This window comes from Tetrao urogallus (genome assembly GCF_951394365.1).
Source record: "Tetrao urogallus genome assembly, chromosome: 6".
In the NCBI taxonomy this organism is placed as follows: domain Eukaryota; kingdom Metazoa; phylum Chordata; class Aves; order Galliformes; family Phasianidae; genus Tetrao; species Tetrao urogallus.
In genome coordinates, this window is record NC_136819.1 from 39,763,713 (window position 1) to 40,903,088 (window position 1,139,376).

The 1,139,376-nt window shown below is 39.0% G+C and overlaps 2 protein-coding genes and 1 pseudogene across 10 annotated transcripts; 2 read left to right on the plus strand and 1 right to left on the minus strand.

The window, feature by feature from the left end:
* Positions 1-36,909: 36,909 nt before the first annotated feature.
* NRXN3 (neurexin 3) lies at positions 36,910-931,999 on the plus strand (the record flags this gene model as incomplete). 8 transcript variants are annotated; one of them, XM_079537660.1, is made up of 19 exons in its annotated part: positions 36,910-37,618; positions 76,561-76,590; positions 231,419-231,720; positions 237,023-237,184; positions 269,652-270,090; positions 276,111-276,494; positions 311,142-311,345; positions 318,679-318,705; positions 397,135-397,254; positions 403,580-403,961; positions 405,331-405,521; positions 406,362-406,535; positions 418,915-419,034; positions 695,346-695,527; positions 801,899-802,070; positions 821,566-821,655; positions 827,941-828,248; positions 897,159-897,234; positions 931,698-931,999. In XM_079537660.1, 19 exons carry the CDS (start codon positions 36,910-36,912, stop codon positions 931,997-931,999), a joined length of 4,374 nt encoding a protein of 1,457 aa, XP_079393786.1. The 8 variants fall into 8 exon arrangements, with proteins under 8 accessions (XP_079393786.1, XP_079393787.1, XP_079393788.1 ...); XM_079537661.1 differs by lacking the exons at positions 36,910-37,618; positions 76,561-76,590 and adding an exon at positions 235,226-235,270 and having other exon boundaries at positions 231,427-231,720; positions 897,159-897,243; positions 931,074-931,999; XM_079537662.1 differs by lacking the exons at positions 36,910-37,618; positions 76,561-76,590; positions 821,566-821,655 and adding an exon at positions 235,226-235,249 and having other exon boundaries at positions 231,442-231,720; positions 897,159-897,243.
* On the plus strand, positions 434,918-436,571 carry LOC306947637 (HUWE1-associated protein modifying stress responses 1 pseudogene; annotated as a pseudogene). The gene is made up of 2 exons: positions 434,918-434,996; positions 436,009-436,571. The product of its transcript is annotated as an HUWE1-associated protein modifying stress responses 1 pseudogene (transcript).
* Positions 932,000-1,026,328: 94,329 nt separating the features above from the next.
* DIO2 (iodothyronine deiodinase 2) lies at positions 1,026,329-1,037,802 on the minus strand (the record flags this gene model as incomplete). The annotated part of the gene is made up of 2 exons (XM_079536693.1): positions 1,026,329-1,026,901; positions 1,037,581-1,037,802. 2 exons carry the CDS (start codon positions 1,037,800-1,037,802, stop codon positions 1,026,329-1,026,331), a joined length of 795 nt encoding a protein of 264 aa, XP_079392819.1.
* Positions 1,037,803-1,139,376: the final 101,574 nt, after the last annotated feature.

The window sequence follows — 1,139,376 nt, forward strand, 5'->3', positions numbered from 1 at the left end:
GCTGTGTCCCTGGCATAATCAGTTTTATATTGTGTCCCAGAAAGGCCTGAGCAAGCTTGTAGCTTTTGGTAGAGTCACATATGCATCCAGCACTAAGTCCTTCTGTTCCTGTGGATAAAGAGCAGAGGACTCGTTCAGCTTTCCATGTTCTCCTAACTAAAAATTGGAGACATTAGATGTTCTTCTCCCAGCCGTTGACTAACTTGTGCTGGGAAGATTTTGAGAAATGATTTGGAGATGGAAAAGAAGACCTCCACCTCTCTTTGTACCTGTTAAAATCCACTGCAGGTTTTTATAGTGTGTTGTCATTTCTGAAAAATGATTTTTCTGTGCTCTTCCATGAAATACATTGAACAAAAGCAAAGGATTTTCATCTGTGGAATGAACTGCTCTTCCAGTTACCTAAAGCAAAGTAGTGTGGGTTAGGCGTTGCAGGGAGGTGTGTTAGACTCTGATGGCTAGAGAAAAGGGAGCCTAAAGCCTGGTCCAGTAAAGACATAGACTTTTAGTACTTGTGAAAGGGGCTGATGGTACTTCCAGAGAGGCTACAGTTCTAACTCCCTCAGGGCTTAACAAAACCTCCACAGTGGCTGCTGGAAAACAATTCAAGACATTATGTGGTGTCTTTCTTTCATTTTTTTCTATATATTAGATGTACATAAACAGGCATTAATCGGGTCCAAGTGTGAATTTCTGAGCAAATCCGGTACAGAGATCCAGTTCCTCTACAGATCTCAAAGAGCAGAACATCCAGGAATATATACTTGTTGAACAAGGGCAACATTGGGATTGACTGCTTGTGTGTGTTTGAAGTTCATGATAAAACCTCTTTCTGCCTTTAAATAAAGTTGTAACTGCAGGTTCTTGCCATTTTTCAGAGTGGAGGACGAAGAAATTATCCTCTACTTCTTGGCAGTAGAAATGAGTCAGGCTTGACACATAATAGTAGGAGGCAACAGTTTGTATGTAGGAAGGTTGTTCTGTCCAGGGAAAATCTATCCAAGGGTTATATCCAGGGCATTAGTTCTGCTACACTACAAGGCCAATATTTTCCTCTGGAGCTGAGTTCACACACACGCTCACCATTTGAAGCAAATGGATTGCTCAGCACATGCAGGCCTGAAGGGGGGTGACTGATGAAATGGTCAGAGATAGGCTGGGGTGTAGTTATTTGTTTATGATGCTCCATATTGCATGAAGTAATAATTGTTTGTGAACCCTGCTGTGAAGTCAAGAGGGAAACATTCAAATCCAAGGAGTTAGTGAGAGACAGTCTAATTATTTTTGTTATTATTATCCATGCCTATTGTGGTAGAACCTACACAGTCCAGAATCAAACACAGGGCAAAAAATGTTCCCTGCCCCAAAGAGCTAGCAAGCTAATAATGAGACAAGAGACAACAGATGGACACAGATAACTGGGGGAGTACAGAAAAACAAAGATTGGTCAGCAGGATGGGTGGTATGATAGCATGTTGACAGCTTAGCTGTTGTCAAGTTTTCTGTAGGCATGTGGCAAAGGATTACAATAATAATTCAAGCTGCGGCCCTTGCTTCAGAGTTTGTGTCTGTGCATCTCCCATCTGTTGTATTTAAACAGCTTACTTCTTACTTGATGAAGTTTTCTGTCCCAAAACTTCCCATCATCCTTCTAATCCCTAAGGTAGGGAGACATACTGATCTATCAGTGAACTGACCAGTGCAGGTTTTAAAAGAAAGGAGGTAGTTGTATATATATATATATTTTGTTATAAAAGAAAATGAGACAGTAATTATGATGTTGGTGCTGAGTGTTCAGAAGGATGCTGAGAAAAAAGTCTCAGGTTGTCAGCAGGATGAGTATGCAAAGTAAGTGGCACATAGCTAGAGGGTTGTTGGCCAAAGTGCTACCAAGGTAACGCAAAAAACATCTAATGCCATTCATATGATGTTATACATATAGGTTATATCTTTGGCACTGTACATTAGAGAGTGCAAGGCTGCCCAAAAACATGGAGAGCTCTGAACTATTTGTACAGAGGGTGGCATTTCCGGTTGTGAGGCTGTATTGCACTGCCTGGGGACCTTGGGCTTGCTTGGCTGTAGGAGCTCTGCCCCTTCCAGTGGCTGCATTTGTATATCTTGTTTAGAGTGGTTCTGCAAGGGCCAGAAAATGTAGGATAGACAATGGGTAACTTTGAGGGGAGTTTATGTTCTTTTTGAATTTTAAATGACTATTAATAAATATAATTTTAATGAACGTTAAGTTGAGTAACTGTGTAGCGCTGTGATGCTCTTTGTCCTTTACTGTGTAATGTCTTGTCATCACATAGTACACTAACATGAGACGTGTTACAAGTGAGTTTACTATGTTAACTGTGTTGGAATCCCTAATTCCCTTCCACTTCAGCTTGCTGTGTAGCTGCGTGTTTTATGTCATGTAAAATTTCAATACAATTTTAACTGTTCATTTGAGTTTTATTTAACTTTCTGTGGGTGAATTGATTGGCAAGAACCCTCCAATACAGACAAATTGCAAAATTATGGGACCATTAGTGCTAGAACACGTTCATGGGGCAAGCTCTTATGGAAAAGAGAGTTGGAGTATTTGGTGGTTTGTTCCTGGCTCTCCTGTAGACTTCTATGTACCTTTGGAAATGAGAAATTAAAAACTCTGTGCCTTTGGTTCTTAAAACATGTCTCCATGTTTCAGTTTGTCTCTTATGCTCCCTTAGAGAATAGTGAGGTTTCACAGCTATGGAGAGAATGGGGACCAAATATTGATATTATTTTGAGTTGAATGAACACATCTCTCCCAGCCTTTTTGCCTATCGTGCTCCAGCCCCTACCCATCATGTTGATTCTTGCATTGTAAAAACTAATTATATACTGAACTATGTTGGCAAGAGCACACACAGCATGTCATAGTGTGAGATTATTTCCACATATGCAGCACAGTACAGTACAAAGACGACACTGATTAAATAGAGAAGTCCAGCAAAGAACCCCTGAGGAACATCATTACTAATGGACTACCATTAGTGTGTTGTACTGCTGACCACTAGCCTTTGAGTTCAATGGTCTAGTCATTTTTCCATGTGCTTTGCAGTATGCTCATCTGATTCCAGCCATCTCTATATAGTTTACTAGTATGCTGTTGGAAGCTGCTTCAAAAGCTGTTTCTTCACCAAGCCAGTCATCTCATCACATCAGGCAGTCAGCCTGAGTTTTCCCTAGATAGACTCTTGCTGGTCATTCCCAGTTGTATTTTGGCTATTCCTGTGCCTCGTTCTGGGAGGATTTGCTGCAGTCTTTCCAGGGACTGATGTTAGGCTGACCTGTCTGAAATTTCCTGAATCCTTCTCTCCCTTCATGAGTAGAGGTGTGATATTAACCTTTTTCAGTCATCAGGAGACTCCTTCATTCACTGTGACCTCTCAAACAAGGCAGAGAAGGACACCAGCTGTTCATGCATCCTTTGCTCTGGCTGGGACATGTTGTCTGGTCCCCGGGTACTGAGTAAGCTCTGTTTTCTTCAGCAGTTCATAAGTCAGTCTTCCTCTGTTGCAGGTATTGTTTCTGTCCCCTGGATAATTCCAGTGGGCATGTGGAACAGGTAGGCTGAGAACAGATATTACAAGTAAAGACCTACGCATTGAGGACCGAAGTATTTTCTGTGCCCTTTCTGGCTATAGTATCTTGTCCCGTTCAGCTCTGGGCCTGTAGTTTGTGTAGTCTTGCTGCAAGGGTGCATTTCAAAGCCCCTCTTGCCACCTTTCACATTTTGTGAATTTTCATGCTATTTCAAGCTTTCCTAGTTTTCATCCTGTTGTTTTGAGGCAGAGTTTCATTCTACTTCTGGAGAGCCCAGCCCTGCTTTCATCTTCCATTTTCTTCCTTTTATGCTTGAGCTCCATCAGGAGTTTTCCATTCAGCTACCTGCTTCTTTCCACACCCACTTGGCTTCCTGCACATCGATTCTGATGTTCTTGTGCTTTGAGGAGGTTGTTCTTGAAGATCAACCAGGTCTCCTGGGTCCCCTTGCTAGATTATCCCATGTAAGTGCTCAGCGAATGATTTCTTAAAGCTCTCCAGTGATTATTCTGTCACCATAACTGTACTGGGAAAATGGTTCTGTTTGTAAACTGATTTATATGTCATTTCAAATGTGGTTGTTCTTTGTAATTTTTGTCTCTCTGCATGTTAAACACATTAAATCTCTCTATTTCCACACAAGTCTTTTCTGTCTGTTTTATAGCTCCACCCAACCATCTTTTTTTTATTCCAGACCCTGTCCAGACTTTTTTCATGCATTTAAATGCAGCTATTATTATTTTTTTTTCTTTTTTTCTTCTTTTTTTTTCTTTTCTGAAGCTTCCACTCTGTACTGCCAGAGGTAAACAATCAAATGGAGGGGATGGGAGGCAGAAACTTTTATTTTGTTCTGAGATGGAGTTGTTTTGTGACAAGAGCAAATTGCTATCTCTTATCTCTAAAATGGGTCTCAAATTCAATAGGAGTTTAAATCCTCTTTGTTGAAAATCATAAACAATGGACTGATTTATTTAATCACATTCTGTGTGCTCTTCATCTTAGGATTGATTTGAGATTCTATCCCAAACTGTTCTGCAAGTTAATGGTTGTCAAACTTATTAGCAGATGTTGCCACTCTTCAAAATTCTGTGCTGTTCAACATGTATGTCTATCCTCTGACTTTTAATAACATTTCTGTTGAATATCTACCTGAAATATTGCTGTGGACCTTTTATAGATTAGTTGCCAAGACCCCAATGACCACCACATGTGTAGAAACTGAGCTAATCAAGTTACATACTGCATTTAATAGTTTGGCTGATACTACACTGAAAATCCATGCCAGTGCTCAAGAGAATAAAGATGCAGCTTCTTTGTTTAAAAAATAAAATAATTAATTAAAAATTGACTGTAATGATTAAAAGAACACCCCTCTGTCAATATTCTAGTCCTCCAGACTCTACAGAGATTAAAAACAAAAGAAAGAAATGTTGTATTTGAACTTGTATGGAGTGGAGACTAGTTTAAGTGACTGTTATTTAATTATACTGCCATAATCCTGGCTCATACACTAGGATTGTATTTTGCTTGGTGCTGTCCAAATGTAGAACAAAAGGTTTTCATTACAAGCTGTTGGTGTCTCTGAAGCAGCACAGTGTGTGATACTTCTCAGTTCAGATGCACGTTGCAAAGGCTAGGGAGCTTCATTTAGAAAAGTTTACAGATCAGGTAATTACTTGTACCTTCAGACAAGACTCTTGGGAAACGTGTAATGTTGAAGATGAATATGCTAGGTGCTGTGGAGAGGTGATGTGAGAGTGGAATTTAAAGGTGGATGTATCTGGATGTACAGGTGCTGGTATAAAATTGGCTAAATCCCTTCTTTTATCTGTCTGCATGATGCCTTCTCTTGTACTCCTTTTACTGTGCTAGGAAGTTGATGGCGAATAGTAACAGCACACAGAGTGCCCCTGTATGTCTGCCTGCAAGCTCTGGTTTTACAGGAGCCTTGCAGAGGGAGAAGTCAGGCGAGGGAGGTTTTGCTTTTCATTTTGCTGAAGGCAACAACCCAGTACTTATGCTAATGCTGTTGGTGTTGTGTGTAATCTCAAAAGTGAGCAGACAGGGAGCTTGGTAAAGTGGTGACCTCACTGTCTTCTCGTCTTTCTCTCTGTTAACTTAATGGCTAAGAGGCTCAGGCAGTGGTGAAACTGAAAAACTTGAGCTCACCTGAACAGAGCTCATGTTTTAAGTGGCTTAGGGTGATTATTTTTTTCCTCTGAAGTTCTGACTTCAAATCCTGGTGAAACCCTTAAGTAAGAAAGACATCTGAAGGTCCTCAGTTATTCCCTGCTTGGTGTTTATGGCAGAAGTAGCCCCCGAAACACAAGGTGTGGCAGGTAGGAGAATCAAAGGTATAGTAAGGAAAGATTGTGGGGAAAGAAGAGTCACAGGCTGTTTGCCACACAGCTGACCTGTACTCTCCAAAAAGCAAAGCAGCTACGTGCTCAGACACTCACAGTTTGCACATTAGTGCTTTCTGGTTGTGCACTCTGCCTGGCTGCTCTGCGCCTGTGCCAGGATGGCACTTCTCAGCTCTTGCTATGCTGATGTCTGCTGGCTTCTGCCTGTACCTGGCACAAGCAGCGCCCCTTACGGAACAGAAGCTCGTGCTGGCTGTGACAGTGTTTTCATAAGGCTCAAACTTCTATTCTCCACCTTGTTCCTTTGAACTCTGCCCACCACTCTGTGAATACTAACAACAGCCTATAAATTATCCAGCAGGGCTCTGGCACTTTAGCTGCCTGTATTTTCAGTGGCGTGCATGCATAATCGATCCAGGAGGCTACCTCTGCTTTTAACTCGGGTGTTTGCAGAGACCTTAGACTTTCAGAGTTTTCAATCACAGCTGCCTGCATGTTCATTCTCCTGTGCCACCCGCACACCCACATTTGTGTCTGGCTGGGCAACATGTCATGTCAAGGAGTAAACAGCAGTAATGCAGTGATGCTACTAGCAACCTTACTGCGCTGTGAGGGAGCAACAGGTCACTGCAAACAACTTTGTCAGAGAGGGTCCTGCCTTAAACTTTGAAAGGCTGTATCCCATCTCACTACTTGGGAATTGTCTGTATCTTTGTCCCAGGTGTACCACTTCATTCAGCCTACTGAACAGATGCTACTCTCTTTCTCTTATTTTCCAGGTGAAAATTGTGGTGCTCTGAATGCTGTATTACTAACCTAAGGAAGCTTTTAGCTTCCTTAGGTTGCTAGAAAGTTGCCTTATGCAGTTGCTTGTTGACTGTGTAGAGTTTGGACCCTGAAGAGGTAAATGGTTGCTGCAGATAGCTGATTTGACTTCTCTTGCCTTGGAATTTCTTGATAGCTCTGGTTAGCGTTGTCCATGGCCTAAGTATCTCAGATGAGTCTTTTTTTTTTTCTCTTAAGTTTCTAGGGAGAAGAACTGACAGCCCAAACCTTTGTCTTAACTTCAAGTGGATTCAGCCTTGATTATCAAAGCATTGCTCATCTCTTCTAATCAGTTCTTAGTAAGCCACCCTCTTAACGCTGATGCATCATGATGCACGCCTGTGAAAATGGTGATTGCTTCCTATAAGAACATTCAATTCTCAGTGAAGGAGAGCGCTTTTTGAAGCAGATTTGGTGTTTGTGTGATTGAGAACTGAGAGTATTAGAACTCCAAACAAGAAACTGGAGAAAATTTAAGGAGTTTAACAAATGATACAGTTGTGGAAGTACTGGAAGACATGGCTGGCACTTAAAGCAGAGTCTGGTAACAAAATTAGCCAGAGGAAGTAGGTGGAGAATGGGAAAGAAATGGGAAGTTTTAAGACCAAGAGAGAAACGTGAAGAAAATTACCAAGTTTTGGCTGAGGGAAAAAGATATAGGGAAGTAGAAGTAAGGAAGAAGGAAGGGTGAAGGACTATAGATAGAGTTTCAAAGTGAACAGAATGAATTAAAAGCACAAAAGGGAGCTTTCTGATGTATGAAGTATACATGTAACAGCTAACTCCATGCACTGACCCCACTGGCAGCTGTACAAGAGTCCAGTCAGCTCAGCATGGAGAGGGACAGGGGAGAGCCAGGATGCAGTGCTGAACTGGGTGTCCCGAAGGAGCACAGTGGGGAAAGAGACAAACTCTGAGAAGGGAAAGAGTGCCAGGTAGTGGGCTGGAAGTGGGGGAAACGTGGGGAAATGCGGAAGGAAAATATTGAGTGACGAGTCTACTTTTGAGGAGGAAAAAAATACTAAAAAATCCACAATGCTTTTAATGTTTTTATTCTCTGATGGAAAAAAAAAAAAAAACCCCACAAAAAAAAACAACCCACAAAACATTCAGTGTGCCTTCCTCCTCAGTTGTATGACTGGAGAGGTAGGTTGCAGCGTGAATCATAGATATTTCATGTTTCTAGGGTAGACTATGTGAAAAAACAGATCACTCACTTTACTGAAATTAGAAAAAAAGAGGCCATTGCCAATATTGACACTGTCTGTTGAATGTGTTTTTGTGCCTGATGGGAAATGTGTGTTTATTTGAAGCAGAGTATTTTTTGTGTGTGTGTTGTTTAAGGAGTACGAGGCAGCTTCATTTTACTCAGCTGAAAAAAAGAAGTGCTCTCTTTGGGCTCTCTTGCTAATATTTGACTTTCTGTAGTTACATTTTCATATGTATTTTTCTTTTCCTATTTATATGAGTCTAATCCAGCTCAACTAACAGGGGAAATGGCTGCTTATAGCAGAAACAGTGAAGCTGACTTGACATGGAATGCTGTCAGACTCATGGAGTAAGCATTTAGGTGAAAGGCATTTTTCCTTCTAATCCTTCAATTCTGTTAATCTTAGATGTCGCTTGTAACAGTGCCAGATAAAAAGTATTCAAATAGAAGCATGATTATCTTTAATTGGTGTCCTTTAATGGAATATAATTTGCCACTCACGATTTAGTTTGGGATCCAAGACAAAGAGCAAGAAAGCTACGTGTGTTCTTGTTTTTAGTTTTAAATATGCCAGAAATCACAGTGTAAGAAACATAGAATGGCTTGGGCTGGAAGTGACCTTAAATATCACCACCTAGTTCCGACCCTCATGCCACCCACTAGATATGGCTGCCCAAACCCCATCCAACCTGGCCTTGAACACCTTCAGGGATGGGGCATCCACAACTTCTCTCACAGTGTAAGATGCTAAAATTTAGAAATTTTCACTTGTTCCTAAAGACCTGTTAATGAAGAACCCCATTATGCCAGTTTTTAATGAAATGATTATCAGTTACCTTGATTCCACTCAGTTGTATTGTTGTGTCTCAAAATCTGGTTCCATGGTTTGAGGAACCGTACAATTTCACACCATTAATTTATAGGACAAGTTCATAGTAAGGAGTATGATGAGAATGAGCTACATAGAGGGTTGCAGGAAATGAAGATTGTGGAATGGAATCATGGAGAGATGGAAGGAGGGAGCAAGTTTGTGTGGGATAAGAGGATGATGTTACTTCTCTCTGCTCTCCAATCCCTACAAATATTGGTCTGACCAAGTACCTGGGAAGGATTTGGCATACAGTTTGTGTCTGGAAGGACAAAGCATGGATATATGAATGAATGGAAAAGCATACTGTCTATCAAATGACTGGAGTGAGATCAGAATCTGTAATAATCTGTAAATATCTTCATCCCTTCCTGCTTCTCTGCATGCAGAGGTAGAGGCTGGTGCTGTCCTGTGGAACCACTCTGTTTTGTCTCAGTATGGCAGTTGGAGGGATGTGGATTTGATGGGTGCACCACTTGATGGATAAGACACTGGCTGAAAGGCTGCAGACAGAGGGTGGTCATCAATGGCTCTACGACCAGGTGGAGGCTTGTAATGAGCAGCATCCCCCAGGGGTCTGTCTTGGGACCGGTGCTCTTTAACATCTTTATCAGTGACATCGATGATGGAATCGAGTGCACCATCAGCAAATTTGCTGATGACATCAAGCTGAGTGGTGTGGTTGACACGGTAGAAGGAAGGGATGCCATTCAGAGGGACCTTGGCAGGCTAGCAAGGTGGGCCCGGGTGAACCTAATGAGGTTCAACACAGCAAAGTGCAGAGTTTTGCACTTGGGCCGGAGGAAACCCCAGGCATCCATACAGACTGGAAGGAGCGGTCCTTGAGAGCAGCCCTGCAGAGAAGGACCTGGGGGTCTTGATAGATGAAAAACTTAACATGAGCCAGCAGTGTGTCCTTACGGCTTGGAAGGCAAATGGTATCCTGGGCTCCGTCAAAAGAGGGGTGGCCAGCAGGGACAGGGAGGTGATTGTCCCCCTCTACTCTGCTCTTGTGAGGCCCCATCTGGAGTACTGTGTCCAAGTGTAGAGCCCCCAGTACAAAAAAGAGCTGTTGGAGAAGGTCCAGAGGAGAGCCACAAAGATGATCGGGGGCTGGAGCACCTCCCTTATGAAGACAGGCTGAGGGAGCTGGGCTTGTTCAGCCTGGAGAAAAGAAGGCTGTGGGGTGACCTCACTGCAGCCTTTCAGTACCTAAAGGGAGCCTACAAACAGGAGGGGAATTAACTCTTTGAAAGGGTTGATGACTGCAGGACAAGGGGAAATGGTTTTATGTTGAGGGAAGGGAGATTTAGGTTGGATGTCAGGGGGAAGTTCTTTACGGAAGAGTGGTGAGGTGCTGGAGCAGCTGCCCAGAGAGGTTGTGGATGCCCTGTCCCTGGAGGTGTTCAAGGCCAGACTGGATGAGGCCCTGGGCAGCCTGGTCTAGTATTAAATGTGGAGGTTGGCCCTGCATGTGGCAGGAGATTCATGATCCTTGAGGTCCCTTCCAACCCTGGCCATTCTGTGATTCTGTGAAAGGTCCCTTGGGGAGCTAGTGTTGCCATAGTTGGCAATGTTTCCTGGCTCTGACAAGGCTGCTGAGACCTGCTTGTTGGGAGTTGGCACAGAGTTGGGAAGAAGTAGTGCCTAATAACTTTACTGAGTACAGTAGGGAAACACAAAAATGGAGTGACATGGAAGTGGTGTGTATCATCAAATTTCTTAGTCTGTAACACTGTATTATCTTTAAAAGACAAGATCTAATTAATACTGTGATCCCTTGCCTCTCTCTTCTGTTGAGAGAAGAGAGGAAGTTGAATGTAGAGAGCAGTTTCACGTGCAGATTGAGTCCTTGGAGACACCATTGAGCAGATAAGTATGTTGGAAGTGAGGCTTACAAGACCAAGTGTTCTTAATGCAAAGCTATGGGAAAACTTGAGAGCCTACTCTCTTCTTCAGTTGAGAGAGCTTTGTCATATCCAGTGGATTCTTTTTGTGCTGAGCAGTTGGTGAGACTCCCAATCCTCACCCTAACAATTCAGATCTGTACTGGTGGTAACCAGTACTCTTACCTTTCTTCTCTGATTCTATGTAGGGAATGATTTCCTTTCATCCCCTTTGTATTTCTTTCCTGTATTATTATGTGGACAGAAACAATATGAGGCAACATGGGCAGAATGATTCTCTCCTATGAAGATGGCAGGCATTTATTGTATTCTGACAAGGACAAAGTTTTTGTTGGATATATCAAGCTGGTGCCTTAAAAAATTACCAATTGACCAATTTCAGAGAAGGAAGAACAAGGCATACCTCTTTGTCCACAGTGAAGCTGTTTTTGCATTGGAAATGTCTAGTGAGGTGGGGCTTCAGCTGATTGTGTCCCCTCTTTCGCTAATAGTGTGGGGAGATGCTTCAGATTTGTCTGAGCAATACTTGGGTGTCTGCTGTTGTCATGGATGGCAATGAGTCACACATGCACAAGATGTTTGAAGCCAAACTAGAGGCTTCTTTTGAGGTATTCTCTAGTTACTCCCTTTAGCTGAATGTTTCCTTTTATTAACGGCTGAGCTGCCTGGAGTGTGTTTCATTCTTTGAAGTAGTTGGCTTCATGGCACTTGACCAAGACGGGGTTGTTTTGCTCCACTGGGGACCGTGGTGCAGCACACACAGGGAGTAACAAAGACAGACCGTATATGATCCTCCCTGCAGCTCCTGTAAGACATGCCAACTAAAGAAGTGTATGGACAACCCAGCAGAGCCATTGTAGCAGGAGCCATACTGGAGGGTACCACCATTAAAAACAGAAAGCAGCTGCTTCCCTGCCAAATGCTGAGGTTTTCCTGTTCCTGTATTACGCTTGCAGTTTTACCTGTTTAAGGTTTTAAAAACTGTTTCCAGATGGTCTTTTTCCTGTGGGCATGGTGTCAGAGGGCTCACCTGATTAGTGCATGCTTCACACCAGGACATCTGGGTTAAGACTGAACTCAAGTCCCAGGCGCCGTACACTTGATAAGCTGTGCTTTTCCCTATGGGCTTTTTTCCCCTTCTCACAAAATAACTCTTGCAGCTTGACGTGACTGATGGAGTCCACTCAGGAGAAGCAAATGCCTTGAAGTCAAACAGGTTGGCATGCATAGAGGCAGAAGTGTTTTGGGATGGAGCCAGCCAGTGAAATAGAAAGAATTCAGGGTTGTGCCTGCCATCAGTTAAGGGCCTGGAAACTGGATCATCACAGCTTGCTTTGGAATTGTAGAACTTGATTTTTCTTGTGGTTCTGCAGCCAATATGTTCATGTTGTTATGGCAGTGTTATGCTTCACCTTGCCCCATCTGCCTTCACTGGCTATCCCTGAATTCCTAGCTTTCTTAACCCCATTGAGAGCTGCCTTCTTTCTCTGACCAACCTGCCATCTCAGAGCTTGTGTACAGCAAACAGAGGGTGGAATGGTGGTGATGAAATTGAGCATCATCAGCTAAACCATCAAAGGGAAATAGTGAGCCAGTGGCTCAGTTGAGCCTCTGTTTTGCCATTTGTTCTTTTGCTGGCATCTTGCTTGACAGTTCTGTGTAGTGTCATCTCCTTTAATCCCTGTGTGGCAAAGGTTAATGTTAGTGTTATAGGTGAGGGAAGAAGTCCCAGCTGACACAAGAAAAGAATCATTTATTAAAAAAGTAATCATTGATCAATGGCTCCATTTCATCAAAGGTCACTTATTGATTCATCCCTCATTGTGTGTCAGGCTCTCTGTTTTAATCACCTAATTACCTGGTAAGTTTCTCTGTTATTTGGGGAAAGCAGCGTTAGGAAATGCTGTCTGTTGGAGGAATGTCTCTCTTGGCAAATGATGACAAGGAAAAAAAGCCTTGCAGTAATCTGAGTTATCCTTGCTTTAAAGTGCTCCCGGTCCTGCTTGTTTTGTACATTTGCTATCTCAAGGAAATCAAACATTGTAAAGATCATAGAGGTTAAATGTTCTCTTGCTGCTGGGGAAGTCTCTCCAGGCCAAAGCTGAGGTGCAGAAACAGGAGTGATATGAAAGAAAGTGAGACACTTACAAAGCTCTAATGGGTTTGTGTGCCCTAATTTAGTTCATAAGAGGTAAGGAAAAATATGAGAGAAGGCTCCAAATATCATCAAATGTTGATAAAGTGTCTGGCAGGCATTTCTCTTCCTTCTGGCCCTCTGTTATGAGCTGTGGGAGAGCACACTATGAGATGTGAAATTGTCACATTTTTGAGTGGATGCAGAGAAATTGAAGAGCAGCATGTAATCCACTCACTGCAAGGGAAAGCATTCACCAGCACTTTTCATGTGATAGCCTGTTGGAAACCTTCTGAGATGTAGAAATCCCATGGATTTAACTAGCTGTGGTGCCTGTAGGAAGATATGTTTTACAGCAGTCTTTGTAAGTGCTGGTTGCCAAAGGCTGCTGCACCTGGATGGGATCATTCCCACTTGCCACATCTCTCGCTCGTATCCTATTCCCAGACAGTGCAAAAATACATAATCCGATCTTTTGCATAGAGTCTTTTTATAGGCATACTAAAAGTGGCATTAAAAATATAGGACTTAACGTATTGCTTGCTGCAAGTGCTGCTGCATGTAATATTCATATCATTCCAGAGTGTGTGTACACAGGTAAGTTGGATAGCTCAAAAATGCTATAGCCTGCAGTACAGATCTGGGACAGACTGAATGGAAAGTGCAAGAACACAGTCCAGAAGGTCTGTGGCATAAATTGGCAGCAGTTTTAAACTGAGATGATATTTTATGACGTGATATTGTAAAGCTAAAAGAGTTAACCAGATTCTGTGTCTTTATCTACAATCAAAATTTAAAAAGGAGGCAGAGGACTGATCTAAACCAGAAGAGGAGGCTGATGGACTGGTGATGAAAAGTGTGTTTCTGTGTCAGTTTGCACCTGCTATAGAATAGGCATTTTTGGGGTGCTGCTGATCTCAACTGAATACTGAGGAGATGCACTTGTCTTTGGGAAATGTCCTGGTTAAATTTCAGGAAGAAAGAGCAGGTCCAAATTCCATTTTCAGAACTCAGTAGTGTCTTTGTAAAGTATTCCCTGCCTTAAGTAGCTGATTAAAAAAAAAAAAAAAAGTTGGATAAAAAGGAATTTCTACCCTTACTATTAAAGTAAAAATTGCTTCTGTTCTGAGTAAAGATGAATATTAGTTTATTTCTCTTCTTTTTTAATTCTTTGGTTAACGTTAATCACTTTCCTCTCCCAACAAAAGGTAGGCTCTCTACACTTTATATGTGTATGAGAAGAACAGAAGAAATCTAGGGAGGATCTATCATCTGCTGGAGATGTAACTTCCAGCCTTCCAGCCTTTTCCATTGTGTTGATGGAGTAATGAACATCTCAACTGCTGTTTCTTTGAACAACTCTTGGGTTTTTTTTTGTTTTTTTTGTTTGTTTGTTTGGTTGGTTGGTTGGTTTCGTTTGTTTTTTTTTTTCTGTTGGAGTCTGCTATTTAGCTCTTGAAACCAAATTTCCAAATACCATAATCCTCACAGAAATTTCCAAATATATCTTGTGCAATAAATACATTGATACCCTCTGCAGGCATGTACAGTTTGTACACAGTTGTATTTCACTATGTGACACAAACTATGAGGAGGTTACTGATCTTTTTTGTCCTTTTGTTTCTTAGGAGATCAGGTATGTGTAGTGCCTCTGATATTTCACAAGGACTGAGCTCTCAAATATCTGGTAGTGTGTGACAGGAGCCTATATGTGCGGCTGTTTGGGGTCTCTTCAAACAGACGTGTAGAGTTACAAGAAGGCTATAAAATCTCTCTGGGGATTTCATTGTGTGCTGCTGGAGCGAGTAATGAATAGCAGCAGGGTGCTATGTGGGTGTTTGCTCCAAGGCTGTCTCTGATTATACAGGACAGGGACTTGCACTTTTTCACACAGAAGAAAAATGAAACTAGTAGTTTTCTTGGAGATTTTTTTTTTCTTTTTTGGAATGAACATACTGGTTTACAGAGAAGAGTGCCGTTTCTCTTTGGCTCTGGTGTGTGGGTATCAGCTGGAGCCTGCACTTCTCATTAGCTACTCAGTGCTGTAGTTCAGCCCAGACTACACAGGTGAAGAAAGATTTTGGAGGGGGAGGTTCAGCTCTGGTCCCTCTCGGATTACCTTATATTCAGTGGTTACGGATGGCCTTGTAACTGAAGTGACGGAGCAGTGTGAAGCCTCTGATTGAGTTATGAAAGGCCATCAATAAATGTTGGAAATAACATACCAAGAGCCAGTCCCTGTCAAACCTAGTTAAAAGCAAACCTCATTTTTAGACTTTGAATTGACAGGGACTTGTCTTGGTTTGGTTAGGTTTTCAGTTAAGGTCACGGAGGCACCAGAATGGATAGCTGTGCAATAGGAAAAAGCTGCTCTGGAAGATGGCAGAGAGACCAGCCTGGGAGTGGAAAATGAACTTGATTATTCTTCTGACAACTGAGAGGAGGAGAAAAGAAAGCATAGATATCCCATGTGCCCACAGGGAGCACAGAAATGTGGATATGAAGTAGTCTGTGGTGTGTATGTAACACAAGTGAGTATTTACTCTGGTTCCTGATGGATTTTTTATTGCTGGTACCTAGCTATGAGAAGTGGTTTGTGTTCTCGCTCACAGTACCTGAGGCACAGCCTTAGTAGTGCCATGAGCTGTCTACACAAAAACACATCGTTCTGCAATGGCAGATACCCTGACAGGTCTGGGAAAGAGGAAGCATCTGCAAAGATTTTCTTTTTTAAGTTGACAGATGTGGTGGATGGTTTGTGGCTACACAAGTATCTGTTGGCAAAGCAATTGAGGAGTAGGATCCTCTGCTTCAACTTTGGGCAACTTTTGATTGCTAAATTCCAATTTTCTGTAACCTATAAAGAGCTTATGGCACAGAACTCAGCACTGCTGAACCGGATAGAATAAAGTAACAGTACCACACACTGAGACCAATTTATTTTGAAAGGGAGTTGTTGTCATTGAACTAAGGAGTAGAACATCATACTGATGACGTACATTTTCAATCTTTATGTTGTATTTTTTTATGCATTAAAAAAAGCCTCCAAACCAACCACAGAACAGCTTTAAAATGCCATGTTACAACTCTTAGTCATGGAAGTGTATAAGCCTTGATAGCTCTACCCATTCCTCTTCTGTAAAACAGAACTGGCATTGTTTTAACCCTATTCTTGATGTTCAGGGGTTAAACTCTATGACGCAGTCAGTTATGTTGGATTAACATATGGGGCATCAGTTTGCCTGATGGTTTGCTGCTGCTATTTATGACCAGTACAAGCTAATGTACGTGGTTTAAGCATTTTTTGTTATAAGCTGAATTAAATTAGTTTATTTGCTGTTGACCAAGAACACAGAGTGATTAACAAACCCCTCAACTGATGGATGATGTCTTCCATGTGCCTTAAGTATATCTGTGCCCTGATGTGATACCTTGGTTACAGTCATACTTCATACTCCTCCATCCAGCACTGGCTCTTCTGCAGTGTTTTTCCTAGCTTATAGTAAGAGAATTTTGAGAAAGACTGAGTATAAACAAGCTGTGATTGACCTTTTAAACCAAACAAGCTTGCATGTTTCCAATATGAAGAGACAGCAGACAAGCCTATGGCTCGAGGCAGAATATGGAGAAGAAAGGAAGGGATAAATATCAGAGGAGTAGGAACAAAGAACATGGCCTTGCTGTTCAGAGCAGAGAAAAAAACAAACTTCTTGCTTTGTCAATATGTCTGACATGTTGCAAGATACTTTGTAGTGGGAATCTCTGCTCTGTGGAGAGGAGAAATGTGCCTGTGTGTATTTATAGATGATAAATATTTGTTTTATGCAGTTTTTATATGCTGTCTGTCATCTGAAGATCCACAAAGTTCTTCTCAGACTCGGCGTCAGTTCAGCCACATAGAGAATTTGTATGCATGTGAAATCAGCTGTAGGAGTCTGCTGTCCCTTGGGGTAAAGTCACACTCTTTGGGTATTCTCACACAAAGGAGATTTGTATTTCATCTAAGGATCAAAAAGGAAGATGCACCAAGTTAAAGTTACAGGTGTGCTTTGGCCTTTGTCCGCTGGAGACTGCATCTCTGAGGAAATATTCTAGAGGAAACTGAATGTTACTGTACTTGTGTTTTCAAGGGATGTGATGTTTTTTTTACTAGAAATTTGACACTAGGATGACTGGTTGAAGAGCGTGCCAGTTGAGCACAGAGGGCACTTGTTGAGGTGGAGAGCAATTGCAGAAGGCAAAATGTAGATGGAACAAGAACCATCTTTTTCCTGTTCTTGTGGAAAGTCTTCTAAAAGTTGTAGTTGTGATTTTTGTGTTGTCTGAAGGACTGCAAGTACACAGTCTGTATGCACGTTGTCTTAGGATAAGTGTTTTTTGCTCCTTATCCTGCTGTTAAACTATATTTGCTGTAGTTAGTTTACACATTTTACTGCTAGTGTTGCGTTCTTCCATTTTATTTAGGGATTTGGACCTCTGCATCTCCACATCATATTAAATGTTAACAAAGAAATGCAAAAACCTAGTGCTGTGAGGGTATCCCCAGGCTCTTGCCAAATACAGATTTTGGAATGAGTTTCACCTTTGTCTGAACCTTAGATCAGGCTGTGTTTCCCAGCTAGGAAAAACCAGCTGTCTGGTTCCGAGCGCTATGTGAACAGGAATAATTTCAGGTTTTCTGTTGTTACTTGTATCATTTTTACCATGCCTTGTGATTCATGGATTTTTAAGACCAGAGGTGGCCATTTAATGATCTACTCCAATTGTATGTGTAATGGGAACTGGGAGCTGCTGTATGAGCTGCAGCATATTCTCATATACAGTACAGCTATTTTTGAGGCTTAAGTTCCCTTGAGTTCTTCTCTTGGTAACAGTACACGGGGGACAGTTTTCTTCCCCCATCATTGCTCAGTTTTGTCTTAAATAATTTCTAATATTTATTGACCTTGGAACGCTCAGCCTGTGCCCTCTTGAGTTTTTTCCCAATGTAAATGTTGATCAGCGCAGGAACATGGGACTGCAGAAGACCTCCTGACTCCCGTGCCAAGCAGTTGTGTATCATCTAAAGAAAGTAAAACCATTTAGTTTTGTGATATCTAATTCTTTTCTGAATGGGTGGATATTCCAGAATTTGTCTTCTTATTATTAGAAATTATATTTTAATTTTCAGTGTACAGTTACTTATTACCAGTTTATATATCCTTTATTCTGGTCCCAGCACCAGCTTAAATCTCTTCTCTTTCCTGTCCCCAAAGTATTTATAGACAGTAGTCATCTTTGTTCTTTTCAGGGCAGAAGTGCCGTGTTTTCTTAGTCTCTTCTTGTGAGGTAGGATTTAGGGTTCTCCTGTTCGCCCTTGGAAGTGTTCTTGAAGTTCGCTTCATCTGGCCTCCTCCTTTGTGAGCCCAGGTAATTGGAAGAACACATACTGTTCCAGGGCAGTCTGACTGGTGGCTGGCACAATGGCCGGAGCTCAGCCTCAGACATGGTGGACAGCTTTGGCTGCTGCTGTAAGATTTTTGCTGCCAGATTTCTGTCTTTCAGAACACAGCACCGAGCCTTTGTGTTCTCAATCTCTGCAGAAATTTGTATAGATCATGTGGAGTTTAGAGAGCAGAACAGTCTGGTTTTGGTGTCATGGACAGTGGCTTTGGGTTCTGGTGTCAGCATGGGCTCAACACCTGCTCCAGAAGTATTATTGGGATTTCCTTATGCCTGTGGGCTGGGGTTAAGATGTAGCTGAGCAAGTCAGTAGACAGCACACTATCACTTCCTATGAGTGCATCTGTGAAACATCTGCCTAGAATAACTGCATATTCTAATTGATTTATGGGGGCAAATAATCAGATGATAAGCTAGGTACAAAATAGCTCTGCCTTTAGTGTAATTGAAACTAATTCTTTTCTTGATAGCATGTGGATCTGAACATCTGCTTTTTGAGAACATGGCACAGTTGTGTGTAATACTTCACACAGGAACATGAACATGTCTTGAATAAGGACAGATGTGAAATGACTACATGTATATACACTTCTACTGTAAGATTAAGCATCCATATAAAACTATTTGAATCTGATGTTGACGATCCTATTGTATATGTGTAACACCTTGTAGAGTGATAATATCACTGAGGATTTAAGTAATCAAAGCCAGGGAATTCAGAGGTTCTGTTCTCAGAACACTACTGAAGTGATGCTCAAGCCATAATTATGTCATCTGCAGGAAAACATGCAGCCTCACATATATGCTAAATCATGGTTATAGTGGGAACTGGATGTTCATAGCCTCTGAATTTAACACAATTAAATGTTCAACATAATAATTAGGTTTGCATTGCACATGGCGTAATTACAGGAGGCCAGCAAGGAAGACATCACTACTTACAGGACACAATGGTTGCATTTATTAGTGTTATGTTCAATGGTTTCCTAGTTTGAGTGTGAAACTTTGAATGAAATGATGCCAGGACACTATGATTATGTGTCTCATCCCTCAGCAAATACATATGTTACATACTGGATTTTATCTTTAAGAGATGAAGAAGGAGTTATGCAAATAGATGATTCTTCAGTTGTACAAACAAAGGTATATAATAAGATGATTAGAAGCTGAAATAGACAACTTTGGACTGGAAGTAAAGTGCACATCTTTAACTGTGATAATTAGGCCCTGAAAAAATGTTCTAGGAGTTTTTATGAAGTCTCCATTAACAGAAATCTTTAAGTCAGGTTTGAATTTTTTTTTCCCTGCTTCAAACAGAAATTAATTCAGAAAAGTTCCCAGGCCAGGTAACCCCAGGGATGCTCTCTGGCTTTGTAATTTCGGAACCCTCCATGAGTCATATTCCAACCTTGATTATACAGAAAGGATGATCTCTGAGAGAAACAGAAAAGACAGGTTTGATGTGTGTTTAGAGTAAACACAACCCTGTCTGACATTGGGAATCACAAAAATTGTCAGTGGCTCTCATTCCAATCTATAAGTGGATGTAGCATATTTTTCTTCATATGAGTGTAGAGAAAGGAGATGCATCTGTGCAAAGTCACAGGATGTATAGTACTGTGTCCATCTGGGTCACGCTGGATGGTTTTCTTTTTGTTCTTAGAGGAAAACAGGTAGGATTCAGTGACATTTGGCTCTGATGTCAAAGGATTACCTGCCAGAATGTGGTAGGGCAGAGGTAAATTAGGTTACAGCATCTTCTAATTGTCTGCTTCTCTGGCATGTGTATCCACGTGTGAGGATGACCCTGGCTGACACAGCTTCCCTTTGATGCTTCCTTCATCTGTGGAGGCCTGTGTTTGGCAATGCCAGGATAGCAGCAAATGAAAAAATACAGGGGGAAATGGAAGCAGAGGACTGAAGTGGAGGGAATGCTGAAGATTTTAGATCATAAATGGATCTGAAAATTATCCACAATTCTCTTGACCTGCATTAGAGCTTTTCTACACTTCTGCCCTCACTCTGGGAAGGTGGCATTAAGTCACTGTAGTTCCTTAATACTCGTGCATGTGGAATTCAGGATCAGTGAGTTTTGTGACACGGATGGTAAAAACTTGTGTCAGAACTTCCACACTGCTCTCATTCCACCTTGCTCCTTTCCTCGCCTTAGGCATGTGCAAGGGAAGTTCTCAGTCCCATATGGCCCTGGGTCTGCCCTCACAGCTGGCTCAACCTGTCACCATGCAACAGTGGCTTCTCAGGAGCTAATTGGATAAAGCCTGCTTTAGAGCCCGTTGAACTTGCCTGTAACAGTGCTTAATTAAAGTGCAAAAAGTTTGAAGAGATTGCAAGTTAAGGCTTCATGTAATAACGAAATGGCACTATTCCACCATCTGCTTCCTTCAAGATGTTAATTGCTTCCTCATATTTGTTTGTTTTAATTAGGAAAGAACCTTGATTAAAATGGAGTGAGGAAGGGTGATGGCAGAGGAATGAAAGGCTGTAGGAGAGGAAGAAGGGAGTGTGGGAGGGGAAGAAAGGAGTCAAGATGGAAGTTTGACCATGCTGCTGAGTGCTGATCAGCAGGTCTAGAGAAACCAATAGAATACTTTGGCAGTCATGGATAGAGCTTGGACAAGCAACACAGAGAATGCTGTGACACTGAGAAACACTCAGTGCTAAAAAATGAAAGAAGTAAGGTAAGGTTGTGTTTTTGTTTTTGTTTTTTTTTTTTAAATTAAAAAAAGTATTTTTCATGAAGCAGTCATTTTGTCATAACAGCTTCTTATCCACTTCTGTAGAATCTTCTGATTGCAATCCCTGACTGCAGCCCTTTGTGCTTTTTCAGTCTTGAATATTGAAGCAAATGGAAACAAACATAACCAGACTATCCCTACGTTCTTCTCCTTCTTTCACCATTGCCTTGAACTATCATCTATCTGCAGTAAGCTCATCTTGGAAAGACTTCAATTTCTTATAAGCAGCTCCAGATAAAAGCATTTTCTCATGATTGATAATTATGCATGCTTAAAGAATAACGTCAGCAATTTTCTGAATAGATGACTGATAAAATAAAACTTTAAAAAATAGTTTAAAAACACGCCCCACTATGTTGCTAAGTAGTAGCTTTTGCTGCAACTTCAGTAACAGGAGCTTAGAACGTTTTAATTGGATTATTCTGCATACCTTTGTCTCTCCTTTTTCTGTTTCTTTCTTTCCATGTCTTTTTTTCCCTTCCCTTTCCCCTTTTAACCCTCTTGGGAATGAAATTTGATTTCCCAAGTAAGTATAAAAGTAATTAAAGTCAAACAAAGCTCTTAAAGAAGGGAAGTAACTAATTTATTTTCTGGGCTGTTGGTATTTTGGGCAGATCTTGATAAGTGAAAAGCACCAAACAAGGGGCACAAAATGTGAATATTGGAGTCACTGAAATAACAATGTCTTTAATAGAACGTTGAGTAAAAATGCTGATTTACAGGAGACTCAGACTGATCAAATCATATTCCTCGTGTTATTCTGTTCTCTCACCTTTCTTCCTACTGGCTTCTGACAGTGGCTTGAGCTTTGACATATCTGAGCCTACTCTCACAGGGACTATCACTCTTTAAAAATTTTTTATTTGCCACTGAAGATTTTTTTTTTTTAATTCACTGATGCAAACTAGCTCCATTCCCCTGTGGTAAGCTTACTTTGGTCAAATAAAAACTTAAATTTAATCTCTTACCTAAAAATAGAAAAGAACTCACTCTCACTCGATCACCTTGAATAGCCTGGTGAATGTTTTCTTTGTTTGATAGCTGTGAAGAGGGTGTCTGGAGGTTCACACATGTTGCAGGTCCATCACTTTAGCTTAGCTCCCACCTACTGCAGCATTAGCTACTTTGCTTTTACAACTCCTGGGACTGCGTCAGTATTCCCAGTCATTTTGTAGCAGACAAGTGTATACATTTGTTAATAATTAATATACATTATAAAATATTTTCTGGCTGGGAGTTTTAGTACGAGGATATGAACAGGACTTTTCACTTATTGATCTCTAGTTCAAAATCAAATGCTTTAATTTTGCCCTTTAAAAATAGTGTAATTGTTCTCTTAGGACAGAATGGGAAGCTCATTCAGGATAAATTCTTAGCATTGCTTAATGTGTTATGTACTTGAATGTCTCTGAGATGGAAGCTGTAAAAGAGCCAAAGGAGAACCCAGATTACACTGAATGTATGCTGAGGCACCTTGTTTATTTTTTTTTTTTACTTCTCCTATTTTTTTTCTTTTGTTATAAAACCCAGCTCAATATCTCACAATTGTGAGATCCATGCAATTATGTTCATCCTGCCTAGAAGAAGAGTTGAGAGAAAATTCTGCTTTTTTTTCTTAGTGGTCTCTCCATGAATGGAGGCATGGAAAGGCTGGCACTCTGGTTTTTGAAAGGAGGTCTGGGGCAGGGAGCACTGTAAAATCCACAGAGGTCTGGAGAATTTGGAAATGGCCTCTGATTTTCTGGCAACTGAGAAAGAGAGGAGTGGCTTCACTAAAAGTGTGGGTGCTTTGGTGTTGAGAAGTGGGTTCTAAAGTGGCTGAGTGGAAGGTGGCCTCCTGTTCTGGCAATGGGCTGTGCTATATGGAAGTCCTACAATGAGAAGGGAGGGAGGGAATGTGTGATGGCCCCTATAATGCAGAGCTTCCGCTATAAAGACTGGCTCATTCCCATGGGTTCTTGTGTTTTGGGTGTAAAGTACCAAAGGAGAATGAGATGGGGTGGTCAGAGTCATCTGAGTTTTCTTGGGCCAATGTTGAGGAGCAAGTGTTGAGTCTGTTGGGGAATGAATGTCCTCAGAGAGCAAGATGGCCCTCTGCGGTGTGGGATTCTTAGCTTACATGGTTGCGAAGATTAATGGAAATTTCTTCTTGAAGTCTGCGTAGTTGATTGAACCTGAGTGGTTTTGTGGTGTTTTTTGGTGATGTTTTTTTTTTCTTCCCCTATAGGATTGCTGCTTAAAGAATTTTTTCTGACATTTTTGCTATTTCCCACCTTAACAGCAAATTCTGCTGAATGCCACTATTGCCTCCTTCCTCCACCCAGTCATGCACTCTTGACTCTGTGGTACCATTACTTCAGACTTTATTTTCATCGTCTTGAAACAGCCTGCAGTCCTGTGGTATAAAATCACCTAGTTGGGTAGTGAATGGCAGATATAGTGTACTATAGCTGCAGTCTTAATCTCTCCCACTAGTTGGAAAAAGCTATTGGGAAAAGATATTTTAGGAGATAGACTTCGAATGCCTCTGATTCTGCTGCTGTATACGAGCAGTGTTTGTCGTGGTGAAGCCATATAGGATTCTCTGGGGAGACATCCGACAGCTAGCAGTGCATTGCAGTCCAAGACAACAGACTGCCTCAGAGCTGTGCAGTAACTATATGCCTTTTATCGACATGTATTTTTTAGCAGGTGATTGCTTCTGGCCTGTATTTGCAAGGTAATTGGAAGACAGCAGTAAACTGTTGGGTTTTCCCTACCCTTTCCTTTTTTTTCATTTAGTTTCATAGGAAATCCTCTGTTTGAAATTCTATAGAAGCATTTTATACTGATGCACGTCTTCCTGTTCCTGTAAACTGTGGAAGCAGTTCTGCTTATGCAGTCCTACACATTTCACATATTTGTAAACTGACTGCTTTGAAAAGGGCCTTTTTTTTTTCTTTTTCTTTAAAGCAATGTTTGTGATTAAACATAGCTAAAACCTTGTATTTCCTCATAAGGCTAACATAAATATACAGACGTGATTTGTAGCTTTTTTTTCTTGTTATTGAATCTTAACTACATACATAGAGTACATAGGGATTTTCTTGTGTCAGATGCATGTCTTTTTAAATTGCCTTTATTTCTGACTTTTAAGAACCCCAGAAGACTGGAAGAACAAGCAAGAGTCTATAAAGCAAGCTTAAATACTTAACTTATCCTCAGTGCTCGGCAGTGCTGCTTATAAGAAGCCTGCTGTACTTGCCACCTTTCCCTTCCTCTGAACCTTTCAGATGGTTTAAATTAGTAGTGGTGAAAAATTGAACTAAATGTACCATTTTTCCCCCAAATGGTGAACCACTTGACTTTGGAGCTCCAGAGATCAGCGCTCCCTTAAGCATGGAGAGTGGGGGAAAATGAGGGGTTGAGGATCTCCTGCCTAAGCAGCAAATCCAGCATGGGCTTTGATTTCTGATTAACATGATTCCTGCTAAAAACACAGGGCCAAGGTGTAGATTCACTTGATTTGTACTTAAATGGGAAGGTGAGTGCCCGTATCCCAGCTGTATCGTGGGCAGGTGGAATCTTGTGGCTGTGTCTGGCTGTCCCAATGGAGAAGTGGGCCATGTCAGCTCCCCTCCTTTGGAGGTGGGCAGCCTGGGAGTGTGTGAGGCTGGGAAGGCTATGGAGTGGTCAATCAGTGGAGCAGCAGATGGCTTCCTGTCACCCCACCACTGCCCTGAGCAAAACCTGCACCTTGTTGTGGTGAGCCTTCTCTGCTTAATTTGACTAGTGATGTCGTAAAGAAAAATAGGTTGCTCTTATGTTAGTTTGTCTTCTGAATGGGTTAAGCACGTTACAGTCAGTAATTAAACTTCATGATGTGGCCGCTGTAGTCTTTGCTATATCCCCTGAAAGAACACTTTGCCTAAGGAGACACAGTCAGGCCATGCAACTCTTCCTTCTGGCTCATCCATGCACCCAGACTGGCAGAACACAAATCCCCTTGCATGAGGAACTACTGAGCAGTGAAATGCTGGCAGCCAGTAACTAGGTACCACAGATAAAATTAGTTAAATTAATGTGTGATGAAGTTACACGGGGGAGAATTTTGGCCTGGAATCTATCAACTGGCAGGTTGCAGGAACCATCTGTTGCCTGTGGTACCGAGTAATCATTTTCCATCGTTACTTCTAAATCTCAGTTACTCAATGCAATTTGGAAACAGAAGTTCTGCCAGGCTATTATGAGCACTTTAGATATCTTCCTTTAAGTGCTGATTAGTGAAGCTTTTCCCTCCATCACTCCTGTGCTTATTTTTGTCCCCGTGGCAGGTGTGGGGTGGGAGACTGGAGTGCTCAGGCTCCCAAGAATGGGTGTTCTCACCGTAGTGACTTTTTTTCTTCCTTGACATGTTTTAGCTTTGTCTGTGGCAGGGTGTCTCTCTCAGTGCAAGAGAAACTGCTTTGTGCTTTCATAGCTTGCCATGCCCAGTGGACAATAGAAGAATCATGGTCCCTCCTGGTGAGGGGATTTGTGGTATTAATTTAGAAACCAGGGCCAATTCCACAGCATTTCCCATTGGCTACCAACTTGTACCAGCCTAGCAAAAGCTTTCAGAGCAGTTTATGTGGAAGGAGAAGATAAAAATCAGTGCCACCACCTCACTGACAACATGGAGAACTTCACAGAGCTTTCCAGCCAGGTGATGAACTTGGAACGGTGGGGAAAATGTGGGTGCTGTTAGCAGGAGCTGGTCAGAGTGTTTTCCTCCAAATAATGTCTCTTCAGGCTGTGAAAACAATGTTAGCAGAAAGAATGTATTATTCAGAATGTGCAGATTTCTAGTTGAAAGGGGAAGAAACACATTTAGAATTGATTTGAAATGAAAAGTTATGCAATTGCTAGGAATTAAGCTATTTATATAGCAGCCTCAGTTTTCCCACTTTTCCTGTTCTGTTCTCCATTCTTAATGGGAAGAGAGCCAATAGTGGCCGGAAGTTACTACAACCAAAGCAGTTACATTAGAATATTTCCTTTTTAAATTAAAAACAGAAAATTAAATTTAAATGCCTTAGCATTATGCATCTTTTTTGTTTTGTTGTTCTTTTCACTATTGGCTTTCATAGTGAACAATTATCCCTTGTCAGTTATATTGCTAAGAATACAGAAATTCATATTTAGTACATCAAAGCACAAAGTATGCCCCGTGCATATCCATTACTGGGATGTTCCGTGGCCCACAATCACATGTGTTCTGATAGTCTGTCCTGGGCAGCTGTAGGAATACAAGTCTTCCTCCCTCCCTCCCCCTTGCTCTTTCTTTTTCTTTCCTATTTTTAAAATATGTGAGTTTGGATCCTGACTTGGCCAGGTTGAGCTGGGATTTTGAATTCACAGACCAGTCACTCAGAATGTCAATTGTCTTCTAGGGCACTGCACTGTGAGTCCCAAGGCTGAAAGCTCTTTAAAAGACCATCTGACTTTTAAAGGAACATTTGTAAGAGGATATATATATCTTTTAGTTCTTTCTAAATCTACCAAGTGTGATTGATTTATCAATGTTAACAAATAAAGCTTATTTAAAGCATGCATTTCTCCAGTGGCATTACAACACTTAATCAGACAAGCTGAAAGAATTTCTAAAAGTGATCATTTTCATAATGCTACTTGTTACTCCCCACGTTGGGGGTATAGATGAAATAAGCTGACTGAGAAAAGTTTGGTTTTCTGGGTTTGTGGCCCAAACACACTGCTGCCTAGTGTGGAATTTTCAGGAATGAGCTGCATGATGCAGGCAGAGCACACAGCTGTGCCTCAGCTATTGAAGAGCCAGTTCCTGTTTTACTATTTCCCAGTGGCTTTATCCAGGTTCATTTAAAGAGATATCAGTCAATGGTGCTCTCTCTGCACCTTTCCGCAGATGTGCCCAGGTGCTTCTGGCAGCCCAGGCTGTGTTTCTAGGCTGCTTGTTTTACCCAATATCTGTCTTTCTGCCGCGCTGTGCACTCAGTGATTCTGCTTATGCTTTGCTCCATGTGTTCTGTCCCTTTCTTTTTGGCTATTTATGTTCCATTAGCTTTAGGAAATGTCATTTCCTCCTTATTATAGCAGTGAGTATCCCTGTCAGTCATGTGGGAGACCAGGGTCACTGGAATGGGTTTTCCAAACAAGCTGTGGATGCCCCATCCCTAGAGGTGTTCGAGGCCAGGTAGGATGGAGCTCTGAGCAGCCTGATCTGTTGGGTGGCAGCTCTGCTCAAGGCAGTAGGGCTTGAATTGTATGATCTTTAAAGCCCCTTCCAACTCAAGCTATTCTATGATCTAGATGGTTCCACTGAAATAAACAGGTGAATCTTTTATACCTGAATTTTGTAAAAATGGTTTTGCTTTACGCAACTTCACTTCCATTTCTTCACTTCATCTTGGCATGCCTTTGAGGAAAAGAGCTAACTAGAGAGAAAAGTTACGGGGCAAAATAGTGTGAATTACAGAAATACAAGTTGGGAATTTGTACGTGAAATCAGAAAGAATAATAAAACTCATTCAGTGTGTAACTCCTGCTGTTCTCAGGTCTCCTGGGGTCACAGAACTTTTAAGCCTGGATTTAACTCAGTGAAAGTCATCCTCCAGCCTTACAGTCCCAGCTCAGTTGCAGTACTGCTTGGTACCCCCTGGCAGATCACCACATCGTGCTACAGGGGCAGAATTGCCAATTAGTTCAGAAAGTGGTCCCTGTCAAGCAAAGCTATAAGCTAGTTCCTTGATTTGGAAAGCTTTCAATAACCTGAGCATTTCAAAAGATTGGCCTTTTCCAGCCAAGACACTGATGCTTAAAGATTTTCATTAGCAGGCTATCTTGGCAAAGATTCCTGCTTCCTGCCCAGCACACTGGAACTGAGAAACCTCTCTATGCATAACTTCTTGTCATGTTCCTTCAGTACTCCGTAAGTCGAAGCAGGGAGGAGGCTATAGTGGAGTGAATTTTGTATATCAGAAGACAGAAAGAGCAGAGAGCTAGAAGAATGCACAAAGCTCACACGGCAGAGGATTCCCAGCCAGCTGTTGCGTATATACTCACAAAAGGAAATGTTTGTGGAGCTAGTGGTAAAGGAGGAATGTGATTTGGAAAGCAGACATTTAATCTCACAGAGGCCATTGACTTTTAGTGTATGAGGTTTCCGATAACACTGCTCTCTAAGAGATTCAGTCGTGATATCCGTGTGAATGTGGCTTTCTCACACTCCAATTTGAACATTTATATCAGCACTCTGAAAGTCATTTTCATTTTGGCCTTAAACAGAACATCAGCTATTCGAGGTGCTTAGCAATAGAACAGAACTTCCTTTGTGCTGTGGACAGCTTATCACGCTTGCTAGGTTTGTGTGTTAGGGTTTGCTTTGTGGGAAGCTGAGGAGAAAGTTTTATGTGATATTATGAAGTTGCAATAAAATAGTGATATGTTACATAATGAGAGTCTCTGTAAATCTCTATTTTCTTCCCAAGTGAATGCTGCTTATTACTGGCTATGCACTTGACAGGGAGCTCTGGCCAGGTGCAGTGTTCCCTTCTTCAGGATAAAAGAGCAAATCGATTGCATCAATCTCCTCTTTCAGTAATAACCTAGCGTGGTGTTTCAAAACACGCACACTTCCCTGACTTACTGGAAATCATGCTCAGGAGTGCAAAAGAGTGTTAAACAAAGTGGGAATTCATTGTGATCTGAAGGTGAAGGAAAGAATGAATTTGACCTTTGTTTTTATTCTAGTCTTTTTGGATAGCTCTTCTCTGTTTTTTCTTTCTGTTTTTTTCTTTTTTTTCTTTTTTTTCCTTAGGAACTAGTACTGTTCTTATTCATGAGGAGCTTAAAAAGCATGTCTAAAGAAGAAGCAGACAAATAGGAAGAACAAGGTGTTCTTGATTGGTTTGCCAGACCCTGGCGCTATTTCGCTTATTTTTATTTTCTGTACTTTTTCCTCATGCCAAGAAACTGGTAATGCACTGCAGTGGTGACTTCTTTCTTCTTCTTGCCTCAAAGCTGGGAAAGCCCATGCTCCAGCTTGTTCTCTGGTGAGTGTCTGATGCACATCTATCTCTGTGATATCAAATCTAATGGTGGGGAAAAATACACCCATTGCAGACTGCAGATCTCAGGAAGGTCTTCTTGAGAGTGACCTTTTTTTCAGACATTGATGACACATTCAGAATTCAGTTTTCAGTAATGTGGAGCGCATTTTCAAGAGCTGTTTATTAAAACTGAAATACAATTTGTTGTTGGATATGGAAACTGAAAGAAGCTTTGCTGTTATCAGTAATGCTAGCACTGGAAGTTCACAGAATCCACTGTTTCCATACGTGCAGCTCCCTTCTTCACATTTGACATTTTAGGGTCTGGTAGAACAGACAGCGCTGCAGACCACCCAGATTTCCTGGTGGCATGAGGGAGATTTTGCAGGGCATAGAAGTAGACCAACTGCTGAAGCAGTAAAATACATGATAACAATTCAGAGCTGTGCAATTGTTGAATTTGAAAGTCTTTAGAAAAACTGGCACTCTTAGTTCTGTTTTAAAGATGGTGGAATTGAAGGAAGGCCAACGTTCCTAGCACAGCTGCCTTGGGAATTACAATAAGAGCTGTGGTGTTTTGCACAAATTGCTCGCCTGGTTAGTACCAGCTTGGGGTGGGGGACTCTGGCTTCTCATGCATGGCAGTACGGAGACAGTAACTGCTCTGCTGCTGCCAATGCTTCCTTTTAGCTAGTCCTTGTTAGTGGAAAGTTTGTGGTAATGGGAGTAATTAACGCACTGGGGGTCATTTCTGTGTCCTGGAAGGGAACAGAAAGCCATCAGAGCAGCCCCAGACATGATTGCTCTGCAGGCTTATTTTCTCTCTCTCTTTCTTTCTTTTCCATTGTGCTTGGGTTTTGATTTTTCTTCTTTGTGTTAAGAAAGCTGGAGAGCTGAAATGGTCTGTAAATTGCATTCCTGCTGGGCTTGGGCTAGGTAGGCTAGTTAAAGGTCACTCTCATGGACTACATGGACTCCTTGTGGGGTGGGGAGAGTGTTTAAGAAGGGAATCACATTGTCCCTTGAGTCTTCTTTTAACCCTTCTTCCTCTAGTGCAGCTCTAAAGAGCTCCAGATATGAGCTGAGTATAGTAAGTACAGGAGGTTAGACTTTTAAAAGGGCATTTATTATTCAATGCTAACTCTTTAAGCAGCTGGATTGCTCTGAAATGTGAGGTTGTGCTGTCACGTTCCCATGTTATTTCGAAAACTGAGCACTTCACTAGCTTGCTTATGCTCTTCTGAGATCACTGAGAGCGTTCCAGCTGTGCCTCTTGCATGAGGGAAATGCACATGAGTTCATCTCCCCCAGGTGTGGGTACACAGTTTGGGTATTACACATGCCCACATAAACAACAGTGTTTCTGGAGGTGAGCTCCAAGAGGGGATTTGCAGTGAACAGTCACTCTTGCCCTCTCTGGATGGGAACTAAAGATAGGGAGGAACAATCCAGTTGGCTTGACCTGCTTGATTGCAAACCAGGTGCCCAGGCATCAGGAGACAAAGAACCACTCACTATTTGACCACTGACATAACTGACAGTGTATGCATGTGGGGGTGTGTGTCTTAGCTGTAGGGGAGCAGAAACAAAAAGATTCTTCTAGCTTTTTCATCTAGGTGTCCAGTTTTTTTTCCTTTTTTTTTCTTTTCTTTTAAAAGGACACCCTTGGATTGCAAGTGTAGACTTCCTAAATGGTAGTATCTCCTGTTCTTACTTTTTGCTTTGATATGTTGTTCTGTTGTATTTGGCTTTTACTAGTGTCTCCTAAGGATCTCTGTGCTGAATTTAGATAAGGAAGGAGAATTGAGCAAATCCATATCCACTTTACATAACAGAAAAGCTAAGCCCGCACATTATAGCAGCGGAGGAAAAACCAACAAGCATAAGAGAATATTTCCTCTCCTTGGACTTGTGGTGGGGAAAAGGCATGTACTGTTTGCTATGTCTGAGAATGGCATGAGTAGTAATATCCCTGGAAAAAAAAACATCCAGAAGAGGCTAACAGGTGCTCAATGTCACCTCTAGTCCCAAGTTGGAAAATGGTCCTCATCCTCGTGTCTCTAATAAGGGCCTAAAGCTCCCTCCTTTCCTCTTCCGCTTCTCTCTAGCAGTATCATGTAAGATGCTGCCTCAAGTGAAGTTCTGACAACTTCAACAAGGAGCTGGGTGTGTTCAGCTCCTTACCAGACAAAATTTTCCCTATTTTCCACTGCACTTGCAGTCGCTTGATTAAGGAAGGCCCATCCTGTTTTACCCCTGACTCCTGTCAGCATCCTATTGCCTCCCGTGGGTGAAGCAGTCCACGTCTATCTTCAGTGCAGTTTTTCTACATCACTCTGGAGTCATCTCCAGCACAGCACGGGGGTGATGCCAAAGGCCAGATTTAATAGCTGGGATGCAAATGCTGCTAGAGGAAATAAAAACTAAATTAATCTTTGTGGTTTTCTCTAGTCTCTTGAATTTCAAAGCCTCTCTGGCCCCTCTCAGTTCTCTGTAAACATTTCATTGTGTGTACCTGCTGAGGAAGCTGTGAGATGGGGTGGATTTTTGTGTTCCTTTCTTTTTCCCAGCGATGGTAGCAACTCGCAGTTTTCCCATCTGTATTTTTCATCTGAAGGTTTTTTTTTTTTTTTTTTTTTTTTTTTCTCTCATCTTTTTTAGCCATAATTCATCTGGGGATGGATCAGGCAGAAAGATTTCTTCTTATGAGAGAGTGGTGTCCGTGGAGACCCACACAAGCCATGAGCCAAAAGGAGCCCGTTCTTTACTAGAGAACAGGATGAGTGAAGACGGGCTGAATAAATACTATTAATTCTCCATTTCTTTGCCGCTGGCAAGCCCGACTTTTAATATCAATTATTGATTGTGATTTTCACTGGAACATTTCAAGCGGCATATGTCACTGAGCTGTAATTATCTGATTGCTGTGCCTTGAGCTGTGGGAATGCATATGGAAGCAGAGCCAAATTAGGGCCCTTCTTCAAACTCCTCTGGTTCAATATAGGCCCCCAAAAAGAGTAAACCATTCAATTTTCTTTCCCAGTGAATGCAATGGCAGGGGTGAATTTGTGATGGGTAAAAATATGTGGATTTAAGGACACTAATGTGTTTTTTTTAACTCCACACGAAATATGGCATAATGGACAATTTTGATTGTGGAATGAGTGACAGACTAGGGGGACAGTAACCTCTCCAATCAGTGTGTAAGTGGGATTTTGTCTCGTGACCTTAACTGGAATGACAGGACCTATGCCGGTTTGCAGTGGTAGGGCTTTGTGGGGGAAGCCAGATTATCCAGGCTTCAGCCAATGCCATTATTCTTTCTGCACTAGGAATTGCTGAAAATACCAAAATATTCATCCCCAAGTAATTAGTAACCAGGGAGGGAGACAGTGAAGGAGGGAGGGCTGAGCAGCAGAGTGCCTGGCTTCTCACTCCATTTCCTAAGCAGGTGCGTTGTGGGACATTTGCAGAGATATTAACCCTGCATACAGAGTGTGCCTGTCAGTAATTATGGAAATTAGTTGGCAATTAGATAATGTCATTCACTCTCCGCATACAGCTGATAAGCAGCTGAGAGCCACTCCAGCATGTGGCCCAGGCTCTCTTTGTGGGCTGCAGAATGGATAGCTGTGACCTCAGCTGAATGGTGGTGGGTAGGCTTCCCTGCAGCAGGGCTGCCTCCTGTCCTCTGCTTGGGAAGCTGTGCAGTCTGTCAGCCCCATGAGTGGGAAGTTGGAGTAGTGTAAGTGGGGTGCTTACTCCTGTAGGCCCTGTGTATGTGGGCTGCTGAGCTGCCTGGGCAGCATGCAGGCTCCTCACTGTTTCCACTCTCGAGAGGGCTGGGGAGGTGTGCGGGCTGCCGGGATGCTGCAAGCAGAGGCAATCTCACTCCTTCAGAGTAACAAGTGTTCAAAGTGCTGTCTCACATGCTGGTTTACTGAAGGGCTGAGAGCATCCAGACTCGCTGTCTTGCTTTGTGCTGCTAACTCACATTAAGCCTAAAATGTACTATGGTTGTGTTACTTTCCTATGTGAGCAATAGCTGGGGTTGGAACAGGGATGTTGCTGCTTTGTGCTCAGAAGAGGCGGTGACCATCATGAGGTCTTTTGCTGTTAGATGTGTTCATTCTGTGGCAAAATTTGAGATCTCCAAAGATGATATATATAAGAAAATACTATGAGATTCTATAGTTATTGTCCCAAACTGTAATGCATTGCTATGGTAGCAGTGTGCTGCATGAGGCTGCTAAGGTAGTATTTATGCTAAAAATAAAATAGAGCAGACATGTGTTTGTTCTCAGTGTGTGTGTTCTCAGATCCTTAAGAGGATCACTGTGGGAAATGAGGAAGGCACAGGTATGTTTTGTCAGAATTTGCTCTCTCAAGATTCAGATCAAATCCTGGCCAGTGGTAAAAAGGACACTGGCTCTTCTTTGCAGGTATTGCTGCTGTGTGGTGGAGTTTACTGTCACAGGCTGAGCTGTGTAAGACACGGGGCTCAGGTAGCAGGGAGTGCTGTGGGTTGGGCTGGAGGGTTCTGGCAGAGCTCTGGGAGGAGTCCTGGCCTTTTGAGTGTCAGCAGTGTTCCCAAAAGCTGCTCTGGAATGTCCAAGAGGCAATGAAGTACCCAAAATTACACTTGCATTTCACTATTTTTCATACTGCCTCCCTCTACTGAAACAGGCCTGGGTCCTGTCTTCTTAAGAACAGATAGAGAAGCTTCACTCAGCCGACAGTGCAGCCTCTGTTTAACTGTTGCTTCCTGGTGTAAGTTTCCTTCATTAGCCTTTGTCATCAACATATGAGCATGTATCCATGTTACAGAAATCTATACGAGGCAGCACTGCTCCCTTTCTTGCTCCCTTGAAGTATCCCAAGGACTGAAGCATTGCATGGGGACCTAGACTTGTTTGCATCTGTAAACTGGGATTTTAGCAACATGGGGTTTGGAAAGATAGGCAGATTTTTTGGTACAGCTGTATTGTGGCCCTATAGATTTCTTTTGTGATCGTCTCTAGATTACTCACACCTGATGCTGTGATGTACACTGTGTTCCACTGCTTCTCAAAGGGTCAGTCTTTTAAAATAGGGAGAGCAGAGTAGGAAGGCTGCTTCTGGCGCAGGTGCTGACACCTGCCTGACCAGGAGGACTGAAGCTGCTGTGTGAGATCCCCTGTACAGGGCCCCTGTGGGTGACTGGGGCTGTGCTGGACTTGCCACCTCCTGAGCACAAGCTGAGCACAGAGCTGCCTCATGGAGCAGGGAGTTCCACTACAGTAAATGTGAGGTAAAGGGAACTGTGAGCTGCTGGGAGCACATCGCTGGCTAATTTACACACATTATTATATTCCTATTCCCATCTCATCAATAATTCCAACTTGAGTCATCACTTTCTCTCTTTCCTCCTGCTTACTCTATTCTCCTTCTCCATAAATCATGGGCTATTTTAGTGGAGCCACTAGGGAGCACAGAGGAGAAAGGTAAATGGACAAGAGCCACATACTTTTTCCTCTATTTGATTTTCAAAGCACCCCTAAACCCTCATGAATTGAATCAACATTGCGATTTTTGGGAAAACAGATGATTTGAGCATTTGGATCTGTTTTTTTTTTCTTCTTTTTTTCCTTTTCTTTTTACACATCTCCTAACACCTCCTTTTTCTTCCTTCCATTCTCCCAAGACAAGCTGTTAACAATTAAAAGGAATTATCTTCCCTCTGGTTTTGACTTGATTTTATTTGTGTTTATAGCAGTTTAGCTAACAAGCTCCACTCAGGCAGCTGCAGGGAGCAGGCCTGCTTTCCACTGGGCACCAAAAGCTCACGTTTCTTTCTAGCTTGAGGGTTTTCTTTTAATTGATCAATTTTCTTTTCTAAGTGACTTGTTTTTCTATGCTGGCTAAATTTGCCAGATTGACAGCCCTGGAGACTTAAAGCTCCTGCAGGTCCTTAGGGCAGGTAAGGCAGAGGTTGTGACTGCATGACCTATCCCTTCCTTTACCTGGTGATTCTCCTCCAGCTCAACCACTGTACTTACTAGGCATTGCTTTTCTGCACTGCCTATTTCTACAGCATCTGTGCGCCAGCACCTCTGGACCAAGGTGAGTGTCAGGCTTGGGAGGCATCTGCCAGGAGCAAGGTCTCCAGCAACTCACATCATTCATATCACTAAACACCTGTCCCAGGCAAATGCTGCCTCACAATACTTTTGACCCAGTTTGTGAAATCTGTGTTCATGCTGTTTTCTGGGAGGTTGAAGGCCTTGATTCACATCACCTTCTTTCCTGCTTTGTATCTTTGCTAGTGTTAGCTGTTCCCTGAGCTCTTCTTATGCCTGGCCCATCTCTGAGAACAAGTCCCTGTGTTAATATATCCTAGCTTTGTGCTATCATTATTGTAATCTTAAAACATTCTTCTAACCTAGGCATACAGTCACCCACATGTGAATAGACAGAAGTGAATTAAATCCCAGTGCTAACAGGTCTGACTCCTTTTTACTAAAGACAGAAGCTTGCTCTTATCTAGGGGTGAACTTGGCCTTTTTCCAAACAATTAAACCAGGGTAATTGTTTAAGTGCTTAGACAGTTTTTATCATCTAATCTACAAGTTTCCTATCCTCTCAGCTGCAGGTTGCCATATATACTTTGGATAGCACATGTTTCCAGGTTACAAAGGTCCTTGTTAAAGTCCCTGAAGTGTGCAAGACATGTAAAGTAAAAGCAGCTACTGCATAACAGGCTGACAGTGGAATTGTCTTCTCTAATGTTTTCTTGGTGTGCTCGGTAGTCTAACAAAAGGAACAGAAGTTTGGGAAGTTTGGATAATATTCTTTCTTCATCGGTTCTTATATTCTAAAGCATGCTGGTCTTTGCACTGAGTATTTCTACAGAGAGGTAATTTTTAGTGGGGAAGCTTCTGTGCCATCTCTCTCATTAGTCACTGACATTACCTTCATCAAAGGGGTAAAATAATTTGTTGTATTTTTTTTTTCTTGCATAGAGCAGGGGTGTGTGTAGACCTCTTGGTGTGTTCTCTATCTGATCCTTTTAGTTTTGATGACATAGATGTTCCTAATGCTTTGAAGGACTGTACAGCTATCTGTAGGCATGAAGAAGAGGTCAGAATATCAAGAAACGTAAAGAAGATACTGGGCTTAATAAGCTTTGTGGTAAAGATATGGTTAGTAGTAGGACCAACCTTTTCTTTTTCTTCTCTTGACTCTGCAGGTCCTGCAAGTTCTCTGAGTGCCAAGTGTTGAATTATGAACTGGAGTGTCACCAGTGCACCATGAAGATTGACTTCACTTTTGCCCTCCCAAGGATCACATACTTTATGAATTCACTTTCTCTTCCATCTTACTGCCACCTCCTTCAGTACTGTCATCACTTCTAGGAAACCAGAATCTGAGGCTTTGGCTTCATCTCTGCCTTTCCTCCCTCCCAGGAACAACCAGTGTCACCTTTGTGTTCTGCTAAAACAAACCTCTGTGGGTTATTTTGCCCTTCACAAAAGTGCACCAGCTAGAGAAGTCACTTCGTATACCCTGTACGTCTGATATCCAGAGATAAAGGCCTCTGGATAATTGAGATCTTTGCTTGGAGAGGACGCATTTCTTCTTGGTCACGTGCCCTTGCTATTTCCCTTTCCAACTGCTCTCCCTCACTCTGTCAGTCTGTGCTCTCCTCTTCCTGCTGGATTTAACAGATTCAGTGTTGACTGCTGGAGTTGTCCTCCCAGTAGTGTGGCTTTTGTTTTTCTCCTGGTGAAAGCAGATTCTTGAAACAATGGGCTTCACTCTCCACTCTATCTACTTCACTTTGAAGGTGAGTTTGCTGCTTGGCTCCTTGCTGGGTCTCTCTTTGGGTCTGGAGTTCATGGGCATCCCCAACCAGTGGGCCCGCTTCCTCCGCTGGGATGCCAGCACTAGGAGTGAACTCAGCTTCCAGTTCAAGACCAATGTTTCTGCTGGGCTGCTTCTCTACTTTGATGATGGTGGTGTCTGTGACTTCCTCTGTCTGTCTCTTGTTGATGGGCGCATCCAGCTCCAGTTCAGTGTGGACTGTGCAGAGACTACAGTTATCACAGATAAGCAGGTCAACGACAGCAACTGGCACTTCCTGATGGTCAGCCGCAATCATCTTCGGACAGTGCTAGTGCTGGATGGTGAAGCCAAACCAGGTGAGGTGCGTCCACAGCGTCAATATATGAATATTGTCAGTGACCTTTTTGTGGGTGGAGTCCCTTTGGACATCCGTCCTGCCACCTTGACCCTTGATGGTGTTCTGAGTGAGCCTCCGTTTCAAGGATTTATTCTGGATCTGAAATATGGCAACTCTGAGCCGCATCTTCTGGACAGTCAAGGAGTCCGACTGGAAATGGAAGGGCTTTGCACAGAAAACCCTTGTGAAAATGGTGGCACTTGCTTTCTTCTAGATGGTGAGCCACACTGTGACTGCTCAGCTACTGGGTACGTTGGCAAGCTGTGTTCTGAAGGTAAGAAAATACTTCTATACTTCCCATTGATCTTTATAAAATTCAAAGTTTATTTGTCACTCAGCAAGGCTATGACCGAGCTCTTATCCCTGCTGGTGGCTGTCAGAGGAATTAAGGTTCCACTGTTCTTTTTCCAGCTGGGAATAATGAAGTGAGAGTAGATGGAGAGCATGAACAATTGCAAAAGGTGCCTTTTTGAAAAGATGCTACGTTTGTAGCATGGGCTGATTTTCTTCAGCAGCTTATTGATGAGGGTGGACAACATGAATTGATATATACAGAAATACTCAGTATTGATGTTGATAAAAGCATTGGTAAGAAATTATCTCAACTATCTGGGTGAATTCAACAACATTTTACCAATGCTGAGTGAATTGTTGGTAAAAATGAGCAATGTGCATATGCTAACATAATTGAGTGACAGGACATTCAAAGGCTAAGCCACCAAAGTTGGTGCAAACTGTTGCTCTCTGTGGAAGCCCTGTTTCTTCAACTTCTCTTCTCTTCAATTTCTTGCATACTAGTTGCTGAATGGCATCTTGATTGTTTTAGCACCCTTGATTAAATTGCTTTGGGAAATGCTGAATTATCTTTTTTAGTATTGCAAAAGGAACAGGGATTTGAGTGTTTCTACACTGTTTCTTGCTATGTTTGAAAATTTCAGTCCTGAAGTCTTAAGCAAACTGCATAATGAAGAATATTTCAGGGATCTTTCCTTGATCTTTAGCAGTGTCATGGTAATTAACTCTCTATGTGCAAAAGAGTTAAGTAAATTGACTGGAAATCAGTGTGAATTTGAGAATCTCATCTCAGCATTATTTTGTGACATTTGGGTTTAAGCACAACAATTTGAGCTTATACTGAAGATGAAACTGGGCAAGAAGCATTCAGTCTGAAGAAGAAATAAAACCACTTTGAAATTATCTTGCTTATCCATTGCTTGACCATTGCTTGACTTCTTTTTGGAATGCAAGTAGATTAACTGGAATTTAGTATGTGGAATTTGAGAAGTGTTGAAAGTAACATCTGTATATTGTTGATATGTAAGCAAAAAGGAAGTCAGTACTCTTACCAAAATACTGTGTAAATACGGCTCTTCTTTTACGGCATAAATAAGGAGGAGCAAGCATGTTTTTACAGGAAGGGAAGGTTTGGAAAACAAACATGACATCTATATATGTGTTAATTTTAAGTGCTATTAATAAGAAAAAAAATTATATCCAAATAAAAGAATAATATACATTACCATTTTATATAACTCATCATTCTTGACTGAAACAGCCATCTTAGAGACAAAGCTTATAGGATTTCTGGGATAATATTAGCTGTATGTGCTATGGAGATCTATAGTGTACTGAAGAAATACCTCCTTCATGCAGCAAATTTTCAAGTACAGTAATAAAATTTGAAGTATTTATTAATAATAAATAATTTTCAGAATGGCTGGTAAGGAACTATGTACATTGATTTTTATTTTTTTTTCTCCCCATTTTTGTCCAAGTTTCCAAGTCTTCCAAACTAGACTTGAATTTTTACATTCCACATTTTTTTCCTGTCTTTTTGTTCAGCATTAATCTGGTCCAAACCTGTAGTGAGCCACAATGGTTTCCTTTGCTTGAACCATGAAGTATGTGGGGCTGGTGAGACTTCTGGTTGTGACTGAGTACTTGAATAGCTGGGGCCCTGATGCCCAAGTGCAAATTTTGAGTGATGGAAGATCACGAGAGTTGCAGAGGCATGCGGAGCCTGAGTTATACAGATACAAGCCTTTTTCTGCTGCTGAGCTAATGAATCAAGACTTCACAGGTCAAAACATCAACAGAATATGGTTTTCACTGAATGTCTAGAGAAAATACTGTGACTGAGGCTTCCATTTACACCTGTGGGGCAGGTTTGAGCTCCATCCAAGGCTCAGCTGTGGAACTTCTGTATTTCCTGGGAGGGTGGAGCAAGATGAAATCCATCTTCTGTTGAAACCAGGGATATTTCTGTTGTAGGCATCGCAGATCAAGCAGCGCTATTGTTACCTTTTGAAGCCATGCGTCACATTGCTGTTTGTTTCCTGTAATGATTCATCAGTTTTCACCCCAATAGACAACCTTCTATTAAGGCAGAGCAAAGAAGTTTGTCACGGTGTACCTTTTTTAATAAACACTTTTAACTTGTTCTTAACTGTGGTCTGTTCACATGTAAGATGCTGTGCAGAGAATTTTTTCCAGTGGAAGAAATACCAAGAATTTCCACAAACAATTCCCACCTTGTCCAGTCCTTATTATTTTTTTTTCAATTGTATTACTTCATGTATATTTGGTTTATGTTAGAATTTTATAATTAACCTTGTTTTCTGTCTCCTTTGTTCTGCAACACTGGTGATTTATGTGTGTTTAAATGCTGTCACCCTGAAATGTTACAGTGTCTGTGTAAACTGTGAGAAGGGGAAAATCAAAAGTTCAGTGGAAACAAGCAGACAAAGAAAATTGTTGAGAAAACAAAAAATGAACCATGTGAAGTCAAGTTACCTTTTTATCTGACTTTGAAAAACTTCATGAACTTCAAAGGTGTTGGATTTCCACTGTCCAACTATGGCAGGACTTCTGCTGATGAACAGCAGAACACTGTAGGAACGGCAGGGCACGCTCTTCCTACCTGTAGCATGATTGGCCATTAGGCATCTTGCATATTCTGTGTTTGCTTTGTTCCAAGAGATTGAAGTGTTTGTCACTAAAACTGTTCCCCCCTTTTTGTTTTTTTTTAACTTCTTTATTCTGCCTCTGGATATTTGCAGGAATTATTTTCAACATGGCTATTTTTTCTCAATCTTATTTTTGAAAGAGACGTGCCCTTTTAACTGGATATCAACAACTCCCTTTTTGGAGAGGATCCTTAATTCCATTATAGCATTTACTAGTCTGTAGTCTGTGTGTGTATTTTCATTTGGTCACGGGAGTTGGCTCTTTTAGTGGGAACTGATGGGATTCAATCAATAACAACTTCTGTTTGAACAGCTAAATGCAATGTACCTTTTCAATAATGACTTCTCTTGACAGGGTCTAGGCCATTACTTGGCTATCGACTAATACGTATGTTTGCAGATGGTAAAACCACAGCACTCTCATTTATTCTATAGCCAGAAAAATAAAAAATAAAGATTGGAACCTGCTGATCACATACCTTGATAGAATGAATCTCCATTTACAGTATTAGAGGCTATTGTATTGCAAAGTATAGTTACAGTGTACCTCTGTTCACTGTAGAGAACAAAATTTTTTCATCATTGCATAATGAGACAAAACATTCTGACCAGAACATGCCCCAGTGTGCAGAAAGCTTTTTAGCACTTACTGTGCATACAGAGTTGCCAGCATTTTCTGTGTCATGATAGCTCATGCCCAGATGGGTATCTGTGCTGGTCATTGCTGGTCAATGAGAAGTACAATTTGTGTATTTGAGTGCATGTGCAAATGTGTGCACACTTCAGAAGACCTATCTGTTTTGAATAAAATGTGATACTATTTTTATTGCAGTTGGAGTAAACAGGTTCATTGAATCTGACAGCTCTGTAGGGTACGAAGGATGGCTGATTTGAGTAGCAATTAATTTGTATGTTTCCGGGCAGTGGTGCCATTAAACATGAAAGTTGAAGTCAGAGACACCTTCCCCTCTAATGAACCTCATCAGTCTCAGTGGGATCAGGCTCCTGCCAAGAGAATGAAGCTCCAGTAGAATGTGAGCAGCACAAATAAATATGTTCATGTCAGTAAAAAAAACAAAACAAAACAAAAACCCAACAAAACAAACAAGCCAAAACCAACCAACCAAAAAACAAATCGGGACATTTCCTACACAAATTTTGCAAACAGTGCTGCTAACAGCTCGTTGTGCATGCTCCTAATGCTCCTATCTCTCATATCTGCCCGCTCTGGACCACACTGTCATGCTTAGTCTGCTTGAAATTCCCTCCTATGTGGGAGGATTTGAAAGATGAGCTCATTGTAGTAGCATCGGAGGTACAGTTCTTTTGGTCCACGACCTCACCCCTCTTCCTAGCCCCTTCTGGACTTGGAGGGTGAAGGTGAGCAGTAGATGTGCTCAGAAATGGCATTAACTCCGCTTGTAGTTGCAGAACCAAGGCGCGGTGTGATCACTAGCTTCACAAAGCACCACGCTGAAGCCTTTGTGTTGCCTGCAGGGGCTGTTTCTAAACGAAGCCTGAATAGGGTCCTGATTGCACCTCTTCCCTTGATTACAGAGCAAGATTTCCTGGGGATGCTGCCTGCTGAATGACAGAGGAGCCCGTTGCTCTGTAATTATCACTCTTTTAACTGCAGCGGGAACAGATTTTTCAATAGCCCCTCAGCTTCGTTTAAAGAGACAAGTTACTGCAGAATTTATCCTCCACCTGCTCTTCGGAGCAGCCCAGTTTTTGGCTGCATCTAAAGAGACTGCCTTAGCCTTTCTTGTAGTCAGCACACCTCCCTGCCAGCTACTCCGAACTTTGTAACGCTAAGGGCTAATTTGGCTCTTTGCCATCAACCTGATGGGTGCACTTAATTTGCATGTGCATTACATATATCATGTAAATCATACATTTTGTAATCAGAAACAAATGGACACGACCATAATATTTGCTTCCACTTGCATATTCTTTGATGGATGAATGTAAATTTGTTGTTGAATTCACCAGCAATAAACAGCTGCAGACCCTTCATTTGGTCTTGTGCTCTGCACTTGAGGACAGCAGGCAGCTCTAGGGCACACTGTGGGGGCCCAGATTTTCAGTGTAAAAGTCTGGAATTGATGGTCTTGGAGGGCTGTGGAGTAAATGGTGCAAGAGGCAAATCTGCTTGTGCTCCAGCTTGGGTTATTGGGCAGAAAGCTGGTAAAAATTCTGCTCCTGACGTAGTTTTGTAATAGTTTTGTTTTTTCCCCCATCTCTTTCTCTTGCTCACTATTCTTAGGTTATGTTCATTTGGTTCTATTTAAAATAATGATTCTTTTTCCAGTCTGGTTATAGTTTTTTGATACACTGCCAGATGGCCACCAAAGAAAGATGATGTATTAAGATATTAATTAATGTTTCTAAGGTGCTTTGAAACTCCAAAGTGCAGTTTAAGCATTACTGGTTACTTAATAATACCACAACTGAGCAGGAGCCACAGAATTTTGGCTTAGACCCAACATACTCCTTCACAAAAATGGCCAATGACCCATCTCCCATCCTTGCTCAGCGGGGTCTGCCTGCAGCTCCTGCCGAGTTGGGTTTGCCTCATGCCCTCCCCTGCTTCTGATGTAGGGAAGCCACAGGGAGATTACAGGCCTCTATGAAGTGTGCCACTGATTCCGTGGAGCTGCAATAGATGCTGACAGCTATATTCTTCTTGTTTCATCCTTCTGTATTATAGATGACCATGCGACTACAATCCTTTTCTGCTTGATTGCAGATCAGCTGCAGCCCTCAGGCAACAGACAAGTCGTAGCCGGCAGTCAGGCAAAGCCTGGACGTTGCCTTCACTGAAACGAAACAGGCTGTATTTGGGTACAGAATCAGACTGCGATTTGGTGTGAGGCAGAACTGGTGTAGGGTGAGAATAAGTTGTACGCAAGGTGGAGATGAGACTGGGGAGAAAACAGGATGAAAAAATTACTTTCTAAATGAATAAACCATAGTTTATAGAAGCTGATTACTGAGCAGCTGCTCAGTCTTAGAATTACCTCCCTGAGTCTATAACAGAACAGTTCTTGGCTGACTTCAAGAGTCCATCTGAATGGGCTGAGCAAGTTTCTGCAAGACCTACTCTGTTGTAGTGTGGGTACCAGCTCCCTCTGTCAGCCCCTAGACCAGCCTGGTGCGTCCTGCTCCTTCCCAGGTGTGTGCAGCTGTGTCTTAAACTGGAACTTTGGCGTGTTACTAAGTAACAATTTTTAAAAAGGTAAAAAAAACTAATAATAATTATGGAAGTGTGTGGAGATGGGCATTTCCCTTTCCAGCCTTTCCAGAAAAAGGAAGGATCAGAAAAGTTGATTTTTAGGAGGAAGTTTTTTTCCCTTGTTTTAGCCCTGAAAAAAAAAGAAAAGAAAAAAAAAATATGGCCTATTGTTACTGCCCAGGCTTCTGCTGAGCTAGGCTAGGCAGACTGTCATGAACATCAGTCAGCAGTGAATACAGCCCTGAGCATGACAACACATGATGTAGCCTGTCTTTCATCTCTACTCCAGGATGGACATGTGCAGGTCATTTGCCATAGGGTAATTTTTGTTAAGTTCTGGTGGAAAACTGGAAGAGATAATTCTTCAGAATACCTCGAGATGCTGGAAACTGCGTGAGAAAGCTACAGGGAAGGAAGCAGAGGAGGAGAACATCCATCCAACAGGTTGGCACGGATCTGAGAAGATGGATGTCAGCACGTCAGCCACAGCAGTGAGCTCCCCAGCCTGGGAGGAGGTGGTTGGTAATCCATGTGACAGAACAGTAGAGCGGCCACCTATCCCAGGCCAACCTCTGATCTCACTTCACCTCTTGCTCCTTTGCTGACACACTTTGAACTCGCTGAATAGCAAAGCTTTTTTTCTTCCGTCTCTAGAAAACAAGGCAACTGCCATGTTATTGCTGTCCAGGGACAGCAATGTAATTTTGGGGTGTATGTGTGTCTCTCTACCGCAATCCTTCATTGCAGACAAGCTCACTGTCATTGCTGATCTGACCTGCAGAGCAAAGCAATCCCCCTTGCTCCACCCATGAATGGTCCAGGAGCTGGCAGTTGGGTGCAAAACAGCCTACAAGCAGCGGGAGGGAGGTGTGAAGGTGTCACAGACTTCTCAAAGCACAACCATGTTGCACTGAAATGTGTTTATTCTGTAGTGGGTTTGGGACCTGAGAACACTGATTTCCCATTCTGTGTTGCTGATGGCATTGCTAGTAGTGCTGTTTCAGCTGGCTAGTGTATGCACTTGCACACTCTGTTATCCTGAGGGGAGACCAAGGTTTCACGTATAACGAAAGTGGATTGGGGCAACAGAACTTTTGTATTTAGCAAGAAGGGATGGTCTGGTCATTAAAGCATTAGCTGAGTACCTGAGACTTATTTTCAGCTTCTCAAGCAGGAGTCCTGCATCCCTGATCCCTGGGATGATTTGCTGGCAGAGTAAAGGAATCAGGCTGGAATCACCTCCGTGTACTTCACAGGGGATATCTACCACGTTACCTTCTATGATTCATTTTCCGTGTCTGAAATACATAGCCAATGGGGCTTCCTAATTCAAGAATTTACAACCCAATATGATTCTGTATGAGAAAGATAAAACCATATAAATACCATAAATACCAAAACAGGACAGTTAAATGATGATAAATGATGAGCACCAAGAAGGGTGACCTGGTTTGATCATCAGTTTTCTAACTTGGCTTGCAGTTAGAAATTAAAGTAGCTTTTCTTGTTGAGTGGCCATGTTTAAGGAGTGCTTCACATCTTCCTTTTTCGAAGAACTTTCCATTTTCCTGCAGCTTTATGCAGTGTCATGCTGTGTGCACATGGAGTTGTCCCAGCCTGGGCTGCAGCTGTGTTGATGGAGCCAGAGTGCCAGCAGCAGTGCAGCCCGCTGGGTGGCACAGAGCAGGTGCTGCACTGCAGGGTGCTGATAGGAACAGTGGGAGGAGAGCTTTTGGAATTTTTTTGTATCTGTCCCACTGCTCCACTGACTTTCTCCAAATGCCCTCTGTTGTGAACCCCAGGTGCTGATGAGATGCTTTCCCTTGTGCAATGACCCACCTCTGCCTACTTAGCCCAAAGCTGGCAAATGTTTTGTATTTCTAAGGCACTAGAAAGGAAGGTATCTTGCTATGTTTCTTTTCCTGTAATCTCTGGCCAACATGACTGAACCTGCTTGTTTGATATAGCCAAGATGCTTATTTGTAGCTGGTCTGCAGTCTGCTATATGGGTGAAGGAGAGAAGGGATGTTTTGTTATCGGGATTTTAGTCTTCACATGTGAAAAATGGAATTCAGCCAGTAAAGTAACCTGAGTGAATATAATGTACTGGGTTTGGCTCTGAGTATTTGATAGACCTGTACCAGGATGGAAGACCTGCAGATGTAGAAATTTGAGCTAGAGGTTAAAATCTGGCTTCAATTTGTAACGCTGCTCATGTGCCCAGAGCTTGCTTCTTGCTTGGCTGCTGCTTACTCAGAAACTTTTCTTGGACTGCATAGTCTCTTGGGTGGATTTTCATTTCTTCTCAGTTTGCTACCTCAGTACTTGAGTAAAATATTGTACTCTGAGTTTTCTAAACTTCTGGTGTGTCACCCTCTGCACACGTGTCCGGTCTTTCCTCATGCTTCCAGCCTGCCAGCTTGGCTTTCAAGGCCAGAGTGTCTCTCTTTACCTTTCTCCTTAAGGTAGCATAGAAGAAATGTGTGGAGGTAAATGCAGGTTTGTGCCCTGCGACTTCTCAGAAGCCCCAGCTGTGGCAGAGATGGCTAGCAGAGATGAGAGCAGCTTGTGCTGTGGTCTGTGAATTTCATAGCTCAGTGGTGTTTGCAGCCAAATTCCTTAAGCTCTTTTCTCTGTGTAGCTGAAAATATATTACTTTTATTCCCCAAAGCTGTGTGTGTATATATATATATATATATATTTAAAGGGAAGAGTCTATGGTATCATTATTTAATAAACTGCTCTTAAAAACAAAACAAAACAACAAAGAAGAGATGAGACTTGTGGAGAGAAGAGAAAACTGAGCAATTAAATTGCTTGTTTAGGACGAGTTGAAAGAAAACACTGGGAATCTAGCCAGAATTTATGTGTTTTCAGTCTTTTGCCCTCTCCTCTGTCGCTCCTGTGTGAGCTGCCCTGAGACTTGGGCTGCAGAAGAGGGAATGCTGTGCAAATAGACTGCCCAGTGTGATTCCTGCCAGACCTGTGTTGGAGCTGGTGATCTGTGTGGGTTCTTGTTATTCAGATAGCTTTGACATCTAAGGAAAATAAGAGGAGATCATTGAACATAAAAAGAGATATGGATTGGATGTATTGTCATCCTGAAGCAGACATCTTCTTACATGCCTGTGGATGACCAGAGCTAGAGGTGTAGTCAGCATCAAAGATGAGGCACAACTAATGCAGGCATACATAGCTTAAAATTTGCAGGCTCAGGTACTGGTGGCTGTGTGGTCATGACAGCATGGGAGGTTGTCTTACAATGACAGCAGCATGGCTATGAGTTTATTATTGAGCAGCAGAAGAAAGTTTTCTAAGAAAATTTTGGATGTTGCAAAAAATGGCTAAATCCTTCCTGTTCCTCTACTGGACACTGTGTTGTTGGAGATCTGATTTTTTGTTTGTTTGTATGTTTTGTTTTGTTTTTGAAATGAAAAAAAAAAACAAAAAAAAAAACCCCAAACATTAGGACCTTGAAGCTCAATTTTAATTTAATTACTGACTTAGTTGTTGTTTCCTAAATTCTGTTTTCTTTTGTTACTTCAACTGAAATTCTCAGCTGTGCCTCAATCACAATTAACACATCAACAAACTACAAGACCTGCTGGGCTTAAACAAATATTGAGCATGTATACCTATACATTTTTTCTCTGCTTCACATCATACGTTAACATGCATCTGTAAGGCTTGTCCTGTGGCATGTTTTGTTGAAAGACATATGAAGCAGTGTTTTGGCCAGATAAGACATCAGAATAAGAAAGCTTGGGACTGTCTTCCTCAATAGCAATGGTACTGATTTTGATGACAGCAGAGAAAGTAATCTATATCAGTTCTACATATATTGTGGCTTGCTGGCATTATTATTCCTAGTATGAACGTACTGCTGATGAGCTGTTCTTTATCAGTAAATATTTGAAGAATTTTAACACAGGAACAACTGTTCCCACACTGACTAAAAAGCTCTAATGAAAACCCATGAACTGAAACCCATTTTGATACAGTTGTGGGATCTGTCAGGCCCAAAAGTGGAGGCAGAAGAATGGAACCCAGCTTAGGTTTGATTCAACCAGAGAGAGGAGAACATATTTCTAGCCAGGGGAGCCTAAAGCACAGGTAGGATGATGAGTCACATCAATGCCCTTTGAAACTTCCCAGGAGGGAAGAGTGATGTGAAGCACTGTTATCATTTAAGTTCATTTGAAGTGACAGATCTGTAGGTATTGCTGTTTGTCAAGAGCTTCACTAAGGGATGGGCCTGAGGAATGATCTAGGGTGGACAGGACTTGGCTGGGTTATTCCCCATTTGATGTCTCAGATGTCCTATTATAACTGAATATTGTAGTCTCTCAACAGTGACAGGTAAATGCAGCAAGGCTGCATATATTAAACAAGAGCTACAACTACTGATTTGGGAAACAGAGATTGTCAGCAGTTTGGTCTTCAACTTTTTAGTGTGTTAAGTTGATCCCAAGCAGTTTGCAATGTAGCTGGGCCTGAGGACTGGACGATGGGCATTTTCAGTGAAGAACATAACAAATATTTCTGTGCAAGAAACGTTATTTGAAAGGCAGCCAACTGGAGCTGAGATTTGGGCTGGATGAGCAAGGTGCTGCCTTTGAAGATCACTTGGGAACTGCACTAGTATGGCATGACAGCCACTCCTGTGCTCTGGGATGTTTTCCCTGTCATTGCCGCTGCCAGTGTGGAGACTCCCAGTTTGCCTGAGGCAAAAGATAGCTAAACCAAACTGTTCAGATCTTCTGTCTGGGGAGAACAATTGGCTGTGATTTCAGACCTCATTTGTCAATGGTGTTTAATTATAGCCCTGATACCACTTACAGTGGAGGTCACTGCTTTATTGTAGGTCTGTTTAGTGCTCCTTCTGGCCTTAAAAATCTATGAATCTGTATTGCACTGTTTTGGGGCATTTGTAGCATTTTTCACTGGTTTTCTTCTGGAGATGAAATTGCTTAAATTTCTTCTTGATAACGTGACAAAATGTTGTGGAAAGCTGACAATTTTCAGGTCTGGGAATGAAACAAAATGTACATTACATTTGTTTTCTAGGTGTACACTTACCTATTTATTTTCTCCTTGTGAAGGTCTGACTGTGCTGTAGAGTGTGGGTGCCTGAAATACTTGCAGATAAAGTGTCATTAATGAGCTGTGCTGTAAGAATATATGGAATGTGCAGACCACTGTACAGAATTATTTTTTGCACATCTGAGCATTTGAATTGTATTCTTCTCAAAATTAATCTCATACACAAAGTCAAGAAAAGCCTTCATTCATACTGATGGAAGATGTGCTTAAATGAGAGCTAAACCAAAATCTCTTTAGATTTGTTGGTCTTATTTTTAAAAATGCTACTTTTAAGTCTCAGTTTGAAAAGTGACCCAGGCACCTTGGAGCTTTGAGACCAACTTGGGCTTCTGAAGAGTTATTTTGATCATTTAACCTTCATATAACATGTATTTCCTTCCTTTTTTCACCTCTAGAGGTTTGACCAGAAAAAGAACATTTTTCATTTGAGATTCTCTCCTTGCCTTTAATGGTTTTAATGAACTCTTTCCAAACTAAAATATATATATACATTTAAAAACTGAGTGAAGAAAGAAAATTAGTTGTAAAAATCCTGCTTTAATTTGGTGCTAAGATTGTGAATTTCAGAATTAAATGGTAGTACCCGCTACAATCAAAATGCCACATGGCATCCATTCAAATCTGCTTCAGGCATCCTGCACTTGAATTGTGTGCAAGGCAGGAAAATAAAAGAGCTAAAATGCTGTCAGGTTAATAATAAATTGTGCATACATGTGGCACATTTCATCAGAGTATTCCTAAGCATCTCACAACTACAGATAAATCAGTCAGCCTTCATATCACTCTACCACACAGCAAAATGCGTGTTATCTCCATTTTACTGATGGCAAAACTGAGAGGCAAACAGACTGTGAATTATTGAAGGGTATCGTGTCAGAAGCTGCCTGAGGTGGGATTGGAATCCAGAATACTAAATCCTAAGTATTAAACAATATAGTAGTTTATCTAGTTTCATCCAAGTGTATTAGAAAAGCAACAAAATACTGTGGCTTACATTGAATGTGTGAAGCTAAAAATTAGGCTTTGTATTTTAGGAATTCTTGTAAAATGTCAATTGATGGTTTTTTTTGTTTTTGTTTTTTTTTTTTTTCCAAGCTGATGGAATGGATTGTCCTTATCCATTAAATTCTACCCTTTGTGTCTGCTGTCTCATAATTGTTACCTGAAACCGTCTTATTTCCTACCGTTTGTTAGTGTGTTGCACTGTTTGGACATTGCTCTTCTTGGGTGCTCTGGGGATGGGTGCTCTGCTGGCCACCCATCTTTTGATATTGCCCAGGATGCAGCTGGCCTTCTGGTCTGCAAGTGCACATTGCTGGCTCATGTCAATCTTTTCGTCCACCACAACCCCAAGTCCTTCTCTGCAGGGCTGCTCTCAATGAGTTCTTTTCCCAGTCTGTACTTATGTCTGGATTGCCATGACCCAAGTACAGCACCTTGCACTTGGCCTTGTTGTACCTCATTCACAACAAGCTCATTCACAAGGTTCACAAGACCATTTTTCAAGCTTGTCCATGTCCCTCTGGATGGCATCCTTTTGTTCTGTTATATCAACTGTACTGCTCAGATTAACATCATCTGCAAACTTGCTGAGGGTGCACTTGATCCTGCTGTCTGTGACATTGCTAAAGATGTTAAACAGCACCATGAGTATGACTCCTTTGGTCAAGGTTAACTAATTTACTACAAAAGCTGTAAACATTACTTATGGATTGTTTTAATATAACACACAACAGAAAGTTACTGCCTTGTTCTCTGAAGAAGCACATCACTGTAATTCCTTCGGGCCTGTAATAACATTCATCAGCAGAACTAGGCCAGAAGAAATCAGATCTAAACTAACAGTGATGTCAGGATCAGGAGTGACATTTGTTGATAGTGTTGATAGTGTTAAAAGTGAAACTCAAGTTACTCAGAACAAAAGAGTGTCCAGTCCAGATGGAGATGTATTGCTAGAGCAATTAACTCCATTAAAGGTATTTGAAGAGTGGTCCCCAGATGTGTGACTATATGGATCTTTTCCTTAAATCTTTCTGGCAGTCTTTCATGAGCCAAACCACAACTAGACACTGATACTCTGGCTGTTTGTTACCCAAAGCAGAAGTATCATAAATTGATTTTTGTAGCTGCTTATGGCTCTGCTGCTTTTCACTGCTGTCACCCAAGCTTAATCATCCCATCCTGACTTAACTCTGACTTTTGCAGGTTCATCATTGTGTTGGGAGTAGGACGGAAGCAGAGAGTGATCTGGCTTGGGCATTGCTCCTGGTTCCTCTGACCCCAACCCTAATGTGGTTGCTGAGGGAGAGTGATTTCAGGAAGGGAAGACGGAGAGAGAGAAATGACAGATGATGTGAGGAGTTAGCAGAACTGTCAGGATGATCATGGCTGGCAGGGGAAGAATCTCCTGGTTGTGACTGGCCAGGCCAGCCTTTACATACTGACACTGGGGGGAGCAGGCTCTGCAACAGGGGAAAAGGAAAGCGAGTCTTCTAAGGAAAGCTGAATTTCTGTGTGCTTTAGGTGAGAAGTGCCCACGCATGGAAAACTTGTCAGCCTCCAAGGCACCTCTGGAAAGATAAAGCTCGACTTTCACATTTACGTCCTATTATTTGTCATTATCTAAATGAAAGCATCTCTATCACTTGAGGATCTCTTCCCTGATTATCTACTGGTGGAGCTCAAAATCTCCCACCTTTTGATGTTGGATTTCCATGCTGGAATTGGCTGCTTAATACTAGACAAGATACATTCTTCACACCTTCCCAGCAATCATCAAAAGTGTCCCAAGAACCTTGTCGGGTGTAAGAAAATTGAAGCCATATAGGCGCTCTCTATCTTTTTTTTTCCTCCTTTTTTTTTTTTTTTTTCTTTTTTTTCCTACAACAGTCTTTTTATTTTCTTATTCTTCTGCTCTCAGAGTTAGCCTCTGGGAGGTCTTCCATGTCTTCAAATGTAACTATGGATCCTATGGTACACACATTCCACATACGTGAAATCAGAGGAGTTGTAAGAGCTCTGAGTCTCCTTTTCCTTCCTGTGATGGCTTGAAAATGCTGTGGCCTTCATTTATTTCCCTCTGGGCCTTACGACAGGGAACTAAAAGCTGGTATATGTTTAATGCATTCAAGCTAAAGTCATTTCTGAACAATTCTTCATCTGTTTTTGTTACCTCCCAGACTTTTTGCTGTGATTTGCTCCTGCCTGTTTAATCTGAATCGTACAGACCCCTCTGTGATTCATAGCCAGTCAGATTTAGGTGCTCTTTGTTTTCTGTGTTTAATTATTGTAAGGAATGGACACAACAGGCATCTCTATTGTATTGGGAAACAGATGCCTTATTGTCATTCTCTATGAGATGTTTAAATTGCAAGATATGAGGTAAAAGCTCCATCTGCTGGAACAGTCCTTGAAGGCCCTGTTGGAGACAAGCTCCAGACACCCTCTGGCAAATAGGTATCTGTAGGGCTCTACACCTTCATGTAGAGCCTACTACGGCAGAGAGGAAAGCATAGACTGGCATGGGAAAGACAGCAAACAGAAGGCTGCTAGAGATTATTTTATTTGTTTGCTGAGGCAGCAACACCACGCCTATCTTAATAATCATTAATACTTGTGCCAGGTCCTGTATTTTGAAGGCCATCACCAAGATCATGCCTCAGGCTTTCTCAGGAACGGCCCAAATGCTGCAGTATCCAGCAAATCAATCATAGTCTGTATTTCATGAGGCTGTGCACTGCTGAGTGATCTGGAGTCTGTAAGAAACAAGTAGCAATGCATTTGAGATGAAGAAAAATTGGGGAAAAATTGAGACGAGTAAGTTATAGTGACGAAGCAGTACTAATGCTCACTACCAAATGAGCAACTATATCGTTGTCATCTTCATGAAGACTAGGGTATATCAGCGTGTTGCTGAGTGCTCAGAAGTTGTTCATAAGAGTTTCAGAGGTCCTGGAGATCAAGACATCTAATATAGCTTAGAGGATGTCAAATGACCCAACCAAAGATATTAGATATTCAAAGAGGTTCTGATCAAGCCTGAATGTTTTCACTTTTGAGACTACAGCTGTAGTAAAAGACAGGACTTTATGGCTGCAGTAGAGAGTAAGACTTAATGTTCTGAAATACCAGAAGGCCCAACTACTGCTTTCTAGGGTTTCACATTCTGCCATCGAACTGCAGTGAATACTCAGATCAATAGGTTTTACTCTTAGCAACCTAAGTATCATGCCAAGAATTTTAGAGAGATATTGGAGAATAACACTCTTCTACTTCCCTAATAATGCAGCCCACTCACATTTTACACCTGTAAATCTGCGGTAGTGATTAGGAGCATTTTCAGAGTTCAATGAATAAATCTTTGGAGACTGTCTCGTCCTGTTTTGTAAATCATGGTTTGGCTGTAGCTCTCTGTCCAGTTTAATCTTTTATATGCTCTCCCTGTTCTTTTTCGGAGTGTCACTCGCTAGAAAGCTTGCCCCAAATAGAAGTGGGTGTTGATTCATTTGAGAGTCATACAAGAGATTGTGTAGGAGTGAATAAGCAGCTTTTGCTCATGATATGTTACACCAAATAATAAAGGAGGTTGTTGCCCTCTCCTAGGTTGAAGAAATGTAGTGAATGCATACAAACCATTTTTTCTATCTGAAATTCAGGATAGTAAAATTGTTGTCAACCCTGCCCAGGTCTGGGGATTTGGAACTGGATGATCTTTAAATTCCATTCTACCCCAACCCATTCTATGATTCTATGAAAGTGAACCTTTACCACTGACATCTCCAAGCTCAAGACTAGCTTGCAGTTCTTTGCTGCCATCACTAGGTTTCTAGGACATTCCTTCATGCCATATTGTTGGCCTCAATGTTCCTAAGACAAGGCCTGTTTTTTTTCAGGCTCTTCATGTCATTGCAGGGGGGTTCATCAAGCACTTAGTATGTGGATAAGCAGATGAATATTCTACTTCCCCCAGTGGACAGAAGCTACGACAACGAGGGTTTCACTCATAACAATCTAAGTTCATGGATATAATGATTGAAAGACAATATCCTTCTTCTCTTTGATGTTTTCTCTAGACACTGAGAAGTAGATATTGAACTGTATTGTACTGGCAAGAAGCAATTGGTGCCTAAAACACTGGTGTGAAGAACTGCTGGTATTTGTTAGGCTTTACCTCTAGCTTTCTGTCATTTTAGGTCAATATATTCTTTTTAGGCACCATAAAAGCAAGAGGATTCCATTTCCACCTCACCTTTATACAGCCAGTCGTGGAGAAAAAGGGTGCTCCTTATTGTCCTTCCTGCAGTGACTGTGGTCGTGACAATTCCAGGGCAATATCACTGTAAGGCGTGGATATCCACTTGAACTGTCTGCAGGGATGAGTAATGTGCTCTCAGAAGGAGGTCTACTCAATACCCTTGAGTAGAAAGTTGTCAGACTTGTTTGAATAGTTTTTCTGCTTGTTTCACAGAATTATATCGTGGCACAATTGAATTATATTGTGACAAGCAATATGTAGGAGATGTACTTGATGTTCTCCCACTGGGGAATCATCAAGCTCTGGATGTAGCATTATCAAGACAGAATGACCCCGTTGCTCTATGCTTCCAAGCTGGCAAGCTTCCTCAGCAGACTTTTGATATCTAGCAACTGGTGGCTGCTGAAAAAGTCTTTATAAATGTTCTTCTATATGTTTTCTTAATACAGGTCTTCCATGACAGAATTATTTACAAGGGAAAATACCATGTGCCCCAGCTGCTGTTTCATATACTGCCTGTGCACAAGTTACTTGCCAAATATTTATTGGCTTCATTCTGTGTCTGTTTAGTTTTGTATTACTGACCCATTACTTTCTACTGCTTCCCTGTATATGCCAGCTAATATTCCAGATTAGGTGGTACAAGGCTGTGATTGTTGACTTGTACCAAATCACCAGCTGTCCCCCAGCCTATCTGCAGACAATATTCCTAGTTGAGTAGCTGCTGAGTGTGACAGATGGGAGGTAAGCAACTGAATAAAACCATCAGTTTGCTTCTTCTACATTCAAGAGATTGTTATAAAAAACAGTAAGTTCTCACCTTGGAGGAGTTATTTTACACAGTGCAAGTTTTAAATAGCAGTGCTTAATGCTTTATGAATGTGGTAGAAAGATGGTTTCTACATGCTTGTCATGTGAATGCTGGATTAATATGAAATTATTGGGATAAACCTTGCAATAATAGAAATATATCACATACTTACACAAGTACATCCAATTTTGTATTCTAAGTTCAATATTCACGGAGTTCTTCAGGATTTTCATTATACTCACTTTTTTTTCGTTACAGATTTGACTTTCACCTGAAGTCTCACAGTGTGCTTTCTAATGTTTGCTTTGAAGCAGCAGTAAATTATCATCTTTGAATGCTTTTTCTAAGCCTTCTGGTGCAAAGACTGATCTTGAGCCCCTCAAGGCTAGCTGTATCATGCAGTCTTCCACTGCAAGCAGATGTTACTGAAACTCCATAAGAGAAATTTCATTCCTACCTCTGCAAACCATTCTCTGCAATTCTCTGATTCTTTGCAAACCATTTTCTGTCCTCTTTGTGGAAGAAAAAGTAGTACGTCTCTGGGACCATCTTCCTGTCTCTTAATGACCATATCTAGCTCATCAAAGATACACCTTTCTGGACTGCTTAGAGATTATAACCAGCTTTCATTAATAAGCTGGGCTGTTTTGTTCATCTAGGCACTTCACTAACTGTTGTGAAGTCTCCATCCTTGAGATATTCCAGACATGACTGGTCATTGTCCTGAACCTGACTGGATGGATCAAACTAAATGAACTTCACAGAATCACAGAATCACAGAATCACAGAATTGTAGGGGTTGGAAGGGACCTCCAGAGATCATCGAGTCCAACCCCCCTGCCAAAGCAGGTTCCCTACACCAGGTCGCACAGGTAGGCATCCAGGCAGGTCTTGAACATCTCCAGAGAAGGAGACTCCACCACCTCCCTGGGCAGCCTGTTCCAGTGCTCCATCACCTCACTGTAAAGAAGTTCTTGCGCATGTTTGTGCGGAACTTCCTATGCTGCAGTTTCCAGCCGTTTCCCTTGTCCTGTCTCCACTCACCACTGAAAACAGTCTGGTCTTGCCATTCTGCCCCCCACACCTTAGATATTTATAGACCTGGATCAGGTCCCCTCTCAGTCTTCTCTTCTCAAGGCTGAAAGGCTGAAACTTCAAAGGTCTCTTCCAACCTCAACAACTTTCTAATTCTGTGGTTCTGTGGTCTCAGAAGCAGTTGCTAGTGCTTGTTTTTGCAACTTGTTGTGAGATGGCAATATGGAATTTTCTACTCTTGTTAATCATTATGTCCTTGACAAGGCAGCTAGGTCATGTGCCAGTTCAGGTAAATCGCACTTCAGTTTTCCTTGATGCATTTGAAATGTTTTTCTCATACTGTCCTCAGGGGGTGTTGATATCCAGTCATTTCCACTGAAATCTACACATGTTCTTGAAGAGAGGTAAGTTATGTGTTAGTAATGAGAGTTCCTACAAAAGAAAGGACCTCCCTTCCATATCCCTCAGCAGTAGTTCTAACAACTGTCATTGAAATCCAAAGGCGAATTGTTTCTTTACTCCTTAAAAGGTTATTATTTTGTTTCAGATCTATGTCTCCCTAGTGAAGAAAGTTTTTATTAGCTCTTTATTATGGGATCGATTACTCACCTTGCAGTGAATGAATCTCTGTAAGATGTAATCACAATGGGTTGAACAATTTTCCTTGGTTCTTGCTCTGGTATGGGCCTTCAGATTGTTTATTGCAATAAGAAAAGGGCTGTGGCTTTCCCTCATCTCACATGTGGCGATACAAACACCCTGGGACAGCCTAATATATACCACTGGTCATAAAACCTTTTTCCATGCTTTTAGCGTATGAAGACTTAGAGTTTTAGCATATGAAGACTTAGACCCCCAGCTGGTGAGGGATAACAGTTTCTGTGGGAAAGGAGCTAGCCTTCAGGCATGCAAGAAGCACATGGTGGAAGTTTTCTGTTTCTGCTCTGATGTTATGGCACAGCTCAGCTGCAAAAATACTGCACTTAGAACACATTATTTTTCCTTCTTTCTTTCTGTACTTAAGACCCTGGTGAGATATCAGTTAGTGTCAGTGTCTGGCAGTGTGCTTGGCAGTCTCCTTGGTTTGGGCCTCTGCTTTCTCAGTTTGTGCAGTGCTAACATGTTTATGCAACTGCTGGAAGCCAATAATTATGAAGGTGGCTTTTCTGGATGTAGGAATCAGCCAGGATATGAATTGAGGACTCCTCTTGTCTCCTTTCACTTAGGTCATGGAAGGACTGCTTCCATGAATAACTTTCCATCTCTATTGACATACAGTAGATTTGAATCAGTGGAATGGAAGTGAAAAGCTTCATATTGCTCAACGGTGTATTTTATATAACAGATCTGAAAAAAATGAGCATGGGAGCTATCTATTGCATACACTACTCCTTTTCACAAATTTAAGAAAGAGTAGAAATTCTAAAATATTTTTTCAGTACCAAAAAGATGCCAGGCTTTCCCCCACATCGTTTCTAGCTGTTCTCAGTTCTGAGTATGAGCTTATGTATATTATATTAAGAATAATCACAAGTATTTTGTACTGCATATTTAAGAGAGAGAGGAACTCTTCATGCAAGTGATTGTAATAGTAATTGTAGGGGCCTGATCCTAGTCCATTCAGTGAGAAGAGACATCTGCTGAATTCAGTGGGTGTGAGGTCCTGCCCTGACCTGTGATTATGTACTTGGGTTCTGCATCTGCATGGATCCTGCTGAACGCTGGAGGTCTACATTTAGACATTTGTACACTAAAATTTAGCATTTTGAAAGATGCAGAATGCAGCTGTTTCCCATCATTATGTTTCACATTTACTTAAGTCAGCAGTTACTCTTTTCTAAGCAGCAAATTTCAACAATAAACAAAGCAAATGCTTCCAATGGAACCTCTTGATGACTCCTATTTAATTTAAATATATATATTGTGGCAGCAAATACAGCAATAACATGAAAAATAAAACCCACTAACATTTACTCTAAAAATGATATGTAGGTGTAGGAGGGAGAGAAAAAGAAGATGTATTTTTTTCTGATTACTCATGCAGTATTTAGGATGATTATTGGAGGAGCATGCACTATACTTTTTTTTGTGTAATAAATAGAGTTCTCACTTTACAGGCACAGTGAAATTCCATCCTAATTAGAATTGGAATGAATGCATCAATAATTAGTTGATACTTACTTATACCAAACCCAGAGGCTAAGTAGCTAAGGTGGCTGTGTAGCACCATGACGGGCTTTCTGAGGAGTTTTTCCCTCAGAACTGTTCTGCACTGGGAAGTGAGTGGGTGTATGGGAGAGAGAAAAGATGCAGGGATTTTTTTGGACTTAGGAAGAAAGGCCTGACAACAAATAGAGTAATAAAATAGTGATTTCAGTAAAATAGAATTAAAAGAGGAATATAGATAACACATTAATCTTACATCTCAGAAAATGCAGTAAACCTTGCTTTCAGGTGGCATCAGATGGACCTGATCCAGTTGGATTTTCCTTCTTGCACTCATGCTGTGGAACCTTCTATTTTGTTTGTTACACTCCTAACCTCCCGGTAGGCTGGGATTGTATCTCTGTCATATCATTCACAGACAAACATAGGACACACCAGCAGGTTCCCTTACAACTGGTACTCAAGATAACACATGGGCTTTTTGAGCCCTAAGCCCAAGGCCCAATGGTATGGCCTTGTCAAGATAGCCAATTCCTTAAATACAATGTCTTCTGCAAAGCTCTCAGCACTGAATCTTGTAACAAGTCTAGATTTGATTCAGTATTAGCTATAATCAATACTGAGAAAGCAAGGGTGAGTTTTATTTCCAGCGTGAGCTGGATTCAGTGGCGTAATAACATACACGTAGATCTTCCACTAAAGACATATAAATTACTTACAAGATATGATATCTGGAATACTCAGTGGAGTCTGCAGGAGGTCCCTTTTAATGTGGAAAATGCCAAGTCTCTTTTTCTATAGGGCACCCATTTGCCTCACAGATGATTGTACTATATCACTTCTATCCTGGGATGCTGTGATGCCTCAAAAGAAGAGTGCTGGCATACAGCACAAGTAAATGAGAGGTGCACCTGGGCAAAGGAGTGGTTCTTGCCCTCAAAGGCTGCACAAGGTCAGGACTCAGGCAGTAGCAGCCAAGGGCAGTGTTATAGGATGTCCTTCCCACTGTGGCTTGGCACCTCAGCTCACTGTGAGCAGGGAAAAGCTCACAAAGGCTCACCGGTGGAGCAGCATCTCTCTTCCTGCCTCATGCAAGATGAAGTTGGCAGCAGAACTGGGGAGATGGACTTTTCTTCCTTGCAGTTTTTCCCCTTGTTTCACAGTCACTGACTCTTTGCAGAGCAGGCTGGACAGGGGCAAGCAGTGCTGACAGTAAGAGTTGGGTGGGTTTTTCTTCTTTCCAGTCCTCTAGCCTTGGCTGATTCAGCCAAGCACAGCCTTCTGTGGCTCCAGCTCTGCTGCTTCAGATTGCTCTGAGGGGGAATATCAGTCCTTTTATAACTCTGTCAGACTTATCAAGGGATTTGTTTTATTAATTCTAAGACTGGGTACAGCAAATAGATTATAGCCTGGACCACTTCATAGGCTTAATAAGCCCTTTCTGTGCTTACTTATAACTTTTTTTTTCTCCAAATCTCCCTCTGTTAATTACTGTTTTTTGTTTTTGTGTTACTATTTATTGAATGTCCTCAGAGCTGTGTGTGTCACAGAGAATATGCCTGAAGTTCATTCCTATCCATCATTTTTCAGATGATAAGAGAGAGACGGAGATAGCACAAATTGCGCTGGATTTGGGGGTAGTAAATGTCTTTGATGGCTGTCGTGGTGATGGTCTGAGAACAAAACAAAGCTGAAAATACTCAGCATGTGAGCAGGTTCTTGCTCAGCAGGAGGGAAGGTGCCCTCTTTCTGTGGCACACAGTAGATAATGTCCCAGTTTCCAGTCTCTGTGTCAGTCCTGTAAGTGATACAGACAGTGGTGAAATACTGCGGGCCCAATTAGAGTGCTTTGAAAAGCTAGCAGAGTGTTTGTAGTGAAGCCAGTTTTATCTTCTTGGGTTGGTACACTTTAGTCTAACTGCTAAAAACAAAAAACTGCTAAGAACTATTTACGCTGTTCAGCATTGGAAGTTCACTGTTGCCCCTCAGCAGCAGCAGGCTCCCTGTCATCTTTATGTCCTATAACCTTCTAATATTGCTTTGCTGGATCTGAGAAGGGGTAGCTATGTTGATGAATCAAGAGAAGGATTTGCTTGTAAGGAAGACATTTAATGTAGGGAGATCCATCCAGTTCACATCCCTTCTTTCTGCCTGGAAGATCTAAGTTACAAGTTTCAAGTTAAGGCTTGAAACAGTGATTTGAGCACCTGGTGGGAAGGCAGGGCCAACCCAGGGAAGCTCAGGTGCATTCAGTGCACCTGAGTGTCTGGTGGAGGTGGAGACCTTTCCAGACCTCATTTAAGGGCTGGCAGTGAAGGCAAGGGTATTTTGCTGGAGATCCCTGCTTGTTGGAGGCCTTCCAAAGGTAAGCAGGTTCTTTTCTTTGTTTTTGTGGCTGTGGCTATTGCATTTGAGCAAATCCTTACTTGCTGCAGTTTAGGACCTTGCTGTGTTTTTTGTATGGCATTACACCACCCCAATCAATTGAAATAGGAAAGTCAGAGGGAAGAAGCTTACTCCTGTTTCCTCAGGTCTGTTGTGTGAGTTGCCTCCAGATTATGAGAACATATCACTTTATGATGTGCTGTGACCACAGAAGTGTCATGTTGGTTGATTTAATATGTGTTAAAGTTAAAACTGGGGGGAAAATTAGGCTTATAATGAGAATCTAGTTTCAACTGTAATTAGAACGTGAGGAAACAACTGTCTATAAGAACATCTATGTCTTGCAAGTAATTTTTGAAAGGCTTTATGAAGCCTAAGGTCCTTCTGCCTTGAAGGGAAGTCTGAATGAGGGTAGGAGGTACAGAGATGTCTAGATAATGCTTCAGAAGCCTGATAGAACAGTTAAAAGTCCAAGGTATATCTAATTTTAGAAGGTCGTATATTCTTATTTCATCTAAGTTAGAACTCATTGGGAAGGAAAGAGAAACCATCTTTCTCTTCTTACTGATGGAGATTACCTATGAAAATGAGAGGGTGAAAAAATAAAGTAATTTAGTCCCCTATTCTTTTCTGAATGGCACTTAAGTGGAGAAGGCTTATCACTTGTAGTTTGTAACATGATGAACCATATGGTGGCTTTTGCTGTTTGCATAGAACATTGAATGATGATGACAAATTGTAGTCTGTGGAAGATTGTGTACTGCCTATGCTCTTCTTGGGCACTCGCTGTCAGAGTAGTCATATTTTTCTATGATGTGATTTGTTTCTATTCCTCCTTCACAAGAGGTATGGCTTTTCTTGCGCTCAGAAAGTGGATTTTAGGTCAGAGTACCTCTTCATAGGGTTGTGTGAGCAATACTGATAAACAGAAAGGGAAGGTAGAGATGGTTAGCACCAGGCCTTAGTGAGGAATGAGGGTCTTGAAAGAAGTGGAGTGCTCTTAGGCTGATTTGTTTGAACTCAGTCTTTATTTCTTATTCATAAACTTGTCAGCCTGTCTTTCTGACAAGAAATATAACCTGGTTCTCACTGGGCTTTTGGCTGGATTGAGTAGTACTGTATGCCCCTCAGGGTGGGACAGGCTTCTGATGGATTTAAGCCTGTGCTAAAATCTACTGAATGTACATGCTGCCCTGTATCACTGATTGACCCCAGAGTAAAATTGAAAAACTAGTCCTACTGTAGCTAATGTAGATGCCTTTCACTGTAGATACAGAATGGTAGCCATATGCAGAAGGTCTTGTTGGGTCAAAACTCTTCAATTAAGAATGAATTGACTAAAATAAGACATGAGGTAGTAATTAGGCATACTGTGATGGTATCATTCTGAATATGGAATGATTACCCATAATTTTTTATAAGGCAACAGGTAGGTGAAGCCCTACGTGATATATTCAGCTGCAGGTTTTAAATGAATAAGTGGAAATAGTTTCACACCACATCACTTCTAGCTCTGGAAGAGACTAGGCAAATTCATGGAGAGAGTGAAGTCCATCAAAAACTACTAAATATTTTGATCTTGATGCAATCATAGGATCATAGAATCACAAGATTGGAAACAACCGGTAAGATCATCTAGTCCAACCGTCTTCTCATTGCCACTGCTACCACAAGCGCTAAACCATATCTCGCAGCTTCTCATCCAGATGCCTCTTGAACACTGCCAGGGATGGCAACTCTACCACCTCCCTGGGCAGCCATTCCAGTGCCTGACCACTTGATCTCTATGAGTCTATCATTGCTGGAAGCTGCAAATAAGGTTTTTGTGAATTTTCTTTTTCTTTGACTTCTCCCTGAGTCTTTGTGTCTGGCTGCTGTCAGAAGTTTGGTCTTGCTGTGGCATTTGCCCTGTTTCATTACCAACGCTCTTAGTCCTGGTGCTTGGCAGCTGGTACTGATGGAGCTGCCCAGGGAGTGTATTTTGAATTAGTGTAATAAAGTAATAGGAAATGAGACTGGGAAAGGTCCCAGCAGCCAAATCTTTTCAAGACAAGATCAGGTGTAACTGGAAACTTAATGAAAAATACCAGTCAAGTCTTCTCTTAACAATCTCCAATGCTGATGGCTAACTTCCAGTACCCATACATTTCCACAGCTACTATCTTATTACTACCACATTCTCTAACATGAAAATTAGAAGCTTCTTTTCATTTGATCTATAGTGAATCTGGAGTGCATGGTATTTTATTCTACTTGCTCCTGCTCTTCAGAAGTTTTGGTTATGTATCCCTGTGTGCTATACAGGACTGTGGACATAGCTGGCTGAACAGAGGTATATGGAGGTGCTGTGTGAAATAGAGGAAAAAGATGTATTTTCCCCTAGTGTTTGGGTCTCTAGGATGAAACACTAAAATCTTCATCCTGGAGTGATCAGACAATGTATCTAGGCAGTGAAGATCAACAGATTGCTTGGAGAGCATCAAGTAATTAATTTCCAGTTGAGTTCTTTTGCTAGTAGAAGACTACAGAACAATAGAGTTTTTCCCTGGCAGTGTAGTCAGGACTCTGAAGAATGTATATGAACATATTTGTTGGGATGTGTGGGAGGGGATGGTATTTTCACTGAAAGCTGTGAAATCAGTGAGCAGCTTTATCTAAGAATAGTAATGATACAGAGTTAATTAGAGGGATAATTATGAATGCATTTCTCTAACTTTATGTTGACTTTAGTTTTGTTTTTCACTCTTACTGGAGCAAAGTAACTGTGTTTTTTGAGTGGCAGGCATATTTAATCCCTCTATGCTATCTTGTTTTGGAATCGCTCTAAGTGGCCAGGCAACTGTAGCATGCCCAGTGTTTTTTGCAAATATCTTCTTAGCTAGCTATACTCTGCCTGGGTATCTTGGCTGCCCGAGTGGAGGAAGTTCGGCCCTTTGCAGTAGAGTATCCATTTTCTTTATTAGGCACAGAATCTGTTTACAGCTAGTGTGCTTTAGGGGGTGACTTGTTGAGGCGCGTGCCAGTAAACCTCACATTTGGCCCTGTGGAGTGCCCCTGAAATTCATAGTGGTGGAACCAGGCTGAGTGTGGAGAATGGGAGGCATCAAATCAATGTTATTAATTCAGGTTAGAATCTCTTCACCTCATTAAAATCTGAAACATTTCAGAATAGCATTGTACTTTTAATAGAATCAGTCAAGTTATAGTAAGGTTTTATTCTGCCTTTTTGAGTAGTTCTTATTGTTCTAACTCTGACATACTAAACTGTTGGCGTTTGTATAAGCTGTTAAACATCTGCGTCTTTCATTTCAGAGCTGGCTGCATTTCAGTACTGGATGAATGATCCCTATATCACAGCTAATAAGTGTTTTGGGATCCCAAGTATATGCTCTTTGGACAGTACCACAAATGTATGCAATTCTATGAAATGTATCAGTGAGTACTATTCTCAAGAGACTGCAGCCTAAGAGATCCCATAGGACAAAGGACACAGAGAAAAGTAATTGATAGTAATGAACTTGTTTGTGCATGTGTCACCACTTGTCTCTGCTGAATAAAATCAGAAGTGTTCAACACTTCATTAACATAAATTACAGGGTTCTATTCTTCTGAAGTGAGACAATAAGGCCTACACCTGCTAGTACTGTGAAGTTCTTCGTGATCCCAGCATGCAGCTCACTGACTGACATCACGGACTCAAGTGGTCTTGGATTTGTCCCAGTATCATGAATGTTTATAAATAGAACTAGTCTCATCTGTCACAGTTCCACTGGAATCAGTGGAAAGATACCATGGTAAGACAAACGATGTTAAGTAAATAAATAGAATGGGATCACAACACTATCACAGTAAATGCTAACTCTGTTATAAACTTACTTGTGTCAGGACTTTAACTTAATCAGCCATAAATAGTGTACAAGATGCCTATTTCCTGTGTGAGTACAGACCACAGAGATGGTTCTTGGGACTGGTCTCATTACTGAGACTGGTTTTACCAGAGCAATTTTTTTTTTTTTTGCAGTTTTTGCACTGCTTCCTGAAGAAGACAAAGAATCTGCACAGTTTTGCACCAACAGTGGTTCCCAATAGTTTGACACGTTTGTTCAAGTCATGGTGATGTGAGTTGATAGGGCCAGTGTGTACCACAAATCTGTACTTCCTCTGTTTTCCAGGTAGAAAGGAAAGGGTGCTCTCATGACATTTTCCATTATTACTAAACTTATTAAAAAAATATGAGAACAAAAATTACCTCAGTTGTTTCTGTTAGAGGTGCTGTAGTGATCTGATCTAATATTAGCTTTGTTATTCCTGATCACTGCCATCCTCCTTTCCCTTTCACCCCACCCAAGTGGCTGGGGCTGCACCAGAGAAAGGCAGAAGTCTGCTGATTCCTCTTGCAACCCAGCTAAGGTGCAGCCCTTTACAAAGAGACAGTAAATTGAAATAAATTGAAGTAAATCTTTGTCATAGGATAAAGCAAACCCCATCTTTTCTGAAGAGGCAGGCCTTTCTGTGGTTGAAATGCTCTGAGCTGTAGAAAGTTGGAAAACTTCCATCTGCATGGCAGCATGTCCCACAGTCATGGGTTGGTTGATGGCCATGAATTCTACATGCTCCTTGTTTCATTGGGGAATGCTGCACTTCCTCAGTCTGTGTGGTAGGTCGGAGACCCTCAAAGTGGGAGGAGGGTAGTGCTGATGGAAGGTGAGAAGTGATGTATTTAAATGGTCATTTTAAAAACAAATCAGAAAAACATGAAGAGAATTTGAGAGAATGCCTCAGATGACAGGGACCAGAGGAGAGTCAAATCTCCCCAGCTATGGTTCTGTTGTAAGTATTTGCAATTTCTATTCTTTAGGCTTTCTTCCAACTGGGGAGGCACCAGCCCTGTACGAACATGTCATGAGAGGTTTCTGCTTAAGGGTTTCTTTTGTAGATATATGCAACCACACTTTCAATTGTGCTCCAAAGCTGAGCAGGACCCTGTACTGCAAAGATATTATGGGGTTCCCTGGGAGGACTGGCATGGCAATTCCAATTGCATGCCATTTCGATACTTGTTGTAGGGTCTTTTGTGGGGGCTGACTGGCTATGTGCCATTTTTTGTGTTACCAAAGAAAGCAGTGCTTTCTCATGTGTGTTTTAAAATAAAAATTTCACCATTTGAAAGCAGCATTTGCTAGCAGATACCACATGGGGGGGTGTCTGCAATACAGGAAACTCCCTTTGTATTTATTGTAGGAAAGCAGTACCTCTAAATGACTTTGGCTGCCAAGTAGGTAAATACTGCAAAAGTGTCACAGGAATGCAAACTAGCTTTTATGATGCAATTAGTGTACTTATAAATCATGTTGTGTGAAGACATCCCCCCCCCCCCCCCCCCCCCCCCCCAAAAAAAAAAAAAAAAAAGGAATAAAAGGAAAAAAAGGAGGAAAAAGAAAGCTAAGTATAAAACCAATCGGGTTCAGAGATGCCTGCTCTTAGAGACATCTGCATTAAGCATATAGGTAAATGGAAATCCCTTGCTGGCTGCCTGGTTAATTGGCATTGAAATACTAGGAAGATGCTCATGTAGCTCTTAACACTTAATTGTTCCCTTTTTTAACAACTTGATGACCTGTTTAATTCACACACAGTTAAATAAGTATTAGTTAAAGCAGTTTATCAGTTACATCCCACTGCCTCTTCTCTTGCTTAATGTGCTTCCTCACCCTTGGTTTGCTTTCTCTTTTTGCCCTTTCTCTCTGGTGATCCTATTTATCCTCCAAGCACACTTTGGTTTCTTCCTGGAGCTCAGGCCCTGCTGGTGCTGCCTGCTGTTCCCTGGGTCCTGGGACAGCCTGGCTGTGGTGGTGCTGTCTGAGAATGCATGTGGGTCTGGAGCCTTGTACTTGTTTGGAGCAGGCTAACTGGAGCAGCTGCTGGGTTATCAGTAATAATTGGGGTATCTTACACTGTTCCTTCTTTCATCTTTTACTTCAGCAACATGTGATCATTTCTGATTGCAACTCTGATTTTTCCGGAAAACACCTTGGTTCTAGTCCTTCAGCGGACTTGTTTCTTTGACATGTTTGTATTTTGCAGTGGTGGTAAAGGTCTACTCCTTTTTTGTTCTCATCTTATTTTGCCTTCCATCTTTAGTGCATGTGCTGCTGTCTGATGCTTGTTTTTTTTTTTTTTTTTTTTCTGTCTAAAAAATTATTTTCAAGCAGCTGTTCAATGGTAGGTTTTTGTCTGAGTTCATGTGCCATGACACCAGATCCTAGATACTGTTATGAGTTGAAAAAGGAGAGGCAACAAAAACCACTCACCAGATTTGGCATATATATTTAGTACAAGCTATGGAAGTTAAATGAGGTGGTGCGGCAGTCCCTGCTCTGTTTGTGCATTGTTTTATTTGGGTTATTACTTCCTTAGCAAAGGATGGTTTGGTATGTGTGGTGTGCCTCAGGGACTTTACCTTAAATGAATCTGGAATCATTACAAAGTGGTAAACAAAAAGCAATGCGTGCAGGAATCAGTCACTCACCTTAAAAATGTAAGTGTCTTGGGACAACAAGTGGAAGTGGTTTCATAGGAATATTGTAGGTTTGGACAGGAGGATACTGACAGAAGTTGGAGGGGATATTCAGGGAAGGAGAATACATTCTTAGACCTTGGTGTGTAGCCAAAGCACCTGGCATGTCATGCTCCTGGACTTCTGGCAGAAATGTTCTTGGATCTGTAGGAACCTGAGGGGTTAATGTAGTGCTCTGAAGCCTTTCCTGAAGGATGGTGCCTGCAACAGTGCAGCTCCTGGGGCAAGGTTCAGGACTCCAAGGAGGAATGCTATGGAGAGACTTGGCCCCACTGTTTCTGCAAGCAAATTCATGTTTTTCTTTGGAGGACTGCCTTAGAAGGAAGGTTTCTGGCATTTCAGAGGTTCTTCCCTTGTGGGATTGTAAGTGTGGCTATTCAGAGTGAGACATAACATGGGATGCTAAAAAAGATGTAAGAGGCTTTTTTTTTTTTTTTTTTTTAAAAGCACATTCTCTGGGTTTGCTGGGCTCTGCAAACAAAAAAACCAAAACGGTTCTACATTCAAAGATGCACCTTTCTGTGATCGTTATCCTTACTTACATAGCCTTGCTCATGTGTATTTTGAAAGACTAATTTATTCTGGGATTTATGTGATTGAGTCCAAAAAGTGGTCCTATTTAACAAAGGAGAAAGTATTGAATGCCACTTGGTCTGAATTCCACATCCTGTGGAAAGACAACATGGGATGTGCCAACCCATGATGCTCCTCCCCCACCGCTACTATTGTCTGCAATGAAGGATGGGATTTCTTGAGAATGATGGGCAGGAGGAATGAAAAGGAATGGGTTCTCTTCTGGACTTTGGGACTGAGTGTCTTGCACCTGGTCATAAATTCACATGGCCCCTCATAAAAGGGGAGCAGGTTACTTTCTATTTGTTCTGAAAACTTGCTTGAATTTATGTGCACTGGAAACCTACTGCAGGCAGGTAGGTTTTGTTTCTTCCTTTTGCATTTGTGTGTGAAAACTGGAATATTTTAACCAGTGTTCTTCCAGGAACTCTCTCCGGACAGATATGATGGTGGATTCACTTCTACATGCACAGTGGAGAGGGAGGCAAAACCTTCTCCCTTGCATGGCTGAGTGCTTGGCTGCAGATGGGTGGCCTTCTAACAAACCTAATTACTTCTGGTTTTGCATGAAATTGATTTCCATGCAAGGATGCTGAGTTGCTGTGTGACTCTCTAATGGCTTTTCTCTCTTCTCTCTCTTCTCCTTTTCTCCCTTCTGCTTGCCATGAAAATACTTCAACAGATGTCAATCACATTCCAGGTAAGTATTACCTTCAGCGAACTGAAGGGCTGCTCTTTGCAGAGTTGGTTGTGGGCAGTTACAAAGGGCAGAAACCTCATCTGGCCTCCTGGGAGCATTCAGCACAAATCTCCATCCTGGATTTCACAAGGTCTGGATTGCAAAGTCTGTGATGAAAGGAAGACTTTGTGACTTTCACTGCTATAAAACATTCTTCTTCTGAAATTAAGCTGTGTTGGTCAGTTAAAGGGATGTTTTCTGAATGAAAATAGCATTTAAAAAGTTGGTTGTATTGCTAATAAGATGGCATTAAACACTGCATTATATATACAGTTTTTCTTAAGTGTATGTGCAGGAATACAAATCTAGCTCATCTTCCTGCTCCTGGCATAGTTTGCTCTGTTTGCTAGTCCTGCTGAAAACCACCTGGTGTTCATTTCCCCTAACAAAGGGTTTTATTGTTCTTATTTTAGGTTTAAAAAAAAAAGTGAGGATGTTTCTGGCCAAATGTAAATGTATGATTTTACTTAGGTCTTAAGGCTTTTGTTCCCTACAGTGTGCTAATAATTCATTTAAAAGAATTGCGTTGCTTACTTGGGGAATTCTTCCCATAGGAAGCATTTTACCACAGAGAACTCCAAGCCTCCCTCTCTATATTGCTTTCTCATTGTTGCATGGATCCAGTTCCTCCAGCTTTAGCTACAGGAGTTAATTGAACTAGAGTATCTTACTCTGCTGGCCACTGAAGCTTAGGAAACTCTTTTTTTTTTTTTTCTTTTTTTTTTTCTTTCCCCCTCATGCTCAGGCAGCACTACCTGGTTTATCATTGTGTGAAATGGAAATGAGAGCCAAGCAGCAGTGTTTCTAGGGTTGTGGTGGGATGATGAGAGAACTGAAGCTTTTTCTTTTTCACTTTATGCATAATATTTGCTATACCCAACTTGAGGCTGGAATGATTTTTCCTTTCAGTTTGCTTCTTTTCTACCAATAGACAATTAGGTTTTGTGGAACTTTTCAGAAAGGTGCAGTGAAGGCCAGCAGCTTGAGTAATTTCAGTATATTTTTTTAACCCTTGGGACGGCTGTCACTTGTCACCTTGTTGTACCAAGATCCCTTGCAGTCTGTGTGCATCTTAAGTAACAGTAATAGGAATAAAAGTGGCCAAATGGCAAATGTTGCTTGGCATGCCTTAGAAAAAAAGGCTCTGTACACCATAACCTGCAGGGCTGAACATGCACCTTCCCTGCTCCAGTCCAAGATGTGCAGGGACTCCTGTCACCCTTGGGATCTGAGGATCTTGCAGAACAAGCACCAAAGGCTCAGTGCCACAGGTCTTCCCCACCACAGCCTGAAGCTGTTGGTGTCTGTGGCAGTGGAGAGTGCTTGAACTGGGAAGGTATGGTGTTGCTATGCTCTACCAATACACAGCTCTCTTATTTGTGATATGCTACGAGCAAGCGTTGTCTTGAACAACAGCAGGGCCATCTCCAAGGTGTGCAGAGGAGAACTGCATCACTGACTGGAGCCCAGGCAGAGAGAGGCAGCACAACAAAGACGGGACCATGCTGTGGGTCCCACGCAGTGGTGCATCTTTCTGTTCTGCAGATGGGTTCTTCTGCCTCACTTCCCCCTTATCCTTTTCATTTGTATTTTTGGATGTACTATTTTTATTCTCCTAATCACCGATACATGTGTTCATTCTCACTGCTTGTGTACTTTCTCACATGGCTTTGTAGTCACACTTAGATGCTCTCTTCCATGTACTGTCAGAGTCATCTGTGTGTGTTCTCATTCCGACAGCTTCCCACCTCTAACTATAAGGCTCTGTAGCTGCTTGCTCCTAGACTTCATATCCACCTGCTCAGATTCTCTTGGGAAGAGCACAGCTGCTGCTGCATGCCTGGGCTGCCCCCATGGGCTTTGCTGTGGACCTTCCCTCTACTGAGCTGTATGGAGCTTTTAGTTCTTCCCTTTCATCCAGCTACCCAGGTTGTGAGGATGGAGCCCCAGAGTCCTGCCAAAATGGTTTCTTTAACCATTCACAGTTTGCAATATAAATTAAGGATTTTATGATCCTGTTACCCTGTTACTGTGGGTAGCTGTTTACCCACAGGCAGCAGAACAGCTGTAAAGGGACCACTGATTAACTGAATGAATATTCTTGTCAATTGGACTGGTCAGAGCTAATCCTTCAGTAGAAGATGGTTGTGAATTGGCTAGGACTGGCTGCAGTGGGGACCACAGCACAGGGCTCTGCTGGATGCACTTCCTGCAAGGTGGTCTTGTTCAAAGAAAACAGAGATGTAGTAGGGATGAACTGAATGGACACAACCCTAGGAATTATTTAGTTAGGGTCCTGAGGAGAAATTAGTCATTGTTTGCCTGAGCAAGACTTCAATAAGGATGCTCATGCTTGTCAAGGGCCTCTGCATACTAGCAGTTTTTTCATCTGGTTTTTAATCTTTCAAGCTCTGTTTAAGTGGTACCCATATGCTGAGTTTTGCTTCCTTGAATGTGAATTCTGCTTCTTGGGCATGAATACACGTGAATTGTGTGGCAGACTATTTGAGGTTTCCTATTTGCAGAAGGTATTAGATACCAAACAGCAGAAACCACCTGTGTCATGCCTTCAATGGCACTTGCACAGGTGGTCAAAAGCTCTTTGTAACAGCATATATTCTTTACAGATGCTACCACTGTTCTTGTTTTGCGTGTCCTTTACAGATGCACTGTCCACAAACAGGATTCTCTTGCACTGAAATGTTAATGTTTTTCAGCTCTATGCCCATCCGTTTGTGAGAAAATAGCATTAGTGATGACTGTGTTTAGAACAAGAATTCCAGGTCCAGAAGCCTCTTTTTTTCAAAGCAGATGCTGTGGAACAAATTTAAGAAACAAAGCTAGCATTGCTCTTTTTCTGGTATACCTTCATAGTTTCTGGTGGTCACTGCCCTAAGGACTTCCTGACCTGACAATGTTGCATCTGAATCATGGTGTATTTACAGTCATCTAATGACCTGTTTTCTTTGGACACTTTGAGGCTTTTGTTCTTTATCTGCTTATATATATTTTTCCTCTATAGTAGCCTGTTGTTTAGTTAGGCAACTGTGGAAAGTAGTTCCTTTTGTTGTTACAGCCGTTAGTTAAGAATTTCATTCAGTGACTCCTTCTTCTTGTTTACTGGCTAATAGGGGAAAAAATGCTGTGTTCACCTGTTCTGTGTTATTTGGGAATTAATCTCTATATATTGTCAGGTATTTCATTTCTAAGCTGAGGAATCCTAATCTGTGCTTGATAGTACTGCCTTTCCTACTTGTATGCCAATTTGGTCAGGTGCTCTAATTTACACTGATTTACATCTTATCTGCTGTCCAGAAAATGCATTCACCCTCAGCTCTTGCTTCCTGCATATGTTCTCTTCTGCATGCGGTCATCTTTGCTAATACTTGCATCTGTATTTTCATGTTTTCAAACACCAACCTCTTCCTAACCCTCCTCATGTGATTTGATGTCTACTTCTGCTCATGGATCACGGGATAAACGACTTTCTCTTCAGCTCCCATTTCATACTATTTCTCTCTTGATCACTCAGACTTGATGTCACTCATGCTGACTTACTGCTCCTGATAATGACAAAACCTATTCTGGAATTATATAGCAAGGGAAGCAAAGGGGATGGAAAAGTGGAGCTAGAACAGCTGCTATGTGTAATTGGATTGGAAGTGGGCCTCTAGCTACAATAACAGAACTGTGCTCCCAGCTGGCTCCTTGCAGGCCCCTTGGCTGCTGAGCACCTCATAGATGAATCAAACAAAAATGACTGCTCCCCAGCCTGTGCTGCTGCTTGCTTGGTTATATGAAATGGGTGTTGTACATGCCAGCAGCCAGCAAATCAGGTCAACCTCTTGGCAGAGCTGACCTGTCTAGCAGGTACAAGATTTGAACTAGATCTCAGAATGATTTTTTTCTTTAGCTATTTTTTCATATCACTCCATACAAGGCTTTTGCTCCTTATCCTGAGTCCCATCCTTTGGCATTGCTGGGAATGCACAGGTTTTGGTATGTGGGTTCTCTTAGGGTGCTTCCTTGCTGTTTGATATTTAGAAAACCTTGAGGTGCTTATTTTATGCTAAATACCTGAGGGTAGAAACTCTCCTTTCCAACTAAAAGAGGGAATGGCTGAGGGAGATGAGGTAGGAAGGCTCAGAGAGGAAAGAAGCTTGTTTCCTAAGCAAGAACTTGTTCCAGAAAGTTAGGGTAGGAAGTGTAAAGAACAAAGCCCATCACTTATCAGAGTGCTCTCCTTTACTGAATGTGTTATTTTTTAAAAAAACCATGGTTTGCATGATTTCTTCACTAACTCCATAAAGGACTTGCATGTGTGTGCTGGACTGGGAGACACATACTGCATCTGTTACTGTTTGAATGGGTCAGGGGGACTGGTACCCAGGAAAGCGTCATATGTGGATAAGCCTGCCTCTGGGGAGAGCTGGCTGGCTCTGCTGCCTGCCGGCCTAATTTCCCTCCATTATGAGCTTTTGAGCTATTCATCTGGCAGCATCATTACAAGGGAAATCTCGAGTCTGCCCACCCTAACAGAACAATTCAGCAGTGTGCACACCCACTCACATGTGCTCACTCCCAGAGCATGGGCCCAATGTCATGGGACAGGCTGTAATTAACTAGTTGAGGGAGTCCATCTTTTTTTGTTGCTGTAATCTGCTGTCACTGTCAGCTGTGCTTTCTCTCCCCACCTTCTTAGGTTTTAGTGGTTTTATTTTTCCTTTTTAAATGTTAAGTGCCCAAATGCAGTGCTGAGGGGAAGTGAGGGATGAAGTTCAAACTGGCTTCAAGGTTTCCTTCATGCCCTCTTCCATTCTGCAGATTGCCCCTAGTGAATTCTTAAAGACAAGTCTGCTGCTTAATTACATCGCTCTTTCATACTATTGTACTCTGAAGTTACTTTTAAAAGTGTCCTTCTGGCTTCATAAGAATCCAGCTTTGGCCCTTGATACTTTATACAATTAGAGCTACTTAATTCTACTATTTTGATATGGAAAGCAGATGGCTCAGAGTTTTTTTTTTTTTTTTAAATGTAGTTCTTTGAAGCATTGCTTTGAGATCAAGGGAGATTAATATTAACCTTTAAGAGAATTATATTGATTTGGTAGTAGGTTAAAGAAATATATTAAAAAAAAAAAAAAAAAAAAAAAAAAAACAAAAAACTCCCAAGTCTGAATAGGAAAAGTTGTAGCAGGCATAGATCATGGCCAGTGAGCAGAGTTGTATGATAAGCAGATGCTTATTGTCTAAGAAACCTGTTGAGAGCCTCCCTCCAAAGCCATGCATTTGTCCTTATTGTGGTTCACATCTGTAGTCCTAGAACAGCAAGTCACCTGTTCCCTGGCTTTGATGTTGTTTTGAACTTGCTGCCTATCATTTTTCTTGGGAAGTAGCCAATAGATTACTGTAGGACTGACGACATCTGTTAAGAAAAAACTCAGCTCTTGACCATGGTGTTTCATGCAAGTCTGTTCCAACCTTTTCCCAATTGTGTGCTGCTGGATTACAGCCCTACGGCTTCAGCTGGGGCTTCTTGTTGGAAAAAATCTAGGATTAAAAGGGAAGGCTGAAATGTATTTCACCCGATTTTAGGAGAAAATTCAGATTTCATATAGCATTCCCCTGGAATGGGTTTCCTGTTGACCCAAGCTGTGATTGTACTTGTGAATAACATGTTTTGGGGCTTGACAAGTTCAGTTAGTATCCTGAGTTGGCCGAAAGCTTTTCTAGCTTTACAGTGAATGCCCAAATAGCACAGTGATAAATGTCCCCGGTGTTGTGGCAAAATCTGGTCTAGTTTTTAGGTCTGCATCTGCACGCTCCTCAGACCTTTTGCACTTATTGCATGCCCTCCAACAAGAAGTGCTACCCTATACCACCTGAAGATGACTTTGATTTTTCTGATATGAAAATATTTTAGTACCTTGTTGTATCTTGAAATTGATGCAAAGGTGAAACAATGATGTCAGTTCATGTTTTCTGTGTTGATTTTACTGTGACTAATTCAAGGTTTTTGTTATACATGCTGCAAATGTCACAGATTTTAGCTCCCCAAAGTTGAAGGTTTCAGTTGTTAATTATATTTTACTGGGATAAAGTCATTCATTTTCGTGCCTACTTTGCAGTGCAAGGAAGGAAAGTTTTCAGATGAGGAGTATTGGTAAATCGTTTCATTACATTATTGTATCTAATAATGAATCTGGAATTCTGTTGGTGTTAATATTAGCTAAAACAGGGATCAATATCAGTGGACAAGTTAAGAGCTCATACTTCCTCTCACAGAGATTCACACCAAGCCCATGCTGTGGGCCAGAAGGGCAAGTGTGTTTGAGAAGTGTTCTTGATTCTGGGCTACAAGCGAAGGACTTTGGACAGTGTCTGGCTGATGGGCCTGGTAGAAGAGGCATACAGCACTGAATTTCTGAGGATGGGAAGAGATGATATTGAAATTCCTGACATTTGGGGATTTTTATAGCTCCTCTTGGCTTCTTCAGAGAGAAGGAGGTCACATGTAAGATGTGATTCAGAGTGCTTAGTGCAGGCTTCTGCCATCTACTCTGTGGAGATTTCTCTTTGTTGGTGTCCATCGTCTCCAACTGGACACCACTGCTACTGCACCTCTGTGCTTTGTTGGTCCTAACAATTATACTTTTTTCTTCTCCTGGCCTTTTATAGTGACTTTTGTATGACTTTCAAGCACCCGGTTGGGTTGGGCTACGATTTGCATTTCAAGAATGATGGGCTCAGTGGCCATAAATATAGGCACAAATACAACCTACCCTCTTAGCATAGAAATACTAATCACTGAAATTATATCTTGTAACATAGAGCAGAAATACATCCTACAATATCAAATCTGCTATGTTTATTTATAGCCAAAACTAAACTAAAAACCATTGAAAGCTATGTTGTGCTTCTGATTATTTTTCTAAATCCACAGTAATCTTCAAGAATGTTAAGGTATTTGCATTCCTTAGACTTTACAATTATAAATCCCTTTATCTGGCTGGAGTTCTCTGTGGGTGAACATACTCTTGGAATGATCTGGGTTTTAGATTTCTCAGCAAATGCATAAGAAAAAAAATACAAAGGGGAGATAAATAAACAAATTCAAACTCAGCATGCTGCTTGTTGAAAAATTTCATTCTAATAAATTCATTTGACCTCTCAGTCTCCATGAAATTAAAGAAGTCACAGCTTTGTTTGGTCAATAAACTCACTTCAGATAGGGATGACTGTGTGCACAGCTATGCATGCACTAAAATCTCTGCTGTATTAAGGGCTGCATGAGGTAGGAGATGTAAAGGAGGAATCGAGCTGAGGAGGTCAGGGAACTATGTGTGGGAGGTGTCACTCATGGCTCGAGTTGATAGGACTTCGATTTTTGTATGTTTTGTATTTTGTTAGTTTCATGAGTAATGTGCCACATAATGGATAGGTCATCTGGTGTTTGATGGAAGAGCATGTTTTTAATAGTGTCTAAAGGATATTTGTAAAAAAAATACAGCTGTACAGTAAGCTGGGTGTGGAAATTGTTTGTAATTGGGACAAACAAGGTTATGTCAGAGTCATGAGAGAGAGAGAGAGACTTCAGCTAGCCCACAGACCACCACAGAGCTGGCAGTGACTGTCACCTCCGAGAACTGTATTGTTTCCTGACTATACCTTAAATTGTTAAACTGGTGTAGCTTTAGCTATAGAGTTCAGAAGTTGCATCCTTGATTCTTAACAGAAAATAAATAGATTAGTACAGGTTAGATGTACTTTTAGTCCTTTACCAGATCTGGTGTACTGGTGTGTGTGAAGAATGTTGATCTGCTCCTGAAAATATGTGCTAGACCATCACATTCATGAATGAGCATAGCTTTGTGTGTAAGTGGATTTAGCCCAGATGTTTCCTCTGAGGCAGATGTCATTGAACCATGGCTTCCCTTTCACTGACCACTGAAGCTTTGAATTTCAGATCTCCAGTAGAAGAAAGTTATTTCTGCATCTCTCCAGAAAAGTCGATGCTCCCTGTTGGAGCTCCACTGAAGCTCTTGGGGTCTTCCAGTCCATGTAGCCACATGGATGTGCAGTGCCTCTGGAGTTGCTTCCCAGGGAATATGATGAAAGCCTGAGCTACCATTCTGCAAATGACAGCCCACTTCTTCTGCCTGTGATGGAAGCTTTCCTGCTCAGTATGGAAAGCAGCACCTGAATACCTGTGTGTCCTTTGTGCTACACCCATACTTGATCTAGCTCAAGTATGTAAGCTCCAGTCTGAGAGGCACTGGACAGCAAACTGTGTGTGCATGTATATAGCTGCCTCTTCTCTGTTTTGTTCCTTTTTTCTTACTTCCTCTTTCTTTTTTTCCTCTCTTTCAAAGGTCTCTCACACCTGATGATGGGTGAACAAGGTATGTCCTTCTACTTTCTCTTTGTTTCGGTCACTCACTGTGAAAAGAGCTTTGTGCTTCTTCCCTGAGCTCAGCTTTGCATGATAAAAGGAGCCGGACTTGCTGGGTGCCAGTCAAACCATTTGCATTTTTGCCTGGGAACGTAGCTTCTTGTTAGCCTGGGACCCAGGAGTGAGAGTCTAGGGAGCGTGAAATGATTCTGCTGACAATAAGGAAAGCTGTTTTCTCCCTCCATGCAGACCACCTGAGTTCCCATTTATTTCTTGTGCCAGCTGTAATGACTCCCACTCCTTGGAAAATGTAAACCTCAACGCTGGTCTTTAAGAGTGCAATTATTACCAAAAAAAAGTTAATAGCCTTCATGGCATGATCCTACTTCATTATGAATCCTGAGGAAAATTGTGTATAATGGGCTGTAAATCCTGTATCTGCAATTTAAAATAAAGAGAACACAGCACAGAGAAAAAACGGTTTAGAAAAAGAACAGGGGTAACCCCAGGCTGGGCTACAAATGGGATCTATGCCTGTATCAGAGTTCATGTTGTAATATTTCAGACCATGTTAGGAATCTGTTGTGGCATGATGGCATCATTGACCCCTTTTTGCATTAGTGGGTTGTGGAGCAAGAAGCTGATGAGCGGAAGTGAGGCAAAAAGGAGGTAATTCTGTTTTCTTCAACAGTGTCAGCATCTTGCTTACACAGGTACACAGGGAGGAGTTAGAAGTATTGGTGATGCATTCTGATCTTGTGAATGCACCTGTCAGATTGTTGAAATCTTAGTTGAGGTGTGTGAGGAGAGAGACATGAGAACAGGACAGGGAGACTTGTTTTCCAAACACTCTGTGATAAAAAGACCAGACTCGCAATTTGTCTGTGGAGGAAAAAAGTGGGAATACTGCTTCTGAAGCCCACTGTGGCTTTTCTAGACTAGGTGTACAGAATTGAATTTTTGCCGTATCCAAAAAACACAGTGCCTGTAAAGGCTCAACAGTAAGTAGTTACTTGAATTAAAGGGGCATGATATCTCAATGAGACATAAGAGATACTGAGGACATAAGCAATTGTTCTGTAGTTCAAGGCAGATGTCTCCTATGAGGTCATTAAAGCTTAAGAAACAGAAATGAAGCTGGAACTCAGTGTTCAGTGAGTTAGCATTCCCATGTGGTAGGAAATTAGTCTCTTAGGGACCGGGTGTCAAGACCATGGTACTTGCTGTGTGAAACATCTGGCTAAGCTCTGGGAAGCAATGAGCTACTTCTGTGACCTCTTACTGTTCAACTGTAGTCATGGCTCTTTGATAGTCAAGAAACCACCCTTATTTGTCTACAATGTGTCAGGGAACAGTGGATTCTCTTTTCTTGCCAACCAGCTCATAAATATTCCCTTCTAATATTTAATCTCTACAAAAAAAGGTATAAAATATGTAAATTTATATATGTGTAAATATGCAATGTCAACATTATATATAAACACATTAGTTTTGGTAGATGAAATGTGTCTAGTGAATATATTATCACAATATTTATTTTTGTCTGTCCTATTCTGTTGTTTCCCTTGCTGTTTTGAATTTGATGTGGAATGGGGCATATCAGTGCTGTGCTATTGCATGAGAGCTTTGCATTTCTCAGTAGAAAATCAAGTTAAAGCCAAAGGGCTTAACCAGGCAGTTGCTGGTTTTGCAGTCACTTGTTTAAGCCTTGCTTTGTGCTTTAGTTGTGACTTTTCTTGTTTTTTCCCTTAAGACTCTGTTTTGTTGGGTTTGGTTGCTGTATAAATATATTCATTTTCTGGTTTTCATATGTATGGCCAGAGGTATAGTGATAATTTTGTTTTTGTTTTTTTTTTTTTTTTATGCTTCTTTCTCCTCTTGCCTACTCCATGATGGACACCTCTCTTCCTCCTCTTAACTGGATACGCACCTTCCTGTCTGTAGGTAGAAGTAAAGGTAGAGATTGCATTCTTTATAAGACTTCATTATTTGTAAAGTGTTTGTCAATGGACAAATTGTACTTTTGTGAATGTGGATCATCTTGAAATGTAATGCTGTTGCTTTAAAAAACATTTGGCTTTGTATTATGGAAGAAATTATTAAGATAAATGCTTTGAGGCCTTTCTCAGAGATATTATTTCCTGCCTGTGCAGGCTATGTGCTGCCAGGCCATCTGCAACTGATAATGCTGGGGCAAAGTGAGAGAGTCACTTGAGTCAGATGAACCCAGGGCCTATGAGCTGGTACTGGTGACTCTGCTGGGAATTTTGACCCTGGTGTGGGGGGAAGCAGGACCTACTTTTGTCAAGTGCTCTTCAGCCATGGAGGTCTTTGGTAGTATCATTTCTCCATCTCTACTTTATTTTCCTCTCCCTGTGAGCAAAAAGACGTGTGTATTTTTTTGTTTGTTTTTTGTTTTTTGAAGGAGGAATTGAGTTGCAAAGAGCTGCAGAATAGACAGGAATGATCAGCATTGCTAAACAGAGAGCCCGTTTGCTCTGCAGCTCAGTACAGCACAGTGCATGAAGTGGAAAGGCTGCTGTGGGGCTTCAGACTTGCTTTTCAGCATTTCACACCTATCTCAAGCAAGCAGAGGGCATTCATTCATCCTTAATCAAAGCTGTCAAAAATGCAAAATGCTGCAAACCTGCTGTGGGTCTCCAGTTGGAGTGGAGGGTGGGAAGGGAGAAGATTAATTGATAAATTATGAGCACTGCTGCTAGGATAAAATCCATTTCTTCATCCTACTTTCCGATGAGATCAAGAGATTAAAAGGTTTTATTATGCTGAGGCTTACTCATCTTCAACTAATATACTGCTGAAGAGTCTGATCTATCTATCAGCAAGATTGGATCACGTTGGAGGATGTTCATTGTGTCCATGGCAGTAGGACATTGGAGGATAAAGTGACTAATTGTACTATGATATATTTTGGAGGATATGACAACTCAGAGGATTTTTTCATCTTAAATTCTTTTGAGGCACTAGGATTCTCTTCCCACTTATTGCTACTTCCTCCATACCTGAATTCTAGGGAGCACCATGGCTTATTTAACACTTCATGTTATTCCTCTTTATGAGGATTTGCCCTCTTGTAACAAGTTTGTGTTGCTAGATTCTTTGTGATGGAGTACCTCACATAATATTATTTGTTTTGTTTGAGGTTGAAGAAATATTCTAATTTATTTTGTATCTTTTCTAACAAACATTGAAATGGGGTAGAAAAGTTATGAAATTAGTAGAATATTTTTTCCGAGGGTAATACATGAGCTGTACTCCGAGCCATCTTAGCGAGAGGTGAGCGTCAAAACTTGATAATCACATATACACATGATTTAAAAAAAAAAAAAAAGTGAGAACCTAAAGCTGTAAGCACACCATACAAAATGTTACTGTGTATCAACACAGCTGCCAATAATTGAGTTAGCTGATGTGTGGCTTAGTGTGATTTAAGGGGAGTGTAGGTTAGGGCAAGTTGTGTACAGTGTGATGTCAGCTTGTTTCTTCCTTTTCTCAGGTGGCATTTATGTTGCAGGACAGCGTGTAGGACTAAATGAAAAGCCTTCTCTGAAGGAAAACTGCCACATGAGATTATATGGATGAGGATTATAATTTATAGTCTGCAATTAATTTGTATGTGCTAAAACAATTTATTGAGTCTCTAAGTGAAAATATTGTTTCTGTTCCCAGCTATGTGTAAATCTTAGCTCTACTTAGCTCTACTTACAGCAAGTGACTTCATTAGAGAACCGTCACTCTCTGGCACATGATGGTACCTTCAGAGAACTCAAGCTGTATAATTCTGAACCCACACGTGGCCTTCAGCTCACAGAAAGCAGTAGCACATGCTACCAGATTATAGCTGGAAGGTTCATATTTTTGGCATTCACATAGTTGTTAGCAAAAACTGGCAGCTGCCATGTCTCATGCCATGTGAGTGGACAAAAGGTATTATGTATTTGATTTCATAATGCCTCTTCACAAGGTGTAGCAGCCTGTGACTTTGCATTCATCATTTGCAATGAATCTTTCATTATTTGCTTCCACTTAGTAAATAGCCTTCTTTTGCATCCTTTGCTTTTAAAAAATTCTTTAAGTTCTTGAAAAGCTGAAGAAGATGAAGTTGTAGGTATTTTAGGGTAATGGCTGGTGTCATTGAATAAAGAAAAGCATCTATGCATCATTTATATTGTTTACATTAAAATTTATGTGCACTGTTCATGTTTTTATTAAGTGTATGAAACTGGTTACAGAGATGAAGTAAATGATGGTCAGTAAGGATTTAGTTTGGTGTGAACTGCTGAATGCAGCTGTTCTCCTGAAGATAATTAAGGAACAATTATTTTGAGTTTATCTCTAACAAGAAAATGGTACTGAAGGAGATGGTAAATATCCAGCTGTAATTTGCTATTGAAGTAGAGGTAACAGTCACATTCTTCCATATAGTTTGCTCTCTTGACAGCCTTTCTTAAAGAAATTATAATTTGTGCTTTTGCTACCCTTTCTTTTTCATATATATGTAGTGGTTTTTATTTTTTCACCACTCTTGGTTTGGATCTTGCTTCTACTGAGGTTGGTGCCTCCAAAGGAAATCGGCAATATTCTTGATGGGACACTGCACTTCCATGGTGTTGCTCTCTCGGGAGTGAGTTTCAGCTAATTGATGAAGTCCTGTGTCTTCTTGAAGGAAACTGAAATAGGACTGCATTTAGAGAGCCAAGATTTTCCCAAACGCTTAAAGTGCCCTTTGTGTCCTCTGAAACAAAGAATGACAGTGAGGTGCGCCGGTTGCTGGATACCTGCTCAGCCTGCAGGTTCTGCCCTAAAGCTCTGGGTCCTTCTTCTAACATCACTGTGTTCAGAATGACAAACTATGAGGCCACATGCTGATCTTTCAACACAAAGCAGTTTTTTCTCTGTACTTTTTCTTCCTTGTCAGAGATAAACAATGAAGTACTTGCATATTTCCTGGATGGGGTATTTTGGTTGCATGTTGTGTAGACCAGAGGCTACTGTCAAGTTCCTCACTTAGCACTCAGCATTTCCAGATCAGATTATCTCTTTTGGCCCTAAGTACTGTATCCCAAGTAAGTCTTTCCAGTCTTATAATCAGCATTGCTCTCAGTGAGTAGTGTGAAGTTGTAATCTCTTTGAATTGTTCAATAATATCAATCAGGAAGAAGTGGCACAGAAAAAATGAAATCATGTTTGTGGACTTGGATAGAAGGAAAGAACTGGCCTTTACTGGTCTGGAAAATGATTTCAAGCTCCCTGTCAGTAATACCATTAGGATTTTAGAGCAATGTGAATAAGTCCATCTGAGTGGCCAAGGGCTTATGCAAATTTTCAAGGGAAACATCAGTAACAAATTAAATCATTTGTGCTCTATGAATATCTAATTATACAAGGGGAAAAACAACACTACATTCATCTTGCCAGCCTTGGCAGTGGCTCTTATTCTGTTTACCCTCTAAAATATCTTAATATGAGGGTTTTAAATTCAAATATTGTTTTTGGTTTCTACACTTACAGTCCTTTCTTTAGTACTTTCAGTGTATAATTTTGGGTTTGTTTTCCTCTTGAAAATAAAAATTCTTGCATTCTTACAAGGATGACAACATTCAGTTTTAAGATCAACTTCAATCACTGAGAAATAAAGCATTTTATTATATGGCTAGCAAATAGCCAATCCATAAAACCTTTTTGAGAGATCCAAGGCTTCTTAAATATACACTTCATTCTTCTAGAATCATTTTTTGTAAGCAAGCCTTTGCTGCTTGTTTTACATTTTGAGGGGGGAAAAAAGCCACACACATTCTAATTCCTCTAGGTGTAGTTACAAATGATTGATGGTTGATGAATTTCATACTGGGGAACAGTTTAGCAAGAAATTCATTCTATTTCTGTATACTCCAGGATTTATGAAAATTCAGGACTTTGGTGAATAAAGTCACTAAAATGTTGAGCATTAGCTATGAGAAATGAATAAATGTCTCATAGACATTCTTCATTTTATACCTCTTCTGAACAGATTTATGAAGGCAAACAATAAAATGACACTTTAGGATATGTCCACAGTAAGACATTTTTGGTAAATTTTTTAGGACATATTTGTGTTTACGAATGATGTGTATGCATAAAATATTTAAAAATGTGTTAAGTACATTGTAGTTTGTAGCTTATTTGTTTTTTCTTTCCTGCTGCCTTGTTTCAAGCCTGTGTGTTTCCAGTGTGTGAATAAACAGCTGATTCTTGATTGGCTTTCATTTTTATTAAGAATGATGATTTCTGGGAGAGTTAAGGGCATTGTGGTTTTTTTGTGTATAAACAGGAGCTAAAATATTGTCCTCTCATGCTGTCGTGTAGTCTTCTGCTTTTGATGGGGCTCAGGTTTCACTGCCCTAAGAGAATATTTAATTGATATCATTGAAAGCCTTTTTTTTTTCTTTTTCCCCTCTCTCCCTCTTTTTAAAATTGGAGGCGTTCAGTGATGTGTAGAGATGCAGAGGCAGCAAAACAGGCCATATGCTTTGTAAAAGCCAGCCTAATAGTGCTTTTGATGGACGTCTGATTTTTAAAGTGTTGTATCTTTCATTAAAATTTATATGTAAAGTAAGGGCAAGCACAGTGGCATGAAAGCTAATGCAAGTTGCACATCTTGACATAATAACAATCACAAGAAACTGGAGATCCCAGATGGCAACTTGGCCTTTGCCATCCTTTTAATAAGCTACTAACTGCTAATTATTGCACTCTTACGGGCAAGTTAATTTACTGTTGACTCTTAAAGAGACATTGTGCTTTTTCCTGGCATTTAAGATTTTCAGTTTAGGTTTGAGAGTGGCTTTTCCCTGCAAATTGGAGCCTTTTCAATGGACAATAACAAAAAGGTAAAAAAAAGAGAAGGAAATGAAACATAATAAGCAATTTTCTTTGATAGTAGCAGAGTGTAGCTTTGTGGGTTTCTCCAGGGTATGGGTTTAGAACTGAAAGAAACACCATGCACAGCATATACAGGATTTAGATTTCATGTTTAAAACAAAGTCATTACATCAGGGTTAGTATATCACTACAATTTAAAAGGAAAATATTTTCCTGAAATAAATGAAGTCTGAGATTCTGAAAATGGTGTAGAAATAAAAAATAAAAATTGTTTGTTTCTTTTGCCAGAAACAATTTGAAATCAAAATTTAAATTCACAATTCTGAAAGATAAAAACTATATTGTATTTTTAGAAAAAAATCTTTATTTTAACATTACTTGGTAGTGATAACACTCCTTCCCCGTGCTATCTATAAAACATGCTCTTAAAATACCAATAATAAATATACATGTATATACTTTTCTTCTTCCAGTTGAAAGGGATATTCTATAATAAGACCAGTCAGGGAGTTTTGATCTAAGGAACCTATTTAGGAATGAAGGAACAGCTGCAGTTTAAATGGACTCTAATTCTCATACTTAATGCTATTTTGTGAATGCATAATTCTCTGTGATAATGTTTGGGAGGAGTGATGGTAGGTAATAGCTTATTTCCTTGCTTTTATGGTAATGCAGCAAAGTAGGAAATAGACCCCTGTCACACATATCAGATGGTGCTGTAAAAATAGAAAATCCAATGAAAGAGTGGAGTTTTCCTTTTTAATGCTTGTGGCCTTTTGTGGACTGTGGTGACAACCTTATGGTATTCAACTGTTTTGAAAATATGTTCTCTGAAAGCTGGATCTTATGCCTCAGGAGTAATCATTTAGAAACAGCAGTGTTATGTGCAGTGCTTTAGCAGCTAGTAAATATTTTGACTAGAGATTAGTGGATAACATACCATAAAATGGCAGTAAATCTATTTCTGTGAAGCATGTCATGCTTTCTCAAACTATCTGATTTATCTCATGCAGTGTCTTCTGTCTCAGTTAAGTCATGTCTAATGGTGAGTGATTTTCACCATGTCTAACAACAACAAAAAAAACTTTTTTTCTTTGGCTCTGCACCCTTTCCACATGCTGATGGATTTGTGAGACCCAGCACCCTGCCTTTGTTTGGACATGCTCACCTCTTCCATGGATCTAGAGCTCCTTCCACTGCTGGCTTTCATTTCCACTTTTGTCTTGAAAGCCTTGGTATTGATAGATTAATAAACAAGGGAAGATAAAAATACTGCCACATAGACCAAAGAATTTGTGTGAATCCAGCACTCACAGGTTCTAGTGTATTCGTTTGTTTCAGAGACAGTTTTGTTTGGAAGTTTATGCTACACACAACTTATCCTGCAAGTTGATTTGCTGGAGGTGCTGCATTCCCTAGGCGTTCAGTGAAACATGTGGGAGTGACAGGTGTTTTGTACCCAGGAATGTACTGTGTACAAGCAAGGACAAAGTCCCCAGTTCATATTTTAGTAGTATTTTCTATAAGATGTTGGTCTCATCTTATGTGCTTTATATACCAAGGGGTTTGATGTGATGGTATTTAGGAGCCATATTCTTCATTGCGTTGCAAGCTTTTATTGTGGTATAACTGATATTGAAGGAGGGGAATTGCTCTGATGTAAAAACAATAGTTCAGGGAAGAATCTGGTTCTGAGGCTGTTCTGACAATAACCTGAGGGGGTTATGGATCATTCTCGCTAAATGATGATGACCATATTTCTGCTCTTGTTAAAGTCAAAGACTGCAAAGTCTTTGATGGAAATGGCCCTTTACCAGCACTGCTGTATGGGGAAAGGCTTCAAGCAGAACTGCTACTTTGAGAATTTGTGTACATAGTTGTCACCATTAAAAAAAGTCAGCAGCATTTGCCAAGCAGTACCACACCGTGGTGCCTGAGATATCACTTTCTCTCCTACAGTAGAGCAAGAAGAATATATGTAGGTAAGTGTTTACGATTTGATTCTGTCAATTGCATGCATTTTAATAGAGCTTTTCTCTCAAATCATAGCTTGACTGGGGAGTTGCATATGGGTCAGACTGTTTCTAAAGCAAGACAAGGTTCCTTTTAATTGAACAAATTATTTTTACTGAAGACAAAAAACCATTTCAGTATTTATTCTCAAATCAGACAGCTCTGTGATTGTTATTGTGGTAACAAAAATGTGTAATTTCAGTGTTAAAATAATTGTATTTTAAAAGGATCTGTGGACTTGTTAGGTAAAGCAGAATTGCATTAAGCTAGCGTTATAAATCACGCACCTTTATTTCCCCTAATTACTGGTGTATTAATAATGACCAGGTTGATGAAGAATGTGCTGATCACCAGCTGGGATCAGACAATTACAGCTGATTATGTAAAGAGTTAGTTGCTATAAGCCTTGAAATATTAAAACTTGGCTAGAATAAATATCACTGAAGAACCTTTGTCTTTTACGTGTGTATTCAGCTGCCAATTCTCTGAGCAATTCCTGGTTCACCCAGTAACGTCAGGAATCAAACTGTGAACAGTTATTTTCCAGCTCTGTGAATGTTGATAAAAGGATCTTTCATAGCTGTTTGCTTGTCCTGTGCGGGGAAAACACGCTGCTGCATCACGGCATAGGGATTACAGGGTCTTGCTCAGCTCTGCATTAAAGATGTTGCAAGCTTTTACAAAACCCGGGGCAGCACCTTGCACTGCTGTGTATTTGCATTTCCCAGCTCTGACAAAGGGCACATGTCTCAAGTGCCAGTGCCTTGCAGGACTGACTGTGCCATCCCAATAGCACATCTGTCTGACCACTTTCACTTACACATGGTCATTCATGATATAGTTTTTCTCCAAAAAGAGTCTCAAAGTCTGTAGGCAAGGTGCTCTCAATTTGTTGTTTTTTTGTTGTTTTTTTTTTTGTCCCTGAGGTCACCAACTACTGTTTTCATTCAGTTCCTAAGTATCCACTGATTTATCTTTTCTCCATTGTGAAATTGCTGGAGAGACTCATCTGTTTCCTGGAATATTTCCGTAAACACTTGCTGGCGCTTGTCATCAGCAGTTTGATCAGATCATCATTTTCATTACAATGTGGAAGACCATGTATGCCAGACTGTGAAAAAATTATTTTCCTAAAGTTGGAAAAATTAGAATCTACAAACCATAGGGCTCTCTTTAAAAACGATTTGTCTAATGTCCTCAATTCCAGACTTACTGTTTCAATTTCTCAGTCAATTTTATATTACTAGGTATGATATGGGAAGCATCATTAGTGGTTTTGCTTTACTACGTTCTTTTACTTTATTTGTTCTACCTATTGCCTCCATCTTTAATACAGATGTATTTTAAGAGAAATCTGTGGACACTTCATTTCCTGCTGTGCTGCACTGTATGTCCTTAATAGAGTAAATATATTATGAGGTGGATGCACTTAATGTATTGTCAGCCAAAAGTATGATTTCTTTCTCTTAATGGCAGTTCTCTTTTATTTTCCAAATACTGTACCTTAATTTTTTCGATAGTGGATAAGAGCTAGTTTTCTTTTTTTTTTTTTTTTTGTCTCCTAAATTACTTTTATTTAGCCCATTGTACTTTCTTACTTGCTTTTTTTCCCAGGTGTTTGCTATCAGTCTACTCAGTTGAACTTTGTGCTGTTCTATCAGGCAAGTTTGGTAAATGTTGATCAGTGCATGAAATCAGTTCTTAAATGGTTGCAAATTGCCTTCCTACAAACTGTTTTCATCACAAGGGCTTTCAAGTGTCAAAGTCATTTGGAGAACTAGATAGATAAAATGCATGAGCACTATGCTTTTTCCAGTATAGAATAAATAAATGTGTTTTCTACTGTGTGCTCTGTTTTTGATAGTGATTTGTTAAAAGGAAAAAAAAAAAAAGAAAACCAATCATATTAAATATTTACAAGAGTGATTTAATTGTGTAATCGTGTGCTATGCATCCCTGTTTAATAGTGAAATCAGCTACTGCTGAAGTAAATGCCATTAAACTGGTAGCGCTGTGAAGGTCACTGCCTATACAATGTCAAAGCAATTTATAGAGAATAATGATTTTTGTCGGCTTTCCAATGTACCAACCTCCCTCCTTTTTGTCTCCTTTACCCAAAATAACTGAAAAGAAATTTATTTCAGGACTCACTTTCTCTGACTCTTCTCCCATCTGACTGATTTGAGAGCTTGAAACCTCTTTACAAGTTTTCTTATTGATGTGCTCAGTGGATAGACACTGATTCCCTTCTTTCCGGCCCTGAGCTCATTACAGCTCTATTTGTTGGGATTTCCTGTTGGTCATTTCTCAGCTGTTTTTTTTTTTCTTTTTAAAGAGATGCTGAATTATCACTGTCACACTTTTGAGAGTTGCTTTTCTCTCTTAATGCTGTTTCTAGACCATTCTGTCTGCTATGCTCCAGAAAAATACTTTGTCGTCAGCAGTGCATCTGTCAAGTTTTGACATCCCACTAATCTACTGTCCTGAGAAGTGTCTTGTAAATACTTTGAGTATGTTCCTAAGTAGCTTTGTGCTTATGGAGTGGCATTAGAAGGGACAGGTGGGTGCTATGCTTTGACTAGCTTCCCCTGTGAATTGTCTGGGCCTTTGCACCTCTGCCTCTGTGGCAGTTGAGTGGGGACAAAAACCTTTCGCTGCTGCACAAGGAGGCTGGTGTATTGGTGCTTATAAAGTGTCCTGAAAGCAAAACACAATGAACACAAAGCATTATCATTCAGCTTCACATCCATCCAGTAAGAAGGTTAATTATTTGTTTTCCTTGTTTTACAGTTGAATAAGCAGAAGCATGTAGAGAGAGAGCGGGTTGGAGAACAGGCAATAAATGCCACAGTTCTCTTGTCCATTACTGTTTCTTTAACCACCCGAGCAGTGTTTCTTATAAACCACTGAATAACTTGCTTGTTGTACCAAAGACTATCCCAATTAGATTCCACTTGCTGAAGCAGTTCTCTAAGGAGATTAAAACAGTATCTATTGTTAAATGTGTACATAACCATATAAATAATAATCATATTTTACAGAGGGAACAACATGTATTTTCCTTGACAAGAATCTACAGAATAATTAAAAAAGCATAATGCAAAAATGCCTAGAATGTTAAGGACAAGCATTAAAAAAGAGGGTACTTAAAAGTCGAGGAGTTATGAGGATGAAGAAGGGGGGTAAGGCAACTGCAGTGGGAAGATGGACATATAGAATAGTCAGGATTGGGACAAATGTCCCAGGCAAAGCAGTGGGAGAGGAACCTGCTGTGAACACTGGTGTTCTGGACTCAGTGAGATGGAAAAACTTTTGCGGAATTTTAAGTAGATAAGTATTAATATTTGTAGCTTATTTAGGTTTTTATTTTTTTATTAGTATCTCATTCCATAATGTATGGAAGAGAAGACTAAATCCTTGATTTACAGATTTGGCTTTTCTTGGCCTTCTCCTCCAGTTCCATTAATGGGCTTTTTATCTGATGTAGAAGAGGCTAGTTCAGCAGGGAGTCTCAAATAAATGTGTATATGCATAGTTAATTCAGGCCCTGTGGTTTTCTTTAGTCTGTTTTATCTGGTTCTTTGTCTCTTTGTATGCAAGTCTATGATTAGCATTGAGTTCTTCCCAGAGTACTGGCAATTATCTCACAGGTGGAAGGATTAAGAAAGAGCAGTGAGAATTACACTGGGATTAAATATGAGCGCCTTTGGAGTGTGTTTGTGGATATGACGTTTTCTTTTTCTATGAGCAAAAAGAAGGGAGAAGCCAACTCAGCCTTCAGATCTCTCTAGGGAGGAAAGTAATACTTCTGAATATGAAAAAGTCGCATCTCAGCTTGGGAGGAGAAAAGAGAGGTAATGTTAAGGCACAAGATTTAGAGTCCTAGGTTTAATTCTTGGTTGCTTTGGTTTCGTTTCAGGCTCTTGAGATTGCTCACAGTGAAACTTAGCTTGTCCACGTGAGAAGGGGAGATGATGATGCTTTTCTGTCTCATACTGCAGGAAACCAAATTAATTACTATGTAACTGTGTGGAGTTATTGGATAATAAGTACAAAAGAGAATGGAATATTCTTAGGCCCCACGCTACAGTCACACATTCAACAGTGCAGTGGTGTCAGATGTAGCTGGTGAAGGGCTGTTCTCTCTCTCCCTCTGCGGAGTGAGTGGGACCAGTATTGTGTCAGTGTAAACAGGGTTTCTATAGGTTTCTTAGAAAAGAGGCTTGGCCCCATTTAGAGAAGAACTGGCCTCCTAGGATGGGCAGGTCACGTATCCCAGGTTCCAGAGGGATGGTTTGAAGGCTGAACACGTTGCGTTTTATCTGCAGACTGGCCTGCATACTGTGAGGAGCTGTAGGTCGCCATAAGGCCTCCCCTTTTCTCTGGGCTAAACAAACCAGGGGACTTCAGCTGTTTATCATATATCTTGCCCTCTAGACCCTTCACCATCTTCTAATTGTCCTTTGGATTGTCTTAAATGTTTTTTGTTCCTCTTATATAGTGGTGCCACGTTCAGTCACTTTTAAACAAAGAGAGCCCAGAGAAAAAGGCAGGTCAGTGCCTCTGTGCCACTTTGCCACTGTGATATGACTGATCTGTGTGGCCGAAACTTATCTTTGGTGGGAGTGGGGAGTCTGTGGCCTGAGAGATACCCGCATGTGGAAGGAGGAGGAGAATTGAGGAGGCTGAGGATACCCAAACCTGCACACTGATCAAGGTGAGGCTGTAACAGTGCAGAGCTGAGCAGGACGATCCCTTCCCTCACCCAGCTGGCAGAGCTGGGCCTGATGCACCCCAGGGTATTGTTGGCTTTTTTGTCTGCCAGGGCACACTGCTGGCTCAGATTCAACTTGCTGTCAGCCAGAACCCCCTGACCCTTTTCTATGGGATAATGCCCTGTTGAGACCACACAAAGAATTTGGATGGAGTTACTGTATGAATAATTCAAAATGCTTTATGGAGGTGTTCTGCTATTTGTTCCTTACCCCTTTGCAAAAATTGATTAGTTAGCTATGATTCTTTTTGTCTTATAATGAAGATTTGTTGGCTTCATTTGGAGTGTGTTCAGCTGATTGCACAGCTTGGGGATGGGAGCAGAGAGTTCCAGAGCTTTTGCTGTGTAGAATCTGAACTTGTGAAAGTTACTTAAAAAAAAAAAAAAAAAAAAAGTTTTCCAGGAGGACTTCAAGGTCATGATACTACTGCTCCAAAAGAATTGCCTTAGAATAGCCTCTGTTCTCTTTCCATCTGTTGGCCATTATTTCTGTTTTATTTTTGGTACTGATTTGATTCTGTAAGGTTGTTTTTCCTTGTTTGTGTTGATGGATAGCTGTGATTGAAAAACCTGTTTTCTTCCAATGAATTTTTATCAGAATAACCATCAGTATCTTTCTATTTCAAGTATGTATGCCAAAGGTTTTAGAGTGTCTGCTTATGTTACCTGGCTTGAGTGGATCACCTTACATTTTGACATGCTTTGACTTACTGTTGCCAATAGTGCAGCACTGAGTCTCTTTTATACCCTGATAGGGGGCATTGTTGTCTTTCCACTGCTTAGGCTCACAGTTAGGTTGGGGCACTTCAGTCTGGACCTTCAGCAATGAGAACTTCACAGGACAGCAAATCTAGAAGACAAACTTTTAAAGCTGTGAATGGGAGATATTGTGTGGCCTTACTTGGCTGTGTTGTGGAGCTCTTGGAGCGGGTCCAGAGGAGGGCCACTAAGATGGCCTTTACTCATAGGGGAAACTGGGATTGTTTAGCTTGGAGAAGAGAAGGTTCCGGTGAGAGCTCATTGTGGCCTTCCAGTACTTGAAGGGAGTGTATAAACAGGAGGGGGAACGGCTATTACGAGGTGGACAGTGATAGGACAAGGGGGAATGGTCTTAAACTGAGACAGGGGAAGTATAGGTTAGATATTAGGAAGAAGTTTTCCCCACAGGGGGTGGTGAGGCACTGGAACAGTTGTGGATGCCCCATCCCTGGAGGCATTCAATGCCAGGCTGAATGTGGCTCTGAGCAGCCTGGTCTAGTGGTTGGCAACCCTGCGCATAGCAGAGGCGTTGAAACTAGGTCATCGTTGTGGTCCTTTTCAACTTAGGCCATTCTATGATTCTTTCCCACTTAATGGGAGAAGACAGTGAAGGATAGAGTTTACCTGATTTTCTGCAGAGATAGTGTGCTACCAGAGGCAGGTGCGGAGTTCAAGGGCTCATATTTTTCTTGGTGCAAAAGTACGGAGTTGAATTCGCTTTCAGCTGAACGTTCTAGGTAGGTACAGCAAGTCACATCAGAGCCACATTTAGGATTGGACCTTAGCAGTGATGTTTTTCTCAGATGATGTGGAATTTCCCTTTTTTTTTTTTTTTTTTTTTTAGTCTTTCATGGGTTAATAAGATTAATAAAAGCATCCCTACTGCAAATGAGACACTGGCTTGCCAAGGAACAGGGAGATAAACTTTCATTGTACATGGAGGTTTCACTTTGTTAACAGACTGCTTTACAGGAAGGGAGAAAACACTGGAAGAACAGGACTGATTCAAGAGTCTCTTGTTGCAAGATTATCTGTCCTTTTACTGAGCAGTATATTTATTACATGGCAGGGCTCTAGTTACAGGTCAGTGATTGTCTGGGTTCAGGTGTTTACCTGCTGGCTTCTGGGATGGCACATACAGCTGTAAATAGATCCAGTTATTCAATCTACTCAAAGGCATTAGGTTATAGGTCTCCAGGCTTTCCAGGTACAACGTCAGAGTCAAAGCAGGCAGAAGGCTGTCCTCACAGATGGTAGAGCTCTCTGCTGGTGTTATCACTGCTGTTGACAGAAAGTTTTAGAAATATTAATTTGGATTTTCACCAGCGATAAAGCAAAATGGGCTGGGGACAGTGGGCACAGTGGACAGTGCAGAGGAATTCAGAGTCCCTTTTAATCCACTCAGGGTACCCCTTTTTGTCAGTCGTTAACATGGCAGGCTGCTCATTCCTTTTGTGCTCTATCATGGGGCTTTGGGGCTCATATTCTTGTCTTACCTACTCTTTTTTTCCACATTGCTGGCATAATTTCAAAGCATGAGTTTTAAGACAACTCCTCCTGTTGTAATCTCCTGTGTCCACAAGTTCTCTTTGTGCTGTATATGAAGATCTGGAAAGGAACAGACCCTGCTCTGAGTAGTTCATGCCTTTAGTAGTTGTGGTGTCAGAAGTTACTATAAGAGATAAAGGCATCTGTGAAGAGAAGCAGGAAAATATGCCAGGCACTTGGGTAAAAAGCTCCTGCGAAATAATAGCAAAAATAGGCATACAGGAGTGAAATACATAAAAATTAGCCAATCCCTTAGGCCCTTCAGTCTGTTGTTCTGGGAGACAGCCAAACGTTTCTGGGTTTTTCCAATAGTTATAGTTTCTCGTGTGTGTGCCTCAACTATTTTATCAACAGTATAACCATCATAACGATCTCTGGTTCTGTTCTGCTCTTGTTTCTTCTGGTTCTGAGTGCTATATTTAAGAGAGTAAAGTGCTGTGACAGCTTTCTAACAGATTCTGAGCATAGCTAACTTGTAATTCCTCCCCCAAACATTTCCATGAATTAACTTTGAAACTGTTTTTTAAAAGCCTTATCAGCCTCTAATAAAATAATGGAAATATTAGTAAGAAAAATGGTTCTGCAACTATACAGAGTGACAGAACCACAAGCAATAATCAGTGGCATTTAATAAACACAACTCATAGTTGGCATTTGATTACTTTTGGACTGAGTTACAAAATTAATGGATGAAAGGAGGACAGTGGTTGTGATATATTTAGACTTCGATGAGTTATTTGACAAAAACCTCTACATAATGTTGAAGAAAAAAAACAATTAAAATTTGGCTTTCACATGGAGAGCTTTCTAAAATAAATTAGCAATACAAAACGCAGCAGTATTTTCATGAACTGGGAAGGCTAGACAAATTGGAAGTTACTGTCATTTCTGTCTAGCACAGTTCTCAGTGATCACAAAAAGAAGGAAGAAATGACATATTAATGAAATGTGTAGATTTGACTAGAATGGGAAGAATTGCAATCATCACTGTGGATAGAAAACAGCGCAAGTGCAGTGACATCCTTTATAAAGCAGTAGGTGGATAATTCATCTGTGAGAGATCTGATAAGCTGTGCCTAAACTAAGCTGTTAAGGGCCTTAAATACAGTAGGGTGGAGATATGTCAAACTGTTTGTAAGAATTTTGAAAGGATTTGATGATTAAAATTGTACAGGGCTTGATTATGATGGAACAGTGAAAGACCTAGTATGTACAGCTGAACTTAACACTGAGATTGTGGCAAAATATGAATGAATGCCATCTCCAAGTACATACAGAGCATAAATGCAAAGAGAAGAAATTGTCTCGCAGGAATTGACTATGAAGGGTGCCACTCAATTGTAAAAAGGTGTTTTAGGTCAAGTATTAGGAATAATCTTAACAGTAAAAACAATGGCATCAGCTTATGGAACACTTCTTCAAATGCAAAGATGGGAGCTAATAAGTTTTTGATAATTGGAGGAAAAATAAAACGCCAAACAACTGAAGTTAACTGAAGATCAAGACTTTCTCTTCACCACCTAGTGAATGAAATGGTGACTTAAAGATGGATTACTTAAGACTTACCATTTTCAGGCTTAAATGTACCGTATGACAGATAGGTACCTTCATTTTTCTGAGTCTTTGTGCCACATTGAAATCCTGCATGTGTACTTGTTGGTATTTGTATCTCTGAGGGAGCAATAAACTGATGTTGTATCAGTTAGTGATATAAAAATAGCCTACTGTGTGCAGAGTGTTTTCATAAAGGAAACTGGATGATTTGCCCTAACTACATTAGTGCTAATGCACTACCAGTTCCCTTTTTTCTTTATCGATGTGTTAATTTTGTTCTTTATTCTCCCCATCCCTTCTAGCTTAATTACCCTCCCAAGACTAGAGGCTGCTGCTGCCTTTTGGCTTCATTACTAGCTTTCATTTTCATTAAGAACCTTGTGCTAATGGACTGTTATAAAAGTCATCACTGGCAGGTGTTGCCAAATGACTCTCAGCATGATGGCATTTCTGTGCAATGGAGCAAGCAGTCTGGACATTGGATTTGTGAAGCAGCCAAAGGCTTGAGATAGAAGGCAAAGAGGAAAGTTTCGTGGATCAGTGTGAAGAAGCTCTCAGATGTGAACAATAATGGAAAAAGAACATTATGGGCAGTGGCCTTCTTCTGAAACCCTCCAGTAGTGCCAGCATCTGCTCAGGCTGCAAATATCATGAATGAGCTTTCTAAACAGTTTTGAAGAAGAGGTGCCACTTATATCATGAATCATTATAGCCTTCTAGTTTAGAAGGGAATGAAAAGAAATGTACTACCTTATTGACTGTGTTAAATCTTTTATCAAAATAAACATGCTGGCTCATATCACCTAACGTTAGCAATGAGAATGCACATTTCTGCAGGGATATCTGTCAACTGTGTGTGTGTGTGTGCGCTCTTGGAGCCAATTAGCAAAGTTGGAACTTTTATCTGGAAAGAGCAAGGACTTATTGTCCTTCAAGGAGCTGATTGTCCAGTGCAAAATAGAGGCATGTCCCAAAAGAAAGTGCTCAGTCTTAAGAAGGAAAGAAGAGTGTTTTAGCATTGAAGAACAGTAATAAAGCATCATCATCCTGTTCTGATCCAAAGGCCTTCAACTTATGTTATAGTCTTTCAAAAGATCGTAAACATTCTCCAGTTACAGACAAAAGCAAATACCAAGGAGAGGGGCACGATGGCTCTGCTTGCTGATAGGCAAGTGGACAATTTTGTATTTTGTGTTTTGGCTTCTTTTGGATTTGGTTGTGTTTTGCATTTGTGCTTCTCTTTCTTACCAAACACAGGTTTCATGTCATCTAAGGGATCTATCTATGCTTCAACTTCAAGTGACAATGTGATATCATTTGTTGAGAAGTAGTGACTTTCTTCTGTCAGTTCTTTCCTATTCTTTCTTAAGGCAATGCTCCACTGCAGTAAAATGTCTTGCTTGCAGATGGGGCAGTCTCATGGATAGGCGGGGAATGTTTTATCAGCCTATCTGCTGGACGTGTGTTTTGGCTGAACATAAGATGTGCTGTCTTGACTTTTCAGCAGTGCTTCAGACAATTATTAAGAAATAATGGCTTTTCATAGGCCAGTGTAGTTACTGCAGGGCCAAATCCAGTAGCTCTTCCTTGAGCGAAATTTTTTAATGATTGTATGACAGATAGGATTTGTCTTATTGAAGACAAATCTGTGCCCTACCATTCTCTCCTTCACAGAGAGCTTAGACAGTACCTTTTGGAATGAGGGAAAATGTGTTTCAGTGGGGCCTGAGGCAGTGTCAGGAAAGAGAGAACCTTCTGGAAAGGGCAGTGGAGCTGGCAGAGACTGCAGTTGGCGGGAGCTCTGCAGCGCAGCATGGCTGTGGCAGGACAATGGCAGGAGTAAACAAAGGTTGAAGAGGTAATGGAAGGATAGATTTTTTTTTTTTTTTCCTGATACCCTGTTAGAGCAGGGTCTGTTGCAACCCGGAAGGTATGTTGAAATGGGGTGAAGGAAAAGCCCGCCACCAAAGTCAAGACAGGTAAATCGTCCTTGCTTTTAATTTTCATCATCTAAAAAATAAATTATAGACCTTATAAAATTTATGTTCTAAAACAACTTGGTTCTAACTATAAAGCGTTTGTAGTCCTACTCACTGATGCATGAGCATTACTCAATCCACCTTTAAGCTCTGATTATGTCAGTGTCCCACAATTACTTAAAGAATTTTGTACTGAGTACAGTGTGTGCTTGCTGCCATGTGATTACTTGCACGCCATCCCTGCAGGTGAGAATATTTGACCACAAGCTCTGCTGGTCTTGTGTGGCTTCTGCTCTTTGCAATGCTGAATCATACCAAAAACTTTCTGTTCATCTGAATTCCCCTGTGGAGGTACAGCTGTTGGACTTCCCTTCTGCACTTAACCTTGTCTGACATGAACTTTGTGTTATCATTTTCTAGGCTGAAGTGGCTTCAGCTGGAGGCTTATTTTTCATTTATTTAAATAAATCTCATAGGAAATGTTAGTGTTTTAGAATAAGGGGAAAGTACTCCTAATTAGAAGTAAGAATAATGTAAATAGGTATAAATCTCTTTTGCCTTTCCTCCAGTAATTCTTTCTAGGTCTCACTGTAGGACTTTGCCAGTACATGCTTAACTCTGACCCTGTGTTGCTTCTGTGTCTTTTCCTTGTACTTGCATAAACGTTGTGTATGTCTGGAGGATTCCAGTCTAAAGTGATCAAAGTTAAATGTGTGAAGAAACTGAAGCTGAAATCACTTCAAAGTGGATTAGGCTAAATAATGAGAATACATAGTTGGAAAGTAATCTTATGGTGAACAGCAGGCAGAATGTAAGTTGCTGTAACCTGTTAAGTCACAGCGAAAGGGGATAAAGACCATCCTAGTGGCAAGTATTATTTATTAATGCTGTTGTTTTTGTTTGTATTGTCATTTCTTTTTTTTTTGTTTTTTTTGTTTTTTTGTTTTTTGTTTCTTTGTTCTTCAGTCAGATTCTCTTGTGCCAGGAAGAGTTTCGTGATAGGAGGGGTTTCTCAGGACATGAGTCCTTTCTTCCTAATCCTGGCCCTCCCATTATATTTGGGTTGGAATAGTATAAAAGAGTGAGACTGGTACTCCTTACTCTGCCACTGGTACTTCCCACCTATGAGTCATGCTTCTTTGTCAATATTGATTTGTGTTCCCATGATTGCTTTGTGAGTTAGAGAATGATTAGGTGTCTCGTCATTGAAGGGGAGGAGGGTGAAGAAGGATCCCTTAAGAATTAGTAGCACAGGGCGTAAAACCGAGACGCTCTTACTTATTCTGGGGCATTAATGGAATGTATACTCTAAACACAAGATTTAACTTTTCACCAAGAATGGGGAATAATTTGATCTAAAACATTGAAAAAAGTCCTATGATAGGTAGAGCCATTATCTTCCTCCAGAAGGTGATTTATTTGTTATTTTCAGGCTGTGACTCAACCCTTTCTTTCTGAAGGGATAAATCATTCCTAGCAGAATAAATGTCACATGTAGATGTATTGGTGACTCCAGAAGAAGTTGCCCTTTAACAGCTTCCTGGTAACATTTCTCTCGCAGTGCTTGGGTAAATGCGTCGACAAAATAAAGGGAGCATCTATCCCCTTCTTCTGCTCCTCTTCATCATATCCTGTCATTGCCACCTCAGGGCCCCTGTGTCTTAGAGGGAATGACTCAGACCACTGGCAGAGCAGATAATGCCAAGCCAAGAAGGGCTTGGGCGATGTATAAATCTCAGGTATTGGGACAAGGGCTCACTTGGACCTCAGTGCATAATCACAGAGGCCGTGCTCTGTGGGGGAGTACACTGAGACAACTTTCTTGGAGTTCAGGGGATTTACTCTAATTTATGCCAAAAAAGGATCTTCTTCATAATGAATGAAGAAGGGAGCAGGAAGGTGGGAAGGTCGCAGTGTGGAAGGCCATGAGTACTGATGAGCTGCTCAGTGCTTAGGTTTATGGTTGTGAGCCGTATTATCTGTCTCTTACATTTACCTTTCTTATCACTGTAATAATGCTTGATCCTTTTTTATGACAGTGGACTTACAGGAGGTTCTGGCTGGATCAGGGAACAGGAAATGAGATGTTTACCTTTCACCATGCAGGCCATCACTATGACTGTAGTTACACTGACTGGCAGTGATTGTGTTTTTCCATTGACAGTTCTTCAGTGACCTCTGGCAAAATGAAGTGGTGAATTTTACTCCTGCTGTGAACAAGATAGGTGTCTTCCTTATAAGACCTTGCTTCCTTCCTTCCCTCTAGTAAATTTAGAGAGACGCTGCACAGTTGTCCCCTTTTCTTTTTTTTTAGGTCCCCTGAAAAAGGCGAGGGTTTGCCTAGGAAATAGAGGCATATTCCAGCTTGTGGAAGCCACATCAAATATTTCCTCTGAAATCTGCAAAAATGAGTAGTTGTATGTTAAGAGTGAGAATCTGTAGATGAATTAGGTAAATATATGAACTGGCACTACAGTGGTGGGTGTAGCTGTAGGACTCTGATGTTGAACTTCACACAGTTCAGACAGTTCAGTGTCTTTCAAAGTGCAGACAAAACATGGGTTGTAAGGCCTTACAGTCTGTATGTATGTTGAGGACAAATATAGTGGAGATGTTAGTGCAGTAACATGCTTAAAGAGATTGATTGTCACTGGGATTTTGTAGGGAGAAGGCAGAAAAGAGGAGAGTTAGGAGTAGTGACAAACTGCTGCTGAATTACTGTCTAAAGAATAGAGAACTGTCTGGAAGAAAAAGGCTTCTCTTGAGTTTGAATGCTGCTATGCAGCTCTTTGGATATTGAGGGTGTTATTGGAGAATAAAAGTAGTTATAGAAGTTCATTGTCTTACTCTACTGTAGGGTAAAAAAATGGGAGCAGATCTGCAGTTGTAATACTTTCTAGCAGCAAATGGAACTCTGCCGAAGAGTTGTAGGCTTAGCAACAGGGAAGATAACTGGAATGCAAAGATATTATATGGTTATATGTCCCGAAGTACCCCTGTTTGAGCTCTGTAAGGCTGACCCCAAAGAAGTAGAATAGATACGGCCACTCTTGCTACGAAATGGTCTTTCCTGGGATCTTATCTTTCATATTTGTGCAGCTTTTCAGATTTTGCATGAGTAAGTTCTGAAATTGACTATTAGATCTTTTGTTTTCATAATTCCTAAAAGTTTTGATACAAGGGACTGGCAGCAAAAGTTGGTGAAAGGAGAGTGACAGATTTTTCTCAAGAAGCTCAAATAGGTACCCTGTGAGTTCAAGATGTCAAGATTTCAAACTCTCCGTGACATCACAGCTGAAAATGTGAATTCTGTGACATCTGTTTCTTCTGCTGAGAACTCAGATATTTTTCCTGCTCTTCAGACAATCCCAGAACTGTTGGCACGAACACTTTCTTGATTAGTTCCTGCGTTTGGGGTAGCTTTAAGTGTTTCAATTTTCTATTTCCTTTTACCAATGTTCAACTGTTTTGTTTTATTACATGAAACTTTTCTTGAAAGTAGTAGTGGTATGAACAAAAGAACAAAATTTTATTGCACTGATAAAATCGTCTTATACACCATCTTCTCTGCATGTTCTTTTTGGTAAGAATCCAGGAGAAATCAGAACTATTTAATAAAATAAGCTAGGTACAAAACTGTGTTTGTAAAGAGAACTGTGAATCATAAGAGTTAAAGATCTGTGAAAGCACCTCATCCATCTCCCTGACAGTGCACTACTGCTTTGTACAGCAAAAAGTGAAAATAGCACTGTCCTTATAGCACCCTTTCTGTTGGTACAGTTATCACATGAAGAAGAAATGCTTGTATGTGTATGTGCACATGCGTGCATGTGTTGGCAGCTGGCTCATTTGGTGCTTAAGTATTCCTTGGTAATTGTCGTCATTGTTCCTCACTTTATTAGCTTTTTCCAAGTAGTTCCACTTTTACTAAGGGCAGCAGGGTTTATGGCAGCAATATTTCTCACGGTGTCAGAGATAAAATATCAGGCTAATAACAGAGTCTCTGGTAATGTAAATTGCAAAGGGGAAGCAATCTTGTTTGGAGAAAGTCCTGCCTGGGAGTGCTAAGTCTCCTGTTTGAGAAGCAGTCTGTGGAATTTGGTATGCTTCATGCTTTCTAGGAAGATAAATGATTTGTCTTAAGTGATGGGATGTGGGGAGAGATTATGTTTCACTTATTACTTTTTCTGGTAGATAATAACTCAGACTCTCTTGTACTGAGGGACTCATCCTGAAAGGAGATAAGCTTCCAGGGCTCCACTTGTGTCAGAATTTTCAGTGTTGGTCTCCCACTAAATAAAACCCTTGCAAAAAAAATCCTTTATAGACAGGCTTTCCTCTGTGGAAGAAGGGTAAGGAAAGGAAATAAAGACAAAATTGTTCTCCCTTGCCTATATCCTTTCCCCTTTTATGATCTCTAAAACAGGTTCTTTTTTGCAAGATAAAAAATGTTTCTCCCTTTGGCCTCATGTAGATGCAGGTCTCCTATAGTGGAACTAGGAAGAGGAGGCAGTGGTAATACATTTATTTTCTGAGGAAAAAGGCATTGGTTGTACCCTCAAGAGTCTCTTTAAGAGTAGCACAAAAATAATTACAAGCTGTTGGGCTGGGTGCCTTCATTTAGAACCATCGAGTTTGCACTTACTCCTGCAGCATGCTCCTGGAGAAGCTGGCAGCATGTGTCCTGGACAGGTATTCTCTTTGCTGGGTAAAGAAGTAACTGGAGGGCCGGACCCAGAGCTTGGTGGAGAATTAAGTTAAATCCAGTTGGCAACTTGTCATGAATGGTGTCCACCAGGGGTCAGCATTGGGGCCCATCCTGTTTAATATCTTTATTGATGATTTGGATGAGGCAATTGGGTGCATTCACAGGAATTTTGCAGATGACACCAAGTTGGTAGGAAGAGTTGGCCTGCCTGAGGGTAGGAAGGTCCTACAAAAGGATCTGGACAGGTTAGATTGATGGGCTGAGGCCAGTGGGATGAAACTTAACAAGACCAAGAGTTGGGTCCTGTACTTTGGTGAAAACAACCCCATGCAAGATTACAAGTTTGGGGCAGTGTGGCTAGAAAGTGGTGTGGAGGAGATTTGGTAGTGTTGATCGATGCTTAGCTGAACACGAGACAGTAGGGTGCCCAGGGAGGCCAATGGCATCCTGCCTTGTACTAGAAATAGTGTTGCCAGCAGGAGCAGGAAGGTGATTGTCTCTCTGTACTCAGCTCTGGTGAGACCACACCTTGAATAGTGTTGAGTTCTGGGGCCTTCACTGCAAGAAAGATTTTGAGGTCCTGGAGCGTGTCCAGGGAGCTATGAATGGTCTGGAGCACAAGTCTTACGAGGAGTGGCTGAGGGAATTGGGATTGTTTAGCCTGCAGAAGAGAAGGCTGAGGCTCAGTGGGGTTGGACTCAATGATCTCTTGAGGTCCGTTCCAACCCCTGCGATTCTGTGATTCTGTAAACACTTTCTGCAACTACCTGAAAGGAGGTTGTGGCGAGGTGGGTGTCAGCCTCTTCTCCCAGGTAACTTGGATAGAATAAGAGGGAATGACATCTATAAAGAATGGTGAGGCATTGGAACAGATTGGTCAGGGAAGTGGAAGAGTTACTGACTCTGAAGGTGTTTAAGGAAAGGGACTGTTTCAGTGGGCAATATTGGTAGCAGATGAATGGTTGGACTAGATGATCTTAGTTATTTTTTCCAACCCTAATGATTCTGTGATAAATACAAGAGGAAGAAGGTACAATTCCTTGCAAAAGGCAGGCTGAAGTGGAACCTGCCTAATCTTGGCAGGAGCACAGACCCTGAGTTTTTGGAATATTAAAACAATGATGAAATTAGGCCACATATTCTACTAATTCAGCCCTGATAAGCTTTCCCACTCCTAGTAACAATTAAATGCTTATCTCTTCTCTTCACATGCATTAAATTAATCAGCCAGGAGCTAAAAATAATACAGTGCCTAGACTGAGACCCACCACATTTTCCTTACAGCTTAGATTCTGCTGGCTCAGTATGTGTTCAGAGGACTGAGACAATCTGTAGAAAAAGCCAATAAGGTATTTCTTACAACAGACATGATGTTGTAGTACTCAATTGTGCCATTTTGGTGAGAGGTCACTGGTGGAGGAGAGATGTTGTGGCATAATATTTGGATAGGGAAATTATAATAATGTGTCAGCAATGTGTTAAGCTAAGAGACAAGTCTTGAACTAATAACTGTAAAGTGACTGTAAACAATGGTTGGAAGAAGAGAAAGACAAGTCATTAGGATATTTGGAAAAGAGAGTAGGTAATAATTGTCTGTTCTAGAGCGTAGGTTTGTTTTCCCCCACAGAACTGGCTCACATTCAGACAGCTCTGAGCATGGACAGAGCCATCTTGCATTTCCCTGCTGCTGACCAGGGAAATGTGCCCATAGTTCTCAGTGGCTTTGTCCTTCCTGGTGAGGCTATAGTTTGAGAGATGGCTGAGATGCCTTCTGGGTGTACATCTTTAATTCAGATTTTTTGAGTTAGTATAGTGCCAGATCAGTCATTTTTAGTTATTGTATGGCTTTGAGCATATTTCAACCACCCTACTGTTTTTTTTCTTTTTTTCTTTAAAAAACAATAGAAACAAGGAAAAACACAAACTTTGGGATTATTTGAGGATTAATTTGCTTCTAAAAAAACCCCAAAAAAAACAAAACAACGTAAAGCTGTGAAGATCTATATGTAGAAAGGATATATGAGTAAGTTACTTCCCTGATGAAGCATGGTGCTTCAAACACCAGGGTATTTTAAAGCACTTTGTTGATTTTAAATATTTTTTTATATCATTCTTTGTCTTCTTTTTCCTAAAGAAGATCAATCGCTAGAAACTCAGGAAATGAAGTATTGCATTTGAGATACATTAAAATATTGTTGTGATGTCCAAGCCTGATGTAATTCTGAAAGCTGTAGATCAGATCGTGGAGCCTCTGCAGAGATTAGTATGGAGTTTGAGAGGAAGGCAGAAAGAGGCCATGACAATAAAAGCTCACCATTCTATTTACTACAAAGAAACAGAGCCTTGTCTTTATGCAGCATGCAGATTTCTGCCACATGTCTGAATCAGACTTAGGTTTTTCTCACCCCTTTTCTTAATGTCACTGCAGTCTTATTTGAGTTTGGTCTGGAAAGTCTTAAGAGCACACTGTCATTAAAATCTCAGAAACCATCTACCCTAACTTTGGATGCTATAGATAAAAAATAGATGCTACAAATAAATGTTTGGTTGTACTGCATAGGAGTGTGAATCAAAGAAGCTTCCCCAGTTCATCTGCCTTTGTGATACTGACCTTTCAATTTTAGGTACCTTGCTGCTGTTCAAGGATGATTGTATACAGTGCTTTTTCCTTGCTATAGGAAAGAACACCACCTCCTTAAGCAGTGTTCCCAGCCCAGGATTGCAGTCTGCTGCACCACACATCTGTGAAATGCAGAGTAAAGCTGATGGAGTTGCTATTTAAATGAAAGCTCAGCCTCCAAGTTTCCCAAGGCAGAAAAACAATACGTAATGATGTTCTCCACGTGAAACTTATATGTAGGTCTGTTAGAAGTGCTGATGAAGAAGAGCTGATTTCTATGCAATGAGCTAAGTTAGAATCATAGAATCACAAGGTTGGAAATGACCTGTAAGATCATCTAGTCCAACCGTCTTCTCATTACCACTGCACAAGCACTAAACCATCTCCTGTATCTCCTCATCCAGGCACCTCTTGAACACTGCCAGGGACGGCGACTCCACCACCTCCCTGGGCAGCCATTCTAGTGCCTGACCACTCTCTGAGAGAAATAGTTCTTCCTCATGTCCGACCTAAACCTGTTCAGGTACAACTTGTGGTCATTTCCCCGGGTCCTGTTCACTGCCTGGGAGAAGAGGCCGAACCCCTCTTCACTTCTCTTTAAGTTGGGTTTCAATCCCAATTTAAGAAATCCCTAATGATAGATGTGAGAGCCAGGTGGGGTTGGAGGGCATCAGTTAAATGTTTAGCACAAAAATCCACATGCTAATGCTATCTTGGCTCCATCATCAGGCAAGAGCAAGGACTTTACTGATAGGGATGATTGATTGCCTCAGAGCGTACATGCAGCACAAGTGGTAATGTGATATAGCGTGCAGATTACCAGCAATTACAATATGAATAAGTTATCAGTGGAAGCAAGTAGAAGACTGGAAAGCAGCTTTATTAACCTGCTGATGTTATGTTGGAAGAGTTTATGTATTGCTGTGATGAATTACAATCACAGTGACAGATCCTGGTGCCCAAAGAGTTTCTGATCACAGCTTCTGCAGCTGGCAGTGTTCTACTGCAATAGTTTGGAACAACAGTCTATATATATTCAAAAATAAAGGAATGAGGAAGATAGAATGTAAAACCATGACTATTTTCTCACCAAAGAACAAACCTTGTTATAAATCCTTCTGCAGGTTTTCTTACTGTAGTGTTTGGCTTTACTGTCTCATATAAAAAAAAAAAGTTCCTGGTGTTATCCTGTCCTGCTTTTCTATCCCCTATTTTCTCCTCCTAGCACAGCAGGAAAATATTCTATTAGCAATATAGATTTAAATGCCTAATTTTGCTTTTCTATTAGCCACTTGGAAAAACACCTGATATATTTCAGTGATCAGAACATTTCAGTGATGTGTTGACATTTTTCAAAATTCTAAATAATAAAATAAGGCCAAAAATCACTGTTGTTATGGCAAGATCTGCCTTAGGACAGAGAACAAAAGCCATCCTGATGATTTTGTTAGCCTCTTTCCTTCCCCAGGTTTACTCAGAACTAATGCCCAGCATTGCTGCTACAGATTAGTATGTTAGTATTAAATAGTTCAGATTAGGACTTTTTCACTTATAATCATTAACAATCCCCTGGAATTTCTTTTAGAAACCTCAGAGTTATCACCTCTAGTCTTAATTAATTTATATCTCAGGTGATTCAATTGCTGTTCTGCTTTTCCCCTACTGTTTCAATTGATTACAGTTCAATCTTTACACCTGTCTTAAATATTCTGCTGCATGCTTTTAAGCAGCCTCTGCTCTGTAACAGAAGTGGCTGCATATTAGTGAACAGTGATTAAATAGTTTGTAAATAAAATACTTAGAGATTCCTAGCACTGAAGTTGTTAGGTAAACATAGCAGTGTGCAATTATTGTTTGGTATCAAGAGCCTTATTATCTAAGTTAGACTTGTCTCTGCTTGTTTGGGTTTCCTGACTCTCTGGTTCTCTCTTTGGAATCCCAAACTGTTGCACATGCTAAGAGCATGGATGAGAATACTTAATGGTTGCTTTATTTAGCTTTTAAAATGATATACTTGGATTTTTTTGGAAGCAAGTTTCTTTTTCTCCATGGTCTAAAGGCTGAAGCTAAAGGAAATTACTCCTTCATCTTCATTTCCTTACTCCCCAGTCCTAGTGCAGTGGTGCATCACGTGATCCCAGGAGTGAGATGGAGGCCTGTATTCTTACCAGTATAGGAAGATTTTTCTCTGGGTTATTACCTGTTAAATAATAATTTATACTTTGTTATGGAAGGATTGTATCTCAGTTTACCCTTCTGTACCAGAGGCTACTTTATAGGGTTATTTTACGTTTGTTATTATTTATTCCACAAGATTGGGGCATACAATCTGCTTTTCTTGCAATAGGAAAATAAAGCAGCGTCTTGAAGAGTTGTCATCTCATTGAAACTGTGCACAGATCTGTAAATATGAATTATGGGAGACTTTTTTGTCATTAAGTGTAGAAAACATCATTTTTTAGAAATAGGCATGGATTTAATGAGGAGGGCACTCAGATGCTGCCAGCTGAGATGTAGAACCAGAACTTCTCATTGGTCATCTCTGCAGTCCCAGCCATTCCCACTTGAAACGCTGTTGCTGTTGGACCTCTGAGATTCTTGCCTTGAGTTGCTGCAAGGAGGGCAGGCTGCTCTCCTGGTGGTGTCAGTCCTTGAGGAGTCATCTCAGGTCCTACAGCTCAACTAAGAGAGGCACAGCAATTAAGCTAGATTTACTTGTGGTCAGCAGTAGAAAGTGCAAAGCAGCAGCTGATGCATTAATCGAGAACAAATTCTTTCAGATTAAAGAAAAAGTTAATGAATGTTTTTGAGACACTGAGATCCTATCAGAGACCACCTGCCTGGAATGAGCACTTACCATATGGTGCCTTTGGAAGCTAATATTGATTCTCATTATTTTAAACGATTGCAAACATTGCAGGTGTTTTGTAATAATCTCTATTGTCTAATTAGAACACTCTCAAAAGTAGATCATTCTGCCTGCTAACGAATATTGATTTGAACAGCTGAGTTTGCCTTGTATGAGTGATGGGAGTGTGCTAGCTGACACTTCACGTTCTTTTCTGCTCACTGATTAAACCAGGAAGAACAAGCCAGAGCTGGGCGAGTCGATGTCCTGATTCACCTGAGGTCTTATCAGCCCTAGCAGGAGGATGGCTAGCATCAGTTTTCTCGTCAAAGAAAGCATTGATATACTTTTGTAGTTCTATTTTTTTTTTTCTGATGAGGAATGGAAAAATTAAAAGGAAAAAAAAATTGCTGGAAGTAATTGCAGAGAGGATGAACCGTCACAAAAGTATTTATTTAGGAAGGGGGTACTTGAGTTTGCAGATATCTGTCATTCCTTACACATAGTTGTTATTTCTGTCACTACTGACGCAAAATCATTTCTTGGAAAGTACCAGGTAGACCTCATGAGCAAATAGCCCTGGTGAAGTTCATGGAAGAGTTGATGGGAGTATTTTTCTTCTCTTTTGTGCTTGGTAATACTTCTGAAAGTATAGATATAAACAATGAACATGGACTACAAAAAAAGCTATTGGAGAAAGTGGACTTTTATTCTTTTGCTTTGTGAAATTGAAGTGGATAAATTTGAGAGAGATGCTAGGGTACATTGAAGAGAATCCTTGATCTGTTTTTCTTACGTCAGTTTCTGTTTCTATTAATAATGTGGGCAGATTCATGTTGTGAATAAGATAAAGCCTAAATAGCTCCTAGGGAAAGGATAGTTGTGCCAGGGTCCTGTGGCTTTTTGGCCTCTCCAGTCCATGAGGAGTTAGGATTGCAGCTTTCTTGCATTTTAAAAAGATTTCTGATACAGGTGGATGTAGATGAATTTTGCTGTTTGTGGCCTTCTGAAGCTACAGCATGAAAATTCAAAGCTTAAGTGTCAGAAATGAATAGGAATCTAGAAGAGGATAGGAAGGTCATTAGTTATGATCTTTCTTTCCCTGCAGCCTGGTGTATCCCACTGATTATTACAGTATCAGAAACCAGTTTTGGCTGTTAATTTCTTTTTGGAGATCTTGGGGTGCAGTAGGCAAACATTCTTCCCACACCTGCTTTGAGAGGTGCATTTTCAGAGCATGACAGAAATGCACACCAAAAAATATTTGAAGTTTATATTTTCATAGCTGCCAAGTTTTGTTCATATGCCTGCTATGATGCATGTATTTTTGATTAGCCTTTCATGATTTCAGAGAAAATGACATGAGTAAAGAATTTACGTACTGCTTCATAAATCAGCAGGTTTCCTAGGGCTTGGTGTATTGTCCAGATATCTGATTTTAATAATTTTTTTCTCATCTGATTTTAATAAGTATCTCTTTATAGAGAGGTATGTATTCCCTAGGATCATCAATAGTATCTCAAGTATCTGCAGTTAAAGAAGGATGTAAATCTCAAAGATGTGAGCTTAAATCTATACACTATACTGATATTACTATCTACTTAATAAGGGATAAATTATTGCTTCCTTTTTGTTAAATTTAAGTGCTCAATTTTAGTTGTATTTTAGTGGTTTTGTTTTTGTTAATGGGAACACAGTTAGGCAGTTGTCTAGAGGGAGTTTGAAGGATCCAGAGAACGAATGAGGATGATTTTGTGTCAGTCCCACAGAGTGGAAGAACCTACTGAAACACCAAAAATGTTAAGATTCAAATTGGCAAATTACCTTTCCAGACAGACTTCCTTTTTCCTGGGGTACGTGACATTGGCACATGTGACAGATCAGATAATGCAGGAGACTGCAGGAAATGTTATGGCACCATTCGTTGCCAGGCGTTTGTTTCAGTCCTAACCAGTTCAATAGGAAAAAGAGGTTTGATTTAACAGACTTCTGGTAGCATCCTTTAGGTTAGTGGACAATTTGCAGAGTTTCAGTTCTCGTTTTGACCTGCAAATTGATAACCATTTTTCAGACTACTTGACAAATCCAGCAGGAGGGCCTCGATCAGCCTGAGAATATCCCAACTTATTTCTGTTTTTCTGAGAGCAAATCACTTTTCCACATATTTTAAAGAGTCTTGGAAGGATGGAGCATGTTTGAAATGTGTTGTGTTGCTACTATACTACTTAATGTTAGCTAAATTTGTGCTTATTTTTAAAGCTTACATTTATAGTTACATCAGCTCATTAGCAAAAATAGTAGATTCATTCATTAAACAATTTTCATTATATATAATGTATGAATCTGCTCTGAACTTAATAGGTGTGTTCTCTGAAGGTTCTGTATTCTGTGTCTTTTGCCTCTTATTGAAGCAAGGTTAACCAATACTTTTGTTTTGAAGAAAACCACCCATCCTAACAAACGAAAAAAACCTCCACCAACCATCCAAATCAGAACTTCATCTTGAAATGTGACGTTGAGAGTTGTCCTGAAGGTGGAAGAGAGTGTGAATGCTTTTCTTCTGTTATCCCTGACTCTCTGCATGTTTGGATCCTAGCCTAAAAGGCTTTTCATTTGGTGTGGTGTGTTGACTTGCTATCGCAAGGTTATTTCCTCTGTTTTAATCAGGACTACTCTCAGGAAATTCCCAGCCTGATTTCAGCTACACAAGCAGAAAAAATGATCTCTCGTCTTTTCTTTTGTTACCTAAAAAATGTCCATCTAGTTTCAGAAAAGGGAAATTGGTGAAGCTGACAATTGAATGCTCCCTACACTGTTCTAATGACTGTTATGATTTGCCTGTTACTTAAAAAGTTATTTGAAAGCTCTGGATCTGACTCTGTCGCTAAGGTCTAATGACTACTTCAGGAGTTTTACAGTAGAGCCCCACATGTGATACTGCATATGTGAAGAAGCCAGGAACTGTTTTCTATCCTAGGCTGGAAGTGAGAATGTGCCTTAAGGCCTCTGGGCTGCTGCTGGTTTTACATGGGAGTGGAGGTGATGCTGGGCTTTTCTTGTAGGAGAGAAACCAAGAAACCCAGACATGGGCCTGCTGGCCAGCCTGTCCTGGAAGCGTGACCAAGGGCAAGCTTGCTTCCACACATCTGTGATTCCATTTCATTGCTGCTTTGATAGCCACGGATTTTTATTAAATTCTCAGCTCAAAGGGGAGAAATTAGTGTCATGGGAACTGTTTCCTTTATGGAAAAAGACTTGGTTGGATGAAGAAGACAATAAAGATATGTATTAATGTATTTTCCCCATGCATAACCCACATATTTCTGCTCCCTGGATGGAGTCTTTATTTCTGAGGTGAATGGCTGAGGAACACTTACCACGTAGCTTCTTAGGGGACTGGGAAAATGCAAAGTTTTCTGGAGGGAAAGGTGTTCCATTTTTAATATCTAATGATACTTTTTTGGGATGCGACTCCAGCTGGGTGGGTGAAATAGCATTGCTTTCACAGATTTCACAGGGGGAAGTCTTCACTGAGGTGATTGAACCTATTGATGCAGCACTCCGTAATGACTCTGTCAAGGCTTATACTTACTCTCACCATTGTTTATCCATCGTTATTTTGACCTTGAAATTCAATCTTTCTTTTTATAATGAAAATTAATAGCAGTTTAAAGGCTTTGATTAACTGAACTGGGGACAGATTGGCACCTCTGTCTAGACCAGGTTAGAAGCATAGCTTCTACCGTGGACCACTGGCATGCTTTCCCTCCTACAAGGAGCAGAAGCTCCAGACTTAGAACTGAGAGTGTAGGCTGGTGTCCTCTAGTTTATTTTTGAGAAAACTAAAATATAATAATATTGTAAAATTATGCTCAAATTTTCCCCCGTCTTCTTTATATGCTTCCTGTGTATGTTGTGATTGCTGAAAAAGTTGCAACCTACAGCCTGTACTGAAGTAATTACAAGTGCTGCACTCTAGTACAGTCAACATGGGAATCTGGGAAAGTTCTCATGAGACAGCAAGGGGCTGCTTACTGCAGAGGTTTCTGTGCCCTGCAGTGAAAGCCGTAGAAAATACCTTGAATCAGGATTGAGGGTCAAGAATAGTGGTATGTCTTAACCAGACTGCTAGGTGATCCAATTTATATAGTTTCATAATGCTGAAAAAATCCTAAAACAGCTTGCTTGTGTGCTGCTTAGACTGACTCCATCTGCTAATACAGGCTTCAGACCAACTGGTCACCCGTGATGTGCAGAGGTACACATCACCAAAGCAAGTTAACTGTGAAAAGTGGTAGTGTTCATCTTGGCTGACTTGTAGTATGGGAGGTAGCCATAGCTAGGACTTCTAGAGCATTCTATGATAATGATAGTTTGTGTCTTACAAGGCTCATAATTAAGGCTACATTGAAATTCAGAAAAAAAGTTCTCCCAGGCTGAGATGAGATTTGGATCTTGTAGTGGCCCTCTGGACATTGTTATTGGGGTTTTGTTTTGTTCTTTAGACCGAAGGGTGGAATGACAGGTGTATCTGAATGTCAGAACTCTGAGTGCCTTAATAGCCCTGATCAGCTGCACCTGTGGCCCAAACCTGTGGTCAAGGATTTCTATTCAAGCTCAGCCCCGAGTTTCAGTACTATTTTGAGCCATGTTGGAGATGGAGTGCTAGTGTTTAGTTCAGCTGTAGCCTTGCCTGACCACAAAGCTCCTTGATCTAAATTTCAGTCTGAAGACTGACTGCCTGGCTTGGGTTTTTGCCCAGCCTTATTTCCATGACAATGGTTGGCATTTGTTGGACCTCATCCTATCCTTGACTTATGATTTCTCAGTTTGACCTTGGACCTACTTCATCACTGGGATGCTGCCTTATGACCTGAACTCTAAACTGGACTTTGCTACAATCTCCAGGTTTGTCATTTTTTATTAGAATCTGTAGAATGGGCCCTGGCCAGTAAGGACCAAGTCCTTCTGATAATGTTATTCCTCTAATTTCTGAGGAGACAACAGAGCTCTTGGTGCTCTTATTGTTGAGTTCGAATACTCAGGTTGTCTTAATTAACTGTTAAAATTGCCATCTGTAGGGTGAAAGGCTGAGGGGGCTGAGTCTATTCAACCTGGAGAAGAAAGAGCTCTGTGAGGATCTCATTGCAGCTTTCCAGAACTTAAAGGGAGCTTATAAACAGGGAAGAGACTGACTTTTTACATGCTCTGATAGCAATTGGAAAGGGGGGAATGGTTTTAAACTAGAAGGGAGATCTTGGTTAGATATTAGGAGGAAATTCTTTACTCAGAAAGTGAAGAAGCACTAGCTCAGGATTCCTAGAGAAGTGGTGCATGCCCCAGTCCTGGAGGCATTCAAGGCCAGGTTGGATGGGGCCCTGGGCAGCCTGATCTGTTGGGTGGCAACCTTGCCAACCCTGTATGTGTTTGGTCTCACAGGGAAACTGTTGGAAAGTTTTCATTTACTGCTATGAAGACTGAGTGCACATGAAATGTATCACTGGCTTTTGCTGCTCACTTAATGGGTGGCAGCAACAATTTTTTTGTCTGTTTTTGCTCCCTTTTTATTTGCTGTGATAGCTGAGAGGTTAGCTCAATGAATGGGGAGGTTTAACATCATCCTGGTGGCCTCTCGTGTTGTTTCTGCTTGACTGTTGGTTAGAGAGAAGCAGTCATGAATGTGGAATGGAAGTCTGATCTAGTCTGCATATTGAAGAAAAGCAATACTAAACTATTAATACTCCAGTTAATTGGAAAAAGATGCTCTAAAAAGGCCACCACTGGAGATGTTGTTTTTTTCTGCTTCTATTTACTTTAGCTGTTTAATTGCTGCAGTGGGGCATTTTGTCTGCAGTGAAGAGTCTTTCTGAGCACTGAAGACTGAGTTTGCCGGTGTCCTGCTTTTCTGATGCTGTTCTTGCAGAAATATCTCGCTCCTTCCCCTGAGTGATTTGATTCTGTGATGGTTTGCGGGAGGCTTACTGGTAAATCCATCCTCTGTGCATCAACCTTGAGAGTTCCTGCTCAGGTAGAGGGTTTGTTACCAACAATTTTTCTGACCTACTATTAACAAGATCTGCCACAAACTGCGTTCCTGCACTTCTTGCACTTGCACAATCCTCTTGTCTATGCTTAGCTGTTAGCCTTCTTGTACTGGGAAGAGTGCTGTGATGGTAGCCTGGTGCCATCTGAGCTCCGGAAAATTGAGTCTAGATAGCCTTCGTTGTAAGTGAAATTTATTTATGGTACGAACTGTCACCTTCCTCCTTAGTTTACAATCACAGTAACTATACAACCCTTGTGACTCCCTACTGTTAGAAATAATTGTGACCTGCATTCTAAAAACAAAGGAATGTATGTAAATGACTACTGTGTAACTAGATCTCTTGAAAAGATTCTCAAAGCTTAGTTTCTATGCTGGTATACGGTTTCTGTTCTTCCCTGCCTACTCTTGTACCTCTTTTTGATAATGCTTTCCTTTTCCATCTTCGTAGAAATGACTTATTCACAATTTTGGACAAGCTAAAGGAAGACTATAATTAGCAAAAAGACTTGATTGTTTCCTTAATGGGATTTGTAGTGGTAAGTATTCTGAGTCTAGTGGTCATGAATAATCAATTAAAAAGTGAAAAGAGAGCAAACAAGGAGTTACTTTTTTAGTTTTCATTTTCAGGAACTCTGCCTCTCTTAAAGGCCTATGCCAGCAGATTGTGTATTGCTTGAATTTGAAATTCAGCAGTGAAATTTGTTTCATAGGGAGGAAAAGTTACCTTTCACTGTGCAGAATGGCACAGCAGAATAGTTAATTGACATGGAGTCTGTGCTGTGCTTTCTCTTGGAAGATCTCTCAAGATAAATACTGTTCATTTGGTCATCCAGTTTTGAAAGAATTGCAGTGTGAAAGAATGGGGAAAGAATGCACAGGGAATCTGAAAATGAGATAGTCTACTGCTTCTGCAATGCTGTCTGAATAGGAGTGATAAGGGAAAGGAATGGGCTACCTGCCTCTATTGAATTGCCTATGTGAAAAACTAAAGAAGGCAAGCTAACTGTGCTTGATAAAATCAAGACTGGCAGCTTATAGAGCCAGGATGATGTTTGTTGCTTAATGCTTGCAGCTTAAAAAAATCCATTGGGTTTTTGAAATATGTCTGCATTTAAAGTTTGTTTTTCATATTTATTTGCTTTGTTGTTTCTGAATGAATGGAATCAAGCAGTGAAAAGTTTTAATTTGGTGGCAGCTGCAGGAGGATTGTGTGTGAGGCCTATAGAAATGGAGACTTTGAGCATCTGCCTTCCTCCAGCCACTTGTAATTCAATCATGGTTGAAGTTCAGAGTGTTTGGGAACTTCTACTTGATTTTAAACTTATTCTTCAAGGGCCTGGGAACCTCTTGAGAAGCAAGTTTGATAGGTTCCTGGGGAGATTTTCAGGAAGGTGTGTTTCTTTCTTTTCTTTTTACGTAAGTCTTTCATTTTGATCGCAGTACCAAATTGAAGTTCAGTTTCCTGGTCATAAGATCTTGGTAGATTTCTCAGGCTTAGAATGGAATGGCAGGTTGCAAAGGATGATGGTTAAATGAGTGTTTGGTATAAGCAAGTAGGATAAGTTGGCATGAACAGAGATTTAGTGGAGAACCAGATAGGGATAGATTTAAAGTGAAAGAAAATATAACGTGGCGTATAAAAAGAGAAATGAAATACTAAGAGAAGAAAAAAGACAGTGCATCAAATGCATAGATATTTTTCTATAAAAATAAAGGAAGCATAAAGGAATAGATGAAATTGGAGGTAAACGGAAACAGCAGCTAAATGATACTGTGATTGCATCTGGTTTGAATTCAATCTGAAGAGTGACTTAGGACAATTAGGAGGTTAGCCTTCTTAAGTAGGAACTGATTTCAATTCTTAGTCCTGGATTGTGGTTTAATATATGAACAGAAGATATCTGCATCCCATACATTTAAGGATTCAATAAGTACGGTTAGGACTGTGAGTGTCAGTGGTCCTTCTGGAAGTGGGAGTCCAAAGCATAGAGAAATTAGAGACAATTGTTAAAAATTTCCGCAAAGTCACATCTTCATTGCAACACCAACCAATCTGTCTGCTTTAGGAGATTTTTGTGTGGTGACCTAGCAATTGCATCTTCCATTGCAATTGCTGGAACATGTAGATAACTGATGCCATTAAGCATGAGGAATAATGTGGTTCAAGTTAGAAGCACAAAATGAAGCCATTTAAAAATAGTAAAAATTGAAATATTGGCCTCAGCATCTTGCTTAAGGTCACTAACCAACTCAGTCTGGAGTAGAGCACAAAAGTCCCAGCTTCTTTCACTATGCTTCAGCTACTGTGTGTGTTTGGATCTGCATACATTACTACATGAGATAAAGTCTTGTGATTAAAAAAAAAATAAAAAAATAGGGGTACTGATGGTTTTCACAGCCAAGTTTGCTCCAGCTCTGCCTTAAATTATTCTTCCACAGGGAAGATTTCATAGTTGTCATAAACTCCTCTCTTGGCACTTTGGGATCAAAACAAAAAGTGAGTTGGGGGGAAGAGAATGCAGCCACATTCCAACAAAAAATAATAGCAAAATAAGTAAACAGATATTTAATTCCTGGTAACTTTGAATATTCCAGTTGCCATAACAACACACTAGGACTGTGGCATATTTTACTTCACACTCATTTATAGAACTTTATGAGCCATGACCAGAAAATTCTATCAGGATTAAAAGCAAACAAAACTGAAAACACACAGTTATTAGCTTCTAGCTGCCCACAGCTTATGTTAAACATAAGAAATCAAGGGTATGTGTTCTGTGCTCACGTGGAAAGCACATGGTGGTTATTGTGCCATGCTGGTAATTCTGCTGCCTGTAGAATAAATAAGACCTCAGACGCCTCTGCCAGAGGTGAACCATCTCATTTGTGGCACAACCCTGTCCTGGTTTGTAGAAAGATCTGAGGAGAAGATGTCTGTCTAGACCTGAGAAATGTGTGACTTTCATCCCATTATGAAATTCTGCTGGTTTGGGCTTAGAGGTTAGGAATGGGAGCCTCTAATCATCCTACCACTTGAGAAGCTTCCTGTGCTGGCTGTTGGGTCACTGTGAGGAGGCCATCTTGACACTGTGGTTAGGGAACCTAGCATTCTTTAGCAGTCACCTTCTCTTAGGGAACAGTAATTACTTTTTGTGGTGAGCTGGGTAGAGGATCACCAAATTGGAAGGGACTTCTAGAGATCATCAAGTCCAATCTCCTGTACTTTGAATCCAGAAATTGTTCTTTTGCACTGGTAGCCTATCTTGCTCCTCATATTACCTAGATTAGTGTAACCTTGGCTTAATTGGCTGAAAACATTGCTGTTTTCTTAGATATTCTGTCAGAGATGATGATCTAAAAAAAACAAAACTAGAAAAGAAATACAAAAGGATGCCAGCCCTGTATCAGCAGCCTGACTGGGAATCATTTTCAAAAGCATGGGACTTCCAGGCTCGTGTTGTCAGTGACTGAACTTAAAATGACGTCTTAGTTGTCAGCACTGTCATCCTTCTCACCACTGTCCACTTTAGCAGATAGGCTTGCTCTGAAGAAGCTTATCTCACAATCTGAAATTACCTCTGTCTCCTTACTGCCAAAAGATGCTTTCGTTACCTACTCAGTTGTCAAAGCATAGTTTGTTCCCATTCAGTTTTGTTGTTGGAGTTGCATAGTGTCAGTTCTGAAATCCATGACACCTGGAAAACACCTGGACAGCACAGAAGAATGCACTTTACATCAAAGCAAATAGTGCAGAGCAGTCACTATGTCCCTTGTGTGTGCAGTCTCCTTGTTTTTAATAAGAATTCCTTTAAAAAGATTTCTGTGACATGATCAATCACACTTTTTACTGATTTGGTATTTAGATTTATCATGTACTGTATATAGTGTGCTTATTTTGAAGGTATCTTGAGATTCTGGTACATTTTATTCTCTTGAATGATCTCTTTGATTTATTGGTTACTGTTCCAACCTCCTTGCTGTTCTTTTTTCTAAAGAGTCAGACCACAGAGTGGCATCAGAGCAAGGCAGTGGCATTTGCAGGTGACCAGCATCACAAACTGACCTCAGTGTGCTGCTGGGAGAGAAGTTAACAGCCATCCAGCAGGCAGTATTGGACTTGGAAAGGGAGCTTGTTTTCATCTATCATGTAGGTGAGGCGGCTCTTGAGACCTTTTGATTGAATCTTCCTACAATGTGTTCTATCAAGTACCTGATTTATGAGTGAGTTTTTACCTGGTTTATTAGCTGCTGGTTTGACCAATTATTTGACTACTGCTGAATCCTGTCAGTGGTATTCGATCTTGCAAAGGCGCAGCTGGTAAAACTGGAATGCTCAGGCTGGTGGCAGTTGCACTTGGGAAACAACGAGAAACCCTTGTATTTTGTGTCTGTTACTTTTGGTTTCCATCTGAGAAATAGTAGCCTTCTCATCTTCTGTTTCCCAACAGTCAAAAAAAAAAAAAAAAAAAAAAATTCTGACTGCTAAACTTTCTGTTAATCAACTGGCTGGCTGGTATTGAAACTCAGTATTGCTTAATATTGCCTCCGGGTAGATTCTGCAGTCATGGACTCTCTGTGCTGTGGCTGCACAGAAGACGAGATGCTCATTGGGTGTTCTGTTGTTGATATCTAGATGTCTAGGTTGGTGACTTTCCTGGTCATTCTGTAATAATTCTGAGGATTGGATGAGTTCAGATAGGTGCTGGTGTACCAAACTTATGCAGACTATTTCTTCTCCCTCCCACATGGCCAGCCTTTCAGTTTCTTCCAGGAACATTTGCTCTTGCATGAATGGAATCAAGGTCACAGTAGGAAAAGTAACCATGTACCTGAGTTCCCTTGGCATTATAGTGTGACTCATGGACTTAATTTGACTACAGTGTGCTGTTGATGGATCGCTATGCAAAAAAGATTTCTCCCTCCCTTGTGCTCCTCAGAGGGAAGACAAATACTTCAGACTGCTGTAGACGTGAACAACAGAGGACACTTATTAAGGCTGAACTTGCCATTCACCTAGTTATGCCCAGTCTGTGGAAGGGGCTTTCTAATGCTGCCTCAAGTGGCCTCAGCAGTGGAAGTTCAACCCTTCTCTTTACTAAGATTTATAATGATTTCCCACTATTGATAGGCCTTTTTAGAGCAAAGATGCTCTTACTTTGAAACTCAAGTTCTCTTTTAGACTTTTTTCTGCTTGGAGAAGAATGTGTCATTATACAGCAAAACCCAGATCATGTAACCTCATTATGATGTCTACAGAAGAGTTGGGTGCAGCCTGTTTGTGCGGGCTTTTCAGGTGAACTGCTCATTTTGAGTGGAAGTGTCTGCAGTGCTGGTTCCATGCAAGACTTCATATATCTGTAACAAAACCAAGCTTGAAAAGATCATTAGTTGACATGTTTGGCATGTAACCGAAAGTGTACATGTAACTTCAAAAATCCTCTATAGAGCTAATAAGCCACAGACTTTTAAGTTGTCAAAAATGGAACAAAGTACATATTTCTGAAGACTCCTTGAGAGAGATTTTTTTTGTGTGTGCATTTTAAATTGAAAAATTTTATAAGACTTTTTGAATAGGTTTCAAGCACACTCTCTAAGAAATTTTACTTTCAGTCTGCCTTATGTCTCTTGGGAAATCTGAACAAATTTATCATTGTAGTACTATGTCTGTTTGTTTTTCTTTCATAGCGTTATATTGGCTGAATTTAAAATCAGTATGATCAAACAGTTTTGTAGTACTACAGTTCTGAGTGTTTGCATTTCATCTTTTTGATTTAAAAATAAATCCAGTGGCATAATGACACTCTCAGTTTTTGGCAGGAATCCTTTTCTAATAATTTCTAACATTTGCTTTATTTATTTTCTTGCTTCCTCCCCTCCCCCCTTAATCCTCTCGGGCTTTTGAACCGTAAACCTGGAGATGTGGAGATGCTTTCCAGCGTTCATGCTGGGATGTGCCTTCTGGAGCTTGCTGACTGTGATGGATCAAGGCCAGGGTAAGCAGGAGCCCTGTCCCTGTGGCTTGGTTTGCACAGAGCAGAGCTCCTGGGCACAGACGGGACTGGGAGTGCAGTGTTCTGCAGCAGGGGACCAGGGTACCTGGCTTCTCCCCTCTGGCTAAAACTGCACTCCCAAGAAGGTTACTGGCATTGCTGCTCTCTCCTGCATTTTTAAAAAACTCTTATTGCAATTGGTACTAAATCTTTATTCATCTATATGTGGTGTATGTTTGTATTCATATACATAAAAAACATTGTCATTCCGTGATTGCTTCTCATGTGTTTTCATATCCACGCTTAGGTAGAGAAAGGCATATGTACTTATACAGAAACACACATGTATACATACACATAAAAGCTGATGCTTTTCTCTTGGTTTTCCTCTTCAAATCTAGAACAACTTTTCAACAACATAGGATCCTCCAGAAGGAACAGTGTCTTAAGCATCAGAATACAGAGGAAGTCAGTGGAAGGAAAGGGAAAAAATGTAAAAAGCTTGGTGAAAACATATATCTTTTCCTGCTGTCTGGAAAATAAATGGACTAAACTAAATTCAATCCTTTTGTATGTTGGAATTAATAGGTGTAGCCTTTTCAGCATGTTTTTGCTCTTTCTGGTTTCAGTTCTTTGGCTTCCCTATTCACGAAAATGCAACTAGTATCTCATCTCTACATTGCTTTGTTTAGTTGTGTTTATTAAAAAAAGAAAAGTGTCAGTAGGTGTAATTCCCTAATTCTCACATCGAGGAAATAGAGGAAAGATTGGATCAGGAAAAGTAGTTGACAAAAAGTAATTGAAAGCGTAAGTTAGCAGAAGAATGGAGATTATTTATCTGCTCAGAAGTAAGCATTTTCTTCCTTCCATACCCAGACACTGAGGGTTGGGGTATCCTAGGTGTGCAGACTTTGCGGTGTTGTCTCTTTATTCTCAGGGTTAGGGAAGATATCAGCTTCAGGACGTGAACTTTGGGTCTTGCCAGTTTCAGAGTAAGGTTTATATTTTATTTGCCTTCTCCGCTTTCCGTAAGGACTTGGCTAGTGAAGGTGTGTGGAATATTTAAGGCAATTGAGGTAATATCTGTTCAATTATTTATTAATATGAGTTGGCTGCTGTGTTTTCTGATGGAAGTGAGAGAAAACTGTCTCGTTTATTTCCTTATTGAACTCCCAGAGAGAGATGGTGTGAGAGGCCCGTGCTGCCTTCTCCTCACTCCTCTCTTTTATTTTGGCTAGTACTTTTCTGCAGAAGGAAGATAGGTAGCTGCAAGTTCTTGATGTGGGCAGTAGGAGTCAATAAGAAGGCAGACAGAGAATGAGATTGAGGGAGGCAGCTATAGATTTCTTGGCTTTTTTCTTGTGAGTTTTTCAGAACCTGTGTGATTCACTCTTGTCAGATACTATTTTGAGCCAAGCAGAGATGAACACTTTCCCATGGTGAACAAAAAAGACTATATTCTTGCTATTTTCCTTGAAAGTCTTGAAGCTTCTTTTTTAGCAGAATCTGTAGTGATAAGGTGTGAATGGGAGATGGCAGAGAAGGGGAAAATCAACTCCTTCTTACAATGAGGTTCTTGACTGCCTGTAAAACCCAGGAAGGCACATAGAGGAACACTGAGAAGTGCATAAACTGAAGAAGAAAGTGATTATTTTTGGTGCAACTGAAAGTGAACTATTGGTAACAGGAGTGTCTGAACAGAGAAGAATTCATCTGAATATCAAGGAGAAATGTCTTAGCTCTTAGATTGATTTAATCTAAATGTGTCTTGGAAGGAGATTGATAGAATTTTTATTGCTTAATGTATTTATAATCAAGCCTGCATAAAGCACTGTGTATGAAGCAATTATCTCTCAGCCTTGACATGGATTGGGTCAGCTTCATGAATGTTTTCTGTCCTTTATTCCCAATTTCTGGTATTCATGCCTGTTTTAGCTTTCTGAAAGGCACCTGAACATTTGTTTTACTGAAAATGTTTGATTTGAATCTGATTTGTTTCTATTGTCTTTGAACTGTTTTGATCTGTCTGATCTGATTTGACTTGGAAAGGAAGTAATTGTTTATATTTAATTTGATTTATAAAAAGTGAAGAGATGAATGGAAACTAAGGCTTTGTTTTTGTTTTTGTTTTCTCACTGTTGAGGACTTGGGAAGTCAGACTATTGTGCTGGTCAGTAAGAATGAGAGAAGGTCTCTTAAGTCACCCTCAAAGCAGCAAGCCAAATCCTTCTCCTGGGAGTTACATCCTCTAAGGACAGGCAGTGCCAAAGAATGGTAGCATAATGTAGGGGAATTGGCTCATTGTTTTGCTGCTGCCCAATTGGATTACCTGCTTACTCATCCGTTCTCCTGAGCAGATGTCAGAGCAAGGAGGTGACAGAGAAATTCATTAATACTGTAGGAGGCCAGTAAGCTTGTGTAAGAGAAGCTGAAAGGAATGAGACATCCTCTGTGAGTGTACAGACACGTGCCTGTCTCTGCTCTACCCTAGGCCCAATGGCGTTTGGTTTTAGAAGCAGTTGCAGAAAGCAACTCTCTGCACAGACACTGCTCCCTCCTCTGACAGTTTGTATCACCCTGAGAGCTTGACAGGAGAGCAGAGAACCGCAGGCAATGTGTATCCTGTAGGTGCCTCAAAGGTGCTTATTTTAGACTTGCAAGACAAGCAGTTGCTTGTAGAGAGCAAAAGTGTTAATCCTCCCGGTGGGGAGGGAGGAAACTACATTCCTGCAGGGACTGAGTTCTGCTTCTGCTAATGTGATGAGGCAAGTGTTACATGGAGGATCAGTCTTCCTCTGCTGCTCCATCCTGTGAAAGCTTTGTACAGCTAGGCAAAACTTGAATTTTACAGAGAGATGTAGCGGGGCTTTGGATGGAGCATTTGTGTCTCTGTGGCTACAGTTCTGTTAGCCCCAAACTTGATTCATTTCAACCACTCGTGAGATGAATTGGATCATCACCTGGCATGGAGAATGAATGTTTTGTTTCCTCTTTTATGTCTCTCCCTGTGGCATGGGTTCTGGGAAGAAGAGAGCCTTGTTAATTCAGTCTTTTGAGTCCTTTATGTGATACTGCCAGTTTCTTATTTACAGTGACAGTGGAAGGAGAAATCAGTTTTGACTGCCTGTGAATGGATTTCAGCCCAGACCTTTATAAGTGAGCCATCTCCTTTTTCTGGAGGAGGGGGTACGAGTAGAAAGGCTATGGTACTGCTCTGCTCTCCAGGATCTTGTTTCCTTTAACTGGATCACCACAGCATATGGAGCTGTGAGCAAAGAAGGCAAATATTGCAAAAGGGATATTTCAGTGAAGTTTCTGAAGGCTTGGAACAGTGCAAAGAAATGTAATAATATGAAACTGTATATAGCAGTATTTGTTTAAATATTAAAAAGAAAAAGAAGAAAAAAACCCAACAACCTAGCACCTTTGCAAGCCACAAATCCTCTTAGTAAAGATTCATTCCCAAAGGGAGCGCTGTTGCTTAACTAGTTTAAGCATCAAATGAGTTAGCTGGTAATTTCTAAGGGAGTAGGCCAAAGAGGCTGGTACTGTGATCATGGGATAAGTGTTCAAATAAGTTGTCTTAGTTTATTTGCACAGGTATAAATGTTTCAAGAGCTCTGCTAAACATCCCAGAGTATTCTTTTTCTATGAGCTGGAGTGTTGACTCGTGTGCTCTGGTAAGATAGATGCAAAGAGGTGCTGATCTGCAGGGAGTATAAATTGATTCAATGAAAAAGGTCACTTAGCCTTGAAGGCATATGTCATGCCAAAGAACAAAGGTCAGGCAGAGACACAACCACCAAACTAGTTATGGACTTAGAGAAAATGTAAGTCACATCCATGCAATGCTAAACACAGCCACCTGACTTCTCTGAAGGGCAAGATGTGTAACTGTGGTGTAAGGCAAGGAATGTTGTGCTCTAATTCCAGTCTCGGCTTATTTCCACAAGACTTTGTGCTGTGCCATGCATAGAACAGGCCATCCAGTTCAGAGCTAATTTAGGACTCTACAAGTATTCCAGTGCATTCAGTGGCCGTATCCAATAATATCTTACCTGGAAGAGCCCAGATAAGGAATAAGCATGTGTGTATTCTGCCAGTATCTGTGCATGTGTGGAGCTAGAGGATATTTCATGGAGCTGGGCTAGCTGTCTGAAGAAGTCTGTGCTTGTGGGAGAGTATCATTCAAGAGAAGGCAGGACTGGAGAGAAGGAGCTGTGGTTTGGATGTTTTTTTCAAGGTGGCTGACTAGAGAAATGTGTGCATGTTTAAGCTATATTTTGAGGAACAAGGCATCTAGATTCTCATTCTTCTGAGGCATCAGTAACTCAGCTAGGCAAACCACAATGATCAGGGCTTTCAGAGGGGATAACTTAGTCCCTCTTGTTCCCCCAGCAACCCTAATTTATGTTATGTACGTATTCAAGGGGAGGTGCACTGCAGAGCATATTTGAAGTAACTTATGTATGTCTTTACTTCTGATGGCCTTGAGGCAGCTTGATCTTACACAGATAGGTACTGAAGCTGGGAGCTGATGCCCAGGTGTGCCCATCCTGTTGGTCTGTAAAGACCTTGTATTCACCTGGCATGACACATTATGCCTAAGGTAGAGATGTTGCTGCTTGCTGTGAGGTTGAATTGTTTTGTGTGTTTAAAAATGGGATAGTACTGTGCCCACCTTCTATTTGCAAGCTGTCCCACAGTTTCCCTGTCTCTTGTGAACGTTATCTGGACAGTGAGAACATTTTGCAGGAAAAGAGCTGCCTTATCCATTGGGGTATGAGGACAAACGGAAGACTATTTAAGAGATGGGAAATTAGGACAAAAATGAAATGGAGAGGAGAAGAAAAAAAATACTTCCTCTGCTGTATTGGATCTCTTCTATGCTTCAGAATTCTACCATGTGTTAAAACAAGGGGGGTTGATAACATCATGTTCTCTTGCTGTATATTGCTTAACAAATTGTCACTGTACCATAGCTACTAGATTAACCTCTCCTCACCATTGGAGTCCTGAGATATTAAAAGAAATGAGAAGTTTACTTGTGGAGCTGATCTGGGGAAGTACAGTCTCAAGTGTCCACCACAGTTAAGCAGAAATTGGGTTTGTTTGTTTGTTGTTGTTGTTTAATTTATTTTTTAAATGTCATGCAATTGAACCAAATGATAACCAGTTAAAGTCCCACCCTTAGAGTTCATATGCCTGGGAGCTGAGCACTGAGAGCACTTTAATCTTTTACTGCTACATCAAAAAAGGAAATCAGAGATGGGCTGCGGCACTGGGAAAAATTGGCTCAGGGAAGAAATCAATTTATTATTGAATAAATGGAAAGATTGCAGTACTCATTGCAACCAAGCCTTAATGGGCACACCACAATTGTTCTTAAATGTCTTTCATCTTCAAGGATCCTGAAGTGCTTTCAGAATTGTGTGGACAGGAGGATTTATTCTGCTTGCAGCTGTTGTTTTGTCACTTAACAGACTGGAGTTCAACAGTTAAGGACAGAAGAGATGGAAACATTCCCCATTTGACTAAAACTTCAAAAGAAATAGTTACTGGTGTTAGAAAATGGCTGGGGCACATGAAAAAACTTAGTTGTTCATAAGATGTTTAAAAAAAACATTTTGGGAAAGCCCTCAGTTTTCCGTCTGTTCCAGGGGTATCCTCTCAAGTGCAACTCTGGTATCAAACTGAAGTCTATAGGACTTAAGGTCAGAGAACTGACCAGTACCAAATTAATGGATTGGGTTATTGCAGCAAGGTATTTCTGTGTAGGCATGTTGTCTTATAACTAATTCAGAAGGAAGTGCATCTAGGTTTTTTTCAATTCCTTCTGCAGAAGCACGAACTCTGGAGGTTAACAATCCAAGAACAATGTTAACATCTGTCGCTGTAGTCAGTATTTCCAGCATTGCTGTTGTTTGTAGGAAATTGGGTGAGACAGTCCATTTTCCTATTTTGTTCTAACTTTTGTTTTATCTTTCATGTAAGTCTGTGCATCAGATGAGAGAAATAGTCTGTCTAAATCCATTCAACAAGGAAAGTTTGTTTTTGGTATTTGCTGCCTGTGAATCTGGTAAGTTAGTAGAAAGATGTGATGAAGATGGTCTTCAGAGGTTCCCACTAACTAATTGTTTCTGAGGAGAGATTTGTTAATCACTTGAAACCACTGAGCTATAGACATCTACAGCAGAAGTTTAAGGGAGGAGTGATTGGTCCACAGTTCTATGAAGGAATGTCAGTATTTGGAGCGACTGTGTCCTCTCTGGTTCTTCAAATATTTGCTTGAGTGCATCAGTAGTGGCTCTCAAATTAGTACTCTGTGGTCTGCTGCACATTGCATGTTTGTAGGCTAGTGTGTAAAAGGAAGAAAGCAAAACAGAGCAAAAATTTCTCAGACTTTGCTAGGCAGGACTGTACTGATCTGAACCTTGGTGGTGACTGCAGCTTTATTTTCAGATGTACTAAACGTTTCTGCCAGCCACGTGGTAATTCATCATCAGATCTATCCACAGTACACAACTGGAAGCTCATCACTACCTGCTTGTGTTGGGGCTTCTGGTCTGTTCTGTTTCATTCCTCTTCTAATAAAATTTGACATTGCTGAGGCAGTTGTGCTGTGCTGAAAACCCAATTGTTCTTTCTAAAACATTTAAATGTAATAATCTCTGATCTACGTATTATATTAACACATGGAAAGGCAACAAACAAGCTGCTGGGAGTTTTCTGGGATTTCTTCCAATCTCAGACTGATAGATCTTGTTTAAATCATGTCTGTAATGGTAACAGACATTGGTTTTGCATAGACACAGCTTCTAAGAATTAATAAATAGGCAGCAGTTGTCATACATACAGATTTTGATGGGGAGCTTTCAAGGTTAAACTCAAGGACTACAAGTTCTGAGTTTCTGTGACTCCCTTATCTGCAATTGATGACATTGCTGGAGTTTCATGGTGGATGAACCACCTCATGATTGCTTACCTAGGTAAAGATACCATGCCCAGTGTGCAGGGAGTTGCCTTGGAATTCATGTTGGATTGATCTCGTATGGAAGCTGTGCAACTAGCCTCTTGCATAGGTGCATCATCTCTGCCTAGCTTGGATCTCTTTGATCTTATTCTTTCTGTCTTGTGTTGTTAATTATATTTGGGAATGCTAAATGAACCTACTGTTGAGCTGTGATGTGACCAAATGATCTCACATCATCAGATTTCTGGCCGCTACAAAATCATGAGATCCAAATCATGACAACACTTACACTTCATGTAGCATGTAAAGAATACACATTGAGTTTAAGTGGAGTGTATAATTTTTATTAATGCGATGAAATTTTATTCCAAGGTAGAAGTAAAGCCCTGTGTAAACTCTGCAAGTCAATGTTAAAATGTGTATCTGTTCCAGTTAACCTAAGCAGTGAGTGCCAACAACCAGAAAGCTCCATAGAGGCTACTCCTGTGCTCCTAAACTACTAATTATGGAGGGATAGAAATGCAAATGGAGTCAAATGCCCTTGGTGCCTTATAGTGAAAAACAAGGTTCAACTGTATGCAGGCAACTGTGAAATAAATGATGAGGAAGGATGAAGCGAACAATTAAGCTAATTTGTGATAATCTAAACCATCTATATTCACAGCTACTTTACATGGTATCTATTTGGTGCATGAAATGCAATGATAAACAGCTCATGATTTTTCAGTATTGGAGGTGAAATCCTCAGTGACCTTAGTCGGAATTCTTGCTTTCAAACCTGCGGCCCAGCCGAGTGATTCCCTTTCATTTCCTCATAAGCAGTAAAATCTCAAGCATTCATGTGTCTGCTGATGCACATAGTAGAACTGCTAGCGAAACCAGCATCCTAGAGAGAAATGTGCACGAGTTCCGCGGAGGGCACTGACATAGGCAGTTTTCCATTGCCAAAGCAATTCTGCTGGCTGAGCCTGCAGTCCTAGGCAAGTCAGTTGACTTCTGCATGTGGTGTGGGAATCATGAGAGCAAGACGCTGTTCTTAACAAATGTGTTGCAAGGTATAATGCAATGTAGGGTGCAAAGCATTCTAAGAGAACACAGGGGACAGAAAACTGCAAATCATGAATGTATTAGGGAACAAATGACTTGCAGCTCATCTCATGTACCTATTCCAAGTACTCAACAAATCTTACAATCCATATTGAAGAATCTGTGTAATTACTTGAATGTTTTATCTTCAGATTTATTTATTGTAGCTTTGTACATAAAATGGAAGAGGGAAGAATATATACAAGTGACATGTAATGAAAAAATCCATTGTTGCTTTTTTATTTAAACTGAAGTGTGCTTATAATACTGGAGTTAGGGTTTTACAAAAAAACAGTGGATTCATTAAAATTAACTCTTTTCTTCCATGAACGTAGAATACTTTCAATGTGTTGTTTCTAAGGCTTTTTATGAACGTGAGCAGAAATATCTTTGTTTTACTTGTGGATAACTTAAAGCTCAAAGCACCAAGAAACACTGTGATTTCAAGAGTATACTACTGGCATATGTTTTTGCAAATATGGGTACATGGATTCTGATTCTGAGAGCATAAACTCTGTATTTAGAACAAAAATAATTATGCTTTAAAATAATGTTGGGGGATTATTCAAAAGCAATTGCATTCCCTAGAGAGTAATAATCGTATGAAAAATGCAAGCTCATCCACAATAGCAGTTACTCCATTTCTTCAAGGGATGTAGAGGCATTATACATCCATTCATACATCCATGGAAGAGGCACCATCCAGAGGGTCCTGGACATGCTCAGAAAGTGGGCACAGGAGATTCTAATGAGGTATAACAGGGCTAAGTGCACAGTGTCCCACCTGCATGGGTTGAGGTAATCCCGGATATGAGTATAAACTGAGAGAATAACTCATTTTGAGAGCATCCCTGACCAAAAAGGATTTGGGGGTCCTGATAGACAGAAAGCTGGACGTGAGTCAGCAGTATGCTTTTGCAGCCCAGAAGGCCAATGACATCCTGAGCTGCATCACAAGATTGGTGGCATTAGGGATGAATTGTCCCCCTCTACTCTGCCCTTGTAAAGTCCTTTCTGGAGTACTGTGTCCCACCTTGGGGCACCCAGCACAAGAAGAGCGTGAGGCAGTTCCAGTGGATCTAGGGGAGAACCACAAAGATGATGAAAAAGCTGGAGAGAGAGCAGCTCTCCTGTGAAGAAAGGTTGAGCAAGTTGGGCTTTGTGTAGCTTGGAGAAGAGAAGGCTTCAGTCAGACCTCATTGTGGCCTTCCAGTACTTGAAAGGAGAGTATAAACAGGAGAGTGACTGACATTTTACATGGTTTGATAGTGGTAGGACAAGGGGGAATGTCTTTAAACTAAAAGAGGGGAGATTTAGGTTAGATGTTAGGAAGAAAATTTGTACTCATAGTGTGGTGAGGCACTTGAACAGGCTGCCCATAGAAGTTGTGGATGCCCCATCCCTTGGCACTCAAGGCCAGGCTGAATGGGGATCTGGGCAGCCTGATCTGGTGGTGCCAGCCCTGCTCCCCTGCACAAAATAAGAACAAACTTGAGGATTAAACAAGACAGTTTCTAGCCTTTGTCCTGCTGAAAAGATACAAAAACATTCCTGCACCACGACTTCCCATCATAACAGGGCCTATGAGTGTGCCTAGCCAGAAACAAGCAAATCATCAGCCTAAGCAGAAATGCTGCTCTGGTACTTCTATAGCCATAGTTTATGGAGAGTCTGGACCTTGTTTGATTGCGAAGTTGAATGCCAAACTGCATAATGTATATCCGGGTATGTTACAGTGATGAAAGTAGCAGGGTGAGATGAAATTGCAGTTGTCTCAGCAGTTCTGTTGGTATAGACTGGACCTCCGGGGAATTTCTGATTGTTTCCGGGGTTTTTCTCTAGTATGAATCATCAATACCTGACATGAATGCTGTTGCTGAGGTTATAAGAGACTGCTTTTTGGGCAGGTCAGTTGGTAGCAGTGGTAGCATTTCTCTGCATTTTTCTGTTTCTGTATCCCTGTTCCTAGAATGGAGATCACAGTTGTGTAAGATATTTAGGCCATTCAGTTCTGCTGTCACGTCACTCTGGTTTTCCGCTAGCGTAGCTGCTAAAAGCAATGAAGTTGCACCAGCATCACTGAAGTAATGCTCTGATGATTTAGGCCATTATGGTTTAAAGCTTTCAGTAAAATCACTAAGTACGGTGATTATCTGAGGCTTGGATCTGGGACACAGAACAAAATGCAAACATATTCAGGCAGTACCTCTGGACGTTAATTTAGAGAAGGGGGAGCAAGAAGGATAGGGATAGCACTCATTATTTGATTTTTAGCCTTCTAATTTATAATTCTTTGAATCCACTTAGCAGAAATTCCTAAAAATAGTGTGCTGTTTGTTGCTATTCTTGCTTGGTTTTAGTTGACACTATTGGAGGCTCACATAACTTGCTGTGCAAACTGATCATGTGGATCTTGTTAGTGCTGTATATCTCATGGCTTTATTGCTATCTGGGACAGAAGCTTGGTCCCCTGTCCATGATGATGCATCAGATAATTACTTGGCTGCACCTTTTACTTCTAGAAATAGCCGTGTGAGGTATTCTAAGAAGCATGTTATCATGTGAAGAGTTGCTGTGTCTTTGTTTGGGAGGCAGTAAGGGAACAGCATGGAATAGTGCTTCCCTGCTTGCCCAGTGATGTAGTGCTTCAGTCCGTGTCCACCAATCGTATTTTAAATCCATTCCTCTTAAAATGGCTTCTCTGAAAAGCAATTTTGTGGGTATTCTGATTTAAGATTCAAAGGGGTGCCCTTTAGCTGCAGGAGGATGTTATCTCCCTGTGCACAAACCCGGGATGTTGCATGGCTCTAGAGATAAGGCTGCAAGCTGCTCCCTGAGGGAGGGCCATGTTGCTGGGGCCTGGGGCTGTGGTGGGGGCTTAGGATGCAACGTGGCAGATCTGCTAGGAAGAGCAGGGGGAGCAGGTCAGGGACCTGCATAGACAAAGGCTGTGGAGAGTTATGGCTGTCTGCGGGGAGCCTGGGCTTGCTTCCCTACTGATGCTCCTGAAAGGGCTCTGATCTCATTTGTTTTATAGTGTCAGCTTCCCACTGTTAGTCTCTCGGTGTTTTTGGTAAATCACACAAAATGCAGGCTGCATGCCAATTAATGAACTGAAGTCGTTTGTGTTCTGGAAGGATAAATGCATGTATAGGGTATACTGGTATTGGTTTGTGCATCGTTTCTACCTGTGGCCTCAGGGTGGGAGAAGAAGGACTCTTTTGAAACCCCTATTTCTATTAAATCTGATTAATAGCATATTTAATTGCTCCTGGATAGGGAAGTCCTTTAGTGAGTGTTTTCAGGAAAGACTAGGTTATGTGTGTCAGGTCTTATGCTTTACAGAGCTTAAAAGTGGATATAAATAAAACAAAATAATAACAGTGCATCCCCTGATGCATATGTGGCAAAGGTAAGCACGTACTTCTGGAGAAGATCCTGCTTCTGTGAAATTTCAAGTGACCATGTTGTGTGGTATTGAAATGGCGGGCAAGTCTAAATTGATTGTGGAGTGATGTTATGGTTTATTTTATTTTGAATTTCTTTTTCCTTAGCAGAAGCTTCTGTATTTGCTGTCTCTTGAAACTCCTTTTGCATTTACTTTCTTACATTGAATTATTTTGTTTTCTACTCTCTCAGCAAAAATAGCCAGAATATGGATGCTATCCCTGCTTGCAGATACTTTGCAGGTACCTTTGTCAGTATTGGAGAGGAGAGTGGAAAAGGTTACTAATGCTTTGCAGTTAATAGATCTGTGTTTGAGCCTGTAAAGGAGCTTTATTACTGGTCCAGTTGTCTAGGGCAGGGAACATTTTCCACCTTTGTGTAGATAGGCTTCTGACTGTTAATTTTTTCATCTTTCCCTGGAGCACTGCAGATTAGATTCAGGTAGAGATAGTCTGCGGGCTGTGCTTGGCGTATTGGGCTCCTGTTGTCATTGTGTTATCCCCAATGCCTGATTGCATGTCCTGCTCACAATGTCAGGATTAAAACAGTTGTCAGATTTGGGGTGAGAAAAATCAGTTTCTTCCAGTCAGATTGTCAAGCTTTGTTTGTTGATGGCCTTCCACTGTAAAAATGGGCATGGTTTGTTTCATGAAATTTTAAGAGGCTCTCTTCTACATCTTCTCTACATAAAGACAGCAAGGATCTCTCTGTTTTTGCATATCAGTTGCTGGGTTCAGTGTTTTGGTTTTAATAATTGCTGAAAAGTACTGGGAGGGAGGATTCTGTGGGCTGGGTTGTTTGGGCATGTGTGGTATGGATGTGTTTTGTGGAGTCTGAGCTGGTGCAGGTGAAAGCTTTGAAAGCTGTGTTCAAATATTTTTAAAACAACAAGAATTATTATATCTGTCTCAGTTCTAACTTTTATTTAGAATTACAGGTTCCAGGTTTCTCTTGTCATTTTTTCAGTTTCTTGAACCAAGGAAAATGCTAGTTAATACTTCTTTCTGTTTAATGTGCACTGACAATAAACCTTTTATTACGTTTGAAATGCTACAGTATCTGATCTGATTGGAGAAGTTTCAATGTCCAGCATTACCTTTCAATTTCCATAGCTCTGGCTTGCCCTGAGGAAGCTGTGTTGTATTTCTCCTCGGCTTTCCTGAAATGGATTCTGGGGCTGGCACTGTGTGTGTTTTGGGGAGGGGGTGAAGCCCTGCTGCAAGGAGCAGCTTGGGGTGGGGAGTATTTGGAGTTTGGCTGCTCTGCCTCTGTAGTCTTCATTATGTTGGCATCTGACGGTAATACAAGCCTCCAGTCCTCTCTCCATGAAGTCAGACGTATGCATTTAACAGTAGTTTTGCTTTTGATAGTCACTCTTCTAAAGCTATTCTGAAGTTGAATATTTTGATTGTTTCAGGGGCAGTTTCCTACAGTCTTCTATATGCTGTCTATGAAGTTAACATTCAAAAACTGTTGCTTAACAAAGCACTAGTAGAACAGAACTTCCCAAGAATTCTGGAGTAGATACATTGATCAGAGTGGTGCTGATTACTGCAGCCTCAGGAAGCAGCCTAGTGGACATGTAGGCATACACTGGTTTTGACTGAAGTTGTCTGTGGGACACAGTCAGTAGTAAATTTTGGAACATCCTTTGGTGGCAAGTAGATACACTTCGTACAAGCTCAGAGTCAGTGCCCAAGGGTCTTGCTCGGGAGGCCATAGCTTTGAGTCCTGGTGATGGCACTTCTCCTTAGACTTCAGTAGACAGAACTAGTGTAGGTAGCAGGACTGTGCCTGTGGAAGGCTTTCACTGCTGCAGAATCTGACGCATCGATAGGGTATTTTTGAATTATGTGAGACCCAGTGAGCTTGCTCATGTTGAGAGAGCTGGAAGATGTGAACAGAGCCCTGCAGAGTTCATCGCTGAGCCCAAGGCCATCAACCCACCAGCACACTTCTGTGTGTGCAGTGCTCTTTCTGCTGTGGGTTTATGTAACACATTCGCAGGACTTCATTTTCCACTAGATTGAAAGCAAAGCCACTGTTGATTTTTTCCAAAAAGATCTATTTGAAAGTGCAATTGCCTGGAATTACATGGTGTCAGTGAGAGGCCAGACCTTGCTGTAAATAACTTTTGTCTCAGCCAAACTCATTGTTGCTCTGCTGTCTACTGCTTTCTCTCTTTCAATTACTTCAATTGAAGGGAGGTGTTTTTTTTGGTTTTTTTTTTTCTTCATGCTTTGTTTATTTTTGTCAGGAATGGATTAACATTTTCTTAGCCTTCCTACTTTTGCTAAATTCTGTGATTATGGTGGACAGAGCAGCTCGCTCCCTATTCACTGTAAAATTTGTGTGCTTTTATATCACACCTTCATGCCAGTGATGTCATCACAGCAACCTTCTTGTGTTAATGATAGCATAAATACTATTTACACCACGTCAGTTTTTCACTTTAGTCTTCCTGAGCTGTGAAATTTCCCCTGTGCTCATGGAATGCAATCTTCATAGCCATAATATCATAATATCTTTATGTTAGACCTCATATTCCCTATTGAAGACTGAGTGCCAGTAGTTCCTGTGTCTTAATCTTTGAAGCCATTAGTTTCCAACAGTGGATCTTCAGCCTGGATCAGAAAGCAGTCCTGTGTTCCACTGGTGTGGTGGTTGAAGGGGAGCTAATTTGTCTTGGCTGTCAGCATGTGGACAGAAGAGCAGAGTCAATTTTGGATTTTAAAAATGATATTTAATTGGAAAAACTCATAATGAAGGTATTCTTCTGTCAAGAATTGCCTTTTCTTTCTGCTTTACTGCAGTATGGGTTCATCTTCACTTTGCTCCCTCTGAGATCTTCTGTTAACCTTGAGTGTTCCTTGTTCAGCAGGATGCAAGCAGATAGACTGTGAACCAGATACGCAACCCTTCTGAGTCTTAGTATTAGCATTCCTTGCTCGTGCAGAAGTGCTGCTGGTGGTAGGTAAGAAGTGTTGCCATCAGTCTGTGCAGACACTGCTGGTTTGCTTTAGTGCAGAGAAAAATGGTTCAAGCAAATTCCAGCTTCCAGCCACTGCAGTACAGAAAAGGGTCAGGGCTCAGAGCCAACTAGACTTCATTGGAAAGGTGAGTCATCTTGTTTCCAAGAATAGCAGGGGAAAAGGAGAGACACAGCTGCAGGCAAAGCGGAGGAGGCAGCGGTGTTTCCAGGATGTTAATGAAGTTCTAGCTGTGTGTACAAATTCAGTCCACCTGCGCTGTGCTTGCACTTTGCTTTCCCCCATGAATCAGTTTAATCTCCACCTGCTGCTCCTATACCAGCTTCAGGAGCCCCAAAGGACCAGGATTCTTTCAGAGAAATAAATGATGGGAAACCGATTTCTTGGCCTCAGCCTCTTGAGCTTTTACTCTCTTGGGAGAGCCTTGTAAGTTGTGCCTAGAAGGTCTAGGCTTGATGCCATCTGCCATCACACGAGGCAAAGGTTGGGCTTACGCTTCAAGGGAGTAGCATTTTCCAGTAGCGTGTCACTAAATAGTACAGTCCTTGCTTTCAGTTTGGTATTGTGGCCTTGCTTCTCTTTGCTGACCTCCTGTGCTAGCTGTTATGCTGTTTGACAGGTCCAACTCTCAGACTGGTTGTAGAGCATTTCTAGTGGCTGGGCAGTAGCAGTCCTCACAGCACCCAGATTACTTAGCTCAGCAGGTGCAGTGCAAACCTGCCACTGTTCCTCCACTGACATGGCCACGGCATCTCCCAACACCTTGCTCACATCCAGAGTTTTGTAACTCTGGCAATCTCTGTTTGTCTGAATATACAGGAGTAATTGATTTGCGTAGCTCATCTAAAATTTTTCTCTTTTTTTTTTTTTTTTTTTTTTTTTTTTTTTTTTACAAAAAATAATTCTCTCTGACTGTATTTTCTTATTGGTACAAATATGTAGATAAATGAAGTAGGGCCTAATACATTACTGGAGTAGATCTCAGATTTTCCTTGTCCTATCACTGAAAATTATTTCAGGCAAGCTGCTTAACCTACATTTTGAATGGACGCTTTGATTCATGTTGGACTGACGTTTGTTCTCTCTTTATTAGACTACTCTGATACACCATAGTCTCTTCTTTATTGCTGTTCCCTTCTCTACCCTTTAGCGAGGTGCCCCAATTGTGTGTCAACGACAAGCAACCAAGAGTGAATGTCAAACTGAAGCCCTTAGCATTCTGGGAGATGTCAGCTATTAGGTGTTCAAACTGTACTTTTTTCATGTGCAAAATGGTTGAGTTTTACCATGTTTTCAGCTCACCTGCTTCCGGCTGAGCTAAGGGCAAAGAAATAGACCATGCAGCATGAAATCTGGAAAGTGAAGTTGATTGTATTTTTTAAAATCTCTCATTCTTTATAATCTACCACATTACTAATAACATGGGCTGATTTTTGTTTTTAATATCTGATTTTTGTCTTGACTGTGTGTTCCTTTAACCTTTCCTCAGAGATTTTATTTTCTAAACCCTTGATGGATTTTGCTGGCCTCCTGCTGATGTTTTTCATTTATTGGAAAAGAATAAAATAATAATTATCATAATAAAACCCACTATTTTGCTGGAGGCAATTCACTGGTTGAGGTTTTCATGTGAACCTAGCCCTCTTAATCCTACCAAACAGGATTCTCCTCTTAATCCTTAATCCCTGAGTACTTTAGCTATTAATCTTGAGAAGCGTTTTTCCTCTCCTCATCTCAGATTAACCAGAGAGTGGTTACCCAGGTTACTGGCCTTTTTTTTTTTTTTCTTTCCTACACTTCCATGAGTTTTGGATCTCAAAGAGATATATGCCCAGTTCTGTTCCTTTCATTCTGGTGCACTCGGATTATGGGCCTGTGGAACTTTCATTCATCTGACTGGTTTGCTGAATGATTGCTCAGCAGGAAAAATTTAGGTAACTCCTAATCACTTGCCAACTTCCACTTGATTGGAAACAGCAACATGCTGTAAACATTTCCTGATATTTTTTCTGTTCATGTCATGTTCCTCCATTGCTTGGCTTGTGCTGAATCTGTGGGAATGGAAGGAAGAACATGAATGCAACAGAAAGAGGCAATGTGGGAAGTTGAAAGTAAAACATGAGAGATTAAAAAAAAGTTGAGGTATTTTTTCATTACAGGAATGGGACAAGGTTGTCAGCTCATCATTATTCTGGTTTTGGTGATTTGACTTAGAAACACTGATTGAAATAGGTGCACATTTCCTCAGAGTTCTTCTGTTCCTTCTTATCTCCTTGTCCCAGCTAAACAGATCAAATTCACTGCATAGTTTAAAGCTAGAATTCAAATTCATAATTTTTTTTCTGTGGCACACAAAATTCCAAAATATTTTACAAGGTTCTGAAATGTTTTATGCAGGAATCATCCTTTCATAACTGAAAGGCCATGCCACCACCAAGTGGAAAGAACACACTGTGCATTGCAGTAATTCAGAGGGAGAAGAAGCCTTTGTTTGCTTTAAGTGCTTGAGGTTGTGGCCTTCCTGCTTAAAGAGAAATACAGACTCCATCTCCTGTACCAGCATAGCACTTCCTGGAAGTGATGGCAGCACTTTCTCACTCACTGTTTTGTTCCCTGAAAATCTTTTACTCTGTTAAATATGAGTAAAGAAAGAGTTGTCCTCATCTTAAGAAAATTTGTAAGTTGTTTTTGACAAATGATGATTGGGAATGATGATGGAATGTATTTGTATTACTTTGTTTGAACAGGCTCTGTCTCATGGTCATCTATTTAAGGATGGGTGGACTTTCACATTGTGCTCCCTCAATTCTATCACTGCTTCTTTTCTCCTTTGGTGGTCTGGAGCAGGAAATTTCTCTGTTCAACTTGTTGCTCGCTTCCAGGCTATGTGCAGTTATTTATAAGTGTGAAAATAACACAAAACTCGAGAAACTTTGTTGTAGAAGAGTGGTAGATGAAGGTTGAAAGAGAACTGTATGGTAACTGTTGAGTCCTGGCCTGAACCACTGATTGAGCACCTGGGGAAAAGACTCGGTCAGCCCTGGGAGCACAGGTGAAGGCAATTCAGCTGTGTGACCAGAAGGGGTGGAGCCTGGCTGCACCTCTCTTAGATCTCATTTCAGGGCTGACTGCTACTGGGAAGGATCTCTAGTTGGAGATTCCTGCCTTGTGGAGTTTTTCCTGTGAGCCTAGACCTTCACAGACAGGTGAGCACCTTTCCTTTTCCTTTGTAACACCGTTCCATTTGTGCTAGACCCTTTGCTGTTCCACTCCTGTATTGCCCTTCCACCACATTAATCTTTCTGATTATAACAGGAACACAGGAAGTCACCTGTGGGCTGCTTTGTACTTTGCTACATGGGAAATGGGGTAACAAACAAAGGCCTAGGAGATTATGGAATTTCTTTGCCTTCCCTCTAATAGAAACTGGGCACTCCAGTATAGCAGGGCACTGGGGCAACACAGGGCTATCAATGGTGTTTGTGCAGGTGTGTGATGTATGAGCTGTAACGAGGTTGTCAGCCGGCAGAAAAGGAGCAGTGTGCTCTCTTCCAGGATGAGAAACTGCACTGAGTTGAAACTGAATGGTTTCCTATTGGTCTTTCTGTATCTTTGAATTAATTTTGCTTTCTTGTTCTAAATACTATTCCTGTAAAAATATATAGGCAGTTTTAATGCAGTCAGCAATTTGATTCCACTGCCATACAGTGTGCCTCCTCAAAGAACTTTGATTGCAAAGAAACATCAGGAATAACAGAACAGTATGACTGCTAACAACAATGCTGTAATGCTTTTCATTATCTTCAGTCTTAAATCAGAGACACCTGAATCACTTCACCTGTCTTTCCTTGGCTTCTGCCCTGGGAATTGTGCTTGTTTACTTCAAGGAGTAATATGATAGTAAAAAATAAAAGTATTTGTTTCTTCCCTTTTAACCTCACTGTTTTGCAAGGGAAGTGACAGAACAGTAGAGTGAAATCAACCTTCTGGTACGGTCATTCCCTTAAGTCAGTGGCCTTCTCAATGAAGCTAATGTAACTGGGCTGCAGCTGTGATGTACCAACCAACGATCCAGAGGGACTCATAAAGGTTTTGTAACTTACATTACTGAGAGTTAAAAAACAGTTGCATTTCAGTCAGTGCGTTTGTCTGTATCTTGACTGATTATATTTAGTGCTGGAAATCTCATGAGGACCTACTTTTTACCCTCTTGCTGTCATTCTAAATTGTTTCAGGGTCTTTTTAGTTACACGCATGATAAATATTTTAAAATATTAGATATTGCATATCCTGGAGATATCCTTTCAGTGTGTATAAAATCACTGCAGCTGAATCCTGCCTGCTGCTTGTGTGATGTTCCAGGGAGGGATTGGACCTAGGAGAGGTGCTGAAGCATTTCCTTAGCAAAAAAGCTGTAAAGGTGTTTGGCTGCCCCTGTGTCCAGCAGGAAGCTTAGGTAGGTATCAATGATATCATGTTACCAGTGAAAACCACAATGTAGTTGTATCACTGAAACCATCATGAGATAATTCCCATGACTGGAATGTGGCTATTAACAGCTACAAGCTGTTCAAGGGGACAGGCAAGGAAGGAGGGGTAGAGGTATTGCCCTCTACAATAAGGATGAAACAAAGTGTGAAGAACTTCCCCTGAAGAATGGTCATGGGCAAGCTGAAAGCTTATGCATGAGAGAGTTAAGAGTCTGAGGCAACAAAGGGAGCCTTGTGGTTGGTGTCTACTACAGATCTCCTGGTCAAACAGAGCCTGTTGGTGAAGCTTTCTTCCTTCAGCTGCAGGAGGCATTGTAATCGCAGGCTGCAATCTGCTCTGGGACTTCAACCACTCTGACATCTGCTGGAGAAGTAGCATGGCAAGATGTAAGTGATCCAGAAGGCTCCTGGAATGGGCTGAGGGTAATTTTCTGAGCCAGATAATAAACAGTCCCACAAGGGAGATGCAGTGCTGGACGCATTGCTTACCGATGTGAGTGAACTCACTGGTGATACCAGGATTGGAGGCTGCCTGTACTGCAGTGACCTTGCAGTGAGAATGCACTCTCAGCAAGTTTGTAGGTGATGCCAAGCTGTGTGGTGCATCTAGCACACCTGGGAGATTGGATGCCATTCAGAGAGATCTAGACAGGCTCAAGCAGGTCAACTTCATGAGGTTCAACAAATGCAAGTGCAAGGTCTTCTGCCTGGGTTGTGATAACCTGTACTATCAGTACAAGCTGGGGGGTATAATGATGAAGCACACTCCTACTGAAAAGGACTAGGGGATACTGGTGGATGGCAGCTGGAACATGAACCAGCAAAGTGCCCTTAGCCCAGAAAGCCAACTGTGTACTGAGTTGCCTCAGAATAAATGTCAAGAGGTGATCCTGCCCCCCAACTCTGTACCGGTGAGACCTTACTTGAAGTGGTGTGTCCCGATGTGGAGTTCTCAGTACAGGAGAGACATGGAGCTGTTTGAGTGTGTCCAGAGGAGATCCTCAAAAATGATCCCAGGGATGGAACACCTCCCGTACGAGGTGACAGCTGGGGCTCTTCAGGAGGGAGAAGAGAAGGCTCTGAGGTGACCTGAGAGTGGTCTTTCAGTACCTAATAAACGGGGCTGTAAGAAAGAAGGGAACAGACTCTTTATCAAGGTCTGTTGTGATAGGACAAAGGGAATGGTTTCAAACTAAAAGAGGGGAGAATTAGGCTGGACATAAGGAGGAAGTTTTTTTACAGTAAGAGTATTGATGCACTGGAACAGGTTTCCTGGAGATGTGGTGAAACCCCATCCTTAGAGACATTCAAAGTTGAGCTGGATGGGGCTCTGAGCAACCTGATTGAGCTGTAGGTGTTCATTGCAGGGAGTTGGACTAGATGACCTTTAAGGGTCCCTTCCAACTCAATTCTATGATGATCTGTGGGACTTCCCTAGTTCCACCTTGACACAGAAGCCAGGTGCTTACAAGTCTTGCTCTTTGAGATTTTGCTGTGTCTAGGTGACAACCATTGTTGAAGAACAATTAAAGATTTTATTCCTTTTTTTTCTTCCTTGGTTGCCTTTTGAATCCCAGGTAGCTTCGTGGTCATGTGGGACTAAATATGTTGTAGCAGGAGATCTTTGTGATACTCAAGCGAGCTGTTGGTGTTTAGCAGTGATTAGCTTATTTTAAAGGCCATTTCCTTTATCTGCCAGAGTTTTTAATTTTTCGCTTTCATTGCTTTGCTTCTTATTGATTTAAAGAAAAAAAGAAGGAACGAAAGCCCTGTTTGGTAATAGAATATTGATGAGAAGGCTGGGGGAAGAGAGAGATGGTGAAAGTCTTTGTTCCTGTTTGACAAAAGACAGAATAAGGGGGGGTGAAATGTGAATGTATGTAGGGGGTGGGTGGGGAGAGAAAAAAGAGTTATTTAAAATTGCAGCTAGGAAATCAGTCTTCCAGTCTGCGTGGCTGCAGTGAGATCAATTTTCAATTTCAGTTTCCCTACCTTTTATGTTTCAAAACACTTGCATACCGCTGGAGATGGGAGATCTGCCAGCAGCTGTTTGTTTGAAACAAATTGTCAGTAGGTATTTTTTCCGGATGAACTGCTTCCTGAATCAATTTAATGTGATGTGAGGAGGAAGTGGGGAGAACCTCAGGACCCCTCTCTTCAGGAATCATATGTGCACCACCGCAGCCCCTTCCATGTCCCTGGTTTCGCTTCTCAGCTTGGTGAGGTGTGAGGAGCAAACTGAGCAGGCCCTTGTTTCATAGATCCATTTATTGTCACATGGAGTGCTGAGTGTGAAAGAGAAAAAGCACCGGACACAGTTGAATGGCTTGATTTTAAGCAACCATGCAGTGTTAGTGTTCATATCTCTGTGGGATCTTTGATTAACAATAGCCCAGCTCTTTTATCTGATATTTGGTGAATGGCAATACAGGATCAACTGCTATTGATAATCAAACCTGCGAACTGAAGGCTGCACTGTGTAAATCGGTGGAGTTCATTTCATGCAACTCACACATGAAAATGTTATCCAGAAAGTATAAAGCATCGTTTGATATATGCTATTATCTTTGCTGCTGCTTCAAACCAATAATGAGTGTGAGAATCCAAAAAGCTCCCTTTTCTACCTTGATCAATTTTTGCAAAAACCTTCTATTTGAAAGAAAAAAAGAAGTCTATCTTGAAATTTGGAGAATGAAGGATAACCTTTTGTCCTCCTGACTAATTAAACCTTCTTTATTATCTTATTTCCCCCCCCACCTATTTTTGTTATTTAAAACTGCTGTAAACTGGAAGGAAAGCCTAGGAAACAAAAGCTGGAAAAACTGCATATTTCTCAATGCAGTAAGGACAGGTAGATTTAAACAGGGCTGAATTTACGACACAAAATTATATATTCCAATGTTTTACTTCTTTCAGTACTTCTAATAAAGGCTGTACTTGAAACTAAATAATTGGGTGGGGATGTTGTCTTGAAATGAGATCAGTGGATATTTTTAAGTCAATATTCAGATTCTTGTGTTCAGAATGGACAAGCAGTTCCTCCTAATAGTCATAGTAATTGCCATCACAAATCACTTCTAAGCTATTCAACTGACTTTTGCACACAGAGCTGTAATAATTTTCCTTGGGCGGTTCTGAAAACCTTGGTCTGTAATTTCAAACAGGAAAGTCAGAATTGCACCCTGGAAAAAAAAACAACTGCTATTGGTTTATGTAATTCCATTTTGAAGATAAACAATAAAAACACCTCATGATTAATATTCCTGTAAACCAATCCCTTCATTCTGTTCATTCTTCATATTGCCTTTCTCTGAACTCTCAATTTTGATGTCACGTTATCTAATTGGTGTGTACTTGATTATGGTGTTATGTGAATGCGAGACCCATGCCTGTGTGCAGAGCAGCTGGTGTTTGTGGGCGTGGGGTAGAACTGAGTGTTGGGCCAGCATGAGCTTTGGGGCACTGGGTGCATATCTCAGGAAGCCAAACTGGGTGCTACTGGGGTGAACTTGGAGTTCTTGAGGAGACGAAGAGTTACCACTGCAGCAGTGTGGTACTTGCCAGCAGTTGCACTCTCCTCAGCCATTGCTTTAGTGTTTCTAGCAGCTCTGAGAGCATCAGCTTAGTCTTGGCAGGGCTCATTCTTGTGTCCTTATCCATTGTATTCTGCCCTTCTCCTTTCTGGGGATAGAAACTGCTCAACTCCTTCAAACTTCCATTTTCTTTGTAATGCTAAGAAGCCTTAGGCTGGTTCATGTTACTGCTCTTCATGGGTTGCAGTGAGATTAATCAGTCCTTTTGTGTCTATATTCAGAAGTAGACCAGATGCCCCCAGAAACATTACTGAGAGACTCACTCTCTGAAGGAAGGAACATTCCCTTTTTCTTCTTTGACTGGTGGCTAGTCCAACAGGCTAGAGCCTAGTAATCCTACTTTTGGGCTTAAAAGTCTAATCAACAATGCTTCCTGCATTCTGTAGTTTTTAGTTTCCAGTCCAAGTTGTTGAGTTCTTCATGAAAATTCATTTAGCATCTGCCATGGGCCAGGTACAGAGTCTGCAAGCCCAATTATTTGCATCTCTGTCAACATATGTCAGTCTTGATTTATAACTCCTTCTGATGTTTTGAGTTCAATGGGATGTGCATTTCTGCCAGTGCAACACTACCCTAAGCATTTCCTTTCTGCTCCAGTCTGTGGTGCCCACAGAGCTCTGCTGATGCTTGTCAGTGCTGTGCAAGAGTAAAGAAGGAAGGAAATACACTTTGTCATTTATAGACTAGGTAACAAGAGAAGATGGAATAACTTGCACAGAGTTTAGGAAGGCAATAACAGGACACTAAGAACCTTCTAAAGATGCTAGGGATAAACTCTTAGCTCTGTTGACCTTAGTACAAATTCAAGTTCACTAGTATTGGAATTTTATCCAACCAATGTGGAAAAGCATAGGGAAACTATTCAAGACTCATGTTACTGAGTTCAGTTTTTGACAAGTTTGTGATACGTGCAAAGGGGATTCATTGTTTCAAAATGATGAAGAGAGGCCCTGATTTGTGAAGGCCACTTTTCAATAATATGGCATCTTGACCAAAGATGCCCCCCAAACCTGCAGATGTCTTGACTGCTTTGGTATTTTAACCTTATGCTGTCTCTGAGCTTCTGCTGGCTGCATGCCTTCTCCCCAGCCAACGAGCATGTTCTTGTCTGATTAGGAGAAAAGGTGTTCGACACGCTTGAATCGCTCCCTGTTTGAGACTGTCCTTTATCCATGCTAATTGTAAGCTTGGGCTGCTCCCTATTTCTTTCTTTCTTTCCCATTTTCTTATATATTTATATCTTTTTGGTTTTTTTTTTTTTTCAATTTTCCTAAGGTAAGGTAATCCTGCGTTTGAGGGGCAAATTTTGTCAGCATTGCTGCTCAAGTAATTAAAACTGGTACTAGGTGTGAGCTTAGCCAATATGTGATTTGCTGTTGAGATCTTTTCAGGTGTTAATGCTAAGGAGCATCACCTTTTAGGTCATCATCTGGAGAGGTAATAATGAGTCAGGAAAATGATTTAAATTTCCTCATGTCAGAAATTTGCTAGAAATCAGTGCTAGTTTTGGGTGTCAATATAATTCTGGACTTGCTCTGCTTTCTGTAAGAAAGGTTTGGATCATAGAGGAGCTCATAAAGTGTGTGCTTCAAAGCATTCTTTCAAAGCTGATAAAGTGATAAATCAGAGTTTCATTGGGCATACAGGCTCTTACATTATGTCAGAGATATCACGGATGGTACAGATAAGGCTACAGCTGAGGCTGACCTCAGATATCACAGTTCTGGTTCAGCTACTGATTAGAAGCTGTGACTGCATCACTTTGGGCGCTGCTTCCAGAAGTGCTGATTATGTTTTGGCACAATGCTTTTGGCCCTCTTCTTAAGACATACTTGAAGCTGATATTTTTTTTCCTAGTTAGAAGCAACACTTCTCAGTGAAGGCAATATAGGACACAAGAAATTGGCAGCAGAAACTGCTTGAGCAAATAGGGAAATACCTGACAGCAGTAGGTATTGTACACATGGAGGAGATGCATGTGCCATTTGCAAGGGAAGATAATTTAAAAAGTAAATCTGCGTGTAGAGGAGATAATCACTTTGCCAGGGAGGTTTATTGTCATTCCAGATGATTACTGTTCATAAAGAGGATGAATTAATGAGCAAAAGATAAGCCACTGTACAGAAAATGCATCATGTGGCTAAGTACTTTCTTTGCGTGTTTTTCCAAAGCTGCTCTATATTTTGGTTTCATGTTCTTTGAAATGGGGAGAGCCTCTGTATGTTGCCTGATGTTTGGGTTGTTGCCAGATGATGCCAAAAATAGGAAAGGTGGGCACAGCAAGGTGTGCACAGGCATCTCTGTAATTAGAGCGTATGGTTGTTGTCTCCGTAGTGAGATGAAAGCTCTGGGAGGAAAACACCCGAGCTGGCAGGGTCCTCTCTTTGAACACAGTTTCTTTAGAGATATGAGGCACCTAAATGAGAAATTTAGTATGTAGCTGGTCTTCTCTTCCTGTGCCTCATTCTCACTGTCAGCATGGTATTGGTTGAGCACCTGGCTGTTCCTCTCCTTATTTTGTTCTCCTTGCTGAGCTTATTCATTCTCTTGATCCTGTTTAAAGGAGACAGTGGCTTATAGGGAGCATCAGTCCCGCACTGTCAGGCTTTGTCTTTGCAGTTCCAGTGACAGCTTCAAACTGGCAGGCAGGAGGGAGGGAGGGATTCTTGGCTCTGACCTTCAAAATGGCTGACTGCAGCAGGTATTAGATGTTTCTTCCCTTCCTGCAACTCCTCATCTCCCTTGCAGGCTCTCTCTTAGGTTAGGGAAGTTTGAGAGGCAAAATTCAGGGCCATTCCTCGCTGTGGGAGTGTCCAGGTGGAACTGCCAAACCTGAGCCAAAAGAAAAATGAAACGAGGAAAAGCGAGTGGTGGCCTGTGAAGTGGGTGCTGCCATTCATTTGCTGGAGAATAAATAAAAAGAAAAATAACGGCAATTGTTTTATGAGAGAATAAAAGGAAGAGGGACAGAAGGAGAAAATGATAAATGGATGAAGAGAAAGTGAAATTGAGGTAGGATATAAGGGCAGAGAAAAGATGAAGAAAATAGGAATGAGAGTGAGTATTTGCTCCTGTTTGAGAAACTAGAAACAAGGTATTTTTCTAGAGATCTTTCACTGCCTCTTTGGAAAAGACTGTTGCCCCATTTATCCAGTAGCCATTTTACAGCATCCTCTTCCTCAGATACGCTATTTTGATCCTGCATACCTGGAATAAACTCCACTTAAGCAGCCACTTAAGATCTCTTAACAGCACAGGAGGTTCTGTAGGCAATGTACTGATGATAAGATTCAATTATCAGTGCCGATGATGAATGCTCTTTTTTACCTAAAAAGTGGAGAAAGTATGGCAATTTTCTTCTATCATGGTTCAGCTTTTTCTTGATGGATATTTTCTGGGAAAGGTCAGTGCCATTCTACAGAGAAGTATGTTTTCCTTAGAATTGGCAGCTAAAAAATTGGTCAGCTAAAAAAAAAAATTCATTCATTTGTGCCTCAATAGCAGAAAAAGGGCAGCTGAATGCATGTGGGTCAGCTATTGCTTATGGTGCTCTCCAGAAACAATCCAGATATCTATTTGTGGCTATGGTGAGCTACCCAGCTGGCTTTGTGTTTCTATGTACATGGCTCAGCTGGATATATATAACTTGTTCGTTTTCTTGGATGGGTAGTTGCTTATGTTCTGATTCTCACACCTTTGCTGCTGTTCTTACAAGACGACAGATTACCATATCTTAAAATTTTGAATGACAAATTCCACTTCTTCATAAAATGGTCAAACATGAGCTGGAGAAATATTTTCACACTTACAGTGTTATTTCCATAGGTTAAATCTTATAGTCATTGTTGTGTTCATTTGAACTGTTTAGCAAGATGCAGGATATGGGAAGAATCTCAAGAAAACAGATGATGTTTGCAGATAATTAATGAGAACTTCAACACTCTTCAACTCTTTTTTTCTAGGTTTTCCTCAAACCAGAAGCAACTGGTGACTTTGGGTATTTAGTTTGGGCTTGTGGTTCATGCCCAACTTTAAATCCTCACTTCTTTGCTCATTATGAGTGGTGTGAAAGTTGTGTCCCAGCTATCTTGTATTGGTCAACTCTAGAAGTTCCTACAGTAAGCACTACACTGGAAAATTGAGTTCCTTATCTGTTCAGAGAAAGGAAGAACTCTTCAACAGAGCTGAATATTTTCCAGATGTCCTGGGAGGACTAGTTAGCAAGTTTGGATACAAATATCTGGTTGCTGTTACAATTGAGTACGTTGTTTAATGTGACAGGAAATCTGGACATGATTTGTGGGAGGGAGCTAGGGCTATTGCAAGATGAAAGTAAGACTTGGAAAGATGTTCAAGGAGTGAAAAAAAGCTTTCACCACTTCCTCCCCAGAGAGAAAGGGAGTTGTGCAAGCTATCACCTACTGGGTGATGGAGAACAGACTCAGCTCCTCTTTTACCTGTCGACAGTATGTGTGTAGGATCTGAGACCTTCCACATGCATGCCTCTTTCCTGACTCATTGGGAATGGCAGCAGAAAATGATCAGGTCTCAGCTTCTTTCTTGTCCATCAGAATCTCAAGTTAAAATATATTTTATTTTCTAGGTAGGTGATTAATCTGCTGAGAATTAAGGAATCATGGCATCTCTTTGGAACTTTTCATATCTGTATTTTCCACCTGCATGACCCTAATGGAAAAATAATGCTTGATGATACAGTGAAAATAGGGTTAACAGAGTTTCTAAAATCCCATATTGTTTGTCCTTTTTCTTGTCAAATTTGCCTGACATATGGCTTCCACTTTGGCTTCTTTGCGAAGGTGAGTTTTAATCGTGTAATGGTGAATTTAGTCCTGTAGTCGCGTTCTCTGGATTTCAACTACTGATGTAGTTGTGCAACCTTCTGTCAACATCATTGGTGTTGTAACTTGTGGTTTCATCTCTCTTCCACTTCAATGCTGAGACATACAGGAGAGCAAAAAATAGTTAGCAAATTTCATAAAAAGTTTACTGACTTAAAGAACAGATCATAATACAGACATAGAATAATAACAGGGAGCAGTTGCTCTACAGTGCAAGACAGCAAGTAAACTCTATTTTTTTTTCACAGAAAAGTAGATCTTTATAATAAAGTATTTTGAAGTGGGATCAATTAACTGATATTTTCTTTCTTTTTCCATTTCCTAGCATTGCTGATGGTATGGATTAAACTATCACTGAGCATGGGAGAGCAGGAGGGGCAGAGTCTGTGCTTCTCTGTCAATGATCTTCTAAGCCTCTTAATGCATTTATTTCTTTCCTTGTGGTCATTAACGGATTCATTATTTGGGCAGGGAGATAAGTATACAGGTGTTCTTCTACTCAGTTATTTCTTTTTCATCTGGGAAAAAACCTTTTTATTAAAAACCTTCTTCTGGTTCAGGGGGAGGCCTGGGAGAAGGAAGAGACCTGAGCTGGGGCAGAAGGTGCTGGTGAAGTGCAGGGGGTGAGAAAGGTGGCCATGGTCCAGCAGATGCACCAATTAGATTTTCAGTGCTGTGAAGAAAGGCAGCATGTGATAGCTGACCCGTATTCTTTGTGAGAGTTGACTTTTTTTCATGACTTACTTGTCAGATAAAATGAGCGTGTATGTGTGCGTGGGGAGAGGCTGAAATTAATTACTGTTGGTAAATGAAGCATAGGGAAGCTTGTCTTGACGTTACAGTGGTTGTGAATTAGTGCGGAAGAAACTGCAGAAAAGCAGTGAAACATTATTTGGATTAGAGCTAGCTGTGTCCAGGCTTGTTAATGTGTCCATCTCCTGCCCTCCTGGCCCCCAGCATACTTTCTCAGGTATGCTCAAGACCGGCTAATTACCCTTGTACGTTTGCCTTATAAATCCCAACAGGATTTATGAAGTGAGGACAGGATATCGCAGTCTAGATTATCTGTGCCATTTGCCCTGGCAGTCTCCCAGCTGGGTGAGAGGTGCCTAAACATAAATGGCGTGAAAGAGAAGTTGGGGTAAATGCTCAGCTTCACAGCTGTGCAGAAGAAAAGATTCCCAGCAATGCTGATGGCATTGATATTCTAATGTACGCTTATTAAGACTATCTCAGCGTCTCTTCTGTCTCAAAAGGGAACATAAATAAGGAACTATACAAGCTTGGGCTCCCCCCTGTTGGAACAAATGCCTGAGCTGCCTGTGATGCCATATGATGGGTTCTTATGGGATAAAAGATCATTTGAGTCATTCTTGACATCTGCTGCGTGGCTTTGGGCCACCTGAAATCCTTCTCTACTTGAGTGCGAGTTGCATAGTTTTAGCACAACAGAGGACCTGTGCGTTGCACCTGGAGCAACTGTTTGTCCCAGTTAGAAAGATGCTTAAACTAATGTAAGCCTGCTGAGGTCTTGAGTTATTATGTATAGACAGATCTCAGCAAAGTTTCCTCAGCAGAAGCACTTTGTCCCCACTGAGCAGCATAAATGTCTCTATTAAGTGGTAGTTATTGCCATTAGGTTTAGCTGGCTTAAATCAGGTCCTTGTGGAATCCAGTAGGTAAACATTCTTCCTTGGGGAAGCATGTCCTAGTTAAGTGGATTACAGAACAAATTATATTCATTCCAATGTGGCAGTGATCCTGAAGCAGCTTCCAATTATGCATTTTATGCGGTTTAGCAATGAAGTTTTTTAAACTAGAGAGTCTTGAGCTACACTGATGCAGTGGAGATTAGTTTGTGAGACATTTTTTAATACTTGGTGAAGCCCTTGATTCTGGCTTTCTGGATTCAGGTCAAAATAGTACCTGCTCTTAAATCCTCACGCAACTCTTTGATTCTATGAGGTCCGTTCTAACAATGTACCGAAGTTTATTTGTGTGATTATTTGAACCAGCAGCTCTCACTTTTGACTAAAACAAAGTTGTATGTGTTATTGGAGGCAGAAGGTCTCAAGTGACTTGCTTTCAGCCTGAATGTAAAACTCAGCTGTTTGCCATTGAAGAAGCAGTGATGTTTTTTCAGTCAGTTATTTGTTTTTCTGTGCTAGACAGAAAGTGCACTTACTGCACACGTCATTCTGAGTGCCCCTCTGCCCTTGTTCTCCTCTTGATATAGAACGTTTGTCTCCCTTGCTGTGAACTGCTGTGTAATGCAGCAGAACAGCTACTCTGCCTCATGGCAGGTGGAAAAAGTTTATTCATTGATATTGAATTTTATAGTTTCCAAACTGCCACAGAATCCACCAGAATGAGAGGAGTTAAAAATTATAGTAGTAAAAAATTATACTTTTTCCTTTAGCATTCGTTGGATGCAGCAGAACATACTATTCAGCATGCCTGGAATTCGATAGAGCGTGTCTGGGCTCTGAGGGCTAAATAGCCAGTGTCAGCTCATCAGGCCCCTGCAGGATAATCCTTTCTTCCCTTACTGTAACACGGGCATAGAAAGTTCCTCAAAATGCTCACTGATTCCTGACTGCTTTGCCTTTGCTTCCTGTCATGGAGGGATATTATCAGCCTCTGAAACAAACTTTTGCGATGAGGAAAATATGAAGAACATGTGGGTATGTGTTGTGGGGGAGGAAATGAAGGAGAGAAAAACTGATCTTCATCTACTTCAAAACTGGGCAGATTTCTTGTTTGGAACTCCAGGTATTGGGTATAAAGCTGCAGGGAGTCAGCAGGAAGAAGCTGGGCATGTCTACAGCTCTTTGATAAGATGCTTCTCTGTAAGCTAATACAAGGACCCTAAACAATCATTAAACTTCACATCAAAAGCTGCCTCCCTCCTTTTTGAAAACCAGCCACCAGTCGCGGGTCTCTTGCAGGATAATTTGTGCTATCCAGTACAGGGAGCCCTTTGTTTCAGCAAGTGGCTTCTCATGAGATGACTGCCTTCCCCTTTCAAGGTGTGATGAAGGCATTCAGACCATGCAGGATGGCATCTTGTGGCACATCAGTGATTCATCTGGTGTGCAGAAGGAGGAGTATTTATTGTTATTCAAACACCATCACCTCTGGGGAAATATCTGCTTCTGTGTGATCTGAGTGATGCTGCTTAAAGAATATGTAGAGAGAACATGTGGGTGCTGATGGAAGAAACTGCCTAGGATCATCTAGTTCTGTATCATCTCCTGCTTGCCAGCTCTAATGTGGGCATATGATGATGCTTCCTTCCTCCGTGACTCAGATTCCTTGTCTGTGCAATGGGCTTAGTGATGCTGCTGACCTACCAGAGCTGGGAGAATCTTTACCAGACTTTGAAGCAATTAAGTGTGAAATATTGCAGCTTGTCTGGTAATATGCTGTTTGATTCAAAATGCACAACGTTGAGCTGCATATCTTTAGGTGATGACTGATCAAAATTTAAATGGAGTGTGATACTCTGCCATAAGATGATAAATGCAAGGAATTCAGCCCTAGATAGGTGAGAAAAGGTGGATGCAAGTGGGATAAAGTTGCGATAAAAGCTACCTTATCTCTGGAAACCTTGGTGGGCAAGGTCATCAGAGGAATGGAAGTGAATATACTCATTTGTGGCTGGGAGGTGACAGTGGGGACAAGGGAGAAGAAGGGATATACCTCTTGAAGAAAGCTAAAACGCAACTTTTTCTACAGTTAACTAGATTCCTGATAAGCTTGAAATTAGTGTGGGGAGGGACCACTCCTGCAACACTGGAATAGCTTTGCATCCCAGCACCTATCTCAGGTTCTGTACACGATCCCTTCCTCCGAGCTCCCTTCTGAAAGCTCTGCTTATGCAGCCATCAGATTTGACTGTGGGTTATCCTAACAGTAGTATGCCTTCTTTGTATTGTGTTCTTGTAAACTTCTCACTGTCTTCATAAAATTTACTGTCTTTCTTGGAACCTTTATGCATTTTGAGGCCTTTAGGCTGGGATTCCTTTCCACGCTGCTTTGAAGGATGCAGAAGTTTTCTGATAATGCTAGCTGGGATTTGACGGTTATTTAATTTAAGGGTACTGAGTATTTGCTCTGTCTTAAAATCTCCAATAAGGCTTTACTCCTTAGTTAATTGTTTTAACCCCTAATATTCCAAATAACCGTACATAAGCAAATCAAAATATTACATGAATACTAATGAAAATTACTAACTAGAATGCTGCTTGCTGTAATGCACTTTCAAGTGATATACTTGGGAAAAAACAGACATTTATACAGTGAGGCTTGCAAAGGGAAGTGCAAGGTGACCAGTGCCTGCAATGTGGTCTGAATATGCTTTCAGCATCCCAAGTACTTGGGTCTGAAGCTTAGCTCAGTGTAAATCCCCAAATCCTTTTTCTCTGCATAGAGCTTGAGTGAGACTTCCCCAAGGGGCAGGGATATTCTGAATGTGCGTTTTAATACTTCCTTTCCTAGTAGGAGACCCGAGGTACGGAGCTGACATGAGGAAAGGGGTGTTAATGTTACTTTTCATAATCTCTTGAAACCATTGCTTCTGGCTTGCTTTCAGTCCTAGAATGGCGTGCAGCCCCCTTTTATCCTCTCCATTTCAGAAGACCTGAGAAGCAGCTTGCTTAGGTACTGTGTCTGTCTGGAAATGTTTTCAGGTGTACCCCAAGTCATACCATTCTCATCCAGTTTTGTGATTTGTGGTCCCTTTTCATCCAGTTTCTGCCTGAATTCAGAAGTGTTTTCTGGGCACTTGTCCTGACTCTCAATTTTACATCCAAACTGTGTGAAATTTGCAGCCCCTTTGTTCTGGTATGCAGCTTGGCTGGTGCAGCAGGGTTTTGCTCTGAGTTCTGGAGCCCATGTTCTGTTTTGACTGGAAGGAATTAGTCTGATTAAGCCGATTCTTTATTCATGCAAACACAAAATTTCCACAGCTCCTACCAATCAGTTACGTTTGTTTGTCTGCCCATCACCACAGGCTTGGTGTGTGTTCCTCCCTCCCTTGTTTGTTGCTACTTACAGTGGTGACTGCTGCTTCTGCCTTAACATCTGTTTTGCACAGGTAAAGGTGACTGTGCAAGCTCCTCACGCAGGGAGGATAGAGCTTCTCTTCTCCCTCTGTTCTACATTTCTTTCCTGATGTCCCTCTAGTGTGTGCAAGCATTGCTGCACGTCCTTGATACTATCCTGTTTTATTTGGCAGCAGCCACTGGCATGATCCAGCAAACTCTTCATTTTTGAGGCTGTGAACCCTGCTTAGATTTGAAGTGGGCTTTTGTGCCCAATCTTACATGGCGTGTCTGAAAATGTGCAAAGCCTTGAAAACCAGTACCAAAGACGTCCTCCATTCTCAGTAATTGTTTCACTTCCCTTCCTCCCCACTGCAAACAAATTGTATTGACAGACAAAAGCAGGATTATGGTGAGGAGATTTGCAAGACAACAGGATTATGGAAGCTAAAACAAGCAAACACTGAGATTATGTTTAGGGATTGGGTGGAGCAGAGGTGGGGGAGGATGGGGATGGGATGGGCACAGTGGTTGAATGGTACTGCTGGTGAGAAGGCAGCAGGCAGGGGGATTTGAAGTGCACAGAAGAAACACTAAGTCGCTTTTACCTCCTGTTAGGAAAATTTCTGCTCCAATAAGCTTGCTCAATCATATTTAACCCCAAAAGAGACAGAGGAGAGTCTTCAGCTTTCTTTATTTGAATGAAGAGAGAGTCCACCGTGGCATACCCCTACGGGGTCTCTCAAAGTACTGGGGGACACAGCCCCTCTTTTATCCCTGTACTCCGATGCTAGTGAGCCCTTCCCTTTTTACCCCATTGGCTGAGGCGTTTTGGTGTTCAGGTTCTTTTTGATTCACCTATCAGCCATCACCCAAGTAGTACCCCCTTCGTTTCCTTTGTTTATACATAATCTGTGATCTAGATTCTGAATTTGTCATTTTGCCCAACTAGAACCATCCTGTATCTTTATCAACTCTGCCTGGCTAACCAGATTTACATGCAGGTGCTAAGCTAGCATCTCCTTCCATATACTTGCAAGATAAGTTCATTTAACTAGATCCCTGTGACTGACACTCTTCCTCTCAGCTTTTTCTGGTTTTGTGGGGACCCCCTATACTTCCTTTGTTCTTCCCAAATATTATTTTGCAAAGACTCTTGATCTTTGTTTTTCCTTCACCTCCAAACTCCTGGTTGTTGATTTTGTTTCTCAAGAGCCAGGGGACAAAGAGATAAAGGGGAGAGGAAAGAGTTGGCTGCCATGAACCTGCAAGCCACCCTGCTCGGCAGGGCAGAAAGGCACCAGCTGTCAGCTGATCCAACCCGAGATCAGCTGTGACCTAATTATTGGCCTCTTAAACCTGCATTATTCCTTTCATTTTCCAGCTCATTGACGTTATATAGAGAGAGGGTGAAAGAAGGAAGAAAAAAGAGTTATTGATAATCTACTTCCTATGTGTCTGCTCCTCAGCCACGGTCATGGCTGGGTGGCCTCCATCAAGAAGGAGGGTGGGCTTTTAACCCCCTCTGCTCCCTGTGGGAGGAGGAGAGCTTTGTGCTTTTGGGGGAATGGATAAATGAAATAAAAATGAGTGTGCTCTGGGTCAGAAAGATTTTGTTGTTCTCGTTTGCTCTGAAGAGAGAGGGAATAACAAGTTGATAACCTATGAATGAAGTGAGCAGAGAAAGTTCACCACCTCCTTCAGCACTCAGGCAGGCAGAAGCATGCCTCGTATGTTTATCACCTTGGTAGAAAAGGCATTACCTTTTGCAGTAATCAGTAGACAAAACACTCTCACCATAGATATGCTTTGGCATTTCCAAGATTGGCCTGGGTGTATTAGAATGCTTTGCTAGGGCAGCAGAAAGGCACCAACCCAGCTATACTGACTTCAGATACAAATCACAGAATCACAGAATTGTAGGGGTTGGAAGGGACCTCCAGAGATCATCGAGTCCAACCCCCCTGCCAAAGCAGGTTCCCTGCAGCAGGTCGCACAGGTAGGCACACAGGCAGGTCTTGAACATCTCCAGAGAAGGAGACTCCACCACCTCCCTGGGCAGCCTGTTCCAGTGCTCCGTCACCTCACTGTAAAGAAGTTCTTGTGCACATTTGTGCAGAACTTCCTGTGCTGCAGTTTCCAGCCGTTTCCCCTTGTCCTGTCTCCACTCACCACTGAAAAGAGTCCGGCCTCACCATTCTGCCCCCCACACCTTAGGTATTTATAGACCTGGATCAGGTCCCTCTCAGTCTTCTTTTCTCAAGGCTGAACAGACCCAGTTCACTCAGCCTTTCTTCATAGGGGAGATGCTCCAGGCCCCTCACCATCTTTGTGGCCCTCCACTGGACTCTTTCCAAGAGATCCCTGTCTTTTTTGTACTGGGGAGCCCAGAACTGGACACAGTACTCCAGATGAGGCCTCACCAGGGCAGAGTAGAGGGGGAGGATCACCTCCCTCGACCTGCTGGCCACACTCTTTTTAATGCACCCCAGGATGCCATTGGCCCTCTTGGCCACAAGGGCACACTGCTGGCTCACGGCCAACCTGTCGTCCACCAGGATACCCAGGTCCCTCACTGCAGAGCTCCTCTCCAGCAGGTCATCCCCAACCTGTACCGGTGCATGCAATTCTTCCTCCCCAGATAGCATAGCTCCTCACAGCTTCTCAGTCTGTCTGGCAGCTGGTGAAACTGCTCCAACTTGGCAGTGTTCTTGTGAGAAGACAAAACGAACAAATGGGTTTTTATCCCTAGACAAAAAGATCCTGGACAAAAAGAGGAAGGTGGTCAAGGATGAACAGGATGTACCAAACTATCAGTTTTCCCATCCAAAGCTGCTTTCCAACTGCCAAATCTCTGTGCATCTTCCTTCAATAACTGATGATCTTTCCCCAGTCAAATGATCTTTTAGTCCTTAATACATCCATCTTTGGCTTGCTGATTTGTTGCCAATCTAAAATTAAGGCTTCTTACACTCTTGTGCTAGTTGAGCATATGCTCTCTGTGTCTCCAATTGCCAGGATCCACTGACAAATGCTTTTTTGCTGCCTTATTTACTGATATAGGTGTCCTGGCCTCTTTCTGCTGTTTCCAACATCCAAACCTGCTGCTAAAGGAGGGGAGGGTGTGAAGAGAGAAGAGAGGAGGAGAATTTCTCTATTGTATTATGCTCTTTAACCCAGCCAAATCGTTGAGCCTGGCTATAAATTGCTGGGATAATTGACCTTCAGTCTTTTGAAATACACTTTTGGGAGTGTAATACACTTTATATTTTGTTTGTTTGAAGTTTCTTGCAGCCTTTCCAAGGCACCTTCTGACAAATTTTAATCAATAAGCCAGTCAATGGTAAGTCTGAGTCTATCACATCTATTACCCTGATACTAGCAACTGGTACTGGGAGTCCTTGTTCCTTTACTTTTGACATTAAAGCCGGTGGTATGGAAGGAGAGAAAAATAAAAACGGAGAGATTACAGTTACGGTTAAATTGGGGTAACTTTAAAAAGTGAGTGCTTTAAGTCCTGATCAAATCTATTAGAATTATTTAGTACTGACTGATAACCCATTGTGTGTTTGGGGCTGAATGGTGTGTGAACCTGCTGCAGTCACCATCTGCAGCTGATGCTTTCAGGTCTGTGCTGTAGGCTGCAGGCCTGAAGCGCACAGTGGCTGCTGAAGGTGCAGGTGCCGACAGGTACTTGCTGCCTGGGTGGTGGAGTATTTGTAAGTTGAATAATTCTGTTCCTAAATTGGTGTGCATCAGTGTAGCCAGCAGGTCGAGGGGTGTGACCCTGCCCCTGTATTCTGCCCTGGTGAGGCCTCACCTGGAGAACTGCATCCAGATGTGGAGTTCTCAGTACAGGAGAGACATGGAGCTGTTGGAGCGTGTCCAGAGGAGAGCCTCAAAAATGATCCCAGAGATGGAACACCTCCCCTATGAGGACAGGCTGACAGCTGGGGCTCTTCAGGAGGGAGAAGAGAAGGCTCTGAGGTGACCTGAGAGTGGTCTTTCAGTACCTAAAAAAGGGGGTAAAAAGCTGTAAGAAAGAAGGGAACAGACACTTTATCAAGGTCTGTTGTGATAGGACAAGGGAAATGGTTTCAAACTAAAAGAGGGGAGAATTAGGCTGGACATAAGGAGGAAGTTTTTTTACAGTAAGAGTATTGATGCACTGGAACAGGTTTCCTGGAGATGTGGTGAAACCCTATCCTTAGAGACATTCAAAGTCGAGCTGGATGGGGCTCTGAGCAACCTGATTGAGCTGTACCTTTAAGAGTCCCTTCCAACTCAAGAAATTCTATGTTTCTAAATGGTTGTAGGACCATAGCTAGGCTAACTGACAATTTTCTCATAGTTTACTAAATAATGGTTTTTAAAATCGGATTTGATTTGTAATGTTTAAGTGCTGAGTTCTTCAGAACGTGCATCTTGTTTATTCTTATTGGGTGTAAGATATATCAAGGTGGGTCACCTGAAGAACCTTTCCTTCCCATTCCTGTTTTGTGATTTACATTTTGGGGATTTATATGCATTATTTCCTTGCATGTGAAAGAAAAATATTGAAATTCATGTTTATTGTGATGCCATAGAATAGCACTGCTTCTGCAGGAGCAGGAAATCTGCCCAGTCTGTAAACTCTGAACTGTGCAAAGCATAGTTCCTGTGCAAGGATGCAGAAAGACATTTAAAAGGGATTTTCAGAATCAGGAAACTGAATTATTTTTATGAGAAATGTCACAGCTGGGTATTATGACTTGGGCATCTTTTTTTGAAAGACTTCTTTGGAATATCAGATCTCGAAAGCCCAGCTTCTGGGAAGACAGAGACTTGTTCTCTTTCTGAGCACTGTTTATAGGGGGTGTGGATTTTTTTTTTTTGAGACTTGCATTTGGCTCCTGCTTGGAATAAGACTCGTTGTTTTTTGTTGTTGTTGTTTTTAATGCAGCAATTCTCAAACTTGCAGTAGTTTGTTGTTTTTTTTTTTTTCCAGACAGCTTTCAAGCTTGAGAGAGGCCTCTGGGTGACAATAAAACCCTATCTTGCATAGCTGTTGTAAACTTCCTTCTGAAATGGACCATTATCTTGGGACTTTCCCAGCCTCTGCCAGTTCAATGCTGAGCTGCAAACATCATCTGAACCTGCCTTCATGCACCAGTGTAATGCATTTGTACTATCCCTCAGTTTGTTCACATTTGTAGCTTTTGCTCAGTGTCAAATCAGAGCTCGTGTCTCAGTGTTACTCTAATTTCACCTCAGAAATCAATAGTGAGAAGAAGATCCTTGAGATACAGGCAGGTTTAGCAGCTCTGTAGCAACTTGTGCACATGGTTCTCCCCAGCATCTCCTGCTTTTATGAGCACTTCTGTGTGTACTCTGAGTCCTTTAACCTCTCAGTGGCCTGGTTTCCTTGTCTTTTAAGTGAGGACAATGATACTGCTAAAAAGCATTCTGAGGTTCCAGAATGAAAGAGGCAGTGTGAATGCCAAATGGTAGCATTGTTGTATCACATTCTGGAGAAACAAGCAGCCCTGAGGAGAATTCATGTAAGCCAATATGCTGTGATATGGCTAATAGCACCATATAGAAACATTTGTGCGACCCTTCTGGAACCAGCCAGCAGCATGCGTGGTGTGTAGGATGGATGCCTCAAGGCTGAGACTGGCTTGTGCATATGAGGTAAAATGAGCTTTGACCATGATGGCCTCAGCCCACAACACAACTCCACAAGTGTACCTGGTGGTGCTTTAGGGAGAGTAGATGAGTTCAATGCTGGGTGCAGTGGATCATCCTACTTTGCAGGGCCCCAGCACGTGGTCCTGGGCCTAGCACAATGCAATGCCCTGAAGGGTAAGAGGCATAATAAGGACTCTCCTGCAAATGAGGTATTTATCACTCCAAGCAACAACACTCTCTAACGCAGTGGGCTGATACTTCAGGCCAGTCTATATGTTCATTTTAAGTACAGTAATAAAGAATCATAGAAATAAAAGGCAATTTACTGCCATTAAAAATCTACGTGGAATGTTTCTCATCTGTATCCTCTTTCTCTCCTCCTCTGTACTTTCCCTCCATTGCTGCTGATATGGGTCAAACACCATGGATATGGATATGGCAGAAAGATGTAGGACAGCTGGAGACTCCAGAAACCAGTGCAGGCAGCAGCCCAAGCAGTTGACCTGGTTTGCCTGTTTATCGTTTTGGTGGCACTGGTGTAGTTGGTTGCCTTTTGGTCATGGATCCTGTGTGGCCCAGGCGTTTCTGAAAGCTGAAGATAGAGGGTCAGGGCAATGACACCTTTCTGCTACCAGTTTAGAGGGTATGGGGCAGAGATATGTGATGAGTCCATTGTGGCTGCCCTGGGGAGATGGGACAGCCCACACAGCACAACATTTCTGTTTCTGGACGGCTGCAAAGCCTGTGCTGGCCAGGCTGCAGGACTGGCATAACAAAGGGCCTGCATTTCTGCTCCTAGTGGGCTTGCTACTATGACAGCAGGTTGATATCCAGCTGGTTGTGCTGCTGAGCCTTGTATCTTCTGTTGCAGCCTGACACTGTCACACCAGGACTTCAGGCTGGCTGGGTCTGTGATACTGTTGGAAGGACTAGGTAGTAGCTTCTAGAGTGAAGCGTCACCTTCAGTAAGTACTGGATAACCTTGCAAGTCTCTCGGCTCTTAAAACTGCAGGCCTTCAGAGAGGCCAGAGGGCATTTCTGAGGTGCAGCTCCTGCAGAACAGGGAGCCTGTTATAGTGACGCTTCCAAGCTAGCTTTTGAGCTGCTTCCGGCCTGGTCACTTAAACTAATGGATCCTTGCTAACTTTTGAGACTATGCACAACACAGCAAAGGCTCTGCACTGAGTTTAACAGTGGTCTTTCATTTGTTGCAGTTTTATGAGGAAAGCTGCCTGGGAGTTAGAAGTCTCCCAAGGAATCCAGCTGTGATTTATGAATTGGCCATCAACAGTTATTATGCCAGCCACTGCATGCATCCATTCTAATAAATTTCCTGCATCTTCCTTAGCAGCTTGTTTTACACCCATTTATTGATACCATAGTCTTAACAAAAGCAGCGCATCAATTACAGTAATTGCATTCGGCACTGCTGGAGATGTGGTCTGAGGACAGGTTGTGAAGCCTGGACTGGGGATTAAAGGCTTCTGGGAAGACCTGGGCAGGAGAGCAGAGCTGATGCTGATGCCCAGGTGGATTTCTCCGGATGCTTCGTATTCCTTTTCTTTTTCACATGTTTCTGAGAAAGAGAAGGTGGTGAGATCATTGCAAATGTGGCCCAAATGTATCTTGCCTGCTGGGCTATCTCAGATATACATTTTCACATCTGAGATATTAATTAGTTTTGTGCAATTTCTAATTGCCTTTTTTTCTTGTTTTATTTTAAAAAGCCTTTCAGTGATTGAAGCTGTGAATTGAGAGGCAGGTCACCTGGTTTTCTATTTCTGGATCAGGAAAGGAGTTTGTGCACTGGTGCTTAAAGCACAAGACTTGAACACAGCCTCTGGTTTTGCTGCTAAGTCACTCTGATCTCGGGGAAGCCCTTTAACCTGTCACTGTTTTCTCCCATGTAAGTGGAGTAAGACTGGTATTCCCCACCTTCACAGACCTATTGAAATTTCCAGGCCAGTGGAGATCAATTTTAGTCTCTCTTTACTACTTACTTTTCCTCAAATGGGAGAAGGTTTTCTAAAATGCATATCTTTGGGCAGTATACCTTGTATACAGTATAATGATTATCATGAGCTTGCTTATTGGTTATTCATCTTCTGTTACCCATCTGTCATGAGTTTCTTTATTATTTTGTCCATGTGTTCAGCATACACAAAGGCTCCAGTTAGCCTTGCCTGTTTGGTTTCTATATTAGGCAGTGCATCTTCAAAGGCTGTATCTGAAGACTTTTTTGTCTCCATATCCTTACTGCGTGATGGCCTTTCCTCTCTGGTAGAAGTCAGACTGATGCAGTTCCTTCTTCCTCAGCCCTTTTCTATTGGTTATCAACTTCAGTATCCCACTCTTCAGCTGTAAGAACAAACTGCTTTTCCCAGATCCTGTGCATCTCACCTAGCACTCAGTTACTTCAGCTATAATCTAATATAATCTGATATAAATTTGCCATATTTTAAACTCAGTGTAGCATTACATAGTACCTGTAGTAGATGTGCATACAGAAGTCAAGCACAGAATTACACAAGGCTACAAACAGGTCTCTAGTTCATTGGTGGGGATACAAGTAGGTGGAGAACTGGGAAACATGCGATATCATGGGATATGATACTAAAAATGCTACACACATGTGGTCATATATTACATGAATGTACATTCTTTGATATTAAAATCATGAAAACTTTTTGTTTAGGTTAGCCCTGCTATGCAAGGAATCTATACGCTTTATATTCTGGTGATACTCACCAGTACTTCTCCATGTGACTGATTTAGCAGTGTGTTCTATAGTACTCTTTCGAGGATTAAACCCTCACCACTACAACCACAGCCCTTCTGAATTTTTCTTTATTCCTGGACTTATTCCCAGTTTTGTCTATGAAATGATAATTTCTTACATGAGCAATATGCAGATTTCCCCTTATAGTTATTGCATCTTCTGTTCATAGATCAGGAATTAATTTGTCCTTTTTGGGTTCTTCTGCTAATAGCCAAGTATATCTGGTCTCTGCGATCTAAGGAATCCTATGAAAAATAGAAATAATAGCTGGTGAAAGAAAGTGATGTCTCCACCATCCTCTTATCTCCATCAGATCCTACAGGACCCCCCCTTTTTCTCCATTTTCTGTCCTAGGGACCCACTTGCATCTGTCACTTGCTGATAAGGGTCTCCTGTGCTGTTTGGTGGCTAAGAGATAGGCAGGGGCTGGAGGGGAGGAGGAACTGGCTGTCAGTCAGTTGGGATCTGTCTACAGCCCTGCCACTAAATTGTTCCATGACCTTCACCTCCTCGTACACTAGAATAATTGAAATCAGATATAAAGTAACTCTAACTGATTCCAGTCAGTCCATTTCACAACTGGCTCAGTCCCACATTTCTGCTCTGTAAGGCATAAGCATTTTGCTTTGTTAAGTTTAAAAGGTCTTAAGTGATGTTCTCTGAACGGACCCTAGTTGAAATTCCGCATTGGGAAGATTACAGCAAATGTGTACAGCGAAGAGTGTAGAGGGCATTGTTCTTTAATCCACAGTGCTGTTTGTTTTGGAGATTACCAGCTGGAGATGCTCCTGCTACATGAAGCACACGCTTTTCTTTCAGTTGAGCAAAGCCTCTCTCCATGCAGCATTCTCCCTGTGGCTCACACGGGGTACAGAAAGCCAGGGGCTCATTTCTGAGCTCATTTTCACAAGGCTTGCTTCTTTATTCTCAGTGCTGTTATTATAGAGAGAAAAATTCATCCTTGGATCTGTAAATCTTGGATGATCTTCATCAAGGTAGGTCAGGGAAACAATTCTGGAACTTCTCAGGGAAGCTCTTCCCTCCAGGAAGTTGAAGAGGGGCACAGTGAGGAAATACACCCAAAATAGGTTGCTTAGGAATGGTGATGGTAAGTGTGATTTGGGAAGCAAGCGTTGGAATTGCTGGCAGGTAAATCCCCAAGCATAGCGACTGAGGAATCAGCTCTGTGGGAAATTCAGTGCTGCTGCCCTCACCTCTGTGAGGGTTTTTCCTCACCATGAGAACATTCAATCCTTTGAAGAAATGTGTTTTTGCAAAAGGATGAAAGATGGGGAAAGACCTCCTGACTCTTTCCTGCTGGGCCCTGGCAGATGAGAGATCAGCAGGGATCCTCTTTGTGAGGCTGTTTTTGCCAGGGAACATTTAATGCTGGGAATGCAGGATTGTGTTTTCTGTTTTATGAGTATGTTTGACATGGATTCTCGCTGTGGCATCTCCAGTTGCTTTTAGAGGGTTTGAATTTGACAGATTGTATATTGCACGGTGGGCTACAGGAGCTAAATGGTTGACTGTGCAGTGTTCTGGGTCATCCCTCTTAGCTGGAGAGGGGGAAAAAAAAAAGAGCAGCTAAATAATAAAGAAATGTGAAATTGCCATTCAAGCTACCTTCTCTGCTTACTGCTAAGCTACCTTGAACTCCTGAAGCCACATCTCACTGATTGATTTTCCCTGAACCAGGCTGTTCTTGTAGTCTTTTCTGAAACGTGTTGAGAATTGAGGCAGATGATACAGGAACATGGAGCCATGCCTTCCCCTCTTTCTTTAGGGCATTAGGGACTAATAGGCAGTTTATTGGGATGCTGTTCAGATGAGAGTCATGGGACCTTGCCATCTCAGGGGAGAATTTATGCAAAGCTGAAGACTATAAAAATGCCCCTGAGCACATGAGTTTCTAGAGATAACACTGTCACTTCTACTGGGAAATTAAAAATTAAAGGGGAGATTTATCATGTTTTTAAAATATGCCTTGCTATTTGTCCCTTTCAGGCTCATAGACAGTTTGAAGAGAAAATGCTAAAATAGGAAAGCTGCCCAAAGAGCTTTTGACAACATCTTTTTAAGGTCTGTATGTTATTAGCTATGGATGGCTATCATTTATTCTTGGATCATTCAGTTGTTGATCTGTCTTCTGTAGTAGTCTGAGATATTGTTCTGCTTTAGCATCAAAGGGTAAGGCAATATATCCTGTACTTTTATTATTTATGCCTGTGTGCATATACACGTGTATAGAGGGGGTACACATAGTCATTTCTTTAAAGCAATCCCAGTACTGCTTTTTCAGTGTGGAAGATGGACACAATTTGGATATATTTTGCCTTTTCACCTCAAAACAAGATTTGTAGCTGGCATTCCTATTTAGCATTGGGTAGCTCTGGTAAACCCCAGCCACCTTGCAACTTGTGAACCTGGTCTACCAAACTATGAGTCTGATTAAGCTAATTCTTGCATTAGATATTGCACAGTGTGTCTTGAAGCAATGAAGTCTGGAGCAGGGCAGTGCAGGGCAGGCAGTGGTAGGACTGTGGACTAATGCTTCAGGTGAGATGACTGGGGAGCAGAAATAGGGAATAGGTAGGTGTGCTTGGCTATTTACTATCACCTTATTTAGCATTACAATTTGCTTTGGTTAGAGATTTGGGAACTCCCTTCTACTCATTGTGTGATACTTTCCAGGGCTTAAGACAGAGTTTAGGGTTGTTGTGAGGTAGCAACAGATTTTTGCTGCTGGAGGGACAACAGGGACAGCTTCAGTCAAGTGGTGTCTCTTATGGTGGCAGTGACCACTCTGAGGACACTGCGGGAGCACAGAGCTGTTTCTCCAGCCTAGATCCTTGCTCTGCTACAGCTCCATACTGATGCCCATACCTTCTTTGTGCAGGCCAGCACAGCAACCCCGTGCTTACAGCCTTGCTTACAGCCTTGCTTGCAGGGTCTTTAACTCCCTGGCAATTAACGTACAAACACTAAGAGTTGATTCTATTTTATGTGGTAGGAGAAGAATACCTTATTTAAACATTTTATTAAACAATGTTATAAATAAACCTGTCATGCTCAAGCAAGCAATGTTTTGCTATATCCCTGCACAAGACATCTGTTAAAGGCAGTGTTAGCTATCAGGATAGAGGTCACAGTATTTTCTAGTATTTTAAGTGGGAATATCTTAAAGTAGCTTGTGTCAGACTCGAAAGAATCTAGCCTGGTGAGTGTCTTCTGACCAATGGTCTTGTCTGACTCTAACTGCTATAAATCCTGTCCTTGCTGCACTCCGATGGCATAATATATTGTCACCACGAATGAACTGGATTATTTAAGTCTTAGTGTTGTTAATGGGGAAGGCAGTTATGTCACTGTCCTTATTTTGTAATTGAGAAAGAGAAGTTGAGATGACGTGGCAAGGGTGTGGGCCTAACTGTGAGACATAGAACAGAAACCAAACTTTGTTCCCAGGTCTTCAGGGTTATTCTTTTTTGTGCTCTTGTGATAAGTACTTGAAAATCATCAGTGGCACCAGGTGGTAGAATTGTGCTTTCAGTCTTGTTCTTGGGATGAATGGTAAATACGCTGTCACAATTGATATGTAACTGGGAGATACAAAAGCTGTGTCTGTGTGACAGGTTTAAGTCACGATTCTTCATGTTGCATCAGGTGTGTGACTATACCTAACCTTGTGTCTGAATTAGTTTCTCGTTGATGATTTAAGAGGAAATGATCATAAGCATAATCATAGCTGGCTTAAAGAATCACCATTAGTTAGAGTTGGTAGTGTTCATACTCATAATGGTGCTATGTGGGACCAATCTCACCTGGATGCAGGATGAGCAAGAACTCAGGCACATACCCACTGAGATTTCCAGACATCCTACTCCCACTGTGTTTGAAGTCCAAAATGCATCCATGAAAGTTAGATGGAAACATGTATGTAGATATCTGAGCTAGTATCCACAAAATTGCTAACATGTTCTCCTAGGTGCAAAGGTTTGTAATTTCTGTTTTTAACAGTCCTTTTTACACTGATTTCAGTAGATTGCGCTCTGCTGACACTGAACAATGCAATTTCTATTCTGTTCTATTTATTTAATTGTGGTGGGGCTTGGTTTACCTGATACTTGCAGAAAAGATCACTTGTTTAAAAAAAAAAAAAAAAAAAAGTCTGGAAAGATAGTCCTGGGTCTATTTGTTTAGAGAAAGGAAAAATAGAATGAACAAAACCTTAGAAAATATCTTGTTTATTAGCATGCTATAATAAACATAATGGCAGAATGTAGTAACGGAAAAGTAATTTCTCTCCATCTCCCAACTCCATAATCTGAGGACAAGGGAGTACTTCAGAGAAGAAATGAAAGTATCTTGTACTAGAAAACATTAATTGTATTACAGATTAAGTGGTTAAAACAGAAAACTGGAGCTAGAGATTAATTTATTTTGTTATACTGCAGATATGTGGCATGACCTTGAGGAAACACACTATCACTTAATGCGTCTCAATTTTTCAGTCTTTAACGAAGTGTGTTCACTAGAGTGGAGCTTAAGCAAAGCTCTACAGTGAGGCTTTCCTCCTTTATGTTTGTAAATTATTTTGACTCCATGGGGTGAAAAGGCTGTAGAAGCAGAGGCTTTTAACTATAAAACATAAAAAATATATATTTTTTAAATGTCATTAACCTCTGAGACTCACTGTCGAAGGTTTTTGTTGGAGGGCGATTTGTGACAGTACAACCACAAGCTTGAGAAATTTGTAATGATTGTGTGAGCACGTGGCAGCTCTGACCATAGAAAGTTAATTTCAGATCCTAACAAGCACGAGGCAGTTCCATTATATTTAAGATTAAATGTTGATGCACTGTATTGCTTTGTCTTTAAGGAATGGTTAATATTATATAGGTTGATCTGAGGGGAAAGATGAAGCATTGATCTTCTGGGCTCTATCAAATGTGCAGACTGAAGTTGAGTGGAATAAGATCAGTTTGCTTTGTTTGTAACAAACATCAGCAGAAAGACTTGTTTGTTTCTTTTGAACCCCATCTGAGATCGTTTTTCCCTGTTTTAATGGGAAAAGTAAAAATCTTACCTGAAACAAGCAAACAAAAGCTTATTGCTGGGCAGCCTGCTATTCAGGGGTCGAACTAGGGAAGGGATTTTGTGGAATGGGTTCACAGATCAGCAAAGTGCTTTACTCTGCTCTCAGCTGCAAGATCAGGCCTTTAGCTCGTTTGTCTATTTATTTTTAGGGTTCGAACCACTGTAATTTACTTTTTCTTTCCTGTGTCAGTACTGCCCTCTACTGGATGAAATCAAAACTGCCCACCAGCATGTCAAACCCGACGTTACTATAAAACGATGCATCCTGTCTTTCTTATCTTAGCCTTATCAGTCCCTGCCGCTAATGGCAGTGGTGAATGGCTGAAGTATGCAGCCCTGAGCTCCCGATGCACTTCGTGTTTGCTGCTCTACAAACCCTGCACTCCCTAAGTGTTGGCAGTATGAGAAGTTGTACTCGCACCTCACAGATAGCATTGCCGTTGTGCGGCAAGGAGAGCATCGTATGGCTGGCTGGGGTGAGATTTGGCAAGCGTGTGTGCTGTGTGAACTGTCTGAGAGGCTTCAAATGAAACAGATCTTCAGTGGCCGAATTTGAAAAATGAGAGCCGTTGAAAGTGGTGCAAAATTATGGGGCTCCTGAATGTTATCTTCTAGGGCAGCCTTGCTTTTTGGATCTCGTCAGGGGCTTCTGGGTAGGATGTCTCAATCTCTTGCAAGAGCTAATGCTGTGCTCATGGGGCTTAAACATGAGCACCCATGTTGCATGAGTCTAGTGCAAGGTCTGAACAGAAGACATTTTCAGAGCTGGAATGAGCCAGTTTTGCAGACACACCAAACCCAAATGTTACACTGTGCAGTGTGGAAGTGGCATGCTGATTCTGGCCTGAGGGGCTTGGAGCTCCTGCAGAAAGGACACAGAGAAGCAATGTCATCTCCCTTGAAAGTTTAACCTAGAAAGGTCTCCAAGATAAATCACAGCTTGCAGGTGAAAGTCTGTATTCCCAAATTCTAGAACATCTGTTTTTGGAAAGAAAAAAAAAAAAAGTTTTTTAAAATTTATTATCTCTAGGGAATCTGCCTTGTAGGTGTTTGATGCCTTTCTTCACTTGTTGCAGCCCAGACAGAGTAGCTGTAAGGGATGAGGAACAAAGGAGTTTGTTCAGAAAAAGAGCAAAAGACTGAGAGACTGAGTGTATTTGCTGGAAAGCACAGTGAGATATGGCTCTGTAAAAGGTGAAAGCTCATCACAGTCCCTAAGTGCATGTACTTGCTTTGGCCATTTTTTTCTGATGTTTTAGTTGTAGGAGTAGCATGCAGTCTGCTTGTGGCTATAGGAGACTACAAAAAGATTTGCATTACTGCATGACAGCATTTGTGTAGGGAATTCATGTGGAATCTCTCAGAGTAGCTCTGTGGGCAGCATCGACAGTATCTATAGCTCACTTCTCAGCCTCTCATTCCTACTGCCAAACACAACACCCTGGTAGTACCTGCTTTTACAGGTCCTTGATAGGGAAGAGCCTTGGTTTTCCAAAAGCACAGGAAGCTTGCATGCATTAGTTTAGGAGAATGCAGCGTTTAATTTTATAAGTCATCCAATTACTACAGCCTTGGGACAACACGCATTCCTATTTCCACTTCATGGTAGCTGTTTGTCACTGTGGCATTTGGATCAGGGTAAGGTGGGTTGTCACTGCCCTCTCCCGGATGAGCCCAGGCTTGCTTGCTGCCACCTGGCCCCTGACCTACAACAGCTGGAGCCAGTGTCTGAGGAATACCCACCTCCTGCTTTGTCTGGAAAAGCTTCTGGGGGACCCTACTACACCGTGTCAGTATTCCAGGAATTATGTTTATATCTTTTTGATCAATGAGAGCTTTATATAAATGCAATCTTCAAATTTGTCCTCCTGCATAGAGGAAGCTATATTTCTTTGTGTAAGCCAAGCATTTGCTAAATTTATTCTGCTTTTGCTGCTCGGAAACGATAATAAAAAGGCCAAAAAAGTGCCTGATGCGATTCAAAAAACCTGGAAGTAAAATAATTCTTAACTCTCTCAGCATAAAGACGCATAGTTTCCTATGGCGAAAATGCTTAATAAAATGTGCTGCGTGCCTACTCTAATTAGTCAAACTGAGGTAGGGGGATCATCTCAGCCATTGCTTCTTGCACATAGGATGGCTCTGGCATGCTCTCTTCCCTTCTCTGTCCCATGGGCTGCCTCCCGCTTCTTCAATTTAACAAAAACTACTCATCACAATGACAAAGAATGAACGTAAGTTGCAGGATTTGATTGGGATTGTTTAAAAAGTTGGAGTCTTTCTGGTGTCTGTACCCAACTGCTTTGTAATGTCCACTGTGTCACTGGTCTCTTTGTCCATGTCAGATAACTTGTCTTTGTATGATTCTCCAGACCTTCTTTCTCTCTGTGTAATGTGTATTTTTATTAAGATTTGCTTGCTTTACAGTGGTAGTAATAACTTCTTTCCTAATATGCCAGCTGTTGAGCCCAAGTCTTTGTTTCCCTTGATAGGTTTGACCCAGATTTGGTCATTTGCTATTTGTTGAGTTTGGACGAATTTTATTTCTTGCTTGTCATACTGTTCAATAAATTACAGCTGCAGATTTCTGTATTTAACTGGGCAGTAAAGAATCCCTTGCTCTGCATAAGCCTATCTCTCATCATGATCTCTGGTGGAAAATCCTTAGAGTTTGTATGTGGATCGTGCCTCAGAGGGAGCTATCAAACCAAGGGCTGTCCTCTGAAGGCTTTATTAACCTGACTGATGTGAATGAACTGCAAGGTGCTAAGAGACTTAACTAGCACTTCACTGCCATACAAGTAACTGAACAGCCAAAAAATTGCTGGTAGGAAAGAGCAGTTGTAATTATGATCTAGGTTTCAGGAGTAGATTCTAGGGATCCTGCTTCAGGAGGGCATTTTTGTTGTTTGTTGGGTTATTTTGAGCTGTTCATTGAAGTTCATTTGTAAATAAGCACAATGTGTAACAACTGTGAAGTAGCAGTAGTACAGGTAGATGAGAATTTCCTCAGAAATACCTCATATACTTTCCAGTCTGTCACCTTAGAGATGGGATGTATTGTGTACATACACACATAAATAACTTTATACTAATAATGGAGACTGTGGTCTTTTTCAATTTGTCTTCTGTGCTATCTGATCTACCAGCAGATGGGAGTCTGTCAGCACAACTCCTGCTGCAGTGGTTAAGATCAAATGAGTGCAGATGGATCTCGGGGGTACTTATTCCTCTTTCATCATAGCAGGTCACAAAAGGAGGCAACATCCTTATTATCAAGCTGGCGTTCTGTTTTCCTGCGTTTCCCAATTGCTGTCTCATTCTCTCATTCTCTCTTCTGCATTAATAGAGTTCAGGAACCATCTCTCTCTGTCATTGCTCTTTCTTTTTTTTTCCTGTTCTCTCTCCTCCCTTCCTCCCTTCCCTCCTTCCTCCCTTCCCTCCTTCCCTCCTTCCCTCCCTCCCTCCCTCCCTCCCTCCCTCCCTCCCTCCCTCCCTTTTTCCTCCCTTTTTCCTTTTTTCCAGAAAATAAATAAATATTTAAAGCTCCCTGTAGTGCATAAAGCAGATTATCAATAGCGATACACAATCACAGATAATCTGATGTACTTCGTTTCTGAGCTTCATAGACCATGCTAGTTCATTAAATGTAAGTTTGCACTTCTGATATTTTGCACATTGCTATGTAGTTGGGCAGTCAGAGGATGCTCAGTTCTTCAGGTCGGCCCCACGCGACTGCTCAGGTTTCAGGTACTTGACCCACACTCCTAGTGAGGATGGTTTAGTTTCAGACTGAGGGCATAGGGAAGAGCCTAATTATCAGAGGCTCAGGGTTTGGGTTAGATTGGGGTGCATTGGCAAAGCAGTTCTCAGAATTCCAAGTTCAAAATGAAATGGTCTTTTGCAGTGCTGATCTCAGTTACTTTTACATAATTGATCCCCCATCAGCTGCCCTATGAAGACATGTCATTAGAAATTCTGCTTACAGTGACTGTTATACTTTTATACTGAGAGCATCACAGCATCTCAGCTTTGTAAAATGCTGCTGTTTGCCTCCGCTTTCAGCTGAGATTTCAAACTTAAAGGAGAGATGCCTCTAATTTATACTTATATAATTTATAATATGTATATATTTATAGTTATACTTCCATTAGAAGGAGTAACTTCCTGTGTAGTCAGGAGGAACTACTGTGTAGAGAATACGTTCACTGCATCTGGCTATTTTTGCTATTATCTCTTTCTTGTCTATTTTCTACTGTTCTGTCTATTTTTTTTAAATCTCACTCTTTCCTTCTCATGGAAGAGGGTAAGACTGCAGTGGTAACTTGTACAAAGGTAGCTGCTGAAGGGCTCAGCAGAACGGAGGAATCTTTCTCACCTCAGTTTGAGTTCTGTGGGTAGTGCTGCTGCTTCCTCTAGCCTGCAGTGACATGAAGGCTGGTCAGGCTTGGTGTGCATGGCAGTTTGATGAGAGCAGGGACACCCAGGACACGGTGTGGAGAGGAGCATGTACACCACTGTTAGCAGTGGAGTCATCTCTCCTCCCCTTGCGTTGTGTTGGAGGAGAAGCTGTGCCTGGCTGGGAGTGCTGACTGCAACAGGCAGGATTCCTCCAGCCCCCTGGCCGGGTGTCCAGCCTGTTGTAACAAATCCACTGTGGCCTGGTGTGAGGGAGTGGAAGGGAAAGCCAAATGGGGATTGCAGTCTTGCAGCCATGCAGTGGCCACTGCCAGGACCAAAAATATATCCCAGCATGCCACCGAGTTGTTTGAGGAAGATCTTGAGACGTGATTAATATTTATTCCATAGGGAAAGGCTGGGCAGCAGCAGTTGTAGGGAAGAGACAGGTAAGCAGTGGTTATACACAGTGCTTTTCTCTGTTTCTCTATGGAGCAGGCCTGGACCAGAGACCTTCTGATGTGCGCTTTGCCTTCAGAAGCAGGCAAATGTCTTGTAACCCATTTCTCTAAAATCAACCTTAGTTCCCTTGGTCTCTGTATGTGAGGTCTATGGAGAAACCTGGAAATGAGCAGACAGGAAAGTCCCAGAGAAACTGGATCCTGAAGTCTGAGGCTTCTCTAGGAAGTGACAGCAACTGTCCTGAGCTTTCCTCTGTGGCAACTTCTTTACAATCCTTGGGGTCTAAAACCTGTCACCTCACACCACCAGCATTGCTTTTATTTAATAAAGGGTGAAAAGTGTCTGTGTGTGTTGAGAAATAACTGAGCTGCTGACCTTGGAGAAGGAACTAAGAAACCAAAGAATTGAATACCAAAGCTAATCTCTTTCTTTTCTAATAGTTTAGCACAGTGCCTGTCACCAGACTCTAGTGAGATTTATAGCTTCCCTTGCATTATTGGTTTACTTTGCTATTTAGAGCGTAAACAAGGCTAGGGAAGGTGCATGGCACTTATCCCTATTGCTGCTAAACTTGTATCAATCAATTTAATTTAAGTTCTGATAGCCTCATTTATGTGAGGCAGTTTTCCCTTCCTTTTTACCATCTCCTCCTAACAGCCCAATAGCTGGGTTTCGTTTACTAGGACTAATCATTATGTTCTCAGTGTCAATTAGGAGAGACTAAGCCTGAAGATGGATCCTACAGACAATCCTGGAGTTAGGTGGCTGTTACAACTGATCTTGGGTAAAGTTGCTTTTTATATTGGCACTTAAGTGTTAAGTCCACAGAAGAAAGGTTCAGTAATGATTTATGACTAAAGCTGAACTGTAGTCTACCAAGCATGCAGATGAGGTTCTGACTGCATTTGCTTTCAAGAGCAATGCGCAAAAGGCATGCTGGAGGAGAGAAGATGGACAGACAATTGCCTGGGAAGGTACACTTGAGGAGGACCTTATGTGGCGTGAAATGTAGATCAATTTGCAAAGCATAAGGAGGGGCTATGAAAAGTTCAGAGGCAAGTGTGGTTTGTCTAGACACAGTGGATGGATCTTCCACACCTAAGTCTGTGGCTTAGTATATATCAGAGGTCTACCAGCTGTGAATTACCTCGACTTGCCATTTGTGTGTACATGCATATTTACAGTTATGGAGTCAACGTACATCAGCACTGGAGTCAATGACCAGCACTTCTAGGCTCTTTCCTGTGGGACACGTAAAGCTGATGTTGTACTGATTTACCTTTAAATGGAGTCAAATGGATTATAATATAGTGTGTCAAATTATCTGATGAATTCAGCCAGAAAGACAGTGTCTTACCCTGTTTTGTAAAAAGGGCAGAGAGGACCCAGGGAACTACAGGCCAGTCACCTTCACCTCCATCCCTGGAAAGATGATGGAACACGTCATCTGGATGTCATCTCTAAGCATGTTTCTTATGAGGAAAGGCTAAGAAAGCTGGGCCTGTTAAGCCTGGAGAAGACTAAAGAGATCTTATCAATGTGTGCTAAAATCCTAAGGGAGCGTGCAGTGAAGACAGAGCCTGACGTTTTCGGTGGTGGCAATTTATAAGAGGCAGTGGGCACAAACTAAAACACAGGAAATTTGATCAGAATATAAGTACAAACTTCTTTACTGTGACACTGACAGAGCATTGGCACAGGTTTCCCAGAGAGACGGTCGAGTCTTGTTTGGAGATATTCAAAACCCACCTGGACATGATCCTGTGTAGAGTGCTCTAGGTGACCCTGCTTGAGCAGGGGGTTGGACTAAATGATCTGCATAGGTTCTTCCAACCTCTTTCACTTTGTGTGTGAGATTTTTACAGCACGTGAATGACATACAATCTTTGTCTATTATGAATTGATTTGTAATAGTTCAGAAAATATGTTAAGGTCATTTTAGCCTATAGGATGAACACAGTTCTTGTACTGTGCTATCCATACTATGAATAACATAATGTTTCATGCTATGATTTTGCTTGTCTGTGAATTTCTGTTGAGAAGGTAAGCAAATAGCAAGTAAGTACTTCCAAATGATGGTGGTCATTACGTAATGATCTCCCAATACTTGTAGAGGTGTAAACCTCTAGAATAGCATTGGAAAAATCCTGTCGAGAAATGTTTTTGATAAATAAGGGTGGTACAGTCCAAAAAGGATAGACTCAAGGCTGAGGAGTGAAGAATAATACTGTATATCTTGGTGAGAGTTCTTCAGTGGATGTTGGTGAGCTTTTAAGCCTTCTTTATATGACCTAAAGTAGGGACGAAAGGACTGCAAAGAACAGATGAAGCTGTCACAAAAACAGAATGGTTTTGGACAGTAGTATGTTTAGAAAAACAGTTGTTTTTCTGTTCTTGGCAGTAGCCTTATCCATTTGGGGCTTGCATTTTCCTTGTCATCCCGAATTCCTGTTTGCCATCTGCATGAATGCTGCTTCTGTTAGGAACTGGGGTTTTTGAAATATCCTTGTCCAGCTCCATAGTCCTTCTGTTTCCTCAAGCCTATGATGAAATTACTGCGTTTCTTCTTCCCCTATATACCTTCATGTAGGTTTATCACATGATGGTAGTCATGAGAACATAAAAGGATTGAGAGAAGAGAGCGAGAGGAAATAAGGACATGGGGTATTGTTAGTAGGGAGAGAGGGTTGGGATAGTTGTTCCTGATTATGTTTAAAGAGGAATTGTGACTCTGATGATCTTTGCATTCTCAAGACTTCTAATCCGCTTGCTCTAATCCTCTTATAGCATCTGCTTTATTGGACTTTTATCTGATCTCTCTGTCTCTCAAACAATCTGGCTAAGCTTCCCATGTTGGGAGTCACTTCTGCCCCTTTCCCTGGAAGCTATCAAGCATTCACTTGCCCAAATAGGGTCAATGAACTCTGCCTATTCTGAGTCCTTCAGTCCAGTCTGGAACAGCTTCAGGATGTAGTCAAGACATGCCTTGGTCCCCTGGGCGTGGTGCAGCACTGACAATGGGGACTGTGGCAGTTCTAGCTGTTACTGCAGTGTATGCTTACTTTTGTGGTAATAGTAGTTTTTGGTGATTTGAGCTGGCAAAGAATGATCTGTAAGGTGGTAGATCATTTGGAGTTTGATTCTTTTAGTGGTGACTAGAACTAAAATAACAGCTTTGGAGAGGATTAGCTTGTTTTAGATTTTCTGTTGAACCACATCATATAACTCATGTAGTCAAACTACCCCACTGCCCTCATTTGAATAATCTCGCCAATAACTGATAATCAACAATGAGTAGAAAAACACAATACCACTGATGTAGAGAACTGTACTTTGTGCTTTGAGCTGGAGCACCTTCGAGGGGAAACTCCAAGTGTATCTGTAGTGGACCTTTCAAAGAGAACAGGGACATCTCATAACCATGTGCCTCAAAGCTGTGCAGAATAGAGTATAAGAAAACTCCTAGAGACCTTAGGCTGCAGTTATCATATTCTCTAGGATGTTTGTGTTTCTGTATCAATTACAGGATAAGATTGGACCAAGTAGAAATTGCTGAGATAAATATGAAGAACCCAAATAAAAATGGAGTTTTTTTCTTTGATTTTTGACCATCAGAGAACATCTCCTGTACTTTTGCCTGGAAGAGGTTAATTCATTGCCACAAACAAAATTTCCTGCTTCCCCTTCAGCCGCCTCCTTACCCAGGTTTGTTGGAAGACTGAATGCATTCTTTACATGAAGTATGGAAGTGAAGCATTTTGACTGTGCTAAACGATTACTTTCTGAGAGCTGTGTAAGTCTGAGAGTTAATGTCTGAGAGCCATTGCTATTACACTGATCTTAATTTGTGCCCACTGCACAAGATAGTCTACAACAGCAAGCTGTTTGGGGTAGTAAAATGCTCTGGGACTTCGGAGTTGTTTGTTTGTTTTTTGTTTTTGTTTTTTACTGAGCCTTGCATGCAACAAGGCAGAAGCTTTCTGGTTTGCAAAAGAACACAAAACCTACTCATATCTTGCTATTTTTGAGGACAAAAGCCCCGCATGCCCAGCACACATGGAAACTGCAGGACACAGATCCTGCTAGCTCTCAATAGCTTCTCCTTCTGGTCCTGCTGCTTCTCTGCTAGAGTGCCAATCCACGGACTTAATGAAGGCTAACAGTATAATTAATCATGCATCCGCAGCACAGTAGTTCATGAGATCTGAGTAAATGTGACAGCTGCTCTGAGGGAGAAAGGGGAAAAAAAAAATAAAAGCCCACAGTGATGACAAGAAGGAAAACAAACTCTTTGGTGAGAAGAAAAGTCGAAGCAAAAAGAGAGAAGATCAACTGAGGGACAAGTCAGGGAGCCCTTAAGCAGGAAAGAGTCCGCTTCTGCCATCTATGTTCTGTTGCAAGGGTGTGAGTTCCAGGAATCCATTGCATCTCCAGACATCTGTTTTTAAATTCTCCTCTTCCCTTGACCTCTACTTTCCTCAGTTGTGCTTGAATGTTTTTCTAGCTTATTTCTTTTCTCTCAGATACCTTAATTTTTGTGTTCTCTTTCTTATTTTTACTACTTGCTATCCTTCCATGTAATTTATGATTCTCTGTATTGTTTAGCCTTGATGGACAGTGGGTTTGTTAACAAGTGTTAGTTACATTTTGAGAAGGATTTGAGTGTGTCTAGTTTAGTTTGGGGCTGATTGAAAGGTTTTGATTTTTTGTTGTTGTTGTTTACTATGATAGGTGGACAGCAGAAGAATGCTGAGCTTCATTCTTATCCTCAGTCATTTTCCATTATTATATGTTTGAAGTCTTTCATCTCTTGTATCTCTTGTATCCTGTGTGCACCTTAGTTCCCTTCTGAGGGTGGTGGTATAAGAAAATTATTTATCTACTCTTATGTACAGGACAGATAAGCCTTTGGAGTGATCAGAATGCCTTTTGAAATTTAGTATGGTGGATGCTTTGTTTGCAGGAGCCATGGAAATATTGTCAAACTCCAGAGGCGTGGGGTAAGAGGGGGTATCTGTTATTTTACTGTATTCTCTTGCAAAAGAGAAAGTTCTGGGGAGACCTTGTTGTGGCCTTGAAGTGCTTGAAGGGAAGTCACAAGCAGGAGGTGGACTGACTTTTCATGTGGTCTAATAGTGATAGGATGAAGGAGAATAGCTTTAAACTAAACAAAGGGAAATTTAGGTTAGACTTTGGGAAAAAAAGTTATTTCCTTGGAGAGTGGTGGGGAACAGGCTGCCCAGAGAAGCTGTAGATGCCCCATTCCTGGAGGTGGGTGAGGCTAGAATGGATGAGGGGGAGCCTCATAGAGAGGATGAGCCTGATCTGGTGTTCAGCAGCCCTGCCCATGGCAGGGGGTTGGAACTAGGTGAACCTTACTTAAGGCCCCCTTCAACACAAGCCATCGTATGATTCTGTGAATTTGCAGAGTTTCCTTGTATCTCTCTCCCTGCAAAATAATTTTATACCTTTTTGAATTAAGCCTGTAGGGGTTAAGATATTTTGTGTAAGACTCAAATATTGCTCATGGCAATGTGCTTGTGGCACATCAGTGTCCATGGCCTCTCAGCAGGGAGGTGATTCAGATATTTTTTGCATATAAGAGGTACATAAGTATTCTGGGCCAGATAAAAAGAAGGAAAGATGGAAGAAAAGATTGTCTCTGATAGCCAGAATAGAGGTCAAAAGATATTAGATGTATTCCTGATTTCACCTGTCACTGTCTGCATGAATTTGAGCGCATCACTTTGTATTATTGCAGATGGAGGTTAAAGAGAGAGACTCTGTTGTAGGTTAGCCTTACAGAAAGTGCTGCTCTGGGAATTCCCTCTAATGCTGTGTCAAGGGGTAACTGACATTTCACTCATAATGCCAGAGTGAAAGCAAGTGGGACACAGAGAGGCATAATGCTTTGGGTAGTGGAGTTGTGTTTTTTCTCCTTTTACAGTAAGGGGTGTCTAGAATCTCACCCACAAAGAATGAATGTATTTATGTGTAGCATATACACCATACTGGGGAGATATCCAGTGATTCCTATGCAGTTTATAAAACTTTTTGGGAGTTAACAATACGTATTAGCAAATTAAAACATTTTCTATATCTGAGTGTTCAGGATACTAAATGGATGAGACTCAGGACCTTCATTTACTCCCCTGTGTGAAAAATCTAGTGATATCCAAATGCAACAGATCCTGTCCTTTATACTCAATGCATCTTGGGGGGGTATAGTGTCAGATTCAGGGTTCCTGTTTCCAGCAAACAGCTGAAGAATATCTGCAACACTGAATTCTCCAGATCCCCCACTCCTACTTGAAACTGGCCTGGCTGTTTGCGAGAAAGGTTGGAAGAGAGATTTGTTTTCAGACTCTGAATGTAATAGAAGAAATTTGGTTTATCAGAGGCTGCACAATGGTCCCACTGCTAGAGAAAGTAAGAACTTGAGATTTTTTTGTAAAGATGAATGCTGCTATCAAATATTTACTAGATGACACACATTTTAACTCATATTTTACTTTTTCCCTGAACGGTATTATTACTTTTTTTCTTGTGATTTTCCTTTTTCTTTTTAAATGAAGCTGTAATACTGTTAGTAATTAACTAAAAATTTTGCAGTGATAAAAATAAGAGAATTCAGGAGAAGGAGGTAGGCTGCTGATCTCTCTCCAGCACATCTGTGGGCCTGTTAATTTAATTAGAACTGCACTGTATAAATATTGAACTCATTTTAATTTCTTTTGCAGCTCCTTTGGTTTTCAAAAAGCTCCCAGCTCCAGATTCTTTTCTTTCTTTTTTTTTTTTTCTTTTCTCTTTTATACATTTGAGAAAGATAAGAATAAAAAATAAACTAATAATAATCCTTGTCTCCGAAGTTTAATCAAATGGAAGAACCATTGTTTCTTGTCTCCCTGCCCACTCATCCCTCTTCTTCAAACATATTTCTCTCAGTCTCTCTCTGCCACGATACGTAATGAGGACTGTCTCTGTGGTTCCAGGGATGCTGCTTCTCATTCTGCTGCCTTTGAATCCTGATGCTGGTGAGAAATGGCTCAGTGTAGGACTGCATGGAGAATGAGCAGAGATCTGCTTAGAGCTACAATGCCTAGTGAAGCAGACAGTGTCTTTGCTGTGTGGATAAAACACCAGATTAGGATAGGAGGCTCCTCTGACACAAAGGAGTGGTGCTGAGAAGCAAGGAAGGATGGGCTAATGAGGGAGGTCTTAAAATATTGATTATAGAGCTATCAGAAGCTTTTATTTTTTAAATCTCTGGCCCTGTAAAAGAAAGGGGATAAAAGACGCTGATTTTCACCATGATACAGAGATGTGACCTCTGTGAAAACTGTAGTAAGGATCTTGCTTAGCCTTTATTTCTTCTTCAGCAAATTTATATGTTTGACTGTTAAGGCACTTAGAAAGCTATGGGTTTTGGGATGAAGTTTCCATGGAAACAGCCAACTTTCAGCATCTTGGAGAGCCTGAAGATGCTCCAGTAGTAGCTATTTTCACTGACGGCCAGGGAATGCTTTACCTTCCGGAGCACAGTGGCTGTGGGAACATGCAGTCTGCCAGGCCTGTCTGGTGAGCTGGCACTGGTGTGGACAGTGTGTCCAGGAAAGATCTGTCATGTCCAACAGTAGCACAGTATTGCATGGGATCCCATTTCTGTTATTCTAGTCCTGAAAATAATCCAGCTTGTTCTCAATATATTGTGGTCCTTGTTTGCATTAACAGTGTCCAAATGTCAGTAAATTTATTTAGGATGCTCCTGCTGCCTATGCCTAGTCAGACTAAAAGAAACATTAAATGGTGTCTGTGTTAAAGCCCAATCCTGAGCAGCAATCTTACTGACTCCTCTTAGCCCAACAGCTCTTCTGCAAGACCAGTCTGTTGTCAGCACAGTTTCAACAAGATTCCTTCTCAGCTTTAGCTCTTCTGCAAATTCCTGTCTTTTTCAGTTTCCTTAAGACTGACTGTGATTATGAAAGTACACTTATTTCAACACCTTTTATTTCAACAACTAAACTCACTGCTTTCCATGAGTTTGGCATTGCCCTTTAGTTCACTTCAGGATATGCACAGAGTACCTGAAGTTTGCACAGTGGCTGTAGCTCAGAAAGATCTTCAGAGTATCTTCTGCCAGCAGTTGTGCCCCTGCCTGTTTTGATGGGGAAAAAGAAGGGAAGTTTCAGAATTAGTGCTTTGAGGGTATGTGTGCATGATTGCTTGTGTAAGTTTCTGAGTTTAAGCTGAAGATACTATGTGCAAGTGAAACTTTGTGCAAATGTGAGAGTAAACCTGTCACAGTGTGTGGTTGGGTGAGTTCATGATAAGTTTGTCTGAGTATGGAGTCATTTGTGGAAGAGTGTGTTTCTCCATACACAAAAAAAGAAGGTATACAGACTTAAGATGAAGAAGAAACTTAGGGGTGTATTTTTCTGCATTTGTTTGTCATTCATAAGCCCAAACTCCTGCCCAGAAAGGACAGTTCCTTGTGGTTTGCTTTTATATGTCAGTTTTTGTGACCAGCTGGTACAGTCGTGAAAGCTGTGGTTGGCCAGACTGAGTATTTACACAGCTTAATGAGAATGGCACAAACAGGAACACCCAGCTTAAAGTGCTACTTAGTGGAGCTAGGAAGCAGAGAGCTATAGAGTAAATATCTCTGCTGCTTTGAGACTAAGGAAATGAGAATGCGCTGTATGCTCTATTACAGCAGCATTTTGCTTGCTTCAACATGACAAATGGTATGGTGCCCCACACTGAGTGGATGGAAACTGAAAATGCTCCGAGTTCACAAACATTTGTTGGATTTTCCTCCAAGGCTGAAGTCATTGTCTGTAGAGCCGTAGGCTCTAGAGAGCTTGTATTATAAAGTTCCTGGCATGGTTAACTATAAAAACCAGGATCAGTGTGCAGTTCATGCAGTCATTTCAGTCAGTGGTGTAGGCCAGGTGAAGAGCACTTGCAGAGTTTCCTCTTGTGCTTCTGCTTCATGTGAGGAATTGCATCAGGCCTCTCTAAAAGAGGAGAGCAGCTGATGACAGCTGTCCATCGTGAGACAAGCATTTTTGTAGCCTTACTGGCTCAAAGTGAGTATCCTATTTCCACCCGCATCCCCAAATGGATGTTTGTGGGAGACTAAAATTACAGAGGATATAGGATACTTTCTGTCCAACACAGCTTCCAGCCAGATGGAGAGAGACGCTTTGAGCTGGATGTTCTTCTTGCTTAGCAGTTCAGCAGATTACTCTTCCATGGTCTTAGAAATTTTCTCTTTGAACATTTTTGTGCTTAACTGCAACATCTTGTGAAAGCTGGTCTGTTGCTCACATGGATGAACAACTACCCTTTCTGTTTCTTTGAACCCTTATCTTCATGGGTTTCATTTGAAACTCTCAAGCTCTTATATTGGAAGAAGAAGTGAAAAGTCATTCTGGTTTTGTTTTTTTTTTTCTGTTACTGTCATGTTCTTCCAAAGCTGTCTCTTTTCCAAATTTAGAAGACATTGCGTAATTAGCTCTTACTTGCCTGGACGTCATGGCACACCTTTGATGATCCTTGTTGTCCTTCTTTGAACTTTTCCAATTTATCATGTATATTAATGTGAGAAATGGCCATAGTTGTATGTAGTGGCATAAAGATGGTTGGTTGCTTGTTCTATATTAACTTTGAAATAATTCAGAGAACCATAGAATCAATAAGGTTGGAAAAGACCTCTAAGATCATCTAGTCTAACCATCAAGTATTTGATTTTTACTAATTTTTCTGTTAAAAACAGTTGTGGAATTATTTGTCATAAGTGATTATCAATTGTAGCCCATAAACCTGTTCCAAAGTTGTGATTTTAATTTTAAAACTAATTTTGTGAATTTAAAATTTTATAAGTTTAGAACTTATATATTTATATGCTAATTATATTTATTTTTTTCATGTACATTGCTTTATATTTATCTACACATTGAAGAGAAATATGCATTTATGTAGAGAATTGTATCATCTTTTTTGTCCTAGGAAGGTAATCTTGCCTTCCTGAGCCTGTGTGTCTGTAGAATGGGAATAATGTTATTCTGCTACTTAGCAGGAGTTGGTGTGAAAGCACTAACCTGTGCAATTTCCATAACCTATTTCCATGAAAATTCATTTGGTCACATATTGGCATATTGATTGACCTCCTCCCTCAGCAGAGTGAGAAATGGAGGATTCAGCCCTGGGAGAACCTCTTCTTTGCTCCTGCACTGCTTGGTGTTCTCATGAAAGCCTCTAGCATTTTGCTGAAGAAAGGACAGGCCACTGTTGTCAGAGAAAAAAAAATGTCTTTCGCATAGTTTTCCTGTCATGCTGGAGAGCTGTTTTCTGGGGAACTCTTCATAAGGCAGAAAAATGGGACACAAAATGAACATTATCCACAAATTGTTACAGCTTTTGTTGCTACTGGTGTGTAGTGTGGCAGTGTCAGAGCAGAATAAATTCATGAACTATGATGTTTTTTCTTTTTTCTTTTTTTTTTTGGGGGGGGGGGGGGGGGGAGATTTGAAGCACTGTCTGTAGGGATGAATCTGGATCTCCAGACAAAGCCTGAGCATGACAGGGAATGAGCTCTGACGTTGCAGGGCTGCAGAGTGGGGAGAGGATTGTGCATGTGTATGCTGTGATGGAAACCTGGAGACTGATTGTTCAGAAGATGTTAAGTGATGAATGAGGCATGGTTCAGCTCAGGAGGCTGCTCTTTGGGCAGGGTGTTTTGGGATAAGAATGTATAGGGGACGTTGAACTATACTTGTTTCTGTCTTGTGAGCTCAGTCTCCGTCACTTCTTTCTTACAGCCTTGAAAACATACAGACTGCTCAAACTGATTTATAGCTCTACTTCTAGTGATAATATAGTGAGGCCTGAACTATTCTTGATGACACGCCATGTGATTTGATTCCAACAAAAGCTGCTGAGACACATCACTCTAACATATTGATGGGTTGGATAACACAGTCTCTTTTACAGCCTTGTACCCATTTGAATTTGGGAAACAGCTTGAGGCATATTTTGTAACAAACAAAATGGGATCATAACTAACCAAACAGGAGGCAATAAAAGGATAAATCAGCTTTAGTAGCTCTTTTATTCAAACAAGGAAGAGCAACTCATCGTGAATGGGGGACTACAGGTCAGATCTATGGGAACTGAGCCCTACCTTACTGCTGAGGGGACAAGTTGTTACGAATTCCAGAGGATTCAAAGCTATTATCAGATGTTATTTTTAAGCTATATATCCTGTTGTGTCTGATCACTTTCTCTTGCTTCAGAAGAAGATAAAAAAGAGTCTAGGAGAGCTCTAGACATGTGTTAGTGGAAGACCTATGGGAAGGCAAACAAGAAAGCAGGATGAAAGCATGATCCAACATTTTGGATGTTACTGTGTTTGTTGAGATGACACACCAATCTGAGATGCAAAAATGTATAGCGTACTGCAAGCTTGAGGTACTGGGTCTTACTTCAAATTGGGGCTCTTCTCTGGAAATGTTTCTCAATTATTTTATCTAAGTTTGATATGGAGCTGAGAGTGCACTTTGTGCTTCATGATGTGAAGTTACCAAAGCCTTAATTTGCTCTTGAAAACATTACTTTTTTGCTATGGTCATCACTTATGTCTATTTTTAAAACTGAAATATTCATTTCGTATGAATCACTACCCAGAAACACTTACTTTGTCAACCCAACACTCAACTTACTCCTCTGTGAAAAAACAGGTGGCTGTTCTAAGCCCAGAAAGTGAAGATGTTTGGTACATAGTGGGTAAGGAAAAGATAAAGTGAATTCCTAGCTTGAAAACGCTTTGTCGGAAGACTCTTTGCCATGGTTCCTTTGTGACCGATACTTTGAAATGTGGTTTTAAAAAAAAATCTTTCTAAATGCATCAAGTAGCAGCACTCACTGCAACTCTGTCTTTCTAAATATTTCTGTTAATAGGGTTGTTTTATATGCAATACTTGTAATTTTTTTTTTAAAGAGGGAAAATCTAAAGGAAAAACTGCTTAGTTGCAAGTAAACTGCAGCTACCCTTAGATACAGACTGATCTTAAGGTGACTGAACTAAAGCCTTGAGCAGATTAATCTAAGATTTTAAATAATTATTATACTGCAGTCAGAGGAAGCATGTGGCAGATCAAGATAAATGGTGGAAGCGCTGTAGAGATCTTGAGGCTGTTCCAGTGTTGGCAGCAATTTGGAACGCTGTCATGTTGGTAACAAGCAGCATGTGGGATGTAAACAAGCAGCTCAGGCTTGCACAGACACCTAACACTGTCTAAATGATCATTTGCTTTTTGTAAACTTGATAGACATTCGTAGGCCTTCTGACTTGACTTTTTTCCGGGTAGGAAATGTTTATACCCTAAAAAGTAGAGTTTCTGATGCAGTTTGGGGAAAGTTAAGGGCTTCAGAAGGAGAGAGAAAGTGTGTTGCATGGTGCAGTGGCAGATACAGTAGGGAACTGATCTCCACCTTGCCTTCCTTTCTGTGTACGTTTTGCTGAGTTTAGTGGTAGGTTTCTCTTAAAGGTTTAAAGGTTCTCTTAAGTTTTGGGCAAACTGAAAAATATCTTCAATTAATTTATTAATTTAAAGATTATCACAGGCAGTGATGGTTCTTCCTCATTGCTGAAGCTCGTGACTATTTCCTATTGAAAGAGTAGAAACTTCTCTGCCTCTGAGGTTATATTTAGATGAGGGAAAGACTGTTCTGATTTGAAAATTACCACTTCCTTCCCAAATTCAGTTCAGAATTCCAGAAAGTGTGTTTTATTCCTGTTATGTTTGGGCCTTTCCACCATGTGGAACCCTAATGCACTTCGTTCGCTTTTGCTTTCTTACTGCATAACATTGCCCAGCTGAAGGCACTGCAGAAATCCTCCCAGGTCTGCAGGGTTCTTCTGGAGTGCTGGCTGTGTTAAATAAGCTGCAGTGGCTTGTACTGCTCTAATTAAACAGTGGTTACTTTGAACTCATTACACTTTCCTGCCATGTTTGCAAGAAATTTCTTACTGCTGTTCTGCAGAAAGCCTTACCTTCAGTTTATGCTGAACAACATGAGGGCCCAAGGCTCATGTTCCAGTGGAATAGCTGGAGTGAAGAGCAATGCATGGAGATGATGGAGATGAGTAGAGTGCAGTTTATCCATGTGTTTCAGAACAGGAGCTTCCATGGTTTGATCTGAGCACAGACTTGCATTTACATGATAGGGTGAGGAATGTAGGTTGGAGAGGTGAATTGTGAGAGAAGAAAGGTCTGTTAAAATTAAGAATATGAAACTCCAGAGAGGCCATTAGATGATTCTAGCCTGGCCTTCTATATTATGAGAGGTAGATTTTTATTGGCTTATGCCTGAGTCCAATTCCTCCTGTGCATTTAACACATTTGTTCCCATTTTAATTTGCAAGTCAGGGTTGCGCGTCTTATGTTTACAAGTGGTTTATCTAGGGAGATAATCTTGATTCATTCTTGCTTTAAAAGAAGGGAAACCTTATTTATTTTGAACTGGATCCCTTATTTATGCACAAGCCACAGAAGGCTGTTGTGGTTGGGGTGGCTGCTGGAAGCTGGCTGGAACGAGCAGAGATGTATTTGCAGCCTGTTCTGCCTGCGCTTGCCTTCAGCAGGAGCACAGGAGAGATGGCCTCGCTTGACGGGAGGGGGGCCTGCGGGGCTCAAGTGCCGCAGATGCTTTGTAACATTTCAGCTCTTTGTTCTGTCTGAATAGAGCAAATAAGGCAGTCAAGCTAATTTGAAAAGATGGTCGATTAGGCATGGAGTGTTTAATATTCTCCCTCTGTCCCTGGCTGCAGTAGAGTCTCCATTTTGCTTTCCCAGAGCTTCAAATAGAGCCTGCTGCTTTTCCCCTGCAGTCCTGGGCTGCGTCCTGTATTTGATGACAAACAGCCTGAAACCTAGTTGCACAGGCAGGTTCTCTGGTGAGCTCTCCTGCAAAGTACCTCCTTGGGTTAGCCTGTGAGCTGCAGCGGGTTGTGCTGATGGGCAGCAAAGAGCAAAGGTGTCTGCAAGGGCTGTCAGCATCTGGCATCCAGCAGGCCAGAGGCAGTGGTTTGTCGATTAATGTGTCACTTAATTGTGGCAGAGCCCTTTGTGTGTTATACCCCTTCCAGATAAGTAGCCTAGTTGAATAAACATGGATTATCACTCTGAGTTCTCAGCAGCTTGCAGTTTTTGCAGCATGGGGATAGCTAGCTTAATTGGGTGCATACTGACGCTTGGGATTGGAAATGCCATGCCAGCCTCACTGGCTGCCTACAGCTGCAATGCCTTGTGGTCTGCCTGCACAGCACATCCCCAGCTCAGCCCCTCGCCTACTGTATGACCTTCACTTATATGTGCCTCTTCGAAGGCACAAACAGCCATTGGTGGACAGGATGTTTAACATCTGCTCTGAGATCTTCAAGAGTATCTAGGAGCAGCTCTGTCTTATCATATATGCTTATGATAAGTGTACTAGGGAATATGTGTCTGTTTTTTACTATATTACACAGCAAGTGTCCTTCAACTACTCTACTTCCTTTGTAACCATGCTGAAGTACACTATATTTATGGCTTTGGTACAAGGGGGGTTGAATTTTGATATAGTTATATTTTCCCTGGTAATTAGTAAATAGAATTTTCCACATGTTTAAGATTAGATTTTTCAAATACGAGTAGGTTCCACTGGTGAAGCAAGTAGTTTACAATAAGACCAATATGTTTGTTACTGCCTATGTCCTAGTGGACAAATTCATAATGGAAGACATTTTCACAGTGTGTTTTCACTGATAAAGAGCCTTGATCAATTCTGGAAATTTCCCTATTGCTGTTCTGTCCAGAGCATTTTGCAGTGCAGTTGCGTTGCCTATAGCATTGTTCATCCTGCCTATTGAAAATAACTCAATCACTGCTTCAAATTCTCCTTTTATTTATTTACTTTTATTTAAGCACAATTATGTATGCTAGGTCACCCAAGACACTCACTGTGGTGAGCAACCATCAAAAGATCATAGGTGCAGTTACCTGACACCTGCCATTAGTGATTCAGTGTGTTGAAAAATGTGTGTATGTGTACATGCACCCATGAACAGACTTGCACACTAAATAGAACTTCTGATCTTTTTACACAGTGGTGTATGAAAATATTGTCAGCCCCATTTATTTCTAAGTAAAGCCTATCTAATCACTTTGAGCAAATTTAATAATTATGTGTAATGAGTGAATTAGGGCTGTAATTTAAGGGAAAAAGAGTTGATTCCTTGAAATGTTTGTCTTATCATTTAATTGAAAAGTAAGTTCTTTCCTCCTTCTGCAGAGACTAAATGAGGTCCATATACTATCTCAGCCTCTTTGAATCTGTGTCTCATAGACATGCTGTTCGTTAATATTGGCGAAAGGAAGAAGTGAATAAGAGGAGGTAGTAGGATTTTTAATTCCGGGGAAGTGGGGGGAAGGGCAATGCTATGTATTCTGTAAGTAGGTAGCTACAGCTAGGGTTTGATTTCCAGATTGTAAGAACATGTGGAGCTTTGCTTATTGGTGACCTTTGAAAATTGTTTAGATTTCTGAATACAGATACTTAGTCTAAAGATGGCTGGTTGGTTCCTATGCTTCTGTAGTACTAACTTATATTACCCTCTCTATGCAAGTATAATAATTATGTATATGAAACTAACAGTTTTTCTGCTTTTTTTTTTTTTTTTTTTTTGCATGGAATTATAAAGTATTTTTATCTAATTGTCATATTATCTGGATATACTGCTCACTGGACAGGCTGAGGTTTTACTTGCCATTTCTACTCTCAGTGTTATGAAAAAATATTGGAGATTCCTCTTCTTTTGTCTGCTGTTATGGTGACTGGAGATAGAATGCAAGGAAATGGCTTAATACTGTATTAAGGACGTTTAGATAGGGTAATAGGAAAATGCTTTTCACTGAGAGTGTTGCTGGGCATTGGAATGGGCTCCCCAGAGGGGTGGTTGTGGCCTGAAGTCTGTTGTGGTTCAAAAATGTTTGGACTCTTAGGTAGTTTAACACTCGTGTGGAGTCAGGAATTGGACCTACGTCCCATCTGTGTTTCTTCCGACTTAGGGTATTCTGTCTTTCTGTGTTTCTGATTCCTTCTTAATGCTAATTATAGAGGGGAGACCTGTAAAATCCTTTCTCACCATCCTACTGAGTCCCACTCTGGGCCTGAGCCGTTTCATGGGTGAAGCCGTGCACAGCCCTGAGTGAGATGTAGTTGCTTGAGTAGATATGAAAATGTTCTTTCTGTTAGCCTGATCATAGATGCTTAGCACTGAAAAGCACTGTCCTCTCTGAGGGAGATTTCCCTCTGTTTCAGTGTGCCATTCCTTGTATTTTTCTCTAATACCTTTGTGTCTTCATTATGTGCTCCCCATCCCCATACCAAAAATTCTGACAACTCTCATTCCCATTCAGCCTGGGGTCTTCATTCAGATGTCATGGTGAGTTCTCTTCCATGCTTCTTTGCTTCCTCTGTTCGCTTTCACACACTGCTCTTGTCCTGTAAAATCAGAACTTCCATCTGTTTTATTATTTTGGGCAGCAAGTCAGCAAAATCTAAAATAAAACAACAATAAAACCAGAGCTGCTTTCCCAAAGGGAAAAGGGATGACATGCATGTTCTCACTGCTGCACAAGTTTATTGGCGTTCCAGAAGAGGCTCCAAAGAAACTTGTCACTTGTTAGCAGTTTTGGCTTTTGATATATGATGTGACGCAGGGACAGGCGTTTTAACTGTCACCTTGGAATTTCTCTGAAGTCCTGAACTTTACTGGAGACCTTGTCCCCTGGTGGCCACGATGACAATTCCTGGAAGCCATTTTATCTTGTTTGTCTAGCTGCACTGTTAATAGCTTTCTGAGTACAGATCAATTTGACAGTGCTCATTGGGCCCTTCTTGACCTAAGAAAGATCTATGGGCAGGAAATGAGGTTGGAAATCCTGTAATGGGCCACATTTTAGATAATAGCTGTCATCTATCTTAGGGTGTTTGGAGCATTGTAAAACCTTCAGTGACTAGTGAGTAGGGGCTCTCTGTTGATGAGCTGGCTGATATGTGAATCACTGTATTTTTTGTGGCAATAAGTTTTTTTTTTCCCCTCAGATAATTAGGATTTTGCCCTTTTGCAGCCTAAGGAGTGGCATTCTGTGCCCACTGTTGCCAGGAACCGCCAGCTGTCCTATAGGTACAGCTGAGTCACAAAGTCATTGCTGATCACTTTCATTTTTGTAGCATTAATCAGGCAGGAGGAGAATCAAATAGAGAGATGTTAAATTAGTTGTCTGTCATTGTACGTGTCTTCAGCCAAGCCAGGAATAGAATACATGTTTATTGACACCAAGTCCTATGCTTTAAAAGCCATAATTGTACAAATGACTTATCAGATTGGGCTGGTTCTGTGCTTATCAGCTTATGAATCTCTCCTCCTTTAGAGAAGGTCTGAATTTATTAAACTGATCTCAGCAATTTTCTAACTTCAGGAAATTTTGTCTCACTAACAGATCTTTGCTAAGATAATAAATACAGAAAAGGTTACAGATATATATACAGTTGAAAAAGATGGTGGTAGAGAGTGGGGAGGTGGTGAGAGGCCAAGGACAGAAGAAGGACCCTGTCCGTCTGTATACTTCGTGAAGAATTATGTGGTGTAGAGGGAATGACACACAGCGAATGGCAAAAGTTTTTCATTTGTTCTGCAAATCTTCCGCATGTAGTCAGGAGGATATTGGGAAGGAGGTTGCTTAGGAGGAGGAGGAATAACCTGCTAGGTTCTGTAGTCACGACTGTGTGAGCTAGTGTTTATTTTGCAGATCTTTGTGGGTGGGAATATATAGGAGAGTGCCTCAGACTGACTGCTTCCTCATATCCTCTTGTTGTTTTAACTGCTGCTGCTGTCTCTGTTTCCTGGTAAAAAGTCAGGTTTTTACTTAGGTTGATATTTAGGCATAGGCCAAAATGAATCCCATAGATAGCAAAACAATTGTTAGCTATGAAAATGATTAGAAGGAGGTGAGAATTGGGTCAGCATGACCTTTGTCATCCTTCCGGTAAGGATCTAAGCCATCCCCAAGCCTTACCAGGGTACCATGCCAAATAGGCACAATTGACACAGCTCAGTGTGTGAAAGAAAACCTGGAGCAAAGGAATACATTATAAACCCTACATAAAGAAGAGAAGGGGGGACATGGCATTCCTAGAGTATCAGCATACCTGCTCTGAAGCATCTGGAGTGGGAGAAGGGCCTGCATGCCAATGTGAGCTCTGAAGCTGGAGGAGGTTAACGCCTAGTGTGCTGGGCTGGGGCTGTTCTGCTTCGCCTGCTGTGGTGGCTCCAGTGCAGTGTACTCGCTTATTTATTTTGACTGGCAGCACCATGTAATTGCATTTTGTGTTCAGTGAGTATCAACGTTTCCTTTTTTCAAAGGTCATCTCATAGCAGAACAGTCTTAATGCCATGGCCATCTCAGGTCTGGTGGTTCTGTTTATTTATTTATTTGTTTATTCTCAATGCTTCTTTCCTTTCTTAATAGGGGAGAATGGAAAGTCAATCCTGCCTCTTATTCCTTCCAATAACATCAGTGTAGTATAACGTTATGGTGCTGCTGATCTTTGCTTACTGGTGGCTGGTGAGCTGCTGCAGCAAAACATGGATAGGGTGTACTGTTTAATAGTGATATTGATTCACTCAGTAATATACTTGCTTTGATTCATATCCTGTATCCTTTTAAACAAAACTACTGGTTTTTTCAGTGTACAACTGCATCTTCCCTTAGTTCTTTCTGTCTGATAACTAGTTGACTTGCATACATCTCAGATAAAGCAAGTGCCTGGTGGTTCCTTAGTTCTTTCCTTCCTCAGTTGCATAGTTTGTTATTGATCTCACACTGAGATACATTGCACTTCAGGTTAGTTTGCTTGGGTGTGCTTTGCATGATTCTAAAATGACTGCACAACTGGGAGAATCTGCAACATCCAATGAAGTGAAGATGATGAAAGGGCTGCCAGTCGTTGCACATAATGAAAGAGAAGTCTCTGTAAGGAAATTTTGGAATAGAAGAATACAGATATGTGGGAATAAGGAAAATTAATAGTTAATAGAATCCACACTAGCTTGAAGGAGGCAGCCATCTTAGAAAGGGAGCTTTGTCTTCCATCCAGTTAAAGAAGTGAGGATCCCTATATGTCAAGATAACCTAAAATAGTTGGGGATTGGTTTCATTACCCATATATAGCTCACTCTATTTCTAGAGCCATACCAATCTAAAATAGTCTTACCGGGGAGGTCTTCAGTTGATAAGAGAAGGGAAAGATAAAAAAAAAAAAATACATATCCCATGCATATGCATGTGCAGATCTGCAGTTAATCTTCTGATACTTCAGAAAGAAAAGCAACTCCAGCAAACTCTCTCTTTGTCTTACATGTGAACTTACATGAACTTAGGCACACTTATTTTTTTAAAAAGCGTGATGAATAGTGGTTGTGGAATAATTAGCTTGTAGGGGCAGAAGATTTATGCTCTTAGTTCTATGTTAAATTATTATGTGATTTATTTACAGTTGCTTTTCCCCCAGTCCTTTCAAGTTACAGTGATGAAGAAGGATCCAAAATTTCACCATCTGATTGTAAGCTTATGATGTGTGTTGCTGTTGGTTTTATACTTGATTTGTATTTCTCTTTTTCCTGTTGGCTCCAGTCACATGGTTTGTCCGTTTTGCTTTGCACACAGAACACTGATGGGCTTACCCCAAAGAACGTAGGCTTCAGTGATTGTATTATAAAGAGGGATAAACCAGTTCATTAGTCCCACCAACCTTTATAATGTTGTTTTTGATCGTGAAAGTCATTGACAGAGGGCAAAATACATGCCACAAGTTGATCTCCTAGCTAGCACAGCTGTCTAAATGTTCATAATTATAAGGTACAGCAGAACCTTCTCACTTGGCAGTGCAGGGGCACTGCCTGCCTACGAGCAATGGGAACAGATTTGGGAAAGCAGGTCTGCTGCACCTAGCTCTGCAGGAGCACCAAGCCTGTTGACAAGCATTTTATCCTTGATTGGAAGGAATCTTTCAATTTGGCCCATTCTATGTAGAGGAGGGAAGGAGATGGTTGGTAACCGGAAGTCTAAAATTTAAACCGTAAACCTAAAAAATATTTCCCTTCTCTTGGGCTAGGGTTTTCCATTTTGGTCAAGGCTGGTGATCGTTCTGCTGAGATGGACGGTCTAATGGCCCAGAAACTGCTTCAGAGGATGTTTTCTGACAGCTCTTTTCCAAAGCAGCAGGGTTGTTCCTTCAACGAGACTGGGACATTTCACAGAGCAACACAAGGTGCTCAGCTCTGATATGCATCCCAGTCTTTGCCCTGCTATACTGCTATACTGGAATAGGAAAAAACATGTAGTTTGAATAACTAAGTGGTGTTCTTTTATGAACTGTGACTTTCTAATTAAATCGTTACTTGAAATGCAGTTGGTATAACCTGTATATTTATGAGATCTGCTGGATTGTCTTCCCTACTGCTCACCTGCTAGACCAGCTCAGATGGCTCTGAGGTGCTGATGCTGCTTCTGGGTAAGGCAGAAAAACCGGAGCAAGCAAACTTTGTAATTTTGCCTGTAAGAGGGTTTTTTCCTCTGGTCTGGTATGCTGGCACCATTCCTAGATACTCTTCCAGCTGAAATGGATCATCCAGATTCTTCCTCTCAAAGGCCAATGGGCAGGAAGAGAGCCTGGTGGCAGCATCTCCTGTGCTGGAGTTGGATGTGTCATATGACAGGGAAGAAACTGAGGTTTTGCACTATGGTAATGGGCAGAGAAGGACAAGCTGCTTGCTGCAAGGAAGGAAGGGCTATGTGGAGTGGTAGCAACCCTGAATCCTTTGTAGAAGTGGTGCTACAGCTGTCATTAGGGAAGGGTTAATTACTCACTGAGTCTGTCAGAGCCAAAGAGGGAGTGAGGAGGAGAAAGCTTCGGCTCTGGGAAAGTGGTTTTTTGCTTTGAGGCAGCAACAGTGATATTTCATGTCTTGTTTGGTGTCTCCTGCTTTTAAATGTCAGTCTCCGCAGCCAGCCTTATCTCCTGTAGCACATTTCAATTAGGTATTCCAAATCGTGCTCTGTTCTCCCAGGACAAATATGCCAGAGGTGATATTTACTGTTGCAGAAGCATTTTCAATACTCTGTGCTTTCTTGTAATTTTATTTAAAAACCAAGTGAAAGGCAGTTGCCTACTTAATAAGGATTGTATTATTAATAATAATTTAATAATAATAGGAGAGAGAAGAATTCTGGGGCCAGCACTGACAGCAAAGTAATTTTAATGAAGAGGTTTTCTTTTCCTGTGCTACAGTTCAGCTGTGAAAGCTATTAAGTTTACCTCTTCATTGAAGCACTCCAATACCTTGCATTTTTGGGGCAATGTAAATCTTGTCACGTGTTTTTTCTAGCCTTGTACAAAGGCAATGGGACAGATGTAAACAAACTCCACTGTCTAATTCAGTGACACAGATCTCTTTTTAAATAAAGAAGAAATAAGGTTAAGCAGCAATGAGAATGCTGAATTTTTAGGCACTTAGGGACAGAGGTATGAGGAATGGTGACACTGGATGTTGGCAATTGACTGTGCTGATATGTCCATTTTAAACCTCCTAATCACATCACCCCTCTGTAGAGGACTGCAAAGGGTTTTTATTTTACTGGACAGTGGATAATAAAGTGCAGCTCCTCAGGATCAGGAGGAGCTGCTCAATCCTGGCCTTTCACTCTTTGCCATGCCTCCAGGGCTTTGTGTCAGAGATGCTTCTTCTTTTTGCTACATTTGGGCTCACCCTGAAGGTGGAGTGCTGTGGAGAAGATATGCAGCATCTTCTTGAAGAGTGAAAAGCTGGGCCTGAGCTGAACAGAGCAGGGCAGCTGTGACAGGAAAGGCTGCTGTGGCATGTTGAGAGCCTGGGCATGCTTTCCGCATATCTGAATCACCAAAATAAATCCTCTCCTCACTAATGTCACAACTCACAATTTCCTTTCCCAAAGCCTACAGAACTTTGCTCTTCCTGATCTGTAGACTCAGTAAGCATTAGAAACTGTGTGCATGTAGCTCTTGGCATTTCATCCAGAGCACAGTACTGTCAGTACTGTTCCGTGCATCAGGAAGAATGCTACAGAATAATTCTTTATTATTTTTCTTCCAATTTCACTTAACGTATGCATCTTCCACCTATCTCTTATTTCCATGAATAAGATACACAAAAGCAAGATGCTCTGCCATGTGTTTTCATCCTAGCCTCTGTCATTTTTCACTTTTCATCATCTGTCTGTTTAAATACCACATTTGTTTCTGCAGTTTCTTCACTGTCTGCAGACACTGTTCTGTAGACAACTAGGTGGGAAGCAAGATTGTTGTTCCAATCAATATTTGGGATTTCAAAAATGTTTCCATTTAGCATTATTGCAGAAGAAAGAATTTATAAAATGTTTCATGACAAGCAATAGACAAGCAGACAGGCTTGCCCGTGCTGAAGAAAAGCAGTGAGACACAGACATATGTTGCACCTCTAAATAGCAAACTGTTTTAGTGGCTCTCACTGAGGCACTGATGTCTTGCATGATTTAGGGAGGGGAGTGATATGAATCCTCACTGTACTAAATGAGCATCATTAATATGAGACTTGAAATGTGGTGAGATTTCGTGTTGTACTTAGCAGGATCTGAAGGTTAGTTAGCTCAGGGCAGCCTTGTGACTGCCAGCTCCTAAGCTGACAAGGGATGTGAAGGTATATGGCCAATCTTCCAGAGAGTAACTGAACCATCACTTTTGGCAACAATCTATACAATATAGTATTTTAATTTTTCTCTCTGGTCTGAGTAGATATTTAATAACTAATTTTGCCAGAGGCAATGCTGCAAGGATCTCATTCTAGTGTGTAGCTACTGAACTCTTAATAGCATTATCCTTGTAACACTCACTGAGATGTAAAGTAAAAGAGCTTGGCCTAAAAGATGCATACATATTTGCTGTGCATCTGCTAAATTGAGATTCTTGTTCCAAAGCGTGAAAGTCTTAAAGCTTCTTCACTGAAAACAGTGCAACCTGCCAAGTCATGTTTGTGTAGCTTGGCACTAGAAAACCACAAATTGAGAAATGACTGAAAATAGGTTCTCATGGCATGAAGGATTGGGGAACCTTATTCCTGGGTAGCTGGTAATTCCCTTGCCTCCCTGGGCTGCTGTCTAGGCTCACAGAAGTAAGCAGTGAGCTCATGATTTGCAACGCGCTAAAGCTGAGCTGCAGGGGCTGGATGGAAGCTGTTGTATGGTAATAGCATCTCAGTGTGTGGGAGGTCTTTTGGCATCTCCCTGAAACTTTCTATTTCTGTCCAAATTGGGAAAGGAGGGAGGGAGGAAACAGGGCAGGCCTGTCTGATGTGTGTTGCTGCTGTCCGTGAGTGAACACTGCTTGTGCATTTTTGTGCCAGCTGCATTTTCTTTTACCATCTTGATCAAATGCTATGGATAGCCTCTTCAATGTCTTACTCAGTTTTCGTGCAGGCCTTGATACAGATTTCTCAGTGAGATGATTCTTATTTGTACTAAGATTCTTTTATAGTTTCCTTAGTAGTGAATAGTTTTTTGTTTTTTGTTTTTTTTTTTTTTTAAATTACATGAATCTGTCATGAAGGCTGCTGTGGTTATTTCACCTGCATAAGAATCTCAAATGCACTGAAATGGCAGCATCATGTTTTGCTTTCATTGTATATTTTGCTACAGCCCTTTTTAGGGGTTAGTGGCTAGGGGGATGACTTGTTTGGCTTCTGCCTTCTTCGGGCTAAATCCTACTCAAGTCCTGAGGAAATAATTTCCCTGTTTCATACTTGGAAGAGGGAGAGAGTGATTTGAGGAAGATGGCATGGGGTGGAGTAGCAGAACTAAATTCTTCTACTGCTGATCTGAGAAAAAAATCATTATACCTTAGCTTATCTCCTTTGTAAAAACAAGTTAGCAGTGCTGTTTTTTGTAGCATAGTTTCTGGAAACAAACAAACAAACAAAAAACAGCACCACCAAAAGAAAACAGAAACAAACAAAAAGTTTAAGCTATAAATAAATATAAATCAGCTGGTTTGATGGGGGTATCTTAGCTATTGCTCTTGCTATTAATTCAGGTCTGCTTCGTAGAGTAGCAGCTTCTGCATTTTCCAGCTAGATGTAGGCTGGGTTTTCAAACAAGCAGTGGTGATAAAACAGAACTGCTCATTATTTGCATAGCTCCTGCTTACATTTTTTCAGTCTCTTTGTTCAAATGTCAGTCCTGGTTTATAAAACATGAGCAGAATTCAGAGAGGGAAAAAAAATAAATAATTAGACTTCACATCTGCTATTTCTTTTTACATGGAGCTGTACTCATGAAGCTCTTCTGAAGGCGGTTCACTACATTCCACAGATTAGAAAAATCGATGTAGATTCATTTCTTTTCTGGTTTCCTGATGGAAACTTCTCACACAGGTAAGGGGCACTGCTTGTGATCTTCTTATGCCCCTAAAGACATTGGCTGTACCCGGTCTATCAAACTCAGTAGATCCTGGCACAGTAGATTCTTGTACAGGTTTCCAAAGAAATGCCGAAGCACTGCGCAGTGTGATCAGTTAAACTCTGTGCCCTTAATCTTAAAAGTAAAGTTTTCTTTGTGGCAAGGTTTTGGTGAAGCATGGTATTCTTCAGACCCTGTCACTAACCTCCAGGATTGCTGTAGGAAAACTATTTTCCCTTTCTGGTGTTCAGAAATATTATTCCCTGTCTTTCAGTGAGATTTTTGATCACAGATTGTGATTATGTGCAGAAAATACTTCAAGATAAGATAGGGGGTACTTGTGGCTACTTGTACAGCTTTTTGCAAAAGTAGAAATGTAATGTACAGTGCCCTGCATCTGCTGCAAATTTTGATAAAGCTTTTCTAACTCTTTAAATAGCCTTTGTTTTGGGAGGATTTGGGGCCTTGTTCTCCTTGTCCTTCAGTGTTGTACAACTAGCCCACAGGAACGTGAATAGCTTTACAGTAACAGTGGACAGTGTTTCAGCAAAGGGGATGTAGAAAAAATTGTGTAATAGAACTACAAAGTAGAAAAGAGAAGCATAAGAAAGATATGGTGGGTTTAAAAACAAGCATTTCCAGAAGTCAGCTTGGTTTTGGGCAAAACTCTGATGGTTGGGCCTGTTGAACAGATGCAACGTCTCAAGTTAGATTATTACTTGGAAAATAGCGTTAACTGACTCTTCTTGTGGGATTTTATTATTATTTTTGGTGGTTCTCCCAGGACTGTCCATTGCAGTGCAGGTACTGGGGCATCTAGTCCCTGCCCACATGGCTTGAAAAGATCCGACTCTAGATACTTCCTTAGAGATGCTCAACATCCTTAATTCCTGCTGCATAGCTTGCAAGAGCGTTTGTTTAGTATAAAACTGCAAGTCCAGAAGGAATGGAGATCACTGACCCCCTTACTTGATACTGCTTAAGGTTGAGGTTTTGTATGGAGGGCAAATATCAGTAGATGATCTGCTGTTAGTGAGGAATGGAACCTACTGGCTTCAGAGATTTGTGCAGACTTGCCCTTGCAAGATGCAGGAAACTTGACCTGGGCAATACAGAGAATCCATGTCTTTTCCTGTAATTTGAAAGGAAGAGGAGCAGTGTCTTTTGCGAGGCATGGCAAGGCCATTTAAGACAGGTGGAAGAACTGCCTATGCTGCAGGGATGGGAAGGACTGCATGTGTGAGTAGTGTGGACATAGAAGCATATGCCAAGGGGATCCATTGTAGTTGCCTATGACAATTTTTTTTGTCTCTTTTTCTCATTTTTTTGTTCAACTCATTCCTAAAGTCCAGAGCAATTGTGCTTCCAGAACCTCCTGAAAAAAACTACTCTTTGTAATTTTCACAGAATTTTTCAAGGAACTTCTAAATTAATTCATTCAAAAATAGAATTATTTTGTATAATAATGTAGTTATTGCAGAGTGGACATGCCATGACAGTTTCTCAAGAGCAGCAGCTATTCAGCTGTTTCCTATTTCTCTAAATGGTAGCTGGTCAGCCATCTCTGGTGCCCCACAGTCCACCCTATGTTCCTGGCCTGGAAGACATTGTAATTTGTTATGAAATATTTGCTTCAGGAATCTCTCATTAAGACTGAATTTCTAAGGGATCTGATTTCCAGCAATTTCCTCTGGCAGCAAATGGTAATATAAATATGTCAGTATTATAACTTTTGCCTGAAAGTCATTTTTTTTTGAGGCTTAAAAAGGCTATTTTTGACAGCCTCTATGTGCACCATTAAGTATTATTCTAAATCCATATTACTACTTCTGCTCTTATGGGTGCTCCAGCTCCATCTAGCAGCCCTGGAAGATAATTCACCACCAAGTGAATGAGAAAATTGCTTTTCAGGAATGTTGAGGAATATTAAACTTAAGAGATGTAGCTATTTAGGAATTGATCAGTGTGGCTCATAGTAGTGTCTGAAATTACTTTGTGCAAGTGTAGGTGGCTCTGCTGGGCCAGTCTTGCAGAGACTTGATCCCTACTGGGAGGTAGAAGCAGATGGCTTCTGATGATCACAAACATTTTGCGCTCACTCACAAAACAGGGCACTGATGAGTCAATCCCTTTGAATGAAATTTTCTTTTCCACGGTGTTCTGACCTTTGCTACTGCTGCTGGTTAGATCAAGTTTATGCAGAATTTCTCTGTCATCAGACAGAAAAACCAGAACTGGGATTTCAGAATTTCTGCTGGAAATTATGTTTGGAGAAATAGAATTGTCTGAGCATTTCTACACATGTAAATGCTTTTAGAGGGATGTGCAGTGATCAGTAATAAAAGTAGAAATAATATATCATCCTCTTTTTTTTTTTTTTTTTTTTTTTTTTTTTAAATTTTTACCAGACTGGAGTGATGAGAGCATGCTCCCCCGATTTTGATAGGTAGGTCTCGTGGAACTGTAGGCATCTCAGTCTGTATTTCCTACTAGGTTATGGCCCTTTTTAAGGACAAACTAGTCAGGAAGTGAGTAACATCTGCTTGCTTTTGCCTTCTGATCAAGTAATGATGTTGTAGGAAAACCTATGGAGATTTTGGCAGAATTTCTGCAGGAAAAGGAAGACATGTCTCTAGTAGAAATGGTGAAGCTGAATTGAAGTGCAGAAATATCTAGCAGCAGTTCTGCTTTCTCTACCCATAGTGGCAGAGCCTCCCATTGCAGCAAAGCAAGCTAAATACACCAAACACTCTTTACTTATTGTGTAATACAGCAATATAATATAGCAACATTGCTTGTTAGCTTTCCTTGATCTCACTTTGCACAGTAATTAGCAGGAAGAGTCTGTAATTTAAGGCTGCACGTAGCAGAGCCCAAACCACTGCACTGTTGGTGACCTGACATTCTCATTTGTCATATGGAGGAACATGCAATAAATGTCAGTAGCAAAGGTAATGTTCATGAAGGAAAAGAATGTCAGTTTTCAATTTGGCATGAAGACCATTGGATGTGATACTTCTTGGAAAGAGCTAAAGACGGCAGTTCTCACTTTAGCCACTACATCTCCACTGACAATCTTCTCTAATTTAGTACCTCTGCAAGTATTTTACAGAGTTTCTGTGTATTTTCTGGAAATACTTAAATGCAACTTCATAGGGACATGCTGTGATTGCAGTGGTTCCTGTTACTCACTGCACTTTGCATACGGCCATGTCTGGTAGGCTTGTTGACATTCTGTGGCAATGAATTCCATCTGTTATTATGCATAATATAAAAGTACTCTAGTTTTCTTGCTCCTACAATGTGAGATATGACTCATGTCTGCTACATAATGCTTCTTTGTTTCGCTTGCCTCTACCCTAGCCTTCATTTTTGAAAGACAAAGTATTTACTGTATGGAAGTCATCTCTCCTGTCTCATACACTTTTGTCATTCTTCGAAGTATCCTAGTGCCTTTTAAGATCTAATGACCAGATACTGAATGTAGATCTGAAGATAAAAGTTGTTAGTTAATGGTACTATGGCAGATGTATGTGTATGCCCCATTGCTTTTACACATGGCCCCTGCCTAGTAGGAAGGATTTTTAACACCTCCTTATGTTGAAAGTTTTCATACTCTGACTGTGAGTACTGGCTGTGAGCAAACAGATTTCATGTGTTTATGCATCCAGCGACATAAAATGTGCAGTATTACAGGGTTAGATGCTTTATTGGTGGTTACTGAGTCCCAGCTGGCACAGATAAAAACACCTGTGAGAGTTTTCCTCCTTGCTCTTGCATTGGAGAGAGTACAGTGCCAGGAGGATGGAGGTCTAGGCCTTGGCAGGCAGGACTATGCGTGAGGAGCCTTCACATAGTCTTATAAAGTGGCATACTGCAAATGGGAAACACAAGGGGAGAGTGTTCCCTGTAATGTTTTATTTTATTGTCTGAGAATTTTATTTTCTGAGTGACCACTGACATATTGCCTCCAAGCTGAATAGCCATCCAGGCAAGTCAGTGAGGTCTGAGCACTGCTCTACTGAACAGGATGAAATAAGTCAGCAGCAGACATGGGAAGAGCTCTGTACGCAACCACAGATGCTATTTCAGCTTGCAGTTAAGCATGCAGACTTGGCATATTATGCATTCCTGAGCTGTGCACTTCTCCCTGGGAAATGTCCGTAGTACGTCAACGCTTTTCTTAAGGCTGAGTGTGTTGAAACCCAATATTTTTATGCTTTATCTGGCTTTTACTGCTTGCACAGCCCAATGCTCTGGGTTGTGTGCATGTAGGAGCTTAACTTACGATTGCTTTGCACACAGAAACTGTAAGAATAAGCACATCCCCACAGACACAATGGCTCAATGTATAATTTAATGTAGCTTCAAAATTTGATAACCCTTTTAAATAAACAGTGTTTTTTATCTGTTAAATCACATTACAGTATCCCAGCAGATGCTGAATGAGAATGGCATACATAATTTACTGCAGGCTCAATACGTATTGTATGTAATCGTATTAATTATTTATAACTTTCCTCTACCTACAGATGTACGTGCAGTGAAGTTCCACTGCAGTGAAACGCATTTAATTTAGGAAATATGATATTATTTGATTAATTTTTCCTGTGAAGGACAAAGCTGCATCTGAGGATGGTCTTGTGGCTAAGGAAAATTCTAGTGCATTTTTTTTTAAACTTTTTCATAGAATCACAGAATGATTTAGGTTGGAGTGTGCCTTAAAGATCACCCAGTTCCAACCCCCCTACTATGGGCAGAGTTGCCAGCCACCAGACCAGGCTGCCCATGGCCTCTCCAACCTGGCCTTGAACACCTCCAGGAATGGGGCATCCACCACCTCTCCAGGCAAATTGTTCCAATACCTCACCACACTATGAGTAAAGAACTTCCTAAAATCTAACCTGAATCTCCTCTCTTTTAGTTTAACATCATTCCCCCTTGTCCTATCACTTTGAAACCATGTAAAATGTCAGTCTCTCTCCTGCTTGCAATCTCCCTTTAAGTATTGGAATGCTGCAGTGAGTTCTTCCTGGAGCCTTTTCTTCACGAAGCTAAGCAAGCTCAACTCCCTCAATCTTTTTTCATGGAAGAGGTGCTTCAGCACTTTAGTCATATTTGTGTCTCTCCTCTGGACCTGTTCAAACACATCCTTCTTGTTCTGGGTGCCCCAGTGTTGGACACAGTACATCAGATTGGGGCCTTACAACAGCAGAGCAGAGGAGGACAATTCCCTTTCTTTTCCTGCTGGCCACCCTTCTTGTGAAACAGCCCAGGATACCATTGGTCTTTTGGGCTGCAAAAGCACACTGATGGCTCATGTCCAGATCTCCATCAGGACCTCCAAATCCTTCTTGTCTGGGCTGGTCTCAATGAGTTCTCCTGGTCTGTATTCTTGGGATTGTTTCTTGTGCTGGTCTTGGGATTGCCTCAGCCAAAGTGCAACACCTCACACTTGGCCTTGTTAAGCTGCTTTTTTAAACCTTTTAAACTTTTTTTTTTTTTTTTTTTTTTTTTGAAGTCTCTGCTTATGACTTAGGACAAATCACTTTCTCCATGTCTTTTTTTTGCTTCATTTGTGGATATTTTTATTGATATTCAGTAACCCATGAGTAGTGTGAATTGTATGAAACTAAATTAATGCATATTTTAAAGTGCATATTCTGTTCCAATTGGAAAGTGCTGTAGACAACAGAACACTGCCATAGAAAAAACAGGTTTGCTTTTAGCAAACTCCTCATAATCTGTTGTATGAGATTAGGTAGTTTATTCCTTTTGTGCTCTTGAGAAGATGGTGTTTATTAGAAAGAGTTTTCATGCTCAAAATGTTCTTTTAGCTCTAGGGGAATATTTGAAACCGTGGATCTTGCAATCGAAATGCCACAAAGAATCAGCTTGCATAGATAACGAAGAGAATGGGAAAGTACAAATGATTAATGCCTGCATTTTTGTGTTGAGGTTTTATGATCTTTATTTAGTGGGGAGAGGCATAGTGCAATTCAGGTGGTAAAAGAAACAGAATCCTAAAGTGCATTGGTGAAGATGATGCCAGCAAGAGTTTTTTGTATTATTAATGAATTCAGCCATCAGGCAATTTCTTCCTTTTGTTAGAGAAGTATAATTCTAGTAGGTTTTGCAAGAATGTTCTAATCTGAAATGCAGTGGTAGTTGTGTTATAAAGGCACACACCTCAGGTGTAGGTTTCTGGCAAAACTAACCATTCTTTGGTGAAAGGGATTTCCAAGCTCCTAATAAGTTATGTGGGCTTCATAAAGAGCTTTGGCAAAAACATTTGTTGGTTGGAATTAAGAGAATCTCAGTGGTCATAACAGGTTTAGGAACAATCAGCATGAGAGAACAGAGAGGGCAATTATAGAACTGATGTTTGCTTCATGTAGCAAGAGTGGAGGAAGACACTGTGGTGTAGTCAGTTGTCTTTGGCAGGTCACGGATCAACAAGGGGCTGCATACCTAACATGCAGGTGGTTTGAATAAACTCTGCCAACCTTGAAACTCCCATTCTGTTGTTCTTTTTGGAGTATTTGCTGCTTGGTGACATTATTGCCCAGCTTTTCAAATAAATACCCCAGTTAAAGCTCAGGAGCAGCTGTGTGTGTTGCAATAGAGGAAACTGGAGCTGTCAGTCACTTGGCTAATGGCAGGCAGAAAGTGCACATAAATGCTTGTTGCAGTATTTAGCTTGTTATAAGCTACTTAATTCAACTCTGCAAACGTCTGGAGAGAATAACATTTATGTGAGAAGGTAGCTTCTACCCTCTCATATATTAAAAAAAAAATCATATAGCCTGTACATAATTTCTGCCATACTTTTCCTCATGCAAAACCAAAGCTAAGCATGTAATTGCCTGTTCCCTCCTTTCCCATATTCCTATATAAACATCTTAACAATAATTAGGTTATGAAGATTTGAAGCCTTAACTGATGCTTGTATCTTGTTGCTGCTAATAGTCATGTGTGCCACAACCATGCCAATTATTAGAGAGATGCTCCCTTTACAAATGTAATGTCACAAAATAGCCCTTTTCAAATCTTTGGATGCTATTTCTGCCCTCGCATTTGCACTAAGTTTCCAAATGATTACAGTGTGTAGCATAAGATAATAATAAAATCTTTAGCAGTTGCAGTTGTATTAGTATATGCATTTCTCAAAGTATTTACAAAATACAATGGAAGTGAACAGGAGAGAATAAGAACTGCTGTCAAATCAATTCCAGAAATAGATTCTTGAAACAAAAATGTTTAGAAAAATCAGATTCACAAATGATGAGATTTGGATTTATTGGGATTATTTTATTTCTGTGGTACTCATCATGTTAATGTCTGATTGCCCTTTGCATTGAAACACACATTTATTAGCTTTTTCCAGATTTCTTAAATATTATCTCTCTCTTCTCCCCACTTTCATTATTAAAGGAGAACAGAACTCTTGAGCATCAGCTTCTTAGCTACTCTATACTCTATATGATTGAGATGCAGATACTGTGCTGATCACTGAGCTATGTGGAGGTCCAGTACCAGCATTCTTGGCTTTTGGGCAGCAATTCAATATTGTTATACAAATTACTTGGCTTTTTTTGTCTCGCTTCCCATGCTTTGTTTGACCCTGGGCTGAATAAATCCAAAGTGTCTCTTATGTAAAATGAGAAAAAAGCTGAAGATACCTCAAAAAGATATATACTCAAAAATATATATATTTTAAACATTATGCAATTAATTTAATTGTTTTCTGTGGTCTTTTCCCAGCTCTGTGCTTTTTGGATGACTTGTTCTCAGTGCCTGCGCTGCTGAACTTGGAAAGCAGGGCACCTTCAATATTATGACAGAAAGCAACACTTGGCACAGCTTCATCTCAAGACACATGTCTTTTCCAGGAATACCCTGGCTGCCAACATGTGTATTTGCTAAACACTTGGCACACAGGGAATTTTGTAATATGCCAGGCTTGCTAGCAGAAGGCAGAAAGCAGCCATATGTCACAGCACAGACAGTGATATGGCTGGGCTACAGAATGGAGGTGTGATGGAGTAGACTTTCAGGTCTGTCAAGCTAGAGTACATAGTCAAGCAGCACATAGCCAGCCTCTGTGTGTTTCTGCACATATCAGTAGAAGTTTTTCTTTTGATGAGTAATGCTGAAGTTGCGGTTTTGGAAGGTGTGGGTAAAAATCCTTTCTGTTCTCCATGAGGCGAGTCATCACAAGGCAAGTGATGGACAATGTTCTTGTCCATCTCAAACCACCTGCCAGTGTGTTTTGTATGTAGTGTATCTGGGACTCATCTGACTCAGATGTGCATGTCTTGCTGAAGCACTGGAAGTAATATTTAGCTGCAGCCCAAGCCTTAGAGGGAGTTTTCTGAGGGCTCCCAGTCTCTACAACCACCAAAATCCTTTTAACAACCTCTTTTTGGTTTCTCCTTTCATCCTTCCGTTCTCCCAAACTCTGTTAGCCACCTCTACCCTGAGTCAACATACTGAGAGGATTTGCAGCCCCATTTCAGTGTTCTAAACATTCAGGATGCCTCATGCAAAAATCTGTGTGTCCTGTAGAGACTGTATGTATTTCTGCTGGCATCAGCCTCACTGAGTGTACAATTACATCAAAAATGTGGAGCTGCATTTGGTTCTTGTATATGCTATAAGAACATTAAAAATGAGCTTTGTGGGTAATTGTGGTCAGGTTCCATCATAACTTGAGTGCACAAGAGTACAAACCAAGAACAACCTCGGTACTACATTTTTAGTGCTGATATACATGAGTCACTTGCTTAATCCTTTCTATTCAATGGGAGCAGTAATCTGGAATTCTAACTGTTAAAATCTGCTCTGTTATGTAAAACTATGTAAATTAATTGTACATATTTTTCTTATGTGTAGAGTTTGAGAAGACCAGCAGTCACAAGAACATGTATGAAAACAAAGCTTTCAGAAATTCCAACTCTGATATGTCTTCTCTTAGTTATCTTATGAAAACAAAAGACACATCAGAGTTGGAACTTCTGAAATTAAAATTTGATGTTAAAAACTGATAAAAGCAGACAAAATTGTGCACTGATTGCTGTAGAAATATAAAATGATACATGTATTATTAGTACATATACCTGTATATCAGTCAAGTAATCAGACTGGAACTTACTACACAACATAGTTTAATTGATGAACGTGGTAAAATACAACAAATTAGTAGATATTTATAGAAATAATATAAGTATCCTTTATTTTCATGTACACATGTGAAATACAGTGTTTTTAAGAGTACAAAAAAAGTCAGTTCAAAGTACAAAGTCAGCTCTAAATTTTGGGGATATGAATAAAATCATTTTAGGATTATTTCCCACTATGTGCAATTACTTGTAAGCCTTGTTCTTCTCAGCAGTATGGGCCACTTGTCAGGGCAGCTTGCATTGAGGCAGACTGCAAAGATACCCATGCAAACAGAGGGATGGGCTGCGATGGTTTTTCATTTTGTATGAAGGCATTGTTAAAGCAGGGATTTTGTGATAGGCAGAGGTCAGAGCAGTTCTATCAGCTGAGCTTTTTTTGTCTGGTCAGTTTCAGCAGATGGTTGCTCTTTGCAGAGATCAGTTCTGGGGCTTCCCTTGCTCTTAGTGCAGCTATGAGTCTCCAAGCAGGACAGACACAGTCCTGTGCCTTTTGTCTCCTTAGTATTGCATTTGTTTTTAACCACCTCTCAAAAACACAGGAAAACCACTCTTGGGTGTCTGCAGCGCTTTAACCAGTACACGGGCACTGCAAATATGTGGAGTTGTCATTGCTATGGGATTGCTTTATTTGTGCTGAATACTTTATGAGGGTTTATCATGGCTTATTTTCTAAAGAAACAACCAGCAGTCTGTATCTTGTGCAGAAGACCCTTCAAGAAAGATTAAGTCTGTATGAGATAGAGGCCCTCTAAGTCTGATGCTGTGATGATATGTGAGGGTCTGTAAAACAGCATTTTTTTAGGAAGGAGCCTCACATGCAAGGTTGGATACTTGGGATTTCCAGGCTGAATAAGGGCAAAGGTGGGTCAGTCCTTGTTGTATTGGTTCTGTGTGGCCACTTGTGTAGTGTTGAGGGGCCCTAGCCTGGTGTCTGAGACTGCATTGTTTGTGGGTTGGAGTTGATAACTGCTCTCCTGAAACATTTCTCCTGAGACAGGACGGTGACCTTATCTCTGGTTATCTAAGTGGGCTGTGAAATCAGGAAAACCCATTTATCAGGAGAGAACTTTCTGCGATTCTGTGTGCAAACGTTGTTTTGTGTTTTATCGCATTTTTGGAGGCACAAGATACTAACGTCATGCTCTTGCCTACCTTTTTTAAGCTGCACTGTGTGTTTTTGCCTCTTCATGAGCACTAACTGCCAGGCCACGTACAGTTACCCGAACTCCCCTGTGCTTGCCATGGCAATCAGCTGCTTCGGCGGGTGCAGCCCTTGGTGAGAGGAGGGTGCTGAGGCATGGCAGGGCTGGATTGGCTGGCGGTGAGGTAATGCTGAGCCAGGGGCCTGGAGATGCAGGGATGGGGACACATCCTGCCAGCCTCCCTCACTTGCTTCTGCAAATGCACAGAATGGATGGGGCTGCACACGTCTCTGGGTAGCAGAGATGGACCTGCATGTGCCAGGGTTTCACATTTCTGTGAGAGAGATTCTTTCTGATACTTCTCTCAGAAATAAAACAGATATTTGACCTTCCCCTATATTGTTACATAATTTCTTATATTTCTTTGTATTTTTAGCATTTAGAGCAGGTGGGAAGAATTACACTGGAGGGGAAAAAGTGGTCAGAGCACACATAGAATACTATAGGTGTGTTTCAGAGAGGGAATGACTGTTTGACTGCTTTCAGCAAGGCAGGGAAAGGCGGACCTCAGCAGATTTTTCTGTTTATTTTTGTCACCCACATGTAGATAGAAAATAGATTGTGGCTCACACTATTCTGTTAGAGGTGCACTCTTCATAATAATCAATGGCTTTAAGCCTTCTTTGTAAAGCAGAGCCCTTTCTGCAGCCGTGGGTGCAGGGCTGCCATTTGCTTTCCCCCCAGTCCCACTGTGGTCATTGTCCGACCTCTTGAGCTCGTCCAAAAAGTCGAGGCAGCACATGACTTTGTGACACAACTGAGCAATGTTCAGTCTGTCCAAGAGAGGGCACATTAACAAGGTAATTATAGCACATTACGCCGGCGGGGACACATCAATTTAATCCTTGAAGCATCCCAGTGAAGTAGATAAGTGAGTACTATTAGGCCCACTTTACAAAAGGAGAGAATGAATTAAAAACTAAAATGATTTGTCTATGGCAAAGACAGTAATTGGTATGAAGGGCAAGGGTTAGAGGAGAAAGGCCTGATTCACAAACTTCAGCAGGGAACCTTTCCTACTTAATTTTGGAAAACTCTCCACAGGCTTCAACCAACACTGCTCCAGCTGGAGATGAGAGAATGGGTCTTGAATCGTGTTTTGCCACTCAGTTTTTCTGCTGGCAAACTAATTGTAATTATGTTGAAATTTGTTGATTTGAAGTTATCGATGAATCTCATTAGCAAATAAGCCCTGGTTTACCTATAGGTTTGCACAGATACACAGAAGTTATATCACTGTTAATAACCTGGCGATGTCTTGGTGTAGAAACAATTTAAAAGTTGAAAAATGGTTCTGTTCACTTTAACTGTTTAATCAAACAGATCACAACAGTTATGAGTAGTTTTTTACCCAGAGGTGAAAGGCCAGTTTTCATTGTTGCTGGATAGCTGTTCAATCTGAGTTGGTCTTAATTAATATTGGAATTTAATTTTTTTTTTTTTTTTCAAGATTTGTTAGCTTTCAGCAGTTTATTTCAGGAAAGAAGAATGAAAGAGTCTTAAAGTAGAAGAACCTTGTAGCCGTATTCATTCCCATTTAATTTCCTGCATCACCACACTGAAGTGTTGTTGTGCAGCTTTTCTTGTGCTGTAAATCAGTCTTGTTTCACTGACAATCTAATGGAAAAACACTGATTTCTCAGTCAGTTGGCAGCATAACTTCACAAAAAAACTTGTAACGGCATAATATTTATTATGGTCATATAGTGGGATTAACCCCTGTTAAACATGGTTTGACTCATGCAGATCCTAAACTTGTTCTAGCTACAAGCCATCTGTAGTGGATACAACATACATACATGCAGAAAGAGATGGTAAACTGATTTAATGATGTTCATAGATCAGATTCATTGTGAATAGGCATCTTGTAAAAAAAAAAAAAAAAAAAATTAGATTGCTGAGATTTGGATTCATTAGTAGGCCTTCAGAGTTCCGCTCCACATGTCAGGTCTGTTTGCAACAGTTGCATATCAGATTGCAACTGTTTTACCCAGTTTTTCTTCGAGCATTTGAAATTGGGCACTCCTCCTTTTTGTTCCAATAGATTAGAAGCTCTGAGGACTTCAAGGGCAATACCTTTTTGCAATCTGCAAATATATTTGTGTTATTTACTGTAAATATGTATGTTTTCTTAATCAATTTTAATCTGTGGTCATGTTTTTCTCTTACGTGATATACACACAAAAGTATCGTCTTGCTAGAATTCACAATTACTGAAGTAATAGACACTGAGAATAATTTATTTTCCAGATTTTTGGATTCAGTTCAGCCCCTGCTGTGCTATTAATATAGCTTCTTTCACCAGCTATAAAAATCAAAACAAATGCATTTGAAACCATATGCGAGTTTATTCGCCTTCTCTCTCTAATGGAGGTTGAAATACCTGCAGCAACACAGAATCATCCCTGAGAGTCTGAGTTTGAATTAAACCCCAGAGTCTCTGGCTGCTTTAATCTCCTGATTATGTAGAATACAGTTTAAACTATGAAAAGTGTTTTCCTTGTGCTGTAGTGATAGTTCTAGAATTTGTCTGAACCTGTAACTGCAGATAGATGTGGGAGTGAATGAAATTAATTGACAAGTCAACTTGAAAACAAATGTTCTTTTTAAGATTTGGAGGAGTTAAAGGACATAGGGAGTTGGGTGACATAGTTCACCTGTCCCCAGACTGCAGTGGAAATAGCCAATGCATATTAAAATATTATGGTGAAGCCAGCTAGCTGGAATAGCTGCATCATTTTGTATTTGTCTGAGTAGCAGCTCTTTGTTTGCTATGGATGGTACCATCCATCTTCTAAAGAACTTATGCTGTGTCAGAGTACCTGAACTGGATTCACAACACAGTTGTTCACTGTGTCCTTAAGCTCTCATAGAACTGAGCCATTCCCACATCCTCACTGCAAGCCTGTGCTATCTAAACACAAAAGAAGAAAAGCTTTATGCTCCAGTCTATCCAGAACCTCCTGTTGGTGCCTGGAGGGCTCAGTCTTGCCTCGTGTTGGTGGTGCAAGCTAGGAAGCGACTGCCCATGCGAAGGTACTAACTACATCTCAGCCTCCTGTGTGTACTTCCTGATCACAACAGAAAATGCATTTCAAATGCTAATTCAGCAGTAGGTTCCTTTCACAGTGTGTGATTCTGGAACGTACTGCAATGCTTCTAGGTTTCCCTGTACCTCTACTTAATTGCATCTTCTTGTAGACTGCATTCTAGTGAGATTCTGAACTTTGTGGAATTGTCTTTTTTTTTCTGTGTAATATGTTCCCTTTACTATAGAGGACTCCTCAACAGTAGAAGAAAGGAAGAAGATCATGTAGGAGTCTGAGAAGGGAATGGAGAATTGACTAATCTTGTCTTTTTATCACTCTTCCCATTAAGCATAATTGTTACTGCTCTTATGGGGCCTCTACACAGTCACAATTGGGAATTGGGAATTACACTAATAAAGTCTTGTTGTGTCATGAAACTCAATTCATAGCTTATGCTTCCTCATGACTGCATTTCAGTATTCCACAAAAGATTGTTTTCCAGGATATTTTAGAATAGGAAGGGAGGGGCTTTGGTGCCAAAGACTCGCACATGGAATATCATGTCTTTTTTTCCGAGCTTTGTTGTCAAATGACTTGGTGACTATTGAACAGGCAAACCATGAGAAGTGCTGAGCACTCCAAACATTACAGGCTGAAAATTTGTTCCTGACTAGTGAATACTGAGACCAAGTTTTTGTAGAAAGCTGGCTCTGACACTGGGATCTGACCTTTTTAAAGGTCTATCCCTTTGACCTGCTTTCTGATGAATTGAGCTGTTTCTGCTTCTTGGTACTTGGAGTTATATATATTCAAAACCCTTTTTTGATGTGCAGAAAAAAATGGTGTTTAGAACCATGTGCACAATTCCAGTATCAGCAGTAGCAATGTATTTAGGATTATCATCTTCAGAAGCACAAGCTTCTGATGTTAGAGGATGATGGTGAAAGAAGTTTGTTCTTAGTACTGCATCAGTATAAATAGGTAAATTAAGGAAAACCATTTATTCAAAGACGCGGTGAAAGTTTGGCATCTCTCACTTCTTCCATAGAGTATTAGGATACGTCTCTTATTTCAAGCAAATGAAGTCATCCCTATATGCTTTCCAATGGCTATTTCTGGAAATGAGAGTCGCAAAATTCTTTCATGTAAAACTGAAAATTCATATTGGTATATTAATGCTCTTAACCTTGTTCTGCTGCCTAATCAACACTTGGAAAGTCTTTTAAGAGTCAAGGGGCAGGCCCTACACATACACTAGGTAAAACAGAATTGAGTTTAAAGATACGGATATCCAAAGAGTATAAGCTTATAGTCTTGGCACTGGCTGTCATCCGAATGATTTATTTTTAGTCGACTAGCACTTCCATTTAAACACTGGTGGCTTTGGTGACTTGTGGAAAATTATTTTGATCCTCAACTCTGTTGCCTTGTACTGTATGTGTATAAATGATGAAGTGAAGCCAAACATGCCATATCTCTTCTTCATTGACTGGGCTCAAGACAGCAGGCTGTAGAAATGACAATGATGACTATTGTAGATTTCAGGAACACAGGGGGAAATGAAGATGCAAAGAAATGAAATGGCAGATCTTTTTCTTTCCATAAAACTTAACTACTTCTGTTTGTCAGAAAGCGTTCCACAAAATGTCCCTGGAGTGTCAAAAATCAATATTTTTGTTTAAAAACTTGTGCTGAATATATAATATCTGTAATATCTATCAGTTAGGTCACTATACAGCTTTGTTGTCTTCTTGTGTTTCTTAGCTGATGGAGTTGTTGAGTGTAGAAGATAAACATTTCTGAATGTATTTCTTAACTTGAATGGGATGGTTTTACAGGACCAGAACAAACTTAGTTTTAGCACATAAAACAACTCTAATTGCAGGCTGCACAGCTTTGAAAACTCCTTGAAATGACCACAGAGTTGTTTGTGAGAGTTCAGCAGTATAATTTTCCTCTCACTTTCCCATTTGTCTTAAAGACTGCTCTATCCATATTCTTGTCATAACCTCTTGCTGACCAGAGATTACAGAAAAACAATCTCTATAATCTTATGGCAAATTTATTTTTTCCCTCCAGCTTCTCTGACTTAATTCAACCTACTACTGTCATTGGTCAACAAGCTGAAATGTTTATTAGCATTAATATTTTCAATAATCTAAATTGGCTGTTTGTTTCCACTACTGTTTGCAAAATCTCCTTGCACTACAAAAAAGTCTTTGATAAAACAATCTGAACTTAGGCTTCCCCCAGAGAAAAAAACAAGATCCTGCAAGTCGGATGGCGGTCTGGTGCTTAAGATAGTTCTGTAGTCAAAAGCAAGAGGTCATGAAAAGGGAGGGAAGCTAAAAGAAAGATTAGCACAAACAATTCAGGCATAATTTTTTTTTAATATATGGCACGGTTAGAAATTTGAATAAACCACTAGTCAGCAAGATAAGATTTATTAAGAGCTGTGCTGGAGAACTACTATAGAAATGTGTAATGGTAGCAAATATCAATCATGAGGAAGATCTTCAGCGTTGTCAATTAGAGGCTACTTGTTAGAACGTGTTTCTAAAAGTTTTGTCAAGTTTTGGAAGACCCAAAGTAGTGAAGTTGGTTACTCTACACAGGAAAACACTGGAGTAAGAGGATCGGATGAGAAATGTCAACGTATGGGTGCATTCATGCAAGGACATGAAGCCTTGAGTATTAATATAATAAAGCACTTTGACCCTTTAGTTTTTACCTTTACTCTTAGCGTGGAGTATAGGAGGGTCAGGTAGGGCTTTAGCAACTGTGATTTTTTAAATGAAGTCATTTGTTTTTTGTTTTTAAAAAGCTGCTCCTTAGGTGCTAGAATAACACTAGCAGGCAGTGGGTCACTGTGAAGGACTGCATTTTTTACAGTTATTATTTGATGCAGTACAAACAAAGAGTGTTGTCTGTTTCAATTTGTTTGTGTCAGAATTATCTGGGTGAAGTAGAAGAATATGGAGAAAAGATAACTCCAGAGAAATCCTTTTAGGCAATGGTTGTTTGTAGCATTCTATTAAGAAGGTTGGGGGAGAGGCTGGATGTCCTCTGCTTGATTCCTGTTCACTAAGTCACTGTCCTGTCTCCTGCTTTTGCATTGGGAACATCCTTACCTGTGAGGCAGGAAAGCAGTGAATAGAGATTTCAACGTTTCTGCACCACTGCAGACCAGCTGAGTAATCCTTGGTGGGAGAGGGGAAAACTCTACTTCGTTGGACTCAGTTTCTTGATTAGTATTTTAGGGATGTTAATGTTTCTTAAGATGCTAAGTGGCCTTTGAGAGGCTCAATTCATCATTGCTTCCAATAGCTTCCAATTGCTTCGAGATGCTGCTGCAGAGGTACAAAAGAGAAGAAAGAATTGTTGTCATCACACAAAGAAGGGTGCAGGGTGATGAGAAATGCAGGAGGATGAAGGGACAATTGTGAGCACCCGTGAAAGCCAGAGCAATGCACAGAGCAGATCGTCAGCCCTCTGCATAGTAATGGAGTGGTGGCAGTGGCGGTCCTGCAGTGCCCACGAACCTGATGGCTGTGCCCGCCCCTCCCTGCCTGCCCCTCCTTGCCCCGTTCACCCCCAGCAGCCCCGCTGCTTGCAGCCAGGTTCAGGGAAAAAACAACCACATCTCCATGGCAACTGTGAGACAGCTGAAAAATGGCAGCTAAATGCAGCTGCCCCTCATTTAATATCGACTCTGGCACTGACAGAACAGATAATGGGCAATAACACACCATTATGCTGCGGGGAAATGAAATGCTTCAGCAGACGCCTGTCATGCTGCAAGGATTTATTTGTTACTGTACCAGCAGAGATTTCTCTCTCCTTCTGTCTCTTCTTTTCTGTCATTCCCTCTTCTTTTCCTCCTTCTCCTTTTCCTGTTTCCATCTGCTCTTCTTCTTCCTTCACTTCCCACTATTTCTTCCATTCCCTCCTGCCTTGTTTTTCTGTTTTCTTGATCTCTTTCTCTTTTTCCTTCTCTTTCTCTCTCAAAATTCCTATTCCTGGTACTGAAGCGCACCATGTCTGAAGCCCAAGAGCGCAGTGAAGCTCCCGGTGTTTTGCCCTCTCAGGCTTCTCATTTTCTTTCTAGCTTAAACAACTTCTCTCTTTATCAGTAGGAGTCTGGTAAGAATGAACTTTGCTTGATGAGCCGTCAGCTGGCAGGTTTCTGTGGGCTGCATTTTGAGCTGCAATGGAACTTTGTGATACAAACGTGGAGGATGGCATTAATGGAAGGGACGATCTACTTCTGGTACCTGTTTGGGTGTATTATTTGCAGTTGGCCACGGTGCTCAAAGATGGAGCAGTGTGTACCCAGTCTGTGGATCATGTTGGTCTCTAAATTGTTCCCAGTACTGTCTGTTTGTTGCAAGTTGATAATCCATGGTTTGTGTGACATTGTGATTGCCAAGGTTGTTTTGTTTTGTTTTTATAAATGTCCCTCCTTTGTGAATCTGAAATGTCCCAGAGTCTGGTGCACTGATGATCCTCTCAGCTCTGTAAGAGAAAGACTGTCCCTCTGCAGATATGAAGCATCCCTGGCTGGATGAGTTTCAGGTGCTTTGAACTAAGCTGTTCAGGTACATATGTTTTAAAGGGAATTAGTTGAGGGCTCTGAAACTCGTTACGTAGGTTTTCAAAAGCTGATCTGACATTAGAAGAGGGTTTTCAGTGTGGATGCAGTTTATACAGCCAAAAGCATACTCTTTCCACTGAAGTTTATTTCCACATCTCCATGAGAAGAAGCATGAAATCCTCACAGATGTAGAGTCCTGTGGGCACAGCTGCATCTGTGTGAGTGACCTTTGCTGGTTGGCTGTGTCCAGACATGCATCTGATGAGTAGAGCGGGAGAGCTGTAGCATCTTCTCCTCCCACAGAATGTACACCATCTGTGCCATGTCCTGATCACATTATGTGGCAGAGCTCTGGCAGCAGCCCAGTCCCTCCTAGCTGCAGTTACGATCAAGGCTGTGTCAGGTCCCCTTGCTTCACCCCTGCCTGTTTTTTGTCTTGGAAAACCGGTGTGGTGCAGAATCTTCAGAGGTTCAAGCCTGGAGGGTTCTACAGGCACAGCCTGCAAAGATCTGCTTTGAAGACAGATGCTTATGAATTCTTTTGCTAGTAGTTTAAGCCTTGTGCATTATCAAAGGAAACTATACCAGCCAACTTATATTTTCTGACAACATAATGACATCTGTACTCAAGCTTTTGTTATCACTGATACGGTGATTAGAGGAGATGGTAGTTTTCTGTTTCCTGTTTTATTTTGTGATTTTTTTTTTTCCTTATTCTACTGGTGTATCTGTGCCATTAAATCTTTAGGTAAGAGTATGCCTAAATTGTCTAAGTGATATATTTATATGCAGGGTACCATAGGGACCTACAGTGGGATCATTCTTCTTTTCCCTAAGTACGATGAAGTACGTAGATCCTGCTAAGCAAATTCTTAGAAAGCGAGTCTTGCAAGGACAGAATGCAATACTGCTTTAAGCAATACAGGCCTGGAGTTCCTCTAAACCAACCTTTGAAAAAGTACATTGATCCCATCTTGGAAATCATCTGTGTTTTCAGTACTTGAATCTCATCTGATAAAAAAATCCAGGGCTGAGCAGTAAGGACCCGTTGCTTGGATCTTAGAGATTTCCCATAATGTTTACACCTTTGAGTAAAATCTGTGCAATATCTTCTAAGTTCTCTGAGCTAGTGTGGTTAATCACAAATGAGAGTCTTTAATACAGTGACAGGTAAGTTAATAAACAGTAAAGAAAAGGAAATGGAGGAAGAAGGAATGATCCTTTTGACTTGTGCCCTTTGATGTCATCAAAGCATCTCATTTAATTAGAATATTTCCAGGACAATAGCATACACCCTACATACCTGCCTTTATTTACTACTTCACTGTAAACTTGGAGCATGTTTCTTAGAACTCTCATTGGAACTGACACATGAAACAGGGAACTTTGAGACATCACAGCATAATGAGCTGTTGACTAGTAAAATTCGTTCATTCTTGCTGCTGCTTCGGTTGTATTCCAGTAGACTTTCGGAATAGCTCTTTGGGCAGATATGAGTTTCCGAGTCTTTCAATGTTTTCCCTAGCATTTTCAAATTGATCTGTGTTGTAGAATAGTAAAACAGTAGGAAACTAATTTCCATGGAGTTTAGTGGATTTTCTGTGTTAGGTGTCAAAGGAAGCAAGTTGGAGTGCAAAAATCCTTAACTGTGATTTCATCCGTCTCTCTTAGGGTAGAAAAATTTTTTATATAAGCCTGGGCCATAGCTCTCTCTCTCTCCACAGCTGAAATATCAGTGCACTGACCCCTTTCAGTTACACTCCCTGCCAGCTTCTTGAGCCACAGCGGTTATTAATGAAATAAGCAAACATGGATGTGTCTGGGTTTTTTTTTTTCTCTCTCTCAGCAAACCTGCAGTCAGTCATTAAGTGCCATCGTGAGAGAGGAAATGGCTTGTTAAAAAGAAAAGCCCTGATTTTTTTTTTTTTTTTTTTTTTGAAGAATACCATCAGGAGCAGGCTATGATTAATACGCATAATTGAAACAAATTGCAGCTAACTGCAGAAAAGCATCTCCCAGCTGTTGACAGAACAAAATTGCTGACAGCCTTTTCCCATTCAATGAAGAAAAGAGAGAGAAAGGAGCCTTGCCCAGCTCACGCAAATACATGGTCTCTGCCTGCATGTATATGTACAAAAACATTCACACAAACAAAATGCATGTTGTCATGTATGTAATCATGCATGCATCTATTTGCATGTATGGTAGTGTTAGCTGTGACAGTGCAAACCCAACTTTTGTATGTATTTATAATGGTGTTCCTCCATGTACATGTGCAGTCTAAAAGCGAAGTTGATGTCATGAGAACTGCCCTGGTGGCACTGTGCGCTGCAGTGGTGAGGAGGTTCCAGCTGTGTCTTTGCATGAGAGAAGTTGTGGATTCACACAGGAAACAACAAAGACCCCATCTTAAAAAAGAGCCTTTCTTGTGGCTCTGTTTTTGGGAGGATAAGGCAGGCTCACATATGGCTTTTTGAATGTCTATTCTGTTCTTCTGTCCCTTTCACATTTTATCTTTTATGCTCCCAATTTACAATTAACAACCTAAATAGAAAACTCTTAGATGCAAGATATAAGTTTGAAGCAAAGAGAGTTGTCACTGACTGAAATGCCATATGGACAGCAAATGGATGTGCATCAGAGCCCTGCATCTTTCAGGATGTTGCTCTGGACAGAATTGTAATATCCATAATTCACTGAGCTGCTGGCTTCTGCTAAGGCAGTCAGCAAGTGGGTTGCACTGATTATTTTGTTTACAGGTTTGTCGTGTATGCATCATTTATAACTGACCCATCCAGTCATCTTCTCCCACACATATGCGTGTCTGTTTCACAGAGGTGATCCGTTGCACTGAGAGAGCCACATGAATGCTGGTGAGCAGAAAACAAACTCAGAGAGCTTGAGACCGTTTGTAATGTTTAGCAGATTGGTTGACAAAGCTAGCATAGAGGCTGGTGCTCTGTTATCTCTTGAGCATACTTCCTGTGGTCATCTGTTGATTTCATAATCTCAGCTTCTATTGGTCAATCTGTAAGGGCATTTTGACTTTTATCTAGATTAAAGCAGGAAAATCAAGTATGCATTGTTTCTCTGGTCTTTAAAACTGATTGCTATGATGTGATACCAGATGGTAAAAAATAAATGAAAAAAAAAAATAGAAAAAATAGTTTTGCTTGTTGTAGCTCTGCCTGTTTGCAACCACATGCATATTGTAAGTGTTATAAAAAGAACCTCCCTGAACTGGTTCCTGATCTATTATTCCTCCTCCCTTTATGCTGGTGTTTACTGTAAACACATCAGTATTGAAGCAGTTAGCATGTTCCTTTATCTGAAGTGTATGTTGATCCCAATAGCAACTTAACTACTCAGGATGGCAAATCCAACAGTAGGGAAATAACTGATAAACTTGGATGTTATAGATTATGGATTGTGTTTGAGTTAGTGTGAAAGAGTGCTGAAGCAGCTGACATTTGAAGTTTCAGCTAGGAAATTGTGAGTTCATCTTGAGTGCCAATGCAGTGAGATTGGGAAATGTCCTAGAACATACTAGTGAAAAACCTGAATGCTAGAAGAATTAAAAATCACATCATGTTGGTGATGCTGGAAAGGAGTGACTGAGTCAGGCTGCTGCTATATTAACAAATCACTCTAAGACAAGCTAGACTATACATTTACCTATTCAAAATAATGATGTATACATGAATTAACACATTGTATTCCAATTTACTGAGCAGTAAGATGATGCTCGTGGACAGTTTCTGTGAAATATCTGTTATGGTGTATTCTACACCTTTGCTTGGTGCTGAGAAACACGTGTCCAGCCTCTTACGATCATTCTGATCACAACTGCTTAATGTGCAAAGCCAAGTCTCGTATTTCTGTAATGTTCTTTTACCATTATAAATGCTCCTTGCAGCTAAGAATGTGTGCTCGACTGCATCTTGTCCTCAGTAGTCAGGCAAAGTTAATGCAGAGCTACGTACACAAGACAGTCTGTTCTAGAAAGAGCTGTATTTATGCATTGGTTTTAGCAATTTCTTCTGTTTTTAGGGCTGAATAAGCAGGCAGATGTGAAGTTTGGTAGTGTCTGCAGGTCTGTACCACCTTGAAGGATGAACTGAAGTGGCTACAGTGCCCATATCCTTCATCGTGGACTGTTCTGACTGACAGCTGAACAACTATCAGAAATTATAATTGTTCTGCAATTACAGTTCCCGTCAAGGATTGTTTTAATTTTCTGGGGCCTGGCAACCTCTGTTCTGTGAAATGAAAGGAGTTCAGCCAAAAAAACCAACTACTCTGGAATCGTACAAGGACTAATGGAACTTTATGAAGTTGCTACAATTCTTTTAAGAGCTTGAAAGTGAGTTCTTAATTCACCTCTGCTAAGAAATGCAGAATATTAGGGGCCAATAAGCTTGTGCTACCAGGAGGCAATGGCACAATGAAGTCTTTAGTCAGCACCAATATGTGTTTGTTGTAACTGCAGCTTGAGACCTTTTCTTTTTCAGTACCATTACTTGTAGAGGCTGTTGAAGGAGATGTGGCTGGTAAGGAAGTCAGTAGTTCTGGCTGCTTATGAATTCTGCATCATGATACAGTCAAACCAAACAGATGGTAGAAACTTAAAATCTTAGTAGTAGCCTGTAGCACAAAGAAATAGAGAAGTGAATTTTCAAAAATGCACATGAACAGCAGAAGTGACAACTGTGATCCCTCATGGGCTGCAGGTTAGGGAACTTAATACTGTTAACAAGTCAGGTAAATGTACAAAAGCTTTTGATGCCAGTATGTACTTTTTGCAGTGAGATCCCTTGCTCGTTTGTTGTCCTGGAGTTGTTAAGTTACACAGTTTCCTTTTGTTTCTGGGATTACAGTGCAGTTAAAAGTAAGAAAAGATTATGTAAACTTGAAGAAAATATGTATTTAATGGATCTTCTCTATGTTTTTTGGAGTCTAATTGGCTCAGTGTAAGGCTTAAGCAGAAAAAATATAAGTATATATAAATAACTCAATTATATAAATTAACATAATTACTTATAATTTTCTTCCATCTTATTTTTCTTAGCCCTACGGAACCAAAACAGTTGTGAGAAAAAGTTTCTTCTGTTCTGATGTGTATTAACTGAATAGCTTCTTAAATTATATAAGGTCAAGGCCCAGTTCTTACAGCAGTCCTCCTTCGGCAGCCCAATAAGGAGGTTGTGGCGCTATGAAGGTATGAGAAAAACTTGGTCTTTCAAATCTTTGTTGCCAGAGACAGTGTGCAGGAAGATGCCACACTGTGGATCTACAGAGTACTGGTAGACCTAGCAGTTACGGTGGGGGGAGGGAAGAAAACAAAACACACTTATTTTTACTGAAACTGAGCACGTCTGATCAGATAGTTGTCAAGAAACAATTAACCTGGAGGCTCTAAGGTTACTTTGGTAAAGTCCGCTTTCAGAATTGTCTTCTATTTTGAAAATAGAAATGCTCTCTACATAGCAGGGGCTTAAATGATTCCTAACACTAGGTGTACATAAATTTATGCAAGGGTTTGACCTGGAGGTCTTGGCCAAACCTGCCATCCCTCCTTCCCAAAACCTCTGAACATCTTTCAGTTCCAAAATGACATCAGTGGGAACAGGTAATGGTGTTGTTGAAGTGTGGGGAACAGGGAGAAGAGGAACAGTACCTTGGTAAAATAGGTTTGGAAAATATTTATAAAGTATACAAGCCCCCATGGTGTTCAGATTAGAATAATAGTTTTTGCTATTAAAAAAAGAAAATACACTGCCACCACAAAAACAGAGAAATCAAGGCACTTCAGGGCAAACTCATCTCCGGGAAAATAATGACAGCACCTTTCTAGATTCAGAGAAGCACACATTTTTCAACAGTAGTTATAACACAAGGGCTGTGTCACATTTCCTGCAGGGAGATTTGAAAAGTCATTTTTGCAGCAGCTGGGCACTGCTTGTACGAATAAGAATTACATCAGTTCTGACCTTCTAACAATGGATTTAGGAAAAAAGCAAAAACAAAAAACATGAGCACTGGTACCAGCTTTGTTGCTGTCTTACATCTAGCAGTATACTTTCACTGATTACCATGAAATTATTCCTAATTTCTTTTAGAGCCAGTGGGATCTGGGTTTGGCTTATGATACTGAAGAGAAACTCTAATTCAACTTTTTTTTAATTATTATTTTTTGTTTGATTTCCAGTATCAATAAGTGTATATGGTTTGAATAAGATTGCTCTGCATGATAGACTGAACTAAGAAAAACAGTGAGGCTCATTCTTGATGCTAAATCATATCAAGATATGGAAGACTTTTAATTGCTGATATGAGGCTAGAAATCCTGAGTGATCTGTTATTTAAGCTGTGGTCTGTTATTTCAAATAGCATTGATCATCTTAGAAATTCATGCAAATAAGTGAGCTGAGAACTATTTAAAGATATTTAGAGTACATAAATAACATAAACTTTACTGCTTTAAAATAAATGTGTTTATTATGTAAATATAAAACAAAAAAGAAAAAAAGAGAAATAGCCAAGAAACAGTCCCAAATGTTACGTAACTGATTCAGTTAAAGACAAACTAAACAACAACAAGAAAAATAATAACGCCTTCCCCCCCCCAAAAACAGCAACAAAGTAACCACCACCACAATGAAAATAATGATTTTCTTTTTGGTTCTGTGGAGTTTGAAGAGAACAGTTTGTATACTTCTAGAAACTTAAATACTTTTTGCCTAAGAAGTTCCTTTTCTGTTCATTAAACTGAAATAATTACTGCTCAACTGGAGCATTTCCTGCACTGCTGTTGATCTTCCTCTGCTCTCTGACCTCAACCGACTTTATACCTCTTATTCTACTCCTATTTTGCAAACTTGTCTCTATTTCATGTACAATCTTCAAAAGCATGGTTATGTTTTCCTCTGGCACCTAGATGAATTAGTTGCTGTGTCCAGATGAATTTTGTGGAGCTTCAGTCGGATTTTTGTCCAGTGAATTTCTTAACTGTCATCCAACTCCTGTTCTGTATACCCAGGAAGGCACTAAAATGGAAGAGCAAAGGCCTTTTAGAGTCTATTTGTCACTGCAGTGCAAAAATAGCATTTGCTAATGGTAGGTAATTCTGCCTTTTGCATATACAGGGAGATTATTGTGCAAATGACTGGTATCTTTTTCAAATCTGTATGTTAATACTACATATATAGGATTTGTTCTTGAAGATCAATTCCAGCATATCTCAGATTTCAAGCGCGTTGGTGACATGCAGCTATAACAGATTCCCTGTGATTTTAATAGAGACTTCTGCAAATACAAAATGAATGGTGTGCCCAAGTTCCCCTTCAGGTTTTCTGCAGATTTTCTGAGAGCCTTCCTTTGGACCACTAACTATACCAGACACTTTATGTTCAGGTACTTGTTCCCCCAAGAAAAACAATTTTCTCTGTACTTGGGACTGGAGGTGTGCTCTTCATGGTATGAGTCTCCTTGTTTTGGATAGGTTTTGTTATTGTTGAGGTTCCTAACTCAGCTGAGTGCTGTTTAATTCTTTTAATGGATGTATTAATCTATGTGTTGTCAGGAGCAAGATCCGTAACAGCAGAGGTATATGGAGGCAGAGTGATGCCTTTTTACCTCCTCTGCTCTGTCCAGTTCCATTTTCTATTAGGGTTCTTTGTTCATTCCATCAGCTTTGTGTACATTTTTATAGACGTATTTATTTGTGTGTGGTCTTAGTGACATCATACACATCACAAGCTTTTTCAGTCCTCTGTGCTTTCCTTCCTTGTCTCACAACACTTTGTTTGCACACAGCTTTGTTACAGCCAAGCTGTAAAGAAGGTAATAAAGTGTGCGTGGCAAAATAAGGTGGAATCAAACCTCTGTATGGCTACGCTCTGTCACTTTTAGGTGCATTCCTCTCCCTTCTGTCTGTGGTGCTGACTGCAAATGATCGAGCTTTCCCTTTTCTTCAGTGTTATGTTTTCAGCATTGAGTTAATTGTTGTGGGATGTGGATATTTCAACAGCACACGGTGGGAAAGGTCAGTTGTCAGAAACACGCCTGTCCACAACTGATAAGGCAGTCATGAGGATTTGACTCATTAAACACCCTCTCTGTAGCCATGGAGTCTGCTCTATTGCAGGGGGAAAAAAAAAAAAAGAAAAAAAAAAAAGGCAGTAAGGGAATAAACCCAGGCTGGAGTTAAAGCAAGTGCCAGAATGCCCTGGCACAGCCTCTCTCTTGCCCTCAGGCTCACTGCAGGAACTCTATAGGCTTCCTCCATTCCTGCATTCCCACATGCTCCTTGGACATCTGTGCTTATGCTCTGAGATTGTGTGCATTTATGTATTCACTCCTGCATTTACACCTGATCAAGACGTGTTGCTTTCCTCCGTGTACATGCAGGTGTGTAAATTCTCGTATGGGTGCCCTGAGGCAGTATAGGGAGATAGGGTTTATTCATGGTCGTGGGCACAAACTGTAATGTGCCCAAGGAATGTTAAGTCTGCGTCATTCTGCATGTATGCAATGCACAGCCACACAAAGCTGACGTTGTGCTTTGTCACACTTTCTTCACACCAATGCATGCTTCCTTTTGTACTACACGGAAGGGCAAATATCCCCGCTGTGTACATTTATCATGTTTTTCAGGTGCATTTTATCTGCTTTACTACAAGAATATGCTGTACAATACTATACAATACTGCTGGTACCTGCATATATGTCCCCACTGCCCTGGTAAACAGATGAACTTAGGCTCTGTAGTTGTAGCAAAAGCCTAATGTGTTTCTCATTGCATACAAATTGACATGTTTTTGCCCCTTAATAATTAGTGGGCAAAGCTGCTCTGCCAGCTTGTATCTGTCCCTTGCCTGAGCTTTGTTTTGAGAAGAATGATTACCCCTCAAATTGGATTTGGAGACTGCCTCTTCCATAAATGGTCCTAATACATTCTTACGATGAATGTAAATGAAGAGCGGCAGTAGTGTTTGGCAATGTATTTTGGTACTGAGGCAGTACTGGCGGTTGGAGTGTACCTGCTGCTCAGTCCTACTGAGGCTACAGGGAGCTGACAGCAGTCTGGCACCAGCTGTATATGCTGCTCTACCCCGCTCTGCGTCTTTCTGCCTCACCTTTGCTTTCACCTTCCTTCTTATCTACCCTTTCCCATGGGCATGGCTTTCAGTGCTGCTCTCTGGTATCGAGAAAGGATAATTTTGTGGATCGTTATTGTGTTATTACTGTGATTAGCCCTAACTACTTTTCTATTCATGCCTCAAACTGGAAGGATGCCCACAGGGCTTCCCAGATCAGCAGTAGGCATGAGACTGCTGGGGCGCTGCTGCTAACACCCACTGCCTGCACTTGTCCACCTGTTCTGGTGGTGTGCGTCTGCTCCTGGCTTCCCAGCAGCTTACTTTAGGATCTTCCAATAGTTTTTCCAATATAGTGCCCTTCAGTAGAAGCAGGTGTCTCTCCTCCCACCAAGCTGCTTATATCAACTTTATATATAAATGCATTCCTTCCCTTCCTTTTTCTCTCAGTGTTAAGCGTACTTTGTTCTTACAGTCAGTTTTGGAAGGCTCCCATCAACTGTCCCCGTGGTTTTCCCAAGCAGCACTGATCACTGATCCTCCCACCTGTGCAGGGAAGACAGCTATAAGTTCGTAATATTTTTCCCTGATGTTACGTTGCTCACCAAATTCAGAAAGTTTGAGGAAGATTTTTAGTATTATAAAGAACAAACGTGCCAAATTTGTTGTTAAGTGAATATTAGTGCTCCTGCATTCACGCCCAATAACAAACAACTCTATGTATTTACAGTTAGGATATTGGAGTTTTACTTCTTTTTTTTTTTTTTTTTTTTTTTTTTTTTTTTTTTTTTTTAAGGCTGGAAAAGTAAGAGTAGTGTGTAACTTGGGTTTCCATCCAAGATTGCTGTTGAAAAATGATGGATATCCCTGAGAGTATTTATTTATTTATTTATTTATTTATTTATTATTTTTTTATTTTGCATAAAGCTGGCTTCACAGTTGTTACATGACCCAGGTGCTTTTTAGCCATTAGAGTATGTGAGCTACAGACAGCTCAGCTACACACTTGCACACTCTTACACTTTGTACTATCGTGCACATTCTATATGTAAGGGCAAAGGAAGTATGTGACAACCGTGATGTAGAGATACTTGTACAAAGAAAAAAGCTGATGAATAGGTTACATCTTGAGTTTTACATTCACAGTACTGTGATCTCTTTTTTTGCATTTTGCTGAATGTTCAGTCTGTAAGGAAGCATTTCTTTTGGGTTTTATGCTTTGAGATTGACATTGTATCACAGAATCACATCACAGAATGTCTTAGGTTGAGTTGGGACATGAAAGATCATCTATTTCCAACTCTGCTCCCATGAGCAGGGTTGCCAACCACCAAAATAGGCTGACCAGGATCTCATCCAACTCAGCCTTGAATGACTCAAGACATGGTACATCCGCATCTCCTCTGGGCAGCCTGTTCCAGTGCCTCACCACACTATGAATAAAAAGTTTCTTCTTAACATCTAACCTAAATCTCCACTCTTTTAGTTTAAAGCCTTTCCCCCTTACCCTATTACTGTGTAAAATGTCAGCCCTTCTCTTGCTTCTAATGTCCTTTCAAGTACTGGAAAGCCACAGTTAGGTCTGTCCAGAGCCTTCATTTTTCCAGGCTAAGCAAGCTCGATTCTCTCAACCTTTCTTCATAGGAGAGGTGCTCTAGTCCTTTGATCATCTTTGGGACACTCTTCTGGACCCGCTTCAACAGCTCCACATCTGTTTTGTTCTGGATGCCCAGTGTTGGGCACAGTATTCCAGGTGGGGCCTTACAAGGCCAGAACTGAGGGAGGATAATCATCTGCTTTTCCCTGTTGGTCATCCATCTTTTTATAGAATCATGGAATGGTTTGGGTTGGAAGGGACCTTAAAGATCTTTTAGTTCCAACTCCCTTACTATATGGAAGGATACCTCTCACTAGATCAGGATGCTCATAGTTCCATCCAGCCTGGCCTTGAATGCTTCCAGGGAGGGGGCATCCACAATCTCGCTGGGCAACCTGTTCCACTGTTTTGATGCAGCACAGGATACCATTGGCCTTTTGGGTTGCAAGAGCACTCTGCTGGCTCATATCCAGCTCCTCATCTATCAAGACCACCAAATCCTTCTCCTCAGGGCTGCTCTCCATGAGTTCTTCCCCTGGTCTGTACTCACATCTGGGATTGCCTCAACCTAGGTGCACCTTGCACCTGGCCTTGTTAGATTTCATTAGAATCCAGTGTGCCTGCTTTTCAAATGTGTCCAGCTTCCTCTGGATGATGTCACTCTCTTCTGTTGTGTCAGCTATACTAAGCTTCGTGTCATCTTCAAATTTGCTGAGGGTGTACTCGATCTCACTATCTATGTCCTTGGTAAACATGTTGAAGAGTACCAGTTCCAAGACAGACCACTAGGAGATACCACTTGTGACTGATCTCCACCTGGATTTAGAGCTATTGACAAGAACTCTCTATCTGCGTGAATCCACCTGGTTCTTTATCCACCCAGTAGTCCAGCCTTCAAATCCTTCCATACGTCTCCAATTTAGAGATAAGGATGTGGTATGAAACCATGTCAAAGGCCTTGCAGAAGTCCAGGTAGATGATAGTCCCTTCCTTTGTCCACTGATGCCATCACTCCATCACAGAAGTCCACCAGATTCTTTAGGCATTCTACCCTGAATTATTCTTACATTTTAGAACAATGCACCAGGAGAAAAGTAAACCAGAAGAAATGCAGAGCAAAATAAAAACATTGGAAAAATTGAATACAGCAGAAATGATAGTTGTTCTGACCCATGCTCAGCACTGAGAAATCAAGGTAAGTTCTTACACCCACTATTTCATAATCGTGTTTGAGCTCTTGACAAAATCAGTAGCATTGCCTTGCTTTTCTTGAACCTAGTTGAACTGGGAGAGAACAAAATTTTTCAGGGAAAAAAAAAAGAAAAGGTATATTTCACTAAGCCAAAACAAACTGAATTTACTTGAATACATCAAATTGTTCCAGGTAATTTTTTTTTTTTTTTTTTTTTAATTGATTTACTGAATAGCACTCGTTTCAAAATAAAACTGTTTCATGCTTTTATTTTAAAGTGGAACTGTACGGTTTTTTTTAGAAGAAATGTATTTAGGATGCACAAAACTAAGATGTTATTTTTCCTCTGCATCCAAGCAAGACATTAATGCGGGATTGTTTTTTGTCTCTTTGACCAGTTGTTCAGAATATGAATAATGTGTAGAGCCTTAAGCACATAGTATCATAGATTGAAGCTTATTGTTTCTTTGCAAATGATAGGCAAGGCAAAATCGTGCACTGATAGCAGTGCAGTTGCATACACTTAGAAGTCAATAGAAAACATAGAGAGAGGGATAACTAGGACACTCAAAACACTGCATATACTCTGAATGGACACATGGCTTCTCCTCATAGCTGTGGAACTTTTCTTGTTTTTAAGAGAAGTTTCATTAAACTTGCAGAGCACCCTTCTTCCATAGATCTGAATGACTTAACCTATATTTTTGTTATCTTTGTAGCACAGATGGAAGAAGCTGAGGTTAATTAAATGCAGCATGTTTGCACAGTTAATTGGTGGTAAAGTCAGAAATAAAATGCTTAGGTCCTGACTCCTACACCTGTAGTTTGTCATTTAGATCAATTTTAGTGAACAATTTAAAAGATAGCTCAAATAGATGATGTTACCAACTGTATGCTATAATCTTTTTTAGACATACGCCAACTTATTTATTCATTTTCATTACTGTAGCACTAATACTTCTATAATAAGAGCATTTGAACTAAAAGTTTTTATGAATGCTTTCCCCAAGCTACTCTCCTTGATATTGAGGAAAAATCATGATTTTTTTTTTTTTCTGTAGTAAATGGTTTATTCACACAGGTTCAGATTGCTCTGAGACTCTTCTGACTTCTGCTTTCCTTCAGAAACAGACAGAAAAGGTAGCTTAGAGAATCAGTAGCTCTAAAGTTCATGTTATTGATGAATCTAGGTTTAAATAATGCTGTGCTAAGAAGGAGATATTCTGTGATAAATCTAATACTGTTTTTCCTCTCAAATAAGTTTCATTGAAAGAACTGTATCGTATTGTTCAATGAAGAAGAGTTTTTCAGGATTGAGGAACAAAATAGCTTTCCATTTGTGCAAGTTTTGTTTTGCTTAGGTGGAACTTCAGCTATGTATTTAATAGATGCAAACTCAAAAAAAAAAAAAAAAAAAAAGCAGTCATTCTTCTAGCTCTCTGTCAATTATATTATAGATACAGGAAAGTGATATGTGGAAACTTCTTAGGTTTTTCCATTGGGTAGTGTGTGCTGATTGTTTAATAAAACCATGATAGAGGATCAAAAGCCTGAGGGATTCCTTTTGGGCTAAGGATTCAGGCACTGTCCTGTCCTCCCTGTCTTTACTGTCAGCCTTTGCTGTTCAGTGGCAAAATCCATCAGGAGAGATAAATCACTTTGCAAGGCTGGCTGTGGCCCTCTCAGGCACAATTTCTAGCTCATGGGGTTGGACTTCTCTCTGTCTTTCTGCAGTGACACAGCACACAGAGATCGGGCATCGAGAGCTTTAGTACAGCATCTTTAGAGATCTTTCTCCTGCTTTCCTTAGGAGCTCTAGAGTTCAGAAGAATAATAAATTAATTAGGCTTGACAACAAGACAAGCTTTCATTGTATTGTTAAGTCTCCTCGATCTCTTCTGAGCTTCAATTTGTGGGCCTTTTCACAAGTGTTCTCATCTAAAAGTGAAGGATAATGTATGGAGCAGCTGATAGTGGGGGGGGGGCATGACTCATGCTAGGCAGTTGGTGTTCTCTGGTGTAAGTTAATACTTACTTTGCTCTTGCTGGTGAAATGAAAGAGATTTTTTGAAAGATTGGAGCTTTCTACAGTGGGTGCAAAATGTGATCTCAGCACTCACAGTGCCCAGTCTTTAGTGCATCTCACCATTGCATTGGGCTTCCAGGCTTACATTGTTCTTCACATCTCTTAAATGTAATGAGATTTGGTCCTCCATTGATTCTTATTGCAGAGTTTCTGATGTTACTGTGTTTGTTCTTTGTTTCAAAATTCCAAATTACATAGATAGATGAAGTGAGAACGAGACGATGGAGAGAACAACAAAATCCTCTAATTAAGGATAATCTAACATTATCTAGAATGACTTAAACCTGGTGAACATTTGCAAAACCAATCTTTTCACTGTGAGACTCCAGCTCAGTAATTAGTTTTCTCCCTTATAACATCTTTCTATGATTTTACAGCCAACTTTTTTAACAGGCTAAGGGCTTTCATTAGGGTTTCAGCATTCAGTCACTAGACAACTTTTTCAGAGGCTGTTGGAAACAATTCACTTTTTTTTTTTTTTTTTTTTTTTTTTGTCCATCAGAGGTGCTATCTGACTAATTTGCTGGGTTATTTGATGTACAGTTTCTCCTCTGCTAACCTCTAAAAGAACATTGGTTACACATAAAAGTGACTCAGAGAGCATAAATCTTTCATTGGTCTATGACATGCTTGAGAATCATAGATATTATATGTGACTCCCAGGGCAACCCTTCTGCTCAGAACAGGATTAGCTCTTAGTAAATTTCACGAGGTTTTGCCTAAATAGGGATTCTACCCCATCCTGAGTTGTTGCCTTGATCTCTCACTGCTCATCATCTAGAATAGCCCTAAGTCTATGTTTTCTTTGGTTCATACTGCTTGTATCTAGAATTTATACTTTCCTGACTTCAGTATGATTCAGGTAAAAAATTTCCTTCAACTCAGTTGTAATTTTAAAATTTTGGAGTTACTGTTGACAGTAAGAATTAGTTTAGAAAGAATGCAAAGATAAATGCACCAAGACATTTAGTCATGTCCATACCTATACAGTGACAAAGCAGGAATCCTCTGAGACTTTGGACATGTCAAGGGCTAAGCCTGAATGTGGGATTTCATACATGTCTCAGATGTCTGCAAATCCCAGCTGTGAAGAGAATTTAGTCACGTGATTGTGTTTTAAAATAAATAATGGAGTTAGATTAATACTAACAAGTGAAATGGAATTTAATTGCTTATATCTGCTAAATAGCCTGTTTTTACATTGTTTTGTTTTCATATATCTATCTAATATTGAGTTAGAAGTTAAATCTTGAAAATCATGTATAAATCAAAAGTTTGTGAACATATTCTGAATACTGTTGTAAGCATGGTTGCATTGTAACATTTCAATAAGATCATTACTTCAAGGTAATATGATTTACATATGTAGATTTTCAAATCCTAACACAACCAGGCTTTGGTCTGTTGTTCCATGTAACATGAACCAAAGTTTCCTATGACTTGGAGGTGAATTGTAAATTTAGCTGTTCTAGTTTAGGTTTGAGTTGTTATGCAGAAACTTTTTGAAACACTATCACTTTTTAAAGAACATAAAAGGCATAAAAATCGCAATATAATCCAACATTCTTTGAACCCCTTAGTGTCTGATCTCCTTTTGGGGATAGTCTGTGATGCATTCAGAATGTACATCACAAAGAAATAGTTCACAACTCTTTAGTCTTACAGCTATCTCTAGGCTGCACCTGAAAGCACATTAAGGTACTGTGAGATCTCTAGCCCACTCAGGGCTTTTTTTCTTCTAAATTATATTTTTAGAGAGAATCTATGTCTACTTTCCCATTCTCTGCTCTCTAGTGATTTTCACATGCTTTCTCATCAGAGCCATCAAGTACATCGGGGCATCGTAAGATACAGGTCAGCATGGAAAGGTTGTGCTTGATAAAAAAGCACAGGGTATGACTTTGTGTCAGGCCACATGGCCCCACATGATCTATTGTGTTGTAGCTTGGAAGAGCATACAGTTAAGCTCTTCGGAGCTTGGAGCCTGATCTGTGCCCTAAAGCCTTTAATGTGGCCATGTGTTTTGATCCACAGACTACAGTTTAGGAAGCAGTGATTCAGAGAATGTTTTTTTTTTGTGGCTATATTGACCTTGGGAGTAGTGTTTATGAGACATGGGGTGGACAGGTGTGTATTTTCATTGGCCTGTGAGCCCCAGAGAGATTTTAGTGTGTGGTCATCTGCAAATTTGAATATTTACACAGAACACTGAGGGGAAAAAAACTCAACGACTATATGTGAAACAGAAATAGGTTACATTCCCTGAAACTCCTTTAATCTCCTGTCAGAAAATAAAGATACAAAGATGGATCAGCTCTAGGATCCTATTTATAACAATGGCAACTGGAAGAAACAAGCAGATGATGTAGTTGCATGCAAGAATGGATTGATAGTGCTTTATATTAAAACAATGGGTACAAGTAAGAATGTAAGAGTAATTTACCTCTAAATTTTCTCCACCGTGTTTTGATGAGTCTGCAGTGGTTGTCTTAAATTGCCATTTAGCTTTCTAACCCATTCTTTGCCTCCTTTGTGTCAAGCAGACCAGTGAAATTTTGTCTTAGTGTCTGGGCAACTGTAAATGAGCCCTGTTAATGCATTTTGTAGTGAGTGAACAACCAACCAGCCATGCCTCATTCCCCCTAGAATATCAAATGTGTACTCAGTGCATCACAAATATATGGCTGTAGGAAAATGACTTGGTTGTAATGGTGGTGTTTGACTTCTGCCCTTAGATGCCTAGTATTTGATCAGAGTTGTCCACAGGTGTATAGAGTACATCTGACTTGATTATAACACATTACCTTCCAGGAATCAGAAGTGATGAAGCAGAGGAGTTATCACTGTGGAGTGTTTTTAAAGCTCTTAGCTTGGACTTTCAGAGCAGAAGTCAACATCAGCTCTGTGCTTAGGCTAGATGCACATTGACACAAGCATATGCGCTCCTTGGTGGTAGTTGAGAGTATTGAAAATCAAGTGATTTGGAAGAAACTTCCGAAGACTGCTTAGTCCAACCACCTGCTCAGACCAGGTGCAGTTTGAGGAGGCAACTCAGGATCATGCATAGTTTAGTTTTTGATATCTACAATAATGGAGATTTCACAGCTTTTCTAGGTCCTTTCTAGTGTTTGAGCACCCTCAGAGTGAAGTATTTTCTTCATATACAATCAGAATTTCCAGTGTTCTAACCGTGTCAGTTGTATTCTGACTTTCTTCCGCACAAGTCTGAGGTAAATTTAGTGCTGTCTTCTGTATGCTTTCACATCAGGAAGTTGCAAAGATTAACAAGGCTTCCTCTGAGCCCTTTCTCCTTGTACAAAGGAGAAAGCTTCCCCTGAACAAAGCCAGCTCTTCCAGCCTCTCCATCCATAAACATCACTTACCCCAGCACCTTGAGTGCTTTGGTAGCTGTTTGCAGAATGCACCCCAGTATGGTGAAGCTATTTTTGTACTGGAGTCATCAGTACTGAGCAGATGACTCCAGATGTAATCTACCAAGTTGTCCCTCAGAGACAGGAAGAATTGCTTTCCCTGGCTTGCTGGTTGCATTCTTGCTAATACTGCCCAGGATGCAGTTGCTTTCTTTACTGAAATGCTGTCTTGCGTTCAGCTTGTCTTTTGGGACCCCCGGGTCTTTCTATTTGTCAATAGCTTACAGGCTGGTTTGGCCCAGTTCTGTGACTAGCAGAGCAGGGGGATCCATGGACTCACACCCTAGGGAAGGAAAAAGGAGAAAAAAAGGGAAAAGGAAAAAGGAGAAAAAAAGGGAAAAGGATAGAGAGATGGGCCTAAAAACAAGACAACAATCTGAGAAGAAACAAACTAATTTACTAAATAGGATATCGGAGTGCATGATAACACACTATAATACAATACAATTAGAATTGAAGCTAATATATCAAGTAAAATGAGAGAGAATGTCCAAACCAGCCTGTAAACAGTTGACACTCTGAAAAGCTGCTTTTGAGCCAGTTGGCTCCCTACCTGTGCTGTTGCAAGGAGTAATTTGTCTTACTGTTTGCTTAAAGGGACATATATATATGTATATAGACACATAGTATGCTTCCGTAAGTACACATACACATTACTGCTGCCTTCAAAATGCCCAGATTTTTTAATGGGTTCATTCTGTGATACCCTCAGTAGAGATTACAGAAGTATGTTTCTAAAGCAAACCTATCACTTAGAGGATGATGTATGTTCTTGTAACACTGTGCTGTTTTGTCACTACTGTTTCATGCTGCAAGGGCACAGATTTCACCATGCAGTTATTTTTCAAGGAAGGCAATGACAAGTATTTTCCCTTCAGTCTTGTACTGTCAGATTCTGGCTAATCTGCATTAGGATTACTAAATGAGACGAGATGAAGCAGAAAAACACTACTACTATCAGTGGCAACACCACCAACACTTGCCTTATGTAATGGATTGTAAGAAACAATGGCTTCACTGCTTGTGCTGTGCAGTTATTCATGCTCAGAATCCCTTTCACAGCTGAGAGTCAGAAAGCGTATGGAGGGGGTGTGGAGGGGATGAAGGAGAGGGGTCTGTAGATCTGTGTAGACTTCTTTGCAAGTGCAGTTTTCCCCCAGACTGCCCTGGTAGAGACTGCAGCTAGCCTGCTGCTCCTGGAAGCTTTACCATCGCAGTTCTGCACTTTTGCCCTAATAGACAAAATCAGGGTATATAGCTGACTTGAGTCACAGCAGTACAATGTGGAGGAACTTATTCCAAATGACTATGGAAGCCCAGATAGACTTCCAGCTCACACTAATGATATTATGGTGATCAAATGCTCCCTCCAATTGCTAAGAAATGAATTCAGTGGTTCTCCCTACTATACACAAATGAATTACTTTTTTTTTTTTTTTTTTTTTTTTTTTTTTTTTTTTTAATGAGAAAATATTTCATGCTATGTAAAATTCTCTGTGTTTATTTTTGCTGTATTAGAAGTATGCATTCTAAAGATTCTCTGGATAGGGTGATCAGACAGGCAAAATTCTGGGATGTGTTTAGCAGCAATATCATTTCTTAGAGCTGTCAACAAATGTATTTTGTGTGGTCTTTCCTTGTCCTTGGAAAGAAGGAAACTACAGGACACTTTGTGTGGCTTTCTTGTCTGTTTGATCTCTCATTCAGTTGAAAGAAAGCAGCAGTTCTATCAAGGTGTCTATTCTGATGTCCCTCAGATTGCCTAGCAGATAGGTTAGGGTAAGTCTAGACAAGTTTTGCTATCAATCTAAATATTAATCTTTGTGGTACTTTGGTTCCTTTTGGAACAATGCTTAGCTGTTAGTCATGCTGTTATTAGCGTAGTTTTCCATCACTCTTAATTTAAGGATGTAAAATGTCTTATAAGAGTCTTCAAACATCATAGGCTCTGCCACATACTTCTGAATGGTCCCTATGGTGACAATGCTGCAATGAGTCTGCAAACACAGCACTGAAATATATGGGTACCGAGGACCCTGATGTTAATTCTCTTGATAGCCATATTGAAATAGGAGCCATACAGACATTAGCATGTCATGATATATGGCAGTACGGAACGTTAACAGTGCTGTGGGGATTTCTCGGAAATTTCATAGCAATCTTAAATCTCTTCTTGGATAACTGCTAAATAGTTCTTCTGTTTCTCCTCTCCTTTTTTTTTTTTTTTTTTTCTTAATAGCACGAGATGAGAACATGGCCACTTTCCGTGGTTCCGAATATCTTTGCTATGACCTGTCTCAAAACCCCATCCAGAGCAGCAGCGATGAGATCACTCTCTCCTTCAAGACATGGCAACGCAACGGGCTCATTCTGCACACCGGCAAGTCTGCTGATTATGTCAACCTGGCCCTGAAAGATGGTGCGGTCTCACTGGTCATTAACCTGGGGTCTGGGGCCTTCGAGGCCATTGTGGAGCCTGTCAATGGCAAATTCAATGACAACGCATGGCATGACGTTAAGGTGACGCGCAACTTGCGGCAGGTAATGTTGAAGGAGAGAAAATGCTGGGGAAAACTTTGTTCTCTTATATTTGCACAGAGGTGGATAAGAGGGAGAAATGGGGATGCTTGGTGGGCTCACTAGAGTTTCTTCTTTTCTAGTTATTGGTATGACGATAGTGGATGATTAAAAAAAAAAAAAAAAAAAGTTAATGGGAATTTATCCCTGTTGCAATATATTCACTTTCACTTTATTAATTTTCTGTTTTTCTCAGTTTGATTTAATAATAAAATCTTGTGCATGACCTTACTTTCATCTCTCTTTTCTTTCCTCTATTTGTGTTCTGCCATTTTTTATTTTATTATTTCTTTAATTATGATTCAATCTTATCAGTAATATTCTTGTTGCATTTAATTACTGTGGGAATTGAATATTTTTCCAGCAACCAATGCTCTACACTCTCCTCCTTTTTCTTAAGTTTTGTTAATTTGTCTAACCATTGCCATAATGTCACAACTCTAATTCTCAAAATCTTTTTTTTCATTTACTTTCTTTTTTTCCTTTTTGTGTGTATGCAAGTGTGCAGGTATGCAGGTTGGTGGGTACGTGTGTAATAATTTTAACTTTGTAGCTTTGGAATTAATTGGCTGGAGTCTTTCTGAGTCTTCTTGATTCTCTGTTCTTTTCTTCTAACTTTTCCCCTTCTTTCTGTAATGAGATTCTACTTTATTTCTTAAGTCTCTGCCTATGAGACTCTTCTGTTGGCTGTGAGGACTGGAAAAGTGGAAGGATCAGAAAAGCCAAGCAAACCCAGACCAATCCAACACCCTACAATTCCACTTTGGAAAAGTTTTTTCTGATTTTGCCACTGTAATTTTGCGCATCTGCATGCTGCCTTTCTAAGCAGACAACTCTATCAGGTGACGTATTTGGTATTAGGCCAGACTTAAAATTCTGAAGCCTTCTTCATGAAATATAAATTCGGACATATATAGATAAGATAAAATTAAATAACCTTGCTCTGAAAGCTGGTGAATATCTCAAGTCACTAAGGCCCATCTGCCACATGATAGATGAAGTTTACTCTCTAGATTTGAGCTACTTGATATCATACTGATTGGTAGAGATGTCAGAAATGGCATGTAAACTGAGATTGTAAAAACAACTTGTGACAACAATTTGATTTATTTATTTGCTCATTTAAGTGGATATTAATGCAAACTTTAGGAGTTTTATCCAAGTTTATACAACAACTTTTGGTGACAAAACATCTTTTTTGGTAAAAATTACAATAGCTAAAACAAAACATATCAGCAGATATAGGCTTACCAGTGTCAGGGATCAGAAGCAGTTTCTACCAATAGATTTCAGTTAGTGATTTCTGTTTGAGCAATTTCACATCAAATATTTGCTTTGGGGGGTGAAGGTCTTTCCCATGTGAATTCTTGTATTTCTACATGTTCGTGATGTTTTGATCATCATCAAACTTCCATGAGACTGCAGGGTTTTTGCTAGTGGCATCATTAGTCTATTTTTACCAGTTCATACACAAATGCAAATTTAATTTCTAATGTGTTGGACGGGTCTTAATGATCCTATTTCATGTAGATGTTCCCATCAGGCTAGTAGAGCAGTAGAGCAGTAGTGATGCACCAACTGTTTGAGGTCAACCACTCCAGAAATGCCAGAAGTACTGCTTTATTTGATGTGTGTCATATTTTCAGAAATTCACATGTAAATTTGCAGTGCAATACAGGCCACTTGGAAGTTCTGTTTTCAACTGTGAACATGTTGCATAAAAATAAATAAAAAACACCAACCAAGAATTGACCCTAAATATTGAGGCTTAATCTTTAAAATGAAGTAGAGATTCCAAGAATGTGATCCAGAGTTAAAACAATTCCAGATAAATTGATTATCAGGAACTTTAAGATATCAATCTTATCCTGTGCTCTTTCTGGAGAGGAGATGAAGGAGGATTTGCATAATTTTTTGGCTTTTCCTGGAATTGGAGCAGAACTTTAAATAGCTGGACTTTTGCCCAGTACGTTTTGGAATTGTTAAATGCTTTGTAGCTAAGTGCTTCCTTTTTTATTTTATTTAATTTTTTAAGATCAAATGACTATCACAGCAGTTAATCTCCTTAGAGACAGATCATGTGAATCCACGGATTTCCTTGAGTAGTGATTGTTAATGTCAAAACAAATCTCCTTGTTTATTTATCTTATTATTTCAGTTAAAACTAAGCCCAGATTCTGCCTTGTGTGAAACCTTTACTGGAAATAGGATCATGGGTGTATTTTACCAGGACTTTCAGAGCATGTTTCCCCACCACACCATGCTAAATTCCAACTTTCTTGTTTGTAAAAATGGATTTACTTGCAGAGTAATGTCAGTGCACAGGCCTTCAAAATTTGCAGGGTGTTTTTTACCTGAGGCAGCATAGATCTCACTTGTGAAACAGGATAATCTTGCCAACTTTGATCACAGTGGGACAGGGAGTTGGAACTTGCACTTCTGTGCTAGCACTGAAGCTAGTCACCATGCAAAATCTGCCATAAAGATTTTGAGTTCCTCAGCTACTAAAAAGCAAGCAAGAAACAATATGCAGATTCAAACAGTTGGAATCTGCATTCTGTGGAAAGTAAAAAACCATCCATATAGCTCTATTAAACTCAGATAAAGAACTAAACTGTGAGTTCCCCTTGCTCTGTAATATGATGCAATATAACAAGAGAGACATTAAATACAGTCTTCTGTTTTCTCTCATTCAAATGACACAATTCTTCCTACACAATTCCTCAATATATTTCTTCCTTACTGTAGGAGTTTCAACTTCTGTATGCTCAGATGGCACAAATACCCCAGCACATGCCTTTTTGTACGCTTCTCCTGAAAGTCACATATTTACCTGCTTTAAAGAAACCTGCAGATTCTGAAACTTCTAAGGATAGGTTCAGAGTTTTATACTCATCTTCTGCTGTATTCTCCAGCCAAAGAAATCTTGGCCTGCCAGTGATACTCTGCAGTGCTTAAGGGTAGCGAGGCTTGAAAGACAAGCAGGAATATAGGGATGATGGTAGGTGAAAGAAAGGAGTCATGGTTGGATTTGCGCTGAAGGGACAAACTGGTGTGTATGTTTCTGAGCATAAGGTTTTTGCTTGGGGGAAGCACCTTGATGGACATTTGAAGGGTAAGTATTGCACTGTTTTAAATTTGCTTCAGTCCTGGATAATGTGTATGAGGATTGAAGTTAATGACTAATACTGGGGTGGGAAGACTAGGCAGCACCCTTCTTCTTTACAGAGTAGATGGCATGGCTCCCCATAGAGTCCTGGTCATATTGTCCTCTCTCACTTTGTGTGTGTCAGGCGCCCCACGCCTTTTTTTGGAAAACTAACACTAGACCATTCATGCAATGTGTCATTTTTACTAACCAACTAATGTACTAACACCCTAACGACTCATCTTTGCTTTTAGTTATTTTAATTAACAATCGTTCTGTTCACGATTTTTTAATTTCCTTTCTTCCCCCTTTTCCGCAAAGCACTCAGGCATTGGACACGCTATGGTAAACAAACTACATTGTCTGGTAGATATCATTCTTATTGTCTCTTTTTTTGGGTTTGCCGTGTGTTACCTGCCTTTTCCTTCCCCTACTCCCTCTTTTTCCCCCCTCCTTTATACTTACTTCTTCCTTTAATTTTATTTTAGTTTCATCAAAAACACATTTATCTTTTTGTCTTTTTCTTTTTCTTTTTCTTTTTTTTTAAATGGAAAATATGAAGAGCAAAAGCAGTGAACACAGCTGTTCTGGAAATGGGGTTTGGAATTTCTTTCATTGGTTTCCTCACCTCCCTCTTTAGTTGTTTTGTATTCCAGTGATCTTTTTTTTTTTTTTTCTTCTTCCTTTTTAAATTATTTTTTCCTTCCCTTTTTTATTTTTTTAATTTTTTTTATTTTTTAACTCCGAAGGTTTTTAGATCAGAACCATTGCAGGGCCTCTAGTCTGTGGTGGTGAAGGCTCTCTTTTTCTCTCATCCTTTTGTTGTGGCAACAGCTGTTATAGGCAAACTGGCCAGAGTTGTCCTCTTTCTCCCAACTTTCCCCACTTCCCTCCCTCCTCTCTCTCTCCTCCCCTTCTCTCTCACTTTCTCTCTCTCTGACTTTCCACCTGCCGTGGCCAAAAGGAGCTCAGCCGGCTGTTTGTTTCAGTACACACTCTGCATGGCATGTCCACGTCTGGTGACTCGCCCGTCTCCCACCAGCCTTAATCTATTTTCCTCCATCTTCCCTTCAAACCACTAACAACATCTACGCAAAACACATCGAGTTCACTTGCTACTCTCCCTCCCTCTCCTTCCAGTTCCCTTCACCCTCCATGTATTTGGGGTTAGAGATTTTGGATCCTTCCCTGTTTGTTTTTGAGTTGTTTTTTTTTCATTATCTTGGAGTTTGTTTGGTATTTTTATTTTTGATTGCATGCACGTGTGAAATAGTTTTCTTTTCTCCCTTGCTCTCTTTGCTTTCTTTCTTTTCCTCTCAACTTTCTGGGCTCCAGGTATAATGGCATGATGTGTCAGAGCGCAGTGTGTGCACGCTTTGTGTTTTCTTTCCACCTCATCTCTGCTTCTCTCTCTTTCTCTTGTTAGTGTGTGGTTTGAATTATTTTATTTTCATTTATTTTGATTTCTTCCTATTTATGTTTTGGTTGAGTTAATTTATGAAATACCATTTTTATTAAATTTATTTTTGGGTGGGTGGTGGGTGTGTATGTCCCTAGGTACATGGCATGCACATCCATAATGTATTGAAAGTGAGATCCCTTTCCCACCCCTCCCTGAATGCATGATTGTCAGTGTGCTGTGAGCAAAAGAAACATAAAAAATAAAAAATACCAACTTCGTCTTCATTAGCGTTTTTTTTTTTTAAACTAACAACCATAACTAACTGTAATCATTAAAACAAAAACTAATTAATCATAAAATTAGCTAATATGAGAAATCTGCAAGGAAAATTCCATTTTCTGGCCTGTGTAAATGGAAATCATCTCAGTGTGTAGAGTGCTGGTTCAGCCTGAAAGTGTGGATACACTAGAAAGGGAAGAAGCAGATGCTGAAGAATTTCCATTGTGGTTGAAGCAGACCAGAAAATGGAGCTTGGCTGAACTAAAAAAAAAACAAAACAAAAAACAAACAAACAAACAAACAAAAAAAACAACAAACAAACCAAATCTCAACAAAATCCTTAATAAAACTGACATAAAAATATAAGGGAGGTGACTCATTCTTCTCAGGACCGTAAGGTCATTGCTGGGGTTTTCTTTGTTGTGTCCCTTGAACAGGTGACCATCTCTGTGGATGGCATCCTTACCACCACGGGTTACACACAGGAAGACTACACCATGCTGGGCTCAGATGACTTCTTCTATGTGGGAGGGAGCCCCAGTACTGCTGATTTACCTGGCTCTCCAGTAAGCAACAACTTCATGGGCTGCCTCAAAGAGGTAGGGGATTCAGATTAACTACTGTTTCATTGCTTTTGGTTTCTCAAAATCATAGCTTTTTCCTGCCTGCTATTACATACTCAGTGTCTTTCCCTCATGATGAATTTTACACTAATACTACAGCAGTGCTGTAAGGATAAACTTGATATTCACCTGGGCAGAAGACATCAGCCATGAAAGTCATGAGCTTATTGTCATTATCAGACTTCTGGTTCTTGAATTACAAAGATTATACCAGTGGTGTAGTATGCGAAGTGCCTTCTGTAGGCTGTCAGTCATTTAAGGTAAGTGTTTTAATCCTCTGGATAGACTCCTTAAAGAGTGTGGCTGAGTGAGTCTAATTCTGCATGCACCCAAGAGGGTTATCATAATATCCTGGTATGAACATGTATATCAGAGAGATGGCAGAGCTGGGTTTTCATGCCAGATTCAGGCAAACTGTGATGCTGAGCTAGATGTTGTTCTAGGGCTGTATAGCTGCCTGACAAGTTACTGTCCTACAGATGCTTGACTTGTGATGTCAGGGATTTTGTCTTATGTGCAGTCTGCTGATGTGAGCAATGACTGTTGGTCTGGTGCTGCTGTCCTGCTTGACCTCTAGATTTGTTAAGGGGGTGCATGTATGCTGGAAATGAGTATATGAGTATCTTACAGAAGAAATGAAACTGCCTTACTGAATACAAAATGTCATGCAGAGATCAAATCCTTCTGTTTTCATCCACAGAGCCTTGGGCCTGATTTTCATAGGCACTGAGCATCCCAGTTTGATTGAAATCAAGAGGAGATGCAGCTTCTTAGTGTCTCTTTAAATCAGGATCTTAATTTTATTTATGGATGCTATGAACATAACACTTAGCAGAGGCCATTTTTATGTGTGCTTTAAGTCAAGCCAATGGAGCAGAGAAAGCAGTGACAAGAAAATCTTCAGCAGCTTTATTATTTATATAATCATTTGTATTCTATTAGCTCGTGCAATGTGCTAAGAGCTGCTTATATTGCCATCCCAGTCTTACAAAGCTCTGTGTGAAGACAAACCAAGCAGAATAAGAGGAAAAGGAAGAATTCAGATAATCAGAAAGTACTTTGTCATTGTCACCTGCCTTGGTTGTGACAGGAGATGTGGATGAGGTGCTGTCTAGACTTAAAGACAGACTAGTGCTGGCTGGGCTTGAGTTACAGTCTGCATAATAGCAACCTGCTCTTAGCAGTGGCCCACTAACACTTTCAGGTGCTTTAAAAATATGTGCAAAATGTACATTACCTGGCTTCTGAGGAGAAATTTGGTATAGGTTACTCACCAAGCATAAGTGTAGCACAGAGCTGTAGGGAGAATACACTTGGAAATTGAATAAATGGAAAAATGTAACATTTCAAAAGCGAGCTATGTTGTAATTAGTACTTTGTATTTCTGGCCCATGATTCCTACAGATCCCTTAGGCCCCAGAATGAGTTAGCACTGGTCCCTGTAGGAAGCATAAGGAAACTGACAGTTGTGCTTTTCCGCAGTTCTCATTTGGTAAAAGGAGGTGATGGGGAGCTGCAATTGGAGAAGGAGAGGACTAAGTGACTTTCAGTGTCCTGGCAAAACCTAGAAATGTATCTATAACACTGATAGCTATGAGGGGCAGGGTCTGACCAAACAGCCAGCCTGTATAGGCTGAGAAGGTTTCTCACTGCATAAGCAGTGAATTATCCTCAGTCATCAAAGAAGTGTCTGCTTTCATTAGGTGGAGCTTGGGATGAATTGAGCAGAGCAGTTTGCCTTGTGAAATTCCTCCTGGGATTGATTTTTTTTCTCTTTTGCTAGGGAAGAAAATACTGCCAAAGGTAGCAGGATCAGTGTGAGATCCACCAGAAATAGAGGGCCAGTACTTTTGAGTCTTTTCTATGTTTAGTCCTGAAATGTCAAGATATGTCAGCATGGTATGAATGAAATTGCTGAGCTGGCTCCTAGAAAGCAAGAATGCCTTTAGGGATCAGCATGACCCCTGGGGGCAGCTTTCTTTCATCCCACAGAGCAGAACTAGTGTGGTGCTTATGTGCCTGTCATGTTTCTGGTTCCACAGTTGGCTTTACTGGGAAACTTATTTGGCTCTCTGCATGGTAGGCACTGTATTTATAAACCTATCTCTATAGCTTATTTTCTCTACATCTGGGAAGAGTACTTAATGCCTCATTAATCAATACGGGAGGAACTTGAACTATTTAGAAAAAGTTCTAAGTTCATGAAATTGGATGAAGGGAGAATATAGACCACAACTACAAACATTGTTCCTAGGGGCATCTTGTTTCCCTAGGAAGGCAAAGGAATTGATATAGGCTTTAGAATGAGACTTTATTTCACCCTATAACTTCACATATTTCATCTAGACTGTGTCAGCCTCATAGCACAGCAACCACAGCTAAGAACCACACTGGGGCTAAAAAGGCTCCTGGAGCATTCCCATGTCCTCTGTTATTGCATATAGGTGCTGAAGTGCAATGGGGAATGAAGTGCCTGATGATTCTCTGTAACTTTGCAGCTGGGTAGGGTTGGTGAGAGGATGATGGACAGCTCTGGCAGGGTGATTGCTTCATGTGGTCAGAGTCTAAGCCTTGATTAGGAGGAACATATCTCCTGAGTGTGCCTGGTGGGGTCTCAGGGCTCTCCTGCTGCAGTATCTAGATATGCTGTGGTGAAGGTAATCATGTTCCTTCTGGACTGTGTGAGCCAATATATTCTCCTTTCATCACAGAATATATCCTCCTGTCTCTTCCTTGCAGCAGGTTCTGATTGAAGAGATTCCATTACCTTGCTTGCAGTAATGTACCTAAGGTTTCCTGGACCTTCATTCTTAAGATACTACTACTAACTATTCTAGAGGAACTTAGAGAGAATACAGTATTCTCCCTGTCATGGAGAAAACCAAATATAGAGATGGGATAGGAGGAGGTACAGAGACAGAGAAGTGAGCAGAAACTTCTTCAGTGGGTGTCAGGGAAGGAGTGGAATTGCTTTAACAGTCAAATGGATAAACAGGAAGAAGCACGGCGTAAAGGCGGAAAGGAAAAAGGATCTGTTAATAACATTTAAGAATATCTGGATGGTTTCTGGACAACCAGAAAGGGGCAGGATAAGAAATATAATGCCAGCATATTTTGTATGTACAAGAGAGTTTCAGATCAGAGATTCTAGTAATAAGGGTTGAGTACGGAAAGAGGCTGAGTGGGAAGTTGAGCTGTGTAAGCAAAAAGGAAAATGTGGATCTCAGTCTCTGCTCATTAGGGAAGGGAGAAAATCAGAATATTCTCAAGGCTCCATTATAGAGCCAGCCATTCAGACTGATTTACTTGGAGCAGTGCTTAGAACAGATGGAGATGCTTTAGAAGAGCCTAAGGTGATCCCTAAAGAATAGATGTGTGTGAGAGAATGTATGAGATCTTCACATTTTTCTGTTCATTTTTCTATTAATGCTTTATTAAAATCTCAATTTCTAAAAATGTTTATCAGTAGTAACAGCTTGATGGAAGCAGTGAGGTTTGCATATGGGTAGAATATGGCAGAAAATTATTGCAGGGGTCAGGCACCATCTGGCCATGATGGGAGAAAGCTGTGAAAGCTTAGATCATGTCTGTCTGCAATTTAACTGCCAGGAGCCAGATTTCCAAATGGTTCATGAGTGTGCCCAGTCCCTGCATATGCATCTCAGATGCTATCTGCAAGCCAGCTTTTTTATTTTTATTTTTTTAGGCCTCTTTGCATGCGTAATGTTAATGATGATGTGATTTCTGTTTAGGGAAAAAGTCATTTGGATGGAATGTTGCACTGGGGAGGAGGTTGGAGGTGCAGGTAGAAGGAGGCTGAGAAAAACAGCCCAAATGTAAAGAGGGTACGTGGAGGAAGCTGCAGTTTTAAAAGCCCCTATCTAACGGGGAGACAGGATAGCCCAAAAGCACTTGTGAGCCCAAAATCCCATTCCAGAGCAGCAGTTTAACAGAGCCCCAGAAATACATGAAAATGGCAAGTCAGGAATTATCAGTGTGAGGGATTTCACTGTTTGTCTGTGGAAGTGATTAAGGTGTGAATGGCATTAATTGTACATGTGATCCAACACTATTCTATTGTATTTGGCCATGTCTGTTTCTTGTTTATATTAGTGACTTTAATATTTTAAAAAAAGAAAGAGAAGGGCTAATGGTACTGAGTAGAGGCAGAGAAAACATAGCCAAAGATGAATATAATTCATTTCCTCAAAATTTCTTGTTCTTAATTTTCATCCCCCATTGCAATTCTTTGCCACGGCATCCCAAACAGTCTTGATGGTGATGACTCTCATTCCCAGATTTCCAGGTCCAGAGGCCTGTAACATTTTTAAGTGCCTGTTGCTCTTGAATTCCAGTTGCGTTACCATTGTATTAGTGGATCACTGTGTTGCTGCACATCTAAGGCTGTGCTTATTGAAAGTCTAACATCATACAGTGTACCTGTAGAGCACTGAGTGGAACAAGATCTTAATCATGTTTTTAAGTGAGCATATTGTAGAAATACAACAATACTGTGGCTTGAGAGAGGCAGCAGGGGAGACATTTGCCAACATTTTGAGCAATTCCTGCTGTAATTTGTGAACAGATTAAGAGAAAGCACATTTCTGGAAAGATTTAATTTGAAGGTGGGAATGGGCACACATGGAAGCTGAGAGCAAAATGATGCAGAGCAAGAAGTGGAGAGACTCCAGAATAGCAAGAAAAAAAAAAGATGGGGGGAAAATTCATTGAGTTTTCTCATCAAATAATGTTTGTAAGCCTAATTCCTGGGCTTGTTTACATTTGGTATTAATCTATTAGCTCAGAACCAAGATGGGTTTAAGGTTGTATATTTGGGCAAGAGGATACTTCCCAGGCTGTCTGATGGTTGCCAACAGGTGTTGCATGCTTGGTCATGAATCCTGTCAGACTTCATGCTGTGCTTTCTGATGTGGCTGTGGAGAGTGATGTGAGCCCTAGGTGAGCAAGAGGTTATCCGAACTGAAGCACTGGGAGCTGAAACACCTTGCCCACCTATTCCTGGGCTCTTTGGCAGCACTGAAAAAGAAATGTTTTGAGGAAGATTATTATCAAATGCAATTTTATCTTACAAAAGGAATTTGTGTTGCACTATCAGATACCTGTTGTGCTGCCAGGAAGGAGTGGCACTGTGCCTCCCTTGTTTTGCTTGCTTGTATGCTTGCGTGCACACAGCATAATACAACCATGCCTGCCCCTCTTTTCTCAGGAATAATTACTGGAGTTAAATTTACCTTGTATGCAAGTGGGAGAAAATCTGGTAAAACCAGCCATAAATGACTTCTGTGGTTCATGATCCCAATGCTAATGTGTAATGTGTGATGAATGTCTACCTCTCTGAAAAAGGCATTTGATTTAGTTAATTTTGCTTGTGGCTTTTTTAGGGAATCATTTAGAAAAGATGGGAGAAAACAAGAGCATTTGTTTCATAGAATCCCAACACAAAGTCTACATCCATACTGTAAGCCAAGGAGCAAAGAAAAGATGGGATTCATCTTTCTATGTAGTGTCAGAGTTGGGTTTTTGTGGTACAGATGGAATATATAGAGAAGAAAGCTACAATAAGGTAATATCAACATTTTAGGAGTTTAGATACAGAGGGCACAAAATATCTAATGGTTCCTATAGTCTCTGTGCTTGTTCCTTTTTAATGGTCTTTTGAGAGAATTCTCATAACTTTGCCACATTATAAACACCAAGAAAGCAGAATATCCCACTTTGGGAGCTTTCAGGAAATACTCAGATTAGAATATCAGGGTCAGTTTGAAATGGCAAATGAGTATTTTTGAGTTTGGAGTACATTTTTATAGTGTCTGATGCTTTTCTACCCCCTCCCCTCTTCCCTTCCCCCAAATTGTGATCCTCGTGAATGACAAAGACCTCACACACAAAATCCACTGGTACAGAGCTTGATGCACTGTGACTGTTCACACAGAAAATAGATGCACTAAAATCCTCAGGTGATGAAATTTAGGGAACAGCCCCTACTCTCAAGCAATCAGAGCAATAGGAGTTAAGGCTATGCACTGATCAAAGGAAGAACAGTCCTGAGCAGACAGTTGGTTTTGCAGTTCTGTTTTGAAAGTGAGCAGGGTTTGATGGGAGTTACTCTGCTTCTTCGTGCTGAAGGAAATGCATGATGAGTGCAGTGCATTTTTGGGGATTTCTTCTGTCTGTCTAGAAAGGGAAATGATCTTATTCTAATTATGGGCCCAATTAAAGTTTAAACTTCTGCTGGATTTGGGGAGATTCTTTACTGAAGTACGTGGTGCTCTGTGCTTTCCAGATGTTAATATTTCACAATCTCATGATGACACATTTTTAGTAAGGATTAATGGCCTGGCCCACAGGAAATAAAATCAATAGTCTTGTCAGGTGTATTAGCATGCTGCCAGCGCTGCAGCTTTGCTTTAGCTAGGGAGTTATTCAAAGCTTCTTTTCCTTGCATAGCTTAGCTTTTGCCTACACCACAGCAGAAAGGTTTCTACTAGCATTATTGCCTCATGTGTGACACTGGAAAGAACTTATGTCAGCTTGGCGTATTTGCATTCATAGCAAGTGTTTTGCTGAAATAATGATACCGGGTGAGAATTTGCTGCAAACTGACATAAGCTAACTTCAATTATTGTTCAACCAATTTGTAAGGAGAGAACTTGGAAGATTGTCAAGGAGTTGAGGACATGGCTCTGTGTGTGTGATTTAGTCCCAGTTCATGAAGCAAATATCCTGCCCACTTTGACAGTGGCACTTTGATGGTGGCTTCAAATTATTGCAATATTGTATCATTCAATGTTTAACCAAGTAGGTGTGATATATTTCATTTGCTGTCATAAATAAAACTTAAGTTGAGGCAGGGATGTCTCTTGAGTTGAAAAGGAGTTGCCCTTGCATCTATGGAATTCTTTTCTTGAATAAGATTAAATTCTTAGCAAAGACTCTATAATCTAGTCAGAGTTAAGCCAAACTATTTTGTTTTACTTTGTAATGTAGCTATGTGCTCATTAAAGAAATACAGTTTCTAGTAAAGATCACATTTATTACAATATAGCGTCTTTTTGTCATGAGTACTTACCAGTTGGCAGACAGAAGCTTTCAGTCTTGGTCAGTCTCAATGCACATGTTTTGTTGGGATCATTAAGGTTGGAAAAGACAATTAATAATAAATTAATAAAAATAATAATCTAGTCCAACCATCTACCTACCACCAACATTGCCCACTAAACCATGTCCCTGCAACCACATATGTCAACAGTTCCGTGTTGCTGAGTTCCTGAAGTTAACGCACATGTAGAATATTTACAAGAGTAACTAATTGGCCAAAGTCTGATTAATCAAGTATATATGTAGACTGAGCATGCATTTTAAAGCAAGCATTGTACAGCAACAGATACAGAAACTTTCTGTGCAGAAGGCACAAGAGACATCATTTTGCAGAGCTGTTTGAACTACCACTGTGCTCATAAGCTAATCTTTGGAGCTAGAACATGTACTCTAACAAAGTCTCTTTCCAGATGTCACTAGGACAGCTACCCAGAGAGGAATCCAGAAGCAGAGGTTGGTGTCACCGCTGGGCAGTGTTGCCAGCAGGTTGATGTGTTGCAGCAGTAATAACGCACTCCATGGAGCTCTGACTGAGCCATCCACATGTGACCTCAGCCCTGATGCTTTGGCCATATGGGTTTGCTTTGCAGCAAGACCATCAGGAGCAGACTTTTCTTTCCTGCATAATGAACTTGACTCCTGCTGAGATTCTGTACCTGGAAGGGATGTGCCATGTGCTGTTGTTCAGAGAATGAGAGTGTTTACAGGTGTAGAAATGTACTCATATAGGCAAATTTAGAAAATGTAATGGGGATTGGAGCAATATAACCTGTGCTATGGGCATGTAATAAAGGTAATTGGAAACCCAGGTTCTAAAGAATGGATATATTAAAGCAACAATCTTTGTACACTTATGTAGTCTAATCTCTGTTCAGGAATAAACAAAGACAGGTTACAGAATATTGACGGACAAATATAGCTGAGGCCAAAATTGTTAGCAGTGCAGTGCTGCTGTTTAAGTACATGGATATAAAACAGATGTTTTCTGCCTAGCAGTGTCTGAGATGCTTATCACCAAGGAAGACAAAAAGAGAATGCACTTTATTTTTTGATATTTGAAGTTTGAAAGCTCAGCAAGCAGAGAGTTAATGATATGGAGCATAGAGTTTGAAATATCCTCTAGTGCCAGGACTCTGACTCTTGACATAGCTGTAATAAGAGAAGCACTTTTCTTTCTGATTTGAGTAGCTGCTCCAGGCTCAAGAATTGAAAGGTCTCTGATCCCTGTGTAAACGTATTCCCCTATATACTTTCTTTTCAGTAAACCAGTTTTAATTCTTTGGTAAATATTTGCTAACTTCACTAGCAGGAACAGGCACCACTGGGTTTAAGACTAGAACTTCAACTCAACCCCATCCCGGTATGACTTCAGAACATTAAAACTTCTTTCTTGGTAATTATTTTTACTCCTGTTAGAGTCCTCATTTTATTTCAGTCTTCAAATAAAGAGGAGACCAACAGAGTATATCGTACTCTAAACATGCTTTCAGGTAGGTTGTGGTCATTTATTTGTGGTATGCAGGAACTGTGTTTTGTCTTTTAGACCTTTAATTAGTGTGTGGTGTTTTGGCTGTAGTAGCTTATATCCTGCTTTGTGTGTGCTATGTTTTTGGGAACAGCAGCCACTAAATAAATCTTTCCCAACTCTGAAATGTGTGTGTGCATGTACTGTGAGCAGTGGGGAAATGCTGAGCTGTGCTTTCCACCATGAAAAGCCAAGCTGCTGCAGCTGTCAGAGAGGGAGGCAAGAAAGGATGCTGGGGTTTTGTATGTTTAGTGGGTGTGCTGGTCTCCTCCTCCCAGGTCCACCACTCCTTCTACAGCAGTGAGCCAGCTAGCTGCCAAGTGTGAGCAGGACAGGAGGGGGTAGGAAGCAATAATTAAGCAGCATTTGTTACAGGAACAGCATGGAAAAGGAGTGGGCTCTTTCTGATACAAATACAAATACAAATTTTGTACTGTCTGATTTTTTTTTTTTTTTCTGTTTTAATTTGTTGTCATTGTTGCTGTGTGGCTCTCGTCTCTCTGCTCTACTACTGATGTTTTCTGTTGCACTGATTATTTGTGGTTTGGCATTGTTCTCCCTCTTTTAAGCTGTACTTACAAAATTGATTTAGTTCAGAATTACCAGCGGATGTATCTAGATTCCCTAAGCAAATCAGTGAGCATAATGCAGAAATGTGGGAAGATATATGTGATGGAAACTCTGAATTGCTTAACACAAGTTTTTATACTCTTTGAGCTATAATTCTCTAACTGAGCCACTAGAAATAGTAAGATGAGCACTGAAAAATGAGTTAGTCTGTTCTCCTGCCTATGCTTCTTGTAGCTAGCAAGATACAGATGTAGCTGTACAAAAAAAGGAATGTGATTATTTTAACAGGTTTCAGGGAAACATCAGGAGGATTGTTGTACAGCATACCATGGCTAATGGTGACTTCACATCACCAGAAGGGAGAAAACTCAAATGTTTCTAATTTGTAAACATAGATTTAGCACTTAAGCACTTAGCACTGGAGAGAGAGCATTGGTTATCTGTGAGCTGCAAAGAGCTGATGACACACAGCTGAACAGTATCAAGTGCATCCAGGAAAGCATCGATGCATGCTGTGCTAATCACAAAGCTCCTCTGGCCAGACTGGAGGTGACGGAGAGATTGTGACTCATTGTAGTACCTTGAGAGGTAGTTGTGATGGTGCCAGTGAAGCTTTCTTACTGTATCAGTATTAGTGAGGAGAAGCAATGTGAGTTTGGGAAAAGTGGCAGAGATGAAAAATGCTGTTTAGAAATGGAGCGTGAGAATGGCATAATCATTCCCATTAAATCTGTGCTTTTCTTTCTAGTTATTAGCCATTTTAAGTGGAATGGGTTTTGCATCTAGAACAAGTCTCTGAACAGATGATTAATGGTTTTATCTGTAATAACTTTACATTTTATAGAACCCTGCTAGGAGTCTGCATCTGGTGAGCCAAGCTATTTAAAGCTGTGTTAATTCTGTTAATTGCTCTATGTTTATTTGGATTGCTGGCACCTGCGGGCTTTAGGATAATGTGTGGGGGGTGTATAGTCTCCCCCTCTTTCTAGCTGAGGAAAATGGAGAGGACCATTTCCTTAGCAAGGAACAACAGCCTTGGCAGAACATCCTGGCTGGATTGCTTGTCCTTGAGATTTCCCTCTTTTTCTACAGCTAAATGCAGTGAGATGTCAGCCAGAGGCAAGATGTTCCCTTGATTGGGGCTGGAGGTAGACAGGCAATCTTTTTTATGCACTTGCCATCATCACGTGGTAGCAGCAATGGGGAATGAAGTGATTTTAGGAGGCCAATCAGGTCCTCTCCATTCTGATCTGCTTCTCAGCTTCCCGCCTTGATCATGTTTTGGTTGTGAAGTGCTCCAGTAGATTTCATGCCCTGAACAGATGTGAAGATAAATATGTTGCTGATTTCTGAACTTTTGTTAAAGAAAAGATACAGGAATGGAATTCAGAATGCTTGAGGTAAATAAGATACTGCTGTGAAATGCTTGAGGGGCAGTGCAGAAGTTCTCATGTTTACAATTGGGGTTGGACAAACCTCTGGAACGTTCTTGACCAGGTTCTGAAAGGAAAACCTTTTTCCCATCTTTGGTTGCTGTACTTCTGGGAAGATTCTTGCATAGAGTATGAGGGCAACAAAATGGAGAAACAAAGGGTTTTTTCTTGCATTGTTACCTGCTGACTTAGAAGAGTAGCAGATCCTGAAAGGCTTCATATTGGGACACTTAAATACTGTCAGTTCAGCATGGCTGCTCACTGTATGGGTAGGAAAAGAAGAGCTATTTCAATTTATTTAAGTGCTGGTCCTGGTTTTTTGGTTTTGATACGGTTGATATGGTTTTTAGACTTTTGATACGGTTTTCAGTCAAGCATTCAACGTCAATGTTAGGATATCTTCCCAGCAAATCAGATGATGAGATTAAAGCCAAAACATTAAAACAAACACAGAAAAAATAAACATCAGAAAAACCCACAAAAATCTTTACACTGTGTTACTTGTTATACAATTGAACCCACAATTCTTATGACCATCTGTGAAACATCCGTTCACCTGATAGTGGTGGTGGGGATCACTGTGATGACTGGTTTTCTATATCTGCCTTATAACAATCTTTATTGCTTCTTACTGAATGAGAAGTCTTTGAGTCTTTGCAGCTCCCAAAGGAGGAGCCAATTGCATCACCCTTCTCTGAACATGTGAAGAACTGTGAAGAAAATCATCTGTAGTACTGATGTAGCTTTCTCATAGTTTGTCCAGTTATGATGCTTGCGACTAGTTGCTCTTAAAGGACACAACTGCTGTGTTTGTCACCTTTCTTGATTAGAAACTGTGTCTAGGAATGTCCAGTTAATTTATTTTGTCCAGGTCACATTTAAACAATCAATTGCAATACTGAAATCGATTACAAAGCAAAGCTTCAGAAGTATCTGTTGTTCCCATATTGAAGAATGGGTTCTTCCTCCAGTGCTTCATTGTTCAGCTGACTGATCAAGCACTTTCCTTCATTTTCTCAATTTGTATTTCAGGGGTAATCTGCCCTGAAGCTGCTCCCTCACGTGTCGACAACAACAGTAAATACCTCCTTTTTCTTCTACCTAACTGTGGTGTGCCTGATTGTCTCACCTTGTCAGAACTTGTTTCCTAATCCTGACTGTTTGCTAGATCACATAGAAATGCAGTGTTTTCTCCCTTCTCCATTTTTTTTTTTCATAGTATGTATTTCTAGTATGTTCTCTTAATTAGCATATGCTCAGCTCTTCTGGCTTCAGGCTAGTTTTCCTATTTACAGCTGCCTTGACACATTTTGTTAGAACTTCACAAATCATATATCACAAGAGAAATTAATTATGCATGTAAGTTATTAGGTTAATAACTTTCATCTCTACTGTGAGCTTCACATAAAGTCTATACATTGCACATTAATAATTCAGATGACAGCCTTGACTTAGAGTGTGTTTTATAAATCAATTCTATCCCTTCTTAGCGAGTTTTGGGTCTGTGGAAACCATGGCTGATTTCCACACGAGTTTTTAAAAATTCAATTCCAGTTCTGTTTCCCCATTGCCCCTGGTGACTGGATTTGCCAATGCAACTTGTGGAGAAGGACAAAAAGTGCTCATGTTCCCTTTTCCTCAGAGTAATCTTTTAGACAGTGGTTTTGCAACTAGAGTTTATGAAAATATTTCATTTGTATAAGGACACCTTCTGGTAAGAAGTGCAGCATTATCTTTAATAAACTTAATGACTAGTAGTGGCATTGCATTTTAACTAAGGCAACCAGGAAATTCCTTGGAGATTTACTGATACCATCAGTAAGTGTAGGAGCAGGAGATTTTGGGTAGATATACCCTATGTGATAGAAGTAGGTGTACCCTTTAAGCACTAAAGCAGGCTCCCCAGGGCAGTAGTTAGTGCAACAAGCAGTACAGATCAAGAAGTGTTTGAAAAACACTCTGACTTATGATGTAATCACACCAGTAGGCCTGTGTGGAACCAGGATTTGAATTCAGTAATCCTCATGGGTCCTTTCCAATTTTATTCTCTTCTGCTTATACCTTTCAAAAGGTATGAGTTAGGTTATTCAAAAAGGTATTCAGTTAGGCCTCTTGCCAAAAGGTTCTTCAAAAAGTAAATAATAATAATAATAATAATAAAAAATTATTAATGGAATTAAAAGAATTATGGAATTAAAGGGGGTGTATGGAGAAGGCATGTATTTTGCTAGGAGAATGATCGTATTTGGGTGAGAATTATCTGTAAAACTACAGGGGATGATCTATTTATGCTGAAAGATTGGATGAAAATTGGAGATGAAAGTAAATGTGTGTAAGTACAAGAAGAGATATATATTAGAAGAGAAGGAAAATAAGAGTTTTCCATAAGAAGTAGGGGACTTCAAGTTGATTCTGATGGTTTAGTAAGGAAGTGATTCTGTGTGAAGTCTTTAATAATATTTGCTCACTGGTCAATATTGGTGAAATAAACACATCTAGCATTATGAGGTGGTAGGAAGGGAATAGAGAATAATACAGAAAATGGATTTGTCATTAAAGAAGACCACTCTGCTAGATGTAGTTCTGTTCTTTTTAATCTCAAAAAGATACTGTCAACCTGGAGAGAAATGCAACAAGGATCACCAAAGATCAGGAAAGAGACTTCTTTACAAGGAATGGCCAAACAGGCCTCATATGGCTCTTCATGACAAAATTGGCTAGGAGAATATTATGAAATCATGCATGGCATGGGAGAGGAATCAAAGGGAACTGTCTCTCAGTGTGTTTTCAACCAGAAGCCTCAAAAGACAAACTTCATAACAAATAAAAACAAAAAGAACAAGCGGTGGAGTAATGGCAATCCTTGCTAAGGGATGCAATTGCACGGAATAAATAAATATCCTAGAAGTTCTTTAAATATGAAGACATCACCTTCTGCATGTTAAATCTCTGAGGCCCAAATTGATGGAATCTGTAAAATGTCTTTAGGAGAGTAGCTGTACACACCTTTTCTATTAAATTTGCATCGGCATTTTAGGTTATTTTCAGATATTGGATGCCAGTCAGATGTTTTATGGAGGTTGTTCTGTTTAAATATTTGCTGGTGCAACTACATTATTTCTCAATTTCTAACATTCCTGATGTATTTTCAAGCAGATATTTCATTTGTTTTGCCTTGCAACTACTATGTACTGAGGTCATGCTGCACCAAAGCAATGTTCCTTGCATAGGTTTGCAAACAGCTATGGAAGGCAACTGAACAGTGGGCTATCAGAGGAGGAGAGAGCTTGGTGTAAGAATATGCAAGTTTGGGCAAATGAAGCAGTAACTTGTAGTTGTGGAAGTGAGTATCTCTGTAGGAGGTGCTGGAGGAACAAAGAAAATTTCAGAGAAGACTGGAGTGCCATGTGTTGACTACAGGTGTAATGAGGCCCATTTGAATGAAAACAAATGTCTGTGCATCAGATAGGCTCTATTTGAGGAAGTTGCTTTAACTGAGAAAAGCAATAAGAGGACTAGATTGAATAATTGGAGAGAAATACAAGATAAGGTTGTTCAGGCTCCTTTACTCATTTGTAATAGTTAAAATCCCCCCCAAAATCAATCCCAAATAAGAATGTTAACAAGTGGAGCTGTAAAACTACCTCCAAGCTGTGTTGCAAAGCTGGCTTGCTCTTCTATACTGAGTGATTATTCCCTGTATGGAATTGGTTATTCTGTAAGGCTTGGATGGAGATTCATTTGCAATAAGGAATTCTCTCCAAATCAGTGTGGGCTGTGGTAGCAGTAGGTAGACACTCCCAGGCTTTCACTTAGGCCTGAGGATGTCTCCATCTAGCACTAATTTTGTGATTACTTGTATTCCTTTCCCTGTGGCTGTAACTGTGGATGTGACTGCTAAGGAGGTTTATTACTGCCCAGCTGGGCCATTTTTCTGACTGCTGAATGTACACTGGCTTGCCCTTTGACAGAAGCTTAAAAACCAAGGAATGTTTTTTACTGCCTCAAAAATGTGGACTGGTGCTGTGTAAAACAGGGGTAAAAAGAGACAAAGTCAGGAGAATAATAGATATTAGAAATAGTAAACACCTACTAGATCTCTATGTCCATATTCTCCCAGCAGGAGTGCCATTGTTCTCTCTGCCGTATTAAGTCAAAATTGTTTCTACAAAGGGCTACTCACCATGTTGCTGTGCTTCTCATTTTCTGTGTGCCATTTGGTGCTACAGCTAAAGATGTTTTAAGGAGAAATAAGGCTTGTCCTTGCCCCTGGGTTTCTCTGTATTTTGGATATTGGAGACTTAACAAACAAAAAATCCCCAAAAGCACAATTCTTACTTGGAAAATGAGATTATATTGCTGCTATTAGTTAATTATTGGTTTCCTCAACTAAGAGATCATGAGATAAACTGTGGAAAATTGTCCAACAGACAAGTAGCAGGACCAGAAATAGAAGCCAGGATCTGTAATTCCTGGTCTGTTGTTCAACTCTGGAGAAAAACAAATGCCTACTACCCAAAATTAATCTGCTGTCTTCTCTCCTGTTGTTACTTGAGTGATTTGTGGCACATAAAGGTTGCAGAAAGTCAGAGGCTTTTAAGACTTAGGGATGTGGTTTAGTGGGCATGGTGGTGACGGGTTGATCGTTAAATTTGATGATCTCAGTGGTCTTTTCCAACCATAACGATTCCATGATTCTACAGAAAGAAAGGAACTGTTTGGCTCTTCATTCAGTCAATATCTAACTTTCCGTGCTCTATGCATAGTGTCGGTGTTCATCAGCAACAAGTATCAAGCCTTAATTTCTCCTACTTCCCTTATATTAAGTGTGTTAGTTTTGAGGCTTCTTTTTGAGAGTTGGGTTCAACTGGCTTTGATGTGAAGGTGTTAAAAGAATTGATTGCCTTCCTTTGTAAATTGCTGGGAAGTCTAATTGTTCCCTACATTTATAACACACTGGACTTTATATTCATTTGGAATTTCTGATAGTAGCTCCCAAATGCTGGTTCTTGTGATGACATTCTATACTGGAACAAAAATGCTTCAGAAATCTAGTGTTTTTTCCTTCTTCACAGTAATTATGTCCTTTTATCCACCTTTTGAAAAATTAAACAGATAAAGTTCCTTGTCTCTTTCTGTAAAGTTTATATTATAATTCTCAAATAATATTGAAGCTGCTTGGTATATTCTTGCAAGTTTTAGAGTTCTTTATTTAATCAAATGTTGACATGAAGTTTAGTGTTTTAGTGCTTATCTTACCAGTGCCACACAAGTAACACCACATTGCAACTCATATTGCTTATTCTAATCATATATTCTGAGAATGAAGGGCCCTTTGGGCTATACCACTCACACTTACTCCTAAATTGTTTTCAATGTCTCTGCTTTGTAGAGTGCAGCTACTATATACCTTCTCCTTCCTGCTTCTATACTCATACGTGCTCATAAGCTCGTCCACTTTTGTATTCAACTATTTTAAAATTTGTTTGAGTTGGAAGGGCATGGACTACCACGCTCTGTGTATGACTCTGTGTGACTGCTCTGTCTTTTAAAGGTGTTCAGCACTATGCCAAAGTTGGTCTTCCCTGCAAGTATTAGCTTCAGTGCTTTTCATATTTTCTTGCAGAAATTTGATAAAATGTTTAATACTTTCACACCAAATATGAATCCATATGGCGCATTAGAGATGCCTCTTTTCATTAGTGATGCCCTACTGATGACTACTTTTCAAGAATGTCAGCTGAAGACTATCTGTGTATCTAATATTATGTCCTGTTTAGCTCTTGTCTGGTGCTAATTTAATAATAACTCTCTTGTGATACTCAGTCAAATGACTTTAAAAGTGTTTCATCTATGCTGTTACCATTGTCATTCAAATGATATCAGGTTTATTTGAAAGAAAGTCTTTTTACACAGGAAGATCTAATGATATTAAGTATTGTATTCCTATCCTTTAATATTTTTATAAAGCATATTGGATAGAAGCTTTTGTGTTATTTCCTCCAGGGTTGATGTTTCCTGCGGGCTAAAGCCTTCTACAGTTAAACATCTTGTTCTGTTTGGCTTTTTAAAACATGAACACAACATTAATATTCCTTTATTCTTCTGCTAGATTTCTGTTATTCCAAGAATAAAAATAAACCTCAGTGGATAAGAAATCTCCTCATTCAGCTTATTTAAGACTCTTTGGAGCAAATGACCCAGGTCTGTGAAATTAGAAATAAAGCATTTTTATTCCTGGTAGCTGATCAACATCCTCTTTTGTTCTCACAGATTGCAAAATACTTTGTCATCCTCTTGTGATATAGCCACTTACATTCTTCATGTATTTATATCTGACAGAGTAAAAATGTTCATACTTCATAAGTTCTATAAGCTAAGCTTTTTAAATAAACTATTGCCTTCTTAGGACTTTGATGGTCTTTTGTATCAAGATATAATCCTTTTTTTTTTTTTTTTTTAATTTTAAAACTGTTAATTTATCCTAACATGATTTAAAGAATTCACTGGTTAATTAGCTCACTATGAAACTGTACCTTACTTCCAGACTGAATAGTTGTGATTTATCTAGCCATATATGTGATTACCCTTGATTATGCTTTTGTCCACTAAATTAAAGGATACATCTTCTGTCATTAAGCCTCCCCATCTAGATTGCTGGGGCATGCAGGTTGGATGAGCTCATAACCTTCCATTTGGTGAAATCTGCTCACCAACATAATGCAAGATATTGAGGCTTCAAATCACTGTAGCTCTTTTCTGTGCTCTTTGACGCTTTTCAAGATCTTTTTAAATGCATGGACAAGATAACAAACCATAGATTATTAAATGGTTTCACTAGTGCTATATACACTTATTGTCTTTTCTCATTACTTTTCTCCGTATCTTTCTCTCCATGTCTTTTCTTGATAGCTTCCTACTTAAGTAGTGAAGAATCACATTAGCCCTCATAGCAACTGCTTAACAAAGGCATTTCATGTTCAATCAGTTATACACCGAGACACACGCACTCTATTCATAGTCACTATTTACAAGGCTTAGATATGGTTCCCATTGTGTGAGAGTTACTTAGTCTTTGATCCTTAATCTGTGATCTAACGTTGGGCTGGACTAAAATGAGAATGTGTCTATGTATGTATGATTCTATGTATATTCATGTGATAAGTAAACTGAATTATATATATAGTTATCTGTCCTTTTCCAGAATCTGCACTTGGTATCTGGAAGCTGCTCTGTTGCCCAGCTGTGCAAAGTTGGAAACATTGGGCAGCAGCCCTTTCCCCAGTGTGCTGCCTCAGTTTTGTTCTTTCTGGCTCTGGGAAAGCTTTATTAACAAAACTTCTTCCATTAAATCAAGAGCATGTGTTAAAGCCAAATGTGCCAGTACATATTTCCTCTTGCTGTCCATACTTTTTTCCTTGTAAAGTATCCTAGGACATTAGGATGAACCTCCAGTCCTGAGCTTTTGAAAAGTGGTACAGCATGGTCCTAGAACAGTCCTTATGCTTTCCTGTACCAGAAAAATTCCTTCAGCCACTTTCTGCAACCTCCTTTCCCTGACAACACCCGTGTTATTGGTTTGTAATCATGTTAATAATAATAGCTGTGTAACAGTAATGTTGTACTCATAGGAATAGTGATACAAACATTGTGTGTTCAGCCTTCGAAAATGAAATTTTATTTTTGGGAGGCAATGACTGTACAGGAACATGCAGTTAACCACAAGGAGCTTTATTTCTCCTCTTGCTTCAAGCTGATTTAAGTATTTAACTTCTCAGAATATAATACTTCAACATAAGCAGTGAGAAATGCCACAAGAAACTGATTATCCAAATTGCTTCATTTGCTCAGTGTGCTGGTTAATTTCATCTAGGCTCTCTTTTCCATGAAAAATTGGATCTTTTGAGGTCCCTCTGAACCTGGGCTTTTTTATGATTCTGTGATTCTTCTGCCTTGCCTTTCAAATGCATGTTAGCTTAACTAGGCAAAACTACCACAGTCTAGAAATAGCATTTTAGGACTTTGAGTTTCTCTGTGGCTTTGTAAGAGACTAACAGGATCTTGGGCAGATCTCTGTAATCTACCTTTCCTTTTGGATGTGCCTGAGAAATAATTCTTACCCTTAATAATATCTGTCAGCTGGTCCACGTGGAAAAGTGTACAGTGAAAGGTGTTGGGGTTCCAGATGCCAGAACAATGTGACATATTTGGAGACTGTATTATAAAAACCATGCAGACCCTATTGACAGAGTGACTGGGGAATTAAGGAAATACTTTGCCTGTTTTTTTATTGTTTACGTTGCTCATCATACAAAATAAAGAAGTATAGGTTAGCTGAGGGGTTCAGATCTCTGAAGTTGCAGTGCTCTGGGGAAAGGAAGAAGAGGAAAAGAGGATAGTATAATATAGGAAACAACACCACTTTCTGCATGAGCTAGTTTTCTTCATTAATTTTCTCCTTTTGAGTGCCTTACTCCTTCTTTTCCTTTCTTCTTACTTACTCCTTCATTTGAAGGACATGATCTAGGCAGAACAATTCCTGCCTGGGAATTCTGGGAACAGCAGAACGGTGATTCTGGGACTCACTGTGGGCTCAACATACATTTATTAGCAATGCACTCTTCAGTATCTGCCTCTTTATTTTGTACACTGGGCATTGTATCTTGTTTTTTTGTTTGTCTGCTTTATAGTAGAGCCATCAGTGATGGCACTGGTTATTTGTGCTTAGAATGGGGCTTCAGGCGAGAACGTGGTTGGTATAGGATAATTAACACTACTAGGGGGTTAGGACTAGGTGATCTTTGAAGTCGCTATGAAACCAAGCCATTCTATGGTTCTCTGATGCCCTGTGATTATAAATACTCAGAAGCCCCTGTTGTCTCTTTGCTTCCTCCTCCATCTGTTCTCCTTTCAGGTTTGACCATTCCTAGATGACAGAAAAAGAAATGTGTAAAGGAGCATGCACTGCTCCTGTGAAGTCCCGTTCATTACACTGTCCATACCAACTACAACAAAGTGTTGTGGTTTAACCTGGCAGGCAGCTCAAAATCATGCTGCCATTTGCTCAGTTAAAGCATGGAAACATTCTTGGGGCGTGTGAATAACAACAGTGGATAGATTGACCAGAAAAGATTAAAAGATTTAAATGGAAAATTCTGGCCAAACAATGACAAAGGCAGCTTTTGTTTTTTGCTTGTTCGAACAATAAAAGCACTACAGATTTGCTTAAGAAATTATATACCGGGATAGAATTGAGCAAAACAAAACATGTAGGGTAATACTGTACATTGGGCTTATACCAAGTAAGCTTTTGTGGATCTGAGAGCAGTCTTTCCTAAATGTAAGACAAAGCTCCATGCTGAGGACATGGGAATGTTGTACCTGGACACATTAAAATGGCATTGTATGAAGAGTATGCAAGTTGAGGAAAAGTTAATTGTATACTTCGTATTTATATTGTGGAATTTCTTCTAAAGTGTTTCTGCAATGGAGAGATCTATCCTTTCAATTTTCCTTTGGGGAAAATTCTTTCTTCCTTTTCTTTTTTTTTTCTTTACGTATACGTATAGTAATAGGCCCACTCCAGAGACAAAAAGGCATTGAGAGCTCTCTGCATTTTGAAGAATCAGGCCCTGTGTGCTGGGTGTCTGGAACAGCTCATTAGCTGCATCTTTGCTGCTCAGTGCTGATTCCAGCCCTGACCTCTGAAGAGCTCTTGCTGTTCCTGCAGCATCCACCTGCTTTGAGCAGGAAGTGTAATCTAGTGCTAAATGGGATTGCTTGGGCCCTAATCTGGCTCCCTTTTCTGCTACTCATCTCAGTTTTTCTGCTGGAACGTTACCCTTATCCACTTTCAGTTCTTTCTCCTTTTGCATGCTTTCCTTAATGCTCTCACACTGCAGCAGCAGAGTTCTGGCAGAGCTGGCTGCTTTTTCCTCCTGCTACCACCTGACAATAGCTGGACCTGTGCTCCATGCCTATGCTTCCAGAGCAAAGCAGGTGGTGAACACATGAAAGCTCGTGTGTTCCAGTGAGGTCACTGGGCTCTTCCCTTGCACTATTTTAGTGTTGTTCCTCATGAAATCTTGTAAGGAGTGTGGGGACTGGGAAAAAGCTTCATCAGTAAGGCTGAGACCATGTTAGCAGATAAGGAGATAATCCTCTTCATAGCCTCCCTTTATTGGTCTCAAGCAGTGTGGTGCTGTGGATTAAAGTTGTACCTTTTGCAGAAGAGTAGCTTTTGAATGAAAAGATGGATGAGACTTTTTGGCATCGTGTTGGGATAGTTGGGATTTTGTCCCTAACAGAGTCTTCTGTTTTTCAGTGCTGGAATCTTTCAGCTGTCACCTCTAATTATATAGACTTTTTAGATACATACAGGAGAAGGATGTAAAAGAGCCTTTGGTCCTTTTTCTATCATCAGAGTGGGGTTATAAGATGAAAATATTTTTCTCTTGGTGCCACTCGTAATTGGAGAATAATTACATTCCCTGCTTTCCCCAGCAAATATGCAAGCAAATATTAAGCTCATCGCCTCCCTATTTCTGTACAACATAAGGCCTAGTGCAGAGAAGTGTTTGGGAAATTCTAGTTATTGAAGGCTTAACTTTGTTCCATGCCCTGAAATTTGAGCAGAGATGAGCAAAGAGATCTTGGAGGGCTGTCAGTGCTGGCAGGTTTTTGTGCAGGACAACAAGAGAAAAGGAAAAAAAAAAAAAAAGAGGCAAGCATCCCATAGCATTTCAGTCTAGATGAATAGAAACAGGACCTCCTCCTTTTGTGTGCTATGCTAGTGATGTGACTAATGTTGCTAGCCTGGGATAATGCCATCTTGCTAATGGCACATTGTCAGTTGGCACTGAGGATCTTCTCTCCCTGCAGGAGGAGTGTGGCTGAACACCTTCCTCTAACTGTGGCTGCTTTTGCAGGTAGGAGGGAGATGCCATTGCTCCTGTGATGTTTGTGGCCAAGCTGAAGGGGGCAGACATGTTGGGATGCAGCACTCCCAGCTGTCATCATCAGCTACAGACAGTAACACCATTCTGCTACAGATAGTGACACACCAGTTCAAATTTGTGTACTAAGTTTACAGAATACTAAATTCACTAAATAGTTCATCTGTTGCCCTAATTACATCATTATTTGAGTAGTGCTCACTTTTAAGCATGTGCTCTCCCATAAGTAATAGCAAATGTTTTTTAATTTGTTTCTTGCTGGACAAGTGACAAAAGCATAGAAGATGCCACTGCAGCTGGCACTATTTGCTTAATGCATTGGAAGCCCAGGCAGTGAGAATAATGCTTGACTGGCATACAGAGACTGAACTAACTGCCCTGAATATACCTGCCATGGATATTCTTGTGAATCATGCTTAAGGCATATAGGCTAGGGAAGATAATAAGTAGTGGCGAAAAACTGCATAACTATGAGCAAGAAGTATCTATTCAATATTTTCAAAAACTTAAATATTCATCTTTTCACTTCAGCACATTTTTTATCACTCAAGTGTAATGCAGAGTTTCTGCCCCCTTCTAGCCCATATTTATTTCTTTGCTTCACGTAACGTGTTTCCCTGGAGGGTATAGACTTGAGGTAAAAAGTGGGGGCTGCTGCTGAAAGAATGCCATGCCTGGAAAACAAAGTTTTACAAGTTCATATAAAAGCTCTTCTGTAAAGTTTGACAAAACTAAATGTATCATTCTGAGCTGCAAGAACTTGAAGTGAGGCATTTCATTGCTAATTCTCTATTAGGAAAATGGAGTTCTGTTAGAAAGCTGTCCCGATGGAAACATTCACCCAGCCATATTAAACAGATCTATTTTACTGAGGCAGGTATTTTGTACTTGAACAACCTTAGGTGGATTTGAAATACAATAAAATCAGTAAGCAGAGTGTTTATTTGCTAAATCATCATCTGATACAGTTTTCAGCCTTGTGTAATAAAGTTCAAGCCTTAAACGATCAATGGGGTCATCCTAAAATATTTCCTTTCTGCTCTTCAGATGAATTCTTTAAGGTACTTGACAGTAATCATTTCCTCACAGACTCATCACTGATCCAAGCTAGACAGATTTAGCTTGTGCTGGCTAGAGAAATTTGAGTTTTCAGGATGAACTTGCGAAGAGCAGGGTATTCTGTAACTAGTGAATATCTCTGCAAACTCAATACAGAACTGTAAGTTCAATATAGAACTGAGTGTAGTTGAAACCAACTGATGCATACTTGTAAATAAGCTTCAGTGACAGTCATTATTTTTTGTTTTGCTTCAACTCTAAAAAGCAGCCAAGCCTTTATTAGCTTTATTAGCTAGGCTGTTTTCTTGCAAATTTAAGCCCTTTGGATTTGTGAGATATGAGATTTTTGTTAATATAAAGTTAAGTGCTATCAAAGTCATTAACTACATAGGTTATTTCCCATTTCAAATACAGAATCATGGCAAATAAGACTGGAGGAGTCTTGGGAGGTTATTTAGTCCTTTCTGCTTCTACTGTCTCAAGAAAAAAATCAATGACAGCCACCACAAGTCCTGACAGCAATTTGCGTAACCTGTAATTGAAGGTCTCCAGTGATGGTTGCTCCTTAGACAATCTCTTCCAGTGCTGTTCTTAAATTTAAAAAGCCTTTCCTAAAGTCAATTCTAATATTTCATTGCTGTAATTTTTACCCCTTATTTCTTGTCCTTTTCATCATGGATACAAAAAGCAGGTTGTTCCTTTTCACTTTGTAACTGCCTTTTATATTTGAAAACTGTTTCAGTTTTCTTTATGTTAAAAAAGAAGCAATGCTTTTAATCTTACTTTTATTTTCTAGACCTCTGGTTCTCCTCATTGCTCTCCTTGGGACTATTTCAAATAGATCCACTCCTTTCTTGAAGTTCAATTTGCTGAGCTGAACAAGTTTTCCAGCAGACTACAGCATCATCTCCTCCCATATTTCACATATATTCCAGGATGCTTCATTCAATTCATCCACCAAATGATGTTCTCCGTGTATCTTTCTGGTTTCCCCTCCCTCCCTTCTTTTTCCCTCTGTAGTCTCTTTATTATTGCATATTCAAGAGTACTGGTAGAATACTGACATACCTCCTCAGACTCCTACCTGTACCCAGAGAGATGTCCCAAATACAGCTTGCTTTATGGGGATAGCATGAAGTACATCTGTGTGTATGGCCTTCAGCACAAATGAGGAGAACCATATCTGTCTGTCTTGACTTTTCTGTCTTGCAGTTTTTATTCTTTTTGTTACTAGGCCAAATGTGCAAGAACAAGAAGCAGGAAGGAAGGTAAGATTTACGAGTCTGAATCCACAATGAAATTCTTTACATGCTTTGCAATGACATCAATATGTATAAAATGTCAGTTACTTTTACACCTGAATATTAACAAGTATCCATTTCTAAGAACAGACTGAGAAATCTGTCTAATTTCTAAGAGCATTTCAATTAGTGCTTAGCAGTGTAAAGATAAAATCTCTCATTTTCTTCACTTAGAGCTTTTGCACGATGAGCAATTCTGCAAAACCAGTTGTATCACCTCAAATTTGTCATCATGCTCTGAAAAATACACTATTGAAAACATTTGGGTATAGGTGGTTTTCTCACTGCTGCTTGGAAAGTGGAAGGGTAATATTTTAGGAAATCTGGAAACTATACATTATTTCCTGTTATCCCCATTTTCACTTACTCCAGTGTTTGCAAATGATATCTATGCTGCAACCAGTTCTATTTAATCTTACTGCTGCCTATGCTGTCCTTTTTCAGTAGCTGAGGAAACAAGTTCAGTCTCTCAAGCTAATATACACTCTTTCAACAGCATTTCTTTTGCAACTTCTTTCTTTGTACAGTATTATGCCTTTTCTTCGCAAATGAATATGTATCATTTCTCATGTTCTTGTCATCTTTGTCTTAAGATGCAATTATAGGGTCTGTTATTCCCTTTGAAATCAAGATTTTCTTCAACAATAGTCCAAATGAATTAGCAGATGAGATGCCCCAGTCTGGAGGTTGAGAAATCCACATGTGATAAATTATCTCCTTATTGCTACCACTTTGAAGGAAGGAATCCAAGAAGTAGGGCATTTCACTACACAGGGCTCTTTTGTAGCTCAGATGCTGCAGTGCAACACCAAGAATCAGTAAGGCTGTGGAGCAATATTTGTAGCTAACTGAAGAAGGAGCAGGCTCAGCATATGCAAAATCATATTGTACAGCTCAAGACAGATACTAGACCTTCAATAAAGAACTGCAAAGTAATTCTTTTTTTCCTTCCCCCCCCCCCCCCCCCCTTTCTTTTATTACATATTTGGAATATCTCTCTTTTGTATACTTGGATCATAAGGCAAAAAATTGTAGATCTTATTCCAAAAATGTGTACATAGTAATCTTTGGTCTTTATCTTGATGTATACCCAAGTGAAAGATAAGGCAGAAAGATGGACTGCCTTAATCTGTTTAAGCTTTCTCTGAGATATTGTGTGAGTTATTTGGGCAGATGTTAACTCTGCTATAACTGAGAAGACTCAGATGTCCTGAATTCTTAAGAGATGCAGAGGCTTAATTTAAGTCTCAAAGGAAAATCGTGACCTGAAGTATTGGGTCTTCTTTTCTTGGTATCCAGAAACTGGATTAGTTTAAGGAAATGTTATTTTTCAACCTAAGTCTCTTTTGAATGATTATTTTTACTGCGTTCTCACTAGAGCAGTTGAAAGAATCCCACCAACCTTGTATCCCCTTTTTTTTTTCTTGCTCTTTATATCCTTCTACAGAGAATGCTTCTCGTTATCTTCCTAGAATTCTTCTGAAACTCAGAAGAGACTCTCTTCTTTTTTGCAGTTTTCGACAAAAGTCAAAATTATTCAGATGGATTTATTGTTTAAGCATTCTACTCCTCATATTCCTATTTTTAGCAGGATAAACTCATGTTCTTTGTTAAACGTTTCCAGATGAGCTGCAAGATTGCATTACTTCAGCCAACATAGCACAAATTGCATTTCAGTCTCTTTTGTTTGGTTTCACTTATTTATTATCAATGCTGGATGCATTGTTTCTCATGCCAGGCAAATAAACTTCAGTGCAGTGAATGGTGACTGTGAATCTATAAAAACTTGAATGCAGTTGTTATCCCAGTGAACCATTAAATATGTTTAGACCAGGTATGCACAGTCTACTTAGATAATAAGTACACTTTAAATAGGTACAGCAGCTTTAGTTCCTCATTACTGAAGCCTTGATCCACTGCACATATAGTCTGTCCCAAATGCAAAGAAAGCCATTATTAGTTGGTGTGTTTACCTTCTGCTTGCTAGTTGAGGCAGATTAGAAACACATAATTCTGCTGTACCAGTTGATGAGCTGTAATTTATGAAGCTGCAACAGCTTTTATGATGCAGATGTCTTTAAGGAAGTCTTAGAAAGGCTCTAGGCTGAATGTCTCACACTTACAATTCTGAGAAGTGATGCAGGCAGTTCATGACGTGGAGGGTTGTGGCAGAAAAAAAGCAGTAATACACAGGATGCAGGAGGTAAACAACCTGGATGACCCTTCACAGTTACCTTCCTAGCTAGCTGAACTTAAGCAGTCTGCAGGTTTTTGACCTTTTCTCCATGATGGTTTGTGACTGCCATCTTCTAGGCTGTCCAGCCTGCACTATAACACGTGTCCTGCTTAATAGCACCAGCTTCAAGAGGAACTGAAGACTGGCTACTCGCCAAGCCTAGCACATCATTTTTTCCTCACTTTTGTTGTTCACTCTCTATCTGCATCTTCACTTGATTGCAGAGAGACACTTTTCATCATTGTGAAAAGCCATCTGATTAGAGCTCTCATTAACCCATGAGTGAAACTTCCTATCATAAGTTCAGCTGGAGAAGTTCCTTGAATGCTTCAGAATTGTAAAGTTGCCATTTTTAAGAAACCTCAAAACCAGATTGCCAATTTGTTTTAGCTCAGCTTAAAACAAACTCTTTTTTTCTCAATAGATTTAAAGGAAACCAGATTTACTGTATATCTTATTTTCTCTTTATCCTTCAGAATGCCTCAGATGTCATGGAATTCTTCCACTGCTGACAATCAGAGATCATGTCTATCTATACTGCCCAATCCCTGACCATACTTTTATACAACCCAATTCATAAAGCAAAGACAGATTGAACCATTAAATTATTCCTCTCTTAAAGCATGTTCAGAACAACTCCCTGTGGAAAAAGAAAAAAAAAGCTTTTGTTGTTCTTCTAGATGTATTTTGAGAATAGAAATTGTTTTTTGAGATTGGGAGAGTAAAGTTCACTTTTCAAACAATCATTCTTTTTTCTCTTTTCTACCTCCCTTCCAGGGAGAGCTTATGAAGTGGATTTGTATGACTGTACTGGACATTATCTCTTTGATACTCTTAGGCATCTTGGCCCTCTCTGATACAGGTATCAGATGTGGCACAAAAGCAAACTGCTCTTTTTAGACAGGCATCATCAGCTTTTTTTAGAAAGCCATCTGATAAATATGGACAAATTCATAGGTATTGGTTTTATTGCTGTGCTTGCTGGTAAGTTGTCATGGAAAATGTGTCCAGAAGGAACTTGAAAGCCATGTCCTAGAAAGGGACAGTCCTCTGTATCAGTCATGGCCTGAGCTGCAGAATTTCCATCAGTATCTTGAATTATCCCTAAAAGCCTCAAGGTAGTTCAGAGATTCAAGGTAAAATGAAACTATGAGAAAGGAAGTGTTCACAGATGCTAAGTAATACTGCTGGCTGACAGCTTCCTCACTGAAAGTCTTTTCTGGCTTGCAGCAGATGACTTTCTAAGAATGAAGCTCTTTAAGCTCATATACATAGAAGTATGGAATTGAGTTTTATTCCATAGGCTTTTTACTTGTCTTTCTCCTTAGTGGTATTTTGCAAGCTGGAGTCACAAACATGCAACAAAGCCTGAGTAAAGTGCTGGTGGCAAGTCTGACTTGAATCAACACGAGTCTCTTCTCCTTTATCTGCCAGTTTTAACATTATGCAAGGACATATTTCATCTGTCCTGGAAAACTGCAGTGAAGCATCTGTTGATTTCATTAAAATACAAAGATTCATAGGTTATGAGGGCAGAAAGAGCCATTATGATTAATCTAGACTGATTTGCTATGTAATTAATTTCTGTCTCACTATGTTTTTTAGAAAAACAAGTTCCTGTTTTAATTTGCCAGTAGCTGAGAATACACCATAATCTGTAGTAATTTATTTCAACAGCAAATTACCCTCATGTAAAAATAAGTCATAATATTTTAAAATGTGAATTTCTCAAACTTCAGTTTCTAGCCCCCAGATCCTAGTATTCCTTTGTCATGTGGATTTAAGAGCCCTCTATTGTCAAATTCCATTTTTTGCATAGGTACTTGTAGTTTGTGATCAGATCACCCTGTAACTTCTACCTATTAAAAGGACTGAATTTGAATATTCTTTGCTATGGGACATGCATTCCAGTTCTTTAATTATGCTCTCTTTTTTCATTCTTGAACTTCTGGTGTGACAAACTCCAGATATCTGAAGCTGCCTTAGTTTTTCACTGCCCAAGCCAAAGATACTGCTGTCTCTTTATTCCTGCTCAGAATTCACCTGGTGAATTCACATTCAAGGATTATTTTTAGTCTTTTGTTTATGGTGCTGGGAGTTCTGACTATACTGAGTTGTACTTGACTATATGTTAGGATTTTGATGTCCAAATGTGGCTGTAAGCGGTGTCTAAAGGCAGTCACATAATCACAGTTGCATTTCTTCCTTAACCACAGGTATTCTTAACATTTCTCAGGGTAGACTGGGTTTTGGTTGTGTTTGCTGTTTTGTTTTTATTTAAAGAAAATGTTGAAGAACAACAAATACTTGAGTAACAGAGATTCAGATCTGGGTGAATCTGTTTCTTTGACAATAATGGACTCAGAATGCTTGTATACATTCAATACCCTTTCACCTTTCTTCTGTATGTCTTGCTTTGAAGTTGCTTTGTCAGTCTTTTTTCCAGACTTGCTCTCAGATCTACAATTACTAGTGACCAATTCCATGTAGTTTTCTCTAGTCCTTTAAAAGTCTTCTTTGTTGAGGATTTTCTGCTGTGGCCTTGGTGTAATCTATGAAATGCATGGCAGTCTGCTGTAAACCCCAGACAAACTTGGAAGTGGACTCTCTGCCTTTCCCCAAAGCAGAAAGAAGTTACTATTCAAGTATCAAATACATGAAAAAGGAAGCATAACCTGTGTGTTTGGATGTCAGGGGGAAATTCTTTACAGAGAGAGTGGTGAGGTGCTGGAACAGGCTGCCCGGAGAGGTAGTGGATGCCCCATCCCTAGAGGTGTTCGAGGCCAGGTTGGATGGGGCCCTGGGCAGCCTGGTCTAGCATTAAATGGGGAGGTTGGTGGCCCTGCATGTGGCAGGGGGGCTGGAGATTCATGATCCTTGAGGACCCTTCCAACCGTGGCCATTCTGTGATTCTGTGTGTTGCTCAGCTTGGGAGCTGGAAGCTGCTTATATGTATGTAAGCGTATTCCTTTTACCAACAACCTGCAGAAGTCCCTAAGAACAGATCATTGAGTCATAGCTATGTACAGGACATAGCCCAGCACCAATATCATCTGTAGGCACTGTGCTACTTCTCCTTTCACGTAGAGAAGATTCAAATCCAGGTAATTGTGCTATTTTTTAGTCAAATGTCCAAGTGAAGAACTGTTAACACTGCTCTATGAGAGTAATTCTCCTATGATAAAATCATTAAAGTCACTATTCATTCTGGCCTGGCATTCTTTTGCCCCCCTAAGCAGCTCCGTAACGGGTGAAACCTTGAATGCAGCTGCACCAGTCACACCAGTCCTGTAAGTGCTGTGAGAAGGACTGTCTCCATTACCAATTATTCACTTTTCCAGACCATCCTTGCAGTGAGGCAAAGGGTAGACTGTACACATTCATTAAGAATACAGGAAAAGCCCTGCTAGAACTGAAGAACCATCAGCCCATTCATTCAGTATTCTGCCTCCAATAGAAGCAGTAAGTGCTACTAAGAGTGAGCACATGGGCTCCCCTGGTTTTATCAGTATTCCATATCATGACATCATGTGGCAGGCTGTTGCATGCTTTTACCATTTGTACGAAGCTCATTCTCTCTCCTTATCTTAACTGAGCCATTTTTGTTTTTCTTCTCCCTGAAAAGGGGATGGGAGGATGAAGGGCCAGGGAGGCCCTTCTCCTCCTTCTTCTCCCCCTCTGCCACATGACTTCTTGTAGTAGTAGCATCTTCCAAAAGTTCTCATTGTAAATAAGTAAAAATCTACTTAAACTTGCATTTCTGAGAATACTTCTAGTTGTGTTATTGCTGTAGAGCTGTTCTATGTTCACTTTCTCCACTATTTTCTATAAGTTTTGATTACATTCCTTCTCAGTCTAAATGGGAGAGCTGTGGCATTTTATTTTTTTTTTTTTTCTGGCCTGTCCTCATAGACAGCTCTTCCATGCTTTTAATTGCTCCATTCATTTTCCTTTGTACCCTCAATTCCACCATTTCCTCGAGATGCAGAGACCAGCCTGTGTGCACTGCCCTGAGCTAGTGTTTGTGGAAAGCACCAGCCGTGGCCCCAACAAAAAGTATGTGCAGAAGCCCTTGCCAGTCCAGGTAGAAACCCAGAGCTACAGGGAGTAGTACACCTAACATGATTCACAAGTCTTTTCTGGATGCTGGCGTAGCCGTTGCTTGTCTCTGCTGTCTGGCTCATGGTACTTGTTTGTCTGCCAGAGGGAGAGAAGTGCTGCAATGCACTTCCCTACTGAGCTGCTGGTAGGAGGTGTGTGGTCTGTCTAGCCAGTGTATTTGACCTGGTTAATCCATGGAATGAAACTACTACAGTTCCACAAATTGAAAATATATTTTATTCGTGTTGTGGATTATAACAGACTTGATGTTTTCAAAGTCTCTGGAAGGGCAGAGTGCTCTCATAGGAAACTGGAGCAAAATAACTAGAGCTATTGCAGGTCAATACTGTCCTCTGCTGGGAGGAACTACAATATTGTGACATGACTCCGCATGGGAACTAACATTTGGATTCTCCTTTCACGCTGATGTAGGACATTTTGCCTTTGGAACAGGGAGAACAGATGCTGTGCTGGCTGGACTGGCGAAATTCTCTGTTAGTGCTTAGCAAAATACAGAAGTTCTTCACTTGCTACAACTTTGTTGAATTGTGATTTCATTTCTTTTTTATCCTGAGGTCATCTTTAGAATCTTGTTCCCCATCCTCTCTATCACATGCCTTTTAATATTTTTTGCTCATTTTTTTTATCTGCCTTTCCTGTACTGTGATATTCCATAGCTTATTTCTGTTAGTTGCTGGTAGGATTATATATGTCTGTCTGATTCAGAAAATTTCTTTTCTGATTTACTTATCCTCAATCTACTGCTGGGTTTACAGCCTAGAGTACATCAGTGAAGAATTATCTGTTTGGTCAGAAACTCCCCTTGGGCCTTCAGACTGAGTATTACAGATGCACGTCCAAATGTTACATCTGTATGTTTTTAAGCCTGTCCATACAACACCTCATGATATTTTTAGAATTAAAAATGCACATCTCTTTTCCCTTCTCTTTTCTTAGTAAATTGCTGACAACTCATTCTGCTAGCATTTTGAAAGCAAAAGAAATCAAATCTGTGTTTATGTGTGTGATGCTGTACATAATAGGTAGAAAGTACTTTATACCTCCTTATAATAGCTCCTTACAAGAAATCAGAGTTTTCAGTAGTGATGCAGAACTGCTATTTGCAGAAATACTTCTGCTTGCTATATGTGCTCATCCAGCTTCAGGAAGCATGGAAGGCTGTAGAAAGGAAGATCTATTAATGAATATTATATAGCTCTGTGCCTTCTCCAGTCCCTGACTCTGAGAGGATGGCATGGAGCATAGGGACGTGCTCTTTCACATGTAGTTTCATTCTGTACCTGCAAGAAAGAGAAAGTTGGGACTTTCACCTGAGCGAGGCATGCTCAGTAGTATTTGGCTATTTGGGACTCTCCTCTCACATATTTTCCATTCATGTAGCGCTATGCAGAGTCCAGAGCTCTGGTCATCACCCCAGACTGTGTTTTAGTCCAAGCACTCCGTACATAGAGATTTTTGTGTGTTATTCATTTATACCTACTGTAGGTTTGTGCCTGTTGTGTTTTAAGATTGCTTGGTAAGATAAATTTCTCTCTCCCTCTCTCCTTCCCTCTCTCTCTCTCTCTCTCTCTCTCTCTCTCTCAAGGAACCACAGGACAATCACCAGTAGTTCACAGGAACTTGGTTACTTTTTTTTTTACATCTCTCTTCTAATGGTAAAGTAGGTTTATAAGAATAATAAAAAAATGACAGTGGTGGCACAAAGTTCCCTGCTGTGGTTAGCAGAGATGGACATAGAGGTTAAACTTTGTTATGTATTTTGTATGGACTTTATGCAAATACAACAGCATGATGCCAGACATACACTGCATTTTATATACAAAAGCTTTTACAGCTGAATGAGCCTGTGATCGAGTTAATTGTTCTCTGCGTCCTTCAGCAAGTGTTCTTCTCTTCTGCCAGATTATCTGATCTATAGTCATCACAGAATACCCATGGCTGTCATTCCTGTACACCTTCCTGGTTCTGTTCTCTGCTTCTGTCATCATGTCACATTCTTGCGTGGTCTCCCTTCAGCTCCCCCCTGCCTTCTGGGAGAAGTTTATCTCCCACGGATGAAGGTAATTGGAGTATTTGTACAGTATGCAGGATTGATGTATGATGTTTTTCTTTGTGTCTGGCAGGTTGTTTATAAGAATAATGACATTCGTCTGGAGCTGTCTCGCTTGGCACGGATTGGTGATACTAAGATGAAAATCTATGGAGAAGTGAAATTTGTATGTGAGAATGTGGCCACACTGGACCCCATCAGCTTTGAGACACCTGAGGCATATATTAGTTTGCCCAAATGGAACACCAAAAGGATGGGCTCCATATCATTTGATTTCCGAACCACCGAACCCAATGGGCTAATACTTTTCACCCATGGCAAGCCTCAGGAGAGGAAAGATGCCAGGAGCCAGAAAAACACGAAGGTAGACTTCTTTGCAGTTGAACTTCTAGACGGGAACCTCTACTTGTTGCTGGACATGGGATCTGGGACCATTAAAGTCAAAGCCACACAGAAGAAAGCCAATGATGGAGAATGGTATCATGTGGATATTCAGCGAGATGGAAGATCAGGTAAAGTGGTACTTTTTCTATAGTAGATTCATCTTTCAGTTCTAGACCTACTAGTTATTAATCACCTTCTTATAAAAACCTAGTCTTACTTTGATGACATTTGTCCAGCAAAACAAAGATGTGAATGGACAGATTTTCGTTAGATGTCTAATGTGAACTTCAGATAGAGCATCACAGAGGGAGGCTATTAACCTTTATTCTAAATCTTCTGATACTCTGGACCTATCTTTACAATTTTGTATGTAATTGTAATGGTGACCTCTTTGTAGGCCGTGGTAAGGTTTAAGAACCTCCTGAATTGTTATTATTTCATCCTTGTTTTGAGAAATTCTCAGTGATTTACTTTGGCTTTCTTTTAAAAAGCAACTGAAACCAAATGAGAACTTCCTGTTGTGATCTGTGTCTTCCACTGAATCTTGTGTCCTTAAAAAACAGAGGGTTTAGATTTTGTCACAAGGAAAATAGAATTAATGTGCACAATCATTGAAAAAATCATGATGACAAATTAACATTTTCATACTGTTCTGTTTCACTTAGCATCTTGGAGTTTTCAGTTAGGTTTCTTTTTCGCTTGCAGCCTGTATGCCAAGTCTGTAGAAATCCTAGTCTAAATATCTAGATCAGCATTCAGTGGATTTTTTATTTTTTATTTTTTCCCTCATAGCTTCTTATTTTCAAAAATGTCTTTTAGTTTATTTTAATTAATATATTTACCATGCAGTTACAAAGAGGAATTCTGTTTGTTTCTAATGCTGTGTAAATGTTAGCATGCTAACGGTGATTATGTAAGGAAACAAATAATGTAACTTCATCTTAAGAATATGTGAACAATTGTGTAAGAATTCCTTCTGGACTGGTGAGATTTTTCAAAAGAATTTTCAAAAGAGCTGAATTTCAGCCACTTCATAGCCTAGCTGTTTGAACAGGTCTTTGCCTGAAGCCACTTTTTTCCTTTGATGATGTAAGGAGTTTTTCTGTATTTCACATCATCAGACTGTACTGGGACTTAATATATGTGGTTATATATTGCTATCTCCTAAAGACATCGATAGCAACATTTTATAAAAGAAGCCTTAAATAAATAAAGAAGTTGAGCTTTGATTTCTTTAGAATAGCTAAAATTTAATTAACTTCCAAGAATAAACTCAATTACTAGCATTCAGTACTGCCTTCAGTTTTCTTTACTCGCTTGGGGACTGTCTGGTCCCTGGAGAGGCAGCTGCAGCAGGAAGAGAAATGACACTAAACTCTCTGCTAAAAATTTTTGTAAAATCCCACAAGAGGGACCCATGTTCATTTGTCTACGAGGCTGTGATAGATGGCATTGCTACTTTGTGGGTGAGATCATGGGACTAGCTTGTTTGTTGTCTGACAGAAAAGTTTGTGATGGCCTGGACACTGATCGGAGATAACGGATTCTGAATTGAAAGGGCTTTGCTCACCAAAATGAACATATTTGCGCATTCTTTCCTCTCTCTCTCTCTCTCTTTTGTTTTTAATTGCTTTTTCTGCTAACAGCTAGTTCTGGGATAATGATCCTTAGTGACTGATTTTGTGTCTTCCAGATATCCAGTATACCGACACTGACTTTTCCATGGCATACCTCTAGGAAGCGTCAACCACGCTTATTTTGTGGTGTTCTGGTAGATGTAAGAAGGGTGTTCATGATCCCTTTTTATTAGTCCTTGGCGTTTCTCCCTGTGTGCAGAACAGAGAATTGCTACACCTTAGAGATTTTTAATTTTTTTTGTTTTTATTTTTAAATGCATATATCTATTTTGTAGAAACTGAACTGAAATAATGAACTTAACATTCAAGTGAAATAGCTGTTTGGGTTTAATGAACTAGTCCTCTAAATGTTGGGATTCTTATTTCTAAGGCAGCCAGCCCTTTAATATATGTCATCTCCTTTACCTCTTTCCGTTTCAGGAAAGTCCAAAACTTCAGGCTCTGCTGGGCTTAGTAAAATAGCCTAAAATCCAGATATTCACTGCTGAACAGTACTAAAGCAGGAGTGCAAATGCTGGGAAAGCACAGCACTCTTATTCAAATAACCTCTGGCATCTCTGTCCCCTTAGGCTTTGTGTACACTTTAGTCTGTGCTACCAGCCAGAGGAACAAAAGCTGTTTTTCTCTGTACTCTGACAGAAGCTGTCAGCATGGACACAGACGCTGTCCTGTAACCTTTCAGTCTCTGGGGAATGCTCCTACAGAGTGTCTACAAAATCTGTCACAGTTTCCAGTAGGGGAACACTGAGCATATTACATGAGACATTTTTGGTTGGTCATTGGCTACTTTAAAACAAATGGTATTCCATCCACTAAGACACTAAAAACCTTACTCGAAGCTTCTCTCTACAGTTTCATCAGCACAATGCTTTACATACCAGCTCAGACCAGTAACTGGGGTGCTAGTTTGTTTGTTCTTTAGCCCTGCATGAAATCTCTAATGGCCTTGAAAGGAGGTACATAGATGCTTTTGATTTCCCAAGTTGGGGTTTCGTCTACTTCAACTCAGTCACAAACGTGGGATTCGAGGGAAGGAAAACAAATGATGTTAGCCTATCTAGCTCCTCTTTCCTAGGATCAATTCAAATTTTTTCCACCTCAGTAGCTTAAACTGAAAAGACCTGTGCAGTGGAGCTAGTATCACTTCCTTACAGAAATAATTGCAAGGTACAAATCACTGGCGGAAAGATTAGGCTGATGCTTAGGTTATTTTCTTTTACAATCTTGTTCTCTTTCTCCAGGCTTTACAATTCTCCGGTATTCTTCAGTATTTCTTCTCTTTTAGATGGTTTCTTTACCTTTCTGGTATCTCCAAGCGTTGTTTGCTTTCCCTATAGTAGCAGCTGTCTAGAGATCAACTCTCCAGTGTTGTGTTCCAATCCTTTGGATAGCATGTGCTCTGTATGCTGCTTTTGAGGAGTGGCAGTGGAGACATTGGAAAGGTAGCTGTGATCCTGTGGCTCTGTGACAAACTTCCTTCACAATTATAGGTGTATTGGCACATCTTCTCTTTTCTTACAGTGTAAAAGAGAAAATGTCCACACTGCTGCAGCTAGCTTTTACAAAATGATTCATCAAATAACTCTGGTTCTCTGTCAGCCTTTAATTTGTAATGCCTCTATTGCTTCTGACACTCTGCTGCCTTTTATTCCTGTTTCACACACATGAAATACCTTGTCTCTTTGTTGTATGTGCTGTTGTCCAAGACAACACCCATTAAATTTGAAAAAAAAGAAGCATTAATACATATCTGCACTTTCTCACAGAGACACAAAACTAGAGCTGACTCTATTAACTAAACTCTCCCACCTTATTCTAGGTGTGTATGATAAAAATGCAATGATGTAGAATTAATCTTAAAGCCTGGATAGTCCTCTCTGAGGACAGACTGCTTTAATGACAAGGCAATTGAATGTGATGATTTATTGCTAGCATGAGTGAATTGCTAATTTTTTGCTGAGTGTCTGGTGGGCAGATGTCCTTATCACAAAAGCTGCTGAATGCTCTTCATTGGGATGTGAGAGGCCTGTGTTGAGTTTCCTGCTTTTTTTCAGATGTTTGACCTTAAAAAAGTCACTTTGCTTCTCTGCAACTGTTTCAAGTGTTCTGATTGTGTTTCTATATTGTATGTTCTGATTATTTTATGGCCTCAGTCTAGGTATGCCAGCATCTTTGCTTGCAAAATACAGAAGCCATTACAGTTTTAATAGTAAGTGTTCTTCAGAGGCAACTTTATCTTCCTCTACTTCAAATTTCCCATTTGTAAAATTGAAGTTAAAATGCTTAACTGTCTTTGTAAAACAATAGAATGATTTACTTTGGAACAAACTTCTGGAGATTTCTAGTCCAAACTGCTGAAATATGTATGTCCTTCAGGGCTATGCCCATTTGTGTTTTGAATGTCTTCATGGCTGATGATTCGAACACCTCTCTGAGGATCCTGTTTCCAGTGTTTGATGACCTTCAAGGTGCAAAATGTTTAATTCCATAGAGTTCGAATTTTGTAGAATCATAGAATCATTTGAGTTTAAAGGGACCTCTAAAGGTCATCTGGTCCACTTCCTCTGTGATGAAAAGGGAGATCTACAGCTAGATCAGAGCCCCATCCAGCCTGACCTTGACAATCTCCAGGGACAGGACATCCACCATACCTCTGGGCAACCTGTACCAGTGCCTCACTACTCTTATCATCAAATCTTTCTCCTTATATCCGGTATGAATCTCCCCTCTTTTAGTTTTTAGTTTGAAACCATTCCCCTTGTCCTATCACAATAAACACTGCTGAAGAGTCTGTCCCCTTCTTTCTCATAGGCTTCTTTTTAGACACTTGACAAACCACTCTCAGGACTTCCCAGAGTCATCTCTTTTCCAGGCTGGACAGCCCCAGCTCTTTCAGCTAGTAGCGGAGGTGTTCCATCCCTTGAAAAATTTCTGTTGGTCTTCTCTGGACATTCTCCAACAGATCTGTGTCTCTGCTGTACTGAAGACTCCACATCTAGATACAGTACTCCAAGGGAAGATCTCACCAAGACACAGTTAGAGAGGCAGGATCACCTCCCTCGAACTGCTGACCACACTAAATGTAGCTCAGGATGCAGTTGATTTTCTGGTCAGTAAGGGTATTCTTATTCTTGCAAGTTCTACCTAAGTAAAGTAGGATGTGTTATGTCCAGGAAAAAGGAACTGGATTATAAGGACTCTGGAAAAAAAATGAGGGCCTTTCCTGACTGAATGAGTTTATCAAAAAGTGAATGAAATGTCAGGATATGGAAATGAAAAGCTGAGTGCTTTGGAGATGGACTTCACCATAGTTGTCTTTGGAAAACCTGATTATTAGATCTCATAAAAAAATACTTGCTTGACTGGAAAGATGTGATGAAAAATGAGAAAACAAGAAATCAACATACTCTTCTTTCAATAAAAAATTGAAATTTTGTGAAATTAAGCTTAAGGACCTTATTTCAAAGTGATTTGAAATAAAAGGTTCAAACTTCAGTTTTCATCAAAGCAAATTATATTGACCTAATGAAGCTGCACCTGTTTTAAGCTGATGGGGGTGACAGCAGAATCACTGCTTCTGTCTTCTTAAACATATCCCACCGGAACTGGGAAGGATGGATAAACAGTGTTTGTATTTGACAATGTACAAGTGAGACTAAAGTTCAAGGTCTTATACAAAAATAACAAAAAAAAGTAAACATTATTTAGTTAATTAAGTATAAAATTTGTTTATGGGCTTTCTAAGTTTGGAGTACAAGCATGAGGATTGCAACTTGTGATCAGTGTCTCTTGATGTTGCAAGTGTATGCTACTGGCTCAAGTTCAAGTTGTTGTCTGACATATCCTCAGGTTCTTTTTGCTACTTACTCAGTTGGGCTGTAGCCTGTAATTACGTGTGAAATTATTCTGCTCCAGGTACAAGATTTTCTATTTATTGTTGTACTTAAAACATTTCTATCAGCCCTTTTCTCTGGCTTTTAAAGGTTTTCTAGCTAGTAGTTCTGTCCTTCCTCCAGTGCATTAGCCATCCTCCTCAATTTGATGTCATCGACTGCCTTGCTAAGAGTCTATTTTGTCCCATCATCCATTTCCAGCTTTGAAGGTACCAGTGAAATGTTTTCTTTAAGAGCTATGTCGCGTGAATGAATACTCTTATAATTTTTCTTCTCTGTTCGTGATACCATAAAAATCCTGTATTTCCTCAGTAAGTCTTTGCTTTGCTGGATGAATACTATTCAATAATACTCAGTTTTTACCTTACTGTTTAGGTTCTGTATTGCTATTCTAGTGACCTTGTATCACAATGTGGCACACACTTATGGAAACTCTTATGCCCTGTGATTCAAGAGAAGAAGCTGTGTGGGAGTCATCATCTCTGTTAGGAGTGTATTCATGTAGGGGAGAATATTTAGTTTTTTGTACTGTATTACTGCAAGAAATTATCTAGACTGTAAGTGACTGAGGCTATAGGTGAAAACATTGATTGGTGTTTCCTTATCCTCCTCTTTTAGGTACTATATCAGTGAACAGCAGACGCACCCCATTCACCGCTAGTGGAGAGAGTGAGATCCTAGATCTGGAGGGTGACATGTACCTGGGTGGGCTGCCAGAGAACCGGGCAGGACTCATCCTTCCCACTGAGCTCTGGACAGCAATGCTGAATTATGGCTACGTTGGCTGTATCCGAGATTTGTTCATCGACGGGCGAAGCAAGAACATCCGGCAGCTGGCAGAGGCACAGAATGCAGCAGGAGTCAAGTCTTCCTGCTCCCGCCTGAGTACCAAGCAATGTGACAGCTACCCATGTAAGAATAATGCAGTCTGCAAGGATGGCTGGAACCGCTTCATTTGTGACTGCACTGGCACTGGCTATTGGGGGAGAACATGCGAGCGAGGTAAGTTGACCTCAGTTGTGCAGAGTTGAAGGTGTGAAGATGTTTTAGAACAAAATTGAGTATTTCCATGAGACTTTTGCCCATGTTGATCTTTCTAATGCAGAGTTCCAGTCCCGACACTAGGAAAGCTCTCATCTCTGTTTCCTTCCAGTTTTCTTCTCTTGCATTTCATGAACTTACCTTCATGTGCTACTTTACTCCCTAAATCTGAAGTCCATTTCTTTGGGCTCTGGGGTCACTTTGGGTACAATTTGTCTTCTAAGACAGAAAATGCTGCCATATGTGAGAAATCTCAGGCAAATTACTGGAAAACATATCAAGTGTAAAGTGGGATCGTTGTGATTTCTGTTGCATGGCATAGATGACATATCCCAGTTTGTCGTGGTTTTGTGATTTTTTTTTTTTTTTTTTTGTCGGTATTCCACATCATAACATCATGTAAATCAGTTGGAACTGATGTAAAGAGTCAATGTTCCGGTTCTGTAGACCACTGTATCTGGGTGCTTTGTTCTCGGATGGGGAGGGAAGGGGCGACATTCCCACAGACACAGATTTAGGGATAACTCCATGACAAAGTTTTATCTAGTCTTCCTCTTTTTTACATGTGGTATTAGGACAGATCTAATGAAGGAGTGAGTGGATGAATCTCTGCCCCTTACTGTTACTCTTTGACTAGTGATTGAAAGACTTTGGATTGGAGAAATGAGACAAGTATTGCAGGTACAGGCAGGCTTACTTATATGTTCTAGGCCACATGGAAATGAATTCAGAAATGTAAGATATCTGAGCTATATGTTTCTGAAATAGCAAGCGATTCAATTAATTGCTGCTCTTCTTATTGTGCTGGTGATGCCCTTGAAATGAAGTAACTATGTGGTTTGTTGCCCTAATCAACAATAGCAGTTAATTGCCAGTGGTCCTTAAAACAGTTGAAGCATCAAGATTGCAATCCATGCTGAGGACATAGGTGAAAATGTACTGTCATAAATTTCATGTATGTTGGCTATGCCAATGTCAGATCAGCAGTACTCTCTTATAGGCTATAGATTTAGATGATTCTGGAAAACATCAGAGGTTTTATCAACCGCAGTGTTGTGAGTTGTTTTGGCCAGTTGTTGTGTAACTATGTCCTACAGAGGCATAAAAAGAAGCACTACCATCTACATTATTTCCCCTCAAAACTGTAGTTTTGCTTGCCGTTGGTCTGTACTTGGTATCAGGAGAAACCAGCTCTGTGATTCAGGTCTTTCTGGACTCTGTCTCATGTCCATCTCATGAACTTGGCTATCAGAACAGAATCCAAAGGTAACCAATAACATAAAGAGCAGAATTCATCTTATGTACTTTAAATGTTTGTAGTTTCACTTTTTGTTCCTTTTGTGATCAGTGAAATCAGGAGGTTAAAGGCATGAAACCATCAAAATCTAGAAGTGAATCTCGAGTCTGGCTTGAGATCTATAACTTAGCCATGCTCTGGCCAGCATCAGTATGAGTAAGAAAATAAGAAAGACGTGCGTGACTGCATAATTACCAATGTAGAATCTTGAGGTCTTAAAAAATATGTGTTAAACATTATTTAAGGTTTTAAAAAATAATGATGATACAATTCAGGACAATCTGTGATGTATACCAGAAGCCCTAATCTTGATAAACTAATTTTTATTGTAACTAGAAACCCTCTTCATGATTTAGGCCCAGTGTCAAGCAAAACATGGTTTTCATATGTGAGGTTCCTTGACAATACAGGAAGCAGCTTGTGAGTATTTGGAGACTGTATACACGAAAAAAAGTTCTGCAATTGGAATGTTTTTGATTCTAGAGTGTTTATTGTGGTGTTACATAACAGCTTCATATTGCTGTGATCAAAGTACTTGACATGAGCAAATTGTTTTGGTGCACAGTGATTTTGCCTCTGTGCAAAACAACACAAATGAACAGAAGAATTGCAGGCTAGCAAAGATAATTTTCATTCTCATGGTCTGACACCCAAGGATTACTGCAAGTCACAATTTTAGCTGGCCTGTGACATAAATACTGCTGGAATGTGAAAAGTTAATGTGAAGACTGGGAAGGGAATCACAGTGGGAAATTCTGCTGTGCCAAAATGGCACTTTGCACTGTGACTAGAGAGCTGACATAATACTACAGGAGCAAGGCTGGTGTGTAAGTGTGGGAATGAAGGAGCACATTAGCTTCTTTAATAAAGCAAACTTACTGACATACTTTTCTAGTCTCTGCTGGTGTCTGGGAAGTGCTACAGCCCTTTGATTCCCCCAGACCGAAGAAAGGAAAGCCCAAGATTTAGGTTAAGGGGCAGGGAATCCTAGAATAAAGGATCTTATGTGTCTGTTATTTATCAGGAGAATCATTTATTTTGAACAAGCAAAGCACACACTTAGAATTTAGTTAGGGTAATAAAAATACAAAAAACATATGTAGCAACTTCAGAGAGAAAAGCAGATATTCATTTGTTGGTAATGGTAATCTGTATCTCCTTCTTTCCAGATATAGAGTTATGTCGATATTGCTATATTTCTTGCACATTTTTCATGTTGCTTTATGGAAGACTGTTATACATCTAAAAAGGACTGTGAAATGAAATTGTTTGTCTCCTAGTTAGAAAAGAGGTTTACGTACTTTGTGTTAAGAGAATGCAAATACTGTATTTACTGTATTTGCTGTATTTGACCATCAGTCAAGTTTCTGAAATGTCAGAGATCCCACAATAACTACTGGAAGGGAAGAGTGGTGTGGCTGTACTCAGGGGTGGAAAAGAAGGCACGGGATGTCTCTGCTGGTTTTGCAAGTGGCATTCATTTAATTCAACTAATATTCTGATCTCTTTCTTTAGATGACTTTGGTAAGCACTATAACATCAAAAGAAAAAAACCACCAAACATAGAGGCTTGGCGTCGAGGACTTGTGTTAAACACCTAAGCTCCTTGTGAAGCCAAGTGAGGGAGTTAGTGTCTTCTCAGGGGAAATCCAAAGCAATTATGTGATTTGCTTGCATCCTTTTGTTGATTTGCCTATCTCCTTTCTTTGGTTATGTGGAGATTCTAGTCAGATAATTCAGTACTGCCGCGCTTCGTCAGGGCTGTGCTAGGGAGGAGGTGACAGTGCCAAACTGCCAAGACTACCAAATTGACAAAAGTGAGGATGTCTTGGGGTGGGCAGACATAAAGCAAAGAAGATAGAAAAGAGGAAGTCAGAGAAGACACAGTGCCTCCTCTAAGTGATGCTGAGTCCCTTGTAGTCTACTGTAGGACAAACTTTGTGAGAAATGACAAAAAGAATTCTCAAGGGTAATGGATAGCATATTTCCTTCCATTGTTGGTGAAATATCTGCTCATACAGAATCCAACAGAAATTTGGATGGCTTGCTAGTCACTCCAGAAAAAGGGCTGAAGAGATGATGCAGACAGACAGGAGGGTGGGAGAGAGAGAAGTGATTCAGCTACTGTGAAGGTTCTTCAGTGTTTTTTAGGTACTTAATATCTTCTGTGCTTTTTGGTTTCTAATTTGTTAGTATTTGACATAAGCCAGAGCATCAGGTCACAGCAGTCCTGTTAACTGCACTAAATGAAAGTGTTAAGGGCAGAAGTTGAAGTCTGGCTAATGGAGCATGACGTACTTCTTTGGTGTGAGAAAAAGATTCCTCCTCACAACCCACAGAATTTTCTCAAAAAAGCCCCAAAAACCCTGGCATTAAACAAGCAGGAGGAGCAGTGTGTGTTGTATTCACGTTAGTTGTTTCCTGTAGCTGCAGTAAAAATGCCATGAACCCCAAAGTGTCCATGGATCTGTTCTGCTCCTGAAAGCTCTCTGCATGTTTTCCTTCTACCTAAACGTTGTGAAACAGTGGAGGCCAAAAGCCCAAGAAGAAGGGCAAAGGCAAAATGCTACTGAACATCAGATCATTTTTAGCCAGTTAAAATTAGATGTTGTTGATCACTCTTTTTTTTTTTTACGCTTTTTCCTAGTTAATTGTCTTGGTTGGCCATTCTTTTATTAAGAGGTGTATAGTAATAAGATTAGCAAATGCAGGTTAGTGTGAGGTTGCTAGGTATTTAAAACTGAAAAAAAAAAAAAGCACTGAAATTTAGATTTTAAGCCTTTGGAATTAATTGCTCAGAACTGGACATTCCATTAGTCCTCTTCAGGTGAGACAGAAAAGTCATGTTCCTGACCTCTTCTGATCTTCACCCAGTACTCATTGCAGCAGACACAGATATCCTTTTCCTGTTCTCTGAAGGCTGGAACCAGTATCCCTTCCTGTTTGGATCTGCTCACAGATGGGTTATTAACTCCTCAGAAAACCAGGCTTGCTCTGTGTTTTGCAACATACGGTTTGTGAACAGCAATATACCTGCTGTTGGCAATGATGATGTTGAGCATAGGCATACACATTCTGTTTTATTATCTGCCAAATACCTTTATGGTTATGTTTGCTAAGAGCAGTTTAATGACAACAAACATCTGCCCATTATCTATGCAATAAACAGAGATGCTGTAAAATTACTGGTAATAAGAAATGCTACAAAATCATTTACTGCATGGTTTAGGTGCTACATCCTTTGCTGTCTCAAGCACAGGTAGCAGCATAGATACACATTTTTTATTTTAGTGAAGATGTTTGATGATTACATACTTGCAGATTTGTTTAAAAAACTTAAAATATGTTGATATTATTTAGACAGTCCAGTCCTTCTAAGTCTGCAGTGAAATGTGCTAGGTAACTGCTAGGAATAGATCTTCTTATATCCTGGGGGGTGCTGGACACATTAGAAATAAAACCTTTGCTGCAGTGTTTTAATGTTTTTAATTCCAGCTGGATCTTGAATATTTAAAGACTTGAGGAAAGACTAAATATCAGAATAATTTTTATGATTTCATGAGATAAAGTGAAAGACATTAAGGTGAAAGATGATAAAATGAAAGATCTGGAGCTCTGATCTTAAACAAGATCTTAAGTCATTCTGTCATTGACTTATTAGTGTCAGGTAGATTCCCGCTGTACAATTTGCCAAAATGTCTCCGAACAGCAGAAGAAAAGATTCCATCTGAATTTGGAAAAAGTTCAAGCAAACCCTTCACACCCATATGCACCTATGCATTACTAGCTTCTTAGTGAAGTCTATTCAATATTATCTGAGGCGTGTTAGCTTTGCTTAGGACATTTGTGCAAGAAGTTCATTTTCTCATTTACCATCAATCCATTTGTAAGGCTGTTTCTATAGCTTGCCCAAGCAACTACTACTGTGGCATATGCTGTACACTATTCTTCTGCTTAAGAAGTGCAAACCTGTTGTGGGTTTCACAGAATCACAGAATCACAGAATCACAAGGTTGGAAACGACCTGCAAGATCATCCAGTCCAACCACCCTCCCATTCCTATCAGTGCCACAAGCTACTAAACCATCTCTCGTAGCTCCTCATCTAGGCGCCTCTTGAACACTACCAGGGACGGCCACTCCACCACCTCCCTGGGCAGCCATTCCAGTGCCTGACCACACTTTGAGAGAAAAAGTTTCTCCTAATATCCAACCTAAACCTCCTCTGGTATAACTTCTTGCCTTTTCCTCGGGTGCTACTATTTGCCTGGGAGAAGAGGCCAGACCCTTTTGCACCACAACCTCCCTTCAGGAAGTTGTAGAGTGCAATGAGAGTCTCCCCTGAGCCTCCTCTTCTCCAGACTGAACAATCCCAGCTCTCTCAGCCGCTCCTTGTAAGACTTGTGCTCCAGACCCCTCACCAGTTTCGTTGCCCTTCTCTGGACATACTCCAGGGCCTCAATGTCTTTCTTGTAGTGAGGGGCCCAAAACTGAACACAGTACTCGAGGTGCGGCCTCACCAGTGCTGAGTACAGGGGGATGATCACCTCCCTGCTCCTGCTGGCCACACTATTTCTAATGCAGGCCAGGATGCCGTTGGCCCTCTTGGCCACCTGGGCACACTGTCGGCTCATGTTCAGCCGAGCATCAACCAACACCCCCAGGTCCCTTTCCTCTTCACAATCATCCAACCACTCATCCCCAAGCCTGTAACGCTGCCTGGGGTTGTTGTGGCCAAAGTGCAGAACCCGACACTTGGCCTTGTTAAACCTCATCCCATTAATCTCAGCCCAGCGATCCAGCTTATCTAGATCCCTCTGCAGGGCCTCCTTGCCCTCAGGCAGATCGACACAACCTCCCAACTTGGTGTCATCTGCAAACTTACTCAGGGTACACTCAATCCCTTCATCTATTTGTTTGTTTTTTTTTTTAATGCTCATCTCCCTTTGTCTGTCTCCATAATGACTGGCTGTCTCAAAGGTTATTGTTTAGTTTTCTAACTTCTGGTTAATTCAAATCTATTGAAGCTCAAGGTCTTTATGTAAAGTCAGCTTCTATCTTTAGGTTTGTATATTTCCCATCTTTGCCTCCTCTTTTTTGCTTTCTTTGGGGTAAGTTCTACTCTAACACCCAAACAGTTCCCAAAATACATCAGATATTGATCTAGATCCAGTAAGAATAGTGCAGCCAAGGTGGATCTTGTAAGGAAATAGAAACAAAATGAAGGAACAATACTGTCAAGCCTTTCCACTCTGCTTTGAATATGTATCAGTGGGACAAGTGATGGCATTTGAGGCCTTCTAATGCCTTTGTGACGTTCTCAGTACAGAAGAGTGTGTAGTTAATTCTGCAGTCAAATAGATTACATCTTTCTGGGAAAAGATCATTTCATGGTCTTTAGGCTGTTGAACTTTAACTTTGAAGAGTTTCATTGATGTGACAATATCCAACAGCAGCTCTGAGCAGCTGGAAAATCTGAGACTGTATAAAAATCAACTGATTCTCTCTCCTGTATTTTATAATGACACGGTTAGATTTTTTTTATCTTTTCTTTTTCATTCATCCCCCCTGCATCATCATATGCTCTTGATATTTAAGGCCATGTATGTCATCTTTGCTGCATGTGAATTTGTTAGTATTCCAGGTGCTCTTTAACTCACCTTAATATGTTAATTGATTCCACAGAAAAATAATTTCTGCTATCTTTCTCTAGAATTTTATGTTTCTGGCTGTTTATTGCTGAGTGTAGCTTTTACAAGATCCTCCCAGTTGAAGAAATATAATCATCCAAAACTATTAGATTTTGTGCTACTGTCAGCTCCTATAAAGGGCACTTGAACAACAAAACAGATGTTACATGGGTGGAATCAGTAAGTACATGTAGTTAATGTTTTTTAACCTCTAACACTTTTCTTAGTATAGACTTTTACAGGACTGACATTGTGATGGTGTGTTTATCTATTTATTTATAAATGGCAACTTAGATCAATGGCTTCTCCTTAATCCAAGTCACAAAATACCTCTCATCCGTAAGTCAAGACATGATGCTGCTCAAATGACTCCACAGAAAAAGTTATCATACCAGATCAGTTTTGCCTGAATCACACTGTTTCAAAAGAAGGTTGTTTACTAAATCGTGGATCATCTAGAGTGATAAGTCATAATACAGAAAGGAAAAATTATTTCACAGTTTCATCCTAGCTCTCTCAGGTAGTCACACATATCATATGTATGATCCAGAATAATACCAGCTTGCTTGCAGTACGTATCTTTGAGTCTTTCATTGTTCAGTGGCTCATCTGAGTCCCAGTGGCATCATCCCCCCTTCCGTTTTCATACCCTTGAATCAGATCATTTTGTATTTCTGCTGAGACTACCAATTGTCCCTACAGTTAATGGAATATCTTGATGGAAGCAGCCAAAATGATGCACGTTCTCTTGTCATAAAAAATTATTTCCAACATTTGGAATGACTGTGTAGGCCTTTGAGATGTTATCTGTGAAATTAGCTTTCTCTATCTCTCTGCTTTGCCCAGTGGAAGCCTTCACGCTGAAAGGCAGGCAGTGGCACAGTGCTCTCATTTTCTCTCTCATTTCTTCTCTATTCATCTTGGTTAAAAGGAAGAACTTGGCATTCATGATGCTGCTTTAATTGACTCTCTCCATGTGGAGATAGACAGTCATCCCTTGGACACTTTGATTTATCGAATGAGGCTATTATGTGATACGGTAAGGATATTCAAAAGCACAGCCATCACCACAAGCATGGAAAGGTCATATCTGGTGGTGTTTCAGTCAGATCTGCTTGGTTTCTCTGCCTTTTTGCACAGGCAGTTAGTCAACAGAATTGGTTGTAGGGTGGTCCTGGTAAAACCTCACTAGGTACTAGAGCCCAAGATAGGACACTATTGAGTTAAACCACTCTCACTCACTCTTCTAAAGAGTCTAAGAATGCATAGATAAGAATTTTCATTGTTGGTGTCTGTTTCATTACTAGCATCTTTTTTGTCATCTTTTTGTCATTTTGTCATCATTTTGTCATTTGTGTTTGTCATCATTTTGTCATTGTGTTTCATCACTAGCATTTTTTTGTGTGTGTGATCAAGAAGAAATTGGAGGGTAAGGTGAAGAAGAGGGTACCTTCATCCTGATAAGTGGAATCTCAGTGCAAGATTCAGGGTTACTTCCTGCTTTGTAGTTATAGGTGAAGAGTAGTTAAAACTTAACATTCAGGTCATATCCATGACATTAATGCAAAAGCCATCCCACTGCATACATAAAGCAGCAGGAAAATGTACAGGCATTGTGCTAAGAGCTCTTAATTTCATGATGTTTCTTTCCATCTTTTTATTTATTTATTTATTTATTTTCCTAAATGGCCTATAGGTGTTGACTTGTAAAGTTCTGCCGGCTAAGGCATGGTCTTGTGGTCATCCTAAATTGCTCTGGATGAGACTTTCCTACCATCCTAATCTTATGTTCTTTGGAGCAACTTAACATTTTTCTGCTTTTGAACAAGGAAAAATCGTAATCCTTTATGTTGCGATACTGCTAAAGGAATCAGGAGAACAGGGTGGTTGGAGGGAATTACTGGTGGAAGCTGTATCAAAGCATCAGAATTTAGGATTCATATGGAGTGACATGGAATTGGACTTCTAAGTCTGATTACCCCAATATCCACAGCCACCATTTCAAACTGTTGAGAAAAGGAAAACGTGGTATTTTAAATACTGATTTTTTATCCAGTACCATTCATTAAATGAGTAAAAATGGAAAACGGCTCTTCAGCCCTCAGCTGAAAAGCATTTTATATTGACAGCTCAGTCTGTTCTATACTTGTGCTTGGAATGAAAAATATATGCAGAGTAGCTATCCTTTATATGCCTTATTATTCTCCTAGGGTATTTGCATTAGAGATTAGAAGGTAGGTCAGTCCTTCTGACATGCCTGGTCTCGGGTAGAGCTGGAAAGTAGAATGGTGAAAAGAACTATTCTATAAATTTGGTTTCTACTCTTTTGCTTGTGTGACAAGAAGAAGAAAACTGAAGACAGAAAGAGTCATTAGAGACCTTTATGTATCCAGTCCAGGAAACAGAGTAAGGGGCTTGGGGCTAAGTAAAGCAGAATGGAGATTGTGCCATATGTCTTATCTGCCATGTTAGGACAAGATTTACCCCTGAATAAGTATTTGGCAAAAGACATTCTTGTGAGAAAGAGGCAAGAATATTGAAAATGTCCAAAATACTTTCATATACCTGTATAATTGTTTGAGGAATCTTTAAAGGTCATCTGGTTCAACTCCCTTGCAGTGAACAGGACATCTACCACTAGATTCAAACTTAGTCCAGTGTGACCTTGAATGTCTCCATGGATGGGGCTTCCATTACATCTCTGGACAACTTGTTCCTATTCTTCGCTACTTTTACCACAGCCTTTTAAAAAATCTCTAACTTAAATATTTGTGACTAAAGATAAAAATGAGATCAAAGGAAAGATTCTCCTGATGGTAAGCAATCTCACAAAAATCTGGATTCTTGCACTGAACTCATAATAAGAGATCTGGCTCTTAGATCCAGGAGCTTAACAGTTCAGTTTTTAGTTAAGTTAGGAACACATCCAAGTTCGCACCTTGCTATTACTAACTTCCAATTGAAGTTCTCTTTTATTATGGTTTGGATTTTTGATGTAAAATCCAAAAATCATGCTGTTCCATTTTCTGTGGTAAGCCCTTTTGTTTTATTTGTGCAACTCTTCATTCTGCATTATGTTTTTGCCCTATCATCTCTGAGTACTGTCAAGTAAAGAGTTTTAGATTTTTCCTCCGTATCATGTGTGTCTACAGGATGATTTAGCGCTGCAGCCAAAGTCCTTTCCTCAAAACTGTAATTCTAATCATTCAAGCTATTCTCTTTTTTGAGCACAGTGTTCTGCTGATGGTGTGGCTAAAGTAAGGCACAGGTAATAATCAGCAGTATACTTTCCAGTAGTTTTGGTGTGATGCAGGGAGATCTGCTGGGGTGTGGAGGACTTGGCATGAGCCACTTTGATGTGGAAGGAGGAGACTGTGCAGTGTTCAGCTGGGAGATTTACAGCTGTCTCAGATTGGCAATCACCATCACAGTCCTGTATCTGGGCTTGTATCTTATGTCATTTTGTAGCCCTTTTAGGTTAAGCAGTCAGACAAAAGAAGAAGACATGCAGTGAAGAGAAACAGAAATATTTTGCTATGTTGTTTTTAAATGTCTCACTTTGGCCTTACTTTAATTCTTTTTATTTAAAGTTGAAGGTACTTGAATTGCTTAAAAATGATATAAAGCAAAAAATAAAGGACTACCACAAAAAGCCATGTCAAAGAGAAATGGATGCACAAGACAGAAAGACCTCTGTCCAAATTAAAAAAGGCAGAAAAGTGTATGCTGGAATTGGTATTGACTGTGCAGCGTGCACAGCGCTAATGGATCTGTGGAAGAAACAAGAACACTGCAGCCATAAAATGAAAACCTGGTCCACTGTGAATACTGATGAGAGTGTCAAAGACAGTGGTTTTATAGGGGTGCTTTTGCACACATGGCCTCATGAGCTAATCTGTTTATAAAGTCAGAGTGACAGGATGTAGATTAACAATCAGTATCCTCATTTATTCAGTTCTCACCTAGTTGATTTACACTGCTGTCGTGTCTTTTTTTCTTCTGCCTTTTCCTACTGACTAGTTACTCTTTGCTAAGCCCATCTATTTTTTTTTTAATTATTGTTTTATTGTGAGAGAAGCCATAGAAGTTAAAAGTTGATTGTTTACCTTTTCTTAGTACGTGTGTGTGTTGCCTACATTTCATTCCCTCATCTGTGCCACCAGCAAAGCCTCAGTCAGTAAGTTTCAGAAGTTTTGAAACAGCTGCTATGTCTCTTCTACTGCAAGTTGTTTTTTCTCAGACCCCGCACCACTCAGACTAGGGAGGTATAGTGGTCTGGGGCTCTTGAGATCTACTAGTTCAATGTGCTCCATCGAAGGATTGACTGACAAAATCCCATTAAAACTGTGTAGCGTCCGTAGGAAGTGGATCCTTGCAAAAAAGTATCCTGTTAGGAACAAGGAATGGTGTGCGCTAGAAACTGTCACCCAGTATCTGTTTGGATGCCTACAAGTGACTGTTTTATATTTTTTCTGCTTCAGCTTTATTATTGAGTTACATACTTGAGTAACATCTTGGTGAAGGCTCCCTAGGAGGACTCCAGATAGGAAGGAGAAGCAAAATGCTGCAACTAGGAAGAGGGATACAGGGGTCCCAGCATTAGACTTCTTTATGTTTGGGATCAAGATATGCTCAGTACTGAGATGTGGCAGAAGCATTCAAGGAGTGATCTAGCATATGCAACATTATGTTGAGGCTGTCTTTGCACACTGGCAGTAGATTGTACGCTATTTCTGCCATAGTAATGTGGAGCCTGCCAAATCACAGTATTATCCTCTTCCTGTGGAAGCCAGAGATAGAGGCTCAGATGGTGTTTTGTATCCATGCATACAAATAACCCATGGGAGATCCTTCAAACTTAAATAGGCAAGGTCATAGCTGAGAGAAAGCCAGTACATTACTGACCTCTCTGCCTGTTCTTGGGATGTCAGAACAACTAAACAATTTTCACCCACATTGAACTATTTATAAGAATGCAAAGTGAAGGTCCTACACAAAGAAGTGCCATTTTTGCATGTAAGCAGTGTTTTCAGAAAGAGATAGGTATCATTACCATTTCATGTTTTGGAAAACTGAGATACAGAGCAATTAGGTTACCTAATAAAGATTATAAAAATAATTAGCCACAGACCTAGGCTGAGGTGAGTGTATTTACTATACTGGGATTTAAATTTCTGAATTTAGGATATCAGATAATTTAGTTATTAGAGTCTTAGTTCACTAAGAAACTTCTTCCACCTTGAAAAAGCTGTCTGAGGTCTATAAAATAATACCTCTGTGGACATGCTGATACAGTCCCTCGATCTTTTATTAGCTTTTCCTAGAGATAAATACTTACATACTCTGATAGGGAGAAGATAATTCATATCAGAACCTAAGTTCCTTCATCTCCTCCTTGTTTTTTTTCCCACTTGGAAGAGCACTGCTGAATCATTTGGGCCTTACAGCCAAGCAGTAATGAAAAGCTGATTACTGTGCAGCTCCCCATGGGTCAACCTCTCTTATCCTGCATTGCACTAACTCAACTGTCATTCCCTGTGTGCTTGGACAGAATCCAGGGGACTCAGGGACAGCTAATATATGGAGGAAGTCAGTGAAGATGTGCTTATAAGACAAAACTTAAGTTACACTGTCTATAACTTAAGGAATAAATGAACTTTCATGAAATGTTACCCGACAGTGAGAAAAGACACACTGATCTCCCTGGGACCACGGGTAAAACTGCAACTATGCTGTTACTTGCAAAGCTTTTGCAAAGCTACAAAGGAGGTCTGTTTAGAACATGTGCTGTGATATCCAAAACAGAGAGCCAAGCCGTACAGAGTGCACAGTCCTCTTTGCTCTGCAAAGCTGTTGTCCCATTAGCAGTACCAGCAGGTGGGCTGTGTGAGCAGGGCTGTTGTGGCATGGAAATTCAGTGTCACTGCTGGGCTAATAAGTAAATTTGATCAGGGCTTTTCACAAAACAAGCCTTGACATACACGGGATATAAACAGTACAGTGCTTCACAAAGATACACAGTATAGGCATGTTTTCTGATTTTCTTTCTGGCTTATCAAAAGCTCAAGTTGCATTTTTCTATGCTGCTTCTTCCACGGCTGCCAAAAAAAAAAAAAAAACCAGAACAAAAACCCATATATGTAAGACTTTCCTAAGTCATGAAAGAGTTGTAACGTGAAAAATTCATGACTCATTAAATGTTTCAGATTCTAGGGTGGGAAAAGTTGAAGACCATCAAAACATTGATTCTAGCTAATACTTGACCTTTGATTTCATAGATTTTCTTGAGCTTAATGGATGCCTTGGCATGGGAACAGGTAGAAAATCTAACCTAGTGATTGATATTTCTTTTTTTGTTATCTAAGTCATTTTTGTGCTATTGCTAGGTGATGCATCAGTAGAAAAAAGTGGGCGGCTTTTGCTTCTGTATATTAATAATTTGAGTTTATATCCCCAAAAGAACAACACTGCCTAGACCAACAGTGTTTATTAAAAATCCTTAAAGGTCATAGAGATTTTCTTTTAAAACAACAGTGACTTTCTGCCTTGTGCTACTTTTCTATACCTTCAATGCTAATGCAGTTTTTGTGTGGTTTTTCAGACAGTGCTGATTCTTTTTTTTTTTTTTTTTTTGAGGTATACAAGCAATCTTTTGTAGATCAAATGTCATATTACTTGAGCCACTCAAGGGGAAAAGCTTTCTAGTTGCTTTGGCACTGAAAAGGTAAAATTATTCATTGCCCTTTATGAAGCACTAAACAAATGATGGGATTTTGTATGGTGTGTCAGTGATTGGCTGGATATATTTAACTCAATAGTGATACATGATTTACAGAGCGCAGAGAAGGGAGTCTTAAATAGTTTTACCCACTGACCTTTGCCAAATAATAAACCTGATTATCAACTCCTAACCAGTTAAATTGTATACTATTGAAGTGATGTTGGACATACTAGTGAGAATTGTTGGTAGAAATATGTATTCAAGAAATATGAGTATAAAAAGTATATTCCCCAGCAAGTTTTCATGGCTATTTCCTATTTAAAATATATATTTTTTAATGTAGAGTCTACTGCTGAGAAACTTAGACTAAAATTAAAAATTATTAAGAAACTGGCAAAAAAAAAAAAAAAAAAGGTTGAAGTATAATCAGGAGACTGAAAGAAGGTTGTATGATAACTTGAGAGGACCATGATTTAATCTGCACTGATGGAAGGACTACCTTTCTCAAGAAAGGGGAATTATTTAAGGAAGTTTATAGGAGCTATGGAATATTAAGTTAAAATGAAAAAGGAAAGTGATGACTAACACAGCCAATGGCCTGTTAATAAGGTTTATGTGTTTGTTGTTTGTTTGTTTGTTTTACTTTGCTATCAGAGAAACTCCAGGGTAGGGATGGAAATCATCAGATAAACACTGGAAATAAAAATGGCTAAAACAGCACAGTATGGCCGGGCTGCTATATTCCTTAATGTGTAATGGACTTTGTAGGAGGGAAGGGAAGGAGGGGAGCTGAGTGAGAGCTATGTGGCTCTTCTATTTCTAGCTTGTATAGATCTTTGAAATGTATGCCTCTGAATAATGAAAACCTGCAAATGCCTTCTAACTTCAGAAGACCTCATTTTCTTTCTAAATCCTGCTAATAACTCAGCATGTTTTCCCAATCAGTGAAAAAGTGCATAAATATATAAAATATGCAAGACAGTGATTCCCTAAATATATTTTGTTTGATTCTTAACGTAATTACTTATTATAGTAATTCATTCTGAATTAGAAATGGTAGAAGATGTTGTTGTGTAAAAATAAAACGTTTAAAATAACTCGTCTTCTTTGCTACCTCTTAATAAAGAATCGTGGAAATCTAAACTTAGGCAAATTAGAAACAGTAATAAGTGACATGTTATGCTATTGGATCAGTAAAGAAAGCAATTAGGAAAGGTGTTCTCAAATACAGAAGGGGAAAAAGCTGTTGCCAGAAAAACTCAAATCCCAATGGAAGAGGTATACACACAGTAGTATGAGAAACACGGCAAAGAATAGCATCTGTCCAAAGTCTGTCAGTAAATTGCTGGTAAAGGAGAGCTTACTGTAACGTTCATTCTCTGTAGCCTGGGTATGAGCAGAAGCAAGTATGGTTAGCACTGTTGGCTAACTATTCACCTTTATGGCAAGCAGATGACAGAGGCCTTTCTATCTGCTGGGCTGTTCTTCCAGGTTTTGCTCATCAGCAGAATAATAAGACAGGGCAGCACTAAGTGCAGTAGTCTGCTATTTAGTTCACTTGCATTTTCAGTCATATTGTCATGTGCTTTGTATAATTGTAGGCAAAAAACTGTAAATATATAAAAGCAAGAAATCTTGTCAAAGACTAGGGTTGCACTGTGTAGAGTTTAGGGAATCCAGCTCTTGTAATAAAATTCCAAAGCACAAGTGGCATGCCTTCAAAGCAAATAGTCTGTTAAAGGTAAGAATGTTGTCTGCAACAGCCAGGACTCTGCCAGTGACTGAGGAAAGCAGAGATAGGATCCAGCTAGTCAGTAGTACGTGGCAGGTAGAAGCTGCACTTGAGTCCTTGCACCAGATGCAGCTTTGCTCTTGCTGCAGCATAGAATTTGATGCCCAAATGGATATGAAATTTACATTCTGAAACCCACTTCAAGACTTAGATGCCAAATATGTGGTTATACAGCTGCAGCACGTTGATGAGGCACTTTGCTAGTTGCTCTGCTATTACATCCACTTCTTTCCATTAAACTGAAACAATATATTTTGGTGCCAGACAGTAAATTGCTTGCAATTGAGTGCCTTGATCTGTCCACTTGGCTAATTGCTAACAAGATATCTTCTGATCTGTCCAAGATTTTTGCAAGTGACTGTACACCCATATTCCCATATTCTTTTTATTGACAACCTCGTATGTGTGGGGGATCTGCTACTGCTATGTTTGAAAGGTGTTAAATCTTGTTAAATCTTCTCAGAGTGATCTTTTTTTTTTCTTTTTTCCCTTTAAAAAAACATGTAAATATTTTAATTAGTTTGGTTTTATTCTGTTGAACCATGTCAGGACTGAGTGAGAAAAGCAGTATGATTTCCTCTTCCAGATGCTGGTGGAATCAGGGAAGTATGACAGTCCTGCAGCAGTCCCTGCTGGTTTTGGTGCATTTGTTGGAGCACAGCTGTGCCCAGCAGCTGGTCTGGAATCAGGGAACCAGGAAATTTGCACACTTAGCAGATATAAATAGAGAATCTGTAACTATGAAAATGCTTAACTCTGCAGTAAATAAGTCCTAGTCCAAATAAAAAGCTAATTGAAATCTTAAAAAACTGTCTTGCGCCTCAGTTTTTTCCCCTTTGATTCACTTTTTAGCTGCAGAATTTGAAGGAGAAACAGGTGTTGTAAGTGTAGAGTCTCACCATCTATGTTTCAAGTGATGTCAAGAACTGCCCTTTTTTCCTGTACAGATTTAGATATTTTTTTAATGCTTCTGAATTATTTTCCTGTTCACAACGGGACTGTTGACTGCTACATTATTTTGATTTCAGCTTGGTATTCTGACAATTCTGATGAAGAGTAGAATGAGGAGAAGTCAGGTAGCTCTTGGAGCATCCTGAAAGGGGGTTAAGTGTGGCATGGTGTTGATGGTATAGTAGTTCAGAGCAATGGGCTGTGTCCTTGCTCTGGCATGGTTTTGCAGTGTGACACTGGATGAACCTGGCTTTCATTTCTGTCTCAGTTTCTTCTGTGAAAGAAAGCTGGTTCAAAAAGCGCACCTGAGGGCATGTAAACTCTTTCAAATTGTGCGAGAGGATTCATATAATGGGAACTGTGGACAAGAGGCCCATCCCAATAGGAGACCACTCCTTTTTCCTGTTTGTCACAGAGTATTTCAGAAGCTTATATTAAAAACAGGATATTCTCTACAGTGGGGTCTTACACCTTTGGCACTGGCCCCATCAGTGGATGATGATTCCAGGGAATATTTTCCTAAATTGCACGTGAAAGGTGTAAGAGGCAGCCTCCTCCACCATCTTACGCCTCAGGCAGCGCTCGCTGCCCCAGGGTCTGGGGAGCGTAGAAGGCTCTGTGCCGCACAGCCTTCTTGCCCCATGTCTGCTGCTCATTTGACTTGCTGAGTTCCTTTGGGCACGCTCAGGGGAAAAGAAGATATGCGCACTTCTTAACTTCAAAAGGACATGGAAGATACACTAAAGTGTATTGTTTTCTGAATATGCACAACCTTTCCGTCCTTCTGTACTCTGCAGCTCCTCAACAGATGCTGAGGAGGAAGCCTGCAGCAGGGCTTGATGCACCAGGCAAATACTGTATTGCAGCTCTCTGGAACGTGACTGAACCTGCTGTAGGAGCCCGTTAAACATGTTATACTGAAAAATTGAGAGAAGTGTCTCTTTCCTTTTACAAGGGGGGCTGCATGCCTGTTCATGCAGGTGGTGAGCTAACATACCTTTAATCCAGATATATGGGAATGATGACTTTTATTATTAAGCTATGAGTTTTTCTGCTCTTGAATGACTCTGTTATTTTAAGATGACAGCATAGTGGTGGGATTTATATGAAGGAAACATTCTTTTCTATATGTATCCTAGATGCTCGTCTTCTATCACATCAATCTGACAATTTCACTGGCCCTTACGTTCACACTTAAAAGAGCAGTAATTTGAGCTGTGTTTGATGACACTGTAGTGCTAGGCTCTGATACCTGTCAGAATCGCATTCCAAATATACCTATGCTTGCTCAACTATGTTTTAATTTCTAATTTTTAATTTCCTTTTAATATATTAGTTTTAGTTTTATATATATATGTTTTAAAGCAAGAATCAGAAAATATGTTACACAGAGGTAAATTATATTCTTTCCTACTTTCAGATCAAATAAAGGAAAATCATAAAGTGAATTGCTGTATAGGTGCTAACAGTCTGTGTGTCTGCTTTATATTCCCACAGTGTTAGTAGGGGCTCAGTATGAATGTAATAGAGGTCCTAACAAATGTTGCTTCAGCAAAGTGGAGAGTAATTTGGAATTTTTACCAGCAGATTGTGAAGGAAAGGATAAGTGGCTGAAAAAAAAAGTGCTTTGGTTGTGGAATGAATTGAATGTCCAGAAAATCGGTATCATTGGAGTAGTTTAGCTGGTTAAGTTCAAAAGCATTTCTATTCTCTTCCAGTCCAAGTAGTTTTCATTGGAAGATAATCATGACTCCTCAGAAATCCAAGACTGAACTTGAGCATTATTGTATTCTTCCTTGTGTACTCTCTTATCTGTGGTACCAAACTGAGACTCACATCTGACAGTTTAAGAAAATAATAACGACCTTAATGAAGATATATTTTGTCATTTAACTTTTGCTTTACTGGCAGCCAGTGCTGTAGGAAGCTCTACATAATTTAATGTTGTTGAAGAAGAAAATTGTCAATCCACATTCAAGACATTGGTCAAAACATCATTTGTATCCTTTTGTGCTGAGTGCTAAGCCTGCTTCAAAGCTACAGTTTCACCATTAGTTGGCAGTTTCACTTATTCTTGTATTCTGTCAATGTGTGTTTTACTGCCAGTGAGGAATTGCCTCTTTTCCTTCCAAACCTGAGGAAGTCTTAACTCTCTCCAGCTTCCACACCATAGGCACCTTTGTGAAGTGCAGTGGCATAATTCTGAGTGACAATATGTAGATAAAACTGTGCACATTCTGAAGTTCCCAATGGAGAGCAATCAGTTGGTAATTCTCCTTTCTTGGTGTAAGTTGTCCAGCTGCAATCCCTTCTCCTTATTACAGTCGTATTGCAGAATATTATGTGAATTAAAGCTTAGAGTTGAGAGACTGCTTTTTCATCAGCATCAGTTTTAAAGTACTCCTGTTGCATCCCAGGTGCTAAATACTGAACAAGATTTAAAGGCTGTTCATCTCAAGGTGCAGTGTCTCCAAAGTTAAGCCACATGATGGAAAAGGCTACATTTTGTATGATTTTTATGGCATCTGCTGGTGCGTAGCACAGATTTCATTTTTCCTGGTTGATCAAACCTACAGCTGTCACATTCTTAGTTGGTCAGAGCTCATCTTTCAATTTTTGAAAAGTGAGAGCTTTGCCCTCTTCATTTTGGTATGTTTTCCTGTTTTGTTCTTCCCTTCGTGAAGATGATATTTAGTCTAGCTGATACCAGAGGGGTGTTAATGTTGAGCTAAGAGAAATATACATGCTCTAAATGGCCAAGTGGCTGCAGGTGTAACCATGCTATTCCTAGACGAAAGGGTTTAATGTGATTAAGTGTGACTCTTGTTGCTTTAATATCATGCAGAGTGTTTTTCCTACATTATAAAATTGCCGTAATGGCAAAGTCAGCCCCTTCACTCCTGCTGAGATAATGATATAGTGTGTTTGGCAGCACTGTGCATATTCTATTTTGTTGTTTTCAAAAGTTGGTTAGAAATTGGAAGAAGAGATTTGAAAAATATCATGAGGTTTCATTTCCATCCTACAGGTGAGAATTTTCTGACATGCTGGTTTTTTGTCTTGTGCAAGTAGCTGACCAGTTTTGCTGTTCTTTGTATAGGCTTTCTGCACAGCAATAGGAAAAAGAAAAATATATAAGATAGGGGGAATAAAAATTTTTTATTTTGAAGCCATAAGCAGTAGGAGGGTGAAATCTGACAGGTGAAGTTCATGTGCTTAATTTCAAACTGAAGTTGTCCCAGTAGGCAGCTATTACATTCAGGCTCAAACTGTTCCTGTAGTTATAAAGTATTTTCTGTCTAAATCATTTCTGAAATTGTATAGGATCCTCTGTATTACAAGTTTGTTTTCTTATGTTGGCTTTGACTTAGCTTTACATTTCTTGTGAGAAGGCTTCTGGATGAGGTCATGAATATTTGCCAAAGCAAGGGCCATCTGGGACATTAAGGCTTGATACCAACTTCACATGCAATTCCACTAGCATGTTTCCATCCCTATTAACAGCTGTGGGCTTCCTGTACCACTCTATCTTTATAGACAGAGCTTTTTGTGTCTGTTGTCTTCATGTTGAATTGTGTAACTCTTTTGAAATATGGATAGATATGAGAGGTATGTAAATAATGTAGCTCTGATCTGCTCTAATTAGCTCGTTTGCTTGAGCTGCCCCTGTATGCTGTTCTCACTGCTGAAAGTTGTCTTTCTGGAGACACAGCCCAACTTTCTCATCCCTTTTGTACAGGTGCAGAAACAGTAGAGGTGTAGACTGTAGGAAGCCCACAAAAAGGGGTTAGGTATCACTAGAGCAGCAAACTGTGGAAAAAGTGAAGAAGGAAAAATAAAGTTGCTTGCTGCAAGATGACTTTTTGCCTTCAGATGTTGTAATTACTTTTTTCCGCCCCCCCCCCCCCCCCCCCCAACAGTTTTTCATTGGTAATGATTAATAGCTTTTATCACTCTAGAGAAATAACATTTAAAGCAGTAGAAAATGTCAGAATCTCTCCCCCCTACCCCCTTTTCAGCCTTGTATAATGAGGGAAGAGAAAAAAATTTCATCTCTGAAGTAAACACAATTTACTGGTAGGGCCAGTTCTCATCAGGCTGTCTCGGAAAAACCTCATGATGGATTTGCAACAGCTTTTATGCAAGGTTAATCTGATAGCCACGCTCCCATCTGCTTTTGCCATGCTTTGTTAAATTGTGTTGGTCTCTGTTTTAATAATCTCACTTTCTCTGATTCCTCTTTAGAGTTTTGGTGAAGTAATGCACATAAAAACATTAAAGTTTCCAGAACTAAATATGCATGTCTGTCCATCCCCTAAACTTATCCCAGCTTCCATCTTTGATTGTTCTCTTTGTTTGGATTCATTCTTTTTTCCCTTGTTACAGAGTTAATTCTTACTGGGTGCGTACTTCATACCAACAAGAGCTAACTACTGCAAGAGAATTATGCATCAAATTACCTTTGTGGGTAGTTTCCAGTAAATGGATTTATCCATCCTGATCTTAGCTGTGATCCCACTCAGCTAAATGGGAGAGCTTTTGCAGTTTGCTCTCCTGGTTCCATATTTCCTTCATTTTAGAGTCTTGGGAATATTTTAGGTGAATGCAAATTGTTCTTTCTACTAAACACAGTAGTAAGCACATCTCCCTTAGCATCTCCCTTGGGATAAGGATATTGATTGTATTGTTTTTTCTGTTCTTCTGAACAGTAAATAATGCTGGTGGTGTGGGGAAACCAATTCTTCCTTGATATTGGTCTTTGTGACTTCTGGGTTTAGGATGTAAAAAGTATGTGTCAGAACCTAGAGAACCTTAAAACACTGGCAAAATGAAGCTTTTTCTTGTCTGCCACGCTGTTACTGAGTTATTTTCTAAGTTAGTTTCTAAGAAGAATATTTTCTGCAGGTATGCTGCATAGCATTCAGTGAAGAAGCTGTTTTGAAAGTGGCGTCATGCAGGAGGCTCAGACACTGATAAGCAGATGCTGAATTTTTTATTTGAGTCAAATTACAGGTCTGTGACAACCCTTTTCCCTGGCATAATTTGATGTAATGGATTAGAAATATTGTAACAAAACACATCACATCTGGTTAGTTGCTTGCAATCTGGAGAGTAAATGTACTTTTGGACTTATTACAGTGGACAGAAGTGCTTTAGGTAGGATAAATACCAAGTAATTCAGCATCAAAGCTCACAGAAACTATGGAAAACTAAGGTAAAGAGAAGATGTGTAAGAGAATGAGAATGTCTTGATATGGAGGGTGATTTTTGACTGTTTTGCAGTTTCTGTTAGGAGCAGGAAAGGTCCTGTATTTCAGTCAAAGCTAAAGATACTGTAGATGATGATTTGAGAATCTTCTGGCAACAACTGTATTACATAATTCCCTAGCTTGGCTACATTTCAGCCTAAGATCACGGAATCACAGAATGGCCAGGGTTGGAAGGGACCTCAAGGATCATGAATCTCCTCCCCATTCAATGCTAGACCAGGTGATTTCAAGATTTGCTCTTATTTTGACTCAGAGTAGCATCATCCCTCAGGAACTAACTCAGCAAGTCCACTAACACTAACAGCTAAAGTAGTTTCATCTTTACTTAACTGGCATCAGGCTAGTGTTTTTGAAGCATGACGCTCTTCATTGTATTCTGACAACTATCCTGAGCTTTGAAGTGCGTGAAATGAGCAACACGACAGCAAATATGAAGGGCTAAGGATCACAGCTACTGTTTTAATTTATACATCAAAAGTTCTTTTGACTTGAAGATCTCAGAAAATTCTCAGACACTGACTGAACCTTCACAACTTCCTCAAGAAGTAGGATTTATCATCTTTTATAATCATTGCAGGCTCTAGGAGCTCAGGCAAGAAGAAAAAGGTTACTGGAACTCCCTTCTCCATGCATTTAAATCTTTGAGTTCTGGATGGAAGGTTTGGACTGGCTGCTATTCTATGTAAACTCATCCTCTGAATGCTAGTCTATGCACTTCAAAGATGTTGCACCACAGCCCTAGGCATTTTGAGATAGGCTTGTAAACAGTTGAATAAATACATGAATTTGCATAATTATAGCCAGTGTTTTGGACTATGAATTGCTAACTCTGTCCTTACCAAGAAATGCTGGTTTTGTAAGAGAACAAACTGCATTTGATAGTGTTTGCAGTCAGAGAGGAATATCTCATGGAAGTTCCTCTAACTGTCCAAACAAAGAAATTCTGTGTAAATTGAGTTACCATTAGTACAGAAGCACCATACATGCGTATGTCAATTCTCTTTTTTTGTTCCCTTTTAAAATTTAAAATATTTTACTACATAAACATATTTGTTTGCAGGTACCAGAGTCATACAGGGGAATTCAGTCTGCAGGAGATCATATTTTCAAAAGGCAGTGCCTGTTATTTGCTTGAAAGTAGGACTTAATTTCTCATATCTGCTAGTGAAATTTACATGCTTACATCCCTTACCTAGGCCTTCATGATCTTGGCAGTATCAACTGCCATCTCATGCCAACTGTTAGTTTCTGCTTCTGTTTTCCTCTTTATTATGGTTGTAATAATTGGCCAGTAGTTGTAATTAGCTGGATAAGAAGCCCTGGCCATTGCATCTCTGCTGATGACTTCATTAGGAATAGGAATGGATGGAGCCTGTGGGACCCCTGTAAATTAGTGTCATCATTTCTGCACTGTCTGTGCTGCACCATTGCTCTCAGGCATCCGCCCTAGACTGGTGGCTCTGCAAATGTTTTTAGGGAAAGCAGCAGCTCTGTAATAGATAAGAAGACTCTGAAAGGACCTTTCTACAGGTTCTGCTATTATAAATGCTGTTTATTTTATCTTCTGTTTCAAGTTTGGAAGATTTAGTCTGAAATCCCATATTAAATGTTACCCTTCTAATTGCTACCTGCTCTGTTGTAGTGAGCTTTCTCCAGAGATGACCTACTGCCAGCCCTTTTGAGTGCTGTGAAGCTCCTCTTCCTACTAAGCTGTTGGCCTTACATTAGTTATAAGTAGTTACTCTGATCATCAGCCTATGTATATTCAGCATGGCTGTCCTTGACCTCTCACTTCTGGGCCCTCTTAAATTTGAGATTTCCTAGGTTGAAGAATAATTACATTTTCAAAAACACTGTGGTGTGCGATTTTGGTGTACAAGTTTAGTCTATGGTTTATAGACCCATGTTTTCCCTCTATTCAGTTTCCTTTTGAAGCACTTCTTCCATGACTTGCCCAAGTTCGAGGTTTACTGGCTGTCAGATGAAAAAAAGGAAGAAAGAAAATGGAATTTTGTTTGGTTTATGATGTGCACATTGCTTAAGCCAACAGCCAAAGGCAAAATATAATTTTCGAAAGTCACAACTGAGGGGAGGTTAACTGTTCTTTTACAAGAAGTAACACATTTAGTTCATACCATAGCTTTCCTTTCCAAAGATGATAGGCTAATGATAACAGTCCTTCTAGTGGGTTTCCCAGATCTACGGATTTTATAGCAGAGTCCATACCTCCTGGAAATTTGGGGAAAATAAGTTGAGTACTGTGAGCGACCCATAGAATCCTCATGTGGAAAATTAAGCCTCTTAAGTTTCACCTGAGATTCAGGAGCCAGTGTGAGATGCTGACAGTTTGTTCAGTGAAAGCATACCAGCTTGTGGGCAAAAGGACAGAAGGCACAGGTGGATTATGTTAGTCTGCCATAGTATGCTTCTGACTGTAATTCTGATGAGATAATTCAGCAGGGGTAAATATTTACCCAAGGATCCAGAGTGCCTGCAAAAGAACCACGTTTTGAATCTCCTGTTTCTTCGAATCTTCTGTTTCTCCAGTCATGACAACATGCTGTAAGCATTATTGCCATTAATATTATAATACAGGAGGCAAAATCTTTTCCAGCTCAGGGGTCAGCAGCAATTTGCAGGTGTACTATGATGTCTGAAACATTTCAGTGTCCAGTAAAATCAATGCATTGTGGCACTTGCCATAGAATAACCCTAGTTAAAAGGGATTTCTGGAAGCCAATTGCAATTGCCTATTTGAAGTAGGGCCAGCATCAAAAGTAGAATAGGTTGTTCAGGTCTTCAGCTCTTCAGAGTTTTGAAAATTTCCAGGGTGGAATTTCCACAGCCTTCCCTAGTGTTTAATCACCTTCCATGTGTAATTTTTTCCTTTTAATTTTCTGTAATTCCCCTTACTACAAATCATCCTCTGCCTTTTTCTTACACTGCATACCTCTGAGATGAGGCAAGCTGCATGTTCACTGTAATCCCTTTTTCTTTGTGAACATACTGAAAACACAGTGATCATGCGCTTCAAGAAGCTTGACAGTACTGTGAAAGAGGACTTAGAGCTGTTGGAACTAAAGAGAAGTCACATAATTTTCTAAACCCTGTCACTCATGTAATGTAAACTCTCAGACCCTCATTCTAGCAGCAGATTTCCTTACACTTACCCCACTACACTCCTAGTCTTTGAAGAACAATCCTTCTGTTCTAAACCTTCTTGCAAGAAATTTCTTCCCAAACAGTTGCACACAGCTTTGTAAATGTTAGAGTGACATTTGGAGTAAGCTTGAAGAGCTCATGTACTTCTCCTTGGTTCCCCCGCGTCTCTGCCAATCTTCAGTATGGCAATACAGCCTCTCACTCTTCACCTCCCAGGGCTAGCACTAACATTTACAAGCTACAGTCTCTGTCTGCAAATATTTCCACTATGCTGCTCAGTGTTGTTTCAGCTCCTCCACGGCCCAGATTACACATTTGCAGCCTGAAGAAGGGAGAGGTGAAGTTTATCAGATAACATTTACATTTCATTATGAATTAAGGTTGTTTGTTTGTTTGCTGTTAACTCACTACATGACAATGCCTCACCCCCATAGTTAGCTTCTCTTCTGTGTGTGACCATGGCAGGAGGAGAGAAAGCACATAACAATCCCGATGCTCGTGGAAATTGGTAGAGTCTTCTCTATATGATAGTCACTAATTTGCATCAGGAGCTGAAAGGCTGGTTCATTATAGAAGTTACATCAAAGTGAGGACCCAGAGTGCCAAGCCTTTTGAGGTCTAGTAGTAGAGGGGGTTTTATAATCCCGTCTCCACATATGTCTTCTCAGGATCAATTTAAAATTTAGAATGTCTCTCCCGAACTTTTTGTTGTAGGTGATTGAATACCTGATGGGATTTTCCTTTGTAATGATGGGAGTTTCACAGGTTTACTTAGATTCTTGAGATTTTATCCACTTTGAGCTAAAGATTATCAGAGTACTTTACTCAATGTGGGTATTACACAACCTCATTTTAGTACTAAGTTAGAAAAGCACGTGGTTCATTTTGGATTCATGTAAAAAATTTGGGGTAGTTCTGAAAAAAAATAAATATCAGAATTTCTGCTGTTGCAGTCATTTAGATGTCTTAACTTTATCAACTGAGCTAATTTTTTTCTCTGAAGAGAGTTTATTAGAGTACTTGTGCTAAACCCTGCACCTTGATACACCTTGGGGCTGTTAATTTGCCTTTTTTACCTCTTCTACTTCCATTTTATTGATACATAGGTAACAATTTTTCCTACAGTAATTTGATGTTTTTGCTTGTGTTTGGAAAAAAGAACTTAGGAAACAGGAAATAAATAATATACTGAAACAGGGAGGAGATAGTGGTATTGCAAAGGAAATGGTAAATAGGATGTTTATTCTATTCTGACTTTCAAGGTAAATAAATAGGTTTGGTTTGTAGTTCAGATGTTCTTCAGGAACTTCTTATTTTATTTTATCCCAGCAGCATTTCTAGGCTATTTTCAGACTTAAGTGTTTGTTGAAAGTCTTGAAATGTTTCAAATAATGCTGTGCAATACATTTTGCAAGGTTTTGAAAAGACACATTTGATGAAAAATATTCATCCAGATGTCATCTGGTCTATGAAACCATTTGCTAGCAATTTTTGTCTGTAGCTATGGCCTTATAAGTGACAATTATTATTACTGCTCCACCAGTATTCTTGCATCCCTGAAAATGTGATGAATGCCTTGAAGCTTGCTCTGTTATCTCTCTTGTTTGCTGCTCATTTGGAAATATTTTGTACACATTGTACTGATAAGGCTGTCTTATGTAATTATTCTACTTTTTGTGCTTATTTGGTCTTAACTGACATGCACTATTCAAATTTGGGGCTTTTAAGTTTAAGACAGTAATATACAATTCAGAGATACTGGAAAACAGAAGAGGCAACTTACAGAAAATAAAAACTGGAAGTTGTTGAGTGAATGGGATTTACTTTAGAGGAGTTGGGAGCAATGGTATGCAGAGCTTCAGTGTATGAAGGTCCTTCTGTAAAGTAGATAGATATCTACTGTAAAGTGGAAAGATAGGAAAGTAGACTAGGAAAATAAGTGATCATCTTTATTTGAAGAAAAGAGAAATTGGGATTAATGTTACAAAAATACTTTGATCTATGAGGTAGTTATGCACCAGAAAAAACAGTCCAGGTTCCTTACAATTCTGGTGTTATGGCTCTAACAACTGCTTTATCTTCATGAATTTTCAATGCATAATAGCTAATGCAAATGCTATTGACATCTTGGCAGGCTGGAATCTTTAAAGCAGAACAGCTTTGTTCTTGCTAGTGCAATAAACCTACAGTTGGTGATTAGTGGTACTATTTGCAGTGAATTTTGCTAGACTAATAAAACTTCATCTTATTTCTAATGGTTCCCTTTAGGTGAATATTTTGTTTTGTTTTCTGTTACTGTCCTTGCAAATGCTGGTGAATTGCATTTACATCCCTTCTAGTTATTCATTCCTGTTTGATGGGCTAGATGGGGTGAGATCTGTGGCACTTTCATGGGAGGCATTCAAGAAAAACGCAGTTTGCAGGAAAAAGTGTTGTTGCGCATATAGCAGACATGGGCTTCTTTTCTGGGCAAGGGGAGGAAAAGGACTAAAGCACTGCTGGCTCCCCACCACCAGAGCCCTGCTGAAGGCACCCCTGGGGTCTGCCTGCCCCGGTGCCTCTGCTACCCTGCCATGGCACTGTTTCAGTCCCTCAGAGCTTCCCACACCCTGCACAGGCTCAAGGCCAAACGTTGGCCTCAGAGCTATCAGCCCCAGCCTCAGGGAGGACACTGCAGGACTCCAGCTCCTGCCACTCTGCCCCTGCAGCTGTGGGCCTGCTCAGCTTTGCTCTTGTCCTTGCCCTCTCACTGTTGCCCTGCCCAGTGATCACTGTACTTGAGCCTGGGTCTGACTAGCTGATAGACCTCCCAACTTGACCTTGGACCTCCCATATGGCAATGATGTTGCCTTGATTGGACCTGGCCACCATCTGCAGGCCTGTCAGGTTTCGCGTGGCTCCTGGCTTCCAGGGAGAAACCCTGCTCCTACCTCTATGTGACATCCAAAGTCATAGCTGCCTGTGAGCATATAAATTCCCATTACATTTTTTTCCACAAAAATAGGAGCATTAACTCTTGTGTCATAGTAAGATTGCAACCTAAATCTTATATTCTTGCTCCCCAAACTTCCATTGTTTCCACCTAGGCAAAACTCTGTTTTCTTTCTTAATCTATTATGCAGGTAGGCTGCATACTTTAAATAAGCTCCTGCACTTTGTTTTTGAGGAAACAAACCTTGCAGCTGTGGGATCAAGCCTTGCTTTTTTGTGCATGTTGGTGATTGTTTTGGATGATGGTAATTTATTGTGCTTTTTGCTGAATGGGAATGTCTGTTAACGTAATTTCCTTGAAGTTTGTAAGATACAACTAAAAATGTTTTTCTTGACACTGAACTAAGTCGAAACTCTTCCTGTTCTTGGTGCAGTGTTTGAGCAGTTTGAGCAGTTGGGTTAGGCCCCCAGAATCTCTGTACCTCCCTGTGTTTTCTGTGAGTATACAGGGATGCTTCTGTAAGTCTTTCTTTCCATCTGATGAAACAGATGGGACCTGCTAGAGGTTAACGGAAAAGTTTGTGGACAGATCTTGGCTAGCTTTTTCTCTGGCTTAATGATCTCCCATTGGAGATGAGTGGTTGTGAGTAGCTGTAACTGAGTCCTGCTTCTTGACCTACCAACTTGTAAAAACTGTGGCTTCCTTGTGGATGACCAGCAGGCACTGAGTCAGCAGTGTGGCAGGGCAGCCATCTGGCAAGCCTGCTCAGGACGCCCCACTCAATATGCTGGCACCAAGAGACTGACTGAATGCTATGCTGCTTTTACAAGTGGGTATGGATAGCATGTAGGTTCAGTCTTAAGGGTGATTCAAGCACAGCTGTATGTTCTGTAGATAGCACCATTCTCTCCTGGTGCTCCTGGTTCTGCAATTCTAGCAGTAAGAGCAGGTAAAATATGCATTTACCTTGAAATACAGAAGAAATTTTTCCAGTGTAAAAATGATTTATAAAGAGATGTTTTCAACTGTTCATTTTTTATAGCTCACTTGTATTTTAAAATCCACGTGACGCAAACTTTGTTGTAGCTTAGTCCAAATTATGCCAGGTGTAAACATGCATCCCCTGGGTCATTCAAGGATGTACATCCTCAGTCCAAAGGCTTGGCTCGTTGAAACTTGTCTGTATGGAATCTACTTAGACAGGATTGAGAATTGTAGGGTTTTAGGCCTTCTTTTCTTTCAGTTGTGTGGGTTTGTTGTTGTTTTTAAGTATTATGTTGATTTTCGAATAATCAAGGCTGTTTTTATTTGTGGCCATGTGTCTCCTAGCAGGTGTATGAAAAGACTGATGTTTGCATGGGAATGGAAAGAGATGTGCTGCATACTCACTGGAAAGCTTTTTCTGGCTTGTGGATAGAAAGCTCTGGCTCTCTTTCTTAAAGGAAATCTTGAAGGATATTTGAATTTTTGCAGGAAAGTGGTATTGTGTAGTCTGTATTTCCTGTAGTTTTGAACTCTTGGTCCTTGCTATTATGCATCTCCAACTGCTAATGCTTTTCTCTAGAAGCCCTGCTCAGTGGGAATGGGGAGGAACGGCTGATTCTCCCAAATGGAAATGTATGAGGAATGCACAGTGTGCCCTGGTTTACTGTCATTAATCACTTCAGCTGAACTTTTAATAAAGAGGTGTTTTTTCCTTATTCTTTCGTCATCTTTTTGGAGACTTCCAGAAAAAAGAAAGCTCTTTTGTAGTCTGGGAGACAAGGGAGAAACCACAAGGAAGAACAAGGCACTATGGGAAAGCTGAAAAGGATGGAAAGCCAAAAAGAATGGAGATTAATACAGGAGAAAGGTTAGAAACCAAGATCACGAAGAGATATTGAATATTTTTCTGTCTCTGTATTGCAAGAATATGTCTGTTGCAACCTCCCTAGAATGCTTATGCAGAGCTTTGTGGTGAAGCAGCAGTAAATTGCTCCTTTGGATGGTAAGTGCAAAATTAAAGCTGGCAGGGTCTCAGAGCACAAGACTGGGAAGCTAATTGCTCCTAATAACATATCGATTTTCACAGATCTCTGGCATTATGTCAGGGCAGTTTTGAACTAGCACCTGGTTTCTTCCTCTTTCCATCTCCAAGCGAATAGCGGTGCAGCTTCTGGCTTTGAGATCTGGTAAATGCAACTCTAGATCTTTTTGTCTACAGTGCAGGTCCCTGCAACATGGGTGAAATCTTTTGTGCTGCACATTGCTCCAAATATAATGGCTACCCTGAAAGTAGACAGGTGGAAGGAATGTGCATATATTTTAACTTGAATAACTATGTGCTTATATTTTAACTTGATTAACTAACTGCTGCTTGTATTCATGGTGCTGTACAGAAGTGTTACAATCCCTTTGCTGCAGTTGACTAAAGACAATCAAATGGATGCCTGTTTTCAGGCAAAAGTTGCCAGCACAGGAGAACTGAGGTCACCTAGTTGTTGCCAGGTTACATTCAATCGTCAGCAGATTTTCTGTATGTGTTGCTTAGCGATAATGTGCCATCCTTGTGTTTTGCGGACTGCTGTTAGGACAAGGAGATATGATTTATTTCTGTGATTGCTACTAAGCAATACCTCCCTCTGAAGGACTGTTCTTACAGTTAGAGGGAAAGCTCTGCTTGCAAGGAAGTGTGCTGAAAAAGCTTACAGATACTTCAGATGGTGAAGACTTTAAGGTGAGAATGAAATTTCTTAGATTTAGAAGATGTCAAGTGCTTAGGTACTCTAAACTGGGACAGGCTCAGGTCAGCAGAGGGCACACACAAGGGCAGAAGGTCATCATCTCACATGGTTGCATAGAAGCTGTTTCAACTATTTCAGGCTATTTGATTTTATCTGCATAACATTTGCAAGGATTCAGTGCAGTGCTATATTTATATCAGAGAAGAGACATTAACTGAAACTGAAGTAATACCTGATTTAGGGTACTACTGAATATCAACTGAAACACTGTCTTGATTTTTAAATTAATTTTGATTATCGATTCCAATTGGAAATTTACTTTCAGCTTTCCTCTGTCTGGTTTGTCTCTATTAATTCTAAACTGACATGGCTGTTAGTATGGTGACTGGAACTATGCTGAGAACCCTTAGGTCCTCTGCATTCCATACACAGAATGCTATGGGCAGGGTTTAGGAAAGGATACCTAGAAGAACAAGCAAGGAGTTCAGGAGGTGGGAAGGAAAGATTTTGCTCAGTGTGAGATCTTTTTTTTGCCTCCTACATTACATTTTTCCCTGGGGGCTCCTCCTGCTTTATCTCACTGTGTAATTCATTCCAAGTACAAGCCATGCTTATAGAATTTGAATTTGGGGTTAATTTAGGCATCAGTGGCTTTCTTTTTTTTTTTTTCTCTGACATTTTTGAGTTCAGATTTTAATTCAGAAACTATTCAAAACATTAGGTTCTAGATTTTTGTGCCATCTTCAGCAATTATGGGTGTTCTTCATATTAGTCTTACACAAATATAATAACAGTTCACATTTCTTGTCTGTGGACAGTAATTTTCTGTCAATGGAATCAGTGGACCTGAAGGGCACAAATGCATTGTTTTAGAAGGGAAGAAAGTCATTATTACCAGTCTTTTGATTTGTTGTTTTACAGTGTCTGCAGAAAAAAAAAAAAGCATGTATATTTCCAAAGTACCCATGGCATGGCTTGGTGAACAAGAAAGCAGCAGAGCTGAGGTGTTGTGTCAGCGACCCCCACTCGTGGTCCTGATACTCTCCAATTCCTTTACCACAGCTACTCTGGTGTGAGGGCACACAACTTTTTCATGCAAGGCACATCTGAGCTGAAGGCATCAAAAGAGCCATTTCATGCTTGACTGCATTTTCTAATACAATCCACACAGAGAGGTGAGAGAGCAAGGAGGGGTTTGTGTGTACATATGCATTGACTTTGAGTATATGTATAGTGTACAGTACATTTGGTTCCAGCTTGCAGCTGTGGGTGGCAAGAAAGAGTTGTAGGCGTGAGGGGGAATAGAATTGCACTTTGAAAAGTAGGAAACCCCCCCCACCTTGAAATAAAAATCTTTCTTTACAGCTCGTTCCGACTGTTTCTTGGCCAAGTAAAGATGTGAGTTTCCTGGGCAACACTGACAGCTGGTGCCCAGAAGGTGTATGTATGGCTGATTGGGCGTTGCATGTAAAGCACTTTGCGCGTACAGACCATGACAGTATGTGGAGAATGCAGCTCAGAACACTTGTGAATAAAGATGTTGTTCACAACTGTAATTTTTTAATGGTGCTCATAGAGAAGTTTTCTTTTTAATGAGCTTGTATGTCCCATGACCAGCGGAGGTGCTGCATGATGTATATTAGTATGATGGGTTGCTGCACCAGTGCTGCACCCAACCACAGTGATCCCCGTCAAATGTTTCATAACCATATAATTGTTTACCACTTATTTTGCATATTTATTACTACACTGCATTACTATTTCTAGCCACTGTGGATCCTTTCCAGCATGGACTTGGAAGAACTTGACATGTTCTTTACTTTCCTGTCCAACTCTCTTACTCTAGCACCAAACATTCAGGCCTTGAGAGGACTATAAGAGTTAGCTCTAATAAGCTTATTGTTTTCTTCTAAAAGTTCCAGTCCCATCAGCATGAGGGGGTCAGCTGATGATGTGAAAAATGAAGATGTCTAAGAAGAACATCTATATTCCAAATATTTGTTGTTTCAGTTGGTACTGTGTTTTCTTTTCTTGTGTAGGTAGGGAGGCTGGTGAGAATCTCGGTAAGAGTGCTATACAGAGTAATCCCTTCATGTGTCTAGGGAGTTTAAATCAGTCTTTTTTTTTCTACTTCTGGGATTTTTATTCATAGCTTTGTTGTAAAAGTCCTACATGGAGTAATCTACTTATCTGCCTTTGGGAGGAAATGGTTCTGGGGAAAAGGGATGCTCTGATTCATACATTAATATATTTATGCAGATTTGTAAATTTTGCTGGTAGAAGTGCTTTAGAGCATATGCACAGACTGAAACAATGATTGCCATGCCGTACTGGTTGCTGCACTTCTTTCACAAGACTTTACCCCTTCAAAGAAGACTTTTGGTTTTCACAGGCAAAGTCCTGAACAAATGGAGAGCATTAAGTACTGGAACTCCTTTCCCACTAGACTCAATTTTCTTTGATATCTTCTTCGGAGGGGACAGAAAAACGTAATATCATTCCTTTTTTCCCTCCCACGCTCCTGCCTTTTGTTCTGCCTTGATCTCCTGCCATTTCCAGTGTTTGAATTACACTTAAACTTGATGTGGATTTTGATTTGTTCTTTTCATCATTTGCATTGCACTGCCACCAGTTGTGACAGCAGAGTTCCAGAAAGACTGTTAGTAAGGAGGAAGAAAAGCTCCTTCAAAACAGTACAAATCTGGTGTGGGAAAAACTGTTAGGAAACCTGTTCATGCTTGCAGATATTTGTCTGCCAGATTACAACAGAACTCTGAAAAAAGATCAAATGATTACAAGTAGGGTGGATCTATGAACTCAATATTAAATAGCATTTCCTATGACCAACGTTTCATTTTTGCACTCTACAACTTCTTGAAGGGAAGTTGTGGTGAAGAGGGGTTTGGCCTCTTCTCCCAGGCAATGAACAGGACCTGGGGAAATGGCCGCAAGTTGTACTGGAGGAGGTTTAGGTTAGACATGAGGAAGAACTTTTTCTCTCAGGCAGTGGTCAGGCATTGGAATGGACTGCCAAGGGAGGTGGTGGCAGAGGCGCCTGGATGAGGAGCTACAAGAGATGGTTTAGTTTGTGGTAGCAATGGTAATGAGAAGACTGTTGGACTAGATGATCTTACAGGTCGTTTCCAACCTTGTGATTCTATGATTTTGTGATTCTATGATTATTCTTGAATAAAGTGTACCTGTAGAAGCTCTTCTTAGTCTAACTTAAATTTCGGAAACATATTTTCACTTTCCTGCTTTAGATGTTGTATGTTCCTTTTCATTGTGCTAGTTCTAATTATGTTTTTTTTTTTCACTTCTCTAAAATAAATTCTGTCCGCTGGAGAACTTTATAGGTCCTGTATTAATGATAATTCATATTTAACAGCTAGGCTTGCTTAATTTGATAAATGAAATTCCACTTCCAGAAACAATGGAACAAATACAGGACTTAATTCTCTCTTGCTTGTTTTGTATACCTCTTGTCTGATTTGCCTATTTAGGCCATGAGCAGCTTTCTAGATGCTACCATTGTCCAAGGTTTGCATGCAAGATTGATTGTTGATGGACTGTGTAGCCACAGACTATAACTGTATATGGTTTCTCTTTTCCTTCAAAGTCCCAACAATGGAATGAAATTCCTCGCTGAATAAGCAACAACTTTTAAGTGCACCAGAAATAGAGATTGCATTTTCTAAGGCAAGACTGAATGCCTTAGGAGCAGTGTTTGAACTGTTCACTCCAGGAAGTGCTAGAATAGGCTGAATTAATGGAGAAGATTGCATTTTCTGGAAGATGTGAAAAATGGAGTCTGTCCTATCTCATTATCTCAAAAGGGCCCAAAGCTAACACACTTATCTTTATTTTTCCTGCTTATACTTGTTATGTAGAGTTGCTGGACGCAGCTGAACAGTAGCTCTGTTCTACCCAGAATGATGTGCTGTTCCTGGAGTGTGTGGCAATTGTAAACAGAGTGCTCTGTAATAGATGTCAGGTTTCCTCAGGGGTGGAGATCATGTAGAAGTGTAACTTATTTTCATCTTTTTGAAATTATTTACTGATTCCTTACAGAGGCCTCTATCTTGAGCTATGATGGCAGCATGTACATGAAGATCATCATGCCCATGGTCATGCATACTGAGGCAGAAGATGTGTCCTTCCGTTTCATGTCCCAGCGTGCCTATGGGCTGTTGATGGCAACCACCTCACGAGATTCTGCTGACACTCTGCGTCTGGAGCTGGATGGAGGCCGTGTCAAACTAATGGTCAACTTAGGTATCGTATAAAAACCTCCCACTGCCTTCACTCTTAGTTTGGGCTTGTGGTTAGTGGTTTTTAAGATTATTTTGTTTAATTTCTGTTGGTTTGATTGGATTGGATTGATCACTAAAATAGCTGCTGAGACCTTCATAATTATATTCTATTGTGGAGGCATTGCTGCATGGAGATTTGCTGTTAGTTCTTTGTTATGAACAGTGTTGGTTTTAAAGACTTAAGTTTTTAAGTTTCCTTTCTTGGTCTGGGACTGGTGAGCTCTGTGTGAGACATGCTGCTTGGTCCATCTTTTGATCAGTTACATCCCTCATTCATACAGCATCACTCAAAACAGTCAAAGCCAAATGTGAGAATTAAGCAAAATGGATACGGTGGCAAGCAGAAGTCTTGTGAATCCTAAACCTTTTACAGAATTTGACGTTTGCTACAAATTGATCTTAAATATTCTATTTTGCTGAACTACAATTTATTTCTATTTCATAATTAGTTTATCTTTCAGCCTTTAGAGCTTTTAATATCTAGGAAAAAAGCCTGTATTTTTTGATAGTTTCTTTGACAAAATAAAGGCAACAGTAATGAAAGTGCATCCCCCCATCCCAAAAGGTTGTTCTGTCTCCTTAGAGTCACAGAAAACAATAAAAGACTATTAGAAACAAATTCAACAATAATAACAGTGAAAAATTTTGAGAGGCAATGAATGAGCTGTTTGATTATCCACTTTCTTACCAGTGAATGACAAGTAGCCTCCTTTTTAAAGAACATAAGCACAGGAGGTGAAGTTTACTTTCATTTGCACTGATGCAACTTGTTGCTTCATGTCAATCCCACAATATAATTAAGAAGAGATTCTGGATCAAAAGGCAGAACTATCATGTATAATGATTATGGAAAATGTGAAGTCCAGGGTACTTTATGTAAAGATGTTCAAGGTCTGCAAAATCTTGTGCCAGTTTTCAAAATTCCAAACCCCACAGGAGCAAGCTTCCACATTATTTTGAGCTAATAACATTAGCATCATGAAAGTCCCACTATGCTGATATCAGGAGCAAACTGTGTAGTGATTTTGTAGAGTGCAGCAGTGTTTTTCTACCCATACCTGTAGTAATGGCTCTTGTTTTTAAGCTCATATCCTAGGTAGATATTATAAATTTATCAAGGACTTTCTGTGCCCAGTTGAGCTTGAGGGATGATTTTAAGGTTTCTTATCCTTACCTGGGAAATATGTTGTCCAGTAACTGGCCAGCTTGTTTTAAAAACTTACATGTAGTTTTTTGGGTTTTTTTTTTTTGTTTGTTTGTTTTGTTTTGTTTTTTTTTGCTTTTAATCTCATATAAGACTGTAGCTTTTGGGTTAGGAGAATAAAGAAGAGAAGATGCATTTAAGCCAGTTCATATTTATTAATAATAGTATCTGTCCAAAGGGTTATGGAAACTCATGTTATGAAAAGAAAATAAAATGAAAAAGGCAAAAGCAAACAAATGAAAGAAAACCTATGTGGTATGGTTTTGTTTGGAATACATATGCTTGCTCTTCTTAGCTCAATTGGAAAAGTTTAAATCACCACTGAGTGTCCAGATAGCTTAGGAACAGATGTGTACTCAGCAAGTAGCGGGCAGAAGAAATAGGTCAGTTTCAACTATGATAGTAGTTTCTCAAACAGAAACAGCACTGACACTGATCTCTCGCTGTTTCAACTTGTTGTAAGAGTGCTGAGATATTATGCAAAGAAGTGCTGCAAATCTAAGGTATTTTCCTTTAGTTGGGACTTTCTGCCTTCAAAACAGCAATGTTACCTTGCTGTTGGAGAAAGAGAGTTTAAGGAGGAGTGACCTTAACAGAGCCACTTAAATTCTGTTGTTTATTGGAAGTCACACCTGACTCTTTAAGGAGACTGATTATAGCCAAAATGTTACAAATAAGAACCAAGTCTTCATCATTTACTCCTGCCAAAATCCTCTTACTGGTGAGAAGTGTTAGGAACACCCTCTGAAGCTGATCATGCTTGGTGCTGACTAGCTGCATGTCACCATCCTCCTGAGCCAATGACAACCAATGACATGCGTGTGTAAACAGAGACTGTTTTGAGTGGTGAGTTATATAATTGTGCTTTTCTTATAAGTCATTTAAAACTATTACTAAGAATTGTCTCTTTCTTCTTCGATCTATTCCATTTGATTACTTGTTATCATTTGTGTGGTTATATAGGTCTTTCCTGTGTTGTTTTTTATTTTCTTTCGTTTTTTTTTTTTTTTTAATTATTATTATTTTTTTAACTCTTCTATGTATTTCAGTTGTAAAGCTTTCCCATACCCCATCAGCCATAGTAAATCAAAAGATGGTATTCAACCCTTCAAAGGCCTGAAGCCTGCGGCCCGCACAGCAAACAGCCCTGAGAACAGAGTGTACAGAGCAGCCTGCAGTGGCTGGCATATTCCACCACCTCCTCAACACACAGTGTTGTCCTGGCTTCAGCCAGGGGGATACATTGTACAGCAGGCATGGGTGGGCATGGGGGCTTGCTGTAGAAGATAGGAGGGATAAGAGCAGTGGTGAATAATTCTCTATGAAGGAGGAGTGAGGAACTTGTTTCAGACCTTTCCCATGTCAGTCCCTGAGGCAGTCCAGTCTGCGCGTTGACAGCAAGTTTCACAGTAGTTTGTTTGTTGTGTGAAGAAGTCCAAATATGATGCGGATCTCACTTCTGTTGATAAGGATTCTGAGGAAATGAGCGTACAGTGAAAGGAGTGAGAGAGAGAGAGAGAGATGAAGCAAATAATGGCTTGGAACATGCTTGGGAATCATTTCTGATGCTGGGATTTGCATAAAGGGAAAGAAATGGCTGGTCCAATAGAGAGATGCACCTTCACTTTGTTTTCCTCCCACTGGTGAATGGGAAGATTATAGTTTCACTGACTTTTGTTAAAGAATCTTTCAGTTTTGTTTCTTCTTGCTAGGCTCAGCTTCAGGGCACTAGTGACTAGAATAAATTCTGCCTACAACCGGTTAATATGAGTTCTCCTGTAAGTAAATGTGGCTATGCCTGTCTCCTACCTTTTCTCCTTAGGGTTTTCAAAGACATCTTTGTCTTTCCAAGATGTACAGATTTTTTATAATTCATATATAAAGACAGAGCATACATGTTTTCTGTTTTTCTTTTTTAAACATGCTTGAACTTTTACACCAAATACACCAAACTTTTGTGCAGGTCGTGCATGCAGATGTGCAAATGCGTACCTAGACATGCTTTTTTTTTAATAATCAACCCATACGGTGACTTTTGATATATATATTTTTATTGTAATAGATGGGAAAAAAATGTCTGTCATCTTCCCACTAATACTAACAGGTGGGTGCACAATCTGAGAAGTAAGAGAGACAAAGAGCTGCATTGTAGCATGGTGGAAGAGTGCACAGGGCCTCATCTGAGTTCTCCACAGGGGATAACCTAGAGTAAGCAGAAATTGTCAGGCCCTGATTATCTTGTTCTAGTCTTACTTTGAAGTGCTCTTCCATAACCACATGTGGATGCTCTTCAAAAGGAGCAAACATTTTATCCTCCCACAGCAAAGATGATCGATGGATTCAAGGAAAAAGACAGGCTTGGGCCTCAAAATTGCACATAATGTAAATATCAGCATTCTGTAGCACAAAGATACAGAACAGTGGTAAGAAACACAGATGCAATTACTGGAGACTTCATCAGTTCTGCTACTAATGTTATTCAAACAGTGAATCTTTAACATTAGTTAGCTGGAGTGAAGCTGTTTAACCTTTTTGCAAGGAGAGAGTCTTTTTCCCAGTTTCCTTGTAATGTGCTCTAGAAAACCTAACCTTGAAAGCAGCATCTGATTTACACTAGGAATAACAATTGAAGAAAGTAACTGTATAAGATCTTTTCAGGTCATCCTGCTCCCCATGTCCTTACAAAAATGAAGTTACTTTATGATTGTCCTCTAAACACCTCATTCAGTGGTAGGACTGGCTGCTTACTGGATTTGCAGCTGTTTAAGCACACTCATCTTTGAAGTCCAAAGAAAAGGAAACCTTTTTTTTAAGTCAGGAATACAACCATACCTCAACAAAGTAAATCACATCAGCAGAAGCTGATAACAATACTGAGAGCCATAGATGATAATTATCAAAAGTCTTACTGCACTGCTGGAGGACTCTCGAGCAGTCCTCTTAATTGTTCCTCAATTCTGCAGCTGCTGAGCGTGAACCCTGCCCCTTACTGTCAGGGAAAGCACCCTTAGCTTTGGCTTTTGAAGTGTTGTACTGTTTTAGAGGAAACCAAGTATTTCCTTCATTTCTAAAAACTGATGTAAGAAGGAAAAAACAGTTTCATGTATTAATGATTGTAACTTTGTTGTTGCTTTGGGCAAGGATCAGGATTAAGGAAATAGAAAATATTGTGCTTGTTCTTTCAGTGTAGCACGTTTGGCTTTTAATGCCTCTCTTCTCAGTGACTGACTTGAGATTCATTTTAGTTCATTTTCATCCAGAACTTCTGGGCAACTGCAGCTTCCATAGCTTGCCTGACAGCAATAGATAATGTCTTTCTCTACAAAGCGCTTTCAATTCTTGAAGGCTTGTTAACCAGATGGCTCCCTAGATATTCTAGTTTCTTCTCTTCTGGCAATTGCCATGGTATTGGAATACAGCAATATTACTAACTTCCATTAGTAAAGTGGAAAAGGCATTGGATCTTAGAGTACATCTACTTGGTGTAAAAAAGTGCTTTGTAGAGATAAGCAGTGTGGTGGACTGAGAGTCTTTGTGGCAGAGTGCGTCAGTGTTAGCCCAGGTGCAGGAGAGTGTGGCAGTGCTGGTGTAGTACCACAGGCAGATGTAGGAGCTTAGCTGCCAAGCAAGATCCTGCTGACCTAGCTGGACCAAGGCTGGTTCAGGAATTGATTCTTCTGGAGCAAGCTCAGGTGTTTTTTCCTGGCACTTTATTTTGAGTCTGGTGATCAGATAGTACCGTAATAGTTGTCAGGGCCACTCCCTCAGTGGCCTGGTCTCATTATCCTTTGAAATTGAAATCTACCAGTCAGGATAAGGGCTACACTGAAAATCAGTGTAAGACATCAGTCCCTTCAATCCCTTCACTCAGAGCAGACAGTGACTTAGAAGGCAGTTCTAGGGCATGTAGTTGTTTCAGTACTGCTTAAAAAAAAAAAAAAAAAAAAAAAAAAAAAAAAAAAAAAAAAAAAAAAGAGCAAAACTTCTCTGCAGAGATCAGAACCACAACAGTGGTTTTAGTTTCTGAATTCGATGAATGTTGCTGAGGACCAGCCGTGTTTCCCTTTACGGCACACTTAACTGTTCAGCCCATAAATCATTTCCCCGTTCTAGCTGTATCTGCCGTGATGCATTCACTTGCAGTGAGGTTCTGAAGTCTCTCTCACTCACTCTCTTTCAGGTTGTAGAGGCAAGGGTAGCTGATTTCCCAGCATATATGTAAGAGCTCCCATTAACCCATCTAGCTGCTATATGGGATATAGCCACCTCTGTATGGTGATTGTACCAATTGCTCCAGGGCTGTTTGCTCCCACTTTTCTGTTGCGGTTGACGACACATGACAAACCTAATCGCACAAAACCAAACCCAGATTTTCTCAAGGGAAGTTCTGGTTGAAAACAGATGCTTTATGGCTATGCTGTTCCTGATTGGTATACCCCTAACTTGTTACGACTCTATTTATAGATCCTTACTCTTTCTCATCTTCTGAGATTGCATGAAGCTGAAATAAGCTTGCGTAAGCTGCTGAAATAATTTTCCTATTCTTATAATAATTGTCTGAGTAAACACAGAATTGGCCCAGTTAAGCAGCAAACTGCTTTGTATTTCCCTGCCATTCTGTATAATCACTCTGGGCCATATCTCTGTAATACATACAACCATCTTTGCTGGTAAAACCTCAGTAACCTGGGTTTCTAGTAGCATGGTGCTGTTATTTCTGGCCTGATTTCCCAAGAGAAGGTCAGCATCACTCAAAATATGCAATAGCACCGATACAATAGCTTTCAACCACATTGGACACCACAGTAGAAGTTGTTCACAAGGCTGTAAGTAGGCATTTATAAATGTAGGATATTATGGGTCATATCCTGAGATATGCTGAGCATTAATGTGTAAAATTAAAGAAGCGATGCTCAGAAACCCTCTAGCTCAGGTTCCCCCACCTCCAGTCATTTTTCTTGTGCAGTTTTTCAGTTACTATTTATTAGGCTCTACAACCATAACTCTATTTTAATTTCCATATACCCCTTCTTCCTCCCTTGTCCATAATCTCTGAATGAAACAGGCGAGCAAAGATTCACAGATCTGCCACTCCACTGCCCATTTCATCTTCTCCCTGAACGTTATGAACATTCCTTTCAATCTTAGCATTCAGGCAGCAAGGTGAGGTTGGGCTTTGTGGAACTGGCAGGGCTGGGAACCTTTGAAAGAATTCCTCACGTCCCCCACCAAGTAGGAAAAAAATAAAAATAAAAGTAAAAATAAAAAAAATAGTATTCCCAATCTCCAGAACTAGCTGAAATCTGGGCTGGGCGTTCGTGCGGTTAGCTGTTTGCAAGTGGCCATTTTATGACAGGACACAACTGGGCAGTATATTAACCCTTTCCTCACCTGAATGGACAGTGTTAAATGTGCCTGTGCACATACGAAAAAGAGTTCTGGGCTGGCACGAGGGGACGTGAGTAGAGGGTCTGTCTTTGGGAGAGCTGGAAAGGGTTAAATATTGCACCAACAAATCTCATAGACTGATTCTACAGGTATTCTGTGTTGGACAGATGGTGTATTTATGCAATAACAATACAAACTAATTCAAAAGAATCCAAGTGTAAAGGTTGATTTTAAACTTCAAGCTTCTTAGAGAAATTGCTAAAGGTTTTTAAAAAGAGAAATTACACTGGAGTATGATTTGCATTTTAAGAGAGATTTTTTTGTGCTTAATTGTCAATTTTTTTTCTTGTAATTCACATCAGTTTTCATGGTCTGGAGTAGAAGATACTCTTAGATGCATAGTCTTCTATAAAAATAAAATGTTAAGTGTGGATATATATGTATATTGGTATATCTCTTTATACATATGTGTGTATATATATGTTTACATATATATATATATTTATGTAACAAATATTTATGTAGAATATACTGTACATATACATCCACTTCTGAACTTGTACAGACCGTATATAAATATAAAATGGCCACATCTCTTTGCGTGTGTCTGTCCCCGGAAGGGTGGACTTGATTGTTTTTGGATGTCTGCAGCTGTTACCTTGAAGGATGCAATTTCATCTTTCATTTATTTTTCCCCATCTAGACTGTATCAGGATAAACTGTAACGCCAGTAAGTTTTCCCTCAAGTTTCATTTTGTTCTCTTTATATATATATTAAAATAACTTTATTTTCTTTGTGGTTTTATAAGCTGTTTTTCTTTTCTTTTCTTTTTCTTGCTTCTTTTTTTAAAAAAAAAGATCTTCTGAAATTGAGGGGTTGGGTAGAATATGAAGCTGTGGGGAGGAGGGAAGACTTTACGGTGATTATACATGAAAATTTTGTGTTAGGTCTCTCCAAGGAGGAGGTGAACTGTTATTTATTTCATAGCTTTGCAGAAGAACACCTGAAGAACCTGATGAGCTGATGTTATTTTTCACTGGTAACCTGTTGTCTTTATGAAAACTTTTTAAAGAGTCACATAAGCGTAACAACAGGTACTGTATGCACTTCTCCACTACAAAATGTCATGCATATTTAAAAACAAACATAAAAACATAATATTAAAAGACCATATCCAGTTTTATACTGTGATTGTACAAACAGTGTTTGCTTCAAATAATTGTTTGGTGTTGTTGTAGGCCTTGAACTAGCGTGTTTTTCTCACAGAATAAAGCTTGCAGAGAAGTGCGAAGAGCACTGGTGAAGAGCCTAGAAAACTAGATTTATGAAAAGTAGCTGAGGTTGTTTATTTTGGAGAGCAAGAAGCTGAGGGGAGCCCTCATCTACAACTACCTGAAAGCAGCTGAAGTAAGATGGGTCTCTTCTCTCAGGTGATAAGTGGTAGAACACAAGGAAATGGGTGTCATACCAAGCAAAGTTGAGATTTGACATTAGGAAGAATTTCTTCATGGAGAGGGTGGTCAAGCATTGGAATGGGCTGCCCAGAAGAGTGTGTGGAGTCCCGTCCCTCGAGGTTTTTAAGAGACATGTGGACATGGCACTAAGGGACATGTGTGTTGGGATGCAACAGGTCAGATTGATTGTTGGTCTTGAAAGTCTCTTCCAGCCTAGGTGATCTGATGAGTTGATGTGGGTTTTTTTTCAGAGACTGTGGTCTTTTTGTTTACCTGTCCAAGCTACTAGAAAAATGGAAAGAAGTGTGTTGCAGCTCTAAAGGCAGAGCTTTCAAGTAGAAGTGGAGTAATACACTACAAGGACAGTTGTACTACACTACAAGGACAGCACTGAGAGAACATTTTTGCAGAGCAGTTTCTTAACATATATTGTAACATTGTGTATTGTTAACAGGCAGCAATTTTTTTTATTTTTTATTTTTTTCCCCCCTATTCCATTTTGCTTTCCAAACCTGAAACATTATAGTTGTGGATTAGAGATCAGTTTTCCCTCCTGGCCACTTCCAGCTGATTCAGATCCTACTTTTCAGGAAAGTGGAAGCTATTAGTTTCTTGGTCTTGGGAGGTGGAGCCTGAAGTCAGGGACTGGTGATAAAGCGTTGACTGATTTGTGATTATTTTAGTTGTAAGCCCTGATGTGCTACAAGAACATGAGCATGCGTTCACAGCTTTGAAAACTGCATCCTTTTGTCCTATTGCAGTAGGAATAGTCCAGTATGACTCAAAGCTTGTCTGCCCTTGTTGATTTCCTTTTGCACTTCTAAGTTCAAACACTGTGTTTCAAGATGGAGTTGTCAATAGGAGAAAGGATATTAAATCTCTACTGAGATTGTCAGATTTCACCCAGCAATGATAGAGGGTATTTGCATAAAAAATAGAATATTTTTTATGTGCTCTTGATGCTTAGCTTCCCATAAATCTATTGAGAAACTTTTGCCATACTTCTTGTTTCTCTGTGTCATTTGAGCATCCATATCAGTTGCTCTGGTATCATCTGATGCTTTTGCCATCATCTTCTACTTTTAATGATAGTTTGCTATTAAAGTTTCATCTATAGAAGACTGTTTTCAGGCAGGAAAATAGCTTTAGTAACAAGGGGCAAAGGTCTGGTTTTCATGCAAAGCAAAACATAGCAGTAATTGGAATGAAAATATATATTAAAAAAAAAAAAAAGAGAATCCGATTATCAGATCAGTGGGAAAACAGTCTGAATCCAATATTTTTGTTAGTTTCCCTAGTATCAAAGCATTTGAATCATTTTGCTTCCTTGCATTTTTAATACTTGAGGCTGCTGCATTTCAGTCTTCCTCTGAAGGTTGATGATTATTTATTTATTTAAAAACACTTTGGATTTTCCTAATTTATTTTTTATGACGCCTCACTTAAAATGAACAGCCCCTCTCCTATTCCCTCCAACACCTTGTTTCCTTGCTGTGTGTTGTGGTGACTCAGGTCATCTGCTCTGCTTTCTGGAAGGAAACCTTCTGGGACTTGATTGATGGAAAATAGTAAATCCTTGCATGAATAAAATATGGTTAGGCAAGAATATAACACTGTAGCCATTCTTGTAGGGACACTGACTTGTGTGTGGCACATTTACTTGTGCAGAGGGAATTATCATCATGCAGATAGGTTTGCCCAGGTCTGTTGAAATAGGTAGAAGTGTTTTAAATTAACTTGATGAATAGGATTACCAATTAGTTGAAGAAGTTCAGGCCAAGCAGTCACCATTGCTAACTGAATGTAAGGATCTGATTCCTGATTTTAAAACAAAGCTGCACTTTCGGGATCTCACAGCATTTGCTAGCTTACTAGCAGGAATACAGCATACACTGAAGCTCATGCTATTTGGGAAGAATCCAATATATTCTATCAGGTAAGCATTTAGTTTTCAATGTATATTTGCTCTTAATTTTCATTGGAAAGAGTAAGAGATTTTTGTTTGCATATCTTGGCATATCATGTATTTGATGTCAGATACTGTTTTTTATAATTTAATTTCTTCTTATCCTGGCTTTGTTTTTCATCACTGTCGTATCTCACAGTTCTGGAATGGGAGACTGACACTGTGTCCAAAAAAAAGGAACAGTTTTTACTTTCTCTGAATTTATTTTAGTGCTCATTTCATTCCCTCCCTTCACTCATGTAGTTTCCTATGCTGATCTTGTCTGTTTCTGCATGCTGACAGAGTTTGACTTTAGAGGGACACAACAGTGCATTTGCTTACACAGATGTAAATGGACAGTAACTTTCTTTTCCTCTTAGTGTAAAATCAGCATAACCAAATATAGGATCAGTGTCCCAGAATAGGCTGTGAAGATGCACTGAATGGCTCTTCAGTGTAGTGCAGACATAGTGGAATGTAACATTTTGTTTGCAGAATTTATGGGAAAAATAAGCATAGACTAAATACCCTGTACTTTTGCATACATACACTTTTTTTTTTTTTTTAAATAGGATTTCCCAAAGAATAGTTACTCTTTGATCCACCTCCTGTAAGCTAGTTCTTGAAATATGAGGGTTGCTCTGAAAGAAATGTGTTCTGTTTTATTATTTTATTATGTTGGCCCATGACATCAGAGGCAGTTGTTGGCTTTATGGCGGTAGAAGTTGAACCTTCTCCCCAGTGTCCCATTACATGTTGTTGTATGACAAATGGCAGCAGAGGGGCAGCCTGACAAAATAGTGCCTGACATGGAAACAGGTATGAAACAGATGTGTGTCATGGAATTTCCCCACCCGAAAAAAAATGACACTCATTGCCTTTCATCAATGCTTGCTGAATATTTATGGAAACTAAGCAGTGGATGTGAGCACAATGAGGTGATTGGTGGTGCATTTCAGCAGTGGTGACGGGGATAAGAAAGACAAGCCGTGTTCTAGACGCGATTCAGATTTTTATGAGCGTGGCATGCGGTCTCTTGTTCGTCACTGGCAAGAATGCACAGTTAATGGTGGTGACTCTGTTGAGGAGTTGTGTTTTGTAGCTGAGCATTTGCTCTATCAAACAGATTTGTGCTATTTGTATCTGTTGTGTTTTCCATGAAAAGAAATAGGAGACATTACTTTAGGAGCAACCTATGCATATAACTCAAAGAAAGTTAAGGTGGTTGTGGAGGTTTTATACTTTATGCCATGCTATCTGGTAGTCTCACTTTTCATCAGATTTTTGATGATACTAATTTACTTTATTCTCTTTCTCAGTGACAAACTCTTGCTTCATGTCAGTCCAGAAGGGATAGTTTTCAGAATTTTTCTAAAAATTAAGTACAAAGGCCAGGGCTGTGTATGCTACAAATTCACTAGCTCTGGGAGATGTCTTTAGTTCACATTGTTTCTAGTATAATCTTTGTATCCTTTCTCTTGATTCAGTTCTCTCTACTTCTTCCAAAACTTTTATGTGGTGTGATATTACTCACAGTCACATAGTTCGACACTGCCTTTATGGGAGATTTGCTCTTCCAAAAGCAGCAGCTTTCAAGACAGTTTGTCTGTCTTCTTGCTTGTTATTTCATAATGAGGCCTTTTCTTCTCAGTAAGGAAGCCCACCATACAAGCCATTACCTATTTTCATGTGCCTCATGAAACCTCAGAAAATCCTGGTTCTCTTTTCTTAGCTATTGCTAAAAGCAAAAATGGAAGAGGGTGAAAAATCATAGTCCCATCACTGCTAGCTGATTCTGCGTCTGTATGAGGTCCCTAAGCACACTGTTTCAGATCCAATCAATTTTGGAATGATCTTTAACAATAGAAGACAGCTTGTTCTTCCTTTTTAGTTGCTGTGCTTACTGTATTTAGATCCTTAATGCAATGTTTCATTTAAATAAGTGCTACTGTAATAGCATAAAATATGAACCTACAGTGAGGAACTTTCTGGGAGAGGTTTAAAGGTTTTTTCTTTTTATTTTTTTTCCATCATCACAAGTAAATAAGAAGCCATACTAACTCTAATCTAATTAAAATGTTATAAAAACAAGTGCATTTATCTGATTCATAGGGATGTTGCTGTCATTTTAATAAAAGCTTAATAGTGCTCTAACATGAAAACATTATTTGGAAAGTGAAGAGGTGTGATTAAGCGTACACGTCAGATTTGTGACTCTAGTATCTACTGATGCCATTTAAATGTTATCAGGAAGAAATAAGTCAGCCTGAAAAGTGACAAGCCATTAGTATGTCATATTGTAGTAGTGAAAGCAAACGTGGTGTCTGTCGCACCTGTTGCAGCTTAGCTGGAAACATTCTCACCTTATAGAAGTCTCAGAGTCAAGGCGCTGCTCTGGCCTTGTGCTGCTACTGCACTGTTAGCTAGGAAGGGAGCAAGCCTGTCTTCAGAAGTCTTTTCCTTCAGACAGGTGATCAGACAGCAGCCCTCTCAGATATTTTGGCAGATAGTTAACAGCGAATTCTGTTAAGAATGTAAACCATGTTGGATCCAACAGCCTGAGGAAGGTAGAGTTGCTATTGCTTCAAGCTCCTAGGTTCAGCTAGTAGCAAGGCTGAAGATGCATTTCCAGCAGGAACATGCATACAAAGCATGTATATTCATTATATATATATAGTTATGTGTGCACATGTACATGACCAGCCACACAGGTCACAGAGGCACTCTGAGCACCCACATGAACATAGGCAGCAACAACAGCCTCAGCCTGCTCCCATCTCTTTTTAAACAGGATGGAATTTAAGTAGTGAGATATGGACATATGTACGATGTGGTTGCAGGCAGCAAATGAACTGAGATGCTTAGTCTGCCTGGTAGCTGGCCTCTGGATCTCAGTGTCTGCAGCCTTTGGTATCTCGCCATATGAAGCACCAAAGCCAGAGCTCTGTTCCAGTTCTGTTACAGATGCAGCTAGTCAGGTCTTTGATGTCCCAGTAGCTGACCTCCCTGTGCTCTTTTCCCTAGATATAGGAGGTGTTCTTATACCTAGAAGTGAGCTGATAACAACTCACTCAGTTGTTCCCAGGCCCTTCCTTCTATTCCTTGGCTAGTCTGGCTTGATTTCTGCTAGTGATCATACCTTGTAGTATGGATGTATGTATAATCTGACATGTAGTCTGACTTTATTTGCTGCACTCAGGTCCCCATTCACCCTCACACACAAAGAATAGAGAGCTTTTACCAGGAAGGAGTTAGAAAATAATATAATGGTAAGAGAGGATGGACTGCTGCTCAGCACTGAGCGCAGTTAGACAAGCATAATATTCAGCCAGTTGACTGTCCTTTTATAACATTATCCCTCTATTTTCCCCCTCTTGTTCATCCTCAAATCATTTGAACTCCTCCTTTGTCCTGTTCTTGATACCTCACTGTTATGTAGTAATAAGTCCTGTATGACTTCAAACAGCTTTTGCCTGCATACCATATGACCCACCCCTAAGTAGCAACCCCCTTAATCTCAACAGGCATCCGTAGAGCTGCTCCAAATGACATATGGTGAGTGGTGGACACTAGGGCTGGTGGCTCTGGGACAGCCCTCAGAAAGGTTGGAACAAGGTACTCCATTCTGAGAGTCCTTGGTTTGGATTCCTGTCTGCTATTGTGCCACGGGGTTCCTCTGTCCTTGTGCACATGGGACTCTGATGGGTGATGCCCCCACGGTGGAACTGGAAGTGGAGTTGTTGTCTGGACTCCTGCTTCTGATGTGGGTGTCTCTCTTCATTGGTATGTAGATGATCATTGTCGTATCACTTAGCAAATCTTTCTTCCTCATTGTAGCTAATAGAAAGTGAAGTATATATTCTCAAACTTGCTTGATTCAAGTCTACTCCAAGTCACTGGAAGGAAAAAAACCTCTTGACTTTAACTGCCAGCTCAAGGGTTGCTTGGTACACAGTGAAGCAGTGCTCCTGAGTTTTTTTTAAACAATGTCAGCAAAATCCCTGCAGTTACCAATTGCAGTGGAAAGGACAAGTCCTTTTGGAGCTTTGTTGCACGTGGGAATCTTTTATCTAGGTGAGAGCAAAAAGATGGAGAGCATATAAGAAGCTGCTGTGGCTGCCTAGATAACATGTCTTCTGTAGATTAGATTGTGTATTTAATTGCTAGAAAATCCACTTTGTTCCTTCTTTCAAAGAAAATTGACACAAAACTGAAGACTCATGCTTTAGGATCTGTGAGGAAGAGAGTGTTTTGTATGTGAGTAATTTTGTCTGAGAATAACAGAGAGCATCTCAAATGAGACTGAATAGTCAAAAGAAAAGCAGACACTAATCAGCACAGGCACTGCTTGATCTGTTCGGTGCTACCTTATCAGTAAATTTTAAGCCAAATCAGTGAGTCTTAATGTTCAGTACATGCTGGATAAGGAGTGACTGGTAAAGAGACTCCAGTAATTTATATTATTGGGTGCAGAAGACTGTATGTAATGAATGAAAGGTTTTCACTGTGTCTTTAATCCTCTTCATCCAGGGCCGCGAAGATCAAGGTTTTGCTATGGCATAATTCATTTTTGCAGTTGTAAAATGCATTGATTATATCACAAGGTGCCTGCATCCCAGAATATTTTACATCCGGGCTGTGAATGTAAGGCAGTCCACGTTTGTCAGACTTCAGTGAGCCCCAGCTCTTAGTTCACAGCAGTTAGCCTTCATCGTCAAGCTAATATTATCATGTCCTCAGAAGGGCTCTAGTCTAATGCTTCCCTTCTGGTGCACAGGGAGAGATCTTCAGCAGATCTTCAAAGGTCATCAGTTTGGAGAGACAGCACTGTTTAGAGCAGAGCTGGGTGGAATGCTTTCTGTGTAATTTTTTAACTAAATCGACAGGGTAGGACCTGATGAGAAAGAAAAATTAACCTTGGAAACTCAGCAATCATCTGTCAGGAATTAATGACCTGATTTTGGAAAACAGCTATACCAGTTTACTGATTATTTTTCCCACCACAGGAGCTTTTCTTGGCTCTTCCCCACTTCATGACAGATTGCTGTTATGCTGTACATTTTTATATACACAGTTTTCAATTCCTGTAGCCTCTGACCCCTTTCATGGGATTACAGCTAAAATGAAAGTCATTGTATAGGGGGAAGAGTGAAAACATCTGTACAGAATCATTCTGTCGGTTACTAAGCTAGCTACTGATTACTTAATATTAAACATTTCAGTTAAATATTGGAATTCTGAGTTTTATAACAGAGAGATCACAACAGTTGATCAACTGCAACAGTTGGGCAGATATTTTTATTTTTGTATTTTTTTCCAAAACAGAAAGAAGCCCTGAACGAACCTTAGGGTAACTTGGTAAAAAGTTCTTGGGGTAGGAAAATGTTTGCAGTCATGCGAGGCTGCTTTTTATTTTAATGCTTCATTAGTTGCTTGTCAGCATTGTTTACTCTTACCTTTATTATTATTCTTACGATACGAATTTCCTTTGTCATGTCTGTTTAGGGAAAGCAGGAAGGCTTGCTTCTTTCCTGTTGCCATATTTGCAGAATCTCAACCAGGGCGTCTGGGGAAAAAAGCTTTAATAGAAAACCTGTATGTCTCTGTTATTTTTCCACTTTATATGTATAAATTTATTTGTGTTGCTTTCAGATCAGCTGTCATCACCTGAACTTGTTCCAGTGTTGTGGGTTAAACCTGGTAGGCAGCTAAGCAGTGCACATCTGCTTGTTCAGTCTTCCCTCTCAGGATGGTGGAGAGAACTTGAAGAACAAAAGTGAGAAAACTCATGGACTGAGATAAAGAAAATTTAATAAGTTAAAAAAAAAAAAAAAAAAAAAAAAAAAAAAGAGAGAGAGGAAAAGAACCACTGCAAAACAAAGGAAAACAAAGAAATTTCTCACTACCAGCAAGCCAATACCCTGAGCCAGTTCCTGAGCTCCACCAGTTTTATTGCTGAGCACAATGGCATACTATATGATACAGAATACCACTCTGGTCAGTTTGAGTCAGCTGTCCCATCCATGTTCACTCTCAGCTTTTTTGACATGCCAGCTTACTTGCTGGGGTGAAGAGTGAGAAAATGAGGGCCTTGACACTGTGTAAACACTGTTCACCAACTGCAAAAACATTGGTGTGTTATCAGCACGGTTTTGGCCACAAATACTCAGTACTGGCTCAGTACTGTAAGTCCTACTATGAAAAAAGCTAACTCTCCCAGTCAGAGCCAGTGCACACAGTGCAGCTGTAGCCCTCCAGGTTTGTGGATATCATGCTATTTGGCCAAAAAAGTCATTGCTTTTGCTGCCTTAAATTGAAAGAAAAGACCAAAAGTGTCATCCATGCTGTCTAGATGTCAAATGTTTGTTTCTTCTCCCCTTTCCCTTTCCCTTTCCCTTTCCCTTTCCGTTTCCCTTTCCCTTTCCCTTTCCGTTTCCCTTTCCCTTTCCCTTTCCCTTTCCCTTTCCCTTTCCCTTTCCCTTTCCCTTTCCCTTTCCCTTTCCCTTTCCCTTTCCCTTTCCCTTTCCCTTTCCCTTTCCCTTTCCCTTTCCCTTTCCCTTTCCCTTCTGATTTTTCTTTTCTTTTCTGATTTTTCTTTTCTTTTCTGATTTTTCTTTTCCTGCACAAGATACTGAATATGAGGAAACTTGCTGTGTGTCAGTATCGGGTAGTACTTTGTAGGCAGTATTAAATGTATTGCTTTCAGGATTAAGATGTGCCAAGCTGTTGACTATCTTAAAAGCAAACAATGACTGTATTAGGACAGAAATATGAATGAATAGTGAGAGGTCTGATAATGACACGAGTTATCTCTCCATAACGAGGAGATTTGGCATGCATGACAGCTCTTGTGCCATGCATCTCTTGAAGCAGTGACTGCAGTTGTCCTGGGCTGTGACCTGTCTTATTCCTGTGTTTTGCATGGCACAGCTCGCTGGCTAAAGTCACTGCTGATAGAAAATTTCTGTTAGGGAGCACAGAACTGCAATTCCACACAGGTGCTGAAGGAGTAAGGGATAAATTCACTTTAGAAATATCCTTCAATGCATTGTTTGACCTCTATTTACCTGTAAAGATTTGGTCAAAGGTGAGCTGTGGATTTCAGTTTCTCTGGGAAAGAAACACCTTAGAAATATTTACTGTGCATGCAGAGACTGAATGAATGACAGAGAACAAGAACCCTTTTCCTCCCAGAAGGAGTCTTACTTGGTTGAGGTAGTGCACCGTGATGTGTAATGCATAGAAAGATTGTGATTGTGTTGCTCTCAATTCTCAGAAAATATGCCATGAGCAAATATTTTGGAAGCTCTGTCTTTATTCCTGTTTGCATATCTTCTAGTCCTCTTGTGAAAAGCGGACTCTTGAGATTTGAGGACCAAGGAAGAAGCTGTGGACTTTTTGCTTCTCCCATGCAAAGAGAATACAATATGTGACTTTTGATACCTCAAGGAGCCTGGTAAAGATGCCACAGATGTGTTTGATCAGCAGTGAAGAATTTTTATATCACCATAAACCATTTTCTAGCTAGTGAATAATGCAATATGCTGAACATTTTCATTCCAAATGTGGAAAGTTAGGAAGCCTGAGAGAGATTCTCAAATCATTTTCACAGTTAAATTTCTTTTGACTTGTATCACTTCAGTGGCTGCTGTATTAAACAGTCATGCGTGCACACTTCATTATGGCAAAATAGATTTTCCTCCTGGTGGATTTCACAGTATCCAGGCCTGATCAGGAATGGGAGGCCAAATCACTGAGTAGAGTTCTAATCATCCAAGGGTATCTTGCTATTTTGGTTTGCTTGTGAATGTGAAGTAGAGAATGACTGGCAAGCTTCAAGAGAAAAAAAAAAGAAAAAGAAGAAGGATGCTAATTAACTGTTAACACAAGAAAAGGTTCAGATAACAGTTTCATTGTATATTAAGGAACTATTAGCATGCCAACATCATTTGGTCTATTGTTTTCTGTTTCCCCCTTTCTTTTTGTAGGTAAAACTCACTTGAAATGGTTATATACGCTATTTTAAACTGATGGGGGGAAGAAGAAATGTAGCCAGTATTGCTTTTGAGTGTATCAGCATTTTTCAGATTGAGGGCTGTTGCCATCTTTGCCAAGCTATTACCATTTTGGGATTCCTAATGAAAAATACTCCTGTGGTGCTCAAATATTTGAACAAAGTTGCTGTCCAGTGTGGAGCTTGTTCTTCATGAATTTTGGGAGTTTAACTGTAGCTTCAAGAGAAGGGGCAGTGGCAGTTGCTGTAGTGTTCTGCACGCAAAACCATGAAGATTGCTAAGCTGAGTTTGGGAATTATCTTGTGTTTGATATTTCAACTTCGTTACAAAAAATGGAGGGGAAAAATCTGAGATTTTTGGAAGTCAGTATGCAGTTGACCAAACCGTCTAGTGGTAGTTACCATTGCAGTGTAAAAGTAGTTGCATACAACACAATTATATTGCTACAATATTGTGTTCAGTCAGTTCTGTGCTTTGTTATGGGAATAGAAATTTCTGATTTACTACAATTTAGATGAATGGGAATACATACAAGTAAATTGCTTCCTAAGACAACGTTGTTGAAAGCGATGCCAATGAAATTGACTGGTTTTCACTGCAGTCAAAACTTACAATAGTTTTTTTCTCACTGGTCACACTTCGTGTTATTTTAAATGTGTTAAAATGCATCAGAGCAGATATAACAGCATGAAAACTATGTGAAAACACAGATCTTTTTTTTTTTTTCATTTTGTATAGGTCTCATGCAGCTTGCTTTCCTGAAAGAGCAGAAGTTTATCAAGTCCTTGAGGCTTCCCTGCAGGTGCAGTAGGATCTCAAGCTTCCAGCTTGGCACACCTGCTCAGTTGGTACTTAATGCAATTCCTCTCATGTAGGGTGACCCCTCCAGCCTCACAGTGGCACTTTGCTGAGTATTCTGCGTCCAGCAGGGCTGTGTTGAGAGTCGTCCAGCTATGAATGCCCGCGTTAGTTCCCAGTTAAGCAGTTTCCTCTCTCAGTTGTTTGTCGCTGCTGCAGAGGGGACTGAGCACCACCTGGTGGTGCGGCTGGAGATGTGTAGTCTGTTCTCAGTTCATGTGCTGAGCAGTTTAAATATGTCTACAGAGCAGCGTTGCGTTGTGTTTGTTTCATGGGTTTTATGTTGTTTTGTCACACAAATGCTTTTCACACCCCTTCTGAAAGTTTTGGAGATATGTTCAGAGTGCTGTGCGGAAGGTAACTTAGAGGAAGACTGCTCATTGGCAGAGCTGTGTAAAAAGATGTTGAATGCAAATAGGTTCTTGACATTAGCACTTGGTTACTATATCAGTTATGCACTGTAGGCAATTTGATAAACTGTTGCAGAGTGTGGACAGTATCAGAGGACAGTGCTAATCAGTGCAGAAAACAGCTTCATGCTGTGCTTCTGTGCATGTGGAAAAGAGGGAGGTGATCTGGGATAACCAGCATGGCTTCACTAAGGAAAAGTGTACCCTCAGCAAGTTTGCAGATGACACCAAGCTCTGTTGTGCAGCTGACTTACTTGAGGGATGGTATGCTATTCAAAGATACCTAAACAGGCTCAAGCAGTGAGCCCATGTCAGTTTTATGAGGTTCAACAAATACAAGACCTTGCATCTGTTTTATGGCAACCACTGCTATCAGTATAAGCTGGGAAATGAAAGAATTGAGTACTGACCTGCCAAAAAGGAGTTGGCAGTACTGGTGAATAGGAAGCTGGACGTGAGCCAGCAGTGTGCCCTCACAGCCCAGAAAGCCAATTGTATCCTGAGCTGCATCAAAAGAAGTATGGCCAGAAGGTCAAGGGAGGTGATCTTGCCCTTCTACTGTACCTCACCTGGAGTACTGTGTCCAGATGTGGAGTCCTCAGTACAGGAGAGACATGGACCTGTAGGAGCATGTCCAAAGGAGGGCCACGGAAGTGATTCAAGGGATGGGACATCTTCCTTGGGAGGACAGGCTGAATGAGCTGGGACTGTTTAGCATGGGGAAGAGAAGGCTCCAGGAGACCTGAGAGCAGCCTTTCAGTATTTACACGGGGGCTATAGGAAAGAAAGGGACAGACTCTTTAGCAGAGTCTATTGTGATAGGACAAGGGAAATTGTTTGAAAGTAAAAGACAGGAGATTTAGGTTGTATATGAGGAAGAATTTTTTTACAGTAAAGGTAGCTAGGCACTGGAATGTGTTGCCCAGAGATATGATGGATGTCCTGACCCTGGAGATGTTCAAGGTAAGGTTGGAAGTGGCTCTGAGCAACTTGGTGTATCTGTGCATGTCCCTGTTCATTGCAGGAAATTGGACTAGATAGCCTTTAAGGGTCCCTTCCAACTCAAAGGATGCTATGATTCTGTGAACTTCAGTATTACATTACGAGTGATAAAGCTAAGGTCGGTTTTGAGGTAATAAGAAAATTGTGCTTGTATAAATGTGCCCAAAATGTCCTTACTAAAATATATTATGTGGAATAGCTCTAGAAAAGTTTAATACCTTCTGATATTGGAAGCTTCACAGAATAAGGAACTGCTGTCTTCTCCAAAAATACATATAAATACATGGATAATCTCTTGAAATACGAACATAGAGTGGATTTGGGGTAGCCAACAGGTAGGTAGGATAGGAAAAGAGGGCAAAAGCTTAATAAACCCATCTATAGGAAAAAACAAGAGTTATATTTGCGTAGATGGTAGTTAAACACTCATAACTGTTTGGGTGACAGTTCAGAAAAGGGGTTTACAGAGGTTAAGTACTGAAATGCCTTGGTTTAAGGTAAAAACTTTAAAAGCACATTAACCCAGACTTGACCGTAATAGACTGTTGCAGCCAGATGCATGTACAGAGACTGTTAAAAACTGAGGGAATGGTTGGAAAGCATAATGTTACATTAAACCCAAACCCTCAAGTGAAGGCACTGAAACCTGAGAAATAATGAATAGGAGTAATTAAGCAAATAGGCTAATATTATAATTACATCTACCATTCATTTTATAACCAAAACAATGTCTTGAAACCTCTAAAAGATCTTGTGCTTTACTTTAGCATTAATCCTGTTTGACATTGTCTGAGTTGGGTCAAGGTAAATGCAAGAAATCTGTTTTCCCACCATACAAATAGTGACTGAAGTGGGTCTTTTGCTTTCATGATTGCTGAAACCACATTTCTAAATAGTCAATTCCATTTGTCAGTTAAGACATCTTTTTCTACTTAAGATGTAATGTGCAGAAGTAGGAGAGCACAGTCAACTCAAGGTTTTAAACAAGGTTTTAGAAGCTCAGCATTTGTGAAGAATCAAATTGTAAGGCTCTTAGGCAGTCCTTAAGAGGTCTGCTAGCCAGTACTAAGGGGAAGTTTTCATAAATGTAAATATGACAAATGGTAGATATTGTATTGCTTTTTCCTGTTATGAAGTAAATGAGGTAATTGCAAGTCTCCCAAGGCAGATCATGTCTTCATGTGGACAAACACATAGCAGTTTTTATCTAAGTAGAATGCAGTGTACATAATGGATTGTATTTTCCCATGGAATTTAATTGCCATGACCTGAAAAATCAATTAGTTTGAGAAGATTGAGTCTCTCAGTTATATTGCTTTAAATCCAAAAAAACTGTATTTTAACTTGTTATGGATTTGTCTCTGGAGATCAACATAATGTTTGTATTTAACAACTAAATATAAATGTGTTTTCTTGTGATACTTCTACTTTCACTTTTTCTGATTGGGCCAGAAATGCAACAAAAACATCCTTTGCCTTCTGGGACTGCAAGAGAAGGGCATGCAGAACTGCAATTACAATAAATTGAAGAAGGGATGTAGAGTAAAATAATTATCATCTTCTGTGGCAAGAGGACTCCGAGCTCCCTTGCTGGCGAGAGAGGCGCGGGCTCCCTTGTTGGTGCAGAACCGTTTATTGTAGGTGCTTACAACCTTTTATACCCACGCAACAACTGCTTAAGTGTAGGAGCCAGGCGCCTTGTGTTTGTTTATGTCTGGCTCAAGTTACTGCTAAGCTTTTTTACTCATTAGCAAGATAATGACTTTCTTTTTCCCACAGTTTTCCTTTTTTGGGTGGAAATGGTAGCTTTATCTGCAGCCAGGCAAGGTAATACATTATTTCATTTTGGCATCTTTTATCGCAGCAAAAAATAAATAAATAAATGAAAAGGATATTTGGTTATATTTTACAGTGAGATGAAATTAAAAATCCTTTCTTAGGAATTCTTAGGTGTATTTTCATCTTTGGAGTATTATTTTGTGCTAATGATTTAGTCCTTTGAGACTGCAGTAGTTGTGGCATTGCTATCTCCATAGAATTGCTGAAGGACAGAGCATGAAGTCATTTTATGCAGAAGCAGTAGCAGTGACATTATGGGCTTTTGGCCCTGCCCTTACACAGCACCATTATCTGAGCACTTTTGACACTGAGGGGAAGCTTTGTTGTGGCTATTCAGCTCTGCTGCTGCTTGAAACAATTTTTAGTAGAGGTGAAAGTGCAGCGAAAGTTTATACATTCTTACTGTGCTACCTTATTGCACAGGTATTAAAGGGGTCAAATTTGTACTTGTGTAAAATGTACTTGTGAATTTATTTCTGTAGTTCCAGGGCTTTTTTGTCCAGAAAAGTCCTGAAACTTCAATAGATCCAGCGTAAAACATGCGTTTTTGTGAGGAAATAGGAAAAGAGAATCTAAGCAGAGATTTCCTGAGGGTGTTGAAACCAAATCTCGAGATGATCTTTTTCTAAAGAAAAATAATCTGAAGCACTAACAAACTTGTTAGCATTTGGTTTCCACAGCTACAAATATAGAATTGAAACAAAACCAGCCTTGTTCCCTAGGCTTCAAAGATTGTGGGAAAGTTTGAGTCTGCTTTAACTGTCTCAAAGTGAAGAAAATCTCAAAAAGGATAATTAAATGTTACCGAGGGTCTTGCAAGCCCTGAGAATTCTCTCTATAGCTTTTAAGATCTCCACAATGCGTAGTGACTGCCTCTATTGTCCCAGATATCACTATCCCATCCTACCTGTCTTCTACTGTGTTGTGCAATGATCAGCTTTTACATCTTCATAGACAGAGAAGACTGTAATATTTGTATTAAGAAAGGATAAACATGCTTAGAAAATCAGTTTAAATAGGTGAACCAATTCACACCAAGAAACCTGATATCTGTTCTAAAGTCATAGAAGTACCAGTGTGTTGACATAATATGTATGTAGTCCAGCCTGGCTATGATAAAAACATCTTGATGGTCTCAGAGCAAAGATATTACCTTGTCTGTTTTCATGTTATGCACCTCTGTTCTGGACACAGAAAATCCTGGTTTCAGTTCTCGCTGATGAGAATGCTATCCATGTGTAAGCAGAAATGTCTTTTTACAGGACAACTAAGAGACAGAATCTGCACTAAAGATTTCATTTTCCAAAAGGGTACAAGAATAAAAGACGCAGGGAGTGTTTGTGGGCCTTTACATTTAGTCTAGTTATTAAATGTGGTCATAATTTTAGTCTGTGGAGACTCAATCTCTCTGCAGTCAGTGGAGAGGACTAAGCTTTTCTAGACTATAGTTTGGAGCTGCGAGCTAAGTCCCCTCCACTGGGCAGTTCAGAAACACCTGCACCTTCTGGCTGATCATTGCAAGAATTGCCGTGACATTTCTCATCGAGAAATGGATAGACTTCTCACATGACCATCAAACAAGATCATCCAGATGATAATAGTAATTGTCTGCAATATTCTGCAGTAACAACACTTTGGGCAAGTAGTTTATTTACCTGTAGTTCAACTTCCTAGTAATGTGTAGCTGATGGTAGTCACCTGCATGCCAAAAGACTTCCGGATCTGAATTCACAAATGTCTGTAATGGATTTGATATCATCACTTCAAAGATATTGTGCTAACAAATTCAGTGTTTATGAAAGAATAATGAATTCCCACTTATTACCCACAATGTTACAGTAATAAACTTCTGCGAAGTGCAGCCTCTTCTGAATCTTAAAGGCCAGGTTGTCTTGTTGGTGCAATTCAGTGGAATGAAGGCAAGCAATATTTTCCCTTTTATCTGTGGCAATTAGTTTCTTGAAAGAAACCAAAACACATGAGATAAGTGTGATTTTTTTTATGAGGTTATGTAAATACAGTAACATTAATTTGATATAAAATAGCATGCTTATAAACTGTAAAAGAAGAGGTAGTCTAAACTGAAGTGAAGAAAATGACCTTAAATGAGCAGAAAGAAATGGATGTATTTACAAGAATGAAATGTATTCAGTGTTCTATCCAAAAATGATCAAATTTCACAATGATATGTGAGGACAGCATTAGCAGTTTTCTCTTTTCCTCTCCTCCAAATTGCCAGCATTTCTAGATAGTTTCCATAACAGCATATTAAAAAAGATAACTGTGTTTCTTACACCTCTGCCTATGTCATCAGAAACAATGAGAAATGATAGGCATGCTCCTTAAATATAAATGAAACGAATGCTCAGCCTTTTATATCAACCATAACTGGACTGTTCTAAGCATGGTTAGGATGTGCGGTTTTATAGGCTTGGGATTTATTCACTGTACTTCCACCTTGGTCATAATTCCCATAAAAATGACAGAATAATTAGGGCAGAATAACGTGGTTATCATTAATAAATTTTATTGCTGTTGCACGTGATTATATGTCTCACTATTCTGGATGGCCGAAAAATCTGCGGACTGTGTAACAGGTTGCTTGCTTTGTTATATTGCCCCTGTGTGTTTTGCTTCTTTCGTTGTTACATATTGGAATGATACAGTTACCTTACGTTCATTGCATACTCTGATTTTGCTTTGAACATTTTAATGCTTCTTTCCAGCACTGAGTTTCAAAATTTAGCGCTTTGCTCTTGCTGAATTAGTATTTAATTTAAACTGTTAGAGTCTGCAAAAGCTGAAGTTTGCTTACTTTGGTTTCTTAATATTACTTAAAGCATGTTCTGTTGGTGATCATGCTTATTTTACTGTGCTGCCTGTATATAACTCTCTTCTTATTTTTGCTATAGTAGGCAACATGTGATAAGCAAAATCAGTTTAAATAGATGTGAGGGTTTTCTTGTGTTTGTTATTGTTCTGAGCCAGGTTTTGAGTATTACTTGAGAACAGCAGAAAGGAAATTGAGTTATACTTGTAAGCATTTTGGCAGAATTAGTTGCTATAAAAAGAAATACTTAGCAATACACTGTGACGAGATAAAATTTACTTGTATCCAAATGTCAAAAAAATTAACCTATACATAAAATCCAAGTCAAGTTGCTCATTCTGCTATAACAGTAGTGAAATCTACATTTTGATCTGTTTAACCTGTGAAAGGGTCCTCTGAGTTTTACATCAGTGTAGTTTTCCATTGGCTTACATAGTGGGTAATGTTATTTTAACTGTGACTGAGTGCCATTTCAGGTGTCTTTCTTCTTCACACTGAGGGAAACATCCAGAATTGCATCTTTTCCTTTCCCTGACAACCAGCATGAGGTCAACGAAACACTGCTACCATTGAACCTCACAGTTCTGTTGGGTTCCCATCTTGGAATGTTAGATGACAATGAAGTGTATTTTTCCTATCATTTTTTTTTTGAAATAATAATTATGGTGTGTTTATACATGAATGAGCGAATATACATGAACCAAATTATTGATTTGTTCATACACTCAAGATGTTACTGGTTTTAACTCTATCATGACTGGCATTTGATTACACACATACGCACACATTCACATATGCTGTGTGTGTGTACAATCACATACATATGTATATATACATTTATATATATGTACATATACAGGGCTTAATGCCATCCATGTAATGGGAATCTGATCATTCTTCTTCCTGGGACAAAAAGACAATATTCCTTATTAAGTTGTATCAAGACCACAGTAATCATTATGTGCTTCCTTTATGACAGAATGAAATGTGTTAGTGGATGAGGTTTGAAAAGATATGGCATCTTAGCTAGGTAAAAGAGACAGGGAGGCAGTGCAGAGGAAAAAGGTCATGTATCAGAAGAGACTAAATTATATGTGACAAGATGAAAGGGGATTGAAAAGAAGCCAGTTAAAAAATGAGAAATTAAGGTGGAAGGTCTAAAAATAAGAATGAAACCATAGTTTTGTGGAGGTCAGTTTCAAATATCTAAAAGTAGAGAGTAATCAGTTTTTCACCAGATCTTAAAAAGAGTAGGGAAATATCAGAGGTATATGAGATTGGAGGGTGATCTGGTCATGACAATAAACACTCTTGTTTTGGTCTTTTTTTTTTTTTTTTTTTTTTTTTTTTTTTTAAGTAAAGAAGTCTTGTCAAGACAGAAAAGAAAGAGAAGTAGGACTTGCACTCCTGATCTGTGTGTATAATGTGTAACACGTGGCAAATTGGCTTTCAAATACTCTCAGATTGGTCTCAACCTGTTTTGGAGCCCCCCATGTACCTTGAGAATAATTGTTCTCAGCCCTTCTGTAAACAACCCCAAACAATAGTCAAACTCTGGCAGCTGCCGCTTTCATCTGAACATACAAAGCTGTAAGGCAGCAGCTTTGGAATATAAAAGAGGGAATCATACTCAAAAACACAGCATGTGTGCGCGCATGTAATTTTTTGTATAGATTGCAGTGATTTTTCTTTACCTCCTGACTCCTGGGAGAAATTTAGTCTTTAGAATTTTTCTACTGCAATTGCTGAACGCTCTTTTGTGCAGCGTGTACTGTGGGTGCAACTATCAATTGGCATATTGACCTTAATGGATCTGCATGTTTTTGTGTCTTTTCAAAATCTATGTGTCTTTTGAGGCAGTTGTTCATTTAGTCTTTCAGTCTGTCTAATACTTCTATGATTTTATTGATTTGTTCCTGCCAAAGATAGAGAAAAAAAAGTGCCATAAGTAGCCAGAACAAGAAGACTGAGTTCACGTATCCTGTCTTTTCAAAGCAGGATTAAGAAGGTAGTATCTCTACTCTCACTGAAACCATTTCCAAGAAAACTGAATTTTTTTTTGTAGCTTTGGGGTGGTGTTCTTTTATTTTTATTTTTTTTTTGTTTTTAAATGATCGTGGGGCGTTGTGTATCTCACAAACACCCTATCTCAGAAAAGGTGTTAGTGTTGATGAATGAGAGCTTTTTGCCATGAAATGAGCCTCCTGAGATTTACTATATCACTGGGAACTGTTTCATTAATTATTTGGAGCAAGAAGCTGTGCTTACAGTGGCTGACCCAGGCTTGTTTTGTTTTAGTCTCTTGCATGCTAAGGTTGACTTCGTTTTTTGTTGCTTAATCACCTGACTCAGTGCCACAAAATTTTTCACAGGGATGCAGGAGTGCTAAAAGTGCGAGAGTACATCTTGAATTACAGTGTTATTTTTGAAACATTTTGTTTCAAAGACACTGCTTTAAATGCTGTAAGTTGGGTTATTGGTTTTCTTGGAAAAGGCTGTGGGAGGGAAGGGCAAGCTAGGAGATTGATTCTTCAGAAATAATGTAGCAATAATCAGTAGAAATTTTCATTGGGAGCAAGTATTTATTAGCCTTGATCAAAATAAGCACCAGGTTTTATCATCTATGACTAGCACTGCTCATTGAAGAAGCGTTCGGCTTCTTCCTTATCTTCAGCAGCTCTTATCTTAAGCGGAGGTGCAAATTAGACTGAAATTGTCAGTAAAGCTCAAGCTCTATCTCTGTTGGGGAAATTAAGATGAAAATTGAGCTGCTGATGCAAAGAACTAAGTGCTGGCATTGCATGTGTGTAAAGTCACTTGAAAAGACAGGTGTTGTGGAGTCACAGTGAACACAAGGACAGGTAGGATTCCACTGGCTAAACTATCCAGTATTATTATTGTCCTGCAAACCCCCTCAGATGCAGCAAGATCTGATACATGATTGACAGTGCAATGACTTTGTACCCAGTGCCCTTTCCCCAAATCACTGCTTTCAGTCATTCAAAGGAGACTACCCTCTCTAGTACTGACGTGCAAGAATTTTGCTTTCTTCTTAATAGAAAGGACAAAATAGTCTGATACCTACTCTCTGAACCATCATTTATTTTTTTTATTCTTGCTAATGTTGTTCCTTCACTACTAGGCCTACAGCTGGCATGCAGTTGTGAGTGTCCTGTGCTCAGCCATGAGTTCAGCCCACAGTTGAATCCTGGACATTAAGGGTTTCCATGCTTCACACACAGTTCCACTTTTAAAGCGGTTGTTCTATGGACTAGTAACTGGATGAAGACCATGTCTGCTGGCTTGTGGGTCTAGCCAGTATTTTATCACAGAAATGCTCCTGAGAATTTTTAATAGTGGGCAGGTTTCATGAACTAAATTGTCTGCTCAGTCCATATGCTCTTCTAATGCAGGGGGACATCAAATCAAATCTGAAGTGTGAGGGAGCAGAATAAGTGTTTTTCAGACAGGCTTAGATGTTCAAAACTGGTGTTTAGGTGTTTAGCTTTTGACATATGTATATGGCTGTAGAAGTATCGAACATGGCACATGTCTTGTCAAAGATGGGAGCTGCATATGCTAGAAAACTAAATCCACAGTTCTGAAAATGTTTGTTCTTTGTCAGATCCCCTGTCAAGGCAGAATATTGTGGCATTTTATTTTTAATTTATTCAACGTTCTCTAGATGCTTGTAAATGAAAGATTAGAAGATTGTAATTTAAATATTCAGTGTCAGTATGTAACAAAGAGCCAGATTCCTGCTGAGAATAAATATTTTCTAGCAGCAGTAGTTCAGCCTGTGTATTATTTTTTCAGTATTCACGGAGAGGGAAGATGCTGACAGACATCACAGTTTGGTGTTTAGCAAGCAACAGAGTGCAGGAATTGTCACTAAGTGAACTATTACAATAAGTAATGAAGAAAATAGTGTTAGATCTGTTGAGTGGGAAGGAGATGCTTGTGGTCTTCTGAACTGCAGCAGGTGGCCAATTGGTCCCCTTTAGTTCTATGTGCCCTGACACTTTCTGTTCATACAACGCTTGAGAATTCTTGGCTTGAGAGAAACATCAAAACAGAAACAATTAGTGAATGGCAAAATTGTATTTTCCCAACTGGATCTCTCCTTTTGGTGCAAAATGAATCTAATTCTTTGCATTAATCTCTGGAGACTCAAAAAAATATGAGGTTGTATGGGAACTGTTGAGTCACGGCCTGAACCTCTGATTGATCACCTGAGGCGAGCAATGAGTCAGCCAGAGGAGCGCAGGTGAAGGCAATTCTCCTAGACCTATTTAAGAGCTGGCTACCAGGGGGGAAGGATCTCTTCTGGAGATCGCCTCTGTTGGTGTTTTGTGAGTGAGCCCAGGATAGGGGTAAGCCTTCTATTTGTTCTCTTTTGTTATCATAGTCTGCTTTGCCTAGCTCTTGTTTATTTTGTGATTATAACATCCTAATATTCTTTGTTTATATAGAGGTTGACAGTAAGATCCAAGTATTTTGAAGAAAATAATTCTCACCTTTCTCTGTGGAGAAGTTGGAGCAAGGTGAATACCTTTTAGCAAGGGATACTCCTGCATTCTTCTATCTTGGCTTCTTTATCCAGTACCAAAACTGCAAGGCCTCCTTCTAACAACACTATTCATAGAATGTTACTAGAGAGCAATGATTCACATGCTGTCTAATGCTGAATTCTTGCATGTTGTCATGGTGGGACAGTGTGACTAATAACATGACTTCAACTCAGATGTTATGCTCTGGAGCTGGTTTTAAATGGTTAGTTTTTTTTTTTTTTTTTTTTTTTTTTTTTAAACTTAAAAATCATGGTAGTAGTGGAGCAAGTGCAGTGCACTGGGAGGGCTGGGGCAGTAGCACATAAATGATACAATTCATTTAAACATCAGACATCTCACAAACAACATAAGTTTTCCTCAGAGACATCTATCTTGAACAAAACACTTAGATATTGCATTGTCTGTTTTCCTATATATTATGTTCAGTACCTCTTTGGGCATTATTATCATCTGCTTTGTATCATACATTCTGAAGCCAGAAGACATGATTATGATACATTCTGACCTCCCATCTGACGTGAGATTTAGTAATTTCTGCTTGTAACTGCCCTTTGAGCTATGAAATATGTGTTTAAGAGCACATCATATCTGAATGCATCACTGACTTCAGCACATTTGTCTTAAAATACGTGTCTAAGTTAAGCATTTGTAAGTCTGTTAAGATCATAAGGGATATTTACCAGCTACAAATTAAATCCAGGTTTTCAAGTCCACTTTTTTTTTTTTTTTCCTTAGAAACTCTAACTGCCAAATCCCTTTCCAGTGATGGAAAAATAAGGATTATCTCCTTCCCAATATGGATGACATTGTTGGGTCTTCTGGTAGTGTTACTGAAATAGCATGAAGGGGAGGCAAAGCAGGGTGAACACAATTTGGCACTATGTGTATGGACAGTCCAACCACAGAGGTGGTCTGCTTGATTCTGATAGGTTATTGGAGCTTTCCACTTGTAACACTACCACTAGATGCTACCCATGCAGCTGGAAAAGTAGATTGTGTTTCTAATGCAATCCACCTGTGTCTGCTTGGTTGGAGACCTTTCCCTCCCACTTCTGTGGCAGCATGCTTGCCATGTAGGTGCTGGCAAATTTTTTTCTTTTTTTTTTTATTTTTTCCATCTTTCTGCTTTGGAGATGGTTGGCTACGTACTGTACACAATTTCAGCATGTCCTATTACCAAAGCTTTTACATGCTGGGGTCTTCTAATTGTCGTCTATTTTCTTACAATTGCCAGTAAATGCTGTGCTTTGAGGCTTGTCTGCCTGATATTTAAGGGGGGAGGAAAGGCCAACAGGTGCAGCTTATGAATTTCAGCTGGATCTGGGGCAGTGAAGGAACAGGGTGGTGTTCGGGCCACAGCTGAGAAGAGTTGTGCTAATGAAGCAGCTATCTGCCCAGGGTCTCTGTACATTTGCAGGCAGTCCTTCATCCTTTTCCTGATTGTGAGGTTTGTCTCATGTGCCATGTTCTTCTTCCTGCTGTAGGATTTATCTTTTCTGTGGTAGAGTTGTGTACAGCAATAGGTGAGTGGAGATGGAGGGGGACTTCTGCTTGGCTCAGCCCTGCTTTGCAGGGAGCACGGTACTTGGGAATGGCTTTCCTTGTTTGTACAGCCTTTTCTACTTCCCCCCCACCTGGGGAATTTAAATTGCAGTTAATTGCAGTCCTCCCTGAGGGAGGACATGTTGATGCTTTATCATTTAGGTAGCTGTTGCTTTAGGTAAAATCTCCCTTCTAAAATGGAAATGTTGCTGTCCGTTGAAGGCTCATAAGAGGCTGGGAAAGCTATTCCAGTTTTCCTTTAAATGCTGGAAAAAGAAGGAGCTTTCTGGGATCAGTGGTGCAGCAGGGAACAAAGGTGGGGCTTTAAAGTCTATCCTGATAGCTGTAGCCTGTTCTGTGATACAGCTATAAGAAACTTCTAGTAGTCTAGTATGCCACACAGATGAAAGGTGGTACTTATTTGTAGTGCTAAAGATAAACTTCTTTCCTTAAGCTTCAGTACTGCACTTCAGAGGTGTGTTTGTAGTTACTTGTCTTGGGTGTAATTGAATCTCCTCTTCTAACACAACTGAATTAATTAGTGCTTCCCAGGCAATTCAAGGTTCTCAAGGTCCTCTTTGCTCTCTCTTTCTAGATATCTCACTGCTGCCTTGTGCATTTGACTTAGCAGAGAAGTTTGTCTCTGAGTTAGCATGAGTGGGCTACCCTGCGTTCTTATGTCTTGTGATGCAAGCTGATAGCACTGGAGCTGCTATGTCTTAATGCATGTGAAATGTTCCGGTTTACTGGAGGTGTGCAGCTGAGGAAATGCTTTGTAAGTTTCTCCTCTTATTAGTTGAAATGGGTGCTTTTTTGGTGTGGTTTTTTTTTTTTTTTTTTTTTGTTTTTTTTTTTTTTTTTTTTTTTTTAGAAGACTGCTTGTAAAGAGACAGCCCTTCCTTGGAGCTGTGAATAGAAAGTCAATGCTTTTTTTTTTTCCTTTTCCTCTTGTGGTAGAAAAAGGATATAAAGAAATCTTGCTGCTTTGCTGTATGACGCGTGTGTAAGGAAAAATAGTTTCAAGGAAGACACGTTACCTAGTATGCCTCACTGGCAGAAACAGTGAAGCTAAGAAATATTGAAAAAAAAAAAAAAAAAAAAAAAAATTAGCTGCTTGTATGAGTAGTAGTAGCAATAGCTACAAATGGGATGTGAAATCTGCTTTGATTTTTTTGGGACAGGCTCTCACTGGTTAGCAGTCTGGAAGACATCTTACTCTCTAGGTGCCCTCAGTGTATGCTGACTTTGGTGACCTGTGAAATAGGGAATTTGTGAGCTGTGAATGATGTATGAAATTACTAACTACAAAAGGTCAAAATTAATAGATCAGTTCAGACTTCAGAAAGTGAGAAATAGAAAAAGAATTGAAGGAGAAAAATCATTGATTTTTGTCTGTTCTTTTTGTTGAAGTTCAAAAATCTATTTTAAAGAACTCCAATGTAAATTTCAGTGTTTGCTACTAAGGGGAGGGACCTTACCTACCCTCACCATTTACTGATTATGAGTGGTTATTCTTGTTCAGTGTTTTCCCACTTGGCAAATAATATGGCAAATAACAAGTAGTTGGTTTCTATTATAGGAACTCTTCCTTGAAAATGTAACTGGCTACCTGCCTTCAGGGAGCAAGGACTCTTGTGTGCATGTACTGTGACTAGAACAGTCTAGTGCCAGTTGTGATATTGGGTTCGTGTGTGGAAGAAAATACTAAAGCAATTCATTTATTTATCTTTCTTGAGTAACTGATTACAATATCTTTTAATCAGTAGCTCTATTGATGCTGGTGATTTGTTTCTTATTACAACTGACTTTTTAAAATATGTGTGTGCTCTAATTAATCTTTTAATCATTAGGAAACTGATATTTGTTAGTATTCAGAGATCATCCTGCAGAGGAAGCTTTTAATGTATGCATTGGTAGCCATGAAGTATTTGGGCTGCCAGTATTCCTACTCCTCCTAACTTGGATGCTGAAGACTTATTTCTGTGGAAAACTCAATAATGCCTAGTGTTGCATTTGTCAGTGTCTGAGTTATTTGAAGACAGTCAGTCTGGGGTCTGTGGTTATAAAACCACAAGCGTTCTTCATAATGTTCTAGAAACGCTTTATATTTTCCTCAGCATTACATAGCTGTGATGATGAGATGATACAAGTGTGATGTAGTGCAGTATTAACTGAGATTAATTATGAGTAGCTTAAAGTCTTTGTGGCTTTTCTTTTTTCTTTGTGTGACACTAATGTGCTACAAAGAGTCTTTGGAAAAGGATGAGGAAAGAAATAGGAATCAGTTTAATTTGGTAGCTTTGGTGCAGGCAATTGAGAAGGGAAAATATATGAATCAATTTTTTTTTCCTTTATAATTAAAAGAATAAACTTCTCTATGAGTAAGTTTAAAGTTTGTGGGAGGAATTATTTAAGTACATGGAAAGAATATTTTGTTATGGAGTATGAGAGATGAAGGTTTAGGTTATCACTTTTAGCGTGGACAAAACAAAGGTAAGGAGCAATCGTTACGCTATTTGTGAAGGTGCAAGTTGATTATCTTGGTAGATCAGTGTCAATGAGCAGAAAATGTGTGTGCAACTGTAGTGTGAGATGTAAATATATTTTTAAGCCTTCATGGACCAAATAAATGCAACAAAAGCATGTTTTGCATATCAGTAGTTACATCTTTACAACAATTTCTGATCTGTAGTAAGCCCCAGAATATTGAAATTAACATGAAATATTAACAGCTCTTGCAGTTGAGGAAGGTGGAAGATGGCAGACTGTTGGATGCATTTTATGTATGTACTATATTTTTATTTGATTAAGAGTGAGAAAGACATGATGGATGTAGTGCTAAGAGGAGATAAAGGACACAGGTGTTTAAATATATGCATGAACCAAAAAACTGATAAAGAGTGGTGCAGGCAGATCAAACAAACTAAACTTGTTTGAATAACAGGTGAAATAGGCTCATCTTGGTAATTGACTTAATTTACCCTGTGGCAAACTCACGCTTCTAGGGGTAATGAGCACTGCTTATTTTCATAGCAGTGATTCTGAAAATGAAGTGGGCCTTGTTTAGCCAGTTGACCATATGCTTCCTCTAATTTTGAGGATAATAGAATTTAGAAATACTAGTGAAATATCCAGAAGGACTCATTGTCATTACTTCACAGGTGACACTGGAATCCATTAGCAAAGTAAATATTTCAGTTTTTTTCCTTTGCAGCGTAAGTAACGCTTCTCTGTAAATTGGAAAAGGTTCAGAAAATGACTACAAAAATGTTAGGAGATCTTACTAACTAAGGAAGTACTTCAGGAGTTTAATACTTCTGTAGTGAGACTAAGAAAGCTCAGTCTATAGAGCTTAGAAAAGTGACAGTGAAGAGAGGACTTGATGACAACCTATAAATACTTATTTGGGAAAGAGATCTCTGATTGTAGCTTTCTTTTTGATCTTCTGGGAGCAGAAAACGTATAATGAGGATTGATGACTGGAAGTAGAAGCTAAGAAAATTGAGACTTAAAATAAGGAGCCCATCTTTAATGGTTTGGGTAATTAATCACTGGAACATTTTTTTGTTAGTTGGATAGTGGATTTTCCATTACCTGACGTCTCTAAATCAGGACTGAATGGCTCTCTAAAAGTTAACTGGAGCAAACTGGAGTTATAGTCTTAGTTTACAAATCATTGGTTCAAGTCTGTGTTTTGCAGGAGGTAAGTGCATATGATCATTATACTCATTCTGCCCTGAAAAATGTATTAATTTTTTCCTGGCTCATCTGGAGCTGACCTTGTTCAAACTTGGTGATTTTATGTAAACAGATGATTGATATTTACCTCCCAGAAGGTACAAGACCTTGGTTAATAAATTAAAAAAAAAAAAAAGCATGGAATACTGTCAGGAGAATATATAAAGTATGATCTCTTTGCTGGCAGGGCATTACATGTGCTCTGAAGCTGTAGGAAGCAGTGTGTGGGGACCTGATACGTTACTGCCCGGCCGTGCCACATGCACAGCAGTGCTTGTCCTTGGAGCTCCTGTAGCACAGGCTCGTTGTGGGAATGCTCAGCATCATTTGCAGACAAATGTAGTCCCTCTGGCCATGTCTTCCCTCAGTGGGCTGATTCCTAATTCTAATTATAGTTCAGCAACATCAATGTTACTAATGAGTAAGGCTGCAAGTTTGCTAACAGGAAGGCTGCAGCCAAGGCTGAAAAGCGGTTTGACACAAGTTTTGAGTGACATTCTTACCACTTTGGCTGCATATCTGTAATGGTAAGAATTGGAAAGCGAGACTTGTGTTAGGGTCCAGTGTTTTCTGACAGTAGGGAAGGTTGTAATTCTCCCTGCTGATGGTATTAAACTAAAACTTGTGATCTTAGAGCAATAGTGAACGAGTAAGAGAGTACTGAGCTAAGAATGGTGTGCCCTTCTGTTTAAACACTGCTCGTGTCTTGCAGGAAGCAAATCTAGTTGTCAGGAGGTGGTTTAAGTCAGTCTGTGTCGATGCGTAATGTGTAAGATCTCTCTAGAAAGGCAGACAGGCTTAAAGACTGGCGTAGAACTCATCAGCTCCTTCCAGCTTCAGTTGCTGCTGTTATCATTTAAAATTTACCAACAGTATTCCAGGTATAGAAAATAACAACTGATTTTTAGGTAGTAACTTTCTATAATCTGTTTTTCCAATAAATAACGCTGGAAGAAAAATATTAGTTTGATTTTTACCAAACTTCTTATATCAGTGATTGTGGTGCTGCATTGTACATCACATACACCACAAAATGGCCTTTCACCCAGCTGGGAAGCAGTTCAATTTACATTCACAAATTAAAACAGCCTCTCCTGTGCCAAAAATTGGATTAGCAACACACAACACTGCGTTTCCAGTGCAGAAGAAAAAGAGAGTATCGTTAGCCTATGTGCTGCTCTCGTGCATCTATAAGTCCTTAATTTCATTTTGGAGCTAATACCTAGGTGCTTCTGTAATCCTTTCCAAATCTGGCACATTTTCAGTGTTCAGATTTCACTGAGATCAAAAAGGTGCTGTTATTTTTATATTTATATTTATATTTTATAATATATTTATATTTATTTTTGTATTTCATTATTTTTCAAATGAGATTGCTTAAAGTAAAAGGGAGTTTGGGGATCAAAAGGTTTGGATCTTAGTGTTGTGCTTCCTCTTACAGCAATTTGGATGTGTGCAGTGCAAGTAGGAGTCTCTTCTACACTGCTGTGATAGTCTAGTCCTGAACAGCATGAGCCATCTGCAGAAGGATGAAATCCTCATGATACTTAAATATCTTAATCACCTCTCATGCATTGGAGCAGGAACCCATCATAGCTACATGCCTACTGACAAACTGAGTTAAGAGAAGAGAAATATTTTTCTTAGGACGTATGGCTAGAGGTGATACATATTAGATTTTATTTTTAGAGCAGAACTTGCCGAAAACAAAGGTCAGAATGATGGATGTTTTGACACCTAGTCATTTTGTTACTTTGGCTTTTAGGCCTAACTCACCCCTTCTTTAAAACATTGTCAAGATTTTTTTTTTTTATTAGCTTTATTTTATGCTCAGCTATTTTTTCTTGACATTTGCAGTTTTTTGTTTGGGAGCATTTGGAATACAGTGGGAACACAAACTCCACTTAGCTGGGTGTATCCAAGCCAAATGGGAGTTTTCTGCTGCCAGCACTCCAGAAATAATTGTCCAGTTAATACTTAATAATGTTTTGCATCTTACACAACTTCATTCATTTGAAGTTCTCCTCAGCTGTGAGGCTGTCTAAATAAGCTATTTGCAAGTGCTGTCCGGATCTTCCTGGTTTCCCATCTTTTTTTTCTGGGTTTTGGCATTGCTTCTTCCAAGCTTTTTTCTTGTAAACCAGAATCTTCTCCGGAAATGTAGATGACAGCTCTCAGGTACCCAGTATTATAGACAGGAGATGCAGAGGCAAGCCATTCTGTTGAGTTTTGCTATTAGTTTATCTAGCCAAATCACACTGGGGGATGGGAGGAGAAATGGATGTATGGATGCTTTGTGGGTTTGGTAGACAGCACAAAATTGAACAGACACCCAACAAGTCTTTTATGTTAAAACATGCAACTCTTGTGGCAGTTTTGAATGGCAGAATAAAGATGGCTGTGATGACAGGAAGTTAAAACTAGTTGATACGCTAAATAGAGCTGCTGGAGAAACCAGCCTTTGCAAATCTGATGGAAAAAGAGGAATAATCATTTAAATGAAACAAAACAATTTTTTTTAAAAACCAAAACCAGGTCCAAGCCCTGTAAGATGAGAAGCTAAGAAGTAGGATGGGTTCATATGAAGTCAGAGTGTGGGTTTTTTTTCTTTTTCCCCACTCTTATTGGATTACTTACCATAAATCTGAGGCTCTAAAAATGTTTTTGCTTTATTGGGAAAATATTTTAAGAGCCTTGGTATTCTGATGCCTCCTCCCACTGTGTGTTTAGTTTAGCAAAGTGAATTTATGAAACACCTTAAAGATGCTGATTCTGCATCTCGGGAGAAGTAAAAGGGGAAATATTTTCAGCTTTCCTATTATAAATAGGAGTTAAGTAAGTTCATACTTCTACTTTTCTGTAATGGTCAACCAAGTAGAGATCTAGGAGAAAGCCAGATGGGTGCTGTGTTACTGTCATACTGTAATGCTTGTACTCAGCGGTGTGGCTGCTAAAGTTAATACTTGCAGTCTCGTCTTTCTGGAAGTAATTTAAGCAGGTGCATTGGGAAACAGTCTTGAAGGGCTCTGCATATGTTTGAACATATCAGTAACGCAATATAATTGGCCTCCTCATCTTTGCTTTAATTATTTTCAGGTTTTTTGTTCTTTCTACCACTTTCCCCTAGAGGAGGCTAATTATTGTTCAGTACATCTATATTGGTATTCATTTTGGAATTTTTTAAAGTTTGATTGTTTAGTAACGCTCGTGACTTACGCAGTGTTTATGTTCTTCTTTAGATTATTTTTCTAGTGTTTATCAGCCTTTATTTGACTCTTCTGAGTGTGTGGAGAACATGGTTGCTGAGTAGAGCTGAAACACTTACACAGACTGTTCTTCTCCAGTGCCTGTGTGCCACAGACCAAGTGACAGCTTTTATTGTGATGCTGCATTGTGGTCCTTACACCCCTCATGTTTGGGAGTTAATCTTAGTCGATGCTTTACTAAGTGATGCATTTCTACCCTTTTGTCTTATTGTCCATGACGATCCAAGTCAATGCATCTTCCTACAGCTGTTCTACATTTAAGTATTTCTGGCTATTGTTTCTGTCTTAAATGTTCTAGGCAGTTTCTTACATGTGTAAGTTCTATTTATTTTTTCCATTTTCCCATGTTGGTTTTTTTTTTTTTTTTTAATGCCTTTTCTTCAAGGTATGTTCCTGTAAGGAGCTGGGAATTTTACTCAGTGCACTGGTGGATGCTGTCCGTTCTATATGCACTTGTGAATGGTTTTTAAATGCTAAGCACAGCTTTCCCACTGGGTGCATTCTAGGGAGTACAATTCTAAGCCTTCATGTAATTATATGCTTCTTGTTTTGGTAAATATTCACAAATAGTTCTTGTTACTGTGTAAATCTGTGCCTTAGATGCATAAAGGCAGTCTCTTCTTTTTTTGGAAAACTTAAATTTATGGTAGCCATTACTCTTTCTCAATAGCAGGCTTGTATGAGTAAACTCTCAGAATTATGGACTCGTAAGAAAGGAAGACATATCTGGTGTCTGAGAAAAAGGTCAGAAAATAAAGCTTCCGAGTTCTGTTTAGCTCAAGAAGTGCATTAGAATTGACATGCCTCTTAGGGCCTCTCATTTTCCTGTTCTGTAAAATGGAAATGATTATGTTTTTCATTAATATTTATTTGAGCTGCTCTTAGGGGAGGATTTACAGAAATATAAAATACTGTTGATACATTTTGAGTCCTGGTAAATAAGTGAAAGAGGAAATTAACTGAAACCAATCTTTCCTTTTAAGCATATTTATAATTTTGAAGCTGACATATATACTGCTGATATGAGATTTCATGGCATAGGAGAGAGTTTTCTTCAAAGCACTTTGATTTTACTTTGTCATCCTCCATGAAGTTTTTCACTATTACATGGTTGATGAATGCTGCTGTACATTTCTTTGGATGTATTGCCTTTAATGTAACTTACACAAAGGCAGAGGATGTGAGGGGGTCATCCTGTCTGTGTATGGACAGAAGGGATGTCTTGCTCCCACACTGGATTTTGTAGTTAGTTGTCTGAGATGTATAACACGTTTAATGCTGGCATCTTAATAGTGTAGCTGAGTACTGTGTGTGGTTCTTGTGAAAAAGAATCTTAAGGTCTTCTGTAGGCTCAGAGATTCAGAGAGGTTGTGTGTATCCTGCAGAAAGGAGAGGAGTACTCTTTTGGTGAACATCTGGCCTGCAGTTGGCTAGTGCTATATGGGAACTTTAACAGTCTGTGCGAAACTTTGCATAGGAAAGGCCTGGGGATTTAAGATTATTATTATCTTTATGATGTTTTGGATGTCTTTTCGATGAAAAAGCATGAAATTCAAGATTCATCCTTAAAATAGTCTATTTGTAGTCTTAAATGGAGCACATTTTGGCCACAGTGTGTATATAATCAGGTATAACTAGTGGTAAAAGAACAGGCGATTTCTGTCCGGTATAGTTCTACTTACTGACTTTTTAAAAATGTTTTTACTGTTTTGTGTGTAATTGTGTAATTCCACGAAAAGATTAACATGATAAGCATCTGAGTATTTGTAGCCTAGAAGTTTTGAGATAGCATTTCCTGAGCAACACTTTTAATGATTTTGCATGAGAAAATATTGTAAATTCAAGTTGTCAAGTGTTATCATTTGGTCTGAGCCCTGCCTGTTTCGTGCTTAATAACAAACAGCAGTGCTTATGAATTGAATCACAGAATGGTTTGAGTTGGAAGAGGTATTAAAGCTCACCTAGTCCAATTTATCTGCCATGGGCAAAGGACAGGTTTCATTTCCCTTAGTGGGCTTTTTTGAATTCTACTGCTTTTATATTAAATGTCAGTCAAAGTTTGGAACTTGCTCTTCTATAGTAGTACTCTGTGATTTTTATAGACCCTGAGTAGTGCTGCTGCTGTTGGTCTTGCCAGTTTCTCTTATGTCAGTGTCCCAAGCTAATACTGTAAGATTGGAGGTGTGAGGGATCTTGTGGTGGCCCAGCATGCTAACTGCAAAATGCCTGTCTTACAATTCAAAGTGTTTTTTTCTTTTTTTGAAAGCCTCAAAAAACCCTGAAGAAGGTAGCAGTATTTAGTTATATTGTTTTTTCACTTTTTAATGTAGCTCTAGCTCATGGAATTGCTGATAACAGAGCATGTAAATATGAGTTGCATCTCAGTTTTATTCTACTCTGTGCCACTTAGTGGGAGGGAGTGTGAATAAATAATTTGATTAAAATGGTGAAAATTTATTTGGCTTTTCGGAGTCAATTCTAAATCTCCTCCACCTGCCTCTGGGAGCTGCTGAGGCCCTGGCTTCAGTGAAATAATGGGCTGTTTGGCAATGCTGAAAGTCAGGAACATTACAAACAGACAAACCTCTTAAAATGAAGTCATGAAGAACTTGACAAAATGTGAGATTTTATTATAAAGTTTGTCTGTTATTCTATCTCTTTATTACTTTTCTTGACTTAAGAATAGTGGTTGTTCAGAGGAGTTGATGCGTATCTGTCTAATATTTTTGAAATGAATGTTCAATGCATATGCAAACTAACTCTGAGTTAAAATAAACAAAGCTTCTACACTGCAAATATCCACTTGATAACCAAGACCATAATGCATGGAGATTAGCTTATTTCACTGATGTAATAGTTGTCATAGGAAGTTAAGACCATGGCAGGTGGGAAATGCTTTTAAATTTGGAGTTTCACCTGTTCCACTGACAAATAGATAAACTCAATTTTGACGTTACAGTAGAAGAGGTCTGAAGTATGTATTAGTTTAAACAGTAAGGTTTAAGAACAGCAGCTGTTCTTATGCCATAGAGTTAGAAGTACTTGAAAAGCATGGTTAGTATGTAAGGCAGGGGTAATCCTGTAAGAAAAACTTTCTAAGAAAGTACAGGCTCATTTTTTAGGACCCTTTTTAGGAAAATATGCTATTCTGACTTGTTTTGGTAGAAGTCATAGTTTGAAACCCATACCCAATGTACTCCCCTGCTGCAGCCCTCCCAGCCCTGTATCTCTCCATTGATGTGCAGTCTTCTGGGATTTCTTGCTTCAGACCTTTTGCCTGATTGCACGCGTGTAACATAGAAACAGAACCCACAAAGGCTTTTGGAGTCATGTGGCCTGATTCCCTTCTTTCTGAGGATGAGGTACTGTGTATGAGGAGATGAAACTGGAGCCCTGCTAGTGCAACTTCAACATCACTTGGGTTGTGCTACGCAGAAGGGCTATTTTGCAGATGCACAGAGAACATATTATTTGGTTAGCCATTGAAATTCTGTCTGATAACCCAAAGTTATCTCAGCCACCATGCTATCCCAGAAAATTGCTAACAGAGAGCCAAGGTGGAGGTTTAATCACTAAAAGGTTTTAAGATGCATTAAACAGTTGAGCCACATAGAATGAAACAATACACAACTGTCCTAATTCTTTGGAAGTACCAATGAGACAACTTCCATATGTCAACAGTTGTGGCTTGGAAAGCAGTTGCCCTATCCCTCGCTCTTACATGTTAAAACTGCTGAACTGAGATGCTTTCAGGGGCTTACTGCACTTCGGGTCACTAATATTTTCTCAGCTGCCACTTATTTTATTTTGAAACAATCTCTCAAATAGGGAGCTTTGGAACTTTTGTTTATGGAGGAATAGAATAGGCTGCATGTTTTTCATGCATCTTCCATGATTAATATAGGATATTCCATGATATTGATCCTCTGACTTGCTGAACTACATAGGCTGTTGAATTTCAGTATCTAGAGTTAAATATTTATTTGTATGAGAGTGATTTTTATCCCTGAGGTTCTTCAGCGGATGTGGTTTTTAACAGCATTTAAATGTGACGTTCATCAAACTGAATTGGATTTTTTCTGTCATCTGTGTGAAACCAGGGACATTTAACACATACAGCACAACTACATCAGTTTTTTCTGACCCCAGAAAAGAAGTACAAGGGGCGTGCATGTGACAGATACATAGCACTGAAAGATTTGTTGGTAAAAGCAGTTTTCAGCAAAAAGTCTCGAAGTCTTTCTAAACAATCATCCTTCTGCTTTTGTTATGGTTCTGCTGATGTTATACTCAGTGGAAGAGTGTTTTCTGTGACTCAGAGTCACTTGTGTATTTTCTGTCCCCTTCGTTCTGATCCATCAGAGATTTGCAGGTGAAAGGTTGTTTTGAGTACATGTATGACAATACGTATTTTTCCTAGCGGTTATAATTTTTCTTCTTCTGATCATTTTTAATTATGTAAGCATGTGGTACCTGATTGTCTTTCATTTCCATTTTGATCTGAACCCATTTAATGAAAAGGAACTTGAAAACTTTTGTTTCAGTGTCTGCCTGAGGTTTAAATTATGTATTTCAAGGCTTAAAACTTTAGTCATTTTTTCTATCTACAGGTTAAAAGGATCCAGCAGGGATTGCCTTCCTATTGCTTTAGGATTTCAAGAGCTCTGTTTACTTTTAACACACTTGGGTTTACAGAACAACACCATGTAGTGGAGAAATGCATACGAGTAATTATGTCAATTACGATCTGCTCTATACAATTCTTCTGTGATGCTATGTGATTTAAATGCCATTATGTGTCTGGAAAAGGATGGGAAACTGTTATTGTTGTTCACTCCTGTTTACTGCTTACAGCTGTTTTTATGACTGGTTTTGCTCATAAACAGGTGTTTAGACCCTTCCTTTGACTAAGGGATACAGCTTGTGCTGCTGTGAATTAATTTATCTTGCATGTCTGAGTAGCTTGAATTTCTTTTGTTTCACTTTAAAACAAACAAAAAAAATCAGCAAGGCTCCCAGCTGCTGAGGTTGTTTTGGTAAGTTATACTTGGAGAAAGTACATGTTTGCCATGAGACATACTGTGTTAATAAAGATTGTTGTGGTTATCTGTTGGCGTAATGTTCCAGTCAGAGTCTCATTTTACTCTCGTTCCTACCCATTCCTCTTGAATGAATTCCCCTTTCTTCTACTTTGGTTAGAAGTCCTATGCCTGTTTCCATGTTATACCCTGAAGCTGATCTATGGTAGCTGATGAAGGAATGCATGTATGCACTGGAAGTAGGTATATTTTCAGTTATATTACATACTGAAATTTATGTAACTTTGCAAAAAAATGCTTCTGAGAAACATCAGTGACTGGTGCTTCTGGAAAAGGTGAGTTATCTAACCCTTATTCTCCCACTCCCCATCCCCCTTGTATTCATCTGGAAGTAAGGAGGGTGTATCCAGTGTAAATCACCTGTATAATAACATTATGTATATCTGAATGGAAGGCTCAGAATGGCTTGTTGAGTCCTGTAAAGCTTTTAAAGTCATTTTCTGTATGTATTTCATTTAAAAATTACTGATCTGTTCTGCATTTGTTCATTTGTTAGTTACTCAGGAGACTGGAAAAGCAGGAAGTTTTTAATCCATTTACTATGTCATTTCATATACAATCCAGAAGACATAATTTCTACTTCAAAACAACAACAAAAAGCAGTGAAGAGACAAATGTAAAAAAAGAAGTGCAAGCTGCTTTTGGTTTGCATGGAGCATTGTGAAGGATGTGGGGTGTTCTGGCTGCAACTGAATAACTTAGAAGAAACAGGACTTTTATTGAATAATCTTTTTATTTTGAAAAATTACAGAGGAAAGAAATGACTGACAGTTACAGATCTGCTGTAGCTGTTAATTTACAGACTATAGAAAACAGCCTATTCTCCTGGACATATAGTGCCTATAGAACACCTTTTGTAATCTAGCTTTTTTGTTTTGTTGTACGGTTGTTTGTTTGGTTTTTTTTTTTATTTTTAGGCATCAATTTTAAGGTATTATCCTTTAATTACATCTCAAAGGAAAAAATGTGTTGGGAGGAGCAAGTGCTTTGTTGAAAAGCCTTCTTTTAGGCCTCGTTTCCACTAAAGTGCATTACAAATGTACCTAGTTCGGTCTCTTTTAAAAAAGTATCTATCCGTGGAATTATGATAACTGAAGAGAAATGACAAAATCACAAAGTTATTGGCATAGGAAATAACTTCTTGCTGAATTTCACTGCTCACTTTGTCCATCTGAATTTTCGTTGTCTTCATGATTGAAAATGCCATAACCTTTCTAGCAACCTGTTCCCATGTTTGAACACTCTTGCAGTAAACCCCAAGTCTTTTTTCCTTTTTTTAATTCTTATTTCAGATGGAATTTGTTTTGTGCCTTTTTCCCCTTATGTTTTCTAAGGGCACTAGTGAGAAGAGTTTGGCATAGACTTCTTTACTCCCCTCCATTAGGTATTTATCCACTTGCTCTGAGCCTTCTCAAGCTGGACAATCCCACCTCAGTCATGAAAGATACTCCAGTCTTTTAATTATATTCGTAGCCCTGTGTTGAGCTTACTGCAGTAGCTCTACATCTCTCTAGTACTGGGGAGCCTAGAGTGGGGTGCAGCATTCCATGTGACTTCACCAGTGCTGAATGGAGTGGAAGGATCACCTCTCTTGACTTACTGGCAACATTTTCTTTCATGCAGACAAGGAGAACCTGCAGTGCTGCCAGAGCATGCTGATGGTTCATGCTGTGCTTGCTGTTGCTCAGGACCCTGAGGTACTTTCGAGCCAAGCTACTGGAGCGAAACAACTAGAAAGAATCCATTAATACCTGTGATTATTTCCTCCCTGCTGAAGAATCAAAGAATGGCCAGGGTTGGAAGGGACCTCAAGGATCATGAACCTCCAACCCCCCTGCCACATGCAGGGACACCAACCTCCGCTTCAAAACAAGCCAGGCTGCCCAGGGCCCCATCCACTCTGGCCTTGAACACTTCCAGAGATGGGGCATCCACAGCCTCTCTGGGCAGCTGTTCCAGCACCTCACCACTCTCTCTGTAAAGAATTTCCTCCTGACATCCAACCTAAATCTTCCTTCCTCAACATAAAACCATTTCCCCTTGTCCTGCAGTTATCAACCCTTTCAAAGAGTTGATTCCCCTCCTCTTTGTAGGCTCCCTTTAGGTATTGAAAGACTGAAATGAGGTCACCCCACAGCCTTCTTTTCTCCAGATAGAAAAAGCCCAGCTCCCTCAGCCTGTCTTCATAGGGGAGGTGCTCAAGTCCCCTGACCATCTTCGTGGCTCTCCCCTGGATCCTCTCCCACAGCTCCCTGTCTTGAAGAACTTGATGTTCATCACTTGAATTTTCTGCTGTTCCTGTCAGCCCAGTTCTCCTGACTGTCCAAATCCCTCTGAACTGTGTGTGACATCTCCACTCATCCGTACTTTTGTTATCTGTTCCACTGATGAGTGTGCACTCTATTCCAGCATCCAGATCATCAGTGGACATGTTGGACAGGGCTGCCCCTGGGATAAACTCTTGTGATTTGTCCTCAAAATAGCCTTGTACCACTGATCAAGAACCCTTGGATCTGGTTGTTCGGCCCACCTCGCTGTGCACCTATTAGCTTATCCTCACTTGTCAGTGAGGATGTCATGGGAGATAATATTAAACCTTACTAAAGCCAAGGTAAACAAAATTTACTGCTCTCCCACTAAGCTTGTCAGCTTGTCACCTCGGCGGTAAGAGGTTATCAGGTTGGTCAGGTATGACATCTCCTTTATCAGTCTGCTGATGAGTTCTGGTCAGCAGGACCTTCTTATTCTTTGTATGTTTGAAAAAGTTTTTCAGAATTAATCACCACTGTAGGGATTGACTGACCTGTAGTTCTCCCAGCCTTCCTTCTTGCCTTAACAAAGTAGTCTCACGGCAGTAGTCTGGTGCTGTCTTCAAGAAATGTGTTTGTGCACCAGGACCTCTCAAAAATAGTAGAGTGTCTGTGTAACAGCATCAGCTGGTGGATGTAACCCGTCAGATCCTGTGTGTGTCTTGTTTAAGTGCTCAGTAGGCACTTCAAGGGAAGCCTTGCTTGCTGTGGTCATTGGTGGGCCTGGGGTTCCAGAAGACCAATCAAGATAAAGGCATAAGTTCTTTGCATTCTCCTTTCAGTGTCTTTTGTTACAAGGTCGGAAGTGGAAAAACTTTTTGTTCCTTTTTAAATGAGAAAGGGATTAACACAAGGAATGCTGAACATCTAAGTGTTTATGTAGAGCAGGCTGATTTTTATTATTTTTTTAAAGTAATATATATAATCCAGGAAAAATGCTGAGGTAGTACTACTTTGATTTTAATTCTTTCATTGCCCACTTAGTCTGCAAGCAAAGCTCTTCTTTTTGCATATTTGTTGACTTGCTTCCAGCAAGCATGTTGAAATCTGTGTTTCTAATGGTTATCCATGTCTTTTGATTACTGAAAACAATTTACCAGTACTTGTTGGTTGACTTTATATCAAACAAATGCCAGAGGCAAAATTTGCTTCAGATGCATTGATCATAGAGGACAGACAAGGGGTTGAATACACTTACTGTCCTTATAGCTTTAATTGCTATGGGTCACTGCAGCTCTACAGATTAATTTTACCCAGATGTATTTTTGTTGTCTATTCAGTGCTGGTATCATCTGAGCATGGGATCAGAGCTATGTTTATAGAAAAACAAACTTAACAACATGCGTTCAGAACTATGCTTATAGAAGAGTGAACTTAGTGGCAAGTTCACTCTCCTCAGCCTGCTGAAATGTGTGGAGACCATCTGTATGTAGAACATACGTTCTATGTTGATGTTTTGGCAATGTGGACTGCGTCATGTACATTCTCATTTATTTCTGACGCACTAATTTCTGGCTGGCAGGGTTATTTCTGCCACTTTTTTTTTTAATATATTTTCCTTTAAAAAAACAAACAAACAAAAAAAACAAAACACTTTCATCCTCTATTCTCAGAAATTCAGATGAGGCTTGCCTTCACCAAGGGTTCTTTTATGTAGGATATCTTTTACTGCTCAAGATATGTACCTGGAAGGGTGTAGAAGAGGTTTGGGTTGAACGGATACTTTTAACATTAAATGGAGCGTGGCGCAAAAGCATGTGCGTTTGTATTGAACCAAGCTGTGTACTGTCAATCTAGCCAGTTTTGAGGACTACAGATATTGGCTGTAACTTTTTCCAGTGTTCCTGTGATACTTGGTGATACATTGATGATCTGTATGCTGTACAGCTTTGGGATCTGTCTGGAAATATTTTCTTCTTCATGCCTGCACTGCTGTAGTCTAGGATTTTTTCAAGACATACAGCATATTTCTTCTTATGAACTGGTTGTGTATCTAGGCTGTGTATGAGTTTCTTTCAGATATTTGTAACTGGTTGCCTAGAGATGTCTACGAGAACAGGGCTTCCGCCACATTTTAGGTCAGGCTGCACAGGGCCCTGAGCTACCTAATGTAGCCATAGGCATCCCTGTTTGCTGCATGGAGTTGGATGAGATGGTCTTTAAGGGTTCCTTCCAATTCGAATGATTCTGTGATTCTAGGACTTTTGTGTAAGCACTTTTGTTGCCTCGTTTAGTTCACTATGTGTCTGGGAAGGAAGAGAAACACTCATTGTGCATTTATTTTCTTAAAAAAAAAAATAAAATAAAAATACATCTTTTTAACTGTTAATAGCAGAACTCAAGGCTCTTAGAGCTGTTTCTTAATTTGGAATCAGTAAAACAGGAACAAAACTAAATTAATATTTAGGCAGTGTGCTCTACATTGAGATTTCAGTGTAAGATATACTGGTGAATACCCTTCAGCCTGTTTCAGGCACCTGTCCTGGCTCTGCCCCTCATGTTGCACTATAAAGACTGCAGCATTTCAGTAGTACATGAAATGATTCACTGATTTACCCGATGAAGTGTAAATCCTCTGGAATTTGTTTAGATTACAAGTAGTAAGTGCTAAGGGTGATTATAGCTGTATTGGAGATGGAAACAAAACTTGAGTCTGGATTTGTGACTTAGGCTGCAAGTAATTAAGTGGCTCTTCTGTCTAAATGGATTTGTTTCTGGAAGAAGAGTGTCATGCTGCAGGTTGAGCCTGTCAGGAAGCGCTCTCTGTCTCTGCTTCTAGACATCTTCATGCCTAGCAGTGGGCAGTTGCCAGGCACAACCTCAAATGAAGGCTGGAGATGGAAAGCTTAGTGTAAAAGTCATTTTCTGTGTAATGGAATAGACTTCTTCCTTTTGTGCTTCTGGAAGAAACTATGGCAAAGTGTATTGGAGAAGGGAAACTGAACATGAGGTTGAAATATAGTAATACTTTAAATTTTATGTTCTTTGAAAGTGTTCATTGAAAACAAAATTAAAAAAACCCTACAACTGATAGGGAAAAAAAAAAATAAAACCCAAGCAACTAATGTTATTTCAGTTTTTTTAGACTCTTCCATTTTTATTTTTCTTTCCATTTCACAACACTGCAGTGTCTTTTATAGTGTCTTTTTCAATGTCTTTTTCTCACTGAAACATAGAGAACTAGAAAGGTCTCTTTATTTTCTGCCTTTTTTCTGCCTTCGGAAGAAGGAAATAAAAGGGAAAAAATAATCTATTGGAGGCCATGGTAATCAAAATTGTTCTTTGGAAAAGTGTTATAAGTTTCATTTTAAACATGGGAGGAGAAAAGACAGAGCAAAATCCACTTCAAGTCTCTAGCTAGTTATTAGAATATAAATATGCACAGCAATTTGAGCTTTGATGTTGAAACTGGCGGTGTCTGGGATACTGAAGACGTTTAAAAGGATGATATTCATTATTTTTTTTTTTTTTAAATTGTTTTGGTCTTGCTGTAGCTAGAAGAACAAATTTTGTTTGACATTCTTAGTACCTGAGGAAGGGAGAGAAAAAGGAAAATCCTGGCCAATTTTAGAGCTAATTAGCACTTTTAGTTTCTGTGAACTTACTTCACTTCCACGAATACTTTAGTTCTTGATTTCTGAAAACCTGAGGTAGTTGCTACCTAGGAGTTTCATTTTGATGTTTCATGCTAGGGAATAGTTTAGCACAAGAATCTGAAAAAGCTTTTCTAATTTTAAGAAGTCGTCATTAAAAAGCAAGGAAGGATCAAAGTATTTAAAAAAATGAATGGTAATTCATGTAACTTTATGAAACTAAGAAATCTAATGAAATCCTGGTGAAAATTGGAAGATAGAATATGCATAATTACTAAAATAAGATACATCTAGCAGAACTTAATTATACTGTTGTAATCATTCATGTGGAGGATTTATTGAGGTTTGAAAGCACTGGTCTTTTATATAGACTATTAGGTTGGTTTTGACTGTTTATCACAGAGGTTTGAGGAAAGTCAACCTCTAACAAAAGCTGGAAAGAGACCTGATCTGGAGAGCGGAGTGAGGCAGTCCTGCTTGGTGGAGTTTGCTATAGCAATGCCACTGGCAATGGCTGCAATCAAAAATAATATACTGGATTTGGAGCACGAGAGCTTGTTTGTTAATTTGCAGTCTGACTACAGGTATGATGCAGAATCTACCCATGCTTAATGTTTGTAGTTCATATTCACTGCTATTAGCCTTTGTAATGAGTTAGCTCTTTCCATTTGATGCAACCAATATTCCTTCTTTTTCATCTTCAGTATTTTTTGCTTCTAAATATATTTCCATTTTTTTAAAGTAAATTTCAGCTAGAATAGCAATATTGTTCCAGACAGCATACTTTTTTCCTGTGTTCTGTCAGAAAGCAAATGATGGTAAAAAGGTTGGCAACAAAATAGTATTCCTAGGAGAGACAGCAAATATGTAGGATCTGAGTGGCAGAAAATGACAGAAGGTTCTCAGAGTAATGAATGCCCTTATTTTGCCCTGGAATCCATGGAAGAACCAAGTATGTGGAATTTAAAATGAAAGGCGGCAGATTCAACAGTATTTGAAAAGATCATTTAATCAAGTTTCACTGGTTAGTTAAGGAACTCATTAGCACAAGATGGCATCAAGGCAAAGAGTTTAACTGCAGCTCTTTAATAGAAAATTTATCTGGATAAAAGTGCATCTAGAATTAGATTATAGTTTTCTTTTTATATGGCAGATATACAAAAGGGAGAGATGAGACTTGCACTTATTAATTCTTATAGCATAACTTCTGAGGGGCTTGAAAGATATTTTTTACATATGCAGATTCCTCAGTGATTGATTTATAGCAACTTTCCTTTGTACCTGCATGAGAATTCTGCATTGTCTGCATTTAGGCATAGGAACGTCACGAATGAAGAATGAATCCGTTATGTTTTGTTCATTATGTAGACTTTTTTCACCATTCTCCTCTCTACTCAAGCCCAGATCTATCTGAAATCTCATCTGAGATTCCCTGTGTCAGGTTTTTTAAAGGTGTCACGAGTAGCTCAAGTGCCATTGATTACACTTTCTGCAGTCAGAGGAGTGTTTACAATGGAAGCAGAGTGTGTGAAATATAGAAACATCACTGGCTTCTTACAGCGTACTGTTTCCTCTCTTCAAGTGACTATCAGACACTTGGTACAAGTAAACTATCAGCAAGGCCATACCAGTTCTCTGAAAGCAGGCCATTGACCACTAAGTGCTATTCTTTGCAAACCTTTCTGACTGCATCAGGTAGAGTTAAGTAGAGTTGCCTTACTTTAGAAACCTCTCTCCCCTTATAACTTCTGTTTTCTTTGGAGGGGCTTGGAAGGTCCAAAATAGTACTAAATCCCTTTTTCTGCTCTGTGTTTTTCTCCGCTCGCCCTCTGATTAAAAAAAAAAAAAAAAAAAAAAAAAAAAAAAAAAAAAAACAACCAACAAAACAAGCAAAAAACAAAACCAAAAAAACCTGTTTAGGGAGATAAGACTTTAGTTTCCACAAGTGTTGCTACACTGTGTCCTGATCTGTTAACTTATCTCTAGGAAGAATAAAAAGTAAATGACTCCAGAAGTAATTCCTATTCTCAGTATTAATAGGAGGTCTTTTTATGATTTAAGTCAAGAACTAGAAACCTGCATTTCTTCGCAAGATAGGCAGAAACCTTGGGCAGATCAGTTAGGAATAGAACCCCAAAAGTTATGGACGCTTGGTTGCTACTGAAGTTGATTAGCCTATGTAAATTTGTTTAGGGATCTACTGAGTTTTAATTTTTTGTAGGATCTGGACACTTAGCATCCAACTCAACTGAACTGTATTGTGTATGTATTGTACCTATAGAATCTCAGAAGCAGACTTGGATTTTGGCTGTTTAGCTTTCTAGATTTTAGTTTTCTCACCTAGTGAAGTAATAATTATTATTCAAATTTGTCTCAGCAGAAAAGATCCCAGGAAAATATTTTGAGGCACAATTTTTTTGCATAGGGAATCAGTCAACTGAGGGATTACACAGATAAACTAGAATCGGTATGGAAAAGGAGGCTTACATTTTTGTCTTAACTTCATCTTCTGGTGTTGTATCAATTAGTTGTGATTTATTGTTGAGAACAGATGGAACCGTTAAAAAAAAAAAAAAAAAAAAAAAAAAGAAACAAGGAAACAGAGCAAGTAAAGAGCTTGACCGAATGTAAGTTGTGTCGATTTGCATTGTTTCTCCAATTTGCTTGCTTACAGTCACGTTCTGCTTTGTGTCTTTTGTGAGTAACGAGCTCCATCTAGTGACACAAAACCCGCCTGCGCATCTTGTGCAAGGTATGAGCGATGCACACCTTGGCTGCGGTTCAAGGTATGATTTTTTTTTTTTAAGTGCTCTGTAATGGGCAGCATTACACGTGGTGCTACACAAGAAGAAAATGTAAACAAAAGTGAAACAGCCTCATCACTCAAGAAGAAAATTTGAACCAGCCCATTGAGGGTGTTAGTCACATTGTATTATGCATACTTTTTTTAAATGGATTATCTACACTTGGGAAAAATAATCTCAATGAAAATAGTTCATCTCTATTAACTCAGAATTTAACTCTGCTGTGGAAGAAAAATCCAGCTATCCCTCTCAAGTTGGTGTTTTGTTTTGTTTTTTTGCTCTTTAATCTGTTTTCAGCATTATTTGGAAGAAAAAGCCTGAAACCTGCTGTTGCATTAGGGAACCAAGAACTCTTCTTGCATGCTGCATTTTGCTGATGCTGGTTAATAGGAGGCATATACAAATACAAACCCCTGTCCAAATTTATGCAGTACTTAATCTGTTAAAGGAGGAAGACTACTTTTCAAAATTGTTGTAACATTTCATCTCATCTGTTGTGTAAAGCAAGTCTTTTATCTGTAATACCTCACATGTGCTCATAAATCATTTTGGGGTATATTTTATATTTCTACTTCTTTGATGGCCTTTTAGCCCTCACCTTTCATCATTTTGACTCATTACCTCTAGTTTTTTTTTTTCTTCCTTCTGAGATTTCTCTACAGATGTTGTATGGTATATAGTTGATAGTTGCTAACTTCTTTTTATTGATATATTTCTGACAGCTAATAACTGGTGAAAAGAAATATAGATACCTTCCCTGTGTAGCTATGCTGAAGTCATAAGGAATTGAGATGCTTGTTATTCTTAATGGCATAAGGGACGGTTCATTGCCACTTCTGGGAAAGTAGAGAGAGCTTCAGTTATGCAGTACATTTTCAGAGGAGCATAAGGAGGAGTTATAAGCGTGTGCAGTTACTGGCTCGAGGTGTGAGACCACACCTGGCACACAGACAGCTCTGTTCTGGAGCTGGTCAGGAGTCTGTCAGAAGTTTATAGGTGAGGGTCAGTGGATCAACAAACATACATGGTGTTGAAGTGAATATCTGCTGTAGGCTTTCTGATCAGGATGGATAAGGTATTCTTAAAACACTTGGAAGAAGCCTTACATTCACAGACCCCGGTCCTCACAAGGGACCTGAACATCTCTTACCTGCTGGAGGAGCGGTGCAACAGGACTCAGATTTCTCAGTGCTGTGTTTACAGTTTCCTGTCTTAGAAACAGAGGAACTGATACTTAGAAGAAAGATCTGGCTATGGATTTGAAAGTCAGAGGCCGTTTTGTCTGCATTAACAGCAGAACTGTGCAGTGCAGGATCATAGGAAGAGGGAGCAGGGGAAAAGCCAGGAGAGCTGTCCCGATCTTGAGGAGATCAGGCTTCAACTTCTTCAGAGTTTTGCTTGGAAGAATCCCATGGAATATCATGCTGGAAAGAAAAGGCATGTTTGATTTGGCTGGGTGGTATTCAAAAATCACCCCAGCAAGTAGAAAGAGAGGCCGAAGTAATAGGAGTATCACATAGATTAAAGGGGGCATCATAGGTGATTTCAAGTATTTTTAAAAGAATTTAAAAGAAAGGAAAAAAAAAAAAATAGGGGGGGGGGGGGGGGGGAAGTGGGATGGAAAAGGAGAAGAAAGGAAGGATCCAAGAGGCAGATTCAGGGGCCAGTGTTCTCTATGGAATATAGACTTGTTCTCTGGCTGGCTGATCTTCCGGGAGTAGGATTAGGAAATTACTGTAGACTTTATTCTTCTACTACTTCACTGGAAGTATTATTTAATTTCACTGTCGCTTTTCCTATTTTTTTCTTTTCATAGCTTTTTCAATTAGTACTTTCTTTTTCAAAATTACATTTAATTTTAAGAAGCTATTTCTTTAAGTATATCTAAATATTCTCTTGTGTAGATTTAGAACCATTAGCTTTTTTTATGTTAATATACTTAATCAGTCTCTGCTTAAGGTTGATTTAGTGCTGGGTTTCCTGCAAAGCCATTTTTTGAATTCAGAAAGGAAAAGTTTTGGAATATATCTTTCAAAAATTAAGTGTAAGAGCCACCTACTTCCTCCTCACAGTGCACCTTCTGTCAAATGGGATGAGATTGGTCCTTAAGAAAGAGAGAGAAATGTTTTTGCTCATGGGAAGAGATCACGGCATTGTAGTTTCTTTTAAGTTCTGAGCTTGGGTGCCAATATATTCTAGTGATGGAGTGATGGAAACAAACAAAAAGCCCAGAGTGATAAGCCACTGACATATACACAATGGGCATCCAATTGAGTTGTTTTTTTTATTTAAGCATTTATGCACACTTTTTATGTGTTTGGTAAATGGCTGGGCAATTGGAGAGGAAGGAAATGGGAATTCAGGTATGAAACATAGATCCAACTGTTTTCATTCATGAACTGTTTTTTAGACCTCTTCAAACTGACTGTTTAAGTTTCCCTAATAGCTTAAGTAAGAGCCTGACTGGCATTTTACTAATGCAGAGTGCTTGGAGTACTCTTCCTCTAATTTTTTATAAGATGTATGTCTCTGTAACTTAATTTGCATTGTAGATGTAAAAATAGGTAAATGCTTTCAGAGTGAAAGAGAGGTAACAAGACCTGTGGTTGTATGTTGGCGTAATGGTGAATAAACTGGGATTACCGATTTTTATTCACAGTTGCTCTGGTTCTCCAGTATCTGAATTGTCTGAAGAAGGCTGTATATGCAGGTTGTAGAAAAGGAAATAAAAAAGCTGGACTTCATGTACTGTCTTAGCCTTCTACAAGTCTCATTTTATGTAGAGATGAATAGGCAAGTTTTAGTAGTAAATCCTTGCTTTGGAAGGCTGAAGAGGGAAAAACAATTGTCCATGTGCATGTTTCATGACCATTCAAAGTCAATTTCAAATGTGAAATATAACGAATTCAAAATGCAATATTGGGGCACATCAAAGAGAAGTGTGATAATAAAGTTTGCATTATTTCCTTTGGTGCTGTACAGATAATTCCACAAGTGGATATATTTTGAAGGCTGTCTGCACAGGCTAGTTGAAAAGAAGTGCTTAGTTTGAACTAAATAACAGAAAATGAGTACAGTTCTTGGTCAAAGCAAATGAAATCCTAAAAAAAAAAATAACTGCAAATGCTGATCGAGGTTATGATGTTACACTGTGATAGATGCAAGTCATGTTGGCTTATAAGAAAGACGTTTTGTTCTCTATATGAAACTGTGAACAGCTTGTAGGTTTGAAGAACAAAGAAAAGTTGCCTTTTGTGTGTCTAGTATGTATTGCTTGGATCAGGTGAAGGATCTGTTTACTCTTCTTTTTTTCCTTCTCTCCTACCAAATGATATTTGATATTTTAAACTGAGTGCTTTGGGTTTGGTTTTTTTTTTTTTTTTGTTGTTGCTTTTTTTAGATTGTTTCATAATTTGATTTGAACTATAGTGTAAAACTTATGATTTGCTCAGAGCAATAGAACATTACCAGTATTAAGGAACTCATTTGATGTGATACTCAAAATATAGCAGGTAGATTTTCTTAAGCAGGCACGTTGATTTCATTTTCTGTGATATTCAGATATTTGATTAAATATAGCCATTTTCTTTACACTGCTTAGAGAATTTCGAGGAATAACTGTGTGAGAGTAGTTGGGGGTTTAGCTGTCATGAACTGTTAGGCCAGAGGGTTTTTTTTTTTTTTTTTTTTTTTTTTTATAAATACTTGTAAAGGAAATAATTGAGGAGTGAGAGCAGAAGTAACAATACTGATTAGGAGCTACTATCTTAGGCAATGAAATGTATCTTCATAGCATTACAGAGAGAGAGAGAGATAATAGTGGCACAGATGGTGAATTAGGAAACAATTTCCACTTGTAACTACTAAAATCAGTTGATACAGTAATAAAAACTGAATTTCTCAACAGTGCTTTTTTTTTTTTTTTTTTTTGCCATATTACATTATATTGTTTGGTGATATTCTTTTTTTCTTGTATTCTTCTAAAGTATGCTGTATTTCGCTAGCTGTTGAGAAGCAGATTGTAAAACCACTCAGCATAATTTCACTGCTGAAGTTGAAAGAAAAGCGAGATGAAAGCTCTGTTGCTTTTTCTCAGTACTTTTCATAACTGATGAGTGAATGTGTACCTAATTTTAATGAAAATATTGCCTCCAGGTTCAATGTGTGTAAATGGGTGACTGTAGAAATACATGCTTAGCCCTTAGTGTGTGTGCCTTGTGTTCTATATGGTATCTGACCCAGCGGGTGTATATCATGTTTACTTTTCCAAAAGATCTCTGGTTTGCAATTGAAACAGTAAAACTGTAAATATACCATATGTTGACATCTTCTAGGTACTTTTATCATGGAATGCAACAGATGTGCCTGAGGCAGCAGCAGCTTCTAGAGAATGTTAACAATCCTAGAAGCTTAAAAGAAACAGTGTAAAATAATATAAAGCAGTCAAGTTTAGGAGGAAAAAAAAAAAAAAAAACAAAACCAACCTGATTTAACTTACAAAAGTCTTTAAAATGTTTATGAATATCTCAGTAGGGAAGCATTCTGTTTGAGCAGCAGAAATGCTAAGGCAAAATCTGATCAATCTGTGGTGAGGTGATATAAATTTGGAAACTAGATGTGTACGCTACTGTGAATCTTAAGCAAATTCCAAGTTTACTCTAAGAGTTTGTGACAACTGGAGACTTGCTTTCTCAATGTTTGCATGAGCTATTAATCCCCAAGTTTCCATGTTAACTGTAGGATGGTATCCTTTGAACTACTGAAAAAATGCAGTCTCTCATCTTTCAAGTATTTGTGGACCTTCCTTGAAACACTCAAATAACAAGCAGTTTCAGGACTTCTGTTCAGTAGCTGGTGTCAGTGATACTATTGTACTTTGGAGATTACTGTGATGTGTCTTTTAAAGTGCAATAAATTCAAAAAATCCCTACATTTTCCTCTTTTCTCTTTCCATTTTTTTCTTTCCTCCACAGTGCTTGTGAGCTGTGTTGCTTTTGAATAATATACTTTCTCCTGCTCACAGAACTTGCTGCAGGGCAATGCTGTGATCTGTAATCCTACTTCAGAACTTAGCATAGGCAAGGTAGGAAAAAAAGCAGGATGCTAAGGAGGGACTTTGGGATTATTTCAGTCCGTATTGATTTATTGACAGGACTTGCACATTGCTATTTTGATACTGTATCTCAGAGTTCCTTACTTTGAAGTTTACAACCTGTTGGATGGAAATATTGGAAATAGTTATCCAGGGGAAAAAAAATTTCCACTGTCAGCTCACAAAAATAACTTCCTTGAGGTCAGATGTTTTATTTAGAACTCCTTTAAATCTTGATTTATTAAGTTAAGCTGTCAAAATAGTACTAGTATTAGCACTACTTCAGAGCAGTTTTGAGAATAAAATTGCGGAATGTTGTTGTTTTGAAGTATTAGGTATGTCACAGTTGATATCCTAGATAATCCAGAGGTTATGGAGGAGATTGTTATATCCAGTAGAGGTGAAGCCAGTCAGAACTAGAAGCCCAATATGTTGTGCTATCTTTTTCATATTTAATTTTGTGTGCTTCTGAACAGTTTTTAGAAGTGTCTGCTGGGCTCTTAGCGAAGAATTTATTTGATATAGTAAGGCTACGTTGTCTCCTCTCTCTTATCCTTTCCAAATGCAGTGATTAAAAAAAAAAAAAAAAAAAAAAAAGCAGCATGAAAACCAAACAGGAATATTATCATTATTCTCAGATTTCACATGATATTGCAATGATAACATGGATTTGTATATGTGGGACTAATAGTTTTGTCCCCATGTGGTGGTGAACGTATTTCTGCCTGAAAGGAGATACCCATAGATCTACACATATAGCTGTGAATAGTTATGGGCTATGCATTTAATCTTTTATCCTTGGATAAGGTGATGCAGTGTATTGTAATGATTGGTGCTTATGGCATCTACTTATGCATGCTAGTACCTTTCCATTCTAACAATGGGAACAAATGGCAGGAGAAATGTCTCAAACAGATGCTCTCTATTGCCTTAGTTGACTCATGAAGTCTCTGATGTAAATGTACAGATCTTAACAAGAGCTTAATCTTTTTTTTTTTTTTTTTTTTTTTTTACATTGAGTAACCTGTCTTATAAGGAAAACATAAAAGGCAATGAAATACAGATTTCAGAAGCCATTGCTTTATTTTCTTAAATGCATTTGCTCGTTTTATAATTCTTGAAGACTACAACTTGAAAGGATAATGTGTTCTGTATGTCTCCAGTGAACCGTGAGTCTTAGATTTGGGTAAGGAATGATCTGCAAATGTGATTAGGTTGAAGGAGAGCCATACCAATCATACCCTTCTCCTATAGCAGAGAGAAACTGACTTCAGAATGCTTGTCTCTGGAAATGTGCATGGGATTTGTCTTTAGTCAGCAGTGATGGTGTCTCTGAAATAAAGTTCACATTGAATTGGAGACTCTTTCTAGAGAGGTTCACAGATGGCTTTTATTTTGTTGGTACAAGTTTACCTCAGTTTATTTTCAGGCAGTTGCGTGTATGTTGCCTACAAAATTTGCTAGTCAACCTTTGAAGATAACGACAGCTGAATATTAAGTAAAAGCAGAACTATTCAAACTGCTGCTTACCTGAGTATATCTATCTCATATCTAGTTTTGTAATGCTTAATATTATGAACTCTTTTGTGAATTCCTTAATTGCTTTTTTCTGTTTTTAATACTATGGGAAGAATGTTTTATATGTCAGAATCAGAACTGAGTCAACAGATATAAAGGCGAGAAAGTTTATCATAGATCTCTTGTGACTTTAACTGTGTTCTATCTAGTATGTGTTGAGAACGTTATAAAGAATAACTTGCTATTGGTATGCAAATGATAAGAAACTTACTGCTGATACAGACTTTACTAAGAGTCTGGCTACTTGGAAGAAATAAGTCATCAGGACATACAGAGGTGGGACAAAGAAAGCTTAGTATTAAATCCTGTTGAAGGAGGTAAGAGGAAAAAAAAGGCTTCTGTAAGTATGTCAACAGCAAAAGGAAGACTAGGCCTGCTACTGAATGAGATGGGTGACCAGGTAAAAGAACACTGAGAAAGGCAGAGTTAGTGAGCGTGATCTTTGCTTCGGTCTTTATTGCAAAGATTGCCTATTAGGAGTCCCAGAACCCTGGAGAGGGAGAGTATCTAGGGAATGGAGGACTTCTCCTGGGTCAAGGAGGATCCGGTCAGAGATTGTCTAGGCAAATTTGTTGCACACAAATTCATGGCCCCCAAAGGACATACCCATGAGTGTTGAAATTGTTAGCAGAAGTAATTGCTGTGGAGAATGGGAGTGGTGCCTGAAGACTTGAGGGGAAAACCTACATCGCTCAGGTCTTCAAAAAGGCTAAGAAGGAGGAGCTGAGCAATTTTAGGCCAGTTGGCCTTGCCTCTGTCCCTGGAGAGTTAATGAAACAACTTGTTCCGAATGTCATTTCAAAGCAAGTTTGATAGAAAAAGGTTGTCTGGAGTAGTCAAACTCCAAGGAGAGGCCATGCTTAACCAATCTGATAGCTTCCTATAATGTCATGACGAGCTCAGCAGATGAGGGGAGAGCTGTGGGTGTTTTGTACCTTGACTTCAGTAAGACTTCTGAGGCTGTCTCCCATAACTTCCTCCTAGATAAGAAGAGGAAGTGTGGGGTAGGTGAGTAAACAGTGAGGTGGATTGAGAATATGCTGATAGGTAGAGCTCAGAGGGTTATAATAAGTGGCACAGCTGGAGGCCTGTGGATAGAATGTTCCCTAGGGGTCAGTGGTGGGTCTGCTCTCATTCAATATCTTCATCAGTGGCCTGGATGAATGGATGGAGTGCACTCTCAAAGTTTACTGATGATACAAAGCTGGGAGGAATGGCTGACATACCAGAAGATCGTGCTGCCAAGTTCCATGAGGGAAAATGCAAAATCCTACACCCTGTACATGTTAGGAGCTCACCTGCTGGGAGGAAGCTCTGTGGAGAAGGATCTGGCTGTCCTGGTAGATGACAGGTTGGCTGCGTATCTTAAGTAGCACTGTAGTATAATAACAATAATAACATTTCTTTGCTACTATTTTTGATCTTTGAATATGAGGAAGTTAATCAAAGAGATAATGCTAGTTATCTTGATCTTTTCCTGTATTAAATGTTGTTAGACCATTTGTAAACTGTCTTTCAAGTGTCTTAGCCTCAGTACTGAACTTGCTCTGGCATTTGAGACACAGTGAGTAAACTGAGGAGTCACTCAGAGAAAACTGATCTGCTTTCCATGTTAGAGAACTGGTTAACATCCTTGGGATGCCTTCTGTTCTCACAGTAAAATATTACCTTGTTTCTAAGCTTTGTAGAAATCTTCAGTGTTGCTTTATGTTCTCTCAATTGCAGTAGATGTAAGCATGAGAATTTTTGTGCCTCTAGAAACTCCATGGGTTTAAAGGTTTTAGTTTTTACTGATCTGTTTAGATGAAATGTTGACATGCAGTTGGTGAATGCTTTGCTGAGTTCTGTAGCCTGTTTTCTTTCTTGTGATCTTATGGGCTTTGTTTAAGGGTGTCTCACTCCAATTTATAGGAGGGTGAGGAGGATCTTTTGATATAACATATCTGGGGTGAGATAAAGAAACAACAGTTCAAATGTTGGTCCAACCAGTTTATTTTAAATCCTAATCAGGGAGATGGGGAAGGAAAGGAGGGCAATAGAAAAGATAGGAAAGAAGCAAGAATCACGTAAAGCAGGGATAGTCACTACCAGGATCCAGCAGTGATCACGTTGCATGCAGTTTCGAAGGTCTGAGGCAAAAGAAAGGCAGGGGAGAGCAGCAGCAGCATGGCTGGCCTTGGGCAGCAAGCAGGTAGCAGGAAGAAGTCACAGAGCCAATCCGGGAGGAAGCAGCAGGACTCAGGTAGCAGGCCCGGGAGAGTCTGTCAGCATGCAGGCATTCCGTAGTGAGGAATCGGATGGCAGACACCTTTGCTCTTCTTCAGCATTGTAGTAGAGCGCAGAGCTCATGGTTATAGGTCCCCTTTTTATCCTTCTGCTAGTGTGGAATTCCTTGGTGCTTAGGTAAGAGTCGTGCAGCACCTCGTGAGATGGCCATCTTCCTCAAGATAAGTCCACACAAAAGACTGCCTCCTGGCTATTAAGCTGCAGCTCCTCTCTCTCTCTCGTTGCCCCTGGCCTTGTCTGTCTGTGTCCCTCATACAAGGGGTTTCACAACCTTTGCCCAGGACTTGTCCATCGGTGTTCTCCAGACAAAGGGTTTCTCAACCCTTGCCCAGGACTTGCTTGGACTTGTTCATCTGTGTCCCCAGCAAGCTTTGAGACAATGGTGTGAAAGAATAATCTCTTACAAAGGGGAAATGTGGGTTAATATGCAAAGGTGTTGCGCTCTCAGGTTGAACAAACTACTTTCATCTACTTCCTGCCTCTTTCTTGCTTTCTTCAGCAGGTTTCTAAGTATCCTATGTGACTCTTAACTCTAGAACGACTAAAGTGATATGCTTGTTAAATGCTTCAGGTTGTTATTAGGATCCCATTTTTTTCATCCACTCGAGTTGGCTTCTTTCAGAGTTGGGCACAGATACCAGTACAAACTCCAGTGATTTTGGTGCTATCAGAGTAAACCTTCTACAAAAATTTTCAGGATTGTTTGTTGTAGTTATTATTAATATTCATATCTTATTTCCAGGTTTGTTTGAAAAAGCTACTTAAACTGTATGTGTGTGTACCTTCTTGCATAAAAGTAGGGCAAAGGCAGTGCCTTTCTGTGGGCTGGAAACTATGGATCTTCTTTAAAGCAAGTAGGAGGACAGAGGGACTGGAAAGCAGCTTAGAAGGTTATTTTCACATACATAGGAAATGGACTGAAAATAGTTAAGTAGCTCTTCCAGCATCAATCCAGGTAAAGTAATTGCAGAGACGAATAAGATCACAGAGGGCCAGAGGACTTGGATCCTCTTGGTTCCCCTAGCCACTTCTCATTGCCCAGTTACACCCAGCAGATTGCCTTTTGAGGTACTGAAAATCAGTCCAAGAGTCCAGTGGAGAGAATTCATTCATTCATGTAGCATTAAGGGGGGCAGTACTGAGATCAGAGTACTGGCAAGAGATTTATTTTAATGCCCTCTTTGTTACTTTGGGTTGGGGAATTAATGTAACAGTTCTTATGCTCTGCTCCATTAATATGGTCCCCATAACATAATGTGGGCAGTTCTTTGGTCACCTAGAACTGAGCTAACTTATGGGCAAACATATGGGAGACTTTATTGGTTATTCACCTAGGGAAGTGTCATGTAAAATTAGCTCACGTTTCTTCAAGTGTTTCTCCTGCTATTCTGCTTTTCCCAAACTAAAATAGGCTTGACATCTCCCTGCTGTCTTTTTTCTGCCTGAGGGCTTATATAGAGTGTTGGAATAGACTTTTCAAAGGATTATCATCCAAGGACTGGTGGGATTGTGTTTAAATACAGTATAAATTCCCACAGTCTGTGTCCAGCAATTGAATTGCCAATCTGTAATTAGCAAGCAAACATCAAGATTGTTAGGAATAATTACTTTATCCTTTTGAGAAAGAAATAGCTAATCTCTGCCTTCCTGATCCCTACATTTTATTCCAAAATAGATTAGGCTTTTATCCTTTAAAGCTCTGACATTTGTAGGTCACTTTTTATGCTAGTTTTAGTCCCTGTAAGCTTTGCATAAACGGAATTCCGTAACCAAGACATGGATTTGAAGGCAATTGAGTGTAACACAAGTTTGATAAGGACTTTCAAATCTTATTTGAAATATTTATAGTAACTTCTGTAACATAACACACTGAGAATATGCATTGATATATCGTGTGAAGATTTCCATATGACTCTTCAGGGTAACCTACATGAGGCATTTCCGGCTTTTCTGCTCTAAGTAATTTAAAATAATAAAAACCAGCCAGATGAAAACCCTCACAACTTCAAAACAAACGAACAAAAAGAAAGTCATAGCAGAATTATGTTGGGGAAAGGAACTTATCTGTTACATAATAAAGGTATTCATAAATTATCTTAAACTGTTTAGAAAGGTTAACTTGGGAGCATGTAGAACTGCATTCCCTTTCCATCTGAGGACATGGCAGGCTGAGTGGCCTTAGTTATCCCTCTCTTCCTTTCCCCAGGAGCTCTATCCTTGACTCACATTTCTTCCCCATTAGAAAAGAGGTGCTGTTTTATCTGGGTTTGATTTTGTTTGTATTTGTTTTGGAATTCTTGTTTCTCTTCTAATTTACTCTTGGATTTTAGAGAGAAACTTCTGTTTCTTGTATTTTTTCCAAACACATTACTTGTTTTAAGTCATTAATGACTGTTTTGACTTGAGACTATCAGATCTCTGAAGAATAATTGTTGAATAGCATTCACTGACTACTAGAAAGCTATTTAGTAATAGCTGTTCTCTGGTGTCATATAAGTGCTTCACTTAGTTATTTTTTTTAATAATGTTCACCTTGCAGACAACCCTTTGAACTGGTCAAGGTGGACAGCTACAGCCCCAAACTATCAGTTATGATACTAAACTACACCTTATCCCATGTTTCTTTCTGGCAGTTGAGTAGTATTCTTGACTTAAATCCATTTGCTTTTTCAGTTTCTAAGATGTGTTTTCAGAACCCACTTTTCTCTTCATAGCAGGGAGAAGGCCCCAGACTTGTTTCCATCCATTATGTGGAGTCTATTTTGAGGAAATGCAGAATGTCAAAACTGGGAACACCCATTTTCTATTGCCGCAATTTTTTGAGGTTATTGTGCTACTGTTTTAGCTCAAACCAACCTTCTTTTTCCCTAAAGGTGCAATCAGTACAGAAGATGTAGTGTTAATAGGTACAATGGAGAGAGGAATTCATATCTGATTACGAAGCTTGGGATGTATTTGGAGTCCTTAAGGACTTTACTTGGTGTGCAGCTGAGTGTACTGCTTTTTATCAGCAAGGTCTTGTGGAATTCCAGAAATGTGGATGCTGACAGATAAATGAGATTTTTAGGATGAAACATTGAAGAGCTCTCAGAGAGCTGGAAGTTGAATAGAGAGTTGTGTAAAACCTAGAAGTTTGTATTGCTCAGACTCATCAGCTCTATTGATTCCTGATGTAAAGCACCTGCAGTGAAGAAATCTTTTGTCCAGAGTTGCGAGTATGAAGCAGCTCCCTTGGCTAAAGAACGTTTTCTTTGTTCTTCACTAGTATCTCTCTTCCAACTAGAATATTTCCTCTGGGGAAGTGAGACAGTTCATTTCAAGTCCTGAAAGAAGTGTTGTCATGTGAGTGTCAAAAATACCAAGTCAGAGCTTCTGTCTTATAGTGTGGCTGTCTTTTCAAATGTGCAATTCAACACAGAAATGTTTTGTTGCGATGCAGGGATGCAATAATTCCTTTTTATCATTTTCTTGATTATTTTAATATCTGCAGTAAAATATTGTAGTATGCTTTGGATGTGTTTCTGTACCAGGAAGATAACAGAGATAACAAACTGCAAGGCCTAGAAACAACCATGTTGAGTAGATATCTGGAAAGATAGATTTAAAAAAAAAAAAAAAAAAAAAAAAAAAAAAAAAAAAAAAAAAAAAAAAAAACCAGAAGATATTTACTGGGAAATACGCATTTATTCCATGATGTTGGGAAACACTTTAGAGATCTAGGATACTTAATTGTTACTGAGGGATGTACTGTGAACTTCATAGCTGGATAGCAGTCACACGGGTGTTTACAATAGTTTGACTGGATTCAATTAACTGTGTTCCTTTCCAGTCTAATATTCCTCTGTGTGAACTCTATTACTTAATAGTTGCCCCAGATGTGGTAGAGATATTATAAATAAATGTCTTCAACATTAGAAGGAGAGTGTGAAGGATCTAATTGAGTGCAAATGGTGGTAGGGGGATGTCAACATATAACAAGAGTGAGTGTGAGTAAGCTTTTCTTATTCTGGAAGTTATGAAACTGCACTGTTTTCTCTCTTCTCGAGTTAGATATGTCAGAATCCAAGAGGATGCTTTGTTCTGTATGATCTTGCTGAAAGGTGACCACAGGGTCTGGGGAATGATCTTTCAATTTCCTTCTCCCTCACTGTTTTCTAGAACTTGAAGTTGAGTTAAAAGATTTATACTCATAGGTTATTTGTCTATTATGAGTGAATACATTTAACAGCTGGAAATAATCCATTGATATCTGTGTTGTCACAGACTGAGCCTAAGACAGTCTCAAAGGGGGAAAAAAGAAAAAAAAAGTTTGCTTAATTCCAACTTGAAGTCTGCTCTCTGATCTTACAAGTTCCCCTCAGGGTGTTACATTTTGGTACCAGTTTTCTCACTTTGTCTTTTTTTACATAGGTATGATTATAATCTTCAATGATGTTGGGGAGTACTGCTATTAGTAACTTTCCCTTGATGATTTGAAGCTTTGGAGGCATGTATATTTAGCCTGGAGTCATAGCATCTATGGATAGCAGCCCAGACTGCTATCTGTTCTATTGCAGGTAATAAACAGTGTGCCTTCTAGAGCCTTCCTCCCTCCTTTGCCTTCTGTCATATTCTGGATAAAATATTAGAGGAGATAACAATTGCATCTTAAGCATCTACAGGAATAAGCAGGTAATTTGAAATGATTTCATGATTATTTCAAACTTATTTTTCAAAGGCAGAAAATACTGACGTTCCTGACTTAAAGCCTAAAGCACTGATCTGTCAGGAAAAATAATTGCCTTTAAAAAACTTAAGATGGCCAAATCAACAGTATTTTTGAAGGAAATTTTACAGAGGTATATTGCTATTTCATTTATTCCTAAACTGCATTTACAGAGCAAGAAAGTTGCTGATAATTATCAATGTCTTCCTCCTGGATTTACAGATAATTGCGCACCTTAATGTCTTTGGTTACGGGGAAGTCTTCCTTGTTAGTTTGCCATTCTAAAACATCCTTCTCCAGATTTTCCAGGAAAGGAACTTCGGAGAAAACTTCCATACTAAAGACTGGTAGAACTAAGAAATTTATCATGGGACCTGTAGACTTCAGGATTTCTTGTCTTTTCCTTATATCTCCCCTTCTTTCTCCAAAAACATTAATTTTGGATTTTTTTCCCCTTAAATTAATCTTGAACATTACATTAACTTTGAAATGTCTTTCAGAGTTACAAACTCTGTACGTAAATATTGCATTATTTTGCAGTCAAACTTGAAATCATCTGTGTGATCCTCAGTTAAGTCATTCACGTCAGCAGGAAACAAAGGACAACTGCTTCCAGTCTTTATAATTTTTATAGGCATTTAAGTCTTCTAAATATAACTGACAAATCAAGATTATGATCAGAATGCAAAGGTCAAAACTGTAAGTTCCCTACGAATGTTGTTACTGTGATCAAATTTTGCTTCGAGTTGTCTGGGTGAGAATGTATGTAGCTGAAGTCGACAGGCTTCTAAAAGACTAATTCTCAAAATGTTAGATCTTAGCTGTGTGATGACTTGAAAGGGTCTGATTTTTCAGTAAGCATAGAGTGGTTTTTTTTATATCTATTCTTTGTTCAAGCTTTTTTTTTTTTTTTGGTTTTTTTTTTTTGTTTTTAAGGGAGCACCAGCATCACTTTTAAATTCATTTGAACTTACTCTGTACTTTGGCTTTGTCATTTTCAGACTTTAGGAAAGCATGTGTCACTTGCAGTGACTGAGTACTAGTTTACCACATCATAATATGTCTATATTTGCATTTTGCTGTTGCTTTTAAAGATGTAAGGTATTCCTTTTTGCAGGAATGGATGTCAGTGGAAGTCTCTTGTCTTTAAGAAGGCAGTGTTTAGCAGAACCATGTAGCAGCAATGCTTTAAAATGTGAAGAACCAGGAGGAAGGATGGAGACTCTTTCCACCTTAAACACCTACAGTGTTTTGATGCAAGATTTTATTTTTTTTTTTTTCTCTCTCATCTTGTGGAGTGTCTAATAGTGGACCAGTCACTATCTGTCAGTTTCCAGGCATTCCCAATGTGTTTGCCTGACTTTGAATCTTTGGATCCTGCACAGTCCTCTGTATAAAAGTCAGGCTACTATTAAATCTAAAAAGCATGATATTGTAGATCCTCTTCAAGAATATGTTAGCAGTTCACCATCAAATTTCAGTGTGATTATTGTTAGTTTTATGTTAATTTTGTACTGGTCCCACAGCAGTATTTATTTCTGTCTTCTAAAATGCAATCCATTTTCATTATTGCTATTATTTTAGATTTAAGTGAAATAATTCAATACTCTAAAGCAAGACTCTGGATGTATTTACCTGTGAAGGCAATTAAGCAAGTAAACATGCTGTCTGTTCTTCATAATTGATTTTATTTATCTCTGCCACACTGAATTCTCTCTAAAGTTTCATTCAATATGATTTCCAGGTGCCAAACATAGTGTCAGTAGAGGATTTTGACATTCACTGTTGTTTTGTCAAGGTAACTGTTACTGCACAGATCGTTGTGGCCCAAGAAATCAATGCATCTCCCTTTTCGTTAAAGAAGACAGTAGCATCAGGCATGGATACATGTAACAGATGAGATAAGGACTTCTGGGCAAAATGCTTTTTGCTTGCTTCTCCAGGGCACTGTGCTGTAGTAACAGTTGATGTGCTAGTTCATTGTTCTCTTTATGAGAGGGACAATGAGCCAAAGTCATCCTAGATGAGACCACTAATATTACTCAGAGCCTGATTTCAGCTGCAAGGTGATATTTCCATTTAGCCTGCTGTGAAGAGATGCACTGTTTCAGGAAGGCTTAGTAAAATAGCTTTTATGCATGTATGATAGATGCGTGACTGGCTAGTTTAAGAAAAATAAAAATGAAAAACTGTGTATTTATTCACTTTAGGAAAATCTAATTGGGGTCCACTATAGATTATGTATTTTAGAAATTATTCTGGAATTCTACTAGATTCTATCTTAGTAATATGGCTCTGCAGTGTAGTAAGCATTCTTGGTAAGTTAGGGACTTTTTCGTATTTTAAATATGGCACTTCTGTGTCTGAAAGATACTTAACTAGTAACTTGTAATTACGCTACTTGTAATTTTTGCCCGGAAGAGTTTCATCTGTAGGTACTGATAAAAATGTGGCTATCTGATTACAGCTCTAAGTTAATGTGTGGAAGAATTTTAATGAGAAGAATAGAGGACTAGGGATCATCAGGTATGTTGAGTCATATCTACCAGAAGTTCACTTGTGTTGCTTCAGAGTAGGCCAGTCTTGTCATTAGTTTCAGAGAAACCTTTTCCTGTCTGTACTTAAGGTCCCTACCTCGTTTCCTCCTTCCTGGTGGGATAGGTGCTCATGGGTCACAAAGATGTTACAGCTGGAGTTAGTTTAGTTCCAGTGATCTATGAGCTGAAGACAAACCTTGCTGTTCTACACTTACTTGACCTCACCGGAGTTACCTGTGTGTCCTGAACTCATGCAGCACCATCACAATTAGTTGCTTTTCTGGTGATGCTTTCTTAGTGCAATGGAACTTATGGTTTTTCCCAGATCTTAGTAAAATCAGAAGTATAACTTGTAGAAATTAAAGATGCACAGGGTAATATGAGAAACCATTTTGGAAACATAGATTATTCCTTGTTTTACTCAGTAACAGTTGTGAACTGAAGAAGCTGAAGAGCAACAAACTCCAGTGAATAATTTAAGAATGCACCAGATCCTCTTATCATGAGTTATTTGCCTCAGTAGTGACTCCTTAACCATACCTTGACACTATGAGCCATTGTTTGTAGGGAAATGTAACACTGTAACCACTAGAGAAATAAACTACTAATGTTGTAAGTAATACACAACTGTTTACCTTAGTTCAACACTCTTTAGAGAGAGGCATGATATTTTGAAAGAAGGCTTTTAATGCATTATGGCAGTACTTAAAAACTTTTGCCTTCTCTATTCAGAGAAACTTGAGTTTGGGGATTTCAGATTTCTCTTCCTCTCTGTTCTATGATGCCTCTAAGCAGAACAGAAAAGTTTCTGATTTAGTCTATGTGACTATGTGACTATTTAAATATAAACGCCTTTGAGGTCACTTTTTATCCGTTACATATTTGTAGTGACGGGATAGCATAAGGTGTTAGCTGGAACTAACTCTGCATGTTTGACTTTAGCAAGTTTGAATACATTCAGAATGTATTCAAACAATTCTGAGTTCCCAAGGGCTTATGTGGTCTGTCTGCACTGTGTTGAGTTTTCCTTCACAGCCTTTAGAAATGTGCACTTTTTTCCTTATTTGATGCAATGAATTCTTTACTTTTGGGGGATAGGGGGAGATAGATGAGAGGTGAAAATTCTGAAAGAATTCTGAGAGAATTTTCTCAACTCAAGATGATGGATAGTTTGTGATAACTGTTCAATTGTCTCAATTTCTCTGGACATGAAAGAAAATAGCAGTGAAGCTGAAGATACTTTATATCTTGTAATATTTCCAGGCCAATCCTTTGTCCTAGTTATTGTCTGCATTGCTTTAAAAAAAAAATAATTCAATACTTTCAAAAAAAGCCAGAGCCTTTTTGGTAGGGGCTAGCTCCTTATGTTTACTGATGCTTATTTGTATAACTACCTATTTTTGTAGAGATTGTACTACACGATGTTGTACTGTAAAGATACATACCTAGTTTAAGAATACATTCCAAAAGAATAACCTAAATACAAAAGGCTGACAATTGAAGTTCATGTAGACCTAAAGTATTCTGGGAATACAGTAATGTGGACTTGTTTGGTTTTGATGTCTGCATGTTGGTTAATAGATCAGCTAAATAGGTAGTGGTAAGCAAGGACACTAATCCATAGGCGTTGCCTTTAGTAATTAATTGTACAGACAGTCTCCTGTAAGTAGTATTTCTTTTCTCAAATATCCTGTGTTTTTCAGCATATTGATGCTGAAAGAAGCTGCCAAGTAGAACAAGATGAATGAACTGTTCAAGTGAAAGTGCTTCGCTGAAAAGTAAATATTTAGGCTGATTGCATCTGTTGACTAATTTAGTTTGAGCTTGGCAAGTGTTCATGAAGAAAATGGCAAACCTAAAAATATTATGACAATATAAAAATATTTTGACTTTTAATTTCTAATAATGTATAAAAACTAAAATTATGCTAGAAATTCTTTTTTTTTCCAGACATGGAAAATAAAACTTTCACTTACCAGTAGAACAAAATATTTCCACAAAGCAATGTAGGATGGAAAGGGATCTCCGGAAGCCTCTAGTCCAATTCACTGCTCAAAACAAGGCCAGCTTTAATAAAAAGGTAAAAATAAAATTTAAAAATTGTCACACTGAATCTCCTTATACTTCTTTAACCTTTCAGAGGTGGTAAAAAGGGCTCTTGCATCAGCAGTGGCTCCCTTGATACATTCATATGTAAACAGGTTAGAGAGAGGAACTGTATGAGGTTCCATGAGGGCAAATGCAAAATCAGTAGGTGCTAAGAGCTCACCTGCTGGAAGGGAGCTCTGTGGAGAGGGGTTTGGCTGTCCTGGTAGAAGGCAGGTTGGCCATGAGCCAGCAGTGTGCCCTTGTGGCCAAGAAGGCCGTGGTATCCTGAGATGCATTAAAAAGATCGTGGCCAGCCCTTTTAATGAACGTGGCCAGGTTGAGGGAGGTGATTCTCCCCTTCTTCCCTGCCATGGTGAGGCCATGTCTGGAATGCTGCATTTGGTTCTGGGCTCCCCAGTTCAAGAAAGAAAGGGAAATTCTTGAGAGAGTCCCGTGGAGGGCCGCAAAGGTGATTATAGGTCTGTAGCATCTGCCTTATGACGTAAAGGCTGAGAGACCTTGGGCTTTTTGGCCTGGAAAAAAGAAGACTAGGGGGATATCTTATCAATGCTTACAAATATCTGATGAACAGGAGACAATTGGATGGGGCCAGGCTCTTTTTTGGTGTTGCCCAGTGACAGAACAAGGGGTAATGGGCACAAACTGGAATGCAAGAAGTTACAAAAAAAACATGAGGAAGAACTCCTTTACTTGGACAGAACACTAGAACTGGCTGCCCAGAGGCATTGCGGAGACTCCTTCTCTGGAGGTACTAAAAACCCACCTGGATGCTTTCTTATGCAAGCTACTGTAGTGAGCCTGCTTTATCAGGGATGTTGGTCCAGACAATCTCCAGAGGTCCCTTCCAACCCCTTATGATTCTGTGAAACTCTCTGGTCCCTTGAAGTTATACGTGTCAGGAACTTTGAAAGCTGGAGGGCAGATTTTTCATTGAATGCCACGGTGAAGAGGCATTGAGTACTTCAGCCGTTTTCAGCTTTTAATTTTATAAGCTCCAAGCAGAAATATTTCTGAAGTTGTCTTGTTGAGGGAAATTTTGATTTAAAAAAAAAAAAACAAAAAAAAAAACAGGCATTTTGAGATCAACTGGAAGTGATTTTTGTTTTCCTTTCTCTGCTTCCAATTTGTTCACTGAACCAAGGAAGCCTCCTGCTTGTTGTGTTCCTCAGCATGCATGTTCTGCCAGTACCTCTCTGGTCCAATTCCTCTGTGGATTTGTTTGCGTATAATACAGATATTTGTTTTAATATCATAATCAAGTATGCATGGCATTATTTTCTGTTTGCTAGCATTCTTCAGCGGCATCAGATGTAACTTACGGAAGAAAAAATTCACAGAGAGGAGGGTGCATTTTCACATTTGATTTTTGTACATGCTGAGGGAGTATTTTTTTGTGTTTGGTAGAGAGCAGATGTTTTGTGCATCCTTTTTACTGTGTGGCTCTTGCTTAGTTGACTGTTGATTAAAAAAGACAAAATTTGTGGATCCAGGTGGTTGTCCTACATTATGTTTCTGATACAAGTAATCTTTTTATTGCTCCTTGCATGAAACCATGTACCTGGATGTGACACATCATTGAAAGTCAGCTCTGGTATAAAACCAGAAGTTGTTTTGCTTTTTGATGCTGAATGAGAAATTAGAAATCCTGTGTTTCCAACTTATCGTAGCAGGTCTTTGCAGTTCTTTTACTCTCTACTCTCTTGAAATTACCTCTGTGGCACTAAGTGATGTTAAAAGTGACCCAGTATCCTGCAGAGTTTTGCAAATTGCTTGCCTTATAGATAAAATTTCTTCACCTATTTTGTTTTAAGCATGCTCTACATTATGCAAATTGTTAGCTTTTAAAACTGCTCTTTTAGATTCATAATTTATTCACCCTATAGACACTTTCCTGTGAAGTTGGGGATGAAATATAGTGGAGCTTTGTAATATATTTTAATATTTATATTTATGCAATTTTGTCTAATTTTCAAGAGCAGTGTGCTTTACTATTCCCATTCAGCACCTCTGAAAATCAAGCTGACATTGACTTTATCTCGGCTGCTTTTACTAGAATTGAATTTATATTTATTTGATATCGTGTTAATCAATCTTTCTTGTGAAAATGGTTCAGAACTTCATTATTTCTTCTCTCTCTGAACAGAAAGAAGAGGGGGAAAAAAGGAAAAGAAAATATTTGCATACTGCTGCCACAGATACTAGGGCTTGCCTAAGAGGAAAGGATGAAATGCAGAAGTTGCAACATATAGAAACAGGGCACCAGGGTTAGGCCTACACATTAACAAACAGTGGGGGTGTTGTGCATGATTTTAAAATATTTCTATTCACTGGTCAGAAAGGTAGGGGTCTGGGGCATTTGCTTGTTTCATTGTTGCTCTTTACAAAGTAGCTGTGTAGGCTTGGCTTCAAACTTGTTTCCTTTGCCCTCTTTCCTGTTTTGATGTAGACCAATTAGGTGATGTGAAAATGTTTCAGTTGTGGTTTGTCTTCCAGACGCTGAAGTGCTTTGCCAGGATAAATCCCCAGTAGGTGAGAGAGAACGTGAGTACTTGGGCTGTGAGAAGAGCATGCAGATACGGAGCACCAGGGTCAGTATTTTCTAAGCAGACTTTAAAGTTCCATTAACCATTAAGTGATTAATCTCAGACTGTATTGTAGGCATAATTTCTTGGCCATCAGTTTAATACAGGACATCCAAATCCCTATCAGACTGCTACCTTGGTAAGCGTTCACAAACTAATGAAAGAATACTTTAGGAGCTATTGACCTAAAGCACTGATTTGGAGTATGATAAAAGAAAAGTTTGGCCCGTGGTCCTCCAGAGAATTACACAGTACTTTATTTTAGATGAACCTGGTGACATCAAAAATACTATGAGGCTTGCAGATTAAGGTATTTATTTCTATGAAAATCTGACTCCCGAAGAAAAGTATATTTCAAGATTTGGGAACAGGGGCCTTCTCATTTTCATTCTCCAAGCTTGGTTATGTTAATGGTATGTCTATACAAATGTTAGTAGTGCTACAGTATTTGTTCAGCGTATGATCTGAATGCTTTATAAACATGCATGGATCTCACGCTGCTTCTGCGGAGTCTAGAAATAAGACAGAAAAATTGGTTTGCTCCACCAGTACTGGATACCAGCTGTTCACTGGCTAGAAATAAAAACATTGTGGGGGAAAAAAACATAGGAGGAGAGGTGTGTGTAGTCTACCCATCCTTCTATTAGCCCTTACCTACTTTCCTAACAAGCAACATGTAGAACTAAAGAGGCTATGTAGGTAGCATTAGGAGCTTTTTTTGACTGTGTATATGTACATCTTTTTAAAGGCTATAAAGAGAACTAATTTTTTCACAGAGTAGAAGTCTGTCATTTCAAATTTATGCAGGAAAACAGGCTATGCTTGTCAGTAATTAACCTTTCAGTGGGAAAAGAAAGTGATAGATACTTGTGACCAGCTCATGCCATTAATCAAATTCTCCTTTTTGTGCAAATTTGCTAGAGGCTAACATATGATGTTGGTTGCTTGGTAGTCAAGCATCCTTATTGCTGAAGTACCTCTATCATATTCCTTTACATCTATCTATATAGCATCTTATAGTGCTGGCTACTACTCTTCTTTTAGATGTGATAAATAAGAATTGATAAAGCTTATAACTAAAATGTTTAACGTGCACAGGCATCACTTGGTCTGAGGAAATGTAAAGTCACCACTTCCTTTCCTTGTGCTTGATTTCTTATTTGTACAATAAAGATCTTTCTTCTTGCTATCAGAGATCAGCTCTTTTGAAAGCATGTATGAACTTCTGTGCGTGTTGGGTGAGAAAAGGTACCTGCCGTAAGGCCTTTCCAGGAAAAGTCTACTACTTAGTGGTGAGAAATCTTCTGGGTTTCTTCATTGGTTTTTCTCTGAATCTTAGCTGATTCAGGATGATTTTTTTTCCAGTTAATACTGTAGTTTAATCCTGTCTAATTTTAGTGATAACAGACTTAAATGTGGATGTTGTATGAAGTATACAGGAGTTACATGAGGGTATGCTTATGAAACTAAGTAACTCAAGAGGTGTATTTGAGAAGAAGGGCATCATCAGTTTGGACATCAGATGCTGTTTGTCATTGGGAGCATTGGGAATTAAGAGTTGAGAATGTGTTTAAACCATATACACCTAGCTTTACCATCCATGACCCTTCTTCCCACAGGGCTATTTTTTTCCTTTACATGCTCCTTAGCTGACATGAAAGCTGTGAATTTAAAATCTGAATTTCAAAGGAGTTCTCAGTGCTTGCCTCAGATGTCATCTTTATCTGTAAATCCTCAACTATCCTTCAGCATGCACTCCTGATCTCCCTGCCTTCCAGAAGCAAGTGATCCTTCCTTGATAGCTTCTTAGGCTAAATAAGGAGTCTTTTGCCTGTAGGTTTAAGTAGCATTCATCACCTTTCTTGTCAGGGTTTCTCAATTTTGATTAAGGGCACCAGTGTATTGTACAGTAGACTGAAGATTGAGAGGTGTCTGTAAGATCACAGCCTGTCTAGTTTTACTTTTGTTGTGCTTTTTTTTTTTTTTTTTTTTGATGCTGCCCAGACAAGCCAAAAGGTTGGACATCCATGACGTAAGGTATTGAGGATACTTTGTTCATTGCAATACAAGTATTACTGCACTCGTGAGAATGGGTTTAAGTCAGTGGAGTACCAGTTCTTTGGGGAGTATGTGTTGTGACTAATGCAGAAATAAGAGTTAAATGGTATAATATGAATTATTTGAAACTAGGCTTTGAAGTCAGTGTAGGTTGGCTTCCAAATTTGTCGGGTTTTATTCAGTTTTATAAAGCTTGTTAAAGTGAAAGGAAAATACTTACTCAAGAGTGTCCAAGTTCTTGCTGTGACACTGGGCAACACTGCCTCAGTTTCTGCCTCAGAAAATATGGTGAGCAGTATCTCTCAACTTTATTTAGAAGATGCATTGACTTTGTAGGGTCCTGAAAAGATGAAGAACTTTATAAATGCTGATATGTAAAAGAGAGGCTTTGAGGAGACAAGCCGAAAATAAAAATGAAAAAAATCAAGGGAACATGTGGAGAAACTGTTCTATGTCTCTAGTCCTTGAATAGGATAATTCAGTGAAATTTTACTAGATTCTACTTGTTGCCTTGTTTATAATCTGGAAAATGTATAGTTATCAGTGAAACAGTTTCCCTTAAATAGGTGAAATACATAGCAACACTCTATCTACTTGAAATATCAAGATGATTTCAGGTAGGATAATGTAATCTCTGCTGCTTCATAGTCACTATGTTGTACTATTTTTATAGAAGGGATAGGAAAATAAGAGCAGCTAAAGCTTCTATTCCATGAATAAAACACGTAAAGACATGCTATAGAGATAGCTAAGCTTTTGTATGTCTTTAGCATTGAACACTTCAGTGTGCGCTGCTAATCCCTCAGCTTTGAAGGAACGAGTGATCCTTCTCTGGTACCTTCTTCAGTAAAGTAAGGAGACTTATGCCTGTAGGTCTGAATGTACTACTCACCATCCTTCTCACCAGAGTGTCTTGCTTTAGGTAGAGGGGACCAGTATGCACACTTAAGGAATACATGGCTTACCAGTAAAATCTGAAAATGGGAGGTTTTCACTTGCAAGTTTTGGTTGCTGTTTTATGTTTGTGATTTATATGCATATGATGCTCTAATTTGCAGAATGAGTGTAGTTCTAAGTAGACTTATTAATACTGGCTACCACAATAGGGATTTAAAAACTGTTTGGCACCACAGACTGAAAAAAAATAATGGACTTCAGTCAGGAGGTAAAATTGTGAAAAGGGAAAAAAAATACTCAGTTGTGTATGTGGTGTTTTGCAACTCTGCAGATGATGAATCCTGTTTTGTTATCATAGTTGGACCTAACTGTTGTGATGTTCGTTATTCTGTTAAAGGGAGTTGAGGATGGTTTGTGTAATAGTCCTAGCAATTAGAAATTGTTTCTTGACACATCTGTAACATATTATGCTCTTGAGTTCCCCAGGGAATGTACCTTAAATGAAAAATGTATGTCCTGTGTATGTACTCTGGCCCTTTGTGTTTGGATGAAGATGTATTTGTTGGTGTAAGTAGAGAATCATGGAGTTGGAAGGGATTTTTTAAAGGTCATCTAGTTCAACTTCTCTGCAATGAACAAGGACATCCACAAGTAGATCAGGTTGCCCAGGATGTGATCCAGCCTCGGACTGAAAGTCTCCTGGGATGGGGCATCCACTGCATCTCCAGGCAACCTGTTCCAGTGCCACACCACCTCCACTGTAAGACTTTTTCCTTGTGTCCGACTTAAATCTACCCTCTTTAAGCTTTTCCCCTTTTTCTGTCGCTACATAGCCTGCTAAAGATTCTGTCCCCTTTCTTTCCTATAGCTCCCCTTTAGACCTTGAAAGGCAGCTATTGAGTCACCTTGGATCCTTCTCTTCTCCAGGCTGAACAGTCCCAGCTCTTTTCCTGTTCTCATAGGAGAGGTGTTCCATCCTTTGTGTTATTTTTTTGTGGCCCTTCTCTGGACACATTCCAACAGGTCTGTGTTTCTCCTGTATTGAGGTCTCCACATCTGGATGCAGTACTTCAGGTGAGACCTCACCAAAGCAGAGTAGAGGGGCAGGATTGCCTCCCTCTCCCTGCTGGCCACACTATTTTTGATGCAACTCGGGGTATGGTTGGCTTTCTGGGCTGTGATGGCACACTGCTGGCTCGTGTCCAGCTTTTCATCCACCGGTTCCCCAGGTCTTTTTTGATAAGGCTGTGCTCAATCCTTTCATCCCTAAAATTGCATTGGTAGTCAGGGTTGCCTTGACCCAGGTCCAGACCTTGCACTTGGATTTGTTGAGCCTCATGATGTTCACGTAGGCCCATTGCTTAAGCCTGTCTAGGTCCCTCCCTCTGATATGTCAAGTGCACCCCACAGTTTGGTGTCATCAGTGTCAGACTTGCTGTGGGTGCACTTGACATCAATGACACTGACAGTGGGGAAGATATTAAAAAGTGTCAGCCCCAGCACTGATCCTGTGGGACACCACTCGGTCACTGATCTTCATCCAGATATTGAGCCATTGACCACCACTCTCTGGACTTGATCATGCAGCCAGTTCTTTGTCCATTGAGCAGTTCACTCATTAAATCCATCTTTCCAATTTGTAGAGAAGGATGTTGTGGGGTACCACGTCAGATGCCTTACTGAAGTACAGATAGATGACATCAGTGGCTCTTCCCTTGTCCATTGATGCAGTGACACCATCATAAATGGTCGCTAGGTTGGTCAAGTAGGATTAGTCCTTGGTGGAGACATTCTGGTACTCCCATGTCACCTTCCTGTCTTCAGTGTGCCTTAGTATAGCTTCCGGGAGGACATGTTCCATGATCTTAGCACGGAGATGAGACTAATAGGTCAGTAGTTCCCAAGATCATCCTTCTTATCCCTCTTAAGAATGAGTATGATGATGCCTTTTTTTCCAGTCACCAGCGGTTTCACCTGTTTGCCATGACTTATCTAATATCATTGGGAGTAGCTTGGCCATTGCATCAACTAATTCCCTTAGGACTCTGGGATGCATTTCATCAGAACCCTTAGACTTGTGGATGTTCCGGTTCTTCAACCTTATCTTTGCTTACGGTGGGAGGGATGCTACTTCCCTGATTCTCTCCTACCAAACCAGACATTTGAGGGATGTGTGGCATGCAGAGAACATTGAGCCAAAAAAGTTAACTACGTCAGCCTTTTCCTTGTCTATTTTTACTAGCTTACTTATGTTGCTCCCTAGTGGGGGGGATATGCCCTCCTGGACTTTCGTTTTCTGGCTGTGTTTCCTTTTCTGACACTGCTGCTAAAGAGGACTGTGAGGTGTGTCCTACATGTTTTTTGATGTAACATTTGTGACTGGACCTCCAAAACCTTCTGATTCTGTCTGTTCCACTGTCAAGTGGATCTTTACAAGGAGGAGCCCCTTTCTTTGCCATTGCTTTCTTTGCACTGAAAGAGGGGAACAAAGATGCTGTCCCACTGTTAAAGTGGTCTCTGATCTCTTGCTGAAATACAAGTATATTATGCTATCCCTATGAGGCACTGTACTTTCCCTACCTGAGCTGTTGTCCCGTCGCTTCCCCTTCATGTGTTTTTCCCCACTTCGGCTGATTTGCATTGCTTTCTGATCTCCTCAGTTTTTAGACTTAAATGAGATGTAGATACAATTATACTTAAAAATAAAAAACAAGCACCCATTACCCATTGCTGGAGTGTGATCATCTTTAACTCAAAATGCATCAGTGCAGTAATGCTGCAAGGCAGTTCCCTGCCCGTTGCTGACTGCTCCTTGCTTCTCTGCTGCCTGGCCTGCACTAACAGAGTGTGAGCTCTGCGTTCCCTCAGTTCTATGTGTGCACGGATTTCTGTAGGCAAGTTGCAGATAAGTCTCAGTGTGTTAGCTTCTGAGTTCTTTATACATAACCTGAAGCATTGGTTGTTCTGATCTCTGACTCACAAAAACACACTTCCCCTCCTGAGGTGTTTTATGCTGCAGCCCAAGCTCAAAACAAAGGTAATGCCAGTTTGGCAGAACTAACTTTGAAATTAATTTAATTAAGCTGTTGTAAATACTAATTTTAAAAGTATGAATGCTTGATTTAAAAACAAACAAACAACACCCCCCCCCACCCCCCCCTCTGTTTGTGAATATAAATCACTTTCTTTAGGACTGGGAATAATTGCCCAGGAGTAAGTTTCCTAGTAAGAATGGAAAGCCATTTATTATGATTAAAATATTGAAAAGAAAATATATTTCTTAAATATTGAAAAGATCCTTTGTTTGATGTTAGTTTTTAACAAATTGATTGCTTACTGAGTCACGATGACATTTTTTTTGGAAGAGCTGGAAAATTCCTACATTAAAATTGTCATTTCTCATCAGTTTTCTGATTAGAAGGAATGTTTTTCTGATATTTCTTAAAAAAAAAAAATAATAATAAGTTGGTAATCATAAGCAATAGCTCTGTAATCTCTGGAAATATTAGAATTCAACGGTGATGAAATTGCTGCAAACAAGGAGAATAACCCCCTGCTCTTGATGGAAAAAGAACAAATGCAGTTTTTTGCCATGTGTATGACCTGTGCCATGTATGTGACTGAAATGTCTCCTATTTTCTGTTCTTAAATCATAAGCTATATTCATACTGAGTACAAGACGCAAAACAGAGTTTATACAATGTTTTGTTATAGAGCCATATGAACAAGCTTTGCTTTTGTAAATGCTACTTAAATCCGTACTGAGTTCTAATACACCCATTAGCTAGGATGTCTATAAATGAAAGCAGCACTCATCCAATATGCCGTTATAGGTATTTGTAGTGGGAGCAAGGAAAATGTGTGTTTATATATGAATTTATACATATATATTAAGGATGTGTGTGGTGGTAAGGGCTTTTTAATGTACTTTGTATCCAAACAGTTAAAACCCAACTCAACTTTTTTTTTCCATCAGATTTCTAGGGAGACTCAGGTATGTTTCATAAATAACTAATAGAGTGGTGTAGCTATTTTTTATTTAATTAATTTCATGAACTCAAATAGTTTGGTTGCTGGGGAGGAATTCTCATTTGATCTTGTGAAGCTGATTCCGTGGGTGTCTATAAGCTTTTGTGTATGCTCTTCTTTTATTGCTGTATGAATGTAAAAAATTAAACTTTGTTCCCAGCTAGGCTGGTATAAACCATGTTCAACTATATGAACTTTCGAATGAAGTCGATCTTTAAAGCTGCAAATAGAAATCTCTGTAAACCTTGCTTAAGAAGCATTTCTTGAAGTGTGTGTTTTATTTAATATGATACAAGATGGTTCTGTTCCTTGAGGAAATTGAAAAGTTGGTGCAGGTAAGGATGCCCTGTGATGGTCTGTAGGGAAGTGAAATTGCTTATTTCTTGTTGGCAGCCAATGTTTTCTTAAAAAGTGGGCTTCTAAAACCTGTATATGAGCAAAACAATTGTGTATGTATGTGAATGTGTTGATTTGGATGGGATATCTACTTGAGTCTGTAGCGTAGTCTTGAGAGTCTGGGTTTCCCAGTTGTTTCCTAGCAATTAACAATGCTCCTGAGTTGTACAGTGAATCTCAGTCAAGAAAAAGCTTACCTAAAACTCCTTGAACATACTAATGCTGCCTGAAAACACACAAAAAAAATTAATGGTATTAGTTCTGTTCATCTGAGACAAAAATGTCAGCTGCTGTAGAGACCTTCAATACATCTATCCATATGAACCATGCATGTGTTTAAACATTTACCCTGTCCTTTTTAGGAGGTCTTTTTGTCTCAAGAAGTGATGATGTTGTGTGAACACTTAGCAGTTTCTTTGTCCTCACGCTCGTTTCTTCTGATTACTTTTTGCTTTGTTTAAACTTAACTCTAGTAATTTTGGCTGAGTATCTTTGGACCTAGAATATCTTCCGTCCATCACTTGAAAACACAATAGATGTCGGTATTACCACAAAAAATGCAAATATTTTACATGAAATATCTACCACATTCCAAAATGTTATGCATAATCATTTAAATTGTATTGCTAAATATATATTCTAAAAGATTAATATTATTTGTAGTTGATAAACAGGTGTAGAGTTTTGGTTAAGATCAGATAAGAGTATTACATCTTGATGCAGTATTTTCAAGTGATGTTATAGTAATTGCTTAATGTTAATTATTCTTGTAGAAGCTTTCCAGTTTTTTCTCCAGGCTCTATATAAAATTTCTGTTGGAACAACAGAAATTGTCCAACTATGTTGGACAACTCTGCAGTTTAATTAGTCACATCTAAATATTCTTCAAAGTCTATCCAGATTAGTAGATTAGTTTCCTCTAAGCTTTGAGGGAATCTATCTTACTTGTTTCCATGATTCATCCTCATGTTTCACAAGCCTGTGCACACGTTTTTCATGGTGAATCACATTTTGTTAGCACATCAGTGAGAACAACCTAAACACCTCTCCCCAGAGCAAGAGGAAAAAATGAATATAAATCCTTGCCTTGGGGTGCTGATGGCATCCCTAAACAAAGTATAAAATATGCGAAAATATTTCCTGACTGTGAGCGAAGCTTAAATGACAGCTGCATATTTTAGATAAAAATAAATGCAGATAAAATTTTTTATTGTTACTATTGGTCTTCTCTAAATAGCACTGTTTACCCCTGTAGAATTATTTATTATTGTAATTGTAATGAAGAAGAGTCTTTCTCATTCTCATCAGTCTGGCAGTGTCCTTTCTGGTTGTCTCTTCTGATATGTTTGACCTCATCTATAGTGAAGGATAAGATAAACAATGAAACTAGCCTTGTTTCAAGAAGTCTGATTTAAGCATATAAAGGGATCACATGATTACAGCCTACACTGAGGTTGAAGGCACACTCTTTAATCCAACCGTGAGAAAATAGTGAGAGGATTAATCCTTTGCCTTTCACATGAGGGAGTTTTTTATGCTGCTAGCCACTGAGGGTGGGTAACGCCTGATGCTTTCAGAGCTTTGTTTTAAATGTATCTCTCAGTCTAGGTGTTTGCTTTGAATGAGTGAGTTTTGGGGGGCCAGATAGAAAGCAACTTGTTGTTTTCAAAAGGCATGAACTGCTTTCTGTTTGCTCATACTCATTGCATTCTTCTTGACACTTATTATCTATTGGCACCAAGCTATTAACTGGCAGCAGTGCACCTTTGATATAGAAATAAAGATTTGGACATACTGGGCTAAGTGGATGGAGTTTTTCCATGTTTGAAAGCATATAATACTTATTTCATGTGAGCTACATGCACATGAATATTAACCAGATTTCAAAGGATTCATGGGATCATGGGGAAGAGCTGCTGCAGCTGAGTCAAGTAATCTTTGCTCAGGAAACCTCAGTCTTCCTCTAGACTAATTGTGTCCAAGTATGGGGGCATGTGACATATTTCTTTCTCCTTCTGATTAGGTGATGCTTGCCACTGCACTGAGAGAGTACATACTAGCCTGCCTCATGTGAGTTGAAAAATGGGAGATAACAATTGTTTCTGAGTGATATGACATTTCTTAGATATCATTAGGGTGCTAGAAGGACTAAGAAGGCTGGAGACACATGCAGGTGTTTTCTAGATTCATAAGAATTATAGTCTGGTAGCTTAATAGTTCAGTTATTGTGGAAGTGGAAATTCTGTGGTTCTTTTCCCTGTTAAATCGCCCCTTCTCACTCAAAAATGAAATAAAGTGCAAAAATTGCCTAATGTCCAGCTGCCCTCTCTTCAGAAGTGCTATAAATAGTGTTGCCAGGCATCCAACTTATGACGGTGCTACCTCATTCTTTTGGCTCCTTGTGTTTTCTGATCAACAATACACAAAGGGAAGATGCACATCTTTGACTTTATCTGACCAACTACCCTTTTGCTTTGCCACTTCCTGTACTTGCATTTCTGTAGATGAAGGGTGACATGCAAGACAGCTTGAAAGGTGGGGAAAAAAACCTCTTTTGTCAAAGCACTTGTTTCTGTATTTAGATGTAAGACCATATAAATGTCTCACTGGGTGTTAAAGGAGAGAATTGGATCCCCACCACATTGTGAACCATTTCCTTTTTATTTCCTGGCATCTGCAACTATTGAATTGGGAATCTTCAAGTCCTCTTAAAAGCTGACCGCATATGAATATCTGTGTAATAGCAGCATATGTAGTCACCCTGCTCAGTGAGATGATGTTTGGCATCCAGATGTGGCAATCACTTTATGTAGTTGCTGGAACTGCTTTGAATTCAGTGGGATTCAGGGAGCAGCAATTCATTTGTGCTCTGTCAGTTGAAAAAGTGGGACATGATTTTGCAAATCATGTCAACCTACTTGGTACATAAATGCCTTTAAAGCATTTTTAAACAGCAGTAAAATACTGTTTGTAAGCACTACTTTGACATTCTCATGGGTATGTGTTTGGTTTTTTTTGGTATGCATTATTGTTCAGGAAACTCAATGAAAAGAAGCCCATGCTTACTATTGCATACAAATTGAGGCTTATACATGAAGTATTACAGCTCCTATTTAATTTTTTCTTGACTGATTAATGTTAAAATGATTGATCAAGTCAGGGACCAGTAAACATGAAATTGTTTGCATTCATAGTGCTTAATTTTCAAATTCATGAGCACCAACTATTAACTAGATAGCAATCTCATTTGTAGGCAACCTTTTCTTTTGGAAAGAAGTTGGAAAGTCTAAAACTTTCATTCATTTCTGAACAAACTAGTATACATTTTCTGTGAATCTAGTCAGATAACTTCTGTAATTGTTCCAGTTTTCTTTTCAAAGTGTTACAGTGGACATTAAGATGGCAATGATAAGCCAAACAAGCTCTTTTTGGTCGATTCCCACTTTGTCAGGCTAGAATTGAAAAGCGATAAGTCACCTTGAGCTGCTGAACCATATAGAATGCAGTTGTTGCCTAGAAAGCTCTGTATTATCTGGTGGCATCTTAAAGACACACTGGGAGGTCATTTGGACCTAAGATATGGGTTTAGAACTACAATAACTGATTCAGTATGTTCTGATATAGGCATTAATTTTGCAGGTCATCCATGTGCATCCTTTTGTAATACACACTTTAGAAAACAATGTATTCTCACTAATGTAAATCTAGCATAACTTTTAAAAACTCTACTAAATAGTGATTTGCCTAATTCAAAAGAACATAAGGTTTCTAGCTATGATCTAGCTGCCAGGATTACATTCGTGGTGCAGTGTGCCTTTGGCACAAAGATGGGGAAACTGCAGGGGTTATGGGTTTCCTGTCAAAGAAGTATCTTCTGTAATTGCAGTATAACTCTCCGGCCTTTTAAACTGAGAATGACTTTTCATTTTTCAGATCACTGTAGAAAGACGGGTGTTGTTTTTTTTTTTTGTTTTTTTTTTTTTTTCCTCTTGCTCTGTGTTAAAATTGGATAGCAACAGAAGACTTCATTTGAAGGGGAATCACTCTGCCTTTTTGTTCACGTGAACTGCATGACCCCCATTGGGAATGACACAACATTCATTCTGTTGCTGTTTCTTCCTGTATGATTCCCCTAGCATGTTATATTTTAGCTGAATGAAATGCTGCCTGCTTTGCCCATATTCCCTCTTGGGAAGATGAAGTTACCATAACATCGCTGGTTAGGTAATATGTGTACTCCGGACTGCCTGTTGTTCCTAGATATGAGTTCTACCCCTTTCCTTCAGTTCAGTTTCACTGTGTAATATGCTGTTCTTAGTGTAGACCTACTAGTGTGCATTACAAACAGACCAGAGTGGGTGCATCCACTTTGTGCAGAGCTTTGCTCCAAGATGTGTATATTTCATTCTCTCAATGAAGTTGGACTGTGTAGTAACCCATTCCATGAAAACTGGTCAAAATAACTGAATTAAAAACACTTTTTTTTTTTTTTTTAATTGACCAACTATGGGATATAAGCTGCATATCTGACATTTAGTTTTACCAATGCAGTAAGTTGAACTATTCTAGTTCCTTATGTTATCCCTGTCCCGTTGCTCTTAATGTGTTTAATATATCTTTATTTTCCTTGCTGGTTTCCTCTTTTGATGTCTTGAGCAGTGAGCCCAAACTTCATGAGCAAAAAGTTCTGCTGTCCTCATTCTGTGTTTCTCTGATATAACTGTCGAAATACTTCAGTACTGTACTGAAATGAGCACATATTTTTTTTTCTAATTTAGCACATACCATTCTTCACTTACCATTTGACATGAATGAACTATTCCAGTTCTATAATCTGAACAATTAATGTTTTAAGTAATTGCCTGTCAACTGTGATGGGTGAGCAGCAAAACTGGATGAATATGGGTAGCACAAATGCAGTTTTTCCAGGAGCATTGCTTGCAAGGACAACTGTGGGTATGCTTTTTGGAGAGAAATGGGTTCCTCTTTCTTTACTGACATATAACTCAAGGCACAGTAAGCACCCTGTGTAAGTATAGCCAGACTGCTCTGTGAAACAACATTAGAGCAATCGGCCAGGTGGTGAGTGGTATTGATAGCCTTTCTGCAGTATTATTATTACTAAGTTTCTTTTTTGAGTTAATTCTTTATTTTTGAGACTGAAAGACTGAAAACAGCCTGGTGTTTGATACTTTAGCATTGGGAGTCCAGTGCGATTAACTCTGAAAAGAATCCCTTGTGTCTAGTGTAAATCAAGGTTCTTAAGAGAGGAAAAAATTGTAAATGATTACTTCACCCTGGAGTTATTTCTGTCATCAACTCATTTTTCTAATACTGCAGTGCCCTGTATTATAGTACCAGAGGGATTTCTATCTCTTGTGATATGTGTGTGACCTCTGGGGAGAAAGGCACTGCTTGAGTAGGAATGTTTGTGACCCTGACTCCCTTTGAGCTGGAAGGGCGTACTTGTGAGGGTTGATTGCAGGCTATAATGCACCTACCCAGTTTCCTAGTCTGTATTGCACCAGGTTGATTTTGGTGACTTTTCCAGTTGGGCAGATATTGAACTAATCTGGAGTCTGTTCTTAACTGTCAAACCTATCACCATCTGCAGGCAAGGGACCTGAAACTCTTTATGCGGGGCAGAAGCTCAACGACAATGAGTGGCACACTGTTCGGGTAGTTCGACGTGGAAAGAGCCTCAAACTGATGGTGGATGATGATGTTGCTGAGGGTGAGTGCAATGTATAAGTAGTTTTGGTTGTTACTGTTGCATCTCTGTTCCCAGCCTCTCCTCTGCCTTTTCATCCATTTCCCCTGTCCTTGTGTTTCTCTCCTTCTTTTCCTGATACTTGTCACTTTCTGTGTACTTAATAGTGCTATGCTGAAAGCTATTGTTCAGTTCAGTGAGAAGAACTGTTCTCACCAAGTTCCAGAAGGTTCTGAGCCAATAATCATATCTGAGTTATGCGCTTAGGAGACAAATGAGCTTGCCCAAAGTCAAAAGCACAAAGGTGTTGAATGTCACATACTCTTGTGCCAGGCTCAGGTAGGCTCTGAGTACACCTCATTCCTGAGCAGCAAGTGTGGCAATTTCCTGTGCTGTGGAATGAAAGCTAAAGCCTTCTAAAACTTTCCTTTGAACGAACTTTTCCTGAATGGTAAAACCTGCGTTTGATAGGTATGATAGAGAATGTGGACTTCTGTCTCTAGTGTTGTTTTTAAAATTTTTGTGCCTGTGGCTTAAAGCCTTCCAGAGGAAAGGGCAAATAGAACACTTCACTCTCAGCTTTCTTCAAGAGATTAGGAAGGACCGTAAGTCACTGGGTTATTGCACACGGAATATGTCAGTCTTATTTTTTTTTTTTTCTTGCGTTCTCTGACAGATTTTTAAGCTTATGCTTTTTGTAGAAATGGAGTTGAAGAGGAGGAAGAAAAGATGTGTCCCAAGTTAGGAGATTTGCACAAAAATGACCAAACTATTTTACAATGATCTTTTTTTCATTGCAGAAAAAAAGATCTTCATATGTGATATTTCTGGTCTATTTCTCCAGAGCTGGAAGAGACGTTTTTCATTTTTTGAATAATAATATAAAATTTATCAAAGCTGTGTACAACTGTAGAAACTGGCTTTTTAAGGAAAACACCAGGAGAGTGAAGGCTGACAATAGGATCGCAAAGAACATTAAGGCTAGGTGCAACATTGATAAGAGTATATTCATTTACTTGTAACTGCTGTTTTACCAAATGCTGGAGTCCTCTCTACAAGTTTCTACTCAGAAAGCAGTGAGAAAGAACAGCTAGCGTAGGATACGTGTTTCTGGAGTTGCCTATCTCTGCAAAATGTTTTTTATTACTGTGTAAGTATAATTAATTGTAAGTAATGTGGTAATGAGATTGTCTGGTAGGCCAGGAGCGGGATTTTGAAATAAGTCTAAAGATAGGGGCTTGCAGGAAAGTGACTTAATGTGAATTTTCCCTCTGAAGTAAATATATCCTGTGCTATAAGCTGATAGTTTGCAAGAGAGAATCAAAGAAGAATATGAATGAAAAAATTGTTGTGTAAGAATTGACAGAGACTTGATCAACACTAGCCTGGAGAAAAATGAAATATCATTCAAGTGTGATCTTTCTGAATTAGTGAAACATGCAGGTAAATGCATCATCTTGTTAACTTTTGGATTTTAGAACAGTTTCTCTGGATATGAGTTGTTTTTTTTTTTTTTTTTTTTTTTTTTTCCATCAAGTACCATGAGGTGGCACTCTCTGCTTTTGTAACTCAGTCCCTAGAAATGCCATCTGTTTTTCGTAGTCCGTTTTTTCATGAAACTGTGTTTATAAATAATAATGATACAATCCTATACTAAAATAGGATCTGCATATGTACGTGAATTACATAATTAAAGATGCATTGCTGCTAAAAATATCTATTAAAAGATGACCACCACAGTGAAGTCAAAAGTCAAAAACAGCATTAAGACTTTCTGTGCAATCTGCATTCCGCTTCCTGGGATATATGATATAGTTTTAGATGTGGTCACATAGATTTTTCCACTGGATTCATGCTCTCTTTAGGCATAGGTAAGAAATCTAAATTAGGCCCCCATTAAAAATAAGCAACCTAATTGATTGTTGCTTGTTTTGAACAATGCAGGCAAATTAAATTTTGTTCTTAATATAGAGCTGTTTTTCCCCCCCTTGTGTATGCTACTCACCGATATGTTTATGTGGAACTAAGAAGTTGTATCTAGATTCACTCCTTTGTTTTATGAAGTGAGTTGGATTTTTTTTTCCCTTTTTATAGGTTTCGAAGTCATCAGATTAAAGTTAGGTGTATTTGATACAATTTTTTGACATGATTTCTCAGTCATTTACATGTATGACTATTCAGCAAGCCTGTAAATTGGATTCTGTTAGCTCATTTCTGCTACTAGGAGAACTGTATCTAGACAATTCATGATCACCTGTGAAAAATTTGCATGGACTTTCTGACTGACTTGCTTCCTGCAGGCAGCTTAAGGCAGAGTCATCATCCAGTTCCTCTGGACAGCATTTTTTTGCTTAATCACAATACTCTTCTACAGTCCCCATCTCCCTTCTCACTGTAACTGACCACTGAATATCAGTGGTAAATGATGTATAAGTACAGCAGGCATATTCCTCTGCACAGCATCTTATTAGCACCCAAATTCCACAGTAGAGGCTGGAAATCTTTCTTTGCTATCACCTGAACTGACAAGCTGCTGAACGTGGTAGTAGTTAAAATACTCTGTGCAGACCAGAATGAAGCAAATGAGAGGAACTCTAGGACTGACAGCTGATGAGACCTGAAGATACCAGATTTTCACTCTATGGTCTTTTATGAAAAGATACCTCTGTCCTGTAATATCAAGCTCTTTTCAGTCTTTCGCTGAACTTCTCCTGACTATCTGTACTGCCATTGCTGTCCTATTTTTCTTAAGCCAGTCTCATTTTTCCCACTTCTTACCTCTTCTAAAAGTCTGAGTTTATCTCTTCCAACCTCATTCACTCCATTTTTAATTCCCCCTGTATGTGTTTCCTATCCCAGTGTATTCCAGCTTTCAAAGGCCTAGCTTTGTATCCCCTACTCTCACAAATTATTCTTTGCATTTAATTAAGAGTAGAAGAATCTCCCTGCTCTTGGTACCTGACATCTCTACATTTTTAGTTTACCAACCTGCTGAAGTTAAAAAAACAAAACAACAACAGCAACAAAAAACCAAAAGGTTTTTTTTTTTTTTCCCAAAAAAGAAATAAAATTTCAAAACCAAGAGAATTTTATAACTTTGGTAAATGACGAAACTAAAGAAAGTCTTAACAGTGGGTAAGAGATAGTTTGTCTAAATAAACTTATCGTACCCAGACTTTTTCAGTGCCTATGACCTGACATTTTGTCAGAATAAAATATTTCCTATAAAGAACTGTTTCAGAATTTTAAAACATTTGTATTTGTACTACAGATTGAATTTCTGAATAGTCAGGAGTACGTGACTGCTTTCATTTACTTGTAAATTTGTCCAATCTATGTGCTTGGGTTGCTGATTTTCATGTCCAAGGTCTTTGTATAACTGTCTCTAAATTTAGATCCACTGTTGAAATTGGGAATAAGCAAAAAGAAAGAGAAAAGTTACATATTTGTATTTGGAGTAAATACTTGAGAATGCTTTCTTCTAATAACTTCCTTTTTACTGTCTTTGTTAAACTGTGACCAAGTTTTTCAAAGTGTAAGTTGAAGAATTTCACTTAGTGTTTAGTCACGAAAGGTGAGTTAGATATTTAGTATTGAAGAAGGCCTAAGCAAGTTAGAGACTGTCAGCTCACCTAATTTGACTCACGTTGTATAAACAATTAGTTCAGACAACAGGAAAAAAAACCACAACAATATGTTACAAATAGAAGTGATGAAACATTTTGTTTCTTAATCTGGGAGTTAGGTGAGAAATGAAAGGAGATTTCAGGTGGCAGTACTAAGGATAAGGAAGCTTCTAAGTTCAGTGGATCTGTCTCGGTCAAATTAAAAGGGGAGGTTTTTCTTGAAATTGAGGTAATAGTGCATGGTGAGGCTTACAGATCTAATCTCAGTATCTCAGGTGTAACTTCTGCAGTGGTTAGTCAAGAGCTGTGTATGTATGCTAATTGACTGACAGATGCAATCCAGCACAATATTATTGATAAATTCTTCTTATCTGTATCTCACTCTAAATAATTATCATGTTTTTATTTAGGTATCAGTTTTTTCATAAAACTAGTGCATTTTTGAGCCTTCTATTATTTTAAACCTGGTAGAATTTAACCAGTGTGTTAAAACATTTCTGCAGTAGGAGAACCAACAGAGCTGACATGGGACTATATAGTAAAGAAGGAACTTGTTTTTAAGAACCTCACTGATTAGTCTGTATTGAAAGAGACAGCATGGCAAAAAAGAAAAAAAGAAAAAAAAAAAAAAAAAGGAGCTTTTAATAAGGCATCCAAATATTGCCCAGAGGAACTGACTTCTCTGCCTTAGAGTTGCTACGAGAAGCTGCAGAAAATGGCTTGAAGTCAGGTACTTCACATGTAGTCTCTAATTGTATCTTTGTTTTTTTTGGTGGGGGGGGGGAACTCATTTAGGATCTTGGCTGTTTTCTCTAGAAGTACTGAGTCTCAAATGGGAGCAGTTAAGTAGTTATACATTCCACTAAATTGGATGCCAAATGTTTATTGAAATCCAAACTCATATTTCTATGTTTACCTCTCTGTTCCTCAGTGTTGTGTGTATAAAATTGAAAATGGTGTCTTATAATCTTGTTGGAGTTCTGTAAGCAGACTGAGGTTATCTGGTATGCTGTGCTGATCAGCATTAATGGGAGGCTGCCCCTGGCCAGCTGCTGGGAGCTCAGCTGTGCTCCCTGCATCTCCTCATAAGGAGAGAGAAAATAGGATGATAGCTCATGGTTCAGCATAGAGATGAGAAATTCAGCTGCCCCTTAATGCCTTGCACAAAACAGGCTCAACACAGGTAAAAATAATTTATTACCAAGTAAAAATTGAGGAGGATGGTGAGAAACAAAGACAAAAATTTAAATGTTTTCCCCCTTCTTTTCTCAGACTCAGTTTCACTCCTTCCTTTGCCAACTCCTTTATCTCCTTGAGCAGAATAAGAAGATGTTGAATTGGAGATTGCAGTCCTTGCTGCAACTCTTTCTTCCGTGCAATTTTCTTTTGTGTGCCAGCATGGGTCCTTTTCACAGGCTGCAGTTGCATCTGAACTGCTCGAGCACAGATTATCTCCACTGTCTGTTAGGAAAACCTGCCTCAGTGTGTGTCTTCCACAGATCATGATTCTTCCATGACGCATCTGCCTGGTGTGGTGTGGAGTCACCTCTGGGCTGTAGTGTGAATATGTGCTATGGAGTGGTCCTCCATGGGCTATGGGAGAATCTCTGCTCTGGTGCCTGCTGTGCCTCATCCCCCTCCTCCTTCCTGGACCTCAGTGTTTGCAGGGCATTCTTGCACTTTTCTTTCTTTCTTCCTCACTTGCATGCAGCATTTTCCTTTTTTAAGCATCTTTTCTTTGAGGTGCTACCAGCATAGCTGAGGGGCGCAGCTGAGTCCTGCAAGATGGGGGGGGCGAAGGGGGCTTTTTTGGAACTGACAGGCAGTGGCTATATGTGGGCCAACGTGGCTCTGGCCTCTCTTCACAGCAGTCTCCCTGCAGACCTGGCCCTACTGCCAACAGCTGGTCATGAAAATCCAGAATAGTCTAGAAAATCTCATGGAAACAATAACTGCATATCTGTAGCAGAGTTTGAATAATGGATGTATGTTGAGTATGGAGAAAATAATTAATCATGAATAAATGTTGATGAGGTAAATGGTTTCTGTTGTGTGTTAAAGGCTCAAGGGACTTGTGTGAAAAGAATGCTTGATCAGAGGGCTGGAGCACCTTCCCTATGTGGACAGGCTGAAAGAATTGGGAAACTTCAGCCTGGAGAAGAGAGAGCTCTGTGGGGACCTCGTAGCAACCTTTCAGTACATGAAGGGGGCCTAGTAGGAAAGCTGGGGAAGGACTTTGTATAAGGGCATGTAGTGATAGAATGAGGAGAAATGGCTTTAAACTGGAAGAAGGTAGATTAAGACTAGATGTTAGGAAGAAATCATTTATTTGTGAGGGTGATCAGACACTGGAAAAAGAGAGTTTGTAGACACCCCCTTCCTGGAGCATTCAAAGCCAGGCTGGATGGGGCTTTGAGCATGCTGGTCTAGTGGGGAGCGTCCCTGCCTATAGCAGGGCGGTTGGAACTAGAAGGTCCTTTCCAATCCAATCCAAACCATTCTATGATTCTGTGACTTCTGTGACCCTTCAGTCCTGTCTTAATCTCTTTGCCTGGGTTTTCGCAACCAGTATAGTCAAGCTACTTCACCAAGACTGTCATTTCTTTTTTTGTGTAGAATTAATTTAGTAATGCTGTAAGTCTGGAAACTGGGGGGGTGAGGGACTCCATATAACCTATTACTGATGCTTAGGCTTTCTGCCTGTTCTTCTTTCTGTTTTTCAGGCACAATGGTTGGTGATCACACCCGCTTGGAGTTCCATAACATTGAGACAGGGATCATGACGGAGAAACGTTACATTTCTGTCATCCCTTCTAGCTTTATTGGTCACCTTCAGAGCCTCATGTTCAATGGGATGCTCTACATTGACCTGTGCAAGAATGGTGATATTGACTACTGTGAGCTGAAGGCACGCTTTGGTCTCCGCAACATTATAGCTGACCCTGTGACGTTCAAGACTAAGAGCAGCTATCTGAGTCTGGCCACCTTGCAGGCTTATACATCCATGCACCTCTTCTTTCAGTTCAAGACCACTTCAGCTGATGGTTTCATACTCTTTAACAGCGGTGATGGTAATGACTTCATTGCAGTTGAGCTAGTCAAGGGGTAAGTGAACATTCTTCTTTTTTCTACCAGGGTTTCATTTTATAGATAAAATTTAAAATCTTGCATAAAAAAAAAAAAAATCAATCTCACATTTCTCTGCTTTCTGAGGTTGACAAAGCAGTTGGATGTAAACATTATAACTTAAGTTTCCTGTTTTTAACCATTGACTTTTTCCCTGTGACTTAGGGAAAGACATATTTACAGTACGTGAAAAACAAAGTTTGAAGTCCTTCAGATGTGATTATGCCTACATTTTTTTCTAATTAATCTTGCAGAAAATATGCCAAGGGCTCTGAGTTTGTTCCTTTTGTTTTTTAATCTCCTTCCCTATAACTGACCTGTTGCATTTCTGCAACCTCCATGGGAAGAAAAAAGATCTTGTGGGCTACCAAATTTTTGTACATTGTAGTGATGCTCAAGAAGAGTGAACTGACCTTGCTCTTGAGCAAGTGTATTCTTTTGTCGAGGCCAATAACTTTAAAAAGGAAAAAAGTGCATTTATCAGTTGAGTAAATGTTTGTTCTTGTATTCATCTAGACACTGTAAACATGAATTCCACAAACATACTTAAGTAGTCCTGCGTATTTTAATATAACTGAGGTTCGGTCCATTTCATTTTTTAAGTTTGCGTGGATTTCTGTGAGTGGGACATTGACTAATAATAAATCAATTAAAAAAAAAAAGAAGTCATGAGCTCTATTGAGGCTTGAATTTTTTTGTCGTTATTTTCTGAAAAGGATATTTATCCTCAGGTGGATTTCAGTGTTTGAACTGTATAAGCAATTCAGGGTAACAGTCTCATGACTTCAAACTTTGTTTATGTTTTTTCCAAAAAGACTTGCCAACAGTTTTCCTGTTTGAATAAGCGTAGGATCTCATGTGAATTTTAGTGCAAAATTTTGAGTGAGTTTTCCAATTAACTTTTCAAGAGGGTTACTCAAAACTCAGAATCTGGGGAATATGTGCCCTAAATAAGTATATCTAGCATTGCTCTCCATTACATCAATTGGTCTTACCAATTTTTAAAAATAATTATAAGCACGGTCAGAAGTTTTTTGTGGGTCTGAAAGAATTTGATAAAAAAACAAACAACAAAAAAAAACAACGCACACACACACACAAAAAAAAAAACAAAACAAAACCACAAACTTTATTATTAGAATCTGATTATTTCAACTGTAATCTCTGAAAATGTGAACCCTTACACATGGTGGAAAAGAAAGAACTCACATTTCTGAATCAGGCTTCACTTTTGGCTAACTAGAACTTTCTAATCCAGAGACACGGTATTTCATGACTTGCATGTTATTTTATCATCTTATCAGTGCTGGAGTTGTTTAATTTTAACTGGTTCTTGTTGTGTTTACAGCTATATACACTATGTGTTTGACCTTGGGAATGGACCCAATGTTATTAAAGGCAACAGTGACCGTCCTCTTAATGACAACCAGTGGCACAATGTTGTCATCACCAGAGACAACAGTAACACACACAGTCTAAAGGTGGACACTAAGATGGTCACTCAAGTTATCAATGGAGCCAAAAATCTGGATCTTAAAGGTAAATTCTAAAAGACTGACATTTCCCCACCCCCTCTTTATTTCAGCAGGGCTTAACCGGTAAGCTTAAAAACATTATGGGTTTCAGAACAGAAAATCAGGAATTTTCAGATTTTTGGCTTTCAAGTCCATTTTTCTTTCTCTGTTTGTCAGCTTCCATACCAGAATAAATAGTTTATCGTGGATGATTTTTGATGTTTCTTTTTCCTTGGAAATTGATGGTCAATCTGAGATTTTCCCCTAGATAAAGTGTAATTAAGTTTCTGTTTCTTAGGAACAGTGGAAATTTTAGAGAAGTACCACTGCGCACAGCATATATCTCGCATTGAGAGATGATAGATGATAAAACAGGATGCACTGATGATTGGAGGGGAGGGTGGGATGTGTGCAAAATTTGTTAAAAACTGTTGGAAATGCAGGGTTGTAGTATATGGATTGCTAGTGCTGATGGGAAAGCGCGTGAGCAAAGATAGTGAGCGGATTATACCCAGTTCATCTGGATTAAGTTAGGGCTATACAAGGGAAATGCATTCATAATTACTTCAGTCTTACATGAAAATGACATAAAATACCGAGTTGTGTGAGGATTCCCAGTGAGAATAGTGAATGTTGCTTTAGGTTAGGTTAAGATTTGGTTTAGTTGGATGTAGATCAAGGGCACCAGTCAGACAGCATGTATGCATATTAAATAGCCAGAAATGACTTCTGGACCTTTACAATATCCTACTTTTCTTTTAACCTTTTCTAAGCAGATGTTCAGTTCACTAATTTTGGGAGTGGGGGAAAGCCAATTTAAAAGTTACGTAACTTTCTTCTTGTACGTTTACCTTTTCTCCTGCAGGTGATCTCTACATTGCTGGTCTAGCTCAAGGCATGTACAGCAACCTCCCAAAGCTAGTGGCCTCACGTGACGGATTTCAGGGCTGCCTAGCATCTGTGGACTTGAATGGGCGTCTTCCTGATCTAATTAATGATGCTCTGCACCGCAGTGGGCAGATTGAACGTGGATGTGAAGGTATGACTGATTTCAGAGTGGTTCCCCTCTCACATACTCTACTCTTCTTTGCTGCCTCCTGTGCATCTATTTGTCTACTTCATTGTCTATTTCAATAGTTTGCTTTCTTCAAGAAATCCTTTGCTGCAATCCATTTGTGTTTCCACACATTTGTGTTTCCATGGGGAGACTATAAGTCTCCTTATCAGCAACTTTTCTCTTGACTATTAGTACCTTATGAAGAGGTACCTTTCCAATTATGGAAATTATTGGAATTGAGTTGGACTACTCTTGTGCTGTTCTTAGAACTATTTATTAATGTTTTAATACTATGAAAGAAAACTTGAGCCTATAATTCACTAGTGCTTGAGAAAGCCCTTTTTTTTTTTCTTTTTTTTTTTTTTTTTTGACACTTGGATAAATAAGTATTTTGAGGACCGAGTGGAAACAGGGAAAATGGAAAGGAGTGTTAGTAATTGAAGGGTGAAGATCATACCATAACAGAATTTCCTTGTTGAGGAAGTGGGTTTTCAATAAAAGCATTTGAGGCTGTTCCCCAACATTGTCCTACCACCTGGAAAACTTTTTTTTTTAAATGGAAACAAATGTGTTGTGACTTCTTGAAGCTTGTAAAGAGCAGAGGTTTCTTGAAGCTTCTTTTGAATAATTTACTGTTCTTTAGTTCCAATTTTTTAAAAGAATATTGGCATCATCAGCAATCATATTGCTATTATCAGTTCCCATAGCATATGGGATACTTGGCATAAAAAAGTGCAGGGTTCTGCTGGTTGGGTTAAATGGGAGTCATGATTGTGTCTAACTCCACTGAACACCAGTCTGCTATGTTGGTTACTAATCACTAGAGGAAAATAGATTTTATCAGGAGATATTCATAGTTCACATGTTCAAGGTGTTTTCCTAACTGGTCTTCACAGACAGGACTTTACCAAATGAACCACGTCAAGATTTCAGGTTGCATCATATTGATACATTGACACTTGTCAAGACTGTCCCTTCCTAGTACTCAAAGTGCCATCTTAGAGCCATTTTTGAGTACTCAAGAAAAAACAAATTGGCATTGCAATTAAATCCAATCTCTAAATTGTTTATGTGCCTTCCGGTTGGCTGGGAACTCCTGCACTTTGGCCCTGTTGCCACACTCCCACAATAATATTCTGGTTTGTGAGAATTTTATGTCCTGTTACAAGAGCCCACTCAATGTCAACTCCAATTTCACAGTATTGGTAAGCTCTCCACTGCTTTATGCTGTTCTTCTCTCTGCCTTTCTGCTGCTTTTAAGTGTTAGCCACACTGTTCCTTGTGGAAGTGAACTTAGTACTTGTCGCTTTGCCTGTTTGTAGCTGAGCTACACTGCTAAAAGAAGAAATGTATCTTTGCTGTGGTGTTATTTCTGAGGTTCAAGGAAAAAAATAATCCATTTGGGGTTTTTGAAAATGTCTTTTCCGATTATTTTCAGTGCACTAAAAGCTCCTCTTTAACGTTAGTGATTTCTGGTAATTCTTCTATTTAAAACTAGCTTGGCTGTATAGCCAGTAGTCTTTCTCCTTCAAGGACTTCTCATTAGATGAATCTGTTGTTCTGTGTGTGCCTCCAGAACAGAATGTTGATGCTTTCCCAGACGATTTGACACCATTGTAAGAGCTATTGGATTTCCTTCTTCTTGTACACAATGCAGTTCTTTAGTCTCCTATTATCCAAGGCTACTTAATGTCAGCACATGGTCATGTAAGGTGGCACTTACTTTGTCTGCATACCTATCTAGTACATGCAGAGTAGCTGCCTGGATGTGGAGATTGTTTTGTTGTCATAAATGTCAGGAGTGTTTCCCTTCTCTTATAAAGCACTTGAACAAGGTTCAAGTTGGAGGCAGCTATAAACCTAAAAAGTAGATAAGAAGGTGAATAATAGCCTTCATTCTGCTAGAACTTACTCTTGCAATTTAACACCCTTGCTTTTTTTCCTGAATTGTCCGTGTTCACTACCAGGGGAAGTGCTGGAAAGGAAGATGTTTTTTTTTTTTTTTTGCCAACTCATTTTGGATTTGCTAAAGTAATAATAATAAAAATGTTACCAGATGACTGTTTCATTTGATTTTTGAATTACAGCATTCTTTATATCTTCATCTCACCACGTGCTTGTTCTAACAATTTCCATTTGTGTCAGACATGCACTATGAGTGGTGCTGGAGAGCTTGAGATAGAAGATTTCTGTGCTGTGGAGTGTAGGCTGGAGTTGGCAGATGGAGGAAGTTATTCCAGATGATCTTATTGCCTTCCCAGAAAGTAAATCAGTTCAAACTTCAGGTCATCTCTTCCTTGAGTCTAGACTTCTAAAATTGCATTCATTTGCTGAGTGTCTCAGTTCCTGCTCTTAGTAGTAGGTGAATGGTTGAATCTGAATTTATTCCATCCACAAAAGACTAAGTGACTTAGTGCTTTTTCGTCACTGTTCCTGATAGAAGTGAAGTGAATGTCTGAAACTTCACAAAACAATGAATTTTACCCTAACTGTTAGTGGGTACCTCTTGCAGTTGGGGTTGTTTTCCTTTTCTTTATACTCATTTCCCATTTGTTCTCCTATGTTTTCCTTTCTTTTATTTGTATATCATTGTGCTGCTTACTGCAGGCCCTAGAGCTATCTGAAATTCTAAATTATATCATTTCCCTCTTTCTCCCCACAAAAGAGAGCCAAACACACCTAATAGCAGTGGTTAAAGAACTTTTTTTTTTTTTTTTTTTTTTTAATACAAAGCAGTTTCCTTTGTGTTTTAGAAATGTGGCTTTTTCTTTTCCTCACCTGTTCCACTGAGAACAGCTTCTCACAAAGGAGATTTATTATTCCTTAACCAGATGGTGATTTTGCTCCAGATGTTTTGGGACTTTTGTCCTTATTTAATCATCTTCCAAATCCTGCAGTAAAATAAAAATCTTGTGCTACTTTCTTTAAAATATTGTAGTTAACCTTTTGAATTCACTGGTGTGTGAGAAGCATGAATGACACAGGCTGGATAATCAGAAACACATTTTGCGTAACAAGCAGTGTGTGGGAAAAAAAAGGAAATCTAGTCTCATGCTTAAAATCTCACAGCAAGATAATGTCAAAAAGGATTTTACCCATCATCTACTCAGTAGTGAAACTTTCAGTCTGGTGATACTTGACTTTTCTCTGTAGAATCAGAGTTCGTCCATTGAGGGGAGGAGCATGTGTTTACTCCATGATAGTTTGGCAGTTCTCCTATTCTTTGTGATTTTGTATTCCATTGTTACTTTGTTACTGGAATTAGGGAACAAATGTAAGTTTTGTTCCTGCTCAGCTAGGAAGTAGATGAGGAAGTGGGCAGGTAGGAAAAGTGCTTGTTTGTTACAAACAAATTACTCTTAGAATATGTGTCTAGAAAGATGTATAGAGAAATGGGAGAAACTCTTCCCAGTTCAAAGTTGTTAAACTTCATAGGAAGCACAAAACTTGCATCTGTGCATGCCACTTGAAGTTTATTAAGGTTTTTAATATAAAAAGAGAAAATAAGTGAGAGCTACCAATCTCTCTTCAGTATCAGTAATTAATATTAGAACTTTATAAGAGCAGGGTGATACAAAGGGGTGAGTGTGTACTTCTCAAATATCCATCTTTTGAACTATAAAAGGTCAGTATTTGGGTGTTTTGTTATTCCCATTGTGAAGAATGATAAAAATGTGTAACCTTCATTGGCAGAAGATTCAGAATTTGCTGCCCATATTCCCATCTTTGTCCTCATACTTTTTCCTTGCTGTAAAAGAAAACTTAGAATCAAGGTAGTAGAAACCAAAAATCTACATGACTTTCTCATAAAATGAACTCTCCATTTGCAGAAAAATAAAATAAAAAAAATCTGTGCCCAATAAAAGATATCAGTGGTATTATTTTGGTCTGCTTTGCTTTTTTTTTTTAATACTCTGCAATTTACGGCAAGCTTATATTTGATCTCCAGTAAGTCTTGTTAGCTTCACTGTTCTCTTTTGCTATGATTTTACTGCTGAAAACAGGATCATATTTGCCTATAAGAAGAAATGAGCTTGCACTGCTGTTTTATCTGTTGATTGCTCTGATGAGATTGCCGAAGATTGCATGGATTTAAAGCCCAAGGAGCTGTCTGTTTACCTGATGATGCAGGCTTTTTTAAAAGCATGTTGAAATTTGTGAGCATAAAACAGTTTGTGAGAGGAAAGCTTTTTTGTTGATGGTGTTGGTTGTGTTGTGTTTTTTTTGGTTTTTTTTTTTTTTTTTTTTTACTGTCACTTGTCATACACTGTTAATTTCACTTCTGGGGCTAAACAAAGGGTATCTTCTTCTAGAATTATCAATCCCCTCTGGTTTGCTGGCAGTGAATCTGCTTTGTCCAAAGAGCCAAGACAATCTGTGCTCTTATGACAGACAGCAAATTTACGTTCAGTTCTTGAGTTTGGATGTAGAAACAAAACAAAAATATTCCTGACTAGTCTGCTGAAAGTCAAGTAGATTTTTATACATAAATGGATTCCAAGTGTTTCTCAAATGAAGCAAAATCTCGAAATATCAGTAGATGTGGAAGAATTGATGTTAAAAATGTGATATTTTCCTTTTCCTGCTCTGTAGATTGTTTCTCTGTGTGTGAATTAAATGCATTTCCTCCCTCTCATGTGGTTTTGTTGCTTGTTTTTGCTTTTGTTTAAGTGGTGATGAGTAAAGGTAGCCATGTCCCTCAGTGTCCTTGTTGCTTATATTGTCCTTCCTGCATGTATTGATTATGCGCATTGGTTGTGATGGTGTTATACTAATTATTTTTATTTATTTAAAGTGATGGCACCCTGGTTTATCTATCTTTATACTAACCTGTTGTTTATTGTTTTTGCTTTTTCTGTTTGTTGTTTTTGTTTTTGCTAACAAAGTTGAGTTGACCAAAGCTGACCTGCAAGGTAGAGAAGGTTCTTCTTCCCCATTACTTGTTTGGACTGAAAGATGCTTTTATGTATGCTTTGGTGCCTTTTTACTGGATACAGTCACGCCTCTGAGACTGGAGGATAAAGGCAATTAGTACCTCTGAAGGTGATATATGGGTAGAAGAAGGACATGAAGATGTTTTTATTGACCTGAGAGGTTTGACTGTATCAGTCTCTGTGAACATGCGTAAGAGCACAGTTTGATTTCCTGAAATGGTTGATGGTTATTCAGGCAAAAAGCAGCAGAATCTCTCAGAGGCCAGATAGCAGTTGAGAACATACCACTTTAATCACAGAAGAGATGAGGTGCTGACAGGAAACCAGTTTGAAGGCTAGTTCTTACAAGATATATAATGAAGGAAGGATTAACAGCATTATTACATACAAATGCCCCAGATCCTTAGAAGTAAGGGAGGAAATCTGCTTGTTAGAAATACATAGTCTTTTGATCCTATAGCTACCAGAGATATATTTTCTAGGGTGTTGAAATTCTATTCTTTTAAACTTAACAATGAAAGTAGACTTCCCAGCTTATCTAGGGACTACACTATAGCTAATTAATTTGTTCCTGAATGTTGTGGAAGCTTAAAATGTTCTTTCTTTTCAACAGAAAGGGAATAAATAAATTTAGGTGTAAGGGGAAGATGGGCTTTACTCACTCCCTCTGTTCAACAGGCCTGAAGCTGCAGATGGCATCTGTTATGATACCAGCTTAATCATTATGAAATTTTGCAACTAAGCCACAGGTTTATTCTAAGGTTTTGTTGCGAGACAAAATACATAGTTTTTTTTCATCATGATAAAACTTTTATAAACTCCTTTTCTATTTAACATCCTTATTTTGAAGATGTGGCAATGTTGCTGTTCTGATCTAATGCGTTAGATGCAATTTTCCATTTCAAGTATTCCTGTTCTGTATTCCAGGATTTGATAGGTAGCAATTATCTTTGCTTCAGAATGTTACTTGTTTTTTTTTTTTTTTTTGCATAGGTTAGTTCTCTATGACTCCATAGAAAAGGGGAAAAAAAGAATAAAAAATTGGGAAACTGGGGGAAACAAAGAAAATTTTAATGAGTAATTAGTTTGTAATAGGCAGTGGCACCCAACAGGTAAAAATATTGACAGTCTGAGATCATTTTAGTTTTTGGGTGCATGTGAAACATTAAATTTGAATAATTTGGTAGCCTAGAGGAAGGCAGAAGTTTGTGCTCTGTGGAGCCTTTGACTGTAGCCACTTTTTTTCTGGCACCTTTACCTTATTCGCAGCTGTAAAAGGTTGAAGTACTCTCTACTACAGAAGTGGAGGATTTGAAGAGAGTTAGGTGCTGCTTATAAGAGATTTCTAAAGTTGATATAAATGTAAGTGGAAAAGGATGAGGTTTGAAAGAATATAAAAGGTATATGGGCTGGGGCTAATATAAGTAGAAACATCATCCTGGAGGTATGCTGGGGAGAAATTAGCTCTAGAACTGGGATATTCTGTGCCATTCATTCAAAATGTGGCAGGAAATGTGAGAATTGGGTTAAATATCAGCGACTGTTTCTTTACTATGAGAGTAGTAAGGTGCTGGAATGAGCTGCCTAGAGAGGTTGTGGATGCCCTGTCCCTGGGTGTGTTTAAAGCCAGTTGGATGGGGCCATGGGCAACCTGATCTAGTATTAAATAGGGAGGCTGCTGGCCCTGCCTGTGGCAGAGGGGTTGGAGATTCATGATCTTTGAGGTCCCTTCCAACCTGGGCCATTCTGTGACTACTGGGTGTCTCTGATAACAGTTATTGTAACCTTTTCCTTGTGTGTCTATTGGACTTCAGAACATATGCGTGGGAGTTTTTGTTCAATTTTTGACTTCCAGTGATGTGGATGCAACATGAAGAGATCTGGGAGCCAAACAGATTTGCTTTTTGTTTTTGTTTTCTAGGAGTCCTCAGAACCTAAAAGCTTGTTACAGCTGTTGAAATTCATTCTTGCTTGATTTCATTTTGGTATACAGTCCTTAATTATGTAAGAATATCTTCATTTCAAATTAAGAGACCTGATCACATTTACACCTAAGGGGAAATACTTCTTTTGAGTACTTCTTTTGAACACATTTTGTGGATTATTGCCTTTTCAGGAAACCAACCTTTGCTAAATAATATTGACTAATTCAGAATACAAAACCCACCAGACCATGAGCTCTGAGAGCATGACTTCTGCACTGCTTTAACTTGCAGTGGTGAAAACTGTGTTTCCAATTGACTGTACTTTTCTTGTTCACATACAGCACTTTCAGTCTTTCCTTTTGGCTTTTATTTTCTGTGCTTGAATGTTGTTTACTTCCATGTCCCCTGTCATATTTGATCCAGCCATACTCCCTTTTATGCAGTTGACTTTTTGTTGTGTGTTTGTTTTTTGGTTTTTTTCCATCCTTCACCAGTGTCATGGAATTATCTAGATCTGTCTGTGCCTGTGACGGGGGAGCAGCAGGCCCACCATCCTGAAAAGGGAAAGGGGGAAGGGTAGGGAGGTGGGAACTGGGCTTAGGCAGAACAGTGGCAACAATCTGAGGAGGAAACTTCATTTGCTAAATACGATATCGAAATGCAAGATAACACTGTATAATACAACATAATTGGAATTGAGGTTAATAAATAAAATGAGAGAGCATGTCCAAAACTGAAGGCCTGACTCTGAATTGAAGGCGAAATGGCTGGGGAGCACACCTGCGCATTGCCAGGCAGCAAGAGAGTGAGTCTGATGACTTGCCAGCTTTATCTTTCCCCTCTGAATGCAAAATCCTGTGGGGTTTTTCTTTTCTTCTGAGATCCAGGTGGAAAATCAGTGGTTCATGGCAGTGGGGCATTAATTCTTTAACTCCCAGTGCTTTATATGATGTTATGGTATATATATATATGGTATATATTGGAATAACAAAAATCATCAAACCATAACAACCAGCAAGTGTGAGCACTTTTTCAATACCTTCTAAGTTGCTTAGAGAGGGAAAGTGCCAGGGTGACAACAGGGGAAAGCAAGATGGGCAGGTACCAAGTTTCAACTTGTAAATCCACCCTTTGTGCATGCCCATTAATTTTGCTGATTCCCTTCTTCTGTCATCATGGGGTAGATGTGCTTTCATTGGGATACCTGCATATTTGTTATCCTAAGTGCCCCTTGAAATTTTTAGACCAGTTACATTTGTGGAAAAGGAGGACATGGCATCAAATAAATGGAGAGTTCAAATTTGATTGAGGCACTGTGTGAATGGCTGTGTTTTCCAAGAATTCTACAGTGCTGGCTTTTAGGTTATTTCTGACAGTGTATAATGTAAATATGGAACCTGCCAGATGCCTAAACTTATTTAGGTGATGAAAGAAATAGTGAGTTCTTAGCAAAATCAGGAACTGAAAGATCTCAAAGAGATGAATTTGCCATCTTTGAAAATTCCTGTAATTTTTAATTTTCTCTGGTTCTAGTCTGCTAAGTTAAAAATCACTTTGATATATTCCCGTGTTTTATTAACCATGATGTAGGGTACAAGTTCTGACTTTCTAAATCTTGCACTGGACCTCAATTGAACGTGTTGGTATTTGATAGATACAGCATATGAGGTAATTCATCCAATGAAGTGATTGTTCCATTGGGCTTAGTCTTAATTTTGCTTCCTCTTTACTCTGGGAAAAAAAAAAAAAAATTCTTTTTATATATTGTGAAATTGGAAAACTTACTGGGTCTCACTTAGTTTCCTCCTTGAACTGCTCTAACAACAAGTTGTAGAACAGAATGATATACTGCTTAAAGCTTTTGATTTCCAAGGCATGATTCCCCTTTAAAAGCTGTACTGAGTCCATATATTAAATTCATAACATCTCATAACATTGCAAAACAGGGGAGAGAAGAGTGCTGTTAAGAGAAGATTAAAGATTTAACATGGGTATGAATTTCCCATCATAATGTCTAGCTGTTAGTGATAGAGATTTCAGGCCTTTGTGGCATTTACATGTTATGAACCATAAGACAAAGAAATACCTTCTTCTGCAAAGACAGTAAAGATGTTGTACATGTGTCACTTTCATGTGTCTTCCTAACCTCTAACCTCTTTGATGATAAATGAAAGAGGTGAGAGCTGTAGACAATTTAGAGACTCAGAAAGTGAAAATGGACTCGTAGTACCATTGAACCTTGCCTATTGCAGATCTTCTTACTGAAGAAATGTTTCTTTCTAGTGGGAATGAATTTTTAGTGTAGGAAGGAAGGTTTTATGTGTATGTCCTAGAATGGTTTACTTTAGCTTAAAACCTATTGCTAGTCATGATCAAAGTATGAGGTATTTGTGTTATAATCCTGCAGGTGTTTTATAAAGAAATTGAATTCCTTATGTAACTTGAAAGAATGATAAATGCAATAATGTATCTTTTTATTCCTCATGTTCCTTTCACTGCAAAGAGCTTATAAATGACACAGCAGGAATGACTCCTCTTGCAAGGCAGGAGCGCCTACCTGTTGGAAATATGTTTGAAATATGTCAGTTGTAGTGGTGCACAGCAGTAGAACTCAGTATTTTTTAGCTTCAGCAAGAGAAACCAACTATACAGCTGAAAGTGCCAGAAAGAACTAGAGAAATAAAATAATTTTTCCCAACAGAATATACAAGAGCGATTTGGCTACCGTACTCTTCTAAGGTGATTTTCTTAAAATGCTTAGTAGCAAAAACTTATAAACTATAAATCTAGCTATGTAACTTGGAAGGAAAGTAGTATTTTGAACACTTTCCCAAGAAAATCTGCACATTATCAGGTCCTGAGCTGTTTCAGTAGGAATTAAAGATGAAGAAATAATGATTAAATGACATGTCTGTGGAATTCTGCTTTGCCATTATGTGTTGCCAATGCTCTGCCTCTGCTGGTAGGTTTATACTGGAGAGCAGGAGACAGAACAGGTCACACTTTTGCTAGCAGGGTTGCTTTTCTGTACTGGAGAGTTTTCCGTTCTTATTCTCTATGTGCACATTCTATGTGCCCATTAGAAAGTGGATTAAGAGACTATGTCAAGCCCAGCTCCAAACAGATAATAAAAACAATACTCGTAATAAAATGCAGTCAGGGGAATTAGCAGGTTTTGTCAGAATGTTGCAAGTTCAAGGAGAAAATACAAGTCAGTATGCATTAGTTAATTAACTGTGTAGTGTGACTTATGGGATATATCCAGCATTATGCAAAAGCTCAATTTGCAACTTTGCTTTATAAATAATTCTAGAATGTTGAAAGTGTTACCAAAGGAAAGATAATAAAAATGGTCTTGAACTCTGATGGCATTGGTGTTTTAGAACCGATTCTGTTGCTACAGTTTGTCTTCCTTTCCTTGTTAATTAGCACTAAAGGGCATGTGCGTGGTAATAGTCTTCATTTTATAAGCCTTCCTCTGCTTCTGTCACTTTTGCTCCTTAATCCAAAATCCTAATTCCCTGTGACATCCCTGTTAGTTGCTCTGAACAAAATTCTGTTGCTACAGATGGGGGATTATGACACCAACCAAGGACTGTAAGCAGCAGGAATAGCTGAACTCTCTGAGACAAAGATGCTTTTGCCATGCAAATAGCCTGTAGTACTGAGAAGTGAGGCGAAGCATAATACTGATCTATGCTGTGCTGTCACAACAGCAGATCTGACTTCAAGCTTTCTTTATTGTTAGCCTTCCAAAATTCCTCATCAAATGGTGCTTATGGATGGTATTTTTTCATCTTTCTCTTTTAAAAGCAGCTTCATCTTCACAGTTGCTTTCTGTAAAATGCGATACAGAAACTGTGGGCATAATTCACGTGCTTCGGCTTTCTGGTCTGACAGCACCTCCAGCTACAGTTACTAAGGCTTCATGCAAGCTTACTCTGTGATTTCTAGTATTTCTCTTGTGGCACCTGGATGGGGGAGATATCTCCAGTCTGATTATGCCCATTATCAACTGCAGTTACTGATTAAAGTGTTTTCAGATAAGTGCAGGAAAAAAGAAAAATTATCATTGAAAATGCTCTTCTGCTCTTCTTCAATGAGTTCTTATCCTCAGAAAACTCAAATCTTAAACAAAATGGTAACTAATATTTCAGATTCTTATATTTCATCCTTTTTCTCGAATCTGAATAAGTTTGAAGTTTACATTAGGAAGTATTACTTTTCAGAAAGGGTGGTCAGGCACTGGAATGGACTGCCCAGGGAGGTGGTGGAGTCACCGAGCCTGGGGGTGTTCAAGGAAAGACTGGATGTTGTATTGAGGGACATGGTTTAGTGGGAGCTATTGGGAATAGGTGAACGGTTGGACTGGGTGATCTTCTAGGTCTTTTCCAACCTTGGTGATTCTATGATTCTATAAAGTGAGCGTCAGACCCCAATCTGATGTGTATCTGTGTGTCTGGTTGTATCTGTGACTTTTATAAATCTAAAGGCAAGGGAGAAGTGAGTAAATGCATGTATCTGCCAGCCTGTCAGCACTGTTGTAAACCTAGAGGTGATCTGTTCCCCTCATTCTGTGCCAGTGAGACTACTGCGGTTCATACAGCTGCAGATGACTTGGGTGGGAAAAATAGGTGTGTGGAGGGGAGAAGTATTGAATAATTCTGCACAACTTTCTTCAGGTGTAGTAACAAGCTGTTACTGTGTCTACTGCTGTGTCTTTTCAATAGGTGGATCTTTTTTTCTCAGGGGTTTTGTTGCCTGCTCTTGTTATCTGCACTTTTCTACTTAGGAATTCCTCTTTTTTTTTTTTTTTTTTTTTTTTTTTTTAAACAGTATAACATATAGTGGAATAATGCAGCTTCAAGAGCTGGCTATCTACTTGTGGATGACAAATTGTCATTCAGAGTCCCTCTGATATGAAGAACACGCTTTTTGCTGTTATCTTGGTTGTGCCTTTGCAATTTTATCTGAGTTAAGATATCAAGGGTTAGCTCCAAATCAGACAATGGAAGGCTATTCTGTTAGTGATGGCTGCATCTCCCAAAGGCTATGATGGAAAGGTGTCCAATATAGAAAGAGAAGTCTCATGGAGTTGGTTGGTTTTGTTTTATAACATTACATTTCCCAAGGAACCTTCAGAATAATTCTTTGGATAGGATAAGACATTGTTCAGTTACTCTTGCACATTATCATATTTCATTATATATTGCTTTGTGTGAGCACAGAACATACAAGTTAGGCCTGCCTAACGGGGAATATGTTGCTGTTCACTTTTCTTACTTCTTGTGTGTTGCAGTTTGCTGTTTTGTTGTGCAGTGTGCAATTGTCTGTGTGCTCTTTTACTAATGTTTGTTATGTGTTTAAGAATGGAAAACTTTCATTAGTACTTTTTATGTACTGCATGAGAATGGTGATGGTAGTGAAGGATTGAAATTATGGGCCTCACTAAACTTATTTTCTCAACTTTGTTTCACTCTGTTCTTGTCATCCCTTCTTCAGGACCAAGCACTACCTGCCAGGAAGATTCCTGTGCAAATCAGGGTATCTGTAATCAGCAGTGGGAAGGCTTCACCTGTGATTGCTCCATGACTTCATATTCTGGGAGCCAGTGTAATGACCGTAAGTCATTTTTTTCCATTGGATTACAGAGAACAGCGAGTCCTGATAGATTAGAGCATATAGAATACACAATTAGTTTTACTTACAGTGGAAATAAAGCCTTTCCAATGGTAAATCCAAATTTCGTTTCTTGATAGGTTTCTTGAAGCATGCAGCAAGTTATTTTTTCACTGCTAAAATGAAAATGTGGAAATATATATTTATGTGTGTGTTTTGGAGGTGGTTGTTTTTTGCCTTTGACATCCAGATCAGTGATGGTAATTGATGTTAATCGAATTCTTAGTTTAAAGAAACAAAGAATGGCTGGTGTGTACTATGTATACTATTAACATAGGTACAAAATATCTATATCTTGTATATTGAATTATGCTTTGATGTTTTCATTCAAGCTTTTCTGGCAGAGAAATGACATTAGTATCAAACTGCTTCGCACTGTTCTGGATTTTCTGTATGTAAAGATGAATATTTAGGAATTGGTTGCTAGAAACTTCCTTGTATTCTTCCCAAAACATTGGATGTTATGTTATTGGCCAATGACTTCTAAGATAAACTTGCTAAAACAGTTAAACAAAACCCTGTAACCCTCTTTTGGCCCTCAAATGTTTGTCTGTTCATCCTGATAGGACATTTGCTTCTGGAAGCAGGAAGCAGATCACTTAAGCTCTGTTTTCTCTCCACTTCTGTTAAGCAGATAGCTAGATCCCATTTCCTTCCCTGCTTCAAAGCATGGAACAAAGAAGCACGTGCTATTGGTGCTGTAACGAGCATAATTGTAGTAATCAATAATTTGGCTTATTGTATGCAGAAACTTTAAGGCTGGAAAAATCTGACCACCTGCATTTCATAAACTGCTGCATTTGATTATGTGTATTTATGAGAGAATTTATTAGAAATAACAGTAAGGTGTGTGATATTAGTGCAGTGTCATACCTGTATCCCTCCTCCTGGGAGTTTGAGGTATGGCTGAATTGAATTGATGACAAAAATGACAAACTGCTTAACAAGTGTTCACAGTCTGTTCCTGCTGAAGGCCGGAAAGCCTGCATTTCTGTGAGTCTTTCATTAATTGGAATGTTACCTGAATTGCTCTCCTCTTTCTGCAAGTATAGTTGTCTCAAGCGAGTATTGAAAAGGCTGCTCTGTGCTGCAGCACTGGCTGTATAAGATGGGTACTACAGACACAGATCTAGAGGCCCCAGTGTCAGATCTGTTTTTGGATTGATTTGGAATCTGGAATGACTCAGTTTGGTCTAAAAGAAACAGTATCAGAGCAACAGGATGTGACACTGATTTTCTGCATTTTTGTTTTGATTTCTTTTTGGGGGGTTGGAGGGAGAGGGAAATAAGAGGTATGTGAGGGGATCTGGAAAACCTGTTGGACATCCAGGTCTCCATTCCCAAACCTCTCTTGTTCAGAGAGTTCAGTTTAGTCTTGCTAAACATAACACTTTATAAAACAATGGTGTAAAACAAGTAAGTGCTTCTCTGGAATGTATTGGACTGCATTTAAGTATGTGACATGGAAATCTCTGAAGACAGAAACTGCAGTTTTGTTTCTAATGTGTTGGACTTCACAGCTCCAGAATGCTCTAGTGCCTTTGTTAGGCTGTTGTTAATGACTTAAAGCAGGCTCTCAGATGTCAGAAAGCCAGGTTCCTGTGGCTGTAATTGGAGATTCCTTGTTGCTTTTTAGAGCAGATGGTTAGAAACCATGCAGATCAGAGGTGGTAGTTCGATTGGAGAAGAGGTGACTTGAGCAAGATAGTAGTCGGCTTCCTAGTATCTGGGCTGTCTGGTGATTTAGAAATGCTGACAGGAGGTTGTGGGTTTTAAAATGGTCTGGAAAGGTAAGTCACATGGATTCCTGAAACACAATGGGACTTCAACCAGGATCATCAAAACGTGCGTATAACCTTTTTTTTTTTTTTTTTTTTTTTTTTTTTTTTTTTTTTTTTTCCAGTCTTTGTTTTGTATCAGGACGTTAAAGAAAAAATTCTGTTTTTGGTTGCCTGCTTGTTATGAAGTATTATGGATTGTGAGGAGAGAGAAGTTTCACTTTTTGTTCTCATCTGTTAGGTACAGTTTTTATGATACATGCAGGTATTTGTGTGTTGAGTTATGTGTTCTTTAGACTGGATTCATTGCAAGTGATGTCAAGTGTAGATTACTTCTGTGTAATCTAAGACAAGCAAATCAAAGTGTTCCAAAGTGTTGCAGTCTGTGCTAATGTGTAACTTTGAGCAGATGAGGTACCGAAATTGGAAGTTAGCCCACTGTATTAAGGAAATGCTTTCAAGTGAGGAAGTTTCATCCTATCTACTTACTTAATTGTAGCAAGTTCCTTAGCATGATCTCAGATGAAATAGTATTCGTTACAGACTCCAGATAACCTGAGATGTCCAGCTTTAGAGATTCCTGACCTTTTTCTTGTTCTTATGTGTTTAATCAGACATGGTTAACATATAGATAACACATTTAAAAAGGAAAACAAACAAAAAAAACCCAAACAAACAAAAGACTTTGGAGATCTAGCTACTGGAAATGGTTATATGCATGTCCAACTAGATTATTAAAAGAATACTTGTTACTTGATGCCTCCTGCAGAGGGTAATACTGGGGGGATCAATCTTACCAGGCTAACACAAGTATGTATTAATGGAGGCTGCTTGTCTGTAAAAGAGCAATAGCCTGCAGCAATGACGAGTGCAAGGAGAGTATAAAGCACTTCTTCAAACAGCTTCTTTTTGTTGAAACAGTTAAGTTCATCTGCTGACTATTGATTTGGTCTTTGGAGTGGGTGGGTGCACTATTTGTTTGTTAACTCTGGGTTGTAGTATCTACTTGATTTAAAAACAAGTCTACAGTTCATTTGGTAAAAAAGCAAAGGCAGCGATGTTTGTCTTTTTGCATGTATGTCTTCTTTTGCTTCCCCTCTGCATAGCTGTTGATAAACAGAGCCATTTTATATCCTTCTGATTGGATTGTTTGGTTAAGAAGTGCAAGAAGTCTGTTCTTTTTGCATAATTAGTTATATTTTTCTCCTAAGATTCCTTTCTGTGCAATGTGTAGCCTATATACTCCTTTTGTATTTTGGCGGGTCATGTTTGGAGGAGGAGAAAAAGTCATGGTGACTTTGTTCTTCCTATGTTTGGCACTATCATAGGAAGAACTTATGTGAATTTCAGTTCTGTAATTGCAGTCAGTGAGGCTGAGAATCATAGAATCATTGAACTGCTCAGTTGGAAAAGATCTTAAAGATCATCAAGTCCAACCACAACCTAACTCTAACAACCCACTGCTAAATCATGTCCCTGAGTGAGTATCAAAGATTTTTTTTTTTACTGGACTTTGAAAGGAAGAATGTATTAATAAATTAATAATAATAAAACAGATAAAATCTAGAAGAAATACGTCAGAGAATGCATCAGAGTAAAGCACAAAACATTTTAGAATAAATGAAGAAGAATGAAGCTGGCCTTACTGCCATGTATGTGTGTTGGATGTGGAGCAGGGATGCCAGAGTAACATACATCCTTCTCATGTCCTTCCCATAGTCCACATAAGTGAATGAATATGTGAGTAGATTGATATTGCTAGAGGATGTAGACTGTAGACTACCTTGCCAAAAGGTAGTGGCAGAGCCAGCTTTCCTCACTTCTGCTTAAATAGGATGGCAGAATAGTCATTAGAGGAGACTGCTTATAATAGGGAGAATAGCTAAATTAACTGTTTTTTTTATAATGATAACTTTATTCTGACATCCATGCAAACCATTTATGCTCTGCTCTTATGTTGTTTGTTCCACTGAGCAATTATAGCTATTTCTGCAGAGAAATTCAGATCCCTATTTGGGAGACAGTCTTCCCTGTCATCAGTATTTTGGTTTTGCTGCCATCTGAGCCAATTTTTGTCCAGACTTTGACAATGCTTCATGGCATTGTATGCTGCCAGCATGCTCAGCTTAATTTACTTACAGAAACCCTTTTCATTGTTTGTGTTTGATTACCATGCAATGATTTCTAATGTGCCTAGCTTATCGCTTATTGAGTCAGAGAGCAAGAGGTTGCTAGTGTGTAGGAAATAAATCTGTATAGACTTCATTAGTCATGCACAGCTAAACCAGTCAGCTGTTTAAATATCAGCACACTGAGGGATTTGCCTTTGATGCTTCAGAGACAGGCACCCTATATTAAGCAAGAGTCACCTCTGATTTATCTTGAGTGAATCATACTTCTTACAGCAGGTCAGGCACCCTGTCTAATTTTTGCTTGCCGCCTCACGATTTGCCCTCACTTACTCTGTGCTCTTTTAGGTGCCCTCTACTATAACTTGCATTTTCTGGGCGATGGCTCATTTGAGTCCCTACCTTAAGCCTTTGGGGTCTTCTGTCTCTGAATGAACTTACCCTCCCTTCCTTCAAAGAGGAGGGAAATGCAACTACAGACTTCATTACATGATGCAAATTGTGCTATTGTGGTTTGGGTTGTGAACCCTACTTTTACAATTCATACTGCTGTTTATTTTCATTTGCACTGCAACTCCAAGATTTGTAGCACGTTTAGAGCAGTGACCTATCTCTACTTTTTATTTGAGAGCCCTGGACCTTTCTGTTGCTTGGTAATAACCTGTTACATAGTTGTTTTAACATTTGGGTAGCTTATGAATTGCCTGTTGCTTGTCTTTTTACTGAAAGGCATTTCCCCTCCCTTGTACAATAGCTGTGAGGATGAAATCAGATTGCCATTCAAGAGCTTGCTTGCTCCAGGTGCCCTCTGGGAGTCATTTAGGACGGATACTATTAAAATCAGGGAGGAATTTGGGTGTTCCTGTGCTGGGTGAGAAAGAGGGAGTTAGAGTGACAGATGCTTTTAGAAATCACTGCTTCTGCACTTTTCAACACCTCTTCAAGGTGCCCTGACAGAAAACTGTTTCTTTTTTTTTTTTTTTTTTTTTTTCCAAATGTGAAAGCTAGCCAACTTTATCCTTTTGTGATCCCCAAATTGCAGCTAGGTCTCTGGTGAGTGATTTAATTACGATTGCTTCAACAGCTTGGCAGAAAGAGCATTTAGGATGAGAACTGCAATCAGTCACTGGTATGTGTGCACCTGTCTGCTGTCAGCACATAAGCTATGGCCCAGCTATACTACAAACTTCAACAGGACAGGAGGGAGACTTTCTACAGGTGGCAGTGATGACAGCTTCAGTATCAGCCTTGGAGAAATTTGAGTAGTTTCTTAATTCTCTTCCTGACACTGGTCAGCAGCTATGCCATTTTCATAAACATGTCAGAAGAATGTTCCCATGATGCAGCTCTGTTTTGATCTCATCTTTCACTGATGACAGTATTTTTTACATGACGCTTTTTGATCACCGTGGTTCTAACTATTACTTTATGTGTTATAAGCAGCTGAGTGAGTGATACTGAGCATTTTGCTGCATGAAAGTACTGATCTTGGAAACTGTTCCTTAAGTAATGGCACATTCAGAGCATGATCTCTGAGAGGGCAGTGATGTAAGTTGACGGCAGTAACAAAAATGTTGTACAAGGAAAATAAGAGTATCTGGTTTGGTTCTGTCACCTCACAGTCCATTTACTGATGACCTCTAAGCCTATATTTCCACTAAATGTAAGTTAGTAAATAAAGTAATTTAAGCTGTCAAATGTAACAAGGATTTGATGGATTTTAAATGCAGCTTGTTCCTTGGGCGCATATAGAATATTACATATTTCCTTTGGGAAACAGTATCCATAAAAACTCCAGGAAAACATCAGAATAGGCTTCAACCATCAACTTTATTCTTTTAACGTTCTCTTATATCAGCTTGTGTATAGAAGTTGTTACAGTAGTGAATTTGGAAGTTGATGGCTAATGTAATATTGGATTTTCTATGCAAAAGTCACCTTGAGCTTCGTAACCATTATTTTAAGTTGATTCCGTTTCATAGAATGCTGTGAAACTTCTATACTCCATTGTAGCACCCAGTACTCTTGATCAATTTTATACCAGGTTTCATTGACATGAGATATTTGGGCACCTCACCACAGCAGATGATATTTGAATTTGTGCAGAGAAAACTGTTGCAGAAGCCTGTTAATCTGTTTACAGCTGTTCTGCTGTTGGATACAACAAGATACTCCAGTCACCTACCAAGGTGAAGGCACAGGTGATTTCTCTTTGATTGTGGCCTCTTAGTCTGACGGTCATAACTAGTACTACAGATTATGGAAATTTGAATCTCGTGTAAAATCTAATTTCCTGCCTGGGAGTCTGGCTTGTGGTAGTCTGTTGTTTTGCCCCAGCTTTGCAATTCTCAATCAAATGAAATGTATGTGATTTTAAGTCATTCTTGTAAGTCTAATGTGTGGTGGGGAAAGTGTAATGGTGTTAATGAGATGGAATGGTGTTCACATAGTGCTTTCCTGGATAGCATGAAGCTATGTTGTAGCACATTTAATTCCTTATTCCTGGGGAGTTTGCAAGGTGATTCATGTTCATTTCTGAGGCTGCTCATGTGGAAAACAGTTTGCAAAGAGGAGCCAGTGTTAGTGGGTGGGTGGGAACAAGTAGATGAAGAATTTAGTCTTTGTATTTCATGGACTAGATTTTGTTCGTATCAGTAAAATTATTTTGATTTCAGTGAATTAATTTGAGGTCTGTGCCAGTATCAGTGAGATTACTGTCTGGCTTGGAATGCCCTGAGTCCATGTAGCAAATAGGCCAAATTATATTAATATATATATGTGATATGCTTTGTGCTTTGGGCTGAAAGCTATCTTTAAGTTCACAATAAATAGCATGGACAAATATATATCATAAAAATATTTACAGGGCACAAATATTTGAGAGTGCCAAAATGCAAAGGGGGATGCAGGTAGAGTTAGAAATCTTTTCCTGCTTGCTAGCTTTTGAACTTTCAAGGCAGAAGGCTGGAGTGAATGGGAGGGTAGAGAAAACTTGTATGCTTATTCTTTGGTTTTTTTTTTTTTTGGCTTGGTTTTTAGAGGGAAATATTGAAACAAAAACAAAGGCTAGAGGAATGAGACATCCTGAATGAAATTCTCATTCATTATCCTGGCTGTCTAACATACTAATTATTGCCTGTCGTTGGAAGAAGGCTACCTATTGATCTCCAGCTGAGTTTAGCTGTATTTGGAGATATATCTTTGTTACATTTGCAATCTTGTTACCCAGGAGCTGGTGTAATAATCTCAGCTGTGGAACATTGGGGATTAGATGCAAAACCTTAATTACAGTTATCTTAATAATGGTCCCTAAGGGGCAGGTTGAAAGTGGCTGGTTAGGTACCTATGAAACAAGCTGTGCATGGAGGAGCATTTTTTTAGTGAATTTGATTATTTTTGTGGAGCAGTTTTGCTGCATGCTGGTATTTAAGGTTTGTGCAAACTGTGGGAGCAGAGCATTGGACTGACTGCAGATACCTTGTATTCTTTTTGAAATTTTGGGGTGACAAACTTCTGTGGAAGGAAAAGATGTTCAAAAAAGGGGTACAGTAATCAAAAGACAGGACTTCTGTTGGAGGGAGATGTCTGTCGCATGCGAGGTGCTTGGCTGTAATCTTGAGTGAAATTGAAGCAAGAGAAAGAAATGGCTCTTGCCCCAGAAAAGCAGAGACAGCATTTGATCTTTGGTACTGTTCTTCTCCAAATGCCTCTAGACTCAACCTTAGGTTTTGTTTGTGTTCACTGAGAAACTGTCTCAGATAATATAACTGACCTCAAGACCAGAGTGTCTTGACTAGACATTGGATTTAATAATACGCCTGCCAAATACAAGCATTTTTTTTTCTTTCGAAGGGAATCTAGCATGTTGATTTTTGAAGAAAGTGTGGTTGGAACTCTATTTCTCCTCTCTTTTTTTTGTAATCTAATTGCAGTGTTTGACCACAGCAAAGCTGGTGTCAGGTTTGCTAGCTTCCCATAACTATCTGTCATTTTTTTTTTTTCTTCTTTTCCTTTTCAAATTGCACTAAATGACCTTCTGTTACTTCTCTGCCCTGCTGATCTCAGGCAAATGATGAAGATAGATAGCAATATTAGAAGCCATCCATCATATGGTTTATAGGTCCCTTAGAAGCACCTGTGTCTTTAATAGTTTATCTGTCACAGATATTCCCATAAGTGAAGACCACAAAATGCTAATATTGGTAATACGGGCGTTTCTTTTTAATACTGGAGGCTCCAGCAGTCAGGTGTCTTGTACCTGGAAACGCAGGCTGTCACTGAAGTGTCTGTGATCCAGGGCTTAAATTAAGGATCAGATCTCAGCTAACTATGTGTTACGAAAGACAGATCTGTTGCTGACATCAGTAAAGACTAAGCTTTCTGCTTTGCATTTGTAGCACTTGAGTTGGTTGTGTTGCAGTGCAAAATGAACTGAGCAAGATCTGGCGTTCAAGCCCTCATCTGTGTGAGTGATTAGTTCTCAGAAACACTGACTGTGAATCTGGCTGCTGGCAAACTACTGTCAGCGCTCTAGCCACTTGACAAGAGGTAAGAGGAAATCTGGTTTTCAAAGTCTGTGCATGTGAGAGAGAAGTCCATGGGCATAGTGTTTGACTTCAGAAAACATTCAATCACCCAATGGGGTACGATGTTCTTCAGTAACAGCGCTATCCTCCATGTAGCTTAAATACATGGCAGTTGATTTGGTCATACATCATAGATACTTGAAATACTTGTCTGAAGTAGTGCTGAGTTGTGCACATCTGCATGGTGCATTAGGAGGGTAGGGCACCACAATAATCCAATCTGTTTAAATTCAGGATGGGCCTGGGTTTCTCCATGTAATGCTGCAGCACACAATGCTGCTGAATGGAGAAGATCCTGAGAATTACCTTGTTCCAAACAGTTGCACTTGTATACTGAGTACTGAGGTGAGACAGATCTATCTATGTTTTTGTTGTTTAAACACAAATTGTATAAGTGTCCAAGTGATTGTACTGTGAGTAAAAAAAGAAAGAAAAAGCAAACAACACATTTTTTCTATTTTTTTCCAGCTCTGACTAAAAAGGGCTGAACGCCTAAACTCTTTACCTCATCTGCTGAAGTAGATTATTCTGATGGATGCTTTAGACACTAACTAGTTTTTTTGTCTTAGGGGAAAGCATCCTAACAGAGATTCGCTATAATATGGAATTACTACTGAGGGTTCTGATGCATGGAAGATTCATAAGATCCAGTCTTTTAAGCTTAAATTAGGGACACTAGAGAATATACTTGTCTCAGATATCACATGAGAGACCTATAGTAAATTTATGAGTTACTCAAAGTGGTAGACAGTTTAACATAATGCTTCCGATATTTTAAACAAATTTCATTCTAGAGACCAGAGTGAAATAAGAATGAAGTATTTCCTAAACTGGAGATACTTGAGATGTGGCAGGATACGGGATCAATTCCATCGTCCTGTGAAGATCCCTAACCTCCTTCAGAAGCTCTGGTACTTGTGTGCTTTCTGTTGCAGAGATGCATTTCTGTCTGAGTTTGGTCACTGAAAGAGAAGCTAATCCAGTTTTCATGTTACCTTCATTGGTGTCAGGAAATTCTTTTGTATGATCAGAAACATGTGAATGAACTGGGTAACTTAGGCCACTCTCAGATGCTCTGTAAGCGAACTTCTGTGTTTGGGAGCAAATACAGAATCATAGAACTGCTTGTGTTGGAAGGGACATTTAAATGTCATTGAGCCCACCCCCCCTGCAGTGAACAGGGACACCTGCAGCCCCGTGGTCAAAAAAAAAAAAAACAAAACACAAAATTCCTGTGTTTGCACAAGCTTTTAAGCCATTTATTTATGAGGTGGGTTTTTTGGTACCTCTCAGTATCCTGGCCTGCCATGGAAGGTATAGAAGAAAACACCACCTGCACGCCCGCTCTATCGACTACCCTCCCCAGTCCCCTGCAGTCTTTCTTGATAGCCATGGGACTTTTCTGAGCAACTTTGTCACTGCCAGCCTGGACTATCAATAAAGGGTAATAATCAGAAGGGTGAATCAGTCCAGGAAGTTTCCTAGAAATGTCCCTGACCCATGCCCCAGGGAGGCAGCACTCCTCCCTGTGGCTGACATATAGGGCCTTCCGTTTCTCTCAGCAGGCAGCCTATATTAACCACGCTTCTGTCTTTCCAGATGGAGGCAGTCTTAAGGCATGGGGCCAACTGCTTTACCTGAGGCAACATCACAGGTGGACTTCCTTCCACACCCCCATTCACCTCTTCCTCGAGTTCCAGGGCCTCAAACCTATTGCACAGAGGCACCTGGGGAGCCGAGGATGCTTGGGATGGGGGATGCCCACTTCGTCAAGCTGGTACCTGTTTCCACTCCTCATCCTTTCTCAAATTGTTAAAAGGGGGAAAAGAGGATAGGAGGCTCACTGCAGCACCATCAACCTGCCAGTTCCCCTCTCCCACCTGTTTATGAGGCAGCAGGGGTGACATGTTCCACGCTGTGCCTCGCTCCACATGGTGCCTCAGCTATGTGCCAAGATCTTGGGACCGATAGGGACTGGCACCACTTGTCATAGATGAAGATTGAAGCACTGCATGCTTCACTTGGAAGAGAAAGACAGAAAAGATTGATATAAAATAGACATAATATGGTAATTTGAATGATGATGGCAGTGACTTAACAAGATTCAAAATGGCTGGATATCCTTGACTATTTGCTACACAGAGGGTGGAGGGTGCATAACAAATCAAGATCAAATCTTAGTGAAGTGTATAAGTAGTGTATAGTGTAAAAATAAATCACTCACTGAGGATCTGTCAGCAAGGCATCACCGTGTGCTAGGTTGCTTTCTGCCCAGGTGCTAAGTAACTTCACAAGATGTTCCTACTCAAGGGAATATTCTTGTGTGTGGCCAGCTGCTTGCAAGAAGAACTCTCAGAGAACTCTCCTATTAGTTTTCTTGCTATTTATGGTGTAATATGACTGATTTATGGTTAGAATTTGATCTATTGGATTGTGTGTGTATTATCAGTCTCTGAGCATCCAGTTTGAGACGATATGGTGATCATTAACTATTTCCAGTGAAACCTTGATTGTTATCAGTCCCAAGGACAAGATATTTTGTACCTTACTTGTATGGACTAGGTCTTGGGCATAAAAGCCAAGCTGAGTGAGGTAGCAAGGAGTGTACTGTCGCAAGTCCCTCGGGTGTGTTGTCCATACCATACAGTTAATGTTATCTGCAAACTTGCTTAGTACCACTGTTGATGTCATTGATGAAGATATTCAAGAGCATTGGTCCTGATAGTAACTCTTGAGAGACATCACTCATCCATCTGGACATCTATTGACCACTACTTTCTTGTTGCAAACTTGCAACCAGTTCCTCATCCATTGCACATTCTACTCATCAAATCCATATCTTTCTACTTGAGAGACAAGGATGTTGGGGGAACCATGTTGAAGGCCTTACTGAATGGGTGACATCAGTGGTTTTTCCCTTATTGATTGACACTGTAATGCCATCATAGAAGGACACTAGGTTGGTTAGGTGTGAATTACCCTCAGTGAACCTGATTGTCTAACCCCTCTCTTGCGCATGCCTTAGTATAGTTTCTGGGAAGATCTGTTCCATGATCTTACCTGGCAAACAATCGAGCTGTGACAGATCAGTAGTTCTTACCTGGGAACTATTGGGAAAGCATGGGATAGCTTCCTTTCTGAATTTTCTCCAGGCCTTTTTTCTAAATGGAAAATATTTTTTTCTTTTACATGGAAGTACAGGTCTCAGTTCCTGACAAATATGATATTAAGAGACCTGTTTTCTTTGCTCACCTTAAGCATAGGAGACTCAGACTTGCAAGAGAAAAGTGCTCACAGCTGTGCTAAGCCTACAGGCCAATAGAATTCAGTGCAGATGGTTATCTGCCCACACATCTCTATTTATGAAGAGGCCTCAGTGTTTATGTTAACAGTGATGAGTTTGAGAGATAAAAATAGGGAGTTGTTTGTTGTTCATTTGTTCTTTATAGATCTGTAGAGAACTCTTTTTTTTTAAAGCACAAATTCGATAGAGAGATTTGTTAACCTGTTAGAAGGCTGTCAAAAAGCCAAGGTGTTGATGTCTCAAGTGCTGAAATACTTATTTTTTGTTCCTTGTACTTCCCTTTACTCCACGAGATGGTGCTGTGTTCCCACCAGACCTAGGAATGCTTTCCTCAGCTTTCCAGGACCTTTGGTGGGTGTTTGAAACACAAAAACCTAAAAGGATATCTTTCTGTCCAGTTGCCTTTTTCTCCTCTTGAAATTAATCCCTTGAATAGACTTTTCAAAATCACATTAAGGCTTTGTGCGCTCTGCAATTTGTATCTTCCCTGTTGTTTACTACGACTTGAGAGGGCTTAGGAAAGCCAGGGGAAGCTACTTCAGGGTGCCATTGTTTGGGAGCAGCCGTACTAATGAGCAAGCAGTGGAGCTGAGACTGCATCTTCTTGTCTGGTCAGTCCTCATTGATAGCCTGCTATATGATGAGGATGATTACACCTCGCATGAGTCTGTCTAGTTCTGTGTATATTTATTTATTTTTGTCATGTGGAAAAATGTTTGCCTTCAGCTCTGGAAACATCAATTATCTGATCATGTTACTTAAAATCATCAGCAGTTCTCCCACCATGTACTTTCCCGTTGAGTTGCGAGTTGTGGTTTTGGGAGCTCTTGTTTTACTCCTCTGCTTTCAGATTTGGAGTAGAAAAATACTGGCCTGAATCTACTGCCCTAGCAAGGAGGGAACTTGGGATGTCACTGTTTGAAAGGGCTGCTGGTGTTTCTGCTGTGCTTCTTCCGATGTAGAGAGACTCTGAAGTAATAAGATAAGTCACTTTTTGCAAAGCTGGCCAGGGTATTAAGCCTCCCTTGGTTTGCTAAAATGATTTTAATATCAGTGTGGAAAGTGATAGAAGTGACTCATTAGCAAATTTTGAAGTCATAGGGAACTTCCATTTGTTCTTCATAGAAGGCTTCATTCTTTACAGAAACAGGTGCCTGACATGAAAGGCTTCTTCACCTTTTGCAGGTCCCTGGAGCCTGCCAGTTTTGCATCATGATTACCACACGTATGTTTGTGCGTTGTAGGTGTGCGTTCAGTATCTTTGCAGCTTAGCCTCTCACTGCCTCATCCTTCTGTGACAACAGTCTATCCTCACTTGTCCTCCTGCTTTTGTTTTTAGTATTTTCTATGCCTTGAACTTGCACTTGTTTTTTTTAATGTTGATTGTGAGTGGATTCCTTATTTATAATTTGTAATCACAAATCCCCATGAGCGGTGTTGAGGTGACAGGTAGAAAATAAGTACAAAATCCTTTCATACCTAAATGAAGCAGAGATCAAATATCCCCTTTACCTCCACTTTGCACTCCTACTTTTTAAGTCCTTATAGCTGATTAATCTGGATCAACTCGGCTTCAGGGCAAGTCATTAATGGTTCTGTTTCAAGTGTTTCAAGTTCTTTCATCAGAACTCTCTACAATTTCATAACTACTACATTTCACTCTATTTAAGAGCCAAAATTAAACTGATGACTTGATTTGTGTAAAGATCTCTTCTTTCTTAGCTCAGGACACTTTGTGGAGTTGAACTGAAATTTCTGCCAATAGCTATTAACTCCCATAAGCATGTAAATGCTGTATAACACATCTTCTCCAGGGCAAGAGAAGCTTTTTGTCTGGGCATCTTTAGCAAGTTTTTGAAGTTGCTAGTAAGTGTTCCAATTCTCAAAGTTTCTCTCTGATTAATGGTTCAAAATTTAATACATATATACAACTTCAGAAATAGTACTGAATGTAATCAGTTGTAGATGGTAAGAAATTTTCAACTCAGAGGTTGTTCTTATCACATCTCTGTCAATGTACACTGACTGTGGAAATCCAGCAAAAAAAGAGGACAGGGCTGTACTGCTTGCTTGTTTATTTCTCTACAAGTCCTCCCTAGAACCTTGTCTGCGAATGACTTGGTAGTAGCTACAGGTTCAAGACGTGGAGTATTGGAAAGTATATTCAAAACTTTTTGGATGTAAGGGAATTTTGTGTACAATGTGGTATTTCCTCTGCCCTCTTTGAGAATATTAGTGTTAGCAAATAACTGCAGTCTTCTTGCTCTTCTGGTTAAGTGACTCATGTTTACTTGATATAGGTTATAAATTAGCTTTGAAGTTCAAACAGGAACTTGAAAGCATTTTGGATGTGAAAGCAGGAGTATAGGTAAGATAGAACACAATCTGATGACCTAAATATTCTGCTCACCTTGTTATTATAGCATAACTCAGACTTTCTCTCTGTTGCTGTCTTCTCTCTAACTCAGGATTTTCTATTCTCAGTGAGGGATAAGGTATTTATTTTTCCCATGTGCTTCCTGAGGACAGCCCAGGGCTTGCACAGAGAGAGCAGCAGCTGTATGTCCACAGAGCTTGTGATTAAACAGCAGGAGAGCACAGAGCAGAAGAAATTGAATTCTCCAGGGACAGTTTTTAAACTATAAAGTACTGTGCAAAGTTTCCTTCAATTCTCATTTGTTTGCTTTTTTTTTTTCCCAGTTTTCTTAATGACTCTAAGTCCCCTTTGGCATTTGCTGGTGGTGGCACTGTACATCTTTTCAGTGAGAGCTGCTAACTACAGGTGACAGTGAGACTGTTTCATGTCCCAGGGAGTTTCTTTTTCAAAAGGCGCTTGGGAGATGGCAGGGACTAGTTAGTTAAGCGTTAATTGCGTGCTGGTAGAAATTTGGCTCAGGTTGCAAGAAAGTGACAACCAATACCCTTTGATGGCAAATTGGTAGCTTATACTGGGGAATGTTTTGAGAAGCTTGAAGAAGATCTTGAAGCGTTCTTAAGATTCTTTGACATAAGAACCATTTCCTTTGCTTCTGGCTTCAATTAGGGCTTCTGGTTGAGAAGAGAGGTCAAAAGCTGAGTGAAATTCTTTCGGTGTTTCCCAGGTAAGTAAATGCTACTTAATGAATCCTGAAAAGTGCAGTCAGTTTTTATTAGGAATCCGGAAGGAAACTTTGACATAGCTACTGGTCATGTTCTCAAACATTTGCCCTTTGCAGTCTTTGAATTGATGTTTTAATAGTAATAGTTCTCTCAGAAAACAGAAGTTGAGTTTTTATGTTCTTAGAATGATATTTGTAAACTTCACAGTGGAAGCGTGTATCTTCCTAACTGCACTAGGAATGTTCTTGGCACTAGAAATCCTACAGTTTCAGGCAATAACCTACACAATGCAGTAATTCTCAAAGACGTTTCTGAATAACACTGATTAATCCACCTGAGAAATCTCTCCTGTTTTGTACACCTGTCAAATAACCATTTCTCTGGAGAAGAGCATACAAAGTCCTGCAAACCTTCTAGGCCTTGACCTCGGCAGTAAAGCTGTCTTCTCTCATTTGATTCAGGAAATCTCTCCTGACAGAGTTTTATGGTGGACTCTTTGAGAAAACCTAAGCTTTTTCTTTTAACGTTAACTAGCTGAGATTTTTTTTTCACATCACTTAACTCCCAAATAGATTTCTGTTTGAAGTTAGAGAGCCCTTTTCTCTGTATTTTTATTGAGCATATTCTAATATTTTTTCTCGTTAGTAGTCATGAGGCATTTTAGAAAAATTCTCCTGGGCTACCACAATTAATGTGTTAGAGTATTTCCCTTATCATTGCTCGTTCCATGAGTTCAGCTGAATTATACTGCTTTGTATCATAACTAGGTGCAATCTTGTGTCCTTTTATTTCTTCTTTTGAGCCTTGTATGAGTTGCTGTCTGGCAACTCTCTTGGTAGGCATAGCTTGAGAGCCCCAAACCACTTATTTGAAGTTAAATATGCACACAGTGGAACTTCATCACTAAATCTTGGTAGAACAGCATGCTCAATGTTGATCAAGTCATGCTTATCACTAGGCTTTGAGAAGGGCTTTGAGGAAAAAGAAGTTTATTCTGGGGAAATAAATGGTGAGATATTTAGAAAATAATTCGAAAGTTCTTGTGGTACAGAGGAGTCTCTGACGACTGATTTGCAAGTTCTGTTGTGTTGGATTTTTTTTACAGCTTCATCAAGAAACAATTTCATACTCCTGAATCAGATTTTTTGTTATTCTGTACTAATGTTAGTTTTGCATGCACCCCTCATATTTGCAAAGAGATCAGTCAAACTAAATTTTAAATCTGTCTGCCATTTCAGCTCTCTGCATTATTTTTCTTTCATATTTTCTCCTAATATGCTACTTAATTACTAGAATTGGTGGAAGTTTAAGCAGTTATTTTCTTCTCTAGCAGACAATAATAGAGTCACCATCTGAGTTTTCAGCCTCCAAGAAGAAGGTTCTAGAAGAAAGTTCTCTTGCTTGTCTTGTATACCTTTCTGTTTTAGAAGTGAACCTAAAAACATTCCTTTTGCAAGCTTGAGAAAGACAACTTTAAACTGTTTTAAAAATTATGTTTAGATTGTGTAGGAACATCTTCTTACTTTGCAAACTAAATGGAGTGCTCAGTGTTGTCAGCCTGTTCTCTTAGCCTCTATGAAGAGGCTGAACTTGATCATGACTAAGCACAATTGAAAATTTTATTTCCACTCTCTTGCAATATATACTATAAGTTTTTGGGGATCTCATTTCAGCTTTTCTCTGATGCTGTAAAATCTGTTGGGAAGTTATTTCATATGAGGATGCTGAAGGACCTTGAAAGCTGAGAATGTTCAGCAAAGAAGGTATCTGGAGGCATGGAATAATAGAAAAATTTGAATTGAAAGGATCCTTAAAGGTCAAATAGTTGAACTCCCTTGCAATGAATTGATACACCTGTAGCTAGATCAGATTGCTCAGCCTGGCTCACCTGACCTTGAAATGTCCACAGGGGAAGGGCATTCACCACATCTCCAGGCAATCTGTTGAATGTTGTGAATAAAAAGAGGATCAAGGACTGATCCTTCTGTGTCACAATTAAGATATTTCTCAATTTTCCGGAGTATCTCTGAATGAGGCCACTGCGGTCACCAACCTCTACAAAGAAAGTGTGGATGCCCATCAGCGAAGCTTTGATGTAGGAATTCAGATTGGCTATCAACGTCGAAACAAGGATGTGTTAGCTTGGGTTAAAAAACGCAGAAGAACTATTCGTAGAGAAGACTTGATCAGCTTCCTATGTGGAAAAGTTCCTCCTCCAAGAAATTCTAGAGCTCCTCCAAGACTGACTGTAGTATCCCCTAACCGAGCTACTTCAACAGAAATTAGCTCATCTGTAGAGACTGATTTGCAACCCTTCCATGAAGCCATAGCTCTGCATGGTCTTAGTGGTGCAATGGCTAGTATAAGTGTTCGCTCGAGTACCCCAGGCTCTCCTACTCACATGAGCAGTGGTTCCAATGCTAGTCGAAGGAGAAACGGACTTCATGATGTTGATTTGAACACTTTCATATCAGAAGAAATGGCACTCCACTTGGACAATGGTGGAACTAGAAAGCGTACCTCAGCCCAGTGTGGCGATGTCATTACAGACTCACCAACTCATAAATGCAACAGAATGATCTAAACTGCATAAATTTCAAACCCACCATGCTGCTTGAAAGCCACTTGATCCTCAGAGTATTATTGAAAAGGAAACGTGAGGCCATCTTCCCATATTCCCATATTCACTGTTTATTCACTGTGTGAATGAGAAGAAAAGATTTTTCCACTGTTTAAAGGAAGGAAATTTAAACAACAATAGCAATAAATAGTACAATTCTAAAACAACTCTCAAAGAATCCAGCTATTAAAAACAAAACACACAAAAACCATTTCTGCTGTTTCTAATGGTGCAGCGCTTTCTGATGATGAAGATTGAAAGGCAGAAGATGCAGATTCTTCCCTTTTTCTTTCATTACTCTGACTTCTGGTAGTTACACAGCATTAGTCAGTAGTTATTCAGAAGGCACATGTTCTAGCGATGTCTCCCCTTCTCCTACCATCAACCTTTTTGTCTTAGTTCATAAAACAAATTAGTTGTTCTGTCTCTGAAGAAAGGTTAACAAGGGAATGACTTGCTGTCATGAAGGTTAGTTCCAAACAGCTCTGGAAGAAGATATTGCCATGTAGGGTTAGGTCTTGACACAGTGAACAAATCCTTTGGCCCTACAGTATGTGTGTGCATTCTAACTTTAGTAAAGGTGAAAGGTGGTTTTGTGGATGAACATTGAGAAATGATGAATATTGTGTAGATATTAGAGATAAGATAGTACAGTGTGATTGCATGAGTTATTCCTTAAGCTCTGCTGGTATATAATAATAGTGCCTAGCTGGTGGTTTCTTTCATTCTATACAGGTTTAAGACTGCTGCTCTTCAGTTTCCTTCAGCTGGTTAAGCATGCTGTGTTGGAACAATATTATGACTTCTTTGAAAGGGTAATATCACAATGTGATGGTCTTCGTTTTCAGGGGCTGATGCAGCCTTCTCTTCTGAAGTACAAATCTGTAGCACATTTGGGGGTCGTTCCCTTCCCTGACTTGTGGAGATCTCTGAACAGCTTCACAGAACTGCTGCTACTGCTCTTTGCTTGCACACTTCCTGACAGGAGGGCACTGTGCTGCTGATCAGCCACAAGGCGTTTGCTGCATTATTTGGTTAATGTGATGGATGCCTCTTTCTCTGCCTTCTTACTGTTTGGAGCCAAAATGTGGGATTGTAAGTTAGAAGGTGATTAATCTTTCCTAATGGGACTTGGTGCTGCAAACAGGATCTCACCCACTGTGTCTTCATTAGCCTCAACCAGAGTCTGCATTACCTCAGATTAGGTAATTGGTCATTTATAACACAGAAGAAAGGGGAGGGGGAGGAAGGGCTTATGAAAAAAATATCAACTAGATTAAGGGCATTAAAATTTAATTTCTGTTATCCAGGAATTCTGAGAGGTGGCATTTAATCAGGCATGCAGCTGAAAACCTCCAGTCATCAGTGGATTCAGTCACAGTGAGAATGATCTTACCCATTGTCTATGAAAGGAAGCATTTAGTAGCAGTAATGGTTATAGCCTTTGTATCTACTTTGCTTTGAAACACAAAGTCAGTTCTTTGAATTTCCCCAGTGAGATGGAACCTGTGACTGGAAACCACACATTATCTCTTATTGATTTGCTGAAGATTTTTTTGAAGAAACACTGAAATGCATTATCTATCAAAAAAATCCCACTCTTAACTGTTTCCACAGTTTCTGAGGAATGCTAGTCCAAATGGCATCTCCATGGCCTTCTCAACAGAATGTCCTTGAGGTCATCTACTCAGAGTGGCATACAAGTGGCTATCTAGAAAAAGTTGCTTAGATGACATAAGGTTTTGTGGTCCATTCCCATTTTTGTGGAGCATTTTTGGTGATCCCAAAGTAATGGTTGCATGGCATATCCTCGGACATGCATCCATGACTAAGAAATGAAACAAATGGGGCAAATACTTTTCAGAGTAATGAAAATTACTTTCCCACCGCTGCAATATTTTTGTCACGTGCACTTTGGAAAGTTCAAATGTTTGCAAATATATGTAAGCCTACAAATGACTTTACTGTACCTTATTGATGGGGAATGAGGACTGTTTATTAATTCTCAGTTGTGATCTTCATCTTGAGCTCTGTCCTTGAGTTTTATGGAAAAGTTTAATAAAAATAAGCAATGAGAAGAATAACTGATAGCCTTTTGATAAGGGTATTGCATGGCCAGAGTGCATCTTCCAGTGACTGTAGTTATCAAGAGGGCTTTCTGGTGTGCAGGGATGTGATGAGAAGTTTTCCTTAAGTAGGAGATTGTAAGATTTTTCAATAATTCTGTTTTATAAGCTCTGAAAGAAATTACCTGTACTGCCTGCACTTGCTGTCTTTCTGTGGCTTTATTAGTAAGGTAATGAAAAAATTAATGTCCAGTTTTCTTCCCAGAATTACCTGCTCTAGAAATCCCTCTGTGAGAAGCTATCGTACTTCTAGGTAATCAGTGTATTTCATGATGGTACTTTTGATGTGTTGATGGTGCTATGAATGGATTTTTAGTGTAAAAGGCCAAGAAGCAGAAGGCTGCAAGGAACCTCAGAAGTCATTGCCTTCAATACTGTGGTTTTATAGGGAACCGTATTTCATAATATGTTTTCAGTAATACGAGAAGCTTTATTCCTCAATTAAAGCAGATTTTTGGCCTGATCCCTGTGAAGGCTGTTTAAAAGCTTCAGTGCCCTGCTGATTAGAAACCTTTGTCTAATTTCCAGCCTAAATTTATTCTTTGGCAGTTTATAACCATCTGTTCTCATACCACTATTGTCCTTTAGTTAAATAGTCATTTCCACTCCTCAGCTATTTCTACCCTTGGGTATTTGAGCATGGCAAATGTATCCCTTCTCAACGTTTATTTAGCTGGGCTGGACAGGCCAAGCTCTTTTAATATTCCTTCATCAGATAGGCTTGTAAGTCCCCTGGTAGTCTTTTTCTGCATCTGTTTCAGTTCATTTTTCTTGACCAGTATTGTACATGCATTGGCATTTGTTCGTGCTTAGAAAGCACAGCGTTGACTTTTTAAATAAGTTTCTCATAAATACATTTTTCTCTTCACTGCATGGAAGTATAGCTTATATCTTGACTGTTCTACTAGTTTTCCTGGCTTGCTTTTTTTTTTTTTTTTTTTTTTTAAAAACCTTATTCACTGTTTGGGAAATAGGTGAAACAATGGTGTCGTCCAACGCTGGCACAAATCTAAATGGAGGCTTGCTTGTAAGCTTTAGTGTATCACAGAATCACCAGGTTGGAAAAGACCTACAAGATCATCCAGTCCAACCATCCACCCATCACCAATAGTCCTCACTAAACCATGGCCCTCAACACAACACCCAAACATGTAGTATTTCTCCTAGCATTTCAGTGAGTAGTTGCATATTGCTGCTGCTGTTCTCTTCAGAGGTGTTCTGTGGTGATTGGCTTGACTGGTAGAGTTGTTTCCCACTAAGCAAATCTTGGTCAGGTTTAGTTTACCCTACAGGCATACTGGAGATACATAGACACGTGGAGTGTAGACACACTGGAAGTAAGCCAACTCAATGAAGTACAACAGAATCCTTCAGGGCTTAAATCATCTAATTCTTAGATTAAAAAAATATGTAAAGCTTGTCACTGTCTTATGAACTAAATTCATGCACGCCTGTATTAGTAGAATGATTAGTTTAGTTAGCCGATTAAGCCCACCGGAGTACTTCTTTCTCTAACTTGCATTAGCAAAGTGGGCAGTTAATATCAGTTACTTGCATTTTGGATATGTGATAAGGAAAAGCAAAAAGGGCTGTGGGACCATTCAGAGTTTGGAAGTAGTTGGTAAGGTATATGCAGAAAAGCAGAGGGTGGGTGAAAATCTGATTTAATAACTTCTTGTGGGAAGATTTTTTTCTTTGTCATCAACTAAAAAAGCATTCAGTCTCTGGAAACTGCCTGTGTGTCTTAAAAAAAGGTAAAAAGAAAGCAAAAGGAAGGGAGGGGGAACGTCAACGAAACTGGAAGAAGTGAAAGGTTCGAGGGTGGCAGTACAGATGTTATCCTAGAATGCATGTACTTTGGCATCTTGGTGAAATCTAGAGTTTTCTTTGTGGTGCATGAATATCTTAAACTCTTTCCTGCACCTCTCCACAACTGATAAAGCGATTACCACTTTTCTCAGCAAGTTTGGTAGCAAGCCAAGACAGAATGGATTTAGCATATTAGGGGCTCTTGTCTTGTTTGAAAGGGACTGCAGTTAAGAAATCTGTCACAGGGAGATTTCTCAGAAATTTACTCTAATGCTGGGCTTGTTCCATGGAAACAAGCCAGTTCTTCCCAGCAGCACAGCAAGATAACATTTTTTTTAAAGGGACTGGGGAGAGATAGGTGGAAGTAAGAAAGTAAGCTGATGCTCTTTATTTTCTCTCTATACCATACAGGAGCAACCAGTAAGGCTAATTTTCAACCACTTCATTAGAGAGGAAGTCTCTTACAATAGTATTCAGCAGATAGCGTGGATCCTAAAGAAGAAAGACTGATTAGGAACTGTCTAGTAGCTAATGTACTGTTTACAGATGTAAATGAGTAGAATTTAGGGAGTGACAGATATAAGTAAGCAATACATGGTGTAAGTATAAATGGTTCCCAAGAATTTAAAGTCCCAAATGCATGAAGATAGCAAGAACTGTTGAAGGAAAAGGGAGCTTAACTCAGTGGGCATGTTACCTGATTTCTTTGAAAACTTCTCTGTGGTCAGCCCAAGTGGGGTGTCCATCAAATGCTAAGCTTATAATTTTTTAAGCATAGAAATGACTCCCTCCTAGTAGGAAAAATCTGCTGAATATCAAGAGCCCCCTTCCCAGAAGGGTGAAATGTCCATAGTTTATGTGGAGTTTTAAAGATTTTAAGGGAATATGTTCTCCTATGCCTAAAGTACAGTTGACGTGGCCTCAAACTGAAGAACAGGAAGCTATTTCCTGTGTGTAGTGCTCTTCAGATAATGAGGAACTCTTTGTGGAGTTGTCTGTTTAAGCATATAACCCTTTATAAAGTAAATCTATCATACTTTTACACTTAATTATTAGTTTTTATGTACTGTGATAAGTAAGTACAAGTTCAAGAAGTACAAGAAAAAAACTAAAAGTAAGTCTTAACGAAAGTCAATAATAATGTTTTTTAATGTATAGGCTTTCCCTGAGCATTACTGAAATCCTGAAGTGGCAAAATGGTCTTTGCCTGCAATATATTGCTTTTCTTAGTGTTCCTTCTTCTTAGCTGTGTGGCTGTTTACAGCTGTGTGGCTTTTTGCTTACTGTATACATGTGATCAAGGATTCAAAATAGACCAGTCCTTTTTTTCTGTCCCAATTTGAATGAAATACTAAGTGCAGATGAATGTCACCAATGAGTAAAAGAAGTCACTGATTTATTTTTAATGCTATAGTGATTGCATCAGTTGATACAAAGAATCCATTTGCATACTTGAAATGTGGTATCAGCGCATGCCCTTTAGGATTAGATTCTTTCTTTCTCTGAATCTTCCAGTGTTTGCATCTGTAGAATGTGGACATAAAAGGTTTATGAAAATGGAAAAGAGGTATTTTACATCTATGAAAACTACTAAAAGGTGCTAAGTATTGGAGAGAGTCCATGTGTCTTTCAGGGATAGATAACTGATAGTTGTGATTCTGTAGCATCTTTGTAAGGTGCTTTTTAGACTAGTTACTAGGATAATTATCCACACCTTTGGGTTAGAATATGGCAGCTCTTTAACAGAATATAACACTGCCATCTAAGCAGTCTAAAGAAACAGATGAAAAAAGAAATAATCCTCCAACTTTCTAAAAGCAGAACAGTATAGAGAGGAAGAATAAATTTTATCACTCTGGAACTGGATATGTCCCCCTTTTGTTTCCAAAAGTTCTTCAAGTTTTTAGGAGTAATGTTGTTGTATTAAGACATGTTTTATAAGCCTTTCCACCCAGAAGTTCAGTGAACCAACATGAATAGTGCAGGATGGAAACATATACAAACATAAGGCCACTCATAAGACTGGTTCTAGTAGTGGATTGATGCATCTCTAATACTCTCTCATCATCACTAATTCAGCACCTCCTATTTCACACCAACTGGACCACCAGTCTCTTTGCATGGATTCGTTCACAGCATCCCTGAGACAATATACTTTGGATGCTTCCTTACTGAGCATCAGAAGTAGCTTCTTGACTCTCTATTTCTCAGCACTTCTTTTCAGAGGCTACAGTGTAGTCTAATCCGTGGTAATATCTTCATGAAATTACCCAGAAGTAGGAATCTCAGTGAAATGGAGGCCTAATTAAAACTTACAGAATAACATAAAGGAAGTGTCCCTGTTAACATTAAGGTAGCTATGTTTCTCATAAACTGGAGATGTTTTTCTCTTTATATACAGAATGAATAAGCTGCCTTATTTTGCATTAAGTAATCCTGCTAGTCCTTCCTTCTGACCAACTTTAATTACTGTCTAGATAAAAGTCCCTTCTTAGGATTTTGAATCTTTATGTATTTCTGTTTTTATATCCGGAAGTGCCACCCCTGATAAAGGGGTGCTGTTCTTGTTTTCCAGTGAATTTTTCTAACATTCCTCACCAAAACCAAGATTTTTATCCCCTGTAGACATTAGCATAAATTCATAGCCACTGTTCAGATATTGAACTACCAGCTCAGAGACCACCACATCAAGATTCCTGTACATTTGATTGCAACCTGTATTATTAAACCTACAGCTGAAGATCTCTTTGATTCCCTCTAGTAAATTCTTAGCAGTATTTTTTTTTTTTTCATTCTTAGCAGAATATAAATATTGGCCATTTCCTGTCATGACTCATTCTTCTTCCCATAACCTTTTATCACACCTGAATTTGTGTTAGAGCCCAAGGACGATGTAGCTAAGTTGTAAAAGCAGTCAGTGCTACAGAGATCTTAAAATCTGAAGAACATGAACTCCTTTCATCTGTTGAGCTATTGAAGGACCGTGGTTTGAGATGTCTTATTCACAGATGGCCTATTCTGATGGTCTGTCCTGGTACGTCTGGCAGTAGCATGAGGCCCTCTGAAGATGCTGCTCAGTGCTGACTTGAAAGGCTTATTTGTAACAGATCAGGAACTACCTTTGTACAGCTACAAGACAACAGTATCACAGCAGAGGGGACTAAAAGATAAAGGGATGTGGTGGGCACCAAAGAGTAAAGCATGTTGATGGGGAGAAAAGGCAGTAAGAAAATTCCTGAAGATGTAAAAATGAAATGAAACCAGAAGTGCAAAACACTGTCATCATTTATAAAGAAGATAAAACAAGGGGTGGATAGGGATGTATAAATTGGCAGCAGATTGTGGTTTATGGTAATGATAGTCCCAGAGCAATGTCTTTCTCTTGGTGACATTGAAGTAAATTGTATTACTCAAGATGTATACTAAGGATGGATAATGAGATGTGTGCATGGGAAAGAAGAAACTGCTGCCTTTATGATGGTCTTGAGTGACTGAGACAAACGTGTATTTGTGGATGTGTATGTCTGCACATGCTCTTTCATGAGAGGATGCAGGGCAGGGAAGCAGATAGCAGAGCAGAATGGGTTGACTGATAACTGCTGGAAAGCCTCACAGCTAAACTTGTTATGAGGAAGGAACTTTGGTTATAAATACTGACCTAAACTTGTTCCAAACTGAAGTTAGAATTTAAATGACTAAAACTTTGCCTGTTATCTGAACAAAAAGTTATGTTTATCATGTTGCACTGATGGTTTATGCTTTGAACTGCAATTATTTTTTAATTACCAGGAAGCTGTTTCTGTGGGGCTGATGACTGGAAAAGAGATGAAGTTTGCAGCATATATTCCGTGTTGGAACAAATTGGCCGTACCTGAGAGCTGAATCACTCCCTCTGTCCTAACTACTCCAAAGTCTTGTGTGACCCACAGTAAAGAAGATGCTGGTGTGTGAATAAGCACCCACATCTGAACTCTTCTTAGTATACCAAGATAGGAAAATGTGTACCAAGAGCTTTCAGAATCAGCCTGTAGCTCATCTAGTCAATGACCCTGACTCTCTGATGCATCAGAGTTGCCTGATGGCCTTGCTTGGTCTTACAGAAACTTCAGACATGACATGCTGTCATTATACCATGCTGTCATAACTGAGAAGTTCTGGGTCTTGAGCAGAACAGATTTTTTTCTTTGTGGGAAGGTGTTTGTACATTTTTACTTATACCAGCTGAGTGATGTGTGGTTTTGTTTGTGTTTTTTTTTTTTTTTTTTTTTTTGAAAATCACATGTATAGTGTCAAACAGAATTCTTTAATATTGAATCTGCAATCAAACTAGTCATCTGCTGAGCAGCATGTATATTGTGCCATGGAAAAGGCTGAGGCTGTTGGCTTCACTGGTATGCTTCCAGAGTTTTGTCTCCAGAGAGAATGCAGAATGCAGTAGCTTCACTAACGTAGCTATTCATATCCAGAGGCTGACCTGACATGGCAAAGCTATCTTTTGTCGATCTGGCCATGTAAATGGTCCTCAAGTTCTGATGTATATACTGCTGCTTGCTGAAAATAAGCAGAGAAGCAGTACAGGCCGAGGAGCTTAGCAGCTGTGATACCTGCTGATAAATAAACAGAGAATCATGGCAGTGATACTCTGCTGTACCTGCTTTCATCTACAGTAGATAAAGGGATGTCATTTGCATGCAAAGAAAATAGGATGCTGGGATGTTGGGTACTTTAGCAAGTGTTGCTCTTCCAGTCCAGACCAGCTGGCCAGCTGCATACCATTCCACTCAAGGATTCCTTGAGCCATCCGAGTGGCTACTCAATTCTTCAATTGTTGTCAGTTCTGTTACATGAAAAGGAAACATGGCAGGGCCATCCTTAGGGGTGTTCATTAAGACCTTGCAAGAAACTCCAGGCAGCTGCTGAAAGAGAGTGGAGTGGTGCTATGCAAATCTTCCATCTTCCAAGCATCTGAATACATTAGATAGGCTTCAGAATTATTTAGGACTATCTCAGTGCATTTCAGAGATATGTAGTTTTGCATTTCCTTCCCATTACAATGCCTTATTTGCCTAAAAAGAAGGAAGAGCTTTACCTTGAAGAACATATCATTTTAGATCTGACTTCTTCCTGAGAGCAGCTAGGGAGTCTTTGCCAGTGTTAGCTGAAGTAAATTCACTCAGGCTGATGGCTGGTGAAGGGATGGAGGATTTATAACTTATTTGACTTCTAATACATCACCCTCTGTGTCACTTGTTTATGATGGCCCTGCCAAAAGATAAAGAAGTGCAAGACTCTTGGTAGGGGCTATGGTGACAGGCCAGGGACAAATATCTCTGTTGGGTAAATTGATTTGAATGGCTGCAGTGTAATATCAGGCTGGACTGAAAATATGATAGGGTTTAATGATCCTGCTTGCTTTGTGTCCTGGTGGAATTCCAAATGCAGGACAAGTTAATTAAAGTTGTGTATATGTATTTCATCTAGAATAGAAGAGCATGTATTTTTTTCTGGGTATCTATTAACTATATCTTATGTACCTAAATACAGTCTTATACTATTTCTATTGTAGTGAAATTGCCAGAAGGCTGATAAATATCAGTTGTAATTTATAGAGTGTTTATCCAGGTAACAGTGTTCTGAACACTTTTTACAGCCTCTAGAGTCAAAACAGAGACCTAGAGGCATAAAAATGCATTAAGAAAAAGCAGAAAGCAGAGAAACTGTTTGTTTTCTATGGGTAAAATTTTATGGACATAAAACTTAATCTAGTGTTAAGAATTTTTTTTTGTCCATGAACAGTGGATGCAAAGCTCAAGAAAAAGTGGCTAGGATGAAGACTATTTAATTACATTTTCCAAAGCAGAATTATTTGTTTTGCTTTTTACTGTTACTGCTGTGTCCCTGGTGAGTTTGCTCCAGCAGTTTCTCCCTAACTCTGTGATGTCTGACAGAGGGGAGCTAAGGATAGGAGCTAGATAGAAGGATGCCCTTCTGGCTCTGCAAACTGTGCAGTGTGGCTGATACCCAGCTACTCTTTGAGGTTCTTACCCCTTCCAGGTGTTCTGTCATGCACATCAGATTTTTCAGTTCCACTAAGGTTTGAAAAAAGCCACTCCATGCCAGCACATCTCATGATCTCTTCTGTTGAGGGCTTATCTCTGTATAGGCCTTTTAGGCAGAAGTTTGTGGGAGGTGGACCTCCTTGGACTATTGCTGGGTGTTATGACAAGACACTGGACTGAAGCCATTCCTAGCTGTTCTGCAGGGAAGCATGATGTGAGGATGTTTCCTTTCCATACTTATTTTGAAACATTTATTAACACTGCTGGAAAACTATTAAATGTTAACTCCTGTAACTGTGATCAGGAAAACTGAGGGACAAGGTGAAAAGTGACACTTTGCTGAGTTGTGTCATATGCATTGTGTGACACCAGCCATACAACTGAGAGACAAACCAGGAACCTAAGATCAGCCATATCCTTTTCTAAGTATGATACATGTGACACGTGTTCTTCCTGGTCATAATTCTTTGTTTCTGTGTCTAGTATATTTGTAAAGACACAGTTTTAGAAAGCACTAATAGGCAACTCTGCTTGCATGTTCCCTTTTGAGACAGTAATCTTTCATATCAACCTCTTCTATGTGACTTCCCCATTGTATGGGAACTGCTGAATCATGGCCTGAACCTCTGATTGAACACTTGAGGTGAACAATGAGTCAGCCACAGAGCACAGGTGAAGGCAATTCACTGATGCTGCTGGAAGGGGTGGAGCCTGGCTCCACCTCTCCTAGACCCTTTTAAGAGCTGACTACCAGTGGGGAAGGATCTCTTTCTGGAGATCCCTTCTTTGGAGTTTTACAGCGAGCCCATGGCAAGGATAAGCACTCTATCTATTCTCTTTTCGGTATAACAACCTGCTTAGCCGAAATGCTTTTGTTTATTTCATAATTATAACATCTGTATATTCATTGATTATACATGTTCATTCTTAAATATGAGGCTCAGGAGTAGGATTACTATTCTTTGCTGAGGACTCATCTGAGCTAGAAGAGAAACCTTAAATTACAGGCCTCTTCTGTAATATGAGAGGTGAAATTCCTTTTAGGATTCATCCAGGAAAGCCTGGAGCAGATCTCCAGAACAGTTCAGTGTGCTTGTTGTTAGATCTTGGGCTGAAAGCATGTGCTCTCCAAATCTGTCATTTCCCATCGCTATAATTATGCAGGAGATTTTCCTTTGTGGAACTGAGAATGCAAAGGGCATTGGCCAGTGAGCCATGGATAATTGGCGAAACATGAGTGCAGGGCTCAGGAGCTCAACAGTCTCCTGCAGCCAGCAGTCATGACGGGTGGCATGAAGTCAGGCCATGAAGATGCGATGTCAGTCATTCAAGTTTGACTGCTTCTTAGAGCAGAAACAGCACTATAAAATCACATTGCCTGCTATGCGTGAGCTGTGAGAATACAAAACAGAAGGTATGTAATGCAGCCCAAATTGCTGGTCTAGTAGTTGCTGGTTTAATGTGTGGTGGGTTGTGTTCTGAACTCAGACTTGGTTTGGAGTTGACTTGATTCTGTAGTTTAGCTGTAACTGTGTCCCAAGTGCAGGAGTCTCAGATTAGACGTACACTCTTTTAAAGATTCTGTGCATTCTTTTCAGACCCCCTGAGTATAATCTGAAGGCTTCTGCCACGTGACGTTTCCTATCTGTTTCCTACTACAGACAATTCAGAGGCAAAACAGTAGCTGGCCAAGTCACCCTGTAATTAGTTATTTTCTTCATTTGTTCAAATTGTCAGTGTGATTATTCGTTGTTTATTTATGAACTGTCATAATTAGAAACAAATTACAGTTTTTTGGGTGTTTCTGAATCATATGGACACTAGAATGTAGTACCAGTATTTTGGATGTGAATGTTGTATTTGAAGCATCATTTTAAGCTTTAGAAGTAGTTAAATTTCAATAATTGCAACTAGCACTACAACTGTGCCTCAGAGGGACTTCTGCTGATGTTACCAAATACATCTTATTATCATTTGAAAGCTGTGAAATAGTGCAGACTTTCTATTTGTAGTATTTAAGTGCATTGTGACTGCAAGAGTTCACTTTAAGCGGAAATCTATTCAAGTTGGTTGAGAAAGGGGCACTCCTGCTGCAGAGCTCAGCTAATAACAGAGGGGCTTCTTATTAGCTCTATAATTAATGTCTCGTCAGACTCCAGATTTCCTCATTACTTCTTCAGAAAGAGCTTCATTAGGGTTTTAGGAATGTGTATCTAGGCAACTGGCATCGGTGTCTTATAACTAATAAACTGACGAAGTTTATTTTGTGTTGCTGCTCCTCCTCCTGGAAAGGTGTGCTCAGATGTACCTCCTCAGCAAACGGGTTTATCTCCTAATTACAGAACTGATGACTCCTCCCCATGTAGCTAATACTTCAATGTATGGAAAGAGCTGATATGCATACGATAGCAATCTTCCTAAAGAATCAGAGCTGATATCCTTTAATGTTTTCATCAGCAGCTGAGGTGATAGGATGGAATAAACCAAGCCTTCTCTTTAGATTTGCAGGTAATACTAGATGATAGTGGGTGAGCAACTGATAGACCAAATGGCAGTGCTGAAATTCAAAGTATGTGAGTGGCTGGAGAAATAGGCTGGCAGGAGTCCCATGAAAGTTCGGTGAAAGCTAATGTAAAATCTTGTGGTTGTGTTGTGAAAAAGACTCATGCAGAAGTACAGTCTGAACACAAATTGGATAGTGAGCAGATGAAAAAAAAAACAGGAACAGCTGACTGAAGTTGAGCGCTAGTCATGAAGATGACGTCGCAATGAAAATTCCAAGCGTGTACAGGTCTGTAATAGCAAAAGAGTCAACAATTCGATTAAAGTGTCTATTCCTCTCTCTTAAGAGTACTCCCAATTACAAGAAAGGAGTTGGAAATCTGTAATGGAATTCTGTCTAGCAGAGAGTCACCAAGACATTTAGGAAACAAAGAAGGAGATAGAGAACTGGATATGTTCCTTCTGAAGAGGGAAAGGATCGAGAAGGGTCTAATTGCTGTCTTTTCAAAATGGAAGAATGTAAAGAAGATAGGGCTGGAATATTTTCATAGTGCCCAGTGATAGGATGCTAGGTAATGGTCTCACGATGCAGTGCAGGAGATTTCAATTGAGTAAGATGAAATTTTTTTCTTAGTGAGGACAATCAAATACTGAAAGAAGTTGTTCAGAGGATGGGTGGAATCTCCATCCTGGCAATAATTCAAAGCTTGACTGGAAGTGATCTAAATTGGTCATGCTTTTAGCATGGGATTTGGACCTGATGACCTGCAGAGGTCTCTTTATCTTCCCTAAATTATTCTGAACTCTTATACGGAGCATTCTTCATTGATGTGGAAACTCTCTGCTGAAAGTTGTTGTTTGTGCATCAGCATGGAATCTCTTCATGGGAGATTCTCAAAATCATTTTCTAATGGCCTGAATAGCTAAAAGCATTGGCTTAGGAAGGGATGTGAACCTTGTTACTATCTGACAACGGAAAAGTATGGAGAAGCAATAAAGAGGCTACTAAAGCGTTGGTTGTAATTGCTGCAGGTCCAGAGTAACTTTGAAAGAGTACATACTTCATCTCTTCTGGCAGTGTTTGTTTTGCTTCCTTACCCAGCACCAAAAAAATGAGTGGCTGCTGTATTATGGCAGAAAGCAGCTTCTAATTGCAATACATAAATCCAAATTTTAGCTACTGCACTCATTGTTTTCCATCTCTTCAGATGGCTTCGTGAGGCTTCCAAGAATAAAATTTGAAATAGTAAAAGAAAAAAATATATATTCCTTTGCATGTCTGTTTTTCTGTTTGTTTTTGTGTGTGTTCTTATTCTTGTTTGGTTGCTTGTTTGGCTTCCCTAACAGAGACAGCACAGAAGGCAGAGTAAGTTTGCTAGAGGTTTCATGAAGTACTCTGGTTTGCCAAATGTCACTTTCACTTTTAAGGCATCAAAAGGCAACCTCCTTTGTTCAAAATCTAAGATTTAAGGAGTAATGCCAAGTAGAATAAAACTGATATTGTATTTGGAGGAGGTAATAAAATCTATGTTCTCTGAATGAGTCTATCTCTAATCTGAAGGCAAGCTGCACACAAGTGAGCATTATAGAACTTGGAAGCCTTCTGTGTGCAGAAAAGCATTCACTGAAAGCTTTGAAGAGCACAATCTTCACATCTATTTCTCTGTCTTTAACAAATAATGTTAGGTTTTCTTTGTTTCTGTCACTTTGCTTAGCTGTTAGTTTTATCAGGTTCTGGCATGCAGATACTTCTGTATGACTAATGTATGTGTATATGGAGTTGGAGACTTGGAAGTGTGACTGTGCTTGAATTTTACCTCCTTCTTCTGCTTCGGTTTTGTGTCTTGCTTGGATGTGTTCTAGAGTTGAAGCACTGTCTCTTGAATACTTTCAGTATCTAGTGGCACCTGGAAGGCTGCAAGTGTCCTTTTGAGACTGTGTTTTAGGGAACAGTCAGAGTTGAGGCATCATCCTGCTTCAGTGGCTCACACTTTTACTTTGTTTTCACTTTTTTATTATGGAGGTGGCCAGCAGTCAAACAGTTAAAAAAAAAATAACAGTAATGAAGGAAATGTGTAAAATGGCTTCCATTGGTTAGGTTTATATTTCATTTGCTCTTTTCTAAATAATAAATTATTTCAGGAACTGTCAGAAATTTGAACTGCTTTCCTTGTTTGTCACAGAATGAACCACACATTTCCAAAGTAGCCATTCTGGCTTGCAATATATCACTGAGTATCCAGCCGTTTCATTTGCAGAAACATGGGTTGAAGTCTTTTCTGAAGTCTTTTTTTGTTTATTGCAAAACAAAATATATATTCTGATTTGGGTTTGATGCAAGAAGTACTAATTCTGTTTCTCTATAAGACAAGGCAAGCAATGTGGTCCAGTCAGATCCCAAGATAATTTTTTTTTTGATTGGACTAGATGATCTTATAGGTTGTCTCCAACCTTGTGATTCTATGATTTTAGGGAACATCACTTATTACCAGCACTTCCACTTATTTCGTACACAATCTTGGAATATCAATTCACTTTCTGTTTGCATTCCTGGTTATCCATCATACAGAATAATTATGCTTTCCTTTTTTTATTATTTTCTTGAAAATCAATGGGTAAGTAAGTCCAATAAAAGTACTGTGTGTTCTTGTTTAAGGGATTTTTCCTCCTTATGATTTGCATTTCAATGTCCTGCCTATGCCGCTTGAACAATGTAGATTTTTTAAGCATCCCTGGAAATTGAATCAGTAATCTGATCTTCAATTTGCTCAGTTGTAATCTAGAGATAATATTCCTATAAATTCTTTGTGAGGTGCTTTGTGGGGGAAAAGAATAATATGGCCCATGACAGCTCACACGATGAAGAGCTACGTGATGCTTAATGTCTGTTCCAGATCTTAAAAGCTAGACTGACTAGTCATGAACCTTTGGAAATCCAACCTAATGAAAAGCTACGTGAGGAAACATGAATAGGTTTTCGGTGGAGGCTATTTTCATGTGGCTGCTGGCTGATAAATGCTGTAAACAACTTCTTGTTGACTTTTTCTCATATCCTCTGGAGACTTCTTTCTACTATAGGTTATGATTTATTTGTTCGGCAGTCTAAACTGTACACCTGGAGGCACTCCTACAGGAAGCACTGTTCTTTTCAGAATGCAAAGCCGCACCTGGCTAATTTCAATGGCGGTCATCTTAAAGTTATGTCCTACATCTTAAGCAGCTGCCTAAGAATGGACTGGTAGAATCTGGCTACCCTTCATTATGTGCTTACTGGCAGCTGTCTGGCACCTTGATATTTCTGAGATCTTTTCTCTTTCTAAGGAGGCAATACTGTGTGCCTTCACTGTTGCTTGTGGGTATGCTTTAGGTCCCAGAAAATGTGAGCTTTTTGAATGGTCATCACATTGAGTTTCTCTCTGACAGCATAACTTGATATATTTGCTGCTCCTGTGTTAAGATAGATGTGGTATTAGTGTGGCAGGGGGAGGACCTTGTTCTGACAGGCAAAAGTGTTAGCCTTAAGTGCTGGTGGTTGGCACTGTCCATGCTAATAATAGCTCTCATTTGTCTGGCACCTTCACTGGAAGAGAGCCTGAAGTGATTTACGAGCTGTATTCAGGTATTGTATCCACCTCTGGGATGAAATGAGACAGATGTGTGACAGTGCACAACAAAGCTACATTGGATATTGTATAAAAAGAATATTGGATAGTTATTAAAAGTTACTAGCTTATTGTTACATGGAGTGTATTCTGGGATGTGACTTTCTTCAGTACATACAGGTTAAATCAGTAATCCACTGTTCTGTTTATGCTTGTGGCAACAGAGGTTGCCACAAAAAAAAAAGCTTTTTTTCTTGGCATGTGGAATTCAAGGATGTTTTCTGTGCCAGGATAGAGGTAAGATGTTGGTGAGACAATAGAGAGAAAATGGTTGCTAGATATGGCCAAAGTATTCTGAGTGTTAAATCTAGGGTTTGAGGTAGCCAGAATTCTTCTGTTTGAGGAAGGATTAACTTCGCCTTTCCAGAAGTCCTGGCATTGTCTTCTTGGAAGGAAGGTTATAATAATATATATAAATATATTTTATATATATATTTTATGTATTTATATTTATATATTTATATATATTTATATTTTTATATATATTTACATAATATAATAATAATAATATATAAATAGAGGTAGTGTTGGGTTTTTCATTGGTAAATTACTTGTCTGTAGTGGGTCCATGTGGAGATCAAATTGTGGTCTATAATCTGTTGTTCTAGTGGCAGAAAATCATCACTATTCAGCCCAAAGGTAGGTGATGTCTCCTTTTGAAAAGAGCATCTAAACTGAAGAAAATATCCAAGAACAAACATAAGTTTGGTTTTGTGGTCATATGGGATTTTTAATTATTTCCTTTCTGAAAGCTTCCCTAATATTTATTGAGCAGATCTCAGCTACTGGGGTGGTCTTAGAACCACCTTTAGGCAAAACCTTGTGTAATCAGATCGTTTGGCATGAATGCGACAGCTGTCTTTCAACAGTGAAATGTACTAATGCAATTAGTGCCATGCGAATATGCAAACTGGAGCTGATATGCAGTAGAGCCTTCCAAGCAAACGTATAACTAACGGTTAAAATAATACTAATGAAGCTCAGCAAGAGCTGTCTGTCCTAAGCACAATTTCTACATGAAAATAGTTTTCTACATCTGATTTGGGCCACCCCGTTTTGAAAGCCTCTTTTCAGCAGAAGAAGGGTAGCAAATGAATATTAGGATAATATTTATAGTATTTAATCACTCTAGATTTGTAGGATTTCTGACTGGCAGGAGAGTGGATTTGTAGGATGTGAACTTGAGGCTTTTCCTGCTGTGGTGTGCTGCCTGTGGCTCTAGGGCTCTGTCACCTTTCTCAGGGTCTGGAAATGAAAGATGTAGAAAACACTTGTTTTTTTTTTTTTTTGAGAGCACTTGGTGTGTGAATCCTTCTCTGTTCCTATTTCTCATTACCATTTCTTTCTGCAGGCAGAGGCCCCTCTTTTTTCTGATTGCTCTGCATGTCAAACAGGGTGGATTTGTAGAACTTTTACTGCTTTAGGGAGGAAGTTTTCTTTTATGAAGTCCCTGTATCTTTCTACAGCCCTTGATGGTAGTGCATGAGCTTTTTCTGATCCTCTCCTAGGCAGCAGGAGGGAGGATGGTCCAAACTGCACCTGTACTATTGCTGCTGAAGACAAGATTTAGGAAAGAAAAATTTCTGACAAATACTCACTGATGAGGAAGAGAAACGTGCTACCCACCTGCACAACGCAGTGCAGAATCAATATCCTGAGGCAATTGCAGTTCTCATCTGTTTCAGGATGGAGATACACAGTTTGGAATCAAACTTCCTCAGGTGTTGGTAACCTCCTGCCCGTGGAGTCTCCACCAAGACTATAATCACTGCACCGCTGAAAAGAACTGAAGTTCTTTCATCCAAGCCATAAAAAGCTAGTGTGAGATTGAGGGCAAAATGCTTTGACAAATACCATGTTCTGTCCTGAAAGTGTTTAACGATGTCTGCTGAGGTCAAGTTAGGGGTGGGTGTCTGCTGTTCTTCTCAGGGGTCAGTAAGAGTGAGGGTCTGGTTTGGAACAGCAAGTCAATCCTGAGTGCTCCAGGAAAAAAACGTGTTACAGTGGAGTTGCTCAGTATCCTTTCTCAGCTTTCTGTTCAGTGGAGTCCCTTCTTTTGTACACCTTATTCCCTTTCACAGAGAATGCTGTCCTTGAAATATTTTTGAAGACCTTGGAATAAGCTTCTGAAGATCTGCACCTTCTCAAGCCTATTCATCTCCAAGAGAGGATGAAAACGAAACCCTGGACTCAGACTTATTGCTTAGCACACTAAGCCTCAAATTGGAAATCATAATGAAACCAGAAGTTCAGATCCCAGCAAGACTAATTTATTCTCTTCTTTCTCTTGCCCTAGATGCTCAAATGCTGTTTTGTTGAGTTTTTTTTTTTTGTTTTTTTTTTTTTTGTAATAAATCCTAAATCAGTAAAACTAAGGTAGTATAAATCTCTTGTATGTGAGAGGAGACTGTTAAAATTTTATTTCCATTTTCATTTTTTAGAAGAGGTTTAAAAGCTTAGTAAGCAAAATGCTGCAGCAGCATTTAGTGATGGTAAGGTGGCTGATGCTACGTTTCAGGAGTAGACAAAGACACACCTGAAATGCCTTGAGAGGAGTGAAAACCCTCAGTCCTTCAAGGATGGGTGTCAGTGGCTCTGTGTGAAAAATCAGCGAAGAGAGAGAAGAAAGGTAGAGTGGCTGATTCAAATAGAATCTGTTTGAGACTTAAAAAGGCCATTCAGAGTTAGCTCTGGTACCAAAATTGTTTTGTAAATGTTCCCAGTGTGTGGCTCCAGGTTAAGGTCTGTAGGCTTTTCATCTTAGTTCTGTACACAGTACACTTGGTGCCAATGAGAGTGGTAAGATGAATGGCTATTTATTTCAGTTTACCAGAGCTAATCCATCATGGTGCATGTAGCAATTGCATTTCTGCACTCCAAAAAGCTTTTATTTCTAGAGATGAAATAAATAAGTAGATGTAGGGAGCTCTCTTTCTCAGTCTTTTCTCCCTGCCTGCTGTGTAATAAATGTTTGTTTATTTTGTTAAAAGTCCATAATTTGAAAATTGCTTTATTTAGCCCCTAGCCCATTGCCAACATCAAGTGACTGATAATGGTATTGTTCTGGCTGCCAGGAAATAAAAATCAGGATTTCTTTTTTGATTTCTTGATTAATTGCAAACAAATGTTTTTCTTCCTATGGCTCAGCAAAGACATCACTTCAGATTGGAAAGGTGGGACCTTTGCTAGTTCCTATTAGTACCTTTCTGTTGGGATTGATTTTTTTTCTTTTTTGATGGTTCAGCAAAATAAATGAAAAAATGATTAATACTTCATCATCTGAAGGTCTCTCTGTACTGGTTAATAATTCAACCTACCCATTTTATATCTGCTCTAGTTTCTCTGCAACTTTCTGCTTATATTTTCAGAAAGCTTTGTTTGATTTTTTTTGTTTTGTTTATGGTGGATATAAAGGCTTTACCAAAGACAAGATCTGATCTTTTGTCAGTCATCTTAGGCTAATTAGCTTCTTTAGTTCCTAAGAAGACACAATGACCTATTTGTCTATTCTGTATGCTATTACACATCATTAAACCATTTTGTAGTCTTTACCATTTCTTTGTCTAGTAGGTGTAGATTTTTGTTTGCTGTTATTTGAATTGTATTTAAAATATGTTCCTAATCCTAACACTTTATTTCTTCTTAATATTCCAACATAAGAAAACTACTGAGGACACTTTTTTTCTTCTGGAATTAAAAGGTGGTACAGAGGAAGGGAGGAAAAACCCACAAACAACAATGCTCTTTCTATAATACTTCCTCATACTTTTCTTAAGAAATGTTTATGAAAGCTCAAAGTAGGTGAAAATATTGGAATCAAAAAACTTTGTCTTCAGTCTGGCAGGGGGTGACACCACTACATTTGAAGAGCACAACTATGTTTTTAATTGTTACTGAAGTTTTAAATTATACTATACATCTGAAGGATCTCTTCTACGGCATGGTTGTTCTTTTCAAAGCAAAATAGCATCTATTTTCTTACGATGCACTCTCACCAAAATCCTTTATGCAGTGAGCCAAGTTATACTGAAAATGTTAGATCACAATAGAAAGTATAAGATTCACATTGAGGTAGACCTAATGTAGGTCAAGAATGGTGGGAAAAGAGGGGCAGAAAAGGCATTTCAGATAACTTGAGATAAAAGAAGAGAGAAGAACAAACAACAAACAAACCACCACAACAAAAAAAAGCCTCCCACCACACACCAGAAATGCTTTCTTGCTTCCCTGAGAACCTGCCCATAACTTAAGATTGTTTGGGCGGTTTGTAGTTTTCCTGCCTTCCTTCCTTTCCAGTTAATTATTCATACACTTGGTACCAGCAGACAGGTTTTGTTTTCCTTCAGGTGTAATTAGAGCAATCAAAGGGTTTGTAATACTATAATAAAAATGAACTTTTATTCCTAGTTTCTTTTCAATCCCTTCTATTTTTCATGTCTTTCTTCCTCTCTCATCATTCTGCTGTTATCTGTCTGCTGACCACCGTATATCCACTAATCTTTTTTGGCCTATTTTTTTCCTCTTCATTTGGTCTGTATCTCCTTTATGTGCTGTTGCAAACTTAAGAATGCAGCTGTAGACAGACTTCTAGAGTGTGGGTTTTCCAGATTCTTGCAGGGAAAATTGGCCTTGCCATGATAGCTACCGATGGTGTTAAATCTGAAATGAATAAAATGAGATCATACCATTGAGGACAATTATTTGTGTATAGTGTATTCAAACAAAAGCATAGCAGAGAGAGGGGTGACAGCAAAGGTGAATTTTTAGTGTGAATTATCTTTGCATGTTGTGGTAGGTGGTGAGAAAAGATTTCCTTTGTGTTCAGCCAACCAGAAATCATGTGTTATGCCGTGGATGCTTTTTTTTTTTTTCTGCGACAAGCAGACCTACTGGATCACCTTTTTTTGTTTTAAATTGTTGTGCTGCAGTGTTCAGACCTGTACCTATATTTTTAGTGGAAACATGTATACACAAGGACATGTGCACATCTATATAAAGGCATTTCTAGGTCAAGCTTAGCTGCTTTACTGCAATTGCTTTCTTGCGTGTGTCAGAGCCACTCAGAGATTTTGCACAATTTATTCAGTACATTACAGTGCCCCTTTTGGTGGCTTCTTGAGATGGCCTGTGTGCTGAGATGTAGCAAGTTGAATTATCTAGGAATCACTTTCTTGGTAACTAGCAGTGAAAACAGTAGCCCAGATGTACTTAAGATAATTTTGGCTAAATGCTTCCTGTATTTTCTTAAGCCAACTGTTGAGGGGCTTCTCTTCTTGCTGTTATTATTTGTATAATAATATTGATAAACTTGCGAAGGGATCATACTCCTCAACATACATATTCATCAGAATTTGTATTGTTCTTAGCTGGTCCAGATGAGAGTGGCTTAACAGATGGGAAGTGCACAGGATGTAAAAGGTGGTGGCCTCCTACAGTTTTAATCTCTGTGGAAGTATGGCTTATCCTGTTAAGTGCTTGAGTGACTCCTCATAGATGCTAGAGTGGATAAGGTCTTTGAGAGAGTATATAAACCATGAGAGGGCAGTAACTTGGCAGTGGCTGTTTGGATAGAAAAGCATTGACAGGAGGCAGCAAGTTTCTTTTTGGCTGTGGTGTGTGCAATTCTAGAAAGTCTTTCTGTAGTGTAAGTTTTCTGGGCACTAGCAGCTCCCTATTCCAGACAGAAACATAGAAAAAGAAATAAGAAGGTGCCAGATGTGAAGTTCTGAGTTAGGGAGGCAGAGCTGCTGAAATGACCAGTGTTGAGGGACTGGCTTTCAATTGATTCCTCACTCCCTGGCCCTTCAGTGATAGAGTAAGCCAATTTTCCATGTATAACATTGTTCCCTTAAATATAGTATACAAAAAAGTTCTGGTGCTTTTTTTTGTTGTTGCTCTATTTTTTAATATGTGTGTACTGCAGTCTCTGCTGAGTACCAGAGATGCTGCTGCTCTTCTCCATTTATGCAGACGCTGTTATATCATCCTGGAGGGGAGAGGCATGATTACTCTGATTTTTCACATATGAGAAATGACAGAGCTTGTCATGTTCAGATGGCAGCAGCGGGCAAGGGGCTGCTGGTAAACATTAGCTCATTTCTTTCTCCTGACAGCCTACCAGTGCTGCCAGAAGCAAGCAAAGGTAAATGGATATAACAAAAATATCTCTTTCTAGCAACACAGCTGGACCATACAGTCACAGGTCTCCTCCTGCAGTGGCGGTCAGGGTCAGCTGTTTGGTGAGAGCTCTGAAGACAACTATCTAACAACTATCTATGCTCTATAGACAGGCATCAGCATTTTGGTGGCAACTGTGATGCCTCCCGTGTTTTGTTTGTTTCCCAAGGTGCAGGGTGGCCAGTGACAGGGAGGTGAGCCTTATCAGAGTTGGGGAAAGAGTGCAGGCTCCTTCAAAGGCAGCACTGGGACAGGATCTTTTGAACACTGTGCAGTTGAAGATAAAGCTCATATTTTGCTTTTCCCTAGAGTGCTGCACTGCATTGTTCTTGGAGGTTTTCAAGTCTTCTGACTTCTATTAGCATCAATATTCTGCCTAAGCATTGCTTATAAATATTGCTGCCTAAGCAGCAAGATCTCCTTTCTTCACATTCCCTTTCTATTTCTTTGCAGAATCTTTCATTTCCAGACCCAGCTATGATTTAGCCTGCCTTGTTGCATCCCTTTCTGGATGGTAGTTCAATGAGTTTCTCCAAGAAAAATGATGATGACTCCATTTTCTAGGTTCTTGGTTCTGTACTTTGTCTTTGAACATGGTAAATTGTAGCTTTGAAGTTGGCCAGGTTTTCCTGGAACTCCGTAGCTGCCTTTTGTCTAGTTTAATTCAGGGGCTGGTCTGCCATCCAGAGATGACTCTAGAGAAAACAGCTTTGTTAAAACCAGTAGCAACAGCAAAATAAACTGCCAGAAAACCATTCAACCTGCGTATATCCTATACCCTGTTTCATGTTTCTTTGTACAGTCCTGGCAGCTCTCTTACGGAGGTGTAGCAGATATTTATAAGGAGTCCTTGAAAGACTAAGGATAGGGTTTATATGTACTTGTCCTTCAGAAGAATACTTACACTATACCATCTCTGATGCAACAAATTCACTATGCTAATTTCAGTAGAAGTGAATAATGATGTCAGTCAATGGTCACAGTCTCTGATGTGGTTTGCCTGATGTATTAATTTTCTATTTGAGGTTGCCATTTTCTTCACAAAGCCAATTGTGCCTAGCTGTGACATCAACTATCTCAACATGTTGCTTGGGAGGTAACTCAGGTTTTATTTTTCTACTCAGCCAAGAAGTCAAAGTCTGGGCCCACGTGATGGTGTGGCCCATCCAGGCTTCATTGAACCGGAGAGAGCATCTCAGATTCATCAGTCAGAATTACTTCAGTGTGAGTTTTCTGATTTCATCGTTCTTAGTGAGACTTACTTTGGATACAGCTGACTTTAGATAAACAAATATTTTGCCTTGAGAAGAGGGGTCTGATTCTTGTTTTTGAAAATTCCAAGTTCAGCTTGTTGTGGTCTTGGGACATGGCTAGCTGATAATACTGGGGAATGTACTGCTCCACGTGCCTTCTGAGAAACATAAAAGGAAATATAATCCTCAGCGTTTCTGGGAGGAAGAGGTCTGATTTCTTTTCATATTTGGTAAACCACTATCTCACCAAATTTCAGCTCAAGTGCTGAAAGTTTAATTAGCTCTGTCCTGGATGAAATATACTGCTGCTTAGCTGGGTTAAAGCTGTGTAGTCCATAAATTGATAACTTGGTTGTCAGCCTTCATAACACCGTGGACAGTAACAAAACCCATGGATTTACACACTGTGGATTACTTTATAAAATATTAATGTTTAGGTTGGATCTTAAAGGGTTTAGATCTCTTATCCTTTTTCTTTTCCTTTGGTAAAAGAAATAAAAAGAAGACTGAATGACATTAAAAATGTAAAGTATTTTCAATATTTCAGAGACAACAAACTGTATCACCCAAAGTCAGCAGCCCCCATCCTCACCACTGACATGGTAGAAAAGCATATTCAGTAGTGTTGTGTTGCTGAGTGTCAGCCTTTCCCGAGAACTTTTAAAAATTGATAAATATAAATTCTGAAATGCCTTTGTCATAATACATTTCCCTTTGCTTGAGTTTTCTTACTGCTGTTACTCAAGTGGCCATTGGAAATACAGGATAATATTTTTGTTCTGTCCTTCAGGTTAGCTTGCTTGCATGTAGGTTGTGACAGATAACCAACTTTTCCCTGGGATTAATTCTGATGGGAAACCAGTACAGCAGCTTTGACTAGGGAAAAATCTCCAAGGATTGTTTTTAACTCTGTCTTGGAGATGAAGTGAGAATGGTGGAGGCTCAGATTTTGCTGCCATGCAACCTGTTTAAAACTAATGCAACGTAATCAGAGTTTGAGGGCAAGACATGAGTAGCATCTAGTAGGTATTGCTTTGTAATTTCATGTTAAAACCTAGGGCAGTCTTCTTCCTCTCCAGGTTCCGTGCTATTTCAGGGCCTGTCTTTGTAATGTCCACTGAACAAGCCCTGACTGTATTTCATGCTATATTACTGTTTACTGTAGCTAATCTTAATTTCTATTATTATATAATATAGCAACGAGGCAACCCAGTCACTGTAGATCAAAGGGATTAGTGCAGCTGTCATGTGGATAAGCTCACTTTGTGCTGTACAATACCACCCCAGGCTTGTTTGATTTGTGCAGCCTCAACACTGTCTTGCTCTCATCACAGCAGATACAGCCAAGGATATGTAAATGTGTGTGTGGGTACGTATGGATCCTGTAGGTATTTGCACACGCTTAGGCAGTGCTGACTTGCAGCATGGTTTATTATCTGAGTTTGACAGCATCCTTTGAATGCAGGCATTGGTTTCTCATTCCTACACTTGCTGCAGCTGTCAGCAGTTGTTGGGATGACTGGCAGGATGTCAGCTGAGCTCTCCTCTCCAGGAGGAATATTACAGTAGCAGAGCTGATGAGGGCTGTGACATCTTTAAGGGCGGACGCTGCGTGAGACCTGTGTTGGCCCCCTTTGATGAGTTTCCACATCAGAGATACAGTTTTTAAAAATTTCAATTGTCTACACCTGACAAGGTTTACAACCTGGCTTTCCTTCATCTTCTCAGTTGTTTCCTATTCTTTTTTCTTTTTTTTTTTTCTTTCTATCTTTCTTAACTGTGAATCTTCAGTTGCATGCTGTGGGTTATGACTTCTGATGATGGTTAGAGTGACCAAGAGCTACTTACTATGCAGTAAGTAGGTGGCAGGCAGTTTGCTTCCCACCTGCTCTAAGGGCACAGTGCCAAGGCAAGGGTTACAGGTACCGGGGGTGGTGTTGCAGCTTTTTATCAAGCATGGTAGGCATGGTTTAAGTTCCTAAAGATTTCCCAGCAAGAATAAGATTTTGTCCTTCCAAATTTCCAAGCACTCTTTGCTTTCTCATTATGCACCTGTTGTGCTAACAGGAGGTGGTTGGTGGACGCTGATTGTTGCCTGATAAGCTCTTATTCTTGTAGTCCTCTGATGATTGTGTTTCACAAGAGTGAACTCACGCTTCTCCCTGGTACTCCAGTGCCACTGTGAAAAACAAAAATGTTTATCTGGGATTCCTTCCTTTCTACCTTCTTCCCAGATGCTTTGTACTATGAATCCTACTCAGAACTGATGAATATTTGTGTAGGGCATTCACTGCAGACTGTGTCCTTTCCTCTATTCAGAAAAATGCTAAGAACTCAGTTCTCTGTAAGAAAGTGGCAAGACATCTGAGATGCTTGTAAATGTGTCCTGGATGGTCAGTATTTGTTGAGATTTTTCTGAGTGAAGAAGCAAGGGCAGGAAGATAAGAATTGAGTAGGAAGGCTGAAGCCACATGCTCCACTAGGCCACAGTAAGAGAAGAGTGTTTCTGTGCTTGAAAACAGTCTGTGGTTTTTGTTTTTATTTTGTGTGTGTGTGTATTGTTTTTTTGTTTATATCTTGCTATTCTTTCTCCATTCTATGGAATGCTGCTTTTATCTGCTCTGGGAATTCAGGGCTTGAAACAAAAGCAGAAGAGGCAGGAGAACACTGGGCAGCCCTAGCAACCCCCTGCCCTGCTGTGTGAGCCAGAGTTGGAGAGCTCTGGCCTGGTTTTGTTGCTCTGATGGATGTTGTACACTGCAGTCTGTGAACTGTATCAAATCTCTCCACTCCCCTGCCTTGCCATTGCTGCTGACTTTGCTTGCTGTGTTTATGAATGTGACAGTCAAACCCATAAGAGGCACAACTTGCCTGCTGATCTGTGAGCCCGCCTGCCTTGCTTCAGAGGGAACCCAGCTGGCAGCAGCAGGCACTGTGCTGATTTCTAGGAAGGCTGTATCAGAGCATTGAGGTTTGGACATCTCCTAGGTACATGCCAGCCTAGGAGGTATTCCTCCTGCATGCCTTCAGAAAGATGATATTTTGCTTATGTGTACTGCAGAAGGTGCTGGAAACCATTTTCTACTTCTAGTTCTTGTATTTATTATGAACGAAGAAGTTTCAACATGGCAGGAAGACATGCAGAATGAGGTGTTTTTGGTGAGGTAGAGACCCTTATCTTTCCCATAGTTACTGTGCCAAATACAACGTGATGTTCAAACTGGATTATATATTGGGATAGTTATTTTCATAAATACCCCAAGTGAGCATAACTAAATAAAAACCTGAGATGCCTTGACTTGTTTGCAATGAGAACAGGCAAAGTCATTTTAAGGAATGGCATACCATCTTCTGGCCCCCACAGGGTGACACAGATAATATTTTTATTTCTTTTGAATTTCTGCGAGCGCTGACTGTTAAATAGTGTTCCAGGAGCCCCGGTGTGGCAATGCAGCTTCCCATTGGAACCTGTCCTTCCCTCCTGCTGTTTGGGGCTATTGTACAGGAGATTTGACGATCTGCTGCAGTTGTTTTTGCTGACATTGATGTTAGTTTCAGTAATACGTGGCTGCTTATTATCTGGGAGAGGACAGGGCTAGTAGCTGCATTGCACTGATTTCTTTAGCAGTGCTATGGCCTTTGTGAAGGAAGCTCCTGGAAGCAGTGTTTGCAGGCTGCTTTCTTCATTTTCACTGTTGGCCTGGAAGATCCCTAATTACAAGACAAGATGGCATTTTCATATCTTTTCCAATGTAGTAACTTTTCCTTTGCCTCTGTCTGTGGTTGTTGCCCTTTTCACAGCAGAGTAGGATCTTTCTCTGTGCTCAGGCATTCTTGGGCAGCAAATCTCCTTAGTGCTACAGTTCCTATAGTAAGAGGTAGCTCTGCAGTTCTCCTTTTCAGCTCTGAATCTCATTTGCTGGGCTTGGTGGCATATGTTTCAGTCCTTTAATTAAGTCCTCCTTTTGTCTCTCTATCTGCCAGAGCACACGCTCCCATTTTTCTTGCTGCAGCACTTAAACATAATTTGGTGTCAAACACATGCTCTGTGATTGGGGTCCAACCAGATTTACTTGCAAATGTGTCTGGGTCAATAATATTTGTTTCAATTAGATTTACAAAGAGCCATTTTGGCTATCTGGTGTGTTAGTCAAAGGGGAGTTTGTGGGGAGACTAGGAGCAGGGAGGGTGCTGGCTCTGCCAGTCAGTTAACTAACTGATCATTTAAAAAAAAAAAAAAAAAGAGGGTGTAGGGAGGAAGAAATTCGTAGACAGGTGGCAAGGGAAATCTGATATCACTGGCCTGTAGCTAAACAGGGCTATAGCAGTTTCTGCTAAGGGAGTAATCAATAGTTAGGGCTTAGCCTGCTGTGTTTTGAGATGGACTACTTTGAGATATAAAAATCAGTAGAGCCAAGCAATTTTGATTGCAAATGGCATTGTGACCACAGTTGCCTAAATGAGTGAAAAACATTTGTAGCAAGGCTGAGCCAAAGCCGCCATAGGCTGGGAAGAATTTGCTATTACCCAGTATTTTTTCTTACCGGTATTTTCCCCTCAAAATGTAAGATGGAGGTTTTCACATGGCAGGAATCTAAGTTCATGCACCACAATAAGAAGGCTGATTCAGCAGCCTAGCAGCCTTGTTACCCCTGCAGTCACCACGAGGAATCTGACATCCCACTGATGCTAAAGGGAATTGTGTGCCCAGTGCCTTTCATAATATATCTGAGGTGCTTAGCTTGAACTAAACTGTACATTGTCCTCAGAAAACAGATGGGTTATCCAAATTGCACTCTGTATGTTTTGATGTTTTGCAAAACTGTAATTATCTTTGGGCAAAATATAATCCATTAGTCTTATTTACCTGCAAAGTGCTTGAATGACTTTTCCCAGAGTTTCAAAGAATCTAGTAAGGAGTCAAGCTTAATACTGTGGTACTCTCCTGGGTCCATGATTTCTTTGTAAGGTTACATTATGCATCCAACCTATGTGGGTTTTGTTTGTTTCCTAAGTACAGGGCTGGTCAGGTCCAAGCTTTATTTTGTATTTTTCCACGGCTTGAGCAGTGAGAAAGGAAAATTTCTCTAGAGTCAATTATTAATAATTGTATATGTTAACTCTTTTTTTAATTTCCTATACCTGCTGTCTTAGAATGTTTGTAAGTAAAATTAACAGCAAAACTTTACACTGTCTTTGTGGGCATCAAAGGATGGTTCACAGTGAAGAAAGGCTTCCAGTAGTTGGAGCAGGCCAAGGCACAGCTGGAAATGCTGTTAGTAGAACTGACCTATGGGAAAAGAGAGGTTTTTACTTCTGAAACTTTTCTTGTTGTGATCCCTCTACAAGTCCTGAATGCTCTTTATCTAAAATCTATCTAAACTTTTGTTGTCTCTGTATGTAATTGCTATGGGTTGAATTTTGGTGTCTCTGCTGACTGTGAACTGCACCTTGTACCCTTAGGTTACCTCTCAGAGCGACTGGAAACAATGTGTAGGAAGAAAGAAATAATAGTGTTGAGTACATTTCAAATCATATTGAATGCAGGCATATTCCTGTGCTTATATCTATCAGGCTAAGTTTTTAGTTTGTAGTAAAAATACTGATAGCTGTAGGGCAAAAGGTTGAACCACAGAATATCCTGAGTTGGAAGGGACCCACAAGGATCATCAAGTCCAACTCCTGGCTCCGCTGAGGAGGACCCAAAATCCAAACCCAGTGTCTGAGAGTGGTGCCAAAATGCTCCTTGAGCTCTGGCAGCTTGGGGCCATGCCCACTGCCCTGGGGTGTCTATTCCATACCCGCTGCCATCTGGTGAAGAATATCCTCTTAACCCACACTTGATCCTTCCCTGACATACCTGAGGGGATGGCATGGAGCTCTCATCACTGTCTCCACAGAGCAAAGGTCATCAAGGTTCCAACTTACCTGTTATCAGAGGTAATTCTATACACCTCAGTTTTTTTATATATCCTTCTTTAATTATATATCATCCCTGTACTTTACATGACCTCTTCCTCAGCGATTATGGGAAGTGGCTGGGTGCACTAATCTCCACTTTCTGCAGGTTGACGCAGTCAGGCATAAACATAATGTTATTACTCTTTAGATCTTTGGAATTTAAGGAATTTTAAAAAGGCCATATGAAAACACAGATGCTACAGATCTGATCCCAGTTTTTACCTATGTGGATGATGCTTGTATCATTCTCAAGAAGATTAGGTTTAGTACCTTTGCAAAGCAAAAGGGACAGAGTGGGCTTTCCAGCGTGTTTAGTGTGAATACACCAATACTGGCAGCTGCATCCCCAAAACGAGAAATGGTGACGTAATAGACAAAGTACAGTGCAGATGAATGCATTAGGTTTTTGAATATCTGTTCAGATGACTTAGTCTGGAATCACAGGAAGAATAAATAGTAATCTCTACACTGCCACTTTTGTCAGTGTTCCTTTTCAGAATATACTTGAAAAATTTTGGAGGGTGTCAGATGTCAGTGAACTGGTGGAGCTCCCCACTGCCTCTGTGATGCAGCTCTGATGGAGCTGCTCTGACCTTTGAAACCTGAACCAAGAAACTGATTTATGACAGTAAATTACATGACCTCTCGTCCTAACAGGATCACATTGCCCTGGTCTAGCCGCTGAAGAAGAAGCTGCACTTGTATTCAAAATTGGATGTACAAAGATAATTTGTCTGCAAAATAACAGAGTAGAGATTAAGGAAGCAGCCTGCTTTTGTGAGCAGTGAGATGGCTCTGGCTTCCATGCTGCTTCAGCTGCGGTCTCTTGACCTTGATTCCCTGACTCTGAGTGAAGGGGATAACTGGCCTCAATCAACCTCGAGGTGCAAAACAGAACAAAAGCAGTAGGAAAGCAGCTGCTTCTAAGTAGAGGACTCCAGGGAGAGTGTGGGACTGATTTAGTATATTGCTGAGGGGCACTTAATTCCAGCTGACTTCATGAGTCTTTGGTAGCTTGTGTAAATTTACAGATCATGGGCAAATGTACTCTATGCTCTGAGGATGCTTTATATGAAGAGGAGTGCTTAACCTCTGCATCTTCTCCAGAAGCAATGCACAGACAAGGGGGTCTTTTTGAAGAGGCCCCTTTTAAAGGGTCCTTTTTGAAGATAGCTCTTGACAGTGTTGTGGTGAGGCAATGTGTTTATCTCCATGTGCTGCCAGCCCCTGATGCTGGTGCCACCTGTTTTCCTTCCCACTGCACAGCTGTGTCTTTGTGTACAATTTCTGAAATGGCTTTTTGACATCTGTGTTTTAGCTCCCTTGGGACCCATCACTTGCAGTCCTAGCTCACTGTGCTCTCTCTCCCTTTCTCTGTAGCATCAGCACTATAAATGTTTCTTGCTTAAATCGCCACTCACTGAAGGAGTAGAAAAGATTCCTGACAGAGTTTGTCTTAATGGCAATGAAATATTCACTATTGTGATCTCACCCATTAGCAAACACCATAGATTTCTTTCATTTGCAGTTGATTCAAAATGACATGAAAACAAGAGCATGGTCAAGTCTTCTGCAAAGAACAGAGCTCTGATCATGCATTTGTTTCATTCCAGGACTTGAATTCCTCATGGTGGTAACTTGCTGGAGATGGCTCAGGGAAGGAGTCAAGAGAGGACATGCAGTAGTCATCATTACAAAGTCTAATACTTATAAATATAGACAGCTAATGTGCTCCATGTTATGAAGCTCTTTGCTTCAAGAAGAGCTATGAGAATAACTAGCCCAGGATATACACACGAAAGCTGATTTCAGAATTGTTCAGTGTTGGCATGTGTTTTCTAGAGGTGTATAAATAGCCTAGAAATTAACCTAGAGCCAGTACCCTGGGTGCTGCAGCACATACTGTAATGCCTGAACCACTCCTCAATGCAGGCTGCAATTAGTGGAAAAGGACTGTAGAAGCCAAGCTAGTAATTACTGAAAAAATCTGGTTTCTTGGAGATGACTGATGTGTTTAAGAAATGCAGTTTGCTGAAACTTGTAGGATACATTCTGTAGTTTTCTTATTACAAACAGAATTTTAAAAATGTAATTATGTTAATGAAGTGTTCAGTATTGCAGTTCTGGGGTCGCGTTCTTTTCCCAGCTTCTTACTTCTCTGACTGAATATGGAGGAGCAAGGAGGAAAAGGGAAACTTGGTATGAGACCAGAGGTGGTTTCTGCAAGTGGTTCTGAATTGTATGGTGATTGTGCTGGCCTAAAGGTTAGAGACGGTTTTGATGGCTGCCATCAGGATAAGGAAGTGCCCAAAATGTCATCCCACTGCAGCCCTTTGAGATGTTCACTGAGTTTGCAGTGCAGGAGGAAAGCAGCAACATTCAGTCTTGCATAAAAATGCCAAAGTGAATGTCGTTGCAGTGAATGATTGGGCCATGGCATCTGAAATTAATGACATTTGCTTTGTTTTCATATCTTTGTCGAGACAGTCTCTCTGCTGGATTCCCAATGTTTCCCTATTATGTACAGGCTGAAAGCATAAGAATATTCTTCTGCCCAGTCAAAGCCCAAATGAGACTTCTGACAAAAGCCTCAGTAATTAACTGGTTAATTGAATTTGAAAATGCTTGATATAAAGGTCACAGCCAGGTTTTTATTTGGCCAGTTATCCTCATCTGTATAACTTCTAACCAGTTTAGTGTTATTAATATTCAAAGGATGTAGCAGTCTATTATCTAACTGGCAGTCGCTACAAGGCTATCCTTCTCTTTCTCAAGGCAGTACCTCAGTTATGATTGACAAAAGTAGAAGTTTGTAAGGATCAAGAGTGAGGGGGCTTCTCCCTTAGCACAGTGCCTGCAATGTTCTTGTGTCTGTTCTGGGAAATGGGACTTGCGTGGACTGCTGGATACCGGCAGCATTTTCAACTAAGCAGAAGAGAAAATCAGAAATTACTGATAGCATGAATACAGCTGGCTCATTTTAGGGGCAGAAATATTTCTGAAGGCAGATGCTGTTGTGGTCTAGAGAAAGGAAGGAATGTGTGACTATCATAAATCATAAAGGCATCAAACCTTTTAAGAATTCAGTTTTTCTGTGTTTTATGAAGCTTGGCTTTTTATTAACTGGCCTCTGAAGTGCAGAGTTCGTGGAAAACTTATGTATATCTTCAGGTATTATGGAAGTGTAATAAGTAGGAAGTTGAATTTTTATGAATGGGATCTTAAATTTAGTTCAAGGGAAACTTGTTGCAGAACACACCTTGATGCTCTGGTAAAACTTCTGTGGTGTCACTGGGTGACAGCAAATCACCACCAAAGAACCAGTATGAAATTGTAGCATCACTTGTTGATGGAAGACCATGTTTTTCAAAATTACCTCAGATTTTGACTCAGACTGAAGGACTATTTCAAAATTATGAGAAGAGCCAAACTCCCTGTAATTCAAACAGAGCAATATCATTTAGTAATCTGACACTATGGGATTTTCTTGCAAAGATGAAGCTTTATTGTAAAACACTGTTATTCATTTTTAAAAAGTAAGGTATTCAAATTTACAGCACAAAATCTATGGAAGCAGTGTAGTTCAGTGTACTATATTCCCTCTCGCAGTTTAGAGAAATAGAATAAGCTCTTATTTTAATCAGCAAAAGCATAATCCCTCAGATAAAGGGGTGGATTGTCTGTGGCTTACAGTCACAGCAAAGCAAAATGTTAGTTCACCCCAGTCCCTACTCCTCCGTGCACAGGAGGATGAACAGCTGTGTGGTGTGAGCATTGCTGAGTGCTGCTGGCGTTACCCAGAGATTTGAATAATTCAGTTAACTTCTCTTTTTGACTATAGACAATCTTTGTGGGATGACAATTTTGACACCGTTCTTCAGTTTCTTGCTTGTAAAATGGAGTTGATATTTCCCTGCTTCAGAGGAATGTTCTTAGATGAGTCAGTGTATAATCCATCTGGGACAATTTGAGCACCTATAGCTTCTGAGAAAGTCTGGTGAGAATATAGATCAAACTCCCTTCAAACTTTGAACACGTTCCAGTTTGTGCCAACTTCTATCTATTTATGTTCTTATCCTTTACTTAGTTACTGGATTGATTTGTATTTTTTCCTCTTGCACTTGCGATTTTTGTTTTGGCAGGCATCTTTGTTCTGATGGTTTCTTTCTGACGTTTGACCAAGAAAAAATGCCACAATTAAAATTTATTTCCTTGCTACAGGGATCCCCATCTACAGATGAGCTCAAGAGCTGTTATCTTTCAGCCTATCAGAGCAGAGCTCAGCTTTCTATTCTTCCCTTGGTTAAAACAATATCACTTTGACAGAGATGAGAATTTAGAGATTGCCTTAGGAATTCATCAAAAGCTGAAGCTGTATACATGGACATTGGAATGATTTGAGAGTTTTACATCTCTTACAAGTGAGAGGAATGAGCAGTCTGCTTGTGTCATGCCACTTCCTAATCTGGGTGGGTCTCTCCTTGGATTCATTGGCTAGCATAGGCAGTTCACACAGCACACAACCACAGCTCCTCTTTAAAAAAAAAAAGGAGTGTTTGCATCCTTAGCAAAAAGAGGACTACATTGATTAATACTTTTATATTTTTCATACTTCTGGTGGCACTGGATCTTCTAATAATCTCCTTCTTCCTTCCTTTTCCTTTCAATTTTTCTCTCTCAGTTAGAACTGAGGTCAAATGCATGTATGTAGGTGATACCAATCATTTCATACAGCTTGTCTCTTTCCTCTGTTCTGGCTCAACCCCCTTATGACATTCTGCTGTTCAGCTGATGATAAATGGAGGCTGGAGTGACATGAAAATGAACTCAGGAGCGAGTTTATGGGACTGCTAGGGTCCATCTGTTAATGTAAATGTTTAAGGTAAAAAACATTAAGGCCTGTGAGCTGACGAGATGTTTCATTTGCACCCTGCCTCTGGGATTATTTCTGGCTCCTGCCTAAGGGCAGCCGAGTACCAGGGCAGACAAGTGTGCTTTTTCTTCTTAATCTTCTTGCGAGTGCAGGTTTCACATTATGGGGAGATGCCAGACCCTGAAATGTGAAATGCGCCACTTAAATTTAAAATGTGGGTTTAGTTTTAAAAATGAACAAGGCCTCCCTGTCCCCAAAAGAGCTCATAGATTGTTTCACTTTTTTTATTTATAGAAAAAGAAAATTTAAGTATCCTTATTTTTGGAAGCAGGAGAGATTTCTCTGTTTTTTGTTGTTCAGAATTTCTATGTGAGAAAGCTAGGTTACTGAGCAAGAAAAAATCATTCTTAAGTAGAAAGTGGAATGGATTGATACAGTTTGTCTGTTGCTTTGTGCACATCTCTTATCTCGAAATCGATAGCACCAACAGGGGAAGCTAAACTAGATTTTTTTTATGTGTTCTGACCCTCTTATGAGAAAGGGAAAAACAATTTTGAAAAGATCTGAATGTGTGTCATTGTATGCCCATCAAAGGGGTGGCCATAATTTTAATCTTGTCAATCTCCATTTAAATTTATGAAGTTTTATATATCCCAAAACCTTAAGAGAAGCTTAAGTTCATTGTGTTATAAAGCATGTAGTTCAAAGTGTGACTCTTCTGCATTATGAAAATGGAATGCTTATCACTGCTCTTTGTTTAGTGATGGGGGGGTGGGTGGCAGAGAGTGTGTGTTGTCAGTATATTTGATTCCTATCTGTGCTTAGAGCAAAATATTTTTGGTATGGATGGAAGTAGTGTTATGTAGCATTTCTGTATTTCTGTTTCTCTAAGAATGTGGACTCTGAGAGCAGAAGGACCCAAGAACTGGAGTGTGGGACATTCATTTCAACTCTAGTGATTTCACTAATTTTGATAGACAAACAAGATCATATGTACTAATTAAGCTGCTTGTTGATTACGTAAGTCTCCAGTCCATATCTGACAAGCTTTAACAGAAACAATTTTTTGCTGCTGTTTTTATTTTTTTTGCACAGATGTTTACACAATAAGTTCTATAGGAAATTTAGATGCTCCTTCTGGAGCTGAGCAAATGAAACAGACTTGTTCATTAAAGAGAATGATTTGTCTAAGCTTAGAATAGGCTGGACTATTATATATATGGATTATTTTGGATGCTTAATTCTGAATGTGACTGCATGACTTGGATGTATCTAACGGGCATTCTTGTCTGTCTTCTGATCACAGGAATGGGAAGAAAAAAATGTTGCCTTTTTTTCCTACCTTGGTAATTTAACTCTGTGAATAACAAGAATGACATTGGCAGTGAAGACTGATGAAGAACTTTGCACTGAGGTCTTGTTAGCTTAGCGTACTTACTCTGCACTAATTCCTTGTGTGGGCACCCTGCTTTTGTGTAGGTTAGAAGTGGATTAAGCTTAACTGCCAGAAAGAACTCGAGAACTTCGAATAAGGGAATTATGGACAGAATGTTGTTAAGTCACATTCTTATTTGTTCTGCAATAATTTCGCTGTGTTGGCAAGTACTAAGGAAAAGCTTCTCCTCATTTCTTAGTAAAAGGGCAGAAAATGCAGTCTGGACCGAGTGTGTCCTTCTTTTCTCCTCTTTTAACACCAGTTTGCCCTCTGTGCTAAGCTGGAGAATCCCACATTCACCCCTCATTCTCCAATTGAAGAAGATTGATGTGCAATTAAGATTTCTAAGGAGATATATTAAACCCTGCAAGGACTCCAAATTTAGCCATGAATCTTCTTGTTATTCTGTGTTCCCCACCTTTCTATCTTGTGTGTTGCTGTCTCCCTCATCTCTAGGGCTGCGGTGATCCTGGCTCCTACTCCTGTGAAGGGTGAGAGCTGGGGGTATTATGAAGGCTAGTCACTGAAATTTGCCTCCAGGCATAAAGCACGAAGGAACTAGCTTAGTAGCATGCCTTTTTAACCTCTATTTTCTCCTTCCTGATGCTGTGTTAGGGTGAGTTTTGATGAGTCACTGTTGCTGCAAGCAGCCAGACTCAGTTTCATCCTAAAGCTTGAAATTATTTATTTTTAATATTGAAAGAACTTCTGAAGTTCTGGAAATTCTATTCCATGGTAAGTTCTTTCAGAAAATTTCTATTTAAGGAAAGTTTTGTAACTTCTGACTGACCAAAAAATAGAGGGGTTGTTAGAAAAGCTCAACAGACCTGATACTGTGAGAGATCCACATTTATTTTCTAAGTAAGAATATTTAATTTGAGTGGATATCAACAATGATTTGTTTGGCTTATCACTGATCTACTTAACTAATACTGTTACAGAGCTCCTCTCTCGCATCTTGTCCCTCCTGTTATTATACATCCTAAAGCACTTTCATTGCTTCTTTAACCTTTCTTCTACTTTCTTTAATTTAAAACTTCCTTTCTTATGGGAATTTATTGCACATATCTGTGTGTATTAGGATTTCAAAAGAATGTTCTGACAGAAAATACTTCTTCCTTTGTGTATGAGTTACTATTAATCCAAAATGATAAGCCTGTTACTCCTTTTCTTAACTGCATGCATGATACCGTTGTTCTTTTGACAGAATAATTTGTTTTTTGCTAATGATCAGACTCATGATCCATGTAGATGTACTAATCTAGACAGTGAGTGATGTCAGTTATCTCATTGTACACTTAGCATTTGTGGAAACCTTCTTTACATTAGAGGAGGACATACCTGAAAATGCATCGTTTTTCAGAAATGTTATGCTTAAATTGGTGGTGGCTGTTGAATCTCTGATGCTGTTATTTCCTTTGCTCTCTACCAATCAAATTCTGAGACCTTTGCTCACATATTGACTTTGTAACCATATTTACCATATCTTGTATTATGAATTTGATACTAATCTAATTAAATGAAACAGAAATCTTTTCACTGTCATCTGTGAATGTGGAAATCAGGCCTTTTATGATCATAGGCTAGCTGAGAAATAAGGCATGTTATCATCTCTTGTTCCTTATTTGCTTGTCTGCTGAGGCATAGAAATCCTTTACTGCCTGCAATTTTTCTAAAAGCAGATCAAAAGCTAAAACCTCAGTATGTTGCATGCCCTCCATTTGTAGAGGAGTCTCATGATAACAAGGATTGCTGAATTTTACTTCTAGTTTAATAAAAGTTTGAGAAAATTCCTTCAGCAGGAGGCAGAATCCAAACCTTGTTTCTTTGTGGTCGACAAGAACTGTATAGAATTTTAGCTAGACCAGAGCATTAATTTGAGTTCTGACCAAAAAAGATTACAAGTTATTATTATTTTCTCCCTGTGGTTTCAATTGCATCGAATATTTTTTCAGTTCCTTGCCATAGTGCTTGTAAACAAACAAACAAAAATCAATAAAAACAAAAAACTGTCTCTCTCTTTGGTAAAGTGACCTGTCTATATGATTCCTGTACAGTAAGGAGGCTCTGTACCCAAAACATGTTATTTTGTGGTTTCTTCTCTTCGATCATCATTTTGAATGCAATCATTTTAAAAATGAAATAAAAGGAGGGGTTAACCTGAGAGAGAACAAGGAAGTTTAATGATTTATACTGTACTTCTTAAAGAAGGTGTTACTCGAGCAGGACTTTGGCTGATCAGGCTGGTGGGAATGCAATAGGCTGGTGCCTAGCAGTGATAACGAAAGGATGTTAGAGTGCCAGCAAAAGTATGGAGGTGCTTTCTCAGCTGTAGCAGAGAGGAACAGGAATCCAGCAGAGGTCATAGAATCACCAAAGTTGAAAACGATCTCAGAGATCATCTAGTCCAACCGTCCAGCTACCACCAATACTTCCTCACTAAAACATGTCCCTAAACATGGAAATAAGGCCAAGCTACACTTTGCTCTTCAGAAGCAGGGAAGCATGTACTGTATTGTGGCTTTAACAGTCCCTGAGGAAGCTGACTATCTAGGTAAGTTGTACTGGCAACTCTATGATGCTGCTTGTTATAGACAGTTATAATGCTGGTTCCTCCAGTACCATCAGCACTGCTGAATCGACATTGTTTAGGAAATTACATAACTCCTCTTTCAAGGCTATTGTAATGTGTTTTGAGATTACAGAGGCCTCATCACAAGGTATATCATTGAGGCTGCAAGGCTATGTGGCAGGTATAAAAAGTTGTGTTGTAGGCACAGGTATGGGTATAACTGATCATCTGAGCATTTTATGAGGAATTTGAAATATAAGTATACCTAGGTAAGTATACTAGAAAGTATCTTTGATTGCTGTCACATAAGACCTTGAATGGACATAATAGATTCTAAAGAAAAAACTTTTAAGAGAAAGAGTGGAAATATATGAAGTTGGATCATGAATACTGCATAGTTTCATCCGATTGCAGAGAGGTTAATGGGCCTAGTTTATGTTTTTTTACTACCTCACACTCCTTTGGAAAGATATGCCAGCATAAGCTATTGGAAGTAAACCGACTTTGGTAGAATTATCATAGAATCATAGAATCACCAAGGTTGCAAAAGACCTAAGAGATCATCCAGTCCAACCGTTCACCTATTCCCAATAGCTCCCACTAAACCATGTCCCTCAGCACAATTGTGCCAACGCATGACAGAAATGGATTGAGCTTAAATGTAAATTGCACGTAAATTTGAAGAATGCAAATGCACTCGGCAGCTATGAATTTCAGAGAATAGGCTCCATCCTGTAGAGTCCTGAGCAATTCTAGGCTTATATTAGGCATGATGGAATTTGGCACCTATATCCTGTGGTACAAGATTGCACAAAACTTTTAAAGTAAATGTACATTTTGCTAGCATTGGCTAGGGTAGAAATCAGGTATTTTTTTCTCAGTGCTGAACTTCCAGAAGGGCTAAATACTTAGTGGTTGTTTTTGTTTGTCTTCACAAAAATAAACTATTGGAAGCCAATGGCCTACAATGAAAAAGGGTTTTATGAATATAGATGTGGCCCTTTTGCTACTTACCAGAGCAGAGCTGCTACTGTTTAAGGCCAGTAAACTAGAAGAGTCCAGCAAAAGTATCAAAGGCAGACATTAGAGTTAACTTGATCTTGTGTCTCTGTGTTCTCCCTTTCTGAATATTTTGTTGTTTTGGGAGTGCAGAAGAAAGCATTATTTATTGTGCTTTTGGAAAAGGAAGTAGTGATATATACTAAGAAACATTTAAAGTCCTGACTGAGCAATTAGCTTAAACAAATACTTCACTTTACTAATATGAACAGTACGATTACTCTCATGTGAACATTCTCCCTGAAGTTGAAACTCATGTATGCAAGAGTTTTGCCTGGTTTAGGTACCTTTTGTAGTCAGAGATGGCTTATTTGCTACGTTTCTTTTGCTTCAGAAAAGTGGTGTGAGTTAAACACTAACTGCCCCAATGGAACAAAGATAATAGCCATTTAAATTAACTACAGCCTTCAGTGGGTTACCACCTCACTCTCTTTGCTCTGGAATAGAACCATTTTATCCCCTAGGTTATATTGTTTGCTTGCCCATCATGAGAATTTAAATGTGATGCATTATCCACAGGAGGGCTCCCTTATTGTTCTCTGAAGGTAACAGAAACATATTGTGAGTTTCAAGGGGAAATTCCAGTTTCAAAATGCAAATACAAGCAAGAGTTCAAACTGTGTCTTTTTCTGAGTTCGTGCCAAAATCTTGCTTCATGAGAAATGTTACACAGTCCAACCTTAATGTACTTTGTTTCACCTCTGAAACTATAATCAAGGTTGAGAGTAGCATTTCTTCATTATATGCGTACATTTCCAAGTAACTTTTGAAGTGGTTTTGTTTTCTCTGAGATGTTAGTGTTAAGTCTGTGGAGAACTACAAAAGCAGCTCACATAGGGATGAAAAGATAAATACAAACACCATGTTGTAAATGAGCTGTTTACAGAATATGATGAATCCTCAGATTCTTTTCCATTCGTTTTATATCTATTTTATCTTTTCTTCTTTAAAAAAAAAAAAAAAAAAAAAAAAAAAACCCAAAACTTAGAGAGCATTAGGAAAGGTGATGGGCTGAGATACCTGGAGACTTACATCCTATAATCATGAAATAAATCCTTTGAAACAATGCCAGTTTTCTCACTCTGTTCTGGCCATTTCACTCTGAAATGTAAGAGTTAATTTATCTGAGTTTTTACAGACCATAGATGCTCTGTTAAGGTTCCTGTGATGGGGGGCTATTTCTGATATGTTTGGGGAAGAGGGTTGTGAATATCCACTGGAAACTGCAACTTATCAGATGGTTTTAACTAGCACATCACCTTGCTGGGCAAGATCGTATCTGGTGTTTAAGCAGTGAAAGAACTTGAGTACAGATCTCCTGAATCAACTGTTTTCTTTTTCTATGTGTGTCTTGGGTTGATATCCATCTACTGTTCTGCCTTACCTTGTTCCTAACTAGTTCCAGATTGAAGTAGGGGAGCAGTCCCTTGGACTTGGATCATGTTTGGTTGATGCTAACAGCATAAGCAATTGGTCTGCATAATATTTCCTGTATTCCACATGAGAACATTCCATGAAGAAAATGTTAAGTGCCCAGATGAATTCTAAGCATATCTGATACCTTTTAGCCAGTTCCATTGGGCAGGAAAATCCCAAGGGAGAATTCTCAGGAGATAACCTAGAAGAAAATGTCTGCAAGCCCAGATGGGACAAGGGGATTCAATTCTAGCTGTTTGTTTGAGAAATAACAAGCTATTATCTGATAACATTAAATGACACTATGAAGAGATGCCAAGCTATCTGAGAATAATTGGAAATTGCCAGTGGCTATCTCCAGCATTGATGGTTTTGTTACATTTCCCTCAGTGTTAGACTGACAACATACTGTCTTGCTTTTCAGTGAAGAATTTGGGAGAATAGTTAGAGTGGGAACATTGGGTATGTGGCTACTGTGATGAGGGCTGAAAGTGTGTGATATACCAGTCAAAGTATGCATGTATAGAAGTCAGAATTCCTGAAATGAGAACCTATGATCTCAAATTTCTCTAGGAATGACAATGTAGTTCAAGTGTGAAAACAAAGACTAATTTTTTTTTATTTTTTTTTTTTTTTATTAGAGTTTTAACAAGTTTTGTTTGGCATAGTTAAAAGTTAGAAGGTCTGTGAATTCCAAATAGTTTATACATAGGAAGTGTTACAGTTTAGCATTAATGTATGGCTTGGAAATGTGCTTCAGATACTTTGTAGATACTAAACTAAGATGCATCCCTCTGAAGAGTAGTCTTGTATATTTATACTGTTTTTCAATTCTCTGGCTAGGTACTTTAGGGCCACCTAAGCAAATCCTACCCATGTTTAACAAAAAGGCTTTGTAGGTATTGTTAGTTTCAAACTAAATTTTATGGTTAAGTGAATATTCAAGTCTAAAGATGCTTTGGAATAAATGATGCATTTATCTAATTCTTTCATTTAGCACAAACTGAAAACTTCTTTTTCTACCATGCTTTTCAGGATCTTCTTCAGCAAATGTTTCTCAGTGAATCTGTTCTTTCTCATCTTTTCTCCATTTTTGCTGAGCCAAATTTGCATCATCTATGCAGTATGCCATTTGAAATGTGCATCTTTTTAATACTGGAATATTCCTCTAATAAATACCATTTGCTAGAACATTTGCGAATGCAAAAAGGCTACAAAAATAACCAAATCACATGGAATGAAAACCAAATTCCAAAAGGAATTTGATAATAAAACAGTAAAAACGTGATTCCTACCTGCAGCTCTTACTAGTACTGTTTTTGTGCAGGTGGTAAGTGGTGACCTTGAAATTTCTTTTCATCTAGTAGGTAAAGAGGTAAAGCCAGGTTAAAAAATAATAATAATAAAAAAAAATTGGTAACGTTACATTTTAATGTGAATGAATGTGGATGTGAATTCTTCCTCCTGTGGTGATCTTTTTCTTCTGGAACATCTGTTACATGAGCACCCAAGTAGCTCCTGCAAACAGTTGTAGTAAGAACTTGAGTACAAGCTGAAGTATAGTGATAGGACAGGGAGTAATGGCTTTAAAACAAAAGAGGTTGCGTTTAGATTAGATATTTGAAAGAAATTTTTTACAGTGAGGTCAGTGAGGCACTGGAGCAGGTTGCCCAGGGAAGTGGTTGCCCAATTCCTGAAGGTGTCCTGAAGCCATTTTTATTTGTTATTAAGCAAATGAGTTGTCACAAAATTACTTCGAGGGCAGAGATTTGTGTGGGACATTGAACATTATAGTTGAGTGTTCATGTTCATGCGATGAAAATGGTAGGAATGGTATTAAGATCTTGCTATTGAGGATCTGGTCTTTACAGTTCTTAGTGGCATCGTATTCAAGGTTATTTGGAATTGAGCATTGCAGTGCATGATGAAGCAGTACAGACCACTCTTGGTTTCCTGTTGTGATTGTTCACCTAATTGAAAAGATCTACTGCTGTCACAAGAAAGCACTGATAAAATGTCCTCAGAATTCTTACCTATTCCCATGTCATGGAATTTGTGGAGGAATTATGAGAGCTGCTTTCCCAGAAGTAAATCATAATTTATCACATCACCATACCGGTAAAGAAAGAATTAAACTTGAGTGTGCCTCATTGTCACATATTTATGTGCAGCAGCCTGATGTGTATGGATGATACTCGAATTCAGCTTGGCTACTGTATTTATCGTACTGCTGTTTTTCTTTGTTTTGTCTGAAATTTTTTTCTCTCTCCAGTTGCTGTTAGACATGTTGGCTTCTATTATTTATCCATGTGCCTGTTGCTCTGGTGAGCCCACAGCTTGCTGATGTGCAACTAACACAGGCTTTTGCTTCAGTTGAGTGGAGTGTGAAAGAGAGGCTGCAGGACTTCCTGTGCCCCCATGATGGCCAACTGCCAGTGCTTCTTGAGGACTTGGGAAGTGCATACTTGCACTTACAGCAACTGCTGATTCTCTTCAGTGGGATTTTGTGAAGGATAAGGGCTTAGCAATGCCAAATAATAGTCTTTATTTTCTTGGCATTACTACAACAGGGCAATGCTCAGCTATACTCTGAGAAGTCTGGAGATATTTACAAAACTGTAGGTATTTTTGGAGTCCAGTTAGATTGATCAGCACAGTTCAAGTGTTGCAATTGTAATGTACTTTCAGAGTATTGAAATAAGACTGTTAAAGACAACTGAGTTGTCTTAACTGTAAGAGACGATGACAAATCCTTACAAGATTTATCTTGTGTTGTTTTTTTTAAATTATTCTTTATTCAGCACTTAATTTTGCTGCAGTTACAGGTTTTAGCCAAACTGCTTTGTGCCACGATCATATCATAAATGATACTAGATTCAGTGGAATCTCTTAGCTAGAAGCCTTATGATTAAGATACCTTGATGTGATTGAAGAGCTTGCACTGTGTGTCTCTGAGTACAGACACTTTTTTCTGCAGGTGATAGCCCAGCTGCATATCCCATAGAGCTTGGATTTCTCCTCAAACTTAGCTGCTGCTACTGTGGGTCAGTTTGATTTCTCTGCGCTGCAGAGTTATAGCAAAGACTATTTAATGCTTTCCTGTTGTGCAGGCTCTCATTTTTTTTTTTTTTTCTCTACTCGTTATTCTCTGCTCTTTATAGTTGGCTCTGTTGCAGTTTCTCCCTCCTCCAAAGTATGCAGAGGACTGACAATCCCCAAAAGACTAAAGAGGTGTGTCAAGGCTGGAGACAAGTGACAAACCTTCTGTTGGAGAGCAGAATTGTTGTGGAGCCTCAGGAATTCAGAGGTCTGCACTGTTGTTTGCTTTCTGTGGTTGTTTTGTCTCATAGCTACTTACAGGATGTGTATTTATACTGCTCAGATACTAAAACACCATGACTTCTTGCCTGTAAGTAGTTCCTTCAGGCATGGAGGAAGCTTTTTTAAAATTTTAAATATATATAGGAATAAACAGATACTTAAGTATCTGTACACCATTAATTCCAGCCATAAAGTCTGTGGGCACGTTCCATAAACACAGGATTTGACATTTGCTAGAGCTGCCTATAACTTGAAGCCTTAGGGTTTGCAGCCAGGAATTTCATGCACTGAAACAGGCAGGAAAAATAAATGAGCAGGACATAGTGTGAGAAACGAGCTAGGGAATTTATGAAATGCTTATGTAGTTTAGTGACATCTGTTGCGAAACAATTTCTGAATTCAAAGGAATTCAAAGTTCTTGTTATTGGCTGCTAACACTGTCATTAATCATAGATTCCTTTCTCCAAAGGATGTAGTATTGTTCTTGGGTTATTTTCTATTGACTAATTTATTATATTCAGAGAAATAACTTGTTTTGAGAATTTAATATCTAATACACTGATTACAGTTTGTGCACACATATTAGGGATGCTTTTGAATTGAGGCATTACTGTGTGTATTTTGAGCTTCCCAAACACTCTAAAAATTTAGTTGTCTGTGGAGATATGTTTAGGGCCTGTTCCTATGATGTGACTTAGATGCTACTATATGTTGATGTTTGCCAGGGTTCTTATGCTTTGACACTCAGCAGGGTGACTCCTCCACGAGCCTTGTGAGTAGAAGATGCTGCAAAGGGCAGACTCTCAAGTTAGACTTCCTTGCTATTATGTGTGCTTTTCCCTACTGCTTTATTAAAATGCTGAACTAAATCTGATGGGGGGGATGACGAGGACATGAGTGGGAGAAGAACAGACCTGTACAGCCGTCTTGCACCAGAAACCCAAATCCCTTGGTATTGTTAGACATGAAGGATTTTTTTTTTTTTTTTTTTCCTTTCTCCTCTCCACCCCCACACCCCCAAGGGAGATAATTGTGCCTGATGATGGAGTTTGCTCACCCTGTTTTTTTGATCCTATAGTGCAGCTGCTGCTCCATTTTCTACATGGCTGGGCTTTACTGCAGACCTGTCGAGCCATAGCTCACTTTGATTGATTTTTTTTTTTTCCTTTTTTAAGAAAAGATATTGCCATAAGCCAGTGTTATGGCAATGCAGCACAAATACATAATTATCAGGCATGGAAGCCTGTTGGGAAGTCCAGGCTGCCTGTGTTTGACATAGCTCTATTGGTTTAGCTTTGCTTCTTGAATGTTTTTTTTATGACAATCTTGAGCTTCTTCCTTTTAGTGATATTTGTATGATCTCTGTTGTATATTTGAATACTGAGGCGTTTGATTATTTATTTGTTATGTTTGATTTTGAGTTTTCTGAAAGTGGAGGGATATGAATGATACAAAAGTCATTTAAAGGAAATAGTCTCATTGGCTTCAAAGTTTTTGAGACAAGCTGGGGGCACTTCAGCTCTGAGGGAAGTAGTAGAAGATAGCACTACTGATGAATAGTATCTAGAAGTATTTATAGCTGTCTTGCAGCTTCTGTGAATCAAATTGTGAGCCTCAGCCCAAAGTAAAGTAAGCCCAAAACTATATTCAAGTGTATTATTTTATTGTTTACCTTTCTTTAAGTCTGGAGCTCTATAAGGACTGCACAGTGTACATATAAAGGATAGGGAGAAAGGATGAGAGGGATTGCAAGAGTGCTTGTTGAAATAGAAAGCATGTTCTTGAATGATGGTAATACAGTAGCTGTGCCATTTAGGATAACACTGAGTTGGATGCCTTTTTCTTTTACAGAGTAAGTGTACTGCCTTGAAGTTGAGCTGGTGAAGGATTTGGGTACTATATCACACAGTATCGTGTTAGGTGAATTGCTGTAATTAAATGTTTCCACACTTTTCATTGCAAAGGCAGGGTAAAACTTAGTTTAAATCTCTTTTATGGTGTCTTGCTCAATTGCAATAATGTAATCATACACCAAAGAATAGACTGCTATAACCATGTCACATAGATTGCTCTTGTTGTATACTGTTGTCAAATAAAAACATAAAGTTGGAAAGGCTGAGAGCATTTATCGATTTCTCAGTTGAGGCATAAAAGAAGTAGACAACCTTTCTTTGCTTGATGACTTAGATCTGGGGAAGAAGAGGGAGGAAGAAGGGGATATCTTTGACATGGATGACACAGGGACAGTGTTTATGTTTCTGACATAAGTCAATAGGACTGAAGGTTGAGAATGTCGTGTTTGCTTAGATGAAAAGAATGTTGTCAATGCAGGGAGAACTGGATGGTACTTGACATAGTCACTTACGTGTTTTAATGGAATGTGTCTCATAGATGCATTTTTGAAAATGTTTGCTAAAGAGATGGATGAGTGTGTGGACAACCTATATGCAGCACCCCTCAGAGATGTTAGGACTGTGCTTGTTCATTTCAAGGTGATACAGCCACAAACCCTAATGATGTGAAATTTAAATGTAGGCATAATTCACTTCTTCATGGCTGGTTATTTTGGTGGAAATGTGGTGAGTTTGAAATAGAAATACATGAGAGTTTTGTGCTAAATTAGCATTGAATGTCATCAATTTCCTGTGCAGATTTAATCTGCTGCTGTTGACTGTTAAAAAACAACAAAACCTTTAGAGTAGATGTAAAGATTTCTCCAAATCAAGATTTCCAGGCCTTTCTTGGCCCTGAATTTTTTGATGTCTGAGTCAAACAATTGTTAACACTTCTATTTGCTGCTGTAACACTTTGCTAATGTTGAGTCCTAAATGAAATGCCCTGAGTACGATTACTAATGAGTAACTACTGCTTTTTGGATATTTAATTTGAAGTAGTATTGATCCTTAGTATTATCATTTCTTCTTTGTTGATGATAACTGTGATGAGAAAGTATTGAAGTTTATTGGTAATATGGTAGCATTATTTTAAGGGGAGAGGGGGGGGGGTTCCAGTTGCCATTGCCTGGTGTTTAGAACATAGTATTTGAATGTGTGGCCTTATGCATAGAGCTGGAACTGATTCAATCTGTCATCTTATGTAGGATGATTTCCAAGAAGTAACCATCAGTCACTGTCAGCAGCATGCCCCTGTTGTGATAATAGATGCTAGTTATTTATTGCTGCTACCTTCCTATTAAAACCTGTGCTCTTTTTCATTACAGCAGCTAGCCTAAATTTGGGAGCAGTAGTAGTTCATTCCAGTTATGGGGAAGAAATAAATTGAATGGAGTTTGGTATCTTTTTTGATTTTTTTTTTAATTTATTTTAAAGGAATATTTGAAGTCTTCTGTGCTCAAAGTATAAAATACAAAAATTATTCTCCCCTCTCAGAGTATACTGATTTTTCTATATAGCATAATTCTCTCAATGTTCCACAGCCATGCCAGACTGCTGGCTGACTCAGCTGAACTGCTATTGCTGTCTCCACGTGAAGAGTTTGTTCTTTTCTCACACTACTTCCATTGCCCAGTGATGGTGTGTTTTTTAATTTCTGAAGTTGTTTTATTCACAGTTCAAAACAACATTACAATATCATATTGCGTGAAGTGGAAGCTTGTTTTCAACTCTCTGTTACAAGCACCTTAACGAGGAGGGACATTAGATCTGCATGTTCCTCTGAGATGTAACTGCAGCATTTTAGTATTTTGGGGAGACCTTTGACAGTCTGTCTTCAACAGTGCACCTTCTGTCTTTGATCTCCTGTATCAGTAGTTCCACTCATTTAATCTGAGAAGTTTCCAATGGACTTAGTTTACCCAGTACATTCACTTTGGTTTAAACATGATTTTCATCAATTTAACCAAAAGCAACTAAGAACAGCTTAATACTAACAAACAAAAACAGTCATTAAATTAAAATAAGACAAGCTTTAGTAAAACTAAGAACTTCTAGGTATTGATTGATTGTAGATTAATTCTAGGCAGATTTGCTCATAGGCAGAATTGTGTTGTTTTGGAGAAGTAAAAATAAGATTGATGGGGAAAATGAGAGATGGGGAAGAAATTGGTTAGATGAGAGGGATGTCCTGAACACAGAAGAAAGAGATGGGGTTAAAAAAGAAAGGGATGGGGCTTTTAAAGTGACCTTCTCTTAGCACATCCACACTTTTTTATGTTTTACAGCTTTTTGTTCAAGTTGTTAACTATTTCACATCTCTTTCATAGTGGAACAATTAGGATAAATGAGTTGTTTTGAGTGGCAATAGTAAAACATTAATTGAAGGTCCCTTTTGTTCTGTTTCTTGATCTTCACCTAAAATAAAAGTCCCAGTGTCTTCAAAAAGCCACGTGTTGATTATGTTATTAGAGATGGAGAAGGATGATGTAAAATACTGCTTTTTTTTTTTTTTTTCTCTCCCAGAAGGCATAAATCTCTGCACTCTAAAAGGGACTGGTTCTGTGTGCGTATGAGAGCAAATGTAAGAGAGTTAGAGTGAGTGCAAATGCTAATGCATCATGGAGGACAGGTCATTCTGCTGAACGTAGTTCAGCTCCTGAATGTTTGGAGATTAGAGGCAGCAGTAATTTCTGCCTGCTGTGCCTTATGTTAATGTGGCAGCCCCACGGTTGTATATTTCTGCTGAGATGGCCATTTTTTGGGAGCTTAATTCTGACTGTGGTGGAAACAGCAAGGATATCCACTATTGGCATTTATCTTTTTAACCTGATTTACACAGGCAGCAAAGCAAAAACAGCAAAATATTATGTTGGAATTTAAGGTCTGTTTCTTTTGACTCCATGAGATAAAATAGTAAAATAACTTGCAATGAAACAGATCTTTCTTTGACCTTCGACTAAATTGTCTCAACTTTAATGGAGAGTCTACCATTCCATCTAGTTCCGGTAGAAGAATATAAACATTCCTCTGGGAGATAAATGGTAGTCTATCAACCCTAGAGCTCTTGTTTTCTCACTCCAGACCTCAGCTCTCTGTGTCCTTTGTATTGCTACAGTTTGACCCATCAACAGAGAAGTACAAGCCATAGTCGAAGAACACACTATAGAAAGACAGAAATATGGATTTGATGTTGGAAAAAAGTAGACAAAGTTCAGGGAAACAGAATAAAAATGTTTTAGGAGATGAAAGGATTGCTTTGTAGAGTGAAAATTTAGTTTTATATTTCTTAAGTGATACCTGGGGGAAAGAAGGGGTAATGCAACTCTGATAGTAGCTGAGGATTGTAAATACTGTGGAAAGAGACAAGTTATTCAGATGACTACAAGTAGAGAATAGGAAAATTTAAGGTAAGTGTCCTGGAAAACTTCCTGTCATGGAGATGCGTCTTTGAACTGTCAAGCTTTGGAATCATTTCCCACAGGAATAAAATAAAAACTCCATGGCCTGACAGGTTTTGAATTAGACTTGGAAAAATGTTGCTCCATGCAGCATGTACAATAATCTTGCTCTGGCAGCAAGATAGCGTGTGAGAGGAGGAAATGATGATCATGCAGAAGAAACTAAGGCCTGGTGATTTATGCACAGAAGTGGGCATCAGGACATCTGATTCTTTTCTGTATTTTATTGCTGGTTTGCTTTATAATAATGGACAAGTCATTTAATCTCTCTGTGACTCTGTGTTCCCATTTGTAAAAGGAATATTTCATCATCTCAAGGGTTTTTACTCCCTGAACAGTGTTTCCTTAGCTAGATGGTACTCTGGAGTATTGTGATTATTTTTAAAAATGTGCATAGACTGGAGGTGACTGGAAATTCCCTGTCCCATGTGAGTTACTGCCTTATGTCAAGACCAAAGCAGTTGGTTAAAGAGTCTGGTCTTCCATTTCCTTTCCACTGACAGATTAAAGTCCCTGCAGTGTAGCTGACGGAAACCTTGCTCCAGCCTGCCCACAATTTGCTGCATTGCTTTTGTCTTTTGCGTTTCCTATTGTAAACTAATACTCACCTGAGGGTCTGAAGAGAGAAAAAATCATTAGACTCTATTCATCTGCATCCAGTGTGGCGCAGCCTTTGCAGTGCGTGGCACAAACCTGGAATGGAGCATGGCATGGAGGCATTGTTCAGCTGCCTGCTGATTATGGCAGATTAGTGCCATTCCTATTTTCCTCTAACAAGCTTGTTTTTCTGAATTACTTGTTCAGACACCTCAAGTAGCCACTAGCAATCACACCAATTTCATCACTGCTCTTCCCCTCGGGGATCTTCCCTCATCCCCCAGTACTACAGTTTTGTGTAGTGCTGTACAGTTTGCCAAGGAAGGAGAGAGGATGCTTCTCTCCACCTCGATTAAAAGCCCCTCGCGCACATTACAAACAAGATGTGATCTGTGCTGTCAAAGATCTGGCATCTGGCTAGATGCAATAAACACACATCTCACTGGGGTTTCCACAGTGTTTCCTGGAAGTCTCACTGACTTGCCTGTTACCAGGTTGGTGACTCTCAGGAAGGATTTCTTCAGCAGGAATCAACAGCAAGACTGTAATAGATCCAGTAGCCCCCAGGCAAGCAGTCCATTAACAAGCCTTTAGGGAGCATGCTGGGCTTATTTGAGAGCACCTGTGGCTACTGCTTGTTTGTATTGAGTAATATTCCAAGCAGCAGTAAACCCAAAGATCTCATTATTCAAATTTGGGTTTGCTGTCTCGTTTCATTTATTTATTTATTTTAAATTACTTGCTGATCCAGTGAAGGCACTACATTAATGCAAGGGCTGATCTCCTCACCATCGACCTGACGTTTTCTTTCACACTGTTGTGACTTTGCTGAGATCAGTGACATTATTGCTTATTCATGTCAATTTAATTGAAAGGACAAACAAACAGACCCAGGCTATCTATAATCCTGGAAATGGAATAAATCAGATGATTAAGTCCAGGAACTTTCCACCCTATTAAAAAAAAAAACACAAAAGCTTTCTGATGTATGTGGAAGAACATAGGGCCTTGTAGAAACTTTTGTCTTGAGCTTATATGTCAGGCTGCTCATATCTATTACAAGACACTCTTTTAACCTGGAACACAGTAGCAGTAAAGAGCTAGGATAGAGTCAGTAGCCTGGAACCATGGAAAATAAGCTAGTTGGAATATACCAAGTTCCCCCTGAGGAATACTGTCTCTACATTGTTGTGTCTGCTCTGTGTCCAGTGAATAGTATATTTTCCATTTTCAAAATATGTCACCTACTCTCAGATATAATTTCCTGCAACTAGCATGTGGGGCAAATATTTGGGATTTATTCCCATCTTACAAAAGAAAGTACAAAAGGAAGACATTCATGGATAGTTGCAAGAAAAGAGCTCATAAATTGCAGTGTTTTTGAAGCCCTGGGATTTTAGCAGCTAGATATCCTTGCAAAAGTAATTTTTGTAGCGCTCGTTTCTCCAAGCCCAAGACAACAGCTGCTGCATATGCTCAAGCTGTCTCTGTGGCTCCACCTGCTCTACCACAGTCTGCTGGAGTGCAGTCCTCCTACTTGGAATTATCTGACTCATGTAGCAGAATGCTTTGTTTAAAAATAAATAAAATACCAACACGCAGCAGGTTTTGTTCCTTTGACATAAATAACAGTTTCCTCTGCTTTTGCTTGGTGACTTGGCAATTCTCGTCTGAATAATTTATCATAAGCACACAAGATGACACAAGGCTCCAAGTAGGAGGAAACTAAATTTGAATCTTAAATGAGGGCATTCTCTGTTCCTCTTTTAAAATGTGGTATTTTGAATTGATGTTGATCTTGAGTCTTTTGGTCCATCATTAAGTTTTGGGGACCCCTTTGTCAAAGACATATTCTGAAGGAGAGTAGCTTGCAGCCCTTATTGTTCATCTTTTTCTTCCTTAGCTCTATCCATCTTCTGTACTTAGATGCTCAAGAATATTACTACGGCTTAGTGAATGTTGTTAACATTAGAATAAGTAGTGTCACATTTACTCCTGATTTTAAAAAGAAAACATGTTTTTCCTGATGTTTCTAATACAGATTTTCTGAAGCATAGTAATTACTTAAAAATTCTGTGGGAAAGTTTGTGCCAGAGCAACTACAGCAAGGAATAAATCTTCCAATTATAAGCTGGGAAACGCTCTGGAGAAACAGTGTGACAAGTGAGTAAGGAGAGGGCTGGGAAATGAGGAGGGGAGCTTGCTGTGGAGGATCTGCATCCCCATTCCTTTCCTGGAGGGTCTTCATAACAGATCTGTGGGTTTCGTTCAACATAAAGCTCAGTGGGTAGTTCAGGGATCCTCTGCCACATTCATATTCCTGTAATGATGGTGTCTTTTCTCTTTAAAAGTTGGCAACATGAAAGATTTGCCACAGGCAATAAAAATGGAGGGATACTGTAAGGAAAAAAAAAAAAAAAAAACATAGTGTATTTCTGAGACAATCTTGATGTTTTACTTATTTAAAACTGCAGTGGACAAAGAATAGGAGAATAGACTCTAGAAAAGGATTTTTTCAAATTGAAGGAGCCAGTGAGTAGCCATTATGCAATAGCCTGCTAAATGTTAAGTATGTGGTCCCTTATACACCTGCATACTTGTTACTCAAGTAGTGAAAGCCTTTACAGTCTATAACTTCAAGGTGTAAAGATAAGTAAGACTGTGAGTTGTCTCTTTTATGAGGACAGGTTCAAACAAAGAAAGGATGTGTCATTTGTTTAAAATCATTTTTTTAATAATATTAAGGATTTGGGTTTGTTTTTAGTCTTTAAAGATTTTTACATATAATGTGCAAGAAATCTGTGATATGGTAAGAAAGTAAATCTAGGTCTTACAATGTGTAATTTACCTTCAGGTTGTTGAGACTGAGAGCTTAGTGAGTTGCAAATAGAGATTATATAGAAAATTACTATAGCTTTGGGTAGTCCTGTTAGAAGGAGCAAGGCAATTGTAAGGGGTATTTAACGTTATGCTTTAGATGGAGTTTAGCAGTTAGAAAGGTACCTTATTTGTTAGGATATAGTTGCCTCATTGCTGCCTACTGTGGAATCCTGCATGTTTGCCTTAGTGGTTGGGTCTTGTCAACAATTGCTTTATGACCCAGGCTGCTGCAGCATGCTGGGCTCTATGTTTGCATAGCTCCTCAGGCCTGGGTTTTAGCAAATTACTAGTTGCCTACTCACTAGATGATCATTTTCAGCTTCCCTCTCTTTTGATTCCTGCAGATGTTGGTTGTGAATTTTCTTTTGTTCTTACTACATTTCGTTCTTCTGCTCCGAATGGTAGCTTCATAACTCTCTGGTAGCTGGTGATACTTGTACAGGTTAAACAGCATATGATGACCAACATTTTAAAAAGGTCACTTTCTTGTTCTCTTTCTTGGATTTCTTTTCCACATTACATGTATGAGTTTTTGCAGTGAACAATCTTCTTGGCAAATCAAAAATCTATTGAAATATAACTACCAAAATGCTTGTGCTTAATATAAATTGTTGTTAATATCTCTACTGAAACATCTGATCATTGATTACTTAATCTTTAGATTTCTTTGGCATCACAATAATAAATGTATTTATGAAGAGGCAATCTGTATTTAATGAGAATTATTCAGGTTTACTAAAAAAAAATAAAAAAAAATAATAAAAAATCTGTACAGCTGAAAGAACTACCTTGGGTATATTTTAGAGAAAAATAATGTTGTTGGTGGAGAGAAATGTCACTGTAGTCGATTAAAAATTGAAGGACATGTTTAAGACAGAAATGAAAATAGATCAGGCCTCAAAGTGCTGCTGTTGCTTGAACTCTGTCTGTTACTTAGGTAATGCAGGACGTAATCTCCAAGACTGTCAGTCTAAGATATTTTTGCTAGTACCAATCTCAGTTAAAATAATAATAATAATAAAAAAAAAAAATTGACAAAAGCCACCAGACTGGATTATTTCAGTATCTGGAAGCCTTTCACCTCTGCAGGGAAAGGTTCACTTGTGCCCTTGTAATTATAGGAGAGAATGAATGTGTTGCTCTCTTTCCAGTTAATGCCAATCTTTTGCTTAATAAAATCACAGTGATAGTTCAGAATGTTAATTTTTGTTGAGGAAAAAAAGAAAAACAACAACAAACTTCTAGAGTAGTAGTAAATGCTACTGCTATATTCACAGGCCCAATCATGTGAGATACCTGGTCTAGATGGTTTCAGAGTAACAAAGACCAGTAGCAGGAGTTTGTTAAAGTAAGTTTAGAACTTTGCTTATGGAGTATGTCATATACAAACATATTGGCAGCTTCAATAGCATGAATGTGTGAGTCAATGGTAATAATAGAGAGTAAGTATATACCATTTAGTGAGTATAATTAAAGTCAAGAGAGATGATTTTTAAACCTTTCTTCCTGGCCATCAGTAATTCTTACCAGCTCTCTGTATTTCCCAATCAGTTTATTGGTGAAAGTAAAAATGGTCAGTCTCTTAACAAATTAGGAAATAAAATGCATTTGTTGGACAGTCTTTCAGGCATCAAAAGCAGCACAGCTAAGCGAAATAGGTGATTCCATGCATAAGTTAGATAAGTTTGGAAAGCAAACATAGCTTTTTAAATTGTTGCATGTAGGGGAAGAATTTAAAATCTTTTTTTTTTTTTTTTTTTTTTTTTTTTTTTTTTTTTTTTTTTTTTTTTAAGTTTGTTGATACAAATAGAAAACAGAGCTTTGGAAGAAGCTAAGCACTGGTCTTTTTTTCTCCTCTGAATAACTAAAATAAATTTTAAGTAGGAAATGCTTAGGTGTTACTTTTACCAATTTCTTAGAATTTAGGCATACTTTAAATAGAGGTTTTCACTTTTGTATGAAATGATGAAGACATTTTTAAACACTATGTGGCCTTTTTCAGATTGTACTTAACATTATTTGGCTAGAGTAGTCTGAATATCCTTCTTGTTCGGAGTAGTTTATTAAATTGGGTATGCATTTTTGTGTGAATGAAATAGACAAATGTCTACTCATATTAACAGTTCTTATATGAATGGAAACACACGGTAGGATAGAAAGCATAGATATGTCTGAACTATTTTAATTTTCCATGCATTCAGAAAACTTGCTGTGATTGACATGACTCCCTCTCAGCATCCTCAGGAAAAGAACTAATCAGAATGTTGCTTTTAGAATGGACACACACCCCCAGAAAATTTAAAAGCATTAGCAAAACAGTGAAAAATGTAGATAGAGAAGGATAAACTGCTAAGGAAAAGGCATGGCTATTCCATAATCCATGGTGCTGCTTTTCTCCTCAGTGGTTAGTGGGACAGGCGATACTGTAAGAAAGGGGAATTTTCCTTGAACACCTCAGATAAAAATAATTGTGAAGCAAAATCCTTCCACATCTTCTGTTTCCTGCTGTTATTTCAATGGACGAACATTTTGTGAAGGAATTTCTTCAGTACTTAAGTTCAAAGATGGAGGATTTAGAAGGTGCCCAAGAGAGCTTAAATTACATAATTTAAATTCTAGCAATATGTAACCTCAAGGGAAAGAGATTATCAGGATGTAAGATGTGGAGCTGCCATGAAATTACATTTCTGACAACCAGTAGGTGAAAAAGCCCTAACCAAATTTTGAGTTGGTGAGTCTCAGTTTAGTTAAAAATAAAAATAATGCATTACTCTAACAATTACAACTGACTTCCTCTTGGGAATCTTAACAGCTGGAACAATTAAGCAGTTAGGAAAGTTAAGATGGCTTAGAAGTTAGTCTGATTAATTCACATTAAAGTTTTAATGTACACCCCCATTTGTACCAAAAAAGACCCTGCCTACTGGCCATGGTGCTCATCTTCAACCCACGCACGTGCTGAGAGATGTTGCAGATGATGACAATCTGCATGAACATTATTTTTAATGGTTATAACAGTCCACTTCTGCATAATCATTAACTGCACTTTTTTTTTTTTTACTAGCTCCCCCCTTCTCCACCCTCCCAAACAAACTAGAATATATGGAGGTGACTAAAATATCAACAGTTTTTCTTCTTCCTACACAGAACCATTATGCTCAAACATTTCTAGGGAGAGTGTCTGCAGCGAATCACAAGCAGGATTTTAACCGTTCACTTGTCTGCTGCTCAGATTTCTTAGGCCGTTGTTTTGCAGCTTGGGGGATGGGTTGCTAGGTAAAATTTTCAAAAGCTCATTAAATTGTCTTAGAATAATTGCAGATTCCTCTTCTATGTGGCCCAAAGATATGTGCATGGTGCTAATCTAGTCTGCCTTTAGAATCTTCTATCCGTTTATCGCCTTTAAATCTGAGCATTTCTTGAGTTATTGGGTTATCAGTTCTCCTGCTCTTCAGTGCTGTGGAGAGTGGGGAAATGAAAGAAGGCTGTTAGGAAGTTGACTAACAAAGAATATGAAGTGTTCCCTAGAATGCTGTCTGTGTAATGAGGTATGGAAAAGAGAGATTGGATGATGATAGTATCACGGCACTGCATTTTGTCTTTTGGCACCCTGTTTGGTGGAGTATTGTCATATCTGGAAGTATTTACTTCCACATCTTACAGACAGTTATAGGAGATTCTTTTTAGCTCTAACAGTAAACGTCTGTGCTTTTCATGTACTTAGGTTTTAGCTGAAAATTCTGTTCAAAAATAGTTACAGAAAGAGTTTAGAGCTGTGGAGGTGGATTTTCAATTTCCAGTTCCTTTTATGCACTGTATATAGTACACATTTTATTTGAAGCAAATATCTCTAGAAGTAGCAGTGTTTATACAGTCTTGGATGGGAGGCTCAGTCTTTTCTCCTCAGCCCAGATGTTCCACTGCAGCCCTGCCAAAGATTGACATGAGCTGACTTGGATCACTAGATCAATGCCTGTTCTTGGGCAGTGGTATCTTACCATTAGCTGAATCAAAGAAGCCACGAAGGAGTCACTAGCTGTGAAATCCTTTGAATGAGCTACCTATGCAGATCCTTACTTCACTGTTGCTCCTTATCCCCCTATGTAGTTACTGTTTCAAACTGGGATAGCTCCAAAAATGATCATCCTGTTCTGTTCCAGCAGACTGACCCCACATGCAGGCTCATTAAACCCCAGCTTGTTTATTGTTTCTGTTCTCAAGAATAATGTAAATTGAAAGAGAGATTGGTGCTTGGCTTTGGAACTGAATGCCAAACAAGCAGCTGACTGGTTTCTAACTAATGCTTTTAAAAAGAAATTTGGAAAAAAATGAACTCCATTTTTAACATTTAGCTTGTTCTAAGTAGAGATTTCCCCCTATTTTTTTTTTTAATGTCTGCACTTGTGAGTATCTGCTAGAGATATAGGATTTCTGACCTAATTAGCCCAGAAGAGAGAGAACCCAAAACTTCCCATGCCACAAAATGGCAAAAGAATGTCTGTATATAGCAAACACTACAAAGTGAATTTGATAAGTAATGTCTTACTAAGTATTGCTCTTCACAATGGTAGAAGAAACAAAAAGATAGTTGGTAATATACCGTATTGCTGAAAACTTCTATTTACAGGTTCTTCTCTAAATGGAACCTTTCCTTCCCATTTTCTCTCTCTTTTAGCTCACATATGCAAACAAACCCTTTTGAACGTGGAGGAGAAAGCAGGACTTATCAGCTGCTTCTTAAGCCTCTTCCTTCAGAATGGGATGCTAAAGTATCAGAGCCATGAGCAAAAACAGCTTATGTTTGCTCTGTTCTTTGTATTTCAGCATGGAAAATCTCAGCTTGATTGTTACCTGATGTCTGTATTCTGAGCCCTCTGTATGGGGGGAAGATGCAGTTGTTACAGCTTTGTGAGATGTAAAGTTTGCATTTGATGCAAAACCAAAGAAAAAATATTAATATTTTCTCCTGGTTTTACTATTAGAGCATGACTTCAATGCACATCCAAACTGCTGAGTAAGTGGGAATGTTTGCAAACTTTTGTCAGCTATAACTAAATATTCCAGGAAAAAGAAAAAAAAAAAATGTATTTGTCCAACTTCTCACAGTTGCATCTTTGCTTTATTTTAAGACTCCTCCCAGGGACAGACATAAATCTAAATTGTTAGATTTATTAGATTAGGGAAAAGAACAGGATGCTCAAATTGGTTTAATTTGTAACCTCCAATGGGGGTGTTAAGATGAATTCTTTCCCACTGATCCTTCCTTCTAAATGAGAATTACTGTCAGTGGTGGACATTGTAAAGGACTTTCTCCCCATAATACAGAGTGAGCCCAAAGTGTTTCAGCCAGCAGACAAGATAATTGATTGTGACAAATCCAGAACTGGGTTTTCAAGATGATCATGGGGAGGTGGGCTGAGGTAGCATCTCACTATTGTGTTGCTGAGAAGCGCTTCAGATATGGGAAGTGGAAAGAGTGAAGAACCCAGAACAGGAACTACTTGAAGATTAAGTGATGCTTCAGATTTTGGTAATATATTCAGATAACTGTCGAAGAAAAACAAAGTGTCTTAACCTGAATCTGTGGCCTTTGCTTAGCAAAGTCACCTTGTCTCTGCATTTCTTAGCAATGCTTCAGTGTGTTTGTAAGATTTATCCTACCTTCCTGAATATGTGCTTTACTAGTGGAAGATCATACCTCTATAATCATACTTCTGTACAGATATAAGACCCTCTAATGCAGTGCCCTTTTCCCTCCATGCATAAATCTTCTACTTCTGCTACAACCACAGAGTTCAGAAATTGAAAACTTACATTACTCTGCATGTTGGTGGGGCCACTATAGGTTTTTTTTCAAGAGCTTTCTCCATTCTTCTGTGTTTTAATTTTAAGTGTCTTCAGTAATGAGATTGTTATCCCCTGAGGCATGAGACTTTGTGATCCAACGTTGAGGTTCTATCACAAATATTGCAAAGAATAAACAATAATACTGTAACATCTTCTCACGTTGTGCAAGATTTCCATACTCTTAATTTCAGACTTTTTTGATTCCATGTTTTTGCTTAGGCTTTTCTGTCATTTCTAGGCATCTCATGTTTGTAACTTTTTATTATTTTTATTACATTCATCCAGAAAGTTCATGTTCAGGTTTGAAACTATTGTCTTAAACCAGTCAAAGATAATCATAGATTTTCTTGGTGCCTATTCCTGCTAAGCACTGTCCAGTAGAGCTTTCAGGGAGTCTGAAAAACAAAAAAGGAAATGCATGCAAATGCACTAGCTAAGTAAAAAATGGTTAGTCTTTTAGATGCTTTCCTAAGATTTTGTGGGCTGCGGAGGGAGGGGGGAGGAAAAAAAAAAGTTGGAATTCAATTGAAAAATCAAGATTTTTTTTTTTTAATAAGATCTCAAAAAATTGCTCCTTTCTGAAAGAACTATGAGTTCTGCCTACATGAATTTACTTTCAAATAGCCTCTCTGTATGAACAGTAAATGGAGAAAAATGATAAGGAAAAATTGCTAATAAATATGCTTGCTATCTGTATACAACAAAAAAACTACATCTATATATATATATATATATATAACATTTTACATAGTCCTTTGTCTTTTTTGTATTTTGATCGTGACGTTCATTCTCAATCTGAGTCATTCTTTCTGAATCAAGGGACAGTTTTTCATGATGGTCATATTATAAATTCATTTTAATGAAGAATAAGCCATTAGACAATCTCAGTAGGATTCTACATTAAATGAACGTGAAATATGTAGTGGCTCTGGATGCCTTTAAATCTGGAATAACACTTTCCTGTAATGCCATGTTCTGGGAGTAGATGGTTTTTAATTTGTGGACGATTCTCGTAAAACTTAATGAACAGTGTTTTCTATGTTATCACAAAACAGAACAATGTGGCTGCTTTACTAAAGAGCAAAATACAAATGCAAAATATAGCAAAATAAAGGATATAGTCTGCAGAGGAATTAAAAACACTTTTTTCCAATAGAACATATAAGTCAAACCATTGGAATTCTTGTGCTTTGCTTGTGCCAGATCACATATATGGAACACAATTTGGAGTCTGCGGGACATCATCCCCTTGGATTCCCTCCTACAGCCCTAGGAAAAGTCATTCCTAGGAAAGTCAGAGTGAGAAGGGATTTCCACGTCACAAATACTGTTCCCCCACCAGCGCAGCACTGTAGCCACTGTCCGGACTTGTAGAAGAAAACTTCTCTTTTACCACAGTCTTTTACAGCCTTTGATTCTGTAGGAGACCCCAGCTTCTTTTTCTTTGCTGACTATAGAAGCATGTTATAGTTACGTAGATCTGAAACATCCAACTGCTCAGTTTCTGGTGCTCTCTGTCAAGACATGTGATAAGTATTCAAAGGAATCTTGGCTTTAGGCAACTATATTGAATCTAATTAAAAAAAAAAAAAAACAACAAAAAACAGAGAGAAAGAGAGATAGCAAGCAGAAGAACTCAGGTTATTTTTGGAATAAAAATATTTCTTTATTTTTTGTTTCCATTCCCTCAGCGAGCCTTGTAAGTTGGACACATGGTTTCTAAGTGAGTCTGGCTTTACAGCTGGAGCTATAAAAATAGATTCAATTTAAAAAGATGTGGAAAATATATGAAGTTATCACAAATGTTTGGTTTTCTCAATAAAAGTAAGAAAGAGACCAGCGTGGTACCATGGGGTATAAGGATTTTGCTGGTAGTCAGTTGATATGACCTTCATTATTCACTCTGGGCTTTTCTAGTCATGAATAATACCCATATCCAACTCATTTCAATAAAACCTTTATACCATATCCCACCATATTTTGTTTTCCTTCCATATTTAAATGATAAACTGTGCACCTAAAATATTCTGCAAATATCTCCATCTGGACCCTGTTACAAGAGTAGCTGAAAATGATTCACTCTCTTCAAGGGTTTCATAACACTCCGAAGTAAGGAGATGCAGTCCTCCCATTTCTCGGATAAAGAGCTGAGCCATAGCAGGCTGGTGATTTTCCCAGTGTCATGTCAGGGGATGATCTTCTGTGTGTTGGATAGATAGCCAAACCGTGAAACACCCCTCAGCCCAGTGCAGTTGATGATTTAGATGAACACGTTTGGTGCACCTGCGCACGCTTCAGTCCTGTTTCTGCTGGGTACATCTGTAACATTTGGCTGTGTTGCAGGCACTTTACCTCTGTGCACATCTGGAAAGACAGCAGTTATGCAGGCATAGCCATTGTGAATTTCTGGAGCTGTTATCAATCAACAGTCAAGGTTTGAGTGAGTTGTGCTTTATAATATCCTTGCAGAATTGAGCTAGATTACCAGCAGTAGTTGCTGTGAACTTGGAGAGTTTTGGTTAATGGAAATCTGCCATAAGCTGTGCTGTCAGTGGGTAGTAAAGGTCAGCTGTGTATTCTGCTGGAGAAGGGAAATTAAGGTAAAGGTCAGAAGGATTAAGACATTTTCAATCTACCTCAATCTGCCAGTTCTTCTGCTGCTTTTCTGTAGTGTATGTTTTATGGAGTGCAGTACCTAATTAGAGAGCTGAGAAACCCGACAATGAAAACACTTCTGCAAGTTTTATCTTTAGACCTTTGAGATGGGATTAAGTTAAAGAACGCAAGCAGATTTTTAATCCCCTACCTGAAAAATAAGTTATGGAACTTGGTGTGCTTTCAGTAATCTAAGTGATGTTAATCTGGGGTAAAACACACTTTGTTATTGAATCTCTCTCTCTCTCTAATTTAATACTGAAATTACAGCTCTGGCTTTGTTCTGCAGGGTGCTCTGAGCTACTTTTGAAAGTTGGTAGATTTATTCTATTTTCCTTTAACTCCTTAAGATACACTGTATTTTAGTAATTGCGCATTTTTCCTAAATGCAAGGAGACAGTATGTTGTCTAACAGAATGCTATGATAGAGCAAATTGCATATTTCCAGGCAGTTCAAAAGAAATAGCATGTTGAAATGTAAGGAAATCCCTGTTTTTCTGTACATGATCAGCTTCTGGAACTTACTGCTGTGTGGTGTTGTGGAGGTTAAAAATCTTGTTTTAGAGGTTTTCCTCTGGAATACAACATGTAAGTATTAAGCAATCTCTCAGTAACAAAAGTTGGTTAGAAAACCTTTTCAGAAATACAAACTTCAATATTTTAAAATGAAAGCAAGGCATCAAGTAAGGAGGAAATATATACAGGCCAGATACTCAATAGCTACCTACTGAAAGTATTCTTGTACTGAAGCATCTGTTACTAGTAACTCCAAAGCACACTCTTGGTAATGCAACAAACAGCTAAATGTCTGCTCATTCTTCTCTTTTCCTTGTACTTATCAGAAAATGCACTTTCCCTGTGGCATAAGCCATGAGGCAGATTTGAATATTAGTGAACCATATTCCACTCAAAGCTCAACTTGTTTTCAGTATTCACTTGCTTTGATCTGTAACAATTGTCTGTGCATTTGTTGGAATTTGATGGAATTTATATTAGGAGGATGTCTTTTTTGTCTTTTTTACTAATGCAGTTACTGACTAATGGAGCAAATTATATGTATATCTTCATTACTGTAGCTCTTTCTCTCTGTGAAGAGAGAGTCAGTACTCTGAAGTGCAGTAGGATGGGTAGAGTGTTTATCAGGAAGACGTGGTTGTAGTGAAGAGCATAAATCCACTGTAACTGAGGCTGTTGCAAGCCCCTGGCTCTCCTAGCAGCTGGAAGTATCTGCAGCAGCACAGGGCAAATGACAAGAGCTAATAAAAGGCAAAAACAAGCTTTGTAAAGACAAGGTTGATGATGTGGTACTTAGGGACCAGAAAAAGCATTTCCTAGCGAGAAAAATATTTTGCTTATTACAATATAAAGATTGAAGTATATATAGCAGTTGAATCTTGAGCCTTCATCCCTAATGGTTTTCTTTGGTCCCCAATTACATCTACTCCTTCTGGCATTGTCTTTTCTTGAAGTTCTTAATGCAACTTTAAGTGGAATGTTTTTTCTGTCTCTCTGTCTGTCTTTCTTAGAGAAAGCCTTCCAGATTGAGTCCAGACTTTTTTACTATTAACACACTGAAGTACCTGGAGCTGGCGCTGCTGGCACTATGTCTTGGGAACTTCTGCCATGCAGAACTGCTAAACTTCATAGGCAGCTTTTTCTTTCAACATTGCAAGTCATAAAATATGAATCCTTTATCAATGATGGACAGAACCCCTTCATCAGAGTCTGTAGCTATGCATGCTTTCCTTTTTTTGGACCTCTGATGGTCTGAGGCTCATCTCAGAGGAAGGAGAATGTAACTGAGCCCCTGTTGTGACTTGCCCAGTTCTTGTTCTGGCATAGCCAATAGTACTGGTAGCAGGCTTTCCAACTAAAAGCTTTGTTCATGCTTCTGCTTTCTCTTCACTGACTGCATCAACCATCTTCCTCTGCATTTCCTTGAGTGCAGTTCATTTGAGTGGCTGCTAAGATAGCAACCTTTTTGTGCCCATCATACTTTCTCACCATTTTTTCTCACCAGCCAATTGTTTTACATTTCATGCTCAAATCATATTACTTGTCATCCAGGACTCTTCAAAATTCTTTCTTCCTTTCATTTCCGCATAAGTGCTTCCTGTGATTCCTGTCTGTCTCTTATCAGACTATCAGTTTCCAGTATCATACTTTCCTTTCTTTCTAACTCCTCTGTTGTTGCTAATGCTTTGGCAGACATTTCACATGAATGCCCTGTCTTGACCTGTCTTATTTTTGCATCTAAAACACCAACTTCTTCTCATTCAGACGTTCCTTGGCAGGATCCTTCCAGTATGCTGGAAAAAGAGATCTGTAGCAACATATGTGAAGGGGGAACTTTCTGGACCAAAAAAAAAAAAAAAAAAGAAAGAGATTAGAACTCAATTAACTTCCCATGTATTATATTTTGGGAATTTATTTCTAGTTCATGAGTCATTGGGCTATGTAGCAGATGAAAAAGACTTTTTTTTCTATAGAGAGCTCAGTGATACCACCTTTTCACTGGAGTATTTTTGGCTCACATGACCTAAGGGTAAATTTGCATGGTTGTCTGCTGACAAACAAATATTTGGAATTGCTTTACATCTGGCCATGTTAGTGAGTAAACAGTGTGATTTGGAAGCCATATAACCAATCCTGTGCTTGAACAAATTATTTTAGCTTCTCAAGCTCTTCAGCATCTTGGAAGACAGTGAGTAAGCAATCTCTGCTTTGTGTTCAAGAATGATGTAGGCGTATGCTTACAACAGAGATAACACTCTGAAAATATTAATGTTTTAAGGAAGTAGCTCCCAGAGGAATGGGGCTTCAACAAATAGAGTTGGTGGGGCAGAGGGAGTAACAGAAGTCCCCATTGGGCTATGATGCCTGATAGGTAGGAGTCATATCTGAATATTATATTGAGGGTTAAGCTGAATTATGCTCATGATTGTGGGTGATCTAGTAGGTGTTTTGTTCTCATTGAGATAGTGTTGAAACAATGTATTTAAATGTCTTGGCCAGTTTGAATTTATTTCCTTTGTTAATTTACCCTTGCTGTGTCTTTGTAAAGAGATGTTTTTCTTTATTTCCTGCTATAAAGTCTTGGATGATGTTGTTTTGTGCCATTAAACAGTGGTTGTACCTGTACCAGAAATGGTTGAGTAGTTGTAATTTATAGCAAAGCAAAGGAGTTTGTGATCAGATTATTTGTTTAAAGTAATGACAGCTTTTTTTTTTTTTTTTTTTTTTTTTTTTTTTTTAATGCAGTACCACTGTTTCAGGACATCTGAAAATTTGACCCTGTACAGGCATACAGACAGCATACATTAAAAAGCTAAACAGTGGGAAAGCATGAGGAACCATTTGGGTGAAAGAAGCTATAAAGATGATTGCCTTCATTGCTGTTTTAGTAAGATGTTGTCAGATATGATGAATGACCTCACGTTCAAGATAATTTTCTGTGCTTCCAGTTTGCCTACTCATCAGAGAGTGCTTCTAGCTTTGTGGGATAGTATAGATGTGTACAGGTGTAGCGTGTGGAATATGTTGTCCACTCTAGTTCATAAGAACTGAAGCTTCTATATGCAGGAATTGCATAAAAATACTGCGGAATTTGGAGAAAGTACTCTGAAGACCTCATTTCATACAAGGAATTTTGTTAGAACACATCATGGAGATAATGCCATGATCAGAGGAAACAAAGAAGTTTTATCAATGCAGTAAAAATAACAATCTTCTATATATCTGTTGTTTCAGCAATGAACCTTTCCTTAATATGTTTTTCTCTTCAAATATTGGGATATACTTCTATTCTGTTTCTACCATATCTAACACAGGGAGAAATGGTTGCCCTGTTGGAACTCCAGCATACACAACTGCTATTTAACCTTCTCTAAGCTGAAGAATCCAACATGAGATTCAGAAGACTTTACTGAATTCTACTTGGTAGCATTCATGAAAACAGGTATACCTTGTTCACATGTTTAGTAAATGTGATTGGCATTGGTAAAATATAGAGCCCATTTCCCTTCTGTTGCACAGATTCAAACAATGAAATAAGTGGACATGGGTGATTACTTTGTTATTGAGGAAGCTCTTATTTCATTTGGCTAGTGTAGCCTTGTACTGATTCCATTCTTGCTCTTGATGGTCTAGAGACTGAGAAAAGAGAAAGGGAATATGGGCTAGGACAGCTGCCACAATGTTTTGGTGGCCCTTTTTGTCAATCTCAGTAGTTTTCTGCCATAGAAACCACCTGGAAGTTGGTCAAGAAGACCAGTAGCTACTTTTGTGATCCTGCCCTGAACTGGACAGTGGACTTTTCAGCTGCAACTGAATATCTGGGGCAATTAGTACAAATACACTTTTGAGAATGTCATATATTTGTGAGGTGTTATAATAGGTCATGTGTGGGTAATAATATTTTAGAGTCAAGAATTTAGATGCCTATACTTAGATGCTTGAAAACAGATTCAAGAGCCTAAAGATGTGGCCTGATTTTCAAGTTCTGAACATCTTACAGCTCTTGGCAATTTCAGCGCTTCTGAGAATGAGGCCATTTCTGTGAAGCTTAAATGTGGATTTTTGAATGCCTAACTTTGGACATCTATTTTTGAAAATCTTGGCCTATATTTGTGGAGAAAACCATGAAAAGATTCCTGTTAAGCTTTCTTTGTGCAGGTGCGTGTACATGTATGCATGTGCATGCGTAAGCAGTTGGCACCACAAGCAGGTTCTCATTGCTAGTTCTCTATGGCCACACTGGATGTTAGTTCAGCGTACCCTCAGAGCCCCCTTCTTTCTCCAGCGTAGTCAGCAGCTGTGATTCTGGTCAACCTTTGTGCTTCTAGTTTTGAATGGATGTGATACCAATGCTTGTTGCACGCATCTTGTGTCTGTGCCTAAGTGATGAGAGAATTAGAGATAGGAAATAGGAATGTCATTGTTGTGTTTCATTAGCTTTTGCTTCAGTAACGTTAAGAATCTTGCTTACAAAATCCATTGAACGCCCAAATCATTTGCTAGATCTTTACTTACTGTACTGCTATGAGGAAATTATTGTGCTGAAACAGTCAAAGTTCTTCTATCTCAAGGCAGCAACAGTCCATATGAAGAAAATAGGATGGGATTACATTTAAACTCCAATCCCCTCCCTCAAGTGTGACACTAAGAATCCCATGACTTTTGAGAAGCTGATTTATTTAAGTGAGAGCTGAATCCTGGGATGAACTTGGAGAGGAAAAATAAGGGATCCTATCTCATTCAGATTTGCATCTGGTGAAAACCTTACTGATATTTTGAGACAGTGTTTTTGTTCAGATGCTATCAGAACTGTTCTGAATGCTCATACTAAATGTGGGTCAAATTGTCAAAATCTTTCTGAGATTTAAAAATCATACTTATTTTCTTTTTAAATTCCCTTCTTCCTGGAAGCAGTCTTTCTAGCAATTTGCATTTAAAAGAAGTAGATGGCAAAGCTTCTGCAACATCAGTTTCATTCTGAAATAGAAACTATTGTGATTTTTCCAATGCAAGGGACTGTCTGTATCCCTAAGAACTACACACAGTTTTTAACAAGGCAGAAGTTTTTTGGAGCCTAGGGTGTTCCCTGGTGGCCATAACTCTGCATTGTTTCTCCATACGTTGTACCTCTGTCCTTAAGCACTCCAACATATCTGTTCCTATTACTACTTCTGCTCTGAATTCATTCATCCTCATTGCTGACTGTTGCTGCAAACTTCTACTTGAAGAGAGGGATGGAAAGGAGTGTGTGACTGCACAAATAAGCAGTACTGATGTTTAGACTGAGCTCTTCAAGTTTGCCTGCATCATCATTTTCCCCTTTGATGGGGGAGTGTCTTAGATTTCTTCCATTTGCTTGAGGTTCTGACATAGCATCCTCTTAAATCAAGCTTGAGGGGAAATTGATTGAAAAGAAAACGCCATTATGGGAAAACAATTTATTCCCTTCCCCTTGACAGAAGGCAGAGTTTTGTCTATATTATGGAATAAATATTAGCTGGCTCTTTGCTTTAAGAAGTGGAAGCCACACATTTGCCTGTGATGGCTTTGATCATTATTTGAAATAGGATTTTTCTCCCTCTCTGTACAGTCATTTTGTGTTAGGTTCACATAAGCATAAGATGCCCCATGACCTGATTTTTTTTCCTCTCTTGCATGTGCTTGCATGTCTGAATTATACTTGTACAGATAAAATATTTTGCAGACAGGTTATTGTTGTTTGATTCTTCTTATTTCTCCCCCCATAATCCTGATCCAGCAGTCTGTACTACAGTGTGCTGCCTGAAGAAATGTAAATATTCTTTTTGTTAAAATCTTTTTGTTTGTCCTCTGAAGGGTGGTCTTCTTTGGATAGACAAGGTCCAGAACCATTACAATTCCTCAGATTTGATCACTTTTAAGTCTCTAAGGCATTTGTCTGAATATTTATGTGCCTAGGACCCTGCATTGAGACTTTTAGGCATAACAGAAGACATCTTCCCTCAAAGAGTAGGCAGCTCAGAAATTGTGATACCATTTGAGATAAATGCTCTGGGTTCCAACTGTGCTGCTGGTCGATGCTAGCAACTGTGGCAGATTTGTGTTTCACCAGTGATTGTTGATCCTTCATATGGGGTTTCAGAGACTGCATGCTACCACAGCCTGGGTGTGACAGAAGAATTATCTTAAGATTGCACATCTCTACTATTTTGCTAATGAAGACCCTTCGTAATCACATCAAGAGCCCTAGAAAGGAAATTACAAAACTAAAAAAGAATTTTTGACTCTAATCAGGCCTTACTTTGTCTGTAGAGTAGGCTTAGTAGGTCTCATGTCCAGGGATGTGGAAAAGGGAAGGGCTCTGTGGAGACTTAGGGCAGACGGAGAGGATGAGCAATGTGCTTTGGAGAGAGCAGTCTCCTTGACAGAAGACAGTAGGCTTCTCAACAAGGCTTCTCTACCAGGGGCAGGAAAAAGTTCAGAGTACCAGACAGAAAGCCAGGCATCCATTGTTAGAATGGAGTAGCAGTTTGCTACCTTTCAGGCTACGGATGTCTCTGTGGATTTATAAAAAGATGCAGCTGTATAGGACGGATATACTGAGGGAACTTTGAAATATTTGGCAGATAGAGAGAAAACATTAGCAATATCTGCTGCCTGCCCTGGGGAAGTTCTTGTGGGTCTAGTATACTCAGAGCCCAAACAGATCTCGCAGTGCCGAATTGAAGTCCAATGCATTTTCCTCTTATCACTTTCCTCTCTTTTGTAGGCTGTATATTCTGGAGTGTTTCTACTGGGTGGCTCTGCTGTAATTCTCCTCACTGCTTGCAGAGTATCGTTGGTAATTTCTATGTAAATTTGCTCAGGGTGGCAATTTAGCAGCTTTTCTGTTGAATGAAGGCACATCTTAATAGCAGAGAGGCTGCTTAAGTCTCTGGAGGGAGCTGAAGTGGCATCTTGAAGGTCATGGGAAACTCCCATTACTGTAATGTGGCTGAGGGGAGAGCTCTTTGTGGGGTGCCTGCTTGTCATGGTGCTGGTGTTTCTCAGTCTACCGCCTAGTTTGTGAGATGGTCACTAGGGTGAAAGTTTAAGTGCTCTATGATGCTTTAAACACTGATGAGCTACAGTCGAAAAAAGGAAAAGAAAAAAATAAAAACACATCAAGCTGAAGAATTTGAACTTATGCTGGCAGGACCCACTGCATGTAGAGGTGACAGTAGAAGCGTAACAGGTTCATCCATTATTTTAAGCCCTGAATGTGCTTGGAAGAGAGTGTCTTGCTTTGAGTGTGAAAGTGCACTAGGAAGGAGATACACATGTATGTACTCTTCTACCTAGTCTCTGTTTTGCAGGTCACTTGAAAACGTGTGTATAAGTATGCACGCCCTTGTCTCCTATTATATTTTTAGGTGAAAAATCTGGATGATTTTTGTTTGCAGTAGTTGTTCTGCTCCTTGTGAATTTGGATTGTTTTTGCCTGCTCTAGAGACCATACCTTACCAAGCCATCTTTGGAAAAATCACAAATTTTTGGATTTACAGTATATTGAGGGCATTGAGTAATTAGAGGCCACGTAAAGAGACAAAATTATGTTCAATATATTGGAAAACTGAAGTTTATGAATTTGATATACTTTTTTTTACTCTCAAGTGCCCATATTAAATGTTTCAGTTGTTGCTTCAGCCATATCTAAGTGAAACATGCTCAGATACATACCAGTGTGTGTCTGTAAAGTGCTTTATAAAACAGGATAATCAATCTGAATCTTATACTGACCCAGAAACAGGTTGCAAGTATTTTATAACAAAATTAACATGAAACTTCTGCTGAAAAGTTCAAAAAACTCCAAATACTTTCTGGTCTAGGTAGCTTCTCTCACCTTAACATCTTAGCCAAGCAACTGATAGGAGAAGAAAAAAATGAGGATGCATCTGCCCAGTATTCTTCCTAATAAGCTGCTGAAAGCAACCACAGCCTCAGCTTTGCAGTCAAACCTATGTGGCACTGGGCTTCTGGGATGTGTTTAGCTCAATTAGGCCATAATTAGAAAATAAAAAAGAATGAAGTGACAATAGTCTAACTCAGTCTAAGTTTACACAAATTACAGAATATTCAGTCAGTAAAATCATTCTTCCAAAGGGGTTTTTAAATTGATAATCTGAGGAAAAATAATCAGTTGAATTATCAGCTCACCCATTTTAACTCATGTTCATACGTGTAATAGTGTGAAAGTGCAAGTGTGTAACTAGTGAGCAAATATTTTTTAGAGATATATGGCATAGGTAGGAAAAAAATGGAACTAAACTGTGCTTTGACTAAAAACTAACAACAAAACAAAAACCCCAACAAACAAAAAACAAGCAAACAACTGGGATTCCTTAATTATGCACAGTTTTATAATCAAGATAGTTTTTTTTTTTCCTTCTGGTATGAACTATCCTGAGATCACAAATGCTGAAATCTTAAAATAGAGGGTGGTCTTTACATTTCTTAAGGACATAGATACCTTGAATTTTCTCAAGCAGCTTCCCTGAGCATTTTATAATCTGATTTCCTGGAATGAGGGGAGCTCTGAAGAAGTTTGGCATGAGTTTTGAAATGTCTTTCTGCTGTGTACATTGCTATGACCCTAAGCTGACAGAACCTGTTGCAATCAGTTCTGTGTTTGAAGGGCCTGAATTACTACCATGGCTTATGAAGATTTTGTTTCAGGCAACAGCATGCATCTTTATTCTGAAGGCGTGGATGGGGATCATGACTTTCTAGAAGTCAACCTTAGACAGTAAAAAGCAAGAAATTACCATGATTTTTGCAGTGAAACAGTTTTTAAGGATAACATCTTATTTTGCAGCCTGTTCACAAGTCTGACTTCTTTCTCATTGTGAAAACATTAAGGAGCCTAATATTTGTAAAATAAGGAGGGGAATAAAAAGAGTACTGTATGTATTCATTTTGAACTTTGTGTTCACTTTAAAATAAAGATAACAGGAGGGAAATTTATTTGCAGAGCAGTAAAGGGATCTTCTAAAGAGAGATTACAAGGGAAAAATGAAGTGAGCTCTCCTTCCTGAACGGGCAATTTGTGTTCAATATTAGGGAAAACTGCTTTCCTTTCAGAATACTGAGATCTTTTTTTTTTTAGAGACATTTAATATAATTACAATAATTAGGAGTTGCTTCAGATGATCCAGTGATAGAGACATGTAACTGCAGATGAAATCTGCAAATAGACTACAGCAGAGAAGGGAAGCTGAGAGGGAAAAAAACCCAAACAACTGAATAGAAGGAATTTATCATTCAGGAATGTCACGCTGTAAAGCACAAAGGCCATGACTCCAAGATCAAGCAGCAGTTCACAGACCTAAAGATACACACTGTATGATGGCTTCAACAGGACAGGATAGTTCAAGGATGCACTTTCTGCCAGTGCTGTGCCTACATGTTATAGACCTGTTGCCACCTCGCCTAAACTGGAGCAGAAGGCCAGAGGCTGGATGTATGTATTACACAGGCTGCCAGTTTTGTGGCAGTGGAGCTGTGTCTGTCAAACTGCAGCTAAGAAGCACTGAGACTGCTTTGTGTTTCTTCAGTCGTATCCCAACTTTTTATTTTTCTTTTCCTCATCTTGTTTTTCCTCTTTCGTATTTCTTCCATTTTTCTTACCTTTTCATTTTTTTTCTCTTCAGTAAATTACTCTTCTACTCCCATATTCTTTCCTCAGTCCACACCCTCCTCCCCTCTATGTGTTGATGTTATTAGCATTTCTCAGGACAGACTTGCTTAGACTGTGAAGACTAAGGATTTGCTGGCAATAACACAATCGTGTGCTAAATTGCAAGTCACCCTGTAGGCAGTTACTGTATTGTTGAAAGTTGGGTCTGGTACAGGTTGAGTAGTTAGGTAAGTCCTTTTCTCTAACAGAATGAAGATATTTATTCTAATGGAATGTTCCTTGAACATTATTGGGCAAAAGTGTGAAACCACTGGGGTGCTCTGCAGTATCTCTCAGGGTGGAAAGTAGTTGATGGTTATTCTGATAAAAATGCAATTAGAGGGAAACAAGTTTTTGAATTGCAGCTATCCATCAACACAAACAAGGAAAAATGACCTGGTGTACTACAAATAAAATCAGTATCAAAAATAGAACAGAAATAGCCAGATGGAAAGAGGACAGAGGCTGAGGCAATCTTTATGGAACAGTAATATCAGAACTTTGAAGTCCTTGTGGAAAACCAGTATTTATAACTTCCACAAGTTTATATTATGCTTGATAAAAGCCTTGAAAGGGTTTGTTGGTTACTGGTTGTCACTGTACCCCCAAACCCAGCCAGGCCAAGGACTTCTAACTTCCAAGAGCATTATCCTGATGACCCTCATGTGCAAAGGAGCTGTGGTAGCACATCGCACATTTTCTTTGTCCTTTCCCTAAGCTGTGTCAAGATTTATTGGTTCAGCAGAGGAGGGGTATAATAAGTGCCCCTTATTGGTGTCCAGGATTATGAAGTTCAACTTCTTTGTAGTATTGACTAAACGAGGTCTGAAAGGTCTGGCACTTGCTCTCTGTATGTATCTCCCATACCCATTTGCTTTATTATATAAAATAAAAAATGTCAGCTGACACAGAGACAAACTGTGATCGACATTCCCTGCATCAGTATAAAAGCTGCCATGATTATTCATCAGGGCATACTGAGCACAGGAAAAGCAATGATATGTCACTCAGGTATATGCACCTCGCACATTCCCTTTGAAGTTAGCGCTGAATCAACAATTCCATCAGGCCTGGAATTCAGTTAGCTCTTCATCTTTTTTTTTTTTTTTTTTTTTTTTTTTAGTAGAAGTATATATTGATGACAGGAATGAGGGGGCATGTCTGTATTGGCAAACAAGAGGAAGGATTTGAGGAGCAAGGGGGATAGGATAGCTAGGCTCACAAGATTATAGGAGGTTTGTTGCCTTTCATTGCCTTGATTTTTGGGTGATTTCTTCTGTCATTGACAGTAGTGTTTTTTTGTTTTGTTTTTAACATTTATTACTGCAAGTTCAAAATAAAATCGCAAACAGGACTCCGAACAGATTCTGTTACTATAGATGGCTAGAGTGGTACTTATTATATCTGTCTGATTTCTGACTTCTGACAACTCAAACAGCTTCTTCACAATTCCTTGCCTTAAAAAAAGCAAAGTCCCCTATGATAAAGTCATGACACAGCCACACCCTATGAAACTCAATGTAACAGAAGCACCTGATCAGTCAAGCCATCTAAATGTCACTCTGCAAGTATTGTAACTGTAACATTGAAACTACATTGAAACTACAGCTCAACCACATCATAATGCTGTTATCCACTCACTAGATTATATAGTACATCTTTCCTTTTGCTAGCACAGAGATAGAAAAACCAAAAAAAGGCTGTTAAGGTTGACACCAACAAATGTTTTGCCATCTCACTTCATGGTTATGATCATATATCACGCTCTAATCAAGGAGAACTTTGCAGTGGTTAGTTAAAAGGCAGTGGAAAAATTGGTGAGGGAGGGAATTCTTAGCATCGTAGCTTTGAGAAGAAGATGAAATAGCTCACATATGTATATAGCGTGCAAAATAGGAGAAGAAAGTGGCGTTGGTTACTGAATTGCAAAGATGTTGAAGATGCTTTAAAATTACTGAGTTTTCTTGGATGCTCTTTCAAGTTGAAAGGTAATAGTGAATTCTTTAGTATGCTATTCCTGCCTGAGAGATTAAAAAGCTCTCTCTAGGATTTTAAAATTTGTTGCTTAATAAAATAAGCAATTTGTAAATACTTTAAAAATTAAAGTATTGAATATGACTGCTGCTATATGTGTCCTCTCCTGTAAGTAATTGTAAAAACATTTCTCTGTTTTGTTAGTTTAATGAATTTTGACAAGAATGTGGAATCATACAGTCATCTAACTTAGAATGCTGTTTATGAGCAGTGATTTAGCATTTACTACTTATCACTCCACCCATTTAAAAAGTTTTATTCCTCTAGTCAAGAACTGGAAACAATACCATCCTACCACTTGCAGACTCTGAATAAAAAATAATTGAAATAAGCATTTTGCAAATGTTCTGGAGGCGGAAATGTGCTATTTGGCATTTGTTTCTGAATAATAAATCCATTCACAGAAATCTGGTTCAGTCCATGAAGGAAAAAACAAAAACAAAAACAAAAACAAAAAACAATGAATCTTGAACTGAATTTTATTATGAGTGAATTATTTATCTAGCTATTGCCATTATTATTTAATATTTCATACATACTGTCAATGAGAAAAGGCTTTGCAAAAGTGTGTTGGAAATTATGCCTTCAGTAGAGAGTGTAAAACCTTTATCAGTCATAAGAAAGAGTAGGTGAAAGACAGAGTTATGCTGTTGCATGTTTCTACATATGTATCAGACGTTTGTAGTATGTAGTAAGAGAAAGCTCCCCAGCTGTGTGTAGGTGTGTATTGCAAGGCAGTTGAGCTACAGAATTATGCTACAGATTTTGAATCATTTCTCTCTCCTTCAGAAAGGCTGGGAGAACTGGAGTTTGAAATTTGATTATGATAAATATACAGCTGTCTAGACGCCTTTGGTAGCGTTTCCTTTCTGCTTACATGGTGCTAATGGGAACGGATCTAAAGCTATTTGAATTTGTTAGCAAGAATTCAGAAGCTCGGAGGCTCATTCTTAACATACATGACTCGGTATCAGAAACAGAAAATTTGCCACCAGAATCTGGATTTCCATTGCTTCCTAGCTTCAGAAGCGCTGTATATATTCAAAGGGTTGTGATCATAGGGCTTTGCTGTTTCACAAGAAGAAGAAATCACATAAGAAGTTGCAGAAGTGATGCAGTTTGTAAGCGGTTTACTTAAGAACTTTTTTCTAATTATAAACCTGTTTAAGGAGTTTAGAAAATTTTGTGCTTTATTTGTCCCAAATATGACACCTCAATGACTAATGGCTAAATTCCATTATTTGTTGTAACATTTGAAAAGTAAACTCAAGTGAAAATTAACCACATGTGTTCCCATATGCATTTGTAAAATTATTTTCAGTTTACATTATGCATTCAATACCTTTGTTACTGAAAAAATAGTAACTTTGTGACCTGGGAGCTGAAAGGAGCAGGGGCAGGATGGTTTTCCAAAAGAAAGTTGATGGGGAACTTGTTTTCCAGAAGCTGATACTCCTTTCAATATAGAGGAAAACAAACTACTTTCTTAGTTGAGCTGACTTTGGCTTGCGAACCTGATGTCAAACACTGCTAGTTATCTCAGTCTATTATTAATGCAGAATAGTAATATTGTAATTGTTTTCACGATTAATGAATTTGCTGAAGACAGAAAATATAATAGCAGTCAAACTTTGTTACTATATGAATGGTGTTCATTAGAAGTATAGTAAAATCAGTCCTATGTTCTGGGAAATAAGCGCTTGTGGATAAAACCCTGGGAGATGCTTGCTTGCAGTTCCTCTGGTGTTTCAGCGCCATGATTTGTGTCCAATCTCAGAGATCCAAGAATGGGTATTTTCTATGAGCGCACAGGATTTTTACTCATGCTATTGCCAAATTCTTCTTATTTAATACCATACATTGAGCCTATTGAATTTATTCTGACTGTTATAAGATTATTTGGGAGGAGGTGTCAAGAGGGTGAGTTTTCCACAATGTGAAGTAAAAAAAAAATAAATAGTGTACTTCATGGAGCAGAACTTGGCATCAATGCTTAAACAGATGGTTATGATGATAGGGCTGCAGTCACTAGCAAGTAAAGGTAGAGCGGACAGAGAATATTTGTTTTGTACATGTGCCTAAGTGGGAGCAGTCACATCACTTGTTCTTTTTTATAAAGTGAGTCATGACAAAATTACTTAAGCTTTCAGGAATTTGAAAGAGAATGAGGGGAAGAAAACACTTGGCATCTGCAATTTAATGCTTTTAACTGGAGAAAGAGAGCTAAGCTAATGCTCAAGTGTTTCATGTGTTGCAGGCAGGCACTAATATACCCAGAGGGTAGTTAAAGACTCCTTGGAGAAACCTCACAGCCACCTCATTCTCGACTCATCACGACAGCCTCACTTCCCACAATTTAAAAAAAAAAGAAAAGAAAAAAAAAGAAAAAAAAAAAAGAAAAAAGACACTGTGAGCTGTGAGGAAGGTGGGAGATGATACATGGATCATTTTTTCACTTCTGTTCTCAATAGCTCTCCTACTGTTCCTTCTTTTCAGTTTGCCTCTCAGGTCTTTAAGTCATTACCTAATTGTCACTGTGTAGCAAGTACTCGGGTACAATTTTTTCAGGTGAAAGAAATCCAGGGTGAATTTCTAACACACAAAAAAATGACCCTTCAAGATAGTATAGTATAGCAGTGTTCTACATGCCTGGTGCATTTTTTTTCCTAATCTCAAAGACTGCCACTGATGGATTTGAAGGAGACCCTCTGCTTTGTATTCGTAGTCGAAGCATGTGAGCTATGCTTCCTACTGGAGCAGCTCCAGTTGCATCTTGTGGGAGCAGCCGTATAGGCTGATGTGTACAGGCTCCCAAAAGCAAAGCAATTACTAATTGTTTATGAAAAAAAAAAAAAAAAAAAAAAAAGTAGTAGCTTTTTTGTTGAGAGGTAAGAGATGGAAAAGCCCTGCCAAATTCTACTTAGGCTGTTCACTTAACTACAAAGCAGAATTGTTACTGCACGGTATAATCTGCAGGGATTTTTCTGTTACGTATAAAGGTAGCATTTATTACATATTACTGCAGCACACCACTGGGAGTTTCTTGTTACCATTCCAGCTAATGAAATGGCACAGCTCTGCCTGAAGGCTTGAACTAGGCAACTTCTTGGGCTCGTCTGCTTTCTTGTCAGCAAATTGTCATGGCTAACTTTGCTGTCATTAAGGGACTGCTCCTGGACTCAAAAACACTGTAAGGATGGGTGAGGGGAGAGAAAGGAGAGGAGAAGAAAGTATTTGCTGAGAAGTCTCATTGGCAACCAATTACTCAGTTCATTGACAAATGATTATCCAGTGTTGTGAATTGAGCACACCTAAAATTCCTTTAAATCATGGGGTGCTTGCTAGCTTGTGGAATTGAGTCTGGAGCGCAGAAATTCATAAACCTTACATCTCTAGACATGTTTGGCAGTGAGTCATAGCAATAGTGGGGCAATTCTGGGTCTCTCTTAGCACATTCTGTGCTTGTGTACTTAAAGAAGCTCTTCCTGCCATCTGTCATGAAAATGTTTAGGTGACATATTTGATCCAAATTTTGGACATTTGATATAAAACAGAGAAAAGGACCATGTGGCACCGATAATTTTATTCTTCCCTTGCAGATTTGTTGAGAGGACTTTTTTGTGTACCAGTAGACTTTGTGTTGTACCATTTGCACATCTCTGATATCTCCGGATCAGGTATATTCACCCGCAGCTTGTACAGTGATGGTCTAAATGCTCTATCATATTCTTTGACTAATTTAACAGTAGTGCAGCTGTGGGCTGATGCCTGATCTGCATCAAATTAGTACTGTTAGGCAGTAGGGCTGTTTGCTATTAATGATTGTGTGATCATGTCCTCCTATCAGAGAAAGATATGAAAAGTGACTGAAGTCTTTTTTCCAGGGTAAGGGATTATGGATTATCAAAGATGCTGAGGGTTCTTGTAGCTGCACACAGATATTACTGCTGATTTTGGCTTTCTCAGTTTGCCCTGTGCCTGTGCAATACATGTCAGAAATTTTATCCTCTGGCACATGCCATCATTATGGGAGTGGGCTTCTGGGGGTATGAGTAGGTTCTATCCAGCTCCTCTATCCAGGAGCTCCTAGAGTTCAACTCCTGCATGTTTTCAGAGCCTGCTCTGCGGTCTCAGAATGCAATGCTTTTTTGTGATTTCCATACTTTCACAAATCAGTGAGAAAGTGGGATGTGCAAAGGATGCCTCTTAGGGCAGCAGAAACAGGGAAATTGATTACTGTAGGGTAAATCAGGTACATTTAGTATGTCTGTAGTTTGATTGGACTCATGGCTTTTGTGTAACTGTGCAAGTGGCAGATGCCTTTTCATATGACTGAAGTCAGCTATTAACTCAGTAGGTTTGGCTGGCATTAGTCATTAAGAGGGTGTTTTGAACAGGAGAGGTATAGACCAGGACTTAGCACAGAAATTCAGCTTTTGGTGTCAGAGTACCACTGGTGCAGATTTCTTACAACCCATTGCCTGCATTCCAGGTTCCTGTTGAACTCAGTTCAGAAATGAAAGTTGTCTAACTTTGGAGTACATCTTAAAGAAAGGAGGTCTCACTGTTATCTCCCCCATCACATTTTGATGATACAAGTGATAAGCTGCTATATTGATATATATATATATATATATATATATATATAATGTTTTCCTTTATCTCTGGCAATTTGTAAGTTGGAGAGTTGGAATCTCTGGATTTATTTTGTTCATTAATATGAGTTGTTTCCTGCTCTCCAGGAAAGCTAGGCATTGGCGTGTGAGAATTTTTTTCAGTTTATGGGTTCCTTTCCTCTGACTACTAAAATTTTTATTCTGTTCTTACTCTCTAGTCTTTGTGAGTTTACTCTCACTGATAATTCTTTCTTAGTAGCATTTGCCTATCTCTGTGCCACTGTGTATTTAACTGATCTTCTGCTCACCCTTTTTAGGATTCATTTTTTTCTATTGACTGTACCGTTGTCTTTGGCTATAGTATCTGTTCTCACTTAAAGCATACGTGGAGCAGCTTTGTAAGCATGCAAAACTCAGAAAACTAAAAAGGATTGTTTCAGAGCTCACTTCCCCTCCACTCTTAAGCTACCAGACATTTCATATGTGGCTACACAGGGCAGGAGGAGATGCTGGAAGAGCAGACTGTGGAAAGCAAAAGAAGCACAGGAGAAGGTTTCTCCTTGGGAAGATTAACCCTAGAACAAGAATGGTGTCCACATAATGCTATAGACCAAGAGAAGAGAGATCCTTAGGGAAATTATGGGTTTCCCATCTCCTTTTTAACCCTGCAGTACACAAAGCCATGCTTAAGACAGATTCTTCATAATGTATACTAGTTTTCTGAAGGAGTGAAAGGGGTAGTTTTTGTTCTGAGTATTGTTTCTACTGCAACGGCAAAGGTTTTTGAAGCAAGTAGAGTCAAGCATTTCATTTCTTAAGAGCTGGTATTTTCTTCCATGCTCTCAGCCAGCATGCATGCGGTTTCTGGTGCCCTAGAGGGAGGAACTGTACCCTGGAAAGGCAGCTCTTGGCCTTGCACGTGTATAAAGATGTTCCCAGAAGTCCTTAACAGAGAGTTGGCTATAGTCCCAGTTGGAGATGAGAGCACAGTAAATTCAGCGAGTGAAAAAAGCCTGATTACATACGGTGGGTAGCATAGGTCATTTACATTCTTCTTTTCCTTTTACTGCTGTATGGCAATGGGAACAGGGACATGTTGTCAGAGGACCAACATCATGGGATGAACTTGTGTCTAGAATTGACCTATTCTCCTTTGCTTACTTTCCATCTCTCCTCCTTCCATTTTCTTCTATTATTTAATTTTCTAAACAGACATCCCCCAGTGTGCACTGTGTAAATATTGTCACTGAATTACTGTCTGTTTGCTTAACTCATTAGAGAAAGTCATGATAAGCTTTTTAATTACAAAATTAGCTTCGCCAAATCAATTTCTTTCGTTTAATGAACTGAAGAAAGCTGCAAATGGGAGGGGTAACATTCCCTCTTCCCCTGAAGCATAAATTCGCTACCTGCAACCCCCAACTTTCTACAATAAAATCAAGGTATTTAAGGAACAGATTCACTATATTTTAAAAACATTTGAGCTGAAGAGCATCTTGAGCCTCCCTTTGTTTTTCTCACTCATGAAATTAATCCTTTTGTTTGTGCTCCTCTTTTTTGCATTTTACTCTCTGTATTTATTTTATCTTCATCTTAGAGTAGCAGTCACAGAACTGAATATATTGAAAACAAAACCATTTTCATCACTTGCATACCATGCTTCTTGGTGAAAGGACAGTACCAGTATAAGGAAGCTTCTTCAGCAGTTCAAAAGACAACCTAGATATTGGTTGAGTGAGTTAATGGTTTGATGGATGTGTTTGCGCACCCTTATTTTGTTGTAAGACCTTGAGTGGAACAGAGGAGAGTGCTGAAAGCAGGATAACCTGAATCATCTCAGTGCATCCACGGGTGTAGACTTTGGCAGACTTAGGTGTATTGAATGTTAAAGATGTGGATGCTCTACCTGTGCTTATGGTTATCAGCTTTGTCACTGATAGATTTTTAGGCTTGCAACCTAAAAGGAGCCATCAGAGAAGATGAAGTTGCGTGAAGATACTGGTTAGGACTGTGGCCAGGAGCATGTAAGGCACAGACAAACTTCCCATGTAGTTGATTTAATTTTGGAGGAGATTCTCTCCAGTGAAGTAATGGGATAGACAAATCCTTGTATCTAGCTGTCTGTTGAACTCTTTTATTTGTTAATTGGACTTGCAGCAAGAGTTCTCTGCATACTTGTCTAAGACTTCTTGCTATTCTTATTTTGATATACTGTCAGAAAGATGTTCAGGCCAAAGTTGGGTAGAAAGTAGGCGGTGTTATCCCCAGGTGCTGCTTCAAGTCTAAGAATAATTAGATATTCCTGCTAATGTAATCAGAAGTGAAGCAATTCACAAAGCTAACACTTAACTTGTCACCTGTACACTTCAGTGTCAATGTTCTGTAGAACTGTGTGGGGACAAACCACAGCTCCTATAGCCTCTCATTCTTACCTATCTCTGTGGGCTGTGTCAAGCTCTGCCACTGAGACAGATTTTCTTAACAGTTCTGGTGACTTTATTATTTCTACCCTGAGGTTTATCACTCATAGAGAGTTAGGCGATCCATAGTACCAGGCACCGAAATGAACTAAGCCCCAAACAATATTTTTAAATCCTTAAGAAAAAAAGATAGAACTTTAAGCTTGAATGAAGACTAGAGTTAAACCTTTTTCTTCCAAAATAGTTTGCTTATTGTTTAGATGTGAGAGCACAGATGGAACTGAGGACTAAAAGGAAGGAAGGACAAAAATATAAATTCAAGTGATCAAAATTTCTGAAGGAGTTTCCTTTACACGTAGTGAAGCTTCCTTCACCAGGCCACTGAAATCATGGATAGGCATTAGGAACTGGTGATGACTGCTGCTGTGCATTAACTCTGTTCCCAAGGCTGGGTAAGCTTCAGCCAGAATGTCGGAAAACAGATTCTTTAGTGATCAGCTTTGCATTGGACTTGTTCTTTAACGTAATAAATCAAGTTATAGAGCCTCTCTGCTGCTTTCATAATATATAAATTCAATACATGTTTAGTATTTGGTGTGTGTTTACTTATTATGAAATCCACTTGTCTTGATGTTAATTTCTGCGTAGCAGATGATGCAACAGGGATGTGCTGCTGTGGAAGAGGTAGACATGGCTATGACTGTTACCAATTTTTCTTACTGCAGATTGCCAAAATAGCTTTATGTACCTATAAATAGGATAGCAGCAACCCAAGCAACTTTGTGAAGACGGATGGACAACAGTTAGCCATTTCTGCCTTCCACTTTCAGACTGTGCTAAGCATAGTTTTTTCTGCTGCTTGCAGCAGAACCAGAGCATGTTTGCTGAGTGAATCCATGTGTTGGAAACAAACAGGTGTCTCTTATGTTAGATTACAAAGCATTCTAGAGCTGCAAGGCCCATGGCCTCCTGGGGAGCAATAATGAAAGAAAATCTAATCTTCGGTATTTAAGCAGTAATAAGAATCTTCAGTGAAGCAGAACCTTTTTCTCTGCCTTTCTCCTGCTACCTGCTGTTTCGCATAATGATTATACCTACTGAGATGCTGCACCCAAGACTTCTTATTACAGTAGTCTGTGGAGAATGAAGGGTGGTTCCTTGCTTTCAGCCTGTGCTTTGTTACCTCTTGCAGTAATCTAGTGATCAGAGAGGTGGTTGTGGTTTAACCTGGCAGGAGCTAAGCACCACACAGCTATTCACCCACTTTCCTCATTGGGGTGGGGAGAATCAGAAAGAGGGTAAAACTTGTGGGTTGAGATAAAGACAGTTTAATAGGGCAGAAAACGAAGGGAAAATAATAATAATGATAAATGAATGTACAGAACAAGTGATGCACAATGCAATTGCTGACCACCTGCTGATCAGTGCCCAACTAATCCACATTCTGCAGCAAGTCCTGCAGTTTGCTCCCTGACTTTTATTATTCAACATTATGCCATAGAATCATAGAATTGCTTGAGCTGGAACGGACCCTTAAATGTCATCTAGTCCAACACTGCTGTAATAAACAGGGACACCCACAGCTAGATCATGTTGCTCTGAGCTCCATCCAGCCTGACCTTGAATGTCTTCAAGGATGGGACATCCACCACATCTCTGGGCAACCTGTTCCAGTGCTTCACTACCCTTAGAGTTTAAAAAAACACCCACAAAAACTCTTTTCTTATATCCAATCTAAATGTCACCTGTTCTAATTTGAAACAATTTCTCCTTATCCTATCACAGCAGACTCTGCTGTGGAATCTGACCCTTTCTATCTTATAATTCCACTGTTGATACTGAAAGGCTGCTATCAGGTCAATTCGGAGCCTTCTCCAGTCTGAATAGACGCAGCTTTTTCAACCTGTCCCTTTCGGGGAGATTTTCCATCCCTTAGATCATTTCTGTGGTGCTCCAACAGGTGCATGTCTCTTCTGTACTGAAGACTGCACAACTGGACATAGTGCCCCCGGTAATGTCCCACCAGTGCAGAGCAGAGGGGCTGAATCACCTCCCTTGACCTTCTAACTGTTTCTTTTGATGCAGCCCAAGGTACGGTTGGCTTTCTGGGATGCAAGGGCTCACTGCTTTCTCATGTCTAGTTTGCCATTCCACAGTACCTTCAGGACCTTTTCAGCAGGGCTGTGCTTGATCCTTTCATCCTCTAGCTTGTAGTGTTAGTAGGGGTTGCTGTGGCTGAGGTGCAAGTCCTTGCACTTGGCTTTGTCAAATCTTCTGGCTCTCCTTGACTCGCTGCCTGAGCCTGTATAGGTCTCTCTGAATGGCATCCTATCCCTCAGGCATGTTGACAGCACAACACAAGGATGTCGTAGGGGAAATCGTGTCATGTGTACATGACCACATGTAATGCCATGTGATATGGAATATTTCTTCTGATTTGGGTCAGCTCTTCTGGTTCTGTTCCCCCTGCTAGATCTGTGTGCACACCCCGCCCCTTCAATGGCAAGGCAGTACAAGAAGATAAAAAAATCCTTTACTTAGTCTAAGTAGTACTCTGCAACAATTAAAACATCAGTGTGCTAATAACATTATTCTTATGCTAAATCAAAAACACAGCACCTAGTAGAATCTAGCTACTAGAAAAAATGAACTCTATCTCAGAGCAAAACAAGACAGAACCGAACAAGGATTCTGAGAGTATTTGGTCTCTGAAAATAAGTTTCAATTCTTCTTTTCAGTTTATTTTTTAGTAAATAATAGTTGTGAGAAGATTGTGAAGGTCAGTGAACACTCTTTATTATGCATAGATATTTTTCTACTTATAGGATCCAAGCCAGCATTTGGTGTTTCACAAATATCCACAGGCAGACAAATTAATGGGATGCAATTGAACCCTGTTTCTAGGTCAATGTAGCTTATGTTTATTAATCTTCCTCTATGCATTATAGGATTTGTGAAAAGATACTTTCAGAGTGACTGGTCCTCTCTCCATTATACTTGGGTTTTTGTTTTTGCTTTTGTTTTTCCTGGAGAACCCTGCCTTCTGGAAAGAAGATCCACTCAGTGAAGTTTTCAAGGAACCATTTCAATTAAGAGCTGGTGAAAAGACAGGGTGCCATAAAGGCAAATAGCTAGCTAGAGCCCACTGAACCTTAGCTGCAACCTCTCTCCTGTTCCATTCTAGTCAGGGTAGAGGTGAACTATTAAGAACTGAATATTCCATTTTCTGTTGCTTAAAAAAGAGAATTTACAGATAAAGTAGGTATTTCGCTGTGAAAAATCTCCCAGTGATTTTGAGTGATGTCTTTGCATGGACGAACTTAATATATGGCATAAGCAGCTCATTGCCATTGAGATTCACAAAAACACACTCCAGAAGGAAATGAGGAAGGGGCTTGTGCTCGCTCTCCTTTGCCTCTCAGTTGCCTGTGCTGGTTATGTAAGCCTGCAGCTCTCCTCCATTTTCCTGACTGCTGATCCGTGCCTGATGGCCATGTCAGGCCCCCGGCACCAGGAGCACTCTGATTGCTGCACTCTCTGCTCTTTAACATGACAATTAAAAATGATTTACAAATGGTCGTTTCAGTTCCAAACAGAGAGCAGCAAGAGGCTGCAATACTCATTGTGATATCAGAGACACCCAGCCATCTCAGCAGCTGCTGCCTTTGCGTTCACTGCTCGTTTGTCTCTGGGGTTTTATGTAAGATGTCTGTTCTCAAAGGGCTGCTTTGTAAGAGTTCTCTGCAGGGCCAGAAGAGTCAGTGGAGCAGAATCAGCATCTTGGAGACAGTGGCCTCTTTCCAGTAAGGAGACATTTGGTGTGTTTATGAGGCTCCTATATGAGTATCCCTGTAAGAAGTGAGAAGGCTGTGAAGGAGGGCAAGTGCTGACTTGGAGACTAGTATTAACCATCAGTCAGAGAAGAATGAGTACTTTTTACTTTTTTTTTTTTTTTTATACTGTCACTCTATACGCTCACAGGGCCTAAGATTGATCCATGGGCCTTTTGGAGGGTGTTCATGCAGCTCAGTTTTGAGTAACTGAAGCACAGTGCAGGAATGCCTTGACTCGGTGCAGTCTATGGAGAGAAATGTGATCCTTTAGAGAGTTTCAGAGCACTGATGTCACTCGCATCCTGAATCACCTTCTGAAGAGGGCTGCTAGTTCTTATAAACACAATGTGAATTTCTGTTCCTCCCTGCTTTGTTATCCCAAGTAACATAGTACTGTGCTTGAGCTTGGAGAGGTGCAACTGTTCCTCTTGTTTCCAAATCTGAAGATATCACACGTTTATTAAATGATTATGATTAGTTAGAGTCAATTATGTTTTTAGTTTATGACAGAAGCTGTTAAAGATGTCTTGTGTGTGCTTCAAGCCTTTAATGTGAAGCAGTGGTGCAGCACTATAACAGGTGTGCTCTGCTGGACCTGGTTTGCACTGCCAAAGAGTCTCTGGAAGGATTTTTCCAGCCACTAATATTTTTCAGTGAAGGACTGCTTACGATATTGTGTTCATAACGGTGAAGTCAATTCATGAAAGTAAAGGTGAATGCAAAGTGCTAATGCTTCTTCCTTTCCCTCTTATCCTTTCTTTCTTGTACACTTTAGTTCAAGGTGTGTCAAAAGCTGATGTCATTGCTTTATTTAGCTCAGTAGGAAAGAGGCCACCCTGAACGTTGCATCCTCCTTACAGTAGAGTCTCTTTGCTGACAATTCACTGGCATACACACCATCAGGTATCATATGCCTGTCTGCTGCTCTGCCCATTGCCACAGCTGTTCGCTTACTGCTGGGAATGCTGTGGGGTTGAGACAAAGCTGTGGGAGTACTTATAACCCTGTGTCCCAACGGGACAGCATCATGTCGTGAGTTGGGGGGGGGGGAATGTACACAGGGTTGCCTGTGAGTGAGAAGAGCTGGAGAATCTTCCAGATGCTCTGATATTCAGATATCAGCCACAGCTGAGCTGTTCCTCAGAAGCAGACACGGTAACCCAGAATTAATTGCTTCTACTGTGTAGTTCAGCAGAACCTGTTTGTGTTTTCTCAGCTGATTGTGGTACCTCTGCTGACAATGGAAGATTAGCAGTGCTACAGAAAGATTTTGATACTTCTGAGTAAAAGAGGTGGGAGTCATAAATGTCCTTAGTCTTCTCATTATGTTTTGTTTTCATAAAGTATGTGTGAGCTACATGACTTTTAGTGAAGCTATGTACTGTTGTTACTGCTTTGAAAAAGAAAAAGGGGGGGGGGGGGGGGAGAAGAGAGGAATGAAAATCCAAATTAAAAAAAAATAAATATGTAAAGTTTTTTTTTTTTTTAAAAAAAAGCATATATGTCTGAATGACATCTGTGTGCTGCCCTGGCACAAAGCAGGTATTACCATGCTGCAGTGGCCATGCTATGGCCATTTCAAGAAAAATCTTCATTTTCCACAGTGAAAGCAAGAAAGAAAATGGACAGGAAAAAATATTGTACTGTATTAAGATGCATAGATGAGTGAGTTGCAAGCATTTCAGCTTTGTAAATAAATTTTTTTAAAAGTGTTTTATACTCGAGTATTTGTTCTATTAAGCATTATGATGCCCTCTCTGTGTTTTGTAATTTTCAAAGAAATAAATAGGAGGCATTACTTTCAGAGCAACCTACATATCTTGACATGACTGAGACTGACACCATGGGTTAGGACCTGGGGCACAGTCGTTAAGCTAATTTAAAAAATAAGGAAATAGAAAAGTGAAGCTAGTACTGCTTATTTGACCAGATCTTTAGAATTTTATTACAGTACTGCTTTCCTGACAAGTTTTTAATCCTGAACTTCTCCAAGGTACTCGTTATTCAGATTGTGCCTTTGAATTCCAGCTCTCAACAATAGTGAAAGATATTGCTACTGCCTTCAGAAGCAGGAACAGGCATGAAAAGAAGTGATATAACGTACCCTGAGTTAGCATAGTTTTAGAATTAGAAATATAACTTGAGCCCTTCCAGATCCATTTTCAGTCCTGTCATAGTACTTTGTAGCAAAAGGGATGGGGATGATCAGAAGTACAGCAGGAGAGGTGGAGGTCATGGAGTGATTTTTAGTGTGGTGACTAAGCAAAGGAGAAGTTTATGGTACCTTCTTTGCTATCTAGATATTGTATTAGGTGAAATCAATGTAGTCCTTCAAAACTGCTGAGTTTTCCACATGATGACATTGCTTCTTGGTTATGCTCTGCAGGCAGGGGAGCCTCTGCAATAGCTCTATGTATGTACACACCAGGCATGGCTCCATATCAGTTCCGTTTCAATGTATGCACTTAGATCCTTTTGAGTAAGAGTTAAACTGTCTGGATTCTGGTTGAACATGTTGCTCAAATCAGAGGAGGTAATTAATTCTGAGAACAACTCATTTTTCTGCTCCTCCCATCCCAGCATCATGAAAACAAGATCAATCTGTAGAGCTGAGGCGTTTGCAGCATTCACAAGTGAAAAGTTGTTAGACACTGAAATACAGGTAAATGCTTCAGAAATTACCCTTAATTACAGTGTTGTGTGTGTCTGTATCATATACATTCCCTCCCTACCACCCAGCCTCCTTCCTACCTCCCCCACCTCAGCTGTGCTTGCTAACTTCTGAAAACCAAGGGACTTTGCCAGCTGCCTAGGCTAAGGCAGGATTTGCAGAGACTTTGTGATTCGGCTGTTAATTGTGGGTTATGCTAGGGAATAAAAGAGCCAGAGAGTACCTCAGAAAATATCTGTGTCCAGCAGCCGTTATACAGATTCTTCTTGTGTGGCTGTCACGTGTGAATCTTGTATTTTCTCCTGTGGTGATGTCACAGGTTTTCCATCTGATTATTCCATAGCATCTTTTCCCTCATCCAGGAAAGAGACAAAACACTTCTGCCTTGCAAAGGACTTTGGAGAAACAAAGATGTAATTTTGCTAGGTACTCTGATGATTTGAGAACCAGGCCAACTCGTTTTGAGAGTTTAGTTGCCTCAAATTAGAGGCAACTGATATCATCATTCACTTGAATCTCGTCTCAGATATCTCAAAATTTCCTATTCCCTGTAATATAACTGAGGTCTCAGGAAGGGCTTTTTCTTTTATCCTGGCAAAGAGATGCACTGTTCAGACCCACCTTAAAAACACACAGTATGTAAAAATGTGTACAGAGGAGATGGCGTATTAGCAGGACATCATGTTATTTCAGGTTGACTCATAAGTACAGGACTTACACCCTTGTACTGCAAACCAGCCTTGGCTAGGGATATAATTCTGTGCTGCAGTCCCAGGCATATTTGTAAACAGTGTTCTATTTGTGGGAAAAGCCTTGAAATAATTGGCTTTATTTCTGCATTACTGAGAGGCATACACTAGTGGGGAGAGACAGGGCTGAGGACAGGAAGAACCCATTTGCAAGTGGGAAATATTCTACTGCAGCATAGATATGGCCCATATCATTTGCATGCCTGACACATAACACACAAAGATGGTGCAACAATTTTCCTCTTCTCCCTATCTTAATTAGCTCTTTCAAAATGACCCATTCCTACTCGGACTCCCTATGAGCCACGTGGCCTGTGGATGGCACTTCTGAATATGCATGAGCTGACAGGAGAATCTAAGGTGTGAATCACACTTAAAACAGACCCACCCACTCACTCCCTGACATCAGCTTTTTCAGAACTGAGAAGTGAGAGTGATTTTAAAATTAGAAAGCATGTCATAGGGAACTTTTATCAGCCCTCAGAGAAAATAAATAACCTCTCAAGATGTGAGAATGGATTTAACTAATGCAGTTATTTATTTTTGCTTTGCAGTTAAAAAAAAAAAAAAAGCTTTCATGTTTCTTCAGTATCGATGCTATTCGCTAAAAAAAAAAGTGAACAATAACTGTAATAGATGTCAGAAAATACTGTCATCTCTAGTTCTTCTCCCATGTCTCCTGAGATCCTAGTTTGTAGCTTCTCAGGGATTGCTTCTGCATGTGGCATACATGCAAATTATTTCATTGGGAAGAACAGAGAACAGAAATAATAATCCTTTTTTTCTGCTATATGTTTTTTTGAACATTTGCATTTTAAAAGTAAGCAATCTTGCGTGCTGTTAGAGTGGGTGAATTTCTAAGTGGAAAAAAACAATCCGACTAGGAACTTAATTTGCGAAGTTTTTGCTGAGAGGAAAAGAACCCAACATCTTATTTTTTTTATGTTTGTAGTTACCTTTTCAAGTGGTCTGTGGGTTTTTGTTGTATCATAAATTGCTGTGATACATGTGCAAAAAAATCAGGACAGGAGAATTGTCTACAGAAGAAATCAGTTGACTTCTTGCAGCTTCACTGTCTTGTGCTGTGACCTTATCAGATTTTGCATAGAGTTATTCAGGGCTTGAGGAGAAGAGATCAAAAAAAAAAACCCAAACCCAAACCAACCAGCCAGTTTTCTTTTTTGTTTTGTTTTCAGGAAGTAATGGTAAACTTCCTGACTTCAGTAAAGTCGCAGTCAGTCACCTGACTTCAGGTGACTTCAGTAAAAGGTCTTTTGCCCTTCAATGTGGTACTGATTCCAATGCCCTTTTGGGGTAAAGCATAGGCCTATTTCCTGGCTGTTGGTGTTTGTAAAGATCTTCTGTCAGTTTTCACAATTGTAGATACGTTAAATCCAGGATTCTGGTCTAGTTCCAGTTTGAGGAGCTATTTTCTGCTGTTTCTGCAGCAGATTTGTAGTGGCTGCGATCTCCTCCTCCACTTGCTGTCATACGTTTTCATGTTTGCTGAGCTCTTTTAAACAGCCACCACATTTCTCTTCTGTGTGCGTTAGCAACTACTTCTGGAGTGGAATGTGGCAGCACAATATTATACTTCACTTAAGGCAAGATATGATAATGAATTCTAGAACAAATCAAAGCCGCAAGAAGTATAGGGTAGGCAGAAACTAATTGCTAAGTTGGATTTTTGCCAGTATAGTGGGATTAACAAGTTTACACAAAAAGACTAGAAAGCACTTAAAGGTGAAGTGAAAGGTACCTTAGACATAAGACACCTGCACCATTCGGTCCTTCCCCTGGCATTTGCTGCAGGCTTGTTCTTTATGTCACTTTCAACAGTGATACACCCAGTCTAATTATAAGTGACTATGAAAGGCGCACAGTTTCCATCATCAGTCTGTGAAGGCTGTTCCAGGGGATTTGTTTCCAAACAAAAGTGCATCTCAACATTCCTCCTCTGTGTTTCTTTGAATCTTTTTCTTCCTAATTGAAGGACCAAGAATTGCTTCTTTTCACTTCTCCCGTTTTCCCTCACAGCAGTTTTCACATTTAATGCCCTTCAATGCCTTATAGGCATTTGCTGCAGCAGACTGTTTTCTGTGTGCTTGCCTTTCCAGCCATCAGATGGGTTTTGTCAAACATCCCCTGCAATCACTTGTAGCCTCATCTACAAGCAGCTTGTGCTATAACTTTGACTTAAAATCATTACTTCCATCGGATGCTGGAGTCTCTTTCCTTAAGCTGTAAGAACAGGGTCGAGGTTATGAGGCACAAGAGGGATTGTATACCCAAGGAAGCCAGACACATTCAACCCTGGCTCTGATTCCTTGTTTCAGGTGGGTGTTGCTCATGCCAGCTTAGATGAACTGCATGTTAGATCACTTTGGAAGAAGTAGCCTTTGTAATAGAAAATGATTTACGAGATTCATTGGGGCTTTGCTACCAGCTGAGCATATCGGTGGCAAAATTTTCTCTCTGTTTTATACGAAACTTAACTTTCCACTCTGTGGCTATTACACTTTTTACTTTGCGTAGCACAAACAGTAAATAAGTAGCCATAAATATTCAGATTAGAGTCTGGATCTCATTTTAGACCCAGGAAGTTCACAGAAAGGGCTTCAGTGTTTCAGTCAGACTGCTGTTTCCTTTGTGTCCTGTTCTTTCCAGTTGTATTTTCAGCCTGTCACGTGCTAGTACATCCTGTCAGGTCTCAAGAGTGTTGTTAGTTTTGATGTATTGCAGATTTTCTTTTCACATTTTTTTTTCAAACATTTGTAAAATATGCAAAGAAGGAATTTTGTGTTCTTCAGTGTATTTCAAGTACCAAATACCAAAAGTAACATATACACGCTTTTGTCAGGACAGAGGATGTTTTTCTGTATGTCAGGCCTTAGTCCTGCAATGAGGTTTCAGATGAGACATCTACGACTGTAAACCTTGGTAGCTACAAGATCATGTTATGTAATTACTTATGTATCATGAATTTATGTAATATACTTGATAGATATTCTTAAAATTATTTTTAGAGAAAAAGAACAACTGTTTAATTTATTTATTTCTGCTAATTATAGAACAAATTAGATCTTGTTAATCATTTGTCTTTAGAAAAATGATAAAAGGCTGTAATTATTAAAAAGAATACAGTAAACAAAAAATGGTTTTGATTGCTTCTGCTGACACGTTGTCTCAAACAGAGCTTGAAAGTCAGACTAGATCAGATAATCTGACAAAGAGCCAAAACTGAACAGATTGCTGCTTTCGTCTGCTGTGAGTTTATATTCATTTTCAGACTCTGTGATTTAGTAGGATTGGTCAGGATGAGAGTTAGAAGGTAAGATGGAGAGCAATTCCTTAAAGGAAAAATAAAATGAAAGCTTACTAAGTATCTGAAAAGTAGTTCTTGAGATGGTAGGATTTGATAAGAGACATCCCTGGCAAGCCTGAGGTTATGGTTTCTTAAAGTATTATTTTAGAATAACGTTATTAGACCTCACAAAACCCTAGGGAGAAAATCACTGTCACTGCTTTTTTTTCTTCCTTTTTTTAATCAAGTATGTCCTTTATTGTTATTTAATTTTGTTTTTTTTTTACCTTCAGCATTAACAATTAGAAAATTTCAATCCAACAGACTGTGTTTGTATTCTGCAAATGGAGCTGTCAATCAGTGTGTTGTTATCAGAGGTTTGTTCCATAAATGTTAGGCAACTGGGGCCCAATTATCCTATCTCTAATGCAGTGTGAATTTGACAAATAAAGGTGCAAGTTACAGTTAATCTTTCCTTAGTGAGTGCATGTTTTATGAAGATTCTATCATATGGTTTCAGAAGAGCAAAGAGCGTATAAAGGCACATAAAAGATTCAGGGCTGCATGATACGTGCCATGGTTGTCTTTAGATAAGAAGTAGTTAGACCTACATCCTTCATTTTTTTTTTTTTTTCCTCAGACTTGGAATAGAAAGAGAAGGGCTTAAGCTGTTCCAGGTAGCTTTTCTTTGATCAGATTTATTTGCATGGGAATGCAAAATATATTGCTAAAGTACTAATTTAGAGTTCTTCCTGGACTCGGGATATCTGTATGATTCGCTTATCCTTCACACAGGAGATGATTGATACTGTATTTGGGAGTTATGCTGCTGTGTATTTACAGGAGTCCTTTATTTAGGAAAGCTAAACTATTAGCAGCAGCTGCATTGTACAGCTGGTCTATCTAAACAGTCTCATTCAGGAACATATTTTTACTTCTATATTTTATTTGAATGCACGTTACAGGTTTTTTTGCTTTGGTTTTTTTTTTTCTTCTTTTGTTTTAATTAACGTTGCCTCTGATACCCCAGAGGAGCACATCAGTGAGAAGCAAAAGTACGTGCCTGGATTCAGTAGATGCAGTACATGCAATGCTGATTTTTAAGAAAGGGTAAACCATGAAATGAGATGATTTTACATCTGCCCATGCTTATCCAAGTCACCTAGGGATTTTTTCTCTGTTGTCATGTAGCAGATCTATTACCAAATTTTCTCTTTTATGGGATTTAGGAAGACTTTTCATTATGTGTTTAGTATTAAAATTCTAAACTTATCAGTTTCATGTTGTGCCATCAGCTACATCTGCATTGCTTTGGAAACTAAAAGTTGTTGTATACCAGCAAAATGTTTTTCTTGTAGAATTTGTAGATTTGTTGTTTCTTGTAGAATTATATAAAAGTGCTGAAGAAAATAAAATAGTCTGAAAGAAGATATTTTGAGAACATGGGCTTCTTCTCTCTGAGCCATTCTGAACAGGAATGTGGACATTGCTCTTAGCAGTCTTCAGCCCTGTTATAGCATCCAGAGGTGTGCAAGAATTTGAGATGCCAGCATTTAACTTCCACGTGACTGGGTGATCTGTGGCTTTTCTTGTCATGGTTTGCAGTCTCATTAAGGAGTTTTTGAGATCACTATGTCTGTATCTAAAGTAAAGGAATCCAGCTCCTTACCATTCCCTCACTTTCTCAGGTGAGGTCACAATTTGCTAATACTTATCCTTAGAGACATTTTCGGAATAGAGTATCTTCAAACTCAAGACACTTGATGTCACTGTGTGGGGATTATACTTCAGCTTGTCCTGAAAATTCCACAGCAATGCCTATTGACCTATACCTGAGAGAAAAATGGCCACATTTCTAACTGCATGGGGCCATGTCAACCTAACACATTGGTATCAGTTCTGTATGCTTTGTTGAGTCTATTTGCACAGATGTGCATGCAGGTCACTCACACTGAAGTCAACTTTTTCTCTCATTTTTTTCCCTGCTTCTTTTTGCACTGCCCTTTTAATTTATTTCTTTCCACTTCTATGTTTATAGTCATTTGAATGTCCTTTCTTATTCTTCATTCCTATTCATGTGTTACACTAGTAATGGGCATGATTGCATCGCACCGCAAACAAGCATTAGGAAAGGGTCACAGTGTTCATTGAAGAACATGAGATGACCAAAAACATTGAAGTATTAATGCTAAGTGGACTTTTTGTTCCCTTACTTATCCTTCTGCTTCTCCTTATCTCATAGTTCACTTTCTCCTCCGTGTTTGAAGAGTAGACTCTCCATTTACCTTCATATTCTTTTTGTTCCTTCATATTCTTTTTGTTCATTATTTATTTATTTGTTTTTGTACTCAGTGAAACAAAAACCCAATGATCCATGCAGCTTCCTGCTCTGGGCTGTAAGTGCCATCTTCTTCCTGAGAATTTGGCATTATCAGAATTACTGTTGATTATATGCAGAAACGTTCTCTTTGTTCATGTGGTATTTTGCTGATGCCTTACTAATGTTGGTGTGAACAATTTATTATTAATGTATTATTAGAAGGACTTAGCAGGTGCTCATACGTGCTGGTGGGATTTTTCCAGCTATTTGTTTTAAAGAAAAAAAAGTTTCAGGCCTCATTGTGAAAAGTGTTTCAGAGTTAGGTAGAAGAAGGTATCCCTTCTTCTCTCTCTCTCTCTTTGTTTTTCTCACTTCCCCTGTTCTTGTTTCCTTCTTTTTCTCTTATGCAGGCATTTCTTTTTTTTCCCCTTTCTTTTTCTTTTTTTTTTTTCCTTTTCTTTTTTTTCCTTTTCTTTTTTTTCCTTTTCTTTAGACTGAAAATGATGTTTGCTGCTTATGGGGTATTGATTGTGTATTATCAGTCAGGCTCACACATTGACAATGCGTGCAGTGCCAAGGTAGCCGTGACAATGAGGGCCGGTTGCCATGGCAGTGAAAGAGGCCTATTGCTGCTACCAGGCGCCTGCTCCATAGCGATAATCGTGCTGCTCATTTCATTTTAATTGAAATTTGAAATCATATTCTTTGGGAAGAAGCAAATAGACCTTTTTCTCTCACTCTTTCTCTCTCTCTCTCTCTTTTTTTTTTTTTTAACCCACCACCAAAAATTAAGGAACTACAAATGTGAAGGATTTGCACATTTCTTACAACAAAATATTAACTTCCTGACAGTCAAGCAGCACCAAAAGGCTGCAGTCAACACAGAGCTTTATAAAAGTGTTTTTTTGATCTTTGTGATTCTGTTCCTAATTAATTTCCAGTTTCCATTTTTCACTAGTCTCATGTTCTGTTTGCTCTTAGGTCTGTTTTTTGGTTACTAGCTGATACAGATTTTGGTTACTAGCTGATACTTCTCTAAAGTCACAATTTGTTTCAAGCTACAAGCTCAAATCTGTTATAGTAGTGGATAAAAGAACTTCTCAGTTGTTATTTTCATCATTTTGTTTATTTTCTAGTATAAATAAAGTTTTCCATTGTGTAAATTGACCCATCTCCACTGATGACAGTGAAAGAAAGCATAAAGAAGTGGAGGTGTTAGTACTGTGTTTTCTTGGGAGAAAAAAAGGGAATTTGAAAGCTTGACAGTAGTGAGAAGGGAATATAGAAAAGCATTTCCTAATAGCATGACGTACAAAGGGAAAAGATTGCCTACAGACAATGTTGAGGCTGGGAGAAGGACAGTGACAAAAGCTGACAAAGAGAAAATTAGACCAGTTCTTCTTGATGCTGCTTAAATGATGTTAACCCTTTTAGAAGCAGAGAACTGGAGGAAGATGTTTGCTTTCTTTTCTCTAGTTTTGTATTGGTTCAGAGCACTATGACTGGCTTTTTGAAAAATGTTTTTGTGGCTTAAATTGAGTATATGTATTGACTCTACTACCGTTAGCATTTTGCATTCCCATTTGTGACAGTGGGTGCAAGAAGTCTCCTAAATGTGTGTCAGTGCTATCATCTTGTATGATAAAAACTAGACATGCTTCACTTAGCAATTGGATTATTATTTTTTTTAAACATAGATATTCTTTTCATTCTATTTGGACTATCATGGATTTTCATTTCAGGAATGGACCTAACAAATAGAAGAATTTAGGGTTACAAGCTATTTTGTTTCAGATGTTGAGAAAATACTGGTAAATTTTCTCATTTCCTGTTAGTTGAATCCTTTCCTAACAAGCATCTGATTATTGGATGAACCTGAAAGGCAATTCTCAAATTTGAATCCCAAACTTTAAGAGGTTAAGTCTTCTTAATGTTTGTCTTTCATCCAAAGATTGCTAAGTTAAAGTGCAAAATTTGGGAGTTCAACATGGGAAGGTATTAATTGCTCACATGGTCCTCTGAAATATGAGTAGAGTGAAGGAGTGCCTGTCAGTGGTTGTATTCTTTGCAATAAATCATTTGACCTTCCACCGTGTCCACTTTTGTCTTGTCCACTTTCCCACTACTGAAAGCCCAGGTGTTTTAATGAAAATCTGGCTATGCCAGAGTATCTCCATTTCTTTTCTTCTCCCTGATGTTTCACCTTTTCTTAGACCTGAACAGGAAATTTCTTCAGTCTGATATGTATGTACACATACTCTCCCAAGGGAGTTTATTTATTTATTTGTTACTATTTGGTTCTCTTGCTTTTTTCTCTCTTGCCCACTATCTTTAAAAACTGCAATAAGGGGCCCTAGATGCATGATCCTACAGATACCAGTAATCTGGGAAGAACAGCCCTTCTGTGCTGCTACATTACGTTTTTTGTGACCGCTTCAGCGTTCCATGTACCATGCTTTTTTTCTATGCAGAAGCAGTAATTCTTGTGAACTGTTGTTTCACTTTCATTTGGATGCTGACATTGCAATTGTGAGGATGACCTGAATCTGATTTTCTGTTGTCTTACAGGAAAGCAGCAGATGATACATTTGTTAGGCCCTCCGTTTTCACATTTCTTGCATAATCTGAGCTATGGCCTTCCATGACAGAGGCAGCAAGTGCAGGCTGTAGAGATAGCCTGGTAACGTAGCTTTGGCAACTGAAATATCATTGAATGCAACTCCCATGTGCTTTCTTTAAACTTCACTTGGACAGACCGGTTGTTTTCTATTATTTGATTTTATTTCTCTTTAATTCCGCTTTCTTAAATGGTATCTTTTAAGCAGCTCCCAGGTTTTACTTTCTGCTATGGGGCTGGATCAAAGCACACAGCCAACTGATACAATGCAATGATCCAGACTAAATTTATCTTGTTGGTATAAACTTATTCAAAATGCGCTATTGGGTTAGCTTTGCAGTGAATGGCAAGATTTGTGATAGATCAGATGTTATCTGTTAGTTCTTTTTAAACTTCTGGTCATTCTGAAGAAACACAGCCACATGTTTGCAGGACACGTAGACCACATGTTGTTCCTTTAGGTGATCCCCACCTCACACATGTTGGCAGCAGTGTGTTTCAGAGGACAGCTTTCCATTGCAGCTGGCAAGAATCTGCAGGCAATGTGCACACTGGGGCAGAGGGTGGCTGCTGACTCAGGGGAAGTACATGGGCCCTCTGGCATTCCTCTCATGGTGGCAGCCTGACTTCTCTGTGGAGGTTTCCTCTCCAAATGCTGCCTGAACTGCAGGCTGATTAGTGTGTGAGGTCCAATGCACTTTCTGCTTGAAGAGCTAGCTGCAGCTTGCTTTGGAAACATCTGTCTGAGAGTAGATCTAAGGCCCTAGAGGGGTTTTGAAGCCATTACTGGTAGCAGGGCTGAGATTAAAGTAATAAAAAAAACCCTGAAGTGAGTAGTTAGAGACGGATAAAGTGTGAGGTATAATATTAAGGCTGGAAGATGAGCAAGAGCAGTGAAGGAACCATTTGTGCCAGGAGTTTTAACAACCTGTGCTCTACGTTGCATATCCACTCCACTGCCCAGCATCTCCCCCCTCTTCCCTGAATCCTCACAGACCAGCAGAGTTCTTAATTAAGTGTCAAAGAATTGATTAGACAGAGCTCTTGCAATGCAATTCCATTGATGAAACCATTTTGTCAGACCGGCTGATATAATTAGACCAAACAAGATGTGAAATCTTCAGTGTTTTGGGCTAGAGCCCAGTAATTATTTAATTTGTAATAAAAAGAGCTAAGGAGAGAGATGGAGCAGCAGCAGAAGTCAAAACAATAGAGAAAAAAAGTTTACAAAATGTTTTTCTTTTCCTCTCTTCCCACTGTTCTTTTCTCTCATGGGAATTTGAGCATTTGCAGAAAGCTACTTAATGTCTGCGTAGAGGAAGTCTTGGTGAGCTGTCAGCACTTGTCCATTCCTCTTGAGACATAATATCGCCTCCCTTGCAACTCATCAAACTGCCAGGCCTGATTTATACAGAGCTAAGCACACCACTGCTGTTGGGATGATCATCGTTATTGAGATTGTGCTGTTCACTTTCTAAGCTGCTGCTTATGTGTCTGAAGGAGTTAGGACAGAATCATATTTTTAACAATAATTAACACTTATCTGACAGTCTGTAGATCTTTGTGCTTTGTGGGAGAGTGCTGCTGCATGTCCATTCTACAGACTGAGAAACTGAACTTTGGAGATGTGCTGTAATGTGATCAGTACTTCACTGTGGTGGAACGGCACCACTGGATTTACCCAGACCTCCCAACTGCAAGTCTAGACCCTGTGTTATCAGACTGTATTTGTCATTCATATGGGTGGTAGAAGGGTTGTCTTTTCCTTCCCCTCCCTTTGGCTGAACTTCTGTCAGTGCAGCACAATAGCAGGCTGCTACCTTCTGTTCCTGGATTCACTGTACTTTCCCACAGGCCCCCTTGCACAGGGCAAGTAATGATGATGCTGAGTCCTAAAGGCTTTGAAACATTAAAATGAGGGAAGGAAGTTATGCAGATAGGAAATACAGTTCTTACTTCCAAAGCCTGCAGAACAGCAGCCTGAAAGCTCTCCCTAGGACTTTTACTGCAAAATGTAAAATCACACAGCAAATCCGAAGGGAAGGGCAAAGCTAGAAGCTCTCCATTTCTGTCTCCTATTTCATTCAACTTAGCTGCTTTCCTGAGCTACTCTAGCTGGATTTGAAGAGAAGGCTTCTTTTCTTCTCCTTTTCCCTCCTTTTCCCTCCTTTTCCCTCCTTTTCCCTCCTTTTCCCTCCTTTCCCTTCCCTGCCCTGCCCTTCCTTTCCCTTTCCCTTTCTTCCATTGGTGAGAACATGTGAGAAAAAAACTCCACTTTAATAACAGAAGGAAAATATTCCCATGTGCTACAGGATGGGGAGAGAAAACCAGGCAAAGGAAGAGAATATGAAAGAAAATCTGGTTATCGAGTGAAAATCACATTCCAAATATGTTACACTCCTCAAAGTGCTTTTCTCCCTGAGCTGTGACTGTTGGATTATAGCTTGAGCCTTACTCCATCCTCTGCACATCTTTCTTCTGCTATGACAAACAGGCAGCATGGGCTGCCTTCCTCTTCCTTCTCTCAACCATCCCTGTCCTGTGTTCTTCTTTCCTTAAGGGAAAGGGAACAGGAAATGTGTGAACTGGAAATAAATGAGGCTGATAGAGTCAGAGGTGAAACAGAAGTATCTACCGAGTTACAGCTGATAGTATATTAGAAGAAATCCCTGTATGCATTTCTGAGCACAGTGTACCACTCTTAGAGGCAAGGGGCTCTCAGGTTCCTGTCCCCTTGTTTTTCACAGGGCAGAGAATATTATATTACTGAATAGTTCATGATGAAAATGTGGAATGTGAAAGATTTACTCAAATGGGAAGAAGCCATTGCATAAGGCTGCCACTGTATATGGAATAAAATTTTTGATCTAAGATAAGGTAGTAGGTAGGCCAAACTGCAGGGAGGAGCAATGTCTTATCTGCTCATCAGAGTTGTTTTGTCAAGCAAGGTCTGTGCTGGTTGATAAAGCAGAGAAGAGAAACCCCTGTGGAAACGCAAAGCCTGGTGTCTGTCATAGTGGAATCTAAAATTCAGCATTAACAAGGTGCAACAAGGTGCAAAGAAATTTCCTTAGAGACCCCAGGAATGGAAACATAGGATAAGCTGCTATGATATAGTCATAATAACAAAACTCTCTAAAGCATGTGAATGCTGTATGTCATCCTTTAGTGAAGAATGCTTTTCGCTGAGATGTGGCCACAAATGTAACAATCTGGAGGTGCATCTGTAGAAAACTTAGGTTTTGACTGTGCAGTTTATCTGGATCAAGACAGACCTGTCAAGGCTGTAATTAGTTCATGAATGTTAAGTAGAGACTGTATATCTTGTGTGTATGTGTGTATCTACACATATTTGTTTACACACATGCACACACATAGACACATGCACAATGCCTATTGTGTAATTCTAAGGAATTGGATCTCTTGAATATTATTTCTGTGGTTCCATCTGCATGTTTATGCAGCAGGACAATGAGTGCCTGTGCTAAACAGTCACACCATCAGCTCATCACAGGATGCCTAACAGTATCCCCATGTAGTTGCATATTCACTTGGTACTACCATATATCATCCCACAGAAATACCTTTATGTTGTGTGATACAGTATTAAGACAGGAGAGGAGTGGGTTTTGCACAAGTCCCAGAGAAGGAAAACCTGTGCCTTTTTTTTTTAATTTTTTTTGCACAATCCCCAGATAGGAAAAATCAGAGCCTTCCTGCAGTTCTCATATTTATGGCACCCCAAATCACTCCTTAAATGTGAGAAGTCACATGAAAGTTGCTCTCGTCCTTGTTCTCATTCTCTGATTTCCTGACTTTCACTCCCACTTCTATGCTAGATCTTTGTGATTTTGTGTGTTAATTAGAGCCGAGAACAGTGATGAATATGACTCTAATCTGCAGCCACTGCCCCGATGTTCATACTCTGCTTCTTCTATAGTTGCACAACCCATGTATATTCTTTGCAGTGTCAAAAGATATTTGTTTCTTTCCATTTAGACAAGTGTATAGATCAAATACTGGAAGCCATTAAATATATCTTAAATCAGAGATACCCCTAATGTGAGGGCATTAACAAGGGATAGCCCATGGCATTCGGCAGTATTGATTGTACTGTTAGGTGGCTGTTAAAAACATTAAGCATCTGATCCATACTTTTTACCAGCCTATGCAGAATGAGGAAATACAGCTGAACACACACTAAACAACAAGACTTTGGTGCTGCTTTTGCAGATATTGCACCTAGGGGGATGCATTTCTCTTTCACCCTATGTCTCCTGGAGCTTGGCACCTGGTAGAAAGAATACAGATTTATGTGCTTTCTACACGATAGAGATGCAGGTAAGCATGCTCAGGGAGATCATTCTCTTTACACACCAGAACTAAGGGATAGCCAAGATCCGCGCAGTATTTTTGCAGAAGTTTATATATGTTATTTCTGATATAGAAATACTTTAAACCTTTTCTGTGAGCATTGTTTTGAAAGTAGTGCCTTCTACTTCATTAAATTGGCTCACGATGTGAGAAGTGGATGTTGGTGGTATGGCAGTAGAGGCTAAACTTTCCTGTCAGTATTTCATTATATATTGTTGCTGTGTGACAGATGGCAGCAGAGAGGCAGTTTGACAAAATGGATTCTGAAATGATAATGTGGATGTGTTGTTGAATTCCTCCACACAGAAAAAATTGCACTCACTGGCATTCATTGACTGCAGGTTTATGGAGCAAATAGTATAAGCACAGTGAGGTGGTGGGTGGTGTGTTTCAGCAGGGGTGACAATGGCAGTTGTTCACCTTCCATGGTGCACATTTTTATGAGCATGGTGTGCAAGCTCTTGTTCATCACTGGTGAAAACACATAGCCGATGGTGGTAACTGTGCAGAACAATAGTGTTTTGTAGCTGAGCATTTGCTCTATCAATTAGTGTGGTTGTATTCTTTGTAGTTTCCATGGAAATAAATAGGCAGTATTATGTATGGAGCAACCTATGTATAAAACCCATAGAAATCCCATCCTTGCTTAAGCTATACTGTGACAGCTTCTGACCAAGCACTCAAAAAAAGGTCTGGTCTGTTTTATTTGAACAGAGAAGTACAACAGATCTGCAGCCAGAGACTAGTGCTCTCCTGAGTGGTTTGTCCATCTCAGGGTTCTGCAGTAATAGCAAGAATGAGATTTAGACCCTAAGATTGGCGAGGCAGAAATCATATATTTTGTTATGTACAAATTCAAAATACATGTCTTAATGCTTGATCTAACAGAGAATCAGCATCTAGGGAGAGGAGTTATGACACAGCTGAGAGTTTCTTATTCCAGCTGATAGAAGAATTTCTATACAAATGTACAGTGCATCAGACAAGGGAAGAACTTATTACATCTTGTCCAAAACTGAAACTGAAGGTAGTTTGTATGTTCAAGCCAAGAGTTGTGATGTCACTCATAATGGCTGATGGTATTATGATGTAAGAGGAAGTTTGTTGTCAAGGCTTCATTGGCAGGACAGCAAGAGGGATTGTGGTGGTGACTTGGAGACTTAGGTGGAAAAGGCAGCATATGGATATCTGCAGGGAAGAGTTAAGGGGAAACCCATTCAGGATTTGAAGGTGCATTTCTTTTTATTTGTTTGAGAACAGATCTGGGTGCTTTCAGTGGAGTTGATGGCAGGGGGGGTAGGATGATGCAGATCTTCAGAGCTGTGCTGAGGCCTCAGTTCTAGGGAGGGACTGGGAAGCACTGACCATGAATAATGGATTTGAAGTAGAGAGGTCTTTCAAGAACTAGCTTCCATTGCAGAGGATCAATGAATAAGGTGTGTCAGAGAAAAGATAGGTTCCTGGTAGTACTACATCTTTTCTGCACCTTAAGCTGTAATTTAGAACTAGGAAAAATTATAAAAATGCACAAAAATTTACATCCTTCTCAGGATTTTGCACTTGGATTTTGCTTTGTGAGAAATTCTAATAAAACTGGTACTGTAATTTTACATGAAAATGGTGCTGACAGTAAGGATTTACAAAGCTTCAGAAAGAAGTTTGCCTTTACTCTGAAATTGACTAATTCTTCCTGGAAAAAAAAAAAAAAACTGTACTTGCATTGCATACCTGTGTAATTTTCTGTTGTCCAAGCTCTCTGGATCTATTGATAGGAGAGGGGAGAACAGGAGAGGCTACACTTGTGGGTAAACTACCCTCATACAGACCATGTAATTCAGAAAATTTTCCTTGTTCCAGGGTTGTGAAAATATATAGTTCATAGACCAGGTCTTCTATCTCTGAGCCCATTATTTTTAATGCTAGAGAGATACATACTTAGAGAGAACTCTTCAACAGCACTAGACCTCTAGATATTTGGGCTTTGTTATGTACTGGGGATATGACCAGTTGTTTACCTGTGATTGTCATTGGTTGGTCTAATCCCACTCAATCACTGTTGAAAGCAATTTTACTACTAATGTACCTGGGAGAAGTGGTTTCCAGTAACTGCCTCTGTGATTGAGACCTAATGGAATATGATTTCAAGTCCCTTTACTCAAATACATAATACTGAAAACAATTCATAATTTATTCAGACTTGGAGCTGAGAGATGCATAGATAAAAGTGCATTTGAAATATTTTTCACTCTTACTAAAGTTGGCACGATTTTGAGAGAAAAAATATACATCTTCCTTCAGGTTTTGCACATTTTATGTAGTTGTTTAAAAAGTCAAAAATTGATTTCAGATGATGTATAAGCTGGAAAGGTGAAAACTTCAGATCACAGGTTGAGTTTACGTTTGTAATGAGGGAAGAAAAAAAAATAGCATTTTTTTTTGAAGACTAGCTGTGCACAATATGAGAGCCATAACGGGCATTTGCTATGAGTAGCTTTTCTAGCATATTTGCATTCTAAATTGCTTTTAATAATATCTAAGGAGAGACCAGTTACTGACAGCTTTGGCTGTACAGGTAGGTTTTCCAAACAAAATCTTTGTTGAAATTAGGAAAGAGATCAGTCTGAGTAAAAACATCAGAGTTGTATGTAACTAACACATTAAATGTCTTTTAATCTTCTTTGTAGCCATTTCAGTTTTACACGTCAGAATTTCATTGTCTCTACATGGGACTTGTACTTGTTTATAGTGAAGGCCAAAGTTGCTGGCAGTCCACAAGGTTTGTCCACTCAAAGGCCTGAGACCTAGAGCAGCTGTGAGTGGAGCTGGACATCTCTGTGGGTCTATGTTTTCAGCCTTCAAGTCTGAGTGCTAATTCTTGCTTCATTTAGCTGATGGTTCTTGGAGAAATTGTGTTTGCACTCAGTGTATATAGCAATAAAATTCTTCCCTCTCTTGCTTTTATTGTCACTGCCAAGTCTGGTAATTAATCAAGACTGTGCTGTAGTCGACTCTTTCTTATTTTCCTTTCCCCCTTTCTGAAGTGTGTAATGAAGAATGATGTCTTCACTTCTTCACCTCCACGTCTCCTCGCCTGCTGAACACTCGCACTAGTCCCTTTGACAAGCAGCCTGCACCAGGGAGAAAGTGCCACAGATGACAAATGTGCCTTTGGAGTTTGGCAAGCGTGAGGTTGGCTTTGTGACACTTCTCTGTTTGCCAGCATCAATCTTTCTCTGTCAAAGGCCCTTTTGTCCTGTTACTGTTGCTGTTTGTTTCACGTTACGTGTTGAGCCCTACATATGCATGGGCTGACTGGACACCATGGTTGCTCAGCACAGTAGGAGGAAAGCTTCAAACCAGTGGGGTGAAGTGCCCTAATAATAGTTAATAATAGTTAATAACAGTCAGTGGTGCAGATCTGAAGTGGTTATTAATAAGACAGATAAGAGGTTCTGTGTGAATTTCCAGTTCATTTCTACCTACTGCTTTCATCTTCTTTCCTTGCCCAATAAAGTTAAAAGAAACTTGAAGGTTAAAATCAATCCTCAATTTGAGATCTGCTGTAGAAAACAAGAGGTGTTTTTCTATTATTCTTTCACATAGTATGTTAGATTTTGAAATGTAAGAAATTTTCAGTGTGTTAACAACATCTGCTAGTCATTCATAGTTTCCATGTGAATATCAAAGCACTTCAAGTCATCCGAGAATTAATCCTCAGAAGGCCTCTGAGGAAGAAACTGAAAACATTGCATTCCTAGTTAATAGCAAGAGGAACTGCAGTACTAAAATTGGAATAGTTATTGTGTTTCATAAAGAATCAGTGGCCAGTTTAGAACAGGAAGTTACATTTCTCAAGACTACAGAAGTACACTGTGGGCAGAAGCTATCTGAAATATTAGGAGATATATTGTATAAGTGATCTCTAGTGTCAACACAGCAGTAGATAAGGTTTCCCTGAAAGCACCAGAGCTTCAAATATGTTATTTTTGAGGAATCTTATTTTTAAGATCACCTATTAAGGCATCTGTGGTTTGGGAACATTTTTGAAGAGATCGTGATTTGATGCTGAGTGAAGTCATTAATTCCCACATTTTTTGCTAGACTAACATGGCTTTTAGTATCTTGAATTATTCACAACTGTTAATTTAATACAATAACTTAACATAATCAGAGAGCTGGTCATTTTACAATGACAACTGTGTAATCTATGTAATCACTATGTAATCCAGTTAGAAGGTGCCAGAGAAGATACTGCGGAGAAGAATATGTCTTATTATCTATAAAGCTAAGAAGCCTAAAGAGAAGATCAAATTCCTGTCTTGAATTTCCCCAGAACAGCCATTGCCCCAAGTCTTGTTTTAATGATAAGTCCACAAGGCAAGAGTTGACATAAATAAATAGACATAAATGCATTCATTGTGGCCATTACTTTTAAACTGTTGCTTCTGAATGACTAGTCTCCTCTCTTTCCTCTTAAACACTGGTGGGATGGAGGAAGTGTCAAATAGCATGGACAATTCTCCCTCCTAATCACAGAATGGAATAAAAGAAGCTTCTAATCCAACAAAACCACGGGCAACAAAAGGTATGAAAGCATAAGTGCTAGTTACTTTTTGTGAATATTTAAATTTATTCTGATTATAAGTATAGCTACATTTTCTAAAACTGAAAGAAACCCTTTCTAGTGCCAGATCATTTTGCAGTGTTACTGAAAACTGGAAAATATTTACTATTTTTAATAGGTGTTGAGGGGAGCCTGAGGTTAGTTTTATTTGAATTAATTTACGGAAAAGTCTAGTTTATTCAGTACCTACTATTCTGTGGCATTTTGTTTCAGTTAATGTTCATTGTTTCTTCTTTGTGGTCATTCAGTTATTTTTGGCATTAGTTTAGGTTCTTTCCAGTAGCAACTGGAGATATGCAAAATGAGTGAGTAAAATGAGAAAAAATGTAAAAAGAACCCATGGACAGACAATCTTGTTTACTTTTTAGCTGATAAAATTCAATATTGCTGTAATAGGTTCCTAGATTTTAAGGCCAGAAAGAATCTGACCTTCAGTACAAAGCTGACACTGGAATTTCATAGCACTGGAACTATCTTGTATCTTGTGTCAGTAAAGTAAAAACCTGCAGAAGAACATCCAATCTGGGCTTTAAGATATTTGAAGTTGGAAGATCTTTCCTTGGTAGTTTAAATGATTATTCAGCCTTGCTGTGAAGGATAGTGAACCCCATTTCTCATCAGAATTGATCTGGCTTCAGTTTACAGCTCTCAGCTGATTCTTTGTCTTATGCCATTTTCTGTTAATTGAAAGCCTTCTAACTCACACTGTTTTTATCCATTGAGTGAGCCTACGTGTTTGCTGTGGACATATTTGTATATTTGATGCGGTGTGGTGCAGAGATCACTGAGTTGATCAAAATTTAGTCCAGTAAATCCAGATAATGCAAGGACTATGTTAATACTTCAATTACATTTAGCTTACTTAGTTTTGAGAGAAGTATTTTAGAAAGCAAAGAGATAGAAGCAGTGGTACATCTTCATACAGATAAGGGGAAGTGCTGCACCTTCTTTCCTTGCAAATCTGACTCCTGAACACATATATGAGATTGCATATCCTGTATGGATTATGTTGTGAAATCTCGTGAACTGTTTCCCATATATTTAGAATCTATTTGACAATATGTAAAGTAGACATACAACATTCAGAAACTGTTTTTTTTTCTCTGTTCTAATTCTTCAAGCATATGGCCTCATACAGTAAATACACCCTTACCATGTGCCAGAACATACACTGTATGTGTGTGTATATATATATATACACACACACATTGAGGGACAATCTGTCGCTCTTCTCCTTTCTGTAAAAGCACAGCTTGCTTTTCACATCTCCTAAGGGAGTCAAACAGTTGCATGTGAATTCATATGAACAAACTAAATATGTATAACTTGAGTCAACTTGTGACTAAGTATGGATGAGATAATTATTGAAAATTGAGAAGTGAGAAGTGTTGCTTACAGTGAGCCATAGCAATAAAGGTATAATGAGGAAAAAGAGAAATCTTATGGAAATTTCAGCTGAACATGATGCAGAGTAAATCTCATATCAGTAAGATCCATGCTGTGTTAGTTGTGGTAGTTTTAGTAATTTTTTATTAACTCTTGGACAAAATGGATGAATCATTCTCATGTATTGGTATGCAGTGCCATAGTTCTCATGTTCTAGGCAATCTCTGCTAGCCTAGGTATCACGGATAAAGACAAGTAATTTGTCTATCTGGAGTCAACACCTCTCAGGAGGTGCTTTTACCTGCTGTTGCATGGTGATAGCAATTGGGTGTTAGCACTGGACCCCATCTTTTGATAGTTCTTGACAGAATTTGGGAAACATATTTTGAACACATTCACTCAAAGGTGTTGACAGTGCTCAGGAGGTGGTTCCTAACAGTATTTGCTGTAGGCACTGACATTAGTCAGGACTCAGCAATTGTTTCAAGGAATGTTTTCTGGTGAGTTGTAAAAACAGCAGTGGTTGTGGACTCAAGTTGCTAGTATCAGACTGGAAAGTAATTGTGATCTTTCCTTACTCTGATTACACTGGTTGATGAGAAAGTCTGAGCAACAATTACTGGGATGGAGAAAGAGTTGAAATGAGGTTAAACAATAGTGCTTACTTTGTTGAAATGATGGGATGGTTGCAAACGTCTACTCATCTCACTCACTTTGTGTGTACCACAGTGGGAATGATATGCTATTCCTGAGTGGAAGAGTTGTACAGAATCCCACATTTTCCAGGCTCTGCCAAGCTAGGATATACAAAGAAAGCAGCATGGAAATGCCATGCTATTTACAGGAATAGGTTTAATCTTCCGAACAGGTTATCTTGAGACTACTCTTAGGGATACTTCGTTTTGTCATCATTTCCCCTGTGAATTCTTTCTGCATGGTGGTTTTCAGAGTGCAGGGAATAAGGTGGGGATATTATTTGTCTATAAATTTCTGTGGCCTGTGAATCAATAAGCCGGAGAGCACTAGCATGTCTCTAGCTCTGCAGTCTTTTCCATATTTTCTGCAAAAGAATATAGAGACGTACTTTCAACTGTGCCCTTGTTTTTACACTCTATGTGACTGTGTTCCAGCTTGACAGTCTCTTGTGTGGATGTGAGTCATTGTGCTCTAGAAGATGCTACACATTGTTCTCAATCTAATTTTATCTTTGGTCCTTATATAATACACTGTTGGTACCTCCTAGATGGACAAATGCCAGCAGTGTTTGTTCCAAAGCTCTTCACTCTGAAATGCAAACTTTATTATTGAGAAATTGAACCTTCTGTACAGTACCTGAAGCCAGGCATCTCTGGATTTTAAAGATCATTGTTATCTCTGGCCAGTTAAGCCCTCTGTGCTTCTGTTCATTCTTGACAGCTTTTTCTTTACTTGTATTGCAGCTGTCTTATATTAGTCTGTGGGTAAATGTTACAAAGATGTGATCCTTTTCCCAAGGAGATTCCATTTTAAAAATAAGATAACAGGCAGAGATGATCAGCAGTCAGGGACAACATAGATAAAGGTGACTGTTCTGACCAACACAATATGCTGTGACCACAACCTTTCTGAAATTGTGACAATAATGAACACTTGGTCTGTGGGAGCTTTGTTACTTTAGAAAATACCTAGAAGAAATCCTATCATTAAAAGAAGAAATATAAGAAAAGAAGAATGTAGCATTTCACTTTGAATGCTCAGCGATTCCAATGATGAAGGCAGTATCTGTGTAATACAGAACAGGATTTATGTCTTTGTTATTAGCAGCTCTGAGTAGATTTTGATGTAGTCAGAGCAGTGTGCTAAGCCCATGCTTCTCTGGTACAGCTGCTAGTATGTGTTAATCAGACGATACAGAAGGGGAGTGTTATTTTCTAGCTGACTAGATGAGGCCCCATGTATAAATGGAAAGCAGCTTTGATACCGAGCTTGTCTTTGTCATTTTTATTAACCATCTTACTACAAAACTTACTGTTTTGCAATATTCTGTGGTAATGCTACATCTCCAAATGATTCTCATGCCACAGTAGAAGTCAGGAGTATTAATTTTATTTCTAATATTACATATTGCTGTACTGTCATATGGCACTACATATTATTATAGAAAAACATATTATAATGTATTTTTATATAGTAAAAATGACAGAGCCTGTCAGTAATCATTAAGGATGTTGTGTTGGGTAGGAGTTGGCTTCTTCAAGCAGCAGCCACCAGGGCAGCATTATCATGCTATACGGTTTTTTTGGTTACAACTACAGATTGGAAATGCTCAGAGATTAAAAAAATATATATATAATATATAAGTACATACATACATATATATAATTATCATTATTATATTATATAATTTATTTTATATATACAATATATTACAATATAAATAATATATATATTATATACTATATATATTATATATATGTGAAGTATATATATACACACACATATCTTTGCCAGTAAGATGAAATATTTTTTTCTTTTAATTTGGAAGTACTAACTGTTATAAGATTGCTTCTGTTTGTATTTACAAAGGCTCATTCTAATCAAATGACACAATAAAGAGTAAAAGTGCAAAATGTTGTCATGAAATGCCAGTGTGATGCAACAAACAAGCTGTCATTTCATGGGCATTTACAGTTTCGGCTCTTTTGCGAGATGCTCTTAGAACTTTAGTGCAAGATGCTCTTTTCTTTTTCTGTGGAGGGTGTCTACATCAACAGTTTCATAGGATAAAATTATTTTCAAAAATGAGCATTTGCGAGATCATAATCAAGTTCTACCTGCAGTATTCCTAAGAAGGACTTCTGAGTTGATTGTTAAGTGTAAGCCCAATGGAATAACAGTAATTGTAAAACTCTTCTTAGGTGTAACACTTCTTATCTATACAACTCCAAACACCTCAAAAAGTATCTTTATCCCTCTTATGAACTAGGAATAGGAGGTGCAAGAAACGTGCAAGTGATGTAGTGAAGGTGAGCTGTTAAAGATGTAGCAGATCCAGGAATAAAACACAGGAGTCCTTCTGTGTTCATTCCTGAACTTTTTGTCATTTTCTGGCTATTCTGTACAAAATGATGTTTCATGCTAATGTATCTTTTCTTCTAGGCTCTTTTCACAGGCTTTCTATTGCTTAATTTTAGTATCTACAAGGTCCCCCCAAACCAGAAAAGAGAGGCAACACTGGGCAGTACTTCTTGAGTTATTGCAACATAGTTTCCAGTCATCTCAGTATGTTGACGTCAGTCTGTCTTCATTGATATAGAATGCTTTGAAGGTTGATCTTTTGCAGTGATAAATCTTCTTTCAGTCCTACTGGAGATATTTTAGATCTGTTAGTGAAGAGTAGGAGAAGATCTCCCTGCAATGGTTTACAATGGTCTTTTGAAGTTGTCTCAAGACTCCAAAATTTAGCCATGTGTTTATCCATTTACTTCTGCGTCATAAGCAGTAAGCACAGATGAAGCAGAGGGGCCCAAACCAAAAGAAAATCGCTCAGAAGTTTGATTCTGTTTTGTCTGGAGATGAAGTCTTCTGTGCCTTTCTCTGGTCATTAGAACTGTCTTGGGTGTGGGCCTTTCAGTTGGGCTGGTTGTGATGGAGCTGCACTCGGTGCTTAATGATGGCAGAAAGGAAGACCTCCTGTTGACTCCATGGTTCTGGCTCTGTGCACTTGAAAGGCTAAGTTTGTCAGCAAAAATACTCTGACCTTACCCTTTTTGTAGAGATGCTGCCTCCTCGTCTTCTTTATGGACAATTAGACCCATTTCTTTCTTCAATTTATGCTATTCTGCTTAAGCTTTTAGGATTTGACTGCCCTGCTCAGTTTGTATCTTAGCGGTGACTCCTGGCCAGTAATACCACATTTGGTGCAAATCTCTATTTTTAGTTTCCTGTGGAAGTGTGTTGTGTATAGGAAAATAAAAATACAGCACTAATTTCTTGAAGAGAAATAAGATTCTTCAGGTGTCATATAAGAGGAAGCTATTCAGGGATTTGAATATAGGAGAGTTCAGCAGACTTTAGAATCGGCTTTTTATTACTTTTACTGTAAAATCACATTGTGTTTTTTTCTATATGACAGCTGTAGCTTTTAAAGTCAGGCCTCAAATGCAAATAAGCTAACACAGTCAAAATTAATTTTCTGTAAACAGTTTCTTACACAAGTTTAAAATTGTTCCTTTTACCTCTTTTTTTTTTTTTTTTTTTCCTCATTCCACATCGCTTGTCACTTGCTATAACATTCACAGAAGGAAAACACAGAAGGGACTCAGTGCAACCAGCTCTATATTTATCTATCTGAATAATAACAAAATTTGGAGGTGTTTGTCTAGTCCTATATTTAATAATGAAATGCTGCAAGAATTTCTTCTATTTCTTGTCTTCCAAATATCTCAAAGCAGTTATCATCACCATTAAGAGACACAGAAACTCAAGTCCACGGAAAGGTTGTGTGAGATGTCCATAGCTGACATCCAGCATAAAATAGAGCTGAGGACAAGATCTGTGTCCTAAACCCTGAGGCCACTTTGCCATCCTCATTGCAACAACTGTCGGATGTGTTCCTTCTTTTTCCTTGTCCCTGCTGTTCCAAGGTCAAGAAGCAGAGAATTAAGCTTCAGGAGCAGGCAGCTCTGATCATGAGGACCCCTGAACTGAAGTCTTGATCTGTAATTAGTGCCACCTCAGCAAGTCAGCTTGGAAAGGGAAATAGAGATCTTCCAAATCGCAATCATTATCTCTGCAGACTTTATTCTCAAAAACTGTGGGCACCACATAGGAATAAGACATGGAGAGATGTAGACAGATGTAGAAGTACTCATTCTACTTTTGCTGCAGGGCTGTCCCAGATTATCTATCTTGAAAGGCCAACCTGCAGCATTCATACATCAGAATACTGCCTTATCCATGCAGAGTGAAGTGCAAATACTGCCACATGGCTGCATAATGCTCATCTATTAGAGATTAAATTATTAGAACGTGGAAACATCTTCAAAATAGGCATCACTGCTACAGAAACTTTTCAAGTTTGTGGATCTGATTGTAAGGTGTGGAAAAAGCATGCTAAAATATCTTTAGTTACTGATATCAGAGGTTTTTTTAGCATTTGGAATTTTCTAGCTGTGAAGAAAAAAGCAAATCATACACAAGCCCATTTTGCTGTGGCTAGTTGTACTTTGTGTTATCACATATTCTGACAAATGCAGCTGCAGTTTGTTTAATGTTAATATTCACGTTGTATTCCTCCATCATTTTCCAAGCTTACTTCAACTGAGTAGCAATTTCATATAGTCAGGCCTAATTTACTATGGGTAATTTACTAATATCTAATTTGAGATAATTGGAACCCTAACCCTATTTCAAAGAAAAAGAGAAATCGGGCTCTTTTCAGCAACAAAGATGTTGCTTTGTATAGGGATATGTATTGGGAAATGGAGACCTGCCTGTTCTTCATTGAAATGCTGATGGCAGGTTTTGCTTCTTGCAAAAAGAACAAAAATGATTTTGGAAATTGAGTGCCAAGGCCAATAGTTATCATTGCATAAGTTAATAAGTTAAATTTTACCTTTTTTTTTTTTTTTTCTTAGAAGTTTTGCAGAGATTTCTCAACTGTTTTTGGCCTCCCCAATGGTTGTTAAGGCAAAGGTATTTCACTTATTGACTTTCACAAGAGGTTGAGACTGTTGCTTTCCTTATGATGGCACAAAACTTATGCTTCATTTATTAAATAAATGTAGGCCAAGAAAAACTGGGGAAGGTAAATACATTCATGTACAAAAGTACATTCCTGTTGGAAAACTATGTTATTTTTTTATTATTATTTATTATTTCACAGCTTTCAAAATGATTTAGAATTTGGTGAATATTTCAGATCCTTTTAAGCTTTACCAAATCACATGATCAGAGACTGAGATCAGGAAGAATTTAAAAATGCAAGTTACATTGCAATAGGATTGAAATGAATTGGTTACATCTTGCTGCAAACATTTGGTAGTTACTGCTTTAAGATACAGAAAAAGATATAACTGAGCAGGGTAGTTTTTGTTTCATTGCTCTTCTCTAAAAATTTTAATTGAGAATATGTAATATGATAGAGATTAGAAATTAGCTATTTTGTTAAAGAAATTTTGATTTTGGTTGTATTTGTATGTCAATCTTCTTTGGTAAATGATGTTCAACAACAGGATGTAAAAGTCTGGCTGCTCTGTGAGTCTCTTAATCCAGCTGAGGTAGCATCTATTGTAGCATCCTTTCAAAAGCAGAACTGCAAGAAACAAAATTAAATGAACTATAGTGCTACTGTAATTCATGAGAAGGATTCTTAAATTTTTGGAGCAGGAAGGTATTCCTTAAGCTTCCTTAACTGAAAACCACATTGTTATTTGGTGCAACAGTGTGTGATGCACAGTTTGCTGTCTTCTTTGCATTATAGCGTGTAAGAAACTTACTATAAATCAAGAGTAAGGAAATTAATGTTTCTGTCATTTACATTCTCTGTATAGAGAAACATATCTCAGACCACTTGTGGTGGACCTGGACTAGTTAATATGACACTAGTTAATATGCATAGGCCTAGCTAGAGCTCTGGATAGGAGGTGCACGATTTAGTATAAGCATGGAGTTGATACGGTTGCCCTGCCTGTTCTGATGGTACTATTTCCATAGCAGCTAATGCACTTTGGGAAAGAGGGAGAGGGGAATCAAATTCATTACTAACATGCCTTTCCCAAGCTTGTGATGACACAAACTTTGCAGCACCCACATTGTCAAGTATCTTTCAGTGTGTGGTATGTCTAGGGAAGTCATTGAATAGTACACCAGGGTAATTAAGTTCTACATTTCCCTAAGAGACTGTTCAGATTAGTCACTGATAACGACCTTTCTTTCACTGAACTAACAAAAGGCTGGATTTGTCAAACTAACTTTCATCTATATTGGCTTAAATCTGGGTCCTGGAGTTGTAATGGTCTCTTATTGGAATTAATCTCAATTTGCTGTTGCAGGTTTTAAGGTAATAACCAGTCTTTTTGTTGACAGACTGCAATAGCTTAACTGTACTCTAGATTTGGTGGCAAACACTCTGATGCATGCAGAACACAGCACAGATTCTGTACTACCTTGCTTCTAGCAGTATGCAGTAATGCAAGGGAATGCATTTGAAGGAGCATGTTATCATTGCTGGTCTTTATGGAATACAAGCTTTTCTTTTTAAGATACAGGAGACTTTCTGTAAAATTTCAATTCAACTGATTAATTTTATGTGAAGTTGTCTGAATCCTCATTTCCCATCTGGAAATACTGGAATACCTTCGTTTAAGGATGTGTGCATGGACACAATGCTGATACACATTTAAATCTGGATTTCCAGCTTAAGTTTCTGTGTAGAATGTGTTGGCTTCGTACCTGCCTTTTTTCAAAAATGGGCATCTAAAATACGCCAGCTGAATCCAGCCTTAGAAATGCCCCCACAGCCTCTGAAGGAGGTCTGACTTTCCCAGATAGAGACCAGTATGAAGAAAGGTGAGTCCCAGCCATCAGAATCACAGAATCAGAGATTGGCCAGGGTTGGAAGGGACCTCAAGGATCATCAAGCTCCAACCCCCATGCCATATGCAGGGTCACCAACCCATTTTTCAGTACTAGACCAGGCTGCCCACGGCCCCATCAATCTGGCCTTGAACACTTCCAGGGATGGGGCATCCACAACCTCTCTGGGCAGTCTGTTCCAGCACCTCCCCACTCTCTCTGTAAAGAATTTTCCCCTGACATCCAACCTAAATCTCCCTTCCCTCAACGTAAAACCATTTCCCCTTGTCCTGCAGTCATCAACCCTTTCAAAGAGTTAATTCCCCTCCTGTTTGTAGGCTGCTTTTATGTATTGAAAGGCTGCAGTGAGGTCACTCCACAGCCTTCTTTTTTCCAGGCTGAACAAGCCCAGCTCCCTCAGCCTGTCTTCATCGGGGAGGTGCTCCAGTCCCCTGATAATCTTTGTGGCTCTCCTCTGGACCCTCTCCAACAGCTCCCTGTCTTTTTCGTACTGGGGGCTGCAGACCTGGACACAGTACTCCAGATGGGTCCTCATAAGAGCAGAGTAGAGGGGGACAATCACCTCCCTGTCCCTGCTGGCCATCCCTCTTTTGATGGAGCCCAGGATACCATTTGCCTTCCAAGCCGTAAGGACACACTGCTGGCTCATGTTAAGTTTTTCATCTATCAAAACCCCCAGGTCCTTCTCTGCAGGGCTGCTCTCAAGGACCGCTCCTTCCAATCTGTATGGATGCCCGGGGTTTCCTCCGGCCCAAGTGCAAAACTCTGCACTTTGCTGTGTTGAACCTCATTAGGTTCACCCGGGCCCACCTTGCTAGCCTGCCAAGGTCCCTCTGAATGGCATCCCTTCCTTCTACCATGTCAACCACACCACTCAGCTTGATGTCATCAGCAAATTTGCTGAGGGTGCACTCGATTCCGTCATCGATGTCGTTGATAAAGATGTTAAAGAGCACCAGTCCCAAGACAGACCCCTGGGGGATGCCGCTCATTACAAGCCTCCTCCTGGACATAGAGCCATTGATAACCACCCTCTGTCTGCAGCCTTTCAACCAGTTTCTTATCCATCAGGTGGTGCACCCATCAAATCCACATTCCTCCGATGTGGTGGGGGAGACCATGTCAAAGGCCTTGCTCAAGTCCAGGTAAATGATATCAGTCACCTTCCCCTTGTCCACCAATGCCGTCAAGACTGTGGTGCTTACTATGCTGCTGCAGGAAACAAAAGTCACACACAGGAATTTTGGCCAGTAGCGGTTTCCTCTGTATTTCTATGTGCTGGCCATATTTGTTCTTGTTAAGTCTAGCTAGAAACCATGTATTTCAACCAATAAGTAATAGGTAAGAGATGGAATTCAGAGTAACTTATGAGACTTTCTCTTACACTTGTACTACAAATTCATGGTTGTTTTTTTCCAGCTAATCATATATTCACACATTTATAAGGACTGGAACTACCTATTTGTTTAAAGAAAAGGTGTTTCCAGCATTTTCCCTCTGAAATTTTTCCACAGTTCTGGGGATGTCTGTTCTGTTTGACTGTCTGCAGATTTTTCTTTTAACTGCTTTATAAAACACAACTTCTAGGAGAGAGTTACTGGCCAGGCCATGCCCTCAGCTCAGCCTCTGCTTTCTCTTTGATTCTGGCTTCAGCATTTTATATTCTCTTTGCTTTAATTCCATGTTTTGTTGAATGGAAAATCTACTATTTCCCCTTTCTGGTGGAAGATTCTCTCTGAATGTTACCATCACTATCCCTTGGACCAGTCTGAGGAGGACAGTTCTCCCAGTATGTTCTGTGCTCCCACACCAGCTGTCATGCTGACAGATTACAGGTGAGATTTTAGAAGAAAGGAGAGTGTCTAAGATTTTTACTTCAAGTCTTAGATTTTGTTTACATTTTCTCCTTTCGGTAATGTTTTTGGATATTTGGTTCTCCTTTCTTGCTTCACTGTGAAACAACCCAGTTATACCAGTCAGTGGACATCTGAGATAAACCAGTCTGCAGTATTTCCTGAGGGCATCGGTGTAGGTGGAAGAGCCACTTCTCACCTAGCAGTGCCAGAGTAGCAGAAGCTAGAGACAAATCAAAGGCTTCTTGTGGTGCAGCAGAGGAATAAAGTAGACAGGCACTAGTGAAAGTGATGTGAGCCACTCAGGCCTTGAGACCCCAGTTTATATTCCCTTGTAGTCCTAGCAGATTACATGATCACAGTGAGTGGGGCAGCTCTGTTCAGTAAGATTAAAGATAGAGAAAGTCTAGAAAGCCTCCCTCTGTGCTATGAGCCAGTGGTTTTATGTCTCCCAGTTTCACTTCAGGCGCTGCAGCTTCCATTATGCTGATTCTTAGGGTTAGAGCAACGTTCTCTCTCAAAGCAAGGAAAGCTGTTTTTGGATCTTTTAGTGATTTTCTTAGGCTGAACAGTGGCCAGTCATACTATCTTTTCTATGTCCAGGAATGCCATGACAGGCTGCCCCACTTCTCCAGTTCTACCTACTGAAGAGAAGAAGATGGCATTATACTATCCTGAGTCCCCTGAAGCAGTCAACACTTTTGTGCTAAGGGACTTAGAAGTTGCTGTATTTTGGTAGTTCTGTTTTGTTTGGTTTGGTTTTGAACAAAGTGTATTTGACTGAGAAGAAGCCTCAGGAAGGCTTCCAATTTGTATTGGAGGTAAAATTGGCCCACTTGATGAAAAGTAGTACACTACTGCTTCCTGTATTTGTCTGAGTTGATGCTTCATTGACTAATGTGACTCATTATTTACGTGGTATATTAGCAATAGATCATCAACTAGTACCTGTGATTAAATCACAAAAAGAGGGAGATTAACGTGCTTTGTATCTTGAAATAATTTTTCTTTATCGCCGGACTCTGTCATCTCTCTTACTTATGTGAAAGCAGAGATACAGTGAAAGCTGTCAATTTGTGTTGCACACTGTAACATAGAGGCTGTGGCAGGTATGCCCTACACTACCCATATAAAACTTTCTGGTGAGGGAGCTGCCTGCTGTGAAAGTGAAAGAGCTGATGTAAACTTACTGGCCTTGGCATATGCCATTTTACTGGCTTGTGTTAGTGTGTTTGCTGCTGTAAGCTACAGACTTTCCCTGTACCAAATTTCCACAAAACTAGAAAGAGTCTGTGTTTGGAAAACAAACTCCGAAACATCTCTAGGGAGCACTGGAGTTATAGTACTAAAAGAAAAAAAAACAAAGAAGGCATAGAGGGGGAGGGAGCGGGGAAGAGAGTGAAACAGGAGAAAAAAATACAGAGAGCTGAATCTGGGGTAGGGGAGATCTTCTGTGAGGACACAGTCTGACTGGTGAAACACATTTCCCAGGGCTGCTGGAATCTCTGCCCCAGTGGGCAGCAGCACATCTGGGCTTGCTTTACATTTGTCAGTAACCAATCTTGTCCTTCCAGCTTCTTGTTTTCTCCTCTTCCTTTCATTTTCCCTGCTGGTCTTCAACATGCTTTCTGGAGCTAATGCTGCAACAGGGTCTTTAATATGACTGAAGAGCTACTGGAACCAAACTCACTGGGAAATTATTTTTAATGAGCAAAAGCATGGCACTGAGGCAGTGAATTCTATCTTGAACATAACAAAGAAAGATCCTTACAGGGGAAATCCTGCAGTGCAAACTCTTCAGATGAATAGCTTGTTAGAGGATAAAGCAGTTAGGTGAATAAAAGCCTGATTATGTACCTGGAGGTAGAATGTAATAAGAATCAGGACAAGTAAATGAATAATATGGCTGCTTCTTCTGTCTGTGGGCTATGCCTGGGCAGTGTTATCCAATACCTGCTTCTGAGAAAGCAGAGGTATTACAAGAGGCAGAGTATTCAGAAGAGGATTTTTATCTGCATTTGACTGCCTGCTCATTTGTCTCTGAGCTGGGATGCAAAGTGGTAAAGAAGCATTTCATGCTGTGCCTACACAGGGTGGCCAGTTTGGACAGGGCACATGACAGCTGCAGTCACACTGAGACTTCCTGATGGTAATGTGACCATGACATGACATCTCTGCATGACCTGGCATGATGGCATTTTATTAGATGTATGCAGTACAGAGTGAAGTGCTTGCACCCTTATTGTGATCATCTTATTCCCTTTGGTCAAATGGGGATAGTTCTGAGAAATGCTCACTGCTTTGCCAAGATCCCAGGATTTCCTCCTGGCTCCAACTTCAAGGAGCTCCTGCCTCCCCTGAGCTGCCTGCTTTAATCACAATCCCCAGGCAGCATTTATTCAGCTTGGAGTAAGTGGTTAGCATTAACCTCACACAGACGTAAATGCTGCTTGCACATTGCTTCCCATTTATTTATTCCTTTTTCTCATTACAGTCTAGCTCCATTTCCCCTGGGCTTTTGTGCTGGGTTTCTTTTTTTTTAATTATTTTTTTTATTTTTGACTGCTAAGGTCTTTCCTTCCAAGCCAGCAGTCATGCAGAGAAACTCAGGCCTAAGAATGGAAAGCCTCATAACTCATAACATGCCAAATAACTCCTTGGTTTGTTTGGAGTATATCACCTGGATCATTACACATAATTTCAGATGGCTACTACCAAGGGAGAGGACAATCCCAGAATCAATTCCCAAACTTAAAACTATGCTCTCCATTTGGCAGTGCAGAGCTATCTTTTATCTAAAACCATCCAAAAAGCCAAGCATCAACTGAGATTACCTCCCTTGTTGTCCCATCATCATCCCAGGTAATTCCTGTCACTAACCTACATCTCTCAAAATGTGGTGGCACCACCACCCCTTCTAAGTAACAGGTGTGCTAGACTATCAGCAAAACTTCTCTGCCAAAGATACTGTGTGAGCAGCTCTATTTCTGATCCATCTGAATTCATCACCTTTTCATACTGAATATAGCTGGACTTTGCATTACAGTGGAGCTTCGGTTTGGCTGCAGAATCTCATCTCTGTACTAAAGACAAAGTAGTAATTTTCCCCAGTGCCTGACACACACATAGCAGTCATCTTTTATGTTTTCCCCAACAGTAATTGCTACCTTCTCTTTCTTCTGCTTTTTAGACAAACAGCATTAGGAGATGTGCTCTGTGCAAGCCTCTAAATGAAACATGCCATTGCTTTCGCCTGTAGTTTTGCACAAAGGCTGAGATATTTTAGTTGTTATTGATTTGTTCATCTACTTGTCATAGTTATCCCTGATGCATGAGTTATCAGATAGTGTGAATCTGCCTTCCTACCTTTTCTGCCTTGTAATTAAAAATAACATAGCATTCACTTTAAGATAATTTAATGCAAGTCTATGATGGTGGTGCTTTTCCTTTAAGATCTTTTGTTTGATGGTCTTAAATCACAAGTAAGTGTGTTAATGAATTCAGTCTAATAGCTCCTTGTAGAAGAACACAAGAAATTTACCACAGGGAGTCAGTGTCAGAGTCCCTTCCAGCTGAACCCTTTCTGTTAGCTCTGAGAGTTAAGCTTCTATCTTTTGTTTTGTAACAAATGATGCTTAGTGTGTTATGAACCTAATACGTAAATTGAACATCTAAAATTTTGGAAATGTGACAAAATTTTTTATGATTAAGATACGTTTCTGTAAGCAAAGAACACTGGATATGGCACCAATAATACTCTTTCCTTCACAGATTTTCTTTTGGCTGACTGTTACACATCTGAATATGAAGAACAAGTCCCAAGTATTGGCCTTCCATTACTTGAAGGGAGCATATAAACAGGAGGGGGAACGGCTGTTTACAAGGGTGTTTACAAGTAATAGGATAAGGGGGAATGGTTTTAAACTGAGACAGGGGAGGTTTAGGTTAGATATTAGGAGGAAATTTTTCACACAGAGGGTGATAAAGATCTGGAACAGTTGCCCGAGTAGGTTGTGGATGCCCCATCCTTGAAGGCATTCAAGACCAGGCTCTGGTCAGCCTAGTCTAGGGGTTGGCAACCCTGCCTGTGGCAGGGGGGTTGAAACTCGATGATCATTGTGGTCCTTTTCAACCCAGGCCATTCTATGATTCTGTGAACTTTACAATCTGTGTGTCTGATATTCTCTTTTTAAAATATAAAATAGAGATGTGCCAGAAGAGTTATATCATCATCTAAGTACGGAAGTGTCAACAAGTGCAAATATGCATCATTCTTTACCTTATTGTTTTGGAGAGAAATAAGAGAAGTAATTATCTAATCACACACATTCATTTTACTTTTTATCTCAATTTTAATTTGGAAAAAAAATTGCACTTTTATTGCAATTAATTTTTGTTTGTTTGTTTTTAATGGAACAAAAAAGCAACCTTGCTTTTCCTCTGCAGAAGGGGAATGTAGCCAGAAAATGAGACATGCAAGTGTAGATCATTGTGGTGTTATCAAAAGAAAGTGCTGAGGTTTGATTGGGTAGTATTTTCTCTTTCATTTTCTCCTTCATCCCATTTTAGTCTATTGTTTAAGTAAAGTTAATGTATTGTTAAAGTAAAGTTAATGTGGGGGTTGGACTCGATGATGGGGGTTGGACTTGATGATCTCTGGAGGTCCCTTCCAACCCCTACAATTCTGTGATTCTACAATTCTGTGATTCTGTGTATCCAGAGCTCCATTTTCTGATCTATTAGTGTAAATCCAGAGTATGCAGCGTAAAAAAAAGTTTCGTATTCAAGAGTAATTACCCCAAATATTGCTGCAACATGCTTGTTGTAAGCAGCAGTGGAAGTCTTTATAATAATCTAAACTGCAATTTCTTGCAGATTGATAACATTGTAACAGTTGAATAATTTGTCCTGTTTCAGGTTATTCTCCCATCTGCCATGATACTTTATCACAGCAGCATCCAGGCACACAATATTTTTGCATTTTCAAGTAGGGTACTGATTTGAGTACATTTATTCTCTCTACATAGAAACTAATCTGTGGAGACTCCCCTCGAGGCTATTATTTAGACTGAGCACCCAATAGCCAGGCCTGGTACCCATTGAAGATGGGGATGGAAGCAGTGCAGAGCAGCTGGGCTCCCTGAAAACAACTGGAGTGGTCTAGCATAGTTACATAACCTCAGCCTGGCATCCTCCAGTAGCAGGTGCCTTACAGAACCAAAGCTACAACAAGAATTTATCCCGTGGGCTTAAGCAGGTCATGAATTTCTTCCTGAAATGAGCAGTAGGCAGTTTGAAGTGACAGACACTGTCCTGGCGTGTTCCAGCAAGAAGTGCTTCTGAGATGAGAGATTGCAGAGGTTGCAATCCTTGGTGTTGCGTGGGATTAACAGTGAGCAAGGAGAAATATTTTCAAGGACAAATACTGTTAATTCTTTCCTGGAAGCTGAGGAAAGGGGTTGGGATAAGAAGAGCTTCTAAGGCCAGCAGTGCTCCCCTCAGCTTCACTTTCTGCATGCAGGCTTTGAGAATTTTGTGGGAGAGCATCCGAGCAGCATCTAGCAGGGAATTAGACGGGAATGTTTATGGAGCAATAAATGAGCTTTTACTGTTGAAACAGAAAGATAAGGAATTATATATGTAATAAGAGTGGTGAAATGGGAGACCAGAAAATAGGCATAGGAGCAAGGGGTTCAAATTTGATTTCTCAAATCTTGTTCTGTAGGATAAGTCCATCACCCATCTGTCTGATTTTTCTTATAATGGAGAATTTATTTATAGATCTCTCTTTACGAGGAGGTCTGAAAATTAATGGATGCCGCTGGAGTGACTAGAAGATGAAAAATGCTGTATATTATCATAGCAAATAGTAAACCCTTTGACTCGTTTGTGATATTGCTACCACCAAATGTCTCTGACTTCCTGTCATTTCAGCTGAGCCTGCTTCTGATCCTGTTAAACATTGAGGGAAAGATCCTCAGCTAGTGTCAGTTGTCACAGCTCCATTGACTTCAATTATTTCTCTTGCGTAACATATTTCATCCAAAGCACTTCAGGTATTCTAGAGACATTGCCCAATTAAGCACCACAATCTCTATGGGAGGTATGGAGTCATACCACAATCAGAAAAACTTGGAAAAGAAAGGTTAATCAACTTACCCAAGATCAGGAAGAGAGTCTAGCTGAGATAAGAAAATGTGCTCCTAATTCTGAAGGTTGCCTTGGCTCCAGGTTTTGCTCTGTGCACCTGAAGGAACTCTTCCTAGCTCTGCCTTTTTCAGAATTTTATTAGTATGAGGCAGTGCAGGACTTGCTTCCTTTTCATGCCCTCACACACATTTAGCTTTTATCATTCTCATTTTATTCTTCGGAGGAGAATTGTGGAGGCTACAAGCTACACATGAAAAAGCAGATTCCTCAGGTGGTAAAAATAAGACTTCTCAAAGGCAATGGGAATATGCTGACTTATACCTGAGAATCTGGTCCCTGGGGCTTATTTCTGGAAAAGTATGGCTATAACATGCCTAGGGATTTTCAGCTTCCAGTAACTTTCTCACAAGCTTTCTGAAGCTACAAGAAGCTAAACTACCTACTGGTGGCAATTGCTTTTCCAATATATTGCAAGCCAGTACTTCATTGCATGTGCAAATGTTTCTCAGTAAGCTAGATTTTGCCCTCATACCTTATGAAAGCCCAGAATGGCTGCATCAAATGGAGATACTTAGAATAGACCCAAGTAGAAATGCTTTCAATTATCCACAGTTTCTGAGATGGGATTTTTTTTCCAGTGTAGGGAGTCTTTGTGCAACTTCAGCATTTTATTCTGCAAATTTAGACTCTTCCAGAGAAGCTATTGAATGCTGTGATAGTGGAGTTAAATTTATAAATAGCCAGCAGACGAGCATGAGGAGAGGCAATGAATAACCCACAGATGGAACAGTTAAAGATCAGTTGTGACATAATCACAGAGCAGCAATGCCAAGCTGAGGAAAAGTACTCTGCCTGTTCAGCACTCAAAGAGAATCCACAAGTGTATGTTTAATTATAGTTACAGTTTTAAGACCAAAATCAACTTGTGTTTCTTATCAAAAAAGAAGAAAAAAAAAGAAAAAAAGAAAGAAACCCAAGTCTTGCCCTATGAAATCCTCATTTTTCTTCTGATATGGTAGAAAACGTTGTCTAGAAGAAGAAAGGGACATGCGCATACTTGAAGCCTGTAGCCAGTTTGGAAATTTCTGTCATGTGCTCTTCCATGCCATCTTTGCCTATATTTTTTTCTACTGTCTTAGATGTGAAGTTGTGGATCTTAGCTGGGATGATGAGAAAGGGAACTGCTGTTTTCACAGAATCACAGAATCACAGAATTGTAGGGGTTGGAAGGGACCTCCAGAGATCATCGAGTCCAACCCCCCTGCCAAAGCAGGTTCCCTACACCAGGTCGCACAGGTAGGCATCCAGGCAGGTCTTGAACATCTCCAGAGAAGGAGACTCCACCACCTCCCTGGGCAGCCTGTTCCAGTGCTCCGTCACCCTCACTGTAAAGAAGTTCTTGCGCATGTTTGTGCAGAACTTCCTATGCTCCAGTTTCCAGCCGTTTCCCCTTGTCCTGTCTCCACTCACCACTGAAAACAGTCTGGCCTCGCCATTCTGCCCCCCACACCTTAGATATTTATAGACCTGGATCAGGTCCCCTCTCAGTCTTCTCTTCCCAAGGCTGAACAGACCCAGTTCACTCAGCCTTTCCTCATAGGTGAGATGCTCCAGGCCCTTCACCATCTTCGTGGCCCTCCGCTGGACTCTTTCCAAGAGATCCTTGTCTTTTTTGTACTGGGGAGCCCAGAACTGGACACAGTACTCCAGATGAGGCCTCACCAGGGCAGAGTAGAGGGGGAGGATCACCTCCCTCGACCTGCTGGACACGCTCTTTTTAATGCACCCCAGTAAGCCATTGGCCTTTTTGGCTACAAGGGCACACTGCTGGCTCATGGCCAACCTGTCATCCACCAGGACACCCAGGTCCCTTTCCGCAGAGCTCCCCTCCAGCAGGTCATCCCCCAACCTGTACCGGTGCATGCAATTATTCCTCCCCAGATGCAAGACTCTACACTTGCTTTTGTTAAACCTCATCTGGTTTTTTTCTGCCCAGCTCTCCAGCCTATCCAGGTCTTGCTGAATGGCAACACAGCCTTCAGGCGTGTCAGCCAATCCTCCCAACTTCGTATCATCAGCAAACTTGCTGAGGGTGGCCATTATCCCCTCATCAAGGTCATTGATGAAGATGTTGAACAAGACCGGACCCAGCACAGACCCCTGAGGAACACCGCTAGTTACAGGCCTCCAACCGGACTCTGCACCACCAACAACGACCCTCTGCGCTCTGCCAGTCAGCCAGTTCTCAACCCACCTCACTGTCCACTCATCTATCCCACACTTCCTCAGCTTTGTTATAAGGATGTCACGGGGGACAGTATCAAATGCCTTGCTGAAATCAAGGTAGACTACATCCACTGCTCTCCCCCCATCCACCCAGCCAGAGACAACATCATAGAAGGCTACAAGGTTGGTCAAGCACGACCTCCCCCTTGTGAACCCGTGCTGACTACTCCTGATAACCTCCTCTTCTTCCAGTTGTCTGGAGATGACATCCAGTACAAGCTGTTCCATCACGTTTCCAGGGACAGAGGTGAGGCTGACTGGCCTATAATTGCCTGGGTCTTCCTTCTTGCCTCTTTTGAAGACCGGAGTGACATTGGCTATCTTCCAGTCTTCAGGCACCTCCCCCGTCCTCCAAGACTTCTCAAAGATGACAGAAAGCGGTTCAGCAACCACCTCTGCCAGCTCCCTCAGCACCCATGGATGAATCCCATCAGGTCCCATGGATTTGTGAACATTGGTGTTGCCTAGGCGCTCCTGGACCACCTCTTTGCTGACAGAAGGGAGGTCTTCCATTCCCCAGATCCTCTCACTAATCTCCAGGGTCTCAGATTCCCGAGGGGGAGCTTTTTCACTGAAGACAGAAGCAAAGAAGGCATTCAGTATCTCCGCCTTCTCAGCATCCCCCGTTACCAGCACACCCCCATCACTTAACAGGGGAGCCACATTCTCCCTAGTCTTCCTTTTACTGTAAATGTACTTGAAAAAACCTTTTTTATTATCCTTTATCCCCTTTGCCAGATTTAATTCCAGGCGGGCTTTAGCCTTCCTTGTCGCATCCCTGCAGACCCTGACAACATTCCTGTATTCTTCCCAAGTAGTCAGACCCTTTTTCCACATTTCATGGGCTTTCTTCTTTCCTTTGAGTTTGTGCACGAGCTCCTTGCTTATCCACACAGGTCTCCTGCCACCCTTTCCCGATTTCTTCCTCACAGGGACACACCGATCCTGAGCTTGGAAGAAGAGCTGCTTAAATGCCCACCAGCTCTCACAGGCCCCCTTGTCTTCCAACACCCTAGCCCATGAGACAGCTCCAAGTAGGTCCCGGAAGAGATCGAAGTCGGCTCTCCTAAAGTCCAGGATAGCAATCCTACTTTTTGCTTTACTTCTTCCACTCAGGATCTTGAACTCCACCATCTCATGGTCACTGCAACCCAAGCTACCCCCGACCTTTACTTCCCTGACAAGCCCTTCTCTATTAGTGAGAATAAGGTCCAGCAGTACCCCTCTCCTCATCGGTTCCTCAACCACCTGCATCAGGAAGTTGTCTTCAACACATTGCAGGAACCGTCTGGACCGCGCATGCCTGGCCACATTGCTTTTCCAGCAAATATCTGGATAATTGAAGTCCCCCATAAGCACCAGCGCCTGGGATCGTGACGCTGCTTCCAGCTGTTTGTGGAAGGCCTCATCAACCTCCTCCTCCTGATCAGGGGGCCTGTAGCACACACCCACAACGGTGTCAGCCATACCAGCCCGCCCCTTGATTCTTACCCACAAGCTCTCCACTGCTACACCACTCTCCCCCAGGTGGAGTTCAATACATTCAAGCTGCTCTCTTACATAAAGAGCAACTCCACCACCCCGCCTCGCCGGCCGATCTTTCCTAAAGAGCACATAGCCCTCCATGACAACATTCCTGTCATGCGGGCTGTCCCACCACGTCTCTGTGATCGCAATGAGATCATAGCCATCTGACCACATGCAGATCTCCAACTCTTCCTGTTTATTTCCCATACTGCGCGCATTGGTGTATAGACACTTCAGGGAGGCAGCATTCCCCTGCCACACTCCATCCCTTCGAACTCCACCCTCGTCACCCATCAAGTTCAATATTGAACCTCGAACTACCTGAACCTCAGCAGTCCTCATTTTGTCCCCTTCCCCCTTCTTACCTAGTTTAAAGACCTTTCAATGAGGCCCGCCAGCTCCTGGGCTAGGATCCTTTTACCCCTTGCAGACAGTTGAGCTCCATCTGCAGCCGTCATGCCAGGAGCTGAGTAAATTGCCCCATGGTCAAAAAAAACCAAAGTTCTTCTGCCTGCACCAGCCTCTAAGCCATTTATTGATGAGGAGGGCTTTTTTGATCCTCTCAGAGTCCTTCCCCGCCACTGAAGGGATAGAAGAGAAGACTACCTGCACTCCCGCACCATCCAGTACCCTCCCCAGACCCTTGAAGTCATCCCTGATAGCCCTTAGGCTTCTCTTGGCAGCATCATCACTGCCAACCTGAACTACCAATAAGGGGTAGTAGTCAGACGAGCGAATAAGCCCAGGCAACTTTCTAGAGATGTCCCTGACCCGTGCCCCAGGGAGGCAGCACACTTCCCTCCGGGTGGGGTCAGGACGACATATCGGGCCCTCAGTTCCTTTTAGAAGGGAGTCTCCTACAACTATCACCCTCCTTTCTTTACCAGAAGAGGCGGTCTTCAAGCGTGGAGCCGACCGCCTCTCCTTAGCAAAGCTCAGAGGCTGTTCCACCACCTTGTTCTCAGCCTCCTCACCCTCCAGTTCCAGGGTTTCAAACCTATTACTCAGGGGCACCTGAGGAACCGAGGTAGGTCGGGGAGGGCGCCGACCTACTGGTCGGCTGGTCGACCTACTGGTCGTCAAAACCTCCTGGTTTTGCCAGGAACTCAACAACAAAAGAATTGGGCAGTTGTCCTATACTCTTGGTATGTCTGAACACTGACATGGATAATGTTGCCTGATTGTTAGAAGGTGACTGTTTAGTATTCAAGAAGATAACGATGGAACAAGCAAGATCCCTTTCCACCAGAGAGTGGGCACAGAATGGATTTACATATTATCCACAGTGAACATGTAAAAGTGGTTAAAGGGTCTTAAAAGTCTCAAAAAGTATAGAGCTAAGAGCAAATAGCACATTGTAAGGTAGAGAAATACCGTGTTATTAGGGTTTGGTTGTTTTTTTCTTTAATTCTGTTGACAACTGCAAGCAGTCTTTATTGTTGACTATTAACAGGACCCTAGGGACTTCCTGTTTATTGCAAGAATGTAAAAACAAGGTAAAGTAGTTACATACAGGATAATACTTTTTGTTAGGGCTTCCACAGTTTAGACCTAAACTGCTTCTGCTTTAAATGCTGTTATTAACAGGTCTTACCTTGTCTACGTGGCAAAGCTTTTGAAAATACACACAGTGTAGGCTATGAGGTGAGGATGTGGTAGGTGGGAGAGATTCTATCTGATCTGGTGGAGCTGTGTGCCACTTGGCTGGTTCAGTAGCACTTCTGACACTTAGCTAATATACAACTATGATTCTCACTCTCTTTTTTTCCAGCTCTGAAGAAATATTAAAATGTATAAAATCCATCATGCTATCATCAGTTTTGATGATAGCATTAAACAGTGTATTAAACCATTCCCTTTGGTGTACAATTCATACCTCTTAGCCTGGAGGGGAATTTCTTATTAAAATGTCTCAGATCCACATATTGTGAAATAATATCTACTGAAATTCCCCATTTTTATTTATGTATTTAAAAGATGTTGGTAAGGGATTTGAGGAAACAAATGAATTTACTGCTTGGTAATAATGTAACATCATAAAAGGTACAGTGCTTATTATGAGAGTTATTTTCTATGAGATTTTTAGACATTTCATTTAAATTGGCTTTGAAATGAGCACTGTTCCAGATAAACTAAAAACTAGCAGAATGTCCCCAGGGATAGCATGTTGAGTCAGAGAGATAAGAGGACAGTAGAGTTGGAGGGCACTTTAGAATGCATTGGGCTGCAAGATTTGCTTTTGCTTCTAATCAAAACAGTCAAGATTTACAGAAGTAGCGGTTTTGATTACTTTGATTTTTATGATTGCAAATTAGGTGCAAAAGCTGGTTGCAGAAAGTGCTGATCAGTCTTCTGAAACTTAGGTTTTTGTAAGCGTTTGCTAGTTGGACAGCCAAATATTGAGATGCCTAACTAACGCTATGCTGCAAGAAAACATTAGTCTGGCTGAAAAACTTCAGTGTTAATCTGAAAAGGGATTAAGTAATAGTCATCAGCTCAGTTGTCAAACAGGGAGGAATTGCAACCCCAAAGGAAAGAAACAATCTAATAAATTGTCTGTGATGGAGGATTTGCTAAAAAACTTATATCATAGTTTATACAAACTAGCTTATACCTTCTGCCAGTGTGGGGCAGAGGTAGTGTACTGTGGAAAACCATCTTGTTTGTGTTTGCATCCATAGCACAGTTTTTCCTCAGATGAGCCATGTCCTTTTCAAAGATAGACAAGAGATGGAAAATTCCCCCACCAGATCCACACAGGGTGTGCAAATAGCTGCCTACTTGGGGAATCATTCATGAATTTGCAGAGATTGTTCCTCTGAACATATCTGCATCTCCCTAGCCCTTCGAGATCCTGTCCTTACTGGGCACATATGTGCAATATGGCAAATCGCTTAATACGATTTTTCCCAGTCTATTTCCTTCTCTTATAAATCACTGCTTTTTAATTTAAAAGCTTAACAAAATATATACTTCTGGCCTGTAAATGCTGTGCAGGCTCCTAGGGTGTATGTGACAGCCTCCCCATTCTGTTATCTGTGCCCTCTTTTGCTTGCTGTTCTTCTTTGGTGCTGAAAATGTAATGAAAGTCACCGAGACCCCAGTGGACCTCAACCTGTTGATTAGAATTGGATAAACTAGCCAAATTCTGGTGGGAATGCAAGGCATATATGATGACTGCCTGGCATTTTTCTCTGCCCTTTTTTATGTACTTGTCACTGTATTTTCCCACATCAATCTCATAAAACATTCTTTTGCTCATGCTTGAAATATTGATATTATCCTACAGCAAAGATAAAAGCACATCACAGAGCAATATGGCTTGGTGATAGAATTATCTGCAATACACAGAAATCTCTACTGATGTTTAGAGCTGGCATGGTATTAAACACATTACTTTTGCTGACAGGCGTTTTCATTTCCTTGCATCATGCAGGTAGGGGAATTTGAAGAAAATCTAGTTTTCAGTTCGAGATTTGTTCAATAAAAAATGTAAAACAGAAATGTCAGTGGATACGGTAGCATCTCATTAAATCAAAAAGAACTCACTGGAAGTTTAAGTAAGTTTCACACAAGGTTGCGTGTTTTTATGTGTGTATGTATACATTTCTATGTATGCATTTGCAAATACATCTATCTGTACATAACTATATCTATTTATAAGAATATATATGTAAGTATATGTTTGAATCTTACAACTCTACCATATTTAACAAATCTTCAATTTGTAGTGAAGGGAGATTCTCACCAGGGAGAGAGGTCTCTTGAGTAAAGCACTGTGGGACATTTTATTCTGTCTGTTCTTTTTTCCCCAGAGTCATGGTATGATGCTGGATTTGTTACTAAAATCAGGTCTTTTTCTCAAACCATCCATGAGTTATGTGTTTCCTGTGTTCTGGTCCCCAACGGAAGATCCTACAGCTTGGGTGCAAATTATACTGTGCTCTGAAAAAAGCAATCAAGTCACACAGGATGTGCCTATAGTGTGTGAGGTGCTGTGTAATCAGAATTTGCAATCTGAAATTTGCATTCAAAACTAGTGGGCATTTTGACTTAATTCCTCTGCTTCTGAGTTCTGCATTTGTAAAATGAGCCTATTACCTCTGAAAGGTGATGTCCAAAGTAATTAGTTTTTGCAAAACAGTCCAGTGCTTTTCTGAGTGGCACCACAGAAAGGCCTATTTGGAAATAAACTACCCTTTAGAGCAGGATTAGTGTGGTGTGCAGGAAAAGGGGCTACAAATTAAGCAATGAAGATAAAGCAGAGTATCAAACAAACACACCTTCAACAGGCATTATTCTTCCTGTGCACTGTGTGAAAGAAAGGTCATGATAAAAAGAATAGTGTGCGATCACATAATTATAGGCTTTATCAAACCATACACCCATGAAAACCAGGGACTGCTTTTATGCTGAGTTTATACAGTAATGTATGCCTGGAGATCAACAATGTCATACGTAATAATGGCTGCTCCCGGTGGCACGGGTCGGGTGCAGAGAAAGTGGTGTAAAGGCTAGGGCTCCCCTGATGTCCATTCTGCCCCCAGTCCCGCTCTCCATAAATTGGATATAATTAATAGTTGATTTGTATGTACTTTTTGGAATAGTTAGATGCTGTACATCGTTTTGGAATGATGTTTTCATATATTGTCAGGATTACACCTGGACTATAGAATAAAATTTTGTGTTCCCATACTGTCTTGAATGAAGTTGACCAGATCACACCTTCTGCAGTGCAGAAGGTGCTAGCTTTGGAGCAGGAAATTCTGAGGTATCTTCTTGCTACCACTGCATGTTCTGGCATTTTGCATGAATCTGATATATGAACTCTGATTTTTCTTAGTTCTTATGGCTGCTTTTGGAAGGGTACTGCTGAGGTTAAACTAGTTTGGTTTTTGTAATGTAGCCTTTCCTACTGGATGTGACCTCAACTTTTCTTTCAGGTTTCAGTCTTGACAATTAGGAAAAAAAAAAACCCACAACAAAAAACCTCACACTTCTCTCTCATTAGAAGGCTTTTTGATCTGGTTAATTCCTAGAAGGTGAGAAAATGAATATAATTTTGGAATTCCCTTTAGAGCTGTACCAAAAGGAGGACTGTTCTCACCCTTTCTAGAATTTACTGCCTTTTGAGATCTGTGAGAGAAACATTTATGTTTCTCAAGAAGTCCCAAATCAATGGATAAACTTTTAATCCTGTCTAAAAGGAACAAGCCAAGTTATCTCTTATCTCTTGCCATATCCATGAATGTGCCAGTAGTGAATCTAATACATTAATATACTCCATGTATAAACACATCCTTCAAGCAAAGGTTGATTCTGTGGAGTTACGCTGCCTTTTACATTACCTCTTGTTCTAGGTACCTTTAAGGTCAGTACTATTGAGTATGTTTCTTTGTGTGGCAATTTATATTGTGAGCAGGGCTCCAGGGGCGGTGTTTGGGATCACACGGATGTAGGCTGTGGAAAACCTCTGCATTCATCCATCATTTTCAAGGCAGTGGAAAGGCTCATTGTTTTTACCAGGCTTTAGCTGCAGGAGCCTGGATGTGTCTTCACCTCAGAGCTGCTGTCAGGCTGCCATGCGGGGAATGCGCAGTATTGAGAGCATCCCTTATGCAGCTGCCTGGCAGAGCACCAGGCTTGCAAGAGGGCACAAGAGAAAGCATAACCCTGTTTAAAACTACTCAGGCTCATCAGCAGACTGTGGTATTGCAGAAGAGGAGAGGTAACATGGCTGTGTTGTTCCTTGTTACGCAAATAAGATACCAGCTGGCAATAGTGATAAAAAGGGAGCATTCCTGGAATTGAGAAATGCTGCAGGCCACAAGGCGAAGAGGTGGGGTTGTGTGTGTGCTAATCTTGATCCTTGTCCTACTGTTGCCCATGGAACAGGGAGACATAGGAAGGAAAAAGGAAAAGGATGAGACAGGTGGTCACAGGGGAGACAGGGGAAATATATTATCTTCCTGAGCGAGATGGGCTCCAAGGAAGCTAAGGCAGCATAAGGGAGAACACTGTTGCCTAGCTAAGTTTTAACTAGACAGGGCCAGTAACTAGCAGCAAGGACCCAAAACAATTCAATTTTAGCTTTCCATTTCCTCACTCCAAAGGCAAACAAATGCATATTTAACTGATCACAGCAGTTAAATGCTGCTGCAGTAATGAAGCATTTTGTTATATCTGCCTGGCAAACACCTGGATGTGCCTCTGTAGAAAAGACATTTTGAAATGTTCACTGATCAAGAATTCTGGCTGTTTCTTAAATGTGAGATGTCTTCTTATTCCTAGTGCATAATTTAATTTTGAGGCCACTGGTGTCTGATACATACCTTAAAATCTGAGCTCCTACAAGTATGTGGTATTAATATATCTGCTCATTTAATACTTCTGAATAGAAATTTTCTGGCTATTACAGATGAAATACCTTCAGTACACAGACAAACAGTTTCTGTTTCCCTCTCCCCTTTCTCTGATTCCAAAGGAAAGGCAAATGAAATAAACGTTGTTATGTTATGTACTTACATTTTTACATTGCAGGGGCCAGATTGGGACCAACTTCCAATCTGGGACCTTCAGTGCTGGTGGATTTAGTAGCCTGGGCTTCTTTCTGCCTTTCAGCCTGGAGTGGAGCAGTCCCCACTTCTGCCAGAGAGTGGGCTCACTGTGGAAGATGGGAAATAAGAAATATGACCTTTATGAGGTTTCATTTTTCCAGTGTAGAAGTCCCCATTGAGCTGGCTGTGCCAGCAGATCTAGGGGTGACACAGACTGCAGTGGCATAGTGCTCAGGGCTGCTTTGCAATGACCTGAGGTTCTCCTTCCATGATACCAGCCCTCGTACATTCAGCATCTGACTCTGCTGTTATGGGTTGTGTTGCAGTGTACATGATAGTTTGTGTTCTCAAAGATTATATAATGACTTGAAGAAAAAGTTCTATCTGATTAAACATCTTTATGACTTGGGACTGCACATCTCACTTGACAGTGGTGTGGGGTATGGCAGTGCTTTAACACAGTTCTGTTTCTGCATAGTGACACCATTTTGCAGCATGTTTTGCTGAACAGGCCACGTGATATGGTCTTTTCTCTGAGCCCTAGTTAGCTACAGAACAAAATGGATGTTCCTCCTGACATCTTTCTTGTAAGATCAGAAATGGAATCTTTAGTACAGAACAATTTTTTTAAAATCTGGGAACACTAAGGAAGGAGGCAGATTGAGCAGAGAGGAATGACCTTTGGGATGATACAAGAGCCATGGCTATACTATAAGGAAAGAAGGTGATTCATAGAGGCTGCTGAGCACAAACTCTGCATCTCTCTCTAATACTCTGGTTTTATAGAATAACCAGTAGTCTGCCCTCATCTGCTAGTATACAGCTCTCATAGCAATTTACTACATCACCATCTTCCTCAGCATGTCATAGCTAACAGAACAGTGTTGTATGAGCAGCAGTAGGGAGGCTCGAGCTGTGCCCACTCACCCCTATTTACATGAAGTTCTCCCAGGTGCACTCTCTGTGGTAGGGCTAGTGTTCTGCAGAGGCCTCGATGCAGCTGTCCCTGTGGAGGTGCTGCTCTTTCTGGAGCCGCAGTTCTTGGGGATTAGTCACTGTCTTCAATCTCATGCTAATTTTAAAAAAAAAAAAAAGGAAAAAAAGGAAAAGAAAAAAAGTGAGCAATGAATGTGTTTCAAGCTTTTATTATTATTATGGTGTTGTTTTTTTTTTTTTTAATGGAGAGAGTCCTTCTGTTCTGTGAGAGAGGTCCCTTCAGTCTGTACCCTGGTGCGATTTTCTCGTCTTTTCATGTGCATCCTCCTGCCCTCCCACTCCCCTGGGCAGAACCATGTCCATGCCTGGTGGATGCTGCTGCAGCTGAATGCTGTGAGCTCTGCTATGGGTCGCTGAGGTCAGCTGACTCTGGGAATGGCCAAGGGCAGTGGGCAATGAGAGAAAGTAATTTTAAAATTAAAACAAAACAAAAAAAGAGCAATCCGTTTTAGTAAGAGAAAAACATTTGGAAAGCTTTTCACTTAACAAGGTTCTTCTGTGACATTTAGATGCATTTATACAAGTTAAAAAGGAATTTGGCACCTTCCCACCTCGCTCAGCAGGCTTAGAAGAGAAAAAGCAAATAAAAAGACAAGATCGCTTGATATGTTGCTTTGTCTTGTTCACATGAAGTGTTGTGCCTGTTGATGTTGGCTGTGTACTATTACAGCCCACAAAGGGCTTGATGGAGGAGTCATATTCAGTCAGGTCCAGGGCTTTCCTTCTAATGAGGAAAGATAATTATTGTGCCAATCTCTGATCACTTTTTACTAGGTGTGTTTAATCTGACAGAAGATAGGAGCATCTTTAATACAGACTTGAGAGCAGGGCCAGCAGGTGTAACAGAGTAATCACTCTGAAGGATTTGTTCATTATTCTCCAGAAAGACAGAGGGGAAAAGTCTTTGTGTCATTGCCTCTTTCTGTCTTCAGTGCTCTTGAGTTCAACTTGTACAGCTTGACCATATGCCCCCACTTCTCCAAGCATCTTTAGATATCATCAGAAATGCTCACAACAAACATTTTTAACTGGATTTGACAACCAAGTTGTCTCTCTCTTTCTTTCTGTTTGAAAGGGAAAATCTGAGGTGTATTTGATTGGAATTGGATGGTGTGCAGCATCTCCTGAGGCATCTGCTCCCATGGCTGTCAAACTGTGTGGGCATGGTTGTATGCTTGCATGCTTTTTTTTTACATTACAGATGATATCTTTAGATGTGCATACACCTTTCTATATTCATATGGATGAATGTACATGTGTCTTTTCTGCAAAAACACACAGGTGCAAATCCCAGGAGAATGCATAGATAAGCACATAATTTGGGAAATGTTTATTTAGTGTACAGTACTTTGTGCACTCAGTGCGTTCATACCTACAAATGTATGGCACCTCTAAAATATCTGTGAGAGCTGTAACTTTGAGAATTGTCTCATGTATCTTTTTTCTCAGTTGCAACAGAAATTCATGGAGTTTCTTTTTTTTTTTTTTTTTTTTTTTTTTTGCATACTTCTTCATAACACAGATTGATTAATCCTGTTTACCACTTGGTCTCACAGTCATACCAGAGGGGTTCCCACTGGCTTGGGAGTAAGTGGCTCTGGATAGCACTGAATAAACTGATTTTGCCATGGGGAAGAAGGCAAACAGAATTAGATTGTGAAATACAGCAACTTTAGGAAATTTGGTCTTCCTTTTAAGAGAAGGTACTGAGATTCTCAGACAACTTGGTCACACAGAGAAACTGAATGTGGAGACAATTGGTAGAACACTGAGGTTTAGATACTGGGGAAGTGGTTTTTGCACACTAGCTGGATTACTCTGGGATCAATAATGGAAAACTTGGCAGGATTCACTTGTTGGCTTTAGCTGCCCAGATTAACAGCTCTTTGCAGCAAAAGGAAGAGTACAAACCTCACAAGCCTGTAGTTTTATGATACCTACAGGCTTATCACTGCATTGTTTATATGTGGTCCCCTTATACTACTAGATCAAGACCAGTGGTATGTCTTGATCACCTAGTCCACTGAATAGGCAATTTTTCTTGCACTATGATAATGTATAGCAATGGAGAAGAAGGATGCCCTGATCTCTTGATTCATGTGCACTATTTCCAGGAACAGAAATTTCACTAAACACTAAAGTCACACTGTTGGCTCTGAGGGGAGAAAACTCTGGGTAAATCTTATTGATCCACATCCCAGTGTCCAGCTGCTGAAACAACTGCTAAAACAGGTGTGTCTAATTTTAGCTTTAGAAACAGCTGGGCAAAGTGTTGTTTCAGTATCTTTTGCTTAAAAAGAAGGCAGGTGGCATTCTCAGAACATGCCATTGTTGAATTAGATCCATTAATATTGTCGAGTCAACTTAACTTAATTCTCCCTGCCTGCTAACAAGAGCACTTTGGAAGGACTGGTGAAGAATAACAGGGTACCTTGGATGATGCAAAAGGGAAAGAGATTGCAGTGCGTGTGTTCTAGCAACAGCAATTTAATCAATTTAGGTGCATCTGTGCTACCCATCACTTTGCTGGCTGTTTGAATTTCTTTTGCCTGGGTGACTTCAGCCATCTATGTGCTATCTGTATTTTTTAAATGAAGGCATACTTCTGTGCAGTACAGATTAAACATGCACTTGAATAGATACATATGAGAGAAGCACATTAAAAAGGCCACCAGCAGTCCTGTTCTGAGTGATTTTGTATTTTGATGCAAAATCAAGCATACAAAGTTAAGGCATGCTGGGAGTAAACATTTCTTCCTTTCTACATTCCTTTCAGTCTTTAATTACAGGACTTACATGTTATTGTGGATTCCTGATTTGTTTGTGAGGCTGAACTACTGTTCAATCAGTAGTTGAAACACGTTATGTAGTTAAAAAATGCTGTAGTCTGTGTGTTTTGATTGCTATAAAAATGACGTGTGTGTTGGATAATGAAGAGAAAGGAGGGGGGCTAATAATTAAATAACTTGAATTCTACCTTGGCTACTCATGTCACATTATACTCCTGTCACTAAAGCAGGGTTCAGGAGTGATATATTCCTCCTAAAAAAAAGTGAGCGCACTGTAGAAGTGAGTCCTAAACAGCAGAAATGATGGATTGTTACCAGTGCATACTTTTATATTGGTCTGTTTAAGTCTACAAGAGCAATGACTATGAAAGCCAGCTAATTTATGTAGTGGACTGTGGATCCTCATAACCACTGCTAGGATGAAGTAGAGAGGGTAACATAAGCTATTTAAAAAATGAGACATTTTGTTCACATTCTTTAGCAGCATCTGACTGTGCTAAAGAGGGTATAAGTAGCATCTAGCTCCTCCAGATGTCAGCTATTTAGAGACACACACACCAGAAGTTCCGTGGACAACAAATGACTGAGTCCCATGCAGGATGCTCTTCTTGGCAAATGGGAGTGAGTGGGTGAGCCTGTGTGTGTGCGTGTGCAGGATGGGAAGGGCAATTACAGAAATGGGACACTGAGAGAAAAAAAGCGGAGATGGATGTAGGTAGAAATACTTGCTAAATACCAACTCTCCCACTTGGATGGTGTGGGATTTTTGCTCAGTGTAGTCTTGGTGCATTGTCTAGTCTGATTTTAATGCTTTAAACACTTTTTTATCATGATGTATATAACCTAAGCTATGTTAAGTTCTGTATTAACATCTTGTATGTGTTATTTTCAGCCTGTAAATAGTGTCCTAAGAAAACCCTATGATGGGTCTGATTTGTTGCAATACAGTGTTCTGGGAAAAGACTTTCTGCTGCATAAGCTTTTCAGGGACATATTTCTTTAGATTAAAATTTTGTTAAGAAGTTCTCTAAAGCTCAGCAGTGTTTCTGTGAAGGAGTCTCATAGAACCCACGTATTGGAGGCTGGACTGGGGATTTTCCTCAGATGATGCAGATCCAGGCTGTAATGCTGCATCCTGCCAGGAAAGGGATCCGAGTCTGTATGCCATGTATTCCCTGAATGACCTCCCTTCAGACCTGTCAGGTCAATCTGTTCTTGCCTGGTGTATAGTTCATAGCTTTTAATGATCTCTAACAATGGGGAGTGAGTTTAGCTGGTAAGATTAAACTGGAAAGAGTGACTGTCAGCCAGTTAGGGGCTTTATCTGAAAAGTAGGAAATGCCTGAATCAGAGGATCCAGACTGTATGCCTGTATACCACGTCTGTCCTAACCAAGGGGCCCACAGGGGATAATTATGGCTATTTTTGCTTCACATGATTTCCTTTGAAAACTGTTAGTTTTTATTAAGTTTGACTAATAAGTTTGGCTACTAAAATCTCAGTTTTCATAAAGAAGTGGAATTGCCTTTTCTCTTACCCTATGTATAATGCACTTATTCGCTTGAGTCAGATGTAAGAAAAAGGAAAACTGGATTTTTGGAAGTTTCTTTGACAATGAAAGCAAAACCCATGTTCAAAATTGACCAGTTTCTGTTCTGAAAATCAAGTATCAAATGTCACTGATCATTAGGTGAGGATCTCAGGCTCTTCCTACTCTAAATAATGGCTCCTGCAATTCTTTCTCTTCCTATCAGATTTTTATGTAGTGCTGAAAAACAGGATCCATTTTCATCTCATTACTACTGATCAGCAGGAAATAAACAGTGCTAATAATGTAATAATAGAGCAGTACACTGGTCATGAAAATGGTGATATTGTGAAAACAAATGTTATCTTGATTTCTGTCTCAGACACGTGCAGGATTGTTCCTTACAGGCTTTTTAAAATCCTACTTAAATCCAAGTAGTGAGACTTCTAGCACTTTCTTTTGGCATATTTATCCCTGAAGAAAAGTGGAAGTGCACTGTCACATTAGCTTTGGAATTTACTTTTGCAAAATGCTTTCCTGCTACCTCAAAATGAATTTGATAATTTATTTCTCTTTCTCCATGCAGTTTCAGTTTAGTGGATGGCTCTGATAGTAAAGCAGTGTTTACATGTGAGGAAAGACTGGCAGTCTCCCTGTGTTTTAGCTCTAGCCAGGCTGGCTCTTGTTACAAGCACTAAATGAAACCTTCTGCTTGCAGTGGAGGTTAATACTTGATCAAAGTGGCACAGAATTACTCATCTTTGAAGGTTTCCTTCTGCTGCTGTTATTTCTGTTGTCCTTTAACTAAAACGTGCTTCATTACCATATATATATAGTACAGCTCTAAGATATTGAATTAACCGTCTTTCATGCCATACTGTTGAGCAGTGGTACTTATTTTACAAAAGGTTTATTTCAGTATCACCCATAGTGAGAAGTTGGCACATTATAACTTAAGTGATCACACCACTCAAGGCCATAGAGCACTAGAGCAGAAGTATAGAATCACAGAATGGTTTGGATTGTAAGGGTCTTTTGAGATCATCTAGTTCCAACCTCCCTGCTATAGACAGGGACACCTCACTCTAGGCAAGGTTGCTCAAAGCCCCATCCAGCCTGGCCTTGGATATTTCCAGGGAGGGGCACTCACAAGTACAGCATTGTTTTAGTGTGGTTTCCTAAGGAAGTAGCACTTAGAACCTTGTGTGGCCATTGCCACTTTGACTGTCAGGCCAACAACTACTGACAGGAGGGCAGAAGCCCCAGAGGTGAATTCCTACAGCACCTTCCTCATCTCTGCTTAGGCTTAGAGCTGCTGTTCCAGATGGTAGGCTCAGGGCTATGAACACACACAGCACAGCTACCTCTTCTCTGCTAGAACGTGGCATGAAGGGAAAAGGGAAGGTGTTGCAGGGAAATAAGAAAATAGGACACAAATATTAGCATGTCAGAGGAGAGAGAGAGAAAATGAGAGGAGAGCTGAGTGTGATATGGTAAAGTTATTACAGTGATAAAGGGGAAACATGAAGCTGAGTTTCCCACTCATTTATTTCTGTAGTTCCACTGTTTGCAGAACAACTTATTTCTAAGTAGACAGGAATATCAGATGTCCTCCTTTAATCTGCATACTGCCAAGTTTCTGAGGATGACATCCAGTGTAGGAGCTGGTAGTAGGCAAGAAGCAACTGAGTGTCAGTGCAAGAAAAGGTGTTATACCAAGCACCTGTATATCTGTGTGTTCTGTTGATCACATACTGTTGTCTGTCTCTTTTATGGGTTTGTGGTGGCTTGGGCTGTCACAGAATAGCTATGTTCTGATTTCTGTGCAGGAGGAGATGAGAATGCAGGGATGAACACAGCGACAATGTGACTCAGAGTTAGTCATCCTGAAGACCACTCAGTTTTCTTTTATCCCTAAGATAGCCACCATCCTTCTGCCAGTACCCAGAAGGAGTCAGTGACAGCTATCCTGAATGCTCTGTTTTGGTGACTGGTAAAAAGAGAGCGAGGAAGCAAAGGGGAAGGGGATGAAATGTGGCATCTAGATTAAACTATGCATACCTAACCTTAAGGGATGACTCCAAGGATGCATTGGTCCAGAGTGCAGTTGGCTTTTGTATGACCAACCAGAAGTTCAGAAGGAATGGAAAGAAGTGTGATTCTTCAAATGAGTTCCCTTTGGGCAGCTCATAGGTATTTTCTTATTTTTCCCCTTTTCTGGTTTCTTCTGTAGTTATCCTCATTGATAGTGTGAAAAAGAGATAAGATGCTCCAGAGGAGAGAGAGGAACAGAAATACATGTGCATGCACATGCATTTGTATGCATCTGACTAGTTGAAATGTAATCCCTGCATCCCTATAATTAGTTTTTCCCTTGACACTTTACAGTGAGTAGCTGGAGTTTTTGTCTGTCCTGTCCAATAAACAACACGTCCATGTTGGGAGCAGTTTATGCCTTATCTCTTGTACACAGCCTATCAGTAAGGGAGTGTGCTGCTCTTCCCCTTCTTTATTTCCTCTTCATGGTTTTCACAGTTGTTTGGTGGTTATAGCCTTTGTATTCCTGGTGCTCTGGTGTTAGCCTTGGAGCTCAGATTGGGCTGTTCTGCTGTTTACTCTCCTCAGCTCTTTACACTTCTCAGAGACAAGGAGCTGGGTAAAGGAAAGTGTTTGAGAAAACAGCCTTTGTGCATCCATGTGACTCGCACACTGGTGTTTGAATCACAGTCAGGGTAGTTTATCTGACAAGGCAAGGGAACTGCTGGTGTCTCATGAGACCTGCAATGCTGGATGAGCTTGTGGGGGTGGAGTGGATTCTGAAGCCCTGGGGAATGGAAGGAAGGGGGAAGTGCTTTGCAAGTGAGGTGTTTTTACAGTAGTTCATGTTCCTTACATCTGTTCACACTGTTGTGCTTTTGTTTGGCTTCTCTGCTAAAGACTAAGTGTCCCACTAAATCCTCTGATCAGGTGCCACCAACGGACCTGTGCTATATTTTGCTCTGATCTGTTTGATTTCTGTGGCTGTGCTGGGTGCCTTGAAGCTAGAGCTTGGCCTCGGTGGCGTGGAATAAGAACTTGATACTGTACTACCACCCATCCCATCCCAGCATGCCACAGTAACCTATGCTGCATTTTCTGAGATGCAAAACCTATTAAAAATCTCAGTGCAAAAGCTGATCCTAGGATCAGGGCTTACCCATGAGGCACTGGCACAGGCTACCCAGAGGAGCTGTGACTGTTCCATCCCCGGAGGGGGCTCTGGGCAGCCCACAGCAGGGAGGGTTGGAACTAAATGATTCGTAAGGTCCCTTCCCACCCAAGCCATTCTATGAGTCAATATTTTAAATGCTACAGACTATAAAACTAGAAGCAGCTAGCAGGATGTGAATATGGGCCTCCAAGCAGGAAAGAAATCCCACAAATAATGTAGACAGCAGTACCTTTGGTGAGATGCAGGAGGTCACTGTTCTTGTTTAGTGAGATGCAGGAGTATGAAGTTCTCAGGCGGTGTCATCTGGAAGTCTTGCTCTTCAAGATAAATGTATATATTTAAGAAAAGTCTCTAGGAAACCAGTAATAGTGATCACAGTCTAAGGACCATGGATCTCTAATTTCTTTATCTAGGGAGAAGATGCAGCAGAGGGCAGAAGCTCTCAAGTATAGAAAGGATATCTGTAAAGAGGAAGAAAATAGTCTTTCTTTTATGAGAGGGGAATAAATAACAGACTAATATTGCAGTTGAAAATACGTGTGTGTAAGGGCATTACAGATTGCTAGGATGGGAATGCTTAGAAGGCTGATAAATTGGGACAGTTTTAAATTTAAAAAAAAATCTCCACTAAATTCATTCATTAACAGCATGCTTTTTGCTAATGGTCAATTGTCATTTATTATCATAAATTATTAATTAATATACAGAACTATTAGTCTTTAACACTTATTCTCAAGTTAACCAGGACTGCTTAGTACCACAGAGCCAGTTCTCTGTAGTTAGCATGGGCAGCTACTGTCCTTGATGGTCTTAGTTGCAGAAGGATGAGAGAAGCTGGAGGTGATAGTTGGTTTGTCTTCTTCTTAATCCAATTCCCCTTTTCATGGATGGAGCCCTGGGCAGCCTGATCCAGCTGGGGGCAGCCCTGTCCATGGTGAGAGGTTGAAGCTTGACAGTCTTCCAACCCAAGCTATTTTATGATTCTGTGATTATACCCCATATACTTCCTCATTTCAAGTTAGACAGCAGCACCAAGAATGTGAAGGTTATTCTGCCTTGTAGCAGAGGGATGGACTAGGCAGACTAAGAACCTCCAGCCTGTCTTGTCTGTTATCAGCCTAGGTGCTTGGAGGGAAATTTTTTTTCCTACCATTGTTGAGAGCAGCTAGAACACATACTGTGCTATGCCTGGGCTGTAGCATACCCCTGGTGTGGCCATGTAGCATGGGCATTATTGGTGGCAATGGCTGCTTCCTCTGGACAAGGAGGAGCCCGTCTCACAGGCTGAGTGACTGCTACAGCCAGTGAGTTGGTTTGACATGGACCATGCAGCATGGGCTCTATCAGAGTTAAAAGCAGAAGAATCATTCCTCACAGTGTCTCCTTTTGTCCTTCCATTTTTTTAGCTTTAGCTGCTGTGACCTTCTTTTTCTCTTCATCTTCTGCACACTGACAAGGTATACATCTTAGGAAATTACACCTATCAGCAGCTCCCACACGAGCAGGCTCGGCCGCAGGAGACGCTTCACTTTTTGTCTGGCTGGCAGTGAGACACTTGTATCACTGAAAGATTTTCTCTCTACATCTTTCTTTGCTTTTCTTTTATTTTTTTTTTCTTTTTTCTTTTTTCTTTTTTTTTTTCCCCAGCAGTTGGGAGACTACAGCAGACACCAGTCACCTGGCAGTTATTTCTGTGAGATGAACAGATGATTACAGGCAAAAGCCAGGGAAGATGATAGGTGGAAGAGAGGAGAGAAGCAGAGGGGAGCCTGTGCAGCGTCTCTTAGAGAGCTCGCTTTTCATTAGCACACAAGCCAGTTTAAAGGAGCAAAAAGCAACAGTTTTTCCAGCTTTTCCTTTCTGTGCCAGACAAATTTCTTTGAGGGTAAAAGAAAAATAAAAGTCTCCCTTCTGCTCTCATGGGTAAAAATTAAAAGAGTTCCCTATTTATCACAGCAGAAATTTTAGCTCCATCTATTTCTTGTCTCTTTCTAATTCAGCCTTTGAGGTACCATTTAAGTTTCAGAATTCAGAGCTCTTCAGAAATAATTTCCCAGTGCTTTTCTTCCACACTAAAAATTTGTGCCATAAATGCTAATTTTGCAGTGTTAATATTTAGCACTGGCATGGAAGGTGCTGGACCAGCAGCCCTTGGACACCTAGATCTAGACCTAAGGAACAGTGGAGCCAAGACAACAGTAGGTCACATGTCCTCCCTTGAGCTCTGCTTATGTATCTGACCTCTTGCTGCTGGGAGGATCAACAGCAGGGTTATCCCAGGCAAGGCTCACACCTAGGCTGGTAACAGGCAGCTCGCCTTACTTGCTGACATTAATTCCAGGTGTAGGAAGAGTAAAGTGCATCTATACTTTTGTTTCCACAAACACAGTAACTACTTGCATCCATAGTATCTGCTGCTAGGAGTTATGCTAGAGATGAATTTGGCTCAGTATAAAACCTGGCTAACTGCAGAGTTGTCTGTGAGAGGGCTGTTATGAATGATGGATGTGTAGTTCTCAGCACATGCTGCAGGTCACTGCCATTTTATTATGGTATCTTCAGTGAAACATAGGTAGCAGTGCTACTTAGGTGTGACCTCTGTGACAAAAACTTCAGGATATGAAATCCATCAGGCTACTTTTTTACACTGGTAGTTGAATTGCTATCAAAGGTGGAGCAGTGGGCAACCCTGATTTCTTCAAACTAGAACATTCTTTGAAGTTCTTTAGCCTTTCTGAGCTTGTAAAACCATTGATAGAAAGGCACATTGCTTTAACTGGTACAAGAAATAAAAGTAGCTTCTGTTCCTCTGCATGAGGAGATTTGAGAGCTGTCACTGAGCTTAGCCTGTAATAAAAGTAAACGGTAGATGCTCTTCAGAAAGCTCTACAGCCATGTCGAAGTGGTTTCCTCATGTGAGATGTGTTCAGCACACTGCTACCAGAGCACAGCGTGTTTAGCCCACTGCAGTAGAATAACCCAAGTGCAGATTTTAAAGCCTTTGTGAGACGAAGGGGGACATGCTGGATACTTGAATAGAAGAGCTCCTCACGATAGCTGAAGTAAACCAAATCTAGATATCCTTCATTTAACACAAAGCATGTTCATAGTTACTGGTCTTGCTGAGGATCTGGAGTAGGAGAACAATTTTATCCTAGTCTGCGGCAACATTAGGAAAGGGGAGGCTTGCTGGGACCATGCACAGACATCCGTGGGATGTACTTGGAGAAGACAGAAAGGAGATGTACAAGCTTGGGCCTGAGATGTAAAAGCAGTTGTTAAAAGCACTCCTGTGTAAAGTCACTATTGCCAATACCTAAACCTTTCTACTCCCTTAGGATAAAACTAGCATATTGGAAGCAAAAAAGAACTGCCTGCTCATAAAGCTAGCCCAACATATGTTGGCTCTTGCCTCTCCAGCAAGTCTGTAAGCTCTCCAGGGAAGGGACTCTGCTTCTACAGTTTACACAGTGCTGAGTACACTGAATTGTCCTTTGTACATCAATCTATTAAACAGGGCCAATTCTAACCTGTTATTGTCAGTTCGCATTAGCAAATTCCAACATTACCTCTTTCCAAATTACAATTGATTAATGCTTATGAAAATGAGATGTTCCTCCCACATTTGTTCTTGCTTGTTTTCACCAACACAGGGCAGTTGATGCAAAATTTCAGAAAAGGTCTGAACTTCTCAAGGTTTCTGGCCCTTAGACTGGACTCTTGGCAGAAGTGAATTTGTGTCTCCCAGCTTGTCAGAGCCTCCCAATGGTTACTGTTGCTTTGGGCTAACTTCCTGCTAGTCCAAGCTCACAGGTTGCAATTAGCTTGCATTTCTCTTCTCCCAAATGAATGTCAAGCATCTGATTGCCCTTCGCTGATGTCAGTCCACTGGCTCTCTTGAATTTACTCACCCTGACATAAATGGGAGAAGAACTAGGCTCCAAAGCTGTTGTATTAGTTGCTCACGGCAAACCATGATCCCTGGGGGCTGAGCTGGAAAGGGAATTAGACCTGTCCTGTGTCACTAATAACAGAGGCTTATGTCTCAGCTTTTGTAGGTAACTTGACTTAACTGCACGCCAAAGGAAAACACGGAAGCCCTGAAAGCAGATTGCTCTTTTGTTTTGTTTTGTTTTGTTTTGTTTCTTTTTTCAGAAATACAGCATAACAGTGCGAGCTGGGCAGACTACTGCTAGTTGGTTATGTGCAGAAAAAGCACAGCACAGTAGTGTTGTGCCCATGGTCTTCAGCCCTGTCCTGGAGCACCTTCCCTGGCTGAGCAGGTGCTGGCAGTTCCTTGGTGTTGCCAGGTCTCCCCTGCCAGAGGCAGCTCTGGTCGGCAGGGGCACTGGGTCTGCTCCAGCACAGCGCGTTCTGCCTGCAGTGCCAAGAAGTACTTGGTCTGTGGTCACTGCTGTCCTCAGCAGTATTTAAAGTAGTTTTGTAAAGACAATGGTGCCTGCATTCCAGTCCTAAGCTTTCTACACATGCAGTCCTCTCTGGTTTATTATATTTAAGCTTCTATTTTGGAATTGTAAGCAGAACCTGTTCTCACCCTCCATCTTGTTCTTGGAAAAGTACATTAAAAAAAAAAAAAAAAGTGACTATTTTGAACCTTGAAAAAACCAGTCTGAGTCACAGAAAAGCTTTGGGTCACAGCCTGTTCCTGCTGACCTCACTTTCTTAACCTCATGATGTAGCCCTGCACCAGCTGATGTTGTCCCTTATGAGCCTCTATGGGGTGGAGCTAGCACTGCCATCTCCCTGGCAGGCACCTCGTATTGCTAAAAACTAATGGAGATTCCCTTTTGGATCTGATTTTAGAGTAGAGCTGGCTGCTTTTTCAGTTCTCAGTGCAGCAAAATAAATAACAAAGATTTAATTTGAAATATAATATAGTAAGACTTGCTGACACGAATAAGGTAGAGTACAAAGTTTTCCAGAGCTTGAAGCCAACTGGGTCTCCTTCTGGGATTCTAAAACTTAGAAACATTTGGTTTATTGTTTCTCATCTCTCAGAAATATGTTGTCCCTCTGCTCTTGTAGCAAAAGAAAAAACAGTATAAGAAATAAAACTACTTATCTCATATCTGTGGGGAGCAACTTAGGATGGGAACCAGCATCCTTGAAGGCACCCATCTCAATTCTGAAGGTACCATTACACTTAAAAAGAGGCTATCCTTACCCAGATGAATATAACTAGCAGGGAAGTAACTATGACTCTTTTGAAGTAAATCTATTGGGAATAATGTGCTGAAATTTCACTTCTGGCTCTAAACTTCCCCTCACCTCCCAAAGGGTGAAGCTGAGTTGAAGTCTCCCCTCTTCATATAGTGGTGCTGCTAAATGAATGCGTCACCTGTGAATTACAGGGCAGTAAATAAATCCAGAGGCACCTCATAAAGCAAGGCAGACTGAAGTTCCGGTGCTTTATTGTGTCACCAGAACTCCGTGATGTATTTATAACCAGATTCAGTTTTTCCTTTTTATTTTTTTATTTTTATGTTGTACGGATTGGCTCTTTTGGCCTTTCTCCTTTTTGCCTAGGGCAGTTTACCCAGTGGCTTGTAGGAAAGGAAGATCAGTAGGCAGAACTCACACAGGATGGCTCCCCAGCACAGGGACAGCACACAGCAGCTCTGCTTTTCCTGTTCAGGGACTAGCAGGCACTTTATGCCTTAGGCCAGGCAGTATGAAATGATGCTCATCTTTTGCACATCCCCTGCAGGTAAACTGATGCCTTGGTATTAAAGGTTGGTGGCAAAGTGGGTGACACTGGTACTATAGTATGTGGGAAAAGGTGAGTGAAGTTAGCAGAGGAAAGGAGCAGTGATTTCGGCTGGAGCTTTGTGATGTATTGTGCATTGAGGGCTCTGCCCTCTCACAGCAGCCCAGGAGGTGGCAAACCTGACAAGGAGCTCAAGCAGGTATAGAAGAGAATGTGATCTTCTGGACACTTAAATGGCACCTGAGAGCCCTAGGGATGCTGCTTTCACTTAGTTGACAGAGAATGACCTTCTCCTATTTTTTTCCCTTCTAGCAAAAAGTGGAGGTCAGCAGCCTTTCAGGGCATGTTCTGACTTGGGAGAGGAGGTGAGAGATAAAGTGCAACGGTACAGTTAGGAGCAGAGGGAGGCTTCCTCTCCAAGCAATGATGCTTTGGGATATCCTGCCAGCTGCAAGGCAGCAACTCCAGGGTCCTCAGCAAAGCTCAGGGATAGAAACACTTGTGATCAGATGAAGCTGCCCCATTCCCTGCGCTGTGCTGCTGCAGGGCTCTGTAAGTCTTCCACTCTGACCAGTGGGACATGCATGCCAGTGAGATGTGCGGTTCAGAACAGAGGATCCCAGGGCCTGTTATGTTCAGTTCCCATGTCTATCAGGCACTCACTGGCTTAATGCCTCTGAGCCTCTGCTTTCTTATCTGCGGAACAACAAAGTAATACCTAAAGCTGTTGGATGACCTCATTAATAAAAGATTTTAAAGCACTCTCAGATTCCTGGTGGCAGATGTTGGATAAATTTGAAAGTCATATTCTTGCTTTCTGGCTTTAGTACCTACAGTCATTGATTAAGCCCAGCAAAACACTGAAATATTTTTGACTGATCAAGCCACTGATTTAGATCACTTAAACTAAAAGTCTTTAGAAAATAAGCTGTGAATGTATCAAGGTCAGTGGGAAGCTCCAGATGTGGAACTTGGGCTGACAGCACAACATTCTGAACCGATAGGACATGAGAGAATGGCCTTAAGTCACACTAAGAGAGATTCAGGTTGTACATTAGGAAAAATTTCATCTCAGAGTGGGAATACATTGGAACAGGCTGCCTAGGGAGGTGTTGGAGTCACAGTCTCTGGAAGTGTTCAAGAACTGTACACGGAGAGATGTGGTTTAGCAGACGTGTTGGGGATGGGTTGGTGGTTGGACTAGATAGGTGATCTAGGTGAACCTTCATAAAGGTGAACCTTTATGATTCTATGAATAGCAATCAATGGCATGAACCTGGAATTTGTTTTACAGAAGTACTCACGCTATGAGTCAGGCAGGTTTCTGAAGCATGTGTGCACACCCCCAGACATGGATCTAGAGGGGGAGGCAGGGAACCTGACAGCCAGGAGCTGTTTCTTCGTCTGGGGTGGTGATTGATAGTGGGGGCAGAGCAGGATGGGCTGCTGCCTTTCCCAGCGTTTCGCACCTTCTCCAGAAGTCCTCTGCTGCTGGTGCCCGGCTTTCCCACCGGGGCTGGAGATTTGCCATTCGCGCTGATAGGCACTTCATTACGCGGATGTGCCTCTCCGTGTATTCATTTATTTATGGGCTGCAAATTATGGCTGCAGCTCTCGCTCTCAAATACATGGCTGCGGGCTCACGCTGTTGTTGAAGAAGCATTTAAAAGCCAAAAGCATGACACGAGGGAAGCGCTAAGTTCCGGTGGTCGCAGCGGGACCTCGGGACTAACCGGGCGGGGCCGGGGCCGGGGCCGGCGCCGGCCGCGTGTGCACGGCTCGGGCGCATGAATGGCGGGGGCGGGGCCTCCCGGCGGCCCCGCCCCCTCCCGGAACGAGCCAGTCCCTCTGCGGAGTGCTGCCGCCGCCCTCATTGGCTGACCGCGGCCGGTATATTTGCATACGGCTGGCCCATTCGCGGAGCCGCTTCCCCGGCCGCCCCGGCTGCGTTTCACCTGCGCCGCCGAGTTGCCCGCACTTGGCGCGCCGGCCGGCAGCAGCCCGCCTACGCGCCGGTCACGGCAGCCCGGCCCTGCTCCGCGCCCGCCTGGAGCCTTGGTGCTGCCCTCCCCGGCTCCTCAGGGTTAATCGGCTTCAGCCGTCGGTCGCCTGGATCCGGTGGAAGGAGGATAACGAATCAGATCTCTGTGTGTGTGTGTGTATGTGCGCTCGCGTGGCTAGCAACTCTGCATTGCAACATTGCTAGTGGAGAAGCAACTGAAACCCCCTGGAATCGGGATTAAAAAAAAAAAAATCAGAAATTTACCTGGGGTCTCTGGCTTTTTCTTCTTTTTCGTTTGCAGTCGCCCCTCAGCTCAGTGAGGGGTTCCAGGCAGGGAAAGTCCCCGCGGACCTGCAGGAAGCGCCCAGCGAGATCCCCGGGACCCGCTGCCATGTGCCGCGCTCGTGCGCTCCCCCGGAGTCTCGGAACGGCCGCCGGGCTCCCGGCACTGTAGAGCCAGCCTGGAAGCGGCGCATCTTGTTCTGCTGTGTGCTCCTACCTCCCCCTCCCTCCCCTCCCGCACACGCTCTCTCGCAGACACACGCTGTCTCTCTGCCTCTTGAGCACACACGCACGCCCCAGAGCCTCGGAAGCGGCTCTCCTCTCTGCTAGCATGGGTCCCTTGGCATCATGAACCTTATCCTCTCTCCCTGGCTGGAATTCAGACTGCCCGACTGTAGGCGCCCCGTGCCTTGACCATGCACCTGAGAACAAACCCCAGCATTTGCCCGGGACGCCGCCCCGCCTGGACCCTGTGGATGTGCTCCCTCTTTTGGGGATGTATCGTCACCTCTGTGTGGAGTTCCTCTAACGTGGCTTCTTCTGCCTCCTCTTCCTCGTCTGTATCTCAGGCTCAGTACGAGCATCACTTCCACGGCAGCAAGCACCACTCTGTGCCTATCTCTATCTACCGCTCCCCTGTCTCCCTCCGAGGAGGACACGGTGGGTTCTCGCTCTCTTTCTTTCCTTCTTTCTTTCTCTCTAATGTTTTTGCAGAGCAGCAGAGGAGTCCGGGGAGCACCCTGCGGATGGTGGCTGTGACTCCGGAGAAGCTCCCCCGGCCCCGTTAACCCTCTAGGCGCTGGGGTCGGGCCGCTTGCCGATCCAACTTCCCGGGAGGGCGGGGGCCGGGCCGGGAGGCAGCGCCCATCCTGCTGGGGCTGGGGGTCCCCTGGTGCCGGCAGTTCCCCGGCTCTGTGCTCGCGGCTCTTCATTCCTGACCGTCCCCGTGTGTCCGCTGCGGGCCAGCTGGGAACCGGTGATGATGTGATGCACTGCCCTCAGTCTGCCTCCCCGAAGTTGCGGGGTGACTTGGGCAGGGCAGAGAGAGAGGCGATGTCTCTTTACCCTTGCACCGTGCTCCCTGCTTGGAGCCCGGCAGCAGATTCCCTGGAAAAACCGCGGCAGGAAATTCCGGAGCGGGCTTTAGCTCCGACAGCGAGGGAGAAGGAAAGGGGGATCTGGGAGATGTCGTGGGAGGGGGACCTGCCGAAGTCCTGCCTCTGGAATGCTGAGCAATATAGGACCTGCGCTGCCCCTGCCCGAGCCTGTCCGCCCTAGGAGAAGCTGGCCTGGGCCCGGCTGACCCGGGGCCCGCAACCTGTGTCCCTCTTCTCCCTCTTGTCTCCCCTCTTGCTGTCCCTGACCTCTGTTCCACTGCTCCTTCTGACAGGTTAACCATCAGCATAAGGCCTGTGCCATTCCTGTGGGTACAGGTCAGGGGCAGGTCTGGCTCAAACGTGAACCTGCAGTAGATCTGCTTGGCCGCCTCGGAGCGTAAAGATAGTGATAGACTGGCAAAGGGGCTGAAGTCTGCCATCATCCCAGCACTGAGCTGCTTCTCCCTCCCAGCCCGCTTTTTCTGTAGCTATTCCTGCTGGGAGTCCTTTGGGGCTGGGGCAGGCTGAGTCCCTACTTGGGCACAATAGGGGCTGTCTCATGGTTCTTGGGTATTGCTGCAACCGGCAGGGCTAGTGCTGCTAATGATTAGTAACTGCTAACTGAGCTTCGCATGGGTGGTACTTGACAGATGGTCTTACTGTTTGGCATAGCATTACTTCCCTTCCCTTGTTGGGGCCTGAATGTTTTGCTTGCTTTTTGGGTTGAAGGTAAACGTTGGAATCAGGAAATGGACATGCTGATAGGATGCTGCCACGACTGCCTGCAGAGTGGCCACACATGTCCACCCTGACCAGCAGCATGCCAGTCCTGAGACCTTGGTTCTCCTGTGTAGAGCTGTCCCGCAATGCCCTAGGCTCCCGCTCCTGTGCAGCCAGGCACCTGCAGCCTGTCCTGCAGTGCTCCCTGCACCCTCCAGCAGCTCTGCAGAGTACCTCCTGTTGTTGTAGACTCACTCTGCTGGTGTTCACTTCTGACTCCCAGTATCTCTTCCTGGCTCCTTTCCTGAGCCCACATACTCCCCAGCACACCTCAGCTGTTTCCTGGAAAGGCCATCCTGTTCTGTGCTATGTAACCCTTTCCTGCTGCTCTTCTGGTCATCTGAGGTCTTGGCTGCGATGCTCCTGATTTCACTGTCTCCAATAACCCTGATCCAGCCTTGCTGACACACCCTTCCCAGCACCCGCTGCAGGCATGCCATGCGGCATTCCCACCTGCTCTCCTGGTGATCTCCTGTCCCTGGGCCTCTCCCAGCAGAGCATCTTCTCCCTCCTTCCTGACACCAGTTCTTCTGATGCTGACCCTGTGTGGGTGCTTTTTTAGCTGAGTGCTCTATGATGAAAGGGAATAGTGAAGGTTGGTGCATAGGTCACTTGTGAGGAGAGGAGGGAAGGATGTTTCAAAATGTGATAGTGGCAAGCCCTGACATAAACGGCAGGTGGTGGGTTGCGGAAGAGTCCATTGCCTTTTTTCTGGTCAAGAAATGATGGTTCTTTTCTCCTTGATGACTTTTCCATCTGCCCTGAAAACCCAGTAAAGTCTCATTTAAGAGCCCTGTGCAAAAGCTGTTATCACCTTCAGCAAGAGACAGGCATTTTTCTGTGTCCTCGTTGCAGTAAGGAATTGAGGGAAATGGAGAGCTCTGGAGCTCAGGCCAGCACATAAGCCAGCAGGAGAGTTTTTTTCCTTTCCTAATCATGCCATGTAGCAGAACTGGCATGGAAGCTGCCTTTGGCCACAAGTAAGGGGAAGAGAGAGAGGGAAAAAAAAAAAGACCACACAGACAGCTGGTCCTATAAACACACGCGTGTTTTATTTTTGTGTTCCCTTTCTCTGTTGCATGACAGAGGCCCTTTGGAATTTGGATTTGTGACAGTATTGAGGACTCAGAACCCTGCGAGGCTGTACGGTTTCTGTGCATATTGGGTTTTGATTATTTTTCTTTGCTAGAGGGAAATAAAGCATTCAGGCTAAGTCTTGCTCTACCAGTTGGCCCTGTACTCACTGACTTCAGAGGGAAGTGGGTTCAGGCTCCCCCCACCCACTGTACTGCCCTCCAGCTCTGCAGTATGACTACTGGTACTCAGTGCTGTGTTGCGTTTTGCTCTTTTCGTAACACATTTCAGTAGATCTCTGTCTGTTTAAAGCGATGTATCAGTGTCCAGAATAGTGGAAAAGTAAACGTCTCCCAGCAATGAACACTTGTTTGGAGTGTGTTTGAAATCAGCAGAAAACCTCGTGGCTTAGCTTGAACAGGAGTGGGCACAGACCTGCAGTTATTGCATTAGGAGAATTAATTCTGCAACCACTGGATTGCTGCTTGCTGATAGTTGAGCTGCAACTTGCAAACATTTGGACAGCTATAACTCACTTCCAGCAGGTAGCAAATACACACAGGTAGAGCTGCTCTGTGGGTCAGAAGGAATCAGTATTCTGTGAGAGGGCTTTCCCAGACTGACAGAATCTTGCTCCCCAGAGAGAATGAGGGGAAAGCCATAACTCCTCTTTTTTTTTTTTTTTTTTTTTTTTTTCCTGAAGCACTTTCTGGGGCAGAGGGATGAATGTAGTCTAGCCATGGAATAAACTTTGGAGTGTGTTTATTGCAAGTCCCCATGTGCTGTATCCTCCTTTCCCCTTTGGCTGTGTAGCACCCTGCTGGGTCAGCTGCTGTATCAGAGCCTGCAGCAGTGGCTTCACAGCCCCTCTTTCCACATCCTCATCGCCTCAGCTGCTGAATAATGCATGCCTCTGGGTTGACAGATAAAATAAAGAGATTTGTGCATGTTTTGTCTTAGAGATGAATTAATTAATTTGATTTCTTCTTTCCTCCTCCAGCTATATTTTCTTGCCCTCTTTGATGGGCAGGGGGGCAGGGGTGCAGAGAGGTGAGGCACAGCATGATGCCTGCTGCAGCCTGCCCCAGCCTCTACAATACAGCTGTGTGAGGGCAGCTGTGGGAGAAATAGGGGATGTTGGGAGCATTTTTCTTTTGGTTTTTGCAGAGCTGAGGCTTGCTTGGGTGGTTGAATGAGTCCCAGGAAAAAGTGAAAGGTTGTGATGAGGACTGATAGTGAGCAGTAACCATATCTTGTAGGTGTAACTGGCAGGCCTTTGTCAGTTCTCACAAGTCCTCTCACTTACATGAAGCGTTTCTGTCTCTTATGTCATTTTTAAAATTAGCACATGAGAACAAACACTTGGACAAATCAAGGAGGGTTTCCATGAAATAGGGAGGTATTCTGCAAACCAGTGTTAAAGCCACACATAAGCCTGTGCACTCTCTTTACAGTACATATATGTTACTCCTTTCTGCTCCTGTAAAATGACCTATTCCGAAGCGTCTTTGTTACTCCAATCCTGCCTCTATTGTGCAATGGAAAACTAATTCTCCATTCCCAGCACTGCCCGTTCCTAGGTGCCAAGCAGGACCTTCCATGTTCACCTGTCATCAGGAGATTACTTTGAGCAATGGCTGTAGCTTTAACAAAAGGAAAGAAATCATCCTATACAGAACAGCCAGTGATCCAATAAAATTAACTTCATTCAGAGCTTAAATTAGGGTTGCAGTTCAGTTCTGCAGAAGTGAAAAGCCAGAAGCCTGCTCACTGTAGCTGGTCCATAACATCAGTGAAGCCTGCATTTTTGTGAAGACAAGTGATTCTGTATTCTGGGTATTCAGTTTCCCTTCCTCAGAACCATTAACAATGACTAATATTTTTAAAGAAAGGTAAGGTCTCTAAATTCTCTCAAGCTGACTGTTCAGAAATGTAAGCATCCGAACTCACTGTCCTTTGTATCTTGACTAACTGACCACAATTCATCTTTCCTTCCCAGGAGCTTTTCTGAGAAAGCACAGGATTTGATAGTTACACAGTTATGCAAAGGCTGCTTCCTCAGAATCAGTTTTCTATTTGACTGATGATTTGCATTAAACAAATGGGGTGCCTTGACTTCTCATTCTGCTGTCTCACAGAGTGCTCTGTATTAGCTGTTCCCAACCCGGAACAGCTTGTGGTGTTCTGTACAACTGAAGCTTAAATCTGTTCACCTGTACTCGATCCTATGACATCCCAGTGATCTTATGAGCTCTGGGACAAGAGAAGCCTAACGCTACTGCTGAACCCTGTCACACAGAGTTAATATGGGTTTCTGTGCCCTTTGAAACATTGCTCAGATTGGTGCTACTGAAAGTGATGTTTCTTGGGAAATGTTCAGAGAACCTTTCTGATACATACTTAGTGCTTACTCAGTACCTCGTGGTACCTTTTTCATAAGTGGGAATTTTAAGCCTGAGTCAGATCAAGATTTTCTTCCTCCTATTTTTTTGTGTTTTTTTTTCTTCTTTTTTTCTTTCATCTTTCTTTCTTTCTCTCTTTCTCTCTCTCTTTCTTTCTTTCTTTCTTTCTTTCTTTCTTTCTTTCTTTCTTTCTTTCTTTCTTTCTTTCTTTCTTTCTTCCTTTCTTTCTTTCTTCCTTTCTTCCTTTCTTCCTTTCTTCCTTTCTTCCTTTCTTCCTTTCTTCCTTTCTTCCTTTCTTCCTTTCTTCCTTTCTTCCTTTCTTCCTTTCTTCCTTCTTTCTTTCCTTCTTTCCTTCTTTCCTTCTTTCCTTCTTTCCTTCTTTCCTTCTTTCTTTTTCTTTTTCTTTTTTCTTTTTTTTTTTTTTTCCAATGTAAACTGAAGTGAGAATCCTTCTTCACTTCATTTCTGCCTTTGGATAATGCAGCCCTGAGTCGTCAAGCAAATGTCACATTCTACTGCAGAGGTGACTGTGTTTCAAAGACAGATGAAGGATCCTGGTGTATACTTTATATGGGCATTGAAGTTGCAAAGAATACTGGGATATGTGACTCAAACTACACAGTCAGTACTCTGCAGGATGAGTACGGTACTTTTTATGGTATTCTTGCATTTGAAAAAAGGAGAAGACAATTTTCTTAAAGATACTTGCCAGTTTTTCTTTTCCTTCCCCCCTCCCCCCTCCCCCTTCTTTTGTTGCAGCATTAAAATACCTGCTTTAAGAATTTTATGATGGTCACTAGGTTATTACTGCACACTGTGCTCTTGGAAGCCTCACATTCCTGACACAAGTCTTATCAGAAGCAGGAAAAAGCACCTGGGTAACATAAGGCATGAATCTCGAAGAGGACAGGATAGTCTCCAGCTGGAGGTGAGAAGTTTGGCAGTTTCTCACACAGTAGATAACTGCACAAAGAACTGGAGTCTGTAAATGCAAGAAACTTCAGTTTTGTCTGGGTGCAGTGGATGACTGCCCTTGTGTTTTCTGTTTTCGTATGCTGTGACTTTAGACTGGCTCCCTGTGCAGCTGCTCAGGATGACAGCCTTGTGTGGCTTGGCAGATAGTTTTTGGTTTTGTATTTCTGTTGTTCTGGTGGGCTTTGGTCTTTGTGAAAGGTCACTTGCACTAAAGAGAAAAAGGAGTTTTTCCTGTCTTCTATGTAACCTGTATACTTGAGACTGCACGCTGCTGACCAGTGGCTCAGGCTTAGTGTGTGACCTTGGTGAAACATTGCCTTTCTTTGTGGCTTGTTTTCTTCATCCATGGCAGGACAGGACTGGTTTTTGCCTAGCTGAGGTGAGCAGTGCCAGTGCACAGTTCTGCTTTGAGATCCCTGGCAGTGAGCTGCAGAAGCACATGAAATCTTAATATTTCTCTTGTGCTTTAGATGTTAAAGCAACTTAAAAGAGCAGCCTGCATTGTTCTGTGCTTGAAGGACAGACAGGACACTCATGTGCTCCGGACATTGGGCCCAGCACCGTCTTCCCCCTAGGCTCACAGCCCACCTGGGCTCCAGCACCAGTTGCCGCTGTTGGTGCTCCTGAAGAAGTCAGCTGCTGGAGCCAGGGGCAGCAATCTGCCACGGCTTCCTCGCCATCACCAATTACTTCCCTTGTGCTCTCTTTGCATGCGTTTGTGTTGTTTTTGCACATTAAAACATAACTGCGTATACCCCTGAGTGACTTTCCCCCAAACTATGAATTTAAAGTACTTCCGACACTGTCTTTTAGAATTTGAATATAATTATATGCTTTGGGTGTAAATTGTGGTTTTTGCTACATAAGAAACTAATGGAAAGGATCTGCCTGTTCCTGTAGTTTACAGATTATACGCTTTAGATTTGGGGATGTATATTTAGGCTGCTTTTCTGTATGGTATGTTAAAATGAAAATGAAGTTGGTGTGAGATACAGTGGTTGCTAAGCGCGAATAGCAGGCTGATAAAGGATATTACTAAATGGAGCCAGTGCTAAGGTTTACTTTATCATCTCCTTACTTTTGCACCTTTCATCTCTTTGCATTCTTGATGATAGAGAGGAGGAGGGGAGAAAGTATTTCACAGACCATAGCAGTCCATGTGTTGCGGAAGCTCAAGGGACAAACTGAATGAATCAGGAAGACATAAGATACTGCTAAAAAAAGACCCTCTGCTTATTCTGCGAATACCACATGGTAAAGAATCAGTGAAGACTTTGTTATCTGGAAAGCTTAGGAGAATAGTATCACCAGGCTGCTTATCCCCAGGTCAGGGTCCATGTAACAGCTGTGGAGTGCGTCAGTCTCCATTCTATCCTTGGAACCAGTTCTATAGATTTAGAACAGGTACAGTGTATCTTCATCCAGCAGATGAAATGATTGGAAGAGGAGAGGAGATGAAGTTTGCTTTCATTGTCTAACAGTTTGATCTTTAACATCACGCTGGATGACAGCAATCAGTTGCTGGGACCTGTTTGGCGAACCTTTTGGTTCCCTGCTCACCTGCTGCTCTGCCGAGTGAGTGTTTTCCTGACTCTCAGTGTTGGCTGCATCCTGCAGCTACAGCAGCCTTCTGCTCCCACTCCATCTGCTTTGCTTAATGACCCCAGCCAGTGGAGACGGTGCAGCGATGCGATGTCTGGAAATGTTTCTATTTAGCTGGTGCTGCAGGTTTGCTGTTTCAGTACCAGATGTTTCGGTGCAAAAATGCACTCCCCCATTGGTGAAGCTTCCAGCCGTACTATGAGGGCAAAGTAGCTGAGCATAGAAATTTCCTGAAGTGAAAGGAAGTGGGAAGGCTGTTATGGGTTGGTCAAGGGCAAGAATGTAGCAAACAACGAGCACACTGGTCATTGAAAGTGTTTCTCCTTAGCTACAGAGCATATAGGGAAGTTTATAGGGAAGCCAAAAGCACCAGTGTTGTATTAATATCAAAAAAATATCAGCACTGCTCATTTTGTCATTCACGAACACTGTCTTAAGCATGTAATTGTGCTAGAAGATATTCCAAGATGCTTTGAGATCTGCCTGCCTTCTGCAGTGCAATAGAACACGTTTGACTAAAATAAGATTTGGCATGAAGAAACACATGTGTTTGGAAAGAAAGAGAGAAAAAGAAAGAGAGAGAGGGAGAACGAAAAAGACAGAAAGAAAAGACAGAAAGACAGAAGGGAAGAAGGGAGGAAGGGAGGAAGGAAGAAAGGAAGAAGGAAAGAGGGGAAGAAGGGATGAAAGAAAAAGTAAAAAAGGTTGAGTAATTTTGATCCTGTTAAGTCACTTTCAGGCAACGTAGAGAATTAGTTCTGTCAAGGGCTCCACCTGACTGTCTGCACTGGGAAGGTTTTGTCTGTGTGGGTGAACACTCAGAAATCCACATATTTTTTGGAGTAAAACATCTCAGTTACTTTTACTCCATCTTTTCTAACTGGCTGGAGTTATGATGATCACCTGAGATAATTTCACTCCCAAAATTCTTGAAGCTGCCATGAACTCATAAATATTGACATATTTTCTGGCTTAAAAGTTCTGTGGATCTTTTAATACCTGGTGAGGTGAAAGTGGAAGCAGGTGTATTCTTGTTTTATTTCTATTACACTTTCCCTGCATTCATATTGTTCTGCCGATAATTATGGTGTCCTAGGATTTCATAGAGGAGTTTGTGGACTAACAACCACTGAGTGCAGTGTTAAGAAATGCTGGTGGCCTGGACAGGACATAGAGAAATCTTAAATCTATATGGCTTATATCTAGAGTCATATGTTTCCTTAACTTCTCCATAGGACTGCATAACCTGCTGCTTTCTCAGTGTTGTCTGTTATTTTGCAGTTAGATAATGAATGCCAAAGATATTCCAAGTTTCCCTGATGTCTCTCCCCTGTCTGCAGTCCAACATATTTCTATCAGTGTAGGTTTGCAAGATACTGATGGCTTTGAATGCCTTTTCACTTTTTATTATCTCACCGCAGTCTGCTCTCCTTCCTGTGCCCTCATGCATTCAGAGGCAGTTCATTAGAGACAAGGAAAAGGCAAAGAAATTAATTTTCCTTGAGAAATATATTCAGTATCTAACAAGGGCTTAAATAAGAGAAACAGCAAACATTTTTTACTTCTTTTTTTTTTTTTTTTTTTTTTTTTTTTTTTTTTTTTTTCCTATGTTCACGTTCAGAGAAAAGAAATGTCTGTGGCCTGCAAGCATCCCTTTACTTGGCGATTTTCTGATACATGGCAATGTGAGCATGCCACACTTGCAGGAACTTGGAACAAAGTAAGGTGGTGGGAGTGTTTGTCCTTCAGAACGAGTAGATGTTTACTGGCTTAGGAAAAAAAGGATATGTAACATAAGTAAAGATCGAGGTAGCAAATCCTGCCAAGGTGAATGCTAGTAGTGTATATTTAAGCTTATTTCATTTCAGAAAATTGTTATCCCAGACAGGTTATTTTATACTTAGCAAGCCATAGACTCAGGCTACTTTTCCTGTCCAGTCATTAGGCAAAAATACGCCGGCAAAATGAGTGCCCTCCTCTACTGTACTGATTAATACTTGATAGCTGGTTTACAGAAATGGTGAAATTGTGAGCCCTTTTAGATTCCTTGGGGAGAATTGCTATTTACCATTGATGTCACTGAAGACAAATCTCATTTTGTGACAGAGAGTGCCGAAAGGTTTTTCCTGGGCAGCAGTGAGCAGAACTGAAGACAAGAACCCCTAGAAGTTTTCTCCAGCTCTGCTGTTGCCTTACGTCAGCATACTGGATGGTGAATTTTCGGGCTGTATCACACATTTTAAAGTGTTCCAGTTTCCTTCTGCTGTAGTGCAGAAATGTGATGTGATCCTGACATAAGTCATCTGAAAGGAAAAGCACTGTATTGTTGTTCTCTCCCAGCACACAGGAAGTGGATTTTCAAACTTCAGCCAGACTATTTTGTACTTTGAATCTTGGGAACATCACGGTGTTACAGCTGCGTCTTTCCCTGAAGTGCTGGGAATTCATCCCTGTGGCATTTTAAGAAGGATAAGTATCTTCTCATGTAGGCAGTTCTGCAAAGAATTATTAATCCTTACCAAGAGTAGAGTGTCAGAAATATGGGAAATGCCTGGACTGCATGGTTGAATGCAGTGGTTTTTTTTCCCAGTTATTTCTTCCTGGGATCATGTGATCCTCAGCTGTTAGTGATGATTTCATTTACCGATTCCAGAACTTCGGGGAATTTTTGGAGAGAAACACAGAGCTGCCCACATCATTCCAGCCTCTATTTTCAGTGTTCCCTAATCACTCTTTTCCCTCTGTCACAGGTTAGATCATCTCTGCAACTGTTCGATTTGTTCATTTTATCAAAAATTGTGAACTAAATTATCCAGGTGATTTCAGTTGGCAAAGGGAAGAACAGGGCAGGGAAAGAAGAGGAGGAAAATGGAAATTAAGGTGAAGTGTAAAGCAGTCAGGGGTACAATTCCCATTCTTTCTTTTTCTTTAATCAGGAGTAAAAGAGGCAAGGATTATCAGAAGAACCACTAAAAATCCAAGTAGTTCTCAACAAAAGACACAGACAATTTGAAGTTGGAGGAAGAAATAGATTAAGGAAAGGAAATGAAAGAGGAGTTTAAGAGCTCAGCAGGATGATTGCCTTGTTGATCTGAGCTGAAGATGTTTAGAGTGCTCTGCAGAAGTCTGTAGATCCTGCACCTCGACCTTTAGAGCCCTGATGGTTGCTATATGGTGGTCTTTTAGCCGCATAATTTTCATTTTGCTTTGGACCTAAACTTCACAGTATTGCATTAGTTTTATAAACTCAGCTTACTGTGATGGTTGAAACACTCACATAGGTTATTAATTTATTTATTAACCACTATCTGAGTTCTTAGAAATCTTATTGCCAATATCTAGAGCAAGATATTAATACATGTAATTTATTACCAACTGGTGTAAGGAGTCAAAGCAATTTTGAAAGTGTTTTCTGTAGAGGGTGAAGAGGTGGCTTCTGCCTGCTCTCAGACTGGGAAAAGCCACACAGTACTTCACCTGTGTTACTGAGCAGGTCACTGGTCCCAGGTGGGGACTGGGCTGCACTGCAGGGTGTAGTGGGGCCAGGCTGCCTCTTCCCTGCCTCTACTCCAGTGTTACGTATTAGGAGATAGGAGCAGTCATCTTTAAGTGCTGTGTCTGGCGAGCAGATATTTCTGTTATAGCACTCCTGCATGTGTGCATAGGGATATCTGTAGTATTTCTCCTCAGGGAAGCTTGCTTCACTTCAGAAGCCATGTCTGGCTTTTACATTTATGTTGAGGTTTAGAATTACGTGTAATTCGTGTCCATAGGGAAGCTGAGTAAAAATTCAGGAAAAGGCTAGGGGCTGTATGTGTAGAATATTTCCCCCTGAATAGTGAGTTTAGACAAAGCAGTTGTATCTGTAGGAGCAATTTGATTCTAAGTTGTTCTGTAGCTCAAGTAGCCTTACACCAGCAACACTTTTCTACAGCCTTTGAGATTTGCTATTGGATTCAAGGACACTTTCTAGACAACCTGCCTCAGTCTCTGGCCTTCATGTAGCTGAACTGGATTGGGTTTGCAGAAGTCCTGTCTAGTCGAGAATTTTAAAATATGGCAATGAAAATCATCATCTTGCTGTGATATCACAATGCAAGGTCATCATTTTATGGTACAGTGCTATTGGTTTCTGTTTATAATTATTAAAAATATAATTATTAGCAATGTAAAATTAACTAGCTATCATTGCTTGTAGGATCTTCATATAAAAAAAGCACAGTGGATGGGTTTTGTAAAAGATGAGATTGCTGTTTTTCTGTGGTTCATTCTGAGACACTGAGAGCAAGGAAGAAGTTTCACTGAAGAAAGATCAGAACTGTCACAGTCACTCCAAAAGAGTTACTGGGAAGGTTTTAGGATCCTGCTGCTCAGGTCTGGGCTCTATAAATTCACAGACAAGACTATAGCTGTAAGAAAATCATTTGGAGTCTTACAGTCTACAGTCTTGTGGGCTACAGTGCTGGAGTAGCAGAGATTCAGGAACTAAAAAAGATTTTTGGTTTAAATTACAGTTGAGTCATGCTCTCTGTTGGTAATCTCTGAGGACAAGACTTGGAAAATGTACAAGTAAATGTAGAAAGTCACTGATAAAGAAATTCTGCATTAGAATTAATGTAAGCAAGGGGCTAAACTGTCCCAGAATGCTGAGCTGCAGATAAACTCACAGTACAATCAATGATACGTCAGCACCAATTTTGGTTAGATGTTGATATGCAATTAGAAGAGACATACCAACCTGAATGAAGAAATTAATCACACAAGATGATAAGAATTGCCATGTACATTGGTCCATCTGGTCTGGTATTCCGTCTCTGGCAGTGGCCAGTGCCAGATGCTACAGATGGATGCAAATAATCTCTTTGATGTGTTTAATTGTATATCCCAAGGGAGGGATGTTTTTTTTTTTGAGTTTGACCTCACAAATGATTATCATCCTATTCTGTAAAGAATGGAGAAGGAGACTTGCTGCAATTTTATCCAGTTATAATAATTTCACTTGTCATTCTTATTAATAAGTCTATTATGAAGATTTTTCCTTAGCTATTTTATTTTGCTATCTCAAAACATAGCTACTTACATCATCATAACACTGATAGAGGGCAAACAACCAGATTTTTTTCTTATTCTAAGAAGAGAAAAATGGGGCAAAGAGAGAGAAAGCAGTTTTCTGAATCAGAAAATGTTGCCACATTTAAACAACCTGAATTCTGCTGACGTCCTTGGGTTACTATTTTTGTCACATGACTCCAGACCATCGAGGTTCCTAATCAGTAGTTTTCTGCAGTTAATAGAGTTTATGATATCCGAATGTGGTTGTGCAGAGAATCAAACTTATCACTAGAATCTGCCACTGGACAGCTGTCCTGTCCACTACGCTGTTCATATTACTTTTGCTTTGTGGTATGGCTATATTTTTATCTTGGATTTCCTTGCACAAGAATGTCACAGGGAAAGGAGGCATGTACGTAGTGTCATGCTACCAAGAAGTGCTCACCATCATCTGTGTACTGCTCAGTTAATCCACCTGTATACTTTAATTCTAGCGTGTCTCAGTTGCTTGTCATTTACTGTTTGTGAGCAAGCATATGTACATTCGGTATTCCTGGAAGATCTTATTCACTGTGCAAGCATTTTAGCACAAGCCTGTGCATGAGCAAAACTAGAATTGTGAAACACATGCACACAACCCTCCAGCTTCCTCAGCCAGAATTTCCAGGTAGAAGAATAAGATGTCTTCTGGGAAATCTGTGCACATGGCAGTCATACCTCTTTCTCTTCCTAATAGAAACTCACATCAGTGAGTTCAGAGGATTGGAAATACATTGTGTGTGCATGTGTTAGAGAGAGAATTTGCATTGCTCTGCAGAAAAGTTGGATTTGTGTGAACTTGTGTATAATATAAACAACCTTAGTCTTGCTAAATGCTGCCAGAAATGTCTTCTCTTCTGCCTCTAAATTGTATAAAGTTAAGTCTGTTGTGTCCATTTTCAAACAGCAGTTGCCATGTACTCACAATGTTTCAGTTGCAGTCTGTGGTACATAAAATTAAGTCTTTTCTATTCAGTGTTTTCTTCTAAACTAATGTAAACCTCCCAGAGAGCTTCTTTCAGATAAGAATATCCCATAGGGACAGAGGTAGAGTGATCTAAGCAATGAATATGAAAGTAACAACTTTTGAATATGTCTCCTATTTTGACCCTACCTTTTTCTATAGCTAAAGCAGAGCTCTACCTCTTCATTCTGTAAACTTGGAAGTAGTCATGAAATACTTGTATATTTGCTAGAGGTTTGGGAGGCATAACCAGCCTGATAACACTTTTGTCATTGCAAGCCAGAATGCATTTGGCACAAAAACAGAATCTGGTGTGCTCTCACAGTGCTCATGGATGGCTAGAGCTGCCCTTGTCAGCACAGTCTTTACCTGCATGGCCAAACAAGAAGCTGTAATCTGCAGATCTCAGATTCAGCCTCAATTGTAGTAGTATGCAGAGCATTGGTGTACATTTTGCCAGCAATGGACGAAAATATTGATCTCTCATGTTTATCCAGCAATTGGCAGACTCAGCAGCAAAAATAAATAGATAGATAGATAGATAGATAGATAGATAGATAGATAGATAGATAGATAGATAGCTAATGCTAGGGAACATCTTGCCTGGGCAGGAAGGACTTCCCTCAATTGTTGTAATCTATGATGTAATTTGGGCAGGGTATAGATGATGAAGGGCTATCCTCATGTCTAATTTATTCAGTATTTCTTTTTTTTTCACTCAATGAAATGTGTCAGATGTGTCCAAAGAAGAGCATCAAAGATGGTGGAGGGTCTAGAGGGTAAGACATGAGGAGTGGCTGAGATCATTTGATTGTCTAGCCCAGAAAAGAGGAAGTTGAGTCCAACAGGAGTTTGGACTTCTCAGTACTCTTAAGAAGTATGGTCTGAATTTTGGATGGTCCTGTGTGGAGCCAAAAGTTACTCTCAAGAATCTTTGTAGGTCTTTTCCCTAGAACATCAATGGGAATGTTCTGTGATTCTATGAAATGAGACTAACTCTGATAAGTTGAAAATGTTGCAAGTTCTGAGCTTGCTATTCCAGGGAATTCAGAGAGAATTGGTCCAAGTATCTTCTTTCAACATCAACTTCTCAAGAGATATAGATAGCTTGTATCTCTATGTGAGACATCCAAGTATCTCACAGAAAATTACTGTACCACTCTTTCTCTGTACAAAAATGCACCCATTGTATACATTTGCTTATGACTTAAAACCATGTGGAGGACCTTGAACAGAAAGTGATGGGAAAAAATGAAAATATTTGAAGTTGTTTTTTCATAATTAATTACTTCCCTAAAAAGTCTGTAGCCCTCAATCTACCCCCACAACAATTTTACAGAATTAATTACCAGAAATAAACTTAATTCAATGAAACCAAGGCACAGACAGCCTGATTTGTGTAGCCACTGTAACATCACAATAGAACCATTCAAAGCCTTGCATTTAACTCTTGTGATCCACAATATGGTGTCCTTCATCCAGCATTGCAAAAAGCCTCATGGAATCTTAGTCAGTGAGTCCAGAAAGCTGTCCTGTACCATGGTAAGCTAGCACAGACCTTCAGTAAGTAGAACTATCCTGTTAACAGTGGAAAAACATTTTTCATAGATATCCACATCAGCCCTGATCCTCAAGGGAGTCCTGTAAAGTAGTTTCAAAAGAAGATGCTAGAAACTAAGATTTGTCACTCTGTTAGACTAAAAATCAAGGGCTCAGTATGGCGATATTGATTTATTATATGTTACATTTCTTCTTATATCCTATTGCCTGTGAATGCCTTTATGTCCTATAGATAATAATTAGTTCTCTCTCCCACTAAGGGAGAGATCATATTGTCTTTCCTTTTGCTAGTATCACTCCACACTGATCGACAAATAAACGTAATGTTCTCTCAAATTGACTAATTTCTTAACATAACCATGTGTTATATTTAAAAACATAAACCTGCATGCAGCTTTAAATATTGCTCTTTCAGATCTGATCTTTGTTTTGTATTTTATTCTTCAATGCTAGTTGGACTACTTAAGACAAACTTTGATTTTCTTGATTGTAACAAATTCATTAGAAGAATTTCAGTCTTTGACATTTTTAAACTTCAGTAACTATTTATTAATTAATCTTTATAAACAAAATGTTTTTAATGAAACTTGAGACCTTACTGTTAACTGCCTAAACTTTTTAGAAAAAATGAATTTAGAAAAATTCCTATAAATAGCTGAGTTCAGATAAATTACCTTTCAGAGGAAAATTCTCAGCCAGTGCTAGTTATAAAAAGATTTGGATACAAATGCAAACATAAACACACATCTATGCCATTAGAACCATTTTGAAAGCCTGGGTTACATGAGCATTAATTCATTTAGAAGTCTCCCAAAATAGTTGCTGTTATTTCTCCTTTACTTGATACGGTGTGGCTTGTGCAGTGAAAGAAATGAGAAATATTTGTGAATATTATCTGTAGATGACTGGGATCCTCAAGCCAATGGTTTGAATCATTCTCAGGATTTTAGCCTTCAAACTAAATGCACGTTACAAAGTGACTCTGATGCTAGGATCTTAATTAAAGAAGAATTTTGATCGAAGAATTTTTGAAGTGAAAATAGTGTAAGTGGGATTCTGAGAGGATGCATTCAGAGGCTCTGCGGTGTCATGTATCAGTAACAAGTTCATGTTATTTTTTTAACTGTCACTATGAAACAAACCCAATCCTATAGATTTTTCCAGTTGCTGATTGTGGACTTCTCCAAGAGTTGTTGATCCTGGGAGTGTTTTACTGTGTACTTCTACACTGATTCTGCACCAGGAAATCAGTCTATAAGCTTCTACTGGAGAAAGCCTGATTCGTGGCTCAATCCTACCTTCACTGCTAGATACTATATCATGTTTCTCCAGTGAATAGACATAAGCAAATATAAAGTCCAAACAATTCACTGTTAAGGCAATATGTTGTTTAAGATAATCTTTATAATAAGTTTTATTATGAATAAATGCTTTATTCAGGCAAATGTAATAGTAACGTTTGCATAAATGAATAATCCTTAGTTGTATTTACACATTACAATTTACCTAATCTTGATGCTTTAAAATTTCTCAGTGGCAATTATAGAATAGATTATTTGATTTTGAGGGAATACAGACACGTGGCACATGACTTCATTTTGCAAGATTTCTATTTTTCTTACCAAACTGTTTTTTTTAACTAATGTCACACATAGCTGTGTGATGTTAATCTGGAAGATACTGGAGTCTGAATCTGTTCTAGATATTCAATTTTCTGGTTTTGTAATCTAAGTTAAACGAGTTTCTTCCTCTCTACGGAAATTGCAATAACGATCTAGATTTGTAAAGCCTTTTGAGATAAATAATAATTTTGACTGTTCAGAAATCAGGTATTATTGTAAGTCTACACATAAGAAGAATTACGTTTGTCTTCAGATTTGAGAGCAGCCCTGAAAGCAAGGCCCCCTATTTTATTATGTTGGCCCACATCTGGGGCAGATGTTGGTGTTATGGCAGTAGAGGTTGAATCTTCCCAAGAGTATTTTGTTATGTGTTGCTGCCATGTGACAAAGGGCAGAAGTGGGGCAGTCTGACAATATGGTGTCTGACATGGAAGTGTGTATGAAGCAAAAGTGTGCCATTGAATTCCTTGTGTGGAAATAATTGCACTCATTGACTTTCACTGATACTTGCTAAATGTTTATGGAGAACAAACTGGATGTGAGCACAGTGAGGTGGTGGGGGGGTTGTTTCAGCAGTGTCAACAGTGGGCCACCTCTACTGGTACAGATTTTTACATGTATAGCATGCAGGCTCTTGTTCATTGCTGGCAAAAATGCATAGCTAACGGTAGCGACTGTTGAAAAATAGTCTTTTTCAGCTTTATCAAATAGTGCTGTTGTGCCCTTTGTATCTGTTGTAGTTTCTATGGAAATAAATAGGAAGCATTACATTCTGAGTGACATACGTATTATGTATAGAATGGAGCCCTTGATTTTACCTTTAATTTACTTTTCCTCAAAAAGCTTATACTGGAAACTTAATCCTCTGCATTGTGTGGTTATTGGACTAGGTATTTGAGGGTATTTTTAAAGTGGACATTCATTAACATTATGATCTTATCCAGTTCCATATTTAATCTATATTGAGCTGCCTAGATGTTATTCATATTCCCCTACCACCAGCAAGTCAAGGTCTTGAGGAAATAGACTTGATGCATTCTGCTTATCCCCGATAGTTCATCATCTGAGATAAAACAGGCTTGTCTTCAGACTGCAATCTCATCAGGCAGGCTCAGATAGCATCTCACTTGACTTTTTTTTTGCTTATTCCATTAACACTACTGTCCTAGAGATTTGGGTTGCTCAACTTTACCATGCTGGCAATAGCAAATGATTATCATGGAATAGAGCCATCACTGGCTCCATTAAACATGACAACCTTTTTAGTTGTTGCACTGAACCTCTTTGAGGCTGTGCTCCCAGAGAGCATTTAAACAAGCGGGAGAGGAAGGATTGCGGTGCAGTGCCTTTTGCGACAGCTATGTACTACTACATTAAAATTTTAAAACATCTTATTTCATGTCTCAAGAAAGGTTTTATTTTCTCCCATTTAGTTGTTAATTTTCCGTACAGTTACTCACTAGCATTGGCATGTTGAAGGTAGGAGTCAGATCTCAGTTCTTGCTTCATACAGCTTAAAAAGCCCTGGAAAGAGACCCAAGCAGTTACCCAATGATGTGTGTGTGCAGCAGCAGTTCTTGTCTTTGTGTGGTCAAGATCATTAGCATTCTGAGTATCTTCTTGCAAAGCACACGTGAGTAAAGCTTAGGAGTGCAAAGTGTGTGTAAGCTGTATACTTCATGATTTGTATATAAAATTGTGGCACATAAATAGCTAGCTCTTGAGAAACATTGGTTGGTAGATTTGTAGGTAGGAAGGCTGGTGGGCTGGTAGTCTGTGGAAAATTTAGACTGTTGTGTCCATATTTGAAAGGGAATGAATGTCAGCCTCAGTACTGTGCTTGTATTTGCTGAAAAAGAAGAAAGGGAGAGGGCACAGCAAGGAGTGAGTTAACTGCCTTTCTGTAGCACTGTGCTGAAAAATATTTTTCAACTTATCCTTTAAATATAGAGGTTTTGATGCTTTTGCTGTATCACGTGGTTCGGAATGGATGTTTTTCATGTTCTAAGGGTTTTTACTACAGTTATAACCATTTTGATAACAGTTCCAATAGTATTTTTGATAAAGGAATTAGCATTTAAGATGTTGCAAAAATGAAAAATGTTGAAAAGTAAAATATTGCAGTTTTTAAAAGACCATTTTTCAATTTATGAAGCCTTTAGTTTGAAGACATAAAAGCAACTATATTATCTAAGAAAATCTGCACCAGAATGCTGCCAAAGGAAGTAGGGGCTGGGAGGGGAGGAAAAGCAGCATTCTGAAGTTAGAGCACAGAATCACACAGAATCAGAGAATTAGGGGTTGGAAGGAGCCTAGAAAGATCATCTTGCCCAATCCCCCTGCCAAAGCAGGAACACCTAGATTAGGTGTTTAAAATTAGCACATTATGTTACTGCCCAAAATGCTGTTAGTTCAGATACAAAAGGAATGCACTGTTTTGATCCTCATTGTACCGACATAAATTTGAACTGGTCTGCCGCCTTTAATAAGGATCTTGCAGGTTAGTCTTGATATCACTAACAACAGAATGTGGGCCCACATTTTACTTGTGAATAAAATATTTGTAGGTAGATAAATGAGTTTTAGAAGCCTGCTTAGAGTGTTATTTTTATTTCTTCTTCTGGTGCAGCAGACTTCTGCTGTATTCATCCATGTGGCAGTAGGGCAGTGCCCTGGGTCAGAAGGTGGAGGAAGGGGACCAACTGGGGCAGGCTGGGGAGACAGCTTCTCTGTGACTCAGACAAGCTCATTTTGGCAAATATACAGGCTGTACATTCCGTTAGGACAAAAATATGAACAGATGAGGTGATAGCCCCTCTCCATTCTGCTTCATGTTGACTCTGGTGTTAATATTTTAAGCTACAAAGGATAACTTCTCAGTAGGTATCAATATGTTGACTCATTCTACTTAGTGACTGTGGCAGAATTAAGCCAGCTTAAACCCAGTGGGCATCTGACACCTTCTCTCTGTTCTTTATCTGCTTCAGGTGTCTTAAAAAAAAAGAAAAAAATAAAATAAAATAATTAAATAAAAAAAAAAAAAAAGGAGAGAGAAACAGATTGCATATGATCTAATTTCTTCCCTGGTCCATCCGGTGTATCAGCAGTTGCATGACAGAATCCAAAGGAAGCTGTGATTTGGAAAAGTAATACACTGAATAAACTGTAATGCTACACTGAGACTCCAAGGAGTTTGTCCCTCCCCACAAATCTTAATAAAAAAATCTTAGTTTGTAACCCGAAAGAGAAAAAGATCAAAAGCCAGGTAGAACATTCCTCACAGACCTGGAGAAGTACTGCATTTATGGATGAACTCACAATGGAATCACAATGGTATCTGGAATCATTAAGGAAGAATGATAGCTGTCTAAATCTGTCAAATTCTACTTTAAACTGTTTACTTATTCAGTCTGGCTGTGACCCAGAAGATGGTTCACCATGGGGCTGGGGGGGCTGTGCTGTGCAGGGACCATTGACAAGTCAGTATGACAGGTCTTTTACTGCTACTAACAGAAGTGCTGTTCCAAGGCTTATCCCTAGAAGTGAGGATGAGACCTAAGAAGTAAGACAGCACATCTTCTCAAATTTAACCAGAGCAGATTGCAGCTAATAGCATTGTTGTGGCTGTAATGGTGTTAGTATGTACCTGAGCAAGGCTAGTAAATTACCTGATATAATTATGGCAGGCTAGCCTTGGGGCTGGAATCATGCCTGCTTGTTCTAACTATATCAGTTCTATTAAATTGCATTAATTCTCTCTCATGACAGGTTTTGCTGTCCTGTCAACGAGGAATAGCTACTGTTGTGGGCACATACTGGACTATATGGATCTAGGTTTCATCTGGAATGGCCATTATAGCGTTTCAGCAACGAGCTCACAGCTCTTGGTGATCGCGAGCAGGTTGTCACTTGTGGAGTAATTTTTGTTATTAGGCAAAAAACTGGAAATCTTCTTTAGTCATTGTCCCTGAAGTTGTCCAGTGCTTTCTCAAGATTCTGGGATGTTAGCTACTGACTGTGTCTCAATTTTGTTATTTTTAGCCTGGCTTCTTAAATTCTTCTTGCAGGCTTATGTAGATACTGATTTACTCATAATTTCCTGGCCTACTCTGTTCCCTTGTGCTTTTGTGAACTGTTCATCAGCTTTCAGGCCCCATGACAGAGGGAGTCACACCTCAGGGAAAAGCACTAAGCATAGAATCAAGCCACTACTGAATTCTTTTGATGCAACTACTGAGTAATATGGGTTTGATTCAGGGCAAATAGCAAAGCAAGGTGGTATAACTGAACAAGCAAAGGTTTTCTAAAGGTAGTGCCCTCTTCACCCTGCTATTCAAGAGATAGAGCAGGATTGCTCTAAGGTTGGGAATTAGTGAGAGAGTTCTCTTTCAGTCCTCCAGGTAGCTGATAAAACTGGCACAAATGCAGGAAAGCTTTTAGGGAGGTGTCAAGTGTGGGAATGCAGTCTGCTGGATAATACGCTGCACTTGGGCTTTGGGATTAGAAGATACCACTGCCAACTTTTTAATGCAGTAGCTAAAACTCTCAGGTTTAAAAGATTAATACCATTTATTTGCTTCATTTCCTCCCACCCTGCACCCCCAAAGCAAAACTTCCCTCATCAGCATGTAGCTCCTGCTGAGCCAGCTGGCTTCCTTTTTTTTTTTTTTTTTTTCTTCCTTTTTTTTCCTTTTTTTCTCCTCCTTTACACTTTTTTTTTTCTTTTTTTTTCCCTATATTGAAAAAGCCTGAGAAGAAAAAAAAAGTGACTGAGGAAAGCTCAGGTAAGGGGGAGTTGGACACGCTTTTGGAATTGATTTAACTCTTTATTTCAAATATCTCTCACTTTTCTGCTGGTGTGCTGAGGGTAGCAGTGATTTTTTTCTGCAGCAAATTTAATGCTCTGTGTATTTGCAGAGGAGGGAGAGCACAGCAGTTTTTTCTTTAGGGCTGCACAGCACAACAGATGTGAAAGCAGGAGTCCTTGTAAGGCTGCAGTCTGTGTGAACTGTGCCAGAGCAGAGGGGAGGAAGAGGCTCCTCTGGGTCAGCTTTGAGCCTTGGAGCAGGGCACAGACGGCAGTGCAGAGAGCAGAGGGGCTGCGAAATCACCCCAGGAATCTCTTTACTTCTGCCTGAGACCATTTTAACCGAGCATCATCGGTATTTCCTGTGTGTTTTAGGTGTGATAGGTGTGTTTTACGGAGTTCAGAGTATGTATAAATGGGGCTGACGTATTTCTCATTTCTACCACACCTGATAGAAAATGTTTCTCCTGCATGGTATTTGAACAAGTCACTTACTTAGCTGTTAAGGGATTTTGATCTCTTTGCTACTCATTCAGGTAACTGAGTCCTTTTGTATGGCATAAAGATTTGTGAGGCTGAGGTCAAGCTGTGAAGTTTATTTGGTACTTTGAAATTACCTATGGTTTCAAGAATTTTTTTCTAGATGCAAGAGGTGAGTGACTCACACTTTATTATGTGACTAGTGGCGGGCTAAAATTCCAATTGCTGTCTCCAGTTACAGAACAGAAATACATTCTAGTGTGTAAAGATTTATGACAGTGTAACTGTAAGCAAGTGCAAACGGGATAAATTATTTTTATTCTCAATTTCACAGCTGTTTATGTGTCTAGAGCCATCTAAAATGATCCTACTAAAAATAGACAGTATCGTTAATTCCATTTCATTGGAAATTGAGTTTCATAAGAAAACTACATCTCATAAGATTACTGAGGCCTGGAGGGAAGAAGCATCTCATCCAGGTGCACAAAGCAATTCTGTTCCAGAACGTGCAGAACCCAGGAGCTATGATATGTCCCCAGTTTACTATACTGAGCTGTAAGTAAATGGTAGAAGTGACAAAATCCTTCTTAGATAGTGGTTCTGGATATTTTCAGATTTACACATGCAGGCTTCAGTTGAGTAAGCTACCAAAGCAGCTGATAACCTATAGCCAACTTCTGTATTCTACTGTTAAATTTCCTAGATAGCTACACTGATCAGCACTCCCGAAATACCTTAGCTAGATAAGAAGCTATATCGTATTTTATTTTTGTTACACCAAGAGCTCGGCTGATAGGATGTAATAATAATGTGTATGCCAAATGATTGTGATGAATGACATTCAAGAAATGTCAGTCTGTGGCGTCTGAATTGTGATTCTGAGACCAAAAATATGTAGGACAAGTGAATCTGCAGTAGCTGGGGTGTCATTAGTGCTGATCTTTGATATAAAATTCCAAATTCTTGTGAATTGCCAAAGTGGATGCTGTGTTTTCTTCTTTGAGGAAAGGGAATCCTGTGCAGTGGACCTTGCACCACTTTTCATTTACAATGATTTTGGGTGTAGATTTGTCTTAGAGGTACTGCCCCACATCGTTAACAGAATCCTGTTATAGTAGGTTTCTCTGGAATATTTGGCAGCATTTGTCTTTCTTCATCCAATCTAGTCTTTCTTACTCAAATTCCTTCCCAGCTCCTCCACTTGTTCTTCATTTTCTGTGTCCTTGTGTATGTCTGTGCTTTATAGTTGTGGCTTTATCTAGCCAAACATATTTAGATGCATGTAGGAGCTGCATTGCTTTTTATTTATTTATTTTTGAAGACTCCTTTAGAGAACTTGGCTTCTCTGTGATAAAATGCTACCTCTACTTGTCCTCTTGATGAGGGAAAAGAGGGGAGGATAACCTTCTCTTCCTGACAAGCAACTTATATTTAGCTGAAGAGCAATATAATCCAGATCTCTGGGCTACTGGAGATAGGCAGATGAGGCTCCTATTGGCCAGAGTCCCCACTTCTCTCATTAATCAGATCTAGCCAGACCTATGGAGCAGTTCTGTCTTGATTGTAACAGCCATGTCAGTCCATGATAAATGTTTTGCATCCTCTTCTTTCAGAGGCAGGGAGGGATGGAGAGATGGGGAAAAAAAAAGAAAAAAAAAAAAAGAAGGTATGAGAGTCCTGTTTCGTCCTTCCCATCTTTTCTTATTGCTTCCACATAGAAACTAAACTCCAGCCCCTTGAGCACCTTGAAGGATTAAATGCTGATCAAAGGCAGGTTTAACCGTATCCCCAGGACAAGCTGCTTAGACACCAGGCAGCACAAGCTCTGGGTTAGCATGGGAACCAGAAAAGCAGAATAAATTAACAATTATCATTTCAACGGGAGCAGAGCAGAGTTTTGGAAGGGAAGACACTGGGAGGTTTGGGGAGGGGGGACGGCAGCAGAGTATGGGGGATACAGATGGAAATGAAGTCAATGTTTATCTCATTCGTATAGCCTGGAGACATACTCTCCCTCTGATCTTGGCTGATTGCTGGCATCTGCTGCCACATGCTGCCTTTTCCCTCCTTAGGTTTGGGCTTTCAAGAATAATAGCATTAGTGGCATTAGATAGGAGTTTGTGTTATTAGATGCAACCTAAGGGAGGAAGAAATCTTTGGGGGGTAAGTTAACAGACCCCTCAGCTATCCAGATTGGCACTCAGCACTTCTGTTCCTGTCCCCTCTGTTCCAGCGCAGCTTTTTATGAGGTTGCAAAATGTTGAATATCTTATTCATCTGTTTATTTTGTAGCAGTTTCCCTTACTGAGTTCTGCATTTGCAGTTTCTGGCTTGGACATAGTCAGAGCACATGCTTCTGCTTTGAGACTTCCTAGCACTGGCAAAATCTGGGGAGAAAGGTGCACTGACTGTTAACGTTTGTAAGTGGAGGAGATACTGAAAAAGAGATTACTTGGATTTGAGAACAGATGAGATAGACTACTTAACTGTTAGTGCTTGGACTATGAAGGATGAGCATCTAGTGATCAGCATCTAGTTTTCATCTTCGGTGAGATGGGACCAAAGGGCCAGCAAGTCACTTAGAGAGTTTGTTCTTTGAACAAAGCCTATATCCTAACATTATCTCTTCCCACTGTGCAGTAGATCCCAGTGGACCCCTACATTCTCTTGAAGGAGTAACAGATGCTAGTGTAAGACTCTAAATTGAGTTCAGTTTCATTTTTACAGAAGGAGAGATGAGTTAACCCTTGCCTCCTTTGCTTGAAGCCTAGCTCCAAACCTTTTGGCATCTGTGGGCATGGCGACAGACTTGTGTTGCCATTCCGGAAGAGCGGGATTGGGCAGAGGGAGGGCATATAAAGGGATTCTTCTCTTAACCCGGAGTAGTGTTAAAGCAAAGAGAGAATTCCTGTTTGAATTTCCAGTTCACTCCCTGCCCTCATGGATGTACCTCAGGGGAACATTCTAGCTCTAGCAGAGGGATAATTAAATTACATGCTTCAAGTCTAATCACTGAAGAGGTCAGGAAGGAGTCTCTCACCTCTCCCGGTGGTGTCTGGTGCTGCTGGATGAGCCCATGCTGTAAGCTCTTTTAACTCCCTATCTGGAGTTCAGAGAGAGAAGGCAAGATCTGATGGAGCATGAGTCCAATTTGGTATGTACACCCAACGTTCTTCTGAAAAATCAGCAGAACCTCTCTTGCACACTGGTGTGGAACTGGCAGAAGACTATCGCTCTCTGTTCCGATATAATATGAATGTGAGCAGCATGAGCAGCAGAAGTCTTTCAGAAAGGTATATCTTTATTTGTACTAAATAATGAAAGGAATTCCTTATGAGTGAATAAACCTGCCAGAAGGATTCAACTTGTTCACTAAAACTTTTCCTTTACTATGAGGCTGCAGTGCTGCATAGATTAGAAACTGTAATTTGCTATAACATTACCAGTTCTTTACCAAAAGAACCAAAATGAATGTACCATTTTATCTTACTTGTCCTTTCTGACAAGCACCACACTTTTTTTTTTTTTTTTTTTTGCCCCCTGGATACTTTTGTCTGAATAATTTGTCATAGAAACCAGAAAGGCTTAATGTGGCCGGTATGAAGAATGATTTACTGGCCCACCAAAGGCTTGAAAAACAAATTGTCCAAGAAACTAAATGATCATGGTTTCTGATGCTTTTTCTATTCCTGAAGTACTGGAAATATATACAAGCCTTTCACCCTATCTGGACCCAGAAGACCATCTACGCTTGAATTCTGGGATGAAGTAAAAAGGCAGAGCTGGTGTGCCTTGAGGAAGTCCAGTGAAATGAGTCTGTTGAACTGGTGTTAGTAGAAAATGCAATTATTTACTCAAACTCAGCTGCTGAATTCAGTTAGCATGACTGGTTGAGAAAAAAAGAGAGGTCAAAAGGGGTTGTGAAAGAAAGGTGAGAGGTTGTCTGGGACTATTTAGATACATTCTGGGGGTTTTGTGTCTTTAAGGTGGTTTTCTTTCACTTGAGAAGCAATCAGCTTTCCTCTGTAAGCTAAGCAAAGCTTTACCATGGTCTTGATGGGTCTGTAGTCTTCAGTGCCTCTGTGAGTTGTGCTTATTAATTAATTAATTATTGATTAATTGAAGAAGTGCAGTTATCTCTTTTTCCAAGCAGGAAAGCAAGACTGTCAGATCATTGCTTATTTTACCTCTGCGCATGTACTGTATTGCCCCATGAAGAAGATTGAATGTCTTCCAACTATCCAAATTTTTAACCAGAATTAGACCATATATCACCTTCCCACTGTCTCATTTTTTCCAGGTTTTCCATTCATGAAAACTAGGGTGTTAAGTGGAAGGGTTGATGTGTGCCCAGTTCTTGCTCTAGTTTGGATCTGGGACAGTGTTTGGGTACAAGCATGAACTTGTGAACGTGGAATCTCCCTTTGACCTAGTGCTTGCTCCTTCCTCTTGGGCTTGGGGGAAACAGGGAGCCTGGCAAAGGCCGGCCTTCCTGTCTACCTGGAGTGGATTGTGCAGGAGCAGAAGTATTTGTGAGTGACAGTACAAAGAAGTAAGTAGTCACTGAGGTGTTTGGGAAAGACAGGAGAGCACCACAGATGCTGCTATCAGGACATGCTGATGCCAAGGGCAAAGGGGCAAATGAGGAGGAGGGGAGACAGGCAAGATAGAAACTTCCTAAGCAGCTGAGAGAAACAAGATGAACTTTGAAGCAGCAATGAAAAAGCTTTGTGGATGTATAAAGACATGTAAGAAGACAAATCTCGTAAAATATGCAAAGTGGCTGTCATTTTAGAAGTTCTTTTCTTTCTTGACCAGGGGCAGTGTTCCTTTGATCCTCTGTCCGTGGAATTTGGGAGGGACACAAGTCTCAGCAAATACAGGCTCTTGGAAGTGTGCATATGCATGTACACAGAATTACATACTCTAGTGTGTCACCGTGTGCCATTAAATTTCACATTACTGATATATTGTTTCTAATACGTGGCACGAAGCTGTAGAATCTGATTTCTGTGGGAAAAGAATGAAATGTTTGCAATCAGGATCTGATCCATGACAGAGGCACCCCTACTACCAGGAGTCCATGCATCAGGAAAACTGATTTTTTAGCCTGGGGACATTTAGAGACAGGAGTGGTGATGCTGGCTCCTCACCTGGCAGGGTGGATTTCCAGCAGGAGCCGGACCTGGAGAATTTGGTGTGTGCATGTCTTAAAATCAGGGCCAGCTGTCTGCTCTGATGGGATATAAGGTATTGTACAGCATTTCTGAAGCACATCGATATTTCTTCTCCCTTTCAGTCCTCTGCACTGAGTGTACTTGCTGTCTGCCACCTCAGGAAGGCTGTGTGCATCCTGATGGAGTACTTGGAGTTGAAAGTTATTTACTATAGAGACTGTATTCCATCTATCTGAGCTTTTCAACATGTTTTAGAAAACATGTTGAACATGTTTAGCCATTTTTGTCAGGAATGAAGAAAACTTTACACAGTGCTCCTGGGATGCTCCTGTAGGAGGCTGTTCTTTGCAATACGTTAATGAAAATGAAATTACATTAGAATATGTTTTTTGATTTTTTTTTTTTTTTTTTTTTGGTGTGTGGTTTTGATTTTTTTTATTATTTTTTTTTATTTTTTTTATTTTTGTGTGTGTGTGTGTGTGTGTGTGTGTGTCTTTTTTCCCAGCACTTTTAATTTTGGTATTTATTTGGCCTTACTGAGAATTGGGATTTCCCACCCTGAGCTTCAATATGAAAGACTGGGAAATTTTGGTGCAGTACTTCCAAATCAATAGTAGTAAGATGGAACAAAGCACTGTGCTAGCTGTTATCAATCTTTCTGAAGCCTGTGGGTGAACTTGATATTAGTTCATGTTCATTTTGTTCCACTGCAGCCTGTGATATGCAGGCTGATTTAGTCAATCCATATTCAAGACAAACATCTGTAGAAGTCAAAGGAATTTGTTCAGTATTGACACTATAGGACTTGTTGCCACAAAGAACACTTATTATTAGAGTTATTTATGTGATGCTGGTTATTTGGCATGTTGCTTTCATGGTCTTGATACAGAGAAGTCGAGAGATTTGCATTCATTCTGTGTATTCCAGGCCCTGCCTTAGGAGAGGGCTGCAACTGTTAGGGATTTTTCTGCTGTTGATCCTTGTGTTGCTTTCTTTCTAGTTTTTTTTTTCTTCCACATTTTAATAATTTTTCTCAATAGTTGTGTTTATATTCTGTACAGAACTAGTAGGTATAAATGAGGGCACAATGTACCCCAAAATATGCTCACGGGATTTATAGCCAGGACCCATTATGCACAGTAACTTCAGTCATGTAAAATAGCCCTAACATTCGTTTTACTTGCAGATGCTTCCTGCTAAAAAGCAGTTGAAAATGCACCACAACATGTTGTGAAGTGTTCTGGAAGGTGCAGAGCCAGAGCTGGGCCCAAAACAGAAACTGGTCTTCTGGCTTCAACTTGAATTCATGCTTGAATTCATGCACGCACGTGCTGGGAAGGCTGTCCTGCATTGCCCTTCTTTCCTGTAGCTGGGAAAGAAAGCAAATCGGCCTGTGAGCTGGAAAAGGTTGGCTAGAATGGCAGCATCTGTCCCACAGCCTACAGAAAGCAGCAAGCCTTCTGCGGGTGGAGCCAGCTTGCTGGCCCTGGCGCTGTGTGGGGCAGGTAACAGAAGGCCTCCCGACTCTCACTCACCTTCCTTGCAAATGCTTTCCATCTGCATTGATACTTGTACATTTTTCCAGAGTGACAGCATCGTTACCATTTCTCAATATTTGAACTACTGAAGTATTTTCTGCATAATCCAGTGCTCATACGGGATAATGCATTCGAGTGGGTCACGAGGCACTCTGGGCTCCCCACGCGCTGCAGCTCTGCTCTAGGGGTGCCTGGACTGCTGAGCAAGTTCCTTGCTGCCTAATCCTGTTACCTTCAGGTGGGGAATCCATCCCTCTCAAGCCTGAATGGCAGGAAAATCCAAGAAGCCTTGATAATTATAACATTAAAAAAATTTCACCCCAGAAATCGGGGGTAGCTGGAGAAGCATATAGGAGCTGATGGGAAAGGAATTGAAATGACCCTGGGAGAAAACTGGAATGCTGTATTTCTGAAGCCAAGACAGCATTAGAAAGCTGAGATTATCCTCACAGAGCATAATCTTCTTAGGCTTTGTTCACAGGCAGCACTGGGCTGTTTAAACAGAGCAAAAGGTGGGGGAATCCAAACCCACATGTCTGTTATTTAAATGCAGGCTAATTTTGCAGCCTGTGTTCTTCAGCCTCCCACCTGGGATTCTGTTGATTGGTTCGGAATAAATGGCTACAAATCCAGAGACATGATTTTTTTCCCCTTTCCAATCTTGCCATTGTGCTTGCCACAGTATTTCCTTTAGGTCTCCAACTCTTGTAGGACGGAAATGAGCTCCCTCCGAGCTGTGAATTCCTCAGCAGCCCCTTGCCTTGTTTTATGGGAGCAGTGCATCGCTGTGACAGTTGAAGGAGACAGGGGGAAGGACTAAGTGCTCTTTTTCTTTATCCAACTTCAACAGTTCCCAGGAAATGTCACTACCTTTGCCAGCTTCCCTGGCATATTGTTATGTGGCACACATCCCTATGTGGCAGGTCGAATATGGCTATAGACACTTCTGCTCCCCATAAGAAAAGGATATGTTCTTCATCAAGAAAAATGCTTCTGCTTTTGCTCTTGACAATTTGATTATTTTGTTATCAAAACCCAAAGGTTGAAACAGTTTTTTTTCCTACATAAAAAAATCAAATTCCTGTCTAGAAAATGGAAACTATTCAGACCCATTGCTTCTCCCTCCATGGTAGTCTGGTCAACGCTCGCTTGCCACATATCCTCTATGCTGACCCTGGAATATCATAATAGTGTTAGAGTTTGCTTTTTAAGATGTAGAGACATATCTAGTTCCACTGGAAGGTTAAGTGAAATGTGAAGAAGGGCCAGCCCCGCTTCCCTCCTATGTCACATATGCCAGTTCCCTTCTGCTGAGCCAGTCTCCCAGCAGGAATATTTCTTTATGCTTTATCCAGCAGAGTTGGCTTATTTTCTTTCCTCCTTGCAATGTCACTGCTAGCCATTGTAGCATCCTCTGAAAGGACGAGGGTGTATGTTTATGCTTCAAGCAGCTGTTTGGAGAAGAAAGGCATATGTATGTGCATAGGTAAACGGTGTCTTGTGAATCCTCTTCACAGGCTGCCTGGAGTTGAATTGCTCAAACAGAGCAGCCCAAACATTTGGAGAAGACATGCCACTATTATACTGAGTCAGATTGTAAATTGAGGGCAGTTGAGCAAGACGTGTTTGAAAACACTGTGTTGAAATGCAGCAGTTTTAAAACAAAGAAAGTAGGGCATTCTTACAGAGTATTTTAGGAAGCAGTGATTTTTGTGTAAGACTTTAGGGCTGTGACTGTTACTCTGATGAATATGAGCTCTCAGGATAATTCTGTGACCAAGAAACTAAATAACACCCTGGCTTTGTAAATAAGAGAGTATTATTGAGTAGAAATAAATATATCTATTTTTGGCATGAGTGTGAATGCCATCAGTTTCTTATGCTTCCATCTGCTATTATATCAGAGGGGGTTAATTCCTGTATATAAGATTAATTAGAAGATTGGAAAATTTACTCATTAGTGAGACATGAAAGATATCCAGCTAGAAGAGAATGTGAGGGGTGATGATCACAATTAGCTAAAATGGCAAACAGCAATTTAATCATAGAGGCTTTTAAATTCTTAAAAATAAAAGCACGATGTGGCTAGGCATTTAAGCTAGACAAATATAGACTAAAAGTCTATAGACAGGTCTAAAGACATTTTAAATTATGAAGATTAAGTAATAATACAGTGGTTTCCTGCTCTGTGGGAGCATCATCATTGCTGGCAGTTTTCAGCCAAAAATCACTTTCCTTCTCCCTCCAAAAGATTAAGAAAAGAAGTACTCTGGTTCAGACATAGCTATTGGACTTCCAGTGGAAATTAAAATGAGGAAGTCATGCAGCCATGCAGTCCAGAGTTACACTGGAATTCAGAGCAGATTTCTTCATGGCTGTAAGAAAAAGAGTTATTAATATCTACCTCTTGTATCTACTGTAGAATCCATGCTGCTGTGGGCCTAGCACTTGAGGGCACAAAGCAAAGACTTCTACTCTCTCTCTGGTATTTCTTTCCCTACTGAGCTCCCCCAGCCTCCTCCTGCTGTGTACAGAACTACAGTGTAGGTGACTTACAGCATCAGCCTTTTCATCCTAACAGGAAATAAGCTAGCAAATTTCTCAAATAATTTATGCAGACAGAATTTATTTTGCAAAAGCCTGTCTACTAACTTTTCTTTCTCCTGCTGACTTGTCAGAATAAAATCATATAATCCACATATGAGATGAAAAAAATAAGTCAAAACTGTTCTTGTAAAGCCCAGCATCTTATAGTTGCCTTGAATCCCTTCTCCCTATTAGATGTGGGAAACTTGTTTCTTTGTGATTAGAAGGAAACATGGTTTTTTTAAACAGGTGATTCTTTAAAGCTATAATTTACAGCTCCTCCTCCTCCTCTTTACCAACCCACTTGTTATGCTTGATCTCCTGTTACATTTTGCTAATGCCACCGAGTGCTGGTCATAAACTGTTGCCCTAATTACTCAGAACATGGGGATGAACGGTTAGTTAGCAGCACTATTGTAATTATGGCAGCTTTTAGGTCTAATAGCATTTTATGTTTCACTGCCTTTTGTATGTCAGTGGTTAAGATGATGAATTAGAGGTAGTGCTGCACCACCTGCTCCTGTTCTCTCAGCTGTGGTGGTGCGCCATTTAGGATACTGTGTAGCTGTCAGCTGGTGCTCACTGAGCAAGTGCAGGTGGTTGAGGTGTCTGGCCTATGCTCATCTGTGGATGTAGCATTCTTGGTTTGCGTTTTCCCATATTCTTTCAAGCATGTGATTTCTCTCAGTTTCTCTGCTATCAATACTGTGTGTGCTGTTGTTTTCTCCTTAGTGTTTGTCTGATGGTGCTGAGATAAGAGCAACAAGTATAAACCTTGGAAAAAGAGGCACGTTAAATTGCATGCAAGTTTTCTCTTGGCTGAACTTTTGCTTCTTAAAATGCTGTGTAAAAGGAAAGAGAGAAGCTGCAGCTTTGAACTTCTAATGTATCTCAGTATCTTTGAACTAACTGGTGCATGAAATGTTCTTAAAATTCTTTAAAAACATGATAGAGAATTATGATGTGTAGACTTCTTTTTTTAAAGGGGCATAAGGGGATGAATATCAGTATAATGGACTGAGTTTTTGAGTCTGTGTATGATCTTGAAATTCTTGGGTATTACGCTTTAATTGTCTAGTCCCTCCTATCTGAAGAACTCCCCCTTCCATTGCCTTTTATCAGTTTTAGAAGATAATATTTAAACAGGACTGCATGCCTACTCTTGTAAAAAGCAATTAAAAAACAACAACAACAACAACAAAAAAAAAAAAAAAAAAAAAAAAGCCCAGAACAATCACAAAACAATGTAGTTTCTTATTGTCATGCCTTTGATTCCAGCTGAGGGAAAATTAGTTTGTTCCTAGCACCTTCAGAGAGTTTTAGTGTAGGCAAGATACTTTGGATATGTGTAGTATGGTGTTGTGATTGAATAAAGTGCTGTATTGTTATCTTATTTAATTGATTTGATATGGTGCACTGCTAAACTGACAGCTTTTCTTTTTATTTACAGCATATTTATACAATTTTTGTATCATGTAAGGTCACCATATACATTTAGCCTGACTTAAATAACTGAATTGTCTGGCACAAAGCAGAATTCCTACTGTAGACTCAGTATTCTCTATTGAGGTGTTCCTCGAAGGACTACATTTCTTCTTGATTTTATGGTGCTTGTAGGGTAACAGTAGGTTTTTATGTTTTCTACTGGATTGATCTGATCATTGGTGACTGGATCAATCTACAAAACTCATGTTAGAAGGGTTCTGAACCACTGTCAGATGTGATTCACTTTCCTTTGATTCTGCCCTGTGTCAATTGAAGGCCAGCAGTCTAACAGTGAAATGCTATTTGACCTCTTCTTGTTTCCTTTGTGCCACATTTGGATCTAAACTTAGGTTTAGATGCATTACTGCGTTCTCTTCTCAGTCTTAGAAACATTATGAAGCTGGAGTGATAGCTGGAGATAGAGAGGAACCTGACAAGTTATGCAAAATGAAGACATATTAGGGAAAGAAATGTGCTAAGGACATGGATGGATTTTTCTAGAGCAGAGGGATGTGTGGCAATCAAACAGGTTCTCAGTGTTTGTCAGGAAATATTCTATGAGAGGAGCAACAGAGCAAATGCAGCGCACAGCAGAGCCATGCTTTGTCTGCCATGGTTGTATCTAAAGCATAGATATCAAATCCTACCCTATTGTTGAAACCAGTAGCACAGTTGCAGTACAATGTATCATCCAATAGCTACAAAGAAGTCAAGATCCCCTTGACCACCTTTGAAGTAAGTAATGGAATGCTCAGAAGTAGTGAAATTGCACTTACTTCCCTAACACAGTGGCTGCTTTCACAGAGTTTAAAATAAATAGGGCAGTTTTGTATCGTCAGTCTCCCACTAAGGCAACACGTAATAAGCAGCTGTGGTAATGAATTGCTCTATTTCCACACACACACACACACACTTCTAACCTTTGCTGCTGATGCTGATCAGATCTGAGGATGCTTGTGTACTGCATACACCATTGTATACCAACCAGTGCTAGTTTTGTGAACTGATCTGTTTTCAGCCTTCTAGCAAATGACTGCTTTAGACCATTCTCCCTTCTTGTCCAAAATTTCTGTTGCTCCCTCCCATAGCCCTCTTCAGCCTGCAGCTTAGTGGCTAGTTCTAGTGTGTGTATCTTTAAGAAAATGCCCTTGAGAGATATCATGACATTATGAATGTGTCCCAGACGCTTTCCAATATATGCTCAAAATACATTTTTTCTTTCTATTTCTACAGCAAGGTTGTGTCTTACCTCATTTCCTTGATTTAAGTTGACTCGATTTACATTTAAGTTCATATCATCTTGGTTTTTGCAAAGCTTGGCATGTACCTCACTTGAACTTGGCCATTATGTCTGAATTTAGACCATCACTTGCTGAATGCAGGCTGACCTGCATTTGGCTGGCATAGCAAAAAAGAGGCACTATTTAGAGGAAGTTAAACATCTGTAGGGTGCTGTGTGGTTTACAGAGCTTCCAAAAGCAGACAGAGACATTTCAAGTAGAAAAGTTGGGCAGAAAATACTGTAATAACCAATTGAAAGCACAGAGGAACAATGAGTACTTTACCCCTTCCTTATTTTCTGTGCATTATCAATTCTCTTATAATGACAGGAGAAATGAATGGCATGAGAGTGACAGTAGAGATCACATTACACCAGGTTTCTAATGTAAGCAGCTTTTAGATGGGAATGCCACTGTGAGCAGATATGTGACCTATTTTGTGTTTAGGACAGTGATCATATATGTATATTGTGTGTTTCAGATTTTTTTTCTCTACAGAGCTTCCATCACAAATAATATGCAGACAATGAAAGTATTAAGACTCACAGGTGTTTAGTGTGAACTGAACATGAAACTCTGCTCCTGTACCAGTATCATATGTCTGCTTGTTCTCTCTAAAATCCCTTGGTCTTATTTTCTGTCTCTTTGTCCTCTGCAGCAGCCCGTTCTTGCTGGCAGTGTAGTGTCTTTTTGTATGACTTTTTTCTTCTGTCTTGCCTTTTGGTCTTTTTGTAGGAGACACTAGTATTTGCTGCCTACATTTTCATCTCTCTGCCTGGTAGGATTCTTTGTTCATGTTTTGTTCTTTTCCCTCAAAGTCCTGAGAAAATAGCAAGTGGTCATCTTTGCTCCCTGCTCCTGTTAGCACTGTTGTTTCTCTTTCTGGTTCCCAGTTCTTAAAAGTGGTCTTTCCAAATTCCAGTGGGAGTTTGAAATCCAGAGCAGGACTTGACACGAGCATGAGCCTGTCTGTGGTTGTGATGTATGTTTGTCTTTTCTGCTGTGTCTTTCTCATCCTTCCATCTGTGTCCTTGAAGAGATGGGGCATGGTTCCCAGAGCTATTTTCCAGTAGTCCATCCAATATGTTGAAGCCTGTGAAAGAAAGATAGGCATGTAGACAAAGAAGCAGAGACACTGAAAACAGGAGTCCCAATCTCCAATTTGTATTGTAGTAATTAGTTAGCATACTTTTTCAGAACTGGGGAAGGAAGCTAGAATTATTGACTGAGCCAAGCTTCTTAATTCCCTATTCTCATTGCTTTTCTTTCAGTTTTGTCATTCACGTGTGTAGGAGACAACCTTTCTCCATGCAATGTACAAGCCTGAACTTTGCTTGGTTAAAAAGGGCATTGAGGCAGTGAGAGAAATTTCTTTGGTTTTACACCTTTCTTTTTATCATAAAAAGAAGCACAACAGATTAACTATAAAGCTAAAAGTGCATGTGACCTTGTATTATCGTGGAACGTCATTATCAGTTTAATACCCACAGAGTAGAAGAGGGAGAGAATCACCAGCCACATGCAAGAAATTCTCAGGTGAAACAGAGTAGTGTCCTAGTGCTTTAAGAAGCCAAAGCTAATGAGGTTGGTACCAAGCCACCATGGGCAGTCCGCTGCATGCAAGAGTCGGAGTGGGCTAAGGTAACCTTCACAGCTATAATTTCACTGCTGCTGCTTTTTCATGGAAAGTGTTTTTTTTCATTTATTCAACAAATGAGGCAGAGGGATAATGAACGGACATGTGGCACGGAAGTGTTTTCATAAAACCCAGGCTGAATTCATGTTGCTTATGAGCTGGTAATATGAGTGCTGGATTTCGTTCTTTTCTTCACACGGCTGTCATCTGAAAAGAGAGCTCATAGATATTAGTGAATTTGCCTCAGAATGAAACTGGTATGAATGTAAGAGAGTTTGGACTAATTCTTAGTGTTCTTAGTTTCAAGAGGTTTGTCTAAAAAAAATCATTTGTGGTTAATTGTACTACTTGTAGACTTCTAATTTGATTATGTGAAGTTTCTTCAATGAGAGAATTTTTTCTTTGCATACCCACAAATGAAGACCTTTACTTGCCACATCAAATGTAGGGTAAAGGAAATTCGCCTTTCTTTCAAAAGATTTTCAGTGCTCTTTTATAAAAGTTAATAATTTTAAAGGCAGGCAGTGTGATACCCTGTATCACCAAATTATTTTGCATGGGAAAGGTGGAGGAAAAAATTCCGTCCTTTCATCTTCAAAGAAAGTTGTGAGAAGTGGGAATAAGAAATAAGCCGAGTTTAGGAGGCTGATAACAAGAATCATATACAGAAAACATTGCTGTTCTAGTCTAGAAGAATTGACCCTTAAAAAAGAATTAGGAGGCTTTCTCATGCATTTCTCAGCTGTCATGGGGATTACTGATGCTGTGGCAGCATACAGCATAGAAAGAGTATGAGGTTTGGATGGTTAGGGAACTTGTTTCTCCATTTATTTCACACATGCAGCAGTTTCTAGCACCTATTTAGATATTTGTCTGCTAACAGAAGAAAATGGGAAACAAAGCGACCAAGTAAGAGCTGAGTAGCTCGATGCCATTAATGATCTAAGTGTGAAAAACTTTGACCATGATTGTCTTCAGTGAGAGCTTGTGATTGAGTAGTTCTCCCCACCAACTTCCTCCTTACGCCTGGCTGTTACACACAAGGCACTGCTCAAGCAGTGAGAGCAGTACTGATAACTTTCAAGATCTCACTGAGACAGATAATAACTGCAAATCTATCTCAAACTAGGAGCTGAAAGAGCTCATAGCAGACACCTAGTTCAACAGCAGAAGGCCAACTGAGTATTCCTCAAAGCTATGATTATGGGTCAAACATCTTACCTCATAATTAGTGAGCAGCCGAAGAGCTCCTTCTGCTCTCTTGCATGGCAGTGGGCTGTGTGACAGAATGTGTCCTCAAGTAAGGGCACCTCTTGAGGTCACACCTGCTGCAGAGATCCTTACACCTTGATATCAGAGAAGTTTTGCTGGTACAGATCCTTGGCAAGTGATTTGGCAAGTTTAAACTTCACTAAGATTATATCTTTGGTTGTGCATATAAAATCCCCTCAAGACATAAACAGTTAACTAAGTCTGGGATTAGGAGTGGAGTCAGCTGCACCTAGGCTCCTTACCTCTGTGGTTCAAGAGATTAAGAAAGCGAGAGGCCCCGCTCTGAACGTTGTGACTCCATGGGAGAACATATTCCACCTTTAGACACAAGTTTGTTGACTGAGTCTGGGACTAGGAGTGGATTCAGATGCGCCTTAACTCCCCTGATGAGGAGTGTACAAAGTAAGGAGATTCACTCTGAGCCTCATGGCTCAATGGGAACACCTCCTGGATGAGTGTGCTTAACTCCACCCTCTATGCAGTAATTAAGCTAGTGTACCTTTTTTTTTCAAATCTTATGTAATTCTCTTATTTATGATTAAGCTTTGTTAAATCATTATACTACATTAATATATGTATTCTTTCTTTTCTCTTACGGGTGTAGTTTCCACCTGCAGTAGAGCTACAATTCTTCTATCTTGAAAGTCAAACTTTTAAGAAATTATTTAATTTAGATCTAAGTGCTTAAGATTAAGTACTATGATTTTACATCTAGAAAATGAGACTAATGGCACATATTCCTGGAGGCTGAAAGCAGTAGGCCTATTCTGACATTGTTCTGTTTAGTTCAGTGGAAGCATTCCCAATTTAATTGTTCAGAGATTCAACCTTAAGTCTTGTGTATGGGCAACAGTGGTTTTTGTCCATTTATCTAGTTCATAGAAGAACTTCAGGCTGACTTTTATGTGATGGGATTCTAATGTGCTATAAATTAATTCAACAAGAACTAGAGGCTGGTAATCAAAGTATGATATACATGTGCCAAATCATGGATGAAGTACTGAGCAATTTCAAGCAGATATGGCTTCCCATGTGTGTGATGGAAACAGTCTAGCTGTCTAGTTAACTGGCTACAGAATTTTTCATTTTATTTGTTATAGTCAAACAAAATTTGTTGCCGTTTGGCTGTCCTCCACTGGCTTTCAGACATGAATGTTGGATGTTGCTGCTAAAAAAAACTTACAGTTGCTGCCTTTTTGTGACAAATGGATGCCAGATATGGTCTGGAACTAATTCTTGAGCACTTAAGGGCAATTTACATTACTTGTTACATTAGATGAAAACACTGGCTTCTGCAAAGTCAAAAACAGTTTCAAGGATAAAAAGTGGATTGAATTAAAAAAGTTGAAATTATATTGGATTGCTTCAAAGGCCATTTGTTAATGTACAAAACACCTAGAAAAATCTTGTATTTTGAAAAAACCACCACCCACCCAAGCAAAGGTAAAACAATACAGAAGATAACTGTGTAAAATACAGGAGAGCCTGCAGGAGGGTTGAGAAGAATCTCCATTGAAGTGTTATGGGAACACTGAAAATGGAATCTCCAAAATTTCAGTGATGTTTTGTGGGTTTCTTATTATTTTTAGTCATTTTACATGAAAAATTCATATATAAATGTCCAGAATTTAGATTTCATTTACGTTTCTGAATTTCGAATTGCTAAGTGGAATCTGAATCATTATTGCTTATCAGACAGGTAAAGTGAAGCAGAAGAGATAACATATTTGGGGTTATGAAGCATATCATTAATGAAATTGCAACTAACATTCAGCTTTCCAAGTTAGCATTCAGTAGGTTGCGCTGCATCCCCAGCCACTCATTCATCAATTGGCCCATCTTCATCTGACAGAGCAGAGCTCTTATTCCTTCTAAATAGAATAGGAAAATATTGGGAGAGGGGGAGGAGGAGGGGGGAAGATGATGCTAATATGCAGAAAATCTTGGTGGTTTTGTTTTGTTTGTTTTTAATGAAAAATTTAACAAATAGTGAGGAATTTGTAACTAGGTTGTGTACATTTTTAATACATCTTTCCTTCTATTCAGCTGCAACTTACCAGTCAGGAGAGGAGTTTTGCACTCGTGTAGTTTGCTGCTGGTACTCTGGATTTGACCTCAGATACAAAGCAAATCATTTCAACACTTTATTTTATGGCTTTAATGATTTGGATTTAAAAAAAAAAAAAAAAAAAAAAAAAAAAAAAAAAAAAAAAAGTAAATCTATGCAGTGAAGTAAAGGCTTTCAGGTTGTGTGAAATGACTTCAGCAGAGCTGCAGATTTTCTTTGTCTTAAAACCTGGCCCAAAATCAGATTCAGTTTCACAACAGACAAGAATTCTCAAGACATCCATAGGAAAAATAATTCAAAATAATGTAAAATGCCTGGCAGGGTCTGTTTAACAGAGATAGAACTTAATCAATTTTAGAGAAGAGATGGTTAAAGTTTGTAATGAAGAGATTATTTTATGTCATTTGGTTGGGTTCTTCAGCAATTATCTGAAATGAGGTTTGGATGACGTAGCAATATCCTCCCTCCCTCCAGCAGCACTTGGAGCATCTTCATGTTGCATTTCAAGAGCCACTGGAGAGAAGAGAGACAGGCTGGTGTTAGATCTTGGCTGACAAGCCAGGTTGGTTTTGCAGTAATCTTATACATTGTAACAGGAGTGCAAAAAGCATGAAGGCAGTTCTGAGAACAAAATGCTCTTGTGTTTGATTTATTCAAAAAAGAGCATTGAACTGATTAAGAGTGAGTAAACTATTTTAGGGGGTGTGGAGAATGTTCTCCTTTTCTTGTCTGTTTGGCTCATTCCGAAAGGCAACTTGATTAGTTTTGTTGATTTGGAAAGAATTTGGTGCTGTTATACTATCAAATTGTGTTGAGTATTTGAATTAATAGAAAAGATTAATTTGACACATAGTGTTAATATCAGAATATGTTTTTGGTCACTCCTCTAAGAAAGATGCATTTCTTCTGCGAGAGATAAATGGAAGACATTCTAGGTTTATTAAAGGAATGGCACTGTCCTTTGATTAAAGGAAAGTCCTTTACAGTAAAGGATTGTTGAATAGTCAAGGAGAAGATTCTTAACCCTTAAAACCATCATTTATTTATTTTGGGCAGTTTTCAAAGAAAGATAGGTAGGGAGAAAAGGGGCAAAAAACCTAAAAAAAAACCTAACTTTTTAAGATGGATCCTGAATACTTTTTCAGACAGATCTGAGTAGGAAAGAATGGACAGATGGAGAAAGGTATGAAATCACTCTGCCTGAATGTAAGTGTTCAGAGATGAGTAAGATCTGATCCAGAAGCTGCAGAGCTGTGGTAGCCTGGCATTGTGACCCAGATAATGAGACCAGCTGAGTGGGAGGATGCCTGCACACCACACCACTGTAATATATTTGTGGAGCTGCAGCTGGTTGATTTTAAGTCAATACTGAGTACAGACAGGACTAATACGTGGTTATGTCTTTTTGTGTAAACGTACTCTGTATTCAAGCTAAATGCTATCTGTGCTGCTTTTGTACTGTAAGAATGGAAAGCTTTAGTGTGATGCTGAAGGCTTCTTGGGATGAACATAAAAACCTTTCCCATTGGTACCAGGCTATGCTAACCCAGGAAAGAATCTCTCTCTAGCTTATGATTCATTAATAGTAGTAAGGAACTTTAATTGAAGTATTTATCAAGATATTTTATGAATCTATGTTGTGGATTTCAAGAAGTCTGCAGTGTCTCTAAAGCCCCCTTCCAGCAGAGTGAATGTCCTGTATAGATTAGTTTCTCTCATTCTATCTTTCTCATACTCTGAACTGTAATGGGCAAATTCATAACCTGCAGTTAGGGAGATGCTGGGGAGGTGAAACAGACCAACCAAGTGGATGGCAAGGCAGAAATTGGCTTTTTAACCCAGTTTTGGAATACTCACCACTTTCCAGGAGCGAAATAGCCTGAATGTGTTGACCCTCATCATATGCAGTTTGTTTAAGGAGGGAGTGCAAAAAGGACAGATTGCTTGAAAAGAACTTGATGAGTTTTTCATTAACTGAAGGAGCTTTTATTATTGTATAATTATAGTTCTTGAATATGTTTTGAAAGGCTTGTAGAGAATAGGAAGAGCTCCATAAACTCGAGTGTTTTGTGGGGCCATAATGGTCTTCTCTTCCTGTCCTTTCCTCCTACTTTGCACTCCCTTTGTTGACATGCTGACAGCCTCTTTAACCTGCAGGAGACAGCTTACTGTTGTGTGAATGGCCCTGCACTTAGGCACGCTGAGATCTGTATGCAAGTGTGGAATTGCAGTCCACAAGGAAAATGCTGTTTGAGGTGCATAATTAGAGGATAAATTGTTATTTATCAACCAATACAGAATAAAGAAACCTATCTTTATCTGAAGGTTTATCATTAGTTGAAGCAGGGGGAAGATTTTAAAGTTCAGTTTCAATAAAGAGAAGATAATATGGACATGAATTTCTTAAATTGGCTGCTTTTATTGTAGTTAGTACTTTGGTTAAACTTTTTAATTTATCACTTAGTACAGGGTAATTATCCAATTATTATTATGGAAATAAACCAAGTTTATTGTATTTCTAAGGTATATTTGCACCGTGTAAACTACAGTTAAACCACATCAATTGTGTTATCAGTCAATGCAGTAGTGGTAACAGCTCTATTGAGAGCTCCAGGTAAATTTCAGATTGTGACCTCTTGATCCCTCTTATCGGTTCAACACTAGGTAGAGAAACTCTCCTTGGGAAATTTGACTTTGATTAATGCTGTTCTTTCTTTAATTAGGGAGGCTGATTGATAGAATAAAACTTCATGGATTTATTTCAACCATTTGATGTGCCAAATCATCAATTATCATTATCTAAATTAACACAGATTGGCACAAGAGCAGAAGAAGTAAATTGCTTTATGGATTACCTCAAGTACGGTGCATATGTTTTTTATTTGGTTTAATAGATGTATTTTTTGACCTGATAGCCTGCTATATATAGGTGTCTTAGGTTTCTACACAGAGCAATTATTATCATCTCAATTCATCGTTTTCCCATATCGTGTTCAGTGGGAACTGCTGGTATTTAAAACACAAGACAAAAGTAGTGAAGGATGTAGAAAAAAAGAGGTAAATGCCAGTCCATTTCTACGGTGATAGTTATCAAATAGTTATTTACTTTGTGTGGCATTAGCTGACTTTTTCCAGTTTGTTGTGGAAAGAATTGGATTTGGCTGTAGTTTAATACTTAGCCCACTTCAAAAAGCACGCAAATAGTTTGCTGACATCTTTAAAGACAGATTCAGCTGAAAAACAGAAGGAAACTTTGTATCCTTACTGGAAAACGGCTTTCCCCAGAATCTTTATTAATATCTCCTTTATAATACAAGCTGTATTTATACTGTGAATGTGATATTCTGGGGTGACAGTCTGTGACAGAGTCTACAGACTATGTACCAATAACTAATCTTGCTGCAATTTGGTCAAGTCATCTTGCAAATCACACTATTGAAGACTACACCACCCAAAAGTCTTTAGGCAAAGAGTTATTTCCAAAGAACAGAATTATTTCAGTTCTTGGTGATTTACTCACTCCTAATGCCAAAAACATTTTAAACAATACTGTTTTCTCTTCAGTTGTGAAGTAGAAACACCTGTGCAACTATTGTTGTGTTTTCCCCCATTTCCTTTAATTCTGTGAGAGAAACTGAAATGGAAGACGTGTTCTGATGTAGAATGGTTTGGGAAGGAAAGAGGAGAGGTTGTGGACTCCCAGTTACATTGTAGTCACACAAATTAGAATGAGAATCACAGGATGACGTGGGGGAGAAACAATTTTAATTTGAAAATGTTGATAGTATCTAAAATATCCTTTTTTGCTGTATGACTCAATTAAGCACAATGTATGAGCATAAGGTAAACTTCAAGCATGTGCTTAAAGCTCTTGCGATGAATTGTTGTAGTTGTTTAGAACTCATTGACTTTCTTGAATTGGTGCCCTGGGAGATAGCTACTATGTTCTATGCATCTTCAAATAATAGGTTCCTACCTATATTGCTGCTGCCTTCACCTTACCAGAGAAGGTAAGCATGGAAGATTTTTTTTGTAAATAACTGATCAAACATGTTCCTTCTTTTGATTATTACTATTATACTTTTAAAGAAGTTATTGACTCTAAAGAAGTCACCAGTTATCATCTGTGTTTTGAAGGACAAATATAGATTTAATATAAGTTTACAGCTTTAAATATTCCCTCTGATAGCTAGATTCATCATTGCTGGCATGGTTAAATGCAAGCATGCATGATTTCAGATTGCTGGACTGGATCTGGAAAACATGCAAATTGCAATCTCAAGGTCAGAAGTAAAATCTGGGCTTCTTTATTTTCAGGATTTGTCTTAGCAGGCATTTACTTTATTTTAAAAACGTAATTAATTTAATGCCTCTTTACTTTTTTTTTTTTTTTTTCCTCTTTTGCAATGCTGTTCCATGAGTATTAAAACTTAGTAATGGAAAATTGAAGTGACTTGGCAACAGCATGGAGGTGTGTTTATGAAAAGAAAATACCAAGCATTAAAGGGATCTTCAATCTGCAGATGAAAATATAACCCAAACCAGTAACTAAAGCTGAATCTGGAGAAATTCAGTTGATGAATTGGACACATTTTTAATACAAAGGTTGATTGATATTTTACACAAAAATATCAAAAGTAATAGTGACTTCTCTGTTTCTTCCTGACAGGAAGTTTCTAGGCAGTTCTCTTTAGTGTCCTGAAGCACCTTCACCCTGTTTGCTTATGGGAATGCATTGTTTAGATGTAGAGATGGTTGTGTACCTATGGTTTTGTTTTTATGCTTATTAGAGACCTGATAAAAATTAATGAATTGTGTTCTTGCTATCACATTATTCCGTTGATTCATTAGGTATTTACACACAGGGAAGAACACTGTCACTCTTACTACAACTTTCTCAAACTTTAGGGGAAGTATCCTGTGTTAAATGTATGTAATAAACAGCGTGGATCTAAAATTAGTGTTTGGTTTTGAGTATGAACTAAGAAATACAAGAAGATATCTAAAGATATTCCTCAATAAATGAGGCTTTGGAATGAACTAGCAGTGAGCTTCGGAAGATCAGAGGAATCATTTGTTAGCAGATGACGTGTTGTTGGGATGAGGGCTATTCCAATTGCATCTTCTGCTCTATTGCACGTGTAGTTCTTTGACATAGTGTAGTCTCAGCTGCTGAGATCGGCTTTAATTTTCTGTAAGCTGAGATGAGCTGTACCCATCATAGTGACAAAAGATGTACCTGAGCCTTTTGATGAGGCTGCAGATCTTTAACACATCTCAGACGTGCATATTTTTCCCCCTCACAGTTCAATGAACATCCACTTCAAGAGGCAAGGGGAGAGTGAATAGTTGTTTACAAAGATGTGAGCAAAGCTGTTTCCCTCAGGCCAACATACATTTAAAAACCCATTTTAACACATGCATTTATACTGTCTGTTTCTTACAAAAGCAGTGTCTACTGAATCTTACCACTTCCTAGTTTTTCTATTGAAATAGAAAATAAAAAAGACCATTTCTGGTTTTCCTGTATTTATTACTTCCCATAGAGCTATATGTAGATGAGGATCTTTCTTTGATCATGAAGAACTTTAAGGAATAGAGTACCCACTTGAAGAGGCTTTCTCTGGTTTCTGAAGTTAGAAGTAAACCAAGTCCATCTGAGAGGCTGCCATGCCAATTCTACTAGGGTAAACCCAGCCTTCAACCCACAGTGTCCTTCAAGCAGTTGCTGAGATGTGGAGTATGGGTTGTATTTAGTAAGGCATTGCCTTGTAGCTGTAAGCACTGAAAGGAACCTCTCTTGCATCACTGGCTACATTTTTTCCAATAGTTGACTATTTTTTATTGTCAAAGATTTAACTCAGTAATTGAGCCTCTTAAACAGACAATTTGTTTACACTGCATAAATCAGCTAAGAAGTACAGACCTGCCTGCTGCAGTTATTGCCGTATTGCATGTACGTTGTGAAGGAGAGAAGTATTGAGCAGGGTAACACTAATCATTAACTAATTAGCAAACTTAGGTTACCATCTAGACATTTTGTTAACAGAATGAAGTGTATATCTCCACGCAATTATGAGAATCTAAGTTAATTTTTTTTTCCTCAGATATGCTTGTTCTCTTCCTCTTCCTTGGAGGGTCACACCAATCTCAGGTGATGTGGACCATCATGGAACCTGATTAATTATTTCTGACTCTATCTTGCAACTCTATAGTGTATATATGACAAAGAGAGATCAATGCTGTGATACGTTAAACAGTAGGGACAAAATTCTTGAGATTTGAAAGTGATTGCTAAAGTGGCCGGAGGTCATACTTCCCATTCACAGCTACTCTGGTCTTTCAGTTCTGCAGCAGATTCTAATCTTTGGCATATAATGTTTAAAGATTTCTCAGAAACACTTGATTGCACTCATGTCTGGTTTTCAGTGTGTCTCACAGCTCATGTGACCTGCTTGCTTTACTAAGTGGGGATTATATACCTTCCAGATGACGATGGTTTGGACCTTATCAAAATCAAAACTGCTTCTCAGTCTAAAGAAAAGGTACAGTTAAATCCTAATTAAATTCATTATAAAAAATAACATATGCTTCCTTCTGTGAAATAGCTTATGATGAATTTTCTTCAAAGTGGTGTATTGTGCAAATGATTCCCTTAGTTATGAAAACAACCAAGACAGTGCCTACAAAGCAGATTTTTTTGTGGCTTCTGAGTTCTTTTGTGTCATAAGTTTATAGCAGAAAATGGGGGAATTGGTAGATCTGATAGAAATACAGTGGATAGAAAACATTCCCTTCTGACAAAGGCAACAATTTCTCTTGTCAGATCAGCTTTGCTATTGCATTTGCATTGAAGACCTTTGGAAATGGAGTGGAAGATGAATTTAGCCACAGGAATGTTTTTAATCATCTGTTTATCTCTACCATCTTCTGGAAGTAACTCATTCAAAGCATGTAGGCAACCACTCAATTTCCTGATGCCTCCTTTAGAAAGTTAATGGCATTGAGACTTGCTAAAGAAGCCATGAAATGGGTGGATTTGTTACTGTCTTTTCATGAGTGAAAAGGTTGAGCATTTCTAGCTTGATCCAGGCACCATGCAGGATCATGCATGCCGCAGTTCTGCCAGGACCTCTCACTCTTCCATGTATCCCAACATGGATTTGGTTGGCACTATTTCCAGTACACTTCATTTCTGACATGCAGTACTCACTACTGTCCTTGGCTTCTGCACACTCCAGGCTGTCATCTTTTTCCTGAGCTGAAGAAATGTTTGTAGATTTGTTAGTCCTTTATGGACAACTGCAGCTTTGACTGTTCCAGTTCACAACATCAGCTCTTTGCCAGCACTTCTCTCATGGCCTTCAGCTTCTCTGCAGTCCTAGACCAGTGCCTTTTGCTGCTGAAAATCAAATGTGACTTACATTCTGCTTTTGTCGTTCCTCACAATGTCTTTGCCCTGGTGAGTATAGTTGCAAAAATTTGCTCTGAGCTAATCATCTGAGCACGAAGTGATCAGGAAAAGCCCCCAAGCTGCACTGTGGCACTTCTGAAATAATGGTCTCAAGATCATTTTGTGGGTAAAGCTATTTACAATTCACTTCACTCAGAAATAATTGTAGGAGTGAAGTAACCATAGATGGAGAAATCTATTATATTTGTGTGGATGTATTATTATTTATTTGCTTATGTGCAGAGCCACTTTTTAATAGGCTGTAGCCAACTGGGAGCTCTCTGTTCTCTGCATTTGTTAAAACCCTATGCAATCTCTGCTGTTCCTACAACTGAATGTTTTGAAGGGTGTCAAAACCACAGTTACCCTCCACCTGGAAAAAGGAGCTGACTGTGCCAGCAAAAAACTATTCTTAGAGACAGGCAGTTGTACAAACTGTGGAATAGAGAAAAAGGATGCTGGGATCTGTGAGTTATTGGGTATGGCTGCCAGTTTTAGATTTACCAGTACAGCCACTATCCAGCATTTAGGTCTTGATCGCCCAGGGCCCTGCCAAACTCCTCTGCACTGAACAGCCCCTGATATCTACATAATGAGTGCATGAATTAGACTAACATGGAGAGATAAATTCAATAAATTCAAGTTCTATTGGCCTACTGGTTGTTAACGATCTGTATATCTTTGAGTGGAATTCAGTTGTGCCCTTTTTTGTACTAACGAAGTGTGGTATTTTGATACAGAGTTGTATACTTAACTTGGGATCCTGGCAAAGGAAGTGAAAGATGTGTAGTGGTTTATAGACTGGTACAAATGTGGTTTGTTTTATGTACTTGGCTTCTTCATGTGGAGTGGGTGAGTTGAAGCTTTACTTTATCAAATGTACAGTGATTATGTGCGTAAGTATTTATCTATGAATTTATTAGTCTGTGTATAATCAATGAATATTAAGATGTTATGATTACAAAATAAACAAGAGAGTTAGGCAAAGCAGATTACAATAACAAAAAGAGAATAGATAGAAAGCTAACCCGTGTCCTGGGCTTGCTTACAAAACTCCAGTGGAGTGGATCTCCAGAAGAGATCCTTCCCCACTGATAGTCAGCTCCTAGATGGGCCTAGGAGAGGTGGAACCAGGCTCCACCCCTTCCGGCAGCACAGGTGAATTGCCTTCACCTGTGCTCCCATGGCTGACTCATTGCTCTATCTTTGTAATACAATTCCATAATTGAAAATTAGGAGACTATGGGGGAAATTTGCGATGAAACCATTCTTCCCAGACAGCCAAGAAATGTTATATGTACCCTTTGTGCTCTATAGACCACAACTAGGGCATTTCTGCTTTGTTCCACAAATCTATTTCCTTTTTAGCTTTTTATGAAGATGACTTTGGTTTTATATTCAAAATATGTTGTCAGCGCTATGGGAAGGTTGCAAAAAAAAGCATTCTCTTGTACTGTGGCACACTATAGTCCTTTACTTTTAACTCTTACATACTCTTAAAATTACAGTGAGTGGAACTATTAGTCCATAGTGCAGAACAAAGTCAAATATAATGTGGTCTGACTCTGATATCATGATTTTTATTGTTGGTTTCTTTTTCTAAGGTATATTTTGCCAGACTATGTTTCAATAAGTGTTTCATATTTTACATTATGCTAAAGTTTCATATTGCACGGTGGTTACTTGAAAGCCCAGAGTACTAAGGACTACTTCGAGGAGATTCTGCTCCAAAAGCTTATGCATCTGCTATATGAGTACTTATTTATAATAAGTACATTTGTTAGTATTGATCAGCTGTAATACATTGCTACATGTTGCTGATCATGGTCAGTTAAAGCACTTTACTAACAACAGAAATTATAAAAATGGTGTAAAAATATTCTTATTTTCCAGGAGTATATTCCCATGTTCCAAAAAATCTTCCAAGGTCAGAAGTTTTATTTAAATCTCTGAGTTTAAATCGTCAGTCGAATTTTCTTCTGCAAATGAGTCTAATGACTTTTTCAGTCTATTTGTATTTGTGGTACAAAACAAGATTCCAGCCTGAAAAATCAATATCAAAATTGTAATTATGAATTCTGTGGAAAAAGTCTTTTATTTATTTTTCATAAAGTTTTGGCTTGCTCTTGTGGTGTCTCTTTCTTATTGTGAAATAGTTACAGTTGTTCTATTCATCTTTTCTGTGCCTTTCATAACATTGTTCATTCCTCTTGTAAATCCTCCTAATCATGTCTTCGAAGTTGAAAAATCTTCATCAATTTAATTTATCCTTGTATGTCAACCTTTCTCAATTTGCCCATTCCTGTACCTTCTTTAGTTCTGTTGTATCTTTGTGAGGTGAATCTGACTTCTACTAGGATCGCTTTTCCTCTGTAGAAAGGACTAGTATGCACGTTTAAAATATATGCAGTTCGAAGTACTGCTTATCAGTAAAAGGCAGCCAATTTCAAGCACTGGTGATTACCTTTTATTGCTCAAAGGTGTACCTGAAACACACCTCTAAGCACACCTGATAGGTACTGATATAGACCCAAGCTCGCATATTGATAAGTGCAAACTCCGGTTCGTCACAGTAGACTCAGCTGCAGCTTCTACTGTAGTTTAAAAAAGCTTATCCTCATCCCACTGCCATCATTCAGAATCTTTGAAATTCAGAGGGCTGTGGATTATGCCACAGCAAGGAGTGAACTGGAACCTTGCAGGTGTTGCGGTTTTTTTTTTTTTTTACTTTCCGATCAGCATACCACTACAGACCCTTTCCTACTTGAAAGGAAAAAGAGGGAGATTTTCCTGGAGCTTCACCAGCTCTACTGACTTTTGGTATAAGCAGAACAAAAAAGTGCTGCAAGGATTTCAAAGCCTTAGAGATTAACTAGAACAGTTGGGTTTCAGGGAATTTCAGGCTGCAATTTTAACTAATATATGTAGCTTTATGGAAGTTGTACTTATTTTCATAGAAAAAATGAATAACCTAGGATTTGAATCATTGTCCCTTCCATCTGTGGGCTAAGCCTTTGTTTCTCCTCATCAGACAACAATACTTGGTCTTGTATGTTGTAAAGGCTCTCTTAGCCATAAGTCATTGTAGAAAAGAAGGAATATAGAGAAATGAAATGGCATTTCTCTACATCCCCATAGGAGATTCGAAAGAGGAGGAAGGGGACTGAAAAGAAAACCAAGGATTCTGTAGAATTCTAATGCTTGTTGAATGTAATGCTGTGGTTTGTTACCTAAAGTTAGATAACCATCTATGCTTAAGGGATAATTCTTTAAAAATAGTATTAGCCTCAGTTGAATGATTGGGTACATCAGCTTGTGTAATATTTTAATCAATTTACAGAATTGAAAATGCCAAGTGCCTGTATTCATTTGCAGAATGTTTTGTCCATATGCGAGACTAACACAAATACTCTACTGAATGCAATTGTGTATATATATATTTTTTCATAATCTTGCTAAACTGAAGTTTATAAAAGTTAAGTATCTCTGCCTTTCCCCTGTGGGTGGAAATCACTTTCAGGGAATATGGAAGAGTTGTTTTTCCTGCAGAACATAAAAGAAACTGACTATTGAGAGAAATGCAGCCATTTTGGCAAACTCCAAAAGTTGTTCCACCCTTTCAGGAGCCACAGGGTTTATCATAGAATGATAGAATGGTTTGGGTTTCTATGGGAACTGCTGAATCACGGCCTGAACCTCAGATTGATCACCTGAGGCAAGCAATGAGCCAGGGGAGCACAGGTGAATGCAATTCACCTGTACTGCTGGAAGGGGTGGAGCCTGGCCCCATCTCTCCTAGACCCTTTTAAGAGCTGACTGCCGGTTCTCTTCTGGAGATCCCGTCCTCTGAAGTTTCATAGTGAGCCCAGGATGGATAAGCATTCTATTCTGTTTTGGTGTAATAACTGTGTAGCCAAGCTCTCTGGTATATTTCATAACTATAGCATCTGTACGTTCATTGATTATACAGGGTTGGAAGGGATCTTAAAGATCATCTAGTTCTAATCCCCCTGCTATAGGCAGGGACAATCCCCTTCTAGACCAGGTTGCTGAGTCTTATCCAACCTGGTTTTGAATGCTTCTAGAAAAGGAGCATTCACAACCTTGCTGGGCAACCTATTCCAGTTTAAAACCATTTTCTCTTATCCTGTCACTACATGCCCTTATAAAAAGTCCCTCCCCAGCTTTTCTTTACTTCCCTTTCAAGCACTGGAAGGCAGCTGTAGGGTCTCCTCAGAGCCTTCACGTGTCCAAGCTGAAAAGCCCCAGTTCACTTAGCTTGTCTTTGTAGGGGAGGTTCTCCAGCCTTCTGATCATCTTCTTGGCCCTTCTCTGGACCTGCTTCAACAACTCCATGTCCTCCTTGTGCTATGGACTCCAGAACTGATTGCAGTACTCCAGGTGGGGTCTCACAAGAGCAGAGTAGAGGGGCAGAATCATCTCCCTTGACCTGTCGGTCACACTTCTCTTGGTACAACCCAGGATAAACTGGTTTTCTGGGCTGCAAGTGCACATTGCCAGCTCATGTCAAATCTTTTCACCAAATAACTTCTCCTCAGGGCTGCTCTCAAGCTGTTTTCTGCCCAACCTGTACCTTTGCTTGAGATTGCCCTGACCCAGGAGAAGGACCTTGCACTTGGCCTTGTTAAACTTCATGAGGTTGGCATGGGCCCACCTCTACAGCCTGTCCAGGTCCATCTGGATGTCATCCCTTCCCTCCAGCTTGTCAACTGCACCACTCTGCTGAGGGTGAGTTTGATTCCACTATTCACATGGCCTACAAAGATGTTAAATAACATCAGTCCCAGCTCTGATCCCTGGGGAGTGTCACTCATCACTGGTCTCCTCTAGGACATTGAGCCATTGACCATAACTCTCTGACTGTGACCATTCAGCCAGTTCCTTATTCAATTAATGGTCCATCCATCAAATCCATTTTTCTCCAATTTGGCGACCAGGATAGTGTCAAATGCTTTGCACAAGTCCAGGTAGATGACATCAATTGCTTTTCCTTTATCCTCTGATGTAGTAACTCCATTATAAGGGGCAACCAGTTTTGTCAGACATGACTTGCCCTTGGTGAAGCCGTGCTGGTTACCACCAATCACCTCATCTTTATTTTCCATGTGCTTTAGAAGTGCCTTCAGGATGATCTGCTCTATGATCTTGCTGGGCACAGCGTTGAGACTGGCTGTCCTGTAGTTCTCCAGATCTTATTTTTTACCTTGAAAAATGGGGGATTATATTTTCAAAAAGGGAAAATAAATAATAATCTACTTAGAATCAGTGGTGTTTTCTAAATGGCCTCTGTTATAAGTCAAAGGAGAGCAGAGTGTATTTACACTTCTGCAGAAAGAACGAGCAGCTGTCTACCTGCCTGCTGAGGACAAAATGCTCATTTTTTCAGAACCTTAGCATGTTTTTTATATTTTATCTAGCCTTATTTACAGTAAATTATGAACAACTTAAAGAGAGTTCATATGTGACAAATAAGCTCTTGGAGGAAATTTTGCAATTAATTGCAATACATCAGAAGAAGATACTTCATTGCGATTATGAGTCATAGCAATTAAAACCAATCATTCTGTGAGCTTCAGTTTGGTCTGTGGTATATACCTGGCCATTTATGGCAATGTTGATTAAACAGTAACTCTTTATAATTAACATAACAATACAAAGTGTGACTCTACAAATGTTCAAAGCAGGAAAATCTCTCTCGAGACAGGTCAAGAAGCATACTTGTCACATATGTTGACCATCACTTTTAACATTACCAATCATCAAAGTTGTCAGCAACTAGTACCTAGTAGCTGTGGAAGTCTCCTGCTTTTTGTAACCAGAGGAGCATGAAATAGCTAAAAGATAGGCAGAAGATGTGTAGTAAGATACTGGGGTCTGCTATTTCTTCCAGGAATTATGGGAAAAGATAATAGGGAAATGGGATTTTCAGTTGCAAACAGATTGGATAATAAAAAATCCAAATGAAGAAAATCTTCATGCAAAATTAATATTCATTTGGCCATTATTAATTTACTCCAGCTTCCCAATACTAGTATTATATTATACTTTTGAAAGTATGAGTAGAATGGTCATACTAAGAAATTGTACCAATAAACAGTACAGTGTCAGATTCCTTGCTATGGCATAGTCCCTGGTGGTTCAAGGAGAGAATTCTCTACTTTTAGGGAGGGATGCTTGAAAAAATCCTGCCTACAGCAACAATCTCTCTGTATCTGCCGCTCTGTTTCCTAAGCACACTCTTTGATACAGTATTTAGAATGGAGTGTATTCCTGTATAGAATGGGAATAAATTTAATTTGTTAAAATTAAGCTGATAAGAAATGAGGATCTTGTCAGAAATTCTAATTTGTAATTCAGCTCCTGAGCTTTGTTCTATATTTGCCCCTTTTGACAGCATTATAGTAAATAAACCCATCATTTTTCTTTGAAATAAGTCATCCAGCATTGTGCAAGTAGGTGAAAGCACAGTGTATGGAAATAATGAGACTTGCCCCGAGGAAACAAACATAATAACTCAGTAACAAAGATATCCTGGTTTCTAGTGGGCTGTTTACATCAACCTTGGGAATAAAAAATAAAATCAAGAAACTAACAAAGAACTAAAGTCATATAATTTTTTAAAAATTGCATGAAATAAAGATAATCAATGTAAAGAAAACTACAGAGCATGGAATTCATTAGCAAATCAAAGTGGTCATTTAGAAGAAACTGCACCAGTTTTTTTTTCTCAAAAGTATTCTGAATTCATAAATGTTCAGTATCTATTGGTGTACTTCAATGTTATTAATGGTATTTCAGATTATGGACCTGAAGTAATAAAGTGGAAGGCTCCGTGAATATTGGTGTGTAAATTAGAGATAAGAATGACCTTTATAAGCTCTGTCAAGTGTGGTGTGTGAATGCGTACGATGTTAATGATGTTTTCATATAGTACTTCCCATATTTGTGAATTATAATTTTTATCTTTGGATTTTAAGACATTGGTGGAAACCTACTTCTAAGGCTGCATCTCTTCAGGAGACTTTAGGATTAATTTCTGAAGCTCTTAGTGCATTGCACCTTCTATTAGATTTTTATCCTTTTGAGTTAAAATGACCAATGTACTGAGACATCTGCGATTTTCCTTTGAGAGGGAATTTCATAGCCAGATAGATCTCACTGTCAAGAAGTTTTTTTCACTAATGAACCTTAATTTTCCTTTTATTACTCCCCTTGAATTTTTCAAAAACAAATACAATGCTGTAATTAACCATGTTTTCTTCGGTGTGGAAATGCTGGCCTTAGAATAGATCTCTTGCTGTCAGTAGCTGGTATTTATGCTCCCAGGAGCTAATAGCAGGGCAATTCTCATTAAATATAATTTGCAAGCCTCAGAAAGTTTATTTACCAGATATTGCACAGTCTTGTCTCTCTATTCCTGAAGTTAAGAAAGGATAAGGCTGGGACAGAATAGTGGTGTTTAAACAGGTAGTGCTTTAGAGTCTCAGCAGGCATAGGTCAACAATAGCCTTTTAATACTGATTCCGCAGAACTAGCCCCCATCTACAAACAGGCGAAAATGATGTTTTGGTTCTGACATATGTTTGTAATGCTATCCTGTTTGCTGTGAGGGAGCTGCAACAATGATGATCTTCTCTATCTAACACAATTTTGAATTGTTCTTTGCCTATATTCAGATAAGGAACTTATCCTAGCACAGTTTTATCGGTGCTGATAGTGGTCTCCTTGGCTGTATGGAAATATTGATACCATACATCAGCATCTCTTGTCTTGACATCTACTTTTAGCAAATTGAAAAGGAATAATGGAAGCGCGATGTTGTATTGTTGTGAATTGTCAACAGGCAGAATGTGTGATTCTAACGGGGTGCATATGTTTCTTATGTATGAACTTGTAGTAAATGCATTTTATCTTTTCTTCTTCCCCTCCTTTTTTTTTCTTACAGACTTGCTTTGACGTATTTTCATCTTCTCTCTAATTTTTCACTCTTGCTGCACCATCTTTGATATTTTCCCTTTTCTTCTCATACGCAGTCACTTATTTTTCTTTCTATTCTGTTTTCATATAATTTTCTCAATAATAAATGTTGACCAGTCAAAATATACTCTATGCATTAGGCAATTTGGAAAGGTTAATTTGGAAACCTTCAGAAGACAAAAAATTTGTACACTTTTGGACTTTGTGGCAATGGAAGAAATCTGGATGAGAAAGTTACATAGCTTATTGCTGTATGTGGTATCTCTGTATCCTGCAAGCAGAATTAAGTCCATTAAATCCTGCCCTGTATTATTGTTAGTGGGGCCACAGTGTAGATCTGTAAAACTGTAGATCTCTGATCTAAACATATCTTACAATTATGTTTGTAAACAGGGAAAGTTGCTCTGGCTAAACTCTTGAATTTTCTTTGTATTACCACTAAAACAGGTTTCTGACAAGTCCAGAGTGAAAATAAAATTAACAAAGTGTTCTCAGTGCCATTACTGGTAATAGATATCACTGGAGAACAAGGTAGTAATGAAATGAAACATCATCCAAAACTATAGAATTGATTATAATTGATAGTAACCTAGAAACAAGATTCTCATTTATTCCAGAAGGAGGTGATTGTCCTCCTCTACTACACTCTCATGAGAACCCATTTGGAGTACTGCCTTCAGCTCTGGTGCCCCCAGCACAGAAAGACGTGATCCTATCTTGCACCATTGCCTTGCAATATGGTTGATATCCCTGTGAGATGCTGGTGAGTCCCACTGTGTTTCATAACAATCTGTCTCCCTAATGTCCTCATGCAGGATTGATTTTGACTCTTCTCTCACAGATTTTACATCTGTGTAACTCCCATGCAGCCAGTAGAGATGAGCTAGCTAACACACTAGCTTACTAGTGTGCTTAGTATGAACAGTATTCTATAGATGTTTACCCACAGCGTAGCTCAAGATAGCACCTTTGATACTGGAGTAACAGCTATGGTGTTGGATTCTAAGTATTCAGTAATATTCTGGTTAGCCTTATCTGGTTGGTGGCTGTCCTTGTGGTTACTGAATGTGGCTGAGGACTATAGGAAATTTTGTTTTCTCTTTTATTTTAGCTAGAACTCATCAAACACTGAGTGACATTCTCTAGAATGGTTTGTACATGGTTTGTATGATATGGTTGTTTAAGGTTGTGCAAAATTAGGTTGTACTCTATGACAGTGAGTGAAGGAATGAATGTAGCAGATTCTTACAACATTTTTAAGAACTTATTCCTAGACATTTCTCTATAGTGACTTTGATCTACTCACAGTGGGCTATTTTGATTCTGTCATGTTAAGGATGATCTGCCTTCCTAATCTGAAGAGAAAAATTTCTGTGGTTTGTTTGATTATGCTGCAAGTTTGCTTACAGAAATGAAGTGAATGTGCCTAGGCACATAAGAAATATTGCAGTGAGGTGAGGATCTCCTCCTTTTGCTGCTCCAGCAGGTGCTTCAAGCTGTAATTAGAGGGTGTTTTTAGTGCAGTAGAGATGCATAGCCTCCAAGCAAAGTGATTTCTCATACTTAAAATGTTCTTGTGTTATTTTGTCTCATTGAACTTTCATTACGGCTTTTTGATCAGTAGCTACTGCATACAAAATTCATGTGGCTGAGTAAAGTTTCCAGGGTTATGCTTTATATGGCTTCAAAACTCAAGTCCAGTAACTGGGACAAAAACAATAAAGCAAATGCAGCTTTATTTCTCTCCACATCTGCCCTATGCCTTCTTTATTTTCAATTCTATATGATATTATCAGGCTTTCAATTTCTGCTGGATCTGGGACTGCACCTTCAGCAGTGCTACTGATTGGCTTTGGCCACATCAAAGCACCTTTTAGATGATGATCTCTGTCCAGTGTGCATCTTGAAGCACTTATTGTAAGAAATCAAGGGCTGATGAAGGTGATAAACCACAAACAGACAGATGTGGCTGATACATCAATTTAGAATACAATGTAAATTAAAATCAGGAAAAAGATCCCTCTAGCAGCATTGTGATATCAAGTAAAAGAATAGAGGAAAAGAAAGTCCTTTTTTGCTAAATCAGTGGCACTTTTGGTGGTTCAGTACATAGTAGGGGCATTGACTAAATATTGATTTGAGAGATGAGAACTCTCAAAAATCACTCCATAGCTTATTTCTCTGATGACCTGGCTTCCAAGTATCTACCAGACCAAATCTAGCCCTTTTAGTTTTTGAGATCACAGAAGTTCAGGATAAGAAGAAACTTTAAGAAATCATTTCATCTGTCCTCTTGCCTCAAGGCAGGATAAACTATACCTGTGTCATTCTTGATGGATGGTGATCTAGGCTGTTTGTAGACTTCCCATGACAGAGACTCAATAACCTCCCCAGGCAGTCTATTCCAGAGCTGCAGTATTTAAGTAATGGAAAGTCTTTCCTTATATCTAACTCAAATCTACTTTGCTGAAGTTTGGGTCCATTATTTCTTGTCTTATCCATCCTTGACCAGGAGAATAGCTTATTACATGCTTTGCAGCAGCCTTTAGGTACTTGGAGACTATTATCATGTCTCCCTACTGTTTTTCTAGATAAAATGACAGACAAAATGGGTATACGGAGAAGAAGGAGTGGTGGTAAAAGCAGAAAGAAATAGGAAGAGCTCCCAAACATCAGGAAAAAAATAAAATAAAGATCAAGCTTAGAATATTTGGTAGTCTGTATCTATTTATTTATTCGGATCTAAGGGAATGCCATGAAGTTATATCAGGGGAGAGGTCAGATTCAGTATTAGATTATTCACCCAGAAAAAGGTCAGGCAATGGAACAGGCTCCCCAAGGCTGTGGTCACAGCCCCAAGTTGCCAAAGTATGAGAAGCATTTGGACAGTTCTCTCTTGGATCTGTGTGTAGCCAGAAGTTGGACTCAGTGATCCTAATGGATCCCTTCCTACATGGGATGTTCTATGACTCTATGATTTGTCTCACTTTACTAGCATTTTGTACCAAAATGGAATCCAGCCTCAGATTTTGTTGGTAAACGTTAAATGTAACTCACAATAGTGTTTTTTGTTGTTTGTGTGTGTGTGTGGGGGGGGGGGGGGGGGGGGGGGAGGGGTTCCTCTCTGGTATCCAGACCACACATTTTAATTTCTGTACTTAGTTTTTCTTTTTGCCTCAAAAGGACAGGTTAAAAAAAAAAAAGGAGGGAGAAAGAGGAGGAAGAAAAAAGATGTTGAGCCTTTTTTATTTTCCTGGTTTTGTGCAAAAAATTACTCATCTGTAATACATGGTATAATTAAGGAAGAGTGTGTCTATGTTGTATAGGTTAGGTTCCATGATGCTTTTATCACTAACTTCAATTTTGTCATTGACACCATTATAAGTGAAATCAGTGAGGAAATGTATTAGGAAAAGGGAGACAGCTAGAAGCAATCCAGCTAATGGAAACCGTACAGAATAAAATGTTCTGCTTTTGAAGTATGCTGACATCTCAATTTTTTTTTCTCTTTAATCCAAACTTGTTTATCTGCTGAAATAAACAGGAGCACAGAAACAGATTCTGCCTTTTTCTTAACCTCCTCTCACCCAGCTAACAAAGCAATGATTTTAGTAGAGATTTGTAAAATGCTCGGTATGCTATTCCCATTTATCTAATTCCCACTCTAATCTGATCTTTTTCTTCTCTTCCTCCATGTGTGGGTGTTTTTCCCTTTGCATCCCTTCTTAGATGCTTTGCAACTTGTCACAGCTTAGCCCAATGATGGAGGTGTTAATTAGCTCATGAGCACCTGGCTATGCAGTAGTTCATATATCTGTTGCATTTGTTCTGTGTAGGCCAAATAAAGTATTAAATTGTATTTGCTACTAAAGTTATTAACAAAGTATAACTTATAGGACTGTTGCTATTGTGATAAAAAGATAAGTATAAATATGTCAGGTTTTTGGTATCATGTTACATTTTTGAACACTTGCAAATTCTCTTTGGAACATAAGTAAAGAAATACGGTAGAAATATCTTGGCTTCTTAGTGTACAACATGATTGTTTGATCTTTACTCATCTTATCCCTCTTAGTCTGTTGGCTTAAGTGCATCCCTTAGGAGTCTTTTGATCATAGCTTTACATTTTCTATTGTTTAAGCCCTGGAGTTGTCTGCAGCCTACTTTACCACTGCACAAAGTGTGCTGAAGGGAAGTGAGTATCTTCTAGATGAGACTTTTGATGCTACCTTCGTGTAAAATAACAGGGGGACATTCAGAACTGGGATGCATTTAAAACATGTTTGAAGAAGGAATTACTTCTGTGTTAGTTTTTTTTTTTTCTAGGGTAGTAAAAATCTCATGCTTATGTGGTTGAGGGAAAGGTTAGGAAGATCCACACAGAGAGAGCTTCTTCCCATGCTGCTTACTTTAATACATATACTTGCAATCCCTGAATAACAAAGGATCAGCTCTGGGCTTTTTTGATGTTGTAATAAGTCAACTGTCTTCCTGTATTTTGGGAAATGAATTAGTGGAAATGTTCTTTTTTAGTGTGCCAACACCAACTAAAGTATGTATTAAGGTATAGAAAAGAGATAACTAATGCTGCATCTGCTCCAGGATTAAAGGCAGAGACAGGCAGTGAATTAATAACTATTTATAGATAACATTTTAGAATCAAACTGTTGCAGTTGTATTTCAGATCTTCTGGTCTTACACATTTCACTTTTACAGATTTCACATTTTTTCTTTTTTTTTTCTTGAATCCAGGAAGGAAATTTAAGGAGTTTACAGTTTGTCCTTTGTACAATCTTACATGAAGATTATAATGTTGTGTACTTCAAACCAGCTAGGGAAAGGTGTTGGACTTTGGCTCCCTAACTTCTTATCAAGTTAATTACACAGGTGTATGGTAACTGCTGAGTCACGGCCTGAACCACTGATTGAGCACCTGGGGAAAGGACCCAGTCAGCCCTGGGGGCACAGGTGAAGGCAATTCAGCTGTGTGACCAGAAGGGGTGGTGCCTGGCTGCACCTCTCTGAGACCTCATTTCAAGGCTGATTGCCGTTGAGAAAGGATCTCTTTTTGGAGATTCCTCCTTGGTGAAGCTTTCCCCTGTGAACCTGGAATCTTCTGATTTGGGTGAGCAACCTTCTTCCCTTTTTTTTTATAGCACCTTTTTATTGTGCTGTCCTTCTGTCATCTCACCTTTGTCGTAATGCCTTTCCCATTCTATTGATCTGTCCAATTGACACAATAGGCTTGAATTTCTTCTCTGCTGTTTCTAATAGCATTTCTAATCAAACAGAAGTGTTCAAACCTTTTAATGGGAAATGGGAAAAAAAAAAAAAAAATGTCAGCTCTTGGAAAGACAAGATTGCTCTTTCAGTGGCTGCTGGGATAAGTAAGCCAGTGGTGGTCTTTGATCTCTATGCAGGGTATTCTTAACTGGGGCCACCAGAGCTGCTTGGATTAGAGGCTGGTGAATTAACACAGGATGAGTGATTAACCAGTGGGAAGTGAAATGCAGGAGGAGTTTTTCGCTGCAATTTTTTTTTTTGTCCCCTGATCATGTGGGGTTTTTTTTTTTTTTTTTTTTTTTATGATAACAGAAAAAGTTCTGAGGCTTGACAAATAAGGAGACTCTTTCAGTTGTTAGAAAATGCTTAAAGTATGTAGAATGAACTTTTTCCATAAGTTTTGACAAAACTTGGTGAAACAAATTGTGAGTAAGTTCCCAGTGCTGTTCCCTGGTTACTCAGAGTCTTGACGATGCACTGTAAAGCTCAGTCAGGTGTTGGCATATGTGACTGTAAAACCACATAGAAATAATAGTTTAAATAAAGTACATGTAACTTTTTTACCTGCTTAATTTACGTGACCTTTTCTCTCCCTACTCAGTAAATGTTCTTAAGTCTTTAAGTGCTGGGGGAGAACATCACAACTGCAGCCTGTTGAAGGTTAAGGCATGGCTTCATTATTTCCTCCATCTGAGACTCAGTGGTAGTGTGGGCAGAAGTAAAGCTGTAAGTCTGTTTAGCAGGGAAATCCTGAGTGCTGGAGAGATACTTGAGATATTGGTGAGTGATAGAACTTTGTTATTTAAGGCAAGTAACTTAAGGAGGAAACGAACAAGGGATTAATCTGTATCTGAGAATAAGAGATGTGAATGCAGCAGTGGCTTCTGAGACCTAAAAGATCTGTGAGTGGGCTATGTAGTTGGCTTACCTGTAGGGTATATTCTTGAACAAATATGTTAATTAGGGTAGCCTCAGCTGTGGATGATAAGGCTATTATGCTAAACCTGTTGGTTTTTTTTCTAATCTTGCAAAGCACCCTTGCAGGTTGTTTGCTGTTTCTTAATGTACAGTAACTTGGCTAAATAGTTGAGTACTGGCATGAGCTTGAATTTTGAATGCTAGGGTGTATATATATATATATATTTTTTTTTTTTTTTTGCATTGTTAGCTTTTAGCTCAGTTTCCTTCTTTCTTTTCTTGAGGTGTGTTTGAAGAAGGGAGTCCGTGCTAAAAATATTTGGTAGTCTCACTCTGTGCCACTGAACTAGAAGTCAATAGATTAAATGAAATAGTGGTGGTTCACAGGAGGTTGAGATGTCTTAATAAGTGTTAAAATTAAGGTTGAATGTGTTTTCCTCTTCTTTAGTCCAAAATAGCTTCAGACTACTTGAAATACAGGTTACTGTGTGTCAAAAGATAGCTTTGCTGGGGGAGGAGAAAAATAAAACAAAACTGTTCCTTCCTCATCATTTTTAGTTATAGAGAAAATGAGTGTTGAGTAAATCTCCATAAATTAAGTGGCTGTGCTGTGTATATGCAAACTTCAATGCAAGAAAACTTACCTGGAAATGATCTTCCTTTAGTGTTTGTAGGTCGGCTCTAGAGCTGCCCTTCAGGTGTCCTGACTTTATAGCTGATATGAGTGCTGCAACTCAGCCTCTCAAAGTCAAACAGCTGCTACACATCAAGGGTTCTGCATTCTGGTAAGCACTGGGGCAATTTCTGGTCAATTGTAATAGCTTCTTCAATTGTCTCTCATTTGTGCCAACTGAATTCTCAAAAGATCCCACAGTAGTCCCATAATTCTTCTTAAAACTGATAATTGATTGTTAGCAGTTATCAAGGTAATTTCAGCTGGGTTACTTGCAGTGATAACCTCTGAACAGTATATGGTAGTGCAAAGGGTAACAAACTGAGGGAAGAAATCAAAACAACCACAGTATTTGTTAAGTATTGTTGTGAGAGATGCTGGGAAGTTATTTAGTACTGTGCATTACTTCATCACTTGGTTATTTTACTGTTTTATTTCTGTTTACATACCCCGTTGATTCTTCTGCATCTGGGTTTTGCACAATTCTTTCAATGACATACGATTCAGTGGCTATAATTATAGGATTGTTAAAGTTCATACTTCACTATTCATCTTGTTATCTGCATTAATGGAAGGTTGAAATAAATGCACATAATTACATGGTTAGTCCTAAATTATTTTTGTATTGCTGTCACTGGGACACGCTTGAAAAGCAAAAGTTATTTTCAGTGTTTTTGTGGTGGAGTGCTTTTTGCAAAATAAAAGCAATTCTTGCAGCTGAACCTATTTGCTTTGGTGCTCTCCATATCCCTGCCACTGAAAGCCATGTGTTTCATATTTTTTCATAAATATGTTAGAATGTATTGTGCTTTGGTTATCGATTTGTTTTTCTTCTTTTCTTTCTGCTCTTGCATGCACTGGTATTGCCTTATGGACATACTAGCCAACCCTTCTGGCCCACAAGCAGATGACAATCCATGTCACTTCTAATTCTTCCAGAAGTTCCAAGTCATTTCTTGGACCTTCTGAGGGCTCATCAGTAGTATTCAGCTTAAACAACCTTAGGTGACGACTAACACAGACTGATGCTTAATGCTTGCATTTAGGACTTAGCCTCCTCACAAACATGGCATTTCTTGGTTAAACTTTACTTACATTTTATTTTCCAGACTAGCAATAGAGTAGAGGCTGTAGAGGCAGATCTGTGTATTTGGAAGATGTGGATAAGAGGGATTTGATACGCAATAGCAGTGTTAATCTAGAGAGGGCATGGTTAGTCTATCTTGACTTGTCCTTCAGAGCCTCAGGTGTTTAACTTGATTGACTACCCAGCACAGATGAGCTGGGCATGAAAAGTATGAGTATGTTGGTCTAAAAGGTGCAGTTTCTTTCCAGTACCCCTTACAGCTCCTGACAAGCTGTAAGGGATCAAAGTATCAACAATCTTATTTCACGGTTTTCTTTATGTTGGAGTAAGAGTTGAGGGAAAGGAAGTATGCAGCTGGTAGCTTAGACTGTTGATACGTCTACTAAATAACATCTAAGGAAAGAGATTTTTGGACTGTGTAAGTACGGTTTATCTGGAAATGGTGAGTGAATATATGTTCCAGGCACTAAATGGTCTACATTTTTTAACCTTAAAATAATAATAATAATAATGCTCTGTCTTGGGGGTCACAACTTTGAGAATGAAGAGAATATGACCAAGTACGGTCTTTCCTTAAATCCCTGCAGTTTTGTATCACCTTTTGCATAAGATTGAATACCTTATTGTGTTGTTTGAATGGTACTATGCTTTTCTTCACTACTCAGTTCAGAAGTTTACTTGGATGCTGATGAATTGGAGTCAGCTGTACTTCTGTTTTAAGTGGAAGAAGAAAAAGGGGCGGAGAGTGAAAAATGAAGCTGATATTTTGCTAGTTCAACTTCCCTTCAAAGTTTCTTTATAAAATTGCTTCCTTTTTTGTGGAATCACAGGATTATTTAGGTTGAAAAGGAATCTCTGGAGGTTATCCAGTCCAAAAATCTTGCTCAATATCAGAGATGGTATTGAAAGCATGCTCAGAATCCTGGAATCAGTCTCTTGATCCCTTAGAGAGGCATAAAGAAAGCTTTTTTTTTTTTTTTTGGCTTGGCTTCAAACCTGTGGTGAGTTATGTAAGATGATGTAATTTCTGTTTGGTATAAAAAGAGCAATATATCTAGATATGAGATTGCAATGCTTTGACTATGGGAAGAAAATCTTGTGCTTTTAATGCTATTCAGTGTTCAGGTTTTATCTACTTGTGAGCACCAATGAGCCACTGGATGGGTAGAGACTAATAGTATTCAGAGAGGAACTGAGAATATTTACATGCTGTTTGCAAGCAGGAGGTCTTGCACCTCCTCAATAAGAAACAAAGTATCCTTTGATAAATCATGGTAGTAATACATCACAGAATCACAGAATTGTAGGGGTTGGAAGGGACCTCTAGAGATCATCAAGACCAACCCCCCTGCCAAAGCAGGTTCCCTACCCCAGGTCGCACAGGTAGGCGTCCAGGCGAGACTTGAACATCTCCAGAGGAGACTCCATGACCTCCCTGGGCAGCCTGTTCCAGTGCTCTGTCACCTCACTGTAAAGAAGTTCTTGCGCACATTCATGCGGAATTTCCTATGCTGCAGCTTATATCCGTTTCCCCTTGTCCTGTCTCCACGTACCACTGAAAAGAGACTGGCCTCACCACTATGGCCCCCACACCTCAGATATTTATAGACCTGGATCAGGTCCCATCTCAGCCTTCTTTTCTTAAGGCTGAACAGACCCAGTTCACTCAGCCTTTCTTCATAGGAGAGATGCTCCAGGCCTTTCACCATTTCTGTGGCCCTCTGCTGGACTCTTTCCAAGAGGTCCCTGTCTTTTTTGTACTGGGGAGCCCAGAACTGGACGCAGTACTCCAGATGAGGCCTCACCAGGGCAGAGTAGAGGGGGAGGATCACCTCCCTTGACCTGCTGGCCATGCTCTTTTAAATGCACCCCAGGATGCCATTGGCCTTTTTGGCCACAAGGGCACACTGCTGGCTCACGGCCAACCTGTCGTCCACCAGGATGCCCAGGTCCCTCTCTGCAGAGCTGCTGTCCAGCAGCTCATCCCCCAGCCTATATTGGTGTATGCAACTCTTCCTCCCTAGGTGTAAGACTCTACACTTGCTTTTGTTGAACCTCATCCGGTTTTTTTCTGCCCAGCTCTCTGGCCTGTCCAGGTCTCGCTGAATGGCAGCACAGCCTTCAGGCATGTCAGCCAATTCTCCTAACTTTGTATCATCAACAAACTTGCTGAGGGTGGCCACTATCCCCTCATCAAGGTCATTGATAAAGATGTTGAACAAGACTGGACCCAGCACAGACCCCTGGGGGACACCACTGATTACAGGTCTCCAGCCACACTCTGCACCACTGATGATGACCCTCTGTGCTCTGCCAGTCAGCCAGTTTTCAACCCACCTCGCTGTCCACTCATCTATCCCACACTTCCTCAGCTTTTTATAAGGATGTCATGGGAGGCAGTATCAGATGCCTTTCTAAAATCAAGGTAGACTACATCTACTGTTCTTGCCCCATCCAGCCAGCATATGACAACATCATAGAAGGCCACCAGGTTGCTCAAGCATGACCTCCCCTTGGTGAAACCATGCTGACTGCTCCTGATAATGTCCTTTTCTCCTAGTTGTCTGGAGATGGCATCCAGTACAAGCTGTTCCATCACCTTTCCAGGGACAGAGGTGAGTCTGACAGGCCTATAATTACCTGGGTCTTCCTTCTTGCCCTTTTTGAAGACCAGAGTGACATTGGCTATCCTTCAGTCTTCAGGGACCTTCCCCATTATCCAAGACCTCTCAAAGATAATGGAGAGAGGTTCGGCAATGACCTCCGCCAGCTCCCTCCGCACACGTGGATGCACCCCATCAGGTCCCATGGACTTGTGGACCTTAGTACTGCCTAGGCGCTCACGCACCACCTCTTTCCTGACTAAAGGGAAGTCTCCCATTCCCCAGACCCTCTCACTAACCTCCAGAATGTGGGAAACCTGAGGGAGAGCCTTTTCACTGAAGACGGAAGAAGTCATTCAGTATCTCTGCCTTCTCAGCATCCCCCGTTACCGGAACCCCCCTCTCACTTAGTAAGGGGCCCACATTCTCTCTAGTTTTCCTTTTGCTGTTAACATACTTGAAGAAGCCTTTTTAATTATCCTTTATCATTTTAGCCAGATTCAATTCCAGGTGGGCTTCAGCCTTTCTTGTTGCATCCCTGCAGGCCCTGGCTACATCCCTATATTCTTCCCAAGTGGTCGGACCCTTTTTCCACATTTCATGGACCTTCTTCTTTCCTTTGGGCTTGCGCATGAGCTCCTTGCTCATTCACACAGGTCTCCTGCCTCCTTTTCCTGATTTCTTGCTCACAGGGACGCACTGAGCTTGGAAGAAGAGCTGTTTAATACATGTTGAATGGTAAAGAAATCAGTCAGCAGATTACAGATTAATTCTGGCCAAGCATGTGCTGGAACTACCTACTCAGTGCACAGATGCAAATGGCATGCTCTTGAGAGAGCTTGAAAGCTTTCATTCTGAACCTTTATTCTGAAAAATATGTAATTTGGTGATCTCTGTGTTACACAGTTAAAAGAGATAAGATCAATGTCTAGCTTTGTTACCTTAGATCGTAGAATTGCTCAGGTTGGAAAAGACCTTAATGATCATTGAGTCCAACTGCAACCAAACCATACTACTCTGACTCCTCCGCTAAATCATGTCCCTGAGCACCACATCCAAATGGTTTTTAAACACATTCAGGGATGGTGACTCAACCACATCCCTGGGGAGCCTATTCCAGTGCTTAACCACCCTTTCTGTGAAGAAGTGTTTCCTGATGTCCAACCTAAACTTTCCCTGGTGCAACTTGAGATCATTTCCCCTTATTCTGTCACCAGTGAGAAGAAACCAACCCTGTTCTCACTGTAAGCACCTTTCAGATATTGGAAGAGAGCAATAAGGTCTCCCCTCAGCCTCCTTTTCTCTGGACTACACAGCCCCAGTTCCTTCAGTTGCTTTAGATTTTGGAACAAATATACTGTAGGAGATGTTCCTTGCCTTGATTGTGGGAAGACAATATAGGTTTCTTGGTAGTGAGGGATGCTTTAGGAAGATGGATTGGGCGGATGTTAGTTTGGCAGATACTTGATTCAGCACTGAAGAATTATTCTCTGCTCTAAGTTCATTTCTTTTGTTTGAACTGTTCATATAATTTGTTCTGATCTCTAGCTCTGATTCATCTTTTAGAATGCTCTTCAGCCCCATTGATGACTTTTTTTCATCTGCTGCTCATTAAGAGCAAGGTAGCATGCTGTTTTTGTAGGTAAAGACTGAAAAGGATACAGAGGGAACTGGGGGGGAGGAGGAAGATGGCAGGCAGGCGGTTCACTGGCTCTAGAGACTTTCTGTGGGTGACCTCTGTGTGTGGCCCTTTGCCAGGAGAGAATCTGAAGCTCAAGTCTAGTCAAACTGCCATCTGGTGTGGTTTTGAGGTTCCAGGACTTTAGCAGTCCTGTGTTATGACTCATTATCACAGGTCCTTGTGTTTTTGCTCACTTTTATTGCTGCTCAAGAATAGAAATACTAGCAACACCTGTGTACCATCTTCCTTTACTTCCTGCATTTTTCATTTCTCGTTAGTGACAACAACAGTTTCACATGAAAGCTCTGAGCTGCCCACAAATTTAGGATGACTAATTGTGAAGACAGACCTCTGCATGCCTTCTAGAATGCTCCCTGCATCTCCTTTTAAAAAAAAAAAATATATATATATATATATACACACACATATCTTATGTATAAAATATATTTTTATATAAATGTTTTTTTAAAAGAAAAGATTCCCCGAAAGTGATGGAAAAAATGTGTAGGGTAAACATCTGTCTGTATATCCCTTTCTTTCTTTCTCTTGCCTCTATGAGGAAGGTGTCAAAGGAATGCTTGTCATGTCTGGGCACCTTGGGGAGAGTACTTTCCTTGGCTCATTAGGCAAGCCTCGTCTTCCTTCCATCCACCTCACCAGGACTACTATGTGAAAGATTAGATTTAATTGTTTTGTGTCTCTCTGATGTCCTGGTAGTATCTTCAGAGCTCTAAAAAACAAGACGCAGGTATGTCCACAATACTTAAAATGATACTTGGTTTTCTTAGATGCCTAGTTAGCCCTGCTGTTTTCTGATACTGTGGAGCTCTCTAGGTTTTATTTTAGTTTGTGAAAGACCTCCATCCTGGTTGTGAAATGAGGAGGTTAAATTAGGTATAATGACTTTTATTTTGTTTTAATTAGAAACAAAAAAGCAAATAAACAATAGATGAAAAAAAGGGAATGTGTGGCTTTACACTCCTACAGAAAGGACTAGACTTGGTCAGAAACAGTAGTTGAGATGCTCCCATACCTTAAGTGCTGTCAGTATCTGACAGAACAAGATTTTGGCTAATGCTGTGGTCTATCAGCTTCAGATCTGATGATGCTACTAACAGACCTTGCTTTGAACTCACTGGGGAGGGTTGGTTGAGCTGGAGACAGTAGAGCTGATCAGAAGTTGTGTGTTATTGAGACCAACAGTTATGCAGGCTGAAGGTGAATAAATACAATTAACTATTGGTCTCATTTGCATTTGGTCTATGGATTCCATTTTCATGCATTGCTAGTAATGAGTGATTCGTTTAGATTTTAAAACATGCACCCTCCTGAGCCACCTTAATTTGTATGTGTTTGTTAATGTTAGTGTGGCAGCTTCTATAGCAGCAGCCCAGGTGCACATCACAGTACCAGTCTGTACACAGTGATGACTTTTGCTTAAATTTGAAAGGTTTCTCCTGTAGTGCTTGAATAAACCCTATAGAGCTTCAAAATGCTCAACTATTAAGTTACACTCCTGTGGTTCACAGATTCATATTTCAAGATGTCACAGATGTTGACTTTGGCATTGTTTTCCAAACTAATGGAGTTCAGTGCTTTCACAAACGATATGCTGATGCTACATGTTTGGAAGTTGTGTTGTGGGATGGATAACTTACTGAAGTCTTTGATCTGTCTGTGATATTTTCCTTCTCCTTGCTTTTCCCACTGTGTTCCAAGTTCCTTCTGCACACACAGATCTTCCTCTCCTTGGCTCTACTTAGCTCTTACAGTTTTGCTCAGTGGACCTAGAAATTAAAGTGTTTGTTGACATGTGAGCATGGTCTCCTTAAGAAAACTGTAGGTGTTTAATTTGAAATTCTGGCCTTGAAAAGCCTGACTCCTGACATGCCCAGTTTTGCTAGTGTGCTTCAAGCTGAACTTGTGGGCTGCCCCTTCAGAGGCCTACAATGGTTCTGTCTTGTCTGCAGCTGTTAGCATCTTGATGAAAATGAAATGCATTAATGAAAATTAGCCCATCACTGTCATCTGAGATTTTTCCCCATCATAACAAACTACACCTCAGTTCTTTGATATAGGCCAATGTGTTCTAGGATGCATTTGATTTTATACATTTGCTATTTCATTTTAATCTATGAGCCCATGTTAAACACAGGAGCTCACAGGCAAGGGTCTTTTCAGCACTGCTCCTTCCTTCCTATTTTATTTATCAAGTTTGAGACCTCACACAATGTTGCAAAACGAATTGCAGGTGAAGTTTTTATTTTATTTGAGACCATCTGTTTTCCTGCTTAGATTTTGAGACTGCACGATTCTCACTGCTGTGTCTATATAAAGGTTATAGACACTGCCAAAGATGTATTGGCTTAATTAAGGCTCTGAAGCTCATTTCCAAAGGTACCAGTGTGAGGCTGTTGCTTAATATTGAGTGCTATTCTGGCATCTGTCTAATGCTGAAGGTAACAAAATTATGCAAGGCTTTTTTTTTTTTTTTTTTTTTTCCAGAACACATTAAGTGGCCAGTTCAGGATTATCCTTTTCAGTGGCTTTCAGCGTGTTTTCTTGAACCACTGGAAAGTATTACTAACAAGAAAACCTTCAAAGGAAATTCTTACAAATTCAGACTACAATTTCCCATGCTTAATTTCCCCTTTTCCTTCCCCCTATTTCTTCTACTTGAGTGTTATTTAAGATATTGACTTTGTTTTACGCACGTTGAATCTTTGCAAGCACTTACTTACACAATGTGCTGAACCAGGTGTTCCACTTCCTCGGGGTCTGCTGCTGGTGTTCTCTTTGTCTTCTGCCACAGATCTTGTGCAAGCTATGCATTTCCCTTTCCTCCCCACGATGTTTCTGTAGGTGAGAAGGATAACTTTTCTTATGCTAAATGGTTCACCTGTCTGGAGACACCCTTGCTCTCACTATCAGAGTGACTTTGTCGCCTTATACAAGGATGATCGGTGCAACAATTTCTTATTTAGAAATAATCTGCCCAGTTTACTGCTGAAAAAAGCTGCACTCAGCAACCACTCAAGAAAGGACTTTGAACGTACCTGGCTTATCATTCAGTGTATCTCTGCCTGAATATGCTCATCCATTAGAGTTTATCTACAGCATTTGAATCTTCCCTAGGATTTCTGTATAGTAGAGGATATTGAGATTGGTAATTGATGGAAACTGTCGTTTGTGTTAGATAACTCTAGCCACTTGTGGGAGTAGTGGCCCAGCCAGGAGTTTGGCCTGCCTGGGATTATTACATACAGCCCTCTCTTGCCTGATGTTCTATCAGTTGCCTTATTGCAGAGAAACTGCAGTTTGGTTGCAGTGCAGCTATGCTGGTGTTAGTGAACAAACAGGGAAGCAAAAGAAGGCTGCAGCCACTATGAACGAGCATGAGCAAGTTGTGCATGGTGGAGTGCTGAGACCAAGCTGTTTTTTTTTTCTGGTCTAGAAGAGTACAGGATGTGAGAGAAGTTCATACCTCTAGGATGATAAAGACTTCTTTAGATGATACTGGATCCTTGCAGAAGTGAGTTCCTGAGTTCAGCAGTTGCAAAATTTACTTGTGAAAGAATCTTACCCTAATCTTTATGTCTGTGTACATGGGCTGAGGAGAAAAACCATCAGTACTCTGCCTTGGTGAGTTACGTCACACTGCTTGGTATGAGATCATCACATGCTGAGCATTTGAAGTATATTCCTGGTACTAAGTATAGGCACAAATAAGACATGCAGTGGTAGCACGATGTCTGTTAGTCTCAGAGCACTTTGACTCTGAAAGCCTGCAAGCTCAGCAGGAAGCTTAAATGGAGACTTCAAGTGGCTGGTGCCTCTCTTTTGCGGATAGTAAGACACTACATGTAACTACAAACAACTTGATGCAATCAGTCTTCTTGAACTTGAGAGTAAGAAAGAGTGGAAGAGGAGGCGTGTGCTGGAAGAAGTACAGGTGGCTACAGGTGGCTGATGGCTGGAATAAGGAGGAAAGCAATGTGTATTTCTGGTTTTAGTTTTTTAATGGAAACAGCTGGGTTGTGAGGTACCCTGAAAATGTGTTAGACTGGAAAACTGAGCACAAGATGCCAAGGAAGATGAGCTCTATGAATCTTGGGATGGCATCTGAAGAGGATAGGGTTAAATAAACATAGGAAGAGATGGCTGGGAGAGATAGAAAGGATTGTCCCTGACTAGAAGGGGAGATGATACCAAATCTGGTTGGATGTGGGGGACATCAAGAGAGGAGTTTTGTCTTTTGAGGCTGAAATGCTTGAGCAAGGCATTTTGGGGTGAAAACTGGCCTGGAGCAGGAAAGGTGCATTACGCTTCCTGCAGTAGCCTACAAGAGAAAGGGTGAGCTTTGCTCTGGTAGCTCCCATTATTTCTTGGTTAGTTAATGTTTATAAATATGAAGTGGCCTGTAAGTGCTAAATATTAGTATGGGTACTAAAGTTGACTATAAAACCTAACATAGAAAAGTAAAGCATGCACATTCAGATACATAAGCAGAGTGATTTCTGACATCCACTGACTTATGCCACAGAACAAACTGCAGTAACTATGCTGACATAGTTATGGTATAGTGGAGTTTTAATACTGGGTGATATTTGTCTTGCAGACAGCTGTAGTTCATGAGGGTTGTGAAATGGTTTATTGAATTAATATGCATTTGGGATCATTGAAATTGAATGTTATTTACCTGGAAATTAATAACAGTGAACTAATGGAATGTGTTATGGGAACTTTTATCTCGGGCTTTAAAAAGAGAAGTCCAAATCGGTTTAGGACTTCAGTGTTCAGTTTTGCAATGCTGCAGTTCTTACCTCAGGTGCCTGGCATGTCTGTGCTCTCTAGAGCCTAATCTGAACTTCAGCATATGGTCCCAGCAGCATATCCTCCTCATGTGGCCCAGAGACAGTGTACGACTTCATACTGAGAAACAGGTTCTGTGTGCTCTTGTGTGTTCCAGGAGACCAAGACCTTCTGTGGAAATGCAGTGAAACAGAAGTTATAAACACATTAACTGATTTATTTATTTCTTAATACAGTCTTGAGAGTGTAAGCTCTGTTATTAACTAAAATGTACTTCCAACTAACTGACATCTTAACTGTATCTACATGTAACGTTGCTTACAGCATGCACAAAATAGGATAATTGAGAGAAATGTATTCTAAAAAGCCCACTGAGTAGGAAAACTTGTCTTCCAGCTGGTATCATTGAGTTGCTTCTGCTGTAAGAAATGTATGCTTTCTTAGGGATACTGCTCAATTCTTGGAACTAGAGTATGCCTGAATGGATATCTTAAATAAGTGTTATTTCCTACTGTTTTTCTTGAATTTGTTGCTTTGAGTTGTTATAGATAGTCTTGTTTCCAAAATGCCTGATATTACGGTATGTAATACATTTCTATGAGGGCTCTTATGAAAGAAGTGTCCTATTTATTATGTGGCCCATAACATTAGAGGTGGATGTTGGTGATCTAGTAGTAGTAGGGGCTGAACTTTCCCACCAGTATTCCTTTACGTTTTGTTGATGTACAACAGATGGTAGCAGAGAGGCAGTCTGACAAAATGGTTTCTGACATGAAAGTGTGTATGAAGCGAAGGTGTGGCACTGAATTCTTCCATACAGGAAAAAAATGACACCTATTGATGTTCATTGATGCTTGCTGAATGTTTATGGTGACCAAATGGTTATGGATAACAAAACATTGTGTTCCATTTTTTTTATTTATTTATTTTTTTTTTTTTTGCAAGTCTGCATAGCATAAATTTTGAAACAGTTAACTAGGCCTTAGCTAATCATTAGCATGTCATTCTTTTGCAGTGCTGACTTAGGCTGGGAGCTATTTCCAAGATAAAAAAGAGTAGATGTAAATCCCTCGCAACTTTTCAGTGCTTGGGGAGACTTCTCAGCTGGGATGCTGTCAGAGAAACATTAGGGCGATTTTTCATATAAGTCATACTCTTAAGTATCCACAATTTGTATGTGCTGGGGTGCTGGTATTCCATAGTGCTGTTGGAATTGAGTTAAATTTACAGTGGTGGCCTGTTTTGAGCAAAATCAAGGAGATGATTGTATCTGTCAAAGGTCTGAAATGTAAGAAATGCATCTGATCAAGTGTGTGTGGTGACTTCGGTTGGGTTTTTTTTTTTTTTTTTTTTTTTTTTTTTTTTTTTTTTTGCTTGAACAACAGGAATGCTACATGTCTGTGGTGTGCTGTAACTTTTTTTCCAATTTTCCAGTATACCTGGAAGTTCTAATGTTATTTAACAACCTGCGCTTCATAATTAGAAAAGAGCTGTGACCAATCTCTGAAGTACAGCAACAGTTTGGGTAGCAGCATCTCTTTTTTTTTTTTTTCGTTCCTTATACAACAGGTATAGTCACTTCAATTTATTTTAGAGTGTTTTAGAAAATGAAATTGTGTTTTGAGTTAAAAATGTGTCAAGCTTCACTTTTGTGCTCATGAAAACTTAAGTATGTTCTGAAATCCATCCTAAGTGAAGGCTGTAGTGACAAGTAGCTAACCTTGTGCAAGTATTGCCAAAAGAATTTTGGTGAAAAAGCAGCTTGTTATCTCTGTGGCTTTAACCAGCCAAAAGTAAATAAAGCCCCAAAGGCAGCTTGTCTTAGTTAAGGTAGACCAGCTCACTGAACTGCTCCACCTGCCTTGTGAGGCAGACAACGTGAGTCTGAAGAGGTGAGGGTAGGGTTCCTCCCTACTGTGGGAGGAAGAGTGAGACCACCACAGTTTGAGTTAACTTGCCCTTTTGGAGAACATCAGCCTCACATTTTACTACTGGGGCTTAGTTTTATGAAAGCAGACAATTTGTTGCTGGCTATTATGAACAGCTTGCTTATTTGAATCTACTATGAGCCTTGAAATACACTTCGTGAATGCTGTTTTCACCTTATCAATTGCCTGGCTATCTTGAGCTCATCAAGGTTGTGAGCTGCCTTTTTCAATCACTTGCTCTTGTGGACAAAACAATTGTCGACACAGTGCAGTGCCTCTGTGGGAAGATGATTCAGTGTTTGGTGAAATCCTTAGAGACACTGATTTTGAGCTCTGTGATAAAGTAGGTCTTAGAGAATGTATGTTTGTGGTAAATACACTTATGTGTGCAGTGGTACGTGAACCGTTTGAGGGAGGTAAACTAAAATTGTAGCTTTCGCTATTCTCATAAGATTTACTTTCTGAAGTTTCTCTTGTCTTGCTGAAAAATGAATGGTTCTTCTATCATGTGGATGGAAAGCCTTTATGAGAACACCTGAGATCTCAGCTAATTCCCTATAAACATAGTGTAGATGTGCATTCAAAGGTATTAATGTACATAGCCTGGAGAAATGATTAAATGTTCAGGTGAGTCAGTGGCTTGAAGTATGGAAACTGAGACATGTCTGAGCAGTTGTGGCTCTCTTTAAAATGAAGGATGTTTTAAATCTCTAGCTTGAGGGGAACAATACTATGAGTAGGAATTAACCAGTGGGTTAAAGCAAATACTGTAAATTATCTGGTACTGACTAACATCAAAGATGAGACGTTGGAGTCAATGCAGTGTAGATCTGATGTAGAATGCTTCTTTATATGTATTAAAAACTATCATAATTGTTATTACAACAGTGGAAGGTTCAAATAACGCTTTCAAAAACTGGTTTTATTGTATCTCTTTAACCAAAGATGATCCCTATGCCAGGGAGTTTTGAAGTCCAGTTGTAAAACAATAAATCGAGGAGCAAAAAGGAAGAGAAAAACACAACTAACACATAGCTTCATTTCAGTACTCTCTCCAGCTCAAAAAGAGGCTGGTTCATTCTTTATTTTCATGGAGGTGCTGAGATTCACGCAATGACATAATGTGTTATGCTAAGTCATCTATATAAAGGGTACAGTGTAAGGCACTTAGTGATTGAATTCCTGTAAGTATTGAATATGCGAAGACTGTTCCATTCAGCTGCTGAAGATCTAGTGTACAAGAAGGAAGAATATTGTGACAGATGCAAGTAGGGAATTCTGAAAAGCAGCTTCAAGACATAAGTGACTGTGGTCTAAAGAGAACTGTAATTTATAATATAGTTTCCTTAATAGAAATTGTTGGTGTTTTTTTTTTTTTTTTTTTTTTTTTTTTTTTTTTTAGTATTTGCTCGCCCCTCCTGAAGTACATCACCTTTCATTAACCTTAAAATTGATCTTCTCAGAAGTGATATGTAATAACAAAAGGTAAAATTACAACCAATATTGCTCCGGACATTCAGGCAAGTGAAAATTAATGCATGTTAAATTGAATCTGCACAGAAAACAACAGAAAATGCAGTGGAAGAATCTCTCGAATAAAGTTTCTTTGTGAAAATTGTTTTTAGTTGATCCCAGTTCTTCTGCTGTGATTTTTGCTTTCTGCTTCTCTGTGAAAGCTGTTGTTAAGAGTGGTAGTATTGGAGCTGGAAGGGCAACGAATGCTACAAAGCCCCTTGAAAATTTTAGAAATTTGAAGTCCATTTGATATCTAAGGATTGTAGAGATATTACCAAATAAGGAAGTTTTTCCACCTTTTTCTGTACCCGAAATCCTCTGTCATTAGTAGTCGTAAAACACGTAATCAGCTGCATCAATAATCTTGATACCATAATGCAGTGATGTTTGCTTTCATATTATGTGATTTCATGCCTGTGGACTGCTTTTGTTGCCTTGTAGAGCTTTTTTTTTTTTACTTTTTTATTTGGGAGGGTAAAGGATGGGAATAATCCCATCCTCCCATGTATAAGTCATTGGTGTTCTGTTTTGTTTTGTTTTTTTTAACTCTGGCATATATAAGTATGATGCCTTAATGTCATACCCAAGCAAAGATCACTCAAAACTTACCATTTTGTGGAGGCCCTTCAGATGTATCGAGATAACAATATCGTGAGAGAATCTTTGGTAAGGTTCCTTCTTCCCTCTCCCTAACTGTCAAATCTAGCTTAGCCTAGCTGCTTAATCAAATATCTCATCTCTGGAGAAATTTACTGTTAAGGGCTAATCTGTTCATAAGGTGTAAACTTAAGAGGGTTTGGTTATGCTAGTTGCTGAGTGTATTTCCATAACATCTCTTACTGTGAGCAGTTGCGTAATTTTTTTTGTAGGGAATTACATCCATAGGAGCAGTTAGAGGCTTGGAAAATCAATAGATCATGTAGAAGGAAATATGACAAATGTTCCTTCCTCACTTTCTGCAAATATTTGGAAACTTCCTGTTGCTGTCTTCACACCATGACATCAGAAGTTGCTTGTTCATAGCAGCCCTTCTGCCTAGAGACATGGACCTCCACGAGCTGCTTCCTTGAAATAGCACAGGCAGATTGGTATTTGCTACTAAGTTAGAAATGTTTAACAACTCAAAATGAGGTTGTAGAAAAATTAAATAAGGAGGGCAATAGGAAAAGGAGGCAGAGAAGGTCCATCTTCTTAATGACTGAATTTTAATTATGTGCAGGTAGGATATGATACAAATAGGATATGATGCAGATAAAGCAGTTGGTGGATGATGTTATAAAAGTTTCTATATCAAGTCTGTATTTTAGGAAGAATTGCAGAATGTATAAAAAGTAAAGGTGTATTTAAAAAAAAAAAAAAAAAAAAAAAAGGAATGGGACATAGATGATAGACCACAGGATGAAGGCTGGGAACTAGGCTTGTGTGCTGTGACTTGTGTCCTGATGCTAAACAAGGGAGAGGGGATACAGGACAAAGAAAGAAAATGGAAGAAGAGGCAGACTCCGTGGAGAGGTCACTTCACATGGCATAAAATCATCTGAACTGGTGTTACTCTTCACTAACCCCATCCAAGAAGGATGAAGAGAGGGCTGTGTGCAGCCAGACAGTGGTGAGGCAGGCACACTGAACACAGTGGAGGCAGAGGGCTGACTTTGGGAGCCCACGAGCATTGCAGGTATCTCCCATGGGCCTGGAGCGTATGGAATGGGTTGAAAGTTGTTAGAAAAATACAGGGCCTGAAAGATGGACTCTGACTAGTAACAGGCCAGTGCAGCAGCCTAAGTAGGATTTATAGCGCATTATAGTGTGAAAAACAGGATAAAATTACTGTAAAGGCAGAAATTATAGCACAGCAGAATGTATCAGCTCTGAGATCCATCTTACTAATTAAAACAGCATACTCTTGTGGTGGTGTGCATGATAAGCCTGTTAGCCTAAATGGGAAGATGTTATCAATACTTCATTATAAAGTTTATTATCTTTAAAGTAAATGTGGAGGAGGGGCAGGGATCTGTGGAACCTGACAAACCAATGCCACTTGCTGTCTGCTCAGTGTATGTAATAAATATAAATTTGTTGTTAGATCTTAAGTATCTGGAACGTTTATGCTGCTTGAATTTCTCTGGCTGCCTGTCAGTTTGCATCTTTCTGTGGAGTAACTAAGGAGCCTAAGGTAAAGGGGTGGGGGGAGAGCTGGACTATGTATGGAGAGATTATGCTAAGCAAGTTTTAGTGTCCTTTACACTTTACGCTATCCTTTGACAGAATGTGTCACTTGTGCTCTAGAAGTAGGCCTTAATTTTGTATGAATTTTTTGTCTCTTTGCCAAGGTTCTTAAATCCTGTAATATGGATGTTGAGACTTGTAGGGTCCATTTCAAGGTCACAAAGTAAAAGAGTTGAAAATCAACCACAACTCTTTCTGAATACAAAGTAATGTCTGTCAAGTCACGACAACAATTCTTCTTTCTTGAAACTGTTGCATCACCCATGTCATTTCTTTGGCTTTATCCCTGTGGAAATCAATCAACCATTACTTGAGCTTTCACTGCATTATTTCTAATTGGCCCAACAATTCTTGTGTAATACCATGTATGTAGAAGGCCAGAGTGAATGCTGTTATAAAAGTAACATCTGGTGCAATGTAATCAGTGCAGTAGACAGTAGTGTGCTAATCAGGAGATGAAGAGCTCTAGGACACTTCTCTTCAGTGAAGTAATTAATATTCTTGTTTGAATATTAGAACAGTCTTCTAGGGGAAAAAAATCCTGAAGCTCAACTGTTAACACATTGACTAATGTGTTAGAAGTGCTTTCGTTTTACGGAATCCAAGGCAGTGTATTTCATGATGTCATCTTTTAAGCATTTTAGCACATTCCAATATCACAGTAGCGTTTAAAAATAGCTTGTTCTTCAACAGCTTTGAATCCTTAACTGCATCGAGTCTCTATCCCCTTTCTTCTTTCAGTTTTCTTTACAATCTTTCCCTTGGAGGAAGGATGTAAAAGGATTGGTGTAGGCAGATCAAGCACCTCTAATGATGAAAGTGATAAAATTGTGATAGTAGCTTATACATTGAAGTTTATCAGCCTGTTCAGTCCCAGTATCTAACAGCTGAAGCCCTTTTGCTTATGTCTTGCAGTAGAGGACCTTCCTAGCTGGACTCACACAGTGGGTAGGAAGTTAAAAGCTGGTTATTCTTAACTTTGCTGTATCTTGCCCGGGCCTGAGATACTGTGTGGCTTGGCTGCTCTGCCCTTCTTCCCTGTTCCCTATCTTGTTCAATACTCCTCAGACGCTTTGATAATGTTTCAACAGGCAGCGGTTGCTTATGAGCTTTTCTGTCAAGAGGTCTCATGGCACTTCAAACACTGGGTTGCTAAATTTGGTTAATTTCCAACAGTAATTACTGTAATTATTAGTTTATTGTCTGATAGGTACAGTAGGAGTTGAGAAATTTTACAGGAACTTAGGAAGTCTGCTTAGTTGTGACCTCCAGATTGCATATTGTTATCCCATTTTTCAGAAATTGGCCAATGCATTCCAAGGTCAGATGTAACATAAAACACATGCAAAACAATCTGAAGCTAAAGCTTATGAATATGAGTTTAAGGATCATAAACACAAGAGAAGTTCTGGAATGTTACTACATGTTATGTGACCATTAGAGTGCTAAGGGACTGTGAATTGTATAACCCATTAGTGAAGTAAGAACACTTCCTTTCACTGATGATTTCAAGATTCATTTTGAAGCTTCTAGTGGGTTTTAATTTTGTACTTGTTATTTATTCCTCTTGCCAGCTGCAGAAATGGAAATGAGTTCCCTGATGAAGTTCAAGGTGCCTGTGGTCATTGTTTGAAGAATTTAAATTTATGGCTAGTGGGAAACACTCTGTGTAAATTTTTATCACCATGTGGAGTTTATTTACTTATGATTTCTGCCAGTAACACAATAGTAAGTCCTGTCTGCTTTCTCTACTGGCATATTTTTTTTCTGAAGTTAAAGCTTAGATGTAATCTAACAATATGATGTATAGCCAGTCTGAAAAGGTGTGAGCTGTGATTGTTTGGGCAGGTCTTATGCACTGAGTAAGGGCCTATTTTGTCACATTAACTTTCACAGTGACAAAATGCTTTGCATGGAGAATGGTAGTGCCAGTAAGGCAGTTATGGCATCTGTGTCTGGGCTAGGAGTGCAGTCCTCTCAGATAAACCACTTTGGGATGGAAAAGAAAAGAAATGCAATGTTGAAGTGGGCTGTGCAACAGCTGAGGATGAAAGTGGGGGAGAAAAATTACCTGTTGAACTTAAGTATTTCACCAGTAGGTGCAATTATTAAGATGGCTGACGGGATGGCTTAATTTTTGAAGCTTAAAGAACAGGAAAATGGAAATTAAACTGTCTCTCTTTCTACTCTTCAGTGCTTAGGAGTTTGGCATAGCAGTAAGTGGGTAGTAAGCTTGAAAAGAAAAAAATCTGTCTACAAAATCTCAATATTTGTAACTCTTAATATTTTTTTGAATGTTAAAAAGCAGGGGAGTTATGCACAAATTACTTTTGGTGTTCACCTCTTTTTAATGTCTTGCTATATGAGAACAATTAGGGATTCAAATACTGTGGTGTATTGACATGTGGAAAATCACTTTCTGCGAGAATAATGTGGTTTCTTGCTGTATGTGTGATTTTCTTTTTAATAGAATAAAAAATAACTAAGGAAATAACTATTAAGTGTTGGACAGTGTATAGATCATCTTGGCAGCAGTGTGGAATCAAATGCTTCTGCTTCTGCTCGTTGCTTTTGGCTGGTGGATGTCAACACTTGTGCAAGTTCATGAAGTAAACCAGCTATATGAACTCGTCCAACTGAAAAATAACTCATGAAAGCAGCTTCTTGGTCTGGCTCACTCCAGGTAGAACAATGGAAACAACAACAACAAAAAAGTCCAAGTCTTACCCTGACAAAAGAAATGGGAAGCAGGTATTTTGCAGATAGGCTGTATTTGGCATTAATGCTAAATGTACTGCTTTGATTTCAGTACTTAGTTTCAGCTAATGACTGTTCACAGTTTTTGTAGCAAATAGTCCTGTTTTTGTGTGGAGAATGTGATTCAATAGTTCTCTATCAGAATATTTTCCAAGGTTCCTGTGTGTATGAAGCCATTTTCCATCCAGGTATTGATTCTTCTACACGTAGATTGATTAGTGATAAATGGATAAAGCAGTGAACTGAAGTAACTGAGTTCTAATTACTTTAATCTTTTTCAAGTCTTACTTCCTGGGCAGTTCTTATTATCGATCATAATATCTGCAGGTCCTTGAAAATTGGACCCACTGCCTTCACTGAGAACTTTTCTTTGGCTAGTACAGAGGCATGTCCTCAAGATTTTTCCGGAAGGAGATCTGGTTGGCAAGATGATTAAATTAACAATCTGCAGCCTGTGTGGTGTGCTTTGCAGTCAGGCAGCAGCTCATGAAAACACATGCAGCATCCACAGATTTTTGTTTAAGAAAAAAAAAAGAAAAGCTTCTTAGTGAGTTATCAAACCCATTGTAGAGACTTGCACACTTAATAGTTTTTCCAAGAGGCATTAAAGCACATTGAAATACTGTCTGAGTGCTTTGGCTGTGATTTTCTTTCTTAGTGGCTGTAGGTGCACCTTTTACAACTACGATTATTTCTAGAGGACTTGCTGTTTAGATTTCTGCTAAGTCTGGAAGATCAGTGTGTGACCTGTCCTTGGGAAGGGCAGGCAGGTGCTTCTGAAAAGAGTAATATACAGAATGTGCCTGTTTTTATTTTTTCCCCTGTATCCCCCTTCTATGTAGAAAGAACTCTCTCTTATTTTATTGCCTGCACTAGTTTTCTTCCAGTCCCCCCAATTCTTCACTGTTTTCATTCTGTCTATTTTTGTCTGTGCTTTCTCTAATGTTTCTTCATCTTCCTGCACCTTTTTCCCCTCCAAGAACAAAACTGATCTGAAGTTGATACACTCGACTGATCCTCCTAACTACTTGCTGTATCCATTATGAGACACACATGCTGCCGTTGATTTGCTGGTACCATTTGGGCAAATATATGTACTTTTCCTTTGACAGTTGTCAAGAGAGCATATAATCATGATGTTCTGGAGCAGAACCATGGCACCATTCACTGTACTTTTAATTTCCACTAATGAGGCTGTAACAGAATAGTAGAAAGAGGAGAAGACTAATCTCCTAGGAATCAATTCTCCTGCTGTATTTTATTTTACCACCAACTCTTTGTGTGTTTGCTTTTGGATAAAAAGAAGGAAGGAATAGAATTCCCAGATTTAGATTTCTACTCTGAAAGCTTGGAGAACACTTTTTGAATAGCATCCTTGCTGTCTTGAGTATTTTCTTATGCAGATGCATCATTAACTTTGTAGGTTTGGAACATTAGTTAAATGCTCATGATATGAACACCAATGTGATGAAAGAAATAGCAGCACTGGAACAATGTGGCATTTTTCTAAGTCTCTTATACCATGTGATAAACTACATAAAAGCTATTTTCTCCTTTGAGAAAGTTGCATGGGATGATTAAAAATAAAGTTCTGTAGAAACCGTAATGGTCTTTTCTATGCAAAATCATTCTAAGGATAGAAGGCAGCTGATGTAGTTGCCTTTAATCGGTTTCACATAACCCAAGAAAAGCAGAGGTCACAATTTTAGTAACAAAGAAGGAACAGCTGACCCTCTTTTAGAGTCATGGCTAATTGGAAACTCACAAAGAGAAGCATCTCTATTTGGAGACTGTCTTCTTTTGTTTGCCAGCCTTTAAGTGAAGTTAGGGAGAGCTAGACCCAGAATCCACTGCTTCTGGTCATTCAGGTTGCTCACATCTCTGCTCCCAGGGCTGGCTATGCCCCTTCACAAGACACTCAGTCATTGGTTCAGGCCATAATCTAACAGTTTACCCACCATCTTGAAGTTCTTTATAGTAAATAGCGTTTCCTGTTAGATCTTAGTTTAGCATGAATTGCTGAACAGGTTTAGAACAGGGATACTGTTCTAAACATGATGAAAATTGGGTACATTTGGTTTGTGTGTAACATAGGCGAAGTGACAACAGGTATTTTTGAAGGAGCACTTTTCTGTTGCTGTTCCCAAACTAGATGATTAAGTTTGTTTAGTTAACTCATTTCGCTCCCATAAAATACCCCTAAAAATGTTTGTGAAGGCAAGATCCGAACTGCTGAGTGTAATAAGCAATGCTTTGTGAAGAGGAAGTTGGAGTGCTTTTCTCTGAAAAGTGGTGATGTATTGTTATTTATATATATGTGTGTGTGTGTATATATCGTTGGTGCAGCACCAAGTTTGAAATCAATTGAAATTACAGGAAATGTTGAAGTCTCCGATAATTAAATCTGTTTTGTGCAGCTTTCACAATATATATTTGGAGAAAAATAGTCTGCTAAATTATGTTTGGGGAGACTAAATGGGAAATAACCCATTCTGTACTTTCTATTCTATTCACCTAAAACATCTGTGATAACTTCATTGATGTATGATTTGAAAATCACTAAGATTTTGGTGAAATCGCTTAAAGTTGAGGGATGGGTGACTTGACTAGCTGAATGTCACAAAGGGTCAAGTTTTGTGATTTATGTGAATTAGTCTCTAATCATTAGCATGATTTTACAGGGTGATAGGGAAGATGATTTTTAAATCTTGGTTTTTCAAAGTACAGATTTAATTTGGCTGTTCATGATAGTGTAACCATAAGTGAAGATAACATAGAAACAATTGTATGATAAGAACTATCTTCTCTGTTCACACAGGTCCCAGGGTAAAGTTGTCATTTTTGTGATGCAAAATGAGCAGCAGAAAACTGAGAATGCTAGCCAGTTGCGTTCTCAATTGAATTATAAAATTCAGTGTCTCTACTGGAAAGAAGTACAAAGCATGCCCTTTCATGCTGACAGACTTCACCATTTAGACTAGGTCTAGTAATGATAAACTAACTGACAACTGACTTTGAGTAAATCTTTGATCTCTAAACTTGAGGTATGATGTACTGCCTTTATTGAGTGAAGAAGTGAGCTTATAATTTTCTTTCTTTGTGTCTAGACAGTACACTTCTAGTCAAATTTATTTGCTGACAGATGAGTCCTGTGCTAGAGGACTCTGAAGATTTTTTTTTTTTTGTTCCTTAAAATTGCATCTGTACTTGTTTACAATTACACTTGCTAAGTTTATATTTATCCATCTTGTTTCAGAAGATGTGTTCTCACCCTAATGCTATCTAGTTTCATAAACTCGGGGCTAAGAAAAGTAGACACAACGAAGTATAATTAATTGCAACATATTATGAGATGATTAGGATGCTGCTTATTCACTGGCATGGTGACATGTACTTTTAAAGAGTCATTGGAAGGTCCAGTCCCATTCTAACTCTAACCAACATGAAACTAGAGTGACTTTGAATTTAGTAGTAGTATTGCAGAATTGGAGGAACACTGTGACTTTTGAAGCTGGACTTCTGTGAAAATGTTTTCCTTCCAGTAGTAAGGTGGACAAAGTGTCCTATCTGATCTGTGTGATCAAATAAAGCTGTATTTCACCACATCAGGTTACTGTGTCTCATATCCTGATATCCAGGATAAGACCCAGGTGTTATAGGGAAATGTCACATAGGAAGATGTTTGTGGTGGTGTTTTTTTGTTTGTTTTCATTACGGAAGCTGAGTTGACCTTTGAGGAATTGCAGAAGCCTTCCAAATCCATCACATTGGCTACTCAGTTTTTCCTTAGGCTCTCAACTAATCGGAGAGGGCAGTTTGAATTTTTGCCTCAACTCCTCAGTAATGTGTAGAAGAAGACACGGGGAAGTCTCCAAATTTCTCTGCTTAGTGTCCTTATCTCCCTGAGAAACAAGGCAATTTGCTATGAAGTAAAAATGGACTCTCAGGTCTCATCCTATAGTAGAACCATACTCATAGTTGTGCAACATGTGGGTTAACATTTTTTTTTTTTCCTCCCTTTTAAGATTTTTCTCACAGTAGGTAGTCTTGCTCTGGGAGGGAGAGCTCCTTTTTAGGTGCTATGAGGGAATTCACTAAGTTCTTGGCATTTGCACTCTAGTGTTAGAGAGCAAGAAGAAAAGACTGGGAAAGCACCGAATCGCTAAGACTTTTAGAATCTGGCTATATTTTCTGAGCAGCTGTCGATAGAGTGTGTGAGATTATTATTGTTTGCAGAAGCTTTATTGATCTTGGCTTTGAAGCCCAGAAATCTGTTTACAGCAGCCGCCCATAAAAATAAGCGGCTACTACTACTTCTGAAGGTTAACATACTATGTTTGTTTAATTGAATTGAAATGGCTTTATGTTGTTTAAATGTCAGTGTTAATGAATTTTCAAGTGATTCTAGATTCTGATGTTTGGATAAAAATATATAGATAGAAAGCAATATGTTAAAAGGAGGTACCATCTACTTCATTAAAACAAAGTAAAAATAGATCCGAAAGGAATTGATACAATTGACTATATGGGAAGGTTCTTTTAGGTTTTCAAGTCTTGCTTATTCTTCACTTTGTATTATTTGTATCACTGTTTCATTGGAAACAGTAGAAAGAAAAGAAAAAAACAGATTTTCCAAAATTTTCATTTTTGGCTGAGATTTTATTCTAGAAAATCACTTACTGGAGAGAACATTCTTCTCTTAGTGAAATTGGGAAGACTTCTATTTATAGTGTCTTGATTGCAACAGGAGAGCTGGGGGACTTGGGGCACTGCTTGTCTGTGATAAGTTCTCCAGCAGGCTGCTGTGGACTTTTTTTTTATTTTACCTTCAGCTTTTTTGTTCTGTATCTAGTTCAATGATCCTTTTGTCTAATTTCATTGTGTAGCCCTTTGCTTTACCCTGCTATTTTTCAAGCAAATATATTAAGTGATTCTGAGCATACAGTAAGCTTAGGCTGCAGTCTTAATTTAGTAGCAGTTTACTTAAATGTGTATGTATATCTAGATCAGGGTATTTGCTCAGCAGCTCTATTTTCCATCTAAAGGTACTGACAGGTTTTCTTAAAGAGATCTTTGCTTTTGTCACAATCTAGTTAAATGAGTATGTTTTAAAAGTGTCATGGTCCTGGCACTGCTGTGTACATGAAGAATACGCTGGAGGCAGTCTTTTTCTCAAAATGCTTCATCACATATTTAGATTATAATATGTTGCCTATCTCTAAATGGATCAAATTGTTGCTGAACTAAATGTTGCATAAACACGATGGGAATAAATTGCATGTGTCTTGATTACACCCTCAGTTATTCCACCTGTGCCCTACTACTAGGAAGCTACTCTATGAAATATTTCTCCCTTTCAGTATTCACTCCGGTATCCCCTTCTCTGTATACCACGTGGTTATATAGGTTGGAGACCAGTGACTGCTATTTACAAGTGACCCCCCCCCATCTGCTACATCTGTCCCAAGTTAATGGGACAGATGGGGCCTGCTTTCAGGTTACGTGCCTCCTCCCCAGTTTGCACATTTGTTCAGCTATTATGGTACACCAAACTAAAGGGGAATAAAAAGAAAATGGACATTGGATGAAATGAGTTGTATTTTAATCTCCGCAAGAAACTGAAATATTTAGTACCAAGCCAGTAAGTACATCTTTTTCAGCCCAATAAAATATGCTCTTTTTTCAGAATTACCCTGAATTTCCCATACCCATAGATTGAAATATCAAATGGCAATGGTATTCTGCAGGGAGTGTGAAGTTATATACATCATTGCTCTCTTTCAGGGTTTTTAATTCTCATAGTGCTCTTTAGAAAGTTTGTTCATGAAGCAGGTTCACTAGCTATTAAATGTGATTATTAAGGGGTGACTCATGATATACAATTAAGTCAGAGCTGAACATGAAGTATGCTGCGGGCATTTGTATCCCCTGGCTAAAGTCCTCTATTAGCAGATTCTACGTAACTGCTAGTATTTATCTCACCTATATTTAAAGATGAGCTCAAATCTTTCTGGTTTTATCTTTTCTGTATCAATGTACTTGTCAGAGGTTTTTCAAATATGTACTGTTATACCTTAAATAACTCTATCATGAAGAATAACTCTAAAATAAATAATTGGGAGGCTTATTTGAGATTCCTTCAAAGCATTAGTGATCCTATATCATACACTTAAATTTCAACAGGGTTTGGATCAAAGACTGTAGTTTTGATCCTTTTGTGATTTGCATCTCTATAACTTGAAGGATTAGAAAAGCTGTGTTTCAATTTGCATGTTCAAAATGTGGTACATAAAAGTAATGTGAAGGTGTGATAGATGACCTTAAAGAAGACTCAGCTGAAAAACAGTAAGTGCCTCTTTTTGATGCATTGAAGATTTCTGAAAGATCTACAGCTGAGTTGGTCATAAGCAGGATCAGAGCTCTGTTTAGGTAGGAAAGGAAGGACTTGTAGTAAGGAACCCCTATGGCTTAGTACTGTACTTATTCTGTATATACTGTATTACTGTCACTTGAAACTTTTCTTTGTTTGTGGTAAATGTTAGTAAGTAACTACATTTTGTTGGAAATGTTTTAATTCTCGGGTGATGTTGTGGTTACATCTGCAGTGACAGTTGAAGAGAAGGCTTATAAGAAATACTTATTTTTAATAGATTATAGTTTGTTTTCAACTGCTCATTCTATAATGTGTGGAAATATATTATTAATGAAATCTGTCAACTTGATTTTGGTGGATATCTCCAAGTTGCGATATTACGTTGTTGTTGACGTTCCCAGCTGAGGATTCCAGGGTGAGTTGTATGTATGTGCAATACTCTACAAAACTCCACAGGCTTTTAAGCAAGCTGAATTGTTTAGAACTGTATAGTTCCTCTTCTAGATGACGGCTTGGGGACTTTCTCACCTGGAGAGAGTACCACTAATCTGTACTGCACAAATGCCCTTCTTTCCTTGGAGATCCCACACGCTGCCTGTTTCTGTAGAAGAACCCCAGAGGCCTGAGTTTATGCCTTGTTGGTCACAGATAATCACTTTAGTAATGTTTGAAAATTAGAAGGAAGATGAGAATGATTTACGTGGTCACGTAAAGTTTCCAAATCAAATGAAATAGCATGTATATTTTGTGATTCTCCCCATCTCAGATACTTTGAGCAGTATGAGTGTAATGCGTTCAAGTGGTTGAATATGCTATTTACTGATGTTACTAGTGATAAGATTCCTGGACATTATAGTAATAACTATATTTGTGGATCAGTTGTAGATGATTTGTAACAAATCTCTTCTGTGGCTTTAACTCTGATGGAAACCTTTTCAAATGATTCCCCCCCCCTCCAGTAGAGGTGACTCACTGATGCAGTTGCTACTGCTGGAGAGCACCACTTACACCGTTATGGTGCTCACAACTACTGTTTGCTATCTGTAAATGTTCAACAAGTGTTGATGAATGTTAGTGAGTGCCATTTTTTGTGGATGGAGGAATTTGATGCCATGCCTTTATTTTGTCTGCACTTCCACATCAGATGGCATTCTGTCAGACTGCCCCTCTGCTGCCGTCTGTCACACAGCAACAATATGTAATGGACTATTGGTGGGGAGGTAGAACCTCTACTGCCATACCACAACATCTGCCTCTGATGTTGTAGACCAACATAATGAAATAGGAGGCATTGCTTATGGAGCAACCCTCATACAAATGTATGAACATCTTGTAAACATACCACAAATTCATTTTCTGCTCTGATTTGGAGAAAAAAACAGAGGTTATTGTACTCTAGTGAAAATCTGTACAAATGAGTCTAAAAGGAAAAATTTCAGTTAAAATAACTCTGAGTTCAGCAGCAACTAATTAGATGTTACTGACCATTTTGCTGCAGGGCTCTGCGGCTTTGTTTCCAGTTCAGTGCACTTTTGTATGCACCCTTTCTACTCTTGAGCAGCATATTTTTGACTGCAATTTTTGTAATTGTTGAACAATGCCTAAGCTTCTGCTAATTCTTAAGGAGAGACTGCAATTGTAGGACCTGACATGGATCCATGTAGTAAGATACATTGCCTTGGTGTAAAGCTATCTCGGGTCTCCCAGTCTCTGCTGCAGGGAGCAGTGGTTGGGGATCTGCATTGCAGTTATTGTGAACAAATTACTACCCACTGAATCATAAATGTCAAGTGTCTTAGGTTTTGTTTCTGTGTATGCTTTATGTCCCATCCCCACGCTGCTCTTTGTTACTGAATGTTTGTTAGTTTTTTCTCTTAAAAAAGAAAAAACCCACTGTGATGTTATTATACTGTTTTAAACAAAGAGAACTCGAACATCAGGCTGTTGTAGCAGCTTTGCTTAGGTTTCTTGTCAGTGGTAGGTCAGGAGAAATTTATTTACTCCCTGTGAGGTGAAGCTGCTTCTGAGATAAGTTAAAGAGCAGCAGAGGTCCTATTGATTGTATGCAGAGGGAAAAGACTTAAGAAGGAACGTCAGTGATAGCTGGAAATTCTGAATTCTTTGCTGTGTCACTGAGTTTGTGCTTGATAAGTCATGTAGGGCCAAAGATGTGCTGTGTTTCTGCAGTTCTTATGTAACCTACTTAGAACTGCAGGTTCTTCTGGAACTGTGGAATACTGAGTTCCTTCTTCCCTGACTGTCAAATGAAGATATTTATTCTTCTTAAGCACAGTGAAACATAAAAATACAAATTGCACAGTGTTATGATTACAGGTTGGAGATAATATCACGATTTACAGAGACAGCGTCCTGCAAGTATTCTTAATAAAGACACGTAAGGTGAAATCTGAAGCTGTATTGGAATTTACTTTAATAGAATGTTGCTGGGTGAGTGAGTTGCTGTATTAAAACTTTTTGGGAGTGCTGGAATGAGACTGGAGCTATATTTGGTGTCTGGAGTCACTGCAAACAGATAGCAGAAAGGAATCATAAATTTTGTCTGTTCATTGCTAGTTGTATTTTTTTGGATGATCTCATTCAAGATCGCTGTGTGCATGTGTGTGATAGTATGTCTATTGGAATAACTATATTATGAGATTTCATTATCATTATCTGTGATAATTGTTTTCTGAGTAGGAAGGAGAGACAACAGAACACTTCATCTAAATTATAAGATCAGGTTCTGTTTCTGAACACGTTTTTTATTACAGATTTGGGGGAGTCATTCGTTGTCCTTTAATGAATAGTTTCAGGCTGTTTCTTTATGTGCCAACGTAGATTTGAAAAAGTATCTATTATTTCTTTTTCCCTTTAATTCCAAATGAGATGTTACTTACTGTTTGGAAAGGCTTGTGTCTCTGGGGATGTTAGTACAAAGAATTTTCCCCAACTAGAACTCTGATATACGGCTTATCTGTAATAATTCTTTACGCTTGTCATATGCTTACTATTACACACAAACATACTGTGGGCTTCTGAGTACTTAAAGAAGAAGAAAATTAAGGGGTTGCAGCTTGTTCTTTCAGTTATTGTGACAAAGTGACCAGAAATATTTTCTTATTAATGTAAGATAGTGGTTTGTTTTCAGTCCCACCTCAGAAAAAAATATGAATACACAATAATGTTCCTAATTCTGATCTTTATGTTCAGCCTAGAGCTCTACGCTCTGTAGGACAGAGAGGGAAAACCTAAAGATGAGGAGTCAGAAGATCTACTCCACAACAGTGCATTGGCTCTTGAAGGCCTACTGCTGTGTCTGTGCAGAACAGAGGCAAAAGCTGGTATGTCCAGCATCTGTTTGTCAGCTCTGATTACCACTTATGACTTTGCTCATCTTCTTGATAACTTCACCTGGGAAAAACAGGAGTGAACACAATTCAAAGGCAAACTTCAGTTCTCAGCCCAAGCACTTCATACCTCAGTAGCAAAAATACTGGAAACTGTATAGTTGAAACCTTTGTGGCTACTTCCCCTTGTAATAAACCTGCAAGCAGATATCCTTATTCAGAACTGTCAACTCAGTGTCAGCAGTTATAGATGTACTAGCAAAGAAAAACCTTTAAGTCTTTGCAATGTGCCCTTGTATATTTTGCATCCCTTAGAAACAGTTGATGAGTCTGAATCTGCATTCACCTGTGCTTTCAATGTGTTTTGGCGCTCTGACAAACTATTTAAAAACTTGTGTTTTCACAGCTAATTACGATTCCTCCCTGGCAGCATTAGAGCCAACAGCTTCAAACCAGAGGAGACACTTAGCTAGAAATACATATATAAATTCCCTTAGAGCACATTTCTTTTAAACTGATGTGTGGGAAGTAGTACAGAACCACATAATAGACTTTATATTAAGAAATATTGAAATAGCAGGATGCAACAACATCCACCTGTCAGAAAAGCAAGTTATAATGGTCTTTCTTGGTACAAGTTACACTTTATGATGATGTCAGTCTTTCCTGCCTTTGAATCAGGCAGTCTGGTTCACTTAATGTGATTAAAGTTCCATAGATGATGCATCAGAGTGGTGCTGAAAATATATATATATATTTATATATATTATATATATATATAATATATAATATATATATATAATATATAATATATATATATATATTTTTTTCCCCCACTGGGTATAGAATATGAAACTGTTCTGCAATATTGGGCATTTCAGTTTATTGGTGTAAGAGAAGAGGATGAAGAATAGGAGTTGATGCAAAGGATTTGTCTGATAGGGCAATTGATTTAAAATCTAGGAAATTGTTTTTAGGAAGTCCACTGTGGACCAACAATCAGTATATTGCAGTGTTGACTAATGCTCTATGTTTAGCTGTTTGACCCTTGCCCAAAGACTTTGCACCTGAAGTAATCAAGCATTCTTCTTTGAACGTCTCTCAAAGCACCCTGTAAAGATAGAGAAGTATTTTTCTTCCCTACTTTCTAGAAGGATTGAGAGAGGCTCTGAAACTCATCTGCTGTCCTGGAACAAACTAACAGCAAACCTGGGAATGTATCTCAGGCACCAAGTTCCTAGCCCCTTCCTAGCATGCAGGGTTATGTATGTGCCTGTGTGTGGAAGAGCTAAGGAGATGATACCAGAGAAGAAATTGATTAGGAGTAATTTGCCAGGGAAAGGAAGCTGTTCTGTGAGCTACCAGCAAGTAATGAAAAACACGGATGCCGATTGACAAGTGGACCAAAGACTTTTCAGTAGGAGGGAGGAGGAAATGGTTCAAGGATGCAATTGCTCTAATTGAGGCTGTGAAGAGATAAATGGATAAAGTTAGCAACAGCTGGAGACTGCTCTGAAAGAAAACTTTAAAGGTTTGTTATCCTCTCAGGAGGTCTTTTAGTCACCATGGTGATGCCTCTGGCAGACATCAGTGGGGAGGAAAAAAAAGCAGTAAAACCAATACCTATATCAAACAAAAGCCCCCAAGCAAAAGGTTCCAGATGTGAGGGGGGGAAGGTGGAAGGGTGGAGGAAAAAAGACAGTAGTGGTGATGTTCTTTGAACTGGCTCTTGAAAAGAACTTTAAATACATGTCTGAATGGTGTTGGGATGCCATGGTTACAGGTTATGTATAAAATTTCAGTAGTTACACAGTAATATGCATTGGTCACCAGAAATAGCAAGTGTTGGCACTGAATTTTCATGGCCCTGAGGCACTTCTGCAAGACAGTCTCTCCATGTCTCTTGAAAAAGTGAATAGAAAATTTGATGGTAGGCTTAGGCATTACAGCTTTGAAGTGAGAAGGAAGGTCACATGAAAGTCTGTGAGGAAGCGTTGTGTCTCACTGTTGGCAAGAAGCAAAATGTTTTGTTACATCAGAGATCACTGCACAGTAGCCTCTCAGGCCATTGCAAGTACTTAGCTGGAAAGAAGTACTTTCACTGATGGAGGGAGTTCATCACTTATTTTTTTTGTCCTTGATTCTCAGCTGACTATCATCTCTTCCTATCTACCATCCTAATTTTAGCTCATAATTTCTAGCTGTTTGGCTTTGGTGCCATTTTGAAAGTTTTTATTTTCTCTCTGTCTGCATCTTTCAAACTTCCCTTAGATGAGCAATACATTTAACATAGAGATTTTTAAAATCTCATCAGTTATTCCTTTATTTCTGAATAATATATGTAATTGCTTATAAACAGATATCTATATCTTTATTTGCAAATTTAGATATGTTAATTATTTGAGTTCAAGTGGATGAGGAGAAATGAGTAATCCTCAGATGTCTACATTTCATTGTTATTGATGTATAATCTGGTGACCAGACTGTGTTTGTATAGTGGTGGCAGGTAAAAGACCTGGTACATCAGGATCCCCTTGGCCGGTGCTGAACTAAGAAATTACTGATTTAAGTTGCTATACTGGAGATGCTACTCTAATGTGAAACTGGATGTGAATGATCATAGTAAGAAACAGGAAGAAAGACAAATGAATTATGGGAGGTGTGGTAATGGGAACATTGGGATTAGTCTTTCTGTAAACAAAGGGTAGGAGGAACGAGGGATAAACATGAGTGCAAAAACAATCAATGCCAATGTTGCTGGAGAAGAAAAAGTGAATTTTTGCCATTTGTTTGAAAGAAGACACTTCTCTAGCCTTTCCCCTTCTATTAAAAAAAAAAAAAAGCTATTATGCTCACTATAGGTAAAATACATTTCTATTACATTTTACTTAGTGTTATGAATCTCCACATCCAAAAGTAAGGACTGAGTGGAAATGTAGTATGGGCTGAGTGGAAATGTGGAAATTATTGCAGGAGCTGAACTCTATCTTTGTGGGTCCTTTCCAGTTTGGTTTGTTCTATGATTTTAGAGGTATGCTTTCTTAAACTTAAGATGCTGATGTGCTGTTGAAAGTTGGTCTGGGAGGTGGCTCTTGTATTTCTGCTTCTGGGGAAGCATGTGTATTTACTACTGTTATGGGATCTGAAACTTGTGCTTTTGGAATTTATAAGGCAAGCTTTAATTTATTTATATGCTGTTCTTTTGTTGTGTTTTTTTGGTTTTTTTTTTTTTTGTTGTTCCTGTAAAGCAAAACAACAACAACAAAAAATCCAGTGCTTTTTTGTTTGTTTTCACTGGCATTCTTTAGATACTAACTCCGTTCATCAGCGATTAAGAATTTGAGAATTTTGTGAGTCATCACTGTCTGAATACAGAAATGTCATAGTTGCTCAGTATCTGGATTTCTTGATCCTCAGTGAGAACACAAGGCAGTTATTTTTGCATCTGCTTGCAAACAATCTGTGTATATTTCTTTGTAAATTATTATTATTACTATTGGGGTAGCTTAGCCACAGCAATAGCAGTGCCAATTAGCTTGTGGTAATTTGACAGTCTTCAATTATTTTACAGCAAATTTTAACAACCAAACTTGAAAGGTAGAATTTTACAGCTGTTGCATTGCTTGTAGGATTTCTAGGCTTTTTTTTTTTTTTTCCTCACTGGGTGGTATAGCTTCTGTGTTTTTTGTTGTTTTTTCTTTTAAGAAAATCTACTTTCTCTGCCATAACTGTAATTGACTGCTGTAGACTGTCTAATGCCAAAATAACTGGTCAGAAAGGTCTATTACACCATTTCACTGTGTGATATAGATCTGTTCTGACAGTAATATGTGAAGATTGCAATGGAAGAATGATCCATCCTGTGTACTTGCGAAATATGTTGTTGCAGAAAAGTGTGTTTAATGGGGGAATTTTTTTATGTTACATAACAGGCAGAAAACTTAGCAGCAACTTGTTTTTTCAAGTGAATTTTTTCCCTTATTTCATCACTAGCTTACAGAATGTACTGTATTTGAATATGAATTTTGCTCCAAGTAGTTACTATTTTGAAGAACTGTAATTGGACACATGCATTTAGTTACAAAAGAAAACTTGTGTTTTTAAGTTGCTGGCTGGAGATTAGTTTTTCTGTTTTGACACTTGTTACGGAGTCAAAATGTTGCTGCTTTTCCTCACGTTCGGTCTTTTGTGGCAGTTACTGTGGCTTTACCAAGTCACTGTTTTGTGGCTTCACTCAAGGATCAAATTGAGAGAATAAAATACAGGGACTCCCATTTAAATGGAAATAATTTTGAGAATTAGCAGAAGTGACAGGGAAAGTGCACATTGGAAGAAATAAGCGCTTTAAGTATTTCAAAATTTGCAACGTGTGGAAGTTGCTTTTTGGAATTGCTGTTGAACCTTTGAACAATTGAAAATGAGACCTGTACTTCTGAGGCCTGTAGAAGAAAACTGGCTTTTTCTGGGTATGTATGTATATTTTTTTCTAGATATACATCTCACTGTTTTTAGTAGTACTGTAGGGAAGATGTAGTTGTCAGAATGACACAGTGAAAGAATTTCTCTGAAGAAACCACAGCTCCTGTAGGCTTTGCAAGTATCTTGTAACAGCATTTTCTTATAGAACAGCACAACAATTCTGTAGTAATCTTATTCTCTGCTAAAGGTCAAACAAAACTGAGCTGGGTCTGGGGAAGAACACATGAATCTGAAGGACTGGTCTATAGCTTCAAGTGTACTACATCAGAGACCATTTGATGTGGTCACAATGAAAGAGGAAAAGATCAGATGAATGAACTGGGTTTCTAGGCCTATTCCCACTCTAAGGAAGACAATTCTGTGGATTTGCAAGAAAATAGGGCACTGTTATATACAGAACACTGGTAACACTTTGTGTGTTGCATAGCTCAGGAGCAGGTTCTGCTCTTTGAACTAAGTGTGAGACCTTGAAGCAAGCGCTTCCCTTTATGTTTTCATCTTCTTAAATAGATGAAGTAACACTTGCATCTGTGAAAGTGATTTCCTGAGTTGTCACAAGGGGAGATCTAGATCTATTTTTGATGGGAATATTGAGGGTAGTACGTTCTAAGTGAGAAAACTGTTTCTGTGATAGAGGAAATATTAAGATGGAAGAGCTTTGCTGTGCTGCTTTGTTCTTAAGTGTATATAATGAGTTGTGAGATGTGAAAGATATGAAGTTGTGAGATGCAGAGAAAGCAGGTGAAAAACAGAAAAATTAAAATGTTACTAATGGTATATTTTGATTGGGAGGAGGAAAGAGAAATGTCGTATCTTTAAGGAAGTCCAGAAGGACATTGGGAAACTGCAAGTTAGTCAACCTAACCTCAGCTGCTAAGAAGATTTCAGAATGAATTAGCTTAGAAGCTAAAAAAGAAAACACTAACATGGAAGAGCCAATGTGAATTTTCTATGCCTGACCAACCTCACTGCCTTCTATAATGACCGGCTTTGTCACTGCCTTGATCTGGCTTTGATCAAGGTTTTGGTATTTTCTGCAGCTGTATACCTATAGCCAAACAGGTAGAGACAGACTGGATAAGTAGGTAATAGTGTGGGGAAAGTAGAATGGCTGCTGGTTGTGCTTATTGGCAGAAGGTCCAACAGGCAGCCTATGATTTTGGTATCCTTTGGTAGTGGCTGATACCACTATTTAATATGTTGATGTTCTTGATGAGACAGAAGGCACTTTCAACTGTGTTGCATGTGATACCAATTTATGGATAAAGGCTTATGAGTTAGTGGGCACAGCTGTGATTCAGAGGAACCTCAACAGTCCCAAGTCAAGGCCATCATCAGCCCTGTGAAGTCTGACCGAAGCAAATGTTTCTATATGTGGTGTGGAGAATTCCTGCAAAACAGGACAGACTACGTGCCAAACGAGTGGAAAACAGCAGTTTGAAAAAGATGGATGACAACTTGAATATGTCAGCAATGTTCTCGAATCATAGAATTGCAAGCTTGGAAATGACCTGCGGGATCATTTCGTCCAACTGTCCTCCCATTACCATTGATACCACAAGTCTCTAAACCATATATCGTAGCTCCTCATCCATATACCTCTTAAAAACTGCCAGGGACAGTGACTCTACCTCCTCTCTGGGCAGGCCATTCCAGAATCTGACCACTCTCTGAGAGGAAAAAGTTCTTCCTTATGTCTAACCTAAACCTTCTTGTGGCAGTGGTGTCCAACTTCACAGTCATCTGCCTTAACAAGGGTGCAGACAGCAGACTGAGGGGATGGATTCTTCCCCTCAGCACTTTTGAGACTACATCTGTAATGCTGTACCCAAATTTTGGCTTCACAGTATTAGATGGATACTGACAATAAAGCAAGTCTGACAGAAGGCCACTAATGTGTGGAGAATGTGGTATGAGGTGAGTCCAAGAGAACAGGGGAAGAGGGAAGGAGTAGTACTGCTATCTTGAACTGCCAAAATAAGAGTTTATAGAAAAAGTCTCTTCTTGGAGTTCAACAACAATAATAGTAGAACCAACAAACAAGATGGTATATTGAAAATTGTGTTTCATTACTAAGGTAATAAAACAGTGGAGAACTAGTTGAACGCCCTTCCTTTGGGATATTCACAACTCAACTGGGTAAATCCCCAAGCAACCTTATTAGTTCTGCTTCAAGTTGGAGGAGAGAAAAGCAACATCACTTCTAGATATTTCTCCAGTTATTCTATGGTTCTCTGTTTCTAGGCAATTGTAGGAAGGTGACCTATGTGATTTCTGTTTTCAGTAGGAACAAGAAGTTATGTTTTCTAATGTCATCAACATTGTTCATTGCTGCTGATTGTACTTCAGTGCAGACAGTGGAAGTTACTTTTTATCTTGGGCCAAATCCTGTTTGTATGTTGTATTCAGAAGGATGTTTCTAGAACACAAAATGTAAGCGATATTAAGTTGGCAAATGCAGGGTGTTGAGCTTTTCTGTATGATTTTAAAAGTTTCTTCCTTTTTTTTCCTTTTCACTCTCCAAAGAAGTCAGGAGGTAAGTGATTGTGCTGCCTGCATGCTCTGTCACCTGTAGGGCCCTATAGGATGCAAGTGTTGCAGTTTGAGGAAGAATGAGTGACCCTCAATGCAGAGCTTAAGAGACATTCCAGAACTAGAGATGAAAGGATGAAGAAAAAAATCCTCTGTATTACTGAAGTGTGTGAAAGGCATGAAAGAGCAAGAGAAAGATCAATAGTTTGCATTCATAGCACAGGAGAGAATAAAAGATATGTTGGTATTTATTTTTCTAGATTATTTGAGAGAGATTTCTCCTCCGTCTCATCTTCAGGAGACACAAAACTGAACTTCCTGTTGTATTGTGTGCCTTTGGCATCTGGAAGGTGAACTCAAAAAAGCATTCTTCCCTTAGTTACTAGATCACTTATTTGGGAGTTAACAGTGCTTTACTTGGGACTACAGCTGGCAATTGACCATGAAATAGCGGTTGGGTTGCACTTAAATGATCTGAGTGAAGGAAATATTTATTGATGAGAGTAAGAGGTGGTGTTCACCCAGCTTTAGCCTCCTCCTCAGCCTTATTAATTTAGATTCTCTAAAACTTCTTAATAAACGTTGAATGCTGTAAAGGTAACTGAGTCCATTCTCCTTGTCTAGGTAGGTGTTTGGCTCGCATATGTTAGTAGTCTACTGTAGCATTGTTTGTGATGTGATGCCTTTTAATGTGATGATAAACTAATTTTAAAGGCAAGTAATTTATCCTTATTTTATAGAAGTCCTATACAAGAGTAGAACGTATCAAGGCACTTAAGATCAACTGCTATAGGCAGGTGCAAAAATGTTAAAAAAAAAAAAAAAAAAAAAAAAAAAAAATTAAAACTTTAAGAGATGACTTTTTTTTTTTTTGTGAGGATGCTATGGGTATTATCTGTAATATTCATATAAACTTATTGTTTCTGTGCCTGAAATCACCTAATACTTTCAAAATGAAGCACAGAGAAATTGCTGTTATCGTTAGATGTGGCCAGCCCACAGCCCTTTTAATATACAAGTGACCCTTTCAAACCACACAAGTGAGGATATTGCTCCATGAAGCTGAAGGCCAGGAACTCTAGGCATCTGAGATGTGTTTCACAGTCTAAATTTTAACTGCTGAGCTTTTGAAGAAAACACAGTGGCAGAAAAGCTTTGAGTGGATGAATATCAAAACTGTAAGAGCCCTTGGTATCCTCTGCCAGAGGGAAGAAGTGCTGGCCTTTTGCAGGCAAAAATACACTGCACAATCTATTTGATGATGTGTTCATAATAGCAGTGGGAACATCTTAGCTATCCTGTGCTGCTGGGCTGTGGTGTTGCATGCCTGTATCAGTCTGCTCCTCTAGATGAGGCCTGGGTACAGCTCTGACACTGAAAACCCATGACTGTAAGTTACAGTGTGAAAATAGTGTGGTGTGAAAACTGATGCCTTGCAAAGCTGTTTTCTAGTGAAATAATTTTTTTTTTTTCTTTTTTTTTTTTCTCTGCTTAACTTCATATTTTACCCTGAAAAGAAAGGTAGTCAGGCATGGGATATTAGATGTCTCCCTTGAGTGACATTATAATTGTAATGGGAGCAGCAGAGGATACTGGGAAAGAGCTGATACCAAAGACAAAGCAAACTGGTTGAGGAGAATTAAGTCCTAGGTCAAGGTGAATAAGTTACTCAGAACCACAGTGCTTTTTCTCTCCCTAGCTGACTTTCTTCAGATACAATTGTTCTTGAATGGTCACAATCAGTATATCGAAATAAATGTTTTATAGGTGAAGGTAAAAGGAGTTACTGGCAAGACTGTAAATCCTCTCATGGAACAAATGATAACTCAGCTCAAGAGTCCTTTTGTCCTGGGAGTGCAGGAGGGATATAAATTTTCTGAAAGTATCTGTCAGTTGGAATTGCTCTGCATTCATCATGCCAGCCCTCTGCATCATTCATGAATGTCATAAGAGACTAAAGAATTGGCACTTCATGGTGAGAATGATTAAACAACCATTATGCTTGCCTTTTACTTTGGTAGAATACCTTTTAAAGAGATTGCCTGTATAATGCTCACGTATGTCCACCTCTCCTACTGGTGCCTGTTCTTTCGTGGTAGTGAGAAGAGGGGAAAAAAACTTTAAGAGAAGATGTATGTTGTTGATGGAAAGATTTTTGTGTTGTGCTGTCGGCTCTGAATAGTTGTTTCTACATTCCAACTATGCAGCCTTGGGGAAGGGTTGAAGACACTATGGGGGAGGTGAGCTTCGAAACATAAATTTCTTCTCTTGCTGGCTTTCCAGTAGTTGTGTTGGGATGTTATATTTGATATGAAGTTTAAAAAAAAAAAAAAAAAAAGCTCAGAACCCTGAGCTTAGGTTTCCTTGGGAGGCCAAATCAGTTCAATTTAGTTATAAAGGACTGGTTTGTTTGATATAATAAGTAGCATGAGAGTGGGTTTTCAGAATGGAATTCAGTGATTTTGGTAACATGCTTCTGATCTGAACTGAAATGCTAAAGGTCAGCAAGTTAAACCTTGGAAAACCTGCCTCATATTCTCAGCTGTGCTGTTAACTTAAGTGATTTAGCTACTTTCTGTGGCTCTGGGGAATATCCAATAGCTAGCATTTTTGAGTCCAGCCCTTGTCAGCATTCAAGCTTGAAAGATTGGGTTTTGATCTCCTGCTGTGGAGACCATAAATGTAAATTCTATTTATTGATCTATTCTATTCTATTGATCTTCTATTCTATTTATTGACCTGTGACAGTGGAAACGCAAACAGATTTGTAAGGATGGTTGAGGATTTACCTATGTTTAAGCAAAACCTTGTGGTCTGCAAGCTAGATTGTTGTCTTTCTTAAAGACTCATGAGATGAGTAAATGGAAGTGAAAAAACAGTGATTGTGTTTGTACTTCTATTTTCTCCTTATACTTTGTTTTAATACAATAAGACACAGTTTAGGGATCAAAACTAAAGAGATTTTTTTAGAGAAGGGCTGACTTGCCTGTGGTCAGTAGTAGCACTTCAGCTTCCGTTCAACATGAGCTGTACCTAGGCCATTTTCTTATCATTCAGATTCTTTAAAGGTACTGTAGTAAACTAACATACCTGTTCTCACTTCAGGCCCCAGATGTGCTATGAATCCTACTGTGCTTTTGTCTGTTAACAGCAGTCTCTGAGTTCAGCTCCTTTGGCACACTGCCTTCTAGGCTTCTCCAAGGGCGTTCACTCTGTGGGCTGTTTTATTAGGAAATGCCAAGAAATAAGAACTCGCATTCAGATTCCAACTTCTCTTTGGCAGCAGAATGCAACTAAGAAGTACTTCCATCTACCTTTGCTGGATTTAGTCACAGCTGGACCTAATGAAGTCTCTCTTCAGATAGTAGGTGACTTTTTGTCCCTGATATTTGCTCCTAGACCAGTCTTGCAAGAATCAGAGTAACTGGACACTGTTTTCTGGGCGCTTCTACTCAGCAAATTTCATATTTCATTTTTTCAATTGTAGTATTGGTAATTTCTTTTTTTCTCTTTTGGCTTGTTCCTTTTTTTTTTTTTTTTTTTTTTTTTTTTTTTTTTTGTCTTCCTCTAAAGCAAATTCTGTATCAGTAATGTGTGTTTTTAGTAGAATATTTTTTCTTTTGCTCCAGTGCACAGAAAAGAGGGATTGCCCTTGTGAACCTTTTCTAGATTGATGTCTGTTATATGTCTGCTTGAAGCTGTGGAGGCTGAATTTGTTGACTCAACCTGGTCTCTGTTGAAAGAGAGGACTTGAGGGCTAGGAGGTGTAACTATCTACATGGTAAGTCTGGCACTGTGGGAGTAAATACAGGGACAGATTACTGTGTCATTCAGTCAGAGAAGTGAACAGCCAGTCTATTTAGAAAGTGCAACTATAAAGAACGAAGGAAGTAATTGTTGATATGATTAACAGGTTGGAAACGGACCACGAAAAGTCTTTATCTCAAACCCTTGCTCTAAGCAGGGTTATCTGTGAGGTCAGGTCAGATTGCTTGGGGTTTTATATTGTCTCATGTTGAGTACTCCATGCATGGTGACTCCTAAATCTCTTTGGACGATCTCTTTGACTGTCTGTCCATCCTTTCCCCTACTGTGTGAAGTCAGAATCTCTTATTTCAAACAGTATCCGTTGCTTTTTCTTCTCAAGCTGTTCACCAATTAAGAGCTTAGCTTTATCTTCTCATAAGCCTCAATGCAGGTGCTTTGAGATTGCCCTTAAGTCCCTTTGAAGTTGTCTTCTCTGAGCTGAATAAGCTTGATTCTCCTCACAAGATGGGCTTAAGTCTCCTTGACAGCTTTTGTGGACTTCACTGAACTTCAGTTTGTCAATTTCTGTCTTCTATTAGAGCCTCCAAAACTGGATTCATTATATTAGCTGCAGTCACTCAAGCACTGATTGAAGGAAAATAGTTACTTTGTCTACTGGCTGTAATCATCTTAGTACAGTGCAAGATGCTGTCAGAAGACCTTTGATGGGGCACATGGTATACATGGTATCTGGTGTACAATTCACTACATAAGTGGCAGAATTATGTAAGCTATTGCTATAAAGGTTTGTAAGCCATTATTTTGAATGCAAAACTTTCAGTACTTTCAGGGGGAGACTGGATAAGTACTTTAGAATGAGGTCCGATTACTGATAAACAAATCCCAGTGGGCCGAATCAATTGCTAAAAGGGCTCAGTCTGGGTGGGTACTTTAAGAACAGAGCAAGCTACTTAGTTTTCTCTGGCTGTCTGCTTAAGATCATACTTATACTGAAGACATGACAATGAACTAGTTGACACATTTTTAAGTAAATAAAAACATTAAGGTTATTTCCTTTTTGTAATCTGTTACGTTTAAGTTGATATGTCTTTGATCATCTTGGGTCCATTTCAGTCAGCAGCTTTCAGTTGCATTCCTTTTGAGATGGCAAACATCCCCACTACAAATTCAGATCGGGGGGAAAAGTCAGTATTCCCACTATCTTGAATTTAGGTGAAATTCATAGAGTGTAAGCTATCTTGGACTGTTTAGTAGTTAAAGGAAAACTTCCTTCCTCCCCCCTCTTTTCTTCTCATCTTTTTAATACAGTGTAACTAATAAGAAGCAGCATACTGTCTGATTCGATTGCTGGCTGATGCACACATACTGAGAGGAAAGTGACTCATATTAATTTGCTGTCATTAAAAAAAAAACAAAGAGGGAAGGCACGATCCAAATTGCTGCTTCCATTTCGTGTTAGTCTTGCAGATTTCTGAACTCCTCCTTCTTTTTCTATGGAAGCATCTCCTTCATATTTTAAAGGTGTAAATAAAATTTGTTTCACATCAATACACGAGAAATAAGATGGGTATAGTATTCAATCTGGGTCTTAGAGGGTTTGTCAAGAGACAGGTGAATATCCTGAGAGGAAAAAGCTTGTTCATGTGAACTCTTTTTGTGAGCAGAAGCTTGCTTTTTTTGAGACAGGAAGCTTTGCATTTTCTCATGGCTTTGTTTACTTCATAGGCAATTTAAAACTCCTTAATAAATAAAAGTGTATTTCAGTAGTTATTAAATAAGAAATATCAGATCTGTCTTCATTTTTTGCTATGAAGGATTCTATGACAGAATAGTCAAGTGAACGAGATTATGATGATTAACTCCCTGTAAACTTTTTCAACCCTTCTTATTAAGCAGGTGTTTGCATTAGTAGACCTTTCAAACTTGAGGACTGGGGAAGGCAGGAACTAGGGCAGTGGACTGGTAAGTGCCAGAGAGAGGGCCTTTAGTAGAAGGAGCAGCGAAACTTTGCTTCTGATGAATATGCTTTTGTCTAGGTTTCAGTTTCTCCATGTGTTTTATCAAGTCACAGAAAATCAGGCATCCCTGGGGTGTGAAGTGTAAGGCACTAGGAAAGCCTGTGGAGACCAGCACTTCAGGAATGTACCTTTTCTCCCCTTTCCCCAGACTGAAGCGTTCATTTAATTATTTGTTGTCTTTACCTCCTTATGCTTGAATCATTAATTAAAAGTTTGTTAGTTGTCAAAAAATGTTAATGAAATTATACCAGTTGAGATTGTTTTGCCTGTGACAATGTCATTGTGAAGGTAAGTGGGATCCCGGTAAATTTTGTTCTGTTAACTCCAATGATTATTACAACATTTAAATTGGCCTGAATCTTTAAGTATTTTAATGCTAAAAGTACTTTCTGGTTGTAAAAATTAGAACTATATTCTTCATAGTCCATTAAACTCATACTTGCATCCCAATGTGCTGTTGCCACTGTAGTTTGCGGGCTGTAGTATCTGTCAAACATTGCATTTTCCTAGCCACAGTGAGTTAGGAGTGTGTTGGAGTTGTGGCGTACCTCAGAAAATGGACTGCTGACAAAATGACTTAGTGGATGCAAATAGAGAATGTTTTTATTTAACATCAGGAGGCTTGCAGGATCCAGGTATGTGAGAGAAGTTGTATCTTGTGTAAGCAGTGGAGAACAAGTCTGCCACGTTTATGGGATTAATTCTAGGCAGTATAGAGCTGCTGCAGTTCTTCTGCACTGATTGAAAGGCACTCTTCCTTAAGATATGTTTTGAAAGTTTAGAATGATTATTAGAAAAAGTGAGTAGTGGTTTTAAATTAAAGGCGGTAGTGCTAACTTCTAGTAAATATTTCCTTAACACAACAGAGGTTTTTCTTGCTATGGATTATAACTGCTGATAATTTTTGTTAGAAATTGTGATGAGTTTTTTTGTCTTAAATTTGGCTGCTCTGAAATTAATGCCTCCTATTTTATTATGTTGGCCCTCGATGTCAGAGGTGGATGCTGGTGGTATGGCAGTAGAGACGAAACTTTCCCGATAGCATTCCATTACACGCTGTTGCTGTGTGACAGATGGCAGCAGAGAGGCAATCTGACTGACAAAAGTCATCTGACATGGGAGTATGTGTATGAAGCAAAGGTGTGTCACTGGATTTATCCATGTAGAAAAATCGGTGCGCACTGACTGCAAATCTGTGGAGACCAAAGAACAAATTTTAGCACGGTGAAACAGTAGGTATTGTATTTCAGCAGTGGTGAGTGTAGGGCACCTCTGCTGGTGTAGTTGTTTTGTTTTGTTTTTGAGTGGGTCATTCAGCCTCTTGTTCATTGCTGGCAAAAATGCAGTGAATAGCTAAGAGTAGTGACTGTTGAAAACTAATGTTTTGTAGCTGAGAATTTGTTCTACCAAATATTGTTATTGTGATCTTTGTAATAGTATCTGTAAAAAGTTTTCATGGAAATAAGAAGCATTACTTTCAGAGCAACCTACTTAGTTCTTGTTTTCTCTGACCTCCAAATTTTGTGTGCAAAATTGCAGCACAGTAGCTGAGCATATTCTTCACCTGATACAGGAAATGTGGCCTAGGGCACTGTGAGAAATGGGATTTCTCACAACTGAGTAGGGAAATAACTCTGTGCGCAATTTTGTTAATGAAGTATAAGCAATTCAGTGGAAACGGAAAAAATAAATACCGTAGAGTTAATCAGCCTCTCAGAATTCCGTGTTTCCAGGGTGTAGTTGGAGTTTTGGAGTTGGTTATGAAATGAGGCATATAACTAAGCCTTGAACAATGAGGAAAAACTAAATATAAAGTAGATGCTCGTTAACACTCTATTATCAATTGTCAGTCTTGAATAGAGAATACCTTTGGGGGAAAGAAATGCATGCCCTTGTGTGATAAAGGAGTATGTAACGAAGCTGAGGTACAGCAAGAGGATCTTGAGCTGAACAGACCATAATTTCATCAGTTGTTTTAACTATCCTTTTACTTAATTAGTCTGCAGTTGTATACTGCACAACAAAGAAAGTAATAATTATTGAAGTTTGGAAGGAATTTCTGGGGGTAAACTAGTCCAACCTGCTCATCTGCTCTAACTTAAACAAGGCCAATCAAGAATTGTGTGGTCTTGTCATGCTGTAATAGAGTTGAAATCTCCCCTTCTGAAGTCTAGAGCTGTTATTCTACTTTTTGTCTTGTTCAGTTATCTTGTTTCAAACTCCATAAAGTCAGCTGTTACAGTCAAATAGAAGCATTCAAGTAAAATCTTTGGGTTTTTAAAATATTTTTTCCTAATGTGATAGCTCTGTAGTAGTAAATCTGATCATCCTTCCTTCCCAGTTTTTACTTAATGTCTGTACTTCATGTTTAGCCTACACTCGCTATTCTGTTCATATTCCTGGGGAAAGTGTTTTTGGTGTAATGTTAACATGCTATCAGCTTCCAAACAAGGCAGTGCACATCCTGACTAGCCTCAGGGAAGGGAAGGGGATATTGATGTAACCAACAAATAGTTGTGCATTCATAGATAAACACACATAGGTAAGTTAATTAGGCCAGCTATTATTATGCAAGTAGCTTTGATATAGACAATATCAATTATTTCCACCCCCGCGCTCCCCTTCCAGTACCTGACATTAGCCTACAGGAAAGCTGGGGAGCTTATATAAGGGAGCTATAAGGGCATGTAGTGACAGGATGAGGGGAAATGGCTTTAAACTGGAAGAGTGTAGATTTAGACTAGATATCAGGAAGGTATCTTTACTGTGAGGGTGGTGAAACACTGGAACAGGTGCTCCAGTGAGGTTGTGAATGCCCCCCTCCTGGAAGCATTTAAGGCCAGGGTGAGGTCTTAAGCAACTTGGTCTAGAGGGAGGTGTCTCTGCCTATAGCAGGGGGGTTAGAACTAGATGATCTCAAGTCCCTTCCAATCCACACCATTCCCTGAATAAGGAAACAACTGCAAGCCATTAGCTTTCTGTTATCAGGTTAACTTAGCTAGCGATCTTTTGGTTGTTGTCTGATTGTACTGAATATCATCAAGATAAGCCTAGAAATGAAACCTTTCTCTTTAAGGGGAAAAAAGAGCTCTCTTAATCAATTAAGTCCCGTGACAGGCCTATGAAGACATAATTGGTTATAATTGGCATTCACAGGAGCTCTGACATGCTCTACCTGCATTGAAATGGCTCTTAGAGAGGCAACAAAATCATCTGTCTTTCTATAAATACTGCAGAAGTTTCTCTTTGCATATAAACCTGCTTGGAATTCAAGTGAGAATAGTTTGGAAAGCAAATCTTAATCCGTGAGTTCATTAACAATAAATAAACTCATCTTGCTTTACTTAGCGAACTGCTGTGCCTTGTTTTAGTCTATAATGCAGCACACAACTTTAAGAACAAGCTAACGAATTGAAGGAGGATATTTGTTACGTAGTTTATGGTGGGCAGTTGACTTCCCAGACCATGGCAGAAGCTATAGATAATTACCAGTCACAGAATCACAGAATTGTAGGGGTTGGAAGGGACCTCCATAGATCATCGAGTCCAACCCCCCTGCCAAAGCAGGTTCCCTACACCAGGTCGCACAGGTAGGCATCCAGGCAGGTCTTGAACATCTCCAGAGAAGGAGACTCCACCACCTCCCTGGGCAGCCTGTTCCAGTGCTCCATCACCTCACTGTAAAGAAGTTCTTGCGCATGTTTGTGCGGAACTTCCTATGCTCCAGTTTCCAGCCGTTTCCCCTTGTCCTGTCTCCACTCACCACTGAAAACAGTCTGGTCTTGCCATTCTGCCCCCCACACCTTAGATATTAATAGACCTGGATCAGGTCCCCTCTCAGTCTTCTCAAGGCTGAACAGACCCAGTTCACTCAGCCTTTCCTCATAGGTGAGATGCTCCAGGCCCATCACCATCTTCGTGGCCCTCCGCTGGACTCTTTCCAAGAGATCCTTGTCTTTTTTGTACTGGGGAGCCCAGAACTGGACGCAGTACTCCAGATGAGGCCTCACCAGGGCAGAGTAGAGGGGGAGGATCACCTCCCTCGACCTGCTGGACACGCTCTTTTTAATGCACCCCAGTAAGCCATTGGCCTTTTTGGCTACAAGGGCACACTACTGGCTCATGGCCAACCTGTCATCCACCAGGACACCCAGGTCCCTTTCCGCAGAGCTCCTCTCCAGCAGGTCATCCCCCAGCCTGTACTGGTGCATGCAATTATTCCTCCCCAGATGCAAGACTCTACACTTGCTTTTGTTAAACCTCATCCGGTTTTTTTCTGCCCAGCTCTCCAGCCTATCCAGGTCTTGCTGAATGGCAACACAGCCTTCAGGCGTGTCAGCCAGTCATTGCCAACTAATTTGATGAGTTAATGTATACAGTTGTGGGATGGGTTTTAAAACAAACTTAAGAAAGTATTTTATATGTATTTTGCATGTTATATATTCCCCATCTTGAGTCTAAAGCTGAATCAACAGAGTTCAGTCTGTAGAATTAATCTTTTTGAAAATGAAATTGTGTTCAATGTTCCGTTACTCTATTGTGTTCTTCTAACTCAGAAGAGGGAAATTTCTTGCTTTACTATGACTTTAGACACATTTGTTTGAGTTTACCGATGGTATGTTTTGGTAGGTATGCATATGATGGGAATGTGGATACATTTTCACTGTCATTGAGTCAGCTATTTATAAATTTTCCTTCTATGTGCTTGAGTTTTTGCTCCCCTGGTAATGTGTGTTGAGATTTCTAGAAGAAGCTTCTTAAATGAGGGCAAAGTGTCAATTATTTCCACTAATATGTAATATTCAGCTTTAGAGGTACTGTAGCTTTATGGGTAAGTGCAGAGATGAAGTGTAGAGTGTACAATACAGTCTCTGCATCTAACTACGCTTGTTCTCTTCAGGGTTACTTGATGCACGTTGCTGGTTTGTACACTTGGGGGGATTAAGAATAGCATTAGTTGTGGTTTCTCTCTGACCAAAAATTGTACCCAGTTTTCCTGTACTTCCTGCAGTTCCACTTCCTGCAGTTCTAATACTTGATGCTGAAATGAGAGCTGAGTGGTTTGGGTTTCTATTTTGTAGCTTCTGATCTGTTGTTATAGTACTTACAAACTCAGGTGCAGTTGGTGGCTGGGACATTGAGACACATTTCTGACCCACCTGAAATTTTGGATGTAGGATGGCAGTTTTGGTTGTGTTTTCAAAGAGGCTCAGAGGCTGGGTCATAAAAATCCTGCTCGTAACTTGCAGTGTTGAGTACAACTGAGAAAGTGGTTTCTGAATACTTCTGCTTCTCAGCTTCTTTGTCTGCAGTGGAAATTCCTAACTTGTATGTCTTACTGCGCTGAGATTGCCCACTGTCAATGTGGAGGACAGTGTCCAGCTTTGTCGAGGTTTTCTGTTGTCTGAAAAATAAACCAGGAAAAAAAAAATAACAAATACAAAACAAAACACAAGGTGAAGGAACAAATTTCCAGGCTAACTGTAAAGAGAAATGGTGCTAGAAACACCTGTCGTAGATATCCAAAAGTCTTAAATATTTTTGGAAAAACTCCTTGGCTATGAATAGTCTTCAACTGAAGACAAGACAGATTCCAAGAGGCCAAATATTCCCTTTGGATCCCCAAATGAAACTAAATCCCATGTTTCTGAAACAATTTCTGATTGGGATTTTTTTCTGTGGTGTTCTCTCCCTCACCCTTCACAAGTGTTGTGTTATCAAGCACTGTCTGGGATGATATTAAGCACTAATGGAATCAATAATTCTTGATAAGCTCTTCACTTTATCTCAGACTGCTTGCCTTTATTTAGGAACTGAAGTGCCTTTCATTAAGAACCTGAAAATACACTTCAGTAGGTTGCATACAGTAAAAATACCTGGAGTGATTTATACCAAAAGTAGATGGTTGCTTATTTGTTTGTGATTCTTCCTCTGTTACGCATGTAGGAGCATTAGGATATTCTGAATAACATACGTACATGTTTGCAAATATTTTCAGTAAGTAATCCATCTTTTGTCCATGTTTATGTAAGAGACACACCTTCCACAAGGAAGAAATTGAGTTTTTGTCACAGAGTCTAACAGTGCAAGCCTAATGGTGAAGGAACAGATATATTTGTCTAATTTTTAAAAAGCTTCAACTTAATACCTCCTTGTATTAGAAAAAGTCTAGTCTAGCATTCCAGAGTTATGGCTCCTTGAAGGGAAACTTGTGACTTTATAGAAGGAAGAATGCATGTAGTAAGCAGGGGAGGGTAGTCTAAGTAACCATTTTGTGCACCTTAAGGTGCATGTTATCAATATCAGAGAGCTCACAATGTCATTTGTCACAAATGAGGATTTAGTGTACGTTGTCTCAGTTATTACCGGCCAGAGTGTGGAAATATGTTTTCATCATCTCCTTAATTTTCCTGATTCCTTCCTGCTGTCAGTAGCATGGTCAGTGGAATATCTTGATTTTTACCAAGTTAACTAATGAAAGCATATGTTTGTGTATATTCCTTTTAGAAGCCATAGAATTATTTTCAGAGTATACAAATAAATGATGTGTGTAATTAATGCTTTTGTCTCTGAATTTTCTGTTTTTTAGCTGGTGCCACGTATATATTTGGGAAGAGTGGAGGTCTCATCTTGTACACCTGGCCAGCTAATGACAGACCAAGCACAAGGACTGACCGTCTTGCTGTGGGCTTCAGCACAACAGTGAAGGATGGCATTCTTGTACGGATTGACAGTGCCCCTGGACTCGGTGATTTTCTGCAACTGCATATAGTAAGTATAGCTAAACCAACATCTATGTCAAACCTGAATGTCTATCTATATGTTTAAAGGAAGCTATCATGATGAAATAAGGTATGTAATTCTCAGTTCTTTTTGTATCTTCAGTACTCACCAAATTAACCTGCCTTAGATAGTCTTCAGGGTTTGTGAAAATTGTCGAATGGGATGAACAGGGAGGTAAATATTGGTGCTGGAAGAACGGGGAATGAGGGGAAGGCCTTATAGCATTCAGTAGCTATAGAATGTATTCAAGAACTGTAGAAACAATGTAAATATAATTTCACTAATATTTCTGAAATTTTGGTGGATTATTGCTATTCTCAGAAAGGAAAGAATGAAATGGAATAAGAATTTTTTCTCACTGAGGAAGTTAAGTAGAACTGACCATGTTCTTATCTGGTGTGGAGAGAGTCAATACAACTGACGTTTGCTATTGCAGGGTAGTTCCAAATAGCATGGCCTTGTGGGAATTATTTTTCTTTTGAATGCAAATATTAATGAAGAACATCTTCAGTGAAAGTTTGCATTTCTGTGAGAAAATGAGACTAAAGCTAGAAACCTTTTCAGCCTGTTTCTGTGTTTTTCCTTATAAGGTGGGGAGAGGGTTGGGGGCAAAACAATATTGGGTTTATTTTCCATTCTAAATGAGTAGTTAAGAAATTTACTAGAGGTAAATGCTAGTCATGTTGCTTGATGGTCATGTTTTCCATGTTGTATGCATTAATTCATGTTGGAAGAAGAATGTGACATTTGCAGGGTTCAAATGATCTGGGGAGCTGTTGATATTTCATTGGAGATTAGAGAAGGTGTAAATAATCGTGAAGAATATCCCAGTACAATACACAGACCTAATGTGAATGATTGAAAGTCTTAATCTGGTACAGAGGAACTTAAAATGTTCAAAATCTCGTGGAAATGTAAGGAATATTGCAGAATGTTCCTGAAGTAAAATATAAGGCTTGCGCTCATTGCCAGCATTTCATGTGGCTTTAGTTAGAATTTTGTTATAAAGCTCAGATGTTTAAAATATTGGAGTATGACTGGGAACCATTACACTGTCACCAGTTTTGGATCTTTTTTTGTGTTTTTTTCTGAATGTTTTGTGTTGGAATGAAAATAAAATCAAATCCTGGCATTTTCTCCTTTTTTTCCCCAAAGAAATGCTTTTCTTCTTTCAAAACAAAAGCCAAACAAAACCAAAAGCCACACTAAACAGCATTAAGCGGGTTGAAATTCTGTAGCTTCTCAAGCTAAAGAGGTTGGACGTGACTGAAGAAGAAATTGTATTCTTCAGCTCTTATAACATATAAGACTTCTGTATTGTCTGTTAACTGGAAAACAATATGCAAGGCATGTGAGCAGAGGTAGAAAGATGTGAGGTGGCTAGATCTTAGGAAGAAAAAAGATAGAATCTTATTGCTGTTGGCTGCCTTCTGGGATGTTACAGAGAAAATGGAAGTCAGACTCGTCTTAAGGTGGTGCTCAATAGAAGGAAGAGGGAAAATGCGCAGAAGTACCAACAGGGAATTTGAATCTTTTATTGAGAACTTTTAACAATGAGAATATGTACATAATGAGTTTTTTTCAGCATCAGTGACAAAGGTGCACAGTATTTTTTTCTCTGTAATTTGGTCTTTAGTATTTCCTTTTTCCTTACAGATGAGTCCAACAAATTTTTTTTGAATGGCCATCTTTTTGGCATTATCTGAGATCTAGAGGCATTAGATACCTAAGCTATGATCTGTGGTTGGTATTAGTGCTAAAAGTTCTCTTGGCCACTTCAAGTACAGTTTGGCCAATTTTATGTGTAAAAATACTCACTGGCAGCAAATACAGTAGTTCAGCTTTCTCTTGTGCTTTCTTATACATGGTGAATTAGGAGGATTTGCCAGTTATTTGTGAATAGCAAAGGTATGTTGCTGTGTTTTTCTGTGTGGTATTCACCCTTATCATGTCTATTGATAATACTGATGTTCAAATAGAAAATGTGGTCTGAGCCTCATGTCACTATATATACAGTAGATAAGTTTGAACTTTGAAAATTGCTATTGGCTTCTTGAATATCGTTAAGACTTTGTTATTTCTAGTTCATGTATAATTCAAGCATTTTATGTAAATTACTGAAAGCCACAGAACTGAGTTAACATCAAATTATTTTGGAAAAGGTTGAATACTGAAAGGTGCATCTTGACAACTGAAATGTGAGACTGTGTATGATGTTTTACTTTGCAAGACATACGCAAGCTTTCTGTGAGATCTGTCTTCCTGACTAACTGAAAATTACCACATGCTGTGTGCTGTTATGTTCAAAGATGCTGTCCATCTTCTGTTTCTCAAGCCTTGTCCTTCCATTAGGCAGGACTTCCGGTGTCAAAATGTCATGATTCTATGTTTTTTGTTTGGATAAGACAGTTCAAATGATGATTAAAGATACAGGAGAAATATATGTGTATATCAGGAAAAAGTTATGAAACTACATTAAACGCAGGAGAAAGAATTAGAATTAAAATATGTATTAAATCAGGGAAAACCGATGTTAAATTAACTCATTTTATGCATTTTTAACAAACTAACAAATTGGCTTTTGGGGAGGAATTCTTCTATTTATTTTAACTGATGAATGTTTTTGAATGAGTACTGGAGAGGCCTCTTCTGGGGTCTTTCTGGTATGCCAGTCAGACCTTTACTTATAAAAACTATTTTTTAAGGATAGTATTTACTAAACTCTGGCCTTCTCATTCTTCCTTAGCTGCTCTGTTGTTTATTATAGTTAACAAATTTCTTAGTGATCATTTTGTACTGTGCATTACTACACTAAAACAATCCAGTCATAGTATGGGTTGTATTGTATACAAATCTGGTATAATTTTAAAGGTTGTTAAAGGAACTTGTATTATTCTAGAAAGACTTCTTAATAGTTTCCGTGATTTTTTTTTTAACACTGTGTATGTTTTGGAGCATTCATTATAATCTTTCCAAGAGACAAAAAGGCAAAGAAGGTATCTTTAACAAAGACTTGGATATTGTTTAATTTATGATCTGTTTGGATTTCATTTTAAAATTACTACTCCTTCAGACATTGTGGAAATTCATTAACTAAACTGTCTCTTAAATGACAAAAAATTACAACCTCTGAAACTACTTTCTCTCCTGGTTTACAATGTAGAATAAGCCAGCAGCACTGGGAAAATAGATGGCATGCATTTCAGATCGATTTTGTATATGAAGCATGAGGCGTTAGTGTGAATAGCTCTAACTGGATCATATAGTCCAACTCCCCTGCAATGAACAGGAACATTCACAGCTAGATCTGGTTGCCCAGAAGCTGGTCCAGCGTGACCTTGACTTGTCTACAGGAATGGTGCATCCACCACATCTCCTGGCAACCTGTTCCAGTGCCTCACCACCCTCACTGTAAAATACTTTTTTTTTTTTTTTTATGTCCAACCTAACTCTACCCTCTTTAAGCTTGAAACCCTTTCCACTTGTCCTATTATAATAGATCCTTTAAAGAATCTGTTCTCTTCTTTCCTGTAGCTCCCCTTCAGGTTTTAAAGGGTGACTATCAGGTCACCTTGGAGCCTTGTCTTCTCCAGGCTGAGCAGCTCTTTCAACCTATCCTTATAGGAGAGATTCCATCCCTTGGATCATTTTTGTGGCTTTTCTCTGGATGCAGTTGCACAGATCAGTGTGTTTTCCTCTACTGAGGACTCCACATCTGGATGCTGTACTCCAGGTGAGGCATCTGCCAGGCAGAGAGACAGGATCACCTCCCTCAGCCTGCTGTACGTGTTTCTTCTGATGCAGCCCAGGCTTGGCTTTCTGGCTGTAAGGGCACGTTGCTGCCTCATGTCCAGCTTCTCATCAGTAACCTTTTTTTGATAGGCCTGCCCTCAATCCTTTCATCTCCCACCTTGTATTGGTGGTGAGGGTTGCCTTGACCCAGGTACTAGACTTTGCACTTCAGTTTGCTGAATCTCATGAGCTTCACCTGGGCTAACTGTTCAAACCTGTCTAGGTCCTTCTGGATGGTATCCTCTCTCTTGGGTGTGTTGACAGCACCCTGCAGCTTGGTGTCATCAGTAAACTTGCTGAAGATGTAGCTGACCATGCTGTCAGTGTCAGTGAAGATTTTAAAGAATATTGGTCCCAGCACTGACCCCTGTGGGACACCACTTGTCATTGGTCTCCATCCAGATATTGAGCCATTGACCACCACCCTCTGGGCTTGATCCTGCAGCCAGTTCTTTGTCCATTGAACAGCCCAGTCATCAAATCCAATCTTTCCAATTTTGAGAGTAGGCTGTTGTGGGGTACTGCGTCAAAGGCCTTATGAAGTCCAGATAGATGAGATCAGTGGCTTTTGCCTTGTCCACTGGTGCAGTGACACCATCATAAAAGACCACTAGGTTGGTCAAACAGGATTAGCCCTCAGTGAAACCATGCCGGTTCTCCCATATCACTTCTCTATCTTCTACATGCCTTAGCATAGCTTCCAGGAGGACCTGCTCTGTGATCTTTCCTGGCCCTGAGGTGAGACCGACAAGTTGGTAGTTTCTGAGGGCATCCTTTTTATCCTACTTAAAAATGGCGGTGATGTTGCCTTTTTTTTCCAGTCACCAGGGGCTTCACCTCATTGCCACGACTTTTTAAATATCATTGTGAGTGGATTGGTGACTACATCAGCTAATTCCGCCAGGATGTATCTTACTGGTATTCTAGACTTTCGGATGTTCAGGCTCTGCAGGTGGTCACAAATCTGATCTTCCCTCGCAGCAGGAGGAACACTTCCTCCCCAGTCTGTTCCTATCTAACCAAATAATGTCTCCATATCTTAATTATGAGTTATATTTACAAGTTCAGAACAGGGCTTTTACTCTTGCTTTTCCAGGCCTTAAACCTGTATAAAATAAGTCTTTGAGTTTATGCTTCTTTGAGTGTACCAAAAGCAGTTGAGCATCAATGTACGAGGGTTATCTTCATTTCTGAAGTTTAGTGCTTATCATGTGACATTTCATTCAAGAACCAGCAATGATCTGTGTACATTTCTCTTGTCTGTTTAAGCAAATTAGGAGCCTCTAAAGGTGGTTGTAGAATAAAACATGTTACACTGAATTTATATGCTGAAGCATGCCAACAGATCACCAAAAAATAAGGTTTATCAGGGGCTTCTTCAGTGAAGCAAGGAATTGTTTATTAACTAGCTAGGTACAGGAGACATCTTGTGTAATGTATGCTTGTATAGTTAATAAAGAGAAGCAACTTGTGTATGAGAATGGCTGGACTCTTACTCATTAAGGACGGAAATTAGGATGAGTTTTCAAGCAAAATGTTACATTGTCTGAATCCTTAGAAAGTCTAAGAGAACAGACTGTCTGAAGACATTTTCCACCACGACAAAAACCAACTGAGGGTATACTCTGCAGGTCTCCTATAATTATTCACATATAAAATCTATCTGAATGCAGCTTTCTATTATGGATGAGTTCTCTGGCACAGACTTTTAAATGCACCGTCTTTAATAGGTGCAACCTGAGGATTAACATATGCACGAAGACTTGAAAGCTTGAGTGCTAACCTTCCAGGCAAGAAGGCAAATAAGCTGAATGAAGGAATCAGAACTGTTCTGGTTTAATTTTGGGATATGAAGATATAGCAGGGTTTTTCTTTCATTTCTTTGTGGTTTTTTTTTTTTTAATAAGTATTTGCAGCTGTAGTTCATTAAGTTATCTCTGTGTACTAGGTAGCATTCTGGCACTGTAATGTTTGGTGTGGGAGTATTGTCTCCTAACAACACTGGGTAACTTAATGCTATAACATAGCATTGTATTGCAAACATATTCTAAGCATTACACTGTGCGTCACAAAAGTCTACCTCCCTTCTATAATTATTGATAAATATAAATGTTATGTCGTATCTTCTTTTTTGCTTAGGATGGCAGTCATTTTCAGATGAGACTAGCATCTTAATTGTGCTAAATTTTTTTGTTGATCTATCTTTGTGTAACAAGGTATGGTGTATTATGTAAAGATGAATTTCTTGGTATTCCACACAAATTAGTTGGATTTTTTCATGACTATTTTGATGTTTTATGACCATGACAGAGTAATGACATGAAGTATCTTTTGTCATTATTAGACAGTGTCTTGAGAAATCAGTTATTGAACAGAATAGCTGGAAAAAATGAACATTACAAAGACCTACTTGGAATCCATTCTGGCCAGGCTCAGCCTGCTTTATGTAATCTTTAACTAGAAGAAGGTCTCTGTTCCTGACTAAGTACTTGAAAAATATTTAAGTGAACAAAGATGCACATATACCCAATTCATCCACATTAAAAAAAAATAGAGCTAAGGTAACATCTACTTATGTTGGGTTTGTAGAATGAAGAACACGGCAAACACAAACTTCTGCATTGTTGTTTTGCAAGTGAAAAGCTGTATCTGAGTGAGCCTCAAATTTGAAGTATGCACATCAGAAACTATATCTGTCCTGGTTTTATCAGTATTCCATATCATTCCTCACCTCAATCAAGTCATTTTTCCTATTCCATTTCCTTTCTCCTGTGGGGAGGGAGGGATGTCACGCAATTAACTCTTCAAACTGCAACAATCTGAGTGAGCCTCAAATTTGAAATATGCATCGTTGTCTGCTTTGACAGCTGGCAGAAAATAGCTAAGGTTTTTGATTTATTTATTTTTGATGAAACTGTTCTACTTAAACATTCAGGAATTCTGACCAAAAACGCCTTCAAGTTTTGTGCTGTTCTTCTCTAAACTCATTGGATCCACAAAGTCCTTTGTGTTTGTGCATGCTGTATTTACTTTTCCTTTGAGCACATACAAATAAGTAAAACTAATTTGAAGGAAAGAGAATTGACTTAAAATTTCCAAAGCAGCTTTAAAACATGTTATTGTTACTTCTACTTTTATTTTGGAAAGTGAATTAAAAAAATTTTCATGTATTTGGACAAGTTCATATTATGCATGGAAACTGTCTATATGTTGTCTACTAGCTCTTGGGAAGAGCCTGTGGTAGCTGACAAAGAGTTGAGAGTAAACCTTTGAAGGTTAAGGAGCTTTTCACCCTGGTATGCTGTTTATGGCTGGCACAGCTTGTTGCTGTACCTTATCAAGTGATTGTGATGTCCTTTTGAGGTTCAGTCCCTGTTTTGTTGCCAGTGGCTGCACCATGTGTATGAATGAATGTATGTAGTTGAATGCAGTAGTGCAGGAAATAGCACACTGATATCCTGTGGATAAAGATGATAGATTTTAGATCCCTTGTTCCACTCAAGCAGCATGGAAGCTCAGTGCTTTGATATAGAGGGACTCATTAACTCTTCACTCAGAAACAGTTTATGCATAGATCCTAGTGCTTTCACTGTTATTGAAGGTTGTGAAACTAATTGGAGTTATCGTAGAAAGAGCTGGAAGAGCGATATTAGCAAAAATGATAAAATTGCAGATTGGGCCACAAGTTCACCTTATTAGAGTTACAAACCTGAAAAGAATATTGGGGCTTCAGCTCTGCAGGCTGATTTGAGTTTAGTTTGACAATAGAGAATGGAAAACTAAGAACTGGAAGGGAGATTTACTGGAAAGTTGCATCGATAATTTTGTAAAATGTGAATTAAATATATGATGATCTAATTTTTTTCCATAAAAAGAGAGGTTTGCTGCTTTATCTTATTTTATTTAATCAAGGAAGCTGGCTTCTATTCCTAAGATAATGGTTTGGTGTAATGGACAACAGCTTCTTCTTGCCCCAGTATGAACCTGCTCATTTTAGTGTTGTGCATCTAGCAAAGCCAGACCCTAATATTTCAGTGCAAGTGCAGAAATGAACAAGCAAAAACAAACAAACAAAACCTAAAAACTCTCCTAATTTGAGAAAAAAAAAAAAAAAAAAGTCTGTGAGGTAGCTGATGTGAGAGATTATTCTGTAAGTATGCAGCTTCTGTTAAAATACATCATGAAGCTTTGAAACCTGTTTAATTTGTGACAGTACCTTAAGTTTTGTTCTGGTTGTTTGAATCACTGAGTTGTTAAATGATCAATTCTCAATCTTCTAAAGTAGCTATCCATAGACTTCGTATGGCATTACGTAATGTTAAATGTTAGGTTATCACTTGTTCTTTATATAAAATGCAAAATAACAAATACAGTATTTTTTGAATGGTTATTTTAGTTTAGCCTGTGTTTATAATGTTGGTGGAATACTTCATCTAGGGCTTTATAATATATAATAATTTCAGTGCAACTTCAACTGAATTGTCTTTACTGTTTTTGCAGTACTTAATATTTGAGAGCTTTTTAAGATTTGAAGATTTTCTCATTTTGTAAAACAGTTTGTCAGAGAGTGAGTAAACCACAAAATATTGGGTCTTTTTTTCATGCTGAGAAAGTTTATATATTTCTTACTGCGGTTCTTTTTGTTGTTGTGCATGTTGTGTTGTTGTCTTTCCTTAAGAATTAAATACAAGTAGTGAAATGGTGTACTTTTATTTTAAGCTGAGTCAAATAAGAAGAAACCCAGATAGGATCCAGTGCATTTCTTTTCTTGAAATATCAAACATTTGAAGAAAACATCTCAGATTTTTATTGTTCATTGTGAAGGAAGCAGAAGTTGTTGATATTTGAAGACTGTATACTAACAACTGGTAGTCTTAATTCTTTACGTGAAGCACTGAACCTACAGAGTGGTTCAGAGAAAAACGTCTTCCGTATGCATGGATAAATTGCACTAATAGATTCTAAATTAAATCTGCTTGTAATTAAAGCCTTTATCACCTTCTCTATGGCTGCAGCAAAAAAAAAAAAAGAAAAAAAAAATTCTTGATCCTGGTGTTAATGGATAGCAGCAGGGTATGGTAATAATTCACCGTGTGTTCAAACATGCTGAGTACTACTCAAAAGCAATTAAACAAGGGCAATCATCAGTTTAATTTACCCCTTACTTGGTATCTGATGTAACCTTCTCATCAAAGGTTAACAACTGCTCAGTACTACATCTGTTACAGTGAAATGAATTGTTCCTCTATTAAGTCTCTAGGAAGAACGTCTTAAAAGAAAACATAGTATTGAATCTTTCTAATAAAATGTAAACTTATCTAATTCAAACAACGTGTAACATGTTTGCACTACAACTTTAATTTCCAAGGATTTCAAAATACAGCTTAGAGAAAAAGATAAATTAATCAATGGCATGCATCTGGTTACAGGATAAAAATAAACTCTTCTACAGAGCATGAAAAACTAGTCCACAGTTCTACATGAGAAATGAATGAAGAATGCTACCTTTTCCTTTTTAAAAAGGCACTGCAGGGAGAATTTAAAGGAGAGTGCACAGAACTAGTTTTGCTAGAACTCCAGCATCCAACTTCTTACATGCTTGCTTATTCATGAAGAGGCACAGTTCTTATTCAAAACCACTGCCTTCACAGTTATTACAATGATTGAAATGCACATGCATTTTATTTTAAAACATCTATACAATCACAATACATCAAAGTATTTCTTTGAAAGGTGCATGTGAACATCTTTATAAAATGAGAAAACTAGGGAATTGAGATTAGATGATGTAACTGAAGATATAACATTGGAATTGGAGATTATTATCTCTGAATGGTCCTCTTTCCTTAAAACAGTAAGACCTCTTTCCTTGTACCTCTTTTGAACCACTCTCAGGGGACAATGCTAACTGCTGGGAAAATGTGGTACGTTTGGAAAGCTGCTGTTGCCCATAATATCTGAGGGTCAATTTTATAGCATCAGGTGGTGTTGTTTTTGTTTGGTTTTTCCTTTTCATTCAAATGCACTGGGTCCTGAACTTGTTTAGCTTGTGTGTTGCTGAGATCATAGGCTGAAATGGTATTATTTGTGCTAATAAGACTCTCCCATTTGTTAACCTTTCAGTACATAAAGCGTGATTGAACTGAGAGCTTCCTGCTGGTTTGAGAGGCTTTTATGCCTCTTGTGCAAAAGAATTGATATGGGGAAGACTGCAAGCACAGTCCCAAACAAAGCTGAAGTAAAACTTTAGTGTGAAAGCTCTTAACTATGTTTGTCATTTTTTTTTTTCTCTTCTACATTTAAATTTCAGATGCTTTAAGCAATTTGCAAACTACTGACTGGTGCGATTTGGGCCAGCATAAAGCATCAGCTGAGAATATTTTTGCCTGTAGTGATGACTATGTACACTACTAGCTTGGAATATCTAAACTTACTTTCAGTGCATGCTGTCCCTGTTTTAGCTTATTCTTTATTCTTGTCAATTACTGATGTCAGGAGTGGAGTCTATGAAATCTATGTAATAGCAAAAATTAAGTATGATAAAGAAGAGTATATTGTGCTGATTCAAGCTTCCTTTACTCTGTTATCATTTATCATTTCCAGATAATCTCACGTGAACAGCAATAAAATATACCAACGCTGAAATTCAATATATGTAAAATGATGCTAACATCACACCTCTTTAGTGTGATGCTGCTCAGCCTTAGAGATAATTCTGTGGAGTACACCATATCATGCTTCTGTTATACAATTTTAACTAAAGTTAGGGAAGATCCTCAAACTTAACAGGCATTTCCTCTCCTTTAAGGGAGGTAGAATCTACTGTTCCTTGGAGACTGCTTTGAGTGTACAGTTAAAATAGATTTTATGAACTTATTTTTTGTTACCCTTTTGTATATGGAATGCTGTAGCTTAAATGTATTTCAGGAGACTAGGTGCTCACTGTACAGTGATCTTTAGGTGTGATTCAGGTGAGGGCAGCACATGCTGCAACATTTCAAACTGAAGTAAATGGACCTCCACAACAGGAGAGTCTTTCTGTACCTGCTAAGGCAATGAATTGGGCATCACATGGAAAGATTGAGGACCTATTGAAAGGTATTTAAACTATACAGCTGGGGGGGTTTCAAGGGAGGGAGAGGTGGGTTTGTTTCAGGTGGTGTTATACAAGTGCGCTGAAGAGCTGAGGCAGGAAAGGTCATTTCACCATGAATAGATTTCTTTGTTTAGTGCCTAAATTTATACTCAGTGACCTCTAACATCGTGGGGAGTGCAGAACTGTCTGCACCTTGTTGCAAGTGATTGTTTTATAAAACTGTCACTTTTAATTACCATGAAGACCTAACTTCATTCACACTCCTACAGTATTGGGTTTACAGAAAGGGTTTTATGAGAGCTATTTCAGTGCATTGTTTGATATAATGAAAAGATTTTTCCTGTGATATGGTAAAATTCTGTTGTGAAAGTGAGTAATACTCTTGTGTTTATCCTGAAAAATCTGTCTTACATATGTGAATCTTTACTGCTTCTTTCAGTGCATAAATGTAGTTCTTATTGTTGGTGGTATTTTCAAGACCTTACGCTGTATGTATTCTTGTCTGTTCTTTGAAGAAGGGAGGGATGTTGTGGTTTCTCAAATATTTCTTTAAATAAGCCAAATTGAATAGAGCTCTTCAGTAATGATTATTGTTAATTACATCAAGGTTTTTAAATGAAATGATCTTCAGTCACTTTGCCTTTTTCCTGCAGACTCCATTCATATAGTTCGGACTATCTTATTGTGATTTTTTTTTTTTTTTTCCCTTAAAACTGGTTTTAAAATGAAACTGGTTTTAAAATCCTTTTCGATCTGAGTTCTAATCAGAATTTGTTTGAAGCATTCAGCTGTGTTCAAGAGGACTGATTACATTATAGCATCAGATAAGCATTGCTGCTTTGTTGTAAACTGACCCAAGATTGATATATGCAAGCTACTTAGGGTATCTTAATATGTTTGGTTTATGCTTGGATGTGTAGATGTATTAGGGTTATGTGCAGAGGCTTTGGTAGCAGGACACCTGCAGGGGTGGCCTCTGTGATCAGCAGCTGCCTTTGGTGTTCTCAGGTCGCCTTTAGTTTCTCACTGCTCTGGTCTGTTAGTAATAGGTAATAAATTATATTAATCTCCCTACAGTTAATCTGTTTTGCCCGTGATAGTAATTGATGACCGATCTTCCTGTTTTTATCTCAACCCTTGAGCCCGTTTTTTGTTGGTTTTTTTTTTCCCTTCTCCTTTTGAGGAGAGGGAATAAAGAAGCAATACAGTAGAGTTAGTGTGAGATAGAAACTGTGAAACAACCAGAGCTCAGTGCATCTGCATGCAGTTGTCTTTGTTTCAGAAACCTTTTACAGAAGTAATGTGTTCAATTTAAAGAAGTCTTAACCAAAGGCTTTAGGTTCCCTTCCAATGTGTTGTCCTGTGTCATGACATTAACACTTTGTATTCATAATTCTTGTTTGCTCATTTATGCAGTCTTCAGTGATAACTGTGTTCAATGATAATGCTGAGTTGAAAGGAAGATGGGTTGTCCGCTGGCTTTCAACTGTCAGTCTTGGAAATGATAAACATTTTGACGTGTTAGGAGACACACTGGCTCAGTTTGTAAGATATGTGTCAGACTGGAAATCACATGATAGGCAGGATTCCTGAGATAGTCATTAATGGGCTTCTGAACTGGTGAATAGAGCATGGTAAATCTGGCCTTTGAGATAATTGAAAAGACATCTCTTGTAATGTGAGCAGCAGTACTGAAGGATGATTGCTACTCTTTGGGGACAGACGATAATACCTTGTTACATGCAATTTGAAGTTGCACACCCAACATTGATCTAGTCTGGCCATGTTTTAACATCCCTTAGCAGCTGCCCGATGCATTTCCTCCTTGCCCTGCTCCTATCCACTTCCTATCACAAAAACTATTTGTTAGAGTAATTCCATTTACTTAATGAAAAATGTAGGTTACAGAACAGGCATGATAGCTGAGAAAATAGTAGGAAAGAGGCAACCTCATTTGGTTCACCATTACAGCATTTTATCTGGCTACGCATAATTGCGAGGAAACCTAATAAAACTTGTGCCTTTTTTGTGTTTTAGAGATATAGTAAAATAAATGCTAGGAAATGAAGCAAATTAGACAAAAGTAAAACGTGTGATTAAAATAAAGTTACTTGGATTTCTTTCTGTGCATTTCACAAGAAATTTCAACTTAAATGAAAATTCACATCTAATCACACATCACTGAGGGTGATCAGTGACAGCTATAAGAAAAATACTATAGTTCTCTTCTTTCTGGTGCTATTTTTTGTGTGTAAAGTTTTATCAAGAGGTGAGAACCAGGATAGAAACCTCTAATTTCTAAGCAATGAAGTGTAGCAGCATGAGGTTTCTTACGCGATGAAAGGAAGTGTTTGTTTCCCGCATTAAATGTACTGCAACTACAAAGGAAGGGGGTGTTCTTTGCATTTTGAAGGGATGGAAAAATAATTGGATTAAGTATTTGTCCTATGCTGTTGAAAGCAGTAGATCTTTATCCTTAATATTTCAATTTCACCCTCAGTAAATTCGCAGATGACACCAAATTGGCTGGAAGTGTGGATCTGCCTGGGGGTAGCGAGGCCCTACAGAGGGATCTGGACAGGCTGGAGAGCTGGGCTGAAGCCAATGGGATGAGTTTCAACAAGGCCAAATGCCGGGTCCTGCACTTCGGCTACAACAACCCCAGGCGACGCTACAGGCTTGGGGCGGTGTGGCTGGAGGACTGCGTAGAGGAAACGGACCTGGGGGTATTGATTGATGCTCGGCTGAACATGAGCTGACAGTGTGCCCAGGTGGCCAAGAAGGCCAATGGCATCCTGGCTTGCATCAGAAACAGTGTTGCAAGCAGGAGCAGAGAGGTGATTGTTCCCCTATATTCAGCACTCGTCAGGCCGCACCTCAAGTACTGTGTCCAGTTTTGGGCCCCTCACTGCAAGAAAGATATTGAGGCCCTGGAACGTGTTCAAAGGAGGGCAACAAAGCTGGTGAGGGGTCTGGAACACGGGCCATATGAGGAGAGGCTGAAGGAGCTGGGAATGTTCAGCCTGGAGAAGAGGAGGCTCAGGGGAGACTTCATTGCTCTCTATAACTTCCTGAAGGGAGGTTGTAGTGAGCTGGGGGTCGGCCTCTTCTCTCGTGTCATTAGTGATAGGACCAGAGGGAATGGCTTCAAGCTACGGCAGGGGAGATTCAGGCTGGACATTAGGAAGTATTACTTTTCAGAAAGGGTGGTCAGGCACTGGAGTGGACTGCCCAGGGAGGTGGTGGAGTCACCGACCCTGGGGGTGTTCAAGGAAAGGCTGGATGTCGTGTTGAGGGACATGGTTTAGTGGGAGCTATTGGGAATAGGTGAACGGTTGGACTGGATGATCTCTTAGGTCTTTTCCAACCTTGGTGATTCTATGATTCTAAAATAAGTTTTATAGAGGCATGGAAGAGTAATTCTGATTTTTAAAATGTGCAAGTAGGCAAAAAGTAGAACTGTGAGCTATTTTTTCTGCTTCACTTACGTATTGCATTAGAGCTTTCTATATTGTTCTTCTTATAATTACCTTGATGTGACACACATCATGACCAAAGAAACAAAGAAGGACCGGTGATAACTAGTACACTTGATAATGACACAGTGAGATGCACGTTGTACCTGTTTCTCACTGCTTTCTTTGAATAAAATATGATCTTCAAAAAAGTTGCAAGTTCTAATTCTTAAATGGCTTAAATATACTGAAGTTGAGGCAAGTTTTTATTTCTACAGGATTATTTTGATTGCAGAAATGTCTTCATTAGGGTTAATGGAGCTGTGACAGCATTCAATTAATGATGCATGTTCCACAGTGCTTGCTGAAAGAAGTTCCTCATTTGAACTTACCCATGAAAGTTTCACTGGACACTTATCATTCACTGGATAGTTATTTCCTTAAACCATAAAGGAAAAAAAAAGTGGATTTAGGTTCTTACAGAAGGTTCTTGCCTCTCATACTGTAATGTGTGCACTCCTATGTCAAAAGTCACCTTTCTCCTGGGAGGATGAGTATGTTGCTCTTTCTCCGAAACTGCTGATAGAGGATGTCTTTGGACTTCGGAGGTCACCAGTATCACTAGAGCAAAGTCAGGTCAGAGGAATACATTTGAACTAGCTGGAGCTTAAAGGATTAACTGCTGGACATTATTCAGTACTTTTTACTAAGTCCTTCGTTTTTAATGCTGTTGTGTTTTGGGAGGGGCTGTAGATCACCTAGAACAAATTCTGTGCCTCTTTCCTACTCCTTTCTGAAATCAGGTGACATCTGACAGCATGTGCTCCCTTGTAGGACTGTTGCTTTGTTTCGTTTTCTAGTGAAATGCCTGAGAGTGGTTGGCTCTCTTCATTTGAAGTGTATTTTTGTCAATTATGAGAGTGAAATGGAGATTCATTGTTCTTATAGCTGGCTTAAAATTAAAACAAATAAAATGAGTCCTTGGGTACTTTGGGCTCCTTGCTTACATTGCTTGGACTGAAAAGCCTGTGGTCCACTTCACTGTTAAATTACGCTGTCTTGGTTGTATAAACTAAGTCCAGAGGTGACAGGAAGCATTACATACTAGCATAAATGAGGAGGTTATTGTGAATGCAATTTGGTGCCAACGCTGTATATCCTTAGATGCGAATGAAGCTTGTCTAAATGCCAGTGAGGAGAGGCAAGAGAGGGAATTGTGCAGCCACGTTGTATTATCATATGATATAAAACTGTGTATTGGGTGTAAATGACAGTGTTAACAGCAGGAGGGACTGAAGCAATAGCCTTTGAGAGAGGATGCTGTGGTCTACCCCTATGCTGTACACAACTGTCTCCAGCAGACTAAATGCAGGATGTAGCTAAGCCTAATAGCTAACCCAGCTGATGGTTCTTCTGTAATAACATTAAAGAAATGGCAGAAAATGCCTAAGAGAGAAAAGGATGGGAAAAGAATAAGTCATAAACATTAGGGGGAACATCTGCAATGGAGCACTTCCTCCTGCAACAGAGCAGATACCCTTGTTCCTTGCTTGCCCAAGGGGGAAAATGAATAAGCAGCTAGTAGGATGTTTGAATTCCACCAGAGCCAACCCACCACCAAGCATTAGTGGCACAACTGTGTGGAAATAGAGGGTAAAGTTTCTTAAAGGCCCTTGTTAGTAAAGCTAACCTCACCTACTGTAGCAGTAGCTAAATTTAATGTTGAAAACTACTATGAGTCTCAAGGTGTTTTGTTGTTGTTTTTATAATGAGGATGGAAAATAGGCCAAGATAACTAAAGGTTTGTGTCTTATTGATGATAAATTTAGTCTTCGAAGATTCATCACAGTGTCTCATGCTGACTGGAATTGTGCTGCTTCTCATGATCTCTGTGTTCCTGCCTCTCTTTACACATCTGTTAACAGAATGCTGACTGCTTGCTAGGAAATGTGTAGTTATGAGGGTGAACAGCAGGGTGAACTGCGTAGAGGAAATGGACCTGGGGGTATTGATTGATGCTCGGCTGAACATGAGCCGACAGTGTGCCCAGGTGGCCAAGAAGGCCAATGGCATCCTGGCTTGCATCAGAAACAGTGTTGCAAGCAGGAGCAGAGAGGTGATTGTTCCCCTATATTCAGCACTCGTCAGGCCGCACCTCAAGTACTGTGTCCAGTTTTGGGCCCCTCACTGCAAGAAAGATATTGAGGCCCTGGAGCGTGTTCAAAGAAGGGCAACGAAGCTGGTGAGGGGTCTGGAGCACAGGCCATATGAGGAGAGGCTGAAGGAGCTGGGAATGTTCAGCCTGGAGAAGAGGAGGCTCAGGGGAGACCTTATTGCTCTCTATAACTTCCTGAAGGGAGGTTGTAGTGAGCTGGGGGTCGGCCTCTTCTCTCGTGTCATTAGTGATAGGACCAGGGGGAATGGTTTCAAGCTACGCCAGGGGAAATTCAGGCTGGACATGAGGAAGTATTACTTTTCAGAAAGGGTGGTCAGGCACTGGAATGGACTGCCCAGGGAGGTGGTGGAATCACCGACCCTGGGGGTGTTCAAGGAAAGACTGGATGTTGCGTTGAGGGACATGGTTTAGTAGGAGCTATTGGGAATAGGTGAACGGTTGGACTGGGTGATCTTTTGGGTCTTTTCCAACCTTAGTGATTCTATGATTCTATGATTCTAACAGCAAACCAAATTTTAGGCAAATTTAGCGGAAGCTGTGGAACATGAACTCATTTGCTTGCTTGAAAGAACCTCAAAGTCCTCAAAAGGACCTGGAGTTACTTTCAGCATATGGAAGGAGTACTATTAAATGGTATAAAAGGGTGCATTATTGTAGTAATATGAATATAGTCTGACTCTTTTCAAAGCACTCTGATTATTCTTGATAGGAACAGAATATTATGCTGAGAATACTCACATCAATATTAGATTTGGAGACTTGATATTGACAAGGTTTTAGCAATAACCTTCATAGTTTTTGTTGTTAAATTTGTGTTACTCATGTCCTTGGTTGGATAGACTTACCTCAGAAGGAATAAGTATACCGTATCACTTTACATATTCAGAAACACTAGTTACATTTCTCAAAGATCTACCAAGGAGGTGCAAGTTAATACCTAAAACAGGCCAGGCTTTCCTAAGAATTTATGCAAAGAAATTAAGGGGTAAAACAGTCCCAAAGGTCAGCAGGACACTGCAAGCAATACCTTATACAAAGATAATAGTAGGATTAAATAGATATCCAACCATCGTATTAATCTTGTGTATCTTCTGTAAAATTTATCGTAGTCTTTACCGTTGATGATAGACTACAGGGTATATGGAACATTGAAGCATTGGAAACCTAAGGGAGAGCTGTCTTCTAAGGATAAAAGCTGAAAATTAGAATGTGTAGTGTATAATAGAAATACAGAAACTAGATAAAGCTTGTTTTCTAGATTTCTGGTGTGAAAAAAGTTCGAAGGTTCTCTGAAATAGATTAAGAATAGTGCCCCAAGGACTTTTTGATTAGCTAGGTTTAGGTTCAGTTTATTTTTATAACGATCTGAGGGCAGGGAAATTGTCATTTTGCAAACTCATGGGAATATTGTTTATCTGTTTATTGGAAATTGGTGATATGGTGTCTGATGTTTAGTAGCAAATTTATAATTATCAAAATTGCATATTAAATTTTAACTGCAGTGCAACAAAGAAAAAGCAAATAAGATGAAAAACATCTAAGTTTTGAGGGGAAAAAAAAAGATAACTGAAAGATATGGTACTTCTAGTAGTAATGAAGAATTCAGGAATTAGAAAATAGATATATAATCATTTCAACTCAAGACAGATTGCATTGCGTTTCCTGGGTCTTTTGCACTTAGTTTACTGTTAACAAGTTATGAGGATTTTACCACTTTGTACAAGTGATGATTTCACATCTGAGTAGGCTTGAATGTTTAATATGGTAATAAAATCTATAAAAAATTTTTTGGAAAGACATGTTTCTATTGATACTACTTAAGCATTTTCCTCAATGAGGGATTTGCTTTTCAAGGGAAAAGCTTTCACGTATGTGAAAGTAATTAATATTTTGAAGAGAACTTCTGGGCTAATGTTCTTACAGCTTTCAACACTGATTGTAGTTATTCTGGAATGACTGTGGACAAAGATCTTTCCACTTATTGTCCTAGCATGCAACTATTGCTTTCACTGATGCTTACTTAAATGCTTATCAGATGTTGTTTCAGCTTTTCTTTATAAACATCACAGACCCTATTTAAAAACCTCCAGTGCTTCTTCACTGGTAAGCCTTAATGAATTAGATACAGAACTGGAGCCCACTGCGATGCCTAAATTGGGAAGGTTTTGAGGGGTTCATGTTCCATTTTGCATCACCTAAACTTTTTTTGAGGAAGCACGTTGTCTGAAATGGCATTTGATATTTTTCTACTTTGCTAGTGGAGTCTAATCATGCAGCCAGATAATACAATACAGTTGCTAAGAGATATCAACTTTAAAAGCCTGTCACTGTCTTATAAATACTTTTTGATGGGTACAAGAGAACAGTGGACAAACTGATTAATATTTGATAAGCCTTCATTTAATGGCTTCAGCCTTTGTAATTAACCTTCTGTTTCATTTAAAATATGTCTACGTTTTCAGGTCAAGCACTTGGGGTGGGATACACTGAACTGTCAAAATGAAAGATGAAATGATGTGCTGGGATCTCCAGGTTGTTCACAGTACTGGGAGACTGAGCAAAATGCTATTTAAAATTCACTGTTTTGTGCCAACTTCATTACACACACTTGTATTACAACAGCTTTTTGGATCAGTCCACCTATAGTGCCACAGCATTTGTGTAAATGAGAAAAGGTAAGAGATGACTCATCCTGGAATTCGAAGGTTTTTGTATGCAGCATGAGAGAGGATGTAGTGCATTGAGTACAAATCTTTTTGTAGAACTCCCTTGTCCAGCCCAAGACAAACTGTTGCACAGAGCTCTTTTCTTCCTAACAGCTATTTTTCACTCTCTGGCTGAGCAGAATATTCTTCAAAACATTCACTGCAATTATAGAGTTCTCTAGTTTGGAAAGACCTTCAAAATCATGAAGGCCAACTACATATCTCATGTGAGTCTCATCACTTAATTACATTCCTTATTTTCTTAACTTGTTTGCATGCTGATTCCAAACTGAAATCTTAGGTAGAAGACCCTTATTCCAACCCAGTATGCTCTTATTATCCACTTCAGATGGAGAAGACAGAGGATTCGGGGTCTACGCTGGTAACTTGGGTAATTTTTTCCAGTTGCAGTGAAAATGAGGTTTAGAAAAAGTAATTGCTATGCCATCTGCCGTTTAGTCTTACTGGGTTGTTTCTTCTATTGGTTTAAAACCAACTGTTATATTTGATTACATTGATATCATAAACCTGTTATGTTTAAAGATAGAACTCCATGGAACGGAAATGAGAAAAATCTATTTCAGCAACAATCAGCACTAGTAACAAAATGAAAGAAAAGGAATATATGGGGGAAATAATATCAACAACTCAAAACAAATTCACACCAGAAAAGTGATGTGAATTTACAGCTATTATTGTTCTGAAATTCCCTCTAAGCTGATTTGAAACCAAAACAGACTGATCCAAGTGCAGCTTAATGGGAAGTAGTTGATGTTTGGGTAGCCTAAATGAAAAGCTGATTCAGGCTCCATCTAGAAAGAAAAGCTGGTTGAAACTATTGACATTTCTGCTTTTCATTGCAATTATAAGAAACGCTATTGCCACCTCTTGGCAATTACTTTAATCATCTTCCATCTTTTTGTTCTCCTTCAATTGCAATCACTGGATGACTGCTTGCTTCTGTGTCTTGATGTGTTATGCTCTGAATCTGTTTCCTAGAGAAAAAGTCAGACTCAGCATAATTGGGCCATTTCCCTGTCACAGTGGTTTCCTTTTGAATCGTGTTACTCTCTACGGGTTGTAGTGAGGTCAATCACATTCAGTCAAATGGCTGAACAGTTAAGAAGTGTAGTAGAATGAAGTACCTGCTGTCCATGCAAGTTGGAGAAAAAAATATGAAAGGACAGTCTTGGGAAAAGAGGTATCCTTGCTGTTGTTAGCAAAACTTTGCCCATTTACAACTCATGCTCACTTGAATTTGTCCTGAAAAGAGAAAGTTTAAGTGTCCTTGTGATGTGCAAGTTCTCTCATCAATATTAATGTCATGGCAGTCAAGTAGCATTCTTCTATACTAATCTGCTGTTACAGGAAAGCATCTCTGTATATTCATACAATATCATGGCACAGTACCCCTGAACTGGATGTCAGGTGACCTTGAAGTATCATGCAAGGTGATCCAATGTTACAATGCAAAATGATCTCTGATTCAGTGCCGTGACCCAGTGTAGTGATTATTGATCAAACATTAGGGTTCAGTCTTGCGCTCACTGTGCCACTACCATCATTACTGACTTAAGAGCATGATGCAGGGTCATTTTGTGACACCTCACATAGCACTGTTGAGATTCGTTGTCTTTGCATATTGATGCAATGTTATTTGTTGTTAGTCTAGTTTCTCTTTATGGAAATTATAATCTATCTGGTGCAGAGTTTCTTTATGTTTACAAATTACTAATGACATTATAGACTGAATTATGCTTCAGTGTTATGTAGTGATACTTGCAAGGATACCAGTGCATCCTTACTCTAATGAGCCAAACCCACACCTGTTAACATTATATATCCACCTCTACTCTCACCATCAGTGTGCACATAGCTGTATTGAAGGACTGTTATTAGAGCTAGGAAATTTCAAAGAAATTTTAAATATCCATAAATTTGGGGATAAATTTATTATCTTTATGAAACTGTTCTAGCACAGTGGTATCTACTCTATTCAAGCAAAACTCCTGTTTTCAGTTGTATCTGTGAATGTTCTATACTCATTATCAAATCATATCTAAGGGTCTATAGAGTGAGTGAAACTGATGAATAACATCTACTTACTGAGTTTGAATACGTGACTGTGCAAGTGCTTACTGTACAAAATTAGCTGTTTTGTGTGCATAACTTGGCTTTAACCAAAACAAACTTAAAAAAAAAAAACAACTCTGAGGTTTTATTGTGGGACACAGCATGGATGTGTCCAGGTCATAACAGGACTGGAATTTTAGTCATAACAGCACTTCCTTTTGCTACTTGAACTAGCATAGTAACTTATGGGAGTAGCATTATTTTTGACCATGTTGTCCTAAAGATCAAGACAGGATTTTTATGGTGGTAACTTTTACTACCTATTAGACAAATGCCAGTAAGCTTCTGGGAAAATGAGGTTTTGTTCCCAAAAGCAGTAGTAAACCAACATTTTCCTCCTTTGGGATGTGAAGAAAGAGATTGTATGTCTCCATAGCTTCTTTTTCTCGTACCGTACAAGTTTTGTTTAAAAAAGATGCCACGAACCATCCCAAGATTGTTCATGCCATTCTTTGTGTTAGGCAATCACTTAAGTGAGTTGAGATAATTAATTGCGTGAGTCACTGACACAGGTATTTGTTTGAAGTACAGAAATATTGTGGTCTAGGAAGTGGCAGAGGCTATTCCTGGCTCCGGAGAGGAGCAGTACTGAAGGAGCGGAGATTTTGTTGATGCTGAAATTTTAATGCAACGAACAGTGTAAGGCAGACATGTAGCATGAGAAACTTCTAAATGTTTCTGATTTTGAAATCATAATAGCTTGATGTAAGTTATTTTAATGGGAATTGTCAAGTATCTTTATTAGGAGGAAGCCCCCTCATTAATAGTCCTTAATGTGCTAGAAAAAAAATCTGTTGTTTCCCTTTGACTTATCCATTATTCAGTCTTTGATTCTTGTAATGCAGTTCTCATTTAGAAGTTGCTTGGCAGTATCATCTTACATTTTAATTTCATATTGCAGAAATATTTGTCAAATCTCAAACGCTGGATTATACCATCAAATAGATCAGGCAAGTTTGACAGCAAAGTAACAAAATGGGGAAATACAGAGGATATATTTCATATTGGTAATTAGCAGCATTACATAGGGAGGCAGAGAAGTGGCAAGCAGCAGTTAAATGACACTTTCGTAGTGATGCATTTACACGTGACCTGACGTTAGTTAAACATCTTTGAAGATGAACTGTTAGGTTATTCCTTGTGTGCTGGTGTAACTATTACTTTTGATAACAATAGCTTCAAAATCTGTCAATAGGTTGTTTTTTCCTCTTTCCTTTAGAGTTTTAATTTAGTGTTTATTTAGTTCATTTGTTGGCTCTTACTTTGCACAACTTCATGTCTCTTGCTCTTGTCTCTCACTACTCTTTGAACTTTCTTCAGAGGAGAATTCACAGGTCACCACTCCATGGTCTGCTATTTAAACTCATGATACTGTCTTGTCACCAGTAACAATGTAATCCAGGAAACTGTCACCTTCAGCCTTTAACTTTAGGTGAACAAAGACTGCCTTATGACACTGAATGTGTCTAAGTCAATGGGCCAGATGTCATGTATCTCAGAGTCCTGAAAGAACTGGCTGATGTGGTTGCCAAGCCCCTGTCCATCATATTTGAAAAATGGAAGCATATGGTTGGACTATTTGGTGGATAAAAAATGGTTTTATGGTTGAAGCCAGAAGGTTATGGTCAATGGCTCTATGTCCAAGTGAATTCCAGTCATGACTGGTGTCCTCCAGGGATTCATCTTTGGACCACTCTTACACATGTTTATCAATGACATAGACAGTGGGATCAAGTGCACCCTCAGCAAGTTTGCAGATGATGCCAGTTGACACAATAGAAAGAAGGGATGCCATCCAGAGGGATCTGGACAGGCTTGAAAAGTGGGCCCATGAGAACCTAGTGAGGTTCAACAAGGTTAAGTGCAGGGAGTTACTCTTGAGTCAAGGTAATCCCAGATATATGTGCAGGCTGGGGGAAGAACTCATTGAGAGGAACCCTGAAGAGAGGGATCTAGAAGTTCTGGTGGATAAGAAACTGAATATGAGCTTGTAGCATGTGCTTCCAGCCTGGAAGGTCAGCTGCATCTTGGGCTGTGTCAAAAGAGGGGTGGCCGGCAGGGAAAGGAGGGGGTTTTTCCTCTCTACTATCCTTGCCTATTCAAGCACTCAACAAAATAAAGATGTGAAATAAGTCCAAAGAGGCACCACAAATATGATCAGAAGGCTGGAGCATCTCTTTTGAAAAGAGTGGTTGAAGGAGTTGGGCTTCTTCAGGTTAGAAAAGAGCCTGGGGAGACCTCAATGTAGTCTTTTTGCACTTGAAGTGAGTTTATAAGCAGGAGAGAGGCTAAATTTTTACACTATCTGATAGTGATAGGACAAAGGAGAATGGCTTTAAACTAAAAGAGGGTAAATTTATGTTAAATACTAGGAAGAAATTCTTTACTCAGAGGGTGGTGAGGTATTGGATCAAGTTGCCCAGAGAAGCTGTCAATGCTCTATACCTGGAGAGGTTCAAGGCCAGGTTGGATGGGCAGCTTGATCAGATGGGTGGCAACCCTGCATACAACAGGGGTTTGAAACTCAGTGTCTCAGTCTTTTTTAAGATCCATTCTAACTCTAGCCATTATGTGATTTTCTGTGATAAAGAATGGCTGTCTTCCCTTTGTCCTCATTTGGTTATGAATGTTCTTTCTTCAAATAGATGTGGCTTCAAACATGCTTTTGGCAACAGATTATCTTGTTTGTTAAAAGATGATGCTGTAACCCAGAGCTGGTGGTGTTAGTTCCTTCTTTGTAAGCAAGTGCACATACACTGTTTTTTCTTTTCTTTTCTTTTTTTTTTTTTCACTGAGGGCCATATAAGAATGGAATAGACTGGTGTTTTGGCACTGATTAGGACCTTACAGGTATTGAACAGTTATATTTAGCTGAACAGTTTTGCAGGTGCTGTCAGGAAAACAATAATGTTTCTATTCAACGAGTACGTTAAAAATGAGTCAGAGCCATAAAATCATATAATAGAGATGGATTTCACAGCACTTTACTGGCAATGTAGAGTGCAATAGTTCTGGCTTGTACAGTTGCTTTCGGAAAAAGAAGCATTCTTCTGTAAAAGCAAACAAAAGTGGGGTGGTGATCAACTTTGGAGCCTGTGTCTGAGCCTTTGAAAGAAAGGGTGAGTGCAATTTGGGCAGGAGTGGCCACCTAAAAACCACAGTTTGAGGTATAGGATGAGATAAGCTAGGTAGTCACCATTTTACCTGTTTTACAGATACAGCTACTTGATTACGACTGTGTTACATGTGAAAGGAAAACCACATGGGGATTCATTCATAGAGCTAGGAGTGGACTCAAAGAGTCTCCTGAAACAGAACCCTACCCACTGCACTGCTTTATCTCAATCCAACCTGCTGCATGCCTGAAAAATGCCACTTCTAAAATGCTTCCAGGAAAATCACAAGAGTATAACACAAGTCAGTCAGTAAAGCTAGCCAGTCTCTTGTTCTCTGCAAGCTTGGACAAAGTTTGAAAGCCTTGCTAAAGCCCTTGAGACTTGTTTTGTTGCCAGCTAAAGATGGTATTGTCTTATGTACTGAGATTATGCAGTATGATAGATTAATGTTGAAGAGTAATTAAATGTAGGCAGCAGCAGAGAGACCATTTCCCTGCACATTTGTTTGCATTCCTGACGAAGTTCCCAGCTGTAAGGAGCAGAGGCATTTAATTACAACTAATCTAACCATTCTTAGTGATCATATATGTTTTTTAAAAACATATGTAAAATTTGGAATGTATAGTTCTCAATATGCTTGATTTCTAGGAGAAGAAACTGTTTTCATTAAAAGGAGTTATAGAAGTCTGTATGTAGAAGATGATACTGGTCTTTTTGCCTTACAGTTTACAGCTTAAATGAAATTGGGGGAAAATGCTGAGAGAAGTGGTATGGAAGTTAGTGATCTATTCAGAGCTAGCACCTAGATTGTTGGAGGATCAGTGGTGACCTCTCAATTAAGAGGAAAACTAGGCAGTCTGGGCTGTGAAAAGTAAAGACGACACAGTCCATGCATATTGGGCAGAGAGTGGAAATCTGTGGAGTAGTGCAGAGCTTGGGAGACTGTGACGTGTGGCCATGTCACAGTGACAGATTGGGAATATAATCTTTGTGGCAGAATTATAGATGGCTATGAAGTGTTAGCAGAGATTAGTGTTGTATCTGCAGCTGTTGGAAGACTGTAAAAGTTAGTGGCTTGTTAAACTTTTATAATACAAACTCTTAAATTCTGATGAACTTCATCAACTGGTATGTTTTAGTCTTATTCTGCATTTTATCCTTTTGTTTTCAGAGGTGCATGAGATCCTGAAGCAGAACATAGACTAGTGTGAAGCAAAATCAGTGCTGTTCTGGCTTTTCTTATAAAGTACAGGTAACTAGGCATAGTGGATTCTTTTCACCTACAGATATAATAGTTAAAAGATAACTATGAAAGTCATACCATCCTAAGTGTTAGTAGACCAACATACATCTGTGTTTTGCGCATTCTCTACTTTTCATGGGTGTTGCACTGAAAACTGTGTGGTGAAGTTGAATACTATTCTATTAGAAAGTTCTGGTCTTTGCCATTTGGGTGAGAGGAATCTATGCAGATAATGTATATTGTATGAATCACATAGGCATAAATAACTCTCTGTATCTAGTGAATACCATTATGTATGCATTAAACAATATTCTATGGTAGTAGGATACAGAATATATATGTTATGCATAATGGCGTATACCATACTTACCAGCAGACTGCCTCCCAGCTCAAAATAGTGGAGTCTAGATTTTCATGTGACATCAGTAAATGAGCAAAACCAAATAAAAATCTGAAGGCTTATAAGGCTGGGTGCAGAATTCTTTCACATTTGCACGAGTGCTTATAGAAAAGGACGTTTATTTAATCATTTTCTTGGCAGTCATGGGACTGCAGCATTTGTTTTAGTATTGATGAAACAAGCCTACCTCTCCTATTTTTTTTTTTTTTTTCTTTGCAAGATCACAATTTAATTGACCAATAAACTTAATGAGTGAGAAACTTCCTGGTTGTAGTTACCACTGCTGCTGCAGTGCACTATCCCACTATTTGGGAACCAGAGAAGGCACAAAGTCTCAAATGGCATACTCAGGTCAATATTGATAATTTAACAAATATTAAAACAGGTGTTGGTGCAACTTGTACCAGTGTAGATTTTACCACTGAATCTGAGCAGGTTTTTCTTAAATCCATAGCAAATGCTGCTTTTTCACCACGCCCAGTCACTTCACTTCCAACCAAAAAATATATTGTTTTGTAGAATGGAATATCTGAGGGTTTAATAGGCTTATAAATCTAATTTTTTCTGCATTACCCAATGCAGTACCAAATGTAATCACTACAGATTTAACTGTTTCGCCTCCAGTGTTGGTACAATCCACATCATGAAGAGGAACCAACTAAGCATTCATGCTGTGCCAGCAATGTGTTAGTCAAAGGTAGCAGCCCAGATAATTTATAATGGCCTTTGCCACGTTTTTTACTATTTTTTTTTTTTTTAAGCTAAAACTGTCCAACATTCTAATAGGTACTGGCTGCAGATTAGTAGTCTGGAGGAAGGAAAATTTGCTGAATGTGTGTATTCTTTCAGCTGGAACATTCTTATGGAGAGATGGACATTTAATAATACTGCTGTCTAACTAGCAAAATCTTAATGCTTCAGCCAATCTTAACAATAGCTTGTTTTCTCTGCAGCCGTTTGAAGTTACTTTCTTCTGTACTGTAATGAAGAGCATCTCAGAAGCAAGGCTCACAAGTAATTACCTGTCACACAAAAGGACTTTGAGATTTAATTAAACCAATACACATACTTACTACACATATTTGTGGGTGTGTGTGTATGAGATAGTAGGGACAGAGGGAGAAGAGAAAGCAGAGAGGAAGCTAAAGTGAGTGCTATGTAAAATGTTATGTATTTGTAAGTGTAAATTCTGCTTATCTTATAGGTGTGAGGTAAGACAGTGCTAACTCTGGACCTATGTGGCCGAGATATATGAAATAGCCTTGGTTCAGGTTTTATCAATCTACCCTAAGCAGACCAAAAGCAGAAACAAGTTGCTCAGGGTTGCTGAAATTTTTGCTGAGTGTCGGAGATTTTCAATTCTAGACTTCTAGACACAATGATCTGAGAGAAGGTGGAATTTCTGAATGACCATAAGTGATGCCTACTAGAGTAGTAATTCTGATGGATGAAAGTTTTCTGTTTCATTCTGAGACTCTAAAGTGGAGACGTTTGGTTTTCAGTGATCAAGGGGTTAGCGTCATTTCAGCTTTTCTCCTCTGTGTGGGGTAATGAATGAAGAATAAATTGGTTTAATGGCTGTGAGCATGAGTTTTGAAATGGTTTGAATCCTGTGCTTATAGTAGGAATTACAAGATCTCATGTTTCCTTTTGCACCTGTCTGCATTAATTTATTCTGCTTTGTTGTTAACATTTATCCTGAGAAAAATATACTGTTGAGTTTAGCTGCATTTATTTGATGAGTCAAGCCACTGACATGCATCTCAACAATTGTTACATGTGTATTGCTTCTTTTTGCTTATATGTGTGAGCATAGAAACTTGCTTGTTTATGTATTCTTTATAATCCAAAACCCAGGAAAAATAACTCAGTGTTACTGACAGGGTTACTGAAACAGGGAGCCAATCTTTATCTCCTTTTGTCCTGTTATCATTGTTTCTTCATCTGAATGGACATTCTTCAACCTCATTTCTAGAACTTACAGACAGCTGAGAATCTCAGTTTTAATCCTCAGCAAAATAAACTGCAGTGTTACCAAGACCCACCCTGGTCCTCATAGTGGCTCTGACTTTCCCAGAGCCGAAGTTGATTTAGTTTTGTATTTATTCTGTAATGACAATTCTTCCTGGGAACATTTCTCTAAAGTCCTTAAGCAGTGTTGATTTTTAGAGAGCTTCTAAATGTCATTCAGTGTCTTTTTTGTTGGCTCTTCCTTCTTGTGTTGTCTGGCTGAGCTTGTCAGGAAACTGAGTTGCTGTAGGGAACCTGCTTTAGCAGGGAGGTTGGACTAGTGGTACCTTCTAACCCCTACAGTTCTGTGAATTGGAATTGATTATGATTTCTCTTCAATACAGTAGTAGTAAATATGCAAAGCAAGGTGGGGGGGAGGATGATCATCAGTTGAGTATGGCTCTATCATTTTCAGTAGTGTAAACAAATTGCTATAGAGAATAATAAGGTATTGTTTCAACTATATCTTTCACATATATTGTGGCTTGTTCTCCTAATAGAAGTTGCAAGAGGTATGTAATTTACTGTTTTTAAACTACTCTTTTGGGAGCATAAACATTAATTATTGGAAATGAAGCTGCCTGTTCTCCTAGCTTCTGTCTGATCTGACTTGCGCAGTCGAGAGCCCATAATGAAATGAGCTGAAAGCAGTCTTGAATTCTATGAAGCATGCTCTGGCATCAGGCTGTTAGCTATTCCAAAATAGTACTGGTCAAGCAGCAGTGTTGAAAAACTTCAGAATACCAGCTTTGTTCCATTACTGTGAAGAAATAGGGTTAACATGGATAACATTCAACACCTTTCAAAGATTGTTTAAAAAAAAATTTGTCGTGCAATTCTTATAGTCTCCTTCAGTGTCAGCTGAACCAAGTTTTGTGAACTTTACATACCTAAAGTAGCCTTGCCTCTCAAACATGGTTGTTAAGAAGTAGAGGCGTATATATTTGTGTAGCGTAAACCTTTAGTGATTACTGTGAAATGAGAGGATTTTGCTTGGATTTACACAAGTGAAAATCAAAATGGACTCTGACTGCTCTTTCTCCTAGCAGTGTTAATCAAGGCTCAAGAGAGGGCTCTCTTCCTGTTATCGGGAGAGTAGATATTTCTATTAGGATATTAGGAAAAATATTATTTGCATCAAGCAGAGAGTAGCTGTATCCCATGTACGTGCATAGGAGACAACGATTTTAGCAGATCCCGAAGGTAGATGTTATGGTATATCTCAAATGCGAAGGGGCATAGTGGCCTAAGCCCCTAAAGTGCTGGCTTATTTTTGTCTTGCGCTTCTTTCTTTGAATCTTACAGAGGACCTTACTAGGATGTTATTGGCACCAAACTGAATTGTAGCTCTATCTAGGAACAAGATTTTGATTATGCTTGCCCCAGAAATGGCTCCTAAATTTTTTTTGGGTATCTATAAGGGCTTCTCAAAGATCTTGCTGACAGTGGACATGATAAAATAAGAAATGGTGTAAGAACTGAATAGCTGTACTGTTCTTGAAAGCTTTGACTAGATTATTTGTTTGTGCAGCAAACTAAGCCGGGATAAACTTGTAAAACTGCTTTGGCTCTGCAGAGGGTGGTTAAAGGTGTCTAGAGCAGAGCTAATGGAAAAGCACAGGGAGTAGGCTGAATTAGTAATGATGTCTGATGCCAATGTGTGTGCATTCCACAATGCATGCCCTGACTGCTTCTGTGACACTAGAATGTGGTTTTAACCAATAAATGAGTTTGAGTGTGAAAAGCAAATTTAAAATGATAGATTTAAATAAAATAGCCCTTTGTGTGTGGATGACATTCAGCTGATAAGGCCTTAAATTGATCTCTTGTATGTTCCTCCTTCTGAGCTTCCTTTTACTCCTCTTGAAAATTGCTTGTAGGCAGTTAAGCTAAGAGCAAATGTAACACATGTTCAATACTGGCAATGACTCCTACCCCTCCTCCCCAGTTTTACTGGTGCTAAGTTTTAGTCTTCTCTTCAGTCATTGCTATTTTACATAGCAACAGGCTGTGAGAACAGGCTGCCCAGAGAAGCTGTGGGTGCCCCATCCCTGGGGGTGTTCAAGGTCAGGTTAGATGTTGCCCTGGGCAGTCTGATCTAGTGGGCCCTGCCCTTTGTATAGGGGGGTTTGATGAGATGATTTTTAAGGTTCCTTCCAACCTAAGCCATCTTGTGATTATAATAAAATGGGCATGATGACAAGTGAGTGGCGTCTGTGGCCATTTATGGACTTTTACTATGATAACTGGCTCAACACTTAGCTCACTTAAGTGATATAAAAGTAACTTGAAGAGAAAGTCTTATTTGTCACAGATATTATCTTCAGATATCTTTCCCTCTCCCCTCCTTTTCCCTCTTCTTTTTTGTCCTTCCCTGTAGTGAAGCCAAAGGCTAGCTAACCATAAGTGGAACTACTTTACAGTTCTTCATGCTTTCTTTTTAGGGCAAATAATATAATATTGGTCAGTGGAGGTAGCCAGAAAATATAAGCTTTGTTCTGCAACAAATTGAAAATTTGTGCCCTATGTACAAGATCTTCAGTGGTCTTTTTTATATTAATCACCTACAAAATGTTTTGTGGTAGGTCTTTTCTAACATCTGTATGTAAGTGTTTGGCTGGGCAGATGATGGCCATAAATCATAGGAATTCCTCTGGATTTCTGTGTATCTTGTTCAGTCCTTTGACAGAACTTGATGAAAGGTCAATCAGCAGTGGTGAAATAAAGTTTTGGTGCAGTGAGAAGGGGCAAACTCTTGCTGGTGGCATAGTCCATGGAGCTATTCGGTTCATAGCACACTACTTTATGGTTTTGGTAGTTTAATATTGAGAGCGTTATTTTAATTCTTAGCCTTGTCCAAGTATTAAGGATAAAGGTAGTACTTTAATAATACCTTATATTACATACTTAATCAAAAAGGTTCTTATTCAATGAATATCAATCATCAGCATGAAAAACCAAATACAATCCAGTAATGAGGAAACTTGTCATGTGCGCTGTTCTCGTCTATGCTTTTGGCATGTGATTTTGTAAACTGGAGTGTTATTTATAAAAATGAGTTTAATGTTTGTAAGCTATTAAGAATTCACATGAAATGCAGCTGATGGAGTCATGATTTAGAAACTAGAGGACCTTTGTTTATTTGATAGAATTACCCATGTAGAGCAAGATGGAGGTAATTTTGTCACCTCTTTTGGAACTGGGCTTTGGAACAGCAGTAACACTGAAAATGGTGGAGCTATGCAGCTGGAGAAATGGAGTGTCTCACACTGGAGCTAATGAGGTTTCACCAGGTTAGGAAGTAGGTTTTACAGGGTTTTGCTTCTTGTGTTCTTTCCCCATCACCCACGTGTCCCCTGCTACACATTTGCAGTTTATCTGCAGTATCACATTCCACCCAGTAGGTTTCCCTGCACTGTTTATTCTTTCTCTCTGCAAGGCTGTTATATCTGCAAAGCTGCGCAGTAGGTTCTAAAAGACCACATGCTGCATGCACTAGACCTGCTGTTCAGAAGTGTACTGATGTATGTGGTTCTGTATACACCTGCTATTTAAGAACTGCAGATTGTTGTAGTATGGTCTTCAGTTTGCACTCATGTTTTCATTGCAGCAGACCATACCTGAATCTGTAGGAACTTTAAAGTCTGACTATTGGCTTGAGAGCCTTGTTGTTGAATGTAGCACAATTATTTAGTTGTTTCAATATCTCTGTGAACTTTTATTTAAGGAATCAGCTGTGTACAGTTAACTACTACAAGTAATACCAAAAGAAAAAGGTCACTCTATGTGAATGTATGATCACTGTATAGGTTTTTCAAATGTTAGTGAACTTGTATGTACTAGTTGCAGTACAATCAAAACGCAGAGAATCAAAGCTGGAGGTCAGAGAGGAAGTCGTCTTTCTGCTGTAATTTCACATCTGCACTATTATACTGCTCTATGAATTTTCATCTTCATTGGTATTCTGTAATTTGTTTAACTGTTCAAGAACTGATATGACCATAGCAATTGTAATACAGAGTTTATGATATTAGAGACATAAGATTGACGGCCACAAGGGACAGATAAGTTACTTCAGGGCAGTATAACAGTGAGGCAATTTAGTAGTGCTCTCTCATCACAGCCCATCCCCTGTTCTCTTTGTGTCAGCAGCACAAGGGAGGCACTAATCTCTGTCAGTGCTCCTATGCTAAGATTGTCCTTCTGCAGTGACCAAGATGTGCTCCTTGCCTCCCTAAACTGCAGTTGTAACACAAGTCACAGTGCTTGTAAGGAAGTGCAGTGCAATATTTTTGAGAGGTGCTTCCTTTAACCATGGTCGCAATTTTTTATGCCCTTGCATTTTACTCTATCAGAAAACCTAATTGCATAATAAAATGGAAGGTGTGGGTATGAGCCGGTACTTCATGATATGACTTCTTTGGGTGTAAGTCAAAGTGTGTGGAATGAGTTCCTGGGTCTCCATGCAGCTGTTGAAATGATTGCGGGCATGTTGAACCTATACAAAGGTACCAGTTACATTTAAAATGGGTGGACACTGTCATCTTGCAGTGCTTCTGACTTTGTAATCAGAAATACGTATAGTAATGGCCCATATCAGAGGGAATTTTCTGCTGTTGCTATGTTTGCAGCACTTCTCACATGCATATGGAAAATCACTAAAGCACTTTTGCTAAGTAGATATAAATAAAAGGGAAGCTGTTAAATTTGAAACTGGCTAAGTAAATGCCATGAATATGCTTTAGTGTTGAGTGCAAGTAAATAACAGATGTGTTGCCAAATTTATTGGCTTATATTTGTAGCAGAAATGAAATTAAATATACACCACTGTGGTAGTGTAGACAGTATTGATATTGCTAGAGGGATTTAGTCCATGGCATTATCAAAAATAAACATTTTCCTTTTAAGAAAATAATGCATACTCACTATTTAAAATCTGTCTACATTTCTGTCCCTATCAACTCCAATGTACTTTTTCCCACTACTACTCCTCTCATTTTTCAGATTGGTTTCCCTGTCCCATGGGAGTGGGAGAATTATGTTGGGAGGCAAAGCTGAGATAGCTTGTATGCAGCTCCAGCTGACTACTTCCCTGCTTTCTGCTTTTCATCCCACTAGTGTGGGAAGATTTTATCCCTGGAAGTCATTTCCTTTAATCTGAAAAAGTCAGGCTGTGGTCTTTACAGACAGGAGCAGTATGAGGCACAGGTCATTTTATGCTGGTAAGTAGTCAATTACTTTCTAAGCAGCAACAGCTGTATCCACCTTGGTAATGATGGGCAAGTGCTGTCACCTACAAAGTGGGCATGTGTGCTTTCAGACTGGCACTGGGTGTTACCCTCAATCTGAGGGTAATTGCACAGACTTCTTTTCCCCTTCTGCAAACAGCTCCAATGCAATTTAGTTTCTTGAAGACTGAGAGAGGATGAGTGGTCAGATGCTAATCCTACACCTTAGAGAGTTAAAAAGCCCAAAGAAGTGGAGGAAAAAAAATCATGAAAGTAAAACAAAGCAAAGAAATCATGAAAACAAATTAATTAATTGTCTGGAAGTGAAGTGTATATTTGTAATTTTGCCCCTGTCTAAGGGAAATTGAAGTTCATTATGTTCACTGGCTGATTTAAAAGCTTTTTCTTGCACAACATCACCTAGAGAGAAAAAAGAGAGAGAGGCCCATTTGGAGCTCAGGCGTTGGCTGCAGCTTCAATTAAAACAGAAATTCATTACTGGCAATTCCAGGGAGAGGGCTGTCACTTCACTTTTTGGTATGGGGAAGAATTCTGCATTTTCTTTTGCTGATTCACTCCTTTGTTTTAGTCTGAAGCCTTAGTTTTGTACAGAAATAATTGTTTCATGCTAGTGATCTTGAGATGCAGGTACAGTAGGAGATTTGAGACCATATTTGGTGGAATTCTGTGGTATTTTTAATTTTTGCCAGTATTTACTGTGATGTTTATGTGAACAGATAGCTTAACACAGAAGGAAAGGAGGAGACTTAAATTCAGTTTATTTCATGTTATGAATTTTAGGGTTGATGCTGAGTGAATTTAATCACAGAATAGCAATTAAATATTTCTAATTAGCTGCATATGTACTATATTAAAATTCCAGGTTTCTGTTTTTTGTTGTGGTTTGTTTTTTGTTTGTTATTTTTTCGAAAGGAAGGTGTTTGGCACTTCTCCAATCCTTTCAGCTGGTTTAGTATGCCTGAGGCTGTGCCACATGTACTTCTCTGAATTATTGTAGCCTACTGTTTTGGACATCAGAGTGCTTGAGGGAAGGAAGTGCGTGTTGGAATATGCACAGATGTGTTAGTCCTCTGTGGTCAGTAATATATACTGATTAATGAGTGCTGGATCAGGGTCAAGGATTTTCTAATTGGAAATGTTAATTCTGTAAAAGCAAACTCTTCCATATGAGTATGTCTGATGAGGAGAGATCTCTGAAAGAAACCAAATGCATTACCATGGAAAGGTGACGAATGAGTGTGATAACATGCGTGCAGCCTCTTGAGAGGTGCCCACCTAGCTGACTGCTTCCATCTCCTTTCCCTTCTATTCTGGCATTTTAAACAAATTACCTGGAAAGGTCCCAGAAGGACCTTAACAGCTTGCCTTGTTGCAAACTCGGAGCATACAGTTCTACAGACACCCAAGTTACTGATTTCTTTGTGGCTCAGGCTTCTGGAGCTATGAAATAATAGAGGATCATATAGGTGCTTGGGAGAGGCTTCTGCAATTTTTAAGCACTTAGAGAAAATGGGAAATGTATTTTATTTAGGAAGCTAAAATACTTTTTGTAAAGGATCCTCCTTGCACTTTGAACACAAAATAACTTTTGATTTTTGCAGAAATGATTCTGTAAGTGAAGATTAGGGACTTTTTTCAATTCCTCAGCTTCAAGCCTTGATTTCCCCTTGCCCGGAGTCAAAATTACCCTTTCTTCTGCTTTCAGGACACATCAAAATGTTGTGGACCAGTTATTTCAGGTGGATGTTTAAATATGTATCTGTTGTTGAAATGCAAAGAGTCCGAAGTATTTTGCATCATCTGCACTGTCTGTTTCCTGTGGTACAAGTTGAAGGAGAGCTAGAGCAGAGAGTGCAGTAGCCAGGGCTCTTCAGCAGAGCCCTGCTCCAACCACCATCTTTCCATTTGCCTCTTTTGTCTCCCGGTCAGTTATGACTCTTGATCTTTCTCATGACAGAATATATTGAATACTTGGCTGGACAATAGAATTTAGGTCTGCGCAGATAGAGTGCGTAAGTGGACTTATGCTATAAAGCCAAATTTGTGGAGGAGGTAGCATGAGTGGCATTTCCCTTCAGTGAACTCGTGATATGGGACAACAGGACATAACTCATGTTCTTCATTTAGTGGGGGGAATATGAGACTGAAAAGGGAGAGAACACAAAGGTGTGTTTTTTTTTTTTTTTAGCACAGTCTCTTCCCTGACCCATATACTTGGCTCTTCCTTCTGTGCCTTTTTTTCCTTCATTTCTTCCTTTTCTTTTACAGTTCTGTCCTTAAGTCCACAATATCTTTTGTAATATTTGTACTGTCCAATTGTCCTGACCTGTGCTCTTTTGTTACAACAGTTTAAATATTTGCAACAATGTATATAATTATAACAAAGTGAATGTGCTTATCCCTTGATGTTTGATTATCCCTTCATTGTCCAGAGGAACATGGACAGGATGGTGAAGTGGGCCCATGAAAACCTAATGAGGTTCAATAAGGCCAAGTGCAGAGTGCTGCACTTGGTTTGGAGCAATCCCAGATACTGGGGGAAGATCTCCTTGAGAGCAGTCCTGAGGAGAAGGACTTAGGGGTCCTGGTGGCTGAAAAGCTGGGCACGAGTCAGCAGTGTGCTTGCAGCCCAGAAAGCCAACTGTGTTCTGTGCTGCATTAAAAAAGGGGTGGCCAGCAGGGAAATGGAGGTGATTATCCCCCTCTACTTGACTCTTGTGAGGCCCTGTCTGGAATACTGTGTTCAGGCGTGGGGCCCCCAGTACAGGAAGGATGTGGAGCTCTTGGAGCGGGTTCAGAGAAGGGCCACTAAGATGATCAGAGATCATCAGATGAGGAAAGGTTGAAGGAACTCGGCTTGTTTAGCTTGGAGAAGAGAAGGCTCTGGGGAGACTTCATTGCAGCCTTCCAGTACTTGAAGGGAGCATATAAACAGAAGAGGGAACTACTGTTTACGTGGATGGATTGTGATAGGACAAGAGGGAATGGTTTTAAACTGAGACAGGGGAGGTTTAGGTTAGTTATTAGGAGGAATTTTTTCACAAAGAGGGTGGTGACACACTGGAACAGGTTGTCTAAGGAGACTGTGGATGCCCCATCCCTGCAGGCATTCAAGGCCAGGCTGGATGTGGCTCTGGGCAGCCTGGTCTAGTGTCGGCGACCTGCACATAGCAGGGGGGTTGAAACCAGATGATCGTTGTGGTCCTTTTCAACCCAGGCAATTCTGATTCAATGTTTTTTTAAGAATATAAAATGGCTAACATTATTACTTCAGCAATTTTTTTGTCTTTCCAAGAGACCTACAAGCAATAAAAACCATACATATTGCCTCATGTTATAGACCCTATATTTTCCCTTCCCTCTGCAAGCTGAGGTGGGAGATAAAGTCAATTGCCAGGCTTTTTCCAGTTATCAAGTGACAGAAGTTCAGATTCTTTCTTGCTATGTCAGAGCATATTTGCTTATTCCCTGCTGTCACCAGCATTTTCAACTTGTTGATGTTGTCATACCTTCCCCCTCCCGTTAGTCTGTCCATATGTTACAGAACTGTCATTATTTTCTGGCTAATGTTAGTTCCTATCTTTGTGATTTCTTCAGTAAGCTTTTCTGTTATCTCCTACCTCATGGTAGCAGAAAAATGCTTTGAAGGGTGTTTTATCCTCTAGGTATGTGCTCCAAAGTGTTCAGTTCTCTCACCACCTTTTCGTTTCAGTTCATATGCTAAGGCTGCTGGTCATAAAGGGCCCACACATCTCCTCCTTTTAAAATCTAGTGGCAAAATTAGAACAACTTTAAGTGTTCAGGGTTTGATCATAAAGAAATGGCAGAAGTAGAAAAGATCTGTAAAGGACAGTGTGCTTTAAAAATCATGTCATGGAAATGAGTAGTGAGGGAAGCATTGTGCAAGGAAACATGAAGCTAACATTTTCTGTACCTAATAGTTTTAGAAGATGCAGAGATCAGCAGAGGAAATAAAAGATGATTAGGGAAGGAGAGAGTGTACTTGCAAGATGATGGAAGTATAGAATCAAATTAAAACATACTTTAAGATGAATATGGTCTTGAATATACCTTGGATTGGGTGCAATCTAGCATAAAGCATGCAGCTTCATGTTTAAAATGTTTATATACTCAGCAAGACTTTCAGGATGACTATTAGAGACTTCAAAGTATTTATTCCATACAAGTTCTCACATTTCAGTGAAAGTGCCCAAACCTTACTCTTTTTGGAAAGTTTCTAATGAGGCAGCACTGACTCATCTGAGCCACATGGATAATTTTATTCACTTTTTAAAATAGTATTGTAATGCAATGGAATCCTAATAATGAAACTAACTCATTGTCTATCCTGGAAAGAGAGCAGGAGGTATTTCCTACTTCACTGAACTTATGATGTAACCATAATGTAAGAGGCTGCAGTGGAATGAAGAATGTGCTTCGTGAGCATGAGTGAATGTATATCAGGGAGCATGGAGCTGCTGGGGTAGCAGCAGCCATTATGAGAGTAAATAAGCAGTGGTTTATGAAGATAATGAGTTCTTTGCTACTTCTACCAACAAATGATTCTTATGGCAGCTGTGTATCCTTTCTTGTAGGATACCTGTTTATGCATCAGCGCTATGAGAGATCTCAATTTCTTGCAAATACTTGCATGTACATTAGAGGCAGAATGAGTAAGGTCTAGAGACTGGAGGGAACAGGCTGGGGAGGGTGACGCTTAGCATGTTTGTTCTGAGGTCATAATTGGAACTGGTCTCTGATTATAGTAATAGGCCTCCCCCATTTGTTGTTTCTTTAGGATTTCTTAACTTCCTGAGTTGGCATTTTTTCTCTTGAATCTTTGAGTTCTGAATAATCTTGCTAGCCTTCTCTCTGTAATTTTTACCTTTTCTGTCTTTCTATAGTCTCTCTCCCAGCTTTTTCATCGGTTTGTTTTGTACAAGATTATACAGCTTTGTATCAGCACTAGACCTTGGATTCTTGATACACAGTTTAATAATGATGTTATGTGAGAGGAAGCTACAGCAGTGGTTATAGCATGCTGGAAGATAGGCTTTTATTGGGAGAGGGCGGTACATTTCTTTGCTAGTATTTTTGAAGTTGGTTGGGGGATTTTACACATCAACTTCACTGTCCCAGGTTCCTGGAATAAAAGATTTAGCAACGGCTTTGTCTTCATTATCAAGTACTATGGGGGAATAACTGTAAAGTGAAGGAGTTGTAGCTGAGGAAATAACATGAGAGTCCATGTGGACTTATTCTGGGCTGATTTTAATTTGGGGCTGAGGAGTGAATTACTGTCAATCACTGGAATACATGAAGTGTACTTCTAATCTTTCTGCTTTGGTTATTCTGATGTGAAGCGAATCCTCATAAGTGGAGACAATTGGGTGGTTTGCTTCAAAGTGCATGCTTTGCACCACTTCACTTTCTTGACTTGGAATGAAAAGTTGTGCAGTAACTTCTGATACATTTTGATTTTCTGTATTTGCATTTTAACTACTAATTGACATGTGTTTGGTGCTCGCCATTAGATCAGACTGTAGAAATATTATAGAAGAAGATTTTACTTCGTAGGAAGAGTTTGGAGTTCACTGGCTGTTGATTAGTTGGGAGTGCACTGAGTGTCATAAATCTCTGGACACTGGCCAATACTGCTAGACTGTTGTTTTCAAATGACTGAAGTTAAGCTCAGTTATTGCCATAGGTGCCTGCCATTGAAGGGTGTGTTCTTAAGACCAATAAACAAGTGCAATAGTATTTTCCTGTAAAAAAAGAAGAGCCAAGAGTTTAAGATTTCAGTTGATACTCTGTGGCTGATCCTGTGATCTGTTTTGTAACAAAACTTGGAGTGATGTACTCTGTTTGTGAAAACTTGGAATCTGGTTTGGGAGTTCCAGTTTGCAGCATCTGTAGGCTTGACAGTTTATTGAATTCATCGTTAGCTGTGTTTGCCTCTGGCGGTAGAATGTAGGCTAGGCATGTGGCGCTTGCAATATATAAATTTATTGTAGAAAGCCAACAAAGGAAATAATGAGGCATGGAAGAGGGAAATTGGGAGATATGGTGAATCAAGGTGAACATTTTTGCTTTACAATGAAACATGCTAGTTTGTGAGGGGTGGTAGAAGGGGTCAAAGGAGGTCTCCAGGTTGTGCAGAATTAGGAAAATAAATAACGGTTGCCAGTTCAGTCTCTGAAGCTGTGACCAAGAATGATAGATTTTTCTTTTCCAGTAGATTTACTTTCTGATATGAGCTTGTCACTCCAGTCAGAACTATTCGTCAACCTTCCATCGATAATCCAAACCTAAGGCAGCTTCACTTCTTTGATTCACTCATTTACAAAATAAGTAGAATAAATAAATAAATGGAGTTTTCCTACCCCTTTTTTTATCTGAGATTTAGCAAAAAGGAAGGAAGATCATTTTGAGAAGTTGTCCATTGGATGGTCTCGAAGAAGCATTGGAGATTATATAATGATGCACTCTCTAAAGGCTGCCAACTAAGCCCTAGTGGGTAGTGAGCTGTAGCATTTCCAGCTTGCTGCCATCTGTTTAATGGCCATCCATTTCAAAAAGCAATGCATGAGTGGGTGGATTGGTCCAGTTCCTACTGGAGAAGGGTTCATGCTGCAGAAATGAGAGTATTGCCACCTCAGAAGATCAGGAACTATGGTGACCACAGTCCCTTTCTAGCTTTAGGGCAGATCTTTGTGCTTATGGCACAATACGGGCATGTGGGCGCAGTGCTTTCACAGCAGTAGTGATGACTGCTGAGATTTTTTAGCAACAGAAGTTCTGGGTACCATGTGTGGATGTCATTGAACAGACAGAAATACTACATTTGGGGCTCAGTGCTACAGCTTCCATGGCTAAGGGCCTCACTTGTCTCCGTAGTCTTAGATTAATTCTGACCCAACTTCTGCCCTTTGAATAACATCGTGGAAGCCTGCACTTTTTAGTCACTGCTTCCTGAATTTCACAGGTCTCAAACAATATTATAATATCAACCGCTGAGCATACACTGTGTAGCCTGTATTTAACTTCAAGGAAATTGTGGAACAAGGGGAGGTTCTGAGGTGGAGGTTCTGAACCCAGCACAAACAGCACTCTCTAAGTTGCCCTGTTTGTCTTTCTTTTCTTTTACTCAGATGTTACCAATATCTTAAGCAGCTGATGATTCCAGAGTCAGAGTACGTTTTATGTGCTTACACTGTGAATGAGCTTTTCCTCAGCTCATTTGCAGTAGGTGCTACATTGTGGGGTTTTTTTTTCACTTTTCTGTTGTCACTGGACAAAAAGTACTTATGCTCCTTCTATCTACCTCTGACTGTGTAAATACTTTAGAGTCAAGCATTTTCAAAATGTTCTGCCTGCTGCTGCCGAAACCTGGGCTGAAACCCCTGAGGTCTCTGGAGGTTAACATAGAGCTGTTTGATGCAGAACACCATGTGGCAGAGCGGCTCTATGAGTTACAATAGATGGTTCCGCTGGGCTGCTCTTCAGTCTCAGGACATCTTGTTTGCTGCATCCAGTGTAGGTTTGATAGGAGAGGGAGAGGTTTCAGATTTCTCAGACACTCAGTCCTAGAAATGGGAGTAAAAGGAAAGAAAGGAAATTTGGATAGCTGAAGGAATAAGGACTGTATATGTAAACAAAAAGGGGAAGACAGCAAAGTGAAAGAAGTTGGTCAGGCAAAACAACTGCAAGCAGTTTGATCTGTGAAAATTTTCTTTTAGCCAAAGTACGAAAAAGAACAATTCCTTTAATAAGCAATATTTTAGGTTAATGGGACTGCTGGAAGTGCAGCATTAGTGAAATGATGAATACAGTTTGATGCATTTTGTTATTAGTGTTATTTTGTGGGGTTGTTTTTTCTTCCTTTTTTGTTTTTTTTTTCAGAACTCTGGGATTGTGTTAATATCCTGAAGAGTGATGGGAGAGCCTGGGGTGTTGCCACAACTGTGTTGCTCTCCCTTTCAGCATTCCTCAAGGGAATAGATTCAGTCTTGCCCTTTGAGAAAGGGTAGTCCATACTTCTGTGGATCCTTGTCTTTCTGCTGTGCCAATTTGCATATCTCTTCTCATGTTTTCATTGCAGCCTTCCTCATCTGTGTTAGACCTTTATTTTTTCTATTAATGTAAAGGTGGTTGTAGTGGGGTTTTTTTGTTGTTGTTGTTTTGTTTTTTTTTCCAACTGCCTCCACCCCAACTAAGTCTTTTGGGTAGGATAGTTTGACTTCAGAAACCTTATTTGTCTTTTGGTTGTTGTTATTTTACTGGAAGTCCTTTGAGTTGTCCAGGCTGGTAATTGTCCACATCATCTCTGTATCGATTGTTTTAGAGTTGCTGAGCTCTTATTACTGCAGCTCATTGGGGAGAGAAATAGAAGAACGAAAGATCCAGGTCAGCATGGTCTCAACAGCAGATGAGTCTTATCAAATAGCTTTTCTTGTTGATGCTGAATAATGGCTTTATTGGTTTTAAATAAAACAAGATAAGGAATGTGAGATGTGGAGGAAAGTAAGAGGTGGAAAAGAGACTAAGTTTTGTGTATTTAGAGAAAGGTAGAGGATGTGGTTTTGAGCTACCCAAGGTGGTGAGAAGTGGAAGATACTTAGCTAGGAGGAGTGATAAAGAAGCCCTATAATTTGCTCTCCTAATTATATCCAACTTCCATGATAAGGGAAAAGAAATGTAATGGAAGGAGCCATTGTCCTTGGTATGTTACATGCAAGTTGCGATATTCTCATTACAACCTGCTCTCTTCTGAGTTGCTAGAGAAGATGGTAAAGAGCCTGAGAGGGCTGAGTGTTACAGTCTCCAGTAATTAGATCTAGCAAGGTTCCTGTTCATAGTTGTGTACGTATATCAGATACAACTGAATAATAGGGCCCCATATCCTTTAAACAAACAAAATCTCATTTGTCTGTTGCACCTGCTGTATCATCTTGGAATCATCTTTCCTCTTGAAAAGAGTCCAGCGGAGGGCCACGAAGATGGTGAAGGGCCTGGAGCATCTCTCCTATGAGGAAAGGCTGAGTGAACTGGGTCTGTTCAGCCTTGGGAAGAGAAGACTGAGAGGGGACCTGATCCAGGTCTATAAATATCTAAGGTGTGGAGGGCAGAATGGCGAGGCCAGACTGTTTTCAGTGGTGAGTGGAGACAGGACAAGGGGAAACGGCTGGAAACTGGAGCATAGGAAGTTCTGCACAAACATGCGCAAGAACTTCTTTACAGTGAGGGTGACGGAGCACTGGAACAGGCTGCCCAGGGAGGTGGTGGAGTCTCCTTCTCTGGAGATGTTCAAGACCTGCCTGGATGCCTACCTGTGCGACCTGGTGTAGGGAACCTGCTTTGGCAGGGGGGTTGGACTCGATGATCTCTGGAGGTCCCTTCCAACCCCTACAATTCTGTGATTCTGTGATCATCTTAGTGTTAATTTTTTTACTGAAGAAAAAAATAAGTTCACTAACACCAGTGTTTTGCTCAGGGAAATCTAAGGCAAGTAATCTCATATGGAAGTGGGTACTACGCAGCATGGGAACTGAATACAGCTGCAGCATAGAGAAAAGGTCGTAGTCCCAGTATAACCATGTGCTAACAAAAAGCAGCCTCTGCCCTCTGGCTGATTTATGGCTGTATTTTGCTATACCATTCTACTGTAGCAGTGACAGTTGAGAAGGATTTGGCGTACTGTGCCTTATCTGAATGCCTTTTATGTAAGGATCTGTAGGAGACTCATAGACTGGAAATCTCACGAAGGAATTTCATCAGGATGTTGTCATCATAATCTATTTTTAATTTCATGTATCTATTCTTTTGCACACTTAATTTTTTTGTCTCCTCTCTATTGATAAAGACAAACTTGAGGCTATCTGAATATGACAAACACTTTTCCAGAGTTCTCTTTGTCATTGGCCCAGATCTGGAAATACTGTTTTCTGGGAGCTTTTTCAGTGAGTTTTTCATGTTCCGTTTGAAAGTTCAAGCTGTTTCTTAGATCATCTAACAGGGCAGTCTTCCCAGGTCTTGCATATCCAAATGCCCATTTACAGTTGGCACAGATGCAGAAGCTAGAGTAGTATGAGCACCCCGGGTTTACCCTTCAAGGAGCCTTGATAAAAGGAGTGAAGTGAACTGTGGGATACACATCAAAAACCTGTGCATCCTTGTATGCTTGGCGGTTCAGCTCTATGGCTGTCCTGTGGGTTTGGTGTGGAAGTGAAAGTTTGTTTTCATGCACTCTCCTTTCCCTTGGAATAGGAATAATTTGTGTGTGTGTATACTTACCATTTTGACTTAAGAAGTTCTATTTTGAGTTTATCTGTGTATTTATTTTTCCATAGTAGATATACAGGAACCTGTTCTTGGCTTTATCTTGGTTTGTTAGTGCTATGGTTTTCTACCTTCATGAACCTAGAAAATGCCACAAATTGTTTCATTCTTATCACACAGGTGGTTTTTTTTTTTTTTTTTTTTTTTTCAACTGTCACATGCATGCTAATATTTAATGTATTTATTTTCCCGTTTCTAACTGAAAGGCAAACTACGTTTGATGTATGGTTAAGTAGCTTAAGTTGTTTCCACAAACGACATTAGTTCTGGGTCTTCCTCTTTTCTATTAATGGAAGAAAATTGTTTCACATTGTGACTGGTCTGCAGTAACCATCCTCTAAAATAGCTTTGTGCCACCCTGACTTTGTAGCCTGGGGAAAGAAAATTGTATCTCAGGTGGCATCATGCAACAGCCAGACCTAAACCTATTGCTTCAGCAGTGAGTGTTGCTTTATACCTGAATTGTTACATTGTGTGACCAGAGCAAGATGGCCAACAAATGCTGTGGGAGTTGCTGAGGGCATTATGGGATTATGTATGGACGTGGTTTGCTTGTTGAGTTCTTTTCAGTTGGCTGCACTCCTGAAATTGTTCTCTTCTACAGTTATGCTAGGAGTCTGTATGCATGTGTGCACATACACAAGCCATCAATGTCTTTCAGTTAGTGTGAAGGAGAAGTAACAGAACTTGGAAGAATAAGTATTGGCTTCCAAATTTTCTAAGACTTTCCATATTTCTCTATTCTTCCTTTCTTCTTTCATCCCACAACTGGAAACTAGCAGACAAAGATTCTGTGGAGATCAGAAAAAACTGTACTGGTTATTTTTCCATTTGCAGTTGCAGTAAAGGCCTTGTGTTTAAATGACACATCTTTTCACAGTGCATAGTGCAAAAGAGACTCATCTTTTCTATTGTGGTTTTGCTTCAATGAGATACATTAAATGAGAACTGTTGTTCCATTTTGAAAAGACAGCCTGTTTGCTTCAGAGGTATACAAAGGAGATGTCAAATACAAAGTTAAATCATAAGCCTTGCATAATAGGGCCTATTATTCTCAAGTACTGCGTATAATTTAATAAATATAATAAAGGGTGTTCCTTTGACACAATCATCTTTTAGGATATTCTTGGGCTCTACAGAAGTCTGGGATTTGGTATTACTGTGTATTTGCAAGATTTATTTTTGATGAAAGCAAATGAGACAAATCACTTTCTTTGGCTGGCCTACCAGATAAAAATCAAGGTTTCCTGTTGAGGGTACCCATTCTGTACAGCACAGAGAATGCCATATTGTGATGTTCACTTACTGGCCTGGATAGACTTTGAAGTCTCTTTGTCCAGCTAGAGCTTCTTCATGTAGTATTCTCTTCTTGCCAGTGGGGAAACTGGCTCTATCACTCAGGGAGCACAATATGTGCTCCAGTGTGAACGCACAGAGCACACTGTCCCCTTGGTTCCATGAAACACTGAATGAGACAAGTATTTTTGTTTCTTTGTATCAGTTCATTTGTGTGCATGTCAGAGGTAATGCGGAGGAATGCAAGAATCTGCCAGTAGAAAGTAGCCTTTCCTTTTAAGTGTTTAGCAAGCATTTTCTGATATAGTTTGGTTTGGACAAAGTAATATTCAGACTGAACAGAAACACTTTATTGGGGGTGGGGTAGAACTGATAAGCTTTGAGGAGGAAGGGGTGCAAAACGATTACCTCTACATATTCTGATTTTTGTCACAGACTTTGAATAGTAACATGGGACATAAATTGGTAACGGGTTTTAGGTAAGTATAGTGCCATAGGAGAACTGCAATTTGTGTACGTGTAGATTGCTCTGAAAGTAATACCTCTTGTCTATTTCCATGGATCCTACAAGAGATGCAAAGAGCAAAATGACACTGTTGAATAGAGCAAATGCTCAGCTACAAAACACTAGTTTTCAGCATAGTGTCCACCATTAGCTGTGTATTTTTTGCCTGTAATGAAAGACAAGAGCCTGCATGCTGTACTTATAAGGATTTGCACCAGCAGAGTTTACCCACTGTTGCCACTGCTGAAATGCATCATCCACCCACTTCACTGTGTTTGCATCCACTGTTCAGTCTCTGTAAGTGTTCAGCAAGCTCTGATGAATGCCAGTGGATGTCATCTTTTCCTGCATGGAGTTCAGTGCCATCTTTACTTCATATACACTTCCATGTCAGATGTCATTTTGTTGGACTGCCTCTCTGCTGCCATCTGTCACACAGCAACAGCATGTAGCAGAATATTAGTGGGAAGGTTCAGGCTCTACTGCCATACAACCAACATCCACCTTTGATTTCATGGGTCAACATAATAAAACAGGAGGCATTATTTTTGGAGCAGCCCTCATTTGCTGTTACTCCAGTAACTCCTAGTTTTTGCAACTAGGAGGTGAAACTGTTGGAATGGCATTCTCTCTAGTTATTCACTTTCAATCTGTCTTGCAAGCTTGGTGTCCTGCTGTGTCACACTTGTGTATATTCTCACATTTTTTTTCCCTTTTGCACAATCTCAAATTTACTTAGTAGGCTTTCCTAGTCAAAGTAGATGTTTATGCTCTTGGGAGATACTCTTTTCCAGTCAGGTGGGGTATTAAAACTTGAAATGGTAACTTCTGTTAAACTTGCTGAAGCTGGAATTTCAAAGCATATCACCCGTGTCTAGTAGAGACTAGGGAAAGCACACAATTGCATAAAAAATGTAAGATCTCTAACTGGATTTCAGTCTCATCAGAAAGTTCCAATTGCTCCCCCTGTAATAGAGGGTGTTGTTTGAATATGAGCACTGTTTGTAGTGTACAAATGGAGTGATATTAATAGGGGAATGTTGGTTGATAATGGCTTTTAAAATGGGAAGGAGTGAGGGAATGGGTTTCCCACAGCAGGTTCTTGAGCTGCCATCAGTATGAAGATGGATATGTTCACATGGCCAACTATATAATAGCACAATAGCAATTATTCTGACAGGGAACCTGTACTGTCAGCCTGCTGTTACTTTGAGTAGTCTAGGAAGATTATACCTTGCCAGGCCAGTTGATGAGTTTTCATAGGAAATAAATGGCATGAGAGAGTATACTTCCTATTTTCCAGTAAATCTTCCCGTTAGTTTCCTGATGGCGTGTGGCATCTCTATTAACTTGTGGGATCAAACCCTGGTGTTATCAGCAAGCATGTTCCTGTCCTGTAAGGGGCTGTCATTGTGTGGGAGCTCATTTTCTTAGGGCTTGCTAAGGCTGCAGGGTTGTGCATCAGTGCTGTAGGGAGTTCAACTAGAACACTGTCCTGTAATCTAGGTGCTGACAGGATAAATGGCTTCTCTTGCTACCATAGCTAAATTTCTTTCCATTACAATATAGATCCTAATGCTGGAAAAGACCTTGTAGGTCACCAAATCCAAGCCATTGCTATTTCTAGTAGCTGTGTAATTGAATTGTTTTCATTAGTAATAAACTTTGTCTCTTGACTTATTGGATTTCTTATTCTACTGTGTTATTGAAAAGCTGCTACAGAACCCAAATCCTTTAATGAGGAGACACAGTTTTTAATTTGGATCCCATAGGTTTTTTTTAGCACTTTTAGAGTCATTTATTCATAGGCCATTGTGGTCCTTTAGCTTTACTTTAGTTTTCTCTTCTGAGCCTCTTCATTCTGGAGAAATTTATGGGGAAAAAAAGCACAGTTCTTCAGCCTTCAATTTGGTTGCTGTGTTTTTAGGGTAATGTAGGTGAAACACAGCCCTCCTGTTGTGCAATGGTTTCTGATTTTCACAATACCCACTCTTTCCCTTTGCTTGGATAGAAACTGCCATGAATTGAAAATTAAAAGAACATTTTCTGTAGGGGCAGTTAAACCAACTTAAGTACAGACAAGTGTTAAATAAAACTTTGGAAAAATGTGCACGATTTCTCAACTACCTTTGTGTCTCATTTTGACTGTGTGGCCATGCTGTGTAAATGTCTTTTTAAATTATTTTTGTTGTTAACATTTCTCTCTGATATTAGTATTTAAACAGTCTGTAATAGACATTAATGACACAGATGAGGGCTGAATTCCATGTTATAGGTTGCTATTGCCTGCATGCAGGGAGTTTTCTGTAAAATTGGATTAACAGAACACCATCAAAAGGTCTGGCTTCACTTTAATGAAAGCTTAATGTTTCTCCACAATTTACATGGGGTAAGATAGTACTCATATGGCATATGATCTGACATCCCACAAATGAGAAGACATACAGAGGTAAATAGGCAGCCATAAAGAGGTGAGCATATGCTGCAGAGTGATGTATGTGAACTTACACAGGCAGTATGTAGATGTGGAAACAGCTAATGACAAAAGCTATGAAAATCATTGTAAGTATGTGTTTCCCTTGCTGGTAACCCATTCATAACCTAGTCTGTTGACATTATTTGGGACCACTAGTTCCCTAGTCAATCTGACCAGAATAGATACTTCTCACAATCCACTGAAGTCCTCTGATGGTATGAGAAACAAACTTTTCCTGTATTTGAATTTCTATCTTTTCTACAGTCAGTGTTCTCCAAGACAGTGGTGAGGCAGGGGCTCAAGGCCACCCACTAGCTAAGTAAAGAAGTTTCTTTTTTTGCCTATAACTTTATCACAGATCTGACTTTGATCAGGGTATGGTTATTATCTTAGTGCATACCTGGATATAAATTAATCAAGAACGGTGAATATATAATTTGCCCAAGTGATGAAATAATTATGGATAGGAACATATTATATCTGAGTTAATCTTCACTTTATTTTGACCTACGTTACTGTGCTGGGCCAGTTGACGTACTGTGGCATATAATTGGTCAAGTGTCAGAATTGATAGGTATAGTGCATTTTTTTAATCTAATGATTTAAAAAGACTTGGTAATCATTTATGAACTAAACATCACAGCTTTGGTAGGATGGTATTATTCCCATTTTATACAGAAGACAGCTGATTTTTTTCAAAGGTACTTGCCATTTCTCTATCATTCTCATTCATCAAAAATTCTAAACTTCAGTTGATCACATAAATAAACTTTCTATTTCTGTGAGATAATTAAGTTCACTTGTGACCCTGCTGATCATTCCATCTGCAGAACTCACTTGGCTGTGTGCTATATCCTTGATCTGGGATTCTCTAGTGTGCACTACATTGGCCTATATAGCTATGCTTTTGGCATGATTCTCTCTACAGGTTCTTCTTTCTAGTGAAGGTATTAAAAATGAGATAAATTATACAAATAAACAGCTAATTTGCTGACACGTTGGATGAGAGTATCTCTGTGCTTATCTTTTATAGATGATTTTATCAGAGGATTGCTTAGTTCAAGTGATTCTGCTTTTTCTTTTTTTTTCCTGGCTTGGAGAAAGTTAACCTGCTTTATTATTTGGGAGAGGGGAAAAAGGGCAGAAGCTGTATTTTGCCTAACTCACTCTTACAGTTTTTTTCCTATTGGCTACAAACCATGTGCTCAGGTCTGTGAGAAACAGATGTGTCCATACTTAACAATAACAGCTGCATCAGCATGATCTATAAAGGGAAAATGATGTGGTCCCTGTGATGTACATCTGCGAGGGAGGGCAAATGGGATCAGAGGAGTGTTAGCCTAGATGTCACATAACTGCATTCAGCTGTGGGACCCCCAGTATAAGAAAACATGGAGCTGTTGGAGTGGGTCCAGAGGAGGGCCACAGTGAGGGTCAGAAGGCTGGAGCACCTCTTCTATCAGGACAGACTGAGAGAGTTGGGCTTGTTCAGCCTGGAGAACAGGAGATTCTGGGGAGAGCTCATTGCAGCCTTCTAGCACTTAAAGTTGGAGAATGAATATTTATTAATTTATTTAAAAGGGCATACAGTGATAGGGCAAGCGATAATGGTAGGGATGTTTTTAAACTGAAAGAGGCTAAATTGAGATTAGACATAAGGAAGAAATTCTTTACTCACAGGGTAGTGAAGCCCTGATGCAGGCTGCCCAGAGAAGCTCTGGATGTGCCATCCCTGGAGAGATTGAAGGTTGGATGTGGACCTGGGCAGCTTGATCTGTTGAGCACCCCTGCCCACAGCAGGGAGTTGGAACTAGATGATTTTTATGTCCCTTCCAACCCAAACTATTCTATGACTCTACATACAGGAATGGCAGGTTAGGACTTAAATGCATTAAGACACCCTAGCAGCAGGCCCAACTAGGAGTATTGCAATGTAGCATCTGAGTCCTTATGTTGAAGCAACTGTTAGGCACAGCAGTGAGGCTGCAAGTAATAACTCAGTAATTTGAGAAAAGACACATTGTTACTGTTGAAGGACTAGACTGAGTTGAAAAGCAAAGAGTGCTGCAAAGCTACAGTATATATCTGCACTGTCATATCACTTAGGTGCACTGTGTATATGTGTAGCTATTGCTGTCTGGCTGTATTTTGTCAAAACAAACCTTTTCACCTGCAAAATAATAATTTTCATCCAACCTTCTAAAAACCAAAAAAGGCAGAATTGTTTTGGAAGAGAACACAGTACTTAGGCCATCACACTGTTTTCACTGACTTCTGTACCTCATTGATCTCAAATTGCCGGCACTTGCTCTTCTGTGATCTTCACTTTCTCCATAAACTATTCTTATCCTACCAATGGCTGTGTGTTGCATAGCTCTTGTAAAACTCTTGTATGGACTGTAGTGGCACGGCAGCTCTCTTAGTGTTGATGGCTGAGAGCTGAAGGTAAGGTACATCAGTGTATTTTTGTGTGCTGTAAGTCATGTCAACCACATGTCTGTGAAGGTATCATAAAGAGGCAGTCAGTTACCTGGAAAAGCTGATGGATGTCTATGTGCTGTTCACTGTTATTACATAGTTACTTTCGACTTGTAGTCTGACTTTTCAGGCATTTAATTTTCTTTGGCCTGCTGCAACATAATATCAGCAGTGTCACTGGAGAAGGAAGCTTGGTAGGGAAGACTGGCTACTCAGAAATCAGTTTCTTATTCGAATTCTTTAGTATGCAGTAATGAACTTGGATTGAATTTTAGATGAAAACTAACTACATCTTTGAAATTGTAAAAGAAATAACTGCAATATCATTGTTTTCAGTCTCCGCAATTAAAATTCCACAGAGATGAGAATTCATTCTATTTTCTCTCTCAAAACCCATTTTGAGTGTAACCATCAAGAAGGGAAAAGAATTGGTAGGGTGTACAATGGGTTGTAAAAGGAAGGAAAGTGTTACAATTATAGAAAAGGAAAATGCAAATATTGCTAAAGAGGATAAACTCTCTGCTATTGAGATTTAGCAAATGGAGAATGTAAAAGCATAAATGCTGCAGTGGTTTGCTTTGTTTGTGCTGTGTATTTGGGATTTTTGCAATTTCAATTTTTTGCTATTGCTAATGATATGAGAACTATAAAACAAAAGAGGACAAAACATTAGGAAATGCACTAAATAATTAATGTTCTAGATTTCTAGTTATCTCTTTTACCTGAAGACTTCCAAATGCTTCATAAACTAAATGCTTAGTAAACATCATGTCTTCCCTGAGGAACACATATCCTGTCTTAGTAAGAGAGAAGCTAAGCTGCTAGTAGCAGATGGACAATCTTGCACTGGGATAAAGGTAGATTAAATGTCTATAACATTTTTCATTCCTGATTGTTTTCAAGTATGTGTAAGTAATATTTGCTGCTATCACAAGTTACCAATTCTCTGCTTTACATGTCAACATTGCTCTCCCTCCCATATTCCATTTTCTGTAAGAAATATTGTTGGATATCACTTGTATTTAGGCCAGTATCTACATATCTAATAAAGGATATATATATAGTAGATGCTTGGTTTTTATCCTATTAAAAAATGATGTTTTACCAGTCTATACCTAACTTAGTGTTACAGATCAAAATATTGCTATCGTTGCTTGTTAAAGACTAAAGGAAAAGGTAGAAAGACTTTGGAAAGATGGAACATAGACTTCCCATTGCTAAATAAATGAGTTAATTCCTTTTTCTTCAGCAAAAAGAACGACTTCTGTGGGCCTAGGTAAGCTATGTCTTGAGACTTAAATGGCAATCCTAAAAATTGATTTCAGGTTTACTTCTATCATCTGAGGTAGAAAAAAAGAAGCCTTCATTTTCATGAGAGAAATATAGAATGGGCCTTAAACTCTCATAAGATTAGCAGGCTTCCCTAAAAGATTATAGAAGTGGAAATAGAAGTGTTTCCTATCAGAAACTGCACACAGTCTGTTCTCTTTTCTGTGTTTTGTCTCTAGGTTAGTATGGGCCACTCTCTGCATTGCATCAGATGAGACTAGGTCAGCCAGTTAAGTTATACAGCCCACACCAAGCCAGCACAATTTGAGGAGACTGCCTTTCATTAACTGCCTATTTAGCAAACCTTTTAGAGAGAATGGAATATATTTTTTGTTGTCTTCACTGCAAGGATCTTCCACAGCATGCAATTCCTTCACTTGCTTCCCTTACTCATCAGCTCCCATTTATAAATCTGATTCTGAATGAACAGTACATAGATCAGAACAGATAGTCTAGCATGTGGTGCTGCACTTGCTTCTTGTAACTGTATTTGATTATTTACCATAATAGTGAAGGAACTCTTAGCCCCCTTCCTTTTCCCACTGTAGAGAAATGTAGCATGTCTGAGTAGCCTCAAAGTTTTCTTTTTACACAGGGAAGCCACAGTAGAAGTAGCAATTATTTTAGAATTTTATTTTGAAAATAGTATGTAAGAAATTTTAAAATTACAAATGATCAAAATTCTAAATATAAGTAACTGAATTCCCTAGCAGCAATTTTTATAAACTGAAGCAATAGCTTGCTATTCAACTTTGCATGGATGTCTTTTGCTTTTGGTCAGATCACACAAAGTTCTTTCCAAGAGAAGTGATATCAGGCTTGTGTAGCTTCAAATTCTGAATTGAATAGACTGTTTCTCCTCCTTAATTCCACAGGTTAACTTAAATGTTTTTTTTCTCTTTTACTTAACACTGTTGTTGTTTTGTTCTGTCCATGAAATAACATAAGATTAAATGAAGTGCTTTGAAGTCCAGACGTATTAAGTATTAGTTTGAGAGAGAACAATCAAAGCCATGCTCTCACATTACACACAGTATCAGTGTTTTACTTAAGAATTGAGGAATAATTCCACCTGTAAAATTCCCTTTTTCCCCTTTTTTTCATACTTGGTCCAAGATTTCTTTAATTTCTCTACTTCTTTTACATGAGGGGAGTATGTAGGTTGCTCTGAAGTAATGCCTCATATTTCTGTGGAAATTACAAAAGCTATAAAGAGTGCACTAAAACTTTTTGATAGAGCAAATGCTCAGCTACAAAATGCTGTTTCTCAACATAGTCACTGTCTATTAGCTATGCATTTTTACCAGGAATGAGCGAGAGCCTGCATGCTGCATTCGTAATGATCTTGTTGTTGGTTTAACCTGGCAGGTGGCTCAGCACCACACAGTCCTTCGCTCACTCCCCAAAATTCCCTGTGATATGGGGGGAGATAATTAGAGGGGAAAAAAAAAAAAGTAGAATTTGTGGGGATTTTTTTTTTTTAATCTCAACCCACAAGTTACTAAGAGAGAAGGATAATTATGATTTTACATATATATGTATACAATAGGTGTATAAGCAATTGCTCACCACTCCCTGACTAATACCTAGCTAGCTCCTGAGCAGAGCAGCAGAGATGTGAACTCCCACCCCCTTCAAAATTTCTTCCGCGTGATATCATATGGTATAGAATAGAATCACTATTAGAACAGAATATAGATAGAATCACAAAGGTTGGAAAAGACCTCAAGGATCATCCAATCCAACTCTTCATTAACCACCAATATTTGCTCACTAAACCAGGTCCCTCTCTACCCCAAGCCTGTAGCATTGCATTTTGTCTCTATCAGCATTCAGCAAACATCAATGAATATCAGTGGATACAATGTTTTCCACATGGATAAATTCAGTTTCATCCCTACCCTTCATATGTAGTTCCATGTCAGATGACATTTTGTCAGACTGCCCCTCTGCTGCCATCTGTTGCACAGCAACAACATGTGATCAAATACTGGTGGGAAGATTCAATTGCTACTGCCATACCACCAAACATCTACCTCTGGCATCATGGGCTGACATAATAACCCAGGAGGCATCACTTTCAGAGCAGTCCTTGAATAATGATTAACTGAGATCAATCCATGGTTCACAAGAGATCCCAAAGAGACTCTCTTCACTTATGCTTAAAATTTTTTATATTGTGGAAATCCATTTTGAGCAAAATGCATTTGCTAGATCGAGCACCATTTCTTCATCTGACTCTGAGAGAACATCTTTTGGCTTATGTTAAATGGCAGTTTTGTGTCTTATATGACATCTATTAAGTAAACTATAGGGGGCAAAAAGTCATTGCATATCTTAGTCAAGCTCTTCCTTGTTTTGCTTGTCAGCATCCGAGCTTCCTCTGTCTTTTCTTATTTAGAGTGGTATGTGAAGTTGCTAGGTGCAAACACCAGAATCTTGCATACGTAAAAAAGAAGCCTTTTGAGGTTCAAAATCAGTAACAACTTCAATAAGTCTGAAGTGCTAACAATGAATCTAAGAAATAAAAACATAAAAATTATAAAATTATTTAACTTTCAGATTGTTTGCTATTTACTCAGTTACGAATTTACTTAATTTCAAGTTTGATCCAGCTGCCTTTAACCTTTCCTTAGAACTTAATTTAACAGCATTTACTTCTTTTAGGCACTGAAGATCCATTCACCACTAATCATAATGAGGATTAATATGGGGTCAGGATTTTAGCCTATGCCCCAACTGACATCATATTCAGAACTAGTCCACTAGAGAAGAAAAATAAAATCTGGCTTATTGTCTTGGTGTTAATTTCCTCTGAAATAGCAATTTCAACACCAACTAATTTGATCAATAAGATCAGTAGCTATGTTGTAGGAAAAATATGGTAGAGTGTTTAGGAGATTTTATTCCTCTTTGAGGCAGCATTAGGCATTTCTTCTGATGAATTTGGCTTCTGGAAGTGAAAGGATCTGTGTTTTTACTTATTAATTGCATGAAAAGCTGACTGAGTCACAAGCTCACTGGCTTACAGTTTAACTGGAGGCTGATTCTGAGAAGTGAGCCTGAGGGACCAATACTGCTCTTCACCATTATCAGCTGAAGCGGTGGGATGGAATACAGCCTCTGCATGGTCACAGATGACATCAGGCTGGAAAAGTATTTGAAGCACTGTGACTAGGGTTGCCATACAAAAAGAGTTTTGGCAAACTAGAGTAGTCCAGCAGAAACTGCATAAGATGAAGCAAAGGGAAATGAGGTCTTCTACCTGGGATAAAATAATATGCAGTAGCATGGGCTGTGAAGTGATCCTCCAGGATCCTTTGCAGGCAACTAGCAGTCTTGGATTTGTTCTCCTGTTGACCTTGTTTATTTGAACATGGTCAGGCATAGTAGTCCCCTCTTTTTAGGGGATAAATGAAACTGGAGTAATGTAAGAGTATTTGGGGTTGAGCAATTCTTAGGACTAGAAAAATTCAGGAGAGGGAACTCATAATGTTCATATTATTGTTTTACATAGCTTTGCTTATAAATCCAATCTGAGACGAAACAAGAGTAGATCCTTTCTAAATATGCATAGACTTTATTTCAGATTTTGAATGGAGAAGAACTGCAACATAAGGAAGATTATTCAAACATTCATTCAAACATTCTTAAGCTGTGTTTGAGACTAGGCCAAAAATTCTCATTTCCATCACAGAGCTAACACTATGGCTAAAAAAAAAAAAAAAACCCTTGATAAAACAAAAATAAATTACAGGAAATGAAAGGATGAGAACTTACAGAGGAAAAATGGCCAGTATGTTAAAAGTTAAGTGTGAGCAATCTGGAATACGTTTTACTGAAAATTACTTTTTAAATGCTGTTTTCTCTTGCCATAGGAGACACTACTGAACAAAAAAAGCAAGGCCAATGCAATTCAATTTGAATTTATCACTCTATTATTTTATTATATTTACTCAGGGTTAACAACTCATTAAGCACCAAATTGCTCACTCTTAATGAGTCCCTGGTGGCAAAATTGGGCTGCTTAAAACTACACAGTAAAATAAAAAGGCATGGCAGAAGGCTGTAATAAAAAGCAAGTAAATGCTATTGAGTATTTGGTGTGTGGATGCCAGGCTGGTTTTCAGAAGTGGTTCCATTAACACAGTTAAGTTGGCACATCGGCTATAAAGCTATTTACGTTTCCAGGAAAGACAATTAATTTGATTCAGGTTTTAAAATAGGTCAAGAGGCCAGCTACTATATGTATAAAAACTTTTAGGCACTTTTTTCTAGTTAAAACCAAGAAATGAAAATAATAAGAAGACAGGGAATCCATTACGAGAAATTCTTCCTCTTTTATATGGTGATTTATGATCCCTTTGAATAAACTAGGATTTTCAGATGACAACATTTATCCCAGTCATCTGTTATTAAGACTGTAGTGTCTTCAGAACACAAGTAGTAAGGCTAAATTATACCAGGTATCTAAATAGAACACAGTAATTAGTCCCTAGCCCTGACAACTTGCCAATGCCAAGACTGATACATTTAGTAACTACAAGGAAGGAGTAGCTGAACCAGTTGTGTGGTTAAGTACTCAAAGGCGCAAACAGTTTTATAAGTTGTGAATAGTTAAATATTAAATTAATAAAGGAGAATCATGACAAAGCACAACAACTTAATTTGGGCATTATAGCAAACACTAATTATTTCTGTCCCATCAAGTAGTTCCTTCATTTTTCTCCCGAAAATATTTGTACTCTTATTTATTTTAAAGAACTGTATCTATAAATTCTAGGAATGCTAATGGGCCTGTGTAAGATATCCTTCTACCTACTTTGGTGTAGACAGGTTGCATTTGCTTAACTTTCTGATGTTTGCTGACTGCTATTGGTTCTTTTCTCATTTCAATCAAGGTGCCCGTTTGGCTTCAGGATATAACTGATTGAAGCTAGAAGAAGTAAGTTTATAACATCTTGCTGTATGAGGCAGGCAAAACTAATGTCACAAAAATTAGCTGAATGCAAAAGACCTTTTTTTGTGCGAAATATTCCATGGTTACTATTCACAGTACTTGCTTATTTGATGGGTACCTCATCTCTGTGCCCTACACTGAAATATTAACAAGAAGTTCTACTTCTCCAGTATTTTTCTTATAAGAAGAGTCCATGATTTGGTAACACTCTCTTCCTATTCTTCAGCAAAAGCTGACTTTCTAAATAATGGCTACAGAAAATCCACCTCTGATTCTATGCTTGAGTCAGAATCAAAGTGGAGACCCTATCCACCTACGAAACAAGGATAAAGCTCATGCACTGGTCATTCTGCTCAGCTGAGAGACAGGTGGGGTTTTTTGCTCTTTCCAGAGGTTGCCCATAGGTTTCTATCTGCATTTACCAATGGTAGAGAATTTCTGTATGGACTAATTGTATGCATGTGGTGGATAACAATTGTTTTGGGAACTTTATTTCTTGTATTCATTAAAGCAGTGAAAGTCTTTCCCCAACTGACTCTATTCGCACTCTTCTCAAGGAGGCCAATCAACTGCTAATATAATACTCACTCTGTATAGAAGGAGTTAGCGGTCTAATATAATATTAGTTTCCTGGCACATCATCAAGATAAAAATCTTAGACGAGGAAAGATAAAAATGTGGCATAATTTTTTTAGGTTGTCTTCTTAGTATATTGATTGTTTTGCAGCATTAGTATCCTCTGCAGAGGGGAAGGTCAAGACTATTATAATTCCCACTGCTCTCACCTACTCATTAAGATAAAATTGAATCCAGAGTATTATTGAAGTAAGAAAAGCATGTGCCTGCAATTTTTTTTTTTTAAACTTTTAAAAAGTTTTGAATTACATTGAACAATAGACACCTGGCATATCAGCCATTAAACAGAAAATTAGCTGTACTAATAGCAATGCAGATTCAATTCTGATTTAAATCTGACTTTAGATGTTAGTCATTTCCAACATGATGGATAGTTGTTTAAGGGGAAGGATTCATGAGTTCTAGAAACCATGTTACAGACTAACAAATCATAAATGATGCTTTTGCTCCCTTACTGAATCTCTGTTTTAGCACTGCAGGATGTATGGACAGCTTCATTGCTCAGTGAAACCAGAAAGTGGGAACTGCAGCAGGAATCAAATTCTTCAGAGTAGTTGGGATGTGCAATTTGTGCATGAGTTCAGTTCAACATAACTGATTTGCTTTAATAGTCAAACTAATTGCAGAAATAAAACCCTATCATTTTTCCCCCTGAAATAATGACTAAGAATTAATCATTATCAAATACCAATTTTTAATAGGGAAAGTTGAGTTTATGGAAGTCTTTGTTGTTTTGTTTAATATTTCATTGTCATTGTGATTTTACAGTTCTGCTTAGTATTTTAGCTGAATTTAATACTAGCAACAACTGAGTAAAAGACAGTGATATCTTGTTGCTTGGATAGCATTATTTCATAGAAATAATATTTGAAAAAGTTCTCACGTTCTCCTCTTTCTGTATGTGTTTGAGCGGCTTCTTGGTGATCCATGAGATGGTTGATGTCAGATTTTTTTTTTGTTGAAAGTGTCAAAACCAAGTGAAAGGGATTATTGCTCACTTCACTGATTCTGTAAGATGGATGTATCTGCCCATTGGCAACTGAACTAAAATCCACCTAATGTTTTTGTGCAGTCCAGTGAACATCTGATAGACAGCAGTCACTTTGAGTCTCTCTTTATATATATACACAATTGGAACCAGTAACCCAGAAGCCAGAAGTTTCAGTACTTCTTCTGGTAGGCATCTAATTGTTCTCTTCAGCAGTTATCACCAATTAAATTTTTTTTATTTTTTTTTTTTTTTGGACCATCTTATATGAATAAATCTGCCTCACACAAGGGAAGACTGTACATGGCTTAACCTTTGTGTTATTTTTGACTACCTGGAGTACAGTCATTAGGAAAGACCATCAAAATGATGATGGCTTACATTAGTTTTTGTGTATTTGAATTATTCCTCTGGGAGATTGTCTTTTATTCCTTCCTGTTCAGATTAACAAAGTAATCAATTTGCTTATGGTCAAAATTCCACTAATAATGTAATATATATATTTACTGGGTAAGATGTGGTCTTTTTATATTACTTTAAATTTTTGTCATTTTGCATTTCAGAATGTCGAACTGCTGGTGCGAGATATGGGTATAGGTGCTAAAGCTATGTATCTGTTATAAAACCTGTTCAATATTGTGTTCCCTCTAGATTTTCATAGCTTTAGCCTGATAAAAACTCGAGTTTCTTTGTAAGGTATTTCACTTCAAAGTGTAGTCAGTGTTATTCCATTGTTAGTTTCCTGAAACCTTTTGCAGTGCTGATCTCTAACTCAGAACTGCTGTGAACTCCTTGAAAGAGCAAATAATTCAAAACACAATCACAGCACAACTGTGCATAGTAACATAATTACAAGGGAGGAAAAGAGAAAGTAATTCTGTTGTGAAAAACACAGAGTGAAACATTTCATATCTTACTTTGAACATTTCGTGTTGAAAAACAAAATCCGTATAGATCAATTAAAAATAGTTGCATTCAGTATTGCTGTGGAAGAACTTCAAATATGCAGATAAAATGTTTTCTGTAACAGGGCAATAATTTGTTGCAACATTTTTTGCAACAAATGCAAGCAACTGCATTTTTTTCATAAGAATTCAATTTTGGTCACTATTGCCCTTCCAATATAGTCTTTAATGGCTTAGTTAAGGCTACAGAAGTTGTGTATGTCTGTGCTAGTGATGCCTTGCCTTGAGCAGTTAGGCTCTTGTATTCATGATGCATCAAATTACCGTACCTAGTGACAGACAGTAATGAAGTATTTGCCCTTGCTAAAGAATATCCTTGGATGGTGGTGATTATTTAAACAGAAATATGTTGCTTGCTCATTTAGACTTGAGCCTTCTGCAGGATAGCAGTTGTAGCACATCACTCAAACTGTACGTCAGACCTCTCAGACAGGTACGGAGCTTAACCTCCCGGCATATAGTTATCCTTACGCATCATACTTGAGAATTCCCAATCTCAAGTAAGAACTATGCTGTCACAGTTCTTCTACATGCTGCTGCTGCAGTACTGCTCAGCAGGGGCACGCTTCAGGTCCAACTGAAGTCAGCAGGCAGCACGCATCACAGGCAGGAAATCAGTTGGATGACTTCAGTGAGCTGAGGACAGGCAAATATAGAACGGACATCAGTGATGTATGTCCTGGCAGTGCTGTCAGATCCCATGCTGTGATTCCTTTAGTTTTGCCATCTTTGGCATGTGTGGAAGCAGATGTGGCCTGGAGGAGTTTTCAGGTTCCTTCCTTCTGCCTTGCCCTAACAACAGCATTCCCTTTCTGGGCTGCAGTGCCAATGCTGGCCCCATTTTGTTGGGGCAGACTTTTGGTGTGTCCGTCTGTTGTCCTATGCTGCAACCACCTTATGCTGTGGCAGGTGGATGATGACGATGGGGGAAGAGTACCATGTGTGCACCATTTTGGCTGCTGGCAGGCACTGAAAAGGAGAGGATGCCAGCTATGACATCAAGCCTGGCTACAAGAGGTGCACAGTAATAATGATCCCAGAAGTTCTTGCTAGTAGGTTGTGCCAAGCTGATGGAAGATTTGCAAAAAAATTCCAGAAATCTAAGTTAAAGCTTTGTAACAGTTCTATGCTGTAGAAGTCAACAATGTGGCTTTCTTTGTTTGAGCCTTGGAAAGTCTCCAAGATCCACCCGAAAGAGAAATTAACAAATGTTTTTTCGTTACCTGAAGCAAAATATTCTCACTGAAGTGTGGAGATGTATGCTCTTCATCATTACTATCTAATCAAGACCAGAGTAGATTTGGTAGGGGAAAGAAAAGAGTTCGGAGTACAGGTAAGAAAGATGATGGTATATTAATATTAATTGAGGAGGGAGGAAGAGAAGTAATTTGAAAACTATCCAAGGCTTTTCTAAACAGTGGCTGAAAACATTAGGCAAATCTCCATCCAAATCATCCTGGAAATCTATCTTTAATGTAGAAAAGTGTTTAGTGGAAGACTTAAAAGCTACTGAAGCACATGGCAAGCTGAACATGCTCTAATGCAGAAATGTTTTTGACCTTGATCTGTCCTCTAGACCTGCCTACAAATAGGGCACATGAGTGAAAGCTCCGAAAGCTCCAGGTTCTGATGAATGCAGGTTTCATTTATTGCATATGTTTTAGTGATGTAAATGTATATGTAAATGTAGTGGTTTAGTGTATCGGAGTTCTACTTTTTAGTTTGAGAAATGTGCTGCAGGCTAGTGGTCTAAGCAAGGATGGTAAGCAAGTGTTCCTGAGCTGATTTATCTTTCCACTGTTTTGCAGTATGTTTGTCTGGGCATGTCCCAGTTGTCTTGTCCCTGGCTTTAGTTTTCCCATCTATAAATATGAATAGCTCTTTGGAAGTGTGGTGGGAGAAGTCAACTGAGAGATAAAGAAAGAGAGAAAAGGAAAATGATAGGACTTGGTCTTTCCTACAGTGTAGCCATTTCTAAATTCTGACCTTTATGTTCAGGGCTGTTTATCACTGCCCTTAGCCCTCATGTCACTGCCAGCAGTAAGTTAGGAGTTCCGATTATTTTGATGCTTTAGCTCTGTTTTATGAACCTTCTTCCCACTTGCATGAAGCAGTCATGTTGAAGGCTAATTAAACGTGGGTAAGCATATTTGGTCATTCCCATTGTTTCTTGTTGGTCTGTCTGCTAAAAATCATGGGTTACACTATCTTGTCAAGTAGAAGGCTAAAAAGCAGAAAGAGACATCAGTAAATTAGGAACGAATTAGCAGTAGGCAAACAGAATGGAGAGGTGAAGGAGGGTGTTATAATGCTTCAGTGTTACTTGGTTGAATAATTCCAGTGCAACCTTTCAGAGAAAAGGCAACACAGAAGCATAACAGTTTGATGAGTCAGTGAACAATGTGTTGGTAATTAAGTACAGGATTTAGGAATTAGAAAAATTGTTTACAGTTTTGAACATGTTACCTATAAAATTCTCAATTTAGTCTTTTTCTGTGCTGCAGTTATATATTTGAAAGATTTATGTAATGAATATTCATAAACTGCCTAGAGCTGTTTGGCTAGGGGCTATCAGTAAATTCATGGAATTGCTACACTTCTATTAAACTATTGTCAACAAAGGTTCTTTCAATTATTAAACTGTAAAATGTACACATTCCTAAAACAAGAACAGTGGAACTGAAAGTAGTGTTCTTTCCTTAGTACATAGAAACAGCAAGGCTCAGAGAACATGAGAACCTCTGCTATCTGTAGAGGTAGGCTAATATATATTTCTTATATATTTTATATTTCTTTGGGCCTTACAAAGGACATCAAAAGAAGTATTAAAAACAGAGGAATGGCAGAGGAAATCACTTTTGAGAATCACCTGGGGCTCTCAATAGGCTCCATTGTTCTGTTTTCCAATTTTGGGTACTCATAATTCCGGTGTAAATAGTGATCCTTTTTTTTTTGTGTAGTATTTAAGGAACCACCAATTAGCTGTCCTATGTCTAGCTTTAATGGCTGTCTTCCGCGCTTTGTGTGTTCAGTTTCAAAATATGATAACAGTGCACTGTCTTACGTCATTAAACAAACCCTGATTGCAGTTTTCACCTTTCAGAGTGTTTGTTGTTGTTGTTGTTTTTGTTTGTTTTGTTTTTTTGTGTGTTTTTTTGTTTTTTTTTGTTTTTGTAAAAGAAATGCGGTGGAGCTGTTTGAAATAAATATTTCAAACCAACAGAAGCCACAGAAAGTATATACAACATCTGGCTGTGGAAGAGCTGTTGCTCACTTATTTATGAGCATAAACACAGAGACCAATGAGTACAGAAACTTCCAAAAATGTTTGGAGTACAAAGTGGCTATGGATAGTCTTTCACAGATGTTTCTCAGACTGGGCATCTCACTTTCATTAGGGACAAGAATCCTTCACAGTTATGTGGTCCACTTGTGTCTGAATATGCCATAACATCTTGGATAAATTTCAAGCTAATGTATCATTTTCTAGTTTCTCTAGAAATGACTCAGTATTTTTGTCCTGATCTTGCCGTACTAAGTAGTTCAGAGATTATTGACTTCTTTCTATTTGTCTTTTGTTCATTTCAACTGTATTTCCACTTAACAGGAAGTCCACTACTTCAACTGCATACTGCTCCAAAACCTTCCAATAGTGAGATCCTTTGTGATTTACAGAGCAAATACTTGGAATTTGGTGTTGTATTATATTCCATTACAGATGGCCTTTTAACGCAATGATACAGTGAATTGTTGCTTGGAAGGCGTTGAGTTTAGTCCTTGCAAGTATTGTGATCACTTTCTACTGCTACTATTGGCACTTTTATTAGTCAGTCATGATATATTTTTGATATAGTTGTTTTGTTTGATTTAATTAGGACAATTTGTAAAGGATGTGTATAATTTTAAGCTGTTTTTATTTTTTTTTCTTCCGTAGCCACCTCAATTCCATGTCATGACACATTCTCAAAAATTGCAATGCCCGGAGTTTTGCTGGGAAATAATAATGAGAATACGTTTGTCTGTCTTGATACATTTTAGTATTAATGCAGTTGTTATTAGGTTACCTGTAAAATATATCAACAAACTTTCATCACAGCAGGAACTATTTTTTCTTAAGTAGCTAAGTATAGATATAGCTGATCAATTCTCTGAAACACTGTTTTATTTCTTATAAGCAAGCCCACAACTACACTGTGTGATGTTTGTATTTTCTCCAGTTTCTTTTATCAACAAGATTGCATTCGATTTCCTTAATAAAGTGGTGGGATTTCAATATTAAGGTCTGCAGGGTTTAGTCACGTGGCTGTTTCTCCATCTGTGAATTGCATCTGAATCATTTTGTCTGGGATTAGTTCCTAATAAGGGCTATGTAATGCATGATAGGTTGCAGGTAAGAGACAGAAGAGGAAAAAAGATTAGATTAAGGCTGTGGCCAGGACGAAAGTGATATGGTGACAGGAATATAACATAGACACATCTTGGCTAACATGGCAATGCTAGTTGGTAAGGGTCCTAACACTGTAAATGAATTATACATATCATGGTGAAGGAGCAGGAGGAAATGGTAATTGATTTGGGATGGGGTGTGGGCTAAATTAACAGATACTGGCTCAGACTGAAGAAAATAAGGAAACCTACTGTCCCATTTAGTAGTTTTGACACTACTGTCACAAATAACAATATAGTCATTTCTCAAAAGTTAGCCAACCCTGAAATTATTCTTGTATTTTCACTTTAGCAAGCATCACAGTACGATAGCAATTCATTTGACTCTAGTGTAATTACTTCAGATTAAGTACTGGACATACTATTTTTGTGTCCCACAATGGCATGGTTTTGTTATTTTTTTGTATTGTTGCGTTTTTAGGTTTTTTTCTTTAATGTCGAAAAAGAGCAGAGATCCTCATTAACTCATCCTATGAAGAGAATAGTATGCAGTACCCTATTTGAAGCAAGGAAAATTTATCCTTTCTCAGAAATACTATCTTGCTTCCCTCTAAAGATGGTTTCCTGACATATGGTTGTTCCAGTGATGTCTTGGAGAGGAATGAACCAACTGGTCATGTAAAGAAGACTACTTTGGCATAAAATTATTGCTAATTATAAGGTGTCACCGAATCCTTGGAATTCAGAAGAGGTGATGAGAAATGATGGTTGCAACAACCTGTAGTACAAAGCAGTATTGTTACCAACACTGGACGAAGTATATCCAAAGTTTAGAAACCTTCAATACTAGGTGATGTTTGCATTTTGGTGCATTTGGTCTTTCACTGTGCTGTGAAATGCATGCTACTCTGAGATTCCTGTTTGTAACACATACTCCTGCAAGCAGTCTATTTTGGAGATAGGATTAGAAGCAACATTTACTGCTACAAGTTTGTATTGGCTGTATACTGAGAAGTATATACTGTGAGTATATGCACAGTGTACCTCTGAATGCTGTTTACTTTGAGTATTGCTATCAAATTGTTACATAAGAAATGTGCAAACTTACTGCTGTGAAATTGAATTTGTGCATTATGGTAATTTTTTGAAACATTCAGTCCAAAATCACAGAATAAATCCTCTTAGTTGTATGCAGTCACCACCCGCCTGTTGTTATATTGCCATAGAGTGTCAGTCACAGCATCTCTCAGACATAAGCTTGGAACTTTTCAAAGAAGTTAACCTCTGATCAAAAAGAGATTGCCCTCATTTTTTTCAGCTGTATATAGTATGGTAGTTGGACTGTTCTCGCTACAGCTGATAGAAATTGAACCACGTACAGAAATACTTGATTGAAATATTATTTCAATCCAGTGTTTGTAAGCAGAAAAATTGACAATTGCATTAATAAGTATGAAAGTAGGGAAGAAGAAAAAGGAATGTGCCACACAGTTCAAGACTGAAGGGAGAAAGAAGCTGACTTCTGCTTTCTGATTTCTTCCTGTATGGAAGACACTCTTGGAAGTAGCAGGAATTAACACAGATTGTGAGGCCTGCTTATGCTCCCTGTATTTCTGATAAGCTTCTCTTGAAATACTCAGGAGTTGTCAGTGCTCATGGTGCACTTGATTGCAAACTACAATTGTTTGTATCCTGTTTTCATGCTCTTGTGAAGAGATTTCAAAAATAGACTCTAAAAGACTACCACCTAACTAGCCTCTTCCCATTTTTTTTTTTTCATGGGTTAAGTCATTCATTTATGTAGTGTGCATTTTGTTCAAAATACTGTGGAAAGGCACACATTGATAAATAGAAAGTGATCTGTAGGCAAGCTATTAGCAAACAATCAACTTTCAGGCTTTTACAGTGTAATGTAGATGTGGTAAAGATAAGAAAAATGCAGATGTTTACTGGGACTGTCACAACATGAAAGAAGGATGTTGGAAAGAGAGGAAAATTTGTGTGTCAGAACCATAATGAGTTTATTTACTGACTTTCTAGTTGGTAACAAACATGGGGAAAAAGAGATCAGTAAGCGGTGATATGTCTAGGCATTTTAAGCATCCATTTTCTAAGTTTCAGAAAAACAGTTTTACAAGTGCTTCCTTACCAGTTATTTGGCTTCCACTGTGTCCTTTGCCTGTAGAATTAGTATTTCTTTAATAGAATTGTAAGATACATGTTAAAGAGAACTAAAAATTAAAAAAAAAAAAAAAAAAAAAAAAGTAGCTATCATTCTGAGTAACAGTTACACCAAGAATGTGGAAGAAATAACAGTAATTTAAAGAGTGACCTCTCTTCAGGTTGACGTTTGCATCCTTGATATTTGTGGTGTACTGTAGTCATAATTGGAGATTATAAAGGACTCTGTCATCCTTATTTATAAGACTAAAGGCAAAGCCTGATGTGCTTAAGTTCATAGTCCTTTCACTTCTTCATGATTATTTCCATGAATGTGATACTCTAGCCATTTCCAAAAGAGCTCAACAGGATGACCTTTAGTTCTTGAGTCTTGCAGCTCTGCCTTTTACTTTCTTATAACTAATCATCAAGATGCCAAGTATTTTTACTGAACTTCAGTCAAACTAACTTTGAGGCAGTCTGATTCCATATATGAGGCAGGGACAGATTTGAGTAACCTGACAACACTGGAGAGTTGGAGGATTCGTAGAAGATTAAATAAACCTGATTTCAGAGCTATACTGGTGATCATGCTTGGTAGTGTTTCCATTTTGTGGGCACTTCAGTGTTAAGACTATAGCAGATGCCAATCAAGATATTTTAAATACAATCTCAGCCACGCATTGATATGACTTTGTGATTTTGTCTTGTGTCTATTTATTGCTCAATTGTTAGAAAGATGTCTCAACCAGAGTACAACATTTTTCTTGCTTTGGTATGTTTTTACAGGCTTTGCAAAAGTATAGTAAAACACACTGTTTTATTAGTAGAATGTGGGAACTGTTTAATGACTTTATCCTTTCCTCCTTTTTTGAACTGTAATAAAATATGCTAAGTTTTCGTTTGTGTTGGTGTCACAGAGGTGTCAAGGTGGAGGAATAGGACAGCCATTGTTCTGTTCCATGAAAAATATAGGAGATGTAAACAGAATCATTGAATCTTGTAAAAAAAAAAAACACCTTTACAAGATGTTCTCTTTGGAAAGTGATAAATGAAGAAAAATGAAAATGAATGGTCATAGGGGCTTAATCTTATGCAACAAAATTAGATGTCTTCAAGGTGAGTTGCAGATGTTCAGAAGCCAAGAAAGGTAGGAAGTAATTACTTAATAGGTTAAGCCTTCTACAATCGGTCAGAAGGAACAGAAGAAAATCTGTGATAGTGACTGATGGCAAATGATTGTTCATGTGTTGGAGGCATTTCTTAGCTTTTGTTTTTTATGGTTTCCTTGATTACAAAGCTAATTGGAAAAATATTTTTCTACTTTGTTGAAATTCAAGTACTCAGGCCTTTCAGAATTGCATGAAGAAACACCTTCCTTCCTCACACACACTAGCATCAGAAATAGAAAGACGGGTTGATAAGAGAAGTAGATGTTAGAAAGGTGAATACTAGGCTATAGTCATTGCAGTGGTGCCTTGGATGACTTACTTGTCCACATGTCATCCAAACATGTTTGTCAAGATAGAAGGTATATTATTTTTGGTATGCCGATACATCTGTGCCTGGTAGTAATATCATCATCATCTCTTTGAATTCAGTTAAATGAATTGTGAAATCTTTACTCCCTGCTGTGAATTGTATTTAGTATTGTAGTCTATTGTGAAACTGTGATGTATTATCTATGAGTTGCCTACATTTCAATGACAGACTCCCATATTGGTAGCATGCAAAAATCTGAGGGCTTAGAGACTGATACAAGCTATAATGCTGCACAGGTAGAGAGAATTGCTGTATTGGCTAGGTGAAATAGAAAATAATTTCCCATTTGGTACAGTATAGTAAAACTGAATTCTCATGACAGTACAAACAATCTTGCTTTTAGCTAATGTCTTATGCAGTATTCTGTACATTCAGAATTTATTACAGTTTATTGCTCATACCAAATGGTAGACCAAAAGTTGAGCAGATCAAGTAATCAGCTAATGGCTTGATTCTACTGGTAGGAGTCCTCCCAAATACTCTATTTTGGGATAACAGAAAAGGGGAAGCACATAGTAAAATAGAGGAAAGCTGCATTAAAATTGGAGGAATAAACAGAGCCAGTTAGGTAGGAGAAGAAATAGATGGGACAACCTTAATAATCTAAAAAGTGAAAAATTTGAAGGGATGTGGTGTTGTTTTCTTTCTTTTTCAGAAAGAGAGCTTGGCAGCGTAACTTTGGAAGAGATTGTGGTTAGGATAGAGACCACAAAGATAATCTTAAGAAAAGCATTCTGTACTGCCCTTGAAAAGACCAAAATACCTATCAGAAAAGCAGGGGAAAAAAAAGAAAAAGGGATTATATTAACCGAAGAAGAAAGGCAATTTTAGCAGAATGGGCAAAGAGAAGTGGGGGAAGCATTTCCAAAAGAGCTAGAGAAAGCTGCAGCTCAACTGAGGCTTAGCTAGAGGGAGTGGAAGAAGTACTTCCTTCTGGCTTTCACAATCCTGTAAGGGATAGGAAAAGATATAGGAGGAAGTCCATAGTAATGGTGAAAGCAAAGGAAAGATTTGAGGAGGTTCAGTTAAGGAGTTTCATTTCAGATATAATGCTTTAGAATGGACGGTGAAGAAACCTTCCACCCTCAGTTCTGCATGAAGGCTAAATGTAAGGAGGAAAGATCTAGTAGAAACATAGGTCGGTTTAAATCAGTATAAGTAATACATGAAATTAAGGGTATACAAGAAGAAACCGAGATTAAGGCATTACACTTCCACCCATACACAGTTTTTTGTTTTTTTTTCTTAATATCCTGGGCCATGGCCTTAATGGAACATACTTTTTATACAGCATGCAGAACAATTGATCTTTCTGCTCTCTAATTTATTAATTATAAATATTTATGAATTATTTATTTAGTTAAAATGTGGTTGTTTAGAGCAGCTCATGAGGTGCTGAGTTATTATAATGCCATTAATGAACAAATCATAAAGCAGAGATGTTAATGTACTGAATACTGAACAAGGAAATTTAACTAGTAGAATCATTTCAAATAGCTATTAGATATTTACAAGACAAGAATTTATGTAATTCACCTAATAGGTTCTTGTGGTGTTCACAAAGGTATATCTTTAGAAAAATAGTTAAGGGGTGTACAGTGGTAAAATGACTATATTTCCAGTAGAAGCTTGTCAGTCTAATGTCAGATTTACCTTTAGCTACGCTGCCATGGTATTTGAGATATGTTGTTTCCTGTCTCGGGAATAAGAACGTCATTCCTCAGAAAGCTTTTTCTAATAAGTATTTATAAATATTGAGTGATAACTTGTAATCGGCATCTCTGAAGACTACAGATTCTGAGGAAAAATTGTTTGAAGTAGATGAAGTAGATTTAATTATGATAAATGAATCAAAGATTGTTGTATACACAACACTGTATACACAACATATACAGAGAGGAATATTCTCTCTTTCGGCTTTTGGGTATATGGTTTTGAGTAAACCAGGGTGATTCTGATCTTTGAATAGTTAAATATGGCGGTGTGAACAATAGCAGAGGAAAAACTCTTGTAAAAAGGGATAAAACTGGGCTGTATGTAATACCAGGAGCCTTTTTGACCTTCTATATCTATGCCATAAAACCCATGGTTTTGAGGAATAATAAAAGCAAACAAAACGAAACCAAGATGAAGAGTGTCCAAGGAATTTCTTGATACTGTCTACCCCAATAGACATGCAAGTGGGTTCATGCTTTATTGCAGGTGTGACTACTTATTTCTGAGCAGACCAGTGATAACTCAGTGAGTATAGGCCCTGTGCTGTTGGTGGAAATGATCTTTTAGCTCCAGTGAGAAAGGTGCTCTTGGAGAGTCTGGAGTTTACTTTCCTTTTGACTCAGGAGGCCTAGATAGATCATTACAAAGTGACAAGATGGTAGGTCTTGGATAGGTATGAACGTGTCTATGGGACTGAAGAGCAAGGTCAAAGCCAGACAAAGTATGGACTAGTAACATCACCCGGTGGAAACAGTCATGAGAAGACAAAAACAGTCCTTGCCTGTCCTGAGCTATGTATTTTTGTGTTACACAGAGGTGATTGCAACAAATCAGGAAGAAGCAGACTGTCATGGTGAAACTAATCAAGGAATATTATTTTTATCAAGATTTTGGGTGATGTGAAAATCCTGCTGAGGAAAATGCAACTTCAATTCCAAAGGGAAAACTGCTATCCTAGTGAGTTGAAAAGGAATATACTGGCAAAAGATGGCAGTAAAGATCTAAATGTCCTCTCTGCTTCGTTCTTTTGATTATTGTGTTTGGCTGTAATGTTTTCAGTTTACATTGTTTACATTTACATCTGGTAGCTTCCAAACATGTCCTCTGAATTCTCTGTATTCATACTTTACGTTGTGTTGTTCTGGATTTACTGATCTTACTGTGTAGAAAAGATGAGCTTATAAATATATGTAGCCACTTTTTTTAGATCTTGTTACATATCATCTGCTGTACAAAGCACGTGCTGCACTCAGAAATTGCTATGGTGTAACTGAGATTATTGTTGCACCAAGAATATTAAAGAATAGTCAAGATGGGAAAAAGCAAAGAAAAAAAAAAAAAATCCTCTTTACATGCATGCTGTTGTATTTAGGTAAAACTTCTGAGAAACATTCTTACAGGCAGTACTTAACTCTCCTGCCTTTTGTTCTTTTGGGATTGCTTCTGCTCTTGCTTTATTGTAAACCGATTGGGATTGCAAAAACAAACAAACTAAAAAATCAGCTTTGCTATTTTTGGCATCTTCGAATGATGAAGTAATGTGAAGATCACTGAAGGTCAATGATTTATTTTTATTATTCATTTTATTAATTTTTGTTATTTTTATCATTATTCTAATGATCTATTTTATGTAACGATGTATTTACTGTGGTAAGGGGATCTGCTGTGTGTGAAAAGCAGTTTTAGTTCTTGAAAACAAAAACTAGCTGTGAGGCAGAAGTGTGGCAGCTTCCCATCTCTGGAAATAAGTATTACTACAAGTGTGGGATGAATGATGAGTGGAAACTTTGATTGATAGATTTAATGATGGAATTCTGCAGTTTACAAGGAATTATTTTAGGTTCAGTCATCATTCCTCAGCACTCTCGCAAGGACTTACTAATGAGGCAATGGTAAACTTTCAAAAATATTATTCCAATTGCTCAGAAATAAGTATCTTCTTTTTTTCTCCTTCAGCAACTGCAATGTTTATATGCAGAGATAAAGCCATTTTGCCACCTAAGCAAAGGACATTCGTTGAATTGCTTTTCATTAGCAGTAAAGCTTTAGCTGCATTTCACAGCTGATGTATGAATGGTTTTATATTCCAGTGTCTGTGGTTCCAAATTCATAAGGCAAATGCCAGTCTACTACTCCATTTGCTCTACTATCCTCACTGCCTTTTAACCCATCCTCCTCAGCTCTATCACAAACATTACCAGTTGCTCTACCAGCTTACTCAATTCCTACTCTTTGCAGGCTGTCCATGTTGTCCCTCATTCTTTTCCGGTGGGCATTATTATATGGCATTTTCACTTACTCTGTTAACCATTCTTTCTCCTATGCCATCCTGTGGATCGTATGTCACTCTAACTGCTGACTTTAACTACTATTTACACTGGAGCAGTGTTCTCCAGATAACTTTATCTTGCATACTCATCAGCAAAAAAAACATTGAGCTCATATGCATAATATGTGTATTCATTTACTTAGAAATTATCATATTATCATACTAAAACTTCATGTAAATGATAAAATGCTCATGGAAATTGAAAAGGATGAGGCAAAGATGGAATAAACTGTTTTTGAAAATTATTTTACTGATGGATCAGCCAACCTTTTTGCTCTCAGTTGAGCAATGTGGTTAAAAATTTCATTTTTAAAATCTTGGTAAAACACTGTGATACAGAAATTCAGTAATTTGGTTCTAAGTTTGGCTTACTTTGATAATTGGTTTTAATGGCTGTCAGAGATGAAAAAAGACACTCAGCAATGGTGCTTAGATCCAAATAGAATAAGTGCTTTCTTGTCTGTGCTTACTAAATCGTGATGGTTATCTACAAATATGCAGATTTCTTAATTGAAATTTGGCTATAGAATTTCCATCTTCCACTGACATCAATCAGTTATTTGTGCAAGATAATTAGAAAGTATTACATTTTATATTTTTTAACAAACGAGCTCAAAACTCATTATTAGGAATCTTTATTAGGAATGTTTTTAAACAGGTTAGAAAATTCCTTCCAAAATTCTTGCTTGTTGTTTTTTTTAAGCATGATAAATGGATAAAATTATTTATGTGGTAATATTTTTGTGTGAAATATAACATTTTTATTCCTAAAAATCACATAACAAAAGCATTTTCAAACATCTACTTTCAAGTTGTTCTCTCCATAGTGTGAGTTGCTTGCAAAAAAACAATTTTCTCACTTCCTAAAACCTCACCTTTACTTTGAACCAACACACTGCGTATTTATTTTATTCCAGAATATTTTCTAGTTCACATACTTCTGTCATTCACTTGTCATCACAGAAAGGATGGGTAAATTTGGAACACTTGTCTTTTTGTAAGAAAGAAATGCATAACTCATCATAAAGTTCAAAAACTTCTTAAGCACTTTGCCTTGAGATAAGCAGGAAACCTCTATGTTGTACAGGAAAGATTTTCAGTCATTCCTCATCTCACTACAAAGTGCTGTAAAGATTCTACTGCTACAAGGTCTTCTTTTTGTAAAATGAATCACGTATATTTTATCCTGTCACATGTGGACCACTTCTGGCTTCAGCAGCTTGCCTATCAGTGATCCAGTGAATGAATTTCATACATAGTGCTATCACTGTAACCTTACCCTGTAATGCTTTTTTTGTTCCAGTCAAAGCATCCACTGCAGCAGTGGTTACACTTGCACAGATTTTCCATAAACATTGCTCTTCATAAAATCATTTATTATGAAAATGCATCTTTGCCAGTACAATTATCAAGATCACAGAATGTAGTTCTTTCTACATTCCATTGAATTGAAACAATCTATCAAATTTCATAAACTGAGGTGTTAGAAACATCTGTACTTTCTTCCAATTGTAAAGCAGACCTCCCAGATTGCATAACTTGTTTTAGTACTTGTTTCAGCAACATTTTCTATACATCTTCCGACAGTGTTTACTGACAAAGGAATGCATTTTTGTCTCTATATTTCCGTGCATTTTCAGACATTTTTATTATGACAGGAAGAAAAAATGTTTTGACAGCAATATGTAGCTTCTCGTATACTAGAAAATAAGAATTCTCAAAAGAGGCTACTGACCAGTTAACATTATGTTTTGTGAAGTACTGCATTTAATATCTCATGACTTCAAACATTGCTGAAGAAATCGTGGAGGCTTTTCTTTGTGTTCTGGATGCTTAGATTTTAGATCTCCTGCTAGTTGTCAAGTCTTCATACCATTATCTAATATCTCAAGGCACAATCTGTATGAAGGGCAAGGATTGTTAAGATCATGGAAGAATATCTATATTTCAAATAATATTCTTGATAATTTTTTATTTCTTTGGCCAAGTTGTCTGGTCTGATTTAGATTGTTTTTGCCTCATAAGTTGGCAGATAATGAGCTTTTGTATTAGGACTGGAACTAGTGTCAGGTCTGCTATGTCGTTTTTCACTTATGTTCGCATAACCAGTCCTCTCCTCAGTCTGCCATTTTTTTCTGCAGTATTTCTTATACAGTTTGTGAAGGTTAGTTTAGTAAAACTAGATAATAGACTTCATACATCCACTTAACTGATTACACGTAAACTGCAGTAAGTCGAAATAAGCTAAAAGTAAATGAATTAGTGAATGTGCCATAGTGACCTGTTTCACGCTGCTCATCCCAAGGTTGCTTCATAGGCCATATGTGGCATGTGACCCTTTGAATTACAAACCAATTGAATAGGTGCAACTGTCCATCTGCATATCAAATGTTAGTACAGATATATTTATTTCTTATTTTTCTTAGATAAAATATAAAAGTTCTAGTATTTTCTTTGTGTGCCTAGTTTGTCTTGTACGTGTGCTGGCTGTACACATGCACCTTTTTTGGAAGTCTGTTATGGTCTGTAATGTTTAACAAGTTTAGTAATGATCTGCGTGATAAGCCAGTGTGTGTGCTCAGGAAGTTTGCAGATGATACAAAATTGGGAGGCATATCTCATACATCAGGTAGGTATACTGATGTATCGAGAGGGACCTAAACAGGCTGTAGAAGTGGGTCCACACTATGTCATGAGGTTCAGCGAAAAGGACTACTAATTTCTGTGCATGGGAAGGATATATATATGTATATGTGTGTGTGTGTGTGTGTGTATAATGCCACCTCTACTGACTAGGGATTGTCTGGATGGAAGCAGTATAGCAGAAAAGAGGGTCTTGATCCTCGTAAGCAGCAAGCTGAACTCAAGTCAGCCATATACCTTTGTGGCAAAGAAGGTCAATGGCATAATGGCCTGCTTTAGAAGAAGAGTTGCCAGTGGGTTGAAGAGAGTGGTCCTTCTCCACTGCTCAACAATGTATTGTTTACATTGTTATACATGACTGTCATGTATTTTCTGACAGTCTGGAAAGTTATTTCTGTCATAACATCCACCAACAGACAGCACAGGGCTCTCTAACAGATTCCTATCCAGCAGATATTGGTCCACATGCTAACGTGTGAGCTTCTCAAGCCCTAAGTACTAAGCCCAGTAGAGCAGACAATTCCTGGTCAACATCACTAATTCCTCAAATACAATGTTTTCCATGAATTAAGGCTCCTGGTATCCCAGGTGATAGAAACCTACATCTGTTGGCAGAGAACATGACTCTGCCTGGAATAGACAATGTTTCTAAATGAAATTCAACAGAAATGGGCAATACTATGAAAAAGCCAGAGGTAACGAAACCTATAAATGTTGAGCTGTTACAAATTAAAATGGACCAGGTAGCACTTCAGAGTGTTGAAAGATCAAGAGGCTGGGCAAACTATATAACTACAAGACCAAAGATCATAAAGATGTGATGCATTGAAAGGCAGTTAGCTGTTACAGACACAAGATGACTGCTGCTAACATTAAAAAAAACAAACAACAAAAAAAAACAGTTAAATAGAAGAGAAACTTACATGAGATAATCCTGTGTCTGTGCCTTCAGCACACTTAAAAAGATCAACTGGTTTGTAAAGAGATCTTCAAAAATCCAAGAGAGACATAGGTAGGTCACTCTGAAAGTAACGTCTCTCATTTATTTCCATGGAAGCTACAACAAATAGCATAATAATGTTATTTAGTAGAACAAATTATTGACTACAATGCACTATTTTTCTATGTAGTCACCATCTTTGGCTATACATTTTTCCCAGCAATGAGCAAGAACCTGTGTGCCAGGCTTGTGTAAAAAAAAAAAAAAAAAAAAAAAAAAAAAAATCTACACCAGCAAAGATGACCCACTGTATCACAGTTATGACAACATTGTTGCTAGGAAAATGTTGCCCATGCAATCCATCTGTTATCAACCTGCACAAATGGAAGTCAGAAAGCACCAAATCTGGACTGTACACTGGGTGCATAGAACAATCCATCCGAGACTGGCAGTGTGCTCCATAAGTCTTGCAACCAGTATGGGACCTGTTGTTACCATTTTGCAAGAAAAAGATTGTTTGCTCTAGCCTGACTCTGTATGTTTGAGCTTTCAGCTTAGTTAGCATTGCTATTTAGTGATTAGAGTTAGTAATTTGTCCGGATACCAGGAAATCCAGAAGGAATACCTCTTTCCTGTCCCAGAAAATGCTGCACATTTTTTTTAATCCACCAAGGACTGCATCTTGGATGTTTTCTTCAATGGGGAATTCATGACACCACATTATGGACTGCACTTTTGACTCTGGTTCATAGTGATGACAGCGTGCCTCATCGCTGGTTACGATACAGTTCAGGAAACTGTCACTTTCAACCTCATATTGGTTCAGTAGGTCCTGACAAACGTGTGTATTCCTATGTGAAGATCTGCGAGACCCACCTGGCATAAACTTTGTAATATTCCAACATTGCCTCCGTTGTTTCCAATGCATTGGGGTAGGCATTCAGCTCTGTACACAGTGCGCTGGTTGTAATTCTCCAGTTAACATGGATGAGATTGAGATTCTCTTCATTCCATGGTGTGACAGCTGCATGGCTGTCGAGGGCATGGCTTGTCTTTCACATTTCTATTGCTACTGCTGAAACACATCACCCACCTGCTCTCTGTGCTTATAGCCAGAGTTTGGCCTCCATAAACGTTTAGCAAGCATCAATGAATGTCAGTGGGTTCCATTTTTTTCTACATGGAAGAACTATTTGCTTCATATGCACTTCCAGGTCAGACACCATTTTATAATCAGTCTGCTCCTCTGCTGCCATGTGTTTCACAGCAACAAAATGTAATGAAATACTGGGAGGAAGGTTCAGTCTCTGCTGTCATAATGCCAACATCTAACATTGATATGGTAGGCCAACATAATAAAATGGGAGGCATTACTTTCAGAGCAGCCATCATATGTAGTTATTTCAGCTACCTGTGTTCTGAAGAATGTAAAAAATATTCTTCAACTGACAAAAGGAAATTTAGAATTAAAATGTATCCTTTTTAGATATCACTAAGTTCACTGACAGGTTGTGAAAGCAACTGATAAAACTTCATTTCACAGCGTAAAATTTTGTTCTATATGGAAGAAACTCTGAGTAGCTGAAGGGGAAATCATTTTGCAAAAATTTTTTCCTGTCTTATGACTGAAACAACTAGATTATTAAAAGATTTGGTTTGGTGACTAATAGTCTGATTTGTAGTGTGTTGAGGGATAAAGTAGTAAGATTTGCATAGCTTTTAGTAAAGTCAGTGGAGACAGACAAGACAGACTTGTAGCAGAAGAGAAGTGGAAAAAAGAGATGAATAAATGAGCATAAATTTAATCCAAAAACTTGATATTGCTTTGATTAATTTTGCTCTCAACAAAGACTCTGAAAGGAATTTATTTTTTTAGCAGTCTGTATATAGATTTTAGGAACCTGATTAGTAAGTGAGAAGATACTGAATTGCTCATTTATATATGTAATTTGACTTGCTTGAAATTATGGAAACCTAGGAGAAAGAGCTGAGATCAGAACGTAAAACTAGTGCTTTTCAAGTTTGTATGCATGGATTAAAATGTTGTGGAATGTCTCCATAAACAAAAATATGTATCTGTTACATGCACTATATGTATGTTTGTATGTATGTCTGATTCTTTCGAAGTTACTGAGAAGTGAGATATAAATGATTTGCAGTGTTTATGGATCATTGTTTTGGTAACTTTTTGTTATCTTGTAGGTAAAAAAAAATGGCTGTATTATTGTCAACTGTAGAGAATGTGTTGCAGTCTTGAATGCCCTTTTGGTTTAAGGTGATAAGTGGTCATCATTCAGTTCAAAAAGGGTATTCTGCTGAAGGTGGAGTACTGTTATCTTCATGAAATATTGATTATGGAAGAAAAATGTAATAGTAAAGTAGGTATCATCCATTACATCTCTGATGTGTACCTGTTTAGTGTTCTAAAAGTACTGGTTTCATAAAACTACAAATCATTATATTCTAATGGGGAAAAAATAATAGTAATGGGATAAAGCCATAATTCCACTTGATTCTGCATGCCATCAACATATCATTAAAACTGAAGGTGAAAAAACTTTAGCCTTCTGCTTCTAATGCGTTTGCAGATGGTCGCTATGCCTGGCCATGTTCATTTTGAGCTCTGGGAAGCAGTTTTTTATTTGTTGAAACCTAATCCCACTTCTCAGAAAGGACCTTTAAAGTGTGAACCTTAAATCTGAATAGGGAGGTGGCATGAAATATTTGGAGTGGAAAATCAACTATACTGTTCCTTTGGTAGTCTTTGTATTATTTCTGCAATAATTTCTCCAAATATAAAAATTCCAAAAAAATGAACTCCATTATCTTTTGGCATTTTTTGTGAGGATGCCAAGGCTTCAATTTTCTTTTTACACATTGTATTTGCTCTTTCAGTTTTTCAGGCATGCAGTTAGTTGTCTTCATTGTGGAGAATATTGTAAGAACTTTCTTTTCAACAGTTGTCCTCAAGTGTTAGATCACTTTTCAGGCTTTTCTGGAGACCTCTTTAATCAGAAATGTTTTTTTTCTCTCTAAAATTGCACTGATCATTTCATCATATAAAGCAAGATGGACGCATCCCCAGGGAAGAATAGAGAACAGTCCCATGTCCTGGAAATGTCATGGCCACTTTTATGGACAGTAGCACAGGATACTCTAATTTGGCTTTAAAGATAGAAATAATTGTATTACATAAAAAGTTGCAGTTTTTTGTTGTCTTTGTCTTGGTGGATAATAGAACATTTGCTGGGGGGGGGAAGGCGGGAACTCTTTTCTGAGGATTTGTCATTTTTGGCAGCTTTCATTGCCTCAGAAGAAGTCTAACAGAGTTGATGCTACCTTCCCTTCATCTGCAAAAAGCTGTGTGACACCAAAGGGATGTGGGATGATAGGGGAAGGCTCTTTTAAGAAAGAAAGAAGAGACTTGTGGCTTGCTGCTGAGTGCTGTGGAAAAGCACAGTGGAATGCAGTATTATATACTCAGGTCTGTGGGTGCTACAGTTTATTTTAAATGGGTTTTCAGTTTATTTGAAATAAATGCTAGCATTATGAAATGCTATATTAATGGTCCTAAAGGAAGCGACAGAATGAGTACTTGGCAGTTTGTGGTAGAACAACTTTTTTCACCTCCAGCCACAGATTTTGGCCTTTTACCATAAACCTCAAATCTGTTGCATAATTTTCTGGAATTAGTAAGCACTGTTGTACTGGGCTTACAGGAAAGCTGGGCAGGGACTTTTTTTATAAGGGTGTGTAGTGACAGGATGAGGGAAAATGATTTTAAACTGGAAGAGGATAGATTTGACTAGATATTAGGAAGAAATTCTTTACTATGAGGGTGGTCACACACTGGAATGTGTTTCCCAGCGAGGCTGTTGGTGCCCTCTTCCTGGAAGTATTCAAGGCCAGACTGGATGGGCTTTGAGGAACCTGGTCTAGAGGAAGATGTCCTTGCCTATAGCAGGGAGGTTGGAACTATGTGATCTTTAAGGTCCCTTTCTATTTAAACCATTCTTTGATTTTATACTGTATGAATGTTATAAGGTTATGCTGCTTTCATCATAGTTTTGTATGCTCTCAGAATTGCTTGAGGAAACTTCTTCCTGCATGCTGTAAACAGCAAAACTTTTGTTATTTGTGTAGAAAAACAAAACTAGCCTAGATTGAGCAAGTAATTTTATTCATGCTATGTCATCCATACTGCTTAAAATTGAGAGTATTTCAGAGAATCGGTAGCATGAAGATGAAGCATGCAGGTTTTCTCTTATGTATGTTCTCTAGTGTTTTTAATCTAGTTTTCTTTCTACTTAGTCTTTTCTTCTTTCCAGAATCCTTGTAGCTCTGAAATAGGTGGATGTGTTAAACAATTATTTTTTCAGGAACAAATACTAGAAAGGCAGTGGATCTGTACTGGTTAAAAGACAAGAAGGACAAAGAGGCACATACAAGAATGGATCCATATGTTACAATTTGATAGGAATACCATCTAAGGATTAGAGGTTTTGGAGAAGAGCAGTCTCATCTCATAGCACAGCCCATACTGCAGGTTAAAATCAGAATGCAACCAAATTCTTAACAAATCTAGCAAGTGAGATTGCAGATCTGAATTGTACAAAAGTGTGATAGCAGATTCAAGGCTTTTCAGATAAGTTCTAGGTTGCTGCATTGCCTCCTACACTAGGTATACCAGTTACTTTCCTTACTTTTCAGTTTGTCCCAAAAGCATTTAAAAAAAAAAAAAAAGATGCACACACTCTCCATATCCATCCATCAAGTATATTGTAGGAACTGGTTTGCAAACCAGAGCTCCTCTTCTACTGAGATGTGTCATTTACTATAGTATTTAGGGCTCACCAAAGTAGACCAGCAACTCCACACACCACTAGCGTGCAGTTTTTGGATACTTCCTTCAGTATAGCTAACAGAAAAACCGTTCTCCCAGGTGATCAGACTGGAAGTATAACCTCATTCTGAGTAAACTGAGGAAAACAGGTTAAAACTTTTTTTCCCATGTCAAGCGTCAGTAAATCATTTCTATATTTAAGAAACCATTCCAGGCATTTTCTAATGGCTTCTGATGGAAAGAGAGGGGTTGCCAATGGCAAAATTATCCAGAAAGGAAATGTTGGTACCTGCCACCCTTTGGAGGCAGGGAAACAGCTGGAAGACACCATCCTGTCTTTACATCAGTCTTTAGACCATGAAGGCTCCATCTGTCCTTAAACTGTGCTGTTTTCAACTTGCTATCCGTAATAGTATAAAGGCTCTAGTGGCAGTATGTTTACAGTTTCTGGATTTATCAGTCAAGTTCTATGTGTTCAAATCCAAAAGATATTAATCAGAGCTGAGAACCTGTAGGCTGAAAGAGGCTCTACAGTAAGAAAAATCAATTGTTGTGAGATATTTATAGAGCAATCACCTTTGCCTAGGCGAAATTTTGAAGAAGTTTGTTGAGTGCTTCTCCTGAGGTTGGCTCAGGGCTAGATCTAGACAGTGAATAAATTTTGCTTGGACTATGACAACAGGCCAGCTTTGCTTTCAGACTGCTCATCTTTTTTTTTTCTAAATGTGGTGTGCAGCTGCAATTTGCCCTGAGCAAATGGAGTATGTAGCTCAGAGGCAGAGCAACCTTGACTGGAAAAAGTCACTATCAGATTATCATAATCATTAAGAAGAAATAGTCAAGCATGCCTGAGCTGGGATTTCCAAACCAGCTCCAAGGGGAAAGTAAAGACTCAGTTGGGATAGATATTGTTTTTAATTCCTTCCCCCTTCTTCCCCCCCAGTGCAGTTTATCCATTAATATGAAAAAAAAAAAAAAAAATCTAGTTTTAAAAGAATTTGTGGTTATTGTCTATTCACCATTAGTTCTAGTGTTTGGTGGACGAAACACTAGATTGATTAAGAGGAAGGCAAGCTTTGGTGTGAAAGAGAAGGAATGATGTGATTCCATTCTAGCTGCAAGCAGATTACCTCTGGGTCTATAGTTTTTCAGGTACTGTAGTGACTGTCTTAGAGTATAACAAAGTCTGAGGTTATGACTAGGGCTGTTAAGTATCCCAAATAATATTTTGTAAGAGGTGCCACTGTGAAGATCTAGGCCTAGCTTTAATTTTTCCTCCTGAATTTGCATTCTCTTCTTCTTAACATCCCTTCTGATGTTTCATTTTGCTGCGAGGTACTTATTTTCAGTTTGTAATGCTGCACTACTATAAATGCTGTTTTTTCTGCACTGCTTAGAACACTCACCAAGGAGGAGAAATGTTTTAAAGGAGATATTGCAGCGAGAGGAAAAAAAAATACCTCAAAAAACCAAGCCACTGAAGCACAAATGACAAAGCTCAAGTGCTCATACTTATCTGCAACCAATTATAGCATCTTTAGATCAATATTTTGGACAAACTGTGAACAGTAGCTGTGTTTTGACTGGCAGCCACTTCGCTGATGACAGAGGAGTAGTCATGGTATCTCATTGTATCAAGTAGCCTGCCTGTGTGTAACACATACTTATTACTAACAGTGGTTGTTTATGAACTCATGTGCAGGATGGCCAGAAATAACTGCTTTGCTTATTTAGCCTGATGATCACAAACTCAAGTAAATTCCTTGAAATTCCTTATCTGTAGAGACGCTATAGAGATTTCCAATCTTAAGAGGGATTGTAGAAGTCCATGTATCATGAAATTTTTTAATACTTCAGATTGAACCCATCAGAAGTTGACCCTAGATTTCATGGACACCTCTGGATCCTGTTGACTACATCCCACTTTTTCTCTAATTTTCATTGAAAGAAGGGGAGTATCATACCAATATACCACAAAACAACAGTCTGACACAATTCTGTCTTTCTTTAAAAGTGCAGTTCCCTAATTCATGAGACTGCATAATTGTATATTTGCTTATGAATAATACACTGTGTGGGTTTTTGTTCCCAGTTCTCCACCTCCTTTTTCATTCTATTTTGAATGCATGCTGTAATTGAGCCTCCTCCCAAAGGGGCATCACAACATGCCACAACAAACTGAGAAGTCCTAGTGTTTTGCATACACCCTTTTTCCCTCCCACACCTCAGCTCAGAGAATTTAAAGAGCCCTCATTAATTAACACTGAACCTAACAGGGAATGCATGAATCACAGCAACTGTGGATAGGGACTGAAATTTAATTAGAAGCACATATTAGGAAGGTGAGTTTTGAAGTTTCAGACTGCAAGTGATAGGATGTTAGCTGTAAGTATGTTTCCATTTACAAGTGAGAGAGGAATGTGAAGGGTGATGGTGCCCTTTTCAAAGTCAGGAAAAGATAAAGCTTATCAAAAATTATCTTGCCTTTTCAAAGCCACTTTTAGGACGATTTTGCCAAAATGATTCATGAGAGATTCACTATTCTGGTTTGGAAGTTGATGTTGGCTGCACTGAAATATATAGAGAACATGGTATATGTAAAATCAGGATTTAAAAACATGATCATATGGAAATAGCCCAGTTACAATGCTGCATAATCTTATTATTTTTTTCTCTTTGTTTTTAGAGTATAACAAGATAGGTGAGTGCTGTAATGCCTGTTTATGTAGGGTGGAGCTAGTGCACAAGAGATTCAAAGACTTGTTTCCTGGGAGAAAACTGGGCTGTGGCGGATTCAGTGACAACACCTATGTGTTAACTATTTCTCTTACTACAGGCGCTTCTCTTTCAATGGGGTAGTTCATAGCCCCTGACACATTTATTTGGAATTTCATTTTGACAATCATTTACATACACATTTTTTTAAGTATTTACTTATTTTGGATGATTACAAAAAAAAATAGGGGCGGAAGAAGTAAATTAAAATATCTTGAGAACATGTAACTGATGCCATTTGAGGTAAATAAGCAATGTTATTGGATAACAAACGATGGCAGGAGTTGGGATATTGAGAGATCGCAAAACTCACCGCATGGCTGAGGGTGGTAGAAACCTTTTGATCCATCTGGTCCATCTCCTGCTTTCATAGGGACACCCAGAGTAGGGTGCCTAGCCCATGTCCAAATGGTTTTTAAGGTCTCCAAAGGGGAGACTCCACAGCCTCTCTGCACAACTTGTGTCAGTGTTCCATCGGAGACAGTGACAAAGTGATTCCTGATGTTTAAACAACCTCCTGTGTTACAGTTTGTGCCAATTGTCTCTTGTACTGGCACTGAACACCATTGAAAAGAGCTTGGCATCATCATCTATGCATCATCACTTCTGGCATATAAATACATTGATGAGATCTCATCTTTCTTTGAAAATAGTAAGCCAAAGACCTATTGAATTGCAACATTATGGTACAAAGTGCAAGGATTAAAATAATGGGAAAAAGCTGTAGAAAACAAAATAATTTGGTTGTAAAGTGAGATTCACATTACTTGTCTGAGCTATCTGAGACACTTTAAGCCTACTGTTTCCTGGGTTCTGTTTATAGCAAGTAAAGAAGAATAGACAGTTTTAATGAGCAGATCATGCCATCAAGATTAAAGAGTACTCTGAAATTTTTACCAATCACTGTTGAGTACAGAAAGATCCTAGGAAACTAACTTTGAGTAGGTGTCTTGTTTTCTAAGTGGCTAAAGTAGAGAAATCCCATCTTTCCATGCAAAGAAGTTCTGGTAATGTAGTAGATATCTGGCAGTTCAGGGTGACATACTACTGATATATTTCATTATTTCGTAGATCTCTTCTGTATCTCATTGAAGGATATGTGCAACTGCAGAAGTTCTGCACCTGCTTGTGATCCTGGTACTTTTCAAAACCTAATGGTAGTTTATTTTGTGTTTATATGGGTACTTCCTAAATCATACTTGTCCAACCTGCAGCATCTGGACCACATGCAATCTTGGGTAGCTAATAATGCAGCCCCAGAAGATTGTAAATGTTTAAAATTATTACATGATTTTAGCAAGGTCAAATATCCCACTAGTTTTATGCCTTTGTTGCTCTCTTTTTTGTTTTAATAAAAATATAAGAAAAATTGAAGATATTTTGTTACCTGTATACATTAACCATATTATATATTTTATATGTAGCCCAAAGCAATTCCTCTTCACTGATTGTGACTCAGGCAAGTCAAAAGATTGGATGCCCCCTGTACTAGATCGCATACAGATACATTGTGTATCAAGGAGGTTTAGAGTGGAGCACTAATCTGACATGCTAGGAAACCAAGAGTACTGACTAATATATTTGCTTGACATATGTGTTAGATTATGCTATAATTAATTTCTGCAATTCTTAGGTAAAACAAGTAAGTTCTTCCTGATTTAAATTTGTTTGATGTTGCTATTTGCTTTTAAGGATCTATAATGTTCCATCTCATTTCAGTAACAGTGCAGTACATCTGTCCAGATAGATCAGTGAGTCATGCTTACATATTGTGGATGTGGTATTCACGATTCACCATGTGAGATTCTGGTGCTTACTGTATCTCCTGTACAGTATTTACTCCTACACACAGTGAGAACTTTTTTTAATGTTTTCTGGCACCATATAAGGAGATGGATAACTTATTGTCCATATTAATGGTTTCCTTGAAGGTGAGTTGTATTTTCATTCGGCAGCAACCTCCACAGTTTAATAGTCTTGGCGTCAGTCAGATGTAATCTCCGTACTTACAGTATGTTCTCATTTCTTGCAGCTACCCTTCTCAGGAAGGTAACGAGAGAAACTTTGCTTAATTCAGATATTCACACTTGGTTAAAACTACAGAGAATCTAATCTCTGCTAAAAAATAGGCAACATAAAAGTGCAAAATGACCACAGAGTTTGTTGCAACCAGCAGCTGTGCCTTATCAAAGATAAATCTTTGGGACAGTTGTTTGAAATCAAAATGAGCTCCTGAAAGGAACAGATACATTCTAAGAAACACAATCATTAAAATTTGTCTCAGTTCTTATCTGATGTCTGCAGATTCTAGCTCTGTGAATGGAGTTTGCTTAACAACCAATCTACGCAGGTTAAATAAGCTTTTGGAAATGTGTAAATGTCAGTCATTTCTTGGTTGTTATTAGCGTTGTCTTTAACTATATTTCTCCAATCACAGCTGCTCTTTAACTTTTTTTTTTGTATGAAATGCTGACTGTAACTTTCCTACAGCAAGTCTTGATAGCAATAATATGTGTGGGTCTCATTTTAAATTTTTACAAACATTGAGTATGAAATTTGGTTTTGGTTGCAATATTGTTTTGTCCAACAATGTATGATAAGTTGGAAAGGAGCTGAGGAAAGGACATTTCCAGGTGTTGTAGTTACTTGAAGCTACCAGGATCCTGAAACCAGCACTCAAATCTATTAAAACTGGATACCCAAAAACCCTTCTCTTTGTTTCAGAGTAGACAAAAAAACAAAACAAAACAGCTTTAAAACGGTGTTGAATCTTGTTGAAGATGATCGATCCATTTAAGACTGATGGTAGAACTGATATTCTAACTGCTTATGTTCTTTCAATACCTGTTCATGTTTTTCACAGCAAAATGTCCGCTATCTCTGATTCCTTAGCCCAGTTCAGACTGAGCTGTAATCATTTGGCACCTGAAATTGAAACCTCTATTTCCCATTATGGCATCTTCCCAGTATTTTTTAGAGAGAACTGGCTTCATGGTAGCAAATTAATTCCCAAGCCCAAAATTGCTTCAACAATTTTTATTGCAAATTTCATCTGTGCCTTCATTTAACTGATAGCCAGTTTGCTATGTCCTGGTTTTAGAATGCTTTGTGTTGTTTTGGGGGCTGTGTGTTTGTAATACAGGAAGATTTATTAAACAGTAATAATAATAGAAACTGTGCTGTGTTGTGGACTTTGTTGGAGGTCCAGTACACTATTCCACAACACTGTGGAGTATTACAGTATGTTATTCTGTTCTCTTCAAAAGAAAGAGAAATAAAGAGAACACAAAAACTGAAGATTTCCTACCATCTCTGTTGTTGGGTAGTTTAATCCATCTCTTTTCTACTACTTCCCTCTTGAGACTTTGTCTTGGTCTGTATTTCCTTGTCTCTTCCACCAGTATTCTTTCATTATCTGATCTGCTGCTAATAAAGCCATTTTTGAAGAGAAACTAAACATCACCCTTCTTGCATTCCATTGTGTTGCTTGCTTGTGTCATATATTACTTCCTTTATGCTACAACTGCTGTCCTATCACTGAAAGCAGCATGGCCACTTTTCTGATGGTCTCTTCTTGTTTTGCCATAAGATAAACTATTACTGTTAGTGTTATCAGTATCATTAGTGCTGACATTATCACCTTATTTCAAGGGAGCTCCAGGGAGATAGTCAAAAGCTTCAAAAGAGCTTGAGGAAGCCTATGCAATGCATTTTCAATCCTGAGCCTTCCTTCTTTTCTATTATCTATTTCCATTTGTTGGGTATGCTGGATACTATTACTTACAAAGAATGAGAGAGGAAAGTCCTTTTTATTAGCTACAGTGCTTTCCTCTGTTCACATTGCTTTGCCTTTAAAGTGCATCCAGGAACAGAGGTGGTTTTTTTTTATACGAGATTTAGATTCTTTTATGGATTAGACACTAAAAGAGTGAGAGGACAAAAATACACTAAAAAAAGGATGCTGTTGAAGTCTGTCCTGTTTTGTTTCCTGTTTTGTATCCTTTTCTCTCTGAAAACCATTACTGGTGAGGTGCTTTATTTTCTTCCATCTGGGTGGGTGGGGAAATTGGATGCCTGTTTTTGTTCTGATGCTAATAGCTTTTTATGCTGCACCCAAGCGACTGTCCAGATCCGTATGTACATGTGACAGAAGATGCCATTTGGCAAACACTGCCTTTACTTTTTTCTCTTTCTGTTTTGTAGCATTTCAGAAAAGACCAGTTGTATGACACTGGCAAACACACTGGAAGTCTGGCTCTCCATTTTAGGACATGCCTGCATTTGTGGGCAAACAAATCCCCCAGGCCTGTTACCTATATGGGCACAATTACTCTGAAGATAGTAAATGGTGTAGACAATGCGAGAAAGATTTTTTTTTTTTTTTTTTTTTTTTTTTTTTTTTTTTTTCTCAGAGAGGGGGAAAAAAGATAATAAATATCTTGTTGAATGAGGCTGCACGCATTCTGGTCTCTTAACTTTCATCAAGCTAATATAAAGGGACATAGCAAGTGTTAGCCTATGAGCCTACACCAGAGAATTTGGGGTATATGTCATTGTTTTTCAAGTGTCCTTCCAGCTATTGATTTTGAATACCAAATGTACTTTCTTCAGACTTTGAGACTTTAGATGATGTGATGCAAACCAAGATAAGTTACTGATATCTATAAGGATTGGCTCATGTCCTAGGAAGTGTCTTTCTTAGAGTATTTTTTCTAAAAGTTTTATTTTATGAAAGTAGAAGACCCACAGGTCTTTGGTGTCCTTTGCACTTATCTTTCACTCTTGAACACCAGTATTTGCTTATAAGAGATCATGGTATCATAGAATGGCTTATGTTGGGAGGGACTTTGAAGATCATTTAGTTCCAACTCCTCTGTGATGTGCAGGGGTGCTCCACTCTAAATCAAGCTGTTCAGAGCCTTATCCAACCTTGAATGTTTCCAGGGATGGGGCATGCACAGCTTCTCTAGGCAGCTCATGACAGTGCCTTACCACCCTCTGAGTGAAAAATCTCTTGCTAACATCTAATTTGATCTCTCCTGTTTTAGCTTAAAACCGTTCCCCCTTGTCCTGTTATCATCAGACTGTGTAAAACGTCTGCTCCCGTCCTGCTTGTAAGCCCCCTCAAGTACTGGAAGGCCACAATGAGGTTTTCCTGGAGCCTTCTCCAAGCTAAATGAGCCCAGTTCCCTCAGCCTTTCTTCATAAGAGAGGTGCTCTAGCCCTCTGATCATCTCCATGGCCATCCCCTGGATCCACTCCAAGAGATGAGTGCATTTCCCCAAGCTGACTACATTTATCCCTTATTCATTGCTCAGTAATTCTATTCTACTGTTTCAGAAGACAGTGGAAATATATATTGACCCACAAATTTCTTCTTCAGGCTGTGTATTGTAATAACACTGAGAAATGACCATAATATGTTTGGGGCAGGGATACTGGAAATAAGAAGTTGGGAGTCTGTTTTCCTGCCATGAGAACTTCTAGTATGAATACCACACTAAATCCTGTAAAAATTGTGCTAATATATCAAAATTAATGGCTTGCAAAGTATGTGGAACATAGCACGTCCTGCTCATGGAGCAGATTAGGAGGAATGAACAGCAGGTAACCATTCTGCTGGTAGAGAGTGAGAACATTCCCTGGATTACTCATACTGTTGTGGGAGAGTAATACAGAAACAGCTGGCAAGTTGTCAGGTTGATCTTAAGGAGTAAATGTGAAATGTCTTCTCCTGGTACATTAATAAGGAGTTATTTTGATGAACTGTGGAGGCAAGGGGAGAAAAGACAAAGTGGTAGTGCCTATCTTCTCTTTTTGATATATAGATATGTCAAACATCCTATTTCTTAGTCCACTAAGCTCATTCACAGTCATACTTACTTTTAAGCCTATTTTTTCATGTCATAATTTCTCCAGGTCATCAGATCTTCTTGAGTTTAAAGCATGCAAAAGGTGCACTCTTCTGACAGGGATGTGGATTGGTAGATGACATCCAAAACATGATCATCCTAAACAGATCTCAGTTGTATATCCAGCATATAGCTAGATATGGGAATAAAATTCGTCTGCTTACTAATCCTCTCCCCTTTGCCATTATTTGATCTCTTAGGCTATTAATAAGAGTCTGAAAATGACTGCTGCTCTGAAGGCTATTTCTAACTCATTCTTTCCTCTGTTTCTTTATGTTTTTTTTTTCTGACATCAGAGTTTTGTCTTCTTACGTTGTGCAGGAGCAAGAGAGTCTTTGTGGTTCAGTACTGATTCTGTTAGTAATATTACTTCATTTTGACTGTTGAGATCATTCCTGACTGTTGCATGTTGCTCTTATTTTTATCCCAGTAGGGGCAGTTAAAAATGTAATGATCCTGTTCTAGTAACTTTCAAGATTCATTACAATTGCATAACTGCAAATGCTTGTATAGGTCAAGACAAGAAAAAAACTCGGAGTTGTTTGGGCTTTCTTTTCTACCCTAGTTCTGAGAAGCCTCATGTCTGCTTAAACCAGATCACGTCCTGAAGTGAGTTTGCTGCCCTATTTGTGGGGAGTTCTTTTTTCGTTACTGTTGTTTTTTGTTTGTTTGTTCTGGCGATTGCCTTTGGTTTTTGTTGTTGCTGTTTATCTGTTTGTGTTTTTTAGTCAACTTGTGTCAGTAGGAAGCTCCACGAGTTGAAGAAGTCATTTTTTGTAGTCTCCTCTTCTCATATGCTTTTACTGCTTCGTATCTTTTATATGCTTATCCAAATCTTATTCTGGGAAAAATTCAGAGTATCATTAGTTCTTCCTACACCATCCGTTCCTCTGACAGATCACATTCCCTACTTCACAAGTTGTTACAAAACACTTAGTGCAATGTGAATACTGTCTCCATTGTTTGTATCGCCCACAAAGCCAAGTAGGCTTGTCTTTTGCCTTACTGTGAATGGTATCCCCTGAGAAAGAAACATATTTTTCCTGTGCTTTGAGCATCTTACTAGCACTGATATGAGCCTGTGCATGGCTTTGGTTCATTTGATGTGAATCATCCACCCATCAAAGATGTGTCACAATCTGGAAAATCTATGAGTCGAATCTGAGTAATGACTCCTTTGAAATCAAATGCGAAATGAAAGATGATTGAATATGTACCTTGCCTGTGTACACCTTGACGAAGTACTGTCAGAGGCAAAACTGGATTGCATTATAATACCATGGGCACGATTATTATTCTTCAGAACAGGATTCACCTAGCCAAGATCCATCTGGACGTGTTGAAATTTCCGGAGTAGATGATGCTACAGCCTCCTCACATGTAGACATACCTGTGGACATATTTTTCCTAGTTTTTCTCTTTTGGTGTTTTGGGTTTTTTTTAATTTTTTAATCCCATGATCTGCTAATGTTCTATCTCTGGTCAGTGTCTGCCAAAATTTAATGTAAAAACTTGCTTATATCAACAGTGGGGAACAAAAGAGGAGAATTTTCAAAAACAAAATGAAAAAAAGCCATTCTATCCAAAATAAATTCAAAGAGTATTTTCAGGTTTTCTAGCTGAGTTTTTTTCCTCATTTAGGATCTTTGTCCTATTATTATATCCCATGTTCAGGCCTGAACAGGTTGAGAAATGTGTATAGGGCCATTTCTTTGGTGTTTCCAACTAATTTGGAACTCAGCAGTAGATATGGATTATTAGTTATTTTCAGAATGCATTTTTTTGCATCTGTCAACAGTAAATTTAATTTACCATTGTGTAGACCATTTTCATAGGCCTCCTCCTAAGAAATAACTTAAATAATTTTATGCCAGCTGTGAATTTGTTTCTTTGTTATTTACTTCTTTTCCACAGTACTGACAATTATGTGAGACAGGGCTTCTTAAACAGAACTTCTCCATTGTTTTATTTGGCATATTGAGAAACAAAACCAACAATTTTAGTCCCAAATTCTGTTTCCTGTCTTTTTTTTTTTTTTATCAGTTTCTAACTTTTTACAGAACTTTTTCTCGTATTATAATTTTCTTGTAGCGTCTTTTGGTAGAGTGCTTTTTAAAAAAGCCTTTTGAAATTCTAGCTGACATTTGTTTTCTGTTATGTGGTGCTTTGTTGTGTCTTTATAAATGCAGAAATCCTGGCACATTTGATTACTCATAGAATTAATATTGGTTTTATATTTTTGTATATTAATAATGTATGATAGTAGCTTCTTTTACTTTGTCTGGCAAGGTAGGCATATCTCTTATTCTTAGGAGCATCGTATATATCTTGCAGGAAAAAAAAAAAAGCAGGTGGGAAAAATTAGTATATATTGCCTTCTGGTATTGTCTGTACTCTGTAAGATAATCTATAAAAAATTGAATAATTTCCTAGTAAATCAACTCTGCTTTTAAAATTAAAGTACATAAGTAACTGTTTTTAGGACCACCGTCATTTATATTTTATTCTGAGAATTATCTATATCAACAATTCCCGCAGCTTTCATTAACACAGCTCTTCACAGCTATTTATGAGGTAAGCTGTGCGCTGCTCCTATTAGATGATAGCACATGATTACTCTTATTGCATGAATAAGGAAAAGCCAGGCCTGGCAACATGCCTTTTCTGTGTTCCAGTACCGTATCTTTATTTCAATTGTAGTTCAATTTTCTTTTGAAGTTAGAATTTTCAGGAAGAAGCCAAGTGGGGGAAGTCTGCATAGTGAGGTTAGGACTATAGGACTAGCTGGAGAGTCTTCAGAACCTAAGCTGATTGTGTTCACAGTGCAAGGAGCGTATACTCATCAGCAGTGACAATGGAAGACTCAAGTAGGCACTCAAAAATGAATTAGGGCTCTTCTGACAGTACTCCAAAGACTTTAGGGCTAAAACACAGCTTCTTTTCTACCTCTTCTTTGTGATGTCCAAATCCTTGTAGTTCTAAAAGATAAGTTCCCTTTGGTTGATAGGAGTGGAATAAATGGAAACTGAATTAAGACAGGATGCAACACCAAATGTCAAATATACACTGAGGGGAAGCTGCATGAGAAGTTCAAGATTTAGACCATGATGTGAACTGATTTGTGCTTGGTATTGTATTCTGCACTATTGAACTCTGAGCTTTGTTCTGATATACCTATTCCATCAAGAGAGGGAAAAACTAAATCAGTGAAAAGTTTTGACTTCAGTCCTTAACTATCACGTAAATGGGAGGTGAAACATCAGTAGCATTAGACATTGTTTCTTTAAGGCCACTGATGCTGTTTGAGCCCTGGAGTTCATTTACCTATGAAAATAACAGATTTTATAGCATACCTGGATCTGAAAACTGGAAGGTTGTAAAGCATAAAACAGCATGTGAGAATTTCTGGTCATACCATACTAAATTCTGTAAAAACATCAAGGGAGCTGGAGGTGAAGGGATGGCTTAGAAGATGTAAAAATTGAGTGTGAGAACATGTCACAAAGATACTTCTGCTGAACTTCACAGGTGAAAAGTGGCACAACTTCCACTACTGTGACAAAGAGCTCTGAATAGGCGTATTAAATTTTTTTGTTTATTTTACATCCTTTTCAATGGAAAAAGACCTTGTTTGTGAAACGTGCTGTATTTATCACAGGCAGCAACAGTAAATGGATAAAGACAGTCAGGATAATGATTGATCTCCGAAATGGCTCATTTTGTTAACTAAATTACAGGTTGTGCTGTGGACAGAGGCAGCTGGCAAGCAGCATTGCCCAAGCACCAAGCCTTACAGAAAGCGAAATGCGCACATGCCTTTCATTAGTGCATACAGTATCATTATCGCCATTGCCATCGCGACAAATGTGGTGATTATATGTGTCCCTTGAGAACAGCTGCAGACAGAATGTGTGGACTGAGCAGGTAAACAAGCTACCCCACTATCAGGAGCTGTTCAGCCTGCAAACACGTTTGCAAACGTTTTGGTAAGAGGTCAGAATTTCTTGGATGAAGTTTGCAGTTGTCAGGACTTCTCCCATTCTGGGATCTCTGAGCACTGTTTAATAAAAATAACATTGTTCTGATATCAAATATAAAGATATCTTCCTGCAAGCCATGTAACAAGTTCCTTCCAGCATAAGGAGAATGGATTAAGATCTTCTGACATGCAGCTCTGTAATTTATTTATTAAACCATGATTCCTTTCACAAACGCAGATGATTTGTGGTTTTGCAGTTACTGGAGTAAATGGTTGTCCCTTTTCACCTGCTGAGTAGAAGGCAGTGACATGTTACCAGTGTTTTCAGGAGTTGATTCAGTGAGAATTTTTCCTTTAAGACGTAATAAATCCTGTGAGCAAGAGTGATGTGCAAAATGAGAACATAAGGGAATTTTTTTTACTTGCCTTACTCTTAGTTAGCATTTTTCTCTTACAGCTGTGAAGAACAAAGAATCTTCAGTGTGTTTTGGTTGGGTTGGATGACCCTAATTATGAAAGAAAAAAAACAATTAAATTCTTACTATTTATGTAATTAGTACCCAAATCAGTGAGGAAGGCTTATACGAAATGCCCTTACATTCATAATGCTAATTTTTAATGTGGAAAAATTATCATCCCATTCCAGAAGGTGATTTCTAGGCCAACGACTTTCACTAAGGAAAGCTAACACAAAAACAAGCGTAACTATGTTTGGGTTCTTGCATATGTTTTTCATTGTATGTACTGGAGTGGGAGAGTCTGCATTCTTGTTTTCTCAAAAAGACAACTGCATCCTTAGATACTTTTTTTAATCTGTATGAATGTTAATTCCTAATTCCTTAACAGCCAACAGAAAGGGAACTTGCAGAACAGCCATCTGCCTCTAAAAAAAAAAAAAAAGTCTTTCCTGCATTTATTAAAAAATAGCATCTCTATTGTGTGGAGACCAGGGAACCAGGCAGGCTGGTGTGGCTGTCAGACTGACTGCTGGTAGATTAGCTATTGGCTGTATTTGGAACTGTGGTGCTGAACAATTTGGAGACAGGGTTCCTGTGCCAAGGGCTTGATTGGCACTAAGAGTCTGGACCTAGGACTACTGTAGTACAGTTCAGACCACCTGAAATGTCCCCTCTGTCTTGCTGCTTTGCTAATCTGTTTCAATATCTCTTCTGCAAGTTAACAATAAAATTAATGAAGTGAAAAATAATACTCATCCTCAGAGCTTTACCATTACCTTAATTAAAAAGATAATACTTAAGATGGTTTTATTAAGGTCAGCAGGCCCAAATGTAACCAACTGTAATTCTGAAATACCACTTAAGATGTATTTAATTCAGTGTTCATGAAAGTTGCTGATTTAACGGTCTAGGAAATGGCTCTGATTATGAGCAGTGTACCTTTAGTAACATGAGTCATTGCATCTATTTTCTTTTTGAGCCATCTCAGAATCTTGGTGGAAGCACTGATCTATGCTAGAAGTAGTAGTTTGGTACACGATGTTGATGCTTTTGTGGATTGACCTCCTCCGTTATTTCCTTCATTCTTCCTTTCCATAGCCTTTTAAGAAGGAGAAATTCAGATCATTGTTCCAGCTTTAGTGTGCAAGACAAAAAGCTCTATGCTATGCTATAACTTAGTCTCTGTAAAGCCCTGAAAGAGAAAACAACATACACAAAGGAAACTGCAGAATGTTCTTCCCAAAGTTGTTCGCCATTGCAAGAAAAGTATTCACCTGCACTCATCTGAAGTCAAAGCAGGGAAATGTTCTGATGTGTTTGTGGTCAGGACCTGATGCTGCGGTTTACATCATTTCTGGTAGATGGCTAACCTGGATGCACAAGTGCTGTTTGAGTTGGACAGAAAATAGTTCATCTTCATCTTTTTGACAATGAAGAGTGGAAATCTTTGATTTGTGCTCAGTTAGCAAATGTGGCAGGGTTAAGTGCAGGTTCCATTTGTGTGTCAATACAGTGATAGAAAGGTGGCTTTTGCAAATAAGCCACAGGTAAATCTCAGAAAATAATGAAGTATACCCAGTGCTCAACTGTTAATAGTGTTAAGGCTTGGAGAATCAATTTAAAGCAACAGTTTTTAAGCCAGAATGTTTTCAGATAAACATCCCTATCAAGGATTCAACAATGCTATTCCTTTCTAATTTGCAATTTAATTCAATCCACAAAGGTATGAAAAGAACACAGTTCTTCTGTAGCTATTTCGTAGTCTACAGTAAATGAGTTAAGGGTCTCATCCCAGTTAATCATGCTTATAAAACTGCAGATCTTCAAAAAATAGTGTTTTTAGTATGCACTGAAAAGCACAATGGAGTTCCTTATACCTAATTGAGTATACAGAAAACTGGGAAACACTTTCACAGGAGATACTTGGCACAGTTCCCTCTCTATCTCTTTGATCCAGATCAAGACATAGCTGCTGACTTTTTGTTTCCTTCATCTTTTTTTTTTTCTTTTCTTTCTTAAGTGCAGCCATTGCCATTAACATCTCTGACTAAAACAATAAAGTGTCTTTCAAGCTTTTTTACATTTCAAGTTATTCTCATTGTGAAGCATTTACTAGAAAAGAGGGCAAGACGTTCATGTTTCCTTTTCTTGAAGCCACCTACTCAGTTTAACAAAGAAAGGAAGAAATGCATTCCTTAAGGCTGAGAAAGTATGTATATTCAGTACCACCTTGAAGCAGAGCTGTTAACCACTGGCTGGGATTCTGAATCATTACATTACAGGAGCATCCTTGAGTATTTAACATTCTACATTAAGAATAAAATAACTCCCAAGCAATCCAAGATGAGGTCTCTTGAAAGTGTATCGTGGAAAAAGTGAATTGGTAAATGCATTTTTAAAAGCACTAAAAAGCTGTAACAATTGAATAACAGTATTTGAAAAAATTTGTTTGCAATACATTTTTTTTCTCTTCCATTGCCATAGTTACAGTGAGTGAAAATGTTGAGTCCTAGCAGAAAACTGTATAAATCTGCTAACGTGACTAAACCTACGAAGAATTAATATCATATTTGGGGTGTATGCCCAGGCTCTTTCTTATAGGTACGCTATTTGTGCTTCCACTGGTTTTGAACAAACTCCAGAAGGGAACATACTCAGCTTTCCCTTGCCACTGCTTAGCACATGCTTCACTGTCAACAAGAGTCTTTATTAGAAGGACATCAATGTTATCTCTTGTGATAGTAATTCTTCTTGTTAGTCTTTTGAGATATCATTCCTAAAGTTTGGCAGGGATATTAAGGAAGGCTAACCTCTTTAGAAATAGCCATGAGGGTTTTGAGAAAGTACGTGACACTGAGAAAGGTTATAATGGTATGTCTTATTTTAGGATAATAGTAGAAGCCACTAGTTACCAGTTACCAAGGAGGCTTGCTCTGCTGCTAATTCCAGATGAGAAACTCACGCCCTTCATTGTGAAGAAAAGGTTTAAATAAATAAAAATAAGGCTCATTTTGGACATTTGTTTAAAATTTTAATATGTTCCACTGAAATTGGTTTTTTATTTCTGTTCTAGAAAGTTGTCTTCAGATAACATATCTTGATTTTAGTCATAAATTTTAAGAATATTTCTGCTTTATCTCATGTTGTTGTCTTTTCCTCTTCCTTCTTTGAAAGAAGGGAAAGAATAAAAAATAAAAAGACAAAATGGAAGCAGGAACAGGTTTTCTCTACAGGAAAACCAAACAACATAATCTGTATAATGTGTTTTCTTTTGAAATCTTTTATGCTCGTCTTACAAAAAAAAAAATATATATATATATATATACATATATATATCAGGATATATATATATATATATATATTCAGGATATATATATATCCTGAAATGTTGAAAAAGCTTTTGCACTCCCTGAAGTCTTCTGACCATTGATTGATGGCTTCTTTGCAAGCATTGGGATAATTCTCTGCTAGTATGTGACATCTGAGGCTGAGAAGTTCTGAAACTTTAAGAGCCCTGTCTTAGGAATTTGCTGTGCATCACACTGTCATTTGTATCCATCTGTTTATGGGATTGTAATTAGTTTAACTTGTGTTCTAGTGTGAGAAAAGAACATTACAATATCATGATACAGAGCCACAGTCTGCTTGTTTTATCCACCCCCGAAGCTATAATATTGGTTACTCCTGCATGCAGACTGATGTTATTTGTATTGTCTAGAGCTTTTTGCAGTTATGTCATGTAATGCATTCTTGTATGTTACCAGAGCATAACCGCTGTATGGTGATCTGCATAAACTTATTCATATTACTCACTTCCCCCAAAAATGATATCCATTTTCTGAAGTAAAGTCTTTGCTGATTTTACATTGTAACGAGATACAAAGCAATTTATGGATAATGATGTTTATTCAGTGGAACAGCGTAATTCCGCAGAGACTAACAGGAGTATTACAGAAAACAGGCACAGCCTATTTTGTTGTATTTTTCTACTCTTTCTTCTGTATTAGGAGAAAAAATAGAACACAAGATGGTTACAAATACATGGTACCCATGCTAGCTCTCCTGATTTTCTGTTGCGCACCCATATCTGTACATGTACTGTTTTCTTTGTTTTGTTGGTGCAGCTTCCTTTATACAGCAGCTTGGTAAAGCTGGGTCACACTGATTTACAGAATGCACATGGATTTGCAAAATAATATATTTTTGGATACTGATGCTTATTGTCTTTAGATGCTTTTCTTTGTCTCTTAAAGCTCTAGGAGTTAAGTGCCTATATTTCTGATGTTGATTTCAATTTAGCATTGTTAATGTTTCTACTGAGCTGGCTGATATAGTTGCTCTTTAAAACATTTTTGAAGACCACAGTCTACCCATGGCACAGGTATAGCAGAGACATTGAAGGGATCTGGATTCTGACTTTTTACACTACTATGCATGACCATAAACAAACCTATCTGTAAGGTTGAAAAAACCAGTCATCGTTAATGATCTATTTGATATTAGCTTATCAGCAAGAGAGTCAATTAAATCCAGCCTTTCATCTTCTGATGTAAAGATTCAGAAATTATACCACACAGATACGATGCCAATTGTATCTGGAGATGGTCAAAATATTCTGAAATTTTCATCAGACTCCAGAGAAGCTTCTTCCTATTTTACAGTGCAGTTTAGATGGTCTTACATGAAGAGGATTAAAGTTGTCAAAAAGAAAGAAAGAAAGAAAAAAAAAGAGTATTCTGGGAGGAGAAATAACCCAAACTGGGTATGTTCATATGAGAGGAAAGATTGTACAGGATCAGTGTTAAAACCATTCAAGAGAAGAAGAAATGACATTAAACTATTACTACTTAGGAACATAGATCACAGATTGTGCCAGAAATTATGGCCTTAATGGCAGCAGTGGCAGAATGACTCTGTGACGTAGAGGGCATCATGTGATTCTTTAAGTCCTGGGAAACAGGAATATGGCATATCTTTACTGTTAAGGCTGTAACAGAAATCTTAGCCAAGGGATGACTGATAGTTGCCACTACTTTATGCTTCTGCATATCACACTTACCCACCAACTGAAGCACCCAAATGACTGTTTTCTCAAGTATCTGATTATTTCGGTTATGGTTAAGGCTTTCAAGGCAAAGCAATATTCATAGTATTTGATGAGACTTCCACCTGGGTAGTCTGCCTCAGTGACTGATGCCTGGATGCAGCTAGTGGAAAGTTTTTTGACTTTTAGACCTTTCAGTTAAACCTTCCTGATTTCCTTTGTGCTGCAGGCAGAAATAAAAGGTAAGTAATAGGAATGGAGATGGAATCCTAGGAATCTTGGTAAGGTATAGAGGTGAAGAAACTTGGAAAGTGGTGAATAGTTCAGTCTATCATGTTTGTTATCCACCATACTGCTTTGGTTTTACTTCCTTTTATTAATAGTCTGCTCAATTTGCCTTCCAAGTCCAAACTCCCATGCCATATGCTACCAATACTGTCCTCCATCTAGGTGAAGAACAGCCACAGACGACAGCTGTAATACCTGGCCAGAGACATCCATCACCCTTATCTCTCCTTCATTTTGTATTCCACACAATCAACCTGTTACAATTTAATTGACTCTTCCAGTCAGCTCATTGGGTAGGTAATTTGTGTGGGAAGAAGAAATGACTGTGGGCCCACTCCCCAGCCTCTCATTGGAAAAAAGATAAAATAAGGCACATCTTTTATTTCTCCAAGCTAAATGGCTTGTTTTGGCAAGTCAGTTTATTTTATCTCTGTTTTCTCATGTGCAAAATGCAGGTAGTACTGGTGGTCTCCTTTGTGGGATGTGTTCAAAAGCAGTCTATCTTCTCTTTCACCATTACTGTCCAGTATTGCACTGTTCCTTATCAAGTACTGCTGTGTCATAAAAAGTTACTAAAATTTGTAGATAACTATTTTGGAAATTTTCATTAGAAATACGAGTATATTGATTGTACGGTACTGTAGAACACTGCAGTGTTCACATACTATTCATGCATAATATTATCTCTTTTCTACTCCCATGCAAAATTTTAAGAAACCAATTCAAAATTGGAAAAGCTTTCTGCTGGAGTCTAGCCATGCTACACTTTCTTTAAAATAAGTTCGCAGTTTAAAAAAAAAAAGTAAGCTTTGAAAAGCTAGAAATAACCTTTTAGATAATCCAGGCACTGTTTGTATTTACATATACCCTTATTTTCTTCATTACCTTGGCTGATTGGAGAGGCCTATTGAACCTTAGCTCATACTTCTCGTTTGTCTAGGAAGGAAGACTTACTGCTGTGTTTACAACATGCTTTGATTTTATGTGTTAAAAATTTGATTTTACTTGTAAAATCAACATGTTGATTTTATATGTAGTTCATGAAATCTGTTATGTTATTTTTAAAAGAAATATACAACGTAGACCCTGGATGCATTAAACTCTGTCAGACATCTATACGTAAACACTCTGAAAAGGGAAAATGCAGTGATATGTTGATATTACAGTGCTATGTGATATATGCAGATATGTGATATTACAGTGCTGTGTAATAGGATACCTTTAAACATGCATTTTTGAAACTTTCTGAAACCCTGCAATACTGTTAATGACTGAGGTTAAAATAGAATTTACAAGCATGCTCTAGGCAAAACAAATTTTAAATAGATTAATTATGTCCAAAGTTTCCTCAGCCATTGCACTTTTCTGTCTGCTCTCCTTGGGCTAATTGGATGGTGGTAAGTTGATATTTCTCATCACCTTTCCTGTCAAGCAGCAGTGTCCTTTTTTAATGCCATCTTCATGACAAGTGCTCATTTTCTATGGGTTATGGATTGAGACAGACAGCTCTGATTGCTGTTACAGAGCGTGTGATAGATGCTGCATCCTCAGACATCAAACAATTGTATCAATTCTCTTGATAAAGAAGCCTGGTAGTTACGGTATGCAGTTTATTTTATGCTGCTGGTACTGTATTTTTGTAACTGACGCTTTAGCTTCTGTCAGAATAAATTGTTGGCAATGTTACTCAGCAGATTAACACTCCAATGGAGACATTGTGAGATGGATGGAGACGTTTTATCCTGGAAGATCTCTGCTGCTGAGTGGGTTGCTTGTTCTTGTGTCCTTCTAAAATCTGACTTCCCACTACAGACTTTTCCTTATTAAGTGCATGTGACATTTTTAGAAGCTAGTGACATTTTTGTCTTAGAAGTGAGTTACCTGATAGTACAGGGCCTGTTTTTGATCAGCTGACTTTAGCAATGCAGGAGAAGGGGTACGTGTTTGGTTACTTAAAAATTAAAATGCAGCACATGGTGTGTATTGTCTCAGCCATTTAGAAAAATCAAAATTGACATTAGCATTCAGAATGGTTTCTGATTTTTTTTCCTCAAGTCCAGCATCATATTTGAGAGGTGTTGTTTCTCAGCAATTTCCAGAATATGCTATTAGTATTTTGAAAATGCATGGGCAGTCTGTTTAATCCTACTTATAGTTGGAGTTCATACCATGATGTAGGGCAGGCTTTCATGACGCGTGTTGTAAGCTAAGGGAACAAATTAACTATCTGAAATGATCCGGTGAAATGATGGGCAGATATCGCTTTAATCATTCATTTTGCCTCCTTTTCACCATGTTGTTAATTTCTGTTTCCTTACTTGTGTTGTGACATTCCTACACAAGGAAGACTAATGGTTTCATGGCAGGAGCTTCACCAGCTTTGTAACAACAATTGTTTTCCACCAATTTTGTGACCTTAACACACTGGAATGAATTTTAAATTGTATTTTGATGCCAGGTAATTAGCTAGCAATGCATAATACTTCCTTGGGTGAGAGAAAGAAAAAATTAAATCAGACACATTTGGGTGTTGAGCAGCACAAAAACAAGCCTTCCTCTTAAGACCACTAAACATCACTGACTGCTAGGCTTTGCTCAATAAATTTAAGTAGAGAAACTGGATATGACCATTTTCCCCGGGTTTTGAAGAAATTAGCTTAGGCAAGCTTAGTATGTGCCCAGTCATAGTAATGTTGTGATGATACCATATATCACAACATAAGTTGATGTTAATTATTTGTACAACTACAAGATCTGGAGGCAGACTGGACACCAGAGTTCTACTGTGCTAGATATCATACAAATGTACCGAATGATAACCCAGTGGCTTTGTAATCCAGAAAGACAAATCAAATGGTTTGTTGAAGGTAGAACTGAAAAGCAGTGAAAATAGAAAATAAATCATTTCAGCCATGTACTGACTAGATTGCTTCTGTGAGTTAAAATCTCAAAAGGTCTCAGGCTTTGTTAATGATATCAGCTTTCAAATAAATTCCTGTGCTTAATTTTATGTATATTGTGTACCAGTTACCAAAAAACCTGTAGTGATGTATAAAGTTCCTGACAAGTAGCAAATTATATGGGTTTGGCGGGAGTATGCAATCCCAGAAAGATGAAGCTGGAACTTTAAATCATCTGCTCTAGTACTGTCTTGCTTTAAAGCAGAACTATATATACAAGCCTGACATTGGCAGATGTTTACTGAAGCCACAATTCAAAACTTTCAGTAGAAAAGATTAGATTATCATTAAACTTTGCTAATTTCAGCATTTTACCTCTTTATGAAATGCCTAAGAACTGGTAATAGCCTTCAAAAAAAATTTTACTTGATCACAGTCTAACAAGCCATTTACAGAAGCTAGATGCTTTTCAGTATAGATGGTAAAAATTAAAATAAAAAGTAATGATCTGCTTTTAAGGATCTACTGAGCAGGATATTATGTTCGCACTGTTGTGTCCAATAGTTCATGACTGACTTTCCTCCCATGAATTTGTGTATTTCTGAATGTATCTTACACATCCAACACATATTGTGATAGTGAATTGCATGATTCAGTTCTGTACTTCTTTTGAATAAATTTTGTTACTGAATGATTTTAGTAAATATTTGTAGTTCTTCCAGTTATTAAAATAATAGCAATGGTTTTGTTTTTATATATACAGTATCAAATTTGATATTTTTTAGAATCCTCTGTGTTTCTTCTGCTACTGAGGGAGCTTATAAAGCTCTGTTTACTGTGTTCAAAAATTCAAGTCAAAGGTAGACCATTAACTTATAGCAGAGATTTTCCTTTTATATACTATTTCCATTTCTTTATAATTCGTGACATTTCCCTTGCCTTTTTGACTGTGTTCAGTCAAATGGGCTGGGCCAATATTATCAAATATGGGCCAATATTATCAAAAAAGTAACTGGGCCAATTCACAATGGTTTCTGATTTTTTCGTGACATTTCGTGGGCCAATATTATCAAAAAAGTAACTGAAAAGACCCAGTTGTAATGACTGTTCCCTCAGCTGTTAATATTCAGATCACGATCACATGTTGTTCTAGAATATATTCCATAGTTCAAAAAAAGATCAATTCTGACATGATATATAGTCTCATATAAAATTTTAGAGCAGACTAGATTAAAACATTTGTCCTTTTTAGCCTTATAAATTATGTATCTGTGAGAATTGCTTCTTTTAAAAACCATGACCCCTAACAGTAATAATTTCTATTTATTTTGTTCTGTGTATGTATTGGGTTTTTTTTTTATAGTTTTGTAATGAGGATTTAGAGAATCTAGTTTGACATCTTGAAGCAGTAAAAAAAGAAGGTATAAAACAATAGTTGACCTACTGCTTATAATATCTCTCAAAAATCTGCCAAAATTAGCTGACATGTATATCTTCTTTCACCTCAATGAAGTTTTTTTTTTTCTTTTTTCTTGCATCAGTAAGGGTCCTGAGTTTCTTCCACAGAATTGCTATTTATTCATACAGATGCAGCTCAGCATAGGATTTGTTTTATTGCCTGATATTCTCTTAGTTTTTGAGAAAATGTTTTCTGCGCACAGGGAACAGCTGTCTGCTTTCAGTCTGGATGATTGGACTTTTAGATTAAGAAAAAGATGGCTGAAAGGTGAGGACCAAAAGTTAGAGCCCTTCTGAAAGTAAACAACGTGTGCAGCTGTTGGTGTATGGCTGGAATTTCACAATCTCCATCTCCAGCTTGTGCATTGTGATGCTCTGTACTAAAATGATAATTTCCTTCTCCTTCAGAGCATTGTTTCAGTTAGATTGCTTTCTGTCATGAAACTGAGGGGCAAATATTGTCATTGGTCTTTTAAGAGGCCACTGTCAGCTCCTTCCAATTTCAATATGTAATTGTTGGATTATTAAAATGCTATCAGAGTTTAGGTAAAAATATGTCTGGATTACAGGGCTTGTAGATCTTGGAAAGATAAATATCTGTCACTCCTCTTTTACTGATGAAGAATCAATTTTATGAGAAGGTAAAATAAAATGTTGCCCAAAGGAAAATAATGCTTAAGGGTAAGATTCCGTATCTCCTGATCCTTGGACCTAGATTAGCCCGTGTCATTTAATAACATTCATAGTGTTTTTGGAGCAATGCATATAACAAGGAATTGCTGCCAGGGCCTGAAGGGGATGGTAGTGTAGAACAGAGAGGACAAAGTGAGCTTTATACATTCTTTTTAGTATTTCTATACATGTAATTTATCTACAATCATTCATTAAGTAATGATAATTACTTGCCTGATGTCTTAGAAACCTCCTGACAGAACTTTATCTCCAAAAAATTTGAAAGTGAGGAGAAAGCAGTGTGGCTTTTGAGGGCAGCAATATCAAGGGATGTGCGATCACCTTTTCATATAAGAAGTTTGGAGCAGATCAGCGAGTGCTGATAGCAAGGAATGCCTAGTCTACTGTAATTCTCTGGAGTTCTTCTGGATCATATAACTTGCAGCTCTGTGGTTATGTATTTTGATTTTTCCTCACTTTGGCAAGGTATTTATTTATTTAAGTACAAAATAAACATAGTGGCTTTGAAATACATCTTTCTTCATCGTATACTTGCAGGTCTAGTTAATATCCATGTTTGGTAACATAGAAAGAAAATGTGCTAGCTATATGGGGAATGGAGTGATAGAGGCCAAGTCCATAACGAAATGTTCAATGCTAGTGGTAAAGTTTATCTTTCAAATTTAAAGGGAAGATTTTCATTAAAGCTGCTTTTAATTAGTTGTTGTAATAGAGGAAACTGGAGATGAAGAAATCTTGAAAATAAATCCTGTATTTGCCCTGTATCCGTGGTCATTGTATTTTGCTGTAGGTTTTTCTTTCTAGTTTGTTTTACTGTTTTTCTACCAGTAATGAGTAAACTAACAGTTGGATTTTTTTTCCAGGGATAATCTTGTGCCCTGGAGATACTAAAACCGGAACAACAACAACAACAAAACGTGAATAAACTAATAAACTATGACTTGTATACCTTCAAGTCTTTCTTTGCAGTTTGGTTTCAATAGCTCTGCTTTCAGAGAATTGCATTATGTTGTGTTCTATCCTGGTAATTGGAACAGAACCATTTTCATGACAAGATCCAGGTCAATCGAAGTATGAGTATCAAAATCTGGTAAAGTCGTGCTCCTGCAAAACTCAGAAAGTCACAAGGAACATTGCTGGAGGAGAGACTGTATAGAGCTGGAGGAGGTTTTCAGTTAGGCCTGTGATGTGTTTTACACAATTTTCTGCATTTCTCGGTTGCAATAAAATGTTGCAATCAACTTACCCCTATCACCATTAAAAAATAGATTATTTATATCTTATAACGAAGTCAGTCCAAAACATTGTATTGTGAATGAATGTAAGACTCTTGCTGTCCAGTATAAATGCAGTAGAGTCTAAAATTTACTGTTCGGAGAAGAGGGAAAATGCTTTATATGCTGTTACAGTGCTAAATTTAAAGTAATCCAGGCACAGTCCCGTTTTTTTAATGATCTCTTTAGTTATAGGACTGTTTGTTTTCCTTTTCAACTGATACTGCAGTATTGATATTGCACAAGTCTTATGAGGAGTGGCTGAGGGAGCTGGGATTGTTCAGTCTGGAGAAGAGGAGACTCAGGGGAGACTCTCATTGCACTCTACAACTTCCTGAAGGGAGGTTGTGATGAAAAAGGGTCTGGCCTCTTCTCCCAGGCAAATAGTAGCACCCGAGGAAACAGCCAGAAGTTGTACCAAAGGAGGTTTAAGTTGGACATTAGGAGAAACTTTTTCTCTCAGAGGGTGGTCAGGCACTGGAATGGCTGCCCAGGGAGGTGGTGGAGTCACCGTCCCTGGCAGTGTTCAAGAGGCGCCTGGACGAGGAGCTACGAGAGATGGTTTAGTAGCTTTTGGTACTGGGAATGGGAGGGTGGTTGGATTAGATGATCTTGCAGGTCGTTTCCAACCTTGCGATTCTTTGGTTCTATGATTGCAGTTCAAAGAATAAGGTAAGGTAGACTGTTAGGAAAAAAAAAAGAATAAAGGAAAAACAAGAAAGTCTGATGGTCTGATGTACACCACAGTTCTATTTCAAAGAGGTTATGAGATGGCCTTCCACTATCTCATTTTGTTTCTTTTTAGATTTCTCCATTGAGACAGCTAATAAGGCTAATGCCAGTTTTATAGTATGGGTGGTAACAAATGTAATGGTTTTCTGAGTGAAAAATTTTAGTTCTGTCTGAATCAGAATTGAATCCATGCTGTAGACATAGTAGTATGCCTTCATAAACCCTGAAGCCATCTTACTGTACATCTCCTTTCTGAAAGCTTGAAGATGTATTCTTGTTAACTGCATTTGGAAAGTTTTGGGAGATCGCTAGGGGGAGCAAGTCATTGCTTGGAGCATGTGAGATAGAAAAATAAGACTGCAGTCACTCCAATCCTTTGAAGGTCTGTAGCATTTTCCATTTGGTTTAGGAGCAATTAGCTTCCTTCAAATGTCCAAAGCTGGTTAGTACATTTTTGCTCATTTCTTATTCTATTATATTTGAAAACACATTCACTCTGCTGATTCCCATCGTTATTTGTTTTAGGGAGGCTATTTATTCTGTTCTATTTTTGCGTTTGTGGAACAGTTAGGATACAGCCTGCATGTGCCTGTACTTCAGATGGCAACTGAACAAGAAACTACTAATCAGTGGAATTGTTGTTCAAGTAACTGTTCACATCTCCTTAGTTTTATTGCCTGATTTCTTAACTGTACTTTGTAATACTTAAGAGAGCAAGCAAGTTGCTATGCTCACGTGAAAGCTATAAGGAAGAGTGTGGAAGACAATGTCAGCCTTGAAGCAAAGCCAATGAAGCGCATCTTGACTAAATTCAAAATGATGCTTCTGTGTATTCTTCAGTGCCATCTACCGGCGCAATAACCCAGTAGAGATTTACAGGGCCAGAACATTCTCCTAATAGCAAGCAATTTGCAAGCTTTTTTTTTCTTTTTTTCTTTCAGGAACAGGGCAAGATTGGCGTAGTCTTCAATATTGGCACAGTGGATATCTCTATTAAAGAGGAAAGCACACCTGTGAATGATGGCAAATACCATGTGGTGCGCTTTACCAGGAATGGCGGCAATGCTACGCTTCAAGTTGACAGCTGGCCAGTGAATGAACACTATCCAACAGGTACGTGCTTTTTCTGTTTTTCTCTTTCTGTCTACCCATATTTACAAAATAACATTTAACCATAGGTGGTTACCATATCAGACTTTGTAGAATCGTCTCAATATTAAACTGACCAGCCTAGTGGTGAATGTTTTGTCTTTTGGAGAACACAGGGTTGGTCTTTTATAACTGTATGGTATGATACACATAGCTTTTGCTATTATGGAGGTCTCTAAGTGAATCTTGGTTCTGCAGAGAGTAAAAAACGAAAACAAAAAACTCAACAACAAACTTGGTTTTGCTACTTGTGATATTCTCAGTAATTAAGAGAGAAAAGTTTTGAATGCACTTTGCAAGAAGGAGAGGTGGATTTAGCCACCCCCAAGATGCAGACTATATAGGTACACAGCTGAACTGTGAAGAATGTGGGAGACTAAGTTGCAAATACTTGAATGAACCTTATTCTTGCCTCAATTTTTCATCACCCGATTTTCACTCTCTTTTAAGTTTGCACATAAATAGTGGTTGACACAAAATCTAGATGAAGCTGACAACTCTCAGTTGACTTTAGGTCAAAATATAGTGCAGCAATTCAGTACCTCTTGGAAAGTCATCACCCCAAGTCCACCAGGAATACTGAACAAGTGGCTCTTGAATCACCTTCTCATGTGTTATCTCACTCTTGGGAATACACAGCCACGTCGCCACGTTAAAAGATTAAACTCATCCCTAGTGAAAAACAGGCTTCTTTACATGATGTGGACAGGGCATAAGATAGTTGAGACTTGGTGATGGGGATAGTTACAAAAAGCAGAAGAAACATAGGGAAACAATTCCAGTTGTAGCCGTCTTCATCTTCTTCACACTTTGTTGTCTATGATCAAGCGATGATCATCTTGTTGCTTCCAAGTATTAAGTATAAGCAACTTCCAATTCTTCCTTTCTAGATTATACATAACTGATCTGGAATAGAAGATAGAAAAATTTACTGGTAGACACAAGGCAATTTACTAGTTTTGTATGAATATTCCATTATTCTCAAACACTAATAAATTATTCCAAAGGGATAATTTCATCTCTTCTATTCAATCGTAAAGTGCATAGGGAAGTTTTTACTGCAAGTGATATTACTTCATATTCAGTGATTCTTTTTTAGTGTTTTGATGCTGTGTGTGCAAAAGAGTACACTTTAATAATTATTAATTAAATTTAAAAAAATAAAATTAATCATTATTTTAGTGAAATAATTGCTTTCTAAGAAAGTAATGACAAGAATGCTGAGCTAGATTCTAGCACTGTTATCCGTTTGTAAGAAAAGGGAGGATGGCTGTAGGTCCCCAAACTGAGCATCCCTTTTCTGCTCCTTTCTTCAGTTGTTTTATGGTAAAATACCTCTGACCTAACTGCCAGCCAATTATAGACAGTAAAAATCCCTCGAATATGTTTTCTTCTCCTATTACTTGCTGTAGTAATTCCCTCCTGTAAAGAAACAAAACATTCGGCTATTGCTTCAGAGATTTTTTTTTTTTTTTTTTTTTTTAAAGGGTAAAGAAGTCACATTCAGAGAATATCTCAGTATCCTCTGTATTTGTCTTGGTTAAAGTAGTCCTGCATTTTCTTTGGAAGGTATGTGGTTTAATAGAATTGGCATTGGTCTTATGTTCTGGCCTGGTATTAAGTATACGCAGTTGTACCCCAAAGGAACCTTTATATTCCAGACATCATTTCCTTTCCATGCAGGTGTTTCACATTCTGGCTCTTCATAGGTATAGTATTTTTCAGCCTCTCCATGTGAAAATAGGGCTTTGGGCATCATGCATCATACATCAATGTGTGTTTGTCTCCTATATTTTTTCAGTTAATTTTCATATTGATTTTTTAGCCAAATTTGACGGAGGGAACAAAAGATTTTTAAAAAGAAAAAAATATATTCAAGTCCAACATGGCTAGTGAAAATAACTGATGGAGGAGTGCACTATCCTAATTCTCCCAGTGGAAAGGACTGTGGCTTGATCTCACTTTGTGTTAAAAATTAGAATATTCATAGGTAGATAGGTAAAAGTATTATTAATGTCTCAGCTTTGTGAAAAACTTAAACAAGAGAACAGCTACAAGAAACCATGCCTGATTAGTTCAGTTTTCTAAGGAAGTGATGATTTAGAAGACAACTGAGCAAACCAAACACGCGCCTAATATTTTTCATGTAGAGAATAAACACATTCAGCAGAATCTCAGCTTTAAAAGAGTTTTGTGGTTAAGCTGATCTGGACTAATCTAGTGTGTCTCAGCTATAGAATACTGAAATTGCAATTTATCTTCAACTTGTGTATTAATATCGAAGGATTTCTGTGTTCTACATGTAGGATCTCTTCAATTCTGGAAGAGGCAATTTTTTGTGGTGTTTTAAAAAGAAACTTATTTGTGGCACGTACATGTTTGAGTATGCTGTGATGTCTATAATGTGGACAATTTAATGTGTGCATAATTTTTTGCATGGTGTTGCAGCTATGTTCATAAATTTGGCAAATTAGCGAAAGTTTCTTTGTCATCACATGTGATGGCAGCAACGTGGAATTCTTAATGGTATTTCTATGTTCCTCTCTGAGTTTTATTAGCTCTTGAAGGGTTATACATCAGATTCATAATTACTTGCTCAATGGAAAGTACAAAAAAATGTGTGATGCTCATAAAATGAGCAAAGAGAGAATATTGGCTTTCCTTAAAGCACTGTATTCAGTTAAATTGAAATTAAAGAAACTAGGGAATGAAAGATTCCAGAGATGTGTTTTACAATTTCATATAAAAGACAAGGAAGTGAAAGGAAAGCAGAAAAGGAGCAAACCTACAGTTCTGATATGTACATATGGGTTGTTTTTTGTCTGTCTATTTGTTTTTTAAACATCCAATTATGCCTCAGTAACCTGCAACACAAGCTGTTTTCTTGTGAAGAAAAGGGTTAGAGGTAAATCTGATCTTGCATCTGGGTCAAGGCAACCCCCACTAACAATACAAGCTGGGAGTTGAAAGGAGTATAGCCCTGCCAAAAAATAAAATGGGGTGGTACTGGTGGATGGGAAGCTGGACATGAGCCAGCAGTGTGTTCTTGCAGCCCAGAAAGCCAACTGTATGCTGGGCTGCACCAAAAGAAATGTGGCCAGTAGGTTGAGAGAGGTTATTCTGCCTCTCTACTCTGTGCTGGTGAGGCTGGAGCACTGCGTCCAGTTATGGAGTCCTCAGTACAGGGGGGACACAGACCTGTTGGAGTGTGTCCAGAGAAGGCCCACAGAAATGATTCACAGAATGGAAAATCTCTCCTATGAGTACAGGCTGAAAGAATTGGAGCTGTTCAGCCTGGAGAACAGAAGGCGCCGAGGTGACCTGATAGCAGCCTTTCAATATCTAAAGGGGAGCTACAGGAAAGAAGGGGATAGACTCTTTAGTGGGGTCTGTGGTGACAAAACAAGGAGAAATGGTTTCAAGCTCAAAGAGGGTCATTTTAGGTTGGACATAAGGAAGAAGCATTTCACAGTGAGGGTGGTGAGGCCCTGGTATAGGCTGCTCAGCGATGTGGTTGATGCTCCATCCCAGAAGACTTTCAAGGCAAGGCTAGATCAGGCCCTGGGCAACTTGATCTAGCTGTGGATATCCCTGTTCATTGCAGGGGAGTTGGACTAGGTGACCTTTAAAGGTCCCTTCCAACTCTAAGGATTCTGTGATAAACTGTAAAGGAGGGAATTAACTTGAAGCTAAGGTTGGCTCAGATTTAGAAATGACCCCTCAGTTTTAGTACCATTCAAACTCTGACAGAGTTTCTCTTACTGGATGATAAGACTCTGAACAGTGATCCAGTGAAGGTAACTGAGACAAGGCTCTTGAGAAATGGGTAATGGCAAGCAGCAGCATTAACAACGGGACTCCTGCCTGCTGTTCAGCTTTGTGACTTAGTTCAGGCAAAACCGTTGAACTGTTCATGATTTATTTGTATTTTGACCTTGCTTCTCTCCCTCAATTGTGCAATAAGGAGATGGGCTTTATCTATATTTTCTACTGATGACCAATTCCTTGATTCTTAATTAACCAAGTTGACCATTGCAATGTATTTCTCAGTCAGGGTATGTATACATTTTGCTACCAAATACATATGATTTGATGTGCCCTAAAGTGCTATTTTCCACGACTTCCTCTCTCCCACTGTCTCACATGCTTTCACCTTTTAGTGTACATCCCAGGTAACAGATTGCGTTTGGCCATTTTCTTCTTTATATTGTTCCTGACAGATGCCTCTAAATTTAAATTCATCTTTTTGGTGATGCAGTAGGAATCATTTTGGAATAAAAGTAAGTTAGATAGGAAAGCTGGTTTAAGCAAATGAAGTCTGTGACATGTTTTTGTTTCAGATTACTGTAAAACCCTTCAAACTTGAGGCACTTTACAGTACAGTGAGAAGGATTTAAGTCAGGCATCCTAAGGTTTGGGAGTCAGCGATTCTCAGAAGGGTTAAAAACAAATCTTTTGTTTTGAAGCACAGCTGAAACACCTCAGTCCTTAAATTTTCTTTAGTTCTTGAGTGGCAGATTTTCTTCATCTCTGCTTGCAAAGAAATTCTTTGTATGTTGCCAGATTTGTAGTGAATGTTGAAAGAAGCCTGATATTCCTGTTCATCAATCCATGCATTGACTACATCTTCTGCAGTCATAAAGGAAACAAAACTAGGTGAAGAGAAGCTTTACAGGGAGAGAGAATAAGAAACCAGAGGAAAAGTCTAGGTGGAGTAATGTTTTAAAGGAGATTACAGGAAAGGAAGTGAGAGGCAGAAATTTGCTGGCATTTAAAGAAATATATACTTTGCTGAGAGAATTGTAGCCTAGATTTATACATTTGAAAGGAAAAAAAAAAAAGAAGAAGAAGAAATGGGAGGGACAGCATTGAGCAATTGGGCCCTTATGAGGATTCATTAGTTCATTCTCTCAGCACAGATTTTATATTTTTCCCCTTTATCATTCTCTTGAGTGATCACTTAGCCTTCTCCTAGGAGTCTCTGCCCTTTCCAGTGATATTAGTGTTTAGTTCTTTTGGCTTTGAAAAATAGGAAAAAGATATCATCATTTTTTTCATTTTCTGAATCAAGTACAAATTGTGAGAAAGTTGGATTTTAGGAATATGGATAGCTTACAACAGAACTCCAGGGAGTTTGTGATAGCTCTGGTGACTATGGTGGCCTGATGAGAGTACACCTATAAAACAAAAAATTGTTTCTAAGATCCCTGATTCCAGACTGACGTTTTGGACTAGCTCCAATCCCAAGGACTGAATTCCCCAAACAGCTGGAACATAACTTCTGGTTTAATTTCATTTGAAAGAAATTCAGTTCACATTCCCTGAGAGCATTTTAGTATGTGAACCAAAGCATAGCAAGTAGGGAGTGCTAGGTAAACCTCAGAGGCATGCTCCCTATTCACATAGAAATTCTAATGTAGGTGGATTGTAACACAGTTTACAGCTGGAGCTGGACAGCAAAGTTCATTCTTTCATTACTCCTTCTCATGCTCATGTTACTTAAATTTATTTTTTCTACTCTCACCTTCTTTTCAGCTGAGTCATATCACTAATATTAGTCACCATGCAAGTAGCCCAGGAGAAGAGGTTACAGGATCGTGAAAATGACTGGTCAGGAGATGGACAAAGATAAAATTACTTCCTGTGTTACAAGGCTGGCTTATGTCAGTTTAAAGTCTTCACTAAAATACATCTTTAGTAGTTTATGTAAAAAAAAAAAAGGCTTTCTTACTTGTTGTTGTCTGAAAAAAATTGCTTCCCAGAAGCTCACATTAAAATTACAGTGGTCATGATTGTCCTACCTATCTTAAATGTAAAAGCCATCAAGTTTTTCTTGCACTGATATATTTTTCATATAATCAGGGAAAGACTGGAAATTGCTTGGTTAGTATTAGAGAGGGGATGTGAGGTAGGGAAGAAAGCTAGCTGAATTCCTTCATGATCCTTCAAGATTTTCAGCAAACTATTTTACACTCATGGTAACAGAGAAAAGGTTAAATACATTTTGTTTAAATGAACTGTGGTAAGACATAAGCTCTGGAAAAAAAATCTAGTCACCATGTATTTTTAAAAGTGTATTTCACCTTATCACCTCTCATCTTTGAAGAAAATTTCCAAGATGTTTTTGGGGACGGCAGAAATAATATACATCATCCATGTATTGATTTAATAGATCATCTGTTTAATCTGTTTTAGCTGCAGAGAAATAATTATGGAGATGCAAACAAGTAAAGTATTTGTTTTTCATCTCTGTTTGATATAATTCAAGTTTATCTTTTTCTTACTGAATTTTCTCTGTGATTACAGAGATACAAATGGAAATGTGGGAATGTGAGGATTTTTTTGGTTGGTTGGTTGGTTGGTTTTTTTTTGTTTTTGTTCCTGCTGTCAAAGGCAACTGGATACTTCAACAAAGTGCTAAATATTTCTCAGTTGGATGGTTTTAAGTCTGCCCTATTTGTGTATTATTTAAATTGTACTCAATTGAAATATTGGTTACAGCCTAAGAAAATTCAAAATATCTGAATCCTATTTTTGTATTAATATTTACCCGAAACTACTGCAGTAGTTCTGTAGGCCAAATAGAACTTGAGTCATATCAGCATCAGAAATTTAACAAGGCTTTTGGGATGGGAGAAAAGGATGGTTAAGCTGTTTTGGAGAGAAGGTGCTGAATACTACAAATTTGTAATGGTAAGGGCATTTAATAAGAAAGATAACTTGTATTGACATCGTGTGTCCAATGGGAGGCACAGTTGTAAGTTTCTTTGAAAAATAAAAACTGTCTTCATTTTCAGAAACATTGGATATTCACAGCACCAGCTATTTTAAAACCGAATATTAGTGTTCTGTATCTCAAAAAAAAAAAAAAAAAAGCTTATTCACATCTCTACAAATCTAATTCCATGAGTACATGACTGCTAAACTAGAGTTCAGTGCCTGCTTTGAACCAGGTCATTTCTTGTCCTACTTAAGCATTTCATCACCATTTCCTTGATATTTTCAATCTCCTTCTGTAAATGGCATGATTGTTTTGTTCAGTAAAGTCCTTTACCCATGCCTTCACTCCACTTGAGGACGGACTTTGAGGGAGGGAATTGCTTCTTTTGTTTTCTTCATTCTTTTTGGTTTTATTTATTTTTTATCAGCAATTTTTTATTTTCTATCTCTCCCTCTGTGATTTTCCAGCTCTGAGATAAATAGCCTTGTATCTTACAAGCTAAATACAATTACTGCTATCAAAACCGGAGTCTTTTTCTCCCTGTAAATGTCTCTTGGAAGCTGATAAGATGTTCCAGGCAAACTGCAGACTGCTGCCTAATCCTGAGATTAAACATAACCACCCAGAAGACAGCAAGAGATAATTTGGGGGCTGGGGGAGGGCAGGCGAGAGAGGAAGAGAGGACAAAAAAACGAGATCCTCTCCTGAGATATTAAGAGGACATGCATAAGGCTCAAGGTTATTTGTAAAGGAATTACACAAAGCACACAAGAGCTTGTTATGAAGAGGAATTTCCTCAGATAATGCAGCGATTGTTGTAGTTGTTAAAGACAAAATTTAGCATGGATTTGTTTGATGTGAAGCATAGAAGGGAGCTGTGTGAAACAGCTCCCAGCCATGTCTGCTGATTTTATATATCAGTCTTCATCTTGTCCTTGAAACTTGAGGTCTCACAAGGTTGCATCTAGACTCTTTGTGCATGCTTGTCTGGGTATTAGGCTTTATACTGAATAGAGGGACTGAGCCAGCTCTGCTGTGTTCTGAATTTTGGTAGCTGCTGACCATCTGAACTTAACCTAACACTCCAGAATGCAAAACAGAAAAAATCTTCTGGAACATGAGTACCTGATTAATTATAGAGAAAGTAGTATGTTATACCCTTAATAGTCTTAATAGTCTTCTGTTGTAATCAAGGCTGGATTTCTGAAAACATGCAGTCTTTATTAGTCAGTCCAATACAGTTGATAAAAGCAGCCTTGCTTCTAAATATGTAAGTTCTAGGAGTCCTTTTTTTAGAGACGTTTCCTTTTTCTCTCTCTGTAAAGAAGCTTGCTTTAATGTTTTGTGTTTCTGCAAGTTTTCCTGTGTTGTTAGAAATATATCGGTTGTCCTAATAAGAGATATCGTCTCCCATCCTTGCTCCATTTAATTTATAATGCAGTAGCCAATGTTAAGAGAGTTTTGGATGATCTAATAGTAGCAGTAATGGAGGATTTAAGAGTTTATTTTCTTTCTTCAACTACCTGGTCTTCTGACTGTAGAAATGATATGCAAATATTATTTTTATTAGTTCTCACGAGCTCAGTAATTACAAGTCTAATGCTGATTGGGACATTAACAGGAAAACTCAAAAGCAGAACTAAGTGGAATGTCTGAGTCACTGCAACATCTTCTTACAATCCTTGCCACTTGAGTGATTTCCAGATATTTCATTGCTGAGACAATAGAGAAAACAGGTAGTTTCCTGTCCTTCACAGAGCCTGGCTCCTTCCTCCCCCAAACTCCCTCTGTCTCTTCCACAGCTATTTGGCTTCTCTTCATTCCAGCCACTTTTTACCACCCTCAATTCCAGTTTCTACTGCCTTGTGCTCTTTTAGTTCTCCTTCCCTCCTTGAGACTTGGGATTGTTATCATCTCCTCACTGAAAGCAAGGTAATAAGAAGCTTAGCTGAATTCAGTTGTTTCCATGAAGCAGAACATGTATCTTGAACATTACTATTTGGAGTGATTAATAAATACTTGTGTTTGATATTGAGCTGAAGAGATTTCTCTGTGGTACTGCTATATCCCACTGTGGTCTTAATATTTTACTATTCCCTCTGAGTGGGTAATCAGTTAAGAACAAGAGCACTGAACTTTGCTTAGCCTTGTGAGTTGAATGTGATCCCCAGTGTTCTTGTCATACACTTGTTTGTGTTTTTTATATTTTTCATATTGTATTCATTTTGTGGGACTTTAAATGAGCTTTTAGATGCTTTCTATCAACATGAATTGGAGACAGCATGTAAAGTGCCTTTGACAGATTTACTGCATTTCATAATGAGCCTAAAACATTTAAAAAGACAAGGTTAATAAAACAGAGTTGGAGAGGGACATTCTGAAGGCAGTACTTTGACATATGTTGAAAGATCTGCCAAGAGGGATAATTAAAGCATGACAAGTTGATGAAATCAAAATTTGATTGTAACTTGTCACTTTAGGGCTTTAACATCTATAATATAAAGTAGAAAAACAGATAAATATGGCTACATGATATGAGCACTCAATTTTGGGCCCCTATATCTGCTGGGATATCAAGACTACACATGTTCGGACACCAACAGACAAATATGCTGTGGAATTTGTGCAGAAACATTCGTGTACATGCATTAATGCAGGTGCATCCATACTGAATGATGAGATAGCATCTGAGATTATACAAAAAGTTATGTAAATATTTCCACTATGCTCACAATTTCACTTCCATGTACTTTGTTTTTTGCTTTCCCGCAGAAGTATAACACTGAATCATTTCCACATTGCCCAAACAGTTGTGTGAAAGTGCTGTAGGGCTTTTCTATCTTTCAAATTCAGTCTCTGAGGACAGAGAATTGGAAAGACAGAAGGGAAAAAGAAAAAAGGGACCATATTACAACTTTCAGTACTCATCCTTCCTGTTAGAATTTCTGTTCCTAAAGGTGGTCCAGACTTTTAGAATATGCACTCAATTAGTCTACATAAGATGCAGCCTTAACATCACAAAATATCTCAAGACCAAATTAGTGGTTTGTTATTAAGCACTGCTATTTCTATAAGTTTATCATTAAGAAAGAGGGAGATGATTTTTTTTTTTTTTTTTTTTTTTTTTGTAATCAAGAAGTGCAAGTTAACCAGGCAGATCAAATAGTACAGAATTAGTTAACATCAATCGGATTGAGAGAAGAAGCAAAGTTTACCTAAGGAAATGTACATATACAATGGTATTTTCATGCATGTAACCTAATTCCCATGTAGGATCCCACAGAGAGTCCGTTAGATATAGGGAAGATGCATGGAGGAATAAGAAGGATTTTTATGTAGCATTCTTTACTATTGCTGTGTAACAGTTACGAAATATATATATATATATATATATATATTCTAACAAGTAAATATATGCCACAGTGGTACTGCTAGATTTCAGCTAGTCAAAATGCTTTTTCTTGGTTATAGCCTGGATAAAGAAAATGCTGTCAGAAAATACTAACGCTTTGAGGAAAATTTTTGTCAGTGCAGTCCTAAAGAACAGGAATATATATTATATTGCTGCATGTTGTTAGTTGAATTAGTGTAGCATTCTTCTTGCAACTTCCTGAATCAGCCTTGATGTCCCCTATGTCCAATTTACAGGTGAATACCAAATAAAAAAAAAAAAAAAAAGAAAATTTGTTAGAATGGTTCAAATTGCACTTCTGTTCAATGACCCTGGATTTGGAATGGTTTCTATTCTGTTTTCCCAGAGCCTCTGTACATCTAATCAGCTTTTTGAGTTGCAGAGCAGACAAGTGGCTGATACTTCAGAAAATGATAGCAAATCTACCATGACAACAATGAAAGTATGCCCCCAAATATGTATTTCTGAGAAGTTGTATCGTACATTTAAGGCTTAGTTTGTGACCTGAAACATGAGGTCATATAAACAATGCATGTTTGTATCATGGCCACAATCATTACATGTGTTACTCTGCAGGAAAGCAAATGCTTTTGTTTTTCCCCTCATTAATTTATCTAGAGAGACATGATGATGTGAAAACATCACTCACTCCCTTTCCAGTGGCAATTTGGTAGATGTTATTCGGCTGATCAATGTGCTTACATTATAGCAAAAATTTAATACAAACCAGACAAAATAAAACCCAGGTAACTTAGAGGCATGTCTAATTTTTCTCCGTTTTCTAATTCCTTCTTTTCACTGATGATCTTAATTCTCAAATCACAGTATGACATACAGCGTAACTCTGAAAGAGATGAGCTGTATATTTCCCTACTTGTAGACTTGGTCTATGTCTATTTGAAAATATACCAAGATATCCATAGGGCAATGAAGCGTCTTTCTATCTAGGTTTTATCACCCTGTTTGCATATGATATAAATGCTCTGGGCTGAGGGATTTCCCTAAATACTGGGATTACACTCTTGTAGTTGCTATAGGCCTTTGAGTCTTTGTGCCAGAAATGCTTTGGTGCAGAACAGGTGTATAACATTCCCTGAGGGATCCAAGCCATGTTATTTTCCCTTGTATGTCTTGATAAAGTCATCACCATACTGCTTTCCAGAAACAGCAATGCACACTAAAAGACATACCAATGTCCTAATAGTCTTGCTAATAATTCTAGGCTGAAGTGTGTGATTGCTTACATAAACATGATTTTTCTGACTGAATGTTCAAGTGCTGTGAACTGTTTTTGTCGAGTGTTCCGTGGCTATATGAATGGCCAGGTACTAAGCATGAGCTCATCAAAAACTTCTGAATTTCTTGTTTGCTAGAGCAAACAAGATGAATTATTAGTGGTTCAGTCAACTGATTTTGTGTGTGTGTATATATATATGTATATATATAAAACACATATATAATGTAGCTCTATATTGTAGTGCAGAGAAAGATGGAGAAATATTTTTCAGATGGGGAATCAGGCTAAATAAGATTGCTGGATAGCGGGAATTCTGCTAGACAGCACACAGCAATGAACTCCCAGATATTAATATGGTTACGTTTCTCTCTGGGTTAGTTCTGTTTCAGTTTTTCTGCTCAAATGGAACTGTATAATGTTCTTTTTCCTCTCTTTCCTTCCAACTCTCCGTCTGTCCTTGTCTTTCTCTCTCTCCAATACACACACAGAGTAAGTAACAAACATCTGGCCTGAGGGCTTAGAGGATTGAACAACAACTTTGTGCTGTTCTGATCTTATTGCCTGCAGAAAGAACAGTGCCAGCTGTAATCCCAGGTTGACAGTGCTGACATGCAGTGACAGAAGGGGCTCATGCATCCACATTAGCCTTCTCCCTGCTCACTAAAGACACTAGAGAGTACAAAATCATTGAAATCCCATGATGTGACAAAAGATCAAAGCAGAGCAGCTGTGTGAAGAGCTAGTCAAATGAAAAGGACCAGGCATAGAAGTGGAAACCAGAAATTCCCAAATTCCAGTCCTAACTGTATTGACGCTGTTCTCTTTGACTGGGACAATGCTCTTACTACTCTGTGGCTTAGTTTTCCAGTAGGTGAAGTTAGGATAAAGCCTCAATTTACTCAATTATACTCAGGGACTTATAAATAGAAAATATCATACTGTGCACTGAGTATAAAAAATTTTTTGGATTGCATTTTTGCTACTGGTTAGTAAGTACCTGGAGCACTCTGTAGACTGAAAACTTTAATGTCAGACTTGAAATATCTTTTCTGTTTTTCCTTAAGCCCCACAGATTTGTAGTCAGTGAGATCTACTCTGTGTAACAGACTGAGTTGCATTTTATCTCTTCCCTACTGCCTTTACCATAGCAGTTTCTGTAACTCAGGTAATTTCCAAGAAGGCAATTGATTTAAAAGTTTAGAGTAGAAAAAAATACATCTAAAAAGCCTGAAAGTGCCTTTTCCCACTGACCCACCTTACATCTGGCCCTGTGCTACTCAGTAATAATTTTTTTCACTGTTTGGGTGTTTCTTGTACTTCTAGTTCATGGTTGGGCTTTGTGAATAGCATCCGTCTTTGAGAAGGCTTACAGAGACCTGGAATTATTTCCTATTTCTAAGCCAATGCAAACAGGAGGAAACAGGAGAAATCATTTCAAGAGGAGGCAAAGTTTGCGGATTCGTAGTAATTAGGACCAAGCAGATGTTTTCAATCTCTTGTTTATTCCATTGCATAATCAACTGATATTCCTCACTACACCCTTCTAGGTTTTATGAATACAATTTTAAATAATTCAAGAATTTCCCTGAAGAAGCCAGCATTGCCTAGTATGTAATCTGCATAGGAAGTGCTTCTTAATAACCTTCTTTCATCAGTCTTTTACTTGTTTTTAGTTATTTCCTTGTGCTCACCCTAGAGAACTTGATCCCTTCAATAGAATTTTTTAACGTGCTGTTATTTGTAACTGGTTAGCTTTCCAATCCATGTTGGACATTCCTAGCTCTATCTCCCTACTGGCTGTGTCAGACTTAAGCTAGCTGTCTACCTGAATGCACTTGTTTTCAGGAGCACCACAGTGAGACACTGACTCTTTGTAATCTTTGTAAAGCAGGTGTAGTAAGGGCACTGCATTTCTTTCCCAAGACCCTGCACTATGCTAAGGCAGTTGTTCACAGATGTACTCTGCAGTACATACAGCTGTATTTCCGTAGTTCCATGTTAAACACCAATGCCAATTGGTGTGAATGCTTGTAACCTGGTTTCTCCACCAGTGTTTTTCCAGTGTGACTTTCATAGCCACAGCTAAGATGAATGAGAGTTAATGGAATTTAAAATATAAATGTAAATAAAGCGGCTTTGGCATTTTGTTGTTACTCCTTGGTCCTGCAGGGCTATGTCAATCAGTTTTCCTAAAGAAATCGAAGAAATGAGATGTGAGGGCGATAACAGTGGATCTTATTCTGATCTCTGTTTCATATCTCTTTGTGCAAAATGAAATTTGTCCTTGTTTAAAATGGAAAGATCAATATGTAGTTTCAGTTGTTCTTTAATAGTCACTTTAGCCTGCCTGATACGGAGCTTAATTGGGACATGGACAGCAAAAAACACGATATATACATTACTTACAGAATGTCTCAGAGAAGATACATTCAGATTGCTTCATATCTGTAAAATGGTTGTATTGGGAGCTGCTTTCTCTATACCATACCCTAGCTCAATTCTCTAACACAAGTGAGCTAAAGGAGACTGTTCTTATTATTAGCTGAAGTAATTATCTGACGTGTAAAATAAAGTTCTGATCCCATTTTGTCAAAACTAACTTTTCTTTGGCACCATTGCAAAAGTTTGATTAACCTCCTTCCAAATTCATGGGGCTGCGTTTTCTTTTCATTTTGCTCCTGTTGTACTTATGGGTTAGATATCAAGGTGAGGCATTTATGTTCTTGGTCGTTCAAGACAGAACTGAAAGATTAATCTAAAGAAGATTGAATGTTGTGAATTTTTCCTGGGGCAGAGGGACAGATTTGGATGATTTTGTGAACTCTTCTCTGGTCTGATTAATGCTATAATGGTTCATGTTAACTGCACCTAATCTCCTACTTTGCCTCTGAATTTCCCATTGAGCATGGCCTTTGCTGCCTTACTTTAAACTTGGACCCTATATTTTTTTAAAGATAAATCCAGAATTATTTAGTTTAAAAATTTTTAATATTCTTATAGTTAACATATTAAATCTGAGTACCTGGAGTAGAGGAATGGTACATATGAAAATGTAAATCGCAAGGGAAACCAAAATAGAATGGCAACAGCACAAAGCTTTTGATTGAAATGATAGGAACTTAGAAGCAACTACAGTCATCTGGTCAAATGAGTAACTTTTATGCTACTGAGATCCCATCTTTTGTCATGAAAGCAGTGTGCTGAGGAAAGCTGCAGTGTGAAGATCAGTGTTTAACTCCATTCCACAGTGAGATGAACGGAGAGGTGTGGCTCACAGCAAACAAATTGATCAGAGCAAGTTAAAGATAAAAGTCAAGGGCATCCAGGATTAAGGAGAAAAACAGACAAGAAATAAAATGAGAACTCAATTGCAAAATATGTTTTGAACTGAATCTAAGAGTGAAGGAAAAGCACACTATCTGAGACCAGAAATAAAAATAAACAATGTCAGTAGTTGGCTATTTTTCAGTCACTCAAAATAAAATGAAAAATTTGAATTCATTTTCCATAGTGTCCCTTCTTAGATGAGGCAAAAAATAAAGCTTTGCAAGAATTTGTAGAGACTATCTGTGGTAGTTACAAAGACAGATTGCACATCACAAATCTTATAATTATTTTGTTTAATTGCTTGGTTATCTTGCTTCATTTCTGTGTAAGTCACATCTATGGTTTCAGATTTGGACTTTTTCCAAGTGTTTTATAAAAACGGCTGTGAGTAAATATTTTTTACGTGTTACAATTTTAATGAAAACGTTTCCTGTTCTATATTACATATGCCACAGTATGGCTTTGTAGTAATACTACAAAATAGGCAGCTCTGAATGTAAAATGTAAACAAGTGGTATCTTTACTTCATAGTGTTCAAAACTAAATATGTGTTTAAGAAAATGTGAAAATGGGACAATTCAGTATACAGTTAATTTGCAAGTGCAACAGAAGTGTTTCAGTAGGTTCAGTGTGCGCCTATCACAAACAACCTTCTGAAACTTTTGTGGTTGGCAAAATCTCTGCCTTTCATTAAATATTAGAGTAAACTGGTAGTTACTGCATGAAGCACCTCAACCTCTTTTTCTAGAGCACTTGGCATCAGATCTGGAGGAATCCAGGGATTGAACTGAACTGGATCAGTTATTCAGAAGATAGAGCACACTTAAGGTCAACTTGGAAACTACCATGCCCCCCTTTCCCACACTGATGTCAATTAACTATATGTAAATCTTAGAAAGTGAGATTATGGGCTTCTGTAACATCTCAAATGGTTTCAGAGGGTGTCAGAGGCTGCTGTGCAGAGTAGTCAAACTTGCTGGTCCTCCTTGCACTGAAATTCCATCTAAAAAAGCAAAGTGAGGCGGAATCAGTTTAAACCTAGAGCACTAATCTGGAACCATTTTCTTAAATCATTCATACCAATGTATAGCCTTTCTTTTATAACTGCTCATAAGATAACATCTCGTTGTTTTTAAAAACTTATAATCAAAGTAGAAAATGTTGCTGCTTGTATTCTCTCTTCATAAAACAGCCTTTGGCATTAATTTAGAACAGATTAATGTTTTCGTAGGATATTCTTCTTAGCATCTTCACAGACTTGACAACACGTCAGGTTGTATTAATATTCCACCTGGAAGCAAACACTTCCTTTCTGCACAGTGCAATTTGCTGAAATCTTTTGGCTTTTCTCTTTCTTACCAAAAGGCAGTAAATCATTGTGATTGATATCTGGGCCAAGAAGAAACATTTTTCAGAGCTTCAATCTCTCTTTTAATTTCTTTGGTTTAAGAATCCATTTTTGTTTAGAAATAGGTGTTAAGGCAAAAAAAAATTGACTGTTTCCTTAAAGAGCCATGCAAGGGTAAGTAAAACATCATCCAACATTGTAGGGTCTTGGAAGAGAATTCTACTTTGCCCATGAGAAAATTTTAAGTATCTCTCCCTGAGATCTTACTATGAATAAAAACATTTCCTGTGGGAACAGCTAATAGTGATTAGCAGAAGTAAATTCTGTTGATTTTTCCCATTTTAGTTTGATCTGAATTGAATCTAATTTATGTATATCTGTGTAGTCAGTTTTAGCAGTAATATACTGGGGGATCCATGAAAAGATAAAAGACTGGCAACCAAAAGTATTTAGCCAGCAGGTTAAATTTTATTATATACATACCAGATATTTTGAATATTCAGGTTAAAAAGAATTCAGGGATCCAGAACATTTCAAAATGCTACCATGAAAAACCTTGAGATCATAAGAATCTAGATACTTAACAATGTGTTGGAAAGTTGAGGTTTTACAGCATATTTGCATTTCCAGTATCTGTTAACTTCGGAGATGAAGCTGGATTTGTTTTAGTTGCACGTATGAGTATTAAATGGGATAACAGACTTGTTTTATCCCCATCATCATGCATCTGGATTTGATTGTATTAGAGAATTTTGCATGAGGAGGGAGAAAAATACGTGAAGGAATGCATTTCTGAGCTTGAGTTTTTATAGATGAAACTGAGTATTGAAGCAGTCTATAAACTATTTTAATGTACAGGGTTTCTTTCTGCAGAAGAATAAGGGTGGAGATTATCTTAAATAACAATATTCTATTTCTCTTTATATTATTTAAACAATTAGAATTTATGGTTCGAAAAATATTTAGTCAATCACAAGTAGCAACACCAACTGGTACAACCTTATTATAACAAATAATGTTCTGCAGGCCTTTGAGACCTACATTGATTCTGAATGCAAAGGAACTATGGGATTAAATGCATTTTCTAAACTGAACCAAAATGACTCATCTTATCCTACATATTCCTTTCTGAAATAAGGCTTTGGATTAGAGCTGGACTCAAAGAGAAAGAAGGGAGTCCAGATTATGTGAGTGAAGGGATTGTTCAACCATGTGGGCATATATGTCATATAGTTCTAGAAAGGCATTGCACTGAGGTCACAAAAGGATCATTACTGAACTTCATGTTGAATTTACATCACTACTTGTTGCAACCATGATATTTCCTTTCTGAAGTCTCATATCAAATGCTGTGTTTATTTTTTTAAGCTTAACTCAAAGTCAATATTAATTTAATAATTGTATGTGTTTAATGGTATTTACTGAACAACCCAAGCTCTTGAAAAGGGAAAGCTTGTTTTCTAACTCTGTTGTAATCGTGTATATCAACAAATACGTTCTCATGCACATTTATTTAAAACTCATTCTCACTAATGTATGAAATAAAATTTAAAAGCAAAACAAAAAAATTAGATCAGATGCTAATGTTGAATTTTAAACCTATTTGAATTTTCTAATGTCCTTCAGCTTTTCATAGATTTTAAAAGGTATGATTTTATACATATATTAATCTTGCTGAATATATCTGCCTAATAATAATAATAAAATTAAATTAAACCTGATTTTTTAAAACAGATTTAAAGATGTGGTGGGCAATAGTTGTCATTTCTGGCTTTCTTGAAGGTCATTTACAAGAAATTCATTTTTAACTGTCATGTCTTTTTCACTGTCCCATTTCCTTTTTACCTTAGTCTTGCTGGCCTGTTCTTATGAGATGTTCTATTTCTGAGAAATTTCAATTCACTACACTTTTCCCTTCTACAGCCAGACCTTTATTACCAGTCATATTCCTTGCAGTTTGAAAATCTCTACCACTGACCAGGTGAAGCATCCTGCTGTTATTCATATATATGTATGTAGTCAAGGAAATATACATGTATATGTATATTTCTTCAGGATGTATTTACATTGGAAAAAAGATTCTAGCATCTGCTTCAAAATTCAGATTAACATAAAGTCTTGTTAGGCTATTTATTTGTGGGATTTCAAAAGAAGCATTACAAACTTTGCAGAGCACTTGTGATTCTTGGACTACCACCTATTCCAAACATGTATCGGAGCACTGGCATGCAGGATCTGTTCATGGTAGTATACCACAGTAAACTGGGGGCTTACTCTGTTTTTCTAGTTTTCAAAGTATTATTATTAACAGAACACTCTTTTTATGCCTATCTGATGAAACAGCTTCTATAAAAATAAAACATGAAGCAAACATTAGAATGAGTCACAAAGTGACTTGTAGTTGAAGAAAACAAAAGCAGGATGATGGCATTTGTTTCTTATCACTCCTAATGTAATCAAGCCATATTGTGCCTTTCTACTAAAGGTTAGATCAACCCTTCTGATCTGTACCTGGCTTTTTTAAATATCTAGGGAATATGAAGACAGACTTTGACTCTTATCCCTATCTGTATTGTGCTCTCTGTGAGTGATAAATGCTTTTCTTCAAAATACACTTTACTGAATGTTGCAGTTATGCATTAATGTGAAACAACTGAACTGCACGAAATTTATACTTAAAGTATAAATCATTTCTGCTTTCATATTAGCTTCTAAACTTCTGTTTTCCTATGGCAACTGGCCCTGGTCTTTGGTAACTGGACATAAGTCCTCATTTATATTTAACATTTCTTCATGTTTTTAATTGTTACTTTTCTTTTTACTATTTTCTTACTCTTTTTTGAGTTGTTTTTTTTTTTTTTTTTTTTTTTTTTTTAATCTAATTCTATTACATCCTTTCACCATTAATTTCTTCTAATTTCCTCAATTCTTTTTACCAGTTTTCAAGTCCTAACACATATCTTGTACTACTGCAAGAAGGTTTATCAAAATGCTGCTATTTGTATGCTTGTGTGACTGACATATCTTTCATGTTCTGCTATATTCTTTCACCATCAGATTTAGAGTCTGTTCAAAATGTTTTAACTCATGTCACTGAGTTCATCCAAGGTCTCATGTCTTGGACAAATTCTACATGCCTTTTAACCAAGCTGGATAAGAAAATACTCTGAAAATTAAGGAGAGATGTTATTCATAGGATTTAACTTCCTTGACCTTCCAGAACCTCAGGCAATTGGATGTATAACTATTCTCCACCTTACTAAAGATAAATCTCTTTCAAATATATTATGTATGCACGCATGTGCTTATTTATTTATAGCTAAATAAAGTCATAAACAAACAAAAAATCTAGGATGTCTTAACCATTGCATTGACTTTTCAGATTGTTTTTAAGCTGTTTTTTAAACTTTAAAGGCAACACTGATAGTGAACGGTTCCAAATGGTAAAACAGAAAATCCCCTTCAAATATAACCGGCCTGTAGAGGAGTGGCTGCAGGAAAAAGGTAATAGTCATTAAAACTTTCATTTTAAACCCATTTGATTCTAAACCCTCATTTTTAAAGCCTGCAAATAAATGTTTCTTAAATGATAATCGCCTGCTGCATAAATGACTGTTTTAATTTTCATTATAATTTGTGTCAGCTTCCACCTGCCATATGTTGATAAATCATGCTATAATACATTGCTATTAAAATGCAGTTAAAGGGACAAAATTCTGAGCTTGCTATCACAGTAATGAAAAACAAGCAAAAATTCAGGAGACATTTTCTAACAAAATAAAATGAAGAAAGGATGAGAGCAACAACATGTATTATGGCAATTTCACCACTGCATGATCTTCCTGTTTTGATTTGTTTTAAAACTGCATTCATATCTTTATTATCAAAGTTTTCTTAAAAAAAAAAATTCAAACCTTATTAAATCACTTCCTGTAAGTTTCTTTTTTCCCATTAGTCTGACCAGCCACTGTGGCTATGTGTTTTCTAATTGTTTTCAAATAACTAAACAATTTTAAAAAATGTTGTAAAGAAAACATTTTTTAACATTTTCTTTTAAACTACAGTGAGGGAGACAGAGAAAGATGATCGTTCTGTTGCTTTTATTCTCTGTGTGGAGTACAATTTCAACACTCAAATAATACATTTTATGTTTGAACTCAAATTCTTCCCTACCATAGTCTAGGGTACTGCTATTATCTTTTGTGAGCTTCTCTGGAGTAATTGGCCTCAGTTCAACAAAATTTTTACCAATATGCAAAAGTCCAATTGGCTTAAGTGAGAATTCTACATACACTTCAGTGATCAGCTGAAATGGGTCTTGTGTCAGAACAGTAATGTTCTTTTATAAAGAGTTTGGAGAAGTACTAAATCTTGGATTTAGAACTCATTCCAAAGCTTGTTGAAGATAGCTTAATAACTCTCAATGATTTCAGCAGGATTTAGGCTGGTCTCTTGGTAATGCCAGTTCTTTTCCTTCTAAACTAAACGTGTTATCTAAATTAAAAGATCACTAGAGGTAGTTTCTTTCTTTTAAGCCTTGGAAAACAGAACACAATCTTCTCTGATTTCCCTTAAAGAAAGTACTGCTGATAAAAGTGGGTGACCTTTGAACTCAAATCTTGCATTTTCTGTGTTGACTTAGTCTGTGGGTATTACCAAATTTTCCAAGAAAAAAAATCAAATTTTGTGCAATGGGAAAAATATATTCTATATTTTGTTTTTAACTTCTATCCACACCTGAATTAGAAAATTGACTTAGCCAGCAGGGATCAAGTTAAGGCCATTAAAAACATGGCTACTTGCAGTCAAAATATTTTTTGTGAAAAGTCTCATCCTTCAAAGTGCTGTGCACACAGTTCCTATTGATTTCAGTGACAGCTGGCAGTGTTGCCCACTTTCCAGATTTGGTCTACAACTCTGATGTGTTTATAAATAAAGCTAAGAAAATTGTATAACTAAAGCAGAAATATGTTTTGATCATCATGGTTTCATGGAACAATTTGTTTCTGCTGGCTAGTAAGAAGATATTTAGATAAAGGTATACAGAAAATGCTTATTGAATCTCAGTAGGCTACCCTGTTAATTTACAAGATCAAACTAAAATAAATAAAGCTTAACACTAAACAGTGGATAATCTTGGTAAGTTTGAATTGCTAAAGTCCCTTTAACACTAAAGACAGTGATTGCCTCAACTTTATTAAAACGGATGCATGTCAAATTCTTTGATGCTATTCATGTGCTTGAGAACCCATTTTTTTTATTCCATATCTTTTATTTTCCTTTTTGGTTTTCTACAAGTTTTTTCTTTGATTTATTTTGTGTCACTGCTTCTCTAAGTTTGAGCTTATAAGCATGCCAAGGTACTTTCCCTTTGTAAGCCATCCTAAAGATTTGAATTGAAGTCTACTTTTTGTGAATATTGATGCTTTGTTAAAAGACAATCACACATGCAGTGGGATCTGAACGACAATATTTGAGAATGCAGACACTCTTGAAGGAAAGAATGATTTTAGGCTAGATGCATATACGTGTGATTTTCCCAGAGTGAAAGGAAATTCAATCTTCACATTGTGTATTAGGAAAATGGCATCATGCAGTGCAACCTGTAACAATACATCTTCGTTCCTTCATTCCAATGTAGATAGACCTTCTCAGCAAATTATATAGCATCCAAAAAATCAGAATGAAGAATTGACCTAGCTGTTCACCAGTCTGCTCATCCATCTGGTCATCCATCCAACACTTACTGAATCATAGATAGCTTCTGTATAAAGATGATGAGTGAAGGCATAGCTCACTATCAAAATTGAATAAGATGAACTGATGAGTGGAGGAATAGACAGATTCATAAGTGAATTAACGCACAGAAAAGCTGTCTTCCATTGTTAGTTCTTGGCTTGAGTGGGGTAAGATTAAACGCATTCTAATTGAGTTTTTTACTGCCATAGATTTGGCATTATTTTGGTACCACTATTATATAATTCATAATAATGAAATGTATATAATGCAGCATCTTTCTGAAGTGGCAGCATTAATGTTGAAGGGTTTTTTTTTTTTAATTATATAAATTGTTTACAGTATTCAGAGAGGTACACCTACAATCTCGAATTATACGAGTAATACGTAAAACATTAACCACTATTAACTTCACTGAAATTGTGAGTTTTAAAAAAAGTTCTAAATTGTTCAATTTCAGATATCATAAAACCAGGTTATTTTATTAGTAGAATACCTGGTGCTTGCTACCTGGTTCGGATGTTTGTTCTGCAGTATGAGGAGCTGATAAAGTCACAGATACGTTTCAACAAAGGGTCTGATTCTGGAAGCTCTTAATTCTGCAAATTCCTCTTATGTGAGGGGCCTCATTGATGTGAACTGCACTTTTGGAGCAAGAACTGTTGATGTGAATTTGGGTTTGCAAAATCAGGCCTGAAATCTCTCCTAGAATTACAGAAAGCTTATATTTCACTAAGACTTCTCAGTGAAATTTCTTATTGGTGTTCAGCTCTCCAAATGAAGAAGTCAATGAGAGACAAACAAATGAGAACTTGAACTACTCAGAATGTTTAAAGATCACCTCAGAAACACAAAATACACTTGTCATTTTTCTCTACTATGGCACTAAGCAGTGGGAAGAATTTTTTTGTGGAAAATATAGACTATAAGCTCGCAACCCTTACACATGTAATAGAATTTATAAATACAGTTCCTCAATCAAATTCAGCAGCCCAGTAAGTTTCACTTAGGGGGGAACAAGGGCTAACATATAATAAAAAAAAATAGTTAGAAGAGGTCAGTGGTGGCAGAATTATGTGTACATTTTCTCAATGATATTCTCTCATTTCATATGCATTTCCCTGTTGTCTTTATTCATGCATGTGTATGCTGTCACAGAATGAAGAGCAAAGAATTACATATTATAGATAACTCAATCAAGTGATTGTTCTTTTAGCAAACAGAGTTCTAGTACCAGTATTGTCTGCGGTGTTTACCATATGGTGTAGTGCATGAATTGTCCTGAACTGGCAGTCCACTTACTGAACAAGGACAACTCCAAAATTCACAATCAAAATTTTGTTTTTTACTGGAGTGTGGCCATTTCCCTGGGGTAAGGTGCCAGCATTAGAAGATGCAGAAAAAAGCCTGGAAATAGAGAAGTGATTTTCCTTCTCCCTCACCCCACCCGCACCCCCCAGCTCCCACCTTTAATGTACTAATTTCTCATTTTGAAAAAAAAAAAAAAAAGATATGACAGATATATCTAAAGATGTACTATGGGCTTGGGTTAGAGTGAACGAAGTGAATGACATCTTTTGTAGGTCCATAATTCTCCAGTAAAATGGGAGGAACCAGAACCCCTTTCTTTTCCTCCCTGGTTTAGGAAGCCCTTCTCCTGGAGCAGTAAAAAATGATTCTTCCTCACCATTGCCCACCCCTTTTCCCTTTGGTAAAAGATGATAGAAAGTGACAGTTTTGGTTCAAGCAGAAAAAATGAATAGAACTGGGAAGTTTTGAAAGGTCAGCACTTTCCCTTCATTTTCAGCAGTATCATTTCAAGATTAGTGAAAGAAGATGGGTGATGATATTCCCTGCTATTGATTCACCTCATCTCCATTTTTTGGCACTGTATCATAAGTGAAGTGGGAAGGATGGAACAATACAAATGAAGTGTCTGGGTGTGTAGGGACAGAAACAGCATGGAAGGAAATGTAGTTCTAGGGAGAGGGAATATGTGAGGAGAACAGAAGATGGTGAAGTAAGGAACTGACAGCATGTCCATTAGAAAATCTAATGCACAACAGGACAGAGCTACTAGGAAGAAAATCAGTCTCTGAGGCCGTAGTATATGACAAGTTTCGCCTTCTACAGTGTACAGTACCAATTCCTCTAGATTTGAGGGGAGTTGGATTGAAAGAGCTGTACATTTTGATGGATTTTTTACTGGATCCTATTCTCCTCATAGACAAGCAGAAAGACTGAGAGGGGGAAAAAAAAAAAAAAAACTGCTCTGATTTTACATGCTGGGAATTTGTGGCTCCAGTGCATGTTTATTGCTTTAACATACATAAAGATCCTCTGGTAAGTTTAAAACATCCTAAGATGCAAAATGCTGCGTCAAGTGTTTAAACATTTTCCAGGGGAAGGGCACCCTCGTTTCTTATTTCTCATTTTTTCATCAGTGCTGTTCCTCCACCCTGATCAAGTCCTAGTGTTTCATTTACAAATCTGTGGGTGAGGAGCATAAGGGGTGCGCAACTCACCTTCACATGTGTCCATATGTTGCACCTCTCCATACACTTTTGCTCAGTTAACTAGGGCCCTCTCTGGGGACAGGAACTCCTTTCAGATACATTTCTTCTCTTGTCCCCATTCTCTTCCCCATGGTCCATCCTGTCACCATAAGATGATGCAACACCGCATCACCACTTGACTTCGAGACCTGCCACGACGACCACCAAAATTGGTGAGCTCCCCCTTGTATTTTGATCTGCTTTAACCACTGTCTGTGAATAAATGAGCAGTGGGCTATACTTTGTGCTTTGCTACATGGTGGCTTTTTGCACTTCTAGTCAGGGTGGACTGTAGAGGAAGTGGTGAATGAGAACTGGGGAGCGGGAATGGGATGGGGACACATGATACAAATTTCATAAAAGCAGGAGAACACAAATATTTGAATGGTGGTTGTCTTGATGCTGTTTTGATAATCCTTCAAAGCAGTGCCTAGTCTGTCTCTCTTGTAATTCAACAGATCCAGCTGGTGTGGTCCTAATATTCTGAAGAACAGTGAAATTATAGGCACTATCTTTGCACTGCATGAAGCAATTTATTTCTTAGCCTGGGACATACGCAATATTTATAGAGCAGACAAGGCTAAATGTGATTTAAGTGGCCTGCAAAAATAGAATTGACAATTGTTATAAGGATTTATTTTTTAAAAAGTGTGTTTCTTATTACATATTATATCAATCCACTCCTGATACTCAAGGTGTGACCTTGAATAAACCACTTAACTTGCCTACTCTTGAATGTAAACATCTGTAAGTGGGATTTACATGTAAGGCTTTCTGGGATGTAGTTGTTATCCTTACTGTTTCAAGAACTTTGCTCTTTCAGAGACATTGTGATGTTAGTGTTTGCGTTTTCCTGGTTTTAGTTTTGTGAGCCTTCACAACAAAAAAATTTCAGGTGGAAGATCATGAATAAGCCTATCTTAAGTTTCATTTACAATTCCTGTATAGATGGTGATTAACAATTGATCACCACCAATTTTTCTGGTGTTATCTCCTCAGGCCACCCCTCAACACCTTTGCAGTGTTAAAAATGGTTTTACGAGACAATTCCACGCTTTGACCAGTCAAAAGGGAAGGTTTTTTTAATGGGTTTTAAAAGGTTTTAAAAAAGGTTTTTTAAAGCTTGATAGGTACTGTGATTTGAATTGATAGCAGGAAAAAAAAAGCCACATATTGAAGTCTTTTTAGTAGTTAAAGATTGGTCCAACTCTAAAGAAGTGGGTTCAGGTTTCTGACTGTATCATAGCTCCTCTGGATTTTTGATGCACAAGTGGCTATGGATGGATGAGGGTTCAGGCGTTCTTGCTTTCAAAATAATCTCTATTATTAATGAATCACAGGCAATACATTTTCATATTCTATTTCTACCCTACAGTCTTCATAAACACTGAGAATGAATCTATTTCTTTGTTGTCTATCATTTCTGGCCAGGATTCAATGTAAGGTACAAAGTAAAGGAAATGTCTAGCAATAATGTTGTTCCACCCCCCTTCACTAGGACGACAGTTAACGATCTTCAACACCCAGGCGCAAATAGCCATAGGAGGAAAAGACAGAGGGCGTCTCTTCCAAGGCCAACTCTCCGGTCTCTATTACAATGGCTTGAAAGTGTTGAACATGGCAGCAGAGAACAACCCTAACATTAAAATCAATGGAAGTGTCCGTCTTGTCGGGGAGGTCCCTTCCATCTTGGGAACAACACCCACAACCTCTGTGCCACCAGAAATGTCTACTACTGTCATGGAAACCACAACTACGATGGCCACCACTACAACCCGAAAAAATCGTTCACCACCTAGCATCCAGGTGAGTCAATTGGTCTTGGATGTTTTCTTGGGTTCTTAATTAATCTCATTTCTCTGCTCATTTGTATGTTCACTAGAACTGTTATCTGAATCATGTTCCACTCTTAATGTTTTTGTGAAGATAAGTCAACACACAATGTGCTGTCCTCTTGTGTTGGTGAACAAACTCAATGAATTACACGTATTTATAATAATGTAATAATAACAGATTTTTCTCCTGTTCAACTGCAACCGTATTTAGGTAAGTAAAATTGCTCCAAAGGAAATTAGAACAAGATTTTAAACATTTTTTCAGTTGGATATACTGTGAAATGTATTGCTAAGAGAGTAACAAAGCCTTATAGGGGGGTGTGCGTATGGTTATTTATCACTATGATACTATATACTGATGCAACACTGATGTTCATAATGGAGTGAAAAGCAGTGGAGCATTACATCCTGATTGAGCCATTTTTCATTTTCCTTGTACAGACTTCACACCATCTAGATCACTTTCTTGCAAAATGAAGTTGCTCCAACATAGAGCAATTTCAGCATCTTTGGTAAAACACATTCTTATGATAAATAGATCTCAGATATTCTAGCCAGATTGTACCAACATAGTGTGTTCATACCTAAAAATGCAGCGGTTTTGAACTACTTATTTGGTTATAGCCAGACAGTGGTATTGATTAGAAATAAAAACTTTATATTTGCTCTTCTTGTATGCGTAGGTTAAAGAATAACGTAAATAATCAGTTGAGTAGTGGATTAGTATTTCAAAATGATTTATTTCAGTAGTATACCATCACGGTATTAACTAGGGTGAAGTACATGTTCTAAAATTTTTATTTACATAAGATCCTCATCAAGTTGAAATAATGTGCTTTTGTTGATACTCATGTATACTGACTGAGACACTACCTAGTGATTATTGATCATAGAGTGCCTTCATTAAACCCCCAGACAAAGGTATTTTTTTGTCCAGTTAGAGAAAAAAATGTAAATGATTCCATTTCCTTCTCTGAAACAATTTCTTCTGCTTGAAATGGAAGAACCTAATGAAATAAAGTACTTTGAAATCTAGAATCATGCAAGTAACACACTTGTCTTCTACTGTTTCAGAAGATTTCATCAGTTACTGGTTGTGTTTGTGTATATATGGCTATTCTCTTTATTTTAAATCTAGCACTGGTCACTGAGGATATGAAAAATTGTCCTCTTAACTATATTAGGAAGTCAGGCCACGCCCAGAGTGCTGTGTTCAGTTCTGGGTTCCTAAGCATAAAAGAGATATGGAACTACTAGAGATGGTCTAGAAAAGGACCTCTGAGGTGGCTAAAGGACTGATACATCTGTCCTTTGAGGAGAATTTCAGAGAGTGTGGAACCATTCAGCCTGGATAAAAGAAGGCTCAGGGGATCTTATTGATGTGAACAAATACAGTAAGGGAGGATATAAAAAAAGACAGAGACAGTCTCTTTTCAGTGCTACCTGGTGATAGGACAAGAGGCAACCAGTACAAACTATATGCTGTAGGTTCTGTCTGAGCATCAGGAAGCGTTTTTTCACTGTGTGGGTAAGAGCTTTTGAGTCTCCATTCTTGAAAGGGAGATCTTTAAAAGCCACCAAGTCTGCTCTGGATGTCCCTGCTTGAGCAGGGATTGGACCACTTGGAAAGAGAGGTCCTTTCCAACATCAACCATTCTGCAGTTCTGTGAGTTATTTTTGCTGCAGCAGAAAAATGAATTTCAAGCCAAGTTTTAGTGTTGCCCCAACAACTTTGGCACTACATCCAGTTGGTAGCAGGACTGAATTATGAGACTCAAACACTCAGTAATCATTTCTAAAAGTTGCAGCCAAATAAAGAGAAATTACTCTAGGTTTCTTTCCTGTTTGTCATAAACTGTGAAAGAATTAGTGTTCCTTCTCCTCAAAAGCTTACTCTAATTTTAGAGAAAATTTTTGTATGATTACATCTCCAGCAGAATGAAGTGTTGACCAGATCCTGCTCTTGTTGCTGTAGTTTATTGGAGATTTTCTATGATTTATAAAGTTAACAGAACTGTGTTTAGCTATAGGAATGTAACAGAGACTAGTACTGGACTTCAGTGGTCTGAGTGAAGCTGGAAATCACCCTGCAATGTTTGATGAGGAAATCTTCCAGAAAGCTTCCTGCCTAAGCTACGTGGTAGTTCAGTGGGCCTGTAGAGACCATTGTATGCCGAAAGTGCATCAAGAAGATTTAATAAAGTGTCAAAGTGCTTCTAAAAACATGGTTAGAGCAATGATTTCCTGGATGCACATGCACCACAACAAATGGTCTCATCTTAGATGATATTAAAGCAATAACTCTTTGACACTTCAGACTGCCCACTGAAAGCAAGATAAAAGTCAATATGTATCTCCATTACAAGTTTCTGCATTTCAATACTGGGACATTTTATTGCTGCCACAGCACAAATGGCTCTACTTTCTTCCTTACTTTTGGTAGAATTTGATTCTGTCAGCTTGCAATGCATTATTTCTGCAGTAAAAGTGAGAAGAAATCGACATTTTCTTTTTGGGCAGTATCTCCAGCTGTGGTTTTGAGATGCCTAATGGTTGTTTTATCTTGCTAGTGTTAGACATCACCGTTGTCAGGCCTGCTTACAAATTCAGTTCCAAGTGGTAGAAAAATCAAATAGAACGAGTATGCTCTTTGGGGAATGGTAAATATAGCCATCTGGGGCTATGTGCAGTTATTTATTACCCTACTCTAGCTTTTCTTCCCTGTTTTCCTCAGAAATAAACATTTTTTCTTTACTTTCAAGGCCTTTCTGTTTAGCCCCTCCCCTTCCCATGCTTATCAGCATTATTATTTTTGGGGGGAGGCTCACTTGTTAAATTTGATCATAAGAATCTTTCTGCTTCCAGTTGACTGTTTGCAAGGCAGAACTAGGTTATACTTCCAGTGTTACTGAAACCTTCCTTTAACTATGTTGAAAAAGTTTTCAGTGGTTATGCTGATGATGTTCTGGGGTAGCTGTTTATCAAGCTTATGAATATTGTCACGTTTTTCATCCCTTTATTCTCTTTATTCAATTTACCTGTATCTATTTGCAATATAATGTTTTATACTTAAACTGAAAACTCTGTGAGTTCAAAATGAACTTTTTATTCTGCATGAGTACACTACTTAGCATAGAAGCATACTGATTCATTGCAGAAATGCCAGCTAAGATACAAAGAAAACTATCTAATACCTAATGTCAAAAATCAGGTTAAATAACTATTCTTACTGTATTAGAACAGTCTGTGCTATTTGAATTGCTCATTTTCATATGTAAGAAGTTAAAACTTCTCCTTTTTGAAATGTATATAAAGCTTGTGCAAAATTCAAGATCCATCATCCCAAAGTGATACAAAATCCAAAACAATTTTAGTAGGATTTAGATTTACATATCACTTGTTGGTAAATACAAAACAGCATAACTGCAAACTTCTGTTTGTATTGTACATCAGAATATCTCCTGTAATTTGTTAACACTGCCAGTAGTGTTTTAGACTACAATTTTACTTAATGAAAATGGGAAAATGAAATGCTTTAAAAATACACTGCATATACACAGACCAGTGACACACTATACAGTATGTTAAGCTCCCAGACTATAGTGGGATATGGTCTTAAACAAACATCCAAAGCAAAGAAAAATGTTACTGGAAATATCATGTGGCAATAACGTTAATATTTAAAATATCTATAACTTAATTATATTTCAAAACATATACTATTTCTGCAAGGAAACTCAGTTTAGTGGAAGACAAGAAGAATTTGTGTGAGAAATGGGTGAGATGTATAACTTCATAGTAGTAAAATTGCTGATAGGAATGTGTCTGTGATTCAAATATCCTTCAGAGTGGTCCTGAAGGAAAATAAAAAGAGATCTGTTTCAGATAAGCTTCTTGGAGATTCTAGGGCTCACTGACCTGGGAAAGGCCCCTAATATGTCTGCTCCATGGCTTGGTTAGCTGGTGTCATAAGACCAAAACCGTGGAAAAATTTCTGTGGAAAAGAAATCAGTACCCTTCTGGGAGGTCAGATGGATAATTGCCCGGTGATGTGGTAGATGTCTTGCCTCTGGAGACTTTCAAGGAGAGGCTGGAGAAGGCCCCATGCAACCTGATTAAGCTGTGGATGTCCCTTTTTCATTGCAGGGGAGTTGGACTAGATGGCTTTCAGAGGTTCCTTCCAACTCTAAGGATTCCGTGATTCTGTGATTATGCTGTCCATGAGAAAGCATAAAATACGTACTCTACTGAAGATCTGGTGCATGTCTTAATTTCTTGTAAGGATAAGGATAATGATGCTTGCCAAACTGTTCAAATATAGCTTGGAATTTAAAATAATAAATTATTTGTGGGTGTTTTCAGCTGTGATCTTAAAGTGACAACATTACAGTGTATGACATATATTATGCAGAATATTCTTTATAAAGAATAAAGATTTCTATCCATTATCCATGTAGAGTGCTCAGCCCATTGGTATGTCTCAGAATAAGTTTCTCAACCTTTGATTTTAACCATTAGGCATTCCAGCCTATTAAATTTATTTTAGACGGAGGCTCCAATAATCTTGATTAATGTCTTTCCAGAATATGCAGGTCCAGGCTAAATCCTTTCTTTCTGTGTATCTCACAAAGGAAAACAGCACAGATTTTGTCAGTCTAATTAGACATTTTCAGTCAACTAAGACAAATACAGTTGTGTCACTCTTTGATCTTGCCAAGGTACTTTCTTTAATACTCACAGATAATAACTTATGGGGAAATAGACTGGTCTTTAATTTACTTTTTGCTTCTTATAAGTCACTAGTGACATTTTCATTCAAGGACTGTAAAGTTCTAATGAAAAAAAGCTTTTTTCTTGGTATCTGCTTTAAAGATGGACTTCATTGGCCTGTTGCTTGAGAATTAGGTGGTCTGGCTTTTGTGCCTCCTTTGCTGCTTTTTTCCTGAACTGCTTTTTTCCTAAAGAGACCAGAAATTCTGTCTTGTACCTTCTTTCAGACTAGCATCCTTTCCTCTGACCAGCAGTTGTATTGAGTGAGATCATAGATTTACATTTCAGCAGCATAACACACAAAATTGCATTTGTCTATTCAATGTCACATCTTTTCTGAAGAGATATGATCATAATGTGGTTTGGAAGCTGGAAGGGAGGATAAATTATATTTATTGATGTAGTGATCAGGATATTCAAATTAGCTCTTATGATTTGAAATATGATCCTATATTTTCATTATTTCATTCACCTTCTGCAGAAGATATGTGTGCTGCACTTCTGGATCCGGGGTTTCAATACCCATCCAAAAAGAGAACATAATTTTACTGTACTATTATTTTTCTGATCTGCCTTGCTTCCAGATGCTAGCAGGTACTGACAATAGAAATAAACTTAGTTCTGTAATTCTCCTAAGCACAATTACACTAGCACAGATCATTGCATTTGTAAAACAGCTCATTTATGTGCTGATGATTGCTGTCATTTATTGACATTATCTGCAGTGTTATTTGAACATTGAACTTGATAACTATTGTGAGTTCCAAATGGAGACAACTCTTGCATGACTCCTTGGAGAGACTTCATTGATGATATGCGTAGCAAACCTGAGTGTCACAATTTGGTGCACACAGTGTTTTCTCAGCATATGGCTTACACTCGCTTTGGTTAACCTATTTTCATGTAGTGATATTGTCATGTAGTTTCTTGAGCCTCTTCTCTGTGGGTCCTACTGAGAATCCACATTTTCTATTTATTCAGGCTAAGAAAGGGCTGAGTTAGCTAATTGATTTGTACAATGATTGAGTTTACATTGTCTTAAACATGCAGATAGGAACAGCTGCATGGGAGTTGTAGTAAAATATCAATTGGTTTTGAAACAGCCACTAATTTCTACTCTACTATGAATTTTTGAAATGAAATGTTGGGCCAATGTATGAGGAAGAGACCTGGGCTAGCACTTTTTTAGAAATTTCAACTTTTTTTTTTTTAGATTTTCACTGGTAAAATTTCTTCTTGTCAAGAGCTACTTGAAATATTCCCTTGATTTCAGGTGACCAAATGCATGTTTTTTTCTGTAATAAAATAAGAATCTGTAATAACAGCTCTAGTAAACTGATGTGGATCTTCTTAAGACAGGCAGTTGTTCATTTCTCAGAAAGTACTCTTAATCACATCACTGTGCACTTTTTTTTTAAGGCACATGATCCATTTGTGCATTTAGACATGTCATCTGCCCTGCCAAAATGGATTCTTGTAAGTTACATGGAAGATTGTTTTCCAAATCTGATTAATACAGTATTCAGGACTAAAGCTGCTATAGGTGACCATACATTTGATCACAAGCAAAGTGATAGTATAGGAAAAGTGTTTTGTTCTAGGCTGGTTGCGCAGCAACAACGTGTGATAAAGACTTCCAATACTGCAAAAGCAACTGGTTAGGATTAAATGATGTACAGTGAATGGTTGTAGTTCAAATATAGTTGTGGGATTGGATCACATATTGTTAGAGTGTATCTGCTCTGCTTGCTATTTTTATATAAAAGGAAGGAAAATGCCTAGAAGCTGCAGACATTGCCAGAAAGCTTCCAGTGCATACAGTTCCATTTGGATTTTTTTCTTTTTTTTTACAAGACTGGCTGAGAGGTGGGAATGTACTTCTTACCTTTCCTAACTTATATGCGGATGACTGTATTGAATTTAGAAAAATATCTAAGCTGTTGTGACAGATCCACTTTCTGAAATCACCTAATTAATGCACTGGGTTTTATGATGTTGTTAACTAGCAGAAAGCAGGATTTTGCTAGTTTCATCTGTAGGTAGATGGACACATCTGTAGATTAATTGTCGCTAATTTACAATATATGTCTATCATGGTATGTCTCGTAAAAATAACTATTAGGAAAATGAGTTATGTAATTACCATTACTTTTTCTTCTCTTTTAGACAGTTTAAGAGCCGGTGGGATGTAATTCATTTTGACTTCAATAATTACTTCTATTATAATCTTTAAGATAAGAATTTGTTTACAGTTTGTTACAAAATTTCTGCAGGAAAATAAAGCCTGAGTGGTGAGGACTTGGGATTCCAGTTTCCTTGGTACTGCAGATGCTCCCCTTGTGCTTTCTGAGAGTGTGTTTTTGGAGAAAATTTGGTCTTTTTGTCTCTTTGCTCTTATTGCTTTGAGGTTTTCTATTGGTGCTATGCTGCCTCTTTTACTGTGTCTGGGATTGGGCATACCTAAAGAAATACTGTGGGTAAAAGCAGTTCCAGGCATAGTGATAATTTGTTGGGAGTCCTGAGCCAGAGAGTAAGGAATATTAGGAATACCCTGGTGGTTAAATCTATCAAAATGAATAGAGAAAAAATAACTATTGAGCTATAGAAAAGGAAATAAGATCCAGAGGACAAGATTATATCTTTCTCATAAAGATATGGGAAGGAAACAGCAAGACTTGAATGTGAAGAGTGACATGGCTAGAAGCAGTAGGATGATGCTTTAGGCAACTCTATTTTGATTAGACAAAGATTTGGAGAAGAGAGATACTCTTATGTGGCTTAATAGCCACTCTTCTACTTTTTAATCTCTCCTTTTGCGAATTTCTGTCTTTGCTACGGATAAAGGGAAGTCTTTTTTGCCAAGCTGGCAGGGATTTATTTCAGTAGGGCTGTTGGCAACCGTACTCTGAGGACCCATGGCTTCTACCATAGCAGTGCACAGTCAGGCTGGGTTGAACTGTCATACATTTTAATAACGCCATGTGAAAACCACCTCTTCTCATTTGCTACAGCTCTTTTCTGTTAACTGCTTTGGAGCAGGAAAACTCACTTTTAATGTACAAAGAGTCAGGTCAGGTAAGGAGAAAAACATGCTGTACTTCTAAGATTCAAGCAATATCCTCAATGCCCAAGCCATATAGAGAGATTTGCTCAAATAGTTTCAATTTAACTTGATTATAGTGTTCTTTTTTTTCTGAAAGATGACCTCCAATGAAACTGTAAGGACACGAATGATTTTAATCTGTGGTAACAATGGAGAACCAGTCCTGACCAACTCCAATAGCATAAATATACAAAATGACAGATTATCCTGCTAACTCCCTCCCTGCTGCCTGAGCGCACACACACATAGTCAGTAGCACACAGCAAAATTCAAATTGGTCTTTATCTTTCATCTACTTCCCCAGTGATTAATGCTGCTCTTACTGGGAGACTAATCAAATGAGGGGAAATACGGAGAAAGAAATATGTGTTTCTTAGACTATCGTTATCAGTTTATTATTTATTTAATATATTTTCCTCCTGTTAAAAGAATGTAATGTACTGACACAGCAGGAATGAAGAGAGTCCAGAGCAGATTTGGAGGCAAGAAGATGAATGGGCCAGGCCTCAGCAAGTGGAACATGGAAATTTTGCAGGAAGGTAGTGAGCTACTGAGCTGCTGTCGGATTGTGGCATTTTACCTAGAAAAACAAGAAGCTGTAGTGCTGTCAGCACTGGTCCTGAACCAGAAACCTACTGGCTTCTAAATTCAGGTCCTTCGCATAAAAGCTGTCAACAAGCCTCTTCTCTATATTGTTCTTTATTTTCCCTATATGATGGGTGGGGTGGGGGGGGGGGGAACAAAAAGATCTATTGGTCCCTGTTCTGTCTCATAGACAAGTTTATAGGCACAATAATGATAATAGGGATAACACTCTGAAAATTCCCCCCAAGTGTTGTATTCTCTCTCCCTCCCTTTTGCCCTGTCCTTAGCATTATCCATTCATAGTGGTGCTATGAACCTCTAGTTCTAGCTTTGATCCTACAGATCCATACAGTACAGAGCAGAAAATGTATTCTGAGCCGTAGTTAAAAGAAAACAAAACAAGATTATTTGAATTGGTATGACTAGATTTAAGTAGAACATCTGATTTCAGAGTGAATAGGAATGGATCTTAATTGTCTTGCTTCTTCAGGATCTTAAAAAAGCAGACTTAAAGAAAAACACCCAAACAGGCATGGGTATTGAACTGTGGCACTACATATAAGTTTTGCTACTGAAGAACTTGCTATATGCTTTCTCTAAGCTTCACGTGTGCTTCTTTTTTTTTTTTTTCCCCCATTGAGAAGACACATGCAGAAAGGAGCACCTATAATAGTAATAATTTGTTTGGGATCAAGTGTCATATATCTTCTTTCCTTGTTTCTTACTTATTTTAACAAGTGCAGCCACTTGGCTTTTTTAAAATATATTCTTTCTCTTGCTGAGATTATTATGATAGGTACCAAAAATGAGATTAGACTAAAAGAGTGACTTGGTATCTATACTATAGGAATATATTTTCATATGATCAGTACTCTTTTTCATCACTTTTCACTGTTGGCATAATGTTTTCTGTCTTCACAGGGTAGATTCAAGAATTGCAAACAAGAGTCCAAAGCTTAGGCATAATTGTCTTAGCTCTTAGTTTAGGCAGCAGAGAATCCAATTGTTCTCTGCTGGAGCAATGCTCTCTTTTTTTTATTCATGCTTACATTAGCATGTGGATCTCCAGTGCCCAGGTTTGTTTCGTTGTGATGGACACAACCTACTGGGAATACTAGGAAGGATTTTCAGCTGCTTGATATAAAAAGATGTGGCGTGGTGGAAAGCATAGATAAAGATGGGAGGAGGAAGGAAGATGGTTATACGCAGTGTGCTGTGTGGAGGGCTGTGTGTATGGCTTAGAAAGATCAGCAGTGGCTCAGAAAGATCAGCAGTAGTGAGAGCTTGCAGAGAGCTTCTTCTCCCACCTCATTTCAGACTAATTGGAAAGCATTGTTGCTTTCCTGAAGATGAATAATTCTTTGGTGCTCAGATGGCTAATTACACATTGTCCTTCTGTTTGTGGACTCAAGCATAGAGAAATTTCTGGTTGTTTGGCTGTAACATTTGTTACCCTGGCAAGAACCAAGAAAAACTTACAATCTGCTTCAAAAAGGTTTGGTGCTTTTCAGATTGCCTTTCTGTTAATGGTTGCAAGTCGTTTGCTTTCTCTTTCCTTAACTTAAGCCATGGAAATGGCGTTACCTCCTGCTCCATATGTTCCCTGGGAGGAGGCAAAGAAGAAGTTGGAAAGGAGGGTAAGATCTTGGAGGTGGATTGCTAACAAGCACAATCTGCAGTGTTTCTCCTTAGGAGATGCTGTAGCAATTGGAGGGAACTGCGGCCCTGCAGTCTGTGCTTTCCCTATTTCTGACAGCTTGTTCTACACTATGAACTAGGTCTCTGGCTAAGATTCTGAATCTGAATTGCCACTCACTCAATTACTTTCTCTGTAGAATTTGGGGACCTCTTCTGCTGCAGGTTTTGGCAGGCATTTGTGCTCTTCTGCTTACTGTTGCAGTAGTGAAGTCTGGACATCAGTGGCTGCCAGAGGATTAGAAAATTAAATGGCATCAGAGCTTCTGCTGTGAGAGGAGAAATAGGATGAAAGGAGGACAATGCAATCAACTTCCTTGAGAGAGCTGCAGACAGAACAGAACAGAGGATGTAAATAGCTGTTTACAACACCAAGGATCGTTCTAGAGGCAAAGCGAGACAGTGGCATAAACTGACTCTCCCTCTGCTCCTTTCAGTCTTGGTCCCTCTGAATTTACTGTTTGTCTTCTATTCAGACCACTTTAATGACAGCAGTAGCTGAAGGTCAGGAGCATTTGGAGATTGTTTAAATTCTTTCCATTATTAGCTGTTTTTTCCTTACTACTTTGACCATCTGAAGCTGAGAGGCAACCCTGGTGGTGGCAATGAATTGTGGCTGTGATAAGGCAGTAATATGTTATCTCTTTCAATGGGCATTATGGAAAAGATATTGAGTGATTTAGTAGCATCCATAGCTAGTCAAATTCCATATGGCAAATTACAGTACTTGTCACACATATTGCCTTGGCATCTGAAAGTCTTTCAGCTTGGTAGCCCATCTAATAGTCTATAAATTCAGACTAAGATTTTGAGGAGAAAAAACACTTATATACATGAAATGAACAATACACATATTAATTAAATCTCTTTAAGCCAGAAATTCACTTTTTTTTCCTATCAGTAAATTCTATTTATATAATCCTGACTATAATACAGACCGGGAGACAAGATGCTGGAGAGCAGCCTTGGTGGAAGAAATCTTGGTGAACAGCAAATTGAACATAAGTCTGCAGTGTGCCCAGGCAGCCAGGGAGGCCAACTGTATCCAGGAGTGTTTCAGCATTGCATTACCAAGTTATGAGAGAAGTGGTTGTCCCACTCTACACTGCACTGGTGTGACCTCATCCTGAGTACTGTGTGCAGTTTTGGATGCCGTTGTAGAAAAAGGACTCAAAGGAGTGTCCAAATGAGGGTTAAGATGGTGAAGAATCTAGAAGGGAAGGCATATGAGAAGAGGTGGAGGTCCCTTCATTTGTCTAGCCCAGAGAAGAGATGTCTGAGGGGGGGCCTTTCGTGGCCTACAACTCTTCATAAGGGGGAATGGAGGATCACTGCTGATCTCCTCTCTCTGCTGACCTAGATGGAACTCGAGGGAAAGGCATGAAGATATGACAAAGGAGGAATCAGGTTGAATATCAGAAAAAGGTTCTGTACTGAGAGAAGGTTGTGCACTGGAACAGGCTCCCCAGGGAAGTGATGATGGCACTGATCAGAGTTTAAGAAGTATCTCAGTCATATGGTTTGATCTTTGGGAAGTCCTGTATAGATCCAGGAGTTGGACTTGATGATCCCTACAGGTCTCTTCCAACTTGGTATATTCTATGATTCTATGAAATCTCTTTTACTGTAGAACTATAAATTTGATAGTGAGTGTAAGTTCTAGAAAATACAACTTTCTGACTCTTTTTGAAACATGGATAAAAATGATGGTAAAAAAATTAATATGAATTTTATTTTCAAAATTTTCAAAGGTATCAGAGTTTATGTATAGCCATAATCACTGTTCCTAAAAGTCAAATTTCTTTAATGAAAACCATCATGGCTGTTTAGGGTGTTATTGTATGAGATCCCCTCAGAAACTGTCCTTAGGGACACAGGAACGAATCTGAGCTGGAAGCTCTTTAAGAACACTTTTCTGACAACAGAAAAGCTCTCCATCCCACACCATAAGAAATCAAGCAGAGGAGACAGAAAACTCCTCAGGCATAGCTGAGCAAGGACCTGCTGGTGAAACTGGGGGATAAGAAGTAAAAGTGTAAGCAGTGGAAGTAAGGATGGATGGCCTGAAAAGAATATAGGGATGCTGTCTGGACATGCATTGATCCTATCAGGAAAACCAGAGTACATATGGAACTGAATTTGGCAAAGGATGTGAAAAATGACAAGAGATTCTCTAAGTACATTGGTAAGAAGAGATAGGGAGTACACACTCCTTTGCCTCTGACAAATGAGAAGGCAGCACTGGCTTCTTCAGACATGAAGAAGGCTGAGGTACTCAACAGGTTCTTTGTTTTGGTCTTCTCTGGCAGTCAGGCTTCCCACACCTCTTGTGTCCCTGAATTTCTAAGCTGGATTTGAGGGAGCAAAATCCCTCCAACTCTACGAGCAGAGCAAGTCTGAGACCGCCTCATGAGACTGAATGGGTATAAACCTCTGGGGGCCCAATTATTTGCATCCCAGGGTCCAGAAGGAACTGGCTGATGTGATTGACAAGTCACTCTCCATCATATTTGAAAAGTCGTGACTGTCAAGTGAAGTCCCTGATGACTGGGAAAAGAGAAACAACACTACCATTTTTAGGAAAGTAAGAAAGGAGAACCTAGGGAACTACAGGCCGATTAGCCTCATGTCTGCGCCTATGGAGAAGATTCTCCTGAGGCACGTGTGAAATAAGGAGGTGATCCAAGACAGCCAGCACAGTTTCAGAAAGGGCAGATTGTGCCTGACAAGTCTGGTGGCCTTCTCTAATGGAGAGACAGCATTGATGAGCAAAGGAAAGCTGACTGATATTGTCTGCCTGGATTTGTGCAAGGCCTTTGACATAATCCCACCACGCATCCTTACCCCTAAATTGCAGGGAGTTGGATTTGAAAGGTGGACTATTCAGTAGGTAGGATGCTACAGATGGTTGTGGTCAATAGCTCTACATCCAGGTGGAGCCAATCACAAGTGGTGTTCTCCAGGGGTCTTTTTTGGGACCAGTGCTCTCCAACATCTTTATTAATGGTTGAGAGTGGGACTGAGTGTACCCTCAGCAAGTCTGCAGAGTGGTGCACATTGACACAATAGAAGAAAGGGATGCCATCCAGGGGGGCCTGGACAGGCTTGATAAGCGGGCCCATACGAACCTAGTGAGGTTTCAGCAAGGCCAAGTGCAAGGTGTTGTCTCATGTATATATAACCTCTGGAAGAAGAATTAATTGAGAGCATCTTTTTAGAGAAAGATTTAGGGATCCTGGTGGATGAAAACCTGCACACGAGCCAGCAGTGTGCACTTGCAGCCTGAAAGGCCAACTGTATCCTGGGCTGCATCAAAAGAAAGGTGGCATGCAGAGTAAGGAAGGTTAGTGTTCCCCTCTACTATTTTCTTGTGAGGCCCTGGTGGAGTACTATGTCCAGACCTGAGATCTCTAACACAATAAACTGAAAATTGTTCACGTATACCCTGAAAGAGACATGGACTCTCCTGTAACTCTGTTACGGTGTCCATAGTTGGACAGTGTTTTTTCTCATCATTGCTAATACTGATTCCTACCTAACAGTATCTTCTACCTAACCAGTGTTCTTCTGGTTGCCTTTTCTGCTCTATTTTAATTCATCTGGCCTAATTCTTGTTTGGACAGAGCAGTGACATTTGGGCTGTAACCCATCTGGCAGCTTCGGTGAAACCAGTTTTAGCTTGATTGACCTTGTTTGGCATCAAAATGTACACATGTATTCAGTCATTCCTGTTCTCAACTCAGAACTTACTTTCCTTCTTGCATGTAATTTAGGGAAATTTGTAATTCAGTTGATGCCAGATAGAGGCATTTTTCTAAAGCAGCCCCTTTAGCTAAATCTCAGTAAGTAGATCTTTGATTCTTTGTTCCGTAGCAAGATAAATGTGTGAATTTCAGAATCCCCTTGACTGAAATTTTCAGTCTCTGGGATGCATAGATGATCTGGAGCCTATTGGAGCATTGTGTGAGTATGCTAACATTAATGAAAACAATATTAACAAAATTTCTCTCCAAAGCACCTTATAAACCTGTATCTGAGGAATGCTAATTATACAATGGCATCTCATTCTTGTTTAATAGTGCATAAATAAGCCAGAAGTGCTGTTCAGTGAAGATGCATTCAATATGGCTATGAGCAAAAACATATAGAAACAATTAATTCAGTTGTCTTTGCATCAGGGCACCACCCCTTAATAAAAATTGCATATTTTTAAAAAAGGTTGCTGAATAGCAAATTACCTCAATAAGACGATTTGGCCCCTTCTGACATGAGAGAATCCTTCTCATCTGCCTTTTCTTTCTGTGCTTTGTGTATCTTCTTAACCTGAACAGAGTTTTTTTTCCACAGAGATGAGTAATGGATTTTTAATTTTTTTTTTATTTTTTTGTTTTCCAAGAAAAGGGAGGTAGGTCTGGACAACAGTGAAGCAGTGTCCAAGTCAGGTGTAAATTAATTCCTTTCAGACAGTGGAAAGCCTTTTCCACACTAGTTTGCCACAGTGATTATTGAGAAGTAGAAAATTTTAGTTAAGACAAACTAGTTCACATGTGACTCCAGATTAACGTGATTTTATTGCTAAGTAGTAATACTGTATGTATTTGCAGAAGTAGAACTGGGATTCAAGAATGGCACAAGTGTAAAGACAGCACAAGTGGCCAGTTGCAGTGGCAGAATCAGAGAGACAGCAAATCATAAATGTTTGGGACTCAAAGATTTCCCTTACTAAATATTGCAGTTTTATATTCAAACATCTCTAGTCACTCCTTTAAGCTGTCTCCTGGCAGAACTGACAGATCAGGAAATCTACTCATACTGAGCTGCTTCAGGTCACAGGCTATGCTCAGTGCTAGCCTCTGTAGATGAGCTGGTTGCACTATTTGCTGCTTCCCAAAATGGTGACAGAGAGGCAGAGACACACATACTTCACTGCCCTTGCTGCAAGGTTCTAACCTCTGACTGGTGGATGGGGCAAACAGCTAGGGATGCTTTCATCTTAAACCACTGCCTCAAGAGTCAAAAACGGTGTCTGTCAGAGCTTTTGCTATATATGGGGCTATTTCTTAATTTGGCAGTATTTCAATGCCCTTGTAATGGATGCCTTCTTGAAGTTACTCTGCATAGCATTATATTCTGTGGTGCCAAATGGAAATACATACCCATAGCTTTCAATGGAATACGGTACTTGCTTGAACAGAATATCCATTTCCCTAGGTGTATTCACCTAATAACTTATTTCTGGGAGTGCTATTTTTTCTGTGGCAGCTCTGCAACTTTGAAGTCCTTCTTGAACCAGTGAAAGATTTTCATTAGTTGTCAAAGACTTTCATTAAAATGTTCTGTGGCTTTGACCTCATAGACCAAGTTGGCATCCCATGAGAATGGTTTATTCATTGCTCCTTCTGTACCAGGCTGGAATCTTCAGGTTTCTGGGGGCTTTCTTTCTCTTAAGAAAGAAAAGTCAGGTGAGCCTAATTATTTTCCTGCCCAGGAGAGCAATGTTTCTGATTAAAATACACCTCAAATGGCATATCTGCTAGGTCTTCTTGCTAAGGCTGAGATGCTTGCTGTGCTGTTCAAGGCTTCTGTAAAAAGATAAGTCCACATGTGCCTTCCGGTTCTCTGTGTTGTCTTTATCTTTAGACCTGGAAAACATATAAAAGAAAAACCATTCGTGTCAAACTCTGGATTTTTTCTCCTAAATTAAAAAAAGACTTTCTGAGACATGGTGCACTTCTGAATGACCTCCTCAGTGCTTTTTGAAGCTTCTCTGCTGTGGAGCATTTACACGCTGTCAGTGGCAGCTGTCTTCCCCCAAAGAATTCATAGTACCATAGCTAGACTGTCAGGTCTCTGCCTTAACCTTTTCTGTCTCAGCTCGCTTTTTTTTTTTTTTTTTTTTTTCCTGATTCCTTTTTTTTCTCCCATCTTGTGCCATTACATCACATCACACTGTCTTTCTCCTTTCTTTTGCAGCTCTTCTACAAATCCCCACTACTTTTTCAGTGCTTACACCTTTATTGAAAATTCAGCCGAATACAAAACTTGCTCATTAATATAGAATCATGGATGTGGTATTGTTTTTCTGAGTCCCACAGATGCTAGGAGTCCTGTAGGATCCCCTTCCCCTTCGAAAAAGCTGTGTCCTTCCCACTTCTAGTGGGTTTGCAAAGTGCAGAGATTAAATTACTGCCTGGAGGGAATGGGAGGCATCTGCCTTGCAGGGCTGCTCCCAGTTTGAGTGATGTAACACACAGTAGCTGAGATCCTGAAATGGGCAGATGGTTTAAGAGACCACTGTTACTTACCCAATGCACCTACTTTTGCATATGTATGCTCTGTTTTTCTTGGACAGTCCCTGACTGCTGATTCCCAGAGTGTGAAGATTGACTGCCTCATAACATGATCCTGGCTAAGGATCCTGCAATCACTATTCATGAAAACTCCTATTCCTTCCAGAATGTTTATTAATCAATTTGCCATGGTAATACAACAATACATTTCATAAAGTATTGGGGCATTTATTTGTTTAAAACCAGTTGCTTTTTTTGCCCTAGTTTTTTTATGACAGCACAGCATAAACTCAACCTCTCAACCATACCTATTATTTTATGTTTTCTGTAATTCAGTCTTCCACTTTTTTCTAAACTAAACCATCCTAATCCATAAAGACTGGCAGCCTAACACAGTATGAAGTGGAGAAGCAGGCTAAGTCAGCCTTCATGTATATGTATATTCTATGTAGAATGCTCGCACTCCCCCACAACTGCTTACTTCAAAGCTGAATCATATGTCTTCACTGTAGTCACTGTGACTACAGAGTGGTGAAGTCTTCAGATAGCTAGAAATTAAAATAGTCTCTTTCAAAAAAAATTAAACTGATGTGAATTAGAAACAACCAAGTACAAAAAGAGTAATGAGAAAGCAAGCTTCTAATCTAGTTGTTACTGTATAATAGCTTTCCTTCTTTTCTTTTTATGCTCTCTTCTTTGAGAGGAAATAACTCAAGGTCCAGTTTGTAACTGTCATCTGCTGCTTCATGATAGTCTAAGCCTTATGTGATACCTAGTGCAATCAAAGGCCGTTTCTTTTCTGTTATGAAAGCAAGGCTTCATTTCACTCTTGAAATAAAGCCCATCTATAGGGGATTTTTGATTACTGTGGAAATAGGTAGGCACAATAATCTGGGATTTGTAGAATTGTGTCTGTTCCATTCAGTGCCTGCTCTCTGCTGGTGAGGATTTCCTTTCTGCTGAGGAGTCCTGTCTCAGAGGCTCTTGATGCAGACAGACTGTGATCTGATCCTTGCAGCTAGAGTGAGAAAGCCTTACATTTGTTCTTGATTGCTGATGCTTGGAGTGCTAGAGCAAAACCAAAATTCTGCTCCCCTGGGATTGCTTGAGATCATTCATCAGTTGAAGAAGCTGGGAAAGCAAGAGGCTTTCCCTCTTCTTAAACCCTTTGAATATTCATCTAGAATGTGAGTCATAAAAAGAGAGGTATAACAGTAAAATGTAGTTTTGAGTTGTATTTAAAAGTGAGAATGCTTCCAAACTCATTCAGGATTGTAGCTGAGTGGAGGAGTTATCTAGTAGCTGCCTCTGGAGATGTCTAGCACTGAAGCTGTCCTTTCTCATTTCTCTCATCCTTCATGCAATTTACCTTGTGTCCTTCATTCCTACCTGTTTGTATTTTTATGGTTACTCCTGCTGCTCAGATGTTAAATATATTCTGCTGTTCAGAGATAGCAAGTACAACCCTTGCCCTTTGTGTTTATGTTCTTTTTCTGTTTTGTTTTTGTTTTGTTTTTCTGAGATAACAGTCCTATTGCATTCTTTAATTGACATATGCCTTCTCTACTACAGGGCAGTGGATAGGAGAGCAGATTAAACTCCCTAGGCCTGAACTATATGATAATAGTAGTCCTTATAGAAAAACCTTACATGAGTCACTTAGTCAAGTTCCCAGCTATTACAGACATTAGTTACTATCTCTTCAATACCATTTTGTTTCCAAACTTTTCCTGGCATTTCAGCACAATATTAATCTAGGTGTTTCAACTTTCTGTGCACCTAGTATTTCTATTTCTATAGGCTGAAAGAAATACTAATTGATTGCTTGTATTAGTGCTATTACTTTTTATATCTGATGCATCTTTCCTCCTGTAATCTAAAGATAGCTCCCCTCAGCTGACACATCTCGAAGAACAGTGGAACACACTGACAGTACCAAATACCCTTGTTTGGAACTATTTTTTTTTATTTTTTTTTTTTAAATCTACTTATTTATTTATAGCACAAGAAACCGAGCAGTCAGAAGAGATGAGCTCATTTTTGGACACAGTAGAAATGAATGTTACCCTTGATAGAACTCCATTTGTTAACTTGCAAATTGAACATACACTTGTCTTAGTTCACAAGCATGGTCATATGGTAAAATAGGTGCTGTTCTCCCTCAGCCTGTTACTGCAGAGATAAATGAAAATGCACATACAACTCAGCATTTGTCACTGCTGGGTTTGAAGCTAACCAGAGCAGATGACAAGCTGTGCATGCAGTGCATTCTATTCTGAGTTATATAAAAATAACTTTCTTTTCTCCTTCTTCTCTGAATGCTGATTGCTAGTCTTGTCCAGCCTTGTTCTTCCAGAGCCTCGCAAGAGCAAGCACAAACTCATTAGGATTTCTGAGACAAACCTGGAGAAAAGCAGCTGGTTACATGATTATAGCCTGACATAGTCCTTCCAGTGCAGGGAATCTGGATGGCTCTTTCCTATGGCTGGAGTCACAAAAAGAGTATTGGCCTGAAAAAAACATTAACCAGTCACAGATTTGAGCTGTTTTGTTCTTATGCAAGAGCATTCCTTGGTGTTCCATGAAGAATCTGTGGTGATGTCCCTCCATCCAGCTCTCCTATAGTGAGTCTCCTATATGTCTTAGACTAGATTAAAAGGATTACCTGTAATTCACTTCTTTGGGTCATTGCATTTGTTTAATTAACATGAGTGCTAAGAAAAAGGGTGGCCTGAGCTGCAAGCTAGAGATAAGAAAAATTAGGAAAGATTCTGAGTGCTTTTCTCTGTCAAGCAAAATGTGGTATCATTCTCTTTAGGCCCACAGTCAAGTTATGTTGCTGAAATTACACTTTTTCTCACTAACGATGAATTTTCTATGAGCTTTCTTGCTTTCAAATATACTATATAGTTTTAATGGTAGTACTCAATGAGCCTGTGCCCAGTTGATCCTTTGTGAGTTTTTTGTTCCTCATACATATTTGTACATTCAGCTACCTCTTTGAGCTACGTAAAACTGTAATGTATCCATGTATCTGATGGTTACTAACAGCTACGAAATGCTGTTAGAAGCAATTTGGGCTGTCAAAACTGAATATAAATGTTGGACTGATATTTCAGGCAGTGTTGGAAAATGAAGATATATTACCAAATATTATCTGTTTGGAATAAAATATCTCATTGAAACTTTTAATGGGAAGGAGGAGAACTTTGACTCAATGTCATTTCTTAACTTCACTGTTTCATTCCTGTCTCACAATGACTTTCTGTCACTTTATAGTGAATTCCAGTTACCTCTTATCAGCCTCTGCATGCTCTTATGTCTGGTATCTGCGCCACACAGGAAAAGGATTATTGCTTTTCCTAAATTAATAATTGCAGTACTTTTCAATTCAGAGATAATTTGTTTGTGTCTTAGTTTCTGTGAAATCTTCCCTCTACAAAGCATTAATTTTATTTAGAGTTTGAAAGGAATTCTCCTTTAGCACTGCAGACTTGAAACTCCAACAAGTTTTGTCATCTCCTGACAGCAATGCTCTCAAGACAGTTTTGCCTCTTGGTTTCCTAATTTTTGCTGAATACATAGGGACCCTCAGGCTGGAATGTTGTATTTCCCCTCTCTTTCAAGTCACATATCTCAGAAACAGACTGTCCCCAGCTGGAAGGACCTTAAAGGTGATTCAGTCTTTGAGCATCACAACAACTTCTAATACTTCCTTGGTTATTATTAGATGACAAGTTTCTGCATTGCTGGCATGTGTAAGCACCAGTGATACTATGTTCACTGAGGTGGAAGGAATATTGTAAAAGATGATTCATTTTGGTAGTGTATAGCTTTTTCTTAACCCCTCCAAGACTTTACCTGCTTTTGAAAGGAATGAAAAAGCCTATAAATAAGCGATAATGTTTATTGCTTCCAGGTTTCCAGAACGCATCCAGACATTATCATTTGTTGGACTTTCATAGTTTGTGTGAAATGAGTGGGTAGGTATTATATTCTGCCATAATTTACAACTGATTTAGTACATTTGGCTCTAACTGCTTTCCTTCTTCAAGTTTTCCGTAAACCTACTATTGGTTCAGGTGTGAGGCAGCAGTGGATCTATTTGTTGGAAACTGGTGGTAGTGCTTAACCCATGGTTTGATAGAATTGGTCCTTCATTTGTCAGGTGTGACATTGTAGTACCATTCACCTGCACAGTAGAATTGATAATATCTGCCATTTTCATGCAAAGCACTAGACATGGCATACAGTTCATCTCTCTGTTTTAGGCTATTTTCCCACACTGAATACATAAGCATTTATGAACTTCCAGAGATCTAGTGCTTGTATTATGGCACCATCTTCTCTTCATGGAATCCTTCCCTAAGAGACTCAGAAACCCAACTTGAGGTGCTAAAGGGTGGCTGGCCACCTGCATCATTCCCATAGAGCTTAAGTAAAATAATTGCTAGGGTGAGGGTTAGAGTTAGGTTCAGGTCTGTATTCTCAATCTAGAAAATTCAAGTTGATCACATTCCTGTGCAGCCTGAGAGAAAAAAGTGGGGTAAACATAAAAGCCAGTCCTTTGTAACATCTGCTTTATGAACTGGGATGCCATCTTCCATTACAGACATTAATCTTGGTGTTCGAGCCACTGCCACAGGAAATTTTATAGTTTTAGTGGAATTAATTGGACAACTCCAATATCTTAAACTATCCTTCTTTATTAGATGAGTCATTCAATCAGTTGCAAGCTTGGAAATTTGAATGGAAGCTGAAAGTAAATCATTTGGGAAGCTACAGGTAACACAGTTTTATTTATAGATATAGTTATATGTGTTGTTGCAGTCGTGAATATCCCAGATCATTCTGAAGGAATAGAGTAACTCTGTAGAGGACGTTCATTGTGCATGAATAGATAAATTCCTTAGTGGCTGCTTAGCAGTGAAAGTAGGTTTGCACAACCCCTGCTGCCATCTTCTGCCTGTAGAAGGCAGAAGATGTTTGCCGCCAGAGCAACCGAAAGGGCAGAGATGATCCAGTGGTAAGAAAGTGAAGGTTGGATGAACTTTCTTGATTGCACTGTCTGTTGCCTGGCATTTTCAGCAAGGACCAGTGATTGCATAGAGCTAGATGTGCTGCACTAGAACTTGAAGGAATGATCACATTAGCCTGAGAGTTACATAAATATATTGAAGCACTGCCACAATAACTTGTTTGTTTCAGGTCAAGGCACTGTAAATGCCACTAGGTATCAGATCCAGTAAAAACACTGGCTGCCTTGACCTTTGAAGCTAATAAATTGTGTTGCAATCAGTCATACTCCTTTTCTGTCACACTCTGTCTCTCTTTCTCTCTTCCTTTAATTTATGCACTTCGTTGATAATGCAAAGGCTTTTCATTTACAACTGAGAATAGCAAAGTTATTCCATAGGATTTCTTTTTCCTTTATTCGCAGATAGATATGAGAACATGGTAGAAATTTTTTGAGCAATATTTTATTTACTGATTAATTAACTGAATGTTAGGGAAGAGCACTGCACTTTGGGTATGGATATGGCATTTTTAGTAAAATAACATGGACACCACATACAGTAGTAGTAAGAAAGTTTATTTGGTTTAATTTATTAAAGAATATGGCGATTGATCCAGTCCTTGAGCCAAAACTGCCAAAACAGCAGATAAACTAATTCATTACTTGCAGTGTATGGAGTTTAATGTATACCTATGTATATAGTGCTTTCCACAACTTCAGAATATGTTACACTAGCAATCATAATTTTGCATATTCATGTATTAAAGATTTTAAGTGATAACCTGTGTCCTTTTATGAAAGATTCCAATAAGAAGCATAGATATTAAGCGTATATATGTTCTATAACCTGGAAAGCCTTCTAGTCTGAGAAAGGAAGGCTAAAGCTTTTAAATGTAAAATCACCACCTAAAATCTTGTTCAGAGTGGTAAAATCTGGAGCTTGATAACTGACATATTGTCACTGCTACTTCCTGTATGTGTACACACTGAGAACATGGCCAGAGCAAACGTTGAACCAGTCCCATTAAATGGCACCCATTCGTATTAAATGTGGAGGACAGGGATATATGGCTTTAGAGAAATAAATACTCTTACCAAAGAATATTATTCCTGTGGAATAGGATTATGGCAATGATTGAAGAAAGTTTGCTTGCAATGAGAAGTCTTTGGTCTTTAGCATTGCTGAAATTCATTCTTCACAGAATCACAACATTGTAGGGGTTGGAAGAGACCTCTGGAGATCGTTGAGTCAAATCCCCTGCTAAAGTTCTCTACAGTAGATTACACAGGAAAACATTCAGGTGGGTTTTGAGTATTTCCAGAGGAGAATCCACAACCTCTCTGCACAGGCTGTTCCAGTACTCTGTCACCCTTAAAGTAAATAAATTTTTCTTCATGTTCATATGAAACTTCCTGTGTTCCAGTTTGTGCTCATTGTCCCCTGTCCTGTTGCTGGGCACCGTTGAAAACAGCCTGGTCCCATCCTCTTGACACCCTCCCTTTAGATAAATGCTTGTATGCTCTTAAATTGCTCAGTCTTCTCCAGGCTGAACAGTTCCAAGTCTCTCAGCCTTTCATCATAAGAGATGCTCCAGGCTCATGCTGCATGGATGATGTTCCATGCACTTGACAGACCTTTTCAACTAAAGATTCTCAAAAGGGTTGTTCTTAGAAGAATATTTCCAGTGCTAGAAGTATTCTGTTGAAAGCTGAGTTGAAGAAACATGTTCTAAACTCGGCAACTTACACAGATTCTTCATATATTTTATCTATGCAGCTGTAAGTGTGGTCATACACAGGAGAGGAGAGGGAATGATTTTCCATCAAATGGCCGTCCTGCTGTTTTTTATAATATTGCCAGTCAGAAGCCTATGGAGTAGAAAATGATTAATTACTGGCTGGGAAGAAAGAGGTACTTACTTTCCTATCCCCTGTGGAAATAGCAGAGCTTTGATGTGTAGGTTGATCCTAGCATAACAGGCTCTCCCAAAGTCTTTGACGCTGGGGAATACTCAGCAATGTTCCAGGAGCAGAAAGCCACATCTAATTTGCATATGAATTCACATAAGTATTTTAGCCTTAATGTATTCCTCAAGCAACACTATTTTATGCTCTTTTGTAAGAAACCACCCGCTACTGAATCAACGGCATTTATAACAGAATTTTGTAAAAATGAGTTGTAGGGCATTTCAGTATCTGCAGTGAATCATGAAAGTGCGTATCGCCTCCTCTGATCCTAGCTTCCTGACATCTTGCTCATTCCATCTGGTGAATGATGCAAAACTCCAAAAGGAATACTACTTCTATCTCCTACCTCTTGTAGTAGCTAGTGGTCTCTTTTTCTCCTGAATCCTCTCTCATTCCTGCTTTTCTCTCTAGCCTGTCTCTCTATTCCTAGTGACCCAGGATCACTATTCCAATCAGAGGTTGTGATCTTCCTGCTTCCAAAGGGAAAATATGTTTTCCAGGTGAATAGGCTAGGCTGACAAAATGTGAGATAAAACAATTGTTTCAGCTATTTAATCATTGTCTTTAATATACTGCTGGAAAGCACTTGGGGTTTGCAGTAGTGTGGTACGAAAGTTCTCTCACTTAGGACATACTCAATTACTTGATCATAAGGCAATACATATGACAATGCCTATAAACAGAGTAATAATGTAGATTTATATGGTAATTGCTTGCTGTGATTCTAGGGAACTCATTCTGAACAAGACTATCTCATCAAACAGAGTAAGATTAGAGAAAATGGTGTTCTCTCTGGGAATGTGAGGAAATGATGTTTTTTATCTGTTTAGGCAAATACTGGGCTACTATAAATTGTTTTGAATCACTTAGTAGAAGACTGGAGGACGTGGCTTCAGAAGGCAACAGGAATGTCAGTTATCAGTAGGATTCTTTCAAAAACACAAACAATTTTTTGTTCTTTTCTGTGTAGTGACTTCTACATTGTGCCTTGTCACAGATTTCATTTTTTTGTATCTGTCAACTCACCCTTTTCCTTCAAATAAAGAAATCCAAGAGCAGAGGACTGGAGTTCTTTACTATACATGTCCCCAGTTGCCACTAAGTATTGAAGTCTGACTTGGACTGAAGCCAGAATAGATGCCTCCAGGCTGCACAGCTTTGAAGCGCACAGAAACTAGATAAGTCATCTATGAAAATCAAAGTGATCAGTCCTGTAGTCAATGAAGAGAGGAGCTACCAAAATTAGGAATGCGAGATCTCCAGAAAAAGGAAGGTCATGCTTTGCTCTCTCAATAAAGCATACAGTATTTAGAATACTGTTAGCCGACTTTGTACACTTTTTCTTCTTTTTCCTCTAAAGACTCCATTCTGATAAAGTGTTCATTATTCCTTAAAATATGTAGTTTAGAACATACGGTTTCCCTTTGCATTTTTTGGAATTGAGATCACTTGGAGTTTATTCCTACAAAGGGATATTGGACTAATACACTTCTATTTATCTTCATAAGTAAACTGCTGCTTTACATGCACACACATACACTTGGATATCAAAACGTGTGTAAGTTGCGAGAGCAGACAACTAGAAATAACACTAACCAGAACCTGGTTTCAGTTCAGCTTTATGGTGTTGAATTAGTGACTAGAACTCCTAGCTTTCCAGTAGTGAAGTGTAAATATGTGTCTCTTCTTGAAATTGTTCAGCTGAATTAACATTCATAAAATGCCTTGAGATTTGGATGAAAATTAAGTACACAGAGGAATGGTTTCATACCTCTGATCTTCCAGAGAGTAGTACAGTGTCAGGCAGGAGGCATGGGAACTAGGATTACTCAGGAACTTCAGAAGAAAATGTTTTCTAGAGCAACCTTTTCTTGGATTGAAGCTATTTGTTCCACTGAGGGAAGCTGTAAAATGCCTTTCCTAGGAGTGCACAAAGAGCTGTGATTGTTCTGCCTATAAAGGAAAGCAAAAGACAGAGAAATGAATTAAAAGTGTAAGTAATGACCATCTGCTGAGATCTTTCCGTGTTTTTGTTGGAAACTATTTCAGCCATTTTGACAGCTTGCTGGAAAGGATCAAAACACCCTGCACCTTGCAGGCACCAGAAGCAGTAGCAGAGAACAATACCCTTGCCCCTGAGTTATCTGAAAACGTGTTTTGAGAAACATGCTTTTTCTGAGTTTCCTTGATAACAAACCTTTTCAATCAGGGCTCCTACTATGCTGTACTAGTGATGTGCTTTTCAGGTAGATGTGTACTCTTCTTTCACAGATAGGAAAGCAAATACATTTTGCCTAAGGCTGCGCAGTGAATCGGTGCCACACCAGAGGTTGATTCCTAGGTGTGTGACTCAGCTTACTTTGAGTAGATGGTACTCACCCTGATGTATGAAGTCATTTCAATTACTGCTCACTGCTTAAAATGGAGACTGAAATGAGCATTTCGACTAACGCAATGCTACTTTATTTCCTCAGTGTCATGATCTGTTCCCATGTATACAAAAGCAGTACTATTCCTTCAGCATTTTCCTTGAAGCTGTTTTTGTTGTTATTTTATGGTACTTCTTTTTGTCAATGAGGTTTTTGTTGGTTTGTTTTTTTGTTTTTTTGTTTTTTTTTTAATGAAGATTGCATACAGTGAGAGAGGAAGGAAACTCATAAGACCAATTAAGAGAGATGTTTAGCTAAACATCTGAAAAAAAATCTTCTGAAAAAGAAGGTTTTGCAACTTCTTTATTAAAACTATTACTAATGTTCAACCTTCAGGAAGTTTGTCCTACTGTGTGAAATATGCATTCAGGTCAAGCTCATTCTTGTCATTTCCATGTTGCAAGTGGTCATCTTTGCAGTACACTTCTGTGTATTTTAATATTACCGCCACATCCAGGTCAGAGTTTCATGTCTAGAGAACATGTTTTTTATTTCTTCTGGTCTGTTTTCTAGAGTTCTGATTGTTCTCGTTGCTGATTCCTTGATGGTCTCCAAATATTTGTCTTGTATCTTAACAGGCTCTGTAGTGCTCAAGTGAAAGTTTTACTGATATTGAATATATTGGATAGGAAACAATTGTACAACTCTGGCTTGTATTTGTGAGATAAACTGCAGCTCTGTAGATTTTTATTTATTGTTCCCCATTTTAACACTGGCATAACTTTTTGACTTGTGTGCATCCTATGGTATACTCTTATCTGAGTAATTTCTTGGAATCTATGCTAGCTATGGTAAAGGAAGCGTGCTCCAGACCTGCTCTTTTCAGGAAGTTAGAATATTAAAAGAGAGAGGTGCTCAGATAATTAAGAGTTGGTTTCTGATAGATTGGAGGAGCAAGTATCTGAACAACCCTCCCACCACCACCACAAAATGCACAAATCAGAACTGCTGTAGCACAGAAACAGAAAACAAGTATTCAATTTTGTCAACTTTTAATATTACTCAGTGGTACTGACTTTAGAAAGAATTATTTGCAATTTTTTTAATTGTGTAAAAAATACAACGAAGAGAATCAGGGTTAACTCTGTGCCTGTTCAATCTACTACTATTTATTCTGTGCCATCCTTACAGTGGCTATAGTGAAACAAATGAATAGGAATTTTAGTCTTTAAATTTTTTTTTCTAAGAGATTGTAAGGAAACAAAGCTGTCAGAGAGTAAGAGGTAAATGTCTGTCATTGATTTGAAACTGGCAAAGGACAGAAAACTGAAAGGAGAAATAACTGCTTGATTTTCAGGTTAATAGAAAAATGGCTAAAGGTTAATGGAAGGGTGCCTCAAACTTCTCTTTGAGAACCACTGTTATTTAATCAGTGATGTGAAAAAGGGAGTAGGCAGAGAAATTGCAGACGATATGAAATTATTTATGGGAGTTACAGAAGACTGAGAAATTTCGATTGCACCTGAAGATCAGAAGCAGAACATGACATACAATCCTTTGTTGACAAAGTAATGCATATTACAGGGAATAATTTAAACTGCTCATACACATTATTGGATTCAAAATTAACTGTAACCATTCAGGGAGAAAAAAATCTGAGGGACATTGCCAGCAGCTTAGTGAAAACATCTGCTTATTGCACAGCAGAAGTCAAAAAAGCAAACACTAGACGGTGATATACAAATAATGGGCTAGAAAATTCTATGGGTGATGGCATTATATAAAACAGTGGTACATCCTCACCAAGGAAGTGGCATCATCGTTTTTAGTATCGTGAAATAGCATAACTAAAGCAAGTTCAAAAAACAGCTGCTAATGTTGACAAGACATACAAGAGTATGTTGCATCAGGAAATGCTGCAGTGGTTTTGACTGCTGCAGAAAAAGGAAGGAAAGCACAATGAAAATTCCTGAATAGTTTGGGAAGGAAACACTGAACCTACTTACTTGTCCTTTTCAAAAATACAAGAACTGGAGGATTTCAGTGGATTTGTAGGGTGATGCATCTGAAGATGATAGAAGAAAATGTGTTGTATTCAAAAGATAATAAAACTAATTACAAAAAGAGCCTAAACCAAAGAATTTATTAGTGCTCAAAAGAGGATTAAAGAAGTGTATACTAATGAGAAAATCCTCAGTAATATTTTGTAGGATTCCTAGAAGAAGATTTGTATTTGTTTTAAGACATTAACAGAAAGACGCTGTAGAATTGCAGAGATTCAATAACTAGTCCATGATTCTGCATAAAATGGTGGGTATAGGCTCCTTCTGGAGACAGCTGCTTCTCTTCACTCTGGGTGTTCCTGATACTGGTGTAGATAGGCAGATCGCTCATCTCATCAGGTTGAGTAATTGCTGTCTTCTTAAGGATGACATTAAACTTGGCTTGAAAATGTATAAAGCATAGGGCAAAATCAAGTTAAAGGATTGATTTTTGACTTGCTTTTTTGGGTAGAAAGGTCTGCTGCTTAGAATGTGAGCTTGTCAAGTCAGGTAACCTTTGTTAGCATTGAAAGATTGCTAAATGTAGTATATCTTGTATCGTTAATGGTACTGTGCTGGAGTATAATTACCATTTTACTGAAATATGGCTGGGAACAGAATGAATCCAATTATCGCTTAGAATACAAACATTTATTGTAAAAAAATAAATTATAATTAATCACCTTCTATTTGAAGAAGCTGTTTTTAGAAAGGTTTGAGCCTAGGAATACTCATCAATGTATTGACATAAGCTGAAAAAAACATTCACTTTTCTAATCTTATACATAGCAGTAAGATCAGCTGTAAAATGAGCACCAAAGATGAGGAGTTGCAATCTGTGGTACAATTAAAGTTCTTCCTGTCAAGAAATGGCTAATGTGATCAAACAGTGAAATACAGAGCAGATGAGTAATTAATCCAGACATCATTTCCATTGCTGACAAACACGAAAGAAAAGTCCGCAAACTCTTTTAAAAATCACTTACATTTGCTGAATAGCAAACTGGCTTGATTTTTTTGTACATGATTATATTGGATTATTCCATGGAAGGATTTTGCAGCACACTTTGAAGGTAAAAAATCAAGCCAGCTTGCTATTCAGCACCCAATAGTACCAAGTTTCTCAATTTTAAGCGCACTGAACATAGCTAGTTTCATAGTTTTCTTCGGGAGAAATAATGTAGTTATCATTTAAGCTCTTTGGGAAAGTAGCTTCAGTAATGCTCATTGGTTATCGGGAGTATCATTCCTCCTTCAGGCAGAGCTGAGGAAATGTAAAGTTAAAGACATCATTGAGTGTGATAATGAAGTTGGTCCTTTCTAGTGCAAGACCACAGCAATTCTTTATCACTCAAAATGGGCTGTTGGGCTGAAAGCTGTTTTTCTCATTGGCAAAGTTGCTAGCTTCACAGATAATTATCATTTTCAGAATATATTTTGTGCAAGAGCAAGAGTATTGAAAGAAGCCTCCAAATCTGCCATTCAAAACTGAAGAGACTTCTTAAGAGAATATTTTGAAAAGGAATTTCCACGAAAGAGAACATAATTCCATGGCTTTTCTAAGCTTTTGCCTACCTAGGATTTTAATTCAAATGGAAAACCTCTATTTACATTTATACTTCAACTCATGTGCGTATCCTTCACTTATCTTTACACCTTGTACACATTCATCCCCAATCCTTCTTACAGTTACTTTTGCTCAAATATATGTGTAAACTTCATTCATTAGCTCTGGAGGGGTTTATCCTTACACGTATTCAACATGCCTAATTTTTCATGCTCCTTCCCCATTCACTCACATTTTACACAGGCATACAAAATTATATTTTTATATATATATTTTTATATATTATATTTTTATATAAATACATCAGATATAAATAAAGTGGATATAATTAGTCTGAAAGTCATAAACAGAGCTGAAGCTTCATTGCAATCTTCTACTGCATCTATTCTTTGAATAGATCATTTATTTGCTATTCATTGACTTGCAGTCAGTTAAAGTAGCAGAGCCTCAGCATATCAAGCATCTGCAACATTGAAAGCTCTAAAATCCATTTCTGCATTCTGCTAACCCCTCTGTGCGTTTCTGGACTTATACTTAAATATGTAATATATACCTACACTGTACAAATATGCACCTGCTTCTGATGCTGTGAAAATGATATTTGCTGCCATATTGTTTCTTGTTATTATTTCTAAAATAAATTCTTTTTTGTTAGTCCTTGAAATGATGATAAGAGAGTTCAGAAGTTAAAATGTCCTGAACTTGCAGATTGCAAAACTTTATGCAGTGAAGTAAAATTTCAACCACGTTTCAACTACAAAGTGCAATGGTCTTGACAGTTCCGGTGAAAATGGGTAGAGGTCTTTCTGGGTACCCTGTGTACTGAGAATTCAGGAATAATTTTTTTATGAAGTGCCTCTACAATACTATCAGAGGAAAAGGACATCTAGCTATTTGCAGTGACTACTATAGTGACCACACAGTTTGAGTCTTAACTCATGGGCCACTATACTGTATGGTGATGTTCTAGAGAGAGTGCACTGTCAGGCAAGAGTCACACAGACAAAAAATTGAAAAGTGTAACTATTAGGGAGCCATAGTACTATTTATTTCTACTCCTTTGACGTCTTAGTGCAGCAGTAACTGAATTAGAGCCTTCAGCAAGTGTTATCTGAAAAGGAAATAGGGATGCTTCATCAAGTAAGCTGCTGCTGCTGTAGATGACATCAGAAACACAAAGCTTTTCCTAGCCTGTGTGAGCTGATGCTGTACTTGTAGGCAATGGATCATCCTACTGCTATAGTGTTTGCAGAGCTTGGCAGGACCAAAAAAGAATTTCAAAACAACTTTGGATGGAATTGCCTCCTGCTATGCTGCTGCATACCACTTCATATACCTAAAGAGAAAAGAAGAAAAATTAAAACACGATACAAGCTGAGCAGAAATAATGCAAACTGCAAAGGTGCAGTTTGCTAACTGATACTGAAGTATGAGTGTATAGATGTAGAGAGACATTAAAGAGTGTAAATTCTTCAGAGTGCTGCATAGAGGACGTATAAATAGGAGCACTGGGCTGTAATTAAGATTAGATAAATCTAGGCTGAATGTAAAGGCAGTTTCAGAAGACCAGAACGTGGTAAACTGGAACAGTCCCTGCAGAAAAGAGTTGAAAGCATTGTTGCTTAGCAAATTTAAATCCAGATTGTGCAGAGTATTGCTGAATGTGTTGTACAGGACTATCTGGTACTGGCTGTGAAGCAGGCAAGATTGAGTTAGCTAATAGGATTTTAAAAAGCTGAAATATATTCCTTCCAGTACCACTGTCTGAGATCTAGTTTGTATCTAAAAGGGTCATGAGAAGCCTCAGTCCCCCGAGACACTTTATTTATCCCTGTAGAAAGCAATTGGTTAAGAAATTGAACCCACTAAAAATTTTCGAACAGTGATGTTTTTATAAAGCTGTTGCAGAGATGGAAGTGGTGATTTGTGCCAGCCAACCCACTGTAGCAATGCAATCAGCTAGCCAGTTAGTCCTGCCAGTGGCAATAGCTGTCCCCAATGCGACCCAAACCAACAGTAAAAGCTGCTTCTATTTTTGTCGTGATCCACATGGCCACAAGGAAAGGCAGCCTAATTTTATTTCAGCTGTATCCTGATTGTAGCCCCTTCTTTGTGTCGTGTCCATATCTATGGTTCAAAACCCCTCAGATTTCCCATAATTAATAGAAATTGACATTTCAAATGTTCCATGGCTTGTGAAATGTTAATTAAAACTTCTTGTTGCAGACGTAATAGAGAGATAATCTTTCATTCTTCTTGTTTTCTCAAGTGATTTCTTCTTGGCATTCTTGCTAGCAACTGCACTATACCAACTTTCATCCTTTGCTTTTATCGTAGAGCTTGTCATAAATGGGACGTACTCCAAGACGTATTATGACTTTATTGTCTTTTACTTCCATGACTTCATTTTCAATTAACTGTTCGCATGATTCAGAGCTGCTGCAAACCACGCACTGCACGACTGCACGTTCAGGTCAACAGAGCGCAAAGCAGACTCTCTTCCTTCACATCCCTCTTCAAACCTAGTTCTGTACATTACAAACATTAATTCTGGGCTATCACTGACTGCTATTAAACCCAAGTCTAATAAACAGCCTTTTGGCCTCTGCTCCTTCACTTGGGGAAATCTGCACTGAATGATGCAGTTTAACTGTGGCAGCCCAGAGCACTGTTCAGATTATTTTATATGGTTGAGAAACAGGGAAAATTAGCTAAGGTAGTTTGCAGCACCACATAACCTTATTGTTTCTAGTTTCCAAATTTACTCTGTTGGAGTTCAATTTCTTTTTCTTCCCCAAGCTTCAGACTATGCAGTTTTGCTACATTCTACATGCATACTGCATACCTGAGCGTTGCAAAAGCTCCTACTAGCAATTAGTAGTGCTATGATCAGTTTCTCAACAACGAAAGAAAAATAATTTATCTTTCAGAGCTACATAGAAACTTCTGTGTGCATTTTTCAATAGCATAATTGACAGATGTATTGCTTAACTATGAACACATGTACTTTACGAAAGCCAAGAAGCCAGTCTGTATGAATAGGCACCTTCACATTTCAACATACGTAGGTTGCTCCAAAACTAATGTCTCCTGTTTATTTATATGGAAACTAGAACAAATACTACGAGCACAGTAACACTGTTACTGTGAGAAAGAAATTCTCAGGCAGGAAAGACTGTTTTTTAGCATAGTCACCACCATTAGCTATGGATTTTCACCAGTGATGAGCAGGAGCCTGCATGCCCTACTTATAAAAATTCTGCACCAGTGGGGGCAACCCACTGTTGCTCCCCTGGTGCAATTTGAGGCCACTCTCTCTAGTTCCAATGCTAGACACATGTGAGAAGCTAAGCTAGCCTAAAATGTTTTTGTGTTTCTAGTTGTTGTTGTTTTTTCATTTGTTCGTGTAATTTTTTTGTTACTATTCTTGGGAATGAAGGGGTGTCAAATGTAAATTATTAGTTTAAAGTATTGGTTGTGCAAGGATAATGGTTAGTAGTAATAAAACAAACATTGTATTTACTCAGTGTTTTTTTTTCACTTAAAGATGCCTAGCAGGTTTATATATTTGTCTTTCTAGTCTCTTCAAGCTTAATTCTCATATTCAGTTATCTTCTGCAGAGTGCAAAAGCTGAGTAGTAAAGTGCAGAAATAGCACACAACACTTTAGAACAGGAGTTTGCTGCTGGTTCCGATTTGAGCAGGTGCAAATCCGCTTAATATCTGAAGTTACATTTGTTAATCCCCATTTTAATGCAGAAGCAACAGAATAAGGAATTGCATCTCTGGTTCAGACTTTTATAGGTACTTATCCAATAAAGAAGTTAGACTTCTCTATAAACAATAAAATATTCTTTGTCCAGGAATGTGATCTGCAGTCATGGAATAGCATGACATATCTTCAGGTAGGTTATATGGAATTAATTATTTATCTCTTTAATTTCATCTGGTGAATGTTTGCATAGACAAGTTGGTACACAGGTGCTCAAATCTTGGCTTATTTTCACTGTGGGAAGAAGGCAAATAGGATGCTGAAAGTACAGTTATGATTGTGTGGAACAAGTTGCAGTGTGAAACAAATTGCCAGCCCTGGTTGAGACAGAGTAACTGACTACATCAGTGCTTGTCCTGTAGTGCAAAATACTCTAATCAAAGCAATCAATTAAGGTAATTAAGTGAAACTGCTTTTATTCTGAATTCAAACTCTTTTCAGTTCAGCTCAAATTCAAATTATTTCTGCATTGGGAGAAATGTATTGGCTGAAGGAGAAGCTAAAGGAGAATAACTTTTTAGACCATTTTAATGCAGTTGCAAAAGCATATTTATTTTGACTTTTAGAGGTAAGAATTAGCTCAACTAATAGCATTGTAGAATGTGATTATACATTAACATGGAAGTAGTCTAGCCATCCCTGTACTGAGTGAAGCATCATCTTACCGTAAGCACAGCACGTTGGGCATGGACAGTAGATTGTGCTGCAAAGGGTTCAAAATAACAAGGTCATAAAATCTGTAGGAAGTGAAAGTTCTATTTCTTCAGCATTTAGTTTATGAAATTAGGAAAGAAATGAGTTTTTTCATCCCAACTTCATACTTTGAAGATGCTGTTTTCAATAAAGTATGAAAGGTAAGAAAGGGGAGAAGAGTAAAGAACAGTAACATTTAACTTCAAAAGAGTTTTGTGAAAATAAAATGTGAAACTTACTTGTATGCCATTCAACATTTCCAAACATTCCCTAAGTATTTGCAGACAAGTAATTTTGCTGTTCCAGTTTCCATTTTTCTGGCCTGCAAATCTGTGAGACTCAGTGTGTAGCACACCTGTCTGAGTAATGACCAATAAAACTTGTTTATATTACATTAAAAAATGAGGTGAATAAAGCTTAACTGCAAGAACGAATGAAAGACTTAATTATATGAAGATGTCACTCACCCTTATTGAGAAGACAAATCACGCTTCAGTGCCCCAGCCTTTTCCATAGAGCTAAGCTGCAGATTTATATGTTCCTAAGTATTTCTTTCTGAAGAAAGAAATGCAGAAAAAGATCTTTGCTCGGAGTAACTGGCTGACAGCTTCCAAGCAGTATTATTAGAGTGAATAGAGCTAGTAGAAAAAAAATGGTCTTCTTTTACATCTCATTTGTGTATTTTCCATAGTTAGGAAGTAACTGATGTGTTCTAAGACTGAATAGGTTTTGTACTTGATTTGGTTATAGGTCTGTTAGAAACAAATGCAGTTTGTGATTTTGATATTATTAGAGCTTTTAATGTTGGTACTTCATTTTTCTTTTTTGAATATCGTATCTGGGGATTACCAGTTGCCACGCTTGCAGTCAGAAATGAGTTCCTTACTTCATTTTTAGGGCACAGAAAATTACTTGGTTTTTTTTTCAGAACATACTGGTATTATGTAAGAAAGAGAATTATTGTACTGTGCAGTAGTTTTGTTGAAATAGTGAGAGAAAGGTTGTGTGGAAGGGGAGGGAAATATGAGGCCAAGATCAAAACGATCAGAGGAAGAAATCAGAAAGGGAGAGAGAATGAAAGATAGGTAGGTCAGGGAAAGTGAACAAGTGTTGACAATTTGGTTGATCATTGGCAGTTTTATCTTGCTGGTGATAGGGTACTTGTTTCAGCCAGAGCTCTGATGTGCACTGTTCAATGCATAAGAAATACAAAAAAAAGTTTTTTTCTAAATCTCAGAATTGCAAGTTCAGTTTCATTTGAAGGCTCTGGATTTATTTTTTTTTATATTTGATCCTAACCACCTTATCTCAAGTCAGTAATATGCTTCTTGCTTTTAGCAGCAGGTCAGGTGGAATTCTGCTATTGAGATCATCCATCATTGTAAATTGCAGGGTCTGAATGAGGCTTCCTATAAAGAAATCTGGGCTAGGATGTGCTACACTCATGATGCAGTTCCTGTGTGAATTGTCGTATATCAAATGGCAGGCTGGAGGACAAAGAATAGAAAAGGTCTTCAAGGTTCTCATTTCAGAATCAATTCTTATTAGTTAGCATGGAGACAGCATTGTCTAATGGTGTGATGAAGGCATAGGTAACGGTTTTTAGATATTACCTATGTTTATTATGTATGATTTTTATTAATGATAACATCTGTAAAATAGCAAAGAGACTTTTGCAGAGTAATTCTTTCTCCTTTTTTTTTAGACTTCGACTGTTACTTACTTGAAAGTATTACTGCACAGATTTAAAGCAGAAAACATCTACCACTCAGCACTGTAACAGCATAACAAACATCAACTGTTTCCTACCTGAACATTTCTAAAATAGCCATCATCATCATCTGTGTGTGTTGAAAATTAACCTGCATATGCTGATATTTTCCCTCCCAAGTCTAGGATGCTGTAGCAGTAGTCAGTCACATAGGTAAGACTGTGAGATGGAGGTATTGTTACCTTCCATAACCTGGAGGAAGCCAAGCCTGTGTACAGCATGAATTTTATCTTTATTTCTCCAAGACATGCTACACTGATGTGTAGCTCAGGAATTAAAGCTTTCCACTGTTGAAAGGAGAGTCTTGGTTTTGTTGTTTATCCGAGGCTTGTACATTATAAATTGCACAAACTGTGCTGGGAACAAGGAACGGTGTTGAGGATCCACTTTCCTTTTTCTTCCATACCTAAAAGAGTGTAATAACCATTGCAAGGGATGGTCCTGCTGGTACTTTCTAATACTGCAGTGAAACCTGCAGTCTTTGTTTCAATATGGCACAGCTCTAAATGGAGGCAGAGAGGACTTACCCATCACAACTGAAGTACTACTTACAAAGACTCTTCTGGAAATGTGAAGCAGGGCTTTTAATACAATATCCCTGGCATCTTTGTAACAGAAAATCTGGACAGGGAGCAGATCTGAAGCAAAGGACCTTGAAATCCTGGTGGAAAATATATGGTTACGTATAAGTTCTCAGTGTGCGTTTGAAGGGGTGAATGCTAAGTTCATAGGGGACTGCAGCCCTGAGGACATTTCTGGTGGGTTGAAAAATGTGATTAATCCCCCCAGGACCTGAGAGTCTGTGCCTAGAGTGCTGTGTCCTGTTTTTGGCTTCTTCCAAAAGGTATACACAAACCATGAACATACTAGTGGAGGGCACTAAGACAGTTAGAGTTGGAATACTAGATGCACAAGAAACAGAAGGAACCAGTTTTTTCAGCCTGGAATGAAGAAGGGATCTAACTGTAGGCTTCTGCTATTTACAGGGTTCATAAAGACAGATCCAAAAATTGCAAAACGTGCAGGTGAAGGACAAGAAGCAAGAAACAGAAGCTGCAGCAAGGGAAAATCCAGTGATACAGGAAAAATAAATATGAGACTGGTTGCATAGTTGAGGAGTACTTAAAAGGGTTGTGGAATCTTCTCATATGGAGATTTGAAACTCAATTGGATGTGGTCATGAGCAGCTTTAGCTTTGAAGCTGGTCATGCTTTGAGCAATGAGCAAAGAGTTAGACTAGAGACCTTCTGAAGTACCCTCCAGCCTAAATTTTCCTACATTTCTGTTGGATCAAGTTGATTTGTGGCCTCGTAGTTAAATAGTCACCAGGCTGATACATTTTCCCGAAGGAAACTATATAGATTAATTACTGGAGGTGTTCTCAATTTAGACACATCACTCCAGCCAGTGTATCTCAGATTGCCCTGTGCACTTTCTGCCTCATCTCTCAGATATTTTTAAGCTCATCTGCTCCTGATTTCTAAGTTCCTTTATGCATGGTTTAAGATTCATGAACATACCATTTCTATGTCTTGCATAACGCTTGAATCAATATGAGTGAATTACACTCAACTTTTTTGGTTAAGCCTAAATTGTATCTGTCTGAGAATGAAGCATAAATTTTGAAAACTAACAAAGTGCATTAGCAGATAATTTTTAGATCAGTACTGGGATGAGATGGGATAATGCAGAGCATGATGGAATATGCAGTTGACCCCAGACCTAAAATATTGCAGAGAAATATGAGCAATGACTACTGTATTTTGTTGAAACAGTAAGGTAGTATTGAAGAGAGAAGGAAGTAAGTTGTTGCACATTGGCAGTGAGAACAACTGGCAGTTTTTGTGGGTTTTCAGGTCTGGGATAACTGAGAATAGGAGATTATGATTCAAGTTAACAGTTTCAAAGGAGTAGTGTGTCACTAGTTTGAAGTAAAGGTGGTGCCACTCTTGTGGATGAAGGTATGTTTGGCAGAGCTTTGTGTTTGTGGCCTTTCCTTTCTAGTGAACACTATCAAACTGTCCCATTTTATGAACCATAAAAGGTCACCCAAGTTATTAAGAGAAAAAAAAAAATAGAAGCTTAATAATTGTATTGTTTCTGACAAGTTGCAAACAGGTTTACAGAGATAGCTATCTGACTTCTACTTGTACTACCCAAATGCTCTCTGTTAATCCTTTTGGTCATTTTTTCCCACTAAGACTTTGTATTTATTTCTGCCTCTGACAACTGTTTGAAAAGTTGTATGCCCTCACACAGTGGTATATTATGGATGATGTATTAAGAGTCATATATCCAGCATGCCTTCTTTGCGAGTACCTAATAACTGTGCCTCTGCTCCATAAAGAAAAAGCCTATGGCAGGTTTATTCATCTTTTTATTTCCTTTCTGAGGTCTTCTCCCTGCTGAAAAGAACTCCTTTCCACTCCAATCTCTTTCTCTTGTCTGGTTTGTAAACGCCAGATTTTCAGTTGCACTGACACTGATCGGAATTGTTTATGAACTTGCCCCACTGCTGGTAACAGAAGGGAGTCATTACACATTCATTTGTTTGCAAGAATCAAGCAGAATTTTGGGACTTCAGAAGGAAGGGCAAGAAAAGTGTAGAAGTCGCCCTTCCTTTCAAAAGCAGGAGACAGGGTATTAAAATCATTTGAAATGTAAGTCCATACATGCACATGCCTCTGAAGGCTTAATTTTTGATCTGATGTGAGGCATGTTTTCTAGCTCATCTCAGCTTCTTGCCTGATTCCTGTGGAAGGAAGAGCTTTGGTGATGTTGGGAAAGTTTCCCATAATTTACCCTCCCAAAAAGCTATGCACACTTGCATAATCTATGTACATGATGGGAAATGGTCACTTTGGAAAATAGTCACAGTGAAGTGTACAAAGTCACATACATTTCCTTACAATATGCTTGAAATGACCACATACAGTTTGCCTAGAGAGTAGACACTGGTCCTCCAAAAGTTCACAGCGGTATCTTTCTGTCTGCTGTAGGTATCTCTCAGAGCCGCATGTGCTTGTGTCTGTCTCTTGCACCTTCCACATGTCATATTCATCACTCACAACTACCAGTGCTCTCAGGTACAGAAAACGGTTTTCCAGAAGCAGTGATCTCATTAAGCATACTGGAGGTACTGAGAAATAAGTACTCAATTCCACACTTAGACTTAGCATACGTAGTAGACAGCTTCCTGTGTGCATACACTAGTGTAATAAGATCACATTAGCATACCCCTTAAATAGCCTTGTATCATCTGCAAGTGAAGGCAGGCAGAAGGATCCCCTCCAGAAAATCTCAATCTTTGTCTTTTATAGGAGAATGCAGAAAAATTGTAAACCCTGTAAAGGGGACTTTGTACCAGAGAGATAATGGGGGTTCATGAATTGATCTAACAGCAAGCGCTCAAATACGATTTTGAGCTTCTGTGCAACTTTTATTTCATATCAGTGCTTTTCTCTTTCACACCATTTCCTTTTCAGCTCTGATGTGGATAGGAAGAGCTCATGTAAATTGTAGGCAGAGGATGATGATTGCTTTACTGGAAAGAACTCTTAATGAGGCAATTTGTTCTGCTGGGCTGATATGTGCTAGCTCCCCATAACTGTTTAAAAAGCTGGTAGCAGCAGCCTTCTTCTATTATTGTAAAAGTACATCTCAGATGGCACTGCTTCTGCCAGCTTCGCCTGAGGGTTCTTTTTCTTCTAGTTCTCTTGAGAAAACTTCTGTCACAGAAAAGTGGAGCATCCCAGGTTCAGCATTGAGCTCTGCCTCAACTGAGCTGTTGTGAGCAGTGAGAAATTTGTATGGCCACTGTTAGGCTGTTGCTTTTTAACCTAATACTACACTACACATTTCTTTCTCATTGTCCTTCCCATCAGTGTGCAGTGAATTGTATACGATTTATCAGATTGCTTCATAATGCTTGTATACAACTCCCAGTAGTATATTCCTTACTTTTTATCTTTGGCTAAAATATAAACCTGATCAGTGCACTAGGAGAGAAGAAAAAAATGTGTATTGTAGCAATAAATGTAGAGATTTATTTTATTGCCACTGTTTGTTGTCTCGCCACAGTCATCCACACAAAACTTCTCTTCTTAAATGACACAGAGTGATTCTTAATTGTAGCATGGAGCTTGGAATGTAGAAAGTGGATTCTTATTGTTGTAGAACTGAGTACTGCAGAAATATGCAGTAGAAACAAAGAGCATTTTATCTGAAAAATAATATGATACAGTGTTCTTATCATTGAATTTGCAAGATATGAGGCCAGTAATTGGTATGGTGCACTGAATTTTTTTGTAGTGCCCTTCATTCTAGCAACTCAGAAGGCTTTAAAATTCAGCCTTCTTGCCCATCTTGGAAAAAATACAATTTTATCCAAAGTTAGCTGGGCTTATGACCATTCAAGTGCATATGAGCAATGAAGAAAATTCAAAACCTGAGTCTTGGGAGAATGGAATCCATTCATTCCTGGTATTAATTTCCTATGTCATCTTACGGAAGATAACCACTTGGTGCATTGGTTCCCCTCCTGAAAGTGAGGTTAATAGTCTTTAGTATCAGTTATGAGGATAAATCATAAAAGATGTTCAGGTTCAGTGGTATTGGTGGCACTATAAAGTCTAATATCAGAACCAGGAGCAGAAATCTGGAATTAGAGCTTCTGTCTCTGACTAAAATAACTAAATTACACTTGATCTATAGCTTTGTATTTGGTGAAGTTAGACAACAACACAGTTATGGATTAGCTCTATAAGATCAGCAACATCATGGCTTTTTTAGTCACTGCTAGCGTATTGTGGTAACTCCTGCGAAACTCCTGGTTTCTCAGCTGATGTTCCATGTACCAGTCATTACTGCCTACAGCCCAGAATTCAAACTCTCTCTTTACCTTCAGAAGTGTCATCTTACTCTAGGCCTTGTTTTTGTTTTCACCACCACTGTTATGATTCATCTTGGAATGGTGTCACCTTTTCCTTGCCTGCAACAGCTGCCAATGATACTAACCTATTAAATACATTTACATGTTCTTTGGATAAAGGAGAGGAAAAAAAATATCTAATTTTTTTGAATCATCATTGTACATTGTAATTACTTTTTGCATTTCAGAAGGGCAAGGTCCTGGCCATAAGGAAAAGCACACGGGACTTGTGCAGGATCGTAAATGTTTTTCTGCTCTGAGGTTCACAAGTTCAGTCTCCTTGAAGACGTACGCAGATATCTTTCCGCCCTGCAACTAGAATTCCCCAAGTGTCTGCTGCAGAGCTAACATCTTCAAGCAACCATTCATGAATGTCTTTTTTTCTCATCACTCCTTTGTCAGATAATAGCCAAGATCTTGAAGCCATTGAGGAGTCAGCAAAGTATAGAACAGTAGAAGACTGGCACAAATTATCAGATTTGGATTTGTTTGAGGGAGCTTAATAGGTTTTAACACCTCAGCCTTCCTTCTTTTTAATCTCCAGCTGAATTATTTCCCTTGTCATGGCATTGCTGCAGGAGCATGTGTCATTGCACAGGAAAGGAAAATGGGAAGCAGAGATAAATCCTCTTCCCATGGCTGCATCAAGCCATCAGGATGTGGCTTCTGTGTTGCCTTTTGTTTCTCAATCAAGTCATGAAAATTGATGCAAGCAGCTTTGAAATCAAGATTAAAGCCGAGATTACTTGGTCTCTTTTGTCTCTTTTGGTACTATCATTCTTAATATAATGGCACATGTAGGATGACCTTTTACATTGACCTTTGAAAAAGCATTCATAATAGATACGACATTTGCACAGTCACTGTTCTTTTGTATTTAAGATCCACTTTAGTGGTAATATCTTAAGGATATTAGTCATTTTCTAGTGACTATGTAGAAGACCATCCATGTATTTAAAAGAAGCTTAAATTACAAGCATAATCACATTTCACCTATTGTTTGCCTTAAATCACAAGATTTTTAAGGTGATTGCTAATCTGCTTTCTGGTAACTCTTGAGTGCACTTCAGACGAGTGGTCAGTAATCTAATAAATAGCCCCCTTGTAAGCCATTGTATGCCCTGTGGGACTCTGGCACATTTTTTCTCTCATTGCAAATAAGTTCTGCTTGGTACCAGCCCTCACAATTTCCAATTGAATCAGCACATGGCCTTTTGTTGATGCTGCATGTCACTCCCCAAGATTTGCAGAGAGCTGCTCTGCAGTCTGGAAGTTGGAAAACATTATACTTTTCTGTGTACCCCAATTACTCTTTCTTTGGGAAAATTAATTTGTTATTGCAATCAGATAGAAACCAGTACATACCGCTAGGACTGCTAACTTTTCAGGTTGCTTTGTTGTACACAACAGCTGGCATTCCTGCTCTCATACCAGGCCAGTTTTGATATCAAGCAGAATGTGAAAGACAGGCAGAGAGAAGGACTGGATGCTAAATTCAGCTGCATGGCTGGAAAAGTTCCATGAATTCTTTGTGGTTTTCTTACATTCTTTCCTGCCACTGGTTATTAAACTTTTCAAGTGATCATTGCAAGCCCCAGGATACCAGGTGAAAATTGTTCAAGCTTTTCCCTTGCAGGCCTGTTGTGGGGAGTGTCAGGGTGTGTACAAGCTCAGATTCCAGGTTTCTGCAATTTGGCTTCACCTCTACAGGAATGCAGGCTGTATGGTGGCAGTATAGCCATCTGTTTCAGCAGGGTGTTAGGTTCAGCTGCATTATTCTCCACACTGATTAATTGCAGCTGTGTACAAGCTAGTTTTCTCAAAAAGCTATTTATTGCCCTTGAATCAACAGCATAAGCATTAAACCTCACACAGACAAAATAAGAATAATAATGCAAATGTCCAGCTTGGAGAGCTGGTCTTGGACTTGTGGTGTCGTATTGAGCTTGAGATGATGGTGCATTGTGAGTGATCACGGACTTTTCTGATGGCTGAGTAGTTACTATTCTCTCTCCTCTCAGAAACTAATTAAAGCCCCAGCATGATGCTAGAAGCACATGGCTTCCAGAGGTGATGACAAAGACGCAACAATGGCACCTGTACTTTGGGAGCTTGGAATAGATGTGATGGGAGAAGACATTTTGGGCAGAGTATGGCTAGGTGCAGACAGCTGTGCACGCTCCCTGAGCTAGCTGCAGTAGAGAGGCCATCTGGATACATTAACACAGGACAATACCCACATAGAAAGTCCAGCTGTGAGGCAAGAATTTTTTTCGCAGGCACAGCCATGAAGTAATGTATATAATCACCTCTGGGATCAGAGCTGGCTTGAAACAGAGGTTTGGCTGTTTGCAACATGCTGCCAAGTGCTCAGCTTGTATCGAGGCTTTCACCAAGGTCTTGTCCAGTTGTGTGCTCATATGAGATTCAGACTTGTGAAGAGCTGAATGTTCTGGCCAACCCAGGAAGGCTCTTAAAAGTGTGCTATAATAAGGAACTACACTTGCTGTCTTTCTAAAGCAAGACTGAACATGTCAGGTTGTTCCAGTCAAGTCTTGAACTTCTCCAAGATAGAAGCCCTGCCTCCTACTGTGGTATACAGTGGAATAAATCTGTTTTGTTTCATTGCATTTGAAAATATGACTTCATGCTCTAATGTGATATGAAAGTGTCTTGAGACATATCTTGCAGCTGGAAAGTTTTATTATATTTCATCTTAATTTATTACCTCTTACAAACAAGTAATGCTTTGTTCTTCTCTGAGAATTTCTATTACTGATTTTAAAGTGCTTAACAAACAATAACTCATGACGACAATGTTCTCTGCCCCTAAGATGGATTTAGTTTTCATCATTTTAAAGGGAGAGAAACTGAGGCAGACAGGAGCCTTGTGCTGTACTCCTGATCTGACAGGGAATACAATGGAAGAGACGAGCATGAAGAAGCAAGCATGTCATATTCCAAGCTTTACTAGGCCTATGGCTTTCTTTCAAAACACCAAGAAAAATACAGAGAACAAGAACATGCAGAGAATGCACACAAACACCACATGCAGAGTGCATTTCAATAAACGTTTTTCTCAGAAGTTTGAAAGTTAAAAAGATACTCAGTATGCTAACTCTTATTTTTCTTTTTCTGAAGAGAACATACACTAGAGACAGCTTGTTTCTCATTATTAGTAAGGTTGAATATTCATTCTATACAAATGACTGCAGAATTAACAATACATTACAATTACATGTGCCTTCAAATGGGAACACAGACTTATTACTTGTTTCAAGTAAAATAATTACTTACAAAAGTGACACATCGATTACTAATTCTTCAAGAAGTTATTAGCATTAGTATTTGAAAAACAAAGACTTCACGTCAGAAATATAATTCTTACTAGGAATTCCTCAATTTAATAAATGATTTTGACTCAAGTAATTGCTTTGTTAAAGTAAAAATGTGCTGAAAAAGCTTGAGTTTACTTTGCTAATGCCACATAATAAAGCAACTAGTATTAATAATAATTATAAAGCTAATAGACTGCTGAGCATGAACTCCTGCTTTTTATTGGCTGCCACAAATATAACATTTAAAACTTTTGATCAGTTTAAAATTTTGATCTATTTAAACTGGCCAGATCCAAAACTACAGGAATGCAAACAGTGGCTTTTTTTTGTTGTATTTTTTTTATTCTTGAATGATGATATGTGGATGAGAGCACAAATACTTTGAAGGCTATATGCACAGTGTGGGAGCTGAAAACTTCCCATGCAAACTTAGCAGGTTTCTTTTGCTTATGTCTCAAATGGTTTCATCCACCAAAATATCCCCTTGTGAATTTTGACCACTAAGATGTGAGTGATAATGTGATTTTCCCTAACAGCAGAGATGAGACAAAGAGAAGTCTACCCCACTACAGTCTCACCGCAAGCTCCAGGGAAAAAAATGCATTGGGCCTTAGAATAGCTGTTTGGTATTCCCAGTCTTGTGCTTTTTCTATGATTCTATGTAGTGGGTTGTTAGATTTAGGGTAGTATGGTTAGGTTGCAGTTGGACTTGATGTTTGTGAAGGTCTTTTCTAACCTGAGCTATTTTATGATTATTAGTGGAATCAAGTTGTGTTCCTTGCTAGTTCATAGTAGGAAATAGATTAACTACTAGGAAGACCTCACAGTGGGCTGATTGGAATTATATGCAATCCACTTTGAGCTTTTCAGGACCTTACTTAGGTAATTATTATTTTTGTTTACTTGGGTAATTTGGTAATGGTACTAATATAAGTGAGGGAAAGATGCTAATCCCCAGGCCAGGACTAATTCATACTCTCAATTAGCTGTTAAGAGATTACTCCTGTTTCTCAAAGTTGTATTAATTTTTTTTTTTTTTTTTTTGAGAGTGTCCTAGGCTAAAAGACAATACATTTTGAGTATATCCAGAAAATATATTTTTCTCTTCTTTAAAATATCAAAGGGGATTTTTTTTTTAATGCTGTTACATTCTATTACATCTAAGTAAATGCATATTTCAATTAATGGCTACTTGATGCAGTCAGAGGGTTCTCTTTGCTGCTGGGAGCAGCTGCAAAGGAGGCTGTTAGAGCAATGCTGGAGCTACAAATGCCTTCATAGGGAGAGTTCTGATGTACTCACTTACAGACTCTTACTTTCCAGGCATACAGACTACTGGTTTTGATCCAAATTCAAGAACAAAGAAAGGATGGCACCTAAAATAGAAAAGAGTTGGTTTGTTTTGCTAGAAGACACAAAAATGCCATCCCTTCTGTACAAGAGCTGATTCTGAAAAGTCATTCTGTGGTTTGAAAGCTGGCAGGGTGCCACAGCAGAAAGCAGGGATCTTTCTCCTGTGGTACACAGTTTTTAGTATTTTCTACAGTTCAGGGAAAGATAAAGTACTTTCATAAAGGAACAATGTGTATTTCATCTCTGTACTCATGGAAATATGAAATCCTTATTTTGAAGGTCATCAGTTTACATCTATGAAATCCAAAGATCGGATTTCTTTGCTTTTAGCATACGAAACCTAAGATACTACCAAGTATCTGGAGTAATTTTCTTCTCCTACCTGCTTCTCAGAAGCTGTCCTATGGGGCCACTACTTGAAGGTGCAGGAACAAGGAAAGCCTTATGAAAAGAGAGCGTGTGTTATTAAGGAAGATGGGCAAAAAAGGTCAGCTTTTAGTAGAGGAATGCCAAGCAAAGTGATCAGTGACAGAAAGACCTTTCTGGATGTCAGGTTCTTTCTGGAATTTCAGGAAATCCAATTCTCACAATTTTGTCCTGATGTGGCAAGACACAGTTGTTTGATCAACCAGGTTGACCTTTGCTGAAACATGATTAAAAGTAAGGCAGCACTCCCCTACTCCAACACTAACATTGTATTAGAGATCTTTAATAAGCCTCCCACCCACTCAGAGTCCGCTACTGGGAAAGTGAAGTGAGACAAAGAAATGTCCCGATGTACAGGCAGATGGCTGAACTGCCACTGGGGATATCTTCGGCTACATTAGCATGGTTTGCACACAAGTCCTGCCATTTTAATTTAAAGATCTTTAATCTGCATAAGGGAATTAACTGATTGACTCTCTTCCATGAATCCTCTTTATAATTATGCAAATGGCCCAGCACAAGGGAGAATCAAGTCATTTTATTAATTTCATAAGCATTTTATTAAAGAAGACACCAATGACAGAAGTTTCTGGTGATATAGCAGGTACTAACTACAGGTCCAGGAAATATGTGCTTAGCCTCTTTGACAACTGAAAACCTTTATTTTGTTTTGGATTCCACTGACAAAGCTACTTTACAAGTATAAGTGCATCGAATGGCCAATCATTATACAACCAAAGATGGTATTTTATCTTACTTACTGCCAAAAAGAAATGTTTCGTATTCTGAAATAAGCCAGTCACTTCATCAAGGGCTGGTTCTCCTCAACCCTGTTTGTGTGAAACATATTTTGTCTTGAGTAGCTGCTTCAGTGGCTGTCATAGAGTTTAGTTAAGAGCCATGGTCAGTTTCTCCTCTTCTAGGAACTCTCACTTTTTTTCTTTTTTTCTTTTTTTTCTGGAAATAACTACTGATGAGTTTGTGGCTTCATGTTTAATGAGAAAGGAAACATATTTGAAATATGACACTTTGTCCATTCTTTCTGAATAATGTTTTGAAGTTTTTACATTGTTTTGTCTTTAATGGTACTCACCTTAGCTTTCTAGAAAAATCAGTATAAAGCAGTGTTCTCCACTGCAGCAGTGCAGAGGTGTGCTCACACATGATGTGATTATATTACATATAATGACATTCATGTAAATTAGAAGGTGAGGCGTCATATGCTCTGTCAGGGTTTTGGAAGAGGCAAACTGGTGATAAGTATGTTCCCATGTGTGGGTTTTGATTCTCAGAGATTTACAATTTTATTAGTATGCCACTTTAATGGAAGAAGTTTCAGGGACAAGCAGTCACATAGATCTATATTTTGTCTGTGATATCTTCTATAGTATATTAATTTTTATTTACTTTCCCTTTTATTATGAAGTATATGAAGTGAGTATCAAATAATCATAACCAGGGTTCCATAATTTAATATTTTTATGTTGACGTGATTATACAACTGTTTAGATTTATCTGTCTCCCTTTGTCATTACAGTGTGAATTCCCTTCCCTACAGGCCAGGTTAACTTGGTCATGCTAGCCAGGCAGAAGGAGAAGATGTATTTTTTCTCACTTTGGAGAACTAACCCAGCTGTTGTAGTTCAGTTAAAATCTTAAAATGCAATACGTGATGAAGATGCCAAGTGCTGATGTGCCTGGTTTGGTCATACTGGCTTCATTTTAACCTTACTCCAGCAACAAGCTGTCAGCAGTGCTCATTCATCTCTGTGTAGGAACCTCTGGATTTCAGCCCAGGATGTCATACCTTATGAGATGAGCACATCACTTTTTAAATCTTCCTCTTCACGAATTCCTAAAGACATTTCTGAGCCTGAAAAAAAGCCGTTTTTCCTTGCTCACTCTTTCTATTCCCCCTCATTCTTTTTACTCCCATTTTATTCCACTTTTTCTAATCCCCTTGACTTTCAAGGCGAAAAGGAAAAAAGTCTGCTGAGAAATGGATTTTCCCTTCAGGGCGATGCAGACTTCAAAAGAAAAATCAGTTATTTCAAGAGAGGAAAAAAAATCTAATCATCAAGAGCAATAATTACTTTCTAAATGTTAGTATGGCAGATAAGGAGAGCAGAATTGAAGTGGAAAGTGAGGCTTTCTCAGTTATTCATTATATTTGGTTTGTAAGTTTGGAATTTCTAAGGACTTACTCTGTATTGCATCTCTGTAATGTAGTTATCAGAACTGATAACTTATCAAGACAGTTATCAGTTCTGTCTCTTGTGTTTCTTCAGAGATAAAAGATGGCAGTTTGAAAATTAACTGCCTATTTTTTCCAACTTGATCTCTTTACTTCTTTCTGTGCTTATGCAATGCATACATTTCTGTTTCCAGCCATTTTGTAGATGTTCTGCTTTGGATTCATTCAAGAATATGTGGAGCTGAACTTTAATTCTCATTCCGTTCAAACCACAGGGCCTTTCATTCCTGACTGGCAACCTAGTTAAAAATGGTGGCAAAGCAGGCTTTCTGTCTAGCAGATTACAGTTAGCCACATTCCTTTACCAGTGGAAGTAAAGACTTCTTAAAGCATTTCTTCACTCAAATACTCCCCATTTTACTCCATCAGGATTGTTCTCTAAAATATTTTTAAAAAATTTCTCTGAATTTGTTTAGTGCTGTTTCAAAGTACATCTCCTCATGTCCAGGGATGGTACAAAGTGGGATTTTCAGATTGAAGTAGTGAATGGGAAATATGTTTTAGGAGAAGAAGTTGATAGAATCTAGCTTATTACCTTTGCAGACTAAAGGAATAAAGGAGATAGTCATTGATACACATAGTACATAAGACCTTTTGTTCGCTTGGCTGGTCCCATCATATGAGGTGAAATTACCCCAATCATTAGATAAGGAGTCAGCCATTCCACTTAGAGTGAAAATTCTCTTCTTAACTAGAGAAGTAATCAACTGCAAGGAAGAGAGAAGACTTCTTCTGAAAGCATCACTCCATAAATCCTATGTGCTGTCTGCTGGTTGGATTGAAGCAATAGTCATTCCTACTTTTAATAAATAAGGAAGTATTTTATATTCAAGTTTCAGTAAGTTTATAGCTCAGCTTCAGAAGGCTCAAAAGAGCGTGAGAGAAATCCTGAGCTCTTGGAAGATATCACTTGAGGCAGTACTCTCAGTACTGACATTGCCTGTTACAAAACTGCATTATGATTAGCTGGATTTGCTAGTACAGCTGGCTGCCCTGTTTGCTAGTATCAGGAGCTGGAACCTTGGAAGAGAATTTTGAAGGAGCCTGTGTTGATCTTCAAACCTGCTCTCTAGCTGGATGGGAGAGGAATGTGCTTGAAGTTTTCTCTTTTGGAAAGCAAATATGGCATTAGAACTACTCAGATCAGGATGGATTTGGAACTTGACTAGTGATGTTGCATGAAGTCAAACTATCTTAATCATTAGGAAAATATTAAGTAATGCACTTAAAGTGAAAAATGTACTCGTAACTTGCAAAAGTTCCTAAAATGGAGAGGTACAAGAGGTGGCTTCATTACTCAAGTTATATGCAATGTAAACTCGTCAGCCTGGTGTTGTGTCCCTCAGCAGCAGAGTCTATGGTCTGAAGTAGAGGTTGGAGAGTGGCAGGCAGGATATTGGGCACAGAAAGACTCATGAAATCATTCATGCTCATACTCAGAAATAAGGCCCAGAAGATTATATGAAATCAAACACTTTATTAGGAGGGATCACATTTCAACATAAATCATTGATTGTTCAGTTTAATCCTATCACTTTAGTCCATAAGGAAATTGCAACAATGAGTAGGTACTGAACTGCTCATATTTTGGGTGAGAATTTTCCTTGATTTGGAGAGCTTTCTGCTTGCTTCAGCCTGAAGAGGTTCACAGAAGGTCAGAGTAGGATAAAAGAAAGACAGTGGAGTGAAGCTTTAGGGCATTTCCTCTTCCTGCCATCTGCAGTCAGCAGATTCCCAACATTTCATGAAGTGCAGATGCAAGAAAAAACGCTCATGCTGCCATCTACCCACTTCTAGAATAGGGCTCTGGATACCCAGGGGTGTAACTGTTACCCCACTCTATACTAGTGTATAATTTCCTTTGTTTTCATGTATAGCATCCAGCTGTGCCCACTCTATTTTGAATTAGACGAGTGTAATGTACTGTACAGTGCTTAAGGACATACAAGCAACATTCACTGGGCTATTGAAGGAAAAAGAAGTTGCTCTTTCTGCAGTGTAAAGTAGAGAAACAGACATTATTTTGTACTCAGTACTCATTCTCCCAGTGACATTTTAATTTATGAGCTAAGAATGCACTGATTGCTAGCTGCAAAAATTGATTTGGTGTTCATCTGATTCAACCCATGTCAGAGTTTGAAAGTAATTATGATAGTGGGGCTGATAGGCAGGCAATTACATTTTTGTTCTCTCTCCCTTTTTTTTTTTCCTGAAGTTGTTCTTGTCATAAGGCCCTGCAAGCATAAGTATATAATCTTTAGCAGTGTTATTTTGTAGATTATTAAGGTATAGTCTCAGCATTAAAGCTACACTAACTGCTTTCTTCACCATAGCCTTTGTTAGCTGCTTCAGAAATATCCCAGGCTCACCAGATCAAGGAATCTATGTTCAGGCGAAGTGTTGTGCTGCCCATATTTCCTCCACACTGTTAATACTGTTAATTTTAGCCAGTATTTCCTAAAGCTGTTTTCCTGCCATTAATCCCATTACCTTTTCCTCATGTCAAGCTATCTGCAGGGGTAGAGGGTGAGGGATGCAGAGGTTAGTGAGGTTAGTGTATGTTCTATAATAGGGAGGACATGGGACATCTCATCAGCACAGGCTGCAGTCAGGATACTGCTCTGGGAAGGAAGTGCTGTAGGATCTCGTTCACGTGCTCCAGATGAAGGGTGATCCAAGTGGAAATCCCCTTGCTCTAAACGATTCAGAGCTGTAGATGTTAAGCATGGATCTTTTTCACAGGACTAATAATTTATAGAGTCTGCACCATCTGACATCCTGTGGCTGCTTTGCTGTCCTGCACACTAGGATGCCTCACACTTAGATTAAAATGAAAATAATTAAAAAAAAGGCTTAGATTGTTATTTGAAAACTGATCCATTGGTGCAGTTATTTTTCTGAGGTAATTTTTAAAGGATGTTTGGTTTTGTGCCAGTATAGAACAGAAGTTAATTCTTTAGTATCACAAATGATCATTAAACTGAAAAGTTACTCATCTGTCAGCTGTACTAAATATGTTGCTTATTTGACTAAACAGTGTTACTCGAAACAGGGTCTCTTTCATCCCACTCATACTGCAGTGTCTAGTTACTGGGACTTTGATCTGATTAAAGGCTGTAGATATTATCACTTAAAATTCAGGTAATAGCAATTGTATATTTACTTATTTCTTCTTCAATAATAAGGAGTTTAAAGAGGTAAAGAAATCAGTGTTTGAGTTGAGATCAGTAATCACAAGTATTAAAGAGCCACTCAGTTTTCCTGAGTATCTCAAAGAACAATGGATGGCAGAGAAAAACAAGAGTAATGCTGGAGTGGGAGAGCAAACCCTGTGAGCTTCAGTAATACTGCAACATGGAGCAAGGTGTAATGGGAGCAGAAAGGCTCTGACAGCTCTGGGCTGAAGGTGGCAACACAGAGTGGGAAATGGAGACTGAAATCTCCCTTTAGCAATTTTTCTTTAGATCATAGCTAGAAGGAATACACAAGGAGAGAGGTAATTGAAGTCTGTGAAATGCATCTGTCTCTTTTCCAAACTTGTCTTGCCTATTATCCATTTACTTCATCCCTTCACTCTCTCTGTGTTTTTCTCTCTTTTGCTAAAGTGGATGAAAAATGTTATTTGCTTTAAGTGAATGGCAAAGCATGGAATTGTATAGGAGTTATGTGTTTTTATTTAAGTCCTTTACATTTACATGATATGAAGGATTAGAAGAAACATTGTAGATTGTGTGACATCAGGGCAATAATTTCTTTTCCTTCAGCAAAGGATTTGCCTATTGATGTTTGCTATCCAAATCATGGATGGCCTGATGAGAGTCAGTAGCTCCTGTTCTGGGTTTCTGAAAACTGCTTTGTCCACGGCTGTTTTTTGGCATTTATTATTTCATTTATTATTTCATAACTTTAAGCCAAAGCAGTTCCTTAGAAGTGTTTTGGGAGTGATCTGCAATGCAGCTCCCTTCGGTCCACTCCAGATTAAAATGTCATGATCACCCAAAGTAATAAAATGGTATGAGGAGAAGAGATTCTTGTGGGCAAACAAAAGCCATCGTTTTTTGCCTTTTCACTCTTTGTTGGGCTGTAAAGTACAGCTGTGTCTTTCTATGAAGTTCAGGGCTATTCTCATCTATTAATTAGATTCAGGCAGTGTTTTAACTTTATAGTCAAGCCTGATTCACTTTACAGCATACAAGATGTAAAAGACTTTAACCATCAAAAAGAGATGAGGAAATGGGGTGAATTATGAAGCAAATTCTAGAGTTTGTCCCTTCTACTGGGAGGTATAGATATATATTTCATATTTCTAATTTAAATTCTGAGACTTCCATCTATTACTGATCTTGTGTGCATTGGGAAGATTACTCCATCATGTTTCAAGTGAGGCCACATTGCAGCTTGTTACTTCTGCCTCCTGAGAATATGAATTTGACGGGTTTCCCTAGGGCTTATTCAGGTGTTTTCCGCAGTGCCAGAAAGTTGCCCACTTGTTGGATTAGAAAGACAGAGAAATCCAGCATCTCCCAAATGATTTATCGCATCTTTGTAGACCCCACTGCCATACAGGAGGTTTGCTCTGAAAGTAATACTTCCTATTTTATTATGTTAACATCAAAGGTGGGTGCTGGCAGTATAGCAGTAGAGGTTGAAACTTCCTGCCAATATTCAATTACATTTTGTTGCCGTGGTGTCTATGTTGAAAAATACCACACTGTAGCTGAGAATTTGTTCTATCAAATGGCATTCTTCTGGTCTTTGTATGTGTTGTAATTTCCATGGAAATAAATAGGAGGCATTATTTTGGAATAATCAATTTGCAGTTGAGCGGATGTTTCTGAGGCATCTCAAGAATCAATAAATTCCATCCTGTTATGGGGGCTTAAGTTTAGAATGTCAGGAAATTAGGCCATAACAGAGAAAATGCATCATCAAGCACTGTTTTATATACGTGCTTAATCACACTGAACGTTGAAAGTGAGTTTTTATACTGACAAGTGGCCAGATTTTATAACTTTTGGACATGTTCACATTCAAAAAGACAAAATGAATTTGAAAATTATTAGGAAAGAGACAAAATAGAAATGCCATTGTGCTACTTTATGAATCTAGGTTTTTCTTTGCCTTTTGTGCTGTTTTGGGTATTGCCTCTCAAAAACCAATCAATGATACATAGAACAGAGATTAGCAAGGACAGTCAAGACGGTGGAATTGTTTTTACCTAAGATGAGATTAAAGAGGCTGAAGAATTGCTAGCTAAACCAGGGGGATAGCATAAGTTTCCCAAATCAAAACAGTTGAAAGAAATTGTGACTATGAGATAACAGACATTAATAAATGAGATACAACACTAGCAAGCTGAGATCAGACAGCTGTTATGCCAGCCTGTGGTAGAAAGTCCCATTAAGAATTATGAAATGTGCAGTTGTAAAGCATGAAGAAGCAGGTGTAAACACTTCTTAAACTTATGGAAGCCATTTCAATTGGCAGATGTTGAGTAAGAGAGAAAAGTATGTTTACATTTTACTTTTGAATGTTCTTAATGGGCAGCTTTTATAAGTGTACATTTGTGTTTCAGGCACTTGTATTGATGACTTTGTACTGATGGATGCCAAAGATACCTTCAGGCATTCATAAAAGGCAAAGTGATTTGTTAAACATCCCTAGATAAATAAAGATGGAGGTAGTAAACCTCCAACCCTCTATAATTCTTTAAATGGTCACGTTTCTGGAATGCAAATTTCCCTTCTAAGTGGGAAGGCCTTTGTCTGTAAATTATATCAGTATTTCATTAATTAAATTCATTTTTCTTTTTGTCTTTCTCTCTTTCTGTTTTATTTAATTATGATATAGTCATTTACAGCCAAACCTTTGTTCAGCTGCTATAAAATATTCATTTCCAGTTGCAGCTTGATAATGAAACAGCATCCTGCAGCCCATTCAAACTGTTGCAGAGCAAGGCAAATCACCAAAGGGAAGGGAATCAATGCATTTTTTAAAAAACAACAGACTCAAACATGCTCAGTGCAAACTGGTTTTAGGCAAAGGGAAAGGCTGCCAGCTAAAAAGCGATTTATGTAATATGTTGGCAAGGAGGTGGGAAGCCAGTGAATAGAATTTAATGAGTTGACAGCTGTCGAGAACTCCATGGTGTTGGATTGTAGCATTTGTTTCGATCATTTGCACATTGTGTGCAAGTGGGAGACTTAGGTACAAGGAATACCCTGGGACCAGCCAGGCAATTTGTTCCACTACCTATGAGGTGCTGCAATTCAAAGCTGCATACTATAGAGGTTACAGAGCATTTTTCTGCACCTGTTGGAAAAGCTGTGTTTTTCTGAAAGCAAGATTTGAGTGCTGGTAGTTCACTGTGACAGGGGTGTTTTTCTGAGTCATTTGCCTTTGGTGATGAATAACATCAAGTTCTGCTGTGGTTTATTTCTGTAGATTTTCATGGCAGGTTTTCTTCACCTGTGAGAAGAAATTGCAGGAAGTTCTTTTCCTTGTTGTGCAGGAATCTCAGTGTATAGGACTATGCAGTCTTTTCAGTATTCATTTATCTTCTTTCCATTTCACAATCATCAAAGAGAGATTATTTCTTAGATTCCTCCCTCCCCATTTGCACATAACAGTTTGTTCTACTACATATTGTAGAATCACAGAATCATTAAGGTTGAAAAAGACCTCTAAAATCGTCTAGTCCAGACATCAGCCCATCACCACCATGCCCACAAAGCCATATGGGAGATCCACTTGGACTGTGTGTCTTTCAGCTCACAGAGTATGACAAACTGGGTGCAATCACAGCACTTTACACAGCACTCTCCCTCAGGTATTCTCAAAGCAGCTAGCATTTACTTCCAGGAGATGCACATGCATATTCCTTGTCTGAAGAGTGAGCTGTAGTTTGCTGGCAGACTTGCTGCTGTGTCAAGAGACATTGCAAATCAGTGGCAGAGGTGCCCTGGCACCAGGCTCTTCCGTGTAAATATAAAGGCAGGTTGGACTTGGTAAAAATAATGGTCCCTTCTGACCTTTGAGATCTCTGAATTGAAAAAAAATGAAGGAAAAAAAAAAGCCCATTGACTGCAATCCATTTCTTGCAAACTTCTAACTCTCATTAATGCATCTATATGCCTAGTATCAAGTGTGGAGTCAGTTAGATTTTTTAAAAAACTGTTTTGCCACCTGAAGCATTTCAGAATAATACTGTTTTACTACAAAGTTCTACCGACTCCGCTACAGTGTTCCAGAGTGCCAAAATGCACATGCTTTGATTTTACATGCTGCTGCCAGCCAGGAGCCTGAAATGGATTATAACTATGCCAACTTTTGTCAGCTTAGCTTGCAACACTCAAAGGTGGTGTAACTATGCTGACAAAGCCCCTTCTGTCAGTGTTGCTGAATCTGAAGGGAGCAGCTCTGCCAACCTGGATACAGCGTGGCTGTAATGTCAGTAAAGCTCCCTGGCACAAATAAGACCTAAGTCTGAAAATTAGTGTCAGAAAAGCCAGAAGGCATCACCTTTTAATGCCAGAGTCTTCCATGACTTGCCTCTGGAAGCTACAATAATGATAGCACGTAGAATGGAATTTAAAGAAAAGTGAACTGATTGCTTCCTGGGAAGGGAGATACCATCATCCTAAAGCTACTGCCATAGCTGTTTCAGAGAGGGAATGTCAAATTTCATCTTAAAACAAAGGTGGTAAAATTCTTTCTGCTTTTTTTTTTTTTTTTTTTTTTTTTTTTTCCCTTGTTATGAGGCCCAAACAGCAAGATCCTATGCACATACCTATTTATTTCTGTGTGTAGGAACTGAAGTGCTTTGAATGTGCAATACCATGATTAGACTGTGCAAGAGAAAGACTTTCTCAAAGTGCTATCTTGAAAGAGTGGTCAGGCACTGGAATGGGCTGCCCAGGGAGGTGGTGGAGTCACCAACCCTGGAGGTGTTCAAGGAACATTTGGACATTGTGTTGAGGGATGTGGTTTAGTGAGAACTATTGGTGATGGGTAGATGGTTGGACTGGGTGATCTTGTGGGTCTTTTCCAACTTGCTGATTCTATGATTCTACGAAATTACTCCAAATTCACTAATGCACAAACTTCTTCATTTCATTCTTGTGCATTTCATGCTGTCTTTCAGTACAGACCAGAGTTTACTGATGTTGGAAATGGTACAGAACAGAACAAAGCCAAATTTAGAAGCTGTTTTATTGTAGAGGAAGTGTTCTCATGGCTTTAGAGCTTCATGCCCTCTCCTTTCGGTAATGTTCGTTTGGATACTGGTTTCCTAGCATGTTCCAGCTTTGGCTGTGGAAGGCTGAAGGGAGTGAGAGAAAAACCCCCCAGTGCTTGATGCCTTGATAGACTTGCAGAGGCATAGGCGGCTTTGTTAGTGGAGTGGGGTTTTTTTTTGGTTGGTTTTTTTTTTCCCTTTAAACAGGTAGAAATATAGATGAGCTCTGTATGTTTCCAGTGGTGTTACAGCTGCCTGAATTCTTTTGCTGAGCACTCTCAGTAAATGCATTCCAGCTGAGCATCTACTGGGCCATTAAAGCTAACTTTGTTCCTTTTTTTTTAATTATTTTACACAAACACAAAAGATTGATTTGCCTTTACTACAGTTAATCAAACTCAATAGAGAGCGAAGTAAATAAGCAGGGAAAATGGCCCTCTTATCCATCACAGAGAGTAAATGTTCTGATTAGGCAGGGGCTGCAGAGAAGCCCTGCAGGGATAAGTGATCACCGTGCTTGTTGTGTATGGGAGTCTGCCTACCCAATGCAGAATTTTCTTGCACAACAACCATTTGCAGCTTGGACCACTTGATGTGTCATTTAAGTGACATTCTGCTCAAGTTTAATGGGATCCCAGAGATATATGTTATGTATCAGATATTAAAGTTTATCTGGCTGCATCAATTCTTGATGGGCCAAATATTCTTAAGCTGATGAAGTACTGTGTGGAGCTGAAACAAACTTTCTGATTTTTTTTTAATCCGTTTATTTGGTGACTAAACAGCGCGTTTTTGAGATCTAGCCATAAGTTTTAGTAGGAATACCACATGTCTGTTCAACTATTCATTTTACGTGCTATTGCTTTCAGTAAGTTGTGGGTACCAGTATTTAGTATCCCAGTAAAAAATCACATCTGCCTCTAACTTCCCTAACTTCCCCTTTCTTCTGCATTTTCTGTTGGTGGCAGCACTGATTTGCTTGTTGGCTGATTTTCATTGACATGCAGTGTGAAGTCAGTCCCAGTGCCTGCAGTAAAGCTGTTAGTCTATTTCCATATCAACAAGAAAGAAAAAACTGCTAATGCCAGGAAAATGTTATTTTTAAGCATCAGATATTTGGCAAGGGTGTTCCAGATGGAATAATGTCTGGAGCCATTTAACTTCATTTTTATTAAAATTCACCTTGATAATATCTTAGTTTGTTAGCAAGTTAACAGTATTACACTGTTTCTATTGTGCATGCAAGTATTTCTACACTAGCTACTGTCAGCCACTTATATCCTATATTAGAAAAAGAAAGATGGACTTCAGGTTAAGAGGGTGTCACTGATCCAACAAAATCTACATTCTAGTACAGACTTCTTTGTGACCTTTGTGTTTATGAATTTTCTTATTGTTTATAGTCTAAAACTGTTTATGGTCTTTTTTTCTGTTTACTGGTATACTGTTTACATGCTTCTCCAAAGAAGCTTAGTGCCTATAATGCTTTGATAACTGTTCTGTGTATATCATGTTATTCAGGGAACAACTCTAGATGGTGATGTGTACCTACTTGGCAAGGTCTCATTCTGCATTTATTTATTCTGCGTTATATTTATTTTGTGTTTAAAAATGTGTGGCGACCTCCTTTCCTGTGTGAGCAAATGTGTGTGTTCTCTGATTTAAATGCCATTTTCTAAGCATGTATTAACATTTGGAGAGAACGAGGAAGATTTTCCTGGAAAGAGCAGTCTGGTGCATTAATGTGAATATTCAAAGATAGATGCTTATCTTATTGGACTCAGAGGTACTTACAGTAATTGCCAAAGCTTTTTTAAGGCACATTTATTCATAGTGATATGTTCACTGTTACTTTACAGATAACATACTCTGTCACATTAGAATTTAAGTGCCAGAGTTTGGACTACAGAACAGGTTGTTTTCTCCTTTATGAATTTTCCACTACATATGCTGGATTTCTGTGGCATTTATAATAAAGAGCAGCAGAAGTTAAAGAGAGGAAGGGGAGGAGAACACCCCAATTTAAACAAGTGGTGGAGATTACTTTGCACCCTCAGTCCATCGCAGCTGTGTCTGCAATGTAGTGAAAGATCTGCAGGTGGATGGGATCACTGGATCGTGGTCCAGTACAAGGATAGGAATGCTGAACTGAAGTTTACAGAAAAAAACATATAGGATAAAAGTACTTACTCAGTTTCTGCTTAAACAAAACTCCAGGCCAGTGTTCAGGTGCCTTTAGTTTTTCAAACATCAGTAATGCTTCTCCTATAAAATTCATCTCACATTATGGCTTATCCATCATGTCTGGTTTCTACAGGGAAGGATGCTGTGGGCCTGTCTGGAGTTTCAGAGCAGCCAGGACACAGCATCTGATTCTCCACCATTGTTTGCCTGGATGGGGCTATTGCAGCCTTTTAGGACCTACTATCAATTGCCATGAGTGACAGATGTGTGACCACACTCAGATTCTCCGTCATGTAAGATATCTGCTAGAAGTTCTCCCGTATCTAATTTCTCATTAAGCTTCATTTGTAAGGGATGGTAAGATCCCAACGCTGAGTAATACGGCAATAAGAGTAGTGCTTTAAAAATAGAAAGAGGACTTATGTGGTTTTATTAATGAGTACATAAATAGAAATGCCAGTTAAATAGCACATGTTGTTGCTGAGTTGTTTTTGCTACACAGTAATCTCACTTTACAGTTTTTGTTTATTTTAAATCATGTGTTAGGGGGGAGTGCAACATGGTGGGCAGATTCTGAAGCTTAAGAGATTGTCATTAAAGCAACTGTGATGTACTTAGTTACTTATTTCTTGCTAGGAGTGATCCAATCAATAACAGAACAAAATCAAATATAACTGCCTCCCCTCCAAGGAAGAAAAGACAAGCTAAATAAAGATATCCAGGAGAAAATGCCAGCAAACGACATATTGATTTCCAGCAAAGGAGCAAAGTGTAAATGAAAAATATTCTTCTGACACAGTTATTAAGTGCAAGCTAGCACGCAAAGAAAACCCATTTACTCTTACTAGAGGCTGAGTCTTCAAAGGGCAGCTGATTCATCTCAGATCATTGGAGTCTTACTTGCTGAAACACTGGCTTCCCTCTGTTAAATGTAAAGGATTTTTCTCTACTTGGGCTTTGCTTTGAGAATGTAAAATGTTTACTAAAATTCCAGTTGTGCACCAAGTAAACAGAGAAATTGTTTTCTCCCATTTTATAGCAATATAAACATAAGTGTGAGGAAAGGAGGCAATTTTCCTGATGTCAAATAGTGAATTGATGATAGTATCAGGAATATAAAATCGAGCAGCATGAGGATTTAGACTCAGTGTCCTTGGTGATTTGGGCTGGGGCAATTTAAGAAGTTATTGCTCCCCAGAGGTCTGCCCTGCCCTTTTGCTGGTAGAGTAGATAATGTGTTTGTTCTCCAGATCATAGCATAGATCATAGCCCAACATATTTACAGAATTATTTCTGTGGCAGTTCAAGTTAATACATCAGAGTGTGTATATCAGGGGCTAAAGTCCGTGCTTTTTTGTGTTCACTTGTAGTATCTTAGTTTCAATGATTAAGCTATTTATTTAATTTAGTTGGAGTTTATACACCTACTATACCTTTCTTCTGGAATTTTCATTTACATTACTACCTTCTACATAACAAGTGCTATGCTTAAAACAGAAGGCTGACAGCTTGTATTTCAATTTGTTACAAGGAATATAATATAATAGGAAAGGGGAACAAGTTATATCAAATGACAAAAAAGATACTCAGTGTGAAAATAGTTTTTGTGTGATTACTCTGAGAAGCCCTATACTCAGATAATGACTTCAATGACAGAACTTTCATCTTCAAGTTGCTTCTTTGGAAGTAGGAAAATGAATGTGAAAAGGAGAAATAGGTTGGTAAGAGAGGATAAAGTCTGTTGTCTCATGACAATACCGTATCTTTTGTATCTAAGCCAAGAATTTACCTTTCTATGGGCCAGTTCAAAAATCTCTCAAATCTTAAGAGTTACACTGTATAGTTTGGAAAAGATCTGCCAGTTGATCCTTACCACATCAAGATGAAAGGAAAACAAGTGAATGTGGGCATCAATAAACATCCAATCTAGATGCCTGGAGATGAAATTTCATTCATTTATTTGCTTCTGCAAAATTTGCTTCTGCATGGTATATAATTTCTTCAGGCCAAGAAATAAACTGAAAGGATTTAGAAGGATTTGCTTATCAGCAGAACACCACGTAGCATTACATTTCTTCAGCATTTGGGAAGGTACACTGAAGCTGGGTTAAGCTGCTGTGGGTAAATACTTCTCTTTTCCCTGTCAGGGTGCCTATAACAAGAGATGGATGAATCTTCTTCACTTCTCTTTCTCATCTGTTTGCCCTTCCATCTCTCTCTGTTTGCTTGCACCCTTCACAACACTATTACCCTTCCCATTACCAGCAGGTAGAGGCAAAAGTCAGAAATGTGATTTTTTGCCATCATCTTTGCATAGCTTAGGGACAGAACAAAGTCCCTGAAATTTGCCATCAAAACAGGTCAAAAAGCATCAGGATTTACAGTCTTAATGAACTACTGATTGTGTTGAGACAGGCTTCCTATTTTCAACGGACTAATTCATCTTTCAAGGCTCTTTTTAACCATAACCGCTCATGACTCTGAATTGAGACACGACTGGGGGAATTATTTTTTCTTTTTTTCATTTAACTGGCCAGTTACTTAATCTCTTGTCTGCTGTAGTAATGGACAAATTACTGATTTTTGTTAAGAAGTAGCTCTTACAATCCCTGCTTAGTAATGTAGTGTAATCATATCAGCTTTTATGTCCAGACAGGATTACAATCAGGAAATGTACTTTTGCCAGGTTGCTGTTGAGGGGTATGCGCTTCCTCATTACCTCCCAACTCCCAGCCAAACAGGACCCTGAGAATGTCAAATTGTTCCCATGATCTGAGATTTGTTCCCATGGTCTGAACAGGTCTAGAGCATTGGCATTTTCTTTCTGTGAGTGCAACTAGCTGAAAACTGTGCTAGATAGCTTTTCTACCTGCTTTGGAAATACAGTAAATGTGTAATGATGTGTTTCTATTACATAGCGATAACAAATTGATTTAGATTGGATTAGGTTGGACTACAGATAGATGAGACAAACTCTTCTCCACTAGAGCATACACACTGATGATATTCATATCTGAATGCCTGGGGTGACTGCTTACTCTCAGCACTGTTAGTTTTCTTATATTTTGTTGAGGAGACTTTTAATAAATGTTACCACTGAGATTTTTATTGCTGAAAGTTGTCTTTTGTTTTTTTTTTTTTTTGACTTAGCTACTTTTTCTGAAGCACCCTAAATAGCTCATCATCATCTTCCTGATTTTTATTACATCCTTCTAAACACCTATAGTCCTTGTTAAGGGAAGCTCAGATGTTTAGTTCTACTAAGCTTATTTCATGCATGCGTCTCTCCAGTACTTTCATTTTTTCAGGCTCTTCTCTGAGTTGCCTCCAGTTACTCTGAGTCCTTTGGCACTGAATTGTACAAAACCAAATGTACTGAGTGTAATGGTGTAAATTGTCATAGAGCAGTTGAAATCAATGCCAGTTTAAACCAACAAAGCATTTGGCCTTCTTTTTGTTTTCATTTCAGAAGAGCTACATGGAGAAAAATTACTAGTTTCATGTTATTTAATGTTTTGCTTTTGCAGAGGCAGACATGACCTTAGCACCTTCTCAGGGTGGGGAGGGTGAATTACAAATGGCATGCACAGCTTTGTGGCTGTGTCATCTTTGAAAGTACATTGTACTGTCCAGTGCTGAGTTGGAAAAGATTAATACCCTCTGGCTACCAATAAGAAATCCGGGAATGACTGTAACTGTAGTTTACACAGCCATAAATTGCAGCTGCTTTTATAATACTTCATTGTGATTTGAGTAACATTTCTAATATTTTCCCTTTAATATTCAGATTCTTTCTATCTGTAGGTGGTAGCTTTAATTCATCCAGGCTGTCTCTCAGGTCTACTATAATGAACTCCAGGATATTTTGCAAGTAAAGATTACATAGAAAATAAAGAAAAATGTATAAGATGTAAAAAAGATGAAGAATTCTCTCTTAATTGAAGTAGCGTGAACAGAATACAAGTGCTTTGAAAAGTCCAGTTATCAAAGTACAAAAGGTATATATGAGAGCTATGTCATAGACCTAATGAGACAAATATTTCTTCTGCTATCTTGCATTGATATGGCAGAAAATATCTTGAGATTTTTCTTTGACAGGAAGTGTCTTGGTTTCTAGAAGACAGAATAGAAGAGCATTTACGTTGTATGCTGTTATGTGTAGAAGATAGTACTTTGTACATAGTCAATAGTAAGTTTGAAATATTTAGGAAATAAGGCAGTATGGGAGTAGAAAAGGGATTGAGATTTAAGAAAAATTTGCTGAATTTCACCTCTATACATTTCAGATGTGAAATGCAAATGTACTGCTCATAAATACAACTATAGTTCCCTAGTGCTGGGAAGGTATTTTGACCTGAGATATGGTGGTCATATCTCAAGAAGTATCGTAAATTGTGATTCCTTGGTGGCAAAGAGATTTACAATTCTCTTGCAACAAAGCATTAAATGTCACTTTTCAAACAGTTGCAATCAAGTGGAAGTAGTGTGTAAAAGAGTTTCAAGCAAAAGGCAACTAGGAAAATTGAATCCTACTTTACAGGATGAAGAAACAGCTAAGTATGTATTTCTAGAAAATTTGTCTGCAGGGTTTGAATTTATGGGTCCTTGTCATTTCTCTCCCAGTAGAAGTGAGAACTCCATCATTTTTGGGTGTGTTATTTATAATTTCATAAAGCTGTTCTGTGACAGGACTTATTTTACGCAGTATGCCTAATCTTTCTCACATAATGGTGCACCCTAAAAGCAAGGTGTCAAACAAACTTTGTAGTTGAGAAAAGGGAAGATTCAGCACCTGCCATTTTGTGTGGAACAAAGGAGCAAAGGTTTTGGATTTGACACATAAATTGGCACTTCGAGCACTTGGAAGGACTGAACGACAATGCAGTCATCTTGAACAGGTTTTGTCATGCCATCTCAACTTCCCCTACACTTTACACCCCACAGCAGTATGTACCATTTAATGAACAAAGGTGTAGAACTATCACCATGATTGAAGAGGCCCTTAGAATGAAAAATTAGGAGGAGGTGATTGCAGGACCAATAATTCATTGAAAGGAATGGAGAACCAATTCAGTGAAATTGAAAGAATTTGAAGGTAAATATGCTCATAAATCCTCAAGGGTAGTCTCAGAGTTTAGCACTTTCTCCTACTCCAGTTTTATTCCAAGGCAATTTCATTAAACGCCAGAGAGAGGGAGAGGAAAAATAATAATATAAATGCTATAAAAAATCTTTCAAAGGAAGGAATAAAAAGAGTTCCTGCCAGAGAGAGATTTTATTGAAAGTTATTATAATACCTATCTTTAGTTTTATGGCCTTTAATACAGAGCCAAGTAATTTCAAAGCTGGGATTTAAAAAAAAAGAAAAACAAGAAAAAAAGAAATACATATTTTAAGATACTACAGTATGAATTATTATTTTTAATATAAAATTTAGCTAATATATGGAATTGGAAAAGATTTTCTCTCTCATGTCCTCTCCAATGAAAACACATTGTTTCCATCACAGCACACAGGAAATTTTCTTTACTATCTTGTTGCCTGTAGATAAGAATGATTACCATTTACCACCTTCAGATTACTGGACAGACAATAAAGAATAAATTCATTTACCGACTATTGGACCAATGGATGTGTTTAGTCAGCTCACTTTCAAAACTGTGAGGGGAAACCAGAAATGGAATAGCTGGTTTTGCTTATGGCCTTACAGTGAACTGTTTCTGGTGAGACTAAAAGATGGTGGCGAGATTTTTGGGGTTGTTGCTCACTAGCTTTTCCTATCTTGTGGAAGAAGAAATTTAATAATCATCAAGTGAAAATTCTCTTTGCAAAGGTACAGTTTCCAGTTACAAGAAATGACAGGGTTGGTCCTGGAAATTTCCTCATCTCTGTTTCTCTGGTCAGGAATTTTCTCCTGCTTCTCAAAGTGGCTTTATTCGCTGGGATGATTCAGATGTTGGTATCTGTGCAAGGTAAGCCAATATGTGATGAGAATGGAAAATCAGTTACTGATGAATTGTGATGAAATTCAGAGATGAAAAATACAAGACGGGAAGTGGCAAGACAGATTAGTGTATTTATTTCTTCCTTGATTTCTAGAGATCTCATGAATGACCTTAAATCTAACTCCACTTTTAGAGGGTTTTCTCTTTTTCTAACCCTCATATTTATACATGCATTATCAGTAGCATGGGACAAACAGCAGTAACAGAATAAGAAAACTGGAATATCAGGGGAAATAGCACGCAGTGTAGATGGGAAGGTAAGGACAGAGATTAACTGGTGGAATCAAGTGTGGAATTAGTTGCAAAAAAGTACAGATACAGGTTGAAGTTGGTAGATGTGCATATTACGCACTGACATTTTGTCTCAGTCTGGCTGTGCTCTTCTCTATTCATAGAATCATAGAATCGCTGAGTTCGGAAAAGACTTCCAAGATCATCCAGTCCTACAATCCACCTATCACCAATATTTCCCACTAAACCATTTATTTCAGTGCAACTTATAAATGTTTCTTGAGCACCTCCAGGGTCGGTGACTCCACCACATCCCTGGGCAGCCTCTTCCAGCCCACTCTTTCAGAGAAGTTGTTTTTCCTTACATCCAATTTGAATCTCTCCTGACACAACTTGAGGTCACTGCCTCTAGTCCTATTGCTAGTTACATGGGAGAAGAGGCCAACCTGCACCTCGCCACAACCTCCTTTCGGGTAGAGACGACCAATAAGGTCTCCCCTGACACTCTTCTTCTCCAGATTAAATAGTCCTAGTTCCCTCAACTGCTCCTCATAAGACCTGTGCTTCAAACCTCTCACTAGCTCCATTGCCTTTCTCTGAACACACTCCATGTCCTCGTTGTCTTTCTTGTAGCAAGGCCCAAAACTGAGCACAGTACTCAAGGTGAGCCCTCACCAGTTCTGAGTACTGAGGGCTGATCACTTCCCTGCTCCTGTTGGCAACACTATTTCTGATTCAAGCCGGGATACCATTGGCATTCTTGGCTACCTAGGCACACTGCTGGCTCATGTTCAGCCAAGTGTCAGCCAACACCCCTAGGTCCATTTCCTCTGCACAGTCTTTCAGCCACTCTGCAAGCCTGTAGCATTGACTGGGGTTGTTTTAGCCGAAGTGCAGAACCCAGCACTTGGACTTGTTTAACTTCATCCCATTGGCCTCAGCCTAGCTATCCAGCCTGTTTGGATCCCTCTGTCACGCCTTCCTACACCAAGGCAGATTGATACTTCCTCCCAGCTTGGTGTCCTCTGCAAACTTACTAATGGTTCACTCAATCCCCTCATCCAGGTCATCAATAAAGATATTGATCAGGACAGGCCTCAATAACGACCCCTGGGGAACAACATTAATGACCAGTCGCCAACTGGATTTAACTCCATTCACCACCACCCTCTGGGTCCGGCTCTCTAGCCACTCTTTACCCAGCAAAGAGTTTTCTTGTTCAGGTCATGGACTGCCAGCTTCTCCTGGAGGAGAATGTCAAAGGCTTTGCTGAAGTCTAGGTAGACTACAAATTCTGATTTGATCTTCGATGCCTGTGCTACAGGGATTTTCCAAGTGAAATGTGATGTGTGTAGTAGCTGTGGATGGGTATTTTTACCCTAAATTTGACCACTCATTTTCAAAATGCATCTAAACCTTTATTACCCATCACTGTCCTGTTGCAAGTTGTTCCTCAGTTAAAAAAAAACTCTTTCATTGTGTGAAGAAATATAATCTCATTTTTTTCTGATACATCTACATTTCTGTTTTGAAGTGATGGTTCTAATAATGAAGAGGGGAAGGAGGGGAGAGAGTTATAAAGGAACTCTATTCTTTACAAATACTGAATCAGATTGTCAATTCAATTGGATCTGATTTCAAGTTAATATTGCATAAGCCCTTAGATATGAGCAAGTAGAGTGGGTAAGTGAATAGACATAGCAATTGGTAAGTGGCAATGACACATTGTTAAAAATTTTATGTTCATTTCCTACTTCAAGCAAATCATTACTATTCTTCAATGAAATTCTGTATGTGAATTGTCAGATCTTCAACTATGGGCAAAATCCACTTGCTCTGCATACAACCTGGAAATCAGAAAAACATTGCTGGAGTTCTACTACTGTCTAAGCAAGGGTTTCTAGTAGTAATGGAGTACATTCTTTTTTCAGAGTGCTGTCCTTAATGCCCATTAATTCAAGTGTTTTAGACGCTTGAGGTTTCACTAGCTTCATTTCACTTCCTTAAAAAATTTATTATTACGATACTGTTTTGTTGACTTATGATTCTAAAGTAATTTACAGTGTTACAATTAAAAACTGATATCTTATTACTCAGAAATGGCTGCATTTCACTGTTGGAGGATGTGATTACTGTCATTAGAAATTATTTTGTTCTTTGGGATTAGTAATGCTTTATAAAACATAAGTGACAGAGCCAGAATTATGGAAAGTAAATTTTTATTTTGTGCATTCCTCTTTTCTTGACCTCTTACTGAGCAGAGAAACTTTTAAAGCCAGTTAATTTTAAGAGAGAATTCAGCACCAGAATTTCAACAGCATTCCTCCATTTTCTGTGACTGAGGGAAGTTGCCAAAAAATGATCTTAACACATAAGGCAGGAAATTACTTTGTACCTGTCACCTTCAATTCCTTTTAATCTTGCCTCCCTGTGGAAGTATTTAAGCATGAGATTACTGCAAGATTGCATCGTACAAAATGCTGCTGTACAGCAGTGCTGGTGCACAAGCAAGTAGTATTCAATACATATGATAGGGATTCCCTAATTTTATGACAGTTTTTACACATACTCTGTTTTTGTAATTTTTGTTTACTGTTGAACAATCGTAGTTTCATTTCTTGTCTCACTCTTAAGTCACTGAAATCAAGAGGGAAGGAACATCAGATTGGATGTGAGCATTCTGGCTGACTGCTCAGTTCCATTTTTCTCCTCTTTTTTTTTTTTTTCTTCCTTAAAAAGAAGAGGAAATGGAGTACTTGTGGTACAGGACAGTGAGGAACTTGTTAGCAGTAGGACCACAGGGGACTGAAGAAAATAAATTTTGTAAATAAAAGAGGGAATACACAGCATTTTGAAGGCAACATTAGTAGGCCTATGATTGGAAAGAATTCCTTTTTTAAATCTGGATAGTCTTTTTCTAGAGTAAGGACATAAAATCTTTTCATGATGTGAGATCCTCAGGAATATTCACCTGGAGAACTGAGTTATAATGTACTGCAGTGCAGCCACCCTGCTCCTGAGGGGCTGTGACTTAAGCCATACTCCCTGTCTGGTGAGGAACCTTTTGTCTGTTCTTTTCCAGGAACCATTCCACCAATCCTGCTGCTCAGCAGAATGGCAGCTTTCTTCAGAGAGGAAGTGTAAGGGGAGATAACTCCAGCAGAAGCTGTGGTCTGAGCTGATACTGATGTGCTGGGATAATTTTGTGCTGTCTTCAGGAACATTACAACCTGTGTCCAGAGGCTGCCACAGCTTCTCTCCCTAATGGTCTGCTTTACAAATTCAACTAATTGCAGCAATTACAGGCAGGAGATGCTGCTGGCAGGAGACACCAGTATGCTTCTCTCTAACATGCTGCAGAGCATGCTGCTCATTAATTAGACCAGCAGCAGCATGAGAAAAAGAAAGGGAAAAAAAAAAAAAAAAAAAGGAAAAAGAAGAAAGAAAAAAAAAAAAGAAGTAGAAAAATATCTCCATCTGGAAATGCAAATAAATGTTATGAGACTTGTTACGGCCATGAACAGTCATGGTTTGGCTCGCCAGCCATCAGTCGCAGCCAGGCTGGTCCCAGGTCACTGGCAGGCAGACAGGTCGGGCTACAAGTCAGGTGGGCATACCTGAAACATGCAGCAGTTATTTACAATGTAACAAACATGTCCTAGCTGGATAAATGTAAATGGGATTCCCATCCCAAGGGGTGCATCAGCAGAGCAGAAAGTACCTCTGCTTGAGAGTGATACATTTACAACACAGCAGAGTTCTGTTAGCTGCCAGGGTGATGAGTATTATCTGTGTCTACCTTGTACGTTTGCCTTTGCAGGAAGCATGCTTAGCCTGGGAATGCCTCATCTGTCCTGGCTGTCAGTGGGTGCCTTCTGGCAGGCCACACGTGGCTCTGGTGCTTATCGAGGAGTGCAGCGTGCTCCAGACAGGCCCTTTGCTGACTGCCGGGGCCATGTGCCAGCCAAGCAGGTGTCAGGCCCATTGCCCTGCTGTGCTCAGCAGCACAGTGCCATCCATTGCCAGCCGGAACCACGCAGCAGGCCACACCTGCGCCCACCTGAAATATTCAGCAGCACGAGACCTCCAGCAGGGGAATCCAGCTCCTTGCTGCACTGGCATAGCTGGAGTTCTTGGTGCAAATTAAATATTTTAGAAGTTTTCTATTCTGAAACATTTTTGTCAGGTACTTAGCCGCCTCTAAAACAACCTCTTGATGTGCAAGCATCTGATATCTTTCTCTCCTATTCTTTTTCCTCTCTTCCTGACCTTTGTATGCCAGACAACAGATGACATTGTTTCATCCGCTGAATGTTCTAGCGATGATGAAGATTTCATTGACTGTGAACCCAGTACAGGTAAGTCAGGTCAGTCTTCTTTTGCTTGCTTTCTGATTTAATTTGCAAAAAACAATGCATACATATATTTATATGTGTGTGAATGTATACATATATTACTATATGTATATATATGTGTGTGTATATGTGTATATATATATCCTTATGTATATATACACTGTATATAAAATAAAAATTGTACAGCCAAGCATCAGATCCCATGGACTTGGCAACAGCAAAGATATTTCATCACTGATTGGTTAAAATAAAGTTATTTGCACAGAGAGCTGTACTTCTTGAAAGTGATTCTAGCTAATTAATAGTTTACATGTTTGTAGGAGTCACTTTACTGACACAGTGGAAAATCAAAAATATCAACATGGCATGTGGCAAATAATAAAGATTTATAAAGTGTGGGGGAGTTAATGCTTGAAAACCAGAGCAGGGAAACAAAAATGAAACAATACTGGTATGTTAATGCTGTTTACTCTTCATTAATTGTATTGAAATTGGACTGTGCAAGGACACATTTGTCCATGGGATTTTGAGTGCAGTTAACCTGGTAATACATTTATACTAATTTTGTTCTCTGTGAGCCCGAAGAAATTGAGGAGCATCAAAACATTGTTCCAACATAACAAAATTAGTAGTAATTCTTGCCATGTTATCTGCAATGATGCTTCAAAATGTATCCATTAAAGAGTCAGAAGGACTGGCCATGTGGAACTGACTCAACTTCTTCCCTTCCAGATACATTTTGATAAACTGATGGCTATTCTTTCTGGTGAGATATATGATGTGATATCCAGCAGGCAACTGCAGTCTATTTTATTTCTTACAGGCTTTTTCAAATCGTCTTTTTTGAGGCTTGCCATGAGTTAAGCATTCTATAATAGAGAACAGACATCATTGAATTTCTGTGTACATTTTTTAAAAAGAGGGAGTTTGTGTAGAATCTTATGTCCTTAAAAGTGAAACATATAAATAGCTTAGGTTTTTGTGGGTTTTTTTGTTTGTTTTGTTTTGGTTTTTTGCTTGTTTTATTATCTATTTGGGATTTTTTTTTTTCTTTAAAAAAATCCCCAGAATGCATTATAAATGTTCTGTCCCTAATTTCCTGAAGCCGTTTAATTAATACAGGAATAATACTAAAATTCACCCAAGGCTAGAGCTTTCATATTTCTGTTCAATTTGTCATGTTGTGCCTGCATTTTTTGGTAGAACTTGGTCCTGTCAGTAACCTGAGATTGGTAATGTCTTGTAGCTGGAAACTTCCACCATGCAGCTGCCTTCAAACTCAGTAGGGAAGGGAGTGACACGATGACTTAGATAGCAGATACTTCAGTCTACATCCATCTCCTTTTTTTCACAAATCTCTGTGTTTTTAACTCCTCACTTGGCAAAAGAGCAGTCCAAATATTACTGGATTGTAAAGCATAGTGCTGGTACCAGAATTATAAATAAAGGCGATCGTGAAATACCAGCATAATGATTATCATTAAAGTGAGTCATGAGTTTTACAGGACCATGCTAGGAGGAGTAACGTACCACAGTCATTTGCAAATGAGTGGGTAAGACTCATTTCATTAATGCTTCACATTTCAAGATATCAGGTGGGGTTTTTTTGTTTGTTTTGTTTTCTTTTTTAATTCTGATTTCCAATAATTTCAATTAAAGGAGGAAATGGGTTCTTCATCAGACTCCTATCATATATTTTTGTTACTTATGTTTCAACACAGAAATCACAGTTACTTCAATAACTATAAATGACAATAATAATATTTTCAGCATATGCAGTAAGTGGAAAAATCAAAGTTGGAGGAGAAATGTGATAAAACAGGATGTTTAATATGAAATTTCAGGATGCCAAGTTTTTCATACTAAAAATACCTGACTCCTGACACAGTTGAAGATACTCTCCTAAGCTATTACATATTCTTTTGCCACATCCTATTCCTCTTCCGCTGGATGCTTGGTCCTCATCAGCCATTGAGTTATGAATTTCTTCTCAGGAATTACTTTAGCACTGAGAATAAAAGTTAGCCTGATGACATGTAAAAAACATTCTCCCAGATGGTTCTTGCTGATGAGATTTACACTTCCAAATTTTGAGGATCCCAGCTCTCAGAGGCACTGGTATAAAAGTTGCCAGAAGGCAGAAGGACATGGAGGTGCCTTTTGCCTCTAAAAGTGTAAATCTAGTTAATTCCATCACGATGACAAGAAACAGTGACAGGTTTGTGGTGCTCTTCATTTAGGTTTCTTTGAATGCCTTTTTCTCACCATTCCCACTGCATGCAGGGATTGCAGAACAGTGCCTGCAGTGCACCCAGTAATGAAGCACTCCCACAGCCTGTGCCACAGGAGAGCACTAAAGCAATCTGAGCCAGCTTATAAAAATCCAGTGGTGCTGACTTGGCTGAGCAGTTAACATTTGCCTTTCCACTTCACCAGCCAAGTCAGGACTCTGGCCATATGCCAAGATCTGCTGCTTAAATGTATATACAATGAGCAAAGAAAAGAGCCAGATCATTTTGCCTGTGTTTTCTAGTGTGAGAGTCTGTTGCTGTTGGTTTTTTAATTGGGCCCATTTGAAGTTGCTTCCTCCTGTTCGGTTGACAGGTCAGTGTATTTTACACCGCCTTCTGGCTTGCCTGATCGCTTTTGCAGCAAATTGAAAATGAAATGACTCAACCCAGCACAGGCCCTTCTTTGTTGCTCTGATAATGTGTAGTTTAAAAGCTCTTGAGTTTCTGCCAAACACCAGGAGTTGGCCTTCCATCACCCTCAGTGCTACGGTCCAGTAATGCAAAGGTTACTGAACTCACTGCTGCAGCTGTGAGATATGAGATACATCACTGTGAACCTGCTGTGCTATAACCAAGACAAGGGCAGCTGAGATGCCGCCCTGCAAATCAAAAGCATTCAGAATTCATATGAGTCAGAATAAAATCCAACGTTCTAAATATATTACTTTGGATTTGGTCCTGGATCAGAGATGGCACCCTACAGAGCCCATCTGAAGACTTTGGTATCAACACACTCAAAGATAGTTCATAAGAGATAAAAACATGCTCTCTTTGAGGCTAAATATCTTATGAGAATCATTTGCTAGATCTTACTGCCACTTAACTCTGATTGTCTGTTGAATCCAAGCCCTGAATCACAATAAACATATGATACACATCTTCATACTTGCATCTCTTTAAAGGAAGATAGAAGTAATTTCTTCACTCCACTCTGGATTTCCTTGGCTACCTCAAGACACTGTAGCAGGCTGGTTACAGCCTGTGCCCTCCTTCCAGAATTGGTTTCTGGTGGGATTTCTGTAGCCCTGGAGTGGCAACAGGAATCTTGTCCTGACTGAGGCAGCTTGCAGGCATCCCCTTTAAGCACAGGTGTGCATGAGGAATTATTTTAAGTGGTGGCAATGATAGCAGTGAATCAAAAAATCTTCTGCCTTTTACATAGTGAAGTCATTGCAGCTTTAGGGATAAAAAGTGTGTGATATTCATCTTATTGCAGACAAGACTAGATATCCTTAAATCTTGAGATCCATCAGGATGACTTACTGTAAAGGATACAAGGGGCACCCAACTGTTCATCTACCTTGAAGAAACATTTATTTCGGATATCAGTACTCCTCTGTGGGAAGTGTCATTTGTCCCAAAACATGTTTGACACGGTGCTTTTCTCTGGTATGAGTACAGAACTCTGTTCTGGCATATTCCAGAAACCTGAGAATCAAATCCACAGATATCTCAAAGCTGAGGCCAGGGTACTGAATTCGGACTTTTGAACAGGCCTGTTTCAGTGGTTTCTTCACTAGGCAGCTGTCAGAGAACAAAAGACCTTGTAAGGGTAGCCCTTAAACCGAGCTACATGGCTTGGGGCAGGATGCATCTCTTCTCCGATCTTGTTGCCAGCTTCTCCTTCCTATCTGCCTGATGATTTCCTAGGTAGATATTTTCCCAATTTATTCTGTGTATTTTGTTTCCCAGATGGCTGCATACATCATAATGCTGGCAGTTTAGGAAGCCCTTCCCATGAGATACTGCACACAGCAGTAGAGAGGCCCAAAAAGTACAGTACCTTGTACTGGAAGTTATACAGTGCTGGATAGCATATGCCTATACTCAAGAGATGTGTGTCCTTCAGGTATAGTGTCTATCAATAATTTATTGGCCTGCACCCATCCACTTCAGGCTTCTGATTTATGGGTTAGAATGATCAAGCTTCCACTTACATAAGCTGGAGAATCAAGTACCTGCAGGCATCCAGGATCACAGATTTATTTGCAGAAACAAGCAGAATCTCTCTTCCAAGAATCTGCAGGAAGCTAATGTAGTATACAAAGCACTATACTGAAAGTGGAGAAACCTGGGCTGAAGAGGCCAAGAGATGTGCTAATTTGACTCCTGCCCTCCATGATCCTTTTCAAGATTTTTAAAGCATCCTGAGAATTTTCACTGCTCTCTTTGAAGAAACACTGTCTCCAAATCCTGTGGTCAGCTATCCCTAGTCTCTCCATCTGTGAAGCACGTGAACCTCTGTTTCATTTCTCATACTGTGAGCAAGGAATACCCTTTAAAATTGGGTGCGTGTCTCAGAGTGTGCTGAGAAGTAGCCTTTTTATCTTCCAGACTGAATGCCAACTGAATGCCATACCAGTCTGAAGGAGGAAGTTTGCTCTGTGGTACTTGCCTGTGTGTAATAGCAACACTTGTTTGGTGGAATTTCCTAGCTACATTCTTATGGCCATTAAAAAAAAAAAAAAAAAAAAAAAAAAAAAAAAGAACAAGTTTTACCAATCAATCATGCAGACGATTTACAGGAAGTTTTATTTTCTCTTTATGTTAGGAATTTGAATTGAGTTTGGTTTTCAGCATATTGGTCTTTTTTTTTCTATGTACACTCCAAAGGCCCTACCTATGAAGATATTTTATCTGTATATGTACTATATACAGTGTGTGTATATATACATACATATGTATATGTGTATATACTATAGTACTAAATGACCGATATCAGCAGTAGCCCCTATCATCCAATCACATGTTTACACAGAAATTCATGCCTTCATCTAACCCTGGCATCCGCTGGCGTGGACAGATGCATGATACTGTTACTTCCTGATGAACAAAGCATGTAAATTTCTTTTCTGTTGGAGCTTTTTCTTTCTTCCTTTTATTTATTTGTTTACTTTTAATTGATAGTTTCATCTACCAATTAGCCTTGGGTAGGGTGGGGCAGGGAGAACAAAAAAATTATACAGGTATATCCATCAGTATATACACACATACTCCGTGTATATATAGATGGATGTATACGTTGTATATATTTGAAGAACATTTTCTGTCGTTTCACCTCATCTTGTGCCGCATGAATTTTTGGTGATTGATATTTTAGTTTCTTTTGTATTTCTTTCCCATTTTTTGGCTCTTAATGGTGCCATACTGCTATTGTTTAATTTTTAAAATCATTGCTATAGTGTTCAATTTATACTTTCGGAATTCTTCCAACAAAATAGTGATTTGATCATCTCAAGAAAGAGATATAGATCTGCAAACTAATAAAGGCAACAAAATCTTTTCTTGCCATCCTTAGGAAATCCACATTTTTAGATACCCCGAGAAAGTTGTGTGCAAAAGAATGAAGGTTCCTACCCCTCCTTTCTTTCTGTTCTTTTCTCACTGCCTTTTTAAAAACTTCTGAAAATCTCTATCCCGTCTTTTCCCTTTCCTACTTTTTTGTTTTAATGGAGTTCTGAGGAAAAGTATCCAGACAAAAAAGACAGAATTCCCTTATTCCCATTTTCCCAGGAAAAATTCCTTTAACAAAAAAAAAAACAAAAAAACAAAACAAAAAAAAAAAAACCCTACACCCTACAAACTGCAGATGGCATAAAAAGAATTTTATTGCAATGCAGAATATCTGTTGTATCTTTTATTTCGGGGTCAATGCAAGACCATTTTTGTGGCATGCTGTAGTTTAGCTGGTTAAACTAACCATGGCCTTCATTATTCCATGCATGGGCTGTGATGACGCCATCTCGTGTTTCATCAGAGCTACGCATTCAGGCTAACCAAGCAAGTCCATAGCGTGTGATTTAGGGGGATATCGTTTTAGTTTTCATTTTCAGTTATATTCTAATTTCTTCTTTTTGGAAGAGTTATGCCAATACCACTGGCTGCTTCTTGCAGCCTTACTGTTGTATATCTACTTTATTTTATGGGTTTTTTTGCTCTTTTTTTTTTTTTTAATTTCTTAGTAACGATCTTATGTCTTGTCTGTGTCCATCTGTCTTGTCAGTGTGTCTTGAAGTCCATTGGTCTAGTGTTGTTATGTGATTCTGTTCTCTGTTTGTACGCTGGTGTTCAACTCCCTGGCACTCTGTTGTTCCTCTCCCTCTTCCCTTTCCCTTCCTTTCCTCCCAGTCTTCCCAGGGAGTCCACAAAGGGGCACAAGCTTTGAATGAGGCTGTGAGAACTGGCTCAAGGTGTTGTAATGGACATCACAAGGTGTTCATTCACTTTCATTCACCTAAGAATGTTGAAATTTGCAGCTGGAAGGTTCATTTCACCCTTATAAATGGTTTAATGGCGAAAGACTAAAGTGGCTTTTTATATATAACCAGCTTTTCAGGGTATTTTGGGTAAGACCTTCTGTTATCTGCATTTGAGGTGCCAGAAAACCCTATGCATAGTGCAGGCTATATGTTAAATAGAAGTTTGTGGATCTTTTTATAAAAGACAGTCTTGGGAGTGGAATATCACTGTGAATGTACTTCTAAAATCCATCATTCGTAATTCACTTGTAGTTAGGATACAAAAATGTAGGATGTACTTAAGATTCTAAAATTGGTGTATCTTTACAGGCTCAGCCTCTCCTTTGTAATTCTGTGGTATCTCCTTCATACCAATGCTGGTAAAAACTGCCTTGCTGCTGCTAGCATGTGTAAGCTCAAGACAATTTTGGAAATACATCTGGTGTGTCTTCTGCCATGAGCATCATAAATGTGTGGCAATATGTAAGGCAGAATAAAAAAAAAACTGAGTTTTATGGTGTCTGCTTAGACTTGGAACTCTTTTTAGAAAAAAAGCATCATTTGGCTTGTGCAGTGGTGCATTCCCCAGTATCCTTAGTTCTGTTTCTGCAGCCATGTTAGAATGTTAGGATACATGAGATAGCATTGGGATGGGCATGAGCTCAGTGAGGGAAGAAGCAGCCAGAACCCTTGTAGATGATGTGCAGAGCATCGCAAAAAGCATACTCACAAGTACCTTCTGCCTAGCTAAAATTTAATTTGATTTTGCACTAATTCATTCGTTCTGCAGCAGGGATGAGATGACAAAATTTGTGAACATTCCTCACAATATAAGGCTTATCTATTTAATAATGGAATTAGCAGAAGATGGAGGTGATAGGATATGTTCTTTTTTCCAACATGGAATCATTTTTTTAACTTCCCAAGATATATGCATGCTGTACTTGCATGGGAATATAAAGAAGATAGCTTTTCTTTCATCAGTAAAAACCAATCTTCTTAGGCTTCTTTACTTTTCTTAACTTGTACATAATCTGAGAGACATTATTGAGTGATATTAATTACAGTGAAAATGAATCAACATTTAAAACTTGTTAGATTTATATTTTAGATCTACAACTGTGATTCCTACCAAGTCTACAACATTTTCTTGGAAATTGCTTAGAAAAAAACAACAGTTATGAAATTATGAACAATAGAATCCACAATCTCATGGTTCTGTGGAAAGCTGCCCTCTGTCAGAAAGACCAGAACAGCCCAACTGGGCTTCCTAAATCCCAATGGTAAAAGAAACTTAAGTTTAGCTCAAGTGGCAGGTGTTATTGGTGCATCACAATCAGAGTTTTTAGTCCTCCTGCATCACAAGGTCAGAGCAACCTTCCCATCCGAGCATTGTAGTGAGTTAATGAGGATTGCCATCATCAGGATGCTGACCTCTGGGCTGTAGGTGAGCTGCAGTGCCCCTCTGAAGGGCTGCTTCTGTTTGCGTGACGTAGCCTCTCCACTGCCTGCAGAGAGCCACAGGCTCCTCCAGTGCAAGTGTTGCTCCTGCAGGTCCTGTTGTGTTTCTTTTTATCATACAGAGCCTATAGAGGCCTTTGAAATAATTCATATTTTGTCTTCTATTTCTGGGCAGGCTGCTGGCTTCATCCTCTGTGCCATTTGTCACTGTGCAAGGGGGAGGGCTGAGGGTTGAGATGTTAAAGCCCATGACAAAAAGCTTCAACTCTGGCATGCCTCTCCCCTCAGCTGTTGGTTCCTTCTCTGGCCTTGATGTTGCTCATTTGCCTACCTGCAAGACAGAGTAAATGAAATATTGCTTAGCTAAATGCAGTAGAGATGAAGGGAATGATGGTGATAATTAATATTTTAATGAACTTACTTTGATATCCAGGAGCAGGTTGCTATGCAATGCAGAAAAATGATACTGTAATGTTAAACTAGCAAGATTGTACAAGAAAACAAGGTCACTGTTAAGGTTTTTACTACTATCCTCAGTTGCTATGGTAAATGACATTACTATGTATTTTAATAAAATAGATTAAAACCTACAAAAATAACAGGAATTCTCTGAAATTCAGTGCAGAGGGAAGCAAGTGAGAAATACAAAAATCAAATATTTCCACATCAGGGATTATCAACATAGTAATTATTTTCAGTAAATATCACTTTTTCCTCTAGAAATTACAATTGGAATGAACATGTTCAGTCTACATAAGTTAATGTCATGAGAAGACTATACAGTATACAGCTCTTTTCTATCAGAACCTCCATACTTGAATTTGCATCCCAGTCAGAAATTTGCTTCAAAAACTTCACATTTTCTCCAGTCTGATTTAGCTGGTGTAAGTGTCTCTGCTTTTCTACCTAAGATCAGGAGCAGATCAGAATCAAACCCACAGTCTGGCTACCTTGCCCTTGCTGCCTTCCAGACTTTTTTAGAAGCGTGTTCTTTAAACTCAAAGCCATGTGCACTGTCACATTCTGGCAGTCCTTCTAGTGCAGTGCCTATGTTATCAAGCTGACACATGTCTAAAATACTAAGATATGATATTTTCAACCTGCTGGGACTTGCTTTTTGTCCCTGTTAGCTTTGATTTTCAGCTTCATAAAATATATTGGAAAGAAAGAAAAAATAGGCAACGACAAATTCAGTGAAAGAGAAAAGGTAGTACGTGACTCAGGGAGAGATTTTGCCTCAAAGGCAAATGTGTGTATATTAGACCCTTAGATGTCCATAGCAACTGATTCATTAGCTTTAGACCAGAAGGAGCTATCTGGTTTCTGGAAGATCAGTAATATTTGTGAATATTTTAGGAGATTAGGGAAGCATTCTGTTAAAGAGAAAACATACTGAGCATTTACTGATACTATAGGCAGAAGTACAGTTTTGCTCCTTAAGGTTTTTATTGTGTATTTCTTCTGGTCATCATGCCTAGACCTGAAGGTGCCTTTTGCATTACAATCCCAGAAGTACTGATGTTCATATGAACAGTAAGAGCTGGATATCTCAGCACAGCAGGAAAACCTACTCTATTCCCATTTTTAATCCAAGTAGATCACAAGCTTATAATTAGATCAAAAGGCTTATTACCTTGTCTTCATTCTGCCTCTCTGTTTCACTTCCAAATTATTAATCACAAGAGCTAGAAATAAGTGCTTTATCTCATCTGTAAACAGTTGAGAGTCCCAGTTCTTGAGTGATGCAAAGTGTTAATACTTAAATCTCATGTAAGGAGTAGAAGACAAAGGCTATGCCTGTTTTGAAACCAGGGACTGAAGCAAAGAAGAAAAAAAAGGTCAGTCTGACTTGATTTCTTGTCTCAAATGTCCACTAATTTGACAAAATATTTTAATCTACATTTTTAATTGCATTAATAAATATGTTACTAAAAGCTTATAAATGCTTTGTACAGAAGGATTCATTTTTGGGCTTCTGCTGAGTCTCAGGAAAGCTGAAATTATTTGGTTCCCTGAGGTGGTGTTCTAAGGATCATCAGCTCCTCTTTTGGCATTCAGTAGGAACTACAACTGCTGTACAGCCACGCATACAAAATCTCAAAATTGGCTTCTTTTTGAGCAACAAGAAAATTCCAAAATTTTTATGCCTTCACTAGTTTCAGTCTGTGTCAATATGAAAAGAATGAATGACAGAAGCATTTAAAAGGTGAAGCATTTAAAATGGTTCTGTTTTTGCCAGAGAAAAGATATGCAAAGCAATTTTGATCTTAATATTTTTTTGTTGTATGCATGTGCTTCCTAACGGATGTCAATATTGCTTTCTCTTCTGGTATTGAAATGAGCATGAGTAATTTTAGATACCAGTTTTAGTGACTACTGATTTTCAATACTAAAATCTTAAGGGCTTCCTAAATTTTACATCTGACTCAGAAAAAGAGCGAAAAATAGCTCAGTAACTAGTTCAGGTAGGTATCAAAAGAAAAAAGAAGTCCTTTTTTTTACAGTGCATTGGGCATATTACCAGGTTTATTCTTATTCCAGCAGCTGAGGGATGGGCTTTGCTGGGTCGTCTTCCCATGAACAAAACACCATAATCTGTGCAACACAGCAGTAGAGTGAGTGAGCTCTGAGCATGAAATCATTAATGACTTTTGAGCTTTGGCTTCTGATAACAGAGAGGTTTTTGGGTTTTCCTGAAACCCTTCTGTGTTTAAACATATCATGTAAACCCAAATGGAATACAGAGACCAGAAGCATTTCCCTAATCCTTTTTTTGGGGGAAATCATGAAGATTTGATGCTGGCAAAGTACTGTGCAACCACCATCTAGTTTCCTCTGAATTCAAATGAGGAAAATGTTATGACTTCTAAAATGAAAAATTTATTAAAATTAATTAATTAAAATTTTAAAATTTGAAATCTATTTTTAAAGAGTAAAATCATATTCCAACAAAGTATCTCACTCAAAAGAAACTTTGTTGTCTTTTTATCTCAAAACAATTCACAAAAGATATATGTATATATGTATTTTACTGTACAACACTTTCTTTCTATGATTTTCAGAACTGTGAGTGAACTGGAAAATCAACAGAGTATAGTAAATTAACTACCCATAACTAAGTGGAAACAATGCAAGGTTATTTTTGTTTCTAACTCAGTAACTACAATGTAGATTTCCAAATCTTTAATGCCTGTCTTTCATGGATCTTTGTCACGACATGAATACATCTGCATGTATCAGGATACAGTCCCTTTACTGCTGAGTGTCCACTAGAATCCAATATCTTATAAATACGTCTTGAGTTTTGTAGTCATACAGATTGTGTGGGGATTTCAGTACACTTGTCTTTTTTTTTCTTGTCTAAAATATGACAAATAACCTTCACTGCTGATTAACTTTGGATGTATTTTACAAATTCTTTTCAGTTTTTTAACTTCCTTTCTCCCCTGTTAGGTTCTCTAGAATATTAAAACATGCTTTTCCCCATAGGAAACATCTGTCATTTGTTCTCTACCAATTGTTTTAGAAGAATAAAGCCTTTGATTAAATTTATCAAAGAACACGGGCCAGTATATTTTAGCATCTTCGGCTGTTTCATTCATAGCTTGTCATATTTTGAATAGCAATGGTAAAAGTCCATCCCTGAAGCTGTGTGATCTTTCCAGCATATGTTGTTTTTTATATCTATCATTTTTCCCTTGGAAAGGAAATTCAAAAAATGAAAAAAAAAAAAGTCTCCTTCAATAAGACGATATTTTTAGAAGCAGCTGGTGAAACAAACTGCAAATGTTGTGCCAGGAGCACCTCTATTCTAATAGCAGGATTGTTTAAAGATTAAAACAGTCATTTGTGTGTCTAGCTCACTTGTTCATAGTAATGTTTCTTCCATACCTGACGAGTGAGGAAACACGGAAAGATAGCTTGTTTTCCTGCATTTTTTCGAGGTATTTAAACACTTATCTACTGAAAAATGTGGATTCAGGTAGTGCTTTCTATGACAAAGTGTTAGCTTAGGAAAAATGAGTCTCGGTCGTCTGTACTTCATTTATTCTTCTGGGGATTTTTTCCTCTTCCTCTAAGTTGACCTTTCCTTCCTCATGGCAATTTGCAAGTTTTCTGTTGGCCTGTCTCGTAGGTGTAGTTATCTAAACACGAGCTGCCAGTTCAGATAGTACAAGAAATTCTTATGAGCTACCCGGCTTGGAGGTCCTGGTGTGAGAAAACTGTCTTTACACAGAAATGTTTACAGTGTCCTATGCAACTTGAGCAGTTTTGTTTTTCTATATAAAATTTTTTTTAGCTTCCATACTCATTAATTAAAGGAGCTGAGAATCAAATGAGGCAACAGGCATCTATACATCTTTTAAAAACACATTTTGTGAAGGCCCCAGTTTATGATGGAGTATCAGTGGGTATTGATACCTATTGCTTTTGCCTTAAAATTCCTATAAGAGCAATTTTCTTTCTTGTATTTTTGGTGATTTGATTTCTGATGCCATTTACACATTTAAGAAATATTTCAGCAGCTGGATCCCAGAAATGACTGCATGTTGGATATCCAATCTTGTAGCTTTATTGCCATGTTTTATCCAGCATCTGAGAAGAACTTTGTGGATATTAGTGCAGCTGAGCCCTTGCTTCAGAGGTCTAAGTTTTAGATTTATATGCTGACAAGAGATATTTAATCCTTTTGTGGACCAAGCCCGTAAGGACTGTATGAATGACAGGACTTGAAATAAGACCTTGGAATCTTAATTCTTCTTTTGCATTCAAACCTCAGTTACTCTCTCCTTCACTTTTAAACAAAGATTGCAGTTTGATCCTACAGATTTCTTAAACTTTCTGTCAGATACACACTCCAGGAGGTCATTTTTCAGGGGATCCAGTCATGTTAGGGCAATGACAGCTTTTACTGTGGTATGTCACATTACATTAATTTTCTTATACAAAAGAGATTTAAGCAAATGCAGAATAAGACAAATGAGCTAGCTACAGTGAAGTTAAAGATTTCAGACATGAGCTTAGAGCAGTGATCATTGTTCCTTGTTGAACAGCACTTCTTTATCAGTTTTCTCTTTTGTTTTGTCTTGTGTTGCTCTTTCCCAGTAATGAAATGCTTAGAGCTGTATACACATCATTTCAGGGGTAGCAGTGACAAAGCCATGTAAAGAGGCACTGTTATCTCTCTGCTCCATTACAGTGAAGCCTTTGCTTATACAGCGTGAGTTCTGAAAATTAAGAGTCTGGCTTGAAGGAAAGAGATTCTCTGCAATAGAGGATTAAAGGATGACAAATTCAGTTTCCTTTTATAAAATTCAAGAAATCTGAGCTCTACATCTCTGACTGGAGTTCTGGGAAAGAGGCTAGAAATAAGAATTATGGGAAATATACATGTGTATGTATGCATATACATAAGTATATATTTACACACAACTATATACATACAATTATATGTATGTAAGCATAGATATAAAAGGAATCATTCTCCAGTTTCAGAATATGGTGACAGATTTCAGATATTTCTAGCAAATAGCTTCCAATGCAGATGCTGGTAATATTCTGTATTGGTCCCTAGGAGATGGACTGTATGTCATATTTCAGGTCTGTGAGCCTACTCTAAGAAATTATACACTTGCTACTTTAATGCCAATGGAAGTTAGCAATAATGCATAGTAGCACTGTTATCAGAGTAAAACTGTAGCAGGTGAGTCCCTTAAGTTTCAAATGTAGGTTAGTTCACCAGACCTGAATATCAGATCAGAAGAAATGAATTGTGAAATTCACTTCATGCATCGAAAAAATTCTGTCTGCACAAAGAATTCCAGAGAGATTAAGTTAGATAATAAGTGTAAAACACCAAGAGCAGAACTTTTTCAATGCATTCCTTACTTCTTTAAAAAACTTGTCCAGGCATTTTGTCCAGAGTGATTAGGAAAGTCATGTTGATTTTGTTGTGGAAAACAAAGTAGTCAGCATTTGGCTCTCTCCATAGCAGTTTGGAATCTGGATGCAAATTAGATATTTTTGTGGTAAAAAAAATTGTGTGTAAATTCCTGTATGTATGCACATGCATGTATAATCACTAATTACATTAGCTACATGGCTGGAAAATCTGGCAGCCTGATGTTGTGAAACACTGAGCCCATTCCATTTTCACAGGGATTAATGAAAGTAGATAGTATTTAGCTAAGTTGCTATAGGTATTTGTGGGGGAAAAAAAGAAATCACTATATAGGATTATCCAGATTCAAATCACAGTATGAAAATAAACTATTTCTATACAGTGTGACATACAAGAAAGGCTTTAGCCAAAGCATTTTCAAAGTTCAATTGCTGACTATTTCAGTTTGTTCTTATGAGGTGCGTATCATCCACATTTTTACTGTACTTTATTGCAATGCTCTATGTCATTTTACATGGTTTTAATACATAGGACATGCCTGTTGATTTTCTGAGACCAGGCAGCATCTGACTTTCATTTACTTTTTTTAAGCCCGGTTGGCGCATCTATATTCTACTTATTAATGTTTTGAAAGAGAGCAGAGATGAAGCCTGCTTTTTTAGGAAGTATGCACTGTCTTTGAAGTAAGCCACTGCAACTTCCCTTTTCATTTCTGCACTTGATAATGTTTCAGATTGTCTCAGTCAGATCTGACAGAACACTTCATCCAGAATGGCTGGTATTGTGTTCAACCAGAAATGTACTGTTAGTACAGTTGCACAGTTTATCTCAGACTGAATATATTTTGCATTGTACTGAATTGATTTACAAAATCAAAATAGACTTTTATTAAGGAAGATGAATACTATTGTACCGCTTTATAGTTACTGAAATCAGAGAGTTTAGAAAGGTGCTTTCTTTGGTGATTCACTAACAAACTTTAGTTGGGAGATACATAAAGTTTGACAGATGCATGGAGGATTTGTAGGATGTGTAACAGAGGATGGAAGTTTATTACTGAGCTTAAAAGAAAGATTGTGTTTGCAAAACAGGAGGAAATATTTCTGAAAAAAAAAATTATTATTTTAACAAATATGGATTTTTGTAATGAAAAGGAGCTATCTCACTTGTGGCTATACCTGAGTGCTGTAGATAAGCAAACAATTAAAGTCTTTTCTCTCTTTCACTGACATTTATGTTTGCTTTTAGAGTCTGGTCCACTGGCTTTAGTGGTTTTTTATCCTTCTGGTCCCTGCAGAGCCCATGAGGCACTAGGAGTGAGGCTAGGTTCCAGTCTGTTTCTCACTTCATTGGTGGAATAATTTATACACATCCAGTTTGGAAGTTTAGTTAGTGATATTTCTTTAAAACTATTGAAGGCAATAGGGTAGCTCTGAGGCTGTTAAGGGCACACTTTGACCTACAGACTTTAGTTATGAGTGATGATGATGGGAGACCTGAACGTAATGCTCAGATCCCAAACTGAGTTGGCAGAGAGTTGGTGTGAAGAGTATCTTAAAAAATATTTGATCTATTTCCAGCTTTAAAGTTGAAAATGCTTCCACTGAGATATAATAAGCATGGAACCCCATGGCAGAGTTTTCAAAGTGCTTTTTTTTTTTTTTTTTTTTTTTTTTTTTAAGGGAAAGGTAAATCTGTCAAAGAGCAGAAATAAGTTCTTCTCCAGTTAACCCTGTGTACTGACTCCCTTCCTATGACGACAGAGCATATGCAGCTTTCATCTTACTCCAAAGCCTAGTACATTTATTCTGAATTCTTCCCTTTCTTTGTAGTTATATATTTCAATTGCCCATTAGTTCCCTTTTCCCCTATTTTTCTGCTGATGTTACCACTACTAAATTACATGAAATTTAAATAAGTTAATAATATGAAATTAGGATGGGGTTGCAGTGTGCCAATGGAAGCTCGCAGTTTCTTGCATGGAATAATTAGCCAATAAAAAGCCAAAGACAAAATTATCAAAACATGGGGCATTCCCAGGTTCAGGAATGAGGCACCTGAAAAAATTAAATATTGAGGAAAGTGTCTTCTGCATGCTTAAACATCTGTTTAACATGTTGAAATCAAGTACTTGAGTATTTGGCTTCTGACATGCTTCAATTTTGATGAATAACTCAGTACAGTGGAAGGTAATAGAAATAAGCCCTTACACTTACAATTAAAGCACAATATGCATTGTTTAGGCAGTGGGAATGACTGGTAAGATTGTCAGCTCTCCTTCAGAATACTGTTGGTCCATATGCCTGTCCATGTTTAGCACCCTTTTTCAGAAGGCAAAGAGGGAGCCAAGAAGGCCCAAATGTTTATAGTGAGTGAACTGTGAAACTTTTCTTCTAACTTCAAAACAGTGCTACTACCACAATATGCCAGTAAACCTCAAGGCATTGTGGTTAGAACTTAAATAGCTTTTTAATTCATTCAGAAAGTTTAAATTTGTAGGTTTTGCCAATAGCAGAATTACCCAAATAAAGTGTTTGTTCTTTTAACATAATATTTTCCATTCTATCTCTGTTCTCATTGTGCTGAAGACCATCACTTGCAGTAAGAACATGAATAAGACTTACAAATTCATCAGCAAAAAAAGTTCTTCATGAGAAAATTTTGTAGCTCATACAGATAAAGGAAATTAGAGTCTATGAGAAAGTAATAGACTTTCCTATTAAAATCTGACAGTAAAATATCTTATTTCATAGCAGAGGAAAGCTGAATATGATAAGGGTTTTTTTAGCTTCTATTAATTAACATTCCATCCTATTAGACTTGGCTTGCAGTTAACTTTCATTTCACAGGTATTCATGATTGTTATGCCCCTGTGAATTACAGAATTGTGAAGCTGAGACATGACGGTTAATAGCTATGCAAACTCTTCTTTTAGCTAATTTCCTAACAATAACTTTAAAATTGAAATATTTCAGGCAATGCAATGAGCAGCCACATGGTGAATACAATCAAGTGTATAACTATATATTCCTTTAAATAGTGATTCAAGAGCAATCTGACCAGCAACAGCCTAGGAATATTAGCTGCTTCATTAAAAAAAGCCAAATTATTTCTAGTTAGAAAGAGAACGAATAAACACTTGTGAGAGTGGGATATATTTTACCTTATCAAGGTGTACAGATAAGGGAGAGAGGATGTCAACCCACCTAGCTTACTGGTGAGTAGAATTAATCAGCAGCAGAAGTCAGACATTCTGGATTTTTACCTTAGTGTCTCTGGTGTCCAGCTCCTCCGCTTTATTCACGTACATGCTATCTTTAATGTCCTTCTGAAGTGAGCCCAAGTACGATCATTATCATCAACATTAAATAAGGTTAACTTTTGCAATGACATATTTCTCTTCTAATCCAATCTGTTGTGCAAACAAAGCAAACACGCTTCCCAGACACTTTCTTCCTATAATGCAATCTCTGATAAACAGCTTAAAGCTTTGGCTTGTGAATCACTGTAGAGTTTATTCCAGTCATTCACTGTGTAGAAAAAGAGGATTCAAACTTGCCTGCAGCAGTCTTTCACCACTGTAATCCTGAATTTTCAAAAAGAAATCTGCAAAAACAACTCTCTCTCTTTATGCTCCTGCACTTCCCAGCTAGTACTAAACTTACCCGTAAAAACAAACAAAAAATCCTGCCAAAATTCCATCCCAAAATGCCTGGATCACAGTAGTATCCCCTGTTGTCTTTTCCAAATGATAGACAGAACTAGCTCACATGTTGAAAGCTGCATTACAACCCCTGCAGTGTTTCAGAGCTAGATAGTTCATACATTAGTTAGCACCATTGTATTTTGATGCAACGATAAGTACTGCCTGGTGAAATTGACTTCAAAGCACGGATTATTAGTCATAGCCATTCTGTCTCCAAATACTCCTACTTGAGGTCTCAAGGGGATTTTGGTGATTTTAGTACAATCAAAAGGAAAGAGCATCTCACATTCTATGAACTGATGTGAAAGAACACCACCTAACATACTGCTCAGAATGTTGACATTCCCTTCTTTAGTTTCTTGGAGGAAGAGTTGTGGCTTTAATAATTTCTATTTAATATCATAAATTCTAGATTAAATCTAGATATGATCTATTAAATCATAAAACCTAGATTTTCTACCACTTTCCAGTGGTATTTGTTAGATCCTTTAAGCAGTCTGGTTGGTAGTGATCTTCTCATCAGTAACAGTCTCAGAGCAATAGTAAGGTAACACTTTTCCTTCACAGGTAACAAGGTTTTAAATTGAAGCGCAGCGTACCCGGTATCACTTCATTTTACTGATAATGGGAAATTCAGTTCAGACTTTTCAGCGTGACTGTGAGACAATTCTTTTATTGATTATGAGGAACATTTTGACCTGTACTTGGCTGAGGAGGAGACTGAAGGACTTATCCTCGATACCGGAGTCCCAATGACTCCAGAACAGCAGGTCAAAATTTTTTAATACCTCTTCTCTAATGCATTGCAATTGCAGAAGCTGGCACTTAGTTAACCATTTTTCTCAGCATTCTTCAGGATTTTGTCCAGCCTAGTCAATTCCCTGATAGCATTTAGCACAAAAATACAATTTGGGGCTTGGTTTTTTTCACTTTTGATATGGAAATAACATTACTCCAAGATAAACCAAAACAGAAAGAACATACTTTGACATCCAAAACCCAAAGCACAATAACTTTATGACCAGGCTGTACCTCTGGACCCATCCCTGGTAAAAAGTGCTTTTAAGTCTCTGAGTTACCAGTTTTTCTACATGATTTCCAAGGAAATAGTGTTTTGTCTTTAGATGGAATTTGTTACCATTTCTGATAGCTGAACTTATCCTCATTCATTACGTCCCCATTTTCTTTTACAACTTACAATGCACATTTCGTTAGTCCAGAGTATATATTGTTGAAGGTACTTTTTAAAAGTCTGTAGTAACCATTTCTCATGTATTCTCAGGAATAAAATGAGCCTGCTTTGCGAAAGAGGATAATAATATCTGAGATGATCCTGAATTATTCAGCCATCCAAGAAGTGGACAAGATTTTTCTCTGGTCTTGCCACAAAAAAACAAACAAACAAAAAAAACCAACTCCAAGACAAAAACACAGTAGCTATCTCTGCAAACAAACTGCAAATGCAGGATGTTCTTCATATTGATTTATGCCTGTAAGAAGACCAAGGAATATTAAAATATTAAAAGAGGAGATCTTGAGGGCAGAAGTAGGATCAGTACTTCAGCATTGCAAGAGCTTAAATTGTAAGAGAAACTGTCTTTTAAGAGAGACTTCTAACAGCGTATCTTCTACATTTCTGATATTCTTCACACAAAGCAAGGGAGTCACTGAGTCACTTATGGCTGGATAAACTATAGAAATTGAAAATATAACATGCATATGCTAACAGAGGGATGAACAACATACAAGTGAGTAAAAATATGCACTGAAGATGGTTCCTGTTCATGAATTGACTTCCTGTTAAGGAACCAAAATGCTGAAGTACATTTATGAGTAATTGTGCATAAATGGAGAGGGTAGTAGGAATAAATAATATTGTTAAACTTGCATATTCAACACACACAGAGAATAATGTTGAGTCAACAGTAAGATTAGCTACTAAATAGCATTCATGAAGTATATAGGTCTTTATATGGTTACAAATTAGCTACACATAAGAAAATAATTTTATTCTAGCTAAGTATGTACTGTTTGCATCAAATATTTCAGTATGGTATATCCCCACATACTTCACACTTCTAGTCTCTTTAAGGATTTAGGCTTTCAGACCAGACCCAAGCCTAAGTACTTCCTGAGTTCTAAAATCTATTCATATCTTCTGTAAGTATTCTAAGACATAAATTTTATATACAAATGTAGCCAGCAATCCCTTAAGTAGCATACTTGAGAGTTGTGTTGATTTTTTTCCTGGATACAGGAAGCAGTCTGGATACTGCAGCAATTAGATCAACTTGATGGAAAAGGCATTACAACAGAAGTGTGATGACAGAATGACCTGTAAAGTAGAAAAGCGCTATAATGGAAGTGAAGATGATTGCTCATCCATATCAGAAGATTCTAGGTTCACAAGGGAAAACTTCACCAAAGAGGGACCTCCAAAAAGAGATCCTTCCCCAGATCCTTAAAAGAGGTCTAAGAGAGGTGCAGCCAGGCTCCAGCCCTACCAGTCACCCAAATGAATGAATTGCTTTCACCTCTGTTCCCAGGGCTTACTTTTTCCCCAGGTGCTCAATCAGTGGCTCTGGCTGGGACTCAACAGTTTCCATACAGTTCCAAATGATGGTATTAAATTGTATGACAGTTCAAAATTTCTTGGGTTATAATTATAAGGAAAGAGTTTGGTGGTTGTGCAATATTCACTAGCATTCTAGCAAACTGATGACATGCATTTTCAGCTGATGCTTTGCAGTTGTATACACTGAAGAAAGCAAGAGACACTGAGATTCCTGTGCTGCTTTCTGTCTGTAGGTAAGCAAAAACATATGATCATTTTAGGATGCTATAAATACACAGGAAACATTTGCTACATGGATTTCAGCAGTAGACAGTGAACTATTCCTGCTCTCAGATTATTGGACAGAGTTCTGCTACTGAATTTGTTAGTATGAGGATCTGGTTTGTGGTTGTAAAATCCCTTAGGATTTAGAAAGACTTCTTCCCTCATGACTAACTTTCAGAAGTAAATTAGTATAGCTTACATAAAAAAGTGTAGCTGGGCTGATTACAAATGTTAATCTTCAGTCTTTCAGAAAAGCACTCAGACACTTGTGAGTGGAGAAGAAGGCATAGGATTGGAGGAGAAAGAGAGGAGAAGGTTGAGGAAGGTGCAACAGGAAGGTTGTTGCACAGGAAGAATGCATTCAGGCCAGTGATACTGGATGACTTTCTTAGTTCTGGAAGCATCAAAACACTCTTTGGTTCAGAGTGTGGAAAGATAATAAGCTTACAGTAAATACCTGAAAAATTCTTTGCCTCAAAAAGCTGTGGCAGTTTAGCCCTCTGATTTCCTTAGCTTCTGATACCTGTGTTTTCATATTTATTTCCAGCTCCTTGTTGCTAAGAAGCCCCATTAATTATTAATACCTACACACAAAACCAAATAGGATGGTGTGTGGCACTTTGTCAGTGGTGCCTATGTAGATTTTCTCTTATCACATTACCTTTCTTATTTTTGTAGCTTGATCTACAGCCATAGGCTTAGAGTGAGGGAGGTTTTTGCTAGTACAAATGGCTGGTGAAAGGGAAATGGTACAACAAATTGACTAATTTTTTTAAATCACGATAGCTTGTTCTTAACCAGGCGGTGTGTTTTGTTTATGCAGAAATAATCGAAAATTGGGAAGATTCTTCTCTTCCTTGGTGTGCAGACATATGCCTGAACTTCAGATTTTTGCTGGGCTTTTTTTCCTCTTACCTGTTCGTTTAACATATATTCTTGCTATATTCTAGACAGAGGAGAAAATGCTGCCAACATATCCTGAAGTTAAAAGGAGATGCATAGCTAACAATGATCTTTTTGCTATTTTATAGGTAAAAATTTTAGAGAAAAAATGAAGTTTACAGTTCAGAGAAACTTCTCTATGTGTTTCTTTTCACTGATATTTTCACAATATCAGCTACTTAAAAGTATGTCATTAGTATCCATGCCCAAGTGTATGGCTCTTATTGACCCCAAGAGGGTGCTGCCTGATACAGAAAGTAGCAGCAGTTTGGAAGACCTGGTTGCACTGCAGTGAAATGCATGCTCCTCATCCTAGGTTTGCAATTTTTGCATAGAAAAATACAGAAGGAAAAATATCTCAAATAAGGAGGAACTTTTGATTATATTATTCTGTGCACATAGGCCAGTAGAGAATCCTAGGCATTGACAATGCTGCTGGACAACTAGGTAAGAATCACCTGGTACTGGTGTTTGTTAGTAACAAAATATATTGATAGAGTTGTGTTGCAGTGCACTGAACACAGACAATGTGATGTTCAGTGTGTCAGGTAATGGATGAACCATCAGATGGACGGAGCCTGAGGATAGGGGCAGTCTCAGAGGTTAGCCTGAACTCAGAGACAGTAATGCAGCCCAAGATCCTAATTTATATTTATAGTCTTGATGTGCAACACACAGGGTAGTATTCATTACCTTCACCAGTAGCTCTTGAAAATGAAGCTTGATAACAAAATGTGAGAAAACTTAATTGTGTAATTAAATCTGCTGAACAAGGGACTTGTTGCAAAAATACCTCCTTTTTTTGAACGTGGAATTTTACATTTGAAAAATTCTACTGTCTTGACTCAATCCTTATAAGAGGCCAGTAACTCTTGAAAGTCTGAAAATACAAAAGGCTGCATTAGTTATACATTTAAAACTTTTTTTCTGAGGAATAATTTGCTAGATGTTAAGTAATAAAGTATTGTCTGGCTCATTATTATTATTGTGTGGCTTCATGTGGGAACATTTGGAACTCAATTTTCAAATTGGAACATCTACTTTTGGCTATTATGAGCTGGAGTAATCAAAGGACTTGAGAAGTTTTCTATGTTCAGCAGTAAATGCTGGACCCACATTTTCCAAAACACCATGTTTCTGTTCAAGAGTTTATGTATTGACCAAGTGGGAAAAAATTGCTTAACACTGTTCAAATCTTCTTAATGTTTGTTAGACACAAAAGATTTCCTTTTCAAAATTTTGTCATCTCTTTTAATGTCTCTGGCTCCAATTGTGGTTCTTTACTTCTTTTGATCTTTTAGGCAGTAGAAAGCTTTTTCAGTCTCTCATGCAATGAGTTAGGCATTTATCGTCAGATAGGGCATAAATATTTACTTAAGTGGCCTGACATAGTCTGCACAGTTGGCAACTATACCCCATGCCTTACAGTCTGTTTTGCATCAAAGAGAAGGCATTCAGTTCTAACATGTTGAAGGGGGATATTTCACTGTTCTGAAAATCCAGCTGCAAGTCATGACAAATTTCTGATTAAAATTCAAAGCTGAAATGCCCTTTGTGAAACTTCCTAAGTACAATTAAACCAGATGGCTGAGAATCCTGGTAGGAAGTGGTGTCCAGGGACACTAACTTCGAAATCTGACCGAATAAAAATCCCCACTGAGGTCTGTGTAGCCAGTCTTTTCTGATGCACAAATGAATCCACAAAAGTATCCTATGTAGTCCAATGTTTTGCTTCATATAACCCATGTGTTCTGTCCCTGAGACTACCTTGACCAGGTCTTCTCTTCTTTGGTTGAACTCCTTCCCTTCTTAACATGATTACCAGAGGATGCAGTAGATAGTTCCAGTGCAGTCTTCCAGAATAGGCATAGTACATTCCAGCTGTGCTGGCATTCAGCACAACCTCAGCACTTCCGAAGTAGGAATTAAAGGTATTCTTATACAATTCCTCTCAGAACTAGACACTTTTCAGTAACTGGACTATTTATTTTTTTTGTTATTTATATTTATTACATTTTCCTCCAAATTAATACTGATCTCTCATCTGCTTTAGAGGTACTATTGCCCCTCATGTTAATAGATACTGAAACATCCTACCTGTTTGTTACTACTGTGTTTATAGAAAAGTACCACTGACCATATTTACACAGTAGATTACCCCATTCTTTCCAGATATTTCAAGCTCAAGATAGCCTCCCACTTCCACTGACCAGTGGTATCATGACCTTTAAGATTGATAATGGAGTGATTACATGGGTATTCCTGGTGGAAACCAAGAGTATGTACAGAGCTTTCAGCCCATTTTTCCCATCTCCTGGAGAGATTCAGCATGAACCGGGTCCAAATGTTTGGCTTTTCCTAAAACATCAAGAAAAACAGACTGTTTTCCTAGGACCATGAGTTCCTTTTTAGAAGGACTCTGCTGTCACAGCAGTGATTTTTGTACAAAGTAAATATGGACATCAGATGGGGAAACTGAAAGGAACCCGAGGACCCATCTAGGACAATGAGTTCAAATACGAGTTAGATAGGACTGGGTAGCAATATCTTCTTGAACTGTAAATCCTTTTGTATCACGGCAGCAACTGATCACTCAGTCTTAATGGTAACTTTGGAATGTTTGTCCACCCAAAATCATATAGACTTAGTACCAAATATTACTAACTGTATTGTTTGCAATTTCGAGTTGTCATTTACACCAATGACAAATTTGTTCCTTCAGACAGTTCATACCAAGCTGATACTTAACTCAGTAAGTGGCTCAGTTGACCTAGATTCTGATATCCTATTAGCAGCAGTGGGCTCCCAGCACTGGCCACAGACAGCATGTCTGAATAACTGCTCACCACTGTCAACAAATATTCACTGCAGCAATCACCTTTTCCAGCACAATAGTGTCTATATATAAGAATGAATTCTTCTCCCTTTACTCACATTGATTAGAATTTAGAATAATAAGCCCCATGGCCCCACTCCAGGAGAAAAAATAGCTCATTTTGGAAATACACTAGACAGTAAGGTCCAAAATAATACTGGAGTCTGGAGTCTGGAGTTCTTATGTGTTCTAGTATTTTATAGAAATATAATATCATAGGATAAAATGTATGTCCCAGTATAGCTTAAGACCCTTGTCCCATTCTGACATCACCCAGAAATGCAGAGAACCCGCTGGAATGTGCTTTGCCCTTTCTGGAGAAACATGGAATTATCCTCCCCCCCCCACCCACCAACCTCCCTCCTTCACCCACCCCACTCCTTGCTTGCTGTTGTTTTTCTACTTTCCCTAAATGCAACTTACTTTAAGCATGCATTATTATTAACATCCTACAGTAAAATTAAGCTATTATATAACCCATTTGTCGATCTCAGCCAATTTCTTCTATCTTTTTCTGTGTCTATTTATGACGTACATCCAGACTGCACGTCCTTTTTTTTTTTTTTTTTTCCATGTTTATTTTAAAAAGAAGTGATGAAAAATAAAAGATGTATTAAAAAAAAAAGCAACATTGGAGGGTAGTGGGGTTTTGGCCAACAATTGAAAACAAATTTAAATGAGAGAGGGAGGGAAGGGTAAGAAATCAAATTCTTAAGGAAAAATAAATGTCCAAATGATGAAAGTGCCCCTAGACTGCTTTGTCTGTTCCTTTTCAATGTGTGCATCTGGTTCATTCATCTTTGAAAGTGTGTGGAATATTTTTTTCTTTAAAAATAAAATTTTAAACCCCCACAATCATTCTTATCTCCCTTCTTACTGGGAACAAAGTGCTTTTTCATTTTTGCTTTTTTTTTTAGTATATCTCTATACTAAATACATAGTTATATTTTGATGTATTTCTTTTCAATGTTTGAATTTCTATCTTAGGTTTGGTTTGTTCTAATCTAATAATGAAAAACAAAAACAAAAGAGTTATGAATTGTTTTCTGCAATTTCTCCCTTTAATTCCCTCTTTAAATATGGAACTACTTCACTGTCAGAATCCCACAGCTGTATTTTCGAGATTCTCCAGAGAATCTGAATGCAAAAGTTAAGTTGAGAGTGGGGAAAGGGTGTGCCAACACAGTCATTACATTTGAAACAGTGATTTGATGTGCTCAAGAAATGACTGTCTCATATTACTGAGAGTACTCATATCAATCTGATGGACTTCAGAGATGTGATTCTTAAAAAAGAAAGAAGCTGTGAGTAGCTACAGATGAAGTTGTTCCAATTCCAATGCATAATACTTGTTTCCTGTTTTTTTTTGTTTTATTCTCTGGTTATTATTATTATTATTATTATTATTATTAGTTTATGTATTTTTACTGCTATTTTTAGTAGGAAAAAGTTTAAACTGTTTTTATAATTTGAGAACACTTGATGAAAATGTAAATATTAATACTATAATTATTAATTTTTTGTAACTTGCATGTTGAAGAAGTTGCAGCTTAGGGTTTGTGAGATTGTCAATGTTAGAGTTCTGTTCTTTCTTTTTGTTGATGGGCATGAATATGCTCATTTGTTTTTGTATATTGCCCATCCCTTCCTTACAGCCAGAAGCTCTAATGCTGCTAGATCACTCCGTACCGCCCTTACATGGACATGGCAACTGACTTACACATTCACTCCCATCATCTTCATCTCCTGTGTAGTACACTCATAGATTTTTACAGTCCCACTCCATCCACCCTAGGCATTTTTTCTTCCCATAATTCCCCTCCACTTCCCCTTTCTTTAACATTGTTAAAATTTTATGTGCAGTCATCCATTCCTTAAAACACACACACACAAAAATTATAGAAAAAAAGAAAATGTTTAAAAAAATATATATCAAATTGACCAAAAAGGCAAAAAGAGCAACAAACTTTGCTTTTCAAAAAGCATTATATATAGAGATATGCAAACAAGCAGAAGTAAATTCTATAAAATGTACAGGATTTTTCAAGTGTAATATGCTAACAACTTTACATAAGATAAAAAAAAAAAAAAATTACAACCAAAAACAGCAGGAAAAAAAAAGTTTGAATTTGTTAAGGTGCAAGATTTTTTTCTTTTCATGTTATGTGGTGTGGATGTATGTGTTGTTGCCTCCCTGTATCGCCCTTTGTTGTAAAACAATTATATTAAAAAAGAAATAATAAACATTTTGCTAAAAAAAAGTTTTTAAGAAACAACAACGAAAAAAAAAGCAAGTTACAAGAATGTGGCAATGCTACTTGTCCGAGAGCATTCTTACACAACTTTCTTTTGTAAATTTTTCTTTTCATGCCAAAAAACATGCGGGCAATTTGTTGATGTAAGTTGACTGTTATGAAATCAATGTGGTATGCTTTCTAAGTATTTTTATGTATTTTTGATTAGTTTTTTAAAAAAGGTATTTTTTTATTTTCATCGTTTTTTTTTCAGTTCTTTTAGATTTTAACTTTTTTTTTGCTGATAAAGTGATTGACTTATTTTTTTCCTTTCTCTGATCTTGTTGCTGTGGCATTTTTCTTTTCTAGTACATGATTTTGTTTTGGGAAAAGTATACAAATTCACTTATTTATTTTTAAATCAATTTGTATTTGCTTTTATGTTATGTGCTCTTTGTGTATTGTCTATTACCGGATTGCATTCTACATAGGAGGGGGTAAAGGAACCTGTGGTAGTTTGCTCCTGTTTTTTATCAGTCTGTCTCTCTAGCTTTCTTTCCCCTTTCCCTTTCCCAAAATGAATCACCAGTAAAGCTACTTTCTTTTAAAATACTTAAATTGTATGTAGTCCAATGCTGTAGTTTTCATTTCAAAGGAAAGCCGATGAGACTTCTCAAGCATTTCAGTAGCTCTCAAGGTCTTCTTATTGCAGTTCTACATCTTTCCTATGTAATTCTAATGAAAGTGTTTTATTTCTATTAATTTTCTGATTGCTGATTATCTGCCCAATGTCCAATCTAACTGATACTCTCAAGTGTACTCTTCCAAGGTAAACACACTCATCATATTGTGACTAGAATCAAGCTTGCTAGTATCTTCCAGAAAATTTACATTTGAGAAATACTTCCCTGCTGAAAACCATGTTCAGAAAATTTCAGAAGAGGTTTGGGTTGATTTCTTTAAACAAAAATGAGCTTTTAGTAAAAGTAAAAAAGGTTGTATTCTTTTATAAGCATGCACGTTTTTAGCATTCCTGCATCTTAACACTGTACTTAGAAGGTATCTTAGGTTCAACTCGCAAGTCCCTTAAACGACTGATGGTGAAAACAGAACAAATCATTTGACCAAGTAGGAAGCTGTCACCAATTAATCATGAGAGTTCAAACTAATAATGGGAGATGGACAAGGTCATGTTCCAGTTGATTCAAAGCAACTCAGTGTCTGGCACCCAAATACTTTTGCTCTGAAATCCTGCCTGCAAAAATGATCAACTCCACTGCAGGAAGTACAGCTTTAATCACTCTGAGTGCACCAGAAGAAGATATTTGAGGTGAAATGTTGCAGTATTCCACTATGGGAAAGATTTTTCTCTCTACTACTGACCGTCAATTGCACTTAAATCACTGCAAAGGTAGAAAATAATATTAAGAAGGTTCATCTACTAGGCTTTGTGTTAGCATTGCTTTTCCTGTGAATATTTTCCCCTTCTCATTCTCAGAGAGCTCAAAGGAGAATTAAGTAAAACACCATTAGATTGAAGTTTATGAACTCAGTAATTTAATAAGAAATTATTGGCACTGATATTGCTTTGATTCAGAGGGGAAAAGGTAAGGAATTGTTTTCTATGACAAGTATGTCATACTAAAAACATTCAAATTTCAGAGGAACATCATAAGAATAAAATGCAAATTATGAACTTTGGCTGCAGAATTTGGATGTAATATAAAAGCTCTTCAAACACAGCTGGAAAAGAAAGAGACATTAAGGGTGTGTCCCTTATCAACACCACTCAAGATTTCATCTTTGTGTGCCCATTATACTCTTATCAGTCTTCTTCCTGAGTCTCCAGTTAAGCAGTTGTGGCTGTGAAGATGAAAGCTGGCAGCTGCTACAGTTTTTCAGTTTTTATTTTTCCCTTTTTTAGTGCCCTCTGCATTCATGACTCACCCACAACATCCTTACAGTTCATAAGGCTTCTATTAAATTTTTAACACACTGTGTTTTCCAGTGGCAGAGAACTCTTACTGGAGATCAACCCCAGAGGTATGAATTATATATCTATAAATATACTCATACAGAAAAAGCAGGGCAGCTTCAAGGCTAAAGTAGACCTTTTATATCCCCAGTGATCTTGGTAGTTTGAAGAAAAGCACAACTCTGTGAAAATTGTGTATGTGATAGATTTAAGGGCTCACTTTTAAGGAATATACGAAAACACTGTGTTTGTTTCATGATGTGAAAAGGGCAAGAGAAGGATAGGGCTGTTTGGTACAAGGGTTCCTACCTCACAGACCTCATTTCTCACAGTGCTGCTACTCCTTTGCTATTCATTAACATTTTTGTAATGCTGCTGTTGATGGGCAAACTAATTTAGTATCTTACCCACTGCAGAGGAAACCACTTTATAGGTTTCCCTTCCATTTAATTCTTGTCAAAATAAGCTTTTAAAAAACTTATTTCTTAAGGGGAACTACCTGCTCCCTGCCTGGGAGAGAAAGCAGAGGTCTGAAAAGTCCCTGTGAAATCTTTGGAATTCAAAAGCAATCCTGACAGCATACCACTAACTGGTGCTCAGCAGCCAGCAGTAGAAAGGAGTGAAAGAAACCTGTAACTACCAGAGAACAGTCTATATCATCCACAGAGTCAAAATCTCATATGAATATTTGTTTGGAATCCAAGGCCCAAATTCACATAGCAATATGAAACCCTAAACCTGCCTCAACCTTACCTTCCAGTCATCAAGCAAGGTGTTTCAGAGCCTCCTTCTTAGTTTTACCCAGAGACTCAAATCTTTAAAGCATAGAATCAGAGAATCACAGAATCGTAGAATCACTCAGGTTGGAAAAGACCTTAAAGATCATCCACAAGTCCAACCACAACCTAACCATACTATCCTAACTCCAACAACCCTCTGCTAAATCACATCCCTGAGCACTACATCCAAACCATTTTTAAACCCATCCATGGATGGTGACTCAACCACCTCCCTGGGGAGCCTATTCCAGTGCTTAACAACCTTTCTGTAAAGAAGTGTTTCCAGATATCCAACCTAAACTTAGCTTGGCACAACTTGAGGTCATTTCCCCTCATCCTGTCACCTGTCACCAGTGAGAAGAGACCAGCCCCGCTCTCACTGTAAGCACCTTATAGATATAGAAAGAGAGCAGTGAGGTCTCCCTCAGCCTCCTTTCCCCAGACTGAACAGCCCCAGTTCCTTCAGTCTCTCCTCATAGGGCACATTCTCCAAGCCCTTCACAAGCCTTGTTTCCCTTCTTTGGACGTGCTCCAGCACCTCAATGTCCTTTCTGTACTGAGGTGCCCAAAACTGAACACAGTACTTGAGGTGAAGTCTCACCAATGCCAAATACAGAAGCAGGATTACTTCCCTAGTCCTGCTCACCACACCATGCCTGATACAAGCCAGGATGCCATAGGCCTTCTTGGCCACCTGAGCACAATGCTGGCTCGTACTCAGCCGATTGTCCATCAGTACACCAAGGTCCCTTTCCATCAGGCAGCTTTCCAGCCACTCCTCCCCAGGCCTGTAGAATTGTCTTGGGGTTGTTGTGACTAAAATGCAGGACGTGACACTTGACCCTTTTGAAACTCATACAATTAAAAAAGCATTTGTCTTAAAGCTACTTGTCTTTCACAGCCAACCTTTCAGAGTCAGATAATCCTTTATGAAGAGACTTGGCAATGATGTTGCACTTTGTCTTTTAAAGCTTTCAGAGCTTACCTTTAAAGCAACCTGGAGCCCTGGGCAAGAGGCACCAATTCTCCATCAAAGGGTTCACTGGCTCTAAGCAGTTTCCTGTTGTCTCATCTGTCACTCTGTGAGCCTCCATGGCCCCCCCTGCATGCACTCTCATCATCTGCCTATCATCGCACTCCCTCTTGTGTTTCTTACAAGTAGAAATGTAGTATCAGTAACACAGTTGTTTCGAAGTACAGTAAGAAAATTTGCACTTGTAATCATGTTTCTCACAGTTTCCATGGAGCTTTTCACAATTCACATGTGCTGTCATCCTTACATAGCACTTTTTTCTTCTTTTTTTTAGACTGAGAGGCATTTTCACCATGTCATCTTACAGGATGCTGCTCTATAAACTATAAACCAGATACCCCAAGAAGTGTTCATTGTCTATGTGTACTATTAGACATATAAGTTCTATCTAACTATGAGATTTGCATAGGTGCCTAGCATACCAACAAAACAGTGCCCACATTTGGCATTTACAGAGTGCTTTTTCCAAGTTACTTTCTTCAACGTGTCTCACAGTTTTTCCCATTGCAAACAAAGAAAAAACAAACATTCAAACCATCACCACCACACTTAAAGCCATCTACTAGTTATTCCCCTGAAATATGCTATCTTAAGTAGATATACCAAATGAACTCCTTAACGGAGAATGATTACTAATTAAGGACTTTTAATAGCCTATTTCCTTAGTGTATAAGCAAAAATTGTATGGTTTGTTGGGCGCAGGAATGAAGCTAGAGACGAAATTAAATAGTTGTAAGTTAAAGTTCATCCAGTCTTCCTGGTATGAAAGATATTTCTCTTCTTCCATCCAACGTGAAATTAAAAGTCTGTAAAACTCATTCTTGATTCAGTCCTGTTATTCCACCAGACTTGCTGAATGAAAAAAAGTTTTGATCTGGTCTCCTTCAGTTATGTGACACATCACTTGTCTTAGCAACCCAATCAACTTTCCTTGACATTTCAGGATGACTATGATGGCAGCAGCCTTTATCATTGACTCAAGTCCTTAACAGAAAATAAATAAATAAATAAATATTTAAAAAACCAAACCAAACAAACAAAAAACCCACAACTGTAGAACTATTACCTGCTTTTAAGGCAAGGCTCAAGGCTTACTGGGAGAAAAAGAAAGATTTTCATACTAAATATGAGATGTTTCTGATTCCTCTGATGAAATTAATTGTAAATAGGACAAGAATAATTCATTTTTAGAAGAAAACTGCCGAAAATATTGCCCCAGTGTGTGGCAGATGAGCTGCATACTAAAGTCATGTGCTAATATATTCTAATAACAAAGGTACTTCAAAGCTTTAGATGAACAGCTAAAAGCTGCCAAACTGATTTTTTTTTTCCAACTGGATGCCACAGATGGTGCATGAAATTCACAGATAAATATTGTTGTTTAACAGCAAAACAGCGATCTTAAAAAAAAAGAAAAAAATTCACTTAAAGGGACACTATTTACACCTGCCTTTCAGGAACTTAAATAACACATCCATGCAAGTTGGTTTAATAAGCACTTAAATTATAATATTTTTATTCATTTTTAATTGCAGACTCACAGATGATATTTTCCTCTGAGGTATACTTCCAGATTAGCTTAAGACCACCTGTTTGCATAGATTATATATGCCCCACTCTGACCATGGATAGGGCTTCTGGACATATCTAAATCATATTACATGCTCCAGTTTGCACTGAACAAAAAACAACTCAGATGCGCAAACACAAAATGCTGCATACCCCCTTGGCAGATTAAATTTCTTGCTTTTTCCATATTTTTTGCTATACATATTTCTTCTTTGTCTTTCTGTAAGAGAAGTGGTATGACTATGCTGAGGAAGTTCAAAAAACTAAACGGCACATTCAGGTTGGCCCTTTTTATCTCGTTTTGAAAATCACTTTGCATGCAGGTGTGTTAAGAAGATATGTAAAGTGCCATATTCTTTATTTTAGCCTCATTTCTACCCCGGTATGTGTGAGTTAATTCTGATTGTTTCAATTTATTATACTTTAAGTAAAAGCTGGAATTATTTATTCAGAACCTAAAATTCTTTTTGCATCTCTTTCTTTAAGAACTAGTGAATACAAATTAATTAATGCTTTCCTACAAGTATTTAAATATGACTTGTGCTATTTCCAACAGATCTGGATGACTACTCATTGTATCAAATAAAATCTTCAGTTTATATTTAAATCATCTACCTTAAGTGACTAACCAAAGAGAAATGGCCAAGGGAAAATTCATACACAAACTTTCAAAAGCAATGACCTAAAAACGTGTCAGCAACCTGCATGTTAACAGAAGACTATGCAGTCTCAACTCAGTGAATTAAAGAAATGAATTATACCTCCATATCAGAGTAGAATGCTGGAGTGTTAATTATTTCTAAGGTCAAAAGAGAAAATACACTCATTTTACAAAATACAGACAAATCAAAACTACTCAGCTACGAGTAACAATTTTGCTGTACAGAAGCCAGTCTTAGAAATGACACTCTGGTTTTCTCGTTTCACGTTATACTTCAGTAAGGTACAGAAGTTACAGCTATAGCTAATTTGCACTTCCAGAGTAGGCTATAAGTCTAACTCATGTTTAGTCCTTTGTAGGCACCTAGCTACCATGCTGGGAAAATATATTACTGATATCTATGTATGAAGACTATCAGCAGGTGTGAAGAAATTTCTGTTGGGCAGATTCAAGCACAATTAATTTGGGTCATCCGAGCGCTTATTTAGTTGCATCATCAATCACAATTAATTCTTTTCTTAACTTTTAATCGAATTATACTAAAAGGATATAAAGAAGAACAAAAGCTCAAGATGATATGACATTAGTAGCCCAAGAAGACAAAAGGCAAGGGACATGTCTAATGTAGAACAAAAAGGTAAGATTAAAAAGAAATGAACAAGCTTTGAGTAGAGCTCTGTACCTTCATGGACCCTAGTAAGTACCTGGTTCTTATTCCATATCTATCTTTCATGAATGTTCTCACAATTTAAAAACCAGGCAACAATCAAGAAGAAACGGATGAATGGGAAAGGCCTTAGGGAAAGGCCTTAGAAAATACTACAGAGGGAAAACACACTTGAGTGTCAGAGAAGAAATACCAGTGCTTTCTTAAATGAAAAGAACCAGAGGAGGAAAAACTTAAGATGAACAGTAAAATCCCCCTGAGGATATAGCTGTACTGGTGGTCTGAAATAGTTCATTTTAACAGTCTTGTAACCAGTTGCTCAAGAAAGACCAGTGCCAAAAACTGATGCCCAGAGAGTCACTTGAGAGTATCTTCAAAAGCAAAAATTTGAGTCCCCAAAAATTTGTAGTGTTTCACTCCACAAACCTAGCATAGGCTAGGATAAAAGAAAATGGAACACATGATTGATCAATGCCAGAAGCAGAGTGGGATATAAGAATCAAAGAAACCCCCAAGAAAGTTATTCGTAGTGTAGCTAGGCAGGAAATCTGATCCCTGACACTTATTCATAATGCCCATATCCTTGTACCACCCTTACGAGACTTGAAAATGGTGTCTTGTATCAGTAATGTGTACTAATCTTCTTTTTTTCTTCTCTTTTCCATCCCAGGAGGTGAATTAGTTATTCCTCTACTTGTAGAAGACCCTTTAGATATCCCTCCTATTGCTACTCGTGCACCTTTCATTACACTTCCCCCTACCTTTCGCCCCCTCCTCACCATTATTGAGACCACCAAAGATTCCCTGTCCATGACCTCTGAGGCGGGGTTACCTTGCTTGTCGGACCAAGGCAGCGATGGTTGTGATGATGATGGCTTGGTGATATCTGGGTATGGCTCAGGGGAAACCTTTGACTCTAACCTACCCCCTACTGATGATGAAGATTTTTACACCACCTTCTCCTTGGTAACAGATAAGAGTCTTTCCACTTCAATCTTCGAAGGTGGCTACAAAGCACACGCACCCAAGTGGGAATCCAAGGACTTTAGACCTAACAAAGTCTCCGAAACTGGTAGGACTACTACCACGTCTTTGTCCCCTGAGCTGATCCGCTCCACAGCTTCGTCCTCGACTGGGATGGTACCCAAATTGCCAGCCGGCAAAATGAATAACCGTGAGCTCAAACCCCAGCCTGACATAGTCTTGCTTCCGTTGCCCACTGCCTATGAGCTAGACAGCACAAAGCTGAAGAGCCCGCTAATCACTTCCCCCATGTTCCGTAATGTGCCCACAGCAAACCCCACGGAGCCAGGAATCAGACGGGTTCCGGGGGCCTCAGAGGTGGTCCGCGAGTCGAGCAGCACAACGGGGATGGTCGTCGGCATTGTGGCTGCTGCCGCCCTCTGCATCCTCATCCTCCTGTACGCCATGTACAAGTACAGGAACAGGGACGAGGGGTCCTATCAGGTGGACGAGACGCGAAACTACATCAGCAACTCAGCCCAGAGCAACGGCACGCTCATGAAGGAGAAGCAGCAGAGCTCAAAGAGTGGCCACAAGAAACAGAAAAACAAGGACAAAGAGTATTATGTGTAAAAAAGAATACTTATTTATATATAAATATATAAATACTTAATGAGATTTAACTATCAGAATCATTGCAGTGAACGAGATTAGGAGATATCGTTTGTGGGAAAAAGTATTGGGAAAAAAAATATCAGCAGTGACTGTTAATGTCTCAGTCATCACTTGGAGTCAGCAAACTCTGCCCTAATGTATTATAAAGCACACTTAGCGTTCTGGAGATGGCGCATACAGCTCTGCCCTGTTAGTGAACTTGGACGTCTCCAAATCTCCTCCTCCGCTGAACTTTCTGCAAAAGTAGAAGACTTCATGGCTTACTTGTTTCATATCTCCAAGTGAGTCTTTAACAATGTTCGTGATTCCTGACTGTATCAATAATTTTGCAGTTTAGTTATTTAAAAAAAAAAAAAAAGAAAGAAAGAAAGAAAAAGAAAAAGAAAAAAATGCAAACATTATTAAACAACAAAAAAAATATCTAACAAACTGATCTGGCTGTGTCCAGCACACCTAATTTTTTTGAGATTGGAGGAGGGGAATAAAAGATTTTGGAGATTGTTGGATTTTGATTTGGTTTGGTTTCTTGGGTTGTTTTATTTTTGATTTTGTTTACTTTTGGGTGTGGGAGGAAAGGGTTGAGAGGAATGTTGTGGGGGTGGGGAGCATGATATGTGTTGAGAAGAAATCTCGGAAAAAAAATCCATAATAAATAAAGAGAGACTATTGCCATATATGAACTCAAAAGCTACTCATGGTGTTTACTCTGCATATCTGGTTGTGTTGTCTCTAGAAACCGTCGTCTTGCAGTAAGTTATTTGCTAACAATGCAGTGAAAGTATGTGATGGGTGCTGATGAAGAAAATTATGGAGAGCTGGTCCCCTTGGATCTGCCACCAGGATTTGCAAATGAACTGAAGAATAGATGGGTTTGGGTCTGTTCTGATCAGAATCATTGGAAATATTTGAGAATATCACTTAGTATGCGTTAGCACAGCCAAACTACTGTTAAAAGGATTTGAAGATTCAAAAAAAAGGATGCTTAAGAAACAGTTAGTCATTCTGAGCTAAATATACCATGCAAAAATAAAGGAGCCTTCCTCCAGGTTCTAGTTCTGTGACTGACTGCAATGCATGCAAAAAAAATAAAAAATCAGTTTAATAAAGAGATCAGAAAGACACCACTGGAGTTCAACTTGTGATAAGACCCATAAAATGTATGAAAAGTTAACCACTTGTAAAAGAATGCAAAAATGTATAGTTTTTTTTTTTTTGACATGAAACTGTTTTTCATATGTAATACTTTAATTTTGTAGCTTGACATTTCAGATCATGTCTTTCCATTTACCCTATTCTCTCTTTTCCTTCTCTTTTATATAAAAGAAAATAAAGCTGCTGTGACACACAAAATAATAAAGAAAAAGGAATTTAATAATATTATATATATATACACACAGATATATTTATCATGGTATGTTTGATGGGACGACTGGAACAGAAGTTCTGTTATGGTCTTAATGTGGAATAAGAATGTTCTTGAAGAACAGAGTAAAAAGAAACAGAAAACAAAAGCAAACCGTAAGATGTGAAGAAAGCGTGTGTTTTAGCTTTGTCACAGTTACCTGTGTCAAGAAAAAATACCTGAAAGTTTGTTTACATATTTTACTACTATTTTTTTTTGCTAGTATAATTTCTATATGAATACCCTGAAGGTGTATATACTGTTTTATGGTTAAATTGGGAATGTCTTTTGTTTTTAACTGATTTAATTTGGTTGTTTGGTTCCTACATTTTCCCAGTTACTGTGAAAAGGATTACTTACTGTATAGAAAAACAGCCAGGTGGTTTGATGGCCATGCCTGTCACATACAAAAAGAAAAAAAAAAAAAAAAAGAGCAAATGAGGGAGAAAGAGAGAAAACCAACAAAAAACAAGATGGATTGAGAACTCTGAAATATCAGAAATGTACACTTTTTCTGTATACAGATGAAAACTAATCAGCTGTTTAGGTTTAGGAATCTACTCTTGCTGGTGTTCATAAGTCGCATGAATATTTGACTTTGAAGAAGTGTCATCAAATACACACACGCACATGGGAACTTAAATTCAAAGAAACAGCCTTCTCAAACACTTAGAGAAGCCGCTTTCATGTTAACAAATATTTTCAGTGTGTATGTGTGCGTGGTGCGTGTGCGTGAGAGGTTGAGCCTTTTTTTCCTTTTTTATTTTTTATACTAAAAAGAAAAAAAAGACAGGTTTTAAAAAGGTATGAAAGCACGATTTTAGATGATTTAACTGGCCAAAACTATATAGAGTTGATTATATCTTGATGTCTGTAAAAGATTGCTGTTCTTGGAGTCTTGGAGTCTTGTGAAATGATTTCCTTTCTTCCTTTCCTTTTTGCTTTCCTTTTTTAAGTTAAGAGGAAAAAAAACAATTACACTTTCCTTTTTTTGTGTAAGTTTCTATTGGACATTTTTGGGGAACATGTGCATTCCTGTATGTGGGCTTCTACCATATCCCTGTTGCTTTATGAACAATCTTAAGAATTTTTCTTTGAGTTATTGTGATGTTATTGCTTTTTTCACCGTTCTTTTTCTTCCTTTTTGATTCTTTTTCTTTTCTTATTTGCATTTTGTTTAAAGATACGCTTAGCAATAAAATGTTCTTCCCAAAGCCCTGGATGTTGCTGGGTTTTTATTTCCAAAAGACTTATGGGAAATTCCAACCCTTTAAATAGGAAAAGCATTCTCTAATGCAAGTATCCCACGAGTGTCTCATCAATAGATTACAAAATCATGCTTGTTATTCTTTCTTTAATCCAATGAATCTTAATTCTTTCCTTTACAAGGCATAAATTCAACTTGAGAACAGATTCTACTTCATACCACTCCCAGTCATCACGACACTGTGTAAAAGAGTAGTTTTAGAGCAGATCTTATTTCCTCTTTTTTTTTTTTTTTGTTCTTGTTCTAACATTTGCATGGGCGAGAATATTCATGCACATACATTTTTCATTCAGCTACATTCAGTTTCTTTTGTGAATCATATTCTAACATCTTACAGATCCCTCACAAGGCTCTAAACCAGAAGTTCCTGTCTAAACTTCTCTCCATATTTGTCCCTCTCCTAAAATCATAACATTCATTGGTGATGAGTGGTACCTAATATTTGCAGTACTGTAACAGTCGCTTGGCATGAGGAAGATCTAGGTGATAATGTAACTACGATATCTTCTCAAATGTTCTGAAAAAAAAAAAAATTATATTTTTGTCTCAATGTTTTTCTTAAACCTGTTATACTTCACACAACATTATGAAATGTTACGTGAAGGAATTTCAGCCTGAAGTACTCTAGCCCTGTTGCTACAGCCGCTCCTTTTGATTTTCTCTGTAATGTAATGAACATTTTATCACTTGGGCTCAATGAAAGTGTCAGAAATGAGGCTTTATTTTTACATAAAAGCTGTATGCTTATTGTGTAGTTTTGGCTGATCACAAAATCTTAGAATTTTTGAGGATAAAAGGGACAATCTAGGTCAGCTTTAGAGACCCCAGGGACCATGTCCAGTCATGCTTTGAATACTCCCACAGACCCCAGAACCAATTTTAGCCATCTGTTTGGTGTCTGACAGCCCTCACAGTAAGCAAGCTTTTTTGTTGTGTTCAGATGAGATATTTTTTGTATGCATACCCATTTCTTCTTATTCTTTTTCTGGGCGCCACAGAAAAGAGCCTGATTAAGCCTTCTTTCTATGTGCAATTTATACATTATTCATATAGGTCCCCTCCCTGAATATTCTCTCCTTCAGGCTGAGCAGCTCTATAGACCTCTCCTTGTACAGCAGATGCTCCAATTCCTTATCCATCTTTTTGGCCCTTTGCTGGACTTGCTCCAGTTTCTGGAAAATCTGGAGTAGACAATTACCATACCATGATCTCTCAGCTAGGGATATAGCTCTTTTTTCAAGAACCAAGGCTTGGTAGTTGCTTCTCTCATCATTTCCCTACAGGTAAGCAACATCTTACTTTTTTAAGATCCCTGCATGAGATACTTAGTGTACTCTTCATGAAACTGTTCTGTTTTCTGCAGAGCCTCTTAAGGCCAAATGCTAAAACACTTCATGAAGATTTGAGCACAGAAACACTCAATTCTTCCTAGTTCCAGTGTTACAGGAAAGGAGTAATGAGGAGCATCTTCATAGCTGGTTTGTTTTTCAGGTACTTCTGTTCCTGCCTCCACACTGAGAGGGAAGGGCACAGATGCTGGTCTTCTCTACAGTTGTTGTGGCTGGCTGGCTTACTTTGTTCCAAGACATGAGAAAATATTCTTCAGAGAGTCTAATCATAATAATTTAAAAAAAAAAAAAGATCTCTGCTCCCAAATTCAGTCACTGAGTGTTGCTGACTCCCAGCAAAGGCAAAGACACATGAATTATAATCAATGGACATGATTTGACACTTAAAGCTAAAGCTCTGCATTTTGTTTGTTTGTTTAATTAAACACTTTTTAAAACTATCAGCGCGGAGAGAACCTCCAGGATCACAGACTTGTCATATTTCCTGTATGTACAGATAGATAGAATCATTAAGGTTGGAAAAGACCACTAAGATCATCTAATCCAATCACTGAAGCACCCACCAGTGGTGCTGGCTATATCATATCTTTAAGTGCCACATCCACATTTCTTGAAAACCTCTAGGGATAGAGACACCACCACCTCCCTCTGCAGCCTTTTCTGTATAGCTGTTCCTATTCTATGATGCCAAATCTCTAGATGCTAAGGTTGGTATAGTCCAGAGAAGACTTCACATCAGAACAAACTCCTGCCTCACATTCAAGCTGAGGCAATGAGAAGGAAAGGCTTCCAGCTCTCAGCATCACACAGCCTCCTGGGGAGACCAGAAACTCTAAGAGAAGACTATTGCCTGGATGGGTTCTGAGATGAAATTTGCCGTGACTGCAATGAAGTAATTCCAACAAGAGCTATCATTATAAATGTAGAAGGTTGGAGCAGGAAGTCTTGCCTTACAAACTCTTACTGGAAAACTTTCACTGATGAGGAGCATCAACGTCTGTTGGGCCATTTAAGAAACAAAATTAAAACTTACCTAATTTCACAGAACACTACATCATGATGTTTCATCTCACTCTAGTTTTTCCTCAGATCATGAACACTGCATACTGCAATATTTTCTGTCTCCAAATGTTTCTGATAACCTGTATTCTCTCAAGGGCCTGTTCACATCATGTTTCACTGACCTATACATATGATGCCATTCAAACAAATTTTCAGTAAACATTTTAGTCTACAGGGATTTAATGTTCATGGACTATTCACGTGGATAACATGAGAGAGGACCAGACCATGCACACACAAGAGTGTGTGTTGAACTGCATACACCTGAAAAAGGGCTTAAAGGCATTTAAGTGGATAATTCTTACTGAAAACAGGGAAAATCAGCTACACAAATACCTGTAAAAACTGAGGTCATTTCACTATAATGGTCAGATAATGTCAAACAACTAGTGTTAATTGCTTGGGCTTTTAATGTATGAAATAATATAGGCAAGTGGTGGAGAAGATCTCTGTAAACATATGGTTTACTGTATTACTTCCCACCAAAGCAGGAGACAAATTCAGAGGGCTGAAATTCAGAGGCCTGCTATAACTCTCCTGAACAGAAGTCCACTTCAACACACAAGCAAAGAACTGTATGAGCATGAGTTATGTGCTTGAATTCATTTGAAACTGTGTGATTCCAAACTCCGCACAAAACCAACAGAAACACAAACCCCTACTCCTGCCACCAAGCACAACCTCAAGTCATTCAAAATTTTCATCTGTCACTCCATTAATCTCTTGTCTTATCTGTTCACAGAAGACAACCAGACTATGTTGAGCAACCTCAACATAGAACAGCTGGGAAAAACTAAACATGCTTTTTTCAGTGATTTGTAAGGTAGGCACTATGTCTAACAATTTCAGCTGGAGCACACCAAAAATTAAACTCACTGGGAAAGATATTTAATACAATATCAATATATTTATTAATCCTGCCAAAGACTTAGGTACAGTAGGAAAAAATACTTGGATTTCAAGAGTAGTTACATAAAATGTTAAAATACTGGATAACAAAATGAGACTGATTCACATAATGAAATCAACAATGGAAATGGGAGAAATGAGGGTTCTGAAAATCATCAGACATAATTATATCCAAATGATTTCCTCAGTTCAGATAGTGCTTCACAGTTCTCAGTCTTACAGTTTGGCAGAGTAATTTGCAGCAAAAATAAGCAAGTGCTAGTAACAAGAAATCTTTAGTAGAGGGATAGAAAGTGGGAAGATAATTCACAAAGTAAGACGAACTCTTCTGAGGAACAATTTCCAAAAGCTATTTGTAAGAGCAAATGGAAAGGTAGAAGAAGCACCCACATGTAGCATGCAGTCAGGTGCCTACTAAAGCAGTAGGTGAAGACTGGGATTCTGGTTTCATAGAATGGCTTGGGTTGGAAGGGACATCAGTGATCAGCTAGTTCCAACCACCCCACTGTATGCAGCATTACCACCCACTGAATCACGCACTAGATCAAGTTGCCCATAGCCACATCCATCCTGGTCTTGAAGTCCCCAAGGATGGGAAATCCAGAGCTTCTCTGGGTAACTTCTTCCAGTGCCTCACCATCCTATGAGTAAATAATTTTCCCCTAGTATCTAATCTAAGTCTTCCCTCTTAGTTCAAAACCATCCCCCTAGTCACTATCCCACTGTGTAAAAAGTCAGTTTCCCTCTTGATCGTAAGTATTGGAAGGCCATAACAAGGTCTTTTCAAAGTCTTCTCTTTTCCAGGCTGAACAAACCCAGCTCCCTCAGCCTGTCTTCATAGGAGAGGCATTCCAGTCCTCTGATCATCTTCATGGCCCTTCTCTGGACCCACACCAACAGTTCCACGACTTTTTTTATGCTGGGGGCCCTGAACTTGGATGCAGTACTCCAGATGGGGCATCACAAGGGTAGAGCATAGGAGGACAGCCTCCTATGGAGGACCTCCCTCTCATTGCTGGCCATCCCTCTTTTGTTGCAACCCAGGATACAGTAGGCCTTCCAGGCTGCACACTGCAGGCTTATTTTCCAAAGTAAGATATAGGAAGTGTCAGCAAAACTATTGTTTGTGTAATTCAAATCAAGCCCTCTTTGTCCATCTGCATTATAGACTAGACTTTACTTGCATCTTGCATTTGGGTTTTCACCCCAAATCCCAACCTCACCTAGGCATAAAGAACAAGACTCTTTAAGTAGGTGTATTTGCACTCTTTAAGTATTTGATCTTCAACACTTCTGCTGCATCATATAATGCTTAATGGTTTATTCAGTCTTGACTATTTCCAGATTCACAGACATTAATCTACATCCATAGTTACCTTGTGAGTTGTTCCCTGTATCTCCTCTGTGTAAGGGTGGAAAATAAGACAAAAAGTCCTGCCTGGGGTTATATCTGTAGTTGTAACAAGCTTAGCCCTCAAAGCTTCCAGACTCCTGCTCTCTTTACTCGTGTTTCTAAAGTGCACTGTCTGTGGTGCTGCCAGAAGTAGAATACAGCCAGTCCTCACATTAACTTTAGCTTCTCCAAACAAAGCTCTGGCTGTCAGTTTTCAAAGACTTAGAGCATATAAAAGAAACACAGGAATTTCTAAAAAGACAACAAGCCCTTTTTAAAATAACAAAGAACCATTTTAGAATGGAAAGTATTGGGTTATCAACTGCTTATTAAAAGCCTACTTATTTTTATATATACACACCAGTAAAACCATATGTATGCGAATTCATTTGAATACCCAAATCAACTTCTATTCTACCAACATTCTTTATGGGCTGCAAATTCCTGCAGAAAATCACTGCCTCAATCTGTAATATTTTGCTATAAACAAGTTTTTAAACCAATTGTGATAACATCAATGACAACACAATATTATTACACATAATTATAGGAGTTAAGACTATACATCATACTACAGTTCTTCAAATCCTGGGTCAGTGGAAGTTGAGGTTGATTATCATTCACAATCTGCACTGAAGCACATAGTGTTGCCAAGATTCCAGCCAACAAAGATCTTGTTATCTGGATAAATTGGGTTATAACTATTACAAGCACTCAAAACCTAATATTACTACCTTTGAAGCTAATGGAAAAACTTTCCTTAAAGTAAACAGAGCACATTCTCATTCCACAATCCTCTGTTTTGTTTTTAAAACGCTGTGGACTTTTTTCACCCCATTTAACTCACAGTGTTCACTAATTTTAAAAAACATTAGCCACACTGTGATCAGGAACAAAAAAAATCACAATGTTCTGCATTGTAAAGATTTATTCAGTAACAAGGAAAATTTTGGAGGACAGTTTTTACTTCCTAAGACCTTGCTAACACTCTCTCTAGTAAACTGCCAAAAGCCTAGGATTCTCAGTTCACTTGACATTCCTGGGCCCCTCAAAAGGACTAATTTTTAGTGACCATAACGTCAAGATTTCTCCTAAAGATCTATAAATACATATAAAATTATTGTTTTTATAGCTGGTAACACCATGTATTATTACTTTCCCATTGACCTAGTGCCATTCTTCTCAAACAATGGAACAAAATAAACTCTCTGGGTAAATGCAAACTCAGTCCATCAGCTAGGCCACTGCATTAAACATACTGGGCTACTGTAATTAACGTACACATATACATGGAAACTGCTGAATCACGGCCTGAACCTCTGATTGATCACCTGAGGTGAGCAATGAGTCAGCGCTGGGAGCACAGGTGAAAGCAATTCACCTGTGCTGCCGGAAGGGGTGGAACCTGGCCCCACCTCTCCTAGACCCATTTAAGAGCTGACTACAAGAAGGGAAAGATCACTTTCTGGAGATCTCTCCTCTGGAATTTTACAGTGAGCTTAGAATAAGGGTAAGTACTCTATCTATTCTTTCTTTGGTGTAATAACCTGCTTAGCTAAGCTATCTTGTTTATTTTGTAATTGTAACAGCTGTATATTCATTAATCATACACTTGGTGAGCCAGGCAGGCTAAGTATACTAAAATTAACTTCGTGTCCTTTCTATAGGATTTCTACAAATAGGTTGGGGGAGGGGGGAACACTACCCCCTTAGATAGAATGATTCCAGGGCAATTCCTAGGATTTGTGGGATCTTTCTATATGAACTAGCAGTTACCATTGAAAAGTGAGGCCCCCTACATGTTATGGGAAATATCTCCCTGTATCTCATGGCAGATTACTTTCAGGGGCTTAACAAAGATATACTAATCACAAAAGAAAGACTGTTAGCTGCCTCCGCAGTGGCATAGCCACTATTAACTGCTTTAAATCATGCTGAAGTGAGGAATAATAATTTAGAAAATGAAAGCCAACTTTCAATAGACTATAACGACAAGTTAGAGCAAGAACTTGGCATATTAATGGGGAAGAAACTAATTCTGCATCTTCCAATAGGTCGAGTTCATAACGTTTCAATAGACAATGACCAGACTCCTGAATCAACAGACTTATTTGATCGGGAAAATAAAAATTCTAAATTAGATTTCAAATCTCCGATTTTGACTACCACTAGAGGTCCATCCTGTTATAACTCAGAACACAAAAGTACAGAAAGTACAGTATAGACCATCAGGAGTGCTGCCTGATCAGTGGTCCCCCTGCCCAGACTCATTTGCATACAACAGCCTGGCCATATACAGCAATGGAATTGATGAATTTTAACACAGTTAAAAGCCTAGAGAAAGTGTGCCAGCCTGGTTATTAAGACTGTGGGATTCTGGGGTGGGAAGTGTTTTGGTGAATGGCTTGGAATCACAGAATCACCCGGGTTGGAAGGGACCTCAAGGATCATGTAGTTCCAACCCCCCTGCCTAGCAGGGCCACCAAACATACACATTTAGATCAGGTTGCCTAGGACCCCGTCCAACCTGGCCTTGAACACGTCCAAGGACGGGGCATCCGCAACCTCCCTGGGCAGCCCGTTCCAGGGCCTAACCACTCTCCTTGTAAAGAAAAATCCAAGTTGCCCATCGTGACTGTTCATCCTGCTCTCAGGCAGGTAATCAATATCTTAATGAAAACCATTTTATAGTAGAATGGTAAATGGCACCCTGCTACTATTGCCGAATAAATCTGATATACCTCTATGTACAGGGATGTGGTCCTCCATGGAGGACCTTCAAAATTATATCCACGAACTAGGTGTAAGGGAAGCAATTTATGAAGACACATTTGGTGGCCCTGATATGGTCAAATTCTCAGCAGGGATGAGAGACTTAACTCTACAGCAAGCCTCCTCCCATTTGTATGGTAGTTTGGTCTCTTATTAAATTCCATGGTGGCCTCAGAAGCTGTAGTTCAGTAGGCTGCCCAGTTAGTGGCTGACCTAGGAGGAACAGAATGCCTGTGGACAAGGTGCAACGCTTGGACATTAGAAGAAGCCGAGGTTCTGCCAGTGATTAAAACCAAGAAGCCAGCCACTTGAGCTCCTCAATCAGGGCCCATAAGGTTTTCCTGAAAACCCATGTTTAATGATTTAACTTGGGCTAGGGTCCAATTTGCTAAGATTGACTGCCAGCCCAATCATTTCCTTCTCCAGCTTTGGAGACAACTGAAGTACAATCAAAAACTTTCAGATCTACCCTAAGAAGCCAAGGGTAAGAATTATAGAAAGAGTACCAATGACGATGCGGAACTTTTTTCCCAATAGAAAAAGCCCACTCAGGTGTCTTAGGCTACAGTGCACAAGCCACCTGAAACAAAAGACTTGACTTTGGCTCAATTAATGGTGTGACGAGGTATGTTAGCCCCCCTAGGGCCTCCAGAAGGGACCAGAGGCCCTATATAGAGTTGACAATATTCTGGTCCCAGAAAAACATCCAGAGAGTTATGGCACTTGTCAATACTGGAGCAGAAACATCAATTATCTATGGAGATCTGACTAAATTTCATGGAGACAGAGTGATAATTGGTGGTTTTGGGAATAGACTATTCCAACCCAAACATGGTTGAAATTGGGGGTTGGCCGTCTCCCACCCTGGGAGTATAAGGTGACTATTGCCCCAGTCCAGGAATACGTCTTGGGCATAGATAACTCTATGGGGTCTGGCTTGTGGGACTTTGACAGAGATGTATCTGGGCAGTGCAGGCAATATTAAGAGGCCATGCGAAACACGGGCCTATTTTCCTGCCCAAACCGCACTGGATTACTAATACAAGGCAGTACAGACTCCCAGGTGGGGAAGATGAAATATCAAGAATGGCACAAGAATTAGAAAAAGTAGGCATTACAAGACCTGCACACAGCCCATATAATTCCCCCATATGGTCAGTGTGAAAGTCAGATGGCACGTGGAGAATGACGGTGGATTATAGAGAATTAAATAAGGTCACGCCACCAATCCATGTGGCCATACCCAATATTGCCTCCCTAATGGACATGTTAAGTAGGGAGATAAAAACCTATCATTGTGTCCTAGATTAGGAAATGCGTTCGTCAGTATCCCAGTTGCTGAGGAATCGCAAGATCAGTTTGCATTTATGTGGGGAAGGTAGGCAGTGGACCTTTCAGGTCCTGTCACAGGGGTACGTGCATTCACCAATGTATTGTCATAATCTAGTGGCACATGACCTGGCTAATTGGAAAAAAAACTGATGATGTTAACTTACATCATTATATTGATGATCTCCTGTTGACATTTGACTTGCTGGAGCTGGTAGGACAGGTGGCAGATTCATTAACTGCCTATCTACAACAGAGAGGATGGGCTACAAATTCTCAAAAGGTGCAAAGTCCAGGCCTGTCCATAAAATTCCTGGGGGTGGTTTAGTCAAGAAAGACCAAAGTACTACCCAGTGCTGTCATAGATAAGGTTCAGGAGTTCCCAGTCCCTACAACATTGAAGCAGCTGCAAGAGTTTCTAGGCATATTGGGTCATTGGTGTTCCTTTATACCTCACTTGCATGGCTGCTAAGGCCACCGTACAGACTCTCAAAAAAGGGACAGCTATGGGACTGGGGGAAAACAGAACAGGATGCTTTCCAACAGGCAAAACTGGCAGTTAAAGAAGCCCAGGTATTGGGTATATTTGATCCTACCCTCCCAGCCAAGTTGGATGCTCATTGGCTTTGGTTGGGGCCTGTGACCACGCCAGCATTCTGTTCAGACCTCCATTGGTTTCTGGTCTCAGGTCTGGCACGGAGCAGAAGAAATACAGTATGATTGAAAAAATAGTTATTGGCTGCCTACTTTGTGTTACAGGCAGTAGAGCTGATAACTCAAATGGCTGAAGTTTTAGTTAAGACCACTTTGCCAATTCAGGGGTGGGTGAAAGATCTGACCCACCTTCCTAAGACAGGGGTGGCCAAAGCACAAACTGTGGCACCATGGGTCGCCTACCTCAGCCAAATGAGTTGTCCGTCTTCATCACCATTGATGAACTTCAGAAGACCCTGAATATCTGTACAGGTAGTTGGACTGTGTACTGGGGCTCACTCTTTGGATTGCACAGAATGGACTATCCCTGCCTGGCCAATCTGGAGCAAGGACATGTGGTTAGACATGTGGAATACAGTTAAACACAGGACAGTATGTGTCTACCATGTTTCTGATCTTCAGCCCCTATAGTCACTGGGAAATGATGAAGCTGATATGGTGGCCTGAGTTCAATGGATTGAGAATTCACCATCTGAGAACATTGGCTGTTGGTTACATCAGAAGCTACGGCATGTAGGACAAAAGACAATGTGGGCAGCTGCTAAAGCATGGGGACTGCCCATACAGCTACCTGACATCGTCCAGGCATGCTCTAAGATGAGACCGAGATCGTTGCCCAAAACAACAGCCCATTTTGTAGGGGACACAGTCCTCTCCAGTGGTGGCAGGTTGATTACATTGGGCCCTGTCCTCTTTCTGAGAGGGTGAGATATGCCCTGACCTGCATCCACACTGCAAGTGGGCTACTGCAGGCCTATCCACCTATCCACTATTGAAAGCAAACCAGGCATAAACCTGGGGTGTGATGCGATAGGCCCTCTCTCTGCTCTATGATTGATGTGTGGCATATGCCTTAGGGGCGTAGACGAAGTACATAGGTTATATAAGCTAGAGTTCACGTGTAATAAACGCCATTTTGCTGTTCATCATATTGGTGTGTACGTGCAGTCATTTGGTCCTGGCCTGGTTTTAGGTCAGTACCGTAGGAGGCAATGCAACATTGAGAGTGACCAAAGGACTCATTTTACTGGTGTAATGATACAGTGCTGGGCAGAAGAAAATAACATTGAATGGCAATTCCACCCCCCATATAATCCCATGGGGGCAGGCCTAATTGAATGTTATAATGGTATTCTTAAGGCTGCCCTGAAGACAGACTCCCAGTTCCTGCAGGGGCTGGACAAAAAGACTCTATGAAACCTTGCAGGACCTCAATGAAAGACCCTCAGATGGCAAAGCCAGTGCCCTCAGAATGTTGAAGACAACATGGGCCACTCCACTTAGGATCCAAATTACAGGCACTGATCATCAGGTAAGACCCCATATTGGTAATGAAAATAATCTTCTGTTCCCTGCCCCTGTGAATTTAGATCCTGTCACCCATAGAATAAAATGGCCTTGGAAGGTGCAGGTTGGACCTAAGTGGTATAGCCTACTTGCACCTTGGGGGAGATTATTGGAGGTGGGAGGCTCAGTAGTCCCTTCAGTAATAGGTACATGACCTACTGGTATTGTGGTCTTCAATCTTCATTGCTAAAGGGACCCCCATCGTGTCCCTGTGGCAGGTCAGGGCACTCCCTTTGGTGCCTGATATTATTATGCAGCCACAGACATCTGGCCAGAAGGTGTGGTACAGGGGGCCAGGATGTGCCCCAGTACAAGCTGAAGTATTGACTCAGGATAGAAATACGGCCTGTATCTTGCCCTGGAGAGCAGACCTTTCCCCCTCGTGCCTCTGAAACATCTGTATTACTCCCTGTGAGTCTTTGAGCCTTCAGGATCACTGGAAGGAATAAAATGTCATCAAAACATTCCAGTGTTACTGTCAGATCACGTGCAACACCTGGGGATGGTCTACATGGGACTGTTGGAATGTAGGACAGACCTGCACCTCATGACCACATGCCTCCAGTCACATTACCGAGCACTGGCCCATAAAATCGTCACTCGTCTTGAATTGTAACAACATGCATTGCATCATGATGGAAATTGTGTAAGCGTCGCGATATAGCAGATCTCTGTATTAGGAAAAGCTTATACTTTAGCCAACCTGATCATTGGTTCATGCCATGAAGGGGTGTAGTGCATAGGAACTGCTGAATCATGGCCTGAACCTCTGATTGAACACCTGAGGTGAGCAATGAGTCAGCTCTGGTAGTACAGGTGAAGGCAATTCACCTGTGCTGCTGGAAGGGGGGGAGCCTTGCTCCACCTCTCCTAGACCCATTTAAGAGCTGGCTGCCAATGGGGAAGGATCTCTTCTGGAGATCCACTCTGCTGGAGTTTCACAAGTGAGCCCAGGATATGGGTAAGCATCCTGTCTTTTCTGCTTTGGTGTAATAACTGTGTAGGCAAGCTCTCTGGTACATCTCATAACTACAACATCTGTACATTCATTGATAGTACAATGAGTAATTACTTCATTCTCTTTTCTCAAACACTTTTGAAATTCTTAAAATGGATTTTATCCCTTGTGATTTGTATCCTTTGCTCATGTTTTATGTCATAAGCTCTGGGATTGAATTATGTGGATAAATCCTTTTCTAACAGCAGGCCTTACTTATCATAGAATCACAAGGTTGGAAACAACTATAAGATCATCTAGTCCAACCATCTCCTCATCACCATTGCCAATACAAGTGCTAACCTATATCGTGCAGCACATCATCCAGATGCCTCTTGAACACTGCCAGGGATGGCAACTCCACCACCTCCCTGGGCAGGCCATTCCAGTGCCTGACCACTCTCTGAAATAGTTCTCCTTATGTCCAATCTAAACCTCCTCTGATACAACTTGTGGCCATTCCCCAGTGTCCTGCTTGTTGCCTGGGAGAAGAGGCCAAATCCCTCTTCACCACAACTTCCCTTCAGGAGGTTGTAGAGTACAATGAGGTCTCCCCTGAGCCTCCTCTTTTCCAGACTAAACAATCCCAGCTCCTTCAGCCTCTCCTTGTAAGACTTGTGCTCCAGACTTCTGTTTGTTATCACTCCTTGACATGGCTGAGCCCAAATTTGCAAACTGCAATCTGGAGCCTAATAACAAACTTGCCTCATTCAGGTTTGTATTGTGTGAATTTCATGAGTAACATGAACATTTCTTGGTTAGAAAAATATACCTGTACTTTGTGTACATGGGTGACTTCAGTTTTTCTGAAGGGCTTACAGTCTCTTGATTATGTGTGGATGAGGAAGACCGTGACAGCAAAGTCACATTTAGAAAAAAATTAATCAGTAAATTGGGCTTTTGGCTGAGGTTGGAGATGTTTACTTCAAAGCCTGAAAACAGTACCAGAGCACCTGAGTACAGTTTCCTCATAAGGCACTACAGAGCGCTGCTCCTTCTGTGGGTTTGTTAGGTGTAATCAAATCAGACAGTCTTGCATGGAGCTGCTTGGGAATGCTGTTGTCCTCTTGAAAAAATGTTTATGCATCAAAACCTAGTGTAAAAGAAGCCTAGATGTCAAATTCAAAGCTAAAGTAATAGATCCCTCCATCCTCACAGTGTTTGCTCATGGGAAAACAAGCAGTTCTTCTTATACCTTCTGTTCTGCTATCTTATTATAGTAAATAAATCAGTAGTCAGAACATTGTTCCCGACTGGACTGGACCGTGATATCTCGTGGTGGAAATTATCAGCTCTGGGTGTGTCTGTGCAGCTCAGGGCGGCACACTGCAGAGCTGGGCCGCAGGGGCTCCTGTTGCTAGGCAGAGTTGCTAGCCTCGTGCACCCGGAAGTGCAGAGCCGGGGCCGGCGGCAAGGTGCTTTGTGCCCGCCCCTCAGCTGCATGGCCCACGGTTGGGTCCCAGTTTCATCAGTGTGTGGAAGAGGTGTACGTTGTTTAAACCTGGTGAATACTAATAAGCTGACAGGCTTAGCGGCCTTGACTGTGAGCTGTAAGCAGCACATAGCTACCAGGATGTTGCCTGGTTCATCCTTTCACAAATCCAATGACTATATTTGGAAACAACCAAAAAACACCCCCCCAACCTCCCTCTCTTTCCCATTATTAGATACGTTGTCTTTGGTTGAGCTCTACCTAGTAAGATACAGACAAAAACTTCTATTAAAATCCCAGAGATGAATGTATTAACTGCAGACCTGCTTAACTTGGTACCTTGACTAAATTCTGCTTGCTTACATTGTTTCCCTAATCACCTAGGGTACTTCACCTGCTAGACTTTTTTTCTCCCCTTGCAGCAAACCATTAGGCATTACTTTAAAAGAAGAAAGAGGGGAAGAAAAAAAAAAAAAAAAAAAAAAAAAAAAAAAAAAAACAAAAAAACACAGAAACAAAACTTGCCTTACTTTGGAAGATGTTCAGAGTAAATACCTGTGGTTAAATCTGCTGCTGTGTTGTGTCTGTGGGCCCTATGGTGTATCAGGACCTGATTTTTATTTTGGGTCATATTTGATTTGAATAGCTTGTTTTCCTAGCACCTGAAGCACATTGGAATTATTATTTACCTGATTCCAACCATCTCAGCGTTAGTATGTTAAACAGACATGAGGCCTTGCTGTAGAGATGTTGGGGCAGATCTCTTCTTACTACCTGCAGTGTGTATCCCCAGCCTTTTCCTTATGGCCCCCTTGAATTTAGGCTGAGACCAGGTATTCCGGGATCCACAGCACAAACTCTGCCTCCTGCTCCTCCAAGGGCATCAGTATTCCCCCTCTCTCTCAGTGTTTGTGAGGCTATTCGTGGAGTGCTGTGTGTGGTTCTAGGATCTTCAGTACAAGAGGTCTGTGGAGCTATGGAGAAAAACCCAGCACAGGGCCATGAAGGACTGGTTAACAAACTAGAGAATCATTCCCAAGATAGACAGAGCTGGAACTGTTCAGCCTGGAGAAGGCCCCAGGGGTTTCCAGCAATATGTACAAATACCTGCAGTGAGGATGTAGAGAGGACAGATCCAGTTCTTTTTGGTGATGTCTAGTGATGTGGCATGAGAGGAGAGATAGGATAAAATAGCATCACTTTATTTGTTTTCAGGTAATGCTTATGATATTGGACTCTGTATTCAGTTGTGGCAGATTGTAGGCTGTCCCTGTTAGGCTCACAAGAGGATAGATGGACAGTAAGAGGATAGTATCACAATAAGTATTATCTAAGGCCAGCAAAGATGACTGAAGCTCATCTCCGTTTTAAAAGGAACTTCACTTGTTGACAAACAGTTAAAAACAAAAATGCCTAATTTTGTTTTGGAAAGGAGGGTTCTCCCCCAGACTTCTTGGTTAGAGGAACATGTTTTTAGACAACAGACAACTTAAAGAAATTTTTATCTACAAGGTCACATTTGGCATTCCTGGAGAATGTTCTAGTACAAGGCATCAGATTTCCTTCCTTCCAACTCTCAGCTACTTTTAACCATAAGATCATTTTGTCTCGAACTCATTTGTCACTATCCATGCCTGTTAAACCACCCTGTAGCAAAAATTTGGTGTTAATCTCTGGCAGCACCTGCTGAGATCTTAATGCTGACAAAGCTTTAAAGGGACAGCCCAACTACACTGCTGTAGCAAGATGTTTTTGGAGATTTATCTTGGATATGGAAAACAGGATAGGCCAGGAATTGAATCTAACCCATTTAATGAATGGAAAAGAATTTGTGATTGAGGGATGCACATACAGGGATGTAAGCATAGTTCTGTATTTTAAGGTGAATGAGTAAACAGTCAGCACTATAATAAATCTCCAAGACATTTGATCCCAATAAACCATCTTAATCCTCAGGGCTATTCTGGCACTGAGAGATAACTGCACAGAAGCAGAAATGTTCTTAGCATAAAACCCATATCTATGTTTATTCTGCACATTAGAGTTTCAGACTCTTCTCTCATCTTCCTCAACACTGATGTGCACTTCATCTGCAGTCTGCCAGCTCCTTACTTCGCTATTAAGAGCCTTTTAATTTGGATTTTTATTGTTGACAGCAAGGGCTAAGACAAAAAAATCTAAAGATAGAGTAAGGCTTGGGCTGAGGCTTCCCTAGTGGCATGCCCTGTGCTTCAATGATGATTCACTAGGGATGAGTTTTTTTTTTTTTTAATTAGGCATGTATGTGAGCCTGTGCTGTGTGGGAGGATGTATTTCTACACGTCTGCACTTAAAATGCCTATGAGCTGAATGTTTTTGTGGCTACTGTCTCCTCGTTGCTGCACTGTCTTCTTTGTTGTCTGCATTTCAGACAATGCGCTATGGCTCAGAAATGCAGAGTCAGTAAAGTGTTGAAACTTATTTAATTTGTTGTCCTGACTGAAGACTGAATCACACTTTAATGGTTGAGAGTGAGTGTATGTCCTATATCTAGAAATAGATAGCCGGTCTTCAGGTTGCGTCACCATGTCATACTTGCATCCCTCAACCAAATCCTCAGCTAGGGAGGATCACTGACATACTGCAGCCCGCCTGCTGTTTAAGACAGAGCCGCATGCAAGGTGCTGTGATTTTTCCTTTTATTCTGATAGAGTGGTAAATGCTGGGCTGAAGACTATCATTTCAGTCCTTGAGTCTAAGGACATTCCAGCCCAGCACAGAATGTCTGATGGTGCTGGTCTGACCCTAGTACTCTTCTGGCCTAAACTATGAGACAGAATTGAAACTGGGAGTACTACTTATAGTTCAGAAATCTCTTGAATAAATATGAAGATTGTTCCATTAAACTTGTTCATTGGTCAGTTTGTGAAATATTCTTGGCTGGGTGGAAGAATGGCTATTACATACCAGGCTTTGGCTCAGCTCAGAATTATAAATTAAAGCCAATTTCTGCCCCCCCACAGGTGGACAGTAGGGTTGAGGTGTTGCCTAGAATGACTTTTTCATCTATTTTTTTCTGAAGTTTCTAAGAAAAGACAGTTGTCTGTACTATTCAGCATGTCAAGCTGAAGTATTATGTCTAATGTATTCATCTTATATGTTGTATAATCAATGAATGTACAGATGTTACTATGAAATATAAGAGAGTTTGGCTAAGCAGTTTATTACACCAAAGAAAGAATAGACAATGCTTACCCTTGTCCTGGGCTCACTGTAAAACTCCAAAGGAGGGATCTCCAGAAGAGATCCTTCCCCACTGGCAGTCAGTCTTAAATGGGTTTAGGAGAAGTGGAGCCAGGCTCCATCCCTTCCAGCAGCACCAGTGCATTGCCTTCACCTGTGCTCCCAGGGCTGACTCACAGCTCACCTCAGGTGTTCGATCAGAAGTTCAGGCCATGATTCAGCAGTTCCCATACACTCATCTAATACATAGAAAAACAGTGGCATTTAAAAAAGAACAGGGGAAGTTGGGTCATGCATTCCTGCAGTTAGGTAACATCTGAAGCAGGTCTAGACCTGGATCCACAGATTTTGTTCATGTGCTTTCATCCTAGATAGATGTCATACCCATTTTTTAGTAACTTTCATTAAGTAGATGCAATTATTCCAAAATTAATACAAAGTAGGTGAACACAATCCAGAGGAGAGAACAGGTTTATAAGAAGAGCTGTTCACTGAATACACATATGCCTGTATTATTCCTGAACTGATCATCAAAAGAGCAACAACCTCATCTTTGCCCACTACATGACAGATCAATTATTGAGAAAAAGGATTCAGGAAATAATAAACAAGTCTAAAGAACCCCCAAGCTTTAGATAAATTCCTTATTAGCAAAAAAAAAAAAAAAAAAAAAGTTAAAACTGATCTCAGTATTGTTTGACATGAATTATCCAGCCTACTTCAGAACTGTTTTGTTAAGAATAAGACATACTGCAAATTCCAAGGTTCCCACCAGATTAACCTGCCACTTCAGTTCCTGGGATTTACCAGATGCCCATTGTTCTTCGAAGTGAGAATATGGCTGCAAGGAGCTGATTCATTGCGAAATGATGGCTCATGTCATACTCATCAAATTAACACCGTTCAGTACACCATTAGCTACTTGCAACCATTGTGTTAACTTATTTTAACATAAACTGATATCTTCTGCATCACTACAATCTGGGGGAACTTGGGGGTCATCAGTTGTCCTTGCATTTCTGCAGCCCTAAACTTCATGGGGAGTGCAGCACTGCCAGCAGGCTCACAAGAGTAGAGCATGGCAACACACCACCTCCTGCTGCTGCTCAGGCTGCAGCCAGCACCACAGGAAATTCAACTCAGCAAGTCACCCAAAACATCTCATTAATTAGATATCTTCCTTTACCTAGTTACATAAAGACTATAAAAAAAAAAAAATCACTCTAACAGATGCTGCATGCTTTCAGATAAAACCTTTTTAGGCTGGTTAACATCACTTTTACAATATTACTGGGCCCTAAGATTTATTAAAGATTAGCACTACTAATGCCTCAGAAGGCATGAAAATGATTAAATTATCATACAAAACACTGTAGTTATGTACAGTGCAGAATAAAATAAATTGAAGATTTTTATTTCAGCTAATAAACGTGGACGAAGGCAAAGCAGAGAAATAACAGTGCAGAAATGAAGTTTGTAATTTTTTAAAAAAGCTGCTCATTAATAAACTAATAAATTAAAACTTCTCACCCAGAAAAACCTTGCATTACTGCTATTAGCAACACTTATGAGCACCAAATCAAGGAGAGATGTGTAATTTCTTTTCTTTAGAATACACTTTTTTGAACATTTGTCTGATTATACAATTTACACATGCATTTGTACACTATGTCCACTGTTTTGACATATCCTTAATTTTAATCAACTGATTAAAGTATGTTGTTCTATCCACCAAGCGAAAATGGTTATATTTAACTTTTCAAAACACAAGCAGATTTCATTGATAGCATATCAAAATCTCTGCAACAAATATCCTTTATGAACATTTTTAGCACATAACAGAAATAGTGGGTTTAATTGCTATCATTGCTCCATTACAAGAGGTTCTTTCACCTACCCAAGCTGCAGTATACTTATGTTCAAGATTCAAATTATTTTATAAATACCTTAGTACCTAATAGAACATTAGTAACAGAAGTTATAATTGCTTTCAAAACATCTTACTTTAACAAGCCTTCTGTAAGTTGCTAAACAACCTTCATCCTGCCAGAGACCACTGCCTACAACTTTCTTCACTTCACAGTCTAAAGCCAGCAAGAGTCAAAATCATCACTTCTACCTTATGCATATATGAGTTTACAAATGTATAAACACAGTATAGGTGTCTATATATAAAACACTAAAGTTCCCCTCCCACTACCTCTTTTTGCTCATTTGTACAAAACTAGAATTTCTCCAGAAAGGTTCCAATCCTCATCTGAAGACTTGATGGAAGGCCTCTTCACACCTGTTTACTCTGCCCTCATGATTAGTAACGAGTTTTCTTCCAATTTAAATGCAGCTGGTCTTAAGTTTTCTCTGCTAAATAGAAGAGCATTTTGGCAACTGCTATTTTCTCTTTAGGTAGACATTTATCTACTCTTTCCTACATTTCCTTAAAGCTTAAAATAAAAATAAATATAAACACACTGATTCTTTAGCTTTTTCACTGCATGATATTTTCTTGTATTTCTAAACTATTTTTTCATCTCTTTACTGTCCTTTTCCAGATTTCAATGCTTGTTAGGAAAAAACAGCAAGCATCAGATTGAGTGTACCAGCCAGTTTCAGATGCTTTCTTGTTGTAAAATGAAACTAGCATCTTCTTATTTCAACTCATTTCACCATTCATTTGTGAAAAGAACAAAAGCAGTTGCTCCAGAGACCTTTTCCCTGTATGAGTACTGGGAAAGAAAGAAACATGTTTAATTACCATCTTGTAGGCTTTCCCTGTGCTTTGTATGGTGGAATAATCATGGAAATACAGAACATTACTAATAACCCTACCTCTGCACATAAAGGCTTTAACTGTGTCAGAGGACTTTGGAATATGTTCTAGCTAAAGGAGACTTTACGCATCACTGAATGTCTGTCACCTGTGCTGGTAAGGCTCTGAATTCTGGTGGATCTTTCTAAGCTTGTGTACACCTGATTTTAGCTTAACACAAGTGTTTACTATGAACAATTAGCCCTGTTGCAACCCAGAAGGAGTGCTAAAGGTAAAATACCTGCTTCACAAGCAGCTGAAGACCCTATTTTATTAACATTTAATTTGATTCTGCTATTACACATGATGTTTTGTAACTGTAACATTAACATTCACTATATATATTTAAAGCTCATTTATTGAAGCAATTAAAAAATGCGTTTAACCAGAAAACAAGGATGAGACTCACCACTGCCATAGCAGCAAAAAAAAAAAATAAAAAATAAAAAATAAAAATGGAAGGCTCTTACTCATTAAATAGCATGAGAGAAAGGATAAGCCAACTATTTCAATGTCCCAACACACAACTGAAAGGATATTTGAGAAGATGGCAAAAAAAGAATAGGTTAATTTAGGTCATACATCTAGACTGAGCTGCATTTTCTTCATCCCTCACAGCTACAAGACCCAAAAGATGCTACCATATGAAGCACAAAAGATAATAATCCTGCACATTGTACCAGGCTGAGGGCTACCTCCAACAAGGAAAATGATGGGCTACAGCTTCTGTCTCATGCACTCTCTCTGCTAATATTTGATTGCTCCCATTATGTCAGTGCACCGCATGAGCCACTGAAAGTGAGGGTGTTAACAGAGTCTCTGCTATACATTACAACACTTTCAAGATATGCCATACAAGGCTAATTTTCTGTCATTCCCAAGTGCATTATCTGATCTTGATCTCTCTCAAGATGAAATCTAAGGTCACAGCTGCAGTAAAACCTCTTTATATCATTCCCATAAAAAGCTGGAGGAGTTGTTTTCTTAATTGCTTGAAGTTTCGTTGGTTTTTTTTTTTTTTTTTAAGACACAAGCATTGAGAAAAGTTTTGTAATGCAAGTCAGGAACGATAAGTGAAAAGGAAAGTGTAGATTTTATATAAAATATTTTCACATTGCTCAAATCAGAAGAGAAACTGACAGCTGCCCCCAATTAGAAAAGCAGCTTAGGTTAGCTGTGCTGTATCACACCCGATGGGGCTACCATAGTGCAGTTAAAGAAACTGTCATGAGAAGCAAGAAATCCAATTTCATTCCCCCCTCCCTCTTCTTGAGATAAGAGAGGTCTGCTATTGCAGGCTAAAGATTACAGATGATTTCCACATGCACATCCATGTCATCCTCTTTTAACATTCTCATATGAGCACTGATGATAAAAATCCATAGTAGTAGAGGTTAAAAACAGTTTCAGCCTAGTGTAAAACACCACCAGGAAGAAACAAACAAACAAACAAACAAACAAAAAAACAAAAAAACAATTACTGTAGCAAGAACAATAGAAATAGCTAAATTAAAAATGTATGGGGTTTCTGGCTTTCCTTCTGAATAGATCAAATGCAGAGTTTGCGTGACTGCTGCCAGCCATTTTCTTTTAGCTGCACTTCTGACCAACTTGAAACAATTTTTCTCCCTATTGCCAGTAGGTTAGCACTATACTACCTCCCTGATGGTTCAACAACATCAAAGGCAAATCAGATGCAACGTCCCCCTCCCAATTTGGTCTCACCAATTTAGTCTGCCAGCAATTAAGTGCTGGTAACAGCCATGTTCCATGTAACCCAAACACCTGTCCCCTAGGGCCTGACAGGAGATTAATATCTAATATTGCATAGATGACCAGAAATAAATAACTTGCACAGAATATCAAGCTTAAACTAAGAATGAGTTGCAGCACAGACAAAGCAAAAGAGATTTAAACACGACAGAGTTATCCCTCAGACAATGCCATGGTTTTATGAATTTTGTCATTAGTATTTGTACAGTTTATAAATATACAGTTAGATGAGTAGTATGGCTAGGATGGTATTTTACAGGTACATAGTTAGAAAGATTATCATAGTAGAAAGAGACAATCAGAAATGAAATGCTCACCCCTGTCCTAGGCTTGCAGTAGAAAACTCCAAAAGGAGAGCTCTCCAGAAAGAGATCCTTCTCTAGTGGCAGTCAGCCCTTAAAAACGGGGTCTAAGAGAGGTGCAGCCAGGCTCCACCCCTTCTGGTCACACAGCTGAATTGCTTTCACCTGCGCTCCCATGGCTGACTCAGTCCTTGCCTCAGGTGATCAATCAGTGGTTTGGGCTGTGAGTCAACATTTCCCATACAGTATTCCACATCATAACGTTATGTAGTGCACTGGGAGTTAAAGATTTAACGTTCTGGTTCTGTGGATTGTCAATATTTCCAGATATACCTTTCTCAGAAGAGAAGAACTGTATATCCCAGAAGACTGTTCTGTTTCCGTTTTCCATTTAGAGGGAAAGCTAAAACTGCTCACAAGTCACCAGGCTGTCCTTTTATTTTTTTACTGCTCTCTAGCCATCTCACCCTCAGCATTAGAGTAAGGCCTTTGGTTTTGAACACTCTCTCTCTCATTTTATTTGGTTTATTTGCTTCAATTCCAATTATATTGTATTATATTGTATTATCTTGCATTCCAATATCATATCTAGTAAATTAGTTTTCTCCCCTAGCTCATTACCACTGTTTTGTTTTTAGGCTCATCTCCCTTCCTTCTACTTTTCCCCCTTTTCCCCTTTCTCCTCTCACAGGATGTGAGTTTATGGGTCCCTCTGTCCCACTTAGTCATGGAACCAGGCCAGACTAGCCCAAAACCATCGATAGACAATTCTCTCCTACTTGCAGAGAGATATGAAGACACCAAAACAACTCCCCTACAATCAACCTGGGATGTGGGCATGACTGGGAAGAGTGATAATTCAGCACTGATACCTCACCCTTGAGGGATGCCAATAACAAGCATAGCATAGAAAGCAACCATGCCTGCCTTGCATTTTACCATAACCTAGAAAACCAGCTCAGTGATAGGAAAAAATACAAGCCACAGGGAATACCTTTGCATCTTAATCCAGTTTTGTTTCTTTAATCATATTAACTGCTCCTTGGCAGTAGAACCTGGGCCAGGGCCTCACACAGTTGCTCCACTTTCTACTCAGAGTTTTGTGTCTCATATCTGTCTTTTCCATTTTGCACATTCCTGGGGGCAGATGTTTTGTTTCATCGCTATCAACAATCCAATGACAGTCATGTTGTATGTCTAGTAGATGTTCATTTGTAAGAAGCCTCTTACCCTACTTAAATCAGTAAAATGAAGCTGTTGAGATCACCTTAACTACTGCAGTATTGCTGGTGAATATCAATCTCAATCTCTTTTATGCAGTGCTCTCTAGAAGGGAGCCATATAAAGCAAAAAGGGCCGGCGATTTGATGTAAGGTAATTATTAGGCACGTGTGAGAGTTAAGGTCCACTCTTCTAGTGTTCAATTCTGTGTTTAAGGCCACTCTTTGATCTGTCATATGCCATCCAACATCAAAGTGTACTTCATCTTTGTTGAACATGATACATGCCAATAACTGCTAGAGTCTTAGATGCGTCCATTGTTAAGTTTAACCAGACTTAACTATTAATCTTGTAGCCTATAAAAACTGTTTTGGGAGATTTTACAGATTTATGAGAAAGAACAATGCACATTTATCAAACATATAAACTCTGTCACCATTCTAGAAGTCTAAGCAGGTTTAAAAACAAAAGAGAAAATGATGGTTCACAAATAATTTGCTGGCTGAGGGAAAAACAATGAATAATGTACTTGACAAACATAATCATATATTAGAAAACATTCATGAATCTTCTTAATTGATGGGGAAAATAATTGAATGAACTCTGAAAAAAAGAATGTGACAAATTAGAATGAAAATTCATGGTGTGGTCCATACTTTGTTAGGGAAAAGAATTGCAACAGCAAATTCAATTGGTTGGGGCAAGAATCCAAAACATATAAAATCACATTCTCTTGTTTCCTCTCTTGCTATCGCTGATGTGTTGATGCTATGACCATGCAGCGTTCATTGTCTCACTGACTGATAGTTCAGATTTGATAGTCTGAAAGACTTATTAGGTTTTGCTTTCATAAAGCACAATAAGGTAAAACAGCTGGAGCTGCTCTGCATCGGAATGAAATAGCACCCTGAATGGCTTCTACCCTTCTGCCAGCTTGAACACTGCTTTTAGGATTTGGTCACGTTAACAATGGTAACGCTTTAAATATGTGTGGCAAAGTGGCCAAGAAAATAAATATTTCTGGCTTGATTAGGTCTATTTTTCAGTATTTCTTGCCCAGTTTGACATATAGGCGGCTGTAGAGGGCTGTTGTACAGTCTGACCATTTTTGCTTGGGTGCTCCTTTGTACAAATTCTTCATGTCATAGTCAAGAACTAGAGCAGACTCCAAGCCAACTAAGGTTTTGAGCTCAGCCTGGCTACATCTTTGCTCCCTGATTTGGTAGCATCTGTCCTTAACTTGTTGGAAAAGCCTTGTTTTCCATTAAAGGCCTGCATACTCACTCCTTTCCTGTTCATTCGTCTTGGAGCGAGACACCTGTCCCATGGACACTTTGGGATTATCTCTGTGAGGATCAGAGGGGTTGTCGCATCCCTTCTCTTTTTCCATCAGGTCCTATAATAACCAACAGGACAGGATAAGTAGCAACCTTCTATGCAGTCAGGTCAGCAAGGCATGCAGTATTTGGTCTAGCACGATGCTGGATCCAGTGGATATTGCAGGCTCCGAAGATGCTTTTCAAGTAAGTGATTTGCGTATATCAATTCAAAAATAAAATAATGTTCCAGTAAAACAGTATATGCAGTCCCACTCACACTCATGAATCAGAAAGGATATGAATTGTACGTTGATTCAGGACTATGTGTGGGTCCAGAAATGGTACTTTATAGTTCACACTATTTTATATGCCCTAACATTACAGCAAACTCTTTGCATAAAAATGAATTTACTCAAGATGGGAATGATCTGTTTCTGTGTGGTACCTAGGAAGTAGCTAGCCTGAGCTCACTCCACTACATTCAGGAAAAATTGAAGTAGGATACACTTTATTAGCCCCTTTTTTTTTTTTTTTCCCCAGCATCGCAGTTCACATAACTGTTGATGAACTTTTGACTCGTTTGAGTGGGAACATGTGAAGAAATGCGAAAGACCTGAGGTAGTGCCAACAGCAAACAAGAAATAGTGTCTTCAGCTTTGCAGACTGAATATACTGGTGAATGAGTTTGCTTGACGGGATGTGTGAGCATTCACACATGCATCCAGAGACACACATCCCTTCCTTGACAGACTACTTTGTTCCACAACCTCTATGCTTTGTTAGTGCTCAACGTAAATAATACTCATTTTAAGCAGTTGAAATATATGTTTATCTGCTATGGATTGCTATGGTTCCAAAGGAGCTATTAATTTCTACTGGATAAAGCACAGCATCAGCACATATGTACTCAAACAACGATTTCCTCTCTCTCCTTTTATATTTCTCATTTAATTAGTAATCTCATTTCTCAGTTCACTGCTGCTATTTTTCAGTGACCCCTATTCAAAATCACATCCAATGTACTTTCTCCTATTTTGCACACACCAAAGCAATCTCCCTTGAAGTATGACTGGGTCCTTTCTGATCACTCTTTCCCAATTTCCGGTTTCGGACGGAGTAAGAAAAGGAAGGAAAAGGTATTTAATACGTGTAGGACAGTCTGTTTTATCTTTTTCCTTCAGAATATATTTAACATGGTGCGACCCAGGAGAGAGTGCTCAGAGATGCAGAGGACATGCAGCAGTCGAGCAGAGGAAGCAAACACGATACTTCAGCTTGCTCTGCACCTACTGAGTGAGTGAGAATGAAGTGAGTTTTCAGAAATATTTTTGGTGCTGACAAAAGCAGCAGCAAAGTTCTCAGATACGGAAAAAATTTGGGTGAACTCTCAAAGCTTCACAAATCTTTCTCTTAAACTCTTAATGGCTTAATACTTTTTAAGTATCTAAATATATTTAAGTAATTTTTTTAAGTATATTAAGTATATTATAAGTATAATATTTTTTAAGTACAATATGTAGTCAAAAAGGAGATGTTAGGCACTGGATGTGTTGTGCAGTTCTCTGTCTCTCTTCAGAGCCAGTGCAGCAGGCCAAAATACTCCATGGCAGGACATCAGGTACCTCTAGTGGTAGGCAGGAATTCTGAGAAGACAGGAAGACAAAGTTAACATCTAGCCTCTGAGCTTTTTCATAACTGTAAAACATTCCATATGGCTCTGTGGCTCTCCATTTTCTGGGCAATGGGGAAATATTAATTCTGTAGCATATGTCTGGGAGCACAGTACTCAAATACCAGCTTCCACACCAAGAAAGCATGAGTTAAGGTGGATGTAGTAGTAGAGTTTTAGCAATGGCCCTGCACAGCAGTGCCTAAAGTGCAGGCAAGCATCTGAGCTTAGGTGTAACATCTGACAGATGTTAATGGACTATGCCTGAGTTGGTTAAGTGTTGCCAGAATCTGCATTGGGAAGCAACTAGCTGCACAGGCACCTGAAGAGCACCATGCTGGAGTGACTGGACCCTGGGAAACCAGGACTGGAAGGGACTGGATGCAAGCTGCCTCCATGAACTGCTATTTTTGTCTGTCTACACCCAACCTTCAGCTTACAGAGATACCTGCATTCGTCCAACAGGGAGACCACATGTCCAGAAAGGTTTAAGCAGCCTGAGCTAATAACCCATGATAGCCATCTAGGCTGGGCAAAGGAGTAGATCTAATGTTTTCACAGCAATGACTATTCCACTACCTAAATAACAAAGTTTGCTGAGAGCCAACTGAGAGCTAATAATAAAAATCTTGCCGAACGAGTTTTGTTTTAGAGTGAGACTTTATATCTCAGTGATGTTTGGGTTCCTTATTAAACTTGTAGTCTTCTGTACCAGATTGATTCTATTTTGTAGATGGAAAATATTAGCTTAATTAATGTTACTGCAAAGAATGTTAAAGTTATTAATATTCAAGATTCCTGGCATAGAGTAAATTTGGATAATAAAGAAATCCTCTGGCACAAAGAAAGACAGTTATTTATACAAGAAAATTTTACGCCTTCTAATGAAGCATTCAGCTCTGGCTGTTGTCAAAGTCTAAATGGGCTGGGGTTGTATTACATCATGACTAGTTTTATTGGCCATGCTAACAAATTATCCTCTCATCAGACATCAACTTAAACAATCGTAGTTTTCCCACTCTTGACAAACAATAGCAATCCAACATTTAAAATGTCCTAGCTAGGTATGAAGGCTGATTATTGTTAATGCCTGAAGCTCAAGTGACGAACTGATTAGTAAACTGAAAGCTGTTGATGGAAAGTCCAAAGTGAAGATCTTGATAGAGGTCAGATTGCATTTGAAAATCAAAAAGCCACAGTGATTCCTTCCCACTTGCTCAAGATGAATTTGAGAAATAAAAGTATCACAACAATGGTACATTTAAATTGGGCTAGCTTTTCAGTGTGTGTGGAATAACAAGACTGGTGTCACTGGATGGAAGAAATGCATGATTGAAAACAAAGACACATAAGAGAGTGCCTACAGAATTACATCATATGCTTGGATGAGTTACTCTGCTATCCTGTGCTTTCAGCAAAGGGCAGAAAAACAGCCCTATTGGGCGGGGTGGACTACTTAGGAGAAACAGTAAGAAACTTTGTGTCAGATTTCTCCTCCTATGTCCCACCCTGATCTATTTTCTAGTGTGATTACTAGAGGTAACAAACCACACTTCCTAGATAGCCTGGAACGGAAGCAGGCCTGCATGTCAATTACTTCATTTTGATAGTGTTACTGTTATCCCCAAAAGAATACCCTGAGAAAGATTTTTTCTTGCCTGTTACACCCTTAAAAACTTAATCACCAGCTGACCTGTGGTACTTTCCTATAAAATACCTCACTTCACTGTCCTGTCCTGCTTTCAACATGAGGGATTATAAGACCTAAATCCTCAGTTCTGATCAGATACAGAAAATCTTTCTTACCAGCCTTTATGTCATTTCTAATACTGTCACTATACATTGCTCACAACACAAGTAAAGTGATTCAGAAAAAAAAACCGAAGAAATATTTTTTGTATCTATTTGCATGAGAAACGTTATAACAATGCAGAACTGCTTTTAACAGTACAGAACTGCTCCCAACTCATAAGAAATTTCTCTACTTTGTAATCACAAAATGACCGTGAACACAAACGTATCTCAGGCAATCCTGAATTTACGTAGTTCACAATAAAACCAAACAGTTCTGAAGAATTAGAAATCTGGGCCTGATTTCTCTGTTGTTTTTCTCAAGTTATCTTCACTGCCCTCATTATTCCCAATCATCTGCAAATTTCAGCAGATCCTTTATACCCAAAGGAAAAATAAGTGCTGTCCTCAGCTTGCTGCCTTTTCCAACTCTTAACTGGTATCTTTCACTGACATCCCCTGTGTCCTATCAGTCTCTAACCTAATCTTTATTCCATTTCTCAAGTCCTTACCCTTTTGTCAAGCTGACTTTTCTGATCAATCTTTCAGTCTTTTTTCTCCTCTTTTCTACTTCTTTATTGTACCCTTAGAAAGCTATATAAATATCTTTTATGTTTCACCCTTGTCTCATTTACAGGACCTTTTTTTTTTTTTTTTTTTTTTTAAGTAAAGCCCTTTATTGAAGTTGCTGTTAAATCATGCCTAAGATAAATGTTTGTATCTTGTGTTTTCAGCCAAGGACTCAAAATCATGCCTCTAACCTGCTACTTATACATAACTCATATGATCTTTGACAAGTCAACTAACCATTCTATTTCACATTGTTATTTTGCACTATAAGTTAAATACCTAACTTAATATATCTTAAAATAAGTAAGTAAATAAATAAACTCTGCATATGCTATAAGGCAGGAGTACAGCTCATTTTGAAGATGAGACTTGTTGAGAAACACCAGATAGATTTCACTGGGAAATTAGGAGTTCAGACAAGAGATCAGTTATGATAATTTCTTGAACCTGAGCTCAAGTTCTACATTATGTTTCATGCACAGTATAGACAGATCAAATGAAATACAGTGATCAATTTCCCATAAGTTACATAAGAGGATAATGGGGCAGAGAAATAAGTTCGAGTTTGGAAAATGTCATGTTCATGGAGCTACTTTTTCTAGTAAAATTTGTATTTTCCTGACAAGCACTATGCTGAACACTACAAGTCTGAGTTCCTAGCCTTGATCTAGATTATTTCTTATAAGTATTTAACTTATTTCTCAATGAAAAATTAGTAATCTTATGCTCCTAGCTGGCTACAATATTTTGGCACCACCAAGCCTATGAATCATACTTATCTGTGAATAAGGAACATATAGTTGTTCCTTAGTGTAGAAACTAACAACTTTTGACACAAATGTGAATGTTAGTATAAAGAATTCCCTCAGATTCTCAGAAGTAGAAACACTATCATAACTGTCATTTATAAAGTTCTGAAATAAGCAGCCTAGGTCCTCATACATATTTGTGTAATTCTATCATATATTTATTGCATATTTACAGTATATTGGAACAATTGTGTATTTACTATCTGTACTAACAGTTTATCATCAACTTTATATTTCTTTTAGTTTAACTCACCGTTCACACAATCATAGTATTTTACAACTTTTCTCTGATTGATTTTTCATACAGGGAATGACAAATAATTTAACTTATTTTCTGATGAGCTCCTCCACATAGCCTTGTTTTTGGAGCTGCCTTTGGTGCCTATCCCATGATACAAGTCGGTGTTCAATTTGCATAATAATCTTTTGTAGCATAGGGAGAGGGGATCCTGCCCACATATTGCTTCATTACCATTGGCCCTCAGCTCCATGGTGAGAACCAGCACTGAAAGGTGAGTGAGAGAGGAAGAGAAAGCAGGAGAATTGCATAAGGCCACTTATCTGAATCAAAGCTGCAGGACACTTCCTTCAAGGAAGTATCTCCCACCCTCTCTGCATGGTCTCTCTTCTGTGTCCCAAGACCTGGCCTAAAGAACAGTTTGAGATATTGATGAATCATTTGCTGTGAGCCAGAAAAAGAAAGATCAATTTCAGAGCTGAAGCTAGGAGAGGCATTAGGAACAGTCCATAATGGTGTTCTGATAAGAAGCTTGTTCTGGTGGAGAGAGAAAACTCCTGGTGCTTTTTCTCTCCATTATTTTTTTTCACTGACCTCCAAAGCTTTGGGGCTTTCAGTGCTCTTGTGCTCTCATGACAAGTCATCAGAATTCTCCAGTAAAGATGAACAGGCAGCGCTGTCCATCAATGCAACATGAATAATTAAAGCAGGGGCATATACAAGGAAAACCACAGCAGTCATGCTCAAACACCATCTAAATATTTCTCTGCACAGGTAAGTAACGGGTTAAGGAGCAGAATCCATCAAAAGAGTAGGGGGTTCCAAAGTAGCTGCCAGTTAGGACAAGCCAAACCTAGACTGTATCCCAGGAGCCAGATGTCTGTCTTTTTCAGAACTTTGTGTTCACAGAGAAGACCAGGTAGGCTCCAGTACAGTCAGGATTCCTTACTTCAAACAACCCAGTTTATCCTTCTGGAAGAAATGAGTTTACTGTGAAAGAGCAAAAGATAGGCAGACACCTTGAGGAATGTCCTTCATATGATTTAGATCTTGGGAGCTGTCATGCAAAATAGAGAAGGTAGGGACAGAAGTGAGAAATGGCTGTTTGAAACACATAGGTTTGCTGTGTAGAAAATCTTACAGAAGCACCTTACTCTTTTAAAATGAATTCAACATTGACAGGAGCTTTTCTTATTCTTTTTCCCATTTTCCTAAACAACATACTACTCACACTAATTATTTTCTATGCTATGAAGTAGCTCTCTGATATATAGATTTAAAAACAAAAACAAAAGTCAAGTAATTGTCCGTGTTTTCCTAAAAGTAGTTTATGCCAGATATGAAAAACTGCTATCCTTCAGCTTTGTTTGGGCTTTTTAGATTTGATACCTCATTAATATCACTTTTTTCATTCCAGTCACTCCATTTCCCAATTCTAGCCATTACTCTGAAGGGAGAGCCTCAGCAAGCAGGCAAATGTATGGATATTCATATGCAAAGTTAGTTCCCAAGTTTCCTGGACTGCAGAGTTCCACTCTTTTTCCACAAAGACAACAATTCAAATGCCCTTCTTACTTCAGCACTTTACAGATATCTTCTACCTTTTGTTTTAAACACCAGAAAAGTGATTCCTATCTAGTCCTATAAGATTCAAAGGATGTTTAGCGTTGATGGCTGCTGCTTCCATTTTCAACCTACAAGAACTGAGAGGTGCAAGAGCTTGTTTATTCTTTTTTCTTTCCAGCTACACCAGCTGGTCTATTAAAACACTGACTCTACCTGCAATTCTTCCTGAGCTGTAAAGAGACCCTTTGGCATCCAGAGCTCTACGACCTTCTCTTGTTTTCTGCTCAACCTCCCTTCCATCCTCTTCCAGCAGTGAGGTTTGATGCCAAGCTTTTTTCAAGTGCACACACAGGAACCCACCAGCAGCCACTGCTTAGATTCAGCTTTAGCTAGTGCTCATTTCATTCATGTCTGTATTCCCACAGTTTGTTTGAGTTTCTGCATGTTTCTCTGTGGAGTCTACTGAATCTGAGACAGCACACTTTCTTGCAGAATCAGGATCTACTGAACTGCCCAGAGATGGAAGATGCAAAACTGACTGTAATGCTTGTATGGCTATAATAGTTGAGAGAGAGCTGCTTTACTTTTGGGAAGAAGTGCCTAAATCATCTGTTAACATTGAGACATTTATTTATTCTGTATCTTCTGTGCTTTGCACTTCTCACTTGCTGCAAACTAGAAGAGATTTCAGAGAGTATTTAGTAGGTAATTACCCTGGAACTGCAGATTCAGTTATAAAATGTGAAACTGGCCATATTTCTACTCTTCCTCTTTATGAATAGCCACAAAACATCCACTATCCAATCAACAGCCCTTAAACCTAAGAGACAATATATGACCCGTTCCACTGAAGATGTTATCCATTCATGCGAGAAATAAGCAGACACAATTGCTGGAGATAATTAGTTTGTACTCCACAGACCTGCCACAAACCTTGGCATTGGTAGTCACTTAGCAAGAGTGCCACAGGCTGTTTTTCTGAGAGCAGGGAGCTTCTGCATGCACCAGTCCGTGCAACAAACATTTGGCTCTTTCATTTATGTATTGTGTGTTTTCTCATGATAGCTGCTCTGCTCAGGTGTAACCAAAGACCAGACTTTAAAGGAGCTCTCATCAAAAGAATAAGGCATTCACACTTGCTCATAGAAATGTGCAGGTGTGAATTTGAAGTAAATCCAGAAAAATCAGTGTGGCTATTCCAGATTTAAGAACATCATTCTTTGCTGAAATGGCAGTCTTCCACGTCTGTCAAAATAATGATAGCGCACCTGGATGTCATGCTTATGACCACATAGAAGCATGAAAGGTAGCAGGTGGATTTTTTAAATTTAACTGTCCTATCTCCTCTTATGCCACTATATTTTTATATTCCTCACTGTGACAATGAAAATTGCTCAGTCAACATCCCAAACTTCTAGACAGCTTTAGCTTCCTTTTCTCATGAATAAGTAGCTATGTTACTGATTCTCAAAATTCTGACGTTTTATTGAGGGCAAGCTTTGTTTAAAATAGACAACTTATTTCAGGAAATTACAGATATCTGTCTCTCCTATTTGGGCTTTCAGCACTTTATAGTAAGCATAAACAAAATCCTCAGTCAGCATAGACACAGAACACTTGCAAATGCCAGTATTGACAGATCTTGGTACTCAGTAACATTCTCATGTTTTTGTTTTTGTTTTTTTCTCATGATATAGCTGCAAAGTAAAAAAAGAACATATTAAAAAAAAATAAATGAATTTGGTTCATTTTGGAGCAACTCAATTAATTATAGAGCATTTTGCATGGGAAAGCAGTGTTATTTTTCTTCTTAAGAGTGGTATGATGGGGGAGGGAGAGGAGGAAGAGACAGATTTTGGATTTTAGTTCTTCATGAAGACAATAGGGGTTCCTTCATAATCGAAATCAGAGATTTCTCAGTGCAAGCTAGTTGCACACACAGCAGGAGCACTAAGCTCCATCTCTTGAAAGGGCAGCATGTGGCCCTTGTAAAGCACAGCAGCTTGGTGTAGGGCACACAACTGGGGGAATATTAGAAGGGAACAACAAAGGCAAAATCTTGCAAGTCATAATGTTATTTTAAAGAACCTATTGCATGCTGATATTCTTGAGCATAAAATGATCTCTACAGTATTGAGGAGATTTGTTTCAAACCTCCTCCTGCAGGGAAGCTGTTATGATGATATAACAGGTCCTGACTCCTGTAATTCTCAAGATAATATCGGAGTTGTGAAGAGCTGAAACATTCCACAAATCAGTTTAATGGAGGTCATCATACAAATTATTCTTGTGAGCCAGAAACCAGCCAAGTTCAGTGTGCTGTGGCTTGTGACAGCTCTGCACAGCTGCATTAGAAGTTGCTGACTACAAATAATACTTTTCTACTTTGTACACATTTGGGGATTTCTGGGGTGGGCCATCTATGTATCTGGGTGCTTCTTGTGCTTTACAGCCTGCACCCACAACCTCTGTTATGTATGAGCTGGGCTGGTGCCTGTGAGCAGGAACACCACCAAGGAGACAAATTTAAAAGCATAGTCCTCAAACAACTCTTGATGTCAGTGAGCTCAGGGCCAGACACTGTGTCAAAAAGAGGAATGTGGGAAAGATTTTTGTTCATGCAGCCATTCTTCTGACTGACTGGATGTACGCAAGCATAATAAGAGATCAAAACCTAACTCTTAAACTATGGCTGCAAGCAGTTAAGGGAGAGCATCCTTCAGCCTAAGTATTAGATTATAGCATGAGATTAAAGAGATTTCAGTTGAAACTCCGTAAGTAGAATTTGCCCTCATTAATACAGAGCTATAGGAAATACTTCTATAGAGGTGAATGAGCTCTCATTTCCAACACTGCAAGCTCTGATGTATGCATTCTAGGCATTCAGAAAGTAGGTATACATACTAGTAAACCTTACACTTTTGGCAAGCAAATCTGTGTTGCATAGGTTAACTAAATCTGCAAACCTATTATGTTACATATAGTTTGGAAGTGTAATTTCAATAAATATTTATTTTTTAAAAATCCTAGAGAACTAGTTTGGTTTGGAAAGGAGAACACAACTATCTGCTGGGAGACAAAACAAGCAGCTCCAAAGCAGCTTGGATTCCCTTTGAGCAGCTTGCCATTCAAATATCAAAAGGCATTGGGTACTCAGTATAGTATAAGCATTAAGATTTGCTCAGAGGCTGGTGTTCTCTAAGATGAAATTATCAACTCTCACATGACTTATAAGTGGATAAAAGCGACAGCCAAATGTCTCATTGAGGCTTGGCAGTTATAGAATTCTTTGGCAGGAATTTAGTCCTATTATTCATATTTTCCTATCATTATTATTCCTCTTTTCCCTTCGATAACATTTTATGCTTCATCCTGTCAGACTTATTTTCTTGTGATGGAAACAGCTAAGTGTGAAAGTTTAAGCATATCATGAAGTCCTGAAGGATGTACTTTCTTATGTTTCGGAAAGATATTGTAGGGGAGAAAGCCCTAAATGAAAGTTACTTAAGTAAGAACTCACAGAGTCTTTTCAGTAAAGACTCACAGAGATACAATCTAGCACTCTTTGTGATGTCAAACAGGATTTGGCTCATGAGTTTTGTTGAGAAAAAAAGAGATTCGCGAGAACAGTTACTATGTATTACCTTTGCAAACAAATCTATTCAAACCAATAGCGATAAACTTCCAGTTCAATACAGAAAAACTACTACTGGATAGAATGTTTAGGAAAGAGGTTTTCCTCTCAAAGAGGAAAAGACACAAGGATTCAGTGAAAGGATGGTTATGTGAGACATAAACCTACTGTGAGAGTATGCAGTTCCTTTTTCTTTTTCTTTTCTTTTTTTTTCAGCTGTAGTGATAAATTGAAGAAGAAAGTTTACAATGCTTGTCAATCTTTTGAAACAAGTTTTCCAGTTTGTTTGTTTTGAAGGATTTTTTCCCCTTCAGAGGGGAAAAATTTGGAACAAGTTACATTCATTTTTTTCAATGAAAGTGACATCAGAATATGTCTAGAAATAACATCCTCATGCAAGGTTTAAGAATGAGATTTTTCAACCATAAAATTACTAATTATCTGCCTTGTAAAAAGATAAATAAAATGAATGTTTCATTACTGTCAGGCTCTTGATTTCTTGTTTTATATGGAGCAAAATTAGCCAGTTTCAGCTACACAAGTACGAAAATTTCAGATATGTCGTTAGCTTTCCTGGAAGAAATCATAAAGAGCTGATTGTCTTTACTTTTTAATTGAACTTCTTTCAGTCTGGCAGACATCTCATCTCCTAAAAAGAGTGGAAAACATGTGGCACCGGAGCTCTTTCAGAAAGGTATGCCATCAAAAAGTTATTGCAAAGGTATCTGAAGACCTGGATTCCAAGTCCTGTTTTCAGTTTTATCATTTCTTTCTGTGCCTTCAAGCAAATTAACTTGCCTGATCTTTGTGAGCTAAGGATTTTTTTGCATAGTGTAGGAAAGAAAAGCTAATGCAATGCAGCAGCAAATGACAAATACACTTGCACGCAAGACAGATTACAAGGTGCAAGGTGTATCTACTGTCCCAAATGTCTGTGAGGCTGAAACTGAACATCTGCTTGTGAGCTTTCAGGACCACAGAACAGAAAAGGAACTATGAATAGGGCTGCCTGAAAGAGTCTATGCTGAATTTGATGCTAACAAATTTTAGACTTGTGTCCTCTATATCATATCTCATTCCAGCTGCCAAACATTGGCAAAGAAACAACCATTATGCTCAGATTTCACTGATGCAGTTTCTGTTTTCCATGAAGTATCTGGACTATTCTTTATCCTTTCCTTTATACCTAAAATTGTAACAATTTCTGCATACATTTCCAGCAACTTCATCAGTGTAAGCAGTTGTAACATTAACTTCTTAGAGCTGCTACATTTACTACTGTCACATTACAATGGTATTTGGCCATAGTACATGCCTGTAAAGTTCTTTGAAATCTGCAGGTGAATTTAAGCAAGTTTTGAAGGATCTGTGAAGCACTCTATTTCATGGTCTGGCAGATGCAACACATCTTTGCTAAGTAACAAAGAGACTTAGGGACCACATGTTAATATCTCCTGTTTTGTTATTTGGATTCACCAGAAGTTTAGTTGATATTGTCATTAGAGTTTACGCCAAAAGTGTAATCAAAGTTTACCAAGAGCCTCCACTACCGCATTGAATTCTAAGCTCCATGTATACAAAATATTTCCATGTTTATAAAAGCCATATTTCTAGCCTACACTGTAGATACTTTAATTTATGAATATCATTCTTCTTTTTACCTGGGATATTTTGTTTCGGGTACACTGTGCAGTAATCATCATCAGAGTTCAGAAGTCTAGCAGGTCTTTTTTCAAAGCAGCTCCCTTCTCAGTTTTGTACAGCAGATCATACACTTCTGCAAAATTGTGTTCAGTTCCAACCTTTTAAATATACATGTCTGTACATTTTAGTTATCCATCCAAACATACTGATAACAAACAACTGCATTTACATAATATAATTTTATTTAGCTGCACTATAAAAAAAATTTCAGTGTAGATGTGGTTGCTAAGTAACCACTACTGTAGTGTGTAGCTTAGATAGGTTTTGCATTCACACTCAAAAATATGATTCAGAGATCCTCTTTCCAAATGCTCATTACACTGCTCTAGTTTGACCAGTAGACTCAGAAGATATGACTAGCGCCCCAAACCAGACAAGCAGAGTTTACCATACTCTACTCAGCCATAGCCAGATAAGATGCAATATCAAGTTCATTTAAAGGGTTCATTTCAATTTAGAACATTAATAATTTACAGCAACAAAGGATCCAACATGGGATACAAGAGTCAAAAGGCAACAAAAAGAGAAATTGAAAATACAGTTGAACTGATTCTATTTAGGCCTGCTAAAAGAAGTTAAAATATGCATCCTGCATGTAAAATGCAATATACATTATACTAATTACATCGTTTACTTACATATTACAATAATTAATATATTTGGAGATGTGCAAGGACATTTAAAAAAAGCTTTAATCAGCTTTCTCTTCAGAACATTTGCATTGAGTTTTCTATCAGAAAATCATTCACAGCACAAGATTCTTGGTCATGGACCTTATGGGCTTAATAACATGGTTACAAGTGAAACAGTGGTATAAGCGGTGTTGTAGACACTAGAAATAGTAAATGAATGAAGCAAAAGATTTTTCAGAAAAAAAGCTGAAGCCAAGATTCAGTGCAGGAGACTTTGGAAATTAAATTGTCCCTTCATGACATGACATAAGATGATAACATAGTAAGAATGACGTGGAGAAATAGAGCTTATAAGGAAAGGAGATGTGAGACTACAGGCTTTGAATGAGTATGAGACAGTATTCTGCCAGATCCTGGAAACAGTGGTTGACTGTCAAATGCGTGAGACATTATAGTCAGACACTCTAGTACAAGCACTTTTTCATTTAAGAATAACTGCAAGATACCCAGCTGAGTGGACACTTACCCCTCAAAATAAAATCAGCATCCAGTCTTTAAGATACTTCAAGGCATCACTTCACTTTTAGAAGAGCAAGTTGAATATATTTTCCCAGCAAAAACTCATAAAATGTTTTTGGTATTTTTTTCCCCTTCAGGTCACCCACTCACACAGTGACAGTTTTTTTGGCAGTCATGCCTTAGGAAGAAGAGAACAAATAGGTCTTCTAAACAAATATGAGCAAAAATGATTTGTTTTACAAAGTTCCAGTTCAAATTTCAGCCCTGTATAGAATTGTAAGATGCTCACATGTGAGAATTCATTTTGATCTGAGTCTGACCCAAACTATTCTGAAGATAAAAGGATTTTTGCGGGGTTTATTCCCACAGTAAAATGTTCACTGATTCTTAAGTATAGCGCTGTGAACATCACATATTGTTTCAAGGAACCACAAGCTAACAGATAGAAAAAAAATCCTAATGGAAACAGGTTCTTAGACATCAATTGATTTCCCCAAAGGATAGATAAAGATGCCTCATCGCTTTGGGCCATTTCAAACTCAGCTGGAACAGTACCATACATCATCATCTTTTACTTCAGGTTATTTTTCTGCTTCACCTTCCATGAATTTTAAGCAAAGTTCCTGTTGGGATAGCAGGCAGAGAAATGATACACACAGTGTACTGTAGTCTATCATCTTTCTCCTGCTATCAGAGCACCAGGATTTGCTGAGTTGTTTTGTGTGCTGTGGCCTTATCAGAGCATCAGGCTTCTGATCTTCTGATGTCTGGGCTCACTGACAGATCTTTAAAATAAGTTTGAAGAAGGAAGGGGGTGATAACAAGCCTGTTCACAACAATGTCCAGGATGGCATAGCAACTTTAGTGGGAGGAGGTGCTAGTGGGTGGAAGCCATCAACCTATTTCATGTTATTGTGATGAAGTCAACAGAGAGACTAAAAGTAAATACTTCAAAGGAATTAAGGAGTTTCCTTCAAGAATGTGACAAGCTGCAGGTGCCTCTACACCAATGCATGTAGCTTGTGAAACAAAAAAGAAGAGTTGGAAGCCACCATGCCACTAGAAGACCATGATGTAGTGGCTGTCACCTAAACCTGGTGGGATGATTCCCATGAATGGAATGTGGCCATTGACAGTTACAAACTGTACAGAAGGGACAAGCAGGCAGGAAGGAAGGGAGGAGGCGTTGCCCTCTATATCAAGGAAAGGAAGAGTATGAAGAGCTTGTCTCTGAAGAATGGACAAGAGCAAGTGGAAAGCCTATATGTGAGAGAGTCCAAGGCAAGAAAAGGAGCCTTGTGGCTGGAGTCTACTACAAGTCTCCTGACCAAATGGAGCCTGTTGATGAAGTCTTCTTGCACAATCACAGATTCTCATCCTGCTGGAGGATTTCAACAACTTCTGGAAAGGTAGCACAGCAAGCTGTAAGCGATTCAGGAGGAAATGTATCAAGGATAACTTCCTGAGCCAGGTACTAGAGAGCCCCACCAGGGGGGATGCAATGCTGGACATGTTGCTCATCAATGCAAGTGTATTGCTCAGTGACATCAGGATTGGAGGCTTCCTGGGCAGTAGTGACCACATGATGGTAGTGTGCAAATGCCTGGAGGATATAGGATGGGCAAAGAGTAAAATCAGGAAGCTTAATTTTAAGAAAGCCAAATTCCAGCTCATCAGGGAGTTAGTCAATATAGTTTCCTGGGAATCTGTCCTCAAGGATAATGGAATGGAGCACAGCTGGCAGATCTTTAAGGAGCTTTAGTTGGGGAACAAGAGCTCTCCATCACCAGGTATAGGAAGTCAGGAAAGAAAGGCAACACCTGTGCACCTCAGAGTCCTAAGGGAACTGGTTGATGTGATTGCCAAGACATTCTCTATGATATTTGAAAAGTGGCAAACAGGTGAAGTCCCTGGTGACTGGAGAAAAGATATCATCATACCCATATTTATAAAGGGTAAAAAGGATGACCTTGGGAACTACCAACCTGTTAACCTCACCTCAGTGTTGGGGAAGATCATGGAGCATATCCTCTTGGAAGCTATGCTAAGTCATGTGGAAGAGAGGGAGGTGATCTGGGATAACCAGCATGGCTTTGCCAAAGGAAAGTCCTGCCTGACCAAACTTGCTGCTTGTGTTATGGGACAAGGGAAGAGCAACTGAAGCCATCTGTCTGGATTTCAGTAAGGCCTTTGACATGGTCCTACATAACATCCTTGTCTCCAAACTAGAAATAAATGGATTTGATGAGTGGACGGTTCAGTGGAAATGGAACTGCTTGCAAGATTGTACCCAGGGAGTGGTGGTCAATGACTCAGTGTCTGGATGGAGATGATGACAAGTGGTGTCCCTCAGGGGTCAGTATGGGACAGGTGCTCTTTAACATCTTCTTCAAGGATAAATAGTGGGATGGAGTGTACCCTGAGCAAGTTTGCAGATAATGCCAAGCTGTTTGGTATGTTTGAAAAATCTGAGGGATGGGATGCCATTCAGAGAGACCTAGACAGGCTTGAGCAGTGGGCCCAGGTGAACCTCAAGTTCAGCAAATCCAAGTGCAAGATCTTTCACCTGGGTAGTGGCAACTCCCACTACAAGCTGGGGGGTGTAAGGATGGAGCATAGCTCTGCTAAAAAAGACTTAGAATCATAGAATCATAGAATCACCAAGGTTGGAAAAGACCTAAAAGATCATCCAGTCCAACCGTTCACCTATTCCCAATAGCTCCCACTAAACCATGTCCCTCAACACAACATCCAGCCTTTCCTTGAACACCCCCAGGCTCGGTGACTCCACCACCTCCCTGGGCAGTCCATTCCAGTGCCTGACCACCCTTTCTGAAAAGTAATACTTCCTAATGTCCAGCCTGAATCTCCCCTGCCACAGCTTGAAGCCATTCCCTCTGGTCCTATCACTAATGACACGAGAGAAGAGGCCGACCCCCAGCTCACTACAACCTCCCTTCAGGAAGTTATAGAGAGCAATGAGGTCTCCCCTGAGCCTCCTCTTCTCCAGGCTGAACATTCCCAGCTCCTTCAGCCTCTCCTTATATGGCCTGTGTTCCAGACCCCTCACCAGCTTTGTTGCCCTCCTTTGAACACGTTCCAGGGCCTCAATATCTTTCTTGCAGTGAGGGGCCCAAAACTGGACACAGTACTCGAGGTGCGGCCTCACTAGTGCTGAATATAGGGGATACTGGCGGATGGCAGCTGGACACGAGCCAGCAATGCGCTCTCACAGCCCACAAAGCCAACTATATCGTGGGTTGCATCAAAATAAGCATGACTAGTATGTCACAGGAGATGATCGTGCCTCTCTACTCAGCACTGGTGAGACTTCACCTGGGGTACTATATCAGGATGTGAAGTCCTCAGTACAGGAGAGATGTGAACCTGTTGCAGCACATCCAGAGGAGGGCCATAAAAATGATCCAAGGGGTGGAAAACCTCCTCTAAGAGGTTCAAAAAAAGTTCATAATCACTTCTAAAAACTTTTTGGGAAGCATTTTGCATCTGGAGCTGGACATCAAGAAGTCAGAAAACCAGAAATACACTCAACCAGAAGAGTTAATTGACTGTATTCAAATCAATAACAAGAAATTCTCCAGTGAATCACTATCTTTGATAATGCTAGATAATGGAATGCCTCATCAATCAGAAAGATTAAAAGGAATCTGGGATCTTTAAGAAGAGCAGAGGTGGAGGAGACCAGTAAGCTGAAATGAAGCAGATACATATATGAGGACATACTACAAGTCACATAATGGGATTCTGCAGGAAGATTAATAAACCCCATGGCATCATGCTGCCTATATACTGCTCCAGGATGAAATTGCCCAAACTTTTGATGTAAAGAAGAAATACAGCAGTACAGAAGGTGAAAATCTATTCTACCCATCCATGCTTCTCTGAGATCACACAGGCTAGAGAAGCTCAACTCCTATAACACCTCTTGTGCCTCTTTGTGAATCAAAGCTTAGACGTTCTGAGGTAGGATTTCTAATGTCAAAAGCAAGCAAATAGATGAAGCTTTGGAAAAGAAAATTAATATTACACTATTTGCCCGCACTCCCCAAAACAAACATGATTGTTTCTTTTATCACCTGCAGATACAGAAAAAATGTCTTTCATTATCTGGCAGACTTTTTCTTAGCAACATTGCAGTGGACAAAAATCTTGTTCTTGATGCAGTAGAGCAATTGAACAAAAAGGAAATTGTATCTGCTTTATGATTCACACATCAGCTGTTTGAATACATAAAAGCAAAGCTGAATATTTAATGGCTTAAATGTGTTCTCACATTTTTCCAAAAAGGTAAAATTCTTCCAGATTTTCCAGAAAGTAGTGCAATTATCATAATATGATAGTTGATAGCTGAGTATGATTTAAGAATAAATTATCCAAGATGACTTACAGTGTTGTTACTCTGAAGAGAACACAGGACACCAAAGCTTAACATAAATACAAAAAGAGCTATTACTAAATGCATTCCTGCAGTTGTTGTAAATGTTATTTTGAAAACCTGGAGCTGGTTTGTGAGCTCTGTCTAAGCGTAATAATATGACCTTAAGAGTGAGAGCCAGCAGAATTAGAGGAACCTCACGCTGCCAGAAGGGCAGATTGAAAAGACTGTAGAGAGACAGTTTTCTTTTCTATAACTATTAACTAAATAAGTATTGGTTTATATTAAAGTTTGTTTCTGTATTTTCACCACTGCTTGCTGAATGTCTGCTCGCTGAATGTCAGTTCAGTGTTCATGGAAATACATAGACACTTCTTCTATATAGATGGCATAGAAACATTGGACTTTTTTATACATTAAAAATTAGACAGATCCAGAAGACACGTGTCCACTTGTCAGGGAGCTCTCCCAAGCTACAGAGCATCTGGAAACAGTCTAAACCTTTCCTGGGCTGCTTCCTTTCACAGTTTTTGTACCAAAACAAAGTCAGAGCATACAGGGGTCTCCATTTACCAACAATATAAGCACAGTAATAGGCTTTTGAGGACTTCAATAACATGAAAAGCATTTACATTTGGATTGGTCAATTTCACTAGATCTAAAGACAGTTTTGCTTCCCTAGAGTTGCTGAAAAAAACAGAGCAAAAGATGATACAGTTGTCCCCATTTAACAGTGTGAAAACTGAAAATTGAAAAGATGTATGCCTAAGAGTTCACACTGATTTATTGGGTGAAAAGGGAAAACGACTTCTAGCTCCTTTGAAACTAAAGATCAGTAGGATATATTACAATTTCACCCATCTGTCAAGAGGAGAGACTCGTCACATTTTATTTTGTTTACTTTTTATTATCAGGAAAGAGCACTGACTCAGCCCTAAGGCTGCAAGAACAAAAGCAGTTTTTGTTGAGGCTTTGGCTTCAGCTTCAGCTTCCTTGTTTCTCTTTTCAATTACCTTTTAATTCAATCTCCTTTGTGCTTGGATCTTGTCTAACCTAGCCCTGTTCTTATGGGATTAGAGATCTCCTGAAAATATTTGATTATATACCTCTAGTGCAAGCTGAAAAGAAACTAGCATGGGTTCATTCTTCTATTCTGGTATGCATTCATTAGAGTTACCATTTTCCTCAGGTTTTCTAGCTGCTGCATGTGCAGTTTTCTTTGTTATGCATCAAGTCAGGCTCTTGCTGTGTCACATGGTTGCGTAAGACTGCATTGGTTGTATTTCCAAATCTGAGTCTGTGTAGGAAAACGCTCTCTGTAGACTTTGAGTGCAGATAGCTTGGAATCCCAAATCCTGGAATTTTGCTGTCATGGAGGATTTTTATTCTATGGACCAGGTCTAGTTCAGAAAACAAGATTTTCTGAGCTAGCAATCATGAACTGTTTATTATCTTACCCACTGCAAACACCTGCTGCCAGCAGGCATTTGGTCATAGTCTAGGCAGGGAGACGGAATAAAATTTTAATCCCAGAAAAGAATAACTTATTTTAGAAAAGTGAATAAGGGGTATTGTTCATAAACTTTTCCTATCAGAACATACTTTAAATCTAGACGCTTAGATTAGAATATTAGATATTAGAAATGTAAACACTGGGGAAATATGAGACATTATATCATTCAGAATCCTAAATTTCCTCTTCTACCATACCTTTGCCACATGCTCTAGAAGCATCTTAAAAAATAACTTCCACTGTCATGTAACATTCTTTATTTCTTGTTTTACTCTTCACAGAAGATATGGCTTTCGTGGTTTTTTATTTTCCAGTTACTTATTCTATGTTTTCTATATTTCAGCTGTCTCACCAAAGGCAGTCAAGCAGCACACCTTTATGAACTGTGATATTTGAGATCATTTTAAGATCCACCATGACTACAGTCTGACCTAGCAACACCTGAAAGTTTTACTCTTGCTGAGGAAAATTTACTTGTAGCAGAGGAAAGAAATTTTTTACTACCTCATCCTAAAGCCTCCTGCCCTCCTTCTGCACTGACCTTGGTAAATGCAGGGCTTTCTCACATTTTCTCACTGCTCTCTGCAAGTTTCTGTGGTGCAGTGCTTGCTCCATTTCTTAAATTTGCTCTCCCAGAGGCACAATGAGCATCACTCATGGCTCACATCTGGTCAACGTTGGGTCTCTTTTGGAGCTGACAAGCTGGCTTCCAACTGACCTGGGGTAGTTGCTGGGCTCTGCTGACAGCGGCCATCCCTTCAGCACCCCACCACCAAAACTTTGCCACACAAATCCAATACAGCTAGTGAGCAACTTAAAATCAGTGATTGTGTAGAAGGTTGCTAATATTTTTATGAGAATCTAAGAGTGGGAATTCACCTATGCTCATGGCAACATACTGCTCCCAGCAACACTGAGAAGACAGGATATTGCACTTGAACTAGTAGTGTAAGTACTCATATTACTGTTCATTCACATTAACATGTCACAGAGGCAGAGTCAAGGATGAACCCAGTGCTACAGCACCACACCAAAAACTTTGTCATTCCTTCCACTCCTTGTTCACTGTATAGACACATTGGAACTTATTAACTCTAGTAGGTGCCACATACTAACTTAAAATACCAGTCTCCCCACATACGGTGTACAATAGCTCCACATTTTTTCAAACTCTGATATCTGTAAGTATTATTCACAAGCACTGAAGGTTACCCATGGTAAGGCACATCAGCCCAGCACTAATAATTGAAGGCTGGAATTTCTGTGGAATTCATTACAGAGAAACCTTCAGTTCAATCTAATTTGAGAAGAAATCATACTTCCCACAAATGTTCTGCTTGACTGATTAAATCCTTATGATTTTAAGTAGATAATATGACCTTCAACCAGATCAGAATTGCATGCTCTGCACTTACTGTGCCATATCCCAGAAAAAAATGCTGCTTGTTTTATTCTTAGATATCCAGCTTCATTTTCATTATCATACTTTGAGAGGATGGAAGACTTTGAGAGGATTGGCTCCAGAGTGGAGGCTTATACTGTGGGGCCTTTGCCTTGCCCAGTTGAAAGCAAGAACTGAAAGGAAAGGGGAGGATGGTGGTAAATCCATGCTCTGCACTGCAAGTGAAACCCCTTTTTGATCACTCTACCCACCATGAACCTCTGGAGATCAAGTCTAACCTTCCTACTAAATCATTTTCACTAGAATATGTTACACAGGGAAGAGTCCAGGCAGATTTTGAATATCTCCCAAAAAGAAGACTCTACAAACTCTCTGAGCAGCCTGACAGACTGCTCTGTCACCTTGAAAGAAGCTTTTCTCATGTTCAGATGGAACTTCTCGTGTTCCAGTTTGTGCCCATTGTGTCTTGCACCACCAAAAAAAGCATGGCCCCATCCACCTGACATCCACCCCTTACAAAGTTATAGCATAAGATCCCCTCTCAGTCTTCTCCAGGCTGAAAAGCTCTGGATCTCTCAGCCTTACAACACTGGCTTTGGAGGACTCCCAGGATTAGAAGAAATGAAAGAATCTAAAAGAATCTATAGGTTTAATGAGATAGCTTGTCATCAGAAAAATTTTGGCCATCATTTTTCGTTCTCAGATTTTTGCCTAGTCACAAATGTCCAAGTTCAGAATTTCTCACAGAACCAGAGAACTCTTGCATTGTTGGCAGCTTCTTATTTAGGACTACTCTTCCATTTTCTTTGCATCCAAGAAAGGTTTTTGAAAAATAAAGGCCTCAAGAGGAGAGAGCAAACATATTCATATGTATCTATATTTTTATATATATATATATATATATATATATTTTTATATATTTATATATTGCAGTAAGGCTAAAAGACATCAAGGAGAAGAAAAGCATAGCTTCTGTGAAGTTTTACAGAGCAGCGTCACAAACTGGAACTGCTAGGAGAACAAAACAGCCACAGACACTGTGGAAAGAAATCTGGGGAATGCAAAGGTAGAAAATGCAAATAAAATTCCATTTGTATTGCAATAAGATGATCACAGCAGATGAGAGACAGAGGTAACAGAACAGGCTAAAATTCGGGGTAGGAAAGCTATGCATTTGTGATAATAAAGTCCTGAGCTATCATTACTCACCTAAGAGAATGGAGAATATCAAAATGCAAATTAGAATAGATAATTTCTGTAATTACTAACTATAAAACGTCCAGCTATTGCAAAAGTCAGTGCTAAATTCTCAAAGGGAGTTGGCCCTTGCAATCAGAATCAAGCATTGTAACACCAGTGTTTTAGGGCTTTTGCTGTGTGAGGAAATCCACAGAAATGCAGATGGTTATGCCACTCATCCAACAAAGGGGAGATCTAGTTTCCAGTGCTTGTATAATTTCAGTAAACGTACATATAATGTTAGCTGAAGCCAGATTTTTCTCCCATTTCTCTTATAGGTTTGTAACTGTGGAGCAGAAGTGTCCTCCTCCCCTTTTAGATTTTCACAGTCAATAATGTCGTGAACTGGTATAGTTTCATGAGGAAAGAGGTTATTTATCCCACAGTATTTGATAGACATTGTTCATCTTTGAAAATAGTTGTTCACAAATCTACGTACTGCCAAAAAGCCATGACATTAGTAAGGTGTGACTGTTGAAGCAATGGGCATTTTTATCTGGGAAGTCGGGTCTTATAAAAGTATAGCTGATCCTATAAACACCCAAATAACTTGGGCATTTTATTTAACATAACACTTTTCTCCATCATCCTTACAGCAGGCAGTAGGGAACCATATAATATCTGTCTATATATCTCAAAGTGATATGCACAATTTTATCCCATTATGTCTGATGAAATAACCCAAGCTATCTTTCAAGCTATGTATTCCAAGGTGAAAATATAATGAAATAACCCTTTGAGTTCTAAAGCTCCAGTGGGTTCAACTCTGTGTACAGATTCTCAGCTACTATGGTTAGTAGCTGAGAGCTAGTGGGGTTAGTAGCTGAAAGCTAGCATGATTACTAAGATTAGAAAAGATTTCACTGGAAAAAAAAAAAATTGTCCTTTGATCCTGTAGGATAATAGGCTGCAGTGTTCGCAGGCTACTGTCAAAAAGCAATCGCCAAGAGGTTAGCTGCAGCAAAAAATAGGTTTCTGTAAAACAAAAGTTAGGGAGAAATTTGGAGTCTTTCAAATTCAATCACTTCTCAAGGCATTCATCCCAATGGCATCCAAATACAAAGGTGCGAAGTGTGAAATAAAAAATGGAGTAGAGTAGTTAGGCAATAAAAATGAGTAGAAGGTCACAAAGGGAGGCAGCTTTTTCTGGAACACATTAGCTTCAGTGACAAATAAACCTTAGAAGTTCAAAAATCAAATCCATATAGACAATCCAAAGTTCAGTTATTCTTTAAACTTTTGGACTGTACTCTTCTGTGGCATAAGAAAACAGAATGTGATTCTCTGTCATTTACGTATTATGAATGATGGTAATGGAGAGCAGGTTTGGTCTTTTAATTTCTGTAGCATTACACAAGCAATTTGCCTGTCTCATCAGGCAGCAAATCTCCTGAGAAAAGACTTTCAACCAAAACATCCCTTTGGCTTAAAAACATGATAGAAATATCTGCCACTGGAAAGAATTGCTGATTTTATTTCCAGCTTCAATTGGAACCAGGAAATTCACTGAAGGCAGCAAAAATGGACTTTATCAGAGAAACATTCATGTAGTTTTTTTCAAAAGCTTGCAGCTGGAAAGAAAGACTCAGGCAGAACCACACTTTCTCTAAATCATTTAACTTCTCATTAAGCTACAGTTTGAACCAATCTCATCTAGATCCTGTCTCCCTCTTCTATTATTGTAACAGGAACATCAGGTTAGAAATACATAGGTTGGTAAGAATATTACTAATGCCAGAAGCTGAATGAGGGTAAACTGAACAGGGTCTGATTCAAAAACTTCTTCTACAGGAAAGCACAGAATGTCGTCTTTGCTGCATCCTTAGACCAAAGTATCTGTCTTTGTAGTGTTTGCACAAGTGGCCTCAAGGCTGCAGATGAGACCAAGTTCACTGACTGATCACACTGAAGTATTTTACCCAGTATTTGTGAGGACTGAAGCTCCAGGGTGTCCATGCCCTGCAGGAGCATGCCTGGATACAATTACCTGGAAGGTAAATGGGCATAGGCTCTGTCTGCTCAGTTCACTGCCTTCCACACATTTCAGTCTTTCTTGCAGCAGGCTCTTGTGGTTTGTGGACGAGCAGGACAGTCTCCAGACCTTCCTCTCAACCTCCAGTGCTCTGCCATATAGACACTTGGGTTCTGAGGGAGCTGATTACCACAGGCATAAAACCTGCTTGAAGTTAAGCATATGCTTAATTGCTTTCTTGAATTAAAAATCAATTGGTCCTTCTAACATTGATTAGAACCCTGTTCTTGCAGTGTACACTGATTCGTGGCCTTGGCTTCATGGAGCTTATTGAAGAATCAGTACTAATTTCTCACATTTCAGAAATGTTTAGGTAGATGAGTGTGGAGATCAATCATTTGCCATTTATAAATCTTAGCTGCTATCAACATCTAGTGCCAGAAGATCTGAAATAAAATATTTCACTTCCCAAAATAAATGTGAATGCCTTTGAGAGGTGAGGTCAAGTGTGGTGGGGTGCTTATTGTATGTGCATGTACATAAATCACTGATGGCCAGATTACTTCCCCATATTGATCTAATCATACTTTCCTAGCTGGTAGATTATCTAAGAAAATAATCACTAAATTAACTTGAGGACACCGGCTTCCCAGAAAGATTAATGATACATAATTTACCTTATGAAAGAAGCAAGCTTCCAATAAATTAGAAAATACACAGCACCATCAAAGCAAATTGTTAAGTATCTCCAGCATTCACCTTATTGAGCATTTGACAAATGGATTTCACATTCTTTCAATCACACTAGAAGTATTTTCTTGTCACCCACCCTGCTGCATAAACAAATGCCTGCTGATTTCTAAGCATGCTACTTACAACAAATGCAATTCAGAGACAAAGCATCTGCATTCACACATGTATGTGTGCACACACAGTGAGAGATTTAAAAGACACAGTGAGAGATTTAAAAGAAGTCTTAATTTAGGAAATCATAGTTACTTGCCATAATTCTCATTAAGGGATAAGATGACATTCATATAATACTTGATTTTTCCAGTTGCATCATCAAACACACACAAGAAATATGACCAAAACTAGCTTGCTTCCATCTCTTCTCAATGTTTTTAGCCTCTAGCATCCATAGTAGTTATATTTTGGCTTTTTAGACTTGTTTATTTAGTTCCAGGTGATTGAACATTACTGATTAAACACCATTGTTGCAAGAGGGTAGGGGTAAACACAGCCTATAATTAGCACTGTTTCTGAAAGATTAATCAAATATTAAGCCTTCACTACATCCTCAAAAAGGAAAAGGTTGTCTTCCATGCTTTGTGCATGGGAAACTGAGGTGCAGAAAGGAATGCAACTTGCCTGCACTCAAAAAGTGAGTCAGTTACAGAAGAGCAGAGCATTGTGGTCGTAAGTTCAAAGCAGCTGACACTGAGTCTGCAGTCTTATGAAGGAGGGATGGGGCTGGATTTACAGAGCTGAATTACAGAGCCCTGAAAAGAAGGGCTTTTCTTTTCCCCTAGGAAAAGAAAACAGTAAGCCTATACTGGTTCCCCAGACCTAGGAAATAAGCACCTGCTTCACTTGTATTGGTACAAGTCACAGAGTGATAAGTATCAAATAAGGAATGGAAGGTTGAGTAGAAGACTAACATGATTTCAGTTGGAATTTTAGGAAGAGACTGAAAACAGTCAGAGCCAAATAATACTGCGAATCCATGGCACAAAAATTAGAAAAAAAAAATGGCTGATAAACTAAGTGACTTGCTGTGGGAGACACGTAACTCATATAAACTGTACATAAAAAATTTCAGTTTGTGTGATATTTTCCACTGTCTGGCATATTTTGTAAAAAATGACACAGTTCAGCCTAATTAACATTTTGATACAGATACTTGGGAGGATTAACTTTCTGAGCAAAGCAGATTTGAACATTATATCTGCTGGTTTCTGTTGACAGTCCTGTTTGACCAGAAAGCCATCTAAATAAGTAGATTTTAAAATTCAGAGATACTGCAACTCAACAAGGAAACACTGAAAGGAATTTGAAACCAGGACGCACAGTAAAACACACTCCTCCATAACAGCCACCACACACACAGAGTCAATCTACATTTCTGGATGCTTTTGGTTTGACATAAAGAGGAATAATTATTTTTACAAAAAGAATAAAAAGTCACTATGAAAGAAATGTATAGAATTTGTATGCACTGCTAACACATCGCTGCTTCACTATTGTGGAAATAACATACAAGCAAGGTTCCACACTCTAAGTGGCAAAGAGCTTTGGCATATTATCCAGCCTTGTATAGAACACTCATTTTAGAAATATTAGCATATGTTTGCATAGAAAGGCTATTACAGTCTGCAAAATTTTTCTGACTATAATCATTACAGGCAGTGTTTTCATTTGCCAAAGGCCAATTGAAAAGAGGTTGCAAAGAGGAAGGCACAGAAAAAGTCGCAATGCAGGGAGGGAAGGAGAAAAGGAAAAACAGAATGTTTTTCATCACCACATCTGAATGAGCAGAGAGTGCTATTGCACACATTCGGACAGATTCGATCAACACACTGCACACATTCACAACCAATTCCTTCCTGAGTTTAGATATTAGCAGAAATTATGTCTTCTTTCTTGATTGTTTTCTTGGTTTTTTGTTTACTTGCACTATTTCTCAATATGTTTCCCAGTTCCGTGGACAGCAGCTGTGTCCACCTGCTTACGCTAAATCAGGTTTAAGTCTAGGTCTTGAATTACCCTTCTTGGATGGTGGTTTCCATGGCACAATGGTTTTCACATCTGTCTTACAACGCGCTCTAGTCTGAGAGCCATCAAAACATCAGAAAAAAAATGAAAATGGAAAGGGATTGTGAAGATGTGAAAAAAGTGTATCTTCTATTTAGCCTGTAAGCCATTGTGACAGTCACAGCGCTTAGACAGATTCTGATCTGAACAAGAGTATCACACTGCAAATGGACAGACTTCTTTCATTGCACATACTTTTCTCCAAGGCCACTGGTGAAGAAGTGACATCAAGCAGTACTAAAATGGAAATTGGAGGCTCAGTGGCATGCTAACCACATATTCTTATGCTCTATATACCTTTCAAAGTGCAATAGGCAATGACAGTATGAAATAAGAGCAGTCAGACCCATTTCTCACACAGACTTCTGAAGCAAAGCAATCTACAGACACAGAAATTGCACAAGAGACCAGTAGATACTGGAGTACGACTGTTACTTTATGAAGGGGCTGACAATGTCACACTCCAGGAGTGCAAAGATCAGAGGGTATTTGACACCAGAGTCAGAAAGGGCCATTTGAAATATAATGACTGAAAAATACAGCTGTGCTATACACAATAGAATGGCTGTACTGACAATGACCCTAGAGTACAAAACCAGAATCTGGGCAGAGGGACTCAAATATAAGGCTTGCTGCTGAGCACTACTTCTTATGTCATATCAGCCACTTTATGCATAAATCTGATCTCTTGATGAACCTGAATAGCAAATGGATTAATGGATCAAATCAGATGGCAATACTCAGCCAGAATCAGTGTCTCTTCAACTTCCTAGGAACACCTCTATTCATCAGTTGTTGTTGTTGTATGGATTGTTCTGTTTTTAAACACTGATCCTGACCACTTGAAAGAAAATAGAAATGTTGAATCATTTATTTCTCACAGTAGTGAGAAGCCCTGCATAAGAAACAGGAGAAAAGACAAAAGATGAGTCAAATGTGGTTCTGCCAAAAGCCTGCACAATTCCATTACCTTCTGTGGGTGCTTCCACTGACTCGCTTCTTAACACTGGGTGACTTCTTCAAGACTGTATGTGTGGATACATACACTTCCTATGCTGGAGCATAGGAAGTTCTGCACGAATGTGCACAAGAACTTCTTTACAGTGAGAGTGACGGAGCACTGGAACAGGCTGCCCAGGGGGGTTGTGGAGTCTCCTTCTCTGGAGATGTTCAAGACCTGCGTGGACGCCTACTTGTGTGACCTGGTTTAGGGAACCTGCTTTGGCAGGGGGGTTGGTCTCGATGATCTCTAGAAGTCCCTTCCAACCCCTACAATTCTGTGATTCTTTGATATACAGACTAAGTTAAACATAACACTATAAAAATAATAGTTTCAGTAGTTACGTACTTCGGGTCCTCCCCTGAGGAGCCACAAAGCTTACTGTATATCCATTTACTTAATCACCACTTGGCAGTTCCCTGAAGGCTTTCCATCTGTAAACATTCACAGGACTGTGCAAAGATTTACATGTCCATGCCTCTACAAATGCAGAAGATTCAGAGTTGAGAACTCTCTGGACCAAGGTTACTACTTTCTGCCAGCTTTTGTCTCATTACCTATCATGTATTATCTCTGCTGTGAGCAGCAATAAGCAGTCTTCCTTATTACCCTTGAAATGTTCACATAATTAAGTTGTTCTAAATTCTAGACTATAACAGCATATAGACTAGATGAAATTGTTCTGACAATTCAGAAATGCTTATTCTCAGTAACCAGTTTATATAAAGAGGCGTCTCTGAATCATAATGCAAAAACACCCTGCCTAATTCATTAGAAGTTGCTATAAACTGAATATCATAATTGAACTACACAAAATCAGAAGCCATAGGAAATCTTTGGGAGTATTTTTATCATTACTGAGAAAAAGTACCGAGGAAGAATGGAATTCAAGGCAGAAATTCTACCTAGGAAAGAAAAGGGCCACTATTCTCATGAGTTATGACAATTGTTCTTTCCTCTCTGACAAATGGAGCTACCAGAGAATATTTAAAGCTCGCTCAAAATCTCAGGTATGAAAATTCATATATTTTCAATTTTCACATGCAGTAGCTAATTTTTTTTCTTTACAACTTAAAATGTTTTAGTATTAATTGGATTTTTAGGTTAGTGGGGCGAATATGGCTGTTACATTTTCCAGGGGTGGCATAAAATATCAGTGAGTAAACACACATTTATATCTATTACTCATTCAGTAAAGTATATTTTAGCCACCTAGTGGGCTTTCACCAAGTGTATAAATTTGGAAGCAGGCCCCTGGCCTGCTGGAGGAGCTAAAATTTCTCCCTGTGGTAAGTGGATTTTTGTTAGCAGTAAGGATACAAAACACTTTCAGTTCCTTTCCTCAGTTTCTCTCTTTGCCATTCATACAATAGAAGGTTGGAGAGGGCAAGAGCATCATTTTACAAATAACAAACTTTCGACAATTTTAGGACAAGCTAAGCCTAAGTTACACATTTAAAATGCAACATTAAGTACAGCACAGGGGGAAAACAGAAAACTGCATTTTCTAAGTTTTTGTGGAGAAAAAAGCTACGTAACACAGTAATTTTAATGATTAATGAAAATGATAGACTGTCTTTAAAAAGCTTCTCTGAATACCAAATCAAAAGTGACCCTTGAAGCTTCTGCCTCATGGTAATTCATCTCATTTCACCCTTATTATCATTGCTTTTTTTTATATATAAAAATTGTGTTGATCTACATGTAGTTTCCCCTGGGGTCACTCTGAGCCCCTAAAGTAACAACATACAGCCAAAGAGCAACTGCTCTGTTTGCTCGACACGTTGTTGTCCTCTGCTAATCCCCAGGAGGGCAGTAGCAATGAGATCAAGTTTGCTAACTTCTTCCCAGCTCCCAGCAGATCCACAGATATCTAACTCCTCCTAGGATCTATCCTCATTTTTAAACAGCAGATTTAGGGGGGGAATGTTCTTGAGATTTAGCAGTCTATTAAATGATATATCTTTTTCTTCAAACCGAAGACACAGAAGGATAGTTGAGAAGAGTAAGGAAATAATTTTAAGTTTAGTACAATACTAAAATGACCAAACATTTTAAAGGAGAGTTTTTCAATCAGCTTTCACTTATATAAGTCCCTTTGTGTATAATCTTTCCTTCCATGCAAATCAAAGTCCTTTTTGGATGAAGTGAGGCCAAGAAAATAAAACAAATCTTTAGCACAGGATTAATCAAGAAAAGCTCGTATATAATACAAAGAAAAAATAACAGTTTTCTACCCTAAGCTTGCATGCCATTTACTTTCAGCAGGCAACTAACACTCCCACACATCTCAAGAAGGGTAACCATATAGGGAGATATTAAACTATACTGGAGATACGTATATAACAAATATAAAAGAGAAGGGAGACACCCAATTACAGGAGTAGATTCATAAGTGGGATGTTTGTCATTGTTACAGTATTCAGCTTCTTTAAGCGCTTGCTTATTTTATGTATTGAAAACAAAGATCCTTATGCAATGTGGTGAAGATAGGTGTGGCAATTAGAGGATGAATAAGGTTTGTGATTTGTACTTTCATCCATTTAACAGAGCTCACATCACTTTGTATAGTCTGAAAACTCTCATACAGAATTGAAGGAAATGAAAGATGTGAAACACCTGTAATGATGTGTGCCAGCAGTTATTATATAATCCAAGCCTTTAGCTAGCACTGGAAACCACTCCTACCAACCAAAACCAAGAAATTTTCCTCCAGCCTCCTCAACTTGTTTGGTTCACGTACTGCAGAGAGAGAGTGCAAGTGGGTTGAAATGTTCATATTCTCCCTAAAGGGGAACATGTCATGAGAGGAGGTAGGTAGAAATGTCTCTCAGAATTCTTACTATAAAATCATAAAATAGCCTTTCATGGTAGGTAAAGAAAACTAGAATTCATAAGCACTACTAAGAAGAGTAATACAATTATCAGCATTTTCCAGTTGTACAACTTAAGCTGCATTAAACTGAAAATGTTTATTTTAAAGCTGAAAGTAAGTGAATCCAAGGCCAAAAATATCAGTTAATAAAGGTCAACAATATTCTCAAGCTCTAATCTGCAGTGTTGATTTCTCTAATGGTTGCTGAAAATATGTGTGTGAAAAAATCTTCAATCTTCAAACTGATCTTCAATCACTGCACTGGTCTGTATTATGTATGTCACTGATGCTGCTTTGCCCAGTTTCATAGTAAAGATACACTTTTATAGCTTCAGTTTGTTATAGATTATCAAACCTATTTTCAGAGCAGTATTTACTTTTGCAGAATCATTAGCATCATTTTATTATTGTACTACTAATCTTTAACTGCATTATCTTATGTAAGAGACATAAAACATATCTTACAGATATAAAATGAGGCATATAGGAAGAACAACTACTTAATCCACAGATATATGCTTTACTTTTTGCAAAGTATCTTAAGAGAAATTCTTCTCAGCAAGAGCAAATTCAACAAAGTTTGGATTCATGGGTTTTTCATACTGAAAGAATGCTTTAGCAAAGCTAGAAATAAAACTCGTAGTTCTTACCTTTCAGACATGCTGTTAACAAGGTTGCAGTATCTTATGTTTAATGTAATTAAATCTTGATAACCCCTGCAATTTCAACTTGGCAAGGTATCCATCTATTCACAGTTTATTTGTGCCTTTTCAGGAAAGAAAATAGAGTTTCAGATTTATAATTATCCACAACGACCTACATAGCTGTCATCTGCAAGGCTACAACAGAATCTCTGTCTTGGAAGTATTGACATCCCATAGTGGACGTTGTTGCTTCTCAGAAAGCCATGCATTTCACAAGTAACTGGCTTCCAATCTTGCTTTAGAGTCTCTTTATTGCTACTCATTATATGGAAACGCTGTGTATAAAGGGAACAAATGAGCTGCTTCTGAAGGGGGATCTGGGCACCAACATGAATCCTGCCTTCTTGGTATGCAGTTTCCTTAGTATATCTTGCTCAGCTGCCCTCACTTTCAAACACTTGGAGATAAATCGTTCACCTCCTTAAAATTATATATTTTAATTCATTTTTTAAGAAAATACTATATATTCTGGATAGTACACGAAGCTGTGGTTTTCTAACAAATGTCTCCATATGAAGGACATGAGATATAATATTTTTTTATAATGGAGAGTAAAACTAAAAGAAGCAATTAAGATAGATTTTTCAGGCTCCTTTCCACGAAAGCACAGAATCTTACCCACTAACACCTGCAAGGTGCAGTATTTTCTGAGAGATGTAGGGTGTATCATTCAATGACACATTTTATCTCGTCTGAAAGGAGACAGACAATACACGACTTAAAAAGTTTTATGTGACTACTCTCAGTTTTAGGAGAGCTGGCAACTAGAAAGGAAGAGGTTCATTAACAACCAAGAAACTTTAGATGGTTAATATGCACAGTAAGATCAAGCCTGGACACTTCCCAGACATTTGTTCTAAAACATAAACCACAAATGCTCTGGCAATTATCTGATTCCACCAAACAAACACTAGAATATGCAAGCTCATTGTTCTCTATGCCCTCTGTGATTTCTGGTCCAGCTGACTATCCTTTCTTCTTCTTCTTTTCTTTTCTTTTTTTTTTTTTTTTTTTTTTTTTTTTTTTGTCTGCTGTTAGGCCACATCTTATGTCTCAAATATTAACTTTCATATGTTTCCTCCTCTGGTGTGTTTTCTCCTTCTTTTCCTTTCCAGTCTTTGTTCATTTAAATCTTTCCTGGTTTGCACAACCTTTAAAATAGCTGCTTCCTTCACACTAATTTACCAGCTTCTTCCTAACATATCTATTCTCTCCACCATTTTATTTATAAATTTCCTTTCCCTGATACGTTATCTGCTAGTCCAACTCTAACCTAACTAATGCTCAGGAAATAAGTCTCTTTTCTTTTAAAAATTAAGTAATATTCCTCTTACACTTCTCTCTGATTTTTACTCTGGCTGGACATGAAAAAAATTCCCCTGCATGTATTTAATAATCTTTCTATTTAGATTAACTTCCAACACGATGGACAATTCCATTTCATTAAATCACTCTTCAGCAGGACCATCAACACTGCTTCCTTCCAGAATCATTTCTCTTTTCCTTATGCATTCCCAGTCTCTTTCCCTTTCTACTCTTCTTTCTTCCTCTGATAAACTAAGTATTCTATTGATTCAGACCTTAGTAATGTTTCTGAATATTTATTATCAAATAGCTTATCCGTTCTCTTCTTTCAATTTACAATTGAATTTCCTGAAATTCCCAAAGCATCTATAATGCTACCTGTGACAAGTTTTGAAACAGAATTATTTTGTTAACCACTTCTCCATTTATCTGCGTGGCTTGAATCATGTAAGTCAGAAAGAATTCCAGATTCCCATATAACTTATAAATATTGTCTTTGCACTGCTACCCAAAACCAGGGTTTCTACAGTCATTAGTCCTTTTCCTTCCAGGGCAACCACTTCGAAACTTTTAATGTTTTTTTTTTTTTTTCATGCTTACATAAGGCTTTGAATTAAGCAGTAGAAAACCATTCTTCCCCAGAGCAATTTCCAACATTGCAACTGAACAGACTGCTTTGATTGACAGATTTCCATAATTTATTGGGCTCTTCATTAAACATTTCTGGGCTGCTCCTGTATATATGAAACAGGCACTAGCCATTGCATTGCTTTTCTTTTACTTCCTGTTCTCCGTTCTCTGGGTATCTCTAATTACTTTCCTGTCTATTTTGTCCATCTAACCTTGTGGCATTAACTTCATTTCATTTAAAAATTTACCTGGAAGACATACACGGATGCCTGAACAAGGAAATCTTCATACGCTCTGCTGCATGCTGTGACATGCATATTGCAGGCTTTTTCTTCTTATTTCTATCACAACCTTGATGTCAGAGGCGATTCTGAACTTCTAGCTGCTGCAAATCTGCAACTGAAATTCTGAGTGTCATTCCAATGTTTTCTTCTGGCATTGACGTGCTTGTGTACTCTCATCAAACTACTGATCTTTCTTCTACTGTTTTCATCAAGTCTCACCTCCCTATTGATGTCTATGGATTTTCCTTTACACACAAATTCCACTTTGGAAGTGTGACTTCTGGAGGATAAACCTCATGGAAATAGTTTCAGCAGATGATTTTCCATTGGAAAAAGACAATCAATGAAAACCAATTTACCACTGGAGTAGTACAGTGCAACAATGAAACTTTTAGCAAGAAAAAATCCAGTAATTTCAAAATGGAACTTCTATTCAAAGCTAACTATGCAGAGAGGTTTCGTGTATGGCCAGTTATTCAACAGAAATGCCTTTTCAGAACCTTCATCTTTCTGATTTCTTAAATCTTCAAATTTTGGTGGATACATAAGACTCTCCAAACACATCCAGCCAAATTAACTACATTGGGGGGGGAGGGGGGGGGGGGGGGGGGTGAATATCCAATTTGCTTTCTCCCTGTTTCCCTTGTACCAAACATCAGCAGTGATGAAAAGGTATTCTGCTACTCAGTAGCTTTCTGAATTTCTCTGCCTATTTTATTTTGTCACCTGAGATCTTAATGAGATGCTTTTCATTTCCTATGCTTATAGTTCTGTCTTTCTTATTTATTTCTTAACTTTGTGAAATGTTTTACTGTTCCCTTTGTGTGATAGATGCAGTCCTAAACACAAGATGATTGTATGCCCTTTCAGTAGGGCAATATTCCTAATAGAATAGCAACCAGCACACTGAGACAAATTTGAATTTTTTCTCTACCTCACTGTAAACAGACATTCACTACACTAAAAATACTACTGCATCCAGACTGTAGGAAAATACACAATACAAATAAGTACTTTTAACTTTCAGGGGGATTCCTGCAGGGCTCTGGCTTTGGCAAGTGAAAGATTTCAGCCGGTACATATTATTACATGGGTGGTCGAGTTATTGAACTTTATTGACAAAGGGCTGGATTTTCCAGCAAGATGGAGCTTCATTAAAATTCTGCAGGGACTGAAAATTCAATAATCTCTCTCACAAAGCACTGCATGAGTAGGGCTGATTAGGCAATTTCTCTCTTATTCCATTTCTTTTGCTAAAAGCATTGTTACTTCTTGTTGGTACAAAAAGACAATCATTAAATGAGCATTCGCTATAGTTGATTAAGCAGAAAGTTTTAAAGGTGCATTGGCTCTCTTTCTCAAGGCTTAATTGAGGCCTTAAAAAAAGTTCCAGTAACAACAACGACACTCCATCATTCTAGGCTGAACTATTTAAAGTTTGAATTGGATTAATTCATTTGTGACTTCTATTTTTTTTTTTTTTTGTTCTTTTAATCTTTCTGTTTTCATAGCTTCTTGTACATTTGAAGGCGTTTCTGCTTGGTGCTGGAGAAAGTGTGTAAATTACTCTCAATTTAATTCTTTTCTCTGTAGATCACAGCTTTTTTGTTCCCATTGAGTTTCTGATGAAGAAACCCGTAAAAATAGAGCTGCAGGATCAGACTGAAGATCCATCTAGCTGATTATCTAATTTATGGCATTAGTACAAGCAGGTAAAAGAGCAGCAGAGCAAGCTCACTATTACACCTCCCCAGGAAAGTTATTATACTTCTCTTCAGCAATCAAGAAGCTTAGGGACTTCTTGACACAGAGGATTCTATTCTTTTGTTTAACAGCTATTAGCAGATTTTTCTTCTATGCCTTTCTTTATTAGGATTTTTCCCCAACAAAATGGTGTCCTGTAACTTACAGCTACATTTTCCAGTAAGTAAAGCCAGCTTAGAGAATAGGAGAGCCTATGTATCTTAAGGGACTGTTCACAGTAATAACAGCAGCAATATTATGCCCTTGTTCTGAGAATTGAGGGAGGGGGCCTTATTATTTTCTTATGCAAAGAAAGATGAAAAAGGCCCAAATCCTCCAAAATAGACCCCTAGAAAAGAATTTTAGGATTGCATTTCTGATGGTTCCTTTTGCCCTGTTTGTTTGCTCTTGAGCAGCTCAGTATTATTGCTGTTATTTTTCCTAAGGCAGTTCAGCTGCATCTTAAGCATAAGGATATTTAAGAGCATACCAAATATAGCTATTTGCTTAATAGAATTAGTTATCTAACCTGGTCTGTGTCCTTAAACAGTTTGGTCCTCGGAAATAACATAAGGAAGCTGCTGTATTATTCAGTATTTTCTACTGTGATATATTTGGAGCACAAATCAATCCACTCTCATTCTGACTGTACTAGGGAAAAAAAGATAAAATACCAGGGTCCTGATTTCAGCTGTAATAATCCTCTGCTCAAATGAAGTCCCATTAACCTTAGTGAAGTTTGCCTAAGTTAGCACTGCCAAAAACAAAATGAGTATGTTCTAGGATAGGTACAGATACATACATCTGTGCATTAAGTCATAAAAACATAGAATCACCAAGCTTGGAAAATACCTCCAAGATTATCCTGTCCAACCATCCGCTTATCACCAATATTTCAAACTAAACCATGTCTCTCAGTACAACATCTAAATGTTTCTTGAACACCTTGAACAGATGGTGACTCTGCCACCTCCTTCAGCAGCCCATTCTAGTACCTAACCACTCTCGGAGAAGTATTTCCTAATGTCCAACTTGAATCTCCCCTGGTGCAACTTGAGGCCATTCCCTCTAGTCCTATCATTACATGGGAGTAGAGGCTGACTCCCACCCCACCACAACCTTCCTATAGTTGTTGTAGTAGCTGTAGTAGTTGTAGAGAGCAATAAGGTCCTTCTCTTCTCCAAATTGAACAATCCCAGCTCCCTCAGCTGCTCCTGATAATATCAGTGAATATAACAGTGAAGTACCAGTGTGAAACCTAGACATTGCAGCTTTTCTCACTCTTTGATCATCATATTGTTTGATATATTTTTTTTTTTTCAATTAAATGCACTCCAAAAATATCTTTAAAATTCATTTTAGTGAGAGATGTAGGCCAGGAGAGCAAAAGTCTAGGCTGAGATATCTGAATACAGGATGATCAGATAAAGAGCAGATATTGGTGATCAGATAAAGGTGACAGCGGGACCCAACGATGTGCCAGTGAACTGATACTGAATAGGGAGGGGAGGGCTCTTCCCAACATCCTACAGAGATGAGCGGGAAGGCTCAGCTGACCTTTCCACATTTAATTCCTGAGGAAACCAAGGATACCATTCCTCAGATCACACTCTTGAAGGCAGTTAGCTTCAAATCTGAACATATCTTTAGAGGCCCCTACTTCTTACAACCTGGAGAACCAAGCTCTCAAGAAATCTTTTCTAGCAACTTATTTTCCAGTGCAGGACTGGATTTTTATTCCCATGTCTATCAAAAAGATTCTTTTTTGGAAAACAAAACTGCTATATCATAAAGGTCTTATATTTGTTTATACTGTTCAGCTGTTTCTCTGGCAGATTTCTGCAAGCAAAAAATACTGACAGTCTGCACGAGGGGGCAGGAGAAGCTAACAGTTCCAGCAGCAAAGGCTGGTAAAGGAGCAGCGATGGACAGAAGTGACTTTTGCTCTGCTGGTCCCTCAGGTTCCTTACTCCTCTCTGAAGACAGACTTTCCTAATAGTCTATTTTGTAACAGAGACTGGAAAATAAATATGACTTGCAATAAAACTTATGTCAACAAAGGTCTGCAGATTTGACTCAAATGTACACAAGCAGCTGAGATTGTTAGTAGGAAAAGGCCATTTTTGCATAGTCATTTCCGTTCCTGTAATTGCACTTTGAAATAAATACCAGTAAGAACTGCAGTCAAAAGACAAATCAGGACATTCTTTTTCCTTCTGCCTTTTCTCTGACCATAATGAAGACATTGTGCTTTAAGATCAGGAAACACAAAAATTGGGGTCAAGGAGATGCAAGGAATAGGGTTGCAGAAGAAAACAGTAGGATGCCATTTTACAGTTCCAAAGTTGTCCAGTAAAGTGGAGCAGAGCTTCAGCGAGCCAAGCCATGATCCCATGTATATCAACATCATTCTCTTGATGCAGTAATACACAATTTACACCTAATAAAGAGTGGCTCACATTCTTCTGTGGGGGAAAAAAGTGCTGAGAATAAAAAAGTCTTGTTCATGTGTTTACCAAATCCAACTATTTGCTACAGTAATAACCACTAAAATTTGTCTTGGAGCACTACCCTCCAGTTTTCTCATCTTCTGTACTTTTTTAAAATAAAAAAAAAGTATATGCACAACAACCATGAGAAAAACAGATAAGTTTGAAGCTGAAAGCAACTACTTTCTTTTTTTTTTTTTCCAGAAAGCAAATAATTAAGACTTGTCATTGGTTTAGTAGTCACTGTTTTGCTGTAAAGATGGGAAAACAGTCTCATTAAGGCCAAGTGGCATGGTCAGGGCTCTATCAGAAAAGTAAATGAGAGTTTCTTGTTTCTTAACACCTAGTCAGGATCCATCCAGAAGCGTTGAACTAATAACTTTCCTTTATCTACACAATAGCCTTCAGTGTTCAAGTTCTTCTGCCATGCTATACTACCTAAGGAGGATGACATGAACTGAGCTCTGAAAAAGCAGGCAGTGCTACATGGGAAAGAGGTATGGAAAATGTTGACCTTGCAAAAGATGGCTTTTTTTGCTGATGCAGAGAAGAGTCACTTCTACCACAGCTGTGGGCAGCTGCTGCTCTTTGCATCCATCCTGATGCTTATCTAACCTGTGAGTTGACTCCACCTGATAAACCAGACAAAATATAGCAAATAATTACCAACTCTTTCAAAAAGGGAGAAATGGAAAGACATCTGTGGTGTTTTATAAACCCTCGCTCTAGTGCACCTAAGAAGTACACAAAATCCATGTAAACCAAGTATATTCTATTGGTAATATTTTTTCACCTTAGCTCATGAAACAAGCCACAAATGTGATGCCTTCACAGACGCTGGGTATGCTATGGCAACAAAAGATAATTCAGCTCCAGTCTCTTATCAACTTCCAACATCCATAGCAATAGCTCAGTCAAAAGTTTGTGTTCCAGTTTTTAGCCCTGGATTTTTTGTCCTCTTTAACTACCTCTCTTCTATTGACAGGTTTAATTCTGGACTATCTCTGCATCAGTTCTGTCTGCTCTCTTTCTTTCTCTTCCATTTTCCTGCAAGCTTTGTTTCAGCTCTTCAACAAAATGCCTCACAGAGAAAATTGCCTCGTCTTCTTTCTCAGTATTACAGCATGAGCAGTAGCAGAATCAGAAGGTTACTAGATGTGAAATGACTATTCGGAATTGTGTATTTTCATAGGACTCAGATCAGAATCTGCCCAACTTTAAGTTTCTGAGAGGTGTCTCAGATTTACACAGGCCTATAAGATGACTTAAAATTAAGCATGTATTAAGTACCTTGCTAAATCAGACTTCACTGAGTGATGACTGTGAGGGATACATCAATAAAAACATTCAGCTGTTGGCACTAAGGAAGTTTTCTTCATTCTGGGTCTCGCATCCACATTTTCAACGGGAAGATGAAGGTTATAATTGAGGCTTCCCATCCATGTGCAAATCAGGGTCTGACAAAAAACTGGTAGAAGTAATGAAAAGTTTTGTGTTAACTTGAAAACCTTTTGGATAAGAATGTTACATAGAAAACATAGCAGACAAGCCCATTTCAGACTGGCATTCAGAGGCTAGAGGCAGACTGTAGATAAAATGAAACAAGCTTGGTCCAAACACCACTGCTGAGAATATAGCTCTGTGCCTTATCCCTGTTTGCTCTTTAACACAGTCTGCAATGAAATCCCAACTTGTGTGCTGCATTTTGAGACCATCATTATTATCTGACTCTAAGATAATATGACTTTGCATTACACCATCTCAACCAAGGAAAAGAAAGTTTGCATGGTTCAAAAACTAGTCTTTGAGTAAATTGGTTGCTTTTATTATTTAAGTGAAAGCCTGCATTGTGACTACGTTTCATTACAGCCAACGTTCTATTCAATGGGAATTGCACAACAGAATTTCTCGATGCTGAAGTAAAGGTGAAATAGCAATAGTTAAATACCTTCCTCCTGTGATGGTATTAGCCTGACTGCTAGGAAACATGTGCTTGAAAATACTAGAGAAATTGATTCGTCTGTGACAGAAGCTGTTTTAAGAAGAGAGAAAATGAAAACCACAACCACACTAAAATAAAGCCTCTTTTAATGAGCTTTGGATGCTTTCTGGAAAATTGAGAAGGGCTTTTAATGCATAAGCAGTTCTTCTGGTATATCATTATATTTTCTGGTGGAGGGTTTTGGCTTCTTTTTCCTTTTTTTTTTCCTTATTACCAACCATATAGTTTTTTACTTAACCAAGAACAGAGCCTTTGTTGTTAGAAACAGAAAGCAGGGAGGACCAAATTTCTCCAGTCATCAGAAGAACCAGTGTGAGAGATGTTTACCTGAATCTAGCTTAAATTCCTGAGGATACCCATCAGTATTTCCTGGAGGATGCTTTGGTAATCAATTTAACTTTGTGTTGCTGACCATGAGTCATTGAAAATCATAATGATCAAGTGTCTCCATCACCTCCTATATTAAAGTGAGATGATGGAAGGACATTTAAGAGAATTCTGAGACGTCTTTGCAGACCTTGGGCACAGAAGAAAGTCCACAGCACATTTAGAATGAACAGTGTGATGGTTTCACAGTCTATTTGACAACTGCAACCAAGGTGTATGTCAGACTATGTTTATCAAATTTTTTGTCACATTGCCTTCTCTGAAGAACAGACAACTATGCCATTTTATGAACATCTGCTCCATAGATTATCTAATTTTGGGCCACTTGAGCCATCAGTGAGGTTCTATTAGTGCTATAAGTTGAAATAACACTGTTCTTATTCCTTATGATAAAATGTAAAGTGGGAATGTGTCCCTGAAGAAGTCATCTTGAACTTGCTAGCTATTGGTATGCCAACTTCCCATCCAATTTTCCACATGAAGTTGTATATGTCCTTTGCCTTTATGAGTAGAACAAGCATACCATTGAAAACTATGAAAAATCTAGTCTTTCAGTCACTATACCTGTCAATCACACTGTATTTTTTCTTTCTTTCCAACCTTGCACACATTGACCCAGCCTTAAAAAATACTGAAGGTTTTCCCGTATGAGAATTATTTACAGTCTCTCTGCAGCCTGAAGTTCTAAATTAATCTTGAACACTTCCTGAATGAGTAATATAGCCATGAAACAAAGGTATTAATTCTTCCTCAAATTTTATGAAATATTAGAGAAGTTTACTCAAAACTCAAGCTAGGCACTTATCTGCCAGATATACTTTCAAAGTTTGAATCTGTTACAAAAATGCCACTTCTGAGATTACTCTCTAAATCTAGGCAATATAGGGAACATAAGATTCTCCTGTCTCAAAAGCACTGCCAGTTACTTGGCTCAAACCTTCATCTCCTGCATTTGGTATGACAGTTATTCTTAGACACATAAATTCATTACGTAATGATCAGAAGTCAGCTCTGTGCATTCCTGCACTGTAACCAAGTTCTTCAATCTCAGGGAGGAACTGCTGTACTGAATGTCATGATGTCTAAGTTCTACTCTGAATCTGGTCCTGAGAAACTAAGGTTTCAGATTCCCTTCTTAAACAGGAGTTTGTAATGCTTAAATCAGACTGTTGAGCTTGATATTTTCTGAACTCTGGCTGGACACTAACATGCAGGCTATGTCAAACATTTTTTATTTTCCTCAAGTTCAACTGCCCAGTTACACCTCAAGTTTCCCTTTGCTCATTCTCTCTACTTATTCCACACATTATGTTTCCAGGGCAGGGCTGAGCAGCTGCTCTCCTGCTGTCTGCTGCATAAACACCAGAGAGGGGTGGAAGAGGAGTCATAAAACCAACTGAGGAACATCTTATTCACCTATGCAAAGGGTATGTCATTATCTTCTATTTTTATTTATTTACCTTTTAAAAAAAGGCTCTTCAAAAACCAATTGCTTCAGCAGAGAGACCTAAAAGCTTTTTTTTTTTTTTTCCTGGCAGAAGAAAGACATTTACAGGTTGCAGTGTTGGGTTTAATTTTATTCTATTACTTCAGTTTATGGCTCTCACAAGTCAAGATGGTCAATAAAATAGTCAGCCTTCCATTAGCTCATTTACAAACTTCACCTTCCTCTCAGCAGGGATGCCCTATAGTGCATCTTCACCAAGAACAGTTTTTATTCATGTTCTATCTATCCTTAGTATCCTCTCTTGAGACTGAACTCAACCACATGGACAAAGCATTTCATACAAGTCTTTGATGATATTTTGCACCAACAACTCACATAGTTGAATCCTGCTGTAATTAAAAAGCTCAGTTTTTCTGTCACTGACACAGCTGAAGAAATGTCAGCAAGATTCAGACCCTTCATTACCTGCTACTTTTTGCATGATCTTTCTGCAGAGGCCAATCCCTACCCATTCTCCTGACAGGAAAATGAAAATTCCTCTCCACATGGGAGAAAAGTGTTCCAAGGTTTCAGGCTGCCATCTTGTTTCACTGCACACTCAGTCTTTAGCCCGCACTTCTAATTTGATTGCCAGAGAGATCCTCTCTAAAAGAGCTGAAGAAAAAGTCAGACTCAGGATAAGATCTAAGAAGATGGCTATTCAATATTCGCCTCCATTATTGTTGATTTCTCCAATTATTTCTGCCTCATTTCTTTCCTTTTGTCATACAGATTGCCCAGCAGGGAAGGAAGCCATTCAATTGATGGAAACTGAACTCCACTCTCATTTTCTCTTTTAGGTACTACCCCACTAAGACTACTGACAAATAACAGTGAAACAAGTCTGCAGTTTCACAAAAGCTCATTTCACCAAGGACTAAAGAAGAAAGGAAGTTAGTAGCTAAGTCATTATTAACTCCTTTTGCCTGCTACTAAACTCTGGCATCAATGAGAAAGAGCCAAGAAAAATCCTTGGGAATAAAGAATGCCTGGTTACAATCATGATGCAGGTGCTTAATCTGTCACATGAGAGTCTGAGACAAAGTTTAAATGATTGAACTCACTCCCTGAAAAAATGAGACTTGAGATTGCATGTTAACTATAAAAGCTCTACTACAAAATTAACTATAGAATCAGTGGGCTGTTATAAGAAACAACAGCAGAAGAACACATTAAAAGGAAATCAGGCATATCATTTTCCCGAGTTGATTTTCCTTTTGCTTTAGAGATTCTAAGAGTCAACTCTCTGCCTGCGTGAGTTAATGACCATTCAGCTTATCTCTCCAGCTGCTAAGACCTCTCAATCCTAGAACCCCTTTTTGACTATAGCTGGCCAACTGATCCTCAGAATTGTAGAAATCATTACAGTTTTTCATAACATTTAACTTTAAATAGTATCTGGGCAGGATTCCACCAGCTGCTGATTCACCTGGCAGTATATTTTTCTCATTCCTACTAAGTGGTTGAAATTAGAGAGGGGCTATGCTGAAAGTCCACAGGAGATGATAATAAAGACACATCCAAAAGTGGTGGTTTAGTGACCTTTACATAACAAATTCTCTGCAACTAAAAGTACAAGTAGCTACACTTCCAAAGAGGGCATTATAAAGGTAAGAAAAAAAAAAAAAAAAAAAAAAAAGAAAGGGAAAGGAAATTCCTTAATTGCTAGTTGCATGGATGGACAACAACTGCTAAATTCACTCAGGACCTGATACCTCATCTGCATGTTGGTCTTGGCCAAGGGCCAGGCTTCTGTAAAGTGCAGGTGCCAGTATTGCACCCCCACTTCTCACTTCCCATACCCTTCATCCCTACAAACTCTAGCAGGAATGTTGCCAAAAGTTTACATTACAGGTTCATAAATGTCCTTCACTATAAAGAAAGCCACCAGTCTTTGTGGCTGGGTGTTTGTGAATTTACACAGTAGTTCATCAGCCTTAGTCTCTAATTGCTTTTTCCAAATTAAAACAGAGAAGAGAAACAAATTCAGTTAATGAATAAATTGTTCCCATTTTTAATTAAACAGCAGCAAAATAACGATTTGGGATCAGAGCCATTCTGTTCTGTCCCTGCTCAAAGGAGATCAACTCAACTACTCTCAAACACTTGAGAAAGCGTGTTCAGACGTTGCCTAGCAAGTTAGCCAACGCAGGCTGCAATACAGAGTGCACTGCCACAGACGTCTTCCTGACGCATTCCCCCTCCAGCTCCCTCGTCACCAGATCAGGGGTTGTGACACTGCAAACAAGGAGCATCTCCCAGGTAATCGGGACCCTAAACGGCTAGGACTCAGTGTTGGCCCAGAGTCCTGGCACTCCACCCAGATCAAAGAAAGCTGGTGCACTATGTTCCTGGTGTGAAATACTTAGTAAGCCAGTCATCACCCACACTCATTCCACTCTCTAAATTGTCTGTAGGTTTAGCTTCACTTATCAGAGTTATTAGTGCAACCCCAGTAGTTAGTGAAGTACTGGACATATTCTGACTCTTTGAAAACATTGCTCTGTTATTTCCAAGCATGAATTAGCTGAAAACCATTTCCATATAATATCAGACCTGAATCTATCTGGATAACATAAACTAGGTTTTTGTTGTCTTCTTGTCAGCATGCCACACTGCTGCTCTTTCCCTGTGGAAAGGGCAAAAGCAGATAATCTATACAGCCATTATATCTTTACAAAAGCATCAATCTTTGTTTCCCTGACACAAAGAAAGCCACCTTTAACTCAGTCAGTGCTATTCAGCCAGGAAAAAGAAAAAAATAAGAGGGGAAACTACTGGGTTATTTCTGAATCACACACTTCAGTACTGCTAACTGCAGAGACTTGACTTGAGTGCTGTGCATGATGACATATCCTACTACAGTAACAGTAGATACAGCTCTTCTTCTTCAGCACTACGGCATATTGTACTTCCAAATGTCATAATACTGACATCTCTCACTGAACCTCTCTATGAGATAGAACAGTTGAAGTATGTTTGTCATTCAGTCCTATTGCCAGACAGCACCCTTCAGCCTACAGATGTGTTCTCTTGCTCCCTGACACAACACTCTGGGCCATCAATTCAGTTTAGTATTAAAATCACAATAAGAAAGAACAAACCAGATGTCACTGAAGCTGCAAATGGAAAGAAGAAATGAAAATCCAAAGCAAAAATAAACAAAAACACAGTTTGGGCTTTTCCTGTGATGTTCTGTCTGATAAAATTAAACTTGTTTTCAATCCAGATGCTACTGTTAGCATAAGCTGAATTTCCACCCAGGCCATTGAAAGTCTTAAGCACAGTATAGGTAAGCAAGCAAATTGCCAGGCAGGAGAGGAAAGCGCACTACCTTTGAGAAGGAACAGTTTACCCTCATCACAGACCAATTACAATAGCACATGCAGTAGATCTGTCAAGTGCTCACATTTCCCTGCCATCAGTTCATCCGTTGTGGTGCAGGCAGGAGGGCTGGCTTACACACAGTCAGAAGGGTTTGTTTGAATACTCTGCAGTCCATTGACCTGGTGTTTTACAATGATGTCCAAGCACATTTCTCTAGAACACTGGAAAATGGGGGCTGGAGGGCTATTCCAGGAGCTGGATTGACTGAAGCATATGTACTCATCATTTAAGGCTTAATCAGTTTAATCAATATGTCACCGAGGCATTACAAAAATATCCGTCTTCCAGGTTGATCAATACATTTATGATGCTTTTCTACATTGACCTTCTAATGCACAGCTGACTGTGTAATCTACCCTGATTGAAGAAAATGCTATTTCACCAGTCAGATTTTAAAAATATCTGGCACAGTATTATCACCATCCATAGAGAATGGTTAAGTTAAAGAAAGGAAGGTCATAACAAGCATGCTAATGCGAGGATGAAAAGAGCAAATATGAATTTGAAGAAAAACAGGAAATCACATTTCCAGGGAGATTTGCAAACATATGAGTGTTTACTGTGTTCAGTGGGAAAGTGCTGAAGTTTTGATCTACAAAAGAAGGGAGCTCCATTTCACAAGCTACAGAGAGTGACAATGGTTCAAGTTCAGGTACTAAGAAGAGTGACATGAGAGGATTGGGGGAAAACTGGAGTCATCTATTAAAGGGAAAGATGAGCAAGAATGAGCTTGACAAGTGCCTCAGTCAGCGGATGCTTATGGAAGCAGGAGCAATACAAGATGGCAAAGTCATTTCAAAAGCCCAGGGGAACCTTGTGAACAATGATGGAGTTAAAGGCCTGGGACTCCAGTAGATCAGACAGTAGTTTCCAAAGTAGCAACAGCAGGAAGTTTATGTGGGAAATAAGTAGCAGACACCCTCTTCAGAGACAAATATCCTGTTTTCTCGCAAACTTTCCTAGTTAAGAATAAGAAAGAACCCAAATAAGTCCCATATAACTGAGTCAGATTTATTTATTTTTTTATGTAAACAAAATGTTCTTTCAAGCTCTTTGAAAAGCATTAGTAGATTACAGAATAAGAGAAATTAACACCACATTTCCCACAACTAAGCTTGCAGACCCCAAGGGTTTTGCTGCCCACTTTGGTTTCCTTTGTTTGGTTAGTTGTTCTCCACATCAGAAACAATGAAAACTTTTTTTTGTTTATTAAGATCCATCTTTCAAATTGAGCTGTAAACTGCTCCTGATGCGAGTATGCGAGTGTGGATGTGTGGGGGTGTGTGAGCAAGCCTGTTTGTGAGAGAGGAAGAGTGGATACATGTGTGGTAAGGGAAAAATGAGAGCTCAGAAGAAAGAAAAACCAGTCTAGAGTGGAACTGAGCTTTGAAAAAATGAGTTGTGAAACAGGGTTATAACAAGATGAGGTTATTTTTGTGATTTTAGGCCAATTGGGTAAGTGGGAAACCTAGAAATGCTCTCACTTAATAGCAAGGCAATTCAGAGATCATTAAATAGTCTTGGTTGTTTGTTTTAAGTCTCCCAGCAACAAGGGGAAGATTTACAAAAAGCTATAGGAAGAAAAAATTCCATGGGATTTTTGGGAAAGAAAAAAACAAAACAAAACAAAACAAAACAAAAGAATGAAAAAAACAACATCCGTATGAATAAAAGCTCACTCTGTGTTAGGCTTCTTTTCACAAGCTTTGCTCATGTTTTAAGTTTCTATATTGTAACAGCTGGACTGCATTTTTTCATCATTCCTTCTTAAGCAGAAAAACAGGCATATTAGCAGGACCTGGTGAAGATTACAACTGCTCATGCTAGTCAACTGTTGCTGGATCAGAAAAAAATTCACTGCTGTGAAAGGGCAATACTTACCCAGCCCTGAACAAAAGTCATACCATGTAATGATTCTTTCAGGGCTGCTTTTGTACTACAAAATTACTTTAAAATCATGGACTTCTCCAGCAGTTATTTAAACAGTTATTTAAAATCCTGAATCTAAATCAAATATTTTAATCTACTGTTAGGGAATGATAACATTGTTCCACACGCACTCAGAGTGAGTAAGAAGAGCCTGAGACTACCACGAGCACCTTCATACTTTCAGGATACTTACCATCAGACACAGATAAAAGCAAGAGGGACTTTCTTCTCAAGACTCTTATTTTCCTCAAGACTGCCAATATCCAACGTTAGCACCAGTTGTTATTTTCGACACAGAAACTAGAGCTAGCTGGGCTAAGCCATGACTTCAGACACACAACCGAATTTAGGGACCCATCTTCATCTACTACCAGGATAGCATAGAGCTGAAATATCCATCTACAGGTTAAGCAGTCAGTACTCCATTTCCAGTCCTGTGAAGCCATCCAATTACTCACCATGTAATTACGTGGTAGTGAGTAAACAAAATTCACATGATCTGAAAAATACTGCTTTCTTAGGGAAAGGAGCAATAGGGTAAATAGAAAATGAAGGGGTTCTTTTCCAGTAGAGAAAAATATTAGTTTCAAAGTTTGCATCCATATTTCCTCTGAAGCTTAGGGATATTTGTCTGGATGTATTTCTAGTTTAAGCTGCAGGATGATTTACTATAAAAAAAAAAAAAAAAAAAAAAAAAGCCTCACTGAGTCAAGTCATTTGGTCAGCATATCTCAAGTTCTTTTCAATAAATTCAGCCTGCAGCTTCCAGAAACAGGGCCACCTAGGATTTTCTGTGTGCTGTTTGCAAACAATTATATGTAAGGAAATACATATATTAAATAAAATCCCGGTAATGGCTGAACCTTGCCTGCCATGTTTAATAACTTTTAAGATATTACAGAAGTCTAGACAAATCTGTTGGCAACCCACTCAAATTTACTTTCTGCTCTATGTTTAAAATCACAGCTTTGAAGACAACGAGACCAATAAGAATGTTAGAAAATACACTGATATTAGAGAGAATTTAAGTTTTACTGCCCTCCACATGTCACAATACAGAAAATCCAAATACATATAACTATAAAAGATGTATTCAGATTAGAAGCCACATAGGAAAAGCACATAGGAAAGGCTGCTCCAAAAGAAATGCCTCCTATTTTATGATGTTGGTCCATCACATCAAATGTGGATGTTGATAGTATGGCAATAGATGTTTAACCTTTCTACCAAGATTCTGTTACATGTTGTTGCTATGTGATTGATGGCAGTAGAGGAATAGTTTGACAAAATGGCATCTGACACAGAAGTGTATGTGAAGCAAAGGTGTGAAACAATTCTTTTATGCAGAAGTGATTCATGGATACTTGCTGAATGTTCATTGAGACCAAACAGTGGATATAAGCACAGCAAGGTGGTGGGTGGCATGTTTCAGCAATGGTGACAGTGACAGAGGATGCAGATTTTTACAAGCATGTCATACTCACTTCTGGTAAAAACACATAGCTAATGTTGATGGCTACATCAAAAGAATGGTATTTTGTAGCTGATAGTTTACTTTATCAAATACTGGAAATAGAAATAGGAGGCATTAGTTTCAGAGAGACCCATGTATATGGTATGTTTAGCTTTGTAATATAACGATGTAAAAGTGCTCCATACACAGCAGAGAGAGGTGATGCCACTTTCACCGAGGCCCAGTTAGGTGTGGTGTTCTGAAATTCTAATTTAGGCCTAGTCTAAAGTATAAGTTTACCAGAAAATAGTGGATTGCAGGGATGAATATTTTATAAGTATGTTTGCAATAAGTTATACCTATTTGATGTAGACAACATGCTTAGAGGACTGCTAAGAGTAGCAGTCTTCTGAAGTAGCCTTCAGAACAGGGACTCAGACCACACAGACTACTAACCTACCCTGACAGGGTACCCCCCCAATCAGCACAATCACACTTCCTGCTCTTGCAGTGAGAAAGCTTAAAAGACAAGAGAGAAATAGTGGATAAACACTATCCAAACCTGTCTTTTTCCTCATTAAATTGCTCATGTGTAAACCACCACTCCAGGAAGCCTGTTCTTCATAGTAAAGTGATGTTTCTTCTCCAGCTTTGTGTCAGTCTCATATCTCCCATGATCAGTTACCAGGGAGAAGAGACTGGCACTGCCCTCCACCCCTCAGCAGGAGCTGCAGAGAGCAATGAAGTCACCTCTCTGCCTTCTTTTCTCTAGACTCAAGAAACAAAGGGTCCTCAGCCTCTCCTCCATGCCTTCCAGCCCTGTTATCTACTTTCTTGCCTTCCTCCAGACAGTTACAAGGACCTTAACATCCTTCTGACATTGTGGAGACCAGAACTGCACACAATACTCAAGGTGATGCCACACCAACAATAAATATAGCAAGAGAAATAATAATTTGCACATCTGCACTCTGTAAGAGCAATAACAATATGCTATAAGGAGGAGGGAGGAGATTTCTTTGCCTGTTCTAACCAGTGATAGTATTTTTATTATGTAGTCTGGGGTTAAGAAGCTGGCATGTCCCAAACACATCCTACTTGTTTGATGTATTATGATATCAGAAAGAGACATCCAGAATCCTAGGCTTCTTCCATATTACAATTAGTTGCAAACCATAATTTGCCTCCAAGCTATTTGGATCTTCAGGCTAAACAACAACTTACTGTCTGAGAGCAAAGACAAAAAAAAAAAAATTAATCAAGTACACAGCTGACTCTTTGTAGGCTTTGACTGCAGGCTACAAAACAGCATGTCTAACCTTAAGCTTGCAAATTCTGTGGGAAATAGTGTGAAGGAACAGACGCAGGATAATGAGAATTATTCCGCTAAGAAATATGTGTCTGTAATTGCTCAAAAATTAAGAGGTGGGATGCAATTAATCTTTGTCTAAGTCACAGTTTAACCTTGACAAAAATCCCTAATGATTGATTCTGTGCCTTGGTTTTCCAGTGTACATACTGGGAATATAAGATAATGCAACACAAGAACCATAGCATGATAGAATCCTTAGAGTTGGAAGGAACCTCTGAAGGCCATTTAGTCCAACTCCCCTGCAATGAACAAGAGCATCCACAACTAGCTCACTGGGCAATCTGTTTCAGTGCCTCACCACCCTCACTGTAAAGGATTTTTTCTTAATATCTAACTTAAATCTGCCATCTTCAAGCTTGAAATGATTTCCCCTTTTTCTATCACCACAGATCCTGCAAAAAAAGTCCATCCCCTTCTCTCCCATAGCTCCCCTTCAGACTTCTGAAAGCCTTTCAGGAACTCTCTAAATCCAACAAATGGACTATCTCTCCAAGTTCCTCACAATTTATTATACAAGCACTGATTTAATTGTGACCACATTACAGGGTCTCTTCTTGTGACAAAATTTCCAGACAAAACCACAACACTCATGTATCAGTTGCAAAGAAGTCATACCCCAGACGTAAGAGCCCTTTCCCAACATCTCATTGTCACTATGCAGCACAGCTGTTGCAATATCCCTGAAGACAGAGCCAGAGAGTCTGTGATACACCCCAGGTCCTGACCATCACAGCTTTAAACTAAAGAATTTTGAGGGCAGTCAGCACAGTTGCCTAGAATAAGAATGATATGTGAGGTTTTTTTTGTTCTTGAAGCTTCTTTGTTCTTGAATGCCAAATGTTCTTTTTAAGATTTATTTTAGATCCCTTTATAGTGCATAAAGGATTATCAACAGTGAGAATACCAATCAACTTAAGCAAAAGGCCAGAAAAAAACACTTCAGAGAACACAGTAGAAACATACTGAAGGACAGATCTATGAAAAACAAAAGGTAGTAAGAACTCTTAAAATTTCTTGGCCCCATCCAGCACACTAGCATATCTATAAGTGGTCAGGTATAAGCACTATCCTCCTCCAGATTTTGGAAGAAAACACAGGCCTAGAAGATACTCATCACTGTCTCCTACTCCCTAAAGGGTTCTCCAAGTCTTTGCTAAGAGTGCATACCTTGTACTGCAGTCAGAACTTCTATATAAGAGGATACTCAAAAACAAAGACTCTTCTTGTATGTCTCTGAAGAAACAGCTCTACACCCAGATTCTCAGCTATACTCTGCTAGAAGCACTAGCATGGCAATCTGAGTCCTTTTGTACCTGCTGTGTCAGAGATAGTGGAAACTTACACCTGTCTCAGATTACATTTATTAATTAGCTATTAGTTGTTAAATTAGGTAAGGTAGGATAGTTTCCTCTGAAACAAAACTATTATTAAACAGGAAAAAACCTGGGCTCTGGATGAATTGGGAATGTTATTTCTTTTTCTGTATGGTACCAAACAGAGTAGAGTAAGTTTGCAGAATTAAGGTTTTGATTCACAAAGATGCCTCAGTGCCTCCTCTTTTCAGCTTTGTTAATACCATTGCTGATATTTTGCTGTCCAAATCCACATTCTTTAAAAAATTTCCTTCTGTCTTGAAAAATCATAATTAGCCTAGCCAACAGCAATATTCAATGATCTTTGATGGTTGGTGCTTTTCCTGCTTGAGTGCAAAGATGGCTGGCAACAAGAAATGGTAACATCCTTCTGTGGGGGAGTAGCACAGTGCTATCCAGCTATCCAGTGTAATAAGATAAACTTATAGCACTAGTACATCGATGTACACTGAATACCTTGTAAAAGACCTTATAGTACTAGCTGGACTCAATGATCCTTATGGGTCCATTCCAACACAGGATGTACTATGATTCTACCCGGGGATGTCTCATTTAATTGGAATAATGAATACACATAACTTTTTACTTATTAAATTGGCAGAAGATAGATCAAATCCTGATTAATGTAGGAAAATTCTTTTTGTTGGTTAGGTGTAAGCTTCATTTTTATATCTTCATTAAGAAAAAACTAACAACCCCACCTGAAGACGATGATTTAATACATCTGATGAGATTTCTTTACATCTTGAGCTGCAGTTCAGGACAAACTCCCAAGCCCAGAAAGGGCTGGCAGTGCACTAGCCAGAAAAGGAACGCATCCAGAGACTACTGTGGTAGGATTTTGCATTGTGTTTTTTGTGTCTATTTGGTACAGCAATAAATCAAGCCCTTTGCTTTGATCTTGTACACTCTGTAAGCCCCCAAATCTGTAATGTCAGAATCTCAGTCCCATTTATCACCAGCTCAGAATACGTTCATCTCAGACTGTTCTCGAAATCTGGTCATGTGTGAAGTTACCTCTATGGTAGCAGAACTCCTTTGGAATTCAGTACCTCCATGCAGGAAGAGCTTCAGACATCTTTTGATGTATGAGTATGCAAGTATGTTTGAGGGTAACGAGTAAAGGAATATCACATTTGAGGATGTCATGCCCAGAATTTAAAAAACAAGAAGCACTGTCAGGTTGTTTCACAAAAGTTAGTAAAAATTAACAAAACTTGTAGTCCTTACAAATAGAAGGTCCAGAAGAGAAACAGCAGTACTTGGGTCAGTATATGTGATCACAGGTCCTCATAGTACTGCTTGTGTTCATGCTGTGGGCTATATACGTGGTAGGTCCTCTCTAGGCTGGCGACATATTTTGAATGCACCGTTTACCCAGTTTTGTGTCAAGGTTATGCCAGTGCCACTTGAACTGACCTCTCCTCCACATAACGCCCAACAGAGGCATGATACTGAGGCAGCATTACACACAGAGTTACCAAACTGGCCTCAATAACCAGCATATCAGCAGTTGTCCTTGCACAGCCTGCTACAGGAATGCAGTGACAGCTGGCCCGTGCCCGAGCTTCACGTGAAAGCCCACAGTGCCAAGATTTAACTTGTGATCAGCAGGACTGCATCTCTTGCCTGGCAAGTGCTGCTCGAGTATAAAGATGGGAAACAGACTTGTGCAAACTAATATTTTGAAAGAGAGTGGGGAAACACCACTATTCTTGTGCAAGCTTAACAGAAATTCGGTAGTGCCAAGGGTCAGCCTCCAGACCTCTGTTAGAGGATGTGTAGTCCAGTGTCAAACCAGAGAGCAGTTCTCAACTGGTGGGCCACTGATACCAGACTTCCTGCATTCTGCCATATTTTTTAGAAAAAATCTAGAAAAGCACTCACAGATCTGAATGCTGCTTAAACAAAACACCCATGTGTGTATTACATGAAAGGTGAAGCTCCCTACTGACATTAAGCGCATAAAGAACAGTCTGGAAGTACTGGCAGATCTGGAAGAATCAGTACTGAAACAGAAAGTGATTTGTGTTGCAAGAAATAAATACATATTTTTAATTAACAAAAGACAAAAACAAAATCATCCAAAGGAGCAGTTATGTTTCTCATGATCCCCTGAGAAATACTGAAGTGATGCTTGAAAGATTGTTATCATTTATGGAAATTAGGTAGAACGACTGAATTTTTACTGTAAATGTTACCATATCAACAATCTCCAAGTAACTTCTAGAACATAACAAGATATTCAATAAGAATTTACTATATTGTATTCTGTCTGAATCACTACTTTCCTCCAAAAATCTGCAGAGCCAAATTTAACACATTTTGTTTTTTCTTACTTTAAACAGAGGGCAAGCTAGCACAGAATGTCTATTTGTACATATCCCAAGTAAAATTTGCACGAGAAAAACCTGGATTATATTTGCAAATGATTCTGAAATGTAATAAAAGACCGACACAGAATGTTGGCTATTGATTTTCTAACCTGGGTTTTTCATAATCCTACGACTACTCTAAACCTTACTTATTTATATGCGATTTTTAAAATAGATTTTGGACTAGGCAGTGTGGGCTAAGGTTTAAAGTAAAGGGCTGAGAAACAGGAAACTTGGGAGAATTCGGCTGGATGACAGCCTGGATAAATGCATGTGGTTTGTTTGCATGATTTTCAGTTAATAACAAGGGAGATTGGATGTCTCAAAAAATTCAGAAAAGGGAAATGAGGCTTCATCCTGCCAGTTAGGGAAAAAGAAAAAGAAAATCCCTCACCCTTCATCTGAAAGTAACTTGTAAATAACAGTGGAAAGTATCTGTGTCTTATCACTTAAAATTGAAATGAAGTCACCATAAATTGAACTGAAAGGCACAGTTTTGTGCCATTTTACAGTTAACAGCAGGACATGTTGAAAAGTTTATCTTTTTCCCACCTATGGTTGCAGAAACGTTTGGACAATTATTGACTAGCTGAGTGCTCCTGTCCTCTCACTGATACCAAACTGTGATTCAGAAAAAGCTGAACTAAAGCCTTCAGTTTATAATGGAAGCAGTCAAGATCATTCTTTTGATGATACTGCCTACAATAATACTTATAGTTGTTATTCTATCTAGGGCAAGTTCAGATATTGGTTTTGTGTGTATGTAAAAGTCCAATCTTTTGAAGAAAGCTCAGAAAGGTGCTCAAGAGGTTAATTAAAGGCAATGATTTCTTTTTTTTAAAGGAGGCATTCCGCAAAGTCAATATAAGACTCATAAATTAGTCTGCAGGAAAAAGACATCCAATTATTTGAGGTGGAGAAAGGGATAATTTAGTAGATATTTTATTGTTCCACTGCTGATTCCAAGACTGTCTCACTTCTTTGATCTTGATGCTCATATCTCTTCTAAACTGCAGATCAACACAAGCTCTGAAGGCTCACAGACAGGAATAAGTCAAATGAATCTCTGACCTTGTAAGGAGTCTCTCAAACACAGATCATATTGGTTTTCTGCCGTGAACTGTACTACCTCTTTTTTTTCCTGAATATTAGTCCTGTACTTCCCTTTTCATTATAACTTCCAGTTTAAAAAAATATGAAACTTTTTCAGCTTGCATAATTAAGCATGTAAAAATGGACAAGGCATTAATCACATTTATTTCCCCTGAGACTGGATTATCCAGGATATCTGTATGGCTATAGTTGCAACCTTAGGATTGAGGATATAAAGAAATTTTTGCTCCTTGACTGAGAAACTTCTATGCCAAGACAATAATAATGATTTAATATCACAGCAAACCCTTTTTAGCTGAGAACTACAAAAGGTCAATCCCATTGTTTCACTATATGGAAAATATTATTGGGCCTACTTGACATCTGCAGAAACTATGCTAGCAGAACAGCATTCATTCAATTGTCAAAATACAGATTTTGAGATTCATATTTCAGGTTGTACAGACATGCCTTGGTCTTAGGTGTGAGAATTCTAGTTCTGAAGTCAGCTAGTACCAGGCGCTTAACTCAAAGCCTCTGTTTAATTAGTATTCCAGTATAATAATACTATAATAATTATTATAATTCCAAGTATTCCTTCGTAGTGAATTCAAACCTTTAAAGGAGAAGTTTCACCTTAAAAGGCTTAATGAAACTATTTTGTAGCAAACCTTAGCAACAAAAATAACCAAATCACCTTGAATTTCAACTGCTTAATACCACCTTATCAATCAGAATTATGAGTACTGTTCATTAATATTCTTGTAACACTTCAATTTCCTTGACACTGTTTTCTAAATTTAAACAAGTTGTAATTTTCAGTTTTCTAATACTTAAGAAATATCGACAGTGGTGCCAGCCAATGTGCCATTTGAATATGCTGGCCTATCAATGAATATATCACTTTTTGAAGTAGATATTTTGTACAAACTTTTGTCTACAGCAAAGTTTCTAAGTCAGTTGCTAGTACATCTTTCTAGGTTTCTACAAGTCTTTGGTTATTTAACATACCTTTAACCCTCTGCGGACAAAAATAATCAATGACAGCACACTGAGGAAATGAACAGAATTGTTTTTCACATTAGGTTTCTCAGATTATCTGGATCCCAAATTGCTCGGTGTAATTAGATTGGAATATAAATATGTTGTTCTGAAGGATAAAATATCTCCCAAGATATTTTCTTGCAGGAAACCCCAGCTTTCTTTGAGTACTCTGGAGTTTGTTTCAGGTTCCAGAATTAATGTTTTGGATTTGCAGAAAATAACAGGAAATAGTTAGCAGGTGCATGCACACTTTGTGATGATTAATTCTCATTAATTTTTACTCAGTATGATAATACATATGAGAAAGTACAATATATAATATTGTAATAATTTAATAATATAGTACAGCAATAATATAGAAATTATACCTGCAGTATAAATGAGTAGGAACAACAATTAAATTAACAATCTTTATGGAATAATAGGAAAATGAATTCAAAAGGAAAAAATTTAGATATTTAAGTCACACATTATTTTTTAAAAATAAAATAAATGTATCCTTACCTTTAATGGATTTTTTTCTGCCAGGGTTTTTTTTCCTTTCTGCTACATAAAAAACAAGCTGAATATAGGATCTTATCATAGCAAATCATGCAGTCAAATGAGTCTAAGAATTGCTTAATTTCTCTGAATATTTGAAGTTTTCAATAAACATTGACTATATTTCCAGATAAGCAGCTTGGTAGTATATCACATGGAAGATAGGGAGATGATATGGGAGAACCAGCATGGCTTCACCAAAGGCAAATCCTGTTTGACCAGGATAGTAGCCTTTTATGATGGTGTCACTGCATCAGTGATCAAGGGAAGAACTACTGATGTCACCTATATGGACTTCAGTAAGGCCTTTGACACAGTACCCCATAACATCCTTCTCTTCAAATTTGAAAGATATGGATTTGACGGATGGACTGTTCAGTGGATGAAGAACTGGCTGCAGGATTGAGTCCATGTGTGGATGGAGATCAGTGATGAGTGGTGTCCTGCAGAGGTCAGTGCTAGGACAGATACTCTTTGATATCTTCATCAATTACATTGATAATAGGGTTGAGTGTACCTTCAGCAAGTTTACTGATGATACCAAGCTGTGTGATTGACACACCAGAGGGATTGGATGCCATCCAGCGGGATCCAGACAGGCTTGAGCAGTAGGCCCAGGTGAACAAGGTTCAACAAATCCAAATGCAAGACCTTGCACCTGATGTGAGGAAAATCTCACTACCAATATAAGCTGGGTGATGAAAGAATTGAGTGCAGTCCTACCAAAAAAGACCTGGGGGTACTGGTGAATAGGAAGCTGGACATGAGCCAGCTTCCCTTGCAGCCCAGAAAGCCAATCGTACCCTGGCTACATCAAAAGAAGCATGGCCAGCAGGTTGAGGGAGGTGATCTAACTCTTCTACTCTAGACTGGGGAGGCCTCACCTGGAGTAATGTGTCCAGATGTGGAGTCCTCGGTAAAGGACAGACACAAACCTGTTGGAGTACATCCAGGGAAGGGCCACAAAGACGATCCAATGGATGGAACACATCTCCTTTGAGGATAAGCTGAAAGAGCTGGGGCAATTCAGTCTGAAGACAAGGCTTTAAGGTGGCCTACTTTCTGCATGTGCCACAACAGGCATGACTACAGGATCAGCCAGAACGTCCTTTGGAGTGCACAGACCTTGTGTAGATGGGGTATGTTGGCATGTCCCAGAAACACAAGCATGGATTTTCACACTAAACATATTACCTGCAAAGCAGCCATACAAACTTAAGATGGTGGGAAAGAAATGTTTTTAGAGAGTCATAAGAGAATGTGATTTTCCACAGCAGTGCAATTATATTTGCCTATTTAGAGATGAAGAGAGACCACAAAAAAAAAAAAAAAAAAAAAAAAGTTTCAGCAATGCTTCACAGAAATAGCTAGATAGTCGTAATGAGAGTTTGGATGGAGAATCAGTTGATTTTTACCCACAAACTCTCTGGAAAATAGAGCCACATTGGAAGGCACATATTTCTCTGCAATACTTGTTTAATGTGCCCTGACTTCTTTTGAAAAACTGCTTTTAAAGAACTCATCTGCCATGCACATCCAGTCCTTCCATCTTTATATTTAGAGAAATTATAAAGACCTAGCTTGTGGCAAGTACTATCATAGTTTGTATGATGTGTTTGTGTTCCAAAGCAAAATGCTCACCTATAAGATTCCAACAACTTAACGGTATTATTTTTCATGAAGACTTAATCATTTTGATGTTCAACCTATTAAGTGATAAAAGTCAGTCATATTTGGCATGGGCATCTCTTTTTTATAAGTGTGATAATATATATTTGCATTTTCTATTGGAAAAAAAAGTGTCTCTGTGTGAATGTACTTCTGTTCTTTATCTCATTTTGAAAGGCTTATACAAAATGTCTTGACATTTTGCACCAAAAAATAAAAGAAATTAAAAAAAAAAAAAAAACAATTTTGGAATGAGTTCGTGCCTGGAATGTTTCAGAAAAAAAAAAAAAATTACAGATTACATTTCAAAAGGGAGTGATGAATAATGGAAAGAATGAACTGTGAATTTCTATTATATCAGTTGTATTTAGGTTAGCCACATTTAATTTTTAAGCTCATAAATCCTTAAGAAATGTTAATCACATGATGGACTTATTTGTAGATTTACATAATGCCCTGAAGGAGCCATGGATTGTTGCATTCTGTGGTGACTCATGAACATCTCTGGCTCAGGCTGCCAGGACAGAGAAAGGAGGCTGAATAGCATGATTTTGTATGAACTGTGATTGAATTTCCAGCAGTTATCCTCAGGCCACTCCATAGCATTTTCAACAAACTAAGATATTACAACTAAAAAGAGGCTGAAAAAGAGAACTTTAAATTTTGAACAAAACTGTTCTCTTTCATTCTGTTAAAACTGAAAATTATGCACTTTAAACATATGCACACATTTAAAAAAATATATCATTGAATTAGTTGCCCACTATGTCCAAGTCAGTTATCCCAAAAAATGCATGCAAAAACCTTCAGATGGTGTGTTCTTTTATCAATATAAATACCATTGCTGCTTTTTAATGTGTTTCTGAACTCCAACAACTTTACTAATAGCTCTTGTTCTCTAGATATCAGTGAATATATATATGCGCTACATGTTAATCATAGAATGGCTGAGGTTGGAAGGGATCTTAAAGATCATTGAGCTCCAGCCCCTGCACCATGAGCAGGGTTGCCACTCACCACATCAGGCTGCCCAAGGCCCCCATCCATGTATATAATATAATATGCATTTAATATAACATTATGCATTTTAAAACTGTATTCTTTATTGTAGGTCTATGTAAAAAGAAGTCTATAGAAAACTCAAAGCCTATCAAGTGATGTAGTCTAATTTTTTTTCAATCAACAAAACAAACAGGTCAGAGTTAAACTTAATTAAAATCTTACCAGTGATTAAATATATCATAAAAGACAATGTATGGTAATAGACAATTAAAAAATAGTTCTTTGCGTTCCTGCTTATCTGTTAAGTGGCCTGCTTTATCTGCTGTCCACGAATGAGTATCAGAGGCAATCTAATGATGTTTTAATAGAAGGAAGCTTGGCAGATGGTATTGTGGGTAATGATCTAGGTTGCAGTGATCTCAGATGTGACTTATGGTATCTATTTACCTGGCCTCAAACAAAGGGAAAAAAAACAAAAAGGAAAAAAAGAAAAGGTAAAATGATTTAATTGGCCCAGGCTCTGTGCTCTGGCACAGTGAATGTTTAAATCACTGAAGCAGTCCATTTGCTTCTGTAGCAGGAGAAAACATGAATTTGATTAAAACAGCAAAAATACAGCAGGAAAATCTTCCTCCTCCGCAGCCAGTTTGGGAATGGAAACATACCTAGTTCTCATGGTCTACTTGTTTTTCTGTTATTGCTCTGGTCAGTTCTAGCAAAATTCTGTCCTTTAAAGGAAAAAGATCTCACAGCTTCAGTGGGCCACTGAAGAATGCCTCTTCTCAAGGAATGGTGATCTACTTTGAGAACAAGGGGAAAGATAGTAAGGGAGGCTTTATGGTATCGTGAAGGTCTGACTTTGCCCTTAAAATCTGCCTTTTGCCTCATATTGGCATGGGCTATGATACTGAATTTACAATGACTGTTTGTCTTCTTTCGTTTATTACTCACAGAAACAAGTCTGAATAACTGTCATAAACCACAAGGCTTTGCCACAGTTACAGAGTTTCTGAAACCTGAAGAAAATTATTTGTGCCCTGTAAAATTTCATTTCAGATACTCAAGGTCCCATAAAAGGCGCAAGTAAATGGAAATTTAGGCCTCATGAAGATTGTTAGAAATATAAAATCGTAGAATTAGAGAAATGCTTGAGTTGGAAGGCACATTAAAGCCCACCCAATTCCCACCCCCTGCCATGGGAAAGGCTGCCCCCAGGTCAGCCTGCCCAGGGCCCCATCATCTGTCCTGGCGTTGAATCCTTCTGGGGATGGGACATCCACATACCCTCTGAGCAGCCTGTGCCAGTGCCTTACCACCCTGTGAGTAAAGAATCTCCTCCTAACATCTAATTTGCTCTCTCCTCTTTCACTTTAAAATTATTCCCCTTGTCCTATCAGTATCAGCACGTAATAGGTCAGCCTCCCTCCTATCAATAATCTCCTCTGAAATACTGGAAAGCCAGTGAGGTCTCTAGATAGCCACCTAAACACATAAGGGAAAGCTCTTACAAGAGTTAGACCCCCTGAAACAGAAAAAATCTGATGTCTTCCAGTCTCACCTACTGCGATACTTCCACAACTGAAATAGGTGAACTACTGTCACAAAAATACTTGTCACAGTAATAACCAGGATGACCTGAACTTCCAATCTGCTCAGCACCAGTGTCATGCAGAATGAATTAAGGGGTCATTGTAATCTGTTCCCAAGGGGAACTAGGTATTATGCTGAACAGTTTGCCATGACATTGTACAACAGAGAAGTAACATTATAAGAAGGTATACAGATGTTGATGACAGGCAAGAGAAATATCCTGAAAGAACAGTTAAGAAGTTTACATCCAGCCCATCTGCTTTCTATGACAGAAATGTACTTCTGACTTTTCAAGTACTTTCAGATGTTCTGGAAGCACTCATGGCAACGTGGTGCTATTTTCCATCAGATGTGTTTGGTATTTAGGTGAAATTCTGAGGACAGCTTTAGTGCTATGAAACACTGAGCCCCACACAGTGCCATTCAGCCCATCTGTAAAGATCTTCAAGGATCACTGGAGAGAACATCTGCGTCTGGTAAGAATTTACTGTTTCTTCCATACTGAGAGCAAGAGGCTTTCTCTTCTCATCAAGCAAGTGCTTTTCATTTACAAGCACAGTCCACCAATTTCTGGTTTGGAGGGATTGATCTAATTTCCTGTGAGTCTGTGAGTAAACCTCCGAATGACTTTCTTCAGAAGGCATCTGGCCAGGTCTAGTGTATGGCACTCCTGGCACTCAGACCTTCACCCTGTGCAAGACTGGAGCGTCAGCTTTATGAGTTTTTAGTGACTGCTGACAGACATGGGGGGTGATGAACTCTGGTAGCCAGAGTTGAGATTAAAATCTGAATGTTTCCTGCCTTTTAGTTTGCAGGAAGTGAACTACTTGTTCATGCTGTTACTGTCTGCCCAGAAACCCAGTGCTTAGCTTTTTAGGCCGGCACATGGAAAACTATCTGTGAGAGCAAACCTATGTGCAGATGATCAGCAGTACACTGAGGATACCAGGGTAAACAGAAACAAAGTGCTGCGTAGCTAACGTGAACTTCTTAATACTTTAAAAGTATTCACACTTGAAATGAAGCTCTTGGGTAATCCGTAGCCTTAAATAAGTTCCACAAATCCAAAGACTGTGATAGGAAAATCATCACCAAGGGTATTACAGACTGAGAAGAGCAAAAGATAGGAAATAGGCACAGGAGGGATATAAGGGGAAAAGAACTGGTCTAAAGGACATCAAAGGCTGACTAACTTTTAAAGAAGATAATGGAGAAAACTTCCCCTCCTATTTCCTGCATACCTAATCAATTGCCAAATCACAACAGTCAGTGCAAATATTATATATATGAAAATCTGGGAAATTCTGATTCAAAAAGAGAGGGTTTTTGTGTTTTTTTTTTCTCTCTCCTTGCTACCTGTTCTCTTATTTAACACAGTAGGCAACATCTTACCAGGAACTTCAATCCTTAAAGTATTCATATTTGATTTATATGACCTAGAATGGTTGTTTCTTTCCTAGTCTGGTGACGTAGTGAGGTCTTAAGGTTTTGACCAGGACCCTCATTCACATAAGGTATTTCCAGAAGAGAAAAAATTGATATAAAGGACAATTGATACAAAGGTCATAACATGTCAGCCAGATTATAGGAATGTTCACATAGCTTAAGTCTTCTTTCAGTACTTTTGAGAATTATTTTTGTAACCTGAATTGGATAATGCAAAGAGATTTTTTGTTTTGTTTTCAATGGCACATCCAGCATACCATAGTGAATTTTTCTGATCATGACACAAAGATGTAACATTTTCCATATCATTCCTGTTGGTGATTTCTTTTTATATTAATTCCTTATATTCACAAGTTATTTTCAGATATAAGGTCCTTTAACACTTACCATTACAAAGGTGACAAAGAGGAGAAAAATTCTAAAATATAGCTTAAATCACAAAGTGAATTCACTTCAGAAGTTGAGGACTATCTTCTATTTACATTTTTCTTACCTGTGACAGTGATTTTAGGCACCTCAGTACAGAAAGGACATTGAGGTGCTGGAGCACATCCAAAGAAGGGAAACAAGGCTTGTGAAGGGCTTGGAGAATGTGCACTATGAGGAGAGGCTGAAAGAACTGGGGCTGTTCAGTCTGGGGAAAGGAGGCTGAGGGAGACCTCACTGCTCTCTTCCTATATCTATAAGGTGCTTACACTGAGAGCGGGGCTGGTCTCTTCTCACTGGTGACAGGACGAGGGGAAATGACCTCAAGTTGCACCAGAGAAAGTTTAGGTTGGATATCAGGAAACGCTTCTTTACAGAAAGGGTTGTTAAGCACTGGAATAGGCTCCCCAGGGAGGTGGTTGAGTCACCATCTGTGGATGGGTTTAAAAACCGTTTGGATGTGGTGCTCAGGGATGTGATTTAGCAGAAGGTTGTTAGGGTAGTATGGTCAGGTCATGGTTGGACTCGATGGTCTTTAAGGTCTTTTCCAACCTGAGTGATTCTATGATTCTATGATTTTATTTTTCACATAAGTTTGCAGTTCATTATTTTTTTTCTATGTTCACTGAAGTGGAAGCTGCATGTGTAACAATTGCATTCACGAGAAATTTGACTGAGTTTTGTGTGCTATATGAGCATTTTTATGCTTTTTTCAAGAACACACAATTTTTTAAAATAGTGTAATTCCATGCAGACTCAATTGCTGTTCGAGTATCCCAATTTCTGTCTTAAATAAGGAAAGCATAAGTCTCAGCATTTATGTAGGGATTTGCTCATATTGCTTACAATCAAATCAGGGTGATGAACAATGTTATTAAATATTTTATTTAAGTTTCCCTGGTCAAATATTAATTCCACTGCACATTAATAACAAACACTAGAATAAAAAGACATAGAAGAGATACATTTTTGTTTATAGTTTATTATAATATGAGAAAAAAACAATGAAAGAAATCAAGAAAACATATTTCATGGAGCACCATACTGTAACAAAATTTTGCTGGTTCTCCTATAAAGTGTATTTTTAACATTTAAAAAATGACACACATAATCAGTACACACAGGCATCTACACCCCAGAAATGTTGTTAATGGCCCTAAAGAGATTCCCCTCCTTTCAAACACAGAGACACTAAGGTGCACAGAGGAGTGCCAGTGTAAAAGCATCTGAACACCAACTGAGTCAATTACTCTTTTGTTAGTGCTCTTCATAAACACACAAGCATTCAGGTTTCACCCCAGTCTCTCTTCTTTGAAATCTCTGCACTGGGTCCATAGGTAACTGAACATGGATCCAGCACTGACATGGTGTAGAATTGAACAAAACTGGCCAGTATTCCCTACCTGATACCTCTTATTGCTTTGGTTATAGTACTGAATGAAAGTCTGAACCATTAAACCTATACTCCACATCACAGAAAAGCCACTTTCACACCTACAGAAACATAACCTCCATCCCCGCACACCTGATACCTTTCTGAGAAGCTTTAAGGATTTTTCCACCAAGATCACCTTCATACAAATGGTAGCATTTTCTAAGTGTTCAGACAGTTGTCTAACAACATGTTTTGGAATATCATTCCTTCTTTTTAAAGGACAGGGCATGCTTTTCCTGCTGCCTTAAATTTATGTCATTGTCTACACAAGCAACAGCAAAATGCTACGGTTTTCTGTACAAAATGTTTTACATTCATTTTATACAGTGCTAAGTAATGATGCTAAGCACAGAACAACGTAGAATGATAATCCAGAATGGCTATTTACCTTGCTTAAAAAGAAAAAGTACTGGAAGATTCCCATACTAATATTGAGGTACATTATTAGAGCCTCTATTACAAACACTTGTCTTCCAGAATACTTTCAGGCACCTATTTGGCAAGCGATTGCTCAATAAGTATGTCGCACTGAAGCACCTTGGGTACTGTGGTTTAGCGCTCTCAAACAGTGAGAGTAAAAGTAAATCCAACCTCACAGTAGACTAGACTAATGATGAAACAGGATGCTAACAGGGTAGCAAACTTTCTGCCTGGATACAAAATAGCCCACAGTAACCTGACAATTTCATGTATCTGATATGCCTCCTCTTCTTTCATCAACTATAGAAAATGTATAAAACTTAATTTCAAACCTTTCCTGTATGATATTTCAGTCTTGTCAAGAAAAAGTTGAAGACCTTGTGTGTCTATCATACTTACAGAACATATTTTTTACCCTAAGCCTATTTCTTTTTGAAATATTTCCCTTGCTTACTGACTGCAAAATTTCTGGGGAAATTTAAGCATTTACAAAACCTATTTCTGTCTTGATATTCATTGAGGCTGAACCATCTTTAAGTTTTGGGCTGAGTAAAGCATTCATGTTGCCAAGAAAGAAATTAAGTTATTGTGTATTTTTTCTTGTGGAAAATCCTTGTGGATTTCCCATTTGGAGCAGCCAATTTTATAATTCTTTTATACTGTGTGATCAACAGACATCTATGAATAGCAAGATACTGCACTAAGGCAAAATAACAGAAATCCGAAAGGAAAAAGAAAATGGACTTGAAAATTAACTGGAACTTTAGGTACACAAAGAGGTATTAACTAATTGAATAACTAAGTCAGACTCCCTTCTCCAAGCTAAAGGTATGTTTTAACAGCTGTGCTAACCATTTCCCAGATAAACAGTTGAGATTTCATCTATATGATGAGGAAGAGAAGACAGAAAGTAAAGACTTGCTACTTTGAGCTTTACAAAGGATATGGAGATTTATGGAGTTTCAGATAACTAAGAATATAATAAGAAAAAGATACTGTGCTGGGTACACCAATGCATGCTTTCACTTGGACTACTATCCGCAGCTCTACTCACCTGAGTAAAAGAACAGCGTAGCAAAAACAGAAGATTAAAGAAAAAGCAAAGAATATGAACCTATACAAGAGTGTGACTTATTGTTTGGCTTACGAAAAAATAAGCCAAATGTAAACCAATAGGTAAATTTCTATGTATAGAATGTAAGCACTGACATATAAAAGAAAACTTGGGATCATTGTTTTTTATACCTTTCTAACATACAAGAGCAGGAGATAAGAATGACATCTGAGCAGCCAATTCAAATCTTAAAATGAGGTTTGATTTTAGAATAAGTACTTTGAGAAATAGCTAGGTCTCATAATTTTGGATTAGCCTCTCATAGAGATAAGGAGACATCAGTGATCACATTAGATATGACAAAACCAATAACACCTGAAAATAACAAAAATTCCAGAAGAAATTATTGCACCTTCACCTGAAGTCAGAGGTGGGACACTAGGTTAAATAAATCAAGGAGTTTGACTATGTCACTACTTATATAATACTAGGTTTTAAAAGTTCAGTGATATACCCACATTTAGGCGTGAGGACGAATAACGATCTTTCACTCTGAGCAATAAGTTACAGTAACATTAATTAATGGAAGGACAGAATGATTAGTATTATTACTGGCCTTAGACACTGCTTATACCACTTGTATACATACATATGCATACATACAAACATACAATGCATATTTATGTGCATACATACATGTATACATAAACACACACATACTCTTTCTGAGAAACTAGGCTCACCAAAAGGCCTGAAGAGCATTCTGTATACCCTTCTTCTGATGCACTTTGCCATGTTGTATAAACATGTTTATTTTCAATGGTCTCCAGAAGAAAACATAAGAAAGGGAAGTTTGAACCAGAAAATGGTAGAAATCACTCATGTTACTGTCAATATTTTAGACCTGTACTTGAAAATACATTTCCAAAGGCCTTCTTAATTGGCTAACTTGACCGAAAACCAAGCAAAAAGAAATATACAACATTAAAGAGATGTTCTAAAAATAAAAATATTTATGCATTTTTTGTTCTTTCATATGTTAGTACTAATACATCATCTTCCTCATAGTTGGCAGTTTGAGAAATTACAGGAACTAATTTGATTTTTACCCTGTTTACCTGTTACATGTTTCTGTCAAAGCTGAGAAAATACTTGATAGTCCATCTCCTCTTATGAGCTTTCATGTCTAAGCTCTAACAGCTCATTGTAAACATGTCCTTTTATCAGGCTCAATGAAAACATTTTAGTTTTTAGTATATGTAAATTTAATGTGTACTCTAAATTGACATCGTCTCTTAAAACATAATTGAAATATTCCTCAAACCCATTCCTATGAAAATTCTGCCATTTTTCACACTTTCACGTTTATTCATACTGTTTGTCCTCCCTGTTTTTCTGAGAAGACTCTTGAGAGCACTGGTGAAACAAACACAGACTACTGTCTCATCCATGAGCAGTTCATTAATTTTGAGGTGCAAACTACTTAACTTTCAGCTAAACTAATCTAGTTATAAACTAATTGCAAGTATCTAATACAGCAAAAATCAGTTTGGCTACATTTAACATGTTAAGGGACAGATAGTTTTTCATTTCAGTGAGGTAAAGTATGTTGTATAAAAGATCCCCCATCCCCAAAATGCATCTGTGTGGTCATTAAGTCAAATAAAAATAAAACTAAAATTAAAACAACAACAAAAAAAAAGAGAGAGAGAAATAAGTTATTTTTAAAAAATCTAAAAATGAAGCAACCTTTAAATTTAATTCTAGACAGAAAGAGTTCGAGGGGGAATAGAAAGAGAGAGAATGAGAGAATATTGACAAATGCACGCTGCTGCCAGCTCTGAGAACCAGGAGATGGCATCAACTGAATTTTACCTCGTGATACCAATACTATATGGCTCTTCTTGTGTTGTTACAAATAGTCCAAGTTTTTAGTTTTCAATGTGGATCATAATGGGTTTAATTGATCACCTTTTTCTTTTTGGTACAACTTCAAAGATTTAAATATCTCTCTCAGCAGGCATAGACCTACCTATTGGATGCAAACATATAGATAGAATTGCATCACTAATATGCTGTGCAGAGATGTCCATAGAGAGTACAAATACCAGCATACAATGTTTCATCTTGATCATGTGCATGCACAATGCTTTGCACGATGGTTCGCTTAGTCTCTAAACAAGAAAATCTTTACCATGAGAGGAATGCCACACTCGACTGCATTTCTACGCAAAGTCATTGCAAGACCCTGGTTCCTTCAAAATTGCTTGCGTTGGCCACAGGAAAATGAAGAAATGCTATTGATGAAATGCACAGCATTTCCCTTCCACGGACTGTCTTCCAGGCAGCAAGGCTTCCAGCTCACCCCACCATCGACGCTTCGCAAGATGGGTTCCTCCAGGAGACAAATCTTATCTCATCTCTCTTCCTGCACACCCGCAGCATGTTTCCTCTAGAGCCTCTTCACCTTTTGTGTCCCATAGGGAGTGCAGGAGTGGGATTCTTTTCTTACAATAATGGTTATGTGAGTTGGTTCATCACTTTCTTTTCCTAGTTCAACTTTGTTATCAATTGTGTTCTCCTGCAATGATCTGAAAGGCCTTATTCAAGCCAGCATATATTTTCCTTAATTCCCTTTTACATCACCTTAACGGGACACATCTGTTGACATATTTTCTGAAGAGAATGGATTTCATCTTTTGCTGAAGTTTTGCTCCAACCAAAGACGAACCTCCTGAAGATTGTAGAAAAAGGGGCCTTTACCTCCCAGGTAGGCAATTTTTTGTCTCTGCACAATGCATACTCGCTCAAATGAAACCCCATAGGCCACATTGGCATTGTTGTCCATGCAGTCAGCCACTACTTGGCACTGAGGTGGCAAGGAGAAGCGTTCCAGGAGTTGGTAAGCAGCTGCACATCGATCTTCCTGATTTCTGTGCTTCTTAACTTCAAAGGAAGAGGGGGAGATACCAGGAGCAGCCCAGCCATCTGACGGATGAGCCTCATCGATGTAGACCAACAGAAAGTCAGCCACACCAGAGAACTCTTCCACCAGCTTGCTGAAGGCAGACAGCTGGCTTGTGAACGGTGGTCAAGTAGCTGAGCCGAAATTAACAACCAGTGGCCGCTCAGAGTTGGCAAAATCCAGAAGATGGCACTTGGCCCCACAATTACCACCAACACTCTTCCAGCTGCTACCGCTACCATCATTGCGTTTGGCTATGTGGATTACACTGGAGTTTGGAGCTTCTCCTCCAAGTTTGACCTGACAACAGAACAAAGAATATTATAGAAAGTTAGCATGATTTCTTATCCAGTATCCTTTATGATTATTGTATTCAAATCAATAATTGCCTATTCAAATAGTACTGCAGTTGCCCACATGGGCACTAGCATGGGGATTCAGGATTTTTCAAGTCTTTAGAAGCATCAGCATCAAAAAGTTCATCTAGTCCACCCCTACTCACAGTACAGGAAAATGTGTCATTCTTAACATGTATACCACTGCATTATTGTTAGAAAATTGGTTCCTGGAGCTGTTTTGTCCTGTCTACCATAAACATAGCCCTGTCAACTCTTTTATGTTTGCAGACTCTAAGTTGCCTAGAAGGTAGTAGACTACCTTCTATTTCTTCCAACTTTCTTCTGTGACAATTACTTCATTAGTTCCACAAGTTAAACCTGTTTATACATTTCAGATATTTGCTTTTTCCATCATAACTGTTTTGGAAAAACAGTAAACTATTGACTAAGAGTTAGCTAATGAGTTGTTGTAGTGCGTAGGTTTCATTTTTCAGCTTTCTAGATTTTCCTCATCATAGACATGTGTACTTCACAGCCCAGCCTGAATTTAGTGCTTTGCACTTATCTCCATTGATCAGCATCCCATATTTCTGATTCTTCAGAATCATTCTGCATTAAATTCCTGATCTTCATAGCATATGTTGTGCCCCCCAACTTTGATAAATTGGAAGATTTTATATATGTGTTCTCTTCCATCCTGCAGTCCAAAAATGAAAATACTCAGAGTAGCAAACAGAAGAGACATCTCTGCAGACACACACTGAACACATTATTCTGTTTTGACAGTGGATCACTAATAACAGCGCTCTTCAAATCACTCAATTAGTAATCAAGTGATTAATTCCCTTCTATTGCAGTGCTTCTCTAGAAGATTGAAAGAAAACAGCAAGAAAAGGGGAAAGTTTTGATGACAGCTCAAGTTAGATGAAGTAAAAGTTCACTGTTATCAGATCTAATCCCAGAAGTAATTCGGATCCAACAGGCAATTGTGAAATCCAGCAGCATTTGTCTGAAATTCCCTTCCTACAAAGGCAGAACATTATCTCTCAGCTGGAATAAGGTAGTGCCTGCAGAGGGCTCCAAGATCCCTAGCTGATAACTACCGTGGAATCACATAATCTTTCACATAATCTACAGAAGACAATTAGCTTTAATGAGTTCTGCCACAGCAATTCTTATGCATCTGCCTTTAACATCAAGCTCTAGTATAACTACGCAATTACCCTTTATTATTTCTCTGTTATTGTCTTTTCCTCCTGTTGATTATGTTTAAAAGTGTTGCTTCAAAGGATACATACAGGCCAAATTCTGAAGTTCTTAATTCTTCATTCACTTCCTTTTGAAGCCACGCTCCACATGAATTCAGTAGAAGTTAACTCTGAATGAGAACTGTATAAAATGTGATTCAATTACTGAATTACAGTACATTTTTAATCTATATTACATTGTAGGGTATTCTGATGAGTCAGATATAGTAAGAAGCTGAGTTAACAGGTGAATACTTAACAAATGTATTTGCTGCTCCACAAAGATATAGAGGCAAGTACCTTGTAGATACTGGATCCTGCATTTCTCCCAAGAATCCTGACTAAACTGGGCAAATCTGCAGTTATTCATGACTCCACATTATTTCATCAGAATAGCAACTGAATCAGAGTCTAACCAAAGCAGATTTTGTAAGACTCTCCTTTTAATGACACCAGAATTTACAATTACCTGAGAAAGTCCCACAGTATGCTGGTGCAGAATATAAATATCATTTCCACTATTTTCTGTGGAGCAAATGGAGATGCAAATGTGATGCCATGTGCTCAAAGTTCAGCTAGAGAGAGAACAATGGAAATAAAAGTACACAAGACCCTTAAATTTCTTCAGGCCAAGCATGCAGTGATGACACCTCTGGAAATAAATGTGCAGCTGCACTTCAGCCAAGGGTAGTAAGTGCTGCCTCAGGAAAGCACAGCCCTCCATCTCCCCTGTGCATCATGCACTGTCTGCTAGAGCCATGGTAAGTTAAAGAAAATAGGCTTGGAAACGAACAAATTTTGAAATAAATGATTTTAAGATCTGTTGTGTGAGTGGGCTCTCCATTGAACTCAAGGAAGGAAAAAGGCTGTATTTCAATTCTTCTCGATAGAATAAATCATCTCTCTGGAGAGGCAGGTTCAGACACTCAGGCTTTAGTGTTTCTCTGTGTTACAAGAGACTCAACTCGCAGCATCTAAGAGGTGCTATACTTACTTCATTACAGGTAGTAATTACTCTTCTGCAGAGCTGTTGAACATTTCATTTCTCTCTACCATTATATGCAATAAGATAGGTAAAGCAGAAGTCTATATGGTAAAGATCAGATATAAGCAAAAAATACAAAGGTCAAGATCATCTGTAAATGATCCTGTCATTCTAAGGGTTGCATTCATCCACAAGCCAAATAGACAGTTCCACAGTTTAAGCTGACAATTTCCAAAAAATAACATCTGCACGAACTCTAGATTCCCCTTACCTAGAAAGCTTAACCATTCATACACTACAAAGCAATTGATTTTTCAAGGCTGAGTTGCCCAAAATCCATCTTTTGAGCGAAGTATGACAAGTGCTGTTGTGTGTGCTGGTGCACCCACTCACTGGATGAATAATGGACCTCAGTATTAAAGAGCATGTGCTCAATCAGTCAAGGAAAAGAAGTAATTACATGTGATTTGTCTCATAAATCACAATTGAACAACACACTTTCAATTCCTGTTATATGCCAGCACTTTTCAAAGGAGAAGAAAATAAAGGTAAAAAGGACAGAAGCAAGTACAACTGAGCAGCAAACAGAGTTGCTCAGGAGACAAACTTTTGAGCAAACTGTTTCTCTGACTCTTCAGATTCTATTTTGACAACGCTATTAAGACCAAAAATACTCTAACCAATACTAAAATCTTTAACTGAGAAACCACAGTCTTTTCCTTAAATCATATTTGTGCAGAAAAAGAGGCTAAATATTGTAAGTTCCTCATTACCAACTCTTTGCTCAGGCCTACCAAATGGTTCTTTTCCTAGGGAAGTCTGCAAACCGTGAAAGAACAGACTAACAAAACAACTCCAATTGAGCACCAACATATAAATGCCCTTCAACTACTATTTAACAGTGATTCCAATAACTGTAATGCATTTCACTCTTCTCCAACAATGCATGCTTGTGTCCCACCTACCATATTTCTTACTGTCAAAAAATAGGTAGATTTAGGAAATTAGGTAGAAATATATCATCTGCCACCTTACAACAGTTTCTCTTCATTTCCCACAGCCACGAAGTGAGTCTCATGGCCGTAGGTTACCTATCGTGTTAATTTTTGTTTCTAGGAGTGCTTGTGTTGTTTATTTTTTCCTCTTAATGAGACATCCTTGCCAAGAGGACATTCACAAGGCATTTTCTGCTCTTGTAGAAGAGTAATTAGGTCGGTGCCTTGTTCCATGCCAGTGTCAGGCACTCCAAAAAACAGCCCTGCCCAGTCGTTAATGCTCAAACACAAGCAGCGGTATCTCCACTAATTGGTCTTGATGAAGTGCTGACGTTCCCAAAGGAACTCTTTATTTCACCGGGCTCGGGAACCGATTGACACAGGATGACAATATCATCCTTGCTGATCATCTGCATTGTGGGCTTGGTTGTCTTCTTTGTTGTTATTTATTGAAAGAAAAAATAGCTCTTGGAAAAGAAAATCAACACAATGGCAAAATAAACAAAAAAGCCATGTATTCAGCCAAACTGCTTTTGAAATCTTACACAAAGGCAGGCAAAATATATATTCTGAGAAACAAACTAGCAGAATATCCCTCACACGCAATCCAGCTATAATCACGTATTTATGTGTGTGACAATTCGAGCACTGAGCTGGAGCATTTTGGACAGCAGACAGAGGTGGAAACCAGGCCACCTGTCCCTGCAAAACACACATGGTGAGCCCAGCACACGTGCACGCCAGCCTGGCCCAAAAGAACTGACTCGCATAGTTAGGGTGAATTTTGTGTTTACTTGAGAGCCCTGGTACTGCATCTCCACCTCTGAGTGCAGAGAGAGTAAAAGGGAGCAAGGCTGCTGATGTTTAACACACAGACAGAAAAATGAAGGAGACTTAGGTGCAAGAAAGAAAACTCTGTTCATAAACTACAGGCTAAAAATAGTACATACTGCTAGCTTTGTTGTTCATGCTCCATGAGAATAAAAAAAGGCCTATGGACAGAATATGACCTCTTCATTTACCTTTTCTGTTTTGTTGTTTTGCTTTTATCAGCTTTAGCATAACTCTTGAGATTCTGCGCACTGAAATATGGCTTTCGTTCCCCGCATGAGAGATTTTAAACAGTTTGGCAGACCCATTAGGCTGTGTCAAACCCCTAAAGAAAATAGGTGTTGCCAGACAATTAGCAGTCTGTGATATTAGCCATTTAAATACAGACGTGCTGTGCTTGGGACTGGAGTCCAGCAGTTGGTTATGAACTGAATCCCTGGAGTTTTTTGCTCTTTTTCATATTCCATGCTTTCCTTTGATTTGATTCCATTCAGCTAAGCAAAGCCTCCAAATAGCCTGATATTTCTCAGCACTTCATCCAAATAATAATCAGACTCTGGCTGCAGAAGTATATATATTATTATTTTAGTTTTTTCTTCTTACATGTCTCAGAGTTTTGCAGTGGCTAAAATTTACTGGAAGTTCTTGTTTGGAGTAGTGTACAGGAATGGGAACTCTTCATTTATCAGGGGGAGGTGGCAGTTTGCTTTAAGATACTTGAGTACCTGAACTGAGGAGCAGAGATTGTAATTTTCTAGCGTTACTCCAGAGTCCAGAGTCTTTATTTAGGATCAGGTGTGTGAAGCTGAGGGAGGAAAGTGGGAGACAAATTAAAAGGTCACAGTCCGGATAAAAATAACTAGTCAAACAATGTCCTCTTTATTTAAAAACTGCCAGCCCCAGAAATAAGTATGCATGGCAAAAAGAAAGTACAAAGGAGCTTTTGCCTTACATTCTCATAAAGAAAATTCTATTTCCGCTGATCAGAGAGACAATCTTCCCTATAGTTTATGATCTCCTAAAGATGGGAGCATGGCCCATGACGTTGTGTCCTCTGGGGCAACCTTACTGACTCTTACCTAAAGATACCAGAGGCCTGCACTGACAGGCTGGTTAACCAGCACTGTCTGGGTAGCAGACACACAGGAGACATTTGACATTACTTTGAATGATTATTCATTCCTCAGCTTTAGCACTGTGTGAACTCACATAGTGATTTTGCTGGAGAGGCAGAGCTTAGGTGGAAGGACCAAGTGTAATTTTTTCTAATGATGCACAATAGCTAATTGTCATATATATCTTCAGGTCAAACTGGTGCTTCCAGAAAGTTTCACAAAAACATAAGCAGTCTTTTCAATCAGTTCATGCAAGGATTTTTCCTACATAAGGGTAAAAGCAGGAAACTGTACAGATTTAGGAAATTGTTAGACCCTCAAAGTAAAGAGGGTAGGACTTGCATGCAGAGCAAGAGTCACCATGTTTCTTATCCTATCCTTTGTCTGCCTTGAATGTTTAAATTGCAAGCTCCTTGGTACAAACTCCCTGCTGCTCTTGTTTAGGACATCGTCTAGCACAAGGACTCCCTGATCTAGGTTGGTCCCTAAACACTCTTATAATAAACACGATTAAATATTAATAAAAATGACAATGTTTTAATAATAAGGACAATGACAAGCCCAAATCCTGTAGAATTTATGTTCCAAACACTGCAGGAAAGGTTTTAATTGTGGATTTGTTTTGTTTTTTGTTTCTTTCATGATTGTCTTTATTTGAAAATGTCAATGAAAACAATTCTGTTAACTCTGAAGATCATAAAGACAGTAAAAGCTTTTAAGACCACACAATGTCTAGCCCTAAACCCTGAAACTACACAACACTCACCCTTCAGGAAAGCATTTATTTCACAATGCGGCTTTATGACTGCCAACTGCAGAGAATGACACTTCCTTACCTTAAAAAAAGTATATAAATTATGTATTTCTTCCAATCAAAAAAGATCACCAAAAAGCAGAGAGATACTGGACAGCAAAAGAGCAAGTAAAATACAAGTCTTTCTGTTACCGTCACATCCTTCTTTGCGATAACGTTCACAGAATGCACTTAACGTCTCAAAAGTTGACCCTTCTTCATTCTGCCCTCTTTTGCATACATTTTTTTGGCTTTTTTTAAACAATAAATGTGCCTGTTAGGCAGGCAGAAGTAGTGAAAAGTAATTTAACTGTGCCTTCCTGTAGTTAGGAAGGTCTCGATGGGCCTGGAGCAGAGGTGGGCCTGTGTTCTGAGGCTGGGACCTTCTGCCAGAACCCGCATCCCTGTTGAGCCTGCAATGCCAGCACTCACTGATGGCTCTTTCTAAAGGTAATGGAAAGTTGTACAACTACACAAAGATACAACCCTGTCAATCATTTGAGTGCATCAGGAAGATGCCACTGAGAAAAAAATTCCTGACCCAGGGCCTCCTCTTGACAACCCACACTAAGGTGCAGAATAAAAAGGATTTCCTGTAGGGTAGCCTTACAGATCTGTGTTGGGGACCAGAAACAGAAACTGCATTGCTAAAACAGTAAGCTTGCATCAGGTACTGGAAAATAGCCCAGCGCAAGGCTTAACCATGGGCACTACTGCACTCATTTTAAAAACAGCTTAGATAACAATTTCTCACCTTTAGAATCATAGAAACGGGTTTCATACCAGTATTAAGTGAAGCACAGAATTTACTAGGTGAAAAAAAAATATATTAAAGTAAATACAATATTCTTTTCAAAACGTCTCTAGGTTTTCCTCTGAAAATTTCTAAGATACGTAACACAGTGTATGTGCTATAGGCTGGAACAGATGCTTCACTGCATTTGTATAGATGAAACCATACAATTCATGCAGAAAGTATTCTAACACACTCCCAAAACTTTTGTTTTTACTCTCTTAGCAGAGGGTGTGCATGCACCCATATCTATATGTGTCTGCAGGTATATACATGTGTGTGTATACATATGTGGAGAAATGGAAGTGGACTGTCTTCTGTAAGAGCAAATTTATATCCATGCTTTGCATTTGTGCACACACCTATGTACAGATATAGAGACAGATACACAGGTGCATATATATCTGTACACACAGAAAAATGTATGAATGTGTAACTACCTATACAAAGATGGATACAAGATTTTCTCTTCAGGAGTCAATCATCTTGTTTTTTGTAGATGACAAAGCACAGCAGTAAATTTGAAAAACAATAGCTAAACAAAAGTAGCACCCTTCCAGTTAAATAAAGTTAACATGATTTGTCTACTAGCTCTATTTATCTCTTACGACAACTAACTTGATCCTAATGACTCCCTTACTGTAATGTAAGACATGCTTGCCTCTTGGGAAAGGGTAGTGGGAGAAGGTTCCTTAAATTACAAAGATGTTCCGATGTGGACAATACCAGCACTGAGTGTGACAGATAATGAACTTCAGGGCTAAGGAAGTAAAAAGAGATACATTAATCTTTGATAAAATTCACATGAGAAATCAAAGATAAATAAGACCAGTCACTTTTATTCTGGTTGGACACTAAAATGTAGGAAAAATAAATAAAATGTCATTAAAAGAAAATATAGAAAACATTCTATACTCAAAACATCAAACTGTGCATTGTTTGTCCACTGGGGATATTAAAATTTTCAGCTGTTGTTAAATAATCTTGCCTCTTAAATAAGTGTCTTAACCGAAAAATCATGTGTAGCCATACTTAGGAACAACAAAAAACAGAACAAAAGGAAGTTCAAATTTGGGTAAGATATTAAAGTTTTTCTGCAGGAGAAAATGCATCAGTGTCTTGTTTTCAAATATACTCCAGTTATTCACAAAAAAATCTCTTGTACTCTAATTTCTAAACAAAGTCACTCAGTTCTGTGTGCTCAAGTCAGAACTCCTTTCTTAGAATAAATTCACTGTTAATCTAGAACCCAATATTTACCCACTGAATTTTCTCTGAAATGGCTTTCAGTAAATTTTCCAGCAAATACAAATAGACCATGAAGTACTTTTATGCAATATGCTGTGAAAAGTGCTCAGGAAGAATTCTGTGTAAGTCACACAAAACACAGTACAACCAAGTATAGTTACTGCCCTGATCCAGGCTTCTGCTAAGCTTTGGTCTACTTCATCCATCTTCAGTTCTGCTAATCTAGCCAAAAATCTGTGATTATCTCATAAATATTCCGGAACAGAATGAGTTCAAGCACCTGCTTAAGTACTTTGCTAATACCTGGCTACAGCTAGAAAACTGAAGCAATAAGCAATAAAAGTTATGACACAGACTGCATTTAGCTTTACAATTTAGTATCTTGATTCCATAATATTTTCATTTCCTACCTTGGCTAAGATTAAGATATGAAAACTGGAAAGTATTTTTCAGGACTGAGAAAAATATATTTTAAGGAAAAGATGCTTCATAGGACAATCCAATATATGTCACTACTTCTCAAATTTTTTATACTCTTATGTCACATAGAACATTGTACACTTCCTATTTTTTCACCTCTACCAACTTTTAGTAGAGATTACTCTCCTCCTTCAGCTAACATTGCTCCATTTATTTGTCACCTCTATAATTCGATCTCTACAATTATCAACCTCTCTGTATCAATCAGCATTTTCCAATAACTTTCTAGCCTTGTGGCCCATAATTCTGTGAAGTAAAAAGGACCCTTTCCATTATCTGTCAGTCAGTTAGTTTTGTCTTAAGGACAGCTGTCACGAATGCATTATTTACATTTTTTGGAATGAGGTGAGAAAATTTAGTTACATTTATACACATTTTTTCTGCTGAATTCATTCCAGGGACTGTAGATATTGATTGGCGTGAGCAATCTATGTCATTTAATGACGATAAGGAAGATATCTAAGTTCAAGGTACGCATTTCATTGCCAACACCAAAAACAGCACAAAGCCCCCCTAACCACAACTTCCATCGTTGACGCTAACAGTACTGAGGAAAATATAAAGTACTACTTTAAGAAAAGTACGGTTTTAAGCAAAACAAGACCGGAAATATTTCACGACTATGCGACTCCCTACCTCTCCACACCTTCTGCAGAACTTGGGTCACATACAGGTCAAAATTTTGAGAAGTGGAAATTTGGCTGTTTCAGAGTTGCACTGTTGACATCCTTGTGAGCCTTGTCCAAGTCATACATTAACTGTCCTGTCTTGCCTCATCTTTAAAATGGTAACAATAGTGTTCACCAACCCATTTAACAAGGCTGCTGAAAAATCTGCTTCTTAATGTTTGTGAAAAGACTAAAACCAGAAATTAGAAGGGATGGGAGAATAATGAACTTCAGTATTCAGCATTACTTTATTTGGATAGCCAGCTGGCTGATTCCTAGTGTGGCAATAAGAGGTTGACCCATTTGGCAAAGACTAATGTTATTTATATTTGTCTTATACTGAAAATTAACATCTCTGTGGCTTTGGTTTCAGACTAAGCAGCTTGTATTTTGTATCAAAAAGCCAGCAATCACCAGCACCACCAGCTCTTCACTTCTTTAGGTAAGAGTAAATACTGAGAGGATGTGAAAGGGGTCTAGGGGGTGAGAGGATACAAAAATAACTATTTCAAAAGATACAGAGCAATTGTTTGGATAGGACCCCGATGACCTCATGACATCACTAGGTGTGTTAAATTAGAAGGTTTAAATAAGACAACACATTAACAGACTAAGTACTGTTTTGGAAGCCACAGGGCTCTGAATCCAGCTCTTCTACTTACTAACTGGGTGGCCTGTTAAAGAAATTTCATCTTTTTGTGTCCACTTTCTCAATATATAAAAGGGAGTTATAAGCACCGCATCAGACCTGGGCAGTACCAATGGGTAATGTTTGTACAACACTTTAAAGGGGAAAAAAAAAACATGTTGCATAACTGCTATTAGCATTATTAACTTAAATCACCAGGCAGCTATCCCTCAGTCAGTCAAGTTCATTTTTAATCTCTGACACGTCCTCACTGCTTTCAGGAGGAAAAAAGGCTCACTGTTTCACTCTATGCTCAGTTTTACTATTACCTGAATTCTTCCAATCTAAAAATTAATACATTCGTAAGAGAAAACAGTGGTGTAATGACAAAGATTCGGTTTTATCTTTTACACTGATTAAAGCAATTCTATGTTAGGTAAAGAACATTTGATTATCTAGAGCTCTATCTCAAGATGCACTGTTTGCATAACGCCTGAGGATCTCACATGGCAAACGATTGACAACTTAAAAGCATTTAGAACGTTGTACAATTACTCTTATGTGCAGATCTCAAAGTACTTTATAAACATTATTATTTGCACTGGCAGGGAAACTGAGGCACGGCTAAGTGATATGGCAGAGGCTGTACAGAATGAGTGGCAAATAAGAGCCAACAGCTCTCCAGTCTCTCAGCTCCAAACTACAAGCACTGCTCCCTTCCACTTTTACCTCTCCCACCAAACTTAACTTCAAATAGGGAACTCTGTGCAGCGCACGGTGTAATTCCCTTCTTTGCTGGCAACAGGGATGCCCAGCGCAGCTGCCCACCCCACCGTGCCGGTGCCGACCCGCACCCACCTGCTTGTAGGCGTCCAGGAGGAAGCTGTTCCAGACGCAGCGCAGCCCCTCCGAGGTCAGCATCCTCCGCCACTCACCGCGCGCAGACTTAGAGCGGCTCAGAAACAGCACCATGTGCTTCAGGAGGATCACAGAGTCATACAGCGCAAGGAAGAGGCAATTGGAGAAAAAAACCGGCAAGATCTGAAGCGTGATCAGCAAATCCACACTTAACAGACCCATCTTCCTTGCTGCTTCTCTTCTGCCGGATGAATTCAGCTCCCTTTTTTGCCCCGTGCTCTCATTTACAGAAGCAAAGTAAAAAGCTTGTTAAAAGCCTCATTAACCTCTCTGCGTCTCATTCTTCAAAATGAGCAGAGATGGTTAAATATGAGCAAGCTGGTTAAAACCATAACTGCATGATACTCGTTCAACTCAAAGTTGCTTAATTTTCAGAAAACTAAGATGTTAACAGAAGTTCTTCCCTTAACTAGGAGATCTCCTGATTTTGCTGAAGAGAGAGGCAGCTGTGCTTCCAGCTCCCTGCAGATACCAAATTTAAGCTGAGATTGTTAATTGTTAACTTTCCAGCGCTATCCCATTGTTTCTCAGCTATTTAAGCACTGAACAGACCTCCCACTCCTGTGTCAGTAAAGCTAGCTACCAGGTGCTACAACACTTTTGTTAAAAAAGGGTTATGGACATACAAACTTTCTGTTCCTTACTCCCTTCCTCCTCCCTCTCTCCCCCCCCCTCCCTCTCTCTCTCCGTTCCTGCCTTCCTCCTCTCGCCCTGTCTCTTGCTATCTGCCTATGGTGCAAAGTGCTTTCTCCTCTGGAGTTCTTGCTTGCTTCCCTGAAGCCTTTTATACATTCCCTGGCTAATTGCTGCAATAGAGAAATGAAACCCTAATCTTAGCAAAGATCTTGACGTCAATGTAAAAGAGGGCTTTACTTTGGCCAGGACTGCAGTGAATAGAAAAGTGAAATTCTCAAAACTTTTTTTTTTTTTTTTTTTTTTTTTTTTTTTTTAAGAGACAGACAGCAAGGGTGGAACGCTGCTTTGCTTTGAAAAGGAAAGAGGAAAAAAAAAACAATATGCTTCTGACTGCTCTTAAGAAATGCTTTCAAATTTTGGAAAAGGTATTTTCATGTGACGTGGAAAGTGACACGGCAACACAGGCTGCTATTGTGGATGTTGGTTTTTTTTCTCATGGCTGTTTTTTCCTTTGCCCTTTTGTCTTTTCCAGGAAGGTATGTGAGGTGATGCATCCCAAGAAAGGGCATATTTATGTACATTTTTCTCCCACTTCCATTAGGTACAGCATGTATAGTGTTTAAATATCTTTTTTCACCTTCTTGATATTTAAAAGGAACATAAGTAAACACTCAGAATGGATTTCATTTACTGATATGTAAGAGATGATGCTAAGAGAAAAGAAAAAATGAGTCTCCCTATTAAAAAAAAAAATGTTACATCTTTAAATGCTGTTAATCAGCTGAGCTTCAAAGACTTCAGTATTCCTTATGATAATTATCTACATACAAATCTAGCAAGAATAAGTCCTTTTTAGCTATAAGTTGGTTAAACAAACATTTTAAGCTTCCCTTGTAGCCCCATGCTGAATGTTTTTTTTGTTGTTGTTGTTCCTGTTCATTCATTTATCTTTCTTCCGCCCCCCCCCCTTCACACTTCCCCTGTCCCCCCCAAAGTTCAGTCCTCTTTCTATGTGATTATTATGCTAGTGGGTACCATAGTTTTTTTTTGTTTTGTTTTGTTTTGTGTTTTTTTTTAATTGTTGTTTTTTTAAACATGGCTTTGACTTCTTTAGATAAATATCACATTTATTTCCTGTTGCAGACATCCTTTTTTTTTTTTTTTGAATGGATGTCTTCCCTAGATTCTTATGTGGTCTCTCCTCACCAGACACATTTCCCTCCCAAAGATGGAAGCATTATATGTAACCTCTGTCAACTCCCATCTTTGATGAGCAGTGCAAACTTCCTTCATTAATCTGTTTTAGTCTTCATCAGTCATCACTATCCTTCCACTTCTAGCAACTGCAGAAGGTAAGCACCATCAATCTTCTCTATTCTTGGGTCTTTTTCTTTCATCTACTGTAACAGCAGTTGGGCTGCCACTATCTTAGCATCCATACCCCTAGAAAGACCACTATATCTTGTCTTGTGCTTCCAAAGAAAAAAAAGTAGCACAATATTAGGCATTTGCAAAAGATACTACTCAGACAGGATATCTTCCAGCAAATATTTACTCAAAGAAATAACTTTTAAAGGTTATTCACATTAAACCAGTGACCTTTTGTGTTACCAGCATAAACAAAAAAAAAAAAAAAAAAATAAAAAAGCATTGTGTTTCTTTCTCAAACCATAACAATTTGTAAGTCAGAATACTGGTGATGACTGTGATGACTGTGTTCTGTTGCCACAGATAGGATTGCAACCTCAAATATTTGGTATTATTATTACTAAAACTTGCAAAAAAAAAAAAAAGAAGTTATAAGCAGGCATTTACGTATCTCCGCAAATGGATGAGTTAGTGTGTAGTGTGTTCTTCTCATGTGAGCACAACACTGAAACACTGGAACAGGTGTCCCCTGAGCTGCAAAACTAGCTTGCTGTCTGACCTCAGGCAAGCATATGTAATCACTTGATTACAAGCACTCAAACCTAGATTATTGTTCTGTAGATCCATCACCAAAACATACACGGTTCTGTCTGGGAAGTTCCCCATTCTTTACATTGGAAGGTCTGTTAAAAGGCAGGCTTGAGGGTTGTTGATGATGCCAGATGAATCATCAGCCATTGTTTCTGAGAATAGTTTGCAAACAGCACAGAGGACAGTCCAGCTCAGGCTCTTCCTGTTCCCTGGAGGTAAAGGCAGGCAAGAACCTATGCTGGGAACACAATGTATTCTGGGTTCCTGTGAAACAACTGCCCCTACCCACAGAGTGCTTTGTGGGTGAAGAGGTTGTTTGTAAGACAGCTGGAGACCAGACAGCTATGGAGCTTTGAAGTGCATTGGAAGCTGAACAGGAAGCTCATGGAACACAAGTTTGAGATTATATTTCATATTTATTGTGGCACTTTCCTTGCCTTTGAGGCAGACTGTGCATATTGAGTTAAACACAACTACCTCAGTTTGAAAGCTCCAGTGAGGAGATGCTGATAATCCGACCACAGGGACAAAACTCTTCTGACTGTATGAAAATGTAAAAAGAAGCTTTTTGCCACTGCTGACTTCAGAAGCAGTCTGTGCCCACAAGACACAAGTACTGTTTCCCAGCTTGAGTACAACAGCCCCCAGCGGAGAATGAAATCTTAATTCCTGCTTCTTCATATTGTTATCACTTCTTGCTTTCAAAACTGAAACAATTCATCACTGCATTTATTTCTCTCAGACATCAAACATACAGGAAAAAAAACTTTTTTGAAAGACAAATACAGAAACTTATCTGCAGCAAATATCCTATCAACAGTCTTTTGTTATTTTCCTGCAGATCTTCATGAAGGAAGGAAGAAATGCTAGATATTTCAGACCTCGAGGCATGGAGAGAGCTTTTATTGTCTTGAAGGAAAACTATATGAATTCCACAAACAAGGAAGAAAGAATGAGGCAGGGATGAAGATAACACATGGAAGAATACAGATAAGTTTCTGTTAAAGCTCATTTCAGTTACCTGCTCTGCCATACCTTCCTGTATTATTTGGGAACACTCCTACAGTGTACCTCAGTTCTCCATCAGCAAAAGAAAATAAAAGTCCTCCCGTAATCTAAGGAGCAGTCAGGTTCAGTAGTGGGAAATTAAACATATCATCCATAATTTGTCAAGGTGGAATGAGCAAAGCCAACAGCATTAAAGCATTCACTGTTACTAGACCTTGTATGTGGCTAAAGTCAACAGTATCAGTATAGATGTTCATATTCTGTAATGTTTATAGAAATCAGTGCCATCAAAACCATATCCATGCATAGATTCATGTTTTTTCCCAGTTTCAACCACAGTAGTGTGAAGATTAGGACATAGGCAACTAGCAGTTTTGTTTATTGCAACTCTTTTGATAACTGTGCCTAAACACAGGAAATTTGAGGTTGAGTTACTGCTGCTCAGGCCATATTCTTTGATCTTATTTTTTACTGGATCCATAAGAACTTTCTGCATCTCTGATGATTCATTTTACAGTCTTCATTTGGTGTGAAGAACTTCACATTTCTGTGCCTGAACTGCGTGTGTAAACTGACACAACAATCAATATTACTGTACTTGGATACTGTAATGCAAGAGCCTAGACCCCAGAACAAGTAGACTGGATTGATATTTTGATTGCTAAGCCTTACTTTCTCAAACTAAGCATGACTTTTTAGAACTCTTTGTAGCACAGCTGGGAAAGGGTACCTGATGGTGACAGGCAACAAAGCTGCTTCTCTGATCCTAATCCCAGGAGGCTCATGGGAGAAATCATCCCAGAGGATTTCATGCAACCTGTGTGTCTGCCTTTTTGCTTCTCTCTGTTTTCACTGCCAAAATCAAAGAATGCAGCTTTTTGTTTCAGAGTTAGCTAGTGTCTCTATGAGCTTATCCTTGGAGAATTGCACAGCTGCAGAGTGATACAGCTTGAGATGGGGAGGAGATAGTTTAGCTTAGCCATACCTTTGCCTCCCTGGCCTTGGGCAAAATTTGTTTATTACAGCCAAACAAAAATGTGTTCCTCTTATAAAACTGTATTTTTTCTTTGCCAAAAGAGAAAAATCTCCCATGTTTCAGCAGCAGTTCCTTACTTAAAATGCCATGAGATGTTGACTAAATATCTATTTCTACTGACTTATTAAGATCAGCAAAATATTTTCTTAAAGAAATGCCTTAAATTGAAAATAAAATTTCGGATAAGCGATGGATAAGCCACAGTGGTACCTGGATGGATTATGCACAGTGCAGTGTCACCAGGCCCTGCCTGCCTCCACCAATCCTGGCCACAGCACCATGTTTGAATGGAGCAATGTTCATCCAGCTGGCACCCAGCCCCATTCTTCCTGCTTAAAGCTGCTCCTGTTCCATGCAATAACCCAGTTAGCAGCCTTTCAAAGGTGAAAGCACTAAATATATCCTTACTGCCTTATTTGCCTTCTGTATCACCTTTGGTTCTGCTTGATTTGGTGGTCATTCTACCCCTGCCATTATGCTGCACAACTGAAAGTTCAGCCAGTTGTGAGAAACTGGCAGCTAGTGAAAAGTGAAATTTTTAGTGAAAGTGAAATGTGAAAAGTGCTGATTTAATCACCCGGAAGTCTTGATGCCTCTAGTTTAACTGCAGTGGGACTGAGTATAGGTAGTGAAAATGCAAACTACCCACATGGGGAAGCTCCTCATAACAGTTTGGAGTGGAGTTCATGGAACAGGAAAATAAAGCCAATCTCATTGCCTACTGAGTCCACAAGGCAGCACTGCAGGTGGAGGACATTTCAGCCAATAGATGCCAAACTAAACCAATATTCAAACAAATTAAGGAAGAAAGAGGCTACAAAACTAGGACACCTCTGTGTAGGGGAGAAACATCTTAAAATATTGCAAGCTATACCCAGAATTCTGATTACAACTGTGGCTGTCAGAGGACTGTGTTTCAAAAAGACTGAAATGCATGGGAACAGGAAGTACTGATGCCTCTGCAAAATCTGTTCCAACTTCAAAGCTGTCAATCTGGAACCATCTAAGAGCCTGCATTCACTGTGTGACAGCAAAGTGAAATAATTGACTTGTGGGCGTGGGTGTGTAATAGTGATAACTTTGAGGCTAGGAAAAGTCCCTACATCCCTTTGCTAATGAACCTCAAATTTCTATGCAAAACAATCTCCCTGTTCCAGTAAACTACAGTGAACAAACCTGATGCTAAAACACACCTGGCTGAGTCAGACAATTCTGTAAGAAAACAAAACACCCTACTCACCATAAAAGATAAGGTGGTTTCTTTTAAGAAAAACAGGAAGGTTGATTTTATGAATAAAAATGATCCAAAGACTTCAGCAGAAGCAAAATCAGTAAGGCTTCAGAATATTGCACAAGAGGAGGAAAGATATTTCAAATGTACTGAATGTGAGAACAGAACAACTTCATCTTCTTGCAGTAGTTTCTGTAATTAACCCCCCAAACTCCCAAGAGAAGCTGAGTCTAGATTTGAAAGACTCCCACTCACTCTCCAGATGAAGGATACGTACAGGAGAGTCTCATATGGCGCTCTCTAAATTATGATGCTAATGTATTCCCATCCATCTAAAGCATCAGAGAGACTTGTATGAGGATAAAATTTTAGTAAGATCTCTGTAGAGCTTTCTAAGTACGAAGAGATTTAAGATAAATTGAAAGTTCTACAAACTTTCTCCAGCTCCAGATGTCTTAGCTTCTCAGCCATTTCCTGTTTTCTGGCAAACCATTGGCATTTTTCTTCAGTTTATCCCTCTGGAAAGCTCCTAATCCAGCATATTTCTGTAGAATTAAAATAGGTGCGTGCTCCTGTCATTCTTGTCCTGTGTTTGTATGTGAACTTCAGTCACTGATGATAGCTACCCATAGCTCAGTGTTTCCATCTCCCACCTTCATATCCTAAGGCATTTTTAAAGTTCCATCCTCCATGGATAATTTTCTGTGCAGGAGTGGAGGCAGAAGTGCTGAAACACCACAATAAAGTTCCTTATCATTATATTTCCAGTTCAGTCAGAAGCAGGAATTGCCAAGAATCCTTTTTCCTTGAGCTTGAATCCTACTCTTTCTTCTCAAACTGAGACAACTAAAAAGTTCGGATCTTATTTGGATTGAGAGCTGAGGCTGCCAGTCTATATCAGAATATCTCTAGCTCAAAGAGTAGAGGCAAGCACAGTACCTCCTTACAGAAGTTCTAATATAAAAATTACGGTGCCTTGGAAATGAATAGGATATTTTGGGCTGTCTGCTCCATGTGCTGAGCCATTTGGAGCATTGGAACAGAAAGTTAACAGTTCCAACAAAGAGTGGCCTTTTTTAAGATATGCCTTTTAGGTGTGCAGTTAGAAACTATATGCTCTAAGCATTAATAACTTAAAGTTATTAGAAGTGGTTGGTGCTGCAATGGAAGTGGTTAGAAATCAGTGATATTTTCATCTTCCTGTTCAGCATTTGGTACTGGTTCAATTCTGCTCATTTTCTCTTCAGCTTAACATACCAATAAAGACAATAAACAAAACTTGGTGTTTAAAAAAACAAACGTGGTTTATCTTCAGATTAACCTGGTCTATGCTATAAATGTAAGCAAAAAGCTTTCCAGAATGCCATTTCTATTCTGGGGTCAGCATCAGCTGCCCACTTCCTAGGTTTCTTAGTCTGTAAAGCATGTCTTTATTCCTGCTACATATTTAATACCTCACAAATTACCATCCCAAGCCCTTATACACCACTTTGTCCAGTTCAAAGCCATTCAATCTTGCTAAGAAAAAAAAATGTGGTAGAATGATCATTCCAGCTGATAGCACTGAGAATTTTTACCAGACTTTCATTCTCAGCAGTAACTGTTAAATAATTTCACACTTATTCTCATATCAAACAAATTTACCATGGAATCATGAAATAGTTTGAGTTAGGAGGGACTTTTATGATCACATAGTTCCAACCCCCCTGCTGTAGGCAGGGGCACCTCCCACTAGACCATGTTGCTCAAATCCCCATCCAGCCCGGTCTTGAATGTTTCCAGGGTGTGAACATTCACAGCCTTTCCGGTGACCTATTCCAGAGTCTCACCACCCTCACAGTAAAGAAATTATTTCTAATATCAAGTCTAAATGTACAGTCTTCCAGTTTAAAGCCATTTCCCCTCATTCTGTTACTACATACCCTTATAAAAAGTCCTCCCCAGCTTTCCTGTAGACCCTTTTCAAGTACTGGAAGGTCACTGTAAGGTCTCCTCAGAGCTTTCTCTTCTCCAGACTGAAGAGCCCCATCTCTCTCAGCCTGTCTTTGTAGGGGAGGTGCTCCAGCCCTCTGATCATTTCCATGGCTCTCCTCTGGATCCACTCCAGCAGCTCGATACCCTTCTTGTGTTGTGGGCCCCAGATCTGGACACAATACTCTACATGGGGTCTCAAAAGAGGAGAGTAGAAGGACAGAATCACTTCTCTTGATGCAACCCAGGATATGGTTGGTCTTCTGGGCTGCAAAAGCACACTGTCAGCTCATGTTGAGTCTTTCATCAACTTACACCCTTAAATCCTTCTCCCCAGGGCTGCCCTCAAGACATTCTTTGCCCAACTTGTATCTGTGCTTGGGATTGCCCTGACCCAGTTGCAGGACCTTGCATTTTGTCTTGATGAACTTCATGAGGTTGGCATGGGCCCACTTCTCCAGCCTGTCCATGTCCTTCTGGATGGCATCTCTTCCAGTATCCCTCTCATGGTTTTGCCAGATGTTCTACTACTGGCACTTATAAATCATGAATTTACAGGTGAAATATTTATCTTCATGTCATTGGGAAGAAGGACATAACCTAAACCTTATCAACCAAGATAGTAAAGAGTCTGAGGACATTTTACTTTCCAAAGTAAGGACAGGGATCTTATGCCAAAAATAAAATGCTGACACTTCATTTTTCAGTATGACATTTTCAGTATTCATGACAGAAACTACTGGTCTTTGGATTAAATCATTTTGCAATGGTACAAAGCTCCTTGTAAACTACCTGCTTTGAGGACATTTAAAGGCTGGCATTTCCTTAATTAACTCCTTCAGTTTTCAATATTCTTTATTAAAATCTTTCAAATATACATGGGACAAAATTACACAATATTGCTCAACATCTCCCTTAGCCCCAGGACTCTAGCTTTTTCCTAAGCCACTCATAACATCTGCTCATGATCTTTTCACTTCTACTCCCTACCCTACTACCACCCTCCCCCCCCTACCACCCTCCCCCTCCCCACTATTTTCCTTCACTATGATGGACTGTCTGTACAGAACGTTTTCTACACATTATAAAGAGATAACTGTATTTCCTCAAACCACCTAGATGATAATGTGAGAAACTTTCACTGTGTTTTCGATAGTGTCAAATAAAAAAAAAAAAAAAAAAAGTAACTTTGTATATAAGAGTACTTTCCAGACATCTGGTGACACACAAAATCGAGGAAAATAATTGAAATGTGTCATTGCTCAAAAAATATCCCCTTCTTTTCCATATATTTCACTTTTACCTGAAAGACAGCACTCCTCACATTTCTGAACCGTATTCAAACAGGTAATATGGATGCTACAGAGAATACTATCTAAAAAATATGTCCAGTAAAACTGTGCACTATGGGTTATAAACATTGTCTTCTACTCTGCTGGCACACACTTCAGGCTCATTGAAAGTGCTGCTTTATCCAAACATTTGTTTCAATTCCAGTGAAATTTAACTTCTGAGTTCTTCTTAAATTCTTTTTAATCTCATTACCCTATTTTGCTTAGAATTTATTTAGATCTAGGAAGCCCTGCGAAAGCACAGTTCTTTCAGCATTCAGTTTCTGCATGGTCAGAACTGTGATATTTGCATTATCCAACAGCGTGTTTCTTCTCCCACAGTTTCAACATTAGGGTCATGCTTTATACACATTTCTTTACGGTCTGTGCATTTCAGGAAGAAATATGAAGTTTAGGCCATATAATCAACTACACTAAGCTTTGTGTTGCTATATATTACTGATTATCTCTGCCTTGAAGGGCTTCATTTTGAATAGAAAATGCTGAAGGAAAGGATTGTAGAAAAGAGTGGAATCTCAGAGGAACTCTACAATTTACACAGTTGTATAGTAGCCAGCACATTAATTCCAGTATCTACAGTTGTTTTGTCTCAGTCAACCCCTTTACCAATCTTATCTAATCAAAGTAATATTTTAGCCAGAAATAAATAGGAAAACAGAAAGTTTGATTATTGAGTCTTAATCATACAGTGCTGCAACAAATAATGATGGCCAGTGGTAGGGGAAAAATATGAAGATCTTACTGACTTAATCTTAAAGTAGACCAGAAAATAAAGCATATAAAATGGAACAATTGAAAGAGCATAATTTAAAAAAGAAGACAGAAACTATCAACAACAAAAAAATGTTTTAAAGATATATTTAGCACAGGTACATAGATTACATTGCTTTCTTTCACCATGTCCTTTGCTCTGAATAGCTATGCTTCAGTGTTTAAATTTGCCTAAATACCTGTTATGTTGTTTGTTATGCCACCTTTCTAACTTTAAGAAGTAAAAAATTTACAAGCAGCTAGCCTCCTCTTGGGAAAGGTAAGGTCATTATAGATGATGAAAGCTGATTCTTCATAGGTTGAGTATGAGAGGCCATTTCAATAGCTGCAACAAGCATGTAGTCAAGAACACTAGTCTTCGTTTTATCCTAACAAGATTTGAAAAGATTTTGAAAGGAAGCATAGATTCAGAAAGACAAGCATAATTCCTAAGAATCCTGTTGGTGATAGAGATAAGTGAGTTCCAGACAGAACAATAGGTTAAGAATAAAAAAAAAAAAAATAAATAAATAAAAAAAAATCCCACTCAACAAGGAACTTTGTGTCCTTTTAAATAAGGCATTGAAAACTTCTGCAATGGATTCCATATGTATATATTTTCTAAAGAGTTGTAGCACATACAGGTTTTTATGAAACTTCAGTGAGCTTTAAAATTATTTCTATATCTTCAGAGTAAAGATCCTGTGTGTCAGGTATTACTATCAGCAACAAGAATAATACATCACAAATGTATATATACAAATGAATGCCATTCACAAGTAAGATTTGATTATAGGAATATCTTGAGTTATTTCCTGTGAGTTTTCTATGCAGTAGCCTCTTCTTATTCCCTTATGCCCAAGATACCAGGAAAATTATCAGGATTTTGTGTGACTCTCTTTTTATGAGGTCTTACAACTAGTGAAGAAAGAGCCATCATCATCCCTGACTACAGGTAAGATTAACTCTACTAATTTAAGAAATAAAAAAATAGGCTGTATCCAATCTATCATAATACACTTACTTTAAAATCTCTAAGAGCTAAAATATTCTACTGGCCATGTAAGGTGTAAGTTAAAATTGTATCTGCTCTCAATGAAATCAGATAATTTTCCTAAAATCACCTCAGAATCTCTTCCAAAGTGCTGAGGTATACACACACGTGATTCTAAATAAGAACACTCAAGTCAGCATAGAAACTTCAGAAGCACTGTTTTTCAAATGACTGGCATCTTGCTCTTGTACAAAATTTAATTTACTGTAACAGCATTAGATGAAGTGCTCATCCCTTGAAACACCTATAAAGCATAAGGATAACACAAATGCCTTGCAAGAAAAATTTTCTACTTTTGACTTTTCACTTTCCCATACCTCTTCCTGTAACTGACAACACTATGGGTTAGGTAAGCGGTTATCATTTTCCAAGGACAGATCAGTTTACATGTGTATTGTTCAATGTTAGTGAGTGTAAAGGCAACAGTTTATTCTTATGTGCCCATGCTTGCAAACATCAGGATCGTGATCGAGTTCAGCACGGCAATTCTGAAGTGTACAGTCTCTTAAGGAAGTGAAGCTACAGTCTGTATCTGTTTTGGTTCAGTTTGTGCTCACTGAATATCACCACTGCTGCAAAAATAGTAATATTAATTTACAGTGCCTTAACAAAAAAAAAAAAAAAAAAAAGTCAAAGCATTTTCTAATGTTTATTTTCCTCGAGAACTGAGGAGCTTAACTGCTAAGACATAACTAGTTTTATGGCAAACGTAAAAGATAATAATGAGATGAATAATAGCAACATTTAGCACTTACTTAGCACTATGTACTTTAGTACAAATACTAAATAATTTGTTTTAATTAAAAAGGCCTTGGAAAGATTAAAGTACCCTTGAAATAAGGAAGAAGTGTTGTTCATTACCTCAACAGGAGAAAGGTCTGTTTCCAAATACCTTTATGTTTGAAAATGATTAAGAAACTAGTACTGCAACCTAAGCTTTGGGGAAAATAATGCTTAATCACATGGAGTAAGCTTTGAAAATTGGTGAAACTACTTGTATGAGTAAAAGCAGTAAGAACAAGTACTGCAATTGTATAATTGTATGCTCAGGTTTTGGTTGGTTGTTTTGTTGTTTTTTTTGTTTGTTTGTTTTCTCTTGCTCCTTATTCTGGTGATTTCAGCCTTTCAGCAAACCATGGAAAAAAGTCATACTGACTTCATTAGTAGCAGTGCCTTAGCACGTTTTCTGTGCTTTGCCAGAAAGTCTTTGTTTTATCAGAGTTGTTCCATTTCACAAGTCAACTTTGATACTCATATCTATCATAGCTATAAAATGAAGATACCTTGTGTGTGCACAAAACCACAGCTTCATACTTTCAATAAGAGGACTTGTTCACAGCACTACTGCCATCTCATCATCAACACAGAAGCTGCACTTCCAGTCAGAGTCCTCTTTTTTTATTCCATTGAGATCATTAGTAAAAGAGAAGTGCACACAGCATACTGCACCAACTGACTTCCAGAGCCTCATTTTACTTTTTCTTCACACTTCGCTCACATCTGGTAGGAGCTGCTTCTCTAGAGTGACAGTTGCACACCAGCTGCAGCCACTATTCTTCCTGTCATACCAGCAAAAATCTCAGGGCTACACGCAGTAGGGAAGCAAAAATTCACTTCAGCTTCTTCTCACTGCCAAAGGCCAAATAACCCAATGTACAAATTTTCAGCCTCTCTCTTTATCCTTAAGATACTTGCTTGTAGGCCCCCACCTAAGGCAACTTCATCTAGTGGGAGATGTTTCTGTCCTTGGCAAGAGAATTGGGACTAAACCACTCCCAAGGTCCCTTCCAATCCAAGCCATTCTATGGGTAGTTTGTCTTTATACAATTAGGAGCAACTTCCATATGGTCGCAGACTAATAAGAATCTACTGTTCAGGATGTTAGTTCCATCAATTTCAACACATGGAAAATAGCAGGACTCTGGGCTTGCATATTAGCCCAGTAGTTTTAGCTCAAGCTCTGGAATACAGATTTTGAACACACCAAAATTTTTTTTGAGAAAAATAGGAGACAGAAAAGGGTAAAAAGAGATGTACTTTTTTCTTTTTTTTGTCTTTTTTTTTTTTTTTTTTTTTTTTTTTGCTCCTTGGTTCTTTAGACCTTAGTGGTATTTAATATATTAATTTTTGAGCCACTTCTGTATTACATTTCAGGACATGAATTTAGATGGATGCATTGGGACTGCAAGCAAATTAAAGCTGTATCTTCTAGATATACGAAGTTCAAGCATAGTTCACAGTCAAAATGACTGCATTTTCCAAAGCATTCTACGCAATATGATAACTCATAGCTCATAATAATGAACTTCTATCAGCCAGCAACAAGGAATAGAAAAGATGTCATTGTGGCTGTTATTTCTAACAGACAATGATAATTCACTAGTATTTACACAGATTACAAAGAACAGGTGTTCAAAGTTGTTTCCATTCATTTGTACTAATAAGCAAGCAAAGACTATTTAGTTATTGTACCTTATCACATTAATTACTTAGAGTGAACTGAGTCAAGCAGCTGAATAGCAACTAATTAAATATTAATGGAGACACATGCTGTAAAAAACTAATAATTTATTTCTGTAGATAAGCAGAAATACACCTTCCTTGATAAAATCTGGGGCCCATGCCTTTTTCGCTGCAATAGCTATACAAATTCACACAGCGTATTGAAAAGGGATTGACTGCTGCCCCAATTTTCTTTAAAAATTTTAGGCATATTTATAGGTCTGAACAAAACTAAAAGCAACAAATCTCCAACTTCAGGTTCTATAGAAAAAAAAGTACTAAGGAAACGATAAGCATTCTAGGCTCCTAAAAGAGCACAACTTGACTAGAAAACCTAGCTTTTTACATTTTGCTTTCCTGTGCCTCACTGTTATGGTTTAATCATTGCCATGGTCAGCAGCTAAGCAGCACAGCTACTCTCTCCCTCCAACTCCCTCCCCAACCTGAATGGAAGGAAAGAGAATTGGATGGACTGATGTTAGAACACTCATGGGTTGAAATAACAACAGATTTATAAGAAGGAAAGGGGGAAAAAAAAACGAAACCAAACACACAGAACCATAGAGATGCACGGGGGAGCAGTGCAAAACACAGTTTCTTGCTACCAGTTGACTGATGCCCAGGAGCAGCCCCCACCAGGCAGTTCCCAAATAAATCTCTCAAATGATGTAGAACATGAGGGCCAGCCCAAATTGATTTAGGTAACAATGGTACAAAGAGAAATACCTCCTCTTGATGACTTTTTTTTTTTTTTTTTTTTGCTAGTAATTTTAAACTGCAATTTTGAGTCACTGTCTTATACTCTTACTCCCAAAGAACACACACTGCCTTAGTAATCTATGTCCCTTTGTGTTGCAATATCTGAATCACAGATATTTGCCTGCACAGGCAGAGACCTGTGCAGTCCAACTTTATGCCAAAATAGTCTTGATCTCTAAAATTATTCTTGAAGGGATTGTCTCAACTGGTAGAAGTTAAAAGGTATTTGACATCTGCCACTTCTCTCAGGTAGTGGATTTGACAAATGAATGACTTCCAGATTTCAAAAAGCTTTCAAACTCTATATTATATTTTTCTCAAAATGTTACTCCCTTGACCTTAGTTTTTTTGAGGAATGCAAGGCATGGCAGTTAGTTTTCAGCACTGTGTTTTGCAGTTCTGTTACCTATAGACAGCTACACAGAATCACAGAGTGGTGGAGTTTAAAAGAGAACCTTCACAAGTTCTTTAGTCCAATCACCCTTCAAATCACATCCCAGAGAGATCAGAGCATTAGCCAAACATGTTTGGCCATTTGACAACCTTAACTGGAAAAAAGGATTTTTACTTCTGCTAACGTGAACTTTTCAGTGTTTCAGTTTTTCATTGTCTCATTACTGAGCAATACTGATGAAGTCTGACTTTATCTTCTATACTTCTCCCAGTTACAGGTATTTATATACACATATATGATCCCCTCTGAGCCTACTCTGCAGGCAGAACAGTTCCAGCTCTCATCTTGTTTCTCATGAGATGCTTCAGTCCTTTAATTAACTTCATGCTCTCTCACTGGTCTAACTTCAGTAGGTCCATGTCTCTCTTGTACCAGGGGGTAGTACAGTACTGGGTACACCATTACTGGTAGGCTCTCAGCTATGTTGAGCTGAGGGAAAGATCACTTTTCTTAGGTTGCTGGTAGCATTCTTCCTCATACAGACCATGAGGTGATCAGCTTTCTTTGCTGCAAAGGAACACTGCCAACTCCTGTTCAACTCTGTGTCCATCAGGAGACCTAGGTTCCTTTCTTTCAAGCTGTTTTCCAGCCAGCCAGCCCCCAGCACATACTGGTGCCTGGGATTATTTCTCCCCTTCTCTCCTCTCAAAAAATGCTTGTTTGGCATTTAGCACTGTTGAACATTATGAGATTCCTACAGGCTAATTTCTCCAACCTGATGTCCCTCTGAATGGCAGCATAACTGTCCGGTTCATTGCCCCCCCCCCCCCCTTTATTCAGCCTCTGGACAAACAAGATGCGTTAGATCAAACAAGCATGTAATCCAAATTAAGTTAAATTATATCTGAGATTAGCCTCAATTTGGCCCAATCTCTATTGTTTCTCTGGCATAAAGAGATCACAAAGTTTTGACAACTGTGGTAGGCCTTGCAAAGCCTGCTTTGAGGAGAGGGTATAAATGCATCTTACTTACATAATCAGATACGTACTTTAACTTTTTTTTTTTTAATTCAGAAAAACAAACCTTCTCAGAAAAGGGAAAAAACAAACAAACAAACAAACAAAAAAACCAAACTATTTTTCAAAAGTAGAGCAAAAAAAAAAAATTAAAAATAAAAATCAGGAAACCAGGAAAATTACATGCACTGATCACTGGTCTTTTCCAACCCGACCAACTCTGTAATTCTATGAAGGAAGTGTAATATATTGAGACATCTGCAGCAAGGGTGGCAGCCAATGGATATATGACCAAATACGTCCTATACTACAAACACCTGAGAGAGGCTCAGTAAGATTAAGCTGCTAAGTGGTAGGTGTAGAACTGCATAGCGTGATTCATTTGAGAGACATTTCACACAAAAGAGGAAAAAAAAAATCTCATAACATCAAAACAAACAAACAGAAAAACCCATATAGTTCATACTGAAAAGAATGACTAAGCTTTTTCCACCTCTTCACAATCTAAAAGATTTATTATTTCTGAAGTACTTTAAATCTGAGAGTCGTAATTATGTCATGAATCACCAATGCTATTTCCTCTGCAACACTTTTTCCTGGAAGGCATTCATCCAGATACCACATAAGCTCAACCTTGCCTAGCTTTTGAGATGAAATAATGCATTACCGAGGATGACATAATGAAAATACTATATTGCAATGATACAATGAAATAGTTCAGAGTCAATACATACCTGATTCTGGTCAGGCTAAATTTTACTAAGAAATAAAGAAAATATTCCCACAGTATGAAATGAATAAATAACTATCTACAAGGAATATTATACCCCAAGGTCTTAATTTATAATTCAGATTATAGAAACATACTCCTTGCTTACATAGTTGATAATTGCACTATGTGACAGCATTTGAGGAGCATTCTGTATTCAAGTATAATCCCATAATACAGCTACATATCAAAAAGCCTGAGCTCAATCTGAATTTGAACAGATGACAGGTCTGAAATACATTTATGATAGACAACATCAGAATACTTGTAGGGACATTCTTTTTCGACATGTATTATCAAAAGAGGTAAGACTGTAGAGTCAGAGGCTGCCTGGGTGAACAGGTATGCCTCTAGGGCAATTCTAAATATGAAGTACATCCAGAGTTCACTAGGAACAACTAGTAAGAAATCTACAGCCAACCTCTGCTGCATTCTTGCATGATCGTAACACTGAAGTGCAGTTGTTTCAGTCTCATTCCGTCACAGAGGCCAGTCAGTACAGCTTAGATATCTCTTTTACTCCAGTGGGTCACAACTAAACCTTTTCCCTCCAAAAATCACACAAGAACCTCACGCATGCCTCACGCTCTCCAGCATTTAGCCCACTGCCACTATTGTGCCAATAATAACAGCAACCAACAGCCACAGCTTCATTTCTTAATGGGGTAGAAATGCAGCTTCCAGGCTTACTCACTGGAAGCACCTCTTTGGACACATGATATACTCGTAGTTCTGAATTTTACTTCTGCAACAGAATTTTCACTTGGCTCCTGACCTCCTGCAACATTGCCATAATCTTCAGGTTTGGAAGCAACAAGTTCAGGAGTTTGTCTCCAAGTGTTCAAGGTCATAAGTGAAGCAAAATCTGATAAACAGTAGACAGAATCCTGAAACCACACTGGAAATATGATGAAAATAAAAGTGCAGAATACTGGTAAAAAGTTGAAGTTATAAGAACCCAAAAAGATTCCAAACCCTCATCTGGCTAACATAACTGTGCCTTCTCTGTCAGCACATCACAGTCTCAGGATGAGGTGATTATAGAAAGCTTTTCTACATTTTTCTTTGTTTGTGGAGAGATACATTTCATTTAGAGCTCAAAATTCTGCCATAGTCCTTGAAAAATAAATTATCTGGCTATATTGGATAACAACATTAAAAAACCAACGGGTGTCTTCTTGACACAGAAGCACTTTCATGATTCAAGAGGAAAAAAAGCCAAGCTAAAATATTTGGGTGAGTTGGTTTTTTTTCCATTTTGTTTTGATTTTAATAAGTCAGTTTGATTATAAGCCAAAATTAAAGAATGAGAAAGAGCTGAAGTATTCTACTCAGCTTCCCAGCACCTGCAGTCTATGCCAGCTACAATACCTGTCAACACCATTTAAATCCCATTGTGAAAAATAAAAAAATAACAAACCTATTTGGCAAAAGTGTCTGAGGCAATAAGGATAAAATGAAAAGATTTTAAGAAAAAAAGAAAATAGTCATTGTGAAAAAACCTACAGCTGACACCACCTGCTCTAAAAGAAACAAGCCTCAGAACACCATGAAAATATTTGGAGTGTCTGCCATATATAGTCTATGGCTGTTTTCTTGTACTGTGCAGAATCCGTAGCTTTTCTTTGAATCTCAGGCTTCAAAGGGCAAGCAAGGGAGACACTGATCATACAGGCTAAGAGATTTCATTCTATCACAAATATACACAAGCATGTAACGATCAGGTTTACAAGAGGTCTTTCAGTCTGGGAATTAGGAACAACAGACTTAAGGGAGAGATAACCCCACATGTAGACTATATTAATTCTACTGACTCACGGTAACATATGATGATTAACCAGTTTAAAGAAGTGGTCAGAAAAGGGAAAACCAAAACAGTCAGTGAATGGTGCTGAAGGATGCAGTTTGATCTAGTTAGCACAAGAGATGCGGAGCCATGAAGTAAAGTCTAATTCTATCTTTAACAGGCTTTAGTTTGTGTTTTCCTATGGAACTTTCATTTCTGTTGGTTGTTTTTTTATGGCCTCTGTATCCATTGATCTAAGTTTCACATATGTAAAAATGGAAAGTTACTTCAGATAAACCACCAGTTGTTCCTCCCCCCCTTTTTAAAGGCACAGATATAGAAAAGCTTTTACCATAACTCCTCCTCCTACTCCTCTCTTATCTCTGGAGCTGCACTAAGGAATTCATCATTTCTCACCACTTGTACTTATCTCTTCAGTACTGAACCCAGTGTTTGTTCAGTACCTAACACAAAAGGAGTCCTCATCTAGTACAAAGGCCACCATCTCTGCAACAATAGGACATCCCTATGTAACTTAGCTATGGAACATTGTCCTTCTCCTGCCTAGGCACTTCATCATGTTTTCATGAAATTGCACAAAAAGATACCACCTCTCAGCCTTTCAAGTCCTAAACTATTACAGTTTATCATTATTTATTTTCGTTTACCCAAATCATGACACAAGCATGAGGGAGACCAAAAGTGTGTATGTGTATAAATACACAAATACATACAAACATATGTATATAAATCCTTAGGATAGGATTGTTCATGATGCATCACTATAGCACTGGAGTTAGTGAAAAATTAAGATCTCTTCACCTCTATGAGGCAAGCCAACAGCTATAAATCTGTATCTAACATAAACTAGGAATTATGAAGTATTAGCTGAAGAAGACTTGTAACAAGACCAGGAGTTAACATCTTATTTCTGGAAACCCAGTCAAGTCATCTGATGGAGAGGCTAGTCAAGAGAAAGAAGTTAAAGAGAAAATAAAGGTTAAGTTACAATGCAGTACAGAGTCAAAGAACAGCAGTGAAGGCCACAGTGCTCAATACATGAAGAAAGCTAAGAGGTCAAAGATTTAATCTTTAGAATGAATAGGATTTTTCTAAGAGCTCATTCATCATCTTAGAAGGAATGATCATTTGCAATGAGCAGAGCAGACAAAACACAGCAGATCCATTGCTGCTGACAATTTTCATAGTTTCAAGTGATTTCACTGGAATCAGAACAACACATAACAGCCAAAGTTCTATCCCGCACTGCACTCATTTATTTGTTGCTCATATGTTAAAAACTAACTAGCACTACTTCTAGACTAGAGATTAAACTTATTTCTGGATTGGGAAAAGTCCCAGCATCTCCATCTCCGCTGCGATGGAAAATTAGACCAGAGTTGAACTGGAACCCAGCACCCACGAATTTAATTTTGATCTCCAAAGAAAGTCTACATGCAGTTAGAAAGTTGCATGGGCACTCTGTGACACACATCCAATCCTTAAAGCATGGATAATCACACCTCTCTCTGCCATTGAAGTGCTGGAAATATCTGCAGTTTTGAGACACGCAGCTGCTAAGGACAATAGGACAATATTTTGCATGCATACATGCATATTCTTTGTTCCCTTTACATTCTTTTATACTGTATTTCATCAACACACTTGATGTCAGCCCTTCATACATTAGAATTCTTCAGTAACAAAGTTTGAGCAAAACTGCCTGTGTGAATCAATTTCCAACACTCATAAAAACTCTCTCAAGTCTTTTTTCTGTACCTCCATATAAAGAGCTAACCTTTGAAAAAAGTGGCACACATCTAACATTATTTAAAAATACCATTACACTCACCCAAATTCTTCAGGGTACAAGGACATAGCTGATCTTACGGCTTGCTTCCTATTGAGGGAGTCTGCTAGTGAGTTTTCTAAAATAAAAACAAGATATGCCTCTTATTTGCTAAATCTCATTTTTCCATTTAACTTTACTCTTGTAACTTATCACAGGAAAAAATAGAAAAGACTTGGAAGACAGTTCTGCTTTTAACTTAGTTAAGATATTCATTTAAATAAAATCAAAGTGCCTCTTCTTTTGGAGAAAAGGCTGAAACAGAAAACCTACTAAAAGAAAAATGTAAGACCATCTCTTTCTGTCCTCTTGTCTGCCTTCTCCTTTCTCTAAATAGCACAGGTGAAACAGACATAACTAGCTGCCTAAGGAAAGTTACCTCTATTAAAGGTGAACGTGGTCTCTACTTTCGCTGATCAGACCAGTTTTTGTTCTTGAATTGAAAACACCTGACAAATTTTTGTCAGTTGCTTCCATGAGTACATCTTTCTAAGCGCTTTCAATAAATTCATTTGCACACCTACTTCTTGTTCACTGAGTAGCCAGACTGACGTAGAAAATCATTGCTTTCACTGAAATGGTGTCAAAATGTTGTATAAAACTTCTCACTTATATTTGAGGAAATTGTGTTGTTCCTTGTTAGCACTTAGAAACTAATTTCATAAACACTAGCTAATTACTTAATTTCTACACCACTACAAAACAGTACTGTCGCATTATAGAATGCAAAAATTAGCACAGAAGAATCAAAGCTCAAAGCCTTGCTGGGCAGAGTAGGCGCATATATTAAGGCACCCTTAGTTCATCTCACTTTCACTTCTTGCCGTTAAGTTAACTTCCAAAACTGGATATGTTCTGTTTTCCTGACCCATATCAATTATTTATTTTTCTCTTTGCTGTTAGGAAGACTGCATCTACAATATTCAAAGGTAAGAAACCAAAATTTATGCTCTTTAAAAAGCAAGGAATAATTGTGTTATCTAAAGAATCTTTATGCAAAGAAAAGCACAGGTCTCCACAAGAAGCTAATCACACAGCAGAAAGAAGCTGCCAGCATACACATAAGCTGTGTTTTACAAAATATTGTGTCTACATTCACCTTTTATTGTACTACTTAACTTGAAGCCTTGTACGCACAGAAAGAGAAACATGGAAGAGTTGGTATCCCTGTCTTTTGGCTCAGCCAGAAAGCACACTCCACATGTTACTGTAAAGGCTATAGATGAAAGGGTGAATGAAAATAGGCAAATCAGGGAGAGGTGATGCTGTGACAAGATATGGTGCAAAGAGTAGGCAGAGTGCGGTAGTAGTCTGAGCACTGTGGCCATCTTATTAAATACCACTGAAAGCTGCCTTGATAGTAAGAGACTTAAACCAAGAAAAGCCTTGAAGGCATAAGAATCATGATTTGTAAGTAGTTGTGAGAAAGAATAAAATGAGCAGTGATCAAAAAGCAAAAGGAGCAAATATTTATGCACATCTGCAAGGATGGCTAGTTGAGTATAGTGGCAGAGAGGAGAAAGATACCTGATTAATGTTACTTACCTGACTGGCAAGTATCAACGGTGCATCCAAATCTTTAAAAACAACTATGACCAAACAAATAAGGATGTGCTGGACTCCAGGTTCTCAGGAGTGCTCAGGTGCGCCAGAACTCACTTTAAAGTCATCTATCATTTGCCTGAGAAGTTGCAACAGCTGCCATTTTTGCTCAGGCTGAATGACCTCAGTGGTACTCCTGCAGCCATGCGCTCAACGTAGAATGATTTGCATAAGCAAGGAGCTGTCAGAAGGCTGAGTATAATCCATACTGTGTAGTTCTGTAGTGTAAGCATTAGGGGACAGACACTTGCAGTCTGTACTTGCTATAATGTGCTCTCAAAACTCCTGGGGTTCCCCAGCAACACTGTCTACATTTGTTCTTGGTACAGGTAGCCTGCATATATATAGCTCCATGGAATATTACCAACAGTAATGACTACTTTCCCAAGAGGGTGTTGTGGAATCACACTTGAGTTTGAATTCAGCTGAATTATTCATGTGTCAGAAGTTAAACATATGCAGAACCATGTCTGCAAGAACTGGGCCCAAGGGAATACTTCTGTGTAGAGAAAAAGGTTCTGTTTGCAGCTCTCCTGCTTCTGTTTGATAGGATACACATTTCACTGCAAGTACCACTGTCCCCCTTTTATTGACCAAAATCAAATCTTTTCTAGATACAGTATATGAAAGGGATATGTATGTATTATACATATATATATATATACACACACACACATATATATCTATATATATTTCTAGAGTATGGGAAAGTCAGCATAGTTGTTTGGTGGAAGGAAGACGTAGCTTTAGGGAGCTAGAAAACATTTGAGATATTTTTTCTTTTTTTCCTCAAAGATGTGATGATCACAGAAAGTACTAAGGTCTTTTCTTATCTGTAAAGAAAATTCTAGATTTTCATGTTGCCACAGCTTTCCACCCTACCTGAAAAACTGCTTTGTAAACACATTCAGGTCTCTGTTTACAAGGTGTTGAAATATCTGTTCTAAAATTAAAATTTCAAATGATAATGGATTGTTGCTTACAGAAAAAGAATTCTAAAATAGTTAGAATAAGAAGCAAAGCAAAAATCTGTTTATCTTAAGGTATCTTAGTTCATCTGCCAAAATTGAAGAAAAACAAAAACAACAAAAAATGCAGAGCTACAGCTGATCTCATGAGTGCCTGTCCTCTCATTAATTTAGGGGGGGATTTTATTATCTGGCAATCCAGAAGCTGTTCACATACTTTTCCAGTGCAAAGGGGAAGAAAACTTAAAGCTGATAAACCAAAAATAGACAACATATGAAATATTTCTGCTTGACTCAATCCCAGCCATTTCAGCCTATCGCCATGGATAGGCATGGAGAAAGTGGCAACAGTACTGAAAAAAACATGCTCTTTTCTTGGCAAGAGATAATATTGCCAAATTCAAGGACAACACCAAACAAACTCAGGACATCTACTTCTAGCCTGAAAAGTAAACAAGCCTCAAGCCCCCTGCATGTGCTCTTCTGCCTTCCATTTGCATTTATCACAGGAGCAAAATCAACGTCTTTAATAAATCTGATAATGCTGTTTCAGATTCTGCTGTTACTCTCCCCTCTTCCTATCATCTCCCTATTTTCCTCACCCAGACCAAAACCAAAAATGTACCCTGGTTCTGCCTAAAACATGGCCTGCTTCAGCTGTATCCTTTGCTAACTTAGAGAGCCATTGTTCAACATTCACTATCTGCTGAGAAGTAATTTTGTGAGCACATCTAATGATTTTCTCTCTGCAGAAGATTTATTCACAGGTCTTTTCAGAACACTGAAAAATAACTGACGTAAAGACAAAGTATTTCCTATTCTTGCACTTGATCAGTCATTTCCCTTTGTTCCAAAATCAACATTATGGATAGATACAAATTTTTATCAAGTTTTGTTGGCTCTCCAAGTCTGTCTATAGTCACTTCAGACTCTCCACAGAGATCATCATTTCAGTCTCAAAACCATTGGACTTTCCAGGCTTTGATTGTCACCACAGCAAAATCTGATTAAATTCTTGACTGTTCAATTTTCAGTGCCAATATTAGCACAGGTAGGAGCATTCACATGTAAGATAGGTGACCAAGAAGAAAAATGACTGCTTTCTATGAATTTTGTTGTGCTTGGGAATATGCGCAGCTGACTCACAACATGTATGGGTTAAATTTTATTGTCTCATAAAATGCTCAAAAAATCATATCTCACTTTTGTGCACATTTATTTTAGGCTATAATTGGCCTAAATATTACTAAATTCCATAGGGAAAAAAGGAATTTATGATGCTTGGTTGTAAATGAAACTGAGTGGAGAATAGAAATTTCATTTTGTAGAAACCTCCTGCTTTTGACACTTGTTTTGACACAACATGAAACAAAGCTTTTCAAAAACAAAAAGAGAGAAGAGAGAGGAACAGAGAAGTTTCTGGGATATTAGAGGCTTAATTTAGGTTTCTGATTGGAATCTGGCATGTTGTTCTGCACACAGAGTTATTGATAGTTCTGCAACTTCATATCATTTTCATCAACCAATTCTGTTCTTGACAGCTTCCTAACAAAATTATACCTGAAAGTAACAAAATTCTGCAAAAGCTATGGTTACAACAAATAAATTTCTCAAAGAAGTTTTGTCTTCATCACACATAAAATGTTTTTAACTTCTGAAAAATGTATATATTCATAGTTTCTAGACAACACACCAGAATTAAATACATTGAATCTGCCATTAATATTTCTCCTTAAGTATTTCTTGTTCCAAAAATTACAACACACAGGAGATACATCATCATAACACACATCCTGATCTTTTTGTGTTGCCCATGAGCTGTGCTGACAGATTTGATCCAACTCATTTAAGTCTGCCATGCCTGTTTATTCTTTTCTGCACTACTATTGGCCATGAGAAGTTCACCATTTAGCCTTTTAGAAATAACCTTTTAAAAGTGCAAGATATTTAAAGAAGCAAATAGAGGAAATAAATGATGTGGCATGGATGGTAATTGGCAGAGCGTACATGTTTCAGAGGGAGGGAGGAGACTAAAAGAACCATGGTGACTACAAAACCCTAAAAACAGCCTGCTGCTGAAGTGCTCCGGGTCTTTCTGAAGTTCAGATGCCTGCAAAATGGATGGTCTGCTCATGGTTAACTTTATGCAAATGTTTCATATTGGGTAAGAAAAGCTCAGCCACCATGACATGGAATTTTGTGTATCTATCTCAATAGCAGCAACTGTGACTTTGTACACCTTGTACACTTTCAGCAGGCATGGAGGCGTGCAAATATCTAAAAGAACTACTGTATCTTCTGCACTGTCGCTGAACACAAGATAATGCTCAGAAGTAGTTTCTCTGATGATGGAAGGGAAGCACAGATATAAGCCTACATGCAAGGAAGAAAACTGCTGAACTGGCCCAGGATCACTCCTCCCAGCCTGATTATGTCATAAGTAAAAGGGACTTCCTTTGTGCCTCTGTCCTTACTACTTAACATCTCTTACTTCACACATTCTACAAAGTCAGCAATGATTTTTTCTTTCAGCCTACTCTCTGTTCTTCCCAAAGGTTATCTACACCCAAAGGCTGTCAAAATTTTCTGATGGCACCAACCACATAACATACTGCCTGAGAAGTTCCCATTTGCTTTGCAATTCACAATTCCCATCACTATTGTCATACTGTTCTTATATTTGTAGCACATGCATCTACCCCTGATCTCTATTTTTATTTTATTTATTTATTTATTTGTGCCTACTTTTTAAACAATTAGCTTTTAGGATTATAGAGAGTGTTTTAGTTTTGTTCTTGGACGGTTTCAAGCTCACAATTTATACTTAATAAAACAGAAATATCTGCATTTTTCCTGAATTATTATGGGAAGAATGCACACAAAAGGTCAGATTCTATTGCCCTGCATCTTAGTTCAAGTCTTCAGCTGCCATAGGTTTGGGGAAACAAGAATCAGTCTCACTTAGGGACAGCCTCTTTTCCCTAGTAGCAGTTCACACTGACCTTCAGCCAGAGCTCCATCCTGGGGCAGAGCAGTGCCTTTCTCTGAGTATTTCAGCACTTCCTCTTCTGTCTGGAACTTCTAAAGCATCATAAAGAAGGAATGTATTAGTGGCTGTGAAAGCTGACTGAAACTTTTTACATAAAGAATGACCTGATGTGAATCATAGGTTTATCTGTTACTTTTCTTAAGGCTCATGCTATTTGAAAATGTGGCTACAGGATATTGGATGCTAATTCTTACTTTAAATCTACTGGGGAAAAAAAAAAAAATATATCAGAAACATGCCAAAAATAAGCTTCTGGGACACACATAATGATGCAAATATATCTTCCATTTGTAAAGAATTTCTTTTACATAGTGAAATCACACATCTTTTCAACTGATTACTGTTTTTGAGGACTAGGCAGGATGTTTGAAACTGACAAGTTTATACTGAGTAGATAGTAAATAAATGTTTCAAGGAGATATACAGCAATATCTATGAGGCTTCCATGCAGTCTTGTTCTTCGTATCAGCAAATGAAGAATGCATTTTGGCATTAGAATGGTAAGTATCTAGCTATGTACATATTAAAACTCCTACAACAAAAAACTGTGTATGCATACACATATTTATCTTGATACACTTTTTTTCTGTGAGACAGATACCCACATAATGGGTACTTTATTTATATATTCATTGAAGAAATGTTATTGCTGCCTTAGGAAGTATTTGAAATATAGAATGCTGGGAAGGTATGATACAGAAACAGAAGTACATGCTCATCCTGTTCTAAAGTTTTTGGTTTTTTTTTTTTTGTTTGTTTGTTTGTTTTTTGTTTTTTTTTTCCAGCTACAGTTAGCCATTGTAAAGGCAAGACACTAAGCTAGCTGGACTTGTGTTATATTCTTAAATAAAATTACATTTTCTGCAGCAGAAATATGCTTAGAAATAATGAAAGTTGCAAATATTAAGAAGTAGTACAGTAATAGGAGGTGCTATTAAGATGCTCAGTGCAAAAGTATCAGTGGTTATAGTTACTGCCGTAGTGTAAAATACTAAAAGAACTTGGATCTACAGGATTCATATAAACAGATACTAAGCTAAAGACATTTTAATTTTAGTTAAATTGTTGTCATTGTTCACCTACACACTATAGTAAAAAGAGGGTGTTTCTTCCTTTGCGCTTCTCCACTTGAGCAGTGCAGCCCAGAGTATTAACTCACATTCTGAGAATTGTTGCAGCTGTGTCAGATTCTGAATTTTTTTTAGAATGTTAAAAGGCAAATAAATGAGATTATACATGAAGAGGACTGTCAGTTATTTCCAGTTCCTTGGGGTATTCACAACTTGTTCCAGAAGACAGAGGATTAGCTTTCTCTTTTATACCTTTGAAAATTATTAATTCACATAAGGATTCCAGCTGTCCAGCTGGACCTAATTTGAGTCACAAGCTATCCCCCATAGTTTATATAAGTGGAGATAATTTCTTCTCACATATTGGATTCTGGTCTGCTCGCACTTCACAGTTTATTTCAATAACAATATTAAGATTAGCTTAGTAGTTCCCTGACCTTTCTCTGTAGAATATTCACAGGGATGAACAAAAAACACAAAAAGGGTTTGTGATAATGGTACTTTCAGCTAATGCTACAGGGTAAAGGTTAAAGCAGCAGGAAATACTCTCTCGTCTCACCCTCCTGTTGCATATTCCTCTAGCTGCCAGCTCAAGTGAGGTCATGAGATCTGCTGACCAGCTGGCGTTTCCACATAACGTTTCTTTTAAAAAGTAACATTTAGATTCAATGCCAGCTGTTGCTGTCATTACTTTTCTACAGTCATTGAAATGCTGAAATGAAATGCTTTGACTGAAGCCCAAAAGCAAGACTAGCTATTTCAAAAATACATGATTTTGATTACAGAACGGCTTGACAATTACATTCATAAATTCAGTGGTAGAACTGCAGAACTTCACGAACCAAGCAATGGCTAATAGTTTTTAAATACCATTGCAAACATATGCTGTTTTGTATTTGTTAATATAAATTACTGGAAGATGTTGTTAAGGAATGTAATGTCTGCTACTGGGATTATGTGAAGATTTATTTCATGTTTAAATGTAAGCAAATGTTCTAATCTGTCTCTTAAACTCTAAAAATTCTCATATTCTGTCTCTTGCAAATGGAACTCTTTTATTTTACATGTAAATTTTATACTCTTTACTCACAGCCTTATGGTAGTATAAAACTGAAAATACATTCCAGTGTACAAGGAGGGGAGAGTTTACACCCTGTTCATCAGGACCTCATGCTGTCTTGATAATTACAAAATCTATCAAGTCAATGATTCATTAGTAACAGATTAGTGAGACAATATTTGTATACTGCATCCATGTTGTAGAGACAGAATGACAGATAAATATACTGAAGAGAAAGAATTCAGATTCAGATTAACATTAAGTTTCAGACCTGAATGACTATTCAGATTTGTGCTGGAGGAACAGCTCTGCATAGAGTGTGAGATCTTATCTAGCAGTACCAAAAACTTCACACACAATCTTTGTAAAATTTCAGTTCACAGCTAAAAAAACTTCACAAACTACTTAGCTTTCTTGAGACACCAGACCTCTAATATCATTACATTACAAAATCAGTGAATTATACCATTTTACAACAATTTGAAGTTCAGTTAATTCATAGAATCATAGAATTGTTTGAGTTGGAAAGGACCCTGACAGGCCAGCCAGTCAAAATCCTGTGCAATGAACAAAGACACCTACAGCTAGATCAGGTTGCTCAGACCTGGTCCATCCTGATCTTTAATATTGCCAAGGATGGGACATCCTCCACTTACTTGGACAGCCTCTTCCAGTGTTTCATTACCCTATTGCAAAAAATTTCCTTATATCCAATCTAAATTTACCCTCTTTTAGTTTGAAATCATTTCCCCTTGTCCAATCACCACGGACCCTGCTAAAGAGTCTGTCACCTTCTTTTTTATACCCCCCCTTTAAATATTGAAAAGCCATTCTCAGGTCTCCCCAGAGCTTTCTCTTCTCCAGGCTGAAGAGCTTCAGCTTTCTCAGCCTGTCCTTGTAGGAGAGGTGTTCCATCCTTCAGATAATTTTTGTGGCCCTCCTCTGGACATGCTGCAACAGCTCCATGTCTCTCCTGTACAGAGGACTCCACATCTGGATGCAGTACTCAAGTGAGGTTTCACCAAAGTAGAGCAGAGGGGTAGGATCACCTCCCTGGACCTGCTGACCATTGACGCAACCCAGGATACAGTTGGCCTTCTGGGCTGTGAGGGCACATTGCTGGCTCATGTCTAGCTTCCCACCCACCAGTACTCCACAGTCCTTTTCAGCAGATCAGTGCTCAAGCCTTACATCCCCCAACTTTTATTGATAGCAAGGGTTTGCGTAACCTAGGTGCAAGACCTTGCACTTAGATTTGTTGAATCTCATAAAACTCACCCAGACCCACTGCTGGAGCCTGTCCAGATCTCTCTGACTAGCAACTCATCCCTTAGGCATATCAACCACACCGCACATCTTGGTATCATCCACAAACTTGTTGAGGATGCACTCAATCCTGCTGTCAGTGCCACTGATGAAGGTATTAAAAAGCATTGCTCTCAGTACTGGACCCCTGAAAAACATAACTCATCACTGATTTCCATACGGACATTGAGTCATTGACCACTACCCTTTGGGTACAATCTTGCTATCAGTTCCTCATTCATCATAGAGTCCAGCCATCAAATCCATATCTTTCCAATTTGAGAGAAGAATGTTGTAAGGATCATGTCAAAGGCCATGCTTAAGTGGCTCTTCCCTTGTTCACCGATAAAGTTAAGCCATCAAATTAACACAGAAACAAATATATGAAAGTAGGTTGGATCTCAACTGATTAAGTTAGAACTAAACTATCATTTTGCCTCCTTTTCCTGCCTTGGAAATATCTGCTTCCAAATTCTACTTGAGCAGCCTCCCTTAAAAAATTTCCTGAAACGCAGAAAATGAGACTACAATAACCTCTTGTATTCTCTTTTTCATCAGAGAACAGCTCTAAGAAGTTGCAATCAGCTTTCCACCTTCAACTAAAAACTCTGTTTTGTCTCTTGCCTCTTCCTCCCTCTGGACTCTTTTAATTCTGTAGCTATGTTATTTAACTTAGTAAAGTGTTTGTTTGAGGCAGTACATGGAATGAAAGACATTATAGAACTTAACATTCTATAGTATTGCCTCATACTTCTCTGAATAGATAATATCGTTGACACAAATGGCTTAACAAAAAAAAAAATGTCATGAGAACTAAAGATGTGTGGGCACTGAAATATTTCAAGAATTGAATAATGCTTTCCTTTCTCTGTTAAATCTGACAATGTGTCTAGAACAGTTCAGGGCTGAACGATGGAGAAAATGAAAAATTCATTTGAGAAATGCCTTTCTTATTCCAAACACTATATTCACATTTCAAGAGTATGCTCAAGCTGGGCATAAAGTCTTTTCTCTTATGGCAATGCATAATCCACAAAACTGGTACTGGTTATAATTCACTCCCATCCTCCCCCTCTCCAAATAATGATTGCAAGTTTAAGCTGGTCTTTGTGAACAGTGATCTTCAGGAAATGTTATTTTAATCAAACTTCTAATGGCAGATTTCAATTATATTTGTAATAGGAGAAGCCTGTGGTTTTTCTCAGGATGGAGAAATCTCTAGTGTTTCAAGTAGCCAAAAAAATTCAGATTTCTAGGAAATGTCCAGACGTCTTTAACTGTGCAAACTAGGGCCAAAATATGAAATTTCTCCTTGAGCAAAGCCAGCCAGATTCCGATTCCACTCACAACAGAGATCAGCTTACCAGTGCAGGCTGCTCACAGTTTTACTCTTAATTTTGAAGAAACACAGAAAATAGGATAAACATTTTAGTTATATGTTTTATATAATTATTTTATACATATAGATTTTGCTTAAGACATTGGAACATTTGCTTAAGATTTTTAGGATGCACATTTTCTGTGTTGCCTCCAAAAGTAACTTCTCTGAACTTGCTGCCACTGAAATTGATATTTTGAGCAGTGCCATCAGCTGGCACAGAGTGATCGAGATGGATAGACTGCTCCTAATTCTGATAACATAGAAACTTCCTTCAGGTATGCCCCATGAGAGGATATCTGGAAGTCATGGGAATACTGCTAGAGCCAGTAGTCCCACAGTCTTCTGCCTATATGCTTACAGGGTAACTGAAATAAAGCGTTGACCTATCATGATTAATTTTAATGAAAACTGCCTGTAAAACAGGCAAATTTTAAGATTACTGAAAGTGAACTATCTGAAAAATTACCTGCATTTCAATATCAGAGCAAATATGCTTTGTTCTTGATAGGTCATTTACTATACTCTAAGCAGATCTTCCACATAAAAAATGTTACATAAACCATAAATTTTACAAGCTATTTTAAAAATGCACCTACACTTTGGCTAAGAGTTTCATTGCCTAACACTCCACAATATATCTCAAAGATATAGCTATTTCAAGATGTCATATTTTATAGAAGTGGTAACACTACATTTGCAAGAGTTGCATTCAAAGGCTGATCACCTTGCTTGTGCTGTGTCTTGTAAAAACACTTCTTTTTCCTTAGTTGTGCAGTGTGCTACAGGGACACAGTGAGTCAAATTATGGAAAGTTTCTTCTGTAATAAAATTGAAGCTTGACATGGAAAATTATCAAATGAACAAATGAGAGTTTAGTAGAAAGATTTCAAAGAACTCAGGGAAATTGTCTATCTTATACCTGAAGACAAATGACAAAACGCAAATTATTAATAAAAATACAAATAATTACAACCCAAACTGTAATGATTTTATGTTGCTTAAGATATAAAAATGCACAAGAAGTCATGAAGAGACACTGCCATGGGACAGAGGATATAATACCTACAGCAATCCACGCTTGAGTGGTGGCACGAATCTGCACAGCAGATCTAGAAAAGCCTTTTTCAAAACTACAGCTGTTATGTCTTGGCTCCACAGAAGGAGCCTGAGACCCCTTCCAGAAGGGTGGTGAACTCCAGTCCTGGAGCATGCAGACCTAATCTGGAAAGGTTCCTGCAGCTCCCTGAGCAAGAGCTGCAGACGCTGGAATCTGCAGGAGGCTGGAGCCAGACTGCCTGGCAGTGTTACATCTGGCCAGGTTCAGAATCCAGGTCAGGTTAAATTCTCTGAAAGTTTGTTAAATCTGAGACATTTTGGACAAGACATGCAAGACTCAACAAAAAGGCATTTTTAAATGAAATGCTTTCACTGTGTAATTCACAATAAATACTAACTATAAGTTAGTATTTATTTACTTTAACTTGCAAGTTAGCTCATTATGTAAACAACAAAGGTTGAATTTTGGCTGCCTTCAATACTCTATTGCACTTTTTAACCAGAATATCAGTATCTAGTGTGATTTTAGTTAAGCTTTTTTCTTTTGTGAGTGCTATCACATTATCTGAACTTTTTAGTGACTGTAGATATGACTTCCCACAAGGTCCTCTATAACCCAATTTTAAAGCCCAAGAATAAAACACCAGCTGTAACATAAAATAAATCTAAATAAATAAGATCTGTCAGTGTTAAATACTGAGTTATTCTAAGAATTTACATGATACTTAATATTACTATTTTGGCAGAAATATGTTCTTTTGTGTTCATTTCCATTGGCTGAATGGGGATTTTGAAATGGGATCACTTCCTACAGAGCAACTTTTGAGGGTCAGAAATGTGTAAACTACATTCTCAGACCTCTTCTCTTTCCTTGCATTACATAATATTTCCCTTGTGAATAAAGAATCTTCCCAAGGGACTTTTCAGACCCATATTCTGTGATTGCAACTTCAACTATCCCACGCCCCAGATAAGTAGTGTACTCAATATCTGGAAAAAATTATTCCCATTATTAGCTTATGAGCAGAGGTAAAGAGAACTTCTGGAAGGGGAAAAAGATGATTCCTAAGTGCTGAACCAGTAATACATTTGTAAGACTTTGAATGGAACAGAGATAGGATATAACTTTGTAGGTACCTGCACATTTATAGTTTCAATATAAATTTATTTTATTCACTCAAGTCTCTCTGGACAGAGACACACATAGCTGCTGCTGTGTTGGGTGTGGGATTTTATGGAGCTTCACCATCCTTCTAGAGCACCATCACTACTTGCCCATACTGCAGATACAACATTCAGAAACAGAATCTTTTGTTGTAGGAGAGGAAGCAGAAAGCTACAAGCCATCAAGTATGTTTGTGACATCACAACAGTATCCAGAACTAAATGTGATGTGATACTGAAAGGAATGTGACTTCAAGTGTCAGCAGGTGATGAATGACTGAGAAACAAAAATTCTGTTGTCATGCATACCATGCATATATCCCCAGCAATAGTTCATGCATGAGGCAAGTGCAATACGCACATCTGACACACGCAAAGAAAAAGCCTCGTTTCAAGAAATGTCATGTCTGCCTCAAGATATGCTATAGTCACCACAATAAAACACCTTGAGGGGTGGAATGAGCTAGATATGAGTGACTTTTACAGCACCGGAGACCCCAAGGCTCATCTGTCTGTCACTAATTGGATATTCATTTTAAAAGGCAACAAAAAATACATAAGCAATTATATCCCTTTTTTTTTTTTGTATTTTTCATTGCGGTTTCAGAATTTATTTATTATCTGTTTTGAGTGAACAGTATAGATGAGAAAACGAAGGACAAAACCAAATCCTGAAGTACAGTAAACTGCTTAGAAGTTGGCCTTGAGACTTTGGATTCAGGAAAGTTTTTTTCCCAGACCCACCTCAGATTTGCCTTAAGAGTATGACAAAGACCCTTTTGTTGTGTCTCTACAATACCTAGCACAATGGGGCCCTGATTCACAACCGGAGCCTCTAGGCATTGCACAGTCCAAACAAATAACAATAGCTAGCAGCCAAAAACATTGCTGAGAATTGCTTAGTAGGCAATCAAGCTTCTTATAGAAGTGTGTTCTCTGAACATTTATTCAGCTCACACAGCCTGGAGATTCAGAACATTCTTTGTTAAAAAAAAAAATAACAGTTGGAAATATCCCCTTGACCCTGAATTAGGGCCAAGAAGGTAGAAGATATTAGAGCCACTTCTATTTGTGCATCGGAGTACGAAAGTGGTCATCAAGGATATGAGTTTGGTGTGTGTTTGACCAAGGAATGCAAAATAATGCCATGTCAATTGTGTAAAATTGCGTACAATGCTCTGAGCAAATACATATCACGACATTTTTACACTGTGTGTCTACTTACTGGTATGGTGCATAATTAAATATAAATGAAAAAGTCTGCTGGTTCAGGCTCTGGGTTGGTACACTGAAAACTTGCAGCTGATTTCTGTTTCTGGTACACGTATTAGCATGTCCCTTGGCAATTCACATCTTTCTTTTCTTTCTTCAACCAAAAATGAAAACAAGTATATTTTTCCTACATGAGGCATAATGAAGATTCCTAACACCATAAAGCACTCAGATGCTGCTGAGATAAGGCTGAAAAAAGTGGAAACCTAAACAGGCCCATGCCTGACCTTTAGGATGAGAACTTAAATTGAGGTTATATACAAAATCATTCTCAGATTGCATTGTTTTTACTGTATTTTGTCTCCTAAATACAGATGGAGATGTTTTTAACAGCATTACATGATTTCAGCGATTTCCCAGCTCCGTTGATTTTTGCCACTAGTTAGAAAAGAACGTGAGTTTTAATGAGCACATATTTTGTGAAAGCTGAGTGATAATACGGACTTCTGAAAAATATGGCTCTTTCTGTGTCCAGGTACACACCCACAGGGAGAGAATCCCAATTACTCTTTCTTGATCATCAGATATACCACACACCAAGCCAAATATAAATGTGCTAGTTAAATTGCACCAGCAGAACCCCTTTCTAATGTGCCTTCAGTGCCAGCACAGATGGTGCACAGTTACACTCTGGTTCTTGCACTTCATTTTTGCCAGTGTTTTTCACATGATGAAAATTCTGTCTTGACATTAGATTTTACACCATACCTCTATCTGGAACAAAGCTTCTAAACAAAGTCAATATATTTCATCAGACCAACTAGCAGATATGCTTTCATCTACAACAGCCATTCTTCAAGCTTCTCTTTTGACTCTTTTACATCAAGGACTTGATCTCAGTTGCTTCTTGCAGGCAAAAAAGATGTTTCAGGAAAATCATTCTGTATTCTACAGCTGCCATCCTTCTGGGCCAAAAACTGAAAATATGGAGAATGCCACCTCCTTACCTTAGATCTGGAGAAACATGGAAAGGCAAATGAGTCAATCAGCCTAATGCCACATAAATTCAGGTACCAAATGGGATGGCAATATCCTTGCTCTAAGAACTACTTTTCACTGCCCTGGCCAAGGAGTTTCTCATGATAAAATTTATGAGCCTTGCTTATCATACTTTCTCAAGAATTTATTTAAGGCATATGGATATGCACACTGTTTTTTTTCCTGTCTTACTGAAAGAGACACCAAAGTTCCAGTTCTTTTCCTAATAATTAACTGTTTTCCCACCCACCCAGCTGTTCTACTAAATTCTTTTACAACAGAAGTACTACTACTATCTGACATATTACATCTGACATATCAGACTATTATCTTATTTTCTTTTGGAATATTGACCTCTCTACAGCTGTATCTCTCCTTTAGATCCTGAAGAGACCAATTCAGGTATTTATTTAAAGCTCACTCAGGTGACAGAGCACTTGAAGAACCTGGTTGTCAGCTGGGTGACATACAACTGCAGTGAGGATAGGAGAGGGGACTTGCAATGGTTTTCCTGTGACACACTGGAGGCTGCACCACTGGGAATTAGAAACCTTTTCTGACTTCTGGCAGCATTCCTTTCAGTCATACCAGAGGGAAGAGGGAAAAAAAGCATGAAAAAAGAGCAAGAATCCAACCTATCTCTTCTATGCCTCTCACATACATATGGGTAAAAATAAGCACACAACGCAGAAGATGAGCTAGGATGTGAGGGCACCTTTAGGAGTCTAAAAGAAACAGTATCATTAATGATTTTTTCAAAATCAGACCAAATTACAACTGTTTACAAAGCTCTTTCTATCTCCCTCATACACTTGGGCTTAACTCCCATCATTTGCAGGACAAGACTTATTTATGCCAGCAACCGCAGCTATCTTAACACTTAGTGCAATTCCATTACAAGGACAGGGAGCTCTCAAAAATTAGAAAAGTCTTGAATTGCTCCATCTTTTATCTGAAGACTGCTCCCAAAGAAATGCATTGTGTCATAGAACTGTGCTTCACAGTAGGCACATAATGATTTTTGCCATTCTAGGTAGAAATGAAGACTATCCTTTATCTTTTCTTTTTGAAAAGCATTTTTTCTGGTTCAAAATTGTTGGCGGTTTCTCCTCAGATGAAATTTTACAGCTCTCCAATCTTCATTCTAATATTTCCATAAATACATGATAGAATGCATTTAAAAGGTGAAGCATTGGGGTAAATAGGTGGTAAGGTTGAAAGAAGATTAGAAGGTTTAACTTACAATGTACTTCTGTGTACCTGGGAAAACCTCAGTTCTTAGAAAAACCCTATGTTATCCCAGATCTGACCTATCTGAGCAAATATGTTTACTCATGGTGTCAAAAGAGAAGTGTTTGAAGTGCACTGCAAGATGATGCATTGACTTGCTTCATACCATCATTCCAGTTTATAGAATCACTTGACAAGTGCTATATTATTCAGTTTTTGACTTGGATGATCTCCTATTGTTCAAGACTGTTATGAGCTTTTTTGTCATAGAGTGGTATAATCCAATCGTAACAGGGAGAAAATACAGGACAGAACAGAAACTGTCCCTTGAAAAAACAGTCGAGGGGCATGCACAAGTACTGTGTGGCTCAATAAGCATGGAGCAAACACAGTGGCATGTGGTTACTGCAGAAAGAATGCTCTGCTGAATAGATAGCTTTCAGGAGGGCTTAGTCAGAACAAAGAGAGGCAAGATTTGTAAGAAGTAACATTTCTACTAAACCTTTTCTCAAACTGTGAATGAAAGACACTTCGAGGGACTAGGTTATGTGGAAACCAATTGCTACCTGAAATTATCCAAAGTATGTGGTATGTGCATGGTAGCAGGAAAGTAATTTTAGCATTGTGCAATGTATAAGAGGAGTAAAAAGGTTTTCGAGGATTTCAGGTAACTACAGGAATGTTTGATTATTTCCAGGCCTTCTAATCAGGTTATAGATCACATTTAACAAGGACGCTTTTCAAATAAGGATAAAATAGGTATTTGCTAATTATCACACTATTGACTCTTTTTCCAAACATTACTTAATTAATTTTCCTAAGCTAACTTTATAATTACCTTACATGGCACAGCATTCTTGAATGCTGTATCACCATATAGCATAATCACAAATCTTTGATTTTTCTCATCTTGAATGCTGATCTGATGAAACTGAATGAAAAGGAGGAATTTGGTAGTATCTTTTCTTCCATGACTATGTCCTGAGGGAGTTTTAAAGAAAGTCTTAAATTATTGATGTAGCATGCTTTCTCTTCTGCTCTTTCTTTCATTTGCTAAATATCGCTTTACTTCTTCAGTACTCCCCTCCAACACTCAGAAAACAAAAGCCTGCACAGTTCAACGTCTGGCCACCATAAAAGAGTTCTGTCAGACCAGCCTAGAACTCAGAATTAAATTTCTCAGAGGACTAGACTTAGAAGGTCTAATGCTTAAACAATTAATCTTCTTTTCTTCTCTTTCCTTTTCCTTTTCCTTTTCCTTTTTCTTTTCCTTTTTCTATTTCTACAGGGATGAGGAAATCCTCTGAAGGACTCTAATCCAACTAAACACTTAAGTAGGTGTCCTACTTTAAGCATATGAGTCTCCTTTGTTGATTGGAATAAACAGTATAGACGAGAGTATGCTTTAAGGCCACACAGGAAAACTGAAAAATCGGGCAGGAATAAGATACAAGACTCTGACTCCTAATAGCATGAATATTCAATCATTATCAATTTTTCTAATGCCTAATAAGCTAATGTTGCTAATAAGCAGAACTTAAAAGATAATGTACACCTAATAATTTTTTATTGGCTGTTAGATGTAGGTGGACAAGACTTCACAGGAACACAACAAAGTCTATCATTCTTTGATTAATACTCACCCTTTTCCAATAGAAGTTATATTTTGTATAGAGCAATTCTGGTATGTAAAGGAGTATCATCATCACTGTAACAGCTACAACAGGACATCTCAGGTAAGACTGTATTGGGGTGCTGAGCTGATTCAGCCTAATGAGCCTAACTACTTGTTTGGATACCATATGGGCTCATGCATTTCCTCTTTAGATAATGTGCGTACAAATAATTTGTTACAAGGAAACTGCTTGAGACAGAATAGCATGGGTGTCCCTTCCTACAGCTGTAGAAAGAATATATGTCTCCACTATGCACGTGTTTCTGGTCAATAATCAAGTTCTTCATGTTGTAATGTTCATTCTAAGAGACTTCCTGGGATTGGTACATCTTTTTTTATTTCTGCAATTTTCTTTCCTATTTCTCTCTTCATGTCCAGGCTTTCCTTCTCTTTCCAACCTTATTTTCTATCATTCCTTTGCGCTTCACTTTCAAGGAGAGAAATATACATTTCCTTTCTTCAGTTTGAGCTCTTGCATGCTCCTGCTCTTATCAGGACTCTGTTATTCTAACTTCTGTAGTCTGTCTACCTATCATGGCCAAAACCAACCGCAAATCAGAACTCTCTAAAACAGAAGAATAGAATCCATTAATTTTGTGAAAACCCAGCAGTTGAAGAGATGGAAGACACAAGTTAAAAGCTTCCTGAACAAAATATTACTCTGCATATATCACATCTATCAGTTCTGTGTGCCATCCTGGCACACCAATCTACAGAGCTAGCCAATCCACACAATAGCTGACCGGCATGGCTAACTAAACAGTGCAGCTCCCCAGGCCATAAGGATACCTTGCCCAAAAAGCTAGACAAACCACATAGGTAACCAATCCATACAAGAAATTGATCTGCACATGTGTATCTTCAAAGCAGCCTGAGAAGATGCTGTCTCTTGCTTATCCTTCAAAGAGGGTAGTGTGCAATAACTTGACAGATTGGGAGAAAAGGGAAAATGGCATGTACTGCAGGAGCTGACAGACAAAAAAGCAGACTGCTATCTCACATATATAATACACCTTGATGGTCCTTCTGCTTCATGTTCCCTTGGCTGCCATGGAGTTCAGCTATGAGTTTGCAGCATGTATATTTCAAATGTGCACAGCACAGATTTTCTATCTTTGCTTCAGGTGATCTTATTTCTTTCTATTTGCATTTCTGCTTTTCAGAAGCTTTCATGCATCCATCAGTGCCAGCTTATGGGATCAGTTAAAGACTAGCTCTAATTTTTTCTTGATATTTCAGATCACAGATATGAAAATTCATTTAAAAGATCAGTTCTCACATTAATTCTCCTTCATAAATGAAAAACTGAGGCAGTAGAAGACCACAAAAACAAAACAAAATGAACAAACGAAAAACAACAAAGAAAACAACCCAACATTAGACAACGGGTCACTTCAGGTTGAAGTGTATATTGAGATATTCTATTTATTTTTCATATGTATGGTAGAACTTGTTTTTCATGTATGCCATAGAATCTGTATTGTGTACGTTGCAAGTTTTGTTTTGTTTTTTTTTTTTTTCTTCCTGGTAATGGGGAATCTGTGTTATTTGCTCATTGCAAAACTTGTTCCACAGGTATGTTGTGAAATTTTATTGGGCGTTTTACAGTTTGTGATTCATGTCATGTAAATGTCGTTCAGTTCAGCTTTGTGTTTACTGATTTATGAGTACTGTGTGAATGTGATTTGTTGTTTGATTTTCCTGGGATACAACTATAATTATATTACCATTATTATATTATATTTATATTATACCATTACTATATTATATTACCATTAAAAAGTCAACACCAACTTATACTTTTGACTGACCCTGCAATAGTTTTTAAGTCACAAATTATATCTCTGGGTATGCTTTAACATCTAATACAATAAATAGCACCAAAGCTCGGCCGTCTTAAATAGGTTTTTATGCAATAAAATTTACTAGAATGAGATCATACTTGCCATTATCAGAAATTTGTATGCATTTTTGATACTGTAACTGGAGTCACTTCATCAATTATCTAATTATTAGATGTTTTTAATGGACAAGTGACCAGTGTTTGTAGATTTGGCATAACAAATTGACATATGTAGTCCAAGCTTTATCTGACTGAGCATGTAGACCAACAATATGTTTGGGCTAAGATACTGTCAAATTCAGTAGCTACCAAATTGTCAGTGAAAGTAAAAGCATCTGCTTCTCTCCATAAACATTCAGGACTGTATTCATTTTCAAGAGTAAATCATGCCAGTTAACTCCAGGCCTCCCCTGGTCCTCTTCCATTCATAACAACAGTGGTTACTAAAGAAAATTTACACCATTTTGTAGTTGAGGGTGAAATATGCACAGTAGGAGCTCTTAAATTGTAAAGTGGAATGAATTAAATATACCTAGCTAAAACTTTTACTTGCCTTTGATTATGCCTGTGCATAGAGTGAGACAGGATAATGCAGTGTCTGATGCACAAACTCAGATGTGAATGATCCAAATCGTTTACTACAAGTTCTCACATCACTTTTATACCTTCACAAATTTTCTTTTTTTAGCCTTCTCATCCACCCCTACAACTTTCCCATCCACCTTTACATGTCAACAGAGCATTCTACAAAACACTCTTCAACTGTTCACACAGACGCTTATCCAATCAAAGCCGTGAGACATTCTTTCTTCTTCTAGAGATGTCCTTGGTTCTCATGTTGTTTATCTTGCTCCACAGCTTCTGCTCTGAACAGTTTTTCTTGTATTCCCATATAATAAGGCATGACATCTGTCCTTCTTTTCTACAGTCCTAAGCTAACCTAAGTTTTAGGTAAATAAAGCTTTTATTTAAAAATTGCCATACTTTCATTATTTTGTGTTAAATAATGCCAGATGTTGAATTAGCAGTTGTTTCAGTTTTGTAGGCATTTTATACCTTTGATCAAAGTATCCTAACCCTAATATAATTAATGTCTTTCCTCTTCACCACTTCACCACTTCACTTGAAGGCATGTGCTTGTAAAAGAGCCATTTTACCAGGCTCACTGAAACTACAGCCCATTGTTGTAGGAGATGGACCACTTCACAAATGCAAACTATTGCAGCTATTTCTCATGTCTGCAATGGTTTCTACATTGCTTGGTTCCAACCGGAGCCAAAGAGGAGCACCAAAACAGTAGAGAAAATGCTTTCTTTGTAGTATATTTGGCTATACACAAATACTTATTTTAAGAGCATCAAGCTTTTTGGAAAAGCACCGAAGCTATTGTGTTCTGCTTTACCAAAAATCACAGCATATTTCCTTGAGGTTTTTCTACTGCTGTGCTACTAAGAAAATGTTAATTTATATGGAGAAAAATGAAGATACGTATGTATCACGGAGTTGACTAGATCAATCTATGTCCGTGACAGGGGCGACAGGCCTCTGCCCTCTCCCCCCACCCCAGTCTCACATTAGTTAGTTCCCAAGGGAACTAACTTCCCTTCCAGAAATTAAAATGTACTTGCAGAAATCAGTTTTCTTAGAATAAATCACACTGAAGTGTCTCAGTGAGAGACTTCAGAGATGGTTCAAAGGAGGCAGATCAAAGCAAATATCTCTTCTGTGGCATCCTGGTATCTCCTTTGCACTAGTATCACTGAGTAGGCAGTCTTTGCTCAGCATTTAGAGAAGTGCTGAAATCTGGATATTGACTTAAGAAAGAGCTCCTGACTCACAAACAGAAGAGAGGGAAAAATGATCACTACCTGAAAGCGTTAATTTGGAAAAAAAAAAAAAAAAAAAAAAAAAAGAATGTATTTCATGACTTCAGAAATCTAACTCTTCAGAACTTTCTTGCCTATTAATGCCAGCCTTTGAGTTCCCATTCCTGGGAAGAGGGGCTGCCAGCAACTCACCAGGAACCTTGTGCTTCCCTAGGCTCTGCCAGCTCACAGCAGGCAGGAAGCCATCCATGCTGGGCTGCCTGAAACATGACTGCTTCAGGTCAGTAGGCATTTGACTTGCACATACCTGAAGGAATGTGCACAGCATTACAATCACTTTTCTCCAGTAAGACTTGAGTGTGTTTTTCTCCACACACACACATTCCCACAGAGACGTAACTTGTCAACCTCTACTTCAGTATGCACGTAAGATCTGTTGCCAATATGTGAGAGATGATTTGTGAGTTACTGGCAGAAAATGTTGTTTCTGTATCACGTACTCACATATGCATATTGCACGGAAACTTACACAGATGAATAGCAACATTCTGTCAGAATCCCTTTTCCAGATCCCAACCAATTTCGGAGAGGAGAGGAGAGGAGAGGAGAGGAGAGGAGAGGGGAGGGGAGGGGAGGGGAGGGGAGGGGAGGGGAGGGGAGGGGAGGGGAGGGGAGGGGAGGGGAGGGGAGGGGAGGGGAGGGGAGGGGAGGGGAGGGGAGGGGAGGGAAAAGTAATTATCTTCAAAAGGATCCCCTGGAGTTCAAGCATATCTTAGACAAGCATCTGTTGTTCACCTTGGAAGGGGGGAAACTAACTTAAAGTCTGACCAGTTGAAGTATGAATAAGTTTAATTTTGTGCAGGTTTAACCCAAGAAACAGAATTTTTTTTTGTGGTTTTGTTTCTTTTCTCAATACTAATGGAGGACAATACTAAGGAAGGAAAAAAAATAAATCAGTTCTCTAGAGGCAATCATTTAATCAAGTACAGCTTGTTAGGAAATTCCCAGTTAAATAGGGCTTCATGTGAAAATCTCTGCTTGTTGAAACTGAAATTCTTCTTAAAACTCGGATTTCAATAAAAGCTTCCCTCCAAGTTTGAAACTGTGATCAAAACCAGAGAGTGTGTATTCCTAATATAGGTATCTGGCTAATAAGCAGTGCTTTTAGGCAGTGTTAGAGATTTGGACTCAGTCCTTTTTGTGTCTGACTCTGGTCAGACACTTGAATGTTGCCCTGACATCCATGCTTCTTGTTGTCCTTTTTGCCGGAATACCAGTTATTTTATGAGTATTGTCTTCTATTCTTGTTTTGTCTAAAATTGAACATATTTTTCTGATATTGGCGAGAAATAAATATAGGAACTTTCAATGGTAATTATTTTGTCATTTCTCTGAATAGGACCCATTTCAAGCATAGACTTCATCAGAGGAAACCATTGTTTTGATTCAACTGAAGAAACTATTGTTTAGTCAGCAAATGGATAATTATATTCTAATTAATCAGACTAACCTTTAATCTGAAGAGGATTTGCTTTAGAATAGAAAAGTATTGGGAAATAAAGTCAACTTCCTCCCGGCCCGAAGTTCTATGTTTTTCTCAAACTGAACCAGAAATAATTCATTTTAAAAGTTCAGGAATAGCTGGTGAACTCTTGTTCCTTCCAGCTTTTCTGTGTTGTGTCTACACTTCTGGATTCCAGATAAATCTGGAAACAAATGTGAAATAATGGTCTCATGGCATTTTGGCAGGAACTTCTGGAAACCTCACAAAACAGATATTTTTTCCAGACTGAAAGCTGATTTTAAAACAGCATTACTTCAGCTATTTAAGAAACACATTCTTTCTCTTGGAAAACTGAATGCTTTGTGTGCTAATAGACATGATTAAAAAGCATTTTCATTTTCAAAGACAACAACAAAGTACTGAGGAACATAGCAAGAATCATGAAAAATCTGATGAGACAAATCTGAAGCCAGAATGTTATACACTGATCTAACTCAGTACTGAGGATATTTTGATACAGAACTGGAACTTACATTATGATCTTACTTCTTGTATGAAAAGTAAGTTTTACCTCCCCCCTTCCCAAGTCTAGATTTATTCATCCAGCTATCTGTAACATGCATACTGACAGTACACATAAAACTTTATTAGTTGTCAATGTAGGATAGTCTTGTGTAGAATCTATGTTTCCTCATGCAAAGTTGGCTTAAAAAAAAAATGTATCAAGGAGGTTACTTTGTAGGGTGAGACAGCATTTTTGACTAAGAACTTCAGAGTGGAAGGGGTAGTTATGTGGTTATTAACATTTCCTAAAACAAGGATGAGACAGAAGGGCCTCACATTCTGCTATCTGCCCATCATGGCTGCCCTTAGTTCTACAGATGTGGAATGAAGGTAAGTTAAATTTAACTTACTTTCCTGGTGAATTTGCCAGGTGAACAAAGCAAATAATTTATACTCTATACTTCACATTACCAGGTGCATATTCAACACATAAATGATGGAGTTCCACGTATTCTCACATCAAAGAGCCTTAAGCATGTGTATTTTTACCAGTGCACATTATTTATTTCGGTAAATGAATACATGAATTTGCAAAGTACATTTTGACATGTATAACACCATGAATTTCCGCTGATTTCATTATTGCCTGTTGTCTTTGCCTGAGTTAAAGCACCTGGTGAAATCATGGCTTTGCTGAAGATGAGGAGAGTTTGGTCTGGCTCTGTGCTGAATGAACATGATGTTCTCATAAGACTGCACCTTTTTTTTCCAAAAAATTTCCCACTACTTTATTTCTGAGTATTTAAACACACTAAGATTGATTTGACCCTGCTTCTTGCAGGGTCCCTAAATATTATGCAATGGTGACACTAACCAGTATCAAAGTTCTGCTCTGTGCTACTGATCATTCATTCTTTCACTGTGTTTATACAAAAAAAACTCAATCACAGAAGGTCTGAATGGGGGGAAAACATTTGCATATCCCTAGCAAAGGATCCCACATGGCATCTCTTCAGTGCAGTACCACAGCTCACTTCAGACAAAATCATCAAATTGGAAAATCACTGCTGGGCTGCAAGACTCAACACACTGAACTTCAGGTTCAGGAAATGCAGGGGGATCCAGAACTACTCCTAGCTTCTCGCAAGAACATGTTCAAAACTAAGAGTCTTCCTGAGCAAGAGAACAGAAAATTAGAAAATTAAATCAGAATCAGGCTTCACTGTAAACTAAGCAGCTTCACATTTTTAAGCAGCGCAAAACAAAACTTCACTACCTGTTTTCAGGAAGTCAGGTATCAGCTAAAACTTTGAGTTTTACATACAAGTGTTTGATCTGATGTCCACTTTTCAAGTGGCGGTACTAGAGAACAATCTACACTTTCTGAAGTGTTCAAAAGGACGTACCTGCTGCTCTAATGGAGAAAAAACACAAGGCCATCCATGCCTTTATAGTTCTTATTAGGAAAAACATATGTGTGTGAGTGACATAAAAGCATCTCTGTTTACATGTATAACATGGCTATACGTGCTGATATGCTGATCATAGACAATGTGTCCCAAGAAACAGCAGAGATAGGCTGCAGAGAGACCTCAAGGACCCTAATAATCAATAATCCATAAGCAGATGCAAGTGCTACAGTTTGCTGAAGGAAGTTGTTGAAATTATTATTTATGCTGAAAGCTCACCTAACAATAATCTCCTATGGGCAGCATTTGCAGAAGTGGTAGAGGTGCTTGGACAAAAACAGGTACCCTAAAATTCTGTACAGGCTGTTAACTTTTAATTTCTGCAGCAAAATTTCACCCATGCTATCCAACACAAGAACATAGGTGTACACAGATCTGAGAACACAAGCACATTTCTGATTAAAAAAATGGATACAATTATTCACCCTCCTTTTGGGCAAATCAACATGCTCATAGATAGGAATAGAGAACTGCTGACCTATAGTGCAGGGCTGGGAAAGGGAAGCCTAGTGCCCTAGGAAAGCCAGTGAAGACTCTCTTCTCTGAATCACACTGGCAAAGGGATCACTACTCCTCCCAAATCAGCATGGTCATCTTTTCCTAGTGAGGTATAACAGCAAAGACCACTTAACCGCTCACTCCTACCTGTATAGGAGTTTTTCCTACCCATACCCTCATCCCAAAATTACTTACTGTCTAGCTTCTGCATTTTACCTTTCCTATCAGCACCCAAGTCAGGCTCTTCCCATAAACAAGTAAATGATGCAACAAGGTTGTGACATGATGCAACACAAACTTTTGATTAATCCTTCTATTTTACTGTCCTACACCTGCCACCAGTGACAACTATCTGTAACCATTTCCCTGTCCCTTCTCTCTTCACAGTGAATTGGTGACGTGACTTCCTGATGCCCTTTTGCAAGAAGAGACTAAACGTAAAGAAGACATCCAAAAGTAACAAATCCCTTAAAAAAAAAAAAAAAAAAAAAAAAAAATTTAAAAAAAAAAGCCTCTTGATTTGGGTTGCTGCCCTACAGAGCTTCAGGCTGCAATTACTTTCTCTGTGGTGTGGAGGAAGGGGGAGCTCACTGCAAGGGATCTCTGCAGGCAGTCTAATTCTTGGCCTAGAACAAGCAGTGACAGCTGCCACGTGCCTGCCTGATGCCCAGGTGTACAAAGCATGATCAGGAGACACACTTGGTCGGGAGAAAATAAAAAAAATAAAAAAAATAAAAGAGATTGTTTATTGTGTCCACAGAACAGAATGGAGCGTGAGGACTTTGTTCCTGACCTCTGGGTCAATATCCATAGGTTGCCTCAGCTGAAGCATTTCAGTTAAGTTCTGAGATTAGTTTTTTTCCATACAAATAGTTTTAAGGCAGTTTCAAATGAAGGGGTTTGTTTTGTTGGCCTATCCAATGGATCTGAGAATGGTTTTGTACTAAGATATAGTTTGTGTCTCTCAGGGCTTTCTGTGTTCTTAAATACCGCTTCCTCAGTTACATAGTTATGTTTTTAAAATTTCATCCCCCCCCCATCCCATCAAAACAGAAGACAGAAGCTTGAATTCTGTGATAATCACATGGCTCCAGCAGCTGGGGCCCTTGGCTCTGGTGTTTGTGATTTAATCCACCTCTGCATAGTGATTTTTATGGGAACTGTCTTCATGGCTAACGCTCAGTCCTTAAAAAATAGACAGAACATTCTCTCATTAGAGCACATTCCTTCAGAGAAACTGTGGGAGGAAAGACATTAACAGAAGACTGTGTATCCAGAAGCAATTAAGGCAATATCCTAAATTATTTAATTCACAGGGTTCTTTGCTGTTAACACAAACGGACCTGGGATTCCAGTCCAAAATTCCATTTCATTTTTCTTTTTCTATTCTCTTCAAGCAAGTATATACATCAGAATACCTTCCTAGAGGTGTACTGGGCTTTTTAACGTTAAAAGAGATGCAAGGAGCTATATAGTCTGCATGAGTCAAGGATGCAATGCACATAGGTCACTCTGATGGTAATGCCTCCTACTTATTTACACAGGAATTACAACAGATACAAAGAGCACAACAACATTATTTCATAGAGCAAATTCTCAGCTGCAAAACACTATTTTTTCAACATAGTCACCACCATTAGCTGTGCCTTTTCACCATCTATGAATAAAAGCCCACATGCTGTGCTCGTAAAATTCTGTGCTAGAGGAGGTGACCCACTGTTACCGCCGCTGAAATGCAACACCCACCACCTCACTATGCTGACATCCACTGTTTGGTCTCCATAAACATTCAGGAAGCACCAATGCTTCCTGTGGGTGCAATTTTTTCCATATGGAGTAATTCAGTGACATAGCATTTCTTCATTCATGCTCCTGTTCCAGACGGCACTCTATTAGACTGCCTCTCTGTTGCCATTTGTCACTCAGCAACAATATGTAAGAGAATATTTGTGGGAAGGTTCAACCTCTACTGCTATATCACTGACATCTGCCTCTGATGTCATGGGCCAACATAATAAAATAGGAAGCATTACTTTTGGAGCAGTGTAATTCTGAGGTTCTCTGCACGTATATTAAAAGTTAGGTAACAGATAGTGTCTTTTAGTATTTCAGTCTCACCAGAATCACAGAGCTTTTTACATCTCAGAACTTCCTACAGAATAACTTTTTCTGTGGGTGTTTAAAGTAAGAAATTGTGGTTTTTGTCCCACCTGCTGGTTGTTTATAAGGTTATAACAAATTGCCAAATATAAAAATGTCAGTAGTTGTGTCTGTTCAGACTTCATCGTCTATGACTATTCTGGACCCTTTGAGCTGTTTTTCCAGTTCTTAAAGCAGCTTTGATGTTAGGACAACTCCTAAATGATCCTATTTTTCTTCTATACTAGAACTGTGTTGTCTCAGAGAATTTGTACACTTCTACTCCATCATTAAAACTTTTTTACAACATGACTTTCTTTAGTAATAAAATCTGTAAATAATTTTGAGATTTTCTTCATAAAAATATGTTACTACCATGTTGTGCTTTAGCAAGCAATTCTACATTTTAGTATTTTCCCTCCAGGTTTCAGATCCTGTAATGGCACACATGACTTTCTCAGTATCTGCTTGCCTGTTCTACGACACAGCCACACATCAGAATCTGCAATAGGTCTCTTATTTCATATTTGAATTTTCAGTAATACATTGGGAAAAACAGTTGTCTACTGACTAGAAGAAGAGAGTTTATAATTGACTTTTCTATCACTTGTTTATCAGAGCTGCTTTCTTAACAACAGGATGAACTGACCTGTAAATACGAGTGATAATATTTGGGTGGTGTTTGAAAGACACGTTTACATTGGTTTAGGTTATCAGAGGAACAGCAATTCAGCTTTCCCAAAATAATGTTTCTTTCAATATGTTCCAGGATAGGAACTATGCAACAGATTGCACAAATTTCAAAGGGTTCATGGAAACTGGTGTTACATTCAACAACTGGACAGAAAGTAGTATCTACTTTTACTGTCACCATACTCTATCTTCATTTCAAAGGATTTCTCTTGAGGAGAAATCAAGCTGGGGCTTGTAACTATCATAAGTTCACTGTGAGAAACGCTAATAGAAGAAATATCTTACAAGAGACAATATTTACCCTAAGGCCTATTATAGTCTCTTCACAATTCCCTTTATCTAGTTACAGCCAAATTTTTTCAAGGTTGCCCAAGGTACCTGATACCTAGGATAAAATAAATGGTCTCCACCCAGGAGGTAATAGGTAAGTAAAATTTCTGAAATTTCAACTAAACATCTTCCATTTGAGCAGCCTGTAAGTAGAAAGCGTTGTTTAGAAATCACACCAGTTTTCATGATTAATACCTTAAAAAAGTAAAAGAAAAACACTCCAATTTCTTCTTTTAAATGGGGCAAATGCATCTGTAAAGAGTTCTCTATTGTTAGATTTAAGAAATAGAATCCTGGATGTTACATTTTGCCCATGTTTACATTTTGATACAGATAAGAAAAAATGGCAGAATAGAAACAAATCCCATACCATTTCATCTGCAATCTCAAACTATACACAAGAAACCCAAAATATCATATCTTTATTGGCTGCGTAAAGTAGCTAAGAACAGATCAGTCTTGCTTCCACACAGAACAATGGTAGCATTCCCATCAACTCCCATGGAAAAAGGGCTAATACACTCCAGGAATTTAGAGGAATTTCTTGGAACGACTTCCCATGTCAGGAGCTCATTAACTGTTCTTAACTGTAAATGAGTTAGGCATTTCAGGAACAGTCCTCCCTTTCATCCTTATTAAATTTTGTAAAACTGCTGGTAATATTTCCTTCAGAACTTAGGAACTCTGTTTAAAATCACTTATTATATAATATGCCACCATTGAGAACAATATAAAGTTTGTCAATCTCTAGTGGCTGGAAAACTGACTTTGCATCATTGATATTTCCTAAGATTTGTATTTTTAAAGCTTGTACTTGGCTTACCATTATACATTTCATTAGGAAAGTGTTTGATTTGCTCCAGATGCATATGATAGAACTTCATGTGTATATAAACATTGTTATTTAACTTGTGCAAATGTTAAAGGTTTGACTCTGAGAACATTAATTCAGCACAGTGGTTACCCTAGGTAACTGCTTTAATTGTCATCTATAGGCCACAAAGTGGTATGGGACCCTCTCACTTCACAAGAAGTGTGAATTTATACAGATTTAGGAGGAAAATATTCTAATGGATAAAGCCACTACATTTGGGGACTCAATGAAGTGGAATGCCAGATCAATCATAAGTTCCTTACAGATTCTTCTATGCACCGCTCTTTGATTCCCTTTTTAGCATTTGTCCGCATTCCAGCTGTATAAATGATAAGAGTGCTGCTGTGCATAGTCAAGACAAGTTTCAGGAGCTGCACAAGATCAGTGCTGAACTAAGAACACATTCCTGTTTGTACAGGCAGCAGTCATGATTTGAAAAAGGTCAAGAAGGGAACACAGAGCTCTCTCTCTCTCACTGTCCAGGACACTGTGCCAGGGACCTTGGGCTCCTTTCAGGAGTGTTTTTTCTCCCATATTGTCCATTTGGACATTACTGAGGAAGGGTCCAAATGAGACCACCCTTCCAAGCAAGTGCTTCCAAGCAGCAGGAACCCAATTCATTTTAAACTAAAGCTAATGAAACATTAATGGCAAGAGCTGACTTCCCCATGCTCAACGAGAGGATGACACTTGTGCCAGGGCTGGGCTCCAGATCTCCTCATCAAATGAGGCCAGGCTGCAAGGCCTGTGAGGAGAGATGTGGGAAACATCCCAGTGGCTTTTGCTAACCCTTCTGGACCTACAGGTGCATTTTATGAGACTCAGTAGTCCAGTCTGATGGCTACACTGAAGTTCCAAATTTCCAGTGAAACCATTTGTTACTTTTCAACTTATTGCAAAGATACTATAGACAGTTTCCAGGTTTCTTGTGGGTTTTTGTTTTCCTCCCCACTCCATAAAAATATTTTATTATTTCATGTTCCAAAAGGTGCACAAATACCCGCAAGTTGAGAATAATAATCTTTAAAACATGGCATAAGAACTTGCTTTTGTTGACTCAGAATATGGCTATGGCTTGTGCTTAAGCATAAATCTGTTTCTTTTAAGAGTGGATCTATAAGACTTGAACCCAACATTTCTTGAAGCTGCTGATTCCTAAAGAAATCCATATATAGCTCTTGTGAGGCACACTATTTGACAGAAATTGCATTGCATGACCTCTGAAATGGACATTCTGTCTTTTGCGCATTTTATTTTTTATATAAATGCAAGTGTAAGGAATATGGGATGCAGCACTAGGGATGTGGAAAGGGCCTGTTCACATGGAGGAAAAAGATATCAGTATCCCAGGCTGAGAGGCAGAGTATAAGATGCAGTCCTATCTGCTTGTGACTGTGAGAGGTGATGCAGCACTTGGGAAACATGGCAGGAAGGCAAACATCAGGCAAGTCCTGGAAGTCTGGGTAGCAAAAAGATAAAGATTGCAGTGTACTGGATACAATCTAAATGATACATCTAAATGATGTATAACATGTATACATCTAGCCTTATCTCAGCTGTAATTCACATCAAGAGAGCACTTATACAACTGTTTGCCCTCCCATTCCTGGCAAATCCCAAACTTCTGCAAGGTGAAGAGAGGTCCTGGCACGCCAGAAACACAGGACTGGATCCACATTTGCAAAATATGCAGAACTGTGTTACTGTGAAGTGTATCATTTCCCTAAACGGCAAGTGACCAAATGTTGCAGAACATGGTCTTGAATCACTTTCCCTTTGTTCCACTCAGAATGAAATTTGCAGTAATTTATATACCTTTCTGCAATATTCAGCAATAAAGGAGACCCCTGAGCCATTGTATTTCCCCTCAACTAAATCAGCCGTTATGAGCATTTGTCTGTATGATGGGCAATGATGTGGAAAAAGTCAAAAGTAATATTGAAAGGAGAGGAAAAACTGTCAGCTGTAGCATAGCTGATAAAGTAACACTCGGGAAACCTTTTCAGGTGCTTAAAAGAGCCAAGGAGGTACTCTGATGTGTTCTAATACATAGCAGAGACCTATTTTATAATCTAATCGAATTTGATGGAGCTATTCAGCTTAGTTTGGGCTAGGCACAGTAGTATATCTCACAGAAAGCAGCATCTGGCTCAATATGATAGAACTCCCACCATAAAAAATAATTTAATGAATGCCCACTACTCCCAGAGGCACTTAAATTACATAAGCGGATTAAGGCACATTTAAACCTGTTAGTGCACCGGTCCTGAAATGCTGTTACAAACTGGCTGCTGAAAAGTCTGCAAAAGTAGAGCTTCACAGACACCAGACTTCTGACTGCACTGGGTTTTAATAATCTCACCATCCCACTTGTCATTTGTGGAACAGGGTGCTTCTGGCAGGGAGAGCTTGTGCTGAAAGGACGGAGCTCACAGCCAGCAATAAGAGGACAGCCAGAGACACTGGCCTCATATGTCACTTTTCAACCAAAAGAGCATGAAACAGTCTTCATAAAGAGTGAGCCAGACTCTCAGCTGATGTAGATCACCACAGCTCCATTGACATCAGCTGGAGTCTTTCCATGTTCACATCATGTGAGAACAGCATGCTGCGTTTCTTCAGCTACCTTAAAAATACTTTGTTCTTTGCTGTAATTCAACAGTCTCTACTGAAATTACCACTAGATCATTTTACATCCCCACTATTGAATTAAAAGTAATTTTGAAGAGAACAGATATAAAACACTCTACAGAAAGCATAAAAAAGCGTAAACCACTACATCCACAGAAAAGTAGATTTAGGAATAGATATGAGGATAGATGAGATGTTTTCTTCTGACAAAAACCATCCTCAGATCTGGGGACAGATCTCATAATATTGTAATAATATTATGCAATGCAGCTATACTTTTGTTATTTTAGGCTGCTTATGTCTGGGTATAACATGGAGCCTTACAGTACCCCTCAACAGCTTTAATCTATGTGCATCCAAGCCCACTTTGCCAAATCTGGCAGCCAGATGCTGTACACCTGAATCACTGGTGTGATTCTTGCCCTACGTGTGACTGGATTTAGGAGCTGACCAGTGGTTTCCTAGGCCTGCAGTTCAGACTACTGAGTTGCAGTGGACAACTTTGTCACCAGCCTTTCTGCATTACCGACTACTTTTGCATATTGACGTTGCACAAATTTTGAACTGTCTCCCAGCCCCAGGTTTAGCTCTCATGGTATTTTACAGCTTGTGAAAGCTAATTATACCCCACATCTAGACAGACATACAGAGGAAATACTGACATCAGAAAATGTCTCATGAACATTCTCTAAACACTTTAAAAGAAATGATTGGAAGGGAGAATCAAAATAAACTTTCCTGCAAAAGAAAAAAAAAAAAAGTGCATTCTTCTGGAACAGTGCAATAGATATGTAACAAAAGAAACGATAACGGAAATATGAAGCAGTTTCATTAAACATGCCACTGTCATAGCTTTTACTGTGAAAGGTATCACAGCTCTTCTATTATCTATTCTATTATTCTCACCGACATTGTTATTCCCTCTTAGTATACTTGTGTGATCAACAGAAAATCAGGGGAGCCACAAAATATGTCCAAAATACTGATTGGCTACACTTACATATTTCTAAACATGTTTTAACACCCTTTATCTGAACTTCAGATTAACAATTCTTGCTGAGTCATGCGGTTAGTTTGAAAAACAATTATATGCAGTCACTCTCTTAAATTGTGGCAGGGTTTGGCAAACAGGAAAAGAGAAAATATCTGAGGGACAGAAATTTCCAGGAAAACTTTCAAATGTGTAGCCTCATTACCATTCCAGTTTCTAATGATAAAGGAAAAGTGCATTGATTCTCATTCCTGTGCTGTTCTGCACCAAAAATATTTTTAATGGAATAGAATTAAAGAAATTTAGTGCAAAATGAAAAAGATACTTCCCTCATCAGTATGTTTTTGGAGTGTGCAATTTCAGATCTTATGAACTCAGAGCATGAAAAGATTTTTTTTTTTTACTAGCTGTCTCGATTTAAGTAGCACCTATGAAGTACTATGAGACAGGATTTAGATCAGGGTGAAATGCATATGTGGTTATAGATGACATCCTCATTTACAGAAAAAGGAGAAAACTATTGGAGAAGACTTATAAATCTGAAACAGGGTTAGGAAGAGGGTTAGGATTTTTACTGGATCTCTTTCGGGGATCTAAGCAGACCATGAGGTTGGCCTCCAGGTTAGATCCCCGATAGAACAAGTCTCTAGTGCAGATAGAGTGAACAGATGGTCACCTTTTCAGATCCTGCCTCCCTTTCACACCTCTTCCTGAGCACTGCAACCACTGCTATTTGCAAAACCTTTCTATGACCCATCTTTGCCTTCCTCTACCCCCAAATCTGAGGGATGATGGAATTGGACAAGTGCAATAGTGCTACTCTGTGAACATGCATTTTACAAGTGACATACTAGGAAATCTAAATGAAAACTGTTCCTACCTCTCAGTACTTTTTACTACTTTCTCTATGTAAATATGTTCAAGTATAAACTTCCTTTCTGAAAAACATGTGAAATACTAAATGATGAGGACAAAGGAAAAACTTCTCCCAACTTATTACACAGTCAGTTGTTCCACATCTTGTTTCAGGTATGCTCAAAAGTACCTGAGACAGATTACTGAAAACCAGAAAGAAAACACTCATGCCACCAACTTCTGTAATTCTGCCCTCTAAAGAGAGGGTTAATAACTGCTCATAAACTGTTGTTTCAGCAAATCACCAAAGATCAGGGATGAAATCCAGTTCTCTTTTCCAAAGAAGCCACATCAATGGACTGTGGACCAAAGGCGTAGAGATGTGACATGGGTTTTGCCTTTCTCTGAAGCCTCAGGCATTCAGAATGAATGTGATAGATCATCATTTGAAATTTTGCAATTGCTGGTATTGAGTAAAATGCAGAACTGTACTGGAGGGGTGAGAGGGAAGAGACAGAATTTATACTTTTTTTCTTGTATTTGCAACAGACGAGTGGACCTATGGAAAAAAAAATGCAAAAATGGTACTGAGCTTATGAGAAAGGTAAATGTTCTCTGTAAATCTTCGAATCACTGTTCATTCAAAGGAGAAAAAATGAAGCGTTCTGATTTAGTTCTAAGTCCTTGGTAAAAAGCACAACTAACAACTCAAAAATATAGACATCAGCAGTACTTTGGTTTCTCTTACTTTAGGGATTTCATCGTCCTAACAGCTCATCATGGACTCTGATATGACTTGCAAGAGAGAAACTGAAAAGTGAAAATAGCTCCCTTCTAATTCCCCATTTTCAAAATCTCACCCAAGAGAGAGAAATTTAGAAAAAAAAAGTAAATTAAAACTAAAATTCTCTTCAATTCCTCCTTAGATGTGAATTTCCTCTTCAGTCCAATGTACCTTTGCATTGCAATGCTTCTATATGTTCCCTCACACCAGACAAACTAAGCAGTTCAGCAGAATGAGGACGAGTGATTCTGTGATCTCGTTCAAGTGTGAAATCTGCAGCATGATTAAAATATCCTGCTTCAGGTTCAAAATAAACTAATAAGATACCAAAACATCACAATTAAATGCAGATCTTAAAAAATATATATATATCTGCAAAATAAAGATCTGCAAGCAGTTTTTAAAGGCTGTCTAGTTTCTGCCAAAAGTAGGAGCATATATATTAATAAGAACACAGTGAATGTTACTAGCACTGCTACATTTACATTAAGCAGTTTTTCTTTTACAGCCTTTTGAATAGCAAGACATGGCATTTCTGCCTTTGAAGAAATGAAAGAGAAGGAAAATTTACAACATGGAAAGATGCTTGTGGGAACAGCAGACACAGTAGGAACAGATGTTGATGTATAACTTTGTCTAATCACAGTTCGGCTGACTGATTCTTACTAAAGAATCATAGAATCACAAGGTTGGAAATGACTTTCAAGATCATCCAGTCCAACCGTCCTCCCACTACCACTGCTACAAGCCTCTAAACCATATCTTACAGCTCCTCATCCAGACGCCTCTTGAACACTGCTAGGGATGCCGACTCCACCATCTGCCTGGGCAGGTAATTCCAGCGCCTGACCACTCTCTGAGAGACAAAGTTCTTCCTCATGTCTAATCTAAACCTCCTCTGGTACAACTTGGTTTCCTTGGGTCCTGATTGTTGCCTGGGAGAAGAGGGCAAACCCCTCCTCATCACAGCCTCCCTTCAGGAAGTTGTAGAGAGCAATGAGGTCTCCTCTGAGCCTCCTCTTTTCCAGACTAAACAGGCACTGCTAGCGAGGTCCAATTCATGTTTAAGGTTGAAATCCTTACTTTTTTTTGCCTTTTTTTTTTTTTTCCAGGTGAATAAAGACGTGCAAAGGGATGTTTGGGAATTCTCTTTTTCATGCTAAGCCTTTCTCAGTACTTGCCAGGGTTCTTTGGGCAACACCGCAGAAATGAAGTAGCACTAGTTTCTCCCACAAAACTCTTAGGCCTCACTGTGGGGTCAGCAATGACATCTGCACATCTCATCTCCCTCTGCCTCAATACCCATAAGTTATTTGACCACAAGCAGGGAGATAGAAAAGGCCAAACTTGAGGACAGATCTAAGGTAGTAGGTACCAGAGCCTTACTGAGGAGCAGTGGAGGTATATTTGTGGGACATGGCTCTCGGGTGAATGACTGAAAACCAGTGCAGACCATATGAGGCCGCTACAGGATTTCCTTAATGAGCAAGACGTCTTCCAGCTCTAACAGACTACGGAAATTTTTATGTGTTGTTTTAGGCAAACCTTATGGACGTACTATCCTCACATACTGCTGCAACTTGTCCACCTATTTAGAACATGCCCTGAAAATATTTCAGTAGCTGTCTGCTGTAGGATAACTTCTGGCACTTGTTCTTGCATCATCTTTAGCACATAAGGCAGGGAGGATCTAGTTACACGTTTTGAAAAAAGGATAAACAATAGAATTCTGAAAATTCTGAAAATTTCACCATCAAATAACCATTTTCCTTTTGAGAAAGTAATACCATGCAACAATTCTGTACTGGGACTGCATTAAAAAGACAGTGATTCTGAACTGCAAAGCATATGCTGATCTGGAAAAGATAGAACATAAAGAACTGCAGAACTACCACCATCGTTATTTTCACCTTTTTATCCTCTATAAATACTTTAGGACAATTTTACCTTCTGTATCACACTGTGAAAGCATACCAGGTACAAACACAATGAACCAAGGCAGAAGAATATAATGAAAAATAAAGGATGACGTTTCACCATTAAAATCCTTTTCTCTTTACAACTTTTGTTTAGGGAGTACTGCAGGTAAGAGACTTACATATTTTATCTCAAAACATAATTCTCAGTGGTAACAACCCAGTTCTGTCCTTAAGTACAATCCCGTAAATCTAGTGAAATTTTACTGGCTTCAGCTTAGTTATGTGAAATACACTCTGGAAAACTGAATTTGCTTTTATCAAGAAGTCCTTTGCAATTCTAAGGAGATTTAAATTGATGTATGCTCTTCTCTTTCCTCACTTCACTGTGTCCAGTACAAAAATATACATCTCCTACTTAGGTGCACATTTCTGACCTATTATTTCTAAACCAAACAAAGCCCTAATTAGGAGCTTGAGTTCTGCACCACATTAATATAGTCTCTGTACACCTGGGAATATCAGTAGACTGTGAGCTTATACTGATGCATTGAGTGCAATCTACTTACTGAGAAGCAATTAACTGAACTCATGTAGCATTAAGAGAATCCAAAGGAGAGACCAGAAGAACACTGATGGTATTGTTTGAGAATGCCCTATGCATTCTCCTACTGCATTTCCAGAAAATTGTTCCAATTTAGATTGTTACGAACTACTAAGTACTATAAGGACATCAAACCACACATATTAAACTGAAAGAAAATATTTTTAAAGATATAAAACAGTAAGTACCACTGCAAAATAAAAAGAAAGAAAGGAAGAAATAGCTATGAGATTGCAGAGTATTACCATTTGCATGATCAGATGTATTGATTTAAGTTACATTAATATGGTGGCTGTAAACTTTCTAGGAGTCCAGAAGGTCCTTCTTTCCATAAATTCAGTGGAAATTTTCAGTGGAAATTCCAGCTTCACTTTCTTTCTTATGAGTTGGAAATAAGTCAGGAATTTCCCATATAAGGAGCACTGTGAATTGGCATTCTGGGTGGAAAGCTTTTTTTTTTTTTTTTTCCCTTTCTCCTTCCTTAACAGTCCTCCAGTCTATCCTCCATCTGGATTTCCACATCAAGGACTTCCAGTCTCCTGGTGCAGAAGCAAAAAAGCACAAGCCTGTATCTGTCAGGATAGCCACACCAGCAAATCAGCTCTCCTAATTTGAGATTTTTTTCTACCTTTGGAAGATTTTATCTAAAGGAATGGCAAAGTCATGAAAATATATTTAGACTATGCTACTTCAAAAATTATTGATATCTAAGCAGGAAAACTTTGTTCACTTACACCCTAAGAGAAAAATTTTGCACTCCCTTCCAAGTTACGTTTACGGCATAGATGTCCTCATTCAGTGGGAAGTATATATCACAACAAAATTAAAGGAAGTTAAAAATATGGGCAAGTCTAAAGGGAAATCTTTAATGTTGATTCCTATGTTTTGTACTGAGAATATGGGGGGGAACAGAAATTACACGGAAATGAACTAATCAAGAGGTAACTATCACAAAACAGTATGTTGGTTTTTCTAAGCTGATAAACTTTCCATTCACTCTTACAATAAAAAGAGACATTTTTGTCCAGTTACGGTCAATGACAATGAAAAGCAAACTGTTCCTGTGAGCAAGTATAGAGTGTGTCCATTCTGCAACCTAGCAGGCTGCGAAACAGGCAATAAATCAGCAGTTACTTAGAATTTTTAGGAGTATTCCATGGAAAACTGAAACAACATGATAAAGATTAGACAATGTAAAAGCCAGTGCACTGGGATAACAAAATGTTCATCATAATTGTTTCTCCGTCCGGCAAATTGTATTCTAATAAAATGAATGCCATTAATATCTATCTTAATGACTTTTCCTTACAAGAGATAGCAAGGACTTAGGAAGATGGAGCATCTAAAGGATGAATTTGAAAGAGGCACTTCATGGAGAAATGAACTACCTTGCTGAGACCTTTGGAAATGTGTAAAATATGTATTTATAATATACACATATACACACACACACACACGCACAAACACACACATATATATATTTATTTCATGTTAAATATGAATAAATTACTACACAAAAAAGAATTCCTTACTGGAATTCTCATACTGCAGTGGCTATTTTTCATTTGGCTATTAGAAACTGAAATATTAATATTAAATATGAAAATGATGAAGTACTGTATGGATAAAAAGAAAGACGAATAAAGTTAACAGGAGCTAACGAGAGACATAAATAAAAATTAAAGCCAGATTTCTTACTGAGCTTTCCAGGGGAATAAATATCTTGGGTTATCTGACGATAGAGATCATTTTTTATTTAATCCTGAAGTCAATTTTGATATTGCATATGATGATTTTTTTTTAATTATTATTTCATAGCAAGTAATTTCATTATTGGCAAGTGTAAATTAATAGCTAATAAACCTAGCAACAAAAGTAATCATAGTACACCAAAGCTCTTCTTATTAAAAAAAAAAAGAAAAACTTTTTTAAAATTTCTTCTGAATTTAGTTCAAGAGAATAAGAAACTAAGAAACAAATGCAGTTCTGAGAGGGTAACAGGTTGAATTTTAACCATAAAATAATAAAGCAGAACATATCCAAGAACAAAGCCCAAACAGAAAAAAAATGTAGAAGAGGAAAGAAGATTAAAAGTTCATACCAGAAGTAATGCAACACTATGATGAGCCAAATTTACCTCTGGAATTTTGAATTTGGCTTTAGAAAGAATTCTTATTGATGGGGAATTCAGATGATGGGAAAAAACTATTACAAAATACTATTTAAATGAAAACTGAGATCATTCAAAATCAAAGTGGAATTTCAGAATGTTATCTGAATCATACAAAACTATTCTCAATCAAATATTCCTTATTCTTTAATTCAGGCAGTTGAAAAGTGTATTGCTTTTCACCATGAAGGACGGACACACACACACACACGCACACATTTACTAGGCAGTTTGTTTCTGTAAAATTACCACAGGACCAACAGATAACCCAGAGATTTCTATCCTTCAGGTATTCATGTGCCTCTGAGGTAGTGCTGTGTGGAGAACAGAAACATTTATTTGTTGCTCTTAAACTATAAGAGAAGTAAGCTATACTTCCGTATGTTGTATTGATCTATTAAGGTATATGTATTTGTGCCCTTGTATGTGTGTATATGTGACAAAACATGATTTTCTGTCTCTTTCACCCTTCACTCAAAAAACTAATAGCATGATACTTCTAGATTACTACTAAGTTACTTTTTTTTTTCATTAGAGCCAGAATGCAAGAAAAAAAAAATTCTGTAAGCATATAAATAGTTAAGAAGCCTGTAAACTTGCTGGCAATGAGACTTTCTCTTTTGTGTTGAAAACCTACATACTAGGTGATACTGTAAGATTCTTATTTAGAAGGAATAGTTGGCACAACTGCTCAGAAATATTAGAAGTGGATTGACACATCAGAAAACACATTTACCTAAAAATCTACAAGCAAAATCTGCAACCTTAGACAATTTCACCAATAGAGGGAAAAAAAGAGCATTAGAAATTCAGATTATTACTATATAATTACTGTTGGTTATGGAGAAAGTGCAATGGATGAAGGTGAAAACCAGAGGTTTATGCATTTATTGATGTTTTATTAAGCTTTTAAGTTACTGAAGCCTTCAGTACAAAGGAACTTCACCCAGTGCAAAGACAAGGACAGCTTTGATGCTGAGAAAAACATGATCCATCCCCAGCAGAACTTCATGACTCTTGGTAGAAATCATTCAGTTTAATTTTCTGCCCTTGCTAAGTGCAGTGTGCACACTTGCTGTCAGCTACCCTGTATCCTAGCATGCTGGGTAAGGATAGACAGAGCATTTTTCCTTCTGGGAGCTTTCACAGGGAACCATGCTATCTAAAAACCAGTAGAGCAACCATAGCATGCAACTAAGACCACTTTTTGCCCACTCAATCAGAGAATTGGAAGAAAACCAGCAGTGGAAGACCAGAATGGGAAAAAAAACCCTCTCCCTGAAAGGAGTTTCCCTGTTTAGATGTGCAGAAGACGACTGCAGACAGGCCCTTTCAGCAGCAGCTTGTGTGTCCTATTCCAAACTTCCCATGTGCTGGCTCCTCATCTCTTGCCTGGAAGCATTCCCAGCCTTGAGACAGACATTCCCATACCACGTGATCCTTTTATTCCCACTAGTAAGACTGTTTTGGTTCTTGGTGGAGTCAGATTTTCCTCAGAGTTTCCACTCAGACAACAGAGAGAACTCGCAGCCACCACAATACTCACAGTCATTAGTCCTGGCCAGCTGCAGTAAATCCTACCCTATTCAGTCAGATTATTACTGGAATAAAATATCAACCTCATTTTATCTCTCTCTTTGCCCCTCAAGTGTATAATTACAAGTCAACTGTAGGTCACACCGTTTCCATAACACCAAAGAGCAGAGAGTCTGATAAGAGCCAGAAGAAGGATTCATGCTGATTTTAATGGGATTTGCCTCAAACCTTTAATATCTATCACACTGGCAGAGAAGTTGCAGGTCAGAGGGTTAGATCACAGAAGGAAAAATAGGAGAGCATCTGTATCCTGCATATCATTTAGGAAGACATTTGCCTCTGTGTTTCTGTCTCCATCAGAAACATGGATGCAGCAGTACTGTATATTTTCTGAAGATATTGAAAGGTTTTATTCCTTTATATTGATGATGCACATTGTGGTGATCAGAAAGATGGCACTGATGAGGAATAAGAACTGCAAGAGAAAACAGCTTAAAGAGGGTCTCCCCATTTCCACCTTTCACTCAGGTGTGACATTATTGCCTGAAACAACACCACAGTCACACTTCCTCTTTATCGAGGGCCTCATCAAGGGCCTCAGGCCTTTTTGCTGAGCACCAGCTTTAAAAATGTTCTAAAAAAGCTTTAATAACATCCTAACTGGCAGTTAATGTGACCAGGAGAATCTGCTGTCCCTATCATGTCACATAAAAAAAATATGAGAGAGGAACCCCTCAGCCATTCAGAATCAGGCAACTAGCAGCTAGAATACCAGTAACAGAATGAATGAGTGATGATACGTGATTTATTAGCTATTGACATAAGATCCGTTTTAAGCACATGTATAAGTATTTCAAATCACAACACTGATGTGATTTTTCCAGCAAAAGTTTTGAGACCAGATAACAGCAAACTGTAGAAGAAAAGCAGAAGGAAATTGAGTTCCAGAATGAGTTGCTTCACAGAAGTTCATGCTTTGATCTAGTTTATATGCGTATTTAGAAATGAATAAACTAATCCTCTTTAATTGTCTGGGTATTCCCACTGGCTCCTTAAATGAGTATTTCATTTACAAATTGTATTCTTTGTATTCAGAACAGTTTTCAAGTTTTTGAGAAACATTCTTTGCTTCAGTTCCTCACATTACATCACCTTTCAAATATTTTAAAATAATAACTTTAAAACAGGAAGTTGAAGGTGCAATCTCTTTTGCTGGATTGACCACAAATAAAAATGAGAAAGTATTGGAAAATGATGGCTTTTACCAAGACATGGAAAACAGATGAAGGTCAAATCACAGCTACCTTAGCTGGAAATTCTTTCAGACATCCGGCAAAGGCATTACACGACTAAATGTTGTAGTTGCTGGCTGTTTTTTTCACTCTGGAAAGAGATGTGACCAGACCTGGGTATACATGCATAGGAAAAAGAATACAGTTCTACACTGGTAGTCAGTCATATGTAATACATTTGCATGGTCTTTCTTGAGATGTCAGAGGATATTTAAGCTAACCTAATGGAACCCTGGTGCTGAAAGAAGCAACTTTTAGTCCCTACAGTCCCTGTAAAGGGCCACTTTTCCCTTGTCTCATCTCTGATGTTTTTTTGTAGAGATGATCCATTCTGTGGTCAGCAATTCAGTATACATATATAGGTATGTACAACCCTTTTTCCCCCCACTTCCCTTCTGCTTGAGGTGCTTTTCATGAAATCTCATCCTTGTGTCTTTCTTTGTACAACACTCATCCATTCCATTATTTTCTTCAATACTTTCTGCTCTATAATCCTACTACTTGTTACAGGAGGTTATATAAAATTCCAATGCCAGTTTGGCAGTGGGATAACTATAACATATAAAGCTGAATGGCACTGATACAAGGCTGACAACCAATCCCACAGACTGGCTTCCTGAGGCAGTTCTGGGGGCCAACACCTTATTCATCCAACAACAAGTGATCTCACCTTCAGCATATACATTCACTCCAGATATTTGATGCTTGACTGGAAGAACCACACCCAGAAATTTTCAGAGATCACGAGGGTGTCTGGTACGAGGCTCTCTAAAAGAAGCACTGCCTCTGGGATATCACTTCAGCAGGAAATCAAATTTATTTCACAGTGTCAGAAAAATTCCAGCTGCAAGACTAGGTTTATTAGTTTATTTTCACAACTTGCACAAAGGAAATCCATTAAATTCTGTACTGGAAGGAAATCTTTCCCAAGATCTAGCTATGAAAAGAAACTCTCCAGACTGTGTGTGGCCTCATTCTCAGCTGTGCCATTGTTCATTAGATGTAACTAAGGAGGAGGCTGAGGATGAGGTCCATAAACAGCCAATACATTTCTCTTATCCTGAGGCCAGTTCTCTGCCAGCCCAGCCCTTCCATAGATGAAAGGACTGCAAGAGCTGCTCTAATCTATACCAGCTGCTTTGCCAAAGCCCAGCATCAGGTGGGAATTGCTGCAGCACAGTCCAGCCAGGTTCTCTTCTCCCTCCTGCCGTAAGCTCCACATGTAAGGCAACAGGAATGCATAATGTATGAAGATTATATGCAACAGGGAGCACGCACTGAAAAGATCTCTCTGCCAAAGAAATCTGACCATTTCCCACCCGCTTACTAACAAAGCAGCAGTGGAAGAATGAAAGGGAGAACAGCTCCAAGTCCGACAAGCCACTGCATATATCAGATGTATTTATTGTTACAAATGGCTCCAGCTCACAGCATTCTTCCTCAGAAGTCTGCACACAAATGACCCCCTCAGGGCTGTTGAGAACATGTCCCATGAAAAACTATTGTAAATCTTTTGGACACTACAATCCTCTAGGGATTTGATTTGTTGAGGATCTCAGGGCTCACGAGTCATGAATACACAATATGACAAAAATCTAAGAGCAGGCACTAGCTTACCAAGTATAAGCATCCAAATGTATTTCAAAGAGGTTTTTGATCTGTGACTATGAGATACCCCAGCTCTGCAAATCAAAGATCACCTTGGAACTGGAAAGGGAGAGAGACAGAGTGGACAAGCACACAAGAGAAAATTGCAAAGTCTTTCCCCACTAGGCTGTTATTAAGGTTTTCAGAAGCTAGTGACAGCTATCAGTACCATTCAGCAGAGCAAATTTGCAAATCAATATAGCATACAGAATTTTTGCCTCAGAATCCCTACAATCTGCAACATCATCTTAGTAGCACGCACATTAAGTGAAAAGAAAAAGTGATGCTATGGGTACTGGATTTTTAATAAAAAAGAAATACTTCTCTGTAAAGCCTTTCTGGAGATGAAGTACGCTTTGAGTGGAAGCTAGGTAGAGTGGATCCTTGCATAGATGTGATTTATCATCTGCTGGTCACAACTGTTTCTCCCAGGAAATGATCATAAGTTGTATGTATTACCAAGCCTTAGAGGGAGATTTGAGGGCTCATTCCAAAACATTCTTTAGAGCATTCATTAAGATAAAAAAAATCTATCAGAAAATTACATTCATGGTAGAAGGGTTAAGATTGAACTTCAACAGCTCTGGATGCTTACTGCTTTTCTGTTGATCATTGCTGTACACAATACAGCTTTGGGTTTCAAGTACAACCTCATGTCCTTTTATTGAGCTATGTAATAGAAGAATGTTGTTTTTTTTTTAAAAAGTAGGAAATGCTGTAGGCTAGAAGAAAACATTCTCTCTTAATACCTTACATCTGTGGAAAAAGAAAATTCTGAAGTAATGAATATATCCTTACAGCAAAACCCAATTAAAAAAAAAAAGTATTTTTAATTTATAAAATTGTTTTTCCTGACTGAAATTAGGTTTTCACAGGAAGTATCTCTAATGTCAGCATTTCGTGTTTTTTTTTTTTTTTTTTTTTTTGTGAAAAGTTGTAACCTTTAAGAATTGGCAAAATATTTTTAAAATTCAAACTCAACTTCTCTGGTTTCTTTAGATTTGATGCTAAAAATAAATAAATAAAATAAAATAAAAATCAATAAAAGCATTGTTTTAGAATTATTTTGTGGAATCACTCTGTTCATAAGCTCCCTTAAAGGCAGATAGCCTTCCTTCCACCTCCATTTATACAGAGTGAAAAAATGAAATGCAGGGATATTGAACACCCTTACTATTGCTGTGTTAAGTTTGTAGTAGAGTTGGAATAAGAAGCTCTGTGCCCAGATACTCTCCCTGATACAAGGGGAAAAAGTTATTTTATACTAAATCTGGATCTTAATTACATTTTTTTATGGATGTCTTCTAGCCTAGGTAAATGCACGGAAATTAAAGTAGGCTATCTTAGCCCAGTTTTTCTTTGGTGACGTTTATTCCACAGCAGCAATGGCATTCAAGTGAAATATTTAAGTGGAATCTCCTTTTTGAAATATATTCACAAGCTGTTCCAGAGTTTCCTGAGCCAAACAGTGCATCAGTGAGTTCTGCGTTTTCAGCGATGTCAGAAAACACACTGGCAACATTGCAGAATGGTGTGAGGATCTTTGCGCACCAGTTCTCAGATCAGAAACAGATACTATGGGCACACAGCAACTGTCCGTTATTGCAAAGCATTTGCATTACTGTGTTTCTAGTGCATTTGGAATACAACATGAAGATGTTTCTTGCTTTGTTATTAGAGCATCACCAATGTAACCTTGACTAAATACTTCTCTGTGGTATATTATTCCCAGAGCCTTGGCTACAAAATGCAACAGCATTCCTGAAATTACATTTGCAGACTCTCTGCCAGGTGGTTTCAAATTAAACGGAAGCATTTATAGTTCCATTACATGCAAGACAAAAATATGAGACAGTAATTAAAAAATGATTCCTTAGCTTTATCTTGACACTCTGAAAAGCTCACACAGAATTTGATAAGCATTTGATTGGGTCAAAGAAATGGCTTTTTTTTTCCATGATTAGAATTGCAATGCATTGCCACTGATGAGCTATGTTAGGGTGTTTTCTGGGTTGGGTCACAAAGGGAAGTTATCCATTACTGTTCTCTGTGTATGCAATTATTCCTTAGATCAGTAACAGATTCTTAATAGATTCTTAGGCTAATGTTTTATAATCCTAGTGGGATAAGAGTACCTAGCATGAGTTATTTCGTGGACCACATAAAAGGTTGAAGCCCACATTGACATTTCTTCCAAAAGGTTCAGCTTAGAGGTAGAAGAGACAAACCTTACACTTTTGTATCTAAACACTGTTCTTTCTATCAAAAGATCTACTGCTAAAGTCCAGCATGAGTCAATTACCAACTCTTATAGGATTGAGTACAAGACACATCCCTTTTATCTCTGTAAGAAAGCAAAAACAAAACAAGATGACCAAAATGCAGACACAAAATTTTGATTATCTGAGAACTAAGAGAAGAATTAAACAGGGAGTTACTGAAAACATGATTAAATAGGCCAAGATTAGGAGGAAATGTTTTAACTATCCATGTGCTAACTACCAAGGCAACCATAATGAATTAAGAGTAAGTCACAGCTTTTTGAAAAAATGCCCAAATGAATCCCACTTGATATTTTTTCATTAATATTCTCCAAACTACACAGAAAAGATGCAAATACATATTTGTTAGAAATGTATGGGGATGGCTTTATCTTGTGAGCAGCTTTAAAGAAACTTAGTTAAAGGACATAAATAAACTATTCCTTGTCCTTTATTAGCAATAGCTTGAAGCAGACAAATACCATGACTCCTGGGTGAAATCCCTAACTGTTAACACAAACACCATTCATATATTCAAAAATCAGAGCAAGGGCAAGAGAATGATAGAAAGACGGAAATGCAAAATGCCAAGTTTTCTGCTTTAATTATTCAGAACTAGAACCTTGGCTTTTGGAACCAGAACTTGGGTTTTGGCCAAAAAGCACCTTGTAGTCCTCAGGAAGGGGAACTGGAGTGGATATTACATATGGCTTTAAAATTCTGTTGTGCCAGAGTATATCAAAGCAGACAAAAGACTGTTCTAATTAACACCTGCTATTAATTGTTCCAAAGACTCACTGATATCTGAGGATCCTAGAGCAAAGAACAAAGCCGTTTTTCTTGTATCAATAGTAATAAAGGAAGATAGATAGAATTTCCTTGGCTATTCTTGCTGCGAGGGGCAAAGAGATCTTCCAATATATGGAATAAATTTCTTAAAGGTTAAGTTTTGAGACAAGAGAATATCATCAAATACCACATCCAGTACTAGAAAATCAGGCCTTCAATGTATTTTGCTATACATTAAGAATATAACTGTAAAACATTTTATTTAGCTTCTTAAAATGGTCCCATTTTTGCTAGATGTATTCTTTTGTGGAGATATGAAGACTATAACTTATTAGCCAATGTTTACTCTTAGCATGAATGCTAAAGGCTTCAATTTATTTTTAATTTAAATGGAAAGCCCATTTGAGAAAATGTGCTTGAATTTTGTTGTCCTCAGTACAGGAATGAAGAGTATCTTTTCCCTAAGGAATCCAGTTACTATAGAACAAACTTGTCAGTTTTCCATGCTGAACTTTAGGTTGTGAGCATCAAGTTGACATTCAGCAGCTTAGTATTTCAGAGATGCAAGAATGGAAGATCATCAAAAGTGTTAAAGGAAACAAAGTACTTAACCATGTTACTTGAAGAAATAAACGTCAAGCTTCACTTGTTTCAAAATTTTATTACGGCTGAGAACATTTTGTTAGTTGGGTGTTTTTTCCCTCCCAATAGGTGGACTTTAGAACAACCTTTTGCTTTCCTCCAGATGCAAGGATCTTTTAGCAGTTCTCAGTAACAGAACTGCATGAATTCTGCTCAAAAGAAACCATTTCCAAGTACCTCTATCAATAACAATAACACCTTGAGGTCCAGAATCTCTAACAGATATTCTTAAGTGTATTTTGCTTCAACATCTACTGCAGACTAGCCAGTAGTGTGCTAGCTTAAAAAACACACAGTATGTGCTTAAGGTCAGACCTCACAGCCACCAAGCTGAGGAAAAAAACAATTTCACTTTACATTCACTTCTGATATTTCCTCACAGCATTCTTTCGGAGGGCTCTTCCACTACTCTTAATGCTTAACAAGAAATTCTGACTGGGACAAAAGAGAAGAAAAGTCAAGTACCATCAGTTCATGATACTTCAGGGGACTCCTAATGATTAATGGGTCTCAGAATATCCAACCTACTGATTTCTCCTCTCAACCTTGTCAATAATACTTTGATCATTTTTGTGAGAACTTGAATGAGAAATTTCAAGTACATTAAGAAAAAATAATCTAGAAAAATGAATTCAAAAATTGAGTGAATGTATTCCTAAGCTCCTTCAGATATTTATCTAATGACTATTTTAATCATCTGTAAACAAAGTTATACAAATGCACAACTGCTTCAAAGTCTGATCCTACTCTGGTAAGCCACTTTCAAAAATCAGGAAATTCCAATGGAAAGATTAGTTACATTTTCTTCTGTACTATTTTTTACTCTTGCTTCCATTTTCAGTGAATATTTTAATGTTATCCTAGCCTCATAGTCTATACTCATAAATAAATAACAGACTTAAACTTTCATTTGGTCTAAGGCTAATCATGTTACTCAAGAGTATGAGACTACAGAGAAGAATATCAATTTGTTTACGTTTAGTATCATAAAACTTACATATAACATATAGACACACACACACATAGGGTACAGGACAATCAGATGCAAGATTTGCAGAATGGTTGCAGTAAAGACTTCAGACCTGGGCAAATTTCTAAGAGCCTTATTTTTTCCATCCTAAAATCCCATTTTAACATCTGGTAAATCTGCCTCTTTGAACTTAGATGGAGTTGAGTAAAATAAAGAAAACAAAGAAATAAGAAAAAGAGAATCCAAAGAAAATAATTCAGTGTATGTAGAATCAGTGTGTGTTGCAAGAATAACTAGTCCTTATAGTACATCCAGAAACCTGTCAAAACTGAACACCCCTGGCTTACACATTGCAAGAGCAGGAGGCATTTAAAGTTCAAGGATATACTTCTAAACATCATCAATGCTGATACATTTCAGAGTACTTCGCGATCTTTAAATTTGGCACAAAATGAATACATGATGCATGAAAGATAGAGAGAAACAATGCTTCACATGTGAAGAGGCAAAGATGAACAAGAATGAAAAATGCTGTGAAGTGGCTTGTACATAGAGTATGAGTACTCTATGCTTAGGTGTTTAGAGCTATTTCCTTGCATGCCCACATGCAAGGGAAGTTTTTTTGGTTCACTCTTCTGGTCCCTCCTCCTACTTAATACACATGTAGCAACAGCCAAGATAAAAACCCTAGATAAAGATTTACCACATTGAGTATTCTTAAGCCACTATTTCAGCTGGCCTTGATATTTTTAAATAATTACTAAGGAAGAAAAAAAAAAAAGAAAAAAAAAGCATTCCAGCAAGGTTTCTGTATTTCATATCTCAGCTGGTACAAGAATCAATGTCATCATAACTTCTCATTCTTCTCCAGGACCAGTTCTCTTAGCTGAGAGAAGAAAACTCACTCTTCCCTTCTACTAGTGACATACTACATTTTCTAATGTAGTTTATGCAAAACAAAGGAATGAGGATAAGGCAACACAGCTTGAAAGACTAAGGGAATTCAGCTGTACTGCCAAAAGGTTAGTGATTATCTGCATAGTGCCACAGCTTAGCTGTACTAATTAGAAGCAAGGATGAATTGGTAGAGATCAGCCCTCAAAAACTGACTACAGATTCTGCTTCATAAGGCTTTCTTGAAAATATTCTGCTCTATGAATCTTTAAAAAAAAAAAAAAAAAAGTCTCAAATAAATTCACTCAGTGAAAGAAAGAAAGTGATTTAAGGAACTGAAGTCATATTTATTCACAGAACATGAATGGTATTGTGAAGAAAGCTGAGATGAAAGCTCGCTCAGTCATCTCTTACCAGTGGGCCTACTCCTTGCCCTGGAAGAATGCTGGATGCTTTGAGAAATAAGAACAAGCACAGTCTTACTAGAAACATCAGGATATATCATCATCACCTCTCAAAATTGGGATAGAATCATCATCCTCCAAATATATAACAGTGGCTGGTGTTTGAACCTTCTTTTCAGAGTATCAGTGCTCCTTCACTGCTTTAAGATACTGTATTGCATGGAGCAGGTCTATGGCCTGTCTTTTGAGTTTGCTGTCCCAGCTGTAACTGTAGTGTGATCTCAAAGGACAGATCACTACTGACCAGGCATCTGGTTAGCTAAATGAGAAACTTTACATTCATCAATAATACAGCTTCAGATATTCCCATTTCTACCACTCATTTCTAGACATGTGTAGTATACTCTTACCAGTGCTGGCTCAACTACTTGTGGTATCACACTTTGAAATGAGTAAGAAATCTAGTTTCAAAATAACTCAGCAGAAAAGACGAGTGTTTTTAGCCCTTGATCCAGTTTCACCACAGAGTCCCACAAAGATTTGTGCCAGGAAAACTGAGAGAGAAGTGCCAATGATAGTGACGAAGTAGGGCAGTGGGTGCTTTGGTTCTTGTCCGATAGGACATGGCCTTCAATAATGAACTGAGCTTTTTAGAGACTTATTTTAACATTTGGACAGCACTCAAATTTCAATGGGAGCAACCATTGAGCTTTTTTAAGCACCTGGAAGCAGCAGACAAATGATGCAACACATTTTCCTGATAAACAGCCATAGACAATCTAAATATTAGTCCTTTCTCTTGGGAGCTCATCCAAAAAAAAAAAAAAAAAAAAAAAAAAAGCAAAATCCCTTCCAAGTCATGATAATTACATTAGATATTTTATTTTGTACTTCATTTTTTTCATTAGTATCTCCTTCCTTCCAAGATTTGCTATATCATAGCCATCTCTTAACTACCTAATTCAGGAGGCTGCTGTCAGAAGATAAAGAGGAAAAAAAATAAAACCCTAATGTTTTTCACTTTAGAAGCATTCTCATAAATCCATAGACTTAAGAATGCAAAACAATGCCTCACCCACTTCCAGCTCCCATATTATCAGTGGACTTCAGTATGCAGAATAGAAAAGCTATTAACACAGCACATGAAATAAGAACAGGGAAGAAGTCCACTCAATTTCATTTGGAATGTTACATCAGTTCCTGTTAATCTTCTCAGTGGAAATTCATGACAAGGAAAAAATTTGCAAATGTAAAAAGATCTCACACAGGGAAAGCTTATCTTACCTCCACTGCACTTCCAAAATCCGATTCCAGGTAGTATTGGTTTTTTTAAAATTTATGTTTACATTACTGGAATAGATTCAAAAGAAACATGTATTCTGAACACTGAAAGAGGTGAAGGTCTTATCTTTTATCTGGAAAAAGCTGGAACATCCCAAAATTTCACAGTACTCGTTTATCCCTTTCATAAGACCAGGGCCATGTCTAACAAACCTGGGGTACAGTATGAAATCATCATAGATAGGCAGTAGAGAAAGATAATGGTAAATCTCAGGACAAGAAAATTAAGGGAAAAATACTGATTATGTAATGCTATGTTGTTAGGTGCATTAAGTTATCTTCTATACCTCTGATGGTACAAAGATGAGCGATTCAGAAGGATTAGTAAGGCTACAAATGCAGAATACTAAGGTCGGTAGCACATAAAATTCTGTTAGAAATCTACAAATCCAGGAACAAACTTTAATTGCAAAAATAAAAGAAAGAGCTTCAAAGATTTGCATTCAGTGGTGAAAACAAACTAAAAAGACATCATCCAGAACTAGCTCAGTTGGCTTCATTACAAAATAAACAGCATTTCACAGTTGATCATTTTAAAGTCACTGTATCAATTAGAAATCAATACTCAGAAGTATAGTTCAGAAATGTGTACTTTTTGATCTAAAATTGGAGAAAAAAAAGTCTTCAATATGAACTATTCTGTGTCTTTTTTCCTCTTCCACCTCTCCACTACAGAGTCCCACATAGAGGCAGAGATGGTGCAAGCAGCAAGGGCTTAAAGATAATTCTGTACCTGTGCGCTGTATCAGTTTCCTGTTCTTTACCACATGCTACTCTATGCCTCCTAAGCCCTAGTGGGGCTTAAGGCAAATATTTGTAGATCCAAAACTAAAATATCTCAGATCAGTTGTTTAAAATATTTTCTACAAAAAATAAAAGTTTAGCGTACTGTTATAAATTGTTAAATACATAAATCTAATTTTTTTTTTTTAAATGGAATGTTTGGTAAAACTAGATTTAAATTCCATATTATTTATACCAAAACGAACAGAAACGTACATAAGAAACAACTGTCAATTCAAAAAAAAGTATGGTGGTTGTGGTTTCTACTTCCTGGAGAAGTAGAACATAAAAGCCAAAGTAGCTCCAGATAGCTTCTTTTATAAAGGAAAGAGGCTGACCATAAAAAGAAACGAGGCATCCTGAAAGCCAAATATGCTTATAATCAATGACAACAATAATCTAAAGGTTGACATATTACACTTACTATAACAGCATTTCATGTTGTATTATTATTTCTGATTATTTCTACAGACAGCGCATATTGACTAACCTGTCAGAGGTTACAAAGAAATCAAAGCCTAAGCTAAGAGTACGAAAAAAAACCAAAAACACAGAATCAGAGAATCATCAAGGTTGGAAAAGACCTACAAGTTCATACAGTCCAACCATCCATCCATCACCAATAGTTGTCACTAAACCATGTCCCTCATCACAATGTCCAAGTGTCCCTGGAACACCCCTAGGGTGACTCCACCACCTCCCTGGGCAGCCCATTCCAGTGCCTCACTACTCTTTCAGAGAAGGCAAAAATCTTCATTTCTGTGTCCCTCCTTTTAATCATTAGATTGCATTGTCATAAATATGAGACAAGTTTACAGTAACACATTTCCTGATAAACAATTCTCATTTTCTATCTTTTTAAAATGCACCATCATACAACATATAAATGAAATGTTCTTCAGTTCCATCAAAAAAGTCACAGATTAGGTGAATAGGTATGAGCTGGGGGATGAAAAAATTGAGCACAGCCCTGCCAAGAAGAACTGGGGGTACTGGTGTACAGGAAGCTGGACATGAACCATCAGTGGGACCACACAGCCCAGAAAATCAACCATATCCTGGGCTGCATCAAAAGAAGTGTGGCCAGCAGATTGAGGGAGGTGATCCTGCCCCTCTACTCTGTGCCAGCAAGACCCCTCCTGGAGCACTGCATCCAGATATGGAGTCCTCAGTACAGAAGAGACATAGAATTGGAGAGCACAGAAGTGATTCATGGAATGGAACACCTTGTCTATGAGGACAGGCTGAAAGAGATGGTGCTGTTCAGCCTGGAGAAGAGAAGCCAATGTGCTAGTAAAGATGCTGACTTGCTAATGGGCCTATGATCATCCTAACATTAGCATTTATCATAAGAGCAAGAGATGTGTCCGGTGCTTTGGCTGTGTGGCAGCCCTGAACTCTAAAGATCTGAGTTCAGTTTTCTGCTCTACAGCAAACATCCTGTATGCCTTTTAGCAAAGAGTTATGATCCATTCTGTATTGGTGAAGTATAGGTAATGGTTTCTCACTGTCTTATACAGCCACATCAAATAGCTCCATCACAAGAAGTAGACTCCCTTCTTTTTCTTTCCCTTCTTCTCTTTCTATTTGCTATGTTCTGTTCTACAGCTACCATTTCTATCATCAACTTCCTCCAATAGCTTGGAATGGCCACTATTTACTAGATTCTCAGTATGAACTAGTACTACACAGAGTAAGACTGAAAAAGGACCAGAAGAATGCCAACATGACTAAAAAGTAGGACAGTCAGCTTCTAAAACAAGAAAATGCTCATTGGAAAACAAGTGCTGGCATATTAAGTTAAAAAAAAAAAAAAAGCACAGTAAGACAAGCCAAAATAATAATATTAATGGGAAGAAACTTGCAAAAGTTCTATGAAACAAATAAGCCATCAGCATCTGCTTTTCACCCCAATAGAGAAATAGAGAAGTGCTAACTGTGGAACAGATCTTCCTGCATAAAATTGTTTTGGTACCAGAAGACCAACATAACATCAGTATTTTTCAAAAATTCCAGAGAATTCAGAAGACCCAATCAATCACACATCAAACCATATACCTAAGATGATTGTCCAAATGCTGCTTGAACACTGATGGATTTGTGGCCACAGTCACTTTCCCAGTGAGCTTGTTTCAGTGTCTGACCACATTCTGTTGTCCTAACTGAATAAGAATCTCCAGTTTGGAACAGAAAACATTTAATCCAAAATACCAGTTTAAATTATGCTGAATAAAATGGGAAATATTTTTCAGTATCTCTTTCAGTATAAAAACTAGACAAGAGCAAGCAAAATGATCAGAGCTAAGTTCAAAAGTATCTACAGGAAATATTTCTTGACCACTGTGCCTGTTGAAGTTATAGACTCAGTCATAGTGACTTTCTATCTTTTTCCAAAGAGACATGTCTAGTATCAGACTCCTATTTTTTTCAGTACTCCTACCTTTGACAAATACTTCAGTTTAGTCTATCAGGTTTTTTTCTTTTTTTTTTTTTTAAAAAAAAAAACAAAAAAAATCACACTCAGAATTCTACACCACAGTTTGCACAAAAGAACCTTGCTACTTGCAAGTGCTCCTGCTGCAGAAAAGCTTAGTAGCTATGGTCATTCAGGCTTGACATTCATCCTTTTACTAATTGGATCTGGGATGGATCTTCCCGACCCCATTCTGCTGCCCTTCATAATGTTCTGGGATCGGGCAGCAAAATAAGTGATCTGGAAACAGATATAAAACCACAAGTTTTCCCCTCAACACATTGTCAAAAAAAGGGAATTCAAAGTTACAGAATGTGAGCACTAAATAAACATAGAGTCCAGAAAATAGACTAAGAGTCTATTCTTAAAAGAAAAGAAGTCTTTTCTCATGACTAAATTTAGAGCTCTGGATGCAGTCTCTAAACCACTGCTATAGGAAACTGAATATAGACTTCACTCAGTATATTCCTAAGAATCTTCTGCTGAACAGCATCACAGGCATTGTGGATGGATCACCAGTTAGACAAGAAAGAGCTTTTCACATTTTCCTGTACTGACGTATCTGTAATTGACTGATGTCTAATAGCATTTCAGTGGGGAAAGGAAGTGAAGGGTGGACTGGCTAGTAACATAACCTTTGGTAGAACACAGTTTGAGACTGATGCCATTGTAAATGTCAGTCATTAATGTTTATTAGACTGGGCATTTCTAGCAGACAGAGCAGATACGTGAACAGATTCATACTGAATCTAGTAATGCCTGCAAGAGAAGAAGGTAAGATTACTTCATCAACTACTCTGACTGCATTAGTAAGTAAAACTCTTTCCTATTTAAAAGACCCAAAAGTTCAAAATCTGCACGCACTATCCACAATTTTTCTTCTAATGTTTAAAAACACTAATTTTTTTTTACTTTAGCTACATATAGGGAAAAATAATAGCTATTAATATGCTAGTATATTAATAACTAGCACTTGGACTGGAATACCCTCCTAAGATCTCCGGCAGTACCAAGATTCACTGTATTCACAACATGAATGTTGCAAAGATCTTTAATAAGACAGTACTGCACTACAAAGTTTATGGCCTAGGAAAGCACAGAGTGTACAAAAGATGAGAAGGCAGTGAAGCAGCCAGATAAAATATTTTTGTGAACATCAAATTTAAATAGTCAATTATTCCTGCACGGGCTGCTGTGCACTCCTACACACAGTGAATATTCAAGAACAAAGAGTGGACTCTAATCACTCCTGTTGAGGTCTTGATAAGTATCAAAAGCACCTTAGGTAAACAATATTAAAGGTATTTGATAAGTCCAGGAGGTTCAGCATAGATTCCTCATCCCTAAATGAGAGTTCATCAGTGAGTACAATCTGACCTCTCCTTGAAGGCTAGGTAATTGTGTGTATCTAACTTGCGTATGACTGGAGACCCTAAACTGAGAGAGAAATCTTCTGATGATGACAAAAACCTCTAGCTTTTCCCAGATTAGAAGATGGCTCTCCATTATGGAAACCCAGATTAAAAAAAAAAAAAAAAAAAAAAACACTGATGAAATTGCTATCTTGCCTTTTAGAAGGAATGCATTCAAAAACAAACTTCAGACAACGGTTCTAACATCTCCCTCGTGATTTTTACCATCCAAGAAACAATTTGCAGTCACAGCCCAAAACTGTGCCTGCAGCTCTGAAATGTCACTACGGAGTACTGGACTGGCTAATACTAAAGCAAAGATGACAACTGCATTTGCCTCCACAGGACTGAATTCTGCAACAATAGAAACAGAGAGTGTGGTCTGAATTCCAGCATCTTACAGACTCTTTTCAATTACAGGGTGAAAAACAATGCAAATTAAACACAATGCTCATAAGCAGGATCTATTCTACCAGCTACACTAAAAAAGCTATTTTCAGCTTCATAGTTCCATTGTTTTAGTTATGTGCTAAGCTAATACTGTATGGTACTACCTAAGGAGCTGACTTACATGTTAGGAAAACTAAGAATTTCATTGTGATCTCCAAATATGAAAAAAATCACAATGAAAAGACAGAGATTGTTCTCTAGAATCTTTCTTGAAAAATATATACATATAGCTGAATACCAAAAGCCATGATACCAATTTCTTCTGTAGCTTTCAAACAAATGCATCCAGATCCTGCTGCACTGATGCTAATCTACAGACCCCCAATTTTTCAGTTTCTCTGGTTTACAGTTACCACTTTTCTTTTTTTTTATCATGAAGTAGATTGTACAGTTTTAATACTACCTAATGTACTTGGAAGAGATCTGTATGGAATACCACACACAGAATCACACAGAATTGTAGGGGTTGGAAGGGATCTCCAGAGATCATCGAGTCCAACCCCCTGCCAAAGCAGGTTCCCTACACCAGGTCACACAAGTAAGCATCCAGGCAGGTCTTGAACATCTCCAGAGAAGGAGACTCCACCACCTCCCTGGGCAGCCTGTTCCAGTGCTCCGTCACCCTCACTGTAAAGAAGTTCCTTAGCACATTTGTGTGGAACTTCCTATGTTGCAACTTCTGGCCATTTCCCCTTGTCCTGTCACCATTCACCACTGAAAAGAGTCCGGCCTCGCCATTCTGCTCCCCACACCTTAGATACTTATAGATACTTATATAAAACAACAAATGTTTTCTAACCCTGTCAGTAACTGTCCATCTTAATTTGCAATTAAAAAGTGAAAAACTATGGTTTTTCATTCTATGAAACAGTCATTTTATTGTTTCGTTCAGCCAACAGACTTAATTATGGGAGGGGCAAAGAAATCAGTAATAATTCTAAAACTCGTTAGTAGCTCTACAGATATAATCTTGCAGACTTTCAGTATAATTTGCTTAGGTGTGGCCTCTGGCCACAAGATCTGCTCTGGTTCCGAACTTTGTACTGAAAATGTGTTTTTAATCCACAAATAAAAGCCCCAACAGTTCCTTGAAGTTTTATGAGACTTAGAAATATAGAAAGAAAATACAATAAAAAAAGAAAAAGTAAAAATACTAGAAGCAAGTCCATATTTTAACTGATAGGAAGACTACAGGAAAGGTATATGTCAAAAGGCAATTTTTTTTTTTAGCCTCCAGAAGACTTAATGTCTATGGATTGCTGTTGAAATCATCTTAATAACAAAGCTGGCAGAACACTCTAGCTTCCAAAGGGTGGATGAGACAGGGAAACACAAGTCCTCAAAAAAAGTTACAGTGTTTTCACCTTTTTTCCTCAACCACAAGCTGCAGAACAGCCTTCCTAAATTCCAGTTCAAAAATCTCCAGAACACGACAGCTTCATCAAGCTTTCTCTCTCCCTAGCAAGAAAAGCTGACTGATTGATCTTCTAAATATATATGTATACACACACAGTCATATATCCTCATTTCAATTTTCATTAACCTCATACTAGAGAAAGTACTTACAAATTTCATGAGCTAAATCATACTTGATATGAGATATCAGCAGTGGCATTAGAATAGATTTGCAACTCATTTTGAATTGAAAGAATTGTTCAAGGTGGAAGAAGTACTGGAAGTCTTTCATTTCTGTGCCTACAGAGACAAAGTAAAGCTTTTTATGTTTTCCTTAAGCACTAACTGGCATAACTTATGAACTGTAAATGACAGTTCATCTCTTTGAAAGAAGTAAAAATGTCAGCTGCTTCCTCAGCAGCAACAACTGATCCACAAAACTGTCAGGTGAATACAGAGATATTGTCACTTCAGACTGCAGACAGAAGACTAGTTACAACAAAAAAAATGCTTTTCCTTGTGAATCGTATGATTTCAATATAAATATTCTTTTTCGTGATCACCACCCTATTTCATGGCACAAAAAAATAAAGTAAACAGCAGTGAAACACAGTAATACTAATATTTTTTATAGCACTCAATGGCTTTTCAGACTGGGAAAACCTACCAGCTCATGTCTCCATACAGCTATGAGATAACGAATGAAACTGCTATCAAAACCAACCTGCTGAATATTCTGTCAACACATCCAAGGGATAGGATGCCATTCAGAGATCTAGACAGGCACAATCAGTGCATCCAGGTGAACCTTCTAAGATTCAACAAAGCCAAGTGCAAGGTCTTGCACCTGTGTTGAGGCAAGTCCCACTAATAAGTGCAAGCTGGAGGATGAAAGGATTGAGTATTGCCCTGGCAGTACTGATGGATAAGAAGTTGGACATGAGCCAACAGTGTGCTCTCACAGCCCTTCTACTCTGCACTGGCAAGGCCTCACTTGGAGTACTCTATCCTGATGTGGTATCCTCTGGATATAGACCTGTTGGGGAACATCCAAAGGAAGGCCACAAAAATAATCCACGTGAGGGAGCACATCTCTTGTGCAGATGGGTTGAGGGAGCTGGGGCTCTTCAACTTGGAGAAGAGAAGGCTCCAAGGTGACCTGATAGTGGCCTTTCAGTATCTGAAGGGGAGCTACAGGAAAGAAGGGGATAGACTCTTTAGCAGAGCCTGTGGTGATGAATGAGGGGAAATAGTTTCAAATTTAAAGAGGATAGATTTAAGTTGGACAAGGGAAATGTCTTTAACAGTGAGTGGTGAGGCACAGGAACAGGTTTCCCAGAGATTTTGCGGGATTCTCCTTGTCCCTGGAGATATTCAAGGCCAGGCTAGACCAGGCTGTGAGCAACCTTGATTAGCAATGTATGTCCCTGTTCATTACAGGAGAGTTAGGCTTAATGACCTTTAAGGATCCCTTCCAGTTTTAAGGATTCTATTACTGTTTTCACTGCAACCTTCTGTCATGTTGTTGTAGAGAGTCACAGTTTCTCTCCTCAGACTAAACAGCTTCGTTTCCCTCATGTGTTTTGTTTTGTAGTCCCTTCATCAGCTTTGTTTCTCCGCTTTGCACACACTCGAGCATCTCAATTTCCTTGTAGTGAGGGGGCCAAAAACCCCACAGTACTCAAGGTATGATCTCACCTGTGTTGAGTACAGAGGGATAGTCATTTCCCTAGTCCTACTGACCACACTATTTCTGATACAAGCCAAGATGCCATCACAATTCTCAGACACCTAGGCACACTGTTTCACATACAGCCAGCTGTCAATTAGCATCTCCACATCCCTTTCTGCCAGGTAGCTTTTGAGCCATTCTTCCCCAAGCCTATAACCACTGCTCAGGGTCATTACAACCCAAGTGTAGCACACAGCATTCAGCCTTGTTGAATGCCATGCAATTGGATGTGGGCTATTAATCCAGTCTATTTAGTTCCACCTACAAAGTCTTCCTACCTTCAAGCTGCCTCCAGTTCTGAACCTTGGGGAACATCACTTATGACAGGACATAAACTAAATTTAACTCCATTCATAATGATACTATGGGCACAAACATCCAGGCAGTCTTTTACCCAGTAAACAGTATATTCTGTCTAAGACATGAGCGATTAGTTTCTCCAGGAGAAGGCTGTGAGAAACAGTGTTGAACACCTTGCTAACCTACAAGAAAAACAATATCTACAGCATTCCCCTTGGCTCTTGGGTCATCTTTTCATAAAAAGAGATCAGGTTAGTCAAGCAGGACCTGCCTTTCATGAAGACATTCTGACTGGGTTAGATCACTTGGTTGTCCTGTACATACCATGGGATAGCACTCAAGATTATTTGTGTTATAGTACAAACACAAAACAGAATTGATAGCAATATTCAGAATACTTCAAGATCTATATAACATTAAAGTTTTACTAGCTTCATGCGAAGGCCTCTAAAAACCAATAACCAATTCCTGAGTCATGTATTTTGAATCAATCACCCATAATGTTACAATGCAATAGAAAGCACAGGAATAATTGCAGGACAGTAAGGCTGCAGCAAGCAAGGATAAGGCCAAACACAACAGCAGCAGCAGACATAGAAACAAAGGGAAAAAAAACAAAAACAAAACCACTTACCTTCAAAAGGCTTTACATGGGTAGGGATCTCCAGTAAAATACCTTTACTTCCACTATCAACCCTTAAATGAGGTCTGGGAAGGGGTGGATCCTGATTCCATTCCTTCTGGTCACTCAAGTGTACACAGCTGAGCTCCCCTGAGTTGGCTCTGCCTTTCCACCAGGTGCTCAATCACTGTTTCAAGCCATGACTTAGCATTTCCTCTGTATCACAAAATAGTTATCCACTTCATTATAGATATAAGCTCCTCAGAGCAGTGGATTTGTTTTTACAGAGCTTTATTTATATAAAAACATAAAAATAATGAGTATAGTAATATTACTGAGTAAATTGTAAGAACTTGTAAGAACTGTGCCATCAGTGTGCCCTTGTGGCCAAGAGGGCCAATGGCATTCTGGGATGCATTAAAAAGAGCGTGGCCAGCAGGTCAAGGGAGGTGATCCTCCCCCTCTACTGTGCCCTGGTGAGGCCTCATCTGGAGTACTGTGTCCAGTTCTGGGCTCCCCAGTACAAAAAAGACAGGGATCTCTTGGAAAGAGTCCAGCGGAGGGCCACAAAGATGGTGAAGGGCCTGGAGCATCTCTCCTATGAAGAAAGGCTAAGTGAACTTGGTCTGTTTAGCTTTAAGAAAAGAAGGCTGAAAGGAGACCTGATCCAGGTCTATAAATACCTAAGGTGTGGGGGGCAGAATGGCAAGGACGGACTCTTCAGTGGTGAGTGGTGACAGGACAAGGGGAAATGGCCAGAAGTTGCAACATAGGAAGTTCCACACAAATGTGCTAAGGAACTTCTTTACAGTGAGGGTGACGGAGCACTGGAACAGGCTGCCCAGGGAGGTGGTGGAGTCTCCTTCTCTGGAGATGTTCAAGACCTGCCTGGATGCTTACTTGTGTGACCTGGTGTAGGGAACCTGCTTTGGCAGGGGGTTGGACTCGATGATCTCTGGAGATCCCTTCCAACCCCTACAATTCTGTGATTCTGTGAACTCAAAGTCAGATATGTCTGAATTACAGAAGATTTAAGGTTCCAGTCTTAAATTTTTGGTATGGCCAAAACTTGCAAAGAGCTAGGAGTCTTGTAATCTGGAGATATCTTCCAGGCAGTAGCATTAAATATTACTTGAATTTCATGTTACTGCTCTGGGACATCTAAAATTTTTCCTATGTGATCAAAGATGGAACTTAGTATATAGATCCTATACATGGGCACTGTCAGTGAATTTATTCCTACTGACTTATAAGAATCAAGACTGGAGATTGCAAGGCTCTTTAAATTCACAAGAAGAGCAGATAGAGTCAAAACAAAGAAGGTGAATCCTAGTTGATTTTTCTTCCTGACATTCATGGAAACATGGCAATGTTGGCAATGGCAATTCCACTTGACCGGATTGTAATTTCACTTATGGTCTATATACAACTTCCAGAAACTGAACTTTGATTCCTTTATGTCCTATGTCCTGTTTTGTTTTGTTTTGTTTTGTTTTGTTTTTTTTAACTGCAGAGAGGTAACATAGGCAATGTCTTTTCTAACTAATTTTGCAGACAAGTTCCACTTTTTATCTTTTAGATTTATTAGACTCCTCTTCCTTCTCCTCTTCCTTCTTTACAGATATCAATTATCTTCAATCATTTAAGTAACAAACTAGCAGGGGTTAAAAACATTGGCCAACATAACTGCCCTAATAAAGAAGTTACATAAAAGTACAAATTCAAGCACAGCCTAATCAGTTTGAATTAAGCACATCAGGTTTTTTTTTTGTTCACTCAACTGGAAAGCTAACATTTGCTCAGCTTGGCAACTCTCTGTGTTTACTGGTGTCTGAACATAATGTACAGATTTCTCCAGCACGTTGTTTGTTCAGTACCTGTGCAAGCATCCATTGGTTGGTTAGAGTAAGCTGACAAACTTCCAAAGGTATTTGGTATTCCCAAAGAAAATGATTTTTAAAAAATCATTAATGCTTGGAAGAATTCTGTTTTCTTCTGTTTCAACTGTGTAAACTGAAGTGCTTTTATTGTTCTTGAAGTTTTGATCCAGCTTCATTTTTCTTTGTGTGCCATTTCAGTTGAATTGCTAGTAAAACATGTACAACTCTTATTAGTTAAATTGCTCAATAGCTGTGGGTAAGCCTATCCAAAAAGGAAAGTCAGACAAGCTTTATGTTGGCCTATTTGGGAAGTAACCTACTTGGTTCTGATCTTGTCCCTGGTAAGGTTTTGGTGTAGGTTTGGTATGCTAGAATGAAATCTTGCATTTAGTTTCCACTAAATGAAGCCTTGTTTTCTTAAGAGAAAAAAACAAACAAACAAACAAAAACACCCCTAATCCAAACAACAACAACAAAAAAACCACAACCTGCTAACTGTTCTAGTATTTAACAAGTTTTAAGCTCTAGAGAATTAAACTGACCTTGCCTTGATCAGCAGATATTTGATATAAGTTCATGGCAAGATATGGCTGTTTTAAAAGAAAATGTCCCTCCTATTTCAAGCCTAATATCTAGATCCTCAAACATGCACAACTGGAATTAAATATTCAAAGAATTACTTGCAACTCTGTAAAGTACCCTGAAATTCTGAGATTTATGTTTTTAAAAATTAGTGCAGAACAGCTGGCTGTGCATCTGTAATACACTGAGGTATCTAAAATTTTTTAGTTTAACTTTAATCATCCCTAGTAACATGGAATATTTCTTCTCATTCATTCACAAATGATATCCTACTCTGAAGCACATCTGGCAATCTCTGTGTGAAAATAGAAAAAGCCAAAGTTACAGCAATTGCTCCACTTCTACATTCTCCGTGGAAACAAAGTTCAGCTGGAAGCACTGTGGAAAAGGCAGTGTAATCATCATGGTATTTTAGATTACTCACAACATTGTGTAACCCAATTAGATTACAATCCGTTTGAAGAAAATGTTTTTATAAGACAGTATTTTAAAGACAAAGGTGAATAAGAAAGTCTTAGTGAAGAATAAATATCATAACTAGAACTACCAGCGATCTTCTGCTCTTGTGTTTTCAAACCAGCATAAATTGTATTTCTCCTTGTGGTTTTTTTGACAGGATATGTGCCAATGGAAAGTCTGTTCAGCTTTGAAAAACAAATAGCTTTGTGTGGCTGCAGCTGATGTTCACTGGCCAATTCTTAAGAAACATCTGTGACATTTTGGGAGCTGAAAAATAATACCATTATTTTTTAAGAGTTCTAATTAAGATATCAGACTAGGCAATATTTAGAATCCCACGTTATTTGATCATGTTGGCCTATTTAGACAAACTGCTTTGCAAAGACAAATAAACCAGCTACTTAAAATGTTCAGGAAACTCAGGTTTTTTTTTTTTCCAGTGTTTCAAGCAATAACCAAAGCAACGGTCTTTTGTAACTAACAGCCAATCCAATGGTAGATATCCAAGTATCAAAGTCAGATATAAAGAATGATACAAGTGCCTGGACCACCATCACTAATAGCATAAACAGTACACAGTGTTACTTAAGCACAAATGCTTTCTTCCCTCCTTAAACTACAGACATTTGGAGACTTGTGTTAAAGGAAATGAACACACAAAGTTTGAAACATCTGAAGTTGAGATAGCATCCTCCATAAGCCCCTGGCTTTACTTGGGTTTGTTTACTTCATATGATTTTCATTCAGTAGATGTACTATATCTGTAAGACAAACTCAAAATTTGGAACATAGTAATACTGTGCTGTCAATAACCTGAGACATTTTAAAATTCTGTGCCATTTATTGAAAATTTAAAACAGATTCAGGACCAGTAACATACAGAGCCAGTTTATCAGTTAGCACCACAATGAACTTTACACTCTCTGCTGTCTTTAGCTTTTATCAGCACTGAATGTCAGGAGTGGAAAAGGTTAGAAAAGAAAACTATGATTTCCAGAGGAGAAAGAAACAGTACTTTCGTCTTTGTAAATGTTGTTGTAGAGTATGTTTGGGCATGAACAGATCTCCTTCTGTGAGATCTTTCTAGAAATCTATCACAATTGCACACTTTTGGTGCTTTCAGTGCAGCTTTTTTTTCCACGGTCACTTATTTTATTTGCTGTTCCTATGCAATGGGCAACATAAAAGCGTGTGATAGCCCTTTAGCTTCACTTGTGTTTTGGGATTTTTGTCCAGTTTTCCTAGCACAGCATATCTCCTTTGACTCAATCAGACTTCAGTTTCAGAAGGGGAATTGTGAAGTTGCCAGAAGAGATGGAACAAAACTTTCCCTTTAAGCTGGGGGCACGGAGAACACAGTAGTGCTCTGTGACAATTTGGCATAGCAGCAGGAGCGCTCTGAGTCCCCAGGCCCACTTCCTGTTCCCAGGCCGTGCTGTGCTCTGAACTCCCTCCAGAGTAGCGAGACACCCAACCACACTCATGCCAGGCAGCACCAAGGAGGATAAGGAAGGCATTTGCTCTTACTTGGGGAGACCTTTGATATTTTATGTTGTTGTTAAAGGGGGAAAGAATGCTTTCCTAGCTGGAAGGCAAATAACATACAGAAACAATTTTGCATGTCTTTGCAGCTAGTGTAGCTACTCTGACACTACCTGAACACTTCACTCTATTCCTGTTCCTATTCACATCTGATCTAGGGCTTAATGAAACAAAGTTAGATTAAAACTCAACCCACTATTCCTCTCCTTTCTTTGAAGATAACAGGAAGAGTAAGGCGCTAGGATCTGAGAAAGCTGTACAGCTATTAATTTTATGTTGGTACCTCAACTCAACTTCCAATTCATTACCATTAATCAGGTTTAAAGCAACAAGAACAGAATGTTATGGCACAAAAAGAAAATAATCCCAAAGCCTTGAGGAACGGCAACTCACATGACAGGCATGTATAGAAGTTCGCAGCCAGGGCAGCAGGCAAGTTCTGTTAAATATTAGATACAGGGTCGGCTCTGGCATGCTCAGCTTCTCTGGCATGTTATTTTACATAATTAAAATTAAATTATTCAGATTTCTTTTCTTTCTTTAAATAGAGATGGAATTAGGAGCAGAACTGATGTTTCCTGATAGCCATAACAAATCTCAGGCATGTGCCTTTTGAAGTACTGTTTTCCTGCCACAATTTGTACATTTTCTTTCAGAATCTTCCTGTGCAGATTTACTCCTTTGTTCCCCTAACTCATATCTAATTTTCCTCTATGCTTGGTATGGCTATGCTCCACCAATGTTCAATTACATGGATTCAAAATTAGCAATGCAAATCTATGGAGGTACTGCAAGCATCTTGCCATTTTCTTTTCTTAATAAGAAAAATGAAAATTGAACAGTAGAAAGATATCTTACATTTTCTGGTGAAAGTGTGCCACAGCACACTTTCTCTCTGCTTAGCCTACTAACAATGGCAACTTGTTATATTAGTTAATGTCATTTTTAGTGCAGCTAAAGAACTTTACCCATAAACACTGTAAGTAGATTACTACAGAATTTTACAGCTAGAGCAAGGAAACTTGGGACCAGGATTTTTCCTGGTTTAGCCACAGGCTTGTAGCTTTATTTTGGCCAAGGCACTTAATTTCCCTGGAAATTAAGCCAAAAGTGGATATCACTGTCTACCTACCACATGAGTTACAAGAGGGCAGATTTAATTACAGTTTTGGCATGTAGGAAAAAAAAAGCTGCAGAAAAAGTGTGGATAGTAAAATATTTTAGAAAAGTACCTGCTTTCTGAAGTAACTTATTCTGAGTGGCCAATTTTCAGTAAACTCTTCTTTTGCATAATACTAACTCTGTTATTTATCAACCATCTTCATGTGTGCTCAGTATTTGGCATGCAGCATTAAAAGTAATAAATAATAATTAAAATTTCATCAAAGACACAATAGAGAAGGCAAGCAAACACTAAACAGAGTAATGGAGCAGTGAAAAACAGGCTTTTACATCTCAACCCCAGTGTAGCTTCCAGCCTCATGCTGGGACATTGTTTCGGTACCGACACGGATGGAAGAGCAACTGCTGTTGAGTCACCCACATCAGTCCGTCTGGCACCACATAGGATCCTGCTGTCAGCACTGGCTTTAGAGAAGTACAGCTCCTCCCTGCAACATCCTCTCTTCTGCCTGTAGCATAGATACTGCTAGCAGCAGGCCAAGACTCTGGTGGTCACAGCAATTGTTAAGGAAAAACACTCCTGTATCCCTTCAAACAATGGACTTCCCCCAGAATTACCAGCCTTTTAAAAGATTTGGACTTCTTAGGGTCAGACAAGAAGGAAAACACTTCCAGACAGAGCTGAGCCCTGTTGCCTGCAGCAGTGGCCAGTGTTTTGCAGCTTATGTTTTGTATATGCTTGAACAAAACTGTGGAGGTATTGTAGGTTTACCTGCAAAGTAATATCTCACAGAAGGAAACTCCTACAAATTTTATTTGTAGAAATTACATGGGCTTTGAATCTCAGTGTGAAACAGCTGAACAGAAATCAGCAGTCTTCTACTGATGCATGAGAGGACACAGTTACACACCTGACTAGACTGGGCCTTTTCATCCCACCTTCATTCAGAAAATTCACTTTGAAGAAAATGGTTTTGCTAGGATTCAGCTGTCCATTCACTCCCTTTCAGCTACTAAATCAGCCAGTCTCATCTGTTTTATTTTCTGAACTTATCTTTCACCAGAGCAGCCTAAGTGGGAAAAAAGACACAGAAAAAATACCTAACTACTACTTCTAAGAAAAACATACTTGTTAAAAAATCCCCATCCAGATGGGATAATTGCTGCTGGTGCATTTCTAACACTGAAGAGCCACAATAGAGGTTGACCAGGAAACACACAACTTATATAGTGTACTTCCTGTATTAATTTTAAATGAACACATTTTAGGATGAAAGAAGGGTCATCTGAATACAAATTATCATTTATTCCATTAAGAATTACATCACTGGAATCATTAACTTGAAGGAGGCACATTCAGAATGGTAACTGCATACAGCATGGTCATGTAGCAGAATTCTTATGGATATATTGATATAAACTCAAAATATGTCAGCACAATTTCATGGAAGAAAGAAGAAAGCCTGAGAACATTATTAAATGCAAAGCAATTACCACAGGTGCAGGACATCCATGAAACAAAAAGTGTTAGATGCTAGGAAAAAGCATGATGAGAAATCTGCACAGTTCTCAGTACTGTTCCTTCACCTTCTGAGACAGGATTCTATAGTAATGAAGTCTTTGCATAGAACTATAGCACTTTTCTTGCTGTTTACTTTCCTGAAAGTGTACTGCCTTGCTTTGCAGTAAGTTTCTTTTTCTTTATAACTTTGTTTGATCCTTGAGTAGTTTTCTCTGAGGTCAGTTCTTGCCAATAAATGTCTGATGAAATTTGTATTGATCAGAGGTTACTGCCAACCAGTGCCAACTGCAGTCATACCAGGAAGGTATGAACAGGCAGTGATCAAACATACGGGATAGCTAGAACTGGGCAAGAAATCTTCATGAGTCTAACCACAAAGTATTCAAAAAGAGCAGGGATATGCAAATTTCCCTGGATTAACAAGTAATTTCCCTGCCAGTGAGAGTATGTGAAAATTAAGTAATGATGTGAATGAAAAAAAAAATCTCTAATTGACTTGTGATTAGTTGATTGACTGCTCATAAAAGAAGAGTAGCTGGCTTCTCCAAGGGCAGAAGTTGCAGCTAATAACAGGGGGCAGGGAAAAGAATTAGGGAACAGATTAGAATGGCTGACAGATAAGAAACAGGAAAAAGCAAATGAGTGTGCTGGCACAGGTGCAAGCAGACAATGCTGCTGAGCAGGAAACCTGTGTACTGTGGTGATGAGGTAAAGGGTAATAAGCAGTATAGGACTTGGATTTCAACTCTTCTATGGGAGACAGAAATTTGAAAAATATCTTGAAGAGACAGCATGATGGGGCCTTAACCCGTGAACCTCAAGTTAGAGCTAATTCCCCTTCAAGGTCTACACAGATTTTAAGCAGGAAAAAAAGGTTTGACAAAGCATAGGTTAGATGAATTCTCTCTCAGAAAAAAAAAAAAAAAAAAAAAAAAGAGAGATCTTAAAATCTTTAAGTAAAATAGGGGAAGATTAAAATTATCTATAAACAAATTTTTTCACTCCTGCCTTCAAATGGGTTCTTTCTTCCAAAGCTGGTCTAATACCACCAGCAATATGGTGGGTTTCTAAGTTGCAGCAAATGCCAAACACTTCCCTCTAAGTCCCCAAAACTTCAGCTTGGTTTGTTCACTGCTTCTCTCCACAATGTCTCAGCTTCTCCTCTTGCTGAGCTCTCCTCTGAAAGCCCCATCCCGCATTCTGAAAAGGCTCCCTACACACATTCAGTTACTCAGTTACTTAGGGAGAAGCATTCCTGCCTTTCTCAAAGGTTCCTGACCTCCTCAGTTTCTTTTTAAAGAAGCATGACATATAACCTCAAACAAAAAAAAGCAAATATGACCTATTGCACAAGAATTACATGACAAAAAGATTTTGGTAATGGAAAGTTGCCTGTGCCCTGAGGTAAGATCAAGAAATGCAAATGAGCAACGCTCATGAACTCTGAAAAGATGATTAAAAGCCTAGATATAAAACCTGAAAAACTATTCTCTTAACTTGATTAATGCTGGCAGGTTTTGTTACATCTGTATTTAGTGGAATGGTTGAATTATTCAACAATTTCTACCACAAAACAGAGTTTACATTAGACTAAGAGGAATAACACTGATAGATGTGGGGTAATCTTTTTGAACCATATCTTACAAAAACTAAGACTGGCTTTACTATGTCTCTTGCTGATGCTGGTTGCAGCAGCCTGTGCTAGCTGTAGTGCTAACACATATCATCGCCTTTTTGAAAGTCATCACTTCAGAGGCAAAGAAAAGACATCTCATTACTTCAGGACAATACATGAGGCCACTCCACAATGCTACAGAGCAGTCATGTTCAAGGCTGCCCCAGTTAATGCAAAAATTAAAAAATTGCCAGTAGTTCTGACAACGTTTCTTCCACACTATTGACAACCGGGAGAATCCTATTCTTTAAGAAAGATGAGCTGAAACAAATTAATACAACATTTGGAAATACATTTCTACTTTTGAAAGCTTTCTAAAGACAACTATTGTAAGCTTTCTTCTTTTTGTGGTTTTAAAATATGTGAGTCCAGCAACTAACTGATTTAATAATGTAAACACTGCATAATGGGATGCTCCTAGTTTTTTATTTCATTTTCTTTTTTTTTCCTTCCCACTGTGGCCTCCTAAATCATTTATTATTCATTTTGTAACCATTTCTTCTTATAACATGCCAGTAAAATTTCATCATGCTCTCTGAAGCACCTGTAGATTCAAGTAAGTACTGATCATAAACATCATTTTATAATGTCATGTAGCCGCTTTGCTCTTAACATGAATGGTAGAACCTACAGATGGAAATAGGGAACACTCCAGCTCATTTGCACGTGCATGAAACATCCACTGAAATTATGTACCACTAAGAAATATATATATTCATATATAATATATAATAATATAATATCTTATAAGCATAAAGAATAAAAAGCATTTAAGAAGTTACAGCATATATGAAGGGAATATGTAACAATAACATCTTTTAATTTTTATCTCTTTAAAAATGCCTGGAAAAATCAAGTATCTGAGAACTGAAGCTGCATCTTGCTCTATTGCAAAGTAAAAATACCAAACACACATTACATAAAACAAAAACAAAACAGCTTTGCACTTGAAATCTGACTTTCAGAAGCACTGGGAAGATTTTGAAAATAATTATTTGAGCAGAGGTTTTTCCCCTCTTCTTTACAAGCACTTGAAAATTTATGCTCACATGTTCATTATCAACTACAATCTAATATTAGAGAAAATATTCTAAAAAAATTCAGGCAATTCTGGCATTAATAAAATCAGGTTTCCTACAGCTCTATGCCTTACAGTTGAAATGCAACACCCTCATCTTCTTCTCCATATGGCTACTTCTGTAAGACCATATAATTTATATGTAAGTAATGTGATTAAAATGTAGGCCAACAGATACAACTACCGATTTTATTATAGAATATACATGTTATAATAGATGTCAACATTACATTTGGTTTTATAACCAAATTAATGTTCCTGTGTTTCAGAAATCAGTTCTGTGAGTTGTAAAAAATTATATTAAAAATTATGCTTTTGTCAGATATATAGCGCATAGGACAGCTCTAAGTTCACATCACTCAGATTTTCTGTTGTATTTTCCTGCCCTGATCACCTTTAATATATTTTTTCTCCCACAAAAGAACAATAGCACAAAAAACGTGACACAGATAAGAACAAAGAATTCCTTATCTCAGAAAAATGCCAGGGGGTAGACAGAACAGACGCAGCAAATTAAACCAGAATTCATCCAGAACTTACAGGTTAAATTTTAGAAACTGGTTAAACCTCAAGAGAAACCTGTAAAGAAAAGAGATTTATTATTATTTTTTTAATAAGCTCAGATGAGAGTCTTTCCAATTCAACATCTAGGCACAGCCCACCCCTAGAGCTCCATAAAATGGGATTAGCAGTGAATAGTAGCAGCCAGAAGTCACTTTTTTGTATTCAATTAAAAGATACCATTAGTTAATGTCAGTTGCTAAATGTTCCTTTGAAACATGCTTTTAATGTAAGAATGTTTTTAAAATATATTGTGGTAAAATAGCATCTATCTGCTCAAACATATTCCAAAACATAGCATAATGTGTCTGCTATGCTGTTTCTGTGACTACTCCTGCTGTTGTACAGCTCATATGGATGGAAACTTGTAAATTCATAATTTCAGTGAACATCACTAAAGGACACAATGAACTAATAACTTTGTTTTCAATGTTACTGTATTTCTACAGATAGAATTAGAACTGACGTACTGACGATAGATAAAATTGGTCTGTAAAGCAAGCAAGATGTTTGCCATGAACAACCCCATAGATTACAACCATGTAAAAAACATGCAAAAAGCTTGTAAGTTCAGCAGGCAATGGAATACACAATTCAGAATGGAATTAGTAAAACAATTACAGGCTTTCGATGACTGATTTCTTGGGACATTAAGTAACTGTATTTTGGCCACCTTGTCATGAGAAGTTTTCTTTGTATAGAATGATTCAATGATAAGAAACTCTCTCTATTTTTTTACTGTATATTAGAAAATTGTTGTATTTCTGCTGGAGTAAAGGTAATTTTCTTCCTAGTATCTGGTATAGTACTATATCATGGATTTAGGATGGGAATAACTTTGATAGCCCACCAGTGTACTAGTTGTTCCTGAGCAGTGCTTATAAAAATTATTGAAGACAATAAATTGTTTACCCTGGAATTGAGACACTCCTCAGGTGGACATGGGCACCTGACTCAAGTGCCTATAATATTGGCCTATGAATGGAAGGTAGTCAGCTGGTTTCCTCTTTTATCTCCAAATGGAGATCCAGTCAATAGAGTTAGTGCAGTTGGCAACAATTAATTTTATCAAACCTTAGGTATTTACTTTGGGGCAAAATTAATTATGTCATGGGTCCCAGGTATTCTATTGAATATAGATGTAGGTTTGTTTAGATGGAAGCACGTATCCTGCACAAACCCAAACGTAGTCAGATGAACCTCATTCATCTCATCTGACTAGCGGGCTTGTCCCATTCATTCAAGGACACCTCTGAAACCATTCAGTGATTAATGGCAAACATAAATATCCATGCCTATTGTAAGGCTGTAGTACCTTCCTAGATTATTTTTTTTTTTAATCAATAAAAGTAAATAAATCTTTTAACTGAATATGTGCTTTAAACACACACTTTTGAAGAAAACTATTAAGCTTCACCTCAAAAATGCCATTTTATTTTTTGAGCAAGGTTTATAGTAGAAGAAGGAAAAGAAATAAAAAAGCCAAGAGCATTTATTGTTCTCAGAAACAGACTAAAAAGCAGAATTGGACAAAAAAATTCACATCAATCGCACAGTCTTCACACAAAACAAAAAAGATCTATTACATCAAACAGGACTTTAAAAAAAAAATGACAGTGTCTCACAAATGAATACAAATGCTATGTGCTGCTTAGAAAAATAATTTATTTAATTTAAGAAATTTACATTTTATGTTACACTAAACAATGAGTAACACTAGCAACTTTGAACCTGCAAAGAGACTATCTCCTGAGATATGATAAACTTGAGAGCTTACTTTTGTGAGTAGCTTGGAATACATCCCAAGTCCACCAAAATTAATGATTGATATTTTTAGTACTTCATTTGTACTTAACATTTTGTATTCCGATTGGAGAAAGTAAGTACAAATGTTGACACCAAATTATCATATGAACTATCCAGGCAGAGCCTTAACCGAACTTATACATTAACATACCTTCAGACTCAGTGTCAAGGCGTCAGTTTGCAGCAACGTACTCGAAGCTCAATACATTGCTTTCATATATTTTGTAATCTAGATGATCTCAGCATTTAGTATTCTGACTGGTATTCAAAGCAAGAGTTGATTCCTACTTCACATTGGCATAAATTAGACACAGGCATGCTGAACTCAGTGCAGCCACACACAATAAGATCGGTATGCTAGTGTGAAGTGAATCAAACCTCATGCATGTCACAGCAACACAAACTTCACACATTGACAAAGTTCCATGCTCTGGAATATCACGGTAAGAAATTTCTACACATGATAAAACTTTGTTCATAAATGTGTGAGAGGCGTTCTGAAAATCAAATTGCAGGCTTAGTTGTATGTGTATCCATGCAATTTGCAAAAGTAACAGCTAAGCGTAATTCATTATGTAGTTCTCAAAACAGTGTGTTTTTTCATTATGAAAGGTGGCTGCTAGGAAAAAAAAAAGGAATAAAAACATCTTGGTAAGTTATCTTGGAATGAAACTGCCATATGATAAAAAAGCTGAAGGACTTGCTGCAGAAGTTAGAGAATATCTGACAAGTACTCAAAGCGGTACGCCTCGATATATTTTTAAGAATAAAATAAATCACATTATTGAAATGAAAGACACAATGAGCTTCTGCCTACATGTATGAAAATTCTCACTTCTGGTACTTTATTAAGTACATGATTTTGTGGAAAAACTAATCTGAAACAAAACATTTAGCAGTGAGTGTGAAATACAGCTGATACATCTTAACAGGTGAACCACTATTTGAAAACACCATAGTGGCCAACATTAGAGAGGGCCAAAGAGGTGCAATAACTGAATATCACAAATTTCATAATTTTCTAGAAAAGCTATTTTTAAGTTCAATACTTTTCATTATATGCAAGCTACTCCAAAAGTAATGACTCCTATAAGGACAGTCTGCCAAAACAGCATCTGACATGGAAGTACATATGAAGAAAAGCTGTGTCACATTGCTTGCTGAGTATTTATGGTAGCCAAACAGTGGATGTGAGTACAGTGAGGTGATGGGTGGTGTGTTTCAGCTGTGGACACAGTGATATGGAAGATAAAACACATTCTGGACAGCCACGCATAGCATGGCATGGCACCATGGAATGAAGAATGTCTCAATCAGTTCATTCTGTGAGAAGTGTTGAATTACAACCAGGGAACAGTGTATGGAGGTGAATATCATCTTCAATGTGTTGGAAACGATGGTGGCAACATTGGAATAATTGGAATAATGCAAACATTGGAATAATGCAAAATTTGTTCCAGGTGTGACAAATGCTCACATAGGAACAGAAAGAACAGCACGTGTAAGTTTGTCAGGACCTATTGAACCAGTACAAGCCTGAAGATTACAGTATATATATACATGAGGCCAAATAAACCTCAAATCCTAATTCTGAGAATTTTTGAGGAAAATTCTAGTTTCGAAAAAAAATCAGAGCTGAAGTATTGCAAACATTTAGTTTGCTAAGGAAATACTGCAATAAAATATGTATTTGTTAGTATGTATTTGTTTGCTCACTAGATGGACACATATAGTAGACTTGGAGATCTACAAAATGCAGTGAAAATATACCTTGAGAAAATATTCCTTCATCTTTTCCTCAAACTCATCATTAAATGCTGACTTCATTGATAATGGAGATGCCTCTGTCATCTAGATTTCAAAGCACACATCTAGCTTCAGTCATCTATATTTCAAAGCACAAAGGGTTAATTTTCTGTTAGATCAGTAAAGTTTTACAGTGTATGATCATACATGTTTATGTATGTCTATGACTGCAAGATATGAACGTATTTATGTGAATGGGACGATTCGCATAATGTCTGTACAGCCATTAAAAGTCTGAACACTCCTTTACCATTTGGTAATCAAATTCGGAGGAACCTGCAATATCTCTGCTAGTTCAGCAATATCACATTCAGCAAGCTGCCTCTCTGGCACATTTTAGAGGAATGAAAAATAGCAATATGTTTATACAGACACGCAAAATAAAACCTATGAGGCAGGAAAATTAAGAAAAGACAGATATACAGTTTTTTCGTATAGATATTCCTTTGCTGAAAGTTGAATTTATATGGGAACGTAGTCAGTGAGCCTTTTACATTAAATCAGGGGATGGACTCCTTGCTGAACTGCTGGAAAAAGTCTTTCAAGATTTAATGTCTGGAAATAATCACATGCTGAGGAATTTCGTTCCTGTATACCAGTCTCCATTTCATTTGCAGGTAGGCAGTTTAGAGGTATCAAACTGACCTTTCTGACTTTAAACCAGTACGGAGCATCTTGCACACATTCAATTCATTGGAAGCCTGAGAGTTTTGTAAAGTCATTTTACAGTGAACTGCAGCAGCAACTGTGGACTGGGAAATATGATGCAATATGTCCACTGACACGTGTATTAGATGCCAAGGCAACCTGAGTTTGAGAATTTCCCAATCAAAATGTTACATCACAAGATCCACTTTGTTTCAGTTTTAGAATGCTAAATGGGAAAGGCGCTGTATTTTATTTGAATTAAATAAAAATAAAATAGCTGGGTGAAAATTACTCATGCAGTAATTAACTTAGAAATGCTTTTAATGAGGTATTGGGATTAGCTGGTCTTTTAGTTATCCCTAAATTAAGCAGGAACCCGCGGCATGAAATGATAAAACAGAACTCCAGTGACTGATTTTTTTCTCACATTCCCAGGGGGAAACAAAACAAAAAACAAAAACCACCCAGCATTTACTAGTAAGCACATACAGAAATTTCAGCTTCAGAAGAGATCCACCTTCAAAAACAGCATTACACAGAATAGATGCCCTTCTATCATGTACAGGCTAAATGCCTATTTGTTACTTTCTTCCACTAAGGCCATAGCAAGGTTGAAATTTGCATTTATTAAAATGCATCAAGCCAGCCAGCAGTATGTATGAAATTTTTTCAAGTCTGATATTCAGTCTATATTGCAACTAAGAGAATTTCCAAAGTACAGGAGAAAACTAAGCAAATCTCTCACAATAAGAGATGACTTGAAATGAGATAGGTAGATTTTTTCAGGGGCTTCAAAGACAGTTTGTATAAGGCAGCCACTCTCGTGAAGTTTCAGTAATGACTCTCATTCTGGAAAAATGAAGAGTTTTTTGACTTGGATACTTGATTGTTCTGTTTTCACAGAGATTTTTTTTACCTATCTCTCTGGTGAAGACAAAACAAACAACTCCATGGTTTCTGATGGATTCATGGATACTCTGAGAGTCAAAATACATGACAAAAAATCTGCAAACTCCATAGTTACAGATGTTTGGATGAGATTGTGTTGTCTGTGCTGGAAATAGCACTGAAGGCTTCTTTTAAAATGGTGCACATATTGAGCTGCATAGATGAAATAGCTTATGCGAAAGATGCAAACTGTTCTCTTGGCCAGCAGTAAAGCACAGCTGATGCTGATCTTTTTCCACAGTAAGTCCAAAAGTGGGTTACTGGTGGTTTCTGTGAAAAGCCTATTGCCAGGACGTAATTTGGGCTGACATCCCAGTTCAGTGCTTATTTAACAAGGTGAGTGACACAGAAATCCAGGTTATCAGAATGATACCATGTGACCATCTTTAGCAAATTTCAGTATTACTTCTCAGAAGTATTTTAGATATCAGCAACTGTTTCAACTGAGGGTAATTTGAAGAAATACACTTCGTAATACTTGATTTTTTTGTTCCACTGCATATTTCAGCAGATCTCCTAAATCAGTTTGTAGCCTTTTCCTCTGCCTGAAGTTTATAATATTTCAGCATTACTGCAACAGTACTTATCCTTTATTATTTTCACTAAGGACTCATAGTAGATTGAGTAAAAGCAATTAAAACATCCCAACAAACTTAGATAAATTTGCCTTTGCAGGAGCAATAATCGTTACAATTAGGCACATGTGATCTGAGGGTAGCTTAGCAAGTAGGCTTTATTTTAATAAACAAATTAAGAGTGGCAGAATTCACATTAAAAGAGATTATGTTAGTGGCAACAACTGCCTTCATAATTACTGTCATTCACTGGGCATATCAACTACTAAAATTATTAATGTGGAGTTAAGTGTAGAAATGCTTTTTGACACCCTAGTGCAATGTAGATGACAGATGAGAAAAGCAGTCTAAGATAAAAACGATTCTGATCTGAAGACAGATGAAATAACAGACGGCAAAAGAATCACTGTGCCTACTGAAGAAAAACACATACTGAGCAGCCACTTGCCTAAATAAAGATAGCAGAACTAAACCTAAAACAGGCTTATTTATGCAGCTCTTGTATTTAAATATAGTACCTTAATGAAAATACACTATTAATTGATTTCCAAGAATATTTAGCTCTAAATAGCAACAAGAAGGTGCCTCCTTGATACTAAAAAAAATCATCACATATTTTCTCACATACACGATACCAAAAATTCCTATGGTATTAAGGCAAGAAAACAGGTATCTCCTTCTTACAGGCTTAGTAAGGGCAGATTTGCAACTTTAGCTTTGGAAACATGGTCGCTATTGTTGTTAGTACAAATGATAAATGCTGAATGTTGCTTTAGTTCAACCACAGTAACCTCTTTCAATGTTGTCAGCATTCCCAGAGACATTAGATTACAGATTTTTGAAAGACTGAGGTTATCACATTCTGTTCTGCTGTACCTCTGCATACAGCGCTAATATGCATTTCAGATTTAAAATCTCATTTAGTTCTTTACACAGAAAAGCAACGTACTCCTAACAGCCCAGTTATGCTTCCAAGTAAAGGGCTGCAATGACTTCTGCTAGAGTGAAAAATATTTTTGTATGTAATAAACAAATAAATAAATAAAGCCCAAGGTGGGCTTTTATTTAGGGATTGCTTTGATTTAGATGGAAATACCAACGTTTTGAAATTAAAACACCAAAAATAAGCTGTTCTGAAAAGCAGCAAAAATAGCTGTTCCTCCTATTCCTCCTAGGAAAAACCTACCAGATTTTTTCTACGTCTATTTCTAAATTTTACAGTTAGATAAAAATAAAAATAAAAATAAAAAACAAACACCTCAGGAATCTGCGTTGCATTCTCCTCCATTTCCAGATAACTGGTCTGCAACTGACTTCAGTACTGGGAATATAGGCCTTAAAGAGGCACAGATATACTAGGTACGCAGTTTGAATGTGAGGAGATTTAGAGAACCACAGTTAACATCTGACTGTAACAAATAAATGGTATCAGTGTTACAATAATAGCTAGTTCTTTACTGTAATGGTAGTATTGGCATTTTCATTCATGAAAAATATATTCAGTGCTCCTTGGTGCAGCCACTATGCCTCTAAGCCAGAGATGAACTGATAAGTAGACTTCTTACCTCACAAATGGATTTCGAAGAATATAAGAAGAGTATTTTCATTGTTCTATGGAATTTCATCTTCAGCTGTCAGTGAGACAGCTGAAAAGAAAGACCAATAATGTGACTGAGCTCTGAATATTCAAGGAATACTTTCACCATCACCAAAACATGGCTTTCATGAAAATTTTGAGAAAAATAAGAAAATTGCTTTGTTTTGCTTTGTGATTCAGTTCTGCTCTATTCCACTCCACAAAGGGATGGAAACTCCTTGTTACACTGAGATCTATTTTTAATTTGAAGTGTATATAATACAAATCTACTCTCCTGAATATTTAGTAATTACCTTCTCCAAAGTAATTCAGATAAATACTCTCCTGTTTCCTGTAAATTATTAAAAAACTGAAGGACATTACAAAATGTGAAGGTTAAGTGAAAATTATTTGATGCCAAAATAAAGGCCCAGTGCATTTCTGAAAGCCCTATATTTAAACCCTGTATTCCAGAACAGCTTTATAAGCACAGATACCTGGTCTTAGCTGATTATAGCCATTATTTAATATATACAAATAAAGTAGCCTGATTTACCAAATACTAAACAGAACAAAGAAATAAAACAAATTTAGGTGGGGTAGGACATTTTTTTCATTATTGAAAACTTCTGTTATAGGAAAGAATGCAGGAATGAGTCACTGAAGGGTTAAAATCCATCCTGATAACCAGAAAGGACAGTAATTTTTAAGATATGACATATACAGTATGCTTTATACAAAAATAATTTGGTTTTCTACTTTAAAAAAGAAAACTGGTCAAAGGAGTATTATTTCAGGCCAATATGGAAAAAATATTGTTGCTTAAACCACAAAGGGACAGTTTCACATAATGTCATTAAAGGAACTTTAGCCTTCAGTAGAAAGGAAACAAAATTCACTTTGTAATATGAACCTCTATCAAAGGTGGAAGAGAGACAAATATTACATGCTATCTGAACTGCCATGCCAAGAGGGTAAATTTAAGAAACAATTTCCTGGCTTTGGAAAACATAACCCCTCTCATTAATTTGTGTGTCTGTGTGTGTGTGTGGTTTTATTTCTTTTCTTCTGTTCCCTCAACCCTTTTAGAAAATGTTAAAGAAGGAAAAAGAATTCTACTGTAAACCCAATCACACAGTCAAAGGCAAATATACTGAGCACTAAACTTACTAAATTTATTCACCTGCACTTTTAAAAAATAATCCAGAATTTTATGTAATAGCAAGGGAGATTAGACTGCTTATCCATCATTGTTAAATACTCTAAAGCAGAAGTGACGCTGCTTTAAGGAAAGACACCAGATTTCTGAGTTACAAGTGATGAACAATGTACAAATACATAAAATGGTAAAAACAATGAACATCCAGATTTTTACAAATACCTGAGGAAATAGAGAGGATGTTATTTCTCAACATATTGCTTCTCAGCTGAGACATTTAAGTTCCATTGATTTTCCAGCAAGTGATTTACTTCAAAAAACATTCCAGCTTCAGTAAAGTGAGTAGAGCACACATTTTTATCCATCAGCAGCAGACTCTTTCCAAAATGATATACATAGCTTGCTCCAAAAGTAATGCCTAGTGTTTATTTTCATGGAAACTACAACAAAGATCACAATGACACTACTTCATAGAGCAAATTCTCGGCTATAAAACACTATTCTTCAACATGGTCACCACCATCAGTCATACGTTTTCATCAGCAATGAACACGAGCCTGCATGTCACACTCATAAAAACCTGCACCAGTGTAAGGTGATGTACAGTTGCTGTCACTATTGCTGAAACACAACACCCACTGCGCCTCCCTGTGCTCACACCCAGTTTGGTCTCTCTGAACTTTCAGGAAGCATCCATGAATATGAACGGATGCAGTTTTTTCTTCATGGAGGAATTCCATGACACCCCTTTACTTTATCCATGTCATGTCACACTTCATCATTTCCATGTCAGACACCATCCTGTCAGACTGTCCCTCAGCAACAACATGGAATGGAATATTGGTGAAAAAGTTCAACATCTACTGCCATACCACCAATATCCACTTCTGACATTATGGGACAACATAATAAAATAGGAGGCATTACTTTCAAACCATCCCTCAGACTTAAGAGAGCATGATTTGCTGTTTTATAATATATTTTGAAATGACTTTTTAAAATATTTTTGTCAAAATTTTAAGTATTATAAAATCTGCAGGCTGGAGACTTTCTTGCAGTTTTCTAATGTTTAAACAGAAGAAAAAAAAAACACTTTAAACATTTCTAACTGTGCTCTGATCTAATTAAAAAAATAAATTACAAATGTTGGATATACCATACACTTGGTTTAGTTTATGGTTCCTGTGGCCTGAGTTAAGCACAACTTCATTACGTCCATAGTCTTTGTAGACAATGACAGAAATTGGATTCTATTTCTCCTGTCTTCTCCAGAAGTGATTATTTGGCTATATGTTTGTCCTGCCCTTCCATCGTTGTTGAGTTTAGAAGAGATGGTCATGACTGCATTGTTTTCCAAACCTTTTGAATTAACAGACGTATAAAAAGCCAATGACAACACAACAATGCATAGCATTATATACATGTGGAAGGTAAAGAAAACTTTACAAAATAAATAAGAAAAAAATCAAGTCCATAGAAAATGAAAGCAATTTTTTTTTTTCTCTACCATTTTGATATTCTCAGCAAGAAGTTCTGTTTGAAACAGACAGAATCCATATGGACTCTGTAAAGGCTATAGAGTCCACTGGGATGTCAGAAAACTTCAGAAACTTAAAAAGAAAAAAAAAATTCCTGTTTTAAGGTGGCACATAATGACCCGAGATGCCTATGGTGCTAAAAAACAGTGTTCTAGAGAAACACTTCCTAAGCATGAAAGAACTGTACAAAATAATTATTGCAGTGGTATTCATGTTACACAGTACTCTAATAGATTTGGTAAATTTTTAAGGCACAGCAGTAGTGATTCAATCAGAAGCACTAAAAAAAATGGAAAATAAAATCAGGACCATCAGAAGAACTGTTATTTCTTTTGACAGCAAATTCTTCTGTGATGTGCTGCTTGAGATCACAGTAATGCAGTATTGTACCATTACTGTTTAAAATAGAATCATCCAAACAAATACAATCATGCAATACTGTCAGCATGACATGTCTTTTCTAACTGAGAAGAAAATAGAATAAATAAGTGATCATTAAGCCCTGCTAGTAAAACTTTCACAGCCACTTAGCAATGCCCTTCTGTACACTTAATACAGATGAGTTAAGATTCAGGTGCTATTGAGTGCTTTACTAGAGGTCCCACAAGAACAAATTCGCCACAGCATCTGATAAAACTATTCAGAAGAATAATTCTACACAGCTTGCAAGTGACACATGATGAGCTTGAAAACATGATATGATTTAGAGGAAATTAGGCATTAATATTTATTCTTCTTTCATAAATAATTGTTGCAAAGTGAAGGACTTAGATTCATAAATGTACTTGTATAACACTATAAT